This window comes from Nomia melanderi, chromosome 11, assembly GCF_051020985.1.
Source record: "Nomia melanderi isolate GNS246 chromosome 11, iyNomMela1, whole genome shotgun sequence".
In the NCBI taxonomy this organism is placed as follows: Eukaryota; Metazoa; Arthropoda; class Insecta; order Hymenoptera; family Halictidae; genus Nomia; species Nomia melanderi.
Genome location: NC_135009.1, coordinates 2,607,733 through 3,643,616, shown reverse-complemented (window position 1 = coordinate 3,643,616; position 1,035,884 = coordinate 2,607,733). Strand labels below are relative to the sequence as shown.

Sequence of the window (1,035,884 nt, the reverse complement as noted above, 5' to 3'; positions counted from 1 at the left end):
TATATAAACTCATTAATTTTTAGCTATTATATATTTGTATACTTATTATTTATTACATTAAAATATATTCAATAGCGTTACATGGTAATACTAATTTATATTAAAATACATCTAATGTTATAAAAGAAAATCTGTTAGTTTTCATATTTTAATTAAAAAACGTTTAAGAAAAAAATTTTCTTCTAATACAACATATTCGTTTTTTCGTTACATTTTATAATGAAACTAAAGGCAAACTTTATTTCGTTAAATTGAAATAAAGTTCATTAAACACTAACACTTTACTATTAAATATGAAATGGTACAATTTTTTATTGATTTGTGAAAATAACATGATTCCTAGTATAAAACTTTGCGGAAATAATTTGCAAAATTGCGTGTAAAGTATATACACGTATTATTAACCGCAAGATCTAAAGTACTGACGATCGTTATACAAGAAACACGCGAGAAGACTAATAATTAAATAGAACGATTTAACGGCCGTTTCTGAATTGCTCTAATAATCAATACTTTAATTGAATAATGATTCTTTTTTAAGTTTGTGTTAAATATTCTACTAGACCATGATCTTTCAAAACTATTTAAATACTTAAAAAATGATTATGAATATTAATATTTCCATAGAAACAATTCTTAATAACTTGATAACAAAATGACTTTCTTTTAACAATTAATTCAATTAAATTTATTTTTGAAATATCTAAGTAAATGAACTTTGCAAATAAAAAAATCTTCAAAAACGAAACATTAAGAACACCGAATTAAAATTGAAATATAAAATGAAATTATCAGAAACACTACATCATATCGCATCATAGAGTATTTTGCTTAATACAAATGAAAATTATTATAAACATATTTTTTTATATTACGTAGTATAAATTCAAACTTCACATTTACTCAATAAGATATTACATTCGGTCAATATTAATTTAACAAAAGACCCTTCACGGTAAGATTGATTTAATATTCAGTTCTACCAAGTAATTGTGGCATGATAATGAATATTGTAATTTTATGCTTTGTAACTGCATTATAAGAGCTTATTTATACATACACAGTGCATAAATGCGCCCCAAGTTATTTATAAAGTGTGTTTCAACGTTTTCGACGCTAGATTCAGACTTCTCGATTCTTTATATAAAAATCAGTGCAACAATGAAATATCTTGAATACCTTAACTACATAAATACCAAGTTATTGACTTATATATCCTACAAAAATATTTCATTCTAAAATACTCAATATAAACATACAACGCATCCATTCCATTACTTTCATTTCTCAATCTTACTATAACAACAAAAAACAATAACAAATTTTACAAAATTCACAACCTTTTTCTGAGGCATGGAATGCTTCACCCTGTACAGACTTCTACCTTCACTGTCAATTTTTCGTAAAAATAAAATATTTTGTTTCAATCGACTTAATTGTTTTCCTTTCAATATTGAATTTGGTATAAACAATATTACCATCTAACACGTTTTTATTTCTGTGAGCGTCGAATCGTTGCGGGGTGACAACGCGGCCCGCGCCGGCACTGTCGCGTTCTTACCCCTTACCCCGAGATAGCCAGCTCGCGACCAGAGCACCGACCATCGAAAAAGACAAACCGAACGACGGACGAGGACGGACAGAGAGGAAGAGAATGGGATAACCTGTGTGTATATACCGGTATACAGAGTGTACCGAAGGTAACTTCGATTGCAATGGTATCAACGACTCCGCCAACATTAAAACGGAGCTAATTCGACCGATTTAGCCGCGCCTTATTAACGACCTTTCGTTCGCCGAACCTCGTCCCCGCGGAACTTACTACCCGTTGCTCAAAATCCCGATTCCGGCCGTTCAAAAATATATCCCCTCCCCCGGGCAAACTAAAAATCAACGCGAAAATACTTTCCCTAAGTGGCGGGAAAGCTATCGTCAACTATTTTCAATCGTTAAATCGATACACCGTCGATTCGACGCGACGCGCGTTGCGGAATTATTTATGTTAAACTGTACCTGCTAGTATTCGAAGTTCGGGTGTTAGGTATGCTCTTTTTCCTTTTTTCTTTTTGCTTTTTTCTCTGTACAGTGAAACGAGTAAGAGAAAGGGAGAGAGAGGGAAGGAGAGAGAGAGAGAGAGAGAGAGAGAGAGAGAGAGAGAGAGAGAGAGAGAGAGAGAGAGAGAGAGAGAGAGAGAGAGAGAGAAGAGAGAGCGAGAGAGAGGGAAAAAAAGGGATGTCGGTATTTTCTGGACGAGAGATTTACCCGTGTCCCCGACGGGGAACTAGTTTTCGATAAACGAGCACCTCCTCGTTAAGTGGCTCCGCGAAGGGGGCCGAAATCGTAGTCACCCTATATTCCGCAGCGCGAGCGAGAGAGAAGCTGGATTAGGGTGTGACTGGGAAGATCGACCGCCATGAGAGACCGGTGGAACAGAGAGAGAGAAATATTTTTATTAAAAGGAGGGAGACGACTTAATGGTTGGAAAGAGGGAGTGAGGGAGAGGGAGTGAAGAGAGCAAGAAAGAGCAAGGAAGAGAGAGAGACGAATACACGGCGCAGTACACCGTGTCGGATGCTGATGCTGCATTAAGCCCCGTTTGCACTTCCGCCCTTCCATCCGCGGGTTTCGATCCTTCAGTCCCTGCTCCCTTTTACTGCGACGCGAATTGTTTCGAACGATTTCGATTTCGTATTGAGCCAATTCCTGAGTTCTTGTCGAGTGTTTTGTTTTTTTAAAGGTTTCTTCTTGAAGAATGTTAAATGCTTCTGTTCCGCTCGTGCCGACCATGGAAAGTTTCCAAACACTTTTCGTTATTTCAGAAATACGCTATGACACAACGAAATATTCCATAGTGACTGTTCATTGTTTATTTCTTCTTTGTGATGTTTTCCACTGCTTTTAAGACTATTCATTTTATTAACCCTTTGCACTCGAGAATATATTTCTCAACAAATATTCGTTGTTTTCTGATGAAATGTCAATGGTAGTTTTGGCAACTGACGTAAAGGAATATCTTGCGTAAACTGAGGGACTATTTTATATCGATGTTCCATGCAATGATACATTATAAGACATTTAACGTTGAATTTGAAATTTTATCATTTTGTTGGGGCGAAGCAAATGGCGACTGAACGGCGCCTTCCGAATGCAAAGGGTTAACCTTTTGACTGTGGAATTTAATTTAAAAAGTCTCTGATAATGCTGGCAATGAAATCAAATAATGATGTATACACTCATTAAATGCTGGCCAAATACATCTATAATATATTTTAACGGAAAGCTAAAGCAAAACGAAGAGGACGGTACGATAAAATACTGTTTGTGATTGAAAATTGTAAAATCTTGGAGAAGATGCTTTTTGCGTGATAATAAATCAGTTGACTGACGGAATATTTATAATTAATTACGACGTAAATTGATTAACTCAACGATTTAAATGTTTTTAAATTTTAATGTTGGAACACTTAATTTGTCTCTTATGTACGCAATTTTATTAAACTTTTCTATTTTTAATTTTACACAGTCAATCACTTTGCAAGACGACTTATTCAATTTAAGAGACAATTAAACAATAGATATATATATATATATATATATATATATATATATATATATATATATATATATATATATATATATATAGAATCTATGTTTGCTACTTTACGAAAATTTTGAAAAAGTTACGAAAATTTAAAAGAAACTACTGAAGACATAAAATTATCATAATCACAATATATCAAGTTGTTTTAAAATTCTGATAAGCATTTAAATTTGTTACTTCGTTTTCCTTAATTTATAAATCTAAAAAAATATTCAAGCCATTGGAATCCGTGAACAGAATATACAGATTGTCCTACAAAAGTATTTAATTGTTTATAAAATTCCAAGCTTAAAGAAGAAAAAAATGCAAGATATTGCGTTATAATTGTTACCCCGTCATTTTTCTTTCGTTCTATCAATTAGCTATAATCACATGAAATAATCACATGAAAACTAAAACGTTAAATCGTGTCGTTTTCATTAAAAAACGTTAAATGTGTTGTAACTCAAACAAGTGATCAAATATTCTTGAGTCGATAATGTTTTTCTATTCGTCGGTTATAGTTAAACTGCGGATATTTATGGAAATATAATTTTCCGTGAACTAATTGATAGATATAGAAATAAAAATGAGCACGTTTATTGTATTAAAAGTTCTGTCGGTTTCTAGAGAAAACGGAAATCTCATTAAATTTTATTAAACAGTTTTTATTAAACAGTGTACCGGGTTCTAGACAGTCGTAAATGCTATAAATGCATAAAAACCGTAGTATATATAGATATAGTTTTATCCTTCCGTTATGCATCTTTATTGCACACTGAAAGTATATTTAAACAATAAAGTAAATAAAAAGTAAAGTTATATGCGAGAAAGTGTGTAAAAGACGGTGATCAGCGTAAGGGGACATTCTGCTGTCAAATTTAATCTTGATATACACATTCTTTGACTAATTGGATTTCATATTCGCGATAAAGAATTTTCGAATTAATAGTAATATACAGGGTGTTCCGGCTGTCTTGGATACTTTAAATATCTTACTTGTTTTTGCTAACGGGGAAGAACGTTAGAGGAACGCATAATTTAAGTTGAAGGTCATTGGTTTCAAACCATATAATTTTTATGAAAAGTATTAAGCTATTTATGTCCGAAAGCTATTGCTTCAGAAGATATTATAATTACAATATTTAATATAATAACTTATAATTACGAAACGAAACGAATACCCATGAGCTAGCAAGAAGGCTTCAAGAACAAATGAAAATAAATATAAACAAAGTACCCAGAAATATAATTAAAATACCCATCAATTTCAATACATTAAGCACACAAATTTATCTCTGTTATCTTACGTCTGGCGTTTATTTGCCATTACGTTTTCTTAATTTCAGTTTCACGTTACTCTCTATACTTTATTACCTCATATTTCACGTTAGAAAGTTTAAAATTGTGCATAGAATTTAGTGAATAAAATGTCACCGTTTCACATGGTCCTTTTCAGTAAAGTTGTAATAAAATATCCACACCATTGTATCTTTCTCAATGCACACGGATAAACGCAATCGTGAATACAACAAAAACAGTGCTAACCAAGCAACAAATACATAGTAGAGGTTCGGTATTGTTGGTGCCATAACTAGATTGTTAACACTCGCAGAATAGTTACGGTTTTATGGACCATTCACTAAAAACAGGAACTAATTGGTTGAATAAACACTTCTTTCCTCTAATAACTGTCTTATTATTGAACTAGGGAAGTAAGCTTACGCTATACAATTATCGATGCTAGTATTTCACCGGATTTTATTCATATATATCCGTTATAACTGCGTAAAATCCGTTAGTTAATCGCAACTATCGTAAACAATAGATTAAAAATCCACGTGCAATCCATGATTATAAAGATCATTTTTTCTAAATATTTGACCTCTTATATTCTAGGCGGTGATGTAACTCGTTCATTTCGTTCGCCAGACCGGTTCCGAGAGCACGCACATCTCAGTTTTCTGAAAAATAGCTTGCCACCATTATTGGAAGGTATTCCAAAAGTAATAAAAATACTAGTTACACAGTAGAAACGTATATAAGTAGGTAACTACATACATTGTTACAACGATTTTAACTGTTTAGAACCACACGACACACGGTCCGACTGTTAACCAGTTAACTGTGGAATTTAGTTTCGAAAATCTCTTATTATACGCGTAATGAACTGAAATAATAAAGTGTATACTCGTCAAACGCAGGACAAACGCACTTATAATATAGTTTGACGAAAGATTAAAACAAAACGAAGAAGAATTACATATTTATCTGAAAAAATTAAAAATTGATTGTTGAAATAATTAGTGCCATTTTAAGTTTTAAGATTACGTTTACACTCGTCGAACACAGTTAACTGGTTAACACATTTCCATACAATGACGGGTGAGAACAAAACACTATTTTACCATTTTTTTACCAATTTATCATCTTCAAAGTAAGACTTATAGTGGAATAGAAAATTTTGCTCCGTTCTTTCCAAATGATCGATAGTAAAATGTTACATGAGCTTGTATAGTCGCGAAAGGAAATAATACTCCAAGGAGTTAACAAATTGTGTACCGGCTAATTTTAATACTAAAACTACCGAGCAGTTAAATTGACTTTTTGAAATTTCTCTACAGAAACTTCCAGAGTACATCTATTGAGACTTTAATTGATTTATAATTCAGTTCGCGCATTGCTCAATTACTTTCCGTAATAATTTCTCAGAGAAATATCTGTTATATTTTTAATAATTGCAAAAAGAAGAAATCAGGAATGGGTCATTTTGACCTGTCTGGTAGTTTAGTGTCAAGAAAACTGGGATGTGTGATTGGCGATTTTCAATGAGCTCAACTTACATCACTAAACGTAGAAAAATACAATATCTTATTGTTATTTAATATATTTTAAACAAAAAATCGGTTCTGACAAAATGTAATATTTTTATAATCACGCGGTAATTAGCAAAGTTTCATAAGTAGATATTTGTATAAAAACGATATTTCCCGTTCTCGGTATGCAATGTGTTAAGAATTCGTATGTAACCTCACGTTTCAGTGTTTAAACCCGACAATAACTACGTACTTTATTTGTATTTGAATGATATGGACGAAACGTTTCGATTAAATGGCTTGTTTTGTCAGATACAGCTTTTCTTTTGCGCCTAGAATATCCAGGAACCATCAATTCGCGACACATTCAAAAATAGACGCAGCGGCTATAATAACTATTAAATCGTGTAACAGATTCACGGTGTACTTTGAAGTGAAATTCGACGCGAAATATGTTTGATATTACTTATTTCTATCGACCGTTTGTATCAGTAACAAAAATATTGGTAAAACACATTTACATAATGTTGTGAAAGCTATAATGTAATAGTGCATATGTATTACCTTAATTATTTTTAATTTATGCTAATACAATGTAATAAAATACGAACTAATTTTGAGGCATTTATTAGGTTAACAAAATATTATTTTAATCGGGAAAGGAACAATGTTGGACCAATTTTGTCTCAAGTATTTAATACGAGAAGTATCTCATCAGTCAAAATAACTTAGATTTCTTATTTTACAAATTACTAAATTTATAGAGGTGTTTATGTTCAATACTGACTAAAAAATTAATATTTCCATAAATATAATACAACGAATGTCGCACAAATGAAAAATAAAATGTGCAACTATTGCTTTTACGAAATATTACCCAATATTATTTTAAATGCTTCGTAGCTTCGTAGCTTTTAAATCCAAAGTAGCTTCATCCTTCATGCATTGTCTAAATGTTGCACTCTTCGTTTAGAGATGACTGTAACTGTCATTGCATTTGACAATATATACGTGTACGTAATTACGAATGTATCGTTTTTGCAAAAAGGCCGGCTCTTAAAATTGTAAAAATACGCTAAACGCTTTTCTGCATAGTTAAAGGTTTTGAAGTTCGTGCCAGCAAGCGAACATTTGCACTGACCTGAAAAGATAAATATCTGACGAGGGCACGTCAAAAGAGTACGGCAGTAATCTTTTCCATACATGCAGCAAACGTTCTCTATTATATCCGCTGTAACGTTTCCTTTTTTAAAATCAACGAAATGCGTTGAAAATTTTCCTTAAATGTTGTTTTTCGCATTCACATTTGTACAGAGTAGAAAGTAATTATAAAAATTTCAAATCATGTGTTAGAAGCACATTGAAGAAATTTGAATACTAAGAGAAGCTTGAAAGAAATTTATTACTGCTGTCACATTTAGTATCTTCTTACAAATAACTAACGAACGCGTTATTGTTAATATAATGAGTGAAGACAGCGCACGAACTATTATGAATCTTGACAAAATCTTACAAACTTGTCAAATGACTATTAAAAACTAGTCACAACAAATAAATTAATAAAACGATTTCGTATTGTTAAATTTTACATATATCCATGAGTTATATTATTAATTATTGCAAAATTTTATATTACTGTTTACAGTTTTTTAAAGCATAAAGAATGACAGCAACCTTCGTAATATTCTTCTTCGATCTTCATTTTATATCATATTCTATATCTGTGAAACAAATGGGGAAGTCGCGTTGAATTTAAATTATATGTAAATACTGTTATATAAGTGTAGTTTTACGTATTTGTTTCATTGGAAACATATTTTTAACTTTTTTGAAGGAAATGTTTTACTTCGGAAATATTTTGACTAAAATCACCTTTTGAAACAACACCTTCTGCTAAAATAATGTTTCTTCAAAGCATATGCCATGAAATCTCCAACTACAAGCCATTCAACGCATCTGGGTCAGACAGTATGTTCAACACGATTGGACATCCAGAAACAAGTCATGGAGGAGAATTAAAATATTTTAGTATTCGCTGTTGAATCCATTAATCAAAGTGTAAATTTCCATTTCCTTTAAACATTTAATGGATATGTGCAATAATGTATTAATTTAACAGACAAGGTAAATTTTTATTTTCATGTACGAAATATGATATGTGTAAGAAATTATTTAGTTAATGAAAATATAATTGAACTTAATGTAATAGACGATAATCTGAAATAAAAAAAATAATAAAAGATAAAGAAAACTACAGTAATTAACTTTACGATAATAATTAAGCTGAATAAATTTTAACTTGAACTATCGTTTAAATAATTGGATAAAATTATAGTTTATTACTGTTTGTGCTTTATGTTTGTTCTCTCAAAGAATACTTTATAAGAATTTCACAACCATTATTATTCAGCTGAAAAGTTTGAATGTATTATTACATTTGAATTATTCTCAATTAAATCATTATTGAAAGCGAAAGTTATCTCCGGTAGGCACAAAGCAGTATAAATTAATATGTATAACCCTATACAACATCATAAAAAGAAGAAAACGACATAGCCATTTAATAATTATAAAAACCTACATGCAGTTTTCATACTAGGAGAAATTCGAGTACGATTTGTTCGATCCTCAATCATTTTGAAAATGCAGGTTAACACGGTTGCACAGTACTGCATTTAAAAGAAAATCATTCGCACGGCCGTATTTTCACACACACTCGATTCAGGTAATGACTATTTAACCAATGGCAGACTTATACTGATCTAAATATAATTAGAGCGTGTCGAGCTTCATGACTAAATAGGCCAGGAGAAAAAAAAAAATGCCAATAATACCATTAGATTTTTAATGAACTTCGCATTCCAATGCCATATGCGCAGCTTACAATAATATATAAACATGCCCTACACATTCGAAGCACGCGTGCAGGTAAACGATATTAAATTTCTCAATCAAGCCTCTTACGAAACGCCATTTTAAAATACTGGGACGAATAAAGAAGGTGGGCAATTTCAATTTACTATATAATTTGCACCATGCATGGCAGAATGAAGAATATTCCATTGTCGTCAAATATTTGTTTATCACACTTAAACAATTAAAGTATAGAAATAAATACACAGATCATAATATTAAATCATAATAATACAACAAATAACAATATTAAATTGTTAAAAGCTGATTAATATAATAATATGGTAATATTGGTTAACTATCTAATCAGATGTTAATGATCACAAATGAATTAAAACTTGGCAACATATACAATGATAAATTTCAAATATTATACAAAAATAAATATACATCAATAATAAATTCAGGGCTATCAATAATAAAATAGCATTAAACAAATATTATATCTTATAGAATAAGTTAGATTTATTTATTATACTAACAACGAAGTTTCTGAACGCAGAAGGGGACGTTGAAAAAATGAAGATTACATAAAATATCGGAATTATTCTGGCAGAAAATGAAGGCATGTGAAACAGTTTCATCTGAGACACGTGTCCTTCGAAATCAATTCCCTGCTGGCTGATAGTGTCGTCATCGGATTCCCAATTTCATGAAAGTTCGTCGGACCTCGTCGAGGTTCACGAATCTCGGCGACACGGTGCGAACAGTGTTAACTACGAGCCGCTTTTTATCGGGATGAGGCGGTCTTCCTCGTGTACGCTCGCGACTTAAGGCAAACACGAGGTATAGCAGCAAGGTCACGTGGTGGACTTCGTCCAGGACGAGACGAGGGAGCATACATAGAAGGGAGACGTCACTGACCGTGAACGCATGCGAGACTCGCGACAATTTTGTCCACGACACGGCAGTAAGTCCATGCATCGGCAAATACAGGGGAAGAATGCGGCCTCGGTGAACTTTAATTCAAGGAAGACGCATCTTCCGCTGTTTCTTAACCCCTTGCCCTAGAGTATCGTGTCAGATTCGTGGTGAAGATTTCAAGTAGAATGTACCAAAAAGAAAATTATTCAATTTGTTCGAATGCAAATGAAATATTATTCCTTTGTTATCAATGATTATATCTTAGAGCATACGTTGGCATAGAATAAAACTGGAATTTTCTCCTATTTTCTCCTATTTTCAATAAATTATTAACACTAGGTTTACGAGCATTTATTGTATAGTTTATTCTATTGGTCTTAAAAAATTTAATGTTCGTTAATTTAGATTTTGGAAATTGGAGGTTTAAAAATTAGACAATTGGAATACACATTTGAGTTACTGCATCAATCAAAATCGAAATTTATTAAATAATGTTTGTAGAATTTAATATGTGTCAAATTGACGCGTTCCATAAACCGAGTGTTAATAAAAAAGTAGTCAGATGGATCACGGTTCAGAAAGAAATCATAGGACACAGGGTTAACCTTCTAACGACTGGACGTTTTTGACGACTTCATGAGCTGCAATGTCTTGGACCATATAAACTCTTGTTTACTAATTTTTTGTAAATAGTTCATTAACATATTCACGTCGGGACATGTTTTTATTTGTTTAACCCTTCAAGTACTGAATACTCCCAGCCGAAATGTTCCATGTGGACGGAATATTCTTTTGCTTAGCTTGCCGTCTAAAGATCGATAAACTATATTTAACCCTCTTTCGCATTCCCTTCCCGATTGGAAACTTAATTTCCGATTTTCATTAATTTTTTTTTATTTTATACCTGTATGTATGAAGTTCTCATATAAGAATAGTCACAAAATTCACTAAATAACATTGTTTATTAATATTTTCGTATTGATTTCATCACCACACTAGTATTTAAATGGAATAACTATATTATAAAAATTCATGCAATGGAAGGATGATTAACGCTAGACGTAATTATATAAGTTGTAACAGTAACTCCTTGGTTTCACTAAATTGAATAATGCCAAGAAATGTGGATATTCATCTTATGCACATATAAATGTCACCGTGACACGTGTGAGATCAAAGAGATCGAAAAATGCATATATGCGTGCATAGTCTACGACGTTGATTTTCGCCGGACACATTTACATCTTAATCGTAGATCATAATAACAAATATTATTTGCAAAAATGATGTTGCAGTGCATTTTTTGGTTACATGTTTAGTTTCTTGATTTTAATTGCTAATGGTGGGTAAATGCCAATAAATATTTTAATTATTAGAATTAGTTTATTTTAATGTTGCAAATTTGCTGTGTACATGCCCACCGGTGGTATATGTCGATTTGAAACTTGTTAAACGTAGTTATACGAGATGTGACGTATTTACTATTAAGTAGAGCTTTCTCGGAGAAAATACACTCGTCCCTCAATTTACGCAGCACTTTCTTTACGCGAGTCTCCTTTTAACGCGTAAATTATGACATCGCTTAGGGAGTATTGTTTATACGCATATCAATTTACGCGATCTGAGTTCACTAAAATTCTACATAAAATTCAAATTTGCCTTTATTTTCTGATATGCCATTATTATTATTTTTTTGTCACGCTATATGAAATGAATGTGTATCTTTGAAACTTATACCTGCTTTTCTTTCCAATATTTTATCTTTTTTTTGTACCCACAGACTTCATTTACTCTATTTATTCGGACTAGAACTACCAAACGAGGCAAAACGGTCCATTCTTGATTTCTTTGTTTTTTGCAATTATTGAAGAGATGTGACATGTTTCTCTGAAAAATTGCTAAAGAAATTGATGTAGCAACACACAAACTGAATTGTAAATCAATTAAAATCTTAAGGAATGCACTTTTGGAGCTTTTATAGAAAAATTTTGAAAAGTCAGTTTGGCTGTTCGTTAGTTCTAGTGTTAACGCGTTGAGTGCTAGGCGATTTCACGAGGCAAGATACGCAAAATATGAAAAATATGGTATCAAACTATTTAACCCATTCTAGACCAGAATTTTTTTAACCACGGTCCCCAGAAGCCAAGATTCAAAATCAATACTTTTACTATTACTGTTCATTTTTTGTAATCCCAACGATCTTGACTGTGGGTTACTTTTTTTAGGATCTTAGTTTGAAAGCAATACAAGTTTGAATTTTTCATAGCTTTAACTTTTGCTACTAACCAGTAAAGTAAGCTGGTTTTTTATTACTGACCGATAATAGAAATTCATGATCATTATGCACATGGTGTGCGCTGGGTCTTTTTGGCTAGGTACTCCATTAGACATCTGGTGTGTAATTCGTCTCGAATGGATTAACATGATGATCGTCCGATCGGCACTTAGCAAATTACTCGTACAATCAAAGAAATTTTTTCTAACGAAACGGAAATTCAAAAGTCAAGATTTTTCAAACCGATTGTTTTTTCAACCTTCTTGTATCTCAAATATCTAATGAAATTCGATTTTCTTGGTGTGTCACTGAGATAATTAATTTTTAAATCTATACAAAAAGTTATGTTATCCAAATTCAAGTGACATGGCGATCAAAGTGTTAATTCAATTGTGTTATGATTACTGAACATTTATTTTGTTAAATGTTATCGGTCATATCAACAATTTTCAAATAATTATCGTTTAATTGAGTGAATTGCAGTAATAAATCAAATTATATCTGGAAGAAGTTAACAAGCGTTTACCTTTAGTATTGTAAAATGTATAACTCTCTTTACTTTAAAGGGTGAGAGTGTATCAGTGGAATGGAAATATAAGAGTTAATTTTTTGAGCTGAAATAAATGGAAAATGATTTATGTATATATTACCTTATTTATGTGAAAAGCGTGTTCAGTTTTAAAAGTAAAGTTATTGAAAATCAAAGAAGTCCACAAAGTGACTACATCTGGAGTAGAGTTGATTAGAATGTATGTAAATTCTCATTTGCACAAGTAGAAATGTCAAGCAATGGTTAGACTTCTTAGCATAAAGTTCTATTTAAACCTTCTTCATTATTCAAGTAATTCTTACATTAATGTTTTGTTAATTAAATGGAATCAAAGATGACATTTAGTTAAGGGGAAGGATTTATTTGTTAACTAATTTTTATATATATATAAAATGTGTATAAATCAACATACATATTCCAACAATACAAGTAAAATTACAGTAAAAATTCCTTTTTGAATAAAATTGAATCAAATAGTGTACATAATAACATGTAAGTAAATACATGTATATGATTGAAATTTGAATTTGATTTCTTTTTCAAAATAAAGTTGTGAACAAAATAAGTTTATCTCGTAATTTGTATTTATTTAACTTATTTACTTTGTAATTTTTATTAATGTAATAATCATACAATTAATTATAGAATAATCTAAATTATGGATGTATAATAATACAAGATAAAAAATAGTCCCATCTTGCCGCTCCTCACCTATGATTTTTATTATCTCCATAATTATAGTCAAAAAGATATTTTCAATTTAGTTGTTCTACTAGAGTGTCTTAAAATTATCTGTCTCTAACGAAATTATTTAAGGTAGGGCGACTTTTAAAGGTAAAAGGTAATTTTGATTCCTTATTGGGTGAAGGGCGTTGTTTAATTACCGTAGTGTAAGCGATGCTTGGGGTGATCGAGAAGGGCTACCTTATAAGGAAAATAAACGTTGTCAAGTAATGAAGATTCCGTTTTAGATGCACATTCCAATTTTGTACATACTCACTGCATATTTTAGATTATAAAATAATTTATTCTCGTGTCATTGAAAATTCTGTTAAAAATACAATGAAACTTAATATTAATTTTTGTCATTGTTTTCTTCAAATTACTATATAAATTAAACATTTATGACCTAGCTTAAGTCATTTACTTGCAGATAGATGCCTGATTATGTATTTATTTTAATTATGGATGCATCGTTAGTCTTTTGTTGTGAATCTATTGAACGTCTCTTCCTCATTCGTTTTAATTATCATCCTCCTCAAATTTTCTCGTCATTGATATACTATATGTAAACATCAATACTGATTTTAAAAAGAGACTAAAATTCTTGGTACACTTTAAAAACTTCTGTTTTCATCATTCATTTTCATGAACCCGATGTGAAATACTTGGACATGATTCATCGTGCACTGTATATTTTTGTTTTGTTCAGAAAAATCAATGTTTCCACCCTCGGACGTCATCACTGTTGGTAATAGTCGAATCACATGAATGGCTTCCATTTGGTAATCTGTGAAAATATTCGGTTGATGAAACAGGCTGAATCATAATCTCAATATCTAGTTATGATTAAGTAGCAATTTTTATTCAATTCACATGGTTGACGATAAAGGTTGCAAAATAAAACAGTTTTCATAAACACTATATATGGTTATTATTTAAAATATTTGTATAGTTATCATTTATATAACATTTATAATTAATAAATAGTTGTTAAAATGATAAATAAATGTTATTTAAATATATCCAGCAATGTATTTTATATTCTTGTTAATTTGATTATTTTCAGTTTAATAACATTGATACTAGCATTTATAATTGACATTCAAATTAGTGTCGTACATGATAATTCATTAACATAATTTACAGAATTGTATATATATATATAATAATAATAATAATGAAAAGTAATAACTATAAAGGTGTAACAAGAACCAAAAATTGTTTTAGTAGAATAGCTATAGTTATTCACTCACTTTCATCAGGTACTCCGGCATCAAATTTTGATGTATATGTTAGGCTAACTGAGCTTATATATGAGTTCTTGAATTATAGAAATAAATTATGATACAAATTTACCTTAACTTTTAACAATTTGACCACACTGTTTTCGAACTTTCTTGGTGAATTACTGCATATGAATATTGTACAATAAATACTTACATAAGAAAGTTTTAAAAACTTTAGAAGTTTTTTATTTTTTAATCTTGTTGTGTATTTTAGAAAACAATATTTTTTTTAATTAACACTCACAGTCCTTTAATAATGTTTAAAAGGAACGTTCATTGACTCTCTCGTATCGTCACGTTGGAGCCTTAAAAAAATTGTTGCATGATGATTATTGAATCTATAGATATACTATTATGTACATTTTAAAACAAATAGATTTTTACTAATATTATAATATAGATATTTATTGATTTGAAATGCAACTATATATTTAATGAATAAGTTAAAAAATCTATCTCAGTGAGAAATTTATAGAATTTAAAATTATATATGCGATATTTATTAATAATATTCTGTTTTATAATCTCAGAGATGAAATTCTTTAACTGAAATGAGAATTCGAAGTTTGTAACGGAATGTATTATTTACATCAATGTAGAATAAAAATTATTCTATGTTAAAATGTGTATACACTTTCATATAAGCAGAATTTTGAAAATTTTCATTAAAATCTTTTTTTAATTATTGTACTTGTATACAGCAAACTTCATATACAGGAAACTATATTATCGACTGGTATTTGAAGTTCACTGTATTTCCTGCTAGAGAGCATGAGAATTCGCGAACGTGTATGGCTATTTGAAAATAAGTAAAAACTAATCATGATTCAAACTTTGATTAAATAATGATCGACTGTACAGCTTGCTTTTTGTGATCATCATTAATTATTAAATTAATCGTTAGGTTTTTTTAATTACTAAAATTATCAGTCACTTGAGTGTTTATTTGTTAAATAATAAATAGGAATTAACACAAGTTCAGCTTGTACCTTTCAATATTTTCTTGAAAATTCATAATTTAAAAGAAATCTTACATACAATTTTATTAGTACATGTAAACACGTACTATTGTTTATATCAGGATTTGTCTTTAGGCACTGAAACATAATGAACAAAATGTTAAATTCAATATATAGCTTTTAAAGTAATTTGTTTACTTTTTATCTATTATAAAAAATTTTTATTGAAAATGTTACTTCGTCCAGGATACAAAAAGACAGAAAAAGAAATAGAACAAGACATTAGGATATACATACTAGTGATTGAAAATGATAAAGCATTAGTGTTTTTGCATTAGAATTTGTATGGTAAAAGTATTAGCTCAGATTATTATTTTCCTAGACGATATAAAATAAATACTTAAATTACATTATTATTAAAAGAATATTAACCATAACGTTAGAATAATACAAATAACACATAAAAAACATATTTTATCTAAAAATCATTACAAAGTAGATATAGCAATATTTAAATAAAATAAACGGTTAATAAAAGTAAGAGGAAAAACTATTAAATTAATAGAAATAAGAAAAAAATGCACGAAATAAAATGGAGATAGTAAAGCCTTAGAAAATCTTACAATAATTGAACAACTTTTAAATAATTTAATAAATTATGCATAATAATTAGTACTATAAAATCCAATCCAATTTACTAAGCAAAATAGTGTATAAAGAATTACTGAAAAACGTACACGATCTTTGTATTCTATTAATCCTGTCAATAAGAATTTATCTGAGTGACATTTACTTCTAACTGTTCGAACAGAGACAATATAAAAAACGATGAACTCAATTACTTATCGCTCGAAAAACTACATCAAACAATCTAATGAATCTACATCAAACTCCAACATAGAACTGATATCACATTTGTACACTAAACTCTTAATCCAAACACAAAAAAAGGTACTCACTGTTCTGACATTTCACTGATACTTCCTGCTCGCTACAGGTGGTCCGGTAAAATCCTCTGCTGAATCCGGAATGCCCACGCGCTCGAAGACGTCATGGGTTTTCTTTGGCCTGAACCATTCCATTCGATTGACGCCAACGCGATCCCGCTAGCCTCCCGTAGGTACAGACACGTCAATCGCTAAATTTGAAATTTCGTTCCCCGAATATCGGAAAAACCGAAACTCCCGGAATACGTCGATTCCAGATATCAATTGATAGACTACCCACGGAACAAGAGTCAAAATAGAGGTCGTCAGATTTTTGTTTTGAAAATTGAATCCTTCATACGCTGACTGTATGAGTAACAGTTAAAAAACACTAGTTTTTTGTTGAACGTATTCATAAATCAAACTGCTTTCAGTGGAAGATATTTCTAACACTCAGAGAATTGTACTGTGACAACTTTTCTGAAGTTGAAAGCTTCTATCTGTGTCAAGTGTCGATGCCTGTCTGCCTAGAAGTACTTTTCACTTCGGATCCTCACGAGACTCATGCACTTCGCGTTCAAGTGTACGATTCGTAGCAGCAAATAACGAATAAATGTCACATTGGATAGATCCACGATCTATCTCACCGGTAATTCCACCGAAATGCTCGGTTGTTCCAGGTGTCTTTTTTTTTATCGCCGCGAAGAATTATCCTACTTCCTCTTGGATGTAATTACATTGACGTCAGACATTGTTCTCGCGGTGGCCATCGCGTGCATGGAGCGATTCAAGATTTACTTAGGAGTTTCACGGTGGTATACGATGTCCATCGTCGACGACGGTCGAACGATAACTGTCAAAGTCGAGCTGTGTCCGGCTGGTCACGTTCTCAAACCACACACGTGTTTTTGCTTGTATCAGATATTCTTCAAGGATTATTGTTCCATCGGCCACTGTTTCTGTGACATTCTTGTGGCCCTTACCATTCATAATAATCTTCGTTGATGAATTTTTATGCAACAATCTTGTCAGTTTCTTTTTAGCGCCAGAAAGATGTGTGTGTGTGTGGGCCGGTTAGTTTTTTAAAATAATTTTACGCACAAAAAGAGTAAGAAATGTATATTTTGTATTTTGAAATTTATAGAAAATAATTGATTTTTCAGAAATTAGTGTATATATAATAAAGTACTTTGTCATAATGTATTTTGAATGAAAAGTTATATTTGTGAAATTAAATGAAATAGAATAAACAATGATTGAATGGGAAGAGTTCAAAGTATAATAACCATTATGATATTAAAAATGGTAGAATCTATTTAAGTATCCTATTAAAGAATGTTCAAAAGAATAAAAAGATTAATGAAAAAATGTGTAAATATAAAAAGATAGACGAATGTAGTTTAGAATCAGAGAATCTAATATGTATTAAGCAATTTGTATGTAATTTAATTTTATTGTATTTTTATTAGTATAATAATTTTTTGTCTATATAAATTTAGGCCCGTTTGAAATTACTGCTTGATACACATAAAATACTGTACTATATTTTAAAAAATAAACACTAAACCAAAATTTATGTTTCCATATTGCTAGGTATTAAAATTCCAGTGAAACATGTCTAAAACCATTATGATAACGTTTTATTTATGGGCACGATAAAATCAACAAAGTTAAATCGATATGTACAAATAATGAATCAGTTTTAATTTCAGCGAGTGTTTTAAAGAATTGCTTTGTATTAGCAGCCATTAAAATAGACTGGCCTGTTTTTAAGCTGCTAGACAGGTTTAACGATGATCGCGGAGATAATAATTCTGTGCTTGTGGTACCCTCTAAATTTATCTTGGGTAATTAATGCTTTTCGTGTAATGTAAACTTTGAAAATCATGCATTGATCGCCTTACGTGCTTAATCTGAAATTTTTAGCCAAAACATGTAATTAATATTATGAATGATAGAAATGCATAGAATGCAGTTTTAACGAAACTAAACGAACTCTTTAAAGATAAAAGAATATTACTGTCTTTCATAAAGACAATCGTTAATGGAAGCGTACAGAAAAATTAAATCTTATAAGTGCAATAATTGCAGAAGAAACAACTTTATTTATAATATTGTAGGAATCATATTTCAAAAAGTAAAATATCTGTAGTATCTAAGTTTTAAGAAAAATTCTACATGATCGAAATAAGAAGATTAAAATTAAGCTTTCAAATTTCGATGAGTCGAAATAAAGAAAATAAAATGGGTTAAATCAATTTTCATGTTGGACACGAAAATATTGTTCGGAAACAAAGATTCTTTAAAATATTACAAATCTATTCACAAAACATTAGATTATATATTATAATCTTCAGTGTAACCATAATCAAATTATTTGTTTAAAATTTTATGATTTTACCAACATAGAGACATTAGTCTTCAGAAGGTTAACAATGAATTAGAACTACAAATTAAAAGTGAAATGTATCTGCCATGTTTAATAACACGAAAGACAATCTTACCCAAAGTAATGTGCTGTCTCCAAACCACACACATTTCGCGCCAATGTAATTAATTAATCTTTTAACTGTGGAATTTAATTTCAATAATCTCTCGTACACACAATAAAATTAAATAATGAAGTGTATATCCATCAAGCGCAAGGCGAATGCACTTATCATACACTCTAGCAAAAACTAAATCAAAACGAAGAATTACATGTTTATCTAAAAAATAAATAATTGATCGTTAAAACATCATTTTTATTTTACGTTGCAAAATGACGAGTATACTCAACACAGTTAACTGGTTAATCGATTCAGTATCAATCTTAATTGTTAATACTGAACGTACCATGATCGGTCCAATGAACGGTTTTAAAATTTAATTATAAATTCTTGTATTCTCTGATTAATCGGGTTTTCAACTTTTGTCTTTTTCTTTGTCTGCGTTTTCACTCTGAAAAATTGATCGTTTAATTTATCTTTATTTTATAACCAATTATTTGACTAGTTACAGTAGGAATAGGTATATATAAAGTATCGGTACGTTTATTGTTAACCAATTAACTGTGTTTGACGAGCACACATATCATCTTAAAATCAAAATGACACTACTTCTTTCAACGATAAATTATTTATTTTTTTCAGATAAAGATGTAATTCATTTTTTGATTTCATTGCACGCAGAATGAGAGATTTTTGAAACTAAATTCCACAGTAAATACGTTAACATTAAAACTACTGAGCAATTAAATTGGCTTTTTGAAATTCCTCTGTAGAAACTGCAAGTGCAAGTGCATCTATTGAGACTCATTGATTTACAAATCAGTTTAAGTATTGTTACACCAATTTATTTATTTATTATCTTTTTATTAATTGCGAAAAGAAGAAATCAGGAATGGGTAATTTTGATCCGTCCAATAGTTCTAGTGTTAAGAAACTCCACGCGAAGGTGCTCGGACACAAATAAGGATACCGAGCAGCCAACAATTGACTCCAATTCTATTTCTGATTCCGTTCAAATTAGAGGCCGGTCTTTGTTTGGATTTCCAGTTGCAACCCCGAGCTTCTGCGAGTTGCTAATATCTCGTAAATCGTCGAACAAGATACGTACGTACGGGCAGTAGTATCCCTGTCGATCGAGTCAACGACGAGTTCGCAGAATCAACCGGTGAAACTGACAATTCGCGGAAAGGTATTTGTATCAAAGTTCAAGACTCCAGTTCCTTTCGTCACGGGAGTTACTATATTTGCCGTTTAACTCACTCCTACGTCATATCGAAAGCGATAATAGAAAAATTTCTCCAATGTTACGTCACACCAGCGATATCTGTTAAAGGCATTTTTGTTGCAGGTGAGCAGGGAAGTTCGCCGATTCCACGAACTCATCGATTTTCCCAGACATTTCTTGAAAATATTCATTGCGCCTGTGTGTTTGCATTCCGGAAATTTTCAAAGCGCAATGGACAATCGTTTTGTGAACGATTCACAAATTCTCGAATTAGCTACATTCTTGAAACACGTTCGGGAATAGAACTATGTATAACGACTCACTGAATGTTCCGCACCGTTATAAAATCGTACATTTACATGATTAGCCTGTGGGCGTTTATGCGTTTGCGTTGGAGACAATGGAGCAATGGTCAATGAAATTCATTTGTACTAGATTTAATGAGACTTCCTACTTTGAGATCATTATCAAAAAACGACATTATCAGTGGAAATCTTATTATTATAAGTTAATCAATAATTTGTTTAATATGTTATTAAAAGTTAAGGTACAGTTTCGTTTTGTTAGATCAGGGTATAAAGATTCATAAAATTTATGAGAAAGATGTAAAGCCAGCTATAAAATAAGAAGTGTCATCTTGAATATTCTTAAAAAGTTATGCATTGTTATGGCTGTTATAAAAATATAAAATAACATAATGCAAAAAGTAAAATTCCTGATGTCTATACAACAATAATTAAGTTTTAAATTAGAGATCAAATTTTAAAAAGCTGATTTCTTCAACCTTAGAAATGAAAAATGATATTAGATATGTTACACATAAATGATGTTCAATTATATGCAGATATGAATATTATAGAGTGTAACATAATATAATCAAATTTTATATAGACTATTATAAAAAACTAATTTTGCACGAAAGTTCTTACTTCTGTACGACTACTATTTATTTTGTAAATTACTTTTCGTTTATTTATTATAAAAGTAATCCATTTATAGAAGAAACGCTTTATGATATTTATAATGAAGATATATAAAATTCAAGTAAATGGAAATCTAATTAAAAACTTATTAGTCTAAATATTTATTTCACGAAATCCTGTTTACTATATGTACAATAATATATAATAACTTACAGAAGTTACTAATAAATTAACTTACAAAATAACTTATATCATATAAAATAGCTTACAACAAAATTAAAATTTATACAAAAACTCAAATTCTAATCATAATATCTATGATAAGTCTCACTATATCATATTTCACAATTAAAACAATGTTATAAGTATCTAAAACCCGGAATCTTATAATATCTACATTACTTCAATACTATATTCTTACGATCATTACATACATACCTACTTTACACACATATAATTTCCTTCAAAACGTCGTCGAAACCAATTCAATGAAAAAAGACCAGCAATTACGAGTCCTGCCCACTGAATCCCTGACGATGTGTGCATCTTGCGAGAAATCGTGCACCGATAGATAAAGGCACTCGTGCCACGAAGACTCCAGTCAGTATGTCCCGGAACGTCGATCGGTGAACCACGTGAATTTCTTTCAGACTCCTCCTCCTTTACGACGTGCTGGCGCGTCTGATCGGCTTTCAGACAGTGTAGCCAAACTCGTATCCTTGGAGAACCTGTTCGAAAGAATTCCTTCGCGCGCGAAAATCTTCCCACAAAAGTCGTTTTTTATCTTTGAAACCGGTGATCGTGAACGTTCAAAGTTTGCCCCAAATTCTGTGATAATAAGCGCCAACGGAATCTTGATTCACGGGTATAGTGTTAATCTTGACAGTGTCGAAAGTCTACAGAAACTGAATTGATTAAGTTCAATTGGGATATCAACTTGAGACAAGCATAATTAAATTTGCAAGAATAAGTAAGTAACAATGAACGATTTGGTAAATCATTTTTTATTAGAGATACGAGTTGATTATGTTACTGTTTCATGATGATTTCATAATGGTCCCGTGCCTCTGAATATTATAGTGTTCTTTTTTTTATATAGTTGGGTTTATTTTAAAGTGGTTACATTAACAGTAAAGCCATTAGTGACCACCAACATTTGGACACATTACTTATTACTTATCACAGTACTTTTTAATAGTACTTAATACATAATACAAGATCTTCGGGATAGACATAATGTAGTTATAATGAACTCTAGAGATTAAGTCTTATACAAAAATGCGAATGTGGTACAATCGACTATCAAATACAATGGTCCACGAAAGTATTTGAAATATGTTATACGATGGAGATAGGTAGAGAGTGTACAGGATAATAGATAGTTTGAAATTTTTGTGTGTATGATTGAAATCGAATAATATATGTTTGAGGTAGAATGATTTTATTGAGTTAATTTCTTCCACATTTTAAATTGTGTCGTGAGCCATTGTAGATTACTTGCAAGTTTCATCGACGAAATAGCGGGAATTGTAGGTGAACGACCATTCATTCATTCGTCGTGGTCACCGTCACTTCGAGATGACATTAATTATTTTTCATACTTCCATTATCAATCCACCCGCATTCAATACTGATGACTCGATCTACGATGAGCCTTATCGATTTAGTAATAGTTCACTGCGGTGGATTAATCTTGAGTATTGTAAAACTGCTTACTTCACCGGGATTATTTTGTTTTATATTAGGTTAGCTGTAACTTCAAAATTTAAGATAATTTTTATGTAAGGGAACTTGGAATTTTTAATTAGAAACATACGAGCGAATCCAACTTTGATATAATATTTAAAATTAATATGTACGATTGTAGAATTATAAGATTGTAATTAGAAGATTACAATTGTAAGATCATAAAATAAAATCAGAAGATTATAACTAGAAAATTATAAAACAAAGGTAAAAGATTACAATTAGTAATCTATATTTAATTGAAATTATCGTTTTAGACTTATTTTTTTTTAAATAACTTTAAATGAGGAACTCCCGCAACCAAAATTATTCAAAATTCATGAGTTAAAGGAAACGACAATAGGACTTTATTACATGCTCAAATAAAGGCTAATAAAAGCTACTAAAAACAAGAAATATCAAATTTCACTATTTCTTATTAAATACAAGAAACTATCTGAAGTATTTTAGTTTTAGTGTATAATAGTAATAAATACTTTACTCTATCTTTAATAACGAAAGAGCATAGAGCAATTAACAGTGATATAATTCTTCAATCATTCATTTGGAATAATAGTGCAGAAATATAAATATCATTAAATATATTAAAATAAATGAACTACTTCATCTTTTTTGAAACAGAAATAGTGGGTTAGTAAATAAATGGAAAAAAAATGAAAATTCTAGCGAAACAGCAAATACTTTATAAATTTTACTTATTTATTTAACTTATATCAATAATTGACAAAATTAGTCATGATCAGATTGCGAATTTTTAAGTATTTATAGGTCTTTTGAAAAATGCAAAATTGCACAAAGTATACAGGATTTGGAAAAATATACAAAATATTCGAAGTGTAATGTTTTTCATAATAATTATTAGAAAAAACGTTTTTCTATCATAACTCTATCTTTCTAATTATATCCTTGAACATTTTAATTTACATAAAGATCCACAGTATAATCATAATGTTCGATTCATCCATAAAATAATGGAACTGTTATACGTTTCAGGCTTCAGAAAGTGGAAACTTTGTTTTCCTTGTAGAAGAAGGAAACGGAAAGAGCCGCCCTACCAAATAATACTAACTCATTGAAAAGATTACGAAAGAGGAAGAATGTATTTTATTATCAATCTTCACGCTTAGCTGGCAGATTACCATTATCTCACTCATCATTCGGTCTTTAATCGATAGCGTGCAAATAATCAGTGAAGAATTTGTGGATTGATAGGGCTCCTCCGAGGTTTCAAGGAAATATCTCTATTAATACGTCGAATCTCAACTTCTCGATTATAACGGTCCGAGCGATACTGGAAACGTAACCAATTGTGGCAACGTGTGTACACCGATCAAATAAACTCCATTAGACCCGGAAGAGTTTATCATAAATTTAGAACGGTCGATTTTACTTACACATCGGACGAGAAACACAAATTTCAACTACAAAGAATCAAATCAAACGAAAAGAAATATGGAGGAAAGATTATGATAAACGGAAGATGTTGCTAACGCATTGGAAGTTCCAAATGTTCTCTTTATACGTGTTCCTCGATACTTGATGCTTGAACCACCAATCTTTATCGACAAGGAAAGACAGCGCATAAACTGATCGAATTATAATAATTGTGGAATTCGTCGGAAACCTTCGGAAAACATTGTGAAAGTTTTATGGTGGAATTTGCGGATCCTACAAAAAGATTTCAAGGAAAGATGCCTGGAAATTCGAAATGGTTATTAATGTTGCTGCTGATTCTTCTCTGCGCCTTAGACGTTTGCTACGGTCGCATGAACGACGAAACGCCAACGATATATTCGATTTTCTTGGTAAGCATTCGTGTGTTACGTGTGTATTTAAATGATTGCGTGGAATTAACAAACCGCAGTGAAGAGACTCTTTTAACTAGTTAACTGTGAAATTCAATTTGAAAGATCTCTCATTGTGCGCGCGATAAAAGCTAATAATAAAGTGTATAGTCATCAAACCCAAGACAAATGCTGTAATATGTTCTAACAGAAAACTACAGTGAAATGAAGAAGAATTACATGTTTATCTGAAAAAATAAAGAATTGATCGTTGAAAAAGTTAGTACCGTTTTGCATTTTGGGATAACGTGAACACTCATCGAATGCAATTAACTGGTTAATGTTATGCAAATTAATTCTGGAATATGCAAAGTTGACGTTTAGAAGTATTGAAAAATAGATTTTGGAAATTTGTTTTTGTCCGGAATCAGTGAAATTTTTCGGTAACACTTATACTATAATTTGCAGTATCTTGTTTTGTATGATATAGAATACTAACATAGCCGAGAGCTTCGTCTGAAGAAAGTGAAATTACATATTCATGGGATTTGGAAATGATAGTAAAACTCAAATTTGTGATGTATTTGTGTGTAGTACGTCAAATCATGCGTGCCAGTGGTTTTCAACTTTGGATCCATGTATCTTCAGGGTCGCCGCGCTAAGTATTAGTGTAATGAAAAAAGAGATATGTTTGCGAGAAAAATGGAGCAACATATGAACTTTTTGATAAACTACTTTTGTTCCTGTTACTGTTTGCAATGAAGCTGGTGAAAAAGGCTTTTCTTATGTCTTAGTAACAAATAAATATTTGTCCTAGAAAGTTGAATGAATTGGATTAAAAGAAACACCTTCTGAAACAAATTCGAGGATCGTATTAAACATTTGTTATGTGTTTTATAAATATGAAGAAGTATTAAAGATTTTAATTATTAATAAGTTAAACGTAATTTAAATTTTCGGTTTATCTAAGATTTAATTTGAGCTCATAGTACATTTGTAATTTTTGAGTGTTCATATTTTTTATTTTTCATCCCATTATTGATATAATTTTTCAGTTCCAACATATAAATGTCAAAAGATAACAAGTATATTATTTATAAATATTTTGTTAATATTATAATAGAATTTAGGTTGGAAACCACTAATCTACGTATTCATTTGGTATAATATTTATAGGCTTGTATTCTTATAAAATATTTGCAATGTCTCTTATTGAATTTGAATTTTCAATGTACAAATTACCATTAAAAAATAAATGAATGTATCATTGCAAGTAATTATGAAAATGTGGTTCAAAGAGAAATACAAAGAATATCAAGTTACCTGTTTTTGATTGATAGTCATTATTTCGAAGAAACATCTGCATATATGCGTGTCAAACACGTTAATAGTTGCATGCCTATTTATAGTCATTTTGGTATTTACTGTAATCCTACTAACGTAGAAATACAGAAACAATTGTTACTGTAGTCTATGATTCGTTGAGTTTTGCTTTAAGGTACTAACTTTACTCATTCATATTATTTAAAACTTGTGACTAAACTGCAGTTATTTACGCACATATAAATTATTTTATAGAATAAGCATTACCTACAAACTTATTTCGTGCGTCAACAGTTTAGAAATATCAAAAATGAACAAAAATCTCATTAAATTTTCAATAAACCTATTCACTTCGGAAACTCGTAAACACGAAAAGTATATCAAATCTGTAATTTAATTGCGATGACGGAAGATTTATTAAATAAATATAACATTAAGATACAGTGTGAAATGTTCATATTCTGTTTTTAATGTTGTTTCCTAAAGCATTCTGTATATTCGAAAAAGATCGCTTGTTTAAAGTGAAAGTATATTTCATATATTATTCAAGGATTCGTTGTCGCGTATTCACTTAACACCAGTTGAAAGCACAATCTATCATGATAGTTCATATTTTTTATAGGAGTTCTTGTTAAGGAAAAGCTGAAATTATTTACAACATTAAATTTAGATATAAACCCTATTTACTTCAGTACATATTTGCTTTTAAAAATTGATAGTAACTTGTTCTCTGTACGATTTAGTATTTTTACAAATAACTGTTGGATGCATTAATGCAGAATGCATTCATCTTGGCATATACAACGTTTTGAATAGTTGAATAAATTTATAAATTAAGTACTTTTTTACGTTGCTCCGAACGTAAATCATACATCACTCAAAGAATTTATTAAAACTAAGGAGAGATATTTCAAAGAAAGCAAATTGTTTGAAAATGACTTGATCGATTTTATTTAATTTTTACAAATTTATTTTGTTATAAGATTGTTATGTCTTTTACAGTTTTATTACATTTTTACGCATTTCATGAATAAAACTAACAATTGAAAATAAATAAATTATTTTTTGTTATTATTTTACAGCAAAATAAAACCGTAATACCAGAAAAATACAAAAATCTACCATTAGTCGGAAAATGTTGTCCGAATGGTGAAGTTTTCGTGAAAAATGGTACCCGTCCTGCCATCTGTGGCGTCCCCGACTCCATGATGGAGAACAATTTCTCTCCTCTCTTTAGTAAATTCAATAACACTGGCTTTGAACTACCCGGTGACAAATATAGTGCATTCGTTGCGATCATTGGAATTCCTTGTAAATACAGGAGGTGAGTATTGACTTTTAACATTACGTATCTACATAGTATAAAGATTTATTACGAATGTGCTTATGCAAAGTTCGACCTTTCAAATCAAATTTATAAAAACGAAAAATTTTTTTCTTTTAACAGAAATTATGAAATAAATTTAAATAAATGTATAAAATTCACATTTTCATGAAAAATTTTCATTTTTAATGATTTAAATACATAATAATTATAGAGTTAACGCAGTAATAATGGCATTGTATATCTATACGGGGATATATTATTGAAATACGACCTTTTAGTTTGTAAATTCAGATGTAAATTTTTCTGTAGACTACTAAAAAAATTTCATTAAACACATTTTTACAAAAATAATTGGAAAACACATTTTTTAATTTCTTCGATTTTCTTTCGAATATAAAAAAATGAATTGATGAATGTGATATATTCGATGTTATATACAATTCAACGAAAGAAATTTATTCAACATTCTACACTCAGAATGCATGAATAATTCAATTTCCGTTTATCTACCATCTATTCACTATACCGCAGCGTTGCTTCAATGATAATAATCACTGTTTACTAATTCGAATGTAAATTACAAGCATCCACTTCAAATTACATTAACTGTTAAGTTTTTCTTAGTGTTTTTAGTATTATAATACCATTTATTCTAACGACAAACAATGAAATTACCGTGCATACGATCACGAATGTTATTGTCGATATATCAATCGATTCAATGAAATTTAATTGTATTGAAGAAACAATTACACCTTTAATAAGTAATATTTGTCAATACTTAATTTATATCATATTTTTAAATTATTTGCATTTAAAAAAAAGCATACGAATTTTTAATGTGTTTCTTGTGCAATATCATATATATTTTTAAATAAGAAAAAGTTCTGTCTTAAAATATACAAAATAAATTTCATACAAAATATTATTTTAATAGCAGATTCATGCATTTATAATTTTTAAACGAGTACATTAAATGTTTTTATCATAAAGGGGTGAAAAAATATTTTTCGTAATTATAATCAACAGCTTAATTGTTATATAATATTAAAAGTTAAGTACACTACACAAATTAAATAATATAAATATAAAATTACGAAAACTCACATTACCGTTTTAACATGCACATATTTTCCATTATTTATAAAATATACGATAATTGAAAGAAGTAAATGACGTTTTAAAATGTTAGTACTTCAAAAATGATTTCTATATCTTAAAGAATAAAAAAATTACACATTTCTTATAAACAGTAAAAGATACAATAAAATCAACTAATTTTAAATTACTTGACAATACAGAGTTCCGTGATGAAACAAAGAAAATTCCACGCTAAACGAATTTTCCTGTTTACTAAAAATAGTCTAAAGAGGAAGCGTAAACGCGTCACAGAATATTTCCAGAAACTCAACAATTGTAATTTTTATCACTTTATTACAATTAAACGCTTTTTCTAGGTACGTGTTGTATCCGGAAGATAACAAAGATGACGAAAACTCTTTATTACTAAACGGAACTGTGTTTGTGCAACACAATCATCCGAATATGTTACAGCCTGGCGTCGATTATTGCATGGAACTTATTCCAAATCTCGGATTGAAAACAATTGTATGCGCTCCAGAAGGTGAGAACGCAATATTTTCAGCATAAACTATTATTTCATTAATTCCCACGCTAATATTAACAATAATATTTTCAGAAAAGTTAATAATGACTGCAGATTCCCGATTTACCATTTACGCGTGCGGCCTTCTAATATCAGTGCCATTTTTAATTCTTACTATTGTCGCGTACTCTATCACTCCAAAATTAAAGGATATCTATGGAAAAGCACTGTGCCGCTACTGTGGTTGTTTGGCGTTGGCTTTCTTCACGTTGGCGATAACGCAACTAGGAAGTAGACATTTATCGGATCAGGCTTGCACCAGTATAGGTAAGAATGTCATAAAGCACATCTTCGATACAACATTCAGTTTCTTAAATGAAAGGAATTACTCGAACACGGTGACTTCCATTGAATCTTTTTATGAGTCATATTAAATTTACCGTTACATTATCTTTTATTTCACTGCGGTCATTGTTATCGTGAACGTCGTATATTCGTATTTTCTGTCATCATAGTTTAGTATCATTCTATTTATTTATACATTTATAGCATCTCCCGATCTAACACAGTAAAATGAAGATTTCAATATATTGTAGTTTAACAATACATATTTTATCATTAATAGACTGCGAATATTTAAGTATTTATAGGAAATTTGAGAGTGAAAAATTGCTCAAAATGCACAAGATACGAAAAAATATATAAAACATTCAAGGTTTAATGCTTTTTATGGTATTTACTAGGGAAAACTATTTTCTGTCGTAATTCTATTTTTCTAATTATAATCTTGAGAATTTGAATTTGCGTAAAAATCCGCAGTCTAATAATTTAAAAAAAACATAATAACATTTACAGTATACGAAATAAACTTTGTTAATTCATCTTTCCAATTATAATAAAGGACATATACCTGTAAAAAACCTTATAAGAATTGAAAGTTTTGAAAACACACGAAAGACCTAAGGACATTTCTATTACCCGTTTGCTGGAAACATAAATCATTGTTATTACAAAATTGATTCAATAACGTGATTTAAACAAACGATGACTTTTTAAAATATGTTTCACAACGTTGAGAAAAGAATCATTTTTAATAGAAACAGGAAGGAAACAACAAAACTAAAATATGGTGTCCAAGATAATGAATTATATAAATTAATATTCATTTTATGAATCGTCAAACTCCGCTGTTTGATTAATCAACAGAAAGGGTAAACAAATTGAAAGGATTATATGTTACATATGATGATCAATTATCAGTATCTCTATTGATAAAATTAGAGTGTTTTCTTATTTATAGTATTTCTCTCTATCTTCCACAAACTACGTTCCTGGATTGGTTATCACTATTACCTACATTTTTTTCACCGACTATCTTCCGGCTTGTAATCTTTTGATGTTCTAGTACAGTCTATTGTAGGAGACGCAATCTGATACGCTTTCTGTGCTTTTCAAGATTTATGATCAAGTTTCATAAACTATTTTCATGTATAGGTACTTCTTTATGTATGTAAAGAATTTTATAGATTTTTAATAGTCATACTAATGTCATTTAAAATATTCGCGATAATTTTCAAAAGGTCTAACCAGCGTTCTAACGGTTCAAAAGGTCTAACTTTTATTAAACGTCCATGTCATTTTTTATTTTAAGTGTTACGCTATAATCCATTTAGCTTTACAGGCTACGTGAATCATTGAACGCAAATCTCTTACGTAATACTAAATTAATGTGATTTTTATCTATTTGTGATGATACCAATCAATCATTTCATACCCTTTCATCTATGATTATTCTAACGAACATGTAACAGTCGCACGAATGTCAGTAGATTTTCTTAAATCTACAATTTAGTTTCCTCTCATTCAATTTCTTCTTTCGTTTCTCGTATCACTAAGATTTGTAACATTCCTTATAGATTTCATGATCATATTTGATTGATTTGACTGATGATGAAAAACATAAGACTTCCATTCTGTTTTTAACGATCATCAACAATTTTTAACAGATAATTCTAAATACATTATAAGCATACCATATTAATTATATAATCACTGTAGTAATAAAATGTGAACACGAAAGATGTAGCTGCTTGTGTAACAATTTGACGATGGCCGTGCAATCATTATTTATTAATTATACAGAAGGTCACTAAGAAATCTTCTCTTTGCATTAAGTTTCGTCTTTTTACCAGATACACCATGATCAGTGGAATATAATACCTACTATGACGTAATGAATTCCTTTCGAGAAAATGTCAATACTCATTTGGGAGCAATTAAAGAACCAATTGACTTTTTCAGCGTTCGTAATCCAGTTCTCCTTCGTCGCCTGCTTCTTTTGGCTAAATGTGATGTGCATCGAAATGTGGTCGTTGGTACGTAGCCACGTGGACCGCGAAACATACAAGAGGATGAAGCCAAAAACATTATTCTTTTGGTACTCTTTATGGTGTTGGGGTCCCTCGGTGATACTTATTCTCGTCTCGATGATCATGGATCTTAGCCCAACGATACCTGCCAGTTATGTGAAACCACACTTCGGCAAGGAAAGTTGCTGGTTTAGATGTAAGTTAAACTGATTTTTTTAAATATAATTCGTCCTTAATAAATTCAGCTTCAACAAATAAAGAATAGAAAAATAGATTTTATGTACCTACTTCTTTTAAAATACAGTAGACGATGAAATTTCAAAAAGACATGTTTCCATATTGACAATTTTGTAGGAAATTTTCTTGAATTTCTGCAGTTATTTAATTTTCCCTGAAATTTATATGCACAATGCAGGTTTGACAATATATCTGCTAATGTACGATACACTTTTGAAAAAATCATTTCAATGTATTTTCCAACAATTGGCGTACATTCTTCTTTAAATAATTTAATTTGTTGAATTTTATCCGTCCCTTATTGTGGAATAGTGCTGCATCTACGCAACCGCTGGCTAAGCATAGAACTTTTAAGAAGCCACTAGTACTAACACTACAAGAACGTGTTATACCATTATTAATATTTATAAATGCGAATACAAGCAAACGATTAGTTATCTAGAAATTCTTTGCATCGAGATATAGTCAAGTGCAGGCTCCAGGTTCTTCAAACTCGATTCTTCACAACTGTTTCTTTTTTCAATTGTAACAATTCCAGTAATAAATTTATATATTTTTCTCATATGTATAATTTATACAATTCTAAGTGTAAGAACAGATCAGGTAAATGACGTATTGACAAGGGATAAGCTTACATTATTATTAACTCTAACGATTATCCTTGAACTTCAAACTTTTTGTTGTTATATTCTAAGTAGTAGTTACGTCTGCAGCAGACACTATTTCTAATTGAATCTGATAATTATTATATACATATCCCATCAGTTTTAAAAGACAGCTAATACACACGAATCAACTAACTCCCGAGAATTTAAACAATTCAGCGAAATCTATACCAATATCAAACCTTCCAATCGATGCGAGAAAAGAAGTTATTATTCATTCTCGCAAAAGTCACTAATCCTTCCGTTTACCTTCTAGCCAGCAACGAAGCAATGCCATACTTTTACGCGCCGGTCGGCTTGCTGCTTCTCGGAAACGTGACTCTCTTTATTCTGACGTTCATCAAGATATCGAACTATCAGAAGGATCTCGACTTGAGGCGTTTGGCAAGGAATCAGGAATCGGATCGTCAGGATCGTAGACTCCTCCGGCGGCTTATCAGGACAACTATTGTCGGTTTGATCATCTTCTTCCTAATGGGTCTTAACTGGACGATGGAACTGATATCCTGGTTCGTCGGCGGAAACTCGTTCGACTGGACCATGTTCGATCTGGTGAACGCTCTTCAGGGTGTCATCGTATTCGGTTTGTTCGTGTTACGGAGACCGCACAGGGACTTCGTCTGGCACAGGATACAACAGCTTCGCGGAATAGACGTGACACCACCGGAAGCCGGTAGCATGGAATTATATCTGCTTCCGATAATGAACGGTGACACGGTGTCTGGGCAAACTATCATCCCATGAATAGAATTTCGATCGTTACCCAGTGCGTACGACGGTCGTTGTGACTCTACTGCCTGAAATGACTGTGTTACAAGTTCCTTCGAAGAGACATTTTAGTTAGTGTATTTTTGTTTCTTTACCAGCAAAGAAACATCGAAAATAGAGATTGGACGAGAATAAGAGTTTCGTTCAAATTTTGCTGATCATTTACGAAAGTCACGTAAGTTATTTCATAGCACTAGTCAAGTGCAACGAGTTAGGAAAATATTTGCATTTTTGAATCGAATCGAAGAACAATTTGAACATAACGTGTATATAAATGATGTGTTAAGTTATTTGAACTGTATCGTTTGAATGTTTTCTTTAATTATTGCGCGTGAATGTTAGTATAAATATTTATAATTTATTGTACAAAAAGGGAAACATCGTCATCGTTTATTAAAAATATTGTAAAAAATTATCATAAATAGATTATTCCTTTTGTAAGACAGTTGAAAGTTATGTCACTCAAACGGAAACTCGATATTTAATTTATGATTTCACTTTTTAACGGAACATAATTGCACCTGCACAGTGTTGTTTGTAATTATACCCGGTGCTTTATGTGTAGATTTTATATGAATAACAGAAAAACTTGCAAGTGAGGTTTTCAGAGATTGTAAAAATAATCTTCCGCTAAAACTTTGTTGTTTCACATACTTCAATCTACTTTTCCATATCAAAACAAAGATATACTGGACGTGAAATCTAAAACAACGTCTGGAATAAAATAAAGTGAAGTTATTTTATAGCCACGTTCGTATTTTCGGTCGAAAACAACGTGTTTCTGAGGAACGTGGATTATATAAAAACGTCTGCAACTTGTTTTACAATGGTATGTGCAAGTTGTGATATTCCTATGCTCATTGCATAACTATGAGAAACAAGATTGGTTACAGTATGACTTTACATTGAACGTTCACGGTTTCGAAAGCCTACACAACAACGTTAAAGTACCGTTTCAGATTTCAAGATAAATAATAATAGATTTCCGCATGGCTTGACAAAAGATCAAACACTAATGGTAAAAATACATAGTATTACTAGTTTCACTCATCATTCGTAATTTACATACCAACACGAATTTTTTGCAAAATACTGCAGTATTTGAATTAAACGTGGTAAAATTAACTTACTGAACATGACTTTTACTGAACAATAAGTATGTTAAACATGCATACTGCACACTGTACCAGGTGTTCAGAATGAGTTACCTAATACAAGAGTATAAAATGATCTTAAAACCCTGAAAAATACAACCTTAAACAAAAAATTTTCATCATGACGTTAATTCGTTTGTATCTAATATTTTATTCCTTAAAAATACTTTTATATTGTGGAAAATATTAAATACTTTAAGACCTAATCTTAGATGATAAACTTTGTACAGTAATATAATTAGATATTATTTATTTTATATTTTATTTTACGGTTACACAGATTATGCATCTTATATTTTGTAATGATAGTACCAAAAAAATTTATATACAAATTACAGTTTATTGTAAAGTTTTTAAGTTATTCATTTAGACTTAATTTATCAAATAAACGTTTTCTTTTAAATGTTATTCATTTTCGTTTGTAAATAGTTTTACATGGGATAAAATAATCTGTTTAGACAAGTTAACAAGTAAAAAATATTATTTTTTATTTGCATCCCCATCTATGCTATAGTGTACATTTGTTCATTTTCATGCGTTTCTACGCACTATAGAAATAAAATACATAGGTTTGTATAATTAAACCATTGTAGCAATTTCTGCAACCTAGTCAAAAAATGTTTAAACTCGTATTAAATTATTGTTTGCGATTGCACTCGAATATTAACCCTAAATAACTAAACTTAAATCAGAGATACTCTATAACTAAACGTCCGACTCATAGCCTACAAATTAAAGACATGGATATTTTTGTATTTCTTCTATTTCTTTCAAACAAAGTATGACTCCTTAAGACATATATTATTAGCTTTTAACTAAAAAATAGAAAAGCGTTCAAAAGTAATGCTCCCGAATTCAAATTCGCAAAAATGGCGAAGGTCGGTAGACTATTTAGACGAATGCTTAGTTATCTAGGGTTATATATATATATATGTACAGAAACACATTAGCACATTCTTTTAAGCTCTAAAGCGTAAAACACTTATATAAGTACTAATGCTTTAGGGTAATAACCCACCAGCAAAAACCAGGTACCAAAAGTAACTTTCGTACATTAATAAGAATAGCAATTGTGATATGATATTTGTGAACTATTTTGTAAATTCTAAATAAAGTTTTACACTTGTTCTACACCTCAATAAATATTTCTGTATGATTCGATAGATACTCTGCAATTCCAGAATTCTGGAATGTATATATTGAATTTTATAAAACATTAATGTCCGATTAAAATAAATAAAAAGCTGTTTAAAAATATAACTATATACAAATGAAATTTACTAACAGTATTCTGAGAAATGCACAATATTTACTGAAAAATACAGTAACATGTAAAACAGTTTTCTTGACTTTATAGCTGCAATTTCCAAATAAATTGCTTAATAAATATGCACTCTTTGAATTTTGGTAAAGCAATAATATGCAACATCACAGCACATTTAAACTCTTTGTAGTCCTTTTATATGAAAAATTAAACCTTAATAAGTACTAATACTTATATACTAATAAGTTCGATTGAACACATCCACAAGCATATTAAATTATATTAATTAAATTTTGTATGTATATTCTTTTTTTCTTGTCAATGAAGTATGATTATAAAATAGTGTAGCAGACAATGTTTAAAATTAACAGAGAAACTACTTTAATATTTTGTAAAATGGTACAAAATATTGGACTTCAAAGAGTTAAAAGTTCAAACGAAGCAATTCATACTAATTATAAAAACATTTAATGTTTGCACAAACTTGATTATTAAGTACTCTATATGAGTACACAATTATTATATACTTTTGAGATGTACTGTCGTGATTATATATAACAAAACTGTCATAGTTACATTCAACGAAAAATTTCGTCAAGTAGGTCTGTGGTGACCTGGAAATGGTGGACTAACGCCTAAAATTCCTACCAAATTCCCTCTTTGAGCAACATAAACCAATTGATACATTCCCGGTGACCGTAGGGCAGTATCACTAAAGTATATTCGTTCTGTAATTATATGGGGTTCACAAGGAACTGAAGATGATTTACCTAAAATAAAATTTGTTATCCATTTACCAGAACAGTTATAACATGTATCCTATGGAAGTTAATAAAATATAATTTTACCTCTGCCCACATATTCATAAACAATATATTCGTCTAAGCTAGAAAAATGGTTATGAAAGAGACCAACCCAGTCGTTATCAGTGGGTTTAGTATCCCCCAACAGTCTATACGATACAAAATTTTCTTCATCTATGAACCATTGTGTTACAGGTTGGAATTCTACACCATGATCTACCACCATAGGTCTGACCTATAAATTAAATTACGACAATGGATTTGATAAACTATCAGTTGACTCCTCCTTTTTTTATTTTCAAAAATATAACTTACAACGATATCAAATTCTCCTGTGACAGGTTTGTGATCTGATTGTATATAACTGGGATGACTTTTATAGTTATGTTGAATAGCGTTAAGCTTCACATCATCGTACACATCTGCATTTACTTTGTACAGTATTCTATCAGTCCAAGACGGTCTACGTCTATATGAAAAATTATTAGTTAAAAAAACTAATATTGCGAAACTGTTATCAAAATAGAAAATTTATCTTACTTAAGATCAAATTCTTGAGAAGCAAATTCATATTTGTAAGTAGGTGGAAATGTAATAACACTTTCATTCAATTCCGCAAAAGCCTCGCCTTTTTCCATCACCAGTTTTAATTGATCTCTGTCTAGCAAACATTTCAATTGATTTTCTTTAACCAAAACGTTGATATTTGCTGCAGTTAAATCTTCTCCATTTAGCCGAAAATTTAAATCACCAATCCAAAATACATAACTGTGTAGAAAATCATTGTCAAAATGATTTATATATATATATATATATATGTAGATAATATTACTTTGTGAAGAATGTACACATACTCATGATATAATATTTTGGAAGTATCCGGGCAATTAAAAGTATGGTTTGTGAGTATTGTATTGTAATCTGCTATTCTGTATAACAATAAATGATCGTGAGGTGTCAAATGTGTATTCACAATGCATACGCTGACACCGTATATATTTAATCTTATACTAACTGCACCTTTGTTACCCTGAACAACAAATATTTTTTGTTAAAGAAATTACAATATGATTATAACTGTAAACTATCGTAAACAATATAACTAAAAAATTTCTCTTACCCATATGCCCCCCAACCCTGTTCTCGTATATTGCGCTTCAATTAATCTCAAATATGTAATATGTTTTCGTAAGCAGAATGCACTTAAAATTATACCCTGTAGGCGCTGTGTACGTACTTTCACATAATCATATTTTTTCAGGACATCCCTGAAAAATATATTCAATATGTATTATTGTCAGAATTATATTGTTTTTAAGAAGTAAATTCTAAATTAATATAAATAATAAATATTTCAATTTATGCTACAATGTTACAAGTACATTAAAGTGACTACCTAAAAGATTTAGTCCATGGATCATCAAAAATCATATCTAATACCATATTTTGTGGTTGAGCTTTGACCTCCTGCAATCTATTCATTTTATAAGTTTCATTATATTATATATGATCATATACAACATTTTGTATTTACCCAATAAAATATAAATCTGGCATTACTTTTGAAGAATTATTGTGACTAACATTCAAAAGTTGCTGTAAATCTTGTTCAGGATATGTAGTTGCCACATTCCATGTGACAAAGTATATCCTAAAATACATAGTTGATATTTATTATCAAACTGTCTTATACTAAAATATGAAACACAAAATATAAATAAAATGGAAAATAGCATACAATCAAAACAAATATTTGATTTGTCATTTAAATTTTAATTCATTATTCTAGATCGCAAATATCCCAAATTACGCGATGCTCGACAAAAGTTCATTTAAAATTGCAGAAAATATATTGATTAAAGTAGACATATGGTAGATGCAAAAAATACATATATCTTTTTACTTACCTAAGATGTTCCAACTTGTTGGCCATTTCTGAGATACTTCAACGTAGAATTTAAGATAGTTTCACTAAAAATTTACGAAACTCTGAGAGTATTCGAAAGAAGGCTATAGCACAGTGACTTTGCAAAGTGCATACTAACACATTTTTAGGTTAAGAAAGTTAATTCGTAGTGTCAGCATATAGCTGAGTGATTTAACCGTCGTAAATTTTCATTCAATAGATAATTGTAGGCGATTGAATTAGTGGTTCACAAGAACTACGTGTATTTTATGCTTCACTATCCATCAGAAACTACTCACTAAACCATACTGACAGCTGTAGTAAAATTCAATCTCCCCCTTTATTTAAGCCCGCCACGTGACGTCAAAAGAGCAACCTGTCGTCTACAACTGTCAATTAAATACCTACTGCGCAAATATATCACGACTTCTTTTGGCCAGTGACATATCATATCAGTTGTAAACAATACTCCGTTCCAGATATGTTAAACGTAAATACTTTTCATTATGTTGAAACAGGATGTTATGAATGTAGACGATTCTATGAATGACAATACATTGAACTCATTATTTAATCTAGCAAATCTTCCTATTTTCCCTTTTTGTGTTGCATTAAACATTAAAATGGAAATATATTACATTATTTATCTATTTATATATATATTTGTCCGACAATACAAATTTATTTAATTATCGTATTCTGAAAGGAGGTTTGAATATTTTATAGAATCTATAAGTAAAGTAAGACATTAAATTTTTTCCCACGTTTTTAGTAATTCCTTAATAAATTCTGTTTCTTTGTAAATTATTTTAAGGTTTGTTCAGAATTTTCTGTGATACGTTAATTTTTACTAATACCTTATTAGATTAAACAAATAAATTTAGAAGTTGTCGTAAAAGTGTATTCGTTTCGAAATCACTTGGGTATTTTTTAGCAATTGAAATAATTTGTTGTAATACGATAAAATAGTATTATAACAAATACAATAACTTTCAAAAAGAAGAGTGTAATTTAATAATTTAATGAGTTGAAGAGTTATGATGTTACAAACTAAATTTCCAGATGCAGAAACTATTTACAGTGCTATAAGCTCATTGCACTTTAATGAAAATAAATAGAAACTATTATGATCAGTGAACAATGACTCACTGACAAATGAAAGAGCAGATACAGGGAAACTTTCCGGTTCATTGTTTTAACTCTTATCATTTTACTTTGAAATATAGGGGACGTGTCTTGACATGTGTAACTTAAGTACAATTTTTTCAAAGTAAACGAAAAGAACATTGCGTTTCTCTGAATTCATTTTTTCAAAGAAATATCATTAACAAATTATTCATTTCTAAATTTGAATTCACTGTCATTAAAATATAATTAAATGCTTTCTGAAGTATATATACTTGTTCGTTTACTATTTGTAATTCCAATACCTAAACGCTCCAAATTTTGTTTCGAACCGTTAACACAGTAAACGTATGTTACATATTTTTCTAACTAATTTAATTCATTATAACGTGCTTAGCAGTTTACGAATCAATTAAATACACGTGAAATTCTAGGCTGATATTCATAATACTTCTATATATTAAGGAATATTTTGTACAATTGGAAATTTCTAAATAAACGCAATTACTATGAGAGATAAAATTTATCGAAAAATATCAAATGATACCTCGATATCTCAGATTGTATAGTTTCCGTCAATGAATCATGAATCATAATTATGATAACATCCAGTCTTTAATCTTAAATACTACAAAAATATTCTACATCAACGTTCTAAGTACAGTTAAACAATGTTAACAGGTATCTATTAAAATCTTATATAGTACTTGATATGTAAGTGATGGAAAAGAAAAGACATTATCAAAAAGGTATGGTACCTTTATTATATTTTCACGCGAAATTCGTTTCCAGTAGTTACTGTTTGATTTGTTATTGAAATAATCGAGCACCGCCATTACAAAAGGAAACCACTAAAATCTCAAGTGATACTCGTGCGTGATACTATTTACAATAACAAGCCAAACCAAAGAAAACAAAGAAAACCGCAGTTTGTTGTTTTGTGGCTATCTAATCTAAGAATGTAGAAATGGGACATCTTTTTATTAATTCCACAGACTTTCCCGTAAGACGGTTATTGTTGTATGTTATTAGTACATCATCCCTGGATGAGCTGCTCGTTGAAAGAATACATTCGGGTTCGCTGATAAAGTCGTGTATAAGTTTCCAGCCTCTTCTGGCCTTAAGTACATGCCGGGTGGCAAAACAAATGTCTCCATCGGCCCGTGAACATCTGCGGAATACAAACGTTTGTTCCTTAATTATGGTTATCGCTAATATTATTACTAATATTATTCTTAGAATAATTATTATTATTGGGTTCATGCAAAAGTTTTAACATCCTTTTTTAGAAGAAGTAAAAAGAAGAATTCTCAACTGTTCGCTGGCTAAATTAAAACTAAATAAAAGCGAAGAAAAAAGTGTTCTTTATACATGTTATAATAGTTTGAAAACATAGTTCGACAATTTGTTTGTTAATTACGTGCAAAAATTGTTTGCATCAACTCAATATTTCTATTAATACAATAATTAAATACAAATATATAAAACTTCGTTAAACATTAATGAAACTTTCATTTTATTTTAAATCCACTGAAATGTTCATTATTTGTGCCTAAATGCTCATATTTTGACTTATACTTCGTTTAAACATATTGCCCAATATGTACATAATTTGCATCACTAAACTAAATTAAAAATTTCTTATTATCATTACGGCATTGAAATATTGACTTCCAACAATATGTATTATTTATACTCATCATTATAAACTATTTACTAACATACTATTTTAGAACAATATAATAATATGCAATATACATTCCTTCTAATGTATTTAAACGCATTTTTAACTTGAAAACTTTGGAAATTTGTTGATAATATTTTTCTAATTATATTTTCTGAAATAAGATTTTTCTTTTTCATCAAGAGTTTGCACAGTAACACATTCGCAGTATCGCTTTGATGATCCCATCATCATTCACTTTATTTCACTCGCTCTAGGTATGTTTCGATTATTTTCTTACAATTAGTTACGCAACGCTTTTTGTCCAATTCGCGGATATGAGCATTTTAATCAATAAAACAATTACGTTCTGCATTATTTTTGTATTGAAGAGTAATAACTTATAGAAACGGGACTATACTATACCAATCACATCTACATTCTTTGAAGACGTCTACTTTTCAGTTTTGAATATTGCTTGTTACAATGAAAAATTAGAGGGCCCAAAAAATTTTTATTTTCGTATGTTTTCCAACAGATTTCAATGCAGGAAAAATTTGAAAAATAATTTGCCCTTATTATTTTCAATTCTTGAGAAATACAATTTAGAAAAAATTGAATATTCTAATTTAAAAGGTAATTATTTGATACGTTAAATAAGAATATTCTACAAATGTTTTTTGCAGAAAATCTTACACCCAAATCAAATGATATATTTTAGACTCCTGTCATGCTCTAATTTTAGTTAACAATCTTATATCTTGCTTTAAAGTGTTCTTCTATAAATAATTTATAATGAATACCTACAACAGTGAAATAAGCTATATATATAAAAGAATGTCTGCTCTATTGTGTGCTGTAGTTACATTTTGCCTTAAATCTCTAACTGTTAAAATAAATTAATGCATGATCGGTGTCTTGTTCACCTTAAAACCATAAATTAAATATTTATAACATTATAAAATTATACACTATTTTATTTAAAAACACCTATAAAATCATTTTCTACAAGAAACACTTATATAACGTGTATAAGTAATGCATAAATAATTTTTAAATTCGAAAATATGATCTATTTTTTAATATTAAGTTCCTCCTTGAAAATTTATTTACGAAATCGTACTAAGAATTAATTAACGTTATTGTTATTAAAACTATTTTTAAGTAAGTATTCAATTAAAATATTTACATCAAACTACTTTTCAGTGATGCAACTTCGAATTAATATGCACTCTTACACAGGTATTATTTATGCTCATATTGAAAAAGAATCGGTTATTAAAAGCAGAAGATAGTACAAATTCTTTTGGAATGAATTGGTTGAGTTGGTTTTTCATTAGCTAAGCACATTATGATGACATTAAAAGTAGTGTGTTTATTAATTAAATTAAAATCTAGGTTTAGGTTTGCAATATGCACTGAACAACTTATCAAAACTTGATATTATTTTCAAACAGTGGTGAAAGTATATTATGCATAATATTCTTGTATCTATCGTATATTATATCGTTTAAGCTGCGGACCATGAAGTTTTACAACGGTACATATGCACGTACTTACATATTTTTATTGAAGCTATTGAGAGTAGATTTCAGTTCTATTCTACGTGTACAGTTTTTATACATTTAATGTTATTTATTCATTTATGTATTTACGATAAAAATTTATGAACATAACAGTTATACATTTTTTTGTATCGATTTCAAGACCCTGTATTACTTGAAAATATTAAAAATAAAAATCAATCGTCTTTAAAATTCAAAGCCAATGTTTTTCAAGACACTTTTAACTAAAATACCTTTTTTAAATTTATGACCAAAATGATTAATTTAAATTTTAATGTATACTTGATATTAATATAATTTACAATAATTTTCAAAATTTATATCCAATTACAGACATTTGTACACATAATTATATTTATTGATAATTCATGTTTACAATGATCTTTTATTTATTGTTGTTTTAAAGTTCAAAAAGAGCTCAGTTTCGGGAACACTATTCATGAAATTCCCAATAAAATACTAAAAACGAATTTCAGTGGCCCGATTACTTTACAAACGTAACCGCGATTTGAAGTAGGTCACATCTGTCACACTTTTTACAACCATGTAATTATTCGAAAGTTTCTTGCTACGCACGAGTAATTTATTATCACTGGAATTGAATCTCACTGAAAAGATAATAAAAACAAAATGAATTGGATCAATAACTTCTTGAAAGAGGAAACACATTTGTAACATTGATAGTAAAATTAATAGCAATTTTAAGTTGAAATAAACAACGTAATTATATATTTTTATTACTATTATCAATTCATTTATTATCAAGAATATGGAATATGGAATAAAAAATAGTTAAAATGATTATGGTGAGAATTGAATATCAAAAGATTATTTTATAAAGAATTCATTACTACATAAGATGTATTAATTAATTCGATAATTATTTAGAAAAGGGTAAATTTCGTTGATTTCAATGACCCTGAAATACATTGTCAGAGACATTATTCTCAATAACTTTTACCTGTATACGTTGCCGCTACTTGGAATTAGTTTCCGAGAATTTATAAACATATATATGATAATCCTTAAGTCGTACATTTTCACAGATTCCCACGATTTCTGAATTTATATTATATGTAAAAGTGTGCACTTCAGTTGATAACATTTTAGTTTCTCTGACAATCTGTTTCATTAAGAATTATTTATTTATTTATCCTCTGATAAAGGGGAGATCAATGCCACTAATAATTCAATATCATTGAATGGTAAACTTATCAAAAATGTCACTGAAATTTTTAAAAATCTGTTTCATTTACTTAAATAGCAACAAGAGGTATTAGTGGAGTAGGTTTTTTCGAGGTAAAGGTGCAAAGTTCCGCCCCACTTTCAATTTTACATTATAATTCTAAAAAATACTTCGAGTTCAAATTCAATGTCTTTTTACGAATATTTCGAAAACTAAAAGAATCCGACATTTTTGTAACCGGAAAAGGGATTGTTTGAAGTGACGATTTCTACAAGAAATTTAACCAGTTCGCTGGGTTTGAAGAGTATGCATATCACTTTAAAAAACTCAAATTTGATGCGTTCGTTGCATATACTTGTCATGTGAAAAAATTACCATTTGCTCTGAAGATATAAAAGATAAAAAAATCTTATGTGATTAAATTATTGTTATTAAACTTATTATTAAAACTACTATGTAAAATGATTACGTTTAATTTTGATTAAAAGACTTTCGAAGATTTTTCAACCAGAAGTAAAACCTTGTAGCATAATCGTCATTGCCTGATTTTATTTACGCACCCCACAAGAGATTATTCAAATTAAATTTAACAGTTTACAGATTAAAAATCATCAAAATCTATAAAGAGACCTATTTCCTAAATAATTATGATAAATTCACAAATACCGAAAAATGAAAAGTTTTAATGTTTGCGGATGAATACAAAGATTTAACGTTAATCAGAAAATAAAATAAAACAAGTTTAATCGAGTTCTCGATAAAATTCCCGAGCTGAGTATTTCCCGGCTGGGTATTGTGATTATCATGACCAGTGTCATAAACGAGCGGATAGTTTATGCCTTGCAGGTTGGTGACCTTTGCCTTGCAATTTATTGTATATTCCACGCCCTACTCGTAATAATGGACATTGTGGTAAAGAGACGTATTACAAAGATAAAACAGTTATTCGAAATGGTTTTTACTAAACAAGCGATGTTACTTAGCAATTTAATACCATCCCTAAAGTAAATAATATTAAAACCACGAATAATATATAGTATATAAATAAATTAATAATAAATCAATAAATTATTAATTAGTTTCAAACTTAACTACCATCTATCTCTGACAGAAATTATTTCATCACACATGAAAGATAACAACAATGTTATACATATATATTTTATTCCATTTACCAGGTTTCAACTGCAGTGTAAACTCAAGTTTTGTACTAACACATACAAGAGCCACATTAAATTATGTTTGAAATAAAACTTAATGAAGCATTAAATATAATCGTCTATTTAAGAATCATAGTATAATTTTGTGTTCACTAGAGTATGAAAATCTTGGGAAATTATCTATAAATGGAATAAAAATTTTTCACTTTTTCTTTTTCATAATACAATTAACAATACAATAATTCTAAAAATGAAATAATTCTTATCGTTAATGAAAATAATAAACTAAAGGATTAATTCTATATTTAAACACATCTAAACAACTTTTTTATTCTACTCCTTTCACAATTCTAAAAATCATTTTGATGATTTCTTTTACAATTATGCTTAATAAAAGTACTTTAACATTAATAATTTATTAGAAAAAAAAGAATTTGGTGCTTATATTATTCGTCAAATTCAAACATTAACGATGGATAATAGAAAAGAAATATTTAATTTATATTTAAGAAAAGTAAATAACATTTAGGTTTGTCAAGGGGTTAAATACATTTACATTATTGAAGCAAATAAGTTTTACGAAGTATTATTAATAATCTCATTACAAAAATTTCCTCCTGAAAAGAAAAAGACTTGTTTAAACGTATATCATTCTATTAGAAATACTCAAAAGCGCGCGTCGAACTTCAGAATATTCATTGTTCCTTTGATGAATCGGTAACATTTTTACTTTGTTTAATGTAACATTCATGTCTCTCTGAATTCATGAAAATGACATTTATCAATATTAAAATATTTATTTCTCTTAATATAATTTATTGAATAATCCAGTTATAACAATTAAATAAAGTTTATTTAAGAAAATACTTGGTTGCATCTGATTCAAAAATAGATTTTGCTATAAAGCGGACAGCGTACATAGAGAGTGCGTTTTGCAAATGAAAGAAGTTCGTATCTGTCTTCATCAAAGAAGGTTCGATCATTCACCGACAACAAGACACCGATTAACTAGCGTCGTCTGATCTAACGGGATCCGTTTCCCCTTCCAGTTTAATTCCCGGAGAAGCGCTTGACCTCCGCCTCGAAACTTTCTCCCTCTCCACCTTTCCAGCACGAGGTGTTTCCTCCCTTTCGTTCGTTACTCGAGGTGAAGGTCGCCAGAGGCAATGCCGTAACGGAGGAAAAGTTTCGGAGGGGAATACACCGAAGAAACGAGCCCGGAAATTTCCTGAACAATTCTTTCATCTATTGTTCCGTAATCGGACTGAAGAAAGAACCGATTTAATACAGGAAATTCCATAACTAAGAATTCGCAGGCGTTATCAAGATCCAACTGCATTAAACATTTTATGTTTTCTTTCTTATTGCACTTATAAGCAAAAAGAATGCTAAATACAATTAGTTCTCATTTTTGAATACTTTAGTCCTCAATTAAGATATACTTAGTGAGTTTTTTGGTGTAATAAATAAATGGGTTTTATGAAACTCTTAGATAATTAAACAATTTTGTAATCAATTGATTACAGAGTAGAGAATAAAATTTGAAACATAAATGTTCGTTTCATTCCTTTTTTTGTAAAACAATATGGTCAAATGTGAATTTGATTAACTTGCTGCAATATAATGGTGAATGATAAATTAAACAACCGCAAGAAACTCTAAATTTTAGATGGTATACAGTAAACCTTATTTTACTGAATTAACTATCCACGTGAAATTATCATGAGAATCATTCTTTACCTATCAGCTATCAATAAATCCCAATCATCTTTCACGTATTTGAATAGCGCTGAGTTTTTAAAGTTGTCTTATTTTCAGCACGTTATAGTTATAAATATCTCCAGTATTCGTTGAATATTTTATATTGTGCATCGAATATTTTATACATAGAAATAAGAATTGTATTTACACCATGTTTAATTAAAACTATTTCTGTGCAGTCTGTTTTAATTCATCACGTTGTAATATTTACATGTATTTAAATTAATTTTTCAATTATAATGTTGCAAGAAATGTCTTGGGTTCTATGTTTAGGTAATTAAAAACTCATGAAATTTTTCACTGAACTTTTATAAAATATTCAGAGAAAGCTAAACTTTGCGTGATTGCAAATACTTCAACGTACTTTTTAAATTATTTTAGTCGATAACACCAGTGTCTAATAACTAGCTAATTCTTGAAAACCCTTACCTTCAGAGTATATGGGACTTCCACCGTGCCTGCAGGCAGTGCATCCAGGTATAGCGGATGAAACTAACGCCACACGATCTACAATTCAAAGCACATCGATAAAATATATGTAGGTACAGAAACGTGAAGAATAGTGCTAATTAAGCTACTATTAAAGATATTCATGCTTATTTTACATCGACGCTTTATCTGCCTATTAATGGAATTTTCAATGACTATATCGTGATAAAATGGAATTCAATAATAATCTTTTATATAATAATTTCGACAGAAATAATTAAGATAATTCGATCAATAGTTCACTCGATCGCTTGAGATGACTTGTTAGGTCACAATTATAATTATTGTTTATTATTGAAAAATTCGTTAGGAAATCCTTAACAGTTTATTAGTGAGTTTTATAAGAAATTAGATAATTAGATAATAATAAATAAACAATTAGATAATAGTATTAACGAATGCTATTATTAACGTTAATCAACTGGACATTATTTTTTGCCTATATAAGAAAATGTTAGGTGTACATAGTATTTAATGAATTGTAGACTAAAATAAGAAACTACGAACAAATTTTTATTGCATACCAAGTAAATTGATACCGTCTCAATTTTACGTTACCTCAGTGAATACGAAGAATGTATTAATATTTCACGTTAATTTTGTTACAATCAACTAAATTTTCAAAATATCTGTAATAATTTGTTATTATAGTAAAAATTAAATCCATTTATTTATACAACATATTCTTCGTATTTCTGCTAAGAAATATTAACGAATTTTACTAGAAAAATGCAGAAGTGTTATATACAAGAAAAAATAATATAATTGTACTGTCAATTTCGTTATACTGGAAATAAGAAACGTTCTAATTACCGTTCTTACTTTTCACAATTTTAACATTCGCGGTACATAACACCTCGCCGTATTAATTGAAGTATAATGAACTCGTTCGGCGTAACGCACAATAAAAGTAGATGATTTTTATTCAGTTATGGGAAAAATATGATGAGTCCGTTAATATTGTATCGAATGAGCGAAACGGAACAAGAATCAAGGATAACTGGGAGAAACATTATGGTTCGTGCGTGCACGAAAACACGGGTAAAACTCATTTCTTCGACAGAAAAAAAATATGATGAAATCAGCATCGCGTGTAACTTGGTATTAGACATGCAAAAAATATTTTTTAAAGATTATGGTAGATGAAAACAAGTTTTGAAACGTTTCATATAAAGATGCTAGGTTATTTAGTCTGATGCTTTCTGATACTTTTTTTCATAGAGAATACATTATTTAAGTGCAGATTGTTATGTTATAGGGACGCCATTATTTTTGTAAATAGAGATAAATAAAGATATATTGTATATGTTACATTCATAATCACATGATAACTTCTAAACTAAACACAACATTCATTTAATTTTACTTAACATTGTGCCAAATTTTTGTTTAATTTTCATTATTTAAAATATTGCATTGTCTCATTTGTATAGGGTATTTTATAAAACATAAATATTATATTTTAATAGTAAATTTATAATGTAAAAGTAATAAGAGATATTTACGTATGTGTCTTGTCTAAATATCTATGTTTATCTTCGTTGAAAATAGAATTTTTAATAAAACATGAATATAAGTCAATGCTCTCGTGTTATTGGAATTATTTGACAATTTTCAGAAAAATTATGTAACAGGATAATTTTCTTCTAATTAAAAATTGATATTTTCAACAATGAATCTACAACTTTCAACTAGTAAGGTTTTTCAAGGAATCATATTATTTAAAATTATTCAAATACTCTGTAAAATTTTGACTGAAATAACATGTCACATTAAACATTAGTAGCATAATTAATTTTGCTTCTGCAAATTTGTCATTACTAATGTTTACTTACATAGAATATGTTATTACAAATATTTCGTTATTATTAATAACGTATTTATGTATATTATACAATATTGTATTTCTATTCCTATAGTATTACACTACTAATACTTTATTCAGTTTTCAGATTTATAAAACACCCTTTACGCTATGCTTTACGTTATACTAATAGCGAATTTAAATAAATATAAGATAAATTTACCAGCGAAACAATAATACAGCTTCTTTTTCAAAGGATAAATGTAATATAAATAAATATAATGTATATGTACTAGCACTGTGTAATGCAGTTTTCTCTCCAAAGAATGAATATAATACAAACAAAAATATAACATAAACGAACAGGATGTAAATATACTGGTACTGTAATAACACAGTTTTCTCTCCAAGGAATGAATATAATATAAATGAATATAATATAATTATACAAACATTGGGATAAAGTAGTCTTCTCTTCAAAGAATGAATATAATATAAATGAACATGATATAAATATCCTAGCACTGTGATAATACAGTTTTCTATCGAAAGAATGAATATAATATGAATGAATATAACATAAATGAATGTAATATAAATATACCGGCACTGTGATAATGAAGTTTTCTCTTCAAAGAAGCCTCGGCTGGCTTAAAGTGGAAAAAAGAAGGCGAGTAGCCGCTGCCAGGTAGCGAGCTCAGGGCGTCATCGCGATCACGGATCACCGTGTCAGGAGCCTCACGACCCAGCGCAGCCAATTGCCGACCCTTCGGCAGGAACATCGTCAGGAACACCAGTAGAGAAGTAGTTAATAAACCATACGCTAGCCAAGCCTCTCTGTCACTTTCCGAGGAAGCTGCCATCGAACCGATCGCGCTTGATATCCAAATCGGAAGCGATAAACCAACAGCGAGGCCAATAAACGCTGCTTCCCGGTTGTTGTCTCGAACGCCCCGTGCCCTGACTGCTAAACAAGCCACCGCTACCAGGAGTGCTCCAGGGTACCTGAAAGTCGACAATGAAATTCTGAGCACGTTTCATCCGAAACATTTGTACATACAAAATTAAACATGAGTAGATGCCTTGTAGATTTCCTTTTTAATCGTTCTACGTGACGATATTCAGACGAGAAATATTTGCTTGACGTATTTTGAAATGAAATATGCTTTAACCTTTTGCAGTCTTACGTTTACTCTCAGCCACCGAAGTTCTTTTACCGTTATAATCATGTAAAACCTAATGTCTATGTTAAATAAAGCTTTATTATTGTAGGAAATTTGTCTAACATTTAAGAAAATAATAAATTTCAGTTCCTGTTTGTAATCAGGCGCAATGTTGCTATTGTCTACTCTATGAAAATAAGTAGACAATAGAAAACTGAAAATTTCAGTGCCTATAGTTTAACGAATTGTATAATAAAAGTAAAGTATTTGTGGTTTTATTTACTAACATATAACAAATCGTTCCATTTTGAGAATTAGTAACAGTTTTCACGCAGAGGGATGCTAACGATTTATGATAGAAATAAGTTTCTTGCATTTTTATAACAATTTAAGTGATACGAAATGGATGAAATTGATGAATTACGTATATTTAAAAAATTTAAGGGATCTATTTAACAATGAAATATTTAATAATTATTATTTAATATTAATCATACAATCTACATGAATTGTTATGAAGTTCGATAAAAACTAAGTAATCCTAAAAACCATTCGCTCAAGAGTTTCTAAAATATTAATATTGTACCATAGAAGATTTTTAATAATATTTGTTACGTAAGAATTTATATCCAGTTAAAATGTAGTATGTGTCACTATTTAAAAAATCCCTTATTCAAACTTCTATCTATAGTTTTGTTAATCATAATTAAACGAAATTGATAAAGCTATATACAAGAAATACATTCATATATAAATAATGATACGATAACGTAATAACTTTTATAAAATAATTTCGAACGACATCTGCAGTAACAACTCACAAAAACATAATGAATAGTGTCGCTGGAAAGTTTAAATTTGAAAAGTTTACCCGAGGGATGCCACGATCTGTCCGAGAGGAGTTTTGCAACAGGATGCTGTAGAAGCTGGTCCTGTACTGTGTACCTGGACAACGGCTGGCGGTTCGCCGTAAAACCATTGTCCAATGATAGCTACCTGCACCAGCACGGCAAATCCCAATACTAATGCCTGTAACAAGAAAATATATTCAACATATTTCGAGCCACAACTGCTGATGCGGGGTCCGAAAGACTCCATAGGACACTTAACCTGTTAACTAAGCAATTTCTTGACTACGAATACCTGTACGGACACCAGTAAATGAAAATGATAACGATCTAAGGCAATTAATCCCACAATGAACGCAATTATAATTTAATTTACATTCCTACGGACGTTATGGTATAATTTTATGCAGGTATCTGTAGGTAAATATACAGGAAAACTAGAAATCAGCCGAAGATAAAGGTGAATACGAACGACCAGTATACAATTCGTCGTGCACGGTAAACAGGTTAAACTTATGATAATCCGGCTACAATTATTATAACAATTTTAATGACGTTACTTCTTTTAAACTAGTAAATTGATTTGAATGCTTCACTTCGACGATCAACAATGCAATAAAATAATTGATATTATTATTCAGCAAACGTTTATTTGTACACACTTACATTGACAACAGTGTTTCGTATTTAACACATTGAATGCCACACGACTTTACGTAGAAAAATACGCAAAATGAAAAAAATATAATATCAAATTATTTAATTGAATCGTTTTATTATTATTACACGTTTAACTTGCCGAATATCTTAATTGACTGAATTATAATAATTCAATTTTGTCGGGGGTCATCGGTGACTCCCATGGCATTCAACGTGATAATATTGTTTATAGTTACGAACATGGTGTTGTAGTAGAAATTAATATTAAAAAATGATAAATATTTCTTCGACATCTGTCTTGATCTATCAAACAAAACAATGAACGATCATAAACTATCCGAAATCCTTGTTTTCTTCCAAATATTTGAAATTTAGCAGATACATGCGAATTTTTGCGAGTGACTGTATACAGGTTATTGAAGCACCGATGTTAATGAACAGTCGGTTAGAGTAATTAGCACAGTGCTGCTGCTTAGAATGGGATTTGAACTGCACACGTATGAAACACTGACTTTGTGTGATACTGAATACGAATTGTCATTATACAGTATGTAATTCTTTAATTTAATTTAATATCCTACATTAACCACTCTTCATCCACTTTATTCACAAATCTTAATCAGCTGATTTCATTTACAATTACTTTTTCGCCTAAGATTTGATATCTTTCACCTGACTAAATTCTTGTCTTGTGACGGATACATTCCACACTTCATACATTTATAATACATTCATACATAAATTCCTCGTGCTGCATAAACACATGAAATCCTTACAAACATTAATAAGCCCACGGAAACGCTTCAGCAGCAGAGTTAAGAATTCTTACGTGCAAGTTCATTCGATATCACTTGAAAGCTGCCGATGAAAATTTTCGTAAATCAACGGTATATTTAATATTAATCTCTCGATCGTAAAAAAGTAATTCTGTTTAACGCTGTGTTAGTAAGGTTTTTTTACACGGCGATCGGCCTTAAACCATCTGCGCGAGGGTATTTCGTTTTTCCTTGATCGCCAGCCTTAATTAATAATATGTTAATGCTGGTCTTCCGCGGCGCGGTTTCTTTCGAGCCGAGCGATCGCCTAAGAAAGGTATAATGACACGGGACGCACGTCAAACGCAATCAGAAAATATTATTATACACGTAACAAGAAAGAAGCCGGCGTGATTTTTCCAATGAGACATTTCGCAAACTGGTTTCGATCCGCTCTTATCATCGCTTTCTTTAATGCGTATAATCGCACCTACTTGCCGGCGACTAACAAAACGATACACGTGAAATCCGTTACGCCGCCGGCTCGAGAATATCGGAAATATTAACGTTATTCAATGTACAACGAGATGTACTTAACGACCGCGACAGCTGCACTTACTGCTATTACTACCGGGCGTTACTACTGAATTACTTTTCATTCAAGTCCCGTCCAGCGCGTACAAATAGTCGATCGAGATCGACATCCGGATCTCCGACATAACGAAATAAGAATAATCCCTTGCATCCTCCGTGAGAGAGCCGTTCCGTGAGACGTTTTATAAAGCCGCGTTCACACTAGCACGGCCAGGCCTTTCGATCGAATTATCGATTGAAACACGCTAGGGTTACTAAACTCGTCAATTTTACGCATATCGAATCTTTTAAAGATCATTTGGTAAACGTTTATGTGAATTTTGATCAATGCAATTACGCAGATAGGTATTCGAGTTGTATATTTTTAAATCCTTGGTTTGCAAGATTTAAATGAGTGAACATCAACTATTTTAGAAATAATAGAATATACTATACAATAAGTGTTCCAAGCCTAGTGTTAATCGAATTTTTTCTTCTTTCATTTTGCAATAAAATTAACACTAACTGTGTGAACACTTTGTGTGACCAGTTAAATAACTAATAACAAAATAAAGGTAAAGTTCGATGACTTTTTTTTAAAGTTAGAAACAAAAGGAAAGGCAAAAATTGAAAAACTGATGATCCCTCTGTGAGCTGAATTTTTTCGTGACTATAACAAAATTTATACAGTATGAAATTAATAAATATCAACCTATGAATACAAATTAACAATGTATTCAATAGTTTAAATAATTTTATTAAAATTAATATATTTTATAACTTTGAAGTTTCAATGACGTTGAATGTTTACGCTTACGTGTATAAAAGTTCAAATTGATTAAATATTTAACTTCATTTTTGATTTTGGGGTAAAAAATTAAATAAATCAATTTAACCCAGTGTATTCATGTGTGAATTTAAAGCTATACAGGCCTATATAGGGTTAATCGAACAATAGGAATTGATATAAAGTTAAATGTTGAAAGAAAACGCAGAATTTTTATTCAAATTTTAAAATTGGACATTTGACCGATTCGCGGTACAGTTACTGTTAACATAATTGACTAGGTGTAAATTGTGAAGAAACGTTCAAATAATAGTATAATTTGATCTCTAAATCAAATAATGAATTTATTTCATAAAATATACCCAAAATTACCATTACGATGGACAACAGTGTAATTCAAGCGAGTTATCTGCCGTAAGATGTTTTGGTTATATTTTTTTTAGTGTTTTAAAATAAAGATAAACAAAACTGTTTTTAAAGTAATTATAATGTATAGATATACAATTTATAGATAACGAAGGAGAATGTGTTTCAGATTAAAAACAGTTTTGCTTATTTTTACTTTAAAAATAAAGGAAATATAAAAAAACCGAATTAATTATGGAATAACCCAATATTATCCCGTTGGTAGTCTAAGACTTAACACTTTACCTACCGAATAATTGCAGTTTTGACGTCAGTGCTAACCTATCAGGATTTGAAAAATCGGATTTTCAATGTTCACGCTTACAGTTAGAAGATGCCTTGATGTCTAGCGGAACAGCATAGGACAAGACGTGTCTTTCTAATTTACAGTTTTATAGTTTTGATTGGTTACTTGTAACCGTATCGACGAATAGTAAATTAGTAATCGAAAATGTCAAGAATCAGAAATAAAATGAACAGAAAATTGGTGAGGAAAAACGAAAACTGTCATTAAGTGATCCTCTGTCTATCGGAATTTCTTGAAACTACTTATCGAATGAATTAACATTGTATATATTATGTTATTCTTCACATATTGGTGATCGCGTTATAAGCCCTTCACACGCGTGAAATATTTTGTAATTAATGTAAATACACCAGTAATTGACCGGGTATCAATGGTTGACCATTTTTCAGGAAAATGCAAAGTATAAGGTTTTTAAAAGTAATTTTAAATAATCTTTCGATAAAGTGCTATAGATATGTTACAGCATATACCGACCCAACTCCGAAACACTTTTACCTGAATTAAATTGTTTATCGTAAAAACTAACAATTTATTTCATTGACGTTGGTTGTTTGCCTCCAATTTCCAACATGGAATTAAATTCTTTTCATTTATATTTGTCCTTTCACTTGTAATTTGTCATAATCGTTGCAAACAAACGATATTAAAGTACCTAATCACCTTTAGTGTCCTCGGTTTGACTATAAATGGTTAACTACTAACATGGACAAATTTGGATAATATAACTATTTAAAAAAAGTTCACTTTGTTACATAATATAAAAAGTTCAAACAGCATTTTCACTTTGCATTCGTATGTCACATTAAAGATGACAATACAAATTTATTATAGAAGGTTGGAAATTGTTTTAAAAAGTACCACATTTTAGAAGATTACAAAAATTAAATCTTACTATAATAATAATAAATAAAATAAATATAAAACGTTGAATTTTACCGCTGTAAATTACTTTAATTCATTTTCCTAAAAATAAATACAAGTTTACACTCAACAACATTGAAACTAAATCGAGTGCAAACAGTTAATAAAGGAGCAAGCGTTTACTATTATTCACGCAGAAAATTTGTCTTAACTGGTCAACTACTGGTGCTTTTACCTTATTCCCTTCCATAATGAATAGAAGTAATAGCCGCCGGTATTAGCTACGTGTTTTTATTCCGCCAAGCCGGTAGGTACTCTGTTAACAGTTATTGTACCAGGGAAAGTATACGTTATTAGAAAAGAGGATGAATTGTGACTTTCGTTGTATGTGTTCGCTTACGTCTGGACTTACGGCTGTGATTGAATTCATGTAACAGTTTTCCTTTTCATTTTAACGAGAGATCATACGTTTCGATAGTATTATGGAATCGGGTAATGTAATGGAATGCATGTATTTCCATAACTATAAAATAATGTTAATGGAAGATATGAATCTTCTTTAAATTCAGATCGTCAAGTAGATAATTATGGGTGTTAATTTGTAGACTAATTTAGAAACTCGTTTAACTTACACTAATTCGTTCGTTGTGTTACAAATATGAATGTGAAAATGATTTTTTAAGAAATGTTTAATATATTTAATATTGTTTCCATATTGAGAACAAAAATATTTTATATTTGTAAAATTACAATCTTTTTTTATAAAACTAAATTCTTATTACACACATTTGTGTATGGGTTCATATAAATTAAAAACATTTTAGGGTACAATGATTAAGAAACTGAAGGTTTGTACATTAAATAGATATTACAAAGAGTTTATTATAGTTGCTAGTTGTTTCCAACTACATACCGAGTTTTCTAGGTAATATAAATTATTATTAAACTCACCTGATATGGCGCAGGTAGATAAATGCCACTATTCAAAGAAAGTAAGAAGACGCATTTAACCAAGAGAGCCGCAAATACAAGAGTAGCGGGTAAACCGACTAATCGAAATGCGGCGCAGGATATGAGGTTTTGACTGAGGGATGCTGCTGCTGAGAGGCCTGCCAAGAGGAAAAGACCTAGGAGAAGCGCTTGTCCCAAAAATAAATGTCGTCTATTTGGCGCGGTTACTCTTGCCTGAAAAATAACAAATTTTTTATGATTAGCATACGTGTGTGATACTTTATTTAACCAATTAACTGCGTTTGACGAATATACAGGTTATCTAAAAGCTTGAAATGATACTAATTCTTTCAACGATGAATTCTTTATTTTTTCAGATAACCATGTAATTCTTCGTTTTGCTTTGGTTTTTCATTCAAATATACTCTAAGTGCAGTCGTCCTGCGTTTGACGAGTACACATTTCATTTTTTGATTTTATTGCGTGCAGAACGAATGATTTTTCAAATTAAATTTCACAGTTAACAGGTTAAAGAAATACAATTCTGGTGCTATTCATGAATGAACAAAAGATATATATAATAAAAGATGTATTAGTATTCAACATTTGGTTCCTGATTAATATTTTTTATAAATTTTTAAAACTACTATTACAGATTAATATTAACTTTGGCAGAAAAATATTAATTAAACGAACCGACACGGAGACTTCAAAAATTAATTACACATATATCACAACTAGAAAACGTTGTGCATATCTAAAGCAATGGAATAGAAAATTTAACGATGTTAAATGAAACTACCAGTTCGTTAATAGTTTTCAACGTTCTCGTCTATATATGGAAATGGAAAAATGAACAAAAATGTACAAGGGTAGCTAGGTACTTTCTTCAGTGCCTGTAAATGATAGGTTACTTCCTGCGTTGACTATTTCATTTACACGATATTTTTTTTAAATAATAATCATTTTAACGTTCACAAACTTAGAATGAGTGAAAACATTTTATGTATAATAGACAAGAATGGTTTTTAACCGAAGTAATTTACATTTGTAAAATGAACTAAAGATCACACTTTCACTTAATAAGAATGTGATTTTATACGTATTGTATTTGTAATTATAATTTCTTGGAGAAATTATTTCAAAGAATATATTGTGTGTCCTTGATCGTAAAAGAATTTTTGGAACAAATTTTTGTTCATCCTGTTTATTAAACAATAATTGTTTTGATTGCATTTTTCTATTACGTACTTTTTACTTAAGAATTATATATTAGAAAAATACTCAGAAATTTATATTTACTGTGTACCAATATTATGAGAAAATTTATCATTAAATTCCTATAAAATATATAGTTCTTTTCATTAAGGTTGTTCTTGTTTCTGATATTATCGTAAAATATGTATACAAATCTTTAATTGTTTACTTAGCGCTGTAAAGATAAAACTACATTGAAGTAAATTTTTGAGGACATATTAATTCAAGGATACAAACTCTATGAAAGATATATTTATCGAATATGCATGTGTGTGAAGCACAACGAAACAAATCAATTTTTTTACTTAAAAAACACTGTAATTGAATAATTAAATGTTCCTTATTTCTAAATTTTATAAACTATTGCTTAAAATATAAATTTGTAACATTGTCGCATAGAGTGTCAGTTTTTAAGTTTTTCTCATTGAATACAGAGAAATAAATTCAGGAAATGGATAAACATAAATTAATAAAAATTTTATTAAAAAAATGGTATTCTCATTCGATATACTATGAATTTAACTGTAACGTAATATAACTTTATTGATTAAAGAGAAATTTTAAAGTGTGTATAAGTATTGTATTAAAGAAACTCCAGTATTATGTTACACGCGAGTTCATCTGCATGCTCTAATTTTTCTTTCTTCAGTGAAGGAAACCTGAATATGGCAATCAGAAAGTATTTCATTGTAAACTTCAAGGCTGACTCTCAGTCTTATTTGCAGTTTTGTATCTCACTAATTTTTAACACATCAATAATATCTAATGAGAATCATCACGTATTAAATTGTCAAGATGTAATTGATGCGTAATTAAAGAATAAATCGTTCCACGCAGCGCTTAAATAATTTGAAGTAATTGCATATATTAATTTCTCTAATCAGAATGTATAATTGCACCTTTATTCAATTCATCTGACTTATTAATTATTTTCATGGTTAGATTTATCACACAAATTTCTCCTTATGGAAACGACAATGTTCTGTTTATTTTTATTATAGATGGAATTCTTGTCTTTAATATTCAACAATACATAATTCTAAACATAATAGTTCATAACTTTGTAATAAAATTATGTTATGTGTTGAATATATATTAAACATTCTACTTTCATAGTTTATTACTCTCATTTAAAATATTTCTTCATCAAACAATTATATAATTGTTATTAGAATCATTAAGTCAAACCAAAACTATTACCAGTACGTATTTAGATATCACATTACTGTAAAGGTTGAAACTAAGTTATCTTAAATATTTTATTTCATTCTGATTAAATTCATAAAGAAAACTTGCATTGCAGTACATTAAAATATTAAACTAATACAAGAGCTTTATCATATTTGCCAGTCACACTGAAAAGTTACATAATTTTAAAATAAATTTTGGAAAAAAAGTAATTATAAAAACAATCAATAACATCTATTATAAATGGTCCCTTTTCCCAAATAAAATAAAGTAACCAGTAATTTTAAATAAATTAATAAACAGTCTAAACAAAACAATGTTTATCACTAAAATAAACAAATTAAACTACGAATATAAACATGAAATTTATAAAAAAAAGTTAATTCTATAAATTGTGTGTTACTGATAAATTATTGAAATATACAAACAAAATTATGTAAAGTAAACTGTCGAACATATTCGACAAAGTTTTTGCACCGATCTATTAGAATAATGATTGCCTACTGTGTCATAGAATTGCTGAGAACAAAACCTGTTCCTCTTCCTTCGTTAATTACAAAAACATCGACATTTATACTTCCCCAATAAAAGAAATAACCGCGATTGTACTTTGTATATTTTAAATAAAAACTGAAGGAATTTAGTTTTAAAGCGTTGGGTAATGTAACGGTAGACATTATGAGCGACATAAATATCGAGTTCGGTATCGAAGACTTTCCTGGCAGCTCTTGTTCAATGGAGTGTATCGATACGAGCAGACGACACGGGAAAGAGAAATAGGCAATCGACATGCAAACTAGGCCTAGGTCTCGGCGAAATTGCGAGCGTGCTAGTTATTGGAGCTTGTCGAGATACGAACGAAAACAATTACCATGGGCTCCTGTTCACGTTGCCACGTGCTCTCAAGAGAAAAAGAGAGAAAAATTCTTTTCTAAGCTCTATTTAACTCAACGCTTCCTCAAATCTCTATTAACCAATAATTGTACGACCGCGAAAATCGGTTTCGTATCATTGAACACGATAGACTCGGCCGGCAATATGCTATTCCAGCTTTTTCAGGATCTGCTTCCAAGAAATTTCCCCCGCGTTTATCTTCCGGAAATCTACTAATCGACCTGTATATTAAATTTTATAACGGCCATCCTAGCTGAATTCGAAAATAATCTTGTGCATGGGCTCGGTGTCGCACTACCGCGTATATCGGTGAAATTTGCTTTGCACCATTAAAAGGAACTCATTTCGAAGTTTCTTTACCTTTTAAACACGGTTCTTAGATGATGGAAGGATAGAAGCAAATAGAAAACCGGGAAGCCTTTTTGTAACGTTGAAGCGTTCAAACGCAAAAATCTCGTAAATATAAGAAGAAATTAATGAATCTTATGTTCTTTATTTATTATTAGCGTTACTAGGAATTATAAAAAGTTATAGAAAATTATAGAAATAATTTTTTTCTCTTAAAATAACGAAACAAATTCATAAATAATATTTCACTGTTATACGTCAATAAATTTAATAATCAATAATACGAATTAACTATAAACATAACTACTTTCAATGTTTCATCTACTCTTCAACTAACAAATATTTACTAAATTTATTAAGAAACTTCAAAATATTTCAACAACCATCGAAACCCAAAGTTGCCCGCTCGAATCTCGAAAATTACGATTAACCGGTCGAACAAACGAAATAAACGACAAAAGTCCCACAGATTATAACCACTGCATCGCTTCATTACCCTCGGCAATAAATTTATTTATAATCCCGAATCCACCCGTACTTTCGCCCGGCATAAAATCCGCCCGGGAAACACGCGAACGCGATGGTTATTTTAATTTTCATTCAGCCGAAAGGCTCATTAAAACATCTCCGTTCGTGTCAAGCGACTCAGCAAAACATACGCAACGCGAAATTCTCGTAGATCATTATCGATTATTGTATTATTTCATTACCCGGAGAGCAGTAAACATATTTATAACTTCGAATCTTCCTTTAGCCACGAGTCGGACTCGTTATAAGATCAGTTTGGAAAATGGTGTCGTAAAGGTAAACGAACCGACCTTGAGCAGTACGAAAACCTCGAAGCCAGCCATGAGGAGCATCGTGGCTGCGCTAAGGGCCGCCAGAGGAAGAGCCCAGGGTCGTTGTCTGAGCAAGGACCTCGGGTACGGTTGAGTATCGGCCTCGATCTCCGGGCTCTTTTTTCCAGGGGGCAGCCTGGACACCGAAACCGTCCTGTTCGGCGCTGGAACACTGATGACACTCGCCACGCTGGCCAAACCGTTCTTGTCCATCGCCGCGTCGCTAGGTACCAGGAAGAATTCCGTGGACAACTCGAAGTCCTTCGGTGGCTGGGCCCGTATCGCCGTAGTTCCGGTTGGACCGAGCCAGCTCGCCGTGGCCCACGACAGGATAATCGGACTCAGTCTCATCGCGTCATCCGTGCTTCCGTGGTTATATATTGCTCTACGGCGTTTTCCACCTCGTTTTTTCCTTGCTTCTTCCTTTTTTTCCTTCCTCTGTTTAAATCCAAGCTTCTGTAACGTCACCGGGACATGCACCGTTTCCTGCGTAAGCGCATCCTTATGCGCCCGCTTCCCCTTTACTCCGAGGAATCGCACACCTGCAATCACGTTTCGTCTCGGTAATTAATCCTCGCCTGGTCCATTTCGTTCGTTTCACTGCCAGGTAAAAGTGAACATCCCGGGCATGTTGACACGTGTCCGGTGGCATCTAACGTGGCGAAAATTCGAAAAAGAAGGATTCTTTCGGAAAATCCTTTTGCGCGCGGAAACCACTACGCGCGAGAACGTTTCTAGTCAGAGGCTATTGATTTATACTCGTGGTGTTTCTCGAATACAAGTGAAAAGATTTTTAAACGGACTTTCTCTCGATAAAGGATTCGAATGTATTTCTTTTGTTTTTGGCTCGATACGTTCTTTACAGGCTAACACACGTCCCGAAATAATCCTGCTTTGTCTCATGACGATACCACGTTGAAAATTGTATAATATATCGATCGCGCGAGCGGCTCAACATATAATTTTCTTGTCGTTTAACTGATTTCATGGTCGAAGTGAAAACGCGGCATGCTACTTGCTGGCGGAGTGTAACGGCGGAAACGAGGCTGAGACAGGAGGGAAAAGCTTTTGAAAAATTTCAGCGCCGGACTCAGCCAAATAAACCGCATGCTATTCTCTGCGAGAGCCAAGCATGACCAGTCCGCAGGCATTCATGGAGTCTAACACCATTAATTATTATGAACAGGGTCAGCCGTAAGTAGAGTGAAGCGTGAACCGAGTAAAACCGGAGTAAAACTGTAAAGACAGGTATCGCGGCGTGCAGCTTATCGTACGCAAATATAATATTAGAACTAAAGGCGGTGGTTAATGAAATGTTTAATCACAGTTGCAACTGGACCTGTGAAACGTGGATCATCCTCTGCCTTCGATATCCCGACGACACTGCTTCCCCCACATTTCTTATCCGCGCGACGTTGTCCGAAAACCTGTTGATTCCTCCTCCCGAATTCAACGGAGATGCACTGGGTGTCGTGGAATCAATTAAGACACTGCGCCCGAAAACTGTGGAGCAGGTATATACTCGACGCTCCCGAATACTCGAATTCCTAGGGGAACGATTTTCGACGCCGGCAACTCGGACGAACGAAGGTCAACGTACACCACGCGAGATGTATCAAAATCTTGGACGGCCGAGACGGTTTTCTGTCAATTCGCGGTGCGGCTCGCCGACGAGACAAGTTAATGGAGTGGTCACGAAGCGCGTGTTAGGGGAGCCGAACGCCGACTAAACCAACGAGCATTCTCCAGAGAGAAACTGGAAGCAGACTGGAGTTCCGTTCTGGAGGTGAAGCCTATCCGTTACGGAGGAGCCAGGGAGATGGTGATGACGATGCCGAGGTGGTAGTGGCATACATCAGGAGCGGATCCACGCAATTCTTAGAAGAGGATTCTCTTTTTCCGCCGAATTTGGTAAACCGAGATCGACGAACGAAGTAGAACTTTTATCTGTTGCGTCGAGCTGCGGAGATTTTATTGTTATTGCCACTCTTTTTTGTTAATCAATATTTCGAATAATAGAAAAATTGTGTAAAATGAAAGGGTAATTAATTTTGAAATATGTTGAATGGAGTATGATAGGACAAATAAAATAGCAGTAATAAAGAGAATGATTAATTTGGATACTTTTTTTAAATTAGAAATTAGAAAAGGTAAAATAAAAATGTGGAAGAACTATTTATTGCTTTTCGTTTTAGAAGTAATTATTATTACAGTTGTGGCTATCAAGTGTTATATTAACTATTTAAAATGATGTTTTTAGGTTACTTTTATTGTATACTATGTTCCTGTAATAAACGTTTCAATGTACCTTATTTCTATCTTATTGTCTTTTTCCAATATTTTAATTTCTCGTTTGTGCATATTACAGGTTTATCCAAAAATACATCGAATTGTACTGATTTTTTCATTATATAACAATGAAACACTCACTAGATATCAGCGTAATGTATCAAAATCGAAAACAGAATACCATTCAGGGAAAAGAAATAGTCGATTGTCGTCGTTTTTTTATTGCAGCTCGGATCTAACAATTTGCACAATTCCCTGTTAATTGTTCTGTTCCCTAACTTTTGTCGGCGGTTCATTTGTTTCCTACGAATTCCAATTAATTCGTAATTATTCCGGACGAGTCTATTTTATCGAGACGTTTCCAATCTGATCCGCCCCTGCCAAGATGAGAGAAGGAGCAGAGTGGAATAAAAGAGAAATAGAGAGTAGGATTGGAATGAAAGAAAGAAAAAGCGAGAAGCTGGTCCTCCGACATCGAAGACCGGACCCGGCGACGCATTTACATATCGTACGTGTAATAACATCGAAAAAGGTTTAACAATGGTCCGAGAGGTCCGCCTCGGCCGCGAAGAAGTGGTAAAAGGGAGAAAAGAACCCGAAGGATGAGGATCGATTGAAGAAACGTTTAACAAGCTTCTTTGGACTTTGAGCAATGAGACATCGGAAACATCCTCGCGGAATTACTTTCTGTAGGTGGAATCGAATAACAATAACGAAAGAGACGAGATCTTGACGTCTGAGGAGAGATACATTCAATGAATAATTTTTGCCTGAGTACAATTTTCGTTCCTCTAAAGATAGAATCGAGAATCATTCGAGTAAAATATTTTAAGATCGATTGTTCGTGTAAAATATTGTCTGCTTTCCTTGTCAAATGATTTCAAATATTCATCACATCAACTTACCTTGACAAGCATGTAATTTGTTTTTAAATGACTTATTTTGTTGGAAGTTCAGTGATTTATTATTTTATTTTGTATCTAAAGAGACATATTTAAATAAGTACCTTTGAAAATTATGTCGCGATCGTTTTTGAGCTGTTTATGGTCAACGAATAGTAAATTAGAGTTTAACATCTTTTTTTCAAGCTCAATACACAATAATTCGATGTATTTGTTTGTTACATTTTTAATGAGTATAAATGTACATAGATAAAAGTCTATTGTTAAATTTACAATTTATTACTTAGTTGGTGTTTTGTTTTATCTCAAAATGCAGAAAAAGATTTGTTTTTAAATATAATACATTGTCATTAATATTTTCTATAGTTAATTTAATACTATAGTGATGCTTTTCGTTTAACGGAATTAATGTTGATGTACTATAGTCAAAATCATAATAATCGGTAATTATTGAGAATGTGCAACAATTACACTCTATTGTACTACAGTTTATATGTAAAATAAAACCTACAATTAAAATTATCCATTATCACTGTTTCAAATATAGAAGTTCAGTAAATATATGCCAGTTCCTAAATATGTCCAAAAAAACATAATTGACTGGAAAATTATTTTTCCACGTGGCTTTCGGAAAAAAATCATTAAATTTAATGATAAGAGGTCTAACAATTGTATATTACATTAAAAATAGAAATTTAATTTTTATCAAATAAGAACAAAAGTCACTGAAATAATACATAAAATTGCACAATATTTGAGAGAAAATATTTTAATAGAAATAAGCCATTAAAGATTAAAATCTATCTATAAAAATAATTAATAGAAATATTGACAAATTTAAAAAGAAAATTCATTTGAATCTATATAAATTCATATAAATAATCAAAAAATTAAAACAGTAACATATATAAATTAAACGTCAAAAAGACATTTTTCAAATATTGCCAAAAAATCTGCGAACCTAAAAATTAAAACCACTCTCTAGCCATGATGAGCAAAACCTGAGATCAATCACAAATAATCAATAACAGAATAATGAGCACAAAGTATTAAAAAAAAAACGTTAAAAGCCTCCGTGGAAAATTGTTACAAGCAATGAAGTGTAGGGTTTCCCCTATTTCAGATTGACAGGATTTATTTGCATAAGCGTCCGCACTCTAATTATCACGAAACCCAATCTAGGCTAGCGAGAGAAGTAGAAATTATGCACCTTGGCCCAGAAATCTCTTGTAAAATTGTTCGCGGCGGTGAAAGTGATAACAGCGGTGGTTTCGTTTCTACGTCTAATTGTGAGCAATGCGTCTTATTTGACGCTTAGCGTATGGACTAGATAACATGTAGGCGGTCGCGCGTCACAGATCAATGATCGTTTGCGCACGTACGACACGTTCGGTAGCCGTATGGGATCGATCCCTTGCAACCAAGGTTCGATGAACTCTCTGCCTCGAAAACCGGACAAACCGTTTGCACGTTCAGTTCGGGAATTCAGCTTCCTCGATAGTGAGTACAGGTATGCCTCACATTTTTTCCTTTCTTCGGCAACAATGTCTCCGACGGTGGAAACTGTCAATGAATAGAAAGCATCGAATTCTGATACGTCTGTTCGATAATCTGATACGATGATGTTCGTTCATTTAGATTTTTGGAATTAGAGGTTTAAAGGTAGACGATTAAAAAATGAAATGTGCATCCATTAGTGATATTTCAATAACCAAAATTGAAGTAAACCTTTACTAAATAATGTTTGAGAAATTCAGTACACGTCAAATTGACGTGTTACGTAATCCTAGTGTTAATAAAAGGAAATGCAGAAGGACTGTCATTTAAGATCTATACTTTAATACTTGCAAAATTTTTGTTTGAAAATTATCTTTGTTATGTAATTAAAATTTCAACAATGTATACGTAAATATATTAAAGAATTTTTATTGATTATGTAAAAATTGTAAATTAAAAGTTTTATTTGTGAAGATAAAATTACATACACTTACGTATGAATAACTGCAATTGTATGATATTTTATGAAGATTTAATTTTTTATTTTGTAAGGATTTATAAAGGACAAGAGATTGATTTAACAAAATTTTTCTAAATTCTTGATGATATTGTTCCATCTTGTTTTGAAATGTACTTTATAACTCTTTTTTATTCCTAACGTAATTTTCTATTTTTCATTCCAATTTTCATTCTATGTACATTCAAGTACATTACATCTGATGACTGTGCCACTGTGTTTATTATGTTTTAACAGTTAAACAATAATCAACTTTCTGCTACATGGGAAATATATATATGAAAGTATTTACATACTTATTGAAAAGAGTTTTGAAAGTAAAAAATGCTCTTTCCAATTTTCTCAAAACTTTGTCAAAACTCTTTCCAATAAGTATGTAAATACTTTCATATATTTTTTTGGTAGAAGATGCGTGTACTTTCTTACGTAGACTTTAGTTTCTTATTAACTCGTTGTGAGAATTTGTTTTATCGAACAGAAGAAAGTATACATTGTATGCAAACACTACATATTGGCAACGAAAGATTCATGGATAATGAGTGTTCGCATATAGGAGATTTTACTGCATTTTAATATGGTCGAAGCATAGCCCTATTCGAAACAAGAGTTGACGATCCACTCGGCAATATAACATTTATTTTAAGTAAAGAGTAAAATATTATCTTTTTATTCTTCAAGCTATGAAATGTTTAATGATGTTTCCGGTCCATAATAAACCGATGGGAAATTATTAATGATCATGTTCTTATTAATAGACTGCTCATTTTTATGCTTCAGTCTCTTATAGATTATTGTATAAAAACAGGAATTAAATAGAAAGACATTTCATCTGCCACAGACTTTAGAAATTAAAAATAAAATCAAGATGTTATTACATCTTGAATATATAAATTGTTTTCTACTCTTTGCAATTTAGTTGTTAACACATTTAAGCTTGGAAACAAAATAAATGGTATAATAAATGCATATGTACCATTATAAAAGCTGAATGTTATTTAGAAACCCAAGATATTAGTTTTTATATAAAGACAAGGATTTATTAGTTGAAATAGTGTCTAAAAAGTTGCAACGTATAAAGAAAATAAAATTTATCTATGTAGTGAACTTTATGTTGATAAATTTTAGAATTTAGAAAGTATATTCATTATTTTCAAATTTGAATTGTAGTATGTAAAATGAACAAGTCTTATATAACTTTTGTAATTTAAAAAGAATTTGGTATGAGCAAAGACAAATATTTACTTTACATATTAAAACTTAATTGCGGAATAACAGTTTTAATTTATATGCATGAAAGTAAATACCTCAAATGAAACTTTTTATTCACTATGTACAATAACATAAAATTTAAATATTTGATTCATAATTTATTTTATACGCCTCTACTGTTATCATTTTAAAAAAGAAATATTTTTCGTATTTTTATAATATACAATTATGGAGCAACAAACCTATCAACGTATGAATACATGCACATCACAAAATAATCATCTACTTGTAACAGATAATAACAGTAGGTGTAATAAATATGATTGATAATCAATAAACATTAGAATAGTTAATAGATAATAAAATTATCACCCAAAAAAATATACAATAGAACTAAAATGAAATAAACACAAATTTCCTTTATATTGTACGTATATTCACATATTTATGAACGCTATATCATGTCACTCTCGTATCAAAATATTGTCGTTTCAGTATTAAAACATATCACCTGAATATTTCGTATAATTAATACCTGTTATAACAAATCTTTTCTCAAAAACCTTAAGAACCATATTTTGAACCATTTGTTCAAAAGAATATGCTACAAAAAATTCAGCATTATTTTTATACTAACCAACTCTAGTTCGTACAATAAATCAAGAAGCAATTAATGACTCGCGTATAAATGTGTTATACACCAACTCATGTTGAAAATATTGCGTTTGGTCTCCAGCGATCTCTGTTTATATATTACACCCTTGCGTAACTTTACGCCGTGTGTACACACGTAAACACCTACATACATGAATGAATCGTTTTTTTGATTCCTGTTACAGTTTTTCGGCGACTTACACATAGGTACGTGTCACATTTTTTTCGCGTATTCCATAACAACGTCGCCGACAAACAGGCTTGAACAGGAAACATAAATATTAAACCTACCGAATTTGGGACGAATGTTTGCAGCGTTCTTATGAAGACAGTTTTTCTTACCGAGCCTGAATGTACCTCGACATATCCTCCTCGTTATCCGATGCACAGATCGGTAAAGTCAAAACGGTATGATGGTGCAACTACTTTTAAAAAAGAAAATTGAATTTATTTGACAATAAACAACCATCGACCATAAAAGAGTTTATATTTTTTTAATCATATATTGCAATGTTATATATTATGAAAAAAGAAGATAGGTGTTTTCTAGAATAGTAGTGGAAAATATAGAAGATCTTTAATCAATACTGGTTCAGTTTAATTAATCAACTAATGTTACATATAAATGAGTTATTAGCTCCATTTTTTTCTGTTATTGTACTAGATTGGCTTATATTCGTTTTAATTACTAGATTAACCAATTTTTCTTTATTATTTAAATGTACAGCAATTAAAAATCAATATAGGGAAGGGTAAACAAGTATTAGAGGATAAAAAGATACATTAAAAATGTAACAACCAAGAATATTTCCTAAATGCTTGTCCCAAATCTTGAAATAATTATTATGATTGTACGTCCATAACTATTGAATTAATAATAATTTAATTGCATATAATAATTTATATTATAGTTTAATTAAATCTAAGTTTCTTAAACATAATTGTAACATAATTAACATTGTTTTAAACGTTTCTGAAAGATTGAAGTAACTAAAGCTTCTGACTTATACATAAAGCTTCGAAAATTAACAAAAATGACATTTCATAAACTCTACTAATGTATACGTCTATATTTAACCAATTACGTTTCATTGGGACAGAGACCTAGCCATACAATATCATAAAAACAAGTTTTATTTGTGGCAAGGCAAATTCAATAAATGATTAAAATTCACAAACGCGTAAAGTGCAATAAATAGTTACCGATCTACTGGAAAAACAATGCAGTCATTAAATACAGGTTTTTCTCAATCTATTAGAGAAACAATACAAACCAATTTAGATTACAGACTTATATTTACGTGGAATAATCAAGAAATAACAATCTTCATTACATTCTTGTTATGTGGTATTGTTACAGGACAATATGTCTAAATCGTACATTCAAGAATTAATTATCGAATGATTTATAGTTACACGGCTTGGACACCGTGGACAATTTCGCTACCAGACAATGTTCGAACGTTTCAGCTGTTCCGGCAACAGAAAAATGAACGGAACAATAGACGTTGTCAAAGACCGAACATCGAAAATCCTTCCCCGCAGCCAGTGTACGCAAGTGTGTATGTACAATGTACAATGTCTCGCAATGGCCACACCCGGTCACTTTCTCCGCCAAAGCCAAAGTCATTCTTGCACTGTAAGTTACGCTTAATGACGTAAGCAGCCCACGCTCGAATCTAATACGGACCACGGTGAACCGCTTTCCTTCTCGTGCATCGAGCAACGACGGAATGTAAATTACAACCTCGACAGAACACGAAGAGGAGAAAAAAATATTAATTATGACAGGCCTGCTTAACAGCAAAAAGCGGAAGATCGAGTCGTATGACGGCCCTGACCGAATTTCTTTGAACTTGAAGATGAATCCTCGATACCTCGTGCTCTTGGACATTCGCAGACAGTGTAATTATTATCGCTTATTCGCAGCGCATCGTTGACACTCTATCATCTCGCAATTGTTCGTGCCACGAGGTAATCTAACTTGGTTTCCTGTTCTACCTACTAGTTTTCGTTTGTTGCGTATTTCTGGTCAGTGGAAGGCTTAAATACTGGTACAAGGTAATTTGAAAGAGCGCGGTGCGTCCGCTAATTGCCTTTTAATTTTTTACGAATTAGTTCTTTTGTTTTGCGTTATATATCGTTTCGTATTTTTAAACCTTTGTGTTATTCCTCCATAATGATTTCTTCAAACGAAATGAAATAATTGTTATTTTTTAACTAAGGAATAGTCGATTTATAATAGTTTTAAATATTTTAAGGGAAAAATGGCAAGAATATTGGTGAAATTCGATATTAAAAGTATATTTTAAAGTAATAATTATATATTATATATATAATAGATATAATTATTTTTTCAATTATGGATTTTGAATGCAAATGTTTATGTAAGAATTACATAAAATAATTTTTATATGGTTATTCATTATATTGGCAATATTAAGATATTTTTGTTGATTAAGTGAACAAACGACGGATTTTTGTATATCTGCAGTCTGTTAAGTAATAATAAACAGGCACGACTTTATTTTTTTAACAAAAGATAGTATAGATTTTGTTTCTGTTAATTCCAAATAATTTTAATGTGAACTATTTTTTATGACTGAAACAATAATACACATAAAAAATGATTTCTGTAAATTAAACGAAAAATGATACTATGTAAACCCTCATTACGTTGAAAATAAGAAATCACTGCATAATAGGTATTTAAATAGGATAGGTTTTTTGTTCATTAATTTATTAAATTAGGAATTTGTATACGATATTTATTTTAAAAACAATGTACTATTATTTATATTCACTAAATTTTATTTAAAAAAGACATACATTTGTATTTAAAACGAAAAAATGTTTTAATCCATTACAGTTTTTTGTAAATTCAAATTTAACATCGGTGCACCTTAATTCTTTCAAATTGTAATTTTCCTCCCTTTGCTTTATGATCACAAATATATTATGCGCTTTACGTAATTCATTGGATTATAGTCTGTATACAATGATTTAATAATATTATCCAAAAAACGCGCGACAAATCGCCGTATAATATTAAATTGTTACGAAGTCTCCGTACCGAGGATTATTTTAACGCCAAAGAAGCTGCGGAGCATGGTGAACGCGAAATTCCTTCCTCCACCAGAGGAACCCTAAATGATGCGGTGTACTGAACTCTTGGTGTTGCAGTAAGAGAGAAGAGAAGTCGCTTGCAACCGGTTTCGACAAACTAAAGCTAAATAAAGTCATGTACCGGCGTGAACGAAGGAAATCGTTCAGCTGATAATTATGCCTTTGAAAAACTTTTGGACCTTGCCCGCGAAAAGGTCATTACTCACCACGTAATATTTAAAAACAGTAATCATCGTTTTCAACCATGTATTCGGGTAATTGAACTATTCGTCCGTGATGCATCATTTTATGCGCAATGCCAGTAATATTTTTTTATTAACGCACGATCATCACGGCTAAGAAGCGAGGCAATTACTTAAATACAGTTTAGTGCGTTTTCTTTTATTTACAAAACCAAGAAATATACAGTTCATATTTTACAAACACTCATGAAATTCGATATGGTGCTGCATATATTACAAACTCGTAGAGAATTTCTGTGTTTTGTAATTAGAAAAATTTTAATAAGCAGAATTCGTTCCCCCGATTATTCTTACTCCATTATTAACAACGGTATACATAAAAATATAAATTGTCTTTCATACATTATTGAAGCATTAGAATACTTTTTAAGTTTGTTATTTAATTATATCTAATTTAAATTCCAAAAGTATTTATTTTATACAATTGTCTTGTAAATTAATATTAATATGTCTCACACATTTAATAATAATTAATAATTCACCTGATATTTTAATATTGGTAATATTATGTACATAAATATGACTATTAGGATATGGTATAATTTTCATTATTTTCTTATAGTTTTATTATTTATTGGTACAATTTTTTTATATCAAATGTTTCATTTTACGCAGTAATGAATAACAATAATAACAAACAATATTTCACTAATCGATAAATTCTGTCTACAATATTATAGTAAAAATTCTACAACACTATATGACTAAAAGTTCAGAAGATATCTATGTATGCCTTATAAATCTCTATCGAAAAAAAGTTTTTTTCGTCAAATTTCACAGATTCATAGAATTCGATAACAACTTAATGAATACCTGATTTACGATCGAAATGATGAATGATCGACGAATGGATCACATTCTCGCGTTGGATGTGTTATTAACAAAGTGTGCATGTTTGTATCATGCTTTCGAGAATTAATTATTAAGGAACAAGTCGCCGAGAAAATTAATAAGAATTCTCTCGAACGATAGCTGTGATCGATCAAGAAGCTAACATTCTTTCGCGACTCACCCCTCGCCTATTCCTCGCTTCGTCGGGTTTGATACGTTGATAAGTCGACCCTTCCACGACGATTCATTTGAATATAAATCCGGCTGTGTACACACGTTCGAAGTCTCTCACGAATGGACGAAGGTAGAAGAGAATGGAAGATCGGCCGAAGGATCGAGAGAACCGCTGGAAGCGACGAAGGAGAAGGACGAAACGAAGAATTCTTTTTTCGTTGCACATTGTAACCGCAAACCGCGGTGGTCGGCCATGTAGGATATTTTTTACTTCTCTTATTTTGGGTTCCTCTTCGTGCTTCATTTTTTTATTCCGTTTTTTGCAGCTTCTTCGAGACCTACCCTTCCAGAGGAATATTACTATAAATTCAAAGGATGCGGGTTGATAGGTATGTTTTATCAATCTATGTCGCGTTCGTACATAATTTTGCATCAAATTTTCTGTGATTTATAATGTGTCAATAACAATGGTAATATTACCATGTAGAAATACGAAAAAATAATGATTCATGAGCAATTCATTTTTGGAGAAGATGTATTTGCGTTCTGTTAATTTTGATCTTTACTATCATTACCGGTTTCAGTATAAAATATTTCGAGTTAAACATTACGTATGTTAAAATATACTTCGCTGTAAATAAATTTGAATGTATTCATTGATTAAAAATAATATTTTCGATTAAAAAAGAATATATTCTTTACCACCTTGTAATGCAATTTTAACATTAATGTTAATTTTTATATGTATAATATTATTGGTTTTCATTTAAAGACAACTGATTTTATATTCAACGTTTCAGAAAAATATATTTTTCTAATCTTTTAATTGTATAAAATGACATTCGTTGTTATTTTTCGTGAAGAAAGAAACAAAAAAAGTTATTGCTATAGATTAGAAAATAGGCTTGTTAAAAATCTATGAAAATGTAATAAACTATAAATTGACATACGTGCGTCATTCAAGTATCGCTGAAACTAACACAAGAATGCAATACTTAATAGTATGGTAGAGTACAATACTTAATAGTAATTAATACGTAATCGTGGATATAAAAAAATCTCTAAATCCATTTACGACGTTTTCTTTTTACTTATATCAAATTTTATAGTCTCACGTGCACAGTTTACTTAATATTTATACATAAAATAAGTAAACATTGCCAATAGAAATTTATTACTCTCTTTCTCGTAACTGTTTCTATAAAACTTCATGCTACTAAAACATAAAAAATCTGCACGTACCAAACCTTATAAAACACAAGTTTCCTGTCAAACAAAAACTGATACATAGTTAATAAAATAAGAAAAGTTTTGTAAAGTAAGCAAGCATAAGAGTAGCGAGCGGAAATGAACAGAAATACAATTTACATAAATGCAGCAATTCTTTAAATCTTCTTTTGTGTGTATTGATTTTTATTATATTAATATATTATTATTACAAGATGCAATATACAAGATGCATACATTAAGAAAATTAAAATGCGTTTTCTTAATTTAATAATGTTTATTTGTAACAATAAAGAAAACTATCTTATAAATAATTAAGCTCCAGAGAGATAATTTTATTGTATATACTTTAACAAAAAATTTATCAATGGTACAGAACTTTTTACATGACATGCTGTGGCAATTAAAAATGTTTAAAAGTAACGATTAATTTCCCATAAATATATACATAATATAGAATATTTCTCTAAATAATGGAACACGTTAAAACCTCATTAAATGAGCTAAAAAAGTGACTAAATAAAAGTAATTTTAATTACACATATACATCATTAAATTTTTTATATATTACAAATATTGGTATTAATATTTCGTGTAAATTTATTATATATTACATCCTGTATCTAAGTATTTTGCTGTTTAATTGACTAAATTTTGTTCCAAAATTATTCTTTTATTAATAGGAAAGAAAAGAAAATTGAAAGGAATGCTCTTATACAAGATGTTCGAAAAAATCTCGATTCCATTAGGAACTGGTACTAGTATTTTCGACATTTTCAATCCTCCTTTTAACCTTAACTGTAAATTTAACTTTCAAATTGCTAACCAACACTACTTACCCCATTAATTTAAGCAAAACTTAAACAAAACAAACCGGGCTGTCAATAAAACATAAAACGTCTAGTACAGAAGTTACGACTAATTTGTACTAATATTCATCCAAAGAAATGCCAGATTTAAACCTTCTTTTGTCCGTTACTCCATACAAGTTTCAATGGAACATTCGAATGAGCAAAACTTAAGAGTAAAATAAATCCCTGAAATGAATAGAAGAGCAAACGACGACCCCGAACGAAGAGTTTCTCGCGACCTCCGGCTAGAAAAACTGCCTGCATATTTACGGTATACGGCAAGGGGTTGAAGAAGGGTTTAAAAGGGGCAACTATTATTTTATTCTGCACGCGAGCGCATTGTTAAAGGAAACTTTTATTACCTCCGCCAAGGACGAAAGCTCACCACATAATATCAGGGAAAGTCCGTACGGAGTCGTGAAACGTTTAAATCCTTAGGCACATATTACACGAGGAGCCGCGTGTGTGTACGCGTGCGTTAAACCGCCGTGAGCGTGTCTGCGTGTGCTCACGATGGAGTAACGATATTTATTATATGTCGGCTATGAATTATGGGCCGTTAACTTTGCCTTCGTGACGCGGCCCTTCGTTCCGCGACCGGCGAGCCTACGAATCGCCACTCCACCTGCAGAAAAATAGGTGCATACCTAGTCTGTTCCTTTTCGAGATAAAAGTTTCCGTTTAATTAAGTGGCTCGTTTATGGGAATTAATTGAATTTCGTTGAGATGACAACGCCGAGTCGGAAAAGAAAGAATTCCCGTAAGACACGAGCAGAAAAGCCTGCGCACCGCGCCAAGCCGCGCCGCACCGCGACTATTCCTTTATTTTTTTTAACATGCGCGCGAACGTTTGCGACTTCATTAACTCCGCCAAGTCCCACTCGGGAAATTAAAGATTTTAATATGCCGCTCGTGGGAAAGAGACGGCACAAACGTAACACTTAAGCAGATTTAACGGTAAACTTACTGGACTCTTGGTAAAAACCACGACGCTAAATACTCGTTAGCATTATGGCGAGGAAACGGAATGCTCGTGTAACCTCGCCGCCGGGATCAATTTTCAATTTAGTTCTTTTAAAACTACTCTATCTAGCCACGGATCTGCCAAAGTTATTGCAATGTGATCGTATATTAATTTCGTCGTGCTGTAAAGTTTGCCGGGCTTCCTTGAATTATTTTCCATGAGATTTTATGCACCCCGTTGTATGATAAATTATCGTCGAATGTCTTTCCTTTCGATTTGTTGTTTGATACTTGTGATTGGGTTTTTACTAGTGAAGACAGTTAAATAATCGATTGCTTTATTGGAACGAAATGCGAATGGAAAGACAGTAAGGTTCGCGAGATAACGCTGTGTATTTAATGTATATATAAACTACAAATCGACATTTTAAATTGAAACGGTTGAAATAAATTGTTATTTATTTCATAACCATCATGCAAATATGAAAAATTTTATTTGTTGGAAGATATCTTGAAATATGTAAATAACATATTCAATTTTGTTATGTATTAAATTGCATACTTAATTGTGGCAACGGTCTTCCATGTGGAAGATGGCGAACATGTTGATTGATATTTATATAAAGATCTATTAAATAAATAAGAACAATAAATCCAATTAACAGAAATTAAATATGCATGAGAAATTAATATTTTTTCCCGATGAACATATCAAACTTTTAATCTCACATTTACATTTAAGTAGATTTTACTTTATTTAAATTCATTTTGTGATTTAGACTAATCTAATTTTTAACAACTCGTATGCAAAATAAATAATAATGCATGTCTTCAAATATTTTTGTGACCAACCGATGGTGTGTATTTTTATTAAATATGTTCTAGATATTGTATGTCATCGAATTATCTCCCAATTTTAATATAACCTTGAGACGTCCTTTCTATAGACGCCATATTATTTTAAATACTTCAATATCACATTCGAATTTCACGTATTTCTAAATACATTTATTATAGTTTGTTTTTAATAAAATAGGTTGTGTTTGAAGTAATTTCGGATATTTAACACTTTCAAGGTACCAATAATTGCGAAATAGAAAAGTGAATCTCATCATTTTTTGATGGGTGCGATAGTTCAAGTGTTAAAACTTGTAGGTATAAAGATTTGATTAAGTCTGTAATCCATTGTAAGTCAACACGAGGATGGGCGTGTTTGTATTCCTGTTTAAGTAATTAATTTTTGACAAATTCTTGTGTTTAACCGTAAGAGAAGCCTCGTATTTACATCCGCGCAGACTACTTCCTAGTAATAGGGAAACCTATTGCCGGTCCGGCGACATTCCAAAAGAATTTGCCAGTATGTGACGTAATGTAATTAATTCGCGGCAAAACGATAAATTGAAACGAGTTTCCTGGAAAAGATTTAAAGAACAGGATCAACGATCTTCGTAGCTGCGGAAGGCAGGAGCGAATGCCATAAAATAGTTGTTTTTCCATCTCGTTTACTGGTATCTGAACTCACCCATATTAACGGCAAACTCGAATTAAGATCGCTGTATGCAGAAATGAATATCGTGAGATTTGTATGTTTATTACCATTATGAATGTTAAGTGATTATGTTGTAAAATGTCATACTATTATAATAATGCGTTAGTATTAGAATATGTATTGTTACAAAAGTACGTAAACAGATATGCAAAAATTTGTTTGAAAACAAGTAATTACCTTTTTCCATAAAGCATGATACATTAAATATTTTACCACTAATAATGATAAAATTAAAGCTTTTTCTAAATTATAGTTACCGTCTTCTTTGAAGCAGAACTTAAATTAACTCTATAATTGTTAAGTTGTATTTAAAAAAGACGGTAAAGTGAGACAAATTTTAAAGATATCAGAATTTCTTTAAAAATTAAATTAATTCTATAATTGTTAATTTTCGGAGATATTCCGATATTTTTAAAATCTTTCTCATTTACATCCAAAACAATTTTTGATAAGAACAAAAAAGGGAACAGACATCTAGATATTAAATTGAAAATAGTAAAGTGGAAGGTTTCTAAAATTTCCCTTGAAACCTTGTTTTCATTACATCGAACGTATGAAATTAAGTTATTACATTTCACTGGTATCATACGAAAATTCAAATTCTCACACACACAACATGGTCATCGATAGTCTTAATGATTTCACGCAATATATAGATGTTGTTAATATGGCGGTAATCCAAAGAAGAAATTTTGTACACGTGTAAAATGAAGTGTGTAATTCTTATATGATTAGTTTCAAGTTTTATTTGTTGTTCAAAATTTTTGTCAACAATTATTATCTGTAATTTGAATGTATCCCTACTCATTTTGAGTTATGCATTTCTAAACACGTTAAAGTTTTTGTGCATCGCCCTCTATCTCCGAAAGCACCGCAATCTCCATTCTATTATGCCCTCAGCGTACTTTTTGTAAAAAGAGGGTGCAACGGTATATACCTGTCCTGTGCAAGGCGATGGACGCAATTCTGATACTGACGTGGAATTTCCTTCAGGCCCCTGCCTCCTCTGTCGCGACGAGTCTCGAAAATTGCGAAAGTCATTTTTGTTTTATCCTTCGAAAATTGTATTGTTCGATTAGATTATGACACGTTTATTTCCCAATGACGAACAAATTGATCTTTTAATGTACATCTAGCGAACAACGAATTATGCAAGGTACAATATTTTTCGAGAAAGTGAAATCAACGTTCAGTTTACACTCTTTTAGTTTTCTTTAAAATATATTATCCTTTTCAGTTGAAAAATGTAAATGGAAGTAAATATTGCGCAAGGGTGTAAAAATATGAGTACAATTTATGATGAACGAAATATTGAAAAATTATATTCCCTTACATTGCAGAAAACCGTTACAAACTAATACAATTTTTGTATACATACCTATAACAATTCTTTTTATTTCTTATAGTTAAATATAGATAGTAAAAATATAAACTTCTTTGTGTAAGCCGCTACGTATTTTATTTTTCGTGGACGATTTGTTCGAAAAAGGTTGACATAATATAGAAAATTGAGCAATGCTTATATTTAAATATATTTTCTATATTTAATAACATCATAAAATCAGAATAAGAAGATGAAAAAATAAAACAATTATTTTTAGGATGGATTTCTCTCCTACTGTTGAATCATTAACTAAAAAGGTTGCTCCTTGTGTATACTTTATAATGCTTTACATACACGCAAAGTTTTATTAAAATCTGAATTTTCGAATTGTAACTTTCCTTATAAAATCAGATAAAATGAAATGCTTTGAAGAATAAACCATAACCACGTAAAAAAGATAATTTTTTAAATACAACATAGCTAAATTTTTGTATACTAAAACAGTATTAAAAACACTGCTGAATACTAATAAGATTATATTTTACGAGTAAGAGACTCATAATGAAATAAAAATAATTTAAAAATATTTTTATAACGTATATATTGTTAATATAACTAAAAATAAAGTAATTTCATTATTATAATATAAAATAATACAACTAGAAAAATTATAACAATTGATGAACTAAAATAAATACTTTTTGAACTACTATCGAATTAAAATTATTACTTATTTCATACAAAAATTAATTTAGGCGAAATATAACAAAATATTTTAATGAGATTCTACATTATTCTTCAAAACAAACATTTTTTCAAACGAATAAAAAAATGTTTTGAGAAAGGCGATCGTTGTTGAATGAACCATTAAGGAGGACATTGAAATCTTCATTAGTTTTAAATGACAAAGTGCAAACATTGCGGTTAGGCGGTCAAAGCGAAACTAATAAAACTACTATAATGTCTTCTGTGGTTACAGAGGAAAATATAAAAGCTCCAGATTCTATATTGTAAAATGATAATCGACACAAGATATTTTATAACAAAATCATGTTTTATTCCTAAATTTTTGTCTTTCATTTTCAAATGAAAATTGGTTTAGCGATTTTTTTTAATGTAAATTCTACTGTAAAAAGAGATATGAAACCGCACGAATCAAAACTATATAAATATTACAAATAGATTAGGAGCTGAAAAAGAACGCTATTATTTACTGTATGTCGAATTTTTGTAAATGTGAAAGTTGCTTTCATTTTATGATTACACACATCATACTTTTTATGCTAACAAAATTTTCAAGTTTTTGTAAAATGTATACATACTTAGAATATTTAAATAATAAACTAAACTAAGAATATACATTACTGTTTATTTAAGGATCGATGAAATTATAATCTATACTTTTAAAATGATACAAATGATATGCAATACTAATTGTAATAAATAATATAATAATAATTCAAATAACAATAATAATAGCAATCATAAATATTATCATAATCGTTATCATTGAAGTTTTTACATAAAAATATAAGTCATTGTTTATTGTATTAAATTTGTGACATATTAACTGTGTTAATGAGGAACTTGTAGGTATAATGACAGTTGGTAGAAATAATTATTCACAAAGATTCTATTTACCCGATTCTGTACACATACGACGCCTGTGGAAATTATGTGGCTGAAATTTGATATTTCGTTATAGTAAAATATTGTATCATACAATACAAATTGTTAAAAACAGTTCACAATTGATGCAGGAAGGTTTCAGGCACCTATATTAACGTATTCATACGTTTTGATACAATAATTCTTTACAAAAAACATGTAAATATGTACCTAAATGTTGATTAAAAATGAATTAAATAAACATGTATATTTATATTGGAATCTCAAAGATGGTATTCTTATACCACAGTTACAAAAATTTTCCGTCTGTAAAATATATCTAGATACAACTTTCTTGTTCCATTTATAAATGCAAAAAATGCAAATATATCTTGTTTAAGCAAGAAGCAGATTGAAGTTGCTAAATTGATGAACCGCAGTTTTGTTTCTTGCCACTCTTAACATTAAATGTAACAGACAATATATATTTTTAAAAGTTAACATAAATGTTAACTTGTATATTACAATTTCTATACTATTAATAGAAATCGCAAAAATTAACCATTAATTGACACAGCATTTGTAGTAAATAAAAGAAAACTATTTATTACCAAAAGTTTGTTTTAAAGCATCACAAAATCCCGACCTGTATTAGATTTATCACTTTCTGAGCTTTCACTACCTTCTTCACCTTCTGCCATTTCAGGTGTAATAAGCTTTTTTTCTTCACTAAGAGACGTTTCTTCTATTTGGGTATATTCTGTAGATAATTCCTTTGTACTAGATTTCTCATCTCTGTAAATTACAGAAGGTTATTAAACGATTACAATAATATTTTTATGAAATTATTTGCATTGTTGTCTTATAATTTTACATACGAAGACAGTAATGGTGTTTCATCAGAATCAAGATCTTTTTCTTTCTTCTTTTTCTTTTTACTAAGTTTCTTGTCCATTTCTGATGTTGATCCATAGTAATCATACTGTAAATAAATTGATGTGTCATTGTTTTCACATAATAACACAAATTTCACAAATTTGTAATAAGAAATTACAAATTAATACCAACTTGATAAAGTGGCCAAAATGATGCAAAGAATCCAACGTCTGCTGTCAAATTTGGTACAAGCCAAAGATGACATCTGCCAAGCGTTGGAACCCACAGAAGACAAAATACAATAAGTCTAATAGTTGCTAATATCATAACAAATAAAAGGAATCCTGCTCCCGCAACACTTATATAATATACACCAAGGCGGATCGTTGATGGCCATAGTGGGAAGAGACAAAGACCAATTGCACCTAACACTACAAGTGTTCCAAAGAACCAATAATACACTGATATTGGTTCATATATCCACACATAAGCATCATTACAGTCCACAAAATATTGTTCCATATGCATTTCTAAGCGTACCTGAAATAATCATTAATACTTAAATTATTTTCTGTTTAATTATATTTCATATGTAATGACACTTATATTATTTTCTAAATAATAAACGCACTTTTGGTTTCTTTTTTTTCTCTTCAACTTTATCTTCACCATCTTTTCCACCTGTTGCATCTTTGGTGTCTTTGGAGGATTCCTTTTCAGATTTCTTATCCTTCTTAATATCTTTGCTTTTCTTTTTTATTCCACGTATTTTGCATAATTCTTCTTCAGAAATGACTACCTTTTTTGCTCTATGAAAGAACTTGTGTCTTAACATCATATCTAAGAATTCTCTAACCTGTTCACGTGTCTCAAATTTGAATTTGCTCCATGGAGAATGTTCCAATAGTGCATCCACTGCACGACTGCCAGTGAAATATTCAACATTGTGGTTTCTATCGAATTTTGTTTTTTTTGATGGTACATTATTACGGATCCATTTCGCTACTGCATACTCATCTTTAGATGGTTTGTCTTGAATAACTTCATGATCTATATTTGCCACTTCCTATAATAAACAATAAAAACACAGTGTATGACACTTTAATAAAAATTACATATTTAATTTATTAATTTTAACAATTTAACATAAAATACTAATAAAATATAATTTGATGATGCAACAAAGAAATGTTAAGTAAAATATGATTTGTTGCGTTCTGTTAAAAAAAACGGAGTGTAAAAAATTCAGATACAGATGGTGACCCAAAATATACCGGAATATTATTAAAATTATCGCAAATCTTAATTACAAAAAATACATTTCATGTAATTGTTGAGCTTTTATAAATACAAATATAAAGTAATTTATAAAATATTAAATTATTTGTCTAATTAAGATCAATTTCAAAACTTTGAATAAGAGGAATGACTGATGGGTTTGCTACGTCATCGGACTCCGTTGAAACAGTTCTTAACCATGACATACGTTTCCGATAAATAAAATAAAATTAATCTAATATAAAAATGAGAACTGTATTTGCAATTAATAAATAAATAAAACAACACACATATATGGTTAAGTGATATTGCAATAATTATAGTCGTATATGATACTTACATCTTTGCGCTTCCTGCTTTTCCTGCGTTCCGCCATGTTGTAAATTTCCCTCTGCGCATCTACTCATTAGCAGAAGCAACAAACTAGCATGTGCTTCTGCGTAACGTGCCAATAACTGTAAAGCCGGGTATTTAATTATATGCATTTAAATTTTATTTTAAGAAAAAATATATACTAATAGATTTAAAAATACATTGATGAAGTGATTGTTTTATATTTTGTAGGTATACGGTTTTATAACTCATATATTTTACTAATTTAAACATTCCAAATGTTTGTAGACCTACTGACTTGTATGATATTTATATTACCATCATACCACAATTCTTTTATAAAAAGTTAGTAGCCGCGTAATTAAATAATATTTAATTTTAAGATTACACAGTTAATACATATATTTCTTTATATGTGTAATTAATTTTAGGCATGTTACATATTATTTATTATATTACAATTTTCAAAGAATTAAAATATAATGATATCGAAACTTGTAAAATCGTTTATTGTTTTGAAAACTTCGAAAGATGCGCATCAAAATTATTTTATTTACTGTCCTCAAATAAATAAATTATTCTTTTATTTATAAGCGTTATGAAGTCAGTAACTAATTTTCGTGCATTAATATATTATGTTGAATAACATTTGTATGTATTTAAATTTCGGAAACAATAATAAGAAATTACATACATACCTACATACTTATATATGTAGGTTGTACATAGTATATATATGTCCCGAGATTTGAAACGGTAACCTAAAAGTAAATATATATATCTGTCAAATACAGTGTTTCATATTGTACAGAAAAAAGTCAGTATTCGTGAAATAAATTTATAAAATATAAAAATGAATGCTCCAGTAAGTACAGCAATGGACAGCTTATCAGCTGCAATTAAATCAAACATAATTCCGAACCAAGAATATTTACTACAAAGTTCGGTATTAGACAGTGCTGTTGAAGTGCTACTTCACAGGTTACGTGGTTTATGTGACAATGTTGACACTGGACCAGAAACATTCAATGACCATGAAATGTGCTTCAGTATTAGGTAAATAATATAAAAGTAGTATTAAAATTATTTAAAATACTTACAGAAAATACGTAAATACTTAACCTTATTTGTTTCAGAGGATCGGAACAACCATTACTTTTACGTGTTAGACGGGCATTAGATTATCAAGATATGCCATGGCAATTACGTTATATTGGTCAACCAGAATTGGGTGACAAGTCACGACCTACAATTGTTAGGAGTAGCTTAGATATAGCAACAAGTAATACAGTTGTTGACTTTTTGACAGAACTTGGATGTAGATTAGATTTTGAATATATTGCTCGTGGTTATATGTTCCGTAAAGGTAGAATGAAGGTCACAGTTTCCAAAATATTTAAAATGGCTCAACAAGGGAAAATGCCTGAAAGTATGGAAGCTATATCTCAAAGCTATTTAGTAGAACTAAGTGTTTTAGCGCCAAGTGGTCAAGATGCAATAGCAGAAGATATGAGAATTTTTGCAGAACAGTTAAAACCTTTGGTTCAACTTGAGAAAATTGATTATAAGAGACTTGTTCATTAATGAAGTAATTTTCAAGAAATCCATATTGTACTTTAACACAGTCGTTACCAGTGTCTGAAACTTGTGATGACTACTATTATGTATTTTACATAAAGAAAACCAAATTAATTTTACCTGTATTACTATTTAAATTTATAATTCTTTGTGTAACAGTCAAGTGTGAATGAGATTTTTTTATAACATCTGTTTGATCTTCATAGAGGATACATTACATTTGATAAAATATTGTAACTGAAGTCATTTTATTAAAATAAATAGCGGTTATGAATGTGTGAAACTATACTTATGAATTGTAAATTTTTTATAATGTTGTAAATAATAAAATACTTTTGTGATGTATGTAAGAGTAAATTATATTTATTATTTACTTATACATTATTTATTCGCACATAATTAATTGCTTTTGAATTTAATTAGTCGTACATTGATATATAAGAAGATTGCCTATATTGTACTTTATACATCTTTTTATGATTAATATAATACTAAAAATGTGAAATAAAAAATGTTAGATTTCTTTGTATTTTATGTGTGCTATAATATTTAAAAAAATTACTTAGGTACAATTGATGTCACCTGTAATTAATGTATTTTAAATTTCTAAGAGTAGTTTTATTGAAGAATTTATTACATACTTATAAACAAATTGTCTCATAAAGTTTTGAAAACTGTACTGATATGTGTAATTTATATATGCAAATAATTGTACGTAGGTTACATAATTCTAAACATATTTAAATTCTACTTCTACTTTGCTTATAAACATACATGTACGAAATGTAATTCAATAATTATAAATGTGCGTTGAATATTTTTCATTGATAAAATATAATAATAATAAAAACTACCAGTATTATATATTGCATAATTTTCTGTTTGCTTACTGTAAAAATGAATATTAATGAATAATTTTTTTTATCGGCCATATCTATTATTATTTTTCTTAATAAATTATTCGTATATTATTTTTTGGGGGTTGTAGTCTTGGTAAGGTTCTGGTAGGCACAATTTGTACTATAAAACATTAATTCATTTTTAACAAAAGATAAAATATTTATTAAAAAATATTTAAAATATCAAATTAATCCACGATATCCAATATTAATTTGGAAGCAAATTATTGTCAGATAGGAAATATAACGTAAAATATTTTAAGTGGTAAAACATAGACAACTCTCCCCTATTTATATATTGAATAGTATTTACTGTACTGTCTCAACACACGCGGTGAGTCAAATTAGAGTGTTTATCGATTTTTTGTAAAACATTTATTCAAAATTAGTTTTGTATCAATTCAATAATTGAATATTTTATTATTAAAACAAAATCACTGTTTGTTGTAAATTTATCTTATTTAACAATTTATTTACAAATAATTTTTAACCATAGCATGACAATATATATTTTTTTACGTGTTAAGTTAAAAGACTTTTTCAAATACAAAAATATTCAGAATATAAAAATAGATGAAAATTAAAAGTCCAGAGCCTAGACAAAGTGTAGACATCATGCAGAAAGATTAAACATTCATTTGACTAGAAAGTACAAGACAATATACAGCACACACCAATGCCATCTTAGAAAGGAGGCCACGGAAGAAGAATAACGCTACACACGCCACCATTTTGTGAGCATTTCTACTTGTGCAGTTCGGAGGAACGGTTGTGTGTGTTACAAAGTTATAGAAACCTTTTTAGTAAATTTATTTACCAAAAATGTAAGTAAAACATGATATTTTATTTATAATGAACTGTAACTATAAGTTTATAATTATTTATTAAAAGAGTAATAGATTAATGAGAAAAATGCTATGCAATTTTCATGGCGTCGGTTTCTGTTAGCTTCAATGCAAGTTATTTTTCTGTAATATTGTTGTATAGGAATAAAGTGGCTTAAACAATAATTTTCATTTATTGTTATAATATATTGTAACTTCTGTTTTATATAACTTGAAGTATTTAAGACTTGTTCATTTTTGTACTACAGTAAATTGAGAGCACAACATGGCGGTGTTCTGACTTTCCCTTTTCAGTATAATCGTCATATTTTGTGCCTGATTTGTCGATACATAATTAAGTTATTTGCATATAGCGGCTTTTATTTAAACGTTTTCATACGCATTTACATTTGCATTACAAATAAGTATATTAAACAATTAATCTATTATTGGTCGATATTTTTTTAATGTACGTTAACTGACAGAAGACAACAATTTATTCAGTGTTGAATAATAGATTTGTAGAAAATATTTGTAATTTCATTTATTTTTAAATTTATTGTTTGGAATGATGTTTAATGTAAATAAAATAAATGTAGTAAATCCATAACGTTGAATAAAAGAGTCATAATCAATTTTATTGATGTACTTAAATTTTTAGAAAGAAAAGTGCAGATTGCATTTAATATTACATAATGAGACAAGTCTTATATTTATCATGGAGTTTAGTTAAAATATTTATTTTGTATCTTTCATCCACAATAGTTACAGTATCATGATATGTTTGATATTAATGGAATAAATTTGTAATTATTTAATGAAGTAGAATAAAAAATGTTATTTACAGACAAAATGTCACGTTATCGTGAATGGGATCTTTCGTGCAAAGTATATGTTGGTAATTTGGGAAGTAGTGCCAGTAAACACGAAATCGAAAGTGCATTCAGTAAATATGGTCCACTCAGAAATGTATGGGTTGCTAGAAACCCACCTGGATTTGCCTTTGTGGAATTTGAAGACCCACGTGATGCAGAAGATGCAGTTAGAGGATTAGATGGAACGTAAGTGTTAATAGAAAATGTTTGTATACAGTGACGATAAATAATAGAATATTTAATCTGTTCGCAACCACTGTCACATTTAAGATACTCTTACTGTGGACTGTGCCTTTCTTGTAATTATTTCGTATGATATATTATTCATATAATTTTGAAACATTTAAAACATAGTAAATAAACCAAACAAAATATATTACATAATATCGTATATATGTGTGTAATATTTTGATATAATCAAAACTACAATAGGGTATACCATCAGATAATCCATGGCATTAGATATGTGTGATGTTGGGCTCTCTAAGCAAATTACTGTATCACACATATGTGATGCATGATCACAAACATGTTAAGCATAATGAATATGTATTACCAATTTGTATGTATAATATGTATCTGATGCATAAAAAGTCTATGAATATTCACAGACGCTGTTGTGGAACCAGAGTAAGAGTAGAGATGTCCTCTGGAAGAAGTCGACGTGCAGGTGGACGGAGACCAGGTCCAAGATACTCCAGGTAAGAAATCTCAAGACTTTAAGTATGTGCATTTTACAGCAACATTTGAGCTGCTGCAGATGGCTAAGTGTCTTGCCAAGTAGGTATTACAGTGCAGTTAACGAATAAGAATGTCAAGAAATGATGCACGGGTTTCGGTGAATTTTTTTTATGCACAGCGGATATAACTGAATATTTTTTTTAATTATTTTGTATAGGAATGCAGATAGAATATATTATACATCGCATTTATTTGATTTTAATGCTCTTCTGGCTATTGTTTTTATGTGAATAAAAGTTTTAAAAAATGGTATTTGTACCTGTATGTTGTATGCTAAGAAAACATTTTCATAATAAGTTCAACAATTCACAAGCTAGCTGAAGAGCAATCAAATACACTGCATGGGAAATCTAAACGGGTGATGCGCTAGGGCAAAATTTTAGTCATGGCAGAGGTAGAGATATATCACTTTGAGCTCGTTTTCTTTCCCATTGTAATCTCCTTGTGAATATGCTTAGCGAACAACAGGATTCACATACCGTATATCTTTTTGACAACCTTATAGGTCCAGATCTCGCAGTCCTCGAAGGAGATCACTGGGTCGTTACCCCAGGTAAGAATTTTCTGGCTTTGTTCATCGCCAATTTTCCAGGTGCGAGTACACAAAAGAAAAATCAAAGTGAATCACGGCAATCGACAACATTATGAGCAGTCTAAAACATACAACAGTTTTTCTTAATTTCTTTTAGGTCCTGGTCAAGAAGTCCCCGCAGATCGCCAATAAGTCGTTATTCCAGGTAATTTATTTACCTTGAAATTTTGTCAAATTTTCAGAGCCTTACCAAGAACGAACAGCCAATCTACAAATTGCAAGTAGGTGTTTGCAAGTACCGCTTGTATTGTGATCATCGCAATTTTGCACGCAGAATCACAATGTATCATATAAAACATGTAGAATAATTGTCAAAATGTATTGAACATTGAGAATTGCGTAATAGTCATGATTGGTGGTCAAAAAGTGTTAATTAATTGGCGTAAGTTGGAGAGGACAGGACTTATAACAAAGTGCGGTAGACGGAGGACGAAGATATATAGTTAAAAACAATGAAAGTATATTGAATAAGAGTGAGAATTAGTTGGCAACTATGAAGCTCGTTCGATGCACAGAAAGTAGCACCGGTAGCATATAAAAATAAATCATAGCGGTGTCTGGTGTTAATTTTATCATTCCAAAGTAATTTATTTCTAATGCTTATGGTGCTCTTACCATATAGAATCTGATTGATTTTACTTTTTAAGGGTCTGAAGTTTGAAAAGTTACTTTGTTACTGCAGACTAACTTTAATTCTTTTTAGATTAAAGGAAATTTATGGACATTTAAAGAGCTTAACTGAACTCTATTGTTTCAGGTCTCTAAGAATGAAGTACAAATTTTATATCGGATTTTATTAAATATTTTCTTTTTATATCATAATGAAAATTTTAATAACAAGATAATTGAAATGCACTTGATACTTTAGCCACTTTTATTTATCGTACACGCATTGAAGCAGACTTTGATTATCTTAATTATATTTCGTATGTTAGCATTACAAAGCTGAATTTTATTTTGCTTTAATAATACAAAGTATTACTTTTTACATATACTGTACTATGCGTTGCGATAAGTATCTAAAGAATAAGTCGATAATTGTACATTCATCATATAAGTTTAATCGATCAGCTGCAAGTAGAGTCTTTTTTTGTACGCATTAGAGTGGGCAGTCTAGGATAATTGTAACAAAACTATCGTTGATAAGTGAAATATGTGCAAATTTGTGAATTTGGATTAAGAAAAAACTCGTGTATACCGATAGTGGCCAGGAGTATGATAACTTTGATGGTTATATTGCTAAAACTGACGTTTGCAGATTCTACCAGCGTCAGCTCCTAGCTCTGCTCGTCTCCCCGCCACTACTACTACTACTGCTACTACTACTACTACTACAGCCACCGTGAAAAAAAGTCTAGCAATCAAAACTGAACAAAAAAAAAGCCTGCCTGCCCACTAACTTCCCAACCAGTCACCATCAGTCACCACCAGTCACCGGTAGGAGCCAAGTCGTCCGTCAGTTGACAGTCCGATGCTGTCCGTCAGTCCGTCAGTCCGTCTGTTCCCCTACAAAAAGACTTCTTCGGGCTACCTCAACCTCTAGCGGCTAGGAGCATCGTGAATCCATCGAACAGCCAACGCGATATGAACGAATACTTCTGTCAAAATCTCAGCGCGTCAGTCCGTCCGTCCGTCCCAACTTCTACTACTACTACTACTACTGCTACTACTACTACTCGTCAACCATCACGTTAAACTTAGCCGACAATGCGACCGCCACTTCTCTTCAACTGAGCAAAGCAAAATGATCACCACCTACACACCATCCCACCACCACCCAACCAAGTACCACCACCACCAACCACCACTACATGTTCACAGTTGTCTGGTATTTCACCGATTTTCAAAGATTTTTTACCTTTTTTTTTTAATTTTGGCGTCACGTTCTCTGGGGCCCAATAACAACGTTTCATCGAAGTAGCATTATGTTTATTCAACAGATCGTTGAGAGGAATGTAAAACATTTAATATGAAAGATTGATATGTAATGAATGATTTTATGTATTGGACCAGGGAACTGTCGCTTGAGACATAATATGTATTTATTAATATATATTTATATATGGCCTATATAGTGGTATATATACATATATATATATACATATACATATATTGAACGGTTAATTGTAAAGATTTAATTTAACCAAATTAATCCTATTTTCGTTTATTGGTTTCTCATTATTGGTGAGATGTCATTTTGTATTAATTATTGTGTCTAACTAGTTTTATCACCCCTTAGGCAAATAGGAATTAGCCTGTCCTAATTCTATTATGATTGCCTTGCGATCATTTTTGTACCTATGTGTTTAACGTGCGACGTTCTGTTTCGTCTCATGTTTCACTTTATAATGTACTTGACATTGCATCTTTTTCTTTTTTTTTATTCGAGTTTATACAGTATTTCCACTAAATAGGCAAAACAATATTAAAGTTCACTAACATGGAATTTCATTCAGAAATTTTGAGACGAAGTGGGGAGTTGTACATTAATGAACCGTTTCGTAATATCAGTAAAAGTGGTATAAAATTTGCTTTTAATATTTTAGGTCAAGATCCCGTAGCCCTCGCAGGAGATCACTGACTCGCAGCCGTAGCCGAGATCGTCGTTCTCGTTCGGATTCCCGTGACAGACGGTATTGATATACTTAATTAACGAACCGAAGTATTCCGGAAACAAAAACTAGATTTTGCCTGAACAGAATAACAGAAAGAAAGCCGTCGCATTACTTTTGTATAGCTCAACAAGAATGAAATTCTCTTCGTCATGCGGTGTAAGATTGTTGAAAAGAATGAAAAAAGCAGTTATTCTTTTTCTTTTTCTTTTAAACTGTGAACATCGACCTGTGATATTGATAGATTTAAATAGCTATGTCGGGACCTGTTCTTTATGGAATTCATCTACTATTAAAATTTCGGGTCGCAGTGTAAAGCAACGGGGTAGTGACATTAAAAACCGAGAATCAAATGAATGTTTATCTAAGTGTATTCTCTATTTACTTGCAGTTAGGTGCTAAAAGTGTTCGAGAGAATGGACCGACTAAATGTGCTGGATGGAAGACAAAAGAAAACCAATTTTATATGTACATAAAGAAAAACACAAAAAATAATCGTTACCACGCGTGTATACTCGGACGAAGCAATGATAATGAGTAAAACATTTCATAAAATGTGAAAACGAACACGTACGCAACATTTACAATTTAATCTGTTAATTTTGTACACGCATAAAATGTCACCTACGTGCGTAATATTATAAGATTATTATTATTATTAATATTATTATTATTATTATTATTATTATTATTATGAAACCACCGGTACACACATTTGTGCGCGTATAAACACATTTACACAATCACGTTCGACGTACGCGTACCTACACATAGATGCAATATACACGCATATAAGATTCCTTTTCGTGACGCGAGTTAGCGAGTGTTTTGTATCTCTTACGAAATGTGCTCATTGCTTTAAAGTGTACGAGTGCGATAAAAGAGATTCGGTTACAATTGAGAATAATTAACGATGATCAACATAACGGTGAGTGCTTAACTGACGGGAGAAGATTGATGCAGATTCGGGACAAAGACGTTTTTTGGTGTGGAAAAGTTACGGAAGCAGAAGACGGTCGTTTTATGTTGTATTAATTATTTTGTACTCTTACGAATCTAAGACTCTAAAATAAAAGTGTATCGTATTATTTTTTGGCTTTCCTATTGAAAAATAGCAATTTACTATCTTAGTAATAAATTTATTAAAGTAGTGACGCATCAGTCTTTTTCATTTATCATTCCCTTACTGTTGCCTGATTATGCGTACTTATTTAACATTACAAAGGTTTAGGACATACGAGTTCTTAAGGATTATAGGTTCTATTGCGGACCATTCCAAAGTGGAAAACTGACATAAGTGTGTGCATAAATGGAACGCTGAGAAATACATAACATGTATTTGTTGAACAGGAAGTTCTCACTTCAGTATGGTCCTTACTAGTTGATACTTAAATGATGTTTTAAATGTAAGCAGAATTTCCTAAAGAAAGCATACATAACCGAGCACCTTGCTGGCAAATATGATAGTCTTTTATAGGTAAAGCGAGTCTCTCATCGAGAAGTTTTAAAATTTTTAAATAAGTTTCTAATGCATCTGCGTGGTTCCCTTCATTTAATCTTTTCAACGCCATCTTAAAAAGCGCATCAGTGTCCTGTAAGGCTTTCAATCCTTTTAAGATATTTGTGTTTTTGCCACATTTAGAGCACTTGATTATAAACTCGTTTGTATTTGTATTTACTGGTAAAACATTTTTGCATGCAAGTCCACTGTCGCACTTGAACCTGTATGAATAAATTAAATTTTATAAGTGAATAATTAAATAAATTTTAGAGCCAAATATTTTAAATACCACTTTATGCGTTTAGTAAGTAGATAGAGCACTGTGTTGTTATCGCTGAAGGCCACAAAATGTGTGCAGTGATTTATATACTAGTTTATATACTTGTGACTAGTCAAATGGTAGAATTTTTAATCCGCTTGTATACGTACGATGTATTTATATGTACGTATATAAAATATATATATGAAATGATAAACATTACTCAAAAAATTTGTTCATATCACTGCATACTTTTAGAGCCATCGCGTTTTCTAAAAGTTATCACGTTATATTGTTATTTCAACTTGTAACAATATTCGGTGGTAGAAGAAGAATTTTAGTAATAACTTCTATAATTCAGTACGCCCATTGAAATTATATCGTAATTGAACATTCCATGATATTTAAATATTTTATTCTCATTGAAAATGATTTTACTGACTAAATAAAGAAAGAAAATATTATATTAATTGTATGTTTGGTCATATTTATAAACCTTTCCACTGTTTTTTTTGTTCATGTTTATCTTTGTTATAGCTTGTTGAATTAATTTCTGTTATAGACAATGATACCTTAGAATTGTTGGATCGATATCATCCAGAAGTGGCCAGTGTTCCGTGCATGCTTCACACTCGCAATCAAACCAATATTGCCATTTTAGGATCTTTTTTCTTTCAGCTTCAGGAGTTCTTGTAAATATTGGGCCATAATTTTCAGAGATTTCTTCTCCCGGTGATATTGAGCGAATAGCTCGCACGACCATCGTAGTGCCGATAAAATATCTGTATGTGATCGAAGATATAAATAATTATAAGATGCAAAAAACTTTCTTCCAAATTTTAATTTTCATTTTAAACATTAATATCTTTTATTTGTTGATTCCTTAATTATTCTTTAATAAACTTCACTATTGTATATCTATCTACTTTATATTATTTTTTTTTATTTCTTAATGTTTATGGAAATTTTTATCTAACTTTAATCGTGGGATTTAACTTTTTAAATTATTAGAATCATTACCTGATAATACCAGGGTTGCATGAGTGGTTAAACAATGACACTGAGGGATACAAGCCGCCACCAATAAACATGCTTTTAGCTTTCGACAAACTTTTATTATTTTTCGACGTTGTTAATTCTGATATCTGAAAATCCATGAGAAAATGATAAATTTGAAATATTATATTTGAAAATGTTTTACTGTAAAATTGATATTCGTTATACTTATCGTTGTATTTATTATCTACTCTTTCGAGTACTTTAATTTTAATCTTTTAATTTTTTTTCTTTTTTAATATTTTCTCGTTAATATTCACGATAATTATATAATTTACCTCGTGAGTATTGAATTGCAATATCATTAAGCTGTTTAAAAGTAAACCACCTATGTATAATTCACTTTCGGAAAGTTTTGTTCCTGCAGTGTCTGGAGTTTTAACATCCTCTGGGAAGTATGGCCCCTTTTTTAAAAGTCTGAGAAGCCATAAAGCTATGTAGGTTCTATGAAGGAGATCGTCTGTGGTTCTTTCTTCTTCGTGAGATACTATATGAAATACGTTTTTCATATTAATAAAAGGAATTTTCTATAACTAGAAACATAGTTATTATATCATTCTCTTTATAAAAACGACTATTTCTTCAATTCTAATACAAATGTTGTGATTAATTATTAAATTGTAAATATTTATGTAAATTTACATTTATATAGATATAACATATAGATTTAATTGTAAATTTGATTTATATATTAGCAGTTAATTTAAAGTAAAATAGAAGATTGGACAGAACTAAGGTGGTTTAATGTCTTCTGTGAAATTGAGTTTGCTTTGCATTTATAGGTATGTATAAGTATAAAAGTATATTAATTATTATTTATTTACCCAATGAACAGAATGCTTCAATATCTTGTCTTCGATAAGGCTGCTCTGCCGAAACATATAATTTACCTTTGCAAGCTTCCACTTTATCCTTAAGTTTAAGCAGATGTTCATAAGGTTGTTGCGTGATAGTTCTTAAGGCTAGGAAGCATGTTATAGAGGTGTTCGAAACCCACAATGTGGGCAATAATACGCATTCATTCCGATGCACTTTTGCATCCTTGTTTCTACAACGGATACTGCAATATGCTACGCAGCTGCATACATTACATGCAGCTGGTATCGGTGCAAATATTCTTGATAAACAAAAGTGACAGTGAGTAAGCCTGAAATAATATTAAAAATATATAAATTACTTTATTTCCAAAATTCTGTTAACATGGGAATAATTTTACAACATTTTTTTCGATATTTAAAATTTCATAGATATTCGTATGTTCAGTTAGAATATTCGTAAGTAACAATAAATTACGTGAAGAACTTAAGGAACTCGATCGTGAAATGTATGAATATCAACTTGTAGATTTTTGCATAAACCTATAAGTATATTAATATTTAATCTTGTATGGCTTTAAATTGGAATTAAACATTTTTAAAATGTTATACCTGTATTCAGCCAATGGCAACGCGCAATGTGGTTTTTCTACTACTAGTATTTCACCAGGTTCTATATGCTTAGTAGCAACAGCGTGTCTTCCCACGTCACCACCTTCGTCTCTAATTTCAACTGCTTTGCTACACGCGGGAAACAGAGGATTGAAATTCTGTATCTTTGGAATTTGTTTCTTAGTTTCGTTATGCTTTTGTCGTTTCTGTGCCACTTTTGTGTTTGTTTTCGCAGCTTGATTGCCCTTTTCCATCACAACAAGCATAACTCTGATGTCCGCTTGGAGCTTTTGTTTCTTTTCTGAAGGCAATTTTGCATCGTCCAGTGCTCTTAGAGCGCTTTGAAAAGATTGTACAGCTTCACCATGCCTTTTCAAAGCAAGCAAACATCTGGCTCGTCTTTCTTCGACTTTGTAAAACAATTCTTTTGGATAACCAACTCTTATAGCTTCTTCAGTATCAGACAAAGCGTAATTGTATTGTTCTAGATGATAAAGTGTCGCTGAGCGATTTGCTAGCATGACACCTGATTCTGAGAAACAGAGTTTTATTTAACAAATATTTATTTATTTAATAAATTATTTAATAAATATTTGCTTTGGACATATATTTTCGTTTGTTTCAAGTTTATTCAGTCATAGTACAATTCTAATCGCATGTGTTTTACTATCGAATTACATTGACAACTTATTTATCTTTTTTAACACTAGAACTGTTGAACGTTTATTATGGTTAATGTGTAATCCTTATAAAGATTGTAACAATACATTTTGTGCGATTTCTCCAGATATTCGTTATAGCATTTAGGTGAAACTATTTATTTTCAATATTATTTCGGATATTGAATACTTTTAAAATAGCAATAATTGCAAAACAAGAAAACTAAAACCCGTCATTTTGACAGATACGGTAGTTCTAGTGTTAATGGTTAAGAGCTTTTTAAAAAATATTCATTGGTTAAAATTAAATTTAATACTTTTAATTATTGTACAAACTATAAATCGTTTTATTGGAATCTTCTTAGCTGAATAAAACTAATCTGTATCCAATTAATTTTATTTATAAGAATTTGTTTAATACATGTTATTATGTTTTATTAGGAAATTTAAACATTTTTATCAGCAGAAAAACGTTAACAATTTATTAGTGAAAATATGGTAATAAATTTATTGAATAATAGTGAAACATTTATATAGTATAAACAGAAATTTAAACATTTTTCTTTAAATCGGTAATTTAAGATATTTTGAGTTTACTATTTTTGTTATAGATAAATGTATATCTAGAGGTGCGTGGTATGTTTGAATTCTCATCAGAATACATGCGGAAGAATTTATTATTTTGATACACAGAATTTAACTTTTGCAGAATTTTTAAAGACATTCAGACACTATGAAATAATTTTATAACAGAAGGGTTAAATTATTCCTATATTATCACTTTAAAGTTTTGGATAATTTAAAAGAACAAAATTTATGAAAGAAAGTAAGATAAGAAATAATATAATTTATTATTTCTCGTCTTCGGTTAGTACATCAGTAATATTTTTAGTAATACTGTATCGTATGCCCTTCATTTAACAAAGCAATAACGGTTTGTCGATTTCGTTTAATTCCTACATTGCAAACAATTTTACAATAATCTTATAGTAATTATTATATTACGACGACCATTATACTTCATTTTTCATTAAATAATTAGTTTCTCACATCAAATTTTTCATTAACGCAGTAAAATGTTACTTCGATAAAAAGTACATAAAGTAATATGCAATAATTTAATAAACAGAGATTATTCATCCTAATTTTCATTATTTTCTTACAGCTGTATGTATTAATTTACAATTTATAAAAGTAGGTTTAAAGTACATTCATATATGTTGTATTAAAAAATATACGTTTCCTCCCAATTATAATAACGTAATTAACCTGATTATAACAACAGAATCGTAATCTTATTATAAAATTGATTTAATAAAATCCGGGCGGTGTAATTCGTGGAAAGTATGCCGTTTATTGCCAAGCAATAAATTAGCTCGAAACAAATGTATCGTGGGCAGCGGTAACGCTTTAATAATGTTAAATAAATGCAACAGATAGCATCAAGAATCATTAATTACCTTCCTGAGGTGCCAGCAGAACAGCGTTCGAGTATAATTCCAGAGCCTTTCGGAATTCGCCGCGGCCAAAGTATTTGTTACCGAGGTCCTTGAGTTGACGAGCTTTCTCGCTGTTCTTCAGCACCTGATTGTCTACCTCTAAGGATAAGTTATAAATCTCCGGATACTTCAGTATGAAATCAATTCTTTCCGAATTATTCTTCAAGGCTGCAAACTTTTTCATATCCGGCGGACTGATCGCGTTCTTCAGCTCCCAGAAGCTAGAGCTGAAGTATTTGCTTATTATGTTCTCCGATTGGTTCAACATTCTTCCGAGTGTTTTCAGTGAATTTTCTCCTCGATCGTAGCTTTACAATCAATTCAAACAGGTTTCAATGCTCGCGATACTCCAGTTCAACTACTAACTACTAACTCTATAACTTCTACCGAAAATTTCTTTCGATTTCTTCTGTGTTTACTAATTGTCCAGCAACATCAAACATAGGAAAAAGTTCTCGAAAATTCCCTTCTTTTTTAGATTGAATCACTAGAATATCGGTGAGTATGTAGTGTTCCTTTACGTTAACGAAATAGATCAATTGGTTAATTTATTTGTAACCAAACTTGCAGGAAAGCGTGCATGACACTTTGTTGGTCCACGCTGCGAAACTACACGTATCGCAGCGCTCGAAGCTACTGGCATCGTCAACTCTCCTAAAATCTACGTTCGTCTATTTTTGTTCTCTGCTATTTCTGTCGCCATAAGAGCTATAGCTCTGTGGTAAAACAAGAAAATAAGACGGAAGCATGTGTAATGACTGACAAGTAATTGTACCGGGTCCACTGTGTTCTGCAAATTAATTTTCCTTTTTACGCGGAACAAATTCATTGTCGCGTAAGAATCAAGATAGTCAGAATGCTGGATTACTGACTTACACGAGGAAACGGCCAAATAGTTGAACACTCCTCTTGAACGATTGAACAAAGCTCTAAGTGGTTGGAAATAAGATAAGGGGACAGTGAATCATGATCAAATGATTTAGATTAAAATATTTAGATTTTGTAGATAAACTTTGGTAATAAATCCTTTTTAACAGAAATTAAAAAATAAATTAATTTTCAATTTTCCATAGGAATTCCGCTTAGTGAAAAATCTTTGAATAGTAGATTACATTTTTTTATAGTATCTAATGTGTATTGCAAACCACATACGACACGTTTCTGTAATAATGATTTATGTGCATTTATTCAAAGTACTTTTGCTTATATCCAACTAATAGAAGTAACTTGTTTCCACTAATAATGTATTAATTACTGAGTTAGTTAATATTTAATATGATCTAAGACTTTATTATGAAATTCAGTAGTTTATGCAATAGTCTACTGATGACATTATTTCTGGAATATTATGACCGATGTAAATAAAATTCCAACTACAACGCAGAGGAGTGTTCTATAATTAGAGTAATGATTGACAATAAAAGATAAGTAATAAAAGGGAATTATGCTTTATGTACAATTAAGGTGACACCAGTTACAAACAGATTTAGACGTGATATTTTGTTTAGAAATCTTATAAGCTACTTTAAGTACAATATATACAAAGCTTAAACTATATAGAAAATACAGTTATAAAATGCAGTATTTCTTATGAAGAAAATACAAAATTGTAGAATTAAATTTTCTAAAGTCGATCATCGTTCTAGTATGTATGTGTACACGAGGACGTTTCACTCTCAAAAATGTTAATTGTACGTTAAAAAATATATAAAATTATGCGGAGAAACGCAGAAAGATGTAAATATCGAAAATTTCAAGAGTGTTTAAGCTAAAAGTTTTACTTAGATAATTAAATGTTATTAATGAAAATATCGTGACGAATTCAACATGGATTTTGTATCGAGATGTTATTAACAGACATACAATAAACACGGATAGGATTATATTATATATTAATAAAAAAGACCTACTTTGTTCTTCAACGAACTGCTTTTCTAAACTACTTTATAGAAAAATTCTTTTATAAATTCGTACACATTTATTTCTAATTGTTCATAGTAAGTACGCATTAGTGTTCGTCTATAGAATAAATAAAAAAAGAAATTAACAAATAGTAGATCAGATATTGTTCCATTTATGTGTCACATAAAAATTCTTTCCTCCTTTTTCCAATTACGAAGAGAAACGATTTCTCATCACGAAACTTGCAAATCACGATACTGAAATACGGTGTATCGCTTATTAAGATCATTTTTTATGAAAACAAGTAAGTGAAAGGTATAAAAATCCCTGCGAACAATTATTCAAATTGTAAATATAGAACAATAAATCAAATCTCCATATTTTGTCCAATGTCATTTCTACATTCAAAATCACATATCAATTCTAATTTCTGTGTCAAATTGAACGATATACATTTTACTACTGAAAATAAAACTCAGAAATTTTCCTCGTAATATTAGGCACAGGCAAAAGTTCGTGCGGTTTTCTTGTTAGCAATGAATTGAGGTTCGATTTCGTTCAATTTTTCACTAGTTTAATGAATGAAATTGGTATTAGCAGCAAGTTGTATTTAATTATGTATCAAATAAAATAGAATTACTTTACAAGAACAATCTCTGAGTTCAAATTTTGATTGAAGGATCTGCACGAACTTCTTCCGGTATTTAATAATTCTTCGTTTTTGTTTCTCGCGATTAGAAGAAGATAAATGTCTTTATCCTCAGAAATCATAGGATGCTTCGTCGTCTTCCTTTTTACGTTTAAATGCCAGCTTGTACAGTATACCAGCTACGCAGGCTCCCAGAATAGGCCCGATCCAGTAAATCCACAAGTTTTTCCAGTCGCCCAGTATCACCGAAGGACCAAGTGTTCTGGCAGGATTCATACTACTTCCTGTTACGGGTACAGCTGCCATGTGTGCCACGGTGATAGTCAACCCGATTGCCATAGGTGCCCACCCTTTCGTGTCTGTCCTCTTTGGATCGGTCACTGCATGGACAACCAAAACCAAAAGGAACGTGACGATGGCTTCCATGAAAATACCTTGGCTGTCAGTGACTGATGGAGCAAGGTTTGTAGCACCTAAACCTTGGGTAGGTGCTCCTGGAATTAGTACCTGTGGGAATAAATAATGGGATAATTGTTAAAATAATATTAAAGAATTCAATATTATAGATTTCTGTAATAATAATTTATGTGCATTTATTTAAAGTATTTTTACTTATATAAAAAAAATACAAATAACTTGTTTCAACTAATAATGTATTAATTACTAAATTAGTGAATGTTTACGACGATTTAAAACTGTATTATCAAAATCAGTAACTTATGCAATAGTTTACTCATAAAATTAGTTCTGAAATATGATCGACGCAAATAAAATGCCAATTTATAACGTTATTATACTTAACATAAATTATAATACTATCATACGGTAATATTGATTGACAATTTGAGCAATCTAAAAGCATATATTGTATACGTTGATGATGAAAATGGGTGAAGCAGTGAGTTAAACTTTTCTAAATGTAGGCGACTTTGATAATTATCGATATATTTGCAAAGAAATTGATAAACTATGATTTTCTTTACTTCGGCGCTTTTCATCTTTTACATTGATTGTTATCAATGAAATGAATTTCCATGAAATAAATATTTACAATATTGTAGCGTATTTAGCACGTTATTGTTTAATATTTCCATTGAAAATTGTAGATGAATCTTTAGATCTAATTAATTTTAATACTCTATACTATGTTTAATTTCTAAATGTATGTTATACACGTGACTCGAAAATATTATTTCCACTTCTAGTACTCATCTTGATTGTAAAATATGTAGCTCACGTGCTTGTCTATTTTTTGCTTTTCACGCACGTAAAAGCTTCCCATTATCATTTTCTAAATGGACAACACTTTATAACTTTTTAATGATGCAATTCACTTGATCCTGACATGTTTGAAATTAATACACTCATAAAGCACTAATAATACTATACGATAAGTAGATAGTACACCACACATTTCGCCTATTTAATTTGCTTCACTCTTGTTGATTCCCGACGTAACCGGTGTTACTAAATATACGGTAAATCCTTGACCTTGCTGTACATATTAATTAACTGACGATAATGGAAAAATGCACTCTAATAACTGAAGAGGAAAAAATGGAAGAAATATACCGAGAAAACCTTGATTAATATTCGGTTTCAGTTCCTATTATGACTTAAGATAATTATATAGAAACATGTTATTATTTTATAGATTAGAGAAACGATTACTCATATTCATTTATATTATTGTATATTAGCTTGCACAGAAACAATGAAATAGAAACCTTTATGAAGATTTCATCAAATTTTTATTGTATTTCCAATGTGTGATAACTTTTTATAATAAAAATTTCATATTAATATTATTTAAAGATTTTATGGTATTAAATAAAATTAAACAAATATGGTGTCGTACAAAAATGATAGAATCAATGTTTTGCGAAATGCGTTAAAAGAACTATAAAAATGACAATGACATTTTTCTTGCGATTTCTATAATCTACAAGAAAGTTGTTAAGAATCCAAAACTAACAATCAATAAACATATTTTTATTTCTTTTTCTGTAAACTATAATACACTTTATCCACATTTTTAATGAATACTTTTAAGATTATATATTTTAAATAAATTTTCATCTCAATGAATATACAACTTCTGTCACTTGATAAGCAATAAAACAAAAAGTAATTTGAACATGTATGTAAATCGAGTTCAGTTTCATATTTTTTAACACGTTGGATGCCATGGGGATCACCGATGACCCCCGCCCAAATTCGATTACTGCAATTTCCTTAATTAAACGATGATTATTTGAAAACATTTCTATATTGTAAATAACGCTACATAATACGTTGACATTCAGCAAAATGAGCCTGCGATAATAACAACGCAGTTAAATTAAATAGTTTAATATTGTATTTTTTCCTTTTCGCGTATTCTGCACCTTAAAATCGTGTGGTATTCAACGTGTTAAATATGTTCGATAATAACTAAAAAAATGTGGTTTTACCTTTAAAACAGCTGAACCCGCGATTGCCCCACAGCATTGACAAACTACGTAACACAACGTTTTTAAGAAACTGCAATTTCCACTAACAAGAAGGCCAATTGACACAGCTGGATTCACGTGACACCCTGAAATGGGACCCAACACCTGAAGGAAAAGAAAAATTTATTATAGTAGAAATGTTTCTTCCTTAATTAAATGTGTTTATAAGTTTTTAAATCTGCGGCATCGAAATGTATGCTTTAATTGACAAGTAAATAATGTCATATACAATGTTGAACAGGAAATTATGCACTTTCTGATTAGTAATGATTTTTATTTATGTTTGACTTCTGTTTATAAATGCGAGAAAAATGATTGATAAATAATAAATTGATAAATAATAAATTATTGATAAATAATAAATTGAAAGTACAAAATTTATTGAATATATTTCATAAAATATTATGAAACCAAAAATGGAAAACAATAACTGTAATAAAAGTTTAAAATTAAAATTATAATAAATAAAATTTTAAACAATAACTGTAATAAATTTTTATTGAATACCACTTTTGCTTATTATAAATTAATATTGAAAATCGATCTTCTCAGAAACAGTACATAGGCTGAAAAAATTCATTCTATTATATTGAAATTAGTTGCACATTTTTTATATGTTTTATCATTTTGTATATCATATTCTTATTTACTTCATTCATTTCATATAGTATCATTATTTTTCTGATTTTCTTACTGATTAACAGCAATACACTACATAATAATTTTTATTAGTACCTTAATAATTAATTAACTTTATTAGTAATAAAAATGATATATAGATGTTCATATTATAAACATCTACATATCTCATTTACCGTGGACTATTCCTCCAATTCAGATTCTTAACTTTCTTAAATTACATTCATTATACACTTGAAAGCGTTCTAGTTACATCCTATAAAGGTAATCCTATTACTTTGGATTCAGAGGAACGAAGAATTCCTGCTTTTTATCAGATTTCTGAATGTCGTGAAAAACTCGTATGATTTATTCCCATTCTCCGAGAACCAGGTTGTATGTGAGTTGTTGGTCTTGTAAAAATTCACTGCTTCTAATTCTAATTCCGCAATTCTCGGACTATGGTCCATTGATATACACGCCGATAAAAAAAACTTATATTTATTTCGCGGTATGAATGATTTCCTAACAATCACGGTGGCCCACATCCATCCGTGGAGAAATCAAGGCCTTAGATCCGGAGGCTGTGTTCGCGGAAACGTTCGTTTCTATGTTAATCCTTTCAAGGAAATGCTCTTCGGATATATGTATTTGAATGTCAGCGATAGTGTAAGTACAATTAAACGGTATGACGAAAGTTTTAAAATATTTTTCTGATTATAATAAATAAATTGTAAATGCTACAGATATAGAATATATATCTGTAATTATATATATATGTGTTTGTACATTTATTAGTCGTTAAAATTTAAAAGAATCAGCAGTAGTAAGATTCAATTTTATTTCTCTGCACTCGTTAACATTACATTTTCGTTATCAAAGAAAAAAAAATTCTGAGAAGTTACACATATTTACGCAACAGTTTTATACATTAATCTTAACTTGAAATTATTTATTTTATATCTTTATTAGCAAAAGTAGTACTTGTATATGCTACATAGATGAAATAAATTATGATTCAGTTTTATGAACATTCATTGGAAAGTTTACTTGCATAAACATTTTGATGCTTTTTATAAAACGAATACATTGTTGTATAAATATTATTTGAGTTATTCTAATTAAAAGTATTAGTAGTTTTCTGTTCCCTAAAAGAGAAGGATGAGTTTGAATTTTCTTGTTTAACGTATTTATTTAAGGTTCAGACAGCGATATACGTTATTAGCGACCAGAAATAAATTTAAAAGGTATGTTCACGCAGGTTAGGCTGCCACAGGAGAGTAAATACATTCCAGACTCTCTGGTGTCGGTGAACTGCTGGGAAGTATGTGTATTTATAATAGTATCATGGTATGAGAACAATACCGATGTCTAATAAAACAAGAATATCGTCTATAAATAAATGAAAGAGAACTAACCGAAAGAAACAAACACTTTAAAAGATCTGAAGAGAAAAAAGAATAGTATGAAAAAATTAAGGATACAAGGGTACATACTTTTTTGAAAATAATTAATCCAATGACATTTTAATCATTTAATAACGATATAAATATTTAAGACTTATATAAATGACAGCAGTAATTGAACAATGAGAAGACGATAGAACAAAGACAATTTTAATATTATATTTTGAGTAAGAAATCTTTCACTAGCTTGAAAAGTTAAAAAGGGGAAATATTATTAAAAGATTATTGTCTGAGAGAGGTGATGGTTTAATAAAACAAAATTTAAATTAATGAACAACAAGAAAATAACTCATTAAACAGTTTTTATAACTGTAATTTTTAATCGTTCTTTAGACATCGTTGCAACGTCATAATGCTTTGGGTTTCTCTAAGAAAAGTCGTAAATTTAATTAAAAATGTTAAATGAGTAATCGTTGCATCTTCATTACTGTCGAATAATAAACCGAAATATTTGAATAGTCAGCATAATTGTGAATTTTTGACCATTTTAGGAAGTATTAGAACAAAACATTTTGGAAAGTTATGTAATGATAGCGAAATGCATTTCCTATATATATATAATTAAATTGAATTGGCAGCATACCAAACAGAGCATGTTGTACAAGCTATTACTAGAAGAGTGTGAGTTATTACCACACGTGTAGCAAATAGGACAGAGAAACATATAAAATACTAATATTAAGGAAATATTAGTATTCTTTACGTGTTCCCTTAATATTAATAGTCATATTTCTTGTTTTCATTAATACGACTAATATACATATTTATAAAAAAAATTACTGCTGTTATAAATTACTTCCTTAGTATGAAATTAAAGTGTTTCTTTTGTATTACTCATCCTCCATTTTTTTTCTTTTGCCACATTCTTTCTTAAATAGAATTAATGAAGAAAGTTTACAAAACTCCACCATACTTTTCAGAATTTAAAGATGATTCTTGGGTAAACAATTTAAGTAAACTGTTTTACAAGTTCGCAATCTTAATAAGAAGATAGCAAAACATAGAAAGCATTTGAAAGGATAAAATTTATGTATGTTTTAACCATGTTTCATTTTTTAACTCTTAATGAAAGAAACAGAACGACAGTTCGAAAGAAGGAAAGAAACAGAGAAAAGGAGGTATAAAAATTATACAGAGATTATCGACTTGGTAAATGGACAAATGTAGTTAGGCCAAGAAGCAAAAGGGAGAGAAATTTAATAGAGAATGGAAATGGTACTACAAGTTCACAAACTGATGGAAAAGATAGCAAAACACAGAAAGCAGTTTAGCAAACATAAATTTTATGTGTCTTGGTCACATCTCATTTCTCAGTTCATAATAAAATAAGCAGAAAAATAATTTAAAGGAAAAAAGAAATTGGAGAAAAGGCATAAAAGTCACAAAGAAGTCCTCGACTTGGAAAATGGACTAATGTCGTCAGGTCAAGGAGCAAAGGAAAGAGAAACTCGGCGGGTAAAAATTATATCTAAACATCAAAAACATAACAAAAAGGCAGTGGAACATGAAAAACAGTTTAATTAATTAGAATTTGTTGATTTTATATTAGAAAATAATAAATCAGTTTTATTTAAAAAATGTAGTGCACAATAGAAATCACATCTTTACGGTACAAAATCTCCGAACCTAATAAACATTAGCTTCTTTTATTTACATCGTAGTCCATGGAGATCGGTTTTCCTTTTAATCGTTCTATTATAGTTTTATCCAGAATTAGAATTCATAAATGCTATAATAAAAAGAAACAGGAGAAGCAAAAAATAAGAATCACAGACAAATCCTCGACATAGAAAATGGACAAACATAGTTAGTCCAAAGGAAAAAAGAAAGAAAAATTCAGATGGAGAGTGGGAGTTATTTCTAAAATTCAGAAATTTAACATTAAGACAGTGGTGCATGAGAAGCTGTGAAACAAATCAGGAATTATTTTAGTACGACAAAAATAAAACAATAGTTCTCAAAAAAAAAGAAACAGAAGAAGCACAATAGTGCAAGTATAAAAGTCACAAAGAAATCCTCGACTTGGAAAATGGACAAACGTAGTCAGGCCAAGGAGCAAAAGGAAGAGAAACTCGGACGGGGGTTGGAGAGAGAGGGAAGTGTAAATGCTGTCTAGATCGGTGGCTGGGCCGATATGAGTTCGGTAGAATCGGGCTGATGTCAGGAGGGCCCAGTGGGGCCCGTCGCGGCCCAGTTCTCATGCACGTCGGCAAGGTCTCGGTTCGCCCCGGGCGATCGGAGCACATATGCGCCGACGGATTGCCGCGGTTACGCAACCAATCTTCTTGGCTCGTTCGGTTTTCCTCTCCTCTTGCTCTTGTTCTTGTTCTTGTTCTTGTTCTTGTTCTTGTTCTTGCTCTTGCTCTTGCTCTTGCTCTTGCTCTTGCTCTTGCTCTTGCTCTTGCTCTTGCTCTTGCTCTTGCTCTTGCTCTTACTACTCCTCCTCTTCCCCGCAATCTTCGTAATCTTCTCCTTCTTCTTTTTCTTCTGCTCCGTGTCCCAGCGGCGTACACTTGTCGCGGTCCGTCGGCATAAATTCCGTGCGTTGCTCCGAGCAGAAAGATCATGCGCGGAGATATCGATTAATTGATTTTATTAATTATAAGATCGAGCACGAGCGACGCGTGGCGCTGCCTTTAATCCTCGACGCTAGGACCGCGCCGATTAAAACAGCCGAAGGGCTGGCTAGCCCGCTCGTTCGCTGTAAAAGGTATTCGCAAACGTTAACGGTCGTCGCGTAACGGGGATTCATTTTTTCCTGGATCCTCGTCTCGAGACCGATACGCCCGACCTTGTCCCGAATGAAGAGCCTTATCCCGGCGCGATTTTAATTATTACGCGTCCCACGGGCACGCCTAACAGCTCGGCTCTCTCGCGGGTACCTACAATGGGGAAAGTGTTTGCTTGCTCCTCTTTTCATCTCCGCGAACCCCGGCCTTCGTACGGCTCGGTTTGTTCCAAGAAAAGCAATAAACGAAGCACAGGCTTTTATTCGGCGTGTCTCGCGCCTCGATAAAACTTTTCGGCCGTGCACGCGGCGTTCCTTCTCCCGGTTCTCGACGGGCCCCGCTTATCTCCCGTTAATCTTGAATTATTAATTCTGCTAAATGTCTAGATACCGTAAACGCGCGATGGGATTTGCAGGTGGCGAAACACCTTCGAGAAAGGGGCACGCGCTGACAATCGTTCTCTTCGGGGATTCGTGAGATCCTGAAACGAGGTCAATGCACCTCGGCATACTGATCCCGCCGGTCTTATTTTTCTTCTTGATTCATTGATCGGTTTTAATTCTTTCGGCTCGCTTTTCCATGCCTTTTTCTCTTCTCTGCTAGACTGGTGTCTTCTTGGTCTAGCTTGACCGAGCATGTTCAAAGCATCTGACGCGTATCGTTTGGATTAATCGAATGTCTTTAAAGGTAGTAATTAGACTGCGGATTTTTATGTACTTACGGTAAATTTGAAAGTACAGACGTGCATGGGTTGCATGCTGTACGGAGGAATATCTACGATCCATGGTGTACTGATTTGTATAGTGTTTGTTAGGGAAAGCTATTTTCCATCACAAATGATTTTATTTTTCTAATTACGTTCTGTACAATTTGAATTTCCATAGAAATCTGTAGTTTAGTAATCATGAAAAATAGGTTGTTGCATGTGGAAAATAAAAGCCTTTTCCATGGCACGGTTTAACATTAAAACTACGAGATGGGTCAAAATGACCCATACCGGATTTTTTCTGTTTACAATTATTAAAAAGATGACAGATGTTTCTCTGAGAAATTGTTAAAGAAGTTGATTTAGCAATACGCAAACTGAATTGTAAATCAATTAAAGTCTCAATAGATGCGTTTTTGGAATTCCTGTAGAGTGTAGACTATGATAATTTGAAGTTGAACACTTTTTTACTGCATGTATATTTGTGTTATCTTGTTCTCGTGGTAAGAAAATGCAACTTGGTTTAGAGTTACCTTAGTTCTTGATACTTTAATTATTACTTGTTTTGAGTAAACTTTAAATGTATAGAAGCATAGAGATACGGAACTAATAGCTATAAAAATATATTTGTGTTCTTATTTAAACAATAAAATTTTTTTATTTCGATACCTTTTTCTACTTTCTTTTCTCTTTTAAAATATTTCACACCCTTAAATTATTCTATTACTTTCTTTGTTCTTTTATTCGCTACGTTTTTATCGTTAATTTTGTTTTATCCGCGTGTACATAATCTTCTATTAGATGTTCTAGTAATTGCGTTTATTTGTTGCATATTTTTGCACAGTTTACCGTCTTGATTATTTCCCCCTTCAATATTCTCATATCTGTTATATTGTTACCTAATTTGAATTTTTCTTGTTCCTCTTCCTTAGTATCTATATTATGTCACTTTTTATTTTTCTTCTTTCAATAGTTTTTATTCAGATATATTTGTTTATATAATTCTTATACCTGTTTTTGTTTAAATATTTTTCTATTTCAGTTAAACAGTGCTTGTTAATTCAAGATATTTAGCAATCCTTAAACTAATTTTATTGACAGTTTTATAGAATTCAATTACCTGTGTTTCGTATTTTTTAAATGCATCCTTTTTCTTTGTAGGAAGCATTAAGTCAAAGGGCAAAGTAAAATTTACTGTTACTTTACTCTCCGACCCTTCTCGTAAAAGTTCAACCTATAAGGTGAATAATTTTTTATTAATACTTACTTTACCTATAAAACGACCAAATATTGGCTAAACGTAAAAGAAACATTGATAGAACTTTTGATATAACAAAATAGAAAATATATCTTAAATTACAGTAAGTATAGTAAACAAAACTGAAAACAAAATTTTTTATATTTCCGCATAGTAGAGAAGCCTTTCGAGTGTTGAAATGAAAGTATCAAATTTGAATAAAGATTAAAATTAACTCCTTATCCTATAATACCGTATCAGATTTGTGATGATAATTTTAAATTCAATTCGACAAATCTAAATGTTATTTACTTTTCTTGAATATAAGTTAAATACTACATTTCCATTGTCAATCGGCAACCTAAACGTACACACAGGATAAGTATTAAATTCGTTTCTTTTTATAGTAAATCATTAACGATGAACTAGTTTTATCAAGCCTAATTGTGAAAGAAATGATAGAACGAAGGTTAAGATTCGGCAGTTTAGAGTATAGGTAATAAAATGTGTGAAATCGTAATCTTTTCACCATAGAAAATATTCTAAAACGGAGAAAAATATAGAATTTTTGTCATTTGCAGAGTTACGAACAACGCTGTACGAGTGATTAGAAGCGCAAAGGAAAATAACTGCAACTTTCTAGCAGTTTGAACTAATCACATTGAGAATCTTCAATCGAGGTCAATAACTATCCAACACTGTGACACAACATTCTTGATAGTAGTATGATTGATCGCGACATTTAAATGATTTTGATTTTCATCCATATATGTAACTATATGAATCACAGTTAAAGACCTCTTAACATTTTTACTGTGTCACTGCTGTCGTCTTCTAAATTTTAATTTATTTGGAATCTTTATATCAAAATTTGTTTGAGAAAGGGAACTTTAACAAAATACTTATTAGCTTATGGTTATTAGTCACCAAATGTATTATCAGAATTATAATCAGTATGACTAAACAATTATAGTTTTCTTTGCATTTACAGTTAAATTTTAAATTTATGAGTTTTATATTGTTTTTGTTAAGGTCTATATATTTTATAATTTAAATATAAGCGTTTGACAACCCTGCATTGAGGAAGAATATAAAAAATGTTTGGATCAAATTCTCATCTTGATAAATGGAACATTCTATTGTAATTTGGGAAAATTTCGAAAGATTTGAAATAACAAATTAATGTTTGTAAAAAGAATGGTATGCCATAGATTATGATTTGTGATGATTCAAACTAGTTTAATACAAAAGTTACTTTACTCTGTAAGTTAAATATAGCACGAGCAAACTGTACATAATTTCAACGTATTCTAAAATATCGAGTTAGTTCATAGACTTCATTCCTTCAGGCGCTTGTGACCTAAAGCCTCCGGATATATTTGCTGCACGCAAGTGTGCTCCCATTCGCTTAAATGTATTACGGATCTTAGAGATTCATTGTGAAGTAATATATGTCATATCGGTTGAAAGTTAATTAATTATAACTGTCAAAAATTAACGAATGGATACATCTCTCGTAAATATTCTCAGCACAAGGCGAATATTGAAAGAAACAATTTCTTACAAGTGTATCTCTTTCATATCTATAAAACGATTAATCTTCATTAATCTCCAATTATTGCACAAAAACGATATCCCCATAAATTTCTATAAACGTTTGTATCACATTAATTGGAATATTTTTATACAACTAAGTTCTGCAATTAACATTATCAAAATATTAATAAACGTTTCACTATCCAATTTGACATCTATTAGTTACCAATTAAATATTATTAATATACATTGCAAATATTTAAATTATTAACAGCATCGTATCGTTTCATATTTCTTATTTCTCGTATTTTCCTCATCGTTATATCCTTACCATAGAAACATAAAAATATTTGTAAAATTTCATGTGTACAGTGTCTACGTTTCGTGATAACTTACATAATATTCTCACGTGAAATAAGATTGCGGTTTTCAAGTCCTGTACGTAACGTAGATAACATGTCGACCGAAAAAGGGATTGAACGTAAATTTTCGCAACTAACAAGCATTGATTTCCAGATATTATCACAGAAACCAAATTCACGGTTGTAAAATCCAGAGACAATGGCGTTGTCTCGTATTGCGCCCGCATAATTAGGGTGCAAGAGTTGCACACGAGCCGCAAGGTTCACGTACGATCACGCGGGACAATGATCTTTCGCTCATGGATCACGTTGCACAACGTCCCGAGACAAGGGAGCGGTCTCTCATAGGCCTCCCAAAAGGCCTCCAGCAAGATGACTCTAATATTTGCCGAAGTATACACCGGTTGTTACGACAAAATTGATTGTATTACATATTTCAAGAGCATGTGAAACGTTTGACGAAAATGTCCTAGGAATAATGGCGACATATAATATTAGAAAGACCGGAAAGGAATCCATTATTCGAGCTGTTTTTTTGTAAGAAGTATAAGTTCATTTTTTCTTACAGTGAGATATGTAACAGATGACACATGAATGTTATTGGGCCGGTATCCCCCAAACAAATTGAATTACTAAAATTCATTCAAGTTAACAACGGTTATTTGAAAATATTTTTATGTTATAAATAATGCTACCTAATACGATGACATACAACAAGACAAACGTATAATGGTAATAACGTAATTCAATTCAATAATTTGATGTTATATTTTTTTTCATTTTGTATATTTTGTGTAATTGTGCGGTGTTCAAAATATTAACTTAAAAATATTGGTAAACGTTAATCAATTCGGGTAATGTTTATAATACTATAAACTTGTTTTATTTCCTTATGCAATAATAATTAATGGAATTTTTAAAGAAAATGAACGATTTTTTTAGCTACAAATGGACTTATTCCACTTTAAAAAAACGGCTCATTTCTAGTTTCAACAGTAACATTTATTATTTTATATTAATCTTTTAGTATTAATCTAATTGTGAAAACTGTTGATTAAACTCGAGTGTGGTGATTGTAATCATTACAATGATTACTATTAAAATTTTGATGATTACAATCAACGATACTCATTATTCAATTATATATATTTACAATGATATTTTTTGCAATAAATCGTTATTGCCGAGAGCTGTTTTGTAACAAGCTGACATGTAGAAACTGTTCTATGAATATACCGTATAACGTGAAAAAATTAACTTTATCCTCGATTAATGGAATTACCATTTTTTGTGATCTAAATTGTTTACAATCCTAGTTAAACGGGAATTCAATAATTCAAATTCTTAACCCTTTAAGAGGGTCAGTCACACTTGACTAGTCCCTTTATGGGGACATTTTAAACACAATATTAAAATCTTCCAGTGTAAGAAGTTAAATTATATCTTGAAATATACATATGCGATACAATTCGACGAATACGTTTTAACGAATGTCTTCTCCAGTGTTCGTTTATGTGGACTATTAATGGCACAATTAAATCGAATAATCGAGGTTCTACCACATATCTGTACGAAGAATATAAAGCTTCGTATAGAACAGTTCCTGTTAATCGTATTCTCTAGTTGAAAAATTCGTAATTTTGATTATGCAAGTCGAATGTCACTTATCTGATGCACGGTGGTGCGTTACGTGTGACGAGGTTACTTGTGTTATTTGTCCTGTTTGTTACGCATTACGCGTCCATTTTTACATGCAATGCAACAAACATTCTATTTTTACTGTTGTACGTAGTTCCGCTCTTTTCTTTAATGTGATTCAATGATGACAACAAGTAACAGAACCCTTGTTCAATTTAATTTTCACCCATCGGGTTATCTTTTCTGAAAATCCTAATGGAATCGAGTAAAATAAAAATAAAAAATTTCAAATATTAATCTATCGAACAAACGGAACTTGTTATCAGTAAAAAGAATGAATCATTAATATTTTATCTAATCATATTAAGATTTCGAGAAGATGGAAATTTCCAAATTTGATTATCTTGAGAATTAAGCGCCGTATAAGATCATTCACATTAACACGTTGACTGCCATGTTGATCACCGATAATCGGAACGTCCAAATTGCTCGAAAACAATTATAAGAAGAAAACCAATGTTGAATCGGAATATTTAGTTACACAGGTAACTACATAATAGTGTAACTTAAGCGCTATAATACCAAATCATTAGCCCCTTCTCCTATAATATCGAGTCAGGTTCGTGATGAAAATTTTCAACCGAATTCGACAAATCAGTATGTATTCATTTATTAAAATTTGTAAAATTTATTTAAAATTTATCATTCATTCAATGTTGTTTATTTTGTTTTCCGTATGAATGAAATGCTACTTGTCTATTATCAATCTTTAATCATTCGAGAAAACATAGGCATAGAATAAGCATAAATTCTTTTTTTTTTCCACTAAATTATTAACGATAAAGTGTTTTTGTCGAGCACAGTTATGAAAGAAATCATAGGAGAAGGGGTTGATAATTCATTTTAATAACATTTGCGTTTGTTATGGTACGATAAATAATGTTATATGAAATACTCGGAATTCTCGTGGCAAACAACGGTGTTAGCCAGTCAACTACGTTCGACGAGTATACACGTCATCTTAAAACGCAAAATGGTGCTAACTTTCGTTTCGATAAACGTGTAATTCTTCTTCGTTCTGCATGTTTTTCGTTAAAATATATTACAGATACATTCGCTTTAGGTTTGATGAGTTTTACTTTATTATTTGATTTTATTGCGTACACAATAAGAGATTTTTCAAACTAAATCCCACAGTTAACTGGTTAAACGTTTTTCTCCGTGCAGTGTCTTGCAAGCTGTGGCGCAAATTATGAAGCACCCTGTACAGTCCATAGAGCACGAATTCGTGAAACTGCATTACAATTGCGTCTGCCGGATTCATTTTGAATGTTTTCATTTCTCTCGGCCCGCACTTTGTGACACAGTTACGCAATATTACGTCTTCATCATTAACGATTCTGCGTTCGTATGCGACAAATGACGCATAATGCAGGGTGGGGAACGCATCATTTGCATTCGAATAATCGTCGACGGGTTCGCTTCTTCCCTCATTTATTCAGTTGATTCTTCCTCGTCCTTTGTGTTCTTTTTCTTTATCTCAGGTCTTTCTCTTTTTACTCTTTTTGTACTATTTCAATGCATTCACGAATATGTTTCAATATGTTCCAATGTCGTTTGAAAGAAATAAAGGAGCGGAATTGAAAAGAATATCTCAATTAGAAACGCTACGAGAACTATCTCATTAAATTCTTTCAGAACGTACAATAAATTAATGTAGATATTTATTTCTTAATAAATTGTAAATGGACGATTAAAAGTCAATGTTTTGGATTAATAATATTTACTACTACTCTATTTTCATGAAGCTATAAATAGACTAGATCTTTATGCAAATTAAGATTTTTAAGAATATAATTCGAAACATAGAATTATAATAGAAAATGGTTTTATCTAACGAATATTTCAAAAAACATCGCATTTTGAGTATTTTATATCTTTTTTTTTATCATGTGTGCCTTGAGTAATTTTGTTATAATATTATTTATATAATAAATAATACATGAGTATAGGATCTCTAAGGATTAAAACTTCTTACCAAATTTCAACTTTCTTCAAATGACATTAAAAAATGTATTATTAATGATTTAGTGTTAACAAATAATTATGTAATTTAATCTAATAAGATTTTAGTAATTAGTGCTAACTATATAATTCACTCATCTCCCTAGTCTTAACAAATTCGCATTTATTATTGTCGTTATGAATTGTAACATTGGCTGAAATGCGTAAAAGTGTTACCAACGTTTCCAAAACATCAAAATGGACGTTTACTTTAGTCTTTTTCAAATTATTCACATATCTCTTTACAAATACAGATGAACAACCCTTTGGATGCACAACATTACGCACAATTCTGTGCGCATACTGATTACGACGCAGAACAACGAAACAGAGAAATCACATATTCAAAAAATACGTGTTTAGAATTACCATTTTTAGAATGAAAAACAATCCAATATTTGTGTTCAAAACCAAATAATTACAATGCATCTGGCATTAGTTCATCATTTTGCAGACAAGACGGTCTTAAACGTCTAACATCTTTTTTCACAAAAAATTAAATTATCTATCAAAGTCTTAAATTCTAAAAGAAAAGAAACAACATATCAGTCTCCTCTTAACTGAATAATTAAATTATTCGTTTGCAGTTTTCGACAGTAGATATTCAATCTCGAAGTCGCCATTGCGGCGACATTCGACCACAAAAAGTTAACCCTAAAACTACCAGACAGGTCAAATCAACCCACTTGGGAATTTTGTTTTAAAAATATTTCAATTATGAAGGCATTTTTGTGAGAGGTCTCAAGTGAAATTCAGGTACTCTTACAGATACAAGACTAGGAGATCCTTCGAATCTTAACAGATTATTGACCGGTCTCGAGTTAACTCGTGTTTTCATGTCTAAACGTTATTGATCGGGAGTTAACGTATTTGCATTTGCGTTAGCTATATCAATTTTTGAAGCGCAGGGCAATATAGAATATTCTAAAAGTAAAATATTCGAAGTTATATAAAAGATACGTCCAAAGTTTCATTTCAATTCATTATGTATAAATAAAGTATATGAAGTTTATTTAGATTATTTCACTTTCATATTTAATTACGGAATAATAACCGGTAACGTGGGATAGCTTGTGCGTAAAATTGCCAGTCAACAAAGTGCTAAGCTGATGCAAAAGTTTTGACATTTTTAGTTTTTAAATTCAGTTTAGCAACGCAATGAATGATGTTTATTTTTTAAATTAAAAATGACGTAGAAGAGTCAACGTTCCAAATGAATTGCCTCAACGAAGCAAAATTTATCAACGAAACTGAGTAATAAACATTGAAACAAACGCTGGTGGCAATGTATATGAACTGAAGGAAAGTATGGGTTTTATGCAAAAGTTTTGACGTTTTCTTATAAGAAATAAAAAGAAGAGCTCTAAACTGTTCGCTGAACCAAACTAAGTAGAAACAAACAAAAAAGTATCGTTTATACAGGTTTGAGAACAGACGTTATTTTTTGCATCAACTGGTAATGTGGATAGTTTCTGCGTAAAATTGTTGGTCAGCAGTGTGTTAAGAAACATATTGTTCCAATTCTTACAAAAAACTAGAAATAAGTCATTCTAATTGCTCGATAGTTTTAGCGTTGAAAGGAACAGAAATTAAGATCGGCCAGTGTTGGTGTACGTTAAAAATAATCAGGCCGATACAGGGGAAAGGAGTCTCGATGAGAAAAGCAGATTGTACGAAAAGACCTCGGCCGAACCAAAAGAAAATATGGCGACTGCGGCGCTCGCGAAACCGCGCCGATACGCGAGATTATAAATACTCATATCCGCGCCGTGAGCTGTCGGAAAGTAAAGTATCAAAAGAGACAGAACAAGAGTCATACTAGTCGATCTGAGGTTCGAGGCGAGTCAGTGGTCTCGAGTAGGTTATTGGAGCCTTCGGGGCAGAATTGCACCATCCCGAGAGTTAGACCCCCTTGGGCGAATCACCGGCCTTATTTACCCTTCTACCAACATGCCGGCAGCTCTGTGAAATCAACGAACGTCAAGTGTAAAGGAATATACACGCGTGTGCATATGGTAACGGGTACACGGGAAACGCGCTACACACGTGCGAAATGAAACGAACTCGTCAAAATCCATTTCTTCCCTCAACCCTGCTACGTTCTACGGGTCTTTCTCCACTCAATCACGTTCTCGTGTTTTTAGTACTGGTTTGTTTGGTCAACGCTGAAACTACCAGACGGGTTAAAATTACCCATTCCTGATTTTTATTTTTTATAATTATTAAACAGATAACAACAAGGTTAATATGTTGACTGTTATAGTTAAATTCAGATTCTCATTTGTTGAGAGATTCAATGCAGCCAAGCAACCTATTAAAAAATGTCAATATTTTACGTTTAATATTAATATTCATCTTTAGCACAAATCATTTGAAAACGTTTATTGTATCATTGAATTATTCATAGTAAATATAAATTAATATTAAATATAAAATCTTGAAATTTTCGAATACGTCACTCACTTGTATCGAATTTATTAACGAACTCTGCAAACATTTATTCCATTGAATTATATCACAAATTCGTTCAAATGTATCAAACATTTTGTCATTAGACTCACATAACAAGAGAATAACACTCTCGCATTTTTAAACTGACCATAAACAACTTCTTAACGCTAAAACTACCAGACTGACTAAAATGACCTGTTTCTGATTTCTTCTTTTTGCAATTATTAAAAAGATAACAAACGTATCTTTAAGATATTATTAAGGAAGTTGAGGTAGCAATGAGCAAACTAAATTGAAAATTAATTAAAATACCAATAGATGCACTTTTGGAGTTTCTATAGAGGAATTTCAAAAAACCAATTTAACTGCTCAGTAGTTTTAGTGTTAAGGTCAATCAGAGAGAGATGGCCCACTTTTTAAAAAAGAACTATTACATTCTAAATGTCATGGATATCGAGGAAAGAGAAAAATACCTATGAAAGTAAATATGTATAAAAAGAATAATTGTATAGGGTTGTAAGTAAGATTCGATATACTACTGAAAATGATTAAAAACATTAATATTTGATAATCTAAATGGGAACATGCCATTTTACTCGGAATTACCCTAATCTTTTTCGAGATAAGTCATGTTTTGTTTTTGTTAAGAATAGTTTAAGTTTGAAAATAGTATAACAAAATAATTACTAATCTATATATTCCTGTTTCTGAAAATGGTATGACAAAATTTTTGCTAGACTATATGTTCCTATTTTTTAAAATACTATTTCAAATACATAGAAGAATTGAGGGCCCTATCAGGGTTAACTCATTCGCGACTAGCGTTTGTTTCAGCAGCAATTTTCATAGTTACAATATTTCATTCATGGCAACAAATTATTTTCACAAAATGTAAATAAAATGTAAGAAAAAAGTCACCTCGATTTTTCCTACATATTACATCGTGCGTTAAGATTTCAGATGCAAACACCGGTAAAAGTAATTCTATTTTTCTTACGCGAGGTACAAAATATTGTGTATCACAAAATTGTAACGCTGGTCGGGAACATGTTCATTTTCATTTGTTGCTTCTTGCGGTGTTCTCGCTTTTCTTCAAACTGTATGTAACTGTACAATAATTATATGTGCCGTGTATATACATATTTTTTATATGTAAATAATTATTTTACAAGTAAAAAAATTTGGTAGAATTCAAATAGAACTTAGTTACAATTCGACATTATATTTTCACTTTTAAACGTATTTTTAATGAACTTAATAAACGGATCAAACTAATAACAATTTTAACCAAATTTATTTTATTATTTGAATTGATAATACAAAATTTGCTAATAAAAGTTTTTTAAACTGTAGTTAAATTAATTTAAATTTCTAATAACATGAAATATAAGTAAACAGATTGCAAATTAAGCAATAATATATAGTCATCGCTAAAAGTAAGTGAACGGAATATTTATTACTTTACGTAATAGATTAGATGTTACTCTACATGCTGATGACTATTCGCTTAAGTAATTTGATTATTAGATAAATGTATTCATCTGTTTATCTTTGATCTAATAGCAAGTGTCTTGTAGTTTCTTTGAATTACGTGGCAATTTCTATCTTATACTCACATTAAGTGAATTGTATTGTCCTACTTTTTGAATGAATATATTACCGATTACATAAAATTATTTTTTTCGATGCACAAGAACTAGGACATACTATTAATTGGTACTTATTCTGTTGATCAATGCTATAATCAACAATATTAAATCAATTGCTTCTAATTTTGAATTTTAACATGTAGTAAACAAGTTACAAGAACAAACAATCTTTATCATTTACTCATATTAATGCAAAATTTATTGACATGAATAAATCAACCATTACAATTATTGATTACATTACAGTAAATAATATCTCCGCAAACACCCAGGAATATAAATTCTTCCAATACATTATAAAAATTGAAACACAAAGTTCCTAAACATCTAAAAACGAACAATACTACATAATCATCCAATATTCACAAATCAAAATGTAGAACCACAGTCGAATCACAAAATTGATTTTCCATCGGATACAGCAAACAGCATTGCGTCAACTTCGAACTAAATATACTCCCTTCTTCGAACGAATTATTTTAGACTCATTCATTGTGAAACAGACTGCGATCATTACGCGAACCAGTTCCGTCTTAAATTCGCGTAATGACAGGTTTCACGGGGGAACACGATGTCAGTCATTCACAGTCACGTTTACTCGATCTCGATCCCGCGTTTGAATGATTTTTTTCCTAAATGTTAATGAATGCGGAGGCATGCCCGTTCAAGCGCGGCGCGTGCTCCTGAGAGCTGTTCGCTGGTAAATAGTCTATGCCTTCCGGTGATGATGGTCGTCGAGCGACAGGCAGTCTAGTTGCTAAACGCGCCGAAAAGGAGTCAGACTGGGCGAATCGGTGATTTGGCGGACTGTCTATGTACCTACCACGTGTTGAGCCTGCCTACGCCTCGTTAAGCAATTGCGGTCAGATCACCGTTCGGTTTCTTTCATTTCGCCGATGATAAAACGTGGGCCTCTGATTGCGTTTTCCAACGAAGTTACAGTGGCTACAGGTTCGATATACATTTTTGTGTAAGGTAACCGCACCAATGGTTGGCCAGTTAAGACAAATTATCTGCTTGAATAATAATGAATGCTTACTCCTTTATGAACCCCTTGCCCTACAGTATTGTGTCAGATTCGTGGTGAAGATTTTAAATGGAATTTAACAAACATAAATATCACTTAATTGTTCTCAAGTCTGAATTGAATATTATTTTTCTATTATTAATTATAAGATTTCTGAGTAAACGTAGACAGAATAAGTGTAGCATTTTTCTATTTTTCTAATGAATTATGAACAATAAAATAGCTCTTTTGGGAGCAATTGGGAAAGAAATCATAGAGCAAAGAGTTAAATAGAAAGACCTTATGCGTGAAAATACTGTTTGAACTTCTTACAGTATGTAACAAACCGAACGTTTTTCCAATAGTTATATTATCGAAATTTTATAGATATTTTCGAGAATTCAATACTCATGTTAGAAGTGGACCATTCTTTAAAACGAGAAAACTAGTAATTGACCATATGTTAGTTAGTAGCTGACCACTTATAGTAAAACCGAAAACACTAAAGGTGATTAGGTACTTTAATATCGTTTATTTGCAACGAATATCATAAATTACAACTAAAACGATAAATACAAATGAAAAGTAGCTAATTCCATGTTGGAAATTGGAAGCATACAATCAACGTCAATAAATTAAATTGTTAGTTTTTACAATAAACAATTTAATTCAGGTAAAAGTGTTTCGGTGTTGGATCTGTAGATGCTGCAGCATTGCTTTTAGAAACCTTATTTTTTACGTTTTCCTGGAAAATGGTCAACTAGTGAGACCAGGTCAATTACTGGTACCTTTACCTTAGACACTTTTAACCATTAACGGTCGACAATTTTCTATTAACTCTGTGCGAACGAGACTGTCTTAAACTTCTAACGTTTTCTTAAGAATATGAATTATGCATCGAAGTCTTAAGTACTAAAAAAACACCACGTCAGTTTATCGTTAATAGAATAATTAAATTATTTATTTACAGTTTTCGAATTTTAGATATATTTTATACTTGGTAAACAAGCCAAGCGCTAAATGAAGTGGCGTTTTTAGTAACGCATATTATAATATATGCTGTTCTACCGGTTTAATATCCGACAAAATATTTAAACTACGACAGGAAACCATAGATACACCGTTGATTGGAGTATATTTTTATCAGAAAAGTGGTATACTACCACTATATTTTATTCGAAATAATGTCTTTACTGACGGTGCATTGAGTAGTCCATTGTCGTTAGATATGTGAATAAAATTGTGTACAAAAATCAGGTCTGCAATCTCAGATGTGTGTTATTCGATTTCAATGAAATATATTGTTCTCACATGTACCCCTAGCATCATACACACAGAAATTTCAAAATATCTACTATCCAGTGAGTTCAACATTTTTATCATAAATGTATTGATTTTAAAGACTTTTGTGTATATTTATACGTATATTTTAGTTCAGTTTTAAACAAATTTTCTTATATTCTTTTGATTCGCATATTCTTGGAAATGTAGGTATTTTAAAAGGATTTTGTATAGTTTGCAAAATTGTAACAGTTAGACAGATGTAAAGGACTTTAAGGTATTTACATTGCGTTCTAAAATTTATACTTGTATTTTGGACACTTTTCACGTGAGTAACTGAATTTTCTTTTAACGAAAAAATCGAGCAGTTGTACAAACTTGTTGCAAATATTTAAAAAATTGTGAATGCTGGGATCTTATGTTAATGTTACAATGGATTGTTGAATTTATGAATACAGTATTTTTCATCAAAATTATTGTATCTTTTCACATTGTAGAAGAAAAACAGTTGATATATTTCAACATATGCGTAAATATTACTATTTTAGTAGTAAAATCAAACTGTATAAATGTGTTTCGTGATCTGTTTTATGAAATAAAATTCTACCTATGATCCTGATATGGTAGTATAGATGCAGATCTTAAATACGTTTTCTTTTCATGAATAAGTGAATTATTCAAACAAACAAGTGGAATAACTTTATACGAATGGCAAATAATCATAACTCAGATAAAGTGCTCAACCAATACAAATTAAAAACAAAAATCCTAATTAAATAAATCGAAACAGTTTACACACTGTGCAACCATGTTTTCAACAATTGTAGCGGTGAAAATCGATAAGGGATCCGCTGTGATTATCATGTAAAATTCTGCGAGAAGCAGGATGTAAGGCTTATGATATGCAAAATTTATCGTTGGTTTGTTTCCATTAGTCACTGAGACAAATTGCGAAACTTTGCATTGAGTAGGGAGGGAAATGACGTTCCGAAGGAGAAAATAGGTCACATTTCAAGAAATTTACTTCGTTTAACGGTACATGGTATGATATAATTTTGCATGTTGAGTTATTAGCACTCGGTGCTTCAACTTCACTGCACGATGGTTGGTAAGCTTTGATTTATTTCGGTGTTACAACGGATGCAGTACACGCAAAATCGCTTCTGTGGAAAATATGTCTTTTTTTTTAAATATGACATTTACATTGCAGTATATATGTAATGAAAGATGATAGAATGTTATAAAAAGAAATGTTACACGTATGGTTTAACAAACTTGAAGCCAGTAGCAACAACGACAACGATAATAATAATGATAATTTAGGTAAGAGCAGTAGTTTGACCTATAAGAGAAATATTTAACAAAAACGTTGAAGATATAATAGCGTAAATAAAAGGAACAAAATTAAAAAAGAAAACAATAAAATTGCATAAACATGAAAACGTACACAGAAAAATATACGAAACTAATTATAGAAGCCTAACATATAATTTATGTTAATTTATGAAAGTTAATTTAGTTAAGTGGATTTTAAATATTCTTGAAGATACGAGAATGTTGTAACCAATCAAACAGAATTTATTTGCATACAAGGAAAAGAATTGGTAACAAACGTTTAAAATTGTTTTGTTTAGCAACGTTGACGTAATTTACACTGTCGTTACAACTACTAATTTATACAATCAAGGGACGTCGAAGCAAAGTAAGATCAAATTTCTAATGTCAGATTAATTTCGCGCGAGGTCATTAATCAATTGATATCTATGTTTCCAATCATCATTCTCAGAATTACACTGTACTTCAAATGTTAACTAATTTGGTAACATCTGCTGCGTATAAACGGCCGGAGAAAACGTGATTTGATTTTATTACCTCGCGAGTAAAGTAAAAATATGAAAAATCTCAACACTTAACTACCATTTTGTTACTCGAGGCATTATGTAAGTATATTAATAGAATATAAAAGTTATTCCTAGAACTCGTAAATGTATCAACAAAAAACAAATCATAAGCGATCTTAGGAAGTCTAATTTGAAAATCTATTTCCATAAAAACATCAATACTAAGCAACTTAAAAGACCTTACGTTCCAGATTTCAAATAAACTATAATGACACAAGTAGCATTTTAGAATAATAAAAATCGACAGTATTTTACAAAAATGACATAAAACAAATAGAACATAAAAGTATAATCATTTATAAAATAAAAAACATTGTACCTCAGAAGTGTCCACAGGCAATTTTTATCAACTCGCACCTATCATAGTTCAGTTGCATCCGATGGTCACAATAACAAATTTGAAAAATCGTTTAAAAAGCTGTAAGATGATCTACTTATTACGAACACGTTCGACGTAGGAGAAGGAGTAAATTTAGGTAAAAAGCTTTACAATGTTCGGCTGCGTTCAGCCCGGACATTGAATAATGTCTACATGCCGGCTTATCGACGCTACAAATTAATTCCCAATTTGCTAATCGAAAAAAACATAACGTCACGGACGAGTGAACGAACGATAACAAGAGTAATGGAATCAAGTCTGTTCGTGAAACTTCGAGCGACACGGCAGTTTAGCGAAGTGAATGGGATCCCCCTTGCCCCCTTACCATCAACTGACCGACCAGTTCTTATGGGACGAGCCGAGAACACGATTGCTTTTATCCATTCAATGAAATCAGATAAACGCGAGGTGGTAAATAATTTATCACGCTTGTAACGTAAGTACATCTGAACACGAGAGTGTGAAGGTTGCCGAAATTTTAGTAAATCGTTCCGGTTTATTTGATATTCTTTCTTTCCCTTTTTTATTCAACACATTCGCAACCGCTGACGCGAATTCATGTCTTTTCAAATATCTTCCGTAACGAAAGATTCTTCATTTCAAACAGTAGATCGTTACAAGACCAATATTTCAAAACATATTTCCTAATTATTGTCCTTATTTTAGCGTTACAAACTTGCGGCAATTAGCTTAACAATTTCGCGACCAGCGTTATATATTTGTGACGCTCTACATTTTGCATCTTGCGTAAAGACGTGTAATATGGAAGATGTAAAACGTGTAATGTGGAGGAAGTTGAACCGGATTCTTTTCTTAAATTTCATTTGTATTTTATAAAGACAACTTGTTGCATTCAATAAACTATTATAACTACACAGATTGCTGCTGAAATAAACTCTGGTCACGAACGTGTTAAGACTGTCTTGATGTTATTAGAACGATTTGTAATTTTTGTACTGTATTTAACATATTGAGAACTGCACAATTTCACGCAACAAAATATACGAAGTGAAAGAAGATATAATATTGAATTATTGAATTGAAGTACATTATTGTTATTGCACGTTATTGTAATATTATGTATAATATACAAATGTGTTTAAATAATCACCGTTTTATTCAGTGAATTATAATAATTTAATTTGGTAGGGGTCATTAATAACCCCCATGGCATTCAACGTGTTAATTATATATTTTGAGCTCAAATACTTGCATATTAATTTTTTAATATTAATGTGTACTTACTGAAATTTTACTATATAAGTTCGACGTAAATTGCAGTGAAGTGAATGTAGATATAGTGAGAAATTTAGAAATATTAGAGAAATAATAATGTATTTGTAATAAAGGTTTTTGCAAATTTATACAATTCACTAATTTTGTAATACTATGTATATTGGCCTCGAAGAAAATTACTTTGCTGAAAACGAACATTAAATTCGATATGTTCTCTAAACTTCGAACTAGAAGTATTTGTCAAAATGTCATAATCGAAACTTTGATATATAAAACGTTTTATGGAAACGTATTAGGGAATCACGAATTTCTTCTGTTACGCAGCAAAAATTCCTTAGTCAAGTTCACTCCATTTATCAACATTAACAGTATTAACGATTCAGAATTACAGAAAACCATTAATAATCAGTACAGTGAATAACAATTTAAAAATTAAGTATGCAGGATGTTGTAACCACAAGCTAGTAGATAAGAAGACCTAACCAAGACCTAACCAAGACCTAACCAAGACCTAACCAAGACCTAACCACAAGTTAGTAGATAAAAAGATGATAAAAAATTCGTTCAATGTTCTAAAGAAACTTAACTTCGCAGTTACTTATTATTTAAAATACATGTTTATATTTGACAAAACCTGACCAAGCAACTAAATGATGATTCACATCCACGAGAGGCAACCAGACACTTCTACAACACGTGTCACCTTTTCCACTACGCACTATCATTTACTATGCGCCATAGCGTGAAGTCGCATTCCAACAACTTCCTTGTTTACGACAACGAGTTTTTATTTCTGTGATAATTGTTTATTTGTAAATATATTGCTTCACTTCGTTCGGTTGATAGTTCTGCTTTATACTCTATTGGTAATTATTTATATATCAATTATAGTAAACTACAAAATTTGGGTTCGTTTAGTAGGTAAAAATAAAGTTCTGTTTAATGGGAAATATTCCAAACTAATATAAACAGTTACAGAGAACCTATATAATTAAAATTATTATTTAACATGAATTTGAAATTATCTCTAGATATTTTTACGTTCGCTCCATCAAAATAACTTTATCATAATTTTACCATAAACGACAAATTATTTAATAACAATTTTTTCCAGTTCTCATAGTGTAATAAAATAGTTTAAAAGAGAATAATCGCATAATCCGTAATATCGATTTAGGTATAAGAAAGAGATAGAAACGGTAGAGTTTTGTTAGACAAGTCAATTAAGGATAGACATGTCAATCCATTAGAAAAATTAGTATAGTACATTTTGTATGTTATCTTCTTCTGTGAATGTTCGAAGTATAATGTACGAGGAAAGTAGGTAACAGATATGTCGATGCAATATCAGCAATGCTTTTAGTATTTATCTTCCATCAGAAATACAGTGAGGTTTCTGCACAATGCAATTGTTTTAATGGAAATGTAACAGTCACAGTTCTTTTTTACATCAAACTCTCGTGAATCAGTTGAAGCGGAATGACAATAAACAACTTTATTTACCAATTTACGCATTTATTAGTTGATGTACCTACATAGAGTTGCGTTCTCGATGTTTGATTCTATTAGAACATTTTTAATTCCCAAATATTCATGCATTTATAAAATATTTTTTTCAAGACACAATGAAACGTATTTTACAATAAACATTCTTACAATACCTGTTACATTTTATTATATTTTAAAGTTACAATTCTTGACATTTTTGTAGTTACTTCGAATGCATTAAAATTATGTAAGAAAAAAATAGTCTTAATCAAGGAAAGAATTTAAAAAATACAAAACTATCCTCAATATGGTTATCGCTGTTAAAACAAAATTTATGTATGCGTAAAGAATGCCTATTTTTTTATTGCAGGCTCAATTAAAATCATATTAATCAATGTACGTAATAAATACACATTCGGTGTCCTCTTTCTTAACGTCAATATTTCAAAAGGAAAAATCGTTGCATTTTACACAAATCATTCTCTGCATACTAATTATAAGTTTGTAATAAATATTCGGTTCAGAGTCGCATGAGAAATGTCCTGTCAAGTATCAACGAGTTTATTTCATCATTATCAGAATAGAATGCAACATTATCGGCGACACGTTCAACGACGTAACTTCACCGAGATGCACGTGCAACGTCACAAATAACATGACGTATGAAGGCGAGTGTGTAATAATTTCGTGTTGACAAGCCTCGGGAGCTTCCTTCTAGTAAATAATTACGTAAAGAGCGATTGACTTACGTGCGCCAGACTGGCAACAGCAAGGCCAAAGGTGAACGCGATGTGCACCACTGTGGGTGGATTGTTGGACCACGTGATACAGGAGGCGCAACCGATCAACACCAGAAGAAACGTTCCCAGGGCTTCGCCGAACATCATCACCAGAAAATCAACCTTCGTCACCTCCTCCATGCCGACGAAATCTTTCGCGCCTGAATGGAAAATGAGAAAAAATAAAAATTATACGTAATCGTTTAATAAGTTGTATAATTTTGTTACAGCTGATAAAGATATCGTGACGCTTTATCTATCGGAAGCCTATTAATAGGTTCAATGACTGTATTGTATTAACACTAAAACGACCAGATGGGTCGAATTGACGCATTTCAGAATTCTTATTTTGCAAGTATTTAAGTTATGAAGGCCGTTTTACGAAAAGTTTTCAATTTTTGTGTATTTACATAGGTGTAAGTCTAGTAGACCCTTCGAATTCAAGAAACGTATTGTTCCAATTTTGATAAAAAATTGGAAATATGTCATCCTAATTTTTCCTCTAATTGTGGCGTTAAAAGAAGTTTGTTTATTTTTATTTACATAATAATCTTAAGGAAAATCATTGTGCTAAGTGAAAAAGTGTTAAATGAGATGCGTTATTGATTTACAATTATAATTACTATTGCCATTGAGAATTTTCTTCAGTTTTTAGCTGCTAATCATTGGTCTTTAGAAGATCGCTAAATAATCGTTGGCAGACGAAGTGTTAACCCTTATATTAAAAACCAAAATGTTTGCGTCCGTTTGAGTTTCAGTGTTACAATATTTCTACGTACATTTCATACTTTCAAAATACACGTTGATGTATAGGTGTTGAAAAATAGGGATTTGATGCAATTTTGTCAAATTTGCATGGAACTTTTACAAAATGTGCAGTTAAAATTATAAAAATGGGCATCCGGTTGCTAATACAAAGGTTAACCCTTTGCAATTGAATTCCTCTTTCAAGATTTGATGTCTAAAGTAAAAAGCTGCAAATGAATAATTTAACTATTCAGGTACCGAGAGAATGATACGTGGTTTCCTTCTTTTTCAGTATTCAAGACTTTGATGCTTTTAAACTTTAGAATTAATCAATTAAAATAATTAAATCAACATTTTCAGTCTAAAAGATAAAGCAGGAGTATTTGTTATCTTTATGACCTAAGGTTCTACAAGTAATTGAATTGGCCAAAACAGGAAATTACTTTTTATTACTTTGTCAGGCATAAGAAAAAGTAAATACTCGGCTACAAGTAATATGATTTTTGATCAATGTTTTGATTTTTTTTATAAATTGACTTTTGTTATTTTTAATCTTAATGGTTAAATTTGCAGTTTCCAATAAATTTTATTTATCTCGCATCAACTACAAAAATGTGTTGAGATTTAAAAATTCGATCTACAGATACTTTCTTATTGTTTGTTTATTCTTATTTACTATGCTTTAGAGTGATTGTGCAATGGAAGACAATCGAAGAAATGATGTCAGAGGAATGTTTATTGTAAAATATGTAGTGGAGGATGTAGAGAAAATGTACAATGTCAGGCTTTCCATCGCATAACAAATGTATTGGAATTACATTTCAAGGCTTTCGCAATTGTCATAGATGGTGCTCAAGATATTGGACATTTCCAAAGATGTAGGAAATGAATTTTCCTTTATCGCCGTAGATCATAAACGTACGGATTAAATTATTCAAGAATGTAAGTAGAATACACATATAGTAGCTTCACACTGTACGTGTAATGTGTGCTGGAAAAATTATCGAAGAAAATCACTTCAAAAAGTCTCTCATTCAAAGAACCTTCGACTGTATAACTATTTACTATACCTTTTTCCATAGTTTCCAACTAATACAATATAAATTTGTGGCTTTTATTGTACATTTTACTGTAAAAATAATTAAATCAATATTTACTGCATTAAAAATGAAATGTTCAAATTATGTATTTTCGAATTTCTAATCGTATTATGCTTTTTATTATAAAAAACAAACTAAATATTAAAACATTTTAATTAGATGACAAATAGAGATCTTGCAACCGAAAAAGTAATTTAATAAATATTTCAAATGAATTTACATTTCCATAAAACATACGAATAATGTTAACTTTATATAAACCATTATTTTTGACCTTTCAAGTTTTATTAATTTATATCATTTTTGGCTGCACACCAAGTGGTCCATTTATCAGTTCTCTTATGAAACTATCGCGTAATTGTTATTATCACCGCGTAGCACATTTGATTCTCTCTTGAGATTAACGGTGTTACACGGTTTAAGCACGAGCTACTCTAGAATAACGCGTGCGTAAATGCGTAATCGAGATATGGGCTAGTAGCCATAGGGAAATAGGAACACGCGCGCGCGACGGCTTTCATAACACTTGTGCAAATGATTTTCGCTGGTTAACTCCGCCCGCAGTGAATCGTATACCGTGAAGCGACAAAAAAATTTTCCTGTGTAATTTATTATCGAACCAACAGTCTGAAACGGAGACATCGCCGTCGTGCGTGTCTTACCGTTGAATTATTAGTTCAATATTTACATACATTCCGATAGGACAGAAAATAGCACGATATTTGTTTATATACATGTATATACAGATTTTAATAACAATTAGGAACTTTTTTATGGTATTCGATTCAGATATTATAATATTTTCAGTTTTAGTTATTTTTCAACAAATCAATTAACACTGGAACTATCGCACCTATCAAAATGATGGATTTCATTTTTCTTATCTCGCAATTATTGGCATCTTAAAAGAATTAAATATACGAAGTGATCTGAAAAATAAATAGTTTCACTTGAATTCTATATTGAAAATATGACGAAACTGAACAAAATTTCTTGCTAAAATTTTTATAAAGTTTACATATTAAGCATACTAAACGCTCGATGGTTCTAGTGTTCAAAACTTTAATTATTCGTAACAGTATTTAAATACAGCTGGACCGAACTGTGTTTATTTTTTTCAAGCTATTATTTACTATCCAATAGAAATCACGATGAAATAAAAAACTAGATAGCGTTATAATTATATAAAAATAAATCTCACTTAATTGATTTATTTTTCAGAAACTATCTCCTTTAAAACATTAAAAACAAAGCTAAGTAATAATATCATGACTAACTCGTACACGATCATAAAACATCACCAGTACATAAAATTGACCATAAACTAAAAAATCTCTTCACCTATTAAATCTATCACCAAAACAACGATCAACAATAACAACCACCACAAACAATGCATCAACTTCCACAAACACTGCTCCAAAAATTAACACTAAAACTACCGGACAGGTCAAATTAACCTTCAGAATTCTTATTTCGTAAAAGTTTAAATTATAAAGGCATTTTTGCAAAAGATTTTTAATTAAACTCTCGTACTTGCACAACTAGAAGACTTGGACACCCTTCGAATCTCAAGAAACCAATTGTTCAATTGTTTACGAAAACTCAGAAATAAGTCACTCTAATCGTTCGGTAGTTTCAGTATTAAAAAAAGAAACAATCAACATACCTTTCCAACCCTTTCCCATTGTTCCGAAGCACACACCACCTTAAACGAACGTTTCTTCTCAACTACCCTCTTCCGATTTTTCACTAGAGCCGCTGGCCAGCAGACGATGCTCTCATTGAACTGTTCTTACCATTTCCCGAGGGTACCGATCATCGATCACCGCTCGCGAACCACCCGTCCCACTCCCGAAACCGGAGAACAATGCTGGCCGCTTATCACCTCGATTACCGGTCCGAATATTACGACAACTTGATTGGGAACGCGGATCGGTTCTCAGCGAAGAACAGCGTTATCAGAGAATGGAGAACGAGAGAAGACAGGAAAAAAAGGAGGAACACTGTCGTTTCTGTCGCACACCGCGAATTCAGCGTGGGTTCGACAGTACACCACGTGGAGTTTCTGGGCTATTGAGTCTGTAGAGCGGCAGTTTCGCCTTCATATATCGCTGTTCTCCACCGCTGTCCTCCCCCCAATCGACACGCGAATCCCCCCTTTCTCACCTCCGCCACCTTCAACCTCTTCATCATCGTAACCCCACCAAGTGTTCTTCTCTCAAAAAACTCATTCAAAACGGCGCGTGGGTAAGCAAGCAACCGTCTGTTTTTGCCTGGCACGATCCAGGAGGATGGCCCGATCCGCGGACTCATGATCGCGGCTATCCTTGACACGTTGCAGCGCCGGATAATGGATTCGTACGTCTTTAATGGACCGTGCCGATTCTAACGTCGTGATTGTAATTATGTTTCGACGAGATGGGATGTATTGCTAGGTTGTTGCGTGGTTCGATTGTGTCGTTTGATGTTTGGGATCTTTGTTGCGTTGGTATGTGGAGTTTTGATTCTGTTAGGTGGTAATGCAAATAAGTTTGATTGAGTGTGTTGTAATTTTGAGAATTTTATTGCAATTTATTGAAAATGTGGATAATTGTGGCGATTAACGGTAAATCTACCGAGCAGTTAAATTGTGTTTTTGAAATTTCTCTGTAAAAACAACAACAATTTTTTAAAGATACATTTGTTACCTTTTTAATAATTGCAAAAAGAAGAAATTAGAAACGGGTCATTTTAACCCGTCTGGTGGTTTTAGTATTAAAAAGCTGTTTATGGTCAATTTAAAAATGCGGGAGAGTTGTTTTATTATTACATGAAGCTAATGACAAAATGTTTGATACACTTGAACGAATTTATGATATAATTCAGTGGAATAAACGTTTTCAGATTTCATTAATAAATTTAATACGAGCGAGTGACGTATTCGAAAGTTTCAAGATTTTATATTTAATATTAATTTATTTTTACTATGAGTAATTCAATGATAGAATAAACGTCCTCAAATTATTTGTGGTAAAGATGAATATTAATATTAAACGTAATATATTTATATTTTTTAAATAGGTTGCTTTGTTGTATTGGATTTGTTAACAAACGAAAATGTGAATGTAATTATAAAAGTCAATATGTTAACCATGTTGTTTGGCATTGTTGACATTATAATTTATAATGTTTAAAATCATTTCGTCAACTTTAGGAACGTGAAGTTCAATTCTCATTACACGTGAATGAAAATTACTATTTCAAGTATTACTACTTATTTATATGTTTATACATTTTTCAAGAATTGTAATTTGGAAATCTAATATGCTTATAATGTATATACTAAATACATTTATGCATAATTCAACTGAATTTTGTCTGTACTACTAAATGTTCAATACAAAAATAATTATTAAAATCATATAATTAAAAGTAGATACACCGACAAAATTAAAAAGACAATTTATAAAAGACATTGGAATAATGTTCGCAATAATTCTGTTAACATTTTATTTATAAAATGTTTGTATCATATGCCAAGTTCATATATCCTCAATTTGTGTACCAAGAAAACAGTATGCATTCATAAGGAATGAACTAAACGATTTAATTGTAATAATGTTAAAAGTCTGGTTTATAGGGACATTGTTACTTCGTGAATTAAAATAAAGAAAACTTTACAAACAACACAGGATAATAAATAAAACTATGTTTAATTTCATGTCTATAAACGTATAAATATGATTTATCAGAAAAAGATTATTGATTCAAAAATATGTTGGTCGTGGTTTAATCTCAACGATCTAATCGTAATCCTTAGCTTATCGCAAAAACTTTCCGTGGTATTTAACTGCATATTTAAAGTAAATATATCATAATAATGATATTTTAAAGACGTACTAGAGATAATAATTCTCAGACTTTACTTTTAGGGTAATACGATTATAAAACGTTACGTTTGCATTACTCAGATATCTTATCGTCATTGCGTAGAAAAGCATTCTTGTATTACAGGTTTACATGACGCACTGTTATGTTAATGCAAATTACAGTTAGCTAACACACAACACTATCAAAGTAAATACGCAAAAGTTTATTTTGATATTTGAAGGTTTGTTATGTGAAAATCAGATCATCCACGAAACATAATATTGTAAATATGAGGAAAAATTGGTGATATTATTATAATAATGAACTGTGGTTGGTGTTAATAAAAAAATTAAATTTAATTGTGGCTCTATGATTTTTATTTTTGGCAAACTACATATTAATATCTTCTACAGCCATTAGCTTATACAAATCCAAGTGTATTATAAATATGTACTCACCCAAGAGAATATCAGTTTAATAAAATACGATATAAATAATCAAAGCAAACATGTATAAATTCTATATTGCTATAAATGCATAATATTTCAAATTAACCGTAATATTTTTAAGACATAAATTAATAGTTAAAAAAAGTTTGTATTATATCATTATATGTAATAATCTATTAAACTTTAATTATACCATCATACATTGAAGTAAGATAAGTTATGGGCACAGCATAATAAAACTAGAAAGTCATAAGAAGAAAAGTGATAAACGAAATTAATATAGTTACCGTATGTGTACTCGAAGGATTATGAAATGAAATAATATTACCTACACGAAACGCTTCAAAATCTGTATAGTAATTTAAAAGCATTCATTAATTGGAGTTAATTTTTACATTATACTCTTTTTGTAATAATAATTTATTAACCGTAATTATATTACTGTCAATTACCTATCAGAGAATGCTACAGCGAATATTTATCATAAACTGACACTGATTACGACTCACATTGTACGAAGCACTTTAATCGACCAGCGCCACAATTATGAAACGACTTAGCTTCAGATAATATCCTTTTAATTTATCTCGGCACGCAATGCAAAGGAGCGAAAAACCGGAAATATCTCTGTCAAGCGCACATCATAACGTTATAAAATTAAACTCGCACGACTGCGTGCCATGTTGCGAATTGCAAATCGGTTATTTTCGAGGCTTTATTGCCATGTTATGACGCGGTTTTAAAAGTACGCATTACGTGTCAATAGAAGAGTTTTTTTTTCACGTTGCACTACCGAAGATGAGCATGCCTTGTTTCGTTTCTAGTTAATTGGAGAATAGTATCTGATACTAAATTTATGAAACCCATTCGTTTGATGGATCTCAAATTTTATAGTTATCATTTTTCAGCCGTTTTTCCACTGCTTTCGCTTCTTATTACAATACTTACCTATACGCACTTTTATGAAAATAATATAATTAATAATTGTAAGCAAATTTAATTATAAGCTGTAATTAATGTTAGAATTACCGAACCCGTCAAGATGGGTGGTAATGTTCTTATTGTACATTTATTGATATTTTAAAAGTATTGAATATCTGAAACGATTTTGGAAATAAATAATTTCATTTAAATACTATAACAAATGCCTGAAGAAATCGAAAAAAATCTATTGTTTCAATCTTTATAAGAATTATATATCAACTCCAATAAATGCTTGGTAGTTTTAGTGTTAAACAAAAGAACAATTGACATATCCTCGAATGTATTTTTTTATTTCTTAAAACGTTACATAGAAACAGTAATGCCTTTTGTCAAAAATAAAATTATTTAAAAATATATTATGGTTGTTATTAAAAACAGTTTTTCTATGTACGATATTTTCTTTTTCAAAGCCATCTATTTAGATACATCAAACAAAGATTATCATATTGGATATCACAGATGTTATCGAACATGTTTCAATCTAATTACTACAAGTATTCACTCCAAACTTAAATTACACAATGTTCGCTTCTTTCTTTCGTGAAAAATGAAAGTTACCTAGGAAATATAAAATGTTAATTTAAACAATTTTGTATTGATGTCTAACCGAAAAATTATTTTGTTAATTATTACTTTAAATTGATATTATGTTTTTCAACATAATATTACATTGAAAATTGTTTATATAAGGCTGTCTTCATTTGAAAATACATTATGAAACAATAGTTTGATGAATATATTTTACAAGCGTAATTTACTATTTAAAACTATTGTTATCACTTGCAGTTCATTAATAACGTGATGAAATATTTAACTCTTTATTTTATGTTTTATCAATAATATAATATACTTTAACTCCCGTCCAATCGATGCTAAGTTTTTTTTTCCTGCTCTTAACCTTTTGGGTACATTTGACGAATTACATTATTTATGTGCTAATATCTTGCGTCAAAATGCAAAATTTTTATAATTTGAAAGAATATTATATTCTGACTTATTTTCATGGTGACGCATTGCGTGCAGTAAAAAATAAAATTAGATCCATGAGGAAGTTTATTCAGATTGATTATGTATCCATAGGTTAATTATCTTTATATCAATTCTGTATAGTGTTGCATTCTTACAAACTTTTCAAGAGTTCAATTTTTATACATCTTTCAGAATCAAACATATAACGAATGAAGAACAATTATTCATTATTTGTAAGTGTATTATTTTGTTTTTAAAACATTCTATAATAATGCAATTTAAAAATTTGTACGATGAAAGAGTATCAACTATTCAAATGTTACGGAATTAGAATTTTGTTTGTAAAAGAATTATTCGTCTAGGAGACTAATTCTTGGGTAGACAATACCATACTCTAACACCGATGAAAAGAATCACTAAAACTCTATGTATCTAAGTATTAGCACTGTTAGTGCGGCAATTAAAGAGGACTAGAATCTATCAAGTTGGTGCATTAAAACAATTATTTTCTTAAATAAAGTGACAGTAAAAAATGACCTTCATAAGGAAATATTAGTTATTAAATTATGGAAAGGATGCTGCATTTGCAAATGTGGAAACTACAAATGATCAGGGAAAAATTGAATGACTTCGATTGAAAAAGAAACACGGTAAGATATAATTTTAATTAATTAAGAATTAAGATTAATAATTAATAAATTATTAAAAAACTAATCAAGATTAATAGGAAATGATTCTATAAAACTTGGAAAATTATGAGAGCGTAATTATTTAATGTATAACGGAAGTATATGATGTACAAATTTTAATGAATTAATTTAAAAAATAGAAAGGTTATAGAAATATGGGTTTTTAAATATAATAAATGGACTTAATAATTTTAATATTTTATTCAAGTTATTTGTAAAAATCTTTATTTTGTTCGATGGATTATATTTTTATATATTTAGCTTTTCTTTCATTTCCTTTTGTATTTCACACTTTCCTTCTTCATTTTTCCTATATTGTTTTGTTGCCTGTTTCTTCGTAACAATTATGCCATATATTTTAATTATTATAATTACTGCGAAACATTTTATTATTTTGATAAGAATAATTAATCATCTGTTTCACTGATTATAAAATGATTGCGTAAGTTTGATCGTGAACTGTAAACTTCCCGACTAATTTGCACGATGCAGAGGATATGCATTTGAAAATCTGCGATCAGGTTAATATCACTATCTCATAAGCTTCTCTATCGTGCGGTTTTTGCAATTCATACGACCACGTTGTTATATAAGCAACGTTTGGCCATAGTTTTCGAATAAAGGCGTCAGAGTGTGATGTAGTTTCTTGTTTTACGACATGCAGTGTAATGTTGCTACGGTAACGTGTAAAAAAACGTAACAGAAAATGTTCAAAATAAATTTCCAGACAATTTCAAAGTACTATATATATAACATTTTCTGTTACACTTTTGTATTTCATATGTATACCTTTTTTCTCCAATATTACGTATACTATGAGAAATTTTTTGTTTGAAAACTTACAATTAATTTCTTAATCTGTTACTTAGAAAGAATTATATATTTCATTGTGTAAAAAATGATATAGTTTTCAACATTTACATTATTGCAAAATACCATAAGAGATAAAACTGTTAGGTATGCATACTATACTTTTTTATCAATGCCGAAAACTAAAAATATGATTAAATAAATGTAGTGTCTATATGTACCTTACTACTATTTCAAATATTTTATTTGTAAGAGATATAAACCAGTACACAGTTTTAGGCTTCGAATAGGAATGAATAAATTCTTTAAGAATCTAGTGAATATTTATTGTTAAGAAGAATAGAGGTTACATATTTTAATAGTTACTGCTGTATTTTTTCAACAAGCAAAACTTCGGAAAAATATACACGCCGATAAATATTGCAGAATAAAAACTATTAACCAGAGATTGAATAACATAATATAACGATTCTTTTTCTCGTATTTTAAATTACTTAATTAAAATTCACTATTTAAATGAAACCTGATTTTTGCATTCTATGAAAACACAAAAAAATGTGAGAATGGTAGACATTTCTTATTTATAAATGTGTCAGTAATTTGTTATTTTATAAATAATTTATTTTCCATGAAAAGTCATTTGTTGTTATACTCTATTGTATAATATATTTTAATACGTCTACTAATTTAATTTTACTGTTAATTTACCGTTTTCACTTTTGCTATTAAAAAGAAAAACATACTATATGTATGTATATATTATTTATGGATTATTCTCTCATTAAAAGTATACAATCATTACAGGACATTCTTACGTGATTAGAAACACGATAACGAATTATTTATTGGTATACTACATGACTTTACTGTTTGGGTTGTTCTCAGTAGCTAACCTCTTATCCTCGAGTATCCCAATGCGAACATCACTGAATAGATACCAAGCTAGTATCAACATGGTAATTATAACGTAAGAGTCAACAATGGTATGTAAATAACGCGCAATGTGGTGTGCACCAACACACCACTCCGAGTATTTTCGCTGCTAACTTATCAGCAGTTATCTAGAAGCTGCGTTGTTCTACCGGGAGATAACCATGATGGTCCAATTCTTTGGGATTGCAAAACCGAGCCGTGCCGGCACCACGCACGTCCCTCGATAGTAATTAAGCGGCATTAATTGGGTCACCGCGTAGCAAAGTGCCTCCTGTAAATAGATGTTTCGCACACCTGCCGCTTCATTTCCATCGTCTGATGTTACGCGGCCCAATGAGTACTTAGAAGTATTGAAATTGTGATTCACCGATGCCATTTCGGAATGTTGTTCATTACTTTGCGAAAGTAGTATAACTATTGATATTTTGTTTAGAAGTATTAAAATCATGATTCACTGGTATCATTTCGGGGTGTTGCTTATTATTTTGCGAAATTAGTACGACTATTGATATTTTGTGTTTTGAGAATTCTCATTTTTAAAAAATAAGCATTGTCATCGGGGAAGAAGAATTTTTGTTTCTCGATGCGAATGTGTTAAGATAGTAGATTTTATATTATATTATATGTTAATTTTTAAAATTAATTAATATTAATCAATTACTCTTTAAAGTGAAAATAATTATCGTAGTTTTAATACAGATATGTTGAAATACTTTTATATAATTAAAATACTCCGTTTTATAGACAAGTTTTAGTAAAACTTGCCCGATGCGAATGTGTTAACACATTACATGCCATTTTGATTATCACAATTTAAATCAATTACAATCAACTCGTTTATTTGTTACTCAATGTGTTTCCGAGATAGTTTATTACAAATAGCAATACTTTCAAATATACGTAAAAGGAATAAAATTTTTACTTTCAACATAAAATATGTATTAGGGGTATTAGTATGTCTCCCACGTACAATGTGTTAAATTCATTTAATTTACAGAATAAATAATGTACCAATTCATTATTTAACGATCAGATTTTACGTAGGAAATAGTAACTTGCGTATAATCAAGTAATTTATTACAATAATTGTATTAATAAGAAAATATAATTGTTTATGGAAGGACATTTTCTTACTTTTCTAAATGTAAGTAGTTACATAGATAAAAGAACAACCTTTTCTTATTCTGATGCAATGTACATATTAATATTCTTATCACGTTTTCTAATTAATGTGCTTTTTTTATTATTACATATTTCAAATTGACATGCCTATTGTTCTCATTTATTTTAACAGTATAAATGTCAATTCAAATAGAATCATTGGATATAATTATTATCAGAAAAAAAGTGTCCACTTTTACCCTATTTTTATTCCATGACTTTGTATTCCAGTATAAAGTTTCCAACTGATTTTTTATGTTATTGTATTTGTAAATCCGTTGTTTCAATATGATTTAATTTTTAATAATAAACTAACATTAGACTGTTGAGTGAGGGTTAAATGTTAATGATTGAAATAGCGCAGAATAGGAGTGACTTCTGCATACCACCAACAGTTAGCACACGTATTCATTTATGCAGGTGCATATCAACTATTTTAAAATAAATGATAAAAGTCTATACACTGGTTTTAGTGTTATAATGCGAAATTACGTTGTGCTTTCATTTAACCATAACGTACTCATACGTTTAGGTATATAGTAAATTTTTAAATATACCTAAAGTGACATTTATATTATAACGTTCTAATAATGTATTGTAATATTAGATACATAAAAAAGGAACTACATATAACTGATGTTGTGCAATTCATTTAAATTTAGTGTTGCATTCGTTTTTGAGACGATATAACTGATTCAAGAATATACATTCTGTAATAATTAAAAATTCTTATTGTTTTCACATTTGTAGTGATATATTTGATATATTTGATAGGTAAATGTGACATGTTTGATTAACATTTTATGTTAAAACCCAAAGTTTGATTTCTTCCACCTATAGTTGAAAGTATTTCTATTTACAATTAAATATCCCGAAAACACATTGAATAATAAATAAATGAGTTGATGGTAATTGGTATAAGTTGAAATGAGCAAAGTGGCCTACATGTAATATGTTAATGACCTATGAGTTAGATGATAAATTTACTATAAAATCAATTGAACATTATCAAAGCAGTAATATACAAGAGTGATGTAAGGAACAATTCATTCAAAGATGAAATTAACACTAAAACTACCGAGCAGTTAAATTGACTTTTTAACATTTCTTTAATAATTTCTCAGAGAAACATATATTATCTTTTGAATAATTACAAAAAGAAGACATCAGGAGTGAATGATTTTGTCCTGTCTAATAGTTTTAGTGTTACATTTTCTATTGTGCTTTTACAAAGGAAATTGTTTTTTTCTTGGCAATACCGCGAACTTATCTGGATCCTGGTAAAAAAACATCAATTGGAAACTTTCTTTTCTCCGGAATTGCAACTAACGAAAGGGAACAGTTCTACTTGCCAGCCAGTGAATGTGCCACGAAATCGCTACAATTATATTGTGCACAGTGGTCATTCTTTTCTGTGGCGTCGCAAAAACTACGTTACAGCGAAAACTTTCCTTTTTTAACGATCGGAGCCTAGAAATCAGGGGGAAGAAGAAAATGGGGAGCACGTGACGCCGTTTGTTCTCATACCGTGCGGTCGTCCTAATTTATTAACGAATGATAACGACGCTTAATTTCAACGAATATAATGCAACAATAGTTTGAACGGCGTAGGATTTCCGTGAAAGCTTTAATGCCTAACGAACTATTGTAGATTGATTCCTTTCAAGACCTCACGTTTGAGAACTCGCGGAGAAAGTACTTTGTATTCTGTTATGAGCTGTATTATTTGTAACACGAAAAGATGGTCTCACAAAATACTATGGCTCATGAAACTGCTTAAGAGAACGTACCTGTTTAATTAACATTAGAACTACCGTATCAGTGGAACTGACTGGTTTCGGTTTATGTGTTTCGCAGGTATTGATACCTTCAAGCATTGAATACTCGAAATACTCGAATACTCGAAAATAAATACTTTCACTTGATTACTCTGATGAATGTCTGAAGAAATTAAAAATAATCTACTGTTACTATTTTTGTAGGGATTGCATATCAATCGTATTAAATGCTCGGTAGTTCTAGTGTTAAATTACTAAGATAATTGAGACTGCTTTTTAAGGTTTTCTCTTGGTAATGAGTAGACTGTTGATACTTGGACAAATTAACATGTTTACAGAGGAATTGTGGAAGCTGATAGTAAAGAATATTTTGTTTTTTGTATTATTTGTTTTATTAGATTAATAATAAATAAAATTGAAATAAAATTGTGTTAAAATGGATTATAGTTTTAATGATCTATAAATAATAATAAAAATAAAGTTGATCCACCATTTTAATTTAATGTGATTAGAAAGTACGCGATTTCATGTGAAAAAGTATGTCGAGAATACAAATAAAATAAGTAAATGTAGAATTGAACTTTCTTATTTGAAGTCTAGTAAAAATATCCTTTATCTTTACTTTTCTGTTGAACATTTTTCATGTAGAATGGTTTCTTGTTGATTATACTGTATTATGTGTATTCAGACAATTATCCGTGTAGAGTCTACATGAAAAAATTGTATCGAACATTTTCATCCTATATTTTCGTACAAAATTATTCTATTCTCGATAGTACCACTAAATGTTCGACATACTACATAATAAATATAAGTATATAATTTATTATGAGAAATATGAGATTGAATGCATTGTAAAGAATTGTGTATGCTTTAAACGAGAGTTTCTCAATTCTTAACCTATCTAAATTTATCTGAACGAACCGTATTATACATGACTTTATATTCGTCTAAAAATTATAAATCACTTTAGTCTTTTTTGTAGCATTTTCTTTGAGAGTAAATTACATTACACTTAATGTTATTCTTTTCATATTTGATATTCATGATAAGAAATATTTGTAATGCAATTCGACATACATCATTGTCACAAAAATCTCAATAAAAATACTGAGAACATATGTGTATATAAAATATAAATACAGGGTGTCCTATTTTAATCTGTAAATATAATTTTCTTCGAAAGTATTCGTTATTTTAAACACGATTTAAATTCAATTTTTTCTATGTTGATAGATTCTTGACATAGATAGGTTAACACTTTTTTGTAGAAAATGGCTTGCTACGATGATTAATTCCAAAAAATTACATAATGATACTTGAAAAACAGTATGATCTTTATATCTTCTATACACGTTGTAGAAATAAATTAACGTTACCAAATTACTGTTTTCTCAAAGCAGAAGAAAATTGCTTTGGTTACATTTTTTAAAGAACAAACAGTCCCAAAGATAATTATATTTATTTAGTTTAAAATAAGACATCCTGACAGGAAATCCCACGGAACTGGGTGCAGCTATACGTTTGAAAGGATTGGAGGTAGAGAAAAATATTATAGAACAAAATTAAATGGTATTAAACGCTTCACATTTCCATGAAACTTTTTTTTAAGTAAAACTCTAATTTTGAATAAATTAATTAATTCAGATTTTCACTGTCTATGAAACATATTAATAATGTTACGTTTGAAAATTGTTAGATTATGTGCTACTTCAATTTTAAACATGCTGCATTATGTCACTGTATTTCTTGTTCAATGTAGTTCTGCCAGTGTCTTATTTGTAAATATGAATCAGGTTTTATCGCTAGAACTACGGAGCATTTAATATGATTGATATGTAATCCCTGTAAAAATGGTAACAAGATTATTTCTAGTTTTCTCAGATATTCATTTCAGATTTCAAGTAAAATTGTTTATTTTTAAAATCATTTCGAATATTCAATGCTTTTAACACTAAAATTACCGGACGGGTCAAATTGACTCATTTCAAAATTTTTATTTTGCAATTATTTAAATTCTAAAGGCAAAAGATTTTAAATTAAATTTGTGTATTTACATAGATATAGAATAGGAGACCCTTCAAATTTCAAGGGACTTATTGTTCTAATTTTTATAAAAAATTGAAAATAAGTCATTCTAATTGCTCGGTAGTTTTAGTGTTAATATCGATAAAATGTCTTGTAAACCAAATGGTGTATATATCGCAAACGTGGCGTGAATCTCGTTTCCTGTCGAAATTGGTGACCGATAAAAAAGATTCTCTTGGGAGAGAAACAATTGCCTAGCTTCTAGGAAGCGAAACAAAGCGTTACGCGAATAATATCAGGCGTGGTAGATTTTCACGAGGTTGCTACGCGATACGTGCACCGCAGAAGCTACTAGTAGAAGGAAAATTACCTTAACACAACACTGAAACATGCGCGATCAGCTAGCTGAACGAACACGGTTACTTGTTACGTGATAATGGTTTTAACGAGCCACGACATAGGAATCTGTTTGTGGTGGTTAAATACACGGTTTAATTTGATCGTAAGACCATGTGCTTCGAAGTTCACAACAAGGCTGGAATCTTAATGCCATTTACCATTAACAGTATTAAGTATTCAAATATGTGGATACATGCGTACTGAAAGATACCTGACCGCATTTTGAATTTCATACTTTTAAAAATAAGCTAAGGTAACCTTTGTCGATGTATCAAGGACTAATTTTGTTACGTGATAGTAAATGATCTTGGACATTTAGTATAATAATGATAAGATAATAATTAAAATGGAGCATGATGATTCTTTTTAATTTGACGTTGTAACACTAAAACTACCGAGCAGTTAAATTTACTTTTTCAAATTTTCCTATAAAAACTCCAAAAGTGTACCTATTAAGATTTCCATTCCTTTACGATCCAGTTTGCGTATTGCTAAATCAATATCTTCAGTAATTACTCAAAGAACCATTTGTTATCTTTTTATTAATCATAAAAAGAAGTCAAGAATGGGCTATTCTGAACTGTCTAGTAGTTCTAGTGTTAATATTATATTTTAGTGAATTTGCGTACCTATGTCTTTATTTTCAATGAAATTTTAATTATCCTTCAACAATTGAGGATATGATAGTAATATGGTATTCGATATGTTGAATGATGTTCTTTCAATGCAGTCATGGCATAACAGTGATTTTTAACATTTTTTATTAATTTTCTTAGTAATGAAATATATATGGTAAGATTTTATTGGCATTAAAGAAAGTTAAAGCAATAGTTCATCAACGTTGTGGTTAGTTTCATCAGGGACATGTAGACATCAATAACTAATACATTGACACTACTGTGTCGCGAATCCTGTAGTTCACTTTTAACCTGTTAATCAGGTTTTGGGCGTAAACATTCACAAAGACGTAACTTATCACGAATTAAATTAAAATATACACTGTGGAACAAAAGTTTTGGATCGATACATCGCTTAAACGAAAAACTTCCATCTTTTGTAAACAACTTTCATTGGAGAATTTTTGTGTAGAATAAAGGAACATGGACATAAGTGTATTAATCAAATGTAAAGATATATAATTTTTAATTATTTTATCTTATACATTTGTACAATATATCATTTTTAATTTGTAACGTTACACATCAAGTGGTCCCATACTTTTGATCAATAGCGTATTTCTATGTAGCTGTTAATGAAAGATTGCAATTAAAATCATAAAATGAACATACAATTCTATATTGAATTATAATTATAATTATCACTCATTTTGATTATTATTGCATTGTGTTATGTTTCACTGATACATGTATACATGGTAGGAAATTCTGAAACTTACATTAATGTATACATAACAAACATTTCACATTACAAAGGTCTACGTTTCAAATTAAACATATCCTACATTTTTCTGCATAAACACCCGTTTAATTCTCACCCCTGCATGTTAAGAAACTCGTGGAATGCAGAGAGTTAATTAGCACAGAAATAAATACGATAACGAATCGCTCAACGGAACAGTTACGTATATCCGACGATGTTATCTATAATGTTACCAATCCTTCGACCATCACGAGCGACGTATCAATTGTCCTACATGTACGCATATTGCAGCTGAACGGTTTTATCGATGGCAAAAATCGTTAACATTCGCGGTATAACAAGATTCATGGTGAAACCGCAGAAGTAATCGGAGTCCCCACGAAATTTCTGTTAAGTCAGACGTTGCGGTGTACCGAAAAGGGACGTCTTGAAGAAAGTACGGTAAAAGCCCGTTTAACACGGAGAATATGTTCCAAAGAAAATGAAATTCTAACAGAAACAGTGTTAAACAAGGTCGTTTTAATGAGTAAATAATGAGGATAGGTAACTCAGGACAGTAAATAAGAAGTATACCAATCTTTCTGTTTGATTTTGTGCTATGCATTACAGAGTAATAGAGTGAATGAGTAATAACGTGAATCAAACAGAATATAGAACCATTTAATTTTATATTCTATAAAATATGGAATTATAGAATTTTATATTCTATGAAATTTAGAATTATAGAATTTTATATTTTATAAAGTATGGAATTATATAATTCTATATTCTATAAAATATAAGATTATTTAATTTCATATTCTATAAAATAAAGAATTCGAAAGAAACCCCGTTAAACGGGCTTTTACTGTATTATTTTTTTAAGGAATACGTGAATGCCCGTGCACCTTATTCAATGAAATATTCTTTGCGCTCTCGAGCAAGTAAGTAATCCGAACCTGAAATTAAAGATCTCTGATGCCGCAAAAGGCTGCAAAGAGCGTGTACCCCCGGGGCACTTTTCTTGAACAGAAATTATGAATGTCAATGCATAAAAGCGCCTGTGTAATGAGATACTTGTGCTGTGCTTCGACGATGATGTCATAATTACAACAACAATCGCGGGGGGGGAGAGATTTTTTATTTTCTTTGGAATCTGAGATTCTATCAATAGTTAATCTGGTTGAGGATGAGGTTCGGAATATAAAAGGTTAGAATGTCTTCTTGTGAATATAAAATGTCGGAATGTGTAGAAATATGTAGTATAATACTCTTACGATAGCTAATATAAGCCATATAAGTAAGTGTGACTTTGTTTAACACGTTCAGTGCAACGTGTACCATTTTTGGTACATACCAATTTTTGTAAGCAAATATTTTTTATGAGATATGTGGACAAGAATAGCGATACACATTACAAAGCAACAGATACGTGAAAAAATGATATCGAAATATATAAAAATCACCAAAAACGTAAATATAATTAAATGTTTCGTTTTAAAAAATCCATACAGTTTATAAGCAAAATAAAACAGAAACTTTCGGTGGCACGGAATATGTTAATCAATGGTTATCAACTGGTGTTATGCAAACGTGATTTCATTCTTAAGTCAATTGTATTAAATTAATCTTTAGGGAGCAGAGGCTTGTTTGAGGCTCTCTAATATAAATATAGAGTGTTTCTTACGTTAACCCTACGCGCTATAATTTTATTCTGAACCATGATTGATCTAATTACTTTTTTATTAATAATTTATTGAATCTCATTCTATGTCAATGTTTGTTCTGAAATATAACTATTGATAACGGAAGAATAATATTTATGTCCGTTAAATCCTATTCGAAATCTTCACCATGAATCTGATACGATATTATGGGACAGGGGATGGAAACATTACACCCATATATAATGTAGATAGCATAGCAATAATTAATCAATATTACTTTAGAAACAAAGTTTGTTTATTTCAACCGTTTATATTGTAGTTTGTCGTCGCTGACGTTGTCCAATTGTGTCATAAATATTACGTTTATTGTATCAATTAAACGTAATGTACTTAAATATAAATTATAAAATATACGTCTTCATTATTTTCTCACGCTAAGTAATCCAAATTAGATTAATTTGGATGATCAAAATGACCGATTCTTCAAAAAAAGCTATATTTTTCACAATCCAGTATAAATAATGATCAATTTAGTATTGGATTAAGTACTAAATACAGCAACTTTCATAAAATGACAAAATAAATACATTTTTTTTTCATTTCAACTATAAGTTTGATCAGAGAAGTAACAGAGCCAACCTGCACTATTTTACTACGCTATTTTAAACATAGCTGTAACATACACATACATGTACAATACAAAGAAATAACAAAAATGGAAGGAGAAATAAATATTGAAGATATCATATATGCATATTTTAAGAAAAGTCGTATAAAGAAATCGTGATATGGTAACGTCTTGTGTTGGAAATTGTATGCAAAATTTTGGAATGGTCAATTTGTCTCGGTAGGTTTAGTGTTAAGTGACTTTATAGCCATAGCCTATTCTCCAGGAAGTAATAAACAAAATTGTGAGTACAAACAATGAAACAGTTCCTATCGGTACAGGGATGCATATAAAAATATGAAAAGGTTTTAGATAGGCTATGACTCCTCGTATTGTATCGTAGTCATTTTTTGTCAATGGGATTTGTTAACCAGTTATCTGCGTCCGACGAGCATACACGTCATCTTAAAATCAAAATGATACTAATTCTTTCAACGATGAATTATTTATTTTTCAGATAAAGTGTAATTCTTCTTTGCTTTGCTTTAGTTTTTCATTAAAATGTATCCTAGGTGTATTCGTCCTGTGTTTGGCAAGGACACACTTAATTTTTTTATTTTATTGCGCACAAAGCAAGAGATTTTTGAAATAAAATTGAACAGTTAACAAGTTAAAGAATCTTTTGGAAATCGCCGCTGCTTGAATATGGTTTGAATCTTTAATATCGGTTACTTAATTCTACGCCATTTCAGAATCTCTGGTAAAATGACATACCACTACTTAGGTTATTGACATGCTTTTAAAAAAATTAAAAATAATGTAAAACCACGTTACTGATCTCCAATGTATTAACCTTTAAGTATGGACGTGAATTTAACCTTTAAGTATAGAAACCTAAAAATTGTATTTCTTACATAATGTAAGAAAATTTATTTAGAGGTTTGTGAGACCGCGCGACCATACTTAAACGTTAACAATGTTGCACTTACTAAGGAAAACCAGTGATTAAGTTAGTCACCAAAAGATTGATATTTAAATAAAGCTTCAGGATTGCTAGACATCCATAAAATTTCGCTGTATATATTAAAAATAGTTGGAAATGATTCATAAACACTGACTCTAATTGAACTTACAAGTAATCCTCGATTTCCAAGTGGTCGTTCGAAAAAATATTCTCAGTAGAGCTCATTCGACTCTAAGCTTGTACGAGAAGGTGAAACACGGCAGACTATATAGTTTTAATAACAATGAATTCATTTCGATTGTGTTTTGCAGATTGACTGACGAACCTGAGTATTTACCAGGTAACTGATACATAAATGTCCAAGTTCGTTTTGTAGATTCATTATTAATTTTCCCTGCACAGACTTCACAATTTCTGAGTTTGGTGTTTTATGAGGATTGTTGGGTACAAAATCGAGTCGGTGGAGCAAATTTCTGCGTAGAGGTAGAATATTCACAAATTCTTCTTGGAAATGTTTTGCGAGTGAATGTACGACAGATGTGGAAACAGTCTTAAGAATAGGTCTTTATTTTGACGTTGAAAATTTGCGGTTTCCAAACATTTGCAATTTTATTATAGGGGTCATTCGTGGGTCTGTTTATTGCTTGTGCTGACCCGAAGTTAGGTCAGGCAGTGTTGTAATTATTAACTAGTATTTCTTAACCTTTAAGTATGGACGCGAATTTAACCGTTAACCAATTAACTGCGTTTAACGAGTATATACGTCATCTTAAAATCAAAATAATACTATATACTTCTTTCAATGATAAATTATTTGTTTTTTCAGAGAAATAGGTAATTCTTCTTCGTTTTGCTTTAGTTTTTCGTTAGAATATATTACAGGTGCATTTCGTCTGCGTTAGACGAGTATACAGTTCGTTATTTGATTTCATTGCGAGTATTATTAGAGATTTCTGAAATTAAGTTCTACAATTAATAGGTAAAGTATGGAAGTCTGAAAATTACCGATTAATGTTATGTACTCTCGTCTGTAGAAACGAATTAAAAAATGTATTGTATTTATTTGTTTTTACTTGTTTAAATGTCACTACATAGCAATAGTATCAACTTTATAACGAAAATTTCAATAGTTTCGAAATTCACGATATTTTATATAGAGGTTTGTGAGATCGTACGTACATACTTAAAGGTTAAAATGAATTTATATGCTACGAAGGAGTGTTCTGTATCTCACGATGGTTTAACAGGTTCACTACCAACGTCACATATTTGTTACGGCCGTAATACTATATTTTACATAAACAAAATGAAATTAATTCTACAGATATTGTTATTTAAAGTTATAAGGCATGTTTTCGTAAAGAATTTTATCTAAAAAAATCAAATAAAGAGTTTGTAGATAATATCCGATGATAATCACATGTTTCCCTTCATTCGAAAAAAAAATTTTATAAATCATGATTTCTAACAGTAAAAATAAGAATAATACTTGTTGCAGCCAATTTAATACACATTTAATACAACTGTAAGAAAAAACACAATAAAGTGTAACAGGATAAATAAATAACACTACAAAGAAAAATAAAGAACATAATAAGAATAATGGCTAAGACGAAAGATAATACATATTACGAGTTGTAATAATAAAATAATTGTTATAGAATATATAGTACAATTAATGATGTCTATTAAATCATAGAAGTAGTTAATATTAATACATATGTGATTAATAAATTACAATTTGAAAAATAATTCACATTAATACGCGTATGATTTCACAAGTACTGCTCAATGACATCAGACATTAAGCAGTGGCGAATGAAACTCGTTGAGATCAACTATGTAGGCAGTAACAAACTGAATCGGTGGCAATCTATGTAAGTAGTTTAACTTCTTCTTTAAATTGATTATGAAAATACGAGTAATATCCGCGATAGCTAAGTAACATGACAAATAAAGAATACCCCACCGCTATCCTGGAAACATCCACGACTCGGTTTCAATTACATAACAAATAACGAGCAGCATAGTAATTTCTCGTACCTACAGCATTACCACCAATGACTCAACTTACCAAGAAATTATCACGTTTTCGTGTTCTTCCAACACGAAGATCAAGGGGAAAATAAGGCGGCACGCGGTAATTTAATAATAAAACGACCATCGATTATAATTACACCTGACCTTCGATTTACGCGGACTTTTTTTACGCGATAAATTAGAACACTATTTACGCAATAGTTTTTATGCTCGACCTGAATTTAGTAACAGCGAACATTTTGTTCTATCAGTATAACATATACTACCCGTATTATGTTTAAAGTATTTTTTAATTTTTGTAATAAGTTAAAGATGATCGTTTTACTTCTTCGGTCTGGCTTATTCGGTAAGTATTTTATGAAATTCAAACTTCTTTATATTTACTCTTGATTCGTTATATAATCGTTGCTACCGAATTTTACATTATCTTTTAATTTTAATAAAATTTTTAAATGAACTTCTGTTTTCTGAAATGTCATTATTATTATCTCTTTTGTTAGGCTATGTGAAATAAATGTGTGTTTCTAAAACTTATACCAGCTTTTCTTTCCAATATTTTATTTTTTCTTGTACCGATAGACTCTGTTTACACGACTTTCATTCGCATAAAGCGAATCCACGTAGAACGGATTTTCGCATAAATCGAGGGTCAGTGTATCTCCTCGTAATTTTCACCAAGTGTGTACGGACATTAAACAGATGGATATGACGGGTATTGGTAGATGCCAGTTACATGTTTGCAACCTTGTAATGATTATGACTTCGTGATGTTAGCGGATGTTCTCTGAAATGTATATTTCTGGAAATCGAACCAACGAAAATCGCTGAAGAATTATGAGCACTCGATAAATTCAAGTGCACTATCTCTGAATTAGCTACAAATTGCTTCTGCATCAAAACTAACCAGAGAAAATACAGCCGTTCACAAAAATATTCTGAGTCAATATAATTTGGTTTTCATATTCTGTATTATAAATCAATTTTAAATAACTTGAATGGACAAAGAAATATATATCTTTTATTTAATTTAATTTTTAACTTTCGTAATAAGTTCAAAATGATTGCTTCATTTTTTCGGTCTGACTTATTCAGTAACTATTTTATGAAACTCAAACTGCTTTATAACTACACTCGATAATTCTTCGTTATATAATTATTGTTGCCGAATTTTACAATATATTTTAATTTTAACAAAATTTTAAACATAATTCCATTAACACTCAATTCTAGTTAAGCATACATTTTTACAAGTCCTATTTTGAAAAATATTACATTTTTTTATTTTGCCATGTTCCTTCAGGAACATATGTATTAAAAAATTAGTATTTTCTAAAATTAATATATATCACAAAATTATTTCTAAATATTAAAAAATCTTTGCATAGATGAAATAGTATTTTTTATTGTATTTTTGTTAAATCATACACATAAGAATAAACTTTGCTATGTTTATAAATCTCATCCAATATGTTACATAAATACTATATACGAAATAATCGATAAGATACATACTTTATTAGAAACAGATTTTGTTTTGTTCATTCGTAGATCAGTCGTCGTTGTATAAAAATGTAAGATTGCGTTTCTTATACACAATAAATATGTCAATATAAAACACAGAATATATGTTCACATTATTTTCGAACGCTACGAAATTTATATAGAAATAAACAAAATTTTAACACATTGTTAACCAGTCACGAGTTAAGTCGTGTTTGCACTTGCATTAGCCATTTAAATTTTTGAAATGCAAGACAATATAGAATATTCCAAAAGCAATATATTCAAAGTTAAATAAAAGATATGTCCAAAGTTTCATTTTAATTCATCATGTATAAACAGAGTATATTGAAGCTTATTTACATTGTCTCACTTTCATATTTAATGACGGAATAATAACTGGTGACATGGGATAGCTTCTGCGTAAAATTGCCGATCAACAATATGTTAAGCTATCGTAGTCCGGTTTCTGCGCTGGAATTCCGTGTTGGCAAAATTTTAAGACTAAACCAGCAATAGATAGATTTATTTTCCAAGTATATCGCGGACAAGGTTTACCCGATCCTGGTGTCCTCTAAGGTTAAGGTCACACTGATGTACGTACACTAAACTTGTAAGTTACATAATCCTATTATGTACACCTGGCATGTTTCAGTAGTTTCTCTGTGAAATTGCATAAATTTAAAGTCTTGTGTAAACAAAAATTTTGATATCAAAGATATGTCTTTACAAACCAGTACAGCAATTTCAATCATCAAAGCTTTTTAAATAAAATTCATAGTAACAGTGAATGCAATGATATTGTAAATGTGGTAATAAAAAATAGCAAACTGAGTAATAAGGAGTGGACGATCGTTTTGCAATTAATGGTGAAAATAAAACATATTACAACAGTATATCACAATCGTACAGAATCAGGAACCATTTAAAAAAAGCATTTACAAACACATTGTATCATCAATGACAAATTAATTGATACAACGGAGTTTTTACACGATACCACTATGTTTTCATTTTCGTTAAAAATGAATTCTAAATTAAATTAAAACGAACATTTAAAAGTGAATGCACACCCATACGCGCGCGCGTATAGTTCACTTGAATTTTTGTTTTCAATAAAAGGATCGGATCGAATGACTGCGAGGCCTTTCCTCTCACACCTGTTACGCGTGTCGCGTAATAAGACACGTCGAAATCAACAGACATCGACGTGAATCTGTCGTGTAATTACGTATTTCACAGATCAAGCCGGTTCAGAGCTCGTGCTAAGTTAATCAATCCAGTTAGAGCGAAGGCTGGTCATTACAGCCGCATCTTACTGGAAAGTAAACCGCAGAAAAGTTTCGAATTTCGTGAAAATGTTTCTGGTTAATCACCGGAACGTATCAACTCCTTGCCCTACAATATCGTGTCAGACTCGTGCCGAAAATTTCGAATAGAATTTAATGAACATAAATGTTATTCAATTTCTTTGAATGCAAATTACATATTATTCCTTTGTTATCAATAATTATACTTTGAAGCATACGTTGATATAGAATAAGATTGGTATTTTCTTTTGTTTTCAACAAATTATTAATAACAAAGTAATTAGATCGATCGATAATAGGGTTAATAGTGCCTGAATTTTGAAAAAATGTAATTTTATGTAGTTAATTAAGTTAAAAAAATTATTACAATTTAGCAACTGAAGAGATATAATGGAATCCAAATTTGTTTATTCAAATACTTATATTTTCCTATTCGATAAATTATGGATGACTTCGCAATGGAAGATTCGATCAGTGTGCGGACTTTCCAATACGACTGACTAATCTGCTTGATTGTGAATCACTGTTTCAACTTCTAATGAGCGATCAGTTGTAATAAATTATCATGCGCAAGGTATAATACCAAGCTTCGGTTAATGCTTACAAATATAACGCAAGTGGAAATGATCATAGATGAATAGATCCACAAGTTAAGCGGTGTTTAACTACACGTGTTCTTCATGCAATTTCAAATTCAAATTTCACACTTTCATCATTTATTTGTGGAAGATATCGTAAAATTACCAATTTTATTTAAATGCTGCTATATACCATGCATGTCGTATTTTTCATTTAATTTAAACTAATTGAAAGTACCACTCTACACTTTATATTCTAATAATAATAAACAATATTTATATTTAGCATATTTATATATTTAGATATTATTTGAATAATTCCAAAGTGTCTGAAACTAAAATGGCAATTAAAAATACAAATACTATATTTCAGGGTAGCAAGAATTTAAAAAAACTTTCCTTACATATGCAGTCCGACATTATATTTATTAATTAATGTATGAAAACTGTAAGTTGGAAGTACCTACTACTGACTATAATGAACGTTAATTATTTTAAACGTATTATATGTTTTGAAAATTTTTTATCTTTTTCGATCATGGTATTTCGTTTTTGTTTTGTTATTTATTTCCGTTTCTTCCCTTATTATTGCCATTTCCGTGCACGCAACGCGTTGGTATGCATTTCAATTGTCATTTAGCATGCATACCGAATCAAATGTATGCAGATGAAGCTGTAAATAGTGCTCGTTAGCTGCGTAACATTCTACTGCAGGTTGTTACTTTTTAAGTTACAGTAGAATTTTTTTTATTCAAATTTTTATGTATGTGTATACATACCCACACAACGTGTAGAACTATAATAAAACTATTGAAATAATTTTTTGATCTGAAGAAAAAATAAGTTAAGTATAAAATTATTATTATTAGTCTGCGATCTTTGTGCCCTCAAACATTAAGTTTATATAGTTATAAATGAACAGAAGATGGGACTCGTGTCTTGATTAATTCTTTTATAGAAACGAGAATTTACATAACTATTAGTTACCCTAATTGTTATAGAACTCAAAAGTATTAAGTATAGCTTCATTAGAATAAAATACAGCACAAGTTAAATAGAATCTACACATCATAATGTAACTGACATATTCGCACTAACTAAGAATAAATTACTTCAGATAAATCAATAAATTAGTTCAAAAAATGACAACCTTTGGCCTATACTTTTACTCATAGTCAACCTATACTTTTTTAATGGTTCGAATAATATGGTAAAAAGGACAAGAATGTACTTATCGATTGTATAATTTACCAGAAAATTTTTCAGAATAAAAAAAATTCTTTAAAAATTCGAAGTTCGAGTAATTAATCAAATTTAATGTTTTAACTATTGTTCTTCAATTTTTAAAAAATTTTAAAACCGCTGTATGAAATAAAAAAATAAATTAATAATATTTTGTTTAACGTAAATGAAATCGTTGTGAACTTCGGATTGAATCTGAATTCTTCAAACAAATAAATCCCTATGACTAATGTGTTACGTTTCTTTTAGTTTGTAGATCAATAGAACTTGATGTGCGTGTGATAGATGAGTATTCAGGAGAATACTGATAAGCATATCTAAAATCTGCGTACCGTTTGTCATAAATAAAATATTTTCCAGGTGATTATGGAATTGATAAACTATCTTGTATAGATCGGATAGTCCCTTTGATGGTGTATTCGTCAATTTATAATGATGTATTTCATTTTTCCGTCAGTTGTTTCATTTCTTAATGTATCGACAATCATACTTCATGGTTTTATAAAAGATAGTAAGTGACATTTATCGATATAGTCATACAAGTGACTTGCATTTCCATTTTGTTCATTTATAAAGCGAATAATTATTTTGTAATAAAATGTTTACTATAACTTTTATTAAAAATGAATTTATAATTAAAAAGAATTATGATATAGAAGTAAACAATGAGGTAGTATTGGAATGTACATACATAATGGATATTTTTACGAAAAATTTAGTTTGTTATTTATTCCTTTTTATGATTGATTCAATTACGTGCTGTAAAGTACTTTTCTATGTGTGAATAAAAATTAATTCATTCGCCATATGGTGTAAAACAAATATTATTTAATTAATAAATATTAAAATCTAGAAAGCATCGGATAATACAAACTTCACTATTAAAGGTGAAATTACAATCTTAATATAAGTTGTAGAATAATATAACAAACAAATCTGATATCATTTTTTTTCGTCAACGTGATTTCAGTTTAGTCAATTTGGCAATTTAAGTACCTAGTAGAATATGACAAAGTTAATATAATTATGGTGTTTTAGTTATTTATTTTATTTCCTTTTTTTATAGTTATGAAACTCTATCTTCATCACACTAAGATACACTTTTTTATTGTTTTACTAACGCATAAGAAATTAGTTGATAATCTTCTTTAATTGTAAAAATCAAAAGATAATTTGAATATTAAATTTAAAATTATGGGTCTGAATGAAAGATCAGCAACAGTTTTCACACTGGTTCTTTAAATGAGCACGGAGATTTCATTTAGATACACCTTCCTTCTATCGTGATGTGTTTCGTGAGAATTACGTTACGCACCGTAAACATGTAATGTGTTTAACCATGATACAGGATCACGTGACTCATTAAATTAAATACTTTAGGAAGAAACGAGTAAAAACGCCAACTTCCTTAGCGATTATTCTCATTATGCATGCCATAGATATTCATTGTTTCGCGTCTAAAAAGGATGCGAAGTCCGATGGAATATTTTGTTGCTTTAATGCGACTTCACGGTACGTGTATAATAATATTGACGATGCAATCTCGATATTTGCGAATTCTGTTTTCGAGATTGTTGAAAAACTACATAAATCCACCGTTATAGGAGAATGCTCGACGTCGCTAATTTGTCTTGCAAATTCCTATAGCTTAATTAGTGCACACCAGCTAATTTACGGAAACTGCCATTATTTGTGAATTATTCATATTGGCAACGTGCTTCTTGTTAATGATGACATTAGGTTACATTTTATGGTACAATGCAGGGTTAGTTTTTTAAGAAAATCTTGAACGTAAAAATAAGCATTGAGTCAGTCAATAAATTAAATTAATATCTTAATGAACAAAATAATGTAATTTATTCGCTTCATGGGTAATTTTTCATGGAATTATCCTCCAAGGAAAATAATTACTGGTCTTGTATAGTAAAGGTAATGTAGTATTTTACTGTAACTGTTATGATTTACACATATTCATTTTATAGTAAAGAAGGGGAAAATTGGTGTAAAATAAATAGTAATCATTTACATATAAAATAGAGATCTGAATTAATTAAATAAATCAGTTATAAGCAGAAAATTTTAGAGGGTCAATATAAGAAATGACCATGCAAATGGTATTGGGAATAATTCTTAATGTTGTAGTATCATTTACAAAAGCTTCAAAACTAGAAAAAGTAAATATATTTCCATTAAACAAATAAAAATATAAAACTCATACAAAATACAAATAACCTATGTGAATAAAAACAATCTATATAAACAAACAACAAAAGTAACTTATTATGTGTATAACTTAAGTATTTATTTTCCTAGTTTTTTATTTGACAAACTGGTTAATAATATTATACGTTTGTAAATTATTAAATAAATCATTTTCTATGGACAAAATACTTAAATCATTTAATTTGCTCTGTTCCAAAGAAGAGAGTAAATTTTTATTCTTTTAAATACTGAAAAAAATCTTTCACCGTTGCAATTTGTAGGGGCAATATTAAAAAAAATGCACATTACCGCCCCAAAAGGCTGGCGTCCTGGGGCTGTAGCTTATTTTGCCCTGTGTTAAGGGTGGCCCAGGGTACCCAAGTGTAATTTGAGAAATTCGAGGGAGCGAATCGACGAATATATAGATGTGCTTGGGTCCCTCACGGATACGCTCATGTATACAGAATTCAGTGTAGTAATAGCAAAAGTTTTTGCGATTATCTTGGAAATTAAAGCTTGCCTCGTTCTTCGAAGATTATAAAATCACCCTTGCTGTACCAAGTAAAGAACAACTGAACAAAATTTCAAAAAATCCAGCTACTCCATGTGAAGATCAATGTGCATAGAATATTAAATCCTCTAATATACAAAATATGACCTTCTTCGTAATAAACATAAACTAGTATCTACACTCAAGGACAATTTGAAAAATAAAAAGATACAAGCTCTCCTTGAATTTATCAAGGAAACCAAACTGATAAATCAGATAATGCAATCCATTCCTACTTATTCTATGATGTCGTTAATAACCTTGTAATTAATGGCATATAAAATACCAAAAAAAAAAGAATAAAGCCTGCCTCAGTCAACATATAAAGGAAAAATATGTTTAAAATCATGTCTCCAACAACATACTTGAAAATGATTAAGATCAGTGAGGTCGTAGTGCATCGGCAATTTGTTTGAAGTGAAAATATATATAAAATAGCAAAATAGTCAGTTGTAATCAATCATCGGTTTAAACAATGTAACGAATCGTTAATTGCAAAACTCGGCGCGGCGTGGGGGCAACATGAAAAACGTCTTAAAGCGCTTTCCTCGCAACGGTAATCGTTGGTGAATGAAGAATGAGCGGGGCTGCGCGGTAAACAGAATTCCGAGCTCGTCCGATGGAGATTTGCTTAGTACACGTAACACGTAGCAGCTCGTTTTATCCGAGAGATTCGCACGATCGGGCTCGCGTGCGGCGTGCAATCAAAGTCAAGGTGAAATCTGGAAATTTCCAAATGCTGCGGCTGAATCATTCCCCTGTACCAGATTTCTGTTGCTCCCCAGGAACGAGAGAGATCGGATCGAGACATCGGGCACGCAACTTTTTGAAAGCTTTATGACAGATGTATCGAGAGATATTAACTGTATTACGCATCGCTGCGCGGATTCTTTTTCGTTTTTTTCTTCGTTTTATTGGTAGATAAATATGACTTTTATGCAGTTGTCTTACACGTGTAATTATGCGGCCAGTTACTATATTACACTGCTGCGTAAGTACGAGTCGTTTATTATTTAAAACGTGATATCTTTTCAAAATAAAATTCACAAGAGAACTTCGCCGAACCGAATTCTTCGATTTATGAAGAAGAAAGTTGCAATTTTCCAGTGGACTGTAATTTTTTTCTGACATTTTTTGCTGTTCAAATTAAAAAAAGATGCATCGTTAAATTCTCGTCGTGTCAGACTTTTATGCAAACTTTTGTGTGAGGGATTTAGTTTGTTCAAAACAACTATTCTGTAAGATTAAAATTATAAAGAAATTTTGATTTTGACGGTTTTATATCGAGAAGTTGAAACTACAAAGTTTATTCCTTAAAATACTTAGTGAAGAGGACATGTCAGCGGATGAATTAAAATTAAGAAATTATGAACAAAGAGACTAACGGATAATTAATCTTTTAAATTAAGATTATTTAATTGATATAATATTATAAGTTTTAATAATGTTATATACTAGTGGCGTTAATATTTCCTTTGATGTGTTGAATGTCCAATTGGAGAAGTTTAATTTAGAAATTTGTAACATTATACTCATTAACTTTAAATTACCAAACTATATTACTTTCATTAATACTTTTTAATATTACAAAAGAAATATAAATTTTGGCTTATGTGTTTATATATATTTTCCAAACTGATGATTCAAAAAATCATAAATGAACTAGACTACATAACAACATAATAAATTAAACTACATAAGTAGTAGGTACGATCTTTACTTTCATGAGAGATTAGGAATACAGGATTAAGCAGCCTTTTATAGCGTCTGGTATGATATAATAAAAGAGGACTAAAAGTTTTAGAAGACAAACGAAGTTCGAAGAAATTATGTGCATGCAAGGAAATGAAACGAACATTGATCATGAAACAAAGGGTGATGGATGAGTCCATAAGTAGCAATTAATAATCTCGATAAGAGATCTGACTAGATTTTTCGAAGAAGCACTTACGTGTTTTTAATGACGTTAATTTACCAATGATTGAGGAACTGAGATATTATCGATGCTGTATATACAAATGTATCTTTTATATCACATACAACTACAATTTAAATATTATACTTTTAAAAAATTATTGTTATTAATTAAAGAATATTTATCTGTTGTTTTTATTCACATTTTAAATAATATTTAAAATGGTATACTATTAAGCTATGTGTCTGATTACAGTCAGACTAAAGTCAACCTCGGTTTAAATATAATTGTACCTAATGGCTACTTTTATACTATAATATTGGGCAGTATATGATTTTTATAAAATGTTTCATTATTAATGTTAAAATGTTATAATTATCATACTATATGCCAGACGAATGCAAAATGTAATGGAACTTTTTATGGCTTTTTAAATTTGAACTGGACAGACGCAATCTACCGAGAAATATTTCAATTAATATTATATTAACCGCGATTGTGTTGTTACTGCTCTGTCGATAAAATGGTAGATAGTAACGAAATCAATTATGAGATTCATTAAAACGTATTGTAATATTCTTTAAGGACATCCAAAGATTAATTATATGTTAATATATTACAAGTTAACTTAAAATTGTAAAATTATTTAGTTTATTGTATTTTATTATTTGTTCGCAAATAGTATAAATGCACAAAATCCGCTGGTATCTTAAATATTAATTTAACTTTTCAAATAAAATACACCACCTAGAAATATATTTTATATTATAAAATAGATTCAATTTCCAGCATTTTGTAATCTCACAAAAATAAAAAAAATGTTCGCTTTATAGGAATATTTGACTAAAAAACTGTTCGTAGTAAGAATTTGTAATATAAAAATATTTATACTTATATGGATTTATATAATACATCGCTTTTATTTCATGATTCTAATTTATTTCTCGGATATTTTTTTGGTCTTCATTATCTGACGTGAAATGGGATATAACAGGACGTTAGTCATTAAAATTCAGCAAAAAAATGCTTGACTAACTATTTCTCTCCAAGAGAAACAGATTAAACGCAATGGAAACCTTTCTCTGACTGTTCTCTTAAGAATTATAAAATGGCATGAGCTGGAGGAAGTGCAATGTGTCAGCCAATTTCATGGTATAATTACACAATGATCTCGCTCGAAGGAACGACGAGCTCATGTAAACGCAAATAACTCTGATTCTCGCGGAATAGTTTACCATAGAAGAATTTTATATGAGTTTAACAGACAGTGAATCACATTTTCTCACCGGAAATGCATTTACCTGTGTGCTTTACAATTCCATGTATGCATTTAGACTGCGATAGGAAATAGTTTTTCATACGAGATTTTTCCATGCAATATTCAATTTAAATTCGACGTATTGTAAATCAAAAAGTATATTTTTAACATTTAAAATTGTGGAAAACACTACGAGGTGTCTTGTTTATGTGAGAATGTATAATATGTTCATATATTTCAAAGAATATGGGAAACAAGAAAAAATATTTCGGGTAAAATTTATGGGGTATGAAAGAGACTAGATTATAATGGTATTTATTTACTGGGTTTATATATTTAATCTTCAGGATAAAATTAATTAATTATTGGCTATTGTTTTGTATAATCTTCAACCATCTATTAACTAGATCATTTATGTTAGATGTAAAGACAATTTTATCCTTTGACCAAAAAAAACAACAAAAAAATAATAAAACCTATCCTTGGATGGTGTACATTTTAACTTTAGATGATTTAAAAACAGAACATAAATTTTTATGAGCTTCCATGGAATTACACTTAAGTTGAAGCTTAAAAAGCATAGAGTGTTGGGAATGAGTTTTATCTTAATTCATAATAAGTATTCATTTTACAAAATTTTAAAGTTAGGAAATGATTCCAATTTAGAAATTCATATTCAAGTAAGAGAATAAGGAGAAAAATAAGAAGGAAAAAGAAGAAAAAAAAATAGAATAATAAAACAATTGAAACAATCTAATTTTTATAAAAATTGGAGCAGAACAATTGTTTCATAGTGTTATCCTACGCATTCTGAAAAATTTGACATCAATAATTAATGATTCCAGAGTTCCTGAGAAAACTACAGAAATTGCAATTAAATATGAATTTAATCACACTGTTAGAATCTTTTGAACCTTACTCTCAGGTTTGACCATTTTCTGATATCATCCTTTAACACATGATTTATTGATAATTAACTTAGTGAGGTTCATTAAGCCATTTATTTGTAAATTGGGTTTAGTATATTAAAAAAAATTGCTTAGAAATAAAAAACATAACGTAGAATTATAGTTATTAAAACCATTAACTTGATTGTTTTGAAAAATGGACTAAGCTATTTCAAGATAAGTGGTTCACTTATAATTGAAATGATAATTATCCTTAATGTCGTAACTTGTAGAGTTTCTTAATGCAAGCAGGTAGATTAACCCCTTCAGACCTGACGGACATTATAATATACACTGTCTTACTGCTTTCAGTATCTAATAAAATATTAAAACCATGACGGGCAACCGTGTATCTACCCTATGTTTAAACCTATTTCTATCATAGAAGTACTATACTATCATTTTTTATTCAGAATTTATATCATTACTGATTGCGCATTGAATAGCAGTCTTTTGTTGTTAGGTAAGTGCACATAATTTTGTACGAAAACCATGACTAAAGGGGTTAACCAGTTAATTATGTTCGACGAGTATACGCGTCATCTTAAAACGCAAAATGATACTAATTTTTCCAACGATCAATTCGTTATTTTGTCAGATAAACATATAACTCTTTTTCATTTCGCTGCAGTTTTTCGTTAGAGTATATTACAGATGCATTTGCCCTGCGTTTGACAAGTAGAGATTTTTCAAACTAAATTCCATAGTTAACTGGTTAATATGTCACGAATGAATAGAGATTTATCGTTATGACAGAAAGGTTAGGGTTTTAAGTTATGACGGAGAAATTACTGTATGTCAAGTTTTAAGAATTCGAATACTCACGATTATATCTATCCTGCACTTCATCATCATCCTTTACGCTCGCTGATGCTTGACGTGGCGGTCTCTCTGTTTCAGTGTATCCTTCCGGAAACACGGTCGACACATTCATAATACCAGTGGACTTGTAAAACTGGAAACAACACAGATTTATTTATCAACATGTAAAAGTGATTAAGTGAAGTTAAGCTCAAACAAAAATGATGTAATACATTATCAGAATTGAAAATTACTGTATTCATGAACTATATTTCTATGAAATAATTTAAGTACCCGGATTTAATAGTAATTCAATAGTAAAAGCTAATTAAATAACTCCGAACTTTTTGTTATGAAACATTCAATCTAATTAGTGAAAAATAAATACAAATTACTCAAGTGATTTATGTTAAAAGCTCTGTTATTTATAATTTATAAGTCTTCACTCCTGTTCATTAAATTATAAAAGTTAATTGAATCACTCCGAATTTTTTGTCATAAAACTTTCAATCTATTTAATGAAAAATAAATACAAATTATCTGGAATGATCTATGTGACGTAACACCTTAAAAATATAATAATCAAATATGGTTATATAAATCAATTAAATGAAGCAAAAATAATCAAACGAAAAAGAAATTAGAAAGCAAAGTGGTACGCAAGCAATAAAGTAATTCAAAGGTTAGGATAACCGTAACTTACATTCATAGCTGTGGTTGTAATGATCGGTCAGCTCTCACGATTAAGAGATTTTAATACCGTGTACTGCGCACCACTAACGGATTCTGTTTACCGATCCCGTTTCCGGGTTGTATTCGGTATGTCGCTAATTCGACGTTTAAATTCAATCTATTAGTACCCCGAGCTGCAAATGTCAGTGATGATTTCCGATGCTTAGACCGTGTTCATCGAAAAGTAATATTTATAAAAGGCAATGTTGGATGATACGTAACAGAACTATAAAAACAAATCAACTAGCAAATACGTTATGGAAAAAATTGTTTTCTTTTTTGCACAGGAATGTCCACTTAACTTGGAATCAAGGGATTTATAGTGAATTTTATAACATTACTACATAATACGTTTGACTATTATATTTCAATAGAAAAAGAGAAAAAAGAGAATAGAAAATGGCTTATTATTTAATTGCTTACTTATTTAATTGCACTTTTTTAAATTTATGGATACTGAATAAATTTATTATTTAAGGAATTCTATCATTTATTTTACTACACAATAAAGTAAAACTTCAATAAAAAAAACTTTCTGGATTTAGTTTTATGTAGTTAATCCTCGAATAATACTGTTAGTTGATTGAGTACTATTAAAAATCAGATTATTTGAGACTTAAAAATCATATAAATCCATATAATAAATGAACATTCGGTTGCAAATTTTTATTTTTAAAAAATTGCGGATTTTAAAGAGAAAATAATTGTTATTACTTTTCACTGTATTTGCACAAGATTTTACAAATTATTCTTTATCATTGTAATCCAAAAATTCTGTTAAAAAGTAGATTTTAACCCCTTGCCTTCTAATAACGAATCAGATACGTGGTGAAGATTTGAAACAGAATTTAACATGTATAAATGTTATATAATTTTTTTGTATTCAAATGAAATACTATTTTTCTGTTATCAATTATTATATTTCAGAGCAAACATAGACATGAAATATGCCCAGAATATTCCTCTTTTTTCAATGAATTGTTAATGACAAAGTAGGTGTGTCGACCATAGTTAAAAAATAGATTATAGGGTAAGGGGTTAAAGAAACCGTGTAATTGAAGTATCATGTTATACAACTGTTCACTATACATTACTTAATATGTATTTTAATAAACTTTGTACACAAAATTGGTTTACTACAATGAGTATTTATAAGTTAGAATTTAATTTAAAGATATAAATACATTTTTTACAGTAACGTTGATTACTTATTAAAGGACGAAGGAAAGACCACATCGAAATTAATGAAGCAATTAATATAATATTGTAGATTAATTTGAAATATACATATTTCTCAATAACAATAATTGTTTAAAATCCAGAAAAATACTGTTTGAATAATTTTGTAACGATCAAAACTTTTTACGTGAGCTGTTGTTGAATTAACACCATTTACCAGACGATTCAGTATTTTCTCATGTACCGCATGAATTTTCATTGCGACCTAAATGCACCTGAATGACGCTTTCCCATCTCGTATTCCGAAGTTACCGCTTGATAAGATCGCAGCTATTCTTATCATTGTATCATTATCATTTCTTACACGTTACACTTTCAGTAGATCTAAGGCAAATGAAGAAATTCAGTTTCACCTTTCTCGCACAATAAACTTTCTACTGCAAAATTAATATTGTTCCCTTGCTCTCTAACTTAATTGACGTTTCTGTCCTGTAATGTTTGGGGATCACTGGTAGTTTATCGGCACATACATGTATATATAATACCGTGAGTGAAACACAATGATCCATATATATATATATATATGTATTCAACTTGTTAACTGTGGAATTTAGTTTAAAAAATCTTTTGTTTTTCGCGTAATAAAATAAAACAAATGACTTTGTACTCATCGAATGCAGGACGAATGCATCTAGGATATATTTTAATGAAAAGCCAATGCAAAACAAAGAAGAATTTTCAGAATTTATATCAAGAAATAAATAATTCATCGATGAAAGGAGTAGTAACATTTCAAGCTTTAAAATGACGTGTATACTTGTTAAATGGAGTTAACTGGTTAACAATTACTCGTCGCATGTTTATAAGTAACTAAATGCTCTCTGAATTAAAAGATGATTGAGATTAAGGAACACAAACGAAAGAGTGCGAACAATATATCGTCCACAGACGACACCTTTGGTGCCTTTCGACGAAAATCTAGAGAAAATTCTATTTTCGAAGTATGCAACAGCGTTTTTTCGATGTAGTAGATTTATTGTATACACTTCAATGCATCTAATATTGCTTAAAATGATTAAATATGTTGACTCGTTACTGAAATATAGACTGTCAAATTTGACGAAATTTCAAGCTTTTTGATATCTTGAAGGGAAAGTTTCTCTTAATAAATTTTTCATTTAAAACACTTTACTATTAAAATAGATGATATAAGCATGTATTAGCCATAAAAATAAAGTACAATATGCTTGGATTTACCCTTGTAATTCCTTTCCTTTATTCAATTTACCATAAAACTTAGTCATGTTTTAATAAACTGGAAGAGAAACAAAGGTAAGTGTCACCGAGTCGAAATGTAAGCCCTGTTTATGTAATTAATATTGTAGTATCTAGGATTTTTAGCTTAGGATATTTTTAAGAAGCATGAATACGAGAATAAGTGTGAGTGAAGGACAATAAAAGAGGGAAGCCTAACGGTCGAGAGAAAGTGGCCTGCGCAACGTCGCAGGCCCAAGGTTTCCAGTACGGCTTTAAAGGGGTGTGTTTGAGAGGTTATGCAGAGTGTGAGTGAGAAGAATGATTCTGGGGGAAAGAATAATTTTTGAGCGCGAATGTCCAAAAGAGAGTCAGTGCCAAGAGAGTTGTGCGTTAATATATAGTTTCTTATATTTAATCTTGCTTTATTGTTAATAAACATAGTTATTTATTAGTTCTATATTCTTGTATATTATTCCAGATATCTGTAATATGCACTATAATACGTTTAACGTTCAAAAAACATATTAAATTCACAATAAACGTATAAGTTCTTTTTATTCTGGAAAATTATTAACAATAAGATAACTCCTATGAATAGAAGCAGGAAAAGTGCCAACACAGATATCCTTCATTCCTTTTTAGATACAATGTAATCCTTTCTTTCAATGATTAATGCATTTAACATCCAAAGTACAGTGACTCACAAAAATATTCGGACACTGAAGTACGCTTGGATTTAATTACCTATATCTTTCTTAATTATGGAAAAAGTTAACTCAGATTTATTTCTTTGAATAGAGTATTTATTGTACTTTATTATATTGTAAATTAAATGAGATGATAGTAATTTTTCGCGTTACAAAAATATTTACTTTTAATGAACATAGATGCGAAACAAAGTACAAGACAAGGAATTAATTAAATCGTACACAAGTCAAAGAAAACAGTTCCCTTTTTAAACATCTCTAAATCTTTATGCCAAAATTGGTCCTCTATACATATAGTTTTAACCAATTCCTCCATCTTTCGTTTCGTGAAGTTAATCACTCCCTAAATAGCTCAATTGACCCAAGGCGATTGATTACCTCCATGAAACAAAAACTGAGAAAATCGATATCGTCACATTACCACAGAATTAATTAAACACTTCGACACTAAAACTTGAAACAATTAAGAAACAGAGTTGATCACTTCAAACAGTTCAGTTATCGAGTATCATGAAATGATTTGCATGTCGTGATTCACACGTTGTCTTTCATTAAACACGAAATACAGTCGAACCCCTAATAAAACGATTAAAGAATTATTGAAGCATAACTATAAAAGTGAGATTTTTCATTAAAAAAGTATAAGCAGAGACAGAAGTTCGGGCGGTATCAAAAAAAGGAGTTTAACGCAAGAGTCATAACGTGATACCGCTAATAATGCGATTAAAATAATATTAAAAAATAACTATGAAACTGAGATTCTTCATAAGAAAATACAGAAACAGAAGTTGGACCAAAAAACGGGAATCTAACACGAGACTCGTAAACGCGAGACCGCTATAATACGAAATTTTTTAATCCCGTTATTAGGGGTTTTACTCATGTGAAAATTATACTCACAGGATTCCGGGCCCAGTGTTTGACCGTCGGCTGAATGGTCAAAAACTCGTGCCAAAGATTCAGATAGGAGGGCTTCTTGCTCACTGACCGTTGCATCCCCGAATCGACTTATACCACAGGGCGATTCAGTTTAGCGTGGCCGAGGCCTCGTCCACTCGTAAACCTGGCCACTGCGCACCACCCACGGTCCACGTGTCAAAGTTTACGCCGCGCCACGACGAAAACACGGGGAATCCTCTATGGGGCGGCGCTGGACGGACACATGGAGAGGCGTACGCTTTCTTGTCACTACGAGAAAGTTTCTCGCTAACCATGAATATAGCGTGACCGAGCGCAGATCCTGTGTACCTGATGTCCTTGACAGCAACCCTGCTGCAATTGCGTGCGTGACGCGCGGATGATCACGATGAATAAAAACACGGTTTTATGATCAATTTTCTTGCGACGATGATACCAATGCCTTTGATCAACCCGAGCACACCTGTTTAACCTTGCGGCTCGTGTGTACCTTCCTTTGAGTGTCAGCTCAAACGATAAGAACTTTTGTTTGTGACCCTTCCGTTCAACGCGAAACACATTTTTTTCTCTTGTTTTAGTAAGTTCGTTTAGAGATCGCATCAATATCGCGTGGTTGTTACCACGTATTTTTACACTTCCTGTTTATTCATTGATTGCAGTTCACATGTTAGGGGTATAATTCTTTATTTGAGCTTATTTCTTTATTCTTGCTTGCTTGTAAGTTTGATCTAATTTAGTAGTTTTAACACTAAAACTATTGGACTAGTCAAAGTGACCCATTCTTAATTTCTCCTTTTCATGATTGTTAAAACGATAACAGATGTTTCTCTGAGAAATTATTAAAGAAATTGATTTAGCAATGCGCAAACTGAATTGACAATCAATTGAAGTACGAATAGATGCACTCTTTGAGTTTCTATAGAGGAATTTCAAAAAATTAATTTAACTGTTCCATAGATTTAGTATTAATGAACGATATATTGATCAATTTTTGTAACTGTATTTTATTTTTGAATACATATTTTCGGAATTTCTTTCAAATTTTGAATCTTTTCCATCTCTTTTTGCAGTTTTTCTTCAAGCAATTACTGCTTTGTTTATTAAATATACGGTAGAAAATGGAATTGTTTATGAGGTTGGATTATATGTTAGCCCAGAAAATACTGTTCTAAAATTAACATTACGTAAATTGATATATACAGGTAGAAATCCATATTTTCTCTGTTACATTCATTGATTGCAGTACGCTCTTAACAGACATTTCGAGTTTTAACTTATTTAACTGTCACACTTTGGTCTATGCGATCAAACTCGAATAAGAAAATAATTTTGAATAATTTAACGGATTGTAAGAATTTTAAATATCTCAAAATACATTCTCTCACTTAAATTTAATATACATAAGAAATAAATAAAACTTTTCCGTGGAATATTTTTATAATGAATTTCTGTAATTCTTAGTAAATATTTCTATTTATTAATGGGCAGTAATTATACTATTGTATTATCATTTATGAATTACTATAAATTTTCTGTTCAATAAATATTTAGTGACGTATAAATTCAAAAATCAAAATATGACTCAAATTTCTTTCGAATGACTATATACGTCCAATTATTTATTTGTATTCATATATTGTTTTGATGTAATAAAAATAAAACTTCTCAAAAATTGAAAATGGCTTTCTTTATTAATAATATATGAACAAGAGAAAAATTATGTTTTAATAACGAAAAAAACAAAAATTATATAACTACACTTAAAGTATTAACGATAAAAACAAAAAGTAACTACAGAAATTATATTTATACGAGTTGTTAATGGCAGATAGCTTACACTAGCAATGAGTAATGTAAATTCCTAGTAAAAAGAAGAAATTCGTCTTTTGACTCATGTTTGAATTACCATGGCCACGATGTCCTTGCTACTTTTTCAGTTTCTTAACGAATTTCAAGCGTATAACTGTTTGTATAAGTGTATAAGTTGTAACTGTTAAAATTGAAAAATTTTGTTTTTATTTTGTATGTGGTATGCAGTTTAAACACAATTTTCCTTTTAATAAGTAGTCATTAATAAAATTGACAATATTGAATGATGATGTCTATTGTTAGATAACTTTCTTTTTGCTTCTGAAAAATTAAAAATTTGTCTAATAAATCTAATTCAATTTTTCACATACAATACCGAAATACGAAGTCCACCATTACTTAGAAATATCAAATGGAACAATATTTACAAACCTTTTTCAATTTATTTATGATTTAATCCATTCTTGAAATTATGGTCTCATATTTTGAAACATTCTCTGCACTACAACTTTCTCCGATTTCCGTGTTGTCCTTGTCTTGCCCATTCAGCCTCTCTGTATCTCTGAATACTTAAAACCAACGTTAATTATGATAATACTAGATTGATAGGAACATAACATCAATATTTGATCAAAGTAAAATGAGATCATTTTTTCAGTAATAATGAATTAAGAAATGAAGAGCTTGCGAGACGTTGGAATGCAATTATTGAAAAGAGTGAACATTATGTGATCGATTAAATGAAACTATGAGATCGTAATGAATATACGTATGCTTTCGAAAAATTGATATCATTTTGTTATCAGTGTAGTATATGCATATATGTAGACAGCAAAATGTTTCTTCTAACTTATAATTAAGAAAATCAAGCTACTTTATAAACTTTTTACCATTCGAACATAGCTTGATGCATCAAAATGACAAAAATCTAAAATAATTACTCGACAATATTTTTTATTGGTAATAACGTATAAATAAAACATAAACCTTCATATATTCTTTATTTTTCTACTCTTTCAGACACCTTGTATATTATATACACTAGTCCATGTAATCGAATGTAAATAATCTCCATTGTAAGTTAATTATCATAAGGTAAAGTGATCTTAAAAACCTGAGGCAAAATAGATTCCAGTGCCATCGATACAGAGTTAATGCATAAGTATAGCAACATAAGAAAGCATTCCTTAGTGAAGGCTTTAGGTGACTGTAACTACTATACTATACACGTAGGATTGAAATTTAATTAGTTTAATAACTTACAGTCTCTTATATTCTTAAATAAGCTACGCACAATTTTCTTTTTCAGTCTCAAGTATATTGTCAATTAATCTGTTCATCTTTCTTCTGCAGAAAATATCTTCTTAAATATATCTTAAAATACTCCAGAATTAATTACTACATCTGATCAGTATTTTACAAATTCCTTCTTCAGACAATTTTAAAGTAGGTAATTATACAATTTGACAATAAAATAAACAAACTGCCAAGTAAAGGTGTGTATTCTCATTATCTAATATATATATTATCAGTTCCACGCGGATTCATTTTACGCGAATGAAATTCGAATAAATAGAATATGTCAGTACGAAAGAAAACAAAAGATTGGAAAAAGGCTAATATAAATTTTACAAACAAATATTTATTTCATATAGCTTAACAAAAAATAATAATAATGACATTTCAAAAAACAAAATTAAATTTTATTCGATGTAGTACCATACCACGTAAATAGTATTATAATTTACCATATAAATAATGTTATAATTTACCGCTTAAATAATTTTATAATTTACCACGTGAAAAGGGATACGCGTAAAAAACTGCTGCATAAATAGAGGTTCAGCTGTATACAATATTCCATCATATCCAACCACAGCTCTAAAAAAAGTGAATAATGATGAAACGTCCACTCAACAGTACATTTATCATCATTCCAATTATTCGCATTAGAGAATACTAATGTAACGCTTGTCTGCAATATCGATGTTTTCATGCGCAACAGTGAGCGGTCATTCTGCCGCACTTGAACGTTTTATTGCGATCGCTTCGCGTAAAGTAATCCCGTCTTTAACATTAGGGTATCAAGGTCGGTGATAAGAGTTCATTTGAAGGTCGACCAGCCAATCTTCGACCAAGACTTCCGATGATCGCCTGCGAGGTCTGACGTTTACTGCCTCTAGCTGGCTGAGATTTTGCCAGTGATAAGATTTGCAACTGGGTCGTCTATGTGAATCAGATTCTCCCTTACGTTGAATAGTATAGAACGGAATGATCGCTGATTTTTTCCGCGCGAAAGTCGCATAACCTGTGAAACGTCGGGTTGAAAAATATTTTTCCATTCGTTAGAAATCAATACCCAATCCTCTCAGGCTTCCTGCGTCCTATATTGAAGCCGTTAACTGATATTACAGCAATGGTGAGCTCGCGTGCAGATAAAATCGGCACAATTAGCATACGTGAGGTCAGTCGATGGATTCAATGAGAAAGAGCCACGACGGAACGTCACACCTGCAGTGTCTTACACTCGTTCCGACGATTTACACCGAATATACTGACATCTGTTCATTTTATTTCGATTAGAATGATTTATTGTCGTGGATGACTTTTTCCTTCTAATTAATTGTGTATTTTTCGGATAAATGGTACTTGATTTGTAAAGGTACGTGGGTTGCTGCAGAAGTTCGGGAAAAAATAAGGAAAGTCACAAAGAAGTTTGAACGAATGATTTGTTTGTTTTTCAAAATATTCTGCATCGACATTAATATATTTTTCATAGTGTTGCGTCAATTTTTAAACTTAAAACTGTGAAGCTTTATAAAAATAACATAAATCCCGAAACTTTTGCAACAACCTATGTATTCATAACGAGAGAAATATCTGAAGTATTGTGAAATTATCCTTTAACGATAGTCGACATTGTTTGACGTGAATAGTTGATGATTTTATGGTAAATGATTTTTATAGTAGGTGTAATGTGCCTTCATGCACATTAAAGTCTGTAAGTTAATTCGAATTTTTAAGTACATTCGATTTTCTATTTTCCTTTTATTGTTTATTTAATATACTTTAATATATCATATTTTTATTTAATATATTTTAATATATTAGTAGAGTCTGTTTCTGTAATTTGTATATTTAAATGTCTAGTAAATTATGTTTCTTTTAATCAAATGAATATTGAATTTAAATAAAATAATTTTTTAGAAGAGTTTGAATAATATAACATCGGAAAACATTGGTCTTGCTGTTAATATTAAAATTGAATTTACTTTTAATAAATTCAAATTTCTACCGCGAAAAGGATTCATTTTCTCCGAACGAAACATTAAAATGATAAGATTTATTTGGTGTAAATTTATTTTGTTACTAATTAACATAAGCATGCATTTATCCATAGTAAATCATTCAACTTTACGCTTAAACCATAGTTCATGCAACTTATAATCGCATTATTCTCTGTACTGTATTCAGTATAATCTTTTAATCTGCATTATTCTAATATACTAGATAAGATTTTGACATTAAAATATTTATTACAGTTGCATCCCACTAGAAATATTTTAATATTTGAAAATCCACAAATAATGAAAATTGTATGATTTCAAATAAATGTGGAAAAATGTTTATTTACATTGTGTATACCTTCAAATTATTTTATATAATTTTAATTCAATATTATAAATTAATCTTTCTACAGAATAATTATTTAAATTTTTAAATATGCAAAACACTTTGCATACATCAAACTTTATAAGAAATCTTACGAACAACGCTGATTTGTTACAAACCTTGTCATGTAAAACATGTAAGTGGGCATAAACAACAATTATGAAGAGTACAGTTAATGTCGATATGCATTTCTTTCGCTTACTATAAATTTTACCTCGTAAATGTTGATGTATCTACTGGTCACCCCGCATGGTTATGCAATATTAATAACGCTCTACATATATAATTTGCTGTCTGCGTAGTATACTTTATTCATTCACTGAGTCATGATACATACTAATACAGTTTATGGATTTCTTATGTTCTCGCATGTTATATAGTGGGTTATAATTTTTTTCAGATTAACGGAATTGTAACTTCACTGGTTAGAAACTTGAATTAGATTTTTAATTTTTAATTTATTGTTTTATTTCTTCAATTTATTTTAAAAGTTATTTAAACATTTTTTCAATTCAATTCAAAAGATCTTTCGTATTACCTATACATATACACCATCCTTTAGACTTTTAATAATTATTGAAACCATTATATTTTTATACGGACAATTTCTTAATATTTATCACATTTTTAAAAATACGTAAAATAATAAGAGAACAAAAATTAAGATTTATGGGTGATTTCACCCTTAATGATCATAAACTTGTGAGGATTAAAGAAAAATCAGAATTTTTAGTTGTTTATTCACTTTTAGTCATAAATTAGCAATTCTGCTAATTGCTATAGCTAACATTTTCACTTTTCCTAAAAGCATATTACAGGGTTGTTTGTGTAGTAAAAAATTTACGATTTCATATTTTTAAGTAAAGCTTAATCTAGGTCTACAAATATTCATCTAATATATATACACTACAATTTAAAAATATCGGATCAATTACGGTACTTGTCTGGAGAAAAGAAATAAAAGGTACCACACTGGATGACTTTACAATTGCTAATTTACCATTTTTATTCAATCATACATGCCAACTTTAATTGAAGTCAATTTTCACAAAACAAGAGATAAAATATTTTTGAGCTGCAGTATGTGCTCTAAATAGAGAAGCAACGGCGTTTAGGGTGTGTTTTAAAGCGGAGCAGCTGGTTGCCATTAATTCAGCTTCTTAATCTCTGACACAAAGCAGCTTCGATCATCTTCTTCCACGAATCACTGCGATCGTTGCAATTAATCTTCTGAGATTACAGTGCTACCTTCGATTCTGCCAGATGCTTCAATGGGAAATGTGCGCTGTCATAATTTATCAACTTTTCTTTGATAGAAGAAACCAAGCTTGAAGATTGGATACGCGAACTTAATACGTACGTATTTAATCATTAATATTGTGCAGTGAAATCTAATATTTCAAATTGTGATCTGCCGGTAATGTATGTAGTTAATGTACTATAATTCATTGGTATAAATAGTGTTTTAATAATACTAAAAGATTAAATACAGATTTGGTTTTAAATATTGTTAATTTTTAACTACCAATTTAAATATTTCATTTATTTTACTGTTTTATTGTAGTTTAAAGCTAGCAACGAATAAAAACTTAGCTTCCAATTAACAATGTTTAATATAAAACAATCTTTTTTTTGTTTTAGGAAATTTACTTTATTAAGAGCTAATAAATATCTACACGAATGATTTACCTAACTTTCATCTCTCAACACAAGCTGACATAATAGTAATTAATTAAAAGTAGCAGGAAATAATAATAATAGTAAGGAATCAGAATTAATATAATGAACTTCCACTAGATTTCATAAAGTTAAACATACGAAGTGAGAAATGTAAGTTCCCCACTTGAACAAAACATAGATTAGTATCTTGGTAGAACAATTGTAACATTTTGATGGAAGTATTTCATGATGTTCATCACTGTTCAAGAAATCATATATTTTATGACAACAGAATTTGAATTCTTTAATGAAAAAAAGTACAAATGAAGTTTTTAATTTGTATATAATCAAGTATCTATATATTGCTATAGAAAAATAATAAAATTGCAATTATTAATCGATATTTGTTCAACATTATCGTGTCATATTATATTACATATGCATTTATCATGAAAAATTAATTATCAAAGGTAGAACCAAAGTATCATGATCTCTAGGATGTAATAAAGGTCATGTATATTGGGTGTACTACTAATTTTGTTACAAAGCGATATGTAACCTGATTATTTTTTACTTTCATTATTGAAATCTTGCAAAATATAACGTTACAGGAAAAAATCATGTTCACTATAATATGTGTCTCTTCGAGTTAAATACTTCACATCTCTAACATTTTGTGCAGCATAAAAAATGACGGAAATATATTTGTTAACAATGTTAGTGGAACACTCTGTATATAATTCAATATAGTAGTAGCGAAAGTTTCTTGATTTTTTCAGAAGGTAAAAAAGTGTGAAATTCTTATCACAGAAAAAAATTGCTCAAAACATCAATTCCTACAATATGTGTCAAATTCATGAAAATCGGTAACTTCGCTTACACACTGCATAATTACCAAAACTTAAAACAGTTTCGGTTTATCTTCAATTCATTGAAACCAATCATCAAGCAAATAAATGTTTTTAAACCTGTCTGTAGAAATATAAATTTCCACGAAACTCCGAAAGCTAATAATGTCTTTCAATAAATATACAAAAAGAAAGAAATTTTTTATCAACATTGAAGAACAACTAGATTCCCACAGTCCGATTACCTTCAATCATTGAAAATCGGAATGGTTTTTAACATTTCGTTGACCAGCAATTTTATGCAGAAGATATCCCGTGTCACCTGTTATTTTTCCGTCATTAAATATGAAAGTGACGCGATCTAAATAAACTTTAGTATACTTTATTTATACATAATAAATTGAAATGAAATTTCAAACATATGTTTTAGATAACTTTAAATATTTTGCTTTTGCAATATTCTGTATTGCCCTGCGTTTCAAAAATTTAAATGGTTAATGTAAGAGCAGGCACGAGTTAATTCGTGATGAGTCAACAATGTGTTAATCCTTTGCACTCGAATTATTTTCAATGTTGTTTGATTGTAAACTTGTATTTATTTTTAGGGAAACGAATTAACGTAATTTACAGCGGTAGAATTCAACGTTTTATATTTATTTTATTTATTATGATTATAATAACATTTAATTTTTATAATCTTTTAAAACGTGGTACGTTTTCAAACAATTTTCAACGTTCTATAACAAATTTGTACTGTCATCTCTAGCATGACATACGGGTTAACAAATAAATAAAAAGGGAAATATGTTTCATCGACATTGAAGAACAATTAGATTTCCGCGAAGAAGACGCGTTTACTGGGACGGAGATAATTGTTAGTAATGACCTGCGCGTACACGATGAGAACGACCGTCTGGGCAAAATGTGGAACGCAACTGCACATACACGCGGAGAAATACGTTCTTATCAGACGGATATACTCGCCTAAAGGAAAAACCGAGGTTGACAGCCGAGAGCTCGTGAAAGGAGTGGTAATGATGATGATCCTGTTATACTATTTCCAAGAAAGTACATCGCGTTATTGCGCAGCGTTACCGCGTAAACCTGGTATGAAATACCAGTCTTTTATACGCCCCGCGAATTCAATTTATTCCTTTACCAGGTTGATACCTAATATGGGACGAGCAGGTATGAAATGTTTTCTGCAGTTTGTCTTTTACAGCGTGTAAAATTAATTGTGGATCGTAATCTGGAATTGTAACGGTCGGCGAATGAGCGGCATTTATATCTGATAGGCGGTCGTTTATGTAAACGTCGCTAATAATGATGAAAGAGAATGATTACCAGATTATAAATATTGTCCATCCGTCGAGCACGCATGCGGAATATGAAATGAAACAAAATAACGTGAGCGAGACCAACAATGTTTGGATTTTAGTTTTAATTTGTAATGTGGTTTTAAACCTTGTTTCTGAAGAACGAATGTTTGGACTGGTTAAATTAGTTTTTCCGCGGGCCAGTAAGTAACAGCAAATGGTAAGTTTTGTGAATGTTTGCAGTTGAATAGGTGAGAGAAGAGGCATGATAAACAGGTTTGATCTTTTAGATAAATTATTAATCGCAGCCGTAGTTGATAAAGCTTTTTTATTTGATTATTAAAATTGCATTTATTAAATATCAAGTTTATGTATTTACATACTATTCGTTACTTCGAATTAAAATAAATGAAATTTACGTTAGTGTAATATAAAGATTAAAATAAAGATGATATATTGCAATTTGTGGAAAATTGGAATTTTAAAGCAACAAACAGCTGAAATTTAGGAAAGATGTAATTTTATGTTAGAAGTTACAAATGTATTGGAAAGAATTCGTAATATTTATAGCTTCATAAAATTCATTAGATTTTAGAGAATGTCAAATTCATTAAACATTCCAGTGGTTTTCAAATAATGACAATTTGATTTTTAAAGCTTTTTGGTGTGAATTTTAAATGATTATACGTTATGTATTACACAATACTGATAAGGTTAAACTCATAGCATTTTATAAAAGAATTGATAAAAGTTTTAGTCATCAGTTATTACAAATTAAATAATTCGTTACTTTACATATCATGTAAAATGAATTCTGTGCATACGTAAGTAAATTTATTATTTAATTATAAAAAAATCATGTAGTTTTCAATCTTTCAAGTAATTTCCATTATTTTAGGTGACATTGCACCATCTTTGAGGCGGAAATGAAAAGTCCCAAGATGATAGGAAAACATTAAAATTTTCAATGGATTTGTAATTGTTTAAATAAAAATTTGTCAAATTAGTTTCTGCGCCTAATATATTTTATTAATCTCTTTGGTCTTTCATTTTTGTCAATACTATAGAATGGCGCTTAATTAATTTACCATCAAACAACTCCGAAGATAAACTTATCTTTTATAAGCAATTATGTGACACACTTCAACTTCGTGTTTACAGTTATTATTTCAATATCAAGTCGATAAATTTTTGCGTAACATTACATAATAGTACATAATTCTTCATGAATTATGTATTCGCAGTTAAAGGATATTCAACAATATACTGATTATAGTATCAATATGATGAAAGTAATCTTATTAAAAACCATGCAACATTTGATTAACGTACTTGGTATCAAACCATTTAGATTTGATTAATGTGACACAGCAAGTTAATCTTGTTAGGCTGATACACATATGAACGAATTAAATCACTTTCAAGTGGAGAATCAGCGGAGGCGTTGGTTGTTGCAGTTAGAAATGCAAATTAGCGATGCCATAATCCGTAATACTAAACGATTCATCCTGTACAATCATTTCTATATCTGATTAATGATTAACTATGACAGAAGTGCTGCAGTAAATTATGTAAGCGCTTTTGTGGAGGAAAATTATAATTTTTATAAACATTCACTTTTTAGTAATGTTAGCGATTAACTTAATATAATTTATCATATTAATTTGAGAGTAATCGTTATTGTTATTTGTAACTAGCCTATGAATTTGTAGCTTTAATGATCATGAAAAATACAATGGTTATATAATTTCAATTTTTGTAGCATAATTCAATTCTATTTAGGAAAAATGGTTTATGAATTTTAGAATTTACGTAAAAATTCTATACTTCATTCGTGACCATGTATTGTTTTATATATATGATTGCACTTTTATAAATTGAAAAGTAATTCGTGATCACCTGTTGCATTCTATACACCTACCCTCTTCAAACTTTCCATAAACCCATTGGTCAAACTTCTTATGGTTAGTTAAACTTGTAAATTTTTATTGAAATACAGTGATCAATCTAACAAAACTCTACTTCCAAAAAAGACAGTTTGGTAATACAAAAGTTGTTCAATGAAAAGTCCATAATGAATACAAGTACAAAAATATTACATTCAAATGGAAACATTTACTTTCAAAAGACTAAGATTTCTATGAAAATGGTATTAACCAGCTGATCGAGGATTATAGACGATTAATTAATTTAGATAATTTAAAATATAATTGTCGAGGCTAGTATTATACAAACCTTTATCACAATTTTTGTTAACACGTTGACTGCCACTTGTATTTAACACTAGGTTTACGGGCATTTATTGTACACTTCATTCTATTATTCCTAAAAGAATTGATGCTCGTTTATTTAGATTATGGAAACTGGAGATTTGATAGTAGGTAATTGTGGTACATGTCAGTGTGATCGCATCAATCAAAATCGGCGTAAACATTTACAAAATAATATTTCTAAAATCTAATATGCGTCACTTTGACGCGTTACGTAAACCTAGTATTAAGATGATCGACGTTGAATAAGAATGATATCGTAAGTAATTAGATTACTAAGCAACCTAAAAATTCTAACACTAAATACTGTTTATAAAACCATAAACTTGTTAAATTTTATTATGCAATAATAATTAATAAAATTGTTAAAGAAAATAAACAATTTTTCAGCTACAAATGAACTTACTCCATTTTCGAAGAAAACATTTGTGCGAGACAATTTTATTTGAAATTTACCAATTTTCTTTGCGATATTATTATAAAACTGGATATAGTAATACGTAAATTTAATTATAAATCAATTAAAGTCACAATAGATGCACTTTTGGAGTTTCTATAAAGAAATTTCAAAAAGTCAATTTAACTACTCGCTAGTTTTAGTGTAAAAAAAATGAGTTTTCATCAGAGAAATCTAGGTGGCTTGAAATTTCCTGTGGACGTAATGTAATGGCTGACAATTGAACGACGGTGATTGTTAACGGTTTCTTCCCTGCAAATGTTATGCAAGACTGTGTTCATGGTCGGCATTGTTCGCATAGCAGAAGATGCGGCCTATGCACGCTTCCATGTAAACCGTTAAATTTTCAGGCTGTGATCCTGCACGTCCGATTGGATGTCACGAAAGAATGCTGGACAAATAAGGGGGTAAAGAGTGCAGCTTGTCAATCTAAGAAGACTGAAGGCAGGAAAGTATTGTTGCGTACAAATTAGATACGGAGAATGTTTTGTTTAAGTGCTCACCGAGGGAAGTAACCATTTTCCACTTCACCTGAGATTGCCGATTATAGAGCGGACGTCCATGCGAACTGAAATTTCTAATGAACTACAGTTATACGTTAAAAATGATAAGAAAGTTTAAACTTCATTATACAATTGAACCTTGAGAACTCGAAAAACTTCTACCATTCTCTCTGCTATAAAAACCTTTACGATTCAGAACATAAATGCTCTATAACTCAAATTATTTGCATCGTGTTTAACCTTTACTAATTCTTTCAAACATGAATCATTTATTTTTTCAGATAAACGTGTAATTCTTCTTTGTTTTGCTTTAATTTTCCGTTAGAATATATTTTGGATACATTTGAGTTGCGTTTGACCATTATACATTTCATTGTTTGATTTTATTGCATGCACAATGAAAGACTTTTGAAACTAAATCTCGCAGCTAACAGGTTATGCATGGTCATGAATTTAACCGTTAAGTATAGGAATTTGAAAATTACCAATTAATATTAATACTAAAATAATGAAAACTTGTTGATACAAGCGTAATCAGTTTATATATTGCAACAAAAGTTATAAATCATTGAAAATTCAATTAATTTTTCTAAGTAATTTATCAGCAATAAAAGTAAGCGGCAACATAGTATGAAATGCATAAAGTACAATTGTAATTCAAAGTTTGTAATTAAATTCTGAATCAAACATTATGTTAATTAAAAAAAGTAAATAAAAATATAAAATACAATAATTTATCATTGAGTATCAGAAACTTGAATAAAGAGGTGTCTTTTTTTACAATTCAACCTTTTCGTTTAGTTTCTCTAGTATTTTTGTAATTATTTCTTGTAAGTAGTTCCAGCCAATTCAGTTACTTTCAAATTTTGAAATGACTCGAACATCTTAACATTTTTTATATTTCCAAATTTATTATTACTTTTTCATTGAACTTTACGAAATAAAATGATTTATAAATGAATTCACGCTTTAAAGTTGTTTTAGAAGTCAATTTTCATTTCTATGATTTCTAGGAGAGATGGAAGTCGAGGCTAAGTCGAAAGCTTAATGGAACATGTCTTGAACATCAATCAAGAATACTAATTGTATCTTTTACGAGACTCAATAATTACTTAATGAAATAATTTGCCACTATTTCATAATGTCCATGCATCATTTCAATTTAAATGACCTTCATGAAGTCTTCACGTTGTCTCCAGAAAATTCCATTTGCCGATTCAATTGTTCAAATAGAATGCAAATAAAATTCATCAATCATTTGATGATTTTAAACGTACCTCCTTCTACGAAGACGTGAGTAAAGAACTCGTAATGCTCTGAATCACATATTTTGTACGGAAATTGATTAGCAACGCACGTTTCCGTTTTCCTGGCAGGAAAAGTGAATTAACCCACAGATAAGAAAATAAATAGTCCGTTTAAACGAAGTACAACTTAAAATAGAAGTTAATATGAAACACCACAACAACCAGAATTCATAAAAATAATCAAAATAACAAAATGTAAATAGAATAATTTTATAAAATTCATAACAGCATTTTAGACTTTCATCGTTAATGAAGTAATTTACTTATTTTTATAAGAGTATTATTAAAATATCTGTTACTGTAATTCAAAACATATACAACTTCACAATAAATTCGCAAACAATTGTTTTTCATATAACACGTTGCATAAAAATCAATATTTCACGCTGTTAATAAATAGCTTTTATATTCAGCTAATTTGAATGTTGAATAATAAAAAATTGTATTATGTATGTGTTATTACAAAATAACGTTTATACTAATATCTGAGCATTTTGTTTGAAAATATCGCTTTTGCTCTCATGTTTAATAGTTTATGTAGATAATTCCGTTAGTTCACTGCGTATGCACCAACTGTTTCGTAATTCCTCGTACTATAAAAACGTGGACTTACTTCTTGATAGATCCATGAAGGACCATTGTTTTCCTTCTCATTGCGTTTAATTATCGTAGAGTTGTTTATAGTCAGTGTGTGATATTACAAATAACGCAATAAGAAAGGAAAGAAAATCGTGGAAAGGCAGATATATCTCCCCTCTTACAGAATATGTCAAAACATGTTTACCATTGATTCGATTGAGTAGTTGAACTTAAATCACTTTCATCCATATTAGAATTGAGAATTACAGAAATTTCTGAAGTAATTAAATAATTCAATGCAATATTTAGTTAAAATCAGTTACAAATTATTACTTATAAATTGTATTTTCGAATCAACTTAGTCATTAAACGTCAATTTTTATTGTTTAATACAACTGTTAAATTAATATTTTCCATTCCTTTAAGTTGTATTGGTTTTTTATTTTATATCTTGCAACAAGTAGTTGCAACAATTTCAGTTTCCTGCAATTTCAGGAATTTAACATACAAACTCAAAGACAATTGTTAAGATGCAATCTTTATATTAATTGAAGTAATTTAAATCATTGAATAATAAATAATTTCATAATATACTTTATTGATCACAGATTAAGAAACCAATTTGTTCTTCGATTATGACACGAGGTGAAAATACACTAATTGTTTAAAAAAAATTAGATTAAAATTTAGAAGAAGGTTGTAGTTAGACACGACGAAGCAGAAGCTGTACAAACTACGTTTCTAGTTCAAACGTATTTAACTCTTCCAGCAAACAGTAACCTGTTAACAGACTCGTTTTTATTTTTATCGCAATTAGCACTAAATACGGCCGAAAAGTATTATTCAAATTTAAAGATCTCGAAAATTCACGAAATAAGTTCTAATTTTTACTTCGTGACTTAAAAATCTTCACATAACATTATTAACCATTTAAATGAATATTTTAACGTAGTTACAGTACGTACTAATTTGCTAGAATTATAGAAATAAAATGTTTAATAAAGTATAACAAAAATCATGTCTTTAGTCATATCTTTTGTTACACAAATACATAAACTCACGTAAATTACATTCGAAGTACAGATCATTTTTTCGCATAATTGGACACCAATTTTTATGCAATTCAATGTACAAAATTTTAATATAACGATCTTCTGAACACTACTTAATTTATTCAGAAAAATATATTATTTTTTTTTAAATTCACTGAACTACCTCTCTAAATATTTACTTCTTTAAAACATACACATAATATGAATACAATAAAACATTGTTTCTTGAAACATAGATGTTCATTGATATAGATCTTAGAAATTAGAAATTTAGAAACAAAGGACTAGAATATGTATTCGTATAATTGCGAAAATTTGATAGAAATTTTTATCAATAATGTTTATGAAATTTAATATCCAAATTGACGGATTCCGTAAATCTAATTTCCAACGTCCTTATGAATGAACACCCATTTTTCTAGGAACAATACAATAACAAATATACAAGACAAACAGACATCTATAAATCCACTATTAAAATAAAGTTACTTGTCTATGAGCTACTAGTATGTACCAATGAAAGTTCATCCGGTTTTCTCGATAGTAATGCATTGTGGTCCGATTTCAACCAGTATCTTACTAATTTAATGAATGAAATTACTATTAGCTGCAAGTTATATTTATGCCGTTAGTATTAAATAAGATAAAATTATTTTACAAAAACGTTCTGCGTTTAAATTTTGATTTAAAATTATTGTACTGTCTTGTAAACTTATGAAGTTTATTGTACTGCCTTGTCTTCCACTCTACAAGATACAGAAATAAAATCAGTGTGTCTGATGATCGTAGCAGAACACGTACTGTCAAAACAAGAATCACTAGTGCCTTGTACGACTGCGGATTCGAGACAATGCTGTTACCTGGAGATCGTCGTTCGCTTTAACCGTGATATCCCTACTCTGGTGCCCGCTACCAGAGTACCAGAACAGACGCAGTTAGATCCCTATGTGAGACCAGCTGTTTTCTATGCTCGGGAGCCTCGACAGTTGTCGTTCGGTGACTCTTACGTTCGCTTCTCCCGGAATTTGCTACAGCAGAGCTTGTGACAGGGCCGGCGAACACCTGGAGAACTCGACGAACTTCACTGGAAAAACTGCAACACCTTGGGCTGCTCTTAACATATCGTCAAGGTCGGTTATACAATTTTTTCTGAGTTTATCAAATCTTTTTCTTCAACTCCATTATGTTTTTCTTTTCAACGGTGTCACTTTGTTATGCTTTCGCCGAAGATTTATCAATGGCGAATGCAGCTAATACTCATCAGTAATCTGTCATACTTTTTGTACATTCACATGTAATCATGAATCGATTACAAACTTTTATTACGAACTTTCATTTTCAGGAAGAATTATTGAAATAAATAAAAGTGAAACTTTTACATACTGCGGATCACAAGATTATAGCATTTATATTAGGTACTGTAAAAAGTTCGTACAGGTTCTTAAATAAAAATTTAATTTCATTCATTAAACTAGTGAAATACTGATTGAAATCGGACCACAATTCATTGCTAACAAGAAAACCGAATTTTTTCCAGTGCCTAATTGATCCATGAGAAAATAATTTGGATTATAGCAATCTCTTTTATTTATAATTTATAATTATAAATACGTACACAATGTGGCACGTGAATCATATCAGGTAAACAAAAGTGAAATTTTTACACACGATGGATACAAAAATAACGCTGTTCCTTATGGATTTACAGAAAAATTATTTCCGATGTATAGTACCTTCCTTTGTTCGTGATACGTGATTAAAGAAGTACACATAATGGGCCGCGTGAACGAGATCAAGTAAATAAAAGAAATTGCTCAGAACGTAACTGTTTCTTCGCATACACACGAGTGCCAACACTCGCTCCGCACACTGGCGTTTAAAAATAATTTTTGCCTTGTTTGGATTCGCTGGTTTACCAGAGATAATTAGAGAGGCAATGTGATTATACAACATACATGTTACACGCCTTTCGCGTGCGTGTTTGGTACGCGCCGTGGTAATTAGTCGTGGAATATTCTTTCGGATCAGAAGATACCTGAATTTCGTGCACGAAATCAGCTACTCTCATTCACGTGAGCTTAGAACGGAAGAGATCGCGATTCGGAATTGTTGGCTGCCAACAGGAATCGCGTGCTCTCAGAATAGTATAATACATGACAAATGGGTTAACTAAACAGAAACGATCATTTCGCGAGAAGTCTCCCAAAAATTTCGAAACCGTCGGCTGGTCGACGACAAGTTCGCGAAGTAACAGTGGAATGAGCCTCTATTAGCTCTCCTGAAAAGTGGAACGAGTGGATTGCCGGTCGGACCGGGAGTGGCGTCTGGAAATGTCGCTGCGAAACTGTTATGGTGTGTTGCGAATTTGGAAAGAAGTAAAAATCGGTCGCTATTGGAAATAAAAAAATTGAAATTGCTATTTAGCAGTTATTTCTGAATTATATAGAGGAAAGAAGTAACAAAGTATGTAATAGTTAAAAAATTATAATAGTAAAAAAGCAATTGTTCAAAATTGGTTTAAGTTATTAATATTTTCACTGTACCGAGTTGATTGTTTGAGATTGCTTGAGGTATTATTTTAAAAGAGGCATAGCTGAATATACACACAATTAACGAAGTTATTTTACAAAATTATATTTCAAAAAAGGAATTTTTGTTTAATTTCATTGATTAATGTGTATACGCAATTTCGAATTGGAATATTCGAAATTTCGATGAGTTCGAAATAATACGGAGTACGTTCTTCAGGGAAAGATATCAATACGTACATAACGTAAACTCAGAGACTTAGTACAAAGAACTCATACACTTTGAAAATAAGATAAGTAGGTATATAAAACAAGTTATTTTAATCGTACAAAGCTAATAATAAAGTTGACATATGCCCAAGAAGAATATATCTGTTCGGTATATACAATTAAAGTTTTTATGCAGTTTTTATGATAACTGAACTTCAAAGAGCATGACCTTCAAAAAAGTATTTTCTTTTCTACAGATACCTTGTCACTGAAGAAAAAAAAAGATATTTGTCATTTCAATATTAGTTAACACTAGAATTATGAATAATTAAATGAACCTTTTTTCATTTTTTATAGAAATTTAATCATCAAATAATCAATTGACTTATATTTTAGTTATTTTAATCATTTTTGTGTCTTTTCAATAACTATAATTAAAGAAAATCAGAATAGATCATTTTGATCCATCTGTTGATTCTAGTGTTAGGAGTACTGCATATAACATAAAAGAAATGAATTTTCAGTACTTGTCTTCCATCGGAAAGTAAAAATATGTCACAATTATGGTATTAGTTTTGAAATTTGGTGATTTTATAATACACTGTCCTACGTAGAGAACGGGTTATTGGAATTTCTTACGTTCCTCCATCTTTACGAATCAAGTACGACTGAACGTTACATTATATATTATCACCGACACGTTCAAGGATTTACAAATTCCTTCCAAACCTTATAGAAACACATAAAATACAAAAAAACTTAGTTATATATATTTCTCTATTTTCGAAAATTATTGAAAGTCTCAAATAACTAATTTGTAGCTGCTTCAAACAAGTGTCCTTCTTTAACACAGTCTTTAAGTAGATGTGCATACGCCAACATTCAAAGCAAACGATTCTTTAAAGAAAAAGAAATAAAACGTGTGAAGTAAAATTATTTCTAAGAAAATCAACAAGTCGGTTTGCGGTTGCAATGAGTGGAAACAATGAATCATGAATGAAAACGTTTGCTTACTCCTGTTTAATGACACACATGTCCGATGGTTTTGCAAAAATGATTATTTAAAAACGATAATATCGCATGGAGTTGAATTTTACGTATTTCCGTTTATTTTATTTTCACGTAAAAAGCTACGATTTTTCGATTACATTGCGATTTCTGGAACACACTGTATTATATCAAGTACAAGTCGGAAAAGATTTAAATAACACTTTATCCACGACCATAAAAACGACGGTAAAACGGACTGAGATGAGGCAAGATAAGGAGAGATATCGCGCACCTGTACTGCACCATATTGGGATAACGAGCATCGTATACTATGAACGCGTGACGATAAATTGCAGAAGACGTAACGAATGATTTATGTGAAATCGGCTGGCTTTCGCTGACGATTGATCGAAGCTCAATTGAACATACTACGCACGAGAGATGTAACAGATTCTGTGTCTGATTTTCCGCTTTCTTCACTAAAATATAGTCGACCAGTATGAATGATGAATTCGAAATTAACTATTAACCCTGGAACGGTGATACTTTGGTCTATTTTGACTAAAATTTTTAGACTTCATTCAACTTTAAACCTATTTATGCCCAACTTACATTCTCTGTTTTTTATGTCAGACTTAATAAGAAAAATAGCAAATCTTGTACAAGTATGTTTGAAAAAATATCTATAATAACTCCTAACATTACATTTACAAAATGTAATTTGACCCATATTGAATCTTATAAATATTATTTGTTGAATGTTTACGTAGATTTTGATAAATGCAACTGCAAAAATATTTGCTTACTTATGTATTCATCAGATGGCCGGATACCCTTTAGCATAGAAAAGGAAAAGACATAAATGAACTGTAAGGAGTTTACAAAGCAAGAATTTTACAATATAATCGATAAAAAAGTAATAAAAAATGAAGAAGTAAATTTGAAATTTCTCCTAGCAAATAGTTTTTAAGAGACTTTTTCAAGCTATTTAAATTTTCAGAAAATATATCAATTTGAGTTATTGCAATTATCTATTTTTTGATCTTTAATTTCCAAGAATTAAGCGAACGAACGTCAATTTTTCTAGGAACAATAAATTCTGCAATAAATTTCCGTAAACCTAGTGTTAAAAAAACGATTAAAAGATCATTATGTAGATTGGAATAAATCTCAAGGAAAAACACTAGGTAATTTAACGAGGTCACGTTGAATCTGAAGTAAAGGCTTACGCCTGCAAGGTGAAGTACTGGGAATTCATAGGAGGAAAAATCGAACCGAATGGTTATCGATACTTTAGGTAAGATGATGCGAAGGTAAATATTAAACTGGAACTATGAAAACAAAAGGTTGCATGTAGTTTTCTTTCAAATGAAATAGGGAAAAAGAAACTCGAACTACCGTAGAATAGTTAGCGATATCTTCAATAAGACGTAAGATATGACAACAAACGTTAAATGGAAACTATAAAAACTAAAGATTGTATATAATTTTCTTTCACTTGAAATAGGGAAAAGTAAGGTTGGAGAAACTTAAACTATTGTAAAATGATTATCTATAATATTTGTAATAAGATACGAAAACAAACTGTAGGTACAAACCTCAGACTGAAACTACAAATATAAAAGTAAATATAAATATAATTCCATTTGAGTTAGAGATAACAAATAAAAAGTCTTTTGAACTTTTGAACTACATTTATCTACCGGTATTTTTGCGAAATGGTGCAAAGACAAATAAAAGACGTTTATTTAACAGATAACTACACTGAGATTATACAAACAAAATCTAAATCTAACTATAAGTTTTATTCAATTGGATTACGGGATAAAGAGTATTTTATAGAAAATTTCATGATGTATTTCGGGAAGCTTTAGAATTTTGCCTTTTTTTTAGAAAGTTTCCAAGCTTATACAATCGACATTAGTGTTGTGCAACGTTCAGAAAATTCCTCTTTTTTCACAGTGGTGCAAAATAGCTCGTCCCCTCGACCGATGTGTGTTTAAAAACACAGTCTGCCGCCGAAACGGTAAAGTATGTGAATGTAAACCGTGAAATCGGATTACACTTGCAGGCGCAGAAGAAAAATCGTCTCGAAATATGATATCATCGCGAAAATCGAACACCCCCGCGCTACGCCAGAACAGAGTTCTAAACGGCATCATTAATGATACCCATTTGCGTAATCCACCTACCAGATGCCTCGTCAGAAAGAAGTCAATCTTGCCATTTTACGCCACTTTATTTACGGAGATCGCATTTAACCAATTTAAATTTGAGAATGAAATTGTAAAAGATTAGGACGTTACGAATCTGTTAAAGAATGTTGGAGGAAGCAAGAAGTAGTCTTACCATTGTACATAGTGGTCCACTATTTTTTGTTAAATACAACATTTATTTTTAAAAAGACAAAACAAAAATATAGCATCAAATTTAGTTTCTATTTTTATATCGAATTAGCTTTTTAAGCAAATCTGTAACTTGTAAGAGGATCAAAGCAATTTAAATTTTACTCTTATTAATAAAATTATATTTCAATTTTCCTAGTGATTTTTTTGTCTGTAATTAGTTTCTTTTAAAATACCAAACAAAATAAAATATTACCACGCAGAATTATAGGAAGAGATTGTAAACAAAGGTGAAACACGTGTTAGCGATTTATATGGATTGAGAACTTGTCGTCTGATGCTTATAATTTTAGAAGCAAAAGTTTTAAATAGATGATATTTTTTAATAAATCTTAATAAAACTATTTACATAAATTATAACATTGTAAATACTGTAAAATTACATCACTAAATAAAATGCAGTGATTCATTCTTCGTCGGACAATTGAACAATAAACTTACGAATTTATAAATGAAACTGCGACGATTAATGACGTTGCAAATATTTAAACGTAAAAATATTTGTTGATAAATGAAAACAGCGTGTGGCAATGATCGAATCTTATGTCACTGATGATAAACATCAATGACGTTTCAACTACACACATTAACAGAACTTCGTGAACAAAATCTGTGAATTCGTGAATATTTTCCGAGCACGTTTGTAGATAACGTCATTACGTACGTTATGACGTAATGTAATTATTGTACCGTTACATTTATGATAATATTTTGAAAAAACGTATGACCCGACGAACATGTATCATATCTATCGTATATAACTCTAGTCATTGTTTTTACCAACAATGCATGACGCATACAATTTCTAACAGTTAGTAGTTTTATATCGTGTACTATTAGAGAATGTCTACGCCTAACAATATTTATTTTCAAAGCTATATACCTTTTCGTTTCATTTCATTTTTAAAAAGAATACTAGGTAATTAAATAAGTCATTGTGAAAAATGTTTAAACAAAAAATTCTGCAAAATAAATGATCTCTTATAAACAGAAGATATCAGTGTGATTACAAATTATGTGTCTACATTTTTTATATATTTCCTACTATTATTAACTCACCAAAAATCTTACCCCAACAATTGTGTTTTCGAAAACTTGATTTTTGAATAAGAATGGAAATTTGTGTGTATTTAACCTTTCATATGGTATTAAAAAAAAAGTACAGTTTACTAAGATAAATCACGATATTTTTATATGATAAAATACAGTATTTTTAATAATTTGGTGTACACATAGGAATACTTGATTTTATTTAGAAAAATATTCTAATAATAACGGAAATGACAACTTATAACAGAAATTGTATAATTAATCACCAGTATTATGCAGGAGAATTTTAAATTATTTAAGCAATTCTCATTAGGAGAATATGTGTAGATAAATAATAACATTTTAACACTAACATCAGTCTATGGAGGAAAGGGAGATAACGATACAGGAAAAAATGTGTCGTCAATACTATTGCGCACGTGAGGCGTGTCAGAATTAAAAAATTTCGTAATACGATAATGGTACACCATCGTCTTTCTTTGTAGAAGCGGATGATCTCACCCGAATTAAATCCATCATTAACTCTCCTAAAGCGTTCTCTTCTGCGATACAAACGTTGCTCGCATATTTCTTATCCTAAGCCTACTAATCAATTTTCTTTCCTGTATAAGCCAACCAATTATTTCACTTTTATTTCTAGGAGTATTTAATTATAATCTCTCTCACACAAGTCATTAATAGTTGACGACTAAATTACGACATACATATGCACCAAATTTCAGCATAAAATGATCTGATTACACGCTAATGATGGTAATTTGAAATGTAAATGTTACTTTGCTACAATTACTTGAATTACAGTTGTAGGTCAGTAAGAATTAAACGTTAGAGAAAATAACTAATAACCGAATTAATTATTATGTTTTCAAGACCATCAGTAATATCTTATCAGATCATATTTTGACCAATTCTAACGTACACTTTCGTATATTAAATTTTGTCTATTTTGATAGAAAGTTTTCATTATTAGGGCAAGAATTTGAATCGTTAATTCGATGTTGTATACTTATAAATGGAATTAAAAACATTCTATCCCGATAGCAAAAGTGTGTCGATTTCAATGACACATATTTCGGTTAATAAACCTTGATGAAAGAAAAGATTACATTTATTTCAACCGACGAAAATGGATATTTCATACGTCATGCCCTTATAAGTGTACTATACAAAGTGAAAAGAACACGATGTCCCACAAAAAGCAAAATAACGAAGCATTACAAAATCAATTGTAAATTCGCTGGAAAACACAAATTAACACTAGAACTATCAACTATTTAACACGATTGATATGTAATTCTTATAAAAATTATAGTAATAGATGTTTTATATTTTTACTGACATTCGTTATAGTATGTGAGTAAAATAGTTAACTTACAAAATGCTTTCGACTGTTCAACACTTTTACGATATAAATAATTGCAAAATAAGAAAACTGCAACCAAGCAAATCGATTGATAAGGTAGTTCTAGTGTTAACACTGAAACTACCGATCAGTTAAATTAACTTTATGAAATTTCTTTATAGAAAATTCAAGAGTGTACCCATCGAGACTTCAATTGATTTACAATTTAGTTTGCGCTTCAGTAAATCGATTTCATTAATAATTTTTCAAAGAAACATCTGATATCTTTACAATAAATGCAAAAAGGAGGCATCAGGAATGGGTCATTTTGACCAAACTGATAGTTTCTGTGTTAATATCCGAACGTGCAGGAAATTAAACATTCATTAAACGTTAGCTAAGCTGCAAATTTTCATTTGTACTGTCCATATAAGACGTACGATTAGGAAGTCGTACGTCATCAGAGAAAATACGACAAAAATTAAGGAAGAACGGAAGATGGCCGACCTAGATCTGCAAGAAGATGTTCGCGTGCGGTATAAAAGACGTTAAATGTGACGGCGTGGGTGACGATTAGCTTCTCGTACATTCCGGCGGGAGTGATTAAGTAATTCGAGGCGATCGGGACCGGCTGTCGTACTCGTCGAGGATGTGACGATCTACATGCGTAATGCAACCTGGATGTGTCGCTCGTTAACGTAACGTTTCGTTTCTCCGACGTACGTGATTTGTAACGGTGCGTGAACGTACGAACGTACACGCGTCCTCGATCTAAATCCACGGCGCGAACCGGCGGAACAGTTAAACGATAGAGCGGATTAATTATCAAAGTGGTTAACCCTTGAACCGTATTCTATTCGGCTCCCGTCGTAAATTGTACTCGAAGATATTTCGCGAAGATATTATAAACGTGAGATATTTCAAATAAGTCATCATTCATTTCTGAAAATGATGAGGGGATCTATTTAATACAGGAATAGAATGAATTAATCATTTTATTATTAGCCCACGAATATTTATGCAAACTTAATATGGCAGAATATACAAATATATGTAAAACGTTGCATTCAATTGCGTTTGATTTTCGAATCGTCGAAATATTTCAGATGTTTCTGGATACCTTTAGAGAACGAATTTGCATATTGCTCTAATCCTTTGGGTACAATTTGTAAGCGGTTTTAGTTTTTGACAGATATTCATAAATAATTTTACTGTGTATTGTGTTGATGCAAAGTATTTGATAGTTTTTGTACGTGGTTAAAAATATAATTGTTTTCTTCGAAACAAATAACATCTATTCTCAATTATAACATGTATAAAGGATACTTTTTTCGTTCCTACTTAGTTTTGGTTTCGCCAGTGAACAGTTGAGAATTCTTCTTTTTTTTCTGATACAGAAGCTTCAAAACTTTTGCATAAAACCAATACGTTCCTTCAGTTGATATACACTGCCATCAGCGTTTGTTTCACTATTTATTACTCAGTTTCGTTGATAAATTTTGCTTCATTGAGGCAATTCATTTGGAACATTACGTCATTTCTAATTTAGAAAATAAACGCAATTCATTACGTTACTAAACCAAATCTAAAAACTAAAAACGTCAAAACTTTTGCAGCAACTTAACACTTTGTTGACCAACAATATTACGCAGAAATTATTCCATGTCACCGGTTATTATTCCGTAATTGAATGTGAAAGTAAAACAATCTAAACAAACTTCAACATACTTTATTTATACACAATGAATTGAAATGAAACTTTGGATGTATCTTTTATATAACTTTGAATATTTTACTTTCAAAATATTCTATATTACCCTGCGTTTTAAAAATTGAAATAGCTAACGCAAGTGCAAACACGAGTTAAATTGTAACCAGTCAACAATGTGTTAAGAATTTATTTAACGGTAAACTTGTTGTTTCCAATATTTGTAAAAAATCTGTAACAGACAGTGGAAGTTAACGTTAATGAATGCTAAACCATTAGAGAAATCTTGTTTATTTCTATCCTCGTTGGAACAATTCCGACATATTTTTCTTATTAACAGGATTAATCCTTTTTATTAACATTGCACAAAAAGCATGACCTGCCCTTCGGAATCATTTCCTTTGCCAAGCGTGACTCAAGGACTATTAACGAGCAAATGGGAATTATAGACGACGTCAGGCACCATGTGAAAAAGTAGACATTGCTTTTTACGGTTTAAACATGTAGTATTGCAAACGGTAACCGTTCTCTTTATATCTAGTGGTGAAATCAAGTTCAGAGTGTATGCAACGTTATCAATCAATACTGTCTTCCTTAACCTAGTCGTTCTGTTCTCAAATACTCAAGCAGAATATTTGGTCAAACAAAATTAGTTATCCGAACTGTAATATCTATATTAACTAATACAAGTATTTTAATTCAATATTTAATGTATTTTCATACCGATTCTACTTATTTATAGATTTCTTATAGATATTAATAAAAGAATAATTAATTGTTGTGATACACGGGTGACATAATAAGAAAAATATAATAAAACCGTTGTTGAACATAGACAATAAATTAAAGTTAATCTGAATTAAATTCTGCAAAATATTGTGAGATATTTTTTTATCTTAGTTGAATTACTTTAGACTAAAGAAAAGTGTATAATACCGAGTTACTATAAATGTTCTAACCGAGTATAAACACGATGTAATAAATAAATTCTTTACTTATTATCTTATTTGTCAAATTACACTTGTATCTAAAAGATACATCAAAATGGAAAAATAATCGATATAAACAAATAGAATCAATTATTAAGTAGATAAAATATTCTAATTAAAGTAATCTAATAAAAGTAGATAAATCTAGTTATCCTTAAATTAAAAATTAACTTTATAGAATTACCATTGAAATTGCTGCAGTACTTACCAAGTTTTCGAATAAACTCAACAATTATGTTTATTCACTATCAAAATATTATTTCTATATTGTTACAATATAGCAATATTCGTACATACCTATTTGTACATTTCTTCTTTACATATATTCTATTTTTTCTTTGTTTATTTCATCAATTAATCTTCAATGCTTCCATGTACTTGTTGTAAATGCAAAAGTCGCTAGCAAACGAGCAACTATTAAGCAGTTACTATTAAAACCTGTTCACATGTTTACCATCGTTAAATATACGGAATAATGACTAAAGATAAAGAGGATTCGCATATATCTCAAGAGCGTGTTATATATAGTACATAAACTCATGTATCTCTTATAATTGCATGTGTCATAACTGTACGAATGTCCGCAGTCTAAATATAATTACAGAAAGCACATTTGTTTCACGTTCTCATCGCGATTATATAATGTTTGAACACGTACCGTTAGACTTCGATACAGTTCGCAATGTGCTGCATCCCATCATTAATTACACACCATGGTTGCATAACGATCTGACATCTTCACTCGGCTTCCCGACGTTGATGAATTGGACATCTTATTTTGCAGATGGGCAACTTGAAAGCAACTCTGGGCACAAACGAATTCACCGAATCAAAGGGTGACCTTTGTCGGGCTCTGGTCGCGGAGTTTCTCGGTACGATGCTGTTAAATTTCTTTGGCTGCGGTTCTGTCATCACCGGAAACGTCGTCGCCATAAGTCTAGCCTTTGGATTGACCGTGGCTGCCGCGATCCAAGGAATAGGGCACGTTTCGGGCGGCCATGTCAACCCTGCAGTGACGTTTGGTTTAATGGTTATTGGCAAGGTTGGAAATATCATTGGAACATTTGTAACGAGTAACTTGCCTGCGTTGGACATTCTCCAAAAAACATTACCGTAGGATTCCCTATAACGCGATTTAAAAAATCGTCAAACAGTAACTACGAAAGTGAGATTTTCCGTAAAAAATTGATACAAATGGAGGGCCAACTTAACACTAAAACTACGGAGCAATTGGAGCGACTTATGTCTAAGTTTTTATAAAAATTAGAACAATATATTTTTGAAGATTTGATGGGTCCCTTATTGCTGTATCTGTACAAATACAGAGATTTATTTTACAGTTTTTCACAAACGCCTTGATATAATTTAAATACTTGCCAATTAAAAATTCTAAAATGTGTTAATTTAACCCGTCTGATAGTTTTAGTGTTAATACAAGTTGAACCATTATCCAAAAGTGGAATTTCATGGGAAATTAGGAAACGTGAAATCCTGTAGTACGGAATATTTTGATCGTGTTGTAGAGGGTTCTACTGTACAGTTAGTTATTTATGTTAAGAACGTTAAATACAAAATATAACGAAAATTTGTAAAAAAAAAATGTTATGATAAAGTATTTTTGATTTTTAAACGTTTCGGTTAAAAATAACAATTATCAGATTAATAAATAAAGATCACTTATAATTATTATTGTTATTCAAAAACATTTTATAGGAAAAAGTAATTGTTTTCTTATGACCATTTTTCAGTTTGATTAGAACAATTATGGACTCAGATTATAATACTACGTGGATTATTTTAGAAATGAATTCTAGTTTTAGTACGTGATGTTTTAGCCCCTTGAATTATGATTTGTTTCGTAACATACCTACTCGCAAAAGTTACCTCGTTATTAATAATTTAATTCTTTGAATCAGTTTATTGTAAATGCCAAATGCTCATAATCACAAAATTGTATTTTTATGTTTTATTTAATTATTTATAAGGTGCAGTAATAAGAATATGCAATGCTTCTGCGAAGTATTTAAATGAATATTTAAATAAGTGTGCACTAGACAAATTATTATAGTCAATTTTCATATAAAATGAAAATCCATGAAAAACGTAATCATTTTATATTTTTTTATCTACTTCTACATAAAAACACCCATGTTTTAATTATACCACAAATTATGATTTACTCTGTATATTTATTATAAACTAGTATTAAATATTAATTCTAAATAACGATCTTTACCCTTATTACAAATGATATTACAGTTTCTTGATTCTCCAATATATATATATATATTATTAAAGGTCATATAGAAATATGTCAAGGACACTGTGCAATAAAACACTAAAAATACCGTATTTACAAATATAATGAAAATCTTTACGACAGAATGATTCTGCTTGATATTAGAATATACATACATTGCCTTTTCTTACACTGCAATGTAGGCCATAAAACCTACAATTATTACTTATAAGTTACTCGACACTGGTGACACAACTTGTTGATAACTTATTATAATCGTCTAATCTCATTTGCCGGTATACGCTTTCATAAAAACCTATTCTTGAGCATGTACAAACCAATACAAAGTCAAAAAGTACTTATACAAAGGACAATTAAAGTATTAAATAAAATTTAATTTCAGTAAATTTTTCTAGAGTAAATTTTGATGTTTCTTTTTCACTTAGAATAAATTTCAATAATTTTAAAATATTGTAAATTAATTTCTTAGAATGTTCATTATAATGTCAAAAGGAGTAACAGTATGTTACTTGTATTATTCAAATCAACAAACATAAAATTCCATGTTATAAGTTCAATTATGGAATTTTTATAAAATAAATTAACCCTTTGCTCTACGGTATCGTGTCAGACGAAAATTTTCAACTGAATTTGACAAATTTAAATTCTATTTAATCTTTGTGAATACAAATTAAATATTACTTTTCTTTTATCAATGGTTAACTTCTGGAGTAAACATAGACATAAAATAAGCATTAAATTATTTTCTTTTTCTAAGACACTATTGGCGATAAAGTATCTTTATCAAACATAATTGTGAAAAAAATCATAGGGCAAAGGGTTAACTACAAGATTTATATGATAATAGTGTAATTTAATAATTTCTTTTTATTTTATAGGTATCTATAATCAGAGGATTATTGTACGTTTTGGCACAAAGCATAGGCGCAATAGCGGGTTCTGGTGCAATAAGGGCGCTGTCTCCCGAAACAATGGAGAATGCCTTGGGTGTAGTAAGTCTTTCCGAAGGTGTTACACCTGTTCAAGGTTTCGGAATAGAATTCTTCCTGGCGTTTATATTGGTTCTCGTCGTATGCGGTGCATGCGACGCAGCTAAACCACACAGCCAAGGAGTTGCACCTCTCGTAATTGGACTTGCAGTCAGTGTTGGACATCTTGTTGGCGTAAGATATTAAATTTTATTTAATTTTCCATACTATTATTACTTTTTCATTATATTATTATTATTAAAAGATACTAGTATACTTCGTAAAATAAAGAATAAACATTCTTCGTTGAAAACCATCCGTTGATTAATTGAAAAGTGTAATTTTGTAATTATCAATTTTTATAAATATAAATACTTTACTATGATGCTTCTATGGACAGGACACAAAGGATTTTTAAAAGAATATAAAGTCTTCAGTATACTGATTATAATTCTTTGGAATATTCAAAATTGTATAAAAATATGGAAAAAGTCGAATAAATGCGTTTTTTAATGGCCGTCATTTTTGTACAAATGTACAGAGGTATTTGAATATACTATAAGTAGAACATGATCTTCAAGGGAAAATTCGATTTTAATGATAAAACAGTGTATTATATGCATTACTTAATTATACACCACGCATATAGATACATGATCCTTATTAAGAATCAAATATAATCAGTGTTCAACATTTAAAATATTTGTCTTTCCTAAACTTGATTCAATGGCATTTTTTATAAATGCATGAAGATATGTATGCCAGTAATTACTCTTATACAAATATAAATAGAAGAAATCATAGTAAGAGAAAGAATCTGCAAAACGACGTCAACATTTCAATAGACATATTAAACCAAAGTAATCCTATATAAAATACAATCCGACATTTTTAACCCCTCGCCTTATAATAACGTGTCGGGCACGCGGTGAAGATTTTAAACGAAGTTTAATAAGGATAAATATTACTGAGTTCTTTTGCATTCAAATGAAATATTCTTCTGTTGTCAATTATACTTTAGAGCTAACATAAATGTGCAATATGTCTACAACTTTTCTCTTAACAAATGATTAATGGCAAAGTAATTATGTCGATCATAGTTAAGAAATAAATCACGGGGCAAGTGGTTAAACATATTTTTCTTTCTTTGTTTCATTATTGATAAAAGTTCTTACCTTTTATCTTTTATGTCTTGTTTTAATAGGTGCCAAGAACAGGCGCAGGAATGAACCCCGCTCGATCATTAGGTAGTGCTGTTGTAATGAATATGTTCGATAATCACTGGGTTTATTGGATTGGACCGATTTTGGGTGGAATGGCAGGTGGTTTGGTTTATGCGCACGCGATCGGTCCTGCAAAGGAACCGGAAGGATACTCGTCTGTAGCACGAGGCGAGAAAGAGGTACAAAGCACGTAAAGAACAACCCAGTAAAATTTGTTGTTCGCACTACGATTACCGATTAACGTTCTTGATTTCAATTATTTATTTCCTTAGGGAAATTATTGAAATAACTTGTTAAGAAATTGTTTTTTAATTTTATACAAGCATGTATTTGTCGCTGTAATGACAACTCAGTGCTTACGTTCCAAATAATAAAGTGCTCTGGGTTATTATTATAAAAAATGGTTAAGAAAGTTCAGTGTTTTGAAAAGAAAGTAAATATACAAGGAATAATGTTACATACTAATATTCTTTAAAATGAAGAAAATTTGTTAAATATGTTTGACAACATTGAAATGTGAGCATTTTTTATATTTATAAGAGATTGCATAATATGCATATCGATAAACCTAAAAGCAGAAGATTGCTTTTATAATATAATTGAAACAATTTTGCAATAAAATTGTTTATAAGATGAATATATTATGTTATTTTCTTTTTTTAACCACTGTTCAATTATTTGTTTGTGATTGTCGAGAAAAAAATTCTCCTAGTTTATACTTCTATTTGAAATAATTTTAGAAAAGCGATATAGGAATTTATATAAAGTTAAATAAATGAAAGAAAAAGCAGAATTTTAAATCAAATTTTAAAACCGGTCAATTGACCGATACGACGTACGGTTAGTGTTAATACAGTTTTCAGAACTTTTAATATTAAGAATGCATTCAAATGAAACATGTAAGAGTTTGATAATTTTACTATTAATTTTGTTCGATTGATCTATTTAGAACGAAATATATTAAACAAATTTGATAAAATAATTGAAATTCGCTTTTCATTCTTGTATCAAAATGAACTTTCGAAAACTGCATTGCATTTAATATGTATAACGTTGTCACTGCACAATCACAATAATTGGAACCAAAAATGTTTATATTCTCGTTGTAGAATCTTTCTATGTTTTTTATGTATTCAAAAATATGAAATGGTAGAATCTTTTTCTTTAAATTTTCAATCGTCTCTCTCCCACAGCAGTTCGAGTACATAGACAGCGGACGGGGTGGACTTTAAGAAATGAAGATACACAGAAAGATTCGAAGACGGGAATGCAATTTTTTATGTAATTCGTGTAATGAATATTCGAACGATTAAAAATATGCGAAGTATTATTTTTACAGCTGGAGAGCCTTACCAGTAAGAAGGACGTCAACCCAGCTTAAACTTCCCGGCATTTTTCAAGATCACGTTTAAAATACTGTCGAGTCACTACTTACATTCAAATCGAATACGTACAATTTGAAAATTAAAAAATTTTAGATTATTGTTCTTTAAAAAAAGAGAGAAAACAGAACTACTGGAAATTCTACATTTTGATTACATGAGGGATTCCTTTTTTCTTTAGACATTAATAGGAAATAATATTATGTCAATTTCACTTATATTAATTAAAGAACATACATTATTTATGAAAGATATGAGACTATGTTATGTATTACAAATAGTATGATTTATTTGATGATTAAAAGATACAGAAGGCCAAAGATCAATTGCTGAAGTAAAATCGTATAGTGTCGACATCTTACGTCGTATTTATTGATATTGTCGATAACTTCATAAAAAAAAATTATTCATTAAACTTTGATGAAACTAAATTTTACAATACAGTCAATTCAAAATCATTTCGAAACAGTTGTATGTAACGCAATCTGTAGCATTTGTTCTATGCTTAAGCTGTATTTGTATATTTAACGGTTTACATAAACGTATTCTACTATGTAGTTACTATTGCAAGAATTGTTTCATTACACTACTATGCGATTAAAATGTAACATGACCTATTTAATTTTCAAATTCCGCTTGTTTTTAGCCTTTAACATATTTTTGTACATCCTTATTGGTGAATTGCTGACAATCATTCAATACCGTTGTTTTATATCTATTATATTTATAAATTTATAAGATACATATTTTTTATATATTGTACATTCAAGTACGACGGAAATAATATTATTACATATGTAAGCACGTTTATATAATATTATAATAATATTATATAAAGTAAATGAATAAAAAATAATGTATTATGAATAAAATGTGTATCTAAACATGTGTGCTACATCCTGTTTTGTGAAATGAAATGTCAATATGTCACATGAAAGTACAGTGGCAAAGAACAACATTATTTGTACTAGATGTGCGGAAGAGGTTGTCCTGGAAAATAAGCAACACTTGATTTTACATTTACACACCATTGTCTGTATTTGATACATAGCTTCAAATGTTAATAGGATAACGAATAATCTATGTACCGTTGTCATTCTAATCTCGTACAATTATCATAATGTTACAATAAGTTTTGTTCCTTAAAGTACCTTGTGTGTTCCCAATAATGGAGTCAGTTGTGAATAATAACTAGATAAAATGTAATCTAATAATTGCATTGGATAAGAGACTTTATCTGCAATTGAAAAATGTTTAAACATAAGACAACATTCGAAGTAAAATATAACTCCCGTATATGTACAAACATCTTACATTCGGTAATAACATACATGTTTACCGGATAGTAAGATATCTAGAATGAGTGCCTAAATATATAAATATATTTAATCGTATTTTTAATATTTCTATGTCATAATGACATAATAATAGAAGTAACAAATTTCTTGTAGTATGTGAAAATTGTGAATTAATTCCTTATTATTTAAATAATGACGTCTTTCTCGTATAGAAATGTTGATTAATAGGCACTACCTTCTTTTTTTTTCGTATCTCATTGATGTCATTAATTACATGCAGACACAATTCTACAACTGTCACACAGGAAAAATGAATGATAAATACAGAGTTCAGATACAGTGTGATAAAAGGATGTTGATTATCTTAAACTCACATGTTTACTTAAGGGATCTAACGATTAAACGATCAGATTGTTATTTATATTCGTCCAAAATGCATCGAGATCGAGTTCTGAATTTGTAAAATTGATCAAAAGCACAACACTGATAAGTCAGAGCTTGCATATTATAAATCAATATTTTAATTAAAAGCAACATTCATGAGTGTTCAACAGTAACATCAAACAAACTCAACCTTCCATTTGTTGAAGTTTATCCTCCAGACTATCTTGACTGTCATTAGTATCATTTAAATTTATTGCATGATTCTCATGATCAAGTTCTATCACAGAGTCCTCCAATTGACTTTTTTGAACTTCTAAAACATTATCTGATGGTTCAAAAATATCCGTGGACTCTGAAAGATCCTGTTCGTCTAAAGTTAAAGTTGAATTTTGTTCAGGTTGTTCTATTATTGTAACTGCTTCTTCTGTTACAGATTCCATTTTTATCTCAGGTTCTTCCAAATCTTCCACAACATCCATTGTACTAGTATTCTCAAGCTTCAAAGTTATTTCTTCATCTTGAGGATTAGTTTCGTCTACTTCATCTTTTTTAATTGTTTCATTATTTTCGTTGGAGGGTCCAGCTTTTGGTTTATCAGTATAACTTTTCGGGATAGTTTCTGCAATAGTAGGCATTTGACTGAGATTACTCAAAACTGTTTCTTGCATCTTCACTACCGAGTCAGCTGAATCGAGTATACTACATAATTCGCGACTCATCTCTTCTACTTCTGATGCTTCTTCTGTCTTTACAACGATAATCTTTTTATTTCCATAAACTTTAGAACTAGTTATCATTGGCTGTTTACCATCCCTTCTACCTGTAGGTGTTTTTGTTGATTCCTTTTGTACATTCTCAACTTGTTTTAACTCCACTGGAGCTTTTTCTTTTTCTGGTTCAACTTGAATCTCGTCTTTCAATATTACTGCAGGAGTAGTTGTTACAGATACCGTTGTTACAGGAGTTGTAGTTGTTACATCATTGTCATTGTATTCTTGTTCTTCATCATACATACTTTGCTTTTTCTTAACAAATACTCTCTTCAATGGTAATTGTTGTTCATCTTCAGATTCATCATGACGTTCCGGTGATAATTCTTCCATAGGTTCATATTCTTGTTGTTTGCGTGCTTCTAGTTCTTCAATTTTTAAACGTTGTTGCTCTACTCTCTTCTCTAGTTGTTCTAATTTTTCTTTAGTTTCTTGATCACCTCCTGTTAACGCAGGTTTTTGGATAGTCGCTACAGATGTTTTCGGTGCAGATGATGGTGTACTTATTGATTGAGATGTTTTTAATTCGAATTTTGGAGAATCACTTATTACAGTTTCGGTATTTTTTATTGGAGTTGGTTGCTGGCGTTGTTCAGTAGATGATTGTAAAACTGCTTGAACAATACCTGCATGTTTGTCAAGAGGTTTTTTCACAACAACTCTCTTTACAACGTTACCAGTAGGTAATTTTGCTAGCTCTGCTGGATCTATTATTGTACCATCAGGATTCATAATAACTTCTCTTGTAGTATCCCCTTGTCGAATGATTCTGCGAACAATTACTCGTTTTGTAACCTTGTGACCTGAACTAGTTAGCTCAGACACAGTTCCTGGTGTTTCTCCCTCTTTTGTTATAGTTGGTCCTGTAGGAGTTTCCGTAGTTCCACTGGGTTTTCGCACAACGATTCTTTTTATCACCTTAATGGTACTAACAGCTTTTGGTGTACCGCTAACTGCAGTAGAAGTTTCTAACTTATCATCTTTTGCAACAATTTGATTTTGTGAATTACTCTGTCCTTGTGGTGGTCTTGATTGATTTGTAGATGTAGGTGACTCTTTACCTTGATCTTGAGCAACATTTTGATGTTTCAAAGGAATTTTGTGTTCTTTAAATACAGATGCAACTATTTTTTGAACTTGTGCTTCTGTTTCATCTACACGAGAAGTTTTTGCAGATTCCTCATTCGGCTTAGACTGTGAAGTTTTTGTAACCTGCTGTGATTGACTACTGTTTGGACTTTGTTTAACCTTTGTGTCTTGTACTTCTCTACGCTGAATAGGCATTAGTGTTTTAATTGTCTTTTTAATCATATTACCATCTTTACGTCTGACATATACTACCTGTTCCTTTTGATTTTCATCTTTCTCTGACCTTTCCTGTTCTTCTTCGCTTTCTGATCTATCAGGCTTACTTGGTTTTGGAAGTTTCTTTACAATATATGCTGGTGGTTCGTAATCATCGTCGCCATCAGAGTATTGTTCTTCTTCTTCGTCTTCATCACTCTCTAGATCGAGTTTGGTTTTATTGTCTGGCTGTAGTCCATCTGGTCCCATTTTTTCACCTGCTTCAATATGTTGTTTTATGTGAGTAACATAGTCTGCTCTATTTCTGCAGGATTCCTGACAGACATCACAAGTTAATCCCATACCTGTGCGTTTTGTGTGCGTTAGCTGATGTACTTCTAAACTCTCTTTACGCTTGAATGCTTTTCCACAATCTTCACAAACGTGACGCTTTTCGACAGAATGTGTACGCATGTGTCTAGTTAAATGATGAGATAGAAGAAATGAACGAGGGCAAAGCTTGCATAAATATGGTCTGTGCCCTGCATGAGTTGTCAAGTGACGTGCCAATTTTGTACTTGTACGGAATGCTTCCTTACAATACTCACAAACGAACGTCTTATCTTCATTATGAAGCACCTCGTGCCGTTCCAACCCCTGTTTGTAGGTGAAACGTTTATTGCAAATATTGCACTGGAAAGGTTTTTCTTTTTTGTGCACAGCATCTTCATGCTTTTCTAATTCCTCAGTTGTAAAGAATTCACGGTCACAATGCTGACAGCCATATCGCAATTCATCCCTATGAACTTTCTCATGGCGTTGCAGTAAATTTGCTCTTGAGAACTGTTTATTACAGACTGGACAACAGAAAGGTTTTTCCTCAGAATGAGTACTCATGTGTTTTCCTAGATCATATTTAGAGAAAAACATACGGTCACATTCTGTGCATTTGTAGTTACGATCTCTATGGGCTCTTTGTATGTGGAGAGCAAGGGCTTGACGTAGAGGAAAAGTGCGATCACACTGATCACATGCATGAACTCTTATCTCACCTGGTTCTAATTTACGTTCTTCTTTAGCACTACTTGTATCTTGATCTCCTTCGCTACCTGCATCTTGTTCCTCCTCATAAAAATCATGTTGCTCTTCTTTCTCTCTTTGTTTTTCTGCTTGTCTATCTCTATCTCTTTCTCTTTCTCTATCTCTATCCCTCTCTCTTTCTCTTTCCCTTTCTCTTTCTCTATCACGATCCTTGTCTCTCTCTCGTTCCCTTTCTCTTTCTCTTTCTCTATCTCTTTCTCTGTCTCGTGCCTCTCGTCTTTCTCTATCACCATTATCAACTCTAGGCTTTTTTACTGCATCATTTTGGGACCTTTGTTCCAATGGTCTTTTGTTATTGATTTCAGGGGGATCATTAGGGATTGGTGGAAATGGTCTTGGTAAGACACCAGATAATGGATAAGCTCTTAGTGCTTCATCTGCTTTCTTGCACTGAAGCTTAAATTTATAAGAACGATCTAGATTCCAACGACACATATTGCATATCATTTGTGGCATTCCATCTGCTGCATAAACCTTAAACATAATATATCAAAAAATGAGTTAATACGTTACAAAATTTTCATTATATCTTAAATATTTCTATCACTGTTTAAGTTTCAATGAAAAAATATAATTCATTTACAAAATAAAAGATAAACCATTGTGAAAAAACGTTTTTTTTTCTTTGAACGATGATAACTGCCAAAATACATAAAAATAAATAAATTTCATTTATAAAAAGTATACAATAAAATAAAACTGATATACATTACATACATAACAAAATTACATTTAATAGTTTCATAGGACATGTAACTCGACTTACTTTCCCGCCAACGAGAAGGAATTGATAAACAAATAATCATCAATAGGATAAGCATTTGTACCTCGAAATGAAACAAAATATACGAATTTCATGCTTTACCATCACTGCATTGAAAAAAAAATTATCAATCACATATTATTCAACTATGTCAAATAGTTAAAATAAACATATATATCTACAATTTTCTTAATTCACAAATTATGCATACATATTACAACAAGTTATTACACAGATGAATGAAAATTTCTTGGCGAACGAAACTTAACGAGAAGTTGCTGAAACTACAACTCAACCGGCAAATATGATACCTGCGTTACCCAAACTGTTTGCTGTACATTGGCACAGTGTACATTTAATTCGATAAAAACTTCTGATAATAAAAGAAATAAATGATACGAAGTATTGTTAATGTAAGAAACAAATTAGCGTGTGGAGTAGCATTATCTGAGAAAAGAATGTGCAGTATTCCGAAGAATATGGAATGAAAGGTGGACAGAGAATGGGTCGATGCCGTCTTCAAAGGAAATAATTACCTCGATGGCGACGCACGACATGATCTGCAGGGTAAGCGGCACTTGAAACGGCTTACTATGATCTCTCTCGTAAATGTAGCTAAGTGGTTCCGATTCTGTCAGGCAGAACCGACAGACTCGTCTGGAACGGAGTGGCGCCGGTCTGTTCTCCATGTTTTCCTGCCTACCGTCCGTACAGACACCCACAAAGACACGCACTCACGCGTCTCTTACGTCGTTCTTCTCCCGAGCGTTCTCGGACGTAGTATATTCACACTTTTAACACACTGCAACAACAATCACACTGAGAATGTTGCTTCATTAATCGGATTTTGAAGAAATGACGCCGAGCGTCGGTAAGCGTCGCGTCACGGACGACAAACGAGCGGGACGAAGTACACACCGCTTTGGCGCTATTATGGCGGTCCGAGAACCCGTTTCCTCTGCGTGGCGTCGTTCGAGCGTCGAGATTCGTGAAGCTTCAGTCTTTCCACAACAGCGCCACCATCTATTTCTTTCTATTGTAGAGTGCGTTGTGGACACAAAGTTGTCGATAAAACAGTATCATTCATCTATTAATACAGATTTACGATTCTTATAAACCAATCAGGTAACGGGACTTTCTGTGTAGAATTCAATTGCGTACTTTAGGTCCGTAATTTCTGTATACGAGCCTTTATTACCGATGTTGTAGAAAATCGTTTATTACCAAAGCGCACTCTACCTAAATGAAACGGCTAACTAACGAACTACGTAAGACTGCAACAGAAATTGACTCGAAAAAGTGAATGTAGAGGGAGGGCACTTTCTGCAACGTTGTCGGCTCAAATAGTACAATGTTGCCATATATTCAGGGATAGATTCGTATGAAAAAATCGTCGAAGGCTCGCAAGGAAAGTGTTGAGGCAATCGTTTATTGTATGATCCTTGTGCAGCCAGGATTTATTAGAAATCGAATAATAAGGATGATTAAAATCAGTGTGGAAACGATTCAAGACCTTTATTCTATTAACATTTAATGTATAAAAAATTAAATTCTATTGTATAATTTAATATGATAAAATAAAAATTGACGAATAATTAACCAGTTTTTTATTTTTTGCCGTTATATTTAATTTAGAAAAACTAGTCGCACAAGTTAGAAAGAATATTTTTCATTATTTCATGACTTTAGAGAGTTCCGAAGAATGAGTTTAAATACTTATTGGAAAATTCGCTTTAACATTCATCATATTTTTCAAAAATTGTATCAATTTCAGTTACTATTGCAGGTTTCCTCACCAAGATGAAAGTTAAGTAATAACATTGAAATAACTATATTAATGGTAATAAATGTTATTAAATAAATGAGATATGCATATTACACTTGCATTCATTTTTATGAGAAAAGTCCTATAATGTTCAAGTCATAATTACACATAAGCCTATAGGAGTCTTTTAAAAGTGAATTTAGCTAATCATTACTTTAAAAGCAATTCCGGTTTCATATAAAAATAATAGGGAAAAAATATATAATATATGTATTCTAATATGCCTTTCATATTATATAAAATTTACATTTAATATAGTTTACATATATATAAATAACATATTGCACTTATTATTTATGGATTTAATATGTTTGGCTCTTGAAAAGTTTATATTTGATGGAAGCACAATGCTGTTACATTTAATATACTAATTAATAAAAAAAGTTATTTTCAAACACAAACATTGTGTGTATTCACACGTCAAATATGTTACATTTTTTCATTTGAGTGGGTTGAAGCAAAAGCTTTGACGGTTTTTTATAGGAAATAAAAAGAAGAGTTCTCAGCAGTTCGTTAGCTAAATCAAAACTAAGTAAAAACAAAAAATGAATTGTCTTTTATACACGTCATAATAGTTTGAAAACAGACGTTATTTGTTTCGAAGAAAACAATCTTTTTCTTAACCACGTACAAAAAGTGTCAAAACTTTTGCATCAATCCAATACAATAGTATGTATTTCAAGTGAGTACAATTGAAGTGTGATACACGGTGGCTTGAAAATGCGTACGACGATATCTCGATAGAATCTTATGTCTAATCACACGTTACGGTTATTTAAACTTTTTATATGAGGAATATATTTTTTTTAATTTCCATTTAATACAACTTATAATGAATTGTATTTTTGACTGGAAAATATTGCGATATTTTGGCAAGCGAATGCAACGGCGGCGTGTTGCCAGTAATTTAGACTCTCTGCGCCGGGATATCGAAACAGACGTTCACCTCAGTACAGCAGAAGATTTATTGCAAAGTCTACAAAGTGATGCGGTGAACGGTTTATCCACAACTGTTGCACGCGACCTTTTAAAAAATAATGAATACAATGCGCTTACACCTCCAGGAAAGACTTCCAATGTGTTAAAATTTTTGTATCGATGTCTCGAAGGTTTTTCTTCGTTAATATGGATACATAAGACATTAATAATCGAATGTAACATCAAATATTAAATATATTAAATACACTATAGAGTATAAAATAGTTTTGATTAAAAGCGTTTGAATTAAGAGAAGATCAATATAAGTAATTATAAACAAAATGATTAATTTAACCTAATTAATATTGTACAGTTGCTCAATTGATATATATGTAGAAAAAGAGTTATTTATTATTTTGTGAATATTTTATTCTTACCGATGATGTATAGGATGAATTCAAGTTCATCATAATATATGATCGAAATAATTTTATTCTTGAAAACGCATCAAAATATTTAAACTTGCTTTTGCTTAAGGTCCACGTGCTGCTGTATTTATATGACAAAAGTAAATGATATTTTCTATAAATAAAGTAATTTGTTACAAGCACATTATTTCAGATTGTAGTAAAAATTCTTCACCATTTTTGTGTTTTAAAGTTTATGTTAATCTTAACATTTTTTCCTTATAACATGATATAATCCAATTATTTATTGCTAACGATTGCAAACTTTCAGGTCGGCGTCATACTATGTTTCTGCAATTATATTTTAAAGAAGCTTCGAACGATCACTTAGGTCTTGGGATCGTTCTCGTAGCTCTGATTATAATTACCGGGATGTTCAGTTCCTACTAGAAGTCGGAAAGTTCACGAATCATGGAGTCATTCCAACAAATAGTCCCAAAAAGGGCCACGGTATTGAGGGACGGTGAGAAAAAAGAACTGTGTATAGCCGAATTAGTGGTCGGGGACATTGTCCTTTTAGAAACTGGCGACCGCGTACCCGCTGACATTAGGATCCTGGAATGTCAAGGTAAATTCGTATCTGCTGTAGTTGCAGACCTAACTTTCTTATTTCCCAAGAAAAAAGTCCTCGCCTTTCTCTCCGTTAACGCTCGAGGTATCACATTGATTTTGTGTTTTATAAATCCAATTTACAGAGCCGTGAAACACTTGCGTAGCAAGTTATTCTAATCGCGCGATGGACTGCCGATTCCGTTTGTAAAGCGAATTGCGAATAATCCATAAAATGAATTTTCATTCACGTTTCCATGGTATTTCTTCGCATCTGTCTTTTGCAATTAGACACCAAAGTCCTCAAAGGTATTCTTATTGCGATAAAGGTTTCAAAGTCGACAACGCATCGATCATCGGCGGATCTACTCGGTTTCTAAAAACTGCGGTCATAAATTCAGCGACCTGCATTCTCGAAGCGAAGAACATGATTTTCTTCTCGACTAATATAGTGGAAGGTATGATGAAATACGCGGGGTGCCTGCATAATCGTTTCTTATCTGCTTCCTATAATGTCGAAAGTTATTCGTGGAATGCGTTTCTCAAAGTCTGATTAATTAAACAACAGGTACCGGAAAAGGCGTCGTGGTTGCCTGCGGTGATCAGACCGTGATGGACAGAGTCGTCAAATTAACTTCAAAATTGACACCAAGACCGACGCCGCTTTCCTGCGAGATGCACCGGTTCATGAAATTGATCTTAACCTGGGCGATTTTCCTCGGATTACTTTTTTTCATTTTGTCGACAACCACGGATTACAATTGAGTCGATTCGACTGTTTCTTTGATCGATATTATAGTCGCAAATATACCGGAAGGTTTGCAAGCCACCATGACCATCAGCCTTATTCTAACGATCAAACGAATGGCAAACGAATATTGTCTCGTAAAACATCTCAAAGCTATTAAAGAGGTAGGATGCTCCGCGGTTATTTGCAGCGACGAAACAAAAACACTCATGCAAAATAAAATGATTATAAGTTTGCTTTGTTATTGCCAATATAGGCGGACCTTTTTCCCTTAGCTGTTCTGTTTAAACGTGTACACTAGCTAACAAAAGTTAAGGAATGTTTCGGTTAATATGTTTCCTATGTTTAATGCATTTACCTAAAAAAGAAATTTACTTTTCTTAATTTTAAAGAATGTGTAAGGATAATTTGGATACCTTTTTAAATATTTATTTCGTAAATGATAGATGATAATACTGTGGAATTTGGGTTTTAACGGTTTTAATAGTTTTATTATTTATTATTTGTTATTTATTATTATTATATTATTTATTATTATATTATACTTATTATTTTTTATAATTATTATATTATATTTATTATTTATTATTATTATTTATTATTTTCAATACTGATATAAATCAAAATAATTAACGAAAAATACGATTAGAAGTTCAACACGTTAAAAAACAAGTTTTCGAATTTAACTTCTTCCAAATTTTATTATTTTCTTCTATTTCTATTGTATCTGTTTCTCACGTTTTGCTTTTGTAAATAAGTAGATTACTTCTTCAATTATATCATCTGTATGACGCCTTCTACAATACATACAAATAAGTAAATGTTAACTTTGTCAATATGCTCTTTGTTAATAAATATATTCATATATTCCGTTTTCCTAAAATTTTTTCAACTATACATGAACTTACTTGTGTCTTAAGACTAAAAATATCAGACGGGCCAAATTGATCCATTCTTGCAATTTTTTGCAACTTTTTTGCAATTATTAGAAAGATAAAAAATGTTTCTCTGAGAAATTATTAAAGAAATTTATTTAGCACCACGTAAATTGAAGTGTAAATCAATTAAACACTCAAAAGATGCACTCTTGAAGTTTTTATAGAGAAATTTTAATAACTCAATTTAACTCATACTACTTAAAGCTCAGTAATTTTAGTGTTAATGCTTTCCAATATTATTATAAACGTCAATCTTTCATTTTAAGTTCAGCACATATAATATAATGGCGAATTGCGAGAAATCATGGCGCCTGACAGATGGATGAAGTATGTCGAGAAAGCTGGGTTTCGTAACTTAGAAGGGGTGGCTAGTTTCTGCAACCGTGCCGAATGGGCTTCTTTATCAGAAGGCATACCTCCACCTCCTTTACATAAAAGAAAAATCTTAGGGGATGCTTCTGACGTTGGCTTGCTAAAGTGTATAGAAGTCCTGATGAAAGAAGGTGTAGACATTTACAGTAAGACCTGTACAAAGGTGTTAATGTACATTCACGCGTAAATTTGGTGAAATAAAAAGTAAAGACAATGAAAGTATTTCTATTTTAAACCCATACGTTTGAAATACCATTGAATTCCACGAATAAGTTCAAGACTAACGTTCATATGTGCAGCAAGTGGTATTTCATTTCTTTTAAGGGCACGCCGGAAAAAGTTTTCGAACGGTGTTCAACCCTAGTGTTCGGTAACGAGACCAGGGCGCTCGATGACGAAGTCAAGAAAGCTTATACAGAATCTTGTTATATTCTCGCGAACAATGGCGAACGAGTACTCGGATTCGCTGATCGTGATCTTCCCGCCTCTGCTTTCCCGCCGGGTTTCATCTTCAAAGCTGATCCTCCAAACTTTCCTCTTCAGAATCTGAGACTAGTAATTTCGTTTATGCGAAACGAAAGCGCGGTAATATCATTTTCATAATTCACTTCGAATGTTTCTAATCTTTAATCATGTTTTGAAACTAAAATGATTTATGTATAAAATTTGGAAAATGGAAAAATTGCAAAATATTTATACGAAACGAAAGAGTGGTGATACCATTTTCATAATTTATTAAAAATATTTTTACTAATCTTTAGATGTAACTTGAGGTTGGAATAATTTTTTGTTAAAACTTGGAGGATGAACAAAGTACAGAAAATTTACTTGTTTGTAGTAATTCGAAAATTTTTGTATATGAATTACGTTTTAATCGACTGAAGTATTTTATCTTAAATGTAAATATTGAAAATTTGCCATTAAAAACTTATGTTATTTTATAAATTAGGTGTAATTACGTTTTATTAATAAAATATCAAATAAGATTACTATTATTAATTTTTTAGGGTTTAAAATTATTAAGTAATATCCTCCCTTTAAATAGAATTTCACTAATTATACATTAATTCATGATCATATTTAATATTTCTTTAAATACTTTAAATGCTTTAAATTTCTTTAAGTCGTCTTTTACAATATTTTTCGTCTACATAATTTTGTCTACATATTAAAACAAAGCTATACTTTTCAAATAAATTTGTTTATAAATACCTCTATATTCACACACACTATTGATTTTGATAATTAACCAATTTTAATGAATGATACGTCAAAATTTTAATCTCTAAAGTTTTCATGCTGTTTTATGATCCACGTAATTATAACAAATATTGACAATAATTAAATAATTAAATACATGTTACAAACGAATACTAATTTAAAAGAATATATTGTCATCTTATTTGAAATTAACTTAAAAGTAATGTATCATAAATGCACATTTAACTCTTAAGTAGGCGGGTGAAATTTTTTAACGTAAGTGTTGGGGTGGGTGTTTACGACACCTCACGGTAAACAAACATTTGTATGTGTAAGAAACAAGACATTTTTGCCTGAATGATCGGGGTAATCTATTGTTGCTAGCACATTTAACAGTTTGCGGTGTTTACTTAATTTATAGTGATTTGTTGCAAATATTTCCGCTTAACCAGTTTAGTGTTACGGTAATTTGCAAAAAATATAATATGTGAATTTCCCCTTCCAATACCTAGTAATCGATAATACGTGACCGGATGTTAAAGTGTTAAGAAAATGAAAAGGACATAAAGATGCGTCGGAAATGTTGGCGCCTCAGGGACAGAAGCTTGAATATTCCGCAATGATACACACACTCCACTAAAGTCTTTTTACAAGAATGAATTTATGATAAAATTTATGATAAAACGGTTTAACCCCTTGACCTACAATATCCTGTTAGACTCGTAAAGACAATTTTAAGTCGAATTTAACAAATCTAAGTGTTACTTTTTTAAAAACATGAATTAAATATTATTTTTCGATTATCAATCATTAACTTTTGGAGGAAACATATACATAGAATAAGCATGAAAATTTCCTCTTGTCCTAATAAATTATTAACGAAAAAGTAATGGTATCGATGACAGTTAAGAAGTAAATCATAAGGCAAGGGGTTAATGTATTTACGAATGTACTGGGAAGACTAGACAAGTGCAAGTCATTTTAAGCCGCATTATACTTGGAAAAGTAAGCGTGAGATGTTAGAAACACTCCACTCGACTACTTAAAGGTTAAATTTCCATTTCTCCTTAAAATATTTCTTGCACACATTGTTCTTATAATTTACAATATAGTACTTTTAACCCCTTCAGACTCGACACACATAATGTACACTGTTTTAGTAGTTGAATATCTGACAAAACTTCAAAACCATGTCATGCTACCATACATACACCTTTGATTTGAGCTTATTTCTATCAGAAAAGTAGTATACTACCACTATTTTATTCAAAATAATGTCGTTATTAACACGTTTAATGTTGCGTGTATCACATATGGTACATGCCAATTTTACTAAGAAAATATTTTTAAAAGACATGCGATCACGGATAGCAGTACACGTTATAAAGTAGTGGAAACGGAAAGAACTGATATCAAACTATATAAAGGTCACCAAAAATTTAAATATAATTTTATATTTTATTTAAAAAGTCAATACATTTTATAAGCAAAATATAACTGAAATTCATGGTAGCACGGAACGTGTTAATGATGCATTCAGTGACAGTCCGTTGTTGTTAGATAAGTTGTTAGATAAGTGAAAATTTGTGATATGATAATTATTATTAGCACACTATACTAGTTAATTAACGAATTATAACACTTTGCATAAGCAATTTGGCACTTTATATTGTTAGATTGTGCTGATTTCGATGATGGATCCCCCGAGGCCAACAGTTCCAGACACAGTGTACAAGTGTCGCTGCGCCGGAATCAAGGTGATCATGGTAACTGGTGATCACCCTGACACAGCCAGAGCAATCGCGAAATACGTAGGCATTATTACCCATGGTTTCTCGCAAAATGGTAACAATGGATACGAACGTTCCATAGTGGTAACAGGAAACGAATTACAGGATCTTGAACCGGAAGGACTTGACGGGATTATAAAGAAATATCCTGAGATAATTTTCGCGAGAACGTCGCCCGTGCATAAGCTCTAGATTGTCGAGAGTTGCCAAAGATTACATTTAATTACAGCTGTCACCGGCGATGAAGTTAATGACTTGCCGGCATTAAAGAAGGCCGACATTGGAATCGCCATGGGCATTTCAGGTGTTTTTATCATATAAATCTTCACGTTAATTTTAACATTTTTAAGGTTTAAAGTAATGAGAATGTTCAATTGTTGTCTCGTATTTCGAAAATTTAACAATAGAATTTCTTATACAAGTTTTTAAAAAAGATTTTCAATAATAGTTAATTTTATACGATTAGTAAAACGAGAAATATCATAATGAATATTGCGATGATACTTTCTTTCGTTCCAATATAATATTATAGGTAAATATCTTATATACTTCTATTTTAAGTTTGTTAAATATTAAATTTATTATTATATATAATTATATAATTATAGTAGCGAATATTTAGTATGGTTATATGTAATAATTATGCCAGATCTCTGAAATTCGTTAATGTCATCATTAAATTTTAATTATTATTCCTCAATATTTTGGTATTTACAATAGAAGTTACTGGTGGTATAACGTAATCATTTATTTGTACAAATGATAAACTTGGGAACATTAATTTCTGTTTAACTTCACTTTATTCCTTTATTGTTTATTATTTATGAAATATGTTCTATACATCATTTACGTACTTCTATATGAAAAATGGAATGGTATTAAATATCCTTCATATTAAATAGCTCATATCGATTATTTTTCTAGATACTAAATTTTTTATAGATAATAAATTAATTTAACAAAGTGAACAAAATAAGTTTCATCTATGCGACTAATCTGATTTGTTAATACCATTATGATCAGACGTAAATAGGCAAGTCTCAGACAATTCTATTAAACAATGATTTCTTGTCGATAATTACTGGAATTGAAGAAGGGCGAAGACTGTTTGATAACTTGAAATTAAGTATCGCTTATATTGTGGCCAGTAACTTTCCAGAGATAACACCCTTCTTGGCGTTCATCATTCTTGGAATTCCTTTGCCTGTAGGCGTCATATGTGTATTGTGTATAGATCTAGGCACAGATATGTACCCTGCTGCTTCCCTGGCATATGAGAAGTCCGCATCCGACATCAAGATCAGGTGTCAATAATATTATTTAAAAAATGGTTCAAATATCATTAGTAGGCTGTAGATTTTTATGCGTTTATAAGAAAATTCAAACATAAAAAATGACAAAATTACATAAAATATACACATTATGAGGAAGTATATAAAATATCCAAAGTGTAATGCTTTTTGTAATCTTTGTCATAAAAATCCATTTCTTACCACAAATCTATTTTTCAATGATATTCTTAAAAATTTGAATTTACAAACAGGTTTGCAATTCAATTATTAGTTCAGTTGTTATCGAACAAATACATGTCGCGTATTATACAATTAAAATTAATATTATATTATTATTTATTATTATTATTTATTAATATCATATTACTTTTGAAATATTATAATATTTAAACGAAATAAAGAAAATGAACAAAAATCTAACTAAATCAAATTAAAACAAACAACGCATTCACATTGGTGACTTCGTGGTGCAATTGAATTTTCAGAAAACCCTCAGTGCTTCATGTAGATCACCTTGTCAATAGACAACTACTTTTCATGGCTTACGGTCAAATCGGTGTAATCAAAGCCTGCGCTGGTTTCTTCACCCATTTCGTTATAATGGCGGAACACAGTTTTCTACCTGGTAAATTGCTGGATCTCCGTTCGGCGTGGGACAGCGTCGTAGTGAACGACTTGCGAGACAGTTTCGGCCAAGAATGGACGTACGAACAACGCGAGATTCTCGAACACACTTGCCATACCGCTTTCTTCGTCAGCATAGTGATCGTTCAAGTGGCCAACGTCGTGATTTGCAAAACCCGGCGGAACTCTCTTTTTTATCAGGGCATGCATAACTGGGTCCTCAACTTCGGCATACTTTTCGAAATAATAATTGCCTGCGTCGTCTGCTAGGTGCCGTACATGGACAAGATCCTCAGGACTTACCCGTTGAAGTTAGAATGGTGGCTACCGCATGTACCGTACGCTATAATTATCTTGATCTACGACGAGCTACGAAAGCTTTGGATCAGGAAGAATCCTGAAGGATGGTGGGACAGGGAAACGTGTTATTAACTTCGTGCAAGATACGTAGATTAAAAGGAGAATTATTATAGAAAGGATTCTTCCGTTGTATAATTGAATTTTTATTAAGGAATATTCAAATGAAGTCTCGAAAGGTAATTGCTTCACGATTGTTCCCGTGTGAACCGTTGGCGTTCCATTTGTGATGGAAGATATCGAGAATGTACAAGCATGCGAAACAATGATTTTTCGAAGAAAAGTTTTGTAATATTTTTGTGGTTATGGAGACTCAAAGAATAAAACTATCAATTTAAAAAATTTTTTTTCGATGTTTATATTATTAAAAATGTAATGCCAACATTATTTTATATTATTTGTTGAACTGTAAAGTTATAAATAATTATTCACAGTACTTAGTAATTTAGATAATTATTTTTTTATTACTCTTGCACTTTACAATTTATATTTGTACTTTGAACATCTTATACATGAAAAAAAAGTTCTATTTTATTTTATTTTGTTTGTTGAATGAAACAGTCGAGTATTTGTATCGAAACCATCGAAAATATAAACAATTTTGTAAATTACACATTGAATTAAAGTGCATAATCATGCATGAAGAGCTGTAAAATGAACGTACAAGTTAATCTTAGTTTCAGACATAGAAAATCCTATCACTAAATAAAAAAATACTGCATAGTATTATTATACTAATTATCAGTTATTTGTTTAAACGGTGGCTCGGTGAATTTAAATTAAATAACAATGGATCGTCCTGCCCATTAACATAAATGTTTTTACTGAAACATTCATATTGAGAAAGAAACAGGCGATATTGCAACGTATTTCGTTGTATCAATATTCAATGAAGGATTTATTTCAACAATGAAAATAATGCACGTAATGGGAATAAACATTGCAACGAATACAGAAGAAATTGCCAATCGTGAAAACTGCGAGCTCTTTGACCATTCTGAATGTTAACAATTTGACATTGTCAAAAATATACCATTATCACGATTATTAATATTACGAATATTAATATTACGATATAATATATTAATATAAGAACAAGAATAATAAATAGCTAATGCTATATTTTAAAATTGTTTACAAAACTTTTTCTAGAGACACAGCTTTTTAAAATTTCATCACAATTTCTTCAGAAATTACTACCACATTTGTTTATCTTCTTAAAAAATTATTCTTCATATTTGTGGAAATTGTCGACATTAAAATTATCACAATATCACAAAAATTTCTGTTTTGTTTGTTAAATGAAAGGTGAAAAGAGTATTCATTTTTAATGAATAGAAGAATAATAAGGTGTTAAAGAAGTCACCGATTCATTTCTGGCAACGATGATTTGTATGGTTATTACAGTCTACAACTATGAAAAATCCAAAAATAATTTTATTAACGCATTCACGTCGGGATAGATTTCTATACATTTAATCATAGATCATAATATTAATAATGTTTCCAAAAATAATGTTGAAGTAGATTCTCTTGTTACGTTTCCATTTTTCTTACTTTAATTGTTAATTGTGGGTAAATGTAAATGAATAATTTGATAAATAATTTACTTATTAATGTTGATTTATTTTAATGTACTAAATTAGCTATGTACCACCGGTGATACATGCCAGTGTGAAAGTGTTAACACTAAAAATACATCAAAATATACATATACAAAGTTTAAGTACATACGACTATTTAACCAATTAAGTGTAGAATACAGATTGAAAAATTGCTCATTGTGCGCGTAATAAAATCAAATAATAAAGTGTATACTCGTCAAATGAGGGAAAAAGTATTTATAATACATTCTAGCGAAACCCGACAGCGAAACAATGGAGAATTATATGTTCATTTGGAAAAATAGATAATTCATCGTTAAAAATGTTAGTACCATTTTGCGTTTTAAAATGATATATTCGTATACTAGTCAAATGCAGTTAACTGATTAACACCAGAACTATCTCACCCGTTATTTTGACGACTTTTCATTTGTGCATTTCACAATTGTTAATATTTTAAGAGTAATAAATATTCGAAATTATTTTAAGAATAAATAGTTACTCTTGAATGCTTATAATAAATATATTATTATTGAATGCTGTAATTAATATATACCGAAGAAGTACTCGTTCATCTGAAAAAATAAATAATTCATCGTTGAAAATGTTAGTACCGTGTTGTGTTTTAAGACGACGTGTATTCTCGTTGAACGCAATTAACTGGTTAATTAAAACAAGTGTTAAATCCTGCTTTAAAAAGATACGTGTAGGGGACACCACAAAAGTAAATGTAGAACATTGATCTCTTCGATGATGTACTATTAAGTCGATGCATCATTAACGGATCACCTGTTCGATGCGCGTATGCACAAGAGCAACGAATCTACCTATGCTTCTACGCGGTTGTTGGGTGTTGTAACGCCACCGATGGAAAAGTGGGGGATGCATATAAGGCTCTGGGACCCTCTCGATGGGGCCCAGTAGTCTCTAGTCATCAATTCCTTCACGTTCGAAGAACCGTGATTTGATTCCAAGATAAAAATCACACTTAATTCCCTTTCCAGTCGTTTTCACCCTCCGTCAGGATGAGGACGGAGGTATTTTGTCTGCTAATCTGTCTTGGTGAGTAATTTCATAAAATGAATAATTTAACGATTACTCAATACTTATATCCGTAACAATACATTTTACAATCAAATTTCTACACGCTGAAACGATTGTGCTATAACTGTAAGAACTAACGGCAGTAAAATATTAATACATTCGATAGTAGAAGCTTACAAAGGATTTTGAAAAGTAAAAGTGGCACGATGACTGAGAACATGACCTTTAGCCGACTTATTGTTTTACTGCTCATGGCAACGATGTAGGCTTAGCTACCGTTTCAATTGTTCTCTCATAGTTCTAACAGTGATCGTATCATTTCCAGTATTGTTACTCTGAATTTCTCTCGATTTTATCTCATAGATCGGCTAAAGTAAATCGGCCTCACTAAAACAGCTGTACCCAAGAATAAACACACAATATGGAAGTCACTTTGTGTGAATACTCGCGCGAATTGCTCGAATCAATTACAAAAATCAACATGATTCATTCATGATTCGCACAGATGTATTTGATACGGGTACGGATTCTCGACTGCGAAAGAACTTGCGCCATCGTTTGTTATTGAGAAATCAGTTCGCCTTAGACCTCTATAGAAAGTTTCATTTCTCCAGTCCACGTGGTGACGCCTAGCTCGAGGAACGAAGAGAAAAAATTGTTTAATATTTATCAACCGCCCGTTTAATCGGATTCGCTTTCCAATTACGAGAATCTCCGGCGTTGCACGATTTTTCGTTCGTCCCATTGAATCTATATTTGGATTCATCCAAACTTTTATAATAATCTGTGTCCAAAATATTTTCTCATTTTCTTATTTTTCTAATCGTTTACCGTACGAAAAATCGTCGGGGTAAGAAAAATCGCATTTCCGCGAATCGATTTGCATCGCGCGCAAACCAGTCCGGATCCCTCAAAAATTAATCGGAATCAATGTAGTGTTGGAAAGTTAACAGGTCCGAATGATTAAACGACATTTAAGTTCTGGCCGATCGGATACACGGGAGTCGGGGCACTTTCTCGCTTTCTTCCGTCCGCGAGGTCGACCGGCGCGGCGTTTACGTACGACCGGCGTTTTATTCAGGGACGCAGGACGCCGCGCAGCAGCACAGTGCTGTGCCGCCTTGAAAATACTCCGACTAGTTGACCCTCTCTTGCCGTTCACCGTTTTTATTCCTACCTCTTTCTATTTTTCTCTTTCGCCTCCCTTTTTTTCCGTTTTTCGAAATTCATTTGTCATTCCCGACCACCGACGCAATCGCGTGCGCGTTGGATAGCCACACCTTCTTTCTGCGCGGGAAAGGAAGGGGGGGGGGGGGGCAAAGAGGGCAAATAAAATTTATTTTTAAGCTAGAGCCGAAACAAATAACGTTCCCTGAATAATGGAAACGGCGATCGAACTTCTTTATGGAGCTCGAATATAACAGGATGCATTTTATACGTATGAAAATCATATAGTTCCTTTTGGTGATACCACTTTTATTTCATGCGGAATTTTAATGCCCGAAGTTGTTTTTATTGACCGTGTACCGGGTATTTGTATTGTTGGGTTCTGGTTGATGTCCGGTTCTACTACGTATTTTATTGCGTTATATGTATTTTTGAACGATATGTGATATTTACGTATGCGTGTAGTTTTTCGTATGTGTACATTATGTTAGAAAATATTGGATCGTTTACAGTAGAATAATGCAATTAAAAAGTGATTGAAAAATAACTAAAAATGGAATTCTTGATAAGACAGGATTAAAATCAGAGGAAGAAATTGGACTGGTAAAAAAAAGGGAATTTAATGCAAGATTTGTGAACGTGCAATTGCTTTAATACGAAATTTTTTAATCGCGTTGTACGGGGTTTTAGTGTGCTTCATGGGAAGAGAAGTTGAAGTTTCTTAGTGGAAAAATGTAAAAGAATAGGTGGTGTATTATATTATATTTCAAATGTATATGTGTGATTATAGAGAAACAATAAAATTAGAATTGTTAATCTGCATTTTTACCCCCGCCGTTGAAAAAGTTGTTCTCGTTCTTAACACATTACGTGCCGGCTAATTTTCAGAAAGCTGCATTGTGCGGATGACAATTTTCAGTAAGATCAACTTATATCACTATACGTACAAAAACTCATAAAACAAATCAAATCATATTGTCATGTAATATATTTTAAATACATAATCAGTTCAAATCAAATTTAATATTTTTTTAAATGCTGTGGTAATTAGCAAATTTGAGTAGTTAAGTGTCTTTATATAAAAACGAGATTTCTTGTTACCAGTACGGAATGTGTTAATAAGGTTTTTATTAAGGGAAACTGCTTAATTAGTTACTATATAATTACTAGGGAAGATGCGAAGTCCTTGACCATGCAATATGATAATTTCAAATGAAAAATTTATATAGTTTTCTGTAAACTGATCGAGATGAATTAATTAAGAAAGAAAATACTAAAGTACTTCTACTTGTTGAAATGAAGTAATGATAACATAATGTAATAAAGAAAACCTGAAATAAATTTAATGTGGAAAAAAATAGAGAACAGTAGATATTACTTTTTATTTTCTTTTATAAATTGCGTATATCAGAAGCAATGTAAAGAACTCAGACTTGAATTTTATTCTCTTAAAAACTGGTTAAGTGGTTCTAATATTTTAAATAAGTAAACGAAAATGTAGTTTATTCTGTAGTTATTAACTTTTTTATTTTTTAACGCATAAAATTTACTTCCGTTATATCTACACTTATGCAAACTGTATTTATCGATTTCGAATTTACTAGATTTTGCAATTTATTGTTTGTCATTAATCGTTGTTAATAATTCTTTTAGTTTTTATTAAATCATGTTTGTTTCTCATTTCTTATTGATAGAACGATAATGTCAAAAACTATGCCGTTTTTTAATTAAAATTATATTAAAAATAAAAATTTCTACTGTAAAAGTTAATCAAATTTTTTTCGTTTAGTTCTACATGACATAAATTATTTTGTCGGTATTTATTACAATATTTTAATGGTTACATTCTAAGCTAGATATATGATACATATATTTTAATTTATTACTCGCGTGACTGTTAAATTTTCTACACAGTTTTTTCGACATTGCTTAAATCTTTGATTGCTGCAGTAGTAATAATAATTAGAATATAATTGAAACTGAACAAAAATTTGATTCACTTAATACATCACTAGAAAATTCAATTTCTAGACGTGAATCTAATTGTTTCTTATTTATGATTGACGTATGATCAGTGTGTTAAGAATTGTATGAAAATATTATATAATTCATTGTAAAATAAGTTTTTATGATCAATTTTCGACAGCTGTTACTTTCGGAATGTAAGAAGATACGTATAATTATTTCTTGCGCTCTTTAAATTTACTCAGCACACGAAGGTCACAGTTCGAGTAACATCGTACTAACTCCGTGACTTTTTCAGGTGCTGTTACTTCCTTATCGAGAAAAGAAGAGGCAGCGGAGCAAAGCCGTAGGAAAGTAGCGTTACCAGCGTTGCACAAAAAGCCGGCTCCACCGGAGGAGCAAGGCGAATACGACGAAGACGAATTTCAGGATCAATGTCCTGAACCCAACGGTTATTTTCCTGACCTAGAACAATGTGACAAGTACTACGATTGTAGGGACGGCAGAGTCTCCGAGAAACTTTGTCCAGACGGTTTAGTATTCAACGATTTCAGCCCTCAACACGAAAAATGCGATCTGCCCTTCGGAATTGATTGCTCGAAAAGACCGAAATTACGTAAGTATTCTTCGATAAATAAAATTCGTATCCTACTACAGAATATTACATATAATGTAATGTTAACCCCCTGCCCTATGATTTATTTCTTAACTATGATTCGTACAACTTTATCGTTAATAATTGATTAGAAAAAGAAACAAATTTCATGCTTATTCTATGTCTACGTTTACTTCAAAGGTTAATGATTGATAATAGAAAAGTATTATTTAATTTATATTAAAAAAAAATAAATAAAATTTGGGTTTCCCAAATTCAGTTTAAAATTTTCGTCACGAGTCTGACACTATGTTGTAGGTCAATGGGTCAACCTCTTCCAATCCTATGGATCAGAATAAAAACAATCCCTAAATATATATATTTATACTATTAATTAATTAAGGTTATATACCATTAAGAGTAATTTGAAAAAAGAAGTTAAAAAATTAACGTTGTAAATGTTTACGTTGATTTGATTTATTGATGAATTTTATAAAATATTTACTATGATTTAGAATGTAAAAGGTTAACCCCTTGCCCTATGATTTCTTTCTGAACTGTGATCGATCTAACTACGTTGTTATTAATAATTTATTGAAAATAAGAGAAAATTCCAGTCTTACTCTATGTCAGCGTGTGCTTTAAGGTGTAATCATTGATAACAGAGGAATAATATATAATTTCCATTCAAATAAATTGAATAATATTTATATTTATTAAATTCTATTTGAAATCTTCACCACAACTCTGATACAATATATTATAGAGTAAGTGCATAATCGATAAAATAAAAAGAATCGAAATAAATGAAATTATATATACAGAGAAACCACAGCCGTCCCCGCATTGCCCACGGATGCACGGCTACTTCGCTCATGAGGATCCCCGGATATGCAACACGTTCTACTACTGCGTCGAAGGGAAGTTCAATATGATCACCTGTCCGGACGGTCTGGTCTTCTCCGAGAAGACTGGCATTTGCAATTGGCCCGACGAAGCGCAGAAGAAGGGCTGCGGTTCTAGAGAACTTTTCAATTTCACTTGCCCGAAAGTCGACGAGGCGATCGCCGCCACGCATCCCAGATATCCTGACACCGAGGACTGCCAATACTTTTATGTCTGCGTGAACGGCGAAGTGCCCAGAAGGAGCGGTTGCAAATTAGGACAAGCTTTCGACGAAAGGACTGGGAAGTGCGACTGGGCAAGAAAAATACCGGAATGGTAATTTTTAATACCAAATGGACGATATTAAATTAATTTGTCCATTCATACAAGAATTATAAGTGTTGCAAGGAATAGATATGCAGTTTATTTATGTAAATGTGGATTTTTTAATATTACAGCAAAGATTGGTACAAAGGCCAGCTGACTGACGAGGAATTAGATGCACTAGAGAATCCACCGCCGAAACCGAAACCCACTGGTGGGCCTAGCAGAAGAAAAACCACCAAACGGACGTAGATTTAAGGATAAATTCATATGTAGATTTTAATATGCATTGACTTATTAAAACATCACTTGGAGAATAAAACAATTTTAATAGAATTGTCTTTATTTTTTGTCGATACAATGAAGAAACACGATGAAATGGCAAAATTGTATGTGGTTGTTAATTGAGGGACAGGAGATTATATATGTATTAAACGAATTTAAATAAAAGGTTATAAATTTAAATGAAAGGTTTTAAAACTAGAACAAAAAAAGATGGTAATTATTAAAAATATTTTATATTCATAATTAGTGACAAATATTTAGAATTATGTATGTTAGATTTCGTAGAAGTTTTTTATTAAGTAGTTCTGAGTGCAATCTTGTACTTCTGCTATGTTTTGTATTTAAATCTCGCAATCTAACGTTTTCTAAATAAACAGATTTGCTTATTTGTGTTAACATGAACACTACCACAGGAATACTACTTTTTCTTTCGCTTTAATAACAAATTCGAATCGCGTGTTGTCACGGGAATTTTCCCGTGAGGAGTGAAAGTGATAGAAGCCTGAAAGTTCTTCACATTTCACGGGATACGCTTCCGAAATCTAGTTGTCCGGACAGTGGGTTAGCGACGCGAGGCTTTCAAGGTGATAAATTTAATTTAGTATCGCTTTCATAACTATTGACTCGAAGCAATTTTATGTAACACAATGATAACCTAAAAAAGATGCATACTTCACAATTGCTGCAAGAATTTTTTAACACAAATTAATCTTACATTTTAAATTGATCAAAACTACAATAAAAAATCTTACATAAAATGTACCTATAAATTCTAAGAAAAGAAATACACTTAATAAATGTAAGTAATTAAATTCATTGCATAAATTGTAAACGTAATTCTTACGTTTAATAAATGTCAACAACAAAATAATCGATAATTGAATTACCGGATCATAAAAAAAATGTTAAAATAAGTTTGCGGTGGAGTAACTAACAAAAATAACATTTACAAGACATAATATTTTTACCACTAATTTGATAAATTATTGAAATTATAAGTTAATTAGAGCGTAAAATAATAATTGTTCAATCTACCTATCCTCAGCAATTCAAAGAATAAAACTCAAACTAAATAATCCTTGATCATTTGCTTCGCGATCAATGATTTTCGCTTTTCTCTTCAAAAACGTCCGAACGGTGTGGTAAAATTAAACTTAACACACGTACTCCAATAACGCAAATCCGGCAATCACAAAATACCATACCGTGGCATTTATTATTTCCTCGAAATTCCAATTAGCGTGAACGATCCAACATGTTTTGATCAGATAATAATATTGTCCGCGTAAGAACACGAAGGAAAAAGTCTATCCTCATTAGACTTAAAGTGATTTCCATTTCGAAACATTGGAAAACCGCAACGATCATTCGCGGAGATCACGTTAATTTGAATTTATCTGTGAAGAATGGAGAAGGACGTGAGGTGAGAGTGCGCCGCGAAGAAGAGGAGGAAGCTGAATAACCGGACGCCGTGCCGCAGACAAAGAAAGAAGAGTAAAAGCGTGTGGGTCCCCTGATCAATCCTGCTTCCAGACAGTTATCCATCGATGAAAACGCGGCGTGAAAGTGGGGAAGAATCATTCGATGTAGTGGGGACCAATGGGGTATACCCTCGTGGTGAGGTGCCGAAGAGCTGCAGTGTTTCGCGACGGAGACGGCATTTCAAAAGGGAACCAAAAATATCGATTACTCTCCGAATTCTTTTCAGTGTCCAGTGACCGGGGTAATCCTCGTCGGATTGCGTGATATTCATTGTATCTGATAAAAACCGGGGAGATTAAGATGGTGAGAGCAACGTTCGTAATTCTGTTAGCTGTCGTGGCGGCGACGCGTAAGTATTTCTGAAAAATATGCTAATTATACTGGTATTATGTTAGTTCCATCCGAAATTGTGTTTGTGCAAATGGAAGTTGCAATTTAGAATTTTTATTATATTATTCTGTTAACGTATATATTATAATTTACATTAGAAAACTTTTCGTTTGTATTACGTCTGACTACTTGGAAGTTTCGTAATATTTAAATGTTTCTTTTCGAAATGAGAACTGTCCAATAGAGAAGACATTGTATTGAAATCATTTTTAATGCTATATATTACCGCTTCTTATCACTCTAATTAACTCTGAAAAAATTCAGCAATAAATTTTATAAAACCTAAGACATTCTATATAAATATCCTCTTAATTCATGCAATAGTGAAAAATTGCATTTTTCGATATGTTTAATCAATTCACTGATGTACATGACGATGTTGTAAGAGTATAAAGTTTCTATGTACCGAATGAAATGAAAAATAGTGCATTGTAATTGGTAAGGAGAAAAAGAACGGTTTCACTGGAACAGACTCGGTACTTTCTCCCGACTCGCTGGCACGGTCCACGACAGCTTCTAAAATGTAATAGAATTTCCGGTATTGTAATAATCGCGTGGAAACCGGTGAAATTTCATAACGATTTGAATATCTGTACGCCGTTGTCCATCCCGTGGCAAAAGAAAAGGGAAAAAATTAAATTTCCTTGGCGGTGTATCGCTGCCACGAAGGTATTCATTTCACGCGGAGAGTGCGTAAGCGACAGTCACACCGAACTTTCTAAAGCGTAAATGTCAGATCTACGGCTCGGAAGGTTGCATAAGGTATCCGACTCTAGTTATCGTCTCTATACATATGTAAAGCCAATAAATTACATAAAGAAACAAAACAATACCGATCGCGGTCGAACTATTCGAGAGATACGGGACGAGAAGTTGAGCGGGTTCGACCACCTCGCATTCACTATCACACTTTTCACTGAGCTACTTTATATGCTTCTTGAAGCGTGGCATTGATTTCCGGTATATCTTACACGGTAAATGCCGCATGTAACGCGGAGAAATTTCAGAAATTTCTTTCCCGTTTCGTATTCCTATGGGCTCTCGAATTTTGTGAAGTGAATCGAATACGGTGAAAAATATCCCGCAATGAAATTTTCAGTCTATTGTAACGTAATAATTCTTACTGACGCTGGTATTCTTTTTATACCACGGAGAAAATGGTTTCGGGTGAAATCATTGAAATTTCGTGGGAATTAATGTAAATGTAAATCGTGTCGTTAAGGTATTTACGAAATTTAGTTTTTATACTTTTTTGTGAAGAATATAAGACATTAGTTCTTCCATAGATTTCACAAGAGATTTTGTATACTGAATTTTTTAGGCGACGCTTAATAACAAGTAAACGTGACTTGTAGAAAATCGAGAAAGCTGTATGTAATTCGATTTCAGATATTTTCACCTGTATGAACTTGATGTACAGTGATTTTTGAATGTTTTGCAGAAATTGAAGTTTTTAATGCTTTTTTTTATTTTCAGTTTAATAACTATGCGACAAAGCCATTAATTGAACCCGTAAGAAATAAAAATTGCAAACAATAGACATTGACTCTTATATGACCCTTCGAGGTGATATCTATTGTTTGCCATTTTTATTTGAAAATAAAAAACTTTAATTTCCGCAAAAATGATCAATTGCAAGATGAAATGTCAAATTCCTTTTTTTCGAGAATAGAACTTTGTAAGAAATTTTGTACCATATTTTTTGCTTTGTTAACTAACCCCAAGTTTTAAGAATTTATGTACCTAACAATTTATGTAAGAACAATTGGAATAATTATTTTTCCCATTTAATCATTTATTTTAATACAATTAGACAATTATTTATCACAGAATATTATACTTAGCTATTTTCTTTTTATTAGAATAGTTTTCTGTACAATTTTTCGTAACATTCCTTTGAACTATTGCTTCAGAAGGATAGAAAAACATTCATTTTAAGTTTTGAACTTGGTTACTTTCTATTCTGTAGAAATATTCAGTTTGAAAAGGTAAATATCACTGTTTTTAATTAATCGTCATAAATGAAAAATTTCATTATTATGAAATATCACTATTTCAAAAGTAATCGTGATCAACGAAGATTTTTATTGCTGTAAAAGTAAATATCACTATTTTAAAATTTTGTTATCTTGAAAGGATAATGAAAATTTGTTTATACGATACATACTGAATATTGTAGATGGAGCATTTAATTGTCCCAACAAAGATGGTCAATACGAGGATCCGAAACAATGTGACAAATACTACGAATGTGCTGACGGCGTTGGAACAGAGAAACTCTGTCCAGATGGTCTCGTTTTCGACCCACTAAATCGTAAGGTCAACAAATGCGATCACGTGTTTAATGTGGATTGTGGGGACCGTCTCGAACTACGTAAGATTACAATTTTAGCGTTAGTTTGAAAATTTATCTTTAAAACCTGTCTTGTACCATTCACTGAATTTCAGTAAAATTTTGTTACCCTTTCACCAATTTCCAATAAAGTTATATCGCTTGACAGATTTCCTTCTAACTCAAAGATAATACTTTAAAGATAACTATTAAAACTCTTAGTTCTCGCTTTCAATAAATTTATGTTCAATTTAAAATTATATTCACACAATTATATTTATTGTGCCTTAAAACGCACATTTCTATTTTCACTTTTTCATAAACCGATTTCTAACTTTCGACTGGTAGCTCGCGTGAATACTGTCGAAGGATTTTATCGCAACCATCTTTTCGTGAAATGTTCATATCGAGCGTTAAAAATATATTATCTAGAATAAAATGGAGGGTTATGTTACCGTGCCGATGGCTTTTGCGGTTAATGTCCTTGATGTACAAGATACAGTGACGATTGCTAGCGAAAGTGCTTTTCATTCCCGTTATATGTTCGACCTTCACAGAACCACCGCAACCGACAAAGAAGTGTCCGCGAAGAAACGGTTTCTTTGCCCATCCGGATTCATCCGTCTGTAACATCTTTTACAACTGCATCGATGGCGAGGCGATCGAAATCACGTGTACCACTGGTTTGCACTTCGATGAGTACAGCGGAACCTGCGTTTGGCCCGACAGCGCAGGTCGCGAGGTAAATATTCGAAATTTAACCCTTTGCACTCGATTTATTTCTAATGTTGTTAGGTGTAAACTTGTATTTATTTTTAGGAAAATGAATTAAAGTAATTTACAGCCGTAGAATTCAACGTTTTATATTTGTTTTATTTATTTATTATTATTATTATTATTATTATTATTATGAGATTTAATTTTTATAACCTTTTAAATGTGATACTTTTTAAAGTATCACAAATAAATTATAACAAATTTGTATTGTCATTTCCAGCATAACATACGAGTGCAAAGCATTAATACTAAAACTACCAGACAGGTCAAAATGACCTATTCCTGATTTCTTCTTTTTGCGATTATTAAAAAGATGATAGATGTTTCTCTGAGAAATTGTTAAAGAAATCGATTTAGCAGTACACACAGTGAACTATAACTCAATTACAGTCTCGATAGATTTATTCTGGGAATTTCTATAGAGGAATTTCAGACAGTCGATTTAACTACACGGTAGTTTTAGTGTTAACAATAGATTTACGAAACGAGCTAATTTGACTCATACTGAATTTTATAAACATTATTTGGTAAATGTTTGGGTCGATTTTGATTGATACAGTTACGCAAGTATGTATCCCAATTTTCTAATTTTGAAGCTGTGATTTCCAAACTCTAAATGAACGAATATCAATTTTTCTAAGGACCGTAGCACAAACTGTACAATAAATGCTCGTAAATATGGCATTAAAACGTAAAAGACAGTTTATTAGTTTAATAATAATAGTTTAATTAATAAACACAGGGAACAACGTAGCAGTATATAAGTACAATTCTTCAAAATAATCTTTTCTTTCGTAATTTTTAAGCTATTTGCAATAGAACTTCCGTGTTTTGAGAAGTTCAATCTATTAACAATTAATAAGTAATTTCATTCTTTGTCCTTTTCATTTTTCAGCAATACTAAATTGTGCCCTATTATTTTTTGACAAATTTTTATACACATTTATTTTGTTCTTTTTTTAGGTATACATAAATAAAAAGTCGCTTTATAAATATCACGAAATCTGAAAGATACAATGGTAATTAATTAAAGTACGTGCAAGCATACTTAATAAATCACGTGTAAAAAAAGTCTAATTTTTTAGAAGTTGCTAATTTATGGATTTATTTTTATTTCGTTTTAATAAGCTATTAGTAACTGTTTAAATTCGTGTATATGTGTTCTTCGATATGTTGTCCTATTAATTTCATATTATTTACTATTACAATTTAATTTCCACTCCTAACCATTGTTACTTGATTCAGGTGCTTCCCATATTAGTAGTTCGCAATTATAACAATTACGTAGCACCGTATAATTGCTCAATGGTGTGACCCATAATGATTAGTTCGGTAATTGGCTATTTAGCACTATGTGCAAATAGTGATGCGGAATCGGTAATGTGCAAACGTTAACTTGAAAACGCAGAGTATTATATTAATTCTAAGCGAATAATTAAAGCGCTTACAATACCGTTCCTAGGGTTGTGGAGTTGTAGACAAGAAGTTGAAAGATGGCTTCGAGTGTCCAAAGGAAAGTCAGGTAGACACTAGAGGAATGGTCGTTGATCATCCTAAGTTTGCTCATCCAGACGACTGTCAGAAATTCTACGTTTGCTTGAACGGAGTAACGCCACGCGAACAGGGTTGCAGCGACGGCACCGTTTATAATGAAGAACAGCAAAGATGCGACGCGCCTGAGAATGTTCCCGGCTGGTACGTACAGGAAATTAAATTTTTAACAGGAAAATAGAAGTGCCAAATAAAACTTTAGCGATCGTTAGGATGAGAAATTGTAGAAACTGAATTCTTTACTTGTGTTACAGTGAGGATTGGTATAAGGATGACGACAAAAAGCCGTGAAAAGCCTTCAAAATTAATATGTCCCGCATCGGGATCTCGACTTCATCGTGAAATCACATCATCTTCGTTTAGTGTGTAATCCATGTGTGTGTTTAGAGTGTTCGTAAATAATAAATCCTATTTTACCTTATTCAAGTATTATTTTCAATCCTTCCTTAGCTTCGAAGTAGAGATTAAAATGTTGTGGTCGTTGATTGAAGTATTTTCAAATACCTGATTTTCTATTACCTGTTCTTTATTGTAAAGTACTTCGTAAAGTAATTCGAGTCATTATAAGATTGTTAGAATTCTGAACTAAAAAACGATATTACAACAGATCTGATAATTCACTTTCTCGGAGAGACATGCCGACGAAGATACAGGAAATCTTTGACTTCTCCTTCATATTCAACCAAGCAAATCGACAAGAACTTTCTCCTAGACGTTGAATTTTTTTTTGCTCTTCAATCTACTGAACTGACGACTTTCGTGTTAATGTACTTTTTACACGCGTGCACCGACAACGATTTGTTTTCTATTCGTAACAGCTGTTTTCAGCGTATACGGGGTGTCCCGTTTTAATTCATTCGAGAACGTTTCGTAATTATCGGTAATATCAAAGAATGTTGCATAGAAGTGAAACTAAGTAATTTCGAAAGAAAAATTATATAATCGACTGATGTTCGATGCAGTTTCTGCGGTCATAAATAATCTTCGACACTCGAAGGTACTGTACACATTTCTGGAAAATCTTGTATTTTTTTTTTACGCTAGACGTCGTAGAACTTGTAAAACATACATGCAGTGATAATTACGTAATTTGTAATGATAAGACATTATAAGTCCCAAATAATCCAGTACAGATTTCCTCTCTCCTGGAATCATTTCATACTTTTATAACAACTTTCTTAATTACTGTTTTATAAAATTCCTCTTCCTGCTATAAGAAGTATAAGGAAACTTTCGTTCCCTTCGTATTTCTTGATTCAGTTTCACCCTTTTCTCTTCCATACTTTCTTTTAGACAAATACATTTCTTCAGTACTGTTCATTCGTAATAAAATATTCTTCGGTGGTGGCAGAGTGTAAATAATTTAGAAAGAATGAACAAAGTAAGTAGCTACGTTATAATTCAAATTGTTTTACTTAATATAGTAATAGTAGTATTACGTAATATCCAGAATAATGCAATTAGTTATAGTTATTATTGTCACAGTTTTACTCCATGAATTCTGTCGTAACGCATCGACTCTGCTTTCAACAACAAATATAACTACAAATTTCTGAATTAAAAAGAAAATTTTATTAATTAATCGGAACAGATGATGTTAATCAATGAAGAAAAAATTCTATTTTGACGATTTTAAAAAATGCGCGACGTTCTTCGAATAATATAAAAACCTTAGTTCTACTTCTACTTCACATTTCCAAAGAAACTTTAACGAAAATCTATTTGGAGACAGTTCCTTTCAAAGCAAGGAAAAAACCTGAACGTGACTAAACATCAACTCCACCGACGGCATTGCATTTGAAACCCCCAAAGTTATTTGCACAAAAATTAACTGGAAAGGAAGAAAAAATATCGAAAAAATTAAGTGTTTAAAAATATCGTTATCCTATAACCGATAATTTATTATCCTATCATTACTCTTTATTAGCATTATTAATTCATCATCTTCATCTATATTATTAACACACGTCTATGATAATATTAACACTAATACTACCGAGCATTTAATACGATTGATATGTAATCCCTGTAAAAATTGTAACAGCAGATTGTTTTCAGTTTCTTCAGACATTCATTATGATATTCAAGTGAAACTATTTATTTTCAAAATCATTCCGAATATTCAATACCTCAAAGATATAAACACTGAAACTACCAAACGGGTCAAAATAACCTATCTCTGATTTCTTCTTTTTGCGATTATTAAAAAAATAATAGATGTTTCTCGGAGAAACTATTAAAGGATTTGATTTAACATTCCGCAAATTGAATTATAAACCAATTAAAATCTAAATAGATGCATTCTTGGAGTTTCTATAGAGGAATTTCAAGAAGTCAATTTAATTGCTTGATAGTTTTAGTGTTAATAATTGCCAAATAAAGAAACCGATAACAGTCATTTTGTTCTAGCATTAATACATATATATCTGACGTATGATGTACTCTACTGTAGCTTTGGTTATATTAAAATATCAGACACATATGACTCTTATATAAAGTGCTCTGTTCGGTTTATTTATTATGTTCTAAATGTTTACAAATTATATGAATAACATATCGCGTAAAACAATTTCAAGAAAAGCACGGTCCACAGTAAGGGTATTTTAAATGTAATCGTGGTCTCGTACGTGTTAAGCAATCGATTACATATAGGGAATGACATTTTTTTTTCATTAAAAATATGGAATTTTTAGTTTCGAAGCAATATAATGAGAATATCTTTACTAAGTATAGAAAATTTGCTTACTGAATATAAGTCCAAATCTAAGTCTACAGAGGCAATATATCCTCAGAAACATTGTCACAGTGCCATTGTAAATTTTACCTCTTATGTAATATAATTCAAGAAATGGTAAAATAATATTCCAAAATTTGATGTGCCCAACAAATTTTTGGTACCAAATGTTGGTTGTTTGCAGTCAAAGTGGCTGCATACGATCCTTATTATTTCCAGTGCCTTTATTTAAAACAAAAACAAAAGGCTATCATTATTTTCTACATGTTTCACAATTATTTTGAAATAATCTGATTGATACTATTTTTTAATAGTAATTTTATGATTGATACTATTTTTTAATAGTAATTTTATAGCTAATTTAATACAAATTTTTTAATTAGTACACTTGTATTGTAATGATTCTGTTGCACCTTACTATTGTTCTACATTTATTGTAATTAATGTACTTATTATTTACTTACTTATTTATTTATTTATTTATTAGTATTAGTAGACTGTGGATCCCTGTGCAAATTAAAACTTTTCAGAATATAATTAGAAAAATAGAATAGGCTATAGAAAATTGTTTTGCCTAGCAATCATTGTAAAACAGCACCAAGATTTGAATAGTTCATACTCCTATGTTTTTACGTATTGTGTGCATTCCGTGTAAACTTTAACTTTAAAATTTTCTATAAATGCATGAAAATTCGCAGTTTATTGTTTACTGTTTAAACTACTACTTTACATTTATTATTATTTATTATACATATATTGTTATTAACAAACACATAATCTCGTAGAAAGAATTTTGTACTAACCCCTTGCTTTATAGTAATGTGGTAGATTTATGGTGAAGATTTTAAATAGAATTTAACTAGCATAAATATTACTGAATTCTTTTAAATTGAAAATAATTATTATTCTTCTCTTATCAATGATTATATTTTAGCAAGCATAAATGTAAAACATCACCAGAATTTTTCTCCATTTTTTAAATAAATTATTAGTGGTGTACTTGGAAACTAATGTTATCGCTGATGGAGTATTTACTTATGTAGTTCCTATCCAGGATGGTACTGAATCGATCGGCTGCAAAACTGTATGATCCACGTTAAAATACGCCGTGTAATTATTCTTTAGTTTAATTAACTTACTCATTCTGCTTGTTTCTCTCTTTATTCCGGTTCACTTAGTCATGTATTATGCAAATGAATTGGGCCGTGTGTTACATCAGCCAGTTCCGTCGTCCTTCTACATCAATATACCGATTCGAAAGGTTATCGGTGGCGCTCGCGCCATCGTCCAGTGCGGCAGTCAGTGTTGGATTCCTATATATTGTATAGGAATCTTCTTCTCTAATTTCTCTCATTTACGAATCAAGGACTTCTTTCTTGATCAGTCCCTTCACTACTGTGACCAATGTACAATTTAAGTTATCCGCTAAGGGTAAATTAAGTTAGCATTACGGTTGCGAAAGAAGACGTTGATCGTCTGCCGCGGAATACATCATTTCTTTCCCTCTGGTCTCATATTTCCAATAACGCTGTACTTCTTTAATTAGGTTTAGACTCAAGAAAGAAGACAGCTGCCGAGAGAGTAGGATTAATTGCATTAATATTAAGATGCGTTAGGTTAAGGAGGGGAGATTTGATGAAACAGATCTCCATCTGTCTTTCGTAGTTTGCGTTCGGAATGTACAACTCCACGTTTAAAATTATATTTAATGTACGATCTAATGTTTTAGATTTAATTTCCAGGAAGAAATCATCGATCATCCACCGTAGGATTCTTTATTTCTAATTATTTTTTCTTGTAATTCTTTGTTGCAAATGATAAGAAATTCGTCGAATGTATTATGCAATTAAATTATGTACGTTTTCATATTGCATTACAACATACTATTATATGTAACATATTGTTTTCCATATTGTATTGTATTTTGAAATTGTGAATTATGTTTAACATTTTAATTAAAATTTATAAGAAATTACGAGTATATAAATAAATCTTATGTTGAGACAAGAAAATAAAAAGGAACACGTTTTTTATTTATTTAGTTGTATTTATTTGTACTCTGTTGGTAAGGTTTTAAGTGACACGGAAACGGTTAGGCATCACGTAATCCTCCGGTCGTGGGACAAAAATTTACACATTGCATGTCCAGTCCATCCTATATCTCTTCGGTGTTAACATATAATATGTAAACGCTACAATCTATTCTAATATTGCGTCGATAACGTTGCGGGTGACACGTAAATGATAATGGGACATTAAGGGAACCACGAAAATGTAGTGGATATCAAATCTGTTCTCATATTTCATTCGTGGTTTAGCCATTTTCTATGAAGTTCCATTCAACTTTACTGTTAAGTATTATGATGTTAAGGTAAAGCGCCAATGATCGATCATTTCCGACTAAGGAATTATTTTAAGAATAAAATACGAAATTGTAATGAATTTTGTAAAATTAATGTAGAAAAATTAATATAAATATAATTATATTATAAACATAATTATTATTAATATAATTATATTTATTATGTGTTGAAATGAATGTAACAATTCATTGTAACAATTTAACGAGACATTAATAGGAATTATAAGTATCTAAGATTAATTGATACCTGTAGGAGAACAATCTTGAAATTTCTGCTTTGAAATAATTCTTTTCTTCTCTTCAAATTTTTTCCGACAACATTAACGTTGTATTGACGAATTCTAAACACTGATTTAGATCATTTATTTCGTTTGAAAAATAAAAAGTAAAAAATGGAAGGAAATTTTTAACTACAAGCCCTTTTTTCTTAAACAGTTACATAATTTGCTAAAGATCGTCCTTTTTTCATGTTATTATAGATTACAACATATTTATTTCAATTTTAATAAAATTCCTAATATTGAATGTGAAAATAATTTCTTAGGTATTGAAAAATAGTTCAATTTCTTAATTTTTCACAAAAAACTACATTCTTCAAAATTTAATTATGCACTTTCACTTAGATTATACTTACGTAGTAAACATTTTGCTCTACTCTGTTGGTAACGTTGCAGGTGATACAATAATATGGTCTTAATGCCAGAAAATTGCATCACGAAAATGCATCGAATGTTAAGTTTATTCTTATACAATAAATCTGTACTTGCACATAAATTTAGGGGAAATGAAGGGTTTACAGTCTCTCTTTACAGAATACCATGATTCTGTGTTTTTGTTGTATATTTTATATAATGAAGTACAATCGGTTACACAGGTTCCAAACATTGCACCTGTAGGTTAAATGTTTATAATTTTCTCAAATAAATAATTTCTTTTATTACGAATTCCTTAACTTTTATAGAATGGGTAAGGTCGTTATTAATAAATGATTTAATTAACAAATTAAGTTATCTTTTAGAAAAAATTCTTTATAAATATTTCCTTTAAATTGAAGCACCTCATTTCCGAATAAAAAATTATACTTTTCGTGTAACTTATACATATATTCAAAAGTAATTTTCAACTTTAATTATTTTATGCAGTCTTTGTTAGCAATTACTGTATACTAATTTTTACTTGGTCCTGTTTTGCATGTATTATTGGGATCTGATATGATACGGATCTTACTTTGTGAAACGAGGAATATTTGTAACAATTACAAGTAGGATACACAGACGAGTATGATCAATCTAAACTTTGCGAAACAGTCTCCTGATTACATTGTGGTTTTGTAATTGTAGCATTCATTTATACGCAATTCAAACTAAGGCGAAATTTCTTGCTTATAGCGTGGATCGGTTGAATCTGTGCTGATTGTAAGAGTACTTTAAAGTACTGTGCACTAGCCAAAGAGACACAGAAACTCTCTCAGTGCTACTAGGGTTAAAGTCTAATTGCAATCATGTCGCAGACAGGAAATCCGCAAATGTGATACTGATCCTAGACTGCTTAGAGAAATTGCCAAGAAACTTATCCCTCTCAATGATCCACTAAAAATTAATATAGAATGATATGGGCATTTTAAATAGAATATTTGACGTTGCTTAATTACAAAAGCATGTAGCAACAGTCGAAGTACTAACTATTTAAAAAATGCTCACTAGTGAATAAAAAGTAGGATACCAGCTGGAGAAGTACTTTCTATAGAACTTTTTTCGTAGATAATTTAATATTTTTCTAATTTTTTTCTAATTTAGATATTTTGTACAAAAATGTACAAAAATTAAAAAAAAAATAAGATAAATTAATCTCAGATTGTTTTTTAATAATTTCTCTATATTGTTCTAATGAAACTTATATCCAGTGTCAAATGCTTGTTATTAAAAATAATTACAATTGGAAAAAGTGATAAAAGTAATAACTGTTTACGAACCAACCCTTCAGTCTTCGAATCGCTTATGGAAATAATAAATTATCATTCAGATTAACACATTTAATAGCATGTATTTTATTCTAAGTGTAGGATTCTATTTTCTGACAAAATACGAAAGTGTAGGTTAAACAATATTTAAATTACCGGTTGTACGAACAAAGGGCATTTAAATAATTCTAGTTCGTGCGTACAAAGAACGGTACACATATAAGCACTTGTGCATGTAAACAGATGTTAATTATAAAGAAACGGTTTCTTTTTCTAGAACACTAGAGCTAGTATAGCTTCTAGCTAGAATAATACTCAAAAGACAATAGGGAAATTCGGCGAGTAGCTGAAGTTTAATATTGATAACTATTTGAAAGATACTTATAAATACATTAATAATAATAGGACCAGCGACACTTAGAAAGATTAATAGAATAAGTTAATCTGTCTTCGAATGACTTGATAAAGAAATATATATATTGTGGTTTTGATTATAATTTCTACACCAGTCCTGTCTGTGATTTTTTTTCACTTATATCATTGTAATTTGAATTGAAACATTATGGATAGTCATAAATCATTCTTAATTTTTCGAATGGGAGTAGGTATCAGAAAAGATGAATAAAAAGAATGTAATATTTAATAAAAATAACGATTATATACAAATTAAGCATATACTAGTATTAATTTCATTTTAAATTAAACTCAAAATTTTGTTAAGTTAAAAGTAAGAAAAACTATTTTTTATATAGAATTTCTAATTTAATAGAAAACAAATTTTATTTAATTCTTTTAATAAAATTGTTTTAACTTTAAATACAAACGAGAGAATAATTCCAACTTTTAAAGCAAGGACAGTTATTTTTTTTCTATTTGTCAAATTGTTTTCTCCTCTATATTCTGATTTTTTCGTAATTAGTTAAAACATTTATCGCTTGTAAATTAAAATATAAGTGCAAATTACATTTTCATTTACTGTAATAAACCCAATTGTAATATGAAATTTAATTAGTTCTAAATTATTCATTAAATGGAATAGGTAATGAGCAAAGAACCATTTGATAATCTATCTAGCTTCCTGGTAGGGCTCAGCTGAAAATAGACGAAAAGTTTTCGAGCATTCTTTCTGGAAGTTATTTCCCTCTCTCCTTCGCCATCTTTCTGCCTGCCTCTCTCTTTCTATATCCTGTGGTTGGTATCAAGGGTCCTCCCACGCTCCTCTGAAGCTTTGCCAGGGCTTGTGGAAAGTCTTCACTCTATTTTTTCGAATTAGAAGGAAGTGGTAGCTCCGTACCAATCGGTAATCGATAACCGTGGAGTGCAAGAGCTCGTAAACTGGCCAAACAACGATACGTACGAGACGATTGGTTTAGCGGCACCGGGTGCGCTTACAGGTGTGCGATTGCTGGAACAGGTGAGCGACTGCTTCGATCTTTCGAGTTCCACGTATACCCTCCGCTGCTACGTTAGTTTCCTTCCCCTTTTTTTCACCGTAGAATGCACCGGCGATCACTAATCTAAAACGCGATGTAAGCTTTTCACATTAACATTCGAAACCACTTAAGGGGGTAGACCACCTTGACAGTTAAAAAAGAGTTGATATTTTTAACTGAATGGTTTCGAAGCTTTTTTTATATAGAAAGCTATATTGAAGCCATTTTTCTTTAAGTTCAACACTAAAATTACCAAACTGGTCAAAATGATCTATTCCTGGTTTCTTCATTTTGCAATTACTAAAAAGATAACAGACGTTTCTCGGAGAAATTATTAAAGAAATTGATTTAGCAATACGCAAACTAAATTTTAGATCAACTGAAGTCTCGATAGATGCACTCTTGGAGTTCCTATAGAGAAATTTCAATAACTCAATTTAGCTGCTCGACAGTTTTAGTGTTAATGATCGGGAGAAGGTATAGCAGTATGTATATGGGAATGGGTTACGGCATGGAAACATGGGATCTAAATACATATTTCTATTACGCTTTTCTAGAAACTGTATTTTAAATGTATTGATACAACATTTTCTAAACTATACTATAGATTTTATATTTTGGGGGAAATATTCAACATAAAGTATATTAGAGTGTTGCGCATTTGATATTTTAATTATTTAATTATTTTTAAATATTCAAAATTGATTTATTATGGGGAAAATACTTATTTTTTACTTCAAATTATTGTCAGTTCTATAATACTTGTAATGTTTGAAAATTCATAGACTAATTTTTGATAATATACTTATATCTATAGGTCGACAAGAATTTCTCATGTTGGATGCTCCAGGCTTTTTCAATAATGATAGCAAGCAACCATCACCAGCAAAAATGTTTTAGAAAATTGGATTTTAAAGCTGAATAACTCTATAATAGCCGAATAACTATTTTTTACTATATTCACTTAAATAAAAATTCAAATATGAAAGAAAAGAAGATTAGAGTTGCTCAATAATTACAGGAAAAAATTTCGCAAACTCTATTTACTTTAGTACAATTCATAGTAGTCTACCTGTTCAAGAAATATCCATCTATAGTTTGATTAAAAATGTGTAATTAAATACGAATTAAACACATTGAGTTTGCGAAAATTAAGTAATTTAGAAAAAGTAATAGCAATGTTTAATTGAATTATAATAGAAAATTTTTATTTCACAGACAACAAAATATTACATTAATTTCAATACTTACGATCAACCTGTTCCATTTAATCATTTTAAAATAATAATCTATTCACGAGGTGCATATCATGAGATAAATGTATTTAATATTGACTATAAACTGAAAAACTCCATTGTTTCTTGATTCACATAAATCCTTTTGAAGGTATTATACCTTTGTTATTATATTCTTCCCGTATATAGAAATATCGCATATTGGAGATATTATACAATTCTGTTTCTTTCTCATTTTTTTTATCAGTATAATATGTCCGATTTAAATGAACACATGTGATTGTCTATCTACCGTTTGAAATCATGAAAATTCATATGAAACCTGTTGTTTACTGTCAAAGATTTCAAAGGGTTATAATATGAATATTTTTGAAATCCAGAGATTGATATTAATATGTTTGAAAACGAATGAAATCCTAACAGATATGAAATATTTCAATAAATCTCTGATACAAAATGTGATTAACGTTCCATAACAATGGTTTCCTTGTGTTTAAAATAATTGGAAATATATATACTGGAAAATAAGTTTTTGAATATAATGAAGCTGTGTTTCTATCGAACTTTATAAATGTGGGGACATTAGTAATTCTAAAATAATATAGATTCTCAAAATATAATATAAATGTATATAATATGTAATATAAATGTCAATATAAATATTAGTATTACATAAAAAAGTTTAATTCGTATATTATAAAGCCATACACAAATAATAAATTATATACGTATAATTAATTAAAGAATGTCACGTTTATTTATTAAATGTATACAACTTAACAAAAATTTCATTAAATATTTATAACTATGAATATATAGCTGAACGTTTAATTTCTGTATCGAAATAAAGCATCAAAAAGGTATTACAATTCAACTTTTCGTTCATATTTATCTTGGAAATGGCACTCATCGTATTAATTGCTAAAGGATACCAAACTTTCCAATCTCGTGTGAAATATTCAATGCTCCGTACGTGTGAGCGTATTTCAATGAAAGTTGTTTCTGCTTGTTCGATAGTAAAATAGCAAGTGCTCCAGGAATCAATTCTGCCTGATTATTTGAACCACTCAGAATCTGTGAATGATTTGAATTGCAACACCCGTTCATATAAAGTATCTTTTCCAAATCTGTACTAATTAAATCTTAGTCCCTAAACAATGTCTAATGTAAAAAATATGTAATAGTATAATATGGTTAAATTCAGTGGAATGTAGATCCTGCAAATTTTAGATTGCGGTCACATGTAAAATAAGTGTTCTTTGGGCATTCATCGATATAAATCAGAGAACGCATTATCTAATCAGATTATTTAACACTGGAACTACCACGTAAAAATTAACCGGTTTCAGTTTCCTTATTTCACAATTATTGATATCTTAACACTAGATTTATGGGCATTTACTGCACAGTTTCTTTCTATTGTCTTTACTAAAATTGATATCCGTTCATTTAGATTTTGGAAATTAGAGGTTTAAAAGCAGATAATTAGGATACATATTTTTTATCAAACCAATTGATTTTAGAATTCACGTCAATTAGATATTTTTTACACATCTCTCATCCTTATTTTTCAAAAATCTCTCGTTATACGCGTAGTAAAGTGAAACAATGAAGTGTATACTTGTCAAATATATGGCAAATACATCTATAGTATATTTTAACAAGTAATAAAATAAAAAAATGAAGTGTGTACTAAGCAAACGCAGGATGAACGCACCTAGAGTATATTTGAATGAAAAATCAAAGCAAAATGAAGAAGAATTACATGTTTGTCTGAAATAATAAGTAATTCGTCGTTGAAAAAATTAGTACTCTCTTTGTCCTATAATAATAGTAGCAGTTGATGAATTTAATTTGTCCCACAATAATAATAGGAAAAGAAAATAAATATGTAACACTTATTATCAAAAAACTAGGTTAAATTAAAAAATAAATTAAAAATATTACTTCTAATTTTTATTTTGAGTGTCCAGATAGTTTCTAGATTTTTTAATAATTTCGTTATTGCATTTTAAACTTGTAGGTAGGATCCCTTGGTGGCGAAGCTTTTCATATTTAACTGAAATAGAATAATTGATTTCGATCAGCGGATGAAATTAGAAAAATAGTTATAATTTGTAATAATTAGGTTAACCTAAAAATTGAGAGATGTGTCAAAACAAGTGACAGATGTCATGAAACATTGATTTTGTTTCAACACTTCACAATTTTGCGCTACAACATAACTTATAGCTGCATTTGCTAATAATTCCCGTTTAAATATTCATTTGCTACTTTTATTATGTGTCACAGGGAATACCATTTTGTGTTTTAAGATGACGTGTATACTCATCGAACGCAGTTAATTGGTTAAAGTCCCTGTAATGGTTCATTTACGGTAATTCTTTTTTACAGTGAACGACTCGTCGACGCAGTGCCATTTCCCTTGAATTCGTCCCCGTGCCATTCGGCCGCGCCGACGATTTTTGCCGTCGCACAGGTTCGCGTGTTTGTTCGTTGGTACATTGTTCGAACTTGTAGTTTTCGTGGGCGTTAACTCTCGTTGCGCTGTGCAATTTAGCGTTTCAGCGACGTATAATCGTGTTAAAAGTCGAGGACGAACTCGAGACGAAGCGGTAATCGGCCGTTCTATCCGATAACGAGTTTCGTCCAACTTCGCGACTGCGTGGCGGCAAAGAAATAGAGAATGAAGGAGTGCCTAGAAACTGGAGGGAACGATGGGAAAGAGAAATCGAGGGAATTCTTAATGAAAGGAATAATGAGTAATTTCGTTTCGATATCTCGTTCTGTTCCCTTCCTATGTCATGTCGTTTGTATTATCCATTATACCGTTAGATTATCATTCTCCGAACGACTTGAGGAATTTTGAACAATCGATTTAAAAAATAAACTAATGCTTCATTCATTAATTTTGTTCATTCGTGAAAATATTTTAATAATTAGTAATATACGATCATATAATACAATTAATTGCATTTAATATTAAAGTATTGAGACACATGTTTGGTAAATTGTATGAAATGTTAGAAATTATTTCACATTACCTTCGACTTTATTTCATATTACCTCTTAAATATTGTCATGGATGAAAATCGAATGAATGTTACTTGAAGCATCGAAGAATGTAACTATAATTTTCAAACGTTTGTTATTTTACTTTATCAATGGAGAAACAGTTATATTGTATGACTTTTTGATGATTTCTGTAACAAAAGGATTGATTTAATTGCATGTTGTAGTTACTAAATTGTCTGAAACTTTGGTTTTCAAAATAAAGTGGAAAATATTTGATTATTAAGTATTTAATATTTAAATTGAAAATATTTCAAGTGATCAAACATATGATCGATTGATATAATATGTTATATAAAAATATATCACTTTATCTAATAGTGTCTGTAGAACCATCTTATCGATGAAACATTTAGACATTTTTTATAATTTATACCATAATCTTCTATAATTATTAAGTAATTATTAAGTGTTAGACAAATATACAAATTTGCAAGATGGCGATATGAGAGACTGTGCTGCATTATCCAAATGCAATCGAATGTTCACTTGCCGCGATGCCGGCTTGGAATGAAGTTACGATTTACTCGAGACACTGCTTTCGAGGAGATTATCAATTGTATGTATAAATAATTGAAAAGTTCCCTAGACAAGAACAAAGAACAGACTCCGAAGGGTAAGGGTGTGGGGTGGAGGGGGTGCTTCTTGTAAAGTTGGATGATATAGTTCGCTTTCAGCGATTCTTTTTCGGCTACTACATAGTTTCTGGAATCACCAAGGGAGGGTGTACTGGATGAACTTTGGAGACTTCTACGACGGTAGAAGTACGAGTCAATCAGATCAGCGCTAATAAATATTTCACTGCAGATTTTGCCCGGTCTTCGTAGTTTCTGACGATTACATAGTACACCTAGTTTAATTTTCTCCAAAACCTGTTACTTATTGAAACTCTAGGAGTGAAACTGAGCGCAGAATTACCACTATCAGACTTTACAAATATTTAATCCTCCGATAGGTGTCATAGTGTAGGGCTAGTCATCGAATGAAGCATAAGATTTATGACAATTAGTTTAATTTATTTGTAGCTTGCGGTTTTGATGTGGGTTGAAGGACAGATGTATTCGTACAGTGAGAACATGAAAAACGTTGTTGTAACAAGTACATGAATAACCTCAATGAATTTTTAATGAAGTTTGTACAAATTTCTAATTAATATTCGATTATTCATGATGTACAAATATTTTTCTTTACTAAAGAAATGTAATAATGTTTTGAATTTGTATTCAAATTAGTTATGTCATATGTTATGGAATATAAAATTCGTTCTTACATATATTTTGTCTGGTATAGAATATCGACGCAAATATTAAATATACAATATTCATTATATATAGAAATCATGTATTTTTTTACATTACTGTGCTTTTTGTTTTAATATTGTTTATATCATTACAAATTTTAATGTTTTGAAATGTCATTGCTTCTCAAAATATCAAAACATAAATATTTAATATATAATAATATATTATTCCATGATGGTATATTATTCCATGAGAATATATTTTTTAAAATTTCTGCTAATATTCATTATAGTATGTAAGTGAAAATTTGAATTTAAAAAATCAAATATTCAATATTTTTAAAATATCAATAACTGTAAAATGAGAAAACTGGTACCAGTCTTTTTGAGTCATACGTAGTGCTAGTGTTAACACTAAGACAGAGTAATTATAGTGACTTATACTTTTTATGAAAATTAGAACAATATGTTTTTTGAGTTTCGAAGCAGTGTCCTAGTCTTGTATCTGTGCAAATACACGAATTTAATTGAAAATCTTTCGCAAAACTACCTTCAGAATTTAAATACTTGTAAAATAAAAGTTCTGAAGTGTTTCGATTTGATCCGTCCAGTTGTTCTAGTGTTATGGTTTTACCGTAAATAAATTAAAAAAACAAAACACACATATAAAGGATACGTTCGATGCGAGAGAATCTTATGCGGAACGGCTTTTACTGTAAATAAGAAAAGGGATCCCAATGGAAACGCCTTTTCGTTCAGGGAGATCGTCGGAGGATGTTTGTCCATGGACCGAAGTGCGAGTTCAACGAGAATCGAGAAACGATCGCGTGGTTGCATGTAATGTAACACGTGCCGAGTGCATTCTGCTTGAAACGTGTTGCTCTTTGTTTTCCGTGGGGTCTGATGTTCCCTTTTCTTTCGGGTGTCCCGACGGAAGCACACGGATTGCTTGGGAATACACGAATGTGTGCCCGGGATCTAGGTAGGCGACTCTTAATCCCTTGAGAGCGAGGACCGATATCCGGCTTCTATGGATGCAATCATTTCCAACAGGGCCGAATTAGTTTCGTAGAAACAATTTTCTCGCAATTTCTTTCCGTTATGACGAAATCAGTTCCACGCGTTCTCGCGTTGAAATTTTCCAGCGAAGGGCGTGCATGTTTAGTTTCTTGAAAAACTTTCTTTAACCAGTTAACTGCGTTTTTCGAGTATACACTTCATTTTTTAATTTTATTGCACGCAAACTGAGAGATTTTTGAAATTACATTCTACAGTTAACAGGGAGACAAATGCGTTTTGATAATCGACTTTTTAGATAATCGGATAAGGACAACGAAATGTGCAAACTTATAATGAAATACGTACCTCAAAATATAAACATTGTTACCTAGTCTTGATACACAACTCATTGTGTGCTCCGATAATTTGGTTCTTGAGATAATTTGTGTTGATAACTGTAACTAATTGTTTGTATTTAGTGCACGTGTTCTTTAAATACAGTGAAGTATAAAATAAAACAACAGTAAAAAGTTAGGAACAAAAACTTTGGGAAGATATAATCGAAAGTATGAAGGGTTAGGACAAGTCAAGTCATAGAGCTAAATAGTTAACACGTAATCCCTTGAGAGTGAGGACTGATATCCGGCTGCTACTTTTTCAAACAATTTTCAACGTTCTATAACTTGTATTGTCATCTCCAGCATGACATACGAGTACAAAGAGTTAATTTGAATGGCCTGTTCGAATGCGAGTAGTTATGACTTATTCCGGTTTTTCATAACTGTTTCAAAACCTAAAACCGATATCATAAATTTTTCAATTCCTGCCTTTCCTTTATGACGAAATCAAGTTCACGCGTTCTCGCGTTGAAATTCTCCAGCGAGAGGCATGCATCATCGTAAAGCACCGCGCGTTAAAAAAAGACCCGATACTTTATGTGTACTTGAAAACGTTTCGCTTTTAATTATATACTGTTATCGGCAGTCAGGAAAGCAGCGTAAAAAAACTTTTATCGTGCGATAAAGTAAATGTGTACCCGCATGATGACGAATATGTGTGACGTAAAATTTTAGTAAACGTTACATATTTTTATAATCACATTGTGAACGTATGGAAAATAAGGTAATGGTGATTTTTAATCCTTTGCGGAGGAAAATTGCTTAATCTTTTAAAAATTCGTTTCATAAAAAATTGAGTTGCATGTCGATGTTTTCAGTTATAGAAAAGAGGGAAACTACGTATCAGTCTATTGATGTTTGAATAATTGAATTTATTCGTTTGTAGCTTTCGGTTTGGAGGATCAAGGATTGAAGTCACCATTATGACAACATTCGAAAGTAAAGGGTTAATTCTTTGAAGAATAGCAATTGTCGATTTTAGAAATTGAATGCGTTTCTACTTGGGCAAGGAGAAAACGAAAGGTTTAAAATTACGTTGAGACCATCTGACTTGAAATGGAATTATTTTCTTGTATATATAGATGTGTGTGGAATGAGATAATATCTAGATCTCGTTTCTTAAAAGGTATAGCAAATTATTGAAGATTTATGGCTTTATAGCACCAAAATTTGTCGCAGTTAAATAATCTTTTTGAAACAGTGATAAAATTGCTGAGAATTTTTGAGTAACTATAGTATAAAAACTTAACAATAAATACTACATTATACATAATATATTGAGTATATAATTGAATCTTAAAAAATTGAAAATATTCTCTTACTTTCTACTGCGATATAGTTCCACTAATACATAATTAATAAATAATTCTTTATTTTATTATTGTTCACCTGGAAGAATGCTTTGATTTATTACAAATATAATGCTTGCAAAAATCTTTACGATTAACATTCATTTTTTAAAGAACGAAATATCATTACTAAAATACGGACTTTTAGGTATTTATGGAAAACATGGAAGTGCATAATTGCACAATATGCGCACAATTCAAAAAAATATATAAAATATCCAAATTATAGTGGTTGTTACAGTGTTTATTAGGAAAGTCCATTTTTAATCTTAATTTTGTTTTTCTAATTATTTTATTAACCCCTTGTCTTACAATATTGTGTCAGACACGCAGTGAAGATTTTTAACAGAATATAGTAAGCATAAACATCACTTAATTCTTTTGAATCAAAATTAAAATTAAAATCAAAATATTATTCTTCTGTTACCGTTTATTATACTTTGGAACAAATATAGACTTAGAATATGCCTAGAATTTTTCTCTTTCTTCAATAAATTATTAATGATCATGTTATCATATGAATCATAGGGTAAGGGATTAAAAATTTGAATCTGAATAAAGTGTCGCAATCTAGTTACTGCTAACTATGAAATTCCTGAAAAGAGTGAACAACTGCAGTGTAAGAATACATCGTGTGAAACGTTAGAAATGATATTGCCGAACGTGACCGACCGTACTTTTTATATTTAATATTGAATGTTTTACCGTAGGTTAGGTGTTGCCAGCTTAATCGCATATCTGCGGGACGATAGTGGAAAAACGGAAATAGAGATGCTAGACAGAACGAACAGTTAAAATGTTGAAGGGACTGGTCCGTGGAAGGAGGAAATCGAATTTTGAGGGGCTACCTGGAAGAGCAGAACGGCAATCGGAAATAACGAAGTAGCGTAAGCATTAGGGCGAAGTACCGTTCCACTCGTTGAGCCCTTGGGTGGCAATCTAATGCAATTTGTCACGTTACATTTCAGATGTAATAAATAAAAAAAGATGTCATCGATAATGACATTATTTCATAGAACGTAATATGTTGCTTTCTTCTTGGATATATAGTATCATTTTTTCGAGTGGAGAAATGACTAAAAATGAATTTTATTTTTTATTTGTTCTTTATTATCTTGTAATTTTAATTTATGCGATGGAATTTTCTTTGTGTACACGAAGTCGTGTACTGAAATGGATTTATGAATGTAGGGAATATATATAAATATATTATGAACAAATAATTATTTAGGGTAAAGTTAAATTATTTAAAGAGGAAGTGAATGAAATGATAGAAGAAGTAATCTTTTCTTTGCTGCTTTGTTAACAAAATAATATTTTTATATTTGATTTTTACAGAAGAGCTGAGAACAAATTGATTGGCTTAAATTTTTTATTCATCAATTATTCTGATTGTCTAATTAAGAAATATTTTCATCTGAATGTGCTTAATATTGGTTCAAACGACACCTTTTTATTTTATTTCTTTTTGCGTAAATTATGAATGGAAGTACGCTTGTAAATGTAAAATAGGTCGGTAGTATATGTTTAGACATTATTTATTTCATATAGACATCATTTATTATGTAGTGTTAATCATTTGTGACGTTCAGAGTATGTGACAAATTAATGGAAGCATTGTGTAATGGCTTCTACATGTATGCAATATAGTGGAGATTAGATAAGACGTTCTGTTATGGGTTTGACAGAATGATGCTTTAACACTTTGAAACACGCGAATGGCAAATGACGTTCACAAGGTCTCGACCAAGTCTCTGTTGATCAAGGTGCAAGTTTGATGGATGATGCTATCACATATTAATCAATGTTGTTACCTCTGATTATGTGGTCCTCTATAAAATAGAAAAAATGACATATATGGAGTACTATAAGAAAGTTAATGTTATATAAATGAAATTGATTAACATCTTGCTGAAACGTCTTAGTAGACGAAATAGAAAAATAAACGAGCTCAAACAAACACTAATTAATTTAATGTAAGTTAATTGGTAATTGATAGGTGGTCATATATATAGGTAACTGTTTAGCATTAATAAATATTTGTTGTAATTGTAATGAAACCCCTGGCAATGGATTTATTACTTTTCTTATGAAATATACCCGTATGAAAAATTTCGGAGAATGATAAAAAAAAAATGAATATTGCCTATTACATAAATAGAATATGTAATATTATATTTATATTATATAAATATTAATTATAAGTTATACGTAATAAAATGTTATTTAGCTTAAAAATTAAGTTAGTTATGGTCGAAAACTATATATACTTCATTATATTTATTAAAAATTATTATACTTTAATATTTATTTATACGAACACAAACTTAACATGTATATTATATAAGTTAAAAAAAATAATAGCGATATAAAGTCATTTTAAGAGAAAATTTTGAAAATAAGTTCCAAAAAGTGTTCATGATCGAGATGTATTTTCAATATACAGGATCGTAAAGGCTCTTCTAAAATTCTATGAAACTTTAAAACGTTTAAAACTTTTCAAACTTTTGAGTATTTCTGAAGTCTTAGAACTTTCGGCATGCTAGTAGTCTTCAAAACATGTTAACGAAGTTGTAGTGTCTTTCAAGAATTTTCACAAAACAATTAATAAGGTTTTTCGGGAATTAATTTCACGATAGTGCACGTATTATAAAAAAACATTCTTTTATTAATTTACTTTCTTACTATTATCATATTTTAATTGTTGATCTAACTTAAAGATTGAAGATGAATTTGATGTAAAAAAAGTAGAAGAAACTGTAGAAGAAACATAATATGTCGAGTAGGAAATGAACAGCGTAAAAACTATAGTGTGCGAGAATTCATCTTTCGATGTTTCAGCTATGAACGTATTTCTGCACCATTAAACGCGGTATCAGCTACCATCTTTTCATTTCACTGAAAACTCTATTAGTAAAATAATGTAACCTATTTTCACTCGATTTTGTTCAATATTCTGATTTCGATCCTGATGCCATCTTCACTATCTTGACCTTTTAATTATATCTTTATGAATTATTCAATTGTAATTTTCAATATGGTCTTTTCCATGTAGTTTTCTAAATGCACTATAAACTGGTAGAGACAGTGCATGTTGCTGAAAAACAGTGGTTGATAATACTAACACGTGGTCTTCCATATTATGATGTTCCCACTGCAGTTCCTCGTTGTGAGAATAATAGCAACCATACTAAACAAAAAATATATTTGTTTGTAGCAAACTACACTTGCATGGTTACAAGCTGTTGATTACACATGATTATAAATATCTAATTATAAACAATTTTGCAGATTTTATTAAACTCTTTGGTGTATTGATCATAAATACAATTTAGTGAGAGTCAATGTGTTTCATTTGTGTGAATAGTGGTATTCGAGATATAAATATTGTTTGAAATATCAATGAAGTTTTGTTGGTGTAAAATTAATTATTATCTGATCAATTGAGCTGTAAGTTACAGGAATTCTAGTTAAATAGAAACTATTCTTCAGCTATCATAAAAGAAAGACATGTAGCATTATTAACATTATGATTATTACATTATTATCATACTATATTTTGATAATTTAAATAAATATAATAACGTTCACAGTTTTATCAGATTGTATTTAAAACTATATACATAGAAATGATTATAGATCTTATTTCGTGGATTTGTTACATATAGCAGAAATACATATTCGAATCTTTCAATGTGTACGTATAAACATATCTCGAGAGTTGTTAACTTTCTTACTAAAGCGACTCCACTTCTTGATGTGCATGCATGCAGTTTATACTGAATTCGGGTTCTTCCTTCCGCTTGTCCTTCAGTTTTTTACATATATGCAGATCCGAAGTCATGAGATCGCACGTAAGAAGATGGCGTCTGTGAAGAAGTTGAACATTTCTGAGAGGATCCAAGGACCAAGATACTTTTGAAGTAAGGATTGAAACTAGAATAATTCAATATATTTTCTGTATGAAGAACATTATAGTACATCATCTTTATTATATGACATTTTATTTCATAATAAAAGTTTTCGTATGAATGTTTAAGCTGAAGACATTTGTTTATTTTTAAATTTGTTAACACTAACCATACCGCGAATCGGTAAAATGACCGGTATGGTAAAATTTAATTAAAAATTTTTAATTCGATTAAAAATTCTACGTTTTCTTCCGTTTATTTAACTTTATATTACTTTTTTACTTTATTTCTATATTTGTCTTTCCTTTTGTTTTTATTTTTACTAAAAAAAATTTCTCATCGAACTTGTTTACCTTTCTTTTATTGTCAGTTATTTGACTGGTTATAGTGCCAGTACGGTTAATGTTAAAATCATTTCTGTACAATTGTATTTACATATCCCCATACGCATTGTTCAATAACCAGATTTCTTTATCATTAATGCAATTATGTAAATTATCTTATTCATATCCTCATTTAAGATAAACTTACCAATAATAAGATAATTTATCGTTGTCCTTAATAATTTAACGATATAACCTCGTTACTGTGCATGCTTTCATTAGCACGTAAATAAATCGAAAAAGAGGGCACTGAATCAAATATAATATTTATTATAATTATTTAATAAATATTTGTATTAGCTTTGGAGATTGATTTAATTAGAACATGCAGACAAGGTAAAAAGCATAAAAAGGTTAATAATATCAATCATAAGTACGTCCTGCAAACAGATCAAATGCTGGAAAAGACATATTTTTGTTTGAACAATTAAACTCTCGTGTTCATTAATAGGATCATTAATTTTAACTAATAGATGCCTGAAACCGTTGTTTCTCTGTTTAAACGTTTGAAATTTGACAGCTGTACGTAGACTTTTGCAACTGACTTGTGTTTTGGAAAGTCAAGTACTGGAAGCATTTTGACTATATTGCAGTTATTTCACAAAGTTATATTTCCGCAATTTTACTGTAAATCCACGTTGTATTTTGGCAACTTCTGAAATCAATTCCATAGTTCATGACATGCAATTAGCGTTATGACTTTCTTCATCGAGATTTAAATATTAATTAACAATTTGAAGTCATATGAAACATTGTTATTCATCTACACCTGATTATTTTCCTTTTTTTTTATTTAGACATGCTAAAAGTAATAAATATAAAATGTCACTAACAGGTAATTCATAATAATAGCATTCAAATCATACTAGCATATCAAAATCACATTTAAAAATAATGACTAAAACATATTTATAAATTGTTATATATACTTTATTGTAATTATTAGAATGTATATTATGCATTCTGAATTACTTAAATGTTAAGTACCACACTGAAAACATTATCGACAAATAAATACAACGACTTAAATTTACGTTTCAATTTTACATTTAGCTTACTTGATGTAAAACACTGAGCAGACACAAAATCGTTGTACGATCTAAGCTTGTCGGTAATTGAAGTACAAGATATTATAACATGATGTGTCACGTGACTGTAGGGCGATTGGTTCGCCATAACGATCATTAGTATCGGATATCGATTATGTAGGTACGTTTCATGCGAAATTTATCACTCAAAAATATGAATTTCACTCTGCCGGAATTACGATCCTTACAAAATAAGTTCTCAAGAAATATTTTATATATTTAATCAATACTAAACGAAAAAGTCAAGATCTTTGTAGATTAGTACAGTGCAATATAAGTCAGCTAGTTACCAAAGTTGAGGGTTGAAAGTGTATTTTTTACAATATTTCTGAAACTAGGGTGTATAGAAAAGAAATGTTCTTTTTAAATTGTTCGTCTTGAACTAAACAATTTTCACCCCTTCAATTGCGATGTTGACTAATGAGAAGAATATGTGTGAAATATTTTCTTCAGAACTATGTTTCACATAAGTTTCATCAAAATCGGCGAGTGCTGGTTGAAAAGATTCCCTTGTAAGACCAATAGAGCAAATTATACAATAAACGTTCGTAAATTTAGTGTTAATATTGTTTAGCATTCAGTATTCAATTAATTCTCTTATCTTCAATGAGTTATCTCATCTTACTGTCTATAGAAAGGGAAAGGAAAGGAGAAGGTTAGAAGATTTCGAGAAAGAAAGCGGTGGATTTAGTTGAAAATGCGAAACCCACTTAAGGGCGCAAAATTTTCGTTGGAACTCCGGAAATAAATAATTCTTGAACGCGGTATTTCCGCAGAACGAAGACCCACCTTTCTCTAGTACAAACTTCGTTTGGGTTCTCCATCCTCCTTTCTAGTTGAGCGGGATCCAAGATCGACCTTCCTTTTCCCGCGGGACAGCCACCCTTATCAGCCATTGATTTACATCTTGAATTGTTCCTGCGGGAACACGCCTACCTGTCGCACTTCTTCCGTTCCTATTTTTCTTTGCCGACACTCGGACGACTGCATCATCCGACTTCTCGATTTATCCCCACTCACGAATCTAATGGAATATCCTTACTCATAACTGCTATAGATTATTTCCTTTTAAGTACATTCGAGTAACCGATGTTTCAACCGAGAATGCTGTAGTTCTACTTGGAAAATGTTTATTTATTTTTTTTTATTTATTGATACTGACGAACGGATGCTCTTTAACTCATTAGCTTATAACAACGTGTCAGGCTTGTAGGAAAGGTATTAAACAGAATTTAATAAACGTAAATAGTACTCAGTTTTTGTAAATTCTAATTATGTGTTATTTTTCAGTTATCAGCAATTAAACTATAGAGGAGACATGAGTATAGAATGTGTCTAGAATTTTTCTCTTTTTACAATAAATTACTAACGAAAAAGTAGTTTAATCGATCATTATTGAGAAATAAATCGTAGAGCAAGAGGTTAATATAGAAAAAGAAGTATAAACAATCGATAAGGATTAAGGATAAATATTATTGATAATATTAAATAAAAATAGTAAGTCAGCAATAATTCTGACTGGTTTTTCAATCAGAATACGTTTAATTTGAGAAAAATATAATGAAAACATGTCTTCGTTTGAAAATTTATCTTCAAAGTAATTAAGCACATACGCACTTGGTTAAATCATGTTCAAATAAGGTACTACAATCAACAAGGGTTATTATTGCTACATGTATATATGAAAATAAATAAAACATGTAGTGTGATACTTTCTAATTTCAGAGAAACCTCATTTTTTAGTAGACCTGAATTGGAATATTTTTTGGATTATATTGGTAATGTTACAAACAAGAACATTTTATTCCATATTTTCGTTTCATTTTTAATTGTAGAATAACTTTCTGCCAATTAAATTATTAATATTTATTCGAAATATCTCAGCGTACATGCATTTATCGAATATTTAATCACGATTCTCTTCAACATATTGATTTATTTTTTATGTAGAATCGCACATTTTCCAATTTTACCGTTAGTTATAGGTAATCTTATAATTACTAATACTAACATCAGACTATTATCCTCTTGCGCAAGAAAGACGTACTAGGCCCGTCAAGATATTTTCGTTCCAAAATTGTTAATAACGTCTTATAAACATCGATAGTCTTACTGCATTACACATAGGAAATTGTTGTAAAACGTGTCACTCTATGCAAAATTATTAATATACAAAATTAGTGTATACATCTGTGTAACATAGATAAAAACACGATTCTAAAAAAATAAAAAGACATTTCCTTCGAGTAAGAATTTGCTAAATCTTTGAATTATTGTCTACACAAGACGTTAACAAAGTTTCGTAGACTTTTTATTTTATAATAGTTACTGAAGTAGTACCATTACTACTTCTTCGCAATTAAAATAATGATCGCGAGCTTCAATGATTTTTCTCCAGTTTTTTGGTAAGGGTTAAATGGCACAGTTGATAAATGCAGGTAAGGTTGGAAGGTTGGAAGAGAAGTAGTTATCGATCCAATTTCTCACTTCATCGAGATTTTTGAAGTACTATCCTTTCAAAGCATGTTGCATTGTGCGGAATAGATGATGGTTCGAAGGTGCGGCACCTGAAGAGCAGGCTGGGCGAGGAAAAGCTTTCCATCTTCACTTCGATATGGTTTCAGTCATGGTTTCAGCAACCTGTGACCTGGCATTATCATAGTAGCATAAAGCTGCAATGCAACTTTCCACGGTTTTGTTGCCACCAACGAACGTTTTTTGTGTCCATTAATTCTTCATTACTGTTAACGACCTACGTAATAATATTACTAGTAATAAATAGATTCAGAATTATTTAGATGGAAAAATTACGGAATAGCGTTCAAAGTTTCAAAATAACTTTCAGGGCATTTTGCTATATACTTTTTTTAGAAGAAAGTATTTCCCTTAGAAGACTTAAAATAAAATTAAATAAATCAATCAGCAAACAAAAAAAATTATAGTGAGAATTAAGAATTTCAATTCTGTCATACAATGACATATAATAAAATAGATGTCAATGTTTTTCTGTTCTGTGATATTATCGAGCATGTTCATTTCACTGTTTCAACCCTTCAAAGTAAAAACTGAATCACTATATTATATTTTATATAATAACATGAATCTTTTCATACAATTCACTTCTTCAATAACGAAAACAATATTTCTCTCAAATATTCAACCAAACTTAGGTACTTACGTATTATATGAACTACCTTTGTATTTAAGAAATAAAATATTAATAAAGAAATATTAATAATGTGTTATAATATTGAACAAATACTAATCCAGAATTAATCCAAAGGACTGATCAGCGCGGCTTTCAGTTAGGAAACAAAGATTGTCCGTATAACACGTACATAAGTACCCAAATTTAATCCGTGAACTGTGGAATTTAATTTTAAAAATCTCTCATTACGCACGCAATAAAATCAATGAAGTGTATAGTTGCCGAACACAAGGAAAATGCACCTACAATATACTCTAACGAAAAACTAAAGCAAAATAAAGAAAAACTACACATTTATTTGCAAACATAAATAAGTTGTCGTTGAAAGAGTTAGTATCATTTTGAGTTTTAACCCATTGCGCTATTATTTATTTCTTAACTGCTCTAGATAAAACAACTTCATCGTTAATAATTTAGTAGGAAAAGAAAAGAATTTTATATTTATTCTGTATCTACGTTTACTACAAATATTAACGATTGGTAATAGACAAGTAAAATTTAAAATAAAAAATTTTAATTTTAAGAGTCAAATTCAATTTAATATTTTCATTGCGAGTCTAACATGTTAAGCAAGGGTTCAACTCTTTGCACTTGTATGTTATGCTGGAGATGACAATACAAATTTGTTATAGAATGCGGGAAATTGTTTGAAAAAGTACCAGACTGCAGACAATTATAAAAATTAAATCTTATAATAATAAATAAATAAAATAAATATAAAGCGTTGAATTCTACCACTATAAATTACTTTAATTTATTTCCCTAGAAATAAATACAAATTTACACCCAACAACATTGAAAATATATCAAGCGCAGAGGGTTAAGACGACGTATATACTCGTCGAACGCTGTTAACCGGTTAAACGCTCTCTCAGAATTCACGAATTCAAATATTTCTTGCCATAGGTGAATCGCGACTACGCAACACAAGCCAGCAAATAACATCCTCCGCTTCTCTTCAAGTAAAAATCCATTTGTCACTGTCGGGAAAAAAGGCGCGAATAGCTTGTTCCTTAAACGAGTCAACAGTGACGAGAGGAATCGCCGCTGACGGTCCTATGGAGCATTTACGTTTCGATCGGGTAGACATACGGTCCTGGACTGCGGAATTTCACGCGGCAGTTAACACCTGGTAGATAGCAGGAGCGACGTGTCGGTCAGATAAAACGCAAAACATTGGGGCTGACATGCAATTAGTGGCAGCGCCGACTGCAAATCGTCGTGACGCTGCGCCACGAGATTTACTGTTCGCTCACCTCCGGCGATTTTATCCTGGGCCGTCGCGCCGCTTGTCTTCCTTTTTTCCGTCGTCGGCCCACCCCTTCCCTTTCCACTTATTTTTACCTTCCTTTCCATTCTACTCTAATTTCCTTTCGTGCCCTTCAAACGCGAATGCGTGGGCCGGCTTTACTCGCGGAATGCGTTTAATCCCTTTAGCTAAACCTTTTCCCTTTTCTTTTGCTTCCCAGTTGATAACGAAGCGCTGGAAACTTCGTTCTCAAATCCGACCCGAAGTTTTATGAGAACTCATCGGACTACTCTTTGTCCCAGCTGTGTTTCGTCCCTGCTGGATTAATGAAGAAGAGGTTACTAAGCACTCGCCTTGTATGTTGAAACTGCGAAACTGTTTCTTGCCGTGGCGTGCTAATTCGATCCGTTTAATGGATTAGGCGTTTCGATTTTTATTATTGGCCACATAAATCAGCGATGTTCCCGGGGTACTTAGTGCCGTTCGTTTAAGCATTTAGTGCACTCGTAGATGAGTTACCTTATTTATGGATGCTTGCTGAAATACCGGGGTTTTTGCTGATATCTCCGGGTTTTCGGTTCGAATTGATCATGTTGCTGGGAATTGTGTGGAAGTCATTGATGCAATCAGGGTTTTAGTATTATTTGTTTATTTATTTTTATATGTTGAATTGTTTATATATTTTTATACTTTGAATTATTTATATATTTTTGTATCTTATTTATATATTTTTGTATATTCATGTTAAATGATTAAAATTCAAAACGGTTATAAATTTTCAATTTTTAGGCCTTGATTATCACAAAAAAGTGAAACACTCGTTTCACTAGATCACGTATACTTACATAGATATGAAGAAATAAATAATGAACAAAATTCTCTTCTGAATCTATCAGCTTCAATTAAAAATTTTTGGTGAAATTCTCAGTTTCACATTTCATTGAGCTAGATTTATAATTTGTATATTCTTTTATAATGTATATTGTTATAAGCATTATAATTTATCTAAAACGAGAACCATTTGTACAATATTACTTACCAGAGTATTCATAATGTTGAGCCATTCATAGAACCCGCGGCAATAAGCACGCGCTGCACATCCAGTGTCATCTTCGACGCGCCCACTCTCACGTTTTTGTTTCGTTATTCAGTTATGTACGCGTTCCTTCTCGTAGTCGTGTGGTCGCATGATCGGCTCTGTAATATGTAATCTCATTTTGTTAAATATATTTTGTCCACTTATCGAATGATTCGTTTATTATAAATCATTGAAGTGAGTTCATGTCTCCAATTAGGCATCAAGGTTTATCTCCTCATTACATAATTGCATAAACAATAATAATTGCAAATTCCATACGGTGTATTTAAATTTATTTTCTTATACCCCTTTCATCATGTTAACGCAAATATACAAATTAAAAAAAAAGCAATTGTAATTTAATTCTTCTGTATATTAAAATTCGAAATTAATACATATAACCATTTTGTGCCTCAAATGTCAAATTAATATTTGAATAACAAAATATTTTCTACCGTCACAATTATCGTTACTAAAAGTAACTGAATTATTTATAATTATAATTGTAAGAAATCTGTTTTAAATATCTGACCTGTTTAAGTGCAAATATTATTTCTAACTGGCTGATGGATCGTTTCCGAATTTCACACTTTCAGAATTAATCACACATTTAGACGCAGTAGGTTATTTGATTAATTACTGCGTCAATCTTGTTCTGTACATCAGTGGCGAAGGTATTGAAATTATTCACACAGACGTACCTTCCTACGGTTATTAATAGCTGAACTCTTCAACGTTTCTATTAATTTCTGTATGTCGATTTCTTCATTTTAACAGTTGATATATTTCTGAATATAGTTCAACTTCCTTTTTGTGAACTTCCATTACTCGAATATCCCACTCCACGAACATTTTATCTTTTTATTCGTATGTTATAGCATTCACAAATATATGAAATGCAATAAAATGAACAATTGCATTCGTATTTTAAGCATAGTGCTTACATTATATGCTTTTTAAAAATCTATATGTGCTTAAAAGTAATCACAAATGTATAATAACGAATAAACTTTTATTTACATTTATGTCCCTTTTTGTAATATATATATTAAATATTATAAAATGTATTTAGTAGTTATTAAATAATAAAATTATATAAAATTAGGAAAAAGTGATTGCATCAGTTATTTAATGTAATCGTTATTTTAATCATTCGAGAAAAGATTAAATAAAATAATAATGAACGAAATAACACTAATTAGTACATATTAACAGAAAAACATTAATTTATACCATCATTTATAATAATATCAACACATTCGTCACACATGTGTTTTTATTTACGATTTTGGGCAAATCCAAGAATTTGTAAGAGCAAATGTTTATATATCTTCGGAAAAGGCACGAGCAAACGGTTCGTTCCATTATACCCGAGGGAAAATAATATATTCGAGAAGCTGCTGGATCTTGGTGGCGCCAGATGGATTTAATTATTTTTTGTACAGTGTGCCCCTTTTTATTTCTTTTCGTTGGCATTACTCAGATTCCATCGGGGCCGCCTCCTTTTACCCGCGACTTTTCTATTATCTTACAAATTACGTGTCTGTCAGTTTGTGGAACTTTTCGCCGTAATTAAATCGCTTCTGGAATCTCGGCTCGTTCGAATTATCCGAAGTTATAATTTCTGAAGAGGGTTCGATAATCGATGCGCGAACGTGAACTACTTTCTATATTGTTCAAAAAACGAGGAGTTCCTTAATGAAGAATTTGCATTGCTGTCATTATCATGGACATTACAACCAACACCCGTGTGCCCTTTCTTTATCTTCGAACTTCGATCGACTGTTTACTCTCATTTATAATGGAATTCATCGATTGTCTGTGTTCTTAACACGAGGTCTTCGGGACGCGTCAATTTTGTGAATATTTATGTTTATTGGTAAATATTTACGTTGATTTTGATTGATGCAATTACGCGAATGTGCTTCCTAATATACATTTTTAAACATCTAATTACCGAGATCTAAATGAATGAACATCAATCCGTCTAGGAGCAACAAAATAAACTGTACAGTAAATGTCCGTAAACCTAGTGTTAATAGTGTTAAAAATATTTTACATTAATCGAATCAAGTTACATTTCAAATGAAACAGTGGTATTATAAAACTAAAAATAATTTTCAAAGGCTTCAGTTCACTGTTGTAAAACAGAATATGTGCCTGTTCAATCTAATTATTATTTAATATTGTTTTAATTGAACAAAAATTCTATTGAATAGTTTAATGAAATATTTCTGGAGCATATTTTTTAATATGTAACGGGAGTAAAATAAAACTAAATAAAGGTAACAAAATAGGTAATAGGTAAAAAAAGGGAAAAAAATATTAAATGAAATTTGTTGTTTTATATGTTTTATATAAAACTCCATTTTTAAAGATATCGACTTTAAAAAATGATTTCTATTATTTGATTCAATATGAATATTGTTTTTATTTTGTTCATAGTAGTATATAAATATTTATTATGTACACAATATCAATATATATATTTATTTTTGTTCATGCTTTTGTAGAAATTCTTTATATCACTTTGATTCCTGTTTACGTATGGAATAATGGAATTATGTTTTTTATTGTAGTACTAATTGCGAAGTACCCGCTGTATTACCAGGAACAATGAAATAGAATCATTAAAATCGATGTAGACTAAAAGAACAGGATGATAAACATGAAGAGCGAAAAGAAAATCCGAGACTGCGGGAAACGATCCCTGGTATCAGACTCTGGTCACGCGCGATCGAAGAAACATCTATCGTTTATCATGAAAGCTCGTGTTACTACTTCTTTGCAGAAGTTAAATTTACTGAGATATTGTATTAATGCTCGGTTCCTATTGGTAAATTGAAATGTATCAAGTTATTTCTGAAATTTTTCATGTAACACAAACCACTATATTGACCCCCATTGTACGAAATTTTCTAACAAGAATGTATTTAGATTTTTAACTTTTAATTCTTCAACAATTTTTTAGTATTCCTAAATTTAAGATATTTATGATATTTTTTAGAGTATTGAAGATTGAACGTTTTTAAATTGATTAGACATTACATCCATTTAAGAATGTATCGAAAAGAAGCTTAGATATAATGTGAGTTGAATTGATTGAAGTGACTTGTTCTAACAGTACTTACTTACTGACTTAATGTGAAATTTAATAAACTAAAATTTTCAAAAATACTGTATACAAAAATACTGAATACAAATACACTAAAAAATTAAGAAAATTCAGTGTATATGTAATCTGTGAAAGAAATGTACAGCAAGCAAAATATTAGCAAATAAATTACATACATGTATGGTCACGTTTCGAGTGTTTATAATGTACTTCTAGTGTGATACGAATGGCCATAAAAGTTGCTAACAGTAAAAATAGTTCTGCACAGTATAAGCCAATCCTTACAGCAGTGAAGTTGTATTTCATTTGAAATTTAAAAAGTGTCAACATATACAATTGGAATGTACTGTTACAATACATCAGCGGAGAACGATTTTTTGGTAATTATTATGATTCATTATTTCTGAATCATTTAGTAAATTATATAAATAATAATATTCTTTGTGTTTAAGAATTCACGAAATTATATGAGGTATTAAATATTAAATTTTCATTGTATTTCGATAGAATAGACAGTATAGAATATTCAATTATATAGTTATTTGTTCATTTCTGGTATTTGTCAATATATAAAATATTTAGCTCCAATTAATATTTTCTAAATACTATTTTATATTTTAAATTTAATACAAATTTAGTTCCGATATTACTAGTAATAAAACCGTGTGTAATCAATTTTTGGGAAATAATTTTCTTGTTTACAAAGATTTTATTGTCAATTTTACGTGATATCATTTAGCATCACATGAAAGTTCGTTACGTTTTTGTATAACATGTATTAATATTTAACATCCGAGACATTACTATTTTATTTATAATATAATTACTTCTGTAGACTATAAAAACGAATTTTATATAACGGTTAATGACACTTGTTATAAATTCATCATACATGTTTCACATGCTGTCCATTGTTAGAATGACACAGAAATAAAAAAAATATCTTTATATCTATATAGTAATTAGAAATATTAACCATATGAATAAATGTGTGTAAAACTGCGTTCTATTTTAATGGTTATTAATTTACGGGTATTCTACTAAAATTTCTCAACAAATTTGTCACGAATAAACCATAAAACAATAATACGATATTTGATATAATTAGAAGCAAGCAGTTATAAACATTCATTCAAAGTTTTATTGGAAACTTAACAAAAGTTATTAAATGCAGTAATAAATCATTAGTAAATACACATATACGACAGTACAAGAAGAGTATCGTAACACTTTTTTATTCAAACCGATTTTTTTGTTTTTCTATTCTCTGTCTGTAAATTAACATTCAGAGAATTTGATTTAGAAATTGTTACATATTAAGTGTATTTGATTAATCGCACCGGGGTACTTTATGTATAACTATTCATATCATAACAAGTTAAATAATTAGGTATAAAATAAAGGTAAACAAGTTTGATGAGAAATTTCGCTTAGCAAAAATAGAAAAGAAAGGAAGAGAAAAATTGAAGAGCTAATTAATTATCTAAAGTGTATATTCGTCTAAATTCTAGATGTCTATATTCTAGACGAATACGCACTTCATTATTTGATTTCATTGTGAGCATCATTAGAGGTTTCTGAAACTCAATTCCACAGTTATCAGGTTAAAATAGCCTGAACAAATATACATCTACCCTGTGACAATTAAACTAGTCTGCTAGTAAATAAAAAGAATGTGATTTCTTGAATGAACAGCAGTCGAGAAACCCGATAAATCTTAACAATCACATAGCGTCACGAAGCGCCCCGAAATACTTCGCGAAACCGCAGGGGATGCGAATAGAGATCAACTTCCTTTTCTCCGTTCCGCCCGTTCAAGTGACCGCGCAGCACGGAGTGAGAACGAACAAATGATATTTCCGCATTATCGTTTCTATCGGGAAACAATAGACATCGATCAACGGTGACCGAGCTTTCGATGTTTCTCGAGATATTTCGCACGCGATTGTCAAATTCCAGCGTTCCCTGCTAACTCAACGACCGACCGTAAGTTTCCGGGAATAAAATCGTCGGGCGTGTATACAATCGATTCAGCGTCGTTTTTTTCTTCTTTTTTGTTTCGTTTTGTACGGAAACCTTTTTTTATAGACGAATGCGTTTCAGCCGGACAGAAAAAGTGGAACGTTGTTAAATATCTTTTTTTAGAACGTGTCTCGTTTCAACTCCCTCGAGGTTAGCAATATTCGTGGGTGCACACCGCGCCGATACGAACAAGTGCATCGAAGTGCAAGCTTCGAGCGATAGTTGCCGAGGTATACAAGTATCCGCAGTTTTACTGAGTAGGAATAGTACATCTTGTTAACATTCAAGCTTATGTTTCAATTGTCTGTGGGGTTTAATATATAACAGTTTTAACATGAACCATATCGTGATATTAAAATTTGATCTAAAATTCTGCGTTCTTTTCCGTTCATTTCACTTTGTATTAACTTGTTAACTGTGGGATTTAGTTTCAAAAATCTCGCGTTCTGTGCGTAATGAAACTAAAAAATGAAGTGTATGATTAATTAAATACATTTCATTAAAAATTAATTATATTCTATAACCACGTTATATTTTAATATATTATTATATATTAAATTTTTTAATTAAATTATATAAAATTCAAACTTTTATATGTTAATATATTTTAATACATTTTTTTTTATTTAGATATAGTCATATTTATGTTCAGTGTTATAACAAATAACAAATATTGTAATTCTATTATCTGCTACATGTAAAAATAAAACTAAAACTACATTTTTTTATGCATGTATTATTATCTGCAGAAGTCATGTCAAAGCTATCAATTTTATGCTATTCTATCAATATATTCACTATCATACAAACACTCATCAAAACTCCCATATAGTCGAAACGATTTTTTTAATGATCCTGGAATTTAAAAGTTAAGATTCTTCATAAAAATTGCTCTACTGATATTTTTACGTTTCATACACCCAACAAAATTAGGTTCGCTGGATACTCCATCAAGAAAATTAATTTTCAAGTTTATTTAAAAAATAATGTTACTCAAATTCGAGTAACGTGGCAGTTAAGATGCTAGAAAGATATCTAATTAACGCCTTGCCCTATGATTTGTTATAAATAACTACTTTGTTAGTAATAATTTATTGAAATGAAACAATAATACTGGGCATAATCTATGTCTATGTTTGCTTCAAAGTATAATAATTGATAACGGAAAACTAATACGTAATTTACGTTTGTTAAAGTCTGTTTAAAATCTCCATCACGAGTCTGACATGTTATTATAAGACAAGGGATTAACACGTTCAGTGCCGCCTGTACCACATATATTACATGCCAATTTTTGTAAAAAAATATTTTCAAGGAACATGTACATTACATTTTTTAAACGGTTCCCCATTATAACGGCACACTTCTTTCTCTGTCATCGATAGTTATGCACATCATAGTCTAATCTAACGTAATTGCACAGTGGAAAATTCTATCAGTCTCAAATCACAGTGCTACTTTTATACTACGCAGACCTTGTCAAACTTTGACATAGAGAGATCTAGCTTCGCGGATAGTTCCGATGTAGCTAAAAGGTTAAAGGGGTTAAGAAAATCAATACAGTTCTTAAGCAAAATATACGCGAAATTTCCGATAGCCCAGAACGTGTTAAATTTCTTTTAAAGCTTCTAACATTTCCCTGAAAATCGTGATTTCTTAATTTCTTAGAGACGTTTCTCATATTATCAAGCGTCGATTACACTCAGTTCCATTACTCAATGTTCGCGGACAAAATCACTCGCGGCTATTAAATCCGCTCAATGTAATCAATAGGGATAGTAAACCCAACAGCGAGCAACCAAAGCGAGTTGGAGTTGGATGGCTCTCCAGCCATTAAAATCGCTCCTCGTAATATACATAAAGTGAGGAAACTAGCTGTGTGTTGTTGGCCGTGTAAAACTCTGATGCAGGAAACATTCGAAATCGAACAAAACATACGATAAGCGAGCGCGCCAGTTGCCTAGCTCTCAGTATATATAGCTGATATTGACGATGAGCGGTGGGGTTCGCTTATTTGTTGGCGATAGACGCGTACGCGTACTGTGTAATCAACCCTTTAAGCTATCAAAAAGATTGATATGAGTACGTAATTAATAATCATGCTTTCAATTGAAAATTGTTTACCTTTAGATAACCCCTTGTTTTCTAATAAAGTGACAGACTCGTGGCAAAGGTTTCAAACAGAATTTAGCACTAAAGCTATCGAGCAGTTAAATTGACTTTTTAAAATTGCTTTATAGAAACTCCAAGAGTGCATCTATTGAGACTTTAATTGATTTATAATTTAGTTTTCGTATTGTTAAATCAATTGTTTTAATTTATTAGAGAAATATCAGTTACATTTTAATAATTGCAAAACGGAGAATGGGCTATTTTGACCTGCCTGGTAGTTCTAGTGTTAAGAAATATAAATACTACTCAGTTCGTTTAAGTTCAAATTACATATTATCTTTTTTGTTATCAATTATTATACTTTAAAGTGAACGAAGATATGGAATATAGATAGAATTTTCCTTTTTTTCAATAAATTATTAATGACAAAATAGCTGTATTGATTGTACTTGAGAAAGAAATCATAGGGTAAAGTGTTAATAACTTAGTGACTCCGAACGGTAGTTCGGATAGTTCCAATTTCTATACATAAGCTCTTAGGTAAAATAGTTTTTGTCAAATGTTTTTGGATTAATAAAACACTGATATTGCAATGTTATTAATAATATTAATTACTATTAATCATTAATAATAATATTTATAATGTATAATTGTCGTGCTAGGAGGCGATCTCTCCGAGGTTGTAGTAGAAGATTCGGTTGGAGCGTCTGGCGCGATACAGGACTGTTTTTGAAAAGTGCTTAAAGCACGTGGCCCGATGGTGGACCATAAATTAAGTGTCCCATCGCTGGCGAAAGCGGGGCTGCACTCAGTCACAGCCGAACCATCGCGCAGAATAGATCTTGTATTTTAAACCGTATCACAATAAACGTACTCCTTATTTTCTATAGTAATTTTACTGTTTCTGCCCACAGCACCTCTGATATAAACCTCAAAATTACTACAATAATTAGTCATTCTTAATATTATTATTGATTACAAATTATAAATAGCATTATGTTATTAATTATTGATATTGGTAAACGCTTTTCAGATCAATTAAGCATTCATATCACGTTTATTAATATTAATAATTTTATGACAATACAATTTTCTATTTTTATTTTCCTCATAGAAAATTATAATTTTCTGATAATGTTTTGATTCTTAATTAATTGGAAAAAAATTAATTTGACTTATGTTTAATTTCTCTAATTATCTCTCAGTTTGTAAATCCAGCTTTTTCCGTAGCATTTTGAATTATGTAGTTCTACCAAAATTTGAAAGTGGCTTGGGAAAGAGGAAACCTTCAAAAAAGTGTATTTTCCTCCAATAGAACAATTTTTCAGTACGAACATAGATCACAGTGAAAGCCAAATATCGCTTTTGCGCTCTCCGTTATTTCAATTTCATCCCTTTGATAATATTTTGCATTGGGAATTTTTTAGTACAACACGCACAAAGAATAGAATTTCATTTAGGAAATATTGGCAGTCCTTATTTTTGTCGACAGATAGAGCTTTTTGATCCATGGAAATACGTCCGTGCAGAATTGTAATCGGGTTTTGTTTTCGACATTTTATGCACGACGAGATTACGCACACCATTTGGTGGGCAACGAAATCTCTGGGATATGCTGCGTCTCACGCTGCAATTTAAGAAAATCTATGACCATAAGATGCGACCAATAATCGTCTAAAATTAAAAATTAAAATTTATCTTTATTAACCCTTATATCTTTCTGTACATAATTTGTCATATTTTACTGAAGATTTAACGAAATTACTGTTGTTATTTATTTTTCGAACAGTTTTGCACCGATTTGTGCTTCGAAAATGAAAAATTTATATAAAAATATTTCGAGTAAAGGTAAACATTTTGGTAACTAACATAAAGGTTAACACGGGAACAACCGTACCCGTCAAAATGACAGATTTTAGTTTTCTTATTTCGCAATTATTGATATGTTGAAAGCGACATTAAATATCTGAAATGATTTGAAAAATAAGTAGTTTCACTTCAATACTATAATAAATATATAAAAAAACCTACAAAACATTTATTGCTACAAGTTTTATACGGATTACATATTAGTCATGTTACACGCTTGATGGATCATTGTTTTTATCAAACATGTTTATACCCAATTATATATGCTGTTTATTTAAATATTTAAGGAAACACTAATTTTCATTCGTTATAATTGAAAAATGAAAGCTTGGATTAAAGGAAGGTTGTATTAACAGTGTCGCGCAAGCAAAATATACATTTATTTTATAATATGTTTAAAACATCAGTTATTGAAAATATGTAAAATAATTAATTTTTCTAAATTTATAAATGTTTGCATCTCCTTAAGTATTCAGATCACAGGGAATATTAGAATAAATGATAAATGTTAAAGTAACTTTGGTACTTTCAGATTTAGAGTTGCTGAAGAATTAGCATAAATAAACAAATTTATAAATATGCAGATCGTTGCCCTTCGAGTAGTCTCTCATGGAAATTCTGTAGACTAATGACTTCGTTCACTCTGCACATACATCAATCACGTAGGTCGACACAATTATAAAAGGGTATTGAAAATAATAATAAAAGATACCTTTAAACGAATTAGTCGTATATTATACAAATAAATATTTACAGAATTTATAAAATGTTTTAAAAATTTAATTATAATTACATTATAAGTAAATTTCAAAAGTTAAAACACTCCTTCCTTAGATTTACAAAATTGCAAAGAGAATAAACAATAATAAATAAACAAAAATAAACGATAGAATAGAAAAAGTTTTCATCTCAGATCTAGTTTCATATTTTTTGTTTAATAAAATATGTTTCAGATTAATTTCTGGTCTTGAAATATTCGCTAAGAAGAAATTAAATATGGAAGGGCCACATAAACGAAGTAAGTTTCTAGTATCCTTCGTATGATTTCCTTAAGTTGCATTACAACAAATTTTAATAATAGGAAATAAAAGCTTGCAAAATGAAGAAGCCGAAAGCTCAAATGTTATTGAATCAGAAGAAGAAACTACACCAGATGCTCCGAAGAAAAACTTGAAGTACTACTTTAACAGATTTAGGTATTATCATTATTATATTGCTGAAAAAGTGGATACTGCGATTGGAGTCGTGTGTTTTATGATAATAAAAGTATACTTTTTCCTGACGGGTTATGAACAGTTTGGTTTGGAAACTAACGAAGCGACAAACATGATGAACATGGATGTGGATGATTAATACTGATGAATTTATGTATTTTATTGTAAACATTTTATAAAATATTAGACACGGAAACTGAATATACTGTTATATATTTCTGAAGTGTTTATCTTAACCCCTGGACCCATAATTTCCTTCGCAACTGCGCGCGCTACTTTGTCATTGAGAATTTACTAGAAACAAAGAAGAATTGTATGTTCACCTACATCAACGTTTATTTAAACACTAGAATTGTTTTTCAATTATTGATTTAAAAGTATTAAATATCCAAAGTGATTTTGAAAATAAATAGTTTTACGTAAATACTATAACGAATATCTGAAGAAATCGAAAAAGATGTATTCTTACAATCTTTATCAGGATCAGATTTCAACCCTAATAAATGCTTAGTAGTTCTAGTGTTAAAACATAACAGTCGATAACAGAAGAATAATATTAAATCTAAACTCAAAAGAATTAAATTATATTTATCTTTGTTAACTACTGTTTAAGATTTTCCTCGCGAATCTGACAGGATATTATATGTCAAAGGGTTAGTGTTTTAACGTAAAAGATATTCTTAAAATGTTTACATTAATTAATCATTATTTAATAAACTATTCAATAAATTAATTTCGATACATCCAAACTGGAGTATAAAGAAATTGGAAATTCAATAAATGTATTTTCGTAAATTTTATAAGAAAATACACAATAATCAATTTTACTGTACGGTAGTTCTGGTGTTAGAGAATTTCGAAAGTAACAGAAGTATGACTGAAATCAGCTATATTTTCCCTTGAACTACAATATATCTCGGTTCGAACAAAATTCCAGATATCGTTCTCAAGAGTGATCGATTTCGCTTAGAATGGCAGTCAATGGAGTGAGGCTCATATAATACTGTCTCGGTTCGTTTGTATGTAATTTAAAGTACGCCTTCTGGTACTGTGCTGGCAGCTGAAGGACTTAAGATATTCACGAGTCGATCGTAAAAGATGCAGTCCAATCTCCGCGAGGTGTAGCAGTACGTAATGGAAGCCCTTTTGAGAAACTTCCTGCTTCGTAGTTACCCAACGAAAGTTATTTTGCATGACTAGCCGTTGAGGTTGTCTCGAATGTTTACTGCTAGAATCTGCAGCCATTATTCCAATTCTTTTTCTTATTTTTTTCATTCCTGAAAGGAAATGAACACACGCAACGTATAACTCCTTTTCCTTTCTCGACCACTGCGAGAATATATCGGAGTAAATTTATTTAACCAGACGAATACCATTTTTCCTTGCAGCTCGAAATATTACTGTTGCATCTTAATGATAATTCATTTTATCGTATGGAATAATAACGTAACTTTGATTTGAGAGTATTATGAGAGTAATATTATGAATGTTATGAGATGAATATTAAGTTGATTTCTTAAATATTTCGAATTTGTCAAGTGTATGTTAAATTTTGTGATTAATTGTACGTAAAAGGATATAGATTTTTTATTTGAGTTTATTAGTGATTACCAACATTTGGATACATCGCTTATTACTCAACAATGCTTAATATATAACGACTTATTGTACAATAATATACTAGTTGTATAAATTATACTTTAAGATTTTCGGAATAGACATGACTTATATAATTATAATGAATTTAGAAGGTTAATTTGTCTGAAAAACTTAAGCACATTCTGGGTACTGATGGGATCATTTAGGTTCGTCTTCATATCAGATTACAGATTATCATGTTACAATTGTTTTTTTTGGAGGAGAACTAGGGGCAATTTATTAGAGTATGTTTAATGCTTAGAGGTATTTTGCAAAGTATGTAATTAGGAAACGTGTAATGTGTATCGATGATATTTCGAGTTCTTAGATTAGGTGCTTTTATTAGATACAAGTTGAAAGTAAGTAGTTTTCGATATTCAATTTATTGCTTTACTTCAACTTTTATTATCGTAATTCGTGTGTTGTATTGATCTTTTATTTGATTTTTATACACTGTAGAATATTTTAAAACATTACTGAAATATGATATAAGTATCATTGTCATAGAAATAGTTGCGTTCATATGCAACAATAAATGTATAATTACATAACAAATAAATAATTACAAAAATTCAAATTATCGGATAACGTAGTATTTCTAATATAATGCAGGTTCAATATTGAAGTGTGATTTCAATACGTACTTGAATGCACTTTTTGCAACATTTTTATGTCCTAATTTGAAAGGCATGAAAAAATGTTTATCGCAGGTGGCAATATATCGAACGATAAAACGAAACTGTTCCTCTGTAGTGTTACAAAGTCGTGTTATCAACCGTAGGCGTGTGTATTTTATGCTCGGTGTTATGACGGCGTTGTTGATACGCGCATTATTTCACAGATCAGACCATTTTTCTTGTATTTCGAACGTGAAAATGCTGAAGTATTGAACCATTGAAGTTTGCTTTAAGAGAAGTGTCGTGAGTATTACACTTTAATTTTTCAAAACGACTAAAACCAACAAGAATCTTGAAGATTTTATACGCAATGGGCAGTGGTTTACACTTCCAAAATGCAGAACATTTTTTATACATTTCCTACATGTAAAAACTAAACTGTGAAACTTATCGATAATAAATTCGATAAAATAAATTTGTCAATATTTTATATACCCATAATTTATATACAAGGTAAACCAGCTTCTATTTTGCCTGACTGTAAGTTTCAATAATTCAACAATCAATCTGTATAAATCTATAGTTTTATGGACATTTATATAATTTCCAAAGGGTTCAGAGATAATTTATGTTAACAATACTCAGAACACGTGCCATAATGTAGTGATGGACGAATGAAAAAAATCTATTTATTAATACTGATATAATTTCACCAATGTGCAAATTTTATTGAGATTAAATTTCAATTCTTACGAATTTTTCGATATAAATTGCTAATTTATTACTGTATTAATAGAAAGTAATGTGGTAATTAAAATAAAATTTATTTTGTCAATGACATTGCTCTATCAATTTATATTTTATACTACACTCTTTTAAATTCTCATATACAAGTATGTATTAACTAGTTGTATAATTATATAATCACTGTTTTTTATGGATTATTACTTAATTTTGATTAACATTTGCAATCAACTGAATTAACTCTTTCAACTTGAAGATATTTTTCATTATAAATGTTCATTATTTTCTGAAGAAATATTAACAATACTGGTGAGAACTTACATAAAGAAACGTTTTGCATAAATTAAGGGACAGGATTGTTTTACTTCTATGTTTCATGTGTTGATAGCTTAAATATTAGATACTAAATTCAACATTCAACATTCTAATATATAGTTCAATAAAATATTCAACATGTGATAGTAAATTTTGAATGCTATAATTTTGCCGTGTCAAATCGAATGGCGACTAAGAATCGCCTTTCAAGTGCAGAAGGTTATTTGAAGCGTCATAATTAGCATAATCCTTTCCTTGAATCTGTATTTCTGTGAAAACTGTCCACTTGCAGAGCACTACTATTGCTCCCCATATTATTTTCTACATGTCTGCGTACCGTTGGTTGAATTTCCAGTCATTCAATCGTGGAATCGAAATTATTCAAATCATACTAGATTTCCGTTCATTTCTGTCATTTCAAATTCAGAGCGAATAGATAAATACATGCAGATACGTCGATTCTATTTATTGAAGTATGTAATGTTACATATGGAATGAAGCGATAACAATGGTAATCAGTTATTCTAATTGAATGTTAATTCTAAGAACGACAATTATTCGGATGTCCAAACTCGTCTGTCGAATGTTATTTAATTATAAATTTCATATTTTCAATATAAATATTATGTGTACAGTATTCTACAACACTTTTCTTGAGTTACAAAATCACGTTATCAAATTTTTAATGTTACGTGAAAATTTAACGCCATTGAGATCAAAATTGCCCTCTTTGAAGTACGGAAACCACTTCTGAACCGTCGAGTCGTTGATAGAATCTTCTCTATTGACGGCTCGAATATTTGCACCGGTAAGGTAGCGTTTAAACTTAGAATACGGACAGCAACGCGCATTCAGAACATTTGCTTTTTCCACTGGGTATTCCATAATTATTTTTAAAGAGTTGAATTTAAATTTTCATTCCAAATTAAAAGATCCAGTAACGCAATTTTATACAAGATGATAAGATACTGAATAATGCGTAACATTTAATATAAAATTGTAAGGCAAAGAAGGTATAGTAGGATAAGGGGGTCAAAAATGCTCTTAAACCGATTTTTCTCGCGAGAGTTTTCTTCCATAGCTCATCCATAAAAAATATTGTACACCAATTTTCAGCCCTATATCTCAATCAGAAGGGTAGTTATAGGGTAAATTCGAATTATCAGTTTTTGTCCTATTTCCCTTATTTAATGGTAAATAAAAATTGTAAAAAGAATCGAGGACATTTTTGACAAAGTAGTGCATGGTTAAGAATTTTTTTAGATTTTTTCGTTTCAAATTCTTAGCATGAAAAATGAAAAAAAAACCCAAAAATAGAAAAATGCAGATTTCGCAATGAAGCATTCGAGCGACAACTTTTTAATTTTTATAGTAATAGACATATTGGTATGACAGACATTCTGAATTTTTTTCAGTTTTTTGGCTTGCTGCGCCATCGTTAAAAAACGAAAAACTAACTTTTAGACGCATTTCAGATGATGAATGTGAGTTATCTATCAAAACTTCATCACTGATTTTAATGATGTGTTTGTCGAAGCATTTAGGTTGTCTGATTGGGGAACCGCTGGAGATTTTTAATTACTACAATTTTCCAAAATATCGTTGTTCTTCTTATGTTCCCGTTCATGATAGAGTTCGAATTTATGTACAGATTATATACATAGTATACTATATATACATATATTAACATTAGATTTACGAACATTCATTGTATATTTCATTCTATGGTTCTTATAGGAATGTACATTCGTTTATACATTCATATAACAGTATTAATCAAAATCGACGTGAATATTTACCAACAATGTTCATAAAATTCAATATGCGTCAAATTGATGCGTTCCGTACACCCAGCGTTAACCTGTTGACTATGGAATTTAGAATAAAATCAAAAAATAAAGTGTGTGCTTATCAAATGCAACACGAATGCACCTAGACTATATTTTAATGAAAAACCAAAGCAAAACAAAGAAGAATTACACGTTTATCTGGAAAAATAAGTAATTCATTGTTGAAAGACTTAGTATCATTTCAAGCTTTAAGATGACGTGTATATTCGTCCAGTTAACTGATTAAAGCAGCTTCGCGCACGCGTGTTTTAGTTTGTATAACAAAAATCACAAGTTGCCGAACACCGGTCGGCCGAATTGGAACGATGGAAGAACGATAGCCATTCGATACATCCATCAGGAAACGTTTTTAGAATCGGATTTACGGGGGGTCGGTCTGCGGCGGATATGAAAATTTAAGCGCAGCCGACGGCACTGCAGGTGCAACCCTACGCTCGATAATTTATCAGGATCATTCCGGGGCTGGCGCTAGCGGGCTAGAATAGGGCGCCGCCGAATTTATGATAACGATAACATTGAATAATTCGCGGAAACGATTGATCGCGTACATTCAACGGCTAGACCGGTCAGCCGTGACACGCTCTCGCCGAAACTGACAAGCATGCACCCTGTCAAAAACGAGAATCAAGTAAACGCTATTTACTTTGGGAAAATAATGTGTAGGCTCCAAATAACTTGATTATTTATTAAAATTACAGTGGACCGTATGGATAGTTGATTCTTGGAGTTCGCTTGTATAGCGACCTTAATCGCTAGAATTAATAAACAGAAAATGTATAAATGTAAATTAGGAATGCTCCTGAGCCTATGAAGTCGCGTTGCTCGACTGATGTACTAATTCCTAGAAAAACTCTCGTTGTTGATAAAACGAAAGGTGGGGGTGTCTTCGGCGATTTTCAAAAATCTTGAAACTGTGTAATTTTTCTATGGACGGTTGCTCTAAACGGATTTGTCATTGGTGAAATGGAATACCTGTATAAATATTTTATTTTAGCGCGTAAACCTCTTATTTGAGCGCGCGAATGATCATGCCCTCGGCCAAAAAGGGGCCCCGCAGGTAAGAAAGGTCTTGGCTGGTTGTTTACAATTTTCCGGCATGTATTAGATGACTACGAAAAACCATAGTCTATTCTCCTGGAAGTAATAAACATGAAGTGGCGAGTATAAACAATGTAATAATCCCTGCTGGTACAAGGATGCATAGAAATTTAAAAGGCTTTAGATAGGCTGTGACTCCTTGTGTTGCATTGTAGAAATTAAAGAATCTTCTGCAAATTGCTGCTGCCTATGGTTTTGAATCTCTAACATAATATAAGTGTCACTTAGGAAGTTCGCCGAAAATTATTATTTATAAATAGCATTTTATTGGGTTAATGCAATAATTTTGACATTTTTTGTACGTGATTGATAAACAAATTGTTTTCTTCAAAACAAATAACATTTGTTTTCAAATTATTATAATGTGCATAAAAGACACTGCTTTCTTCGGTTTCACTTAATTCTGATTTAACCAGTGAATAGTTGAAAACCCTTTTTTTATTTTTTATAAAAATACGTTAAAACTTTTGCATCAATCTATAATATTTATAATAGTAGGAAGCATTTACAATTTGTGCACTTATACCGTGAGATGTGAGTTGGACTCATGGAAAAATAAAAGAACGTAATCGGCGGCTGTAGAATAAAGCGTTGTAATATTTGTAATGTACTAAACTAAATTCACGTGGTGTAATTTTAATGCTAAAATACGTAAACATTTCATTGTGTATCGGATTTAATCAAATCTTGTTTACTTTTCGTTTTCTAGAGTTAACCACTTTACCTAATGAATGGATAAAATATGTGAGAAGAGCATTGGATTTTTCGATACAAATTTTCGTTTGCCCTACAAAACGAGTTATTATTATGTAAAGTTGTAATTATTGTGAAATGGACTTACTGTTATTCAGACATTTCAAAATGAAATTTTAAATATAATAATAGCTAAACAATGGTATGTCAGAGAATTTTTATGAAGAGCTGGTAATAAAAAACGCCAATAACTAAATGTATTAAACTACTAAATTAAAATGTTTAAACTTAATTGAAACGCAGCACAGAGGGTGAAATATGAATGATAAATTTTGTTTTTATTTTTAGGTAAATTGGATTTTGTTCATTGTGACCATTTGTAAACGTACCTACAATTTATTTTACGATGTTTCGTTAATAGTACCCGTTCCTCGTAAACAACAGATCGAGCTGTCACGAAAACATTTCCTGTTTTGTTTTTAATAAATACAAATGCATGGATTTACCCAGAAATTATAAAATTGAAAGAAAGCTGGAAAATCGAATTTGCGGAATTTTTTCAAGATTCCGTGTTTGTTCAAACGGTTAAAATTAAAGTCATACAAATCAATTGTTTTTATGATTCCAATAAACATTCTTGATGCAGTGTTATAAAATTTTGGAGAATGATTTCTATGCTCGCCATTGTGAGAATTTGTATTTTAATTTTATTACTGCGTATTACATATCACTTAACTATTAATTCCATTATGAAGAAATTTTTGATTATTGATAACGTTGATGCCTTCACTTTTTGACTCCCGAGCTTTCAAGAATTCTCTTCAGATTCCTTTTAATATATAGCTATAAAAACGAAATTTTTCAATGAAATAAACATAATTTGATATTTATCTGAATACCTCAAGCATTCCCTTATAGTTGACTGAAATTTAGAAATGAATGTTTAACCCTTTAGTTTATTTCTCAACTACAATAGATACAACTACCTTATCATTAATATTTATTGAAAAAAGAGAAAAATTTTGGATATATTCTGTCAATGTTTGCTTTGAAGTATAATAATTAATAACACAGGAATAATATTTAATTTAAATTCATAAAAATTGCATAAATATTACTCTTGTTGAATTCTGTTTAAAATCTCCACTACGAGTGTGCACATTATTATAAAATAAGGGATTATCTCATGACTATGAACCCATAACTCATAACTTATGCTTAACTTATAACTGTAACTAAAATGAGCGTTTTAGAAATTTGAAATTCATTCTAAAAGTTGTTAAGTAGGAAAAAAATGCTAGTATTTTATAAACAAAATCTGCTTTATAGTTATGAAACAAGTAAATTATAATAAATGGCATAATTATTAAATATACATTTCCATTGTTAAGTGTTCGAGATCAGATTTACGTAACTGTGCTGCATTTTTATAATTCCGAAAAATTGTGTCTTTTTAAGTGCAATTAAACTCGTGTTACATTTTCCAATTAGAATTTCTAAAACCGACGTAAGAGACGTGTGGTAAATACACACTTTATACAACGCTCGGAATCTATTAGCGGAAGTTGTTATTAAACCCTTGGGGCAAGCAATCTCGTCTAAACGGCAACCACATATGTTCCCTTTTGCGAGTTCACTACAGCGTAGCCTCAAGACTTACAATAAGATCTTATGCGCAGAAACAAAACGATTGACACAACCGCAGCGCACTGTTAAACTGCATCTAAGATTGCGCGCATTCGGAATTTTGCGAGTTATGATATATAAGATAGAAAATAATTGAACATATAGCCATATATGTTCGTCTTAAAATAAATTGTTATCAAAAATTATATATTATTCTTGTCACAAACATAATAACGAAACAGAATATTCATTCACTTTGAATGTTTAAGGATTTTAGTACTTTTTTAGTACTTTATGTACTCTTTTAGTAAACGTTTTATTTAATAATGTTATAAGGTAATCTAATACTGTGAACAATTTTTTTAGCTCCATTTGGAATTTGTTTAAAGCTTTCATGTAAGATATTGTTAAATAAATATTAATTTATTACTCTGGCTTCCCTTCAAATCACGCATAAATCTTTCGCCTTTCACTAAAGATTTCCGTAGAGGGGAGCACTTGATGAGTCTAAAGTGACAATTTTTTGTAGTATCTACTTACTGTATGTTTCATGACTATTACAATAAAAATAAGAAGAGACTGATCAATTTTTGTTATTTTATGTCTGTTTTTAATTCATTATAATATTTATTGAGGACTGTTTACAAATATGTATTCATATTTACTTTAATTTTTTGAATTAAAATAACCATAAATATTTAGTACAATGATTAAAATATTATAAACTGTAAATGATTAGATATATATAAGTACAACTATTAATATTTTTAATTACTGGAATTGTATAGGTAGATCGAGCATACAGAATTCAGACGTAAATAATAAAATGGTAACTTAGGTTAATGTTGCAAATATGGAATTGAAACGATTGCAAAAATGTACTGTACTTCTATTACGGTTATGTTGCTAGTAAAAATATTTCACAATGCATATCAGATATAACCTAATACTGTATCACATAACTGTGGGTTATAGAAAGAGGTATGAAGTGCCGTGGCAGTATTGCATTTACTTCCTCTGACACGTATGGTATGATAACGTATGACTTCGCATGCTATAATAGTAATGCGACTACATCATAGACAATAATCGCTATGGTGAACATTCATGCATTTGCAACAAGTTATAAAGCCTTGTTACATCCGAAAGTGTGAGTCACATTATTTGTGCATATCTATATACTAGAGTATACTACATAACAATATTCAGTGACGTTATGATTTAATGTTTTGTTTAGTATAATATGTAGTACTTCATCAAGTTCGTATACTTCTTGTAAAGTTGTGTTACAAGCTGTGTGTATTAAATAAAGTCATATGATATAGATCTGCGATTGATTTTATGACGACGTGGTTAAAAAAAAAGATAATCTTAAACACATTGTCTTCACAGAGTTTCTCTATTACGAAACGAATATTGCCACTTTTCTATTATTACACAATTTTTATATTATAATACAAGAATATTCTAGTGGCAATTACTTAGTTTGTATTAATATATATAAGTTAATATTTATTAGTATTATTCCACTATCTTCTTTTTAATATCATTATTGTAAATCTTCAATGAATCATTTTTTAAATAACTTCTACATATTGTTTTCTCCTTTACTTTCACTCATTAACCAAATGAACAGATCAATCATTAATCTCCAAGAATTCTGCACTGACTTCCTTAGTTAAACAGGTTTAATTCATCGAAACATTGTACATCTTATAAGAGTAATTGATTCATGCCTCATTCAAATCGAATCTAATTGTTTAGTAACCTGTAATACGAAACGGTATTCCATTGCAAATAAAGCTGTTGGACCAGATATAGTAATTTCATTCAAATTTGTTCAACTGTGCGTTACTGTGGCTTTTCCTTGGTTGCCACAAATCTCAAAGTTGCGTGTACAACGCAGAATAGTTCGTTCCCCCATTTCCGCCCCAAACACTTTTCGCATAGTTCTAGCGAATTACACTGGTGCGCAGTACAACCGAGAGTGCGATTTAAATAGTTTGAAGGGCTTTCTCCCGGTAAAAATTCGATACCGGCCCTTCCACAACATTTTCGTTGACATATTCATGATGAACAATTTTTATTTACATTTTTCACACTTTTAGTTTAATGTTCCATGCTTTCGATTCCCTACAAGATTTATTTTTTATTTTCACTTTTTATTGGAATCTATAACACCATTTATTTTTTAATGTCACGTTCCAATTTCATATTAAATTCCACAATAATAATATTGATGGTAATATTAATGAAGATGATTATAATGATGATAATAATAGTAATGATTTACTCTTTTAATAAATGTAGGTACTACTAATAGTTTTATTATTTCTCATTATCATTTACTATTTTACTATTTATTAATCAATCAATATAATTATTGTTTGTTTATAAAGGTAAATGTTTCTATAATTTCAGCAAATGTTATTTAATGAATACACTAAGGACAAAAAGTATGATTCTAAATTTTTTTATTAACATCGACTGTCACGATGATCACTGATGTTCGGAGTTTCCAAATTGATGAAGAACAATTACAATAAAAAGTTTGATTTCAAATAAAAATATTTAGTAACATAAGTACCTAGATAATGGTGTAACTTAACTAGTGTGATGCAAACTCATTAATAATTATTTTCAATACCATTTGCGTTGTTACTAAAAAATAAGTATTTCTATACAAAACGCTACAAATTTTCGTGACAGTCAACGTGTTAATGAAAATAAAAAATTTTATTCTTCGGAGGTTTAATGAAGTTAATATATCTATGTGTGTTAATATATCTATGACGATATTTTTTATATCGTCATAAAACAATATTTGTTTTCATTAATTAGTTTAACATAATTTACTTTCATTAATTAATGTTTCCTCTATTACGTATCTACTGAAAATACAATCACAATAAAACCTTGTATTATTTTCATACTTATTTTATACTGCAAACGCAAATATTCGAAATACATGTAGTTATTGAATATTAAAGCAAATATCATGTACAAACATTTTGAAGGTTTAATTAAAAATATTGTGATTAATTTAATTACTTTGCCACAGATCTAGTAAAAGCCAATTGAAGTACTTCAAATAGTAAATTTGTTTTAAATTTTTGTACCGAAATTTATTTTATAGATTTTATATAAATTAGTAAAAATTTATTTGTTTGAAAATACGATTATATTTTATATTTTTAGATGTTTTATGTTTTTATGTTATAAACAACTATCCGTATCCCTCAACTGTAGCAATCCTCTAATAGCAGTACGTTCAAAAATAATGTATGATCCGATATCCCATTGAAATTTATGCTTTATAGTCTACAGACATCAATATATTTATATTTATAGTCTATGAGCGTGTATTAATGCTTACTCTACTGATTTATTAAAAGATTAAAAATATAATACTCAGCGTAATGATATTATTATTATAATTTTTATAGTTTCCTAAGAATACATTTTTTTAATGCCTTATAACCGTCATAACACTATGCACTGTTATATCAGATATATAAGTTTGACAAATAGTTGATTTACCTGACTATGAGGTACCTTCCAAAATGATACTATCATGTATCTGCTATAGAAATCAATAAATCGGATTATCTCTATCATGCGAGAATTATTATAACCAACTTTGAACCTAATTACTTGAAAAATAATAACATTTGAAACAATTTTCATTCCTCTTCTCTTAAATAAGTTGCTTTAATCAATATTTTTCTGAAACATTAGGTCAACTACAATTACTATACCACTTAAAATAACTCTTTTAAAGTTTCTTATTTTCCAATTATTAGTATTATAAAGGTATTAAATATCCGAAATTATTTTAAACACCAATAGTTTAATTTATAAAAAGTGATTCATCTAACTGTTGCAATCTATACTTTTGACTGAAGTTGGAAGACAGTGTTAGATTTTTTGATAGGTGTAATTGTGCACGTACATTCGGTAACTAGATTATTTTCTCTAATTGAAGTCTAATTTTTTCGGACAAGTCGAATACTCTTTACGTTTCGTGTAAAGAAGTATTGGTATAATATGGTAGACAAATGATTACTTTAATCTGGTGTTAATATTTAGCTCAAGAACAAATCATACATTATGAAACATACACACGCAAACGTAATACAAGACTTCATATTTTATGTATTCCTGCTATATTCTTGTGTTTCTTAACACATTTACTACCAGCGTCACATATTTGTGACGGCCGTAATCCTATATTTTACATAATGAAAATGAAGTTAATCCTATGGATATTGTTATCTGAAATTATAAACTACGACATTACATATATATTTAGGAACTCAGTGATTCGTTTCAGTTTAATTTTTCTAATATTTTGTTTAGAAGATTTATTGGATTGAAGAAAATATTATAATTGAGGAGACTCTCGCCGAAATAAACGCTGGTAACGAACGTGTTAAACCCAATCACGTTTCCATTTTTCAGTACCATTTCATTAATTAACTTTTTTCTTATCCGGTGTGCGTTCTCAATTCGTCAAGAATATTTTCAAATTTAAGAATAATATAAGAAAATCATTATTGGATGGCATGCTAATATTTTTTCATTACTTTCCAGTACTTCGAATTTATTAATAAACCAAGGATTATAACACGTTTAATTAGTTAAAACTCGGAATGATACTTATTTTTTTCACGACGAATTAGTTATTCTTTCAGACACAAATGTAATTTTTCTTCGTTTTACTTCAGTTCTTCGTTGAAATATATTATAGCTGCATATGTTCTGCGTTTGATGAATATATACTTCTTTTTTATATTTTATTGTGCGCACAATGAAAGATTCTTGAAACTAAATTCCACAGTTAACAGGATAACACTAAATGGAAGTACCGCGACCGGTCAAATGACCGGTTTCAAAATATGATTTAACATTCTGAGTTTTCTTTCAGTGATTTAACTTTATATCAATTCCTATATTATCGGGTTAATCAATTTATCAATTTTCGCCTTTTCCTTTGTTTCTGTTTTCACTAATAAAACTCTACTGCTTCACTTCTTTACTTTTATTTTGTAACAAATTATTTGACTGGTTACGGTAGAATGGTACATAAAAAGTGCCGCTATGTTTAATGTTACACAATGAGAAAGTACCGTTCATTTAAACGTTCATCATTGATCAAACGTTGAGGGATCATCGTTCAAAGTGATAGCCGAGGCAGCTTGTAGGTCATACTAGTTGGTTGATTTTCAGACAGCGATCAGTTTAATGGATAAATTTTTCCCTCGAGTGATTCCCGCGACGCAGCCAATGCGGACAGCCTCGACTTTCGGCGAGTGCATCCTGGGGTAGGTAATCTTTTCCGGCACGTCGAGCGTTTGCAGGCTGACTCGAATTGAACTGGGAGTTACGCGGCCCCCAATTAAATTTCTCCATTGGTCCGCCAGTGTGATTCGAAATCGATACTACGTACCTCGAGTGACATCGTGTAATAATGTCGATGAGCTGACTCGTCGAGTACGGACATGTGAAAAAAAGGGAGCACCCCGACCGGTCTGGAAAATCCTTTCTGTCGGATGTTAAATGGAAACGCTGTATTAAACATGTTATCGGCAGTTCACGAAGCCTTAATATTAATAATATAGGCACAACGGAGAATAATAATAACGGTAAATTATAAAAGAAACATAAATTTTAGCAATTCCTTTCTAAGTTGATGTTACATAAATAATAAATATTATAATTATTTTGACGAAAAATTAGTGATCTAGATTAGTTATTAAACTAGCACGATCTAGATTAAGATTAGTAGTTTGTACAGTTATTAATTTTGTAGAATCTCCTCTGTTATCTCTAATTCGCTAGTCAGAAAGACGACGATTTATCAAAAGATATTTAAATCTTTTGAAGAGGAGAAAAAGACACATCGAAATCTATTTTATGAAGAAGATTTTGTTTATATTACTACTGATACGAAGTAGGATAAATGCCATAAGTAGCTGATTATTTCTCTTACATTCGGTTGTCAAATTTTGAACTTTTCTTCAAACATACTCTACTTTGTTCTACAGTCTTTCTGGCAACTGTTTATATGATTAGATGGATTATTTAACTGTATATTTTATATACCTGTTGCTATTTTACTGAGTTTACTCTTTTTAAATATTCATGGCAATGATAAGAACAGATTTAAATAATAATTTTTAATTTTGCATTGAACTCTAATCCACTTATAATAGCTCATTGTTTTAATTTTTCACACATTAGAATTTTCTTTTCAAGCTATTCAAGATATCGAAGTGTCGTCTATTATTTGAAATACTCAAAATGAGTTTCGTAGATGATGAAATATTCCAAGGTAAATGAATAATGTTTGGGAAATTGTAACATTTATGTTTTCCAAGATAATACCTTTATGCGGCAACCATTCTCTTCCTAGAATGAATGTCTCTCGTTGAAGCATGATGCAACTCTGTTGGTCGGTCCTATTACTAATTTAACTTCCGACGGTACGCCAGCGGCAAAGTTAAATCGAACCTGAATGAAGGTCTTCAGCGTGTGTCTGCCGCAACGACGGATATTCAGTCAGATCGTTAGAATGAAAATCGCAGGCTTCCCTTCGGGCGCAACAAAAAGAATCCGACCAATAAATGCTTATAATATTGATCCCTGGATAATCTGGATACCTTCGTACAAGACGTTCGATGGAATATTATGTTTATGCATATGAAATTCTTTGCAATGTTAAAGGTTCTTTGAAATGTTAAATATTTAAGTGCAACAATCTGTACATAACTCTATACATTTTTTTCAGTGAGTAAATCATTTCATTATTCCCTACTTATAGAAAAGATTTATTGTGACATTAAAAAAAATATTGACTTCTCAGTTTCACCATGAAGCTATTTACCTGTTAAAACATATGGATATTTGATAAAATAAAAATGTATATAAAATCAGGAGAATGAAGAGAATAAAGTTTAACGTAAGTCAATCTGTTTGGACAACAAGGGGACAATTTTACGACACGGGAATTATTCTTAGAGACGTTCGTGACCACCAGCTTTCCGTTCGGTACTTTAGCAGGCCGGCCTGCAGCCAATATGCGGTACATAAGGGTTCAGCTTAGAGATCAACCATTGTCTAGTTTTTTCACTTCAGTCCAGGTATCGTAAGGTCGTATTCCAGAGGGTCTGTCAGAATTTTAGAAAAAGTGTCCACAAGGATTTTGACCTAATGGAATTTTCCCAGCGTTGCCAAACATTCGTGCACCATAGCGACCAACTCCGTCACCCCCGCTCCAGGAAACCCGCGCTACAGGCGGACTGGAAGGGGATGAGGCAGGGGTAGGTCTCCTGCGTAGAAGGGGATAGAAAACCGCCCCTGAGGCCCACCCTCGTATATCGAGAGGGAGGGAGTAGGCCCAGGAGTAGTATAAAACCCTTCAAAACATCAGTTAGAAACTTCAGTCTAAGATCAGTTAGAAGCTTCAGTCAAAGATCAGTTGGAAACATCAGTTGGAAATATCAGTTAGCAATATCAGTTTGACACATCAGTTTTGATACTCAGTTTAAAAGAATCAGTATCAGTTCAGTTCAAATTCAGACTCAGTTGAGAATCAGCTCAACTACCACAATCAGTCATTTAGTCCCATCATTGGGTGGTCCTTCGAGAAACTCAGCATATACGCAAAAGTGCTCGTGAAACGAAGTACTTTACACAATCAATACTTTTATCGTAAATTTTATAGTGAATTTTTCATCGGGATAAAATTTGTATTGCATTTACTATATAATAGTAAGTTGTATAATTGTAAGTAATAATGAAATATGTAATTTCATGAATGATTAGTGTCTGTAAAGAAAACCTTGTAATGTTCGTAGGATTGAAATGAATGAAAATTATTGTTGGCTGTCTAAAATTCAAACTTGGCATAGTTTCCGTGGCTCGTTAACCAGATGAAAAAGTTTTGGCACTATCCCCTCGTAAATCAATGACGCTAATGCCAGGATTATGGTGGTCTCGACTTGTTGGGTGTTAATGCAACGGTTGTTACAATATATATGCAATAGAAGTGCAGCGAACCGCTTACGGAGAACTTAACCTGTACTGTTTTCGATTTGCATGCATACACAAGCATCCCCTTTCCATGTTCATTTTCACCTAGTATTCGTGCGTCATTAGTCATGCGCATGTACTTACTCGAAAGATTCAGCAGATACTTTCGCGCTGGAAAATATGTTTCATTTCTTTCGACTTTCTTTTTTTGCGGGGTTCAGTTTAAATTTGTTGAAATTATGAAACAGAAATGCGCGCTCCGCCTTCCAAAGAGAAATGAAAACGCTGTAATTTATTCCAGTGGCATGCTCAATCGATCTCTGTGGTCTTTCCTTTATGAGTTTGCGTTTCGCTTGTTTTCTTTATTAGTAAACTGTTTAAATTCACGCAAATGTAAACTTTTATGGACTAGTTTGCGGAGACCGGAACGAAAAAGAATTTTCTTCGATACTATTGGGGAGTTTGTTAACATCGAAATAAAATAAAAGCTTCTGCACTCTTTTTTAAATTTGTTACAATACTGAGATTTAAATGACTGTGTGGGCAATAAATACATTAATTTTGTTTATTTGTAATAGCTTTATTTATATGAAATGGTCACGTGGATATACTGAATTTTAAATAAGTTATAAATAAGGGATGTCCATGTGCAGATAAGTGAATATCGAATGACAAAAGACGTATTATCTAATACTTTGGAATTGGAATACAAATATTAATAATCGATTTGGACAGTCACAAAATTAATCGTGATTTAATTAAAGATTCATAATTCCGAATTTTTATTATCGATTGAATATAAAAAACAATAGAAATAAAAAGAGATGCAATAAAATAAAACAATCACTATTACTTAAGCAAAATATTAATATAAAAGTTGATATTATTTATGGTCTATAAAGGAAGAAAAAAAATACAAAATGTAATTGAAGAAGTATTTTAATGTTTGAAGGAGATAAGAAGAGTTCTCGAAAATTTCTATTTTCATGCTTTATGTTGAAAATATATTGAAAAATAAATTGTAATTCTGCTAATCAGTGTACAATAAACAACAATATTTTTTATTTTTATAACAGTATTTATATAAGGTTTGTAACGATCACGTGAATCCTTCTGATTAAATACTATTTGCCAATTGTTTGTTAAATCTTTGAAAATAAATTTCCAAAGCCAAAAATTTTGTCGTAACCCAGTTATTGATGTACAAAGATCAATTCAGTTGGCACGATTCGCCATTCTTCGATTCTCACCTAGCTCCGGTTCATCCGTCAAGAGCCGAGAAAGTCGTTCCTCACGGAGGAAGAACTTAATCCAAATTGAAGAATAATATCATCAGATAATCCTGACCTGAGGAACGAGATTCACCTAAAGAAGGCCGCTGAAACTTCGACAGAAAATCAAAGCAGTTCGGGATTTAAATATTTCGGACGTTGAGCGGGCGTGTCATACTGAAACACAAGTTCAAGTAAAAAGGTACATTGTTCAGATCAGGAAGTCAATGCTTTCACCTAGGCAGTGGAAAGGGAAACTCGATCATTCGAACAAGTCATAAGAAGTTGAAAAATCGAATTCTTCTGATCTCACAAGAATCATATTTTGATGAAAAAATAACTATTTTATAATATTAATATTAATTTATATAGTTAACAAACTATTTTATAATATCAATATTAATTTATATAGTTAACAAATTAATTGTTTTTATACCATCTACGTCGAATTAAATGACCAGTTTATTCAGTAAAATATATTTTAAGAAGTGAATAGTTAAAATTTAAAATATATTGAGAACATGTTATTAATTCTACTTAAACTTTCAGTTCGAGCTATCAAATTCTCGTTAGCCACATTCGACATATTAGTACATTATAATTTACTTGGTGCAAAGTACTTTATAAGTAACAATCTTCCATTGTATAGTGACATGCATAATAAACAATATAATGTATAGAGATAATTGAAGAGAATAGAGTTATACTTATCGATGTTCCATTTAGTGCACATCCCATTACTGATTGCACTATGTATTATTGAAATAACATGTAAATGTAATCACGGAGGAATCTTCATTAATCATGCATAGTGATTACCTCGAAATTCTGAACACAAAACTGTACTTGTGGAAATGATTGAAAGAGAATTTTCACACGAAATTATTAGATACTTTCGTCGAAAGTAAGCAGCAAAATGATTAAGGTAACAAGAAATCTTATCATTTTTGCACTGTCCTCAAAAATTTGTATCTATATAAATCGAAAATGAAACGTTCATTTTATGAGAAATATAATGGAAAATGCTTCAAATTAACTGCAAAAAAGTAATGGATTGATGTCCGTTTGAGATTGTATAATCATTAGTGGTTTTGTTCATCGTGTTCTGGGAATAAAAAATTGTGTTACTTATTTGAACATCGTTAATATTCTGAAGAAAATTATACAAAGAACACGATGGAAATCGTTCAATCCTTTGTAAATAAAAGAGGAGTTACTGTATCGAAGTTGTTGATGCACATGCTGTGGATTGATGTAAATAATAAAATAAACTTAAAGGATTAAAAACTATTACCAGATTGCGTGCATTATTATACAATATGATAGAGCATTTATAACATTCAATTCCTTCAATTCAATTCCTATTACAGAGTTTCTAGGTGTAATTTTTCTAGGTGTAATTTAAAGAAGCTAAAGTTAAAGAAAGTTCATTTTCCTCTTGACGATTTTATTATATTAGAATTGAAATATAAAAAGAACGCAGGTTATGCATTATTAGTGATGGATTTACTAGAAGTACTTAGAAGTGTATCTTTGCGTAGACTATTTAAATATGTAAAATTGTAACTACACGTCTATGAGTAATCATTCGTGAAGATTTATAGTATATTCAAGGTATGTGTATAATTATATTATATATAGCTTTAATATAGTTACCGTAATAGGGAAAATTATTAAAGCTATAATCGTGAAATAAATTATTCGAGATGAGTAGTGCATAGCTGAGCTTAACAAGACAGGGAATTCGGATGATAGAGCATATTACATTCGAAATTGTTTCACGGTTAAGTTACAGCATGTGATACTATTATACGCGACATTATTATTCTTCGCTGAGCTGTTCATCCGGTTCCGTGTCCAACTATAAGTACAGGTAACTACTAAACAAGTTAGGGGGCACAGTTCGAGAGTCGACCGCAAATTACCAACTCGATCCCAAATGTCAGGCTTGCAGAGTTGCCTTCTACCTGTTGTTTTCGTATTAACGACATTTGCCTTCGATGGCAATTTAAATTTCGATGAAATTCGTCGAGTCACGAAATCGATATAGTCAGTTGGAACTCATTGCACATTCTTAGAAAGTACTTAATGAGTGAATATTTATTATTTATTTACCAATTATTATTTAGGAAAATGATTGTTACATGGATGTTTCATTTTATTCTAAGAAAGTAGTTAATTAAGAATTAGTATTGTATATAAAGCTCAAAGGAATAATTTCTATTATATACAATATTATAATCTCTTATTAAAACAAATTTCTATGATATTGAAAAAAAATTAATTCAAATAGCGTTTTCAGAAAATAACAGCAACATATGTGTATTTTGGAAAAAGTTTTGAAAGATTTTATGTATTAAATCAAGTAATTACGAATTCTGCGTAGATAAGAAAGAGGTATTGGAACTAATATTAACCATCGCGCTAATGTTTTTTAGTGGATTGATTCTGCAAACTAAATTTTTAAATTAAGAAATTTATACAGATGTGGTTAATGAAGCATAGTTTGTCAGTTACCGGCCGTTCTTCTATACCGCGCAATAAGTACTTACTAGAAAAGCCAGTTAAAAGAGCAACCACTTAACACTGGGGCACGTTTCTCCGCCTTCTACCTTACTTTGACCTACTGCCCTACTATTATATTACTAAACACATACAGGGAGGTGCACTCAACGGACACAAAAAATTATTTGTAAAATTCATCTTCCCTTCCGCGATGCTTTTATTTATTCGTCTATGAGATGTTGTGCTCTTTCGTAATCAAAGGGTCTTATTATCATGAAAACTCAGCTATATTTATTTGAAAGTAAAGAGTGATGGTTCGAAAGGAGTTTTCCGGTAATAAAAATAAATAAAATGTGATTAATGCGACTATAAGTATTGGTTAATGCTATAATTAAATTCAATGGTTCTACGATGTGTAAGTAAGAAAACAATAATCGGATAAAATATGATGGACAGCTTTAATAACTTAGTTTGTCATTTTTAATTAACTGGTTAGTTAACAAAATGTAATAAACTGTGATGCAAAACTTAACGTAGCAATAGTACTATTACATAATATTATACAGTTCTTTAAACAATTTTGAGAAAATATATAGGTATAATTCGATAAATTATTGTTGAAGATTTGGGCATGTGAAATAATTAGTAATAAAGCAACAGGTGATACTAGCTATATCTCCTTGAATTATATATAAAATAGATTAATCCTATTAAAGATTTTATTTGCTCGAATATAACATTTTACTAGCATTATATTTAGTACTACAGTATCAGAAAGTTATATGTAATATAAACAATGCAAATTATTCTTCATTATCAAACAAGATCACATTAAGAACTGCTGAATTTGTTCCTAATCGAATGTTTTCAATATTAAAATACTTATATGTGAATAAATATCGATAACGCTCGGCGTGAAACACATTCATTTGAAAATTGTGTACATAATTTACTAATTTATTTGAATATGTCTTTAGAATATGGTAGACTATGCAGTGGCATCTACACAGTACATATTACTAATAGACTAACTCATATGCTAAAGATCCGATCATTACTGTGTAAAAATTTATCGACTGTGAAAGTCGAATCAAAAACGAAGATAAATCTTGATATCTGATGACATAAGAGATTATTAATGTACTCACTAGCCCTTAAAGTTATTAAAAATGGCGAAATTTAACATTAGAAGTACCAAGTGTTTAATACGATTAATATCTAGTCCTTATAAAAATTGTAATAATGGATTTTTTTTAAGTTTCTTCATATATTTATTATAGTATTCAAGTGAAACTATTTTTTAAATAATTTTGAATATTTAGCACCTTTAAGATATCATTAATTGCGAAGTAAAAAAACTGAAACCCGTTATTCTGATGGGTGCGGTAGTTCTAGTTGTTCTAATGTTTTAGAGAAATATAGATTAAAAAGATTTATTTAAGAGGAAAGGAATGGAAACTGTTTCAAACGTTATTTTATAAAAATATTAATTATTAAAGAAGGCCGGAATTATACAAATTATAGATTAGATCAAACTTCGCAAATGAATAGTATTCTAGTTTTCTTATATTATTATTTTCCAAACGATTAGGTCCAAATTTGGTTATAATAATTCTTTTCTAATTCAAAGTATCAAGACGCATAGTCTATGAATGAGACGTTCATGCGTAAGGTTCCGCTTCGATTAGCTAATCGATGGAACTCCAAGTCCAGGATGGCGCATCGTTAATAATCGGAATTAAATCGGTAAATACCACGAAAATGGTGTGGATCTATGCTCTTCAAGTTCTCGGTTGGGAACAATGAGGCGGCTGGGTCAAGCGCGCCGTAGCTAGTGAGAGTCATCGATTTCCGAAAAGCTCCCCCGACTCGGTTCAAGGCAATGAAAACCATCCCCGACGAATAAAAAAGCATCCACTGACTCTTAAATCATATCGAATACCTTTTTTTCAATTGCGAGCTTTAAATTAATTTAAATGTCGCCACGCGTCGTGCTTGTTATATTTGCCAGTTCTTTTTTGGGTTTAATTTAGCTTTTCTATGATGAAATTGAATGTGCGTGTTTTTCGACTAGAAATAAAAATTTTTATATGATTTAAATGTAAAACGTATATGTTAGGTAAAATAAATAAGTCTGTCTATAGTTATGTTTGTATTGTTAGTGGGTTTTTTCATGTCATTGAAAATTATAAGTGAGCGTTTGATGTTAAGGTGTTGAGTTTTTTATATTTACTAATATTATTGGATGATTGTTATATTGAGCAACAGATGTACTTAACATAAAAACTTTAAATTAGACTTTTTAACAGTAGATTAGAAAAATAATAATAAAGTGATCGAGTAATAGTTCGACTAAATACCTGAATCATTTTTGGTAACCTTTGTTAATTTTATGTGTTATAAATAGTTGAATTTCATTGTCTTCTTATCATTTAATGAAAGACCGCTTACATAGTTCTATGTACTCCACCTAAAACCAATGTCATACATTTATGAATTGTAACTTGCTATTAGTTAAAAACTAATTCTATCCAAATATACATAACCTGTACTAGTAAATATATAGGAACAAAAGTATGAATAAATGATCGTATTCGAATAAAAAACAAGCTTAATGTCTTTATTGAAGAATTTAATGGTCCAAACAATACATTCAACTGTTTTGATATCGAAACTTTTACGATACGCACACATACGTCTTTCACTGCATATCAATTTACAAATACATACAAAATATATATTCATAGTTTATTTATATCAGTTAACAATTAAATACATTCAGCTAGCAATTTTGATTTAGTGAAAATAAACATTTTGTATTTTTATTTGATCTTACACAAATTTTCCGTTTTATCTTATCATTTTTGCGAAGCCGATATTTTAATGCCTTTAAAAAATCCTATTTTTCTTTGTAACTAAATATTTTGTTTAAAAAAAACCTTTCATTTCCTTATAGACAAAAGTCTACTTAAGATTTCTAAAAAAGACATAATACATTTACTGCTCCATATACTTTGATATTAGGATTAAATAAATGTTCCATTTTACTTTACTCTTCTCAACTCTATCTAAATCATATTGTCTTCTATTGAAGGAACATTTCCGATTTGTAATCGAAATTATTCCTTTAAGTGTTCCGAGAAAAAGAATTTCCTCTCTTCAGCCCCAATATTACATATTGCACGAAACATCTCACGTTGTTCACTCCCGAAGCAGCCGGAAGCAAGAAAAGCTGGCAATAATTTGTCACGGGATCTCCGTAAGATCTCTTTTCGCCATTTTTCTCTTCTCACGATTTTAAATGCTCCGCGGCATTTTTTCCCGCCGCGGTAACTGGTTACTCCAATAAAAGCATAAAGCGTCAACTTAAGCCATTTTCGTCGCGCGCAGCCCGGAAGAGGAAGTTCGAAGGGAAACGGAAAGCAAATATTAAGGGAGCAAAGGCGCCGTGTGCATGTGTTAAGAGGGACACTTTGAGTTTCGTTTTATTTCATTACGCACGCCTTTGGCGAAACTTGACTGCGGTTAAAATGTCGTTTTCGCGGGACGTTCGAGGCTATGGAAATTCGGGACGAGCGACAAAGCGCGATGACGGGACGTGACGTGTTCCCAACGAGTTTACTTTCTAACTAACGTAAATGGATCTGTGCTCAGGTTTTCGCGCGTAACTTCAGGATATTATCAGAATGTGGGGGAATTTCGCTAGATTGATGGTTTTGGAAAAATCTTTCTTCTAAGTTTCTATGAAATGATTCACTTAAAACTTCGCTACCTGAACTTGGTCAAATTGTATATGTTTCATAAAAGTACTCTTGTCGGCATAGTCTGAATTTTTTTTAGAAAACGTCGCAAGCGAAATGTCATTTCTGTGTGATCAATTTTTTGCAACATAGCAATAGAATGTCAGAAACTTTTAGTTATTATTAATTAAATACAGCGATCAATGTTCATAGAAAAATTATTCTATTGACGCAAATATGTTTAAAATTTGTTGTAAGTATGTATGTAGGTTTTGGAAGAATACTTTTGAAAATGCAGAAAAATTAATCTGTGTAATAAGTATATTTGATTGCATAAAATATAGATTAAGGCGTTATTTCATAGTTACAAGGGTGGCTATGCGCTCTACTTCGTGCTCAGTCATGCGCAAAATGGTGGATCCATGCTGAAAATCGCATTCACATCGCAAATATGAAATATGTACATCCATCTAAACTGACATTTTTAATTTTCCGCATAGCAGTACGGATAGATAATCTATTGATAGTTGATTTCGATAAAGCTTTCTGCATAAAATGAAAAGGTAACAAATAATATTAAATTGAAACGTTAAATTTTACTATAAAGAGCAGTTTATAGGATGAAGTACAGATTTACAAATATTGTCAGTCTATTCTACGGACAGGAATAATATTAAAATGCTGTATAATAAACAATTTATAAATGATTTATTAAAATGTTAGAACAAAAATGAAACATGAAGTGAATACTGCATCCATCTGTGTACTTCAAAGTATTATTCCCTTCTATTTTTATCGATACAAGTTTAATATCTGTGTAACATTAATTGTATTCTAAACCAAATTTCCTTGCTTACAGTAGTGATTTTCATTATTAATTCATTTTAAGCATTTACTTCTTTAATAAAAGATATTATTGTGTCCTTTGCATTTCAAATTCGCCTTGTTAAATACGAACATAAATGCTCATATTTATATTTATTATTCATTTTGTATTCACTGTTCGAATGACTATTTACAACCTATTGTTACACTGCAGTTCAGTTTTAGACTTGTACGTAGAATACATTAACGAAATTTGTACAGAAACTTGTAGCACAGGCTGTGAAGTCGGTACATTATGGTCGTTTCGCTAATTGTACACGCATGAATTGAATTTTTTATTCTTTTTTTTCAAATAAAGTACTAAAATTTGGGGAATTGAAAACTCGTATTAGAAGGACTGGCTTTTATTGGACTCTCCTGGAGGTTCAAAATGAAACTCATTCATACGCGAAAATCTAACTTTACTCATAAAATGGAGAGCACGAAGAAAATTTCACGATTTTTGCAGGATTTTGACTTTTTATGATCGGTTATTTGAAATTGTGAAATGTGTTTATGGCTTTAGTTCTGATTAGCTGAAACGTAAGATCAATCAGTTGGGTTCATATACAGTAGATGCTTTAAGATTCTTGCCTTTTAAAATGGTATGATTTATAACAGCGCGCAAAGATGAAAAATGTTCGGTCTTTCTATATCGTTTTTCTTAATCGACCTTTCCAAGTTTGACTATTGTTATGCGAGCACGATATTTGGAAAAAAGATATTTCGACACATTTGGAATTTATAAAGTTTATTGGATCGAGGAAACTGTAATTATTGAATAGGGAACATAATAATTACGTGTATTACGTATGCATGTCATTTAAGCAAATCGATATTCTATACGCATTTCCTATATAATTTGATATATGGAATTGAGCGAAGTAAATTATACTATAGATGTAAATAACTTTATGCCACCTTCTTAATTTTGTATATCAGTTATTGAATTTTACGATTCTTAATGAGCAAATGATATTTCATTCATTAAATACATTTTTCGGTTTAATATTAACTTCACTTAATATTCATGAAGTTTTATTCAGCTTTGGTGAGAGTTACATATCTCCGAATGAAATATTTATTCATTTTTAATCGGGTCAAAATAAACAGTTTTAAATTATATTTTACTATGAAACTTACATAACGGTAGAATAAACTTTCAGGAACAATGGAAATGATTTTTACTCGCGTGAACAATAACAATCGTAATTTTCAAAGTTGTTACTATATTTCAGTGAAAATCGACACTGTAATTTTTCTAATAAAAGTTGTTATTAGCAACAATGGGAGCTTGTAGTCAAAGATGGGACGTCCCCACATTCTCCACCCTCCATTAACAAGTCCACGAACGAGAACGCTAATATCGCTCATTAAGCTCGCGACGAATAACTCGATTAAAATTTTAACAAGCGTGACATGCTCGTGGACGCGGTGCTAAATTAATTGCAAAGTTCATCGAGAGGAAAATTCTATTAATATCCGCTGACCGCTGGGCATGTATCTGTTTGTAAAAAAGAAAGACATTGATATATGAGTAAATAGCACCAATAAATTCGCAAACGTTTCACGGAACAAACGTATTTGTTTCATTTCTGTTGAACTTAAAATCTTTTTATCAAAAGTGAATATTTCTTCTGTCTCTTTATGAAAAAGTACGTAACAATAAATACGTAGGTACATAGATATCAAATAATGAAACAACTTAAGCAAAATAAATATTCAAACAACTTAAACAAATGTTATAAAATTTATTATCTAATTTTTTAACATTATCAAAAAGTTAATTTTATAGAATGACACTATTAAAATAAATCAAAACTCATTCACTATAAACTCAAAAGCGACAAAATTTTTTTCCTCTTGATTTTAACTTCTTAAAGAATGAATATTATAAATTAATATTATGAATATTATATCATTATATGACTTATATGACTATCATAATGGTCTCCAAGAACCAGCTCTTGAAAACAATTACAACAAGCAAGATGACTATTGAATGAAAATCGTTAATACTATAAGTATAATAATTTAACGCAAGGAATTGTGATACTCAATAAATTAATAACTGTTTCTATTCTTCTTTAACGCGAAAGAACAAGTTACACATGAATCGCTCAAGATTCTACAGCAGTAAACCTGTTAAAATGATTTCAATGAGACATTCTTAAATTCTATTCTCCCCGTTGCATCGCGTGACTAGTAGATTAACACACCCGCGTTCGTAGTGTAGTTGTTTTGTGTTCTTCAATTAAGCAAAACGGTTCTGATTATAGTTGTGCAACGGAAGTTTCGAACTCGTTCCGGGAAACGACAGTTAGCTGCACAATTTATTTATGATTGACGTAGAAAATTCGGAACTACCGAATTTATTCGCATACAAAGTAGAAGCTCTAGACGATTGCATACATCTGTCGAATACGTGAATTTGTGTTGATACATTTCATTGAAGTAATTCACAAAAGGAAGTGAAGCAAGCGGGTATTAATAACTTTAGAAATTCTTTTTTGTATGATTGTGTTATATCGTATACTTATTTTATAATAACTTTTTTAGTAATCTTAGCACCTCTACTGTTTGTTAACTAATTTTTTAGCTAACGATTTCTGAAAATTCTTATACATTGTGAAAACAATAATTAAATATTTACTTTGTTTTATTACTAATTGTGAACAACGTTTTTGGTCAGTTACAGAATTTTATAAATGTGTATTTTAATTTGATATGGTAAATTTTCTTTTGCAAAACACCTGTTATTTCCTATGCGGCTTTTAAAGAAAAATATTATTAACTAAACACGCCAACAAATATTTAAAATAGATAATTAAATATCATTATCTAAGATAACATAACTAGATAAAATAATCAACTCTCAGAGTTTAAGACCATTTGAATTCTTATTTGCTAGTTTTTCTAAATGTATCTTTGCACCAACGAATTACCTTGATCTTCTTATATATATAGTATATATATAAAGTAAAAATAATTAAAAGAATTTTTGATGTACTAGATTAGACTGTGCCTATATCTCATACAAACCCTCTACGTTTAACTCATCGTTGATAATCACATGAAATATTGACCCATACAGTTTATACATGTAAATTGAGATACAATAACAGAAACAGTTTGATTCTCTATTACAAAATGTACGGATACAATATACACGCAACACTACAAAAATATGCCATTTCATTCATAAACACGTTGAAAATGTTCAATCTCACGTCTTGTGACGTTACTATCAGCACAGATTCAAAAAGCGCTATAGAAATTATAAATAATAAATTTCAGTCTTATTCTAGTCAGTCGATACAAAAAAGCTACTACGGATATCAAAAATAAAGGAAACAACGTCAAATTAGCATGGATCCTCAGTCATATAGGAATTGCTGGTAATGAAGCTGCAAATATATCGGTTAAAAAGACAACCAAATGAAATTAGTAGAAAGAAATCTCCATAAATTACAAGAAAATCAAAATATGGTAGTGTTAATCAGAAGAGATCAATCCGCACTCATCCGCATCCGAACAGGTCATTCGAGATTAACACACGAATATTTACTAACAAAACAACCTTCACCTAAATGCATACGCGAAATACTTCTAAGTATTAAACATATTCTAATAGATTACCCCCATTTCTCCCACAAAAGAAACAATTGTAACATTAAATCTGATGCGACGACGAATCTAAATGATTCCACCAGTATGCAGAATGTGCTTAAGTTTTTTAGATAAATTAACCTCCTAAATTTAATATAATTAAGTTATGTCTATTCCGAAAATCTTAAAGTATAATTTATACAACTGATATATTATTATACAATAAGTCATTATATGTTAGATACTATTAAGTGATAATTAATGTATCCAATTGTTGGTGGTCACTAATGACTTTACTGTTAATGTGACCACCTTAAAATAAACTCAAATGTAAACAAAAATATTCGATTTCATTTCTAAAATAAAGTACCGCACAACAATGAACCGCTACGGTCAGCCACAATGATAGCAGAATTTTGTTCCCACGATTCCAGCCTCCAAAGGTTCAAACATTTACCAACGTATTTTACTCGACTCCCCCTACAACAAAGAACACAACAAAGTCTCTTCGAATAAAACTCCCTCTTCGCCCAGTACCCAGGCCATCATCGCCAATTCACGCAAAAAAGCTTCACCCGTTGTCGATGCAAGAACCTTCAACAAGTCCAAGCGCCTCCATATACCTCGTCTTAGTCTCACCCCCTAGCTAAACTGCCGTCGCAGACGGCATTTTTGTTTTCCTCGAGAATTCCTCTAGCCACCCGCACCTCCGTGCCCACCCTACCCTGCTACCCGTGGCACGGTTCGGTCGCGTTTATTCTCCGGCGTGCTTCTCGCAGGACGGGAAACTCGTGCGCGCGAATCCACGGGAATTATCGTAGCGACGATAAATGGCGGCGCGTCTTGCTTTTCCTCGGGGCGGCGAGGTGCAAGTGTATCTCGTAAGTGATTTACATCGTTCCCCAATTTCGGGTCTTTGCAGTAAGTACACTTAGGGGCGTTATTCTATCTCTCCCTTCTCCGCTGAGCCGCCTTCATACCTACGGCGTCGGCGGCGGCGACGGCGGCCTTGCATTCTGCAGGCTGGTGTTTCGCAAGGACGCCCAGCGTCGGAAGGTGGGAAGGTGGATGGCGGAAGGCGGGCGTGATAACGCCGTGGAGAACGCGGAATGGGGCCGCGGTGGGGGGCAGGGGAATGCTCGGAAGGTTGTTGGGTGGTAGATTGCTCCCACCGCCGTTGGGTTTCTTGTAAGCCGGTAATCTTCGGTAAGTAACAAAACACGCGGCTGAGCTTAGGACCCCCGCCCCCTTAGCTCGTCTCTTCCACCCGCCCCCTCCCGCCAAACACTCGAGAAATTCTCCTGGCAAACTCTATGCATGTGCATCGGTCTGTTGTAATGCGGTATTCAACATCATCCTTGCATAAGGATTCAAGAATCTTTGCGATTCATTTCGGTCTGTTTATGAACGAGGCCTTTGGTTGCTGGGGTGTGTTTGGGGATGGATTTGCGGGAATTGTCGGTGGCTGGTTGGTTTTGGTCACCTTGACGTCTGGGTTGAGGGGTATTGAAAGTTGTCGAGGTTGTTTGGCAAGTAACGCCGCGGACTATTCATTCCGCTAGGAAATTATTTTGTGGGTGTGAATTAGGCTGTAGGTGGCGTGTGAAGTTGGGTTGCTGCTTGATGAGGAGGGCGTTTGACTACGTATAGTAGATACTTTAACTACTTAGCTGGAATGGCGCTTTGTTCGTCACGCGTGTGTGGAATTTCGGGGCGAAAGTAAATTGCAATTTTCCTGTTCGTCGTTGTTACATCCTACCACACTGAATATTCTGTATGTTTATAATAACTGTTATTATTATTGTCAGATTGGGATAACGTAGTGGCACAACAAACTTTAACAAAAGTTTATTAAACTAAATGGTTGACAGTTAAAAATAGATGAGCATCTGCCGATGCTTGCTGAAGATTCCTTTAATTACTTTCACAGTGCTTATACTCCTTAGACTATCTTCACTTATACTGTCATACTTGCAGCCACTGAACTCACACAAACTTTTGATAATTATCCCCAATCACCCTTTCCTTCTCTTCATAGAAATCCCTTCTCACTTGTACGTAACTTATGGTCCAATCGTTCGGTCCTAAATATTCTTCTTTCACAACTCTTCAGCCAGTCGAGATTATCCTGTCTGCAGTATACTTTTCCTAAACACACCACTGCCACCCCGTCTCAAGACATTAGCTACACGCCCAAACAGTCGTTTATTCATACTCTAAGAAACTAACCATTACAATGCAGATTCTTCGTCGCGAGTATTGGATAGACCCTTTTGACTGCAGGTGGTCATCGTTTTCGTCGCAGCGCGTTTCCCGTCCCTAAATTATTAGTACTACTACTATTATTACTATTATTATTGATATCAAACCCATCACGATATCATACCATGCCTGCGTCTATCTGAAGACGTATTCATCATCACCTCTATCTAAAGACAACGATTATTCACACCGAAATGTTTCGTTGGCATTATAACTGTGTTTACTTGTAAACCTAACTCTGTAAATATCTTGTACATCGGATGAAGCCTAAACATAGGTGACAGTGCAACATTCAGATCCTTAGTCACTCCAACCCCCAACGTGAATCATAAGGCCCAAATGTTTCACCCTCTCTACTACCAAATTCACTCTTTCCTAAGTTTTCCAAAATTCTATCAACCAAGAAGAAGAGGAGAATTATCCTAACCAAGCAACCGTTAAGAATAAGTTAAAACTTTTACTTCGTATTTCCAACTCGGACTCTCCATCGTTCGAGTTTTTCGGGAGTATTCCTCTTGTGTATTGTGACAACATAACAGTCGTTTTTTTACTCTTGCAATAGTGTTCGATGGGGGCAATATGAAAAGAGTGTGCAAGTTTTACTATTAAATTACTTTGATTTTTCAGCGTGGTCTCCATCAATTCCCCTTCGTTCGATATCGTTCCAGGAGTATTATATTATACGATAATAATATTTTATACTTTGCTTTGTTAAACTGTAAAACAACGTGCATCGTTATTATTTTATTGGTGTTCTTTAGCAGTAAATATTATGGCGTCTAATAAAATGGCTCGCAGGATAGTTGATTATTATGTAGTTAAGTGGTTAAGGGATATTCTACGAATAAAATAATACGAGTTTTTAAAGTAACTGTTTCGTCTTAATCTCGCTTTTAAATTGATTGAAACTTTCTCCGAGAGAAAATTGATTGAATCTTTCTCGCCAAGAATGTGGTGCAGGTCAGTGCCTGTGCGATATATCATACAAGAAACAAAGGCTAATTGTAATCGCTAATAAAGTAAAAATAGTACCAAAATTGCAATTCTTTATTTTTGTCTTTTTATTATGTTCCATTGCATCTTACCAATCATCTACTAATTTTTATCTTATTTTATCATTTCTATATTTTTACATTTTTTCCTGCTCCAGTTTATCCATTCTGTTATAATAACTTTATACTTTGAAATAGAATATCTTTACTATTATAAGTACTAAACATTTCATCTACTAATTTAACCATTTGAGTACCAAGCAGTGATATATTGCTCCTTCATGCATTTGCGAAAAGATTTTTTTTCTATTTTATGAGCAATAAAGGAAGTCTAACATGTTTTAGTATTATGTAAAAATGTTATGAACTTTAGATGAAAATTGATCAAAATATAAATTTTTATTTATAATCATCTTTGTTTAAAATTGTCTGGCATTTCTTGGATATGTGTGAAAATTTCCTCTGGTAATCAAAGGGTTAAATAATGTATGTTGTATAGTGCTTGTTACGACGCATCAGTACATTTATCATTTTCGCAACAGCAGACCGTGTAATATTCGGAGGCTGCAATTGTGCAAATATATCTAGGATATTGGTTATCAGCTAATGATGTGTATCATTTGAAAAGGACTCGCCGTATGTATGATTTCGTATCGTGATTAAAGGATCAGTCACGCGTAGTCTAACTCGGGATATTCATACGGAAACAAATGGTATTGCCGAGGAAGTCTTTGTTCGATAAGTTTCCTAGCCTAAATCATGTTCAATAGACGTTTGAGTCAAAAGCACATATAACGATGTGCTAGCAGGCAACGCTCTACGCAATGCAATGAAATGTTGCATTGAATCTTGTGTTTAAATCTAATGCATTTATAACAGCAGCAACATGGCTTTCTGTTTGAAATAGTGTTATACTTAAATATGCGGTAGAAAGGTATTTACAATTTCATGTAATAGACGATATCACGAATTTAGAAATCACTTATATTCATTATTTACTTTTCCTGCAAATCAAAAATATCGATATTTTTAATCTTATTCGAATAATATTTTACACAACTAATAAAAAATAATTAGTCTTAAACCTAAATAAAATTAAACTATTTTATCCAGAAGATTTTGATAGAAAATTAATAAGTCGTATGGAAGAAGAGCTTGTACTAAATTATTACTACATTTTTTACTAAGGAAGATAAAAATGCAGAATGATACTTGAATGAAATTGTGAGCTGAAAATTATGTAACATTGTACAGAATATTTTGTGGACTATTTTACAATACAGTGTTATGATAACATTTTTATTTTTCTTGATTTTCTGAGTAAAATATTGTAGACTGTATAATAACAAATTTCTTTTTCAACATTTTTCTTTGTAAGATAAGCTTCGTAAGGTAGATCTTAAACTGGAATTAACAAACTAAATTAAATCTCAATTTTCCTGAGTTGAAATTAAAAGTTATATTTTTATTATCAATTATTATACTTTAAAGTAAATATGTATATAAATGAATATGGAATTCTTTTTTGTCTTTAGTAAATTATTCATGTCAAAGTAAATATTGCGAGCGTGGTTATAAAACAATTCCTAGATTAACACATTGACTGCCACGAAAAACAGTTTTATATATCATTTATTCTTTCCACGGCAAAAATAAAAGGGAGGAATTATTAATTATTTGGTATCAAAACTGAAGTCGTGAATTTCAAAACAGCATAAGTCCACTTTTGAACGTTACCCATACGAGCTGTTGATGTAACCATTTTCAGTTTACTTATATCTATTTAATAACATTAAAAATGTACTCGTAATGAGAATATATATGTAGCCACTGCTTGCAGCAAGAATTAATAAAATAGTCAATGAATGAACGAAAATGAAAAGAAAGATTCATTTTTTCAAAATATTGATTCTTTTTTTTATATTTGAGATTATTTTAAGGTGGCCACATTAACAGTAAAGTCGTTGGTAAGCACCAACATTTGAATATATTACTTATTACTTAATAATACTTTTTACATAATGACTTCAAATGTTGATTCGTTGACTCGTACCGTTTTGGAATTGTAGCTTCAATCCTTAGGTTACACTATTATCTCATAGTCATATATACTACTGAACATTTTTATTCGATATCAGTTATCTCACAAGTTATAATTATATTCTTGTAATTTAGGAGCTCCGGTTATGAGTAACTGCTGTGGCAGCCGACACATTAAAGAGTTAACTGCGTTTGACTAGTATATACATCATTTTAAAGCTTGAAATAATACTAATTCTTTCAACGATAAATTATTTATTTTTTCAGATAAACATACAATGTTTCTTTCCTATGCTTTGGTTTTTCATTAAAATATACCCTAGATGCATTCGTCTTGCGTTTAACAAGTGCGCACTTCATTTTTTTATTTTATTGCGCGTAAAACAAGAGATTTTTCAAACTAAATTCCACAGTTAACATATTAAAGGGTTAAATAGTTCTATTTTCTTACAAGTTCCGTACCACCAGAGTTGAATGTTTTCTACACAGCCTGCAGCTTACAAATAACTGTATGAATGCTGAATGACCATACCGTTGGTCTTCGTAAACCACTTATAATGTGCAAGAGAATTGATGTTGTTGGTATAAAGGCAAGATAGGTGACGGTGGTTGCTACAATAGTAAACGCGACGGATTATCCAGGCCATTGCTTAGTAAATCTAGTAGATCCTAGCAAATCGTGCTCGTTTCTCGGATTTGGTGTAAACTGGCTGATATTTAAACGGGACGACCGATCCGGCAACGTGAGCAAGATTCCACGTATAAACAGTAACGAGTTGCTTAATGAGGATGGTCATTAATCAAATATCTGTTAACTATCACATTGTATTCGTGTACGGACTTTGAAAAGTCCACGACACTGGTTCCTTTAACGGATTTCTTCTTAAGGGCAGTTATTTCAGGTGACTGAACTTTTTGGTATCTATATCTATTAAATATAATACCTGTTTTCACTGATTAAACAAGTGTACCGCTGTTTCTGTTTAAAAATAAATGAATTCAGTAGCTTATAGTGGTATCAGTAACTTAGAGTGGTTGAGGCATTACCCTACTTATTGTTTTATTTTTAACGAATTAAACGTTATTATAATCCTTTTTAGTTTTCAATCGTATGTGAACGTATTTATTTACAAGGTAATACTTTGAGAAAAATGTTGTATTTTTGTATTGGGTCAGTATAATATTATGAAGTAATGAAATAACAAGAAGCTTTAATTAAATTAAATAACAAAGTAGAGATTAAACAATTCTTTTTTAAAGTTAGAAGTGCACTTCTGAAGTTTTATTAATTTTAAACGAGTCATAAGATCAAATTAATTTTTACTTAAATTGTTTGAACTATCTGTTATATAGTTTCCGACAAATTTTGAAAGATCAAAAAATTTTAATAATTTAAACATTTTTAAACTGTCTTTTAAAAGAAGAGAGATGTTTTTTAAACGAAAAATTGTATGATTACAATTTTTATTGAATTATCCCAAAAATTTTTATTGTAAAAGAAGGTTTATAATACTTTTTGAAGTGAAAGAACTGGGTAATAACGAAAAGTTTAATGTATGTATATTTTTGGACGTCAGTGAACGAACAATATCGAAAGTTGGTTTCATTGGGTACGAATAGAACTCAAAACGACCGTTTTATTTCACGTATTTGTGCAGAACTCGATATCGTTCAGGTGTTCTCGAAACTTCTGATATGTAAGTAGTCCAACGAACACTTACTTGAGAAATAAAAACAATCTACTAACAACACAAAAGAGTTTCGAGTACACTCAGATATAGTGTCCTCGTTTTTTGAAGTATTCGTAGACTATACGAACGTTTGCTGTCATTGCTATTTGATGTTGATTGCAGTGTAGATACTCTACATGTAAATGCATAAGTATATACTCGAATTTATGTATTTAATTTCTATCACTGCATCTTTATGCGTTTTGTCTAAATTAAATTATTTAAAGAGACAATATAGGAGTTGACATAAAGTTAAATGTTAGATAAATGTTAAATAAAAGATGTGGAATAAAAATATTTAACACTAGGTTTACGAAACGTGACAATTTGAGGCATATTGAATTTTATAAACATTATTTAATAAATGTTTACGTCAATCTTGATTGATGCAATAAGATAATATGTATTTTAATTGTCTATCTTCAAACCTCTAATTTCCAAAATCTAAATCAATGAACATCAATTCTTCTCAGATTCATAGAATAAATTGTACAATAAATGGTCATAAACTAGTGTTAAACTAGTGTTATTAACGCAAGTAAGTTGATAATTGTATAATGAAAGAATTGTGATGCCAAATCATTAATGAGTGTTCCTACTTATCTTTAATGCAAAAGAATAAATGCTAATAAAACGCTTAAGATTTTGGTCGCATTTAACGTGTTACTGATAGGTATAAATCTATATCTATTATATTGTTCGTCATCTTATTTTCTGCCTTGAACCAGAAGTATTAGAAGTAATCTGATCGAAGCATTAATCTGTTCACGTCAGTGTTCCAAATCGACGTACGCGCGTGCTTTTGTCACCTTGATTTTCCACTCGTTCGAGCTCTTATCCTTGCGAAGCACTCCCTAAAATCATTCAGAACCTTCGACCTCGTGTTCGGAGGGGGGTGTTTGCATGCCGGAATCAATTGCATTAGAGATTACCGCGTTTGATTCAATTCCGAGTTCTGGCTGAGCTTAATTTATTATCGTTCTGCCTAACGCTCGAACTGTTTGGCCATGGACTTTGGTTTCACCGCCGGTTATACGTGTTTCCGTGTATGGGTACGTGCTCGCGAGGATATACGTGCAATTTATATGCGAGTAAAGCGTGTTAGTAGTTCCAGAGGACATGCGTTAGAATTTCACACGGTGATTGTTTAAATGAGGAAACACACTAATTCGTCAAGTCCGATCACGATTGGCTTTGAAGTGACGAGAAATTCATAAGATTGAGGTGATACAATAGTAAGATTGAAAGCAAATTTGAAATTTGTACGTAGGTTGTTGCAAAAGTTTCGGGAACCCGTAATTTCTAGCGTTGTTGCTAGTTGTTTATATTATTTTCGAAATCTTCGAGTTTTTATATTATTATTACATAGACCTTGATTTCAGAAATAATATTTTATTGTGTTTTACAAACAGTATAACAGTGCATGTAAATCTTTAAGTTTATAATGTTAATGAACTTAATAAATAAATTTTATTATCAAGATTAGTAGTTTCTAGTGATAATATGTAAAACAACAGAAATCTGATATTATAATTTATGTACAAAGCATTAGCATAATATTTCGTTTTAAATAGAATATTTAATTTCATACACTATATTCATTTTCATTTATTTAGTAATTCATTTAAGATACTGGCAAAGTATTCACATTTTTTCTATATTTAAAATTTTTGATTCACGGCTGAATGAGAACATTTCGTTTTGTTCTTCATCGACGCTTAGAGCTATTCCGTAGGCTCTGCAGATATTTCTTTTACACGTTTCTACGAGCTTCCTTTGAGGCAAAGCTTTCATATCCACGTTGTTAAGTACTCGTGGTTACCGGAATGGTGATCGAGTTTTGTTGAATTTTGCACGTGGTGTGCCGACTAATAAACTTGTACGGTTCGAAGGACCACCCGATGTTAATCGGGAACAAAACTTGAAAATGAGTAGGAGGTGAAGTGGACTTTGACTAAAATGCTATGTGCTTGATCGAAATTGCTAATTTGTGCTTTGTAGTCCGTACTTCCTACTCCGTACTCTGTGCTATGTACAATTTGAGCTGATACTTGTCGAAACTTGTTTCTCAACTGACTGGGCCTCCCAGAAACGTCTTCGACGACACCTCCGCAAGTCGTCTTCGCGGGGGTGAAGTCGTTCTGGTTGGCCCTTTAATTCTAGAAGTTTGTGGAAGGGAGAGACAGTCCCCTCCCTTCTTGGGTCTCCAAGTTGCTAATGTTAATAACTAATTCGTCCCGTTTGCAGTCGTCGACCGTGGCAGGTAAAAAAGCGAGAAACGTTTAGGCCCTTAAACACATATGCTAAACGGGCTAGAGAGTCAAAAATGCTGGTAACTGGACGCCAGATGTGAACAATAGACAGCGAAAATGTACAGTAAGAATAGCGGGCCTTATGGGTTCAGGGATTTATGGCTGCCACGGTCCCTTCTCGTAATACCGTAAGGACGACTGCAACTTGCGACGGGACGAAGGCTCTTATTGCTACGAAAAAACTAACAAATGTACAGCTAAGTCTTAGAAAGATAAAAAGCGTACACAAAACTAAAACTACGGTCGTTCAAGGGCCCGGACGAAACGGTAAGGCTATAAGTGGCCTTAACACACGTGTTATTCATTTTTTCCTATGCAATCCTACAAAAATCTGGAAAAAGTGATTCTGATCTTTCGTGTACATATCTATACTGAATAATACATGTTTTAGTTGTGTTTCTTTTGTGTTATTGTCATTAATAAACAACGTGTTACTGTGAATTGAAAAGTATAACAATATTTTAATAATATACCAATTATATGCGGTTTAATATAATTTATTGGTACTGTAACAAAATAATTACATTTTAAAATACGGGAATGAATGAAAGCAAAGCATAAATTTAAGAAAATAATTTGTAATAAATCAGTCAGTATCCATTGTTTGATTTTCGACATTTTTCTACGTTACACGGGCAAAGATAGACCACTGAATGGATTAACTGAAGAATCTCAATCCATTTTTCAAAGGATGCGATAAAATTCTGTTCAACTGACATACCTAAAAGATTTCTATCTAACTCCCCTGTGGTTTTTATATTCCATTCATACTGAAGACTATTATTTTCTGATGAAAGCTTTCCGAGTCACTAGTTGATTCACCTTTCTTATAGCATCATAAGAATACAATGTCCTTTCTGTTTGAGCTTTCAGCTTAAGGTTAGTGTTATTGCAATATCTATAACGTTCTAATATTGCTTATTGTAAATCTTACTTATACTAATATATTATTAAACAGAGATTCTTGTATTTTATTTTTTTAATAACATACAAACAATAAAGATGAAAAATATGCTAAATTTTCAATTAGGGAAACGAAATATGTCATTGAACATCTACATAGAAATAAATTAAATGTTTTTTCGAAGATTTGTAACGGATATTTATAAATTAACCTGTTACTTAAATATATTACGGTTAATTATTCATGCAAAATTATTTCTACAGTAAACAGATAGAAAGTTATAAATTTTATCATAGACTAATATAATACATTTTTGTATTTATGATGTGGTTACGTATATTAAAATGAAGAATGAAACAGAAGGTATGAAATATATTGTACACATTAATTTCTATTTATTGTTATCGATGACTGAATTACGAATTTTATGCCCATGATATGAAAAGGTGTGTAAAATATTCAAATTGCAATGATGTTTATAATATTTATTAAGAAAAATCATCTTTTATTATAATTCCAGTTTTCCAATTACACCCTTAAAAATTTGGATTTTCATAAAAATGCACATACTCTGCTGATGACATAAAACAATTTTTGGCAGCCCGTGAAATATAATAAAAAACTCTTTATTTGAAACACGTTTGTATTTATGTTTCAGAGTTTTTATTACGGAACTCTAGTTTCTATTATAAATGTTTTCGATGTGTAATCTGTAATTTCCGTTTTCATATGCAAACATCAGTTTCAGAATTTAATCACGCGATAGCACGCATCAATTTTAACACTCGCATATAGGAAAACAATATCAACATTTCCAAAAGTGAATATTGTTCAACGAGACGAGGGATGATTTCATGGCCACCGTCCCGTTTCGAACTGATGAAAAGCGGAAGTTCTTCATGTAGTGTTCACTGGAATAGGGCAAGCTGAGAGGTTGACGCGAAGTCCAAGCAATTAACACGAACGTTTAATTAAGCATCCCTCGGCTAGGTGCACGTAGACGCTGTTATTCTCACATACCTAAAGCCGAGATATATCGTTACTACTAACAATTATTCTAGCCCTGAGAGCTGCTAGGTGGAAAGGGAGCAGGTCCGTCTTAGGGGTGTCGGAATTAATAGTTGGACGCACGTTCCATTCCGCTTCCCATGTACTCTAACCTTGGTTCTTATAAGCGAACATTCCATCTACCCATTCGGCTCTAGCGGTCGATACTAACATTGCGACCTTGGCATATCACATAATAATTTACATACACGTAGAACTATTACATTCTTTTTCAGCCTTAAATTACTAATGTATATTATTTTCATTAATATTTTATATTGCTACATAAAAATTACAAAAGTATCATAAACTTTGGCGTATCACATAATAATTTACTTATTACGTTCCTTTCTAAACCCTAGATCAATAATCTATGTTATTTGCATTAATATATTCTGTTATCACACCAAAATTACTAAAGAATCCTGAACTTTGGCACTTATTTTCCAAATCAGTGATACGAACAATCATGAATGAATTAAACTACATTATAATATTATAAATTGAAATGTACGAATAATAGATAATACATATAGATAGAGCACTTAGCTCTATTTACTTATGAATGTATTGTATTATTATTTATATTATTATCTAAGAGTTTGTGGATATTACTATTATAATGATTTTCATGTATACAAGAGCAAAAGTGCTAACATTTCCTTTCAAAAAATTTGTTTATGTTGTAATTGAAAATTGGAACACTTACATATTATAATATGACCACCTTCATGTTTGACATACTTTATAATATACCTACAAGATCTTGTTTTTATTAGATACCTAATAAAGTGAATGCTATTTGTATTTAGTAAATTAAACTTCGATTTGGCCAATGAGAAGAATTTTCGTCACCATTCCGCGAATCAATTACAGTGATATCTGGCGCGTTTGACATTCTTCTTTGAAATACAGGGCAATACTGCAATTCTGTTACAATATTAAGTCCGCTTTCGTTTCGAGGATGGTGTATCATCCTTCCTGAAATATTTCCGACTTTCGTAGCATCTTGAATTTCCGGTGTTGTTAGGAATTTAGCTATTTATGTTCACAAGCTGTTACTTTCTGAAATATTGTAATTTTTATTTCGGGTAAATCCCTACATTCATACTACGAAACATTCCTTTGAATACTAATTTAAAACCCTTGCCGTCCAGAGATTTTTTGATATTTTATTTCAAAGTTTACGTCAACATATATTTTAATACATCGTTTTTACATTTTATGTAGTAATTTATAACGTGGTTTATATAGTAATTTTTATGGTAATTTATATAATAATTTATATAATAATGTGTATAATAATTGTGATTTATATAGTAATTTATATAATAATTTATACGTGTCACTGAATGAATAATGCAGCTTGAAAAACACTGAACCTGCATGAAATATCAGATAAAAATGTCAAATAATATTTCTTTTCGTCTATATCCAAGAAAACTGTGTTTAAATTTTAACCACACACATGTGTGGTAAGGTAAGGCTTGGCTGATACGTCTGTCGCTTATCTACTGTATCTACTTCAAGCTTAAGTAACGCATGTGCAGCATACCAAGTTTTAAGATCAGCTTGTTTGACAGAAAAACTTCATTTTATAAAATGTCCCTCCATATTTTTGACTCCTTTTTTCATGCAAATTCACCTCTTTCAAGCTGTACAAACTGATTTCGAATTCTAGCACGAGTATCTACTGGTTTCGAGATCATATTCATAGGTATTTTGGTGTTTGAAAGAAACCAATTTTGCACAAATAGTACTAGATTTTTCAAAATGAGAGAGAACATATAACAAATATTACATAATTACATTTAATTATTATGTATTAATTTGTGATTTCATCTACTTCATTATTTATTTCTATGTGGAGTAGTCGTAAAAGTATTCGAATCTACTTCATCAAGACTCAATTATACTTGAAAGTCACGTCCTACATATAATCATCACAACAGAAATGACATTTATGAACTAAGCCCAGCCTTTTCATTTGAAAAAAGACTTTAAATAATACTACATGTATAACAGGACTAAAGATTGGAGACACGAACCTCTCTCACTCCTACCTTATTAAACACTAAAACAAACTAATGTGCAACCGATTCAATTCAACACATCATCACATCATGCACTAAATACTAAAAGGAACGGAGAAAATACGAAATAAAAGAAGATCCTAAAGAAGTAACCCGAACAGTTCACTCATGCTCTAATACTTTGAAATTTTTGAAAGAAATCAAAATGGTACACTTAATTTGATCAGCCCTCTATAACTGAGATTATTATAATTTCAATCATCTGCATAATTTAAAGTAGTTGCCAATATCTCAATGGGATTGACGCAACTTAAAATATACAAGAAAAAAAAGACAAATACTTTAATTATTAATGAAGATTTTGAACCTTTCTTATCAAGATTCAAATCTACTTAATCCTTAGTGGTCCTATGTTTAATTCAACTAGATATTTACTTAATTTCATTTCGATATATTAGAGTGTGAACCGATCGGCCTAACGCAGGTTCCAATTTGTGTGGTTCTTGTGAATGTCCGACAGAGTGCGTCACTTTTGTGTGTGGTGTGCGTCGGGTGCGCCATGCGAGGGTGAGTGTGGTTCGAAGGTTCGAATGGCGTGGGTACCAGACCGGTGTGCGAAGTGTGCAAAGTGAATAAATGTTAAATGAGAAAGACTGGTCTCATATTGTTATTCTACCCTCAAAAACCCAACACAATAGTTACATATTTTACTACTTGTCGCTGTAATTATTCGCAACACCGTAACCATGTCATATAATACAAATCAAATTTTAGAATTTTCGAACTTTTTCAACTAAATTAGTAAAGTGATAAAATAATAAGGGATTCAGATAAATTGGCACGTATATAGAAGGAAATAAATTTCCTATGAAACAAAATCGTGTATTAATTAAATTAATTTTACAATCTTTATAGAAAAATCGAAAAGTTAATCGAGAAAAATGATTAATCTCAGAAGATAATTTTAAGTTAAATTTTTAAAAGGTACTTCTTGATACTTTAAGTAAAAATGTTGTTAAATATTCCAAATTATTCCAACAAAATCAAAATTATTTACGACTGAAGGGTGTTCATAGAAGAACTAGTAAGTTTCAATCTTTAAAGTTTTCAAAAGGAATAGAAAAGTTACCTAACATTACATTGAACATGTTATATCACTATCATAATGATATCATCTTCCAATATTAGCATTATTAATGACCATTTACGAAAATAAAATTATCTATCTCCAGTGGGTTTATCTTAGCGCAGTGGCAATGATCTCGGATTCAAGAAGCGTACGAGGGACTTTGTTACGTCACAGATCCGGCTCGAAGGACCAAAAAATGTTCCGTAGCAGATCCGGCTCGAAGGACCAAAAATGTGACGTCGCAGCGTGGCAATCTCGATAGTTGCACGCCCGTACACGATTACTAACACGGATTTAATTCCTCGGCTGGGGTTGTAAATCCCAGCTTTAACTTTAGGTCTCGTTAATACTCGCGACGCTTCGATTTCCAAATTTCTTCAGAAATCGACTGATTCGATTCTGATCTCCGAATGATTGAGATCAGACCACCGGTTTCTCACGATACTGAGAACCCGGTTTGTTGTTACGCGTTTCGAGACGAACGAATTCTCGAATTTCGAATTAGATGCTTCTTCGGAGTGTGAAGCTGGAGTTGTCCCGAACGATGGACTTGCAGAATCTGATAGAATCTCGTTACTCCGAACGGTTGAGTGTCTGAGAATCTGATCGGTATCTGCTTGGTGTCTGAATGACTGTTCTGATGAGTTACTGCGTCAACTGATTTTTTTCTTGATAACTGATTTGAGTGCGATCCTGTAGGTGTTTTTATACAACACCTACAGGTTTTGTGTCGAGTGCGCTGATTGGAAAGTCGAAAATACCCAATCGGCGCATAATTCCAAAAATCGGAGGCGTCTTTGACGACGCCCTTTGGCCAGCCCTCTTGGTGCAAGGGTAAGGGCAATGGCCACGTGCGAGGGATCCTCGAAGATTTGCCGATGCCTTGGAAATTTCCTCCAAGTTGACTCATGTCTGGCGGAACCGTTACGAACGAGGTTCGAGTCGACTCTTCGGAAATTTCCGGTTTATGATATGGTCGGTTGTCTGTATGAACGAAGTAAAAATTCCAAAACTATTGTCTGGACATGCGCGGATTAACTAAATGATTTTATCATGTTTTAGGGTAAAATTTCCCCCTTGTAACTAAAATAATTAAACTGAGTTCGAAAAAAGCTAATCTCGAAAATAAATTTGTTGGCACGTCCATATCATAAACGCACCTTCGAGGATTTTCGCCGTTTTGTTCCGCATCGGACGGAACAGACTTACTAACGAATTTTTCAGATGGCACATTTAGATGTTAGCGTTAGGGAATAACACGTAAAGGGAGAATGCAGCTCCGATTCAGCATTTCGATCCCCTTGATCCTGGTCGATCCTTCATTCCGATACACAGCTCTGATACGGTCGGATATCCTGTGCGCGTTATGGACAGGCTGATCCTGACACACGATGCGCATTACGCAGGGAACAGTTACTGTGCCTTGTACAAGCGACGATGGCCATTCACTGCACGGTCTCAATGAAACCTGGCCATTGTGAAGTTTGGCACGAGATCGTGGGCTTGTTCGAAGATCTCGCCCCGTACCGGATTAAAAAATCATTTCATTCGATCGACAAAGAGAATCGGGCTGACTGCAACGGATTAAGCGATACGTTTATAGAAAGATTAAACATTCGGTCATTCTATTTTGGGATTTCCCGCGATAAACAATACATTCTATACTGCAATTTTATTTGAATAGAATTGAGCATGATACTCTGGAAGTTGTTCCTTTTAAAGTATTTAATCATTTGCAATCGAAAGTCCTTTTTGCTACGTGTATTCATTATTTTTTAATGAAATATTAATTATATTACTAATTCTATTAAATAAGAATAACACGCGAATCAATGACTATAAGGTATTAATTCCTTGCCCCATGATTTGTTTCTTAACAATGATCGATACAACTACTTCATTGTTAATAATTCATTAGGAAAACAAACAGATTTTGGTGCTTCTTCTATGTCTACGTTTAGTTCAAAGATCAGCGATTGATAATAGAAAAGTAATATTTAACTTATATTTAAAAAAATATATAATATTTCAATTTCTCAAAATTAGATAAAAATTTTGGCCACGAGTCTGACACGATATTGTAGGTCAAGGTGTTATATACTGAATTTTATTATTTTTATATATCAAACCAAATGGCGACTGTGAGTCATTTCTCAAATACAAAGAGTTAATTCGTTTAATATAATATATGATCTGTTAAAACAAGTACTCCTTAAAATGCAGAAGAAAAGGATTCTAATTTTAAATTACTTAATTTTTCTTACTTTTATGTTAAGTATTTAACATTTTAAACTAACTGCAATCCTTTTTTTAAAATAAAAAGTAGGAAGAGGAAGTAGATTGTTCCGATATTAAAATTAGAGGATATTCAGAGAGTGGAGTTGGTCATTTTAACCTGTGAATGATTTATATAAAAATTCAGCTGCGCTCGAAACGAATAATTAATTTGGTACTTTAATAACGTGAATATGTTACGTTGTATAAAGGTTTTAATTACTTACTGTTGTAATTAGTTTCCATGATTTATTACATATTGTAAAATTTAATTTCAATTGATTGTATTGAAATGTACATAATAAAAGGAATTTAGTATTTTACCATGGTAATGTTATTACGAGGCATTTGTATCAAATTTAATATTTTCTACTTTGCAAGACCATTTGCAACCGATTACTGTAAGTATCATATTATAATTGATATAACTATTTTAAATTTCAGCCCTCTTTGTATCTGACGATGTAATTATAATGCTGATAATTGACGTAAAGTCAGTAAAATTGAAGGTATAAAATAAAATACATCTACATCTAACTATTTTCAAAAGATATTACGTCATATGCGTATTAATCAATGTTCTTATGAATTCATAATAAATATTATATTAAAATGACGTCTATAAAATTAAATTTTCAATTTAAAAGACAGTGAACCATTCGCTTATCATATACATATTCATTAATTTTTTTCATGGTTATTATATATTGTCCTTATATTCATATAATACGTAAATACCTATTTCTAAATTAGTTTCTTTATCAACATGTACTTTAAACTACGTTATTGATCTTATATGAAAAAAATAAATAAATCAAATATCAAATAAAACTGTTTCTCCTTGAAAAGAGTTGAAATTGAATATTTATTGACCATATCTGCTTGTGACTAATTATATTCTATTTGACTATTATAATATACTATGTCCATTTCTTTAAGAACAGTGCAATTAAAAAACATGTTATTGTTTTCTGTAGGCTTATGTCTTTATGTAGAGCCTCTGATCCAAATATTAGGCCCACGATTAATGCCAACTTTGAGAAGACCAGCACTGAACCAGCAATCTGATTCTTTTCTGGTGGTTTCATCATATTAAGTTTGTACAACTTAGGCTTAATTTCTTTGCTTAAATCTTGGTCTTAACATTTCGATGAATGGGTTATTATTAAATTACCTTTTGGTCTTTCAACGCTACGATTACCGCAAAAAATATTAAAAATTATGGTATCCCTAATGTTTTGAACAAGGATTTTAGAATCATACTCTTCCCTGTTGAATATTTAATTCCAGGATATTTTATTTTTTAACTCTGAAGTATACGCCTATTGAAATAATCAAATTACTAATTTTTCATAATGGATTTGTTCGTTGACGCTGGTGTAGAAAGCATTCGCAATTTCTCTGATTCGATCGAATATTCTAATTTGAAAATGAATTTGGTCTTCGATTCGGATGTTTGATTGCCAAGCTCCCGAAACAGTTAGATACGCGTGTCGATTTGAATCGCTATCTGCCATTTTAATATTATTAATGTGGCAACGTTATATGTAACGTCATCGTATGCAGTGATGCTTGCGTATAACGTATTAATACGGTAATCGTATTATTGCAGTGATGTGATTAATGCGGCGTTGATTAAGATTTATTAGGTGCATAACACCAAATAGGAAAATTATTGCGGAATACTCGATTCATTTGCTGGCTCTAATGTGTTCGTAATATAAGTGTTTTCGATTATATGAAATTACTTTCCTGTATCGAAAAGAGTATTATTCTCTTTGAAGAAAAACATAATTAAATAATATTTGAAGCTATAATATTTAGAGTATCCACATACGATTGGTAACTTTCGAAAGTGAATTTTTCGGATATATTTAATATTACATTTGATTTCAGTATTTCAATACTTCAATATTCAGTTGTGTATTCTACATGTTTTAAATATATTTTAATTTAATTAATCAAAGTTGAATATTCTAATTATTTAATGTTTATATTATAATTATCTAATGGTTACATAAAACTATAATTATAAAATAGTAAGATTTATACACTATATAATTGGTAATATTTTAATGAATTTTATTTAATCTTGTGCTCATTAATATATATTTTTCAATAATCATAAAGATTAATACAATGTTTGTATAGAATTTATAAGAAAAGAATTTATAATATACGTTTAAAAACAAGAGTTTAAAAGTCTTTTCGTTCATAATTTTGTTCACGAGGAATAGCTTAAAGGAAAGTACATAAGTATGTAGATGGTTCTGTAATCATAACAAGATAAGCAGCTTTTACTCGTACTGAAGTGCAAGCTGTGTCTTGATTAATATTAAAGTAATAATAAAGTAAGAAGCTTTATAATTTTACGAGTATTCGTTATTCTTTTTGTAATATGTTAGTTACATGAAATTGTTTGTATAACTTAAAATAAAAAGTACAATTTTTAAGAAAAATGTAAAAATAAATAATTTTACTCTATCACTGAAACATTAGAATAATTTATTAGATCGCGAATTTGAAGGCAGGTAATGTAAATAAATGTGAATAAAATTAAATGATAAAATAAATTACAATGTAAATAAGTATGACTCTAAAAACTATTTATCTCCAAGTTATAGTGGTAAGACATTAATTTTATTAAATTTTATTTATGGAAAAATTTTAACTCTTACAGAACATGAAGATAAATATCATTACAATTTGTTTTATAATTCTCTCTTTCAACTTTATTAACGTTACATATATACAAAGTATACGCATACTCGGTTTACTTAGTTTCATTTAATTGGTGTATAATTGGCTTTCTTTATAGTTTAATTTCACATAAAAATGATGTTAATTAAATAAAGAAATGTGATATAACTAACTTATCTCGAAAATTATTTAATAAATATCACGTACATAATTTATCATACCTGAATTCGAAAATTTAATCTTCTAGATATTTTATGGGTGGACATTGTCTTCTGATTCATGTAAGATAACTACATTCAATGAATAATTCATTAAAAATTAATGAAATTTCGAGATAGTCGAACATAGTTACTGAAAACAGTAATCATTGCATAATAATACTTCTTCCATTCTAAATGATTTCACTTAAAAGTCGCAGCAATTACTCACCAGCGATGGTTCTAATATTAAAAGTAAAATTTATGATTACAGTTCTTTCATCCCACATTTTCATTGTTAAGTTTCTTAACATTAGAACTACTGCACCTGTCAGAATAACAAGTTTCAATTTTATTATTTTGCAATTATTGATATTTTAAAAACGTTAAACATCCGAAGTCATTTGAAAAATAAATATTTTCACTCATATAATATAATCAATATATGAAGAAATATGAAAATACAATTTTTATAAGGATTACTTATTAATCATGTTAAATATACGGTAGTTCTATTACCAATTATACTATCTTACTAATTATACTACCTTACCAATTAATCTATACCAATATTATACCGTAAAAACTAATTGTGTCTTTATAACTGATAATTGTACGATAATTTATACGATTAATGTAACAAGAAACATTTCCACCATTTGATCAGGAAATATCATAGAAGAATAGAAAGAAGCTCTGCAAGCGCAAAGTAAAGATCAAATATTGCTTACAGCGATAGGCGAAAAGTTCACGGTGGAGTCTGGCAGCGACGTATAAAATCGTCCTCTTTATTTCCACCCTATCCAACGTTCTCCAGTCCTATTCCCTCCTATCCTCGCTTTCTGTTCTTTCCCTGAATTTCCGGTGTTCCCGTCGTTACTCTTCGCCAACGAGCCGAGTTAGCCTAGAACTTGAAACGAAAAGGAGTTCCGCTTCGAAAACCCTGTCGGCGGAATCCTCGGAAACCAAGAAAAATATCGTTGGGCATCATTTTTTCCTCTTTCCGGTTATAACCTTTCAATTATCACGTCCCGGCAATATTTTTTCTCCCGTTTTTATCTCGGTTTTCTTGAAATTGTTTTCCTGGGAACACGTATTCCGCTTGATATATAATATTAGGACAGGCATCGACACGTGAGACCCTACGCGTCGCCGAGACATATCGGAGAGGACAAAATTTCGCGATGATCGCTTTCTGCTCGGAAAGATTGCTCTTTCGGCCCTTCCGATATTAAATTCGTAACGAGTCCTAGGAGACCTTCTCCCGGACCTGTCGTAAAACATCCTTTACCGTTTGCTTATTGCTGTTTAGACCGAAAAAGCAACTGTCCGTATGCGTATCACGCCGATCGAGGGCGTAGTATCGTACTCGCTCTCCCTTCGACGCGGCCATTTCTCGCCGTTATGAAACACGTAACTTTGTATAATTTCAGCTGGTTTTCGTTCATCTTACATGAGATTTGCGGATTTATCGTGTCCGACTGAAACGCAAACGGAATCTATAATACGAATCGAAGAACTGACTACAAATAAATGCACGCGGAGGATTTTAGGCGGATTATAGACATGCCATTACCATAGAATTAACAGTAACAATACCACGAACTGATCAAAGGACCGGTTTTAAAATTTTTTTCAAAATTCTGCGTTTTGTTTCATTCATTTAACTTTATATCAGTTCCTATATTGTTTCATTAATCAGTTTTCAGTTTTTGTCTTGCCTTTCGTTTTTGTTCCCACTAAGAAAAATTTATCATCTAACTTGTTTACCTTTATTTTGTAGTTATTTGTTTGATTATGTTAAGAATATGTATATACAAAATCCCGGTACGGTTTGTATTAAAGGTGATCGTGCTTTTAAAAGGCGTTCCGTCTTTTTCAAATTTGTATTATATTTGTTTGGCCTCTTCTGATTTTCCAGAGGTCTCATTTTACGAGGCGAATCCGATTTCGTGGACGCGTGGGTGGCAATGATGATTTGGAAAATCTGAAGGTAATACTATCTTACGGTAAATAATAACAATAGTAATAATAATGACAACGATATTTTAATTTATTTAAAAAGTATAAAATTATTACAATTAGAAAGCAGGTGTTTAAAAGTACGTTTATAAAAAATACAAATCTAAGAAAACCTTAAAATTTTATATACAGATCTTCAGTCCATTTGTAACAATGAATAGCGAAAAAAAAACAAAGGGGAATGTAATGGAAACATTAAAATACAAATAAAAATTAAGCAAAACAGAAATAAAAATAAATAACGGGTAAAGTTTAGCTGCACGCAGGAAACTGCAATTAAGTTTAATCTTTCTATTGCAAAGAATATCTATGGATTTTAGTTTTTTTAAGACCATATTTATTTATTCCTTTCGTCATCTTCTGCGTTAAACAAATAAATTATTACTGTCATTGATCTATTAAATCCGCGCAATATATTTCTAAACTTTATTCTATCGCCTAAAGATTTTAAATTTTCTTGCAAGCAAAGGGATGAACGAACCATTTCAGTTTCACTTCGATCCTCGCCATGTCGATGTGATCTTATTTAAAGTTCTCAAGAAGATACAGAAAGAATTCTTCGAGTTCAAATACCACGATGTGAAAGAGATTGAGCCAGTGGATAAAGAGGAGGTCTATTTCGTTAGTTAGCCAGGTTAAGACATATCAAAGGGGTCGCGGGAAGCCTCGATCGAATGGTAAGGAGGTGCCGATATGAGAAAAAGAATGCAAAGGGTCATCGGTGAGTGGCAAAGAGACTCGGTATAATGGGGATGCAGATAAGCCGGCAGGTATATAGAAGAAAATGAATTTTATACGAAAATGAATCGTGCATTAGTTCCGCAACATTGGGTTAACGATAGCCTCTATCCTTCTATCTCGGATAAACTTGAGATGAACACGTACAATAGTGAACAAAAATGTTTTTATTAATAGAAAATGATAAAATAATTGATAAATGAATTAACTTTATATCAATTCTAAATAAAATTTATTTAGATAAAGGAATAGGTGAATGAATAATCATATTTCATAAATTTTGTACAAGACTAATATTCAATATAAACGAATACAAGGAAATAAAGTACACTCTCTGTCATTAATTAACTCATTTAGATATAAATCTATGATACTGTGAAATATTTGAGGCATTAATATTCAACTCGAATATTCGACATATAAATGGAATTGTCAAGATACCTTCTATTACATGATATAAATGAATATGCAATGTTATATTTAAAAAATTAAAAGTTTGTATACATTTCTACAAAAGTATTGGAAACATCCTAAAATCGCGTACATTATTATAATTATTTTAAATAAGCCTAATACTTTTTCACGGTTCATTTATATTATGTATGTACTTTCTATTAATAAGAAAAACGCTGGATAGTAATTGTGTATACATTCTGTAAATTTATGTATTTCACAAAATCTGTGTGATTTAATTTTATTGCATTTGCCAATTTATTTTCTATAAATACACATATTTGTTGCAAAATAAAAATGGGACATGAAGAAGTAGGTTAGGTATCTTCACAATTAAACAACCAGTTTCATGATTTGTATGGTTCATGGTTAAGTATCTTCATAATTAAACAACCAGTCTATGTATGTACATCAAACGATAAAAAATGACATCTAATTAAAATATTGTCAACTTTAAATTACTTGAATGTCTCCACAACTATGAAATTAATGAATTATTTATTAACGCGAACAGAACAGAAAAAAATATTCTTCATTACGATAGGATTTTAATTAATTACTTTATCTAAACTATAAATATTTACTATTATTCTAAAAAGATATATTGTAATATAAGATCTGCCCATGTATACTGTTTACATGTAATTATAGAAATGTTTATATTTTCAGGAACACATTATTTTTGCACTTTAATTAATTTCGAATAAAATATGTAATTGTAACAACATCACTTTCGAAAATATCAAATTATTTGAAATTAGATACTCTCTCTGAAATAACTTCATTGTTTATTTTAAATTGTTGTTAATGTGAATAGCCATTCTTTAATTGTTAGGATCATAATATATATTATACGTGTATCTTTAACAGTGACATTTGTTACAGTAAATATTCACAGCAAACTAGCACAGGCGAACAGCAAACGTAATTTGTCTTGAGGCTAATAGACTGTGTATATCATATTTATATACAACACCATCCAAACATTAATTACAGTAGAATCAACATACCATGCTTATTTCACAATAATATAAAGTGCATTGTCATTTGCGTACGTGACAGTACAAATACATACGTACTAATTAAGAAATCACTGTCTTTAACAGAGAAATAATTTCGAGTAGGCAAAAATATTTAAATCCTCAACAAAGTTAACAAAGATATTATCACGAAAAACATGTGAAATACGGGATTTATATGTATACTAAAGCTTGTTGAAGAACTTTATAGAAATTTTAGTAAAACTATTATTTTCAGACAACAAATTAATACTTGCCATCATTTTATAATACTAAACATACCAACACTTTGTATATATTTATTCCTATTGTAACCAGTCAACTAAGTAGAAGATTTCTAAAATTTATTCTTGAAATTTCGTGCAAGCAAAGCAATGAACGAAACATTTCATTTTTATTTCAATTAATTTTAGAAATTGGTTATAAAGTAAAAGGAGTCAAGTTAGACGATAAATTCTTATTGGAAACAGAAACAAAACGAAAGACAAAAATTGAAAAACCGATTAAGCGGATAATATAGAAATTTTAAGACCACGTTAACCATGCACCTTAATACCTTTTTGCACTGAATGAAAAAATGATTCAATCCATGGAAAGAAAGAGGTAGTATACCTAGGGTTCAATATAAAAAAATGGTGTAACTGGAATACAACTTGCGATTATTTCTAATTTAGATTACTCAGTGTAAGAAAATAATGTGAATATATATTCCATAATTTAAATTTAAATATGTTTAATTAATACAATAAACATAATATTTATGACATGTTTAAAAAAATAACCGAGCAACGACAAATAACAAACACCATTGAAATAAACAAACCTTGTTTCTAAAATAATATTGATTAAGTGTTGCTATGCTATGTGTATTAGATATCGGGTGTAATGTTTCAACATAACAAACACTCTATATTTATTTCACTTGAATTAGCTATTTCAACTTTTAAAACGTAGGACAACATAAAATATTACAAAAGCAAAATATTCAAAGTTATATAAAAAATTTGTCCAAAGTTTCATTTATATTTATTATATAAAAATAAAGTATCTTGAAGTTTATTTAAATTGCTTCATATTGAATTACGGAAGAATGACCGGTGATATGGGATAGCTTCTGTGTAAAATTACCGGTCAACAATGTGATAACACAACTGTAGATACATTATTGTTTACATAAAAAAACAATGGTTGTGAGTATATGCGACACTTCGTGCCATTCATTTTCATCTTGCAAAATTTTTTTCTAACTTCAGCCAGGAAAGATGTATTACAGTTGCACGAATCACCCTGTATATCATGTTACTATATCCCCTTAAATGAAAATCTACTCTTAGTGCCCACCCCTTTATTTCTTACAGACCTCTACATAAAATACCGCGAATTTTGAAATCAGTGAAACTTTCGTTATATAGTTGATACTATTGCTTTCTAAAGATATTTAAATAAGTAAAAACAAATAAATACAATATATTTGTTTATTAATTGCTACAAACAAGAATATTTAATATTAATCAGTCATTTTAGACTTCCATACTTAAAGGTTAAAATAATTTAATTTAGCTGTGGTAGAAGGGATCATTAAGAGTTTTATCAGTGTCATCAAGGCTATAATATAATTTTATGTTATACAGACAGTTTCTTAAAATCATATAAACACGCAAGCATTAAGTAAAAACATGTTTCTTATCTTGACCCTTTGCCGACAATTTTTGTATGTGCTCGCAACAGCTCGATTATGATGGACACATTTTGTTAAATCAAATTAAGGTTGTTTGTTTATTGTACCTAAGCAATGTTGGATTTTACTTGTTTGAATGATTCTTGGTATGCATATTTATGGTTTCAATATTTCATGGTATGATATTTTTAAAAACAATTGTTTGAAGTACAGCGTGTCAGCGCAACCGGCATTCCAAGTGTAAAGGAATAATAAATTGAACATAACGTAATAACATTCCTTAACTCTTATGAACGTTTCTCTACTTTATATTTTATGCAATCGTATTTATCATAAATATATAAAATCGGCTGTCTATGTAATTACCAGTATATAAGTTTAGTTTTATAATATAAATTAATTTAAAATATCAGGTAATGTTTTACTATTACTGTATATGTGTGTCCTTTGAACAGATAAATTAAAGTACAGTAAAGTATACAAGATTCAACAATCAGTCTATTAACACTAGATTTACTGAATGCGTCAGTTTGACGCAAATTGAATTTCATAAACATTATTTAGTTAATGTTTACGTCAATTCTGATTGGCGCAATAATTCTCAATCTTTAAATCTCTAATTTTCAAAATCTAAATGAAAGAACATCAATTTTTTTAAGACTAATAGAATAGAATGTACAATAAACGTCTGTGAACCTAGTGTTAACAATAGCATTAAGAGTCTACTGTGTTTCACGTTCATACTTGAACGTTAATACAAAAAATGAAAAAAAGCTAATGGATGAAACAACAACTTTTCACACTTTTAAAAACCACTAGTTCTATGAGAACAAATTGATTCTTAGTATCAATGTAAAATGTCACAAGTTTAAAAATTCTTTTCACGTCCAGCGTCGGACACCATCATCTTTATCGGTAACCCGGCCGCAAGTGAAATTCCTGGCAGAATATAGAGGCACCGGAAGTGTACTTAGGCAGACGAATATAAAGCCGAAACAATTGCTTTTTACGAGGGACGCGTTTCTAGAATATCGGAGCGGAACAAGCTTGTTGTCCCCCGTAATACTTGCGTATCTGTTCCAGCTTCATTATCCATTCCTTTTTAAAGCCTCCGAGTGTACTTTTGAATTCATGCTTACTGAACTCCATCCACGTATTTACGATGTCACGCGTCTATGATTAATTTAACGATTCAGCCCCGAGAACGCTTTGTGAATGTTTTAGCTCGCGGCTTGTAAAATTGTACCGTTCTACTTTACTCCTTTCTAGTGTCTAACGTTATCACCACGACGTACCCTCTAACGAATAAGTTAGAAAGAATAGTTTACTCAAATAAATGTTGATCTTTTGCAAATTGTTTTGCTACATCGTTTTCTATTTTCGATAAATTCAATTTTGAGATAGAAATATCAAATTCTGAAGTTCGGATAGTGTTTGTTTGGACTTGTATTTTTATGAAACACCGGTAAAATTGTAAATCTAAATTAGAAATACAGGAATAGATCGACGTAGCTTCAGCTTATTGCGGTGCATCGTAAAACAGCGTCACAATATTCAATAATACAAATCGTTTTAGTGCTTCTAAGAAATTCTGTACGAACACTTCTAAAAAATATTGCATTTTTGTCGCTGAACTAGCATCTCCAACTTTGGTACCCATAACTCTAACATTCTTAAAAAGTAAAGGAAGATCATATGGTGTTCGATGCTATGATCAGGACTTTAAGAATTTTCCGGGCACGTCACTTGCACGATCTGAGGATGACCGTTACATTGGAGGCGTGTGTTTATTTAACGTATGGCAGAAAATACGACCACCTTCTTGCCACCACCACTCTTAAAAAGAGTTATTTTCGGTGGAAATGTGAGATTATTCAAAGTCGCGCGGACGGACGACAGAGATTTCTCCGGGTGACTCCTGTAATTATAATGAGCGTACTCTCGTATATCATATTGTCATCTGTATTATCATTCATATTGTTGTACACTTTGTCTTGCTGTTCAGTTTTCTACATCCATTTATATTTAACTTTTTATACAGTGCACTTCGAATTATTTATTCAATATTTTCCGGTGCACAAACAGTGTTTGTGTTAATTATAAAGGTTATACAAAGTTTTTGTACCATTAATAATATATGTTAAATATTATGGATAAAATTTATAGTCATTTTTTAAATGTATTTTTTAAATTTATATCATACTTTTTTTTAATATTTATATTTAAATATTGCATAGTTTAGGCTAAAATTATTTATGATAAAATTTTTAAAAGGGGTAATGATGTGTGTTAGGACAACAAGGGGACAATTTTACGATATGGAAAAATATTCATAGAGACGTTCATAACCGTTAGCTTTCCGCCCGGTACTTTAACAAGCCGGCCTTCAGCCAATATGCGGCACATAAGGGTTCAGTTTAGAGATCAACCATTGTCTATTTTTTCCACTTTAGCCCAGGTATCGTAAACTCGTGTTCCAGAGGGTCCATTAGAATTCCAGAAAAAAGTGTCCTCAAGGATCTTGGCCTAATGGAATTTCCCCAACGTTGCCAAACATTCGTCCAGCATAGCGACCAACTCCGTCACCCCCGCTCCAGGGAAATACCGCGCTACGGGCGTACTGGAAGGGGATGATACAGGAGTGGTCATCATACTTAGGAAGGGATGAGAAAACCGCCCCTTGAGGCCTACCTTCGTACATCCAGAGGGAGGGAGTGGGCCCAGGAGGATTATAAAAACCCTCCAGAGAGTTGGGAACAGCAGAGTTTAGAATCAGACCAGAAACAGTATCAGTCAGAGTTTAGAATCAAGCCAGAAACAACATCAATACAGTTAGAACACAGTTTAGAAACAAACCAGAATTAGAATCAGTTGAGAATTAGAAACAGGAACACGTTCATTTAGCAATCATGTTCATTCAGGAACAAATTAGGAACACTTCAGAAAACCTCCATTCAGGGAGGTATATCATTCAGTCAATCAGTTATTAGAACCCTTAGCCCCAACATTTGATGGTCCTTCGAGAAAAATTCAGCATATACTCAAAGTGCTCGTGACAGTCAGAGTGCTTTACATTTGGTCCTTCGAGCCGGATCAACGATCACGAGTACTTAACAATGTGTGTTATGTATCGAAGATCTACTTGTATGTTGTGATTTTTCATTTCGTACTCAATGTTCCATAATAAATCAACGTTACTGGATTGGAAACATTCACTTTCCTTTTTTTCGAAATAAGTTTCATATACAAAGGTTTTGTTATGTATTTGGAAGTTTAGTATAAAAGTCCATTTCTATATTTTAATTGACCATGTCATCAGTAACAGAATACATACTACATATATATTTCCATATGAATATACGTATATTCCGTAGCATGTTTTAGAAATGTAATTCAATTTAAAATAGATATAATCCTTTTATTTCTACTGTACATTAAATTTTTCAAAATATCCATAAAATTATGTACTGAAACGCGTACAATACATTTAACCCTAATCGGATCACGATGTGACTTTGAGTCACATTTGAACTTTTTACTTAAATTTTTTTATTATTTCATATTGCATTTCCAAAATATTTTCTAGACTTTTAAAATTTGGGCCCTATAAGCAAAAACAATAACATTTTAATCATTCTTTTTATTGTCATAAGTGACTGAGAGTTACATCGTGGTATGATTCGTTATAAAAACACGTGGTACGATTAGGGTTAAAATGGAGTTAACCTCTTGTTTTATAATGTTGCATCATGCTATTGACAAAGATTATGAACCGAAATTAACAAGTATAAATGGCACTCTATTCCTTTCAGTTAAAATTGAATGTTATTTCTTTATTAGAAGTTCTTCTTTTTTATAGTAAATGTACACATAGGAAGAGTATGGAATTCTTTTTTGTTTCCAGTTAATCATTTTCAATGAAATATATCTAATGTGCGCAGTTGTTAAAAAAATAATAGGGAAAGGGTTTAATTTCGAAAAATGTTGTAATAATAGCACTGTAACTGTTGTTCATGAATAGTCTTGCAAGAGTTAAAGTATTATTTTATACACGTCTATTAAAATACGCTATATTCAACTTTGTATGCAACTGAGTTATAAGAATTTCATTTCCCGTATGTGATATCAAAACGCCATTTGTGCAGTAGACATTACCAGACTCATGTTTCAACCACACGGTTCCATCATACGAGTTGAGAGGTAAAAATATTTTATGTAACACTGCTTTGTTTGGCTAATATTATTTGCAATTTATTTAACTTTTTTCATAAAATATTAATTATTCAGTATTCCCTTCCACTTATTTGAATTGAAAAGCATTCTATATTAGGAAAAACTCTTTTGTAGAAGAAATTATATTTAAGATGTCCTACCTTTCCCTAATTAAGGACACCTTCCTTTATGAATTAAGAATTTATCGAAAACATATATGTAAGTACGTCTTTCAATGTATTTTCGTAGAAAGTGAGTTTTTCTATATCATAGTTTGAATTAAAATTAAAATCGTATTAAAATTTTATTAAAATGTTAATATAAAAGTGTCATTATCTTTTAATATTGTTTCATTGGTTTGACTATAATAATGAGCTACCAACATCGAAACTTATATACCAACCTAAATATTATTAACTCTAAGTCTAACAGAAACACTAACACTAAGTAATCAGAATAACTTATTCCCAATTCTTTATAAAAATTAGGACAATATGTTTCTTGAGATTCGAAAGGTCGCATAGACTTGTATCTCCACAAGTACACAAATTTAATTGAAAATCTTTCGCAAACATACTTTCATAATTTAAATACTTGCAAAATAAAAATTCTGAAGTGGCCCAATTTGACCCGACCAGCAGTTGTAGTGTTAAACCATCAAATTTCTTACCATTAATATACATTAATCCGAATAAATTGACATAAAAAACATAAATACATATTACAATACATTTTACTCTCCGTATTTCTCTGAATGCTGATCTAATCAATATACAATAATCCCGATAACATTCTCTAAACATGCGTTTTAAAATACCCTCGGAAACAATCTCCTTGATTAGCACTTTAAAATCTACATAAAGCAACGGACTCCGTTTTCATTAATTAAAATGCTTAATCGCGTGTGTTCTGCCACGCATAAAAAACAATTCGTTACGCAACTGTTCGAAACTTCGTTCATTATAACTTCCATATCGATCGATGCCTCCGCGCATCATTTATTTCTATTTAAACGAACCAGTTTTATTAGTTTTACACGGGAAGAAAGAACACGCGGTCGGACCTAACCGAAAAAGCCTCGAATAATCGGGAACCCGGTCGAACACGGAGCAGACTGCGCTAGAAAAACATTATCAATGGCGGCGTTGGCGGCCGGCAAACTGAGAAGACGATAAGCAGTTAATCCATTACCAGTTGAACTGAATGTAAAGTATCTTGAATCCGCTTCATCGTGGAATCCGCAAAGGTACAGGGCCCAGGGAGCCGGAGTTAATTTATAAAACAAAGAGTAACTATAATTATTATCGCTGCGCCCAAGCTCGAAGGGGTGGGAAGGGGAGGAAGGGCTGTGGCGAAACTGTGGCTAGAGGAAGGGTGAAGGTAAAATGGTAGTAGGTCGCCGCGCTGTCTGCCAATTAAAACTTACGAACTCGAGGCAGTTTCTAGCTATTTCCCTTCTACCCGCGCCCTGTCTGCCGCTCCGTTAAAACTCTTCCCTCTTTCTCGTTTTCTAATCGTTTTCGAGCCCCGCGCTGCGATCTAGCGCCCGGCCTATCGATGTCTCGTTATAGTAGTTTAACTTTAATTGCACCCCTTCTCCGTGCAGCGGCGGCTTATAGCCGGATGTCTCTCTGAATGTACATTTCCGCCGTTTCAGAAAGGGAACAATTCAACAGGAGCGATGTCGAAGCTGAGCTGATCGGATTATCGACGGAAAAATAGGACAAGGAGTCGGATTTTACGAGGCTACCGCGTTTCGAATTTCTGTTTCTATCGAGTCGTTCGATATACCGTTACGCTTGTTGGTTTTAAGGTGGTCGCGAGTTCATTAGAACTTTTTGACCAGTTAACTGTGGAATTTAGTTTGAAAAATTTCTCATTGTACGCGAGATAAAGTCAAATAATACAATGCATGCTTGTCAAATGCTGGAAAAATGAATCTATGATACATTCTAACGGAAAACTACAGCGAAACGAAGAAGAACAATGCGTGTCTCTGGAAAAATAAATAACTCGTTGAAAAGATTGGTGCCATTTTGCGTTTTAAGATGAATGGTGTATACTCGTCGAACGCAGGTAACTGGTTAATTACAGCTTTTCTTTGAATATAATTTTATGGAACTTCAAGGTTTGTAATTGTAAACTGATGTAGCTTTATGGTTCTTGTATGTAGCTGTTTTATTATTTGGATTTATAATTGTTCAAGATATTTGAAAATAGGTTGACAGCTGTATGTCTGTATAGGAATTTTTACACGTTTTATTATTAACTTCATTAAACATTATTACGATTTGATAATCTATTATTGATTTCAATGTCAACATTTATTATTCGATATGCAAAATTATGTTTTAACTTTATTTTCAATAATGTTACTTTATACAACATATGTTAAATTTTCGGAAATTTATTGAATCATATTGCTCCCATTCTTATACGCGTTTCCCAATTTATAACACTAAAATCTGTACTTTTAATCAACTAGTGGTAAAAGAAAGAATATTCCCAAGAAAAAAGAAACAAATTAGAAGTTGAAAACTTTGATAACGAAGAATACCATTCGCAATTAAAAAGACCCCAGCTGAAATCGTGGAAAGGCAGAAATATGTCACGATGAATAAAATACGGCGCACTTCCTGCAATTAAGAAAACCGTTCGTTTATCTTCGCCTGGAATTGTCGAAAGGCAGGAATATGTCACGATGAATAAAATACGATGCAGTTTCTAAACGTCGCGAACCCTCGCCCCGGTACGCTGCCGATGTAAACGTTTCAATCGTAAAACAGTGCGTTGAGTGTGAGGAGGGGTGCGCAGTTTAAACCGCGGGTTGGCTCGGTTGTATCGTGCTCTTTAAGAGTCCCTTCGCTCGTATCGAGAATCGAGAATTGAATGGCATAGCGGTTCGAGTTATGACCCGCCTCCACGCGGGACCACTCTTTTCCACGAGCTTTTCTTCCTTTGCTAAGAACTTTTATACTTGACCTCATTGCCTGCGTCCTTTTTTTTCCCTCCCCTTCCTCCCGCCGTTCTGTTTCCGGCGGAGACGAAAGCGTGAAATCGCGTGAAAGAAAAAAGCCCGACGGAGGAGCGAAAAGAATGGAGCCAGGAAGTCGAGTGCTCGCAGGAAACGATGGAAAACGGAGCTTCCGATGGAAACTAAAAATGAAGGAAATCGCCGAAGTATTTCTGTGGAAAAATGCTTTGCTCTGTTTAGATACTCGACGGTCGGCCGCGGTCGATAAAAACGAGGCAAAGTAGTTTAAATTAATGCACACCGACATTTCTTTCGAACGTTTCAGTCTTTTTTCTTTCTCTCCGCCGAGCGTGGGTACATTGATTGTGTCGCTGAAGTACTGAACCGCGAGTACTCGACTGCGTTACTTTTAATTGGATTAGGGAATTTCATTATTAGTGGGAAATATAATTCGAGACGTGGTAACGGTTTATTTTTACTTAATTCTGTTTTACTTGCTATTTGTTATCATGCGTTGCAATGTTAACTAAAAATATCAGACGGGTTAAAAATGACCCATTTCTGATTCCTTACTTTTACAATTATTAAAAAGATAACAGCTGTTTCTCTGAGCAATTATTAAAGAAATCGATTTAGCAATACGCGAACTGAATTGTAAATCAACTAAAATCTCAATAAATACAATTTTGAAATTTCCACAGAGGAATTTCAGAAAGTCAGTTTAACTGCTTGGTAGTTTTAGTATTAAACAATTTAGCTATAATGCATATGTAGTATACTACACACAATGTATTTTATTTTATTTTATTTCTTTCACACAGTTGCTCGCTTATATTAATTTAATTAGCCATGTTTATTTATTACTCATTTTCCAATGTGTGCGCTTATATGTCTTTATATCGTAATATATAGTACCTATTAACCCTCCAATCGCTAACAACGAGGAATTTGCATTCTAAATATTTTGTAAAATATTTCAGCTTAATTAAATTTGAATTTCCCCTGAGTACTTTATCTGACAATTTTTAGTTATCATCTGTCCCATGATTTATTAGTTCCTTTAGTTAGTTCCGTTTCATCTAATTTTTAGGACGCATCTGCATAACAAATAAAATCAGCCAAAAAATCAAAAACTCGCTCGCGGTTAGAGAGTTAATCACCCTTACCTCAAAGGCGTAAAGCTATCCAATCCTAAGATAGCTGGGAAGAGTTCACTTGAATGTGTGTCTTTAGTATTATTTTATGATAACATAATTTGACAAGAGAGGTCGACACCATTGTCAAATGGAATTTGTGGTTATGATAATATGAGGACAATGTTTACAAACAATAAAATTTACCCAATTTAAATGCACCAAGCATTTGTTTAGTATGTCCTTATATGAGGTCACCATGACCGAAAGGGTTAATTGGTTCTGGAGTGGGCGATGTAAGTCGAAAAGGACGGAAGCCGGGATTCACAAGATAGACATGTATACATGCATGTGAACATACATATCTGTACATCTATTTATCAAATTAAAAGATACATTTTTTTTTGAAATGTATAAAAATGTTAAAGAGATTATATTTAACGAACGTTTACAAAGAACCGAAAAGATCAGGATGTTCACGAATAATACTGGAACGTATCGGATGATGGCCTTCTTTTATTGCCATTAAAATAGGTACTTTATCATTAATAAACGTTCTCACAGTTGTTTTCAGCAAATTTATTTTTTGGTTAACTTCAAAACTTTGCATTTCACTAGTATTCCGTTTTTTAACAATATAATTTAAGGATGGGGATATCGGACATTGTGGTGCTATTACACATCCGCAACTAATGGTCTTAATTCTCTATTAATTGCACTTGTACTTTATGTTTATTGTAAATATATTTTGATAAGTTCTTAAACCGTGTATAGATTATATAATCTGAAATTATTTATCCATAAAATAAATCCATTGCCCGACGAATTCCTCACTCAAGTAAGTTTCAGGTTAATTGAGTTAGAACTAAACACGTAAAACGAGGAATGTTGGTTGAAAACAATTGACTGCCGTATTACATGGAGACGACGTAACTGCGAAAGGATGTAAATCAGAAGAGTGTAACTCGGGATCCTACTATAGTTTAGATTAGAGTAGAATTTTAACAAAAATAATACGGTTAAAAACAAGTTTACTGTCAGAACATAAAGCTTCAAATTATGGTTCAATAAGATATCATGAAAACCAGCCATAATATCCCAACTTTCTGGTGGGTTCTTTCAGTGAACGAACTTGAACGGTCTCCATGAAAATTTTAATCGTGTTCATCATTGACCATCGAGGTGTAATTTGATGGAACATCGACTTTTATTCGGCCATTCGGTGAGATTGATTTCCAGCACTCACTAATTCCAATGGAGACGAAATATTGACTGGAAATCAAAAACGTATCCGGCTCCGATTTCTCTTCTCGATTCCTTCGCGGTCTCGTTTCTGTCTCCATTCCAGTTTTGTCCCGGGGATACATCGTCGGCAGGAAACAATTCGTAGTTTTCCAATCAGAGAACAAAACAGCCCCGCTCATTTTCCGGAGAGTACGCGGCTTGCATTATATTCCGTAAACGGAAGCGGTCGATCAGCGAAGACCGGCTGCAGCGCCCCGGGACTCGAGAAAAGCCCTGCATGTTCCTCCTTTTCCCTTTTGGATCTCCCATGAGAACACTTCTCTTGATATTGTCTTTACTGTTCCTTTAATCGAGAAAATAACAATTTTTCGAACGGCTTCCAGTAAGTAGAAAGAATTTATAGTTCAGTTTATTAACTAGTCTAATGTCTTACTAATTTACTGATACTTATAAATAGAATCTGTATTTTAAGTACCTATTTAGATGTACGTAAAAAGGATAAATATTAATTGATAAACACATTGTTTGGGTATTTAAGTAGCAACTAGACAGAATTTGTAGTTTAATTTATTAACTAGTCTACTAACTAAACTATAAAGACTTTATATTTGTTAATTAAATGCTATAGAAATGCGTTTTTTTAAAATCATGTTTAAGGGCACATCAACTACTGTGGTTATTAGCGACGATCGTTTCTATTATACTATTTTCATTATTAGATGTGCTTCTTTTAAAAATTTGATGAGATTTCCTATTTCGTTTTTTTCGAGATTTTCTAGGAATACTATTATTAGTTAATAATTATCATTTTTACATATGTCTTAATATGTAAATATGAACCTACTTAGGTAAATGCATATTCTATTTACAAACATTACAAAGAATTGTTGTGATTAATGGACAATATATTTGTATGCAAAATCAATATTTCTCATAGTAATTAAAATAGGCAGAGGTTAAGTAGAAACTGGTTTCTTTTATTAAAAATTTGAATGTGTTGAAAATAAAGTAACGGCATTCTTAAATTCTTTTGAATATTTTTTTCACTTCGTATTATTATACGTTTACGTTTGGCATAAATTCATAAAATATAGTGTGCTGTAGCATACAACGTATAATTTCTGTATTATCATTTATGGAATCTATGATTGTAGATATTAAAGCTCGGAGCCACTGGTCCTGTAACGTTCTTTCGCAAAGGTTTAAATGCAAAAAGGTTACGTAACATTCGTAAAAGTGCAAATTCGCTTTACACAATTATTTGATGTGAATTAACAAATTTTAGAAGAGAATAATTGTGGAAAATTTAAAATACGTAAAAACGATAAAACTAATTCCAATATTAGAAGGTGAAAAGACTTTTCCACCAACTCGATATTTACAGTGTCCATGAAATATTTTTATTATAGTAGTTTAAAAATATTCTGAGTAACGTCGGATCAAATTATGAGGTGATAAACGGTTATTGGCTCTTAAAGCTATCATCAAAGGAATGCACGTTACGTTTACAGCACCATAGACGAGAGAACTGATCTGTTTTATAATAACGCTATCACCACTGATAGTCTGAAGAAGTATCCATGAAATTAGCTATTAGGTTCTTATAATATTGTTAAGAGAAAATTCGAAGTGAAATTTCGCTCGTGATAGTCTAAAGGTTGATTAATTTTTCACACACGCTGTACTCTGAGGAAAAGCGGTCTCCACCGTCATCAACTTGGAAAAAGCGGAAAGTGTGTTCTTACTCTCTCAGGGACTAACCAAATAGATTTTAGAAATTAGTAAAATCGACCACGACGAAAACTCGACAATCAAATGGCGTCTTTATTATTCATTCAATAAAATCTTCGTGAAAGGACCATAATTCCTTTGTAACCTCAAAAAATGGGTATTCTTTTACAGGGTAACGACTCGATAAAAGATTACTATTCTTCATCTATTTTAGAATAGTATTATAAGCTACTCAAATAAAAGGCATCGAGACAAATACATATATTCTTGAGAATATATACTTAAGTATAAAAGAAAAACCAAATTAATGTTGTTTAATCATGTTAATAATTATTTAATGTACAAACATTTCTAAAATTCACAAAAGTTTTTTCTTTCATTATAAAATACATTGACAGGTGAGCAAAGAGAAAAATAATTTTGAACAATACGTATTTGAAATTTTAGACAAATCAGCATGCTGCTTAGATTGCTTTTTTCAAAACTGCACAATACTACGTCGATTGTTCAAATTTGTACATCAAGCTACTAGTTTTCGTCAAGTTTTATCGCTCGAAAAGCCACGTCAAATATCCTCGTTAGAATATCTCGTAATATCATAAGCAGATTGAGAATGGTTTTTTATTTACAGCTAATAAAAATTTCCAAAAATCAATAACTCGCAATATTCTATAGAAATTCATACACTTGCAAATTATTCTGAATTCATTGAAATCATTAACGTACAGAAGTAAGTTTAATTATGTCTTGGATAACAAACATATAAATAAATGAACATAAAGATCTATAATTTGCTTTTAAGAGCATGTTAATGTTCGTTCTACTTGACTCTCAATTAAAGTTGTTTCATTTATAACCTTTAGTTTTTTAATTAAAGATTACTCCTGAAATCTGATTTGATCCTTCATGTTTGAAAACTAGTGATTTTTATAAACCTGGAATAATGAAATTACTTAATCATTGAAGAAAGTTTACAGAATCATGTAGAAATTATATTATATATTTTATAATTATTTTATTTCGCAATTATTGATATCTTCAAAGCGTTAAATATCGAAAATAATTTGAGAAACTAAATTATTTCACTTCAATATTGTAATAAATATATGCAGAAACCAAAATAAAATCTATTGGTACAATTTTTATAAGGATTACATATTAATCATGTTAAACGCTCGGTTGTTCTAGTGTTAAACAGAATATGACGTTTTCAAAAAATCATTAGTGGAAAAACGTCATAAAACATTTTAAGAAAATATTCATTTTCATTATTTATATTTAAGAAAATCATCATAATCATGTGGATTAATTTAATAATAATATACACGAACAATATGCACTGGTATTTATGACTTATTAGGAAGTGAATACTGCTTAACGATCATTTTTCATATTACGGAGAACGCATAGAGCTCACATTAACACGATAATAAGTCCCGCTTGGATAACTCAAAGCAATGCTTATTAATTACTGGGCGTACGTCGAAACACGTTTGAATAGCACCAGCGGAATGTGCTTCAACACTGGACGCATTAAGTCGTAATACCTGCACGAGAATGTGCTGATAATTGGAATTCAATTCTCTTCGTACGGAAGGAAACTCCTGGAAACTACATCTTGAACACTTGAATTACGATGCAGTCGAATTGATTGATTTCTAATTACTTAACATTTAGGTAACCGCTTAAAAAAATCGATAACTATAACCTTTTTCGTTAACTTTAACTAAACACTTTCACCAGATTTTATTGAAAACTGTGTTTTGCGTAAGCAAAAAAGATATTTATTGAATTTCAAATATCCTCAGATCAAATCTTATTAAATGATAAAAGAAAAAGTAAAGAAAATAAGAAGGATAACCAGAGAGGGAAAAAGTGGGAGATCTCTCCAGTTGGTTGGCTAAGAGTTAAATTTTCAAATGCGTTCTTTTAAAGCTATAATATCTAAAAAGTAAATTGTCCAATTTACTCGAAATTTTGCAAAATTTTTCTATAGAATTATTTATATTTTCTATAACGTTTCTATTTACCAATAATTCTGAAAATGGTTTCGTTGTTTAAGTGTCGCAGTGAAGAAGTTCCTTAAAAGAATTTTAAAGTAGCATATCTTAGGACTTTATGAACCTTTTTCCGGTGATATGTAAATATACAAATTAACTTATTTATCAATTCGGATTTCATTAATTAAGAATTTCATTGTTGGTATCAATATAAGTATTCGTTGCGCATAAATATTTCTAGCTTTACCCCTTGCCCTACGATTTATTTTTCAACTATGATCGACAAAACTACTTTACCGTTAATAATTTACTTAAAAAAAGAGACAAATGTTAGGTATATTCTATGCCTATGTTTGCTACATTTCATTTGAATTCACAAACATTCAGTAATATTTATGTTTGTTAAGTTCTATTTAAAATATTCACCACGAGTCTCACACGTTATTGTAAAGCAAGGGGCTAAACGCATTCAACATAATTAAATATGCAGAAAATATTTACATAGAAAAAATATAAACAGAACTATTTCATTACTTCATACGCAAAAAAAAAGGTAAAATGAATCACTTTATTATATTTCCAATAATTTTCGAAAAGCAACATTGATATTAAACATCGTTATTTTATATGAATACATAAAAGTTTACTGTTTTTCCATTTATTGTATTCATAACTGTTTAAACTACATTAAATCTTGCTCGATATCTTCAAGGGGACATATTTATTGTAATCTTCAGATATGTGGAAGGTAGATGTACGTCAGAAGACGTTCAGAAAAATCCTTAGATGTCCGTACAGGCTTTACATCATATCGGAAGGTTTGAGATGGTTTTAAAGCAGTTCTCAGAACTCCAGCTGAGTCTTACAGAGTTACATATCCAGTACTTGGAAAAACCTTCAGATACTTTGCAAAGATACTTCCTCGTCCATCACGGCGAAGAAAATGTACCAGATATCAGTTCTTTAGTGATAAGATTTTAATGTGATTTAATAATCAAATTTGATATCGTTGCATAAAGTTTTAATGAACAATAATTATATAAGGATCTAAAGAAACTGTACTTTATTTTTTACTTTTAACTTGTTAGTTGTTACTTGTGCACGTAAAGATATACAATGTTTTTCCTTATAGAAAATATCTTTTCTTTATGTATTTATACATTAAGGATACTGAAAATTATTTAATTAGACATAAACATAATGGTAATATATAAAAGTTAAAATTTTTCAAATAGTTATATGTTCGTGTGAAATGACTTATTATATGTGAGTCATTCATTTAACAAGACGATTAACTCTATCAAATGAAGAGTAGAAGAAATTGATGAAATTATGTATATAAAGAAATAATAATGTATTTTAGCATTAAACTTTCAAAATATTCGAAACAGGAGAGTTAGCCATATGGGATCTACGAACAAATTACATGTTAGGGTTTTCGATAAGTTTCTTTCGTGTTTTGTCTGAAACATTTGGTCTAGCAGAAATTTTGAAACGGTAGCATTATAATGGTATTGAAAACTGAAAAAAGCCTAATAGATCAGAATAGATCGTGCATAATTCAGTAACATGGCATAAAATATAAAATATTATGAATATATTGTATTATGTAATAATATAACAAATGAAACTGTTATCGGTGACAAAACGAAGTATGTTTTAAATAAAGTTTATTTAAATAACTTATTCTTAAAACTCGATCAGATTAACTGAACACTAAAGTTAGGGAATGCAACAATTTGATACATACTGAATTTTATAAACATTACTTAGTCAACGTTTATGTTGGTTATGACGAATGTAATTACACAAATACGTATTCCAATTGTCTATTTTTAATCCCTAATTTCTAAGAACTAAACGAACAGACATCAACTCTTTTAGGAACAATAGAATAAACTGTACAATAAACGTCCGTAAATCTAGTGTTAATAAATTATGTCCAGCGAAGGAAGTATGTTAATCAGAATAGATTTCATTTTTAATAAGATTCAGAAAGAATTGAAACAGGTTGGTATAAATTAAAAAAGAATAGATGCTTTGAACGTTGGCACGTGTTTTGAATATTTTTAACAGTCGACAAGTTATATTTTAGGTTGAAAAGTATATTTCTGAAACAATGTAATTAATTGTGATGATACATGTTCATTTTGGACACTAAAGGGTGAATAAGCCATGCGATCCGTATATTAAGAAATTCCGCGAACGCTGCGGATTGCCGACAATGGTTATTCGAGGAACTACCGAGAGGGTTAGAACACGATACACGACAATTTCGAGGATAGTCGAAGGCAAACCACACATTATACACGGGAACGAGGTTATGGTCGTTCGGTACATGAACTTAGACGAAACACTCTAGATTCCAATTGCTTCTACCTAACATATTTATCGCCGCAGTTCCATCTTCATATCGAATATGCTATAAAGCCAGAAGACATCGTCAACCTATCTTGCTACTCATACTCACAAAGAAATTGATGTATCTTCTGATGAAGACGAATTTGCATAAATACATTGCTTATCTATAAAATTTAAAGATTTCTAAAATTTGATACTGCTTTATCAAATATTCTTAAGATATTGAAGTATATGATTCCATTTTAATTTTCTTTTATAGAAAGCAAATGATAAACGGAAGAACAACATAGCTTTAAAAGAAAAAAACTAAACTTTATACAATGTTTACATTACTACTTTCCTATTTCGAATATTAGATATGTATTGTTTCCACTTTCTAAAAAATCACATTTCAGTCAACAAAATTTGTCTTTTTTAATTACGGATTGAGAAATATTTCGTACTTTTTATGAAGATCAATGCATATGTTAATTTTCTACAAATGTTGTAATTTGTTGATTTGTTAATCTTGCCATCGAATTGTTGACGATTAAAGTTTTTCTTCAAAGTAATTTTCTTAATTTTTTTCCTTAAATTTTACTTCTTTTAATCAAATTGCAAAACTACTTATATTCTACGTAAATATCTAAGATATTTTTGGGATTGATTCATCATTTGAAAGCAATAAAAGATGTATATATTGAAATGCGTTCTATTTAATTCCGTTTTATTAATGTGGGTATTAAACTGATATACATGTTGTGAATCACATTAGCTGGTACTGTGAATTTCTTGTACAGATAATAAAATTAAAAAAAATACGTACTAAAAAATCTTGTTATATTTTGTAAACAAGGTTGTATAGCATACATGTTTTTTAAAACTTCTTTGATTTTTCTCAGACGAAATACAATACTAAATGATTAAATATTGCCTACGTGTCAGGTCATTCTATATATTCGTCTTAGTAGGCTGTATGAAAACGGTGTAGTACAGTGACAAACACTATTACATAAGAAATGACATATATTTTCTCTTTAAAAAGTTACGATGAATTTGATAATAAATCTCAATTCTTTAATAATTATGTAACTAACGCTGAATATATTTGTATGTCATCTCCAAGATTACTTCAATAAGCATTACATTAAAAATTTCATTACTTTTCCAATATCTCATAGTAAAATTTAAATATTTTTAATAATTTGTCAAACAAGATTAAAAAAGTGCAAATAATAAAAGTTAATAACGGTGAATCTTTGTTCGATGTTAAAATTGTACCACGATTAATTTTTAAAGACAGTTACATATTTATCAATAAAAATGTATGAATATTTACAATTTGATCCTGACTGCTAGTATATACCGATAAATAATTTACAAATAATGTATATATTCAATTCATGTGAGAAACCGTTTATATTAATGAAGTAGAAATTATAACGTTAACAGGGCGATTCAATTAAAAGAGCATAAATTCAATATTACAATTCGAAAAAAGTGAATATGTTATGAAACATCAGTATATTGGTATAAATAGTAGTCAAAAAAACGTAACAACAAAATTTTAACCGAATTGTGAGAATATTTAAGGAGAGGACTAAGTTCAAACTAAAGTTCTCTTACTTTTGAAAGGATCTTTTCTAACTTGTCAGATGCTGACAACGTCTGGAACTAAATACTTTTATTTTCATATAAACTTTTCCTTAGGTCATCTAAAGTTCACGCTACATGAACTTCGCATTCTTGTTCTATGTTAGCAAAACATAATATCTCAAATCTTCATCTACAATGCGTCAAATTGTAGATAATTTTTTATTTTCTATTAGATATTACAATTTTTTATTGGATATTCTATTTTTAAGCAGCTACTGTTTTCCAAACATATATTTATTTAATACTCAATTTATAGAACTTTTTTAAATCTGAAAAAAGTTAATTTCTTTGAGCTTCTAATTTTGCGCCAAAAGAAATTTAAGTTGAGTATTATAATTAGTACACATTGACATGAGTTTACCAAATTATTATTAGATTTTGTTATTGTATTGTATTATTGTATTTTAATATATTATTATTATAGTGTTACTATAGTATAGATAATGAAAAGGTAGATCTTGAGTAATCAAGAGCTAGGAATAAATATATGTATTTAATAAGATATGGAAACAACACGGACAATACGTAAAAAGTACAACTCAATGCCACGGAGGCCAACACACAACTCTGCTCCCGCAACTCTCTTACAGACATTCTCTCCCAAAAATCATTCTCTCCCCCACAAGCATTCTTCTCACTCGCACTCATCATAAACACTCGGATGCACCCCTGGAAAGCTGGCCCTGCAGTCTTGGGTCCACGACATTGTGCAGGCCACTTTCCCTCGACCGTATTGCAGCCTGCCCTTCACTCACACTCATTCTTACATTCACTCTTCTTAGAAATACCTTAACCTACGATAAACATTCTAGATACTACATTATATTTTAATATATCATTAATACAATGTGTGAATTCTTCAATACGGTATTTAATTTCATTAGGATCATTTTATTTTTATAGTGTTTTCATACTATTTATATTATTTTATTATTTTATGTGGAGTTTTTAATACGATATCTAATTTCGTTAGGACCATTTTATATTTATACTGTTTCGCTTCGATTACTCCATTTTCTCTACCCCCCTCTTTTGTTGATTGACTTTTCCAAACATAAACTTTATTCTGGAAAGCTTTATCTCGGATAAAATTGAAATCGATAAATACTTGGCGAAAGTGGGACTCGCCGTCTGAAATGCGAAGTGCTTTGCAGTTCCTAGAAAGAATATTTGATTATGGAACTTGTTTCTCAATCTGGGAATACTGTAAAACATAGTTTATTATCATCGAATAATTGAAACTCAAAGATACAAACAAAAGATGTAAAAATCTCCGCTAAACGAAAATATTGAGTCAATGGAAGTTAATCTAATTTAAAAATCAATTTAATTGGATATATGTATTCAAGTGTAATTTTTCCGACTATATGGGAAAAAGTAGAGAAATATTTCACAAATTGTTATAAAATCTAAAAACAATTCAACGGACATTATTATAATAAAAATTGTATAATTATATAAAATTTTTATAAAGTATTATATACTATTCGGTTGCTGCAAACATTTTGACGTTTTTTGTACGTGGTTAACAAAAAGTTTTTGTTTTCGAAACAAAGTTTTTGCTTAGTTTTGGTTTAGCCAGCGAACAGTCAAGAACACTTTTTTTTATCTGTTATAAAAAACCGTCAAAACTTTTGCATCAACTCAATATATTATACTGTTAGGTAGACAAAGAAAGATATCTCATGAAACATATTTACGAATACTAATTAAGAATTACAAAAAAGTGTAATAGAGATGAGTACATTATTTTCACGAATTCTAATATTCTTGGAATCGTTGGAATTAGCATCTTAGACGCTAAATCAAGGATGGCACTTAACCTCAGGAATAGCGTTAAAGTGGATTTCATGGTGAAATCAATAGGGAATGGACGCTGTTGGGTAGGAACGCTGGTAGCTATAGGGGAGGAAGGCCGAACTCCGTCGAGCATCATTACCTGCCACTAGTTCATTGATTCACGATGAAGTTTTCGCATAGTTGTTGGATTTCAATAATTATCTAATTTTCTAGCTTATATACTGTTCTCTTTTTATTGCAGTGTAAACAATTCTAACAAAGAAATATGCCCTATGATTTAACAATTAGCTGAATATCGTTTATACGTTTTGTATCGTCTAATCAAGACTTATTACATTGTTGCCAATGTTACATATTGGCGATGACAAGCATTTTGTATTTTACATAAAATATTTCATGGTGTATCATGTTGGAAGATGACGAGATTTTTTCCTTCAATTTTATTCATGTTTTGTACAGACACGTTTTATTCAATAAAATACTGTAACCAGGAAAATTGCTACTGGAACAAATGCTGGTAGCAAGCGTGTTAAGCACATTAGAAGCATGTACAGTTGAATAAGGGGTCAAAAGTGCCCTTGAACCAAATTGAACCGACGATCGATTGTTTGATAGCTTACAAAGGAGAAACATTTTCAACCCTCAGAGTTCAACCCTCTATCTCGATTGTGAGGGCAGTTATAGGGAAAATCGTATTACCCGTTTTCGATCTATGTGTTCCATTTAATCGCATATAAAAATTCTACAAAAAATAACATAGCAGCTCTACGTATTTTCTGTAGGAATTTTCCCAGATTTTTTGGTCGAAAATCCTACGTTAAAAAATTGAAAACGTTGAAAACTGAAAAGAACGTGAAAATTTCTTAGTAAAATTTAAAATAGGCATTATTCATATTTTTCCAGTAACAATATATTATAGTAACTGTTGTCTTAAATGTTGTTCACATTCTTTGATAGAATTTGCCTTAGCTAAAAAAGGAAAGATCGAAATGTTTAATGCTATTCCAAGAAAAAGAATTGTTTTTAATTTTTTCATTTTCTGCGCTATATTAAAAAATATCTATTGAGATCTAAAGAAATCTACTAACACATTTTTGTCACAGTAGTGATGTATTTATAAAATTTTTAACTATACGACAACAAATGACAGTTTGATACTATTTTGTATCAACCTGGACAGCAGTTAAAAAATATTGCAAGTTGAAATATACATAACAATAATTTACCACACGAATGTCTCCTCATTTTTCAAGGGTTTATAGACTATTAGAATCTTGAATACAGATCTGCATTATTCTTGCATTATTTTGCATAAAACAGTTACACAAAATCTGAACATATAAATAGCGTAATTATTGGTAGTTCAAATTATGAAAGATTTTTATAGCCATTTCTTCCATTAACTTAAATGTTTGTTCTTTTCGTTACTTGAATTTTTATTAATACGCAACGCGAGTGTTAATTGTACTTTCACGCTTCTATTTTTATATTTTAATTTAAAACATTTAACCATTTCCACATTTTTCCCTGCTTCACAATGAAAATGCAACTTCTGCTTTAAATGAGGAACTGGATATAAGAACGAAGATTTGAAGATTCTACTGACGCAAGCTCACGTCAATATGTCAGAAAACTTGCAGGAAAATTCGATGATGAAATGAAGGTAATTTCTGGAGATTTTAAACAATTTTACAGATTAAAAAGTGGTAAGCATTTTACTATTAATATAAATTTAAATTAATATAAATTACGATGTTCATTATATATATATAATAACTATATATATAGTAAATATATATATATATAGATTATGCAATTAGTTTTTTGTATTAGATAGATATATTGGTAAAAAATATATTTAAATTAATATAGAAAATTTTTTCTCAAGTATGAAGAGTCACAAAGTTTTCTAACCAGATGAGTAATATTACTAAATAGGTCGATGGAATTGTAGCGGTATATGCACTTATTATTATAACTAGTAAGTGATTATTATTCCACGAGGGAGTATTGATGATTTTAGGAAATTATAACCTATCAGATTACATGAAATTACTGCGGTAAGCCAGTAATGTAATAGACTTACCACTGCTTGCAAACATAGATACGTGTGAAAATGACTAGTGGACTAGTGTTAAATACACTTATGGATTTTAAGATCTTCAAATTCAAATTTTCTGGCAAAACATATCAAAGAGAAAAATATTGAAAATGTAAGACTTTAGAACGAAAAGTATCAAACAAAAGTATTTGTACAATATGAAAGATTTAATAAAAACAATTGAACTCATAAATGAACAATTTTTCTCTAACAAATATTATATAGTACTTATATCAATACTAAACATAAGTAAATGTATAAAGAAGAAATTTATATTTCACAGTTCGTTAAGTAATTCATTGCATACTTGTTGCTTCCTTGGTAAATGATACTTTTCCAGTATATAATCATTGTACACAAACCGTTCTTATAATTGCGATATCACATTCAAATTAATTAATATTTCACATGTTATATGTATTTATACTAAATTTTAATTTAAAATCTTCGTAGAATTCGTTGAAACAAAATTTCTCATTTAGCGGTTACAATTAGACTGTGAATCCTTATGCATTTATGGGAAATTTACAAGTGCAAATTGCGTAGAATGCACACAATACGAAAAAGTATATAAAACATCTAAAATGTAGAGCTTTTCATAACATTTATTAGGCAGAACCATTTTCTAGCATAATTCCATTTTTACAATTACATTTTTAAATCTGCATAAAAACTCGCGGATCTAGTTATAACTATCCACTTATAATTTCCTTGTTCCGTCGACATTCCAGTCCACCGTTGTTTATTGGCCGGTTTTGAACAGTCGAGCTTCTAATATCATAAATAAGAAGAGGACTGCGGCCTGACCACCGTTCGTTATTACGAACATTTCGACGCCCTTTGTAAGCATTCGACTTCGGCCTCCGTTCAAAGATTTATATTTCCTCCGTTGGCCGTTTCGCGGACGCAGCTCGATTGTGGTAACATAAGTTACCCGCTGAGAAACTTGGCCAATAAATAATTCTTTGCCAAGGTGTCCGCGACTCGACCGGAGACGAAACGAAATAGAGGGGCCTGGAAAAACGATCGCGAGGGTATACAGAGAGTAAAAAGGGACGGACAAAGAGGAGAAATAAGAAATTCAACGAGAGCGTGGCAACAACGAGCGCAACAGCAATAAATAGGACGATGGATTCCGTACGCGATGCCGCGAGTACCCCGAGCCGATTTTATATAAATAACGCGAGACGAAGGTGCAACGCTACTCGTAAAACTGAATTATGTTCTGCTTCTCTCCCTTCTCTTTCCCCTGATTTCGTTCAATTGTCCACCGTTTTCCTGTGAATTCACCTTCGATCTTCCATTACTGCTAATAGTTTAATTACGTTGGAATCTCCATTATCCGACCTAATCGAAAAACACAACTCACTCGTGGATTCTCTGATAGAATGAAAAGAAAATAGAATCGAATAAATTAGTTTCTTTTATTTTCAATGTACATTGACGATCGCTATTTTCCAGCGCGATTCTCGTGTGTTTATAAATATTCTGGTAAATACTAGATTCGTTTGATTTGTCGATTATTTCGGCTGTTGCTTGCCGTGTTTCAGATTAGATAGAGTAAATATTCGGATACCATGGTAATTGCAAAATTATCGCTTCATATATTTATTTATCATGTATTTACAGAATTTATTTTGTTGTAACAGGTTGAAGTACAATTTGGCAATCTAAAAATATTTTTGTAACATTATAAATACATATCTATGTAAAAAAGTCAAGAATACGCGTTCACTCAATTCATTGGAAATAAAGTACCAAAAATTGCTTTAAATGAGCGCATGTAGAACAGAAATCCCCCTTAGGGGACCAATTCGGAGAAACGGTCGCACTGATCGTCTCGAGAATACCTCGTAGAGGTCTTGGTTAATAACGATATTGTCCTACGATTCCTGAGATGTTCAACGGTTTATAGTATACCGTTACGCTCGAATTCGATACACGTGTTAATTACTCCTCCCTAGAGAGTTCCTCTTTAAGAACAGTATGCCGATTTCCAGAAACTTGAATATTGACTGCTTTGAAGAATGATAGCTGTCCCTTGGGAGAGAACAGCGTATCGTTCAATATCTCGTCACGTAATCGATCTTATAACCAGATAGATTCATTCAAAATCGTAGTATTATGGTACCTCGAAACATTTCTAGTTACTCGCTCATTATTATTCCTTCCTCCTGCTAACTGCATAATATTGCTGAGATGGTAGTCCAATTATAAAGATATTAAAAAAATTATTATGGAATCATTTAAATTTAAACAATTGATAGGGTTTTAGGGTTTAAGGGTTTAATCAGATTGAGTACCACAAATTACTTTTCCAAAAATAAGTTGCTTTAAAAATGAAGGAAGTTTATTTAAATTTATACAAATTTAAGTTCTTTGTAAAATTTAAAATATTTGTGAATTGTTTACCACAGCAGAAAATATTTGGCGCAAAAATTGTCTAACAATTAATCATAAGTGAATAACATATGAGTGAAGTTGAGTAATATATTTCAGAGTCGTAAATAACAAGAAATATACCTATTCACAGAAGTTTAAATGACTTTCGTACTTCTTTGGCAGGAAAATAGAAACATTTTCGTATTTAAAAATTATAATATTACGATTTATATTTTTAGAATAAGTGCACAAATTTTTAAACAAATATTTCATTATTTGATTTTTATCTAAATCCATTACATTGATTATATTGTGGCATCATCAACTAATCTAATCATAAATATTCATCCTTTTCGAATGAAATATCAATAGAAATTTTTACATTTAAGATAAAGAAAAATTCTGTATTTAAGAAACAGAGCTACTTTATTTCAAAATATCATTTATTGTTATATTATACAAAATAATACTGAATAACAAACATCAGAATTTTGCTGGATTGAATCAAATAATGACCAGTGGTCGCCTTTTGAGTAAATTAATGTGATGAACATTTCACAACACGGAATGCCAATAATACATGATTTATAAAATTAAAAACATTTTGATTCAATGAAATTTAAGAATTGTTTGTTGGATGATCCTAAAAATGAAGAATTACTAAAAATTGAAGTGTGCCATAATGTCGTTCTAAAATGAAGGCTGTAGCATGTCACGAATTACTACAATTTAGTCAGAGTGTTAATTTAATGCGTCGCCGACAACAACTCATCCGTTTGGAGGATGAAATAAAGTGGAAAGGGCCATTTATTGGCAACAGAACCAGGCAAGTCATTCTGCGGCGTGACAACGCTCGGCCACACGCAGCGAAAAGAACAAAGAACGTTATTTATTCCTTGGGCTGGGAAGTTCTCCCTCGTGCGGTTCATTCATTAGACCTGGTCTCGTCAGATTACCTTCTATTCCGGATACTCGAACATCATCTGGCTGATACGCTCTTCGAAACAGTGGAAGAGCTCGGGAAACGCATTGATGACCACGTCGACTGAGAGTGCACATCTTTTTTCGAGAGGGGATTTGTCAAGTCTTTACGAAAGATGCTGGAAAGTTATAAAATATATTGTCGAGTAAGTACTTTCAGGATGAAGCTACATTTAATTTATTTGCAAGTAAAAAGGAAATTTTAAACAAGATCTCAAATCGTTTATCCACTTAGAATTAGAAGATATGTGTATAGTAAGAGGAAAATCCCGAATTTTAACGTTGTACTATGACACCTGTCAAAATAATGGATTTAGATTTTCTTATTTCGCAAATATTGGTATCTTTAAAGTGTTAAATACCTGAAATGATTTTTAAAATAAATAGTTTCACTTGAATACTCTAATGAAAATATGAAGAAGGCAAAGCAAATCGAGTGTCACCATTTTTATAAAGATTACTCATTAATCATATTAAACGCTTGTAAATTCTAGTGTTAATGAAAGTACCAGTAATTTATCCGTTTAGTAATAAAAAATATGAAATTACTCAGCCGACAGTAATTTGAATTTTCATGCTGCATAGGAAAAATAGTTTTGAGGAATATGTATATAATATCCTTTAAAATCTAAGATTACATGTTACACGAGTTATTTCGTTCGAAATGTTTGCAGCCATAATGGATGGTACTATGATTATAACGTTGAGAATCTCAGAATCAAATCCTACAAAATTACGTTAATTTTCTAGATGCCGGAAACACATGTTTTTACCCAAAAATATGCGGTAATATATTTACCTAGTTCAAGCTCTTTAATTCCAATGCTAATTTATCGACAATTAGAAGCACCGGTTGTTCGTATAATCGAACAATTAAACAAGATATAACTCACCCCCGCAGAGAGATATCGAATTAAAGCGTAAAATCTTCCTTGTAGTCAGAAACTACCGAAACTATTCTAACTATTATTCACAGAATATCCGACAGATTCACACGTCAGTATCGTCAGCAGGGAATATTTAAAGATTATTGTTGATAGGAACTATATCACTATTATCTATATTTAATTATAAATACTTATCATTAAAAAAAGAATTAATAGAATTTTCTATAATTTATACATAAATTTAGTTTCATTTTATTTTGAATTTAATAAAATCACTAATGGAGATAGTACAATTTTATTGATTGTTATTTGTTTTGATTTTCCTATAAAAATGTAAAATTGCATAAAATTCCATAGTTTATTAATAACATCTTATTTTGTTAGCGATGCTATTCATACTTATTTTATAATTAATCTAAAAAATATGTTGTTTGATAAGAATCTTAATATTAATAAGAGTATTCTAAAACCACCAAAATAAAACATTATAGCAATATACGAATTATGGAAACAAAGGAAAAAATTACACGAAATTAAAGTAGTACTGAACCCATGAATTCAAGCGTTCAAGTTGCCGCACGTCTTTCCGCTGCAGCTGCAACCTCTTTGTCGTGTTGTCTGTCTTGTATTCAACTTGCTATGTAGATGCACGTAAAATTTCGCACCAAAATTTCTCAAACTCCATTTCCACGAATACACTAAAGGTTTGCAACATTTCTACACCGTGTAATTCCACAAACTATTTTCGCACCTTTGTATTCCCTTTGTAGGTCTGAGTCTACGCTTTCTTATCTCTAGACAAAATAATTGTAATCCTAAAAATTAAGCTACTTATTCGAATAAGTTATTTATGTATATTTATGGTACTATACGATATATCTATTAAGTGAGATATGATCTTTTGGTGTCATTCTTAAAAATAGAAGATACAATGTATATTTTCTTTAAAGATCCCAAAAAACAGAAATTCTGTAAAACGTCATTTATCTTAACACTGGTCATTCAAATTTCGATTATGTAAATAGGTTAATTATGCGAATTAAAATACGTGTACACCAATGTTAACATTTTAGAACACGTATCTTTCCTGCAACATGTGTCCCATTTTAGTTTTCTCTATGATAAGTTTAATGTGTACCTTCAGATTTTATTTATATTGTAAATGCTAAAAAAAAATAGTAGTAGTGAAATTAAAAACTAAATTTAATATTATTTAACGCATACAAAATGGATGAAGGTACATCTAAAAACTGTTTAATTTCTTATTGATTTATAATATATTCATTTTGCTCCTTTTAACCCTTGACCCTATGATTTACTTTTCAACTATGGTCGATATAACTACTTCACCGTTAATCATTTACTGAGTATTAATAATTTATTTAGTATTTTGTACAGCAGGAATCAAAAATTGCGTGAATTTAACTTGATAGTCAACATGTTAATGATAAATCGACAAACAGATCTCGAACGAAACACACTCATTCTTATTTCTTTCGCTTTTGCAGATACTTTTAAGTCTTTAAACTGCAAATTTACTATTCTTTCTCACTTTCAATGTAAACAGCAATATTTTGATATAATAATGAATAGTAGTAAATAATAGTAAATAATAGTAATAGACAATGTAAACAAAATTTGGGCAAGCAAACATTAAAAGCAACTTTTTGTGCCCCGGTGAAATGTTTGTTCGAATATCAAAGGAGAAAAATAGTGAACCAGATCAATTTACATGTTTGTGTAAGTAAACGATTCATAGTGTTTACATTTTGGTTTCCCATCAGTGCACTACAGTTTCTTTTATGTGTGTAAACCACTTGTGTCAGTGACTACCCCGGCTTTTCCAATTCTGTTTGAACAGGTTTTATGGTCAAAAATTTTTACCAATCAATATAAGGTGGGTTGCATGTGATTCGGAGTATTTGTATGAAATATAACAAAATGTACAATTTCATAGAAGTATAAAATAACTTTTGTATTATCATTGCGATAATAACATTTGTAATAAAAAAAAATCAGTTTTTCTGTTCGACACCTGGTTTTGGAAATTAATTTATAAGATTTCACGTGTACATAAAACTATATAGTTTATTAACAAAATATATAAGCATATGACGCAATTATATAATGTATGTATCAGTGATTTTTAATAATTTCGAAGTCAAGCATCATTTTTGTATACAAGAACAATTTACGAAATTACTGTTGATCCATACAAATATTTAACAATAAAAATTTTACAATTAAAACTATATACATAGGTGTTAAAGTGAATAACAAAGTAAAAAATAATTCCAAATACATTATCAAACCTACATGTTTTCTACAGAATATCTCAGTAATTCCTCAAAATACCGATTATAAACGATTGAAATATAGTAACACAATAAATAATAACAAAAACTAAAAATAAAACGAATAATAGAAAATCCAACATTCATTTATAACAACAGAATCTGTATCACAGAATTTTTTATTTAACACCAGATTTAATAAAATAAGAAAACTAAAACCCATTACTTTGAAGGGTACGGTATTTCTAGTATTAAACAGGTTAACACTAAATGTACCAGTAATTTTTATGTACCAATTCCTACCGTAATGAGTCAAATAATTGGTTATAAAATAAAAGTAAACAAGTTAGACGGTAAATTTCTGTTAATGAAAACAAAAATAATGAAATGGCAAAAATTGAAAATTGACTGTTACGGTAGGCCTAGTGTTAATATCAGTCCATGTTCTATCGTGTAATAACTGTCACACATTGAAAGATTCTTTGAGCACGCGACGATCAAGCGTAGAATAAGTTTAGACGAAACGTCAACGACGTGTACCTTCTTTGAAGGCTTCGTTCCTTGAAGGTGTCGCCGAAATAGAGGATCCATTATTCATCGACAGCTTCGCACGCGTTCTCTCTTGAAGCTTCTCAAACATCTCGGTAAGGGTATTCGGCTGTGTAGACAATGCAAGTGGAACGGGGAAGGATACTTCGCAGAATCGTAGAGACAGTTGGCATGAAACTGATATCGTCCATTTAATAGATTCTTTTCTCGTCTCACGCTCGTTATGTTGCCACGATATCGCCTCGGTCCCTCGGTTTTTACCGTCGCGAGATGATGCGCTAGCGCACACCTAGAAGGCTAAAATCGCTGCCGTAAAAACTGGTCATTCGTTTGAATGCGCGTTTGTCAGTCGAGGATGCACATAGACGACGTGAAATACGAAATTTCATGGAGAGGCGATGAGTCCCGAATGTTTCATTTATGGCATCCGCAATTCCTCCTAGTGAACAATGCTCAATACACAGATTTAAGGGAAATATATTCCTTGCTTGGCGCTCAGCGCCCTATTATTAGGGAACTGGATATATATTCAGCAGTCACTTTTTGTTATAACGCTTTGTACTTATAACTCTGCCGTAGCTACTTCTATTGTGCAATGTAATATTCTGTTTTGCTGTAGAAATATTTATTCGCTTGTTATTGGTAGAATTCTAAATCTATGTCTACAGAAAGTTTGAAAATTTCAAATTTCAAAAAAATACAAAATTGAGATCACACTTCGAAAGATTAAAAAATTCTTAATTAAGTGACCTGCTTTATAGTTCGAAGGATTAGAAGATGTTTGTGAATATTTTAGCAACTGTAATATAATAGAATAGTATCTGTAGGATTTTAAATTTTAAATTTTAAATCTTACAGATACATAGTTGCTAAAATATTCTCTAACATTTTCTAAACATACGAGAATAAATAATTGTTCGAGTTGGTGACAAATTTACAAAATGCAAAAGATCTTTCATGGTGAAAAATCTATAAAAAGAGCGGAAAGAATAAAAGGAGTAACGACAGAAGGAAAAGAAATGTTATGCTTTGGTCTACTAAAGGACTCGTTAATAAATCTACCTAATAGATCGAAATTTTTGCATTTACAACTATTATTTTATAAAAACGTCTGGCCAATTGAAACAAATAATCAACAATTTGTTATCTTTATTATGTTAACAATTTGTTATTATTATATCAACAATTTGCTACGTTTTCTCACAACTACTTGAAAACATTTGCTAAAGAAATGAGTTTGTCGATAATTCAGGCTTTTAATAAATGATGAAAAAGAATGCGCCGTCTATGAACGATGGAGGAAACAGGTCGGAAACCAGTCGCCAACCAATAAAATCGATCAATAACAAAATTGTTACCATTGCAATTTATAACCCAGCTGTCTCGTCCGAAGCAATGATTCTCTCAGCTATAACTTTTAATTGATCATTTATAGTGTATTCTAATTTCAATGTAAATCATTTCGAAATAGCCTCCTCTTGTCTTGTTAGTTAAACTCTGTTTTACTAAATAACAATCTTTATTTTTATAAAAATAACATTTTTAATACTTTTGCGTATAATAGTCTTAAAAAAATACAAAATTGAGACTGCACTTCGAAAAATTAAAAAGTTTTTTAATTAAGTGGTCTACTTTATGGTTCAACAGTAAAGCTTGTTTGCGCTCGTCATTTACATGAATTTATGGCACACCAGGGAGACCACCTACGTGTTCCATTTGTTTCAAAATTCTAGTAAAGATAAAAATGTATAATATGCACACTAATCTCAAGAATATGAATTGACTTTTTCAAGTGTTCCTTATACATATACGCTGCTTTTCAACATGAACACATGATAAATAACATTATAGAAATAAAAGATTTTCGATGCAGTGTTCTATTTAAATTAAGCATGTCAAACATTTCACTAATTGTTTAAACCAAAAGAATAAAATATAAATAAGTAGATTTTACATATTCCGGAAGAGCAAACATTATTATAAGCAATAAACAGTTCTTAGGCTCCTTTTTTCGAGATTTCAAGACATTAATATTCCTATGATATAATTACAGAAATTTCGTAAAATAGAATACATAGAAACGTAGTTGTATTTTTTTCATTATTAAGTATATTGATTACTTGTTGTTTCAGATAAAGTATTGTTAGAAAATAAAATTTCTTCAATGTTCACAATATATATCGAGTTTCCAACTACGAGTTCTTCTACAGAAATGGACTCTACAAATTACCATCACGCTGGAAAAAGGTCATTAGTAACGAGGAAAATTATATTGCTCAGTAAATATTAAGAAATGTATTGAAGATGTTTTATTTCCTTTTGATTCAAGCACAAAGAGAACTTTCCAGTCCACCTAATATTTATTGATAATTACAACGCCGATTCTTTTGTGTAGATAAGTAATTGTAGATGTGAAATATTTCAGGTTATATATGATCGCAGACATGAAATATTACAGATTATATCCGATAGAATCAGCGATCGTCAATCCCGGACGTTAAGATTCGAAGTTCCCCGAAGAACGGAAATAATCTCCCGTCTGGACTAGGAGGTTATCGAAACGAAGTCCTCGGGTAGGGTAACGATTCCTGTTAAATTGAAATCTCATTGAGCGTCACTGATCGGTTAGGATCGATGAACTATCGCAACTATGTGCGGAAACTTTGCTATGCCGATTTATTATCTGGCACCGGCTTGAATTTGAATTTTCCACACTTGAGGTACTAATCGATCTTTGTCCTCGAAAAATCCTTCCATTCTAATAATTTGATATTAAAGATTGATGGTTAATATAATGGTATCGAAAACCTTAAGCAATACAATTTTTTTATCATAAAATTTGGTAAATGTTAAGATGCACCCGTGAAACCAATGCATTTTAATTAACAAATTTGATTAAATTTTTATAACATTTTGATAACACAGTAACATGCATTTTTAATCGAATAACCGTAACATTGAAATAACTGATCAAAAATTAAAAGTAATTTTGACTATAATTTGTGGTGAGATGTACTGCTTAGAATGGTGTAAAAGGTATAATACCTGATATGTAGAAAAACTAATTAAAATGGATAGTAACATCAAAGCATTTAATTTCTATTTGATGTAAAATTAAATTAATAATTATACAGTTTTGTTAATATAAATACGAAATGAAAACCTATGAAACAATTCAATAGAATTACAATAATAATTCCTCTCCACACATCTGTTTAAGTAGTCTATCACGTCATGAATTAATTCTTAATCTTTTCACCCTTTATACTTATTCGTATCTTTGAACGTCATTTATAATTTTTAGTTAGAAGTGGTTCAAGCTTTTTTAATCTTCTTTTTATTTTGTTTCTTCTGAATGTTATTGAACTATTAATTAGTATTAATTACCGTTATGTTTGCCAATTTAGAGTATAAAATTTCTCGTATGTAATTGGCTTTATCTCGTAAATAAATAATCGTAAATAATTCATTATTGAAAGTTTAACCTGGTTGTTTACACTAGCCTGATGCGCACCGGCACAACTACCCTTGCTCAGTGCTGAAACAAATGAGAATAAAAGCGGGGGAACAGCAACTCGTTGGATTAAGCCTTTGAATTAGAGAGAACGACATGCCAAGTTCGCAAGGAATTATCTAAACCTCTTTCTGCGCTTCGACGAACTTGCCAGCGAAATCGCTTCCAGCGTTCATCAACGTAGGTAGGACAAATATTCCGAGGCAAGGCTGTACAGGAAAGCGAGGAAACTTCGTAACAGAGGATTTCCATTTAGACAGATTTACACAAAAGCTTTGAAGCTTACGTCGAGCTGTAAGGGACTAGCACGAAATCATTTTCTTACCGTATAATTCTTTTCGAAAAATCGAACCACCTTTGTATGTATTTTGTGAATTATTCGATTTGCAAAGAATTCATTAATTACATATTACTGCATACACATAATACCAAACATAGATGCAATGTTTACTTCATATTTCATATTTTTATGATACATGTATAATAAATTCGGCATGGATTCCTCATTAATGTGATATCTTAATGTTTATACGTTTGTATACTTGGTAAAACTTGTTCTCACATTTATAAAATACTCTGTATAACATCTTTTTTTCCTTGCTCTTCATAATTATAATTTTTATGAAAAGTCAATGTGCCAATAGGCAAAATATACTTCTTAAAACATAGTTCTTTCTATTTGTTAATATAAGACCTTTCCTTTAGACTAAATTAAATCCAAGTTGAACGTTAGAACATTATTTATTTTCAGTGAAAATTCATGTTCAGTGATTTACAGATAAGGTGTGGACGTAAAAATTAAAATATAGTTTTCGTATAATTTATGAATTTTATTGTTCAGTTTCTAAAAGTTCTATTTTTTGTCACTGACATGTATCATTAATGTTAATATTAATCATTAACCGTTGACAATTTTTTTAGTAATAAGCACCTCACCTATAAAATAACGGAATATTGACTAAACTTAGAGAAAACATTAATAGAATATAATATAACAGAAAATATATCTCAAACCATTACAAGTATAATAAACAGGAATAAAAATAAAATTGTTTACATTTCCATATAGTGGAACCTTTTGACAGTCAAGGGTTAACCCATTTGAAACCAATTACACATGAGATGCGTAATGGAGTACCTAGTCAAAAAAATCAATTGTACACCGTGTGTGTAATGGTAATAAACTTCTATGAACAGTTAATAGCGAAGAATTAACTCACGCTACTAGTTAGTTATCAAAATTAAAGGTGTGCAACGATTAAAACTTGTATTAGTTTCAACCTAACACCCGAAAAAGGTAAACAAAATTAAGATCATTATGATTACAAAAAATGAACAGTGATGGTGAAAGTGGTGATTCCGAGTCTTGGCTCCTGGAAACCATCTTTAAAAAAACCCGAATCTTCATCAAGTTAATAAAACTATCCCTTATAATCAGAGGCAAGGGATCTCTTTTTAGTTTACAGTTTTATAGTTTTGGTTGGTTCCTTGTGACCGTATTGACGAATTGCAAATTAGTGATCGTAAATATCAGGAATTAGGCAAGAAAACCAATTGAAAACTGGTTGAGAAAAATGAGAATTGATCAATCAGCCGAATTTCTGTAAAAATTAAAATATAATCGTGTAGTAATTTATAAAAGTCTCCAGAAATATTCGATAACATCTGAACCAGGAATTATTAATATTAGAACTACCGGAAGGGTCCAAATGACCCGTTCCTGATTTCTTCTTCTTGCAATTCTTAAAAAGACGACAGATGTTTCTCTGAGAAAATGTTAAAGAATTTGATTTAGCAATACGCAAACTGAATTGTATATCAGTTAACTCTTTACACTCGATTTATTTTCAATGTTGTCAGGTGTAAACTTGTATTTATTTTTAAGGAAACGAATTAAAATAATTTACAGCGGTAGACTTCAACGTTTTATATTTCTTTTATTTATTATTATTATAATAAGATTTACTTTTTATAATCTTTTAAAGTGTGGTACATTTTAAAACAATTTCAAACGTTCTATAACATTATAACAATATTATCCCCAGCATGATATATGAATGCAAAGGGTTAAAGTTTTAATAGATGCATTCTTGAAGTTCCTGTAGACGAATTTCAAAAAGCCAATTTAATTGCTCGGTAGTTCTACTGTTAAGTATAAATACAGTAACAACGTTTTACATTAATATATTAATAAGGACCGTGTCTACTGGATACGGATATTACAGACCTCTCTAGATGTGTGTCCTTCGACGAACACGTCCAACAAGGACCAAGGATGAATTACAAAGGGCGGTTCGAGGCCATTTATTATCCCCATTATCGTGCACCGAACTCTCCCTCTAGCTTCCCGCGGGAATAAGCCACGCGCCTATAGATATATTGTGTTATCCCTTTTCTCTGCGTACAATAGTGCTGTTCGTAGCTTGTTTCGGTGTCGACGTATAGTCGTCAGCGTCGATTGCCGTAGTCGAGGCCTCGATCGAGTTTTGCACGGCGATTCCTGCTATAATGCTTTTGATAGTCCGATGACATGAGAGCTTTGTTGGTACTTAACGCACGGTGAAAGATGGTAATTTGCTTCTGTTCCTTCAGTGGCCGCGTTCACTGAACTTTATGGCGGCACTAAATTAACCGTGATTACAATGTTTATCGCTGCGGCAGATATTGCTGCACGGTGTCTCCCGGGAGTGATCTATTAGTTGCGTCTAAAAATGATAACGGCCGCGACTTGCGATTTAATGTTTTTAAAATATGGCTGTGTATAGAATCAAGGTGTATACTAGTTGCGAAGAAATAAAGAATTCGGCTACGATGTTTTTCTTGTTTGCGAATAACTGTTGATAGATGCATTTTCGAGGAATAAATGTTGAGATCGTGACAGAATCTTAGTAATCGTAATTTATAATTCAAAGTACTTTAAATTAAGGTTTAAATTAACTCTTCCATTGACAATTTAACTGTCTCGTCATTCATGCATGGATAACCCTATTCCTTGTTGAAACTTGACAATTCATTTTCGTATCAATACGTCGAGTGAACCAGATTTTGTTAAGATTTATGAAATGTACAAAGAATAAAAGTGTAAATACTATAATAAATTTTGATTTCTGACTTTAGTTCCAGTAAATAGATTGCTTCCATTTTTAAGGATTTTTGTAAGTGCTTATTAAGTATGTATTAGCTTATTTAAGGGTAAGAAATCAGTGATTATTAGAATATTGTGATTCCTCTGCAAAAACTAGCCATTAATCATTTATTATTAAAAGAAAATTGATTCAATCAACAATATACATATGTATATGAAAATTAAAGTATAATGTTTAAGAAGTGTAAAACTATCGCACATAATTTTCAACAAGTATATTTGTAGCTATGAAATATGTTCAAAATTCGAAACAACATACATAACCTATATCAGCAAAATCTATAATAAGTGTAGGAATTATCCCGTACGAGTCCTCAATGTTGTAGGATATTCCCTTACAAGTCGCAAGGTCTATACAGATTACTAAATACTCGCTCGCCGATTACGCAAAGTCTCGCCCCAAAAGTCTCGCACTAACGTCTCGCTCAAAAGTCTCGCTCGAACATCACGCACCAAAATGTCTCTCTCCACTATCACGCGGCCACGCATTCCCACTCACTTTTAACGCACACCTGTATTCGCTCTGTCTTTCTTACACTTGCACCCTTCTCACTCGCATCTTTCGTCCATAGCCAAAATTCACGCAGTCACGTACACGCTTCTTTCACGGCCCAGTCGCTCGCTTCCAGACACTTTTCCTGGTCTTCTTTCAGCCACTCAAAATTTTCTAAATGTAGTCACAGTATTTTCCAAACATCTCGGCGCCGGTCCATTGCAATATGACCTGGTCGCCCTTATGCACGCACGCACAACAAACCATTCATCCTACATAAGTAAATATATTTTTTAAAGAAATATTCTGCACTGAACAAGTATTAACATTAGAACTACGTACTATAATACTTAAAATAATTGGCTGCGGCTTTTTTGTTTCGCAATTATTGATATCAACACCGCATTGGATATTCAAAATAATTTTGAAAATAAATAGCTTCACTTAAATATTGTAATGAATCTCTCAAAAAACAGAAAATAATCTATTGTTACAATTTCTATAAGGATTACATATCAATCGTATTAAATGCTCAGTAATTCTAGTGTTAAAATTTCCTTTTCACTTCTTGAATGCTCTTACTGACATTGCATTTTATTTTTCATACCAGTTTTTCAACTTTAAAAAAAGTCCCATACAATTTTCATATCGTGAACACGCCGCTTTTTCGTTGAGTCAAACAGATGTATTTATTTCTTCAATATCGTTACACAAAGCACTTCACCGAGAATTACTGTTTACATTTCCTTATCGATATTCGGATGGTAATAAATCCGCCTCTTCTGTACTGTCCGCTTAAAATGAAACGTGGAAGAGAAGGACAATAAAGTATTTTTAGAACTTCCTATCTCATTTTCGTCGAAAGGGATGCACAAGTGGCATTATATTTGAAGACGTCTTCAGGAAGTTCCGAAAATGAAAGAAGCAATTAATCATTTGGTAAGTCAAACAAATGTGACTGACACATTTAAAATCCGTCGAATTTTAGTTATTGCTCTGAATATTTTCATAAGACAAATAAATGTACAGTGTAAGTCGCAATTGAAATAAGAACAATATACGTAATTTCTCTATTTACAAGTTATTTACAATGCACTAGTACTGTAACGGTTTCTATTATATTGAGTTTATTACATTTTAGTGTTATCTACTTAATTTAGTATGTCCTTTCTACTCAATATATTTGTTTTAAACACATGTTTACCAATTCTAAATGCACATTTATTTACATTTATTTGCAATAAATTTACAAAATAATATTTTTCTTCAGAAAGTATATTAATTAATAATAAGGAAACGGCTGAATTAAAATAAGAATAACTAAAGAACAAATGTTGAAGTATTGCGTAACACTGTTACAGTATTGAAATAATGAAGCCCTTCTAATTCAGGAACAATTTTCAATTCTGCTTACATCAACAACACGTATCCATTTACTATCGTGCAATCTAAAGATCTACGAGCAGCTTTTAAATACACTGTCAATGTACATATTTTAATATGCATGACAGATACGTCAAAGAAAATGGGAAAACAAGAAATTAACAATGAAAAATTAACATCAGAGGCAGTTCCGTCGCGTTAAGTGTTTCAACTTCGATGAGCTTATACCATCGTTCGCGTAATTGCTTTTAAATTGAATTTTTCACTGAGTGAATTTTTACGCGGCGCGTGATGATAGAAAATAATTTAAACGCGAGATAAAGTGTTTTGTAATTATAATCGATTTAACATTTAATAATGCGGCAAACGTGATTCGTTTTAACACAATTTGCATTCATCAATAAATTTTTCTTTTCGTCGCGGTTCGTACCTGCTGTTTTAAATTAGTTTCCCAGTCGCACCTAATAAATACTAGTTGAATAACAAAAACTGTTATAACGTTATTTACAATTGATTAGATCCATTGTTATACATTCACATTCGGTGTGTTCAACATTGGAATTTAGAGTGATAGCAGGTTTTGTTGTAACTGTAACTTGGTCATTCTATCATGTGTCAGAGTAGTCCTGCGCTTCTAGTTTAAACTGAATATTTGATGAATTGTTTGTCTCTGTGCGAGGATAATTTATTACCATATATATTACACCTATTAACTTTACCATTTGCGAATTAAATATTTCTTATTACAATTATTACGTTTATATTAATATAAGTAAGAAATTATGATGATAAAAGGGGAATGTATAATTATTGATTGACAGTTTAAATGCAATAGAAAATAAGTAAATATTATCACGTGATAGAAATTGAATGAGTATTTATAGTGTATATTACACAATGTATTACGTACTTCAAAATGATTAATGAAGTATATGCTATGTTATGTAAATAATCATTCCTGTAGGTATTATAAAGTAATAATGTCTGTCAGTAACAAAATTATCATTATTCTTTTCCAATCGTCGTTAACAGAAAATAAATATTTCATTGTAACTGTAAATTGAATAACTCCAGTTTGGAAGTGAAATTTCAACCTGTATAGGAATCTATTTCCAGAATGCATATTACTTATCACTTTCTTTTTGCATCTGTATATATATCGAGTAGTTCAAGATCGATGCTTCCTAGGTGGAAATCAATTTCCTGGTTTATGGAACTCCTGGGAATTGTATAAGCGCTTCTTATATTCGTTAACGAGTTCTCCGAGGGTTTCAGGATGGAATGTATGTTTCTGTATTTAAGTTTAATAGTAGAAAAAGAAATAGAAGGAAGAATTCATAAAAGCAATATGCAGTGATTATCGTTTCAACTGTATCTCTGAGAGAAATATTTATAATTATTCGAGAATGCAATAACATCTCATACAGAGTAGTATTTTTATTTACTATACACGGTGGGGCAATAACTATTAGCACCTCAGATATCTTCGAAATTATACGTTCCACAGAAATATTTGCTGAAATAAAATTGCACAGTACGAAGGGGGCCATCCGGTGGCGATAATAGTTTTCTCGCAGGTGGAGGTACTTCATACATTAGAAAGTCACCTCTATTTTTTTAAATGAATCGATATGTTTTTGCTTCCGTATCATGATAGAGGATCTTAAAATGAGTACAACGACCTATTACATAAGGTCATTGAAGGTCATTGGTCGTGCACGCTGTCCAGGCAGTATTAGTGGACGTGGCGTAACACTTTCACACGCCGAATTAACTTCGTGTGAAATGGATGTGATGCAAAAAGGCTTCTCCTTTTCTCGTTCGATAGTGGACTGTATTTGTTTAATATTGAGTGAAAGGAATGTGTATATGTTTACAAATGTTAAGGTGTGTGTGTATTGTCCAGTGAGTACAGCGTGATTAGTAATGAACTTGTGATGTATGTCTGTCTGTCTATCTGTCTCAATGCCTCTCTATATATATAAAAATACAGAGATAGGGCGGTGTCCTTAGTGACAAATCAGAAGGCTAGAATGCTCGAGGTGTTGCTAATTGCCGTTTTTTAACCTACGCCCACATTACTAGTAGTGGAGGTAGGGGGTACGTCTTCCCTTCTGACCTGCAAAGGTACCGATAGCTGTGCGCTCGGGGTTTAGGTCGTTGAGCTGCCGCTTTTTTATGATATTGTTGCGATACATCGAATTAACGAGGTTGCGATGTATCGAACTTGTCCCTCTAGCACGCACGGCTGAACCACCCTTTAGGATCTGAAGGGGGTTGAAATAAACTGGTCGCTAAGGAGTTGGTCAGAGTAAACGAAGACAAACGAGTAGTCTTCGAGCGAACGTTGACGAGAATAGACGTGTCGAACTATAGACTACATTCTGTAATATTTGTATGAAATTGTAAATATAATTGTATAAAGTACATTGTAAATAAATATGTCGCGGGCGAGCACCCCAGGACCCGCCCAGCGCAACAATATGTTAGCTTCGACAGCTGGTCATTTATGACATCGGATCTAAGGATTGCAGCCAGCAATAAAATGCTTCCAAAATTTACTTATTACTGTGCCTAGACATGAGCGGTCATAATTGGTCATGCTATAAATCTTTACGCACCGATAGCTATGTCTAAACTAAATAAACCGTGCCGGAACAGTCATAGAAAGTAGAGAAAGGCGATAATACTTACGGTTTTGGTAGTAAATGAAACATATGTTTATAGTAGGTGTTTGAAATGATAACCATCACTGTCGTTGGATTGGACGCGGCGATTCAATATCGTGGCCAGCTCGTTCGCCAAACTTAACGCCTCTAGATTTCTTTCTGTGGGGAACACTGGAAGATAAAGTGTACAAAGAAGTACCAACTACTCCTTACGACATGCAACAGTGAATTATTTCAGCCTGTGCGTCAATAAGTTCTGACGCTGTAAGACTTGCAAGTTAATCAATCGTAAAAAAAATCCAATGTTGCATTGGCAGTGATGGTCATCATTTCGAAAACCTACTATCAACGTATGTTTCATTTACTACCAAAACCGTAAGAATTATCGCCTTTCTCTACTTTCTGTGACCTTCAAGGACCTTATGTAATAGGTCGTTGAATTCGTTTTAAGATCCTCTATCATGATACCTCCACCTGTAAAAAAACTATTATCGCCACCGGATGGCCCCCTTCGTGCTGTGCAATTTTATTTCAGCAAATATTTCTGTGAAACTTATAATTTCAAAGATACCTGAGGTGCTAATAGTTATTGCCCCACCCTGCATAGTATTCTATGTTATAACAATACTGTAATATTTCATAGCAAATATTCTATTTCTCAAAATATCAGTTAGTTATTAGTATCATCTTTTTAATCATTCCTTAAAACATTAAAAATAATTGTTTCTCATAAAACTACATATTTGTCTCAATACATTACTTTTTATATGTATCCACGTATATTGTTCAAATAAATTTATTGAAGAAGTTTCTGTTATGCGTACTTCGTACCCTATTTAGTTATTATTAAGACCGTTAAGAGATTAAGCGTAATCGATACGAAATGCATTCCTGTTACCACGCTAAACTATTTAAATGCTTTCGTTTCTTCCTGGCATTTGTGCCCTTTAAGTTTCTAAGATAAGCTCAACAATTGCTCACAGAAAACTACCCGATACGATTAATTCAGACGATTAACTTTAACGTGCTTCTATTGGTTTCGCTAAACGAGACTGTTTTCGTGCATACCGCGTCATTAAAACGATCTAACAGTTTCTTTACTTTTAATTTCCCTTTTATCGTTGTGTAAAGAATTATAAGAAACTTTTAATTATCTTGAGATTACATGTTAAAACTATGCAGATTTAACTTATCGGTAATATATTAGAAATCTATCATATCAAATGACAATAGTAATTATTCAATAAAATATAATTTACTTTTGAAACATCAAAAATTTTCAATAAGTTACTTATTCTTATTTTTTTAAATCGAATACGATTTCTTTTTGATTATAGTACTTTTTTAATGAATTTAATAATAAATATATCATTTATTTCTTTATATTAATTAATACTGTTTCTTTAGAGTTACTTTTAATTATACTAAATAGATTATTCAGTTACCTTTTGAATTGTGCATTACATTGTTTAATGTTTAATACGTATAGTATGATTATTTATTTACCTATTATACGAATCAGATTGCAGTATTTGTTCTTTAATTCCTTATCTCTAGGGTAAGAGGAGTATCATTGCAGAGGGATTATCTGCGCAATTTCGAGGTATCCCCGATTCCTCCTTATACCCAAGATTCGGTCGACCAGTAATCTGTGTACATATATCCTAATGCTCACTTCACGCAATATTCCTAATCAATAATTACGGAAATCATTGTGTATTACATTGATATAATTTCATTAAGTAAACAAAAAATTACTCCCATATTTTATAAATTTACGTTATTATTATTGTTTATGATTATTTTTATATATTTTATATATACTATATTATATTAAATTATATATTATAAATCAAGATTGTAATTTCTTTCTAATTTGTTAAGCACCAAATTGTAATGATATGCTTATCCATAAACAATACGTATTAACGTATATATGGTAATAAAATATTTTTCACTTTTTCTGCATTATTGGGAGTTCACTGTGTTATAACTGCTATCTTCATTAACAGTAAAAGAAAAATCTCGTGGACAATGAAATATAAGTACATGCATGTTGTCACGTAACGGAGACCGTACTTATCTTATATTGATAGAAATAATTTGTACAAGAAAACGTATCGAAGTGATTTTGAGGAAATTCTTATAGAAAATAGATTTTACATAAATATTTTACATAATAATGTTAAAAGATGTCATTACATTGTGTTAAACCAGAAAATGTATTGATTCACAGTTATAATTACTATTGCCATCAAAGACTTTCCTAACAAATTCTCAGCTATTAATCATTAATCTTTAAGAGATTACTGAATAATTGCCGATAGATAAAATAGTAACACTTCCAGACCAGTAATTTTATTGCTAACTTTACCCAGTGGCCAGATATGTTTTATGCTCCCCTCTAAATGACAACAACGGACAGCTAAGAATTCTCTTAATTGGTCACGAACCATCCAACAATAAACATGAGAATTCTCGTGATTTGTCCGCAATGTGTTAACCCCTTCTCCTATATTATCGAGTCAGATTCCTGATAAAAATTTGCAATGAAATTCGGCAAATTTAAATGTTACTTATTTTTTATATAAATGAAGCATTACTTATCTATTATCAATCTTAGAACTTTACAGTTCCTGATCAAAAAATTAGGACCATCAATGATTTCATCTTTAAGAAGATCAGCAATGAATCAGCAATCTGATTCTTGTCGCTTCCTCATATTAATTCTATTAACTTAGATTTAATTTCTTTACTTAACTCTTAGAATTAATCTTCTGCATTTTAAAGGCGTCTTTCAGTTGCCAATTGATTTGACACAGCAAAATTGTAAAGTTTGATATGTAATCTTAAACTTTGTATAGTCCATTAATATGTGACATATGGATATAAAATAGTTCTGTTCCTCAATTTGTGTGTGATTTCTCGTTAAGATAGTTTCGTCGTATCAAAAGTGGGAACATTAAACGCGCGAAGTCTTCAGCATTCGGGGCGCTTTTGTTTAAAAAACGCCGCTGTGACACTGTTTTTATAAGCAAAATGATTTGTCTTCATAACAATGTGTTTATAATTTTTCCATGAACGTATTTTTATTATTGTTTATATTGTCTTAACTTTTGGCTCCATCTTTGTGGCCGCTCGTAGTAGCGAAAGGGTTAAATTACCTTTTGGAAGGTAAAAGGCGAAAAACGGGATGTGGCCCTAATTTTTTGATCAGGGGCTATAGAATAAGCGTAGATACAGAATAAATATCACATTCTTTATTTATTTTTTAAGTTAATAACCATAAAGTAGTTTCATCAAGTACAGATGCGAAAGATGTTATACGACAAGGGGTTAAGATTCAATGTACATATACTGTTGCATCACTACTCTCTAGTTTTAGTCTTGTAGACACAACGATTTGTCCAATGAGTGGCTCATATGTTTAATGCATCACGACTGCTGATTGTATTGTCGTCGTTGGTTGCAATTGCTCATCGTCTTTCCCAACGTCGCGACGTGTCATCTTCCAGTTTTCCTTCTATCTTCGTCGGTCCGCCAGTTTGCTGTGCACGTGGCGCTGGAATTTATTCCCCCGGTAAAATGACTGTACGTGAACATCGAGTCGACAGTAAGTATTATGAACGGAGCGTGATGGATGCGTGCATCAGATACATCCACCATGAAACAATAAATTGTGCAATTTAATCGCGTTGCCGCGCGGGGGAATTCTAATTACGCAGCTTAATTATTCCGTGAATGAAAAGCTGAAGAATATTTGTTCGTGCTGTTACCCCACACTCCGACTGCATTTCATTCAGCCTTCAACTTATTCATCTGTTTATTATTCCGTCACGCTTTACCGGTACTTTCGCTATCGAAACTTATTAACTGGGATTACTGAGATGGTAGCTTTATTAGATGATACACTTTTAGAAGTTTGGTGTGAAACAAGTTGAAATTTGTAATTTAGGTGAACTTGTTACAGTGAACTTTGGTTAATTGCTACACTCAACGGAATCGAAAGGTTGTAGTTATGAAGAGGTAGAATCGAATTCACCCCAAGAAACGAAGATTTTAGCATGGCGGACGTAAGAAAGGACAACGCGAGTGAAGGAAAAAGAAGGACTGAGAGTTGAAACGTTCGGCAACATTAATTGCTCACGATAAGCTTGAAACCTTCGTATTTATCTTGTTTTATTAGTTTTATATAAAATAGAAAAATGTTATGACTATACTGACGACCGGGGTGTCATAAAGCTTTTTAATCCCTTCAGACCTGATTTTTATACAGAATTATGTTCATTCATCTAACAACAATGGACCGCCATTCAATGCATCATCAGTAACGACATTATTTCGATTAAAATAGTGATAGTATACTAATTTTCTGGTAGAAATAGGCAAAAGTGTATACAGTAGATTGTCGTATAACGCGCCAAAGATTTTGCGACCATTAATTTTCATATAACACAATTCAGGAATTTCTATATTGACGAAACAATTTCTGAAATTCCAAAACAGGAATTTTTCGAATTTTAAAATCAGGTAAGATTTAGTTGAGCATCACATTGTTTTTCCGTTGTTACTGATTTCTCCTATCCCCTACTCCGTTTATTTTTCATAAAACAGATCATAAGAATTGATATGGTAATAATCATTCGGAACATGTTACTTTTTATTACTCGTGTTATGCGAGAAAAATCTTGTACGGTACGATTTCCTAGAACGCGAATTCATACAATACAGAACGTATTAACTACGTTATTTCAGGAGTTTACTGTATATGGTTGCCTGTCACAGTTTCAATATTTTGTCAAATATTTAAGTAGTAAAAGAATGTACATTATAATATGGGTCGGATCTGAAGGGATTAATCTAGTATCTTCACGTATTTGTGTGTAATTCGTCCTATTCATAGGTTACATAAAATATATTTGTTAAACGGAATTTCCTCATTAACACAAGTACTACCAAACATTCAATAGGATTGACATGTAATTCCTATATAAATCCTAACAATAGATTATTTTCAGTTTCTTTAGACGTTCATTATAGTATTCAAGTGAAACTATTTATTTTCAAGGTCATGTGGAATGCTTCAATGCTTGGAAGATATTAGTACTTACGGAACGGGAAAACAGAAACTAGTTATTTTGACTTAACAGTAAAATTGAATTTTTGAAATGTCTCTATAGCAACTCCAAAAGTGCATCTGTTGAGACTTTGATTGATTTACAATTGAATTTGCATGATGCTAAATCAATTTCTTGAATAATTTCTCAAAGAAACATTTGTCATCTTTTTAATAATTGCAAAAAGAAGACATCACGAATGGGTCACTTTGACCCACCTGATAGTTCTAGTGTTAAAGACCTGCTACAATGTCAAGCATTACTGCATGGTTTTCTTAATGTTTCCTTCCCCCTCTCGGTATACATGGTGGCCGAATTTATTCTGCTGTAAAATGGCTAGCCGTGAACATCGGTCTGGCAACAGTACCGTGTGCAATTATGTAAAAACTATGCTAATAGAAATTGCATAGAAGAATCCATTTATGGCACAGGGAAGAGCGCATACCATCGCTAGGATGGGTGCGAGGGAGGGAGAGAAGCGGAAGAGAAACGGGGTCGAGATGATCCCCGGCCGGCGGAAGGGGCATTTCGGTGTAATGAAAAAAACTGGCGAAATTATGCAAATGCAATAATGTATGCAAAACGGGCCGAATACCAGTTAAACTTGCTAGAATCGATATGCGCCTTTCGCAGCTTTCGTTTCTTCGCCAGTGGCTATTTCCCACCCCCGCCGTCGATCTTTAATATCCAGCCGTTCCGTAATGCTCGATACTTTCAGTTTGTTTACGAAGTTTCCGAAGATTTCCTCGATTCTCGATTCGGAAATGTACAGGGTGTTTATGGAAGTTCCGGCTTAACTTTCAACGCGTGCTGTGCTCATCGAAACGAGCGAAAAAGTCTTAATGCTAAAGCTAACGGACGAATCGGAATGACTAATTTCGGAATTTTTATTTTACGGTTATTGAAATTAGGGAGATACGTTAGGGAGATATTAGAAAATAAATTTCTATATTTGAGCGATAGATTCTTTTAATATATATTCTTTTGGTGTTTACAAGAAATTATAAATAAGTCATTCTAATTACTTAATTGTTATATTTTATTAAACATGATTTCAAAAACTATCTGTATTAACTAGTTGCTTTCTGTTACAACCCCTTAATAGAATAATAAATTAGTTAATAGAAGAAAAATAAATAGAAAAGTAAACTGCTGAAAGATTTTTACGTATTTTGAATGATAGAGGTTTCCAAGATTAATGCTTTCGAGCTGTTTTCACGAACAGCTGAACACATTTAAAGGTATTTCAAAAATTCCTAATTCTGTGTGGATGTTGCTTACAGTAGAATGTCTTCACTGAACCATATGTAACATTCTATTTCATTATTCGAATTATTCAGGTAATAGTGCGGTATAATACAATTATAGAGAGCGCGGGATACAATTTTGCGATTGTTTTTGGCTAGCAGTGAACTTTTGTTCCACTTCCTCTTGCGTTTGACTCTGACTCTCTCTTTCATCGTCAACAAAACTGTTGCAAGGCCTACTTTCCTTCTATTAACCCCGCACTGTGGCAGGGATGACGACGTGATTATAAGGAGACAGGAAAGCGTGATTATAGGGAAGGAATGCTGTATTGTCAGTCCTTCAACTACATTTGCAGCTTCGTAGAATTGAGCGCTTGTTATTTGAGATACTCTAGTGACGCGACACACTGATAATTCAAAGATAACGGAGGAATCTAAAGTATTTTATAATATTTCTATATACATAATTCTAAAATAATGTATTAAACAAATATTAAACTATTATATATTATTTACGCACCTTTTTCTCTGATACTATCTTATTGTAAATAAGATATAGTTTCCTAAGGAACAAACTTCTAATATTTCGAAATGTTTAAACATTTGTATTTTTTGAGCTCGCTGACAGAAAGAAGGACTTCATTACTCAACTTAAATTTCGAAGTCGTTATTTACAGGTTAACCCCCTAGGAAACTTTATGTTTTTAATAATTTTTCTTCACTTTTTTCAGACTAACGCTTTCAGTGCTAGACTTTCTACGGTTTTAAAACATTCTTTTGTAGTCCATAATTCAATAATTATCTAATATCATTTACAATATAATATTAGGTAAAAAATATAACTGTATTTCTATGTTCAAAAGTGGCTTTTGGATGAGAGCTGTGTCCGGTAGGAAATTGTTCCTAACGTTTCGCCATCATTGCAACTGGCTTCATCAGGGGTGAAAGACAAACTGATACTATGTGTGCCTAGGAAGACTGTCTTTATATAGGTACCTAATTCATGTTGCGGATCAGTAAGTACCAGTAGTTTTTAATTGATCAGCTGACCAATAATAATATTAATTATTATTAATTTAACCTAGAACTCAGAAGGTGTTAAATCATTATTATTCTGAGCCACTTATTTATAACAGGACGTTAAAATTCTTATAGATTTACCTCTCGTTGTTTTCTGCTATTTATATTTTCAATACGACTTATTTTCGTTGGCTCCGGACAGGCATCCTCCATCGAAATATAACGGGAAATAGCTCAGAAGCTCATTGCCAAACACATTTATGTTCAATTTCCAATACTGCCCGGTATCAAAGTTTTTACGCGGTAACGACAGAAACTCCGAGGAGAAAGATGCTATTCCAGAACAGGAAAGAAGAAAGGCGACGAAAATTCACAGAACTCATATACGCACCTTACGTATTTTACTACGTGTTTACGGCTGGAATTTCCGTCTGCCCTGCATTCGTAACGAAGTTTTACAGTAGAACGCCAAAGACGTGTTCCAGATGAGCAATCGTAACGCTACTACAGACAGTTTCGTAATAACGCTCGGAGCAGTACTAAATTTGTCTACGAGCGAAACTTGCATTAAACTTGTCAATTCGGAAGATCTGTGCGATAGAAGCAGGCTTCGGTTTCTTTCTATTGTGGAAGTTAACAGTTCGCGAAGGTTTGTGTAATTATTGTTGGATTTATGATCATATTTTAATTATAATAGAGATTATAATTATATTATAATCATAGTAGAAATTATAATTATATTAAAATTAAAATTATACAATACTATGATCAAATAAAATATATATTATATAATAAATTACAGAATTAATAAAGAGACATTGTTTCAACCCCTTATCTTATACTGACGAATGGAACTATTAGTCGAGACTTCTAACACAACTTAGTCTATTGCGTTATTATCAGTGTTATTTTCAAAGTAAATGTACACTTACGGTAAGCAGAATATTTATTCGCTTTCTCGCTAAAATTGTTAATGGTAAAAGAATTCTAAATAGTTTTTCCTCGTAACAAGTAGAATACATTGCTATAATTAAAAAATTTAACCTTGTATTTCAAGGTCAAGGTCAATTTTGCATGAACTCTTTTTATAAAATCCCCGTCGATCTGGAGGTGTAGAATCACGCTACAATGTTCTTTGTATATAATTTCTATACACCCTGTACGTGACTGCGAGAGTTTTAATTATGGATCTAAGAGACAGGATACTAGTGAAAAAGGATACGTGTGAAAAGACGGAGAGAGCGATTGGAGATGAATGATAAAAGTGCGTGAAAGTTCGATGACAAGGTTGTCTAAAACAGTCTGAAGAATAGTTTCAAGGGTGTAAATCGAATGAGTTTTAACCTGTTAACTGTGGAATTTAGTTTGACATTTCAATAAAATTAAGAAATGAAGTGTGTACTCAACAAACTCAGAATGAATGTACCTAGAGTACATTTTAATGATAAAACAAAGCAAAGTGAAGAAGAATTACTGATTAAGATCACTGATTAAAAAACCTTGTGAGTTCTTTCTTCACCAAGATGTCACGGGATATTTATCGAAAAAAATCCTTCCCTTGTTGAAACTATTTTTTGAGAAAAACATTAACCGCGTGAACTGAGGCGTTTTAATAACGAAGCAATCACGAGGATCGCGGAAACAACGTGCCCCGCCGGCTAATGTAAATTTGCGAGTATCGTTCGCCGTAGCTTTCATTGTAAACAACTCCGGAACAAAAACGGGAAGGAGGAAACCGGATGTTGTGGCCGCGTGCAAGCCGGGGAAGAAGAAGGCCAACCCGCACGCCTCGTAATGGACGATTATAAGCATGAATATGTAGATGGCATTTAGGGCGCAAACGGCCTTCAATGCCACGAACACGCGCTCGTACTTCAACCCTCTCGTGGCGTTGCACCTTAATAACGTCACCTTAGCCACGTGCTTGATGAACGCCGCGCTTGTTCCGCCGGTGAATGAAGAATGGTCGTGGCCTGTTCGAAGGAATTATGAGCTGGTTCGATGAGTAATGTCGTGTTTCTCATATTTACACATATTAGAAATTCTCCTCTTTAGACACCGAAGTGAAATTATTTAGGTATTTTGTGTTCAACCATTTGCGGTTGAAAGCTTTTTCGTTACATACATTTATCATTTTTGAATGAAACTTTGATTGAATTTTTGACTGTGTTAAATAGAAGTAATATACGGATCAAGGGATAGAACTATTTTATTTTAATATTTAATATCTAAGGTACAGGCGCAACTGGCATCATTAGTTGATCATTTGTAAAAAATAAGGTTTTTAAAAATAATTATCTTTCGATAAAGCGCGATAGATACGCTACAGTATCTACCGACCCAACTGCGAAACACTTTTACCTGAATTGAATTGTTTATCCTAAAAACTAACAACTTATATCATTGTTGTTGGTTGTATTCCTGCAATTGCCAACATGGAATTAACTTCTTTTCATTTGCATTTCCCTTTTTATTTGTAATTCGTCATAATCGTTGCAAATAAACGATATTAAAGTAATTAGCTGTAGTGTCTTCGGTTTTACTACAAGTGGTCATCTGCTAACTAACATATGGTCAACTTTTGTAAGTATTGAATTTTCAAAAATGTTTATCAAATCTGGATAATATAACTATTTAAAAAAAGTTCGCTTTGTTACATAATATAAGAAGTACACATAGCATCTTCACGCATAGAGTCTCTCTATCTAATAAAGGAGCAAGCAATTTACTATTATTCATGCAAAAAATTTTCTCAACTGGTCGATTATTAATACTTATACCTTAACTGCATTACATTAAATGTAACATTTGATAGTGAATTTTATAATTTTGCTATGTTAAATCAAATGGTGATTGGGTTGCATCTTGAATGCAGTGAATCAATACAAGTTTCGTTGATAGGGAATATAATAGATGTATCGTTTTCAATAATCTTTACTTACTAAACGTAGTCTAGTTTCAGTTGAAAAATGTACAAAAAAATGTTTTTTTATTGTGTTGTTTGAAGGTTGTGGTAAGTTTTATTATGTTTATGTTATATTCAATTTCATACATATATACAAAATGATTTTAATACTATGTATCGCATTGTTTGAAGATTCAAGTTAGATTTTGTTTATACTCAGTTCAGTTCAAAAGATACACTGCAAGATGTTAATACGTATCTGATTGGTTTAAATGTTAAGTTTTACAAGTAGAATCTTACCATTATCGTAAATGTTAAAATTTAATGACAACTCTTGTACAAACCTGTGGAAAATAAATACTTCTTATTGTCAAAACACGTTTTATTACCAATTATTTATAAACATTTACTCATGATTTACAAGTCTGACTTATATCTGAAAATTTATTTACAAATATTAGCAGGTGTATTTTTTATCATTTGTGCTTTACTTTCTTAATATCCTCGAATAAGCTTTCCCGAATCCAAGATTATGTCAAATTCGACGTGAATAAACAAAATAATTTTTCGATTATAGTACTCGTTGTGTACACAATTTTCTCAGAACATAAATTACTTCATCATCCACTAAGAATGTTCTGTGACTTTGTCAAGTTAAATTCAGATTTTTAATTAGAATTCTTAGTGAAAAGTCATGAGGTGCAAGCTAATTTGATGCGATTGAGCGAGCTAGTTACTGGCAAACTAATTTCGAAGAAACGAAGTTATCATTGTTCAGCCGTCTCGTTGGACCAAGGCCCTTAGCCGAGATGTTCTTATGGTTTCTTCTGGCAGCAGTTGAAACCGAAATAAAACGAAATCGGTGTCCGAGGAAAGCCGGTGATTTCACATGATTACGTCCAGCTTGTGCTCATTCGACTTGCTTAATTAACTCCTTTATCTTTCGTAACTGTCAGAAGACAATATTTGGAGGATTCAGTTGTTACTGTCTTGGCCATTTTACAGAACCATGTGTCCTTTATGACTTTGGATTTCAGAGTACATTAAGGACGGGACCTTATTTTGTTTCCTACAGCCAAATGTCTCTGTACGGCTTTTTCGACAAAATAATTTGGAGGAGAAAAGAAATAAATGTATTTAAATTTATTTAAATTTCTAATTAATACTCAAGACCATTACTGATACTGAATGTATTAAAGATACTAATATCAATAATTTAATAATAATATCGAATATTCCTTAGTCATACAAAATATTGCAAAATTAAGGCAGCAATCAGATATGAGGTTATTCCACGAGAGAATACTGATTTGAAGGAAGGAATTACATTTTTTAATTCAATTTTAATATTAACTTTCAGTTTGCGAGTATTGATTACATATTGTATTACATCGTTAAAAGAATTTTGAAAAATGTATGACACTCGAATTTCAATTTGTTAAAAAATCTATAAAAACAATTAATTTATATTTATGTGAAATATAATAATTTCAAGAAATTGATTGACCATATTTTTTGAGAAAGATAGCTCAAATAATTTAATCGATGATATGTTAATCATGTATGTGGGTGATAAGAGGAATTATCGAATAGTATTCGATTTGGTATGGAAAAGCATGTGGAAAATTCACTTAATAAAATATACATATATTCTAAGCACTAGGCAATCAAAAAAACAACTGATAAATATTGTATAGATATCTCTCAGCATTTGAAATAATACGATTCTCCAACAAGGACATCTCAAAGGTTCGTGAAGGACCTTCAACAGAATAAAAAGTAATGAGGGTAACATTTATCAAAAGGAGCTAGAGACTTCTTGTCATGGTAAGAGTAGAGAAAAGCCATATTTGTCTGGAGAGGAGTATCCATCGAAGAAAAGGAAATGTCAGACTTCATGTATAGTATACTTTCAATCGGAGAACCGTTCTACTCGTTTGGCAGGTAGCTGTTACTTTTATCTTAATTGGAAATCTTACTGAAAGCATTAATTTGCTTGTGGTATTAATTAAATTTCTTGTTTTGGGAAAGAAATTTTAACAAAACTATGTTCGTTCACAGGAAAAATTCGGTTATTTAAAATACCGAATTTAAGTGCATAGTATTACTACATTATGCACAATGTTATCAAAGGCATTATTATATAATAAGAATAAATTTCGGGTGATTAATTAAATCGACATAATTACATAAATATAAATTACAAGTAAAACTGTTTCTATAATCTTCCAAACACTTTCTTTTACTAAATACTAAAGTGGATATAAAAACCTATTGAAATGAAAATTTGATAATTTTTTAGGTTTTATGAAACTGCAAAAATTCTTTTTTTTAGGTTTGCGTAGGATGATCTTTCATTTATATTACACATTCAGCATTAATGAAACATGAAATAATTTAAGTAAAAATATTGCCTGTTCTTTTAATTGAATATTTCTGCATGTCCGGAAAGTTTGAACAACAGTCAAATCTCCAGTAGTATTTAATTACACGTACAAACATATTATTATTAATATACGTAAATTTAATCTAAACATTTTAACTCATTGACAATTTCAATTAAATGTTTGAGACAATATGTTGCATTCAGTAAGTAGAAACTATAACTCTTTAGCATTTACTCTGTTATACTATAATTCCTGAAAAGTTGTATACAGGGTGTTGCGTTTAAAAAACTAGATATCTCGCAAGATATAATAATTATGAAAGAAAGTGTTTATACGAAAATTTTGTGAATTTTATAAAAAATTAACAAATTTATTTGAAGTTAAGACTTCTTAATAGGACTCTACATCTTTTTGTTTACAATATTAACATTTTTTCATAACAGACGTATTTGGCTAATAATTTAATCAATCTGATACGAGGAAATACGTAGTAGAGTTACAATGCACAAAATTTGAAATGTGTCGATAAAAACTAGATACCATTTATTTATGGCATTGCCATACGGAACAACGTATATCTTAGAACTTATTTCAACACTTCTTACTATGTTTAAACAAAGAATATAGTATTCCATTCAAAAAGATTAACTTGACCTTGAAATATTTTATTCATTAATACACCCATATAAGAATAATTTATATCATATATAATATGTCCCTTTACACTAAACAGATTTCGCATAATTATTTTTTTCATAGCTTCAATATCGCGTGGAATATATAACTCTTCATATTTAAACATAACACCCTGAATATATAAACAATGTTAATTAAGTTGAAATCAGATTAACATTTGAATTAAGTTGTAAATGTTATACTGATAAATCGTGCATATCGCAGTGGATATGGAAATTTACATAAATCGTTTATCTGAAAAATAATAGGACTCTCTGAAACTTCGTTTCGATTGGATCGTCATATTTTCTTTTTTTAATATTTTCATTGCAGTGCTGTTTCAATTTGCTCTTGAAATATGCGCAACAAACAAAATAGAATATGCATTACACATTTTCCATGCGTAAACAGAATTTTGTTGCTTCATACTCTACCATTTTTTGTCTCTGCACGTTTACCAACAGCAAAGCGTTTCTAAAATTTTTTCGGAATTTATTATCCTAGAAGTTGATTTTTTTAAATTTATCATTGAAACGATGTCGATTTTGCACAACACGTGTGTTTCAACTTTCTATAAAAACGACTAAAGTTGAATTGTAGTAATTTATATTATAAATCTCGTAGACTTCTAAAATTATTATTTAATGGTAATGTGTTCATTAATCTTAAATGATGACAGAGGAAATACGACTCTGAAATGTTAAAATGATTTGATTGTATCGTTTGATGGTTATTTCTAATTACTTTAAATCAAGAATATGAACGAATTCTGTTGACTATGCTCACCATATTAAATTTTTGGTTAATTGTACTACTGTGATTGAAAACGATTTTCGAACCGCTACTTAATCTATCCAGTTGAATCAAAATGTAATATTTTGGTCAATTTTCCATTTTATTGTAAATATAGAATTCTATATAATTATATAAATATATGTGTGATTTGCATATTTGTAATTCATATTAAGGTAATTTTTCATGGTATATGATGACTGTATTGAATACGTATAAGAAGGCAGAATTAACCATAATTTTCTTTCTTTATCCCTGTAGAGAGCAATTTAGAACATGTTAGCTTTCCTTTGAGCAATGCTTGTTTCTGTCGCTTATTTGTTTTCTCTTGGCATCTATAATTCTCTTAGCGTCACGTTTCATAGTAAAACTTACAGTGGCTTGTCCAATTAATATTACTACTGTTTCAAATATTTTATAAAGGAAAAATACTTTTAATTAAAATTTATCACAGCAAAATAATTAGCATCTTAAGCAATTCTAAAGATTACAGAACAAAAATTATCAGATGTTTCTCTGGGAAATTATTAAATAAATTGGTTTGATAATACGCAAATTAATTGCAATTTGTATAAAAAAATATACATCAAACAATTTGATTGCTCGGTAATTGTACGTGAAATTACTATCAAGTAAAAAACAAATTAACCTCACACTATTCGATACTGTTGGATGAATGTCAATTGATATGATCGATGTAAAGTGTTGCGAGTGAAGTTGGCTTATATGTGATTTATATGTGTTTTGTATTTTGTACGTCGTATATTATTTCTGTCAATCTGATTTGTAGATTTTATATATTTGGTTTATTAAATGTCTTATAATGTACATTATACTGTGTAATTCTATCAAATACAATAAATAAAGTCTTGTATTGTCAATCATAAGAAGCTAATGAAGCGGTATAAAAAATCCATTATTTCCATTTGTAGGAAATTCGAAAGTATAAAACTGCACAGAATGCACGCACTACGAAAAAATACGCAAAATACCTAAAGTGTACTACCTCTTACACTATTTCTTAGGACAATCTATTTTCCATCGTAATTCCAATTTTTCCACTTACGTTCTCAAGAATTTGCATTTGCATAAAGTCCCGCAGTCCATCAACGAATAAATGAACGACTGAAATTCCATCACAGAGTACCGCGATTATTCCACGAATAAGTGATTTCTTTCTTCAAGGAATTTATACACGCCATTCTATTTAATAAGATCCACCTTTACCAGTCTTTCTAATTTCGTTCAAACCTCGTTAGAACTTCAATGCTGGCATATTACACGATGAGAAAATACAGAAACGAAAAAGGATTGAATATTCCAAGCTGCGGTAGACACGCTCCTTTCTATCCACACACGATAGACATCGTTACCTTTGTCTAACAAAGTAAATTAACGCGATTCTCCGCACGCACTAACGAACCCCCGTGAGTTCCTTCTATCGCTCGACCATCAATCCGCGAGCAGGAAGCTTTGTGCCGCGTATTCCTCTGTGCACCGCTGGTTCGTTCCTTATCGATTCTCTGGAAGATCCGAAAAGTGGAATTTCTAGCGCAGACGGGCGACAGCTACTAAGCACTAGAAATTCGACTTTCCCTCGCATCACGGCTCACCACACATTATATTCCCCGTGAAACAAAGAAAAGAAGAGGGTGAAAGAGAGAAAACATGAAAAGAGCAGCCCGCAGCGTACAAGTTTTGTGGCCGGTCTCGACGACGATTAGATAGGCGCCGGGGTAATGGCGGGAGGTCCAATCTGCATTCGTAATGACGAACGTGGAAGGTGACACAGTGTCTGACCTCGGTGCGGGGACATCGGCCATCTATTAACCCCTGGGGCCATACGAACCCACCCTGTCACAGGGAACCACCCCGGCCGAGCTACCGTGGCCCCTTAACGACCCCCCCTCCCCCCGACTACACACCATCGTTCACCGTTCTCTTGGCGCAACCCCCCACCCCCTACTTCTAAAGGCCAGACATATGTATGTGTATCCGTTATGAGCACATCAGCGCGACCTATGAATTTGAACCGTTTCGTGTTAACGCGATTTTTTGCTGTGACCTCCGTGTCTCCCGTAATTGGCAGACATTTTCAACGGGAAGACAGAGACGTGGAATTTAGTGCGATGTGAAGAAGAATAGGATGAGTTTGAGTTCAAATGAGTTGCAAATGCACGTGTGTACATATATTTTAATTCATTGTGTTTTCTATGTTATATAGATACAATGGAACGCCGATTATTCGAACTATACCTCGATTTAAGCGAAAATCCGCTCCACGTGGATTTATTTTACGCGAATGAAAATCGCGTGAATAGAGTCTGTTGGTGCAAGAAAAAACAAAATATTGGAAAGGAAAGCTGTTATAAGTTTTAGAAATACATATTTATTTTGCATAGCCAAACAAAAGAAATAATAATGACATTTCAAAGAACAAAAATATTGAAGAATTTTCCTTTCTTAATTAGTTCATTCTTGGGGAGGTCGATCAAGACTTCATACTTTCAGAATAAAATTACTATATTTTTTTATTTCTAATAAAGCTTGAAATGATACTAATTATTTCAACGATGAATCATTTATTTTTTCAGATAAACATGTAATTTTTCTTCGTTTTCCTTTCATTTTTCGTTAGAGTATATTATGGGTTCACTTGAGCTGCGTTTGACCAGTATACACTTCGCACATTGAAATCATTGCGTGCACAATGAAAGACTTTTGAAACTAAATTTCACAGTTAACAGGTTAACACCTTGCTAGCTGATCACTAGTTAACACGTTCACTACCAGTGTCACATATTTGTGACGGCCGTAATCCTATATTTCACATAATGAAAATGAAATTAATCCTATAGATATTGTTATTAGAAATTATAAACTACGATATTATATTTAGAAACTCAATGACTCGTTTCAATTTCATTTTTCTAATATTTTGTTTAGAAGATTTAATGGACTGAAGAAATTATAATTGAGAAGACCGTCACCGAAATAAGCCCTGGTAGCGAACGTGTTAACTCGTATTTCCACGACCACAAGTATTTACGAGTTAAGTTATATTCCGCGTTATTAATTTTGATCTGAAAGTAATACAGATCTTTACAAATGCGTTTTAAATCGTATCCATTAGATTAAATTGTTTCAATCATTCCAATATACATGTAAATAAAAGATGTACATTAAAATTTAAGAGAATAATTTTCGGCTAAAATCACCAGTTAACAAGGTGTTAATAAAATAAATGACCAACCTAACCCAAATCTAACCCGAGTTCTAAAGCCAAACATATACGTGCCTATTCGTTATGGACGCATCCGTGCGTCCTATGAATCTGAACCGTTTCGTGTTAACGCAGTTTTTTGCTGCGACCTCCATGTCTCCCGTAATTGGCGGACATTTTCAACGGGAAGACAGAGACGTGGAATTTAGCACGATGTGAAGAAAAAGGAGATGATTTTTACTTGTACGAATGGGTTGCAAATGCACGCGTAAACTTGTGTTTTGATTAAGTATATGTTTTTTATTTTATTTGTGTGTTCATATATTTACTTACTTATTAATTTATTTGTGCTATTATATACATAATTAATTGCAGTGTGTGACAAATGTGAATTTTCATATTAAAACACGTGTACAATGCAAATTCTGTTACAAGTCAAAACAGCCATTTGTCATTTGAAGACTAATTTTTGCATATCCATTGATAACAGAAATTTGTATGCTTCGTTTAAGATTTCGTTGGATTAAGCGAAGATAAAAGTTCTATGTTTTATTTTGTTGACGATAAAACCGGAATTTTGTTAATATTTAATGTTTCGTGAAGGGTTTATTTTAATACGGTTTAAATTTAATTTAATGGAGAAAGTTCTATATTTCATTTTGAGAATAATAAAATGGATACTTCATTAATATTATACTTGATGAGTTTATTACGATGTGGTCTCGGATTCAGTTTCATGGAGAAACTTTTACATTTTCTTCAACCCAAAATTACGTAGGTACTTTGTTAGTATTTCACGAAGATTTTATTTTAATGTGATCTCGGATTTATGTTAACGAAGAAAGCTTTTCATTTGATTAAGCCGCAAATAAAATAGATATTTCCGTAATGTTTAATACTGATTTTATTTTAATATGGCCCTGTATTTATTTTAATGGAAATAGTTCTGTATTTTATTAAATTACGAATAAAGTAGATACTTAATTATTATTTGTTCTCCATTATCATTAATATTTGATGCTGTTGTATTTTAACGTAAACGTGGGTAAATTTTAATGGATAAAGTTCGTATATTGTATTAAGCCAAAGATAAATTAATTCTTAATTGTACTTAGATCAAGACCTTTTTTAAAGTAATCAATTTCTATTATGTGTTTTACATGACTATGTGACAATTACATCATAGTCAGCACTTGTATAAAATGAAATAATTTGCAATTCGGTTTTTCGAAAAAGACTTCATTAAACTTGCTGTGCACAAGATTGTCACCTTAACACTTAGGTTCACGGGCATTTATTGTACAGTTTATTCTGATATTCTAGTATTAAGTCACTAACGACAAATTTATTAACATTTATATTACCATAAGGATAATATTAAGAATCTTTTCACTTTCTCAGTGCAAGGTACTCAATCATTGATTATGAAGAAATAATATAATAATAAAATGTTACAAGAACTGCCACGGAAAAAATAAAATAAAATTTACGAAATACAGATAAATTTCTAAACACGATTTTTAATTAAACATAAGAAACAAAGTCTTAAAACAACACTAATTATACAACGAGAAATTTGAAAATTTATCAGGCCCCTAGAATACGTTTCGCACTTTGATTTGTTTGTAACAAAACGATAATGTTTTGGATTCCATATAAATAATTTCACATTGGTAACGAAGCTACAGAGTTGACTGGCATTTATTCACGCGTGTCCAATAATTAAAGATTTCGGTTGCATTAAATTTTCATATCAAGGTGGTAGGGGAGCGATATTGGTTTATCATTCAACTTGGGCGTGATTTCGTCTACGTTCCGAGCAGCTGTAATGAGATTTCACCGATACTGCGCTTTCATGCATCGACGGAAAGGCGATATCAATTAATTATTATCGTTCGAGTCAGATTGGGTTTCCACAAGTTTACTGCCTCCACAAAGTTTACATGCAACCTCCGATCCTTGCACTTTAGTATTCACCGCAAATTCGCAAGTTAATTGAAGCGTTTACGTCCGCTTATGCAACTCACGGTCACAGTCGAATATCACATTCCCTATGAATCACAGACTCGGAAAGATGTCGTCGCAAGTCAACCGTAAGAAATTTGCCATGCGAATGTTGTAATAAATGATCAAATTGTAACGTGTAATTCTATGATATTCAACACTAGATTTACGTATATTTACTGTACAGTTTATTCTGTCCTTCTTAAAAAAATTTATATTCGTTCATTCAGATCTTAGAAACTAGAAGTTTAACCTGTTAACTGTGGAATTTAATTTCAGAAATCTCTGATAACGCTCGCAATAAAATGAAATAATGGTAAGGGAGAAGGAGAGTCACATGTTTATGTGAAAAAATAAGTAATTGATTGTTGAAAGAATTAGTATCATTTTAATTTTAAGATGAGGCGTATACTCGTCAAACGCAGTTGGCTGATTCAGACATTAATCAAAATCGATCCAAACATTAACCAAAGAATGTTTATAAAATTCCATATTAGCCAAAAGCGATTGGCATTTCAGCGAAAAAAAATATTAATTTATTTAACTGCTACAATGATTTAATTAAAAATTTCTGCTCGCAACTGCTCGTTAATCCTTATTATTTCGTTGTGCATCTACGGTATAATTATTGAACCGCGCTCGGTAATTCTTGGGTCCGCGTGCAGCCGCTGTTCTGATTGCACCGGAGCGCGAGCAATCAGATTGGGAAACAATTCGTTACAAAGCGCGAATCGCGTGCGATTTTATTAGCATAACTTATTAAAATTGCGCCCGGTCGGAATAAGAACGCGGAAATATATAATTCATGATGTTTGAATATATATGTAGTTCGTAACTGTATGTTTATCTCATCGTTGTCATCGAAGTGATTGCGCCCCGATATTCCCCTAATTAGAGTTTTATTTCCAGTGAATTTTCATTTTTACGATCATGTTCGACGCAATCATGGAATACGTTAATTAGTGAGATATTAAGAATAACTGTAAATTCTTCACGTTCCTTCTTCATGTTACCAGTTTTAATGATTTTTGAATCTATAAATTGTTTCAGAAGTTAGCGGTTATTACAGAGCGTAAAAGTTTGCGTTATTCGATTAAAAAATTTTCTGAATAAAATAGGGTTGAAGTGAAGAATACTGCAAGCAATTCGATTTTTAGGAGAAAGATCGCTTTTATTTCGAACATTCGTTTATATACTGATTACATGACATACTTATCAGATAATGGAATTTGTTTATACACAATGCAATAATTTTATTATATTTTTATTATATTTATAGCTGTTAGATTCCAAACGTTTATTTATAAAATCCAGCAAACTGATACTTTTAATAAAAGAGAATGTATCTTAAATATTCTGTAGTGTTTACATAATACAAATATTTATTTTTATTTAGTTTTTGTTTTCCTGAATTAGTATAGAAATACCAATTTAAATAGAAATTCAGGTTCCAATAATTATATAATTTTACTTTCACCAAGTGTTTAACCATTTCGTTTCATGTGATACTAATTTTACAATATTATAATTACAATAAGTATAATAATTGCAAAAGTTAAAATAATTATAATTTACTATAGTAGTATATTTTATAAACACTAATTTGATATTATTTAGAGTTATTAGCATTTATATCTATCGTACGAATTTTCAAACAATCGTATAGGATTAAGGAACATAAATTTAAACAACATTCAGATAATCAAACACAATAGAAGCGTCGAACAAATGCTCACGACAGAACAATCGTTAATTAATCATTCGGCCGCATGTCCGCGTCATTTACGTCCAGTTGAAGTACTGTTCGAAGAGTGTGGTGTTCCATAATGCATTAGAAAGTATAATGCTTTCGTTTTATAGATTCTGGCACCGAGAAACCAATACACGTGTGCGCGGTCGGAGAATTTGCGCATGTGATTTTTGGACCCGCATATACAAATAGCGTGACCGGCTGTTCTGACTAAACAACTCCTCTTCTTTCTGTATTTTCCTTTTATAACAAGTTTCAGATCCGACAAAAATCTACATATCCATCATCGCTTACCGATGGTGGCAGAAAGTGTTCGATCAAAATCGTTAACGTGGTCAGCAAAGGAATTATTTGCATATACTTCAAACGAGGAGACTAACATATAAATAACATGCAAATGTATATAAAAAAAATACAACAAAATTGAAGCTATAGTATAATATTTAAGTATCTACATTGTAATTCTTTGTCTGCCTGTTAGAAAAAAAAAATAAATATTAAGAACTGCTTGGAAATCATTAATTATTTATAATTTTAAATATTATGGAATAAAAATGGTTTTTAACATTCAAATTACAGTATAGTATTATATCAACTTATAACAAAGAAGTGAAGGTACACTGTCGGTCGAAAGTTTGCAACCAGTATATTAGTTAAAAGGAAAACTTCCTTTTTTTGTAAAAACAACTTTTATTAGAGAATTTTTATCGACGATAAAGGTACATGCAAATATGCATATTAGTCGAATATAAAGATATATAATTTTTGTATTTTTATTTTATATATTTATAAAATATATAACTTTTAATTTGTGACGGTACATATCAAGTGGTTTCAAAATTTTAACCGGCAGTATATATGGAGGTTAAGAAGGAATCTTATTAGTATACAGGCTCATTTGACACAGCAGTATGAACATTATTAATTACAAAATATTAAACATTTAAATAGTTGAATGTATTAAATTAAATATAAATACGTGGAAATATAGAATTAAGTACTTACGTAAATAATTTCTATTTCTGAATACTATTTATTTTATTTGTTTGCTTATATTAAAAAATATGCATTCCGAAAATATGAGGGGTGCTCAGGAAGTTCTTATAAAATGGTTATTACTCATAAACAGATAATTAATTCATACGTAAGTTTTCAATAGTTATCTTATCAGGTATATTTATTTAACTTAAATTAAATCTGTCTTAAATAATAAACCATCTCATCAAATTTGTTGCTATCTTATTTATATTTTCTGAAAATTTGTTTAACTTTCTACATATATTGAAAAACGATCCAATGAAATCACTTTGTGTCTTGCATTCGGTTTATTAGTACAACCTTGGATCAGTGAAAGTGTTATAATAATTTTGTTTTACAACCTGATGAAAGCCTTCTTTTTCAAGTGCGAACGACTTTGATTTTGCAAAGTGACGCTGATACGTTTTACGATGTTAAGACAAGACAGTGAAGGCTGCATTGAGCAGCCCTCATCAGGACCAGTACTGTCACGATAGCAGAGTTACTCGTCAAATATTTACTCTAGGAGATGCTGGCACAGAGGGACTTCCTGATCCTCTCGATGCATCAGGTTCGGATAAAGATGTGAGGTACACGAAAAATATTTCACCGCTTCTGATTTACAAGCATTTGAACACTGAAATTGCAATCACGTGCATACACAAATCGTGCATCCCAAAAGAATAAAATAATGTAATTTTTAAAACTGTTACCGTCGAAAAGTTATTTATAAATTTCGTCTTTGGGAACAGCAACATTACAGTTTGACAATATAAGTCAAATTATCATTGAAGTATATAATTCGTTTCATTGCCTCTCTCTTATCCTCTATGTTTTTGGAATTATAGTATATATTTTACACATAAATATATACAAGGGAGTATATTAATATTTGAATAGAAAAATTAATAAAATAATGTTGCTTTTGAATGAATTATTAAAAAAGCAATTTTTGCTTGTTAGCTTCAATAGATAAGATATTTCATCGAAAATATTCCTTGCTTCAAACTTTGAAGCTTTCTAGTGCTACAACATAAATGACACCCGATTATCACGAATACATGTGAAATATTCTTGTGACTATAATAAGACCTCGTTTAACGCTAAAACTACCGAGCGTTTAATATGATTAACCTGTAATTCATAAAAAAATTGTAATAATATATTTTTTTTGGTTTCTTAATACATTCATTACACTATTCAAATGAGGCTATTTATTTTTTAAATAATTTCATGACAAATGAAATGAACGAAACCATTTATTTTGCCGGGAGTGGTAGTTGCAGTGTTAACGCAGGAGATACATTCCAAAAAAACCTCGCGCTAAATGAAACAGCGCTAACAGGTAAATAACGGGGATTGGTGAATCAGAATAGTGAATACAAGAGTATACCATTGTTTTTGTTCTCCTTTGCAACATGTATTATGTGGACATAACGGTTTCAGAAACCGCGATAAAGTGTATAAAGAACAAATATAGAATTCGAGAAAAACCGTGCTAAAGTGAATTAAGGAAGAATACAGAAATTGAGAAAAACCACATTACATCGAAACAACGTTAAACAGAGCAGTGTTAAGCGAGGTCTTACTGTACTACTTTCAGCAAATTTTCCTAGCAAAGAAGAAGATCCCTTTGTTTCATGTTTATTACAATAACCACGATGAAAGACGAGAATGGTCAATAATAGTACGAAGCAGGATAGAGATATCGACGAAGGTAGGAGTGAAAAAAACAAGGTGAAAAACGAGCTGGACAGAGGTTTTGACAGAGGCTTCAATTGACAGCAGATGCGTTCTTCAGCGGTTGGATGATTAAATACCGGTCACCGGTGGAGGCTTTGATCCCTCCAATCAGCGCTTTGTTTCACGTTCGAATAAGGTACGCGACCTTTGTACACTTCAAAGTCCTCCTGGTGGTGGGCGTTCATAAAACGAGCCGAAATGGACTCCGAATGTTTAATGTCCAGACATCTGTCCTTTTGAGTCCAACGACCCAGTGTTTTTGCGCTCGTCATTCTACAGTCGCTTTGAAATCTATCATCTACTTGATAACAAACACAACGCACGGCCAACGGCTGATAATGAAATGCACTCTGCGGTATTCGCGGTCTCGATGACGCCAGTTTCCGTGTTCATCAATCTACTTAACCATTATGCAAAGCCGAAAGCGTCGAAAAACGTTCGGTGTTCCCGTTCTGGTTTTAATTTGAATTTAAATGACTTTGATGTATTTTTCAGGTACAGTGCGCACGAAACAATAGCAACTTGATCGTTGTAATACCTTAGAGATCAGTTTCCATAATATTTATTGGAATAGTTAATTAAGAATACTGATTCCTTTAACCCTTTTTTTCTATTATTATATTTTGGACAAATGTTAATTTATATTATCGATATAAAGTGTTACACATTACACTACGTAATTCTGTCATATATAATAACAGCTAAATTTGTATTCTATTATTTATCGAATTTACAATGTGATTTCAATCTGCAAACACGCTTTGGTTATGAGAGGAAGTTCCTACACGCAACCAACCGCTCGCCCGTTAATCGCACGCAAAATTCTCGCGCCCACGCATTCCCACTTGTTTTTAAAGCACACCGCATTCGATCTTTCTTTCTTCCATTTGCACCCTTCTCAGTCGCAACTTTCGTCCATAGCCAAAATTTACGCGGTCACGTACACGCTTTTCTCACGATCCAGTCGCTCCGTTCGAAACAATCTTCCTCGCATTCTTTCAGCGACTCAAGATTTTCTAAACGCAGTCACTCTATTTCCTAAACATACCAGCGCCGGTTCGTCGCAACATGACCCGGTCGCCCGCACGCACGCACGCATAAAGAACCACTCATCCTACATATATGTATATGTATTATCCGAAAAATAATTAATTTCTTTCAGTAAATAAAATTATTAAACATCCTTCTATACTGTACCAACATGAAATTCTCTTTTCCAGTTCTATTCAATGAAGATTATATTTGGTGAAAATGAATGCTGTTCAAAATATAAGTTTAAAATCTAATGACGTGCCACTTCATTTAATCATACCACTGATCACGTACTTACTCAGTCTATCATGCGATATTTCTCGATTTTTCAACATCGGCTTCGTAATTTAACTTTTGAAGCATTCTGGTTTAATTAACGCAATTATCCGCTTACTTATGATCAATAACTCGTTCATATATATTCCCTCGAATCTATTAAAATATGTGTTGGTGATCTGCCTTTCAATTATTCATTTCATAAAATTTTCGTTATTATCAGAATTTTGCTGAATTCGATTTTTGTCATTCATAACATACTATTTACACACGACTTTCATTTTAAAATCTACTTTTTCAGATCTAGAACCCATTTTTATTGTTCTATATGTGCAATGCATTTTCTTAGAAAAATTTTTTCAGAAAACATACCAATCATGTACAAATAAAACTGAGTGTACAATCATTTATAGTATTTCCACGTGTAATAGTATCTCTTACGATATCCATTTACCAAGAATACAGTAAGCTTAAAATTCTTGTCAGTCGCGGCGCGTATCGTCGCCGTTTGGTTGAATTCTTGCACGAAATTTTCCGCTCTTTCCCGCGTCGATGATGCTTAAGCTCAACGGTCATTGGCACAGCAAACGACAATGAATTTTACGCATGGCGAAATCGTTCGTCCGCACTGTCAGATTCGGTACTTGATTCGGGATGAAAATGGATTCGATTGGAGGAAGTCAACTTTTTTTCTGCCTCCGCCTTTCGTCTCTGTCCAGCTCTTCTTTTATTTTTTTCGACGAAGCGTAAAATACCGTCCTCCAGCCATTGACCAGCGTGCCCGTAAATTGGTTACCAGACTTTCCTGCTACGAGAATCCTGGATTTTCGATACTACCCGCAGAGTCTAGTGGACAGGTAAACGGTGACTCATTGTCCTTCTGTTTTATCTATTTGCAGATTTCCATCGCCTTAGAGTTTACCGCGGAGAAGACATTCTAGAGTTATATTACTCACCAGTAAGATAGCTTCAAATTATTGGTTTCTTTCTATATTTGTAACTATGTTTGTCTTCATGTACCAATGTAATTAATATTAGAATTAGAGTAATTAAACTCATTGCTTTTTATTTCCTTATTTAAATCATAGAGGTACTTTTGTTGAAATTTCGATTGGTTTGCATTTTTAATATGCGCGTAATTTAAGAAAGTTTTAAAAGAATTATAATATTTTCATTTCATTTTGTAGTTAATGAAATATCTTAATTTTATAAATGATTGTAAACGACGAAATCTGAAATGAATTATTTTTACCAGTCACGTACCTATATCTAACGTTGTATAAAAGATTTAATAAATCGGTGCATACTGTAAATCCGGAATGAATACAAATTGAAATTTGTCACCAAATATGTTATTTGTTGGGAACACGTACATAATAAAAATATTGATTTAACTGATGTTTAATAGTTTCATTATTTTCATAATTGTCTAATTAAATGTAGCTAAATGTCGATGAATATATTCCTTGCGCAATCTGCCGTTGGCGGAAAGATTAATTATCGGAAATCTGAACTGATCATTTGTAGCGCAAATATAATTAAAACCATTTAGACTTATCCATTACGCCGTGTTCACATTCATAGGGTGTCCTAACGATTTAATTGTTTAATTGCGGAACGGTTTTCTTCGATGTGCGTCAAAAATGCAAAGCGTACAATTTTATTTACTTACATATGCACTTGTTATAAGTGTTATTACATTGTAATGCTATAAAGGTAAATATTCTTTACTGTTCGGTGCAAATGTACTTTGCAAAATTATATTGAAAAACAGAATGTTCTTATCGTTAACACAACATGAGAGAAGCGCGAACGTGCTGTCACACGATTAAAACTCGAAATAGTTTTAGTATTAATGTCTGTTAGTATGGTTTTAAATAAAGTGTAGAGTACAAATACATTTTTTTGTTAAAATTACTGTTTCCAAAGTCAATATCTTCTATATGGATTTATATATTTATTTATATTAGATTTTGTATCATTGCCGTTTTTGTCATCTAAACAGTATCGATTTTCACGTGTGTTGATAAAATGACTTAAAAACAAAAAGCTGATGAAATTGTGAAATACTATTTGATTAGTTTATAAACTTACTTTTCATGTTACTAAATGTTTAAACTGACTCTTTAATTATATATTGTAATGTTGTTCAACCGGTTTTGGGAAATATTATTGAGTCCTCATTTTCCTATCACCCGTTATACGATGCAATAGAAAAAATATATCAGTATAAACAATAAAATCATTGACATAAGAAAACCTTTAAAAGAAAACAACATAAAAAGGAACACTTAAATTATGTATTCTCGTGAAACTTATTTATCATTTTGTTTTAAAAATTTAACTGCCCCATTAAAAATAAAGAGGGTATTTTGATATGTTCCTGTTTTTTGGACACCTTGTATAATGTAAGGTACAACAAAATGAAAGATGAACGTAAATTTTGTAAATATAATTTTAAAACTCCAAGTAGTTACTTGCCTGAGCAATGCTTGATATTACTACTGTCAATATCACATGAAAACATGGGCCGTAACATAATGTACTGTTCCTATTTATTATTCAATATTTCATTCGTACGGTACAGGAATAAATTGCAAACCATGTGATCATTGTCTCAGCCGTACTTTTTTTTAAATACAAAAGTGAATAGTTTTTTAATTACGGTCACTTTACCGGGAGAAAAGTTATAATTGCATATATTGTTTTAATTAATTGCTTTACTATTTTCAATACTCTCAAAAAATTTAATCGTAATAAATAAGCTCAGAATACATATTAATGATATTTTATAACAATATTGAATATTCAAGAATGTATAGGATTTGTACAATATAATGCAATTAATGGTTCATTGTCTTTGATTATAATAGTAATTTTGCAAATGTGGCTGTAGCATAATATTATTCAACAAATTATAACATTCTGAAGATACAATACGTATTGCAATCATTATTAGTATTTTTAATGTAGAAGTATTTTCATGTAATCAATTATTGGAATCAAATAATTTGCATTTTGCTTAGGTTCATGACAAACATTATCCTAAGTTAGAAGTTTTATAATAAGCAAACATTTACAATATACACGTAAAAAATTGTTAGTTTGTTTACTAGGGAATAAAGAAAAGAATAAGGAATGATTACAATACAGAAGTGTTCTATGAATTAAATGTATTAGGTAAATTACATTAGAGTGAATTAGTTTCTATTAAGTTTCTATTTTGTGGCATAAAATTTGTTTGAATATTAGTTCATTACTGATCAGTACTATTGCCATTGATTTATATTTAATGTGGTAATTACTGTTAGTACCATACGATGTTATTAGTTTTCTGTTGTAATTTAATGCGAATTGTTAAATAAATTATATGTATATAAATTATACATACATTCATTTCAAGTGTAATAGAAACATAAAATACTGAGCAGAGGCATTATCCCAATTTTGCACGTTTCAAAATTATTCGTATTATGACTTTTGTGAATCAATAAACCGTATTTCGATATCGAATAAGTTTTTGTTATTCAAAACCTGTGTCCCAATTATTTGTATTAGCTATTCATAACAAATTATTTTGTTTATTTATTTGAATACTATATCCTTATTTATAGAGGTAAATTATGTATTGAAATAATAATGGAAATCCTTTTTAATAAGAAATTAATGTACTATTTCAGTTATTGAAGAGTATTCAATACGATTTTTTTGGTGTTTTTATCTTGTATTTAATACCCAGTAAAAGTTTTATCTGCCACTACGTAAAATCCTTCGCCTTTCAAGGGGTAATTTAATTCCATCGAGTTCGTGGGAAGGTTATGTCGGTTTTGTGGATACATAAGTGAATTTCCTGCGGCCTTATTGTGTTATTTAATCAGTAATATAGAGTGCGTTATATGTTCCCGTTCAAACATTGTCAGCCTGTTCCAAAGCTAAAAATAAAACTGAAATATTCTGTATCAAAAAATTCATAAATGATCTATAAAAAAAATTGTAACAGAAGAAAAAAATATGGAAGATACGATAATTATTTTCCTTTTCATGTAATTTAATAAAGAGCTATTTGACTAAAATCAATTAATTGGAAAAGCCAGCATTGTATGTAACAGAAACATAAAAAACAAACAAAACTCGATGTACAGAATAGTCAATTTTACGCAGATATCATATTTGCATGTATAAATGATACGATGCGTTTATGTAAAACACATTGACAGAATTTGTATAAGAATTTCTGGAACACCCTATTTAATATCTACAATTTGGTATGTATACTAACATTTCACTGTTTTACGACTTAATTGTTAACCCCGTTAAGACTCACTGAATTTTAGAAGAATGTGACAAAATAGCACCTTTTATTATCATATTACTTCACTATATAAATTTGATATATCCATCTCTTTTTTCAAAAAGAAATCTCTACTGTGTAAATATCATATTTATAGGTATAATAATTCTGTCTGTATAATGTTATGAAAGTAGAACCTTAGGGCTTCACATTAAGAACGTAATATTAAGGAAGTTGATTTTAAGAGGATTATGTTTCTTGTAGCGATGCTTCGGTTTATTTTGATCCTGATTTTCAACGATTTCATCTAATTTCTTTTTTGTTACAGTTAATACAAGTTATTAGTTAAGAAGTGCGCTTAAAAAAATTAGTTTAAATAATGTATAGAAACCTTCTTGATCCTAGGCATTACGTTCTATAAAATCGTTGAAAACTTCTATCCTGTGAAGGTTAAGCAAAAATAGTCTTATCTTTGCATGCTCAGAAATCACTATCATTTCTCTCAGATCCCAAAACAATGTGATTTATTTTTAAACGTACACTCCAGGGAACATTTATCAAAACACACCCCCTATCTGTTCCAATAAGCGCTGTGATGTAATAGAACGTTTCCAAACGATTTAAACTTTTTGCGGTCCGAATTGTTATAAGCTTTTCACTTTAAAATTGATTTTGCATTACTTTTGACAACATTTATTTTACAACGTTTGAGAGCTTCTAAACTTATATTAATACAAGACAATATCGTATGCAAACATAATAAATATCATATTGCATTCAAAGAACCGTATTTTAGTTAGAATGCATTTGTACAGAACGAATCTTTATATTTGATTTATTAAAAAACTAACCCTCAAACAGGAAAATTTTATTTTTCATTTTTTTCTTATTCTTTTATAAGGAATCATCTTATGTATACGTTTATATATGTTATTTGGATGTTACATCTGTATAATGTTGCGGATCAATTTAACCCTTGAGTATCGATGCTTGGGTCCATTTTGACTTAAAGTGTAGACTTTCTCCAAGTTCTCACCTATTTATGCCTGATTTACGTTCTGAATAAATTATATCAGACTAATTAAGATCCCCGCATCTCACATAATATTACTAAACACTATATTTATCAACATATTAAATATTTATTGTTCCATATAACAACAAATTATTAGGAAAAAATGTATAAAAGAATTAATAAGTAAGAATTTAAATGATCCAAAACAACAGAGCTACTAAAGTAGCATCGCTCCTTCAATATCTTTGCAATTATTCCGAAAAGTGAAAGACAGCGCTGGTTTTCTCACAGTAAAAAGTTGTTCAAAATGATGACCTCGACAATATATCTCACAATCATCAAAATCGGTGCTGCCTACACCATTATAAATATGTATACCGTTTATACCATTATATGATTAATTAACTTTATACATGTGTAAATAGTAACCTAATGAATTCCCAAACTTGAAACTTAAAATGTAGTCCTTTTGTATCGAGTACTATCAACACATACCAAAAGATTAAAAAAAAACTGTCGCCTTGAAGTAGATCATAGAGCAGGGGGTTAAATATTCATTTCGTACACGTGACCGTGAAAGATCAAGCTGTAAACCAAGATGGAAGCGCTGTATGCCGTCAAGAGACGAGCAAGTGGAAGTGGTACGAAAGTGAATGGGGACATCGCGAGTGGGAAAAAAAAGTTTTATTAACGGCATTGCGGCATATCGGGGGAGAACGAAGGCGATCGGCCGATCGACGTAATACCGCGGCGCCGTTCCGCGATCACGTCCCTGTGGTCCGGTCGCCGGCGTTTCATAAAACAGAAGCGGCGGCGCAAAGCCCCACGATCGAGCATTATATTTCCACCGATTAATTATCTTGTAGCAACACCGTGGAGCCCTGTCCATCGATCTTCGTGCACGTTCGGCAGCGTTCGCCAGCGATCGGTCGGCGTCGCGCGTAACTTCGCGAGGCGACCGAAAGGGCGGTGGGGCTCGCGAAGTTTCGGCCGTGGCGCTTTCGTTCATTCGTCGTTCAGCGCTCGGTGCGCGACCTTCGATGCGGTTCACGCGTTCCACGCGGTGTGCGGTGCTATTACTACGCGTTACGCTGTCGGTTAACCTGTACCGGTCAACGTCGCGCGGATAAAACCGATGATTCCTGTCGAATCGATCAACCGTCGGGATTTCATTGTTTCGTTGTGTGACCGTTAGTGCATCCAGTGTCTTTGAAAATAGGTAGAAAAAATACCGAATGGAAAACCAGTCGAACGTGAAGTGTGAATTTAAAAATTGGTTGCTGTTTGAAATTGTCGCGCTGTGAGCACACTTGATCTCGGTAGGCTATCTGTGAGGATTGAGTATTCTGATGATTGAACGTTTCGGTGGTGCCGGTTGAAATCGAGAGTACAAGTGGAGGGTAAAATAGTTTCGCACGCGGAACACGCATGGAAATATGTTCTCTTCGGGTTGTGCTGGCTCCTTTGTCCGGGTACGGATGATACCATGCCCCGCCGGGAATTGTGAAACGTTGATCTGTCTATGAGCGGTCAACGCACTTTGAAGATCACGTGTCGAGTGCGAAATATATGCATATGGATTGTCCAAGTTAGATTTCAATGTGAGCCTTTGTGCCGTGGAGTGCTTTTCGAGGGCCCACTCGCGGGGAGAAAAGAATCGTGGCAATTAAAGTTGATAACGCTGCGCGTAACGAGACTGGCAAGCGGTTTCCAGTGATACAGCTTGAGGCATCGCGAGACGCGTACCACGGCCACCGGTCCGCCGTGAATACGCTGCGTATGAATTCGTTCCAATTAATTTCTGCTACGGTTCTTTCAAACGAACAACGAGATTATTAGCTCTATCGATTCGTCGACTTCTCGATTTCAATTTGCAATTCTCGACATTTATCCTGATCGTCGTTATTCATTACGCATAGAAAGATTCAATTAATGTTCCTTTTTTTAGGAAATGACAAATTTTAGTGGGGAAGATTAACTTTCCTTTAAACGTTTGAATTTGTTTTCACTAGTTTGGAGTAGATTATTTTAAACCCGGTTTAGAGTATTTTAATTAGAAAATTTCTTTCAATTTCATTCTTTCCTCTAATAGTATTTTATTTTTACAATATCACAGGCATTTCTATTTAATTATGTTGATTTACTGATTACTACACTTTCAACCGATTAATGTTGCGTTTTATTTCAATTGGTAGCACAGTTTTATTCGAATTGATTTCCTCGTAACATTACTGTAACGCACCGTTTCGCTAGGCGATTTTATTTCGCATCGACCGTGTCTTGCTTGGTGACTTTCATTTCGCCCCTGTGGATTCATCGCGGGTGCCAGATGAATTAAAATTTTCGACGATAATGCATCGCAGTTGAATATTCATATAATCGAACGAAATATTTTAAACATTCAGTTTTTCATCGCAGCATTGTGGCGTTGGTCGGGTCTTTAAATCTTTCTCGCGAAAAAGGAACCTCTTAATTTCCAAGGAGTGAAATACACGGCGCGGAACGTGCGAGAAATTATTCCTTCTCGCAGGATGAGGAACGATTCTATTCTATTTACGATGGAGCGTAGCGTGTCGGCGAGCAAATACCGAGCTTAGCGTTGTTGAAGCAACGAGGAGAAGTCATCGGAGCATCGAGCCGCGATAAATATCGGCGGAAAAGGCGTAGAGATGCGGCGATTTTGCGGTCATGGCTCGTGAATGGCCGCCCGCGCGATTGAATCTCGCAACGGGCCAATAATTTGCAATTAAACCGGCTAATCAACATTGTCGCGCGACGTGTCCGTGATCCATGGCGACGTGAAAGAGATAACGTTGACCGATAAAATCCTTCTCGACAGTACTCTCTATGCTCGTTCAATGTCGACTTACGATTAACCCCTTTTTCTGTAATATCGTATCAGAAAGTTTTGAGGATGAACGTTTTCAACCGAATTCGGCGAATTCGAATGTTATTTATTTATCTTTAACGCTAGGTTTGCGGAACGTATCAGTTTGACGCATATTGAATTTTAGAAATATTCTTTGGTAAATGTTTATATTGATTTTGATTGATGCGATTACACGAATATGTTTACTAATAATACATTTTTAAACATCTGTTTTCCAAGATCTGAACGAATAAATATCAATCTTTATAGGAATAATAGAATAAACTGTACAATAAATGTTCTTGAACCTAATGTCAATATAAATTAAGTATTATTTGTCTGTTCTTGATTTTTAATCGTTAAAGTGAAAGTTGTCAGAGAATAAGTATCGAATTCTTTTTTTTTTTTTTTTTACAATAAAGTATTAACGACGAAATAGTTCTATCAAGTACAGTTGGGAAAGAAATCATAGGACAAAGGGGATAAATCGACCGGTCGTTTTTGCACTCCTAATCGAAGTGATTTGCGGAGACTTGACGCTTTGTTCGTGTATTCTGTTAGGTTTTTGTACTGGGTTAATGCAGTTGAGTTCTCTACCGAACAAAAGTTTATTACAGAAAAAAATTCTTATGATTTATAGATCGGTTTTGGAAATCTATTATTGTTCTTGTTCATTTTATCGTGGGCTTGTTTTTGAATTTTAAATAATTTCTTTTGTTTATTTATAAATTCGAAATTATGGAGTGCTAAGTGAAAGAAAAGAATATTTTTGATATTTTGATAATTCGAAGACGTTCTCTAGAAGCAAGTTTAGAGCTTTAAAGTGATGTATAAAATATTGTAAATATTGCCCCTTTTCTAGATAATGCTTCATTAAGAAGAAAATTTTCGAAGTATTCTGTCCTATATGTTTATTTATAAATCACTTTGTTTCGCGCTGAAAGTGTACAAATGTTTCAAATCCGTGTAAAGTGTAACTGAAATTGTGTTACAAGTGAAATTTACTGATTGTGCTAAACTGTGTAAGAACTATAAATACTGTTTCTTTATGTAGAGCGTATTTCCGAAGAAATGGAATTTGAATACTTATCAGGTACATTAGTTTTCGTGAATAAGAAACATGTCCTCTTTGTTATTGACTATGACTACTTAGTACGTGTATAAGCTGATATGCATCCGATGAATTTTCAGTTGATTTTATTCATAATACTGTATTATACCGAAACAAATTTATGGTATAGTTTCGACTTCATTTTGCATATGAAATCACTTTTGATTTCGTTATAATTTGTAATAGCAGAATACAGTTACAAGAACTCGAAGAGTAATCATAAAGTCCGAGATATTTCGAAGTAATGCACAGATTGTTTTATCTGGCAGATTTTACTAACTTATAAAATATAAAACTTATTAAATATTAAATATAAAACAAATAACACGATTTTTTTATGAATATCGTGCATTATGTTTGAATTATTTCAATTAAATATTTAAGTGTTTGTAAAAAGTTCATGCTTTGTATACAGAGTCAAAAATTTCCTTTTAATTTTTAAGTTTTACTTTTAATTTTTAATTTTTAGTTTTTAATTTTAATTGCGCATCCGATAATTTTTGTGAAGTGTTTTTGTTATTATTCCGAAGATATTTTATACCCGCAGAAATGTAATTGGCATGTAGTGTAAAATTTATCCAATTGACGATGAATGTTTCAAATAGGATAGTGGAATCTAATGAAACGGTTGCGTGATGGGGAATTTGGTTCTGATTACGGTTTAACACTTTACAATGACACGTAACGCTTGTGTCATGTCGGTCAACGGGTGCCCACGGTATACATCACAGTTGTGGTGAATCGATCACCTGCCTTCTTCAACTGAAAATTTGTAAGGAAAATACAATTTCGAGAAATTTCACATTTGTAATTAAATAAAACAATTAACTCCAGTTTAATCTTATATTGTATTACTGTAACAAAGTAACTGTTTTCATAAAAGTACCTGCCTTGAGAAAAACAAGTTGAATTTTACATAATTTTATTGTGTTTATACCAGAAAGGGACCATTGAACACCTTACATCTAAACGAATGTTCTTGCCAAAGTGAACGGAATTGGTTTCATTAGTTATTCTTTGTTAAGGGTTACACGAGCCAATTAATTTCGCCAATGAAGCCTTTAGCGAGAGTGCGAAGTGTTCCAATAATTCGTATCGCATAGGCTTATTCAGAGCCATTGACCTTTTTCATTCAAACGAAGCCACGCAATCTCCGCAATCTTTATACGTATAAATTAGTGGGTACTTAATAAATCGTGGAAAATATCGACGATACTTTAGTTCACAAGCAGCTTCGAATCGTCAAGTATATTTCGCTATAACAATTAAAATGTTTTTAAGCCTCCCGAACCTACATTTCTTCTCTCTGACAAATGAAAAATCGCAGTTGCATTGCTTTGAATTTAAATTGTGTCGCGATTTAAGCAGTTTTTACATTATTTCTGGGTCGCTAACGATCTTTTGAAACGTCATCGCGTTACAGTATAGTCCTGCACATGAATAACGGTCGCATTTATTCACGTTTAATGACATTCCAACTTGTCCAACTGCACTTCTGAACAAACGTTTGCCGCAGAGCCAGTGTAACGTCTGCGATGCGCACGGATAATGCAAACTAAATAAACATCCCTTTTAATCAAGCAGTGTGTCAGTGTTATATTGTTTAACGAAGTGTAAAGCGCACGAATTTGCGAAAGGGGGGAAACCGTTGACGAATTTGTTCCCGGACAACTGGATTATGACGAAGTATGCTTGTGTCGTGGAAGATTAATGTTGGAACACTTATCTACGAATTCCACTAATCAACGGACCGTTTCTGGTTAATGTGCGCTCGTGACCTCGACGGATGGGATATCCAGCGTTCCAGTATCAGTAAGTTTCTGTACCTAAAGAATTCCTGGTAATTATTCTGAATTACGGCTTCACCTAACTCATACTAAAGGTGCAGATACACTAGCAAGAAACTTGCGACATTTTTTTACTGATAATAGCTTGCACAGGTGTTTATTTTAGTTCATTTTATTATTACTGTTCTTACTGTATTACTAAAGTGAATTAAACTTGCCGTCAAAGATCTCACAAGGAGGTCAGACATAAAATCTGTTTTTGAATGAAATCCTATGCGTGTTATACAACATATCTAGAAATGAAAAACGTTTTCTAAAAATTTGAGTTTCAAGTTTGCGTGTACTGTAATAGGACGGTTATAAGAAACTTGTTCCCACAAGGGGTCGTAGCAGCAGTGGTTGCACGTCTATGACGCTGTAGGTCGTAAGTTCCGAATTTCCATACTTGGAATTCTTCTTTTCCCGGTTTCTTTGTTTTCCTTTGAATTATAATCTTTAAATAGTTTGTATTATTGTACTATTATTTATTATCGTATTACAGTCACATGCAAATTTAAAATTCCTTTTTTTCGAAAACGGAGGACCATTGTCAGAAAAGCCATGAGGGTTTTTTATTGTATTTCTAGATATGTACTATAACTTGCGTAGAGTTCCATTTAAGGACAGAGTTTTATGTCTGACTCTCTTCTTGTCAGAGGTATTTATATACAAACGTCGTGAATTCCTATAAAAAGAAATTTTGCAGGTTTCTTGCTAGTGTGTCTGAATCTTAACGCGAGCATTGGGTTGCAAGAATAATTTTCACAACGTTCGTAGCTGCTAACAATCGTCTTTGTTTTCTTGTTGTCTCTATGCAAAGTTATGGTGTAAGAATTTAATCCAGACTTAACGAAACATACTCGAATCTCTGTATTTCGTTTTAATTTATTAAAAATTGGTAAATGGATTCTTAAAGTTCTCATGTTTATGACTTTTTCTTAAGCTTCTTAGAGTTAAGTAGTATCTACTTAATTGGAGTGCTGTTAGAAGACCGATAAGAATTGTTCAAACAATTTATAATCTATTTGGTGGTGGAGCCGTGATTCGGCCAATTTTTATTACAATAGGATACCCTATGACGCGATTAAAAAATCCTTGAAAAATAAGTATGAAAGTGAGATTTTCCATAAGAATCTGATGCAAACAGAGGACCAACTTAATAGAAGTTGGACAAGTATGCAAAGGAGGAATTTCTCGTGAAATTTGTAAATGTAAAACCCTGTAACACGGAATATTTTAATTGTGTTATAGGGGGTTCTACTCTATTTAGTACATTTTTTCATATATCCGTTAGTGTAATGGTTCTTATAAGTATTTATAGACAATTACAATTGATTTGGAGTATGTTATATACTTTATAAATACTTACAAGATTTAATGTTTAATTTTAGTTTATTCAAGGAAAGTAAGGAATGTTACTTTAAAATGATTTAGAGAAGATTATAAAGAGGAATTTATTTTATAGAATGTCCCATAATTTTTCATACAAATATTACTTGCGCTATAATATATCATGTAATAAAATATCTATGGGTGTTTGTTTGAAATTACAAAAATTCGTTTTACAGTGTAATCAAGGTTATAGTGATAGAACGTATGCATGGATAAAATTGGGTGGCATTTTTTAATACAGAGTTTGTTTCAGATTTCATGTTTTTGTTAACTTTATAATAAATTATTTCTTGATTGTTTGTTGCGTGACGTTTTAGCTTCACTTTTAGTTGTAGAATGTTTACGGAAACTTGTGTAATACTCTGTATACACAACGTATGATATACATAAATATATACGCACAAATATAGAATACAAAATATAGAAAGTGTCCCACTTAAATCCCACTTAATTCCTTTGAGATATTTCAGATAAAAGTAGAATAAATCTGAAAAATGCAAAATTTGTTGAAACTTTTTATATTGGTCACTTTCATTTCTTTGAATGTACTCACATAAGCAAGTATGCTTTTACAAAGTTTAAAAGAATTTATGTTGATTCATTCATTGGCAATACAATCGATAATACTTTTTCTAGTGTAATTAAACATTAGTAGAGCACTGTTAGAAGTAAAGCCTTAATCGTATTGGACGATTCGATTAACATGTTTAGCGTCACAAAAATCTTGACCGTTTTTTCTGTAGAATTATTCTTTTGCAGTAAACAAAAGCAGAGGAAATTATTGATTATTTGGTGTTACTATCCTTGCATTATACTATTATCAGCTGAGTTACGTTATTAAACATTTTCATTCGACATCAATTATCTTGCGTGTTACAATTGTTTTCAAGTCATTCAGAAGCGTCGGTCACCAGTGGCTGGCATGGTGCTTAACGCGTTAAAAAATTATATTGTGGCTTTTGGTAGATTTTTTAAATTTAAATATTTAACTCAAGAGAGTTATATTTTCGTTTAATTGCTACTCTTCATTACTTTATACTGAAAGAATTTTGTATAAAATATATTTTCATAGAATTTCATAGAAAGCGGTTAATATAAAAAGCAAGACATAGCAATTATATTTGAAATTAAATTTTATTCAATTTCACGATTAACTGTAGGAACTGATAATATCGGGCACACTTCAGTCGTTAAAAGTGATCATTTTCTTTAATGTCTTGCATAATAAATGATAAAATTACAGTGAGATAATTAAACTACTGGGATTTCAAACTTCAATCTTAAATTAGTCTACCTTTAAATCTATTCTCAAATTTTTTTAAATACTTGATGTGTTCCGGAGCCCGAAGATCTCTGATGGGTCGGGCCCGTAATCGATGCTTCTATTCGTAACTTCAACGATTTTATTTGATGATCAGAAAAGTTCGTGCGACTTTTTTATAGAATAATCACCTTGACATTCAGCGTTAAAATGTTTAATTACATTTATTAGTTTGAATTGTTGAAAAACTAGAAAAATTCGAAATATATTTGTTACTGCAAAAAATTTCACGACATTACATTATTTTAGTCCATTTACAACATTCTGATATTTTGTTAAGGTTTCGTAATAGTATGTTATCCTATTTCATCGACTTTCAATTAAACTTCATTTAAAATGTAATTAAGTTTGTTATTATTTATTGAACGTTTATAATTAAAAGTAGTATTTGTGGGGGAAAATTGAAAATTTTCTATTTGTTATGAATAAGAGACACATTGTGTTATTTATACAACAATGAGTTAATATTCAATTCTATTTCATGAAAGTATATATTAATAATTTGCATTGTAATTGAAGTCTTTATGGCGAGAAAATATGAAGAGATATTGATCACAATTTTTATTCATCTCCGACATTTTTTTAGATCTTTTTTTCATTATTGATAAGATTGATAGGGAGATGAACCTCGATGAACGTTAGGTCGACCATGCGACGATACACAGACTTATAGAATAACGTGAGGGAACACCATGGATGCAAGCGAAGTGTAAAGAAAATAATCGAAGAATACGCGGGAGCGAACGCGTCTCAGATGATGTTCGTTTGTTCATCGCGTGCTTATTGCCGCGATTTATATGAACGCCTTAACAATTATTTATTTCTAATCAGGGAAAATCGCTTAACAGAAGAAGCGTTTATAAACATGTATAATTTGAAATCAATATTGCAACAGCTTTCTTCACTAAACGAAATATATTTTGATAAAACCTGAATATAAAAGAAACATCACATTGAGAAAGAGTAGCTTATTTTGAATGTTTCCTTTATCTTTTTAATATTTATACACAAAAGTTTAGTTGAGTACCTAATATTATATTATTGTTCCCTTCCCATCGGCTATAAAAGTCATTTAAAGTGATGGAATTTCATATTTATTAATCCCCTATATAGTAAAAAGTACTATTATGATAAAATTTGTTTTAAAAGTAACTAAAATATTCGTGTTAAAAATTATACGTCGTATGAAATGTTTTTCATTAACGCTAAGAAGAAGAAATAAAATAATTAATACATTTTAAATTAAATAATATTAAAACTAATAATTTTGAATGTAGGATAAATAAAGTTAATATATTTTGTATATTTGTGTTAAATAATAATATTTCAACTTTTAATGTAATACCTCGAATACCTCGTGAAACTAATTTACTTAGTTCTCTATAATTTTCATATTTCAACAAATATCGTACTGTTCTTTATTCCAGTGGAAAAGATCACATTTATCATGTTTCTCATATATTATTTTGATGCAGTGGGCTCTTCCATTCCATTGTCATTAATCATACGGAATGTTAACGAATTCCTAGCATAACCCAAAAAGGGTAAATCTACATTAAAAAAATCCAAAGTGTAAATCAACGTTTCTTCATAGGAAACTTCATTTCTGTGAAAATGATTACTGGAAATTAGTTTGTTGCGCATGCATTTGCGATTACAATACGAAAAAATGGTAAATACTCTACATTGAATGGCACATGAATTCTGATCATCTCTTTTAACCAGTTAACTGCGTTTAACGAATATACACATCATTTTAGAGTTTGCATATAATTCTTTCAACGATGAATTATTTATTTTTTCTCTCATAAACGTACAATTCTTTTTTGTTTTGCTTTAATTTTTTAGTAAAGTGTACCCTAGGTGCATTTATACATTTTTTTATGTAGATTCACTCTTTCCCGATTTGTGTTACTATGTAGTAAGTTCTTTTCGTTGAATACTTTCGTCAGTAATCACTTTTTAACATCTTTAGTACTTTAGCCATCCTTTTTTCCATGTAGATAACGGAAAGGAACGTATCTCTTTTAGTTGGTTTTGAACGTTAGAGAATAAAAAGAAGTCCCACGGGTAGGATTGGGCGTGTAGATATGCCGCTCGATAAGGAGATTGCATTTAATGGCTGAAAACTGTTTTACGGGGAAAGCGCGGCGAGCAGGTGCGTTATTGCGACGAAGAAATTCGTGTAAAGTAATTGCTGGTAGGAGTTCTCGAGCCATTTTAATGATCAGTCGTACGTCTCTTTGACTTTTGTGACATTCTCAACTGTAGTTGCTAAGCTTAGCGCTTGAAAATGCGTTCATCATGTTGTATCGCTTTTTGATCATCAAAAAGACATCGTGCTATCCTTGAACTCTCACAGGAAACATACTCTGAACTTTATAAGCTACCTGTCAGGGTACGAACTAGACCCTAATTATTGCACTTCGTGCCGTCTAAATTTATTGTCGAAGGACCACCCAATTTTACACGGAATGGGGCCGTAATGATGTGCTTGCAGGTTTACACAACTCTGATTTCGTCCAGCGTGGATCCGTCCTTTTATACATTTTTTGGATCCACGCTGGAGACAATTGACGATCGAAAAGACGACGGACTCTCTCCACGGTCCGCGCTGCTGCGCTAGGCTCGTGGCTGTCCGCGTCGAATGCCACAATCTTTTGTTCCTCTATACTTTGTATGAAACTCCAACACTACCTGTGTTGCATTAATTAACCTCTTATCCTATAATATTGAGTCAAACTCGTGATGAAAGTTTTCAACCGAATCCGACAAATTTGAACGTTATTTATTTAGTTTTCCTGCAAATGAAATATTACTTGCCTATTATCAATCTTTAACTTTTAGTTTGAGGTTAGGCACAGAGTAATTGTTTAAGTCGCGTTTCTTTTTCTATTAAATTATTAACAATCATGTAGTTTTATCGTGCACAGTTGTGAAAGAAATCATACGACAAGGGGTTAAGGAATTCAATGAGAGGTGTCTTCAATTTCATAAAAATTCGACGTTGTATGTACACAAATTAACAGTCTCAAAGAAAATATTGTAAATAACGTTGTGTAAATAAAATTAAAAGGTAATATTAATAGTAGTTGTTCAAGTATACATATTTTTGTTATATTGTTCCATTGTCAGTGCGTTTAATACATTTTACAGTATCTCAAGCAAATTATTTTCAAATAATAAGAGAAAATATAAATCATTTTAGATGTATATACTGTCACTAATATATTAGTTCTTGAATATTTACATAAAAATAAACTACATTATCATTTCAAACAGGTTTTTATTGATAGCAGGACATTTTGCATATCATGAATACGAAACCGTTGCTTCAAACATTGGGACGAATATACTTAATCGGAAATATTCATGTATTAAATTCATTTATTTTCTTATATTTCTGATTGGAATTTAAACACCTTTTACACGGTAATAAAAAGTCGTTATAATACAAAAGTACATTAATTATATATTATTTTGTATTTGTAATGCTTTTTTTTATTTGTTAAAAAATTTGAAAATCAGCTTCAATTGTTAATTCTTTTGATTGCGTTTTCTACAAAAATGCCCGGAAACATTATTTTTATCGTTCATGAAAATAGCTCTCATAACTTTTCAATATTTAATCCGAATAAGTATTAATAGAATATTCTCAAAATTTTATTTTATTTTTTCTTTGAATTCCTACAATTTCCATTGATTCCCTTTGAAAACAACTTACTCTATATTTACATTGAAGTAGTGTGTAAGTACAGATCAGCTTCCGGTATAATACCTGAATCAATATTTGTTCTTATGTGGTTTCTGTAACATGTCGTACAGTTTAACAAAACAAGCACCACGACGAGTAATTATGTTTTTAGTTCCTCAAACATTCTGACCATCTGTAAACTGACCAATTCGATCAGAAAATAAATACGTAAACATGGAAACGATTTGGCTTATATCAATTTTGATAAATAATGCCAATACAAGTATGAAACGTTTGTTCTACTGTGAGCGTTATCTATAACTGTATGCATTATTTACAAATTGCTTTATTATGTAATCAAGAATATTTATTAAATTTTTGTTTCAAATGTTTTCAGTTTATGTAGGTTCTGAAATTGTTTGTAGATAATTACTTAAAACACTCAAATAAGAAATAAAATGAAGGTTGTCAACTATTAACCACAAAAATCGAGAAATTCTCTAAATTATTACAGTTTTACAAATCCGTAGAATTTTTGGTGTCTAATATTTTCGGTAAATCATTTAAGATCAGTTTCATTTATTTTTTAGGAATAGAATTGTCCTAATATAATGTATAAAAAATTCTGTAACTTCATTGCAATGAATATATCTATTCCATTTCCATGATTCAATTATAAAATTAAAAAAATTCAAATTACTGAATCAGAATCAAAATGTTACCAATGCATAAATAAATCAAACAAAATTTTATTCAACAATGTTATGATCGCAGTTTATATAATTTTATTTTTTTTAATAATTCACGTGCACGAATGCAAAAATTGCATTCATATAAGTAACAACGGAACCACTGAAAAAATTCGAAAACGAATGATTTTCTCGTGTGTTTCGATTGATACAGGCTGCACATTGACGCGAAAACAAAAAAAAAAACATGCCGGTTCAGTGGTCACAGATTTTGATAAATATGAAAAATTTTCGAATGCAGAATACGCGTTTCGTTTTATCGGGGTTCGCCGAAATATGCTTTCAATTCGACCCCACCTACGCGACTCAAATTTTCGGCGCGGGTTTGACACGTTTTTCATTGAAATTAAATCTGTGAAACATTCATGTCACAGGAGACTTATAAAATCCATTATATTCGAAAGTTCGTGAAATAGGTTTCCGTTTCTGTTTCTTCACCGCGCGAGATTGGAACACGCGGAGCCAACAGCTTATCTGCCGCGTCGTTTCTCGGTTTGCCAGTGCCCCTTTAACAGCGAGAGTTCTTTAAAACCGGGTTAATGTGACCTTAATTAGTTGCATTTCATAAGTGGGAACTTTAAATGTGAAGATTCTGAATAAAAAAAGGAAAGGGAATAGTTAAACACGTAGCCCGGATAATTATGCAGACCTAAATTTTCTGCTTAAAATCCAACGGACTTGCATTTTTTATCTGAGAATAATCACCGTGCAACTGTGGGTAAGTTGAACACGGAATATAAAAAAGTGTGTAAGATTATCTTAACAAAAAATATTTTATGGACGTTCTATGATACTTTCAAATTAAATATTGAACTTCGCAGTTTATTAACACTAAACTATCGTGCATTTAAAATGATGGATATGTAATCTGTATAAAAATTGTACCAATAGATTATTTTCAATTTCTCCAGATATTCATTATACTATTCAGGTGAAACTATGTATTTTCAAGATCATTCGTATATTCAGTGCTTTTAAGAAATCCATAATTGCGGGACAAAAAGCCGAAACGTAGAAAAATGTATATACTATTGTATATTGTTATCCTCAGTAGTGGATGAATACTTGTATATTTTGGTTTTAGTTTACTGGAGTCTAAAACAGGAAGGAAAGTATTTTACCTCATTTCTTCCGCATACAGAAATGGAAATTTACATAATTGTTTCGCATGTTATTCTTTAGCTTACTTAAATGTTGAATATGTATAGTCTGAGATAAGTGAGGTAGTTATTGTTGAAACAATTACTGATGCTAATACAGGATATACTACATATATTTTCTGCGTAGTTGATTTCTCGTATTGCCGCCATTCGAGAAAGAAATAGTAATGAAGTATCACCAGGTATATGCATTCCCATTACTTTCGGTGGTTAATAAATAATTAATGCATAAAAACATCGACTATTATCATTTTGTAGATTATAAAATACTCCAAATTATTAATTTATTTTAATTGCGAATTTACTGTAATTACAAATTTGTCAATTCATAATTTACACTCGAATTACTAATTTATTTTAATTTGTTCCCATAATTCAAACATATTCTTCTAATATTTTAAAGAATATAATTCTTCTATATCATATCTCATAGTAATATTGAGATTTATATTTAAAAAAAACAGTTGTATTTAAACTTGCCTGTTGGATACATTACTTCTCGATAGATGCTGAATGCAAATGCAACTCTGATCGATTAATTTCACTTATAATTTCATATCTTTTTCCTCGTGAACTTGCTTTTATTCCATTTAAATAAACGATTGGACCTTCGCTTCCTCGCAAAATGCATTTACATTCCTATTTAAATAAATTTCATTAATATTAACGCGAAACGCATGCGTGGCCTAACAGACCAACAAGATGGAACAAATGCAAAGACAAACGTTAAAATTGGCGCGAATGCTAGCGTGGATATGCGGAATTTCGAAGCGTGATTCAGGCAAGGTGTACGAAGTCAAGCGTGGTAGCCGAAGTCTAGAATGTGCCAAGCCTATTTCGAAAGAGTTATTGGCGACGCTAATGTCAGTAATACCAACCCTGCAACCATCGCGGTATTTCGACCCCAAAGCTGCTGCACCCACGTACTGGAATCTGTCCAACGGATATACATACATACCTTACGCTAGTCGGGCCCCAGCTTCCGCAAACTGGCTAGATTGTTAAAGAGACTAGGATTTATGCGATATTCGATCGTGAAATAATCAAGTACAGTCTCAGTTTATTCATTAACACATTGTTGACCAGCATTTTTACGCAGAAGGTATCCCATGTTATCGGTTATTATTATGAAAGTGAAACAATCTAAATAAACTTCAATATACTTTATTTACACATAATGAATTGAAATGAAACTTTGCACGTATCTTTTACATAGCTTTGAATATTTTGCTTTTGCAATATTCTATATTGCCCAGCACTTCAAAAATTGAAATGGCTAATGCAAGTGCAAGCACGAGTTAACTAGTGACCGGTCAACAATGTGTTAATTGTGCAATGAACGTTAACAATGTTCGATAAAAGTAAGAATGAACGTAAATTAGTCTCATCTATCACTTTGGTTGCCCATGTCACCTGAATTCGGGTGATATTATTGTTTACGTAAATTTACAAATTACTTTTTTTGGTGATGTATTGAGGGAACTGAATTTTATTGGCGGTATATGGTATGAGAAAGACGGTAGAGCAATAAATATGAAGAATTTTGTTTTTTTATTTTCTATTTGATTAAGAAAGCTGTTTCGATTCTACGTGAGTTTTCTTCAGTGTTTGAGCAGGTGGTCAACGTGATATGAAAGGTGTAAATAATGTTTTGAGCATTTAAAAAGTGTTTCCATTTTAACATTTGCGGGTAGTAATGCAATTACGTTACTACCTTCATAATTAAAACTTAATCACGCAGGTACTCCAGTTGCTTTATCAACTTAAAGTCTTAAACTAATAAAAACTCTGTTAAGATATGTAAACCGAAAATATGATTTACATTGATTATCTTCTGAATTCTCTGTATATATCTTTGTAAATTGATTGATGAAATTAATTCAAGTTTTTCTACGGTTATCGTCGTATTAACATCTTATTAACATCTTCAGCAACATGGTGCGATATACTAGTACAAAATGTATTGTATACTGTGTAGTATACACACTACACAACATATCAAATGATTATGGAAATATAGAACGATAAGGGTTATCAGGTCACGAGCCGTCTGATTCTTTGCAATCAGAAAAAGAGAAAATAGACCCAGACAATAATTCTGCGTAAGATATAAAATCTACTTCTTTATTTACAAAAGAAATCTTACAATATCATTGTAAGCATTTCGATCAAATAACTACAAAAAGGGGGTGCCATAGAAGAAAACGAAGGAGAAGCAAAAGATGAACTTATCGAACGTTCCAAAGAAAGGATCAAGAAAGGTACATTCAAAGAATGTCACACAAACTAATGATCCTGACACCATTTCAGAGGTAATGGAGTCGGATGTCCGATAAGCATGACTAGCAACCGTGGAATAAGAATTCAATACACTGAAAGAAATTGAAACCTCGGATTTTGGTATCGCGAGATAAAATGATATTATCGTTTAGAATATACAGGATGTCCTAGTTTTTTCAAAAGGATAGTAGGTATTGGTGTGATTCTACAAAGCAAAATGAAGAAAAGAAAATAATACTGTTTCCTCATTTAAGACATCCTTTCAAGAAAATTGACTTTGAATATTCAGAGGATACGCATTTTCTATGGTTTGATAAGTCGTGTTATGACAAAACTCTATTTACAATGTCGTTTGTGTAGATTAGATTAACACATTGTTGACCGGTATTTTATGCAGAAGCTATATATTCAATATTCACTGTATTCCTGTAATGGCATTAATCAAAATCAACGTAAATACGTACAACGTTTATAAAATTCGATATGCGTCAAATTGATGCATTCCTTAACCAGTTAACTACGCTTGCGAAGTACACACGGCGTCTTAAAACTCAAAATGGTACTAATTTTTTTAACGATGAATTATTTATTTTTTCAGATAAACATGTAATTTTTCTTCACTTTGTTTTAGTCTTTTTTTATTTATTGTTATTATCATTGTTTGATTTTATTGCGCGTACAATGAGAGATTTTCAAAACTACATTCCACAGATAACGGGTTTAACCTAGTATTAATAATAAAAACGATCAGAGTGAAAAATACAAGGTGTGATTAGTAGAGCGCGCAGACACAAATGCGAGGACATTGATTATGAAGAGGTATTTGCGGTTGTTGCAACACACGAGATAATTGGAATCTCTCGCTGACTGCTGTACTAAATGAAGGTATGCAGGTACGTCAGACGGATGTTGCCTCAACCTACTCGCGAGGAAAGCTATATGATGAAGTATACATGCAGCAACCTGAGATGTTCGTTCAAGAAGGTCATGAAGACAAGGTTTGCGGAAGCGTTCATACAGTCCGAAGCAGTCAGGTTTACGCTTGGCATGATACAGTCAGTAATATCGTAGTTGATAACGATGGTAAACGCGCACAAATCGAGTATTGCGTTTATATACTCGACGAACAGGATGGATAGAAAGAAAAATTGAAGTAAAATATTAGTTTCTCTGTAACAAATATAAGAAAACGAATATGAAACTGTACTAATTTCTAGTGAAGACCCCTCAGCTTTTTAGGTGAATTAAACATCAAAGTCTTTAACAGTAGAAAAGAAGAAAACCACATATCAATCTCTCGTTATTTACATAATTAACATTAGAACTATCGTACCAGTCAAAATGACTGGTTTCAGTATTGGTACTTTGAAATTATTCATGTAGAAGCGTTATATATCCGAATTTATATTAAAAATTAATAGTTTCAATTGCATACTATAATGAATATCAGTATATATTTATAAGAGTCACATATCGATCAGATTAAATAATCGGTAGTTCTAGTATTAAATTATTCATTTGCAACTTTTGAGGTTAGATATAAAAAAAAACTGTACGCCCCCATTACGGTGAAATTCGACTGTAAGGGGTTAATATTTTATAGATTCTTGAACATTTTTGCTCGTATGTTATACATGTACAGTGATTCGAAATCGTCACTGATTTATTCCTGTTGCGTTCCAAAATACCGTAATCCCTTTATTAAACTTCACAAGAAAATACATCTCATTAGGCTTGTCAATGATTTTCGAATGATAGTTTCGCCAACGATATTACATGTCTGATTGGACATTAATGAGATATTTCTCTCCTTTTATCAGGAAGCAAGTCTGCATATACCTACTAATTTTTAAATATTCCAAGAAAATTATATAAGACTTTGATATTTTATGGACATTCGTTTACTTGTTAATTAAAATTTAACAGATTCTGACAAAATGATGCTGATTTGTTTATATTTGTTTTTAAGAAAATAACTAAATGGAAAATACGATTAAATAAAAATCTATCAAAAAATGTTGTGGTCTGTAACACATTCTCAATAATTATCATAGTAGATTTCATGGTTTTATATTTCCGATTTATTTATATATTCGTTGGAAAATAAACATACGAAATATTCTCATTTTTCCAGAATTTCGTCAGTTTTAACTGAGCAATGAAACTACTCTTCATAAAGTATCACAAATTTCTACTTTTTTTTCGAATATTCGAAAGTTAGTAATGTGTGTAGATTTTCATAACGAACGGTATATGTCATAAAATTTAAATGTAAGTTATTTCGTGATATTATATCCTGAGCCTCTTCTTTATTTCTATAGTTTTTATCGATTTTTGTACATTCCGCCAAATTTCGTTTCGTCGCGTCTTTTATTGGTGCCGAGTTCATTTATGACTGGCTATGTTTAACTTTGAACGACTGAATTCAGCTGTTGGAGGACGCATGGTGTGGTTTGTGTCTAATAGAAGTTTGTAACTGTTGGGGTGGGAGTTTGTTGTTAAAAATCGGACCTATTGTTCCGTTTCACGAATGTCGAAGTATCGTGTTGATTTATGGTTGAGGAACTTTTCTTTTTTTTTTTGGTGCATCGAACGCCATGTGGTGTCCGAGTGTACGATTTTGAGTTTGACGAGCGACCGTCATAAAACAATTCGACTGACCGTGAGTACTGCAGTTTTCCGTATTGAAATAAAATTCCTATTTTATATCACAATAACTGCTGACCACTACCATTCAGTTTGTATCTGCTACAGTATTCTCGCGATTAGTACTTGAAAATCGGGACTGCAACCGTGCACTAATCGTGCAGTGGTGTTGATTCAAAGTCGAAATAAAATTTGACCCGCGCATCTCTGTTTGTCCTCTGCAAAAAAGCACAGCACGAATGAAAGAGCGAGACGCCCGACCTTCCGATTGAATGGTTAAAAGAAACAGATGAATGAGGGAACATTAATGTAAGGTTAAACTGTTTTATTTTTCGCTTTTACTAATTGAATTGTAAGATGCTTTTGATTAAAATGAGACCAAACACGATATATTTTGAAACATATTTACTTACTTAATAAATTACAATAATTTATTTTCTTTTAGTAAATAGTGATTTAACACTATTTCTATTGAAGGTGTCAGAAGGTAACTTCAGAAATTATAACTTAAAATTATTTTCTCAATTTAATCATTCTTCTTCAATTCAATGATGGACATTTTCTATAAATAATTTTATAATCGTTATTGGAAAAGTCGAAAAGTCAATTCAGAATATACGATGGATCTTGGAAAATAATTTTAAGTTAAAACTTCAAAGGGGTTCTTTTGACAGCTTGATATAAATAGTGTTAAAGCATGTCATATTTGGTCTTGTTTTAATCAGAAAAGTCTCAAAAATACATTAGAAAAGTTTCATTTACAAGCAAACTCTTATAATAAAGTTTTATAATTGCATTAATATTGTCTCATCGATATCTACTTCCACTGAACAGCGTATTATATAACTGCTCGACTGTTGAACCTCCCGGCTTGCCGAGCGAACTCACCTTTCAGTGGTGACGATGACTACCAGGCACTAATCCTGCAGATCGAATCGGATACTGTATTTCTATTATTATTTTACATAATGTTACAGGAAATTTGCATTAGCTCGCAAGAGTATTTGAAATTGATATATTTATGATGTAAATGCTGTACTCACTGTATAGTGCATATATTGAAATTTTCATATGTGATGTTTGGAATACATTCGAGGATTATGAGCATACATTTAATTGAAATGAAGTAATACGCATCTGAGATATACATTTCTATTACAAATATGTCGATTTTAAATACTTTCATGAACCCATGTATATAATGTTAATATTATTTGTACAATATTTGGTTTTGATTTACATCGACCAAATAACATTTAACATTGAAAACCTAGGAGATGCTATGCATGCTAACAATTTAATTTTCTTATTACATCTAGAAGCATTGAAAAATTAGAGAACGGAAAGATAAGTCGTCGACATTCGAAAGAACGAAATCTTGGTCAAATTAATGATATCTCAGATAATTAACACCCAGAAAAGGAAAATTGATAAGTTAATTGTTCCCTTTTAGGAAATGATTTTCAGTTAAAAAAATATTTGTACGAATTGTTCAGGGATGTCCGTTACTCTGTTGATTATGAATATATAATATAAAACTATTGAAATGAAATATTTTCTTGTATAATCCACTGTATAGATACTATGTTTTATTTCATAGTATAGTAAGGAAGCGTATATTTTTGTTTCATCTGCCTTTAAGTTTCGAGACGATTTCTTCGCAAGGTGAAATATTCGCACGAGATATGGGCAAAGAAGTAGTACCACGGAGACGCAGCCAGTATTCATTTTCACGTTCCATTTCCTGATACTCACTTCACAAGATGCTTTCAAGGGCCATTCGAAGTTTCTGAACATTGCAGTTCTCGTCACACTTTATCACGGAAAATAATCGAATCTAATAGCTCTGTGATGCTAACGCAGTGAAATTTCAATAATACATGAATGTACAGGATGTCTTACGTTAATCTATAAATTAAATTGTTTCCGAAACTAGTCGTTATTATAAAAAATGTTCCAAATGCAATTTTGGTTGTTTTGATGGGTTTTTGACATAAGTAGCTTAATACTTTTTCTTGTAAAGAATGACTTACTGCATTGGTTAATGCAAAAATATTACATGAATATACTTGAAAAAAGTAATCTTCATACGTCCATTTAGAGACGAAATAAGTGTTTTTTTTTAAATAACGAATAGTTCTGGAGGTAATTGCGTTTATAGATTTAAATGGAGCGTGCTGTATAAATATACTAAATGTATATTTGCTGCTGAAAATTAATTTCTTCAACTTGTTTTTTCAATTGTTGCTATATAATACAAAATTAGAATCACAGTACATACATGAATATAATAATATAATACAGAATTGCATTTATTTTATGGCAGAAGTATAAATATTATAAGTAAACACACAAAAATATGATAAAGAAGTTATCGAATGAAGTGGATATAATAGTTTTATAAGATTAAATTTATTAAAGCAAAATTTGAAATTATTACTTTGTATTGAATAAAATATTAATTTAACAAAAATGTAAAAGAAAGAATTCGTGGATAATGTTAGTTAGACAAGATAAACAAAATAGTGATATTCCTATTATACTTTACTCATTTTATTTTATTTTGTTCCAGTAGGGGATTTATATTGTACACGTGTTCTTTATACTAATGTCACCAAATTCTTAATGAAAACTACAGTTTATAAAAGAGTAGTCTATAAAGTTTAAGTAAATCAATGGTGATTAGGATAATAGTAATTACAGAGTAATCAATAGGGTTAAATTACCGCTTTTGATTAATGAACATTTACATAAGCAAGCTGACTCTATTATGAACTTCCTATGCAATTAGATAATTAATGGAAAATTTGGAAGTCTCTTCATAACTAGCGGCAGCTGTGGTCATTAACGCTGTTGCCTTCAGACCGAAATCCTTCTTCTAATTACGGTGACGTGTAAATTTGCATAGTGTTCTGATCTGTTTCTTTTAGGGGAAGTTATTCCATTTTCATTTACTATTCTGTTTTACGTAGTATTCGTCCACTTGGTACGTTGTTAAAAGGTAAAATCAGAATTAAACCCTTCACCTACAATGTTTTATCAGACTCGTGACGAACATTTTAAACTGAATTTAGGAGACCTAAGTGTTGTTTATTTTGTTCTAAATATAAATTATATATTTTCTATTATCAGTCGTTAACCTTCGAGGTAAAGGCAGATATAGAATAAGCATCAACATTTCTTTTTTCCCTAATAAATTAATAACGCTAAAGTAGTTGTATTGATCATAGTTAAGAAATAAATCGTAGGACAATAGGTTAAGTACACATACATATCTACACATACATATTTGCCTAACAATAACTAAGGTTGAGAGTATAAGAATAACATATTATATTATAATATGTAAATATTTATATTAGAATATTATAAATGCAAATATTTATATTAAAATATTATAAATGTAAATATTGATATAGTCTGCAGCGGTTAGTTACTTAGTAAGTGTTACAATTACCTTAAAAATAGAAATGGAATATAAGGAATTCCTTAAAACCATAATTCTTGAACACCATTAAAATTTTAATATTAACTTTTCACTTAATCTTCATGAAACAACTGAAACTTGTCCCTTGCCCTACGATGTTATTCATAACTGCGTTTATTATAATTACTTTGTATGTAATAATTCACTAAAAAGAAAATAGAATTCCATATTCACCTACACTGACGCTTATTTTAAAGCATGGTAATTGATATCAGATACACAATATTCAATTTTGACTCGAGAAAATTGAATCATATTTACCATTGTTAACTTGCATTTAAAATTTTTCTCGTGAGTTCCATATGATATATAAAATATTCTTTCAATTCCACAAAAAATGATTACTCTATTATTAAAATATTTTTGTATCCGAACACTCATTACCCTTTTACTTTGTACATGAAATATTCTATATTACTGTAAGTACCAAATGTAATAAACTCCGCACCGTTATCTCAATTTCATTACTTCGTATAGAGTGGCAAGCGAAACAATGATAAAGATTCATTTCGCGTGTCCGAAACGTCATAAATCCGAACTCGCGAGTTCTTGTTTTCCGAGCGCTGGTATCGTGACCGTGGAAAGTATGCAGCAATGCCGTTTCGTGGGTTTGAAGTCGAACAAAAGAGAGACGAATGCAGCTTGATTTAATTTCACCGATGTCCCTTGTGTATCTCGCTCTGAGCAGGACCGTTACGAGAAGGGGTCCTGAAATTCTCGAGTGTCACCAGGCCAATTTTCAGAAGGGCTCGCCGAGTGGACGACAAACATGCGCTTTTGAATTTCCCTTGTCGTTCCATTCTGCGAAGAATGGTGTCAGTAAGCATCTCGACCAAGTGCTTTGCTGTTCAGATTTGAGCTTTTCGAATATAGCACAGCTCACTGACAACGAGCCTCGAGTTGTTTATCTGTCTGCCCCGATCCCGTGCGCACGATTTGCGATCCCACTCGTGATTTCTGATACCGCAGTGTTTCTGTCGTGGACTTCGACGTGCCGTGTATTCAATAGCCTGTCACTGAAATCGCCGGTTAATACGATGTCATAGTCGCAAACATAATTGCATAAATGCATTAAACCGGTGACCGGAACGGGCAGAATTTATGCAAACTAAAATTCGTTTGATCGGTGAAAATAGGTTACTCTTTTGTACGCTGGTCTTCAGCACTGTCGTTATTTGAACGCACATTCTGTTGTATTTTATTAATTAATGTAAAGTTATTATTTTCCGTTGTATTTTGTATTATTTTATTGAGACGTTGCTATTTTTATTATTATTTTTGTGGAACAAATTCAAGCTTCTGTTTTTATAAAATTGAACTTTGTATTTGCTGGAGCTTGACGGGGTATTCTTATAAAGTAAGTAATTTCTTATTCCCTAATTAATCAGAGGCATATTCAAGTTATCTTAAGACAAATAAGACACTTCTGGTAAATGACAGTTATAATTAAGTTAGCAGTCGAATTATAGAACATACAACACAGTGAAAAATTAAGGTTAATAGAGGAAACAAACAGAGACATATTAACCTTTTTACTATCATGTTATTATGAGTTATATATTTTTTAAATCAGCTTTCAAACTTTATTTGAAATATATAATTAAATTATATATTGAAAAAGATAATACAATGATTTAAATTTTTAACACATAATTAGAAAAATGTGAATAGTAACTATACCATTAACTAGTAATTAAATAAGGTAGTAATGTACAATTTATAATGCAATACTAGATTGTTTCAAAATCACAAAATCTCCAATTAATTTCATTAAAACTATTTAATTGATCCGCTTTAGGTATATTAACCCTTTGCGGACGAAGATTCTTTGAAATGTAGAAAACCTTCAACAGACGAAGCTAAATTATACATTGATTGCTTAAATAATAGCAAAAACAGAAACTGCATACTAATCTTTTGTTATTCGAGTAACTAAATCATTTGCCTGCAACTTAGTTTTCCAAATATGAACGTTTCATCTCGTCGAAATGTCGACATTCGTCCGCAAAGGGTTAAACATTATACTGTTATTTAACCATTTCCTTCCTCCATAAGATCATATCATGAAACGTAATCTCAAAACAGTAAAAAAAAAACATAAAACTGTTCAAAGAAAATAGGGGACAGATGAAAATATATTGTAATCTGGATGAGGATTTTCCAGTGATTGCAACATTACAGTGTAGAGTTTCTAGAAAAATTGTCTGTTACACGCACGTGCGCACACTGACGCGTGGCTGAACGTATAAAGAGAAAACGACAGTCGTGGGGTGATAATGTTCGTGGATGCGTTTGAGAACAACGGCGGCGGCGGACGGGCGCGGGGATATCGGGTTGACATGGGAGAAAGGATTTTAATATAAAATGCCAAGCGTTCCAAGTCCGTCGTTCCCAAAGCTTCGGTGGGGTCTTGACAGGCGAAAGCGCTTTCGCGTTCGCCGGATCAAGTTTCTTTTCCTGGTGTCGTGTGTCTTCCGCTCCCTGCACCCCTTTTATCGCTCCACTCGACTTCGATCTCTGGTGTAATTAACGGATTACTAACAGCGTCCTCGCATTTCAGCAACACGTGAAAATGTTCGCGCCCCCGTTAATGATCGTCGGAAATTATCGCATAATGCATCAGTTCTCATAATGGAGATGTTAAACGCAGTAAGGGCGTGGGCACAAAACGCTGATTTTCAAGGAACAGTGTTCAGAGAACAGAAAATAGAATTATTTGAATGTTAGGGATCGCGATTTATGAAGTTTTTGTTAACCCCTTGACATGCAATATCGATTCAAACTCGCGAGAAAGTTCTAAAACAGAAGTTACATAAATTATGTGATGTCGAAACGGTCACCTCGAAGTAAGTGACTTGGATTCGAACGAGATTACGAAGAGTGTTTGTAAGACACTTCGGAGAACAATTCGTTGTATAAAAAATAGCTTAGGTAGTCTTGGCTATACCTAGCTGGTCGGTGATCGAGAAAGTTTTGCTTTTCCGGGAAGAAACCTTCCCTTAAATTTCCTCGGTGAAGGATTAGCGATACAGGTGAAAAGCGCCGATTGGCTCGTTTGGATTTTTTAGATTTTCAATGGTTTCATAAGGTTATTTCTGCTATGGGTCAGCTTCACTAGAAATGGTTTATCTGAGGGCTAATTTAAATATTGATTTTACGGATCTACTGGATGCAACAAATTAAATGTCACTCAATTATCCTGGGTTCAAATTGAATACTACATTTTTTTTACTATTATTCTTTTCGCTACAATGGACGAGACATCTCGGGTCCAGGATGTCGAAGAAACGATGCTATGACCGAGATATTTCGTGCATCTTTATTATTAATATGAAGTGTTTTAGTTCAAAATCTGTCACAAGTAATCGATTTTTAAGATATGTCATATTAAAAGTGTTTCATAATAAACAATAAATATTATTAGTTCTAACAATATAGTACAAAAATAGATCTATTTAAACTGTATTATCTTTGAGGAAATTGGAAAGAATGTTCATCTCCATAAACTGCTGTTTACGCAATCTCTTATTTTTAAAGAAGGAGATTTATACAAATGGAAATTTCATGATTATTGATCTGGAAATTATATTTTCACTGTTGCAGTATTTCTTTAACATTTTCGTACTTAAACAGTTTGGACCATGATCAACGAGTATTTCAAAGGAATAGGTCAATGAATCTTATAAACGGAAATAAATTTGTAAACATTTATTTCCTCTTTATCAAAATTTGTTCGACGCCGTTCTCTGGATGTATCGACTTTTATTATCAGGAAATAAAGTAAACCGTAAATAAACCGGTTTCAATGATCCCATGAAATCGGGCAAAATATTCGTTTCGCATTTTTGTGTATTTTCTTGCGCGGTAAACATTTCCCTGTAATCCGTGCGTCACGGATTGCGCGCTGACACTCACAGTTTTCAGTTATAGGCACATAAAACGTCAGTTACGAGCGTGAAAATAATCAATGGTTATTTGTTTAGCGTTTACTTCAATACGGGGAAATTCGTGCAAACATTTGTCATCGCAATGTTTTAGCTAGTTCGGTGTGCACTACTGAAACATTATGTACTATAATACAGTGGAATAAATATAACCATGTTATTTTTATAGTTAACCTTTACGACTTCAGGACTGGTGCAAACAAGGTCGGTTATGAGCAAACCTAACTCGTAAAAGTTTGAGGGCTCGAGTTGAAACTTTTTTCTCTACTTTAATCGCCTTGTTCCTAATGTGTTCATGTCAGAAGAACATTATTCTCTTAATCATTTCATATTTCAATATTATTTTCAATTTTCTAATAAGAAACACGCACACAAATATTTCATTTGTTATTAAATCGTTTATTAGAACAAAAAAGAGAGGTTAATATATATATATATTAAATTAAGATAACATGATTATCATACATATGAATTAATTCTTTGTATATACTTTTTTTAAAAAATGTAATTAATTTCTTATAATAACTTCCGATTTTTTTAACAGTCTAAAGTTAACGTTTAGTTTTATTTTTATTAATGTTTAGTTTTATATATAATATATATAAAATATAATTGATACTGTTTTATTATTTCACGAATTTTTTTTTAGAACATTCAGCATTATTTAGCATTATTTCATAAAATGCAACTAAACCACAAAATCAGTGAATATAAGAGAAAAAATGAATTTATAATCATTTATATTTCATTCGATACCTTTTTCCTTTACAACGCTGACAATTTCTTTCAAGCATACTGCAATGTTCTCGCGATTAGCACTCGAAAGTCGGGACTACAATTGAGCATTAATCGTACAGTGGTGTTGCTTCGAAGTCGAGATAAGATCCTAGCCCAGTTTGTCCTCTGTAGAAATGAACAGTGCGAATGAAAGAGCGAGACGCCCGACCTTCGGAACGATTAAAAGAAACAGATGAATGAAGGGATACCGCTAAAACTACTAGACTGGTCAAAATGACCCATTCCTGATTCCTTCTTTTTGAAATTATTAACATATTGACCGCCGGCCCCGTGAAAACGCGGGATTCTGAATCTATCGCTTGAGCGCCGGTCCCGCAATAATGCGGATTTCTGGATTTCCATTTCTGGATTTGACGAATATGCAATTAAAATGTACTATTTTACGAAAATGTATAATGTTTTGAATATTTTTTTTGGCTACTCATTGATAAGATATAAGTGAATGAAGCCGGCGTTTGGGCTAAGTGGCCGATACGTTGCCGGCGTTCAGGCTTTAAATGTCTCTTAAGTCGCCGGCACTCAATGTGTTAAAAAGATAACTGATGTCTCTTTGAAAAATGATTAAAGAAATTGATTTAGCAACATGCAAACTGAATCATAAATCAATTAAAGCTTCAATAGATGCACTTTTGGAATTTCTATGCAGGAATTTCAAAAAGTCAATTTAACCGCTCGGTAGTTACAGTGTTAATGCAATGTTACATTTTTTTATTTTTGAGTTTTGCTAATTGAAACTTTTATTAATTGAATTGTAGGGGTTTTCTGAATAAAACGAAACCAAACACAATATATTTTGGAACATATTTGTATTTAATAAATTACAATAAACTATTTTCTTCTAGTAAATTTTAACTTAAAGTATGTTACGTTTGGTCTTGTTTCAATCAGGGGAATCTCAAAAATGCGTTAGTAAGAGTTTCATTTACAAAAATACTTTTATAAAAAAGTTTTATAATTGTATTAATATCGTCTCACCGATATCCACCTCCAATGAAAAGTGTATCGTATTATAACTGCTTCACCGTCGAACTTCTCGGCTTGCAAAGGGGATTTGCCCTTCGGTGGTGGGGATAACTGCCGACACTAATCTTGCAGATCGGACCGGATACTGTATTTCTATTATCTTCCATGTTACAGGAAATCTACACTAGTTCACAAACATATTTGAAATTGATATATTTATTATGAAAATGTTATATTCACTGTGCAGTAGATACATTGAAATTTTCATGTGTGATGTTTGGAATACATGCGAGAATGATGCGTACACATTTCATTGAAATGAAATAACACACGTTTGTGATTAACATTTCCATTACAAATATGTAGGTTTTAAATACTTTTGTAAACCAGTATGTATAATATTAATAACATTTGTTTACTATTTGGTTATCCTGCAGATCGGACTGGTTATTAATCGCGAGAATACTGTACAATAATTAAAAAATAGTCTTTTATATACTTTTTCCATGTTTTATTCGATGTTGCATATTTGGACTTGAGATATTTTTCTGGCCTCTTGAACGTAAAACTGAATAGCGTCTCCGCATAGAACAGTTTATTTGAAAGCGTGGAGTACCCTTTACTAGGTCAGAGACGGCGCGTCTCTGTTTATGTTACAGTGATAAAAATGTTGCGTCACGCGCGACGGTTCCAAATGACCCACCATTTTCCGAGTGAAGGTTAAGACTTTTGCATAGCACGATAACTTGACCCGTTCCTCTCATTCGCAATTCTTCGCTCGAGTCCTATCCCCTTTATCTTCGTCCGTTGTCGTTAGATTCGATCAGGCTCGTCGTTTTCTAATCTTGGGCACTTTCTCACTGCTCTGTATCCGATCTTTTCTTCCCACCCGATCGACCCATTCTTTCATTTCCCATTCGTTTTCCTGATACATCTTTGATCCTGATTCGTTTTCCACGAAGTCGATCCTCGAGCAGTTGCCGTGCCGCATTTTCGCGATAAACTGTAGTCACAGTTGGGCAAATTGTAGTTTGATTGTACAGATATTAACTCTTTGCATTAGAAAGTTTTTCACTTGAAATATTTATCGTTTTCTAATGAGATATAGATAACATCTTTAGAATTAACTCTTTGCGGTTGAATGGCGGCTTCGAGTTTCCGTATCCTTTTTTTCTTTTAATATTTAAGCCCTTGATGCATATTTCAGTTTTTTATGAAAAGAAGTGTTAGATGTTTAAGACAGTCTTGTCCACAAAGAATTGAGTTATAGAGAAGTCACGCGTAAATAAAGGAACAAAGCTATTTTCTTTCAATGCGTCAGATATTATACAAAGCTTAATATTGAATGTTACAGTTTTTTGTTAATTAAAGAATTTTATGCAAATTAAAGTTTTATAACCATTGATTTGGAAATTAATATCGTAATTGTTACAATATTCGTTGAATATTTTCGTGCTTACATATTTTGTAACAACATGAACAAGTGCTTCAAAACAATATAACATTTTAAAGTATTCCTGTTTAAGAGTATTCACAACAGTCAATATTTCTGTGTAGATTGAATAAATTATTTTGTCGACGCATATTAAATTTCTGCAAACAAAATTTATCGACAGATTTAGCGGAGCAAACAAAATATGTAGGATTCCGATGTTTGGTGAATATTTTTATTCGAACTAAACTTAGTACACGAAATCTTACAAGAGGCACTTAAGAATTATAATTTCTAGAGCTAGCGATTCTTCTTTTCTTTTCTATCGGTCAGCTTTTTGCTCGTCTCTGCCCTGGACAGTTTTGTATGCCCTTTTAAAGGCTCGGAAGTCTGACTTTGAAAGTAGTGGGGATGAGGATAAGGACCAGTAGGAATTTTGGATATTGCTAAGGTTCGGAGGGACAAGCGTATGATTCAGGATCGGTGAGTAAGGAAGTCAAGGGTCGTATGAGTAATTATATACAGAAGAATGAACGGTTAGGAAGGAAATCGAAAGTTAGCTTATCTTATTTACTAGCCTATGACGGTATCCAACAAATACACCAACGAACTTTGTAATTGAAAATAAATTTTGGAACATTTATTTGATGCCTATCAGAATTTTTTCAATACCGCGTTCCAAATTCCTCGACTTCCATAACCAGAAAAATGAAACGAATTGAAAATAAACTGATTGTAATGATTCCATCAGTGGTGACTCTTGGATTTTTACATTTAGAATATTGGATTTGCTCGACAATTGTTTTCCAAATTATAACTATATTACGGACTTGTATGCATTTGTGAACGATTTGAAAACGCAAAACGACACAAAATGTACATATGTGATGCGAAAAAGTATATAAAATATCCAAAGTGTAGTGCTTTTTATGGTATTTGTTAGGGAAAACCATTTTCCACTCTAACGTCACGAGTTGACTCGTTTTCTTATGCTCAAACGTTGTTGACTGGTCACAAGTTAACTTGCGTTTGCACTTGTATTATCCATTTCAATTTTTGAAATTCTGGGCAATATAGAATATTGCAAAAGCAAAATATTCAAAGTTATATAAAAGATATGTACAAAGTTTCATTTCAATTCATTATGTACAAACAAAGTACATATATTGAAGTTTATTTAGATTGTTTCACTTCCATATTTAATTACGGAATAATAACCGATGACGTGGGTTAATTTCTAGGTAAAAATGCCGGTCAACAATGCGTTAACACACCGTGGCACGAATTTATGGAATGATCCAATAAATACAAAAAATTTCGTTGAGTTAAATGGAGTCCAATTCTAATCTTCGACACTTCCGCTCAACGTTGTATCCGATCTTTTCTTCCGGCCTGATCGTCCTATTCTTTTACTTCCCATTCGTTCTTCTGATACACTCTCGATCTTGATTCGTTTTCCACGAAGTCGATCTTCGGACAGTTTCCACGCTGCGTTTTCGTGCGATTTCTTCTATCTTCATTCCGTTCTGACGCGTTTAGGCTACTTCTCAGCCTGCCCCGGTCATTCTGAATTACCAATGAGAATTCCGATCACGTTGTCCTGCGCGTGCTTCACCGCCGAACGGAGTAGTAGCAGGAGAAACAAAGAGGGGAACGGGTGAATGGAAAAAAAGTAGCAAGGCGAAGAGCCGTGGTAGAGTCTCGCATGGTGGCGCGTGTTAATTCGATTTCGCAGCCGCGTATATATGTTTTTTAATCGAACTTTTTGCACATGTAACTTCTGCGCCCGCTTAACTGTGTACGTGATGGCCTGAGCTGTCAGAGAAATTGCGTAGTAACGATTTGCGTAGCCTGGAAATGTTGATATTAGGCTCTTTTTTCGGTTTAGTCTGCTTTATTGAATTTTTGAATAAAAAATAGTTAAATTTTATATTAATCACTTGCACTATGTTTTCTTTCGTAACTGCGCTTGGCTGAAGTGTCTTATTGTTTATAATGCTCGAGAAAAAGAAAAGTATTCCACGTTCATTCCCATACCTAGGTTTAGTCTAAAGCAGCACAATTGATAACAGACAAATAATATTTTAACCCAAATGAAATATTATGATATAATATTTAATATTCATTTTTATTTACAATAGAAATTATGTAATCTGGATTAAATGGATGAAATGACATTTATATTTGTTCGGTTTGATGTTTTCATCATGAGTCTGAAACGATACTATATGGCAAAGGGTTAATTCTTGACGGTCGAGAATTCCTTAGGAACACTGACTTCACTCATAAAACAACAAAATATTGGTTGACTATACAGACAATACTAATACTACTTTAATAAAATAAAACAGAAAATATATCTTAAACTACAGTAAATATAATAAATAGGAACAGAAACAAAGCCTTTTACATTTCCACGAGTATTTCAACTATGAAAGATTGATGATATAGTGTACGTTAATAGGTATAGATTATTAAAAAGTGATACTTATAATTTGTATAATTTCCAACACATAATTTGAAATCCTTCACATGTCTGTTCTGTACTGAGTACGTTTTCTCTATGAGAGTTTTTCTCATTTCAAACCTCATATGCTTGCAGTTTTTCGAATTCTAGATCAACGACAGAAGGTATCAGCTTAAAATATGTAATTACTTGTATTAAAAAATTAGAATATTCGTCGACATTTTTCAATAAAAGTATTAAAAATATCAATATTCAACACAGCGTATGTCTTTATTATTTCAGATAAAAAGGAATGCATTGCATTTTCAAAGTAGTATTTTATAAGTGAATGAACGTTCTGATATGAAACTGCATGCATATGCTTGTTCTAAATTCACTACACAGCATTTGATTAAAATTGATGACCTGACCGCCATATCCTCTCCTTGCGAATAAAGAAATATTGGAATTGACCAAGCAGTCTTGTCATTCTTCTGTTCAATATAGCGTTCATATTATGATACATGCAAATAAGTATTTCAAATAAAGGCATACACTAAAATATCGTAGAAAATTGTCAAATAAAATGAAGAACTTATGGATGACAAAATTATACTGAGTGGTGTCCCAAGCTCCTTGGAAAATAAATTAGAACCTTTCGGCCAACTATGTAAATAGGATAAAAAATAAAATTAAATAATGCATTTTATTAATCGCATGGCTCAAAATAATAGTGGTTTAACTCTTATATCGGAGTCTTCAAAAGAAAAAAAGCTGTTTTGAAATAATATATATCTTGAATCAATTAAATACTAATATTACAATGTTAGTAATAATATTAATAATTTATAGTTACTACTTATTAATAGTTCAGAATAAATAATATAGATAATAATAAATAGTATAAATAATTCTTAATTATTAATATTACTAATTGTAAAAGCTGTTTTTGTTTTTGTTTTTGTTTTTGTTTATTCTGTGACATTCATATATGTCACAATGTAGCAGTTACAAAAATGAAAAATTTCGTAAAAGTCAGGTCACCTTTACACACATGGGTGTAAAATGGTTAAATGCATCGCGATGCACTCAGCTGTTCCAGGAGAAACCGATTACCGGGTAGAAGTGCGGACGGTTTACGACAGGGTCTTATCGAGCGCTGTTCCATCCATAAACTTTCCGAGAATAAATAAATAGCACTCGTTTATCATCCTACAAAATGATTATAGGAGTCACTTATAAACATCAACATGAACATAAACAAATTTTTCTAAGTGCATATGGGCGCTCGTAGACTAGCGTGAATTAATTTTTTTAGCGTGTATATGGGCCCATAGTAGTCAAACTGTTGAAGGATACTTTTGGTTCCATTTATGCTTCTCTACTATTGTTTAAAACGATTCGTTCTGTATTATACTTTGAATAATCTAGATACAAGATAATTTTAATAACTAGTGATGCCATAACTTTATTTCAAGTAAGGGTACAAGATAACTTTATTATTTTAACAAACAAAATTTCACATATCTTGATATAATATAATATAATATTTTACCGTAACCAATTACATACTTTGAAGTAAACAAATTAGGCTCAATTTGTCTTATGATTTATTTCGTAACGGACTAGCAAGAATTATATTATTTTTACTCATTTTCTAGCAAAGAAATTATATATTTATGGTAAGTGTAAATTTTCTATAAAACTCAAGATCGAATTTCTTTCGAATTTATACAATTTATATGATCTTTCATATAAAAAAGTGATGGGAGCATATTTTCTATTGTATTTCTAATATGTGTTGTAGATATAACATCACTTTTTTGTTCCATAAACTATGCAAATAATTTCTTCTGTGATAAAATTAACAATTTAGTATGCACACCTTCTACCAGTAGTATAACCCAGTATTTCAGCTAACTGTAAACGATGCTATTAAAATATTATACATTGCCTGTTGAATCAAATATAAGAGAATATTTTTATTTTCCCAGATAAAAAATGACACTATAAAAAATAGGATAAAATGACCTAGAAAATATTGTTAGTATACTTATAATGCTTATATTAGTATACTAGTATATTAATATTTTAATTCTATTACTATGTTGGTATACCAATATTTTAATTATACTACTATACTGGTATACTAATATTTTAATTATATTATTATTGTAATGTCTGGAATAGCACGTTTTATTTCGAACCATGTCCGCTTAAAGATTGTCAGTCGCAGGACGGCTGCAAAATGTTGTTAAGGCCACTTATAGCCTTACCGTTTCGTTCGAGCCCTTAAACCATCGTAGTTTTAGTTTGTATACACTTTTTATGTTTTCTAAGACTTATTGTACATTTGGTAGTTTTTTCGTAATAAAAGCCTTCGTCCCATTCACAACTTGCAATCGTCCTTACAGTATTACGAGAAGGGACCGTGGCAGCCATAAATCCCTGAACCCATAAGGCCCGCGATTCTTGCTGTAGATTTTCCTTGTCTATTGTTCACATCTGGCGTCCAGTCACCAGTATTTTTAACTCTCTTGCCCGTCTGTTAGCATGTGTTATTAAGGCCAAGCGTTTCTTGCTTTTTACCTGCCACGGTCGACGATTGCAAACGGGACGAATTAGTTATTAACATTAGCAACTAGGAAGACCCAAGAAGGGAGGGGACTGTGTCTCCCTTCCACAACCATCTAGATCTGAAAGGGCCAACCAGAACGTCTTCACCCCCGCGAAGACGACATTGCGGAGGTGTCGTCAAAGACGATTCTGGGAGGTCCAGGCAGTTGAGAAACATAGTTGGAAACAAATAGTTAGACAAGCAAAAAGAGATCTGCCAAGAATTTCGAGCAGACAAGCAAATAAAGAGTATATGACATATTTCGAGTCACTACATTGATTTCCACAAGTGAATACAGTCCACTTAACGAAACTAAAAATTCGCACAAAGTTAATTCGGCGTGCGACGTACTGATTTAACCACCGAACATCGTCGGTGGAAAACAGGGTACACGACAAATGTCTCCCTGGAAATAAATGAAATGTTATACAGTGTACATGTATGCATGTAAATATCTTACAATCCTCCGCACTTAGTTTAGCTTACAACCTAAAAATTTCTCGCGTTTTTCTAATTCGCGTTGAACGGCGTGGAACAATCGCTAGAAGAGTGAACGCTGGCTTTTGCAAAGCGTCCGCCTTAAGATTAGGAGTATTCGCATTAATGTCACGTACATTATTTGACTGTGGTATCGCAACAGGTCCGTTTACAGATTTCGGTTCTTCGACAATCTCCTTTTGAGTTACAACGTCGGTTTTACTTTTTACGTTTTCCGCGGTATCTTCATCGTAACATTCATCGTAATTTTCCGTGTTTTCACATTTTTCTTTTCCGAATAGAACATTGGCTGGACGAAGTTGGTCAATATGTCTTTTCCATATCCTACCGTCCTCCGTGCAAACTTTATATAATATTGCATTCAATTTTTGGACAACTTCCGATTTAGGCCACCTTTCGGAAGCATAATCTTTCGCCATAACCATCTCTTTATTTACAAAGGTGATTTTCCTATTACCGCGAAAATAGCGCTTTTGATCGATTTGACTTTGCGTAATTCTTTCCCCCACCCTCGATTTCAACAAATCCTACCTGGTTCGGAATTTCCTACTACATTGTAGCTCTGCAGGTGACACTCCGGTAGTGCAATGAAGAGAAGAGCGATAATGAAATAAATACTTCATAAGAGAGTCGTGTCTATCATTTTTGCCCAGAAGTAATTTAAATTTTGCTTTAAACGCTTTCACTGAATTTTCTGCCGTTCCATTAGTTGCGGGGTGATACGGAGCAGTTCTGATATGACAAATCCCGTTCTTTCTCACAAATTCCGAAAATAATTCTGGCGTAAATGTAGGACCATTATCGGTCACTAATTTGAAAGGAATTCCCCATGTGCAAAAATATTCTCTGAACATTTTGATTGTCTCCGGTGCCGTAATGTTTGTCATTTCCTTTACATCGACCCATTTTGAAAATACATCAACAATAATAAGATACATCCTGCTCTTAATAGGACCTCAAAAGTCTGCATGTATGCGATGATTTGGCCCGTCGGGCCAGTCCCAAGTATGTAAAACTGATCGTAGCGGATTATCCGCGTTTTCCAAACAAAATTCGCACGTCTTTGACACATTTTCAATATCTTGGTCAGTTTTTGGCCACCAAATATATGACCTAGCTAATGACTTCATTCGGACAATTCTCATGTGTGCGCTATGCAATTCCGCGAGTAACTTTTTTTGCAATGACTCAGGAATTACTATTCTATGTCCGCACATAATATATTCATTTTCTAAATACAACTCTTTACTTTTTCGCCTGAAAGGCATGAGCGAATCTGGCACTTTGTTTGGCCAGCCTCTTTGAATAAATTTCTTGACTCGACTCAAAATTGGATCCGTGTTTGTTTCCTCTTGTATGACTTCTACTGAAATAACTTTAATTTCGTTTGTAACAAAATTTAAATACGTAAAATCATTATCAGCTTCTTTTTTAACCGTATTTTTAGTCCGTTGGACGCAACGTAATAAAAAATCTGCGCTCCCATTATCCTTCCCTTGAATAAATCTGACTTCATAGTCATAGCCCGACAAAAATACGCTCCAGCGTTGTACACGTGACGCTGCCATTTGTGGCAATCCCTTTTTCTTCCCGAAAATGAAAGTTAATCATCTGTGATCTGTTTCCAAAACAAAATGTCTTCCATAAACAAATTGATAGAATGTTTTGACCCCGAAAATCAATCTTAATGCTTCCCGATCTAGCTGCACATAATTTGTTTCAGCTTTGGTTAAAGTACGCGAAGCGAAAACAATGGGGCGTTCAATATTACCCTCAAGAACATGCGACAAAACTGTACCGATTCCGAATGGTGAAGCGTCCGTTGTGATTTTTAGTGGCAATTTCTCGTCGTAAAGCATTAAAACTTCACACGAGGTGAGACGCTTTTTTGCCTCCATGAATGCCCTTTTACATTCAGGAGTCCATTTACATTTTTTATCTTTTTGCAGTAGTTTATAAAACGGACGAACAATTGATGAATAATTTCTGATAAATTTAGAATAATAATTAATCATTCCCAAAAAAGACCGTAATTCAACCACCGAGTTTGGTTCTTTAATTTTCAAAATCGCCTCAATCCTTTCATTCGATACTTGAATACCCTTTTTACTCAATTCGTATCCCAGAAAATTTACTCTATCCACCGCGAATTTACATTCCGTTTTATTCAATTTCAATCCCGCTTCTTTTAAACGACCTAAAATTTCTCTTAACACTTTGACTGCCACGCCAAAATCACATGTTTTGCTCAGAACGCCACGGGAGTATTTTTATTATTCAAAGCATATAATGGCAAAATAATAATGAATTGATGATATAAGACAACATTTTTACCCAATGGAGCGTTTATCTTACTGTTGGTCACGGGTGACTACCGTGGCGCCTTGGTAACGCTTGATAAGGACAAATTAAAACAAGGCTTCGTTTATTTCAACAAACTATTCGCATTCATTATTTCGTTGTAAACGAAACGTCCAGAATTGGTGAAACGTGTAGAAAAAAATACAGAGCAAATATATTGGTGAAACCTGCAGAAGATAAACAGTATTTGCTCATTCTATATATAATAGTAAGGTATGTGCACACTTCTAACTTGATCTGGATGCAAACACTGAATATTTTTCGAGTGTATCCGAGAAGTCTTCTTCGGAAGACTCGTCTCAAAATGAAGTATTGGAAAATGAAATACTCCATACATCGCCCACGATAAGGCGGCGCCGAATCGAATTGGATACTGAAGATGAAATAGATATCGAAAATGAAAATGAACGTAATGTAGATGATAACGAATGGTCAAATAATATAACACAAACAGCGCCAAGTGTAATCCCATTTTTAAAATCCAGAACTTCTGTATAGCTCGAGGGTAATCAGCCACACATTTTTTACTTTGCTTTTCTTATGGAAGAGATTTTGCAAATAATTGTTGATGAGACCAATAGATATGCTGAACAGCACATGCAAAATAGGAGATCTACTCGTTTGGATAAATGGACACCAACCGACAAAAATGAAATAAAACGATTTTGCGGGTTACTAATATGGATGGGCCTGGTGAAGTTACCGAAATATGACGCATATTGGCGTACCAATAATACCTACTGCTAATCTTTTCCAAGAACAGTTATGCCGAGAAATCGGTTGCTGTTACGATTCCTTCATTTTACCAATAATCAAATAGCAAACATGAATGATAGACTGTATAAGATAAGACAACTTGTTGATATACTAAATCAAAATTTTTCTAAGTACTATGATTTAGATGAAGAGATATGCATTGATGAGTCATTGGTACCTTTCCGAGAACGTATAAAGTTTAGGCAATTTTTGAAACAGAAACGACATAATTACGGCATCAAAGTCTTCAAAATGAATTCTGGCCAAGAATATACATACCGATTTGAAATATATTCGGGAAAAAAACTTAAATGAATCACGCCTAACTCGTACAAGTGTTGTAATGAATATATGCAACAATATTCTTTATAGAGGATGTTAGTATACCAACATTCTAATCATAAGCAGTTGTATACTAATCATTAGTATACTAATATTGTAATTACCCGCGCAAATTACTACCAACAACTTTATCGCAAAACAGCTTAGTTTGCTCACATAAATATACTTAACCACGAACACAACAAAGACAGCATTAACATGTCTCCTTATGACGACAGGTCGCAAAGGTTAATTCGATAATCGGGTGAAATAAATTACTCGGTGCTCTTTGGAATTCATAGACGGCGTGTACCTGCTAGAAGAAAGTCATACGTTAAAGTACTAAATAAGTAAACCGCATTTAAAATGTACAAGCGCACGGCACAGTGTCTATCAGGAACCGTCACGGCGTTGAAATAGTAAAGACTGTTACGGAAGCCGGTAGGATATTTCGTTTGCGAACGGCCAGGGTCGCGTTAAAAATTCATTTTTCATCGGAAATCGAAACTGCTAGAAATTCCTCAGGCGTTCTTACGGTTCTTTCGCGCGTAGCCAGAAGTGTCTACGTTTTTGGGTCGGACTGGCCGAACACTTCCTCAATTTTCTCTGCCGTGGCCGCGCTGCACACCTGCTTACTTGTTTCCATATCCTCCTGCCACGCTCCTTGAACTTCTCCGTGGCCGATCATAGAAACCTATTTCTCATCGATAAAAATCAATGGCATATTTTCGCACAGCTAGCACGCGGAGCACGTCGGTGTAAAAGGCACTTTCTTCGCGAAGCACCGTGAATTCGCTGAATCTCATAAGACGCTTAACCTCTCGGCTTTCATCGCTATTCTATGGAGGTGCATCGTCAGACTTCCCTTGCCGAGTAGTTTTTTCACGGTTTTTCGTTTTCCACCGCATTGCCGACCTCTAAAACACATCTTATCACGTACTCGTGTATGTTTCTTTCATCTCACAATTTTTCTTGTTATAGTTAATTTTCCTAATTTTATTCACTGATGGAATTTCTTTTCTTGACTGAGGAAAATTGTGCCATGTTTTGTGAACCGTTTGAGTGGCAAGCAGCGTGATGGCGCTTCTCCGTTATGCACTGCCTAAAAGTTCTTATCGGGTCATAGAACTAAATTGATTTTGTTTATCTGTTTTTTTCTAATTATTTATTCCTATTTTTATTATTGCCTGCTTAGAAATGGGAAAACAGACCGATCGCATTATTTTGGATTTTTATGTAATAATAGAGACACGTAAAACCTGTTATGAATATGTTACATCAGAAATATTAATAATATTACATAGCTCGTGTTACAAATATACAACATAAAGAAAATTTAGATTTCCAAAGATCTTTTTTATTTTTTTTTTTTTTATTATTTTATCACTTCTTAAGGGGGGAAATACCTTTAGAACCTTAAAAAATCGCAATATTTTTTTTTTCTATAGGATGTTAGTATAACATCTTAAGAGTATGGTGCCAAAGTTTTAAGGCGAAATTCGGAGCGCTTCTGATGCTATCGGGACTCAGGCGGTAGCCCACCGCAGGTATATATTCACGCGCTAGAAGCGGAGGACCCGCCTTTCATAATTCCCTCCTTTCAATCATTGTAAACATGTTACTTTACATTGTTTGCGTTATACTTATAGGAAACTCACCGCATACTATGACTCAGCCATACGAAGAAATATTCATAGTGTGGAAAACATGAAGAAAGCTATAATGGCCTCGTATTATCACTTATGCTCCACCAAAGAAAATCCAAGGCACGAATACTGCCCAGTAGGAAATGACAGCTGGTGCAAGTGGCAGAAAACTCTAGCTACAGGAGCAAATTTGGACCTTATAGAACATCCTGTACCACTGCATCCAGACGTGCAGAAGCACATCCTACCAATTTACGAAGATTTATCTGAAGAGAATCTACTTGAGAGGTGCTTGGGCGGACATACTCAGAACAATAACGAGAGTTTCAACTCAACTGTTTGGCGGTTCGCTCCAAAGCACCTGCACTCAGGAATAAAAATTATTGAAATTGCAGCATATTTGGCAGCTGGCTTATTTAACGAAGGATATGCTTCAGTTTTAAGAACTATGAGTGCTTTGAATACTGTAATTGGAAAACAAGCAAAACATACGCCGACAAAATCAACGAACAGAGAGTAATTCGACAGGAGCGACGCACCTCATTAACTACCGAAGAGCCTCATTAACTATCGAATCGCAGACTAGCTGCTAAGTCATTGAAATTATTGAGTTATCACTTATCGAAACTTTGAACATGTTTATCTCAAAACTACATTTTCGAAATCGGTGGAACCAATAACTCGAAAACTACTCAATCAATCTTGCTGAAATTTTGCACACATATCTATAACAATATTGTCTTCTATATGAACCTAAAGATATGAAATAAATTGTAAATAAAAGTACCTTTTTGGTGTAAAATATAGCGAAAATTTCATGTAAAATTCGAAGTTTCTGTTTAAACGCGTGCCATTTTTTCAATTTTCAATATTTTTCACTTTTTTTAGGTTCACCTACAAACTGTAAATGTTAGTTATCGAAATATGTCTTGCTGGTTTGTTTCAAATCAATGTAGCCAATGCTAGAGCTTACACCATTTAATAAGTCGCACCGCAATTTTCCCGAAAAACAGGAACATAACTCCGCCATTTTTAAATATTTTGAAAAACAAAAAATGCGTTGTAATAGAGAAAGAATATAATAAATGATAACCAAAGTTTCAAAAATGTAAAACAATCCTTTCCTTTACAAAAAAATTCATAAAGATAAGCTCGTTTTCATCCGTCTAAAGGTATTTCCTCCCTTAATTGCGAATAACGATTTTCAACGTTTCCTTTTATGCATAATTAAAAAAAATTATATGGCAGTCAAGAGGTTGATCTGCGGATATGAAATTATAATTACGTTGCAATTTTGAGACATGTTCTGTGAGAAAAGTAATTTGAATTCATTAAATAAAAATGGGTTGCAGTGTTTGTATTATACATTTGTAGCATTCAAAGAATTACTTTATTTATCAATTATTTTACCTAGAATTTTTATACATTTGGTATTCTACTTATGGCAAATGCTAAAATAGCTGTGCTTACAAAACCGGCGCACATTTAGCCGCTCTACTGATTGTTGCGCTGCGTTAGAAGTTTATGATACGTGAATCGCTATTAATTCGGAATGTAAGTTGCTGTTACTTCTGTATAATAACTTATGTTAATGGAATTTAAGTTGTTATTTATAATTCCTACATAGTAATGTGTCTGCTTTATTAAATTTTACGTATTTTTATTTACAATAAACTTGTCAACAAATGGAAAAAATAAAATACTTCGTTTACTAATTTATATAAGTTTGGTGGAATTAAAGGTATCCTTTTTTGTCAATAACATGTAAAAAATTGTGCTGTACCAAAGAGTTCAGGAGAAGTGTAATGAGATTTCTAAACACAATTCATATTTGCGCTATAACAAAGGATACGAACCTGAACTTTGCATATACCGTGATTTAAATTATTCTACGGTTCAGTTTGGTTATTTCGGAGAATAGTTCTAGGATACGTATAATGTAAATTTCGACGTGGATTGCATTCGGAGATTAATCGGGTGCTGCAGCTTTAACGAAAGATCCGATTCCATGCAAATGCAATAGTTGCACGCGCGCGTCGCAGCTCCTGTTACGACTAGTACCGGAAATTGGAAACGTGTGTTTCTTTATAGACGTGCGCAAGCGGAGTGAACTATAAAATGGAGATTAAAATTTAGCTGATAGAACCCACATTTCTCTGAAGTAACACCTTGCGAGCTTCTTACAATACAAACGCCAACGCTTAATTTGTTAGCTGTGGAATTTAGTTTCAAAAGTCTTTCGTTGTGCATGCAATAAAATCAAACAATGACATGTGCACTCGTTTTTAATTTTAGTACCAAAGCAATTGATTCATGCTGACTTCTTTTGTGTCTGAAATAAATTCCCTTGATAATGGTTTTAATGTCAGGAAATGACACAAAGTTGTTTTTAGCACGGAATAATACCAAATTTATTTCAGAAGTCAAAGCGATTAAGTTCATAAGTTAACGCGATGAGAACAAGCCGAGCTCGAGCAAATAGTGATTTGTCGTTTTTATCGGTTGTGTTGTGTTGTTGCTTGTTATTATGCTATAATTTATTCAGTGATTCGTGTCAGAGGCTGTAACGAAGACATACGGGTTGCTTCACCGATTTCGCTACTTTCTATTTTGTGAATTTAATTGGTTTAGCGAATGAATGGTTCTGTTGAATACCTCTATCATATAATTTGCAATGATGAAAGAATGTATCTGTTGTTTAGGTTGTTTCGCTTGAATGGAAAAGATAAACGTTGTCTGTTGATATCTCATTCGGTTAAATCCCATATTATATTCTCGGTAACGTAAATGAAATCCGGTAATTCTGTTTCCCATCATCGTACTTTCAAAATTTGTTAATGATTTTCGATATTTCATGCTCCATTCGCTGATATTTACCAGATGTGAAGATCAAATCTGCCATATGAATTATTAGTAATAATTACAACGTATCGGAATGAATAAACATTTTACGTTATTATTTTGGATGTGGTTATCTGTGTTTTATCATACGAAATAAACAGAAAATAATTTCTTTTATAGAGCTTTCAATCGGTTGACTCAATCGAATGTTCATTGATCTTTCAGTAATGTTTTTATTCTACAACATTAAATGTATTTTCATCTGTTACAAAAATATACAGTAAAGTTGTAACTTAATAGTAAAACAAAAATGAAATCAAATGTTATCTTGATTACAAATTCGAATTCAATAAAGTCGAAAGTAACCTATTTTGCTGAAAGTGAGCAATAATTTGGATTACATTAAACCATTAGAAATTATAAAAACCGGTAATTATAAAAAATCAAGAACAGGTCATTTTAACTCATTTGGTAGTTTCACTGTTAATAGAAGAGTAGAGCAAAAAGAGTAAAGCAAAAGAAAGAAGAGTTACAACTTATCTGAAAAAATAAATAATTCATCATTGAAAGAATTAGTATCATTTCAAGCTTTAACAGGTTAAGATGAGGTGTATACTTGCCAAACGCAGTTAACTGGTTAATTAATTGTAGACAGAATTAAAACATTTCAACAAATCAAGTCTCCCAATGTATTTCAAGAGTGCAAACAGCAAAATTAATCTTGAACTATCCGTAATGACGCGTGCACTCCATTTCGTTCTTTTCGTAGCGGCATGTCTTCTCTTGACCCGTGTATCATAGCGCAGTGAGGCAGCTTTTTCGTTAGTAATTCCCACTCTGAATGACAGCCTTCAGCTGCTCGTTCATCTTTTAAATTATACGTCGGAACACTCCGGTTCTTCTCATTAAAAATTTTTCTTGCCGCGCTTGTGCAACATGGCTGCGCGTTGCTAGTCGACGAACGCTCGTTCGGAGACTTTTCGGGCTCGTATCGCTCGGCCGGCTCTCATTCTAGGCAGGCTGCGGAAAAATTTTCACAAATTCGCCAGGAAATACTCTTTCCCCTGTAGCAAAAGAACGGGCCAGGCTGGTTGGTCAGGATGCCTGGGCTTCAATTAAATTCCTGAAAGTTCTCAAGTCCACCACGTGGCCGCGACGCGGTCGCGTAACGACGCTGAACGGGAAATTTAATTAAAAAACTGCGAACGCACAATTTTTTCAAAGTTCCACCAAGTAATTGCTCAACGTCAGTGCGTTTGTTCTCGTGTCAAATCATAGTTGAAGCGAAGATTCCGGGTAATCTGGCTGATTCTTAGGTATCGCGGTTTCAGTTTAAGACATGCATACAGGACGATTCAATTATTCAGTAATGAATTTTGTTTAACACGTTCAACCCGGCGTGGACCATCTGAAGTAAACAAGCGCTGTCAGATGAATAAACAACTTATCATTTTGTGAACGCCGAACATAGAGAATTCGAAAAAATGCGCCGGGTTGAACGTGTTAAAATTATATGATTATGTGATAACATTTAAGGATAATAATACTAAAAAACAAATTTTTTAATTGAATTGAATTTCTTATTAATTGCACGTGTTCTTTTATGAATGTTTGTAATAAAGCATGGTAAGTTTGTTATTGGTGCGTTAATAATATAGTATGCGTCAAGAAACGAAATACGTTTTAAATTGTTGTTGGTCAATGATGCCATGCAAATTTTATTTGAAAGTTACATCGTGCGTAAAGTTAACATACGGTTATAGTAAAATAATATCGTAATTGCTAGTTAATATTTTTCTTCAAGTCATTACTTCAGACTATTTACCTTCTTCGTCAAAATACCTTTTCTTCTTCTTGATGAAAATGTTAAGCTAATTACAAATTAGCTAAAGATAAATTGTTATAACTCTCGCACCGAAATAAGGAGGCCACCTACATGTCTTTTCGAATTGTAATGACACAAAAATATTTTTTATATAATAAGAATGGTATTGGAAGAGCAATAATTGGTAAGAATATTTATTTCCTAAGGACATTTATTTCGGAGTTTTTAAAGTCTTCGATATTTTTTATATTAAAAAAAATAACAAAAATAAAATAACATTACTGTTTGCTGAAATAGCAATTAGGCAAGATAGTAATAATAGAAAGAACCTTCAATACTTTTTACTCCTTGAATAGCGATGCTTGGGTTTATTTTGTCCCAGAGTTTTAAATACTGCATTTTCAGTTGATTATATCAGACTAAATAACATGACTAATACATCTCCTAGAAATACATCCGACAAATTTCTTAAAACAAGTTACGTAACAATCTGAATAATCGAAAACATCGCAACAAAGGTCTCAAAAACATCCATCGTAAGGTTAATCTGTTAACATATTAACGTTCGAAGACATAAAAATATGGTTTTTGTTGAAACTCGTCGAAATCATATTCAAATGATCTCTTGTTACGCATCAATTTTCGGCCAAGCAACTTGGACCGTGATGTGTTAAGTGCGGAATTTAGTTTAAAAGATCTCTTACTATGCGTGCAATGAAATTAAACAATGAAGTATATACTCGTCAAACGCAGGTCATAGACTCTCATAATATATTCCAACCAAAAACTGAAGCGAAATGAAGAAGAATTACATGTTTGTCTGATAAAATAAATAATCCATCGTTGAAAAAGTTAGCACCATTTAGAATTTCAAGATGACGTGTATACCCACGAAATGCAGTTAACTGGTTAAATAAGAAAACGAAAACATTAAATTACAATATTCCGTATCCCATTTATTTCTGTCGCAAATACTGGAACCATCAATCGCGAAATAAACGTTGCAGAAGAGCTCGCGAAAAAGTGAGAAAAATCATCATGATCGATAACGATGTTGCCGGGCGCAGGCAGCCGGGCGCAGGCAGCCGGGTCACTGTGCGCGCCACGGCGGGTTTCGAAACGGATTTCAAGCGGAACCGCTTAGACTGACTCGCCAGGGGTTGCGCGTTCGATTCGTCCACGGGGATATTTTTACTTAACGTTGCCGTAACGTCAGTGAAACGTGGAGTTCGAAAGTCCGATCGACGAGTGGTTCCTTAACGATAGCCCCGCGAAATTCCCTCGGAAATTTCCTTTCCGCGAGATTACGGCCTTCGACCCGAACCGACCTCGTCTGTCTACGCGGCGGTTTCGCGTGCTCGAACTTTCCGGCCTCGCTGAAAAGTTTTATTTATTTATCCGCCGCCGTTGAACGACAGAAGGATGGAGGGGAGAGGAGGCTCATCCTCGAGGAATATTATTAAAGCCGTTGCTCGTATTTGACTTCGAACGACCGCGCGCTCGAGGGCCTAGAAACTTTATTTGCATACTGGCCGTGTTTCAGCCGGGACGCGATACGGTGAATGAGCGCGAAACGAGCTGCGCGAATTGACAACTGGGTTAAATACACCGGCTGGTAATGAACCATCGTAATGGGTGTACAACGTGTCACGGGAGGAATCGGATCCCGACCGGGATTGAGTCGCAGCGCGCGTCCGTCTCACGTCGCGCTTTCCCCCTTGCGCTCGTTTTCACCGTGTTACCGAGCACTGGAATTTCGAGCGTAACGACTTATTGTGCGCTGATTATGGGTCGCACGATGGCTCGCGGATGAATCTAGTTACGCCGTGACACGATGTTGTTTTGTAGACGTGACGACTGAATTTTTCTTACGCAGCGTTCTGTAAAATTTAAATAACTCGATTATTTATTAAAGTCACAGTGGACTGTATAGATAACTGATTCTTGGAGTTTGCTTATGCGGCGACTTTAGTCGCTAGAATTAATGTACGGAAAATGTATGAACGTAAACTGAATGCACCTGAGCTTAAGGAGTTGCGTTCCTCGACTTACTTGCTAATTCCTAGAAAAACTCTCGTCGTTAACGAAAGGAAAGGTGGGGGCTTCTTTGGCGACTTCCGGAAATCTTTGAACTGAGTAATTTGCCCATTTGCGGTTTAACAAAACGGACTTGTTACTGGTCAAACGGCATACGCACGTAAAGACGTTACTTTGACGCATAAGCATCTTATTTGGGCGCGCGAGTGATCATGCCTTGGTGAAAAGGGGCCCCGCAGGTAAAAAAGATCTTAGATGGTTGTTTGTAACTTTCCAGCACGTGTTAAATGATTTTACCAGATGCCATAGCCTATTGTCTTGGAAGTAATAAGCATAAAGTCACGAGTACAAACAATGAGACAGTCCCTGTCGGTACAAGGATACATAGAAATTGAAAAGGCTTTAAATAGGCTGCGGCTCCTCATGTTGCATTGTAGAAATTAAAGAATTTTCTGGAAATCGCCGCTGACCGTGGATTTTAATTTCTCACACGTTCTTATAAGATATTGTAAAATTTTGCTTATTGTACTAGGGATAGTTTGGAAGAGAATATTCATGGATCATTGAGTACATATCCTTTTTGTACTTGGGTATGAAGTTTTTGATTTTTTTTATAATGCAGATATAGAATAGATAATATTGTTTTCTTTTTCTAAGAAATTCGTAATGATGAAGTAGTTTTATCGAGCGTAGTTTTGGAAGAAACTGTAGGAGAACGGCGCCTAATATGGAATACTATAATATTTTGGAAAATAAATAACTGGATGCTTTTGTTGCCATGGAAAACAATCATATTAATAGTTGAACATCAATGAAGAATTTGTTATTGAATGCGAAGCATTACTATGTTTTATAGTACGTTAAATTTTCTGAAAGACGAATTAAATAGTCAAATTTCTTAATATAAATAGGCTAAACAATTTTATTTTTTCATGACATGTCATTAAACATGTTTATTTTTCACTGTTTAAAAACAATTTGCTGCAAATTAATGTGCATCGTGGTACATGCTTTCAAGAATACGCATAAAAAATATATACCATTTTATTTGAAAAATTGGAGATTGCAGTTCTCAAAAATGGCACGAACAGAAATGAACAGGAAAAAACAATACAATTTCCTCCTCTTTCATTTTTTCAAAATATTTATTGTATACGAGAAGAACGGTGGACAATAAAACCGTGGACACACTCTGTATATAAAATAGAAAATTTTTAAATCTACACTGCTTACGCAATATTTACACTTGCTGTTTTAAAATACTTTTTTAAACACTTTGTGTTTTCAATTTGCACGATTCTCCTCTTTGCCGATTGTACTGATATTTGTGGGATATTCTGTGTTGTTTGAACTGGGGAATAGGGTGGTGCGTCATATCGTGCGTATTACTGTGCTGTGACGGTCGCTGCTGTCGATACGACTTATTCTGTTGGAAAAAGTAATTGCTTGCCACGAAAATTGCCAGCGATTCAGCGAAATCAATTGCTCGTATGGATTTCCGTGTGACGTTCAATTAATCGTTTGTAAGAATCTTCTGTTTGCGTTCGTATTAGTTCTATTGAGGCGTAAATGAGAAATGTTTATTCTTCTCCAGAGTGAAATTAAAGTCCTTCAACTTTCCATTGAAACAATTAATCTGTTGCGGAAACCCTTAACTTGTTATTCAGAGAGAGCTTCAAGGGATATTGTATACTTGATTTGTCATTTGTTCCTTTTGTGTGAAATTTTCATCGTGAAAGCAATACCTTTCACGCTTTTAATTGCGTTTCATACTCATTAATATTTTATTAATTATTGAATGCTGTGTATTAATCCAGATTATGTTTCAATTATTTCTTTTTTATATTTTTCTTAAGATAAGAGATTTGTTGTATGCATTGACTCATATTTTTGTTACATCTGGTGACAAACTAGAATTAATACTACATAATTTTTAACAAGTAACCTTTGAAATCATTAATGAAATATACATATTTTCTTAAATATATTTGGTAAGTATATATGTAAGAATTTATTATAAGTTTTTTATAAACCCATTTTTGTAAGCCATGCACACAGGTAATCTCGCATAATACAATGTTTATGATCGTAAAATTACCGTGTTATACAAATTTATGTGATACGAAACAAAATAATGCAGTTATTATTTAACGTGTACGTACGCTCATCTTTGTACTACTTAATATCATTAAACGAAACTATTCCCCTTATTATATCATACTTTACTTCATCTTCTGTACTTCCTTTTACAGTACTTTGATTTCTATGTTCTAAATTTTTTGAGAAATCCGCTACATTTTCTGCTTACTTCTTATTTCTTTTTATTCGTATATTGCACTTCGCAACACCTATTCTTATTCTCCACAATGTTTAAAGGAACCTTTTGGAAAAATAAAGTAATATCAATCCAGAAGAATCATTTTAAAAAACTGTTGTTTTAATGTATTGTTTAAATAAACGGTGCTTTTCGAAATATATTCAATTATTTTTTTACCTATGAGTAAAGGAAGAGTTAACAAGAGAAATTGGTTCTGGATCTAAGAAATTAACAAAATAATTCCTGAAAAATTAAATTTGCAGAAAAATGTCCTAAATTTTGAGTAATCGTGTTAATTCAATATCCTGTAAAACATAATTACGTGTACATAATTTTTACATTTACAGTATACTTTTACTTTTACTAGAGTCTAAAATATTCCAACAAACACGTGTTCCACCCCCTACTACAAGGTCATTCATTATATAATGTATTTAAAATTATAATATGTACCTATTTATTATATATGACATTATATGATATAATACATATCACATTTACTCCTTTATTATAAATGACAATCGATGAAAGAATACATGTAAAGTATCTATTTAAAAATTGTTTTAATAGTCGACGGATATCACTTTGGTATACTTTCTTTTAAGGCATCATCTCTTAATCTATGAGGCGCGACCCCAAATGGGGTCGTAAAACAAGATGTTGCGGTCGCGAAAATTTAATTCAGATACATGAAGTTAAAGAAATATTAGTCGCAATCCCTTCATTATCTTTAATTTAATATATCACATTTTTTGTCCAGCTCAGTTATACAATTTTAATACTGGCCAAGTTGTGCTGTTTAAACCTTAATTAATGTTTATTACATCCGAATATCGTTCAACGCTGACAGATGTTGAATTAATTAAACCGACTTCGCCTGAAAAACGTAACCGCAGATTCAACATGTATTCCACAACATTAAACTTCGATTCTACACTTGAGCTATAGTTGCATCCCGATAAGAAAGAGTTACACCACCCTGTGTAACACACTAGTCGTCCGATGTCACGTTGAACTCGGTGGCTTGTGACCCCTGCAAATCGTCAAGATCACGTGAACCGTATACATCTAGTCTCTAAGCCTGCCATCTGTTAAGACTATAAAGTCTTTAGCACTCTAAGCTCGCGACACGAGCGTGGCTATTAAAACGAGAGAAACTAATTGCTGAAGGAGGGGGAAAAAATGGCCACGACGTTTAAGCCTCGATAAATTTCAACTGAGATCCTAGGGAATAGTTCTTATTATAAATGGTGAATCTTTTAACCGTAGGTGGAAAAAGGCGATGGAAATGGTGCGTTTCCGGGGAAGTAATTAGGCAGTTAGAAGGGTTGAACGAAACAGAGGAGCTAAAAGAAGCCGTGACTTTGGATAACTGGCGATGAGCTTAGCGTACGTTACGACCGACGTAGATTGCGCTCACATTTGCGTAACGGCTGCTATTTACTTCGTCACATTTCAAAGCGACGTGACATGCGACACACGCTCCTTCCAGAGGACGAATTTTTGCACGTCCACGTGAACTCTAAGTGCTCCGTTCCTTATGTGAGCCAAGCAACTACTTCCTTTTACCACTTCCTAAATGCGGTTATTTCAGAATGATCAAAAACTATGCGCGAAAGTGTGTTTCAAGTTGCTTGAGAGGCTTATTAGTAGACTGCGGATTTTAATGCGTCTACTTGAACTACGAATATGGAAAATACAGTGACACATAAAATTCAATGAAATTCGATATTATTATTATTATTATTATTATTATTATTATTATTATTATTATTATTATTATTATTATTATTATTATTTCAATGTTGACGTGTTGATGTTATTGAGGGAGGAAGTAAACTTGTGATGAACTTGAAAATTATAAGAAAGGAAAAGTAGTTTAGTTTTGTATAAACATTAGCTGTCTATTTGTTAGAAATATATGAATCTTTCGTTCAGTATCTTTATGAAGTATATGATGCTATGTAACTTAAATCAGTCTTGTGTGAATTGCATTATTCATGATTTAAATAGCACTTTTCCTTTATTAGTTAATCATCGGACCTGTAAAAATATGGTTCTTTCAAAATAGGTATTTATTTCCTATCTTATCGTCTAAAGTTTTTTTTTATGAGATACTGATTACTAAAATTATTGACTTTTCTTATTTTACAATTAAGACTATCTTCCAGTGAAATGTGTACATTTGTAAGGAAATTAAAGTAAATATTATATGTGATCTGATGTGCTTTTAATTGACCAATTTGTTAACAAATTACACAACTACGGCATGTATATAGTATAAAAATATATATGATATATTTTCATTTTGGTATTTACAATAAAACAACTTCAGTAAAAATTATACATATTAATATACTACAGTAAACCTAAAATGTACGTAAGAAAAGTTCACACCTATTTACTAACAAACTTACAAAATATAAATGTTTCACTCCGTAATCATCATAAATATGTTGCATACTAAAGGCACATGTGGTAGTATATCACATTTTAGTGTTAACAGTGTATAAAGTAATGGGTCAGATGGAGGTTACGACCTCAGTTTCATGTTATTAACGATTAAAAATGCCTGTACACGTCGATGCGCCAATAATGGCGCACGTGAGGCAGATCAGTAAGTTTAGACGTGGACAGTCATATACCGTGTGAGACATAAAAGTAGACACCTAATTAATGCTTCGCTACCAGGGAATTTCAGTTCTTCATAATTAAAAAAACAAAATTCAAACCATAATTTCGTCATATTTAATACATTTTCATCTTATTCTGACTTGTAGAAGCAGGTCTTAAATACCCGCTGATATAAATACTTTAATACCCTGTATATGTTATAATACTTGAATGTTTGGAATCATTTGTAGTATTCAGCTTTCAGAAATGAAGAAGTAAAAAATAATATAGTTCATTTTTTTTGTCTTTGGTAGGCTCCGTAAAGGTTTTTCTATTGTATTACTTTCTCTGTCTTCTTTTTTATGTAACAGGAAAATTTTACTATTCTTTTGTTTCTTTTATACGAGGAATTTTATGAACCATAGGATACTCTTGTGTGAAGTAATTGTATGGCGTTACAAAATACTTTTTAAGAAGAAGGAAAGCTGTTTAAACGAAACAAGCATAATAAATATAACGGTAATTTTAATAAATATAAATCAACATTCGTAATATTTTCATTGTTCCAAGGTTATATGAATTAAATTGCATATCATGTGTGAATATAAATGTTTAATAATGTTTCTTTCAACAAAAGGTTCAAACTTTCTTGTCGTTAAATTGGTGATTTCCAAGTTTTGTAATATAGAAACTATTTGTTACAATATTAATTAAGTAATAAATCAGATATTTAGAATATCAATTTTTCTACAAATTCCCATTTTGAAACTCATAAAAATAAAAAGGGGCCGGGCTGTAATGATACCTATATAGTTATGTACTCCTATTAAAAGTATTATTTGTTAAGAAATATATTACCAATAATTTTAAAATTGATTAAAATATAGATTTTACCTATTTGCACGATAATACATGAGTACGAATTAACATACAAATTTACAATCTATTTATAATTATGTAGAATATATTGGTAGGTGAGCTGCATTTCAAATTATATATTACACTGAAATCTTATTTTTTTATCTCATCGTTTTGGACGAAAAAAATGTTTTTGTAAATATTCCCAATTGCTTTAATATTTATTACTCTTTTGTAAGTTATATCACTAATTTAATCCTTTTTATGTATACCTTTATTTAAAGTTTGAGGAAACTTGAAAATGGATATTTAAATATGTCTTAATTTTATCAAGTCAATGAAAACAATTTTTCGTGCAGAAAAGTGAACAGGATCATTATTTAGATTATTCAAGAAACATTCAAGATAATGGGTCAATTAAAATGATTTGTTATCAACTGTGCAGTTGATAAATCATTATAGGTGATATACGATATTCTTTAGTTTCACCATTTTAACGAGTCTTCAAACTCGCTTCCAGATGTTTTATTTCTACCCATACAATTTCTTCTCCACTTCATAACGGTCGTTAAAACAAAGTCAATTTGAAATTTGCGCGTTCCGTGTTTTATTTTTATCTCAAGTATCATTCGAATAGAACTGTGATTAATAAAGGAGAAAAATGTTAAGGCTGCTTGATTGTTTCACTCGGTTGATTGCTTAATTCTTTATTATATATTCGGCTGTTAGCAAAAAAGAATGTGCGAAATAAATTTAATGTCTCGTTATAACTTCTTTTCCGAGGAAATATGTTTACTGTAAAACATGATATTGCATAACACTTATTCTATAAAAACTAGTATCAGCAGTTGATGTAACATTATATCCTTAAAATAATAAAAAGAAAAAGTAAAAGAAAATAGAAAAGTAGAAAATATTCTTTCAGAACCTCATTATATATAAATATTTCTAGTTTTTAATTTTAGATTTTAAAATCAAACAACAAAGAAAAAGAAACTCGTAGCTCAGAAATTTTACGGAGCCATCGTTTAAAACTGGCTCTTGGATTATTTCGCACAAAACTCTGGCATTTTTAATGTTTAATACAGGTTGGATATCGATATCGGAGGTATTTAGGTAGTACGACTGGTTCCTGCGGTCTGGTCCGTGGATCACGGTACATATATTCGCGTTGTTATTAAATTCTCAGGGGGAACTGCAAGAAAAGTTGTAATAGTTAACTATTCCGAAGTTTGCGGCGAAAGATTTAAAGCAAAGTTGCCCCGCTAATAGCGCGCATCGAACACCATGCTTATAGTTACCGCAAGAATTATACTTGTATGAAGTAATAACAAGCCTTAGCCGGAGCTACATAGCAATATGTTAATGTATCGCTGTCGCAACTTCGTTTTTACAGTCCGCGTAATTTTAAGTTTCACAATATCTCTCGGCAATGTACGTATGCGAACAGTGCCCCGTATTGCAATCCCTGTGATTTGCAATTAAATGCGCACAGTTTGCTTTTCCATAGTTTTTTTCCGTAGTCACAATGCAGAAACAATATTGTGACGCAATTCTGTGGACCGTTCCTTTTGGTGTATAAATAAATTGCTATGATATTTAAATTATTGTTTTCATTGTCTTTCTGTATTGGTATATAAATAATAATATTTATATTATTTTCTTATTGTAAAGTACTCCGATTGTCACGAGCACTTTTGAGTATATGCTGAGTTTTTCGAAGGACCACCCAATGTTGGGACTAAATGACTGATTGACTGATAACTGAGCTGATTCTCAACTGAGTCTGATTGAAGTTGAGCTGATTCTCAACTACTTCTGACTCTGAACTGAACTGGTACTGATTTTGACTGAACTGATTCTGAACTGATACTTATAATGACTGTCAAACTGATCTTTTTTCTGACTGTTTTAAGGGTTTTTATACTGATCCTGGGCCTACTCCCTCCTTCTCGATATACGAAGGTGGGCCTCATGGGCGGTTTTTCTATCCCTTCCTACGCAAGATACCTACCCCTGCTCATCCTCTTCCAGTCTGCCTGTAGCGCGGGTTTCCTGGAGCGGGGGTGACGGAGTTGGTCGCTATGCTGAACGAATGTTTGGCAACGCTGGGGAAATTCCATTAGGTCAAAATCCTTGAGGACACTTTTTCTAAAATTCTAACAGACCCTCTGGAACACGACTTTATGATACCTGGACTGAAGTGAAAAAACTAAACAATGGTTGATTTCTACGCTGAACCCTTATGTGCCGCATATTGGCTGCAGGCCGGCCTGCTAAAGTACCGGACGGAAAGCTGATGGTCACGAACGTCTCTAAGAATAATTCCCGTGTCGTAAAATTGTCCCCTTGTTGTCCTAACACTTATAATATATATGTATATTTATGTAGGATCGGGGTTGCACTGAACTGACACCTTGGGTAACGTATAATCACTAGATGTAATCAATAAATTTTACAAAAACGCTAAAAGGCATGAAGTGTTCTTCTTGCCAATGTTACAACACAACTGACTCTCTCTACCCTCTCGTTGACGTTGTTCGTCTTTTTGTTTCGTCGCGAACGCACCGAAGCCTGCTCGTCGTTTTCCGATCTCGTTACATTGTATCTACAGCTACTCGCGCGCTACATCCTTCATTTATACGTGAAAGGGAAAATCTAATGATATACTACAATACATTAACTATAAGGATAGTTGTATGCTGAATGTAAATAATGTAATGTGTTCAGTAAGTGTCATTGTTGTTAATATTTGTGATTTTCTATTTTAAGTTCATGTTTTAGCTTATGAGAGGAATGCATTTGTCCAATTATATTTGTATTGTATCATTAGAACTAAAACTATCGAACAGTTGAATTGACTTTTTGAATTTTCTCTATCGAAACTCCAGGAGTACATCTATAGAGACTTTAGTCGATGTATAATTCAGTTTGTGTATTGATAAATTAATTTTTTTAATAATTTCTCAAAGAAACATCTATTATCTTTTTAATAATCACAAATCTTGAAGAAATCAAGAATATGTCATTCTGACTCGTCTAGTAGTTTTAGTGTTAATTACTTAACAGTTTTATGTGGGTGTATAAAATCAGTACAATAACAAAAGTTATGTTGGAATGAATTAATTTCTGCAGTTAGAAGTCAATATCAAAGGTATGAAATATTGAAAATATAAAAATTACGAAGTTATACATTGTATAGAGAAAGAGTAACGAATAAATAAGATTAACTATTCTAAAAATACATTTATTTAGTACTAAAAATGCATACTTTTTTGAGCTCAAATAACTATTATATTAGTTTAAATTTATTTCAATAACTATTATTTTTAAATTATTTTACATAGTATCTATTTCACAATACATTACACTTTTAATGCGGACTACAATACAATATTAATTACGTTGTAACATACACTTGTCAATATAAGTCATTCAACATCATATTTGTAAAGTGATGAAGTCAATGTGTGGACACAATGGATGAAGAGACGCAAAATAGCATAGTTGTGCCGCGGTACTAATAGTGGACAAAGTGCACAGATTGACAACTGGTTTAGGTACACTGTTGCTGGAACAAATGCCGTATATCAACGTGTATGCGTACCCATGACGTCAGTTTGCTTTAAATTTGTTGCTCAGGTGCAGAATACTGTCATGTCCCGCATGTCGACGCAATACGGACATGAGTAATGCGATTCAATATTGATGTTTGTATCAATGCCGACAGCTTGAACTTGAATAAAAAGAGTTTACTACGAAACTAATAATTTCATATTAAACCATAATTTCCATACAGAAATAAATAAGTAATTCTACTTCTTCAAATAGTTCATTATGGTGGCATTTGATTTAATGTTTCCGTAATTTATTCATAGAAATTTTGAATTATACATAAGATATTTAATAATTTTTCTTTTTACTAAGAAAAAAATAAAATAGCTAATAATAGAATAAAATTATCAAAATAATTTCTCTTTAAACCAATCATGTTTTTTGCCGAATTTTTATTCTAATTGTACCAAGAAACGGGTTATGAATTGCCATAGTTAGCTGACCTTCATTGTGCATAGAAAAATATTTGTAATACTAGCATGTACATAAATATTTTGTTGCACATAATGTTGGTATGTAGGTAGATCATATTTCGTACAAACACATAATTCTAAAATCATTTATATCTTTAGTTTCACTAAGTGTTATAAAGTAAGATATACATATATAGTAGAAATGAACATAGATTCACAATCTGTGTAGTTACATATTTCTTACTATATAAATGATGACTACACATCCGCTGCCGGTCAAAATGTGGGACCATTATGTCGGTTAGGAAAAAAACCTCCGCTTTTTGCAAACTTTTACGGAATTCTTGTATTCAATAACGGAAGATAGGAAGGTATACAAAGATGACGCTTAATTTATAAATTTTTGTTATACTTAGTTTGGACTGTTATATATTACTTTATTTTCATGAATTAATTCTACGAGCGAAAATAGTATGGTGATAAATTTACTGAGAATTATGTCACTGCTCAGTATACACACAAACATTATACAGGCTACAAAATAATTCTCTCCAGAATGTTAATAAATACATCTGGAATAAGTTTGTAGTTGTAACCATGTGATAATACTAAAATACGCATTACAAGCAAAAATAATGAAGTTTACGAAGATAATATGGAAATAAATTATATTTGATATTTGTCTCTAAATTATTGCTTAGAACATTAAATGATTTACGATTTATGTTTTAATGTAAAATATGTCAAAGAGAAGTTCATCATAAAAAGATTATAATTAATGTAGTATCTAATGAGTTTTAGTCATAGGAAAGGGAAAGAAAAATTCAAAAAGAACTTAATATAGAAAAATCTATGATGTCAAAGAAAATACTGACAAATAGTGATGACTTGCTTATACATTGATACATGTAAACAATTATGTGGTAAATATGACTCAGCGAAATCTTGATAATTACACATAGTGAGGTTTCCATGTAAAATATATGAATAAGAATAATATCTTCAATGAATAAACAATACGCAAGAATTATTTAGATAATTGCTATAAAATAAAAATTTTGAATGAAATTGGAAAAAATAAAAAGTAGTAAATTATATTTACAACATTGAAAATTGTATCTCTAAAGATTATGGATATAATCGAGATGACGAACAAATTTGATGAATGTGTGATAAGTTCATCAGTTAAATAATTTAATATAGTCATGTTTAAAGTTTATAGCTAACTGTAATTTAAATTACATAATTTTAATTAGAATAATAATGACCAAAAGAAAACATTGTCATCGTTTTTCGCTGTTAAAAATATTTAAAAGCGTTATTGCATAACCAACAAATGCATATTTTCATGTAAGGTATTTTCATATTTTACGTAATTTATTTTGTATATTTCAAAATTTAAAATGCATATACCATTAAGTGATCAATTTGCTGCAAATGGCATTCTCGATAAAATATTCATAGTAAAACACAATAATAACACGATTTATCAACATAAAATCATCTTTACATACACAAGTTTATAAGAATTTATTAAGTAAATAAAAAACTAAAGATATGGAATGGAGTTTACATATGAATAGCTTGGTTGAGTACTCATATGTAATTGAATGAATTTTTATAAACTTTTCAATGTAATTGAAAGTGGTTATTATTATAATATGATAATTTCTTACAACCCTGTTTAGAATTGTTAAAACATATCGTAACAGAAGAAAGTACAGTAGAATTTCGATTATTTCATTTAATTGGGCGACTAAGTCATAGTCCAAATAAATGCAGACTCAAACAAAATTTTTCAAAACATATTGGCAAAATTCAATCGTATTTATTCTGAGATATATACAACTCCATAATTTGAATCTTTAAATTTCAAGTATCTAGTTTAATTATATAACAGTCCAGATAAATGTAGACTCGGAAAGAAAGTGTTCAAAAGATATACAAAATTCGATCGTACGTATTCTGATGTATAATTTAAAAATTCAAATTATCGAACTCCAGTTTAATCAAAATTCTTGACAATCAAGATCGCAGATCATAGCGACTCGATTAATCGGAATCCCACTGTACGTTTATCTTTACCCGCATAGTCATTAAATCACATTTTAACGAAACAAGACACATTCAGCTAAACCTCCTACGGGATACTATGAATTTTGCAACGCTCTCAATGTTTATTTGTAATCAGATTACATAAAACCAGTTACGTAAATAATTCTGCAGCGCAGTTAACTTATCCGCGCTTCCGAATCTCTTCTCCTTCCGTCGGCGGAGGTTCGCAATAACATCGTTCCATAGATTCCTGCAACTTTATTACCCTCTGACCGCAATATTAGCGAATCCTTTAAAGCACGATACCGCGCGCGGCTGTACCGCGTTGGTCACGCTGCAGCCGCGTACGATGAAATCGCGACTGTGTGCGTTCCGCATTTCTGGTTACGTAGAAATGCGCTCTTCAAATAAGGTTGGAGATTCATGGCTCTAATGTTGTTTGCGGGAAAAAGTGCGCGCAGAGAACAACGACCCGAAGTAAATAGTTCCTGCCACAACACGTATCACTGCGATTCTTTTCCCACTTTTCGCGATACGCAATATTTAAACGGGATTTTCGGATTGGAAATATTCATCGCGCGAATCTACTCTTCGTTTAACTCAATGATATTATACCTCGTTGTTCCGTAACAACAACTCTCCTTTTTTTTATTGTATATTTTAAGTTGTGTTAACCCCATTGGGTCATGGATTTAAATTATGCAGACGATTATTTGTATATATGATTGTATTGTATATTCCTTAGTTGTGGGTGCCTAATTAAATTAAGTGCATTATTTTGATTTCTTTTAGAAATTCGAAAATATTACAGCATGAGTGAACTGTTCGAGTTGCTTCTTTAAGACCTTCTTTTATTTGATATTTTCCTGTTTCCCTTTGGTATTTAATGTACGATTTTGCTTTCGCGTAAATGAACTAATTTCTTCATAATTTTACTAGTACGCTGTGTACATTTTATTCTGTTTTGAGTAGGCTGTGGAATGATTCTTGAATAGCAGTGTCTGCAAGATAAAATTTCTATTATAAATTGTTCGATTTGAAAAGTATTTGTATTAAAATTTACAGATTATTAACAGATTTTATGATTGTTGATACGATTACTAATATTAATCACTGAAAGAATTATTGAGATAACTAGACAAAAATGATTTTGACCAAAGTCGTTTGTGATTAGCAATTATGGATAATAACAGTTTCCAGAAAATTTTATTTATTGTACTTTTAAAATGCACCATAAATATTATATAAAATAGGTGACTAACAAATTTTCTTTCGTATGATATTTATATCGTACCAAAAACATAGTTATTCTGAAAAATAAGGATACTAAAAGATAATAGATTTTCATTAAGTATTATTAAGTAATAAGTAGTGTATCCAAATGTTGGTGGTCACTAATGACTTTACTATTAATGTGATCACCTTAAAATAAACATAAATATATAAAAAAGGCAGAGAGATAACAGAAATTTGTTTGACAATTTTTATTTAATAAACTAACTATTCTAAGAAACTATATTTTTCGTAATGATTTTCAATCGTATTACACACATGTCTACTATTTTGTGTTATATAAAATGTATTTTATGACTCATTACAGTAAGGCAATTGCATCTTAAGCACCAGATCACGAAGAGGTCTCTCAATTTGCGTACTCGGCATTATTTTCCCGATTCCACGTTTCAGTGACTCTCAACTCCATCTTAGTTTCAGTGGGAGCAAGCTTTTGCAACTCCAACGAACTGGACGGAATTTCCCTGTGTTTTGTGCAATTTAAGAAGCAACAGGGTATTGTTAACCTTACTAGACGTATACGGGTCATTTCTCCTACTATTGTCCTTATCTTCCTCCTACGGTGAAGCAGAGAATAGCACAAATACAGAAGTTGACTTATGGTTTCATTATGAGTAGATCTTACATTTTTATTATACCACGAAAATTAAAATCCATGAAATATTCATTTTGTCAGCAAAAGGAATTTTATATATAAGGAGTAATGCGAAATAAATACAGATTGTACAATTTAATTACTCTGATGCACTACGTATTATAAAACTATTTTTTTTAGTGGAAATAAACGAAAGCAAAGACAAATGTTAAAATGAGATATTCGGTATTAACATTGAGTGTAAAACACGAACTCCTATCAATCTCACTAACATTAATTAAAGTTAAGAGCACGAATGATTGAAACATTAAATGTCCAAGATCTCGACGTGAAGATGAAACAAAGAAAGCACATGCAAACTTTTTTCATTACTAGCGTGCCCCTAATTCATTTCTGATGTTATGCCCAGATGTTATGAGAAGCTCGGCTCTCACATGTGTAACGTGCACCTGTATTTGAAGGCACGCCTGCTATTTCAGACCAAAAACGCATTCCCACATCTGTAATGCGCGGACGAAAGCGCTCACGACACGCTTATAAAAGATCGATTTTTATGGGCAGACGCCGCGTTTCAGACGCATATCGGCGCGCCGGAGTCGCGACGGTGTACCGACCTACCTCTACACCTGAACTCGCGTCTAGCCTAGTTGAAAGCATTGACAATAGACTTTTTACCGGGCAAAAAGTACTATTATTATCGCTACGTCGAGTCACTTTATAGAAAGGAAAAATTCAATTTCAATGTTTTTAGCCTTTGACTTCTTACCTTATGATTTTTTATTTGCTTAACACATTGACCGCCGGCCCCGCGATAACGCGGGATTTTTAGTCTGTCGTTTAATTGCTAATCCTACGTTCATGTAACATTTTAGATATGTATAACACAAATCCAAAATAAAATTTACAAAATCGAATTCCTTATTCTCTTCCCTAAATTAGAAATGTTTGTTTAATCGATGTTTAAAAATGTATCAATATAATAACCGACGCTTGCGTTTTTAGTAGCTAAATGTAGCCGGCGTTCAATGTGTTAAGTACTTTCTTTTTTGGTTCATTGAATTCCGCAGTGGTCACCGATGGCTGGAGCTTACAAATTACGAGAAAATAATTATAGCGTGTAAGATAATTAATGTTGAATAAAAGTTAAGAATGTTTGGAAGTGTATATAACCAGATAATAGTTTAATGTAAAACCCATGATATTAAATAATTGATCATTCTTTTCTTTTATTTTTCCCAGGAAAGAAATAAGTGATCAGTGTCGTATCCACGACTAATAAGGAAAGGTATCGGACCCGCAGACACAAAAAATTATAAAATAAAATTTTATTCAACTTTTTTTTCGCTATCTCTTACTGTTCTCAAGATAATCCACGGGAAAGACAATTTTTTTCATGGGGTGGTTTCACCCCTTCAAAGTGAAATTCGGCACGAAAAAAAATTGAAATGTATTAGGCTTGACTTACTCTACTTACATACAAAGTTTTATAACTTTTTTAATTTCCTAGATCGATACCTTTTCTTGTAAGTCATTAACGATAATGTTGGCCACATTATTAAATCTTTTTAAAACAGAATTAAGGGTTTATCGCTGGAGTGTATCTCATATAAAAGGGAATAATTTGTTCATGAGAGTATAATCATTATACCTCACTTCATATGAATTATATGATATTTGTATTCATTAAATGCCATGTACAGATTTTACCATAAGTCCGTTTCGGTATTTAAAAGCAAGTGGTTAAATGAATATATGAAGCTTATTCGTGTTACAGTTCGTATTTCAGTTCGTATTTCAGTTCATGTTACAGTAGAACAATAATAATGATGATGATGTTGTTAATGATGATGATTATAATTACAAAATCATTAGTACAACTAAGAGAAAGGAATAATATTTATTACAGTATGTTTAAAGGGTATCATATGAAACAATTTGAATAATGGACGAAATTCGAAATCTTTCAAATATTAACATGCATTCAAACGAATTATCGTTATTACGGTAAATTAAATTTTATGCATAACGCAGGCGGATATTTTTAACTTTTCTTATAACTTTATACAAATAAAAAGGTTGAAGTTTGTATATTATTTTGTAAACATTTAATTTACTCATTTATTATTTATTTCTCTTGTAATACTTAGTTTATATATTACTAATTTATTACTCATTTCTCTCGCGGTGCTCATTTTATTTATTTCTGATTTCTCCTGCAGTGCTTCATTTATTTATTACTCATTTCTTCCGCGGTGCTTAATTTATTTATTACTCATTTCTCTTGCAGTGCTTAATTTATTTATTACTCAATTATTACTTAAACAACAGAGCTGTTACAGTAAATATTATGGACTAATATTAATACGCTGGAAATATTGAAACATGTAGGTGTTTTTTAAGGAAATGTGTTAGTACCACTTTTCTACACCCCATTACATTGATGTTCCAGCTTCCATTGATAGTAAAATATTTACTTGTGTCGATGATACGACCATATTGGCCACATATTCAGATCTACAAACAGCAAATGTGATACTGTAAAAGCCCGTTGCAAAAATTGAGAAATGGCTCATGAATAAAAGAATAAAGGTAACTCCCTGTAAATGCAAACACATAATCCTTGTATTACGTAGACATAATGCGCCACGCGTCAACATAAATGGAGTGTGTATTTCATAAACAAATAGAACGAAGTATCTTCGTTAATATTAAATGTGAAATATGCGGATTGGAGAGAGCACAATATAGTTAATTATTATGTAGTTCTCGATCAACGCTCAATGTGGGTGGTGCATTGAGAATTTATAAATTGATAACAGAAATCGTTAAAATGTATGAAACAGGAAAATAAGAAAATTCTATAACAAAAATGGAATTGCTAGAAACTCCGATAGGATCAGATAAATTCTAAATAAATTCAAGAACCTGAAAGATTCAACACTTTCAATTAAAGTAATTTGTGTTTTTAGTTCATTCAAATCATAATACAATCTACAAAGTTACTTTAGTGATTTATAATACGACATATTATAATTTTAGTTTTGCTTGCAATTTTCGTTATAGAAGTGGTTGGTTATTATCGAAGTCAAAGAAAGAGGAAAAAAGAATGAAATTACAAACCTAGAGAGTAAAGAAAATTTAATTGAAAGCAGAGTTAATTAAGATTGGAAGCGAGTAGTGCACTCATTGAAATATACAAGAGAAAAACGAGACGATAATTGGAAAAATTAAACTTTAAAATTGTATAAGGTATATTTTATGTATAAAGAATATATTAAAATGTAATATACATTATATATTATCTTATACATACAATTACAATTAAAATTCTCTACAAAACGATTTCATACCTAAAAGCACTATATAATAAAAAAGATTATTGAATACTTATGCCACACATGTATAATTTGAAAAAAAATAAATACCTCGAAATTAGGAAGAATTCTTAAAGTAACCACATAATATGCATCTATTTTAATATAAAGCAATACTTTTGAAGGCGCGGCAGTGCTGGCTACATTCATAAATTTCCTATTTATTCCAGTTTAATAAATCCTTTTGCATCGTTTGTGGTCACCAGTCTTCCAACGGTCCGAAGGAATGATTATGGATATGCTTGGAAATTTGCCATCGATAGATACAGTTCCGCTTGAATCGTCTACATTTGTCACCATTGACAGTAGTCCCTTGCGCGTAACCATGCGTAGAGTGTGTAGCATCAATCGTCCCATAAACCTAAGCTTTCCACGGTACGGCTGTCTCTGAACCTCTACGGGCAAATTCCAGATTACCCTACTCCTCGGATAACATTTACATACGGCGTACATTTGCCGTTCCAAACCGGCAGCCACCGGATCTCCATCGTTCTAGACCCGCAACGATGCACATTACGGTGAAAACAGAATAGAACTCCTGGAAACAAACACCCGGACAGCTATTGGCTCGCAACTACACGTGACCAGCTCCTTAACAATTGTCAGATACAGTGGGACCCCCGTCACTTTCTTTACCTCGAATTGCGAGGAAGGAACATTTTGTGGGAGGATTTTTGTAAACGCAATATAGTCTTATAATAATAAATTAATCTAATGTGTTATACATTGCTAGTGAAAAGTTTGGAACTACTTGATAACATGACAAATTAAAAATTAAATATCCTTTAAATATGTAAAATAAAATAACAAAAATTATATATCTTTATATTTGACTGATATACATATGTCCATGTTTCTTCATACACAAAAATTCTCCGATAAAGTTTTTCTTTTAACCGATGTATCGGTCCCAAACTTTTGACTGGCAGTGCAAATTAACGTATGTTTATAATAAATTCCTGTAAGAAATGGTGAAGCAAAAAATGTGATATTATATATTCGTTATCCAATATGATTCACTCAATTCTTTGTTCCGAATTAACCACTTAACTGTGTTTGGCCAATATACAGTTATACGACACCTTAAAATTCGAAATGATACTAACCTTTTTAATGATGAATTAGTTATTTTATCAGATGCACGTGTAATTCTTCTTATATATTATATACTTCATTGTTTAACTTTATTGCACGCACAATGTGAGATTTTTCAAACTAAATTCCACAATTAACTGGTTATACCGTCGAATTATATATCGTTGGAATAAAACTTACATAATTGGAGTATAATTCGTAAATTATTCAAACTTTCTACTTGTCTGTCATTTATTACAGAATACCATACTTATTTCCTTGCTTCACATCTAATCATAACCATACAATTCTTAAGCAATTATAAGAACAAACAATATTAAATTACACTAATTGGACGAAAAAGCCATCAACGCAATAACATCGCTCCATTGCGTTCCACATTCTTTCCGCGACAGTCGCATTCACCTAATAGATTAAGGGTAATTGAATGCCGCGCGATCGATATGTCTACGCGATAGATGGCGGGATTTAAAACGGCCCGTTCGTCCGAGGATTAATATCAGAATAAACGTCGAGGAGGCAGTCATCAATTGGCCCTCATAGATTCCGGCTTTCTCTAACAGGCGTGGTTCCCCAGCGCAGCCAGCAAATTTCAGATTACCCTGGCTTGGATAACATTTACATACGGTGCACATTTGCTGCTCTATACCGACCGGCAGGAAGTTGCGGCGGTGGCGGTTTGCAACCGGAAAGGAAGCTAGATCAGTTGACTGTTCCTTCTGCGATCGACTATTGTCCTGCTCCCAATAAAAACGCAGGGATGCTTGCTTGCATGAGAAGGGCAGAGCATGAAGCTATCTTTTTTCTCTTTGCTCTGCATATTGTTCTTAGAATTTACTGCAATTCTGTTCTAAAGGAATTTTAAAGTTGCCAAGGAAATAACATCATGTGCATGCAGTGACAGACGAAACTGTTCGTAGGTAAATACATAGATTCATTATTTCAATGTATATTAGGTATATAAAATAATTTTTAATTTAAAAGATTTAAATAATAAGGTTTCTATCGTAAAATTTAGTGGCTAACATGAGTTCACTGTAAAAATTGCACTGTATGTAAATTATGATAAGCAACTCTTACCGTTACGGCTAGTTAATAAAGTAAATCTACTTATACTTTTAGTAAGAATAAAGTATACACCTTTTATTCTTATTTCTGTCATTATATTATTACTTTCATTGTTTTATTCAAATAGTGCATACTTTCATTATAAATTAACATTAACATAAGGTGCAAATATGTACTTGTTTAAGTTTATTATTCAGGTCACCTTACGATAATTCCTACTCTGTACGAGTACCTCATATTTTATAACAACCGCGATAAATTCTTTCGTTTATTATATTAAAATTTACTGATCTTCGTTTTCAATATAAAGAATTCTAAAATTAAGAACAATTTCTCTTTTCAATGTAACATAAATGAAAAATTTTTCTTTTTATATTACTTTATATTTTAATTTTTTAATCTATACTGTATAAACGATAAATTCTTGTTTGTAAGACAGTTTGTACTATTCAACGCAGTTTGTGTAATACGAACTCAGTAACATGCTACCACAATGACATCAGTTCCGCCTTATCACGTATAGCATTATAATGTTACGACAAAGCCTGAAAGGTGTTTCGCTGAAGCCCTTATTGCTACAGAAAGTTCAACTTGGCTAACTGTCTGCATGTACTTTACAAAGCAATCTGGATTTTATCACTTAGCGCAGCAACCTGCATTCTCGATGCAGCGTAGCAAGAAGGAGATTCATACAGTAGTAAGTAAACACATTGCGTGATTAGAATAAATCATGTCTGCTTTTAACTGTGATTTGAAAGAAAACGAAAATTTAATTTCGCTATGAAGAATGTTCTTTCTTCTGAAGAACGCAAGATTCAGTAGCATACTGTAGATCTACTTTTGCATTTACACTAACAAATTCGTGATAAAAAGACAATTAACCGAAACCAGTTAACCGAAAAATACGAATTAACCCGTCTTTTTTTTACTCTAGTGAGATTTACAGTAGCAGACTGTAACTTGTAGACTATATAAGTCACTCGATTAATAGACTGGGCTTGATTAAATTAAACTAATAGATAAAAATACGCATCATTTTCTGTTTCATTTCCTTTTCCTTGTGTTCGTTATTAAATACGTAATAAATGGGCGACTCATTGGTGATAACTACTGTGTATTCTTTGACGTATCGTATGTCTGATAAAAGCGATCCTAAAAGGCAACTTTTGCCTTCTAAAGAAATGTTTTTTTGTATCTCCATCGTTTATAACTTTTCCACCTCCTTAACATCAAACAAAATATTATTCATTGTTCATTCTTTTTATGAACAATGATTTTTAGAAATATTTTTTGGGTTTGCGTATGTTGAGACTGCGTCCTCAAAGTGATTTTGTGAAAGACATTTCAATATTCATAGTAGAACCAAGGCAGGGGTCATTATATGCAAAGAAATACACGAACAATGAAAAATATTGTATAATAGTAATAGCAAAATTTGGTTTTTAAGAATATTGAATTTCAAAATGTTTGAGTCATAATTCAACATGTTTTTTCATGTGTTGTACCTATTACTAATTATTTCTCTTATTTCTGAAGCTTTAAATTTGCACTTGTATTTTGATGAAGTTTGCTTGAATCAGTTTGCACTCATCTCTTGAGTGAAGTAATCAAATATAAACATGAAACTGATACAAATATGTTAAACTTTTATTAAAAATGTTATGTTCAATCATATCACAGATAGAAGTACACACGCGTGCAAGAATAACAACGAAACGAGCTATTAACAGTAATCGGTATCTGGTGAAAGTCGATACTTGTTTTACGGATGGAAAACCGCCATTCAACGAGAGGGTACTGGAAGTCATTAAAACAATTTATGAAGAACTGACATCTGATAAATTCTGGGAATAATGGCTGGATGCATTTAGATTGAATAATAATGAATCCTCCACCTCGTTAATATCAATCTTTCCTCTGCAACATTTATATTGTAGAAAAATGTAATTAATGTTGCAAAGTAATTTCTATATTCAGTGAAGGATTTATTTCAATCATGAAAATAACCGAAATAAAAATTGAAACATGAAATGAAAATTAGCAGGAAAAAACACGATCTCTTTTATAAAGGAACACGTCCTGCTTATTGTTCTGGGATTGGGGATTAATGTACGTGCCATAAATATCTGAGAATTTGATTGAAAAATATTTGTAAAACATTAAGTGCGTTTATCTTGAAACGTAATTTCTTAAGCTTTCTTTTATTAATTTCTAGTCAACAGAAAAGATTCAAAATATTTTTTCTAACAGCGAGGAAATTGCTGACATTAACAGTGACGAATAATTGTACAGTCTAAAAAAACGTCCAAGGCCTTCTTTAACGTTTTACAAACAAAGATCTTTCTGATTTTTATTATTCTTTTTCTACTGTAAACTTCTTCTATTGTAAGCTATTATATACATCGAAAATTAAAATGGTATAGAAGAAGAAAAATATACAACAATTTCATATTAAAATTTAATTCAATTATTTGTCTGCAGTCCTCGGCTCTATGTAACCGAATCTAATGTCCCCAACAAGACAATATTCATTCTGAAAGGATCAATAATTCTTACTCCCATTTTAAATTAACCTGTTAACTGTCAAATTTAGTTCGAAAAATATCTCGTATTGCACATAATAAAATCAAAAAACGAAGTGTATACTCATCCAACAGAGAATAAATGCACGCAGGGTATATTTCAATGAAAACCAAAGTAGAACAAAAAAGAATTACATGTTTATCTGAAAGAATTTCATTATTAAAAAAATTAGTATCATTTCAAGCTCTAAGATGACGTTTATACTCGTCAAACTGGCTAACACAAATAAATGAATAATAAGAACAATAAATCAACAATAAATTTTAAATTTATACTCCAACTTCTTAGGATTCTTATCTTCGATCCGTACGATCAAGATATAGACGAGTCACGAACTGCTGAACGTTTGATTAACGGTCGCCGCGAACGTGTAACTTCCCATCGAAATGTGCTCAGTTCGTGCCATTATTCTGCGGATACAACGACTCGTTTCACACAAGGAACCCCAAGGAGATTCCAATGCGTCGATTAAGGCTGAATACCATATAGAAAATAAAATAGGAGCGGGACTAGCGGTAGGGCCTCCTGCGCGTCCTAATCGGCCGTTATTAGTACGCGAACACAGAAGATTTCGACTAACGATTCTGGAATGTTATCGCCGAGATTATGAAAGGGGGAAGAGCGAAGTTTGTCGGAGCAGTTAAAAGTTGGGTAGCGTCGAATGGTAGGAGGTTACACCGAGCGCGCCCCTCGACGCCCACCGCCGCCCGGAAACTATAAAATCTCTCGCACGATGCTTACGATCGAAATGATTTATTCTTAACGAATTCGAAGATTCGGCTTTCTTGGCTCTGACGCTTCGACCGTTAAGATAACGGGCTTAATTGCCTCGTTCCCCGCGCGATTTTCGCTGAAAATTGGGAAGACGAAATTGGAGACGACGAGGGTAGAGTCTAACGAGCTTCGCCACTCCGGCCGGGTTGAATGAACCACGCTCTTCTGAATTTTAGGTTGCACTCCGTGATTCTGTGAATCCGTACAGTTTTTGTGGAAAACTTCCGTTTTACACAGGATGAGCCACGAAGCGCGATCAGCTTAGATTATTTTGCTGTTAGCGGACCGATCTAATATTTTTTAGCTAAAATAACATGATTCAAGGAGAGCTTTAAGATGATTATATCGAATTTTTTCAACTTTTTTTTTCTGAGTTATCAAGATGACCTTCAGTATACGTAGATCACGAAATATTACTAACGTTTCACGTTCGATATCATTAAATGTGTTCCATGGTACAGAACGAAATGTTTACAAACAGTATGCGAGGGATCAAGTCAGACTAATACTACTCCATCAACAGATCTACAAAACTGTACAACAGTGTGGCTTGCTACTCCTTTTTAATAATCTTTAAGAATCTTGTAAAACTCTTCTAACTAACAGTTTTCTTCTCCTTTTTAGATTACAAAAAAATATTTGTTATAATGCGTATCGAATTTGTTTCAGTATCTCCTAAAAGATGAATGTAAAAAATTGTAGGTTGTAAAAAACTGAAGATGACTTTAAGAACTCTGGAAGAAAAGGGTTGCCAAAATATTTGGTATAATCATCTTAAACCATTTCTTGGACCATGTTATTTTAGCTAACAACATTTCCGATCAAACCACTATCAGCAGAATAATAAAAGCTGATCATGTTTTGTGGTCCACCCTGTGTATTGGTTCACAAAAGTAATATTCATATATTTTTAATAGAAATGGACATCTTACACGTGTTTTATTCAATTACAATGGACATTGTTCTCACATGCATGTGAGGCATTATATTAGGTTGGCAAGAAAATTTTATTGTTTCTTAAGGAAAATTGAATTTTGTATGATTAATCTTAGAGAAAAGATTAATTAATGATATATTGATCATTGATCTCTATAATCATCATCCATCTATTAAATAGGTCATTTACGCCGGATGTAAAGATAATTCTATCCTATCAAAATTTAAAAATCAAAAAAACGAATCGAATTTGAAAATTCAAATTCAAAAATATTAACTTTCACTTGCTGTTAAAATCATCCGTATCACACAACGTACAGCGAGAGAATAAGCGTGTCAAGTGAAGTAACCTAAAAACGACAGAATTTTCTTGGCAACAAGTAATATATATGAAACAAAATATTCACTATGCGGTGAGTGCAACGTTAACATTACAAATACATTGATTTCAAATATATCTCTGGGCCAGTATATGTCTTTATCGATTGTAAAATTAACTGAAGTATTCTTTTTTAATGACTCTTGTGGAATGAAGAAATTAAATGTTCGGAATAGAGGTAACTGGATATTTATGTAATGTGAAATAGAATTGACATTCTTTCCTATTTCATATTATTAATTAAGAGCTAAGGAAAGTTAATTATCAACTTTATATCATTCAAATATTTTTTCTTTTTCTCTTCTTGGTTTTATAAGTTTAAGGTTATTATAGATAGATTATGATATAATATTACAGAAATTGTAGCGTTACAGAACTATGGAATATTTATTTTGTAGATTACTACTAATTATTTCATCGAGGAATTCAATTTTAAAGGTACACATTAAATATTGAGTAGGTATATTTGAAACTATTGGAAATGGATTAAACTCTTCAATACTTACTTGCTCAGTTCACTTTTAGTTTTATTAGACGTAGGTATAGATTCTTCCTTCGAACGATTCAATATAGTTCATCACTGTTTGAAGCCTTGCGAATGACTTTTGAACGACCGATAAAGGTTTCATTTTAAGAAGAGGTAATTCACCAACTTTCCATGGTAAAAAGTTTCCTTCAAGATAAACTGCACATGGGAAACTTAATTAACGAATAACTATTGAGGCGAAAAAGAACTTATATTACAACCATTGTTGATTCGCGAACTAATATGCACTTCAAGATGCAAGAGGTACATTTTTTTATAAAATGAAAAAGTCTTTATTTAGTGGTTTTCTTAATGTATTTTATCAATTACGGGAGAAAATCAAGCCAAGGATATTTATTTTTATCAAACTTATTCATTAATACGTCCACTACCAGCGTTGCGTATTTGTAACGATCAATATTTCATATTTTCTATAAAGAACAGTAAATTACGTTTAGGTGTATTTGTATCCAATGTTGCAACGCATGGTACAATGTACAGGAAATCGACGAGATTCCTTTTCTGAAATATTATCTGTATTTTGTAAAGATGATATATTTTATTTTATAAAATATTGTAACCGTGGAGGTTGCCATAGAAATAAATGATGGTAGAGAACGTATTATTAATTTCATTGCTAAACATTTTTTTTCGTTTCTGGGACAAACGTCGATGGTTAACCCCATGCCCTATGATTTATGCCTCAACTATGATCAGTACGACTACTTTGTTATTAATGATTTATTAAGAAAAAGATAAAACGTTAAGCATATTTTATATTAATCTTCACTCCAAAGTATAATAATCGATGACATAGAAATAATGTCTAATTTGAATTCAACAGAATCGAGTAACATTCATGCTTGTTCGATTCTGTTTAAAATCTTCACCACAAGTCTAACTCGTTATTGTAAGGCAAGGGGTTAAAGGTTAACAATATTAATTAAAAATATAAAATATTGCTTCACCTCGTTAAATTTATAAGTGGTTCCCAACAGTAAAGATTTATGACGGTATCATTTCGCTATTCAACGGTAAAAAATTGGTACTTACGGACCTCGAGTCTACTGACTGGAAGCCAATATCCCTGAACACCGTTATCTATCGCCGAACATTAACAGATGTCGGAAAATATCGTAGGACGTAGGATTTGAAAGGACACAGATGCGTCAGGCGAAGAAATATTTTTGAATAGAGCGCAGCAATTTTGACGGCAATAAAATGGATGAAGGCTCTGGGTCGGAACGAACGGAGAATAAAATTTTTTCACTCGGTACCTCGATTTCGAGAAATTCAAGCCTGAATATTTGTCGAGCGTACTACGTGCACTTGGCCAATTTCTAACTAAAAGATGAAAAGTAAAATTTCTCTTCTAATCTTTTTATCGATGAAAATGTATTTGAGCACATTTCCTCTGCAATTAGTTCGATAGACGTACTCGATAAATTTTGTAACTTGGTTTTTTTGATAACGAAATTTCAAACTTTACAAGAACGTTTTATTCCACATTTGTAACTTAATTTCTTCACGCACAGTGAATTCCTGTTGTTGTACCACTGTGCAGGCGACTTAATCAAGTGCATGTATAGTTAACTAATTTTCAGGCTTAATTTTTTCTAAAGAAATACTGCGATTATAAAAAAATGTCTGTAGATTTAACGAAATGAATGTCACGGAATTCAATATTTCTAATCAATTAAAATAAAAGTTACATATCTGTTGCCAAGGACATGAAAAAATTGTTTCATTTTATTAACATTGCTTATTCTCTTACAATATATTGCTATAGCACATATATAAATCTAGAATTTAGTAAATAAGGAAATATAAATGCCATTAAAAACGAAGTCTTCGTCGCGAAAAGCAATCACGGGACGCTGATTCGCAAACATAATAATTCCACGCTGTGAACGCGAGAAATTCGATTCTCCGCGGAAGAGGCGACGGAGAAAGGGAGGAAGGTTACGAAGCGCGGGGCGTCAAACGCAGGATATGATGCGAAACGACAGGGCGAGGCGCGTTGAATCGCGTCGACAACAGGAGGAAACATTTTTCCCCTGCATGAAAGGGGAGCTGAAGCGTGGATCGGGCGAGAAGTTACTAAACAGACTGCGGCGAGTTGCCGCGCGCGCGATGCACCTTCCTTCCACCCTTTCTTCCCTATCTCCTCCGTACCGGGCACATTTGCATTTGAAATCGAGATGAGCCTTTGGATAAAAGACCCACCACCACCTCCTCTCTGTTACGAGCTCGAAACACTCGTTCCCCCCGCGTTACAACCGTGAAAGCAGAAATTGGAGACGCGGGCAACGGAGAAGGAACGGAGCTGTCGTGAGAAAGAATCGGCTGTGGGAGGCGCGGGAGAAATAGAGAGAATGGAGGACCAGGAGAAGAGAGAGAGAGAGAGAACATGAGAAGAAGAAAAAAGCTGAGATGAGAAAAGAGAAGCAGTTTAAGGAGAGTCAGAAAGAAAGAGACTTACCGAGAGAAGGAGAGAACGAATGAGAGACGGAAAGAGAACGAAGTAGTGAGTCATGGAGGAAAAGAGAAAAAGGGAAGTATAGAGAGATCGGGAAGGAAACAGAGAGGAACAGAGAATAAGCGAGAGGGAGAAGAAGAGGAAAAGTGGTGAGAAATAGAGAAGGAAAGGGGGAAACTGATAAAGTGGAGAGAGAGTAGAGAATGAAAGCGAGAGAAGCTCAGGAAAAACTAGGGAGAAAGAGGAAAAAGTGAAAGAGAGAGAAAGAGAAAAGTCAAACAGAGAGAGGAAGAGTGAAAGGAAGAAGGGCAGACAGAGACAGAGAAGGTGAGAGACAGCAGGTTAGGTGAAGCGAAGTTTTTGGGTGTTTGCCCTGCGCCGCGGCGAAACTCTCGTTGAGGTTGTCGCAAGCACGGGCCATGGAGACTCCTCGAGAAAGGGAAACAGGGTGCTCTCCATTGTTTAGCACCGGAATGGACGCGAGCTTGATGGAATACAAAATAGAGACGTGACCCATCCTGATTGTGGAAAGCGATGGCCAAACCGGATGATGAAAGGGAGCCAGGAACGATACCGAATAAGGGAGGAAAAAGAAATAAATCGGGAGGATAGGAGCGGTGACAATGCCACCAACAGGATGCACGCTATGAAATCCCGGTGTGAACGCTGTTGTGACTATCTCGTGGAAGGGAAACGAGAGATTACGGATGTCATTGTTGATGGAGGTAAATAGGTTTTGTGGAATGACGAAAAGCAGATTGTATGTGGACTGCGGATTTTCACGCGTTTTTGGGGAATGTGGAAGTGTAAAGTTACACGGTATAGAAAATATTCAAAGTGCAGCTTGCTATAAAATTTGTTGAGAAAAACCATTTTTCATGACAGTTCTACTTTTATAATTATATTTTTCAAAATTATTTAATTTACGTAAAGATCTGCAGTCTATGTAGTCATATGGACTGTATTTTAACACGTTTTTAGGTGTCATTAGAGATTGTTATAAGTGGAGTTTTAGTTTACGTCAATTTTGTTTTAACTTTATTTTTAAATTTAACGATTGCTAATAGTATTTCTCTTTTCAATTTATTTAGATCTTCGTTGGCTTCTTACTCTATAATTTATTTCTTAGCTATGATTGATATAACTACTTTATCGTTAATAATTTATTAGGAAAAGACAATATTTATGCTTATTATATGTCTACGTTTACATCAGTGATTGCTGATTAATAATAGAAAAATGATATTTAATTTTATTTAAAAAGTATAAATAACACTTAGATTTCTCAAATTCAGTTTGAAGATTTTGTCACAAGTCTGACACGAGATTGTAGTTCAAGGGGTTAATCGTCTTTGTCATAAAAGGGATCAGTGTTTTTATGTACTTTGCTATAAATATAAAGATAGCAGCGTTAACCTGTTTTATGTTTGGTGACAGCTTTTAAGGGTTAATAAAGAAATATGAATCTTCTCTATTAATTCATATCTCTAATGTATTATTGCTTGTTTCTCTCAATTGTACAAACTGTTGTATATGTTTCAACAGATTTTTGTGCATATAAATATATATTTAGAGTAATACTTAATACGTAATCAAAAAATATACAAATTGCTGCATTTATTATTTAATTAAGAAAAAAAGGAAAAATTATGTAAAAATTAAATTCTGCCGTTCTAGAGATCAAGTGCAAGATCTTACTAGCTCAGTTAAAGGATTAACATTTTCATTGCTACCATAATAGCTTTAAAGTAATCATCTCGATGCCGTCGGGAAATAATATGCATAAATTATAAACTACCTTTGGAGACCGTGGTTGATGGACGTGCTACTCAAGTAGAAATTTAGCGTGCATCACCGGTGATGACAGAGAAAGTGTTAAAAAGGACCATGGAGATAGCGAGTTCATAGAGGTCGTAAACCGAAGTGCCGGACATCTAGAGATACTACCTCTGTACCCTGAAACTTACAGCGCGATATCACATGCCTGGAATCTGACTGCAGCGCACGAACATAAAGATGCCGACAGTCGAACAATTCTCGAGTCCGGTTACTTTATATTTACATCAATATAAAAAAGTTATGTGTTTACAATGTGTCTTGCCAGTATCAGACAAATTTAAAGAAGAAACGGTATTATGATGTACAACACTGTGATGTTTGACAATGTAAAATTTACTTTTAAATAGTGTTACTTTTATGTAATAAATTGTAATACATTGTAAAATATTTTTATAGTCCTTTGTAGAAAAATAAAGTATTTTACTCTCAAAGTCAATGGCGCAATTTGAAATAAAATACATTATCTATTTATTACTTACTGCTTAAAATAATTTTCTATCGTTAACTAACTTTGTAATAATATGAGCAATGAAGGAAAACTGCAGCCATGTATCTATTTACGTTTATATAGGATAAATTAGAAGAAAAGTCTGCATTAATTCGGGAAGCTTAGGAGTTAAACTAGCTGGCTTGGATCCGAAAAATTCTGGGTTCTTCTTCCTTTTCTCTTAAAATGGTGTAAAATAGAATTAGCACACCTACTTTTAAGCTTCGTAAAGTGCTTCAGTGAAAAAACAACAGTTTTATTTCGAACACCAAACTTGCTAGAAGCAACTAGTTCCCTCAGGTTTATCCGTGACTGTACTAGAAAGCTGATTCCTATAGTTCCATTTGTTTTCTAAAAACTGTACTCCGAGAATAAGTGTTTAACGAACGCTCATTTATTAATATCTTTTTAATGTTCTTGTAGTTTTTTCCCCAAAAATAAATAGTATCCTATTTCCTGCGTCGCGTAACATTTTAATTTCATTAAAATTAATTAAAATTAAAGAAAAAATTAAATAAAATTAAAATTATGAATTGAAAATTTCTAATCTAAAATTTGAGCTTAGTATATTTAAATTGCTTCATATGAATGTATTTACAGAAATTCTGATTAACATTACGCGAGTTCATTTTTTGAAATGTCTGCGTTATTCACTGTTTCATTCATAACAAATGCAAATATTAATTTGTTAAATAATTTCCAATAAAAACACCTTCATAATTTTAGTAATGTAAAGTATAGTAATTTTGATTTGTGGTAGTTTTAAGATGAGAATTATTATATATTCTTCAATTAGAATTATTTGAAAGTTAAATTTTTGATTGGTATATTCAAATTTCGAATTTCATTTATCTCCGTTTCACGTGGGACATAATTTTACTGAATTGATGAGTGTGAATCAATTTTGTTCTGAAGCATTGAGAACTTGATGAGCTATTGGAAAACTATACGAGCTTTTAAACAGTTTCCGCAGCCCATAAAGCCGATTTTAGTTCGCAATTCTTGTGGCTGGAGCGGCTTCGATAATCCGGCTAGAGATTAACTTTAAGTAACTAATTGATATTTTGAGAAATAACGGTTTAAACTAGTCGAGTCGCGGTGAATAGTTACTGATACCGCAAATTTCTCTTGTCTACATGTGTAAGCGAAAAAAATAATAATCGCATTAATAACAAGAGAACATATTGATCAAATCATGTTAATGAGTTTCCTTCGTGAATAATGTAACATTAAATTTTTTGCCGTATATTTTATAGAAGAAACTTTTTATGATCGCAACAGAAAATATACTGTTATTTAAGGGTGAGTACAAGTTGGTTTTCAGATACAATTCTGAAAATTCGTGTACGTGGAGTATATTTCCCGTTAAAATCAAAGTTTGCATAATTATTTTTTACTTACATCTGACCCTCGGATTATGTGTAAAGCCGTGTAATTAATTTTAACGTGAACTGTACTGAAAGTATACGAATTTTCAAAATTTTATTTCAAAAACAACTTGCAATTAATTCTTAGCTCAATGCCTTCCCTCCTTACTTAACTAATAGTAAACTATTATAATATGCGTCTATGAACATCTCTAAAATGTAATCTATTCCGTAAAAATTTGATGGTTTTGTGTATAAATTAGTCAGAACCTTTGAAGTTAGTTGTAAGTGAGGAGTATTAAGATGTGTTAGGTGAATGAATTATTCAGAAACTTTATGGTTACCGCCTTTGAATATCAAACAAAATGGTTACCGCTTCTGAATATCAAACAAAATTCTCACAATTTTGTTTCAATAAAATGTTAAATGTCAACATATATTTATGTACTTATTGCTTGTCATGATTGTCAACCATGTATCTTGAGGCTGTGTTGTCATGTTTCTCAAGAAATGTTCAGATTTATTATTCAAAAAGGAACTTGTTGGAATTTTATTACTTGCTAACAACTATTCTAATTATTCTAAAATGATTAATAGCGATAAAAAATATGAGAACTTCTTATTGCCAATCTCGGAAAATATTTTTAATTAAGAATGCATTCTTATCGTAGCTTTAATATTTGACTTCAATAGTGTATTATTAAATGCCACTGACATCTACCACTAAAACAGAGGTAAAAATAGAATTAAAAAATGTAGATGCTACTAAAGAAAATTGAAAGATATCGACACTTCTCATATACGATAATAGTATTAGAAAAACTTTCAATGTTCTTTGAATGTGATTCTTAAAAATGCAGTCAAATATTTCCACGTGTAAGTAAAATTTAACGACTGTTCTACATGGCACCTAATAATAAATTTAAATAAAATCATAAAACACATGTAACCCTTTGTACTTAAAAAACACGAACACAAAACTATATCACTAGTTCTCATCAACAAACTAAAACAACGTAGATCCGCATCAGTGTCTCGAAAGTTTTAACAGAAACCCAAAAGCAAGAATCGAGAGTACATTCATAAAAGGTCACCGATACAAACTGATAAGCGACGGGAAACGGAAAACGCTCCGAACGAACCGTTCAATTTCAAATCTGAATGGAATGTTGATGAGAATCGTTAGGGTGCGACAACAAACCGATTCCGTGGAGAAATAAAAAATGAAGAAACGAGAAGAAAAGGGAAGAAAGGTACGAGTATGAAGGCGAGGCTGAAGATAGAAAAATTTGGTGGGAGTGGCGGGGCACGGTGACGGATAAATAAAAGCGAGAAAACGAAGCGTCGCCGAGGACTGTATCGGTAGCGAGGCGCTACGTGTCGCGAAAGAAGATGAAGCGAGGGCCGAGAGGCTGCCGGTGTATGCAGACCCTTCGTATCTGTTGTTCAAACTACCGGAGGGATCTAATGGCGCGAAGTTCCGGCTGCATTCGCCCGGAGTCTGAAGTTTTATCGCCCGGCACCGACTACGCCGGCAATTTTTGAGTCACCGCCGCGCCCGCCCTCGACCGCTTTGCGTGTTAACCTCGGCTTTCACCCCTTTTCCCTCTTTTCCGAGCGTCGTCGTTTCACGTTCTTTGTTGCCGCGCGCAACCCCACTGTTATTGGCTCGTTGCGTTTGGTCTTTGGCGGCAGAGGAAAATAAAATCCACCGATCGCAAAGGAATGGCGTGACTGACCAGCTCCCTGTGAACGATAGAATATTATTAGATGTGCGGAGTAGCTGACTTTTAGGGATGAAAGAATCTAGGGTCAAAGAACTGTGACAACTAGTGGTGAATGTTGTCGATGTCTTTTGGTAAACGTGGAGTGAATATTATTAGGTATGTAGGGCAGGTGACTTTTGTGGATGAAAGAGTGTAGGGTCAAAGAACTGTGGCAACTGGGGGTGAATTTTGTCGATGTCTTCTGGAAAACAGGGATTGAAGAGTGGATATTTGAGGGAATAAATTTTTTCCTGGAATATCAGAAAGAATGTATAGAAAGAAAGCTCAGTCGGAATATTCGCTGGAGAGGAGCAAGTTTAATTCAGAATAATAAAGTTTGGTATTTAATGTTAATATTAGAACTACCAGACGGGTCACAATGACCCATTTCTCATTTTTTCTTTCTGCAATTATTAAAAAGATAACAGACGTTTTTCTGGGAAATTATTCAAGAAAGTAATTTAGCAATACGCGAATTGAATTATAAATCAATTAAAGTCTCAATAGATGTATTCTAGAAGTTTCTGTAGAGGAATTTCAAAAAGTTAATTTAACTGCTCGATAGTTTCAGTATTAAGCTTTGTATAATGCATCGATGCGTGAAATATTGAAATAAAATTGTGTGGGATCTCTCGTTAACACCTTGCACTGCTTTGACGAGATTCGTTATTACATTTTCGTGCCAAACAAATGTCACGAGTAAGACTCAAGGTCACAACAAGAGTGAGTTATCGGTCGCTGTAATTATGGCCCAAAATTTTCCTAGTTAAATCGTATGAAAAAGAATTAAGTTACTTTCAGAAAATATTACCTACATCCCATCGCGAAATGTTAAATATATCTATTGAAAAATGTTTAGAGTGCAAGGGTTTAAGCAGGTAGTCTTAGTATTTGTTACGCCAGTGTAACGCAATCATATCTCATGAAAAAACTGAAACCTTAATTCTTGGAATTTTATTGTCTTTGAATATCTATACACAAAGTTTGAGGCAGTTATATCACGTAGTTTTGTCATTCAAGGCGAACAATGTTTGAAGAATATTTACGTTTATTTAAAAATATTCGATAACAAATTTCAATCATGAAGTTAAAAAGATGATTTCAAGGATAGTACAGATTCCAGTGAATTTCTAGTGAATTTCTCCTGTAAGATTCTACAGAATTATGTTTGTTAAATTTTCTGTGTGCGCTGGAGCGTTGTCATAGATACTCGTGTTTCTTCATTTGAGACTCCATAATTTTTAAACGAAAGCTTTATCGTGCTCAAGGGAAGGAAGAACTTGTAGCGAGTGAGAAGATAATTAAAAAATAAAATTCGCAAAATATAGTTGTCGGGCAAAGTAGAGCCGATAAATCTAAATACTTTTCCGTATCGAAAAAACGTTATTATTTGTAATAGTAGTAATAAAATTGTACTTGATAACGAATTGTTATTTGTATTTTCAACAAATAATTTACAGACATGAGAATTGAACGGAAATTTATTTCTTATTAGCAATGAAAACTTTTATGGTCAAACGCAAATAAAAGCTTGATTCATATTGCTACTTTATTTTATCGTGGGTGTTTTTATACATTGAATATAAAAAGATATTCTTTATCGCGGAAATATTATTTATTAGAAAGAAATAAAACTCAATTTATGTAGACAATATATTCTGCATCTCCCATGAGTTTTACTTTTACTTTAGTATGTAAACTCAAAGAATAAGACAGTATAACAAATATTCAAAATGTATTTGTTTTTTATTTAAAGATATTTTCGTTAGAGAGTATATCGACTTTTATTCTCATTCATGAAATAATACTACTGAATTACTAAAAATACGAATATTAAAATGTTACCAACTTACTACCTAAAAATAGTACTAAACTACTAACCTACTTTTAATTATTGTTTTTGACCTACTAAATGTAATATAAAATGTAGAAAATTAAGTTTTATAATAAATGTATTGATTTAGTGAAAGAATATTAAATTTTGTACAAATCTCTACTGCAGCAATTACTGAGTATTATATAAGGAAATGAATATGCAAAAAATATTAATTAACCGATTACTTATTCTGTTTACTAAAATAAACTATACTTTCTACTATATGAATAATTCTGCCAGTAAATGTATCTCTTAGTAAATTTGTTTTAAATGTAAAATAAAATATAGATGACGTATGAAATATGTACCTATTATATTTGATCAACTAAACGAAAATATTATGTGACTTATGTTTGTATCGTGCATTATTCTACATCAAAAATATTGTACAATTCACATTTCGTTTCTCAAAGTTTATTCTTGATCAAATATAACAAACAATTAACTATTATTTAATAAATGTTCATAATCATTGTGAATACCATTCTCTAATTACGTTTGTTAACTTTTCATCGTGTGCGGAAAAGGTTATTTCGTACGTGCATGAATATAATATTACATTTTTCTGTATACCTTAAATATTACGTTACTCGGTTGGAAATTAGAGTGCAATTAGAACCGCATGGCAAAATTGAAAAATGAGATCGTTCGTGCCAGGCTTGGTACTTCAGAATTGCAATCGACTGCAGCGCCGTGTGGTATAATAATGCTTCGCATGCAAGAAATTGGATAGTTATAATGAGTAATCTGATTTGTTCCTGAGAGAAAGTCGTTAAAATCCTTTCTTCCCCGATGTCGCGTTACTGATTTCTCTATATCTTTACATACATCTGCATGCAACTTACAAGGTTTCCTACACTCACTGCCTATGAAACGTTCGTTGCGATGGCTATTCTGCATTAGAAAAGCTCCCCTTTGAATGCAACATGAAAGTGTAATTACAAGTGCACCTACTTACTTCAAATTAGTTTAGAATACAGTTTTAAAGTTTGTTATACATGAACATTCAAAGAAGTTCCTTTGCTTGGAAAATTAAACTATTTTTTTGTTTAATTCTACATTTTGTACATTTCTATCAAATGTAGCTGACGGAGATATGGTTAATGTAACTAAAGTTTTATTTACCAAAGTACACTTAAAACAAATACTTAAATATAATATAGTTAATGTAACAATAGTATTTTTATCTTGTGAAGAAATTAAATAATATTATATTTATTTATTAAATTACGGTTTATTACTGTTAATGAAAACAATATATAATAATGATACAACATAGAATGAGTTGAATTTACGTGAAACAAATACTCTTATTACTGTTCTTTTGTAATTTATATAGTACCTATATAACAATTCTTTACGTATTATTGGTAACAGTTTAATTAGATTCATTTACGTAATTGCGACGTTTGCACAATTATTGTTCTTGATAAATACCTTTAATCAGTCGTAATGAATGACTGTTGCATTTTCCTCTCGGTTAATCAATCTATCATTTCCAGTTAATAGGAAACTGCTTTAATTAAAGAGACTGCATTTCAATTAATCTGTCGTGTTTTCTATCCAGCGCCACTTGCTCTCTTTTCCACCTCTCCCAACGCTAACGAAGATCAGTGTATTTGTTCCTGGTAATCGTAATTAAGGTCGATTAATTTTTCCACCCTAGACTTCTGTCTAATTAACGAAAACAGGTTTCCAAGGTAAATTCGTGAATAGAAGTTTGGTAGCCAATTATTAATATACGGAATTTACATTTGCGAGGATTCACTGCATTTTTATTTCCTTTAAAGTTATTACTACCTCCTATATAACGGGTAATTAATATTTCTAAGTATGAAGTAAATGTCGTTGCGTTACTAAGTTTTTTCAAACTGATGCAATATATCTTAAACTCATTGTAATTAAAATCTTTGTTGCAGAACTTACATTAAACGCTCCATATATCGCCTTTTGAAATCGGGAAAGTAGTATGCGAGGGGTAAACTTCTGAGTGATTAATTTGGGTATGACACGATAGATTCGAAGATCGTGCGCCTCAAATTACCGCGTGAGTGGCAGTTTTTAAGTTATTAGAAAAACTGTTCCTCGTGTATGTTAATATTTTTTAATGATATATTGTTGTGCAATATCTGTGCATTATGATCTATGATCAAGTATATGTAATTTTTGTAACTAATACAATTTCAGGAAATTGCTAAATGTTATAACGAAAATGGTAATTATTTAAACACGGAAGTACGATTTAAAATTTTGTTATATATGCTATTTATAGAACAAAATTTTACACATATATGATTAATAATAGTATTACATTATTAAATTTCTTTCAATTCTATGAGATACTCAAGTTTGAAGAAAGTAATTCCTTCATTCTCGTTTTAAAAAGATTTAATGGAAAGTATACAAACCTTTTAATTCGTTTCTGTCGAACTCGATCACTTACCTTATTTTATTTAGTATTTTATTCTTTTAGACAGCAATGTACTGAGTACGCGCTCAACAAAATAATTCAGATCAGTATGATAACCATGCTTTTATAAAATACAACCAAAAAAGAGTAGTCCTTGTCATAGTTATTTGCCACCTTTCAAATATGGTACTGTCACGTGTTCAAACTACACAACTGAGAAAAAGCCGCCTTTTACAATATTCGTGTTCATTGTATTTATTAGTACAAACATATTGCTTATGGCGTTTCAATAAAAGTAAAACAATGAATACGAATAACATTCACAAGTATGAACAGTCTGTATGATAACATTAGAATAAATATAATTTTTTTTATATACAGAAGTCAATTTTTTTCTTTCGTGCATTCAAAACAAAAATCCTTAATATAATCTAAAACCAACTTCCATACACAGGTTATGTCTGTAAGGGTTTCTAGCTCGAATGATCGTCACTTTGGTGGTGAGCTCGAGCAAGAGTCAATGTATTAGTGGAATATCAGTTTTGGTCAGAAATGATTTGGGCATGGTCTGCCTTAGTTTGGTACTCGGGGAATTAAAAAAAATGTTGAGGAAATCAGTATACGCACAGATTATTATAAAAATACAGAAGTTCCATTCCACCAGTCAACCATGAGACCATTTTTAACAACGCGCGGCGGCCATTATTCATTAAATCCTGTCAACAACATTTTCGAGTCCGCGTACCCTTACTGTCACGGCCGTTAAGCCGGAGCGCCGTTTTAACATCGCATTAGTCCCGGAAAGGTGCATAATTATAAACGACGAAACTATTACCACGATTCGAGGTCCATCTGAACTTTCGCATTCGCGGGGAATGGAGGAAAACTGAACTATTTCGGCTAGGGTACCCCTGCACATGGCGTGCGCGGTGTGTGTGCAGATCCACGGGGTGGACTTCCTGGACCTCCCGCTGACAAATTGTTATCGCGACGATAACGAAATACATAATTCAACCGGCGTCCTAGGCGCGAAACGCTCGACGGTCCGAGACCATTGTCGAAGCCTGCCAGACGCAGAAGACGAAGGATTTTATGTCTTGGATTTTGTCGGTGTTACTGGGCGACAACAGAGTCTGAACCCGGATTGACGGCTGCTCGAGATACGTATATAAAATAGACGAGATAACACTGAGCCTTGCTACTCATGAATCTTAGAGCACCAACGCCTAGTTTAGGATAGAATTAACGAATTTGCAGCATAAGGAAGTATGAAAAAGAAGGTCATTATCACCAATTTCTTTTTTAATTTTACTTAACACGTTGAATTCTATGGGGGACACCGTCCAAATCCAATTACTATAGTTCACCCAGTAAAACGATGATTACTTGAAAACATTTCTATGTTCTAAGTAATGCCTTGATGCGGTGACATTCAGCTAGATCAACGTGCAATAATATTAATGCAATTCAATTAAATGATTTAGTATTGTATTTGTTTCATTCTGTCTATTTTGCTCTATGAAATCGTGTGGCATTGAACGTGTTAGAAAAATTGCAAGTAAAAGGAACTACTGCTAATCAGAAATACTGCTTTCATTTCCGATAACACCCTCCATTTTTATTTTCTAGTTAACGGGAAATCTAACGTCACATTCAATTCTCTTGTGACATTGGCCAACAAAATTCAGCGCGTATCTACGCTAATGATACAAAAGAGTTAATCCCTTGCTTTAATATTTATTTCACAACTATTCCTGGTAAAATTACTGTTCTCAAACGGTGTTTAGTAATTTGTCCCTCGAACTGAAGGGACAAGTGCGGCAAGGGGTCATGTCCACTCACGATGAACACTGACACCTGGGTTTCGGTCGTCTTTGTTAGTGATTGATTCCCGTGAACGAAGATTGTAAATGAAACAGGATACAACAAAGTGAGATACAAATAAGGATCGAAACATTGAGCGTCGAGATGTGGGACTACAAAATGATGCCGCACGCGTCAAATATAAACATGCAATAAAATAAATTCAAATACGATGTAAATTGGACTAGTTTTACCGACTTAATACAATCAACAAAATTAAAGGGTCACTTCCTTAAAATCGATAAAACTACTCCTTACAAATGCAACAGAATATCGCCATCTCTCAAAAGATATCTGTATAATATATTTATAGCACTAACTCGAATATCACATGTTTCGAGTTTTGACTCTGTTCCAGCAAGGTAGCGAGATGAAAATGCATTTTTATTGACTACTTCTGAGCAGTAGTAGACTAAAAAAGGTTTAAAATGGACATTTTGTGGGCAAAAGCTTTGTTACATTGTATTTCATACATTTAGTATGAGTTTCGTTTAATATTCTAAAGCAAATAGTTAAACATGTCTCTAAACAGTAATGCTATTATTTCTATTAATATTTCGTTTATAAACGGAAGAATTTCAGAAAATTTGTTACTAGTTTGTGAAATTACAGTAAATTAAATGGTGTAACAGAAATAAGGTTTGTTCTTGCTCGCATAAGGATAATGGTTCTTTCACAATTAGAGAAGTGGGATAGGAAGCATTCTGGTCAAGCAGGTGCAATGGAGACCGTATGTGAACGTAGATAAGTGGAATAGGGACCGTCCGTGGCCGACTAAGTAGAATAGGGTCTGCTCATCGTCAGATTAGTAGAATGGAGACCGCCTAGGTTAGATAAAAAGAGCAAAGGTAATCTCAGATAAAATTTAAAACTGTTCCTGAACGGACAAGTAACAGGAAGATAATCTTAATAGGTATGTAATTTTAATAACTTTGATTGCAAGTATAATGTAATTTTATAAGATTTAAGTTGTGACACATTCGAAATGTGTATTGACTGCGATTATGTAACAAGAAGTCATTTGTAGTCAGTTTAATTCCGCTGTTATTCTACTGCTTCCCATAACTGTAATAAATATTTAATATAATCAAACTTATTTACAACACAACTCAACAAATACATAGGGTCTCTCTAAATCAATGACATAATTAGAAAATTAATGAATTTTAAAAGTTTCCGAGACCAACAATGGATACACGATTTCAGAATTGAGGAATTGAAATATTAAATTTTCCAACAATTTGAACATACAAATAATCAGTAACTAATAACGTGAACCAATTGAACTATATATTTTCTGAAAATTATGTTTAAATAACATTAAATTAACAAAACATTTCGTTTTTCAAGATCTTAAGATAAGCGATACTTTAGATATAACGACGCAACGTAACTAATTCTTCTACTACACGACATATTTGAAAAGTCGAATGAAAATATAACACATCTCACTGGAAGCAATATTCATTAATCTCAGAAAATCAAAGCACGCAGTGCCAAATAGATTCATTGACAGAATTTTTAACGAGGAAGCTTTCGGTCACGTATACCCGGACGCCCAAATTATTTCCCGACGTCGAACATTTCAATGTATCTGGCGTGACGAAAACGTGGTGGAAAGCTTCCACGGAAAGACATGGAACGAGGTGAAACCTTAAGGGGATACCTCATCCTCGAAATTTTCGGAGGCTTTCCGGGAACACAGAGTCGGGCTTACCCGTTTCATCCCTTCGTTCTGACCCGCTAAATTATTCAATTCATTTTCGTGCAGTGCCGAACTAACTCGAATTCAGCAGACTATCTCTGTTCGTGCTCCATCGCGCTGGCGATGACCATCTTAAATGTGAGTCCTCACTTGTTTCTGCAGATTTGACGTTGCCGTAGTTGAACACGGATGGAAAAATCATTATTTCACACGTAAAATATATAGAGCACTAGTAAATAATCAGGATCGAGATAATTCGATTTTATTTTCATAAAGTTTTAAGTACAGTGAACATTGGATATTTACAACATCGTCATCCCCACCATATTCCCATCAGGTTCCTTTTAACATACAATAGCACTTGACTGGTCGGGGTTGAACGGTGTAACATGATTCGCCTATTGTCGAACTCTACGATTTCAACGTCTCCGTTAACATATTGTTATCTGGTAATTTTACGCCGAAGTCATCTATTACCGCATACTTTTTGTTTTAAAATCATGCCTAGAAATGCAGTTTTTTTTTAATTGTTTGTTTTGATTTGTTCAAAACATGAAAAATCATACACAAAATCAACTTATATGTTGCCTGGATTGTTACGTCATTTTTGTTCAATGTATTATTGTAGAATAGACAAATAAATGCATTAGTACAGTCCGTAAAATGGACGGCTATAGCTGTCGTTTGCAGCAATAGATTAAATATGAAATTGAAACAATCTAAATAAATTTCAATATACTTTATTTATACATAATGAATTGAAATGAAACCTTGAACATATCTTTTAGATAACTGTTAATATTTTGCTTTTGCAATATTCTATGTCATGTCACAGGTCAACAATGTATTAAGTTATGGTTAGCAATTGGCGAGAGGTTCTTTTCAGTAAGATGTGAAAGAAAGACCGAAATAGTTACATTTGCGTACACCTGCGTTGTCGGGCATCTGAAATTATTTTTTACGAGCGTCCAAATGTTTGATTGCAAACAGGGACCAGGCTCTCGGACGTTGGTTGCCTGATTGTGTACCGAAGAATAGAAAAAGCGAGGCAAGATGTTACACGGAAAAGCGCAGATTAGTTGCACTGAGGAGCTGTAGCGTGCGGACGTCTCCGACTTACGAGAGTGTATATTGAGAAAAAATAAACTGTTGTCGCTTTCTTTTACCAGTTAAGTAGCTTCGAGTTCTTTTTCTGTTTTCCTTCTAATTTTCTCTAGTTCCCTGCGCGCGGCTTCGACGTTATTCCCTTTTTAATTCAACACACTCTTTGTTTTTTATTCGCAATCCTCTTCTATATCCGAAACTTCAATTGCTTATTATACAAGCAATTATGATCGTAATTATATCATGTTTGGTGTCGTTTTAATCACAAAAACGTAATATACATGATGGTGAATGTTTCATTCATCAAAAATAAAAAACAAAGAAGTCTGGTTGTTGAGTTAAAGATCTCAAGCTCTTCGCGAGCCTTTAATGTTGCTGAACGCTTCGACTCTCAATCTTTCCTCTTCCTTCACTCCCATTATCCTTCTCTACGTCCGCCATGCTAAAATTTTCGTTCCTTGGGGTAGACTCGATTGTATCTCTTCATAGTTACAACCGTCCGGTAACAGGGAGTGCTGAAATTATTCAATGTTGACTGCATATAGATAAATCTCTGTTATTGTGATTAATAAGTCTGAAAGTTGATCATATTATTCAAATTCGCACTATTTAAGTACTTAAGATATAGGAATTGGTTCTAAATTTTAAAACAGTCTAAAAAAACAATTATTAATTATACGATTATTATACTATATTGCCTTGTTTCTATAGAGTAAGTGTTCAGTCATATTCACATATCGTGATACAAGCGGAAGCAAAATTTTTCTGTATAAAAATACATAAGTGGAAAATATAGAACATTTTATCATATAATGCTTCGTTTTCGAACATTCGTCGAATGCGTGTGCTATTAAATAAGAATTAGCTTAATGTGTCTGCTTATAACTTCCAATTTCCACTGCTTGTAAACGTCAAAACGTACGCGTTAAGCACACCACCGAAGTCGACTATTTCGGATATGGAAAGTTTTATCAGAAAATTGTATTCCATGTTTTCCACTTATTTTTTCATGTAGATTCACATTCCTTCTTCAATGTAATATAATTTATGAAACGTATTATATAGTAAATTGTTTCATTTGTTTTATTTTTAATTCAATTTAATTGTAAATATTAATATTAGTCGATCTTTTCCTAGGGTTATATTTGTACTTATTATATATGTCAGATACTGAATACTATCTTTATTTTCTAATTTTACTACAATGCTTTTTTTCTCATTATTGTAAAGTACATTTTTCAATGTATAATTAATTGCTCCGTTTTATTTGCAGAAATTGGTGCTGACTCTCAGCTACTTCGACTGATTAAAGGTATGAAGTGAAAGCTATTTTAATGTTGACACTATTTATCATTGAAGAGTTAGTATTAATAATCACAATCTCAATAATTATGTATTAGGTGCCTAAAAAAGTTCGCGTGAATTCTTAAATCAAAATTTAAACACAGAGAACGTTCTGGTAAAATGATTTTACTTTATTTGATACCAAAAACATAAACATGACTTGCTAATACCAATTTCATTCATAAAGTATATAGTGAAATACTGATTACTTTTTTTAGTACCTAATATAATATTAATAGTAATTATTATTGTGAGAAACTAACTTTTACTACATGGCCAAAAACTTATCAACCTGATATTTCTATCATGTTGTACAAGCTACTATTATAATTAAATATACCGAAAAACCGCAGAAAATTATTGAAAATGAGCAACACATAATTTAATAAAGTTTTGTTGAGTAACATGAGAATAGTCTTCAAATTCTTATAAAAAATATGATCAACTTGTCGTACTTACTGGTGATAAATACCTTAGAAGCAATTACATGCACAACACACGAAGTACGAAATAATGCATGAATAATGAAACTACATGGTATTCAATTGGAAGAGGCGAATTCTAACTACAGATGTAATCATTTGATTTCCGAAGTATGTTAGTAACAAATGCAAATTAGTTCAAATACAAAAGAACTGTTGCATTACCCTTTATATTGAAATTAAAAGTGTGATTAACCGTGACAACACCCCTATTCGTTAATTGTATAAAGTCTTTTTTATTAACAGCATTCGTATAACGTTATCGGAGCTCAGGGAGTCTTTACATGTTTTAATTAAAACTGTGATGTTTTAATAACACTGTTGAACAAATTTAAACTTTTTTTTGTGTCTTGCAATAACCACTAGGTGATTCTTATAGAGTTCCTTATCCTAAATACGAATCCGAAAACCAAATTGCTGAGTCACGTCCAGTTTTCGAAAAACATGGGTTTTTGTAAAAACGATCGAATTTTTCAGAGAAACAAATATTACGTAAAAACTAAAAACGATGGACAGTTAAAATTTGCCGTAAAAAATAGAGGAGAGTTGCCCAAATATGTAATTATAAAAATTGTGAATATTGCATATCATTAACTGCTTCTAAATGATGATCAAAGTTTAAAAAAGGGTAGGTGGACGTACTTTGTACCCACTTCTGTTACATTTCTACGAAAAGTGGGTTGGCTAGCACGAATTTGCTATGCACTATTGGATTCTGCAGACATTTCTCAAGAGGAAACCCCCTGCAGAAAGCGTGAGAACGGTTTTCCTTTCGGACAGGTTAAGCAAATCTCCGTCAAGGGCGCGTGCACAGAACTTTGGCACCACACGGCCATCATTCGCCGGCCATGGCTAGTCAGAGTCGCAACTACGCGCTGTATAGATCTGGACGCTTGTCACTTCTTATATGTATATATAATATTTAATTTTTTTATAAATTTTCATAATAATTATGAGAAAGCTTTTCACGATCGTACTGTTTTAAATAATTTGCTGTTTAATATGCGAATACACATATACGAGTAATATTATTATAATGATTAACACTAAAACTAACAAATCAATCAAGATGATTGGTATAAATTTTATTATCTTTCGATTATTAATATCTTGAAAGTACTAGATATTTATTAGTGAATTTAGAGAATTTTATTTTATATTATCAGGTTTACCTTCTTGTAATTTCCGTGGAAGTTTCTTTTCGTTTGAATTATCTTCATTTGAGTGAAGAACATTTGGTTACTCTTTAAATGCAGAAACCGCAGTATTTTCCTACAGATTCTTTCACATACTTCTGAATTTGTATACACATGAAAAAAATGTCATCTTTCCCTTAAATAATGCGAAATATAGCAAGAAAATAGAAATTATGGAGTTTCTTCATTTGTCAATGTCGAATATTAATATTAAATCCTTTCTATATACTGCTATTTTATTAAATATTCCAATATTTGTAAATTTACAATTTTTGAATGTCCTGATTAAACGAAATCAGAACTTCAGTTTAAAATTTGATCTTATATTTCTTTGTTTACTTGAGACCTTTTTTATTATAAATTATGACTTTTCCATAATTCAAACATTTTCACCAAAAAAGCAAAACAAGAAAAGAAATGTATTAGGTAAACGTAAATGAAAATTGCACGAATTGTCTCCTCCATACATTTGCAAATACCAAGTTCGATCGTCGTGGTACACGTACCGATTCTAACTGTTGCCCGCCAAATTAATTTTGGGTAACTGTTTCAAATGCGGTGGAGCTGGCGGTTGCGTTTTGCGTTAAACGATCGATGTTTGTAGGTACGTGAACTTTCATTTAAATGAAATGTCTTTGCACGATTAAAACGAAATAAACATTTATACCTGTATAAATAAATAACGATCGCAACGAGAATATTTTTCTGTCGAAATACGTCTATTAACGCGATGTTTAGGTTTGTACATTCGTTTATATTCTTGCTTCACAGAGTAAATCCAAGTTTTTCTTTCATAATATAAGCAGTCCCAATTTTTTTAACGCCAGTTTTATTAGTTTTATTGAGCTATACTTTATATTTCCATATTAATAGATACATACATATTTAAATCAGAAGAATAATCCATAACACTTTTCTGTGTCTATCAAATTTTAACCCTTTGTAGTCGAATGTCGTTATAATTGTTAACTCTGTGCTTTGACATATAAATTCGAAATCTCCAAATAAACAATTCAATTATTCAAATGACATGAGATGAACTTTCATCAATGTTTTATGAATGGAGTTTCTAAAAGTTCAAAATAGTCTGTTCCGCGGAAGATAAATTAGACACTAAAACCAAGTTCATTCGATTTAGAAATTCCAATAACTACAATCACTATGTATACAAATTAAAGAAGTTTGTGATCAAACGCCAACCAGGTGAAAATATGAAAACTGTATTTTAACCGAGGTAAACGATAATGCTATATTTATGAAGCATAGGTACGATAATTTAGCGAAGACGAAGCTCAAGTTCAACGTAAAATGTATACCAATCCGGCGCGCGCTTTGAAGCACGTTCATTCATTAACGCGACTTAAGAAGCGGGACCGATGTAACGGCGAAATTGAGCGAAACGAGATTAAAACTCGGAACGAAATGCTGTGTAAATTCGTTGCTCCGGGTGCCTGGTCCGATGAAAGGAGTCACCGTTGCGCGCTGCACCAGGAATTTCTGATAGTGTTAAAATGCACCTAACGAGCGCTCTTCTAGTTTCCGCGTACTTTTCAGAATTTCTGAAGTTATTTTCTTTTAAGCTGCCTTGTTACACGCAGTCCCTTCGATTGCTCGTTTCCTTCGCTAGGCGGACGGGCAGTGGCAGGAAATAGAGAAATGACTGGGCTATTTCTCATATTACTCTCATTTCTTTTTATTTCCTCCGATTGGAAGGAAAGTCTTAAAGACGACGAAGGTCTTAAAGACTCAGGGACTGATTTTCATCAGCTAGGATTTAATATCGTGCGAATTATTGTTGTGAAATGTGATCAGTTTTTTGGTATCTTAGTCTTACTGATAATTAAATCATTAATTTGTTTTACGTTAATCTATTAGGTGTATTGTAAATGATGTTACAACCGAGAGGAGAATGATTCTATAAAATAAAATAAGTTGTGAATACAGAATAAATTCAGTCTTTTATTATGATTCATTTTCAAGAAAATTAAGATTGAAAATTCATGGAGTAAACAATTACATATTGACAAATTATAACAAACTTTCTATTATTTTTATTCATTCTGAACTTCTGCTTTGTTAAACTTCGTACATATTTAATGCACGCCTTTTAACTTTTATCTATATTTTTTTTCAATTGAATATGATATATATATACAATCTGTTTATTTATAATGAAGTTTTCAATCAAATTTTTTTTATTTCAAACATTATGTTTGTTCATTTTGTTATTGTCTGAAAATGATCAGTGTTTCTTATATATTTCTTATATGTTTTAAATAAAACATTATTTTATAAATGAGAATAATTTTAGATCCACTGCTTTTAAGAAATTATATAAGAGAATATCGTTTCTTATAGAGTGCAATGAGTAAATTGCAAATTGTATGGATTTATGACAAACATGATTGAAATTTAAAAGAACAACAATTTCATAATACTTCAACAATGTTGTTATCTCACTAAAATCTTTAAGAAAAAACAAACTCTTTTTAAATTCCCCTTTTTCTAAATTACTTTCGAAAATTCTACATTAAAATTCGCAGTCCAATAAAAAGTATGTTGTCGATATTCACATATGTGCTATTATCGTTTTTGTTACAGGTGATTATAGTTGTTATAGTTTCACGTATTTGCTCATAGTTCACAGAAACTCCGAAAATAGAACAAACCACAAACTCCAATGCAATTTAATTTAACTCACTCTGCTTACAATGCAAGCGCTACCAGTAAAAATGCACTTGTATTTAATTCTAGTCTTTCTAATTAACCCAGGCAGCCGCAGTCCACTGATAAGTTCTCCTAAATCTTTGTCGCATTTCATCTAGAATTTAATATCCAGACCAATAAAAGAAACCATGCCTGTGCTTTCTTCCGTTTCACTATAAATTTCTGAGTTAGCAATACAAGCCATCGTGCTGGCAACAGTCACAAATTTCTCTGCATAGTATCTCAAATTTTGAACGTAGTAAAAAGTCAAGTGTTCTCCACATTAATCCGTAATACAATTTGGCATTTTTTTATTTAAACGAAATAAACCTGGGCATTTTCCAAATTAACCTGTGTCTCACAAAAATTCCATTTCACGTCCAAGTACGGTTCAGTTTAAATTTATAGAAGAGTTATTTTATAAAAGTAATTTAAGAAGAACTTAATTTTATACCCATACTTAATTCAGCTTTAATTATTTAATATATTGTCATTAAATTTTCAGGTTCAGTTTGAATTTATAGGAAAGGTATTTTATAAAGGTAATTTAAAAAGAATTTAATTTACTTCAAAGGGCGTGCATACTTAGAATCGTTGTTGTTCCGTTTTGGCGAATGAAGCCAAGACTTTTACGCGTGTTTATGAAAGCACGATTAGAAGTTACGCGTGACGAATTTACAGTGGGAATCATTCGACCAGAGCGGTCGGTGATGCGTGTTGCGCTGCGCGAAATTTTTATTCCCGGCGCAAACACCGTTGGACAAGCCCCTCTGCGTGTTTGTGCGTACGTAAATTAAAAACAGTGCCGTCGGGGTTTGCGGAATTAACGTTGTAATTGGATCGAGCAGAACACGGCGCGAAAGCATTTATTCCCTTTCTTGTGTAAGCGGACAGATATATACGAAGCGATTCAAAACTCCATCTATTTCGGTGAACAGTTATAAATTTCAAGCGAATATTTTTACCACGAGGGGATACATTTACTCTACATCGATTACAATTCTTCGATGTGTATAAATCGGTTTCCGAATTTTTTTCTTCTTTTTATTGCTGATATCAATCTATTGTTTTCAATTTTGGAAAAATTTAATATTTCACGGAAAAACGTAGGTACGCATAAACTAGAGATACTAGTTTGGCAATCTGTTGTTTAAATAATTTCTTATGTCATGGCTGCAAGGAGTTTTGATGGAAATAGATTTCTATTTTTAAAGGTTTCAAATTGTATGTATTCCAGTTTAATGGATGCAGTAAAAAATTATTGATGATAATAATAAGTATTAATCCATTTTTGTTTGAAATTATTGCTTCAGTTTATTTTACGTTTGCTACGTCCAAAAAGCTTCTTTTTTTTAACCCTTTGTACTCAAGTAGCCACTTTCAGTTGCCACTTGATTCAATGTAGCAAAATTTTGAAATTTAGAATGTAATCCTAAATTTTGTACAATTTATCAACGTTAAAGAAAAGAAAAATATACTCGAATGCAAAGGATTAGAAATGATTTTGCTGTACAAATATAATCATTTAATGATAACGTAAAGTATAATAATCTTGATGCAATAGCAGGATTATTTCACACGTATTTTATAATTCATAAAACGGTACAAGCTTCATTAATGAAGCATTGTTATAAAGATGAAGATTCGATAAGACAAGGTAATTAAAAAAAAATCTAAGATGAACTTAAAGTCAAGAAATATTGAATTATATTTTCTGCTTATTTTATTACTTTTTACTAATCATGGTTGTTACAAGTGTTCCTGAACATTTAAGTTGTAATGTATGCATAATATATTATTGGTTTATTGCATATCGGATATTGTGGAGAAGCAACGTCGGTTTTGTGGATACATACGTGAATTCATTTATTACGAAATTATTGTTATATTTAATCAAGTATATCAATACAATTACATGTTACCACAACAGCATAATACATACTTAATTATATAAACAGTAACATCATTGTAAGTGGATTTACTTATATATCCACAAAATCGATATTACTTCCCCAACAACCCAATGTATGTTCATTAAATATTTAATAAGCTATACATATAAATTTTAACTAAAATAGGTAAGAAAATGTAGTAAAAATTTCCTTTCTTATCGCTTGTTCGTTATTTTATTTTATTAAAATGATGTTGACTTAGGCAGATAGTTGAACATTTTGTAAGGCGTAATGAATACCTTTAAATAGTTGTAGCTAAGTATGCACGAGGAAAATAGTGTTCTGTGTTGCTATTAACTTCTAAAGAAAAAGTAACTTTCAAACAATCAATAACTGCAAATTCTTTTCACAATAATATAATTATTAACTATACGAAATGTGTTACTATGAATTAATAATTCTTACCAAATATAATTTCACAAATAATTATGAAAAAGCCAACCAATAGAAACATGTTGGCCTTGATGATTCACGTTGGCGGTTGGAGTGACCAAGGATTTCGACATCAGACTATCAGCTATGTTTAGGCTTCATTATACATACAAGATATGTACAGAGTTGCGTTTGCAAGTAACAGTTATAATGCTAACGGAGCATTTCAGTATGAACAGTTGTTGTCTTTAGATAGCGGTAATAATAAACACGTTTTTATATAGACACAGGCATGGTATGATGTCATGATTGGAACGTTGAAGCTAGTTATTACGAATATACAGAGTGTACGCTGAAGTAAGATGTAACACCGACACTTTCGAAATTCCCAATGTTTCTGAGAATTCCAACACTTTAACGAATTCGGACAGATTTTAATCTTACCAGCAATAAATGGTTATTTTTCAGATTCACTAAAACTAGTTTTTAATAAATTCACTGTACATAGTTCTATAGGAAATAATTTACACAAATATCTGAACTAAAATGTTTAACAACCCTTCCTTTAACGATAGTAATAATTTATGATTTGAAAATTCGAGATTTGAGCAGCCATTTTTCAAACTTACATTAATCAAGCAGGTGATTGCATTATGAAGAATTAAATTTTTCTACATATTATCACAAGGGAATAATTTTATGAAATTGGATTATTCAAAATTCCGAAATGATCGGGAACCCGACCCGATCTCGATAAAAATTCTCGATCCGTTCCGATCCGATATCTTCTAGGTCTCGCAGACATCTGCCCACTACGGCCCGAAAACTTTCGAACTATTGACGGTGGCTTCGTACGAACTAGCCGTCATGTTTTGCGAATTCGTAGCAGTGAAGGGCCGCCAGAATTGCGCTCGTAATATGTCCAGACACCTTAGATTGATTAAGCGGCAGACGGGCCGTTGCTCGGCATCAGGGTCGCTGCTAAATGTCTCGCATCTGTCACCGAGCTTTTCCACTTCCTGCGCGCACTTACACGGTCGCGCGTCGGCCCACGGAGTCCCCGAAGGATGGGGAAAACATGCCGCACGCCACCACCGAGAACTCACTCCTCTCCACTACATTCATAATCATTCTTCAGGCTGCGTGCCCGCCCCGACGTTCAGTCAGCCAGGCATCCAAGAAAATTATCTCCCTCCTTTGCCCGGCCTCAGTAGTCGCTGCTACTTTATAGGGTGAAATTGCACGGCGATGCGAGCATGTTTTAGTTGCGAAGTGTTTGTTTTCGATTACACGTGCAGCGAATATGCTTCTAGATTATACGAGAATAATAAACGTGAAATGAAGTCTGGTGAGTTCTGTTTTAACACGTTGAGTGTTAAGACATCGCACGATTTTGCCGAGAAAAATATACCAAATGAAAATAATGGAATATCAAATTATGTAATTGAATTGCGTTACTATTATTGCAGGTTTATATTGTTGAGTGTCACTGTACTAGGCAGTGTTACTTGTAATATAGGAAAGTTTTTATATACTTTTGTCGGTCACGAGAAAAGCAGTTGCTTTAGTACAAGGTTATCTTTATTAATAGCAAATTATGGTTATAGAAGTACTTAAATACTCAACATAAATTTTCGCTAATCTTCGCATCATTTTTGATGATCAGATTGTAGATCTTCATGTATTTTAAAGTGGAAATTACGCAGAATGCACACAATACGAACAAATGTATAGAATATTTAGAGCGTACTGTTTTTTATAACATATATTAGGAAAACTAATTTTCTATTGTATTGATATTTTTCTAAGTACATTATTAAGGCCAATGATATTAATATTTTGAGTATTTCTAGAATATAACTAGTGTATACTGTCAGTAAAGTTAATATCGTTTTAAAACAAATCAGTGTTCTCGTGTCTATTCCTATGTACGTAATAATAGTAGAATTAACAGTTTATTATATCAATAGCTTCTGAATATTTGGTGAATACAATTTTCTATATCTATAAACATTTTTCTTACAAGATATCTACATAATTTAAATTGAATTGCGGAAGGCTAGAGAATTAAATATACTTTGAAATGGAAATCTATTATAATCTTGCTGCAGGGAATACGAAGAAACGTTAATTTTAATTGCTGACCAGAGCACTAAACCGAGCCGATTGTTTAATGAGTTTTCTGTTATGGAAATGATAACACGAGTAATAATTAATATTAGGTTATAGATGGTTGCGAAACAAATTGTCTCGGAAGGTAGTTAGTTTCAAACAGATTTAACTTCATAAACAATTTCATTATTTGTAGACGATAATGAAGTTCCCGCGAAGTTGGAAATTGTTTTCTGATATTTAATATTCTGAAGAAAGTACACAAACTTCTTCCATTTCCATTGGATACAGATTTACATGATACATTTATTTCATTGTGCATTCAACTGTTATTAATACAAATAGAAATGTAGGCTCACATTTTGTCCATATATTCGTTTATACAAAGAAGAATTCCATGGTTTGCTAATGAGACATTAAAAATCAGAGCAATTTCAATTACAAAAATATACCTGTTGAATCTTTAACCTCATCAGCAATAAATAACTATTTTTCAGACTCAGTAAAAACTGGTTTTAAATAAATTCATTGCCTATAGTCTGTAGAAAATAATTTAAGTAAGTATTTGAGCTAAAACGTTTAACAACCCCTTTTCTTTTAACGATAATTATAATTTATGATTTGAAAAAATCAAGCAGTTGATTTCATTATGAAGAACTGAATTCTTCAACATATTATCATAAGAAAATAATTTTGTGAAATTATGTTATTCTGGTTTTCAACATTAAAGAGCATCAAAAAGTAAATCAAATTTTGAAAAGGAAAGAAACTTTTGCACAGTTTCCTAAAATTCACTAGATATAATAATGAAATCCGAAAACTTCAAAGCTTTGAAGCACACTTTTAACAAAGAAAATTAAACAACACCAAACCTGAAGGTTCCAATAAAGAAAACGTATTCGAGAGAATAATTCAAATTCCAATGATTTTCCAACTCCTCGTAAAACAAAGTACTCCCGGTTGAATCAATATTTTCCCAATTTTTCCCCCTAATATTAGTCCAACGAGCCACCGCTGCTGAAACTACACAAAATGCATTATCTTCGCGCGCAATCATAATCTGCATTTTCAGAGAAATCAACGAAAAGGGATTGCCGGGAGTTTGGGCAGTTCGGGTTTTCAAATCCATCCTCACTTTCGACCATAGTGTTCATAAATTTTCATTGGAAAGTAAGTTCCAAGGCCGAACGGTCCACGTAAGCTTTACATTGGGATTACCCTGGCCTGTTTCCCTCATTGTTTTCGTTCATGACGTTACCGCGGATGGAAAGCCGAGGTAGAATTCACCGTTCCGTCGAAGGATCGTCCGCTCGAAGTTTTCGGTGCCCCTTGAGAAACGATTGTTCCCGAGCACCGCGGCGAAAACCGCCGAAATCCCGCGTCTCCGTCTTTTTCTATTTAAGTAATGGTCCGCCATCGTTGCAGTTCTCGGCTAATGGAATGATATCGTCTTTTTCCTATCCCCGTTACACTGGGCTCGCGATTCGACGTGCTCGACCGACCTGTGGGGGTTGTATTAGCATCGGCCTCCGCGCAGACCGCGGTATCCATTTTCGAGTAATTGTTTCGTTGCGCTATATGCAAATGCCCGACGGGTAGAGCGCGCATTCAGCAAATTGCGGGCCGGTTTGCGCGAATTTTTTGCTCGTGTCCGTCGCTGGACCGCCGCGCGCCGCACCGGCTGCGCGTTTGTAATCAAACGGACTTGTAATGCATCGCTCGCGAATCGCATCCGCTAATTTTCTGCGTTTACTCTCGTTTCTTCTTAAGGGGTAGGCCAACATGAAGCGTTTAAAAATAGACATGGTTGATTCAGGTTTTATCGTAAATAATTATCAAGTAAAAAATTATAATTTTTAGGGGATGTATTATAAACGTTTATATTTTAATTTTTATTTAAGTGAACATGTTACAAAATGTCAGAGTACTTGCCATCGACGTTGTAAACATCTGAACGGTCTAAAATACAATATTCTTGTTAATGTATAGGTAGAAATATATTATATAATATATTATAGACATTTTACCAAGCAGAGACGTTTTTATATAATATATAGAATTTCCATAAATTGTATCAAAAAACGTTTATCGAATATACGTTCACATTTTAATTAGGTATTACGTAAAATTCCGCCAGGTTTCTATTAAAATTACAACTTTAATGACTGATATACATGGAACACTGTTTACACCATTGTGTTTTTTACAATAGGCACAACGTGGAATCCCGTTAAATGAGAAAAAATACCCACCAAAAAGAGACATTATCAAGCATCCCACTAATTAATTCCTAGTTAAAATGTTAACACACGTTACACGTCCCTTAAATCTAAATGAAGCTTATCCCCATAAATCGTTCCCCACCCTCAAAAACCGTCGAATTACCTGGGTTGTCCGATCTATTCCAGACATTCGTCCCGCGGCCATCGAACCCGAGCCGATCGGCGAGTAGCAATTTGCGCGAAACTGAGGCGCTCAATGGATCGGTTTAAAGATCAATTGAATCGTGAACGTCGTTCTACACGCGCACGCCTATTAACCGTGCCCGCATCGGGGCTCCGGTGTCGCAAATGCGTAAACAGAGGCCGCGCGTGAATTCGACGGTTCATGGTCGCCTGGCGCATCTTGCGCAGGATATCAAAGTCAGACTCGTATTAGAATACGCGGCGGGCGTCGCGTCGGTGCGGCCGTTTAGATGCAGGCGTGTGTATCGTCCAGGATATTGGCGTTCGTCATCGACCGTGGAACTATGGAGACGCCGCTATACAGACGGATCGCTTAAGGAACGTTAATCACGGCCGATTCACCGTGCTATTTGAATTTCGAGTACATTCAATTCTCGACGGGACGAATTGTTCGTATCCCGGAACCTTCGAACGGAAACAAACAGGGACCGGTTTGTTCACGCCTACTGAAAATTAGAACGTACCTTTAGTCGGTCGCTACGTGGCCCGGGCCACATTCACGGGACACGTAATGTTCCGCTGGAGGCGCATTATAACCGGTGACGTACCAATCCCGCAGAGCCAGCTGGTCATCCCTCCTAAGCTTCTAACCGGGGATCTTATACCGTATTCCGACAGTGACCCCGGTCCCGTGCATGTTCGTGACAAACCGTGCACTGATATCCGGACAATAAATTGTTCCTATCTTCATCCTATTATTCCTTAAATTATTATATTGTATTTTGTTCATTCACTCATTTTGAATTGGAAATATCTTATTGACCCGGAATTTGGGGACAAATCGGATATTTCTCATTTCTCAGTCTTTTGTTTATAAAATGAAGATTTTTAAGTTCTAACAAAATTCTGTTCACTGATATTCAGGCTGAAAGTGTATTAATAACGAATTTATGAAAAAAAATTCATTCCCAGTTGTAACCATTAGTTTTTAGCTGTGAAATCTGAACTAACCCGGTCTACCCTATTACATTTAGTAACAGGTTCATTTAGTATTAATAGTTTTAGATTATATTATATATACTTCTAGAGAACGACCAGACAAATACATATTAAAGTTAAATCGATGGAAAGCAATGTTATTAATTGATAAAAATAAATTATTTTTAGTCTTTTTCGTGAACTTGTTATAAAATAAAAAGCTTCTTTATTTGTAAGTATTTTTACAGATATTCTAATAATACAGATTAAACAATATTATTTCTCTTACTTTTATTTACCACATATGTATACAATAGTAATGAATAATTTCCTGTATTTTTTCCTACATATATAAATTAGTCTTAATTATTGAACATATTAGTACTGATCACTTTTTAAAACCTCTTTGCAGAACTCGTACGATCACCGAAGGTATGATTAAGGTCGAATGTTTTGAAGTTAATTATATCCGGCATGAATGTCATCCATTCCACACGCATGATTGAGCAATTGCTTATTTCAGCAATCCAACGAGAACTGGATCCATTACACGCTGGTATGTTTCCATGAAGCGTATCGCGTTATATGGAAAATTGTTCGGCGATGTCCTTATTCAACTAATTGAAATATACTGCACATATCTTTCTTCTTTAATAATTATAATTGAATGTAAGCAATTTTCATTTTGGTTGCCATTGAGCTTTGTGTTACTTGCTTTTTCAAGTATCTGAATATTAATACCAAAATTAATATTACTCACAAATTGAAATCGTATTTTTTATATATCTTTGACAAGAATGAAGTTTAAAATTAGAAATGAACTTTTTACAGTTGCCATTCATAACTTGAGGATGGTTTATTTTTATATGATTCCAATATTTACGTAGTTTCGTTGGTTTATTAATAGTACTTTTATATTTTCATTATCTTTCAACCAAAGCAAATACATTTGTAAGCAGGATATAAAATAGACTACTTAATATTTATTATGTGATATATTTGAAAATCTATTTTTGTAAATTAAACATTCTATTTCTAAAATTGTGTAAATAGTATAAAGCAAAATAGACTATTCGCCACTTATAATTTAGCATATATTTTATTCGATACTACTCACAAACCTTCAGACGTTTATCTCTTCATTTATTCTTCTGCTATTTTCCCGAGTTTTCCTGCTTTCTGGCTATCTCTCCATTTGCTACGTATCCTTCTCATTTTCTGTTTCTATCCTTTCTTCTTCACATATATTTCAGTTCACACGAATCCTGTGGCAATCTCCGGTCCACGGAATTGTGATGTTGGCAATACTGTTAAGAATACATACAGTTAAGAAATAACCCTCATCGTCCCGTTTGCATAGTCAAGGAACATTTAGTTTTTACGATAGAGAAAAAAGGCCCGGACACATTAAATAAAACCCTAACCATTCGAGACACCATAAAACAAACAAATTCAGACATTTTCAATACACAAAGGACGGCTTAGCTTCACGACACCCTAACGGTACTCCACACTCCTACTGACGCTACCTGACTTGACCTGTCCGACTTACCCTACAAGGCGTGACCACAAGACAGCAGATTCAACCCCCAACAACTTCATTGGACGAAAATATTTCCCACCTTTTAACATACACACGAAACAGTACACACCCTCATCTCCACAATTAGTATAAGACACACTCGATTGTACAAATCAGACAGAGTTCATCAAGACAGCGACATCATAGTATTAAGACAAGTATTTTCAACAACAAAATTTAGGGACACACAGTCCGATAAATCAAGCCAATCCTTGTTAATTATTCAAAACTTATTCAGTACGCCAGTGCAACCAAGTTAACAATAAATATCTGGCCTTACAAACCAGATACATAAAATTAACAATTTCTTTGGTCCATTGACCTACATTACACATTAACATTTTGGTCCTTCGAGCCGGATACATCCGGAACTAGTGCAACTAACAAACAAACTGTACTTGTGCGAACGAGTGAACCATACATATTACGTGTGAGTTCAACAAAGGCGGCTACTCCAATTGGTACAGCGGACTTCCATTCTGCCGACGCTGTTCAAGGGATAGGATCTTACATCTCATCATCGAGAGGCCTAAATATTCCAGCAGCCCAGGGGAACGTCATTGCCGAGCCAAAAAAAGGGAACGCAGCTACAACGTACAAAATCAAGCAGGAAAACAGAAGCGGAAACATCAGTGGTGATCGCCTTCCTACACAAATTTCCTATCTTCAACCGTAAGTCATTTCTCCATTCTTCGATTTGAGTCAGTTTATAAATATGGAAGCTACATTGAAACAATCTACTGTAATCCGAGGTCAAATCAAAGCGTCATTGACTCGCTTTAAAGCATACTTAGATTCATTTAATCATTCATCGTCTGTCACTGAACTTCAAAAACGGTTAGAGAAGATAACACCTTTGTACGAAAAATTTGACACAGTACAATGTCAAATCGAGTCGTCCGTAGAAGGTACGCCGTCGGCTGAGGAACATACAGATGTTCGCGATTCGTTTGAAAATTCATTCTTTCAATTAACCGCCTTAGCAGAAGACATAATATCACGATCTCAAGCACATCATACACAATCCACTCAAGCACCAACACCTATTTCAGTTATCTCTAGTACAGAAAATCGTATCAAATTACCGACCATAGAATTGCCCACGTTTGACGGTTCCTATAACAATTGGGTGAAATTTAGGGATACTTTCGAGTCACTCATACATAATAATCCAAGTCTGTCAAACATAGAAAAATTCCACTATTTAAACGCATCAGTAAAGGGCAACGCAGCACGTACAATTCAGGCTTTAGGCATATCGGAATTAAATTACACGCTTGCTTGGAATAGAATAAGGGATCGTTATGAAGACTTGAAAACGTTAAAGTACCATCATGTAAGATCAATGTATGAAACACCATCTTTTCCCAAAGAATCATTGACGGATTTAAGACATTTAATTGATAATGTTAACAATAATTTATTAGCACTAAAAGCACTTGGCGAACCAACAGACTCTTGGGATACACTCATAATATACTTACTCACATCAAAATTGGATATTAACACACAACGCGAATGGGAAAGGAGAATGAATAATATTCAGGGAGATGTATCGCTACATGATATGATGAATTTTCTTGAAAATCACTGTAAATACTTAGAAAGAATCACAGCAGACAAAATAATACCCAATAAATTCACAAACGAAATTAGGCACAACAAATTCAAAGTCGTTACCACACACGTAGCGAACTCGCATACTGGGTGTCCTCTCTGCACAGGGGATCACCAGTTATATAACTGCTCTAGTTTTTTGAGATTGTCTCCCATTGAACGGCGAGCAAAAATTCAGGATTTACAAATATGTTTCAATTGTTTCACAGTAGGTCATAGAAGCATAGACTGCACACGAAGCTTGTGTAAAAAATGCTCAAAGAAACACAACACATTGTTACACATAGATTATAATACAAACGCATCACCTCAGGTTAAACCAGCTCCCACAACATCAAGACAAAACACATCAAACGTAAACGCACACACTACCACAAATATGCACGAATCAATTACCGCTCAGACAGTTATCACGCAAGAAAATAAAGTGACAATGTTAGCCACTGCCTTAGTTTATATTAAAGATCACCGCGGAATAAAAAGGGAATGTCGTGCTCTTTTAGATTCAGGGTCACAGTCACACTTCATGTCGGAAAAATTAGCAAACACACTACAATTAAATCGTGAGAAAATAAATGTTCGAGTCTCAGGAATTAGCAAGTTAGCAAAAAACATCCAGCATCAGGCACATACAAACATAATCTCGCGTTTCAACGGTTTCAGCAAATCAATTTCTTGTTTAATTTTACCAACCATCACTGATAATATTCCAAATCGACCAGTTGACTCTTCGCTATTAGGGATTCCATCCAACATGTTTTTAGCAGATCCATACTTCAATGTTCCCCGAGAAGTTGATATGATTATCGGCGGGGATTTATTCTGGGATTTAATGTGCGTAGGACGTCACTCATTAGGACCCCGCCATCCTTCCTTACAAAAAACACAGTTAGGTTGGATTATCGTAGGAAAGTTAGAACTTTCTCCCTCTCTCGCGGAAACACACACCATCTGTCACTTAGTTACAAATGAAGAGATTCACGAACAATTAGCGAAATTTTGTGGAATCGAAAATGACACGAACGAACACACAAAGACACCGCATTTTTGCGAAGAACATTTTAACTCCACTGCCACACGAGACACGGAGGGGAGGTACACGGTAGCAATTCCATTCAAGGAAAAGTTAGAACAATTAGGCAATTCGATGCACCATGCAGAGAAACGATTACACAACTTAGAACGTAAACTAGATACACAACCCGACATTAGGGAAGAATACACTAAAGTTTTAGAAGAATACGAATCATTAGGACACATGAGCGAGGTCACAAATAAGGAAGAACCATACACATACTCAGGGTATTACTTGCCACATCACGCAGTTTATAAAGCAAATAGTACTACTACGAAATTGCGTGTCGTTTTTGATGGGTCTGCCAAGACCACGTCGGGGCTCTCATTGAATGACGTTCAATGGGTCGGACCCGTAGTTCAAGACGATTTAATATCGATTCTTTTACGATTTCGAAAACACCGGTACGATCTCTCGGCAGACATTGCCAAGATGTATCGGCAAGTTTGGGTGCGAGAACAAAATCGCAAATTCCACCGCATACTTTGGCGCAAAGATAAAAACAGCACGATCAAAACATTCAAGGCATACATGTGTGTATTTGTATGTTTCCCCACTAAGGCTGTACATTTAGAATTAGCAACAGACATGACAACTTTATCATTCTTAAATTGCCTAAAAAGATTCATAGCACGCCGCGGATTGTGTCACACCATTTTTTCAGACAATGGTACTAATTTCATCGGAGCACGCAACGAACTTCTCGATCTTAGTAAATTATTAGTTGATAAAGAACATCCTGAACGCGTTGAAAAATTTCTAAGCGAAAATAAAATTCAGTGGCATTTGACTCCCCCTCGAGCTCCACACTTTGGAGGATTGTGGGAGGGAGCAGTTAAATCCACTAAGAATCATTCAAAGAGAATCATTGGCAAAACTCGCTTAACATATGAAGAAATGTACACCGTATTAACTCAAGTCGAAGCATGTTTAAATTCACGACCCTTATCCCCCCTTTCCGATGATCCAGCAGATCTATCCCCTCTCACACCTGGACACTTCCTTACCGGCGACTCACTAACCGCATTTCCAGAACCTGACCTGAAGCATATCCAGGAAAATCGACTCAGTCGTTATCAACACCTCCAGAGTATGTTACAGCATTTCTGGCAACGATGGCAAGCTGAATATCTCCATCAGCTGCAACAACGCAACAAATGGCGAACAAAATCCCCTACTACATTTGGACCCGGGACACTAGTTCTAATTAAGGACGACAACCTTCCACCACTCAGATGGAGGCTGGGAAGGATCGTCGAACTTCACACTGGAGCTGACAGGATCACTCGAGTGGTATCCATTAAAACAGCGGAAGGCCTGACCAAACGGCCACTCACCAAAATATGTATCCTGCCAATGGATCAAGACATAGAAGTTCCACCAAATGGATAATCACAGGAATTGCGCCTTGTATTTATATATTCATAATTCAATTGTATATAGATTCAAACCCACACCGTACATTGTAAGCTGTATATATTGACACACACATTCATTATGTAATTTAAGTTCATCTCGCATCAACACACACATTTGTATGGGCAGTTATCATATTTTTCACCACACACATAGACTCTTTGAACGAAGTCGTTCAAGGCGGGCGGAATGTTAAGAATACATACAGTTAAGAAATAACCCTCATCGTCCCGTTTGCATAGTCAAGGAACATTTAGTTTTTACGATAGAGAAAAAAGGCCCGGACACATTAAATAAAACCCTAACCATTCGAGACACCATAAAACAAACAAATTCAGACATTTTCAATACACAAAGGACGGCTTAGCTTCACGACACCCTAACGGTACTCCACACTCCTACTGACGCTACCTGACTTGACCTGTCCGACTTACCCTACAAGGCGTGACCACAAGACAGCAGATTCAACCCCCAACAACTTCATTGGACGAAAATATTTCCCACCTTTTAACATACACACGAAACAGTACACACCCTCATCTCCACAATTAGTATAAGACACACTCGATTGTACAAATCAGACAGAGTTCATCAAGACAGCGACATCATAGTATTAAGACAAGTATTTTCAACAACAAAATTTAGGGACACACAGTCCGATAAATCAAGCCAATCCTTGTTAATTATTCAAAACTTATTCAGTACGCCAGTGCAACCAAGTTAACAATAAATATCTGGCCTTACAAACCAGATACATAAAATTAACAATTTCTTTGGTCCATTGACCTACATTACACATTAACAAATACTTTTGCTCTATTTTTCTTAATATCATGCTTCTGTTTTACTAACATTCATTTTGTACGTGTCAAATATAGCACAGCGAAGTCAAATAAATAGTTACACTTTTGAAACTAAAAATTGAAATGTCCATAGAAAACTTCACTGTCTACAATCGAATTGCGTGTCAATCGTCACTGAAAATTATTTTAACATCTCTCACAGAAAGTGTTTGGGATAAATCGTGAATGTTATCATTAGGGGAATTAATTGCATATGTATTATTAAATATAAAAGTTTACTTCTTGCCATTTAAAAATAAATTTACCTTCCATTTACGAAAACGATTGGCTTTTGAAAAACTCAAAATATCTGTCATTAATTTTAATGACTTTGTTCCATGTTTGAAGTAAAAAGGAATTAAATTAATTTCTAAATCGAATGCCTGTATGCGGATAAAGGAAACAGAAAGGAACAGTTGATAAAATTTGAAAGTAGCCTCCGCTGGTATGTAAGAATTATAAAACATTATTAAGTAGTATGATAAACTATAAAAACTATAAAAAGTATATGAAGCTGTCAATATTCGCATTTCTTATTTGGTAAAAAAACAAATATGCTGTAACTTATATTAATATTATATTTTTCTAATGCTTGATAACGGCCAGCATTGAATTTTCCTTTAATATTTGCAACGGACGCTTGTTCGTGAGTAGCACAGTTTTTAAATTAATAAATTGCTGTAAATTTAGAACTATTGTATATGTTAAGTCACATAAGTGCTTAATTGCAATCTTCCTTGTTTGATGATGGCTTCGTGCCTGCGATTAGATTCAGTTACAATGGCTTGACACACGAACTTCATATGTTTGCAATAACATATCTAAAATTATAGAGAGAAAACTGTGTAAAGTGTTGAATAACAGGCGATTGTTTGAAGAAGGTACACCATTTTTTTCTTTCGGTAATATTTACGGTAATCTGAAGAATAATTTTACTATTATTTATTTCTATGACAAAATTTCTCAAATTAAATCTTGTAAACTTTCTGTGAAATACCCGTCTTTTTTGCATCCATTGTATCCTTACGATCGACTGTGTCAATATTTCATAGATCAAATGAATTTTGAGTTTTTAATAGCGCACACAGCGACACGCACTTTCGCATAACAAAAGTATTATTAATAAAATTCATATGTAGAAATAACATACGCATTTCTGCCCATTAATCACAATTTCCGGTCACTTGCACTTTTATTTTATTTGTACTATCTTATACGACGCAAGAAATTGATTTAGCCATACTCAAGCTGAATTGTTCTTGGAGTTTTTATAGAGGAATTTCAGAAAGTCAGTTTAACTGCTCGGTAGTTTTATTGTTAGGGAAATAAAAATTGTATTTAAATCAATGTATATGAACAAATAAAGTACTCTTTCCACTTTTAACTGCTATATTTATGACTGCAATATTCCCATAGCAGCGTGATTACACGTGTATAGTATCGTGTTCAGAGGAATCGCATCGGAAGAACATCTAGTTCCGATTACAATTCGAAACATCGTCGCGATATTGTAACGGCACGGGGCGCAATCAAGGCGTAGGAGAAGCTCAATTGAGATTGGCTGGATTTAAGGATCATTAGTAGACGCGCAGCTACACGTAGGTAGATGAGTAAGCTGATTGAGTTTATCGGATCGGCGAATTGCCAACCGTCTCCTCTGCGAAGAACCCACTTTCATTTCCTATTCTTGCCCGTTTCTCAATTCCTTCGTCTCGGCCGATCCGTTTCTCTTTTCCCTAGCATCCCCCCGCTCCCTATCCACATCTACTCGCGATAAAAGTTCAATAATCCCTTGAAGCGAGTGTAATCCTGAACTACCGATAATCTAGGCTTTCGTTAATTTATTATTCACCGGACAGTGTGCGGACCGATAGGACGCTTTTGCCTGCCACTTGAGTCGAGTGGAAGGAATAGCCCCGCTAAATTGCATAAAGACATCCCACTTCACTATGCCTTTTCTCCGCTTTCATTACGCCGACCTCCGCGTGGGACGAGCCCTTCGTTTTCATTTCGCGATTTCGAGACGCTCGTTTCTTGATAACGTTTATCGCTGCGGAAATTGAGAAATTGGCGCGAAGCGCTTCGACAGATCACGGTTATCCGGGTGTGAACGGTCTTATTGATATTGAATTTATCGCACTTATTGATAATCGGACTGCCAGTTTTTATTCAATTTGTCGTTTGCATTGGTGAATTTGTAATGGTCCACTTCTGATAGAAGTTCATGCTTTTGATAAAGAAAGACAATGGATTCGAATTTGGCGAATTTTATGATGTTTCGTTTATAATATTATATACAGTATTTAATATTATACATAATATTATTAACTATATTATTACTATTACTAATAATAATAATATAAAGTAAATAATATTACTAATAATAATGATATTATTATAATAATACGAATATAATTATAATAATATAATATTGTTATTGTTATTGTTATTATTAATTATATTATAATGTTAGCAACAAAACATTATGAACTTCTATTCTATTTTTTTATTTATTGCATGCCAAGTATTGGAAATTCTACTGTAAAAACTGCAAATTTCAATTAAATATAATATACTACAAGTGCACATTTGTAGAATATTGTTAATGAATACTTTTTATTAATATTTTCTTCTCACTTTCACTGATTACTCATCTGGATGTATGCTACTGTTTTAATGAAAGTGAAATACCAATTCCTTTGCATAATGTATAGGACTGAAGAGTAGAACGTTGAGCACACAAAACGAAAACGTTAATTCCTTAACACTAAACGTATTGCAACCAGTCAAATGACCGGTTTTGAAATTTGATTTAAAATACTGCATTTCCTTTTGCCCGTTTAACTTCATGTTAATTCTTATATTGCTTGGTTAATCAGTTTTTCAAATGTAGTGTTTCCTTTTCTTGCTGTTTCCACTAAGAAAAATTATTGTTTGTCTCGTCTACCTTTATTTTAAAGTTAGTTATTTGACTGGTTACAGTGGTGATAGGTATTTATAAAGTACCGGTGCATTTAGTGGTAAAACGGAATGAATATTTGTTTATGGAACACTGGATTGAGGTTATTACGTTTGACTCAACATTTACTAATGCATTTACGAATCTGCACGCTGCCATTGCTTGGAAGGAAGAGCACCCTCTTTACACGCATAAGTTTTAAAGCTACCTACGAAGCTTTTACGGCCTCGTGAACAAACACTGTTATCCCACGGTTGACTTTCATTTTGTCCCGTGACGCGTGTACACAGACACAAGTTAATGCATCGTATAGAGCTGTGCAGGTGGAGAAGCAACTTCATGGTTTATCGTGACCTTTGTGCGCGGATCCTCTAGGTTTACGGTGACCATTCTCTCTTATTGCGCCCCTAAAATTAAGTATGAATCGAGATCCATTCTGTTAATTGGAATTCAAACAATTGTTGCTGTTGTAACGATGGTAAAAGAAGTAGAGACTAATATTTAGTTAGGGAAGTATAATTTCCATTTTGAATAAACAGTAACTCTTTAATATTTCAGTGTTTTACATTCATGTTTATGTAAATAAAGAATGTTTATTCTTTATAAATGCATACTTAATTATTATGGTATTTTGCGGGAAGAGAAATAGTTTATGCTCTACTTAAATACTACTCAAACGTTCATGTCAATAAATATTACTGTAATTTCGTTTAAGTTATTTCATGGTTGCTTAATATTAAACTCGCCATATTTCCTTATGGCAACAATGTCCTTTTACACTTGAATTTCATGTTTTATTCGTATTAATTTTCTTTACTTTCTAATATAATTTTTACTGAAACAAAAGTTTGTAAAGTATTGCTAAATATAAGGTGAACACTGAAAATAGCAAACTGATAACAGTCACATTTCATCGACGTTTAACTATATCACTTTTAGCGTTAAAATAATCCAAATATTCAAATTACTTGAAACGTTCTTCTACCTAAAATGTTACGTTTGTTTGTATTTTAAAGACGATTTGCATTCTAATACGTTTCGCGCACAACCAACTGCTCGTTATTATTTCAGCAATTACCAAAGGATTTACGAAGGGTTTTATCGAAGTATCTTTTACCGGTGAACCACGCACAGGAAAACTAACTCGCATGTGACCGCGACATTGGCGACAATTATATTTTCGAATTTTGTGCGTTGTTATTATGGATACGCGCCACTCGTCGAGTATGAAACAATAGTAAAGTGCTGCCGGGGCTGGCGTAAATTTGTAATTCAAATTGTCTCTTTCCTGGTCTGGCTGGAACAATCGTGTGACGTAGAAAAGGTAAACAGCGCGCCGTCTCGTGAAAATGTACCTAAAGTGAGTTCTAATATAGTGGAACCCTTGATACTTTGTTTGCGACATAATGGAACAACCGTGTAATCGAGGGCACTCGAAGCTCTTTGAAATTTTGGACCGTCCGAGCGGGGAAACCGTTTTCTGTATAAATGGAAAATTTTCGAATCTTTGAACAAAGCCGAGAGCCGTTGCACGTTATGAGCGCACCAATCCGAATCGAGTACTGGATACGTCTAAGGATATTTCGAATGCATGAATGGATTTAAGAAAGAAAAGGAGTTTTCTGGAGCTTCGCTGACTTTTAAGACCGAATATCCGAATGACCGTTAAACTGCGACTGAGTCTTTCTAGTTTTGGAAGCAAGCGGTTAAAAGGATTTGAAAACCATAAACACCATTTTATTACACCTTTATTATTTCATTATTCGGAAGTAATTACGTGTCTATAAAGATTTACTGTGCTGTTTTATTTATCTAGAAGAGCTTAAATATATATCGTTGAAATATAAAGTAAAATTTCATTTCCTTTAACCAATTAACTGCGTTTGACACGTATTCACGTTATTTTAAAACTCAAAATGATGATAAATTTGTTTACGATGAATTAGTTATTCTTGCAGATACACGTGTAATTCGTCTTTGTTTTGGTTTAGTCTTTGTTTGAATATATTATAGGTGCATTTGGCCTGCGTTTGATGAGTGTATACTTCTTTGTTAGATTTCATTGTATACACAGTGAGAGATTTTTGAAACGATATTCCGCAGTTAACAGGTTAGGAGTAGTGGAAATTTATTCAAATTAAGAGAAGTAGATGAATATTTTAGATTACTTGCATATTTTATATTTTGTTAAAAGGAATGTATGTATCAGGAAAATCGTCCAAGTAAAAAGTACTTTTAAAAAAATAACAGGAAAAAAGTGATATATAGATCATTTTAAATTGAAATGATCATACATAAGTATAAAATATTTGAATCGTAATATAAAAATATATAAATTTAAACATATATATGGTATACTTAATGTTCTTTAAGTAGCTGTTAGTTAATGTTGAAATAATTGGTTTTCCTGCTTTCTTTAGAAGTTTTCTTAATTTTTTCAGTAATATTTATTTTTTCCTCATTTATGTAGTTAAAGTATTTTTCATTTGTGTACATACCTTCGATGAACTGTGTATATACAATCTATGTTATCTAAGGTTAAATTTTTATTTTCTTGGGTGTAATTCATATCTGTCAAAAAGTATGCATCATTCTGTCAGCTTAACGCTAAAACTGTCGAATGTTTAAAACGATTTATTTCTTACTTATAAAAATTAGGAGTATAATATTACACTTGCTTATGTTTCTGTGTCACATTTACTCCATTGCATAAATGAAAATATTAGTTTCTATCGTAAAATAATATTGAATATAAATGTCTCTATAATTTCAATAATTGTTAAACAGGAAATTCAAAATCTGTTACTTTGAGGAATGTAGTAGTTTTACTGTTAGAATTACAGTTTTCATATTCGATGAACTTATCGAAAAGTGCCGTTCTCAACGATTCGAATGACTTTTTAATAGGTTATAGAAAACAACATTTTGAACAACTTTATCCTGTACATGTAAATGATGGTCTCGTTTAGCTTTCGAGATAAATGACAATGAAATAAACAAAATATAATAAACGAACAAAATATAATCAATCTCACGCTCGATTCTTACATTATGTCATTATTTATTTTCTTCTATAGGTGTTCAGGAAAGTCAGTTCGATTGCTGACGATTAACACTAAAACTACCGATCAGGTCAAATTGACCCACTTCAGAATTTTTATTTTGCAATTATTTAAATTCTGAAGGTGTGTTTGCAAAAGATTTTTAATTAATTTTGTGTATTTGTACAGGTACAAGACTAGGAGACCCTTAAAATTTCAAGGAACGTATTGTTCTAGTTTGTGTAAAAAACTGAAAAATAAGTCACTTTAATTGCTCGGTAGTTTTAGTGTTAAATAATAAGGATTGGTATACGTGGGGTTGTATTTTACGTGCAAGGTAAAGATTGGGAAGGTCCCAAAAATAACTGTTTGAAACTGTTATATATTGGTACCGACTGAAATAGTTATGAAGAATCGAAATAAAGTCATAACTGTTATTTGGTATCGGTATACTAAATCAGAATCGATATTCTGAACTATATAGGTTTCGATTTCGGTTCTCTAACTGTTATAAAACCTAATAACCTAATAATAGATATACCTAATAACACTTATTGACTTTATTTCGGTTCTTCATAACTGTTTCAAGAACTGAGACCGATATCATAACTGTTTTCAACCTCTGTTGCAAGGTGAGAGGCGAAGCTCCTGAATGAGCCCCCAAATAATTTTTACAACATATCCAAACACAGCAGTGAACACTTAGCTTTTCGATAACTTCAGCCCGTATTCTAAGAAATACTTGCCATTATTGTCCGAACTTCTTGCAATAAAAAGAATCTACACGTCTATGGATTGCAGAGCAATTGCGTACTTCTAGCCTCTATTTATGATAAGTCCGTTCACATCTTCTTCGGCCTCTTATCATGGCTACCTGACTTGCCTGCACACTACTGCATTTTCCTTTCTTGCCCGCCATTGGAGGTCGGTTCAATTTCGAACAATCAACCAATCTCGAAACTTTCTTCGCTTGCACAGAAATGAGCATAAACCAATCTCTAACAAGCTTTTGCTTCTCGGAGAATATAAAATTTAGATTCAAATTTGCGTGCGAGGAATTGAAAAGAAATTTATTCTACGGACAATTGTTCAAGGTTCAATAGATTTTATCGGAACGAAATTATTTCGCGTTTGAAGTCATTGAATTAATAGGTAATAAGTATTGACAAGAACGTTGGACGGAAAATCATTATAATATTGTAAGTTTATTGAAGAATCAAACAATTGAAATCAAAATAAGAATTTCCAACAAATAAATCGTCTTATTGATTTTTTTGAATTTTTCCATTTATGAAGATTGACCAACACGTTTTACTAATAATCATTATGTAGGTACACTTAGTAATAATTTTTAAAATTCATTCTTATACTCAGCTGCCATTGTTTATTAAAATATAAAAACGTAAATCTTAAATATTGTTAATATCAAAAGCAAGAGTTATGATTAATATAACCAACAATTAACAGGGTAAAAAAACATCGTTGAGTTGGATTTTTAAAATCATTGTTAATAGAAAAATGCTATTAAATATCTCGTTGTATGTAATATAATTTTAGTATTAAAATTTTCTTCCAAAACGCTTCGAATGAAAAATAAGAAATTATCTTAGAAGAAATGATTAAATTCAATATCAAATCCCATTCAGGAACAGAACTTTGATAAAAGACTAATGCAACATTTATAAATAAATTAAAAACGGAATAATGAATTTAAAAACAAAAATACGTGTATTTAAATATTTGATATTGTGCGAAAAAAGACAGAAATTAGAAGATTATGTAAAATTTGATTTAGAATATCGAACAGAAGGAAATCATCGTGCTATGTTTTGTTTCATTATGACTTCAGCCGAGTGTTAATCTGTCCAGGATTTTCCGAATCACGCGACGCTAACACTTTACGAGCACTCTCTCGAAAGGCCAATTATACTTTCGGCTCTGAATGAAACGACCGCGTCAAACTGTCGGCGGACGCCGAATTGGCTGCGTATGGTGAACAATTTACTTTGCCGTTTTACGCGACTCCGCGCATTCCGACTTAATTGGACAATTTAATAGAATGTCCTACGCTGTCGATCCGAACGGCGGCTGAATTATAGCTTCTGTCGTGTTCTGCCGTTAAAAATTTTCTTGCACATCGAATTCGTTTTCAGTTAACGATGCTGAATGCCATTCAATTCAAACTTCACACGGAGAATAGGAAATGTATTGATTAGCAAAAAATATCGATCCATGTGATTTAATTAACTCGGCTAAGAACGTTCATACCATGAGTTAATTTCTGGGTTTAATGCCATACGAGAACGATCTTGTTGCTAGTATTCGCTTATCAGCAGTGTATGATAATTTATATATTAATTATATAAGTATTTCTATTTTTATTATTACTAGAGCTCGGTTACGTGAAGTTCAAGTTTTTTATTACATTACATAGTAAATATTATACTTGTTTGGGCATTATATAACATTACAGAAATTTTATTAAATATATTTCTTATAATTTATTGAAACCACATTAATGTTACACAATTTCTTCTCTAACATACTTCTTGCAGTTGTAAAAGAAGAGTATTGTAGTTTTGATGATTTTTGAAACTTAACCTCCTTTTTAATCAATTTGCATATAGCATGAATTCGTATAGTATGGTAATTTTTGGGAAAGCAGTTACCATTTTCTGCGGAAATTGCCCACATCTATCAAAAACTAGTACGTGCTCGTCGTAGAACTTTGAGCGATCGTATGGAACTCTCAAACATTCGTACGGAAGTGATCGACCGATTGTTCCACTACGTATGCGTCATGGGATTGGTGATCGGAAATGTAAAATTACATATGCTGATTGGTCGCCATTTTTCATGGAAGTGGAAAACGATTACTCTAGACCACAGGGTGTGCGACCTAATTAAGGGACCCATTCAGAGAGTCGGTCGCGACGATTGTTGAAGGTGCCTCCCGTGGATCGAGATTTATGATACTATTGTACAACGATTTATGAGTTGTTCCAAAGTGTACGTAATCGATGTACATACAATATTAATTAATCTTGCTGTGACGCTTTGCTTTCGAAACAATAATCAGATTTTTCTAAAATGATGGCAATAGATTAAGTTGGAACAATTGATTCAACTGAGCTATAATGTTCGTAAACTTTTCAGTGTTAGTAATAACATACAAACATAGGGAGGTGAAATACAACGGTATAAGTAATTGAATAATAATGTAAATAAATTAAATAATTTTATTTTTGTATCGTTATAAATATTATTCTTTGAAATAATTGATTATAACAAGGGTTGCTTTAAAATTTCGAAATTGTTATTGTCCAGTGTCTTTCTTCAAATAATTTATCATAAGCAAAACTAATTTAAGATAATCTACTTGTTTTAATTTGAAATGAAGCTATTTTTTAGATAGAAATGAATAAATATTTGAAATATTATTTTAAACTGTTTCACTCAGTAGAGTGAGTTAAATAGTAATTTAATATAATAGGTCCATGAAATAGCTTCTATTCAGTGTTGATATTAAAGGATTGTATAACTGTGAAGATAATTCTATAGTTTTTGTAGTTTTCTTTCTACATGAAAATATAAGAAATATTAATTATTCGCATTTGCATTCAATTACGTCATCGTTTATTTATTTACAGATAATCATTTTTTTAAACCAGACAAGAAGACTAAAACTCATTTAATTAAATCTCTATCGTCTCAAATCAAAACATCAAAGCAGACCTTCACCAGTTAACTGCGGAATTTAATTTTAAGAATTTCTCATGGGGTGTGTAATAAAACCGACCAATGACGAGCATACAAATGTTCGAACGCAGCACAAATGCACCTAATATATAGGGTAAATCGGGGAAAGATGACCCACTTTCTCTAAAAAGAACTGTTATATCATAAATGTCATTGATATAGAACAAGAAGAAATATTTATGAAAATAGATACATATAAGTAGAATATTTAAATAGGTCTCTACACAAGATTCAGCATAACTCTAAAACCAATTAAAAGCATAGATATTTGATAATCTAAATGGGATCGGACCATCTCATCCGGAATTGGCCTATTGAAACAAAAGACTAAAGCAAAATGAAAAATAATTGCATGTTTATCTGACAAAATAAATAATGTTAAAAACAATTCACAAACATTTCCTCCAAATATTACTTTTCCTCTTTCACCCCTTATTCGACTTTCAAAGAAGTAACTTACCTTTCGAATATTTCTTCCGTGTATTAGTTACCGTTCGGAAACATAAATACTGGAAAAAAACTTCGTAGAAGTTCATTTCACACCGGAAATCTACCTTCACAACGTGAAGTTTTTGCTGAACCGATTCAAACTGAATAGGATCCGTAAACGCCAGCGAGGATAAAAACTTATCAACCCTTCTTCGGTCCATAGCGTGATCGATTTTCGAGTGTCCTCATTGAGGATTTTCGATAACGTGAGCGAGACGCCACTATAAAATATGACGATCCGGTTTGAACCGTCATTAGTAAAAGCGAACTCGGGACACAGTTGCGTAAAAGGAACCGAGAGGGGCGCGGGTGTTCACTGAGCCGGATGATCCCGGAGAATCTAGCGAGCTATTGACCCCGGGGGACGTTTCTTGAGCACGCTTGAAGACACCGGAAATGGACACGGGAAGGAGCCCTCCTCCATCAGGGCAAACGAGAACCGCCGCCAATGACGGTTATGGGAACAGCGCTACGGGCTGAAGAGACAGTCCACATCGGACATTGTCAGGTTTGTGAGGTAGAAGACTTAAAAATTCTAGTAAAATACGTCAGGTGGGTGGAACAGGAAGAAGTGGTCTTCCAGGAGCTAAAATTCTTCGTACCTTGAAGGACATTCTTCGATGATCGCTATGCGCTGCTACTATGATCTTTAGAGGATCGAAGAGATCCTTTTGGGAGCTTTTGTCCCATCAGCGAAAAATAGTTTCTCGTTTGTCTGTATAAAAACAGTTAACACATTGTTGACCGGTCACGAGTTAACTTGTGTTCACACTTGTATTAGCTATTTTAAATTTTGAAACGCAGGACAATGTAGAGTATCGCAAAAGAAAAATATTAAAAATTATCTAAAAGACATATTCAAGGTTTCATTTCAATTCATTATGTATAAATAAAGTCTTTTGAAGTTTATTTAGATTGTTTCACTTTTACATTTAATTACGGAATAATAACTAGCTATGCGGGATAGCTTCTACGTAAAATTGCCGGTCAACAATCTGTTAAAAAGGTTCGTGTGAACATGTATTCTATTTGATTCTGTTTCAATACTCTAGGCTTTGGATATAGTATAACTTCCGGTTAGCAAAATTTTTGGCTCAGATTTGTCATTTCAGAGTTATCTTGGGTTATTGAAATAAAAAGTTGCGTTTGTTTTTTAAAGAAATGAACTTAATCAACATTTAACGCGAATATAATTCTTCAGTTTGTTCTCGCAAAGACTAATTGGAACTTAATATTGGGACTAAGTATTGTAGATTAGGTTCGAAATTAAGTTCGTGCTAGATTCATCTTAGGTTTATTTTCATAAAGAAAGGAAAGAAATTATTTTCATAATCTTCAGGTTTATCAAACAAAAATATCTTCGAAATGACAAATTTCAATAAAACATTTTTCTGCTCGTATACTATACTAAAGCCCAGCTATGTTTGTGTTTCAATTGTTGAAACTGTACACATTTATATTGTCGAAGTAGAGTAAATTCTGAATAGTTCGACTACATTTTCATAGAGTTCTAAGTGTGTTTATCTTTTAACTTAATCTAGAATAAATTGATTCATTCCTTTAATTTAAGTGAGATACAGAGTCCTTTCACATTTTTGTTTATTTTAAAACGTTAACAGTGACCAATTTTTTGTTACTGTTGAATATGTTAAATATAATCAAACGTTAGTATTTTTCCTTTTTGACTACAAATTTCTTTGTAACGGTATACCTTGTATATCGAGAAACGCTGATCGTTCATTATTGACAATGAGAATCGGTCAGAATGTCCTCGCGTGCACTTGTGTGAACATTCGACAAGGTACTTTTGTAGATCCAATGGTTTGAGGATTCAGCTATATAGTTAACGGGGAACAAAGGATCCTGCTGTTGGAGCTTGCGTTGATCGTGTACCTTGAAGACACGGTCTGTCTAACAGCAACCAGTGGATGCGATTAAATGTCTTGTTAGACGCTTTTGTGCGGTTTATCTTCGAGATGTTCAATGGCGACGATTCTGTTTGGTTCTGCAAGAAAATGGTAAATTAACGTAAGATGACAATCGTCGAGAAAAAAGAATGTGATTGTGTTCTATTATCGCAATGCCGATAATGATGAAAATGAAATACTGATATTTTCAAAGTGATAATGAACGCTTAATGTTTAATGAACAATGAAATGAAAATGCATTCACAGAAAATTAGATACAATGACAGGAAAATTTCTTTGTCGATTTTCTTGTCGACGTTAAACATAAAATGAAAATTATATTAATATTTAATAGTTCACGTATTTCATTGTACTTTACATATTTATATGTACTAAATTTCTTCTACACTTTTATGTATGTATTAATAATTTTTTCCGTATCTTCAAAAATTTTTTAAATATTCCTGCATGCCAGTTAATCGAAACACCCGACATATCCCAGTAATTTCGGTATTTAGTCGCAGCATTAAAATGCATCGACTAGTTGCCATAGATGGGATGTGCCTTGAGGCTTTGAATTTTGAATATACGAACATTTTCTTTGCTGCATGTCGATAACATGTATAGTATCGTTCTAAATAAGATTGTCAAATATTTTTATTTTTATTGAAACGAAGGAAAGTAGTTATATTGTTATATACTGTTGTTCTTTACATTACTAAGTGCATGTAACTGTAAGATTTGCGATCCTTTTTTCACGAGGAAATTTTCTCATTTCTACTAATAGTAAAAAAATACTTTCTGTTTTTGGTTGTATTTTTCTATATAAGGTACATAATTGCACGTCATTATACTACAACATGTTTAGACGTTTTACATTACTCATGATGTGCAACGTATTGCATATTAATTACCTGTTGATATTACATTCGTAAATGGTTTAATGCAAAGACAATGTAAGTATGTTTCTGGCCTAATTACACGCGTGTAGACTGGAAAACGTGTGCAGATGCAGTGTGTAGAATGCCGTTGCGCATGAAATTCTAATTATTTAGCACGTAGACTACTGCTAATTTATGTTTCGATTGCCTAAGCTAGGTACGTCCTGTTCCAAATCATACAGTAATTAATGCATTTGAATAATCTAATAATATTGTTTCAGCTTTGTTACATCATTGTGTGGTTATGATTTTGAAAATATCCAAATGTATTTCCCAATAATATTGTCAAATTAATTTTCATATTTTATAAACACCAAATATAATTTAATCTAAATGAAAACCTAAATAATAAAAATTGGTTTACTGTAAAATATTGTATTTTTAATTATAGAAAGGTATATTCCAAATAGAAATTTCAGTTAACGTATAAATTTTAATTGGATTTATTCAGCTCCTTTAATTTTTTAAAACCAAACCGTAGGAAAAGTATTAATGTCACTCTTGTTCTACTTTCATTTAATTGTTGAACAATTAAAAGTAAAACATTTGCAAATCCTGCGTTAATAAATTAGTACATATTGTGTAGGTAATATTGTTGTGAGATTTTTATTCTCATCCTCTATACAAAATTTAAATATTTCAGTAATTGTGAAGCAGAGTTGATCAAAATTTCATCTAATTACAACATAGGTATCAACATTAATAATTAAAATGCAGTTTATGATTAGATTGCAATTGTTAATTAAAATTTAATATAATCTCAGCCATTTCAATTGTAGATTAAAAATGAGATAATTTAGAAAATAATTTCTACAGTAAACCTGAAGTAGTCTGAGGGAAAGATCGATCGGTGCTGATATTCTAAAATAAATTAAAGCGTGAGAAATTTCTACAATATTTATTTCATATTTTCTTATTTATTTATATAATAAATTGAATGTTATAAAATGTAATAAAACGTACTAAAATGAAATACAATGAGTAATTATTTATTTGTGTCTCTATTGATACGTTGCAGCAAAAGTTCCGGGAATCCACCATTTCTTACACTGCAATTCAGTTGTTCAAATTTTCGTAAAATTTCACATTTTTAAATTTAGAATATGCTGATACAGCATAGTGTAAAATGTATTAATGCCGAAGGAGAATATATTGAAAACACAATCAAATCATTAGTTCAGACTTATTTATGACTTTTGTCTACGTTTTTCTGAAGTTTTAAATATATTAGAATTAACACTATTTCTACCGAAGGTGTCGAAAAGCACCTTTTGAAGTTGTAACTTAAAATTATTTTCTCAGTTTAATCATTCTTCCTCAATTGAATGTTGGACATTTATAATAAAATTTATAATCATTATTTGATAAGTCGAAAAGTTAATTTAAAATATGCGACTGAACTTGGAAAATAATTTAAAGTAAAAATTTCAAAAGGTGTCTTTTAACAACTTTGGTAGAAATAGTGTCAATTCTACTATATGTAAAACTTCAGAAAAATCTAGTCAAACTATCCTGAACTTATCCTAGGCAATCGGATTAATTATTGCATTTGAATCATTGTCTAAAACGTGTAAGGAGATTACATTCCGCTCGACTCTGCTGTGAAACACTGTTCACCTGAATATTCCACGATCTTACACCGAAAATCGCGTTTCTCATTGATGAAGAACTACCGCTCCCTTAAACCGATTAAAATCCGAAACGTTTTACACGGGAGCTTGCACATCCGCAACCACGTTACCGTTCCGCTTCCCGTTCGCAAAATACGTTGCACTGAAAGCAGTCGAGTATTAAGCTGTATCTAATTCACGAATCAACAGATTCAACCGCGGACCGGTCCCGTCGGTCAAAGGTGTTCGTAAACTTTCGAGAGGGGTCTGGCTACCACGGCAAACGAGTTAATCTGTAAATTCTACCGTTGGCTAGAGTTTCTTTGGAGGGGACGGTCAACGGACGTTTCCTACTTCTGTTACCTTTGTATAAATATTTCATTCGCCAGGCGGTTAGGAGATGTTGGCCCTTAGTTAATAATTGAAATATTTTTAATTACTTCGGCGAAAACAGGAATACACTAACCTGAAACGTCCCGGCGAAAAAGAACGTCACGAATGTGAAGACGGTTTATAAATTCAAATTAAACGTTTCGACATGGATGCACTCGATGTAACTCGTTTGCATCATGAGCGCATATATGCAAGGATTTTTCCTGGTCTCTATCACTAAAACGTATATAGGCGCGCCATTCTTTTAAACATTATAACTACTGCCTTCTAATGACGCACAATGATCGATTTGATCGTTTTAGACGGCTAAAAGTCCAAATTTCCAAAATTTCAATTTTGAAAAATTCAATTCTAAAAAAGTAAATACCAATTGTTTTTTATTACGCAAGTTTTCGTTGCGTACGACTTGCTCTTCTAATTCTTTGAAACGTCGACGCCTCGGTTTCGTTCGCTTTTGTTATTGATTGATTCGATTAAACGAAAGTCGCAAATGAAATAGAATACGACAGAGTGAGATAAAATCATTTCATTTTCAAATAAGGGTCGAGCATCGAGAGTTGAGACGCGGCACTTCAAAGCGATGCCACACGCGTTAAATAAAAACATGCAATAAAGGAAATATCAATTTCATTAATGTCAATCTTACTTTCTCAAACGTAGTGCTAGTGAATTGTTGAAACTGTTATGATTAAAATAAGTTCAAACATGTTGTAAATCGGACTGGTTTTATCGATTTGAAGGAAATGAAGCTTTAATTTTGTTAATTACATTAAGTGTTTGGACTTATTTTAATTACAAGAATCTCAACAGTGTACTGAGAAAAGATACATTTTATCATTGCAATAATTGCCGTGTGGTTATATGCATTATTAGTATTCAGTATTAACTTTATTGCACTAAATAAAATTATGAATTCTTTGCTTGCGCCACTCTGTTTTGAATTTTCTATACGTTTTGAACCATTTTTATTTTGATGCAATAAAAAACAAATGCAATAATAAAAAAAAAGTTTTTGGTGATAAGGCGCCAAAGGCTTTACACACTAACGACGTTCTTTAAGTGTGGACGTGCGGTCTCATAGACCTCCATATAAAATATCGTGAATCTTGAAACCAGTGAAATTTTCGTCGTATAATTGATACTACTGCTATATAGAGAAATTTAAATAAGTAAGAACAAATAAATACAATAAATTTGTTTGTTAGTTACTAGAAACGAGAATATTTAACATTAATCGGTTATTTTCAGATGTCTATATTTAAGAGTTAAAACTATCTAATTTGGCTGCGTTAGAAGGGATCATTAAGAGTTTTATCAATGCTATCAAGGATGTAATGTAACTTTATGCTATGCAAATAATTTCTTAAAGTGATATAAACAAGCAAGCATTAAGTGGAAACTAGCTTCTTGTCACAACCCTTTACATTCGACGACAATTTCTACATTTGCTTGTAACAGCTGGATTATTATGGACACACTTTATTAAATTAAATTAAGGTTATTTGTTTATTGTACCTACGCAACTTGTTTAAATGAATTTTTGTATGCATATTTGTGGTTTTAATATTTCGTGGTATGATAATTTTATAAGCAATTGCTAGAAATGCAGCCTGTCACTATAGTAAAAATATATACTTTACATTCTACGCAGTTCTATTTGTCATAAATACATAAAAACCACTGTCTATGTAATTATCAGTATATAAGTATAGTTCTATAATATAAATGAATTAAAACTGTCAGGTAATATTTTACTGTTACTGTGTATGGGTGTCCTTCGAAAAGAGAAATTAAAATACAGTAAAATACACCAGATTCAATAATCAGCCTATTAATGATAGTATTAAGAGTCTACTGTATATTTTGTTGTGGGTGCTACTATTAGTGGTTACGAAGTTTTTTTTTTTGTAACTTTCATATTTTATAAAAAAATATCCAATCCCTATACAATAAACATAGATATAAGAATATTTAAAGTAGAATTATTTGGTTAAATATAGGTATTATTTTTCAATACTGTATACTAGCATAAAAACTAATTCAAGTTAGTTTTATACTTGTAAATCGTTAATTACGTTTCTCATTTTGCATTTACTTAAACCTTTTTTATCATTATGCATAATGTATTTATTACAATCTACATTAATAACATTTATACATATTAATAACATTTTATATTATCATATTAAAACATATTCGTATGCAGGGCTGTATAAAAACTATCGTTCACAGCATTCCGCTATACTTAATGGCAGTTAATACTGTGCGGTTGCATTCCTGTCGTGTTTTCATTTGATTCTACGAGCGGAATCTGGCACCGGTGTTCCCCGGATGTAGTTATAAAACGCAATTTAAAAATCAGCAGGAGTTTCAGGCCATTTACTAAAATTCCGTATAAACCACGGCTGTGGCCATAATTGATAAACATCACCGACGAATTACAGCACGGCTCACGGAGAAAAATTATACGGCACATATAGTAATAAATCCGCGCGTAATAATTTCAGGTTCGGTCGTATTCCGTTCGCGTTTATGGCTAACGCACGTTGCATTTTCATTTTATTTCCAGTAACGATTCAAATACTGGCCGTATCGGAAAAACATCAAATTCGGCTGTTGTTTCTGCACGCGTCCGGTGTATTTGCAGTTACTTCAGATGATCGTTATCTTTAGTCGTGCATAAAAGCAATAAAACGGCCATTAAAGTAAGTAATAAGCTGATTATTGGGATTTGATTCCGATATAGGTTTCGTTTTAGCTAGAATGCGTTTAATAACAGATATTACAAATCTTATGAACTGGTCGCACCGTTTAGAATTTTAGAATATTTTTCAGTCTCTGCAAATTCTTTGGTCGATAGTTTAGATGGCTCGAAACACCCAAAAAAAAAATGTATTTTTGCGAATCAATACCTGGATCGATTATCAAAACCAGGATTTCTCAATAGTTTTATTATTGATGATACAGAAAAATGTACAGTATATTAGAGACCATATAGAAATTTGTTTTATAAAAGTAATTGAGGAAAGTGTGGTAGAAAATAATTCTTATATAATCATTTGGCACATTTTTTTATTGACTGTCATTTATATCAATGTAATAAAGACAATCCTCAAAGTATGAGGTAAGAAATATATTTCGAAAAATTCTATGAATAATTTTCAAGGTATACTATCACATACTAATTTAAAATATCATGGAAGTTTACTATTTGTTTCATTATATACCCTGAAGAACTTGTCTTAGACTAAAAGCAAGGAAAGTTTATAACTGTAGCAATTTTCTTTATAATTCAAAACTCACATGTTTAGATAATGTGTTATTTTAACAAATTGAGTTTTGTGGAATTTCATTGCACTTTTAGAGTTTTTTATTAGAAAAGGTATTATTTTACGGTTTATATTGTTAGCATCAATTAAATTAATAAAAACGTGAATTAAGTATAACCCAATGTGACATTGCAATCATTTAAACTACATAGTCATTAATTATCGAATTAACATTATAATTTTACATTTGAAATACAACAGATTTTTTAAAATAACTAGTTTTGTAGTTGAATAAAGATTTCGGTCTAAAATAATACTTAACCTCCAATATGATAATTTTCATTTAGTACAATCATATTAGATACGATAAGTATTTTTCTGGATTTTGCTTTTACTATTATGATAAATCACCGTTGGGTATGGTCGTCGATCAAGCTGGTGTTATCGCCGTGACAAAAACCTCATAACAACTTCCGTTAGTAATTAAGTGTAAAATTTAATGTCATAATTTTCGTATTATCGACATCATTATCGCGTAAGTGTTAATATTTACTTCCACCTAACGTGATCTTTTTATCAACCAATCTAATTATACCAATATCATTAACTAAATATACTTTGATAGAAAGATTATTTATAAATTATTACTTTAAGGTACTTATAAAAAGTGAGATATATGAATTTTATTTGCAATGTTATAAAAATGAAATATTTACTTCAACTTTTACTCTCAATTGTCTATAACATGTTTTAAGTCCTTATCCTGCAGCATAAATATGAAACAATTCTATTGTTTTTAATCTAGAAAAAGAATAGCATACCTATAGTTATATTTATATATAAATCTCATTAATGTTTATACAGTGAATACAAAATCATTTTAATTTAAATTTAACATCTATTAATTTAATACCTGAGTAGTGGAGTATGATGGGTATTAGAGAATAATTTCTTGTTTTCTACAAATTAGAACTCCTTCACCTGTACCAATTATTAGCTATTCTCTAAATTATGTGAAAGTTCATAGCCTATTCTTTCTCTGAAATTTTTATAATCTATAAATACATAAAAATCTGCAGTTTAATAATCTCGATAAACCGAAGTTTCACTGCTTATAAAGTTCACAAAACGTCTTACAAAAGTTTCGCAATCATGTTCGCAAATGCTTCTCATCGTAATTTGTGCTGAATGCGGCCTTGCTTTACTAGCAATAACAATCCTCTATCAAGTTTTTCCATCAAAAAATTTTTCCAAAAAAGAGAAATATTACTTTTATGATATCCCGATAATGATCTTTTTATATCAATAAACGCATTCAAAGTTTTATGTGTGAAACTAATAAAAACTGATAAAACGTTGTTGTCCCGAGTGCTAATATGATCGGTCAAAAAGGATTCCATAAACTTTTTTAATTACTCGATAGCTTGCGCAGCTTAGTTAAGTGTCAGACACGACGAACGATGAATTAACCTTCGCACTACCGAGCTGTTTTTTGAAACGTCAACTATCCGAGTTGACTGTGATACGAAGCATTCAAAATAATGTCACAATATTTTATACATGCATACATTTTTTCAGAATTTTACTGTAATCAATTAATCAATAAATTTTGCTGACATAATACAATTATATTATATATGACGCGTAACACTGCGTTCATTATAAGTAGACTGTGGATATTTCTGCATTTATAGGAAATTTGAAGTTGCAAAATTACATTTGTTGGAAAAAATAATTTTTATCAGTAATACGCCGCAGTTTTACCATCCTTGACATTCTGCGTAACATGTAAAAATGGAACATTCTGTATATTATATAGTTAAACCTCGATAAGTTGCATTTCAAAAGAAGGCAAACGGAGAAGGCAAACAAACTTCGAATTATAGAACATCGGCGAAAGAAAATTCGACTTTGATTTAGAAAAGTTTTGTATAATGATCGTAGAGTCAATCCTCCTGCATAATCGATATGATGGCCGCATACGTTGATAAATTGAAATTGTGGTAGAGTATAGATCAGTGGAATCGACAGCGATACAAAGATGTTTACACATTGGTGACCGGCAATTCTACGCAGATCCTATCTCGTATCACCGGTTATTATTCCGTAATTAAATATGAAAGTAAAACAATCTAAATAAACTTCAATATACTTTATTTACACATAATGAATTGAAATGAAGTTTTGGACGTATCTTTTATATAACTTTGAATATGTCGCTTTTGCAATATTCTATATTGTCCTACGTTTTAAAGATTGAAATAGCCAATGCGGGTGCAAACACGAAGTAACTCGTGATCGGTCTGTTAAGGCGGGAGCAAAGGGTTTGTTTAAAAAATATGAAAGAAACTTTCTTTGTATGCCCCGCTCCACTCGCTAAATTAAGGGCCAGTGAATATTGAAATGTTTAAGGTGGATGTCTTAAGAATTGCTACTTTATAACCAATACTTTAATTTATTATAAAAATGTGAACAGTGTGTTCAGTGTGTGATGTGTGTGTAAGGACCGACGGCCCTTTGAATATGACTTGACTGCCCCACTGTATAGTGAGAAGTGACGAAGTGTCTTCTCCTTATCGACGTTGACACCTTATTTTGGATTGAGTATGAGTTGTCTTATTGCTTTTACACCAATCGGCGCATCTTTGCTATGTTTTGGCTAACGCCCTTTAGTCAGCCTCTTTCCGAGTGGGGGTGAGGGCAATGTGTATGTGTGGAGGTGGTTTCTCGAAGGTTCGCTAGTTCGCGGAGATTTCCTGCATTAAAATTCCTGCCGTAAAATTTACTGCCCTAAAAATAAATGTTTGCTATCGCGACGGTAAACATATCGATTATAGTAACTAAAACTCAAAGGTATTAAACAAGAATGAACACTAAACTTAACTGTCTGTCCCGTCCATGTCATAAACGAAACTTCGAGAATCTTTTATTATTGTCTTCCGTATCGGACGGAATACGGTCAACAATGGGTTAAAAGAGAACTTCGACTTTCAGAGGTCTTACCTTTCCTAAATTCGAGTTCTATAGATGAAATACATACATATAGGTGAGTTATAGAGGTTACATATTTCGAATTATAGAGATTTTTATACCTGAACGGAAGGGAATGAAGAAATTTTTTTTTTAATTACATTGACTGTACTAGACCTTATTGTAAATTTTCTTCTTCTAATTCCATAATTTTTCTAATTACTCACTAATTATAGACCTAAGACTTTGCATGACCTACGTGGTAAATCATCAATCTTGAATGCGTTAAATCATGCGTTGATTATAAGTATCACCCGTGTTGTGCTCTCGACTCACTCGTGCATCTATAATTATCTCCGGTAATCAACTGTCCGTCGAGGGAAGGGTATTGTTTCACCGGGTCCAATCTTGCGCCTATCAAACCGTTCCTCTCACGTGCCATCCTCTTGTCCAAATTCCGTTGTAGTCGCAGGGACAATTGATTTTCAGAATGCTGTGCATACCCCTCAATGGTCACCTGCAAATAAATCTAATCACGAGTAAGGTGGTCTGAATTGCCAAGTCACTTTTGGTTCCAACCTTGTTGAGTCCCTGATATTGAATTAGCGTTCCAATCAGCGGGACAGTATTCGTACCTGATGACACGGCGTAACTCGTCATTCCACGTTTCCTTTGAACTTGATTTGCCTCTACTTGCGGAATTATTCGAATCAGTCATAAATAAATTCTGTTTCTGTTTTCAAAGAAAGCTTTTTAGTTAATCTCTCGTCGTACAATTTTACTTCGCGATTATACCTGTCAGATTTATTTTACTGCAAATAATTTAAGAAAAAGTAAAAGAATTTTTCGATCATTGCAAGTGAAAATTTACTTCAAAAGTAGAAGCGTGAACGACAGCAAAATAGCCTTTCACTTCTTCCATTGTACTATAAATACTATCAATTTCTAAAAGACGTTGATATCTTTTCTTCAATAAAATGCTTAATTACATTCTACATTCTGTTTTACACATTACCTTGAAAACTCATCTTTGTATCTTCGTAGTTGTCGAAGTTACATTAAATTATATAATTCTTCCCAAACACTTCAAAGTTAAATATTTTTCATATTTCGTGTTGCAAGAATATCTGAAATATTGAAAAGCTTGATATTTTTTCTTCAAATTGTAATAACACAGTATTAGTTCTGTTAATGAATTATTGAATTATATTCGCATATTTACTCGCATAATATTTGAAAAATTCGTAATAATAAAGCGACATAAAAATAACAAGATAATAAGAAGAATTCAAACTCTAAAAAGTAAAAATTATTTACAGATTATGAGAACATTTGCAATGTTGAAAGAAGATTTTGAAAGAATTAAAAGACATCTGTTGACTCCTTCCTGGAAGGTTAACTATTAACCAAACTCTCCATGAGCTTTCAGAGAACATGTTACGTATGTACTTGAACCCTCGTGAACCGAGCCCACATCACGGATTACCTGTTACGTTTATATTAACGTTGTTTACATGCTTTCGCAACTGTGGATTGTAAATTCAATTAATACGATTATGCTGGATTATGCCTCTCAGCATGAAAACCTGAAAACTGTTAACGAAAAGTAAATCCAGTTAAAAAGTTAATCCTCTACTTTTTATTCTTGTTACTTGGCCCGGTCTGAGACAGGGGTCTCTGTTTGCTAGCTGTAATCCTCTTGGCCTGAATAAAAGATATCTGCGTTAAATTCAATTATGAGAGAAATATTTCAATTTTGTAATTCATTTCGATACGAATTATTATTTTATAATAGTTTTATTCTAGCTTATCATATGTTATTTTACAAACTTTTGAATTTGATAATTTTTCGTTTATTAACAACTTTACGATCATAGGTAAAAAGGAATTATAACGTTGCAAAGTTATCTAATTTGTGATAAATATGATTTATAATAAAATTTATATTATTATGGATAGTACGATATAATTCTAGGCAGAAATATTTGAGCAAATAAAGTAAGAAAGTATCAAGTTTTCTGAAAATAAATTATAAGTATCAGTAATCCAATATTTAAAGAATTATTTACTTTACATTTTTTTTATAATCTATAATGATTCATACATAGTGTATTATCATTTAGCACTCAACGCTTTTGTTTTGTACATTTATTACCTTTTTTGCATTACATTTTTTATTTCGAAAGTACAAATTGACGAAATAAATATAAATTTTGAGTAATTTACTCAGACTTCTACGAGAATGTAACAAATTGCGCAAAAGTTTAAAAATGAGTTTCCGGGTATTCAGTTGTTCACGCAAGGATTAAAAAAGTAGTAAAGACTCATAAATTCCAATCTTACAATTCTGATGCTTCAGTACAGTTAAAACAATTTGTAAACATATATTTATGTTTTGTTATTTTTTTTCGTTAACAGTTTATTTAACATATTAGTTCGTTTTGACTCTAAAATTGTGACAAAGGTAAATAGCAGCATGCGGCAAGCTAGATATGCATTCTCCACGGAATCCCAAATGTCCTTTGTCCTGTAAATGATATTAATCAAGTCAATTTGCTCCAGTTTTCGCCGTGTAAGCAAAGAAACGTCGTGGATTCAGAAATGGTACAAAATACGTTGGGTTTTATGCTTCAAAAGGGAAGAGGAGAGAAAAATGTAATAGCATGATAGATTTAACGACTGAAGCGTGAAAAGATAATTGGATTAGATTACACTACGAGATGGTCAAAGGCTTTCAGTTTCCACGTTATTTGAAGGGAGGGAACTCGACACTTCCAAATGAAATTATTGTGAAACAAACGTTTTTGGCCCCGAGGGGTCGTTTCAAAAAGCCAACAGATTACAGTTTCAGAATGTAATTCTGCTACTTGACTAATATAATTAGTAGTGCGAAGAACATTTGGATTTTCCGAGTCTACTAGAGGAGAATTTTCCAGGGCACCAGGGAATGGGGTGGACTGAATCGCCACATAACGCTGCCTTTGTCGTCCACCATACTCACGATTTTAAAGTATTCGCAAATGTAGAAAATTTTAGCACAGGATAAATGTAGAATTTGACTCTTTGCACTCCGAATTTCTTTTGCATTTTTTCTTCGATAACTCTGTATTATTAAGATATTTTATTTGAAATGCATTTTAAAAAATAGCTAGTTTGTAGAAAGCAGTGTAAACGATTCTTCTTACTAATAATATTGAAAATAACATAATAATATAACCTATTTTAAAAATATCTTGACAATGAAGCACAACTGTGAATAAAATTGATGTCGAGTCGCGCTCGACATAGGAGCGCAAAGGGTTAAAGGGGATATGTTATAAAATATAAACACATTTTTTTTTTAATTTGTAAGACGTAATATAGGGGTAAGAATTTGTGAAATGAATATATTCGGTAACACTTTCGTGTAGCAAAAGTAAAGATTGAAAACAGTTACGATATCGGTTTCGGTTCTTGAGACAGTTATGAGGAACTGAAATAAATCATAACCGTTATTCGGTACATCGGTTCTGAAATGGTTCTATAATTATTATTTTTCGGTTCTTTATTTCGATTCTTCATTACTGTTTCAACTTGTTACCGAAAAATAACAATTATAGAACTATTTCAGAACCGATGTACCGAATAACGGTTATGACTTCTTCATAACTGTTTTAGTCGGAAGCGATATATAAGTATATACCGCATATGGCACACGTCAATTTTTGTAAGAAAATATTTTTAAGGGACACGTGGTCACGGATAGCGGTACACGTTACAAAGTAGAAAAAAGGTAAAGAGAAACGATGTAAAAATATATAAAAATTACTAAAGTCTTGAATATAACTTAATATTTTACTTAAAAAATCAATACAGTTCATAAGCAAAATATGACTGAAATTTCCGATGGCAAAGAACGTGTTGAAACAAAATGAACGATAAATAATTTGTTGTTATTTTATGAGTTATTAGTGAATTTTGTATCTCTCATTAACCCTTAGCCGGCAATAGGGTTCATTAAGGAACTATCGAAAATCTCATCTTTTCACCACTTAACAACGATACAATTTTTCCATTTTTCCATGCAATTCAATTCCAATTTTTATTGCAAAATGATATGAAAATTTGGCTAACATTTTATTTTCCTATATAACTGGGCATTATAAGTATTTTGAAATTTTTTTCAAGTTTTTACAAAAATCACAACAATGAAAAATTGATATCGAACATAAAAGATTCGTATTGCCAACCACATTGTAGAAAAATCATATTGCCAGCGGAAGCTTAATATTTTTCATAGACGATTGTGTCCTGTCAGTGAATTTGACTGTTGAACTTTGTACTCTATCCATTAGAACAAATTCTGTTAAATGATCTAGGACAGCTCGAACGCTGATTTCATTCTCAAGATATGGCAATATTTCACTGTGAATGCCAAGTGTGGTTTTAAATCAGTTGGCACCAGAGAGCTACTGATTCATCTGTTGATCGATCTGTTCGATTATCTGTTATATTGTTTTCGATTTGCGAGGGATATTTCCGGAAGTGTTATGAATATTAATGTGCTTCGTACCGGTTGTACAAATTCCAAGAAATATATTCAGTTGCCAGGAAATATTTTGAATAAATGTAACAGTGTTGCAGAGTTGAAATGAAACATACTGTGTAGCCTGTAATATTAAAGTTATAAACATTGTATAACATATAACAATAGCATATCTCATGGATACATGAGAAATACAATGAAGTAATATATAAACATCATTAATACCATAATAGAGATACTAAAAATGTATTTATTCACATTGTCACAAATGCATGTCCAAAAATTAGTATAATACCTAAATTTGGACTAATGTTCCTCTTAAATTTAGCCATCGCTATGGACTTAATGGTACTTACAAAAAAACGCACACGAAAAATGCATACAGAAAAATGTGCACATGTACGAAATCGCACAGGGAAAAAGCGCACAATATAAAATACGGGCAGTTCATAATCCCTACATCTACAAGGTGGAAATTATAAAGCGTTACAGTCGAATATCTCCGAAAGTATTGATTATACGCAAAAATGTTTCACACGAAAGTTGTTCAACACCGAGGGGGACTCTATGTGTTGGAACTTTTACTTTTCCTGGTGGACATTCCAAGGTGAAGTGAAGGTCAACTTTCTTTTTTTAAATGGAATGATACGTTTTTTTATCCACCATCAAATAATGCGTTTTAAGACGAATTCAACGATCTATGGCTCAAGGTCATTCAAGGTCAAACTTGCAGGAAAATGGAGAAAAGGTGTAATCGTTTTATTTGTACTTTAGTTTGTGCTTTAGTTTGCGCTTTAGTTTGCGCTTTCGAACGTTCACACCAAAACATATACTGTGCATCAAGAAGGGATGTATTTATGTAATAAAGATTGGTATAGATAGGGTTAGTTTGCTCACGGGGAAGGGATGCAACCCACGCTTTTACTTTACAATTGTATAATTTTTATATGTGTATGTACGAGTTATGCACTGTGCGTATTTTACATTGTGCGATTTAGTCCGCTTTTGTCATGTAACCGGACTTACTATGGGAGAACTGTATCTCTTTGTGAACTATTTTATTGTGATCTTTTACTATTAACGATTATAAGGCCCTAAAGAAGTAACCCGAACGGTTCACTCGTGTTCTAATACTTTGAAATTTCTAAGAGAAATCAAAATAGTACACTTCATTTAATCAGCCATCCATAACTAAAGAATACTCAATACAGTCATATACATAGATAGTCATCTGCATAATTTAAAGTAGTTGCTAATGTCCCTGTAGGCTTGACATAACTTAAAACGTACAATTAAAAGATATGATCTTATTTCCATGTATTCTCTCACCAAACAAAAACATTCCTCCCAGTTCAACTTGCGGAAACATATAATTCCAAAATCACCGAACTTCGTTAATTAAAAACTCGCTCAGCCAAAAGCGGAACAGTCAACAACCATTTCCCAGCACAAACCGACACGCCGGCAACATTAAGTATCCAAAGATAATAGCTCCCATTCATCCGAGCAAGCTAATTTCGTCGCGCGTCCCAAGCAATCCGAGCCATTCATCAAGTGCGTCGTCCATGAGTGCGGGCACATTCTCATCAGCGATACACGTTGCTTATGTTCGTAATAAGTTCCGAACTTATCGGCCGTATCTCGTTGCCTGAACTATTCTACCGGTACGGGTGGGAACGGTAATTTCGATTAGCGATTGCCGAGGCATCGGGTATACTAGACGCGTAAGCGAAACGACGCGCGGCGAGGCTCGTATTGTGGTCGATTTCGCACGAAAAGTTTCGTCTTCGACGGCAACACGGTTGATGCTCGTCGACGCGTGTAACGAGAGACGCGCGAGCATGTGAACGGGAACCAAACGGAACTTCTGAAACGGGGAAACGTGAATTTCCTCGTTGCTCGTTCCGTGCAACAATGTCTTCTCATCTCGACGGGATCTTTACGCTTTCCCGCGGTAATGAGGGCGGACGGAGACATCCGAGCGGCTAGATTTAATTTCCCCTGGTCCTCGCGGCTGCCTTTCCTCTTTCTTTTACGAACGCTCGTCGTGGCGCGGGCTTTCCTCGTCTAATTGTTCCGCTGATCAGAGGCCCGTTGTCTTTTCAAAGGAAGCCAGCTTTGTTGTGGAACCTTTCCGATTTATTCCGTCGGCCCCGCCGTCATTGTCGCGCCACCGGCGTCGGCCGGCTTGTTAAAATTTCTCGATAACCGTGCCCTCCCCGACGTCGATGGGACATTTTTTTTGAAAAGTCGATTGAGCCTCCCTCGCCCCGGGAAATTTCTTTCTCGACGCGGCTACTTACCACGACCGTCCTGAGTGCTCTTCTGCAATCGTAAAGTGGCTCTTTGACGTCCTTTTAATTACTTTTCGCGACTGACATTGTTTTCAGCTTCTTTGAAATTCTGTACTGTTAGTACAGCGAAAGTGGAATATACAGTGAGTCACAAGAGTGTTTGTACCTTCTGAACTATTGACTTTAAACTATTGGTATTTGCTTACAATGCAAGTATCATAGTTGTTATCAGCAGGAACGTATGTTGGAATTACGAAGTTTTCAAGGTTATATAAACTTTGTTGCGAAACAACGTGTCGATATAAGAAAAATGTTAATTTACGTAAACTGGAACAAAATTGATCAGTCCATTACACACGATTGTCGTTTGATTGCCAGTCAGAATTGGTAGAAGTAGCAACAATATCTGCTTCGTGTCCAATGATTTCGGAAAATTTGTTTTCTTCGATCAAACGAAAACCTGTTTCATTGTTCTTCTGTCGATCGCAGTCCCGACGAGTCGAGTTGCTTGGCACGCGACTGCTTGAAAAATATGCGACTGTACGTGACCGCGCGTGACGTGATCCGTGAGCGTGTTCCGTTTACTTTACACTCTGTTTCCTGGTTTGACGCCACCGACAGTCTTCCACGGAAAACATAACTCAAATCGGGTTCAAATTGAACCTTCATACGACGAAATTCACGCCGGAATAGAAGCTGTAATGTACCTAACTCGGATCGATCAGTGCGGCGAGGGATTTTCGTCATTTACCAGGCGCTCTGTGGAAAAAGTTGGAGCAGCTGGACACGTGTTACGGAGTACTGGGGACTTTTTGAAACTTTCAGTTTCTCGAATCGGACACACGCAATGGCCGCCGTTCAACAAATGAAGAAACTTTTTGCTACCGCGGACAGATAGGTTTTTTCTGGCTAGGATTGTCGACTCGATCTTTTGCATCTGCTCTTGCGGATACTGTCACCTTTTGATCCGTTTTCAGACCTGATTTTCGTACAGATTTATGTGCACTTGCTTCACTACAAAAGATTGCTATTTAATACCACCAATAGTGACATCTATGTCAAATAAAGTATGGTAGTATATTACTTTGTTTTACAAAAATTGGCTTAAAGCAAGGGTGTATATATAGTTATTATATATTGATATAATTCGATTTCTAATCTTATATGTCTGTTCTCTGGGTCAGTAAACAAATGAAATTTTCATTTTTTTCCACTCAGTTTTCTATGGATTTTATTTTTTAATTTCTGATATTTTCGATCACTAACTTACTGATCGTCAATACGGTTACAAGTAACCAATCAAAACTATAAAATTGTAAACTGGAAAGTCACCTCTTACACCTTACCTTTCAACTGTACAATTGAAACAAAATCGCGGGCAGACACGAAATTAAGTTTATTTTTTAACTAATTATCTTGGATAACGTATTAATTAGTCATTCAACTTTAACTTCAATTTTAAGTAATTCTTCACTTTCACGCTTATTTAACAAGCGGTTAAATGATTTGATTTATGGAACGATAAAAAGATACAACCATTTCAGAATTTCTTCTGCATTTAACAATTTACTTCTGAAATAGTTATGTGCATGAACTGAAGTAAGTGGAAACCCAACTCTACAATGTCAGGGGCAAACCAGATGAGGTAGCACTTTCCGTCCATGTTTCTATAGCGTCTGTCAAATACTATATAATTAACAGTATCTGGCTTGACATTGTCATGCAACGGAATGACTGGCTACTGGTTGCTGCGTCTCATTGTTATAACTGCCTCGCTAGAAAAGAGAAGTTAAAAAATTCTTTTTTGATCATGTCACAGGAAAGAATATTTCATAAAATCTAAAATTTCAGCCATTATAACATTTTATATTCAAGAAAAAAATCTCTTGCGTTTGTGCGTCGGCAAACGTTATTAACTACCTGCATTAAATTTCTTTTACAACTGTTCTTATCAGAGGCGCAATATTCCACGCCACATTAATTTATTAAAAGCAAAAGGAATTCTATGCGTATTATGAGTCCGTGGAAGCAGAATTTTCATTATGACTTAAAGGGAAAGACCAATATTCACGTTTATTAAATTCCGCAATATTCATTCCGCATTGCTTGGTTACCATACCACGTCTTTTTACGTGAACATTTGTTACGTAATGAGTACGTCCGATTTTGATCCTCTTAAAATGTACGATTTTCGCGAATAATGAATTTGTATGAACTCCTACGTCAAATTAAGATAATCCTTTACTGAGGCATCTGAATTATTGAAAACAGCATTTGGGAGAAATGCTTTAAGCTGGATTCAAACGTAAGAAAGAGAGAAACGTTATAGAGATTTCACACAAATCTAGAGCAACAGTAAATGTAGAAAACTAATGAATGTTTGCAAACATGTTCTGGTAGAGTAACTAAAACATTATCTGTCACAAGATTCATATGTAAAAGTTAAGCTTAAGTTCTTTATTCCTATATTTTTTGATGGCAATGCATACATATTAATATTAGTCAGTTTGTTTCCGATTTCTGACAAGCTGCAATAAATAATGTTTATTTTCTAAATTAAAAATGTCATAGAAGAGCTAACGTTCCTAGTGAATTATCTCAATGAACCAAAATTTTTCGACGAAATGAAGTAATAAACACTGAAATAAACTCTAGTAGCAGTGTGTATCAACTAAAGAAAGTTATTGATTGTTTTTTCGTAAGAAATAAAAATAAGAGCTCTCAGCTATTTCTTGACTGAACCAAAGCTAAATAGAAACCAAGAAAAAAGTATCCTTTCTAAACATTCTAATAGTTCGAAAACAAATGTTATTTATTTCGAAAAAAAAATTGTTGTTAACCACGTGTGAAATCATCAAAATTTTTGCATTAATCCAATACTTTGAATCTGATAATTAGAATAGCTCTAAAGTAAAACTAAAAAATTTCAATTTAAAAAACAGATATTTTTTTGCAATAAATCTAATATCGATCCTTAACTCACTTCTGCTCAAACGGAAAATATACTTCGTACAATGGAATCGTTTCAACTAGCACACGCCGATTTCAATGAAACTTATATGAAACATAATTCTCAAAAAAATATTTTACACGTGTTTCTTCTTATCGGGCAACATGCACTTTGAAAGAAGCGAAACCACACCTCAATGTTCGGGGTTGAAAGTATATTTTTTATAATATCTCTGAAACTACAAGGTGTAGAAAAACATGTATTTTTAAAATTGTTCGGTCTAAAATAAACAATTTAGATTTATTTTATACACTTTGTAGTTTCAGAAATATTATAAAAAGAATACTTTCAACCCTTAACTTTGAGGGGTGTTTTGACCCCTTCAAAGTGGATATTAATTGCTCTGGTATCAGCAGTTAACCATTTATTAGGAAAACTAAAGAAAACAAGATAAAATAAAGTTTTTAAAAATAATAATCTTTCGATAAATGCACGATAGATATGCTGCAATATCTGCCGACCTAACTTCGAAACACTATTATCCGAATTAAATTATTTATCGTAAAAACTAACAATTAATTTCATTGCCGTCGGTTGTATACCTCCAATTTCCAACGCGGAATTAACTTCTTTTCATTTGTGTGTATCCTTTTACTTGTAATTCGTCACAATCGTTGCAAATAAACAATATTAAAGTAATCACCTTTAGTGTTTTTGGTTTTACTATAAATGGCCAACTACTAACTAACGTATAGTCAATTAATAGTTTTTTCGTTTCGAAGGATGGTCAACTTCTAACGCAAGTATTGAGTTGTCAAAAATCTCTATAAAATTTGGATGATATAACTATTTCAAACAAGTTCCCTTTCTTATATAACGTAAGAAGTTCAAACAGCATTTCCACGCATAGAGTCTCTCTATTTAATAACGGAGCAAGCGTTTACTATTATTCACGCAGAATATTGTTCTTAACTGGTCAACTACTGATGCTTTTATCTTATGTCTCACATAAATTTTATCAAAATCGGCCTGTGCTGATTGAAAAGGTTTCCTCGTTACCCTAAAATCTCCACAGGAGAACATTTAGCTGCTAACAGATAATCAAAAAACCATCAGAAGACATCAGTCCATTACACGCGATTGTCGTTTGATTGCCAGTCCAGATCGATAGAAGTAGCAACAATATCTCCGCCGGCTGACCGGATTTCCTCTAAACGGACCGTAACGGATAATCGCTCCGATAGACGGGGGTCGGGAGCAGGAATTCGAATCGCGATGGTACATATTCTCGAGTCGATCGTCGGGGGATTCCAGCCGGTACTTCCAGTCGTCCCAGTCAGTCGATGGCAGAGTAGAACATTGCCGCGCGGCGGCCATTCATCTGGTATTTGGTCAGGGCTCCTCGTCCTGGGCGCTGCTTGCACTTGCAAATGTATTCGCAGCACCGGCACGGCACGGCATTAGCGGTGCTGCGTCGAAATTGTTCATCGAACTGTCACCGTCTGTCGTCGCGGATCCCTGGAAAGAGGAAAGCGCCTCGAGTATCAAATGCCGCTGTTTATATTCCCCGTAAACGTCAGAAAGGACCGGATCCCCGGTTTATCCACCGGCACGCAAATTGGAATTAATCAACTGGCTGCTCGCGAAACAGCAGTTTTATACAGTGCTACAGTGTTTAACGGCATGCAGTTTACTACTGCAGATTACTGGACACGACTGATGTGGGAGGACTTCTATTGACCATAGTAGTTGTTAATTGAATTTTAAACGGGTGGATTAAAGTCAGTGAGGATATCATGTGCCAACGTGGATGGAATTAAATTAGGGGACCAAGTGTTTCTTTTATTGATGATATACTTGATGGAGTTTATAAGTTGCAGAAGAAGTTTTGGGTTGCGAGTCATTGGCTGCTGAGGTACTTAGCAGTGAGTGTGTAGTAGAATCGAATTGGTCTCGTGGAATTTTATACAGTGTGGGATAAAGCGGCTGGCCACTTTACTTATTTGAATAATTCCCATGAAACTGAAAGAGTGGGTGGAAAAAGTGGGAATGAGGAAGCGGATGGTGTGTTTTGGAGTGCAATGTTAGGTAGAGGTATGAAAGAGTTGGGGAATTGAGTTGAATCGAGTGGATTAGAGTCGTGGAGTTATTGACCGCCTAAATAGGTTTCTGGATATTTTCTTAGCTTCGCTGGGAAATGGTAAAATTAAAATTGTTAAATGGCAATTAAATTGCTGTCTATGCAGGAATAAATTAAACGGAAACTGACGGATACAATGATCAATATTCTTATTATAACGTTCGAAATTTTGTATTTTAATAACTACTCTAGGTAATAGTAAGGTAAAAATATAAATGTATAAATGTATATGTATATATATATATTTGTGTTCGGTCTACAGTGTTAATTAGTCGTGTTTAGTAAACGTGAGATTAATTGTACCTTTATTTTAATTGAAATTTATTTCCAACCACTCTTATGAATAAATTCTATTTTTCTTGAGTAGATATTCTTTTGAAGAATAATTCATACATTTATTTTGTCAGTTCAAATTAATACACTCATAGTCAGGTATTACAAAGTTGTAAATTTCTTAATTCAGAGGAGTCCAAAATGATTTCATTTATACCAATTTTAATTTTGTAAAAACTGAATTTTTGACATTTTGATCACAGGATGTATCATATTCAGCTATTCTTATGGATCATATCTAGTATTGCTGCGATTCCCAAGTGATATGTACGTTTGAAAAATTATTGTACTTTCCTAACAAATCTATCTACTCTGATCCATGATTTCAGTTATATTACATTGGTGACGATTGACTATAAATGCAGTAAATATTATTTACTTGTGTATATCTACTTATATATTATAGTTTCTAATAAATAATAATGAACATACGATAATAACCCTCGGCCAGCCATTAAAGGTCTGCCGAAAATTTCGTTTTTTCACGACTTCACCACGACTTATAATTTTTATTGCAATAGAATATGAAGATTTATTTAAAGTGTCAATTGCATATTAAGTTAAGGACTACAATTTACAACGGCAATAAGAATCTCACGTAAAAGAAGTGCCGCATAAATGTGTGGCTGCCTGTCATGCAGACTGTCAATTTTATAAATTGAACGTTTCGTTGTCAACAATAGTGTATCACTTTAATAAAGTTCACTTGGTGTAAAACAGTTGTTAATTATAAATTATATAGCTAAAATAATGTAACTCAAAAGCTCTAAATGAAGGGGCTAGTGTATATTTTTTCACGCAGATATTTGTACACAAAATGTGTCTATCATGTAAAAAGTTGAATGTACTATAATAGCAGATGAACTATGCTTAACCAATTAACTACGTTCCTGAGGGTAAAACAAAGAGTTAAACCATAACTTATGCACATGGCTAACATTCTCATCGAATCTGATTACGTCAGTTGCGACTATTCTGGCATACGTTCAAGTCAAATGAATGGTGAGAGGTGAACAATGTGGTTGCTGGTTGCTTAAGGTTTGGTTAGATCCGATGGTACAGATACGAAATTGTAGCGCAACCGAGAAAAATTTCATGGCTTCTGCCTGGCGTTCAGCCCACCGAATGCGAGAATGCACAGACATGGACGCAACCGCTTCTTGCTATTTATTTTTACTAGTTAAAACGCGGTACGTGGATCTTGAAATCGAATCTTACCTTTCCATTGTACCGCATCAGTTTTGTGTGTGCATGAATTTTCTGAAAGTACCGTTTTTCTTTCCTTTCATAAGTATCTACTGAATTCGTTTAAAAGTTGATCTTAACCAGTTAACTGCGTTTGCCGAGTGTACGCGTTATCTTAAAGCTTGAAATGATACTAATTCTTTCAACGATGAGTTATTTAGTTTTTTAGATAAATATATAATTCTTCTTTGTTTTGCTTTAGTTTTTCATTAAAATTTACTTTAGATACATTCATCGTGCGTTTGTCGAATATACACCTTTATTTTTTGATTTTATTACGCGCGAAACAAGAGATTTTTTAAACTAAATTCCACAGCTAACAGGTTAAAGTAGTTAAAGCAGAATTCTTATCTAAAAGCGCCTTTACAGTGTCATAGAAGCCTTTTTGCAGGATTGAATAAGCATATGATTTAAAATATTAATCACTATACTCAACATATCATTAACGATACGAATATGTTTTTAGAATACCGAATTATTCGTAATTGTCAGTGCAGTTTGGTTTCTGTGACTTTCCTGATCGTTACAAAATTAACAATTCAGTGATCGTTGTATTTGTTGTAAGTCTAGCTATAATTGGAACCCGCACTATCTTTTGAAAAAAGATTTATTAAAACTGCAAGCGTATAAATACCAATAACGCAAATTTCTCCAATTCTTTTGCATTTAATCGTTTCCTTACTATGTACTTCTTCCGGAATAAGCTTTTTATGTAACTTTTAAAAATATTTGTTGACATTATACTTCCGAATTCTCCTAACAATTCCAACTGATATATTTTATGCCTTTATATAATAACAAATGCAAACTTTTCTGTATTTTAAAATACAATAACACAAAAAGACAAATACTTTTCTGAGCATGTCAACAATAATCAATGTTAATATATATCTACAGTTCGTTATAAGGACGTCAGCTATAATCAGCACTGTCATCGAAATATATAAGGAACGTAAATTGATTGTTGATCAATATCCAACAACGTTCGCTAACTTAACATCATTTTTTTTCACAAACCGAGAAAATATTGACACTTACACGGAATCAATACATCTATTTAAACAATAACCACAGAATCGATAGACCTCCCCATAGAAAACACAATGCTAGGAAACATATTAAATTCCCTTTATTTTTAACACTACAACTACCAAGCAGTTAAATTGTCTTTTCGAATACAAATTCTGTATAGAAACTCTAAGAGTGCATCTATTGAGACTATAATTGATTTACAATTTAATTTGTACTGCTAAATCAATTTCTTCAATCATTTCTCAGACGAACATCTTACTTTTAATAATTATAAAAATAAGAGATCAGGAATAAGTCACTCTGACCCGTCTGCCAATTTTACTGTTAATGTCCATCAATGTCCCTTCTTCGGTGTTCAGAAAAATGAAACCGACGCTGAGACGTACCTGTTCAATCAAAAAGTTTCCCGTTCAATCCAGACACTCAACGTTACGCGCTGATGGAACGATCCATGGAATTTTACAGCCGAAACATTTCGCTGGAGCGTTTCCTTGGGCACGATGATCAAGTGCGATCAGATTGGATGATCTCGCACTTCGGTTGGCAGATTCTATGCGAACGCGGGAGGATCCATTCGCTTAATACTCCCCCGTCCTCATCGCACGGTTTCCTTGCTATCTTCGGAGGAAGTTATGCGTTACTCTTGCTTGTTCGTTTTCGCTTTCCCGGGTTATCAGCAACTTTGCACTTTAACTAACAACAATCCGGTAAGCAAACAATTAAGTCCGCTCTCCTGTTCCGCGTACGGCGGAAAGTTCGCGTGCCAACGCGGCGCGGAGCGGCGGAGCTCCATTTGTCAGGTCCGTGGCCCTGTCACGGAATACCGTGCAACGCGCGAAATTAAAGTATTAACAAGACAAGACGCCGTTCCCCCATGGGTCCCCTTCTTAGATAACACATCAAACAACGGATAACTAGTTTCATAGCGTCGCAACCTTGCCCGGGAACTTCCCTCCGGCTGAATTTGAATTCTTCATGAGTGTCGATGGCGTCCCAAGTTCTTGGGATCCCGGGCGAAACTGTTTAGACGGCAGTTAGGCTTATCTGCATCTAAAATTACCGATAGGGAATCAGACTAGAGGCGCCCGGCAAAGAGAATATACGTCCTCGATGGATCGAGATTATGATCTATTTTATCCGAATATTATGTTATGCGCAATTTATAGCAAGCGCTAGGATTATGTAGGTGAATTCAGAGGCATCGACAGTCAGTTCAATGGAAAATTAATTTATTCTGAGGTGAATTTTCCGGTAATGGAATAGTTACTGTTTATTATTTATATACAGCGTGTGCCGTTTAACACTAGGTTTATGGAACGTGTCAGTTTGACGCATATTAAATTTTATAAACATTATTTCATACATGTTTAAGTCGACTTTGATTGATGGAGTTACATCAATATGTACCTCAATTATCTATTCTTAAACCTCAAACTTCCAAAATTCGAATCAACGAACATAAATCTTTTTAGGAGCAATAGAGTAAATCGTACAATAAATGCCCGTAAATTTAGTGTTAAGCCTGTACGGTGGAATATCTCGTAATGTATTGAAGTTAGAAAAAAGATGTTCTGATAAAAGTTATTTCGTATAAAGGGGCACATTATGTGTTATTTATGTTATTTTCATAACATACGCGAGGAAGATATCAAGGTCAAGCTAGTTTCCTTTTTAAATGAAATCATATATTGTTTTCCTGTAATGTAATAGTGAGTTTTGAGACGAATTCAACGATGTATAATAGGTGTATGAAAACTTGTATTATGTTAATATAACATGTATATTCAGAAATGTTTGTTTCGTTTTGTTCAGAAGAGGAAATACGAAATATGACATTTTTCTTGATCTGTGTTGCAGATGAGGTTTCCAGTTTGAGGCTGAAGTTAATTTAATAATTAAATTTCTAAGTATAGAGAAAGAGCATAGAGAAAATGAGACATTGTGGTTCTTTTCATGCAAAAGAAGAATTTTTACGAACTTTGATTTAGGTTTATTCTTAAAGGAATATTTTTTTTAATGTATTGCTTGCTACTTTCTTATGGCGATGTAAATCTCTGTATTCTCGCGGTTAGGACAAAAACAAGAATAGGTAAAGTTTCGAGAAAAACGCGTTTAAAGTTTTCAAAGTTTACGAAGTACAATTACTAACATGCATCTCACTTAAAAACTCCTGGAACTGTAAGTAACTGTAAGTAATAACTTACCCACTTCCTAATTTTTCTACTGTGTCACACTTCCAATATAATTATAATTATATGCAATTGCCAAACAAATAACTTTTATCTTGAAATAAAGCGTATAGCCTTTATAAAAAATTATATATAAAAAAGTTACATATTAGTAATCATAACAAAATATAAATACTGTAAAAATACAAGCATGATCACACCCCAATTAGAGTAACAATATAAACAAATTTCAAATATAAAAGTGTTACTTTTATAATTTCAATACAAAATCAACATTTATAAAAATCTTCAATTTTTTAAAAATTGATTTTGCAATTAAAAATTTGAAAGAAATTCACAGTTATGTAACTTAGTAAGTAAAATAACTTTGTTTTTTGTCATCATTTTTTAACAAGAAGATTAAAAGACATAGGGACTAATCCATAAATTGCTTTGCACCCTATAATTACCCTAAACAAGTGGTGGCGGTTTAGAACTTAGCAGAAAGAGTTTTCTTAACAAAGTCTATCGAATGATGTACGTTCCAATCCATTTGGTTTGGGGCCACTCCCCCCCCCCCCCCCATTCAGCTATGCCGAATATATCTTTATTTGTATACCGGGTGGATCACGAAGCATGATCAGTTCAAATTATTTCGCTGCCAGCGGTTATTAGATAAAACATGGTTCAAGGGGAGCTTTAACATGATTGTACCAAATTTTTGGTGAACTGTTTTTTCCCCAGAGTTATCAAGGTCACCTTCAGTTTTTTACAGGTAAACCTACTATTTTTTACATCCATCTTTTGGAGGATACTGAGACGTATTCGACAAGTATCATGACAAATATTTTTTCCTGAATCTAAAAGTACCGAAGAAAATTCTTTGTCGGAAGGGTTTTGCGAGATTCTTAATGATTATATTATTAAAGAGGAATAGCAAGCCGCTTCGCAGTACACTTTATAAAACTGTTGATAGATTTGTATTAGTCATTATTGACTTGATCTCTTACGTACTGTTTGTAAACATTTTGTTCTATACCTTGGGTCACATTTAATGACATCGGACGTAAACTGTTAGTAGCGTTTCGTGATCTGCATGTATTGAAGGTGACCTTGATAACTCTGAAAAAATGGGTTGCCAAAAAATTTGGTACAATCGCCTTAAATCTCTCCTTCAACCTTGTTATTTTAGCTAAAAATGGAACCACTAGCAGCAGAATCATCTAAGCTAATCACGCTTCGTGGCCCAACCTGTATATCTTTAGCTAAAGTTTCCCTTACATTTAGTCATTTCTTTCACTCGACCCATTATTCCAAATAAAACTCATTCCGGTTTAGTAATTTCTCATTCCCGTATCAAACTTCCGTTGTTTACACCGCATCCGCACGTGTCCGAGAAAAATTGATCCCCATCGGGAAATATAGTTCCATTACGCGCAATTACATCGCTTTCGCCGTATTACATACCGAGCTCTCCTTCACCCGCCACTGTATTTCACGAAACCGGTTATTAAAGAGATATCGGAAAAACTTTCCGCGCATAAATCGTACACCACCGGTGACAACGATAACACGGAGGAACAGAGCGCGATCCGGCGCCAGAAGTTTCATTCCGGAAATTCGAATGGCTCGGAATTATTCTATTCAATAATTCATAGTGGACCATTCAAAAAAAAGAAACTGGAAAAAAAGGGAAAATAAGCCAGAGGAGAAAAAAGAGAAGCTCCTGGCCGAATGTCCGTTTACCCATACACGGGTCTCGGTAAATACGAACGGTTCGAACTTTCCGCTATCCAATATCGGCGCCGAATGACGGCCGCGATCCTGCATCGACTGCGCATTAAAACGGCACCATTTCGTGCCGGCTTCGGTATATATCTCGACGCAATTCTATGCCGGTCGATCTTTAATAGCACGGGCATCCATACGTGACTATCGGTCGTGAGCGTACTCGACTGCGCGGACTTGAAAGTGATCGATCCCCAGAAACAGAAACAGAACGAAAGCGAGCGGGACTTGCGAGCCGGTTGGCTAGCGTAGTACGCGGGACGGTGGAAGGAAGCGCATCCTGGGAATTACCAACATTCCGTTGGATCGTACCAGGATTGCGCAGTTTCCATGCGGAGTCGCAATCACCGATCGGACTTACGCGAATGCAATTGATCCGCGGGTAATGGTTGTACTCACGATAATACCATAACAATCGTATATCACTGACGTCTCTGATTCGGGTATAGATTATACCGGCTGCACCGGTTATGGCCAAACGAGCTGTATTCGATTCGAATTAACCGACGCTGGTATCTTTAACCCCTCGTCCGTTATACTGATTTTACCGGGCGACCTGGGGTTTCCGTGGCGCGTTGTTCGCGGCGTGATCTTGTTTTGAAGGATGTAACTGTTTTGGAAGATAAGATTTTTTATTAAGACTAAAGCTACCGAGAAGTTCAACTGACGTTTTCAAACTTCTCTATAGAAAATCCAGGGGTGCCTCTATTGGGACTTAAATTGATTTATGATTCAGTTTGCGTATTGTTAAATCAATTTCATTAACCATTTCTCAGAGGAACATTTTTTATCTTTTTAGTAATTGCAAGAAGAAGGAATTAGGAGAATGTAACTATTTTATGAAACAAGGCTTTTTTAGTACGCTTGTATAATGTGGATTGTATAAAAAGTGTAAGAGGGATTCATATATTGCGAAAACTAGAAATTCTTGGGGTTTCTATTAATAAATAACTAGAGGAATGTAACTATTTTATGAAATAAGATTTTTCATTAAGCTTTTAGAATGTGGATTGTATAGAGAGTGTAAGAAGGAGTTATATATTATGGAAGATAGAAATTGTTTCCTGCTGTTTCAACAATTAATTAATGAATGGATTAGGAATTGATTAATTGTATCCATGTTAAATAAACTCAAATTTTAAATATGTATGTTGATTTGTTTTATTGGAAAATTGAATAAATCAGTCACAATAATATAGTTAAATACTGATCTGGATGAAACATGATTTTTATTTATTAATTAATTAATACTTGATTCATTAATTAATTATCAATTTTTAAATTATGTAAAATTGTATCATAAAAGAATTTTTGGTTCACAATCTCCAGTGCAAATTCATTCACTTAAACTGAAGAAATGATAAAGATAATAATGTACGAATTAATTTCTTCAAATCGTTCATAACTATGAATAAACTGATGTACAATACATACCTACATAGTGCATTTTTATTATTTTCTTGCATTTTTCACTGGCGCGTGAAATGTTTAAAACATCCTACTCCTCATTCCACTAAAGAAGACACCTCTATGTTTTATTATTTGTTAAACGACATACTACCGTAGAAAGTGCTTTTAGAGTAAAGGCTCTAGTGGATTTCGGTGAAACACAACGAGTTGAAGCATTAACAAGGAAATAAAAATAAGAATAAAAATTCACTTCCCATGTCAACCTAATGAAAGTTGTTTCATAAGATTCAATTGTTTTTAAAATGTCCTCTTCGTTTCCTAAACGCTTCGTATCGACTAACTGTATACACTATACGCAATAAAATCTCATCGCATATTGCGTTAATGGAAATCTTTTAAACGTTTTTAGTTATAAAATCGCGGGAAAAATCAATTTCACTATAAGAAATATGTATTTACTTCAAACCAAAATTATTGCATTTTTGCATACTTGATTTTAATTGAGGAACAATTTCTGACACTATATGTAGTATTCGAAATTCTTCTAATAAATTCTTTATAATCAAATTTCTCTTTATAAAATTGAGAAAATTTCTTAAAATTAATTTTAGTAGAATTGATTTTTAAGTGAGGTTTTTTAATATTTTAAATTAGTTAATTATAAATAAAAAAGTATATTATCAGCAGAGAATAGTTGAGGCATTAAAAGAAAGATATAAAAATGTTTGTGTTATGTTATATAATTACCAATATTGACACGTCCTGCAACAGTATTTTAAAATCTGGTTACGATCTTTTAATCTCGCAGGCTTCAATTAAACAAAAAGGTTTTTTTCATTCATGTTTTTATTTTTTATATATTTTTATAAATTGTTAACGTTCGCTACGTGATTTTCAGGATCATTAGTTACATGCCAATCACGTAAAATTGCATATTCTACATACACGCTTTATTAAATTCTGTCACATGTTATACTTTTATGGATACATTTAATTTCTTTGCGCGTAACAAAATGATTACGGTTTGAATTTTTTATAAAAATATTGAATACATTTTCGACTGCAGCAATTGTTTCAATATAATATGGAACCAACTCTGTAATTACATGGATTAACCATATTATAATATATAAAAAAATACTTATACACTTGTACAAACAAAATGTGTATTAACAAAACCTGGTTTTATTACTACTTTACCACGTACAGAAGGAAAATATGCAGTAAAATATTTTTATAATAGATAATAAAATAATAATTACTTAATATAACAATTTGAATATGATAGTTTTGGTTAATAAAAGTTCCATTATGCTCCAAGCGGAAAAGACATAGTAATCCAATGGTTCTTACCGCTTGTAGCTGACCCACGTTCAACCTGCACAACAAAAATCATTGGAACACTTGTGTACCTTGCTCTCTCCAATCTCTCCTCATGCAGGATTCATGTATTCTATTAGGAAGGTCGAGCCGGTCCTGGGAAAAATAAAGGATCCCTCAGGCGCCGGTGCGCAATAATTGAATCTCCCGGTATAAAGTTGTACGGCTAGTCGACGTTCCCGCAGTATACAGTACAATTGTAGTGTTGACCTGCTGAAACTTTCGTTACGTTCAACTTATTTACCTAGTATATATAATAGAATTTGTATCTATCTTAAGTAGCTGTTGGGGCCACGTGCTCGGGTCCGCAGCGCGATCGAAGGGTTACGATACCTGGCGAATAATACCGAATCGATAATATCGATTCTGGTCCGCTGGAAATTGCACTATGAAACAGGAAATATAGACAAATATTCGGTGTTTTATAAACATTATAATAACAAATAGATAACGTTTATAAAGCACCAAATGTTTATATAACTTATGGTAACTAAATTATAATTAAATAACTAAATTACAATAACAAATGAATAATGTTTATAAAGCACCAAATGTTTATATAACTTATAATAATTAAACTGTAATTAAATAACTAAATTATAGTAACAAATGAATAACGTTTATAAAGCACAAATGTATATCTGTATTTCCTACTTCGTATTTGTTAGAACGTTATGACGTTGAATTACGATCTTCAATGTATTAAAAATATAATATAGAATGGAAATGATCACAAAATCTTCGGATTGATAAATATTTTGAAATTTTGCTATGTATAATTCATATAATTTATATATGGATTATGTGTAAAAATTTCATTGAAATCGGACAATATACATCTGAAGTAGAATGATTCTACTAAAATAAATAATTTCCTCCATATTTTAAATACTATTGTGAGCCACGGTATTTGGCAGAGTAATGCATATTCGTTGGATTTGCATCACTGATATATTGATGTCTTTATAGAAAGAATGACATTCTGTTGATGAAATAAAAAACATGAACATGAACAAGCCAAAATTATATTACTTTCATATTTAACTCTTAATAATCTAATAGTATTTGATAGACATATTTTCAAAATGATTTACAGAAGGAATTGAATGCGTTTATTTTATTGTGAAATTAAATAAACGATCAATATCACAATTGAATTGTTGTTTTTCTCAATGAATTATTAATAACAAAGTAGGTGTATCGGTCATAGCTGAGATAAAAATCGTAGGGCAAGGGATTCAAGAGTATTGTCATGCCTAGTAACTTCTTTTTTCTAAAAACTGCAACTTTCTGTTATTGGTACATTTATTACATCACGTTCCTCTAACTTTCGTAGCTTACGCCTAGTGTAATCGTCATAAATTGACGTTAGTCAACTGGCATGAAAACGTCGCATAAAATGATTGCTCCTTTCTAGATAATAGGATTCAGAAAAACGAACAGAATAAAGTCGAACGCAGGAAATAATCCACAACGTTACGAGAGAACTTCCATATTTTTCAGTTTATTTGTTGCCTTTGTGGGATCGTCGTACATTCACCGCTATATCTTCTTGCTTATAATAAAGCACGCTTGTCACAGCCAAGAAATAAGCATTATTTTGCCTTGTTACAGTCAAGAAATAAACTGCCGCTTTAGTTGTCACACGCCAAAGTCCACAAAGTTTGTAGAATTTACGGTAGCTTTGCGCTGAATACATTCTGGGGAGCGGAAAGGGGGAAGGAAGAGATCGTAATTGAATTCGAATATAATTGAAAGTCCCTCCCGCGGTGCCCGTTATTTCTCAAAGAGCCGCGATCACCGCTTGGATAAGGTCGTGGAGAGGTACTCAAGAGCACTGCGCTTTGGCAAACGGCGAAGATCACGAGATCGTTTCTTTCTTCTCTCCCCTTTTTTCCCCTTTTCTTCCTGTTCTTGTCCGGCGTCCCTCGGACCCGTTGATCCTTTCCCGATTTCGAATTCGCCGAGCCAAACCCTTCGATCTTCATTCTGTTGCCAAGCATAGGAACGAATCGTCTATTGGAACGAAAGATTAATTGACCTTTCCCTATCTTGACTGCCCTCTCGCCGACTGTGGCCGCATCCTCACGCTATACTGATCGAGAAAGACAAAGCGGAATAGATGTTTCGTATCTCTGGTTCGACGTGGCCGGTTGATTTATAGGATCGAGTCGTGGATGTTAGGATTTTCAACTGGTAGAGTGTTACGGATTGAACCGAGCAATAGATAATGAAAGAAAGGAAATGTTGGATGTTGCAGTGGTGGATTGAAAAATTGCGATAGGAATAATAACTTCGTTGATGTGATGCAATGTGTTGTGTGTGATTTGATTACTTAACACTTCCACTACCACAGTGGTCCCATGGGACTGGAGCTTCGAAATGACTTGAAAACAATTATAATTCATAAGACAATTGACATCGAATAGAATTTTCAATAGCGTGAATAACTAGATAACAGTGTAACGTAAGAATTGTGGTAGCAAATAATTAATAATTGTTCCTCTTTATCTTTGCTACAAAAGAATAAGTGATACGTAAAACGCTGATGTTTTTCGTAGCAGTCAACGTGTTAACCCTTTGCCTTATAATAACGTCTCAGAGTCCTGATGAAAATTTTAAATTAAATTCGACAAATGTAACTGTTATTCATTTATTTCTAAGAAATTAAATATTAGTTTTTATTATCAATCTTTGATATTTGTAGTAAACGTAGATACAGAATAAATATAAAATTCTTTCCTTTTTCTACTAAATTATTTACAATAAAGTTGTCTTATCAAATACAGTTGAGAAATAAATCATAGGGCAACGGGTTAATTGAAAATGTAATATTTTGTTGTTCTTCAAATTTAGTTTGGTTATGTAAATAATGTAAATAAATTTGAAATGTATCAGTATTTCTTATTTAATTCCCATATATACTTTGCATACAATATCGGTTGAATAAAGATACGGTAGAGAATGTATTTTATGTATGTGGCATAATTTATATCAAATATTTTGCAGTATATTAATTTTTGTTGTAATATGAATACAAACAAGATATAAATATAATCAAACGTTACCTATTAAGAAGAACGGAGGTTAAGAAAGTTATATTTGTACTGACAGTCAGGAGTATGATATAATCTACTTAGAATTTAATAAATTAATATGATCCAGTTTTAAGAACGAGTTATTTAAAAAGGTTTATTTAGAACATATTTCGTTTTATCATAGTATGAGTTATTTAGAACTATTGAAGTCTCTTTATTTCCATCACAAAATAGCTTCAAAAGTTTAAACCTTTGTAACATACCGGAAAGTATGTATGTACAGGTATTTTGGTGTAACAGTGAATATGCAAAAAATAGAATCTCTTTCTTTAAAACAATCTGGCAGTACTTTTAAGTATGCAGTAACGCGGACATACAATAAACATGATCGTAAAAAGTTAAACTAGACGACACTGTTCAACGGTTTCCCCTATCGCCCTTTTTATTCGTATCCGAGTGAGAGATACTGCACATTCCAGTTGCACGACGCTTACACAAGTATATGAATTAACAGTTTTAACAGCCGTGCGGTTATGAAACATTGAGTTTCAACAACACGATGAAAGTTCGCGTATAATATATAAAATTCGTTTATACCGAAGTGAAATTGATAAAATGAAGTTTGTTTTAAGTAAACTGTATTTAATTAATGCAGTTTTTTAACTGGTTGATAATAAATCAATAAATCGTCCCAGAAGAAGAAATATTTAAAATCGAAATAAATTCCATTTTAAACAAAATTCATGAGATGGTGACAGTCGATATAAACAAAAAAATGTTATCGGTACAAATAAATTCTTTGCATTGCAACGCGCATTTCGAATATTTCAAACAGAAATACTGTTAACGACATATTGCTCTCTAAGTTCAAATAGATACTAAATCTGGTGCGATGTAAGGTGTTATTGAGGAGACAGTAAAACACAAGTCAAAATCTGATATTTATTCGTATCTTTATACAGCGCGCTTGGACGATGTCTTTTTGGAGGAACGCGTCGGCCGTACGACGCTCCAGTTAATAATGGAAACTCTAGATGCCGTTTTTCTACTGTTCCAATTGAAAATCGGATGTCGCTCGTCTACTGTTGTATGCCGCGCGCCGAAAATGCTTAAATGCCGTCCGCCGCGTTCCTCTGTTTTACCGGGGTTATATACCCGGTTCAAGACAGAGAACCGCGGACGGACAAATCAATTAAAAACGTGGTGACGAAGTCGCTACACTAAAAACAAATTGATTAAAATAAGTTATAACGTTTTTAGAGAACCATAATAAAAACATTGAAGGTATAAAAACAAGAATCGTTATGAAGAATACTTCATTTCATTCATAATAAAATAAAAAAGTTGACCAAGTTTCCGTCATTCTTTATATAATGTTGAAAATGATAACATTTTTATTTACAATTGCATATGCGATGAATACATAAAATACACGTCCTACTTTCCGTTGCAAACTGTCAAACACAAAACCTATAACGAATCTTTCTTTATTCGTTATATAAAATGTACTTCGAATATACTCTTCATTCATATTCATAACTCAAATATACTCGAGGGAATAAAATTAAAATAAGTTTTGTAATTTTTGCAGCTAGAATGAAGAAAATTTAATGTAATTCATGGTATTATATTATGAAGTAATCTTACAGGTAATTTGCATATCTTGTTATTCAAATCGGTGCAGTTTCGATTGTACTAAAAAAGTGTGCACGTACCAGCTAATAACGTGATAACGCTGAGCCGTGTAATTTTCTTGGTATTTATAACAGAACTGTTAAGGCGCCGTAGGTGAACTTATTCGTGAGAGGAAAACTGATACAGCGTTAAGGGTAACACTTCTCTTTCATCAATCATGTAATATCATGCCTCTTAAAACAACATGCAATGCTCTTTATCGTAACATTTACTCGGCTACATTTTAATAACCCCTTATCATTTCCTTTCACGCCACAACTGCAGCAATTTAGGAGCTTATGTCATTTACTCGTTATTGCCCAGACCGCGCATAATTTTTCAAGAAATTTCTAAAACTCCACCAGAGGCTACGTGCCTTATCATCCACTTCAGTCCCGTTTTTACGTTTGTTCTCTGTTTCGTAACCTTATCCGCATATCTTTCTCAAACAAACCGTACGAAAAATTCTCCAGCGAGAGTGTCAAAAATAACTTTATTGTGGAAAAAGTGAAATATGTTCTGAATGATACATATAGAAGATAACATTTATGAAATACATCACTTTTCTAGTAGCCTGTCCAATGTAAACTATACCTGAACATTAAATCTGTCACTTCTTCGAGTTGCATGAAGCCAAGTGTATACAATTATACAGATTTCAGATTTTATTTATTTACGTATACCTCATTTCTTTGATGTTTTGAAGTTTAATATATCTAGTGAATTTTCTGAAGATTAATGAGATTTTTACGAGTTCCTGTCGATAATTGTGATATTCTTAAAACTATGATGAAATTATCTGCCGTTCTACAAAAATTTCGACATATTAATATACAAAAGCTGATAATGCATGAACGTTTGATAATGAATAGTATAATTACTCCGTCAACTGCTAGTCTCTAATTGTTATGTGGGATCGTAGGTAGCAAATCCGGCTCGAAGGACCAAAAATGTGTAGTGTGTCGTAGTTAGCAGATCCGGTTCGTATAACCAGAAATTGTTACGCTACGATCGACGTGTGATGCCCGCCAAATTAATCTTGGGCACCTGGATCCGTCGGTAGAGCAGTGGTCGCGTGTTCGCGTTACGTTTTGTTCGAATCGAGAATTTTGTACGAGTCTGTCGTGTGATAGACTCGAAGATGATGCGTGATTGAGTTTTCCGAATGTTGTACGAGAACTCTATTTGTCGAACGCGTGTCGTGAACTATGGAAAGAACAGTTTTGTCGAATGCGTGTGTATGACTGTCTTGACGAATGCGGATGTCTAACTGACTTGTCGAATGCGGATGTATGACTGTCTTATCGAATGCGGATGTATAACTGACTTGTCGAATGCGGATGGATGACTAACCTTCGTCGGAACTCTTGCACCCACAAGTCAACTTTCTTACCCCTCCTTCGGATGTACGGAGGGGGATGCTGACGGAGTGGGAACAAGAGATCGACGAAGTTTCGAGTAAAAAATACGTTTGGCAACAGCGAGAAAATACCGCTACCTTGACGAACGTGCAAGGGTGTACCCCGATGTGAGTACGCACCCTTGTCCGCAGGTAGTCCTCGCTGTTGCGCGCACGTTCGGTTAGTCAGCGACGAAAACCCCGTTACGTGGGCCCATGTGCACGTGCCCACCTAAGTACGGGCACGTACCCATGGCCGCGGGTAATCCTCGCCGCTGCGCGAGAATTTGTCTGGTTTATGACAGGGGCGAATTTTGTACGGGACAGAAAATGCGAGGCTGACTTGCACAATGGCCGAAGCCGGGCCCCGGATCAACTGTCCCGAACGCTCGATCGTGTTTGCGCCCGTGTCATAAACCAGAACCGTGTATCGACGTGCCGCGGTCCTCGGTATCCCGAAAGGCCCCTTGTTCCACGACGGAACATGCTCCCCCCGTTGAGAGACCCTGTCGATCAATTTGCGTACGAGTGTTGACAATGTGCGAATGTAATATACAATGTTGCGATACGGGGTCGTGTAGACGACGAAGACTTAATCCTAAATTTGCGTGATGATCCGAGAGGATGATCTTCTTCTCGTGGAGGCCGTGGACTGCGTGGATGCTCCAGTCCACCCTGGGATGTCAAGCGTTGTCTTCCGTCGGAAGAAGCGCGAGTTGCTTGACATTCCGCTTGAACGTGCCGTTTGCCGTACGAACTGTCACCGCCCTGATGACGCCATCTGAGCCGGGGTGTACGGCTTCGATGCGTCCGAGGTCCCACTGCAGCGGCGGAAGATGGTCGTTCTTGAGGACCACGAGAGATCCCGTTTTGATTTCGTGCGATCCTCGGGTCCATTTTTGTCGCACGTTGAGGTGGTGGATATATTCCTTGTGCCACCTAGTCCAAAAGTCCTGTTTCACCTTCTGGGCATGTTGCCAGGATGACAGGCGATTGCTCGGCACATCGTGAAAACTCGTCTCGGGCATGCCCGTCAACGAATTGCCGATTAAAAAATGGGCGGGAGTGAGAGCAGAAGGATCATTAGGATCTGACGAAAGTGGTGTCAGCGGACGGGAATTTAGGATCGCTTCTATTTCGATTACTATGGTATTGAAATGTTCGAACGTGTATAAATTGTCACCCATTACCCGTCGGAGATGGTGTTTAAAAGATTTTACCGCAGCTTCCCAGAGACCACCGAAATTGGGGGAAATTGAGGGAATGAAGTGCCATGACATCTCCTTATCGGTAAGGAAATGCCGTAACACATCATCCCCTTGCAAATCTAGGTAGAGCCGGGTGAGTTCGTTATTGGCACCCACAAAATTGGTGCCATTATCCGAGTAGATGTTACGACATATGCCCCTTCGCGAAATGAAGCGTTTCAACGCGGCGATAAACGCTTCCGTCGTCATGTCGCTGACAACCTCGAGATGGACGGCCTTCGTAGCGAAGCAGACAAAGACGGCAACGTAAACCTTAACGCGAGCCCGGTTTCGATATTTCTTCTCCTTAACGGAAAATGGTCCACAATAGTCGATGCCGCAATTCTGGAAGGGTCGAGACTGGGTGACGCGGGTAATGGGTAGACGACCCATTACATATTCGGTGCTCGGTGGGCTGACGCGGAAGCAACGGATACATTGTCGTATGATTTTACGCACCGAGTTTTTGCCGTCGATGGGCCAGTACCGTTGTCGTATGTTGTGTAACGTCGTGTTCAGTCCTGCGTGGTGGTTGTCGATATGTGTTTGTCGAATGATCAGTTCGGTTATGAAATGTCCCTTGGGCAGTAAGATCGGATGTTTTTGGTCGAACGGTAGGTCGGAGTTTTGTAGTCGGCCTCCGACGCGAAGTATTCCCTTTTTGTCGCGGAACGGGTGCAACGGGAGCAACTTACTTTTGGGACTGAGTTCGCGCTCAGTGTCGAGGCGGTGCAAGTCAGTCGCGAACGCGGAAGCCTGCACGAGTAAAACAACGCGTTCGTTAGCGCGGCGAATCTCCTCAACCGACAGTGGTCCGTTCGCGCGATAGTCCCTTTTGAACCGTAAACAGTAGGCCACGATACGCTGAAGTCTCTTTATGCATGAAAACCGTCGCAGAATTCCGTCGTCTCGAACGACGGACGTGGCGAGACACATCACCGGCCGCGATTCCGGTACCTCCGTGGAGGGCGCGAACCTTGATTCAGGCCACCTCGAACGGTCGTGGCTGAGCCATTGTGGGCCATGGTACCAGATCGAGGCACGAGCGAACTCCGAGGGGGTCTGTCCTCGTGAAACTAAGTCCGCCGGATTGTCGTTCGAGCGTACGTGATTCCACGCGGCAATGTCGGTCCTTTTCTGTATTTCTGCCACGCGGTTGGCCACAAATGTTTTTAGCGTGTTTGGTTCCTTTTGTAACCAATTTAGTACGATTGTCGAGTCCGTCCAGAAGTATGTCTTGTCGAGTCGGTAAGTCAGTGCGTCGCGTACGGTCGTGTAGAGGGATGCGAGGAGGACGGCACCGCATAATTCTAGACGAGCGAGAGTGGCGGTCTTCAATGGTGCGACTCGAGACTTTGCGCACAACAATTGAGATTTGATGTTCTCCGCGGAATCTATCGTGCGGATGTAAATGCAAGCTCCATAGGCTCGCTCGCTTGCGTCGCAAAACCCATGGAGCTCGATACGTCTAGCCGCGCGTTGAGACACGTGTCGTTCAAACCGAACGTGCTCCAACCGCGGCAATTCCTTGACGTACGTAGTCCACTCCGTATGAAAAAGAGCTGGGAGTGACTCGTCCCAGTCTAACTGCAGTTGCCACAATCGCTGCATCAGGATTTTTGCGGTGACGATGACCGGCGCGAGTAAGCCCAAGGGGTCGAAAATTTTCGCGATCGCGGAAAGAATGTTGCGTTTCGTGACCCGCTGGTTATGGTTCGAGTCGACTACGTAAATGATGTTGTCGCGGCGCGAGTCCCAAGACACGCCGAGGGTTTTTACCATTGTGTCGCCAAAAACCTTCGGGTGAATTTGCGACGTGGAGAGTCCGCCGAGAAGTCGCGGATGGTTGGAGACCCACTGTCTGATATTGAGTCCGCCGCGTTTTAATAACCCGAGCATTTGATCGCGAATGTTCAATGCTTCCGTGTATGTATTTGCTCCCGTTATGAGATCGTCCACGTACAAGTCGCGTCGAAGAACATCTGCCGCCACGGGATAGTTGTTCTGTTCATCTTGCGCGAGTTGATGCAAACACCGGATCGCGAGGTACGGAGCAGAGGTCAAACCGAATGTGACCGTGTTCAACGTGTATGTCTTTATGTTGTTGTGTTCGTCTCGCCACAAGATGCGTTGATACGGCCGATCCTCAGGACGTATGATAAACTGGCGGTACATTTTCTCGATATCGCCTGTGATGACGTATGCATGCATACGAAATCGCAAAAGCAACGCCAGCAGATCGTCCTGAATCGTCGGTCCGGTGATCAAGGCATCGTTGAGGGAGACTCCACTGTTCGATTTCGCGGAACCGTCAAACACTACGCGGACCTTCGTGGTTTCGCTCGACTCTTTTAGGACCGCGTGATGAGGCAGGTAGAAACCGTGCGTGCCGGGGGTTTCCTCCTGGCTCATGTGCCCTAAGTCGAGGTATTCCTTCATAACGTTGGAATACTCGCGTTTGAGCGACGAGTCCCTTTTCAGTTTCCGCTCGAGTGCTGCTAGACGGTTTAGTGCGCGCGATCGCGATTCCGCGATGTCCCGTTTCTTTTCGTTGAAGGGTAACGCTACGACGTAACGGCCGGTGCTGTCGCGTGTAACGTTATCCTTGAAGTGTTCTTCACATTCCCGTTCCTCCGAAGTCAGATGTTGTATATGAGGACCGTCCTCCAATTCCCAGAATTTCCTTAAGTCGAACTGTAGACTTGTAAGGAAAGTCTGGGCCTTGATACGTGATTTCGCGGTCGGAACGCTCCCCCCGATGATCCATCCAAACTGTGTTTTTTGGAGAATCATGTCCGGTCCGTTTCGGGGGGAGAGACTCCGTTGCCCGATGCTCAGGCACGACAACGCAGGTCCGGTGCCGATGAGCATGTCCACGGTTCCCGGACGATGGAACTGCGGATCCGCGAGTCTGATGTTCGGAGGAATGGGAATGTTTGCGCGGTCGATCTGTTGATCCGGTGTTGGACCCGAGATTTTTGGAATGGTGTAGAATGTTAACACACGCTGATAGTTCGCCATTCTAGATTTTATCGTTGCCGTGATTAATTTCGTAGCTACCGTGCTCATTTGATTGAGCGCTTCAATCGTTGTCGCGCTCTTTTGAGCCGGTAGTTTTAATTTCGCGGCGAGATTTTCGGTCATGAAGTTGGCGGTGGAGCACGTGTCTATCAGCGTGCGACACTCTACTGCCCTTCCGTCGCGGTCGAGAACGTTGACGACTGCCGTGGCGAGCAGATTATTCGCAGGGACGTCGATCGCGGAGGCCGTACAAACGTGTTGTACCTTTCGTGTCTTGGTTCGTGTCGGAGTCGGTCGTGTCGCGGTTCGTGTCGGAGTCGGTCGTGTCGCGGTTCGTGTCGGAGTCGGTCGTGTCGCGGTTCGTGTCGCGGTTCGTGTCGCGGTTCGTGTCGCGGTTCGTGTCGGAGACGATCGTGTCGCGGTTCGTGTCGCGGTTCGTGTCGCGGTTCGTGTCGCGGTTCGTGTTGCCGTTGGTTGTGACGTGGTTTGTATAGCCGTTGGACGTGACGTGGTTTGTGTAGCCGTTGGACGTGACGTGGTTTGTGTAGCCGTCGGACGTGACGTGGTTTGTGTAGGTACCCTTAGTCATGCCTTAGCTGTCTCGTTATGACGGTGAAGCTTCGTGTTGTGTCGTCCGTGGCACACACGACAGGTCCCGGATCGACAGTTCTCAGTTTTGTGACCGTCTCGGAGACAGTTAAGGCACAACCCTGCCTTTCGAGCCGCTTCGGTTCGCTCGGCTATCGTCATCGCGGCAAATTTCGCGCAATGATACATCGCGTGGACTCCCTTGCAAAGGTGGCAACGCGGCGTGTTTTCCTCCTGTCGCGGTGAAGAGGGGCGCGAGATTCGTCGTCGTTGCGTTGAAGGCGACGAGGGTGGTGTCGACCGCGGTGTAGACGCCCGCGATGAGGTCGAACGCGCGATTGATGTCGAACGCGGTGACGACGGTGGCGTCCGTTCCTTCGTGACGTACGTCCGATGTCGCGTGACTTGAGAGTACGTCGGGCTTGGTTTCGAATGCTTCTGATGCCTGCCCGACCCTTTCGGCTCCTTGTTTGGAACCTCGTGATGGTTCCGTAACGTGGTTCGCGTCGAGGTCGTGGAAACGTAGCTTTCCGTTTGATGCGCCGCAATGTGGAGGTGTTTGAACACCTCCTCGATTTTTGGCGCCTCTGTATCGGTCAGGGTACGTTCCCACGATTTCAGGGTGCCCTTTCCCATTTTCGAAATCGCGAGGCTACACAATAGGTCATTGCCGATATCTTCTGGCGTCCGACCGAGAGCCTGCAATGACCTAATGTGCAGCTGTAAATGGTTTCGTAGGGCTCGAATGGATTCCGGAGAGTCGTTCTGCATCGTCGGCGTATCAATAAGCAACGCGGCATGACGGAGAATTAACACGCGTTTGTTGTCATAGATTTCACAGAGGTGAGTCCACGCGGTTTTATAGTTATCCTCTGTGATCGCGAATGCACCGATCGCGTCCGCGGCTTGGCCCAATAATGATAGACGCAGATAATTTAATTTTTGGTTGTTTGCAAGACCTGGATGGGCGTCTATCATCGTAAGAAACGCGTCTTTGTACGTCGTCCAGTTTTCGAGCTTCCCGTCGAATTTTGGCAAATCTATTTTTGGCAAATTGATGGTGATCGGGTGCGACGGAGACCCGATCAAGGAGGAGTCGGAAGCGTTGACCGGTGTGCTGTTTCGGGCCGGTTTCTCAAGGCTATCTAACAAACGGCGGGCGTCCGCGAGGGCATCGTCGTAATTGTCCGTAATTGTTATGCGTTCGGGGTCTAAACTCTCCAGATTTTCAAGGTACCCCAATTCATCTTGGTCCCTGTTGAAGGAGTCGAAGAGACTGCGTATACGCTCAATGCGCTCGCGAAGTTTGAACGGCGCGTTTTCGGAAGGTTGTAGCTTGTGAATAAAATCTTTAAATACCGTCACCTGGCCTTTGAATGCCCGTTGTTTATACTTGAGCATCCGGATGCGTTCGTTGCTATTGGCTTCTACGTTCGTTGCCATTTTAATAGAAGCGAGGATTGTGAAAGGATATTTGAGAGATCGACAATTCGAAACGAGCTTACCTCGACGATTTTCTCCCGAATTGCCTTGTAGGTGTAGCCTGGATTCCTCCTGGTTCCCTTGCTGTCGTCTCGATGCTTGTTTCCGGCTCGTTCGTGTTCCACGCACTGCTTCCGTAGGCCGAGGATCCGGCTCGAAGGACCAAAATGTTATGTGGGATCGTAGGTAGCAAATCCGGCTCGAAGGACCAAAAATGTGTAGTGTGTCGTAGTTAGCAGATCCGGTTCGTATAACCAGAAATTGTTACGCTACGATCGACGTGTGATGCCCGCCAAATTAATCTTGGGCACCTGGATCCGTCGGTAGAGCAGTGGTCGCGTGTTCGCGTTACGTTTTGTTCGAATCGAGAATTTTGTACGAGTCTGTCGTGTGATAGACTCGAAGATGATGCGTGATTGAGTTTTCCGAATGTTGTACGAGAACTCTATTTGTCGAACGCGTGTCGTGAACTATGGAAAGAACAGTTTTGTCGAATGCGTGTGTATGACTGTCTTGACGAATGCGGATGTCTAACTGACTTGTCGAATGCGGATGTATGACTGTCTTATCGAATGCGGATGTATAACTGACTTGTCGAATGCGGATGGATGACTAACCTTCGTCGGAACTCTTGCACCCACAAGTCAACTTTCTTACCCCTCCTTCGGATGTACGGAGGGGGATGCTGACGGAGTGGGAACAAGAGATCGACGAAGTTTCGAGTAAAAAATACGTTTGGCAACAGCGAGAAAATACCGCTACCTTGACGAACGTGCAAGGGTGTACCCCGATGTGAGTACGCACCCTTGTCCGCAGGTAGTCCTCGCTGTTGCGCGCACGTTCGGTTAGTCAGCGACGAAAACCCCGTTACGTGGGCCCATGTGCACGTGCCCACCTAAGTACGGGCACGTACCCATGGCCGCGGGTAATCCTCGCCGCTGCGCGAGAATTTGTCTGGTTTATGACAGGGGCGAATTTTGTACGGGACAGAAAATGCGAGGCTGACTTGCACAATGGCCGAAGCCGGGCCCCGGATCAACTGTCCCGAACGCTCGATCGTGTTTGCGCCCGTGTCATAAACCAGAACCGTGTATCGACGTGCCGCGGTCCTCGGTATCCCGAAAGGCCCCTTGTTCCACGACGGAACACTAATTATCATTTATCATTATGTTCACCTTTAGCATAGTAATGTAATACATTTATAATGCCATTAACATCAAATTTGTTATCATTTTGCATTAGAGCGTTGCTATTTAGAAGCATTAAAGATTTTGCAGTAAATAAATACCTCATTGAATTCACTTTAGCACTTACCAACATAATATAGAGGGTGTCTCGTAACACGACGGTAAATTTAGAAATGTTTTCAGGGTATCATTAAATCTGTTCTGTATCTCTTCCATCGAAATAAATTTCATTACTTTTGATATATAAAAATTATTGACGAGGAAACGCAGCATCATCGTTGTTAGAATACAGAATAATAATTTCAAAATCCATAATTCGGCTCAAAGTATACGAATTTAATAAAGAAACAACAAAACTTCAGTGCTTGATAAGTAAAAAACTTGGATATAATAATAAGTAGTGACATCTATTAAAGTGACATCTATTAAATGCTACGAATATTACAATGACGGTTAAAGAAGCATTATTAATCAAATTTTCTAATATTTCGATAAAAATTATTTTAACAGATTTTGTAACTGTAGAATATGTACCTTCTATTCCAATTCCATTCTTTAGAAACATATCCTGAGAAATACAATCAAGGTATCTATAATAATGTATTTCTGTAAAAATTGTTACCTAGTTGACTTAAATTATTATATTCAATAATAAACTATCTTCTTCGTGGATATAGAGAAATTAAATCAAGTATTAAATATTAATTAAGCATCATTAATACAAAAGCCCAATACGAATTACTGCGGTTAATAATAATTAAGAATGCGTAATAAATCAGTATTTCCTATGAAGTGTTTCAAATCTTTAAAAGTCATAAGACAATAAAATTGGATTGATAATACATAAGAAAATTCTACTATAAGTGAATGTTGAGCCATTGTTTGTGCTGTATAGTGTACATATTACTGCTAAAAAGTACTATACTATATAGCAACTCAATATTATGATAAGTCGAACGTTTTTTTCATTTGCCATAGCACTTTCACGTTAACTTTTAAAGCAGATAAGATTCTTCTATTGCAAATACTCTGTAGAATGCCGTTTTGAAAGTTTTGGAATGCTCTTTATCAATATATAACATTAATTAATTGCTTGGAAGTTCGAAAAATTATATGTTATAAATAGTGTTGAGAACTTTGAAATGTCTATACTTTTGACATTACTGGAACTATAATTTCAAAACAACAGTTGCAAATAGAAAATATTTACGAAGTGGAAGAAAAATGTGTTGTTCCCATTCGTATCGCACAAAAATGATTTAAAAAATCAGTATATAACCATCAATACTTGTAATTAAAAATACCTTCATGTTAAATATTTAAAAAAGAAAAATTATAAATTAATTATTTAATTTGCTTTTAGAAAATAGAGCAATATTCTGCTCTGTAAAAGTTACCAATACAATTATCGAAGCTACTTCACTGTTTCTCCATTATTACACTTTCTTTATTAACATTCCATTCATTATTATTCCAAAATAGCTCAAAATCACAAATACCTTTCTTGTTTCACACAAATTTTACTTCAAATACCAAAAACAAATTTCATTACTCCAGAAATACACTTGTCATTAACACTAAAACTACCAGACGGGTCAAAGTGACTGGTTCTTGATTTTTTCTTCTTCAAATATTGAAATGATAACAAATTATTCTCCGAGCAATTATTGAAGGAATTGTTTTCGTAATACACAGACAGAATGATAGTTGGTCGAAATCTCAGTAGATGCACTTTTAGCGTTTCTATACCAAAATAAGAAAAAGGGAATTCGCTTGCTCGGTAGTTATAGCGTTCATCAAATAATTGTCACCTTTCTAATATACTCGACATAAACATTGAAAGGGTTAATGGACGATTCCTCGATAAATCACACATATTCCTTTCTCTCTTGTTATTAAATTGTATCCTCATTACGTTTGTTCTGGAAACCCGGCGAAACCCGAGGTATCGCGTAACTGAGATTTCCGCGACAGTTTGCATTTCTAACTGCGCTCTATGCAAATTGTGGCTAGTCGCGTGTCGTTTCAGATATCAGGCTTAAACTGTACCGTGTTAATTCCGCGGTGAACTGCACGATGTCCGCGCTTATTAGCGGTGGAACTTATCAGGCTTGTCGCGGCGGGCGGCGATTGCGCTTGGAGTCTGTTTTATACACCCCTCCGCGTTCGCGTTTTTCTCTTTCGCCCCGCTCGTCTCGATAACAGACTAACGCTCCATCACTGTAACAATGGTCGCTCGGATATCGCGCGTTTTTTCCTGCATCAGATCAATTCGCAGTCCTCTCCTCGTGTTCTTACGACGAAGGAGAGAGCTGCCAGAATAGCCGGTTACAATTGCTGCACGATCGATATATTCCGCTGCTCAAAAATATGTAGAAATTGTGATATAGACTGCGTTGAAATACACAAAGTGTTTTACTAAGAATTGAGGCTTGATTATCTCCACTGTTTCTGGAGACACAAAAGGAATTTATTAACTCGTTGAATGCCGCGAGGGTCACCGGTGACACCCAACCAAATGGAATTACTGTTGTTCACAATGTTATATTTTATGGTTGTATTTTCCTCATTTTGTGTATTGTGCTGTATGAAATCATCCGGCGTTAAACGTGTTAATAAAAGTTGTCCGATAAGTTGAAGAGTTTCGAAGATTTTAAGATTACCTTCATGTTATTAACACTATAATTACCGAACATTTAACAGATTGTTGACTGGCAATTTTATGCAGAAGCTATTCCGTGTCACCGGTTGTTATTCCGTAATTAAATATGAAATTGAAACAATCTAAATAAACTTCAAGATACTTTATTTCTACATAATGCATTAAATGAAACTTTGGACATATTTTTTATATAACTTTTAGTATTTTGCCTTTACAATATTCTCTTCTGTCCTGCGTTTCAAAATTTCAAATATCTAATGCAAGTGCAAACACGGACTGATGCGGTACTTCTAGTGTTAAAGAGAATTATATAAGCTTTTATATAGCAATCGATGCAACTGTGTATTACGCGTAGAAAAGTATTAACTTATGTGCGTCGAAGAAGTATCATAGTTTAGGAGATATTTTAATTTTAACTTTGCTGGATTCTTCTCACTCTATTTTCTATATTTTTACTTTTGTAGTACACATATACTACAAAAGTGTATTTTGTGTAAAAAAGTGTAAATTGAACGATTTCATTAGTTAGACACATAAATAAATGAAAGTTTATCAACAATATAATCTCGAAACACAAAACAGTTTCCTGTTTTGTTTACAGTAATATAATTAACAAAAAAATCAGTGGTCGCAATGGTACACAATGCAACGAGCTGTAAACGTAGTAATAACTAGAGAAATAACTAAAAATAGTTATATCTTCCTGTCATCTGTACCTCCGTCGTGCGTATGTACTATAACTGCGTTTACAGCTATTTTTTATTGTCATTGCTTCGATATTTCATGAGTTATTAAAATATCTTCTTTAATACCGTACGAATTAGAATGCAAAAAATTTAATCTAATTTATTACAGCTTTCATATCTTCTTTCTGACACTTATAAGAATAAAGAAAATGTGTATATACTTTAGAGCAGCGAAATTATCTCCCTAAGTATAACCATGTGTGATTTCTAATCCTCTTTCCCCGTCGAAAAGTCATCATTTTTTAAATTATTCTAATAAGATTATCGTGGGGGAAGTACGTTTATAGAAAAGATTGATTGTCCTATATCAGCAGTTTCTAAATTGGTAAGCGGTAATAGCGAAGTAAAACTGCCGACCTTTGACATTTTATAACCAGGGAGCTTTATATTTGTTTCAACAGTGGATATTTTACGTTTTCCTAATTTATATTTCAATTCCGGATTAAAACGGGGAGTTATCTTTTTAATTGGAGCTTTAAGAGGGTATAATGAGATTAACAACTTCCTTACTTTTGCAGTGAGGTATGTTTCCTATTATATTCTGAACACCTGTGCACCTTATAATTACATTACTTTCTTTCAGCTCTATATACTTAACACTAGAACTACAAGATGGATAGAAATGACTCACCTGGAAATCTTTATTTTATAATTATTAATACCCCAAAGGTGCTTTTGCGAGGAATTATAAAACAAATTTGTGTAATTCTATGAATATAATAGTAAGAAGCATTTCGATTTTCAAGTAATGTATTTAACAACAATTTTTTAAATTAAAATTAAAGAATTGCTCTATAGTTCTAAGGTTAATCCAACGTTTTTAAAAATTTTATTCCGTTAATATACTGCAACTTACATTTTTATCCAAGGTGTCCATTAACTGCAGCTGTAACTTTAGAATTCTATGCATATTTCTTCACAGTAAATGTCTTCTCATATTTTGAAAGAGGAAAAATTGTTTGAGGTTAATTCTGGAAAATACAGAGAGAGAGAGTGGAATTACTTTGTTAGGTAATTCAAACAATTTTGACGTTGAGATTGCTGAAGCGTGGGGAATTGTGATGTTAACGAACGTTGTGCTCATCCTGCGAAAAAGCTTTTCATACCTAACTGTTTCTATTTCACTGTCAAAATACTGTTGTATAAACAACTTCGCTTCACTGTCTTTTAACACGATGCCATGTATTTATTGAAGATTTTCTTTTGTAGCTACTTTAGTTTTTTGACGAGAATGATGTTCATCAAGTGTGCTTGAACGACTACGTTTGAATCTATTAATTCAATTATAAACTGTTTTGTCTGATAAAATAAACTTACTCAGCATTATTAAACAAATCTCTATTTGTCTTGATACTTAAATAATACCTAACATTATTCCATTTCAATAATTGTCAAGATAAAATTCATTGATATATGTGCCCTTATTTTTGAAAATGGTCATTTCCAGCAATAAACATCATATTTCCTTATAAATTGCATACAATATTACAGTCGTAATAAATTCTCATTTTTCAAGAGTAAATAGTTTCTGATATATTTTACTACATAGTATAAAAGTATTTTTTAATCTATTCAAACACAGATCTTTAAATATCTCGAAACTAAAAATATGTATCTACTTCCAAAATTAACAGCACATATGTTTCTAAAATTTTGTTTGCTTTTATTTAAAGGTTGGTACTTATTTGTCAGCCATTATATTCGTTTGTTTTAGGGGGTGACATGTTTTATATTTTATTCACCTATTCTCTGATTTACACGAATGATTGGAATCTCGGAATGCTCAGTGAATCGAAATTATGGCGTTTTGCACGAAAATCCGTGTATATAAAAAGAAGTACAAAAATATGCATATTTTACTTAGTTATTTAATTAAATTCGTTTATTTTAATGCAAAATAAAAATAAAATTCAAATAAAAGGCAAAAAATATCAGCCCATTCATGAAATAACAAATTTATAAAATCATATGTAACAAAAAACTCCTGAGAAAGACATCAGATTTCAAAGTCCCAATACCTTGACTTCACTAGAAAGCCGACACTAACAAATATGAATGCTTTTTGTGCACACTAAAAGGGAATTCCCTTTTCTAGGTTTAATTTCAATATTAACAAACGGAAAACAGTAAAAAATGACTGTACAAATATGAGCGCAGCATAAATTTTTGTTTTAAATAATATTTATTATTTAAAAACCGCGTAACAGTTAAATTCTGCGAAAAAATACTGTGTAGTGTAAATCAGGAGATCTTTCTATTAATATTTAATATTTCGTTATATTAACCCCTTCACCTACAATATCGTGTTAGACTCGGGACGAAAATTTTAAACTAAATTTGACAAATTTATGTGTTATCATTTGTTTGAAATAAAAACTAAATATTATTTTTCTATCAGCAATCATTTCTATTAGCAAACAGTAAAATAGTTTTATTGATTGTAGTTGAGAAATAAATCATGGGGCAAGGGGTTAACAATTGAACAAGCTTTTTATTTTATATTTCAGTTTTCATAATATTAGTCCGTTTAGACTATATATTTAATAATACGTTCCACATGAATTTCCACATTGTTCATTTTTACTATTCTTCTATAAGGAAAAGACATGTATCTCTTGAATAGAATGAACATATTATTCTAGCTAGCGCGATAATGAGTTCTTTGTTTTCATGAATGACTTCTCATGCTGTCCAGAAAACTAAGTAGTAAACTCCGTTCGAGGAATATACACGTTATCTTAAACTTTGAAATCATACTAATTCTTTCAACGCTGAATTATTTAATTTTTCAGATAAACACCTAATTTTTCTTTATTTTGCTTTGACTTGCGTTTGAGGTGTTCACATTTCATTTTTTAACAGGCTAATACAGAGCTACGCATTAATTCGTACCAAGACAAATTAAAAGAACACACGCGATATTTGAATCTTGCATTCGTTATTCACATGATAGCGGCTTTGCACTCGATCATCGTAACGACGTTCTCGCGTATCAACGGTAGGCTAGCTATCTCTGACGGGAACTAATTTGCACATAACTGCATGCCACTCTTATCGAAGCATGGGGAGCAGTAAAAGGGCAATTACGCTTCCTTGAAACTGATAGCAATGAAACGGAATGCATCTGCGTGACGCGATGTATTATTCAGGACTTTACCTTTCTTTTCGTTCCCGCAAAGAATACGATATGTCTATCGCAAAGTTGACTGATAGAGTCTGCTACGGGACGAAGGAGAGATGAGAGAGGGTGCGCGATCATCTGCAGCAGTGGTTCTTAACCTGGAGTCGAATGAAACTTCATTGTTATGAATAAAAGTTATTTGAATCTTGAACTTCTAAATCATTTCTTGATTGTACTGTGGCGTCCTGATAACAATATTATTGTTTTTTTTATGACTTTAAGATTATTTTAGGTTGCTGAAGCTGAAAATTGTAGTATTTTTCGTCGAAATTAATGATTTTATAAATAGATTGTAAAAGTCGTTGGAAAAGTTTTCTAAATATGTCATTTCTAGTTTCAGTAGTCCAACATACTTTCAAAATGAAAAATTCGAATTAAAAATCTTCGTGTCCGGATGTCGTAGTATATTTCATTTCTTCTTTATTTTAAATTAACTTTGTACATTAATACTTTGTTGATCGGCTATTTTATGCAAAACTTATTCCTTTAAATTTCCATGTAGATATTTTGTTTACATAATATGTTAAAATAATTAAAATAATTTACTTTAACGAATATGATATAAAATGCTTTTTTGTAGAGCTTTCACCTTCGGATAAAATTTAATAAAATGCGAATATAATTTAATTTGTGTAAGGCTCAGGTACTAGAAATACTAATTAACTTGAAACTAGCCAGCAAAGTATTAACACTTCAACGCTGCTGTAAAGGTTTAGTTTTAACAGCTATTTTATATTCAATTAATAAATAGTCTGCAAGATCATATACCTTTGATAAGATATTTAAAGCTAAAATAGGAAAGAAATATTTGTTAAGTTAATATTATTAAAAGAATTAAAAGTAGAATAAATATAAAAATGAAGAGGTATTGTGATTTTTATACAATAGAACTTCACCGAACTTACTTGTTTAACTACAACTTCTTTCTACTTTCAAGAAAATAAACGTTTCTTATTTGCACAGAAATGTATGAAATAGAACTTTTATTCATTATTGCATTTCTATCTTTTATTTAAAACTACGTATATAGATGTTAAAATTGCGGAAAAATTTATGAATTACTGTGATCAATAATGAATTACAGGTGTACATACATGTATGCACATAATATGTTTACAGGACACTGATTAAGGACCACTTATTGTACTGTTCATGATGATGTGGCAATTGTATATGAAGAAATAAATTATAAGTACGTAATAATTATAGATTGAAAATTTGTGGAGAACACGTGCATTTAGATAACTCGATTGAATATAGATGAAGGATGTAGCGCGCGAATAGCGGTAGATACAATGTATCGAGATCGGAGGGCGACGAGCAGGCCTCGATGCGTTCGCGACGAAACAAAAAGACGAACGACGTCAACGTGAGGGTAGAGAGAGTCAGTTGTGTGTAACATTGGCAAGAAGAACACCTCGTGCCTTTTAGCATTTTTTTAAATTTATTGATTAAATCTAGCGATTATATGCTATCCAGGATGTCAGTTCAGTGCAACCCCGATCCTACATAGATATTAGAGTAATAGACAGAAAGTTATTAGTTGTAGAAAACACACATTTATTATTGTGATTACATACGTACAGTGAGTCACAGCCAAAATCGTACATCACATATACGAATACGTTTCATCTCGTGAAAAAGTTCAGGAAAGATATGGGGGAAAAAATATCATGAATCTATATTGTAAATGTATCTATATTTATTATATAGTAGTATCAAAAGGAACAAAGTTGTCTAAATATAAAAAAAAACAAAGTTACTATGATTCAGTCTGGAAAACGTCTCACAGCTAAAATCGTACAGTATATATATTTTGTAATATTCCCCAAGGGGAATCCCTGAAAACAAATGAAAATTATGGAACAAATGAAAGATTACATTGTTTGGCGTATTCGCAGTTGTCGTTTAGCGTCGTAAGGTTCGTAGTTGAAAAAAAAGAGAAAGATAGTAATCATGAAGCAGACAACGATAGAAGAGCGACAAATAGTTATAAGAAATTTTCAAAGTGGAAAAAGCTATCGTGAAATTGCGAAGATTATTGGTAGAAGTGCCAGTACTGTTCAGTATATTGTAAAACGATACCAAAACGAAAATAGAATAAGTAATGCGTCAAGAAAAGCTCCAAAGAAAAAGTTCAACGCGTACGACGAAAGATGGATAGTACGAAAAATTAAAGAGAATCCGAAGATCAGTGCACCTAAACTTACTAATGAAGTAGAAACATATTTAGGAAAAAGTGTAAATCCAGAAACAATAAGAAGAATACTCAGAAAACATAATTTTCACGGTCGTACAGCTCGGAATAAGCCTCTTATAAACGAGAAGAATAGAAGAAAGAGACTAGATTTCGCAAGAGAATATATATACAAAGATTTTGATTTTTGGAAAGAAACTATATTTACGGACGAAAGTAAATTTAACATATTTCATTCAGATGGAAAAATTACGGTGTGGCGTCGACCAAATGAGGAGTTTAAAATACAAAATTTAAACAGTACCGTGAAACATGGAGGGCAATCAGTAATGGTCTGGGGCTGCATGTCCGCTGCCGGAGTAGGTAACTTAGCATTTATCGAAGGTAACATGAATAAATATGATTACATAAATATTTTGTAAAACAATTTGAGGGACAGTGCCGAAAAATTAGGGGTTTTGAATTCGTTTAAGTTTTATAGCGACAATGATCCCAAACACACATCGCATGTAGCCAAAATGTGGGTACTGTATAATTGCCCTAAAGTACTAAACGCACCTCCACAATCACCTGATTTGAACGTGATAGAGCACGTTTGGAATGAATTAGAGATTAGAATCCGGAAACATACTATTAAAAATAAAAATGATTTAAAAAGGGTATTAATGGAGGAATGGAGAAAAATTGAACCCAGTTTTACTGAAAAATTGGTAAAATCTATGCCAAATAGATTGCGTGCGGTAGAATGTAGTCGTGGGCACCCAACAAAATATTAATTTTTAATTTAAACAAATTGTTGGTCACTTTTCTACAAATGTACGATTTTAGCTATGAGACGTTTTCCAGGCTGAATTATAGTAACTTTGTTTTTTTTATATTTAGACAACTTTGTTCCTTTTGATACTACTACATAATAAATATAGATACATTTACAATATAGATTCATGATATTTTTTCCCCCATATCCTTCCTGAACTTTTTCACGAGACGAAACGTATTCGTATATGTGATGTACGATTTTGGCTGTGACTCACTGTATGTATTTAATAGTGATTTAATTATTAAGATTTCTTCTGTTAATTCGACATTGCATATACTATTTGATGATTTTAAATTTATTGATTAAAGATTAAAGATACGACAAAATACATAATAACTTTTGTTTGTAATCTGATAAAGATATTAATAGTAAATGCAAATACTGTACAAATGGTCCTTTATATCTTATTTTAACAATATGAATTATTATGAATTACCTATAATACAATATAAAAGGTTTCGTATCCAGGGAAAAACTTTCGTTTTGAAGTTATGGTAGTAATAGTTATGATAGTAATTTTGCAAGGTGTTACCGTATTTCAAAAAGTTAAACTCAATACCTACATAAGTAACAAATTCATTTCAATAATCTGACACATATAAGTTTATTTAATTTCATGAATATTCATTCAATTGAATATATCACAGATCCTTGAAATGAAATATTGAACATATTGTATGAAATTCAGGAGCATTAATACCTTTGAATATGTGATATTTATGAAACATAAATTATAATACGGAACGTAAGTATTATTAATTAATGTACGTGATAAATACGACTCGAATGTTGTCGTAATATGTATCTGTTGAATATGCAAAATTGATGCATATCTACGTATACACGATATTCCCGAAAATCGGACAGGATCGAAGACAAAAACTTATTTTGAAAATATTTTAATTACACGTAAAATAATACCCGTACTAGATTTAAGTGTGTTTTATACATACTCCAATAATTTTATTAAACAGACAAATTATTACTCTAACCTTCAAAATTATTTAAAAACGAAAACACGAAGACTTTCGTGTTTATGTTTATAACAAAATATTTGGAAGAATTGATCCAGTATTTTAAATAAATAGACAGAAAATTAATAGTATCAATCTTAATGGTTTGTAGGAAAATTAAATTTTGTAAGGATTATAATACAATTTATAATTTAATCCTTAAAGGGTTAAGTACATAATCAAATATATAAAAATACATACTTATGTAGATTGAAAGCTTTTTTTCAAATGATCTTGCTTTTTTTCATTATAATTTAATTATAAAAATATAAATGATTATACAATAATCACAATGTAGAAACAATTATTATAATTGAATAAATACTCGAAAAATGGTTGTGTGTTTCAGTACTTTCACAAATGTGGTAGATGGAGGTGCTATTTCGAAATCCAATTAATCGTCCACGTATTGTCTACAAGTGATTCATTGGCGGTCACGTACCTGCAACTTTTGTTACTATCACTAATTGCCGCTAATGGTCGGTCACTGTTAATTACGATTAAGGCTAACCTCATATTACCACTAAAATGTTAGTTTAATTGAGTTAATAAACATGGTACTGAACTTTCCCTACGACCTAATTAAAGACAACGTTTCCTTAAGTCTGCATGAAGACTTTCAGTTCGAGAGAAAGTTTTTAATTTCTACTTAATACTGCAAATCACACATTTTGTCTATTTACAATTCTTATTTTTATCTTAAAAAAGTTATGATATAGGATAGAACTTGTTACATTTTTGGTGCTTATAATTGTAAGTTGAGTTGAAAACACAATTCTTCGCTGATGATGAAAATTTGATAAATAATAATTATAGCAATAATAATGGATATTATAAATTGCTTGTGATGGAAACAATCTTAAAATGAATGCATGCAGATAAAGCACGTTTTGCCCAACATTGTAAGTTTTATTATTGTTAAAGGTGTATTATAAAATATAATATTGTTTTCTGAAATATTAATTATTAATCCTATCGGTGTTTTTATTTTCTCGGTCTAGTGAAACATCCAATATAAAATCAGTTTTTGTAACGACACACATAGAAAATTACATTCTGCTCATTATGTCCTAATGTTCCTATGACAACTGCAACATTTTTGCACTTGATTAACATGCATGTCCATCTAACTGTTAATCAAGTTTTTTTCTTTATTAATACTTTATTTTATAGATTCGTACACTTTTATCATAAACTAATCAACTTCAAAAAAAATTATCTTTCTATCTGACTTTCTTAATGTTTCTTTTATTTTCTATCAAAAAGGGTAATTTAAAATTTAGATTAAATTCAAATATTATTATATAAACATAATTATTAATCAAAAATAGATCAATTGAAATTTCGAATGATCCTAGCTTAAATAGAATTTAATAACACGTAATACTTTATAATAACCTTTATTAGTATGAAAGAAGCAACAGATTATATTTTATAAATAGTTTTATAACATTCCGTCGATTAACAATGTTTTTCGATAACTGCGGTACAAGGCAACTTCAATACGTCGGTGAAAACACATGAACGCGTAAACAATCTTTCCGACAACTGCTAATGGTTAAATTTTCTGTTTCCCGTGCTGTTCGGTATTCGCTGGCAACGATATTGTAAAATTCCAAGTTCGAGTTCCACTTACCGGGAGGGTGGTTTCTTGTTAAAAATTTTATCGATAAAATGGTCCGAAAAAGGAAGATAGCTCCGAGGAAAATATCAAGGAGAATGGTTCGGCTCGTAAAGCCGATGAAAATTGCTGCGCTGATCGTATCCGCTATACAGGATCTCCGTGAAACCAAAGGATCAACGCCCAAGAAGATCATAGGTTACATAAGTTATGCATCCGATATGGGCGAGGGTCGCGTTAAACGACAAGTAAGTGTCTGAAACATAATTATTACGGCGCCAGGAGAGCTTTAAAAGCAATCTGGACGTGCACCTCTGGTTATATTTAAAAGCTGAAGCTTCGTTTGTTTCCTTTGAACGGGGATTATTTGAAAAATATGTTACGAGTTAGATAAACGTTACTGCGCGGAGAATTATGGCTCTAGACTTCCTACATTTGTGATTAATATACCTCCATACTCGCACTCGATGCTCGATGTACATATCGTGTTATTTTTACATACCGTTCAATGAGTTTTTAATAGCTATTATTTCAAAATGAATAGTTAATGTTAAAAGTTAATAATATCTTTGAAGTATTCTGAATTTAGTAATGTAATTAATTATGAATATTCATTGATAAAATAGTTATTTGTGTAACATAAATGAAAGGAGATTCTTATAAACTCTGTTATGAATATTATATAATTAATTTAAACCCAATTTTTATCGATTAAGATGATAATTTTAATTCAACAGGTTTGAATTTTAGTACTTGTAAAAAATTGTATTGTTAGAAATTCAAAGCGACTTAGACATACTTACTACCGTTATGTTAATAGTTCTACGTAATACATACTTAATACCTTAGGTGATTCACGCAACTGTAACAAATTACATCTTTTTCCCAGCTGAAGATATAAAAAAATGTTGCAGGACAAAAATGACTGGTATAAGTGCCTGCATATGTTAAAAGTCATTTTTTCTAAATAACTAACAACATAATCATCACTCGATTATGAAATCAAATATTCTTTTACCTAAAACGTAGAGAGGATTCAATTCGTGTAACAAAAGAGGTAGGTTCCACTTTCATGTAACTGCAAAATGCACATGCATTATTACATGTACCAAAAACCCATGATCATGAGAATATACAGAAACTTGTAGCATTCATTTTTGTTCTACAATTTTTTTTATTACAACCAGAAAAGAGATACAATGAAAACTGAATAATCTCATCAGGAACCTCTTCATAATTACAACATCGTTATCCCCACCAGGTTCCTTTTAACACATTATAGCGCCGGATGACCAACCACGATTGAAGAGTGTATATAATCCGACTATTCTCGAACTCGACGATTTCAACGTCTCTTCCTTTTTTATTCGCAGTTCTTTTCTGTATCTAAAACTTCAATAGCCTATTATACACGTAATTTCGATTGTTATTCTATCGTGTTTGGAAGATTCATTCTACAAAATTCAAAAATAAAAAAGTTTAATTTTTGAGTTAAAGGTCTCAAGCTCATCGTAAAATTTTAATACTGTCGAACGTTTCAACTCTCAGTCTTTCTTTTTCTTTCACTCGCGTTGTCCTTTTTACGGCCGCCATGCTAAAATCTTCGTTTCTTAAGGTGGATTCGATTCTGCCTTTTCATAATTGCAACCTTTCAGTTCCATTAAGTGTTGCAAATATTTATTTAACGTAGATCCAAATAATTATTCAATACATTGCTTAATTTTAATTTAATCTATTTTATTTTTTAATTGGACATATTTAATTGGATTATTTCCAGCTGGATTTAATATAATATGAATAATATTATTTAATTTTATTTAAACTGTATGTCTTATTACAATCGCGTGAATCACCCACTACATAATGATTTACACAGTGATATTTGTAGTGACGGTATTAATTTTCAACATTGACAATTACAGGTAAAGTCAGCGTTGCGAAGAGGTGTAGAGTATGGTATCTTGAGGAAATATAGAGGCAATTATTTTCTTCCGACCGGTGACGAAATAGACCGTGCGAATCGCATTGCTTTAAGATTTTCCAAATTACCATTACCACCCACGCAGTCCACGAAATCGGATTCGCCTCGTAAAATGATACCTCTGGGAAGTCAGAAGAGGTCAAACAAATATAATACAAATTTGAAGAAGACGAAACGTCTTATAAAAGTACGATCACCTTTGATTTCTCCCAGTGTTAGCTTAGTAGACGCGATATGCGAAATTAATGAAAATACTTCTTAATAATGTACAAAAAATGTCATATTACTGAATGCATTCTTGCAAGTGACTTGACGCTAAATTGAAAAAATCATGAGTTCAGAAAAAATTGTTTTCTTTTAGTTACTAAAATTTGTATTGAAAATTATAAGTTTGTAAATAATATCCCTAAATTTATTGGAAAATTGTATACATCTTAAAAATTCTTATAGTGAAGTTCTCTATAAATTTATTAAGTAAACTAACATGATTTTTGCAATATGTCGAAATTATTTTTCTAGATTCAGTTTGTGAGTTTTTTTTATTAATATAAATATCTGTCAAGTTTTTTTGTTACTCATAAATATTATTTTCTGTTCAAATGTATAACATAATCATATACATATGTACTTACTTGTAATTCAAATTATAGTATATAGTTCGTATTGTAAAATGTATAAGCAAACCACGAGAGGCATATTAATATAATAGAAATAAAGTATCCACTTATTATGCAAGCTGTTATGTTGAAAATTCGTTATTTCGAATTTAATCTTGTAATCCATGGCAACGTCTAAATATACTTTTTTAAATATTTTATACGAATTTACTTATTCATTAAGAGCACAATTAAACAATACATTATTGCGGTCAAATTAAGTCACTGAATAAATTGATCCGTTTACAGACAAATTTATAAAAATTCATTTCTTATACACTTTATTCAGTCAACTTTATTGAATCATTCTATAAATAATTCGGTATTTATATATTTCTTTAATTTTAAAAAATTATGATGGACGAAACTTTCTTCAATTTAAAATATATTTTCCTTCATTATCCATAGATTATCGTATCTATACATTACAATTAGATTTGATAAAGTTTTATGTATCTAATTTCTTTAAAAGAAAAGGAATATGAAAAAAAACTACATTACTTATGGAATGATCCAGTATATGAGAGGTTCAAACAATAATGCTCTAATTCCTATCTCTGAGTTCTTGAGAAAAACAACTTTAGTGAAATGCTCTTGAATTAGTTACATACTAATATTACAACCTTATTAATTATTACTAATCATGAATATTAATAATTGATATATTAGTATTTAATTAATCCAAGAGTATTTTGACAAAGCTTTTTTTCCTTAACAACTCATAAGAAGCAGTCAGACCACAATTATATTTAACTACTCATATATCACTTTACAAACAATAAACTGCACCCTTGAATTATTATCTGAATTATTGAATAGTCAAAAACACGCCAAAAGTTTCATTATGACGTATAAACCGTAAAAAACATCCAAATTAAACGACCAATCATCTAAAGCTACGTTCACAATCGCGGAACAAGAATACTAGTCATTTAGATGGTTCCATTGTCAGAACGATTTCAATACACAACGGAACCACATACAGTGGACAGCGATCGTAGATAGTCCGGGATGACGATAAGTCGGATGAATCGTTTTCTATTACGATATACCGATCGATCGCGTCCAAGCAAAGGCAGCGGCCCACTTGCTCACCCGTTCGCTACGTACCGGCAAAATTAAGTGAATTGAAGGACGAGCGCTTTTCGTAGATTGCACCGAGGTCTGCGGCGGTCGCGCGCCATTTATAAAACTTAGAAGCTTCATACCCGTCCCGATAAACTTAATAGCTTCTGAAATTTACGGGATTTGCCGGAGCAGCGAAGAAAATTTCGAACATCTTCCCTTCCGCGAACGCATCGTTACTCGTCGCCTTTGCCTTTACATATTTTTTTCGAGATGCAGGATAAGGGTTGACTATGAACAGCGAAGTTGGTTATTCTGTCAGGTCGATTTCTGTGATTTTAACCCTTCCGCTCACTTCGCCGCAAATAAGTTTCTTGTGTAAATCTTTAAACAGTTAACTGCGTTCATCGAATATGCACGGCATGTTAAAATCAAAATGATATTAATTCTTTCAACGATGAATTATTTATTTTTTCAGATAAACATGTAATTCTCCTTCGTTTTGCTTTAGTTTATCGTTAGAATATATTATAGGTGCATTTGCCCTGTGTTAGATGAGTATACGTTTCATTGTTTCATTTCATTGTGAACATTACAAGATATTTTTTAAATTAAATTCCACCGTTAACAAGTTAACAAGATGAGAAGATTGAAAAAATTACCTTATATTGTACACTTAAAACTTTTCTAATTCTACTGCTAGTTTTCTAGTCTTTTTATAGTGATAAATGATTTTTTTTCTATTTTACGATACAGTGATAAAAGAAGTGCTGGTATCCAAACCTCGTTATGCGATGTCGACTATAATCAGCGCTGTTACTGAAAGCGTTATATCTGTCAGCGATACCAACAAAAATATTGTTATTAACACATTGATTGTTATAGATATTCTCTATATACGACGCAAATTTATATAAATATTTGGAAAGTATAGCTAATCGACATCAATGTAATATATTGAATTTAAACACGCTTAAAATTTGAATTTTTTTTATATTAGTATAAAAATAATTTTACTTAATCTTAAAATCCGCTATTTTTTGTTATACAATTATGAGAATAAAAATAATGCTTGAACAGCAACTTTATCTCCGGGTTGCAAATATTTTTGCAAACCTATAGTTTTTTACCAGGTTATCCTTTAAGCTTTCTGTTTTTCATTTAATACTAAGTCAAACACGTAGCGAATATTTCTATCTCAATTCTTTCACTTCGAGTTAAAGGGAAGACGACATATACGACTTTAAAAATAATGAAATTTTTGTTCCACGTATATACCTTTTGTATTCTAAGTAGTAAATAGATTGTAGTCATTAACACTTCTCTGCATTATTCTGGCAGATTATTTTCTCCTTTGAAGTAATACTATCAACAAGTGCAAAAATTATTTACTTCTAAATATTATTATTGCAGCCCCTTTTAAAACAGATTTTTCTTGATATTTAAGAAAGTATAAATTCTTTGTTTACCGTATTAAATGCAGTTCGATTTCTAAATAGTTCCAGTGTAATAATGTATAAGTTTGGCCAAACTGTTTTATTTATTTACTTTTTAATACTATATTTACGGTCATTCACTGTACAGTTTGTTCTATTGTTTTTAAAACAATTGATATTCGTTCATGTAGGTCTTCGAAATTAGAAGCTTAAGATACTCACCAAATAATGTTTGTAAAATACAATATGAGTCAAAGTGACTCGTCCCGTCAGTCTAGTGTTAATATGGCGTTTATGTTATAACATAAGAATAAATATTACAGTTAAACTTAATTTAGAAATATGTCGTGACTTTTTGACCAATATAACACAATTATTTGTATTATTATATTCATTATTGCCTGCTATTAAGGAATAATATCGTTACTATCAAGTAACTATACTATTTACATATTAATGTAAAACCATTTTGATGTCTGCAGTGTTAGGTTATAAAAATGTTTTAAAAGATATTCGTTATTGAAACTCGCCAACTAATCCATCACTGAACACAATATCTGTTAATATGATATTCATATATTACCATCAGAAAGTGAATTTTCTGCTGGTCTCTCATACCAATGGCCACACTGGTAATTAAACGCAATTACAAAGTTTTAACAATATTGCCGCTACCGGAACTTTCTAATTGTCCCCTGGCCGTCCATTTTGATAGTCCAACGAACGCAACGGTTTATCATCTGCACTGCTATATCAGCGTCATATCTCCAAATGTTACAAAATTGAATTGTTAAAATTTAAAATCTAAATTAATCCCTTGCCGTGAGAATTCCTCTTTCTGAGCAGTCGGGCACGGCGTGTTTTATTCAAAATAATATCTTAACTGAAAGAGATAAAGAATAAATAATTCTTTTCTGATATTTTGAATTTTTTAGATGAAATAGAAGAATATAATAAAGTAACAAAATTGTAAAAACACTTGGAATTTCTTTTCTTCCAAAAATATATTATAAAATGTTACATTGTCAATAATACATAGAAAAAATTTTTTTGCAAAACAAGAAAGTAATTATAAAATTTGAGAAAATATAGAACTGTTTCATTTTTAGGAAACGAAAATATTTAACAATCAATCAGTTATGCATTATTTAAAAATATTTTCAGAAGAAGAAATAAGTAAATTGCATTCATAGAAATTAAATTCCTTTCCCTTTTGAAAAATAAAATATTGACAGATGTCTTGCACTCTGAAAGATTCTGATATTCAAGTATTGCTATTGTTGCCATGTAATAATTTAAATTCTAATCTCCATAAAAATCATAGTTAGATAGAATTATTCCCTTCGAGGTTAGCGGCGTAGATTTCCATTAAATTCGAGAGGAACAACATAGACCTTGTCAGCCTATAATCCGTGAAAGCATAGTCCAACTATGAACAACGGAAACTGTGGAACAATTTGAATCCGTTTAAATGGTAATTCGGGAAGCTAGTTGGCACCTAAAGTCCCTTCGATATCGATACTGCGCCCGATACATGGTATTCAAACCAGGAAAAGAATCAGCGAACGTGAATAGCCACTTTTCGCATACATTTTTTCTCCACACTTTTTTTTAATCTTGGCAAAATGTCAAAGAAGAAGAATCCATAAAACATGAAAACACGTATTGTCGCGTTAAATTTCTTTCTCTGATTTATTTTAAGTTATAAAATACAGAGGTAATCTATGTTTTATTGCATTTTTCTGATTCAACTTTTAATGTTATGATACATAACACGATAAAAATTACTGTTTTGGCGTAACTGCATTGATTGTAACTTTTTAAATATCCTATTTTATGTTTAACAAAGTAATAGCGTCAGATATGTGTATAGATCTCTGAAAATAAAATTTAGAGTTATATAATAATAATTATATAATGGACTGTTAATATATACAATAATAAGATAAGTATTTCACATTGGTATTATTATAAAAGATTATTTCATAACTTAGAATTAATGCTTTTCGACTTTTGTCGGCTAATCTAGAGAGAAATATGGAGGAATTAACATTAAGGATTATATCCTGTATATTATGAACACTAGTAAAAGTTACAACAGTTAGTTAAGTGAACATTCATAAAAAAACACTTACAAATTGTATTTATCAAAATTTTGGCATTGAATATATTTCTATCTTATCCACAGCCAGCTCGTTAGTTCTCTAAGATATAATTTCATAAAGGAACAAGTTCCAAACTATGTGTTACAAGAATTTTAGCTCCGACATCGCTATTAGACGTTTGGTTGTTTCAAAGTTAATGAAAATAGCTTTGAAACTATGTAATTACATTGCTAGTTGTACAACATTTCTTCCTAACACACATTGAATATTTCACAAAAAGTAAACAAATTCTTATTATTAATGATATTTAATTTATTACATAATGTATATCTTTAAAATATAATATGTTTATTTGAGCGACCGCTTAAGAAAATATATAATTTCGTAAAAGCACATATTTGTAAGATTAAATATAATATTTTGTAAATAAAAACACTGTATAATTTCCTAATCGCATTACATGTTATTACGTATAAATGTATACATAATTTGAATTGAAATCTTTAATTTTCCTTTGCTACGTACGATTTGGAAATTACACGTATTACATTTCAGAAAAATCCGCAAGGTGGTTACCAATGATCCATCTACCTAATTTTATCCAAGTTTCAAAATCGAATCCCAAAGGTGAGATCTTAGATAACAACTCAAATGTATATCCCAGCTACCAGGATTTCTATTCGCAGTGAAGATAGAACGATGAATGCTCCTGTAAATGTTTCTGTTTTTCTTGCTGCGCTAAAAGGACCTGGGAGAATATCTTGCATCGGCTATTTCATGTGAGTGATGGTAGCATTTATCACCAGTTCTTCGGGGACGTAGAATTCTCAGAGGTTGGGTTTTCGTCCCTTTTTTCAATGAATAAAAATGACTATTCCCGTGAGGGTAACGAAGGCTCGGTAAACAAATCCGCAAAGTATGATGCTTTCATAATTCTACTGTATAATGTATCGAATATATCATGTATATATTTATACCATTCATTCTGTGCATCTATAGGAAAAGTTATTCTATGTGTTATCAAATAAAATGTTTTTAAGTACAGTCATTTTGAATATCGAAGATTACGAGATAGATAAATGAGCTTAATTTTTTGATCATTTGTAAATTGTCATTTACAAAACATTTGTAACTAATGTTTTTGTTCATTGAATTTCATGTGTTATTTATGAGCATTTTTCTATATTTGATATTTATACGTATATAACATCCAAGTGCCTGTTTTGTTTTATAGATTTCACGTGTAAGCAAATCATCATTGATTGGCATTGGAGAAAATTATGTTTATATTCTATTGGTTTCCTATTAATTAGGATGCATACGTTATTAATTTTATATGAAAATACAACATTCCGGAAAAGATGATCCAGATAAGATGTAGGTAGACCCTACAAGAACTTAAAATGATGCAACTTATTTCAAAATGATTTCAAATTAATGCAGGATGCCTATTCCTATAATATATCTCATTTAGGCAGTTTTTGGAAAAAATAATATGTTTCGTTTTACTAAGGTACATTTGTCCTAAAATTTGCCGTTGCTAAGATATTTGACTTTTTTCATGAAGCATGTTCGAAATGTCGTGGTATCAGCGATGGATATCCAACACACTGAACGGTGAGAAGTACATTTGTACAAACATTCATTATAAAAAAATTTAACACTCCTATATCTTTCCTTGTGGGGATAATTGAAAAATATTGTGCATCCAAATGCATCGACGACTCCGCTAGATATGAAGCAACGAATTATTGTAGCGTGTGCTACAATAGACGCTCCAACAATAAAACGTGTAAGAGACGTAGCAGTTGAAAGACTACAATGTTGCATCGCTGCAATGGCCAACATTTCAAACACGCTTTATGGAAAAAGTCAAATATCTCAGCAACGATAAATTTTAGGACAAATGCACATTAGTACTTTCATACTCAGAATACGCCAATCTATCGAAATAGAGCATAAAAAATTGGACATTCCATTTAAAAAAACGAAGGTGACCACTATATCTTCTGTACGCCTCCGCTTGCAAGAATAACATTTATACCATATTCTGTAGTTTCTTAAACCCTTCTTTAAATAACAACTTCTGTAACATTTTCTTGTATCGGTTGAAACAACCAAGATATTGAAATGGACCAAGTTATTTCACGCGATTCTATACACCGTAAATGTCTGTATTACGAAGAAAAGCTACTATAAAAGCGAAAACAATGGAAGGCATAATATTTACGTCGAGCTAACACGCGGCGCTCGTTTTTCTATTTGATTTATAGGAACTTGAATTGTCTGGCCGATGATATCCGCACATGTCGAAAGCAGGAAATATTTTAAGGGATTTTCGGGCGCACTCTGAAAAGCATATTGCATGCAGAAAATGACCGATGGTGGAACGGACACAGCACTGTGACTGTTAGTTGCGCGGGACAGCACGGTATCAGGCAAGGAAACTGAATGGCATTAGTGCGAATTCCACGGCACTCCGCGGTTCCGCAACGGCTATTGCGCCGCTCGTATCGGCCAGTACATTTCCGACCCGCCTCGCTTTTGTTGCGCCAAGGAGACGATTGTCCCGGTTTCTCCTTTTACCCTTGAGTTTCGGGAGTCGCTGGAATACACAGAAAATAGTTGCATATGTCCAACAGCGGCGAAGGAACCCTTGAAATACTTGTCAACAGTACGATATCGTGGATTATTACACTGTTCACCCCTTTCTTGCTCCTGGTATCTGGTTACAAACAGGACAAATATAATTTTTTGCGACCTTTCTGTCGTTTTATTATGGATTCAATGTTTTTAAACTTTCAACTGCTGCAGATCGCCGATTATCCGAATTAATTTCGAGATAAGCCAGGTCGGATTAATGGCTTTTCAGAAAATCGATTTGAAAAGACTAAAGTGAGCGTGTTACGAATCAATCAGAGATTAAACGGTTTTCGGATGTACTTTTACCCTTTTTGTATGTGTTCAATCATGTTTGTGAGTATAAACGAGATCCAATCGTTCACATTAAACTCGGATAGTAAAGTGGAACACTTGAAGGAGGAAGGATATGTGTTTTAACAGATTGTTGACCAGTCACAAGTTAACTCGTGCTTGCATTTGCATTAACCATTTCAATATTTGAAACGCAGGGCAATATAGAATATTTCAAAAGCAAAATATTTAAAGTTATATGGAAGATATGTCCAAAGTTTCATTTCAATTCGTTATATACAAATAAAGTATACTGAAGTTTATTTAGACTATTTCACTTTCATATTTATTTACGGAATAATAACTGGTGACATGAGATGGTTTCTGCGTAAAATTTCCGATCAACAGTGTGCTAAAAGATAAACATTTGTGGATACATTATTTTATTTGTATAATTTACGTTCAAATAAATAACATTTCACTTGCTTAATGAGAAGCATTCTTCTTACATTTTGTTCTTATATCAAATTTTCTTCCATGAAAATAATTGCCAAAAGACAAATTTTACATTTTATTTTCATCTGTTAAAGGAACATTAAAAAATTGTAGTAAGTTAATCTTTTCGTTTAAATTAAATATTTTTGTTGGTTTAACATGTAGTAATTCTTTCATTTTCCGGAATTTTGGAAAAAGATGTCAATAACAACACGTAGCCATCAAGATTGTTAATAAAAGTAAAGTTTATTTTCTGACATTGGAAGTAATACATGGCTTCCTTCTATCATATTACATTTTGATCTAGTCAATAATTTGTAAAAATTATGCACTCACCAAGATAACAGTTATAGAACTTGAAGTATATTATTCGTATAGAATATAATCGTTTCTTGAACACTTTATTTTAATACATTTATACACAAAATATTCAAAAAGATTGATATATTTAAAAAAAGAAAATACACATTTCTGAAAACAATTAACCATTGTTGGAAAATAAACCTGTCTTTATTATAAAATTCATTTTCTACGACTTTTCTCATCCTCTCAGTATTAAACTATAAGTAATATAAACAAAGCTAATTGAATGACTTATACTGGGTAACAGTTTGTTAACTAGTCTTAGCACTAAAACTACCAAACGGGTCAATATGATAAGTTATAAATCAATTAAAGTCTCGATGAATGCACTCTTGCTATGAATATTGAAGTTTATATACAGTTTCTATATTGAAGTTTCTATAGAGAAATTTCAAAAAGTCAATTTAATTGCTGAGTAGGTTTAATGTTAAATATATAGAAAAATTGCGGTTAAAAAGTCCTTTAATGGCGAATACACAAGATGCAGCCACGAGAAACAGAACGAAACAAACAAGAGAAGTTTTGCGACTTGGTACCATTACAAAGCTAGACCACCCACAGGAGGAAGGACAATAAAACACTCCCATTGACACGCGAACCGGAAGAAGAGACACCGCATCCATTAGTCGTATACGTTCTCTTTGACAAGAGATTTTCTTCTCAGGATTATACCTCACGACGACTATTAAACGAACCAAACATGCTTTCAGTAAGAAAAATATAAAATTATTACATGAAATAATAATTCTTGACTCTAAAAGAAAGACTGAAAAATATAGAAATCATTAATTTTATAGTTTTATCTGCATTAACACTAAAGCTACCGAGTAGTTAAATTGATTTTTTGAAATTACTTTATAGAAACTTCAAAAGTGCATCTATCGAGACTTTAATTGATTTTTATTCAGTTTTCGTATTGCTAAATCAAGTGCTTTAATAATTTCTCAGAGAAAAATCTGTTATCTTTTTAATAATTGCCAAATGTAGATATCAGGGATGGGTTATATTGACCTGTCTGGTAGTTTTAGTGTTAACAATAAATTTTGGGATTACCATATCAACAATATTAATTTCAATATTATCGGTTTCCACTCAAAAGCTTGTTTACTATTGTAAACATTCGTCGTGTTACAAAGCAATATTGATCACATTAACTACAACTAAAATACAGGGAAATTATGTAAATTGAGGAACATAACTATCGTACTTCATATTTCATTTATAACACGTTATATTGAATTTAATATTGAATGTCAAAGTCTTTTATGTTGATGTATCGAACTGCATGTTGACTGATAGTTGCCTCTCAAGTGGAAAGAATTAACTTATAATTGCATGTAATAAACATATATAATTTTCTACATGTATGATATGGTAGAAAACCGATTATGTAATTAAGTAATATGGCTAAATCATTTTTTTTATTATTTAATTTTTGTCTTCATTATTTTGTGAAATAAAGAGATATCGATCCTGTACCCTTCACTCTGTACATTAGTATTGATAAATGAAAACTACTACTGAAAATTTGCTTCCATTCTGTGAGCCATTAGTATGAAGTAATATCTCTGATATGAAATTCATGAAGCGTTAGGATTGCGTTGCGCAGCTAATCATGGAGCTTTTGCAAATGCAGCGATATGGCCCGCGCTAAGTAATGGAATTGTGTCTAGCCGCAACTATAGTACACGTAGAAGACGATTGTCTCGCATTTCATGGCAGCTTGGTCTGCTCTATGTAATATGTAGATGTATGTAACTATCTATATAGCTCTGCTTATGCCTAAATCTTCAAAAGAAAATTATATTCTAAGCAGCAGTACTTGATTCCTCGAACAGATTCTAAAAAACTATGCACATTCAATACATACTTATTTGTTATTTAACACTAAAACTACCAAATGGGTTAAAATGACCTATTCCTAATGTCTTCTTTTTGCAATTATTAACAGGATAACAAATGTTTCTTTAAGAAATTATGAAAGAAATTAATTGAATAGGACGCAAACTGAAATATAAATCAATTAAAGCTTTGATAGATGCACTTTTGGAGTTTCTATAGAGAAATTTCAAAAAGTTAATTTAACTTCTCGGTAAGTTTAGTGTTAATTTTTCAGTATTAATATTTTGTTTGCTGAAAGTCTATTAGTAGGCTTCTCAATCACTATTCTGTATCAAAACGGAGTTTCATTATTTTCTTTTACATCATAATCTCAAGGAAAATCATAATCTCAGATCGTGTCAAACGAGATGATTTACTGATTCACAATAACAATTGCTGTTGCCATAGCGGACTTTTTAAAAAAATCTTCAGCTGTTAATCATGGATCTTCGAAAGGTCACTAGATAATCACTGGTATATAAATAAAGTGTTAAATTTAGATAAAAATAATACATATAAGAAATTGTGGAATTTGAATAGCAGGAACTTTTGTTTGTTTTAAAACCGAGTTTTATGAAAATACGTTAGCTCGCGTTCGTGATCTTTTCCATAATAAAAACACTTTAATAAAAATTATAATAACTAACATGTTATTTGAATTGCAGAGATTTAATAATATTATTTAAAAAAGAATAAATGATACGTTGAATTTAATTTCTCTGTGCGTTGTCTTTTGTAACTATTTTTTTGTATTGTTATATAATATTCAGAATAAGAAAATAATAGGTTACGACTCTATCCTTCATGTACATAGTTAATCTGATCTGTTATACTCTACATACAAAGTACATTATCATGTTATATGAGTATAATTTAAAAAAATGTCTTCACTTAAATTAAAAATATTGGTTATCAGAGCACAGTATTTTAAATCATGCAGTAACTGGTATGTTTAATTGATGTATAAATAAGTAATTTATTCTTCTAATGATAATATTCATATTCATAAACAATAATGAAAGTATCCTTATTAACATGTAATTTATTATAAATCGATTCCCTACAAACTGAAAGAGTTGCACGTGTATTATTAAAATAATGTTTAACAATTATTATTATCATTAAATAAATAGTAATTAAATTGTAATAATTCTCCAAATACTGTTTGAAACAGTGAATATCTGAAATTGGTTTCTGCCTTCTAAGTAAGCACAATTAATCAAGTGACATTAATTCTGGTTCTACAGCATATTAGACAGTGCTCTATGAGCAACGCGATTAAACTTTAAGCTCCCTTTTGTTATACACCAGAAATGGTCGTATCCTGCTTCAAGCAGCTTATAGAATACTGGCATGTTAGAATAGAATGGAATGGTAACCGTGTTTCGCTATAATTATGCTAATTTGATTAGAAGATATTTCCTGATATAAGACGCTTTATCATGAAATTCACTTCCTTGATAGTAGAACGTTTTAAATGAAATACGTTTCTTAAAATTTTACAATTTGTAAATTACAATTTTGTTCCATGAATAATTATTATGTTTATTTTTCTTTCTTTACATTCATTCATACTATGTATCCATCTCAGAAGACTTCCTTTAGGAGTTCAAGATTTATTCTAAAAGAACAATGTAAATCAAGTTGCTAAGAAACAAATGAAACAAAAGCAAAAGTCAAAGATTCTTCTTCACGTCTTCACGTGTGTTACATTTTGAAAAAAGAGTTATGAATTCGTCAGTTTAACGAATTTCAAATTTTATAGTTAACCTGAGAGTAATGCCGTCTAGGTTCATTTGTAATCCTGATTTAAAAATATTTCGCATACATTTTCATCTTTTTATAGCTACTTTAAGTTTATTTTTTAAGGATTATTTAATCAGGGAATATACGTGAACAGAAATTGTTTAAAAAGTACAAATAACAACGTACAACATAATATCACGTTGTATCGACATATAATAAAACATAACACATTAGCAAACCAAATTTATGGTGAACATCGAACTCTCATTCAACAAATTCATAAATCGAATTTCTAACAATCTAAAAACGTTGATAAGTAAGAATTTGATCTGTTTTAAGCATCAGTACCCACCTGATCGTCGAAAACGTCTACTCTTTGAGGATTAAAGTTGGAAACATAAAAGAATATTTCTCTACAAAATTATGATAACATTAATTGGCATGTATGTATCATCTAATTAATTTCCTCTTTGATTCTATAATGTCTAATCTTTTCTGCACGTTAGTATATTTTATTATATCACGTAACATGTTATCTTTCTCGATCAGTTGCAAGAAGGTTAAAAACGAAGGTTAAAAACGAAGAATTAAAACTTATAAATTATTGTACTGTTAATTATAGACTGTTTATTCATTGAAAAAAGAAGTAAAATGAAACATTAAACTAGTATAAGACATGGTATAATATAACGTTTTACATGGAAGATGAATTATGTATTAATATATACAAGCTTTACATTCAGGTTTATTGTATACAAGCAACGGTGTTCCTGATTGAGACACAATAGATCAATGCACGGTCGATCATATGACAGGTCAAACAGCCATTGTTCTTTGATGGGGCTTATGCTTATCGTCAACGAACAGTAATTACATTGCAACGAAATATAAAAATACATTCTAAATTAGTGATTTTCACCTTTGCGAATTAATATATTGTTAAAAATTTAATATTTGAGAATAAAAATTCAGGAAATATCGTATTTTGAACCTTTTCTTTCGAAATACTTCAATTCTATTTTGCAAATACTTTCTACCTTATACTCGCATTAAATACTTTTGTTTGTAAAACAATAATCAGTTATACTGATATATTTCTGTAAGCAACAATTTAAATTATAATTAAAGTAACTTATAATTAATTCAGTATTCACGTTTAGTTTAGTGTAATTGATACAAATGGTACTAATACCTTTGCTATATGTTACAGTTGTAAGTGTTAATATGTCTGTTCATGGAAAATAAATATTGTATTTTCCCATAAATATATGATATATTATTATTCTTCTTCTTCTTCTTCTTCTTCTTCTTCTTCTTATTATTATTATTATTATTATTATTATTTTGCAGAAATATTTTGTGGACACTGCTAATTTCATTTGTCTTAACTAAATTATACATGGAAATATATATTGTATTAATTTACACTCTTTGTGAAACTGAATATTTTTATCTATGAAAAATTTTCATCGAACTTGTACAAATATATTCCATATTGTTACGGTTTGCAAGTACTTATTTTAACCCCCTAACTGAAAATGAAAAGTCTCACTCGCGCGTGCCCTCCACGTGAAACATTATTTTATAATTCATTTTATAAATCTGTTGTATCGTACCAAAATAATTTTTTTTTATTTTTGTAAGGAAATTTAATTGAATGTTTAATATTTCACTTTTCTTTATAATAGTACTTATATAGTATCCGCAATGTTGAGATAGAATTAAGTAACATAAGTATAAACATTCGAGACTAAATAAATCGTAATGTAAAAGATTAATTAATAAATTGCCATAAATGGGATAAAAAGTATGAAGACTTCATACAAAATTCGTAAAAAATCACGCAAAAAAAGGAACGTACCGCGTTCGACGTTGAATCAGGGATAAAACATATATAATTAGTTGCTTGACTACTGTATTGTTTAAATTTCGTGTTCCCAAATTCCGTGTTTCGTGAAATAAACATTTTTTATTTTTCCTGTAATTCATATTCCTGTTTTCCTGTACATATAAACACGACAAATAAATATACGACGCGAAGGCAGGTCAGTCGAATAAATTTACCTACAACTTCAATTTTGTCCAAACAAACTTCATTATTGCGAATTTATCATCCCACTTTTCGTGCAGTTTAATATTACATTCAATAATGCAAATATAAAACAAATATAATTGTATACCTTTCATTTCGAAACAATTTCGTGTCCCTCGAAACACACGCGGTATATTTTTCAACTTTTCCCCCCCAAGCTTAATTTACAATGAAAAGTTTAATTATATTAAGGATACGCGTTGTTGCACGCGGTTCGGCTTTCGCCAATCAGAACGCAGAGATTTACTGCGATGGAACTGTTTTTTTTTCTCTCGACGTGCTCTTCTGCTCGACAGTTTCCTCAATTTACGTTTGCATTAAATTCTTTTTTTTTCTCCCGCCGTATACGCGTATCTCTCGACGAATTAACAGCGCCGTTTGCAACGCTTTGTGGAAACAATTGTTTTAAAATGATTGCGGAAAGTAAAACTGGCGTTCTCCCGTCCTACGGTTTCCTTGGCGCAACGTCTAGGAAGAGTTTATCGTGATTCATTAAACGCGGAGAAACGCGTCGCTGCTCCGCGGGCTAAAAATTGTGTTGCAGAAGAATTGCATAGAGAAAACCAAGTCACGTTCCCGCGGAAGATATAGGCTTTTACTCTGTGGAAACTTATTGGCAGTTTAATAGAACCGAAGGAAATTGTTAGCGCACGCAATTTAATTTCGTCGAACGTTTTGACCGTTCAGTGGAATTCTACGGTGCACGCAACGATTAAGTGAAGCGAGCAGGAAGTAATAGGAAAAATAATTATTTTGCTGTGGTATGCGGGTTTCTTTTTGAAAGAAACGGTAAAAGCTGAAACTTATTTCATTCGAACTGCTTCGTTGAGTTATACGGATTGAGATTGGTTTCGTACGAGACAGAAAAAAAATGAAAGTTAATTTAAAATTAGTGTGTGACAACGTGTTGGTAAATAATGTGTTGGAAATAATTAAAATAAGTAATTTTTTTGTTCTTTTCAAAGTTATAAATTGAGAGAACGGTTAAGTACATAAGCGTCTGTATATTAAAGATTTTGGTGTAAAAACAGGTACAGTTTATTTAGATTTTTTAATTAAATTTCCTTTAATTTTTTTATTTAGATTTTCTGGATATTTTTTATGTACCATATACTCTATTATATAGGTATTGTATACAATATTTTCATTCTTGTTATTAGCTTTATTATACCCAATGATTCATATTTGATTGAAATTAGTCTTCTTGCTGTCAAAGTAACACAATTTCTGAATTTAGAAAATTTACTTAATTTCTTACAAATAGTTCCATGTTAATATTTTCCGTTTAAACTGTGACAAAACTGCGAATGTCATACATCTGCATTATAATGTATAAAATAGAAGAATTGAATAAATGAAATTAGAACTTTTATACAGCTTAATGAATTCTTTAGTTTTAGCTTTAATTAATATACGACGTTTTTACTGTGTTACTTTTTGTGAAATTGATTATAAAAATAGAAATTTGTATAGTTTTCAGAATCTAAGGGTTAATGGAAAAAATTCTGTTTCCACTGTACGTATGTTTATGTCCTAAAATACTTTCTCAAACAGTAATATTTATGGAAAAAGTAATAACATTTGAGAAGAAGTATATTGAAACGTTAATATTTGCATCCTTTTAGAAATTATTCACTTGATATGAACGATATTTACTACAATGTTAAAAGAATGATTATAATATCAACAAATAATTGTAATACTTACTTGCTTTGAACTTTCCAAATCTGTGTACTATCTGATTCATTACGTTGAAAGAAAAATCACTTAAAACCTGTTCATTCATTAAAGCGTTTTATTCGTGGGAACGTAAGAAATCCACGATTACGCCTTCCCTGGTAATTAAAAGCTGGTCTTATTTAATTCGCAAGCTACTCTGCTGTATTTTTTCAAGGAAGCTATTTCGCATGATTTACCTACATAATTATAATTCACTGCACGCTCTGAAGTACGAACTCATTTGTAGGACAAAAAATATATACTCGAGTTGAACATGCTTCTTGCTCACACGTAATACTTCGTCCCTGTAAAATTAGCCCATAGTTATTTATATAAGTTTACCTGTCATAAGTAATCCCATACAAAATGTTGTTTTCGTATAAAGAAATGAATATCTATATCTGTATCTTTGAGATCATTTAATGATATTTGATATTATTAAAATCATTAATCGTTTTAGTGTATGAAAGGATTCCCATGTTAACTTATGTGTTTATTTTTAAGAATTATAAAACTGAAAAATAATTTTTCGGGCGTTGAAAATAGCGTAAAGTTTGTAGCCATTGTAATTTATTTGAAAATTTATTAATAAATCCAATATTTGTAGAGTAAACTCCATGCAGAGGTATCATTCGAAAAGTTAATCAATTGATATGTTACAATGTCGTTTTCAAAATAATGAATATTGCTGAACAGTTATTTTCAATTAAACAGAGTAGATTGATGGGACTATAAGGAGATAGAAATGTGACAACAAAACTCTCACATTTTTCTGCTAAAATTGTATCATTTTTTATAACACGAGTCAAAACCACATGCCATTAATAATCAATAATTAATTATTATATATCGTTATATAAAATTATTATTTCAATACTTATGGTTATATATTATTTACTATTCATTATCTATAATTCTCAATTATTTATTATATAATGTCACAAATTTGATTTTGCAAATATTATAAACACAAAAATTAGAATTGAAACTCACTTAGCAATAAACGAATTCCTAACTCCTTTTTCTGCACGAACTCATTATTCAGAAAGTATGCGTCGCGAGCAATAGTCCAGTCTTCGTGAATAACAGAAAATCTCAATCTTCGGGTACCGTGCATTCCCTAGGTACATGCAGATCGTATTACATAGACCGTACACGGTAGCCGGTTGCGTGCAGGCATGAATGTGCTTTACATACCTTTTTTCTATAGTAACTGTAGCAGGATACGCGCCGCGACAGGAGAATCAAAATAGCCGTACATTGTGGGAGAACTCTCATAATAGTTTCCTGCCAAAAGCGTCCGCTTTTAATTCTCCGGATTTCACTAGAGAATGAATGATTTCACGAGTGCATTTTTAATTAAATTGTTAATTAAGGCGGGCCAAGTGCACCGCGCGCCTACGCGGGAATTAATTTTCAAACTCACATCTCGTTACATTAAAAATATTTCTCTTTCAAAGGGGTTGCTTTTTATTTGCCTGTTCCCCCTGTGTCAGTCGTTCCGGGCTATACAAGCCGTCCGTGAAGAAATGACTGACGAAAAATATTTTTCTGTACAGCGTTTCGAGGCCTGAAACACCGGCAATCTGAACCCGAACCCGCGGAAAGCAAAAACGCCGCATGCCTTGAGGACCGACGTTCGTGAATTACATTCTGGAATGTCATTATCTTTGAGCAGACAATAAAAAGAGAAATGTTCGTTGTTAACCAACGGATCGCGTTTGTGCGGGCACGTCATTAGCATGTTATTACAAAATAATGGGAGGGAAATATTACCTGTAACAGGGTGTAGCAATACTCAATACTTTGACACATTACGAGGGCAAACGCTACAAAGGTGTTGAACGCATATTTTGCATCAAGAGTTTTTTCCAGAGAACAGCTATAAAAATGCAGCTGAATATTACGCAATATTTCTGCTGCAGGAATAGTACTATTTCTGATGGGGAGATAATCGACACCTAGTGGAAAATTAAAAAATCTTATTTCAATGAAATAATGAAGAGAGTTACCTTTTGGAGTTTTCAAATATATTGAGAAATAAGAAGAGTGGAAGATATTCCATCATTTACAGTTTATTCATTTGTTATAACCGGAATTCCTTCCATTTGTTTATAAACACATAATGTACTGTTGTTAACCTCTTGTCCTGTGATTTATTTCTCAGCTACTGTCGATACGCTTACTTTACCATTAATAATTTATTGAAGAAAGAGAAAAATAGGCATATTCTATGTTTATGTTTGCTCTAACATATAATTATTGATAATGGAATAATGATGTTTAATTTGAATTCGATGTATAATATATAATCTTTTACATATCCCTTTCTCCTCTCTGTTATCAAAGAAATTCCTGATATTAATAAAAAATGATTGATTTTACGTTTTTCGATTTGTCGTAATTATAAGTATGTAGTAGGATTCTGTATGATTGAAATAAGGTTGAATGACTCTAACGAATTAATTTTCTAAATTTAAATTTAGTTACAATTGTTTTATTCCGGTTTGAATTTAATGAAATGTATTCTAATAGATTGAAGTATTCATTTAATTCTTTGTTTTTCAACTGATGATACAAGAAATTTTAATATGCATGTAATTTACGATCATTAAATATTTATTTTATAAGGGAGAAGGAAATATGTAAATACGTCATTTAGAACAGTAAAGTAAATATATTGTATAAATATATAAATATAAGTTGGCAGATGAACCGACCAAAAAATCGGATCAGCGAGAACGAATTTATTGCACCCTTTATGCTCACGAGAAGTAAGTAGAACAGATTAGTAATGGTTAGACACATAGCCAGATTATACTTAATACCTCAGAAGCTTGACTCAGGGGCTTCAAAAACAATAAGCCTCAAAGGAAACAGATGTCCACATATTTCATTTATATTCATATACAGTGTGACATCATTTTAGTTGTCTTATTAGATTTATTCTTATTATAGTAACTTAACCTGCTTAAAATACAAATAAACCAAGTTCACATTTCTCTCACGTCCTCAGCATAAAGACAATATACAAAGCTACTCGAAATCGCAATTAGATTTTATTAACAGATTCAAAATAACACAGTATTTTTTGAATTTTTTTTTTTCATTGAAACTGTTTTCTCTAGATATAGTTTCTGATAAAATGCTTGTAATCGAATATTTTTTTGTGTTCACTCTTCGTACAAATTTTCAATATCAGGTTTGCTGACTTCAGTCAATCCGGTTTTATCCCGTGTTTTAGCATTATTTCTTTCCCCGTCGGAACAGCTGTAATACAATTTTTTTCTTCGAAGTTTCATTTTTTGTTCATAGAGATTAACGTCACAGGAAAGTCAAAACATCCCCCATAGTAATCTCCGCGTTCAAATTTATTCCAAGATATCTTACTTCTTAAAATGATGAATCTACTTCGTACGTTTCTGCTAGGTAGCGGTGAGCGAAGAAAAGCGTAAAATTCTAGATTACAGAAGAAAATTTTAGTTGTTCAACACTTTACGCTTTGTCCCCATTCATCTTCTCCCGGTGATGTACTTTTTTTAATATTGCCCTCATAAAACTTTATTTCGGTGTTTAAAACTTTAAACTTAATTTTGACTCCTCGCATAAAAGAAATAATATTACGAGCTTTATGAAAAAGGGCGATAAATAAAATTAATTCCTCTTCCTTTATAATACTTAAAGCTATTGATTGTTAGTAATTATAAATCAGATTTTACTGCGATACACTCAACTTCTTAATACACACTTTTTTCCAAACTAAACTAAAAAATATTTAAAATTTTTACGAGATTTTTTTATATTTGAGTTTATTTTATGGTGATCACATTGAGAGTAAAGTGATTAGGGATTATCAACATGTGGATACATTACTTATTAGTTAATAATACTTATTACATAATGACATATTCTATGATAATATACTAGTTCTTTGCCAAGGTTGATTGATGAATTATTCAAATGCATTTAGAAGATTAATTTATTTGAAAAACTTAAGCACATTCTGGATGCTGGTGGGACCATGTAGGTTCGTCTTCATATCAGATTTAATGTTTCAGTTGTTTTTGTAAAACATTTTCCACCTAAAAAAATCTAGTATTTCGTTATTAAACTATTTTCGTAAAAAGTCTATAATGAAATTAAATGTCGTTTTTACATTTTAATAATAATGATATGACCACATGTTCAATGATTTCGTGAATACTTGAAAAGTCACATGTACAATCCTCTTTTTCAATTTAAATTTAATAATAATATGAATGATTATATGTATGCGAACAAAGTATTCCACTAACAATAATTTTTTCAGTTAAATTATCTTACAAGGAAAGGTATCGAATCCGGAAATTCTAAAGAATGATGAAATTTTCTGTGTAAATAAAATAAGTCGAGCCTAATACATTGCAATTTTTTGTGTCGAATTGCACTTCGAAGGGTTGAGACCACCCCATGAAAAAAATGCAAATTATTAAACAAAAAATACATAGTTCATTCATAGTTCATTCACGTCTATAAAATTGCATAATAGAATTTTCAAATCAATCGTTTTCAAAGTCAAAATTTTGAATAATTTGAACTTTTTGACAAATTTTATTTTGTAATTTTGCAGATATAAAAGAACAATGCATTATTTGTTTAAACTTTGTTCGCTATTTCTTATCCCTTTCAAGATAATCTACGGGAGAGAAAAATTTGCATCATTTTTCAAGGGTGATTTCACCCCTTCAAAGTGAAGTTTAGCACACAAAACATTGCAATGTATTAGGCTTGACTTACTCTACTTACACACAAAGTTTCATAATTTTTTGAATTTTCGGGTTCAATACCTTTCCTTGTTAGATAAATATTTGTTCGAAGGAATTTGAATAACGCCTAACCCTGCTTTACACTGGTAGCCCTATTGTTACTGAAATTCAAGGTCCAACATTTAGTTGTAAGGTGTATACCTTATTTGAGTGTACGGCTGGCAGAGTTAAAAAAGTTCACGTTTCCGCAGCGAAAAGAGCGGTCCGGAGTCAGCCGGCAATTCGAATTTCTCTCCCTTTTCTGTTCAGACAGCGGACCAGTTTGTTCGTAACAACACTTGTTACCGCGGCGCTCGTATTTCGTCCCTCTTTCTCGACCGTTATCAGCGTTCCTTCTTTTGCACCAACGCTGACCGCTAAAATTAAAGGGCACCGCTGTAATGAAGTTAAGGTTTCGGCACATTCCCGCATTTTTCGGTTAGATTTATCGCGACACGGACGAGGAAGGGAACTTAGCGAAGGAATATTACCAAGAAAAAAGAACATTATGCATTCTAGGTTTAACTTTATCTGCTACAAGCTAATCGTCTAATAGATGAATCGATGGTTTGAAAGTAGGTATGGTTATACATTTTTCAAAAGCTGCTTTATGTGGAAAAAACACAAAATGTAAACAAAGAAGTAAAAAACATTTACAATAGTTTTGTTTCTTAATTATTAGTCTAGATGTCAAGAATTAGGTATAACAGAGAAGTGAATATTGATGATTATATGAAAAAAATGACCTGTGTTACAAATTTCAGAGGCCATATCAGAGCCTTATAATGTACCAATTTTATCATTTAACCTTAAATATGTATTGCCAATTAGTACAGATAAAAAAGGACTTGCTTCACTGTTATATTTTTAAAAAGTAATAAATTATTTTTTAATTGTTGAATTATCAATTTTGATTTTCAATTTGAGGAACCATTTCAGAAAATAAGATACAGATAGAAAATTTATAGGAAGAAATATTAATACCAGTTACGGAAAACTTTAAATTTCGATTGACTTTCGACCACTTCAGATTATTTTATTTCTATTAAGTTATTGATTTTATATAAATAAGTCTTCTTTTAAAAATATATAATTGATTATATGATAGAATGTTTGTTATCTGATGCGATGATAAAATGTAGTAACTCAAGTCAAGAATATTTACAGTGGATACAATGTTATTGCATCGTATATTATTCAATCGTTAAATAAAGCATAAGGAATTACGTATTCGAATAATGCAAACGGGTAATACGAAACTATTAGAAATTTTTTTTAACTGATTGAGAATATTTGTAAATGTTCGATAACTATCTTTACATTCATTAATGTAAAAGGAACAATGTTGAAATGAAATTTTATTTCTTATATAAATTTTATTTAATCTTAATTAAAGATTGTTTTCCTGTTCCTAAACATAAGCAACAATAGAGCTTGACGAAGCTTTCAATATGGCGCACTTACAAAACTGTAATACGAATGGATACAGTATATTACTTAAAAAAGTGAGTTGAAAATATACTATACAATTTTTTCATATAATATTTAGTGTCCAGAATAATCACTTCTGAAATTTTATCGAATGTATGTGTCGTTCAATGAACAACAGCTAACATTTCTAGCCATGTTTGACCGATCCTGCTTGAAATTTATGGTCTGTTTTTCAAAAGGAGAGCTCTGAGATACGCCGACAGTCACAATAGCTGTCGCCGCACCAAACTCAGTCCAGATTGATGACTTTTGGCTGTTCGTATTGGGGTGGACAACTATTGTGATTCTCTGTGCACCACACGACTGTTCTTTCGAAAAACAGACCATAATGCAGGCATAACATACGAACTTTTGGGCTCGATTTTTTCGAAATCAAAGTCGTGCACGGAAAACTTTTGTTCGATGTTCTTGATTTATATTTTAATATAGAATAATTCCTTTTACTGATGTAGATACCACAATGTCGAACATATTCTGTATATGATATAACACAATTAATAGTTTAACACGATATTCTGACTATTAAAATTATATGTAAGAATTACTTGTAATTTATTTCTACAATAAAAATATGTAATAGTATTCGAAGCAAAGATTATACTATTTTAGATACGTCAATGTTCCTTATTACAAGAACTACCGAATCAGTCAAAACGACTGGTTTCGGTTTTCTTGTTTTGCAATGGTTTATATTATAAAAGCATTGTATATTCAAAATGAAAATAAACGGTTTCACTTGAATTCTATAACTAGTGCCTCAAGAAACTGAAAATAATCTATTGTTACAATTTTCATACATATTTTATTATATGAATGTTCGGTAGTTGTAGTGTTAACATTTGTCGAACACAGGTATCTTAAAATTGTACCAATGTGAAGACACATAGGTTTGGGAATGTACGCATATAATTTTTCTTTCTAAATAAACTTTCATCATCAGAAAACATATAAACAGAATAAATGGTATAACCAAGTGGATGGCAATTGTACTCGAGAAAGTAAACGTCTCGAGGGAAGGATACTATTGTTATTTATACTACGGGATTTCAAGAAAATGTTATATAACATCGTCCACCAAAAATATAGGACGTGATTTTTTTTATAAAAGAATCGGGGGGTATATTTATTAAACGAATAAGCAGGAAAATACTGTGTAAAAGTTTATTGAAGCTGGTATACTTAAAGGAGACATAAACAACTAACATAATTATTAGTCTCATAAGTTTTATTATTTCAAAATATAATTTCAATAAAATAGTGTTATCATGTTTTTATGTGGGAGTTTAATTTACTTGATCACTAATTACTGTTTTTATTCACAATAAACGAATTTTAAGATTAAATAATTTAATAATTTTGTGACGTGAAAAAGTGTAGACATTTGTTACAATTCGTTTTCTTTGCAATTATAAATCAAAACTTTATACTTTTTTATACCATTTTGTTACACTGAACTGTAAATAATGTATATCCATTAAAAGAAATCTGAAAAAGTTCTTCGTTGTATGGTTACTTCATTTATCTTTACCACACTATCGACTGAGCGAATAATTTTGTGACCCACTGTATATACAAAGTACAGTTAGTGTTAAGTCAATGAAATTTTCTTCGGTTCTCCATGTTCGTAGTATTAATTCGGTGTTCTTTAAAACAGGATTCAGTGATTCGAAGTGGTGGACAAACGAAAGCTATCCAAGGAACGCGTCTGCCCACACAGAAACGGAGCGGAGGTCCCAGAGGAAGGAAGCACCGCGCCCTGGGAGGTTAGTAACGTATAGTTAAGCGTCGGTACGAACACAGAATGACATCGGTCGGTTCCTAAATTCTCTTAAGCCCTGTGAGTGAAAAAGGGAAGGCCGAGGAAGTACTTTCCTGATTTGTTAATACCCACTGGATTTTATGGTGGATTTAGCAGGTGATGTTGCTCAGTGATTTATTTTCGATCGCCCCCTAGCGGGCTAATGGATTTTTCGTACCGTCCTATTAGCTCTAACGAAATAAAATGCTTTTAATGTACGTTCCGAATACGAACGGAGAAGTATGCGTTTTACATTTCAAAATTTGCATTTCAAAATTTATTGGCACTTCAACTTTTCTCTCTTGTATTAACTTTATACAATACTGGCATATAACTTTTGCCTGATATTTATTTAAATTTTCCTATGCGATTCTCATTTACTTTATACCAATTAAATTGGTAATATTTCATATTACATGGAAAGTTGTTAATGAATGTTATATTTGGAAGTGTCGTTCAATAAAATTTTTCAGTGTTCATATATTCCCATGATATTTGTTTCAAAATGTTTTGATTTGATATTTGATTGTGCTATATTCATTATATTAAAAGAGGAATTTTATTGTTAAGGTAATTTAAAGGATCCATTGCGTTTCGCGTAGAAAAATGAAAAATTATTAATGTCGTATGAATGTGAAAATGCATATTCTACATAATGATTAGATGAAATTCTTTTATGTAAAACAATATTCAGCATATTTTATAATATTAAAGTTATATTAAAAGTGAGCACTACTTACAATCTTCCACAAGTTAATATATTTTAATGAATTGTGAATAATAATACAGTTTTATTAACCGAATATAACAAAATAAAGGTTTCACAATGCATTCTCTATTCACTGTAAAAATTTAATGAAGAGATAACCGAATATGTACACCTTAAATAACTTATATTCGAATTTAATGGAGTAAATCCGTTGATATTTCCATGTGATCCAATTTCATTTAAATTAATATAAACGATTTATAATTCCATTCGAACTTCATGTGCAACATTAACCCATTTCAATGAATTGATATCAATTTTAATTCCTCTTAATTACGTTATTCCCACAAAAGCAGTTAACAATATGTATTAATCCGAAGAATACATTTTCCAGTTTTAATTAATTGGTTTTGAGGGCGGTATAGAATAATACAGCAAAAAAGGATATTATATTAACTGAATATAATATTTTAATATAATTTATTATATGTGTGGAGTTATGTGCAGGCCATATAAATTTATTATATTAGATTAGTATTTAAGATGATTGTAAGGCCTTTTCAGAATAGTGTAGTTTCGCGAGTTGAGAGGAGGAGGACAGAGTAGACTAGCGTGGGACAGTGTAGTTTGAGAGTCTGGAGTAGTAGGCCAGAGTGGACCAGCGTGGAACAGTGTAGTATTGTGTATAATAGATTAAGATACATAGTTTAGTTTAATTCTAATCAGTTCTAATCCATTTAAATAAAAATACAAATACACATGTGTTTGTTCTCGCCAAAACCTTTCAATCCCACATATCTTTAATATTTTCTTAGAATAAACAGTTTTACTATTGAATTTTGTTCACACAGAGCAATGTTCATAATTATCCAACAGATAGAGATACTATATTTTATAAATAGATAGCATAAAGTGAGCAATGGGTAATTGCAATATCGGGGACCTCTTCATAAATGCATCATCTTCATCCCCACCAGATTCCTTTTAACATGATAGTGCTCAACGATCAACCTACGGTTAAAGGGTATATAACATAACCCGATTATTATTGAACTTAACGGTTTCAATATCTCTTTCTTTTTTATTCACAGTTCTTTTCTACATTCGAAACTTCATTCGGTTATTATACAAGCACATGCCGTTACTCACGTGAGCCAAGTCGACCTGGGGCTCAAAAGTGAAGAGCGGCCAGAGGACTCGGCCACACGCTCCACCTCAGCTCGCGACTCGGCCAGTAACAAAGACGTGTCGAAACTAATTCCGCCATTATTATCAGACAGAGCGCAGCGAGTGGACGTCTCCCCTTGCCTCTCTTAGTTCTTAAGCCACTGACCAGCTTGGCTGACGGGAGTAACGCACTGTAATTACGGTTGTAATTTTATCGTGTTTGGTACCATTTTAATCAGAAAAACATAACAAACATAGTGGCGAAGGTTGCATTCATAAAAATTCAAAAATAAAGAAGTTTGATTGTTGAGTTAAAGGTCTCAAACTCACCGAGAATCTTGCATTGTCCTGTTCTCTGTCCGCCATGCTAAAATCTTTGTTTCTTGAGATGGAGTCGATTCAACCTCTTCATAATTGCAACCTTCCGGTTTCCGTGAGTGTTTCAATTTAATTTTTATAATTTCTCAATAACGTATGCAAAATTTTACATCTCTGGCGACTAATTTCAAAATATTATGACCTCAAGATATGCGGTTTATTGAAAATAAGTCACAATATCGTTTATCGATAATAATTTCTATGTCTACGTTTATTCTAGAGGTTAGCCACTGATAATAGAAAAGTAATGTTTAATTCGTAAAGTGTAAATAACATTTAGATTTATCAAATTCAGTTGAAAATTTTCGTCACGAATCTGACATGATGTTGTAAGGTAAAAGGTTAATAGGTACGTAATTATCATGCGGCTCTCGACGATGCAAATCGGTAAAAGAGATATTGCTGGATGCCTGGGTTGGACGTCGATCGACTTTCGATGGATGAAAAGGTGGGGGCGAAAGCTGAAACCAAAAATATAAACCAGCTTCATAAGTCAATGAGCCTGTACGGTCGACAGAGCCAGCCGATGCATTACTAGCTGACGTCCCCCGAGGGAGGATCGATGCTGCGGCGGCCGTCTCTCAAGGGGTTGTAGTTAGTGCCATAATTTCGCTGGGAGCCAGAACGTCGTTTCTCGCAGCGAATCGCATTCGTCAACCGACTGTTTTCGCTGGTGAGCGTGTTTCGCGTCCGGCACGGCTCACCTGGCCCGGACGCCTTGAAAGACAGTGCAGAAACCCTTTTTTCCGTCGGGATGTAATAACCCTGCATTTTTCCGGCGCAACGATGACGCGTCACCGTAAAGAATAATACGGTCGTTTAACAGCGCAACGTTTTCCCGGCATGAAACCGTGACCAACATATTCACAGATATTACTTATTTAACACTAAAACTGCTAGACGGATCAAAATGACCCAGTCCTGATCCTTTTTTTGTTGCAGTGATTAAAAAGAAGACAGATGTTTCTCTGAGAAATTATTAAAGTAATTAATTTAGCAATACAAAAACTGAATTTTAAATCAATTAAAGTCTCGATAGATGTACTCTTGAAGTGCCTGTAAAGAAATTTCAGAAAGTCAGTTTAATTACCCGGTAGGTTTAGTGTTAACCCGTTAGCTGTGGAATTTAGTTTTATAAATATATACGCAATAAAATGAAATAATGAAGTGTATACTCGTCAAACGCAATTAATCGGTTAACCCTTTCCGATCGAAGTCCGGGTACGATCCGGCAATTTTTTAACGTATCTCAATGAAAGTGTGGGAATAAATATTAATAATGTTAATATTATTATATAGTTATATTATCTAATCTAAGGACGTATACATCCATACGCCAATGATGGTGAAACATACATCCACAATAATACAAATGAGTTAACCGCTTGAGTCCTGGCAAGCACAATCACGCTTCTCTTCTGTTCTCAGAAGTACAAGATACGGGATAACATCATTGTTTGTCAGTATAATTTTTGCGGAACGTACTAATACAAAGGAATAACAATTATACGCGACAAAAGTGGACAAAAAAAACGCAACACGGAAAATACTTACAGAAAAATGCGCACATGTACGAAAACGCAGAAGAAAAATGTATACATGGAAAGAATCGCACAATGTAAAATACGCCCAGTGCATAACATGTACATATATGAATTATACAATCATAAAGCAAAAGTGTGGCCTGCACCCTCTCTCCGTGAAAAAAACTAACCCTACTTATACCAATCTTTATTATATAAATAAATCTCTTTTGAATGCACAGCAGCAGCCGTCATTAATACGTATAATAAATTACCAAGGAACTGCTGTATTTAAGAAGAATTGCAATACAATAAATAATTTGTTTCACAATAAGTAAGTATCTTTTTGCAATAATTTAGTAAATATGCAGAGCCCCTCTCCCTCTTTGGCTTTACAATTGTACAATTCGTATGTGTACGGGTTATGAACTGAGCGTATTTTACGTTGTGCGATTCTTTCCATGTGCGCTTTGTTCTGTGCGCGTTTTTGTAGGTGTGCGCATTTTTCTATACACATTTGTCGTGTGCGCTTTTTTGACACACATCGAAGAAAGCTATTCAGCGCTCAAACAATTGAGGACAGCAACCGATAATCGACTGAATCAGCCAACATCACAATTCCAAACATTTTATCCTGTAACGAGATTCATTGACCACGCTTTTAACACTGGGAACCGGCTATTGTCCCGTTGTCATTAAATAAACACCAGTTTGCTTTATGCGATCTCGATCACTTTTACCGGCACCGACCCCCTCCGAGAACGTAGATTTACGATCGGCCACGAAACGGTACGCGGTGCCCGATTATTTTCGATTGATTTATTCGATTTTCCGAATTCCAATCGTCGATCATAGGTAAGCGTTTGTATGTACGTCGCGAATAGCCGCGCGGATATTTTCAATTAAATCCTCTTGGGATTGTAGGGCACAAGATTGACTTGTCAGACGCGTTTATTTGAACTATTATCCAGGTCGGATTAGTAATGGCTGACTGATTCGGGTGGAGAGTTAATGGAGTTTCATGATTTATTTTGGATGATTTGTGCACCGAACGTTTGACGCAATTAATTTGACTGTACGCGGATGGTTGTAGAGAGGTTCATGGTAGTTTCTCTTCTTAAATGTCAGAACAGAGATAGGTATGTTTCCTTTGTTAACACATTCCATGCCATCGGAAATTTCGCTTATATCTTGCTTATAAAATGAACTGATTTTTTCAATGAAATATTAAGTTACATTCGAGTTTTTGGAGATTTTTGTACATATTTTGATATCATTTTTGTACGTTTTCGCTGCTTTGCAACATGTACCGCTATTCTTTGACACATGCCTTATAAAAAATGTTTCCTTTAGTTAAGTTATTTATTTAACAACCTTAATCGATAACAACAAGCTCTGCCGTTAAATAAGTCTTCTTACCATCGTTCATCAATCATATAATACAATTATATTATTAGTGTATTAATCACCGATACTGACTTCGACAACCTATTAAAACATCATCAAAATCAAAAGTGAATTTCTGTTTTGAATTAACTAATAATTTTAAATAATTTCATATTTTACTTGCAAAGAGTCGTGCACTTTCTATTTTATCGAAGATTGTTCTTAATTAACTATTTCAAAATTAAATAGACGTACGCATATACACACCTAACTTATGCAATCATCGATTAACACGTTTACTGAGGAACAAGATTTAAAAACAATTTATGTTACACATTAAAACACTCAGTGCATACATGGGTCTTATTTTAATCTATAAATTAAATTATTTTCAAAATTATTCATTATTTAAAAAATATCTGAAATGAAATTTTTTCTATTTTAAGAAGACAGTACTTTGTTTACAGTAGTTTGTTTCTAGGTGGACGTGTGTAAGAGACATGACAAAGTCATTACTATTCTTTAAGCTATAATTACATCATTCTTTTTGCATCAATTGATACAGCAGATCGTTTTTTACAAAAAAATGTTCTAAGTTTTCAGAAACAGGAGATGAACTATGAATTCTTTTAACATGTGATCTTTGCCAGAAAAAATATATAAATTTATAAAGAAATAGATAATTGTTGTGATGAATAATTTAAAAATGACTTCAATCTACAACAAAATCGAAACGGGTATTTTTACCTGACCGGCTGGTTAAGTTTTTAACAACGAATACTTTAAGAAATTATTGCATCTACGGATTAAAATAGCATTTCCTGTATTAAACATGAGTGATATCGATTTGAGCCAATGGTAGCAGACATGTCAAATTCCAACCCAAGTGGTTAAAGGTACGATTCGGAGAACCAGTCGTACCGACCTTCAAAGATACCTCACAGGAATTGCGGTTATGGCAGTATTGTCCAGTGACCGTGAGATTCCTAACCGCACTGGAGCCGATGTACTCATTAATTAAATTGCGCTCAAGTCACTTGATTGCAATATTATTATTAACACTTAGGTAACCACCTGAAAAAAGAACTATAACTATATCCTTTTTCATTCATTTCAATTGAACTCATTTAACAGACTTGATTAAAAATTGTGTTTTACAAAAGCGAGAAAGGTATTTAATGAATTGCAAATATCCGCGATTCAAAACTTATTAAATAACCAACCAGAAAAAGTAAACAAAATAAGGTGTTTAGAAGACAAAATTTTCCAATATCATCACTTAATAAAGAGAAAGGATCAATGATCCTTCTTTCTTTTTTTTCTTTTTTTGGTTTAATTATTTTACTGTTAGATAATTCGACTTATTCGATTATACAAATAAACTTAATATTAATTAGTTTGGGTAATCGAGATGGTGCTATATTCTGTTCGATTATGCAAAGTAATTAATTATCTAAGTTATCTGTTTATTCGAACCATTTTAGTCTCAATTAATTCGGATAATCGAGCTTTTATTATATTTTTAACCCTTTGATTGCTTACTATAAGCCGAAACAATCGTCATTTTTGTGTCGAATATTCTCTGATGCACTGAATGCAGTTTAGATTTTATTGGAAGAGGGCGACTGAGTTTTTGGGCAGAGGTGCATTGTAGATTGGATTTAGATAAAAATGGCTTTCATACAGAGAATTGAAGGCGTGATTCTAGAATGTTATCGATGTTTCCAAACCATGGATGAAAAATGGTGTATATTTTTATTATGGGCTTAGCAATTCAACATTTTTACGATTTATAAAGCAAAATTTACTAATATTTTACCTCACTTGGAAAGGTTACCTATATACGAAACTATTTATTATTAACTATGTAAAATATAGTTACAATTAATTATAAAATACAAAATCACTCAATTAAGAAATTAATTAGTCTCTTTGCTAAAGTGTACAACGAAACTATAAAAATTTCATTTTGTAATAAAAGTTGCTTAAAGTATGTATAGAATGAATTAGAAAATTGGAACTGGAAATTGGAGGTTTTAAAGTCAATTTAATTTCTTCAGGCTGAATGATATTCCTTTATATTTGATAACGTAATGGAGTTTGCTCAGACAAATGAAATAGAATGTAAGGTAAGATCATTCAGTGACACGAAAAATCATAAAATTGGAAAATGGATATGATTCATGCATCTTCAGCTAATGAATCCTACTTAAGTGGTCTATAAATATGAATTAAGTAATAGAAACGTGTGAAAAGTAGATTTTTTCCAGACAACCATTGAAGGCATGAACGAATCAATGTAAAAATGTTGAAATGGAGTTTTAAATGTTAAAATGTATTTTGAACAATTAAAGCATATCGATGAACAAAATACTTTTAATACATCATTGTGTTTTACGTAATATATTTCAAGAACTTGAATAATATACTAAGAGTCTTAATAAGTATTGATTACAGATTTTTTTGATTTTGTACAATTTTACTGAGCATTTATTTAAAGGGCAAAACAACGTTCACAATACACAGTAAAAAATCATTTTGTTCAAAAATTTGAAAAATGCTTGAAACTACAACATATATATATACCTGTTCATTACAAAATTATACGTTTGTGAATGTCAAATTTATTTATAAATAATTTAGAAAAATTCGTATACATACATAATAAATATTTTAAAGTGTAATATTAAATAGATCCATTTGTCTGAAATAATTTTCGCACAAAACGTTGATTCAAAAGTGCAAGTAAATGGCAACCTTTTGATTAAAAGCCGCATTGTTAAAAAAAAAGTTGCGCTTATACGTATGCAGGCATTCAGTGGATGATTTGTAGTGAGCGTATTCTCTGAAGACTTAAAGTTTTACCTTTCATTAAATTCCTACTAAAAATGAAGCAATAGTTGTATACTACGCAACAGAAGTATTGATTGGAATCCATTAAAAGAGTTGTCTTCCGTGTCACCTAAATATCAAGTAGCTTTGATACAGTAGCGTCAGATGATCGGTATCTCGAAAAACCTTCCGTTTCAACGAACAAAAATAATTGGCCGCTAATGAACGGAATCCCTTGTTCGATTCGGTCTGATTCTCATCCTCAAGGGAATTTCGGATCTTCCGTGCTGTCAGACCGCTCGGGATCAAAAGCTTCCCTGCACACTTTTACAACCGTTTTCACTGACCTCTCTGCCGGTTAATTTTTACAATATGCCACTAATTGCATGCTGGCGTGATTCTGATCGATTTGAACTTTTCCGATATTTCTGTTATTCACACCTTCCTGCATTCAAATGTTAAATATGTACAATATACAACTTCGAAGAGTAATAATATTAGCTTATCAATTCGTAAGTAAATTCTCAATATTTATTGTTATGTATTTGTCACTACTGTCTATTATATATGTATTGTCTTGTGTGTGTTATTTAAGATTGGTAAAACGGTATTTATTATTAGGTTGCTGATTATGAATTTATATTATTCACGTGTTGTATATTTAGTGTATACTTTCTGGATATAATATAGTAAATAAACTATGAAGAGATACAACAGAATTAATTAAAAGTATTTTACATTGTCGTTGCGCAGTAATAAGAATATAAAATTGCAAAATCATAGAATAATTAGTATGTCATAAAAACGATTAGCAGAAAATAATAAGATGAAAATAAAGTATCAATGTGCCTTTAGCCTCCTGATGAAGCCAGCTGCAATGCCGGCGAAACGTTGGGAAAATATTCCTATTGGACACGGCTCTCACTCGAAAGCCAAAAATGAATGTAATGAAAATAAACTATTACATATTTTTTACATTAAAATAGATTGTGTAAAAATAAATCTTCGAATAAAATATTTATCGTCGTCATGTACAAACTTTTTAAAAATGTTTCGCAATTGCAATTATCTCCTACATGGATTGTAGAGAAAATCTATTATACTCTGTAAACGTTATTTCTGTCAGTTTCTTATTTCGTTGAAATTACTGGTATCCATACGCTGTGCATGAATTTTCGCTTGTTCTTGAAAAAGCGTTCTCGTTGTAATTATGCGCTTTGTATTATCTCCCTTACTGTATCTTCGTAACTGATTTATGTCTTATAAAGAGGTGAAGAATTTTTCGTTTCCATGTTACAAAAATTGTTGAGATTACTTTTTTAATCTCACGCAGATTAATTAGGGAACTGTTGAAGAAAGAATTTCGATATATCACGGTGTATAATTAATCGTTCTCGCTTTGAATAGATGAGCTGAGATTCATAAAAATAATGATTCCTCTGGCCTCCATTAATTGCATGGCATACATTAGATGAATGAGAAACTTACTTCATTGTTTCCTTATCACTTTGAATGTTACAGTTCGACTGAAAACTTGAATGATTTTCATTCCTTTTCAATAGAATCGAATTATTTTTGGGAACAAGTTATCTTGACGTTTTAATCACCGTGTATTTTATTATTACAAGAACGTTTAATATTATTGAATTTTTACATTTCTCATCTTGCTAAAGAAAGTAAACACTCTTACTAATTCCATAAACTTATAGACCTTGCATTATTCTATGTTCAGTAGAAATCGATTGGAACTGTTTGTTCAGTCTCTTATGTTTCAAAAATATTTTTCAAGGATAGCGAGTATGTCATGTAATGCGATGAAAATATACCACCTAGAAAATATTATCTTGAAGTATTGATTAGTTACATTAGTTTTACGTAAGGTTTTATATAATTGGAAATTATACTAAAATTATATTACTTTATGAATTTACATTGTATATGCTACTTACGGTGTTTATCCTATTCATTGATATGAAAAATGTCAAAATTCACTTTATATATTTTAAATCAGAAAGTATTCTCAGTAAAATAAAGTGTCAGAATTGTAACTGTTTAACTTAAAAATGTTACAACTATTTACTGTAAGGGTTGAAGTTACTGTAATCAATGTTACAAATGAATTTATAGTATCCATTTCTAGTATATTTAGATTTAAATATCGGTATATTATTGTATGTTATATATTTAAAAATAAAATTTCCAATGTATTTATATGTATACATATGTAAATATATGAATTAGTAAGTAAATATCACGTAGGCCTACCGTGTAATCGTTTAGATTCATGTACGTTCATTTATGCTAATTCTTGTTCGTTTATGTTCATTCATGTTCGTTCGTGCTCATACTGTTTGTCCGTGCTCATTTAGCAGGCATTAGCACTGCATTGCATTTGTAGCAATATTGTGTACACAGTAGTATCATATATTTTATATTTTTTAAAAATTTATCTTACAGACCTTTAGAAATAAAGGTTGCAAAATAAATTTAATCCTGAATATTTAATAAACTCGTTAAATTGATACAGAATGTACTTATAATATGCAATAGCGTGAAAACAACAATGAAACGAAAGAATTAATTAACTCGAACACCGTCTTCCATCTATTTTGTATGTAATTAAAATATTAATTAAAGAGAACAAATTCTTCTCGTTTCCTACTCCAGAAATGAAACTGTAATGATATAAATGTGTATAAATACCTGCAACCTAATTAATACGTTAGTTATAAGAAAGTATAAACTAATAAAATAATTGTTATTTAATCGTAGAATATAATATGTTAAGCATATTATCTTAACCCTTTTCACTCGAAACATTTATATAAAACAGCTTTGTTTCTTAGTTTACGTATGTTTTCTCATTACTTCGTTTCAAATAGTGTAGTCTGTGTCTTATCGGAAAGTGTCGAATATTTCCAGTGAAAAGCTTCCGAGTGCAAAGGGGTTAAAACCAAATATTTTAAACATTTCAAACTATCAACAATTTATGACGCAAATTGTGAATATGTGACTCGTGACAGGGGTTGATAATAATAGTCGGTTAATAAAATTCATGTTCACAGAGTCGGTTTTCAAAGTGATAATTATCGATAAAAAATTTAGTTCCTTTATAATAACTAATAATTCAACTGCGCATATTAACATAAAATCAAAATTTTTAGAAATATAATTGGAAAATAGAATTACGATGAAATATAGCTTTTTCTAACAAATATTCTAGAAAGCACTACGCTTTGTATACATTATAAATATTTTCGTATTATGTGCAATTTATGTACTTCTGCACTTTCAAATTTCTCATAACTGCATACGAATTCGTAGTCTACTAATAACTAATAACTTCATATTTCTTAATAAATATTCATACTAATAATAATGATTTCTTAATAAATGCCTAAAATCCTGTTAAATAACATAACACATCAATGTTAATAGTCTCATTACGAAGTCTTTCAACATATATCCAGCATACAAACTGCCAAGATTCCCACCTCGTAAATTTTCAATCACATTTCACAAAATTAAATAAGAATTATCATACAATAGAATAATTATTAAACTTCCTTTTAAGACAATACCATTGAGAAATCTTTCAATAGATTCCCAATACCTATATAATCCGCCAAGATTCTCTCCTTGTGGATTTTCCCACAAAAGTTACACCTAAGCAACCGTATATTGTTCTTCGCACTCAAAGGAGTCGACTTCCAACGCCGCGCGTTTAACTGACGCGTAAAATCAATCTTTGAAGAAGACTGGAACTTTTATTCGTTTATTCGTCTTAGCCGGGGCGCTGTATTGTAGGAGAAGCGCACTTCAGTCGGCCGAGTGAAAAGGAAAAATCCTCAGTCGGACGGCACGCGGGGATCTTCAAGAATTCCGCGACGTCAGGAGGATTCCTGCGGGACCCTCCGAGTCGCCCAATCCGCGGGAATATTCCCCGATAAAATATTCTTAACTGGGCGCGCAGCCGTGTTTGTGCAAAGGGCGGCGCCCCGGACCTAAAAACGTCGGGACGTATCTCGTCTCTTCTTTCTACGGGCTGCCAAACCCTTATTTCTTCGTTTCTGGATTACGCGACATCAGCCGGGAACCCTTGATCAAACGGCACGCACGAATCGCGACAATCGAATTTCAAATCCCATTCACCTCCTACCGTTCCTTCGACTTCAGCTCGCATACCGTCATTTTTATTTGCTTACCTGGAAACAAATTTCGCTCGTTTCTCATTGCGTTAAGTAAATCAGTGTGAAATCTTGTTTTGCAGAACTGAGACGGTTTTTCTTGATCTGTTGTTTATTCAGGACGTTTCACGGGAAAATGAGGTTGGAAAGTAATGTTCTGTACAGTGTGCATAGTTTTTGGTTCTTTTCTGTTGAAGGTTGGGGTTGTCTTGATTTATTATTTATTTTAAATATTTCATAGGGAAATAAAATTGAAAAAGGAATATTTCTCGTGGTTTATGCGTAGTTTGTTATAGTTCGGTTGTACATTTGAATTAGAATTCTTTTTTAGGAATGAGATAGTTCTTTTAAATTTGTTTATTTAAAATTATTTGCAAGGAGTTGAATAAGAAAAAATATTCTTCACGATACATTCACACTTCTTTTAGTATTATTTGCATTGTATGTTTAACTTAGAAGTGTTTCACAATTATTACAAATGAAAATGAAATTCTTAAAAGTGATTTGTTTGAAATGAAATACGCTCTGTATTACTCGCGAAAATACATATCATCGTTTTAAATTTATTATAATTATATATAAATTCAACGATTTAAAAAATCTTCAAGTACATTTTGCATATCAATGTCCAGAGTAATTTTACGTACTTACACAAATAATCATTGGAAATAGTTGGTTTGAAAATAATTTTAATAGCATGGATGATATTCTTTGTATATTAGGATGTAGTTTTTTATAACAAATATTTCGGTCATATTATATTTTCAACTGAATAATATTTCCTATGAAATTATTACATAGGATATTGTAAAACTTTATTTAAAATAAAATTTATTACGAAGAATTTATACTCTAAAACAATCGATTCAATTTTATGCTGATAATAATTAATTTGTTTTTATCAACGAGACATTACTGTTTACAAAAATAAACTAATTCTGTGGATTCAAAATAATTCTATATTGGAATATTCTCATTAGGCCGTTAATGAATTTCTAAGATAAAGATTAAAATAATAATTAGTACTAACGAACATATAAAATAAAAATGTTGAGCAAACGTATATCGCACTGAACTTTACAGTTGTTAAAATATACTTTTATTTTATACTTTTACTTTATTTCATTTCATTGTAGTAATTGCATATATGTTAATGTGTAATGTAGGTCAATGGACCAAAGAAATTGTTAATTTTATGTATCTGGTTTGTAAGGCCAGATATTTATTGTTAACTTGGTTGCACTGGCGTACTGAATAAGTTTTGAATAATTAACAAGGATTGGCTTGATTTATCGGACTGTGTGTCCCTTTATTTTGTTGTTGAAAATACTTGTCTTAATACTATGATGTCGCTGTCTTGATGAACTCTGTCTGATTTGTACAATCGAGTGTGTCTTATACTAATTGTGGAGATGAGGGTGTGTACTGTTTCGTGTGTATGTTAAAAGGTGGGAAATATTTTCGTCCAATGAAGTTGTTGGGGGTTGAATCTGCTGTCTTGTGGTCACGCCTTGTAGGGTAAGTTGGACAGGTCAAGTCAGGTATCGTCAGTAGGAGTGTGGAGTACCGTTAGGGTGTCGTGAAGCTAAGCCGTCCTTTGTGTATTGAAAATGTCTGAATTTGTTTGTTTTATGGTGTCTCGAATGGTTAGGGTTTTATTTAATGTGTCCGGGCCTTTTTCTCTATCGTAAAAACTAAATGTTCCTTGACTATGCAAACGGGACGATGAGGGTTATTTCTTAACTGTATGTATTCTTAACATTCCGCCCGCCTTGAACGACTTCGTTCAAAGAGTCTATGTGTGTGGTGAAAAATATGATAACTGCCCATACAAATGTGTGTGTTGATGCGAGATGAACTTAAATTACATAATGAATGTGTGTGTCAATATATACAGCTTACAATGTACGGTGTGGGTTTGAATCTATATACAATTGAATTATGAATATATAAATACAAGGAGCAATTCCTGTGATTATCCATTTGGTGGAACTTCTATGTCTTGATCCATTGGCAGGATACATATTTTGGTGAGTGGCCGTTTGGTCAGGCCTTCCGCTGTTTTAATGGATACCACTCGAGTGATCCTGTCAGCTCCAGTGTGAAGTTCGACGATCCTTCCCAGCCTCCATCTGAGTGGTGGAAGGTTGTCGTCCTTAATTAGAACTAGTGTCCCGGGTCCAAATGTAGTAGGGGATTTTGTTCGCCATTTGTTGCGTTGTTGCAGCTGATGGAGATATTCAGCTTGCCATCGTTGCCAGAAATGCTGTAACATACTCTGGAGGTGTTGATAACGACTGAGTCGATTTTCCTGGATATGCTTCAGGTCAGGTTCTGGAAATGCGGTTAGTGAGTCGCCGGTAAGGAAGTGTCCAGGTGTGAGAGGGGATAGATCTGCTGGATCATCGGAAAGGGGGGATAAGGGTCGTGAATTTAAACATGCTTCGACTTGAGTTAATACGGTGTACATTTCTTCATATGTTAAGCGAGTTTTGCCAATGATTCTCTTTGAATGATTCTTAGTGGATTTAACTGCTCCCTCCCACAATCCTCCAAAGTGTGGAGCTCGAGGGGGAGTCAAATGCCACTGAATTTTATTTTCGCTTAGAAATTTTTCAACGCGTTCAGGATGTTCTTTATCAACTAATAATTTACTAAGATCGAGAAGTTCGTTGCGTGCTCCGATGAAATTAGTACCATTGTCTGAAAAAATGGTGTGACACAATCCGCGGCGTGCTATGAATCTTTTTAGGCAATTTAAGAATGATAAAGTTGTCATGTCTGTTGCTAATTCTAAATGTACAGCCTTAGTGGAGAAACATACAAATACACACATGTATGCCTTGAATGTTTTGATCGTGCTGTTTTTATCTTTGCGCCAAAGTATGCGGTGGAATTTGCGATTTTGTTCTCGCACCCAAACTTGCCGATACATCTTGGCAATGTCTGCCGAGAGATCGTACCGGTGTTTTCGAAATCGTAAAAGAATCGATATTAAATCGTCTTGAACTACGGGTCCGACCCATTGAACGTCATTCAGTGAAAGCCCCGACGTGGTCTTGGCAGACCCATCAAAAACGACACGCAATTTCGTAGTAGTACTATTTGCTTTGTAAACTGCGTGATGTGGCAAGTAATACCCTGAGTGTGTGTATAGTTCTTCCTTATTTGTGACCTCGCTCATGTGTCCTAATGATTCGTATTCTTCTAGAAATTTAGTGTATTCTTCCCTAATGTCGGGTTGTGTATCTGGTTTACGTTCTAAGTTGTGTAATCGTTTCTCTGCATGGTGCATCGAATTGCCTAATTGTTCTAAATTTTCCTTGAATGGAATTGCTATCGTGTACCTCCCCTCCATGTCTCGTGTGGCAGTGGAGTTAAAATGTTCTTCGCAAAAATGCGGTGTCTTTGTGTGTTCGTTCGTGTCATTTTCGATTTCACAAAATTTCGCTAATTGTTTGTGAATCTCTTCATTTGTGACTAAGTGACAGATGGTGTGTGTTTCCGCGAGAGAGGGAGAAAGTTCTAACTTTCCTACGATAATCCAACCTAACTGTGTTTTTTGTAAGGAAGGATGGCGGGGTCCTAATGAGTGACGTCCTACGCACATTAAATCCCAGAATAAATCCCCGCCGATAATCATATCAACTTCTCGGGGAACATTAAAGTATGGATCTGCTAAAAACATGTTGGATGGAATCCCTAATAGCGAAGAGTCAACTGGTCGATTTGGAATATTATCAGTGATGGTTGGTAAAATTAAACAAGAAATTGATTTGCTGAAACCGTTGAAACGCGAGATTATGTTTGTATGTGCCTGATGCTGGATGTTTTTTGCTAACTTGCTAATTCCTGAGACTCGAACATTTATTTTCTCACGATTTAATTGTAGTGTGTTTGCTAATTTTTCCGACATGAAGTGTGACTGTGACCCTGAATCTAAAAGAGCACGACATTCCCTTTTTATTCCGCGGTGATCTTTAATATAAACTAAGGCAGTGGCTAACATTGTCACTTTATTTTCTTGTGTGATAACTGTCTGAACGGTAATTGATTCGTGCATATTTGTGGTAGTGTGTGCGTTTACGTTTGATGTGTTTTGTCTTGATGTTGTGGGAGCTGGTTTAACCTGAGGTGATGCGTTTGTATTATAATCTATGTGTAACAATGTGTTGTGTTTCTTTGAGCATTTTTTACACAAGCTTCGTGTGCAGTCTATGCTTCTATGACCTACTGTGAAACAATTGAAACATATGTGTAAATCCTGAATTTTTGCTCGACGTTCAATGGGAGACAATCTCAAAAAACTAGAGCAGTTATATAACTGGTGATCCCCTGTGCAGAGAGGACACCCAGTATGCGAGTTCGCTACGTGTGTGGTAACGACTTTGAATTTGTTGTGCCTAATTTCGTTTGTGAATTTATTGGGTATTATTTTGTCTGCTGTGATTCTTTCTAAGTATTTACAGTGATTTTCAAGAAAATTCATCATATCATGTAGCGATACATCTCCCTGAATATTATTCATTCTCCTTTCCCATTCGCGTTGTGTGTTAATATCCAATTTTGATGTGAGTAAGTATATTATGAGTGTATCCCAAGAGTCTGTTGGTTCGCCAAGTGCTTTTAGTGCTAATAAATTATTGTTAACGTTATCAATTAAATGTCTTAAACCCGTCAATGATTCTTTGGGAAAAGATGGTGTTTCATACATTGATCTTACATGATGGTACTTTAACGTTTTCAAGTCTTCATAACGATCCCTTATTCTATTCCAAGCAAGCGTGTAATTTAATTCTGATATACCTAAAGCCTGAATTGTACGTGCTGCGTTGCCCTTTACTGATGCGTTTAAATAATGGAATTTTTCTATGTTTGACAGACTTGGATTATTATGTATGAGTGACTCGAAAGTATCCCTAAATTTCACCCAATTGTTATAGGAACCGTCAAACGTGGGCAATTCTATGGTCGGTAATTTGATACGATTTTCTGTACTAGAGATAACTGAAATAGGTGTTGGTGCTTGAGTGGATTGTGTATGATGTGCTTGAGATCGTGATATTATGTCTTCTGCTAAGGCGGTTAATTGAAAGAATGAATTTTCAAACGAATCGCGAACATCTGTATGTTCCTCAGCCGACGGCGTACCTTCTACGGACGACTCGATTTGACATTGTACTGTGTCAAATTTTTCGTACAAAGGTGTTATCTTCTCTAACCGTTTTTGAAGTTCAGTGACAGACGATGAATGATTAAATGAATCTAAGTATGCTTTAAAGCGAGTCAATGACGCTTTGATTTGACCTCGGATTACAGTAGATTGTTTCAATGTAGCTTCCATATTTATAAACTGACTCAAATCGAAGAATGGAGAAATGACTTACGGTTGAAGATAGGAAATTTGTGTAGGAAGGCGATCACCACTGATGTTTCCGCTTCTGTTTTCCTGCTTGATCTTGTACGTTGTAGCTGCGTTCCCTTTTTTTGGCTCGGCAATGACGTTCCCCTGGGCTGCTGGAATATTTAGGCCTCTCGATGATGAGATGTAAGATCCTATCCCTTGAACAGCGTCGGCAGAATGGAAGTCCGCTGTACCAATTGGAGTAGCCGCCTTTGTTGAACTCACACGTAATATGTATGGTTCACTCGTTCGCACAAGTACAGTTTGTTTGTTAGTTGCACTAGTTCCGGATGTATCCGGCTCGAAGGACCAAAATGTTAATGTGTAATGTAGGTCAATGGACCAAAGAAATTGTTAATTTTATGTATCTGGTTTGTAAGGCCAGATATTTATTGTTAACTTGGTTGCACTGGCGTACTGAATAAGTTTTGAATAATTAACAAGGATTGGCTTGATTTATCGGACTGTGTGTCCCTTTATTTTGTTGTTGAAAATACTTGTCTTAATACTATGATGTCGCTGTCTTGATGAACTCTGTCTGATTTGTACAATCGAGTGTGTCTTATACTAATTGTGGAGATGAGGGTGTGTACTGTTTCGTGTGTATGTTAAAAGGTGGGAAATATTTTCGTCCAATGAAGTTGTTGGGGGTTGAATCTGCTGTCTTGTGGTCACGCCTTGTAGGGTAAGTTGGACAGGTCAAGTCAGGTATCGTCAGTAGGAGTGTGGAGTACCGTTAGGGTGTCGTGAAGCTAAGCCGTCCTTTGTGTATTGAAAATGTCTGAATTTGTTTGTTTTATGGTGTCTCGAATGGTTAGGGTTTTATTTAATGTGTCCGGGCCTTTTTCTCTATCGTAAAAACTAAATGTTCCTTGACTATGCAAACGGGACGATGAGGGTTATTTCTTAACTGTATGTATTCTTAACAATATAAGGATTTGTTTTCAGATCATGAAATAGTATAGAAAATGAATTTGCATTGATTTTAAAACTGTGCAAAGTAATGTACAATATTAATGACTTTTAACAAAAATTGGCTTTCATAAGGTATGTCAAGATTATTAAAGTTAGTGTAACGTACTCTGTCCTATATGATAATCGATTTTTCAATTTCTTATCTATCACGAAAAATCGTTACGTGATCCATTCTCTTAGTACTTACGTGTCCCTCGTTAACTGTCTTATTTATTACGGAAAGTCGAAGGACGTTTTGTTGGAGATAGTTTAAGGAACGATAAAGAAATGACACTCGTGTCAGTTGACTCAATGAAGAATGATGGGGAATTCGTGCAAGCGAATAATGGCACGTAAGATGCGAGCGTGACTACCCTGAGGCTGAAACCTATATTCTCTTGCCTCGAGCCAGTGGGGATATTCGTGGAAGAATGTTGATCGAGTAAAAGCTATAAATAGTAAGTTTGAAGAAGTTGGATTTTATGAAGTATTTCTAATATATGCATATACTTTAGTAATAAATATTTAAAACTTCGAAGTTTAAAAATTTTTAATGAATTATGTCTTGAAGAAACATATTCGGTTAAAATTAACTTTGATTAAGAATTCAAAGATGTAAATTTTGACGGGCTTTGTAGCTTGGATTATGAACTGTAATAAGAACAACGTACAATTTATTAACACATTATTGGAACACAATTAATATGTACAGAGATGTCACAAAAAAAATATTTAAAATAACTCCTTATATTTTGTATTTTTCTGGAATATTAAATTACTCACTGGTTTATGTTGATAAATGTTGAGTAAATAATAGAGGTTTTTCAATATTCTTTCATTTTAAGGCTCAAAAGATTTAGTTTACTTTTACAGTTTGTCTCTCGAAACTATTCAAGTACCATCCAATTAACCCAATCACCTTCTCACTTCTTTAACGCCATTTTTCTTTTGTTTACTGTTTCTCGAGTTAATCACGTTCTCATTTCGTTCAGGATAATTTGAATTTGAAAATATTATAAAAGATTTGTTATTAATTTACGTGTTTCTTTTTTCTAATAATCTAAACACAGCAGTTACAATTTAGGGTTAAGTATTTCAATTCAGTTCGAAACCCTGTTTACCTTCATTCGTAATATTTAATGTGATAAAACAAATAATTAACCTTTATTAATTTGTATAAATGCAGTTCACAAAATTACCACAAAATAAGAAGTTCAATTTTGAGAATGATATTTTATCTAAACTCGCAATCTTCTGTTTCAGCACTCAAGTATTATAAATCAAACATTATGACGAAATTAATTTGTACAAATGGAATTCGTATAAATGGACTTCATCAAGATTTTACAAAATAAAAATTTAAACTCTAAAAACATTATTTTGTTTAAATATGCAATCGTTTGTTCCAAAACTGTAATTTCATAAACCAGAGGTTATGAAGAAATTAATCTGTACAAATGGAATTCGTATAAATGTAGTCCACGAAGGTTCCACAAAATACCAGTGTTATATCGGTGTAGCAGCACGTACGGAGTGAGACACGTAGTTTGAAGCGACCTCAGCGAATCGGAACAGTTTTGACCACATCCTTGCGGCGATTGCGACTGATGGTATGTCCATAACGTGGGACGACGGAACGGAACTCACGCGCGCGGCATCCGTCAGTGACTCCAGTTGCTCCCGGAGACCTCAACCAAACGTTTCGCGGCTTATTAGTTTCTCTTACCGTGTTATACGTTTGTGTCGCGCGACCGGTTGATTAATTATCGGCAATTTTGGCGACCGCGTCCATCGATACCGAGCATTTCGCCGACACCTTCCTAATATGAACTGTTAAATTGATAAAGGTGTTTCAAGCGATCGTACCGCGGGCAACACGAAAATTCGCTTCATTATCGTGATTTATTCAGTGGTCGGAATATCGGGGGCCGTCCAAGGGAAAAACGGCGCGGTTTGCACGGTAAACATTCGCTGATAAATCCGACCGAAAGTCTATTACATCCGGGACGATTCATTATTGAAACTTAAACGTTGCGATCCAATCATCGACTTTATGCATGATTTCGTTCGTTTTCCATGGGGCGAGCTGCCCGGACGGAGCGCATTTAGCGCGCGCTGCTAATTTTCCGATGACCTGCTTTTTCTACGGTAATTACTTAAACATTGTGTGCTCGTTGGGCAAACGTTGCTGGGGCTACTTGCCCCGGTGATAAATGGAATTTTGTTGATGAATTAAAGATGATAATCGCGGTGAAAATTGCTTTTGAATTCGTACCGGTGTTTGGGAGAGTGTTTGTCACTGTTAATGGAGGTTAACGCTGGAAGTAGAAGTACAAGGACGAGAAGATATTGTAATGCACGCTTTTCAGTTGAGTTTTGTAGTTTTCAGCTTGAGGATATAGAGAGCTGAACGTTGCCTTAGTAGTCTTTCCATGTTTCTGTGCATAGTGCAAATATTTGGGTGTTTATGCATTTTTGGCATAGGCTTGGGAAAAATAAACAGTTTATTTGTTAAAGTAATAAATTTATAAAAGTAAGTAAAATAAAATGAAATAAGAATGATGTCTAAGTGAAATTAAATAAAATTATTTTAATTCGTAACTGTCATTGTATAGATTTATGTTTATTTGTATTTGATTATATTCTTTCTTTTGTTTGTGTTGCTGAACAAATTTATTGCTTAAGTGAAAAAGTAATGGCGTAGGTAATGTTATACATAAGTGTATTTTATCGGTGTAATGATTAACGCTTGAAACTGTAATATTGACTCAGGAAGACAGTCTAAGACAATAACGTAAGAGAGTGATTCAGAACCTGACATTCTGACAACGTGTATCAGCTGTAATAGTAATATTATATAACTTCGACAGGAATAGTATTTGAAGTAGAACCATAATACTCAAATAATTGCTCCCAAACCGTTTATCATATTCCACATCATGTTTAGTTTGTTGTCGATCATATTTGAGTATAGATACGTAACAGCAATGGAGGCCAACGTTATTTTTACCGAAGATGCGAAAAAGACCTTTCAAACTTTTAATTTAAAATTATTTTTTATATATAATTATTTTCGATTTACTTTTCGACTTTTCACGATTATAAGATTAATTTAGTGATATATGTTTCATTAGCTTATACTAAATTATCAGAACAGTGGTAAAAATAATGTTAATACATTTTAATAAAATGTAATAGAAACACGCAAAGGCGTGTTAGGAAGCAAACTATATTAAACATAAAATAGATTTTTATCAACCATCATTTATATTGGTAGAATGAAGTCATGACAGTCTTCAAAATAAGGAATGAGGATATTCTGAGAAACTGAAAAAAATAGATTAATGATAAAATATTGCATTTTTTATATAACGGATCCAATTCCAATATTATTAGCATGTTATTGACTTTCCTACTCCAATGTTGATCCATTTTCCGTCATATTTGTACATGAAAAACAGATATCCTATTCGTTCCAGTTAACGTATCCCCGTATTTTCTGCAAGATAGACCCTGTAAGAGTATCCTTAGTATAGTCTGCACAATCGTATTTCAAATTTTAAGTCGGCTTATCACTTGAATAAGTTCACTCTGACGATAAGTAACTTCTGACTTTCATAAAATCAGAAAATGCACGGCATTCATAGTATTTGACAAAATCATGGTGGTGCGAAGAGTATTGGATCCGACTGGGATGTGGCAGCTGGTGGTAATGTAACGATGTTATGATAACGGAAAGTTGGTAGAAGCCGGAGGAGATGACGAATCGCGGTATGGGAACGGATAGGAATACGTTTCGGATGTTCGTTTATGCAAATTGCCACTTACCGGGGAAATCGTTTGCGGGCTCCACTACCGTGGAATAAAATACATAACGAGGCGGCAAGGAAGAGTGAGGATGCTGGTGAAGAACCTGAATGCGCCTAGCGGAAATCCACGATAAAATACGCCGGGGAATACAAGGGCGCGTGTACAGGGAGGGTGTTTCATGAGGTGCATAATGAGCAGACATCAAGGGATCCTCGGGATCCAATAACTCTGTTTTAGGGACCAATTTTTTCTTAAAGACAAAGTCCTTCAATTTTTAGGAACGGGTACCTCGCTTTCGACATGCGCTGTTAGAACTCACCAATTATATAGGTATTACTGAGATTGTGGAAAATTCCGATTTTAATGAAATTTTGTGCATTTACGTGTAAAGTGTAAATGTTTTATTGTACTTTATCCCATTTTGTGTTATCTTATCTTATTTTTTTCTGTTTTATTGTATTTTAAATTATTGATATATACTATATAATTAATTTATATACTATTATATATTTCATTTTGATTTTATATTATACATTTCTTTTATTTCTTGTTAGCTAAATGTGTATTTATATGTACATTTATATTGAGCTGTTTATCTTGTATTTGTTATTGTCGTTATATTTCATGTTTATTTTATTATCTTTTATCTCTTCTCATCGTCAGGATATACAGTTTTTACCTACGATTGGATTTTGTTAAACGGAGCGAATATGAGTTGAAAATAAATGCCTTTTAATATTAAAACTATGTTGAGAATATTTTATTTGTAGGTTGTGAGCTACTTTGAAAATGTGAAATCAATTGTTATGATTGTTAGTGTTCTTCATCTGTTGATTATAATTTTGTTATAATTACTCGAAATAAAAGAATATTTTAAATCCAAAGATCTTCTATCTTTATGGTGCACTGTCCACTTGTAAAGGAACGTTTTCCATCAGTTTATATGGAAATGCACTTCATGTCCTTTGCATATGGAAATAATTATTCTTTAGTATTAGCTATGATTTATTATTTTAATTATTATATTGCAGTAGTCAGATACAATTACAACTGTTATGTACAAAGTTTATTAACAGTCTTCGTAAAGAAACATACATTATTCTAAAATATAACATGTGCAATGAATTACTTTCCAGGCTATTTGTACTTGTCAATCCGAACATATTTGATTTCAGTTGCATACATCTTTCTACGTATGACAACTATTTTCCATTCTGCAAGCGTCATATAAAATGATTTCCCTTCCGCAAAAATTTACAATAAGTAGACTGACAAAATGAATATACAGTAAGTTTCAACTATATATGTTGCATACAATTCATCATATTAATTAATAGTAACGTCCATAATTTTGTCATTAATAGAACCGAATGTTCTAATAATTGAAACCTAGGAATCTGGTCAACATTTTCGCAGACAATGTGTGCTCAAATTGCTACTAATCTCATACAAAAAAAATGTCATTCAGTTTTTTCGATTTATTTTAACGACCTCAAACTGCACAATTTTAATTGTACGCGTGGCTCTTTTCATTAGTTCATGTTTGTGCTGTCATAGAAATTCGAGACAGCGGATATAAAATTTATATCAACGGAAGTTTTATCTCGTGCATTTATGTTCATTCGAGTCAGTCATGTATACCGGCTGCCTCTGTAGACCTGTATAATACAGAATGGTATATACACAGAGTACTCCAATTTCCCAGAATTCAATATTTTGAAATGGAAAACTAAAAAAGTAGAAGTTCATAAAAAATACGCACATTTCTACGCTAGATTCGATGGCACGACAAATCTGGATATATCATAATATACGATGTTTCTTTCGAATTACGTTCACCTTTCACATTCCTTTAACACTAAAAGTACCAGGCTGGTCAAAATGACCCATTTCTAATTTCTTCTGTTTGCAATTATTAAAGAGACAACAGCAGTTTCTCTGAGTAGTTATTAACCTCTTGTCCTATGATTTATTTCTTAACTATGACCGATACAACTACTTTATCGTTAACACTATTCCTACAGCGACCAGTCAGATGACTGTTTTTAAAATTTCGATTAGAATTTCCTATAGACAACGTAATTGAATCGCCTTTATACTTCACGATTTTTCCTAAAATATATGTATAAAACATTTTTCAATATTCACTCCTTTTTTTATTGTTTATTTTCTGAGAAAAATTTGTAGTCTCTCTTACCTACCACGACCGGTCATTTGACCGGTAGAACGATTTATGTCTTTTTGTTATAGTATTCTCTCAAAGACTCAATTCCGAAACTATAAAGTCGTTACAAACCAAGTCAAAAAGTGCCTTTCAGGGACTGCTTTACGGTACTTCCAACTGTTTACAGTTCTCGCTCGCCTATCGGCCTCGGTAAAATAGGTAAAATCTAAATGTCGGAGATGGCCTTTACAGGTATCTTTCAATGTCCTAGATTTAGCTGGGATAAATGCATGGATTTTATATAAAGAATCCACGGGAGAAGAAATTTCGAGGTAGGAATTTTTATTTCAATTGGCAGAAGAACTTGTCATTAAATATCAAAAAGAACTAGAGTTGGGCAAAGAAAATCAAGTAACACCCGTCATAAATACAAGTACAGGTTCTCGCGAACGGAAACCATGCCAAATAAGATATCGCACAAACAATAAGACTAACAAAATCTGTCTAAAATGTAAAAAGTACGTGTGTGGAAAATGTACAATCGACAAACCTATTTGTAAAAAATGCGGTGAAAACGAATAAAATGTAAATTATATACTTCTAAATAAAAAAAACTATAATTGTATAATGTTAAATTGGCTATTATCATCATTCTATATTAAAAAATATAAGTTGTGCTAAAGACTGGTCGCGGTAGGAATAGGTATACGTGGAGTGTCGGTAGGAATATTGTTAATAATTTATTAAGACACAACAAATTTTAATGCTTATTCTATATCAACATTTGCTTCAAAGGTCAACGATTGATAATAGAAAAGTAATATTTACTTTATGTATAAAAAGAATTAGCAGCACTTATATTTCTCAAATTCAATCGAAAATTTTCGTCACGAGACTGACGTGATATTGTAGGTCAAGGGGTTAAAGAAATTGATTTAACGATATGCAAACTGAATTGTAAATCAATTAAAGTCTCAATAGAAGCAATCTTAGAGTTTCTACAGAGGTACTTCAGAAAGTCAGTTTAACCGCTTGGTAGTTTTAATGTTAAAACCTTTATATGCAATCACGTACAATGTGTATTCAGGTGCTTCTATTTCTAATTATCTTCATGCAACCATGCAGAACAATTGAACATTTTATTTTCAGAAATGCAAATAAGCTTTTTGCACTCACGTAGAAAAGCTTCTTTTTTTTCACGGAACAATAGACATAATCGTGAAGTCCTTTCACACTCATTTGACTCTCTACATGCATTTGACACTTACTTCACCTTTTAAAAGAATTAATTATCTCAGTTATATTTCCAAGAAATACACATAGATGTATTTTGCAATAATGTTATTACTAGTAGTGATATTTTACCCATGATCGTTTCCAAGAAATAATACAATTCGCTTTAAAATGGTTTACAAAGCTTCCAGTGCATCTTTCTTCGAAGTTGGTTTCTTTTTTATTATGTCTCGTACTCTTTCCTCAAACTACTATTTTAATCAGTTTGAATTCCTATATCTTATTCAATTAGCCGAAAAAAAGATGAAAATTATACTTTTCCCTGTAATTGTTTGTAATTTCAAGAAATTCTTCTTCTTAATAATAAATAATTCCTAACTATATCTAAGCCTCTAATAAATCGAACCATAATTAATTTACTTTTTTCTTACCAAGAAAAAAATCTTAGAATGTAAGAGTAGTCTTGATTACGTTTCTAATGATCAAGCTTTCATGATTGTTGCGACGGAAACTAACGAATAATTTGGCATTTAAAAAGTAATTATATAACATCAAAGACATATAAAAACATAGAATTGTTTCAAGCATGCACGTTCATTCTATTCTGTAGAAAAAAGTTCACTTTAGATTAGAAAACATCGGTTTTAATGACCCGCCTGCATCGATGATTCTGTTGTATGCGTGTCATAATGAATGTTTTTGGTATCCTGGCGTGGATCGCGGAAAGCGTTATTCCGGCAGTGTTCTTGCATTTGTAGCGATCCTCGGCGACCGCGTGGTCATAAATCATAGTTGCATTCAAGCTCGCGCGCCGGGATGGACCGCCCTTCCGTGAAAGGGCAAGTTGAATCCCTTCTGGAGCAATTACGTTTCTAGAAATCCAGGTTCTCCGAGGTGATGAAGTTACACGGTCGAACCGATGCAATTCGTCATTATTATCCAATGCATTGAATTACTGAATAATCGAGGAATTCTTGTAGAATATATGTAAATGTCAAAACTGACAAATTTTCTTTCCTTATTCTCGTCCTGTAGTATATAATGTAATAATAACTGCAATTTTCCTTCTGTAGACGTAATTAACCTCTTGGCATTCCTCTGTAAATAGAAGTTTTCTTTGAAAATGATAAATTAATCGTAGCAAAATAATTGTTTGTTTTGATTCGCGCACAATGAACAACATCCATTTTTTTTTACATTCGTACTACCGTGCCAGTCAAAAGGACTGGTTTCAGTTTTTTGTTTTGCAATTATTGATATTTTAAAAACATTGAATATACGAAATGACCTTGAAAATAAATAATTTTACTTAAATGTTATAATAATGGATGTATGAAGAAACTGAAAATAATCTATTGTTACAATTTTTGTACGGGTTGCATGTTAATCGTATTAAATGTTCGATAGTTGTAGTGCTAAATTAATTTAGAAATCTTCATCACGAATCTGTCTTGTTATTGTATGACAAAGGGTTAATTGCAACCATTCACAATACTTACAATACTGAAAGATGATACTATTATAACATAACGTTCAACGTAATGTTAGCGTACTATCTTCTAATAAAAATTTTGATGTTGGCATTTACAACCTTTTCTATAAATATTCTTCAATTATTATGATTAGAAAAATAAATATATCTGTTGATTTTTGACAGAAGCTGAATTAGTAAATCGTAACATAAGTTTGCATAAAACTATGTGGTTCTTTGATAGGTGTGGCTCAAATATGCTCCGATGAATAAAAGTGATCATCATTTTCTGAAGTTAGGAAGCGAGCTTTAAATAGGGACGATTAAATCTAATATACAATATATCCAAGTGAATTTTAGTGAGTTTTGGTGCGTTAAGCGATTGTTGTAATACGCCAACCGCCCACTCACTTATCAAATCACTCATATAGTCAAAGCAATTTTCATAAGGAAATGGAACCTAAATAGGCAAGATTTTTTACAGAGATTGCTTTTTCAAGATTTTTACATCTTATAGATACAACAAAATTTAGTGCAGTTCATATATTACCGAGACAATTTACTCTTTTTATACAAGAAGTTACATCGCTCAAATATGAGTGACATGGCAGTCAACGTGTTGAAGCGAACTTAGATTTGTGTTTATAATTGTCTCAAGATAAATTCGATAGTCTGTTCTACAGGATAGATGTTGCAAGTATCGCAATATTTATGTATATATGGAAAAATAATTTACTTTGTTCTAAACAGTTTAGTATCAATATTATAGGAGAAAGAGAATTTTATTTGAAACAGTACAATTATTTCATGACGACTCACAATGAAACACTAACTAAATGAAACAACGCACACACTATTTATATACTCAGATGCTCTTATCTCACTCACACACTTTCTAGAACATTCTTTCATTGCCATACATTAACTTCACATATATTTGGAATATTCTAGATTCATAAAAAAAATGAACATTATTAACATATGGAGAAAATCAATATAATCTAGAATATTCCAACGCTTTGAACATTCATTCAAAACACGCTCGCACACACAGTCGCGTCATTCATCTATTGCACACACATTCATCACTCAAATACATCCATTCCCACAATATTATTGTTTTTATTTTATTTTACTTATTATTAATATATTTTCACACCACGTCTATTTAACTTTCTACCTTCTGGAGTAATCTAAAGCACCACTTTTATTAAAATATATTATTAAGTACACATAAATATATATTTATGTACATAAGTAGTATACTCCAAAATATTTAATATAATTCAAATTATTTCTACCAGTATTTATATTCTAATGATTGTAAGCAGTATTTGTATGTGCGTCACAGCATTGACAATTACTTTAGTGACGATTAAACGACGCGGATGAACTTCGATGGATGAAGTCCTGTGGTGTATGTATTGAGTAGACTGCATCTTCGGTGACTATCACACTAAGTGGTGAAAGCTGACTGGCCCACTGGATTGTGGGAAGTTAACTGTACCAGTGTTTAGTAAGAAGTGTCGAAATCTTCTCGTCTCCGACGTCGACACCTCGTGTTGGATTGTATGAGAGGTTCCCTTTGTTTTTTACGTCAATCGGCGCATCCTTGCTATTTTCTAACTAACGCTCTTTGGCCACCCAGCAATGTGCGTGTGAGGGGATTCTCGAAGGTTTGAATCTAGAAATATTTAGCGTAGGTTAAAGTATTGTAGGATGAATGGTTTGTTGTGCGTGCGTAAGGGCGACCAGGTCGTATTCCGACGGACCGGCGCCGGGATGTTTGGAAAATAGTGTGACTGCGTTTAGAAAATCTCGAGTGGTTGAAAGAATACGAGGAAGAGTGTCTGGAACTGAGCGACTGGACCGTGAGAAAAGCGTGTACGTGACTGCGTGAATTTTGACTATGGACGAATGATGCGAGTGAGAAGGGTACAAGGGTGAGAAAGACAGAGCGAATGGGGGTGTGTGTTAAAAGCGAGTGGGAATGCGCGCGTAAGGGACATTTTGGTGAGAGACAGCGGAGAACATTTTTGTGTGTGATAGAGTGTCGTGTGTTGGCCTTCGTGGTATTAAGTTGTATTTTTACGTGTTGTCCATATTGTTTCTTTATCTCATTAAATACATATATATTTATTCCTAATTCTCTTTTTACTGAAGATCCACCTTTTCAATATCTATAATAATAGTAGCCCCACTATAAACTTGGGGGCTCGTCCGGGATCACTATACTATTGTATGCCATCCAAGTTGACTAAAATAAATGTTCGCTGTCGCGACGGTAAAACATGTCGATTGTAGTAAATAAAACGTAAAAGTATTAAATAAGAATAAATACGAAATTTAACTGTCTATCCCGTCTATGTCATGAACGAAACTCCGAGAATCTCTACTTACGGTGCTCCGTATACGACGGAACAGTATTTATTGTAAGCTCAATTCCAATACTCTTGAAGTATTTGAAATTGAAGTAGGAATGTAAATTAGAAATTGTATAATTCAAGACAAAAATGATTAATTTTTCAATGGCTTCAAAGAACATCTAAAATCTGCATGTTTTCATTACAATAAAAACTAAGTAAAAAATGTGAGGGATTAGGAAGAACATTTGTAAGCAGTATATGACTTATATAATTATTTTTAACATCACTGTACAGTTTAGATTTTCCATAACAAATTGTAGTGACGATAAAATATGTACGACAAAACCCCAACAAGAGTTGAAACATTCCCGGACGTAAGTGCGCACATGAAACTCAATATAATTTGAGGTATAGTGCAGAGACACAGAATTGTCAGAACTTCAGGAACACTCGTGATACGAATGCCTGAAACAGAGGTATTTGCAACGCGTAACTTGGTGGAAAAGTTTATGCATCAGTCGACTTATTAGACAAGGAATCAAGATCCTAGAATTTGCTTCACTGTTACAAAACTTCCTCGTTCGTGCTGACCTCGTGTAACTCGTTGCTCTTTCATCTTCAAACGCGACTACGCTGTCGCAAATTCGTGTTCCGGCATAAAGAGTTAGCGTTTTAGCAAATTTGCAATTCCTTCTTAAAGGATGTTGCATCGCAATTTAGTCCTGGAGAATACTGTAGAGTCTAAATTGTTACATAAAAGTTCAGAACGCATTTGAATACGAAGACATGCAAATATATCTAAAATTTTAAGTAGATGTAAAAATAAACGACGCAAGAGAAACAGTTTGAGTTATAAGATTCTTGTCTCTCACATGTGCAATATAGTTGTAATAAATTTATTATTCATCTTTTCAATGAAACTTATTTAGAATATTATTGTACTCGAGTAAAGTGTTACATAATATTTAAAACGTTTAATTATAGGTATAATATTTGCTATTCACATTATACTATAATGTGATTCAGAATTTGTAAACCAAGAAGAATAAAGAAAATAGAATGTGAACAAATAAAATTTAACAAATACTTAAAACTATGATTTTTGGGCCAACCTTTTTCCGTTTCTTTGTCGTCTTCGTTTCACAACACACTACTCGATAGCCTCGTATAGTAAAATATTTTGTTTATTCAAATCTCCCAAATTCCAAAACTCTCCAAAATATTCTTTCTTTCTTCTTCTTCGTAATTTTTTGTGCAAGCTTTTCGATAACAGCAATCTTTGTTTTGAAATACCTCTGGAGATGTAATGTTTCCAGTTTGAGGATAATATCTTTTCCCAGAATTCCGTTTAATTTTTCGTACTTTCTGGATATATGTATCTTCATCCTCCGATGACAAATGTTGATCTATAATTCCAATTCGTGTTCGATTTTTGTTGAAATCATTGGCTTCTTTTCAACTCTCTAAATTAAACGGTCTTGTTGTTTTGTTCTTTCCCATGAGTTTAATAATTTTCATAGTTTAATGTTTTTTATGACAGCTAAAGCTCCACAAATGAATCATTATCCTACTTTTTATTTTCTTCCTAAAAGTAAGACCCGTTGAAATTCAATAAAATTTTCAATATTAATATTTACGTCCAGATTCAAAAGACATTTATAAGTAATCGCTAGTCAGGATTGAGATTTATTTATATTAACAAAATTTAACATTTATCGGAGGTTATTCAATAGTGTCTTAAAAAGTATTCATTAACATATTAAAGATTTCAATTAAAAAACGACATATTAATCTAGACAATCTAATTATTTTGTGAAAATGAAAATTTTTTCGATATATTATCGTAATATCCGTACGAATAAATTAAATTATTCAACCCACTTTCACAAAAGCATCTTTACGATCTATAATATTGTGAAATAACAAATTTTCTATCAATAAGCATCATATGACTAATGTGATAATAATCATGTAGTAATAAAGTTCATTGCAAGTACAATATACCTGAATTTTAATAAATGCCACTAAATTTGATAAAAAATACATTTTCTTCAATACTGATCTCTTCAGAATATCGCAAATGATCACTAGACTAAAATTTGGACGTGCATAGTTACAGAGAATGCACATGACACGAAAAAATGCATGAATTATTTCAACTGTAGTGCTTTTTGTCATAATTGATAGGAAAGATAATTTTCTATCGTAATTCTGTTTTCTTAATTATATTCTCAAACATTTTTTATTTGCATAAAGATATACAGTCTACTTACCGTGTCCAGTTTAAAGAATTTTTCACTTGGTTCTATATCCATTCGTTCAAGTTGTATTGTTTTCCAAGTGACAGTGTGTACAGTAGTTTCGGTGGATGACCGTCTGTCATGGTTTGGTAAAAAAAACAACCCTGAAAAAGGAAGAGTGGCAAAAATGTAACCATAGGCGACTGCTGCAGAATTGCCATTCTACCGAGTACGTGGAGCTGTGTTATTTTATCTGACGTTCGGACATATCCACAAATTTGAGGAGGAAGCGGTCAAGTGGCATTCGAATATCTGTCACATCACAATGCAGCACATAGTGCGAAAAAATTGCCAATAACGACGCTACCGTAATGATTAGACACTATTTTTTGAGGCTGTAAGTGTGATTATGGATTCTCAAATAACTGAATTTTCTGGTACTGATAACACTTAATTTTCAACACTCGTATATCAGTATGGAATTATTTAGATGAAATCATGAAATTTAACTGATCCCAATTATTTTCTGATAAGAATTCATATTTCGAGAACAAAGTTTTATAGACGGGTTGATTGAAAACTGTAAATAAAATAAAAGGAAGTTTCAATGTTTACGGTATAAGTATTATACTATTAATAATACAAATTATTATAATGCTTATTAGTTTGTTACTAAAAGTGATTATCACAAATACACTTCTCATTATGGTAATAATTGAGAACGTATTTGTAAATTTTTTTTGTAAATATATACAATTTCATAATTGACTATTTTAGACACTAGTTTTTGTAATATATATAATAACATTATTGTTATGAATATAGCAACAACTCTCATATTTTATATCTCAATATTGAGGTTGTTTGTTTGAAGAATCCTATTTGCATGTGTTGAAAGGATTAAAGTAACTTTATCCGAATGTTTTCTTCCGACGTTAGTTTTCATAACCACGAAAAATGATTTGCATAGTTCGATGCAGAACGCTTGATATTGGAGATTTGATGTGGTGAGTTTAGATTAAGAACCATTTAATCTTGGTAAGAATTTACTAATAAATCGCTGCAGTAAAAGTGCTTAAAACTCACATAAGTTTTAATGAAGCGCTGTTAAGGGAATCATCGTTAGTTCAAGTTTAAAAAGTAGAGGCAAATTGTAGGTTATGTTTATGGCGGTGGATAATGAAGGTAAGGTATATCTAGAAAATGAAAGACTATAACAATTCCTTAAAAGCTAAGATGGATTTGAAAAATTTTAAATGGAATTCATTTCCTTATTTAAATGTATAGTTTTTCAGTTTGTTATAAATGGTGAACAAATGTATTTCTTTTATATATTCAAATCGTTGTATGAATATTATTTGATTAAAACAATGTTAAACAGGAATGATGTATGTGAGAAGATTAATTTAAGTTAGAGTAAATAAAATGTAGTATAAAGTATAATAAACCAGAAAGTAAATAACTTAACTAATATTAATGTTTAGTACTAATAAAAGTAGTGAATATTCATTCAAATTCTTTATAATGAACAATAAGAATTCCAACAATGCAATTTTAAAAAAAAAACTGTTGAGAATTTTCATGCAAGTAACATAAAGATTGCTTTAAACTAATATATGCATGTTTTTTGTTCAAGTTTGCATTCTACTAGAACACAAATACAAAACCATTCTTTCTTTTTTAAAATATCACTTGTATCATTTAGAAAAATAAATACCTTACCTATATATAATTATTAAAGTATTTATTCAATATATCTCATATTTAATAAATTCGGAGATATGAATAAATATTTTAATCTTTAAATTCTTAAAATGTTTTCTTGTATAAAAAAAAAATACTTTTTTCTCCATTGCATTTTACAACAAATGTTTACAAAATTGCTGAGTTACGAACTCCACAATTTATTTTAAAACAGAAAAAATGACAAAGTTCCACTTAGGCAATTAAATGTAACATTTCCTATGAGAAAAATATTTTCGCAAGGTTTATTGTCAATTTATGATGCCCGCTTAAAGCAGATATAATTTTGTGTGCTACTTTTTCGTTGCATTATCGCTAATTGCTAAAAAATGGCGCGACCCGTCAAAGTGAACAGCTTGCACGTATACATCGACGGTCAGAATACTTGTCTCACTCCAACCGGCTACCGAGAGTCACCAGCGAATATGAAAGCTCTTGCTTATGTTGTGATATTCAATGGCCAGTCTGCAGTGGCCGGCTCGTGTGCAGCAGAGCCGGTAATTAATTCGTTCTTTCGGCTCGTGTTCATTTCATTCATTGTATGGAAAACCTAAACATGAACGAAGAGTAAGCAAATTATATGGGAAATGTTCATGAAAGAATTATTAAACCTCTGAACAATGCGATGCTGTTATTATAGAAATATACAATTGAAAAATTAATGAAAAGGCGAATTCTTTTCCTTTTGTTCGTTGATGCTGTTTTGAACCTGCGCGATGTTTAACTTATATGAACAATAGGATAGCAGAAAGAAACGCAAGGTCGAGATATGTAAATTTAAACCAGTAGAACGTTATTAAACATACTTTGATAATTGTAATGTACTCGAATAATTTTAGCATACAAAATGAATGGCGGTGAATTCATATGAAACAAGATACATAATGTTATCTGAAATACTGTTGAACTGACATGTTCAATATTTTGCTTTGCAAAAGAAGTGTAAAAAATCTATGAATATATAAAAAAAAACCCATGCCAGATCGTTCGAGCACGATCTTGTTTACTATTTAATTTTTTGTAGTTTTTATTAAAATTTTTGAATTTGTAGATTTAATTTAAATTGATTTAACATACCCATATTTTACTTAGAATATTATTTTATATTTTATATTATTATTTATAATATTAATATAATAATAGTGTTATATTTCACAAATGTGTGAGCTAGTCATTATATAAATTATCCTTACCACATCTTCAGCTACAAAAAAAAATAAAAGAAATTCTTCTTCTCTACACATATTCAATTTTACAACTTTAATATTGTATATATTACTGGTTATGAAAATATGAGTGCAAGATCAACTATATGGTACCTGTGATTTGAAGCAGCTTATTATTTCATGCGTAATAACTATTTATGGTTACAGTGACTAATTTATTATCCTTTGAAATATTCTGTTTCATACATTCTCAAGATATTTTAAGTCCCTGTTAAGATAGAAATAAATTCAAAGTTCGCTGCTATTAACTGGGTATTATCCTCAATTTATAATACTTTATTAAGGATAATACTGATTGCCCAAGTTTTACCGCGAAGAGCTTGCTACTAGTGAAAATCCATGAGAGATAAATGGAACACGAAAGCTGCATCGATAAAATCAACTTTCAATCCACGTCCCTTTTCATATTAATTTTATAATGATCTTAAAACTATTCCGGGTCTTATTTAAATCTAATTATTATTACACTATGATAAAATCTCCGATGAAGTTTGTTCCGTCCGATGCGGAACAAAACGGCGAAAATCCTCGAAGGTTCGTTTATGATATGGACGTGCCAACAAATTTATTTTCGGGATTAGCTTTTTTCGAACTCAGTTTATTTATTTTAGTTACAAGGGGGAAATTTCACCCTAAACCATGATAAAATCATTTAATTAATCCGCGCATGTCCAGACAATAGTTTTTGAATTTTTACTTCGTTCATACCGACAACCGACCATATCATAAACCGAGAATTTCCGAAGGGTCGACGTAAACCTCGTTCGTAACGGTTCCGCCAGACATGAGTCAACTTGGAGGAAATTTCCAAGGCATCGGCAAATCTTCGAGGATCCCTCGCACGTGGCCATTGCCCTCACCCTTGCACCAAGAGGGCTGGCCAAGGGGCGTCGTCCAAGACGCCCCCGATTTTTGGAATTATGCGCCGATTGGGTATTTTCCACTTTCCAATCAGCGCACTCGACACAAAACCTGTAGGTGTTGTATAAAAACACCTACAGGATTGCACTGGCATGAGTTTTTTACGCAGTAACAAGTTAGAACCGAATCAGAATCACTCAACCGTTCGGAGTGACGATATATCATTCATTCATTCACACATTCAGTCCATCGTTCGGGACAAACAGTTAACTCATCAGAACAGTCATTGAGACACCAAACAGATACCGATCAAATTCTCAGACACTTAACCGTTCGGAGTAACGAGATTCTATCAGATTCTGCAAGTCCATCGTTCGGGACAACTACACTCCAGCTTCACACTCCGAAGAAGCATCTACTTCAAAATTCGAGAATTCGTTCGTCTCGAAACGCGCAACATCAAACGGGTTCTCAGTATCGTGAGAAACCGGTGGTCTGATCTCAATCATTCGGAGATCAGAATCGAATCAGTCGATTTCTGAAGAAATTTGGAAATCGAAGCGTCGCGAGTATTAACGAGACCTAAAGTTAAAGCTGGGATTTACAACCCCAGCCGAGGAATTAAATCCGCGTGAATAATCGTGTACAGGCGTGCAACTATCGAGGTTGCCACGCTCCGACGTAACATTTTATGGTCCTTCGAGTTACATCTGTGATGTAACAATTGTATTAAAATTTACTATGATGAATGAATTCGTTGTTAGTATAAATAATCGAAGTATTATTCATATACAGATTAACTAATCCGTCAAAATACTTATTATTTTTCAGTTTGGCTGCTAATAACAGACACTAACAAAATATATCTCTTCCTTGAGACTAATATTAGATCATAAATATACATAAAAGGTAACACAGACATTAATCGTTTGCACTCGAGAGGCGACTCTCATTCATCACTTAATTTACCACAGTAAAATTATAAAGTTGGACGTTTAACATTAAGATTCGTGTATAGCATGAATATGAGAAATATTGAAACAAAATAGCACTGTTCCTTAATTTATGTGTAATTTCCTGTTAAATTAAATTAAAATTAAAATGTTAAATATTTCTAGTGAAACAACTTTTGGGCGCAAAGAATTAACAAAGCTTACTAAAGAGTTTACCTATTTTTACTAAAAAGAATCGTTTAGATACTAAAAGTAAATTTTGTCCTTATCCTAATTTTTACAAAGTACTTAATCTATTAAAATGGAAATTTCCATAAAGAACCACGGTCTAGTGATATTCAATAGTCGATTCGCAGTGTTAGAGACTCGAGTAAGGCAGAGTTGGTAATTAATTCGTTTTCTCGTCGCGCGTTCGTTTCAGACGTTTCATCACAGGCGAGTTACAAGTCAGATCGGACATCTTATGAGGTTTCGTGTCGTTAATCAGTTAGTTAAAACCCATTCTAAAATTCTGGCAATTCCGTTGTCAATTTAGTGTTCCTTGACATAAATACAGTATAAATGAATTTGATTCTCAAATGCATACAATGGCTTGTATTTGTATTTGGACTGATTTATGTTAGAGAGATTATTAATATTAGACTGTGCACATAATTAAGAAAAAAAAATTACGACAAAAGATTACCTTTTTCAAGAAACATTGAAATGCTATATTTTGGAAATTTATACATTTGTTCTGAACATGCATATTTTCTACACCATTTTAAACTTTCAAATAGTTCATTAATGCATAAAAATCCGTAGTTTAATTATTGTGTGCAATTTAATAATTTGTTGCATACTGCAATTGAAGGAAAATTTACTTGACTGCAACAAAAATACAGCAATTTTGTTAAGATGTATTTAATTTATTAGTAATTCAGTCAATTTCCTGCCTTAATTTTCATTATTGCAGAAGAAACCAATAAATAACAATTTGCATTAAATAATTAAAAAATATGTTTCTATCAGCAATGATAAAGTTTTGTAATATATTCAATAAATTCTTCAAAATTTTTCCAAATAATTATATAGAACAAAAATGTAACGAAAATTACGATATAAATAACAAAAAAATATTTTTCTATCAAGTATAATAAGTTTTTTAACACTAAAACTACCAGCCAGGTCAAATTGACCCATTTCAGAATTTTTATTTTGCAAGTATTTAAATTGTGAAGGTGTTTTTGGAAGGGATTCTAAATTCCATTTGTGTAGTTGTACAGATACTAAACTACATAGGAGATTCTTCCAATTTTTAAAGAACGTATTGTTTTGATTTTTATAACAAAATTGGAAATAAATGATTCCAATTGTTTAGTAGTTTTAGTGTTACTACACTGTAAACCAATAAATCTTTCAACATTTTTCCAAACAATTACGTACAACAAAAATACAACGAAAATTATGATATTCGAATATTAATTCGCATTATTGTATGTATCCCCATACAATGGCCAATTCCTTTTGGGTAGCCAATTAAGGGGTGGTTCGGAGTGCTAATAACGTGGTGCTCGCGCGGTGCTTTGCCGTTAAACCCAGTGATAGCCTTTCGGCTGTAGAACATGTTGTACAAGTCTGCGAACAATCCGTCTACATTACAGGTGGAGGCACGATAGTGGCGTGAGTGGTGAAAATGGGTACACTCACGGGGCTTCGGTAGCCTGGACCTTGGTTTCGCCACCAAGGATGCTACCCCTAAGCCGAAAACATGAGCGTAAAGCTGTTTTCCAATTTTATTGAGTCATTGCATTTAAGAACTGCGCTTTATGGAAGGTCGTTTATATCACTTTTTTGTTCAGTTTAAATTTATTGCTACTGACGTCTGATGTATATATTTATTAAAGAAAAGATTTAATGTGAAAATCGGTTACTACACGCGGGATGAACAATTTAAAAGCAAATGAAATTAGAGTATTCGTTTCATTTCTATTCAACTTTATAATTCTCAAATGTAATAAAGGTAATCCTGTAAAGATTTAAACACTTTTTCTAACTTTAGGATTTCAGATTTTTATGAAAGTAGATTAAAGCATTTTCTATAACGTTAGAAAATGTGTACAAATTCTATGAAATTTCGTTTCAGCTACATAAATTTCTTTCAAACGAAATTACTCTTTCAAACAGAGCTTTAAATATTATGTGTAATACGAAACTAATCATAAGTCTTAAACTTCATACATTTAAGATGTAAACTATCTCCAAACAATCTTATAATTTTTGGTGATGTTGAGCCGTCACGGCTTAATAGAGTCGACACATGCAAAGACTTAAGCTCTTTACAGCACGGGGAAAAAAACGGCTCTTATTGTTTAGTATTTTAACGGCACATTGTGGCAATACTCATTGGCCTTTCGAAATCACATCCCAAAACTTTCCTTTTACCCGCATGTGGCAGCCAGCGACGGGTTGTAAATGCATATTTCTGAAGGGCGACCAAATGGTATCCTAAGGACACTCGGTACCTGGGGTTTGCCTGGAAGAAATTTCTATCCAAGCTAAAAACAGTCTCTGCATGTCTTAGGTAGTACCCCATCCTCGTTAGACTAGGCGCGCCAAGGGCGCAGCGACGGTGGAGACAATTCGTTTCGAAAGCCCCTGATTGGGACTTGTCAATTTTGGCGATAACCAATCAGGGTGTTTTCTTAAATTTCAGAGCTGACGATCTGACTCGCAAATCGCCAGCGAAACAGACAACTCAAAACTTTCGAACGATACACATCATACAAGCGCGTCTTAGTGTTCAGACATAATTGTACACACGAAAAATACAGTCCACTAACGAAGAAGCAAGCGGTCTTATTCAATCAGCTCCAAGTAAGGACGCTGCTGTGAACGCCCAACAGGTGATAAGAAGAATTTTAAAGTAAAGAACAAGGATTGAACATCCATCAAGGTATTTTCACTTATGTATTTCGATTTAAACTACGAGAAAGAAGAACTTTGTTACGTCACAGATCCGGCTCGAAAGACCAAAAACTGTTCCGTACACGCGCGTTTAGATTATTCACGCGGATTTAATTCCTCGGCTGGGGTTGTAAATCCCAGCTTTAACTTTAGGTCTCGTTAATACTCGCGACACTTCGATTTCCAAATTTCTTCAGAAATCGACTGATTCGGTTCTGATCTCCGAATGATTGAGATCAGACCACCGGTTTCTCACGATGCTGAGAACCCGTTTGATGTTGCGCGTTTCGAGACGAACGAATTCTCGAATTTCAAATTAGATGCTTCTTCGGAGTGTGAAGCTGGAGTGTAGTTGTCCCGAATGATGGACTTGCAGAATCTGATAGAATCTCGTTACTCCGAACGGTTGAGTGTCTGAGAATTTGATCGGTATCTGTTTGGTGTCTGAATGACTGTTCTGATGAGTTAACTGTTTGTCCCGAACGATGGACTGAATGTGTGAATGAATGAATGATATATCGTCACTCCGAACGGTTGAGTGATTCTGATTCGGTTCTAACTTGTTACTGCGTAAAAAACTCATGCGAGTGCAATCCTGTAGGTGTTTTTATACAACACCTACAGGTTTTGTGTCGAGTGCGCTGATTGGAAAGTGGAAAATACCCAATCGGCGCATAATTCCAAAAATCGGGGGCGTCTTGGACGACGCCCCTTGGCCAGCCCTCTTGGTGCAAGGGTGAGGGCAATGGCCACGTGCGAGGGATCCTCGAAGATTTGCCGATGCTTTGGAAATTTCCTCCAAGTTGACTCATGTCTGGCGGAACCGTTACGAACGAGGTTTACGTCGACCCTTCGGAAATTCTCGGTTTATGATATGGTCGGTTGTCTGTACGAACGAAGTAAAAATTCAAAAACTATTGTCTGGACATGCGCGGATTAATTAAATGATTTTATCATGGTTTAGGGTGAAATTTCCCCCTTGTAACTAAAATAAATAAACTGAGTTCGAAAAAAGCTAATCCCGAAAATAAATTTGTTGGCACGTCCATATCATAAACGAACCTTCGAGGATTTTCGCCGTTTTGTTCCGTATCGGACGGAACACAATACAATTATGTATGTTCTAAAGGATTCATTCTCAAATAGAGATTTAATCGTTTATAAGTAAACAAATTCTAATAAAAATTTATCTATAAACAAATTGCAATATTTTCTCGAAAAATCAACGGAAAAAAATTTTTTAAATCGATGATTAAAATCATTGAATGAATTCTAATGCAAAATAATTGTCTAAGATCAAAATTGTGTAGGATTAGGATTTAAATAAACGATTACCTGTTTAAATAAAACAATTTATATTCGAACCATATCATTTGCTTACTACCAGCTTTCGATACATCATTCAATTAACTGTATTTTTCAAGGTATCAGAAATACTTATCGGGGTAGATAATATTTAAAAGCAAAAATCCGAGAGGTATGGATGTGAATTTACTGCGTATGTATTGTTGTGTACGCGTTTTCTATTCGAAAATCTTATAGTGAAACCCGTACGTCGCACGCCGACTTAACTTTGTGCGAACTGTTTGGAAAGTGGACTGTATCTAATTACTTCAGTGAAAAATACTTTAGTGTTTATTTTTGGTTAGTTCAATAATAATCGTCAGCGGCGAGAGTATACAACGACGTCTATGTTCCGTCTCGTGTCTAGTTCAAAATTTTTCTTGTGTCTCCGTCTCTGTACCTTGCGTGGGTTTTTATAAACCTTTTTTGGTAGGGGTGTACAAAATTTGTCTGAGTGGGAGTCAACCGGTGATCCTGGAGGGGGTTGCCGATTGCAGCCCCCGGGTGACCCACGCAAGGGTCTTGAACGTTCTTGACACTGACCATAGCGAGTAATAAAACCAAGGATCGTCTCGACTTCTGGCAAACAGATGTAAGTTAAAGTTACGGTAAATCTACAAACTGGCAAAACGTGCCGAAGCAAATACGACTAAATTATTGAAGTAATGGTTCCTTGGGCTTTTATTTCTGCTATGGTAAAAAATACTCAGGGCTCCACTGTGCCTCGCAGAAGGTGTCGTCAATAACCCTCCTAAAGAGATTTAGCGACGCAACATGTATAAAAGTCTGAAAATTACCGATTAATGTCAAATATTCTCGTTTATAGCAACCACTAAAAACATTTATTGTATTTATTTGTTTTTACTTATTTAACACGTTAAGCGCCACGAGAATGTTGATCGTTTTATACATGATTTGTTCCTTCGTAGCGAAACTAAACAGGAATGATTATTAAATATTTGGCGTCGGAATTCCTACAATACACTATTGTTAACTTATGTATGTTATTAAATATTTTTAGTCAACAGTCTTGCGTATTGTAACTTCTTCAAGCAATTCAGAAGCGTTGATCATCGGTGACCGACATGACATTTAAAGTGTTAACTCTACGTAGAAATAGTACGAACTATATAACGAAAATTTCACTGTTACAAAATTCACGATATTTTATATAGAGGTCCGTGAGATCGCACGTCCATATTTAAAGGTTAAGAACCTGATTTATCGTATCCCTTAAAGTGAAAGAGTTTTATTGATAAACGACACATTTCTGAAGAGTTTCCGCAAATATGTTTCGCTTGGTGAGTTACGGTGTAAAAGGATAGTAATGGAACCGCGATAAAATTCGAGCGAACAATCGGGTCAACGTACGCAGAACACGTTTGACCCGCTATTTTCCTTGAAAATCGAGTTCACGTTTAATTCTTCTCTTTTTTTGTCGCGCAACAAAGTATCGAATAACTTCGAAAGGCTGTGTAGAATTTCCAACGGATTTTAGAGGATTCATCCAATTACGTACCTTTATTACTGTTAAACGCACCACGTAATACCAATTACCGATTGTTCCCATTTAAATCGCAATCGGAATCTCTGGAATGGAAGTTTATACACTTTCAACGCGGAACGAGTGAAAAATTCATGCCGAGGAAAATAGAAAATCACGCGTCGAGTAAATAGAGGGGTGCATCAGACCGTTTCCATTTTTGTTTGTCACTCGGATTTTATTTAACAAATACAGGTGTCAATTCACTGTAGTGCGAAACGAAAATATTGTAAATTCCTTAATAGCAGGTGGCGTAACACCTTTTATATGTTGCGAACAATTCATAAAAATCTCTCGTCAAGTACGTACAAGTAATTTCAAGGATTTAACATAATTTTTTCGTGGATGGAAAAACGTAATATTTCCTTCTGCGTCAGATTTTTCTTAGAAATTTTATATACGCTTAAAAGGGAAAAATGATTTGATTTTCTCTATTACTTACATGTGGCAATTTTTTTTTATTGTATATTTTAATATTAGAATAAACATTAGATTATAATTACACATTTTTTATTATACAGTTTAGTTCATCTTAAATGTTCCATATTTATAGCATATAACAAAATTCAAAGGGAAATACACCTTACTTAATGTGCGACGATGATTGCGTATAGATAATCCAAGTTTTCAAAGATTTAAATTCCCTTCTTCTTTCAGTTATTCCAATTTATCAACTGATAACATCAAATTTAATTAGATGGTCGATGTTTTACCTTGCCATACGATTTATTTCGACTTAAATCTTTTCTAGTCGTAGATTCTACTATTGTGAAGAAAATAGATACCGTTAAATTACTGGTTCAATTAAATTTATTATTGAAAGTAAGACAACTATTTAACTTAGGATATGGCAGATTTATAAAATATTTTTAAAAAATTAAGTTTTTGATTAATTTGGGAAACTTGATTTATAAGAATCTGAATAACCCTGGCCAATGATAATCCTCCAGCGACTTAATTTTTCTCAATCGATTAAAAAATTTACTTTTCAGAATATTTTATAAATCTGCCCTGTCGTAAGTTAAATAATTTTCTTATTTTCATTAATACATTTAATTAATTTAGTTTAATAATCATAATAAGAAGATAAATGTTTATTTCTATGAAAAATTCTATAAATACACACGTTACAGCTAGGTCAACATTCGTCGAGAGAGATAGTATACACAAGTGGATTTTTGTATAATTTTGTGTAACAATCGAAAGACACCTGAATGTACCAATGCTAATAGCTAAATCTAACATCAAGGCGTGTCTCTACATTCTCGTCTTCTTAAAAAGTTTCAATTTGAACATATGAAATAAAGAAAAACCACTTTGTATTATTACGAAATGAAATGATTGAAATAATGTATCAAACCTATTCATTCTTCTTATACATAATCCTTTGTTAAATTTGACGTATATGTACAAGTACTTATATATTGTTGAAATCTAAACAAAGGAAAAGTGAAAAGTACAACCCTTGACGCGCAGAGAACAACGCGAGGTGGGTTGGACCGCGAAGGAGCGAAAAGGCTAAGAAGAGGGGAGAGAGTGCTAAGACTTAACCCTTATGTTATGTTTATGAGGGGGCAGGCTGCGAGCTTGGAAATAGTTGCGAGGTCGACGGAAAAACACATAGACGCGAGACCGGCACGGCAGAGAGTTAAGCTCGTGTAAGCTGCCTACGAAATTATGAGAGGGATAATGCCGGAGATCCCTTCTGGAGAGATAACCGCGACTGGTACGTGGCACGTGCCACATACTTTTCCCGCTTTGGATAATAACCGCCAGGCAGAATTTATTTTCTAACATTACTTTACCGACTCTTTCCCTGTTGGCGGGTCTGAATTACAAGAATGAGCATTTCGGCTTGCACCCGATCCGATCGAATACAGTAGGTGCTCGCACGCTTCAACATTTCATACTAGAACTACTCAGCATTTAATATGATTAACATGTAAACTCATTTATTAACACTAAAACTCCCAGAGTGTCACAATAACCCATTCCTGATTTCTTCTTTTTGCAATTATTAACCATTCAATAACTAAAAGTTTTTCACTAGAGACAGTCAACATTATCTGATCAGATATAGACGACACTCTTTGAATCTCACTAATGAGAAATATTTAATATTATATGTTCCGGCACGGTTTATTTGGCTGCGACACAGCTATCGGTGCGAGTAGATTTATACTGCATTTTACCATCTGGTGTCATAACTGACCAGCAGTTGATATATCATAAAAAATGGCAGCTCAACTATTTGAACCCCGAGCGCGCAGCCACCGGTACTCTTGCAGGTCAGAAGGGATGACGTACACCCTACCATCACCACGAGTAATGTAGGTGTAGGCTAAAAAACTGTCATCGGCAACACCCCGATCGTTCAGCTTTCCGATTTGACACTAAGGACACCGCCCTAAACCACTATTTTTATATATATAGAGTTACAGCCTCACAATAAATGCAAACAGACATGCAGTCAACATAAGTTAATTACAAATCACACAGTACTCACTCGACAAACACACACATCAACTTTGTACACAGATACACATACTTTTCACTCATTATCAGTCAACAAATACAGTCCACTTTCAACCGAGAAAAGGAGGAGGCCTTTGTTCATCCCAACTATTTCACACAAAGTTAATTCGGCGTGTGAAAGCATTACGCAACGTCCACTAATATTGCCTGGAAAGCGTGCACGAACATTATACATAAGGCTTTATAATTCTGCTATATCAAATTTAGTGATAACTGATAGTCACTTCTAAAGTGCGAAGGGTTGAAAAGGTAACTGATATTTCTCTGAGGAACTATTAAAAAAACTGATTTATAAATACGAAAATTGAATTGTAAATCGATTAAAGTCGTAATGTGCACTCTTGAAGTTTCTATACAGTAATTTCAAAAAGTCAATTCAACTATATGGTAGTTTAGTGTTAAATAGAGGGACTCTATGCGTGAAAATGCTGTTTGAACTTCTTACGTTGACATCTTTAAAAATTCAATACTTTCTTCAGAAATTGACGGTCCTTGAAAACGAGAAAATTAGTGATTAATTATGTATTATTTGATAGTTTACCAGTTCCCAGTACGGTTACTGTTCAAGTGGCACGATATGGGCAATGGACTGTACACTATTTAATTTTTAAACTATGATGTTGGAAATGATTGTTGAGTGATGCGTTACAGAATGTAATGTGTGAATTGCAATGAAGAACAATGAATCGGTATCTATTGATGCAGTAAGGATAGAAATTTAGAAAGTTAGCAATAGTATTTTGAGAATTGTTTCGACGTTGTTCCGCGAGGGAACAGTAGGACCTCATACAACACGGGAGTTCTATAACACGAACTATATAAAAGTTGCGCTATTGTCCCATATAACACGAATAACCCTTTGTGGACGAGCATTTTTGAAACTTTTAGAAACTCTTCCTATAAAAAGTTATAAATGCACCGAAGTTATAAATACTAGAAAAGAAGAAACTACATATTAACCTCTCGTAATTCGGATAATAGAATGATTTATTTACAGCTTTTGATTCTAGATATGAAAGCTGGAAGTCACAAAAACATTTCACATTAGCATTTAATAGTTTAGGATCACTAATTTAATGACATGAAAACTTGGATTTTATAGCAAAAGAAATATTAATGAATGTATAAATGTAAAACTACTTCAGAGAAATGATACAACTATAATAATTAATCTATATTCAGTTACAATTATCTGTTTAGATTTATTTTTCTCGTTCTTATCGAAACAACTTCTCTTCTTAACGAGAATTTTACTCTGGGAAACGAATTACTCACATAGGAGATGAAGTATTATAGCCTTTGCGATAATAAAATAATTTCAAACAGAGGGATCGTTAAATGAATAAAATAGTTGTAGGTGTATGAATTATAGAAAAAATCAATAACAAATTCCTAATTGTTAAAATAAAAAGCAGATAAGAGGGCGTAACAAAAACAATCCTTAAATAAACGTACGAAAGATCAAAATCAATGAGATACATTTTTTTGCTGTATTTTCTTCTTTCATTTTCTTTTAAGGTTCGTGCACATAAATATAAATATTAATAATTTATAATAACCAACTGAAACGTCTATGTACATACATTATGTACAACACAACAACAAAATTCTGATAGAATTTAGAAGTCAATTTTAATTTCCATCAACGAATAAACGAGCAACTTATTATTTCCCTTTTTATTCGAATGAAATTTATATCACAAATGAATATTTTACCAATTCAGATGCTGATAAAAAATTTCACAGAATTTATCTTCCAGTCGTCAATATTTCCATTGTTATTATCGATAATGTAAAATTATTTCGAGAATTTTGTAGATAGAGATATAAATTAAGCATGGGGAACAATTGCCAATCAATTACAGGCAGCAATCATCTCACGATTACCCGCGCTGCCAAACGCGAAATCGTTCTCATATAAATCACACGGCAGACTCAGACGAAATGGGCGCTAGGAAATCGGCGGTTGTACTCCCTTGTACGTATGCACCGCCCCTGTTGTCGCCTGGTTCCTCCTCACTTTCCCCAGTGCAACTGAGGAACCGAGGAATCGTGGAACCTGCGGTTCCCATCGCTCATTGATGAAACGTCAGGTACAGATGCTATCCATCCTTGTACCATTTTCACCTCTAATTTCACTCGTTGAAGTTTAAAAGTCGAATCCTGTCAAATTAGCTCCGTTACGTTTGAGCTGTTATATTAGGTTTCCAAGAAAGTTCCGTCATTTTTCGGTTATTTCACTTGACACGCTTATTCTTTCGTTGTTCGTTGCATGATGCGGATGATTTTGGTAGCGATCGACAGCTAATTTTATAGAATTTGAATTTTTAAATTGGAACCGATTTTTCGTTTTTAAATTTTGAAAAATACGTATTTATAATGAATAAAGGTAAAATTCATTTCTGGCACATTATGCTCTATGAGTTCCAACTTGTGCATAACACCATGGGAGTTTATACAAATATGTACTCCGTTTTTAGAGCATGCAAAGTTGATGTACAAAGATGGTTTTTATTTCTTTTTATGGTCGAAGAATAGGGTTGGTTTTACATCCGACATAAATATCCTAGTTAATAGATGGCTGCAGATTATAGAAAACAGTGGTCAATTAATTAATTTCTTTCCAAGATTAAATATATACAAATGAATTTTTCCTAAACAAAAAAAAATCGACAAAACTTTCTTGCTATCCTAATAATTATTCTTTCTTTCTACATTCAATAGCTTTCTAAGTTTTCTGTTCTTGATATTTTCAAGAAAATGAGAAGTGCAGGTTTGAATTGTAACAAGAGAGTACTACATTAAGAAGACTAAAAATATTTAATGTGAAACTAGTAAACATTATTTTTCAGTTAATTTTATTAACTGTTTGCTTCAGAAGAATAAACCTGAAAGGTGATGTCCAGAGTTGCCTACAATAGGATAGTTCCCCTTTAAACTGAAACAGAATCATATAAGATATTAGTTATTAGGTATTTAAAATTAAAGTGGGGTAGGATGTAACACCTGCATTCATCATCATTCATTTATCTCACGAAAACAGCAATCTCGCATGTCACGACCCAATACGTAAACACAATTACAAACAGTCTCATCTAACTTCACACGATCCTAATTTCTTTCACATGCTACATTCCGAGCCGTCTATAACAATGCTGCTACCGGGTCTCACCCGCTATAGAACGGCATCCGAGGGTTGAATTTTTTCGTGGTGCCGCAATTAAGGTTCGCAATCAATGGCACAAGTGTACCGTGTGAACCTTGCGGAACGATCTAATTATCATTACACCGAAAATCTGCTATCGCTGTTTCCATAGTTCCATTCACCAGCACTAATTACTGGTGATTCAGGCACGTTTATGACATCACTGGGAACGTAACGCGCTGCGCCGTGGAAATCTTCTCTCCGTTGTAATTCGGCAAGCGATGACTTTTTCGAGCGAAAACCAGGCGCGGCGCAGCGCGTAACCGGCAATGAGGAAAACGCGAGTAATGGTCCTGCGATGGCTTTTCTTTTTTATCCGTGCAATCACGACGATCGATTAACACGGATGCCGGTGTCTCCCTGTGTCCTCGACAGGCCGAAAACGCGCGCCATAAATTTCGTCTGTTCCGTGCTTCGACGGGTAATTCAATTTTCTTCGTGACGAACAACTACATTTCCCGTGCCGGACCTCGTTTTCTTGTTTCACCGTCTTCCCGTGTTTCCTTGCCGCTGCGATCCAACGCCCCGTGTATATCTTCAGGAAACAAGACTGTGATAAGGGGCTTTAGGAAAAATAACGATGAGATAGAGGAAGAACGAAATTTAGCGTATACAGTATTCATGAGTTTCAAGTGTGCTGTCTGCTTTATTATTAACAGTTTCTGCAGTGGTGATGAATGGAGTGTTTGTGAGATAATTGGTTGTTCTGGTATGTATGCGTTATTCTGAATTGTGTAAATATGTTAATTTTCTTTAATTGAGATGCTGACAGTGAAAGCATATTTGATTGCTGGGTGTACAACTTCCAGTACGCTGGTTACGAACAATGTAAAACATAAATTCGTAAAATTAGTATCATTTGTTTAAGAGCTATAGAACTGGTAAAGCCTTTTTTCGAATTTTAAGTAAGTATACTAGTCAATAATCGTTTAAAGTGTATATACATACAGGCTGTAACAAAATTGTTGCGCACAAATGATGAGGCGTTTACAACTCACTAAACTCAGTAAAAAACTCCAGTGAACATGAGTCCAAAACTCAACAGTTTCCGAGATAACAATAAGTTTAGTTTAAGAAACTAAACAAACAAATGTATCAAACAAAAGTTATAGGGTATGAAATACTACATGTTACGGTGGGAGATATTTGACCGTGATGTGATCTTGAAACGTCCTGCAAAGGTTCTTTGAGTTCTGAAATTCGTTTCTGAAATTCACAGTTCTTAAATGGAACTCCATATTTTCTATTCTATATTTTTGAAACTGACATTCAGACGTTTCCAAACTACAGACGTGAAATTTTTCGTGTAAGCTGTTATCAAGATATCAGTATCCAAAGTTGCCGATTCGTCAGTAGTAATGGTGGCCGATGGATATATTAGTGCATAAATTTAAATTATTCTGAGAGTGTTGACTATGTACAATTTGTGTAGTGTATTGGAATCTCATGCTGAATGATAGTCCTTGTAGTAAATAATAAGGAATAAAAATATGAAAAAAAATCATTAAAAAATATACAGAAACAAAAAAAGACCTATCAGAACGTTCTATTTATTTAGTTTGGACAGTTAGTAATCCTTTTAAAAAATGTTTTAAATTCGTATACGTATTCATTTATTTACGTTATTACATTGGTGTGTGGTTTAAACAATTTTGCAATAACTATATACTCGCAACCAGTGATATAAAGAACGTATAGAAGTGCTTTATTCGTGAAGTTTAAATGTATTCAAAATTTTATTACTCGTCTGGGAAAAACTCTTTTTCAGGTTGTTAACACTAAAACTACCGAGCAGTTAAATTGACCTTTTGAAATTTCTCTATAGAAACTTTAAAAGTGCATCTATTGAAATTTCAATTGGTTTATAGTTCAGTTTGCGTACTGCTAAATCAATTTCTTTAATCATTTCTCATAGAAACATTTATTATCTTTTTAATAATTGCAAAAAAGAAGACATCAAGAATGGGTTATATAAACATTAAGATTCTATAAAATACGTATGTTTGTATAGAAATACATAAATTACTGTCCTTTAAACGTTAATGATACTGTATTCTGGAAATTAAACAAATATGTCATAACAGTTGCTTATTCTGTTTACTTTTCGGCATCAAAAAGATTTTAACTGGCGGAAGTGAAACAGGTTTGTAAAATTTCATTTTCGAGACTGGACAAAGAGTCGTGGTAAATACCTATATATGACTGGCGTTGCGGTCAAAGTGTTCAGCATGTTTGAAGTACGTGATAACGCAACGAAGCGAGAAAAAGTAATTACCGTAGAATGGATTTCATTTCGCGTGGGAATTTCAGGAAATGAATCCCTAGATAAGGCAGCAAAAGAAGCTACTATCTCAGGACTGCTCTATTAATTTACAAGAACTCCTTCACACAACTTTCAAAGACAGTGTGAGAATATTATTATAGTAATGAGGATAGAAAACAGGAAAACATCTGTTCCTTCAGACAATGAGTAATATTTTTAAAGCATTTATTTTTGGGGGAAGAATTCTTTTAAAATATTATAGATATCCACTTCTCTCAAAAATGACACTAAACATTGAATATATATTGAATAGAAACAAAGTGGACCATTCAATAATTGTATAGGTACTTTACGTAATTACTTAAATTTTTCTTGCGTTATATAAATGTCACAGTATACTCATTAATGTAATGCATTGCACATTTTATACTACTATATTGTATAGTATACTTCTATATTTTAAAGTTATCGAGCAAAGCATAGTTTATGCTACTTTTTGCAAGTAGTTTCAACAATCGTCAAAAAATTACATCGAAACACATAATTTTTACAAAATATGAAATTGAACCACAGTAATAAATAATTTCAATTAATTCATTTGACAATCATGTGTAAAAGTTGACTGTTTAAAGTTATATGTAAATTAAAAAAGTTGAGTTATTAACGAAAAATGATATTATAATAAAATAATATTTACTTAGCAGTTAATTTACCATTTTCGAATTAATCAAAATCTCGCTCACTCTTTCCATCCAAATTTATTACTTTTACTTTCTGCTTTGTTCTTCAATTTCATGTCTTTCAATATCATTTAAATAACACATGTTGTTAGGACAACAAGGGGACAACTTTACGATACGGGAAAATATTCATAGAGACGTTCGTAACCGTTAGCTTCCCGCCCGGTACTTCAGCAGGCCGGCCTGCAGCCAATATGCGGCACATAAAGGTTCAGCTTAGAGATTAACCATTGTCTATTTTTTTCACTTTAGCCCAGGTATCGTAAAGTCAAGTTCCAGAAGGTTCGTTAGAATTTCAGAAAAAAGTGTCCTCAAGGATCTTGACCTAATGGAATTTCCCCAACGTTGCCAAACATTCGTCCAGCGTTGCGACCAACTTCGTCACCCCCGCTCCAGGGAAATACCGCGCTACGGGCGTACTGGAAGGGGATGATACAGGAGTGGTCATCATACTTAGGAAGGGATAGAAAAACCGCCCCTGAGGCCCACCTTCGTACATCGAGAGGGAGGGAGTGGGCCCAGCAGGATTATAAAAACTCTTCAGACGGTAAGAGTTTAGAATCAGAGCCAGAAACAACATCAGTACAGTTAGAACACAGTTTAGAAACAAACCAGAATCAGAATCGGTTTAGAATTAGAAACAGGAACACGTTCATTTAGCAACCACGTTCATTCAGGAAGAAATTCAGTCATTAGAATTCTTAGTCCTAACATTGGGTAGTCCTTCGAGAAAAATTCAGCATATACTCAAAGGTGCTCATGACAGTCAGTGCTTTACATTTGGTCCTTCGAGCCGGATCAACGTTCACGAGTGCTTTACACACGTGCTAAATATATTGTAATGTATTTCAAAATTATGTAAACGATAAAAACACGTTCTATAACGAATACCATGTCACTATTCATCAAATGTGGCTTTCAATACAATGGAGGGTGTTCTCTAGCTTTTTTTTCGAACCAATCCAAATGACGCCATCACTACCACTAGATAGCAGGCGAACTAGTTTCAAAATTGATGAAACCGTTGACGAGAACACGTTGAAACGAGTTTGGTAGGAATTAGATTATCCTATTGACATTTGCAGAGCAACGAAAGGCGTTGACATCGAGCATTTGTGAGTTCACTTCGCTTTGACCACTGGTAAATAAACTTTGACAGTTACATTCCATATATGTAAAATTGTTTCGTCTTTTGACAGTATATACATAAGTACAGTGTATACAACTTAAAACATTCTAAATTTTCTCTTTAAAACTATTGAGGTATAAACACGTGTACCCACAGATTAGAATTTTTATTTTTAATTTCACTTAAAATACATATGATTTTTAGTTAGATTTAATGAAAGTGTTATTTTAAGGTATTTGTTAATACCTAAATATACCTAAGATATACCTAAGAATATGAAGAATTAATTTTGAATATGTTGTTTTAGTAAATATGTAATATTTCCATGTACAACATTTAGAAGTATGGTTTCTAGTTCCTCGTTACGACCTCATTGAGTTACTTCATTTCCGAGCAGTGCTTCAAAAATATTGCTTTGTTTACTCGAACCTCTGCAGCCGGCAGCGAATATCTTCGGGGTTGCTTTCGTGCAGCAAGATATTGGTTTCTCAGATTTAATCGTATTAGTATTGACTTGCAAGAAACTTTTGAATCCCGTTTCAATCAATAACGAAACAGAAGGGTCTAGGAACACACGAGAGCAAAAATATAGTGGAACTGTAGAAACGAATGTAGTTCATTCTTTGAAAAGTACAGCAACGTATTAAAGTTCAAGAAACTAAGAAATATTTGCAGAAAATAATTGTCTACACATTCATTTTATTTAGGAAGGATAGGATGTCTGAAACAATTTGATGCCTTGTTTTCCGTTTACAACTGTATTTTAGAAATTTGAAATAAGTATTTAATTAAACAATATAAGTATCTTCATTGTGATTTTGGTTTTGTTTGTTATAACAAGTTGTTGATTCTCTGCTTTTTATATTTTGTTCGGGCGAAGCAATTTGCCATCTTATTGCTTGTAATCTATACCATTTAAAATACATAATTTGTTCTACTTTATATATTCCTTAACACTAGAATTACCGTACCAGTCAAAATGACTGGTTTCGATTTTTTTGTTTAGCAATTATTGATATCTTCAAAGCATTGAATATTCGAAATGATTTTGTAAATAAATAGTTTTATTTGAATACTATAATGAATGTCTGAAGAAACTGAAAATAATCTTTTGTTACAGTTTTTATAGGAATTGCTTATTAATCGTATTAAATGCTCGGTAGTTCTAGTGTTAATTATATCCGACATTATATCTGAAACATAATTTACGATCATTCGTTTAATAGAATTTCGGATTCGTGATTACATAGTTACAGTTCATTGACCTAATATATAATTTCATTAACGTTTGTTTTAAAAGTCAAAAACATGTAGAACGAGTCGCATAACGCACGAAATAACAGACTGATTTAAATATTTAATAATGTATTTTATTCTGGGATTTAGTTATGGGAATTTCTTTCAATTAATAAACAACTACAACTAATCTTCTTCCGAGATTAACCAACTGTAATGTTACATGTGTAACATGTGTCATAGAAAATTATTATGTACTATTTATAATACCTAAGCTCTTAACATTTCTTTGTTTTCAATCTGCAGAAGTAGTTCATATTTTGTAACAGTTCCAATTCTTTCAAATTGTAATGTTACAGAATATATTTTTTTGCATATTTGTCGCCCTTCGTTATCATTACTTTTATTCCATTATGCTGAGCATCGGTATACAATCGTTTCGAGATAAATTTTTTTAGTTATCATGCTACACCAACAACTGGTACAGACATTTATTTAAAAATCTTTTTAGATATTGCTTTGTGGGTTGCTTTGTTTTATTAGTGATTTGCCGATGTATGTGCTTTTCTATAAGTGCGTGCTGACTCATTTTTAAATATTCATTAACTTCCAAATTCAGTACAGCCAAGTCAAACTATGGCCGAACTGTTAACTCCTTGCTCTAAGAATTATTTTTTAATTATGATCGACACAATTACTGTGTCATTAATAATTTATTGAAAAAAGAGAAAAAACTTTAAGTATATCCTATGCCTATATTTTCTCTAAAATATAATAATCGATATCAGATGAATAATATTTCAATTGTATTTACAAACATTGAGTGATATTTATGTTTGTTAAATCCTGTTTAAAATCTTCACCGCGAGTCTCGCACGTTATTGTAAGGCAAGGGGTTAAGTAAGTTTTCTACGTAAGCCTCTATCTGCTGATAAGATCTCCACCATCATTGACAATAAGAAAATTTCAACATCCCTTAGTGTTATGATTACAATATCTAAATTCAATTAGACATTGTAATCATCAAACCAGTAAAAAATTATGTGCCAATAAAAATGTTCTTTGATCTTCTTTGTCTTATCAAAAATCAGTCATAAAAGAACAAGTTATTTTTGTATCATTAAAAACAATCACCCAAATATTCAAACACTTTCAAACGGTCGTTTGAATATTAACATTCACTATTCTCATTCAATAATTAACACGTTCGCGACCACGCGTCACATATGTGCGACATAGCGATTCGTTTAGAGAGCAATATCTGTGACGCTGTTGATTATCGTGGCTATAATGATATTAACATACATTTAGCGCACAAAATATCACATATACATGACATTAATGTAAAATGCTTTGTTTGATTTATTTACAACATTTAGCTCTAGATTTATGAACATTCATTGCACAGTTTACTTTGTTGTCCCTAGCAAAATGGACATTCGTTCGCTTAAATCTTAAAAATTAAAGGTTTAAAAATATACGATTAGTATACATATTTGTGGAATTATCATTCAAAATAAATCGTTGTGAACATTTAGCAATTAATGTTTGTAAAATTGAATATGTGTCAAATTGATGCGTTCCGTAAACGTAGTGTTAAATGTCCAAAAATTACATGAATAACATATCAAGCGAAACAATTGCAATACAAACACCCATACCCATTGTATGGTGCATTATTATATAATAAAATATCTATTCTTAATTACAAATTTTTTACTACAATTAGTTACGATTTCACTTTGAGAGAGAATGCAGGGTCTTTTGCCTTTTGTTCAGAGAAAAGACAACAAGTAATAAATTCCACTTCACCGGTATCTGGTTGCCTGCCCCGTAAAGGTTTACGTAAAACACTGGGACACCGTGATACAGTTTAACGCATTCCTGAATGTATTTTACGAATTACTGGAGACAATTATTATCGTTCCATGGCAAAGGGCTAGATCTGGCTGTGTACCTTTGTCCTCCGTTTCGCGCAGAAATCCTTTCAAAAGGTCACAAGCAATTTCCTCTTCATCCTTCGCCGAGGCTGAACAAAAAAGCGATTTACATCGCATAAAGGAGAGGTTGATGGAAGGCGCGAATAGGATAAGATAAGGGGAGCCATTAGCGACGGTGGAAACAAGTTTGTCCGTCCAAACTCTGGGTGGAAAGAGAGCCGAAAGAATAGAATTTTCTGGGACAATTACAACATTCTGTCTAAACGGCCCTGCCCGTCCTTATTAAATGATTGCCATTCTTTTCTCGGTGGCTTCTCAAAATTCCAGACGAACTTCAATTTCAGATATTTCAATTGTCTACTTTATTTCTTTCACAGTGTAATCAGATGTCTGTTATTTCTTGGAAAATAAAATTTATATGATATCAAGTTGGTGTTCTTTTGTCACGTGGTTTATACATAGTTAATGCATTTAACCCCTATGATTTCTTTTTGAACTGTGATTGATCTAACTACAGTTTTTATTAATAATTTATTGAAAATAAGAGAAAATTCCAGTCTTATTCTATGTCAACGTGTGCTCTAAGGTATAATCGTTGATAACAGAGGAATAATGTATAATTTGCATTTGAACAAATTGAATAATATTTATGTTGGTTAAATTTTATTTATAATATTCGCCACGAGTTTGACACGATACTGTAAGGCAAGGAGTTAATGTATGGAATGAAGGGGTTACCATTAGTATTGTTAATTTGAAATCTTATAAGTTTCATTTCACATGATAAATTTATTAACTATATAGCGATGGCAAGTGGTGAAATAATGAAACATTAGAATAACGTAAGTAGGATTATAAACTATAGACAATGTGTAGATTTATACGAATTCCTGTAATTAATGTAAATCAATACAAAAATAAAATAGTATAGGAATAGAGATAAAATATAATGAAATGAACTAAAACGAATGATGTGTAAGAAAAGGCTGCGATTAATAATAAATTAACTATTGTCAAACTGAGGCCTCAAACTTCAGCACATCTCGGTTTGTTATATATTCTTTGAATGACTTTCACTGATTTGTGTGTACTAATAAAAATTATATTTTTTAAGCTATACATTTATTCAATCTTTAAGAATATCTCGTAGTAAACTAATAACCATCATTTATTTTTCGTTACGTGTTATGCTAATAAAATTTGATTAATGAAGGAATTCTACGACAGTATTAGTTACAATTTAAAACATAAACATTTTTAAAAAGCAATGAATTATTTCAAATATACATAACTCGTTAAAAATATTGAGGCAGTAAAAACTTTTAAGTAGTCTAAAAAATGTGTTGTTCTGCTTAATTTATACCTTGCTTAAATAAAAATGTTTAGAGACTGCAAACAAATATAAAAAATTGTCGTCCTCAGGTATTTACATCAACCTTCTGGTTTCTTTGTATGGTCTCCTAAAACTTTGGTAATTAACATCTCAATGGGCAGACTGAAAATAGATGTCCGTAATTGCAGCAGACAGTTGTTCGTTAAGAAATTGAACGAATCAACTTGGAAGAAAAACTCGGGGGAAGAAGAGCAGCGACTCAGAATAAATTTTATGTTGTGCGTCTCTTCGAATGAAGTTTCGGAAACTTGTCACAGAATCCTTACCTTCGTACCTCAACTACGGAATTAAAAATTTTTTTTTTAGTTGATTGTGCGCAACCTGCAGTACTTTTTACAATGCTTTGTATTCTAACCGAAAACAACAGAAGTTTACTGACTACAAAAAGAAATTTAAAGATAAATATTTAGTTAACACATTAACTACTGAGAACGGCAAATCTCGTTTTTATACAAATACCTATTTATGAAACTTTTGTACATTTAGTGATGTAAGTTAATCTCATTGAAAATCGTCAGTCACACAGTCCAGTTTTCTTAAAGTTAGCCAATATGTAGTGTGTTAACATTGTTTTGGCATTTAAGTAATTTGAAGTAATTTGAAGTATGGTTATTAAGTAATTATGTTATAAAGAATGTTTCATTTCATTGTGCATTTGTGTTTCACTAATGAAGATATTGTAAAATATATTTCTGCCAGATCGGTACATTCTTTGTAAATTTATAAAGGACATCGTGTAGTAAAATAAATTTGAATTACCTCTAATAATGTCCAAAGAGAACAGAGAAACAATTTTCTCGAATGTCAACTCGAAATCTTCAGTTTACAATATTTAATTAATTTAGTAAAACAATGTCAAAGTAACAACGTACCTTGGAGTCAGTACACTAAAATTCTCATTCCTTGGAAGGACGGAAGGTTTCCCATGTTTCTATCAAAATCACAAAATCTTCATATTCACGTACCGAAAGTATAATAACGGTGAACGAATTCTGAATAACCTCACCGCAATGAACTTTCTATTAACGTTTCAAAGAAAGAAAGAAACAAAAAAATTCTTGTCGAACTCCAATTTTTACAACCTGAACAAACAGTTTTCTTCTAGTGAACATTCACTGACCATATTACCGACGAGTGTAACTCTATATACTCTTATCAAATTACGGTGAAAATTCGCAACCGGAGGTCGAAACACGAAACCTGTTCTAATTTCCTCCTTGTGTACACCAAATATCATTTCACGGAATTGAACGTTAAATTAATATCCAAATGTACTGAAACGTAGATTCCAGTGTTCCGAACGAATCAAGAATATCCTGTGAAATCACGATACCACGGTGCTGATGCTTCGGGAATTCTTCGCACAAAGGGTGTCGAGTTTCCGAAATTGTTTGCGTATCGGTCGATCGAAAACTCTCCCTTTCATCGGAACGAGCTGGGACAGAAAGTTTATCGAATGGTCAGCAATGGCCAGTGGCCTGTAAAAATACTCGAAGCCATAAAGATGGCTGGCATGCGACCAGACTGCGGGAGTTTCGCGTGCGATTCATCCTATATACTTCTTCACTGCTTGAAAGTCCAACCAACACAGTCGGGACTCTTTAACTATGAAAAACGGTTCGAACTTACATACCGTGTTTAAAGTTCCGCGAAAGCAATTGAGAATTCTCGGCGGAACTCTAGAGACGTGTACAAGCACGCATCACGTCCGATTCCAACGAGCGGAGTAGATTTCTTCTTCCAGTTATTGTGTGATATTAACACATCTGTTTTATTTATTGTATATTTTAAGTTGAGTCAACCCAATTGGGTCATTGGTAACTTTTAACACATTCGAGACTGACGTCTTAAAACAAAATTTTCCCCAGTAGCTGGAAATATTTGTGCAGTTATAATAAAGGACAAATCAACTTGAAAAATATAAGAATAAGAAACGCACATTTTAGGTAATTTTTATCATTATTATTATCATAACACCACGTGGGTCGTCGGCTATTTGGTCATTACTGTCTGATAACGGACTGATCATACCGATTTCTCTATATGGGCCAGAAGGTGAATTTCTGGCCATACAGGAGAGATTTTGAATGACCCACGCGGTGAGTCACCGGTCTCGAATGTGTTAAGTTACATAGATGAGTTATCTATGTATATGATTATATTGTGTATTCCTTAGTTGTGGATGGCTGATTAAATTAAATGTGCTATTTTGATTTCTTTTAGAAATTTCAAAATATTAGAGCATGAGTGAACTGTTCGGGTTACTTCTTTAGGGTCTTCTTTTATTTGATATCTTCTTCTTTCCCTTTGGTATTTGATGCATGATGTGATGATGTGTTCGATTGAGCTCATCGTGTAGCATCGGTTGCACATTGGTTTGTTTTCGTTTTTAATAAGGTAGGCGTGAGAAAGGTTCGTGTGTTCAATCCTTAGTTTTGTTAGTATTATTTGAGATCTTCTATCGAAGGAAGAAGCTGGGCCTAATTCATAAATATTATTTCTGGTGCAATGATTGTATGTAAGACGTGAATTCTTCCAAATTATGTTCCAATGTTCATTTATGCTTTTGTTGATTGTTTTCAACATTTCTTTGTGGTTGGCTAGTACACCGGAAATTTTACGCAGAAGTTATCCCATATCACCGGTTATTATTTCGTAATTAAATATTAAAGTGAAACAATCTAAATATAGTTCATACTTTATTTATACATAATGAATTATACATGAAACTTTGAGCGTATTTTTTATATAACTTTGAATATTTTGTTTTTGCAATATTCTAAATATAACGTTCTGCGTTTCAAAAATTGAAATCGTTATAGGGCATAAAACGTTTGGATATGGAAACGCGAGATAACTCGTGGCCGATCAACAATATGTTAATGAATATAGAAATTAATCAATTTTTGACCGGCAAATTTTTTGTTCTTATAATACCCATTGTCAGTGAAAATGAAGAAAATCTTAAACTAATTGCCGCGAATTTCTGACGTTAACACGGAGACAAAAATTAGAAAATTTGTTTTGAGATTTTAGTCTTGTAACGATCTGTTGTTTAGAATGAGGAAGTTTTTGTTAACGAAGTCGCAAATGGAAAAGAGCAGAAGAATCAAATATTTTGAAAGTTATTATGTTTGGAAAGACGTGAATTCATGTCAGCGCTCGCGAATGTGTTAATACTGTTTTTTTTAAATTTAATGTTTATAGAATAATGCCATTGTCTTATCAGAAATATTTAATTCTTCTTAATATTTCTCAATTATTTGTAGCGACTTTATTACGTTATGATTACTATTATTATTACTCTCGTTTTTGTTTACTTATTTATATTTTTTAATCTTTGGATTATTTTTCACACAACGTCTTAATTTTCTTAACACTACTTTGTTTGTTCTGTTTTTTTGATTTAGTCGAATTTTCGTTTTGTCAAGGATACATTTCAATTTGAAAATAGTATAAAAAACCATTATTAGATTGTGGTCCTACCTTCTCAGTAATATTTCAAAATAAATAAATTGAGAACTGTAGTAAGATTAATTAATGTAATTATGTTTTTTACGTTTAATCAATACCTTTCTTATTATATTGTTGTCTCTTTTGTATTTGTTTTATTTATATTACAGATCATAAATAATAAATTGAATTTTTATAGTAATATATTCTTGCTACAGTATTGCTAGAGTACTGCGTCAGTCATACGTGTACAGGTGACATAATTTTGTGAAAACTTAAAAATTCATTTTTATGGTGATGTATTCAGTGAACTAAATTCCGTTAGGATCCGTGAGATGCAAGAAAGTTAACCTTTCGACTACTGCAGGTCGGAGTCCTGCGCCAAGCGTCATTTCCGATTCACACCGGCATTTCACTAATACATATTCACAGTAGTTTGATCTTCTCACTGACATTGTATATACCAACACTGTGAATGAAGGTCGCTCGAGTTCGAAATCCTCATTGACATACCAATAACTGTAATCGGTTTTGGATTATATTAGTGTATTCGTTGTACGAATACATAAGAAGAATAACCGCATTAATTATAATGTAGAGGAAAGAGAATATTTCATTTGTATAAAAAATATTTTTACTACACGACTTGCAATAAAGCAATAAATCTTAATTAAATTGCGCAAACAATATGTACATTCGGAATACTGTAGATTCATTTAACATGAATATCATTAACATATAAAAATCAATGTTACAGAAAATCAGTTTAGTCTAGAATATACCAATACCTTGAACATTTATTCCAAACATACATCCATTCCCACAATAATACTATGTATATTTATTTAACATTCATATTATAGCAAATATAACGTATAATTGTATAACTTCTGATACAATTGCAAGAATCCTTTTTTATTACGAAATAAAATTACTATTAGCATTAATTATTATAAAAAAGTGTTAAATTTTCAATTTTTGTCACATTAAATAAATATTCTTTTAACATTATCTCAAAACTTCAGGACTTTAATACATACATAATCTTTAATTTGCTGAAATTTATCTTCCAATTTAGCTTTGCAATGCCACTACAATTATTAATCTTATTATAATCTTGTTGCAAAAAGTCATTACTTACTTTAGACACTTCTTCCTTAATATGCACCAATTTATCCATTACAATACTGCAAGCTCGATAATAAAAGCAGCTCCTCGACTTTTTTCAGCCCGCCTGAGTAATTTACCGTGCTTCGTTTTCCTTGCGTTGAATACATAAGCTGAAGACGAAGTTAAATAATGCTTTCAAGAACAGAGCTAACTCTCTCAATCACATCTTGAAATAATGTAACGAGTTCGTCGTCATTCGATGATCCAATATTTTTTTTTAATTGATGTTCCATCTAAGAAGAGTTCTGCCTGAAGAGGATAAACCCCTGTGAATTGTGACGGTCACTCCTTTGAAAAACTGCGTCAGCAAATTCTACCGATGGTTTTCATTGTTCGTGCTCAGTTATCTACATTGATTCTGAGACATTTGTCTACCTTTGTTTCATCATGAGATGAAAAAATCTCATCAGTGGAAAGAATGTCTTTCATAGGAAGTAAAGTTACTAATTTTCTTCTTATAGAAAAATTGCTATTTGGACGTTTTCGAACTCTAAATAGACGGATAAATGTTTTCCTAATATAAACAAGAATTCTTTATGAAAATGTATTACAGTTAACAATATTGATATATAAATAAAGAAGATTGTAAAAATTCAAATAGACTAAATGTTTCATATTTTAAATAAAATTCCAAATACCTCTAAAATAATTAATAACAGTAATTATGATTATTGTAAAGAAATTAATGGTGTTAAATAATTTGTTATTATTTCAATTAGTAATAATAAATAAATAATAACAAATTATTATTATTATTTTCATGCAAAATAATAATGAAAAGTATTGTGTATTAACTAGTAAAAGAATATAAATGATTACTCTTATGATTTCGATGTATTAAATATTCATCTTCTGAGAAGAAAAATTGTGCTTACTTATTCTCGAAAAATACTTGATTCAATTAAGTTATAAATAAAAATGTGTAGATTGTGTTGCAGAAATAAAGAAACTTATGTCTAGATATTTTTAGTTACATTTCATGACTTGTTAACAAAGAGTGTACAAATTATTGGAATATTCTTCAATAAATAAAATCTGGTTAATGTTTACAATGCAACTTAATTTACATTCAGATATTATTAAAAAATCCGGTAATGTTTGTATGTGGAAAATGCAATAAACTACAAAAAATGATAACGTATTACAATCTCCTCTATAAAAGGAAATTCAATTTTAATTCACCTTCTTTATTTTCACAACTTACATCACGGAGATTTTATTTTACATAATAATAATATAAATACCACAATCTTTTTCATCCGGTGTACATTATCTATGATAAAGTCCATAAAATAATAGATATTTATATAACTACTATATTATTGTATAATAAGTAATTATATATCCAACTGTTAGTAGTTAGTGATGACTTAACTGTTAGTGTTACCACCTAAAAATAAACTCAAACTACATAAATAAAATGATCAAAGAAAGACAGATGAAAATCGAGATTATTCACATTCGCGACATTCGAGACGGTAGAAACAAGTCCGTCCAAACTCTAGTTGAATAGAGAATGAAATTAATATAATTTTCTGTGACAATTACAACATTTTAAAAATATATTAACGCCAGAACTACCAGACAGTTTGAAATGACTCATCCCTGATTTTTTCTGTTTACAATTATTAAAAAGATAACAAATGTTTCTCCGAGAAACTATTAAAGAAATTAATTTACCAATACGCAAACCGAATTATAAATCACTTAAAGTCTCGATAAATGCACTCTTGAAGTTTCTATACAGGAATTTCAAAAAGTCAATTTAATTGCTCGTTAAAACCAACTCAAAACAAAATAAATTAATAAACCGGTCAAAAGAAATACCAGTGGAAACTTATTATGATTTCCGTGTCGCCGTTCGCAGAAGTATTTCCCTTGGACTAGTACTGTCTATTCCGTTCCGCTTTCTCCGCTCTTCCTTATCACGAAGATAAATTCGCCCGTGATCAATGCGGGGGTCGGCAGCGCGGTCGACAAAGTGCGAAAATCGATTTTCTGTGCTCTCCCGCGGATGAAAACTTCCGCCCTTTAAAGAGTATCATTATTTTCCTGCCAAGAACGATCGTTCTTAGTCGAATTCGTCCTTGTTACTCTCTTTTCCAACCGTCCCTCCTCTGAAGAGCGTGCAGAGGGGTAGAGAGGAATCGAGAGAAAGAGAGGAAGATAGGGTTGCGGGTAGACGCATCGGGAGACGAGAACGGAGGGAGGGGGTTGGACGAGATTGATAAATTATCGGCTTGAAAAATGCAAAACCGATACCCGTACAACCACCAGTCCACGAGAGCTTACACACGCACACCGTTCCATCCCCATAATTGTACGATCGTGTGGGAGCGTCGTGCGCGCGCATGTGCAACGTGGCAAAACGAGTAAAGCTGCCTATGCGATGAATTCAGGCGGACGCTTGTTCTTCACATAAATTCCGACACGCTGCTGCGTCGGCTGTCATACGGAGCCACGGTGAAAAACTACAGGCTGTATCACGGCCGCATTCTTCATTTTTGCACGGTGACCCGCCATGTTGGCGCAGTTAAATGTCGGTGACCAGGGGTGCGCACTGACAACCGGACCTCCGCGGCTGTCAATTAAAATATTAGTGTCAAATTTTCGCACGTGAACGTAGCCACTCTGTTGAGCAAAAAAATTGCGAGGCGTTGCGAATAATAAAATCATTACGATGCTTCCCTCGGTACGTGTAACCACCGAATATAATAGTTTCGGCAACAAAAAAAAATTTCACCGTCAAACTTTTTCACTGCATCCGCCAGCGAATTCGACGCTCGCGTTGATTATTGTTATAAACAGGATACCCAGCGTTAGTGTCCGTGCCAACGCTGAAATTCAACGGGAACAGTGAAACTTTGGTAACATGCATGAAAAGCAAAACAAAAAAGTGAATTAAACGGTGAAACGTACATTGTCCAGGATGCAGGCGTATACATCGTGCACAGAAAAGGTCAAAGATACGTTGATTTATAATACGCCATGTCGGAAGGTACATCACACTCTATATTGTTAATCGTTCTTCGTAATTTATATAAATTGTTTGCAGATTCATACGTCCACCGCTTCCTGACTGGTGAAAGCTTGATTTAACCGAACAAAAACTAATTTTCCCTGTGTCCCAATCTATTACTCATACTACGCCTGCATTGCGCGGCATATTTTTCCATATCGCAGCTAAGCGAAATGTTAAATTCTCATACTCCCAGAAATATTGATTTATGTTTAACACTAAAACTACCAATCAGTTAAACTGACTCTTTGAAAATCCTCTATAGAAACTCCTAGAGTGCATCAATCGGGAGACTTTAATTCATCTGTTATCTTTTTAATAATTGTAGAAAGAAAAAATCAGGGATGGATTATTTTGTTCCGTCTGATAGTTTTTGTGTTAATAATTTAGTTAACCCTCCGTTTGCAATATGATTTTTCACCAATGTGGCAATATGGACCCTTTATTGTCTGCTCTAATTGTTCATTGTTGTGAGTTCTGTAAAAATCTAAAAAAATTCTAAGGTATTTATTATAGTTCTTAATTTAATGTGCAAATAACACCTCATTCGATTCTTGGTATATTATTGTAATAAAAATTCTAAATCGTTGTAGTTATGAAGAAATAAGATCAACAGGCATTGAATTGTCCATATTGCCGACAGAGGATTAATATATTAATAAAAAAAATTAAAGTTTTGTTTAACACATTTTCGTTTAACCCGCATTAATGTATAAATTAAGGTGCAGAAATTACACATTATACGTTAAATAAGGTTAAACAATAATAACTATGATAAATTATAATTTTATATTTTCTGTTTCATTCAATTAATTCTTTTATCTATGAAATATTTATAAATGCTAACTTTGCAGTCAACATGTTAAATAAAATTAAATAGTAACATTGCACACATTTAACAAGTGTATAACGTGCTTCTGCTAAAATATCTGTATACTTACATAAACGTTTACATAAAATAACGTTTACATCAAAGTTATTTTCATATGTATGTAATTTAATTTTAACACCACCAGATGAGTCAAAATGATTCCAGATTTCTTCTTCCACAACTATCAAAATGGTACAGATATTTTGTTACGTCACAGATCCGGCTCAAAGGACCAAAAAATGTTCCGTAGCGGATCCGGCTTGAAGGACCAAAAATGTGACGTCGCAACGTGGCAACCTCGATAGTTGCACGCCCGTACACGATTATTAACGCGGATTTAATTCCTCGGCTGGGGTTGTAAATCCCAGCTTTAACTTTAGGTCTCGTTAATACTCGCGACGCTTCGATTTCCAAATTTCTTCAGAAATCGACTGATTCGGTTCTGATCTCCGAATGATTGAGATCAGACCACCGGTTTCTCACGATGCTGAGAACCTGTTTTGATGTTGTGCGTTTCGAGACGAACGAATTCTCGAATTTCAAATTAGATGCTTCTTCGGAGTGTGAAGCTGGAGTGTAGTTGTCCCGAATGATGAACTTGCAGAATCTGATAGAATCTCGTTACTCTGAACGGTTGAGTGTCTGAGAATTTGATCGGTATCTGTTTGGTGTCTGAATGACTGTTCTGATGAGTTAACTGTTTGTCCCGAACGATGGATTGAATGTGTGAATGAATGAATGATATCTCGTCACTCCGAACGGTTGAGTATCTGAGAATATCGTCACTCCGAACGGTTGAGTGATTCTTCGTAACTGTGTTAACTGAACTGCGTAACTGATGCGAGTGCGATCCTGTAGGTGTTTTTATACAACACCTACAGGTTTTGTGTCGAGTGCCCTCTTGGTGCAAGGGTGAGGGCAATGGTCACGTGCGAGGGATCCTCAAAGATTTGCCGATACCTTGGAAATTTCCTCCAAGTTGACTCATGTCTGGCGGAACCAGACGAAAAATTCCAAAATTATTGTCTGGACATGCGCGGATTAACTAAATGATTTTATCATGGTTTAGGGTGAAATTGCCCCTTGTAACTAAAATAAATAAACTGAGTTCGAAAAAAGCTAATCCCGAAAATAAATTTGTTGGCACGTCCATATCATAAACGAAACTTCGAGGATTTTCGCCGTTTTGTTCTGCATTGGACGGAACATATTTCTTCGAGAAATGGTTAAAAAAGCTGCTTCGATAATACCTAAACAGAAATATAAGTTAATAGAAATTTTAATAAACGCACGATTGCAGCTTCTATAAAGAAATTTTGAAAACTTAATTTAAGTGCTGGATAGTTCTAGTGTTAAAGTTGTTAAATCAAAAGTAATTGAATGAAATAACTTGTAATAGGACAGTATCTGAAGGAATTTTCCGATAATTCATTATTTTGCTACGCGATTCACAAAATGTTTCCTTATACACTTCTTCGATACATTTGCCATATAGTGAAACGAGTCACATAAATAGGACAAACGTGGACGAGTAGACTGCGACAGACAAACTTGGAAGGGTTCGTCGATATCAGTCTTCCGTATCGTTGCCTCATTAGGAACGCATCTCTGATACGTCAGATGTCGTAGCTTCGTGCCTTTGTTCTGTGCAGAATTGCACAGTCAAAGATCCTTAGCTTCTCTCAAGTTTTACGTGCCATTGCGCTGTAAAATGTTAAAGGCCTGTCATTGTTGTATTGTCAGTCGTATGCACTTGACGGTTTCGATTGCGAATCGAAAGTTAATGTAGGTGTGACCTACAAGTTATTCATTCATACTCTATTCTGGTTTTATGTTGTCAGGAAGTAATCAATGACTTGTTTATATGTTTAAACCCTTGTCCTATGATTTTTTGGCAAATGTACTTGATATAACTATTTTGTCGTTAATAATTGATCGGAAAAAGATAAAAAATCGATGAATATTGTATGTCTACATTTGCATAAAGATTAACGATTGATAATAGAAAAGCAATGTTTAATTGATATTAAAAAAGACAGTAAATAACGTTTATATTCGTCGAATTCAGGTTAAAGTGTTCATCGGGAGTCTGACACGATATTATAGAGCAAGGGATTAAGGAGACCTTACACTTTGTCGGGTCGAAAAAACCGACTTTGTAGAATGTGTCTTATTGGAAAGTATCATATTTGAATAATATTCTTTGAAAATTTCAGAGGAATATTCGAAATACTTTCGAAGTTACAGGCGATTATAGCACCAAGTGTAAGGCAGGCCAAATCGACCACGCGGCATTTCGGCCGTGTTAAATTAATTTATTAATTACTAATTAACACTATTCCTACCGACACTTCACATATACCTATTCCTACCGCGAGCAGTCAAATGACTGGTCTGTAGCACAACTTATATTTTTTGATATAGAATGAAGATAATAGCCAATTTGAGAGTATACAAATATAGTTTCTTTCATTTAGAAGTATATAATTTACATTTTATTCTTTTTAGCGCATTTTTTACACATAGGTTTGTCGATTGTACATTTCCCACACACGTACTTTTTACATTTCAGACTGATTTTGTTAGTCTTATTGTTTGTGCAATATCTTATTTGGCATGGTTTCCGTTCGCGAGAACCTGTACTTGTATTTATGACGGGTGTTACTTGATTTTCTTTGCCGAACTCTAGTTCTTTTTGATATTTAATGACAAGGTCTTCTGCCAATTGAAATAAAAATTCCTACCTCGAAATTTCTTCTCCCGTGGATTCTTTATATAAAATCCATGCATTTATCCCAGCTAAATCTAGGACATTGAAAAATACCTGTAAAGGCCATCTCCGACATTTAGATTTTACCTATTTTACCGAAGCCGATAGGCGAGCGAGAACTGTAAACAGTTGGAAGTACCGTAAAGCAGTCCCTGAAAGGCACTTTTTGACTTGGTTTGTAACGACTTTATAGTTTCGGAATTGAGTCTTTGAGAGAATACTATTACAAAAAGACATAAATCGTTCTACCGGTCAAATGACCGGTCGTGGTAGGTAAGAGAGACTACAAATTTTTCTCAGAAAATAAATAGTAAAAAAAGGAGTGAATATTGAAAAATGTTTTGTACATATATTTTAGGAAAGTCATGAAGTATAAAGGCGATTCAATTACGTTGTCTATAGGAAATTCTAATCGAAATTTTAAAAACAGTCATTTGAATGCTCGCGGTAGGAATAGTATTAAGTGAATTTAACGAGAGAAAAAAGAATTCTTGAGAACGAGGCGTATGAGGAGTCGGAAGGAATTTTGCATGCAGCAGGCATAGCTGATTGAACACAAATAGATTTTATATGTGACAATTCGTTTGTCAAAACTTTAAACGTGTTTTTTTCAAAACAACATTTTTGTAATTGGCATGCATAACTTAAAAACCATTTAACCGATCGGTCTGAAATTTTAATATATTCTTCTTTACAACAGTAGCTCCAGTATAAACTAGAATAAATAGGATTGGTTAATTTTTTCCCCAATTTTTAACGTTTCTTTTACGAAGAAAATGCAATTTTTGAGACCACCAACTTTTAAGGTCCGCCATTTTGTGAATTTTTGCCTAAACAAAATAATCGTAGTGTATACTGGGGTCATAGTCGTACTTTTTCTACGGATAATTCTTTTTTTTTTTTTTAGACGTTCCAAAGAGCCACAATCGTACACGCCAGCTGATCAAATTTTTTTAAATGACCTCCGTGAGGCTGTAAAAAACCCCTATAAAATATTATTTATAAAATTATATAAACATTTTTTCTTGTATTCGAATAGTTAAGATGTCTGTAATCAAAATTACGGACTCAAAAAATGTTTTTTCATTACTTTATCAGTCCCACAAAAATTGTCAAAATTTTTGACCGCGAAAGTGTAAGGTCGCATTAATGATAAATTTCGTTTCGATAGGACTTATACATATGCAGGATAATTTTGATATTTTAAGAGAATGGAACTGATTATACACGACGAAATATATAACAGTAGAAAAATATGTAGAAAAAAATAATAATAAAAAAAATATATAGAAAATGAATATATAATAATAGATAAAATATATAGAAAATAAATCTGTATGTGAAATAAATATACATATAATAATGAATATTATAGGTGTCGAATGTACTACGATGTTGATGTTTGATACATTCATATCCACGTATCCAACTTCGAAACCGTTTTAAGTTTCCATGAATAATTTCCTTTAAAACATCCTCATCGATCGACAATGATACCGATCATTGAGATGTAAATTACTACCATGAATTTTTATACATAAATCAACATACAAGATTTGTGATCTTCACATCCTAGACTGATACAGCTCTTTTTCTGTAAAAGTTTTCGGCTACAAGCGCGTACTGCCTATATAAGCTGTTTTATGTGTAATAAATATTTTAAGGTGTGATTGTGCGAATCCAAATAAAACGAAAATTAAGTGGTAGCAAAATTGCTGTTTCGCCTTGATTTTCAAGTTATTAACCATCAAAAATCTCTGAGTTATGACGATCTACCAACAATGGCGCTCATAACGCTCGTCAGTACGCGGGTAATGTCGTACTATGTAAAAGACAAAGACAGAGATTTGCCTCCTGCACCTCTATTGGGGGATTTTAGACGTTAATAACCTGAAAATAGAACTGAACTCGCAATTTTGTCACTCTTAATTTTCGTCTTATTTTGGCATGAATAATCACCCCCTAAAATAAAAAATTACACAGTTCTAAACGTATATTAATACATTGCAGACTAGACATGTTATTGTCAATTTTTTTTTATTGTTAGTAACGATCTGTGTTTTTGCATTAAGTATTGTTAAGTTACTTATAACTTGTTTAAAGCTAAAAATCACTGACAGGTTAAATACTTCACTTCAAGGAATATTTTTAGATTATATGCATTTTTGAAATACTTATTGCTTAGAAATGTTTACTTGTTAAAGCTATGCACATCTGAGATATCTCGTCACCAGACTCATAACGAAAATTTCGATCAAATGTTAACAAATGTAACCGTTGTTAAGGCCACTCATAGCCTTCTCATTTCGTTCAGGCCTTTAAATCACCGTAGCTTTAAATTTGTATACACTTTTTATCTTTCTTTAAGACTTATTTGTATATTCGGTAGATTTTCTTAACAATAAGGGCCTTCGTCCCGTCGCGACTTGCAACCGTCCAATAAATCCATGAACCCATAAGGTCCGCGATTCTTACTGCAGATTTTCCTTGTCTACTGTTCACATCTGGCGCCCAGTCACCAGCATTTTTAACTCTTTAGTCCGTCTGTTTTAGCATGTGTTATTAAGGCCAAAGTGTTTCTTGCATTTTACCTGCCACGGTCGACGATTGCAAGCGGGACGAATTAGTTACTAACATTAGCATCTAGGAAGACCCAAGAAGGGAGGGGACTGTGTCTCCCTTCCACAACCCTCTACATGTAAAAAAGCCAACCAGAACGTCTTCACCCCCGCGAAGACGACTCTGCAGAGGTATCGTCAAAGACGGTTCTGGGAGGCTCAGCCAGCTCGGAGTATGGAGTAGGAAGTAGGCAGTACGGAGTAAGAAGCAGGAAGTCAATCACAAATAGTACAACATTACAGCGTAACAAGTTACCACAAGAACAAGATCTACTTCAATTCCTACTCATTTTCTAAGTTTTGTCCCCGATCATTCGGGTGGTCCTTCGAGACGTATAAGTTTTATAAGTCGGCACACATTACGGTAACTACGAGTACCTAACAATCGTCATAATATTCAATTGAATCGAAATTAGACATTATTTTTTCATTAGCAATTATTAATCATTAGAATAAATATAGAATTCTTCTTGCTCTGGTAAATCATCCACGATAAAGTAAGTTCAGCGCAGCAATTGTAAAAGAAACCATAGAACCAGACTCTAACAAAAACTATACACGTAGAACTCACCATGATCAAATAACGTTCTCCTAGGTCAGCGAATAAAACCTCCCAAACCGAGGGATATTTTTTTGCAAACCCCCGGAATGATTTTATTTAAGAGTAACTGCGGGTTCTCGACCCTATCAATTGAGTAACCGATCGAATGCCGAGAGGCGAGCAACGGGGTTTGTTAAGAGGCAGCCAGCATGCAACTGCACAGAGGAAAAAAGAGGCAGCCTTTAATTCCCGTGTAGAAAATTCGTTATCTCGTTTTCTCTCCGCTGATCAATCGGTCTCTCCACGAGATTTATATCGCGCGCTCGGAACACACGGAACCGGACAAGAGACACGCGTCGATTGGCACTAGCGCTCGCGCTCCGGTTGTACAGTTAGAAGCCGTATTCGACGACGATAAACGAATCGAACCGAACGGCAGCGTAATTCGATTTTCCTCGCGTTCGATGAAGCGGTTTTCTCGTCTTTCTATTGGACCGTGTTTCCTGCGGGTTCATCTGTGTATATACACACTGATACCGCCGCCTCTCGTAATTCATAGTTACGACCTATGCGAGGAGATAATAACTCTAAAACTCTCGTTTATGCCTCCCCGCGATCGATTTACCTAGTGAAACATGGGTAATTTTGACAAACACCGGGGGAGTGTGTTCTCGCGATAACAGGCTCGATCGGTGATCTTTTATTACCCTGATTGATTACGTTTATTGCGTTAGCGGTTTGCTAAACGGTTTGCCGCGTCCGAACAGCAGTATACACTTCTTTCGATGGGATGGACAATTTGGATTTGAGAATGTGTTTTGGGTAAACGTTTCAATTAATTATGGTATAAAGTTCTGTAGCGAATAGCTCTGAACACTAAAACTACCGAGCAGTTAAGTTAATTTTTCGAAATCCCCATGTACAAAGAAAACGTAACTGAAAGTAATTCGATCAAGAACGGGTGGCAAAGTTGAAAAATGAATTCTGAGGGTTTCGTTTCACTTTGTCAAATAATAATCCGTTCCCGGATAGCAACTTTAATTACATACCTTCCTATCCTTCGGTAGAATAGAATTGCATTAAACATTGTGCACAATTTGCTAGTTTAATTTCACGCATCATATATAGTTACGTAGGTCTGCGTGGTGAAATTGAGTATCCCCATAGTAGCAGAAGGACAAGGGAACAGATACCTAAAACGTGAGTATTCCCTGTCTGAAACCTTCCCCGGCACGGTTGCTCATTAAAATAGTTAAGCTATATTACGAGACGACCAGGTTTGCGAGCCTCTAAAGTAACACACTCTATTGTACATCAAGTCTACCTTCAAGGTGGTTGATAATAACGCTGGGTATCACCCTAAAAGTTAAGCGTACCTACAGCTGTGAGAAATAACGCGGCCTGAGTTCGTTGATAGATCCTTACTCGAAATTACACGGCTCGCTCATTAACGTCGAAAAACTCCTACTACTTCAATTTCTACGGCGGAATGTTGGCGGCGCATGTACGCTGAGGATTATACACCCTATTTCATCTGAATTTTCATTATCCCTTTCTCTCCCCTCGCTTCGAAACACGTTTTCTTCGCTTAACGAGCGAAAAAGGTCGAAGTTTTTTTACGATACATCTTCTTTCGTGTGTAATAAAAAGAATTTCATCCCTAATTGCGATCCTGAAATAAAAGTCAAGGGAATATCGAACCTTGAACTTCGTACAACGATTACATTGCCATTTGATGTTTCATGTAATTGAATGTCGGTTCATTTAAAGGGATTATAGTATTATAAAGATATCTTTGTATTGTTCGTTAGATTGTTTACTATTTCATGATCCACTATTATTTTAAAAATTATTCATTTATAGTTATGATTTAAATATTAGGTGACCTTGAATTACCCTCCATCTACAGGAGATACCTACTCTAGTATTATAACTCCTCTTACCATATAACTTTCGAGATATTCCAAATGATCAAAGGGAGTACTTTCGAAAAAAAATATTTTTAATAATTCAACTTTGACATTGACACTTCTTCTAAAGAATACACTACCAATACTGCATTTATAAATAATTTCGTGCCCTTCTTTTTAAAACATCTCGCAAATACAATAAACACTTTTAACCACAAAATTTTCGTTTCCTTTTTACGACCGATTCTTAAAGCATTGCTCGCCACATATGCATGATGCAACTTTGTATACAGATTAAAAAATTAATTTCCTTTGTGACATATGAAACGAACCAAACTTTGTTAGACTTATAAAATTTAAGAAGGTTGAAAGCCATCTCTATAAAAAATCTTTCAGTGTCCGTTCCCTTAGTAAAATCGCTTTGATTGTTGGACCCTCTATAAAACTATTAAAAAGTCGTCGAAAGATAACTATGAGAGAGAGATTTTTTTTAAGAAAATGATACAAACGGAGGACCAACTTAATGCGAGCTGGACCAGTATCCAAAAAGAGAATTTCACGCGAAATTCGTAAACGTGAAACCTTGTAACACGGAATGTTTTAATCGCGTTATAGGGAGTTATACTGTATAATTAATTCGATCAGAGGGTGGCGGGATGGTTAGGAGAAATTGAGAGAAAGAGTAAAGAGAATGAAAAGAATGAGAGACCAAAACAACGAAAGTTAGAATAAAGTTACATGAGGATAAAATTAAGAATAAGAATTAAAGAAAACAAAGCACGTGTAATATTCAGTAGCATGAATGTATGAATGTAGGAATGAGTGAAAATGTGAGTAGTTATCTTGAGAACGGTAAGAGATAGCGAAAAAATTTAACAGAAGTTTTAACAAAAAGTTCATTATTCTTTTGCGTCCATAAAATTGTAAAATAAAATCAAAATACCCCCAACAGCAACATTTTTCAGAAAACTATTTCAACCCATTTTTTCCAAGGAGTAGTTGATAATTGGGCTTATTATTATTAATAAAAGTGATCATAATTTTTTAAATTTCTGGCTTCGATAACAACCATTGTAAGTTCTTTTTCTTAGTTGTGAAACCGAAAAAATAAAGAGTATATATATATATTTTTTTCTCTTAATATATATACATATATAATTCGATGGGTCCTAAGTAGCCAGATGGTTATCATGTTAAACGAGTAAACAGTATTCGTGTTATTACGAAAAACTGGGTGCACCAATACTCTTTCAGCTCACCCTAAAGAGGAGAGGTGGCGGCTCGTAAATAAACGGCACCGGTCGATCGCACATAACGCTATAATAAAATAACGGAACTTGCGAACAGTGTCCGATCACGATAGAATCCTCCGCAACAGTTGACACAGTTTTTGCGGGCGGCATTGGGGCAACAGTTCACCGAGTAGAAACCAGTTCTCGACAAAAAGGTGCAACCGTGGCTGTCGGTTCTCGTTTCCAGGCGCCGACAAAACCGACGTCTCGAAAACACTCTCGCGCCAAAGTGAACGACGAAAACGACACGTTTTCGCTAATAACGTTTCTAAAACGAAACGTTGCTATCAGTGGAAAATACCGCGGACCACTTTCAGATGTCTGCGGTACTCGAAGCTCGAAAGGACTACTCCGGTGGCCCCTTTCTCACCTCTAACTTCTCTCAATGCAGCTCGCCATCGCGGTGAATTTGAATCCGCGCTACCCTCCCGTTCGGAAAGCGACGTCGCCGCTCCTACTTTAAGTAGCGAAAAATCATGAACGGGGCTGTTTTGCGGTAAAGGGCTATCGAGTTTTGCTTGAGTCAAAGGTAAAGTGGGAAAATGGCAAGTGGAACGGTTATATTATAGCTTAGTCATGGCGGTTCTCTTCAAATGTGCGAGGCAGCTGCGTTCGCGGCTGAATGTTACACTTTCTCAGATTGATAACAGGGATTAAATGGGATCAAAGGAGCTCGCGGGGATACGTAATGTTAAGACTTTAAGCATCTATATTAAGATGAAATCATTGTTTAGTAGATGTTCTAGCTGTTCATTTTGTTTACTTTTTATTATTGTTGAATAATATTCACAAATGTTGGTATAATGATGCTACATTTGATGTCATAACTTATGTTCTTTTATTATTTTAAATAAATATGTCGAATGTTCGATTTGAAAAATCGCGTTGCAATTTTTAAATGCAACCAGTTGAGAAACGTGAAATAAACATTTTATGAAATGTGTTTGGTTAGAGATACTCTAATTACGTTATTAGTATATAATGTATCTTGCAATACAGTAGTAAATGCAAAAATTGAAAATTTTAGTGTTGTTAAAAGTGAAAGCAGTCATAAGTTTAATTTCATTTTTAAGTGCTGATATTATTTAATTTAATTATATAGATATAAAGAATAATTTTAACGTATTACCTAGGTATAATAATTTAATATATAGTTATTATATGACGCATGTAATATATGTATATTATTTGGACCACAGAATGTTTGTGTATAAAAGTTTATGTACCTAATTGTACTTTCAAATGATATGTTTCGTCTTTGTAATATTAAAATATAAATTAAATCATTTCTTACCGTCAGTAATAGTAGTGATTAAGAATTAACAAAATCAATCAAATATGCTGCCCACTTGGTAATAAAAAATATCAAGATATGTTCATGTAAACTGTAATTTACACGTTCAATTTATTTTTCCAATTATGCTCACAGTTTGTGACACAAATTACACGTTTAAACTTCTCTTAATTATATTAACTTTTTAATTAGTATTATGGAGAATACTTCCTTGCAAACTATACTGAAATTAAAGTCGTGAAATATGAATTTTCCAGTACAATCTTATTCCATCTAAATTATGCAAATCTCCCAACCATTATATATCGTTTTAAAACCCTGGATCCACCGAACATTTAATATGGTACTTGACTCTCTTAGAATATTATACATATATAAAAATCCTACTTCTATTCTTTTTTCTGTTCACTTTCAACGACGTTCGTTTATTCTGGATCTTCAGGTTTTGGGGCTGTTCAAGCTTGTAAAGGATGTCTTTGCGATTGTTATTTCACGACCGTCCAAATCAATCGCATTCCTGTTATTTCAGGACATTAAAGTTCCAGTTTAGTCGTTCTGTGGAACCTTATTCTATTTTAGCCATTGAATTTTTCATTCGAACTAAGAACATTCGTATTTGAAAAATAGTTCGGAATATTATCAAATGATTTTACAACCAGTTTTGTTTATTTCATCTTTACTAAGACTTTATCATTTAGATCTGTAATTATAGCAGATGTATATTATATAAAAAAAATAGAAACATCCAAAGCTAAAAACTATTATATAATATAAATTTGTGTGAATTTGTACGGAATAGAATATAGTTCAAACATAAAGGATTAATTTCTCAGAAAGATATACAGTTCTTTTACTCTTTCTTTCCCAAACGAATTGTTAATTCGATTTTTAGGTTCAGTGCTACGCATTTGATTAATTATTGAAATCCGATTGCTATGCGAGAACTGCAAGCACAGCTGGACGTGACGTGCCTTAATCCTTAGCAGCAAAGCTTTAACCACATCAGATCATTTAGTAGTGAATTCACACGTGATCTCATGAATTCGACACGATCATATTAACGGGTAAGAATTTAATTAAACTTTTAAATTCCTTTCTTATCGAGAGAAAGTTCAGTCACGATCAAGTTTGAAGAAATTTGTGAAACACTAAGAAAGAGTTTATAATTGAGTTTATAATTGCAATCGAAACAAACTAGATTTTTTAAACTACATTTTGTTTTTCTCATTGCTAGTATTTTAATAAATTATATGTTATATAATTAGCGCACTTGTTACATTTACATACAGCCGTAAATATTAAATTTTAAATAACACCCGATGAATTTGGTTTTTGTATTTTGTATAACTGTCCTTACCATTAAACTGTGAATAGTTTTAATATTTATTGCGGAAATATTTATTGCATAAATGTTCTTCTATTCTATGTGAAATAAAAAAAATGTTATCAAATATAACTTAACAAATATAATTTTTAAACGATACGTTACTTAATAAAGTATAAATCGTGATGTTTATATATTTTAATATTATAATATATTTTTTTAATATATTTATAATATATTTATTTTTCTTAAAATTTGTGAAACTAATCCTGAATAAGCTGTTATACGTAATAAGTGAAATTATTAAAAATATTAACCTTTATAAAATATTCGAAGATCAATGAGATCAATGGGTCGGATTCACTCAATTTATTTATTTATATTACCATTTTCTCCGTTTATCATCGCATTGAACGAGATTATCAAACCGATTATAGAAGATCAGATTGAATCTGTTTGCACTATTTGTAAGAATAACAATGCAATTACTGAAATGAAACACTATATACGCTTGCCAAATATTTAACTACTATGTCTGATGCATCTGAATGTTACAAATTAAAGTTTTTTAAGGAATTCTTGAGTACTGCTAAATGTAATGAAAAGAAACTTTGTATGATTTAACACAATTGATTTTGCAAGCGCATCAGTGCACTTTTTGAGAGTGTTTCTTCTCTGTATAATAATTTATCGTTAGACGATATTTAATAAAAGAAATATTCATTAAGAATTATTAATGTTTTTGTAGTTTTCCTAATTTAATCGTACCCTTACTAATTTATCAAAATTTCTGATTATTTTCTATTCTATGATATTAGTTCATAAAATTTAATATAAACATTTGTATAGAAGGTCTGACTATGTGATAAAGGTGTTAAAAAAAGTTGTTTATAATTAATGTGGATGTAATTTATTGATATAAGTTATTTAGATATCGTAGCAGGATAATGATACAATACATGTTAACATTAATATTATTATTTACTAACGAAGAAATTAATTCGTTTAATATGGATTATTCAGACTTCACAGCAAGATTAATACACGCTGATATTAACGGTCGTACCGGTGAAAAATTGACCAGCAAAATAAGAAACTGTATTCAATCGAGTTACAATTAAATTATCGATTGTTATGAATAATTATGATAATTAATAATACGATTGTTCTGTAGTGCATAGGGTGTTATAAACAAAATATAATAATTTAACTGTGATTTTAATAGAAATATTTGTCAACAAGGTCAAATTATCACTGTAAAATGAAATTTATTCGAATAATTTTATGCCCTTCGCATTAAAATGTTTATTTTCTCTTATACATAGAAATCACAACATTAACATTATAGTACGTATATATATACAAAATTAAGATCCCAAAAAATCACAATTTAGAAAATATTTTTTTAATTTAACAGAAAATAATATACATTTTATTTAAAAGGACAGGGACGTAAAATTTCTTCATTTTAGTTTCCTTCTTTTACATTGTGGAAATTGTTAATTTATATATGTTAATTGTTTTGGAAATAAATGTTAAGCTACATATAATATTGACATATTTTAGTCATTGTCTCAACAAAAATATTTTCTTTGAGTAATAAATTTCTGAGTAATAAAGTAAATATTTCTCTATGTTTTGTATGAGTAAATGCTATTAATTGTTGTAGCAGATAGTCGATTACTACTAATTTGCGTTACAGAGAAATTGTATAAAAAACTGCGTAAAATATCTTTTTTGCATTTTGAAAGTAATAGAAATAAATCCATGTTTTATTAGTAATAATCAGTTTCAGATCCTCATCAATCTTTTTGTAATATTTTAAACATGTACATTTACAAAATATATTGGAAATGAAGTATCTATTGAAAAGTGAATACAAATTTTGTTTGTATCGAATATCTAACACTTCAAACTTAAGAATTCTATATTTGACAAGAAATATTTCTGTTCTCAATAATATATAGTCTATTTAATCATATTTCTGTCAAATAAAAATGTACTTTCCTTCACATTCCCCGCACAGGCTTGTTTGCACTTTCACATACATCAAAATACACTTTGTATAAGTACCTCTTAATATAAGCACCCCTTTCACCAAGTGTTTCATTTAGAATGTGTTACCCGTTTACTTTTCCCGTGACTGTGTTCCATATTAGAAAAACAGTTACACGACAATCGAGCTTTACTTCTCAGCAGTACTTACTGACTTACATGCTTCAACAGTGTAAAAAGAAACATATCAAAACACCCTCGCGTCCCAACGAAGTTGTAAAGCTCTTTGTTGCACAGTAGTTGACCCCTGGAAAGTATTGGTAAATTTTGTTTCGTTCTCATCTCATTTCCAGTACTAATTTGCTAATCGTCAACACGCTTACACGTAACCAATTAAAATTATAAACAAAACGCATAGTGACAGATCCCTCTTGCACTTGTGTTGTCCCGGGAGCCATATCGTATGCAAAAAAATACCGTGATTTCGGGTTATGTTGAAATCATAGCACATAATGCGTATATATTGTTTTATTCTATTTGTATCATATAAAAAAATATTTTATTACCTATTTTTCCTATTTTCCTTTCAGGGCTCTTCTCCTGGACAATGCTGAGTACACGTACCTATCCCCAGCCTATGATTATCAATTTTTAAAAGAAAAACAAAAATGTCGAAACAGTAAAATGTCACATGAAAAGGGTTACTGTTGTTATTAGTAAATTCTCGTCAATCAAAACAGTGTCGGTGAAATCTATTGTTGACTTCTACAGCTGTAACCAGTGTTGAGCAAGAATTATTCAAAATAACGAATAAAGTCAATCCGATTGTTATTTGTGAATACTGAACAATTAATACATTCTTACCACCAAAGTTTTTACAATTATTATGCTTTAAAAAAATAATTCGTCAAAGCTAACTCTACTAAATGGGAAAACATTGGAAATAATAATATTCAGATGCAGCACATTCGTTTTTTATATATTTTGTAAGATAATCGAAAAACAGTTTGCGATGGATACAGAACTATAGCATCACCTTTAATTTTTAACGAGTTAACTGCGTTTGACGAGTATATACGTCGCCTTAAAACTCGAAATGGTGCTAACTTTTTCAATTACTATTTATTTGTTTAGACAAACATGTAATTCTCCTGTGTTTCGCATTATTTTTTCATTAGAATATATTATAAGTGCATTTGGCCTGCGTTTAACGAGAATACACTTCATTACTTGCTTTTATTGCGTGCACAATAGAAGATTTTTCAAACTAAATTCCACGCTTAACGAGTTAATGCCTGTATAACCAATACCGTTCCGCGCTTTCTCCGGTCTTCCGGAATGCTAAGTACATTCCCGTATAAATCAGCAGGCAGAAATGGTCGGTAACTCATCGGTCACGACGTCGCGCGACGTAAATCGAGAAGGTTGCGACAATGATTCAGCGCAGGTTTACGGCTGGCCGTGTAATTAAGTCGTATCCGACGAGCATTACGCATGCAAACGCTACCCGAGATCCGCGTTTCGTATGGCGTTCGTCGCTCGTAATCGGATCGTCTCGCCCTCGTTTCCTGGCAAATTCTTTTTGACCCTTGTAAATTCCCACTTTCGACCGTGGCTCATTTTTTATCGGACCAACTCTCCTCGCGTCGCCGCCTCCGCGTGTCTCCCGTGCTTTCTACGTAATCTTCCCTGCCCCGGGAAAACGTAATTGTTCCGCGGGGGTGGAACGGATAAACATCGCGACGGGTATGAAGTTGTTAACTCGAACGCGAACGTGATGGAAAGCAAATTGCATTTATGCCCGTGAAAAATTGCAGCTCCGCTGTCATCGTGCGGCGAAAAAATCGGGACGCGATGATTCTCTTGGACGGGGCTCGCGTGTGAAGCGATCCCGCTCTTCGGCCGATCGTTCGTTGTTGTTGGATTCTTTGCAACGAATTTGTTTTTAATCGTGGGGAACGCTTGCTTTGATTGAACGTCGCTTTTGAAACAATTGGTGTTTACAGTCGGTTGAAGATTGATTGTACGTTCTGTTCTCCTTCGAACAGGTTTTGTTAGAGTAGCTGGTTGTTTGTGTTTGAAGTTTTTAGTATGCTTTTGTGCAGAAACACGATTTATTTATTTAGTAATGTATTCTTTCGAAAGATTATTGTTTTTTGTGAATTTACATCTATAGTGCATAGCTTTTGTAGATTATTATCATTGACGAATCGTTCTGTAGTCGAATCACATATAATAATATCATTTCAACACACCCCATTTTCAGTTACTATATTAATGAGTATATTGTTCATATATTCACGATATATTTTAATGTTACGATATTCTATATAATTATTACTTATAATGTCTAACGAATTTTAAAATGGCTGTTCCGAAAGTAATGAAGTAACATATTAATTGCGTTGCAATTTTATGGTTGTTTTATCGTGTTTACTTAAATTTCATCAACTTATTTTATTATTTGTAATAGTAGATAACTTTTGAAAGAGTGCGATGCAAATTATACGATTACTATCTAGAAACACTGAAATAAACCATTAAATCTCTGCTATAAGAAAAGTATCTAAAAAAGAAATTAAAGAGTTGCAAGCAACCTTCCATGTTCGTCAAATAATTTTTCGATTGTTTAATTCGAAACATCAAGATAGTGTCACAATTGACTTCAAATATGAGATAAAACCTATATTATGTATAGTTTAATTTTTGATATCTAATTGTTACATATCATTTTAACACTTGTCAGGACTTACAGTGAGTCACAGCCAAAATCGTACATCACATATACAAATACGTTTCATCTCGTGAAAAAGTTCAGGAAAGATATGGGGGAAAAAATATCATGAATCTATATTGTAAATGTATCTATATTTATTATATAATAGTATCAAAAGGAACAAAGTTGTCTAAATATAAAAAAAAACAAAGTTACTATGATTCAGTCTGGAAAAGTCTCACAGCTAAAATCGTACAGTATATATATTTTGTAATATTCCCCAAGGGGAATCCCTGAAAACAAATGAAAATTATGGAACAAATAAAAGATTACATTGTTTGGCGTATTCGCAGTTGTCGTTTAGCGTCGTAAGGTTCGTAGTTGAAAAAAAAAGAGAAAGATAGTAATAATGAAGCAGACAACGATAGAAGAGCGACAAATAGTTATCAGAAATTTTCAAAGTGGAAAAAGCTATCGTGAAATTGCGAAGATTATTGGTAGAAGTGCCAGTACTGTTCAATATATTGTAAAACGATACCAAAACGAAAATAGAATAAGTAATGCGTCAAGAAAAGCTCCAAAGAAAAAGTTCAACGCGTACGACGAAAGATGGATAGTACGAAAAATTAAAGAGAATCCGAAGATCAGTGCACCTAAACTTACTAATGAAGTAGAAACATATTTAGGGAAAAGTGTATATCCAGAAACAATAAGAAGAATACTCAGAAAACATAATTTTCACGGTCGTACAGCTCGGAATAAGCCTCTTATAAACGAGAAGAATAGAAGAAAGAGACTAGATTTCGCAAGAGAATATATATACAAAGATTTTGATTTTTGGAAAGAAACTATATTTACGGACGAAAGTAAATTTAACATATTTCATTCAGATGGAAAAATTACGGTGTGGCGTCGACCAAATGAGGAGTTTAAAATACAAAATTTAAACAGTACCGTGAAACATGGAGGGCAATCAGTAATGGTCTGGGGCTGCATGTCCGCTGCCGGAGTAGGTAACTTAGCATTTATCGAAGGTAACATGAATAAATATGATTACATAAATATTTTGAAAAACAATTTGAGGGACAGTGCCGAAAAATTAGGGGTTTTGAATTCGTTTAAGTTTTATAGCGACAATGATCCCAAACACACATCGCATGTAGCCAAAATGTGGGTACTGTATAATTGCCCTAAAGTACTAAACGCACCTCCACAATCACCTGATTTGAACGTGATAGAGCACGTCTGGAATGAATTAGAGATTAGAATCCGGAAACATACTATTAAAAATAAAAATGATTTAAAAAGGGTATTAATGGAGGAATGGAGAAAAATTGAACCCAGTTTTACTGAAAAATTGGTAAAATCTATGCCAAATAGATTGCGTGCGGTAGAATGTAGTCGTGGGCACCCAACAAAATATTAATTTTTAATTTAAACAAATTGTTGGTCACTTTTCTACAAATGTACGATTTTAGCTGTGAGACGTTTTCCAGGCTGAATTATAGTAACTTTGTTTTTTTTATATTTAGACAACTTTGTTCCTTTTGATACTACTACATAATAAATATAGATACATTTACAATATAGATTCACGATATTTTTTCCCCCATATCCTTCCTGAACTTTTTCACGAGACGAAACGTATTCGTATATGTGATGTACGATTTTGGCTGTGACTCACTGTATTTTCTTTTCTTTCAAATATTTCTTGAAGGCTTAATACTTTGTTAACTCCTCGCCTTATAATACCGTATCAGACTTAGGGTAAAAATTTCAAACAGAATTTAAGAAACATAAATACAACTCAATTCTTTTGAATTCAAATTAAATATTATTCTTCAATTATAAATTATTATACTTTAGAATTTGTAATAATAATTAATATTTAAATTAATAATATATTGAAAAAAGAAACAATTGTAGGCATATCTAAACTCTGTATTTGCTGTAAAATATATTATTAATTGCAAAGCAGTTAAATCGATCACAGTTGAGAAGGAAATCATGAAATGAAGGGTTAAGTTCCAAAATTAGTATCAAATATTACATGCATCTTTATTATCCTTCTCAAAATCATGAAGGTTAATCCAATCAATTTTTCTATGAAGTTCTATTAAATCTGAATTTTATTAATGGGCCCCGTTTTTGTATTTTTCAGGGGATTGGCAACGACCAATTAATGCATTGAAGAAGAATCCATCCTATGAACCCCTCGATGCGGTAAGTTCCAACGGTTTTTAATTTCGTGAAGTAACGAGGATTTAATTCATAAAGTGTTGCCTCCAAATGGCTGGGACTTTAACGAGCACATTAAAGTGGTTTCGAGCCACGCCGGAACTGGTACGTATTACGTGCTCCAGAGGCTGTCGTCCGTTAAACTTTGCAGGAAGGAATTTTTTAACGTGAGGAATGAACTTCTTTAATTTTACGTTATGAAATATACGGAATATCACTCGGAATTAGAACCCGTGTTCTATCTGAATAAGAAAATCTGAGCGTCCCACATTCTTAATTTGCGGAATTTTTTCACGGGCGCTGTAATCTTTTGAACGTTCTGCCATGTATTCGAATATTGCTTAACGTTACGGTTTTTAAAAGTCCTTCTCTGAATTCTGTGAGGATTCAGAAATTGCAACATCGTTGACATATATTCTGGAAGGTTTTTTAAAGATTCGTTTATTCGTAAGCTTTCACCGTTAATGAAATTCTGAAAGTTATTTATGCTTCAACGAAGCACTTGTCGGTTTCTTATCAGTGGCTCATGCTCTTTCACTGAGTTTTGCATCATCTTGGGTAACCTATCATCGATAAAATGAAATTCCTTTAAGTAATTTTTACTTGATTATATTCGCAAAATTAGTATGAGTTTGTGACAAGAAGTTTGATGAAAGTAATCCGTAACTTGGGGCAAGTTCCGGGGCGGGCTGGGCACCGAAACCATCTTGAAATTAACCTACTTAAAACTGCTAACGGTAGATCGTAATTCTTGCTTTTCCGAAGTAATGTCGCTTTTAGTGAATATAAATTTCTTCGTTAGTACCTGACATTCTTCTACACGTGTTCATTAATGAAAATGCAGCGATAAATAATTTGAACAATTTAGTCGATGCACGTGACGAAGAATGTTATATCTTTTATCACATAATTAAAATTAATGACTGCGATGGTCTTAAATTTGATATATTTATTTACCTGTGTATAGATACGCTTTTGTTATTACTAAGCACATTTTATATATTTAATTATAAATTTCTAACGAGACAGATGCACTGAAAATATTAATTTTAATTTCAAAAAGTAAAACTAATACTGAGATCCATAACGATAGTGAAATTATTTAACGTTATAAACTTTGGTCATATTTTTTATATAACTTTGAATGTTTTATTTTTGCAATATTCTATATTGGCCTGCGTTTCGAAAATATGAAATGGCTAATGCAAGTACAAACACGGGTAGTAATTCGGTACACTTAGTTTATATCTAATGTGTAGAAGATACAAAAAACAATAATATTCCTCCAAATATAATCATGAATTACATTGCATGAATTTATCACATCAATCAATTCAGCAGGACATTCTCTACAAAAAGCTGTTGATCTATCTGCGCCGCAAACCCATAAAAGCCAAAAAAATGCATTTGATATATTTTTTAAATGACGAATAGTTTTGAAAATTATTGCATTTATAGATAAAAATGGATCATGTATATATATATGAGTGGCCACTCATAGAACACTAACAGCGCTGCTAAATCAACAAATGTCAATTGGATAATGACCCTTATAAATCCAGTCCACTCGTATCTGAATTTACGCTGTACTTTTTATATACGATTTTTTCAACATGATAAATGCCATTTACGTTTACTCTACAGGAAAATATATTTTTCTACGATATTTATTGAAAACATTGTGTATCAAGGTATTCTGAATTCTGACTTGACTGAATTGTGACTGTTTAAATTAGATCAAATAACAGAATGATAAAAAATAATTTAGCTCCTGGTCTGCTAGTTGGATTCATCAGTGAGCTTTTTTAACAGATTTAACCTCAGGACACATAGGAATGAAAAACACATAGGACGAATACTTCGTGTAAATCGAGAGACCCAAATTCTATAATTCGTGTTGTGACCGTAACGTAACGAATATTTTCCTTCAGATCGTGCAACGTAAGCAGATTCTCTATCAAAAAGTTTTTCTACAAATATCTTTATTACTAACAGCCTGGTGTCGTTAAATCTTACATTATTTATAATCGTATAATTTTAGCGTTATGTATCAGTAATTACTATACAAATTCTAGAATTGATCTACCGCTATCATAAAACAACTTTTGATGAATGTAGTCAGAACTAACAATCAATTTTAATCAATATTAACTGCCAATTGAAATCGCGTAGTTACTTCTATCGTACTTATTCGAATTACTTTGATCCCTTGCCCTCTGATTTATTTTTCAACTATGATCGATACAACAACTTTGTCAGTAATAATTTGCTGAAGAAAGATAAAAATTCTGTGTATATTCTACGTCTATGTTTTCCCTAGAATATAATAATTGATAACAAAAGATTAATATTTAATTTGGATTCAGAGGATTTGAGTAGTATTTACGTTTGTTAAATTCTATTTAAAATGTTCACCACGAGTCCCACACGTTGTTGTAAGACAAGGGGTTAAATGTCAAAAGATATAATGTTACACGTGTAGGGTAAAACTATTCTACGTTGCAAGAATAGTTAATTAAAAATGATTTATTAATTTCCAATAGATTTTCCTTTGTTTTGATGATTGTTTTAGAGTAATTTTGTTGCTAACCAAACTAATTTTATTAAGGATAATATTTCATTGTCTGCGTTTTGCATTATTTTACATTGTACCCTTAATTTTTATAGAAAACACACTGTTTGTCCTGCTATCTAATCCGTTCCATAACAGTTGATAAGACTAAAAATTCATTTAAATATGTACAATTATGAACCATCTACCGTAAACAGAATTTCCATATTGTAATAATGATTTGGTTAGAATGGTAATAACGCAGGACATTTATATTTGTTTAGCTTGTACAAATGATGTGACAAATACAGAAAGAACTCTAGAATTATAAAGGCTTCCAATTTCTGAATTAAAAATTCGAAGTTTTCCTTGCAATAAATACACAACAAACGAAAACCTGCAAGATATGCACTAGAAAATCGTAAAAATAGTGAAGTCACGTTCTCATTGGAAATCTAGTCTGAATTTATATGTTTGTCACACTCAAAAACGATCTAGGTATTTTATGGCGCATCTATTCCTTCAAGTAAACATAGTTTTTATCCTTTTTCAAAATATCGGATATTAGGTGCAAATTTTATAGAAAGTCAAAAAGTTATGCTCCCATTTACTGCCAAAGTGAAACAAGAGCTGTTCTTCCCATATGTTACATAACGATGGTAAATTTTCCGCTTTGAATGTTCTCATGCTCTTAACTGGAGTGGAACACCTTGCGTCGCGAACGGTATTTCTTTGCCAATACCTTGTAAGCGTAATAAGGCTCGCTGCTCTTACGTACAGAGTTATATTTACGTGCATTATCGATTCCGCGAATATATAGTTGCTCATCTGTTCAGAAGTTGTCGGAGAATTTTTCCGTGGCATTAAAGTTTCATCAAAACGAACAATATTTTATACTGGTTTTCTGTAATAATCTTATTGTGAGTGTAACATGCATATAATGCGTGGTATTAGAATGTTTTCGAATTTTTGCTTGAAATATTTTGTAGTTAAAACGCTATATTGTTACGTAATATAAATGAAACTTCATTTCTGAACAAATATATAGGTGCACCACTGCCCAAAAATAGGACATCATGTCTAGTATTTACGGTTTATAACAAAAAATAAAAAAAAATATTTTTGTGCCATTAATAGATTAGTTAGAAGATTTTGTATTATATTCTCTATTGTTTATTTCATTTTTCATTAAATAATTTGCCTTTCATACCAAAAATCCCATGAAAATGAAGAACATCTATTTTGATGAAAAATATTGGCTTAGACTAAATAAGTATTCTTAAACCATAAGTTTAAATAAATGAAATTCTTTAAATAACAATTATAATATTTTAAAGTTGAAATCTTTTCGCAGTTGTTAATTAGAAACTAAGAAAAAATAATTGTCTACTTTCCGTCTTTAAAAGCTTCTTCATTTCCCGGTTGCGTGTCACATCAGCGATTAAATATATTGACAACAATGATTTTTCTGTTTCTACTGAGAAATTAGATTTTCAATTCAGAAATTCAACGTTCAGGATGCTTGCAACTGACGGACTGTAAACGAACGATAAAAAGTTAATGTGATTTGGGATGCTTTTTGCCAGTCCTTCACAGTTCACATTAACCTGTTAAGCGTGAATAACGAATTAGCTCGAAATGTAAAATCTCGCGCAAATTGCACATGACGAATTAACTATGTAAGTATACTCGTCATCGCATATTCTCATTGTGCATTCTAGATATGCTTTAGGAATAGCTAGAACAAGGTTAAAAGGTTAATCTCGCCGTTTTAATATTAAAGCTTGATTATGTATTTCATAATATCAACCTTCACCTTAATGGTCAAATTGAAATTTTTACTTAATAATGGCCAGGGTAGTTTCATTCACCTTATTATTTAAAATATGCTGAATTGTGGAAACATTTTGGGATATCTTTCGTTTTCTATTCGAGAAAGTGAGAGGAGTATTTGTACGTAATATTAATTAATAATTTGAAATTATGGATATTTTTAATGGATAATGGTACTTATAATCGTGATTCCGTAATACTCTTATATAAAACTAACGACAACACAAATACTATATTTGAATGTAAATATCTACAATTTTCTAAAAACGTATTGAAATTTCTTTCATATAAAATATTTTATTAACAAAGTTTTTTTTAATTGTTGGACAATTTCGAATTCTCCTTTTTAGTATTGAAATAGATTCAATTTTACTAGACTACATACATAAAAGTAATACCCGTGCAATCTTAGGAGGCTACTTTTACTAAACTCAAATCAGGGTGTCATATAATTTACTTGATATTCTATTAAATTCTAAATCATTTGTTAATTAATATATGTAATATTATAAATAATTTTACACGTAGTAGTAAACTGCATAGAGTAAGTTATTATAAATCTGAAGTATTCAGTTAAAGTTCCATAACTAAATAGTCCTTAACTCGTATAATTTTAATTTTTCTTACAAACTGAGTTTTTCCATTCACCAAAACCAACAATCTATTTTGTAGCTTTTTTCAACTAATCCACCAACCTACAGCATACAAACATCAAATACTGAATTCATAATGAAACAACGGCGATTGCAGCTAAACTAAAGTAACCTGCATTATTGTTTTCTAAAATTAATTAGAATCGAACAAATTTAAGAAAAAACATTAAAGGTCACATATTTCTTTAAACAAAGCAATAACACACAATTCCAGCTCGTCTTAATTAACACCTCCAACACAAACTCATTTATTATGAAACGTCGACCTCAAACAAACACTCTGCCTGACCTTTGCCAGTCGAAATTACTCGAAGCCTCGCAATTACTTGGGTTAAGACGTTTTCGTTAACAGTATTTCTCCCGTCGATCGATCGATAGGAAAGCAACACTTAAAGGTGATGAACAGCGTCTGGTCGGTGTTGACTTAATGTTATCTACCGCTTCGGACTTCATCCATCCACCCCTGAATGTCTCCGTTTCTTTCCAACCCGTTCTTACTTTCTTCTTCCCCCAACGGTCCCCATTTCCCTCCGTTGCTCTTTCTTCTCGTGGCTCTACCCTTTACTCCCGCATGCCTCCGCCGGAAGTACGTCGAGGCTGACCCACATTCGCCAACAATGGCCACACTCAACTGGCTGCGCTCAGGTCGACGCCGTAACTGCAGCAAGAGTTGCCTCGTTTCAGTCTCGATTCTCCGAACGACTTTTCTTTTTCTCACTCCTTTTGTTTCTCAGCCCCACCCCACCCCCTTATTCCCGTACCCGCTGAGTTGTGTTTCTTTTTTAAATAATTTGAAGCGTACCCCACCTAATTCCCATCTCCCAACGCGGAAGAAACTTCCGTGGTTTTTTAGAAAATAGATCGTCAATGAGAGAATCGATTAACGATAAGTATACTGTGTTAACCCATCGCACTTCGAATCTTGTTTACAATAATATTGCGCTGGTTTAACCTCTTTTTGAATAATATTCAGTGAAACTCAGTATGAAAATTTTCAACCGAATTCGATAAATTTAAATGTTGTTTATTTATTTTGAATATGAATGAAATATTGTTTGTCTATTATTAAACTTTAACTTTTAGAGTAAACGTGGACATAGAATAAACATGAATTTCTTTGCTTTTTCTAATAAATTATTACTGATAAAGTACTTCTATTGGTCAAGGAGTGCACTCATAACGATTGATAATTTTTTAGAAATACTCGCTTCACTTGTATGACAATATAATCTTGGCTAAATGTAGAGAAAACGTAGACAGGATTTTTAATATTATAAAATAGAATAATCTACTATTATAAGAGTTAAATGTCTTTTTTAAAATATACCTATTTTAAAGTTATTACAAATGTAAATATTTTCTATATGAATTATATTATATTATATTATATTGAATATTATTATATATTATATAATAATTTTGTAATAATATTATATCAAATATAAAATCAAAAATTTGTCGCTCGAATGCTTTATTACGAAACCTACATTTTTCTATTTTTTGGAGGTTTTTTATTTTTTATGCTAAGAATTTGACACAGAAAAATCTAAGAAAATTCTCAGCTATGCACTGCTATGTCAAAAAAATCTTCGATTTTCTCACAATTTTTGTTTACCATTAAATAGTAAAAATGGGACAAAAACTGATTATTCGAATTTACCCTATAATTACCCTTCTGGTTGAGATAGTGGGCTGAAAATTGATGTACAATGTTTTTTATGGATAAGCTATCGAAGGAAACTTTCGCCAGAAAAATCGGTCTAAGGGCACTTTTGACCCCCTTATCCTGTTACAATCTTTTAATTTGTATTCCCATGTCGAATAAAAATTAAAAATCACATTTATATAAATAATTACATATAAGTAATATAATGATCAGAAGGTTTATAATATAACATTTAACATAATATTATATAAATACATTCAACATAGTTACTTCATGTCTCAAATTAGTTTGAAACGTATGATTGTACTGCATATCACATTGTATATAAGACATATGTATAGTCACAAATGTTTCAATTGAAATACAGTTAACCCTCTAACATTCGCGTCACATAGGTGTATTTCTAATTTCTTAATATTTTCTTCGCAGACCAAAATAATTTGTATTAATTACTGTATATTCTATTGACATAATTGAATTACATATTTGTTAATTATATTAAAGTACACAATTTTTCTGAAGGTACATACTTTTATATTTCAAATAGTGTCTGCATACTTTTAATTTTATGAACAATTGTGACATTGATGCATACAATATAAGTGCTATATGTTACATTTGTGTATGGTAATAATATTTCTGAGTTTCCCTAGTTTTATGTCATCATTTAATTAACAGAAATATAATAATCTTAGTATATTATGTATTTAAACTTTTAATTTTATTTACAACTTATTATTATCTTTTCTAATTTGCATTATAATTTTCTGATCGATACAACTACGTCATCATTAATAATTTATTGAGAAAAGAGGAAAATTCTAGGTATATTCTATAACCACTTAATTGATAACAAAAGAATAATGTTTAATTTGAATTCAAAAGAATCTATATGTGTTATAATTTGTTTAAAGTCTTCACCATGAGCCTAACACGCTATTATAAGGTAAGGGGCTAATTCACTATTGTGTTTAAGTATCTCTATATAAAAATTAAATAGTAATTTTCATTATTCTTTAATTCGAATGATATGGAATTAACATTTGCGGTCGGTAAGAACATATTATGTAATAAACATTAATATTTGCCAATGGGACAATCGTAGTGTATAATAAATATTGACGATTACTATGTATAATGTACATAGCCGTAATGTACATACGACAGTCGTGACGCATGTGTGTGCACGTACCATTCATTTTTCTGCACAGATTCGTGTATGGAAAAAGTTACTGACAGATTTTCACGGGTAAACTCGTTCAATACCGTATACCGATTTGTGACCCAATTTTTTAGAAGATGTTACATAAACCAACAGATCAGAGTTTCACGGTTAGATATTTCGCATTGTACATCACTGTCTCTGCCCCAGTTGACAATTCAGGTGCGCCGCTGTTGGCGAATTGCCATTCATCGGGGAGACTTTAATAGTTTATATATAAAATTGAAATTGCAGTTTTGTTACTTTTGATATTTTTATCTCACGTTTTGTATTGCTTTTTTGCTAAATACCTTATACCTAATATTTATTGGTGTATACATTATAATATAAACACCATATTGGAAACTAAAATACTATTGTTGTTTATAGACATTCGAAAATTCAATTAAAAACAGGGTTAAAATTCTGATAGACGTAAACAAAGTGGAACGAAAATATTACAGAATAATGTCATCATAAAATACATTTCCTGAAGATTAAGTAATGATTTCAAGTGCTGAAAAAACGTACTCCTACATTCAAGAAACTTTTTAACTATCTCTGTCGTCATTTTCTCTTTTGATCTCATTTAATAATATTCTTATAATATTTTTTTATAAGTGGAAACTATGATATCCATTATTTAATAAAAATGATCACAAATTTTTTTGTTTCCTTTTTTTTCATATATGTATACTGTTATTCACCGGATACAAGTTGTATCTTTATGTAGCACCTTCAGGATTTTAATAACACATTTTCTGTCAGAGATAGTTCACATTACTGATCACGAACAAATGTAATAGTTAATTAGATAACAAGTTACTTCCTATAAGCATTAATCACTACTCATCTACAATTCTGATTGCCGCAATTACACAGAGTAGTTATTGATAATAATAGAAAGCAACTTGTAATCGCATTAACAGTTGCATTTCAATCATCAGTATTATTGTGTAATTTGATTACCATTTACCAAACCTCTAATACCTGAAAGTGCTGATTACACTAAACGTTACTTAAGTTTACACCTAATCAAAGCATGTCTATCTTGTATGTTTTTCCTGTTTTTGCATGGTACAAAGTAATACGTTTCTTGCAGTTTATTAAATCGATTAAATAGTCAAGCGATAAAATAAAATTATTGCAAGGTGCAAGCAAATCATTTTACTTAGCAAATGCTTTTTTTCAATTATTCATTAATTTTCTAGAAATTAATTATTAATACCTAAAGATTTATTAAATAGAAGTAAGAACCGCAATGTCAAACAAATATATTATCTTAAGTAACATAATTGAACAATTTTATTTTACATTGTAATTTAAAACCACGTCAGGCAACATTAATCGTATTACCTATTTTTACTAAACTTCATTATGTTATTATAAATACAATAATTAAATTATTAATTTTCTTCATTAACTGTCTCTTAATTAAATACCTCATTTCCTGAAATCGGCGCCAGTAAATCCCAACAATCTCAAAAAGGAGCAGTAGGCAGACTAAAAATCAAATTCCTTCCGTCGGAAGCTACCACCACGCGAACAGGATTCATATTTTTTTCTCTTATCATCGCAGCTTTATACTTCTTTCCCGTTTTCTCCATTCATTCCGTTCCTCAAACTCCGCTGCAACCGGGAATGCATAATCCGGAGCCCGATGCGGCACCAAGGTGAAGGATAACATTTAAAGCGAGACGGGCAGGACGTGCTTGAATACAGGTGCTGATAAAGTACGGGGCTGCCGTTGATTAAAGAACTCCTTCGGTGTTTCGTAAACGCGGTCGGTACATCAGGGGAAGCAAGTATGTATTCTGAAATGCAGCACGCAGCCGAATGATACGTCAAGCAGGCATAAGGTGATTCTTTATGAAAAAATTAAATCATATATGGAATAAAATTTGTTCGTCTGATGCTCAACTTTTTATACGGTCGAAGTTAGAAATTAGCTACTTTACGATTTTTCGTGCGACATATAACGCCTGTCTCGTTTATAAATATTATCTACGTGATAAGTTTTTATTAAAAATTATCAAATTCGATAAAATCAAAGAAAATAAAAGCAATTAAAAGAAAATCAGAAAAAATTAAAGAAACGTAACGATAATGTGTTAACAGTTACAAAAATACATGCTAAAAGATTTCTTATATCCATTCGTTCTACGCTTATTAAGAAAATGCTGATTAAGACAGGGTTTTCTACAACACCAAATAGTTTATCAAAATATTGTTAGTAATATACCTCTTTGTTTTTTCTTGAATCTAGTAACCCTTAAACATAATATAGATGTTCTTTACAAATAGAATGTATGTTATATGTAGTGTTTAGAAGCTAAACAGTGTAATTTACGTTTCTATTTTAGCGTTGTTCCCCTTGCCCCTGTGTACTTCTAAACTCTAGACCGACGGAGCTAACGTGAGTGGCGGACTGTACATAGAGCGCTATTCCTGCAAAGTATAGCGCAGCTTTGACGAGATCGAAAGTCTACCCGGGAACGAAAAAGTCCGAGCGGTAAGACGACTCTTTCACTCACAATGTGCAGGACGCCTCGGTTTTCGACGCATAGTCATCATTGGTGCACAACTATAACACAGGACGGAAACAAGACCGAATGCGACGGAGTGAGATGTGACGATAGAAAACGAAGCTGGTGACACTACGATTTTGATTTCTATCGGTACGTCTCACTCCTTTGCAAGCCGTCTCACTTCCGTCTTGTGTTATTGCTGCGCACCAATGGTAACTATGAGTTGAAAACCGGGGCAGCCGAAACATTGTGAGTGGAAGAGTCCCCTTGCTTTCCTGACTTCTCGTCACGATGAATAACCTCCAACACTTCTCAATGGGAGAGTATAGTGCAGATCTAACGAGATGGTAGGCTACTCACGAGCTGGAAAATCAGAGCGACAGCAAGATTCTTCTACGCACAATGTTCGGGCCGCTTCGGTCTTCAACACATGATCGTTAGTGGCCGCGCGACAGTAACAAAGGACGGAAGTGAGACTGACAATATGACGGAGTAAGAAGTAACGATAGAGATCAAAGTTTATAGTGCCCCCAACTTCGTTTTCGATCGTCACATCTCACTCCGTCGCACTCAGTCTCGCCTTCGTCCTTTGTTACTGCAGCGCGCCAATAATGACTATGCGTCGAAGACTGAGGCGGCCTGAACATCGTGAGTGGAAGACTCCCCCTATCTCTCTAACTTTTCAGCTTGTGGGTAGACTGCCAACTCGTCGGGAGCAGCACTATACTACAGTTTTGCTCTCACGTTAGCCAAGCCGACTTTAGGTTTAAAAGTGCACAAAGGCAAGGGGACTCTTCCACTCGCGACGCTCGAGCCGCCTCGGCTTTCGACGCATGGTCGTTATTGGTCCGCGCCGAAGCCCGACCGTCGTGAGTAGAAGAATCCCCTTACCCCTATGCACTTTTAAACCCATGACCGATGGAGCTAACGTAAAAGGTGGACTATACAGAGAGTCCTATTCCTGCAAAGTAGATGCAGACGATTTCGTTATCGTCTCGAACCATCAGCGATGCGATCCCGCTTTTGCATAGAGTCCTTATCAGTCGCTCGCTTTTCCCGCGTTCTGAATGTCATCGAATTAAGATCCAGATAATGCACCATAAATTGGCCTAGCCCAGCCGCATCGGCGGAACCGTTCAGTCGGAATTTATCGCGGAATTATTTTGACATTTAATTTTCCGCGATATGTCGACCGCGTGATTCGACCTCATCCTCACCGCGCGCGTCCGCATCTAAATTATTCCTACCGAATTTGTCGCCGACAATTCGTTCGCCGCGCAATTTCGTTCTCGCCGCGTTATCGATGTAACCGGCGGCTTTCTCGGATACGGCTGACTCGGAATTTACCTTGGTAACGACGCTTGACGACGCTCCTCTTCCCTACCCCGTTTGCGAATCTTCACTTTTATGATTACGATCGTTCGCGCGGACTTTCACTGTTGCGTCAATTATTTGGGTTCTCGTGCAGATTTAACGCGAGTGTATGGTATATTAATGCTAGAACTACCGAGCGTTTAATATAATTAATATGTAATTCTTATGAACATTGTGACAATATATGCGTTTTTGGTTTCTTTGTATATTCACTATGGTATTCAACTAAAGCTATTTATTTTCAAAATTATTTCGAATATTTAATACTTTTAAGGTATCAATAGTTTTGAAATAATGAAATTGAAATCTGTCACTTTGATGGGTACGGTAGTTCTAATGTTAATCTATAAATTCAATTGAAGAAATTTTATGAAAAATTTTGTAAATGTTGAAACTGAAAAATGTTCTGTTTTTCTTCAGATTGAGATATTTTTTAAATAACAAATAGTTTCGGTGATAATTACATTTGTATTATACTAAATATAAATTGTTGGACGTAGTTAGTAGTCTTTTAATATAATGGAATATATGCATCTGCCTTTGTTATATTGTTCCTTAATATTCTGAATAATACTTATTTACTGATTACTTCTAATAATTTTTAAGCTTTTATTTTATATGGAACAGTTACTTATTTTAAGACAATGGATTTTAGACAAATATCTAAATATCTAGTAAAGAAATTAAGATAAGTATTATAAATAGTTACTGTAACAGATATATTTTTAATTTTTGATACCTCAACTAGAATAAATTCTCTATTATATTAAATAATTATATATTTCTTTGTTTATTTATTTATCAGTTGTATTGAATTTTTCTTCTGTAAACTGATATATTATAAATAATACACAAGTGATAAAAAAAAGTTTTCAAACCTTTTGAAAAAATTAATATCTCCATAGTTATAACTGATCTTTTATTCTGGTTAAAACAACTGATCTCTCGTCGGGAGGTATCGCATTGTATGGAAACAATGGATTATCTTATCATTTCTTCTTTCCCTGGTCATAATAATATTATAAATATGGTGCTCCTGTGTTATGATACGGATGTAGAGAGAAAATACAGATAATCCATTATTTCCATACGATGCGATACCTTTTGAAGCGAGAAAATCAGTCGCTCCGATTGAAACAAAAAATTATTTATAATTTTAAAACAGGTTAATTTCTTAACTTGTATTTATTCAAACTTTTCTGCAGTATCTGAAGAGTAGGTACTATCTATCCTGGAAATTATGGGTACTGCTTTTTATCACCTACTATATAATGATTTTTTTCTTTTGCAATTTTGAATTTAATCTTTGTTGTACAAATTGGAACTTTACAATTTTGAATTTAGTCTTTGTTGTACAAATTGGAATAAGAAAACCTCTGTGAAGTATACAACATTAGTATGCTTGTTGAAAGTACAAAGCATACAAGGCGAAGAAAAAGTATTAAAAACTTCTGAAAACTTCGTAATACTTTGCCAGCTGTACCACTGATTGCAAAATCGATCATCAAACATGCTATTTTCTAAAAACACTTCGACCCATTTTTCACTTGTTGATTGAATGCAAATAAAATGATCGTTAATTCAGTTTCAAAGTACTATAACATTTATATACTTTTAATGATAAAAAATTATTTTATCTACATACAATAATGTACGTAACACCGGTCGTCAAAATATGTATTAAATAATATATATTAAACAACAAACAACTAGTACAAGGTTAATTATTAACTTTTGGAAAAAGGTTATAATTATTAAATCAATAATTGAAATAATACATAAAACGTACAACGCGTTACAAGTGGAAACCATCATTTACAGCTGTCAAACGATTAAATAAATTATTTACAAACACGAATACGACAAAAATAACTTAAAGCATGTTATAAAACGATTTTCTGAAACAGCAAAGCAAATGTCCAGTAAATTATTCAAAATCCAATGTTCGAATAACAATACAACAAAGAAGCACCGACTCTCATCAAACAGATTCAATGTTTTATTCAGCGGCTAGTTAAAAACACCAAGGCCATAAGAAATTCATAATTACCCGAATGAATATCCTCCATACCGGAATCTGGCCAATTCGCTTCCCTTTAAATAATAAATTTTTATCTCGGTCATTCGGTAGAAATTGTCGACGGGCAAATGAATAAACGCGAGGAATTTACGACCCGGTGTTCCCCTCGGAATACGGTTCACGTCTGCGTTGTACATCGTACCAAGCCAGCCATCGCTTCATTGTCAATTTAATTAAGTTTTTAAACGTAAACGAGCCGGGGCCATTTGTAGAATCGGGGCCGAGCTGAGACAGCACCGTAGGAAAGTCGCGCTCTGGGAAGTTGGGGAAAAGGGCAACCCCAGGCTTGTTGCGAGAGTTCGACACGGCGCAGGACTCCAGTCGAAGAGACAAGGACGTTCCGTGTGCGGAATTGTTCGTGCTGCTACCACGGAATTCCAGCGGCCGGAAGCACGTCTCCGTGAAATGATCACCGCGATTCGGCACGTGATCCGAAAACCGAGGAGGCTGCGGCCTCCTTGCCTCCTTCGACGTTCCTTAAATTTTCGAAACTGTTTTTTTTTTCTTCTTCTATCGATGCTCGGCTCGGACCTGCTGACCCTAACGCAGCCCATTTCCCGCCGACCAAATCTTAAGGGTGGAATCTCATTTTTCTCTATGAAAAATATGAACCTTTTAGCATTGTTTGTGGAACAATAGCATGAATGTTTTTTGGTTACAACTTTACGTATATTTTTACTGGATTTTTATTACTTTTCATGAATTTTTTTAGTTGCATTTATTTGGACATGCAGTTTCTACAGCCTATATTAAAATGTTACTCATTTGATGGTTGATGTGATTGTAAAGAAAGTATTATATTTGTCAATGTAAGATCTTCACTGTTCATTAACGGTTAAATGGATATTCATGAAAATACTGTGATGTTTGTGTTAAATATTAAAACTAACAAGGAAAGACATCGAACGGTAACAGTTAGCGAAAAAAAGTTTAAACAAAAAATAAATTGTTCTTCCACGTCTATAAAATTGTGAAATAAAATTTTCAAATCAATCGTATTTAAAATAAAAATTTTGAAACACTTTTTTTCCCGTTTTATAAACGCGAAAGAATAATGTATTTCTGTTAAAATTTTTTTTAGTTATCTCTTACCGTCCTCCAGATAATTCAGGAGATATGTACACATATGTACATACATATATACGTAGTTTACATACTCCAAATGTATGAAATAAATAAAAATATTTACTAATACATTAAAAAGAAGCATTCAAAATTAAACGTTAGTCTTAAAAAATGAGACAGTTGCATGTTCTATTCAAACACTTGACAGTTATTCCATATTTATTATATACAATATAAATATATTTTCTCATAAAAATTTGATCTTTAATTTACACATGTTTGCCTATTATTTGTATTAATTTCCAGGAGAACTCCGAGCTCCAGTTCTGCGCTGAAGAATTCAGAATTCTTTGAACGCTTCGATAGTAATTGGTGTATTGTAAATTTACACTTATTGAAGACAATATTCTCAGCGATTAATCTCATCTTCAGTTTTTTCTTTAAGGCGTTACATACCTTAAAATGGTCACAAAGAGAAACATAACCGTTTTTTTATACTTAAAATAAGGTTTTATTAAAAAATCAGTATGTTGGTTTTCTTACATATACATTACTTGAATAATATTTGGTGATAAAAATTCAGTTAAATCCACTTTACAGTTGCCAAAAAGGATAATATTTAATCTAATTATAAAATTATCAATTTTTCATAAATAGCAGATACTTGAACTTAAATTTGTAGCTCTCCTATTAAATTATCTACTTATCTTGTTAATAAAATAAAAAAAAATACAAATAAAAAATTCGCTTCAACTAAATAATAGTTTTAACAATATTACTGCAAAATTTTGTCCAACTTGATGCAATAGTCTCTCAGATATTTCTGGAATCAAATTTGAACATTTCACATTTCAAGAAAGACACGTTTAAAATTTCATTTATATGTTATCACTGCTATGACTACTCGAACTAACCGGAACTTGAAATTCGGTGGTTTTACAAGTTTCCAAATAAAACTGAGAAATTATTTTAGAAAATCTAATCGGATTTAATAGCATTCGATATACAATCTTTTAAAAATTGATTTTTTTACCTTATCAGAAGTATGTAAACCTTTAATTTTTTAAATTTATAAGTATAGTTAACACTCAGAACTATTCGCCGACCTATTTATATGATATATTTTACACATTCAACAAATGCTATAGTTTGTGTTACCAGATACAATTCATATTATCATAACTCTCAATTCGTATATTTGAAGTTTGACTCTACATGCAATTATGAAATTAATGATTTCGAATTATATACAATGTGTTAAAGGAAAAGAATATTGTTTAATTTAATAAAATGCATTGGTCCACAAAGGTATTTAAAATCAATATACTTGTAATGGAAATGGCTATCTCTGACGTGTGTTATTTGATTTAAATGAAATCTACATTTATTATTCTGACATGTGCCGAAGCATTGTACATATGGAAATTTCAAAATATTTACTATTATTCAGTGCCTACGACATTTTCAGTTTAAATATACCTACCTAATATAATTTTGTAGAACAGTAAATGTCATACATATCAACGGGCAGATATTTATTTGTTTTAGTAATTGAAAGTCTAACGTAAATGAATCGTAGAGAAGATTCAAGAATTTGGCAGCAATATACGATGCTTCCATGTTGTATGCCTATTGATTGAAACTGTAACAGAAGTTCTATGTATGAAATTCAAATTTCGATTAAGCGCTTACTTATGCCTCTGGCGAGGAAATGAAATCAGGTTATATAAATCATTGGGACCGACGCGTTTTAATTAATATTTATTACGCTGTCCAAACGCGTATAATTAATAATTTCGAAGTTGGAATGGCGTCGACGCATGGTTCATCCGTTGTTTACCAATCGTGATCAATGAATCGTCTCAATCCTTGGGTATAAACAAATTAGTATAATCACATTAATATGCGATCAATAATGGTGTTTCCTTTATTATTTTTTTATATTATAATGCAATTGCTTTTGTTATATTTCTATTACATTGTTCGAGATTTCATTTACAATGAATTCCAAAATCGATTAATAATAATATTTAAATTGACAACGAAACGAGTTATCTGTAAGTATGACGAATAATTAATTATTATTCAATTTATTTCCATAAAAATTTTGTAAATATATATAGATTTTTAAATATTGATAAATTAAGCTTGAAAATAAATGAAGTTTAACAATTATTTCGGTAAATTGGAATTAGGATTCTTCGCTGTACGTTGCTATGTGTTCCATTTGTTGTTGGAATACAATATATATTTGTAGATGCAAATATTTATATATACAGATAATTTGTTTATTAATTGTCACTACTATCTGAGAAAACTTGGTGAACAATTTAAGAAAAAGGAACAAATTAATAACATATTAGTAACTACATTAGTTTCAATAAGTTACTATTATTCATTAAAGAGTGTCTAATTTTAAACGATTGTAGTGTAGTTCCAAATAGACTATTTAAAGCATTAGATGCTGCACAATCCAAATGGAATAATATTTTCAGTAGGGAACGAAATTTGAATAAAAACATTGTCTCCATGTTAACAATTTAAAATGTACAACGAAATATTTTTATTTTATGTTTAAAATGTATTTTTTTAAATATTTCTTGTCAGTTGAAATATACCGTGAAAATAATGGTACCACAAAATACAAAATTTTAATCATTTAGGCTACTCTTTCGCGATCATTGTATTAATTCAGCGAAACTTACCAAGAATATTTCTAGATAAAACCGAAAATATTTTTAAATGAAATACTATTATAATGTGTTATTCCAAATACATTTCATTTTCAATGTTATACAAACGGACTAAAATAAAATAATATACTTATTACTAACTGTTTCAAATAATACTTAATTCAGTATTGCGTTTGAACACATTTCAATATTAAACTGCTTGAATCTGTCACTAAATTCGCATCTAAAATGCTCAAAGATAGATGATTAATCATGCAGATGAATTTAACATATATATATATATATTAACAAGATTATACAATAATGTATTAATATACTTATGAAAATCTTGCAAATAAAATATACGATTGTAAAGAAGTACCCACCTACGTATGGGACATTTGAGTTTCGAAGAAAGTGGAAACGTTACATATTGCACTCGAGAAACTAACCACGCCTGAGGAACAGGGAAGATACGAAGTGTGAGGCAAAGTTATCTTCAAAGCGTTCCTCACAACTGGGTCACGCTTGTTACACGTTCGATTGATATACAGTCTCGTGGTTATTCGGTACTACCGTTTTCCTTTTATTCTACCACTTTATTCTTTTCTCCCTGCATGTTGCCTTGTCCTGATTTCGTTCCGTTGGTAAGCAACCTTTGAAGACGGTTCTATAAAATCCTGTCGAGTATCGTTGCAAATGAAGTGGATTCTGTAACACTTGTCCTGACTTTATTGCTCCGCTTCTGACGTTATTTTAAAAATATTTCAACGTTGTCAACTAAATTAACTTAGCATAAAATTGTGTTTTGTAAATAGTAATTCGAAAAGTATCTCTTCCGTTTATGATCGCAAGAGAAAACGTTATTATAGAAAACAGTTGCATCTCAGAGATTCCAGGATATACTATATTTTTTAAAAAGGATGCATATATTTTACCATCATTCATCTTTTACAAGAAAAGAAACGTTCCACGATTGATTGTTATATTTACCCTTTTATTTTTAACAAGTACTAAGAGAATAGAAATAGAATGTGTACATATAGTAATTTGATAAAACATAAAGTATATTATAAGCTAAACATATACAACGTCTTAAAATTGCGATTGTAATTAAAGAACAACTATACGACTGCTACTATTATTACTAAACAACAATAACAAATAACAACGTTTGGATTAACTGACAACGATTTTGGCTTTTTAACAACCACTGTATGACAGCTACCTTTTTCATTACCCATTTTCTTCTTTTTTTTTTATTAGACCGTTGCTTGGAAAGATTAAACGTAAAAGGTGAAGTTGCCTATGATAGGATAGTTAGGATATGATAGTTCCCTTTTATACTTTAAAATAGAATCATACAAAATATTAGTTATCAGATATTTAAAATTAGAGAAGGTTCATATATGAAGTACAGTAGCACGAAAATTTTCAAAAAACTTGCATACTGAAAAGAAACGATAATTGCCCTTTCACCTATGCCAGTCATCCCTATAATATCAAAAGATAGTCCCTTCCTTGTGTGCGCTTTTCTTTAAGTGGCATTGGGTTCTCCTATCTGCCAAAGCCTTTTCCCACTGCGACGAGCTGCTTAAAACTACATTATATTCTACAGTATACTACAGTAATAACAAAGTTAACATAAGAAAATATTTATATTCCCTATGTCGATGCAATTTTATAGATTATACAACTTGTTCCAAATTATAATATAGAATTTAAAACACTCGAGTGGGTTTCTACACGAACATCAGGATTACAGAATAAATTCGTTTAAAAGTAATTAACTTTTCGTTAATTAGAAAATGAAAGATACTAATGTTTCCATGATTTTAACGAATTATATTCGTAAACATTTCATACATCATGCACATTGCATAAAAATTTCAAACAAATTTAATTCTTCAGGATTTATACTTAAAAGCTGACTCTCAGTCATCCCTTGATTTGATACAATATAATTATAAAGTTAAATAGTCAATATTAACCTTCGTATAATGCATCAATATATGAAGTATCGAAATTAAATATTTAAAGTCCTTAATTTATGTGTGAATTACAATTAAGTCAATTTCAAAACACATCGTCGATATCTCATTAGAAAATGTCGAATATTTTTACCGAAAACCTTTCGAGTGCAAAGCATTGACAAATTATGTTCATAAACATTCCATGCATCATGCACATTGCATAAAAGTTTCAAACAAAAATCCTTTATAGTATACGTGTTTGTATATTGTAATTACACCATGCAACAAAAAAACCAAGAAAGTCGTGTTATTCAAAATAGTTATATAATAATGACCTTCCTGCTTCGCCTGCTGCGCGAAATCATTTTTATCGTTGTTTCTTTCGATATGCGGCCTTCGTTTTTCTTCGTACACACGATATAACCTCGCTCCCCTTCTTTTTCGATGCCGAAAAGAATTGGCCGGAGATTCAATGTTCGTTTCTATCGCTATCCGGTTACCGGGGATGCTGATACGAAAAAAGTCTGACGCTGTCAGAATGCCACGTTTTTCCATAGAATGACACATTGGCAGCGAATACGTAGATTTCGCGCCGAATCGATTAATCTGTGCATCCGCGTTGTTCCATGCCGCTGAATCGTCCACACTAAATTTAGACTTGGCAATAAAATTTCATTAAAACTGTGAATGCTATCTCGTTGTTACAATTTCAATGGCAATTGATTGATTATTTGCTTTGCAGTTTATTCATATTTGTAAATTGCCTTTACTTAAGTCCCGTTGTTTCAGTCACTCTATCTCGTGACTGCCTCCTATATATTTAGTCATGAGTGTTAATCACTTTGAATCGGATGCAAACATTTTGTAACATGTAAATACATAATGATACAAATTATTTTCTTATACAATTTTCCATGTATCTCTTTTTCTGTCAGATTTTTAACCGAATCCATGAGGAAACTGGGTCTAATTTTACGTACATTTGATCAAAGTTCAAATATAATTTTTTTGAATAAAGGTTACAGAAAACTAGTCTACATTCTGTACTTCGAATAGAATTTCAAATGAAACCTACTAACATACTTGAAATTTTCGTTCATTTTCTAGAACGATGGACTTTATTAATAGGGAATTACCCATATGTGCTAGTATATCATAATACCTTGTAAATTAAATATTAACAAAAATGTTTCAAGCAAACCTGTTCATTAGAAACGATTTAACAATAATATATTCTCGAGTTAATAAACTGAAAAGCAAGTAACTTAACTTTAAAAAACATTAATCAATTTTTCAACATCCACTATTGAATTTTGTTTAAAAACTTAAACAGTTGTATAAGTTCTAAAGACATAATTATTTATGTCTATTTTCAGACTCTATATAATAAACGTTGATATCATTTTTCTGAACAAAATAGAACTTTTTAAACTGACACCACTTGTGACTTCTATTCATTATTGTTTGAAAACTAACTCAACGTATATAATTACATAATTAAACTTGATTACAAAATAATCCAAATTTTGAAAAGACTTTTAATCGCATATATTGAGTAGCACAATACCTACCGTCGAATAAGCATTGAACAATTCCATTTTTTACATCGCGGCCATCGTCCTTTTTATTCCAATTTGTTTGAACTACTTTGCGGATGGTTCGACTTCCAGCGGAGTTTCGACAAAGCTCGCACGGCCATAAACCGAATTCCCTTGTAACAAATCCATCGACATCGACGGCACCACCGGCACGTATACCGTCGCTGGTAGGTTACGAAGTTAGTTTCGAGCACGTACCGAGTATAACTTTAAAGTAGCCGCTATTAATACAAGGTTCTGTCGTTTTTCAAACGGTTGCTCAGCTCTCGAAAGGCGTAAGGGCCCATGTGACGTGTGGAAACCGTGCTTTTCCTATACGTGGCGTAGTATGCCAAAAATTGTTTTTAACGTAACATGGGATTCCTGTGATAAGTATTACCCTTTACTTTACGTCCACGCGTAAAGTACTTGGATTTATAAATATAGAAATTTGTACGTATATTTTAAATAATTGAAAACTAATTTTATCCTATTGTAGATAAAAATTAAAATTCTTTTGTCTAAATTATTGTTGAAGTTTAACCTCTTAGTGACTTTCGCAGATATCTTTTTGAACGGTACGTCACTATAACGGCCTAATTCTTTCTCCGTCATCGATAATTGTGCGCATTATAATCTAATTTAACGTAATTGCGTAGTGGAAAATTCTATCAGTCTCAAATCGCAGTAATATTATATTTATTATATGTAGACTGTGTCAAACCTTGTCGTACAGAGGTATAGCTTCGCGACTATCCCACCATAGCTACAAGGTTAATGAAAAACATTGAAAAGTGCTGAAAAATTTGAATTAATAAAAAAATATTCAAAGTATCTATGAATATAATAATTTATCTTTGTATTATAGAAACATCATTGATAAAGGTTTATCATATCAGAATTTTCGAATTAATGTCCTTTACCTGAAGTAATAATCACAGAATAGCGGCTAACTAGCAGGTGCACATTTTATTCTATCGAACAGTATGTTTAAAATGTTTCAAATTTCTTTACCTTCTTTTATTAGTGAATTCAACATTGGTATTTACGTAGTTGCAATACATAATGATTATAACAATTTTAGTCTATATAACATACGGCAAGTGACGATTATTAACTCGAATAATTATGTTGACCACTCTAATTAATATTCATATATCTACGTAAATACATAAATCGTGTTCTGTGAATCACCCTACTACAGTCCACAGGTACATTTGATATTCATGACCGTGAGTCGTAATCAATGTGGTTCAACTGTCGTACCCTATCGAATTTTGCAATAGAAATTCTAATTATTAAGTAATGGTAATTCGATGTACACTTTTGCTGGATAATGAACAATATATCTTATAATACTTAATATAATATCTAAGAACAGTATATATGTAGTTGTTTTAGCTGTTTAAAAAATCGTTGCTAGGTATCAAAAGTGAAATACAGTCGAACCTCAATAACTTGAATAAATTCTTCAGAATCCGAGAATTGAAATTCTCTTCTATAATTCTCTCTGCGATTATTTTACAAAAGTTTTCTGAATCGTTTTTTCTTTTGTTAAACCCCTATAATTCGAAGCGTTTTTATCATCCCTTAAAATTGGACTTTTGAAAGTTTGACTGTATTAATGCGTTGGCTGCTACGAAAATGTTGAGCGCTTTACGTAACACTTATTCTTTCGTAGCAAAGATAAATAGAAACAGTTATGAATTATTTATCATTGCAATCATTACGTTACACTGTTATCAACATACTTACGTTATTAAATATTTTTATCCTACATCGATAATATCAGATATTATAATTGTTTTTAAGCAATTTTCGATCGTCGGTTATCAGTGACTGCCATTATAACCGATACGTTAGAAATAGAACTACCTTAATGTTTAATATTATTAAAATGTAATCCTTATAAAAATCGTAGCAATAGATTCTTTTCGATTTGTTCATGTATTCATTATAGTAACCAAATGAAGCTATTTATTTTTCAAATCATTTCGGAGTTTGAACACTTTAAGATATCAAAAGTTGCAAAATAAGGAAACTGAAACTTCTCATTTTGACAGGACGTTACGTAGTTTCTGCTTCTAAAATGTGAAAGTAAGAGGAACGAGGGATAAGGTAATAGCTGCATTAAAGAGATATTCTAAATCCACGCAATAACGCGGCTACGTCGAAACAGAGATGGTGGAACACTGAATCTTGATAACAGTTTGCTCTCCAACGTTTTCACCTGATTTGCTTTTATGGTTAATGCAGCGGCATTATCGCAATGGCATTCTTCACAATTTCCTCCAGTTTATGGTCGAACATTATGTACTTCCCGGGAGGACGATTTCAATATTATCACGCTAAGTAATGACCGATCTTTAAACATAAGAAACAGAAAGAAGAAAAGTGAGATGCTGGATAAAAATACTCTCTTTCTGAAATATTATTATTGAAATGCGCAACTTCGCGAAAACTTGAACTTAGCGAGTCTATTTTTCATTATTTGAAAGCTCATATTTTCTATTTGGTGTTCCTTCCCTGTTTAGGAACAAAATATTTGACTATTCATTTCGCTCAATTCAATGTATCAATTAATTGAGTACCATTGATTGTCTGAGTTCTGAACTTTATTTTTTTTATTTTTAAATGAAGTTCGTATAATGCTTGAAAACTTCGCTTCATTAATAGAAGCTGATAAAAATTGAATTGACGAATAAATATAGAAATTAAAGAATATAGCATTGTATTTAAAAATACTTACAATTATTCAAAAGTTTCATGTTCTTTAAATATCTGTACAGAATTCTTTGTTAACTATCTAATAATATACAAGTATTCTAAATTGAGTAATGTTGCATTGTTTATACATTTTATTTCTTTTTTTTTTGTGATCGTTGTAATGGTGAATTTTCACTTGTTTGTTATCACCGAAAGTAATGGCGGATATCATTGAAATACTGTGATTATTTTAGGAATATTGTGACTAATAACCAGATTATTGATTACTCAAATACAATTCTTCTAAAGAATTTATTGTCAAAACATATAATAAATCACGTATAAAAACTATGTGACAAAATTTATATTTTTGACATATATGTTTACACATTTTTAGTTCTTTTAGTTCGACCATCTAAAAAATCAAATCGAAACTTTGCCTTTCTATTATTTTGAAGAATCGACTGTATCTAAATTTCCACTATACCTTAATTTTTCGTCTGGTAACTTTCACACACACACATATACATTCATATTTAAATATGAATACATTATTTATATTCATATTTAGAAAAAGGAATTTGGATAACGTAGTTTCTACTTACCACACCTAATTCCTATCTTTGACAGAATAAACTGTGTAAAAAAATATATTCAAAGCATAAAAAAATCTGATACACGATGGGTTGAATTACTGGCACAGATAAGGTAAAGGCACTAGTAATTGATCTAATATCAGTAGTTAACCATTTTTCAGGAAAATGTGAAAAATAATGTTTCCAAAAGTAATAATCTTTCAATAAAGCGCGATAGACATGCTGCAGCATCTACCGACCCAACATTTACTTTGTTCCTGAATTCGACTTTATGTGCACTTAACTTCGTTTCATTCGTATTTGTTGTTTTACTTGTAATTTGTCGTGATCGTTGCAAATAAATGATATTAAAGTAATCACCTTTAGTGTTTTTGGTTTTACTATAAATGGTCAACTACAAACTCACATGCGTATAACTCACAATTACTAGTTTTCTCGTTTTCAAAAATGGTCAACTTCTCACGCAAGTATTGAATTTTAAAAATGTTTATAAAATTTGGCTGCTATGGCTATTCCAAAAAAGCTCTCATTGTCATTGCTCTGATTCTCTCCATTTAAAAGGGAGCAAGTGTTTACTGTTATTCACGCAGAAAATTTTTCTTAACTGGTCAACTACTAGTGCTTTTACTTTTTACAACTACGTGTATTTAGCATCAATATCCGTAGCCGTGAACAAATGTTTTGTAACAACTAGAAACATCATTTTAGGGAAATTTGAAACTGCAGAACACCGATGTACGAATTCGCCACAAACGTTTAGTTTAATCGGAGGGAAATATAATCAAAATAGCAGTGGAGCCATCCGGAATGGCTCACGGTGAAATTTTAAAGTACAACGTTCCCGATTTACGAAACGGCCGTAGTTCCACAGCGGAACGATCGCGAAAAGCGTGGATAACATTCTATCACGGTCGTCTATCCATGATAGTTCGGAAAGTGAACGAGACTTTACAGGTACTTCACTGGATAAGTGGCATTCCGCGCATTTCTTCAGCAACCGCTTCGAGGAATGCTCGAATGTTGTAAAACGCTGAGAAAAGTTTCGACACCGCCGCGATTTATTTATTCAAACCGGCCGAAATCTGCCGGGGATTGAAAACGGATGATGCCTGTGCATCTTTTTGTTTTATATTAGAAACTTTTTTTCGCCGAACACTCGCCGCTGCCAGCTAGTAAGCCGGAAGATTCATCTCGCAACACCTTGTTCTTATTCGTTGGCAGAACTTCAGCCTGACGATGTTTTTTCTGTAGTTCCAACGTCGATATGTTGCCTGACACACGCGACAATTTGCGTTAGAAAAGTTCCACTGCGCGAGGGAGAGAATAGTTTGAACAGCGATTTGAGGAAATACTTTAGTTGAAAGCGTTCTTTGTTCGGTGACCATTGTACCAGAAGTTATAAACGATAATGATTGTTATAACTACACTTCGGAAGCGTCAGGTTTCGCTGAATTTACATGACACGAAAAAATATAGAAAATATTCAAAGTACCTATAGTGCTGTTTATAATGTTTTCTAGGGAAAATCATGTTCTATCGTAATTTTATTTTTCTAATTGTTTCTTCATAAATTTGGATTTGAATAAAGATCTGCAGTCTAATAATAATTACTATTATTATTGTTTATGCTATACAAATATTCAAAATGAATCCTTTGTAAATTGTTTTTTTGCCACAATCAATAAATGACATAAAACAATTTGTAAGGATGCAATATTCTTTTAAGAAAATCTACATTGTAATAAAAAGAATGTTTCGAAGATATATTTTTCTATGGTCATGTATGTTTTTTTTAAATAGAATGATGTATATTCACTATTATAATATTAAGGCCAATTAAGTAACAGCTTCTATTATAAATCACTGTGGCGTAACAAGTAAGTTTTAATGAAATTTTTATGTAACCTAGTTCTCAGAAATATATTTAACACGTTATTTTGTATCAATAATTATTCGTAGCCAGAAATTGGAAACAGCCTTCAAACAAGAGGGTAAAAGATATTTTTCTTAATGTCGCAGAGACTGCTTGGTTTAAAATATTATTATTTAAGTAAAAAATATGTATTTCTTAATGACACATTAGGTTACATTAAAGACAGTGTGCATGCTTCTTAAAATACTTCTTTAAAATTCGTATTCTTAGCTTTCGAATGAATGCTAACAATAAATGCATTATAATTATTCTTTTAGAGGAATCAAAAATTCTCTGTTGTCAACATCAAAAGATTTATTTTTAGTAAGCAAACCTTTCGTATGTCGTTATTGTTATATATCTGATAATGTTTTAGTATGCTTCAATCAACAAAATTTACACGATTGCGAATAAATAGTTAAAAACAATTAGCAAATCTTCCTGGAATTGTCAAAAACTCGCGTTGCTCTTTGGTGTAAAACAACATCAAAGAAGACAGTTTCAAGGTTTCCGTGACCATTTCAAGGACCCGTAATGGATTTCCGCGAAGAGTGAAACCTCTGTTCGAAACTGATTCGACTTGACAGAGATTTCGGCGGTTCAAAAGGATCAGGGTGCGCAAATAAACTCGAAACCGACCGGGAAGAGGATCCTTCAGTCACGAAGTCACTTCGAGTGTTCAGGATTTCTCCTCCTGCCTGTGAAATACCGGTCTCGCTTCGGGTAATAACATTTTAGAGGCAAGTTCTGCTCTTCGAAATAAATTTGCAAAAAATGGAATGTAACGTCTTGCTATCTATAATTTACTACACTTGCTTCAGTTATTTCATGATGCTCATGGAATTTATATTAACCATTTAGGTCCCAAAGAAAAACCTTGTAAAAAAATTCATATATTTTCACAATATACGTCAACTAAATTGTTTTTGATACAAATTAATATTTTTATAAAACATGCCACTACTACTAGTAATAATGATAATGATGAGGATAATAATAATAATAATAATAACAATAATGCGAGGGTAATTACTTTATTGATTTTATATTGGTGGCTTCGCGACTAATCCACTGGTTCGCATTTTACTGATATTCGAATATGTGGTTTCAGGGCGATTCCATCAGGAACTAAACTAAAATATATTTCTTTTATTAATTAAAAATGCAGGAAAAAATAGTAGTTTGCTTATTATAATGCTTCTACTACGGTTCATAAACTGAAAATTTTGTTCATAGTGAAATTCTTTTTCTATATTCCATTGTTATCATTGCTGTAATAATATACATACATAAATAATAAAACATAGAAAACGATTTTATAAACCAATTCATTTGCTTGTCCATAAAAAACGAAGGCACTAATCTCGTACACATAAATTTTCAGTCGCAGGACACCTTCGAATTTGAATTTCTACTGTCCTGGAACTTGAACGAAAATTATTCCTGCCTTGGGAAGTAAACTCGCTAACTTCTCGTTTGCGTTCGAACAAGTTTCTTATCCACGGTACTTCGTCGTTGAGGATTCTGCGAAAGCACGAAAGAATACAATTGTTCTACAATTCATACTGATTATATAATTTCATACCTTGTCGTTCTGAAATTCATTTCTCAATTTTTTATTTCTTTAAGGTTGTCCTGTGAAAACTTGATTACTTGTGGTAGTTCCGAACAAGGTTGATTAATATTATTTATTAACTGTCTGCTATCAGTGCCGCCACAGTAGTGATATTTCAAATTTATCTTCGAAGTCACTACAGAAGTATAATCCTTTTCTATATGTACATACATATGTTATTTCATGATCGGTGCCATGCTTCTAAAAATCAAATTAAAATTTGTTACCTTTATGTATCGTAAATAATATTCAATAAAACATATTTGTTTCAAACTAATGTTTGTTCTTCAAATATTTATATACTTACTCATAGGTATATCACCTTTACAAAAATAATTGTTATTGTCACTAAAGAAATGTACTAATCAAAAATGTTTAACGCATATTGTATGTGTAGAGTTGAGAATAATAAAATTAGTTTCCATTTCTAAATTTAACTATAAGAGCATCTTGTATTACTAGAGTATAAGTGTCACCGATGTAATGGTCATTACGGTTATATGTATAGGTATATGTAGATAATGACCATTATTCATTCATATTCAATGAAATCATTATGTATAATATTTCTATAATAAATGTCTTTAATGAAAAATAAAAGTTTCTTCCTTCCAAACTTAATATTATATTCTACTTTTACTAAACGAATTTGATGTTTAACAGTTAGGTTCCTCAAGTAGGTTTTAAAGATTTTAAAACACTGTTTGGTATTGTAAGTACATACAGCACATTTCTGTCCAAATGGGACACAGATATTTCCTTAGAGATTAATTATATACTGAACACATAACAGTTAGCAGATTTTTATTTTGCAATATTTTTTATTTTCCCATAAACGAGAATTGTATGTTTGCAAATATAAAAATAATCTGGAATACCTTTTTTAATCATGTACTCTTACATTATAAAAATTATTTTTCATTATATTCCTGCTACGAAAGTATTCACTTTCCATTTAAAGCGTTTCCCACATCATTAACAACCTGGAGACCGTGTTTTAAAGATCCGATCGTAAAGATCTACATTTTACACGTCGCGATTTAATATTCATATCTACAGCTTCTACTTTCCATCCCGAAGAAATTTGCAACGCTCAGAATTCTTGCTGAATCTCTGCGAAAATCTTACGGTCACGTTGGGTTTTTTAAAACCAAACTGGCAACATAAATCTGTAGAGAAGCATGCAGGTGATAATTTAGTGTACATATAGTGTATATAATAAATGTAGTCTATATGAGTCTTGAAATTGACGAGTGGCATAAGTTGAAAATTATGATAAATGAATTTATTACAGAATTACTAAATATTCAGTTATAAATTAATTAGTAAACATTAAAAGTATTTGTTTCGTGTATTAATTCAACTTTCGTGTATTTTGTTTTGTATCGATAAAAGGTAAGACGGACTTTTATGTGTCTTATAAACTAAGTGTACATTTTTCGTGCGTGTTATTTGATTGAAATCTGCAAATATATCAAGTTGAGGCATGTTATTTAATCATGATAGTTTTCACTGTTTCTTATGTTTCTTTCTTGACAAGTGATTTTTATTTTATTCTTTCATAACAGAAATTAATGTTCTAAAAGACCAAATTATGGAATAACCTTAAAAATTTGTTTTCTGTACTCTATGTTTCTTAATGTGTTATTTGGAGAACATGAATTACGTATTGCTTGCATCCATCTGAATTCCTTAAATATTCTTTATTTTCTTATTGATGTGTCAAATTATTGATTAACAAAGAATCCTATTATTCTAGTACTGTCATAATATTTTAAATAGCATAAAGATTATATGTGTGTGTATTATAGGATATATGGTTTGAAATCACTTTAATTCGAATTTAAAACTGCCTGTACGTATTTTTTTAACAATATAAAATATTTATATGGTTATCTGACTAAAATAAAATCCGTCTTTTTAATTTCATCAATTACTAAATATTATGAATTTTCACTGTACCTCCATTTTAAACAAAAAAACATTTGTGATATCTACAGTTAATTTCATATCTATCTATACAATGATATCCATTGATCAAAATTTTAGTGATGAAATTGGATCGGTCTATTCTGATTGGTTGTTGTATATGTAGCTTTCAAGACCTGATATACACTATTGGTTCGAATTTCGATTCACTTTCGGTTTGATCAAATGTTATTCAGTTGTTTATAATGCATGTATTCATACTATAAATCTTGGTGTAATCTCGGTTCAGTTTCGTTCTCTATTCATCGAAAACAATATAGAAAGAACGAATTTTTAGCACACCGATAGTATGTATTGGCCTTAACCGAAATTAAACTTGATAGAACAAATGAATCACCAATAAAATGCATAGGAACTAAAATTCTATTGAAAATAGATTCTCGATAGTTGCAACATCGATACTTGCAAGCGAAATTAATTATAAATACACAAAATTACACAATTTTTAACTCATCAATACGTGGAGTGTGTGTGTACTATTTTTTATACATGCCAATTTTTGTAAGCAAATATTTTTTGTGAGAAATGTGCGCATGAATAGCGTTACATGTTACGAAGTAGCGGAAACGTAAAAAAATGATATCAAAATATCTAAAAATCATCAAAAATTTAAATATAATTTAATATTTCATTTAAAAGATCAGTGTAGTTTATAAGCAAAATATAACCGAAATTTTTGGTGGCACGAAAGGTGTTAACTATTAAATTATCTCAGTAAACAATGTCATTCATCAATTTCAATTTAAGTATTAATCTTGTTTTAATTTGTCTATAAACATAAAATTGTTTTCATTCAATTTCTAATAGCAAAAACTACTTGTTTTACAGAAAAACTAAACCGTACCCCTAAATTAAAAAAAAATTAATAAGGTTTAATATTGTTTTTTTTATTGTTTTAAAATCGTCATATGAAATAGATAGTCATGTGCGACTGCTGGTTATATTAATAGTACAAACCTTTTGGGCGTTTTCAATTTCCATTTCGCACGGCTGTTCAGCTTACACTACAATTATTCGCTTGTATTTCCCTTAATTGTCGAATGTTTGTGACATGTGCAACGAATGGTAGGTAATACTACCACCGATCGTCATTCCTCGCATTCAGTAATTAGCTATTGTAAACACGTTGGTATATGCTACCAATACCATAAAATAATTAATTTTCAAAATTCTTCGAAAGTTTCTTAAAATTAATATTAAATTTTTTTTTTAATATTTCTAATGCACTTTACAATTGATCTAGAATGGACATTTGGTAAATTATTTTATCAGTATTTAATGTTGTAATACATAGATACTTTCTGAACAGAATGCATCTGTATTGTAGTCGCCTTTTATATTGTGGAGAGAAGATTGTTGGGATATTTTTTGTGTAATTTTCTAGGAAGATCTTCTGAATATAGTTTGTCTGCTAGGTCACTTGGATAATTTTGTAGCCTTGTCGTATGTCTGTCACACAGACGATTGATTTCCTCTTCTACAGATCTGAGCATAATGTCGTTACGTATTTGTTCTTGCAATCTTTCTATTTTTGCTGTACGGCTTATGTTAAAATGTAATACAAAAATTTAGTTAAATCGACAGTAGCTAATCGAGTTTAACATTTCTATTAGGTTTTAATGTTGCTTTAACTCTTCAATAAAGTGATACAACTATATTTTTAAACTTCGATTATGTACTAAATCCACAATATAATAATATTATATATTATTTATTATACAGGGTTAAATATTTATACTATCACAATTAATATACCATAAAATCGATACTGTTCAGAATTATTTCATGTACATTCTGATAATGAATCTATATACATTCTTTACAATAATCGGTCGTCTTAAATTATTCAGGGAACCATTTAAATAATCATCTTCACTAAACATCATGTTTCACACTCCACATAATCTCTGTTTATCCACATTAGAGAATTAAACTTAAATATCACAATTCTTTATGGATTTCTGGCAAATCGGTCAACAACTGGACCAAACCAAATGATTAGCAATACGATTCGCACAGCGCACTTTCCATTGTTCAGCAGTTTCCCGAATTGCAGGAATTAATCGCTGCTATCGACGCAATTAGTCGATCCGTTTTGAGCTGCGTAAATGTTTTTTGATAGTAGTTTAATCCGATCGAGCCGTTAATAAACCGATTCGGACGTGAACGCATGAATTTCGGATGCTGTTGGCCGTAATGATACCGTGCCGAGTAGATAATATTTCTGACCGAGGCAGTCGGTATTAATATTTAATACACTTTTCGAGATTTTCGTTAGCCGCGTCGCCCCGCCAAATTGCCGCATTGCAATTAACAAACACACCGACGAAATATAAATGAGTAATTACATCGGATAAGCGGTCGCCGAGACAGAGTTCGGCATGAAATTAAATTGGTACGTCCATGTATTAGGTCTATTTATCAAGTATTGTTGACAAGTGAAAACAGTGTCAATTAATAAGCGTTTTCATCACGGAATTAACGTTTCACTTGTGAACTGTGGCTGTGACGGCAAAGTAAACAACTCGGACTGACTCGTTTGCAGCGCTTTGTGTTATACAGTGTTAAATATACAACATTGTGATTTATGTGCAATGGACGTTCGTATTGCGGCTTTTAATCTCATTGAGCATTGTTTCAACTGTTTCGAACGAATGTTTATCTAAAATTATTAATAGAAGAAATCCTTGTTTTACTCACTTTATTATTACCAAATTATTTTGCCTGTTTATTCATCTTTAACTATTGGTATTGTTTATTCAAATTATGTACGATACAAGTTAATCATTACGCATTGGAATAATTGATTGAATAATCATATAGTCAGTAGTCATCACAGTAGTCAGTTTACAATTTCAACGACTGAAACAAATTAATTGGAAAAGTTAATACGAAAGGAATTATGCAATAACATATAACAAAATAATAATACTTAAAATAACCAATTCATTACTCGATTAAATTTTCATTTAAGTGTATTCTTATTTAACTTATTAATTATGATTTTCTTATTTACTGATAACGAATATAATTTCATTTGATAACACTCTTGTTATTATTCTTTCGTTTAGTTCGTTACGCGAATAAAATTTCTTTCGTGTCTTTTGAAGATTATTGTTGTTAGCACGCGCAATAATTGTCTGACAGTCACGAAGTCGTTTCTTACTTACGGAATGAGATACTTTACCTTGTTTCGCTGCTTTCAAAGCTTCCTTTAAATTGGATTATCCAGATTCGCGAAACAGTTGCAATGCTATTATCTCCGAAACTTAAAATGTTGTTATATGCATATATCTTTGACGAGCCATTAATTAAGATGGAAAATTATGTTCGTTGATGCAATCAGAATAGTGGACACTTATTAGACTAATAAAGTACTATAATAAGACCATATTTTTCGGGTGAAGCTCTTTATACGTTTTACACTTTTTCCATTCATCATTTCTAACAAATCACATTTACAGTAATAAAAGGAAATACATTCGGACGCTCGTGCTCAACGCTAATGACAGTAGATCCTTGAATTAGCTACGGGTGGAGCTTAGACCCCGCGATAATAAGATACTGGAAACAGCTACGACTCTGTATTACTAATTAGACATTGCTGATGCAAAGCACATCTGCAAATTACCAGTAGATTTAATAAACCGTTCTTTGAATTCTGATATTTCTTTAGTGATACCATTTTTATTCACGAGGTTTTTAAAGGAATTGTTCAATGAACAAATGAAATTGGAGATATTTTGTTCTTATTAAAGTCGAAACGAAACATTCTTTTTAAAATGAAAAGGAAAATATGTTGTTATTAAGATTTCATTGTGATTTACTCAAATTTATTTATCTATTTAATTTAATAATAAATTAATAGTGAATTTATGAGAATTTATTATGTTAGTTTTGTACCTTATAGAATTATACCTAATATATATAGGATGTAAAATTGGTTTTTATTATAATGCTAAGAAACTAGAGGTTTAATCTGTTTACTTTTGAAATGTATGACTGTTATTTTCATTCAAGTTTTAAATTTCAAAGGCTACTAACCAAGTAATATTATTATAAGTATAAACGTTATTATTTTAAAAGTTATTATTTAAGTAAAGGACAATTATTAAAATACCTGATTTATGGTTAGTAAGTGATATTCAACAACCTTTCTTATGTGCATCAAACAGATAAATTCAATTTGAGAATTTTCTTCCTGTCAAGCATATTATTCTGAAAATGTTTGAAAATAATTTTGTCTTTTATGAATGTTTAAAAACGTCTTTACTGTGTAGATTACCGAATAACATTAGAATAAGATTATAATGGTTTTAGCGTAGAGATCAGTAGCATCCCTTTATGCACGCCTCATAAACCTCTCTCATTACTTGTTACTTAGGGCACTGTGGGGTTTGTAGTTTCGACCTGGTTGTCTTCATTAGTTGCTTATAGTCATTCAGAAATTCGGGGCTGACGTTATTTTCAAGAATGCCTCCCTTTTCGTGCACCTTCTATGTCCCACGGTTAATTTAATATTTCATTAGATGTATAGATGTATTGTAAAATAAATATTAAATATATTCATTACATATACAGCAGATACTACATATATTCAATTTGACTTTATTAAGGGACGTAATTGTTTGTCAAATTTAAAATCATACTTATCCATATTTATGAACCCCGTATTTAAATTTCCAAATCTTACATCAGTTGTAAAACTCACAATTCTGTTGTTATTTTATGTAATCAACTTAATCTTATTTATAGCATTAATTGTACTACATACTTTTGCCTATTGATCTCATGCATAATTAAGGTAAACGTTTTGATGTCTTCAAATGCTTTGAGAATATGTTAAATGTCAAACTATAGAAATATAACGAAATTAAAGAAATAAAAAATGATTACTCATTTAATTGTTTTAAGAATATTATTGTCTGTTTCAAAAATATCGTATAAGGAATGTTCCTAATTTCAGATAAGTGGAAGTCCAGTTAAGTACTACAAACTTCTAATATTGAATGTTAAATTATAATTCGTTAATGTCATCATGAAGTGGTATTTTACTGTGCAAGAAGTGTCAGATATTGGATAGAGTAGTTAAAACAATAAATACGCTTTAAAAGCATTTTCGAAGCACTTTCTATAGGCACTTCACGCCCATAAATACTTAATGCGTTGTGCAACCCCATAAAATTCCATTTAATCAAAACGCTTTCTCGAAACTTTACAGGACCATAAAGCAGCTAAACATAAATGACATGCTTTACTTTAGCCATGTTAGCACAAGTTTTAAGGAGTAACTTTTGGAATTGCTACTGCTCTGTGATATACTATCTCGAAAGTTATTTAGAGAATCGGAAAAGAAAATTGTGGGGTGGCGGTCACGAAACGATGAACACGTTTCATTGAGAAAATTTCAGAAGTTGGATAGAATATATAATATGCTTAAAGTATAAACACTTCTGCTCAGAAAACCGACCTTCTTCGCCGTTCATACGTTTCTTTGCTATGCCCCAACACTAAACGACAAAAGCTAAAAGATAATCAAAAAAGTTTTTATGAAATAATCTAAGTTTCATCTTCTTTAAGAACATATTTTAATACGGTTCACTTATAACTAGAATAAACTAGTGCAAAAAATGGGAGCAAAATAACAATTTCTTCCTTTCTTTAACAGCTGTAGTAAATTAAAAATAAGTCAACACCGTTCTTATACTCTTTTAAAGTTTGCTCTGTTTTATATTAAATGTAATCAAATTTGTCAAAAATGTATAAAATTCGGCACACACTGCGACCGCCTGTGGACAAAACTCCCCAATTCAACTATTCACATAACGAAAATTGAAGGTTACTAATATGTAGCTAAGTAGCTTCTGCAACACAAAATGATTTTCATTTCAAAATTAAAATTTTACGCAAATAAATTTCGGTTTTCTATTTATATAAAGTTTAAATCGAAACGCAAAATATACATTATCATTTTAAAAACTTCATAATATCCCCTTAGTGTAAAAAAAATATAACCACCATACGTTTAGCTTTATTCCTTACAACTTTTGTCTGAAGCAGTTTTCTGTATCACTCATACTTATTAAATTATTGAGTTTTGTCCAGAAAACGGGCATTTGGCCGCACTGTGCGACGTCTTGTTATGAAAACGCAATAGATACGATGATATCACATTATTCCCTTCAAATCTAATTTTTGTTCAAAATTGTGTTCACGTATCTAACAACAATGGACCGTCATTCAATGCAACATCAGGAATGATATAATTTTGAATAAAATAGTGGCAGTATACTACTTTTTTGATAGAAATAGGCTCAAAGTAAAGTATAATATGGTTGCCTGTCACAGTTTTAATATTTTATCAGATATTTAAGTAGAAAAACACTGTACATTATAATGTGCGCCGAGTCTGAAGGTGTTAATGTCAACAACAGTCCTCTTTACGCCAGTAGAAAACATGTAAATACTTACCTCAGCTTTCAAATATCAGTTTATATCATATTTGGATGTCGGTGATATTTAAATGATGCAGATTTTACATAACTTAATTTTTATAAAATAATATAAAGTAACAGCGCGTAATATGGAACAGCTGATTTTAAAAGCTTCTCAACACAATGCATTTGCCTCCATGAAATCTGAATCAAACCATAAAGAAATTAATAAACATTCATACACTAATTCATAACAATGCAAAAATTTAAATGACATCAAACTACGGTAAAAGAATTAACCAAAAAATTTAGCACTAAGAAATTTAACTATTTAATTCGTCTTTCAGAAATTTTACACGCTATTAAACGCAATAATTCTTCGTATTCAATGACACATTTCCAATTGATATCCATTTATTGATTATTTTTCTAAATATTATGGTGTTCCATAGTAGGTACCGCTATGCTAACACAAAAAATATAATTAAAAAATGAAGAACCTGAAAATTTGAGTGATCGCAGGTATGACCATCTATAAAGCCATCAGAAACATCCACCCTTTGTTGTCCAAAGACGACAATAGTTCCAGAGACATGTTTCTTCCAATTCATCTTACTCCATCCATTTGTACTTACTTCTACTCTCTGAGACCGTTACTTTCCCCGTCAGCCATAACAGACAGTCCACCTCAGCAGAACATACTGCACGTTATTCAGGAGATGAGCCGAGAGATTGAAAACAGTTATGATATCGGTTTCGGTTCTTGAAACGGTTATGAAGAACCGAAATAAAGTCATAACTGTTACTCGGTATATCGGCTCTGAGTTATATATAATATTAACAGTTGTGACTTTACTTCGGTTCTTCGTAACAATTTCAGTCGGAACCAATAAATAACAGTTTCAAACAGTTAGTTTTGGAACTTTTTCATTCCCTGAATGAGCCTCGAGACGACACCAGGGCAATAGAAATCTTTCGCTATGTGTTTTGTTTATGGTTTTGATTGGTTACGTGTAAACGTATCAGCGTACAGCAAATGAGTATAAAAAATGAAATGAGAAAAAATGGCAGCTGATCAATTAGACCCGCATACCTTTTAGGGCTCATCCCCTAAAGAATGTACAGTACAGTAGACATTGTCAATTTTATCTCAGTGCAACAACGCAAGAAACACTCCCCCAAAGAAGCTGAAACAACCGGCAGAAAGTAATCTAAAGAATTCCAAGAAAGTGGAAATAAGACTTTCATAACAGCCGTAGTGGAGCAAGTAAAAAGCAAGCGTTCGCGGCGCAGACGTTCCAGACAGGATCGTAGCTGGGTGACCTACCACCTGTGCCATTTCCATTCGCAGCGCTTTGCTCCTATGATAGAAGTGGGACGCGATTTCATGAGACAGGGTCTTTCGCAACTCGCAAAACCTGCGCTTATACCCTTACCTCAAGCAGGTTCATGCACGCTTAGTCCTGAAGACCGATGGGTCCTTGAAACCAGCGATACAACGTACGCGCGGCATTCGTTCTGGGGAATTTTGTTCGCGTATCCCGGTATATATTATTGTCGCGATTATTCTGGCAGTTGTTTATCGCTCGTAAAATTCCGAGCAACCGTTCCACGCTGGTACTCTGCGGTGGAAAATTGCGATGTCATTTTTGTCTAGGAACGCTGGCAGTCCTTACTTCATGTTTTAAGTTCTTCGAGACTTATTTATTGAATTACAGTCGGCAGCGAAAGTATTCGAACGTTACATATACTTCTTGATAAAAGCAGTAAATGTTCCATAATTTATTTGTATATTGTAAATTATTTTTTTCATTTTATTGCATGTATATACCATGAATGCAATTTGTTTTGATAAATAGCAATATACGATGTGTAATATGTTTAATAATAATTTACTTTCACCATGTGTTGAGCTTCGCAGTTAGTTACGGCGATTTTCGATGAGTTGTAATTGGATCGATGTCGATACGTTAAGTTGTGGAATTCTTCGTTAGATATTCCGTTGATTCGTGTTATTTATGAAACACTTCGGTAGATGTTCCGTTGATGCCTGTTGTTGGTGGAACTCTTCGGTTAGAGATTCCGTCGATGTGTGTTGTTGTGGAACTCTTGATGAGAAATTCCGTCGATATGTGTTGTGGTGGAACTCTTCGTTAGAGACTCCGTGGAACTCTTGGTTAGAAATTCGGCGTTTTGTGCTAAGATCTACTCTTAAGTAGGTGACTGTAAGGGTAGCGTCGGGGGATGAGACACGTGGATTGGTGGTCTCCTAGAGTTCTACGTTTTGGACAGGGAGGAGGCCGTTTTTCCTGATTGGTGACAGTCACCGGAAAGTTGACCGCCTCCAAGTCCATCGGTCACCTGCAGGTATCGAGAGTACCTTCGCGTGACGTCATGGAAATTCCGCGTGCCTCGACCGTAGCAGGTACTGTGGTGCTGTCAAACACAGTGCTTTTAATACTGAATTTATGGACCTCTATTTTGGACTTCATTATATTGTTCTTAGAACAATCAGTGTTCATCTAAATATATAAATCTCGGAAATTAAAGCTTCCTAAACTGAGAACTAGAATACGTGTTCGCATAGTTGCATCAGTCAGAATCGACTTAGACTTTTATTAAATATTGTAAAATTTAATAACTGTAAAATTGACGACTTCCGTAAACCTAGTGTTAATAGAAGGCACTTATTTACATCATGCATTCTTTGACCAGAAATGATTATTTGTCCTTTTTATCTTTAACTTGATTATTTTAACCGTCTGCGTGCCACGTGTCTTTCCAAAAACCCAGTCGAAAAATGTTAAGCGGCGCGATCGCGTTTCTTTCATTTCAGCTCAACAACTGAATGACGCTTTTCTATTTTCAGATAAAAAAATTCTACATAGCGCGATCGTTCTATTTTTCCATTTCTAAGCAGACAATAACAAAAATAGAAATAAATGATTAGAAGGAAGACGAATAAATAAATTTCATTTGATTCTACGAACCGATAGGCTGGCACTTTTAGGCAGTGTATCGTAGAAGCGCGACCGCGTTGTTTGGCACTCAAACAGTTAAACAATCATTCCTGCAACAGCTATTAATTCGAAGATCCGACGTGGTTACCAGTGCTTGGCGACAGATATATTTACTCCCATTTATTCTTGTTTAACTGTTCCATGACAGGTTGTATAAGTCGATAGCATCTTGTCTTATCTCTTTCAAAACTCTGCTTGATAAAACTACTTTATAGTTAATAATTTCAGTGAAAAAGAAACTTTGATACCTATTCTGTGTCCACATTTATCCCAAGGTATAATACAGAAAAGTAATGATTGATAACAGAAAAGCAATATTTACTTTATATTTTAAAAAGGTATATAAACGTTTAGATTTACCGAATTCAGTTTAAAATCTTAATTACCTGTCTGGTACAATATTGTAGGACAAAGGGTTAATAGAATACTGTAGTGACGTCTCGGAAAATAATCTTATGAAGCACTGCAAGGTAATCTTGTATCATAAAGTGAATTACATTTTACGATTTGAAATTACTTTTAACCAGTTAAGAAATCTTTATAATGATCGACACAGGAACCGTTTTTTTAGACAGTTATCTAGATCAGATATAAGGAAAGTACAAGTATATGTATATATTAAGATTATAAATCATATCTACGATGATAAAGTATACTGTCGTAAGACATAGTTTCTCCATTTATATATAACGCAGTGAAGTTTATTAATCGATAATTAACAGTGAAATTTTAATATCCTTACCTTTCGTTTTCGGAAAAGGGAAATTATTTCAATATACTTTTCGAATGCAACTCTGTTTCTCGAATGTATTATAATAAATTATGTAATCAATGTTCGTAAATCTAACGTTAAAATTAGCTTGCATAAATGGACTAGATGGACGGAGAAGATAAGGTAGTTAAAATATTCTTTACCACCTCTTTTCAAAAAAATTACGTTGAACACCTATCAATTATTCGTTTGAAGAAAAAGTTATTCAATACATTTCTGCATGTTTCCTTTGGTAATGAATTTTCTTTAATAAAAATTGATAGTTTGTAATTACATACTGTTCAATACTTTTTACTTTTTTACCAGATTTAATCTGAAAGTTCTTCTTTACCACCAGTAATAATAAATATTTCAGTAAATACTGAAAAGTTTCAGTTAAACGAAAAGAAATATTTCCATATCTTTCCATGCAGCAAACTCAATAAAAATGATTCCCACAGATGCTAAATAAGAAGTTCTCCAGTACCGTTCTTTTTCCTCTGGCCTTGACTCGGATAAATTATTATCTTCCTTCTATTCTTAAAGTCAATTTAATTGTAATTTTCTTTCAAACTATATATTAGCTGCCAAAAAAATTAAATCCAAAATTGATTTGAGTTAAAAATGTAAGGTTGTTTTTATCATAGCCCATGGGACAACAAAACTATATTTGTTATATTTAATGAAAACAAATTGCATTATCGACTCTGTCATATATTGAAAAACAAATGTTTAATATTATATTTTTTGTTTTATCATTCGGTTATATGAATTTGATATAAAAGGATATTAATTTAATATGTAATATCAATTAACTGTTATAAGAATATCCTCTGTTTATAAAAATTATTTCACAAAAAACTAAAACATAATTTAAACATATACTTCAAAAATCATTAGTGTGTTATGAAGAGATCACAAATAATATATTAATTTACAATTTAATTTGCAACAACAATTGATTTGTAACAAAAATTTTGCATTCACGTGAATCCGTACGAATTTATTGCATAACGATGTTATCCGCACGGGTTTAGGCGGTCTGCTACGACTTTCTCTTCGGCAGTTGCACAGCGTTACCTTCCTCGTTAATCTTCCGGAGAATTTCTAGAGGATTCATTAACTATAGCCGGCATCCGCCAGTTACTGGAGGCAGTCCAGAAATCCGCCTATATGCGCGTTTTTCCACATTTCCTGGTTCGGGAAACGGAACTCCCAACATTTCTTGTTTCCCTCAGTCGACACTGTGCATTCAGCTTTTTCTCGCTTTCTTACGAAACCAGCCGTCGTCGGAGAAGCGCTAAAACCGTGGAATAATCGAGTTCTCCTCGCCATTTCTCTTTCTTCGCCGCTGCGTATCTCCCTCACAACGCAACCCTCGGGACATCGTCTCACCTTTGGAAATTCTTTATTTAAAAATTCTCCTGAGATTTATATGCTTCTCGTTTCACTTTATATCACGTCACAGCAATATTAATACAATAATTGCTTTATACAACTCGTATTTTCATTAAATAAATGATTCTGTTAAAAAACTCCGTATGTGTATATGCTATTTATGGAATTTATGTAGATACTTGATAAGATTTGTTTTATTCGATACTTTATTTAATTTCAATATATGTATCTATATATATACTTCGAAATTTTTTTTCATTGATTTTTCGTGCACTGAAATTATTTTACTGAATAGAATAATAAACGTTTAATAGGAATAATAAACGAATAATAAACATCATGTAATAAACGTTTTTCTGAAACAGTGGAGTTGGAAGTCCTTTAGAATCATCTAATTTTAGATTACATTTTGTCTAGGATAAGTATTATCAAAGAACATAAATTCTAATTAATTCTATATTACCTTAACATTAGTTTGGGAAAATGAAAATTTGCATAAACACTAGTAACTATAACCGGTAACATAATATCTATTTTTCCATTTGTGTTAATATACATTTTGGAATTACATTCACTAACATTTTCCAATACTTCATTATGTATGTAAATAAATACATGATTCTTTGATATATTTTTAATTTATATATATATATATTTGAGTATGAGTAAACTTTCGTTGAGATGCGAGCAGAAGGATGAAAATGTTTATTTTCTAGAAACTATGTTCATTAAAGGAAGATATATTGGAACTTTGACAGCTTTGGGAGGAAAATGAAGATAAATTGACTAACTTCCTTTACTATCTCGGAATTCATTGTTTTATGAAATTCCGAGGTATTGATTTTATTATTTTGAGACGTGCTGGGTTTTAGAAATTTAAAAATTAATTGTATATAGCTTTCCTTTAGTAACATGACATATCTTGTTAAATGACACAAAGATATTTTCGTTATAATTGTTCCGACGCTATCTCTGAATGTCATTACCTCAAAATTTTAATAACCTTAAAAAAAATAATCATAACCCTTTGTTACAGTTAAATATTCATTATAATTAATTAGTCATTTAGTTGGTTTCAGCTTGAATCAAAAACTTAAATATATTCCAAACTTTAAATGCATTTATCCTTATGCTAATATTTATTATTATTTATTAAAAAAGGAATGTTTCGTGGTCTTAAATTAAAGGCGTTATTATTACAAACTAGAAATAAACAGAATACGACATTAGTTATTCATTTGCTAAAATAATGAATTCTACAAAATAAATAGTAGACAAATTTAATGAGAAACATATATAAAGAAATAATTAAAGTTGAAGTCAACCCTTAACAACCTAGTAGTGTCCAACAGACACATTTTTCAATTTATTTATTCATGTGAATTATTTCCCTAAATAAGTAATAATGTTTATGATTTGTATAGTATAGCAACAAGAAATTACCTTATTTATTTCATTTTCATATTGTAATATAACATTGACGATTTTCAGTGATCTACCTGTTAAACAGAACCGATCAATTACAGTTTGCATCATAGCGTGAAAAACGTACCACCTTGATAAGGGTTAATCATTTTAACCTGTAAACGACTCATATCTAAAGTTAAAAATATTTTTATTATATATCATTATCCGTGCACAAAACTTAAAAGAAATCAGATATACATAATTCATGTGCGTGAAATAAAATATAATTCTTTAATGAAACTTTTCATGCAGCGAATGTAAATAGAAAAAAACTTTCTTCGTAGACTGTAGTGATTCTCTTAATGAGCGAGATACTTGACTCTTCGAGATGACGGCTGCTACACGGTACTTTACAGTAACTGAGCAAATATGATCGTTATCGAAGGAAATGTTTTTCATTGGTCCTCGACGTTGCCCAATACTTCGGTGACATAACAAGCAACCGGATCGATTCTTCTATTATCCGTTTTCCTGCCTGCGATTTGCTCTTTTCTGAGATTCTTTTGAATATTTGCGTGCAATCCGAGCTATTGGAAAATAGACGATGTTTCGGTGAAATTTAAATACTTTGCAGCCATTGATTCTTGTTTGCCCGGCGATTATATAATTTCGTTTTGAAATACTTATCAACGAGGGAATGAAGATATTAATGTTTCGTTTAATTATATATAGTATATGGTGGTGGTTTACTATTAGATGATATTTGAAAATGTGGATCTTTAGTGAAAAGAGAATTAGGAAAACAATAATATATTTAATAAGATAAAGGAAACAATACGGACAACACGTAAAATACAACACACGACTCTCGCACCAAAAATGTTCTACTCCGCTGTCGCTCACCAAAATGTCCTCATGCACGCATTTCCACTCGCTTTTATCACACACCCCCATTCGCTCTGTCTTTCTCACCCTTGCACCCTTCTCACTCGCATATTTCGTCCATGGTCAAAATTCACGCAGTCACGTACACGCTTTTCTCACGGTTCAGTCGCTCAGTTCCAGACACTCTTCCTCGCATTCTTTCAGCCACTCGAAATTGTCTAAACGCAGTCACACTATTTCCCAAACATCCCGGCGCCGGTCCGTCGCAATACGACCTGGTCGCCCTTACGCACGCACAACAAACCATTCATCCTACAATAAATATTCTAGATACTACATATATAAACAGAGTATTTACCTCAAAAATTTGTTGACTATAAAATTATAATGAAATCGTTTCTTATATTATTGCTTTGAAATTTCATTGAACATACATTTCATAATAATTTGAAAGACTATTTCGTCCACATATGATATATTATTTTCCAGATATTCTCATATTTTTTATTTTATTTTTTTTTTACTGATACAAATAATCATTCTACAGCAAATTTTATATTAAGCATACTAGAGATAGTGCTAGATGAATGTAATAAATAAATAGTATTAAATAATATTAATCTAGACATAAACAATTAAAAAATATCTACAGGACGAAATAAAAGTGTAACCGTATAAAAAAACGAATAAAATAAAAAAGGGAATATAATGGTTAAAAACTAAATAACAGTATAATTGATAAACGATAATTATGATTTCTATTATAATTACATGGAATAATCATTAATTACCAAATGAGATATTCTCGAAAAAATGATTCAAATACTATTTCAGATAAATTAATTCAGTATTGCGAAATAATTGTTTTTATAATATATTTTCATGAACTAAATCATCTTATTAGTCAACTTCCTTCTGAATTTCAAAAACGTAGTAAAATTAGTTACTAATTTCATTCATTTAAATTGATGAGAGAAAGTAATTTATTTTCTACAATAGATTCGCTTGTTCTTTGTTCTCGCGTTGGTTTCTATATTCCAGAACAATTAGCCAAAAGCAGTACACAAAGATAAAGCCAGCTGCGCATCCAGTGATTATTTTTCATCGCAGAATCAAAAACAGTGGCATTCAGGGAGGCATTAGCTTATTCTATGAATATGAAAACATGAGAAAAGGAAAATGGAAAATGAGAATCGTACCGGCATTGTAGCTTGTAACCTGTATACCTTAATGCTCTTGAGGTGTGTGGCTGAGATTTCACTGGTACGACGACGTCAATGAAATTATAATTTTCTATTTGCTTGGAAGTGATTGCTTTTTTTCAGTAATTTCATTTTGAGGAATGTAAATTTCATTAATAGAATTGTGAGTATTACAGAAATGCATAGCCTTACATTATGTTAGGTTACGAAATTAATGTTATTATCATTAAGGATTTCTTTATTTTCAAAAGAATGTTAATTTTATAGAAAACTGTCTTGTAATTTTTTCTAACAGTCTCATAAATTTTCTAAATTAATTGTTGGATAATTATGATAATATTCTTAATAAAATTACTTTACTTGTATTAAAATACTCTGGATTTCAATTAATACTGTCTTTCACTAATTAATGCTTGCATTCTTATTAATTTCAGTGTTGTTTTCATAAACCAGGCTTTCTATTTTCCTCAGATTAAATGAAAATTAAAATCAAATTGAATTAAATTTCCTTAAATTATATAATTACATGAAAAAATGTGTGTATTACCAGTTTCACTAACATAACTTTTTTAAATCCTCGCAGAATGCAATAGAAATCTACGTCAACATTAAGTAGTTATTCATATAATTGAAATTTAACAACGATTTATTTATGCAAAAGTTTACACAACATGTTTATGTTAAACAATATTTTTCTAAACGTGTCAACTTGAGATTAACATTGTTAACACCAAGACACAAGGTACCAATTAAAAATGAAATCACTTTTCTCAAAAATGATTACCATTACTCAGGAAGTTCGTATTATTCTTATTATCAGTTTTAACCGTATATCTTGACAGAGAATTTGAAAGTTCTCGTACATTCCTATTACTCAGAACAATCCTACTAATCATAATCTTCAACTATTGCCGAGTCCCTCGTAAACTCAAATTGTGACTGCAAAATCCGGCCCATTTTGGTTTCTTTCACCAGCCACGTAAAGTCACTTGAAACTTTTTCACGGGGCTTTACGTTGGTTATAATTAGAACTACTCTTGTCAGAGTTTAACTTCGCAGACAATTCTTAATTCAGACGGAAAACTGAGTTCGTAAGGGGCCGCGGAATGTGTCCGGAAAGAAGGGACGAAAAGAAACGAAGTAGCTCAAACAGTGGAAAGGTGGACGACCGAGGTCGGTCCGAGAGACTAATCAGGTCAGACGAAGATCGTTCCTTCTTCGTTTCGCGTCCCAGCGAGTCCCGCGTTCCACGTTCGAAGCATTAATTACGTTGTTACGGTACTTTCCCCTCATCTTCCTTCTTTGTCTTTTGGACGCTATTCAAATAAGCCGGGCTAGTTAATGCAACCATTCAACGAGGGATTTTTTTACGCACAAGCCAGCCAATAATACGACACAGAATATTTTCGTGTGAATAATTCTTAAACCGAGGTTATTTTTGATAATCTACACTTTTTTACTTTTAATTTATTGAAAGACTGACATATATAATATTATAGTAGATATCTGAGCTGCTAAGTTTTTTACTTAAATTTTTTAGTTCGAGAGTACTTTGGGATGTGGAAACTGAAAGTCAGTTTTTTTCACGGAAATGAAGAATTTTTTAAAATTATAAAAATGGCTAAAATAGAATTTTGTAATATGGTATATTATGTAGTGAGATAGAGTTTTATTTCATGTTTTGTTCTGCGATTTTTTCCACAACTATGATAAAAGTACATTGTTTAGAGGAGAAAGAATTTCCGAATAAAAATGTTTTGAAAGAAAGAATGTCTGTATGATGAGATTTTATGTTTGTGCCGTGTCTATGGTTATTATACAGGTTAACAATTCGTACCCGGCGAATAATATTGCAGAAAATTCGATTCAACAATTACTGTAGTTGTGCTTAGTTTCTAATCTGTATATTTCTAATATACATATATATGTGTATATATATTATATTCGCTGTATATATTTTACCTTCTGCACTTTTAAAACCTCTCAAATTTTATATAATTACACAATTTTATAAGACACATCAACTTTACGTGTAATTTTAAAATAATTAACGTAAGGTGGAGTGAGATGAACGCAATTAAAACAGGAAATGATTGAACATACGGAAATCCACAGACAACAAAGTTCTGCCATAGAAATTTCGCTCTCAAGAAAATCAAGTTTAAATGTTCGTCATGCAGGTGTGCTTTCGATCAGAACAGGGCGTGTTCAAGTTAAAAATTGCGCTCACGCTGTGATTGACGTGAACAGTGCCGATTTCGAGCGTGGTTTTCTATTTCACTCCATTGTGTTTTTTCAAAGATTTCGAAAAGAGCGTCGGAACCATTACGGTTTCAACAAAAAACTGTTCTGTTCACTCATTCCTAAACACGATTAATGTGACATGAGATTTTGTATAATATGAAAATTTATATTGTATAAAAAATGTATTTTTTAAAATGTACCAAAAATTATAAAATTTCATTATGTACACCATTATTTTTTATTTTTGTTTCAGTAATTAATTGTTGTCTTTATTTCTCATATTAAAGTCAAATAAAATATCTGACACTTCTATTATACAACATGTAAACATTACGTCTGACTGTTTCGGAATATTTCTACTTACAACGAGTACACAAATGCTTATAAGTATTAAGTATAAGTGAAAGCAAATGATAGATTTGTTATGGATAATTTTTTACTGGTATTAACACTAGAACTACCAAGCATTTAATATGATTATTTTTAGTTTCTTCAGCCATGCATTATAGTATTCAAGTGAAACTATTTATTTTCGAAATCATTTCAAATATTCAATGCTTCTAAGGTATCAATAATTACGAAACAAGGAAACCGAAATTAGTATTTGTACTAGTACGATAGTTCTACTGTCAAATAGTAAATTTTGAAAAATTTAATGTAAATAGCATCAAAAATTAGCAGAAGTTAAAACAAGCGAGTGGCATATTTTAAATTACAATAGTATTTATTTGATGTTTTCAGTAAATACTAAATGTTATGCATGCAAATTTTAAACATTTCTCGAAAAATTCAGTAAATACTGTTTTTATTAATATTTCATAATAAAATATTAATTGAATATAATGTTTCGTATACTTTATTTAAATATTCTAAAAATATTTCATTCCTTATGCATTTAATACCGAGTGTTTACTTAGAAAATCTCTACTACAACATTGATTTTTTCGTTTAACACGTTCCGTGCTACATGTATCGCCTGCTGTACACTGCAGTATTCGCCAGAAAATATTTTTACGAATCATTTTGCGAAGCAGCGGAAACTTTAGAAATGATATCAAAATATATAAAATTTACTAAAACCTTAAATACAACTTAACACATTGCAGACAGATTACGAGAATTCTCGTGTTTTCTGTTCTGCAGCTTCTGACCAATCCCAAGAATTCTCGGCTTTTTATTGTATCCCTTTTTGTACCCGTTCAACAGAAATACACATGGTCACTGGGTAAAGTTAACAATAAAACTACTGGTCTGCAGTGTGTTAATATTTTATTATAAACATCAGTACATTTTATAAGCAAAATGTAACCGATATTTTTGGTGGCACGGAACATGTTAACCCTTTAATTCCCGGTGGCATTTTGACATATTTCAAAATCAGTAAAATACAAACCAGTGGACTAGTCACGAACCGACCAATATAAAATCGATATAGTAATAACCACTTATTTTGTTGACAGTTAGAATATGCATTTTTTTATAAAATGATTTACTTTTGTTACAAATGATAAGGTAGTTAACGTATATTGTACAAATAAATGTCTAAAGGGTTAAAACTATCTTCAATATAAAATTATTGCAATATAACCATAACATCTGAAACCCAACGAAAAAATCAAACCGCACGAAATCATGCATTTTGACATTCATCGCGTCAAAGGTTGGATTAATGAAAAGACCGATGAATGTTGAATCGAAAGAACGTTTGAATAAATATATCGTGACATACATGGCGCAAGTATTATTCCACTAATATCACGTTCCGCCAATTATTCGGAACGTTTTCGATCACAAAAGTGGTTCCGGGCCCGAGCTCCGAAGATAATACAATAAATCACGCCGCGCCCGCTTGTATTTTCTAGCCAGATGTTTTGCCCGTGCGTTTGAATATAACCCAGCAATGTTATAATATTTCTGAAAATCCATCCACCCGCCGTGCTTAAAAACACACGCACACACATATACAAAAAGGCAAGGGGAAAAAGGAATACAGGAGCAATGTCATTGGAATTAATGCGGGCGAGACAGGCGCCGCTCCGCGGTTGGAGTTCATTTATTGTCTGTAAAAGCTCTCAATTCGTCATTGTCGTGTATAGAGTCAAAACAATGTACGCATTCAGCGGGACCACCGGGGACGTGACAAGTACAGGAATGGCCTGGGTCGATGAAACTGGGATTGCAGGGTGATAAATAAATCAACGAATCGCCGGACGGACCCTTGGCGATCCCTCTTGACGGTGGAGCACGCGCGTTTATTAATAGACCGACATTTTTTGAGCCACTGCAATCTGCCGGTCCCTGGAAACCGATGAAGTACGACCAAGGAAAAATGAGCAACGGGAACGCTCGCGTCGCGTCCTGATCGCACGGTGAGCCGTGTTTTCTCCAATTCCATTTGAAAATTAATTGAAACGTAACACGGGATTCCATGGTTATTGCGCTTTCGTGAACTTTGAAATGCTAATCGATGAATTCAATTGCCGGACGTCGGTTTTGGGAAAAGCTGGTCGTTAGTGACACATTATGACTTTTAATGAAGCGATTTGGGTTTTTGCTCGTTGAACGCCAAAGGGGAATGTATGAGCTATTCATTGGTTAAATTGGTTAACTCCACTTTTAGAAGTTTTTAAATTTTTATCGTTAAAGGGTTTGACTGGATCTTACCTTTTTATATTGGGTTATATTCTTTGTTATTGGGTACCATGAAATGATAAAAATTCTTTTGGCTATGTGAAAATTGTAATAATGATAAAGATTATTTCAAGGGTATACTGTTTTATGCATTTTATATATTTGTTAGATTAAAGATACACTTTTAATAATAAATAGTATGTGTCTACGCTTGCGTGACTAAATTACAGAAATAATTGAGCTATTCATTGACCAAATCGGTTATCTCCACAAAACAAGAAATAAATAAACGTGATGCAGTAGTATAGATTTGTTAAAAAAATATCCTTTTGAATGTAAAATCAAATAAATATTATGGAATGTATTTTACTTTATTATTACGGGTGTAGCTTTAATCTAATGAGTATGTAAAATGCACCGGGCAATATGTACCTGCTTGAACTAATCGTTATTATTATTGTAACTTTTGCATGACCAAAAGAATTTTTGTTATTTCATGGTACTATATTCAATGATGAGGAAATTCATTTTAAATATAAAAAGTTAAGAGCCATTTAAACACTTTGACGATGAAATGATAAAAAATTCAAAAAAGTGGAATTAATCGGTTCGAGCAATGAACGACTAAATCAATAGCAGTGGGAATGCTTCTCATATTTATAAACATATTTTTATATGAAGAATTATTCTTTAAATTCTGTGAAATTTCGTAGAAATTTCGTTGCTATATTTAATTGTTGTGTAAAGCTGTAACTTTTGTTATTAAATTATATGAACCATTATGTTATTATTTTTTATTGGAGCTATCATGCCTGTTTACATTTAACTAATTTATTTGAAATTAATAATATCTGCATAACAACCGTGTATTTACCTTCCAATACTAAATTAAGTGACAACATTATCATGGGTAATAAAACTTTGTAATAGTTGAAGTTGAGGCACAATTTTTCATTGAACTAATTATATTTAAACGAAAGAATAAGTTAGTCGATGCTGTTGATTAATGAACGAAGTTCAATTAAGTAATGAACGCTTACTTACAATCCTCTTGAAAATGTATACTACAATAATTATGCTAAATGTTGTTAACTTACCATGACTTACAATACGAAGTTGATTATTGCTTTTAAAACAAATTTCTTTTTTCGCATTATTCAATGATCGTATGTCCTCCTTCGAATTGCGTAAAAGTATGTATAACATATGAAAAAGTAAAGATGATGATAATATTACTAATGTAAAAAATTAGAAAATGATTATAAGAATACTAAAGTGTAGTAGTCTTGTAAAAAAATAGTTATGGCATAAAAGACATTAATAAATTCAACAAATATAATTTTCATCATTTTAATTATGTTAGTTTCATAATAATAATATTATATATTAAATAATCTGTATTAACTAAATTTGATTTACATTATAAATACGAGTGATATAATTACTTTGTTTATATAGATAATAATTGATAATATCAAAAAGTATTTTGAAGTTAAACAATAGAACACCTATCTCATATTAAATTCCATTAGTTTAAGTATTGATGAAGAAAATTGACAGTTCTTTTTAATATTTATGTTTCCATATTTTTATAGTTCTAAATCTATTTAAAATCGTGTAAAAACAATTCACATTTGCAAGAAGTTTTCACATTAAGACAATCTGTACAATATTGGATAAAAGTGTAACGAGTAATCATTTTGAAACTTGATAGCAAAAACTAAAGAAAATGAACTGAGGAAAATGCTTTTTTCTCGTTACCCAACTATACATTATTGAAGTGGATCTTTTGAAGTCACATAAAAAGCTCCTTTTCGGATGGTAACGAGGATATATTCAACGTAATTAAATTACAAACCACTTAACTAGCACCTGAGCTGGAGATTAATCCGAGATTACTTTGCAGCCGAGAAACAGTATTATTCTATTACCATGCTATTGTTTCCTTTATCTCGGGCACGGTCACCTAGGTTTCACGACATGCAGTAATTGAACAACACCGGCCACTTTACGTTACCCTTTTAACGTGTATATTCCTTACTACAGTCTGAACATTCTCAGTAACTTGCATTTAACGTAAAAGTGATTCGAAGGAAAATTGGATAACATCTTTTAATTTCCAAGAACATATATTTATTTCAATTATTTGTAATGTACGTATTTTTATGTGGAGGTATTCCCACAAACTGCTGTATATATTTTCTAACAATTGGAAGTGATAAATCAATATTTGATAAAAATAATACTTTAATAATGCTTTAGTTGCATACTTACAATTCATGAAGGTTTTCAAACCTGAATAAGAAAGAAACATTTGTAAAATGTTAATTCTTTAATATATTGTTTTTAGTCTACTTAGACAACTAATGTAACAAATTTTATTTTATATTAATTTTATCATTTTTGGATATAAAAATGTAAATTAACAACAAAATTAATAGTCTCCTAATCATTAGTATATTACATAATAGCTGTTCACAGTAAAACTACGTTATATATTTGAAGTAACTTTTACGAGCCTTCTACAAAAATTATTTGATTAAATATTTAATTCACATAATACCTACTAACAAAGGGATGTGCCAGTAACTGCTACCAATTTAAATGAAAGTTTTAAATTTTTTATTTAAATTTAAAACAAGTTTGAAATTTTGGTGGAGTAAATAATTAGAAGAATAATTTGGAAATAACTGGAGCTAAAATTTTATAGTTGAATATGGCGACATTGAGCCGTCTAATGAAAGTTCCAGCTGTACTAACAGATTTGAGAAAAGTTAATTTTTATCAAGAATACATTAAGGTACATGATGTTAATTCTCTTTTATAAAATATTAGTCCGTTTTTATATATAACTATGTTTGGTAAGTACAAATCTAAATATAAAATACAGTTAAACTTAAATTTTGACTTCTGCATTAAACAAAAAGTTATTATAATTGAACTTTTCTCATGTCTTTATCAAGACTGAGCTCTTAAGTTCATATACTCAGATAAGTATACTACAGTTCCATTATATTTTATAATAATTAGGTTACGAGTTTTCTCATCCCCAATCATAAGGGATGTTGCTTCTTTTTATTTTTGTATCATTCCGTCTTTGCAATTTTATAAAATTGTTAAAAAAGATCTATCAACGAGTCAAATTTACTGTTGTGTAATTATTTATTAAATCACAAGTGTTTATTTACTCATTTTCCTAATTTTATAACTGTCGTTGTAGCATGCCAATCGAATAATTTATTTATTAATTTCTCACAATAACATCCTTTTAATTTAACTAACCAATCTGTATGATAGTTTCATTTTTAAAACCCAAATAAGAAATATTACTCACATAACGTCACGATCCACCGTATCAAATCAAGGAAGTCACGTTCACTGCCTGTCGAACAGTCGAGAGTTAGTCTCGTTCGACGACAAATTTCACCCCGTGTTTTATCAAATTTACCTGATTCCTTCGCCCTCTTCAAACGTACCGATATCTCCTTACCTCGCAGCGTTTGCTTAATTCTGCGAAGAACGTTGCAGCAGCGGAAGCCAAGGATCATGACGTTCACAACTAAAATGAAAAAGAGGCACAGAGCAGTAACTGTTTATTCAACTAAAATGTTTTTCAGTACAGATAATAATTATAAGTGAGTGAAAATCGTTTTTATCGCCGGTAACTATTATCGATGAGACAATTTTATTTTGGTTGTTCATAACGATTATTGGCAAGAGAATTTGATTTAGATTAACACTAACCGTACCAAGAATCGGTTAAATGACCGGATTTAAAATTCTAAGTCTTTCTGCGTATATCTAATTTTAATATCAATTTCTATATTGTCCTATTACTCAGTTTTTCAATTCTTGCCTTTCCTTTTGTTTTCGTTTTCACTACAAAACATTTATTATCTAACTTGTTTATCTTTATTTTACAGCCAGTTATTTGACTGGTTACGGCAGTATTTTAATGAAGGATGCAAGGTACAGATACAAAGCACCCTCGTGTCTATCTGTATTTATTCCTTGCCTTGGAATAATTAAAAAACTGTTTTGACTAAATGTTATGGCTGAATGCGAAACTCCTCTTTACACTATTATGAATAACAGAAATGTATTTTCCTTCATCGATAACTGTTATGAGCGACCGAAATAAATTTCTCTTATCAACAATGAATGAAATGAACGAAGAAAGTTTTCGATAGCTTATAATTATTATTATCAACAAATGCATCTAACTCTTTAATCCTTTATAGAATGTTGGAAATTGTTTTAAAAAGTACCACCCTTTAAAATATTATAAAAATTAAATATTATAATAATAATAATAATAAATAAAATCAACGTTTTATGATTTCTACCGCTGTAGATTACTTTAATTCATTCTCCTAAAATTAAATACAAGTTTACACCTAACAACATTGAAAATAAATCGAGTGCAAAGGGTTAATAATGTAATTTTTAAAAAAAGGTTCTCTAAATTTCGTCACTAATATTCTCAACTACAATGATAAACGAGATTCAGTTACCGATTGTTTTCATAAAAATTTTCACGATAACTGTTATCTTCGCCCCTTACCGGAAAGTTTCGTTGGCATAGCAAGACCAGTTTCTGAAGCGTTTATTTTTGGATCATCCACCTCTTTCGCCGTCTTCGATGCTTCTTTCTCTTTACTGTTTACGAAATCCGTAATAACGATCCACTTCGCTTCAAGTACTTACCTTAACCTATTCCGAACCGAAAGTCCCGTTCTCCGGCGGAATATGTGGAACGCTAGAAGAGAGAAAGATAAGTAGGCGAAGAACTTTTCCAGGAAGTTTCCGAAAAATACATTTATAAACTCTTAGCCGGCTCGAGACGGTCGCCATTATGCCGCATGATGAGCGCGGAATCGTTTGCGGTCTGAACTATTCTTCTTCTTCTTCTTCTTTTTCTTCTTCTTCTTCTTCTTCTTCTTCCTCTTCTACGTATCTTTTACTAGCTACTTGCTGCTCCTCCGACGATACGTTCTTCCCATTGCGGTTCGTTATTAGCACGGTTCGAGGGTAAATGTCCTTCGAGATTCAGCCCGTAGATTCATTTCTCGCCAAGTTTTCCGCTCGCATAGACCTTCCCTTCGCTTACATGTGCTTCGGTTACGGGGATCAAGGCGGAAGAATTTATAAAGGAATATTTCTTTTATGATTTCGGAATACCTTTTGTTCGCCGTGAATACGTTGGACTGTATGTTTCCCGAGATTTAAGTATTTTAAGACGAAATTCTTTCTTATCCCCGCTGGTTTTATCAGAAGTAAGAAAATTCGTGCATACTTTTTCGCGTGAGTTTGGGTTGAATACAGTGAGAAGTGTGACTAATGCGTGCTATTAAAGTGGAATGTCTTGCGTACTTCTGTTAGATGCAAAGACTGGATTTAGAAGGAAGTATTTATCACGAATACTTTTAATGGTACATTTTCTGAGGTTTAAGTAAGATTTTAAAATTGAATTCTTATTTATTTGCTGGGTTTTTCTTCTTTTTATTTAGTACATATAAACAGATACATGCGTGTATAATGAAGTGCAACACAAATATTTACTCGAGAATTAAATTAAAAGAAATTACTTCAACTGTTTCCACTTAACAAATTTTCTCACTGTAAGTATACATCACTTTTTAATAAAATATCAATGAGTTTTTAAAAACTAGCATATAGGAAAATCATATATAAATTAACCCCTTCAGTTTTGTTTTACTGCCTTCAATATCGGATAAAATAATAAAACTATGATAAGTAACTATCTATATATTCTATATTCGCGCCTATTTCTATCACAAAAATAGTACATTACCATATTAAGGAACAAAATTATACTATTCTAACGTTTCATGTATTAAATCATTACACAATATTTCTTATTGAATATCTAATTTTGCAATCTTACAAAGCTTCAAGTGCGAAGTATTAATCTCGAAGAAAAGAAACTATGAAACGATTAACCGTCAGGAAATAGCTCACGGTTGCTCCACAAAGATCTCTTCCGTCGGTCACGGTAGCCGCGAACGCGCGAAACGACCGGGCGATTCCATTTTTATATCCGCACGCCTCGAACATTTCCGCGACAGTTCGTAAAAGCTCGGCACTTTCACGGGAACAACTTGGAGACGCGTTCGTGTCAATACGTGTCAGTCGTAAAGTTGCGGCGTGTCGTACAGATGGTGTCTCTGATAAACTTTTGCCGATGCGTCGCGGAAGGATTCACGGACCTATAAGGATCCACGGATCTATAAGGATCCAAAGGATGAATCTTCCTGTTTGCCGATCCTCGCTGGAATTATGGTCCATTCGCCAGCAGTTGCTCAAACAGGGAAGCTTATTCAACAACTGGCACCTGTCACTTCGGGAATAGTTCAGGCGCCTTAGTGGCAGACGATGAATAGCGGGGCGGCACGAGTTCCAGTTACAGCTCGGTTAAACGGACTCTACAGGTACTGTCGGAACGGCCACCTAATTCCCATAATCAGCCATGGAATTTGCCTCTGTCCGACGTCGCCGACGCTCAACGCCGCTAAGTCTCTTAACGGTGAGTTCCCGCCACTTGTCGAAGCGTTAACATTCGGACTGATCCCGGGAACTGCGTTATACATGATTGCGAAGGCCCGAGTCTCTTTGGAGCAGACGGATCATCGGAATTGGATTTCGGGCCGGTGTGCTTGAAGAATGACGGGTTATTTGGAATATTAGGTCTTTGAAGGTATTGAGGGTATTGGCATATCAGATTTGGGACAGGTGATTGACGTAATCGAAATAATTGATTATTTTATGTATTCACAATCGTATATTTATTATTGAGATTGAAATTATTTTATTAGATATTACGTAATTAAGAGTATTATTGAAAATTATCGTATAGTGTTATTATTTTATTTTACTTTACACAGTAAGGTTTTTATCATTTGTAAGGAAATGTTTCTAATATGGTTTAAGAGTTTCTATGATTTTAATATTTTTGTGTTGGTAAATATATCTAATTCCTTCTCTTTGCATTTGTAATTTATATTTAATAAACATAATGTTGACTTGCCAGTAATTTGCCTTCGATTTATGCAAATTGCTATACCATGTAGAAACTGCAGTAATAAGAACTTTTTAATAAGAATTTAGTTATTATTTTAACGTTAGAACTACTATACCAACCATAATGGTTTCAGTTTTCTTATTTCGCAATGATTGCCTCAACAGTGCTGTGAGATTGGCCAACAATGCGAAAGAAAATCTTTCTGCAGTTAAAAACAACGGTGAGAGAATTATTTGAAGGAATTACAATAATCGCAGGTAATAATACATATATAACACTAGCCGAGGCTATCGCAGGATGACAAGAGAATTTTGTGGGTATGTTAGAAACATTGAATGTTTGAAACGATATCGAAAAAAAATACTTGAATTTTATAACAAATGTCTGAAGAAACTGAAAATAATGTGTTGTTACAATTTTTCAGGGATTACACATCAATCACATTAAATTCTTAGTAACTCTAGTGTTAAATAAGTAAAATAAGTAACTTTAAGATAGGAAGCTATCACAAGCATTTATGAAGATACAATCCATCGATTTACAATTAATCCTCTATTCCTTTACTAAAAAAAAAAACAAAACCTCGAATATAACTCAATTTATTGATCACAATGCGGTAAACAATTCCCAGATTTACCAAATTCAATTTAATACCTTCATCACAAGTCAGTTTACAAAATAAAGAAATCCCGCGTGTAAGAAATCTCTTTCTCAGCAAATTTTCTTCATCGCTGAACAACGGATCTTGTCTTGTATCCAGTTTCTCAGAAAACTACGCTCTGTACACAATCGCGAGGACTTCAGAGCAGAACTAAATTAACTTCACGAACCTGGTGTACATCCGCGCAACATGATTCAAACAGTCATGTGTCTCCTTCATAGACGAACACAAATCTCGTCCTTGTCAGATGACAAGGAACTCCTGTGAAGACCCTTGAGGCTCGTTTCCGTTAACCATCATCGCCCTCCACAGATTACCCTGCTGTTCGAAATGGATCCATGTTGCACGCGTAGCGTCAGGTCGCGACCCAAGGATCTCGATTTGCCCACGGTAACTGGCCTTACAATTAGTTGCAACAAAAGCGGCCGACGAAGTGGCGTCAGTCTGCTGCGCGAGCCTGGAAAGCGGCGGAGGCTCTCAGGATTCCCGTGTAATTGCGTTTGCGTCGTTTCAACGGAGCCCCGCAACGGGAAGGTCATTTTCCGCGGGGAAGTTGAGCGAACTCGCGTCCGAATGAACCCAAGGAAACCGGAAAGCCGGAGTTAACGTACAGCGGGCGGTAGAAACGGTACAATGCACTTGTTGTGTTATGGCACATTTCGTTCTTGACCAATGTCTATCAATTTATTCAATATACTGGTTGTCTTAACAATAGTTTTATGGAACGCGTCAATTTGACGTATATTGAATTTTACAAACATCATTTAATCCATGTTTCTGTCAATTTTTACTGATGCAATAACACAAATAACTATTCTAATTGTTTAATCTTTAACCTCTTCAGGGTCGAATTCTTTTTGAGAACAAAGGTAATCTTAGTTTCCATTTGACTGCAATTTACTTTGTTAAAATTGACACGATACGAAGACGGACGGAGGTAGTTATGAGAGACATTCGAACAAAAAAAGGGTCCGTTCGATGGACGTTAATGTTAAACTAAAATCAAATATGCACACATGTGCCAGCATCCTTAAATAAGTTAAATCTTTAATTTCCAAAATATAAATGAATGAACATACAATTTTTTAAGACCAATAGAATAAACTGTACATTATATGTCTGTAAACCTAGTGTTAACATCTTGCTCTACAATATCGTGCCAGACTCGTGGTGAAGATTTCGAATAGAATTTAACAAATATAAATGTCACTTAATTCTCCCAAGTCTGAATTGAATAATTCTTCCAAGTCTAATGAATTATGAATAATAAAATATCTCTGTTGAGTGCGATTCGGAAAGAAATCATAGGACAAGTGGTTAAGGCAGGTACAATAAAGCAGGAAGTGATTTTATGCACATACAGAAATGAATTGAAAGTGTGAAATAAATTTTGTTCGAATGTTGCCTTGTTTTCAAGGAAATCGATGTTGAAAATCTGTTTGGCATTCATGAACTTGAATATGTTTGTGTAATTATGTATAACATGATTCTAGAGGAGATGGTCACTTCAATGATTTTTCATAAACAATTAACGCAATTACAATTACAATTTATATTCGTTATTTTTAATCTCAATTATTTGAGAGCCACGGGTCCTTGCAAAAATCCGTTCGAAAAATCCTCAGCTGCGCGATCGCGATTCTTTTTTTGTTTCAGCTCAGACACTGAATTGCGGTTTTCTATTTTCACGTAAATAAATTGTAAATGGTACAATCGGTCCATTTCTCTGTTTATAAGCCGACAATAAAAGAAATGAAAATAAGTAATTAAAAGAAAAACAAATAAATAAACACAATTTAATCCTACGGAACGATAAGGTGGCACTTTTGGTATAACGAAACGCGATCGCACCGCTTGTCACTCAAATAGTTAGAAATGAAGTCTACTGTGCTAATCCTTTTAGTTTTCATTTATATACGTTTGTAAGAAAATATATACCTCCCCCAAAATAAAAAATAAATCAAAATTTTATGATTATAGAAGTCTATTACGAGAATGATTCATATAAATAAATAAAACAGAATGAAGTTGCACGAGTCATGCGTCTAATTGTAGAAGAGAAATCTTGAACACCTAATGCGTACTGTAACCTCGCATAAGTTATAACTGTACAAGTTTATGCTATTGCGTGCATTCAAAACGAAAACTTAGTTTCGGAATGTCCTTAACAATCGATTTCAGTTTTCTACCGTGGGAGAATGTTGCACGCGTATTCTCTGACTGAGGTAAATATATTCCAGTTATCTTTCAATATAATTTATTATCTTATTACTGTAATAAAGGAAATTTCATTTCCTTATGAAGGAGGAAAAGTTGATAAATATCTTTGTATATGTAAATCTTTCTGGCTATGTGTGTACAAAATATCAAAACACACTTTATATAAATTTTAACGTGAATTTTTTAATTAGTGTATCATTGTTGAAACGTAAAATATAACAACGAAATTCATTTTCCATTTGCTTATTGAAATAATTATTCTACCGTGTTCCTAATTCTTATACATCGATATTAGTAAAAATAATTTCAATTTAGCATATAGTTATTGTAACTTATATTGTAAGACTGGTTACATTAATACAATGTATTATTGTAGCTTACAATATATTTTTCTATGCAAAATCATACTCTTTCATCACTGATATATTATTGATAAAACGCTTCCAACTGAAAGAAGAAACCATAAAAATTCCATCAATTCCTTACAGAAATAATTAAATGATACATTAAACGTGAAGGTACTCGTATCATTAATTCAAGAGAAGCTGGTACTATACCAGCACTCGCCTTCCTCAGTCCCAAGACGACGATATTCAGGAACTAATTTATGAATGAAACCGAATCGCGACCCCTATTCAAACATTTCCAATCAGCTGCTTAACCGCCTCGAATTACCATAGCGAAATAAATTTACCAGCTTCCTTGAACATTCCTTATCGGAAAAGTTTCTTGAACCCGATTGAACTTCCCTAGCTCTGAAATCATATTCTTTTTGCGTCAAGGGTATCCCGCGAGTAGGGTCAAAAGTCAGGAAATAAAGTAATAATGAAATGGAAAGAAATATGAACGTTTTCCGGGAGTGCAATCTTCTTCTTAACCAGTTAATTGCGTTCGGCGAGTATACAGGTCATCTTAAAATCAAAATGATACTAATTCTTTCAACGATAAATTCTTTACTTTTTCAGATAAATGTATAATTGTTCTTCGTTCTGCTTCAGCTTTTTGTTAGAATGTATTATAGGTGCATTTGGCCTGCGTTAGACGAATATACACTTTATCATTTCCTTTCATTGCGAGCATTATCAGAGATTTCTGAAATTAAATTCCACAGTTAACAGGTTAAAGATTTAGGAATATTTATTTTTAATTGTCGAGTAACTATTTTGCCTGCATGTTATACTTGTTTTCTTGTTTAATTTTATTGTATACACATAATTATTCTAATATAATTATATTAAATAAGAATAAGAAATTTTAAATTCCAAGCCACATATACTTACATGTATCTATTAACATTATAATTACCGAGTATTTATTGAATTTACTTAAATTACTTAAAACTATTAATTTTTCAAATAATTTTATATTTAACACTTTTATATGGTCGTCAATAGCAAAATAAGAGAATTAAAATCAGTCATTTTGATTGTTACAGTAGATCTATTTTTATCTCTTTTGGCAAAATACTAAAAGAAAGAACCACATATCAGACTCTCATTAATTGAATAATTAAATTATTTATTTGCAGTTTTTGATTGTAGGAATCGAAGCTCGAAGTTGCCGTTACGGCGACATTCGAATACAAAGGGTTAATATTAGCAACACGTGATTGAACATATTTAAACGAGAACAGAATTGAATGAAAAAAAGTACGGTTACTGATTACTTACAATTATGTCATTATAGGACAGATGACAATATGAATCAAGTTTCTTTGGTTCGTTTTGTACTTCGTAACATTTCTTAAGACGGTCGTCTCCATTTTTCATCTCTATCCACCATCCTTCTCGTTTACAGTGATTAGCGATCGAAAGTTGAGAAAAAGGGGGTGGTAATTACACTCCGGTTGATTGCAACAACGTCGAAACGCCGTTGCGCCATTATGTACCCGCGCAATTGCCGTGTTCTCCTTCCTTCCGTTCTTCTAAACGTCCTCGACACCGAGCCCTCCCTCCCTCTCTCTCCCTCCGTCTTCTATGGCGTCTCAAAGAAACGAAGTAAACACTCGGAATGACGCCTTTTGTCGTCGGGCTGAACGACACTGCCGAGGAAATGATAAAGCTCTCACCCACCACTGCGAGAAAAAGTTCTTGGGACAATTACGCAGTCCCACTAACGCTATAATCAAACAATTTCGCGGTACGACTGCCCGCTCTCTATAATAATAATGCCTTGTTCCTTTGATAGATTTCCGGGTCACGTGAACGTTTCGAGGTATTCTGTACGTGGAAGTGAATGTAGATAATTGGATTATAAAAATAATAATTTCCGGTTGTCGTTAGTGAAGTATTTACGACTTATTAAGACTAAGTTTATGAAACACGTCACTGTGACGTATATTGAATTTTATAAATATTGTTTGGTAAATGTTTATTGTTGGTATTGATTGATGTAATTACGGGAATATGTATACTAGTAGGTTATTTTTAACATTAAGTTTACGGGCATTTATTGTACAGTTTATTCTGTTGTTCCTAGAAAAATTGATTTCCGTTTATTTACATTTTAGAGATTAGGGCTTTGATATTAGATAATTGGGATACATATCCGTGTAATTGCATCGATTAAAACCGGAGTATACATTTACAGGATAATATTTATAAAACTCAATATGCGTAAAATTGACATGTTCCGTAAACCTAGTGTTAAATTCTAAAAATGAAATTATATTACTTAGTGTTAAATTCTAAAAATGAAATTATATTACTTAGTGTTAAATACTAAAAATGAAATTATTTAGGAAGAAGAATTATTTTCTATTTTGTTCACAAAATAGGCATGCATACAGTACTATTATAATTATAATTATAGCTATAATTGTAATATATAATTACACAATGCATAGTATATTATATAATTTTAATATACTACAGATATGAAAGCATCTGTTTAAATAACGTATTAAAGCTTTTACATCTTACAATGCGGTTTCAAGTTTCATTTTTATAGTATATAGTGTTTATAGTCAATAATATTGTGCATGCATTAACATATTGTTTTATTAGAAATGATAAGCTCCGTCGATTTATGTAATAAAAAATACATGTTTTGATTCAAGGAAACATAGTCGACCATATTTATATTACTTTTCTAGAAATTTGTGTGAAAGATGCATTGTTAATAACATTACGCGTATATTTTGTTTGCCCAAGAAAGGGCGTAATTTTTATATTATTATACGTATAAATATTCTGTAAATAATATATGTATATATTATTGTTATATCTCTATAAATAATGTACGTATATATTATTTGTATAGTACAGAGTACTTATACATATAATAATATAAAAATTGCTTCTTTTCTTGGAAAAACTATACATGTGTGTTATAAGCAACAAAAATGTATATGTAATGTTATTAACCATGCATTTTTTACACGATTTCTAAAAAATTCTATTTAGCTTATCTTTACAATACCTACATATAATGTTAAATATAGAGACGATTCAGAGCACAGATAGTGGGCATTGCAATACTTCCCGTTCTTACAAAACCATCATGCGTGTACACAGATAAGTTGAACACTGTGATCTTGTTACATTCTACAACGGAAATTTCGTAGTTACGTGTTCTACGTGGGATTCAAAATATATTTACTATTTTAAAGAAAAGCATTTCTATTCTACTTTCATGTAATAGTATCTTTTTTACTTCTTTGTACGGAGTATATCATCTCAGTCCGTACAGGAAACATTTCGGACTATTTGGCGAACGGAAAGTCAAATTTTTCGTGACCTTCAAATGTTTGGAAATAACTAACATTCGAATATTTTTAATATTTATCTGTTTTCAGTGTGCTATAAATTGTGATATAAAAAGTTCCAAAACAAACTTTCTTGAGATAAAAAGTAAAAGTTACCTGCATTTTTTAAAATGGCACTATGTATTTTTAACACGTTGAACGCCGCACGATTTCACAGAAGAGAATACGCCGAATGGAAAAAATATAATATTAAATCATTCGATTGAGTTGCATTATTACTGTTCCACGTTCATCTAGTTGAATGTCACTGTATTATGTAGCATTATTTATAATATAGAAATATTTTCATATAATCGTCGTTTCATTGAGTGAACTATAGTAATTCGATTTGGTCGGGGGTCACCGGTGACCCCCATGGCATTCAACGTGTTAAACTCATGTGGCAGCCGATGCCAAAACTAATTCAATATCCTTCTAAACTATGACCTTGGAATGAACTTGAGTTTAGAAACTTGGAGCCAACGAGAGAAAAAGTTATTGTGACGAATTATTTTATGTAAATTCGGTATAAACTTTACTAACAATCTCTATTTTTTACACTTTACATAGTTACAGCAGTCGTAAATGTATGTAAATAAGTTGAACGCTTTAATATCGGTACTGGTGTACAGAATTTATAGATGACGCTGAGGTTCTAGATACGAGAATATCATGTTTGATGGTAGATCACGGTTATTAGCTTGTAATGCGCTGGTCACCGGTCATGTTCGAACCGTATCGAAGATCTTTACACGTTTATACAAGGTTACTTAGTATCATCACTGTCTCCGTAACTAACAAGGGAGCCTTTCTTCCCAGCACAAGCCGATCTTAATGAAACTTATGTGACACATAGTTCTCAAGAAAATATTTCACACTTTGTTCTTTTTACCAGTCGACGTCCACTTTGAAGAACTGAATCCACTCCTCAAAGTTGAGAGTTGAAAATATATTTTTTTATAATATCTCTGAAATTAAGAGGTACTGAAAGGAAATCTAAATTGTTCATTTTGTGGAGAACAATTTGAAAAGAAAATTTCTTTTCTACACCCCCCAATTTCAGAGACATTGTAAAAAATATACTTTCAATCCTCAACTTTGAAGGGTGTTTTCAAGCCTTCAAAGTGGATGTTGGTCGATAAGAAAAAATATGTCTCAAATACTTTCTTGAAGACTATGTTTCACATAAGTTTCATCAAAACTCGTGTGCGCTGGTTAAAAAGATTCCCTTGTAAATATTGGTACGGATCAGATATCCACAAAAATAGTTTCATGTCGTAATACCGAGACAGATTTTCTAGCCGTGTGAGTGCCAAATTGCGCTTCTTCGGTACACTGATTAAGAATAAGGCAGTCTATCATTCGTAGAGTCTGTTAGCAAATTGAACTTATTTATTTTACTTTTAATTACTTATTTCTATTCTTTTGTATTAACTGCTTGGAAATAAAAAATGGCGAGATCGCACCATGTAGCAATTTTTAATATGAAATTAGAAAGGTGTATTTCAGTTTCTGAGCTGAAACGAAAGTCAGGTATGTACCAGATTTTTGTAAAGGTAAGTTCAAATCGTTAGACAGTGTTTACATATTACATATTACGTTGGTTTACTGAATATCGATTGCCACAAAGTACATCCATATTAAGTAACAAAAGTTAAAATTGAAATGATCTAAATATAATAATGGATTTTCTATTATTCTTCCTTTTATGTGGAGGATGCAATGTTCCAACATGAAAGACTTGGGAAATTTTAACTTTATATTTAAAATATAATTATATAATTTTACATACAGATATTGATTCTATAAATCTTCTATAAAATATATTTTAACACGGGATTCGTTACTTAAATAATTTACAAGAAAAATTTTTTCCGGACGACATAAAACTGTTGGTTCTAAAGTTGTATTACTATGTTCTTCATTAAATAATGAAATAATGCATTATACACTATAAATTTGTTTACCTATATACAATTTTAATAGGTGGAACTGAATACACCGTTAAAATTCTTATATTTCTTCATTATAATGGAAAATCTCAGGGAGGTCAATATTACATGCTACATTTTTCTCTACTTATTTTGTCTTAAAACTATACGTAATTATAACTAAAAACGATACATAATACACTGTTTCTATTTCTATTTCTATTGTAATAACGAATTATTACTATGTAATATTACGGAATGTAAGATATCCTATATGCACCATGTAAATTTTTGTGGTCTCACCATTTATATTATTGAAATTATCTAAGTTTAAAATGTATTTTAAGATAACGTAGGTATATCAATTGTTTCAGCATCGAAATTGATAAGTTTGCAATATGTTAGTCATTATCCCTGTAGTCAGACTCGTCTCGTAAAATGTATTTTACGAGCATTAAAATTTATAAACTTCCACGAATGTACTATAAACTAGATTAGACAAAATATACAAAAAGCAATCGCACAAACATTGGTCAAGCAGTTGCGAAACTTAAACAGCAAATAGAACCTCAGAAGAAGAAATATGTTGAACAGTATCCATTACACTCTCTTGTTCACTTCTGTTGTTTTAGTGTCGACATTCTACGTAGCAGCACATCCACGAATAAATATCCACTGTCAAATATTATAATTGTTTAGATATAAGAATTGACGCTTGGCTGGGTTTACAATGCGGGCGTAATTTCTGCTATTTTTGAGAAATTTAAGCATGCAGCAGACTCCTAGACTTTCGTAGCGATCATCAGTATTTATATCCGAAAGACTGTAGGGCTGCAAATGGGCAACAGACAGAAGATCTTCTGGTGCTTCAGTAGCAATGACGTGTCATAAATCCACGCGCAGACTACGCGTCAAGGGAGAAAGTTTGGGTCGGGTCCTAAAAAACTCAGTTAATTTGGTAACTTAACCAGCAGCGAAATCGTCGCCATCTTAGGAAAGGCCAGTTTTTTAGGAGGCGCCCAAACTGACTCCAATTGGCTAATAAAAACATCCCTTTCCAAGGGACACGTAGACTCTGGAGGGAGAGTTCATCTTCTTCCAGGAATTCGGAGAATTTTGAGATCAGTCTGGCATAAGCAGCCGAATACCAGCAACCTAGAGGTCACCATCAAGTGACAGTTTTATAGATTATGTGTATAACAAGCTCATTAAAGCAACACAATCGCAGAATAAAGACTTATAAACATCAGTAGATGATCAATAGAACTGTTTTTCTGTCCCACAGCAGTGGGTAGTCCTTCGGACTTAATAGACGGCATATCGTGCACTATTCAGAGATTACGCGAAGAAAATAAGTTGATTCGAGTGATCTCAGCAATAATAGATAACGAATGTCACTGAAATGAAATATGTCTATTCTCAGATCCGTGCTTGCAGATGTGATCGACCAATGAACTGGCAATGTCAGGTAAAGTCATATCTATTAAATTGATATTACAATATATTTATACGCTAACAATACTTGTGTACGTGCTTTTATTTATTCTGCAGAAGAGATGCAAAGGAGGTAAATAAGGATTTTGCTCGAGAAAGTGATGACTTAAAATTAGGAACAGCGTGTAGGTTGCTGTCTGTATGGAATTTAATTTCGATGTCATGTGAAAATAAATTTAAGAAATTGTAGAACATATAATTTAATCGACCACAATTAAGACCATTTTCCTAACTAACATGTTTAGCAGGTTCACGATTTATATTTCTCTGTAAAATTTTATTGTAAACTAAATAGCTTAATATTTTTGCACAAAATATAGACAAAACAATAAGGTTACTGGTGACAAACAGTAAAAGTAACATGAAAACAATTTAATTGAATTTAATACGTGTTGCGAAGGTGTGTACATAATTTTACTGAGAATAAGTATTCATTAATTTATAAATTTAACTGTATAGGCGCACAGGAAAACACGTCCGACGCATATCATGAAACAAAAGTAATAAATTTTTGTCCATGAAACTTTAAGGTTTTGCTAGTAATATGTATAGGACACGCACAATATATATTGGTCCATAAAAGTATTTGAAATTGATATGTTTATAATGGAAATGTTGTACTCATCAGATAGTAAACAATTTGAAATTTTAATATGCATGATGGTAAGAGTATAACATGTGAAAATCATCTAACAAACGCCTGAGATATCCATTTTCTATTACAAATATATCAATTTTAAGTATTTTTGTATGTATATATGTACACGCAGTGATTTACAAATTCTTAATAAGATCGTTACACGTTGTATTCTTCGGCAAATTCTTTTTATCACATATCATGAACGTATATATTATATTGGGTGACGAGCCATTTATAATGTTAAAATGTCATCGATTGTTATTTTCACGAAATTAATGAAAATGCTATCTTACATTTAAAGAACTATCAGATGAAAAATGAAAACTCCTATTCTCATTAATATATAATATATCTGAGATAAAATGATTTCATTAGCTTAATGATTTCTTTCACATTTTAAATATTTTTGTAAATCAATGTATAAGTTGTTGAAAACGCATGTCACTGAAGTAAAGTTAATATAAACATCATCTAGAAAGTCTGTATCAATTTTATAGTACAAACCCGTAGAAATAGGGACAACTCATTAAAATGGGGATAGTCCCGTAACAACCACCATCGATCTTCCCTCTGCAGCGTGCTTTTGATGGCCGCGCTCGTCGAATCACTTGTCGACAGGCGATTCTATCCAATTTTTGCGTATTGACGGTCTTCGCGTGAGCGATGATGTTGAAACTTGCCGTGACAAATTATTGGTAGATTGATTTTCAACAAAAAGACCGATGGAAGGGTCGTTGCGGTGGCAGGTACAGCTATTTCACAGACAATTTAGTAATGTTCGTGATATTTTTTTATCGTTACAATCTACATTGGGCGTTCCGCGAAATATTGGAGTAAACTGAAAATTTTGAATGTATATTGTAAAGGTAGAAATTAAAGTGAGTACAACTATATAACTTTTCATTATAATAAACAATATACTGGTAATTGTTTTTCTATAGAACGAGTTTTATATGTTACCATGAGATAAGAATGGAAAATGCAATAGGAAACTGTATTACAGGCTTTGTTTTTAACTTTTTAATAAAAATTGTACAACAAATTTTCAAAGAAATTGGGGGAGAAAAATAAGAAGGAACCGTAATTTCGTTAAAGCAATAAATAACGGACTATGAAATAATTATTCTATCAAATTTCAACGAACGATAAGCTGGAACATCAAAATTGTACGGCGGAAACGGATTTGTCGTGAAACGGAAAAGCAAGAAAGAATTAAATGCATATGAACACAAACTTGCCTTAAGCGAATATTCCAAGTTAATATGGTCCAGCTATGAATAATTAAGTAGCAAGGATTTACTGGAACGATGCCTGAGTAGCTTAATTGAAAATAGCAACGAAAGTTTGAATATCCTACTTTGGAAAGTCATTGTCAACCTTTTATACATAGGTACTATAGAATCATATTGAGCATTATTTTATATCCAGTATTTTTAAATTGTACTTTTCCGATTTTCAATATAATTAATAAAGACAATTGTTTAGAATAGATCGAGTTGAATTAAAATAAGAATTCAGTCAACATTATATGGCAAATTATATTTTCCACTTTTCGTTTCTTATTTGTAAAAGAAATATTTAAAAATTATCTTCCATTTTTTACTCTTAATTTTTTATTCTTAATATTCATAAACTTTTATTTCTCCACCGTTAAACAGAAAATTATTCGATTCGTCTTAATTGATCATATATTATTTCCCATCAACCAACTGTTCCTTAAAGTATATTTTGAACGAAACGTATAAAATGTAGAAAAATTATTGTAAATAAGATATAAACAAAATTTGCAGTGCAAAGGGTTAAGGCAAGCTACAGTAAGGCAAAAATAGTTGAAAGAATGGCTTTTATCGGTATTTCAATGTTCAGTGATGGGTACAAAGGCTTCATAGATATATTTCAAACACTATGAATATAAAAATCTGCCCAAAGGCTATGAAACGTGTGCGGAGGAAAATACTGACCACGTTGCACGAGCTGTTTGAACACAGTAAATCGTTAAAAAGCCAAAATTGGTAAATCATTGTTAAAATTAGCTGCAGAACGAGCTACTTCCTTTGCAGAAGGTTTTCTTTATACGTCGCGAGTCGCTGATGAAGAATAAGTCTTAAAAAATCATGCTATTTATCAAAAGATCCGTATTAAGGTTTTAAAAGAACGTCTCTTTGAACTGCTTTCCTTTCATGGGTTTAAAAACTGGAACTACGCTTTATTAATTGACTTTAAATTTTTCATGTGAGTTCCCAATGAGATTCCGTGTTCATTAATTTAATCTGGTTTAAGTTTAACTTTTTTAAATCGTTTATAGTCATAACGAAGAAAAACATACTTTTCTCTGAGAAAAAAGTAATTTTCCTCTTAATATGTCTGAATTTCTTTATTTTAAAAAATTTTGAAACAAATTCAAGTAATGAATATTTGTTAACGTCGATTAACGAGAAAATTTCTTATTTTTCAATTTCAGATGAAAAAAGTAACTAAAATAAAATGATTCTGAAATAATACACTCCTAATTTCTAGAAAAAAATCTTTAAGCTCAATCTTTTCATTTCACAACGTTCATCTGTTTCTAGAAATCTTAGACGATTATAATAGAAATGCGAGTTATATTATACATGTCATGTGAGTGTCGAAAAAAATGAAATTAGAACAATCTAAAAGTGAAAACTGCTACAAACACGTGGATATTACTTTCGTTAGATAATATACAGTATACACAAACTATAACCATCAGTTTAATAAAAATGAATGTTATTTATTGCACATAGGTATTTTACTATTTTATTATTATCAATTCATAGTCACCCAACTTTACCTTCAAAATTGACAACAACGAACAAACCAACATTTACAATAAACGAGAAATTTCTTTGCATTCTCACGAATTCTTAATACTCAAACAACTTAAATTAGAACTACCACACAGATCAAAGTGACACATTCCCGATTTCTGTCCGTAATTATTGAAAACAGACGATTCTCTGATAAATAACTAAAGAAATTGATTCAGCAATACCCAAACTGAATTCCAACTCAACAGAACTCTTAATAAATGCACTCCAGGAGTTTCTACAGAATAATTTCAAAACGTCAATTCGACTGTACGGAAGTTTTACTGTTAATGAGCATACTTGGGAAGAAAATAAAACGTTTCAGTTCCTGCAGAACGACATCTGCCCGTCGAATAACTGTAAAAGCCCAATGGATTACTTAATCATTATCATATGCACCGTAAAAAAGGCTGTAAAAAAACTAACCTAACCCGCGCGCGTAACAATTCATATCCCGCGGAACTTCGAAGGTGGAGGCGCGGGACTTCGGCTCCGTGAATCATTTAACCGAAGAATTTAATCGAGCTTTGACTACCTCGGATTCCCGGTAATGGGACGGTGAAGCAGATGGGAGAAGATAAGTTGAAAACTCAAAGAAGATGAGAGGCCCGTTAGCCGAGGGTGAACCGTCGGAGGTGGTACGGAGAACCGGAGGAATGCCGAAGCTTGAAAGAAAACGCAAGAAGAACGGGCGAAAGATGAACGGGATATCGCGTCGACGATCTTATTATAGATCCCTCGGTGCGGTCTGCCAAACGAGTTATTTAAGTTGGATGAGAAAGAGAATTGAGCGAGGGGAAACGAAAACGATGATGAAGATAAAGGGGGAATGGAAAGACGGAGAAGCGGAATTAAAACCCGCCGCCGTCGACGACGTCGACGACGACGACAGTGGTGGCCGCGTGAGCACGGGCCGGCCCGGCGTCATAAAGAGGCCAGGGCTCTTTTCCATCTGCGCCTCTTTATCAGTGCCGCCGTTTTAAGAGATATATTAATTAAGAGGCTGTATGATTTAATAACGTCGCAATTACCAAAGTGGCTTGCTCGAAAGGCACAACGCGGGTGTACCGGTTCAGACTTGATCCCGAGATTTCTCGGGTCAATCTTCATCTAAATTGCCACCGCCTTGTGGATCCACCGGCTGTTGGACACAACCGTTGCGAGTTTTCCCTGCGAATTTCGGGGAAGATTTTGATCTACGAAGTTTCTGTGCTGGCTGTTGCGCATAGGATCAGTATCTTTGTTAGTTTCGAAGATTGAATTAAGTGAGATTAGATTAAGTAGCAATTGCCTGCCAACATAGCGAAGAAAAGAACAGATTATTCTTAATATCGCATTAGTTAACCCCTTGGCTAACTCGTGGAATCTTGCGTCAGCGTGCATTTCTAACGAAGTGTATTAAAACAATCGAAACAGTGAATTGAAATAAATTACGTAAGCCAGTGTAAAATAATCACATTTATATAATGTATGACATACTCGAAATCAAAAATTGTTCCAAATAGGGTAAATTGGGGATAAATGGTTCACTTTTTTAAAAAGTACTATTACATTATAAATATTATTGATATCCACTAAAAAATACCTATACAAGAAGAATAGTTAACTCCCTGCCTTGCAACAACGTGTCAGACTCGTGGTAAAGATTTTAAATAGAATCTGACAAGGATAAATATTACTCAATTTTTTGGAATTCAAATTAAATATTCTTCTTCTGTTATCAATAATTATATTTTGAAACAAGCATAAACGTACACCACGCCTAAAACTTTTCTGTTTTCTGAATAAATTATTAATAGCAAAGTAGTTGTATCGATCATAGCTTAGAAGTAAATCGTAGGGTAAGGGGTTAAATAGGTTTCTGTACAAGATTCAGTACAATCACTTAAGACAATGAAAAATATTTGATAAATATAACACTGAACGTACCGGCACTTTATGTACACTTGTTCCTATCGCAACCAGTTAAATAACTGGATATAAAACGAAGGTAAACAAATTATACGATCAATTTTTCTTATTAAAAACAGGAACAAAAGAAAAGAAAAATATCGAAAAACTGATTAATCGAACAATATAAGAATTCATATCAAGTTAAATCGTTAAAGGAAAACGCAGAATTCTTAACGAAATTTTAAAACCGGACATTTGACCGATCGTGGTACGTTTAGTGTTAATGAGATCAGACCATCTCAAACGCAAAGCTACCTCACCCAAAATTACCCTAATCCATCAATCCAAGCACACCAAAGTAATGCAAGGATTCACCAAAACGACGAACCTAAGCTGCACAGATCAAACAAAACCGTTAAAGTATCACGTGGAGCACCGGGAACGTCTCATGCAGGCATGAGTTCTATCCCGCATTAGAGGCCGAAGTAAATCATTCCGGTCTTAAACGAATCGCGGTCGAGGAGGTCCTGGATGAGGTTAACCAAGAAAAGACAAACCACCGGCGTCCGGGGCTGAAGCCTTGAGAATCCACAGATTAACCTGGTCCAAGTTTTCCCCACCTTCTAACACTTTTCCTCGTCCACAGGCGATCGTGCTTCCTTATCCGTCGCACTAATATTGGCCCAGCAAACTGTTTGGCCCCGTAAGAGGCGAGCCTGAACAGCCTCCGCTACATCCTGTTCTTCCCGGAGGACTCACACCCCCTTTGCGGGACTCCCGCAACCGCTTCCTCGGTATCGCCGACCTCTGGGCTAGATGTCTTCTATCCGGAGAAGTTAGCCCGGCTGACTCCTGCCGCCAACGTCACGTTCTACCTTTTCTCCCTGGATGCTCTTAAGTTTCGCAAAGTGAAATTTACAACTCGCTCGATGACTCTCCTCGCGCGAGGAACGGGATTTTCGGATCTTACTTAGCATTCTACCAATTCCCGCGGGCTGTCCCGATTTTTCGAAAAAACTAGACGTGCTTTTCTTTTCGGAAGTCTTTTGACGAGAAGGGCAAGTTAAGCTTATTAAGGTTTTTCACGATCTTTTCCTTGTTAATTTTTTTGTTACACACGGGTGTACGGGATTTGTGGATAGTAAAGGTACTGAGTACTGACAGTAATTTATTGGAAATGTTTTGTGAAAGTTGTAAGTAGGTATTTATTGAAAGTTTGCGAGGTTTTTATTTAGTGTACTAACGTGTCGTATATATGCTTTTATAGTTTCATTGTAAGATAAGAAATTATAATAGCATGTATCGAATACTAAGAGTAACTTAGGTTTAATGTTTTATAAGAAATAAAAGAATACATTTATTGAGAGTTTATGAGATTTTATTGTTATAATATATGCATAAGTAAATAAATTTATTTAAAAACTTTCTATTAAAGTTTTTTCATATTTTCAGTGATTATAAGCCAGAAAATTATACGTATTATGGAGCTCAAAATATTAATTACAGAACGTAGAACAAAATTTTTTTCATTTCAAATGTTTTTCTTGTGAAAATTGAAATTAAAAATATACGGAGTACATGCAGGTTGGGTTAACACGCGGAAATTAACAGAAAATGTAAAATTGAAGTTTTCGTTTAGAATCACGTTTCCGTAAAAATTGAGTTTGAACGTGTTCTGTCAGCAGTTAGTCAAATGCAGGTGCGCTCCACAAATCTTCAAATTCAATTTCATAGAAAACGACATCCCAAATGTAAAAATTTACCTTCACATTTTTTACTTACTTTCTCATGTAGGATCACTCTCGACCGTGTATTACCCTATATCATGATATTTAATCAAGTAAATCATGATGTAATACTTAATAGAAAGTCTACACAGTACATTTAAATTTAAAGTATGCAATTATATAATAACTTCCTCGGAATAAAACAATGTATCAAACTTCTTGTTACAGTAGACCTGACTTCATCAATATACAAATTACTGTATATAATCATTTGTAAGTAGATAAGAATGTTATCAAAATTATTTAACTATACATAACTGTGCACTTAATGTATAAAGACAGTAATTATAAATATTTTTAAAAATTTAGTCAATAAATGCCTGTATAAAATGGATTGATCATTAACGTTCACTAAATTTGCACAAAATTTATATAACACATAAAGTGTTTAGGCAATTGAATGACCGACAGAAATTTTCAAATCTTTGTCATTTTTGAAAATCGTTCCAACATATGCATTAAAATAAAGCTTTGCAGTTAGTATAATCCTTAATGATCTGGCACTGTATGTTATTGCAGAGGTAGAATTCAGTCACTGTATAGAACCTATGATGGCAATCAAGCTTCTCACAGTTGTAGTCAAGTAGAATCAAAATTCAAGTACCAATCAAGGTGTTCCAGAGTGCTTAGGCTGGCCAGTTAGTGTTCATTGACAGTCATATCTGATAGTTGTAGATGTACTCAGAGGTTTCGTATACTCGAGAACAATCAACCTCCACTGGATAGTCAGATATTAGTTCATTAATTAAGCTATCCAGTGCAACAGATAATCTAAAGATATTCTATGATTTTTGACAAAACGTTTTCCATCAGTTGTATTATAAATATTTCAATAAATCATTTTAATGAAAATAAACGTTTTATATATACAAGGCTGTATAAATTCTTTATAAAAAGGTTACAACAAAAATGTAAAGTAATGACTAATTTATTACGTAATATTACGTGAAAACACATAATAAAATATTTACACATATTATATACATACATTTATCGTCTGCATCTCATTATCTTCATAATATTCAACGTAGTTTACATTAGCAATAAGAATTAATTAACAAATCAAAACTTTATTTATTATCCGGAAAGCTGATCTGTCTAATAAACGTAAACTATGTTTTCCAATAGTCGATCTAGCCTGATGAAATGGGGTGTAAAGAAAACAGCGACAATTGATTGGATGTCGCAGCAGAGTCGATAGAAATATTTTTTCCCCGTCACCTCACTTCGTTTTGTATCGAACTATTATAAGAGACTTACCAGTTTTCTCGAAGTTGTGAATTCATGAGACGGTTATAAATAAAACTGTTCAAACGGTATAATTTCCTCTGGGATTCGGAGAAAGTACTCACGCGGTATCGAGATAATAGAGGACGATATAACGAAAGCAATTTTATTAAGACGTCGAACCGTACGATTCAATTTATGACGCAATTCGAGCTCCTTTCGCGGCCGGTTTATACGATGACCTCGGAGCTTGATTTAAGGAGATTTTTAATAGCTAGCGTAACGGACAATCGGATTGAATTTATGTGCGGTTCCAGTTTGAAATTGCGTTCGGACGTTAAGAATTTGTACGATTGAAAACGCGACATGTCACTGGATGAGTTTCCAACGTAACTAATGTTGTCAATACATCTCATGCATCATTGTAAAATATAGCTTGTAGTATACGAATATTTACTTCCATAACTTTCTACATGTTTTTTAAATTTGCAGTTGCTTTGTTTGATAACAGTAGTTTGGATAATAGTCCTTTGATTCAAATTAGTTAATTGTTACTATACTTCCAATTGGAACGATAGATAAAACATAATCAGGTGCTCGTTGTTTTGCTATTACCTTTCAATTTTTAATTTGTAATTTTACTGTCAATGATTTATAAGAAATGTGATGAAATGTTCCATTCATTGCAATTGCACATTAGCTTTCAAGGTGAAATATTGAAAATAACAAAACGTAATTCACTTCGATCCATCTGCAATGAGAGACATTGAGTTTTGTTACATTTCACCCTCTACCCGCTTTAGATGTTTCGGTATAAAATTGCAGGCTAGTTTTATTTGTTCTGCAGATGCGCCCTAATAATGAAATAAAAACTAACTAACAAACGGGACTAATAAATAACGGGACAGATGATAATTAACAATAGCCTGATAAAATACTCAAGAGAGGTCAAAATTCAACGAACCAGAAATATTTTAGAAAACATTTAAAACAGTATAGTATTCAACAGATAAATAATTTGAAATATATAGTATAAAATTCAATATACAAAGTATTGGAAAAGTAGGTATTAACTGTAATACATAAAAATGTTTGGATAATGATTGTTATTTCCGCACGAAACGTGAATTCTAGTGTGTTGAAGAAGATTTAGTTTATATGTCATTTTCTTATGTTTATTCTGAATACATCTATTTACCTGCTTCAGTTGTACTCTGTTTTGGGGGTAAATAAAATTTTAATGTTACGTATTTTATGTATTTTTTAACATAGTACCATTAACTGTGAAATATATGTCTATTATGTATAATTCGTATACGTTGTGTCTATACACCATTCGATGTTTCTAATGAATGTAATGTACAATACAGTAGTGTAGATTCTAATGTATTGAAATTGTATTAGGTTGGTGTATATGAAATGTTTTCGTTATGCTTTTGTTTTTGGCATAACCACGTTTATAGTCGTACTGTGCATTGCCAGAGTTACATTTCAACAAAGAAAATTTTCTCAAAAATGTTCCCTTTTGTTTCTTGTTTTGAATTTTATACCAGTGTGAATTCAACCGATATTCGTGTAATTTTTTTATATGAGTGTAAACTTGGTAATAATGCTGCAAAAGCTGCACGCAATATAAACCTGGCGTTGTTAATCGGCATGGCTCAATACTTCTCCACGACAATGCTGGGTCGCATACGTCGTACAAAATAATTGCGAAATTAAATGAATTAAAATATGAAATTTTGCAGCACCCAGTTTATTCACCGGATCTTTCGCCAACCGACTTTCATTTTTTTAAATATTTAGAACAGTTTTTACGGCTAAACAGTATGAAAATGAAGACAGCCTGAAAAATTCCATATCAGAGTTTACTGATTCTAAAGATCAGAATTTCTTTAGGACAGGCATGTATGCATTAAAATCTCGCTGGGAAAAATGTATTGAAGCAAATGGAGCATATTTTAATTAAATAAACAGCTTTTGAAAAAAGATATGCAGTTTTACATATTCACTTAAAAATCCGACATTTCATACGCACCAACCTAATAAATAAAATATATCAAATTTCATATTCATAAAAATTCATAATATTTAATTAACTGTAGTTAATTACTAAAATTACAAATATTTTACTCGTTATTTTATGTTATTTTGTTTGCAAAATATTTCTTACCAAATCCAATTACTATAAAAATTTGAAGGTGTTCGATAAAGTAAAAACAGTGCTAAAACTAAAGTACAGTAATCAGAGTATAAAATGGTCCATTCAAAGATAAAAATATAGAATACACAGAAGAAAGGATTTCAACAAATATAATTTTTACTGTAATCTTTTACAAACATTCACATCGCATCTGAAAATCTACTAACATCTTGCAATTCAATTTTCTTCGCAACTATGCTCGTCATATATCTGGTACCATAAATAATTCATAAAAAGAAAGTTTCTGTCCGTTGCAAACAAAAGTTTACTTCAAAAACAAGAACAAAGACAATAACGGAATAATCTTTTACCTCTCACTACTTACAGTGAATAACATTATTTCCATTAAACTGATCTAAAGATCTTCACGAGTCTCACTGGTCATTATATTTCAAACGGTTAATTACAATTTATAAAACTAAAAAGATGTCTAACCTCAATAATTAATACCACGTGCAAATACTTTCACACGATCACAAAGGAATATCTATTTCCCAACGTAAACGTTAATTTTCCCTAACATGCACAAAGACAGCTACCGAACTAAATACCTGGTATTTAATTATAAAGTAAAGTTCCCAAAATAATCGCTTTCTGACTGCGAACATTATCGCTAAAGAGTCCGCGTCCCAGTAGGGTTCCACTGATCTCCCAGGAAGGCCGCGAAATTCCTCGTCAGCGTAGGATCCTCAACAGGAATAATCCCGAAATAATTAACGGCGCGGAATTTCAAGTGAAGGGGCTTTGATCGAACGAGCTTACGTGCGTAGAGTATGGCGCTCAGGTACAAGGTCGATAAAAAGGGTTCCGATAAAGGCGAGCATAAAGGGCGGAGTGGCAGCTTTGCCCCGTTCAATCTCCTCGTATGGAAACTGATATTCTATAAAGCATTCGGCTGCGAGTACACTCTTTCAGCCCTTTGGAGAACGCATCTGTAACACGTGATGACAAAGAAAGAGGATTACGTTGAACGAGAAAAAGGATAAACTGAAACGAATAACTATAACAGCTGGAAAGATAGTACCAGACTCCCCCTTTTTTCCCCTTTTTGCCCGTTAGCTCGCCTTCGTTCGTCGTTTTCTGCCTTTTTTACGGGAACACCTTCTCCCTCTGCTTATTTACATGTCTACCGTGACATTTTTATTCCCGCTTAATGCGCCCATAAATTGACGCAATACCGGTAACTATTCCCCGCGCCCCTTTTTTGCCCCCGTTCACCTTCGCGTCTACATTTCCGACTCGTTGTATCGGCTTTCATTCACGTGATTCGCGGCGTTTGTTGTTCGCTTATCTTTCTGTAACGACTCGTTTCCTCGCTCTCGCTCTGGCCGAACTTTTACGGTTGCTGTTTCTCTGCGGAGGGAAAAGGAAATGGAACGTGCTGGACAGGTGTCACCAATTTTTGCGAGTGAAATAACAGGTGGCACGTCGGAATTTTTCGCGATAACCAACCACCGTACGAATGTTTTTTGTATCGGGCGTGACGTCATGGGGTGTTCGTGAATTTGGATGATCGATCTTTTCATGGTAGGGTGAGTCACAACGAATGAGTCACTTCGTGCCTTTTTTAAGTAAAAATTTCGAATGTAAGGGAAAGTGATTAAGGCTGTTCTTTGAAATAAAGGTGTTTATTTCATGGTCAGTGTACGTCTTTTGGATAGTTGTTCGAGTTCATGACGGTACTATGTGTTATCAATGGAAGCCGAGAATTTATTCCATTATTATAGAGCACTTGCTACTAATTGTTACAATAGCATTGAAGTTTTGTAACAATTTCTGAGAATACCTTTACCTTCAAACTTTCTAAACCTTTTTTATTGCATGTGTCGTTTCGAAGTTTTGTTTTCAGTAATGTTGAAAAATACACAAATTTCGAAGTTCTTTATTTTTTTTCATATAAAATACGAATTGTATAAGCTATAAGCGACTAATCAATAATTAAACAATACCTACAGAATTGCATGTCACAATACAGTGGAAGAATATGTTAGTATCGCTTAATGAAATAATTAAAGTTAGGTAAAAATGTGTATTTCAGGCACGAATAGAATTATTAGAATAGAATATACATTTTCCAAAATGTGGAAAATATTAATAAAAATAAAATAAACCTTAACGAAATAATATTGATAATGATACGGTTATTAAGAAGCAAGATTAGTTATTTGCATTAGTTTCAGTAGGAAATAAAATGTAATTTACGGAGAAACAAAAATTGAAACCTGCGTGACATTTGAAAAATTAATTTCTAAAGCTTAACATAATACACAATTTTTTGCAATACATTTATGTTTTAATGGTAATAAAAATCTTTCCACTTCACCCCAATAGATGTCCCAATTCTTCTAAACTACAAACAATCATATTATATTGTCTGCGTCAATCTACAAAATGAACCACATAAATGAGATTTTATTTTCTCTATATGCGTATGCGTATAAAGGAAATGACAAGAAAAAGAATAGAATCGATAGTAAAACTATTTATTATGTTAATATTTATTATTATTATCCGACATAATAGAACATTCGGAAACAATTTATCTACAGAAATTAAGTTTACTTGTATTCATTCTTATTTACAAAAGAAGTTACTCTTTATTTTCTTTGATACAATTATCTTTTTCATAATTTGTCTCCTATATTTATTATTTTCATTTCAAAATGCAAGTAACGTTTACTCAATTTACTCCTATACTCCTACAGCTTGGGCTAAAAATTGAACTATTTCCCTAGCATAACACGGTTAAAAAGTTGCTAAATAATAATGGTGAAAGTAACATTCTTTATAAGAAAATAATACAAGTAAACATTTTACTAACTGAACAACATGCAAATTCTGAAACTAGAAAGAATTCAGCGGACGAAGAATTTAGATCAGCGCCTAAAAGGCGACGTCGATGGAAATTAATTTTAACGCTAAAACTACGGTACTCGTCAAATGACAGATTTTAGTATTCTTATATTGCAATTATTGGTATCTTCAAAGTATTGAATATCCGAAATGATCTTCAAAATAAGTAGTTTCACTTAAATACTATAACAAATATCTAAAGAAATAAAAAAACATTGTCACAATCTTTATAAGGATTACATATCAACCCCAATAAATGCTCGGTAGTTCCCGTGTTAAGAGATTCTAACACTGATAAAATTTTACTTTTCCTATATAAGATGATAAACATTACATATTCCTGTTGTTTTAAAATACGTTACGTATTACTTCCTATTACGTTAACTCTTTGCCGTATAATATTGTGTCAGACTCGTGGGAAAAATTTCAAATAGACTTTAACAAACATAAATATTATTCAATACGTTGATATAGAATAAAACTGGAATTTGCTCTTCTTTTCAATAAATTATTAATAATAAAACAGAGAGATCGTTCACAGTTTAGACAGAAATAAGGCAAGGGGTTAAAAAAGAAATATTTATTTAATTCTAACTTTTCCAGTTCTTCGTTCCGTACAACGCGAAATTGATATAACGAGGAAGGTATCTGTCACGTTATAGGGGGTCCTACTGTATTGTGTACACCCGTTCGAATTTACTGCAGAGGTGAAGCTACACGATGTGATTTTGTCTAACCTCTCCATGACCCCACGTCGAGACCTGTCTCGGGGGTTGTGCCGACAGATGCACGTGGTACATTACGAGGATCCCGAAATTTCACATGTGGTACACGCGTACGGCGCTCCTAGTTGCGTTGGTATGCGTTTATACGAGTCACATAATAACTCGTAACGATAAATCCACGAGCAATATATTGAACAAGGCGTGCCGGAGATGTGTGTGCGTTTACTTAATACTAGATACAATGTTACTGACTGTGCAGAAGTGTGCTCGCGCATGTCTAATGGTGAAAGCAATGTGTACCGGAAGTCCATTTACAACGCCTGATCAGGGCGACATATGTAGTACGTAGCTGTATCTGCTTTGTGCTGAAGATTAGCATTTCCTTGAAACGTCCAAATTTCCGGTGGGAATTCTGGTTAAAATAAATGATTTTTGCACGTTATTGCTGTATTAGAAGGATGCATCATTTTCTACGTTTTCTAAACATATTTTGCGATAAGAATTATGAGATGAAATTAATTAGGTTTACATTTGTGCATTAACTAATTGTTTGAGTGAAATACACTTTAGTGTACGTTGTTGATGAACATTGATTAATGTAATTAATTATGAATGCTAATAGTAAATTAGGTCTTAGGAAAATTAGATTGTTGATTTAAACTTCCTGTTTTATTAGAGTTTTGTTATATTTACATGTTGTGCACAGTATAAGTTATTATAAATATAATTAAAAATTAAATTTCTTTCTAGGAGTCGTATTTAAAGCTTATTTAGTCGTATTTAGCTCTTATTTATTAAATCAGATAAATTTATTATCAACAACTAAATACAAATTTTTTATAAATTGATCCGATTTGATTACACTTCAATTTCATAAAATATTTACATATTTTATTAACCATTTGCACTCGAACGATTTTTCACTATAAATACTAACCATTTTCTGAAATATTGATAACATTTTTTACAACTACTATGAGGAGAAGACATCCAAATATTAAAAAACCAAACTATTTTATTTCAATATTTCATGTAGCTATTAATATAGTACAAAGAATTTTTAATATTAAATATTAAACTCTATAATTTTGCTACATCAAACTAAATGACGACTGAGAATCGTCTCTCAAGTATAGAGGGTTCAAACAAATGTGAAATTATTATATATTTTCCTTCACGTGGCCATTCAATTTCAATAAAGTTTTAAATGATTTTCACACAGTCGCTGATTATGTTTTCACTAGTTGCATAGCATCAGTGAAAGAGGGAATCTTCATGCCTTTCAATGTTTTCAAAGAGTTAATCCAAGTCCTTTCACGATCGATGCCAATGTCCGATGTAATTATCTGAAACCTTACAGAACGTGCAAGGTGTACGAAAAGTACTCGGTTAGCTCTTACTCGCAGCCATTTATCGCCACTTACTTACTTTACTTCGTTCTTCAATGTATTTTTCATACGGCACGGCGTTCGGCTCGATTGGTCTTCATTCACAATTCCAAAATGATTTAAAAATATTCTATGTTCAGAAAAAATTTTGTAATAGTTATTCTTTTCTTTCTTTATTTTTTTACTACACAAAACGAAAAATCAATATACGTAGCACAAATGATTTAAATTTGATATGTGAGTAAGGTTTCATGTTGCTCGGATTATACTGTCAATTTCATAAAATAAAGCCTTATGGATTACATAAAATTTGAAAGAATTTTTATCTCTATGGGTTTCCAAAAGCTAGAATTGTATTTGAATCTTTATATTTACCTGATTCCGTGGATTATAAAAACAATATGAATTGAAATATCCAATATAAATTGACTCATAAACTATAACTAAGCTCAAACGTACTGTTGGGTTACTTTTATGACAATTGTTTAAAACGATAATAAAATGTATGCATTAAAGACATCGAAACAAAACATACTTTATAATTGTATACAATATAAACACTATTAATGAACATTTATATAAATATTAAACATAAATTTCACAATAATGCAATATCCGTTTAATAAAAAAGAATGTTAGAAATAATATTCACATGTACATGTACTGCAATCATTAATAGTATTATCTGTTTCTTTAACAGTATTCTTGATGATGGTATGACACAAATTGCTTAATTCGAGGATATATTTTATATACACAATTTCTCCGATAAAAGTTTAGCTTTGAAAGAACAAAGATTAATCAGCTAATCTGCTGTCCGATACCCAAGAACACTTTTACAAAACATTCATACTATTTTTTTCGAGAAACAGTCATATTAAAAACTTCCAGAATATTTCTGCATTTATTTTCTACCTTCTTTTCTTCCATTTACTATTGTGTGCTTAGAATAGCTTAGTGAATTCGCATTCATGATCCAGCGTATATAAAATTAGTGTCGTACGCTTTTACTTGGTACATACTTATATTCCTCTGTTGTATTTACAAAACAATATAAAGTTTTTATGCCTAATTAAATTAGCAATCTGATTTCATTTCATCCATGCTTTCCTTTCCTTCATCCATGTTTTGTAAGCTCATTTATAAAGAAATTTCTGAAAAAAATATAAAATAAGGTAGAAAACGGGAAGAGAAATGAAATTATATCGCCGATATAAAAACGAGGTGCGGCTATAAGCTGTTTTTAACCTACTTATTATGCTTGCTATGTATACTCGAATATTCTCCTGGATACTGTGCATGAAAAAAGTACTTTGGCCGACACATGCTCTCTAATAAAAAACGTGGTACAAAGGGTTTTGATATATATACATATATACATATGTACGTGGACTTCAGACAGTATCTAGATCATGTATTTCTTTAGAAAGTGTCAGTATCCCGCAACAGCATCGAATATCCTTCAATCTTCTATGGTTTTTATAAGAAAAATTTCTAATCTTCGTTGATCTTTTATTGTGATCGTAAGTTGATTGGCGAATTGCTTGCTAAGAAATTATGTGACTGATTTTTAAATGTATAAGGCTTAGAACGAAGGCATCTTTTATATTTTCTTACATTTGTGCTCACACAAACACTGTTTCATTTTATACAGTAACATGTTTAGAGTTTCATAGATTATGTATAGTATAGATAATACTATCATTATTAATTATTTTTAGTTATTGGATGAAACAACTACTTATTAATAATTTTTAACATAACAATTTAAGGAATATTTACAGTTGGACTAAAAGCAACTTTTGAGGTTAATTTTAAAAGAATTATTCCTTTGTTATTTCTGTCATTTCATAAAGTCATCTGCAAGTGAAAATAACTAATTCCAAGTTCTAAATTTTTTCCAAGTATAATGCGGGAGTGTGCCGGCAAATTCTTCGTATATATGGCATACTAAAACACGGGAAAGTAACTTCATTGATAAATTGAATAGCAAATTAACACAAAACGGTAAGATCAGACGAACGTTCGTCTGGTTTGACCTTGTTCTAAACTTATATTTGTCTGATTTTACTTATTGTATTCATGACGACGATATATCAAATATATAATAATATATAAAAATATATATCAAATTTACGTGTATTTATTTATTAATTAAGAAAAATAGAGTTATAGTGCAAAAATGTTACTTCACATTTTCGATTTATTGTGTAATTATCCATTTTCCAGTTATAGCACCAGTTGGGAATGGCCATGTACATAAATTACTTAAGCCGTAATTAACTGAGAATTTTATGTTTATTCAGAAATGCGTAATCAATAGTAGTTTTGAAATGGAAAGAGTTAAAGAACCGTGAATTTCAAATTACGCTTAGTACACTTGAATTTATTAGGATGCAGTTGACTTAATTAAATGGAATTTTGGAGAAGAATTTTGGGCTAAGAGCCGGCACTATTTTAACACCGATTTACGATTGCTTCGAACACTATGAATCTCGATAGTTGCGCATAAATCTGCGTTTAATGCACTTTGCATCGCGCGTTGGTATCTCCCTTGTCGCCGTTAATCAAATTGTTATTATTCAGATAATCGTTAATCGAACCGTAAAGAAACTTAATGATTTGCTGCTTCGAGAATTCATTTGAAACGAACGCCGTTCCTTTTTAATTAGGGCAGATTTTTAAGCTTTCTCCTGGTTTTGCCATGTTTACTATAAATAGGTTTCTCGATAATATGTGAAATTTTATTGCGAAATAAATGTCAGGATGCTATATATTGGATCATTAAAACGGGTTTCATAGGGGATTATACATCTAACAAGTTTATACCTTCCTCATAACATTCAGAATATGCAAAAACAGGATGAATTTATACGCAATATCGTTACCGTCAAATTATTGATGAAACGATTAAAGCACCACCGTTTAGATTCCCAGCTTTGAGCTTAATCTGCGCTTTTAAAACTTGTGGGTGTAGTGGTTATAATTCGCTCGGTTCCTTACCGAATTTCTTAACAAATTATCGAATACATCTAAATAACATAGATTTTATTAGGAAAACTATACTGCATTTTATTGAACTTTGGATTTTATTGGTTTCCGAACAATTTTATGAGCAACAAATTATTGCATATCAATTTTGGATATTTATTTGTTATATTTATTCTAACAAATTACTTCTTTCTTTTACTTCTTTCAAGAAGTCTGACGTTTTTGAGATCCCCCTTTATTGTTATCAGTCTTAGCACTTAAAATTTCGTTTCATTTCGTTTAAAAATTACATTTTAATTCATTAATCAATTGTTTTACTATTATCTTTGATAACCATAACCGCCAAATTTATTTTGATGTAGTGACCTACTAAACGAAAAGTGGACTCTTATATTCATATGAAATTATATTTTATATCTATTTTAAGACTGAAAAATAATTAATATTTACATTTTTGAAGTTCAATTCAAGATTTTCGCTATCCTTTTAACACGACATTATAAAGCAAGAAGTAGACGCTAACTTTACGACCGAAATTCACCAACTACAACATTTTTATATATTTTTCACATAACGGAATTCGTTTGAAAAACATAAAATCTCATAAACAGGATCGTGATAAATATATAATAAACTAATAATGAGAGAGTGTGCTTGCATGTGTAATATGAATAAAATGTTCAAGACGTTAGATTATTCTACACTACTGATTTTCCGAAATATTGATTTTTATATTCATTGTAATTGAATCTAGAATATTTTAAATGTACTTGAAGTAAATGCATGGCGAACGAATGTTCCAAAAAGTGTGCGAGTGAGATGCATATACCCGAACGTATACATTGCGCATGTGAATCGATTTCGGATTTATTATTTTACCAGTTAACTGCGGAATTTAGTTTCAAAAATCTCTCATTGTGAGTACAATAAAGTTAATCTGTAAGTACAATAAAGTAAAATGTAACTATAATATATTCTGATGAAAATCTAAAGTAAAACGAAGTAGAATTACATGTGTATCTAAAAAAATAAGTAATTCATCGTTGAAAAGATTAGTATCGTTTCGAGGTTAAAACGATGTGTATACTCTTCAAACGCAATTAATATTCTTTTGCACCAATAAAATTCTTTCTCCTACACACGCCAGAAACGTGAAAATACTAAGGGAAATTTGAACTCGAAAAGAAACTAAAAATGAGCAAATAGCGCCCGTTCCGCTACAAATTGATCGAACAAATAGAATTTAATACCGTGGCCACTAAATCCTCGCACGGAATTCCCCAGTAAAATCATATCATCCGTAAAATTATTCAGCGGTCACGATCATACCCGTGGCGAGGACCTCACCCGCCTTGCCGTGCTGCGCCGTGGGAATATCTTCCGAAAATCTCAAACTTAATATTCATACCAGAGGCCGCGTCTTGCCGCGACCCCTGAATCCATTACCTTCTTTCACGGCGCCGATTAGTAACGAGCCCGGGATTTCATTCGGGGCTCCCTGGATTCCCGGCGAGCAAAAAGAGCCAGGTGTTCCAGGCTTTTGCGCTTCGCGGGAATATTAATCGACCGGGGACAACGCGGAAGCGGTCGCTGCAATTCGTCTAGGGGTCTTCGAGTGGCGCGAACCGCCGGAACTGAAGAAGAATCGTCGAATAGGGGGGTGAAAGAGGGCGAAAGACCAAGAGAGAGAGAAAGAGAGATGCAGGGCTGAAAAACGGCGAAAGGAGGAAAGGGCAAATGGCTGCTAGCTCGTCCGCTCGAGGATTTAAAACGGTCGAGTAAGCGGTAAATTCTACGGTGTCTTCGTGCTTCGTGACCGGTTCCGGGTCGAATAACTACTCGGCACGATACCCATTCGCCGAGGGCCTATCCAACCCTTTCACTCTTCACTTCCGCGTTCTCCGCCACGACGAGTATATCTTATTCGGCGGATTCTCGCCACGCCAGCACGTCTCCCCGCGCTATCTTAAGAAAATTGAATCGCTACAACGAATCGTTGGGGCCTCCACGAGTGGGAGGTTCAACCCCTATGTGCAACGACGCTGTGCTCGATGAGGACGTAGTCACGGAGAAGGGTCGTGATTTTTCTCGAGAGGTTAATCTACTCTCCTGACGAATACGTGCTGAAGGATGAATACCGATGACCGGCTCAAACCCTCCGAGAGCGTTGCTCTACGTTCAAGGATGATTTCAATTCGCGGATTTTACGGGGTTGTTCGTTAGGAGATCGTGAGCTGCTGAGTGTCGGGGTGCTGGCTTTATAAGGCTACTCGCTTGAAAGTAATCCCTAATGATGCGCACACTTCCCGCGATTTAACGTTGTCTTTATTGTTCTTGGATGATGTATTGAAGATAGATGAACACTGGGAGAGAATTCGTCATCGGTTTAGGCTTGTTTACGTCACCGTCAACCCATTTGCATCATTAGCGTACATATACGCGCAATTTTTCTGGTCGCTATAACCTTTTATTTATTTCCTTATGATACAAATGGATCAAAGTGTATAATTCAGTTGTTTCATGAAATAACTAGTATTTTTATGTAGTATGTGGTAAGTATATCGGGACACCAATTTTTTTTAGGAACGATAAAACAAGCTGCACAATAACTATCCGTAAACCTAATACTAATAATGTGCTGCAGTTTCTACTTATAATAAAACAATAATGAAAACTGAGCAACATCCAATTATGTTGTTATAATCAACAAAAATCACATTATTAATTTTATATGTTTCCTAGTTTTTAATGTTGCAATTGTAAACGGGATTCGTAACTTCACCAAATTCTGGAGAATTGCTGTGAACGGTACCGAGCGAACCTTTAGAAAGTAATAGTCTGGCTTCGACAACTGAATTTTTCGTGTAGACAAGTTAAGTCTTGTTCTGAAAGTTGAACTGTTATATAGCGCTGCTATCGATTGGACAACTAAATACGGGTAGTACTGTACAAAAAGTTAGCAAAAGCACGTAATAATGCTTGTTTTGGATGAAAATTCGTTTTCAGTGTACAAGTGTATTTGTTAAATAATACAATAATAGTATTTGTATTAATTGTCATGTTAAATGAAATTAGCGACTGTCTATTGAAAAACAATATTAGATTCCAGAAAGTAACAAAATTACATATTATTTTACTTTCGAAATCATGAAACATATTATTAAAAGTATTATATCCTTAACTGTTCAAATGTATTACATGTTAGTATTAAGTAATACACGTTAACTTTGTTCTTCTTTGTCAGTACTAAGCACTATAAAACGCGAATTTTCAAGTATATTATGTTCATTTACCTGTCTCTTCTTGATAACTGTACAATTTTCTTAACGTAAAGCATTTACAAGAAACCTCCTTGAATCTTTACTTTTATTAGCAAAAATATTGTGTTACATTGATCGAATTATAAAAACAGGTTTTATACGATGAAAATTAAACTTCCAACTACTTATTTTTCTGATTCTGTGTATATCTAATATGACTTAAAAACTGTATAAAAATGTCATAACAGGTGATCGAGACAAAGATAAAATATCCTTACTTACTGACTTCGCGAAATAAATTATAAATTTAGTTTAAAAGTTCCTTTATTTTAGATGACATTCGTAAAGTTACTTAATAACAATGATACGGAATTACTCTATTCGATAAAGTTTTGATTAGTTCTAGCTAATTTCTGCGTTACATGATAAGGATAAATATAATTTAATTCGATCGCATAATCCATTAAGTGTAGAATTTAGTTTCTAAAATCTCTTATTGTGCGCACAATAAAATCAAATAATGAAGTGTATACTCGTTAAATGCAGGCCAAATGCAGTTATAACATATTCTAACGAAAAACTAAAGTGACACAAAGGAGAATTACATGTTTTTCTAACAAAATAAATAGTCCATCGTTCAAAAAGCAGCGTTCAGAGATGACGTACATAATCGTCAAACGCAGTTCATTAGTTAAGAAGATTTTTTGCTTAACGAAAGACAAAATGGTGTTGAGTAAACATGTCAGAGGTGGTTGCATTTGAGAAAGACCTCGGCATATTTGGATTGAGAGTATGGATACCGACTGCCAGGTTAGGTTTGTACGGGTAACTACATTTCAAGAGCCTTCAAGTCTAATATAGTTTTCGATGTTCCAATTGCCTAGTCGGCCGAACGACCACGTACGTAGTTACGGCTTGTTTGTGACTGATGTTATCATTACGAAACGAGAACCACTTCCACGGCTGAGAGGAATTGAGACGAATAAGTGTCTTTCCAATGATCTGAATATTTCGCTTCAACACCTAATTGATAAACTATTGATGTTTTATTTCAAAATGTTTCGTGCTGTTTTTATCAAATAAATTTAAGAATTGGGAATTTGTCTCATTTAAATTGAACATTTAGAATGTTGGTTTTGACAAAATTTGTTCGGGATACTAAAACATTTTAAATAAAGGTTGAATAGTTATGAGGGTTATGTAAATATTATTTAGTAAATTAGTTTTTTGTAACTTAACGTGTAGGTGACATATATTCATCTACGTTTCATATATTTTGTTTATATTAATCGAATATTTTATGCTATTGAATGATTGTGATCGAACAACTACTTAGTACATTTGATGTATACATAATATTTATATTGGTAATAATTAACATTAATAATAAATTACGTAACGTGTATGATTTTGATAACATTCATTATTCTTTATGCCATGATTCTGATTAACACATTTCGAACGGATATCGAGGTATTTAGAAATACATAAAAATTTATATCTAACATGTAGTTTTAAAATAAATGTAATTTTTAAATATTCATTAATTAATTCTGAACGAACAATTAAAGCTACTTGTCCCCAACAATAGATAGGTACTAAGAATGCTTAACAATAAAATGCCTGATCCGCAATACATTAATGTAATATAAAATACAAATGTCTAACTCAATTAATTTGAATCTTACCACGCAACAATAATGACATTGTATAAATATTATATATCACTTTTCTATAATTAAATATCTTTTTTAGTTAAAGAATTAATTTCTTTATGTTTCGATACTACATATTTGTGTATTTACAAATATACATACCATTGTTTATTTATTTAATTTCTTATGTATGTATATACCTATTCAAGTACAGTAAAATACAATATTAACAAATGAAAATATATTTGCAAACGCAACTAACTTTTAAAATTTGCGCACAATGAAATTTTAATTATATATCAAAGTAACTTTGCGTCTGCTTGCCATATTAGTCTCAGAGCATCTGACTTCCATTAGTTAAATAACTTAATAGTTACTAAGTAATTTCTTACGAGTTGTAATTTAGTTTCCTCCGAGATCTTGTAATGTCAACTGAAAGATTAAGCAAAGTGAAGAGCAATTTGCGTCATGAAAATAGTTTCCCGTTTTGCTGTGACTAACTTCACTTTCAGCGTAGAACGTCTGTAGCTCAATTAAAATTCAAAGTTTACGGAATTCGAGTGTTAAAATAAACGTTTACACTTGTGCGTCAAGAAAAATAAGAATCATACGATATAGCATGGAAAAGAAAATAGTACAGTTACTAGTTTAAGGTTTTCTTAAAATATTAGTCCTTTCTACTTTTAATACTAGATTTACGAAACGTGTCAATTTTACGCACGTTGGATTTTGTAAACGTTATTTGGCAAATGTTTCAGTCGATTTTGATTCAAGCAACTACACGAATATGAATCCTAATTCTCTATTTATAAATCTATAATCTTTAAAATCTAAATAAACGCACATCAATTTTTCTGAAAACAATAGAATAAAGTTCACAATAAGTGTTCACAAACTAAATTAATAAGTTAACTAACTAAATTAAATTTTCTAATCTTAACTTAAAAGACATTTAAAATTCATTAAAGTAACGTTTCAAATTACAAAATTGACCATATTGAAAACTGTAGCGATCAAACAAACTTCAATGAAAATCCAAATAAAGAAAGTATAGAAATAAAAAATATATCTTAAATACATTATTTATACGTTACATTACATTAACAAAATTTCATTAGCCATGTTTCTTCATTTATGTACTGCAATTTCATACATCTATTAGACATTCGGGTATACATAATATTAAAAAGTGACAAATAATACAAAAATAACAAACATAGCGGTGTGAAAACTGTAGACTTGTATACAGATCTGCAGTGCATCTATCAAAAGCTGTTAAAGTGAAATTATGCAGTATCGAAGAAACTGTATTTACACGTGTGCGATGACTTTCTTTCTACTTACTGTGCGCGAATAACTGTTCCACGGAAAGTGAGAAATAATCACGATCGCGCAAAAAGTCTGCAAGAATGTAGGTGTAAAGGAAGATGCATGAACGAACGGTGAAAGAAACGTGCCATTTTTAACATCCGGACACGGTCGTTTATCATAGAAACTGTTAGTTACTTCTATCCGTCCGGATGAAGAAATCGGGATTGTGAATCGAGTAAATCCGCATTACCACATCGTGTAGCAACGGAATTCAGCGAGCGGTAGTTAAGGTTGATCTTTGCGGAACGAAGATCGAGTGAAATAGGGGAAAACAGATGAGGGTTGGTAATTCCATAAAGACTTGGGTGTAAGTCGTAATGATATTAGGTCTCGATTACGATGTTCCGAAGCTTAATGATCATGATATTCTTTATCCTCTGAAAGTAAGCTGAATTAGGTTATTATTATATTGAATTACAACGTTACGGTTGTTATTATGAATGTGTTTTGTTTATTGTATTTATTAGATTAATTGTAAACCACAATTTTTATGTATTTTTTCTTATACCTTGAAACAGATTGAAGATATTGTATGGAAAACTATTTTAAACATTAATACATTATAACATTTATATAATGAAATTGTGTTTCATTATGTTTCTATGGCTCTTTTTGACATTATATTTTTATTATTGTGATATGTTTTAAATATTCATTAAGATTATTAGAATCAACGTTTTCTTTTATAGTAATAAATATGAGTATGTAGTTACTGTGGACACGATATTTTATTTATTAAGGATTTAATATAACAATTTTCGTTAAGGGCATTAAATTTTATTACATTTTTTAGCGGTAAATATTTTTATATACTTTTTTTATTTCTAGACCTTATTTGTTAAAATGTTCATTAATATGATTTTCACATAACAGTTAATCTGTAAGCAGAACAATTTATGTAAATAGTATTATTTAACTTTTTCATTTTTCTTTGGAATATTTTCTCTAATCTAATCGTGTAAATAAATGAAAAATTATATTCATGTATTGTAAACTTTAGAGGAATCTAGAAAGGGAAGAAATATGATCTTTCTAAAAAATGATACAGTGACTACTATTTAACACAACTGCAACCCAGTTTTACTATCTGATAATTTCTAAAAAATCCTTCTGTTTCAGATGAAGTATGTTTGTAACATTTTTTACAGTAAACAGAATATATATATATATATTAGATTCATATCATGTTGGTTTTGAAACAGTAAAGTCAGCCACCGAAGATATTTATAGAGCACGGGGGGGGGGGGGACGTATAAAAAATTACAATATAAAGTAGGAAAGAAGAGTCGTGGAAACAGAATGGAGTTGATATTTCTCTTTTTTATGCATGCAACAAAGAACGTCTTTAAAATATTAGGTTAGTATAATAGTTTACAAAAAATGTATTATTTGCTTGTATCTTTTTATTATACATATGTGCAAATAGATTGCATGATAAGTATTACGTTACCAAATACAAGAACATTCTGTTGCTGTGGTATTTACATTAACACGATTTGTATTTAATTGAAGAATTTGAAAGACTATCACAAAAAGCACAATTGAGCTATGTAATTATTTAACAATGAAGTTCAATTAAATGTGCCACTCGAAAAGTCACTCTAAACTTAGAAGTTTCAATTTTGGACATACAAACTTCTAGTTAATTGAAATTCTTCTAAGCTCTGAGTTCCATTTTAGCGAACTTCTGTTTTTCACAATTCAGCGTTATTTTTATTTCTGTCTAGTGCAAGGTTCTATGCAGTTCTATCCGCTATTCTCAAACTTTCCATCAACGATTACAAAAAACATTTTTGATCTGGTTTAGTAAAAGGATGAATAAAAAGTTTGGGACGTCTTCCAAAATTGTGCAACGCTTACTGACCTCGTGATTTCGTTTTCTTACGGAGGTAAGGCGTTACACTAAAGTTCCTTGTTCAAGGATATCGGCCAATAAATTACTGTCGCTTTTTCGCCGCGTGTGGTTCTACGATGCATCAATTGCTATTGAAAAGGATACGGATATCTGCTTCCTTTCCCAAAACAGAACCGTTATTTCCCAGTCGTATTTAAGTTTCTATGAAAAAGGTGAAAACCAAACGTGCCAATAAATACCTCAAAAATGGCAGAGTACTTTCCGATTGTAGTATAAGCTTACACAATTCTAAACAGGCTACCATCTACTTTAACGTACTGCATTCTTAAGTATACATTAAAGATGTACCATTATTACTACTACGTGGGTTGCTGCAAAAGTTTTGGGAAAGTATGAAAAAGTCACAAATAAGTTTGAATAGTTTTATTGTCTTTCCAAATATTCTCCTTCAACATTAATGCATTTTCAATTATGTTGTGTCAGCACTTTCAACTTTAAAAATGTAAAGCTTTACGAAAATAACATAAATTCCCGTGCTGTTCGATTCCTGAAATTCTTGCAGTAAATTTACGTATCATACTATTGTTCTTGGTTTTATAATAATATTGTATGTCATTTATGCTGCCGAATGACTATAATATACAATATATAATTTTTTTAATGTACCTTTTAATACGCATACGTAATAGTAATAAAATAAGCAATAAAGTACCATTTGTCAGTATTAAAATTTTATTTACCCATACCGGATCAATATAAAAAATAATATTCACAACGAAACCATTAGAGATTTATTAAAACTATATATGTCGTAAAACAAAATATTAGTTTAACACGTTCGTTAATCAGCGTTTGTTTCGGTGACTATTTTCTCAATTCTAATATTTTATTTAAACCAACAAATTTTCTAAACAAAATATTAAAAAAGTGAAACTAAAACGAGTTATCGAGGCCCTAAACATAATATCTTATGTGATAATTTTAACCAGTTACTGTGGAATTTAATTTGAAAAATCTCTTATTGTGCGCATAATAAAACCAGGTAATAATGCGTATACTCGTCAAACGCAGAGCAAATGTGTCTATAATATTTTTCAACGAAAAACTAAAGCAAAACGAAAGAGGATTACACATTTACCTGAAAAAATAAATAGTCTGTCGTTGAAAAAATTAGTACTATTTTGCGTTTTAAGATGACGTGCATACTCGTCGTATGCAGTTAACTGGTTAAATAATAATATTCATAGGATTAATTTCATTTCACATAAAATATAGATTCGCGGCACAAATATGTGACACTGATAATGAATGTGTTCAGCAACTTCGGTTTGTCCATCACTACCGAACATCCATCCTTCCATTCATCTCCCAATTAAACCAACACTTCACACCTCACAATTACCTCACAGTTTTAAATCTTACCCTTTTCTTCGACTGATCCGTATATTTACAATACTTTTCCCTCGCGCACCTTCCATCTGAACCTAGCCCAGTACATCCTCATCATAGAAAGTCCATTAAGCGGATTCAAAAACCTTCCGAACGAGTGGCTCGAAATTAAGTTCTGCGTGTTTTGCCGTGAATATCGGTGTCAGAGATTCAAAACCACGGGAAGCTGCGATTTCCAGACGATTCTGTAATTTCTAAACAAAATACGAGGAGTCACAGCCAATCTAAAGTCTTTTAAATTTCTACGCATCCTTGTATCGACAGGGACTATTACATTGTTTATCGATTTTTGTTATTTATTTTACTATAATTTGGTTACTAATACTCGTGACCCTATGTTTATTACTTCCAGGACATTAGGCTATGGCTTCTCGTAAAATCATCTAACACGTGTTGAGAAGTTCAGAACGACCAGATAAGACCTTTTTCACTTGCGCGCTCCTTGTCGCCAGGGGAATGGTCACTCCCACGCCCAAATAAGAGGCTTACACGCCAAATTAATGAATTTACGTGCGTATCCCACTTTACCAATGACATATTCGTTTAGTTAAACCGCCAATGGGAAAATTACTCAGTTCCAATACTTCCAAAGTCGCCGAAAACGTCCCGACCTTGTCTTTTGTCAATGACGGCAGGTATTAATCAGTCAATCAGCAACGAGACTCTGTAAGCTCAGGAGCATTCCTAATTTACGTTCATCGATTTTCTATGCATTATTTCTAGCGACTAAGGTCGCCACATAAGCAAACTCCAAGAATCAGCTGTCTATACAGTCTGATATCTGCTGTCATTTTAATAAATAACTCAAGTTATTTGGAGTTTACAATCGGCGCACGCGATATCGCGGCCGTTAAGAGAATATGTCGCTGTGTCATTCGGTGAGAGTACGTCGCGCAATAACGTCACCGTGGGACACAGTTTAAGGCCGGCCATCCCGGGACTCTTGCCAAACGAACTTCCCCGTTCAGTTTTGCTGGTCGATTTGCTCGTTTAGCGGCGGCCCCTCTTGGCGTCGCGTCGGAGGACCTTCCGTTTCCTCCTCTAGCTTCCGTCCTCGTATCGTTAGCATCGTCACATCGCCGGCACGTTCGTCTCACACTCTTAGGCTCGCGGCCGTCACCCCGGGACAACGTAAACCTCGCGCAACAACCGTTGCCAAGACACAACCGAGCCGTTCCTCCACTTCCGGTTGCCTTTCTTCGCGCGTCAACTCGCGACCGAGTCCACGGCTACCAGCTCTGCGGCCGAACTCGCCAAACTGCCGAGTCGCAAATGTGTTCCGTCAACCGACGACGCGACCCGTCGCCGCATTTCCATCGAAACTACTCTTCCGACGACTACGTTTCGCCTAGTGCGCTTCGCCGACAACCTTCGAACCGCGCGTTTAACACGGAAGTTTGTTTTCATTTTGTTCACCGCCCGACCCTGTTTCGGGCTCGTCGTCTTTTTTGAGGGAGGAAACCCGAGTGGATCTAATTTTCGTCGCTCCTCCGAGCGAAATTCCGGTGCTGAGGAATTATTGTTTTCAGTTGTTCTCGCGCGCCTGAGAATGCACGCTTTTGACGCCGCGAGCTCGATAGTGCTTCTTTCAGGGACATTTGTGGTGGCAAATGAAATTTCGGAGATGAATAATTACTTTTTGGTTATTAACACTTTGAATGCCACGTCATCCGAGTTTAAGTGACTCCGTTACTTACATAAATTTAAACGTTAATGTTCTTGGTGATGTAAGCAACGAATCGAATTTTGTTGGATCTGTGAGGTATAAGAAAAATTGTAGAGCAATCGTTATGAAGAATCTTGATTTTTTAGTTTCAACTTTATTAACAAAATTGGTTTGTTTGCATAGGAGTTTTGATGAGTGTTTACTTAGCAGACAAATTTTTAAATGTATTTAATAAGTCACTAGTTTATAGTAAATTTTTCCCGGAAAAATACATGTAGAACTTTCTCGATCACCGACCAGCTAGGTATAGCCGAGACTACCTGAGCCACTTTTTATACAACGAGTTGTTCTCCGAAGTGTGTCTTACAAACACTCTTCGTAATCTCGTTCGAATTCAAGTCACCTAATTCGAGGTGACCGATTCGACGCCACAAATTCCATTTCTTTCGGATTTACTATTCATTAATTAAAGAATATAAAAAATGTAGAAATTATTAAAAATGGTCATTCTTTGTCTCTGCTCACGGTTTAATCCGTCCGAACATTTATTAGCCGATGCTACAGTTCTAACGATATTACAGTTACTGCATTCACCAAATTGATTTTAAAATTCTTGATATTTCGATGAGAGATAGAACGGGAATTTTGCTCTGAAACATTTCACAGTCGGTAATCCAAAGGATTGAGATCTGAGCTTCCTGAAAGCCAATCTTCGACGGTGAATTATTGCATTTGCACAACGCGATTACCGCGGTACGTTCCTCTTTGATGTTCCCCTCTATGATTAATGCACACCGTGCTGAACAAAACTGTACTGTTTCCAATAGTATAAAGCTCATCTTAGTTATATTAACAAAGGAAAGTTGAAAATTCAACTGATAAACATTATAAAAGGATTCGTTATCATCATAATTTATGACACGACTATGTACATACATTAATACAATACTTACCGGAAACCAATTAATAGACTTTATACCGCCAGCATTTATCAACTGGTAGTCTATAAATCGACTTGCTAAATCTTAAATGTTCAATGTTTTATTTTTATAACATTTTATAATTTTTAATAGTAATTTCTGTAACAAGTGTTATTAGTAATCACTGATAGTTTGCAAAACAAATGTCTTAAATTGTTATTTTATTACTCTCAGTTCTAAACATAGTCGAAACTTCGGTATTATCGAAGAATTCAAGGTTGAACTGATAAATAATTTGTTAACTCTTATCCTCGATTTTGTCATAGAAAATTAGGTGTTCTCTCCAGCATGATTCACTTTGTAAAAACTTAAAATTTTAAATAAACGTGTATCTATTAACGAAAATAACGATGCATTTGAAATCATTATCAAAAGTGTTAACACCAATTTTTATCTCGAAATTGTGTGAGGTAGGCTTCTAGATGTCGCTAAAAATAATATCGAACCCTTCATATATCTCAGATGTTAAAAAGTTGTTTTCTCATTTTTCACATTCCAAGTTCTAGATTTCGTTACCCATGAAGATTATAATATAAAAATTTGTAATTTAGATAGACTTTAATATAAAATATCTTTTGCAACATGATATGAATAAATAAGATTATTACTGACCACAAGACCAATTCACATATTCCAATCTTATATAAGATTCTTCACCCCTTTCTACAATCAAAAAATAAATCCAGAAACAAGCAGTATTTAATTCAAACCTTATTGCCTCCAAAATTATCATATCACAAAGCCCAGTAAATTCACACTGTAATGATAAGCATCCTTTCTCGCAAAATCTCTTCAACCGAAACATTTCTCGAAAAGCACCACTAAATCGTAAATCGTAAAAAGTATCCCGATCAAAACGTTCTAGACCGTAATTGATTTCTTCCAAGGTTTTCATTGCCAAAGAAATTCGACAAATCGTTGGAACGAATCAGAGTGACGAGCAACAGAACTTCCAGAAGGCGACTGGAACGGTTTCGAACTCGAATCCGTTTCCGTCTCCTTCAAGGTTCGCCCCCTCTCTGTTCATTCGTTCCTCCCGCGACAACTTGTTTGTAGCAAGATGTCAACCGGGCTTGTAAACCGTCGCGTTTGAAGCGGCCAAATTATTCGACGAACTGTAGGATAATTAAGGAAGTTCTCGGCGAGGACAGCCAGCTGTAGACTGTTCGGTTCGGCGAACGACACGGAGGAAAAGGAAACGAGAGGATCCAGGATGAGCGAATATCACGTTCGATACGTCTTTCGATCGACGAAGGGCGCGGTGGGGAATGGTGTCGGGAACTTCTTGAATTCTGGTTCGAACAATAACTCCGGCCCCTTAGCCTGTGCACCTTGCAATTTCGCCGGGCAACTCCCTTCGTCCGTTGGAGGCAAAGGTAACGACCAACTGCCGCGAACCATGGAATTGGAGCATTGTAGCGGCTGGTTTCACACCAGCTTCTCGTTACGGTCCCTCGAAATATTCTGTGAACCGTGGAAGACAATGATGAACGAATTTCGTTGGGAACTTCGATTCATTTACGGATGTTGGCAGGAAACCGTGACAACTGTACTTTGCGAAGGAACGGTGAGACGTGTTTCGATTTTTAGCGACGAAGATAATGGTAGGGTGGATGTATTTGTTTCTTTTTTTTATTGTGTTAATTTAATATGGTTTTTCATTGGTTATTGCAACGGTTTTTATTTATTTATTTCAATGATTATGTTGAATGTTTAATTTCTTTTTGGATAATGGTCCTTTGCGAAGAAATGGTGGAACATGTTTTGATTTTTAATGACGAAGACGGTAGTAGAGTGAATGTATCTACTTTTTTAATTGTGTTCATTTAATAGGGTTTGTTATTGAATATTGCAACGGTTTTTATTTATTTAAGTAATTTTATTGACTGTTTGATTCCTTTTTGAATGATTTTGTTGATTTGATGGTCTGGCAAGTTGTATTAGATTGTATATAGTAGAAGTATATTCTTTGAAAGCAGCGTACAGAAAATTTTGTTGATGCAAATGCTGAAAATCCACAGTGATTATAAGTGTATTTGCTAAAGAATTTTGTTATTATATTAACATCGTTTTAATTGAGATGTGATGACCAAAAATAAAAGTTTTTTTTTTAAATTTCCTATTTATAATCACCGGGAAAAAATGTTATAATAAATTTGTTTAAAATATATGTTAAAAAATAATGATTAAGATATTACATTATTAAATTTGTATACCAGCATATAATGTCGAAAGTAATAAAATTGTTGCATCTTTTCTATTATTTTATAAATAATTGAAGATCCTACGATATGCAAACGCAAAATGTCAATAATTATGTAATAAACAGTGCACTAACAATGTTATATTATGCACGAAATCAGATTCACGTTAAATGTATCGTTAGAATATACGCTTGCAGAAGAAATTAATGATCTTATTATACATTTGAAAGGATTGCTAAAGCGATGCGATTTTAGGCAATACGTTATCATAGTTGAATAATGCAACACTCTCGCTCGCTGTTACACGCATTTAATATAACCATTCAGAAAATATTGTTCCATTATCAGCAACAGAGCTCCGGAATTTACCGACCAATATATTTCAGTGGAGAACGTACGATTCACAAATCTTTCTTCCACGCTAGCTTGTTGACTTAATTCACAGAATTAAATCAACAACAGACTATACATTATCTACGAACAACATTCTGCACTTACTTTAATATGTCATTTATCTCAAAACGGAATATAGATCCATAATTTCTTAAAACTACTCCACTCCAATTGTTCGCTATTATTTTAAATACGCAATTAAAGTATCCATGTTCTGATTACGTTTCAAAAGTTTATTTAATGATTATTTACTAATAATTTAAATAAGTAGTTTGATACAATCTAGTAAAATATGTGTTACATGTTATGAATTATGTATGTATGTTTTCTCAGTGTGTAATCCTTGTTGCATATTCAGAAAGAACTTCGAAAGTATTACACGTAATTGCGTACGATAATATGAACACATTTATTATATGTGATAATATAAGTTTATGACATACTCTGCCAGTAATTTAGATTACATTGTACATTTTTTACCTGCGGCTATAAGTATCAAACAAATGTTGTTTAATTATTTGAAATGCACTTTCTTAATAATGTTAAGTACTTTTGAATAATGGCGAATATAATGCAATTAATTTCCCTGTTCATGTCTTTCAATTAATACAATAATGTAAATTACCAGAGGATACAATTGCATATACAAATATTAATTCTTGTCAATTGCTGTTCAAACCAAAAATTAAAAAGGAAGGTATATTGAAAAAAAGGGATTTTTATTGCAATAAAACCAAAATTGAATTTAAGTAACTTAACACAAAAAGAGGAATCACGAATAACCATTGCCACACTTTTAAACATGTAATTCTTTGTTTTGCTTTGGTTTTTCATTAAGATATCCTCTAAGTGCATGCATCCTGCATTTGATGAATACACACCTCATTTTTTGTTTTTATTATGCACAGAACGATAGATTTTTTAAACTAAATTCTCCAGTTAACAGGTTAATAAAATACAATAAATCCAGTGTATCCAAGAAAGATTAAAATAAGACTTTAAAAAATTCACACGTATATGCATATAATCCCAAAATTCCGCCATTGGTATGAGTTGTATGTATTTTCAATATTCGCTTGGAATTTATTATAAAACTCTTTGAATAATCTTGATAAAAACATTGGTATTTTAACGGAACCCTGAAGCTAAATTCCCGAGTATTTAGTATTTTACGAACGAAGAGGACAATATTAAATGAAGCACAATTATGTCCATTGTCCCCAGGAAAAGAGCAAACGAAGAATCATAACTTCAGTGTGTGAACGCGCATAAAACACGGGTGCACGGAGCTCGGTGGCATCAAAGTATGACCGAAGTGGCTTCATCCACGCCCTCGTTTACAGTCGTGCATCTCGGGACGACGGAGTGCGCCGCGTAAGCGGCGACAGAAAAAGGAAATTTCGTTTCATATTCCGCCATTCCTTTCTACGTTCCGGCGTCCCTTTTTGCACCGAAATTATCTGCGAACCATGTTATATGTGCCGTCCCTTGCTCGTTAAGATAGACCATCAACCTACCTACAACCAATCCCTCGCTTCTACTTACACAAAGTATTTTATAATTGACATGTCAAAGGTGTGTCGATGTTTTTCATGTTACGGGGAAAGGCGAGTGAGGAGTATACAAGATGAAAAGTCGGCTTAACACTAAAATTACTGGGCAGTTAAATTGACTTTTTGAAATTTCTCTATAGAAACTTTAAGAATGCATCTATTAAGACTTCAGTTGATTTACAATTCAGTTTGCGTATTGCGAAATCAATTTCTTCGACAACTTCTAGTTTCTAGTAATTGCAAAAAGAAGACATCAGGAATCATTTGTTCATTTGTGCCGTCTGGTAGTTCTAGTGTTAATTACAATGCTAACATAGTTTGTCGGGACATAAATGTAGAGAATGTATAAAACAGACAAGTGATAATATAAATATTAAAGGTGAAGATTAGTACAAATTTGTGGAACATTTTAATAATATATACGGAAATGTGTTATATGAAATTTAATACTCCTAAGGGAAGGAAACAAAATAAATTTTTATTTTTTCTTTAATATTACAGCAAGATTGTCTGAAAAAATAAAGAATTCATCGTTGAAAGAATTAGTGTTATTTCAAGCTTTAACACTAAAACTACTAAACAATCATAGCGACTTATTTTCAGTTTTTTATAAAAATTGGAACAATACATTTCTTGAGATTCGAATGGTCTCCTATGTAGTTTTGTATCTGTGCAGATACACAAGTTTAATTAAAAATCTTTCGCAAAAATGCCTTCATAATATAAATACTTTGCGAATGCGAAATAAAAATTCTGATGTCGGTCAATTTGACCTATCCTTTATTTTAGTGTTAATATTTCTAGATTAGTCAAATTTGTGGTTAGATTATAATACGTCTTAAATAAATTCTGAATAATGCGACATACTTACAATTCGTCCTTATGTTAGCGACCGAAATGTTTGCCGTTATCCTAATTTTAGTGTTACAGTATTTTTGCATGAATATTTTATCTATAAAGCACATCGAAGCGAGATTGTTTAAAACATTGAGAACTAAAGCTAGTTTGTTTAATTTTCGCCATAAGAAATTTTATTGGAGAAGGTTTAAAAGTGGATACAACTTATATACATGAAAATGAATGGGAGTATTATTAAAACACAAAGGATGGACCGTTTAATTTTTAATCAATAAATTCACTTTCCTTCCTTTGTATTACTAACTCGGTAGTTAGCATACTGAAATCATCTTCAAATTATTGAATTTTTTAAAAATTCTTATTATAATATTTTCCCATAAAACAGTGTAACATCTTATTATTGTATTGCTCGATGATAATTAAGAAGTTTATTTATAGTGATTTTATAATTTCTCTTCCGTGCACTAAAGTAAATGTTATTTAAATTTATTGTGATATTACAATTCTTTTAAATCAATTATGATAGCCAGTATATATTGATATATGGTATTTCAAGCGAAAACCGCAAGAGTTTAAAAAATCTGGGAAAAAAATATAAATAAATATTTTAATTCAGTAATCGTAGTAATTCTTTCATCATTAAAAAAAGAATAATTTATTACCTCCAAAATCTTTCAATGCATATTATTTATAGAAATATTATAAATTGTTTTAATATACATTTCGTATATTGTATTACTAAAATTGATTACATTTACAATTAAAAAACACAGGTTTATTTGAAATCCTGAATTGATATTACTGCAGATTGAAAGAATAAATCTTCTACATGTTATTGGTTTCATCTAAATATTGTAAAGACGTGAATTATTTGGTGTTACGTTATTATCTCATATTTATGAGAAAGGATATCAAAATTTATATTGTCAAGAAAATTCTGTTGGCGAGTGTACAGTGTAGATAAGGTAATAATTCTTATGTAGCGTACATTCAACTATGGCCTCTACTTGATTTAGTATACGTCAAGTCAGTACACAACGTTGGCGATCGGTTGATTTCATCGGAAGTCCTTGCAGTTTCCATTTTCCACGGTAGTTTCACGTCCCTCCCAATTTCTCCTCAAACGACTCCCTACCCAGAAAATGCGCTCTATAAAGCCAAGCCGCAGTCAAAAAAGTATAACCGTAATGTGCCGGAGTAAAACTCAGTTGCACGCTTCTTCGTAAACTACTAAAATTCAATGATCGGATCGTGTTCTCTTTGAGCAAACATACGCGATTCTAAAACTTCACAGTACAGTATCTCAAAACTGAGTGTGCAGTAACTAACTTTGAGGAGGAAAACAACTCAACAGTTCCCTGAGTAACATTCAAACAAATGATCAGATTAAATATGAATACAGAAGTTTTTATTAAAAAAGATGTAGAACACCTTAATTATTATATGTTGGAAAATAATTATTTTAAGTTCAGCAGGGTATTATACACATTTAAAGTTAATTTATTTATCAGAAGCCATAATATTCTTCCGAAAGAGTTTTACAATTATCAAAAATAGATTTATTTGAACAGCATATGGCAAAATAGTATAAATACGCAGAATTCACATTTTTATACTCATATCTCTCATACGTATAAATATGTTTGGTAATGGAAATTATTTTCGTTATAAAATTTTGGAAAATTTCGTTTTCAAAAACTAATTGCACACTTTATGAAGTTTTTGTACTTATATTTCTGAATTTAAAGTCTATATGATTTGTCACAAAATATAATTCGTAATACATGCTAAAAGATTCACAATAATTATTTAAGCGTAAGGAAAAGCTTACAAAAACAATCAGTCGCTATATGTTAAAAATATATTTTACATTTAAATTTTGAGAAATTAATTGCTGTTGATACTCAGTATATATTCTATATGTATTTTGCATTTTATAATTTCTTTTTATTAAATATCACATACAACATATTTTCTTTTTTATATTATTTTACACGTGTGATATATATAATAAAGAAGAAAGAATATTTGTTATTGCGGATGTTTATTAAGTGCCTGCGTTTAAGGTTCGATCCGTGTCAGTTGTGTCTGACTATTGCTCTTTATTTCTACTTATGATAGAGTTTGAACTATGTATAACGATGAATGAATAAGCACTGAACAAATAATCATGGACCTATGCAAGAAAAAAATGGTATAAAATGTAATTAATTGAGAACTCTGATGTAAATTTGCATAACGTGTATTCAGCTTAATTTCGAAATATTTGAAACTCCGAACTATCTTACAAAAATTGCCCGTAACTACAGAACTTAACATACCCAACTAGTTGCAACTTTGTTTTGAAATTGTCCATGTACCTACATTAAGTTAGTGTAAAGTGTACTAATAATAATTAGTCTTAAAAAAAATTTTAATTATCCATGACCATAAGCATTTCTGTAACGAACAATGTTACATGAAGTTAATAATGAAATGTAGCACTCAATTAATATATTGCTACCTGTGTTTTGCAACTTTAGCCCGTATTTATTTAAAAGAAGCACAAATTCAACAAATTGTAGTTAATTATATCCTAATTTTTGTATTTCTGCTGAATTGTTCCCGCTGTACATTTAAACCTATTCCCTTTAAAATTATGTCTGGTTGACACCAATTAATCAGTGAGGGAAATAGTAATTTCAGCGTAATAGCAATGAGAAGACAAAGATTGCATTTCGTAGTGTATCACCGTCGCCTTCACCGCGTTAAGCTTCCTCCACGTTTTATATTCCTTCCTTTACCCGTACCCGTCCCCCATTCTCGACCTTTATTTCTTTTTTCAAATATCATGAAGCTTCACGCTTCGCGACTCCTGTTGCGCGTTTTACGCCCTTTCACCTTCCGCTGTCCCATTTTTCTCTCTTTTTTCCACTGTCTCCACGTTAGACGCTTTCACAGTCATGCTGTAACGTTCACAAGCCGTTCGTCGTTGCCTCGCACTTCTGCCACTAACAATAATTCTCATAATGCTGTGTGCACTGAAAATTGTATCATAATTGTTGGCTATTTATTTAGAAACAACATAAATTACAACAATATAAATTATATACATATATAAAGTATAGCACTATAGAATACAGTATATACAGATATGTACATACGGAGTGTTACATTTTAATTTATAAATTCAATTATCTCCAAAACTATGCGTTGTTTAAACAATGTTTCAAATGCAATTTTTCTGTTTTGAGAAGAGAATAATTCAGTACACTTACATGGATGTGTCTTTAGGCACACGGTAGACACGTAGAATATATAATTAATTTAATTTATGATCATTTTTTTCTATCATTGATGTGTCGAAAGCGTTATATAACAAGAAAATGTTAACCTATCTACATCAGGAAAACCCATCAAAACAAGGAAAACTGCATTTGAGACATTTTCCAAATAACCAATAGTTCCGGAAATAAGTACATTTATAAATAATGCAGTGTAACTCATGAATTACGGGACATTTAATTATCTTCGCTACTATTGAAGTTGGAACAGAATGTCTTTGACAAAAGTTCTATTATATATTCGAGAGACTAAATACTATTTTGGTTATTTGAAAGTCTTTCATGATTTTTTAAATGGGTATTTTTGCCAGTAATTTAAATATAAATTTTTAATACAAGGATATTCATTAAAATATATTTAAATTGAATAGAGAATATTCTATTTTCAAGTCATTTAAATTTGAATTTAATTTAAGGTCATAGTGATTTAAAGTCATACATTTTCAGCTATTTTACACTTTCTGCTTCCTCAGCATAGTCATGGATTTTTTATGGATAATGAATTATAAGGAAGTATTATTGTTGCCAAGTAAAAATTTTAACGACAGATTCATGTTTAATATTTTCGTCTGTATTTCCGAAGATAATTAAGCGATAATAGTCACGGATTAAACGCACGACTTAATTTTCAGTCATTTAATGCAAATATTTCATAGTATTAAAATAAACGAGAAGTAAAGAGACTGATCGAGAATTATTTTACAGCCACTGCTTTCACTCCCGTATTTTATAATATACTGTTCAAACACCTCTGGTCTATTGAAAGAGGTTAAACTATTTCTATCTTTTCATCATACTTTATACTGTGAGCACGTCGATGGACGAGTACAAAACATTAAGTGTATACAAGGTGTTCAAATATCATGCCGTAGAATTGACGTGGCGAGTATAACTCTCTATTATATAAAATGGTTTTTATACAATTAAAGATAGTTTATGAAAAATCATTTTCGAAGACTACCAATGAAGCAACCTATTTTTTATAATAATTTTGTAATATGAGTCCCAATATATTATATGATTGTAACCGGATGAAGAAAAGTTTAATGACCTTGTAAATGATAAAGGATAAATCACTTTTAGACTGTTCTCTATTTCTTTAGAATATAAAAATTAAATATCATTTTAAATGAAACTTTGTTTAATGAAAAATGTATTTAAACAGTTTCAAATGTGTTCGTAAAAGTGTGCGTAAATTCCACGTTTAGTAAGAGCAGATATAATTACCGAAATGTTGATTTTATGTTACGATTGTTAATTCAATCATAACATATTACTCTAGTAAATACTATTGAATCATGTGTATTTTCATCGCAATGACAATATTTCAACCTCTAACATTTTATCATGCTACATTTCTCCTTTAATGCCAATCAGTTTAAATAATAATCTAACGGAGAATAATCTGTCAGCCAAAAGTGATTTTTTCAATTCTGCGTGTTCAATTTACGTACAAGATATGCTGCCACTTTTAAAAAATTTTGTAATATTAATATAATCAAATAAAAAAGAATTTTATTTTTTTAATTTCGAATATAATAATTGTTTTCTGGTTCACCGTGTGTCCGACTAAAATTAAAAAAGTTTTACAAGTACACTCATAACTTCTGAAAACAAATTTTTTCAGCTCGAACCTTTTATTTCAGAATATCGCTTTAAAGTAATAAAAAAATATTGTTTGAATTAAACAATCGATATTTGATTATTTGTCCAATATTATTCTTTCTTTTTAATTTTTTATGTACAGTATACAGAAGTATTTACTTACACGTGTCGAGAAAATCTTTGAATTGTAATTAAAATAATGTTTTCTGATTCATGTGTTTTTCTCATAGAATATTCAATTATTATCTTAAAGTGATGTGAAACAAAAAATTACATTCTTCTATTGAAATATAAATTTGAATTATTAAATGATATTTTTATTCGTGAATGAGAAATTATATTACAAACTGACACGCAATATTTACTATCAGTAAAAAAATGTGACCAAAATTTTCGTTAAGACATTAAAATACTATCATTTGAGACACTATAATACAAATATTATAACTTCATCAATTCTTTAAATCTCCGTGTTAAACTCATTCTACGATACTTTGAAAGCATCAATCCCTAAAGTATGTAAAACATAAACTAACTTTTCAAAATTTCAAAATATACTCCTTCAACAAATAATATAAGCCGTTTATTTCGAAAATTATTTAACCCCATTTTCCAAAAGAAGTTAGTTAATACTTATATTTGTTGCAATTGTACATTATCTTCTTTTTCCACTGTTCCTCTGCAAACCTAAATCACTTTCAAAATAAACGGCTCATAGAATGCACAAGCTATTAAATATTCTTACATCAAGCACATAATGCAATTCGGATAATCACAATGCGGATCAAAGTCAGCCCATAGGCTTAAAACTGCCACCCGTCTTCCACGCTCGTGACCCTTTCCCTTTGTACCGGCGGGGTAGCCAAGTTGTTATCCGTGTTTTTATTGTACGAGTTATTGCATGTACGAAGACCGATGTAGGAAGACAACAAATTTTCTTTCGTATCTTTCCAGATGGACTGGCAGGAAGGGAAGCAGCGCTTTTGAAAAATAACTGGAGGCATCTCGGCGCATCGAGAATCCCGTGACGCAACTATTCCATTATCTCGAGAAGCCAACAACAGCCGAAGGAGACGAAGGTATTTTTGAAGATTTTCCTCTCGACTTTTACCTAACCCTCTCCTTTCCCCGCGTCATTTTTCAACGTCATTCCTCTCGTGACGGGAACCGTTGCGCGTTTTTAATAACACCGTGAAGGATCAACCGTCACGCGAGGGAGACCACATATTCTGCGAGTAAGAATCCGCGAACAGATACGAATTTTCTTGGCTGTTGGTACAGTCGAAATCCACGTTTACGACAAATGTATAATAACGGTTTGCGGGTAAATGTCGCTGGAGAGATTGTTTTGGAGTAACAGAGAATTAAAGTTCTTTTTTCCAATTCTACACAGTATGTATATTATGAATATACATATATATTTGGAAAAAGCGATTCAGTATTTTTTTAAATATTTGTCGGTCCTCTAAAGGCTAGTAACATTTAACCGAGTGGCTACGAATTTGTCCATTTTAATGCATTTGCATTGATAACGAGTATACGTATGAGCGTTCTTAAACTAGGTTGTCAGTAAGTAGTAATTATTTGAACTATATTCTTATAAATAACTTGTTACATATCTTTTATAATAATATTTATAATAATTTATAATAATTTTAATCCATTTGCATCAATAACGAGCATATGTATGAACATTCTTAAGCTACGTTGTCAATAAGTAATCGATCAATATTATCGTAGCATTATATTACTATATTACTGTTATTATTGTTTTCTACATTATTATAATTTCATGTTATGGACTATGTATTCACTTATTTCTACACTTTGATTATTTGAACTATATTATTATAAACAAATTATTATACATTTTGTATAATAGTATAATATACTTATAATATGTATGTATGTATATATATATATATATAAATTAATAATATTAAATTAAACATATGTATATGCTTTACAAACTTTGGATACTGATATTTTAATAACGGCTTGCAAGATAAATTTCATGTCTATGGTTTGGAAACGTCTGAATGTCGGCTTCAAAAATATGGAATGGAAAATATGGGGTTCTATTTAAGAATTGTGACGTGATCTCTGCAGGACGTATCAGGTCATGTTACGGTCAAATACCTCCCACCGTGACATGCAGTATTTTATACCTTGTAACTTTTGTTTGACACGTTTGTTCGTATCACTGATACTTTTCGAGATAATTCGTTGTTCTTGATTCTGTCCCCATACATTTTTCTTAAACTAAACCTATTTTCATCTCGGGAACTATTTTGAGTTTTGGACCCATGTTCACTGGGGTTTTTTTACTCAGTTTAATGAGTTGTACATGCTCTATCATTTGTGCGCAACAATTTAGTTACACCCTGTAACTGTATTGCGATAAAATCATTACAATTAAAATAATTGGCGGTAGTGGAACATTTTTCATTTTATCATGTGTTTTGACTGTGTTTACAAACGCCGATGCCAGTGCCATTGAAGAAAACGCAAGTGTGAAGAAACCTAAGACGCACGGGCGTAAGTTCGACTGTATCTGGGGCGTCAAAAACGGCGGCTGGTGCAACCGGTGATATTTTATTAGACTGCCCCTCGGTAGATTGATCACAGGTCATATGACCACGTTTATTGTCCGCCGAAACAAAGTGATTCGGTTGCGAGGAAAGTAGAACGAAGCGTGGATGACACGCTCCGTGGAGTGGAATAAATTCGAACCTTTTGATCGTTGGCGCTTCTTTTGTTCTCGAGTTCGATCGTTAAGGTGATCGATTTTGAAACGGAACGCTGGACAGATGCCCGCTTTTTATCCTCTCATTTTCTCTGTCACGCTGAATTTCCCGACTATTTCGAAAATTGCGCCGCGATCACGGTGCTTGGCGATGTGTCTGCTTCGAGGAGTTTGTATACTGTAGTTTGATGTTTGTTTGTAAACAGTGTTTGAATTGTTCTAACGGTTACAGGATTGGATGGAGGAAGGGAATGGTGAGCTCAGTAGAATCTGCGTTGAATTACGTAATAATTATTTTTACTGAAAATATATGGTATACTGTTAGAAGTATTCAAATCGCGTGCCGAACTTCAGAACATTTATCATTTGTTTTATAATCGATAACATTTTTTTATTTAATATCGGTCTTGTGTCTTGTTTTATGAATTGGTTAAAATAAAATTTATCTGTTTCAAAATATTTATTTCTCTTGATATAGTTTATTAAATAACCATCCAGTTATAATAATTAAATAAAGTTTGTTAAAGAAAATACTTCGTTTCATCATAAATTTAGAAATTCGTAGAAGTGGGCGCTGGTTTCTTGTTCTATCTGTTTTTCTAGCTTATATTTCCGAAGTTCTTTAGAACATATTTTAAAATACGATCTGTACTCTGTAGATTTTATGAATCACAAATGAAATGTGAATGCGTGAAATAAAAATTCGGAAACGTTATTTCATGTTCAATTTATCGAAATTCTTGACATAACGTGCATTTAAATTTGGAAAATTTTTATTTTGCACAAAGATCTATAATTTAATAATCAAACAAATTAATTGTGGATAAAGCAAATGATATTTTCATTCTTGAATGTAGTGTCTAGAAAAAGTTTCGTACAAAAGACTTTTCACAAATACGATTTAAAAATATTTCTTAACTCATAATTTAAGGGCTCGTATCAAAATTTTATTTGACACGTTTTATCATATGCTATACGCAAGTTTGTGCGCAGTTGCATACTTATTGTTCAAGCTGCTCGTACTCAGATATTGAACCTTCACTCAAGGAACACGAGCTCACACTTCAGTTGTCTTTATATTTCAAATGGAGTGACGATAAATACGTCCATTTCTTATAATACACAGAGAAAACATTTTGCGTCATCCTTCTTTTATAAAATAAGAAATTGTGTAAATTCAGTCTGCCAATATAAAAAAAATAAATACAACAAGTTAACAGAGATATGCAAAAATGTATACCTCTAAAAAGGCAAAATGTATCAGGTTTAGCAATAATTCATTTGGCTTTTGTATTATGCGTTTCTGAAATGGTTCCATGATAATTTAAAAAACATAACCTACAAACTTTTTACATATATAGAACGTATGAAGTTAATAATGGCAATTATGTTACAGATTCATTTTTTATTCATCCTTTAATTAAATAGTTTTATAAGTATATTAAAAAAACGACATTAATTATTACTGGACCTAATACGTGTAAGGTGTCCTATAATTGATGGTTTATTTGTGAATTATAAACTTCTTTGTAGAAAAATAAATTAGAAATAAATATTGAAATTTATTCATTTAAGGCTTCGTTCGAGAAAATCGAAAAATTTCAAAACTTTTATGACTTTTTTATATTTATATTTCTTTTCTACTTTTAGGAAGTTTTAAGATATTTCTTGAACTGAATCCTTCATCCTCGTCTCTGGAAGTTATTTTCATAAACATGAATGCACATAGCTATAAAAATATACGTGTCAAATATTTTTTGATGCTATATGCTGGTGCCAAGTTTTTAGTATTCATTTCGTCGCATCTTTCAACTTTCATAGAGAAATAAAACTAACCCGATATATTCAACAGAAATGGAGTTAGTGATGGTATAAATTATTCATTACTTAGTATTTCTTATCTTGTTATTTATTATTCTTCTAAAAATATTGTGTATAACAAAAATATTATTTAATGTAAAAAATTAATTTTATACTCTATAAATATGGTTAATTTATCAAAGATACAGAATAAATCTATTTAAATGAAAAAATTAATTTTTACTTTTTACTTTATTTCATTATGAAAACATCAAATCAACTTCTTTCTCGAAATTTTCGATAAAATTATTCCTTCTTATCGTGTATATTTATATAAGAATATCCCAAGAGAAAATAAATTCAACATATTGAACAGTTCCTTTCTGAGAAACCTCTAATGTTTTTTATTTTCACATGTGTTGTTACGGAAAGAATTCTAAGTTATTTTTCATAATAATTTAACTGACAATCTTTTACGATTTTTTTTAAAATATTAACGCAAAGCCTTTGATATTTTCATCATTCATACTTTACCAATTGCAATGACCTTGAAATACGTTGTCGAGAGCATCATTCTATACAATTTCCCTGTATACACTCTGACAACGAATTAAGGTAGTAAACCGCTACTGATAAATTTAATGATTATTAAATAAACATTTTACAATTTTTAAAATAATAAACTGCACTTGTTCTTGTTTATTATCAAATGTGCATAAATACAAATAAAACCTGACCTCAATTTAATTTAACTTCATCTCATACCAAAAAGAAAACTCAGCATTATCTACATAGCGTTACAGATATTTTTGTAAACAATCGCAAAAATTTCCAAAACTATAAGAAACTAGTAATTAAGTTACTAAGAAAAGCAACACAAAATTAAGTCCTTAACAGCACACATAAAGGTCAACGTCATCAAAGCTGTCTTTCTTAATCCTTTCGTCTCGAATGGTACATATAAATAATTACCACGAACATTTTAAGTTACCGGAAAGCTAGAAAACGCCTAGATGGAGGAAAATTATATCACATTGGGATTTTTGCTTATGACTAACAGTTTAATCCCTTGAATTATGATTTCTTTCTCAACTCCGATCAATACGACTACTTTGTCATTAATAATTTATTGAAAAAAGAGAAAAATTATAGACGTATTCTATGTCCATGTTTGCTTTTATATATAATAATTGATTGCAGAAGTATAATATTTACTTTAAACTCGAAGGAATCGAGTAATGTTTATGTTATGTTGAAAATCTACACCACGAATCTGACACGTTGTTATAAGGCAACGAATTGAGTGTTAATCTACTGTCAGTACATGTGTTTTGGCTGATTAGTATGCAGTCGCATGTTTTTTCTCACAAAATTCATATTAAAGAAAAAAAACATATTCAAGGATGAAAATGTTAAAGCAAATATTTACCCAGATATTTTCCTTTTTCAAGAAACACGGTCAGAAACATAAAATTCCACTGATAAAGCAAAATATATAAGCAGCGACACCTGCAGCACGTATCGACACATATCTTGGCCAGTTCTATTTGTATTCATTGACATCATGTTTCTTTTTCTTCCATTCACCTTCAATAAACTCCGAGCCAGGAAAATAGGACCGCGCGAAATTCGACCAACGCGACGTTTCGAGGCATTGTAGCCGAACGAGCGGGACGCAAACTGAATACTACTCTAATGCCTACTCGAAACCTTGATACTGGTATTTACATGGATCCAGCTGGCGACTGGAGTCGATTCGATAGACATTCATGCCCGTGGCAATCGGACGTGTAACTATTCAGGGGGACTTCCGAACGATTCGGTATTATCTTAACTGTTCGCTCTTCCCCAAGCATGCGAACGATCTGAATATTCGTTCGAAAGAAGATCGGTTTCCTTTTATCGTTCAAAGACGTTCTGTTTCTAAATTTTATCTGTGGATCGCATTGTCTGCGATGCGATGCATGTTAGTTTTCTTTAGAGAAGATTCAGTGTCTTAAATACAATCTTCTCACGGTTGACGTTTACCTATTGCGATCACAACGAATGCTGGGATTCGGTAGAGTCTCCGAAGAATTTTGTCATTACCTATTTATATGGATTATACACTAATTTTTATGATTATATAATAATTTTGAACACGGTGAGACATGAAAAAATGATCGGGTCAATACATATCCTACTCAGATCCAACTTGGTATATGTGATACAGTAAGATTATTGATGTGTATAACACGTCGTTGGCAACTTTAGAACAAAGACATCTCGATGTGTAGCATGAAATGTGAGCATAGATCAATTATAAAATAAATTTTTTTCAATTTTTGAGTGTACAGTAGGATGTAAGTTTGATGACTATAATTGGATTTGGTAAATATTTATTAATAGCAACTTATCCATAATTTTAAGAATTTTGTAATATATTATATTAATCTTGATTTCGTTAATTTTTTAATATGTTGTCAATGTTTTCAGTGTGAATAGTGTTGCAGTGGTGTTGATCGGGGATTTTAATTTATGAGAATAGAAAGTTATTTATTTACTAGAAAGTTATTATCAAAAGAAGCTCATTCGAAAATATTTCATCAAAGCTTAATAAAAAATGGGAAGAAATAATGTAAACGTATTTCTAAAAAAATTATAACCAGATTAAAATAAGATTTAGATTAGTTCCATTGTGAATCAACGTTAATTTCGATAACTTTAATAACTTCCATAGCTAATGATAACTTTGACAAAATATATTAAAGAAATACTAATATAGAGATGGCCCGCTTTTTAAATTTTTCCTTCCTTTCATTCTAACATAAAATAATAAAAGACTTAAGGAAGCTATTTCAAATTCTTTCTAATTTTATGTTACTTTTCTCGCTTGTTTTGTTCTCATATCATTGTTTCCATCTCACCGAGAAACGCTTGGTATTTCTTCTTCTACCATCTTAAATTTGTGTGGTAACTGATCGAGTGTCAGAGACCAGTAAAGACTATAAGCGAGAAATACGTGCCGAGTTCTTCTTGTGTTCTGTAGCCGCTCGCCTTGAGTTGTCTACTGTATGGCGTTATGATATCACAAAGTGAACTCCAGATCTATCTTGTCAGAACGAAGTAAAGGATAAGAGAAACTTCGAAACCGGCATCAAGGGCTCGCAGCTGTATATTGAGTACGGACAGGTTTATAACGTGCCATGTCAATGTCAATGATATATCAATTGCTATTGAAATGTGAGAAGAACCCCGAAATCTACAAGTTTATATAAAGTTTTGAACTCTCCTAGCAGTAAATGAAAATAACGAACGAAGATGAATATCAGAAATAGCTGCAAATATGGAAGATAAATGTACCAATAACTATGTAACCCGTTAAGGTTATAAGGAAAGTATATTTATATCATAAATTTATATTTTTATTAATATAATCTTAACTTGATGATTATTGGTACTTGCATTTAACTTGCCAAAATTTTAGGCTTGAAAAACGAAGTCTTAAATCTTAAAAATCTTTAAAAAAATCTACACCTCGTATATTTATATATTTTTGAAGTTTGATTCTTTTGAATAAAATAAAAAATTTCGTTCTAATGTTTTTATATAATGATAAATGAGTAAGTAAGTTAACGTTTAATGGTATCTACCAAAAATTATAGTTTTCACTACTTAAAGTTCAAAAATATTTGTTACATTTTTTATTATACAACTTTTCGTTAAAAACATCGCACACTCAATGTAGTGTAATAATTGCTATTTTATAATATATTTAGATAAGTATTACAAAAGAGAGAATCCATTCAATGGAAAACTAAAGTATCGTGTATTTCAAACATGGGGTTCCTTCAAAAAGAAAATGTATTGAACGCATAACGTGAAGTGCATGAATCACCGATATCGAGATTTCCCAGAGAACTTTTATCAAAGAAAATATTTGTACGCTTTGCTTTACACGGATAACCTTTTCATGCTTTATTGTATTAAATATTTTATTTTCTTTCATTTTCTGTTAGAAATTAATTCTTCAGCTTTTCATAACCCTTTATGTAGAAGAGATAATAATCGAGAAATATCAAAGTAAGCAATGAAATAAATTCATTTTTAATTCAATTTAATGCATTCCATAACTAAACGTTCCTGCTTTTCCATATATCTGTATTATACATATGAATGTTGTAATGAATAATGCAAATATAATTGACTTTATTAATATGGTTATAAGTTCATTATAACGTACTCACAGTTAATCGTGGAAAAAAAATTATAACACAAAGAATTATTTTTATATTTGGAATTAACAAAATTTTAAATATTCATATATTGTTATTGCTTTATTAATTTAACGAAGTCAATTATCAATTTGCAAGAACACAAAAAAAAGTATATTCCTTGTAAGCATATATTTACTTTGAAAACTTAGCTTTTTATGAAATTATATTGGAGATATTCTCTACATGTCTGACTTATTGTAAATCCGAAGTATCAAAATATTAATTGTAACTGAAACGCAGAAAGCACTGCGAACTCTCTGTTAATGAATTAGAGATTGGAGTCCTCCTGATAATGAATACAAATAATAAACGAAATGAAGAATGAGAAATCGTAGGACGCATATTGAAAACATAATCTCTAGGGTAGCAAAGATGTCACGCGCGTGTCATAAACCCAGACAAGTTAGGAATTAATTATCTGCTAACAAATAAAAATCAATTACATTACTGAACCTACGCGGCAATTTTTAATAAAACTGAAGTTTATTTAGCTTCTACATCGTTTATTAATTATTTATTTGAATTGTAATAAACAAAAAGCCAGTGCAGAGTTACAAATTAATAGACAAACACATTATTGATTTATTTTAATATTTATACTCAATCAATACAATAATAATATAAATATTATTAAATGTTATATTAAATGTATCGTAATTGTTATAAAACCAAGATAAAATTCATGCAGAATCGAAACAATGACTTTCAATAACTACAGTGAATTCCGTAAACCCATAATTGAAATTAATATTTGATAACACTTTTTTTATACATTACTGTTATAGCATTATTTCAATTTTTAATATTATTCAATAAATAAAAAATAATGTAACATTTTGCAACTTCTTTATGTGACTTATCAGCAAAATATTTTTGAGGAAATAAATGTTTATTGAAGTACCAGTTTCGTTTTAAATGATCTAATATTTTGAAATAATAAATATACTTTTTTTTCGTGAAACATTCATATTGCACAAATAAATACAAAATCTGAAAATTAATAAAAAAACACACACCGCATCCCGGTATCACAACAAAACTGGATTAAATCTCTAACAAGTTCGACGTTGTTCGTGCACGCTGTCCAGGCAGTATTAGTGGACGTAGCGTAACACTTTCACACGCCGAATTAACTTTGTGTGAAATGGATGTGATGAAAAAAGGCTTCTCCTTTTCTCGTTCGAAAGTGGACTGTATTTGTTTAATATTGAGTGAAAGGAATGTGTATATGTTTACAAAGTTAAAGTGTGTGTGTTGTCCAGTGAATACAGCGTGATTGTTATGAACTTGTGATGTATGTCTGTCTGTCTCTCAATGTCTCTCTATATATATAAAAATACTGAGATAGGGCGGTGTCCTTAGTGACAAATCAGAAGGCTAAAACGCTCGGGGTGTTGCTAGTTATAGTTTTTTAACCTACGCCCACATTACGAGTAGTGAATGTAGGGGGTACGTTGTCCCTTCTGACCTGCAAAGGTACTGGTGGCTGTGAGCTCGGGGTTTAGGTCGTTGAGCTGCCGTTTTTTAATGATATGTATCTTAACCAAATAAACCGTGCCGGAACAGACGTTATAAGCAAAGTATAGAAATGTCGAAAATGTATACCTCACTGTAACATGGCACTTGAGAAACGGTAGGATATATAAATATTATGATAAAATATACGTAATGATAAGACTGATGAGGTGAACGTTAGGTCGACCATGCGACGATACACAGACTTCTGGTCGAATGCGAGGGAACGCCATGGGTGTGAGCAAAGTAAAGGAAAAACAATAGAAGAATACGCGGGCGAACTGTCCCGAACGCTCGATCGTGTTTGCGCCCGTGTCATAAACCAGAGCCATGTATCGACGTGCCGCGGTCCTCGGTATCCGTAAGGGTCCCTTGTTCCGCGACGGAACAGCCTCAACACATAATAATTAGAGACCAACGAAATCTAAACAGGAAAGATACAAATTAGTACATAGAAAATTAAACAATAGACAGAAGAATGTCATTGCTTTTACTTCCTAAAACTTTCAATTAGTATTTACTCATTTAATTTCCTTCATATAAATATAATCACAAATAAATATGCACGGTTAAATATTATTGATTCTTTGTTCCCCGCAATGTCAACACGAGATTATAAGACGATTGTACGTAGATTGCTGCAAAAGTTTCGAAAATATCTCAGTACAAGAATTTCTTATTTTCGTACAGCTTTACATTTTTAAGATAAGAAAATACTGACACAATACAGTTGAAAATATATTAATATTGAAGGAGAATATTTTGGAAAGTAATAAAAACATTAGTTCAAATTTGTTTATGACTTTTCTCATACTTTCCTAAAACTTTTGCAGTAACCTATGTAATACGATTTTACAAAGTTTCTGATTGTGTGTTGTATAACGATTCCACGAGCTAAAATAAAGCAAAAAGTAAAATTGACCATACTGCAGTTTCGAGTAAAATTAACCAATAATTGGTCAAGAGTCAAGCTCCTATTTTTGTCTCTCATATATCTCACACTGACCTACCCCACACATGCCTTTATTGCAGCTTCATTAGGCTGTAGAGAAAGTTCTAATCGTCAAGAACTAGAAACCAAAGCCGAAATCGCAATTTCGTTACTTCTAATTTCCGTCTTATTTTGCCGCATAAAATCGCATTTTAAGACATCTATCACTCGTTATGATGAAATATTCAATATATACGTTACCAATATGAAATTAAGATACCCTCTAAAACATAAACATGCCGTTTCTCTATTGTGCATATGTATTTGAACTTTCTTATAATGAATTCGAGGTTAATGGCAAAACAATTTTAAAAACACAACATACTATGTCGTAACAGAAATTCGTATAAATGCAAGCACGATTATAAGGCTCTAATTATAACTTATTGCAACTACTCATATTTGTGATGACCAAGTACCATCTGGTCAACTTAAATTCACCATTATTATTTCACCGCGTAATGAAACTAATAATACAACAAAAGTATTGAATATTTCCGAACGTATTCATGTTACAATACAAACACAAAAAGAATACAATACAAAATAGGAAATAATAATTGTCTGTATCCTATATTTCCAACGTTTCAAAATATTCAACAAATTCAATTGTAACCGAATAGTTGCATACTCCAGCATACTTTCCAATTCCACCATGAAAACTCAATTAAAAATCATCGATAACGCCGAAGCCAAGCAACATCCCTATGAAATTGAAATTGAATAGCGGGCAGCATCAGTTTGCCCCTCGCTGATCGTCGGGTTGATTAGCACAACAAAGTTACTAATTAGTTGTTCAACGTTTTTCTAGCCCAAGCCCGTAGCTCGCCCGTAATTATTCGCATCTCGAACTCTCCGCGAACTGCTTCGCTCCACGCGTTGTTCATATTCCCCGAGGCTCGAGCGTTGTCAGAACTCGGCTAATTTAGCGGAATTAATTGTCCGATGTTACGAAACGGAACGGGACAGAACGGAAACACATCTAGCATCGAACGGATCAACAGGCCCACCCATATTTTATCATAATTTCCTTCGAGGTTCGTCAACGCGCCACGGGAATATTGCGGGTCGAGGAACAGCTCGTAAAAAAATGTTTTATGCGGCGCACACGCGAGCGGAAACGAGATCCTTGCTGTTTCTTTCCATTTTTCTTTTCCTTTTTCTTCTTCTTCTTCTTTTGCTCGTGCATCCACGCTGACTTTTTACGAGACCCGCGAAGAATGGTTTCTGCCGCGATAAAATTCATGCGTTTATGTGTCCGTCTTTGTTTTCCAAGGTAGCCGTGTGTCTGAGTTTCGCGCGTGCTGCGCGATTCCTCGCACGTGGCGCGCTCTAACTTTTAAATCTTCTTTCGTTTTGTTACACGAGAACTCGTATTGATCCGAAGTTACTAGTTGGTAAGTATTTTTGGAACAGTCTAGGATTCACTCGAAAGATGTTAATGCTTTGCATTGAAACAGGTTTTCGTTAGAAATATGTAACATTTTCTGATGTGATATAGGCAATATTTTTTGAAACTAATGTAACGATAATTCACACATAAGTTTATCCCTTGCCGGATGATTTGTATCGTAATCATGATTGATAAAACTACTTTGACATTAATAATTTATTGAAAAAAGAAAAATTCTAGGTACATTCTATGTTTCATTTCTCTTAGCAATATTTATAGCAATGCATAAAAAATAAAGAACGGAAACATCATTTAATTTTGATATCTTTATCTATGATTTGCCACAGAATCTCAAAGATAACTAGACATCGTGGTCAGTGAACCAGTTAACTGCGTTTAACGAATATACTCGTCGTCCTAAAGCCCAAATAATATTAACTTTTCCAATACTTAATTATTCATCATTAATACTTAATTACTCAAATTTTTGCAAATAAACCCATAATTCTTGCTCATTTTGCTTTAGATCTTTATTTTAATACCCTTCGTTCAACGTATATACTCGCAATTGTTTGATTTTACTGTATCCCACAGAGATTCTTAAAATCTAATACCACAGTTAACTGTTTAAGAAAACATGTATCATTAAGTAAGTTGAGGAAATACATTTACCTTTGAGGGACAAATAAAGTGCTTTTCATGATTTATGTGACATGTTTGAAAAGCGCATGATCCAATTGACTGTGAAACTAAGTTTATAAATTGTCTGTGCAAAAGCATCATATTCAGAGAGCACAGCAACGACAAAGAGGGCAATTTTCGTCATGTAGGAAAATGTTTGAACTATATTTCTTAATCCTTATCTGGGATTTCACTTTGACCAATCTAGGTACATATACAATTTATAGACAAGATAAAACGTTAGAAAGGTAAAACATTATCTTGTCTCTGCACACGATGTTTTCAAAGTGTAGTGAAAAATTGAATTGTATATTAATATTTTATAATACAAATACTGAGTACTTTAAAACATGAATTACTCGATAGGAAACAAGACCAACAGACCAACAGATCAACAGACCTTAATTACTACGGAGCAAAATTTTATTTGGGTAACAAATAAATGATAATAATAACGAATAATAAATAATCAATAGAATTAGTTTCTTTAATATTAATTTTTTTGTATAAAATAGTATAATTTTTTTATATTGTTTTTCACATTTAATTTGTTTTTCAAATATAAATTCCATATTCTCTTAGTAAATTTATCGCCAATGCATAAATAAATCATCTTCTCACATTAGAAGAATCACACTCATCAAAAGTTAATTGCATTGTTATTCAAACTAATTAATTAAATAAATTAAGTTAAAGTATTCCAATATAAGATGGAACAATTTTCAGCAAGCAATGAATAGTTACTACCTGCGTGAAACGTTCGGTTAATAAGAATTTATTCGCTTAAATATCTAACAGAAACATTTATTCAAAACAATTCGCATCGCGCCTGACTCTATAGCAGTCAAAGAGTTTCAATAATTCAATTTAGTTTCGTATTTATATTCTACAAACAACACGAATGTCATCCAGATTGAATTTCGATCAGTATTTGTTTCAAGTAGCAATCTTCATTTAATTCAATATTTTATTAAATGCAACAAATTGTCTTTATAAAATGCAAATCAAATTCCAGAAAAGAATAGCGTCAACTTCTTATACATTGTACTATGCAAATTATGATTTTAGATACAAGCTCGCCTGGAATTAATTTAATCTTTTTTGAGAAAGATATATAGTGCTAAGTGTCACAAATATATCACGCTGGTTACAAACGTGTTAAACAAACTAGCTCGATAAACCAGCTTCTTATACAAATTTCTTTGAAATTGTTCGTGAAACCGAGGAAATTCTACTGCTTCGACAGTATTCAGGATTTTAGGAACCATCATCGCGTGAATTCAGATAGATTAAATTGCGCTCGAGCTACGAAAGTGGCTCAAAAGATTATTCTCCGGCATTAATGCAAGGATTTGCCAGCTACCGCCGCTTCAACGGTGGAAGGTATGTAACAACCATAATAAAACGGTCAACTGGCCACCGTAAGAGGGACGTCCGGCAGAATTCCCGGAAGTTCCTATGGTTAATCTAGGAAATGGGTCTGCGGCACTTGGGCAACACTGCGAACACTTCGGTTTTCATCGTATTTAAAGCAGACTTGCTTGCTGCAAAGCTATCCCAAAGCTGTATGTCTCTTTCCGTTATGCATAGGTACTTAAACCGTAGATATAGAGAGTTGAGACTGAAATTCTAGACAATAATACCTGAGCCGGCTTTTCTTAACCTCTTGCCTTATAACAACGTGTCAGACTCGTAATGAAAATTTTAAAGAGAATCGTTATTTTTCTGTTATCAATGATTATACCTTAGAGCAAACAGATACATAGGACACGTCTAGAATTTTCCTCTTTTTCAATAAATTATTAATGGCAAGGTAATTGTATCATTCATAGTTAAGAAGTAAATCATAGGGCAAAGGGTTTAAAGTGGTATAAATCCATTTTTTCATACATTGAAACATTCAACTTGTTGAATGCCATTGGGTTCACCAGTGACCTCCAAACAAAGTGAATTACTAAAATTCATTCAAGTGAATAATGGTTATTCGAAAATATTTCTATGTTATAAATAATTCTATCTAATACGGCGACATTCAGCACGACAAACGTACAATGATAATAAAGCAATTCAAATGAATAATCTGATATTATATTTTTTCATTTTGTGTATTTTGTGAAATCGTGCGGTATTCAACATGTTAAAGGTTTCTGTTTGAATTGTCTTAAAAATGTTGGCAAACGTTAATTAATTCGGGTAATGTTTACAGAACCATAAACTTGTTATGCAATATGCACTTGTTGCATATTTTATTATGCAATAATAATTGATAAAATTGTTAATGAAAATAAGCGATTTTTTAGCGATAAATGGACTTATTCCACTTTCAAAGAAAACGATTATTTATTTTTTCAGATAAACATGTAATTCTTCTTTATTTTTCATCTGTTTATAATTTAAATGTACCCTAGATGGATTTATTCTGTATGTCATGACTACACGCTTCATATTTTGATTTTATTACGCGAAACGAGAGATTTTTGAAACTGAATTTCACAGTTAACAGGTTAGTACCTTAATTGTTCACTGACTAAATCAAAAGTAAGTAAAAACAAAGAAAGAAAGAAGCGTTCATTATTACAAGTTACTTGTAATCACGATGTGTTCCTTTGTGGCTGCACGTGATTATGCGTTTCTTCGGCTAAAGAGCTATATTAGCGCGTCCGGGCAAAACTTTCGAAATGAATTATGTTAATTACACGACTTGTCTAAGCTAAATTACGCATCCCAAGTTCCCGTAAATTCGTTAATTAAAGGAGAACCGTAAGCGCAAACACGTAGTGTGCAATGTGTACTTTGTGGTAGAACTGCAACAGTAAATCTTAAGTTACATAAGTGAAACTTCCGCGAGCTTTTAAAGCTAATAAGACAACTGTTTAGTTGAACAATCACCACTGAGTCGGACGATTTCTGAACAATACAGAGTTCGCCACAATTAGCAGTACTTTCAAACTTATGTATTACTGATTCCGTACACGAAGAACAAATTGAACGTGTAAAATAAAATTTGTCGGAGTTTTAAAATCTACTTGGTACTTGTACCGTTATAGAACTTTCGTTCGTTTCATTACCACTGAAAATTTCAACGTAGTATTTGCAAATAATTCTACAGTTTACGATAATAGTAAACATTAAATAATTGCAACATTCAACGGGACCGAAAGGTTACAATTCTGAAGAGGTAGAATCGAATCCACGCCAAGAAACGAAGATTTTAGCATGGCGGACGTAGAAAAGGACAACGTGAGTGGAGAAAAAAGAAAGGTTGAGAATAAGAGCGTTCGGCAACATTAAAGACTCGCGATGAGCTTGAATTGGCCTTTAATTCAAAAATAAGATTTTTTTATTTTTTACTTTTGATGAATGCAACTTTCACCATTATGTTTGTTATATTCTCCTGATTAAAATTACACTAGACACAATGAAATTACGATCATAATTACTTGTATAATAACCTATTGAAGTTTCAGGTATAGGAAAGGACTGCAAATAGAAAAGAAAAAGACGTTGAAATCGTCAAGTTCGTCAATAGTCGAATGATGTTACATCTTTTAACCGCGGCCAGTCGTCAAGCGCTATGGTGTGTTAAAAGAAAACTGGTGGGTTTTAGTGGGGATATAACGATGATGTAATTATGAAGAGGTTTTCGATGTTGCAATTATCCAATGTTCACTGTAGCATACTTATGTTCTTTTAAATTAATTTTCTTTGCTTAAATATTCTTAAACATCTGTTCAATCCGTGAAACGTATTCTTAACATTAGGTTTACTGACATTTCTTATTACTTATCTCTACCGACACATTTCCTTTAAAAAAACAACTTAAAAAGCGACATAATTATACAGAATGATCTTATAAATTAAACTATGAGATTTATGGATAAAAGTCAGTACAAGTGGCAAAAAAGGATGTAAACGGTTTTTATAACTTCCCTTACAAAGTTCGAAATGGGTCAAAATGATCCGATTGAATTCCATCGAAAATGTCTAGAACCAAAGAAAGATGGAGATTAGTTAACCTGTTCCTTAAAAAACAATAAAATACTTTTAAATTTTCGTAAACTTGTTCAAATATTTGCGAAGGTATTCATAGTGTTAGATATACATATTGAATTGAAAAAAAAGGAATGAAGAGAGATTATGTAGTGTAGTGTGTAGAGGGCAACATGCGATATAATGGAGAATGTATTTTGGGTAAACCATGTAAGTTGGTTTAGCCGTAATAAAGAAAATTTCTAAAACATAATTTCCAATACTTCCTCTATTATTTTGGCACTGACCGAGTTAAATTTTTAATCAGTTATTCAAAATTAATTTAATGGGCAATAATAAAATCAAAATCATAGTGGTCTTATTCTACAATAAGTAAGTCTGACAATGAGCTTGACAAACTTAAAATTATTTGTGAAAAAGTGTACATGTATACTTATAATCCACGCATGGATGTACACCTATAATATGTCTGCACTTTAATATATAAAACAGCTGAATTCTCAGACATATTAGAAATTTATCGATTTGAATAAAAGTTCCTTGACAATTCTTGTTCAATCTTCGAATTCTCTTACTAAGAGGCACTCTCGTCTTCATCACTTCATAAATGGATCCTTTTAAAACAATATTTCTATTCTTTAAGCAAACGGTACGACGCCAGTTCACTTGCCATACATAAAGACCCTTGACTTTCTAAGCATTATTTCAATGGCCATCCAACAGTCTGTATATCTTTGAGTTGGCAACTATCATCTAGAGTTAATCCGCTGGAAAGCATACCATTTGCAAAGACTCTATTCAACCCTTGCTTCTTTCATAAATTAACCGAAAGCGAAATAGAGTCGAGCTATTTGCTTTTAATTCCTCTTAAGAGCTTTCTTTATTGTGACTAGAAAAGGGTAGGGTGATATTCGGGAATTTCTTCAGTGAAAACTGTTGAACATATTCATTTCTACAATAGTAATAAATAATTATTTAATATCATATGCGTATATTAATTTCTTTTCCATACACTACACATTTTATGGTAACTTGATTTTACAGTAGATTTTATAAGAACAAAAGATACAATATAATAAATTATTTCACAGAAAACTGTTAAATATATCAATTTATAGAAGAGATTCTTAACATTTTCTTACCATTCTTCGAAATAATTTACACATTTTACTATCTTTTCTATATCTGGCATATTTTACAATAATTCGATTTTATAATAGATTTTAAAACATATCCGATCACATTGTTCGTATATTTTCGATCACCGTCGTGTCGTTACAAGTTTAATAGCAAGAAGGTATCCCAGTCCTCTTCAAAATCTATCTCAAGTGAAATTTATTTTTGATCTCCATTTTTAAAAAACTTTCTTCTTTTCCTTCGTCGACAGCGAAATAATTTATAAGTAGTTTCTGTGCAAACATTATAGTCGAATAATTGAAGGACTTCTCCACGTGCCAAAAAATCTTATTTTTATTTTTATGCTGTTCTACTTAAAAATTCATACCCTCGTCAATGTCTGGAATTTTTCCAAGTCCCTTCAGAATTCTAATTTTAAAATGTTGTAGTCTAAAAAAGTACCACTAAAAGGGTAGAATCTGTTAAGACATCATAGTAGAGAGTAAACTTAAAAATAAGCCATCGTTAACGGGTACTTTCCTAAATTTTCTTTTGTGCCAACATTGTCCACTGATGAATCGTCGCTTAACGGTCGTTGCTGATAATCTATGTCCTGTTTATGATATATAGGTTTATGGGTAGATTCAGAAGACACACTGGTTCACAAAAGCATTTAAAATCGATATATTTGCAATAGAAATGAACATCTTATACGTAAGTCATTCGATTTCAATGAAATATATACACATTATTCTTACATGTTGTCAAGCATCGTAAATATAGACATTTCAAAAAATCTACAATTCGATAAAGATAACATTTCCATTATAAATGCCAATTCTGTTTTTACACGAAATTTTTTACATGGTTTTGCTTTAACACAAATTATTTTTCTCTTTTTACATCATTTGCTTAATCTGAAATGAATTAGGAAAAAATTGATATTCTTTTTCCACGATTTGGTTTGATTTAATCCATGGATCTATGATGTATTTCTTGATTGTAATCAATACAATTACTTTATCATTAATAATTTATTAAAAACAAAAACAAAAAATCTAGGCATATTCTACGTCTATGTTTGCTCTTAAGTATAATTATTAATAATGTGTTTAAATTATTTAAGTTTAATTTACAAGAATTAGATGATATTTGTGTTTGTTAAATTCTATTTAAAATCTTCACAAGTCTGATACGTTGTTATAATGCAAGAGGTTAACACAAGCATCTAAATTGTAACATGAATTTTCATATCGTTCACTGTATTATTTCACTAATTTCTTAACTCTGAAATCAATCTCTATTTTTCCGTAGATACAGTATATTTTTTATACAAATTTCTTTACACTGAACGGACATATTATTATATAAAAGCAGAATTAAGTGTAAATTAATTTCCTATACTTTCATGTACCACTGTACACATCCTTACAATAAATATTTACAATGTTTAAGAAATTCATCTTACAGAGTAGTAAAAAAGTATTACTTCCATATTCTCAATCTCGCATGAAAATGAATTCATATTCTAAACAATGTGTATCAGGGAACGTTGTTAATCTTTCACGAATTCATCGCGATACTAGCTTGATTTCGTCCCGCATTTGCCGTAAACTTTTCCGTGCACCGTTCGTTCCCACGGCCCTGCTATAAATAACCGGGCACTTTTGCGCGGTCATAAATTTCGAAAGAGATTTCGGAATCTTTTAACAAAGTTTCCAGCACTGGTTTCTCAGACTTTTAAAAAGCGCGATGGCAACGCGCATGATTTTCTGCTGTTCCGTAGAGGACTCTGCAGTCTCTCGTTATTCTTCGTTTGACCCGTGGAAAAATATTTGGATACGGTTCGTTTGCAATCGAATTTCGTCCCGTTAATATCGCCACTGGGAAGAGGAAGAAATTGCGTAAGAAGACGGACGAGACAGGCCGACAGATTTACGACAGTCGATTCGTCGGAGGAAAAGTTGCTCTTCCCTTGGCACCGAACCGCGCTGTCATGGCGGCGCATCAGCAACATTAATGGCCGCTTTTTAAAATAACGAGCAAACAAAAGCGGAATCGCAGTTATTTTTACGATCCTCATATGTCAGCTGAACCGTCGACAGTTATCATTGGAAACTTTACATGTCACAGGTATGTCACAAAATACTGAAGGTGCAAAATCGCGTTGGTCACCATTTTTTCGATGTAATTAGTTTCTTAGCGCCGAATTGGTGCAAAAGCTAACACATTCGTGACCATTGTCACATATTTGCAGCGCTCAACATTGTTTTTAGTAACTTATACTTTTATTGTAAAATCTGAGTGCAACATAATAATAAAATCGTTTCTCCAAGTAACGAACAAAATGCAAGATATTAGATACGTTGGTGTATGCCGATTAGTACGCACTTTTCTAACATTTTATATTTTGCATACAGAAAATTAACACATTCGCGACTAGTGTTTGTTCAGTAGTAATCTCTATATTGTAATATTTTATTAAAATGAAATACTGGGTTTTATAAAATGCGAACAAAATTAAAAAAGGAAATTGTGTTAACTTCCTATATCTTAAGCATGCATTACAATTTTAGCAGCAGACATACGTGAAAGTTATTTAATTTTCTTTACGCATTATAAAAAATGTTCAAAACATCACAAATATGTAACGAGTTAAATTTATTATTTCTTTCATTGATATTACGAAACCGAAATGCCCCTGACTCTTTTCTACAAGATTTAAAGTATGATACTATTTCTAAATATAGATTAAATTCTAGACGTTTATAAATTTATAATTTGTCTCAATCATAAAATTAAACACAACACAAGCTGCATTGGAATTTTGTGTAGGTTTACTTAACTTGCATTATGAATACATCTGAGATGAAATAAAATTCTCTTTAATTTTGAATTTTCTACGTTTCCCTAGAAAATATGCTGATACGTTAATTTGTCAAAATGTTAACATAATGTCTCATTATAGCTACTGAAAGTCTTCGACATTATATATAAATTTCTATTATCATCACGTTTTAAATTATTTATTATCACGTAAACCAAGTTGGTGAATGTACTTGTAATTTATATTCATCTTTATCATTACCTTATTTTTCATTTTTTTATTTATTTACCCAGTAATCTTTGCCTTAATTATTCCATTACATTTATAGTAATGTAAATTAGTTTCTAATTGTAATTATTATAGACAGAAGATCGTTATCTTTAAATAATTATCATCAACTTAAATTCGTGTCTGTAATTGAGAAATATCGGGTTAATAGTTACAACGAAATTGATGAAATATATTTAACCGGATCGTTCTAATTTTATCATAATAAAAGTTTTATGTTTGTTGATATTTTATACATAAAATAGTCAGCGGTACGTTCATTATTTTTAGCACTAATTCACTGATAAAATTTTAAATTCCTTATCGTCTTGAACGTGACGTCTAACGGACTGGCCAACGTAATGTGCGGGTAAACAGGGGTTAGGTTAACCAGGAAATTGCCTCTCCAACTGCAGACAGGTGTTTCCTGCCAGTCAGTAATGTACCTGATGATTTCTAATCGTGTCGGCGACATTTCCGATTAAGTTTACGGAGAGTCGGATACCGATATTGATTTTCTACTCACTGTTGTATCTCGTGTCTGATTGCAAATACAATGCAATCAATTTTTGTTACACTCAGTACATGGTCTGTTTGATATCTACATATATTTGTATATACAAGATGAATCATCTAAGATTGAAATTCAAAGTATTTCCATCACTATTAATAGCATTACAATATTTATATAAAAAAAATTCAATTTATAAAATGTTAGCATTATGACATGGAAGATTTATTTTCACAGTCAAGCTTTCTGATAATTCAAAACCTGTAGTTTTTAAAATGAAAATAGATGTAATATGATTCATTCCTTATGTTCTATTTTATTCTCTGAAATTTGGGGTATATATCTTCCTTGTAGTTACCTTTAGAACGACATATTACTTTTAGAGGAGGGTCTTCTAAAGTCTACCACATATAGAATATTAAAATTATGTCCGTCGTATAAAATGTTTAAAAATAATCATTCAGTGCCACTTTTACTTCACAGTTGTGTATTAAATATTTTTTTTATATTATTAACACTATTTCTACCGAAAGTGTCAAAAGACACCTTTCGAAATTTTAAATTAAAATTATTTTCTCAGTTCAGTCATTTTTCCTCAATTGAATTTTGGACATTCCATGTAGTTAATTTTATAATCATTACTGAAAAAGTCAAAAAGTCAATTTAGAATATACTACTAAGTTTGGAAAATAATTTTTAATTAAAATTTCAGAAGATGTCTTTTGAGACCTTCGGTGGACACAGTATTAATGATATTTTTCCTGTAAACTAATATAAAAAATAATTACGTTCTTCCAAGATTAATGAAACGTTCGCGAAATTACATTGGAAACGGAACGGAACTTTGAAACTACAACAATATTGCATTAGGTTCATAGTTCTAACAAACAAATCACTTCAGCCGGAGCAAAACGCATTACATGCAGATAACTTCAGCGAAACTACTGTGTAATATTCAAATAGTTCATTACTGCTTCCGATAAACGTTTCCTCATTAGAATACTGACCAATCTAAGGACGATGAATCTTCCTTTACATAGTTTCCGAACTTACAATAGAATACACTGCTTGGCTCTGAAACTAGTTCGTGACCGATTCTGTTTGTATTTTGCTTCTGAACAGTTGCTTATCTTTGATTTGCCGATCACTTCTCTCACATTACCTGCTTATGCTTTAATAATTATATTTAATGTTTATGTCATTGATTCATGGAGTAAAAATAGACAAAATGAACGAAAGTTTAACTTAAAAACATATCTATATTCAAGATCCGATATTTATGAATTAAGATTGAATTAAAAGTAAAGTAAAATGTTTGTAATAAAACAACTCCAAGTAAATAAATGAAATGAGAGTCTTATATATAATAGTTACATAATCCTTATTAAATTGAGTAACTCTCGCTGAAAACATATTTAAAAACTTATCGAAACTATAAGTTACAGAATCCGAATATGGGAAGTGTATACAGCCTAAGTGTATTACCCTTTTTGCATCAATCATCATAAAACAGCATTACAACATAGTACTTAAGTTTTTTAAACCCCGTCGTTCCCTAAGGAAATTCAATAAAGAATTAAACCATGCATGTTTTCGTAACTTTCTAATTCAAATACTAAACAGTGTAAATTATTGAAAGTACACATATTAAAGTTTTATTTTATTTTATAATAAAATCATTCCCAATATTGTGTGTAATCTGAACACAATAAAAACGTATGTACGCATCAGCAATACAGTTAATCCAATTAATACGTAACGTAAATACTCCCTAAAATAACATGAATATCTACATAATTATTCTTACAAAAGTGTCCTTAAACCTTCAGAAATGGAATTAATTATACAATCGAAAACGCACCGTGTTTGGTGTAAACCCCCAATAACAGCGTAACAAACAGTAAAGGAACGGTTTTAAACGGCAGGCAAAGCAATTAATTAAACTTCCATTAGTTACGAGGTAAACGAGTTCAATGAATTATGTCCGGCAGTACACTGTTAAGAGTCAGAGAGGAATTGACTTTCTGCTGCGACGACGCGACACGAGGCGACGATCAGAATATACGCCGGACGTAATTACGATTTAGTATTACTGCTAACAAACCCTGTAAATAAATTCAGAGATGGAAATTCCGTGAATTTGCGAGAGCTCTATTTATTAAGGAAGATTAATTTAGCCGGCAGGTGGTTAGACATTCTCGCCAGCGTCGCAGTTACTTGTTAAGAGAGGGTGGCCTCGAATTACATGCTCTTGTACAGTGACGTAATAAGGAAAGCATCGTAAATCCCGCATATGGCAAATATACGAAGAGCACAGCGATGCTTCTTCCTGCTCATAGGACAACATTCATTTTCTCCCGAACATTTTTTTTTACTTAAGTAAATTGTAAGATAACCTTACTGAAAGGAGAGTCGAACGTTAGTTGTCTGCGTTTCGTCAATCGGTGTCTTCTTAAGGGAAAGCGCCCCCGAGTCTCGGGGTGCAATAAACAGAGTGAGAGCCACACTGACAAGAGGGGGTTCTCCAGCTAAACAGTGCCCATCTCAGAGCATTCTTTCTGTAGCTTCCGAACGAAGAACATCGGATTAAAAAGAGTGATATTCAAACAAGTTTTTACTATTTCATTTTACGCCTACAGAATCCTATCTTACAAAATTTTAAACATGTATGGATGATAGGATAATGGCACCTAAAATTGCGTACCTGATTTGAAAAGTTTGCCAAAACGATATATGCATTTTTTCAGTGAAATTTACATCAAAACACGAAGAAATTCATAAACATATATACACTGATCAAAAACAATTCAATAATTGAAATTCATTCAAATCAGGGTAAAAAATGTAAATAAAGTCAGAAACAGCGATCTGAAAAAATCGCTCCTAATATGGAACACCTAGGTAATTTGTAAACAAACTTATTTTTATCACGAGAAATGAATATTTATGGAACTAAAAAGACAAATAAACGATTTTTCCCCTTTTTTAAACTTATGTTAATTTTTTTCTTTTTTTGTTTCATATATTGAATATATGAATAACATATTGGGATCACTACATTCTTCACGAACATAATGCGTTGAACATGTTTTTTTAACATTATTATCGTTTTTGTGATTGATACTATAAAATGAAAACATAACATAATAATATCGAACATCAACAAAGATTGCGCGCCCAACATGGAACGTGTTCCATGTTAGGAACCTATGTATTCTATTAGAAAAATAATAATGGTTAAAAAATCAAACATACAAAGAAATCAAAAATTTTGAGATGGGTCATTTTGAGCCATTGGATAATTTTAATGTTAAGTGAAAGAATTTTTATTGACGCCCGATAATATTTTGTAAGTTTGCAGAAAGAAGAAGTGAAGTATGAATTCTGTTAACATGTGACCCCTCGCAAAAAATACATAAATTTATTAAAAACTTGTTAACTGTTATAATTTATAACTTAGAAATTACTTGAATCTACAACAAAACGCCTAAACGAGTATTTTTACCCAACCAACCGTCAAGTATTAAAATACTAGTTATCATTGGTGTTTATAGACAATATCAATTAAAATTTAGTATAGTAATCCCAATAGCAATGTACATAATAATAACATTATTTCCAAACATAATAAATTGAAATTTCAAAGCATCTACTATATTCGATAACTATTGTACAATATTTCCATTATAAATGCATCGATTTCAAATACCTTCGCGGACCAGTATAGAATCAGCAACAAAAGCATTCAAACGTAACTCCTACGTAAGCACAATAAACGTTCCCTAATTTGTTTGCATATTGCCAAATATATTTTGTAAAATTTGATTGCTTGTGTATATCACGAATGCAGCTTGCTTCAATAAATAGTAAAATACAATATACAATTTATTCAATGATAACTTACAATGCTGTTCGAATACTTTCATTGCTGACTGTACATAAGAAATCCTGAAGCGTGAACCAATTCGATACACCAGCTTCAATTCCATAATTAAGCATGCGAGCCCGTCGATGTCCTGTAATTAACAGCGCCGTCGGAAATAATAGAGGGCTCTTACGAACTGTGCGCCATTGACATGACAAATGCCTATTACTGTTCTATTCGTACGCGTCGGGGCGTCGTTAATCGGCTCTAATCAAGTGTGATCGAGCAGGCGTCGCGAAGCACCGATACATGTCGAATTAAGCGTTTCGCGAGGGCGCGATGTTTTGAGAATAAGATCAACCGGGGTTCGATAGGGATGCAATTAAAACGACTCCGAGGTTAAAGGTGATCGGAAGTCGCACGACTTTCTGTAGTTACTACATTAATTAAACGCTTCGGTGCGGCAGCTCTCGCGAATCAGTGAAATTCCGTTTCACGGTGAAAACACTTCGGCGCGAAACAATCTGTATTGTTTCGTGATTACGCTCGCTGTTCATATGACTCGTCTAACGTATTCTTTGAAAATACACATCGGGTCGTTGAATTAATTTAATCTCCATTATGAAACGTGCAGCTTCGAAATCGATTCTCGACTCGAGAGCCTGCTGCTGAGCACACGAGCTAACCGAACTACAACGTCCAAACGGCGACGGTTATTTTAACCTTTTCGCTGCGGAACGCTTTCCGCGCTATGCTTATAAAAGCGAGTAGTTCGGGGCTTGTATGCTTCTGTGGTTTAAGAACGGTGAATTATCTGTTAGTCCTTTGCTTCGTAATATCGTGTCAAGCTCGTGGCGAAGATTTTGAATAGAATTTAACAAATATAAATTTTCATTTAACAATTTTTTAGACACTTTTCTGGAGATTTGTTCTAAAAACATTCTTAAATTATGTCTACAGGAGACGTTCTTGTTCTTAATAAACTTAATACACGTAACTGTAAGAAAATGAGAATATATAATGTTTAAAAATCTTTAATGTAAACGTGTGCATTTCTCCGCTTTTAACAGCAATTTATAATTATTAAACTATACACGTTTCTAAGTAAGTAAAGTGCATTTTATTTTCCTTTTTCTTGTCAGTTAAGAATTTATCAAAATTTCTAATTGCCCAAACCAAAGAAATAGAGACAACAATATCGTAATAAACAACAGAAGTGGAAAAACTTCTGAGGGCAAAGCAAACAGTACTGAAAACAATGATGGTAATCCCCTTCCACAAAATTGTAGTGCTGGACTAGGTTTTTTGGCGGTGCTAGTTTCATTCCTCGCGATTTAACAAGAAGTACAAGACTGCGAGTATTGTTAGAAAGCGCCATTACAGTATTTCTTTGTGCTCCGAAACAGCTTCAGTATACAATTACCGCTATCTCTAATCTCAATAACCCTTACTTGCGCATGAAATGCCTTAAATGTGACCAGGTTTCCTTAGAAATGCAATTGAGTGAAAAAGTGTATGGATTTGCTCGTGAAATCGTTTTAAAGTGCAAGGACTGAAAAAAAGCTCTTCACGATAAATGAAGCTTGAATAAAATATAAAGATTATACAAATTGTGTGATTACAATTAGAGGAGATTTCTTAGAAAGTACAAAGCTCGATATATAAAAGAATATATACCAATTTATAGAATTATAAATTATAGAACAAATAAATTACTAAAATATAGAACTTTGTAACTCTCACAAAAATAAAGTGTTTGAATTGAAAATTTTTCTGGGATTTGTATACTTACACATCATACCAAAAGGAAAAAATATTAATTATTTATATATATATATATATATATATATATATATATATATATATATATATATATATAATCTTTTTCTAAAATTTCTTTTCAAAGTATAATTTCTTAGATTGTTCGTTTTAGTACACGAAAACGATATAATAATATTCCCCTTCTCGTTTAAATTATTTCGCATAAGAAAAGGTAAGTAGTAATTGATCACTGAAAAGTTTGAACACTTTACACTCCCTCCCAAAGAATAGCTGTCATTCTTCACACAGTTATTGTTCGCGTTTCGGAGGTGCGGACGTATTGTTCTGGAAACGAATGTTTGAACAAGGTTTAATTAACGTCAGTTTCGGTACGGCTAGTGACCTCACGAGTTGTTCGACTTTTACGAGTAGACGTTGAAGTAGATTTTGAATTTTTAGTGAAAGCTCAAAGAAACAGAAATTAAATATAATTTTATTTCCTTCATCGATCATTTCGGTGAACCGAAAATGAAATGGAAATACAGTAGAAATATATTACTATTACATTTATTATTTTATTATTCTTCGTTCTTGATTTCTATTCGCAGTTTCGCCATTAAATATATTATTTACAGAAATAAACGATCCTTGGAGTACAAAACTAACCCAAAATCAATATTAAATAAAGCAGCAGAAATTTTTAATTAATAAAATGGTGCAATTGATTCAACTCTTTTTATTCATAATATATTATAGCACTGAGTAATTTTCAATTAAGTATGTATGAGATTTTTATGTACTTTTTGAAGTTTTTATATAGGGTGTCCCAGTTTAATCTATAAATACAATTATCTTTTTGAACTATTCATTAAAAAAATATCCCAAATGCAACTTTTTCTGTTTAGAAAGAGTAGTAATTTGGCACATTAGATCGTCTCTAGATGTATAGAAGATATAAAGGTTGCGAATATTTTTTCAAGTATAATCATGTAATTTTGTTTGCATGAATCGATACAGCAGATTATTGTCTACAAAGAAGTATTAATCTATCTACGTCGAAACTCCACTAAAACAGAAGAATTTACACTTAAAATACTTTTTAAATAACAATATTTCGTGAAATAATTGCACTTCTAGAGTAAAGAGGAACACTCTGTTTGCGAATGATAAAGCAGTATTATATCATTATTATCTTGGACACTGTGTCTCATCGAAAATCATCGGCATTAATATCTGCTATATCGAGTTTGGTCCCAGAGATAAGCTAAGGATGAAAGAGCAGGTTCGATAGCAACTCGATGCCAGGTCAGGTCGCCGTGTCTCAAGTAATTCGAGTAAGTCACTTAAATCCACTAGCCTTTGTGAGCCTAAGTGACCATAACTCAGACTACAGACTATATCACTCGGTAATATCCAGGTAATAAATTAAATCAGTGAAGATAAACCAGATAGATTTAGTTCGGTGCCCGTAGGGTTAGCTGGGAGCCGACATCGCAGACGAGGGTGCAGCTTCCAGCAAAGGTGGACAATCTCCTTTGACATTCTGATCTTCTTCTACGAAACAATAATATTGAGCGGAATTCATGAAATATGTCCAATATGGTAGGGAATAGAACGATGAGAACAATCTGGTACCTAACAAGATGTTATTAATTTTCGTAAGGGGATGAAGGTCTAAGGATATTCCAAACCAAATTTATTATCTATTTCCTGACATCGATCCTATAGATTTCGATCTGAACGAAATATAGCATACTGCAGATAAAATTATGGGGGTTTAAGTTTCGTTTCGAATTTGTTTATAAAATATGGACCTCCGAGTTTTGCAATTTGTGTGTAGTCTTTTGAAATTGTATGATAGATTAACTTTTAATTGCTGAGATTAATTTCAAAGCAGCTCAAATTTTTTTCTTACGCAACTTTTGTTATGTTTTTCATAGTTAAACATTCAAGTTAATTTAATCTGTGTGTTAACCTTTGTCACTGCAACTGACAGTCTGACTGTCAAACATGATTATAGTGAATACAGTTACAACAATAAGATGTGAATTAAATTCTTGTAAGTTGGTATTGCTTGATACTAATAAATATTACTTCTTCTTCTAATAAATAAATATTTTATCAAAATTATGGTGTCTTCGTTTTCCTTTTTGAAATTAACAAAATTTATTTGGAGTTAACTTGCAAACATACTGTGCACATCATTCTTGGAGTGACAAGGGTTAAAATAAGCAAGAAAATTAAAACATTGGTTCTATGAAATATAATGTTATCATTTAACAAAGAAGATCCATGGAGTCTTTGATAGCCTAAGTCGATAGTTAAATGTTAAGATGATTTTTACTTATTTTATTCTAGTAACTAGTAACTATTAAAATTATAGTTTCTTATGGAAAATAATTATTCTCTAGTATTGGAAAGTTTCATATATTTACATTTCAAAATATATAGTCATACGTTTTAAAATTCTACCTAGAAAGTAAACTCAGTTTCAAAATGAAAAATTTTAAATTAACTCCGTAATAAGCTGTCAAATATTGAGTGTACTCTGTTTGAGGTAATCGAGCTATGCACTTTGCTATTCGCTCGCTGTCGGTACCACTCGTACCATATTAATTCCAATAAAATGATGAATGAAACCTCTTTCAATTGTACGTGCACATCAGGGAACATAGCAATAATCCTCAAGCAATTAGTAACGTAAAAGCACCAATAGTGGACCAGTTAAGAAAAATATTCTACGTTAATAATAGTAAACGTTTGCTCCTTTATTAAATAGAGAGACTTTATGCTTGAAAATGCCGTTTGAATTTTTTACATTATGTAAAAGCGGGAACTTTTTTGAAATAGTTATGTTATATAAATTTTATAGACATTTTTAAAAATTCAGTACTTGCTTTAGATGCTGGAACATATGCATCACATCTTTGTCAAAAAAGATTATTGCTTTTAAAAACTTATTTTTTACGTTTTCCTGAAAAACAGTCATCTACTGATACTAGGTCAATTACTGGTATCTTTATCTTTGTGATTCAATAGTTTTTGTCCGATAAATTTTTACGCTGCATGTTCGAAAAGCGATATTCAGTCGAATTTTAAAGAGTTCTAACTAATAGCAAAATTCTTTTACGTATCGGATTGAGCAAAAAATGTATTTGGTTTGAACTTTTTGTACATCACTGTGTATCGTTGCTAATGGTCAAAGTAATCGATACGAGCTTGCCGTATCTATCATTTAAAAGAAAAAAGAAAAAAAAAGAATATTTTTTACAATTTATTCTGTTTCTTTGAACATGTTAAAACTCTATATTAAAGGAGAATTTCGTTTCTTTTGATGAAAAATATCAATCTTTCAGAATTTTTTTGTAAAAAAAGGTACGAATGTTTTTTTTTTTAATTGAAACTTTTACATGCCTAAGATATTATTTAAATAACGAATAGTTCCAAAGACAATTGCACTTATAGTAAAATGATACAGTCCGTATATGTTCGCACACCAAATATTGTTCATTTGACTTGTTTAGAGTTATCTGTAGATGTATCTGAGCTTTTACTGTCGTGAATAATACCTTGGCGTTTGGGATATTTATTAGCGTGATTACCATTTAAAACTTTTTTTTGGGGGAGTTAAATACGGTTGGAAAATAAGTTATGTTTTGGGGAAGGAAACAGACCAATCGTACCTTTCTTTAATGATAATTGACCCGCACACAGCGGAACAGTGACACTGATTTATTGGCCGATTTCCTCGAACAAGGAACTTCTGTACAACATCTTCCGTGGCCTGAATAGCGAACAGAATCAGCGATTCGGTAAATGTTCCATAATTTAGAAACGATATCCATCCGTAATTCATCTGCTTTCCCATACATCATCTGACTCATTTTTCTGGAATGTTCTCATTAATTGTACAGTTCTTGATATAGATTTTATTTCCGTTTTTTTACATAAATGAATCTTAATTAAATGTAATTGTAACGAAGATTTAATCTTATTATACTAGAATTATTAAATAAATATACGTACTTGTGCTTTATATGAAGGATGTGATATATGATTTCAAGAAAAATATACTTTAAGGAAAAACAAATGGAAGACATATATTTTGAAAGTTAATTAATTTATTTTGACTAGGGGACTGAACAAACTTCAAGCGAAGAATCACATTACTTGCAAATATAAAGTAATTATGTTTTCGTTTGTGCCAGAAGGCAATCTATAACTACTAATAGATTTTTACTAAATCTTGAGAAATTCACTGTCTTTGGTATTTTCAACAAACTTGTCAAAAACTAGACTTTTTCAGATTATACTAGACTTATTTACATTTTAGCGATTTGGAAAAACGCAATTGTTATTTATATGCGCGAAGTAGTAGCTCAGAATGCCTGACGTTCTGTTCGCCTGACTATATCTGAACTCATTCTACTTATCCAACTCACAAGAGTCGTCTACTGCTTAGGGTTTTTCTGTTACCATAGCGTTTATGATTAATAATATTACTCTTCTACTGTTTACAGTACATTAATTTATTAAATTAATTTAAATATAAACACATGCCATAATAAGAAACTTAATATTTGAAATCCATTTAAAAGTAAAAGGTAAAAAAGACAAAAAAGAAAGAGAATTTTAATTATTTCTCATAAAACAATCAAAATCTATTTAACTGATAGTGAGTACAATAAATTATTACGATTCTAGACAATTTCTGTTAATATATACGTAATACGTGTTTCACAAAATCGAGTCAACGCAACAGTCAGCATTAGTTTATCCACGCATGAGTGCATTTGAATCTGTAAGTTGATACAGCTGCTCAGGTCGTTGGTACATAAGCTGTTATATACGCCTACAAAGGTGAAGATCTATGTACTGTACATACACTTCTCAACAATGAGTACATAATAGGGAAACGCGTGCCTATGGACGCATAAATCTAGCACACACATTTACCGAGACAATGGCACGCACGCAGTTTGATCCAAGATTATGTGACCCTTTAAGTTCCTCTGCATATATTTATAATAATCTTGTTATACTACACCCTCATTATTTACCTATTATAACATATTATTATATGATACTCGTATATTAGGTTGTTAATTGAATTTGTACTGACGCAAATATTAAACAGTACGATGAATTATCAAATACATTCATTTACCACTAATCGTTTTCATTGGACAGTCAATTAAAATCTGGAAGAAATATTTTATCCTAGAACTTCAAATATCGAGACATATTTAATAGATATGTTTATATACCATATCTGTTCTATATAATACTTATTATATATATTTTACAATATTTATTTTACATTTTTTAAATATTTTGACATTATTATACAACTTCTTTATATTTGATATTTGTAAATCGAAAAATTTTTTAAATGTAAAATAAATATTGTAAAATAAATATATAATAAATTATATCATTAATATATAATATAATATCATTAATATCACAGCAAAAATTTATTATAGAAATTTTTCATTTTCTTCTTTGCATGAAATTGAAGATCCAGTTTCTCCATGATATTTTTAAAATTCTGCAATCCTATTAAATTACTTTCCTGCTATGGAAAATATCCGTTCTTATAGAATGAAACAAGCCAGATGCACTTAACAGTTGACTATATTCCGACGACCAATCGTCGTTGGTATTTCGTAAAAATCGCGGTTTATGGCGATATCGTTCTTTTGGTAGAGTGGCACATAACAGTCTTCCGAAATTGGTGCACGTGTTCCATTCTACCTCGCTCACCACTTTACTTGTGGAACAACTTGTATGTTCTCAAATATAAAAACCAGCCAACCAGAAAACGATAGTTGAGCCAAAAAGGAACAGAACAAAATCGTAGTGTAAATTCTAATGGTAGGCCACAGATGTTACGCAAACTCGCATCTTTTTTTAAAAAATTTACAGAAGCGAGTACTAGATACGAATTTACTTCCCCTAAGCACTTTAGACATTTGAAAATTAATTCACAAGATTTTCAAAAACTACACAAAATAATAAACACATAAAATCTATAATTTAGCGATCAAATATATAACACTACTAAATTGTATCAATATATTTATATTACAGACTAAATTTGATTAGTACACATGAAAGCATACACTTTTTGTAAATAATAGTCTTTCTTCATTTTTAACTCTTATCTATCAGAGGGTAATTTAATTTTAATTTAACTCTATTACTCGATTAATTCTTTGTTCAGAAATGAGTAATTGGTCACTGAAAAATACTAAACTTTACACTAGTGATATTTAGTATTAAATTTATTAACGTAAATATTAATTTTGAATATTAATTTAATATTTTTTATTAGCTATTTTGCGAACAATTGCAATTTGTTTCATGCCACAAAATTAGAATTGATACACACACTTATTATAAAACGCATCAGATTAAATAGTACTAAATATTATATATAAAAAAATATATACAGGAAATCTATTTTCTTAATTTTTTCTGTTCTAATTGTATGTATTAAAAAATAATCATGCCAAGGCTAATATTATTAACGAGAAATATAATTTTACTTCGATTATTAGCGACGTAAACATTGAATTAACATTAATAATAGTGACTGTGTTAAATAACAATGCAAATCAAATGCGTGTAACCTTATTAAACATGCCAACGGCATGAGTAACGTATTCACATGCTTCGTTAGGCAGTTATAGTCCTCAAATTTTCAACGAAATGAATACCACAAAGATGTTAACTTAACATTGATATTTTGCCTTATAATGAACGAACATTTCACTGATCTGTCTGACCCCCGGTTATTCAGGGTCATAAGGGTGATGTTCTATGCGCGATATGCACACGAGTGCTTTTTTTCAAGGACATAGTACCTCGTATATCTTTGGTCAAGGTGATGAGTAATCTAGGGTGACGATCGGTTTACATTACGTTCTCTTCTTCGTTGAGTTTTAAAGTAAAGTTAAACAAGATTCATTTAAATATTCAGACAAGGCAGAATTATTTTAACTTTTAGAAGGTGAATGCTATGCAACATCATTCACTTTTATTTTGTGTTTAATAGCTTCTTTACCTTATCGATATATTGTTACCATATCAAAAGACATGACTGCAGCATGGTAAAAGTGAATTATAACACATACTACAATAGAATTAAAATGTTCTATACTATTACCATTAAAACGACCGTACCCGTAAAAATGACGGGTTTCAGTTTTCTTATTTTGTAATTATTGATACTTTAAAAATGTTAAACATTTGAAATGATTTAAAAAATAAGTAGCTTCACTTGAACACTATAATGAATATATGAAAAAACCAAAGAAAATATATCATTACAATTTTTGTAAGGATTATATATTAATCGTATTAAACGCTCGGTAGTTTTAGTGTTAATTTATATATACTAAATGATGTCGCTAAATTTATTTGCTCATAAGTATGTGTCCATTTTATTTCATAAGAGTATATTATATTTTGAATCGTTGCACTCCACAATATTGTTGGGTTTTTTAATATATTTTAGAATTTTATACTACAACGTTTTTTCATTCAATTACAGTTTAATATGGCATTGTAATAACTTATTTGAGAACATTTTACAACATTTTATTACATTTAACAATGTTACGAACAGGTATCACAAATATTAGTAAAATATGTACAAATGGGCATTAAATTAAATGTTGAGATATTCTAATATCCTTGAGGAAATTTTCGATGTGCAAAAATAAACTGCTTCTTATTCCGATTCCGGAACCTTCAGCTTAAAAGGGAACATTTCAAAATCATATCAACAAATTTTTATGAAACTTTGGCAGAAAGTAGCTCTTACGAAAGTATTTGATCCATATTTTTTTATTGACCACCATTCATTCAAAAAGCATGGAAAGACCACTGAAGTTGGAGAGAAAGGAAAATTTTTTATCAAATATTTTTGAAACCACTGGAACGAAAGGAATTCGTTCGCGAATTTTGCAAATGTATTGTAAATTATAACATTATCAATTGAAGTATTATATAATGGAACTTATTATTTGCTTGCTTATTGGATAAAAATTCAACTATTTAACTTTTTCACAATTCAAAAAGCAAGATTCCAGTGAATACAATGGCAATAGACGCGTATTTTAAATTTAGCTATACATTTTCACACATTAATTTATAGGTAAATGAATAAACATTTAATCAGAAACATTAAAAAGGGGTACTGTTTTTAATGCATTATTTATGTAAATCGTGATAAATAAACTCATTTATTTACACAACTGAATTTCTTATTAAGGAATACTATCCGACGAGGAAGAGACGTCAGATACATATTTATTATTCACAAGGGTCTTCTAATTCCATAAACATTTTAGCGACTATACGCCACTATAGCAACGCACTTCTTTCTTTGTCATCGGTGGCTCTGTGCATTATAATCTAATCTAAAGTAATTGCACAGTGGAAAATTCTATTAGTCTCAAATCACAGTTCTACATTTGTGGAATACTAACATCGTCAAAGCTTGTTGTGCAGAGATATAGTTTCGAGGCAAGTCTCGCCGCACACTGTGGCCAAACGCCAGTTTTCTGGATAAAACTCAATAACTTAAAAAGTATAGGTGGTAGAAAAAATACTTTAGACAAAAGTTATAAAGTATACAATTAAACATATGGCAGTTATATTTTTTTTACATTATAGGAATATTATCAAGTTTGTTAAATCACAAAATTAAAATTTTAAATACGAACTTATATTTTTGATTTTGTATTTTTGCAGATGACCCTAAGATGTTTTCAGATTACTGAATTATGTTATTTTTCCGTATGTAGTTACCAAGATATAAGTGTTCAAAGTTATTGACTACTTGATCATTGCAGTATATCTACGAACATGCAGTAAGTTTGGTTTTGGAAAAACAAATATATACTGTATATTCGTTCTGGACTTTTCTTTACTGTTAAACACATTAAATATTTAATATTAGATAGGTTGCGTCGAAATTTCTCAATTACTGACACCTAAATAATATTTAACGGCTCGCCGTAGCCAAAAGGTTAATTTTCAAGATATTAAACTAAACATATACCAACCGTAACAATCGTTTTCTTTTTCTCAATATAAAGGATGACCAAGAAAATTACTGCACTATTCTGCATCATCAAACTGATCATTTGCTATCATCGCCCTGTATTTCTTCTTCTTTCCATAAAACTGTTCAAATATGCTTAAAAGTAAAGAAAGAGTTAAATGAACTGCTCGTCCCTTCTCGGTCTCGTTTGCACGTCACGCATCGAACGGAGTAGAACGATGCGCATTGAAAGTGTTGTAGATCGATGAATACGGCGATATGGTGTCCTTTATCGGCGAGCACGGAGGCACAAGGTGTTGTCGATGAGGAAAGATGAGAAATCGGGATATTCGCTGCGTTCCGCGGAAATTATTCAGAAAGGCAGGAGGAGGAAACAAGGACAGTAGGAATATGCGACGCCGCGAAACGGGAGCCGTGGAAATGGAAAGAGTCTTTGATGTAAATGGCAAAGAATATGTCAAAAATAAAAAGTGCGCCGGTTACTGTGGCGACTGTTTATGTCAAAACCATAGGATTCCGATACTTTTAAAATAGCAAGACGCAGTAAGATTTTCAACCGACCGCGAGATTTTAACCATGATATTGTAGCTTTGCTCCTCTTGTTGGTTTAGTGGTAGCTGAGCTATCGCTCTGTGGTCTAGTTATTTATTCTTGCTATAGGCTTTGAAAACCTCGAATAGCGAGGAACTATATTTCCAAGGAAAAACATATGAAATACGTTACCGACATTAATCGAGAGATTAGTATTCGGATGAAATGTTATTTTACATGAAATGTTTATAGGAGTGTATAATTTCTCTTTTAACATTTTGTTGACTGGAAATTTTACACAGAAGCTATCCCATGTCACTGGTTGTTATTCCATAATTGAATATGACAGTTAGACAATCTAAATAAACTTCAGTATACTTTATTTGTACATAATGAATTGAAATGAAATTTTTGACATATCTCTTAGGTATCTTTGAATATTTGCTGTTGGAATATTCTATATTGCCCTGCGTTTCAAAAATTGAAATAACCAATGCAAGTGCAAACACGAGTTAATTCGGAACCAGTCAACAATATATTAAGAAAGGTTTTAATGTTAATTATTTTGTTGATATTACTCTATTTGCTGTTTATTTTGTATGAATTCTAAATATTGCTATTACACGACCCGAAAGGTTCCACTGATATGAGGACGAAAAGATTATAACTGAACTCGCACTCTCCAGAACCTCGAGAAGTCTATATATTTCTGTTACGCTTTGTTTCTTTCCTGAGAATTTGTGCAACAGAGCCTCCGATTTTTTTCTAAATTCTAGAGGAATCAGAATTTCCCCCCGAGAGTTTGTTTTTTGCTTGTGGAGGAAAATTCTTTTTAAGAATTTAGAATACAGCTTGTTTTGGGAAGTTATCTGAGAAATTATCCGCGTTGAAAAATGTACAAAAACCACGTTGGTTAACTAAAAATATTAATTGTGTTGCACTTTTAAGAGCCACCTTAAATTAGCTTCCTTGACATCTAACCTGCATGTGCGTTTATCACACGTTACTATTATTGATAGGCCTCTGAACTTTTTGCCTCTGGCTTACATTTAAAATGACTTCCAGAAATAAGTGATAAAAATAACTACGATTCGTAGTTGAATTAAATTCTTAAAATGATAACATGTACGTATTTAATTGGATGTGTTTATATAAATTTAGATAAAATATCTGATTCAGTAGGGCAGTATCATAAAACTTTCTAATAACAAAAGTTCTAATGTATTCAGTACAGAAATTTTAAAACACAAAAATAATTAACAAAGTTAGCGTTTCCACAACGCGTAATTATAATATTCACAAAAATCTATTCAATCGTCAAAAAACAGTAAACAATGAATAAAAAGTAAAACACAAAGAAACTTGGAACATCATTATCCCCTAGCTTTCCGTCGAATGAAAACACAACGAACATTCCAAATTAAAATTAATAATCATAAATGTTCTTCATTCTCCGCCGATCAAAGACAAACACATTATCGTTGGAATGAATATTTAAAATATAAAATAAACATAAATGAACGAGATACACAGAATTCATTTTCCTCGTACAAAAATGATTAAAAAACAAAATGCATGCCTAATCCTCACTAATTAAAATACTCAATAATTCCCAATTTAATAAATAATTCCGATATTTACGTACGCGACCTCACGTTCGCCAGCGCGGCGCGGATGCGAGCACAAAACATTCATAAAATATTCAATATTACGGATAGTTGCACGCTTCGTGGGGACGCACAAAGAATTTTATCGGAAATATGTCCAATTCGAGTGAAATCAACGGGCTGTGAAAGGCCATTAAAAGCTTGTAATTTCCTGTGAATTTTTGCGCGGCTTCGTTTGAAGGGATTTTTCTGGGTGGCTTCCGAGCTCCGTCGAGATAGGGGCCCCCGACGTCGACCGGAAGCCGATCCCCCGTGTTACGAACTTACGGTAACCCGGCCACGGCGCCGTGTACCGGAGATAACTACCGTAGTACCTTGCGCGTACGTCCAATAAAAACTTTCCCCTCGAAGCCTCTCTTCATCCGGCATATATAGATCTCGTTTCATTTCGCGTAAAAAGGATCCCACCTTCCTCCATTTCCGTCCCCGGCCGCGCCATCCTGCACGAACTTTTTAATTCGTCCTCGTACGAGAAACTCGCCCCCGTCCCTTACAGTCCGCACCTCGTATTTCCTCTTTGACGGTGTTTCCGGTTACTGAAAGCCGAACGCCACGCTATATCTCGACTCCCTCCGCCACCGACGACCCTTTGACTCTCTTTCGATGAAATTGTTACCGGACAGGTAATTGCTGTTTCCCTTCGCGATATCTTTCATTCTCGAACGCGCCGCCAATGAGATCTTCAATCGTTTAAGCCAGGGTTTCTCAACCTTTTCGGAACAACGCTCGCTTAATCTACGAGTCACCTTGTTTGCAAATTTTTAGGCGATCTCTTTGCTTAGTCAGCATCGTAAAAATGTGTCTGCGTCAGTTCTATACGCGTTGTATGAGCCATTGCCGCAGACAGGTATTCAAAATACAATCGCCCACGCCAAATAAACATCGCTTTCGAAAAGCGGATAGTCAAATAATCGCTCACTTTAATACGTTCGACGTCACGTGTATCACATATGGCACACGCCAATTTTTGTAAGAAAACATTTTTAAGAGATACATAGTCACGGATAGCGGTATATCTTACAAAGTAGCGAAGACATAAAGAAACAATCAAAATATATAAAACTTACCAAAAACTTGAATATAACTTAGTATTGTATTTCAACATTCAATACAGTTCATAAGAAAAATATAACCGAAATTTCCAATGACACAGAACGTATTAAGATGTTGATCGTTCACGTTGAGAAATACTGGCTTAAGCACTTTGACATCAAAGGATGTACCTCGCACGTCTTCACGCGTGGCTGACATGAAATAAAAACTTTTTTTACGGTTTGAGATGTTGAAATGTTATTATGGTGTAATTTGCATTCAATATGTATACTACAGGTTGATAAATAGATCTGTATTTTCAGCCTTGCAGCCAAGAAAAGTGGACTTGGTTTACATTTGTACCCTGGACCAATTCTTTCTATTAAGCAGTTAACTGCCTGCGTTCGACGACGATTATACACATCATCAAATGATACTGATTTTTTCAACTATGAATTCTTTGTGTTTTCAGATAAACATGTAATTCGTCTTTGTTTTAATTTGATTTTTCATTAAAATATACTCTAGGTACATTCGTCCTGCGTTTGACGAATACACGCTACATTTTTTCATTTTATTGCGCGAAACAAGAGATTTTTTAAACTAAATTCCACAGTTAACAGGTTTATACATTCCATTCATTCTTTTTTTCATTTCTTCAGTTTATTTTAAATTCTACGCTCTAATCCTACATTTGGTTATATTCTAGAAAGGAAAGAAGTTTAGCTATAGGTTGGTATAAATATGAAACTTGAAGTTGATATAGATGACTAATAAAGGGTATAATCTTTCAGAAACGACACCCAATTATCTGTTTCTTTCAATTCTTTAAAATTTGACTATACATATAGTTTTTTAGACTTCATTTTATAAGTACATAAAATAATTATTTATATTCAGAGAATTTTATTAATAACTTACTGGCAGAACATAGATATTTACATAATTATCTGGCTAATTACACTAGTAATTGTGTTCAAAAATATGTGTCTGTTTTAAACTTCAGAAAAATTAGAAGAAAATTTTTCATTACTCTCCATTACTTTTTATGACGTTTTCGCTTCTTCGACGATTCATTCCATGTACTTTTACAGAAGTTTTCATAATGTATATATTAAAAACATTTTTCTTATTAAACTATTTAAACATTTGTGACAGAAGTAGATACAGTATTTTCCTAGTTATGTAATTACTTCCTCAAGACAAACACAAATTTAGGCATTTAATGTTTGCACCGTCATTAATATTTACGTTCAGAAGTGGTTTCAAATGGAAGCAATTTCGAAGGTATTTTTCACAGGTTCAAATAAGGTTTTCTAAGGGAAAATTGATATCTGTCTCCCGAGCAGATAGGAGTGTCACATCGACGAAAAAAGACGCTTTCTTTGCTCTGTATACATTGTTACAGCGAAAGAACTTTTGACATGGAAATATTACAAGGGTTGCCGAGAAAAATGAGGAAGGTATATAGGACACGCCATTAAAATTACATTTATTTATTGAAGCCACCAGTGCCCGACCTCTTTCTTTTTCTACTCAGAGGGTGGATGTCGCGATACCACGTGTCACCTCTACTTCTATAGGAACAAATGTGCTTTCTGATATATTGTTACCATTCATATTATTCATTTTTCAAACAACATATGATTCATTCATAATGGACAAGTAACACAGAGAATAATGAATAATGATTGAATGAATAATAATTCATATTAATTATTAAAGAATTCATAAATAATTTAATACTGTGTATGTTTGGAATTAATATAAGTATAAATACTCTTAAAGACAGTATACTATTTATTTATGAAACAGTGAAATACCTAAATATGCATTTGTACAACTAATTAACATATAATTCAATTAATAATTAAATGAGTAAATGTAATACTTCTTAAACATTTTACTAAATAGTATTAAAATATAGTAATTACTGGAATGTAATAATTGTTCACACGTTTTAAAATCAGGCATTAAAGATTTCCTAAAGTAAATGTTTCTTAAATGAATTGAATGAGTCAATTAAATGAATTAATTTGTATATACTTCACCTTCGTATATATTCTAATATGTATCGTACAGCCACCTTGTTTAATTTAAATCCAATTTCCTGCGCTTTAAAACGAGTTGCGAGATTCTATCAATTCAGTAATAAATAGCATGAGTTTCAGAAAACAAACTTTAGTTATCTGATCAAAGTAACATTTAAAGTATTCAGTTCTCCAACAGAATTAAAATACAAGATTCAAATCTATTTTCAGACTTTGTGCAAAAGTCAAATCAGGATTTGTAGAATAAAGTGAACAATATTTCCTATGTCAAAAAAAGTTTCCTACGATTTTGATTTATAGAATCTTTTGCATTTGAATATGAAAATACATTGCAATACAGTATATAATTGCTTTATCTAGGTACCTGTAACAGGTATGTATAAAAAAAAGTTTGGAATTACGTGATATGTAAATGAAAATTAAAATTTTTGAAAGTAAAAGATGCGATTGAACGTTTGAATTATTTATATAATATAGAAGGTTACATTTATATTTATATGAACTTGCGGCTTCAAACTGCTTTGTATCTCTTTAATCTTTCTTCACAAGGATTTTAGTATATAAAGTTAGTCATAGAGTAGACAAGAGAATTATGTCCCTCATAAAACAACAAAATACTTCCAGACAGAAAAATATAGTAATTTGTAAACGTACTACAATAAATGCAATAAAAACTTATTATTTACTGAAACACTGAGCACGTACAAAAATACTGTTAAACGCAACTTAAAAAACTTTATAAATACAAAAAATTATGTACTATATTGCTTTCAACTTTATTATACAGAATTCTATTTTTACAAGTATTTTTTTACACGATTTTGATGAAACATGACTTATTTTCTTTTTTTTACACATATTGTTTGAATTAACACAAAATGGAACAAATTTTATTTCCTTCACACATAGTATGGTTTCGTTTAAGGCAATCATCCAAATTCTAACAAGAATTTTCATATAATTATAGAGATTGATACCATACGAAAAGAAATCAGCAAAATAATACATTATTTATAAAGTAAATTATAAAATTATGAAACTATGAAATTATAAAATTATGAAATTATGAAATTATGAAATTATAAATAACTTTGATGATTTCTTATGTATGGAACCAATGTTTATTTTTCTATATTCATATACAGTATATTTTTTTACATGGAACATATCTATCATAAAAATAGAATTGAGTTGAGACCCTACCAAGCACAAATTTTATTAATGATTCCAAACTCTTGAACGGCAATGAACGTTATATCTTATATCCAAATCGCAGTATGGTTTTCCTCGTTATGCAATACAACTTGAGTACTTACATGATCAAGAAAAATTTATCCATTTTCTTTTCACCAAAGAAAGCTCCATGAGGTCAATACGTCTAGAAAAAGAGAATGTTCATCACAATTCCTTCGTATCTCTATTTACTTACGTGTCCGCTGATGGTTTTCCCATCCATCTACTTGTGATACTACGTCAAGTGCGTACAAAGGATCCCAAGCGCATCGTTTGAACAATTATAGCGAAACGGAAACACAACTTCCCGTTGGTAATGCAATTCTCCGCCGTTTGGCGTTCCAGTTCCCATGTAAGCCACCGAGTAATTATCGCTGCGGTAACGTGTTACGTTTTCGTTGTTGGTACCACATCGTAACTCACGGCTCGACTATCGACATCGGTTTGATTAATAATCGATTAATGGGAAACTGATCTCGCGCCGTGATACTATACCGTGTAATTTAACAACTAAGCTAATACTATTTTCATTGGTATTAATTTTCCTCCGCAAACATTAATTTTAATGGGATGAACGCTGCATTCATGGAAACTGACGGTTTTAGTAGCACACAATTTAGTAATCAGCCCTTGCAAGGCGATATTATTTTATCCGATATTCGAGGCTGATATTTTGCTTTTCAAACACGTTTTTTTTATGTAAGAAATATGTTTGTATTAGAATCGTGTGACATTATATTGTACTTTCTTGAGAATATATATTATCGTAAATTCATTATTGTTAAAAGATACAAAAAAATATGAATAAAGTATAAGTGAATAATATGTGTACAATTTCAGGCGTAATAAAAAAAATAAATATGCATATATAATTGATAAATCGTAATGTAATATAAATATAGTATTTGTTTAATTTTGTACAATAATCACCACGTACACTTCTTTTTAATAAACATTACAATACATTATGAATACAGTATAGGTAATATTGAATCTTTGCTATGAAGCGAGATGTTAAATGAAATTAAATAGTATGTATATTACATTAATAAGTTGATAATAATAATAATTATGAATAAAATCGCAATGTGTTTAATTCATTTATATGTAGTTATCAAATGTTTTTCAAATAGTGTAATTATTAATCCAAGCGATTATTACAATAATTAGTTACAAGAAGATACATTTTGATTAACTAAAAGTACTTTCTAATAAATATAAAGTTTAATATTTGATTTACATTATTATAATATAAAAACGAAAGAGCAGATATATTACATATAAAATCGAAAAAGTATTTACGTTTCATAATAACGAATAAATACATAAAAGAAAGTTTTATTCAGACTTCAATTATAAAACAGCAAAGAAGTACGTAATATTCAAACGCATCAACTAATTAAGAATACAGACTACTATACTTGGCACAGAATTACGTTTCACCATGTCACTGTCTGCCAGGAAGATTTTTCTGCTGAGCATAACGTAACATAGTAATATTCTAGCGTGCCAGAAACAATATAATTTCTAAATACATTTCATCATTTCAATTATGCATCACTAAGAAACTATTTCTCAGATTATAATTGTTGTTTTTCTCTACAGAGATTTTATAAGAATAATTCACACAGCTAGAAAATAATAATAGATAATTGTAACCAATAAATAAATAACTTCATGTCAGTAAATTTTATATAACATTTAGCTTACTATCCGCCATAAATACGCATAAAACCAAAATAAAACGTATATCTCGTAAATTACTAATTTTAATTAAAACCTATAACGATATGATCAAATATTTTCAAGCATTTAAAATGATACTATCACGAAATTGCATTCGAATCCTATAATATACCACGGAACATAAACTTCCTCTTTGTAAATTTATTTACGCATATTATTAATACAGAATATTAATATAGACGTTACATATTATCCATTAAAATAAAAGCTATATTAAAACTGTCATTAAAATTGAAATTATAATTATACTTCCACAATACAATTATGTAGATACATTCGTTCACTACTGTTTATACTGTTAATAAATTTCCAATTGTTCATTTTTCGTTCACTGAAGCCTGTTTTATATTACACAGTTTTGTTCCATATTTCATTATTCATAGGCTAACAGTCACTTCGAATATAACTTTTCGTTTATTCGCTCGTTTTCTCTCGGGAGACAGTAACGAGGCAAGTATTGTATATCGAGAATAATAGATCAAACACGATATAATAAAGAAAAGCATAGGCTAAGGGGCAAACAGCAGAATTAAATAAATCAGCCGCGAATATTTTATATATTTCTCTTCTTTATTCGCGCAAATAGCCTTATTTTGGGGATAACGAGGTCGCAAGCCAGTGCCAGTAACAAGATCCATCGAAGCAGCGCGTTGTATCAAGAAGGATGTCTTCGTTATTCCGCCGTTATGGTTTTTCTGCCTCTAACGAAGAGAATATAGTCTGCTCGCAGCTCCTATTCCTCCTCGTACAATTCTCAAATTTATTCTCGTATCGAGCTCCTGTTTTTTAATACGCGAAACGCAATTTTGTAAGCTCTGTGCAGAAGCACACACAGTTTAATATCGTAAAAATGATTCATCCTTTGTCGAAGAAGTTTATGCCGGTTCGATTTACAGGGTTGTTACGTAACTTGAAATCGGTACTTCATTTCACGAGCGATTGCAGCGTTCCTTTATTTTTATTATTTCGTTTCGCTCTCGGGTAATTTCATTATTGTGTGTATATTTTTCTTCATTTTCAAAGAGCTCTTCTGTCTTTTTCGTTCTGTTTTTGGTGACACGAATATATCTTGATTTATGGAACTTTTTAATTTGATGTGATTTAATTTATTAATGTTAACGTCGATAATACGTTTCGGCAATTTATATTGACTTTGATTGCAGTAATGCGAATACGTGCTCCTTTTTATTTATTCTAATTTATTTTTCTTTCTTCCTTGTAATCTGGAACATATCTAAGTAGACATATCTATTTTTCTAAGAACCCTTGAAATTTATGAGTTAAATCATTTTATAGTTAATCGTAATAAATATGTTTCATAAAATTATGAGTGACAGTATTCACAATTGTGTTAATTCAAATGTTTAAAACAGTATACGAATAATCTGAAGCAACTAGGTTGTTATTTTCTCACATCACTTATGACTAATAATTTATATCCAACAAATATACTAAATAAATATATATTAATAGAAATCTATCGATTTTAATTTATTTGAACTAGCATCATAACGAAAAGACGGTGTTTTTATACACCTTATAATACAAACAAGTATACAACTGATGTTCATAAATTTATTGTTAAAGGTAAAATTTCTTGTAGCAGAAGTCTGTGTATTATAATTATTTTTCACACGTTCAACGTAATATAATCAAGGTACATTTTATACTTTGTCACTCCCTTTCATTTGTATTTTCTGTAAAAAATAAAGACATCCTATTTAATTCACATATGAAGCGCCATTTTTACAAAAATTCCAGGCACACTGGATCAGAAGAGGTTTTATTTTATGACCGAAGGGAATATGAAAATACTGTATAGGAAATACTATAAACTTTCTGCATGATTTGAATTATTATAAATTTGTATGTATAAAAGCTATAAGTGAACCCTAGTTGTTAACAGACAAATACCTGTAACAATTTTTTGGGTTGAAAGCTGCTACTAACGGACGAATATTTTTAGAGGGAATCGGGTGGATTTACAACGTTGGTATTATTCGGTTTTCAAGAGGAATTTTTCCGTCCATTTGATGGATATTTTCCATACATACAAGAGGCGTGAGTTGTTTCTAGAATTCCATTTATGGTATCAGGTTTAGTGGCAAAGAAGATTAAACGATCTCAAAATATTTATTTCACTATTACGTTTAGAGATATTTTTTTCTAAACTTACTTTATTTTCGTTTTGTGATAAAAAAAGGCTTTCGGGTGAAGTTAATTGTAAACTGTCGTGTAGTATACTTATATTAAGTGTTTGAAATAATTTTTCATTAAATAAATCTTTGATATATGTTTTAAGTATATAAATATCAACCTTCAGTTAGAATAATTTTGATTTGAAATCATGTAAAACTATATAGGTACGGTTCTATAGTTCGGGAACAAGGAAATTGAGAAAGAAAGAGGAACCAATAAACCACATATACTAAATTATTTGTTAATGCAATAAAAAAACTATTTAAACATTGCATTATAAGTACATAAATAAAATTAAGAAATGGAAGTACTAATGGACAACAATAACATTTTTAATCGTCAAAATAGTATATGAAATATTATTATTATGATCTCAGAAGATTTCTTACTTCCTAAGGAACTACGTCTTCATTTTCATCTTAAGATTTCGTTTATGCCTAATGACTCCTATCTTGATTTTCTCGTTACCATTAATGAAAATATTTCATACCTTGAATAAATGAATTATTATTATTATTAATTATTATAATTATGAAGTAGCACAAGTAAAAGAAATAGAACTATTTTGATTCTTTAAAAATTCCAGCAAAAGTTCATTCTTTTCAAATACGTAATTCCTCAGAAAATTCTTTTCACGTTCATTCGCCTTTCGCAGCTACTACCCCGCTTACAATAAAACGCAAGGTTAATAAGGTTAAAAGGTGTAATCCCTGGAAGGAACATCGAAGGAGAGTCGAAATTAAATTTGAAATCTAATAAATTATTCAAGTAAATCGATGGAACGGAGGGAAAAGTATCAACGCCAGCGTGACAGAATAGCGAGATTCGCATAATTTACCGTGGAATCCCGAAGCTTCCGGGTAATTACTCGACTTTAAAGAAGGCTATTGAATCGAATCGTGTCATCTAGACATTGTTCGTTCCCGGCAGCCACTTTCGACAAACGTTCCTGTTTGAAATATGAAGAGGTTGTTCCGAAGTTATAAGGACGCGCCAGGTGCGGCACCTTGCACCCTCCACTCCGCTACATTCCGCAGCTCGGGGGGGGGGGGGGGGTTATATTCACTGTTAGGAATGGTCTTATCTTCGCCCATTCTGTAGACGCGGTATTCGAGTACACAAGGTGTGTCGTGAAGAATGGACGTAATTTGAGAATACGAGCCCGAACATCGTTGCCAGTTGAAGCCGTCCCGACAAGTCAGCTTGCAAACAGTTCTGCGACTGTTTACGAGGAATTCCGATAATCCATGAGGTTACGACTCGTAAACATCGATTAAGACCACCGACAGATAGTCCTGGTTTTAACTAACCTCGGTGCACTACTCAGACAATTGTTGCGCTAATGTCTTGTGTAAATTACACTCGATCAAAGACGATATTCAATTATTCTGGCACTACATATGCCAAGATGACTTGGTACAGTGATCGATACCATTGATCAACATCGTTTCGAGTATACGCAATTTTACACTAGAACTACTGTTTCAGTAAAAATGACTGGTTTCGGTTTTTTGTTTCGCAATTATTGATGTCTTTAAAGCATTGAATATTCAAAATGATCTTGAAAATAAGTACCTTCACTTGAATATTATAATGAATGTTCAATGAAACTGAAAATAATCTATTGTTACAATTTTTATAGGGTTACATATCAGTCGTATTACATGCTTGGTAATTTTAATGTTAAATGGGTTTAAAATATAGAATATTTAAGAATTTAGTGAATGCACATTTACTTTGGAGTGATTTGCTGATTTATTAGAATAAATTTTAACTGAAACTGTTAATAGTTGATAACACAGACAGTCATTATTCGTATTAGGATTAAATCAAAATTCTTAATGTATTTGAAGTAATGAAGACAATACTTTTGTTAACATATTCTATTATGCTTGAACAGAAAATAAAATTATATGCTTCTCCTTAATTCAATATAATATAGTACAATATACTGAAAATGTCAACATCGATCAAAATTGTTAGATACGAAATTCTGCATACGACGGATTCATTAAATATAATGAATTTCAATCAAAGCTGGGAATATTTCAAAATGGAAACGAGAGCACGATGTTTACTACGCATTTTATATTTTTTTATAACATTTTAATAAAACATTTAAGGACTTTTTGTTACATGATATTTCAGGTTTGTTTTTATTTGTCGAGAACACTGGTGAAAATTTAATCAAAACCTCTGGAACAATCCGTATATCTCGTTGATATTGAATACATTTTCACATTTATTTATATAAAAAAAGTATTAATGAAATCCGAAGTTTACCTGTTTATCAAATTTTTCCAAATACTGCGTGAGTACTAAAGTGTTTTATACATTCTTTTGTATTGTTTGTTTGTGTAATCTGCTACTAACATATAGTTTTATAGAGAAACTCTTTTCATATGGAGTATCAATTGCAAAAAATTCAATTTTGAATATTTTTTAAATAATTATTGTTACAATAATTATTGTTCAGTACAATTAACAGTAGATCCAGAGAGTAATTTTTATACAAAATGGATGCAGGAAGAGAAATTTATTAGTAAAGCATTGTCTAATATAAAATTTCCAATTATTTCATTAAATGCGTAAAAGGTTTATTAAAATTTTGTGACATTATAAAAAATTAGTCAAATAATTCAGGAGAAAGCTTGGTCTCTGTGTTGCAAAGGTGCTGATCAAACACCCTATTATTTTCTTCCTTTTACAAAAATCTAAGAATGAAAAGAACATTCTATACAGACTTCTCCTAACTTCATCGACGAGCTAATTTTTACTTCCTTTCATGCTCAGAAGTCGTAATGTACTCCTAGCCAAATTTCAGCAAACGGTTTCTGCAGAATAGAAATCGGAGAACGAAATTAGTTCGTCCGTACTACTTTACCCTCTCTATTCGAGCGACTTTTTAATATCATAGGGTTCAATTACTTAAACTTTTCAATTTATCCAAAGGAAATTTCATTAGTGTCTGATTTTTACTAATTACATATTATTAAGTTGCTATATATGTATATGTTAGTAGGAAGTCACTATTTGCACTGGTATTTCTAGAATTTAATAACTTCTAACAAACAATTAATAACACAAACGTGAAAAATGAAAATAGGAAATGTACTTTTACTTCCATTTTTCCTATATAATGACCACTTTGACATTTCCTAATTCAAATACACTTTGTTTGTAACACATTAACATACAATACATTCTGGACACTTTAATTTACCTAAAATATACTTCGGAAAAAATATTTATTATAATTGTTTTAAGCATTTAAGATGAATTTTTTTAAAGAAAGCATGCAGTTTTTATTTTAGAAAATTATAAAGCTTTTTAGCATTGGATAGAGGCTGTTAATGCAAATTCATATGGATTAATCTAAAAATAAAGAAATGAATACCAAATTTAATTTTTTGCAAACAGTTATAGTAGACGAACATTTCAAATGTGATCATATTTGATTAAATTATTGTATTTTACCATGTTTCCTTAATTTATCCTTATTACCTTATAAAGTTTACTGTTATATGTTTTCATGAGTAGTGAAATTACATTCGACTTCAGTTGTACTACAGGTATATTGTAGTTACTTTTAAATTTACCATGATTACTGTGACTTCTAATTTATGAAAGTTTGAAGCTCTGTGAAGTTTTATGAATTAAGTCAAACCACCGAGCCCTAAAAGAGTTGCCTGTCCACGGAATTTGAACAAGTTCTATAAGTTGTAATCTTGGTGTTAATCTTATCCCAGAACACGAAATACAGTCTCTACCATTAAGGCGTTCGTAGAGAACTTTGGTACAAAATTAACCATGTATCCTTAACAGATAAGATATCAATAGGAAACCACTAATAATTATTTCAAAGGGGCAATACACGTAAAATAATAGGTATCTCGTGCTTTTAGCAGAGTCCACAAAACTTTGGAAAGGTCCTAATTGCTGCACAGAAAAATTATTTGATTGTTTATTAAAATACTGAAGTATATATGACTTAGTAACAAAGTAGATATTCTTATATTATTATGTATACACTTTAAAAAACTGAATTATTCATAATATTTCTAAAAACCAAATTGAATAGAAAAAGAATATTTTAAACGTTGATTCAAAACAAAATTCTTAAGAAAGCGGCATTTCTTTCAATTTTCACTTGAATGTAAATATTTATTATAATAATGTGAATGCTGAAGAAAATGTTCTAACAACCTGATTTAATACATTTTAGAAATATTCAAACTGCGCATCAAACTTTTGAACACTCATTATTTATATAAGAACATTGTAAAATTATAAAATCGATAACATTTTTGTTTTGTTTCATATTATTTTTGCGTGTTGTCCTCCGAATTTTGTTAAAATACAATTTCCCTATATTAAGATTTTTTTGATATAATTTATTACATAATCATCCAGTTGTAACAATAAAATAAAGTTTATACAAGAATATACTTCGTTTCATCACTACATAACATATTCTTTTTCAAAGTTTTTAATTATTGTACATTCTTACTTTAGTATTTATGTTACATTCATTATAAATATATTATGTACAATTACAATTATTACATATCATATCAAATAAATATGTGATGCTTATTAACATACTTATGTTATATTATACATGATAAATATATTGAGAAATTTCATTTTATTATAGTTATGATATCTTTTCTCGGCATGTACAGCTTATTGTTAGTTCAGTCTCAGGTTTCACGTTCATCTTACTTCTATGTGTTAGAACTTATGCCTTCGGGAAATCGCGACGTTTCACAAAGTAAACGACATTGCGTCCTCGAGTGAGGATCGAAAAAGTTTCCCTTCGGTGGTTCGTGGAGTGAAAATTCAGTTTGATGTAACACATTTAAGGAATCTTTCAGGCGGTTCATCAGCCTTTTATAATGTTGAGAAGTTATTCTACTTGATTGAAATTACATGGCGGTTCTTCCATCTTCTTCATAAATATTTCGCTACGTAATAAGTAACTGTAACATGTAGCTTGGTATATTTTTTAACTAAAGTTTATAAATGTGCGTCAGAAAATTCTTTCACTACATTGTGAAAGTTGTTTGTTTCAAAATTAAACAAATGTGCATTGATAACATAACAATTCACTTACAAACAGAGGAACCTGAACTGATGTGTTCGATATTGAAAGTTAACAAAGCCTTACTACAGTATTTGTATAATCGTGTAAAAGAAACGATACTTTTATTAAATGCAATGATTGTGCACTGATTTTTAATTCAAATCACTTATTTGAATTATTAGATTTTTTATGAAAGTTAATGTATTGCAAATTTACGAATTTATAAATATAAACTGAAAAACAGTTTGACAATCTAAATAAACTATGGTGTATGTATGGATAACATAAATTAATGTAAAATATTAGAATTTTTTAGTAAAAAAATGCAATAATAACTGAAAGTCAATGCAATTAATTTCTTGATATTCAGATATGAAGGGCAAAATATATTCCTTATAAAATACGTTTCTTCAATACTTTTACATTACCAATTCCCTAAACTGAATTGCTTAATGAATCATTACTTACAGTAGAAAGATAAATGTGAAACGATTACAATTTCAATATCCCCTGATCAAGTAATTCAACACGGCTCGTAAATTGTATTTGTAAAATGTTAAGTAGGGAACTGAAGATAATGAAGGGTTTGGCTTTAATTTTGGGTGATTCGAAGTTCCTACGGTATGCAAAATCTTGAATCGAGCTTAACCAGAACGTCGTTTCTGTGGCTGAATGAAATTTCGCGGGCGAGTCGATTCTCTTTGAAAAATTCAAACGATAACGAGCCAGGCGTCGTTCACATTTTAACTGAATTTAAATTTTAAATTTCACTCCCCTCGAAGATCCCTTTTCGTCGCTTTGAATCAATTTACCTAACATCCGCTTTAGACCTTTTCTATGCGTGGACCTTTTCGTGTATCTGGCTGGATCCATCAAACCGCTCTCCGTCCTCGCTTCTAATTTCAATAAAATTTCTTCGTTTCCAGTATCCAATAACCGATAACGAAATCCCCTTCGCAGTATATTTCCTTCTAATCCTTAAGTTTGAACATGGGAAGACTCTACAAAATTTTTAGATCAATACATTTCTTATGGTATTATAATCTAATTAAATCAATCCCTAATTAATTAAATAAAAATCTCTAAAATTAAATTTTATGAAAGATAGTCTTATTAACTTTAAAATAAAACTATAATATGTAAAAGAAAGTGATATTCGTTCGCCAAATGAATAAAATACGATTCTTTCACAGCTCAGATATTTAATTATTAGTTCACAATTAATAAGAAAATATATCAGTTTTTTTAAACAAATTAACCTTCTAAATTCACTATAAATAAGTTATATTTATTCGGAAATCTTGTATTATTATCCATACAACTAATATATTATTATACGGTAAATAATTATGTATTAAGTATTATTAAGTAATAAGTAATGTATCCAAATGTTGGTGATCACTAATAACTTTACTGTTAATGTAATCACTTTAAAGTGTACTCAAATATGACAGAAAAGAAAATATATGCAGTGTTGGTTTAATATTTTTCGTTTCAGTTATAAATTAACTTATTCTATGTGTCTTCGGTTTAAGACGGTTCATGTATTTGTATTGTTAGGTTCCTTATTTTTCTTTTTCTCAATGAATACCGCGTGTGCTGTATCCTTTGTTACTCTCATGCAAATAAAGTGAATATCTCTACGTATGCAGCCGTTAATATTTTTATTTTCTGCTTAAGATTCGCCCGCATGCTTCGCAAAGTTTTGTACGTACCTTTTCTTTCGTGTTCGACCGTGGAACATTTATTTTGCATGTAAATTCTCTGCCCTTGGTTATTAGGGTTACACTCGTTTTTCAGATGGTGACTGTAATTAGTAGTGCAATTTCGTCTAATATCACTTCGTAATTGTTCCTCTGTAAAAAATTATTTACTTATAACTCTTTAAAGATGTACAAATCATATTACTGTATATACCACGAAGTGTTCCAAAAATGAACAGTACAAACTTAAATTTGTAAATGTGTTTTCACTTTACATATTAGAATTTTAGAATAGTAAAATTTTAATTTGACTAAATATTACACGTACCTGTAGTGCAGTGACTACTCATTCAAATGTTTCATAATGTTAACTGTATATACGTACATCTACAACTGCTTCGATACATACAGTACTATCTAAGAGTGGTCATAGATCCCGTATGTGACTTTATGTATTTAAGTATAATTAAGTATATAAAATTATAATTTAATATTTTTAAATTATACTTCAAGTGTAATATCAAATACGTTTTATCGTTGATAATTTGTAGATTATATAGACCAAAAAATCATATTTAATATACTTTGGATAGTAAAGAGGGCTGGGAATCTTCTCATTACAGGCATAAAATTTTGTTGTATGAAATATAATCAATTTTCCCAAATAAGATAAATTAAAATAATTTAACTAACAGTGTACAAACTATTAAATTGTAAATAACTATCACCTTAGTACCTTACATTTATTATTTTATTTCATTTATATATAATAGCGTGTAAGGCATATAATATATACTCTTAAAATTTTCTTGCTCATCTCAATACTTATAAAACATCATAAACTAAGGAAGGATATAAGTAAAAAATGACGAATTTAAATACTTTTAACGCTATGTTATGACAATGATTACGAAAAAACAAAAACAAATATTGTTAAATCGTAGCTCCAAGTTTTCTTTTTAACCAGTTAACTACGTTTGATGAACATACACGTCATCTTAAAGCTTGGAATGATACTATATAATTCTTTCAACGATGAATTATTTATTTTTTTAGATAAACATGTAATTTTTCTTTGTTTTGCTTTCGTTTTTCATTAAAATATACCATAGGTGCATTCGTCCTGTGTTTGACAGATACACACTTTATTTATTGATTTTATTGCGCCCAGAATAATACATTTTTTATACTAAATTCCACAGGTTAAGGGTATATACCTACAGCCTGCAGTCTAGTTATTCTACGACAAAACGCGATCAGCTGAGACTTTATTAAAGGATTAAGAAGAACTTACAAGAGCAAAGAATGATGATCCCTTTTACTTTACTTCCCAATTTCAGTTTTATCTTTCTAAAAGCGTACAATACTTTCGCAATGTTTCTGACGCAGTCACACAAAACAAAGCACATTATTTTCCGTAATTGATAATCTGTTCCATTGGTATCAGTTTTCGAGAATCTCCAGCCCAGTGCAAGTATAGAAAAGTTTGGTCATCCTTGCGGGGGACTTTTCGCTAGTTTACGCGGAAAAAAAGAACAAAGGTCGGGTGCAAATCGTACTCTTTTGTTCGGCTACCAACGCAGATAGGAAGCGCCCGTTTGAAACTGAGCAGAGGCCGGAGAAATAATTTTGCGGTTGACTGTGGCAGCGAGAATCCCCAGATAGGCGCGTATAGTTGCGGCATTTAACTTTCCGACCCTCGAAACTTTTATTACAAAGTGCGGAAAGTAAATAAGTTCGCGAGTGTTATTCATGACGAGTACATTTCTGTAATGTATGCGGCACCGGGGACGTTCAACAATCACGATAATTTATGAGATCGTAAATGAAAGCGGCGGAGAGAAGTTGAACGTCACGCTGAAACGAGTGCCCCTTGTTTGGTCGGCATTATTTATTGAAAGATAAAACGAACTCCAGCTCGCCAGCATCGCCGAAATTTCTTTTTCTGTAACTTCGAATGTCAAGGGTATTATAATAGGCTATTACAGTTACAAAAAATTAGATAAATTACCTGTATCATATTAGTATAAAATGTGTAATTTATCATTCTTAAGTAGTTAACTGCGTTTGACGAGTATACACGTCATCTTAAAACTTGAAATGATGCTAGTTCTTTCAACGACGAATTCTTAATTTTTTCAGATAACCATGTAATTCTTTCTTGATTTACTTTGGTTTTTCATTAAAGTATACTTCGCGAAAATACTAAAATTAATAATTAATAATTTTATCAAAAATGAAATTGTATTTGTAGTTATAAATTGATAAAAATCACCAAGTAGTATTAATAAAACTATTTCCCACGATTATTAGGGAAGGGGAAAGCAAAATGAAGATTTCAATGCTGAGTAAGTACCCTACAGATGATTCTATGTAAGTGGGTTCTTTTTTCAATACGAATACACTTAGCTCTATGTCCCATAAGAAATATACTTTATCGCACTTAGTCATCCAGTGGAAGTTTGACCTAATTAACTCCGTAATACTTTAACCGTCTTGACCTGAATTCCTGTAACATAAGATTTCATATAGTTCTGAAAATGAATTTTAAAAATTATTTTCGGCGACATATTGAACAGACCTAATTTTATTAGATCTGTAAAACCGTTATAAAAATTTGTAACTCTTTAATTTCTGTATCATTAGGGAAATTGTTTTAATTGTATGAGTAATTTAATAGGTGAAAATTTCGCTATCAACGTTATTGCTATATACTCCTCAACACGTTGAATGTTGCACGATTTTAAAGTACAGAATATGTAAAATGAAAAAAATACAATATTAAATTATTTAATTAAATTGCGTTACTATTATCAGAGGTTTGTCTTGCTGAATCTCACTGCATTAGGTAGCGTTATTTACAAATACAAATGTTTTCAAATAATGATCGTTTAATTGAGGGAATTACAGTAACTGTGTGAGTCTACCGGTGACCCCTATAGCAATCAACGTGTTAAAATAAAGAAGTAAAATAAACGAAGAATACTAATTTCACAAATTGTTGCCGATGTAGAATCAAACTACCAATCAAAATAACAATATACACTTCTTTCGGTACCTTGAACAAAGAAAAGAGGTACCACACATAATAGTGCATTAGCATTTCCGCTTCTCCACGTTAGAATCGACTAGCGTTAGATTTGTACTTAGCAGCAAGCATTTAGCGAGTCACGTGCGTGTCACTTCCAGCTGAAAGTGCCGAGAGTGAAACACAAAGGATGTGACGTAACAAGAACTTGAGGTTAAAAAAAGGCTTATGAAGATTAGAATGAAAGGAAAAGTAGGGTAAAGTACACCCCGTAATATTCACTCTTCGCTCGTCAAAGGCGAAGCCAGTCGCTCTTCTTCAGACGATGCACCTCATAAAATTATGCAAATAATTCTTGTACCGCGTTCCTTTTTATTTTTCAATGAAAATTTTGTCATACTTCTAGCTATGTAGTTATTAAGAAGGTATCTACCCTGGAAACGCTCTTTTAGAAGTAGCTTTTGGAATCTTCTTTTAAAGAACTCAATGAACACACTTCAATTTTATATTTGTGTAAAATAAATTGTTACTGTTGGTTTTAATTGTGTTATGAAAATAAATGTACCTACCTGATTCCATTTAAAAAATGAACTTGATATTGAAATTTTTCCTAGCAATCGACGAGAAGAATAATTTACCCCGCGTGATGTTTTCCTGTATACCAAATAATATTTGTAAAAACATTTTTTTTGTAAGTATAATCTTGGACAAAACATTTCAATTTTTTAAAACGAGGACAACTCACTTATGTGTGTATCTAGAGGACGAATAGATCCGCTTATTACTAAAGTACTAACACTACGTTAGTAATACTGTAGTAACACTAAATATTTAATAATAATAACAATTCAGTAATATTTACTAATATTGTAATAATACTGTAGTAAAAATTTAATTATTAATATGTCACGAAAAAAAGTATTTCTTTTAAATATTTGTTCAAAATACATATTTCTTTCAAGTAGTTTGTTAAGTAGCTTTTAATGAAAAATAACGTATTTTCAATATAATCTACGTATTGCTGAAATTTAATAATTGTACTGAATTCATTTTTCAAATAATACTTTCTTTTATCCTGGAAAATGAAAGAAATGTTTCACTGTTTGTAGGTATAAAAGTTGGTATCATTCCTTGTCCTGCCTTTTTCACAACCACAGACGATGCTGGAGCGTTCAAAAGTAAAACTTTTAGACAAAGTGATTATGACTTTTGATAGTCAACAAAGTTGGGGCATCAACAATAATTGTAACTTTCCCGCAAAGTGGCGGAACTTAGCGTGTTTTCTGAAACATGAGATCACGCTGACTTCGTCGGTTGGAAGTGTTTCATCTCCTCTATTTCCATAAAAAAATTCTACCACTCTCGTTTACTTGCAAACTGAAATAAAACGAGACAGAACAAACAAGGTATACGATACTTTATATTCATTAATTCAAATGAATCTGAAAATTGTGCAATACAAATGAGAAAAGTACAACGCATTTTCACATAACGAGATGGTCGGGTCACCGAATATGAGAAAACCGTATTAAATAAATAATTAACTTCGATTACAATAATGCATATATTTTAAAATTAAAACACTAAATCACAGGGTATTTTGTGCATCAATAATATTAATAAAATATGAGTCATTATTATACCTCAAACAACATGAATCTTTTAGCAAAAATCAAATCAGAAATTTCTACTATTATTCAAACATATTAAAATTTAATTCACCATGAAAAACACGTCTTTTTTAAACATAATTTTCGTAATGAAAATAATTAATATAATATACATCTCGATAATACGTTTTTACATAAAACATAGAAAATAAATTATTTAATTAAATTTCATCATAAACTTCAGAATTCATTTAAACGAAATATAAATTTATTTAATCAATGCGTGTTTGAGGTTCAGTGTGAAGATTTTATTTGTGACGATAAATTATTGATTTCCTGTTGTGTTATGTTTTATTATGATGAAACGATCATATGTGTAAACGATAAAATACATATTTCATTCAAATTTTTTTTATTCTACAATGAAATAAACCGACAATAAAATTATTCAACAGATTATTTAACTAAGTATCGTAGTACGATTTTTATATTATATTTTAAGATTCTTACTTAGAGATAATATTCTTTATAAATTACCGTGACAAGCAATAGATCTTGACGTCCACGTTTATTGCTTTTCATGAGAAAATTTCTATCGCATCACACCAACGCATAGCCAACCATCAAAAACTGCTTTCCTAGCGTGGATTTGAGGTGGTTGGAAACTTTAGCGTTCAGTTTTGATTTATTTGTTGGTGCGGTTGAACTGTCTTACTTTGCGGATAAGTTCTCTCAAAAATAAAGAAATACGATATCTTCGTTTCAGTGTAGTGTGCAATAATCTATACATGATTAAACCGATAGCTTATACAACAGTTCAGTGTACAAAGTATTTCGTAACAAGTTTATAATAAACGAATTGCGAATAATATTAATTATTGAGCTTCGCAGTTAGTTACGGCGGTGCTCTGGCTCAGTTTCAGATTAGTGATGCTGAGCCTGAATGAAATAATGAGATTTTCGATGAGTTGTAATTGGATCGATGTCGATACGTTAAGTTGTGGAATTCTTCGTTAGATATTCCGTTGATTCGTGTTGTTTGTGGAACTCTTCGGTAGATGTTCCGTTGATGCGTGTTGTTGGTGGAACTCTTCGGTTAGAGATTCCGTCGATGTGTGTTGTTGTGGAACTCTTGATGAGAAATTCCGTCGATATGTGTTGTGGTGGAACTCTTCGTTAGAGACTCCGTGGAACTCTTGGTTAGAAATTCGATCGATATGTGTTGTGGTGGAACTCTTCGTTAGAGACTCCGTGAAACTCTTGGTTAGAAATTCGATCGATATGTGTTGTGGTGGAACTCTTCGTTAGAGACTCCGTGGAACTCTTGGTTAGAAATTCGATCGATATGTGTTGTGGTGGAACTCTTCGTTAGAGACTCCGTGGAACTCTTGGTTAAAAATTCACGGATATGTGTTAAGATCTACCCTTAAATAGGTGGCTGTAAGGGTAGCGTCGGGGGATGAGACACGCGGATTGGTTGTTTCCTAGAGTTACAAGTTTTGGACAGGGAGGAGGCCGTTTTTCCTGATTGGTGACGGTCACCGGAAAGTTGACCGCCTCCAAGTCCATCGGTCACTTGCAAGTATCGAGAGTACCTTCGCGTGACGTCATGGAAATTGCGCGTGCCTCGATCATAGCAGGTAAAAAATTGTATGAAGCGCCTTAACCTTAATAAAACATGCAAAGAGTAAATATCTAAAATGTAAAAATGCTAATCCTCGAACAGTTGAGGGTGGTTGTTGAAGGTAATAGTCGATGGCTTCATGAAGTTATTTGAGCTACGATCCCTTGAAAGATATAGAGGAACGTGATTATGATGTATTAGTAAAATATAATACAATATAAAATATATTTTATGCTTAATTTCAATATAAAAAAATTATATTTATAATATAAAAAAATTGAACGACAAACAAAGTTTGTCACGTATGTGGTAATTAGTGACAATGTCAAAGAATACCGGAGGAAAAGTTTCCGAGTTTTTAAGCATAAAATCTATTGATATAAAGAAGATAATTCTGCTCTCATATTTTCAGAGTAATTGAAAAGTCAAATAAAAGATTTAAATGTGAATCTATACTTTCATGGCAGTATAAACATATTGTAATAATAAGAAAAGGAGAAATATTAGTGTAAAAAATATGAAACATATTACGAATGCATATTTAAAAGAAATAACATTTTTATGTTATTACTTTATTCACTTTACTTAATTAGTCTATTAATTAATTCAATTTCATATTTTAAATCAAAAGGATACAGTGTAGTTATTGAAAAAAATTATGTAAGTTTCGAAGAATTTTCAGTTTGAAGGTATTTTGTATAATTTTCTATATGAATTATAAAACATTTATAATCACTCAGATGTCTAAGGTATAACGAATCGTTTATCAATAAATATAATAAATCATTTTTAATTTAAACAAAGAAAATTCACCAAAATTTATTCACACAATACCGCATTTAATTCGCTGTTTATACTTCTCCCGAAGCTGAGAAGAAGAAGAAACTAACTTTCAATGTCAGAATTATTCACACATGAACGGTCAGGGAAATAATAAAAGTTCACGAAACCGAACCGATATACAATCCCTTTTATATAGAGGCAGAAACATATCCAACCGAGGAATCTGAGATGTCTGATGTCCACTCGACCACCAACAAACTTTCCGCTGCTTCTATTTTTCATGAAACTTTCCGCCCCTCCTTTCGCCTTACTTCAAACTTTCCTCAGGAGAAGAAGAGAGCATCGGGGTTGGTATCCACCAGTGGGCAAACCTAAGCAGAAAATGCGGAAGGGAAGTTGGTCTTGCTGCACCGAATCGTGGGAAGTTCATTCTGGGTCAATAAGAAAGGATTCTCAAGGTTCGGCAGGGATGGGGTGTATCGTTGGGGTTGCATAACTAATGAGGTGTCCAATTGTCAGAGCGAGTTAGGCGAACTCCAGACCGGAACTATGATAAACTAATGAATAAACATTGTAATGAAATTGGTTTCAGTTTAGTAATTGTATTTTAAAGTATATATTTATAATGATATTAAGTGTTTAATAAGTAAAGTGTTAGTAGAATAAGTTTTAATGAAATGGAAAAAAATATCTATCTTTTGAGAAGAAGATATTAAAACTGGAATTATGGTATCATTTTGTCCTGAAACTTTAATATTGATCTCTTGCATTACAATAATTTGTTAATTCTGACCTTGCAGCAGTAACTGATTTTTAACTATAACAACTTATTGACTCATTATTCACCTATTACTTGTTTGCTCATAAACATAGTTTATTTTCCCTTTATCGAAAATTTGATCATATTTTGGAAAGAAGAAATATAATAAAAAAATATAACTCAAAAGAAACACTGATTACAAGAATATCAACGTTAATATTGCTCTTCGAAGACGTCTACATAAAAATTATTTACTGTTTCCACTGTTCATAAATATTATTGAAATTAGAATATTATTCATTCTAAGCTAGGTATATACTTTAAAGAATAACATGATCCAATAAATATTAACATAAATAAAATATGATGTAATATACCTGATATATCACTTTTAATTACAGACGTACATGTTTTTTCGAATTTTCAAATAATAAAGTTTACACGTAAAGAAATTGCTTTGACTCAAAGTAAATTGTAAGTGAAGCAAGAAATGTCTTCCATTTCTTACTTTCGCGCAATTACTCTCAGAGTCCTCTTTCAATACAATCCTCTCTTCACTTAAACATGATTCATATCTAGCAACTCTCCTGACAATAAATTTTCATACGGGAAGTCTCGTGCGAAACAATCAGCAGAAAAAGTGAATCGAGTATTCCCTGTTTCTGAATGCATTTCTATTCGACAAAGCTGCCGCGCCGGGTCGGTTCGCAAAAACAGTTGCGCACCGAAAAGAAAACAAAGAGAGACCGCCGGCATTTCGATAACTCCGCCTCACTTAGCCAAATGGGAAGGAAGTCGTCAAAGGGGAGGGCAAGGGAAAAAAAGATTAAAGGTATGAGAATGCAAAGTGGGTGACAGCGGAAAGCAGAGGGTAAAGTTAAGTAAGGAGCTTGCTGAAAGAAGAAGGAATTTTATTAAAATATTTAAGTAGCGAATCGCATTAGGGAAATGGCGACACTATTGTTCGCCTGAAATCTCATTATGGCCGAACGCTCGGCGCAGGTGAAACCTCGGCATACGAACTTTTCCATAGAAGTGGAAAAGAACTAGTGAACCCGGCTCGGCAAGTGCACGAATGAAGAAAAAAAAGAAGAACGGACTAGAGAGAGGGAGAGACAGAGAGAGAAAGGGCGACGAAGAAAAAGAGAAAGGAGAGGTCACTCCGTCAAAATTTCAGAGGAATTACGCGTCTCTTATGGGTTCCCTGTTCGGGACTTTAAGGTGCTTTCCGTGTACTCGCGAGAAACTTGCTAATCTCCAACTTCCAGGGCGTCATCAGGTCCGGGATTAATTTATCGTTTCATTGAAACACGAAGAAGTATGATAACACTCGGAGTGGCTTAAGAAAGTTCTTAATAGAAGAGACTTTGAGTTCTAATAATTAAACGTTATTTTCAAGTGTTTACGAAGCGGTGATGCTTCCCGGGAATGGTGATCGCTATTTACTGAACGGTGCGAGAATAACATATGGAAAACTTCAATTGACCGCATCATCGCATAGTGCATTAAATAGCAAAGGAAAGAAGAAAATATCAAATAAATGCAGACCGTAAAGAAGTAACTGAAGTAGTTTACTCATGCTCTAATGTTTTGAAATTTCTAAAAAAAATCAAAATACCACATCTAATTTAATCAGCCATCCGTAACTGAGGAATATATAATATAATCATGCACATAGACAACTTATCTGCATAATTTAACGTAGTTTCTAATAACACAATTGGGTTCATGCAACATAAAATATATGTACAATAAAAAAAATATGGGAAGCGGTCAGCTTGTGCGATTTTCGTTACGCTTTTCCAATATAATCAATCTCAATCATGCTTATGACGTCTTATATTTTTTATACTTTCGTGTATTTTCGTATATTTCGTATATTACATTTTCTTATATTTTCTTATATTTTTATTACGAATTTGCATATTGTTTTATTATTCGATTATATGGAATGGTTGCAACAGTATATTGTATTAAAGGTGATTTTGTGAAACAAATACAAAACGAAGAGTAAGATTTTTACATGTAAAACTTCTTTTTAAGATATTCATTTTATGGGATTGTTAAAAAGAAAAGATATAGAAGAACTTAACTTTAAAAGTTTGAAGAAATATGAAGCAGGTACAGAAAATAGAGGAAATGATGGAACTGATAAAAAATGGAAAAGAATGGATATCAGAATATAATTAAATACTGACTGAATAAAAGAATGTATAAAAAAAGTCAAAAGTGTGGGACGTATTGTATAAAGTTTTTAAGACTTTGGAGGAGATTCATTTTATTCGGATTCGAACTTTATATTCTGGTGATGTAACCTTGTGTATATAAAATGGTAATTTTTTCAGGCAAAAGATTGAAAGAGAATACAACTGTCGAATCTTTTTTCAACGATGCATAAGTTTTTCTGCGCGCACCACTTTTTCTTCAGTCGAAGAAAATTTTGAAATATAACATTGTATTTTTCTTATGTCTGTTTAAAACAATGAAAACTATGATTTCAAATTGCTTAATAATAGATTTACTAAATTTATCAATTTGATGAACTTCAGACGTCATGTTGAAAACTACATAAATATTCTCTTTAATAATTTACATCGATTTCGATTGATACAACAACAAATGCTTACTTAAATTAGATCATTATGTATTTACTTGACCCTCTAATTTCGAACATTTCTACCTGCATAATTCATTAATTTTTCAGCGAATATTACAATAATAAAATATTGTGATATAACAGTATATACACTGATATATTTAGCACTTTGTTTCAATTATTGTATTTATTGCGTTTAAATCAATTTTTCAACACACTTACCATTTTCCTTAACCCTAGACACAAAAAATTCGTTTACACTCATACATGTTTTTTACCTGCCGATGCTATAAAAAAGTGGATTTAGTCCAAGCAAACGTAGATAGTAAGACGATTATAACAGATGGGAAAAGATAGATGATAAATATATTGTTAGTCGCAAGCAGATAAAAAGGACTGAAATAAAGTAAATGAAAAGAGAAAGAAATAACTAAACTTAAGAAAAAAGAGCGGTTATATGAATTAAAACTAGAAAGGAAAAGTAATTAGGAAGAGTAAACCGTTTAAATATGTAAAGTGTGTGGTGCTCTAGTATATTCAATTCACAATACTTTATTTAAGGTTCAAATAAAATAAAACAAATAAATAATCATCAATAGTAAGTAAAAGTAAAACTTACAGTCATGTATAAACATAATAAAACGCACAGTTCTATAAATTACAAGCAGTCTAAGTAATTGTGAATAAAAATACCAATAAAATATACCAACAAATTTCCTCAACATCGGGAAACGTGATACGATCACTAACAAATTGCAAGCTGATCTGCTTTAACCCCTAACGCCAGACTGACACATCATAAATATATTACATAAGAAACTTAATAATATTACATAAATATTACATAATTCTTGCTATAAATAAGTAACATAAAGAAAATTTAAATTTTATAAGAAAATGCTTTTTTTATTGTTTTTCTGACCACTTTCGAATTACGTATAACGATTTCCAAATTTTGTTGTACAAAATTAAACAAAAATCTGGCAATCAGGATGTTAATGATATTCATAGAAAACTTATTCACATAGTCGAACCATGTGATCATAATCAAGAAGTCGGATAATACCCTGAAAATTCTGTCGAGAGTACAAACCGAATTTCCCCGAACAAAGCATAAATCACAAAGCGCCGAACATTCGTTATGCGGTATGTGAACCATGAAATACGTAGACTTGCAGTCTCTCTACGCGTTTATATAGTACACACGCACGTGGTTATGCCCAGTATCCACGCACGCAAAGTACGTTACAGTCGAGGAAGCAAATTCATCCAATTGAATTCGGTTATTTATCACTATACTCACTAGGAAAGGAACGGGAGATTAGAGTAGGGTAGTTTATGTTCACGCATATGAAATTCTGTTATTAATTTTTTTTTAAATTTCATGAATAGGCTAGAATTTCTGAAAATCAGCATTTAACTTTTATAGTATAATCATTGTTCAAAATATAAATAAGAAAAAACAGAAACAAAAAAAAAATTTGAATTTTCAAACGAATATACAGAATATGTATATGTATTCCAATAGAATTAGAATTATAAATTATAAATAGAATTAATTAAAATTCTATTAATTCTATTAGAATATATATACTGTATTCACTTGAAGATTCAAATTTTTTGTTTCTCTTTTGAACTATATTTATATATAGTATGAATATAGCATATAATATATACTTTATATAGTTTTTATTCATATAAAGAATTACTTACTATAATAGAATATTTCTAATTTAATACAGAAGTATAATTTATATACATACTTCTAAGGTTGGTGTTAAATTTTAATAAAAATATGAAATTTATTTATGGAGTTTAAATCTATTGCACTTTCTACTATGTTACAAATATTTTAATAGGTAATTTAGAATTCATTGTATTATGAAAGTCTGTGTACCCGATGTCATTTTGAAAAGAATAAATTATTTTTAAGTCAAATGTTAATATAATATTAAGTTCTTCAAGAAAAAGATCTATTATTTTCTTATAGTGGACTAACAACAAAGGTTAAAACGGAAATAATGTTTAATTTTCTGTTCACTTAATGTAGCGTAAAATTGCATCAGCATCACATATTTATGACGTCCACCATTTTATATATTGCGAAAAGAAAATCAAATTACTTTTATGTGCATTTCCACTTAAAGTCATAACGCTTGACGTAACATTCGAGAAATTAATGAAATTCTTTTATTATATATTTTAAATACTGCACAAAGACATTATGTTGTATTCTATAAAATATTCTAGATATGAAAGCAATGTTGAGAAGTGTTAAAAATGCATAGACATAATTTCGAGACATATTTAGAATTTTACTAGAAATGCATTTTATTGATATATTTATTAATATGTCCAAAATTGTTTTTCAATATTACAAATATTAATTGTTTTCTTTTGACAATAGAAAATTATCAATCATTTATTCCATTTTTTCAATGTATAATAAGTATATGCTGAAATATTAAATTCTTGAAATCAATGATACCAAAATATACTTACGCGCATATGTAATGAATCGTTATATCCTATATACGCTATAGTTGTTGTAATAGTTTTAGAAAATATAAATGATTCAAAAACTAAGTTATTACAGTACTGTAGTAATCTAAATAATTTCTAAATATTTCTTAAAACGTAAATATAAATATTCAGTAAGGACATATTGAAATTTTCAATAAATTTCTATGAAAAATTTCTGCTACATTATTGCCAATCATAATTGTATGCATCTCCGTTGCCTCTTATAATTATTTTCTTCCTCATCATTCTGAATAAATTTAAATTAGTTTAAGTACTCTCAAAAAATGTTCATAAAGTAGTTAAAATGCTTCGCGTCGTTATTATTTTGTAGGATACTTATAAATACTTCAAATGTTTGTTCCGGAATTGAAGTTTCTCAAAAGTTTATGAGAATTGTTTGCGTGAAACGCATAGAGATAACTGAGAAAGTTTCTAATTGCTATTCAGATGTCGATTATTCTATTTTCAGTGGTAATTCCACACTGTGTGCTTTTCCTAAAGTAACGAACTAAAACTGATACACGAACTGATACAAGAACTGTGACTTTTATTAAATGTTAGAAATATTCTTTGTTTATAACCGATAACATTTTTTTTTTGTTTATATCGAGCTGTTATCATTCCCTTTGAATCTAATTAAAAATTAACTTTATTCTGTTAAAAATATTTCCTTCTTCGAGAATGATTTGTTAAATAAATATCATCCAGTTATAAAAATGATTTATTTAAATAAAGTTTATTTGAAACATACTTCGTTTTATCATTAAATAATTTTCAAACTCTGACTTTTTGTACCTGCAATTGTTATAATTGTTATTTAATTTTGGTAATAATAATGAAATGTATTTAACATTATTTAAATAAGTATTTAGTAAGTAATGTAATGTTTAAATAAGTGTTTCCCAATTTACTAATAGTTAATGATAAAGTTCAAACAATTTTGCATTACAAAATCTGAATGAAGTTAACAGCTAAAATACTACAGCAATTAACGAGATGCATGTCATTTTATTTTCAATAAAACAAACTTATCGGAACAAAGAAATACCTGAAACTTGTAAAGCACGCAAGGATATCTTTGAGAAAATAAAGGATGAAGGCAATTTCTAATATTTAATGTTTCTTTTCTAACTTCTCTGTCAAGGTTTTACATGCTTCTTTATGCACACATTATATTGCTTCTTATTACACAGAATCCAATAAAAGATACGTATGTTAGAAAAGAATACATATATAATTCATGAAGTTATATTACATTTTTGTTCACCAATGAGTAGAATAAAATTAATATGTACTATAAAAATACCCTATAAAATAGTAAGCATAAAAAGACATTATCTGAATTATATCAATGTTATTTCAGAACTATATTATTCGTTATTTTATTTTATTCCCTTACTGGAACAAAGTTACAACTCAAAATTTTGTATTTTTCAGGAGAAACGAAAAACTAGTTTGCAACATAAATAGATATTATTATGTAAATATAATTTATGATCGTGAAAAATAGTATTGATTTTTACTAATCACTTTTCATGTTACCAATCGTAAGAACTGTCAAGTCGCAACTAGGAATAAGATGTTTTTATAAATTTAACATGGCATCACATAAATCAAAGACAATGTAATTGTTCCCTACTAAATTAGTATTACTAATGTTCAAATTATGCTGATAAATAAGTAAGATTTTCATTATCACTTACGAGATGTCTCTATAATATGATTATAACAATAACTCCAAAATCATGTTCTTTGAATTGTAACCCTATTTCAAAATATTACTACATTTATTTGTAAAATGTACATAAATAGTTTCAGTATGAGATAAATAATCCTTTAGGTCAGTGTAAACAATAATAAAACATTTCGTAAAAAATGATTAAAGTGTAATTAATTAAGAAAATAAATTCCTAAATTTCATTTAAAATATATTTTCTATGTTTAATACTTTTTTGTTTCCATTTTGCGATGTTATATACCTAATAACGTAAAGAGATATGTTTTACCTTTTTATAAATTTCGTAGTACAACCAGAAATTTTATTTATCCGGGTTTCGAGTTTTAATTATTTCGTGTTTCGTAGTACTACACACGTTTTCTTGCTAAACCATGCCATTAAAATATGCACGTTACTAAAATTTTTAAAATACGCCGGGAACAAATATTTTTTCAAAGAACATGCCATACTTTATTAATATGTACATCAAAGCAAGTTATACCAGAAAAATTCGTGCCTCAATCTCAAAGGGAATTTTTAGAAAGTTAATATTTCATACTGCAGAAGTGAAATGAACACGTTCATATGCTTTGCAAGATTAATTAAACGAAGATATATATTCGCAGCAATAAATAACCGTGCACGTTAGACAGTTCACTGATCAAAATTCATATTCTTCATTAAAACAGACTTTCATTAACAAAATTAATACATTCCATAAGGCACGAATAAATCTAATAAGCAATGACTCGCAATAAACAGAAATTAATGCATACGAGTGGAAATCTGACGCCCACTTTGTCGGTCGCCTTGGACCAATTATACATTTCTAAGAGGACCGCGAAAGTGCATGGCTTCTACAAACCGATCCTTTGTGCCCGGAACAATACAAACTCACCGCAGTTATCCAATTCTCTGTCGGATGGGTGAATAATCAAATTACGATGTTATTTGGATTGTCTCGTTACGCGCCGCAAGACGAACCTCATGGTAATTCGGTTAACCATTAATTAATATCTAATCCGACGATTCCCTTCTGAATTGTAATCTTCACGGGAAATGAAAAAAATTGTGAAATCTATTTGTGTATATAACGTAACGTAATCAACATTTTTATTACTTTGCTTTCTAGATATAACGATAACATACTTATTTATTTGGAACTACATTTTAATTTTATATTGGATATATTTTTATCTAATGCTAGTATTCATAATTAAGTTACAAAAATTATACGAGAAGAAAATGGGAACAGAATAAATTATAATTACACTACAGCCGTCTAGTTTACTGAAATAGCAATAGTTCGTGATTTTATTCTTTTTGCTACATTCTACTTTTCATGTCTGTATTTATTGTAAACATACAAATTACGTAGGTTAATTATCCATACAACATTATAACAATGCTATTATAATTTATTAAACTTCTTAACTTTATATTTAAAATTCTGGCATTTTAAAAATAGTTTGAGTGTTATTTATACAATTTAAATAAAATGCCTTTTTTTCATTTAAGTATCTTTATATTTACAATATTTTAATGCTAATGTAGTCCACAAATTGTTCCAGCACCCACGTCAAGATTTATTAAATCGTTTATACACTTTTTTTATTTTAGGACAAAAATATACGCATATAGGATAAAAAATACAATTTAAAGCAAACAAGATTTGAAACGAAAAACCGTTTAAAATATTAACAATCGATAAATTCCATCACCGTGAAATAAACTTGCACTTTTTTATCAATTGAATGTACTTCAAGCATGAAATTGGCTATTGCTGAATTGATACCAGTGTTCGTTCTCCATAAGTGATTTAGTGCTACAGTTTGCACACATGTAGTTAATCTTTGTGGGAAATATTATCGAATTACTAAAAATACTTGTAAAAATCATTCTGGGCGTAGTTACCGTTATTATGTTTTTATTATACGTATTTTTACTGATACTATTTATATCTATATGGAACATTTTCAAAAAATTCTATATTTCTTTTTATTTTTTATATAATTGGCATAATTGATATTATAAATGGTATTATAAGTAATATAGTAAATGGTGTAGTTAACTGCCGAGATAAATTAATATATTATACAAGCAGCATCTAGAGCATAAAACATAGAATCCAGAAAATGAAAACGTGCCTTAAAGTGATATAGTTTGTGTTGAGATTATACTAACTTGTAACAATAATCACAAAAAAGTACACATGATTTACACTTTTAATATTTATGAAAATCAGCTTTTTTCAATTGATAAGATTGGTTTACATGAATTGAAAGAATAAGTATATATGTAAAAGATAAAAAAAATCGAATGTACAATCTATAAAGTAATATATTAAGAATAAAGGAAGCTTTATTTGAAATTGGCAAGTCGTTGATTACCGAATTATCATACACATCAGTTTAGAAAATATCCAAGCTTCGAGAAAAACGCGTATAAATTTCAAGGCGTTTAAAGTTTAAATTCTTAACCTTGAAATATAGACGTGCGATCTCACATACCTCTTTAGAAAATATCGTGAATTTTAAAACCAGTGAAATTTGTATTATATAATTGATACTATTGTTATGTAGAAATATTCAAATATGTAAAAACAAATAAATACAATACATTTTTTTATTAGTTGTTACAAACAAAAATATTTAACATTAATCGGTCACTTTCAGACTTCCACACTTAAAGATTAAATTCACGTCCATAGACAAAGTGTAATTTCAATAATTACATTTGATATAAGTTTCTTAAAGTTTTTCTAATATTTCTAAGTTGAATGCCCATTTCACATATCTAACACGTTTACCTTTCTCAATTTTAACGAATATGACTATTACGATTTCATTGGATATGACTAAAAGATTTTAAGAACATGTTTCTAAAGTGTACTGTAGATGTATACAAAAAAATTGTTTTTTGAATCTGTTACACAAAAATGACTCCTTAATACTTCTATCAATCCTACCTTTTAATAAATTTACAATGAGATTACTCTTCTATATTCTTTTAGAGGAAGAAAAGGAGTCAACAGAATTTAGTTTCCATTTCCAGTCACTATGGAAAATGAAGAAGCAAATGAATATACAAAAGAAATGATTACACGGACAGAATCATCTTGTTCATTTACATTTAATTTTATAGCACCAAATAAAATGCAAGAAAATATATTTAATGCCTGAGAGTCTTTCCAGACTTAATTCTAGAAAGCAATTTTTCACCGTCGAAAGTTTGCAACGTTTCAATACAGTGTCAGTGACGACGTTTAAATCCCATTTATTTGATTGCCCCTCGTTTAATCGACGTATCCCTCGCAAAATAGGATTTCACCGAATCGATTCTCACATTCAAACCTTGAAAAGCGCGTTTATATGCGAGGGGCTTGGTTAAAGTACTACTATACTTCTGACCGTCGAAGAAAAGATATACCCTCCCTTCTGTTCTTAAGCGCGTTACAGAAAGATCCTCCGATAACCTGATACCACTTCAATGGAAGCCGATGTCAAAGATTATTGTACAACTGTATCAGGAAATACAAACCCATTTACTGTAATATAGCATTTGTGAATTGAAGTTCGACGAAAAATTCTTATTGTCAAATTATTGCTTTTTAATTCAGCTTTTTATAGAATATTTTGTATTTTATGGGTTCTTAGTAATTAAAGTTCTACTTAGTTTCAGTACAATTTATATTCACTAGAAGATATTTGAATCTTGTATTATGTAAAAAATTCTATTTGTTTCGTATAATTTTATTTGTATACTGAATTGAATATTAAGTTGTTAAAATTGCATGTTTCCGATAGTTGATACTTTAAAAATAGAAAAGGTACAAATTTAAGATTTACGGAAATGTACAGAAATGAGATATTTTCAATACTTTAATCTAATCCTTAATTTGTATAAATAAGTAAACTTTTATAAAACAATGTTGAAAATTTTAGTGTTAAACGTTAATTGCACAGAAAATAATGATAAATTCTATCTACTACTTATTAGAATCGTTTAAATAAAAATAGAACTGGCATGAGAAAAAGTAATTCTTTACGTAACAAACTTTTTTCTCCTATTATTAATAAATTCTAATAATTTAGTAATAATTTTAAGAAATTTCAATAATTGTTAAAATTATAACAGAATATACATTTGAATAAATATCTCTTAATATTTTTAACTTTTAACATGATTAGAAGTCAAAGAATTAAATGGTCCTATAAACTAAGTTGTAAATTAACTATTCCAAAAAGTACACTAGATTTTTAGAAACACGTACATAAATGTTGAAACAGTAAGTAAAATCAAACTTCAACTACCGAGGAGAAGTCATTTTTAAATTCTTGCTGAAACAACATTCTGCATTTTCTCATTTCAGGTATTCAATTATTTAACATTCCACAACACAAAGATAATTTTAAATGTACGAAACATTAAAAACAACGTTATTAGACCTCCGAGACCACGTTAATTATGAATTTTTTTTAATTCATGCTCGCGTTCCAACGAATTTCAAGAAGGAAAAGGTAACACGTGGTATAGTTACGTTACAGTAAATAATTTACCCAGGGAAGATGCATTCATCATTAAAGCTACAATTTGACGTTCTTTTGAAATTACGTATCTCGTTTGAAGCATTTTTCATGCTTTGTCCACGAATCGAGATAATGGACTTCCTGCTCACGCGAAACGGGGAAAAGTAGCATCTCCTTCTTTTTCCGCGCTTTCTCTCTCATTAGCATTCATAACGCAATATTTCTAGGTGGTCTTACCCATTTCTCTAGCTCCTTGCAGCTCTTCTCTTTCCTTGTTTGGCCGAGCACCCTCTCCGTGCCTTTCTTCGTCGCTTCAGCGAGGCTCCGCGTCAATTAAGTTTAAATTTCAAGAATATACCTACTATTTTCATTCGTCGCTTTTCATCCGCCGACTTCAAACGAAACCAGAAATTATTTAAAACAGCTCGCGTTCAATCAAATACCTGAACGGGAAGCACCTTCATTCCTATTTTCAATTAGCGAAACGAATCAACGTAAATAGTTACACTAACAGTGTTACGTAATTTTAAATGCGTAAATATTATATTGAGTTATTTTATTCGTTTCTTTTTAAATATTAATGGAAATCAACATATTCGACTGACATCAATTTAAAGCGCTTTTTAAGTCACTGCGTCACGAAACAAAGACGATTTCTGATTTAATCCTCTTAGTATTGAAAAGCCGAAATATCAGTTTCACGATCTTTGCTAGAAATATCTTAAGCCGACTTTCAGCTTTTCATATATGATTGATGATTATGAGTATTATGTTGATTTGTGTAAAAGATAAGTATCGTATTTTTATGTTAAATAAAATAAAATTTTGAATGAAGTATGAAAAGAGTGTAGAGCTACCTTTATTTTATAGAAAAATGTTGTTAATATAAAACATGTCTAAATTATATTAATATAATATAAGCGTTTCTAATCAGCAACTATTAGGTTAATTAGAGATCTTTGTTCTCTTAGCATTTTTACGCTGTTAAATAAAATGGACAGTGTATAATTTCGCACAATTAATTGAAGAAAATGAAACTTGTCTGAATTTTTTTAAGAAATTTTAAAAAATCTGCGAAAATTTTTTAAAGAATCCAGTATTATTGTGTTACTAAGTAATATTCTATTAAGGTAACATTATGCAATGATTAAATAATTGAAGAAACTTTCATTGCTAAACATACTTTAATTGTTAATTAAAAAACGTCAATTTAAGAAAATTTTTATTTATTAAAGAACGTTTTTGTCAATACAATCACCACTAACTGTATTCAGTTACTGCATTTTAACTCTCCATGTTCTAAGAATATGTACCGTGAGCTACCGTTTATATTAAAATGTTTCTATAACTCAAGAATGGATATATTTTTATTTAATTTAAAATTGTGAGGGTAGAAAGAATTCAATTTATTATAAACTAAAGAAATAGGCATATATTTATTGAATTAACTTTGTTCGTGCACACTGTCCAGGCAGTAATAGTGGACGTGGCGTAACACTTTCACACGCCGAATTAACCTTGTGTGAAATAGATGTGATGAAAAAAGGCTTCTCCTTTTCTCGTTCGAAAATGGACTTGTATTTTGTTTAATATTGAGTGAAAGGAATGTGTGTGTGTTTACAAAGTTAAAGTGTATGTGTTGTCCAGTGAGTACAGCGTGATTAGTAATGAACTTGTGATGTATATCTGTCTTTCTGTCTCAATGTCTCTCTATATATATAAAAATACAGAGATAGGGCGGTGTCCTTAGCGACAAATCAGCAGGCTAGAACGCTCGGGGTGTTGCTAATTACCGTTTTTAAACCTACGCCCACATTACTTGTAGTGGAGGTAGGGGGTACGTCGCCCTTCTGACCTGCGAAGGTACCGGTGGCTGTGCACTCGGGGTTTAGGTGGTTGAACTGCCGTTTTTTTATGATATGTGTCTTAATAAAATTAACCAAATAAAATAAAATTAACCAAATAATCCGTGCCGGAACAAACTTACTTTTAACTGAATATACATAATTATATATGACTAAATGCACTTAAAAATATACAAATGTTCCATATGCTACAAAAATACTGCCATGATCTAGTTGAATGTGCAACCAATTTCAAACCTATTAAATCAATAAATACGATCGACTGTCACAAACTCTACACCGATCTTCCACTAACAAAAGTACCATTACGTTAAGTATACCATTAAAAATACGTTTGTTTCAAATTTGAGTACATTATAAAATCAAATGGGTATAGTGATAATTGTGGCTTGGTTAATAAAGTTGCTGATTTTCATCTAATTGTTGTAGATTATAATTTATTATAAATGTGTAACGAATTTTCATGGAAATTCCTGTTTATAAGTTATTTTATAGAAATCTGAATCGAAGCAACGATACCTACATCACGATTTAAAAGAAAACTGAACTTACATCGTGCGAAAATGTTCTATTTTTCCATACGCGTACTTATTCAATTATTCAAACGAAAAATCTCTTTAAACGTTCAAAACAAAAGTATCAGCAAAAAATAAACCTGTTATAATTCAGTGCATAGAGGACTAAAGCCAATCCTCGTAAGCCATTGCATAATAAACGGGATTATCAGTCGCGAAGTATTTTATGTATAATAAATATGTTTTCGGTGCGCACTGCTGCTTTATTAGCATCCCACAGGGATGCGGTATCTACGGCATCCAAACGTCCGTTGCAACGGACGCGATCGCATCTCGCCGCAAAAATACTAAAAGCTTTATCTGGCCGGGATTAAGATTTCCTAAAAATACGTTCAGGCCCTTTGAGTGCACGTTAACACGGGAAATCTTTGTTACGTTGCTGGGATTAAAGCCTCGTCGAAAGGCGGATTATACCAGCGCAGAGACAACAATTCGCGAGTACCATCGCGACTCCGGTTATCAGCCACGACCGCTTCGTGATATTTTATTACCGGTCCGCCGGGCGAGGCTCTCGTTCCGTTCGAGCCAGCTTGCGCGAGCACGACGAAACTAGTCGGGAAGCTTCACATACCACGATGAAAGTTTCGCCGATGTCAGGAAACTTTCGGCGCAGTTATCGCACGACACCGTGACTACCTGTGCTCCCATGGATCGTCGGTCTGTCTAATAGACTTACGTTTACACTAATGTCTATAGACAGCCACTGAGACTGGTGGAACGACGGAATACATATGTATGGACTTAAATAATGGGCTGATGCCCATCTAACGCATCTACTACAGCTACCATGATACAGAAAATCGCTCGCTGAGTGAGGGAAACTCGTTATCTCATACGGAAGTTGAATGTTGATGTACTGATGATAGTACTTATATCTGTCTCTTTACTTAGGCAGTACTTTTTTACGTATTTTCCTATGAAATAAGTCATAACACTATTTAGTCGAGATTGTTCATAGGTTTGGTTAGCGAGAGATGGCCTACTTCTTTTGACCAGTTAACTGCGTTTGACAAGTATATACACACACTATCTTAAAGCTTGAAATAATACTAATTCTTTAACCCCTTGCCTTACGATTTATTTCTCAACTATGATCAATACAATAACTTTGTCATTAATAATGTATTGGAAAAAGAGAAAAATTGTATGCACATTCTATGTCCTTCTTTGCTCTAAAATATAATAATTGATAACGGAAACATATTTCATTTGCATTCATAAAACTTGAGTAATGTTTATTTTTGCTAAATTCTATTTAAAATCTTCATCACGTGTCTCACACGATATTGTAAGACAATATCGTGGGGTTAAACGATGAATTCTTCATTTTTTCAGATAAACATGTAATTCTTCGAGCGTGTTGCCTCGGTTTTTTATTATAATATACCCTAGGTACAGTCATTCTGTATTTGACGAGTACATACTTCATTTTTGATTTTATTGCACGCGAAACGAGAGATTTTTCGAACTAAGTTCCACAGTTAACCTTTGGATGAAATCACCAATTTGTTATGGAACATTGGAAATTGTTTTAAAAAGTACCACACTTTAAAAGATTATAAAAATTAAATCTTATTATAATAATAATAAATAAAATTAATATAAAATGTTGAATTCTATTGCTGTAAATTACTGTAACTCATTTCCCTAAAAATAAATACAAGTTTGAACCCAACAACATTGAAAATTAATCGACTGCAAAGGCTCAACGGGTTAAAAGAACTATTACATCATAAATATTAATTCCTAAAAAAGGAAATATGTGCACTTAATAATATATTTGGTCCCACTTGCACTAAAACTTTAATTTTATATTTGGAACATATCATTCGAAGAAATTATTACAATGAACTACTTGAAATGAATGAACCTTCAGTTATAGTTTTTGTGTCATTGACAACGCGAACACATTTTTCTAAGAATTAAATTACATCCTATGTGCATTCTTATATTTCCGAATTTTGACACGTTTATTGAAACTGAGTTAATACGCAGAGAGTCATATATGAGATGTATTATACAATAACTGTCACTTTTGCTCCTCAACAGATAATTCAGGTGGCCAACCAAATACAGTTTAATCAAAAATCATAGTTGCAACGTATTACCCTAAACAAAGGTTCTCCCAAATTTTCTCCGTGTATCACATCTACCAATCACCCATCAATCTTACAAACAAATCACATAAAAAAATTACACAACTATTTCCCTAAAAGCACCAAACTTTTTACACCAACCTCCACATCGATTTTTACATTTCTCAAAGAATAAAAAAATTCTCCAATTCCACGTTCCTCGATACAGCTCTAACATCTGTACCAGTCCCCCTCCATCCAACAAATTCATCCGCAAACTTTCATGCTCATGGATTATTCGGTCTATCCCGGAAAAGCTTCGAACATTCTAAACTCCAAATAACTTAAATTATTTATTAAAATTGCAGTGGACTGTATAGATAGCTGATTCTTTGAGTTTGCTTATGCGGCGTCCTTAGTCGCTAGAATTAACGTACAGAAAATGTATAAACGTAAATCAGGAATGCTTCTGAGCTTACTAGATCTCGTTGCTGATTGACTGGCTAATTCCTGCAACTCTCGCCGTTGACTAAAGGAAAGCTGGGGGCGTCCTCGACGACTTTAGAAGTCAAAGTCTTGGAACTGAGTAATTTTCCTACGGGCAGTTTAACTAAACGGATTTGTCAATGGTCAAATGGGATACGCGCGAAATTACATTATTTTGGCGCGTAAGTCTTTTATTTCGACCAAAAAAAGATGTTAGCTGGTCGTTCGGAACTTCTCAACACGTGTTAGATGACTTAACGAGAAGCCATAGCCTATTCTTCTGGAAATAATGAATATAAAGTCGCGAGTACAAATAATGAAGCAGTATCTGTCGGTACAAGGATACATAGAAATTTGAAAGCCGTTAGGAAGGTTGTGACTCCTCGTATTGCATTGTAGAAATTCAAGAATTTCTGGAAAGCACCGCTGCCTGTTATGGTTTTGAATTTCTGAAGGCTCCCATACACGTTGAAATTTGCAGCGATGCAGGCATTGCAACAAACAATGGGTTGAAGACTTTTTCATTTTTTGTTCGAGTGCAACATATACAATAAAACCTTAGAAAACTTAAACCCATCACTTGTAGGGACGCCTGCATCGTCGCTAGTTTCAACGTGTATGCCTCAACGCACATGGTAAACGAACGTCGCGATGCGCGCGCGCGTCTCGTCGAAAAGCTTCAGCACGTTCGCCGCAGTAATCAAAACTGTAGACGCGCGATCAGTTTCTCCCCAGTGAAAACACGGTATTCGAAACTGAAATTTTCAATGGGCAGACGGGACGCAAGTATACGCGTCTGGGGTCCGCGCGAATTCCGTTACGTTCTCGTGCGGTCGGCGTTAATGCAGTCCGCAACAAATGACAAACAACAAGCTGCGTCAACGCGGCGTAGCGGCCGCAGGACCAAAATTCGCCGGGACGGACACGGATCGCCGGTGGATGGGTAGTTTGCCGGTGCGAGCGAGAAAGAGGAGGGGGTGGGGATAGGACGAGGGTTAGCCGTGCAACGTGTAAACGCGCGGACCCTGGAAATTTGCAAGTAAATGGCAATTAATCAGTGTCCGTATGAATGGGCCGGCGCCGTTAATTTGTCATTTCGCGCCGCGACAATTTGCATGCGACTGTCACCGTCGTCGAATCGGTACCCTGCCCCGCGTGCTATAATATATACATATATCTATATGCAAAACGCGAACGATACGCACAATTTTCCGCGCCCGTGTCGCCTCGCCCGCGACTTCACTCGATGATCGATGGAATGTCCGAATTATTGGCGCGAAACAGATCCCGTGATCTGCGTGACACGATCACCGTTGCAAGACGTCTCGTTGGAAGGATTTATTAAGTGTGCGTTGAAAAACGATTGATCGGATCGAGTCTGTCATAGTTCAATGTTTTGGTGAAATTGTCTGTTACTGGAGGATCGTTCGTGTTACGGTTAGTGTCGTCCGCTGTTTGAAAGACCCGTGGGACGGCACAGGGGCAAGACGGGTCTTCTGCTGTGCGCGTTGCGTGACGCATGGCATTAGTGTGTGTGATTGTTTCGACCAATCGAACACTAGAAGCGAAAACACACTAAACTCCGACCACTCAGCCTTTATTCCTTTCACGGCTTTTCTTTCAAACAATGGACGACAGATGGATATTTTTTCGTAGTATCGTGTCTAACTCGTAGTGAAGATTTCAAATAGAATTTAATAAACATTTCAAACAACAATTCAAACAAATTAAACAATATTTAATTGAAACTATGTATTATTCCTCTGTTATCAATGATTATACTTTAGAGCAAAGGTTGACATAGAATATGCTTAGAATACTTTTCTTATTTTCGATAAAATTGTGAAATAAATTTGTGTACTTGTATGGACTCTTAAAGTGAAGAAGAAAATATTTTATTATTATTCTATCATTATTATGATATTATTATTAGATTGTTAATATATTTTTAAGCAATAACATTATTATTTAAAGACATTTAAAATTATTTTCAACACAAAGTACAGCTTTTAAATCACGATTTAAACTATTAATTATTTTCTTATCATTATGCTGTTATTGCTCGTATCCAATTATATCGCAAGATGTGTAGACCGAGGCACATTAATATCTTTTCAAAGTATGCGTCGCAGTTTCGTACTGTACATGGAACCGGCATGATCTCGGCCACACGGATACCGACACGCTTCCCACGGCAATGTAATAAATATTTTCACAACTTTAAACACGCCACGCCATTTCCAGGCGCAATAAGTGCCAGGGTAAGTCGCGATACGTGCGGAAAGTTGAAAACGAAGTTTCACAGCCACCGGAAACGCTCATTTCTATACATTTTTCGCCGGAATATCTCTAAATATACATTTCCCTCGGTTACTTGGCGGAAACTTCATCGTCGGTTCTGAATTCCTGATCGAATGGTGTTTCAACGGTCGCTGGGAAACCCCATGGAATCGATCCCCCAAGTGGGACCGCAGCCGAACGCTGAAACTACACGAAGAAATTCACGTCAGCGATTCGGTAAACTGGCTCTCATCGAGAAGAACTGTCTGTATTTGCATACGTTCCCCACTTTGTCCTTATTTCGTAAATTACGGGAGCTATTTTCCTGAGAACAGCGTACGAGGATACCGTTACCATTGAAAGCGGAAAACGCAAACATTTAATTATATTTAAATCAATTATAAAGTGAGTCGTTCGGGATCTTGTGTCGAATGACTATCGATGTTGATGATCGTTGCCATGTTAACCCTTTATCGTGCCATTTTTTTCGTGATAAGAACGAAGTTACATTTACAGAGAAATAGTTGTTTAATGTTAACTACTTCAATCCATATATTATATGTTTCAAGTCTCTCTTCGACATTATTTACGATGTTTGCACATAGTTTCACTACAGTTTCCTCCACGCGTGCCTTACTTAGCAGATCGTTTTCTTTTTCATAGTGGATTATGTGAAAGGGTTAATCGAATTGAAATTCGGTTAATTTGACTTCAAGTATCTTTTATTAAGTATACACCCCTACAAGTGTACCTTGCAGAAAACTTTAAAACGAGTCGAAGAATGATTTGTTACAAATAAAAAACGTTAAATGTAATAGAATAGTACAAATAATACGAATAAAATACGAATATTAAAGTATCTGAATAAATTAAACAATACGCATGTTCCGGCACGGTTTATTTAGCTTAGACTAAGAAGTAAATTTTGGAAACATTTTATTGCTAGCTGCAATCCTAAATCCGGTATCATAAATGACCAGCTGTCGAAACTAGCATGTCATTAAAAAGCGGCAGCTCAACCACCTAAATCCCCAAGCGCACAGCCACCGGTACCTTTGCAGGTGAGAAGGGACAACGTACCCCCTACCTCCACTACTACTAATGTGGGCGTAGGTCAAAACCATGACTAGCAACACCCCAAGTGTTTTAGCTTCTGATTTGTCACTAAGGACACCGCCCTATCGCAGTATTTTTATATATATAGAGAGACATACATCATAAGTTAATAACAATCACACTGTACTCACTGGACAACACACACACTTTAACTTTGTAAACACATACACTTCCTTTCACTCAATATTCAACAAATACAGTCCACTTTCGAACGAGAAAAGGAGAACCCTTTTTTCCTCACATCCATTTCACACAAGGTTAATTCGGCGTGTGAAAGTGTTACGCCAAGTCCACTATTACTGTCTGGACAGCGTGCACGACCAACGCATATTATTCGTTGCTCCGTTCGAAACACTCTTCCTCGCATTCTTTCAGCCACTCAAGATTTTCTAAACGCAGTCACTCTATGTTCCTAATATACCGGCGCCGGTTCATCGCAACATGACCCCGGTCGCCTGCACGCACGCACCCATAACGAACCACTCATCCTACATTACAAACAAGTCATGTATGTTTATTGATTTTTAAAAGAAAATGTCGTTCCGATTGTTTTTGCAGATCGTTTTTCATTATATGTTTGAAAACAAAGGCTTTTTGATGCTTTTTGTACACTAAATTTAATTTATACTCATAAATTGCTGGCGCATAAATAAGTTTCTTCTTCATTTCAAAAATATTAATACTTTTGCATATTTGTATATCATTGTTTATTTACAATTTCCATTTATTATAATTCCTTTTTCATTAATATCCACAAAGATAAAGCAGTAAATTGATATTCCTATTAAGTGAAACTTGCTGCCTCCGAAACAAGTATAAAATTACAGTTTTAATTAAAATATTTGTAAATTGCCTTCCTCTCAGATAACAATTCCATTCATTAAATCGAGTGGTGAAGTTACAGCCCCTTAACTACTTCTCTCCGACAAGTAATCGTTTTATTAAAGGGAATACACTTCAGTTAAATGGCTTTAATAATTTCCAACTCATCAACGATTCCCCGCAAAAACAGCGAAACGCTAATAACTTAATAATCAATTCTCTTTGATCAAACTTTATTTCATCGAAAACCATAGAAAGAGGTACCGTTTGACATTTATTCGTTTGCCAATTAATAATTTTCTGAAACATTAAACCATTAAATTTCGTGGCGTCTCATTAAAGACAGCAATGAATTTCATGCAAAATTAATTTCTGTATAGAAATCGAAACGATTGGAAATCGAATACAAAACAGAAAACGAACAAAGAGAAAAGGACGAAAAAATACGATAATTCAGTAGACATAAAAGATGTTATGCAGATTTTCATTTCTGTGTAAAAATAGATCAGTAGTTGTTTTTGTAGGGTCCATTTTAATACTATAACTACCGAGCATTCAATATGATTTATATGAAATCCCTATAAAAATTCTAACAATTGTATGTATTTTCAAAATCATTCCCAATATTCGAAGCTTTGAAGATATCAATAACTGCAAAACAAAACAACCGAAATCAGTGATTTTGACTGGTACGTTAGTTCTAGTGTCAATAGCGACAACTGACAATTCACGAATAATTTCTTCTCTCTTCTTTCAATCCCCTAAAACTTCTTCCTTGCGTTTTCCGTTTCTCACTCCCTCCTTTTCCGTCAATTTTTTTTTATTTTTACAGAACACGCTCTCTTTTTCTTTCTCCCTCTCTTTCTCTCTTTCTCTGTGTCGACGGAACGACAAAATGAAAGTTTCGCAACGAGTGAAATCGTTCAAGTGTCTCGTACAGCGCTTTTCGCGCTTCGAATGAACAGAAAAGCTGCGATAAAGTTTCCAGATATTTCGAAATCGTTCCCACCTATCGTACAGACGTTAAAAGTGAAGTATCGGGAAAATCGAGAACCGCGGCTTTGCTTAGGAGGATAAAAACACAGCGTTACCCGTAATCCGAAATATTGCATTTTTAATGAGAGAAACAAAACGCGTTTCGTTTATCTATAAGCATTATTGACTGTGGCTGGGTTTTATTGAACACTAGCTTACTAATACACCACTTAATTCACAATTACTGTAGTTACAATCTTACAACTTACAAAATTCGTTATGAAACTTATTAAAATTGAGTATAATTTATAAAATTGGCAATCTGATACACTTATTTATTATTCACACCCCATATACAATGACGGGAGAGAATATTCATAAAAAAGTAAGACAAATCTAAGGACAGAAGTTTGGACTTTTCTCTATTTAGTTCAAGTTACTTAATTAATTATGTTGTATATTACATTAACTATATTCAGTGTAGCTTCTTCAATGTGTTAACTAATAAAAATACATCTGACAACAGAACTGGAAATAAAACTACCCATATGTAAATAGGTCATCATATAACCTACAATTATTCAACGTTCCTTTGTCGAGTTTTAAAAATATGTTGGAATACGATTTACGTCACAACTGAACTAAATTTCCACATTGATCCATTTTTTTCTTATATAAAAATATACATGAGATATTTCCCTATGAGACAATTTACTGAATGTGACTTTGAAGGGCTATTCAATTAAAATAGTGAGAACCTCTTAATTTTACTAATACATTTATTGACAAATCACAACACTACGAACGATAATGGTGAATATCGGATATTAACTTGAGAAACCTAGTTGTTTCAGTTTGTTTCTGTCTGTATTAAAATATTCAGAGAAGCCTAGGTATTGAATATTCTAAAGCTAACTAAAAAGACTGAACTAATTGTTTTTAATAGAATAAACCTAATGGCTTCTAATAGATCTTCAAATTGTCTGAGTTAATTAAACCGTTCCTAAAGTAATATTTGGTGTAAGGGCGGTATTCTAAAGATTTACAGAATTGATCTAAGCTCCGCCCTCAAGTTCCTTTTGGAGGGCTACGATTTTGAAACAGGTGTCTTAACTTGTCAATTTCAATGTACGGCTGCGTTGACCCTTAGCTTGCAATTACCAAACCCTTCCAACATTAGATGACCTGACTTGTGATGAGTACATGGAGTTTATGAAAAGGGTAAGCCTATTCTGCTGTCAAAACTTAAGGAAATTTGGAAACTAACTTAGAGATCTCCTCGTCCAAAAATATTGAATAAATTATTAACAGTATCCTGGTAAAACAAAAAACCCATGTGAAATACATCTGTGCTATAAGTCTGTTCTAATTATAATCATGACGCATATTTATTATTGCGCATTGAAGTAACAATAATTCTTTTTATTATAAACTTATATTTACCGAATTAACTGCTCACAGTGTTTTATAAAAAGTAATCGTGTAGCGAGCAATGAATGAATGGCATTCAAATGTTAATCAACAAACTGCTAATCGTTTTTATCTTAAAAACGATATCCTAATAAAAAACTAAATTATTTATGGCTTTATAACACAAATTGATATATCCAGATAAAATGAATTTTCAAAATATATTTTCTTGTTCTTTTATATTTTTAAACTGCTAGTCCCCAAAAAATGTATCCATTCATGTATTCCCAAAACAACAGAAATCCGTTACAGGCAAGTTTTTTGAACGTGACGAATGAAACAATTTCATACTTTAATTCGTATGGGTTTTACATAGTTATTTCTGCAGTACGAAGTCTGTTATTGTTGCGTAATAAAATTAGACCCTTATAGTCCACTAAAATCGCTTGCACTGTTTTCTCATCTCATTCATTCATCACACATATTTCAGTACAGTTCTATAACAGTTTGTCCATTTAAATCATATTCCGGCTTACGAATAGAAAGGTTTCCTTTCACAAAAGATGCTACAAGGGACTAGTTTATCTATTAATTCAATTGCATTCTAGTGACGAATATAAGAAATGTATATATGTATTACAAAATTACGCTTTTTGTTACAGAAAGTTTAATGAGTGATCTTAATAATATTTCTCATGCTGAATTCGAATATAAAATTTGTTTTTCTCCGTCATCTACAGTCTTTGGGAAAATTAATTTTGAAGGAAAATTCAATTTTTCAACTTTGAACAATTGCTGTGTGTTAATTCTGAAAACTCTTCAAACTTCTTTTGCACAGTATTATTCTATGGGCCTCTCTGAACACAATGATGTAAATTTTAATAACATTATAAACATATAAACATATTTAAACAATGCTAGAAGACAAATTGGCAGCTAAAATTGACTGATTTTTACGGATATTTTTCAATTTTTCTTAAAAACTAAGCGTTTCGAAGAAAATTTAATTTCTGCGTGCGATAGAGCAAATATCTACCTTGCGAAATCCGTTGGAAAAAGTTCCGTAACACATTTCATTTTCAATTGAGAATGGAAAAAAGTTACGCGAAATATAAGGTACTGACAGTAATGCTCAATGTCAACACGTGTTTCTCCTAACGCGCAGTGCTACCGCAGCTAGTCAATTCATACGCAAAATATATGAATAGCTCACTTGTTAAATCGATTATTTCCATAAAACAAAAACTGGAGAAAAGTGATGCAACAGCTATACAATGATTTTCAAAATGTCCCTTTAAGTAGTAAATTAAATAATCATTATAAAACGTATTTTACTTCATTATTACAGCTGTAACTTTAATCTAACGAATATGTAAAATGTATAAAATAGTATAACGCCAAAGTAATCTTTATTATTACTGCAAGTTTTACATGGGCAATAGAATTTTTGTTATTTCGTGGTATTACAGCCAATAATAAGGAAATTTATTTTCAATATGAAAAGTCAAGACCCAATGAAGCGTTTTAACGACAAAATCTTAAAAACTTCAAAAAATTGAGTTACTCGATTTAGCAAGCGAGCCGTTCATATCGAAACGAAGAAATCCTTACGTCGTCGGCTATCAGGAACCATTCATGAACCAAGCCAATACGATCCATCCCGCTTATTTGTATTGCTAATGCAGCCTAAACGTGTCTCATCCGCACAACACAGCCATCTGCAGCGCACTGTTCCCAGAATATAATTAAATCAAATTAATCCGCATTTTATAGAAGGAAATTAACCAATTATCGGGGTCCGTCTCAGGCATTGTAACGGGCACGATACTGGTCACGTAATTCGGCTTACTTCCGCTAATGAAGAAGGCCCGCGTCGCGGCGGGTGGCACGCGCGTAGACACACGCATGCAGATTAATTTCGGCGTTGCATCTAGAATAATGTGAGCAACGCGGACTCGGCCGGGCTCAAATCGATCGACGTGCCGTGCAATTCGAATTCGTTCGGTTAATTCCACCGACTGATTCGACAGGTTTGCACGCGCATCGAGCGGCGGCTGGAGGGGGTGGGCGGGTGGTAGGTGGCGCTCTGCAAACGAGAGCAAATTATTGTCATACCGGCGATAATTGAGCATAGCCAGACTAATAAACTGAACCGAATTGCCGACTCTTCGCGCGGCAACGGGATTCTACCAATTGCTGCCCGTTCGTTCCCCTGGTTCCGCGGCCAATAACATTGTCGGACCGTTTATAGTAACACGGTATTACGTTTACATCAGAAATTACCCTCCCTAATTGGCCGCTCGATAAACCAGAGTATACCACTTAAATAAAAAAATCGGAAATCGCTGCGCTATTATATTTGACTATTATCGGTTCAACGTACGAACGAAATTGATTAATCGACTGGTCTCTGCTTCAGTTTAACCATGTTCTGGTGTATGAAATTAATGAAAGAACTTTCTTCGCGGTTCGCTGGAATCGCGATCAAATTGGATGCCGAGTGCTGCTGTGAATGCGAAGGTTTGGACAAGGAGTTTATAGTAATATTATGAAAGGAGTTTCATCTTCTGGGAGTCAACCTTTGGCTACTTGAAGATGGAATAGTAATTTTGATAATGAATTCTGCTGAATTTTGGATTAATTTATTGTTTTGGAATATATTGGCATCAAAGTAATAGAGAAGATCTTCGTTGATATGTAAAATAATTTAAAATTTTAACTCTTTTGAACTTATTTCAATTATTTAATCATTTATTTATTAAATAGTACGTTATTTTTTGAAAAGTAGGATTTATATTTTATTTATAAATAATCCTTTTTTCATGCCATTTTATAAATTTTTACAATTTTTACACATAAATGAACACTGTTATTTTATAGAAATAAACAAAATAGTAATATATGCTAAATAGTAAAAAGATCAGGGTACTTAATATTCCGTTAATATTTTCTTTTACATATCCTCAATTTTGACTCCAACTCTTTAAAAAACACAATATTTTCGTTTGTAATACCTGTATAAATAATTCCTTCCGTGGTTTTGATCAAAAGCTGTGTTTATATTAACATAAGTAACACAAGCTAACATACACATATTCAAATATTTTCGGACATGTATAAGAACTGCCAATTGCATTGATTGCTTTCATAAAGGAGAAAAAATAAGTCATTTCATTAACCAATAGTGTTCGTTTAGTTGATAAAACAAAAAATACCATATTAATATCCATACGTTTCTGCATTGTATTAATTATCACACATATAATTTAAGCGCATAAATCTGCCATGCTAATTTCCTCCGGTATTACAAGAACAAATCACAATAGCATTCATAGCGATTAAAGTATAGAATTTTAACGAATAATATAGATCAACGAGTTCTAAATGCGTGCCCTAAATTCCGTTCCAGTTGCCTTTTCAGAGATATTGTATCACGGGAGCAGTGATGTGTTAAGTGGTTTTGTCTGCAGGGTGTCCGATATTCCGATATGTCAGATACTCCGAATAATCCAGTCAAACGTTTATCAACAAAATTCCATTACTAGTCATATCAGCGAGAATGGAGCTAATGCACACGATAAACCGTAGCGGGTTGGCAACTCTTTGTAATAGAACTAATAGGGGGACGAACCGGGGCATCGTTTGACAAAATCCTGTGCGCGTTAACGTCACATCGACAAGCGGCCTGCCAATAATCTAACATTTACACACCCCCCAACCAACGTCCGTGTGTAATGTACCACGTCAATGGTAAATAGTATAACATTTATACCGGCAATTAACTTCTAATTACTCTGATGTTACGTGTGCACCAGCCCGTAGTAACAGTTGCATCGTTGATACCGGAAATCGACATCTTGCTTATTAGTATATAGCACTATGTCAGTCTGGTTTATCCACATTATAAATTAGTGTTACAAATTAATATCTCTGATGTTTTGTTTTGTCGAACTACTCGATTAGTTGTGTATTGTCGGTGGAACAATATTTCTTTTAAATTCTTCTTAATGGACGCGAAGAAAATGAATATTTTCGAATTACAAGAAGTAATTATTTCATTATATTTGAATGTATTTTTGAGTACCCTACAAATAGAGACTTGTCTATTATTATAAGGTTTATAGATTTGTAGTCAATACGTTTGTTCAAATTTCAATAGAAATCTCATAATCAGTGTTACTTTATAAAATGTTTATTTCTTTGGAACATAATCATATTTTTAGTAAAGGAAATAAACGTCAATCTATTTTATATATCTTCAAATTAATCTGTAGAAATATGAATCTTCAATAGCAATTACTGTCATAAATAAAAGATAACGATAGCAATCTTATTTGTTACAATACAATGTAGTGGATTATATATTTATCGTTGAAAATTGAAATGACTGATTCTACTTTATTGATTTACTGATTCACTGAAATTTATCCCTTTTAATTATTATTGCTGCAGTCTCTATTCATTCATTGCTATTCTTTATTGTAATATGTATATAATTGTATAAAAAATAACATATCATTTTTAGATTATTCTTTTGATGAAATATATAAAATTACTACCTAGGATTTATAATATATTTCATTCTGGTTTTGGTAGAAAACATATCAAACTATATTTCAGGACGTTCCAACCGTAAATTATTTAGATTAAAAGAAATTCGTGCATGTGGTCCCCAAATTACCTCGTACGAATAAAAAGTTTGCTATTACCTCCTTTACACTTTATGCTTTTGCTTTAACATTTTAATGAAGCATTCCTCTGCATACATTGATATAACTGTTTCTTTCATATTTTTTACTATAAAGAATTTTTATGGACATCTGTTAGTAAATCTTAAAGCATTCTATATATGTCCTAATCTCTAAAAAAATATTAAGTTTATATATCCCATTTTGTTTCAAGTATCTGAACTATTACTAATTGTATACAATAACAATAATGATATGATAACACAAATTAAAAACATGGTATTGGATATTGTAATTGATAACAATGTAAAACCATTCTATTAGAAAAATATAACATAATAATATCAATGTTTTCGTCTTTATAAACAATCTTTAATATTTTTAAACATATCTATATATACGTTTGTCATTGAAGTAACATTTATCACTAATAAAAACTATATCAACAAATGGAAACAATGAGTGAGAAGTTAACTGTTCGGAAACTTTACAGACCTTACTAACATTTAGTGTCTGATATTTACTTACAATACTGTGATTTCAATAATATTAAATACCTATATAGATTAATGTGTTAAATTCAGTCTGTTAAACATTGATTGCGAGAACTGACCACGCATATCTAACATAATTCGAATGTCCGTAAATTTTATTACCCCATTGTAAAAATTCTGTAATTAATGACATCTGAAAATTAATAAATTAAGGGAAAAGGCATTAGAATATTACTATCAGTTAAAAGAAACGACAGAAAAAGCAGTACGTTCGAAATAATCTCTAGCATAGCTGTTAGGTACAAGAAATATTGAACTTTATTTTTGGTTATTTAATTTTCTTGTAATATATACATAATTTCTTGTAAATATCAAAAGCGTCTCCATACTTTCGAACAACAGTGCAGCTTTGTATTTTGAATATTTACTAACATACAAAATGATAAATACCTTAACTGCAAAAAGTACAAAGAAGAGCTCGAGTTCTGGAATTGCTAATTCTGGAACGTACAGGCACATGTTGGAGAATGGAGGTATCGCGTAACCGCACCTCCTAACGAGCTAAATCGTGAATGGACTCCCTCGAATGGATACGTACGCCCTCGCAAGTATCGTCGACGTACCTATATACATAGAGGAGAATTTCATCTTGTAGCACAAATTCCAACCCAGTTCCATTTTGCAAAGCTACACGTTGGCCTGTTGTACACGTTATCCGACGTGTGTACCGTGCAATGCAGGCGCCGTGTTCTAAAAAGATGTCATAAGTCGCAGACTACTTTTACTGCCTTTACAGTCGCCCCCTCGTATCCCTTCACGTTATCCTTTGTCTTTCCACTTTTCTCGTTTCTATTTTCTTTCTCCCGGTGTCGTACACTCCAATACTTTTTTCTTCCATTTAACTATGATATATTGCATCTTTTATTCTTGTACACTGGGGAAATTTAATTTCACAGAGCTCTGGTTGAACCAGAGTTACCAAAGGTATATTATAAATCTAGCAGATTGATTTAGAATATTATTCATTCAAAAAGGAAAAAATAGCAATTGGAATTGTAAACGAACGAATTATATAAGTAGCATGGCATAGCAAATCTTGTTCCTGTTTTTAGTTTTCCATATCCTTAAATTTTAAAAACGTTTATTTTTGTTATTACTGATATAAAACGATATAAGAAGTTACGAAGTTTCATTTTTTATACTTAAGTACGAATCGTAACACTGCGTAGGGTATTTATAAGTTTCCGACACATCAGTCATGGCATATAAAACTGACTAAAAATCTGCAATAATAAATTCATTTTCAAATCTTTGTTCTGAGATTAAATTACTGACAGCTAAAAAATGTTTAGTTTTCAAATATTTTTGAAGACTGTCCACACTATTATCGTTTTTACCCGAAGAGAGAAATTTTAAAATTTCCCTCTAATGAATTCCTCAATTAAGAAATTAAACATATCAATAAAAATCTTCCTCCGTTTGGTTTAAAAAAATAGAAATCTTCCTTTTCTCATTTTGAAAAACTCGTCAATCCTATCCGGTCGCCTTCATGTGAACCAACTCTTATCGCTAGATATCCCAGCCTTCGATTCGCCTTTTCTCTTTTCTTCTCGCACCGCAATAAGAGAGATGGCTACATGCAACGCGGTAGAAAATTGTCTGCGACTTACATCCTTCCAGGACACTGCACCGGCTTAACTCGATGCTATAGCTGCGTGCAGGCTGTTGTACACGTGTAACTTGCCACCGGCACAAGTGTAGTACGCGCGGAACCATCCACGCGCGTGTGTAGGGAGAAATGATGGTGATAAAGTTTGGTGAACAGCTGCGGGGAATGTATCGTCGTTATTTGTCCGTGCGCGGTTCCTTTTTGCAACGGCTTCCCAACCGCCGCCCAACAGCGTTTCATCACGTTTGGTTCTTGCGGGAATGGTTGTAAGGGTAACCGAATAGACTTTTGTAAAAAGTTACAAATGCAAGCGCCCGAAGTAACGAGGTGTTTCCACTTGGGCTACTTACAAGACAAAGTAGACGCCGCAGACCCTCCAAGTGCCACAAGAATCCTTGATCGACTTTGAACTCGCTTCTTGCGTCGAACATTTTTGTGTCCCCGTGTTTTCTTGTCCTTGTAAGTTTTATTCGGAGAGCAATGTTACTGTTTGCGGAACGTAAATTAAGTAATTGATGGGAGTAGAAGAAATTTGAATTTAAGGTTTTTATTGTTTGTGTTAATGGAAAGTGGAATTACGATAAAATATGTTTGACACGGTTTGCGAGTTCATGTGCGTGAATAATTGTAAAAACCTTGTAATTTAGTTTTTCACTTCTAGTGGGGATGTTACATTTCTTTTTAATAGTTACGAATGTAATTATTTTGTTAGGTATATTATTGTATTTAAATAAATTGTGTAATTATTATAAAAGAATAAATATCTAGCAGAATTATTATAAATATATTTAACTTACTGAAGTATTCACTTGAAACAGTTAAATAGGAATTTATGAATTCTGTGAAACATATTTCATCATGATTGATTTTTGTACATTGTATATTTCATATCTGGGAATACAATTGAAATTGATTTTAGTACTCAAGCTGTTTGAAGTGTAAAATATTCATTAATTAAATTAAAGGAAAAATGTATTGTGAGACTTTTTAATCAATATTCTAGTAAAATCGCAAATCTGATTACAAATCTTGAAGTATATAAATAGATTTTCGTAGTAATTGGATAGTGTAGTAAGAATATTTACTTAATTAGTACTTCAGGGGTAAGTCATAAAATACACCAATTGATTTAACATTAGAACTATCGAGCATTTAATACGATTGATATGTAATCCCTATAAAATTTGTAGCAATAGATTATTTCTAGTTTCGTCGGACGTTCATTATAGTATTCAAGTGAACTATTTATTTTTAAGATCATTTCGAATATTCAATGCTTTGAAGATATCAATACTTGCGAAACCAAAAGTCGAAACCAATCATTTTGACTGGTACGTAGTTTTAGCCCTAAATTCAGAACGTCAATTCAGATGTCACATTCTGTTTTCTTGAGATGCAGAAGAATTCAGGTTACTATACATAGTCAGTTTAATGAATGTCCCCGAATATTCGCACACCGACTTCCTCTTCTTTATAATCGTCTAATTCATGGGTGGGAAAACGAAATTCAAAGAAAATCAATACGAGTGTCGACCAATTTTATTTTCGGTTTGTTTCACCTAATATTGTACAACATATAACTTATTTATTATCGCCCGGAAGTTCTAGTTATGCAATAAGATCGAAACTTGAATTTTCGAATTAATAAAAAGACCAGTCAATTTTCAGAGATTTTATACGGCTACTGAAGAGTATTAAATATCAATATTTAAATTAATCCTTCAGATTATTTTACATTCTTATTATAAAAACTGTTCTTCTTTTCAAAGAACATTTTGCTACGAGAATCAAATTACTTGATCATAAAATAAAGTACAATGTCCCTTAAAAATATCTGATGACACAAGAATTAAATAAAAGATTAATGAAGCATCACTGCTTATTGAAATAAAAGAAAAACAAGACATAACTATACTTATTTCTATTTCTTCTTCTATATAAGCTATGGAAGTAATTATGATTTCAAATATAATGTATTCAAATTCTTTCTCAACTATTCCATGTAACACGATTTAATTTCTATTTTACACAATTTATTGACAATATACAATCTATGTAAAAATTCAAGTAATTCAATCCCAACACGGATAACATAGTCACCGAATATTCACTAAAACGTCCGTTGAAGCGTTCGTACACGAAACTAATTAACCGAAATCGCTACAACGCGCATCCACGTATCACCAAAATGAACACGAATCCTTCAGTCGGAATACTCACGGGAAGAGACATCCCTGCCAATATCGAATCAGCGCAGTCAGCAGGGACACGAGTTTAAAAAGTCATATCTTCCCCTAATAAACCAAAGCCGTTTTAACACTTACCTAGCGGTGCTCTATTTACCGGAAAATTCGTTCCACTTTGCTTAGCGAGAAATTATCGCGGTCTCCGTTCCTCTGGCTCTCTCCCCTCCAATTTCTCTCTCTTCCGCTAGCTTCCCAGACCACCGGCATCCGCCTCGCATCTCGACCTCATCCAATTCCCATTGCCCTGTAGTGGTGCGACGGGGCTGTTCGAGCAAAAGCGACCGGGTAAATATCTTGCAGTGACGGTAAACGGAATTGAATAAACATTTTTCAGCAAATAGAATCGACAATGGTACGAATTTAAAAGTCGCTGAGACGAGCACAGGTGGTTCTACCGCCGGCGGGGAAAGCACCGAATGGAAAAATTGCATTTCGCACTACCCCATCGCATCGCCTGCGACCCGCTCCTTCCTCCCCCTGCACGCGACCCTCTTCCGCTAATCCAGGTCCACGTGACTTTGTTAGTATCTCGGCCTCCGATAGATACTAAAACTCTTCTCATGAATTAACTTCTAATTATAAACATATTCTCACGTGCATCTGCGAGAAAACTTTTGAGGAACTATAAGATCAAGATTTACCACGCATTCTTCCCCGTAATGCTCGCTTAAATTCCACAATTTCGGGCCCCAGCAGTCAAATTTAACCGAGCAGAAAACAATTGGAGGAAGCTATTTGCTTTGAGGAATTGACTTGAGTACAGCCTGACAAAGACAGAGAATTGATATAGTTAGCAGAAATAGGACACAGTCCGCTAAAAGTCGAGGGTCGAAGCGTAGGACTTCATAACGATGCTGGACGCGTCAAATATAAGCATGCAAGGAAAAAAATTTCAATTGAAATAATTTTAACCTTACCTTTTGAATCGTATTACCGATGGAATATCTAGATTCTTCTGATTAAAATGAGTCCAAACACGACGTAAATCGATTTTGTTTCATCGATTTGGGAAAATGAACCTTTAATTTCGTTAATTACTTTAAGTTGGTAAAACTAGTCCAATTTCCATAGTGTTTGGACTCATTTTAATCACAGCAATCTCAAAATTTTATTGGCAATTGAAGTTTTCTTCATTGCATGTTTACATTTGACGCGTGCGGTATCGCTTTGAAGTCACACGCCTCGACTCTCGTAGATTTTGTGGTATTTAAGCGAGCATCACTGCGTATACCCAAGTGATAACAATGTTTCCACGTTGCGACGAATGTTGCCATGTCAACCTCCACGACGACTTCACTATTATGAAAACAACGTTGAAACAATAAAGTCATTGTGTCGCTACTTTTGGAAGTGCATTCATTTAATTTATAGTGAGTTTTGTGTGTTTCTTACAGTGTGACACTAGTAACGTTATGCCTCATAAGCCTGTGTGTCTATGACTATCGGCAACCGAGGCTAACCGTGGTGAACTCGACTTTCTGAGCAAGTTATCTCTAGATTATGACCGAAAATTGGTTATAAATGCTAATGTACGAGCCAGCTGCCACGTAATCTCTGGGTAGAATGGTTTCCGAATGAAACGTGGCCGACATGCAATTTTAAGGTCCACCGTGTCACGATATATTCTCCGAGTGGATGATGGATGCTGGTTCGGCGATGAGACGGCCGTGCTCAGAGGTATACTGGAATTTGAAAAATTTTACTGGTTGTACGATCATATTCGCGATTATTTTGGTGGGATATAGTTTTCTGTTAATAATTTAAGAAAACATAAAGTTTTCGTCTGTTGTAAATGTGTTTACTTTGAAGGGAAAATGTTGGTAGCAGCATGATACGCACTTAGACTATTGCAAAAGTTTTGGGAATCCGCCATTTATAGCTCTTCAGTTGCTTACGTTATTTTTGTAAAGCTTCATATTTTTAAGGTTAAAATGAAAAATGTATTAATATTGAAAATATTTATTTTGAAGAACAATGAAACCGTTACTTCAAATTTATTCATCACTTTTCTCATACTTTACCGAACCTTTTGCAGCAACCCACGTACTTTGTTACTTGACCTATATGCAATAATTATCGCTGATTACATCATAAGTGTTGCACGACTGTTTTACACGTGGCGTGTTACACGTTACATTTTTCCGCTGAAATACGAATTGTGTACTTTAATGTAACTTACAAATATGGAACACACTTAACATGCTCTAGAACGCTTCTATACACCCGTCCCTTCATTTATGCGGAATTTTTATGCGGGTCTCTGTTTTACGTAGTAAATTATGTAAGGATTTTAATTTAACGAACGCGGCTGCATTGATATTTAATTGATATCAATTTACTCAACCTGAATTTAGTAATACCAAAAGAAATTTACTTCTGTTTTTTGAAATGGCATCATTATTATTTTTTATTAAGCTATGTGAAATAAATACTTATATATTTCTATAATAGAATTTATACCAACCTTTTTTTCTAATATTTTTTTCACTTTTCTCTTGGTAGACTCTATTTACGTGATTTTCATTCGCGTAAAACACTTTCACGTGGAACGTGTGCCGCGCAAATGGAGAGGCGAGTGCAGTTAGATGCATTAAAATGTACAGTTTATGCTTCAAAGGAGGAAACGTAGTGTGTTATTATACACAGCGTGTAAAACGCTTTTGTAGTCCTGGCCTAAGGAGTCGTAGGAATGTGGTCTGTTGAACACTTTCGACGGAACAGCAGCGTTATGATGCAGTGAGTTTAAATATTGAGCTGGAAGAATTTGAAATGGATCGAAGGAAATAATAGGAACTCTAATGTTTGTACGAACGATCAAACATTGTTAGTGCCTATGTTACAGGCAAATATTATTTAACGCTGATACTCAGATTGGTGTAAATGAATTATTTACTTTACATATAGAAGGATATTGTAAATATTCGAGATAAACTGTCTTCTCTATTTTTTCCTAGCTATTTCCTACTTATCAAATATGTTAATTGATGATACAATTGTCTGCCAAATATTTTTGCTATGAAAAAGCTATTAATTCTATAACTAACATTATAAATTGAACATTACTTCAGGTAATATTAAAAGGGTCTTTTTTTATTTCTACAAACAAAAATTGTAATTTCCCATTAAAAGTGTAGATGATAGACATGTTAATGCACAAAGTAAGCAAAAAAATTGTTTTTAATAGCGAACAATTAAAATATGTTTTTTCATAAAATCATGCCACTTTGAACATAGGCAATTTTTCAACGAAAATGTTTTTATTATTTAATTTTGGACGTTGATGTATATTAGTGTACATTGTTGTATTATGTTGAAATTATATTATCCTTCTTATATTCAATAAAAAATGTTTACTCTCCAAAAGAATTGTTTACATCTGACTGAAAAACATGCAGCTGATGTTTGCTGCAGTTTCAAAAAAATCAGTTCGTTTTATTTGAGCCACCGTATGTATTATCCTTTGTGAATTTGTATTTCATTGGCACAGTTGTTGATCTCCACATTTGAGAATGACAGTGTTGATCATTCACGAGAACAAGTGTTGATTGTCTGTTCTGTCTACTCGAGGGATTGGATGATGTGATTTGCGCATTCTGTATATTACACAAGATTCTGTCTGCTTCGTGAAGGTCTATCCATTCAATTATAGAGTTCGAGAAATTTTAGTTTGCAATGATAGTTTATTTACACTTAACACTTTAATCTAACGCCAACTACAACCACGAATAAGACGATAGTCAGTCCCACCAGATGTAGAGTCACTTAATCAAACAGAAACCGACTTATTTCTAACCCTCGAGTACAATATTGACTGTAGAAGTCTGAATACGTAAACCATTAACTCCGCGTACTGTTATTAATCTCTAACTCACTTTAATGTATTTAGTAAGGTTTGTGTAATAAATTTAGTTAGTATTAATAATTACTGGCTAATATTAATAATAACCGCCTCTTTTGATCAATCTGATTAATAATATGTAATAATTAGTATATATTAATAATTATTAATGAAGCTTGGTAAATTTAATAAAAATACGTTTCATAATATTTATAACTTTATCATTGCTCATTAAAATACACATGTCAACTTCAAAATTGCTCAGAGAGACGTAATTCTTATAAATATTAAAATTTTTGACACTTGTTTATTTATCTCTTTTTAGATAATGGGTGCTTCAAATAATTGGTTGGTACTTTATTGTCTTTTAATAGATATTTGCGGTTAAAGATATGGTATTTCTCTGCTCTTAATGAACTATGAACTGAACGCATTAAAAATTATTATATTTACCGCTAAAAGCTGATAGTGAATTATTATATAGTAATAAGTCATTTATGTGTCAAATTCTTATAAGTTATTTACTTTAACATTTTTATCTGGTAACTGTTAATATAATATCACATATTATTCTTAATACAAATGCTTCTTTCTTAAAGTGATTGATGCCTCTTTTCATTGTAAAATAACTGTAATTGCAAATGTTTTAAATATTAATTGCTAGGTTTCATTTTCATGGAACTTTTCCGGGATACCTATTCGATAGTGTAGTTAAAATCCTAAACAGGGAAGTAGCATGTATGGAAAAATTTTCCAAACGTAGCGATCACAAGTTCTAGATAGCAACCTAAAATGCAGATTTCACACGTTATTTAAATCTTCTACTTCCATTCAATTACTGTTTCATGGATATTTTTTACGTTATTCAAATACTATATTCCATCCAGATTGTATTTTCAGAATATTTTATACGTTCTGTACATAGCGTACATTCATCCCAACATTTCATTTTTGTTTTCAAAATAATATGAATATACATGTGACTTTCTGAATTCAAAGTCCTGAACATCAATTGTCAACAAAAACTACATAGCTGTCGAGTCGTTGCAGTCATTGAGTTTAAAAAAAAAACTGGTGAAAGTATAAATTGCAAAATTTCAATGATACCTGTAATATGAATAATGGAAAATATTTAGAATAAAATTTCTCTAAAAGAGTGCTAAAAATTTTATATAATCTATATTAAAGAAAATACTTTATGCTAAAATCTGTTCACTTGTTGAGAATTCATAACTTTTGTAAATAATAATATTATACAGATTTTCTCTCTTTTTAACTATTCTATTTGAAATGGGCGACCAGTCTTCCATTAGATATGAAAGCAAATTATTGATTGGTCGGTAGAAAAAAGATATTCATACAAACGTAATTTTTATACAAAATAAATAATTTTTAATCATTCTTCTTATTCCCCTTCAATCTTAATGTTCTGTCATTTTCGTAGGCAATAAATCAGAGGCTGGGCATATTCATAATGAAAATTTCTAAATAATTTTCAATATTCTCAACTCCATTACATTATAATCTAGACTCTACTCTACTTTCTACACGTTCATAGCCCCTCCAACATTCGAGAACACTGCCGTAAATCCATATCAAATCATTAGGCCTTTTAATCAGTCATCTTCTCATGTCTATCTCGCCGAATCAGCGATATATCCCCATAAAATTTTTATCGGGAAATATTTCTCCAACGCGGTCAGTAATAACGGACGAAAATAATATCCAGGCATTAAGTCCCTCCTGCGAAACTACCGCGATCCAAGCACCACCGGAACGATCCATAAACTTCGTACCATCCGTTCTTTGATTGTTTACAATAAAAGACAGAGGGAAGAACAATCGGTCCTTTACATAAGAACGAGAGGGGGCAGCTCGTAAACGGGCTGTAAATGGAAAAAGAAAAAGGCTAGAAATCGGTACGGAAGTGAAGGAGGTCAGTTCCATGCCGGCGCCGTTGCTGGAACCGATTTATGGTCACGAGGGTGCCTCGGCAGTTTGTTCCGAAAGGCGTTCGTTTCTTCGCTAGCGAAAAGGAGGATTGGATAACAATGTTCGATCACATAGAACGATAAATTAGCATTGAATTAGTATCCGATCGACTCAAATTCATTGGTCTACTTCCGCTCTATAGAGCCCCTCTTTATGTCTGTTTGTCTGTGTCAAATGTAACGAAAAGTTGTACAAAAGCGAGTACCATTGGTTTTTATAACATAAGAGCTGCAAAATGTAGTCAAAACGTTCCACCACATTAGGGTGGACGAAGTTAAAAAGTTTAAGTTGATAAGTTTTGGCACTTTGAAAGTGAAAAAGTTGCTTTGTGACTGTTTGTTTATATCTTGACATTGAAAAATCGATGCGGAAGAATAATATTTGTATTGTGGGGGTTATTGGAAAAGTCTAAAAGCTAATCAAACAGCGATATACTTACAATACGATTTATTTTTAAATTTCTCTCGATTTCCACAATTCTCTCTGTAACTTCGCATCGGTCACTCGCTCGCGTGGTCAATCACATATCGTTCCTGTTTACAATCTGACGCGATGCTCGGCGGTCATCTAGCATCGCGCGACCTACGAGAACAAATGTTTACTGCTAAACACGTAACAACGGTTTAACAACCGTCGCTTGTCTTCAATGGTGTGACCTTCTACAGTATTTCATTTTGGTTGCTTATTCACCTTTCTGTTATATCATACATTAAAGTAGAAATATTTAATGCTTACTAAATTAACTTATTTTAACTTAGTAGGCTACGTGATAGTTCTAGCGATGAATACTAAAAGAGAAGAAAACTGTGAACTGATATTTTGCTAGTGAAATAACTAAATTTATTTGTTTGCAACTTTCTGTTTTGGATAAGGATGTCTGAGGTAGATATAATGGCATTCGTTCTCAAAGAGTTGAACAATGATAAAACATTTTTCAGAATTTTAAACGGACTGATTACATGAAAGATATAGGAAATATGACGTGATTAGTGCAAAGTTCCCATCTTGGTAGAGAAAGGATTAAACCATTCGGATGCTACCCAACAGAATTGAAGTTGGAGAACCGTAAATCCTTCAAAGCATTATTCTTTGACAGCCCAACTAGTAAAGCCGATGTCAGAAAGCGGCAGAAGAGCTTTCATTGTTAGTAACGAATTCTTAAGTTACGATTGCTTTTACGAAACTGCATTACGAACAAACCATTGGAATGTAATTATTCTACGATTGACTAAGTAGAATCTTTGCTACTCGTGAGGAAGATATGCGAACTATTTTGGGAACTGATCCGTTTGACTTTACGCTTTACGTGATTGGTACTTTGCCCTGCTTCAATTGAGTTACGCGCACGGTTACAATGCCGTAACGTTAATCCTTTATAGTTTTATGTCATTTCATTTTATTCCAATTGTAATGTATTTTACTAATTTCTTTTGCATTTATTCGTGATAACATAATGTTTCTAAATAGATTAAGAAATATTATATTACACTACAATTCAATAAAAAATATTGATACAAAGTGGGAATTGAAAAACCAATAACACTTTGAATCGCAAAGAGTTAAGCATTTATATTTGGTGTCAACTGGTTTGACTTTACCAATAGGTTACTTTATTAATCATTTAAGTTAGCAATGTTTAAGGAACATTTATAAAAAATCTTGGATTTTTATAAAATATATCGCAATTTTTCAAATCCCATGAAAGAGAATGGTTCTTGCGATAATGTTCATTTAAATATTTCACAGTTAATCGTTTCAGGTATTTAAAAGTCTCATTTACCTGTTATATATTACTTTGAGTTGCGAACAGTAACAATTTAACGATGTGAAACTTCAGAAGACGATAGCGATAAACCGTTAAACCTTGTACAAGTAATACTTTCTGTTGTACATGCCAATATTTACGAATATTTTATATTTATTAAACTATACAATAATACTAATAATGAAAATAAACTAAAATAGACACTAAAGTAATAATCAGATTAAAATGTGATGCGTGATAATAAAAAATTGAAACATTTATTTAGAAGATATTAATATCAATATGAAGTATAAAGAAAACGTTACATTTATATTTGAATTCCAATTTATCGCCTACTTTAATTAATACATATAAACTTCCTATCTACGTAATATCGAATTTATTATAAATTAAATTTCGCCGTAATTTTGTTTAATTTGGTCATATGTAATTTCAATTCTCTCAATTAGTTCATTCATCAGTTCCGATTAATTGCTTTTCTTACTACTTCACAAGTTAAAACGAAACTGAAATTAACCCCTTGTCCTACCCGCTAACTCTCGATTGTTCGGACCACAATAAACAAGAAGGTCGATCACCGGTCGAACCAGTTAGTTGTTTAGCCGTATGCTCGAACTTGCACAAAATTAAAAATTCTTAAAAAATTTAAAATTCTTTTAGGGAATTATATCCTAAACGTGCGAACATAACGAAGAACTCCACGTAACTAAAGTAAGAAAATCTCGAGAAAAACTGAACCACGAGTCTGACTTGTGGTGTTTACGTTTGTCCCAAATGAAGTACTATGAGCCAGGGTCGTGTTATTTACATTTGGTCCGAATGAAGTACCAGGAATCAGGCTCATGCTTATTGTTTTTTCCCCAAACTTCTTACCACGAATCACACTCGTTGTTGTAGGACAAGGGGTTAAACGCATTGTACGATTTCCAGTTTTGTTAAGCTGCGAACATATTTAATAGGAATAATTTACCTATATACTTCGATTAAACATTAATTAAACTACTCATTGTATAAATCGGTTTACTTCACAAAATAGAAAGTACAGAAAAGTGATGCAGTAGTATGTATTGTTTTGTAGAAACTCCCTGTTCGTGCACGCTGTCCAATTAACTTATGTTGACTACATGTCTGTCTGCATTTATCGTGAGTAAGTAACTCTATTTATATATATATGAATAGTGTAGGGCGGTGACCTTAGTATCAAATCGGAAAGCCGAACGATCGGGGTGTTGCCGATGAGTGTTTTTGCCTACGCCCACATTACTTGTAGTGGAGGTAGAGGGTACGTCGTCCCTTCTGACCTGCAAAGGTACCGATGGCTGCGCGCTCGGGGTTCAAGTGGTTGAGCTGCCGTTTTTTAATGGTATGTCAACTGTTGGTCAGTTATGACACCAAATGGTAAAATGCAGCTGTCAATAAAACGCTTCCAAACGTTAATTATATTGTGTTGAGCAATGAGCGAGCATAATTGTCCATACCATAAATCTACTCGCACCGACGGTTGTGTCGCATCCAAATAAACCGTGCCGGGACACTCTCTTTAAATAAGAAATCAAATAAACGGTATTGAATATATTTTACTTTATTTGTATAGATGAAGCTTTAACTTAACAAATATGTAAAATACGTAAACTAGTATATCTTCAACAAAATTTTTGTTATTATTGTAATATTTTCATGACCAAAAGGAATTTTCTTATTTTGTGATATTAAACTCAATAATAAAGTTTACTTTAAATATAAAAAGTTTCGATTCATTCAAACGCTTTGACAATAAAAACTAAAAAAATTTGAAAACCGCAATTAACTAATTTGTCCAGTGAGTGACTTAATTATCATAAACGTTACTTAATTTTCCTCTATATTTGATCAGTTACAGAAGACACATGTTTATCAGATTCTCCGCTTCAATAAAATATTTTAGAACCTACTTTTACACCTCAATTAGAACTCTTTAATTCCTTGCCCTATGATTTATTTCTCAACTATGACGGATACAACTATCTTGTTATTAGTAATGTAATAAAAAGGAAAGAAACATTCTAGACGTATTCTACCTGTAGTTGATCTGTAATATAATAATTGATAACAGAAGAACAATATTTAACTTAAATTCAAAAGAATTAAGTAATGTTTATGTTTGCTAAGCCCTGTTTGAAATTTTCACCACGAGTCTGACACGTTATTGTAAGACAAGAGGTTAACAAAACTTTTATGGATTGTCTGTAATACAGCAATTGTTACTTTCACACATAATGAAACAACATAATCAAATTCCTACAAAATTCCTTGCAACACAAATACCACCATCCCATACAGCCCACCCATAGATTACCATACAGACACAAAATTAAAATTGAACAATCCAAACGTTCCCATCACAAGGCACCCACGCAACGCCTACTAAACCATCTAAAAACCACAAACATCAAAATTCTCCTTCGACCTCGCGATTTTAGTTTCACGTGCATCTGAAACGTCGCTACACCGATCCCAGCCACAAACGGGCAAGAATTCCAAGTGTCCCATGTCACGACGATATTAAAAATACCATAGAAACGTTTTCAGTTTTCAACCGCGACGTTGAGCTTCCCACGTATATATCTCCGTACGATGTACCGAGACTCCCGTGGAATCTCCGAATTTAAATATCAGTGAACATCTAGCCAGCCACGGCTCCTGAATCACACTAGGATATGAAGAACTCTGCGGGCTTTAAACCAGTTGATCTTGCTATGCATTTATGGATGTCGAAGGCTCGAAGGACGCGGTATATCGTGCGGCTTCCGCGCACGACGAATCGACTTTCCAACCTTACCGTGGCAACCCGCCTGCCATTTTTATCCAGCAAGACCTTCCCGCGTTTCCTTTTGTCCGATTTCGCGGGACCTGTATTAGTGGATTTGAGGATGATCGTCGATTATGGTCTCCTTGCTGGAAGACTCTCAAGGACCGTGCCACCGCAGGGAAACAGGAACATCACGGGGAACTTCTCCACGATTTCCCAAAGGGCCACCCACGATAATTCAACGTTCCACGTCCGCCTAGAATTCAGCCGTCTTCTTCGGAGCCGGACATCGAAGCCGTTCCCCCGTTGGCGTCAGATCTCTGATTCTTCTTGAAATTTGATACGGCCAGTAAGAGGATAAGAGGTGTTCGAGCACACCTACGGACCGCTGGTCTGCGGTCTTTCTTTACCCACGATCCTTACCTTCATAGGTTGCTTGGATTCACATTTTATATCGGAAAAGACGAGGGCCTAATATACGAACGAATGTACTTCCTTTTTTAACATTCTATTGGATGTACTGTAGAACCCTCTATAATGCGATTAACTTTAACACTAAGCCTACCGAGGAGTTAAATCGACTTTTTGAAATTCCTCCATAGAAACTACAAGAGTGCATCTATTGAGACTTTAAGTCTCTGTATTGCTAAATCAATCTTTTCAAGAAGAAGGAATTAGGAATGGCTCATTTTGATCCGTCTGGTAGTTTTAGTGTTAAACATATTGGTAGGTATGTTATGTATACCTATTCCTACCGTAACCAATCGAATAATTGGTTGTAAATTACAAGTAAATATTTTAATCAATTTTTCTGAGTACAAACAGAAACAATTGAGGAACTGATTAATTGGATAATGTAAAAACTGATATAAAGTTAAGTAGGCGAAAGAAAATACAACATTTTTATTCAGATTTTAAAACCGGATTTATATTATTATTATTATTATATATATATCCGTGCGGACTCTAGAAATTGAAAATATAAATAACAAAGACATTAATTTCGGAAAAGAAATAAATAATGTACATATTTATGATAACCGCTACTAAAATGTTGAAATTCTTGCTAAGTATTTGACTCGATATCATAAAGCCAAGAATTAATATTTTCCGATTCGTCTAAAATGTATGGTTTATTTTTATTACAATTGTACCGACACAAACAATAAAGTAATTATATTTAGTAGCTATCACCACTACATATTTGGCCATATGTAGCACTAATTTACTGATATGAATAAAATTAAATGCTTTCTTCCGCGTATAATATAATTATATTATAATTGTTCTGCATCTGGATATGACTACAAGTTAACACATATAATATAATAAGGATTATGTGCCATCTTTGGATTGTGTTACCTAACATAGTCCAAAAATGTAGTTACAGAGAAAATATGTGTAACAAAGTTTCTTCCCATTTTCCCTATGCAATCGCATACAAAAATTCTGATAAAATATATCGCACAGTGTAACTGCTACAGTATACATTACAAAATTTTGTCAAATTTTTTTATAGAGAAATTTCTACTTGCAAAATGCAAAAAACGTTAATAAGTTTCAAAAAATTCAAAAACCTTCGCATTGTATAAAAATGCCATTACTTATATTTTTACAGTAACGACGCTTTGTAAATATAGTGTCCAAATCCTCTCAGGCTTTCCAGTAGAGTACATCCTAGATAAATGAATAAAAACTAAATTTTTCAATCTTCTTCCCATAAAAAATTAAAGATATATTTCATACTTTTTTGATACATTTACACATAAATACATGTAAACAGAAAAATTAGCCCTAATATATAAAATATACGAGGCACGGTATGAAATCCGAGGATTAACAATAAATCATAAAAATCAAGGTGTGACATAGTTTTCGATAGCACGAAAATTATTCCAGCAGCGACACAATCTCCTCGCACCACGAAAAACCGTATTTCCTTCATAATTCTCAAGCCTTTTCTTACGGCGTCGAGCTGCCCCATAAATACATCTGGAACGCAGCCGCGTCGATAGCGTCCCGCTTTGCAAATTTCACGGGCCGCTGTCTCGAATATCGAAAGCACCTTAGCATCACGTGGGTAGGTCGTGGGACGGGGAAACGGTCAGTTCCATTTCCATTGCAGCAGGTTTTCACGCCCCCTCTCCGCGTTGAAATATTACCGCAATACCGGTTGGTCGGTCGGTCGGTCGGTCGGTCGGTCTAGGAAGCGTAGAAAAGTAAACGCGAAATCCAATCGACCAATCCTATTTTCTCGCTTCTGTTTGCAGATTACCCCGATCGAGCGGAAGGAAAACGACGGGTGCCGGTCGACGTGCGCGCGCGCGCGTTCAACTCGCGTCGCGTCGCGTCGCGGCTTTGCTGATTTATTCGCCGGGCGTACGGAATGAAAACAGCGCAACGCGGCATGAAAGGCACAGGCAAATTACCGGACCGAGCTTGACCGTGTTAATCGGCTTTTCGCAGCGAGTTCTCACCTGGAGGTAGAACCAGTTCGCATTAAATTGGGATTGCTACTTCGACAGCAGACGAAAAATCCGAAGAAAAAGGAGTGGAGGGAGCATAAAAGAAAAGAGGAAGAAAAAGAACGGAAGCGATGGGTGAAACGGAGAGGGTTCGAACTAGTCACGGAACCACGCAGCCACCATCGGGAATACTTATTCCGGAAATCCGGTTTGTCGGAATGAAGCCTTGAAATTGCCATCCACTTCTTTGCCGGTTGCGTTTCCGACCGCATCCCGCGAACTCCGGGCCACGTTACTTTCCGACAGAAAAGATGGGGTAGCGGGGACCTCACGGTGGCTTTACATTCATCTGCTACGAAAGAAAGTTTAAGCGACTTATGGAGACACTCTTGAAATTCACTCCGCGCGGAGCTGTTCCTTAAGTTTCTATTTTCCCGCCAACACAGGGGGGAAGAGCGCTCGGTGGAAGTGCTCCCGACGGTTGTCGCGGTGATGTGGCTCTCAGCCGTGTCGCCGTATCGAATTTGATTGATCGATAACATTCAGACTTCTAACGAGAGATTCCACGTAGGACAAAAATCATTCCTGAGGCGCGTTAAACGGCGCGCGCGCCACGAGCTGAACCGGTTGTTCGTGTTGCCGTAAATAACTGACCGCGCACGGACAAATTCGAAGTATCAGCGGCGCGGCTCGTTCGAACTTCCAAAGGAGAATTATGACCCGCATAATGCCGGGTCGTTTAATAAAACTCGACATCGCGCATAAATATTTCTTAAGTGCATGCGTCCCTTAAGGGGGTAATATCGCCAAAGACAACTTCGATGCCCGCCACGGCCTGAAGAGAAACTAATATCCCGGCGAATATCTCGAGCATCGATTTTATCCAGAGAATTCTGGGACGCGTTCCAGCGAGGACGCCGGTTCTCCGGAAAAATGATGGGAGTGTCTGGCCCTATCGAACGCCTGATTCCAGGAGATCCTCGGACGGCCGTTCTCCATGGGTATAATAAAAAGGGACAGTGACCGGCGGTCGAGGTGTCGATCCCGCGACAACGGCCCTTTGTCCTCAAACTTTTCCGCGACGTCTCGCCGTGCAAATCGTCGATAATTCGTCACGGTGATTCGATGGAGTGTTTCGAGCCGGGGCTCGCTAGAAAATCCGATACCTCGGGGGCTGACGTGGACGCGGCGCGAATGGACTCGCACACATCACGGAGATGGCCGCGAAAGAGACCGTTGAAGAAAGAACTATCCACGGTTGACGTTGACAAACTGACACGGTTAATATTCGCTCCGAGGATGAGCGTGAAGAATGGACAGTAGTTTGGACAAAGAGTCAGAAACGTTTCGAGTTCGGCGAGATTGACTTGTTAACGCGGACGACGGGAGATTCAGCGGAGGCGGATATAGATCAAAGATCTGTCAGAGTTATCTTCGTATCCTTCTTGTTCGGCGCTCGTATCGGTGGATCGTATCAACGGAGGGACGCGAGAAATGCGAACGACGGACCTTGTCGAGATAGCGTTCGACAAATGTGAGTTAGACGACAGAACTGGGTGAAAGCCGGCCGGACGGGATAAAAAGAGGATGGAGAAAGACAACGCGAGACATTACAGAGCTTACGAGGGCTTCAAGCCCGCGAATAATGGCAATACGTCGTCCTTGAAGAGATCCACGTCGGACCGCTCGAAAACGCATCCATCGAGACAAGTGAGATGCCTCTGCTTCGGCGGAGTGCCGGACAAGGCCAGCCAGCACTCCTTCCTCAAGGGTTTTATTATAAACCTCGGGATATGCGCCCTCCTCGTGGGTTATACTTTGCTAGGTAGCTTTATCTTCCTTGCCATTGAGACCGGCACCGAGGTTGGGATACAACAAAGAACACTTGCGACGACAATAGCGGGGGGACAACCTACCAGACGGAACACGACCGCTTGGCTGAAACAGGTGAGCTTGAAGCTACCGGTTTTTCCTTCGAAATTTTCTCTCCTTGATTTTGTTTCAACCTTAACAACCCGGTATTCCTTTGTCCTGTAACTGACAGGTAATGGTTTCTGTATTATGTTAAAATAAAATAAGTAATCTATTGTTACCTTATGTCATGAGTAATTTGTATACGTATTTATTACTGTGATTTATATAGAAAAATAATTTAGATAGATAAATCAGTTAGAAGACGGACATTACTGGGTTGTTAATGGTTTGATTATTTCATGTATACTTTCTAGATTTGTTGCTGGAACGTTTGTGTACCATGTAATAATTCAATGAATGAACCATGGAATAGTGACATATATTTGCTGTGCATGAATAGTAATTTAATGTTGTATATTACATGAATTACTTGATTATTTATGAATCAAGTTTATAATAAATGCACACGTGCAGGTGTAAGTTATGCAGGGTATAATTATTGAATGTAATATGAATAGCAGATCATACGAGTAGTATTTTCATTCAGCGCTACATATTATTAACCATAATGCATAAAGCAAAACGAGATTAAAGTAAAACAATTCAATCATTAACGTCGACATCAATAATTAATTAGCTGTGTAAAATATACGGTTCCATGTTAATGTAAATAACGATCTTTATACATCCATTTTTGAAACATATCATAATCTATTGAATACAAATCAATGTACGTTATTTAGCTTTTATCAAATAACTAATGTACCGAAAGTCATGCAACCACAGAAATTGATACAACATACTACCGCAATTTGTAATAATGTCTATTAACATTTTCCAGAAATGTATGAACGCCAGAACTGTACATATCCTGCGCTATTAATTCATTTTAAATTCCCTATATTTGCAATCATAAACGCGTCATTTTCATAATCTTATTTTCATTTCAATGCCAATCAAAATGAAAATGAAGCAAATATGTCAACATCAGAATAACCTGATTTCAATTGCTAGTACAAACAATTAATACAGTTTTCATTGTTTCACGTGTGTATACAGGCCCTGCATTCTTTGAACTGTAACAGTCCTTTTGAAATATAAATTCATATACTAAATTTATTAAAGAAAATATTTGCACTTTTCATAGAGTTTTGAAACTTTACAAGAAAATACCTAACATGGAAATACAACCCACAGTTATTATATTATTATTTCCATTTAGACTGCATAATTTTTTTGTTAATTATCTCGGAGATTTAAATTGTTCTCGTGAGAGTAAAATTTAATTAATTTTTCGAAACGTGTAAGTAAGCTCGAGTAAATCTGTGATAATTCCAAAATCCGTGTATTAAATGCTAATATTTATTTGTTTTAAGAATACCATAAAAATGCAGTAACATGTTTAATATGTATACAAACAAATAGTAGGTTATCATAATTTAATTAAAATTTATTTTAAAAACGTGCAATTGAATTTTGACGAAATGTTCCACATCCTTCGTAATAATTGTTCTCAATTTGTAATATCTTCAGTAGTTACTTATTTAGCATTTTAAATTACTATTTTCAGTTTATTGTCAAAAATTTATTAATTTGGACTTTGTCAGAATCACATGCATATGGATTGTATTCGAAAGTATCTTCATTTTTAATATTTTGGCAGGAATAATGGTAGAAAACGCCAAGAAAGTTACATTGGTCCCATTCTGTACTATTCTGTTATCCTGTCTCCTTATTGTAGCTTTTGTCGCAAGATTCATAAGACCAATCTGCCCTAAGTTTCTCTCTTTTTAGCTTTCTTAAGTGCTTAAATAAAAAACAAAAGCTCGGATACAAAAATAAATAACAATCTACTTACTTTTTTAAACAAAAATAACATTGACACCATTTTATATAATTGTACCGTTCGTCTTAACTACATAAAATACTCTATTATTTTTTATGAAACAGAAAAGGTTTTAGAGGGGAAAAACATGAGAGTTATCAAAAGTTTCGAATCAATCATTTTTATTTATATTATGTATCAGTTTGAGCTACGTTGTTAAATTTATATCCATATTAACTACAACGTGCTGTAAATAAAAACACATGATTCTGTATGATTACATATGACTTAACACTAGAATAATCAAATCAGTAAAAATTACGAATTGCAAATTTCTTGTTGTAAATTATAAAAACTATTAACGCGCTTGTGTCAGAGTTTATATTAACTTTTGTCAAAATAAAGAAATGAGGATACATGCCAATTTATTTTCCAGCAACCAATATCATTTCAAAGTACTGTATATGTGATACCAAGATAAATACATCAAGATCCGTCAATATGACGGGTTTATTAATTCGATAGTTTATTACATTTATTTGAAAAAAATTGCCCAGGTGGGTGACAGACAGGTCGTAAATTGCATACATCTGTGAGCCTGTGACAAACGGATAAACCTACGAACGATCATGTCCCTGTTTGTTTTCTAAATGTGGTAAACCGACGGTATAGTACTTCAATAGCAATTTGCATTTGTAATCTAAAGCTGATGAAACGAAACTTACATATCTGCAAAAAATGTTCTGAATCGTTACAACTTAAAATAGAAGAAATAAATTTGAAACATAAACAATTTTTGTAACTGTAAATTGTTTTTACAATTATGTGCAGTTTAAAGAAATTAAATATGCTATCAAATAAAGCTTTTCTTTAAATACTAGTCAAATTGACAGATATGATAGAAACAGGTATACCTTCAGTGCCGGCTGTTCTAGTGGTAAAAAAACACATGATTTTGAGATCCCCAAAAAATTACCTTTTTTTGTTTAGACTTTGCAAATTTCATTTCGATCTTTTTATAGGTATATCATAGAATCAAACGAAAATATTTGAAATAGCAAAATCAAAATAGATAGAATACTCTGCATACATACACAATCGTTCAAAGTAAATAGACAAATTTCTCGGAAAATAGTTTTTCGGATGAAAACACCTGTTCACATTACCACATTAATTCCGATGTAATTCTAAATAATTTTGATTTTTGTTTGTTCGTTACTTCTCTCAGTTCCAATTGAATAATAAGAAACGAAACTACGGAATAATTTGAATTCATTCTACTTGGAGAAATACATTGCAAGATCCAATAAAGTCAAAGTTATAACTTGCAAAATTTATATCTTTTTCCCGATTTATATATCATCCTCGTCGACATGTGAGTGTAAGTAAATTTCAATTTATCGTAACATCTCCGGTCTGATTCTGCTTTCCTATCTGGGATGCCTTCGCTGAACCAGAAGAGAATCGAATTATCTCTTGCGTTCTGCCGTTAACACTCGATTCAACGAAGTTTTATCGATCAAGCGTCCCATTCACTTTCTTCCATCCTTAAAGTAAAACTCGTTCCGCAAGGGTTCACGTGAAGTCATAATATTACAGCTGTTAAGATGTCATTCACAGTTACTACTCTTAACACTGCTTTTACCGAAGCTATTAAAAGACACCTTTTAAAATTATAACTTAAACTTATTGTCTCAGTTTCATCACTTTTCCTCAATTGAATTTTAGACATTTCCTATAGTTAATTTTATAATCATTATTGGAAAAATCTAAAAGTCAATTCAGAATATACGACCAAACTTGGAAGATCATTTTAAGTTAAAATTTCAAAAGGTGTCTTTTAACACCTTCGGTAAATAGTCTTAAATTACATAATCAGCCAATGACAGTACTTTATACTGAAAATCGTTGTTTATGAAACCATTAACGTGATTATATTGGGAAAAAATCAAAATTAAAATTGTTCTTCTGTTCACTTGATCTACTTGTTTTGTCAAAATATTCATATTTTAATTAAAAAATTGGAAACATTTAGAAAATTGCATAGTATATTATAATGTTGCTCTTGAATACGAAGAGACAATAGACCTTGAACAAACTAGACTCTGTTGTCACATAGTAATGATATAAATGTTAATTTCCACGATCGTCATTTAGAAATGTTAATGGGTTGTTTTTCTTAATTAACTATAAAGTCTGTTATAAGAATATTTGTGCAATTATAACATGAACAGAATGTAAAAGAACTCTTCCTATTATTACTCTCAGTATTTTTTCTCTTTTATACATACTTTTAAACCTTTCATAATTTACGAAAATGTAATTGAATTTCTGAGTATATCTCTACGCTATCTCTTCATGTGACCGAAGTAAAAATTTAGACTCGAGAAGACGTGATTTATTCATATTTTAGTTCAAACTTTAATTCCTTGAGATATACTTCGTTAAAAATGGCCATCCATATACCAGAATAGTTCATATTCTCAAAGTAGTACGACAATCCCTTTAAACCTACTTTTAACTTTGACTTATGGGGCCCTTTCTCAAACAGTATTGTACTTCGCATTTTCGTCGAGAAGTTTGAAAGCAGTTAAATAACATTTTTAGTTGCATAGTTCGTATTACAATCAGCTTTATTTTATATATTAAATCAAAATTTTCATCCTCTTATTTAACTCTTCGCACTCGAAAGTTTTTCCGCTACATATATTCATAACTTTGATCTAATGAAACGTTGATTAAATTTTTATCTGTATTAAACAGAAACTATACGTGAATCAAGGAACAGAAATATCTTGTTCCAATATTTTGTCAATTACATTATATCAAATTTCATATAGAATATCGAATTTTTGCGATGTCTAATCAAATGGCGAGCGAAGTCGTTCCTCTTTATTCATTTAAGATATTCTTTGTTATAGAAAGTATAATTAATAATACACACACATACCTAAAATATAACGAGATAAAGAATCTTTAAAAATTGAGATTAAAGGGACGATCTTCTTAATGAAGTAGCCAAAAAATGAAATGATTTCTTTTAAACCTAAAATTCAATATTTGTGTAAACATTATCATTTTAATATGTTCTTTCTTTTTAATTCCAATTAACTTTCAAATGCAATCGATTTATTCTAGGTAAACTCCAACAAATCAAAATCAAAAATCATCTTCATCTGCTCTTAAACAATTCGTCCCTGAATTAAAAGTAATGAAAGTAATAAAATACTATGATTTCCCCTTTAAATTTCAAACTTTGGTTGTGAACTTTCACTTGCAAGGCTTTCAAACCTTTCCACAGCTGTATATACGATTTCAAATCACTATATAACTATCAGCTAGATCCTATCATGAAAAGCAAGTAATAATTATATAATTGTTTAGCAAACGATTAGTAAACGCTTAACTTATTTTATACTTCACCTTTCTTACAACTTTATTAAAACTGAGACAAAGTTCTTAGGTATATAATGAATTGATAAAAGTCAAAAATTAATTTAGACCGCAAAGGGTTAAAATATGAAAACTACTTCTTCTTTCTTAAGTTACAAAACGGGTTTCAATATCCTTTAGAATATCGCAATGGAACATGAAAGATGTAACATCCTGACAAAATACTTTTCCGTGTTAAGGTTAATTACGAAGCGAGAGCGAAGACCGTCGAAAATATATGGATAATCACGGAGAGCCTAAACGTTCTTTACCGTGAGAATTGGACTAGACTGGCCGCCCAGGAAATCGCACGTTTTCAGGATCAACTAGTGAAGAGGATCACGGAGGACATGATGGCGTCCCAAAACGTCGGGACCTACGTAGGAAGTTCGGCCAGCGATCCTGTGACCGAGCGACGTGCCCCAGAGTACGAATGGAACTTCGCCAAAGCGTTCCTGTATTCCCTGACGGTGGTGACTACGATCGGTAAGTACTTAACTGCATTGACGTAATATTAGGTGTCATGACGCGTGTTGGCCTCATTGAATCCGTGACTCGATTACGATAACTTTAGAACTGCTCCAAATATGATGGTGCTTATGCTGTTGATCGAGCATATGCATACGTGGGTTGCTGCAAAAGTTTCTGAGCAGTATCAGAAAAACTACAAATCTGTTTGAAGTAATGGTTTTATTGTTTTCCAAAATATTCTCCTTTAACATTGAATCCCTTGGCTTACGATTGACTTCTCTACTGTGCTTGAAAAAGCAACTTTGTCATTAATAATCTAATAGAAAGGGAAACGAATTTTGTACTTAGTTTGTAACTACATTTACTGTACAGATAAGAGATTAATAATAGACAAGCAATACTTAATTTCTGTTAGAAATTAATAAGTAACATTTAGATTTGTTGAATTCGGTTTGAAATTTTCATTACGAGTCTGACACGTTAATATAAAGTAAGTGGTTAATATGTTTTCCATTGTGTTGTATCAGCACTTTTTAACTTTATAAATGTGAAACTTGACGAAAGCAACTAAAACTAGAAATGGCGAATTCCTGAAGTTTTCGCAGCAACCCGCGTATTAATTTCTTAGTTAAAAGTTTTGACGCAGTTAATCGTATTTGATATTACTACTCTGTAAAATGGGGTAAGTTGGAGAGAGATGGACCACTTTTTATAACAAAAGTGTTACATCGTATATATCGTAAATACATACAAAATGAATAGCTAAATAGGCCTTTGTGTCAGATACACTAGACCACTAAAAACAATTAAAAATATAGATATTTGACAATGTAAATGAAGTTGGGCCATCTCACCTGGAATTACCCTATGTACAGTCAGCAACGAAAGTATTTGAACAATGTGTTAAAATATAAATTATCATTAAAAATTGTATACTATGCATTGCTGTTTATCGAAACAAGTTGCATTCGTGTTATATACATGCAACACAATTTTAATAGTATTTAACAATATGCAAAAGAATTATGGAAGACTAGTTACGTCTAAGCATGCATAATATTTAAATACTTTTCTTGCTAACTGTATGTGTACAGAAATCTATAAACCATTTATACCTCAAGAAACTGGTACAATGCTATTCTAATTATTGTCAATAGTTTTCGTAAGTTTCGAACATGTAATAGGTATTATAATACTCGGTGAGAACTTCCCTTTGGTGATTAGAAATTTAATTAACTAAGGAAGGTATATATGCATTATGGAGTGACTAATGAAAGCATATTGCAAATCCTCTCGATTGAAGTCTATAGCAGTATAATTAATCTGTTTCTAATTTCATTAAACACAATTAAAGCGAAACGAGAAAGATAAGACATTTATTTCTAAAGTAAAAGATATCTCAATTTAGAGAAGTAAGTGAAATATGGAAAACGTTAAAAGAAACAAGTTTCTTTACAGTAGCATCAGATTTTTCAAATTTGAAGTTATTCGTATTTACCCTTTTCCGAAATTCTGGAATTTTCATTCTATAGCAGAAACTTTACAAATATGGTGGTTCACCAAATCATTAAATCCTTTCCCCACGGATGCAACAAATTTCAATGTAACAACGAATACATACAATCATAGCAACTCAATGCGCAAAGTAATTGAACCAGTAGCAGAATGAATTCAAATTGCTTCCGAAAAATATTACCATTACGCAAGCCAAATAACAATGGGTTAATGCAATTTGTGCTGGCATGCAATCAGCAAAATACTATTGAATGTAAGAATGGAGAATTTATCATCAATATTTTCCGTGAATTGTCCCGATTCGCGCGGCCTGGAAACCTGGCCAAGAAAATTGCGAACGTTGCAGCGCGATGTAATTAGTAGGTCGGTGGACCAACGCGGTCTGTAAACTTTGAAGGGTCGTCCACAAACGAATAATTACTGCAAGCAAATACTATACGTTTCTGAATAACAGCACCAAGCAGTCAGTAACATAAGATACCAATTTAGCTATATAGCAAAAAAATAATTTTTTAATTGTCCAAGACTTTAATGAAGTTTCACATAATTGGATTGTGTAAATCGATTAGTAGGCCAAATTTGTAAACATTGACGACTGTTTCATGAAAAGTACAAAAGCTTATTTTCTTTTGTAATATAAATATTCAGGTTAGTATAAATATAGATTTAGACGCACAAAAATATTAGTTACAACGTTAATAAAATAATTTTCTTGCATGTACATTTTAGTACATTTTAGTACATTTTACTACATTTTAAACGTTTAAAGTCATTTAAATATTGATTAATGTGTACGTATGTACTTACACGTGCCACGTTCCTAGTGAGGATTTTAGTGTCTTAATTACCATTACGTACAGTTAATAAATCGTTAAACATTTAGATTAATCATATAAGCTCACAGATGATTAGAAATATGAGTAAATTAATGTACGATACTAAACAAGTTATACATAGTAAAGTTAAAATGATTTTAAACTCTTTGTTAAAGTTAAAAATGAAAGTGTTTAATAAAGGGTTACAACATAAAATAACATCCCTTTTGAAACAAAAATGTTTATCAATAAAAATTGAGTTACTTACAAGGACAGGTATCAAACCTGGAAATTCAAAAAATTATGAAACTTTATGTCTAAGTAAAGTAATTCAATCCTAATACATTACAGTTTTCTTTTGGTGCCGAAATTTGCTTTGAAGGGTTGAAATCACCTCTTGAAAGTTTAAAAGAGGTTTCACCCGTTCAAAGTGAAATTCAGCACAAGAAAATTAGGATACATTAGGCTTGACTTACTCTACTTAGACATAAAGTCTTATAATTTTTTGAATTTCCGGATTTGATACCTTTCTTTATTAGTATCTTTACTTCCTGAAAATCTCATCATTACTAATACTACGGTACCTTATTGTTTCCTTAATGATACGCTTCCTCGTCCCCACAGCGTCTTATTGCTACTCCCACCATTTAGTCGGTTAAGCCAGCAATGTGCCCTTTACTTCCTTCAGCAAAACAGAAGCAAGATACGAGACAATGAAAACGATCATGGAATACCATTTACTCATCTACAGTTCACTGTTCTGATGCACGGACCCCAGACTGTGAGAGACATTGCACATCTATCTTTTGTTGATCATTCTATTTTCCATCGAGTTCAGTTTTGATGAATGTCCATCGAAGACAATTAACAATATACTTGCATCCATCATACATTCTTCCTTACTTCTTAGTGTAATAGTTGTTGGTAAATTTACGAATAATAATATTTTTACTAGTTCATTATACGTTTTCCATCGTGAGTAGGAATAATCAATGCATTAATTAAATTAATTATATACAATAATACTACCATCTTAACAAAGAATAAATTTTATTAGACACATCAATTATATCATTTCTTAAATTCATTGAGAAATAATTTAATTTTAGAATCATAGACAAATTCATGGTTAAAAAGCATCTGTACTCGCTATTCTTCTAAAAATTCAGTTATCCTATGAACAATTATAAACTAATTGGTTTAAAAAAATGAAAAATCATTCACTCTCAGTCGATAATTTTATATTTACTTTTAGGCACCACTTGGAACAATGGATCAATATTAATTTTAGACAGAATAAAGGGTAGTATTCATATCTTAAAACCTACCAGAAACAGTTTCAAACAGTCTCAAACATTCTCAAATAGTCTCAAATAGTCTTAACTAAAGTTTGAATCTTCTAAAAAAGAAAAACTAAACCAGATTTCTTTCAAAAGATAACTCGCTTAAAACATATCTACAACATTCATATACCTTATCGTAAACAGAGTCACTCAATCGCTTACATAAACAACTAATTTCTCTACAGTATCTAATTATTTACTTAATATTAACTCGTTATACGTATATAACACACTAGCTTCCACAACTCAGCGTCACATATACACACGTGGCATGTACTTTACTTTAATTTTCTTTATAATTAATACATGAAATCTTGTTTATTTTCAGCGGCAGCGAAAAATTTAACTTACCAAATAATAATCATTTAACAATCAAGCCTATACCTCGCACTCTCAAAACTGTTTTTTTTTTAACCCATACGATTACCCATTAACATTCTCCCAGTCCTCCAAACTGGGAAACACGATACCCATTCGATCTATCATGCCGGATCACCAAACATCGTTAGTAAACATAACCTATACACACATTCAAAAAGAAAAAGCTTCCAAAACATTTCACGATCAAATATAAATACTCAAACATTCGCCAAATGTTTGCCATGTAATTCAAGACCCAAAGTTACCGGCACTCGCCAAACGACCAACTCTGACGATGAGTATATTCCATCGCAGATGCCGCGTCCGTGAATAAACACCCCACCGAAATGAACGACTAAACCGAGCCGAGACGTTTAAACAGACAATTAATCGGATCGCTAAACATTGAAATCCTAAGCGACGTTTCAAAGGCGAGCGGGCCGCCGTCCTTTCGTAAATACAAAATGGAACGACGAAGAATTTCACGCCCGGCCGAACGGTTCCCGATAGAACGCGCCGCGCCGCGCTGGCCCCACGACTGATATTCATTTGATGGGAAAGGGATACAGACTGAAAAATAACGTAGAAGCAACAAGAGTCAGAAGAGCCGGAAAGGGTGAAACGAGGAGCAGGTATGGGCAACATCAATTTTTAAGGCAAACAAAGTCCAACATTAACGTGTAATGGCCGCGACGTCGGCCGAGTTTCTCTTGTCCACTTTGAATGTCGGGTCGAGGCTGGCGGAGCGCTCCGTGCCCGACAATTTCAATGCGTCCGGCTTACCGGCGTTCGAACCGAGTGACGTCACGTCCGATCGTTTACTCTGGTTATTACGGAAACAGATTGGAAGTCTATGCGTTTTGTGGATATTACAAATAAAAAAAAGCGGGGGTAGAAGAGGAAGGAGCAGAAAAAAATAAAGCGAAATGGAGGAAACGTTCGCGGGGGAACAAATGGGAATGCGAAGCAGCTTATCGAATTATCGATGCAATACATATTTCGCTTTCTCGTTCTCTGACTTTCTAATGCATCGACAATTTTCGCTGCGGATATTCCGTGTTGGCTTATGCCCCGGAAGCTCTTAACGTGCGCTCCGTGCGCGTGGATTTACGTGACGCGCGGCTTAACGCGGTGTACGATCGACTTGGTTGAAATAACAACAATGAGAGGAGTACGTCTTCACGGTGCAGCTGATCTTTAATATACAGGGTGTACTCGGGGAAATAGGGAATATTTCAGGGGTGGTTTCGGGATATTTGAACGGTAAAAATGGTTCGTACTAACATACAGGGTGTTCCATTTTAACCTGTTAACTATATAGTGAAATATAGTTTGAGAAATCTCGCGTTTTACGCACAGTAAAATTAAAAAATGAAGTGTGTATACGCAGAACGAATGTACCACTGATATATTTTAATGAAAAACGAAAGCAAAACGAAGAAGAATTGCATGTTTATCTGAAAAAATAAATAATTCAATGCTGAAAGAATTAGTATCATTTTAAACTTTAAGATGACGTGTATACTCGTCAAACGCAATTAACTGGATAAATTATAAATGCAATTTTTTTCGCAAGTATTCGTTATTTAAAAAGTGTTTCAAATGCAGTTTTTTTCTGTTTTAATGGGATTTTCACGTAGAAAGGTTGACATTTTTTGTAGAGAATTACGTGCTACATCAATTGACGCAAAAAATTTGGCAATTGTACTTGAAAAAACAGTGTTCATCTTCATATCACGTATGTACATTTTCATCTAGAGATAAACTAAGTACAATAAATTACTCTCTCCTTTGAGGGATAATTGCATTTGTAGATTAGAATAACACACCCTGTATATTTTATTTGATTTTGTTTTCAAATCACAATAAATTTTGTTTCATAACACGTATTTTCCGGTAGATTTATGTTGTGTTTTTCTATTCTTTCCAAATTTTATATCTCATAGGATTTTACATAGGAGTTATAAAAACTGCATAAGTATATGTTATTGAAAAACAACACGTAAAGTTAGTGAAAAATTAAATCTGTTAAAACTCATAAATTAAATCAGACAACACATATGTTTATATGAACTTCTTTATACAGTAGCCACATCTAAAATATTTCTACTTATTCTGGGCCACCCTGTATAAGGATTAAGAAGAAATGAAAAGGAGTGAAAATTTAAATGTTTACAGGGTAAATGATACAAAAAATTAGTAACTGAAAATAAAGCATATTTTTAAAAAATATTTGTTGCAATATGATTAATATGTTAGAAAAGTATAGCATATATATATATATATATATATATATATATATATATATATATATATACTATACTTTTCTAACATATTAATCATATTGCATATATATAATATACATACATATCGACGTATGTTTTGTTGTTTTGGGTAAAGATTTTGTTATTAGTTGTTTGGTTTGTTTGTTTTATCCTTCGTGTTAATAGTCCTGTTATAATAAGATTTGTATTCTATTTAATAAATAAAGAAGTGTCATTATTTATTAAACCCAACAGGTTATGGGCCCAAATAATTCAACTAATAAAGTTTTTATTGTGTAGTAAAAGTGTAGTACGTTTAAACAAAATAAAAATTATGTGGAAATATAGCGTCGTTAAATCCAAATCAAATACAGAAGCGTGGAGAGAAGAAATACGAATCTTGGAAAATTCAAGTTAAAAGTCTCTTAGTATATAACGAATTATGGGCCTACACAAATGGAACGGAAATAAGGACTGATGATAATGCACGTGAGTGGACAAAAAGAGATGAGAAAGCATTGGCATTGATTCTATTGAGTGTTGATGAAATTCAATTAAATTATGTAAAAAGAGCGGAAACTTTACGCGAGGCTTGGGAGAATTTAAAAAAGGTACATGAATCGAGAGGTCCCGTTCGAAGAGCCGCATTATATAAACAACTTCATAGAATGAAAAAAGAATCAAATCAATCAATGACACAATACATTAGTGAATTTCAACGTAAAGTTGAACAACTGGAAGAGGTAGGGATAAAAATTCCAGATGAACTTGTGACTGTAATGGTATTAAGGGGGGAAATACCTTTAGAACCTTAAAAAATCGCAATATTTTTTTTTTCTATAGGATGTTAGTATAACATCTTAAGAGTATGGTGCCAAAGTTTTAAAGCGAAATTCGGAGCCCTTGTGATGCTATCGGGACTCATAGGCGGTAGCCCACCGCAGGTATATATTCACGCGCTAGAAGCGGAGGACCCGCCCTTCATAATTCCCTCTTTTCAATCATTGTAAACATGTTACTTTACATTATTTGCGTTATATAAGAAAAATTAACATACAGCCGGCTTCGAAATATTAAAAAAACAAAAAACCTCGGTGGAAAAGGCAAGCTGACTGATGCGCTTATCAGGAAACTCGCCGCATACTATGGCTTAGCCACACGAAGAAATATTCATAGTGTGGAAAATATGAAGAAAGCTATAATGGCCTCGTATTATCACTTATGCTCCACCAAAGAAAATCCAAGGCACGAATACTGCCCGGTAGAAAATGACAGCTGGTGCAAGTGGCAGAAAGCTCTAGCTACAGGAGCAAATTTGGACCTTATAGAACATCCTGCATCACTGCATCCAGACGTGCAGAAGCACATCCTACCAATTTACGAAGATTTATCTGAAGAGAATCTACTTGAGAGGTGCTTGGGCGGACATACTCAGAACAATAACGAGAGTTTCAACTCAACTGTTTGGCGATTCGCTCCAAAGCACCTGCACTCAGGAATAAAAATTATTGAAATTGCAGCATATTTGGCAGCTGGCTTATTTAACGAAGGATATGCTTCAGTTTTAAGAACTATGAGTGCTTTGAATACTGTAATTGGAAAACAAGCAAAACATACGCCGACAAAATCGACGAACAGAAAGTAATTCGACAGGAGCGACGCACCTCGTTAACTACCAAAGAGGCTCGAAAAGCAAGAAGAGAGCAACGTATGGAGAAAAATCAGCTCTACGAGGAAACAGAAAGAATATTGTATGGCGCAGGAATTGCAGACTAGCTGCTAAGTCATTGAAATTATTGAGTTATCACTTATCGAAACTTTGAACATGTTTATCTTAAAGCTACATTTTCGAAATCGGTGGAACCAATAACTCAAAAACTACTCAATCAATCTTGCTGAAATTTTGCACACATATCTATAACATTATTGTCTTCTATATGAACCTAAAGATATGAAATAAATTGTAAATAAAAGTACCTTTTTGGTGCAAAATATAGCGAAAATTTCATGTAAAATTCGAAGTTTCTGTTCAAACGCGTGCCATTTTTTCAATTTTCAATATTTTTCACTTTTTTTAGGTTCACCTACAAACTGTAAATGTTAGTTATCGAAATATGTCTTGCTGGTTTGTTTCAAATCAATGTAGCCAATGCTAGAGCGTACACCATTTAATAAGTCGCACCACAACCTTCCCGAAAAACAGGAACATAACTCCGCCATTTTTAAATATTTTGAAAAACAAAAAATGCGTTGTAATAGAGAAAGAATATAATAAATGATAACCAAAGTTTCAAAAATGTAAAACAATCCTTTCCTTTACAAAAAAATTCATAAAGATAAGCTCGTTTTCATCCGTCTAAAGGTATTTCCCCCCTTAAATTCACTACCAGCTGAATATGAACATTTTGTGATTACCATTGAATCGTGCTACGAATTACCAAATCTAGAAACACTTAAAATAAAATTAATAGAAGAAGAAGCGGGAAGAAGAGAAAATAATGATATAGACGAAGAAATAAACAACGATAATGCATTCGTGTCTAAGAAAAAGCATTATAAAAATGTTAATTTCAAAGGAAAGTTCCCGAAGTTTAATGGAAATTGCAATACGTGTAAGAAATATGTAAAAATTATTGTAAAAATTCAAATATTTGGTATTTGGATAGCGGAGCTAATATGCACATGACCAATGAAAAGGGGAAATTTAATGTGATTAATAATAATAATGTAAAAGTGTATACAGCTACTGATCAATGTATGCAATCAACAGAAAAAGGTCAAATTGATATACAAGCAAAGGTCATGGACAAAGAACAAAATGGCATTAAATTAAAAGAAGCAATGTTGGTACCTAATTTCAAAAATAGTTTACTATCAGTATCACAAATTACTAAACATGGTTATAAAGTGACATTTTATAAAGACTCTGCTAAAGTAAGAAGACCAGATGGTTCGGTAGCTGTGTGTGCTAAAGAAATAAATGGTTTATATGTTGTGGAAGAAACCAAAAGTCATAACAGTGCAATGATGCAAACAAAATGTAATGCGTTGATCAAATGGCATCAAAGACTTGGGCATTTAAATTTTAATGACGTACGTGAGCTGAAGAACAAGCAAATGGTAATCGGTATGAAAAAAGATATGGAAAATTTCAACCCTGTATGTAAAACTTGTGTAGAAAGTAAGATCCATCGTTTACCATTTAAATCTTCTACTAGAAGAGAAAAAGAATTATTAGATTTGATTCATAGTGATATTTGTGGTCCATTTAACAACATTTCTTTAGGAGGACCTAAATATTTTGTTAGTTTTATAGATGACAAAAGTCGTTATATCCATGTTAAACCGCTGAAGAAACGATCTGAAGTACTGGATTCTTTTAAAGAATATAAAACTTTTGTGGAAAAACAAACTAGTCAACAAATTCAAAGGTTAAGAACAGATAATGGCGCAGAATACTGTTCAAAGGAATTTAGTGATTTTCTAAAGAAAGAAGGCATTAGAAGAGAATTAACTGTCGAGTACACGCCACAGCAAAATGGAGCGACTAAACGCGCAAATCGGACAATTATTGAAATGGCAAGAACCATGTTAATATAAGAAAAATTACCAACGACATTATGGGCAGAGGCAGTAAATACTGCGGTATTTATTAGAAACAGATGTCCCACAAAATCTTACGAAGAAGATGTTACAGCATACGAAATTTGGACAGGTGAAAAACCATATATAGGATATATGAGAAAATTTAGCAGTACAGTTATTGCTTTGACGAAAGGTCGAAATTTAAATAAATTTGCACCAAGAGGAAGAGAATATATCTTGGTGGGATATTCGTCTGAAGCAAAAGCATATCGTTTATGGGAAAAAGGAACCAGTACGGTTATTAAAAGAAGAGACGTCAGGTTAATTGAAAATTATAATGAAAATCGAAGCAATGATTTATCGAAATTGCTTAAGGCACCGACGGAACCAATTTTGTTACAAGGTGTAGAAGAAGTTTCAGTGTCGTCTTCATCTAATAATGAAATTGTTAATACGGAAACAAATGTAGAGGAGCCAATTGCAGATGAAACTCCATGTACAAGTAGAGGGCCAGGACGTCCTAAATTTGAAAGAACTGGAAATCGAGGAAGACCAGGCAAGATTTATCAGGAGAAGAAGTTGGTTCAGGGGGAGTCAAACGAAGAAATTTGTGTGAACTCGACTCAGGAGGAACTGAATTAAGTTGAACCAACTACTATATGCGAAGCAATGAACAGTTCGAACAGGAAGAAGTGACTAGAGGCGATGAAAACTGAATATAATGCTTTGATAGAAAACGACACGTGGACTTTAATGGAGAGGCCTAAAGGTGAAAAACTTTTAAAATGTAAATGGGTTTATTAAATGGGTAAATTATGGGTAAATTAAAATGTACCAAGACGGTTCTATTGATAAATTTAAAGCTAGGTTGGTCGCAAGAGGCGGTCAGCAACATGAAGGTATAGATTTCAACGAAATATTTGCACCAGTGGCCAGATTAGAATCCGTAAGAATCCTCTTGGCAGTTAGTGTAATTAAAAATATGTATGTTCATCAGTTAGATGTAGTGACTGCCTATGTCCAAGGAAATCTGTCGGATGTGCTTTATATGGAGCAACCAGAGATGTTTATAAAAATAGGAATGGAAAATAAGGTGTGCAAGTTGAACAAACCTTTGTATGGTTTAAAACAAGCCGGACGAGAATGGTGTTTTAGATTAGATAGTTACTTAACCAGAATCAATTTCAGAAAGAAAAACCGCAATTCATCCTTGTGTATATATAGATTTAAGAGACGGTTATGATACAATAATTATAATTTATGTTGATGATTTACTAATGGCGTCCGCAGATTTAACAAATGTAAATAGTATAAAAGATGTATTGAAGAAAGAATTTAAAATGAAAGATTTAGGAAATGTAAAAGATATTTTAGGAATGCATATAGAAAGAGAAGGAAATACGGGAAATATTAGAATATCTCAAAGGAAATATATTTTAAATATTTTGAAACGTTTTAATATGGAAGACTGTAACTCTTTAAATACGCCTTTGGAACCAAATTTAAATATTGCTGAAATATTATTGCAACATAAAAATAGTAAAACAGAAAAGATACATGAACCTTGTAGGATGTTTGATGTATTTAGCCAATGCAACAAGATCTGATATTGCATTTGCAGCAAATATTTTAAGTCGATTCTGTGAAAGCCCAACAGAAATTCATTGGAAAATGGGAAAACGTGTTTTAAGATATCTAAAAGGAACTATAGATTATAGTTTAAAATATAAAAACGCGAAAAATAGGTTAGTAGGATTTGTAGATTCAGATTAGGCGGGAGATAATTCTGACAGGAGATCATGTACAGCTTTCTGTGTGAATTTAGCGGGAGGTCCCATCAGCTAAATAAGTAAAAAAACAGTTTTTATCAGAAATTTATTGAAACATACGAAAATGGAAAGTTTGTTACAAGTTACTGAAGTTTATTGTGATAATCAGAGTGCGATTGAGTTATGTAAGAATAGTGTTTATCATCGTCGTAGTAAACATATTGATATTAAATATCATTTTACTCGAGAAGTGCAGGAAAGCGGTGAGATAATTATAAAACATATTAGTACAAATGATATGCCTGCAGATATTTTGACGAAATCGTTAGCACGGATAAAGCATGAATCGTGTATAAAGTTATTGTATTTAAATTAATTATGAGGATAAAAAAAATAAATAAAACTCACGTCGATAAGGGGTAGCATTAGAAAAGTATAGCATATACACATATATAATATATACATACATATCGACGTATGTTTTGTTGTTCTGGGTAACGATTTTGTTATTAGTTGCTTGGTTTGTTTGTTTTGTCCTTCGTGTTAATAGTCCTGTTGTAATAAAATTTGTATTCTATTTAATAAATAAAGAAGTGTCATTATTTATTAAACCTAACGTAATAAAATAAAATTATTCTAGAAAATTGTTTTACCTAACAAATACTATAGAAAATATTATACTAAATAGATATTTTATATATTTTATCGTATTACTTAAGTATACTTCGTATTTTTTTAATTTTTTGAACGTGCATAAAAATCTAGAATCTAACAAACATTAATTTAATTGATATTTTATATATCTAAAGAAATTTTCTTTTATATGATTAAATAAATATTGACATTCACATGCGAGAATAAAAGAAAAGATTTTCTCTGATTGCAGTTCAGGAAAAAAAATATATTTTTCACTTACCGAATAATTCACAGCAAATAGTACCAATTGCAAATTCAGCTATCAGTTCATGGAGTTTGCTTTAAATACTTCACGTATATAAATTTTACTCTTATTGTTGTGTAAGTTCATTAAGAGTTTCACGGAACAAATTATATTGTAACGAATACCGTATTTATATTTGAAATTAGTAAACGTGTGATTTCCATGATAATTAAGAAATTCCGCCGTTGCAAAATTTCAACTCATTTAATGAACATTGCCTATACCAGTAATACCTGATTAATTCATACAGCATAACCGTTGAGCTTGGATTTTATTGAACGTTTCTTTAATTTGTATTTATTAATCTATTCACTTGTATAAATAATTTAAATCATGCTGAAAAAGTAGAAAAAGAAGTTTAATCAGTAATTTATTTAAAAAGTTAATTGCTACTCGAAATAAACCTCGTGGTACTTTATTCTTAATCCCCAGCAATACAAATAAGAACACAGACACTGTATGCTAACGCAAAATTATTGATTTTTGAGTAGCAATAATTAATAACTTCATTGTTTATAAATAAACTGCTAATACTTGAATACATATAAATTTCTTTTAACAACATTATAGAATCATAAATCCAATCAATTGTATTGAATTTGTACAAATATCTCTGATATCAAATAAGATATAAATCTACCTTATAACTGCATTAAACATGATAACATAAAATTTCATAAAAGCATATTGTATTTTATATAAATAATCTAAATCTGTAATCTACTATAAAATATATATTATACTTGTATATTTAGAAATGTAATGTAAAGTTAATAAAATTTCTATTATTTAGAGCCTAAGTATATATACACAAATATCAGTTTTCATTTCATCTTTAGACGTTTATACGAAAAATCTTGTTTCAAGATTGCAATAATGTATGCATACAAAGAAAAAGTAATTTTATGCTGAAATTAATATTTAAAGAATTTTAGGTTTCTGATGATAATTATAAATTCAGTGTGTAATTTCGATTATAGGAAAAAAATGCAAGCAGAAAATGAAAATTAAGCAATTCAGTTACAGCGAAAACTTCTTTTATCTTCTTTACTTTCGTACTCTATAAAAAAGACGTGTTCCATCGTATACTAGAAGCTTTACTTGCGGTAAGTACCATTTTATCCTCCTCTACAATTATTGCCTGTCGTTAACTCTTTTTCCTTTCTTCATTTCTTCGATTTTCTTTCGCGCCGGACTTTTGTCTTTCCTTCCTATCAATTTTCATTTTCTCTGTTTTTCTCTATCCTCTGAGCCCTCCCTCAACTTTCTGTCGAACCTTTCTTTTGTCTTAATCCCTTCTCTAACTGTTTCCTCCGTTTCTTTTACTTCCTTTTCAAGATTTAAAACGACCGGTTACAAGATGGGACAAATTTAAACTCCGATTTAAACCTTAAGAGAAACGACGCTGTCTTTAGGCAGTAAAAGACAGGCAGCTTAATTCATTAGTAATGCGACAGTAAACAAGTTTTAAAAGTGTGAAATGAAATATACAGGAGCACAATAATATTAAAGACCAACGAAGTGTACCATAAAATACAAATGATGAGTATTTAATAAAAAACTTTAATCAAAGTTGTTAAATAGCACGTTATTTAGTAAAAAGAACGATTTTGTAATTATTTATTATTTCGATATTAAGAAACATGTATTTTACATTAATGGAGGATATACTTGTTTAAAATTTAATACACTAAAGAAAGTTTACTAATAAACCTTATTTACTAACAAGTATTATTTAATTTCATTTTTACAAAATAGTCTATAAAAAAGTACGGAGTAATCTATACAAAAATTTTCCTGGTTATTTGTAGATACAACATTGTGCACGGGCGATGGAAACAATAAATAATGAATGGTTTTGACGCAGTTGTATTGAGTGACGGATACGCGTGACAAATATTTAAATTTATGTTTCCCGTAAACGGAACAGAAGACTCTATAAAACAAATTCGTTCTATGATCCGAATTTATTTCCTCATGAATAATATTTCACGTCCAATTGTGCCACTGTCATGACTACGCTCTGAACAATGAAAACTATCCAATACTGACTTTTAATATACACAGAACATCAAGATAGATGGTATATCACGTTCAATTATACATACAAAAATAAGTAGGAAAAACAGTTCAAAGCCTCGTTCGCCAGGAAACCGAGTTTCAAAGTTCGTCAAACACTCGTACCGGCATTTATATGCAAAAGGAATGATAAATAATGAATAGAAAGCATAAAACATCTATTTCTGTCTAAACGAACGTATACTCACTAACTTATCAAGCTCGAATTTTTGGAAATTTGAGCATCGAACAAAAAAAATTTTTAGAAAAAAATTAAAAAGTTTTAATTAATATTTGCGTGTAGAATATCTCGTTTGGCTCTATCATTCGTCATGTTAATCACTATGTTAAAAGGTTTGATAAAAATTTTAAAATATGTTTCGGGAATTATCTTGAAGCAGTATTATATAAGAATATTAAATTACACATAATAGAAATAGAAGAACATACATGAATAGTATGCAGAAGTATTTATTCTGTGTGTGCTTTGAGAGAAACCAATAAGATTTTTAAAAAAGGTAGAATTGTAAAGAGTTGATACGTAATAAATGAGAAAGCAGAATTAGCAGAAAGAAGATACTTCATTCTAAAGAAACATTTTTCAGTGATTCTTCCATATCATATACTGCATCCACTGCATATACTTACAATGCTTTTAAAAAGGAAAAACTGAAATAAACATATCCAAACACATTAATACACATTTTTTACTCTAAATTTTAGTTCTCTTTGATCAATTGCAAGTGTGATAATTATGTACAATTATAATCGTTAATGATTCTGTAAAAAGAGAAGTTACTTAGTGAGGAAATACCTATAATCTTTTTTCACGTGTCACTGCATCCAATTAAATCCAGATTTATTGAATCCATTGGCCCAATAATCTCACATTTTATGAATACTAAAAGCTTATATAATTATTATGTATGCAAATATAGACATTAGTAGTCTTATAATATTATAAATTTTAAATGTCAGAACAATTTAGACTACGTTTCAACGTTGCAGTTAACGTAATGATTGCAATAGAATATTACTAATTAAAAATGAACAATACTTCATTTTTCTTAAATATTTCATAACACGATTGCGTTGTGCTTTTCATGTGGAGCTAATAAGTTAAAAAATAGAAAAAAAGTATTGAAAACAAAATAATTATTTGGACTTGCCGTTCACTGATAACTATTTACAGTTCTACAATACAATTATTGAATTTATTTCGATATGAGCACTCAAACGTGCTAACACCATAATATTTACAATTTTTCTAATAGTAAGTTTATAAATTATTATTGGAGTTAATTTCTAATAAATAAGAAATGGTTATTGAAAGCTACACATATACATCGAGTATGAAATTTTAAAATAATGTCGAAGAATAGAACAATTCACAACTTGTATGAAATCTCAATCAACTTTACCTTTTAATTAAATTTCTCAATAGCTACAAAACCGTTTAATCCAGTATACACTAAACAGTTTCACTGATATCGTTATTTAAAATGTCATTACGTAATATCAAGAAATTGCTTTCAACGTGAATTAAAAATCTGCAGTTTCAGAAACAATTACATCGAAATGTAACTTAGATGAGTGAGTAAATGAATAACGTGAAGTTACTGGTACGAAGCAATTTGCATTAACGTGTCGCACTTAATTATATTCTCAAGGGTGGTTGAGTGTGAGCGTTGTCGTGTTTTGTCTCGTCGGTGGTAGCCTCTTCTAAATTAACTCTTAGTTTTCCAACTAAAACTTCCCGTCGACGAGCAAGCCTCAGTGTCATCTTCTTTATTCCGAGTAACGAACTTTTTAATTGGTTGCGCCTGCATTTGAAAAATTTGATCTGGTCGTGTGTCTCGGTAACGAGTGGCTCTTTAAAACGACACAAAGAGCGCCGAGCAATTCGTAATGGTGCTTCAAAACCGATGGTTTAATATAATTTGTGTTGGTTATAATTAATGTATCAGTCACCACGATATTTTTAGAATGAAATGGCTTGTTGACTGGTTTGTGAAATTTTGATATTCTATTTAACTTGTTTAAAACATTACTGATCAACGAAAACCAATTTGTTTATAATCATAATGCATTCAGTAAGTCAGTGTATTATTATGACGATTTTTTTTCATATTATTCTGTATTTTGTAACAATTTCCTTGTAAGCTAAAGATATCCACATTGAAAGTAAGAAATAAATAATTTCATATTCTAAAGGAAAAATTTAGCAACATAAATTTCATTTTATTTTTATTACATTAAAAAGGTTTGAAAATAACAAACTACAATAAGCTATATACATTGCAAAGAGACTTTTATATGTCAATGACCAAATGTATAATTATCGTCATAAGCTCCTGCATTTGAATATTGAATTGAAAATATTGTGCCTGATTAAATTGCATATATCTGTACTTATTGCTAAAAAAGAAAATGATTTCCTGGAAGCAATCGAAAATCAGCTACTTCCCTTATCGCTATGTAAACTACAATACTTCGACATAATATAACACAACACATTTTTGTATTTACTAGATATATGTTTTCTTAAAGTGTATTGTGTAAGTCGTAAAATGTAAAGTGTTATCGTTTAAATCGTCATGTAGATAAAAATGGTAAAAACAAGAATTATTTAACACGTATAACACCTATGAAAATATTTAATTAGCACTTAAATCAACACTTCAATTCTAATATAAAATAATGTGTACGGTGTAAAATTAAGTAATAGTTGTCGAAAGCTTTTAGGAAAAGCTATATGCATTTTATAATTCGATGACGGTATCAACAACTTTTCATCTGTTTGTTTCTTATGAGAATTTTCATTCAGACTCTTTATCGATCCACAGTACGCAAAACGAGCCGCACCCATGATGCGTCCAGGCAGAACAGTTCGTTTCTTATTTTACGTGAAATTTTCCACAGTTTTCGAGACATTACAGGAAGTTCATTGTATTTGATGAAAAAATGTTTAAAACTAACATTTCCATGACACCAATAATCACACAATTCTTCACACTATTGTGTGTACATTGTAGCAGTTTTACAATAAAACTTAAATATTCATATGCACAAAACCGCATTATCCTTTAACTGATGTAAACTGAATAATATTCATATTTATTAAATTCAGTTTGAAGATTTTATCGCGAATTTGGTCTGATAATATAATACGTAAGGTCAACCTATTGACTTCAGTAGGTTAAAGATAACACAAAAGTCAATAAGATTCTATTGAAACTTCTATTTTATTCTATTTTGAAAATTTGTATAGGATGTAAATGCATAAATTTCTACAATTTTGAAAATTTGTATAGGATGTAAATGCATAAATTTCTACAATTTAATCACAATACTCTACTAATTGCAGTGAGTGTGCAAGTAATTTATCCATTAATGCATAATGCAATATTTCATTCATAAAAATATTTTCACTAATTAATTATACAAAGAAAAATGATCCGAACAGAAAATTTCACGTTATACTATGTACACATGTATCTGCTGATACATTCTTTCGTAGCACAAATTCCGCAGAAGAAATTAAGTTATCCTGTCTCTTAAAAACTAGTCTATAAAGTTATTCCTTCAATCGAGTAATCAATTACAGCATAGATATCCAAACTTCTAAATCTAATAAATACTTAAAAGGCTAAAATACAAAAGTTTCGAAACAAACAGGAAACGAAAAGATATAGATATACAACGTAACTTCTATTCCAATATAAAAATCTTGAACCGCACTACACAAAAATAGAACCAACATTTGACTGAATAACTCCTTACACGGGAACTACATTTCTCGTGTAAATTAAAGACTTATTTAATATTATCGAAATATGTGACAAGAATTTCCTCGGAAGGAGAAATTAATTTACGGTAGGAGAGGTTGGAATACCAAACGGAAATTCAAGAAATTTCACTGCAACAAGTTCTTAAACGCTCAAGGGACTAAGATATCCTAACAAAAATCTTCCTAGATCTCGTAGCTGTTTGTACGCCGGAGCGATTCGCAAATATCACGCGACACTTACGATAAATCTGGTCTGGTCCCTCCGGCACATAATCCAGTTTACGTATCGCGAGAGACGAATCGTCCGTTTGTATTTCTCGATATGAGGTCGCATGAATATTTGGCCGATTGCCTCTCCACAGGGCCGGCATTACGCATTCAGAAAACAGTCCGAACAGCCCCTGGACAAGGACCAATGTTCAGGGAATACAGGATCGCAAGGACCAAACACAATTTTTATCCTCTCCGAGGATATTCCTTTTATACCACCTGCTCTGTGTGTTCTTAGTCCAGTTTATCGCCGGGCAGTCTTGAATACGGAACGTTAGCTTTAAATACAATTTGTATGAAGCTTGAAAAAAAGTTTAGCACCTACTGCGTTTGCTCGACTCAACCTTTTGTGATATAACTTTAAATTCACGTACTTAGGGATTCACATTTTTCTAAATCTTATTCTTTGTCTTCGTGAAATAAAAGTACAGTAGGACCCCGTATAACGCGAGAAATATGTTACGCGTTATACGAAATCAGGAGCGCTGAAAGTTAGAATTAAATATTTGTTTTATGTAACAGAGTAATATGCATTTTATTATGAATAATAGGTATACGTAAAATTTTATCACTTTTGCCTTTTGGATACTAGTCTAACGTATTTATTGGCTGAATTTTCTTTAGGTCTGAGATTTGCGTGTTCTTCATTTGGTCACGTATCTATTTCTGTTATTTCCTTAGGAAAAATCTCACTCTTATAGTTGTTTTTCAGCGATTCCTTAATTATATTACACGGGGACAGTAATACAATTTCTAGTTCGCGTTATATGGGGTTCTGCATTGTATTGAATATAATATTTAATAATTAATATTCATTATTATACATATTTAATTTAATTTACATATAATAATATTTAGTTCAAATATTATACAGTATTTAAATCTAGCCTATTGTTATCATACTTCTCTTTTGACATTAATGCTAAAACTACCAGACGGGTCAGATTAGCTCATTTTAGAATTTCTAGTTTGCAAGTATTTCAATTATAACAAGGTTTCTGTGAAAAATTGTAAAATAAATGTGTGTATTTTTACAGATACAACAATAAGGGACTCATCAAATCTCGACAAATATAATGTTCTACTTTTTATAAAAACTTAGAAATAAGTCACTCCAATTGCTCAGTAGTTTAGTGTTAAAAAAATTTCAAGCCAAAATATTGGAGCATCTATCAAATATTGCATCTATTGCTTAAAAAAGGATTGAAAAGTCTTCATGAAGCACGATCCATTCGTAAAAATCCAACCCTAATTATTGAAGAACTCTATAATATTTACTCTTTCTATGTTACTGTTCTATCCAGGAACTGAGTAAAAATTCTCCGAAGATGTACAATCCCTTAAATCCCGTTACCTATTCTTCCTTAATACAGCTGTCTTAAAGGACCATTAACCTCTTGCACTCGAGAAGTGACTCACAGTCACCATTTAATTTGATATATCAAAATTATAAAATTAAACATGCAATATCGTATTTTGTACAAATCTACTTAAACATGAAATATTGAAATAAAATAGTTCTATTCATTGATTCCTATATTATTTGTGTTTAATGGAATCAATAACTTCGTCAATATTTTATTAAAAAGACCTAAACAAATATAGCGAAAAAACTTTCGAGTGTAAAAAGTTAAATCTACTCGCGAGTTTTTAAATGTTTACTCGTCGCACAGTCGGTAGTTAATTATCGAAGAAAGTACTTTCAGATGACTGCATTGCAGTTATAAATCTTCAAACATGTAATAAATCCTATGTTAACATTGAATGCTAACAGTAACATGTCGAGTGTTTGATAGATCGGTTGCATTTTCCTTTTTTATTTGTTTTACAGTACTGTGAGTCTGAAGGTTTCAAGCGGAAGCGGTGATAAAAATTTGGAGAATTCGAAAATAAGAACGATTACTATTTTACAATCGGATGATTTCTTGCTGGAATCTAATTGTTACTTATGATTTCCTTATTATTTATTTATTCATTATTTATAGTATTATTTGTAACTACAATAAATAGTTACTAAAGATATATTAACTTATTAGTTTGAATAGATATATTTCAATAAGTTTAAGCAAAAATTAATTTAAAATAGTTTGGATACAAAGAATAGTTTCTTTAACACTTTTCTTATGCGCACATAACATAACCCGTCTATGGAATGATCTATTAAAATTTTCTACTCTTTAGAATTTCCGGAATTAAAATATAAAAATATTCTAAAGGGACGCTAACGAGTCTAACAAATTGCACGTTCCCTCCATAGCGGTATTTACCACTTTACAAGTTAGTCTCTACCTTTTACTGTACTTTTTGTGCAAATGAAAGTCCTCTTTGAACTGGCTCGTAAGAGTATTATAACAGTTTTGAGGTTTATAAAAATTAGCATCTTCATAGATTAACTTACAAACACGAAGGAAAAATAAAAATTTGTACCGCTGATTAAAGTCTTTGTAAGGAGTCTTTTGTGTTACGTTTCGGATGTTGCTTTTAATATAGCGAACTTTATTTCATAAAATTTTGAATGAACGGAGAAAGGAATATATTTATACATATTCGTACTCCGTTTTATTCATACGTATTAACACTAGAACTACTGAGCATTTAATATCATTGATATCTAATCCCTGTAAAAATTCTAACAATAGATTATTTCCAGTTTCTGCAGACATTCATTATAGATTCATTTAAATTTATTTTTAAAATCATTTTGAATATTCATTGCTTTTGAGGTATTTCATTGCGAAGCAAGAAAACCTAATCTACGTAGTCATTTTGACTGATACGGTAGTTGTAATGTTATACAAAGTATGTGACTCTAAATGGTGAAGAGGATATAGCCGGATAAAGAGGTTAACAGTGAGGTTAAACCGAATTAAACCGACAATGTATTATTCTCTAAAAGTCCAATATTTATTTCGGATGCTAACACAGATTTGTGTCAGATTTTTTCAATGATTATCGTATAATATATTTAGAAACAAAATATAAAAACTTTAAGTATAATTATTTTCAATTGAAAAAATAGGACTTCTTATGCTACTTTATTAACTACTGCATTCCAAAATTGTTGTGTGTGATTAAACCGAAAATGTAACGGAAACCGATAATTCAACTTTGTCCTGTAACTATCCATTTCATCAAGGTAAATGGTTGAAACTTTGCATAATATGCTCCCTTATTGTTAGTAAACTCTCGTACGTTCCATCGTTGATATAATTTGGTTCAAAGTCATTTCTAATCTCGTTATTTAGCTGTAAGTTATATTATTTAGCTATAATAACACTGGTTTATAAAATTTAACTTTTTCGTTACTGAAGGATTAATAAATGATCTTAATAGTATTTCTCGTACTAAATTCAAACGTGCAACCCGTTTTTCTCCATCACCCACAGTTTTTGAGAAAATCAATTTTGCAGGAAAATTCAATTTTTCAACTTTGAACATCTGCTGTATCTTAATTATGACAACTTTTCTTGCGCAGTATTATTATATGAACCTTCCTGAATACAATGATGTACATTTTAATGATATTATAAACATTGAAACATGTTTATACGGTGCTGAATAGCAAAACGAAGCCCGAAACGCATCGATTTTTGCGGAAATTTTTCAATTTATCTTGAAAACTAAGCATCTAGAAGAAAATATAATTTCAGCATATGATAGAACAGATATCTATCCTACGAAATCCGTTAAAAAGTTCCATAACGCTTTCCGTTTTCAATTAATAATAAGAAATAGGTGCGCGAAACATACGATACCGACAGTGATGCTCAATGTCAACGTGTATAAACTAGTTAAATAACAGCAGTAGCACTGCGCGTCAGGAGAGACACGCATTGACATTGAGCATCACTATCGGTACCTTATGTTTCGTGCAACTATTTCTCACTCTCAATTAAAAACGAAATCTGTTACGGAACTTCTTTCAACGGATTTTCATTCAACTGTTGCATGCTGAAATTAAATTTTCTTCTAGACGCTTCGTTTTTAAGATAAATTGAAAAATATCCGCAAAAATCGCTGCGTGTCGGATGTTGTTTTGCTGTACAGCATTGTTTAACACTAGAACTATCGATCATTTAATACGATTAATATGTAATCCCTATAAAAATTGTAACAATAAATTATTTTCAGTTTCTTCAGACATTAATTATAGTATTCATATAAAACTATTTATTTTCAAAATCGTTTCAAATATTCAATGCTTTTAAGATATCAATAATTGCAAAATAAAAAGATCGAAACCAGTCATTTTGACTGATACGGTAGTTCTATTGTTAAACATGTTTAAATGTTTATTCTGTTATTAAAATTTACATCACCGTGTTTAGGTAAGTCCATAGAATAATACTGTGCAAGAAAAGTTTTCATAATTAAGACACAGCAAATGTTCAAAATTTAAAAATTGAGTTTCTTCCGAACTGATTTTCTCAAAAACTGTGAGTGATGGAGAAAAACGGATTACATATTCGAATTTAACATGAGAAATACTATTAAGATCACCTATTAAAGCTTCTGTAACAAAAATTGTGTTGTCCAGTGTAATGGCTTTACTATTTTATGTTGGAACCGAGAAAAATAAAAGAACTGCTGAACCCTCAATTAGTGTTTGTAAACACTTAAAAAATAGAGCCGTGATTCACAATCAGTGAAAAATAGAAATTTGCTAAGCATCGTCGTTGGAAGTACAAATGAACACAAAAACTGGTGAAAACCAGAAACTTACCTCATAGAAACTAAACAGTGTGATATTTAGTGTTGTCGCAGGATTCTACGGCACTGTGTAAAGAAACGTATGTACATAGATCAGTGTGAGCATGACCATCCTTCTGGCTGAAATTTACAGAAGCATATCGAAACCATTTGCATTGTATTTTCAAGTATCCAATTCGGCAAATACTGAATATTTGATGTTCCGCGAACTATGCGGCAAAATGTTCACCTATATTACACACTATACGTTTATTAGACAAACGATAAATGACCTGATAATCGAGATATATGAACATTCGCATAAAATTCGTATCGTAGAATATACAGGACAATTCATAGATACATGTCAATATTTCAGGGGATAAATCGACGATAAAATTCTAAGAATTTAAAATACTTTCGTCGTGGACTGTGCATTTCTTGCAATTATTTCACGTGATATGTTATTCACATAATTTTTCACACTTAAAACATAGTAAGTAAACGTTGGTTTTTAAAATTATTGACTTATTAATTTGATTGGAGAAGTATATAAAGTCTTTTTTCGAAGAGTAGACTCTGCAACAATAGAATATTATTTATTCTATTAAAATTTATAACAATCAAGAAATATCAATACATGATCACATAGTATATGATGCGTGGTCGCGTGTTAAGGGAAATGCTCGAAGTGCCCGTCTCCTACCATAATACACGCTCCTGAACGCCTTAATACATTTGAATCGTACCTAATGTTTACAAACAATATCTATCGACATGATGGTAAAATCTCGCTGTGTTCCAAACATCTCATCATTAACCGGTTAACCGTGAAATTCAGTTTTAAAAATCTCTCGTATGGTGTGTAATAAAATCAATCAATAATGTGTCTACATGTCGAACGCAGAACAGTTGCACCTAGCGTATATTAAAATAAAAAACTAAAGCAAAATGAAAAAGAATTACATGTTTATGTAATTTTTATTGATTATTTTTATGAGATTATGCTCTCTAAATATTCTCTCAAGTGTCATATGCAGTTTACATTCGTTAGCATCTCCTACCAAAGACTAACCAGTTAACTGCATTTAATGAGTATACACATAATTCTGCAACCCAAAATAATACTAATTGTTTCAGCGATTAATTATTTATTTTTTCAAATTGTAAGTTTTATTGTATGAATGAAGGATAATTACAAGAACTTTATAACTCAGACAAGAAACAAGAGTTCTTTACAGCACAACTTTCACAGGCCCTAAATACCACCTTTATTTTAGTTTTATTTGAACGTTATTTTCATTAGTCCACGTAATTGCAAATTCTTAATACAAATAAACGTGTTATTTTTCTTTATGTTGCTTTAGTTTTTGATTAAAATATTTCATATGTTCATTTACCTGTGTTTGACATGTTGATATACTCGTCATTACTTGAGTTTAATTATTATTTAATTAAAATGTTAAATAACCGACTCGTACGAGAAACGAATTGTCACGGTCGTATAATTTTTTCTCAATGATCGGTTGAACGCACAGCATTCGACTCGGGATGTTTACAGTTCTATGATCAAACGAATACTATCTTCGAGTAATAACAAAACTGACTGTTGCAGATAAATGTTTATCATCGAACCAAGAGTCTTTGTTACCACAAATGAAATCCAGTTTTAGATTGAAGCTACAAACGCGATGAACTTTCTTTCACGGCAAATTTCCGGTGAGAATTACCTCTACTAAAAAATACTTTGAAAGCCCAGTCATCTTCAATGAATTTTCGTGTGGTTGATGCAATCATTCTTCATAATCTGTGAATCTTCATACAATACTAACTCTTTATACTCGAAAATTTTTCACTAGAAATAGTCAATGTTTTCTGATGAGATGTAAACGATATTCTTTGAAATTATATAACTAATGAGAGAACATACGTAGATGAAGAGGCAAAACTATTCTATTTCAATGTTTCGCGTGTTGATGCCTTATATCAAGTTTAATATTATATACAAGACTTTATAATATTGCTAGGTTAAATCAGGGGGTAACTGAGAGTCATCTCTTGATTGCAAAGGGTTAAGTTTTTGACAATAAATTTTAAAAGCTTCATTTAGATATAAGTTATTTTCCTTATGGAGAAATTCAATGATTTATTTTTACATTGTCTTTGTTATATTTATCATATTTTGTACATATTTAAGTGTACCATATTCTGTACAGTAAAATATGCTTCAATTGCATGAACTTTTATTATTTATTTTCTGTTTATTCAACCTTTGTCAACCTTAATTAAATTAATTTGACCTCGTATTTTGTCAAGTTAATTTTTCATTCCTATTATAGATGTGCGTATCTCCATTTCAGCGAAAAATGAATCGATTTGATTTCTTTCTATTTTAAAAATCAAATTTAGTGGGTGATTGCAAAAAAAAATTAAAGATTTATGGTATTAAATATAACGAACTTTATGTGTACTAAGTCATACGAAAGAATATTAAAACTTATCAGAACTTTTATTTCGACAATCGCGAAGAATTGTGTTCTGAAAGAAAACGTTTAAAGTTTTTCAATTTATCGAAAACAAATCCTTTGTCCTGTAACTTATTCGGAGACTATAGCCCGTACTATTGCAAGCCTTTAGCTTGCAGATGACGCTTTTTTCAATTTGAGTTTCTTTTACTGGTTACAGTATTTTTGCCTTTAACCCTTCAGTCGATCGTTATCGACTGTTATAACTGAAAATAGTAATATATTATTCCCTTAATAATTACAATGTACAATTTTTGCGCAATAAATGTCCACGAATCCTCCTTCTTTTTTTCCCATAAAAACACGTTACAAATGCAAGTCTTTTAACATATATCGTACTTATGTATGTATATCTAGTTTTAAAAATTAATTTCAGTAATAATATATTCAACGATTATATATTAATAAGATAATAATTATAATAAATTTTCAATTTTCAGTTTCCGTTCCATTAAATAAGTTACTTCAATTTTGTAGACTTTTATGAGCTTATTCGATAATCATCGTGTTAATAATAATTTATGAACATTGTTTATAGATATTTTATAGCTCATAAACTTTTGATTAATAATTATTATTAGTTTGTTATTGTTATTAATTATTTATTTATTACTAATTAATACTCATTATTAACCATTATTATTAATTTATTATTATTTTGTTATTGTTATTCATTATTTATTACTAATTATTATTCATTATTATTAATTTAAATTAAATGGAGTTTTTAAACAACACGTAGTGGTTAAAATATGTCACCGGTTGGTCAATATTTTCACAGCAACAGAACATTGGCAGCGCTGAAAGCATTTACTAATATGCTCGTTCAATTCATTGTTCCCTATCGGCAAGAAATGTGGAAATGTGTCAACGTGCCAGTGGCTGTTACAGGCAATAATTCAAAATACGATTGCGTAGAACAGAAATTTAACTCACTTTTCTTTTATTATTTTTGTATACCGAATCCACGAATGAATCTAAAAACTGGCATGTTATGATACGTGCTATGCGCAACAACATGTGTTCCATTGTAATTCAAATCCAACAGAAATGGATGCAAAAATCATCACGAAAGCTTTTTGTGTGATGTAAAATGTATGTTTACTACTGAAGGAAAACACACCGTGTATCGTATTCCAAATGACTTTTTACTACAGCGTGTATTTCGTAATTGAGAAACTGATCCGCGAGACAATGTCGTTCTACTACATTCCTGTTAAACAACATGAATGTTTTATTCATACGATTATTCGTCTCAAATGATTCGTGCGTACTTTTCGAGACAGAAGGGAAAACAATTGGATATTGATAAATAACCAATTTTAGATGTTGCTCCAATTAAATCAATTGACTTGTTAGTACGGCTTAGAAAGTATAAGAATCAAATTCAAAGTGTTTAATAAAATTAATTATATTTAATTTAAGTAATTCCACAGATTAAATGACGAACTTAAAATATATTGTTTTATAATTATGTACTTAAGTTCAATCCCAAATAATTATGTAGGTTATACATGTAATTGCCATTTGGGTTTTGTTAACAGTACACTCAAAGAAATTACACAAGTGAACACAAGTTATACACACAGAATGTTTTCATTTGAGTCCCCATTTTCAAAATAACCAAGAATGACGTAACAATAAAGAGGAAATTACTCTGCACGGAAACCAAAGAAAAAATGTACAACACAATTTTTTAATCTTAAACCTCATTTCCGAGAAAATCCAGCACTAAAAATTATCTGTCAGATTTATATTTCTCCATATTTCTATTCATATTTTCAAATTCGAATTTTTCAAACAAGGAAATTATGTTCTACATTTCTAAAATAATATTTGTTAATTAACAAGACGTATGCAGATATACTCGACAAATATTCACATTCAAGCAACTTTTATTTTATTTTCCTGGTTTAATTTTTCACGTAGAACCTTTTCGTTCCGGGTTGTACCACCAGTTGTGCATTTTTAACAGCATCCCCCGTATAATTTCAAAACATTTTACAGCTAACAACTGTAATTATAATTTATGAGTAATATACCACGACATTTCACATTTCCCGCAAATTATTCATTTATTGATTTTCCACGCTTCATGATAAGCATTTATCTATACGAGCAAATTTTACTAAATTTTTTACGAAACATTTCTGCAAGGCAAGAATTCAGATTGTTACATAGATATACAATTATTTGTCCATGTACAGTTAATAAATTATTTATCCAATACATGTTAGGTAGGAGAACGGAAGCTTTATCATTTAATTAAATGAATATGTTTATTTATTGAATATAATGATCTTTTATCATTTAATATAACTCACTTCATTGGATAAGAAAGACGAAAACGAAACACAAATATCACGAGCAGCATGTTTATCTTATAATTTGCAATATAGATATATACACTAAATGCACGGTTACTTTTCAATTCAACGATACATGATAATATAATTATTTATATATAGACAAATTATCTATATGCAAATATTCACCTCAAAAGCAACACTCCGCATAACGATCACGCACAACACTAACACTTGTTACAAACATCCAGCACAACAACCACCAACACAGCAATATTAAAATGCCCCCAAAGCAGTTCACAATTGATTTCAGTCCCCCTGAAAATTGAATACAACCCCCAAAAGATAATTCATTTCTAGTCGAACAGACTGTCTCGCCAGCACTGACTGTCAGTCTTCCCGGGAACGCATAAATCACCATTAAATTAGCTCGCGTTCGGTCCCGATGCATCACGCCAGCAGAATCCACACCCATTCGCGATATAATAGATGCTTGGTGTGCGCGTTTTCAGGTTTTGTCAGATCTTGTTCCCCACCAACCAAGGGCGGCGCAGGCCGAGCTTCGAACGGCGATAGTCGGTCGGGTCGGGGAATCCATTAATCATCTCGGGTGGTTACTTTCGCGTCGTCGTAATCTCTACACTTGCGTCCCGCTATTCGTCGTCAAGGTTGTCCACGTTGTTTTTTCTTCTGGCAAGACCTGATCCGTGGTTCTTGAATCCACGGTGTCGTATTTTTCTCTCCTCTCATCTCTCCGCGCGCGCCACCCCTTTTTCCCGTTCCCTTTCGAGGACACTACGGGCATTTTGTGCGGACACTATAATTTCGTCCGGCGTTTTCCACTGGCGAAACGCTCGTGGAACGAGAACGGGAACAGAGAAACACGGTGGACAGGGAAGCAAGGGTGACATCGGCAACCGACCGGCTCGGCGAAGGCCAAAGGCGGCCTTTCATTCTCGGCTGCAGGCAGTTTCGCGAATTTTAATCAGAGGATCCGAGGCGTCCTAAGACGACCGGAGCCATTCGACCTTCCCGTGACTCGCTAATGGATTGCTGGGCGAGAAGAGGTCGCGGACTAATCGCAATTTTGTTCTCCATTTCAGAGCCGCGTTATCTCGACCCTTCGCCTCGCTTCTTCCTCATCGTTGCCCCTCGTAACACCTTTCTTTTCCCTCGAACACGGCTGATTGCACTTCAATATTGCAAATCGGTGCTCGGACGTGCCTCGTGCCGTTCATCGCACGGAAAATCAAATGCCGCGGAAAAACTGGAGTGTAGCCGGTTTTAGCGGAAGACTGCGAATTAAGGGGATAGCGGGATCGAAGGATATTGAATATTCGGACAAATTGCGCGGGTCCCCGGGGCATAGCGAAGAATCGCGTCGAAATTTCGGCCGATTCAGAATCGTGATCGAAATGAAAGCCGCTGCAATTTTTGCCTGGCCATTCGGGGATCAAAGAGTACCCGGAAACATCGGCTTATGAATGGTATAGGGATATAGTAACTTTTTGTTTCTGTGAAAAAGGTTTGTTCAAATTCGGACTACGAGTGAGGTAAATTCTGTAAAGAATCGAGGGAAAAATTGTTGACTGTCAAACCTGGAATGGTAAAATACATTCGTAGTGAACTATTCGAGTCAAAATGCTGGTTGGATTTGTTGGATTTATAATTGTCAATTTTGTGATATTGTTCGCGTACATAACGTAACAGGGTGGAAATTATAAATTACATTTTGTGTTTATTTTTGTGAATAAAAAATGTTATAATTGTTAATTATTCATTAATTTTCGATTTGTTTTAACTCCTTCCTCTGTGATTCATTTCATAACTGCATTCATTAGGTTTACTTCATGAGTAGTAATTTATTAGAAAAATATAGGAGTTTTATTCTTATTTTATGTCTACGTTTACTTTAAAGTATAACAATTAATGACAGATAAATAATATTTAATTTGGATTCAAAAAAACTGAATACCATTTTTATTTATTAAATTTTGTTTGAAATTTTCACCACGAGTCTCACACGATATTATAAGGCAAGGGGTTAATCATAAAGTAAAAAAAATGTTGGCCCAGAGAATCAGTTTAATGAGGTTTAATAACCATAATACTTATAATGATGACAAAGAATGTTTAGTTAGCATACATGTACCAATTATTTTTGAAAGGGATGTAGATCCTTTATTTTCATACAATTTGTAGTATCATATATTTTAATGGTCGGTCTTTTATGTCGACATCAAATTACAATATGTCAAACGTAATTAAGGAGTTATTTTTAAGAACGAATCTATAGAAATTCCGAGAAATGTACAGCCTATTTGAAGCCTATATAATCAGTGTTGCACAAATTTTACTTTTAACCCTTTGCAATCGAAAGTTTTTCACTAAAAATGTTCAGTGTTTTCTAATCACATATAGATGATATGTTTTAGAATTAACTTAAACAGAAATCATACATAGATCAAAGAACAAAGCTATTTTATTTCAGTATTTGATATGTTGATATATTATATAAAATTTAATTTTAAATATCAAATTTTATAATTTTCTTGCATCAAATCAAGTAACGATTAAGAGTCGCCTCTCGAGTACAAAGAGTTAACATCGATAAAAATGACACCAAATAAAACGATTATTCCACTTCTGGTAAGTAATGACAGAGATCTATAAAAACAATTTTCATTTCCTTTTCCCGAATAATGGGTTTCTGCAGTATACTATACATCGAAAATAATTAAGTAGATATTTATAATATATCTCATTACATACACAATTAGATAGATGTAAAGTATCAGACAATAAATATCTGCTGAACAAAAAGTGATCAAGGAAAAATTATACTTATAATTTACATTGATATAAAATTGTAATATCACTGACAACTGAAATATTTATAAAATCATTTTTAGTGATCACAATTTAATTTATGATGTGTAAACAGAACCAACGTCATCATTAATTTTGAAGTTTACAACTACACAATAAATAGATTAAAAATATTATATGTTTATTTAAAGGTACCAAAATAAAGAATAACACGAATTCTATATAAAAAATATCTTCTTCTCAATTTAAAAACTAGTACATCGGAAAACAACAAATCTCTAGAACTGCTTTCGTCCAGAATACTGTTCTATATCTACATAAATAATTGCAGTACAATGTTGGCAATTTAGAGGAATATACAGAGAGAGATCTGCACATTGCAAACATGCAATTTTGGGAAAGAAGATATATCTTGAGAAACTCTCTCCTTTAAAATAGCGCCTCAATTATATTTTATTACATGAAATTTTATTTGAACAAAATGAAATCAGAATAAAGTGCTACTTAATTTACATGTCTTTTAATCATGAGATAATTCTATCTCCAACATTTCCACAACATAAAAGTGGTATTACATAGAAATCGTTCAAATTTTGCGATGCTACAGATTATTATTAATTAAATTGGTTAAACTGCTTATCATTTTATTTAAATACATTTTTAAATATATATTTGCGAGATGCGTTAATCCTCTTACTAGACCTAAGAAGTGACAACTCATGTTAGCCGCCAGAAGCTGAAAAGTTACTTGAAGTCTTTCAAAGCTGGATCAAAATGGACCCAGGTGTCACCGTCTGAGAGTTGAGGATAATTAAACTTCCTCTAACAAGCTTGATCAGATTAATATTAAAATTCAAAAAGGAAGAGTAAAACTTCGGAATATTTAAAATATTGAGTTACTCGCAATAAGAACCATAAAAATTCATATAATAAAGGATGCTAACTCAAATGAGATATTATTTAAAAACACGTCGATTAATTCTTATATGTAATTTAATAACATTTGATTAATAAAACAATTCTAACTACATTTTACAAATAAGTTAGAAAGTATTAGATATTGAAAAAAATATTTTAACAACAGTTTATTCTTTAATTAACTAGGTAAAATAAGTTTTTGTTACTTTTCTTATTATGTGTTGTCATTAAACATTCTTTTATAATAATTAACATCAATGTTTAAATACTTATTGAGCATATTATTCTTGTGTTTAATGAAATATTAAACAATGCATCAATATGTAAAAATATATAATCAATACATTATTTGTTTCGTATAAAAATGACTATAAAAAACTAAACGTAGGAATATCTTGTTTGACCCAGTACAAATACGAATGTTGAAGTTACTCCACCATCAAATACATCAAAGGATTTTCTTTTTCATTAACAATAAAGCTACGTTTCAGAGTGTTGTCGTTTAAAGCAATAGTCGACTGTTGCTACTTCGCTTTTCCGTAACTTGAACACCAATCGAATTTGATAAACACGGTAACCAAGAACGAGCAAACAAAAAAGAGCAAAATAAAAGCGTTTGAGGGGATCGCGAAAAAGTTTCGTGGTGGCAAAGAGGTTGGCTTTCTCTTTTCGTGTTCCGTTGGATCCGAATGACGGTAACCTGCTTCCCGCTTTTCCTCGTGCCTTTTTCTTTTCCTTTCTTTCACGTTACGCAACCCGCTTCTCATCTTTCACGCATTGCAGCACGTCAGCCATCTCAGACGTTCCTTGCTGCCTTCGCTCTCGCTTTTCCACCACCACCGCAAAATTGCCATTTTCGTTTTCTATTTTCTTTAGCCTTCACAGCGAGTACTATTCACGAATTCTGCCTTATCGAAAGCAATTTAACGTAATTTCAATTGGGAACAAATCGCATTGTAGCAAGGAGGAAAATTTTAGTTTAGAAATACTTTTTACTTTTTAAATTAATACTTTGCTTCTAGACAATTATTTAATAGTTTATTAAAGTAATTAACAGCGACGGAATTTTTAATCGGTCTTTCAATAACAATGGCAATTATAGTCATGAACAAGCAAATTCTTTGTAAATAATAATTTCTTTTACAGATATTCTTTAAGGAAAAATGATTTGGGTCTGATTAATGTAAAACAATTTATAATTAATATTCAGACATATTATTAACCAAGAAAATACGTATTTGGAATTTAAGTTTGAAGGATGTATAAATAAAATTGCAAATCTAATAACATTTACACAATTTAACACTAGATATATAAACATTATTTCGTAAATGTTTGTGTTGATTTTGATCGATGCAATTACACGAATGTGTATCCTAATTGTTTATATTTAAACCTCTACTTTTCAAGATCTAAATAAACGAATGTCAATTTTTCTGGGCACAATAAAATAAATTTACAATAAATTATATGAAATCATAATATATAATAGTTCTATTTCTTTACTATTTTATTAAAGTATTTTATATATATATACCCGAGTTTAATAATTTCAAAAGTTCAACAAAATTTAATGACGAAATTGAACAGTTTATAACATTATAAATAACTCACTTTAAAAGTAAGAAGTTAAAAGGAGAAGTTAAAATTACATGATACCACTTAAAAAAATACTGACAAGCTTGAAATAACTTCAAAGACAATGTAAAACAAAGGATCTGTACAAATTAGCATATTTACTCTCTCGTCTCAACTTTCCTCATTGGTAATTTCCTAATCAATGTTTTTAATCCTACCAGAAACATTAGATTTGTCAAAAACTTTTATCATTTTATTTTCCAGTGAGTCGTTTGTTCTGTAATGTACAAATAAATATTACAAATAGAGTAAAAGACAATAAAAAGCTATCAAATTAAATAAATAACGCGTACTTCGATGAAACTTAACCCGATAAATTAACACGTTGAATTCTGCGTGTACCATTTTCAGTACATGCTAATTTTTGTAACCAATTATTTTTTGTCAGACATGTGAACACGGATAGCAGTATACAGTAGAAAGCAGTGGAAACGTACAGAAATTATATCAAAATATATAAAAATCTTCAGGAACTTAATATTTAATTAAAATATTAAATATTATTATATATAATAATAATTTAATAATATTTAATATCAAATATATAATAATGATTTAATATTTTATTAAAAAAGCCAATACAGTTTATAAACAAAGAATAACGGTTACCGGTGGCACGGAACGTGTTAAATGTGCGACGAGGCTTTTTGCGTAAAGTAATATTTAGATGTTCCATTTCTCGTGGCTCACCCTGTATATGAATGATCGATCGTTGCTCGAGTGGAATTGTAACCCTCGCAGGATATATTTTTTAATCTCGTTTCCTCCCTTCCAATCCCAATTTCACTGATTCCGTTGCTCCTTTACGAGCTGTGGGTAACTTTCCGATTACGTTTCTTCTTCAGACGGCCGTGCTTCATAAATTGTAGATTGAATAGGTGAAACGAACATTCGAAGATATATCTCTTCTAATTTTTCTTGTCTCGCGGAACGTACATACGTGCCTCACGGCGACTCAGACGACTTGCGTGGTTTTTCTATTTCCTGCGGCAATGGTCCGCATTACGAGAGGAAGAATATTTCTTTATATTGTGCTTCACTTTAGCTCTCTCCCGTCTCCTGCCTCAGATTCGTTTTTATTTGCCTCAAAAGAAATATTGATAAATTGGTAGTGAACGAGTAATACCACCGCAACTATATATTATAAGAAAATGTCAGTAGCGAGATGAAATAATTGTTGCAACATAAGAAATCTTCAATTTTCGTTATATCAAAAATTATGAAATTAAAGATCGTATAATGATCTTGTTAATCTAATTGCTAAATTTATTAGGAAATTTCAGGAAAATAGTGTAAATTTGGGCTGTATAAAATATAAAAATTGTGTATTGTGTCGTTACTCATATTATTATTATTGTAAATTAATTTTTTGTAAATGTAAATTATGAATATTTTTGCGATGATTATTTCGAGAAGTAGTAAAAATAACTTATTTTAAAAACATTGAGCATACTCGAAATAATTTGATATTCATGTTTTCATATGTATATTTAATAAGACATTGTCATTATAAAACCTCATTATGTAAATATTATGATTTAAAACATATTGATTGCTGAGTTCAAATCTTAGTACATATTCGTATCATATATCGAAAGAGGTTAATTAAAAAAAATAATCTAACACAATACACAACAATTTTTATTAATAATTCTTATTTTATTACAAAGTCCTATTTCAAAATAAGACTATGAATTTAAAAATAAAACAAAAGCTTCAGTCAAGAATCGGAACAAATACTTTTCTCGTCGTCATTTTCTGTTTTCATGAACTAAATGCAATGAAAAAGTCTGAGCGCTGCGCGCATCTATAATGTTCGTCTTAATGGAAGAAATAATAGTAACATTTTACGTCATTTTGTGCTTTCACAAGGTGATAACTCTGGCACTCTAAAATTATGTCCGCGGCAGTAATGTATTCGTACCTTGCGTACAAAATTAAGTAAACGCTGCAGTGAAAAAATAATTTTCCAGGAACATAATATATTAGAGAAATTTTATAATATTCCAAAATTATTTCAGATGCGATATCGATCCACACAAATCCACTGTCTAAATTTTCATTTTTAGAATAAATGAAAATCTAATTTGTCTTCGTAGTAATAATATTGTAATGTTTGCAAATCATATTAATATATATATCGTATTATTTACTGCTTATTAATTATCTATCATTAATTTAATATATTGTATTATTGATATTAAAATAAATATTATCTTAAAGTTAATTGCTGATATCAACAGATGTGTTAGTGGCTTTATTACTATTAATGGGAGAAACATAATTTATTATTTTATGTCTGATGAAATGTAATAACGTAAATGTTTCAGTTTTATATTAAGTAAATATAATCTTAAGAAAACAATTTGCGGAAATAATAATTCTGAACAAACAAGTACTTTAAAAGCTTGCGATAGAAGGGGCGAGAATTGCTAGGTAGAAAGATTGCAAGGGGGTTGAACGATGTCGACACGAGACAAGAAAGCGAGAATAGTGCCTTTGATTAATGCGATACGGTCCTCGTAAGGAAAGTTAGTTCACGTTTCACTGAAAACACTTCGAGTCTTGAATACAACAGACTTTAAAATACAAAGTATTGAAAAATTTCTTTTCCTTATTTTTTTCATGAAAATAATACCCTAACATATCCCATAGTTGATTGGATTACGAATGTGTCTGAAATTATCGTTCGAAAAACGATGGTAAATTTTTGAAAAATTCAATGCAAGTTCTTGATAAATCTTTGACATTTATTCGTAAGTTATTTATAGTATTATGATGAATTGTTTTATTTGAAATATCGATTTGTAATTCTTTTTATAGTCAATGGTATTTTGTTCATTTAACAAAATTTTGGCAATAGTTTAATGTAAGAGAAATCAATAAAATAATATAATAGCTACACACTTATGTTAAAAATAGTTACATCTTTTATTTCTCTTTTTACAGAATTGAATATCATATTTAAGTTTCGAAAACAGTTCTATAATAAAGAAAAATAATTATACAATTGAAAAAAAAACAATAAAATTTAAGAAAAAATGAAGAGACTGAACATAATAAATGAACTGCAAATCTTTTAGCATTTATAGCCTATAAAATTCTATAAAACTCAACGGAATACAACGTTTTGTAAACATTAATACAATTTTACATCACTCTCAGTTTATTGAAAGTATTTATATAGAAATAATAGCTATACTTAATATCAAATTCTTTACATATATCTAAAAAAGAATACAAATTTTTATAAATATCCATAATTTGATAACAATCAATAGTTTAAAAAACCAATTAGAGAGCACTGCATTAAATCGTGAGATTTTTAAAACTGGCATAAATGATACATTTTAACGTACAAAGCTATATTATTCTATAATATTAGATACCAAAAAGAGTTCGTGATGTTTTTTTGTTAACAAGGAATTGAGATCCGAATTCAATTAGTCTTTCGTTAGTTTAACAAATGCAATTAGTATTAGCAGCAAGTTATGTTTATGCCGTCGGTATAAAGCAAAGTAATATTATTTTATAAAAACGTCATCTGTATTTAAATTTTGATTTAAGTACCCGCATGAACTTTTCCCAGTATCTAATAATTAATGCGCCTTAATTCCATGTAATGATGTGACAGTATGCTTTACAAGAATAGCTGGACTTGCAGGTTATTACAGCAGCATTCCAAAAAATACATTGGCCATCCATCTGGCCGCAGGATTTCTTCCTGTAGTTTCCTCCACAAAAACCTAGTCGTGTAATCCAGCGTGTTTCCCAGAAACGTTTCCCGCAGACGGCGCGCTGCCTCAGTCCGTCTTTTTTAAACGTATTTATCCAAGAACAACAGCATAAATCCATAAACAATAAGACAACCTACTGGGACCACTGTGGGACGGGAAAACGCAATCGACGAGAAAATAAATCTGTCCGTTTTGTTTCCATTTACTCGTAGACTATACCGATTAAAAAGAGATCAATGTTTTGAAATATTCACTTTGCGAGTTCTGAACATCATGTTCCTACTATTTTCTTGTCATTTAAAGGTGTAAAGTGTCATTCTATGATAAAGTGCATAATAACTGAACATCATTTTGCAGAGTAATAGAGTTTGTGAAATTGTATTAGGAATTTTGAAGGCTGTTGAGTTGCAGAGAAAAAATCAACAATTAGTTTGTGTATTTATAATGGAAAATTTTACCGTGTAAGTAGATTTTTGAGAAAGTTATTTATCTGAAGAACATACTATAAATTCATTTATTTTCGTAAACTTTATTGTAAGTTGATTACTGTTGAATAAGAGTGTTTAACAACGTAAGTAACTTGATAACAGTGTAATATAAAAATTCTGATACCAAATAATGAATAATTTTTCCTATTTATCTTCGTTACGAAAAAATAAGCGTTACATAAATCCTTCAAGATTTTCGTGGCAGGTAACATTTTAAATCGGATAATCGAGAATCTTGTATAGTGAATGTATATGAATATCGGGAACAATATTCGGGAATACGGAAAAACTAACAAACAATTATGTTTATTAACAATAAAGTAAGTTTCGTTTAAATATAAGAAACTCCACTAACGACTCACAACTAACACAACACACAACGTCATCCCAACGTCCATTACCAACGTCATCATTAATTTTGAAGTTTAAAACTACGACATAAATAGATTTAAAGTACTATGTATTTGATAACCTTCCTTCTAATTTAAAAACTATTATATTGGGAAATAACAAATCTCTAGAACCGCCTTTTTCCAGAAAACTGTACTGTATCTACGTAAATAATTGTAGTACAATGTTGGCAATTTAGAGGTACGTATAGAGAGAGAGAGAGAGAGAGAGAGAGAGAGAGAGAGAGAGAGAGAGAGAGAGAGAGAGAGAGAGAGAGAGAGAGAGAGAGAGAGAGAGAGAGAGAGAGAGAGAGAGAGAGAGAGAGAGAGAGAGAGAGAGAGAGAGAGAGAGTCTGCACATTACAGAAATGCACTTTTCGGAATAAAGATATAGTGTGAAATTTGAGAATATGAAATAATATACACAGGAATATAAAAAACTAATAAATAACTATGTTTATTAACAATAAAGAAAACTATATACTAACGACCCGCAACTAAAACGACATACAATTTGCTACCATGAAGGCCAACTCATGATTCTCTTTGCACAGATTCTCTTTCGGACATTCGCATTTGAAAATCATTCTTTCCCCCACAATCATTCTTCTCACTCGCACTCTCAATAAACTCTCAAACATACCCCTTTAAAGCCGAACTGGGAACCTTGGGTCTGTGACATAGTACAGGCCACTTTCCTTCAACCGTTAAGGCCCCAATCCACGTTGAAACAATGCATCGCTGCACGTACTCTCCTTTATTGCATTCACGCTTCTTAAAAATATCCTAAGCTAAAAGTCCTAAGTACTACATTTGTAATATTAGAACCACATATGCGCAGTAATCAACGGACAGTTGAACACGGTAACAGACGTAGGCATGCACAGTTCGAAGCACAACGAACAGAGTGGTGATTAAAAATGATAATACAAACGCGCGTGAAACTGAAGGAAGACGGATGCAGGCAGAGACGAGACTCGACGAGCAACAGTGCTACCGGAAGTTCCGTAGATAGGGCTCCGCCGGAAATATCGTCGGAATATGTTAAGAGTCGACCAGGCCAGGCCTCCCTCGCGGTCTTAGCATAACAACGGCCTGCCATTCGGCGCAAAACTTCTGAATATGCAAAGGATGCCCAGAGCCCGGAATTAAAACAAGAGCTACCTCGGTTCCCGTTTGTTCAGTTGCCTTCGTTTACCGAAACGAAGCGGTCTCTGTCAAAACATATCGATGAAACACCTCTCGCCCCTGCTCGTCAGCTCGTCCGATAGTTTTCGGGGCGCGATCAAGCACCTCTTACTGTTCAAGTTGTTTCGAATCTGTTCACCTCGATTGAATAAACAACCGGCTGCTAGTGTGAACTCGCGTGTCGGATATTAGTCCGAAACAGCAGCCTTGGTTCCTGACTAGTAAACAGTACTGATGGGATTCAGCGCCGATAGCGTTGGACAACTGAAAGTGACCCATCTGCAACTTGTTGCAACACGGTGTCTCAACGGGATTGCATATCTAACAGACGAAGTTTGCGTTGTGGTCTTGAAGTGAATTAATATTTGCGGCCGATGGATCAATGAATTTAGTGAAAGAAAGTATGCAAAGTTTTTTGTGCTGTATTATTCAGTAGGTTCTCGATTAATCGAGTCTCCAATTTTAGTTATCTAGATCATTCAGAGCAGTGGTTATCCGCGAACTTAATAATTCGGATTCTTAGATTGTACCTTGGGATATATGTGATCGAATTTTACACGTTTCGAAAAATTTCTTGTTAGGTCTCTATTTATCTAAACTGTTAGTCGCTAAATTGCATCGAATAATCGAGGCTGTAGTGTAAATACGGCATCGTAATGCTTCAATTACTCAAAAGTTTGCATAAACCGTTTCAGTTGCAAAACATTTGCAATATTTTCTATTTACACTATCTCATTTAATAATCTATTGTCTAATGTAAATAACAAATAATAAAATTATTAATAACTATACTGTCAGTATTTATCATATAGTTAGTTCCACTGACCTACTTACAATTGGACCAGTAAACTGCTTATTTTTATATAATGTAAAATTTTACAAGCCTTTTTTTTAATCTAAACAATCCTAGTAGGACCTTTTTTATTACCATATACATATCTTGACACCACACAGAATTCCACTCACTCAATCACATTTTTCTACATTCAATCGCTTCTTGCTATCGAAATACTTCACATACTCATATTAAACAAAACACTTTATATACAAAGAACTTACAAAGGAAAAATTATTTTTCTACTCACAAGATACCTCTATAAACGTTCAATTAGTTTCAAACTTTTTTCAATGATTATCATCGCTATAAGCTTTTAGCGACCGCCTAGGTCAACCTATTAACTGTAGAATTTAGTTTAAAAAATCTCTCACTTTTGCACTGAATAAAAACGAAAAATGAAACGTGTACTCGTCAAATGCAGGACGAATACACCTAGGGTATTTTTGAATGAGAAACCAAGGCAAAACAAAACTTACAACTTTATTTGAAAAAATAAATCATTCATCGTTGAAAGAATTAGTATCATTTCTAGCTTTAAGATGGCGTGTATACTCGTCAAACGCAGTTAACTGATTAAAATAATCCCTGCATCTATGGCACAAAAATTCCAGGTCAGTTTCTGAAGTGCCATCATTATTCAGCGAAATTTGCATTCACACTAGTCTAACTCCACCTGTAGTTGCCGCGAGCATTCAGAAAAAGTGCGGATAAGGTGGTGAAGTTCTACGTAGCTGGCGATGAAGAAGTCGAACTAGGCAATGTGGAGCCGGCATGGTAAGCTTGCCGTCATTAACATGGCAATAGCGATTGTTACGGTGCAGCGGTCCGCTACCATGGTCGGACGGGAACTTTGTCCTCGACGACGGCTGCGGCTGCGAGGACGAAGAACTTGTACACCCCGGGGAATACATTAAACGCAATCTCAACCTTCGTCCTAGAAAATAACGCCGCAAACCCGTCTCTGTCCATTCTACGCCATAGTTGAACGTTACGAACGCTACTGGGTTTTCGAAGCCATACGTTCATTCCTCTGCAATGGTACCATAATTACTGCTTGAAACGGAGACACTTCGAATTGATTTGGACATTTGATTTTATCTCGCTTATACCTTTAAGTGAAAAGTATAGGTTTATGGAAATCCACCATTTCCGAATATAGTGTTTATGTAATTATATGAAAGAGGATATTTTGTAAGAATATATGTTATTAAAGAGATTGTATTTATACAGATATTCAGTAGGAAGAATATAGTAAAATTTTTTATTTAGCGTTAGCAGATTTATTATTTTGTTAATGAGTATATTGGAGAGCTTTAGATGTTTATAAAACTCACTAAAATGAAAAAATTTATTTACAATAGCAAATATTTGACGGAAATTTAGATTGTTAGGTTGTTTAGAATATTTATTTGTAACGACAGAATTTGCATATCTGCATATTCTCTCATTCAGTTTATAACAGTTTGCCACATAATTCTTTTAAATATACTCGGTCTTCACATGTTAAAAATAGTTATGATAATTGTCACAAAAAAATTACATTATAAAATATCATAAACACACATAATGACTTTAGATAGAAGTAATTCACGTTCAAGATTTATGCAGAATTAGGTATTAATTAAATATATTTTTCAGTTATATCACATTAATTATATTATAAAATAATTAAGATTCTTCAGTAGCCTTGTGTTAATTCAATGGTAAAGAATTCTCACTTCCAGAAATTCACGCGTATACGCTGCGCGCGCACAGAGAGTGAGGGAGCGGGAGTGGGAGAGGGAGAGAGAGAGATGCACATGTCGCAATAGATTCTCAAAACTAATTTCCTTGAAATCCAATCCTCTGGTGAAAACGTTATTCCATTTTCTTGATTTACTTTCGAATAAACTGTCAACTCTTGTTCACTTCTATGATTTCATCCTGCATCTCATTAATCAGTGTTTATAGTAATTATTTAACTAAACAATAACATATAATTTTACAGTCTTAGAAGGTATTGAATATAAAATAAGATGTTACTAATTTTTTAGTACCATGTAAAAGTTAATTTTATTTCCTTTGTAAACGTACATTTTACTTTTCGTGTATGACACCTTGATAACAGTAAAACTTACGATAACCATAACGGCAGAATCGCAATCTGCTTTCTCTACTAACCACATTTTAGGCTCGGTCGCAAAAATATTATTATTATTACGATCGATTTATAGACGCTTAATAAAACCGTATTTTAAATTTCGCGTAATTGGAAGACCGAGCAATAAAAAGAATATATGCACGGTCCGTCGAAACGACATATCGAATAGAAATCAGTTCGGGACATAGACCCCGCGATCCAAATGAGCCAATCTGGCAATGACGCGGTCCTGTGACGACGTTGACATACAACTACCGTTAAAAACGCATTCTTCCGGCGAGCTCGTTTCGACGATTAAAAATTTTTTATTACCGTCCGACAGGTTTATGCGCACGCTCATAGAACACACCTGACGAGAAGTGCATTACGCTGAAAACCGAACGTCAAGTTTCAAAATAATTCCTCCGCCTGTATTCTTGATTAGAATTTAAAAAAAAAACAGTCCCAACGGTGAAAGTCTTTATTAGTGCCTTGATAAACAAAGGGGTTCTATCTACAAAATTTTTTAGTTAATCAATGACGCGTTCATTAAATGATATAACTGTACAAACATAAAATGAATTCTTTTGAAGAAATTAAATCATTTGTGTATGAAGTTATTGAAGTTATTCATATTACTTGAAAGGCAGAATGCTAAATGCAACTAAAGCCTGAGGTTATTTCGCTTGCAGATGCTCGATCGATATAGTACTTTGGAATTCAAAAATGTATGTTCCGTCCGATGCAGAACAAAACGGCGAAAATCCTCAAAGGTTCGTTTATGACATGGATGTGCCAACAAATTTATTTTCGGGATTAGCTTTTTTCGAACTCAGTTTATTTATTTTAGTTACAAAGGGGCAGTTTCACCCTAAACCATGATAAAATCACTTAGTTAAACCGCGCATGTCCAGCAACAGTTTGGACTTTTTACTTCGTTCGTACAGACAACCGACCATATCATAAACCGGGAATTTCCGAAGGATCGACTTGAACCTCGTTCATAACGGTTCCGCCAGACATGAGTCAACTTGGAGGAAATTTCCAAGGCATCGGCAAATTTTCGAGGATCCCTCGCACATGGCCATTGTCCTCGCCCTTGCACCAAGAGGGCTGGCCAAGGGGCGTCGTCCAAGATGGCCCCGATTTTTGGAATTATGCGATTGGGTATTTTCGACTTTCCAATCAGCACATTCGACACAAAACCTGTAGGTGTTGTATAAAAACACCTACAGGATCGCACTCGCATCAGTTAACACAGTTACGAAGAATCACTCAACCGTTCGGAGTGACGAGATATCATTCATTCATTCACACATTCAGTCCATCGTTCAGGACAAACAGTTAACTCATCAGAACAGTCATTCAGACACCAAACAGATACCGATCAGATTCTCAGACACTCAACCGTTCGGAGTAACGAGATTCTATCAGATTCTTCAGTCCATCGTTCGGGACAACTACACTCCAGCTTCACACTCCGAAGAAGCATCTAATTCGAAATTCGATAATTCGTTCGTCTCGAAACGCGCAACATGAAAACGGGTTCTCAGTATCATGAGAAACCGGTGGTCTGATCTCAATCATTCGGAGATCAGAATCGAATCAGTCGATTTCTGAAGAAATTTGGAAATCGAAGCGTCGCGAGTATTAACGAGACCTAAAGTTAAAGCTGGGATTTACAACCCCAGCCGAGGAATTAAATCCACGTTAGTATTCGTGTACGGGCGTGCAACTATCGAGGTTGCCACGCTGCGATGTCACATTTTTGGTCCTTCGAGCCGGAGCTGTGACGTAACATGTACATTCCCTCAAAGTCTGAATTTCATATATTTAAAATTGACAAAATATAGCATGCTGAAGTATTGAGTTTTGTTATTACATGTTACAATTATGTTATGAAGGAAACACTTTTTATATTTTTATTTTAACAGGTACTAAACCTAGTACTATTATAGTAAATGTATTATTATTTGAATACTGATATTTAAAATATTGGTCTTATTTTTTAATGTTAAAACGAGTTAGAATAAATTCTTTTGGGAGTAATACGCAAAATGTCAATATTATAACATTGTTTAAACTGTTTAAACAAAAATTCGATCAATAATAGTTCTGAAATATTTAAATAATTCTATCTTCTGTTCTTTAAACATTGTTTCTTCATAATGCATTTTTTTAAATATAATATTGGCGCAAGTACTGAATACCAAAATATTGAAAAATCGGAAAATATAGTATTATCACTTTCAAAACCTTGTTTCGGAAAAGGTTATGCATTATTCAACTCTCTGCATAGAAACGTAACGAATGCACGTGGCATCGTAAAGAAGCGTCTTTCCGCTCATCTAATAATCTGTTAGCTATAAAAGAGGTCGACGAGAAAGAAGTTCACATACTTTACTAAATACACACACAATAGAATTTGTAAATTTTCCAATACGTTACGCTAAGGGGGATGCCACAAATATTGTGTGTCATATATATTACAATTCAATGGGCACAAACACAAACTAATATCTTCACAAAAATTGTTTCATTAATTCATTATTGTTTAAAGTTATAATAAAAATATTTTTTCCATTTACTATTTTACATGCATATATCTATTTACTATTTATATAAATTTAGAAAGAAAGAATAATTGTGCTTCCTTTATGTATTATATTAATCCATTACAAACTAAATTACGAAATTTAAAAAAAATTATTAACCTGTTAATTGTGGAAGTTAGTTTCAAAAACCTCTCGTTTTGCAGGCAATAAAATAAAATAATGAAGTGTGTATTCCTCAAACGCAGGACGAATGTACCTAAGGTGTATTTAAATGAAAAACTAAAGCAAAACGAAGGAGAATTACATGTTTATCTGAAAAAATACAGAATTCATCATTTACAGAATTAGTATTATTTCAAGCTTTAAGATGACGTGTACATAAACATAGTTTACTGGTTAAAATAAGATACATATTTAATATTTGAAGAAGAAAAATTTTTCAGTGTCAAAATATATCACATAGAATACGAATGTTTATAGTTTCTGACTAAAACAAATGAAATTGTATATATAACTTACATAAATTACGTAAAAACATTCTGTATACCAGTGGCCTTGACAGATGGTCCTGTCACTATGCTTTCACCCAATCTAACAAAAGTACTACTGGCGAGGGGAAAAATCTAGAATTTTAACAAATATGCCTTTTGAATAACATTAGGATTAGTAAATAAAATTTTATCTACATTGATTTTTATTTCTGTCTGATGCCAGTCCGCGAAATATTTCTCCTATGTTCGCTGGTCGTAAATGTAAAAAGGTTGAGAAACACTGTGGACTCTATAGTGTAGAGGAAGGAAAAAAAAGAATTCGCACAATTCATTTACTACACCACATCTTCAGAAGAAGTCTTAATGGCTACTGTCTATTGTAACAGAATAACTTAGCAACAAAGATTATACAAACAATTAAGAAAAATACAAATAAATCTATGCAATTCAAACTGTAACAGAACGGAATATTCCCCGTTGATTCCGAAGACAGCAAGCAGGCAAGAAAATACGAAACACCGTCTTCTCATTTATAAATATCGCTTCATTTATCCAACTGCGATTATTATTTCACGCACACTCTCGGTCCTTTCGAAATCTCTGAACGGAGACTTGAAAAGAAGGAAGGTAAAAGAAAGATGTTTCCCTTCAGTCTGGTTCGGAACATTCGCATTTACGATTTTCCCTTTCTATAAATGTTCATCGAGCAGACAAAAGCGTCCTTCCAGACGGAAACGTTAACCTCAATTTCGACGGTGTCCGGCGACGAACTTTTGTCGTGGCAGACGTGAATCGAGAGTAAGTTTCAATGGGGGGAAAAAGAGGCCCGAACAGAAGAAATATCGTGTCTGCTTCTTATTCCGTTCACGAGCCGGTCGCAATCTAGAACAGCGTCGAACCGACATGCTTGAAGAGACCGAAAAATCGAACCCACGACCCGATAAACTTCTACGGCGAATGCTTCCTTAATGCTCGAGATACACCGCTAGTCTAGAAGTTATATTGCGGCTTCGCGAAAATAAACTCACCCCTGTCTCACGACTCGCTGCAGCAATAGCGGCGCAGCGCCTAACCCTCGTCCCACCGTCAACGGATCAGTTACTTATCCTACTCGCCAATTGGAGGGGAAGTACCCATTTATTCGCCATTAGATTGTATCGAGTTGTGTAATGAGTTCTTTATTGGAATTCCAAAGTCAGATTGTAACACTTTGTAGGAGAAAATTCTGGAGATATAAGAGAAAGTTTCGTCTTTTATGGAGATTGTTAATTGATAGTAATAATTGCAGCAAAGCTTGCTTAGACAGACGTAGGTGAATTACGCAACGATTACATCTTACGTTAGTTATATGTACTTTATATTGGTTTAATTTTGTTGAATATTTTGATGATTTCAATACCGTTTCTTAAAAATGCCTGCTGAAGTAAAATTCTGCTGTAGCTAAGGAGTTGACACTTAACGGACGGGACACGTAAATTTATGTATTTTCATGCCAACTTAATATTTTGTAAAACACCATAATAGTAAGAAATACTAGATATGGAAATGAGTAATTTCTCAAAATTGTATCGGTAATGATACTAATTTAATAAAATAGAAATGATTTAAAGTCATGCCTAAAGGTTTATATCATTTCATAAATAGTTCCCGGAACTAGAGAAAGATAGACAAAAATCCACCGGTCCGTTAAGTGCTAAGAAAGGTTTAACATTTGCTGTATAATTTTATTCGAGACTATGCTCCTTGCATTTATTGTGCTATTAACCCTTTACACTTGAAGATTTTTTTAGGTTGTTTACCAGTAGTTTAAACATATTTATTCACAAAACAGTGGATAACTTTTTAAGTAATACTTAAAATAAAACTTTAATATTATGTTCATTATAATAAACTAATTCTTTTCTTTAGTTTTGTTACTTATATAATATTTCTATAGGGGAGACGGACGAGATCAAAGGGTTAATAATTTAGAAAAATCTAAAGAAATTTTCTGTTCATTGAAAGTGCATACATAGAAGATAAAACATTGAGAATAACAAAATATTCTTTTACATTAATCTGTATGTAATAAATGACCTTCATTTTTCTGATCTATATTGAACTGGAAATCTTCACTTAATTGACTATATAATATCATTAAAAAATTTTAGGTTGAGGCTGGGTTAAGTTTTCGTAAAAAATAACATAATGTCAGTGCATATACTCAATGTAAGTAGAGAATCTCAATTTTAAGCTTAGTTTATTGTGTTAAAAATAACAGATATTCGACCCTTGTAAATGAATGAAATAGAAAATAACGTTTTAAGCTTCGGGGTCCCTGTAGATTTGTCATGTAGTAAATCAATGCGGATAATTAAACGCAGTAAAATATACTAGTAATTATAATTCTCTCACTAAATACATTTGAAAATGTAAATAATATTATTATTTTTCTAAAGAAAAATGAAGGTAAAAGAAAGTTCTGGGAAAAAGGTAAAAATACCCAAATATCCATATACTCTTTTATCGACCAAAATAGACTTATGAGCTGAATGTTTTTTACTTGGATGTTATTATTATTAATTAAGACTTCTCAATCTGTTTATTATAAGAATCCTAGAATTTACATTCGATTTGAAATTTTGAAATGACCGGTGAATTGCAACGCATAGAATGAAAAATATGTAATAGTAAAGTTCGACGATGTTTCGTGAAGAATGTTCAGAGGCAACTATGTTAACAACCTTCTTCAAGTTTTGCTATAGAAAATAACGGGTGACTCTACTTAATGGATTTCGCATACTCTTCTGACATCTATTGAGAGTACTCGAAACTGTTGGCTCCGTTATTGTGTAACCTTTCTATACAATTGGTACATCATACGTAGTAAACGTATATAAAATATTTTATTTATTTACTGTTTTATTTTAGCAAATATATTCATGTGTGCATTGTAAATGACCTTATGATATAAATTAAATAGCATAAATTTAATTAAAGACATTAATTCATGAAACTAGAAATTAGATGGAATTTATATTCTTCATTAAAATTTTTTTCAATGTAAGAATAAAACAGAAGTATTGTAAAGTTTTGTACAACGTTTGTCGTCACTATTAAATACAAAATTACTTCCTTATATTTATATTTATCCAGAACAGAAATTGTTCAATTTTACTATAATTGTTTTAAAATTAATTAGAAACTTTTAAGTCTCCAAATATTTTTAAAATTTCGCACGTTTTCAGAAATATTTCAAGAAACTTTCAAAGAAATATAAAAGTCTAGGTACACGGTAACGCAGAAACAGGATCAAATGAAAAAAAGAAGACACCTAAAATGAAGTTCATGGTTATAATTCGGGGCACGTCTCGTTAGTAGATTCGCATAGATAACTGGGAGCCCGTAATTACCTGTCCGATACAAAATCGATGTCAAAGCGAAAGGACTGAATACAGTGCAACGAATGTGATCGAAAACAAGCATCGGACGATGCGACGCGACGGTCCAAGAGTACCGGTTGAGCAATTTGTTATTCCTACAGTTGGGTCTTGGGATGCTTTCACTGGTCCTCAGATTTTTTGTTAGAGGATTACCGAGGCGCTTTCCACGGTAAAGTGCGAAGCCAAGTTTATCGATGTAACGCGTCGCCCTTTTAAGAAAAAGTGTCACGCAACAACATAAAATTGCGAAAGGGGTGATGGAAAACGAACAGCGTATACTAATGTATAAAATTGATGAGGTTATACATTTTCTATAGAAAAATTGATTGAAAAGCAAAGATACTGTTAAAATAGAAATTCTGCATTCCGAATAATAATTTAGTAACTTAAGAGAATGAAAAATCTGAAATATTGCAAGCATTGAATTTGGTTAAATTTAAACGTATTCGGATTTATAACGAAAAGATTCCAAAATCACCTCTACCTTTTAAATGACATAAGCAGTTTTTCATATACCAGCTGATACGTCTTTTAGTCTAGATAAAAAATGCAAGTTGATGGTATCATGATAAATTGATTAATTTATAAGATTCTTTAACTCTCAAAAGTTAAATATATTCTAATCTCGTCAATCTTTGACACAAGCTTAAAAAAATAAGAATGATCTTGGAGCCGTCAAGAGGCCCTGATTTCTAGAGCACAGAAATTCTATTGTATTTATTATCATTCTATTTACAAAACTCACAATTAACGTACAGAATAGCCTGTGCACAATATATTTTCAGTAAAACGAGCTCTCGTTTCACTTACTCATCTTTAAACCAATAAATCTCATACCTGTCAAATGTTATTCAATTTAACGATGTTTAGTACAATGTTATTATTTGCTGATATTGATTGATGCCGTTACTTGTCAGTGCAAACAACGTCGAAAACGGACCGCTATAACAAAGCTAGTGAATTTCGTTATATCAATCACTGTAATCCGTGTCGGACGTTAAAGAATGAAGACACTCTTCGGTTTCTTTTTCCGCGCCCTGGGGATCCCGCTATCTGCCCTATGGATCTCTCGTTCCCTTCCCCTTCACCCCTTTGTTTCTCCGTCTACAAAAGAAACTTCAATTGGTACTATCGATTACTCTACCATCATCAACGACACCAAACCGATCTATTCTTACCGAAACGTTTCTTCCACGAAGTTCCCGGTATTCTTCATTTATGAAATAGATTCAATTATTTTTGCCAATTGACCTGAACTTGACATACATATATACATACTTATTTCACTCGTGTCAGTGGAAAAAATAAATATGTAATCAATACCAGAGAAATGCAGAATTAATATCAATCAACCTCAATTAATCTTAATTCCTTATTTACTCACCTAAAAAATTGTTTTCTTTCCATTAACTTTTTTTCGATTTTTCAAACTCTTCAAGTTTCACACTCTTTGAGAAAGAGTTTCAATAAGTCTTAATAGATATTTAACATCAATGTATTGAATGAACAGTACGATATATGATAATTATTCAATTTGTTATCATTTCAACTGTCTCATTAAAATACAGGAACAATAAAATTAATTTTTCTTCGCGGAAAAAATGTGTTTAAATTAGTATAAAATAATATATTTAGAAATATTTAATCATTGAGAAGATTTTTTATGTAAAAAATGTTTTAATCCTTTTTTATCATGTTCCGAATACCTTTTTTGTTTGTGTGTCACATTTCACGCGAAGCAGGAAATTCAATTTGTTTCGCATAAGTTTAATCTATTCGATGTTCTACGATGTTCCCTTGACGAGTAGAATTTACGGGCGAATTTGGAGCGCAATCTTCCGGGATTACGGATACATTGTTTTGTACGAAATTGTGGGTAGCTGCACAATATCAGACTGATAATAATTACTGAACGGGTCACGCTTTGAACTCTGTTAATTACGTTATAATTGCATTAATTGTCCCGTAGAAATTCATAACATGATTTGCCTGTTGCATTGCGGATAGTGTACATACCCTAATTGATTTGTGCCAATCCGATCGGAATCATCAAAATATTTTAATCTATTTTACAAATGTATCACTTATATTGTGAATCAATTTGCAAACCGCATAAAAGACTTAATTATCACCGGAAAGGGACAAGTAATCATTAAATTGTACACTAATATTGATTGACACGTCGCTCTTTTGATTTTAAAGTAATAATATAAACCAATAAAACTATAAGAATTAAAAATAAATATAAAATTCCTTTCCGTTAAGATTTCAGACGATAATGCAGTGTCACAATTCTTGTTAAAAAATTAACACAACTCAATAACATTTATGTTTGTTAAACCATATTAGAAATCTCCGTCTCGTGTTTAACACGATATTGTAAAGCAAGGAGTTAAACAGAGCTGTCACAGAATGCTTCGAACGACCATGACTTCATAAATTTGACAGGTTTAAGCGTAAGAATAAAATGAATTACTGTTTACTGATACCATATTATTTATTCGTTTTCTTTATTATTTAATTTATCGATCGAATGAAAAAATTTACTCGACTCGCGATGTACGGCTACACGACACCTACAAGGGATTCACGATCAATAGAAGATAAACATATTTCACGCGGTCAGCAAGGAATTAATATCTTAGCCAGCTTCATATTAGAAGCTTGTTTGTACATAAAGTATAGCGTCTGTAACTGATTAATGCACAATTCGTCTTTCCTTGCCACGAACGTATCCGATTAGTTGAACAAAGTCACTAAAGGGCATTGTCGGGTACAGAACTGCTCCCCGCGGTAATATACATGAAAATTCTACGACTACCTTAAATGTAACTACAACACAGTAATTAGTAAATTCATGAAGTAGGTATATTAATGTAACAGAAACCTTAACAAAGCCAACATACCATTGTGTATTCAAACAATATACATCTACAATGCATACTTCGAAACAAAAATTTGAGCTTTATAAAATCTGCTCAATAATGCACGTAACTTTCGTGATTCTGTCCTTCCGGAGTGATAATTAGTCAACGGACCTTCATGCAAATTTAAATTTTTAAGAATATTATTTGGGAAATATAATTAGGAAGGAAAATAGGTTTTATTAACAAATACTATATAAAATATTAAATGTATATAAATATTTTATATATTTATTTTATATGTCTATTTAGTACGTAGTATTCGTTATCATAGTAGAAAAAATATATACATCAGTAAACAAATATTTTATACATACAGTAGGTATACAGTTATTTTCTCATAAGTATATATTATTACAAATATTACCATAATTTGTCGTTAATTTAGACGTTTTGGTATTTCTTATAGAGTAATTTCGGTTAAGGCAACTCTATCTCATTTAAATGTCAAATGGCTATATTTTCAATTGTTTTTAATGATATACCGAACCCTAAACATGGAAACCTATTTAACTATTCTCCTTATACGTATTTGCTGTCATAAACATATTTCTTTCTTTTAGGTATCAATGATACTTATGATGCAACAGTTCTTTTTAAAAAAGTGGGTCATCTCTCTGCAACTTTCCCCAACTGACTTTAATTCTAGAAAGTAAAAAAAATAATAATTACCTAAACTTAGATTGTACCCTATACTAACGTTGTTCCTAAGGGGTTAATTACCTGTCACGTCGTAGAACACAAAGTTCTCGATAGAGACTTTCGAGAAGGGAACGAATGGTCCAACCACAAAAGTTTCGAATTTCGAATTCGGTGCATTCTGGGTGGGCAAAGAATACATATTAGCGGCTCAAGGATAAGGGTCGTTCTCTTATCGTTTCGACAGGGTGTTCTCTTTGGTCCTGCTAAACGCGATGACACGTCAAGAACTCGCTAGATATTTGCTCGAGGCAAACACGCTCCGGTGACTACAACCACAACGATTCTCAAGTTCCTGTCTGGCGAGGGAAGCTTTACGTCGGGAAGTCATTACTAAACCTCGAAGGACGAGTGAAGCAATTGTCGCGATGACCTGGGAGCTTCTTTGCTGAGAATTCTGCTCCCCTTTGTGCGGAAGGAAACTGTTACTTGCGAGACTTAGAGTGCCGTTTTAGTGACATACGTCAAGGAAACCTTTGTACCCATGGCAACTGAAGCAAAATCGTTGTTTATAGTTATCGAGTATACCTAAATGAAGAAACTATAGGCGCAAACGTTAGTAGTGGTAATTGAAATTGAAATGTTTTCACCTGGAATACAACTGTGATTTTGTACCTGTAGCTTTGGTGGACTTTGGGTAATCCAGATTTAACCGTCATTTAACTAACAAGGAGACGCATCAAAGTGACAACTACCAATTTTGATGAAAAGTTAGTAGTTTTTTTTAGAAATATTTAACCCCTTACCTTACGGTTTATTTCGTCTCACATGTTTACATTTACGCTATTTAATTTTGTCGCGATTTTACAAGCGTAACTATTACAAAGAAAACTAAAGTATTACAGAGTCAATTAAATTTCTTTACGAAAATAAAAAAAATATTTTTTATACATGTAGCAATTTATGAAATAAATTACAAAATCATGTTTCGCATGGAGGGCCCGGGCGAGTGAGACTTGTCATTTTCACTCAAGATATTAATATGTCTTTATTCATATTGATAAAGTGAAAACAGTTAAAGTAACACTTTTCCATTAATTTTATTACTGAGATTTGAATGTGTTTTGCTGAACTTACTTAGGTAGGTAGAGTATCCTACATATCTAGAATGCAAATAAATGGAAGTTAACAGAGGTATTATTTAAACGAATAGAACTTTTGCTTTCATAATTTGATTTCTTACTAAATGATACAGAATTTTAGTATTTACAATATGTTTCTGCTTTAAATAATTTCCATGTGTGTGAAGAAATAGGTTTTGTACCTCTCCATTTGAGAATTTAATTTACTCTTGCAAAGTAAGAATGATCAGTAACAAAAAATGTTTGGCAAATATTTGAATAACAAGTATTTTTATCGAAGTTTGATAAAAATCAGCAGATGTAGTGAAAAGTGAAATTCAGCCTCTTCTAATTTATTATAATTACATGAATATCTTTACGTTTTATTGAACTGCTCATACAAAATTTATTACAATTTAGTTCACATATCAATTGAGATACGTATTATTTTTCATCTCTGAATACTTACATTTTCAATACATTTACATTTACAGCAAATGTACATGCTATATAATTTCTCTCCCTGTTTAGATATTATTAATAATTAATTATATTATATAATCATATATGCCAATAAAACTAAAGCAAATGTCTTTTGTAACAACATTTACAATATAACCTTTGAAAATATTCAGTTACTAATAAAGATAATATACCAACATAATATCTTATACAGAGTGTTAAAAGATATGATAATTACATGTTCTTAATGCACAATATATTTTATATGAACATAAAAACTATTTATTGCTCGAACATCGTTGAAATTTCAACCTATATTCACTAACTTTTTTTTTACTTAGTTTAGTGGGTTCTATTCATCATTTACTTTGTGCCGTATATCTTTTAACACCTTATGTAATACAAAATTATTTATTTAGAATTGTACCTTTATTAGAGCTTATCGAAAAGCTTTTAATCCACACAACATTACCATCGTTCAAGTGGGATTAAATAAATTCCATATTGTAATTCCTAAAATTTTAATATTCGACGCGCATCGAGAAGCAGACAAATCACGAAGAAATCAAATAATCGTTTCGAGTGAAATCATGTGCATTATGTTTACTTGTGTTTGTAGCGTTAGAAACTTTTGTTTGTATGTTATTAGCGAAACGAAAACTAATTACAAAGTAACAAATGTATCAATGCCATTTTCCTTTCTCCAGAGACTGTTTCTGGCCAGCATTTCCGTGCTCAAAATACAGAGCTCCACATGAGTTTCTGCAACGTTAATATAAATTTGGTAATCTAACAAGTACCTAACTTTTATTACTTGTTCATAATCACTGAACTTTATTTATTATATGCTATATACAACTTCTCGTTGTATATTGTATGTAATCGCTAGCAACACGACTAAATACGTTTATGATTTTGACAAGCGGAAAAGCGAAAAAGTTTTTTTTCCTTGTCGTGTGTTACGGACATTTTTTGCCATAACACAGTGACTGAAAAGAAACAAACTAATTTCTGTTTCTAAAGCTTTGTTCCATATCACACAGTTGTAAAGTTACACACGCAAAACAAAAAAATGCAAAAGTTTTAATGGTTCGCACACCATTATTACGAATTTTTCTAAAAAATGGTTGGTCTCGTTACTATAGTATAGTCTGCACTCTCACAAAATTTCATTAGATTCAACGTTTTCTAGTTGCCAGGTTTTCTTTTAAACTTTACACAAAAGAATTTCACCGCACATTTTTTCATTTATTCTTGCTCGTAGAATTCTAGTAATAGTAGTAATTCTTACCAGCTATTTGACTAAATCTCCTGACATGTGTTTCCATTTAACTATTAAAGCCTCTTCCCTTAGTTCCATTAAAAATTGATATTTTTACCTTTCGGCTCACAGTATTTTTACAATCCAATACTATAGCATACTCCTATATCACAAAATAATATAAATAAATAATAGTGTAGATTAAGAAGTTTTCTGCGTCTCTGAGTTAAATGTATACAATATGAATAAATATTTTTTTCGTGTTCTAATTTCCTTTCTCCTAAAACTAATTATTGCCTTTAAATTTACTTCTTTCCTTTATAAATGATCGAGGGTATACTCTCCTAAAGAAAAAGATAGCACACGCGTGCTATCTTTAATTTCTCGCCTATAATTATGGCATATGGAAGGTGCAAATGATATATAAAGACTACCATCTACTAATATGTAAACATAACTTTTATTGACTTTTCTTGAACAAATTCTCTTAGTAAAAATACAAATATCCAAATGAATACAGATAAAATGATAGCACGTCCGAAAAATATTCCGTATTATATAAATTTAAAACCGACAAATACGAAAATGATATAACTGTACCTGTGTTTAATAATGTGAGGGACCTTCATGGTTCTCAATTACTTCTATCATCTTTCTTAGTAAGGATTTATACAATACTTTAATTGAAGATTGTGATCAATTTTTTCATTACTCTTTAATACAGATTTTTAAATCATTAAAATTTTCAAATTGTCTACCTTCTGCATAGACAGCTTTTGATAATAATCCCCAACAGTTCTCAATTATATTGAGGTCCGATGAGCACGCCGGCCATTCCAAAACAGAAATTTTCTCCTTTGAAAAATATTCATGAATCATTTTTGCCATTTGTATGGCAGCATTACCTTTCTGGAACACAAATTTTATACTTGTAATGCATTATGCATACTTATCAATTTGGTTTTTAATTAATCTCAAATAACTTGCACTATTCATTTTTCTTTGTATAAAATGAATATCCGTTTTCCCTTTGCAACCCATACCAGCCCAAATCATTATTCCATCACCTTTCATTTGTCATCTAATTTTTGTTAATTATTCTTTTCGAATGTCATGATAATAGTATGTACTACTATCTGGACCATCCAGACAAAACCATTTTTCATGTGTAAAGATTCCTCCAGGTTTTCCTTCAGTATTCCTATGTATTTTTTCGCAAATTCAAGGCGTGCTTCCTTATGCTTTTATTTTTGATCGATTTATAATATTATTTATTTGCCGCATACGTCGAACATTTTGAATATTCGTATGTACACCAGCTTTGCAAGCAATTTACAGTAGCACAAGTCTTGATGCAGCACGAAGTATTGCTATTGTGTCACGGTGTGATAAGGCTGCCGACCTTCTAATACTTTTCCTTTTACCGTAATTATCTACATCTTTTAATACGTTATATACAGCTTTTCTGCTTCGATTAATTTCTTTCGCAATTTCAGTAATCATTAATTTCCGTTTTCTTAAAATAAGAATTGCGTTTATTTCACTGCCAGACAATCTTTTACCAGTACTCATCACAAAATGCGACAGATTCCAATATCAAGAAGCACTGAACACTGACTGACCACTTTAACTTCCTCAAATCTCGCGACATATTGAAGAAAGTCAAAATAAACCTTGAGTGTGCTATAATGTTGTTTCTGTCTATTTGTGTTTACTTTCCTCCTAAGAGAATATCTTGTAGAAATTCCAATATAAGTAGTGTTTACATATTAGTAGGAGGTAGTCTTTATGTATCATTTGTACCTTTCCTGCGCCATAATTATAACGCGAAAAATTAAAGATAGCACGCGTGTGCTATCGTTTTCTCTGGGAGTGTATGTATAATACATATTTCGAATTTAATTTCCTGGATGTTTAATACTTACTTTTAATTTCAATTATATTTTATGCATATTTAATACCTACTGTTTTCTGTTCATGAATAAAATACTTATTTGCAGTTTTTTTTCCGCAATATTTAATACCTTCGATTTTACAATTAATTTATTATAGGATTTGAAAACTTTGTTTTAACCTTTACATAGTAAATTTTGAAAATCAACTGACCGCTGCTTATTTCGTATTTCAAAGTAACAGTTTTTATTAAGTTTCGGCGTTATTATATTTGTTAACGTTATCATACATTTTTTTATTTTTCTATATATGTTACTATATTTACTTATTTGTTAATTTATTATGTTTTCTATCACATACACAACATATTTAACATATATAATACATATAAATAAACAGTTCATAAAGTTAAAGGTTAATTCACATAAATTAAAATAGACTCAGAGAAATAATATTATAAACTATACATAGAAAAATCTACCAGTATGAAGTATTCACTCTATATCTTCGTCGCATCATTTAAAATATAGGCATTTAAATATGCACTAGTAAATATGGTTTAATTATCTATACCTTCCTTAATCTTTCTATGCGAAAAGACGCAATGAAAATATTCTTTCTCATTTTTCGGAGCATATTTAAATTAGTACCTGTTTATTTTCACACGTATCTGGTTTCTGCGCTTTATTACACGTTTAAAAGCAATGAAAGAACGGTTAAACATTATATGAAATATATAACTTGTCACAGTATTATTTACACACAAGCTGAATTATGGACGTGGAGATTAAATGTTGATAGTAAGAACCTGTAAGCTTTCCATGCGCTGTCGCGTCGTTTCCTGATTATTTATGGAGCAAATATTCCGTTGAATACGCGACGCCTGGGAAATTGAATATCCGAGAAAATTCCTTTGACATCGCGAGAAAAATTATTTTACCTTTAAACATGTGACCGTGCTATTATATCATACGATTGTGTATGCATAATTAACTTTCCACCGACAAAATGGACCATTAAAGTCCTGACGAAAACCTCATTTCTTTATCACTTGAATGGAATTTCTAATTGTTATTGAAAAATGATATAATGATTTAGCTGGCGTGTTATTTTTATTAAATTAGAAAATTACCAAAGGAAAGAAATTGGATTTCTTCAAATTTTTGCAAAAATCACAATAGTGAAAGATTAAGCCCGATCATAAAAGATTCATAATCTCGGCGGAACATCAATTATAACTGTGTAATTATTTTCTATATACTATTTTTTAACTATTCTAAGTATTTTTGTTTAGCATACCGATATCGTTAACGTCTTAACGTAATTGACAAATAATTATTGCACTATTAAATTAAATAATATTAAATAAAAGATATGAACATGGAAGTATGTAAATATTTAGTATTTAAGTAAAGCTTTACGTAGAAGAATATTGTATCTAACAAATCAATCCGTTGCGTATCAATAATCACAAGTCATATTTTCGACTAATGAGATTGCTATCAACATTTATATATATTAAATATTTTTATAACAATAATTATAACATTATCAATGTTTAATCATAACAGTTCCAAGTAGTTAAAATGAGTAATTTAGAATCTTTTAAAGAAATTATAAATGTATTAGTGAAATTTAGTTTATCTTTCATCGTAGCAAATATATGTCTAAACCAATTAGCTTAATTATTTCCTTCAAGAACACTTTATAAGTTCATTATCTTTTAACGAAGAAATCAAAAATAGATTGTTTTAACCCATTTGGTACTATCAGTATTAACAATTTAATCGTAACATCAAAAATTAATGAAACATCTGACCGAATACTTTTTTACATTTATACTGAACACGTAAAATTCTTTCTGATGCATAAAATTTCATACATCATACTGTTGTCGTATCCATTTGACATATATACAATTGTAACGTCGTTTAGAAGAACTATATTTGAACGCTAGAACGGAAAAAATGGCTATAAAATTCAATTTCTTGTTACATTCAACTTGTAACTGATGAAAATGAAATGTGGGAGAAAAAGTCTGGAAGAAAATACAATTTAGAACTATAATTATGATCTGATTTCCCCCTTTGTTATAACTGGCAATAGGTATTCACAGGAGAAACATTTTTTATTTCACGTTGCACTTCTCTTTCTTTAATTTGAAAAAAGTATTTCATACTATGTTAAAGATTCAAAAACCTTCAAAAAATGATTTAAAAAATGTTATCGTAATCTTTCGTTAAATTGAAGTAAGAATTCAGTATTAAGGGGATGAAACATTGTATAGTAATTTTAATACTATGTTTACACATATTTGTTGTACAGTTTACTCTGTTGTTCCTAGAAAAATTTATGTTCGTTCATTTAGATCTTGCAAAAACGGACAATTAGAATACATATTCACACGAATTACACAATTGTATCAATAAAAATCGACATTTACCAAATAATGTATAGTAAACCAAATAGTAAATTTAGTTTTAACTCCTTGCCATACAATGTCGAGTCAGACTCCTGAGAAAATTCTCAAATCCAAATTAAAAAAACTAAACCCTACTCGATTATTTTGGATTCAAATTAAATACTATTTATCTGTTATCAATTGTTATGAAACAGACGTGGATGTAGAAAAATTAAGAATTCTTCTTTGCTTTCGCGAAAATAATCATAAGATAACGAGTTAATAGCTTCTCTCATCAACATAAAAATGTTTGAAGTTAGTATATCCTTTCTTTTTCTTTTCTCAAGTAAATTAATAATGACCATGTATTTCCAGGTTTAAATGATTCATTACTTGAATATATTCACGCTATTCGGTAAATACGTATACGTGTAGACAGGCAGTGCTTGCCTAACATTGTTCTGTCGCAGAGTCTATGCTGCGACAGTAACAAGCATAATCAACCGCTCAGTAGGTTCAACAAGCGATACTCAGCATATATTAATTATAGGTAGGTACATCCCCCCTACCGTGTCGTCTCGATTCGATTGCCTGCATAAATTCTGTCTCGTGATAATGATAGCGTAGGCCTCTAAACTCGACTATTCAGATAATTTGTCTCGACCAGAACATTATTCACTGGTTTTGATTCCAACAACGAATGATACGATTATCGTACTCTAATTACTATTTTCAAAAGGTGTTCGCACTACTAGTTCGTAATACTACATAGTATAAACAAAGATGTTTAATGTTTCGAAAAAGTAGTATATGCAATAATTATTATAAATATTTGGATACTTGCATTTAAAAATTATGTAATAATATAAATTAATGTACGTTAGTAGTTAGAAATGTTGTAATAAGTATTTAAAATATTGATTTATTTTAAAACTGTGTATTTTTTAGTACTAGCTTAGTACTTTACTAGTTTATATTCGAAAAACTTTTAAAACGTCCATTTATAATATTCATATAATTAATATAAGTTAATTTATTAATTTCAATATTCCCTACTTATTTGTAATGTAATTATTCATAAACATATTTGTCATGTATTTATACAATTGATACTTATGGTTAGAATTTTAAATTACATTATTAAATTTCGTTCTTTCTAATTTCTTTTCTTAATCCTTTTTTGATTTGATTCTTTTAATTTTACATACTAACAATACATCTTTCGTTGAACCCTTGTTATTATCACTGTTTTTGCAATAATTAACGTTGAAAATTAACAGTATTGTCAATCGCCAACTTTATACGATCACATGAGTTATACATGGTAAAAAAGAGTAGAATGTTTTATTTCAAAAATATATTTTTAAAACGCTCAAAAGTATCTTCAACAAAATGTAAACGATTGAATATTTATAGGCGCTATAATACGAAATGAGGAATTTACTCAGACTTAATAACTGCCAATATAACTTATTATAGAAGCACCCCCTCAAAGCATTTTTCTTTGCCCATTTGTGTAACCACTGTGTAGGTAGACATAACAATAGCAGTGGATATTTTTGACAGTCTTTCAAATTCCCACCGTCATTTTCTCTGAGAACGAAGGAGAATGATAAAAGATATACGGTTCATGTAGAGAAAGAAAAAGGGGAAGGCAGCACATCTCTACCAATGGCCGTTACCAAGAGAAATATTTTTCACCTTACCAGCTATCAAAGCCAGGCACCACCTTCCCGATTCTAAGGCTTCGGCCGTGCCCCTGTGCATCCTTAGAATCGACAGAAGCTCGCTAGATTCAATGGGAGGGCACAAAGTAACGGAAATCGTTAACTTTGATGCCAATTTTCAAAGAGTTCTCGCGAGGGTAAGAAGGGCAAACGATATAACGCCTCTCGGAGGCTTTTCTCGCGGGCGCTGCCAAAAACTTTCAAAACCTCTCTAAGCTCGTCTGTTTATACAAAAGATCGCTTATTTCCTTTGCCGCATGTCACGTACTCTTTGGCGATACACATCGGACCCCGACTGATTTCACGGTACTTTCCCTTTTCGAAAATAGCTTATTCGATTCTGCAATTGGACACGAATCCACATTCAAGGGCTGTTTCGCGAGTGAAAACGTTACATATGCATTTCGTCGAAGTCGAGCGACTTGTGCCGCTTGTGAAAAGTAAATTGCCCTCGTTCCCGCGAATGTAAAACCCGAACGGATGGAATAGCGAATAAATTACTGTTGATTTAGCGCGCAAAGTATTATGACGCTGATAAATAGAACGCTTCTGCTAATATCACAAGTGGAATAGTGGAATTTTGGTATGTTGATAATGAAATTTAGAAAATAATTATTAAGTTGGTTAAGGTAACAGAACCAATAGTTGACCAGTTAAGAAAAATGTTCTACGTAAATAATGGTAAACGCTTGCACCTTTATTAAATTGAGAGACTATACACATGAAAATACTGTTTGAACTTCTTACATTATGTAACAAAGCAGACTTTTTTGAAATAGTTATACTATCCAAATTCTTCTAGATATTTGTGAAAATTCAATACCTGTACCATAAATTGACCATCCTTTAAAACGAGAGACCTAGTAATTGTCCATATGTTAATTAGCAGTTGACCACTTATAGTAAAACCAAAAACAAGTATTAAAAATGTTTTAAAATAAATTATGTTACAATATTTCATGATTATCTTAGACGAAAATATATTTCATTTATACAAATAGAATCCACATTTTCAATAAAATTATTACAACATGCATGATTCTTTCCATTATATGTAGATGCCTGCAACAATATGCTACTTTGTACAAGGTGAACGTTGAATCAGTTATGACCCATAGTAAAAGTTCTTGCGTACGTGTTGCTTCTAACGCACGTAAATATTTTAGTTTCTTTACTTATTTCTCCTTTGACTTTTTTAAAAACTGGAAATCATTGGGCTAAAAACTTTTCCGATTCGTCAAATACCAGGGGTAAAATTTATTCTGAAATATTTTATTGTTTACCTGACGCATGTTATTTATCTATTTATGATTTGTTTGAATTCATTCACAACAGAAAAACTTCTACATTCCATCAACGATGTTTCTACTATAATATTATGAATAATGGAAAAAATTTCAGTTTAGTTTACTTCGATTATTCGCAGAAAGCAAAGCGTTTACAATGTTGCCTTTGATACTGACTGATGACCGTAATCTGAGAACGGTCGTGCTGTCATCAATAATACACGCGATGCACACACGGAGGCAATAGTGGAAGTAGACACACTAATGAAAATCAGGATTTCGTAATGAATCGTATTTAGACTATAAAAACATGTCTAACTGACTGGAAATGTTTTCTTGATGAAAATGGGTCTAACACTTGAATAATGACTTGAATAATAATGTGTAGTAGGCCGGTATTGACAAACTTTATTAAAACCTCTTATATTTATGAAACTTAAAATATTCTTTGAATTTAGTTGCTTTTAACCCTTTCACTGCGGCAGACTTTTGTATATACCGCACATGGAATACGGTAGGAGTTCAAACGTGACCAACACAGAACGATGAAATTTTTCATCAATGTACATGTATCTCAGAGAGTATTGAAATAATCAAAATACCAAATTTTAACACTGTATATCTATTTTATCTATTTTTATATATTTATTTATATTTTTGTTTATATAATTATTTATATTTATTTATGCGTATTCTGTACTGAATTGTGAACACACATTTTAAAAATATATCAGTAATCTTTATTTCAAACAACAAATCTAATTGTAAGTTAAGCGCCTATAGGCAACAATACTTCGAAAGCAAATGTTTAAAGTGCCTTTAGACATCATCAGTAGGCAAAGAGATAAAGACAAATTATTCTCCATTAAAATATATTTAAAAAATTGTAACTTTCCTTAGGAATTGTTTGTTTAACAGTTTTTATCGCTTTTTATTCAAAATATTGCTTCGATCAATTTCGCTTCGTGTTTTGTACAGAGAATCATACGATATGATGAACTCATATCGACATAAGATAACGCAGTTCTGCCAACGAACTGAATTGAACGAACCAATATACATAATTTAGGATCAATGGTGATCTGTAAGAGTTCAATTTTAAAGTAAAATTCAAAACAAAGTTGAACAAGTGAATAGCGAAAATGTTAATATTTCCTTTTGAACATGTTTTTTTCTAGTGGTTAAATTATACATAGTTTGATAAGATATTGCTATTCTGAGAAACTTGTTGATGAATCAAAGTTTTAGTCTTTGTCATTTATTTATTGTTATATGAATGAAATTTTGAATAAATACAACACATTTATTTTATGAATTATGGTAATATTTGAATTAAATATTATGAATAAACAATATAATTTATATGTAATTAGGTATCCCGTTTAGGTTCCGACTAAAACAGTTATGAAGAACCGAAGTAAGTCATAATTGTTATTCGGTATATCGGTTTCAGTTTCCATGCTTAAACAGTTCTATAAATGTTATTTGTCGGTTCTTGAATCAATTATAAAGAACCGAAATGAACAACCGAAAAATAACAGTTATATTACCGTTTTTGAAGAACCGGAATCGATATACCGAATAACAGTTATGACTTATATCGATTCTTCATAACTGTTTCAAGAACCAAAACCGGCATCGTAACTGTTTTCAATCCCTGATTATAATCGATAAAACAGTGATTATTATAAAAAATTATTCAAAAATTAGAAATTAATTCCTATCTTTTTCTCGAAAACTCAAAAATTAGAGTTATACTTCTAATATTCTACGCCACACATATAATATGCGACTTCAAAGTCATCTACAGATGATTAAAAATCGCAGACTTGTTCATTTATATAGACAGTTTAATATTCAACAACTTCGCGTTACATAATTTTTCATTCGCATGAGACAAAAATTGAATTATACTACTTTCCAGGATTATTGTACCCGTTTGATTGGATACATTTCCACGACACGATCTCACTAAAATCAACATTCGCATGGATTAATGTAAAAAAAGAGGAAACCATCTTAGCCGTCTGTGTAACTGAAATTGTCGTTGCCTTCAATGCAACGTGACCCAGATCCGTCAGGAATAAAACTGTCCAAAACACGGTTGACTGACCGTCAACGCGAAAACATTTAAGCGGGAATACCCGAACTACACTCATATAATATTTGCGTGCCGTTCGACGCAACGAGTTGCATGTAGCCAGAGACATGTGCGCACGTATGCGTGCGGTAGGTACGTGTATCGAGGAAAATCGATGGTTGACACCGTGACCGGATTACAAACGAATGTCGACCGTCATCCCTCACAGAATCCTCGAGTAGAGTTATTGGTCCGAAGAAAATAGATCGCGAATAGCTATGTATGGGGCGCTGATCGTAATATTATTTATTTATTATTTGTTGGAACGATCGCGCCGTCACCGTTTCATCCGCCGGCTTGATGGTTTCGGGCCGCGAACGTTGCATTTGCAGTCCCAGACGCAGCTGCACACTGCGAATATTCTACTGACACGGACGGCCGTCTGCTCCATGCGTTGCAACCGTGTAAATTTAAATTTGCTGTTGAACAATGCACACGGTTCGCCAATAAATGGCAAAAATAACGTACACGCGAAAGTATGGGGCAAATTTGAGCAATGCTCGGGGTACACGAAAATACTATTCGCACTGGGTATACTGAAGCCAATATGTATATGTTGTAGTAAAAAAAAGTTGACGGTCAACATTTTTTGTTGCAAGTAGAGTTTATTATGGAATTTCTTAAAGTTTAACCCTTTGACCTACAATATCGTGTCAGACTCGTGATGAAAATTTTAAACCGAATTTAAAAAATCTAAATGTTATTTATATATTAAAAATATGAATTAAATATTAGCTTTCTATTAGAAATCGTTAACCTTTAAAATAAACGTAGACGTAAAATAAGAATCAACATTCTTTCTTTTCGTAATAAATTATTAACGATGAAGAAGTTGTATCAATCATGCTTACGAAATAAATCATAAGGTAAGGGGTCAACATTTAACACTTTGGAGTTAGGTGGGTTTAAAATTATTCCACTTTTGTTGACAGTTAATGCATGGTGCAATATTTTTTAACCCACCAAACTTAATTGAAATTATTTATACTTTTATACTATTATCGTGCAGGCCGAGTTTTTTATTTCTTTAAAATTGCGTGCCCCTAAGGGTTAAGTATGGAAGTCTGGAAATGATCGATTAATGTCAAATATTCTCGTTTGTAGCAAATAATTAAAAAATCTATTGCATCTATTTGTTCTTGCTTATTAAATATCTCTACATGGTAATAATGTCAACTATATAACGTTTCATTGGTTTCAAAATTCATAATATTTTGTATAGAGGTCTGTGAGATCGCACGTCCATACTTGAAGGTTAAGAAATATTTGTAGTAATTTAAAGTTCAATATTAAATAAATATTTGCTTAAAAATGAACAGCTTCTTTAACGGAATTTTAACTGTTTATGCGAAGGGTACAAACGTTAAGTATCGCTTGCATTAATTAAAAATATAGAATACTAATATAGATCGATGAGTTATGATCGTTTTAACTTTTTTAATTTATGACGAAATGTCTGAAATACAAAACAAGTATATTATGTAAATTACGTTACTATTAAGAGAATAAAGAGAGTAACAATGTCAATAAGAATTCTATAGAACTTCACCAGGATTTTTAATTTTTATTTCAAAATAATAAAAATATTTAGCTAAAGTATCATATCTACTTTAAATTAGAGATTATAATAAGTACTTAGAATTTTGTTAAACTTTTAAAGAACTCACAGCAATAAAAAATCAAGCCATAAAAGATCCATATTGCCAGCCATATTAATAAAAAACCACCCTACCGACGACGGATTAAATTTACATAAAAGATATAGCTACATAACTGTTCCCTAAGTCGAACACATATATAGCAGGAAAGTTACTTTTCAAAGTAACCAGCTGCATCTGAACTTACGCAGTTAAAGAAAACGTCAATATTTAGCAACGATAATTGTGCCGATTCGTAGCAACCATTCACTCTGGCAGGAAACGATACGAGCGTTGCATGGACACCCGGAATTCCTTGAAAGATCCCCAAAGCAATTCCAGATCTGACAGCACCGATTCTCCTTCCATCGACCGGCTACAGGGGGTACAAGGCGAAGGCAAACTGCGAGCACACCGTATCACTTTTCCTCGTATAGATTGTAGGTGAAGCTTAGAATCTCGACACCTGAACCGAACGTTGGAAGAGAAAGGACGGTGTGTAACAAGACAATCCAATATCCTTGCACCGGGAACGCCTCCGGAACTGACAGCTCTGCCTGCTGGATAGAGGTTTTACCCTACCGCTCTGTAAACACCGGCAGTGCCCTTTGTCCCCTGTCTGCCTTTCGGAATTCTGATTGACAACCTCATCGAGGGATCATGTTCAAATTAGTAGTGGGAAGTCTTTTAACCCTTGGCACTCGATTTATTTTCAAAGTTGTTATTTTCAACGTTTTATATTTATCTTATTCATTATTATTATTAAGATTTAATTTTTTAAATCTTTTAAAGTGTGGTGATTTTAAAATACCATAAATAAAGCATGACATTCGAGTGCAAAGGGTTAATAAATAGATCAACGAATATCCTGTATATAAGCAACTAAATGACTGTGTAATGTTCATTAGCTAAATATAACTTCAAAGCTTTTAATAATGGGGAGAGTGAAATAATTTATTGATAGGGTAGGTTTAATAAGAAATTCGTCAAGTGGAGAAAATAAAAATTTGAAAATTTTAGTATTAACGATAAACTATTACCATACAACAATTAATATGTGATATTAATTTCGTTAGTATGGAATTTTATTTTTGTAGTTAAAAAAATAAATGTCCATATGCGTTATAAACATTTTAAATATCAAAATATTTATGTAGTATTTTAACCCTTGGTATTCTATAGGTACTACTACTTATAGAAATTCTGTTATAAATCGAATGTACCAAGATTCTTATTTTTAATGTATTTATTTCCGTTATTTATTGCGAAGTACTAAATTATTTAAGGTATTTATGTTGTAATAGTTGTAGAATATATTTCTACATAACGTATTCTTTAATATTTCATATGTAGAAACTTTCTGTTCTCTAGTTTACTTTCTAGTGAAAATAATTTAGTGTATAGAGGATTAAATCCTACGTTTATTCCCTAGTCGTTCCACCGGGTGTCCACTAGTGTAGTTGACTTATCATAAACACACGTTGAAGCAAGCTTACAAAGCAAGCTTTGTTAGTTAGTGACCTTACCAGATGTGGAGTTGGTAGGTCCAATTCCGGGCACCCTGTACACCGTGCCATTGAAATTCTCAACAGGATTGTGGCCGACACTAGTGCTAGCGGACCTTCTTACTTTAATAGAACAAAGGTAAATAGTTTTAATAAGCTACAGTAATTATAAATTAGAAAGGTTTAAAAAGAAATAAATCTTTTTTAAGACAGATTTTCTCAACAAATTTTCTAAGAAAGAGTTTCTAAGGAAGATTAGAAAGAAAGAAATATTTTTCATAAGCTGTAGTAAATGTAGATTATTGAAATTTTTATTATTATTGTTGAGGTTTCTGCCTAAACGTGACTTCAATGAATCAGTCGTTGATAAATCTCTGGAGACTAGCTTAATAACTCTTTATACGTAATTTATTTGACATCTTTTTTGTAGATTCTTTATAACCACCTCGCCCCTTTCCAAAACCATCTGCCATATTGCTTCTCTATTTCCATATTCGAAACATTTTACAATAATTTAAATTTATAATCGATTCACTTTATACTAAAGTTCTATCTTTAGACATAATTAAATTTCTTTTTAATCCTTTATTATCAAACGTTTCTTTCTTTTTCCTTCACAGAACATATTATATGTAAATAATTTATGAACAAATTTTGGTACAAAATATTAATCATCTTCATACAATTAATTTGCAGATTTCTAAATAATAGTAAAAAAATCTGTCATAAACAGTTTTTGATTTCCTACTAAATTATTTCCAGTAACAGTAAGAAAACATTCTGGTCACAATTTGCGTAATCTAATTATCTAGAAATCTCAGTCTGCAAAGCCAGCAGCTGTAAAATGGTCCAATCTTGCGTGACCCATAAAATTTTATTTCGTGTCGTAACGTATATACGTACATGTGCAACTGTAAATATATAAAATATTATAACGTTGCTTGAAAGCTTGAAAGATTTATCGGTGGCAGGCGATCACAGAAAAATAAGCGAACAAGAAAATGACATGTATTCGACGTTCCCAGTTTCCCTACCACATCACGCTGAGGCAACTAGCTAACTGGGGGTCGCGCTCCAGAATTTCCATAAAAATTAATGTCAATCCACGGAGCTCGTTTTAGGAAACACCCAACGGTCTACTACATGACCCATTTCCATTCACGACATCAGCCTACACTGTAATCGTATAGAATGAAGCTAACGTTGAACAATTTCTGATAACATCACTGTGTGTCTACTTCTACTGTAGGTTCAAAAATCAGAAAATATACATTCTACCCAATTTTTATTTGTATAAAGGGATTTGTACAACACGTTCATATAATTAAAAATAAACGGGAAACTGTTGATAAACAATGTAATTGACTTAGAAGTTGAAAAATGTAAGAATGCAAATGACTACTATATTATTTCAGTAAAATTTGTCGCATGATCAATTTAATAAAAATGAAAAAGTGAGAAAAGTTTGATAATATTCAAACGTTATATCTATAGTTTCCGTATTTAATAAAAAATAATTAAACAATGAAATGTAATCTACTTAACTGTCTCTGTGTTTTTGGGTTTAAGATAAGGAAATTTTATATTATAATAAATATTTTAAAATTAATCATAAATTTTCTTGAAATATTACATTGTTCATGTGCTTGGAATACTAATAATATTATGAAATTTTTTAAGAAATTGATATAAAAGAAAATGTATACATATATACACGTTTAAAAATTGTCGTTTAAGTATTTTTCTATAAATCAATTTACTTTTTTGGTAATTTTTTTTAAGTATAAGACGTTAGTAGTCAAATTTGAGAAATTATATTCCACAATCCTATTACAAATCTAGAATAAATGTGCATACACTTATGATATACTTAAATATCCAATATATAATAAAATATCAAAAACCGACTTTCGTCAGGTCTCTGTTTAATTCTCGATGCTATGAGTATTTTAAGTAAAGTACTGCATTTAAAGTAATGAATTAGGAAATCATTAGCCTATTCAATTTTTACTTCTGCTAAGTAGGTTACCAAGATTTAAATGTAGATAAAGTTCACAATCTAAGTGTGATGCTTGAAAGCACTATCATTAGTAGGTACACTGCGAATGCAGAAAAAAACAGCAAAGCTGCTTGTTATAATACTACGTAGTTTTAACACTATTCCTACCGCGAGCAGTCAAATGACTGTTTTTAAAATTCCGATTAGAATTTCCTACAGACAACGTAATTGAATCGCCTTTATACTTCACGAATTTTCCTAAAATATATATATAAAACATTTTTCAATATTCACTGCTTTTTTTATTGTTTATTTTCTGAGAAAAATTTGTAGTCTCTCTTACCTACCACGACCGGTCATTTGACCGGTAGAACGATTTATATCTTTTTGTAATAGTATTCTCTCAAAGACTCAATTCCGAAACTATAAAGTCGTTACAAACGAAAGGTAATGCAGTTGTGGCATGATTTTAGCCAAAAAGTGCCTTTCAGGAACTGCTGTACAGTACTTCAAACTGTTTACAGTTCTCGCTCGCCTATCGGCCTCGGTAAAATAGGTAAAATCTAAATGTCGGAGATGGCCTTTACAGGTATTTTTCAATGTCCTAGATTTAGCTGGAATAAATGCATGGATTTTATATAAAGAATCCACGGGAGAAGAAATTTCGAGGTAGGAATTTTTATTTCAATTGGCAGAAAAACTTGCCAATAAATATCAAAAAGAACTAGAGTTCGGCAAAGAAAATCAAGCAACACCCGTCACAAATACAAGTACAGGTTCACGCGAACGGAAACCATGCCAAATAAGATATTGCACAAACAATAAGACTAACAAAATCTGTCTAAAATGTAAAAAGTACGTGTGTGGGAAATGTACAATCGACAAACCTATTTGTAAAAAATGCGGTGAAAACGAATAAAATGTAAATTATATACTTCTAAATAAAAGAAACTATAATTGTATACTGTCAAATTGGCTATTATTATCATTCTATATTAAAAAATATAAGTTGTGCTAAAGACCAGTCATTTGTCTGATCGCGGTAGGAATAGGTACACGTGAAGTGTCGGTAGGAATAGTGTTAATATTAGATTTATTCAGACATTTAATATCATATAGTTAAATTAGATTTTATATTACAGACTAAGATTTTCCTTTTTTAAAGACTCTTATATTTATTAATAATTATATTTTACTCATTATTATTAACAGTTACTAAATTATAGTAAATAGCTTAAATAAATATAATTCATTCTATTTTATATCCTTAGTAAATTATTTATATTTATAGAAATTCTCAGTTAACCATCTAATTTCTAAACTCAATTACATTTGAAGTGAAATCAGCATTCATACTGTTTGCAGTTACTAATGAAGAGATAAGAGTAACTAAAGAAATAAATACGCAGTAGATTAAACTCTCAAATATCTAATCATAAATTAGAATATGATAATAAAAATTAAGATAAAGCAAATGCGAATGAAAGATTACATACAATAAATTTCTGTTATTTTCTATTGAATACTTTTTTCAAGTCCCAATTACAGTAAAATGCAAATAGATAAATTCATCTGATTCGAATTTCCTTGCAAGCCATTACACTGAAAGGAAGAAATTAAAAAATGGAATTAAAACAAAAATTTCTCTATGAGGACGTTTATAAATTATAAAAGCGTAGTATTAAAAACAAAATAATAATACTAAAAAAACGCTGTTATTATGTTTCAACGAACGCAAAGAAATAAAAGACGTACTGATTCAGAAAATTAAAAGAAACAAAATTCACGATGCTAATAGAAATGAGAAAAAATGAATTGATCACGCTTAAACAAATTCCACGATTAAATATCGAGAAATAAGAATTATATAAGTATAAGAGAACGGCGGGTATAGAAGAAATTAATCCGGTAAATCAAAGTAAGAGTCAAAGGGCTACAAGCGTGACAGAAATGGTAGAATGTGGGAACCGTGAGACGTGTGGGTGGCAAGGGTGGTAAGGCAAAGAGTAGTGTAGGTTGAGTAGAAGGGGTTATTGATATTATAGGTCCCTTTGGTTCTCCATTACTCTGGTGAAAGGTTATATAACTTATTGGATGATAAAACGCGAGCATACATATTGCTCGTTGAAAGTATATCTAAGTGAATTTACTTTTTGATCTTCGTAGTGCATACGTGTATTAATAGTATTAAGTTTGTGGTAAAATTAATATTATGTAACTTCTGAACTAAAGCGATGATAAGACAAACTATTCCGATCTAACATATTCACTCTAGTGCAAGGATTAAGTGGAAAGATATTAAACTGACAGTTTTAATATATACAACGTATTGTAAATTGTTACTATTACAAAAAGGAACTTTGTGTTATTACGATAATAAATAAATAATATCTTTGCTTACGAATGTACTAACTGACTAATTTGAATTTTCAAGTGTTGTAAACGTAATTTTGAAATTTTGAAATATTGTTAAATTATTAAATGAGGGTCGTCCATTTTCTCTAAAGAGTATATGTTTAATATCAGATTTTACACTTTATATATACCTTTAGATTGTTTAGGTTTCAGCTTATTATAAAAGATTTATAATAAACCTATACTAATTGATGATACTGCAAATTATTTAAATATATTAATCATTATAATTGAATATTCTTATTCAGATTCATTACTTACGTAAATTAATTGTTAACATAATGTAAATTTATAAAAAGACAAACAAATTTATTACAAGCTTCTTCTACATATTATTAACTCTTCAGTATTACAAAAAGTATAATTATTCTATACAAAAAAAATATACAAATATAATTATTCTGTAATATTAATTTGTTCTGTAATATTAAATTTGTAAAGAAATGGACCACATAAAATATTTGTATGTTAAACTATAAACAAATTTGAATACTGATTTATTTAATTACGTATCTATAAACATTGTACAAACGTATGAAGATTTAAATACAAAACATTTTAATGTAAAGTATTTTAAAAATTAAAAAATTTAGATACAAAATATTTTAATTTATTGTGGAATCAATTAGCTATGAAAAATAGTAACTTTTGATATATTGAGTTCGTGGTAGTCATGTCTAGACATGAGTTTCAATGAAAAATCCAAATTTATACATATAACTTTAATAAATAGATTATTTCATATCTAGAAACTTATAAATTCAAGTTTCTTTATTGAAAAATTAAACGAAAATGTAAATACAAAACAAAATTGTGATATCGATTATATCACACCACCAGCTGCCAGTTATTAAAGAAGTAATATATAAAATCCTCGTCACATCGGTATTATGACAGATTATTCTACTTGCAGGTATATAATACAGAAATTCCACGAAGTTTAATACTCTGGCTACACATTCTTTCCCTATTTGATTACATTATCTGTAAAAAACAAACCATAGTATAAGTTTATACAGTTTAATTGGATATAATTTATTTTACATATAATCAATACATTAAGAAATATTAAACGTGAAACTTTCAATGGTGGAACTAGTACAGTGGTGGTAGTAAAATGACTATTACATCAACACATGTACGTAAATATCATTAAACAAATCATTTTCTAAATATAATTATCAATCATTTTGATTGTAATAAATCAAAATATTCAAATAATAAATAAAAATAGAATTGGTTATCATCTTCAAGTTACTATTACAGTTAAAATTCAATTTCAATATTTATATATTATAATGGATCTGTTCACGAAAGATTTTAGTTTGACAGTTAAAGAAAAATTATTTTAACATAACTGTCAGACATACCATGGAATACTGTACGAATATAATTATTAAATTAGAGTAAATAGGACCTGAAAAAGGGAACGTGTAACGTGAGAGGATTATTTACATTACATATATTAAAATAATATAAGTATTCATGATGTAAAAATATGTACATTTTTTTACTTCAATATAAATTATAATTCATCAAGCAACCTACTTAACATTCATGAACAGTTCTATTACTTTTTTACGAATGCTCATCCGTTGAAGCACGCTGAATGCATAGCAGCCTCTCAAAAGGTTTCCAGTTACATATTTTTAAAAGGGGCAAGGTGACAGGTACATGGAACATAAACACGTAGACATAAAATGGAGGTGCTGGAGAGGTTACTGGTAAAAAGTCAGTGCTATGAGTTTTACATTATTTGGACAGCACGACACGGACTAGCTGCCGAGTTTTCTACAAAGAAAAAAACCTTTCCATGCAGTCTATGTAGAATACAGTGGTCTTTAAATTTTCTATTTTGTTTCTCTTTTTATTTGGCAGACAGCTGAAAAGCATATTCGTGTATGTAATACTTTCCAGAATTAAATGGACCGTTGCAACCTTTCAAGGATATTTAGTAATATTCTTCGTGTGTTTTCATATAAATCCGAATTTTCTGGTTGTACATGTAATTGAAAAGGAACATACATTTTCCTCAAATCATTGTACAAATATCATGATTTTCTAATTTTTAATGGAACAACTGCTAATAATTATTTTAGTATAAACTTCTAATTGTTTTTCTATTGATAGATATATTTTTAAAGTTTGCAGGTCATCTTCGTTCGAATAAGATATTTATTCTTTAATTTATTCTTTGAATTATAATCAAATTCAATACAGTAACAATTTCTCATATCCACATTATATATCTTAAAACTGATATACTTGTATTATAAAACGTGTTTCAAATTATAGATAATATTTTTAAAATCAACTACACATTTTGTATATTTTTGAGTTCATTACTTGTACCAGCAGAAAGAGGATAATCTTTCTGTTAAATTATTTATAACTACAAACAACAATTGGTTAACGCAATTATTGCTACTTGTATCTGATGAAACTATGTTTTAAACAAAATTTATTTAAATAACTTATTCTTATAACTGTATGATATTAATTTAATAAATTATGTTTGAAGAAGGAAATATTTTAAACAGAATAGACTTCATGTATAACAAGATTCTAAGGGAAAAGAAAAAAAGCTGATATGAACAAAAAAAATGTTATCAATTACAAACAAAAAATAAATGCTTTGAACATTGGCGTGCATTTTTATTATTTTTAACAGTATCTATGTTAGATATAGAACTAATACCAGAAATCAATGTTGTATCTTCTTTAAAAGTAAAACTTCTTTACCATGTCATGACATTCATGTTAAATATTATGTGTATCTAATTTAATAGTTCTTTCCTTCCTCTGTGGAACCGATTTCACAGACATCAATTTTTAAACAAAAATTAAACCAAATTCCTGGAAGAAGACTGAATTCCAAAAGGGAAACATAAATGAACAATTCTGAAAATTGCTTTTCAGGATATATTGAAGTTTAACTGTTAGTTATTTAGTTGGTGCATGGCAAAGAAGAGTATCGAACGTTATCAACTTACTTCAACCGAAAAAGCATATTATTTTTTCTATACATACAGGAAAAGCTTTTTCCAAATAAAATAGAGCATATCAATTTTTCCTCGATGAGCAAATAAGAACAAGCTTTGAAATTAATTTTTAATTCGTGGATACTTCACATAGAAGAAAAAAATTGTACGCTGAGGAATTAAACGCTTCCGGAGTCGATAAAAATATTCCAGTAGTCTGTGAAAAATTTACGCCAATACCTAACTCAAAAGTGGTTTGTGCCGTTCAAAGGACGTAATTTATATCTTAATAACGCTGTACTTTTACGTAAAATTAAAAATCTAGTAATGTAATTTCGTTGAGGAGAAAAGAAATACCAAGTCGAAAATCTTTCTCGTAATATTTGAATAGTTTCCCAAATAATATCTGAAAATTTGTTTACTTAAATATGTACCTAAGACAGTGACACCCTCTATAACTGTCCGTAATCCAATTTCTTCTATTTATATCATTTTCTTAGTACTCATAATTCTTAGTACTCACGTGTTTCTAATCTATATCACTGCAATAAACAGCATCTCCGAAAATATACAATAATATTCTGCATTCAAAAGAAACAAATTTCCTCTTAAAATAGAGACACGCACGGTTTCATGCAGTGTCTTACAGTATCGTCTCGAGAACACAACACTTCGATATAGAAAGAATATATTGAAATTCGGAATCCCTAAAACAGCGTAGGTATCACGTCCGTGTCATGAACTCCGATTCCCATCGAAATCCGAAACACAAACTGTTCCTCTTTCAGTGATATCGGTCCGCGAAACGCAGGCCGCCTGATATCCAATGCATCCAATATCACACGCAATTGTCTTTCCACGATGTAAAGTCCAACGAATGATCCTTGATCCCTGCACATTTCAAAAATACTCCGCTTTCACGGATAGCCAATTCGGAGATCGGGCCGGAAGGACGATAAATCAGGAACGAAAGAGAACGGAAACGATACGATCGAGGCGCGTCGACAGACGTCTTCCTCCATTATTCGGACATGGCGATGCGAGGATACGAAGAAAAATAGAGAGAGAGAGAGAGAGAGAGAGAGAGGCGCAATGAGAAAGTAAATGAATGAAAGAACGACTAAGACAGAACTAGAAAGGGAGAAAGAAACAGATGGTGGTGGAAACATAAAGTGAGAGATAGAGAAAAAAAATGAAAAAGTGGGGTAAAGAGAGAAACAGTACATCATAGAATGATAAAGTGGAAGGTAGAGAGGGAGTGAAAAAGAGAGAGAAACGGATAATAGTAGACTGATAAGGTAAAAGAATGTGAGTGAGTGTCTGAATGAAATAAAAAAGATGAAAAACAAAGAAAGGACAAGCGAGAGTGAGAGAGAGGGGGTTGAGGGAGAGAGAGGCAGAGAATGGTGGAGAAAAGAAAAGGAGCAGTCAGAACAACGAGAGGAAGTGAAAGAATAGTTGGATAAGAGATGATGAGAAAAAGAGAAAGAAAGAGAGATAGAGACAAGGAGGGGGAGAATGACAATATAAGAGGGAGAGAGAAAAGACTTCAGCAGACAGCTCGCGGGGTTAAAGCCTTTTCCCTTCGAATACACGGGGTTTATTGACTGTCACAAATCGCGTGGCTGCTCGGCTCGCCGTGGTTATTGAGTTCGACCCCTTGCCGCTCGCGCAAATATACGCACCAAGCGGACGTGCATCCGTAAGTATACGCACGTGCAAATCTAGACCATGAAGGCGCAAACATTACAGGCCGCAGCTCGCAGCTAGGTGACATGCATTACGGTCACGTAGCAATATTCAAATAAACCGCGGCAGAAAGCAGCGCGGCATAATAAGTTTCTGGCTCCCCTTCATCTACCGACCACTCCCCCGTCCCTCGTGCACCTCCGCCCCGAGCATCGATACGGAGAAAAATAATCGAGGACGGGGGTAGGTGGCTCTCGGTACGGTGAAGCTTCCGACGGAAAGCGGAGAAATATTGCGATCTTCGACGTTTACAGGCCGCGCCCTGTGGAAACCCCGAGGAATTTGAAAGGAAATTACTCGCGGACGGTGATTTATAATACGGCGGACACTCGCGCATGGAACGACCGCATTGTTGTACTATGAAAATAATTTCGCTCGTGCATTATTCAGCGGATGTAAGAGGAATTGCGAATCGTTCGAGAGTAATTTGATTTTTGTTTTAAAGTGTCCTCCGTTTAGGGAAGATCTCGTTTCTTTCGGTGGGAAATATAGGTCGTATAATGTTCTTTGTTCGAAAGGTTATCATTTTCTTTGAGTTGAAACTTTGCATGTGTCTTTTACTGTAGTTTCATTGACTTTCGGGAATTTTTTCAATTGGATTTATTTATAAATACAGTATTTACCATTTGTATATCAAAATGTTACTCGTTTGACGATTGGCTTGACATCAGACTTTGATGACAATTAAAATCCTCGAGAAGTCTAGTGTTGTGTACGTATAACTATTGTCTGATTTATTGTCGAGGAAAAAAATTTATTTTCTAACAAGTGGTAAGGACAGTAACATTAATGAAAATAATAAAATGATATTCTGCCGTAAAATACGCGGCATTCGTCTTAATAAGTAAAAATGTAAAATCTGTACCACAGAAATTCGGGACTTCCAATAAAAAATATATAACGAATTTTATTAAATTCTGCTAAAGGCTTTATTTATTTGTCCGTGTATGACGTAATATATATAAAAACAAGAAAGATTTAGAAATATGTATACACATATGAGTGATGTATAAATTGATAAAGCCAATAAAATATGTTCAAAGGGATATAAAAAATGTGTATACAAATATTTATAGTATACACAATGTTAGAGGATACCTATCTTATTTGTTGACACAATACGTTTCTAATAATTTAACAAATAAAATACTTGTAAAAATATAAGTGATGTAAAATATAAATAAAGTATTCGTCTAAATATTCACCGTGGAATGTTATAAAATCGGAAAAAAATTCTTCAGAACAAATATATGATAATACACTTACATAAGGATAAATGAAATCCTTGTAACATTAAAAAAACATCAATCTGTAGACATTCTCTTCTTAGATGTAATTATACCATAATATCGAATTAAACTTGAATTAAAACAACTGAAATGAAAGTACTATAACTAAAGATTAAGCCAACCATCTCTATATTTTATAGCGCGAAGAAATGAGCGGAGAATACTTAATTATTTTCCATTATCCAGAACATCCTGGAATAACGTAATATTCATTAATTTTCTTTGCGCCGTAATCTTTTGACAACATGTTTTATAATCCTTTATTGTTTAATAGTATTCTTGAATTTTTCCAGACTTTTTTAATTACTTCTGTGAATGTCTTAACAGTTAGACGTGATTAGTCGATAAAGTACATTATTCTTAAAACTTTTTATAGTGTAGAGTATGGCTTCTTTATCGACATACTAAAAATGTCTAGAACTGCTATTCGAAGTTTTCTTATCTATACGTTACACTTAAAAACATTACGTTTCCTTAATTGGTCAACTGATTATGTAGTTGATCATTGGAAAGGCGTCAAGTTTTTTTCATTAACTTAAAATCTGTGAAACTTCTTAACTGTATTTCTAGCTGTTAAAACGAAATAGTATTTTTTTTATATCACTCCGAACGCGTATAACCGGGAAACAGGATATTCTATTTTCAAAGAGGGAATTTGTGAAATAGGCTTTAGACAGAATTAATTCCTTATTAATCATGATCGTCTCTGTATAAGGTAAGTCAGAGAGAGATATCTCACGTTTTTAAAAAAAAAACTATTACACCATAAATATCATTGATACCTAACAAAAAATAAAACATATTTATTAAAATAAATGTACCTGTATAAGAAGAAAGTTAAATAGGTTTTTGTACAAGATTCAGTGTACCACTTAAAAAAATTGAAAATATTTCAAATTTTAATAAGATTGGATTATATCAACCGGAGAGCCAACTCACCTGAAATAACCCTATTGTTGGAAACTGATCCTTTTTTATTTTCATCTCTCGCAAAAGAACTTGTGGCGTGTCACAATATTATCAATAATCATCTCAAAAACATGTTTGATGAGAGAATTGAATGAGATGTTTGTTTGAATTTAAAAAACAAATTTTTTGCAAAATCTAATTTAGTGATTAAATAATAATGATTAAAAACATGTTTCACATACTACGAATCAAGAACCACAAGTTGACTTCAAATTCAGTATCTATATTAAGAATATTGTAAAAACTTATTGCTTCCATTACAGCTAGAAATTCATAGAAATGAAGATTTTAATTGCTTAACTAAACAACCGCAAACATAAACATAAGAAAACTCATAGCTATGGCTAAAACCATTAATTTATTAATTAACATTATGGTCATAACGTAAGCTTGAGTGATACTTATTAGTACTGCTAGTACTTTGTACATCAAACATAATAAAATTATTTCATTAAAATTAAATTTAGTTTAAGTCATTAAATCTTCAAATCTCAAGACATCTTATTTCTATAAGGGAGTAAAGAAGGAATTTATAAATAATGATAATAGTGATATGAAATAAAAAGCGTTATTCAAGAACTTCAATTAGTACAAACAAAGAAACCATTAGCATTTTATGCCTGCTATAAATCCACCAATTTCAGTTATTTCTCCACAAACGTTTGTTGTCTGTTAGTGATCAGGAATAAAATTACATTTTTACACACGATACATGGGGCTGTTGGTTTTACACTTCTTTGCAGTTTTTTCCGAGTGTATCATAAAACAACATTCATAACAAAAAATGTTCATATGGCCCATATAACTCTTCTGTCTCATTATTTAATTTCGTGTTTACCATAATTGATAAAGTAGAAAATAAGTTATTCTCTACCAAAAAATTATGTTACCATCTGAATATCATACTCCAATTTTAAACAATTATTTTCGGTTGCATTTGATCTTCCCTTTTTTTTAAAAAAAACCTTTTTATCAAAATCTGTTGTGTCAAAAGTATAATATGTATCATATATACTTGTCATATGTGTCATAAATATCATATATCAAAAATTTAAATTTCAGACTTGGACTGTGGATAGGAATCTTTTCGTCAATGGCAGGAACAAAATGATTAAAAACTATTCCCGTTTGAAAGATCAACAGCAAATTTAATAATCTAAAATTTGTATTCAAATTAATTTTACTCCTAAGGTTTCCAATATGATTATGTATTTAAGAGCAACTGTTTCGTGAAACCCTCTTCTATGAACTCGAACTGCTATTAACGTTAGCTAAAAACCATGGGTAGTGGAGAGAAGTAGTTGGATTCCTATTCTATGAACGAGTAGATTAAACGAATCGACTTACCGCTCAGGAGATTCATATAAATGGAGTCTTACTGCAATTGCTTTTGCTTTTTGCAATCACATTGACAAATGAGTACGATATTACGTACATCGCCGCTGAAAAGTACCTGAACATCTACCATTTTTATGGAATGTGGGAAATATATATAATATACAGGGTGGCCTAACTTTAGTATCTCAAATTCCTCGCTTGTTTTTTATGATAAGAAAGAACATCGGAGAAAAAAATATTTGGTTTGAAAGACCAAACGTAACAGTAGGTAAACAAATTTTCCTCAAGCTTATATTTTTTAAAATTTCGAAGCCGTCGAAGAATTTTTTAATACCCAATGTAAAGTAAAAATAATCATAATAAAAATGTTTATATATTACATATAACTATCTTTTATTACGATATACCGCTGACATATTTCTTGAATGATTAATAAAACACCTTTTTCAAATGCAGTATAAATTGGAATACACCAAATTTTACCAAATTCATTAGAGATTTCCTATATTCTCCCAGTTTGCGTTCCGTCCTACCCCACTAAACACCTTATATATTTTTAATAACTATCTTCAACGTTCCCATCATAACATCATACCATGCCTGCGTCCATCTGAATACGTATCCATCATCATCTGTATCTAAAGACAACAACTGTTCATACGAAAATGCTCTGTTAACATTATAACTGCGTTTACTTGTAGACCTAATTCTGTAAATATCTTGTATACCTGATGAAGTCTAAACATAGCTGACAGTCCAACGTCCAGATCTTTAGTCACTTGAACCCCCAACGTGAATCATTAAACCCCAAATGTTTCCCCCTCTCTACTACCAAATTCTCCCTTTCCCGAAATTTCCTAAATTCCATCAACTGAGAAGAAGAGCAGAATTATCCTAACCACACAACCGTCAGCAACAAGTGAAAACCTCTACCACATTTTTTCAGCTCAGACTCGCCATCGTGTGATTTAATAAAACACAAAACCTAAGCAACTTTGGTTTTTCTCTGGATCCGGACAAGATCACACCCTCTTTTTCGGGAGTATTCCTTCTCTGTGTTGTGGCAACATAACAGCAGGAATTTTCATTTATTGAAAATACTTTACGTTGTTTGAGTTGTTTATCATTCCTTTTTTCAATGATTTAGTCTACGACTGCTTTTGCGAGTATTTATTGATAAAAATACCTTTTTTAATACAATATGTAAAATAATTTTAGTGAAGAGAAAGTCGAACGCCTGGTTGTCTGCGTTTCGTCAATCGGTGCCTTCTGAAGGGAAAGCGTCTCCGAATCTTGGGATGTAATAAAGAAAGCGAGAGCCACGCTGACAAGAGGGGATCCTCCGGCTAAACAGTGCCCTTCTCAAGACACTCTGTCTGTAGCATTCAAGCTAGTAAGATTAAGTAAAAGGAATCTTAGTTAACCACGTTTTACCACTTTATTTACGCCTACAAAATCCCATCTTACAAGTTCAAATTGAAATGTACAGAATTGCACCAAATTCATTAGAGATTTCCTATCTTCCCAGGTTGTCACAAAAATAAAGAATATGTCCATATACTTCGTGAACAGCAGCGTATTCACAGAAAACGTAGTTATTAACACCCTTGAGCCTTTCCCATCTGTTTCCTTTGATCAGAGACATAATCCGTCAAACTGTGTTTCAAGTAGGTAGACTTCTCGTAGCAGCGTCCTGAAACATCCGTCCAAGTGGAACCACTGAAGCGAGCTTCCGCCGTCCAATCTGGAAACGGATCAGTCGCAATCTGCGTCAGTAGATCGTTCGTCGTTACACAAACGTGTGTGGTTACCGGTAATTCGGCGCGACACACAGGAAAAACGCGACGGCGCGGCACGGGTGGAGCTCCGGCCCGATGCGACGAATTAAATGGCGGCCCCCCGCCCGGTTGTCCCGACGCGGATTGGAAAATTCGAAACGCGTTGCGCACATTTCTCAGTCAATGTCAAATACACTGTCGGCATCCGCGAAAGTAAACGAAAAAAAAATCGCGCCCTGGATCAAATCGAATTTCCGATTCAGTCGAAATGATTTGAACGAACAGTGTCGTTCTCGCCGTAACTCTGCCGTGTACTTCCGACATGCTCGCTGGCGTCTCTTCTTTTTTTTCGGCCTTTCACTTCGAACGCACCAACCTGAGATTATTTATTCACTGAATGCAACCGAATTTGTTGATATATCGGTGGATGCGCCATTTAACTGATCGGTGTCGATTCTGAAACACGGCTTTCCGTCTGCCTTGAATCTCGTGTGGTTTATGTTGTGTTAGGCATACAAAAGGACTTACAGATAGATCGGCCGTACGTCTGACGTGATGGGATATATACGAGACGAGACTAATGTCGAACAAAAATGTCACGAATTTAGGATTGATGTGGTTGTGGTAAGCTGGATATTAGAATGGACGAACTGGCAATATAGAACAGTATAAAGCATTTATATTATTAGAACGGTTGTATTGAGTATAAGAAGTACTCGTGACGTTTCTAAGTGGTAGGAAGTCAGGTCGTATCGAAAATACGTGATGTAAAATTATGATATTGTATTTCTATTAAGAAGTCTGAAATTCGTAATGATTACATTTGCAATATTAATGCTGAAAGTAACGTTGTTAATTAAAATTATATTGCATCTTTGAGAGACGTAATTGACAATGACAGGAAATACATTGCATTTGTAGAACACTCTATAATAAAATTCATCACTTGTATTATCTTATACGTGGCTATCCCTTTGTTATATTCACGTGCTGTGATATAAAAGCAATATTAGTTGGTAAATATCGTGATGGTATTTATGTTCTCTTCAAATCAAATTTAATATTTTCTAAATGGTAGTTAGACGAACTAAACCTAGGAGTGCACTTGTCTGCCAAAGAAACTTTATTATAACTCATTGATTTATAGATACAATTAGTAATTTCTTAAGTTACACATTTTTTCATGAAATATTTATTTATCTCTTCATGGTTAATATTAGTATAAATAACTTTCACCTAAAGTTGAAAAGAAATTTAAGGTACATTTAGGGAACGTTCCAATTTTTTATTATTATTTCTTAGATAGAGTAATTCCGGATAAGATAGTTCGACGATTGAGATTGCCCATAAAATTGTCAAATGTCTTCAATTATTTTGAGTGGTATACTGAATCTTGTACAAAGACCTATTTACCTACTCTTCTTATGTAGGTGTATTAATTTTCATAAATATATTTTATTTTCTGTTAGATATCAATAATATATACGATATATCAGCTATTTTTAAAAAGTGGGCCATTTCTCCCCGACTTACCCTACGTTATTAACATATTAAAACACATATTTATAAAATATACATAGTAAATTATCGTTCAATAAATACATAAAAATTATTATCCAATGTAATGTTTCGTGTAACACGAATATACTTTTTTAGTATCAAAGTTGCGTTATTTCGAGTAATACAATTGAACGTCCGCTGACTACAAACGAAACAGGACAAACGACAATAAAACAAAAGCTGTGTCAATAGAACAAAAAATTTATAACCGTTTCATCCACTTTTTTCAGTCAAAAAGTTAAAGATTTCGGTTATTCACAAATATCACCAGAACACATATGCAATCTTGATTCCAATTTTTCATCGGAATGGCCAAACAGTTTGTAAAAGTCAAACTCTGCACCCATTGAACAATCTATATATAACAGCACGGTAATCATAACAACACGCCAAAACGTTTTTTTTTTAGTTTTCGTTTCATCAATCTGAATTCTATCCGTCTCGAATTGCTAATTGGATGGCGTTCTTAATTAAATTCCATCGGTTTGCGAATGGCACGTCGATGCGATCCAATTTGAATTCGAATTTCTACATGTATGAACAAGGTACTCCGGAAGAGCTTTACAATTTTACAAAAATTATGACGATTCTTTAATTATGATGAAATTCATATTAATTTGACGAAACACAGTGTCATTAGTTGCTTCTCGCAGTCATTTAACCATTTTTAATATTTGTTCTTTAGTTATTTATTATTTCTGAAAAATATAATTTCATTTAATCATTATTAACGTTTTTACCAAACCAAGATTTTTTAGTCATAATGATAGACAATTACTACAATTAATTTAACACTATTACATTTCATCGTCCTCGCTATTTTTATCCTTTAAACGTGAATAGTAACTACCGAAATATATATATATCGAATATCAACGTTAATTAGTTAATATAAATTGTATATAAATTTTAGTAATTATACTACAATATTATTGACTTAGATAAATCAATAATAAAGCAATGAAATTGTTTTTAGTTATAAAAGTTATAATATAACAATTGAAAATCTATCTGATTTATAACTATCCGCTAATAACAGCTATGTATGTAAGTATATACAGCTTAAAATCAAAATTTGATCAGTCTTAACCTTTTACACTGGGAAGTTTCTTACTTGAAATATTTAACATTTTTTGACGAGACAAAGACAGTATTCTTTGAAACTAATTCGAACAAAAATTACAAGTACATTGAGAAACAAAACTATTTTATTCCAATATTTCACCTATCGAGACATTGTACAAAGTTCAACATTAAATATCAGATTTTATAGTTTTACTGCGTCAAATCAAGTGGCAACTGAGTATCTCCCGAGTGCAAAGGGTTAATTTTGATCTGATTTTATTTCATAAAATCTCCCCTAACCCCTTCGCTTACAATATCGTGTCAGACTTGTGGTGAACTTTTCAAACATAATTTAATAAACATAAATATTACTTCACTCTTTTAAATTTCAATTGAATATTATTCTTCTGTTATTAATTACTATGCTTTCGAGTAAGCATAAAGATCGAATATGCCTATAATTTATCTCCTCTTTTAATAAATTATTAATAGCAAAGTAATTGTATCGATCACAGCTGAGAAAGAAATTATAAGACGGTGAGGTGAAAAATTTACTACACATTAGAACAACCAGAATATCGATACTTGCAGTACATCGAACATAACAGTACTATCTGTGTCTTAAGGAAAAGGAGTTTCTGCTGGAAAACTCGAACTATATTTTGTCAGCTTTCCTGTACTTTCTTTTTCGATTGTACTTCGATCTGTCCCTGGAGAACGGAGGATAAGCAAACTTTCGGTAACGGTGGATCGGTAGTTGCAGCCACGTGGTTGGACAACCGGCTTGAATAGAGAAAAGTTGGTTGTAGGAAAAGCGAGAAGGTTCTGTCTGTATATTCCTATTATCTCAAGCTCGGTGACACTTTAAGAAAGTTTCAGGTATCGATCAGCACCATGTCGTTTACTAAGAAAATCATCTTACACGAGCTTTCCCACCTTTTCATTCACACCTTCCGCAATCCTACTATATAAAGAAGACAACACACGTACAATTAATATTGTTATTAAATACTTATTTAACTGTTTGCCTTTTTATGCCAAGTACACTCGGAATTTCTTTTTATACTAAAAATTGTCAACTCAAATTATCTCAGAATAATAATTTGAATGTTTCTGATAGTCTTATTTTCTACATGTTGCAGTCGATTTGACCTTTATATGAATATATTTTTGAAATACATTGAAATACTAAAAAACATGAATTATTATCCATTATTTTTAATTAAATTATTAATTTAATTATACACTGTTTTTAATAGGACAAGCGGTTAAAATGTGTCAATACAAGCAATTCCAGGAGGAAACATAAAGATGAATTATTCGATTGTTATTTGCCAGGCTGAACGCGTTGACAAATCACATGACGTGTGACAATACATTATATGTGGGATGAGTCAGTTAATTCTGTCATTTTAAATTACCTGTGAACAGTTATATGAATAAATGATTCAGATAAAAGTTGTACAGTAAGTATCAAGTAAGAGATAGTGACACGTACCTCCTAAATCACAAATAATGTTAAAACCACGATATTCATTAAAGTAATCGTACATACTGAACAAAATGACAATTTGTAGTCAGTTTGTGTCGTAAGATAATAATAGGAACTTTCTCACATAACCAAACCGTATCTGTAGATTTAAATCACATTGCAAATTCGAGAAATAATAAAAAAATAGTTGTTTGCTGCAAATACTTTTTCACAAAGGGTTAAATAGCTTTTAATGTAAGTTATAGTTTAAATATTGGGAAATGTGACAAGCTTTTATTTTAAATATTTAAAAACGGATTCTAGAAAAGAGATTTTAAGTAAACAAGCCAATAATGATGGTGTAAAGCAAAAATTAACTAGGTTAGAAATTCATTTCTAATTCCTGTTTTATTTCTCTAAAAAATTAGTCGATGCTTTCTCCTAGGATTTTTAAAATAGTGCCCTGTTACTGAATTCACGAACCAGGAATTTCTGAAATTGTGTACGAAATTATATAAAAGAGCAAAAACAAAAAACATTGTATTTTACAAAAATGTTATGTCTTTTATTTTCCGTAAAAGTATCTACATTATTGTTGCACATAAATGTTTTCTATATGTTAACTTTATACGGTTGGATCACTTTGACATGAAAAAGCTGATCAAATTTTTAAAATAAGAAACGGTTGAAGATTATTCTGTACACTTCAGTGACGCTCGAACAGCTGTGGTTAAGGTATCAGTTCAGATATCTTGAAGTGACGTGTATAGAAGATACTGTCACAAATTGATAAGAATATCAACAAGCATTTTGCTGCTTACCAACAAGTTCAATATTTTTCTTATCCTTTCATTTCTATTTTTCTTTACTTTCTTAGTATTTTAACGATCCTTTATTATTTCTGGTAACATTTTTGAAAGTGTACATGATTCTTTCATGTGAAAATAAAAATTGAATAGTAGAAATTCGAAATACTTTATTTCATTAATACGTGTTACATGTTCAGTGCGAATTTGGTTTTTCACGTGATAATGTGTTATTCATTTTCCGTTATACATTATTTTATTATGGCGAAGCAATCTGATATCTTACAATACGTGTTTGTAATTTCTATTATTTGAAATACAAATTTTGCTCAAGCTTGTATATTCTCTAATTAAATAAACCGACATTGAATAACAGCAATAAAAAATTCATACATTTTAAAGATAAATCTACTACTTTTTCTATGATATTTTTCATAATTTTCATAATTTTCCAGTGGAAGTCCTGAAATATGATATTTAAAGCTATACAAAAAATATCCCATTGTTAGTGCAAAAATAAATGGAACGATAATATTTTATTCAAAAATAACAATTCACTTTTTTTGTATACAAAATGCGTTCCAAATAGAGAAATTTTTCAAGGAAAATTTCGTGGTTTAAATTAAATTTTAATAGTAATCTTATGTTACACGAAATCGTAATATAAGTAAAGTAAGGGAGAATTCGGACTCCAATGTAAGTTGAAATTGTTATTTTATATTGAACGCAGCTTCATTTCCCAGTCTCATAAATTTGAAAATCAATCGAGTCTACGTGGATATCCGGATATTCGTCGATACTGTATCGTTTCACGTCAGTTGTTCGGGAAAAACTGATAATTAATATCGGAAATACGGATTACAGTCCTGACAGCAGTGTTAGGTAAAATTTTATTGAGATGAGAGATAGAAGATAGAAATAACCAATGAAATTGTATTGGGTGCTAATGAATAAATACTGTTAAGTTATCATTATGATTAATTTTACAACATTATATAATTCAGTTCATACGAACACATCAAAGAAAAACATTTAGTCGAATTAATAAATAATCGTTCAAAATTACTTGCATTCTTATTGGAATAAATGAATCGAATAAACAAAGATAGATTATACAAATAAATTAATTAAATGAACAAAATTAAATCAATAGGAAAAATAAAAATGATAAAAATCATTTGAATTAAGAGCTAAAGTAATTTTTTATGTATAATGATTAAGTATTATCAACATAAATTATTCTATTAAAAAGAATGCATCTGGCTAATTATCTCGTTCACATACATCCTAAAATATATTCTACACACTAAATTTTAGTAAACATAATTCAAAACCGTAACATTGACAAAAAGAGGTTGAGTTAGTTGCTAAAATATTTTCTAATGTTTTTGTCTCACGATGCAATAATCTCTGTAAATAAAGTTAAACGTTATTATTGTGAACCCAAATTTTATACAAATATTCTATTTTTATTGGGACGTTTAATATGAAATGTCGGATTTTTCTTACTCATAAACGTTTATACTCTTGTTGTTATTATTCCTTTGTTTTTCATATAACCTTTTAAACAGTTCCATTGTCTATCATCAGAACTTTGCAAAAAAGTTTTTCCCAATTACGCATAATAACTATTTCGTAAATAGTTTTCTGAAAGCATGGATACCGTCAGCATTTGTGCAATTTTAAAATATAAGCAAAGCATTTTGGAACAATACTGTGAATGAAAGAACAGTGTAGCGTTGATTTGCAAACTTTCGTTTCGATGATGTTTCTTTGCAAAACGAGCCGCGTGATAAACCCGAAACAGTAGCTTATAACGACGTCTCTAGGCTTTAATAATTCTAAATATTCCGAATTTTTCAAAAAAGGAATATATTCATTAACCAGTTAACTGTATTTCCCGAGTATACACGTCATCTTAAAGTTTGAAATGATGCTAATTCTTTCAACGATGAGTTCTTTATTTTTCAGATAAACATATATTCTTGGTTTTGCTTTAGTTTTTAATTCAAATATACCCTAGGTGCATTCGTCCAAAAAACGAGAAATTTTTCAAACTGAATTCCACAGTTAACAGGTTAGAAACACGTTGGCAGAAGTGTATCGAATCGAATAGAACATATTTTGATTGAACAAACGTCTTTTAGAACACCAAACAAGATTTCCTTTTCTTCGCAGAATCCGACATTTCATATTACATGACCTAATATCTTCATGATACACAAATGTATTTTATATTTCGTAATTCTTAATCTCCTTAATGTTTCAAATGAATATTAATATGTATATTGGTTTATCGCTTCGTCAGCCATTAAAGAGGATCTGTAGACTCTAGTTCGTCAACGCGCGCATTAAAGGGTGTTGCGTTCGAAAAATATTACAGCTTGCAATCTATTCCGTGAAGACGTCAGCTTCTCGAAAGGGATAGCCCAATCACGAAATAATTAGGCAGTAAAGCGGCTTGCCTATTATGCGGGGGCAATATAATTAATGCCGATATTACACCTCGCACCCGTTTACTCCCGCCGACAAGTCTCTCCCCATATTCCCGGGAAATTCTGAAAATAAAATCCCGGGGATCATGCAGCCAGCCTCGTATATATACAGGGACGATTCCTGGGCCAGTGGCAGGCTTCCTCTGGATTTGCGAGTGGATATTATGCAGATGGTACTTGCATTAAAAGTACTGACAGTGCAATATACTGCACGGTTGAAAAAATAAGACGAACACGATAACCAATTCGTAAGCGGCTTATCATGTATGACTGTCTTCACATGGACGGTGTACCTCCTTGGAATCATATGAATTATTAGGTTTCTCAACATGGAATTCTGTCGTTTTTTTTTGTCGGTCCTCGTATATAGATTTTTTACGGTTTTATATATAAGACGGGTTGAAAGATGTGTAAGTGGACTGAGAATATCTTATGGATTACAAGAAATTGGAATGATGGAGTACTTTTATGTAAATTGTATATTTGTTTTTTGGGATAACAAATGTGGAAATCGGACGAATTTTCATGAGTTTACTTTTAAAGAAAGTTAGGAACTATTCAACTTATTTCGAATTAGTATTTGTATAAGATCATTGTCTATCGAAATTGTTGTTATTCGAAAACCTCATTAAGATAATAATTACATTTTGTTCACACAAAATTTGTCTACCTCATCAATTAAATGATAATGTGAATAATTTTGAACATGTATTCGCTCTATTATTTTACAATGAAACTAACAACAGGTATATACATAACGGTCATATAGTTCAAAGAATGTATAAAGTACTATTCAATAAAGTCTTATTCCACTAATTACTGCTTACTACGGCTCATTGTTATGGAATATAATTTTATTCGTCATTATTATTTTTATTCAATATTGCAATAAACTTTACCGAACATAAATGCAATTATATGTGAACAACTATATCTATATAATTGATTTTTTTAATCTAACCTATTTACGCGTAATGTAACATTTTTGATTCGGTTTTAAATAAATTCTATTTCGCATTCGTTAAACTAATTTCGATTGCTTCTTATTATACCTGCATAATTCATTCGTGTATCTTCTTTATATATGAATGGTAAAAAATTAAAGACTGATTAAACAAAATAATATATATCTAATATACTATCCATAACTGATTAAGTATTAATCTCAATAAAAATATTGACATATAAATCTATGCATATGTGTATAGAAATTTGTATAAATATATCCACTGAATATATTCATAATTTATGAATTAAATAACAACTTAATTCATAAAAAACCTTAAAAGCGATTTAATTCATATTTAATTTTAAATGAACCAAGAAAATACATGAAACGCAACTGTTTCTCGTGAAAAAACTAAATAATCATTGAGCCGGAATTAGTAAACCGTTGCTTACTAAAATATCTTCTTGAAATGTAAACTTAATACTACTTTCATGCTTAAAGAATTTCTGAATAAGCTCAGTCGTGTATGAGGTTTGCATACACATATCCGTAGTGAACGTGTAAAATTTAATTGCGAGCGTAACGCAGATACACCGAAAAAATTGAATTGCTGTTCGGATTAAAAAATCGGTCAGTGAATTTCATTTTGTTTAGGTTGGCCGCATTTCATTATGGCGAGCATCGTTGTGCTATCATAAATTTCATTTGCCTGGGTAATTCTGCTTCAGAGTATAATGTTTGGGCGCACACGCGTGAGCTCTTGCAATTACGCAGCGTGCAAAGGGAAAAAAGAATGCATCATCTATTCGCCAAATTAATTTCTTTCCGCAAAACACGGACGCACCGCGACGTCCAACACGCGATGATAAATTTTGAATTACCTAACAGTTAGAGTGAATTAGCAACGTGAACACAAACGAGTTCGATTAAAAACCTTTTGTTTAAATCGTTCTGCCAGTAACCGAAATTAACTGGTGCCGGTTTTATTCAATGTTTTCTCGTGGAATTACAACCCTCAAATTTCCGTGGTCTTTTACACTCCGACGTATTTCAAGTACCAATGAAATACCGATCGATTCCTGTCTGCTTCGAATAATTTATAGTCCAGCGATTTTCCATCTGTGTTCCGGATATTCGTCGAGCATTAACATGCCGTTTTAAATAACGAAATTCCGAATTCGGAATTCTTATATTGGAAGAACGATGCGTTTTGCTGTCAATGTGAATGTGAATCGTGTTTTCTTCGTTGACACATAGCAATGAAAAATGGATTGTTGAAAAAGCTTGGTCTGACGAAACTAAAAAGAGTATTGTTTTAATATTTTAATACTTTTTAAATATTTTTAAGAGTATCCTTTTAATACTTTAATATGTTTTAAATATTTTTAAGATTATTCTTTTAATACTTTCATATTTTTTAAATATTTGTAAGAATACTTCATTTTAACATTGCAGGTGTAAAATCGCGTGATCTTTATTTTACTATATTAATCTTTACTTATTGAAAGGCTTTTTAATTTGTAGTGTGAGTTGCGACAATATGAAAAATCTGACAAATATGGAATACCACGATATTAAAAAATCATATTGTCATTCAATGACAACGAATGCACATGGTTACGTTTGGCATTTGTATTATCCAGCGAATATATGCAAAATTTATAAAAAAGCACGTGCCTGGAATCGGTTATTGAAAAAAACAACATAATACCTTAGTTTCATAGAGAAATATTTGAGCAAATATTATACATAACAAGGTAAATATATCAATTCATTTTTATGCGATTATATTTTTAAATATGATCAAAATTATGTAACTTGAAGTGAATAGAAATTACTATCGATTTTTACAACATAAAATACCTAACTATGTTACTTTTTTATTTCATTAAATGTAAAAATATTAACTTTACTTAATTTTACTTGAAAAATAAGAAATTTCGTTTTGTTTTTAGTTAAGATAATTATGAAATGTATTAATTTCATATAGACGTTCATATAATCCTTATGTATTCAGAGCAAATAATAAAAGATGCCCTGACCCTGATACAACATTTATCGAACGAACTGAAAAAAAGAACAGAAAAACGATTTAAAAAATGTAAGGTAATCTACATTATTCAAAATAAGTAAAATATATAGTCGAAAACTGGAAGCTAAAATGTTTTCATTGTTTCTGTTGACATGAAAAATATTTGTTTTGAAAAGCCAACTCTTACCTACATCAAAACTAATTTTTCTTAATTTTATCATATCTTCTATTGAAAATATTAACGTATATAACACCTTTCTTTAAAAAAATAACATTTACTATAGAATGTAATGTTCTGTTAAGTCTCAAACTATCTGACAATAATCAAATTCATGTCAATTACACTGCGTTATGTGAATAATAATATTTCGATCAGTTTTCAAAAAAAATTTTATCAAACAATGTCAAAAAAATGAAACTAAAAGTAAGAAGATACGTATAAGTAAGTGGGTGAAAATGTATGTGTAAGACAAAGTTATAAAACAAGTAGTTGATAACGGCAAGAACATATGTAAAGAAAAAAAGAGAAGGTAATAAAATTCTGAAGAAGTTGAAGATAGAAGAAGTATGCAAGAAGGAAGAAAGTGATAGTCGGCAGACAGTTAAGGAGTTATTGGGAAGAGTTGGTAAGGCGGAAAAGGGAGTTTAAGAGGTAAAGAACAAAGAGGAAACAGCGCGAAAAATAGAAAGTACGGATGTGAAATTATGCAGTGGCGATAAAAATGAAGCATGTTGAAAAAAATGAAAGAATATACTAGTAAACAGATACGAAGTTATGATAAGTAGAAGAAATAAAAAGGGAAAGAAAACTCAGTGAAGGAAAATAAAAATCAAAACAGAACAATGGATGGAAAAGAGAAAGAAAGAAAGCGTTGATAGTTTAGAAGAGATGTAGAAAAGAAATAAATAGGTTGCGGGGTCGCAATTAAGAGAGTATTAAGAGGATAGAAAAGAGCGGAAGGATCACTAGATACTAAACAGAAGATAAAAGGATATAAATGAGAGATGGTGCAACGTAAACAGGAAAAAGGAAAGACTGGAGGAAGGTATTGTTAATGCGAATCAGGAAAAGAATAAAAACTTTTACTAGCAGCATGCAGCTTTGTATTACGTTTATTTATCTAAACCTCTACATTTGTAAATTGAAAAAGTACAATCGATGTAGAAACATTGTTCTCACGAGTGAGATATAGAATTTGTTCATAATGAACATTGAGTTTAAAGTATGGACGTATATTTTGCTTTTTAGCTGAATTATACGAATGTTAATTAAATAATTAATTAAATACAACAAATTTGATTTCAAATAAAATACTTTTAATTAAATTTCTTTTGTGTTTCTTTCCTTCGAGTTCATTGAATTATTGAGGTAAAAATGCTAACGATATTTACTAATCAATATGAATTTATCCGTTTAACGTTAAGGGAAAAAGTATTTTTTAATTATTTTAATTCAAATCGATCAAAAAACTATAAAATGTAATGAAACAAATATCTCAAAAACTAAATGTCTACAATAAAAATCGATTGTCCAATAACAGTAATAACGCCAACTGTAATATTCGTACGTTAATTAGGTCTTGTGGCTTAATTGCGCAAATAATCATACAAAAATATATAGTTCGTTAATATTTTTAAACCTTAGTTTATTGTATACTATAATTTCCTGGGTGACGTTCAGTTTAATTTGATTCCACCTTTAAATCAAGTTTCTAAAATAATCTGTGTGAAAGCAGGGCGATAATGGTGTTTAAGAATGATTTAATTTTAGTATACAAATCGGCGTTACTCGCTGATACAGCGCGCGTTAATTACACGTAGTATCGGATTAATTCAACGACAAATTTGATTTCGCGTTGAATTCGCCGCTTTTTAATATTTCATACGTCCGCGAGCGTTTGGAGTCTGATAACAATGGCGAGATTTCCGCGTCATAAATATTGCTTCGAACACCATTAGCCGTCTGCAAAGTATGCAAAAGCGGAATATCCTTTCATTAAACGATGACATTTTGAAATTAGTTCCTATGCACGATTTTCATCAATTTGAAATTACAGCTGACAACTTGTCACGAATGAATAAACATATTTCATACACATCTAACACCGTTTATTTTGCATTGGTAATAACAGCTACGATATGAATGAAATGCTTCAGTGTAACACGACGTGCAGTACGATTTCCACATTCTGTTGAGACATGCTACGTCTCTTTTTTGTTATAATACGAATATGAAATGTGTTCTCTATAATTCTTTAAATGTAATGTTAATTTTTATCAAATTTAACATAAAAATATTAATCAAACAACGAGACGAGTCAAATTAACCCATTTTTAAATGTTTAGTTTGCAGGTATTTAAATTATGACAAGGCTTTCGCGAAAAACTGTAAAATAAATTTGTGTATTTGTACAAATACAACAATAATGGACCTATCAAATCTCGAGAAATGTATTGTTCTAATTTGTTATGAAAACTTAGAAATAAGTCACTCCAATTGCTAGGTAGTTTTAGTATTATACAATACCAAATTGTATCTAATTGCGTATCAATACTTTAATGTTTTATCAATAATAGACAAATTATTTTATAAATCCTAATTATTAAGAAGTAGATAAATTATTTAAATTTAAAAACAAATTAAGTATCTAGATTTAATTATTGCAAGACAAAAAAGTAAATGACAGCAGCCGTTTAAAAATATTTACTCCGAAATATCTTTCTTTAAATCGTAACTAAGGTTATTACTATAAATTGTATTATACTCAATTGATTTGAAAGTAAATATTCCTTTGCTATTTGTAGCAAGCATCTACAATTCGCATACTTATACTAAGCAATATAGTTTGGCCTCATGAAAAAACAAAAGAATATAATCGGCGGTTTCAGAATAGGAGAAAGTAGAGTAAAATGAAACCCCTTTTTAATAGTAATAACAAAGTATCTCGAGCAGTAAACGCATGAATCCTTTTCTGGAAGTCTTAAGTGGATCTTTGATTATAAGGAAATAAAAGATTTTTTTAATAAAAATATTCAGTTACGAAGGAAAATACGAGTTTCTAAAGGTATTAAAATATCCACTTCTCAAAAATGATAGGGTAAAACGGAACACTCATGCAAAATCGTATAAAAATACAAAATCTTTATTTTTACTAAATCAAAATTGCTAGTAGAATATGTTTAATTTTTAGCTGATACAAACAAACTATAAATATATATCAATTCTAATTTGTTACACATCAGTACGATTACACGTAACCAATTAAAACTATAAACAAAGTGTTGGGTTTAATAAATAATGTCACTTATTTATTATTTTTTTAATAGAATACAAATCTTATTACAACAGGACTATTATCACGAAAGACAAAACAAACAAACAAACAAATAACAAAATCGTTACCTAGAACAACAAAACATACGTCGATATATATATTAATATGGTATTAATGGTATTTTAAATATGTTTTATTTTTAAAAGTAGATAATTGAATAAAATACAAATAAATAGAAACGATATAGTTCGCAGTGTACAGGTCTTTTCTCTTCTCTAGTCACCGCAACTCTCTTCAAAATCTCTCACCATCCGCACTTAAAAACCATTCTCTCCCCCACAAACATTCTTCTTACTCACACTTCCAACAAATTCTCAAACGCACCCCACTCTCATCGCCACGCACTCATCATCTTCGCTTACGCATCCGTCAGAAAAAACCCACCAACCCTTGGGCCTGGTCTCCATCAGTCCCTTTCTCTTTTATGACTCTTACAACACTCGCTGTCCCGCTGTCTTAAAACTACGATACTACAATATACTATACCTTTCTAACACAAAGCATCTATGTAATATCAAAACTTTTTCATTGACTTTTAATCGAAAAATAACTGATGCACGGCTCTGCAGTCGATCTCAAACTGCACCGAGGGCTTATTAGAATCATTACATGCGATATCAATTTGATACGAACTCTTTATTTATGAAAAACATTCCTGTCTCGTTTTGCTCTATTTTCCTCTAAAATGTCGTAATAGTCGTAATATACAAAACTAAGCTCACGTGGTGTAATCATTGGGATATGTCCCAAAAATCCTAACACTATTATCAATTGTTAATTAAGGTCAATGTAGGCATAGGATAAACATAGAATTCTTTGTTTTCTAATAAACTATTAATGACAAAGTAGTTAGTAGGGTTATATGTCTTAAACGAACACTTGTAAAAGGAAAAGTTAGTCAGAAGCTAATTTTTCCGGGCATATTGTTAGCCGACACAAGCAGTGCGTGCCAAGTGTAGGCGAGACGCTTTTACGAAACACGTTTACGACCGTTGTCAAGCAATCCAGACCAGTATCACAAATGCGACAGTTTCCGGTACGAGGCGATTTCCGCGTTTTCCGCATGGATGCTTTCTGCTGCTGCGATTTTGCAACGCCATATTCTGCGACGTGGATTATAAACGTGTTTTCAGAAATAGGTCGATGGTTCGTTTTTTCGTGTATACCCGTTGCATTGTTTTTACCCAACATTTCTAACCCCAACGGTACCAGCATCGGACATCTTCTACCTTTACACTTGCTTACGATGTGTTTCGTATGGAATCTAAAACATTTATTTCGCACGTTTTGTGTGAACACGCGTCGTGGAAGTGAATTTGAAATGTAATTTTGTGTAAAAAGTCTAAATTTTTTGTTTAATAAAGTACAGAGTAATTTAACTTAATTAGAATATGAATGTGGTAATTTGTGTGTGGGAATGATGGTATGAGATATTGGAGAACAGAGAGAACCTTTCATAACTAGAAACAAGTGAATGCTTCTGATAGTAATTTTTGGGGCATGATGGTTTTAGAACCATGTGATGGTTTTTAGTGATGATACTGTATATAAATTATGTTTCATATTTATAAGGATTATTATAGATTATAGCGTCCATATAAAATTACCTTATATATATAATTTTGTTCACTTTATATATATGTATATATATATTGTGGGAATGGATGTTTTTGACTGATGAATGTGTGTGCAATAGATGAATGACGCGACTGTGTGTGTGAGCGCGTTTTGAATGAATGTTCAAAGCGTTGGAATATTCTAGATTATATTGATTTTCTCCATATGTTAATAATGTTCTTTTTTTTAAGAATCTAGAATATTCCAAATATATGTGAAGTTAATGCATGGTGATGAAAGAATGTTCTAGAAAGTGTGTGAGTGAGACAAGAGCATCTGAGTATATAAATAGTGTGTGCGTTGTTTAATTTAGTTAGTGTTTTATTGTGAGCTATGATGAAATAATTATACTGTTTCAAATAAAATTCTTTTTCTCCTACAATATGTTCAACTGTTTTACAAAACAAAAATTCATTTTAAACTATATATAATATACGTTTATTTGTATATTCGTTCTGTAAACGGTATAATTAAAACGAATATTAAATTGTTTCTACAATCATGAAATTAATAATTTGTAAAATTTGCAAAAGTATTCCTATAATATTAACTATTCTTGTAATATATCTATATCATAATGATAATTTGTTTTTAAAAAGTTTTTAATATCACAATTAGATACGATTTGTTTTCATAAAAAAACAAGAAACTTTAAAAATGTTTTAGAATTTCATTAATTTAAAAAAATATCTTTGTTTCCCGCATACAATTTGCTATAGTATTGGTACTATTTACGTGATACGCCTGTAGCATGTTGCAAGACAACGTTATTGTTTTTTCGTTTATCACAGAATAAATATTGCTTCGAACTAAATCGAGTTTCTATGTTTTCTGAACCAGTGCTTCGATACTTCAATTGAGATTGCTGTGAAAATACACAGTACACAGTAAACGGAAGGAATCAAATTTTTGGAAATGGGTAGTAAACTAATACCACTCCAATATCAAATTGAGTTGCGTTATCGAAGAATTATTCCTGATCGAAACTGAAAAATATTTTTTTCATTCTATTTCCAGTGGCAAACTTTGTTTACCTGAATAATACATTCAAAAAATGGGTTGGTACTACTAACTTCAATTTGAAAGTAATCGAAGTTTTATTATTGATATTACAAGAAAAATTTCTTCTTTCTGTGATATGTTGACGTCAAATTTTTCATTTTCATCTTCGCGCGGTTAAATAAACAAATTCAAATTTATTTTAGGAGGTAAATCGAATATTTCAAATATTTCAAAACATGGTAGTGTACTATTTAAACATTTAGTGTGTAAATTAACGTATCAGTAAGTTATTATAAAACATAGTTTAAAAGAAAATTTACTTTTCAAATATTTTGCATAAACTGTTTTCGTAATCAGTAACCCAATTTTTAAAATAAAACAACATCATTTATTTGGTAATATATACATTTGTGTTAATTTAATTAAAACAACATTAAATAAAATTAACACAATATATTTATTACATATTATTATTTTATTATATATATTTTAAACGATAAGGATTTAGCAAATAATCACACGTTCAGTTCTTGCACTTTACCAATAATAAATATATGTGCCTTGAAGGATTCGAGAGGTTCATTGATTCTATCGATTTCTATGCTCATAAATACTGGCGTCAAGCACTTCTACGTTAGTAATTATCGATACCAACTACTGTGTACTTTTGGGTTTTGTACTTTCACGATCGTTGTTTAAAACTTATCACCACAATTAATTTGCCATCAACATTCTATCCAAATTATGTATTTTAATCTGTAAGTGAAAGACGTTGTTGACAATTATTAAATTAGAAAAAAAGAAGATTAAATAAATGGAATTAAATGCACTTGGACAGATAACATAATTACCATTCCAATATATTTTAGATTGAATACACCATATAAATAAGCGATTACATATGTATATATTAATCGTTTGTAAATTACGGTTTCATTAGTGATATACATTAACATGAAATATAAATTTTATATATTATAACACAAACTAAGCAAAATAACAGTATCCTAAATTGATAAATATTTAAAACATAAAATTAATAATTAAAATGAAAGTGAGTGAAAATATGTAATTTCATGACAAGATACATTTATTATACATTTATTTTACTCAGATTTAACATTAACACCACCGTTATTCCAATGTTAATTAATATTTTTAATGTTACTTCGTTTCCTCCGTTTTTTTCTTATTTCTCCTTCTTACATTACCCTATTTTCTCCAGTTTCTCATTTTCTCTTCACCCTTCTTATGTTTATGTATCACTCTCTCACTTGATTCGATTTTCCCGTTTTATCACTCGCGGTACTAGACAAGCTACTAACCGGCTATGCACATATTCCCGATGGGAACGTCCATATACACACGGCGAAACAAAAAGCAAATATCAAACCCCCTTAAACCATAAGCTTACGATAACTCGACCGTTGAAGGAAATCAAACATGGCAGGTAATGGTAAAAGAAAATAAGATAAGCTGTATGTTACAAATAAAAATAACTAAAAATAAAAAATAAGTAAAGAAAAATACAAAAATTACTACAATGAATGCAAACAATATATTATGGAGTGGAATATATTGAAGAATGTGTAAAAAGATAAGAACAAGTGGAAAAGAAAGAGATCTAATAAAATGATCTAGAAAAAGAATTTAATACCCTTCAAATGCAGTAACATTATCGATTTGTAATAGACCCCAGCTTGAATGCATAATAAGAAATAATAAGATTATAACATTCACGGTAGTTCTTTTATATTACAAACAATAATGAAACATTAAAATGAAAGTAACATAATCGAAACAGAAAGAAATAAAAGATATACGAGAATGTGTGTTACACAAACTCGAAATAATATCAGAGAATTTATGAAAAAAATTACCAAGGATCGAAACTTCTAAATTGAGTATAATGTTTGTATAAAGTATTGTAAAGTTTTATATGCAATAGTAGATATATAAGTACCTATTACCACCAAAAAATAAAACTACGATTTTTTATGTTTCCCATCCTATTAAATTTAATTTTGTGAAATTGAAAAGTAAAATTATGATTCTATATTCTCAAACCCATAATTAATGTTTTACAATAAATATGAATGTCAATTTACATATGATTAAAAGTTACAGAGTTATAAATGTTTGATTGACGAAATATGGTTAAAATGATGTCATACGGAAAATGAGAATTCTGAATGCTATTTTCATTAAATATTAATAACTACGAAATGAAAGAAAAAACATTACTATTACTTTATATTTTTCAATCCCGCCGAATTCTAGAGTTTTCATCAAAATTTGAAATCAAATTAACTGAAAATCATGGAAAAGTCCGGTTTGTAAATAAGGGACAGAATATTCTTTCAACGATTATAACGAATAACATTTTGATATGCAAATAATGAAAAAAATTTATTCCACATTATGTTAATTTAAACTGTTTTAAACAAAACGTGAGCCTACAATGTTGGTAATATACTTGTTAAAAAACTTTTAAAATAGTTGTGTATAACTGCAGTTTATTAAAAATAAATGCACTTGTAACATTTATAATAAGTATGTTATATAAAAGTATTGATTCTTAATATTAACACTAATTATTGTTAATTCGATTATTCATATTATTACTAATTATTATTAATATAATTATTAATATTATTACTAATAATAACATTTATTATTGAAGCTACATACAGCTTTATCTACCAATTAAAGAAAATCAACTTATACGACTGTCCACAACTCCCCAATAGAAACATTGGAAACCTTGATTCAACAGTTTAATTTTATTATGTATTTTCTTAACTTGTCAAACATTTGTCGAGTTATTCGATTTGAGAACGGAATACCGTTTAATTTACACTGTCACATAGAGAATTTAATGTGGTTGAGTATTCAACTGGAGATTGTAGTGTGTAATTCAGTATACATATGTATATCAAAGATATATATTTAATTTTATTTTCAATTTAATACTTTAATTCCGTTTTTCGTATATAATGGTATGAATTATAAGATTTTCTATTATTGACAGATCTAAATGCTTAAACTATTATTGCTTTAATTTTCTTCAATTATTATGCGCTATGAAGAATATTAATTTAACGTAAGCTAAATCGAAGAAAATATAGTTAGAATAATCGAAAGAAACAACTCACTTTAAAATTATACATTAATAGTGAATTAATACTATAAAACTAAATCTGTAATATGTTATTATTGACAAAATACATACAACCCCTATCACATGGTTAGTACATATTTCCATATTTCTTTGCTGCAGTGAAATACTGTATTGGCGTTACTATTAATAATATCGACACACGACCGCCACAGCTGCATTTACAACTTCTGACATAGACTAATGAATTTCAAGGGAAGAAGATGAACTGAGAGAGTTCCGAGGGTTTCGATTTACTCTTATTACACTGGAAACTTGTCTTCCTAGTACGACATTCAGATGTCGATCAAAACGAGTTGAAAAAAATTGGGGCTTCTAACAACTCCGTGAAGCTTGCCAACAATTATAAAAGCTGTAGAATTTTATTAATGGATTCTATTCTATTTGAAAATAATACAAAAATTTAGTAAAAAATTCTGATTTACTGCACTATACATATTTATATTTTTTTATAATATCAATGAAAGCGGAAAATATAAACGATTTAGAATACTGAACACTTCAATGTCTACATACAAATGTTCGTGTTTAAAAATTGTTAACTAAAAATAATAATTTCATAACATATACGAAGACGCTTCCAAAAAATGTTCTATAAATCTGTGAACCCTGTTTCGATAAATCATGTTCTGCTAACTGTTATCTGTCTAAAAATGTTCCTCTAAAACTTCATTCTGAAAAGCTACATAATTAACACATCCAACACAACAATATATTGAAAAAACTAAAACTAAAATTGCTAATGTGATTTATTCAATTCATCGTTTTTATTTATAACTGAAAATCACATTCACAGTTTAAGTATTAACCACATTAATACTGAAAAGTATTAAGTATTTAATATGATTAATATATAATTCTTACAAAAATTATAACAACAAATTCTTCTAAATTTCTCCTGATATTCATTATACTATGCAAACAAGGTTATTCATTTTAAAAGTAAAACTTTTAACTTCTTAAAAAGTTTTTGATATATAACTCTTTTATGACATCAACAATTACAAAATAAGAAAACTTTAACTGGTTAATAGATTAAGCTGGAAATATTGACTTGTTAATAGTGTTAAAAAAGGATTCTTACCTTCAGCTCAACTCGCAATCAAATCCCCAATCCTGAAACTACATATTCAGGTAAAAGCACCAATAATTGAGCAGGTATCAATAGTTGACTATTCTTCAGGAAACCCTAAAAAGTAAGGTTTTCAAAAGTAATAATCTTTCGATAAAGACGCAATAGGTATGCTGCAGCATCTACCAACCCAACTTCGAAACACTTTTACCTGAATTAAATTGTTTATCGTGAAAACTAACAATTTATTTCACTGATATTGGTTGTATGCCTACAATTTTCAACATGGAATTAACTTCTTTTCATTTGTATTTGTTCTTTCACTTGTAATTTATCATAATCGTTGCAAATAAACAATATTAAAGTAATCACCTTTAGTGTTTTTGATTTTCCTGTAAGTGATCAACTGCTGACTAACATATGGTCAATTACTAGTTCTCTCGTTTTAAAGGATGATTAACTTCTAACGCAAGTATTGAATTTTCAAAAATGCTTATAAAATTTGGATAATGTAACTATTTCAAAAAAGTTCGCTTCGTTACATAATGTAAGAAGTTCAAACAACATTTTCACGCGTCGAGTCTTTCTATTTAAGAAAGAAGCAAACGTTTACCATTATTCACGCAGAAGATTTTTCTTATCTGGTTAACTATTGATGCTTTTCCCTTAAATCATAAGTCGGTTCGCGGAAGATGGATCAACATCTAAGGGAACTACATATTTAGTCACAATGAAACGAAACTGGGCCTGTTCCACTGCTCGAATATACGAGGAAGGATACGCGTGGACGGAAGGGCGGAATATTGAGCTGCAAGCGATAATTCCCGCTCACTGTTTCATCCGGCTCGAGCCGAAATGAAGGTCGTACGGATGAGAAAGATTCGGCGTGGAAGGTCTAGAGAACCTGCCGGAGAGTAGTTCACGCTCTTGAAAGACGGCGGTGGTGAGAGAATATCGTCTCGGATAGGTGAAAGATGAAAGGGTGCGAGAGGGAGGTATTAAGCAGAGACTTATTCCTCCAGTAATTACGACTAATAGCCACCCCGGAGTGCTGGAGGAGCAAAACGAAATAGAGCCACCGCTATCTTGCCGCTGGCTGAGAGAGCCTGGGAGAATTCAGCGTCAGTAAACATCCGGACCATAAATTTTTCCAGGATTCCGTGGAATTTTCGTGCACTCCTCGAGCTCCTTGCGGACGTTCGGTGACGCTCCTTTATTACACAGAGGGGAGGCGCTTCGAGTCATCGTCATGTCGGAGCTCGCCGTCAAAGATGAAAAAATAAAATGTCATGAATGTCAGTTACGCCAGTTCGTAACTGACGGACTGAAATTCTTGTCGAGGCGAATACTTTCCGGAAAGAATGTCGGTCGGGGTTGTCGTTGAAACAATGTGCTTGGGTAATCTGGCGAAATTGTCTTTGAGAGTGGTAACACCGAAACTTGTTGTTTAAAGGTGTGCATAGTGCGTACTGGCTTGAATCATTTTATTCGGAAAAATGTATGATGGTTTACTGGAAGGATGTGTGTAGGATTGTAAATTTAAACTTTAAGTATGAACGGTCTCATAGATCTCTATTTGAAATATTGTGAATCTTGAAACTTGTGAAATTTTCGTTATGTAGTTGATGGTGTTAGTATGTAGGCATGTTTAAATAAGTAAAAAGAAATAAATTTAATATATTTTATTAGTTGCTACAGACGAGAATATTTAACATTAATCGGTAATCATACTTGAAAATTAACACGTTGACTGTCACAGTAGTCATCAATGACTGGAACTACCAAATTGTTTAAAATAGTTACAACAAGAAAATTGTTATCGAGCAAAAATATTTAATAACATAAGTAACTGGGCAATAGCGTAACCAATGAACTGCAATACGAAATCATTAATAATTATCTAATTATAATTAGATGTAATATCATTTCTCTGTAGTACAAAAGAATAAGTAGTACTGTACAAAACATTGCAAATTCTTGACAGTCAACGTGTTAAGGATTACTTAAAGGTGTATAGTTAGTTTATTAAGGCAAAGGAGAAAATACAGACCATCTCGTTATTATTTAATTAATTTCTAACAACCAATATGAAGATATCAATTCGCACTTAATGAAACTTAACAGCCTATTACAGAGCTATAAATGACAAAATATTATTAAAAATATGAATAACTTAATGAAATACATTGAAGTTTAATTAACGAAATATGGTTAAAATGATGTCATACAGAAAATGAGAATTCTAAACGTCATTTCCATTAAACATTAATAACTACGAAATGAAAGAAAAAACATTAATATTACTTTATATTTTTCAATCCCCCCGAATTCCAGAGTTTTCATCAAAATCTGACATCAAATTAACTGAAAGTCATGAAGTCGCTTCGAATTAATGATCGACTCACTCCGATTATTAACCTTGCTGTCACTCCCTAAAAATTCGCTTCACTTTTTTTATCTCCTGAACATACATATGCACACAATTACAAAGAGACACAAAAACAATCATCTTACACGTGTTTACTTGGCTGTTAAGTGACCTTAATAATTCGCTTATCATATTTATTCTGTCTGTCAATATTTAGGTTTTCGGAGTCCAGATACACTCCTATCAAATGAACTTTAACCCCTTATCTTATAATATCGAATCAGACTCGTGATGAAAATTTTCAACCGAATTCAACCAATCTAAATGTTATTTATTTATTTTTCATATAAATGAAATATTACTTGTCTATTATCAATCTTTAACCCTTAGAATAAAAGTAGACAGAATAAGCATCAAATTATTTTCTGTCTCTACTGAATTATTAATGGTAAAGTAGTTTTATCGAGCACAGTCGAGAAAGAAATCATAGAACAAGGGGTTAAACTAATTCGCGCCAAAATGTTGATGAGAGTAAATATGTTTCTAAAAAGTATATTCTTAAAATAGTTTTCTGCTCTCGAACCCTGATTTCGTCTGCTTTAAGTCTAAGGATTCAAACATTCATATTATTAAAAGTTATTAAGTAACCAACTAATAAGTTAGAAGTTTATTAGTGCCAGAAAAGAGGTTTCTATTAATACATTTTGTATTTTTCCGTGTTTCACAATGAAATTCTATTTATTTCCTCTACAGAGTTCTCTCTACGTCAATGTTCAATACATAGATCAAAAAAACTCATAAAATTTACGAAAAATCTTTATAACAGAGTTAACAGCATAAAGTAAACATCTACAAATTGTCTTTAACATAATGAACACTTTATCTACCGCAAGCCTATTAATCAGCTTTTCGATTTTGAATGCTTAAAACGCTAATTTAGAACAAAAACAATCAAAACAACATTACGAGATTCCCTTATAATTTGATCTTAAAATTACAAAGCTTTGTGGTTGAAGACATAGACTCTACGCGATGACGAAAACAGTATTGATAGTTACTGAGTGGTTGCCTTGATCAAAAGCGTTACATATAGTAAAGCGTTAACCCCTTGCAGTAAAATGACGAGTACAGCTCGTCATTAATTTTTCTTGCTAAGATTACAGGTAACATGTTTTTGCGTGCACAAAATTTGTACAGATCCTAATTGAGAATAAATTGGCATACTATTTAGTAGTACCTGGACAGATTACTTATAATTAATATTTGTTTAATTAACAAAATGTACGAATCATAAAAAGAATCATGCACAATTTTTCATAATTAAATCATACCGGAAGGGTTGAGAATTACTTCATACAAAAACTCAGTGACCAAACTCCATTTCAATCGTAATGATGTTCATCACGAAATAAAGAAACAACTGTACAATCTTAATCAAGCGAATCACCCAATAAATAATCCTAATAGCCACCATCAAACAAAGTCACCGTTCAAACCACAAAAAGCATATTACCGTTAATATTTCGCTCAACTTCCGTACTTTCAGTTATCGTCTAACTGATCTAATCTAAATTACCTATTTTATCGGTGCGTATCTAGCAAAACCGTTCGTCGCAGCTAATAAGATCGCGCTCGATACACGACCCTATTAAATTGTATGTTAACTAATCTTGGTCGGTGTCCAAGTTTAAATCTGATAAACGATTTGTCCTCTCGCAAGTTTCAATATAGGATAGAATGTAATGGGATATCTTTCGGCGAAGTTTCTTGGTCATCATCCAAATTTGTACGACATACTTACGGTATCCCCAAAATTATTAACCTATTCGTATTTCAGGGATGTAGATATCCCCACCAGCGGTACAACGCGGATTGCATTAATCCTCCCCCCACCCCCGTCTTCTTTTCTACCGTTTACGTTCTTCCGCACTTAACCAACTTGCAAAATGTTGCGGACCTGTTCCTCGCCGGTCTATCTTCAATCTCGGCCATATTTTGTAAAAAGTCGGCAATTTGCTTCGGCCTGTTCACTCGTAAAACGCTTGGTCCCGGTGCGAAAATCGCCACAATAACGGCGGCCCTATAGACAGCCTGCAATATATGTTGCTCCGAATAGCTTTCCCCGTGATTTATGCGCCGACCTTATCGCGTCTTTATTCCCTCAACTGGTTGTTCCGGCCCGACCGCCGGCTTGCATTCCGATGAGACGCGAACACCTTGCGTTCTAGATCAGAAACAATTACCGATTGGACGTTATCAATGGCACCGAATTGATACGTCACTTCCGACGTCAACATTATTGATGTTATTGTTGTTATTAACGTGGTAGTTTTGAACGATGGAGGGAAAGATGGACTGCGTGAACTTTTGAATTCTGTTTTGTAGCGAGAGAGGATTAATTGGCTGTTACATCTGCTCTTGAAACAGTGGAAGGCATATATTTGGTGATATTATTGATATGTTTTTATTGTGTTGCATAGATATATATTCATCGGAATAAATTGTAAATTGATTTACAATTAATAGTTGCTTGTTATGTTTGTTCAAGTTGTCGCTTGAAATTATAAGGAAATTATCTGTTTGAATAAGATAATTCTTTTCAAATACTTGATGGAAATGATACTATTGTGATGTATTGGATTTACGTACTTAATTTAATTAAACAATATTTTATTTGTTAAGCACTAAACATAATAACCTTAAAATGGGAAATTAAAATACAATAATTTATGAAAAATATATAAACCAAAGATGAATGAATTTACAAGATTTCTGTATTAACAAGCTCATGCAAGTTACAATGTTCACTTATATGTTGGACGTTAAACATGTACGAAATATTTTATTCATATTACTTCACAATTTTATGATTATAAATACAGAATTACAAATTATGTGCCGTGTAATTATACGATTTACAAGAATGATTATTTATATTTATAGGTGTTACATATTTATTTAACGTATCTGCATACATGAATATAATCAACGTCCAGTTGTACATCGTTAACATTCATCACCAATCTTGACGTCTAATTTTTAAAGTAAACGCTTCGGATACGCATGCGTGCAAATTATAAATCAAAATTCATTACTTTATTATTTAATTATAAAAGGTTGCATACGCATAAAGTAAATAATAATTAAAAGAGTTCAACAACGATGACTATGAAAAAGGATTTACATGTATTATATTTTTTAATTAACTGTAACGGTGTAATAACACATTCTGATGAAACAAATTTTAAATTAAGACCAAGACATCAAATCAAACCGCATAAAATTCATTATTATTATTATTATTATTATTAGTCGCTATTAATATCTTTTCTATAGTATTATTTTATTCGCGTAAAGTACATCACTTGGAAAGTTTCTTTCGTATTTCAAAATCATTACGATCTGAGTTTTGAACAAATTGATCATTATGAAATATTTCTTATAATTAAACTGAGAATTTGTGTACATTTATGGGAAATGTGACAGTGCAAAATTCGATAAAATACCTAGGATACGAAAATATATATAAAATATGCAAAGTGTACTGTTTTTTATAGTATTTATTTATTAAGAAATACTCTTAAGAATCTTTTAAGAATCTTTTTCTATCATAATTCTATTTTACTAATTATGTTCTTAAAAATTTGAATTTGAATAAAGATTTGCAGTCTGTATAGTTATAATGATGGACAAAAAAGCAGCCTTCTTCAAACAACTTTTGGAAACAAACATGCAAAATTATATTACAATTAGTTAATTGTGTATTTAACTGAGTACTTATTAGTTAATTGTTATTGAAAATATTTATAAATAATTACACTACTCTAGTTCGCAAATCTATCGCATGATGCTACAATTACTATCATTGTAGTATTTGAGGTATATTTCAACCTTCAAAAATCATTTTTTACGCAGAATTCTTAATGATAGAATTACGTAAAGACTAATATTCATTAAAAGAGCAAAACGATTGCCAATTTTCGAGCAGCATTATACATAAATATTAAAACAAATCATTTAATTCGTTTTAAAATAACCTTATATCTGTGTTTGAATTTTATTATTCTTATAAATTTAAACAAACCATTTTTTTCATTTTCCACTTGATATCGTACAGGAAATGGTTTAATGTATTCGACTATAAATTTAATAAACAGGATTTAATGGCTGTGTATCCACGTTTCTATATAAAAACTAAAGATCAATATTATCCTTAATCGTATTCATTTTTATTTAATACATCATATATATGTTATTCTAAAAGAACGTTCTCTCCGTTTTAATATGAAAATAAATTGCAATATATCCTAATGTAGATAACACACTTTTAATTGAGTCTTTACTTTTACACGGATACTATTTTACGAACATTTGAATGTGACATACACTATCTCTTCGCAACTAGATCGATAAACCAACAATAGGCAGTAACTTACTTCTATCACCAAGTTAACGTTTTTCAATTGACAATGTTTAGTCGACGAAGTGTTTTTAGTATCAACCGATAAATAAAAATATTGTATCGAATACTGAAATAGCTACTGACAATCAACACAATGAAAAAGAATGGCTTTCGAGTAATAACAAATTAATTTAAACCTAGAACGATTGGACCATATAAATAACATCATACACACTTTGCACAAAATTCCATACAAAACAGAAGTTCTTATTTATTTCCAGAACCCATTATAAATACGATTCTTAAAAATGACACTAAGATGTACAATAAACTTCCACATATTCCATATAATCTTCGTCGGAATACGAGTTTTAACGCTGCGCTACGCAAACGATCCCCAATAGGGAGATAAAATTACGCGCGTTGGCGACAAAATTTCGTCAATGATCTCCGGTGACGAGTAGCACAGAAGCTGCGAAACACAGTGATACATCGGACAGCCCCCGAGTGGTTTATCCTTCAACCCTATCATCAACCTTATCTCTGGACGTGTCACCCTCAACACGCTCAACCGGAGAATGTGCGTTTCCATGAAGTACCGAGCCGGCCTGTGCGCAGCATAAGCCAACGCGCGAGATATATTTTATGGGACGACATTTCCTTGACGGTGTCGGCATGTACAAGCAGCCTCGGAGAAGTATCTCGAACATCAGAGGTATACATCGTCTCTGTGTAGCCCCAAACAATCTCTGTATTCCATCCACATCCTCTCTATTTCATTTTATTTCTCGATCTCTGCACCCTTCCGCCTTACTCTTAGCGCTCCTTGTTTCCTTCCTACTCGTTTTCCTCTCATTTCGATACTGTTTCGGCTCTTCCTTGTCCGTCCTCTACTTCTGTACCAGTTTCAAGCAATTTGACATTCATCAACATTAAGTTTACAGACGTTTATTGTACAGTTTATTCTATTGTTCCTGAAAAAATTCATGTTCGTTTATTCAGATTTTGGAAGTTAGAGGTTTAAAAATGGATAATTGAAGTATATACTGATATAATTGCGGCAGTGAAAGTAGACGTGAACATATACTAAATAGTGTTTATAAAATTCAATACGCGTCAAATTGACGTGCTCTGTAAACATGGTGTTAAGTGAATTTTTAGGTATAGAGAAACAGACATGGGTTCTTTTACGTTTCTCAATTCCCTTACTGTTAAGAATTTATTCTTTGGTTCCTTGTCCGGTCGGGGATACAAGAATTTTTTAGTTTTTTATTAATACCTTTAGTTTAGAATTTAATAGATGTGAATAGATCCGGATTAGAAGTTGTTTCTTTCTAACTCTCGTTTTTTTGAGATAAGGAAAGTCCTTAAAACTTCCAAAGCATATTATAAGAGAGTTTCAAAATTATGGTTCGATCATTCTACACTCTTACTACACATAATAAGTAATTATTACAGACAATGATAAAACTGATGTACCACTAATGATGAGATCAGGAAATACATTGATTACTAAGTTTTTCTAAGACAGTTATGAAAAGTTACTTAGGTATCACGTAGGTATGTTGGTTTTTTATGTACCTAAAATCGAAGTGATCCATTAAGTATCTTGGTTACGAAAGAAGTATAACATTCTTGCTGTTTTAATTTCATGGTAAATTATTCTTATAGAAATAAATAGAATTTGAGGGGGTTTAATTTAAATTTACAAATAAATATTTAATTGAATAGGTTTTTAGAATATTAATTTAGATTTTAAGAGAAGAAAGAGAGTATTGCTATGATAACACATAGATATTTTCATAAATCATTTAAACAATTTGCATAAAACTTCTCCAAGGGTCTGCTTTCCGAAGTGTTGCATATAGATGCCCGCATTTATTAGCGAAATAAATAAATAAGTGAATCAATAGCTGTACAGCTAGATACTGTTGACCAGAAAATAGGTAAAGTAAGACAGTGATATACAAGAAATAAGAATATTTCTGATATTTTGTTTCTGACGATTTTCATGTGATCGTAAATTTGAACGTCGACGAAGAAGGATTGAATGTCAGCATTGACCAAGATAAATACTATCCGGTTCAGTTATATGTTCCTCTGTCATTATATAAGTTAAGCTAAATTTACGATATAACAATCTGTTTGACTTGAAATTGGTTTGAGAACTGATATGAGGAATTTGACGAAGCTATACGTTAGGGATCAGCTAATATAGTACTGACTGTATACTATAGATCTTAATAATATGTTAGATTTATCCATTTTAGTCTGTAAAGTCAAGACAGTTTGAATTCTATAAGATGCACGGTCAATTCTCTTATAACGTGATACTCTTACAACACATTTTCGATCCAACACGAAACGAATTGAGCATGTTATAAGAGGATTGAATTATACTGTCCTTTTTTATGATGACAAGCAGTACTATTTAATTGCATTATTTAATTATATTATTTAATTATACCATTTAATTATACTATTTAATTATATTATTTAATTAAACATTATTTACTTATTGTTAGAACAAGGCGTGGAGACGAATTAGAATTCCGTATGTTTTAATAACAAAAAATATATATTTACAGAAAACTAAAACAGAATTGCAGTATTGTTATTGTCGTTGTCGCTATCGCATAGATACAAATAATTCGCTCTCTTTACCTTTTGCTCTTCGTATCCACACATTCCCATTCCCTCTCTCACTTTCTCCCGTTTACTCTTTCTCTCCCCTTCTCTTTCTCACACGCGCTGTCTTTGTTTTTCGCATCCATACCTCACATTCGCGCAGTCACGTTCACATTTGCTTTTGACAACTCGGAAGGTCTTCCGAGTTCGTTGCTCCTGTTTCGTATATTTATTACTGTTTTTATCGAACGCGACCGAGCTCGATCGTATGATCGGTCTGTACCGGTCGTTGATCTCTACATTATATTCACTGTGTAAGAAGCATTGAATTGAATTCCACGTAAAAGACTAATCAAAATACTGCAAACATTCTGAATGAACCGACAGTTACAACAATTTTAAAACTATATAAACACATATAATAAGTAGAAGACAGTAACTTTTTCCAAAGCGAATCCTCTAATGTTAAATCATTTTGCATATATCTAAATACACTTTTAATTGTACTCAACTAAGTAAATTATAAATCTACAATAAAAACAGTATATGTATATAAAAAATTATAAAGTCCAGTGTCTAATGCAAACTGGTGATATAAAATTGTACTATTCTGTTTCATACTTCTGTTTTAGTACAATTCAACCTGTAACCATTATACGTTTCTTTTGTATATCCCATTTGGTTATGTTGTACCATTCCATTTTCTTCATTAGCGCATTTACAAATACCCAAATGTACTTGTATGTGTATATTATTGTTGTTGGGATTATTATTACTCCCCTATAATTTCATATATACCTTGCATCCCTCTTTTAGATTATTATTCATAAAACATTTTCTTTATTTCTTTGTTCTCGTCTTCTCAATCTTCCATATTCTTTTTCATTGTTAATTACTTTTTCGTTATTTATTTTTGTTTTTCTTTTTCCTATACAATGAACTTTATTTCTCCTTTACATCTTTATATTTATCCCTTTCTTCTTCTACTTCTTTTTTTCCTCTTCGTTCTTACAAAATGTCTTTAATTTTTCTTTCAGCAATTGCTTTTTCTACTTATAATCTCAATCAACTATTTTTTCATCTTCTTTTACCTTTAATTTCTTTTTTTCCATTTGCTCCTCTCTTTAATGTGCAATACAATTTTTTCATTTTTTCGCTGTTATTTCCTCTTCAATTCTCTATTGTAGTCTTCTCTTTCTTCTTCAGGCGGATCTATAATTTCTTTCACTCTTTCCTCTTTACTCTTCGCATTTGTTCTCTCATCATTACACATTAGGGCCACCACCACTGGTCGATAGTCGGGTCCAACTCCATTCCCTATTATCATTTTTCTTACTTCCTTTCATACATTTCGCCAACCACACAACCTATTGATATGAATTCACTTTGAGGCCTTCCCGCATTTGTTAGCCCTTTGCACTTGAAAGTTTTTCGCTAGAAATATTTAACCCTTCACCAGGAATATATTTTTTCACCAACGCAAACCTGTTATTGGCAAGCTTGATTTTTTATTACTGCAAGTTCTGTAAAAATCTGAAAATATTCTGAAATATTAATTATAATCCCTAATTTAATATACAAACACGTTAGCCAAATTTTTATTACATTTAACAAAAAATAAGAACTGAAATTTTCGTCATATCTTTGATGGTCCATATTTCCGACGGAGGGATAACGTTTTCTGATGAGATATAGGTAACATTTTCTTAACTAACTTAACTATAAATCACAAATGAACTGTAAAGCAACGTGATTTTATTTCAATATTTCACATATTGATGTATTGTACGAAACTTAATATTAACTATCAAACACTATACTTTTACTGTATGAAATCAAGTGCCGGCTGAGAGTTGCCTGTCGAGTACAAAGGGTTAAAGATGTTGCAGTTAAAGATTTTAAAAAACAACTACATCTTAATAAATTTATTTAATTGCATAGCTCTTATTTTGTTGGACAACTTTATACTAACTTTCAATATATTTATTTGCCTATAATATTCATTTAGATAATGTATGCATAGAATGTAGATGTCGTATTAAAAAAAACTAAATTGTGTCATATATTCATAACAAGAGTTATGTGATAGAATTATGTTAAACAAAACTTTATTTGGTAAAGGCACATCTTGAATTTGCAGATCTAAATCTTATTTCATGAGAAATTTTGAAAATGAGTAATAATAGAAGAAAATGTTCAATAAACAGTAGCTTCATTTTTTTATGAAAAACGAAATAATGTAAAGAACATCTTTTTTTTAATTTATACATGAAACATGCGTAACTCGAATGATCCGTTTTCCATTTGTACTTACAAAACCAATATTACTTTCTTATTGAAGTTGGAGACGAAAAGCATATTTAACCATATAAAGTATTTATAAATGTATGTATCAGAGAGAGTCCAAAAAGCTTCATTTATTTGAACTTTTAATTGTAAAATTCGTTGATGGGAGCTATATATGCATATATGCATAACAAAAATAATGTTAGTTAAACTTTATTATTATTTATTATTATTGTATTATAAGTACTGAATTTTATAAAAAATTACTAGCATAATATTTCAAGTAACTGCAGTTTGATCTTGCTTCCTCGATTGCTTAACTTATCCTGTTTATCGACCTGTTGCTCTCTGTCAGTCAAGAAACGTTTTACATTTCCTCTTCAGCGAGATTTGAATTTTTGGATATGTATTGTCAGAGTGTCAGTGGGCGAAAACTATCACAGAAGAATATTCGTAGGATGGTTTGTTATATTTTGTCACCGCCCACCTTGAGCTCGTTGCCTTTGAAATGGAAGTATGCTGTCGTGGTATGTATTCAGGTATGTCCCGCTGGAGCGACGTACAGGTTGCAAAGGATTAAGGAAAAATCCAAAACCGCACTGGTGGTTCGTAGCTGTGTCTCGGGTTAACGCGCGTTTATAGTACAATTGTAAGCGGAGGAACTCTGATTTCCCGTCTTTAAATAAAGCTTAGAACCCTCCTCTTCTGGGCAAGGAAATAAAAGGGTGTCTAGAGTAAGGGTCTTAGTTATAAATCTTTCAAAAGTAGTTTTTCGCGAGAAAAAAATAGAATGTGATGTAAAGAGCGTTTCTAAAAAATATTGTTCCTTAGTTACTATACATCTCAGAAATTAAGCATAAAAGATAAATGAATATTAATGACTGCAGGGAAAAATGGACTATGTTCAAATTTCAGTCGACATACTGGAACCTAATAATTAACGGATTCTGTATAAATATATATTACTTATTAGAAAAAAGAAAAAAGAGGGCTTGTTTCAACTTTATGTTTTTCAAAAATAGTGTATTATTTTTTAATGATTGAATCACTATTTTCATTTTTCAGTACGGAAGAAGTTGTCTGAATTTTTTTGAAATATACTTTCCTTTTCTCTACTCACCCATTGAAATATAAAAATAATGAATAACAATAAACGTGTACAGAACTCTATTTCATAAATCGCTAAGAAGTGAAGTCTTGCCAAAGGCTAATTCATTTTCTTTGTATTCTCCGATGTTGAAAATATAGGTATTTAGGTGCAGCTAATTATAAAATATGGATAAACTGAAGAAATTGTTAGATTATAGTCAAAGTTATTATTACTGAACCTTTCTTGCACTTCGTGCAAGATATAACTCTCAAATGAGTTTTATTAAACAGACACTAAACTTCCATTATATTACAAGCAGTTATATTACCAAACAACAAAAATTCATTCTCGAATTAAAAGAAGATATAAAATAAATTTTGTTCCATTTCCAAAAGACTTCATATTTCAACTAATTCTTTTAATATCCTCCACCATTAAATTACCCACGAAGCTTCAATAATTCCAAAACTGCGCATACCACCTCCTTAAAAGAAAAATTTCGAAGAGCCACTATCGAATTAATTCGGCCCAGGAATCCCAATAAAGCCGCGCGAAATCACGACAAACAAAACCTCGCAAAACTTTACAAAAATCCACCACAGGAGAAACTTGCAATAATACATTCACGTCAACGATAAATTTCAAGCAAAGAATTATCGGTACAAATGAAATCAGCCCTGAACCCATTACATTAATCCCCGACAAAAAGAATCCAGGAGTAGTCGGGGGCTGTTTGTTATCCCGTCGCAGCCTTCTCGTCCTCCTGCTACTCTTCCTGCACCATTCCTCTTTGTTCATCAAAACGATGAATCAGTATAAATCACCTGGTCGCAAACAGCTCGATCCGAGCTAGAAATCGAAGCGCATTCGGCGGCGCTCCGCCGCACTGGGCAAGAGCTAAATAACATCCGTGCGGAGCCAGCCGGCGGTGGTGGCTAGACGATACAGCCGTTGTCCCAGATCGTAATATCGCTTTAATTATGTGCACCGTATTTGCGCCGGGTCGCGTTATTAATTTCAGGTCCTCGCGCGGAGAGACTTACCATTACGAGCCCGGGGGTTACGTCGCGTCGAGAATCCCCGGCAGGCTTGCACCACGAAACGATGCTGACGAGCAGCCGGGCAACGGAGGGCGAGAGAGAAAGGGTTGCTCGCTTCTCTACCGGGCCACTAGTCGCCAGTGCACGGCGTGGCGTACTGCGCGACATACGGCTCATCTTCGAGATGTTATTGCGCGGCGAAAGCGCCTCGTCTCGCCGTATGCAAATTATTTCGAGCGGCAAACTAAACAGCTCGAACCACCGCGTAAATGCCGCTCGCGAGATAAGTCGCCCCGTCGCGTCGTCGGCGACCCCTGTTTTCGGCTAGGTCCGTGAATCATCGCATGCGAGCGCACTCTGATTAGACGCCGCGGTGATTGCGAATACGTTGTCCCTCGCACTCGATGATCGCGATTACGTTTGTTTATCGAATTTGTAGGAGAAAGTGGAAAGCTTTGTTTCGAATCGTAATATGAAAATATCTGGAGCATTGGATGCATGGAATCTTTTTTGGAAGTCTTCAGTAGACCTTTCGCTATACAGAAATAAAAGATTTTTTTAATAAAAATATTTAGTTAGAAGGGAAGTACGATTTTCTGAAGGTATTGAAACATCTGCTTCGCAAAAATGGTAGGGTGAAACAGAACACTCGTGTAAAATCATATAAAAATATACAATCTTTATTTCTATTACATCAACATTGCTAGCTGAATGTATTTAATTGTTAGCTGATACAAATAAACTATAAATATATATGGTCTTACAAAGAAAAATCACAAATAAATGTGTCATGTTCTTTTTCTGCACTAATGCAATCTAATTACGGGTCGCATATAAATCAACCCTTAACGGTCGGCAATTTTCTATTCTCTCCTTGTAGACGAGACTGTCTTAAATTTCTAACGTTTCTGTTTAGATAAAATTGAATTATACATCGAAGTTTTAAATAGTAAAAAAAGTAGCCACATGTCATTCCTTCGTTAATTGAATAATTAAATTATTCATTTGCAGTTTTCGATTTTAGATATCGAAACTCGAAGTTGTCATTACGGTGATATTCAACTGCAAAGGGTTAATAGAATGTTTAACTTGTATTTGTAGTGTTGTTAAGGGATCTTTTAATCGCAATCTGATATAGTTTGTAAGCTCATGATCGTTTGTTGGGTCGCTTCACAACCTTCACAAGGTGGACAAGCCTAGTTTAACCCCTTGTCCTATTATTTATTTCTCAGCTATGATCGACACAATTATTTTATTGTTAATAATTCATTAGGAACGAAAAAACTTTTGATGCTTATTCTATGTATACGTTTCCTCCAAAGTTTAACGATTGATAATAGAAAAATAATATTTAATTTATGTATAAGAAAAGTAAATAACTAATAAAACTGGCATATTATATGTGCCACTAGTTTTGAAAAGATTAAATTTTATATATTGTAACCAATGTTTTGAATTAATAAAGTAATGATCCTCGAGAATGAAATATAACATCGCAATATTACTTACTACTAATGATCAATTACGATGCGCTTGTAAATTATCCTCAAAATGATTGCTGCGACCCAACACAAGTAATCTGGGATCGCCACAGCCATGGCACAGCCTTGGGTCCGTTAATACAGTCTCAAGAGATCATATTCTGAGGTTCTTGAACAGCTGTACATCATACGTTGTCGTATTTCATGTACAACGTATAATTTATTACTAAAAACTGAATATATCGGAGTTTCAAAATAATGTCCATAAATTATAAACGTAGAAAACGCTTATAGCACAGAAACACCTCAATCATTGCAATTATTAGCATTAAACTGGATTTCCATTTAATACCCTGATATTAATTTACCACCAAGCATTAGCGTGCAACAACTATATGATCGATCAAGCATCCTGAGCACGAGCTGTGGTACAATAATGACTAAAACTAAAGATTGTCAATTATACATTATTATTATTTATTGATTGAACTAGAAGAAATAAAAAATTTAATTACTACAACATTTCTGCGATCATTTTAATCAATTTATTTAATTTATACATTCTTCTAAAGCAGTTTGTAAACGTATAGGACTATAAACAATGATGTTAAAAGTAACGATTAAATTTAAGCTGATTTTATAATATTTACAAAATTTTTAAATACGTAATAAATTAACACTATTTTTTGCTGCTCCCTTGTGTATACCTATTTCTACTAAGAGGTAATTTAATAAAATCTATTAAATTACTTCATATAATCTAACAAACAATTTAATATAATTTAACGAAAACATACCGATAAATTAATTTTAAACTCATTACAGAAAAGATCGAGAAGTCAATTGAGGAAAATTGATTAATCTTAGAAAATAATTCCAAATTAAAGTATTAAAAGGTGGCTTGACACCTTCGATAAAAATAGAGTGAAAAGTATGAATCTGGAATATAAAACGTAAAATTAACAAAAGGAAATATATGCTACAAATATTTGAAGAAACTAATACATTGAAACTGAACACACAACTGTTGACTTCGTAAGTTACTCAAATAAGTCTTTCCTTCCTAAGAAATACATAATTTAGTACTTGTAAAGTAAATAGTTATGAAATTACTAGTTTAAGAAAATTTTTCTCATATTTTTAACTGGTACACTATCTTATATGTACATGAAAGCACTGATATCAACGTCATCATTGACAGACCCGTTGCCTTCTTCGTTGTAACATGAAACATTGATGTTCTTTATCATTTCGTTGCTCATCGTACGGGCGCAAATTGGTTACGGGAGCAACTGATAGTGGTCAAGGTCTATTATTTTTACCAATGTAATTTCTCCTCGTTTTCCAGGCAGTTTGGTCGGTCGTCTCGCGGAAAATGCACCCGCGGATTGCAGTTACCGTGGAAATAAATAATCCCCGAAGTCTCTTCCGTTTCTCGTTTCGTTCCGCCTCGCGTGTCTCCTGTCTGTTACCTTTTTTATCGCGGTACCGTCATCTCGTTACACTGTTCCGGCTTTCCCGTCCTTTTCCGCGACTCTGCTTCTCTCCGCTATCCATGCATCACTTTACAACTGTGTAATATGGTGTTCCTGAAAACCTTTGGATGACAGATTACTCAGTTGTCCATTGAATTGTGACTGGCGATAGACTCAAATACAGAGTGTACCACAAAGCGTGATCAGTTTGGATTATTCAGTTGCTTATGGTTCGATCAGACATTTTGTTAGCTAAAATAACATGATTCAAAGAGAGCTTTAAGGTGCCAAATTTTTTGTCAACTCCTTTTTCCAGAGTTATCAAGGCCACTTTGATTTGAAAATAATTACATGAAGAAACTGATATCGAATCGAAATATTTAGTAACATGCTAAGTAAGTAACTGAAACTCTTACTAAAAACACGATTATGTAGTTTTTAATATATTCGGGTTGAAATTGATTGAAAATTAATGAGCATTACGTTTATAGGATGAATACGAAATATGACAAAAGCCATACAAATTGTACCTATAAGATAATATACATGTACGTTCATACCACATGTACACTACATGCAATCCTTCTCAATGAATATTAGTACAGTTAATTACGAATATTAACAGATTTTCAGAATTAAATAGCTTAATTGGTCAAAATGAATTGAATAGCTGTGTCGGATGCCTTTGTCCGCACAAACCTGTTATTGATTAATCATTTATCATCAATTTAATTTCAATTTTCAATTTGACATTTTCTTTTAACATTTTCTCGATACGTCAAAAATAATTGATTTGTTTGTTAATTGATACGCGACGATGCGGAATTCAATGAAAAGTATTACAACGTACAAAATAATTACCTGAACATACTATTTTACCTAGTAATAAAATAGTTCATGAATTATCGTTCACGACTAAAACACATTAAAATCAACGGAAATACATTTAGCTTCAAAAATAATTTCACTCTATTAATTTATTAGGTTACGTTAAAAAATGTTTCATCTAATATTTTGATTTATTTTTTCATAAAGAATAAAGTAAACGAAATTCTGATACAACTCAATAATTATAGCATTTTTTAACTACCTACCTAATTCCATATACATATGTATCTAATTATATGAAAACTTCGCCTTCTTTTAAGTTTCAATTAAAGTGAAATATTTCCATTGCCGTCGTTGCCATCATATCAAAATGTAAAACTGGATTATGAATTTTTAAAGACAATAATAAATCTGAATAAACTATGAAGTTTCGGTCGTTGCGACGGTTTTGAGAAGTGCTAAAACTTTCAGAACTATTTACCGTATATTATAGAGATGCACCAACGTCACAGGTAGTTGTTACAAACTTTACTCCGTAACATTGCGTCGTCCTGAGCTTTCGAGGATGTTCCAGAAGTTTTGGTATCAATACGCTACGTGCAGCATGGTATAAAGACCGTTAATTGATTTCTCATCGTATGTCGTTACTACCGACTAGATTTCGTTGCCGAAGTTGAAGTTGCGGGACCAAAACATTAAACTGAATTAGAACTTGTACCTTCACGAACAAACTGCACGTGTAACCCTGTAGAGTGGAAAATGATAGGAAATGGTTAAATATTCCTAACACTAAAAGATTCCAATACGAAATAATCATTCTATACCATGAGAGATTACAAAAATTAATTATCCATAAAAAGTACAGAACGTTGTGAAAAAAGGTGATAAAGGTAAAAATCCATTTTTTTATTATTATTTCTTATTATTTTTATTTATTAGAGCACATTGTCGCTTGAAATAAAAATGTTTAAAATATACGTGTTTTTTATTTTTCATCTTGGATGTTTATTGAATGATAACATATTTCTGAATGTAAATCATTTCTATGCATAAAGATATGGAATTTTTAGTATTTAATATATATGTAAAAGTAAACTTTTAATTACAGCTTTATGGTTACGAATGTGTAGTTACTTTCCTTACACATAAAATGAAGATTGCATTTAAATAAATCAGAGTATGTCGATTCTCAAATTATTGTCAAAATAAATGAAATACATATAATAAACAGTTTGTTATTTGGAACTTAATACATTTAGAAATCATCTTCTTGAATTTCTCTTGATTGTAAAAGGACTTAATCTCGAATATTTATATACATATATCAATATTTTATTTTAATATAGTAATTAAAACCTTCTGCAATATCAAACACAAAGAATTTCGTTATCGAAAGGAATATACGAGCTTGTCGATATGTTGTACTGTAACTAACAGAACTTTCGTACTTACCCAGCAGTTACAATATATTAAGATCGATGGAAAACAGATAGTGGTCGAACCACAGGTGATGTCAATAGCCAGTAGAAATAATGAGTAATGAGCGGACAAGTTAGTTAACCGTACTTCGCCCTGTACGTGGTCAGTGAATTTTCAAAATCAATACTTTTAAAACCAGAGTCTCATATGAAATAATTTAATTCCATGCTTTTCATTTATTTTCTCGTTACTTTTAACAAACAATTATTTAAAGGATTCGTTTTGACAGCGGTGAACTGAAAACCAACCCACTTCAACCATTATTTGAACTGTACTATGGTAAACCAGTGTCAGAAATTTGCACTTGTCGGACGGAAATCTTCATTATCTCAGATCGAGTGAAAGTTCAAGAGGCAACCGTAACGAGGTCATTGTGGACAAGTTCCCTGCTCTAACAATAAGACAGCTTGTCAAAGTTGGACATGTTCCCAATGAGTTTTCTAAGTTTCACTACACCACGTTCAAGCGTATTCGAACTCGCAAAATGTGAGCAAACATCTGAATCCTTTGATGATGACCAATATAAGCTAAACAACGGTTGCTGTATTCACTAAATTGTTATAAAGACATACTTTTATAAATGATAGAAAAAATCTCATTAACTCATAATATTTTTATTTTTTTCGAATGAGAACATACTTTAACTGTTATCTAATGCATTAAATCTTTCCTTTTATTTTTATTTTCTTCTTATGGTTCATTTCTTTTACCGCGGAACATTTGCAAAAAATGTAATTAATTTATTGATGAATAATTTTAATAATTTAATTATTATAATACATGAATTTTACAATAATAATTTCTATCACTGCGCAAACAGCTAGTATTATTTTTACCCAATCAAACTATTATAAATTTTCAAATTTTTATTATTACCAGTTTCACGCTACTAAATATAAACTCAATATCTCTTAATCAAAATCAAACCATATTACAGTTTCTCACAAGTGTTTTATTAAAATATGATTACCACTTTCATAATTCAAGTAATGGATTTGTAGTATCTACAACATTACTCTCGATCCTCTTAGGGTTCACATGTTTTATGTATTTTCTTTTGAATTTTCTGTTCAATTTTTCCCAGTATAATCAATTTTACATAAGACGGTACAATTTCATTCACATTTGACGGAAACAACAGTCAGTTAAATACTTCTCCACACTTCCTCCACATCTTTTCTTCGCTTTTCCACGTCCGTAACTTCCTTTAATGTTCTCTAATTTTTTCTCCGAGGTTCCGTATGAGCTTGGCTACCCTTACTGTGTAGTTACCGTCTAAATCCTCACGAACCCCTACACTTTCTCTTTTTATTGCTTCACCACTTTCCCTCTGCGCGTTCTTGCTTTTGTCTTCTTCGTTAGCCATCTCGCCTCATTTTATTTTCTTTCGTCCCCTTTTTTGAGGACGGGCATTTTTGTCCGAAGGACAATTCCTGATTCAATTACGCTCGAGTAAGTTTTCGTTCCGTACGCGCATCTCTTAATTTGTTGAACATTTTTATTATTCTTATTACCGTTGTGAGTAATTTAAGTGACTATGCAGCGTTTTGGTGAAATGATTCTAATGAAAATAGAATAATTTACTACTGGATAATGAAGCTACATTATTTTAACCCCTTGACCTACAATGTCGTGTCAGACTCGTGAAGAAAATTTTAAACTGAATTTGAGAAACCTAAGTGTTACTTGTTGTTTTTAATCGTTCACCTTTGGAGTAAACATAGACATAGAATAAGCATCAACATTTTTTCTTTTTCTAATAAATTATTAATGATAAAGTAATTGTATCGATCACAGTTAAAAAATAAATTATAGAGCAAGGGGTTAATCATGTAAGAAACAATATTAACCCCTTGAACTGAAATGGCAAGCCTCACTCACGTGCTACCAGTGCGAAACTGAATTTTTCAAATTATTTTACAAATATGCTGTATCGTAACTAAAATAGTTTTCTTATTTTCAATTAAACGGAGTAAGCAGGAACGTTTGATTCAGAATAAATCATGAGGCAAAGAGTTAACAACTGACAACCAGAATCACATATTATTCGTCACGTTCAAAATGTTGTATCTTGCAAAGAGAAAATTAGATTATTTTCACGTGTACCTGTATTTAAAATCCTAACGCAAGACGTAAAGTATGACAAGATGACACGATTTTTTTCTTGAATTTTATTTGCATTCTATGAAGAGAACTTCTTACATTTTATGTTGACAGAAACGGTGGTCGCGAACGGGTCAACTTATTGTTACTGAAATCGGTGGTAGTGAATGTGTGTACACAAAATGTCTCATTTTAATCTATAAGTGCAACTATTTTTGGAACTATTAGGTATTTAAGAAATATCTAAAATGCAATATTTTCTATTTCGATGGGTTGTAGTGTAAATAAGTTAACGGATTTTTGTAGAAAATAATCTATTAAATCGATGGATGTAAAAAAAATTGGTACTTATGTATTATACGAACTATCTTTGTTTTTAAGAAATAAAATATTAATAATAGTAATAATAATGATAATAATAATAGAATATTGATAATGTGTTATAATATTAAATAAATACTAACCCAGATCTAACCGAAATGACTGACCAGCGTGACTCTGAGTTATTTACTAGAAAATACTTGAAAAAATGGTAACGACCTTCGAATTTTCTATGCACGTCCACCTAGAAACAAACTAAATATAACAAATTACTGTCCTTTTAAAATAGAAAAAATTGCATTTGAGACATTTTTTTAAACTTCGAATCGCTGCGGAAATAAGTTCATTTACAGATTAAAATGGGGCACCTTATATGTCTCTGTAAGGATAAACGAAAAGCTTCAAACAAAGAATTCATTGTAAAACCCAAAAGGGCACTAGAACATATCTGGATGTCTAAGGGAACGTAAATACTTAATATTTAATATTACTAATATGTATTATTAATACTTAATATATAATACTAATATGTAATATTATTTACTTCCATTTTTATTATGTTTTTAGTTCTCCATAGAATTTCCATATTTGCTTACACTTCTGTTACTAAAGAGCAATTTCAGTAAGAGCAGTTTCGTGTAGCGTGTAGATACCATCTGCTTTTACCAATATCCAACCGACTTCTCGAGCTATCAATAAAATTTAAATCATATCCAAATTCGAATACTATTCATAATATAATAAAATAAATAATATAAAAGACAATAAAGTACTCGATTAAAACTTAAAACAGATTTTATATTATTTTAAGTACAGCATTTCCTTATTTAAGACACCCGCGACCACGTGTAATTTCCAGAAGTCTATAACTGAATATCGTAAATGTCTGCATTTGAATAAACGTACATAAACATACAAAATATATGAAAGAACTATCTTGTCAGCACTTAGCCACAGATTTTAAAATAACGTAGGATTCATTGATCGCCATTCTTCTCAAAAATGCAAAATTTTGTAGAACTACATTGCCGCCATTCTCCTAAAAAGATGATAAATGCCGTAAGACTACGTTACTAATCGCGAATATATCAATATTATAATATAAGTAGCTAAAATTAATACCTACTTAACCCTTTATCCTATGATTAACTTCATAATTGCTCTCGCTAGGATAACTTTGTCATTAATAATTTACCAATGAAAAAAAATTCCCAATTCATCTATATCCACCTTGACTTCAGAATATAACAAACGGTATTTAATTAAAACCTAAGATAATTAAGTGATATTTAATTCTTGTAACTTCCGTTTGAAAACTTTTTCACGACAGTAACTGAATATTGTGTGATAAGGGGTTAACATTAGAATCAAGAAAAAAAACAGAAATATCTGTTAGTATGTTCTCATATCTAAATCTAAGACTTACGGCTAAGAAACAACGTGCTCGGACTTGAGAATCGTAAACGATGCAAACGATGAACGGATTTATCGCAGTCTGCATTTTCGCTCCATGCATTGTTGTTCTTGGACCAATAAAACGCCGGCTGACAATCTGCCGTAGCTCCTAACAAATGGTAACAGATAACGGATACGAAAAGGGTCACACCGTTGTGAACGATAAGGTGGAACGACAGTGACGAATAGGCTTCCGTGCAGTTCCGCGAGGTTTCCGCGAGTGCAATTCCATCGGCAATGGACTCGAAGCCGCTATCATGCACGGTCCAGAGCAATTCCAATAGGCGATCCATTATCTTAAGCGGCGTCAGTCCAATCGATTCGCCTCTCTTGCTTTTTCTGATCCCGTCCCACTATCTCGGAAATGCCTCCTTCTTTCGCATCTTCCACTCTCCGATATTCGTTTACGCGAAATGCTACTCGAGTTTTCTTTTCAAACTGGTGTACCGAAGACACCGATTAATATTTAGAAGGATTCTTATTATACGGGGCACAGTTACATCAGTTATGTTTAACCCTTTGCACTCGTATGTCATGCTGGAGATGACTATACAAATTTGTTATACTTTATTTGTGGTAGTTTAAAAAGTACCACACTTGGAAAGATTATAAACATTAAATCTTATTACAATAATAATAAGTAAAATGAATATAAAACGTTGAATTCTACCACTGTAAATTACTTTAATTCATTTCCCTAAAAATAAATACAAGTTTACACCCAACAACATTGGAAGTAAATCGAGTGCAAAGGGTTAACCCTTTATTGCATTCCGTTCCCGATCGGAAACTTAACACTAAACACTAACTAAAATTTGATTTGATAAAATTTTTGCATTTTCTTTCGCTCATTTAACTTTATATCAATCCTTATATTATCTTATATTGTATTAATCAGTTTCCCAATATTTGCTTTTTCTTTTGTTTCTGTTTTCACTAAGAAAAATTTATTGTTTAATTTGTTTACCTTTATTTTATAACCAGTTATTTGATCGGTTACTGAATCTACTAGAGTGTCAGAAGAAAATCGACCACCACAGATCAGATGCTTTGTTGATTTAATATGACATCAATTGTCGTCAATTTTGAACTGACCAATTCAATTGTTACTGAAGAATTAAAAATCGTAATTATCTGTAGATCAAAAACATATTACAGTGCAGCTCTCACGTCTTGAGCTAGGTCGGCCAAGCAAAAAGTGTCAGTGTTGCTATAACTACGGATATAAGTTCGTTTACCAAAGCCTTTTGTATGATCGTTTCGTTGTCATGTTATACAAGATATTCGATTACTTGAAGTAAATATTTTAAGAAATTATCGTATATGTCAAAATGAGACCACAATCAGAACTAAGAAAATTGTGATTTCTGTTTTGTTTACAATTTTTTAATGGCGAAAAATCTCTCCGAAGTACGATAAATTGATAATAGCAATGTGCGTGATATAAGTAGGTCAGTAAAATCACAGACAATGATATATTGTACACAAGACAGAGACCAAAATTTGATCCATTAAATGATCGCTACTAAAACGCATATTAATTAATAACAATATATTATTATTAAAAAAAAGAAGTCGAAACCTGCAATTTTATTAGGCTTAACTTTTATTTTATTTTGTCTTATTTTACCCTTTAAAGTATCTATCACACGTACATAAATATCTCGTATAAATTTTACTGCGTGTATATATGAGAAGCATAAAGAAAGAAGAATTTATGAAAGAAGCATAACTGTCGCCCATATTTCGGAAGAAATACAAAAGCAAATACGATAATAAATTGTCAAGAGCAAAGAGAGCTACAGAAGTATGCAAAGTAACTCAATAATGTTCTGCTGAATCCTGAAAAAGGATTCTTACGATAAAAGAGATCACAATTTGTATCGAAAGAAATCCATATCATTCGTAGATACTTAATATTAGAACCACCGTACTACTCAAAATGACTGGTTTCGATCTTTTTGTTTCGCAATTATTATTGTAAAAGCATTGCATATTCGAAATAATCTTGAAAATAAATAGTTTCACATGAATACTATAATGAATATTTGAAGAAACTGAAAATAATCTATTGTTACAATTTTGATAGGGTTTACACGTTAATCGTTTTAAATGCTCGATAGTTTTAGTGTAAATAATAATATCTATACTTGCTTAAACAGCAGTGGTCGAAGTTAAAGCACTGTACAATAACTAATACATATATTAATAAAGCAATTCTTAAAATGGTATTTGCACGGTACGCAGTGCTCCAGATCACAATGCAGAAAAATTATAATATAGAATTCTTTCCAGCAGCGCGTAATACATGGATGGAAAAGCGGGAACAATTAATTATACGTGACTGACGTGGTACGTAGCAGCCAGCATGGAATCTAGAATACTATGTGAAATAACGTACGACTGGTATAGTTGCTAGATGTCTTCGGCAAGACATGATAATTATGCGACTGACTTCAGAAAAAATATAAAATCCACTTGAAAGCCACCAGCTTTTAAAATAAACTTTTTGGGAAGCAATCTTAACATTAAAACTACCGGAAGGGTTAAATTGATGCACTTCAAAATTTTTATTTTGCAAGAATTTAAATTATAAAGGCGTTTCTCCGAAACATTCTCAATGCAATTAGTGTATTTTTTATTTTCATTTTCAATTTTTCATAAAAATCAGAACAATATGTTTCTTTAGATTTAAAAAGCCTCTTAGCCTTATATCTGTACAAATACACGGATTTAATTGAAAGTCTTTCGCAAACATGCCCTCATAATTTAAATACTTGTAAAATAAAAATTCGAAAGTGGGTCAATTCAACCTGTCCGGTAGTTTTAGAGTTACAAATGGTTTACATTATAATGAAAATTTATTATATATTTAAACAACATGTATTTACTCTATCTACATATCTAATGGTCTTTTTTCAGGTTGCGGTAGTATTGCACCGAAATCTACGTGGGGTAAAATAGCGACCATGGGTTACGCTAGCCTCGGAATCCCACTGACTGTGGTTTACCTATCGAGTGCCGGAGGTCTATTATCCAGGTGTGCCAGAGGTGTCTTCACACGCGCTCTTTGCTGCTGCCTTTGTTCGAATTGCGGCTATTGTTGCTACGATGAAAGAAGAATGGAGGTCAGTACAGAAATGTTTACTACATAGTAAAATATTCGTCACAAAGTAACATAACACTTGTAGTAGGTGACCTTCTTAACTGACAATTAATTTACTTAATTTACAAATCTAAGTCAAACCTGATATTCGAATTTTTAAAAATTTGTATTTAGAATACAAATTACTCAAAGGAAAATTATTACAAAAATCAGCTAAAAGATGTGCTATATTAATTATAACGCGCTAAATGTACAGTTGTTTGCAAATATTTTATGATTAAAGTAATTTCGCATTAAAGATTACGTATCGTAAACACTAATTTCTGAAGGTTTCAAATTATTGGATTAAAGTAAATTTGAACTTAAGAATTTTTAATCGAGGTAAAAATATTTTAAATGTATGAATTTTATATAAATATTTGAAATTAATTTTTTTGCACTTCTATAATATACTTAAAAAATCTTATACGAATATTTCACAAATAATTTTAAACGCTGTATATTTGTCTATATAAGTAGTACCTACATTTATATAAAAATGAATGTAAGAATATTTATATAATTTATAGATAAATATATTGCTTCAAGTTATTCTTATTATTTAAAAGTTCATCAAACTTATGTAGCTTGATAGTAAAAAGGTGCTAATATTTCACTTGTATAGAATTCAGAGATCAATAAAAATGCTTTTATAACTTTAATCAAAATATCCTATATTTCGTACGTAACGTTGCATTCTTCCAAGGAGTTTAAAATGAAGGTGAACGCAGAAGAAAGAAATTCTGGTCTGTATATTACATACACGAATTCATCGCCCATGCACAAGCGTTAAATACAAGAAAAAGTATAATACTGCTTGAATAACATACTGTCTGATTTTCACGAGCTCGGAAGAAAATATATTTTTATTGTGTATTAAAATATAAATATGTTGAATATTGTATCAAGTGAATATGAAATGTGTTATAACAAAATGCTATTCTATTTCTTAGAAGAACAATAAATAAATAGCCAAAAAAGAATAACAAAAGTAAAAAAAATAAAATAGTAGGCACAGTATAATAAATGACAGAATAATTAAAAATTGAATCAAATTCTCCTTACAAACGAATACAAAAAGGACATACATATTAATTTGGTATATTGTCACGAATAAAAGTAATTAATACCAATAATGCTTACATATTTACATGTGAAACAAACATTTTTCGGAATATATCATTTTTAATATAACTACATTCTTCCCACGCTCAACAGTTTTTACAATGTCCTGCATAATAACCTCCTATAACTTGTTTCTTAACACATTGAATGACACGGGGGTCACTGATGACCCTCAACCAAATTGAATTACTATAGTTCTCTCAATTATGCAATGATTATTTGAAAATATTTCTATATTATAAATAATGCTACCAAATGTGGTGATATTCAGCTAGATAAACGGGTAATTATAATAATGCAACTCAATCAAATGATTTAATATTATATTTTCTTCATTTTGTGCATTTTGCTCTATAAAATCGCGTGGCATATAACGTGTTAGTCTACACGTTTTATACTCAATAGCGAAACCGAATATGGAATTAAGCATACTGTCCCGATTTTGTCAAAATTAATTTTTAGAAACAATTTGAAACAGCACTAGAAAATGATGGCACTTTCCCGTAGATCGATCTTAAAATTACTTTTAAATTGACATGGACATAGGAGAAGGAGAGACGTATGAGGAAGAAACGGCAACAGGAAGAACTGGCTCAGCAGCAACAGCAATTGCAGTTGCAGGAACCCTTTTACGTCCGCGCAAATGCGTCAACGTTCACGAGCACAGTGGAAATTAAGGCCAGCCCAAAGGACGAAGTGTCGAGTCTTGGCTCCGGTGACAGGCCAAACGTTACTATATTCGCACCAATCAGCATTTGTCTCGGCGCAATGCTCTGCTACATTGTGGCAGGCGCTTTCACTCTGCACAAGTTGGATGACTGGTCCTTTGTGGGTACGTTGCAAAAGAGATTCCAGATTTTTCCCGGATGAGAAACATTCTTTCAAAAGTATGAAACCTATCACATGTGATCGTAATCTATCCAATGCAATGGTGTGCTAGAAAGAATCTCAGAGATTACTTGATGTGTTATAATACTGAATTCTTATTAGAGTTTTTATAAATAGATATATGCCAGTTTATAAGGAGAGTAATAAACATATATTTGTTTTATATTTAATGTTTCAGATTGTATTAACCATTTTTTTACAGATTAAATTCTATAGTAGGAATTAATGTTAGAACTGTGTCACAAGATAAAAAATGTCTTTGAGCTTAATTAGAAAGATTCTTACTATTACAAAAAAATGAAGAAATTTTCGAACATCATTTTGAAGATATTATTCAGCATGTCAACTTTAAACATTATAGATAGATTAACCCCTTTGGATCCCAGCGCACATTATAATGTACACTGTTTTACTTCTTCAATATTTGAAAAAATATTAAAACAACGACAGTCAGTCATATATATCCTTTCCTTTGAGCCTATTTACATTATAGAAGTATTATACTACCATTATTTTATTCGAAATAATATCGTTATTGATGTTGTATTGAATGACAGTCCATTTTTGTTAGATATGCAAACATAATTTTCTACAAAAATGAAGTCTGAAGGAGTTAATACATAAAGAGGTATTTCAAAAATATACTGTGTCTCTTTCAGATAAAATGGATAAGTTACATTAGTTCCATAAAGAAAATCTGTACTTTTATATAATGTTCGAATTCATTTAAAATCCCTTTGAGATTCCAATTTAGAATATTATAGTATGACACTCTTAACAAATTGAATTTTTGAAGCCATTCGAAGTAAAGAAATTCCTTAAGAATTATTTCATATTATATGTGATCTAGATTAACGATACAAAATACTTTTTTCCCAAAATATTTATATTACAAAATGAAGACAGCCAGTTTATACGTACATCATTAATTTTTTTACCAAAAACAATTCTAAAATACTTTTACAGCGCGATACCCCTAAGAATTTCCCTGAAACTCCCACAGTTAATCAATCTAAGTTTCAAATTGTAAAGCTAGATCCCCTTTAAGATTCACAGCAGCGATAAAAATCTTCGCATTGCGCGCCTAAACATCCCGTTTCATGTTTGTCCGTAGATGCGAGCTACTTCTGCTTCATGAGCCTGAGCACTATCGGGTTCGGCGATATGGTACCCGGTTCCTACCCCCGTCAAAACCTTTACGAGTCAAGGAACATAACCATTTGGTTCTGCTCCTGCTACATAATGTCCGGAATGGCGCTCACCGCGATGTGTTTCAACATCCTCCACGACGAGATCGTCCATAGGCTCAGCCATCAGGTGGAGAAGCCGGAGCCGATCAAGTCCAGCCCAAGCGTGGACGAGCTGTCGACGGACCATTTCGCGCTGACCTCGTGACAATTTCCGTCTGGCAACCTGTGCCACAGGAACGGCACCGACGAGAACGACATATGCGGAACAGAACCGCCCACCAGTCTGTTCGCACACGAGAACGAAATCAATATCTTGAAGGACTCTTTCAATCAGGTAGACGTCACTAGAGACTGCAAGCCGATCTTGAAACTCGAGGATCACGTGCCGTCGATTCCTAGTGTTTACATGTTGCCGAAGGTTGACGAAGAGGCTGAAGAGAACACCGAAATGTAAAACTTTACACACTTCTCCGTAGCTCGAACAAGTATGCTTGATTTAGGTGACAACGTGAAAAGTAACTCCCGGTGGATAGGATACACCGTGGGTCTGATAGATATATACACGTAACGCAAGATATACATGTATGTTTCAAAATAGAGGATTACTCGTTCTATCGTAATGGTATAATACGCGCTTCAACGTGTAGTCAAAGGTCGTTCGATTCAGTTCACTCTTAACGTTCATTGCGAGAATGGTTTCGATCGGAGATAGCGGCTGCGACGGTTGTACGTCTTTTATGAATTACTTTTTTACCGACTTTTCGTGGGAACGAAGCGTTTGTTCTAGATGATTGAGAAATGGATTATTTTGGAATATTTGTCGGAAAGTAGATATTTACATAGCCGGTTAAGGGAAGGTTTTCGTGCCGAATTTTTTCGACTGAACACTAGTTTAATAAACAACTTCGTGAGAGACACAAGATACGAGCAAAGTATTCTCATTGGATATAAAAGGGACAGAGAGATTTCGAAGAAAGTACGCGTAGGTAGAATGTCGTTTCCGAGATTCATGTGAACAAATTTATTCAATTTTTTCATTTTAATACATGCAGTTTGTATGAACGAAATGTAAACAAGGCAGCTTGAAATTGTTATTACAATTAGTTTGTAGTTTCACCTGACAAATGTAATTAAATGTAGCAATTATGTATATCGTGCTTCTTTCTCAATATAACGCTTATATACATCGTTGCTAAACAATTTGAGAGCACATGCATCGATAGAAATTACATTATTTTATAAAAAATATTTGAACAAATATTAGCATTTTTGTATATTTTAAATTAATATACACAGCTACAGAAAAATTATAAAATTATAATTATTATTTTATATTTGGTTAAAATCATTGATTCAGGTTGTATTATGTTCCTTCCAATATAATGATTTCTCTTGTAAAATAGTGAAATGTAACTATTTAATGAAAAGCTGCACTGATGCTAGCAACGCAAAAATATAGTTTTGAACATTCAAACTCCGTAATCCATGAAATCTATTATTTTATTTATTTGTTTTATTCTCTTTTGCAAATTGCGATTATCCAAAGTAATTGCAACGTTTCGAGATGCAGTGTACATTAAAACGAATGGCCAGAAACAAAGTCTATTTATTTTACTATTGAATCAACATGACGAAATTCGTGTAAAGCAAACCTACTCGAATTTGGGGATACTGTATTCATTAATGCCATGTCTGATAAGTCCAGTAATGGTGTTACAGAAGTTCTAGCAACAACTAAGACGTCTTCAACGTACACGAAATGTTTCCTAAATATTCTACGAATTCCCAGACCGTTCTATAAACATTCCTACGTTAATCCAAGATTACTCTTAATGAACTTCGTACCATATTACTGGCATATGTAATTAATCATCTCTGCAGCCAGTGAAAAC

General features: G+C 32.0%; 16 protein-coding genes, 4 long non-coding RNA genes and 1 other non-coding gene across 39 annotated transcripts; 13 read left to right on the top strand and 8 right to left on the bottom strand.

Moving 5' to 3' along the window:
• Positions 1–13,575: 13,575 nt before the first annotated feature.
• Positions 13,576–17,733, bottom strand: LOC143175039 (uncharacterized). Its single transcript, XR_012999633.1, has 3 exons — positions 16,926–17,733; positions 16,074–16,104; positions 13,576–14,508 (listed from the first exon to the last, which is right to left on the bottom strand). It is a non-coding gene; the product is annotated as an uncharacterized LOC143175039 (long non-coding RNA).
• A 4,410-nt stretch (positions 17,734–22,143) lies between these two features.
• Positions 22,144–49,959, top strand: LOC116435190 (G-protein coupled receptor Mth2). 4 transcript variants are annotated; one of them, XR_012999669.1, is made up of 9 exons: positions 22,144–22,499; positions 24,269–25,080; positions 27,465–27,706; positions 29,167–29,333; positions 29,409–29,642; positions 31,617–31,880; positions 32,843–33,529; positions 47,406–47,479; positions 49,872–49,959. XR_012999669.1 is itself a non-coding variant. In XM_031994506.2 (7 exons), exons 2-7 carry the CDS (start codon positions 24,925–24,927, stop codon positions 33,328–33,330), a joined length of 1,551 nt encoding a protein of 516 aa, XP_031850366.2. In that variant the 5' UTR covers positions 22,144–22,499; positions 24,269–24,924; the 3' UTR covers positions 33,331–34,916. The 4 variants fall into 4 exon arrangements, 1 of the variants encoding a protein (XP_031850366.2); XR_012999668.1 differs by having other exon boundaries at positions 47,377–47,479; XR_004236710.2 differs by having other exon boundaries at positions 47,377–47,483; positions 49,872–49,919.
• Positions 34,972–38,976, bottom strand: LOC116435192 (inositol polyphosphate 5-phosphatase K). The gene is made up of 9 exons (XM_031994510.2): positions 38,483–38,976; positions 38,110–38,226; positions 37,972–38,049; positions 37,696–37,843; positions 37,430–37,605; positions 37,116–37,343; positions 36,891–37,044; positions 36,621–36,810; positions 34,972–36,542 (listed from the first exon to the last, which is right to left on the bottom strand). Exons 1-9 carry the CDS (start codon positions 38,506–38,508, stop codon positions 36,367–36,369), a joined length of 1,293 nt encoding a protein of 430 aa, XP_031850370.1. The 5' UTR covers positions 38,509–38,976; the 3' UTR covers positions 34,972–36,366.
• LOC116435191 (uncharacterized) lies at positions 40,371–62,845 on the bottom strand. Of its 2 annotated transcripts, none has more exons than XM_076371918.1 (7): positions 62,396–62,845; positions 61,050–61,612; positions 56,545–56,778; positions 51,269–51,426; positions 49,839–50,239; positions 47,371–47,448; positions 40,371–40,777 (listed from the first exon to the last, which is right to left on the bottom strand). In XM_076371918.1, the coding sequence occupies exons 2-7, from the start codon at positions 61,419–61,421 to the stop codon at positions 40,635–40,637; spliced, it is 1,386 nt and encodes a 461-aa protein (XP_076228033.1). In that variant the 5' UTR covers positions 61,422–61,612; positions 62,396–62,845; the 3' UTR covers positions 40,371–40,634. The 2 variants fall into 2 exon arrangements, with proteins under 2 accessions (XP_076228033.1, XP_031850369.1); XM_031994509.2 differs by having other exon boundaries at positions 62,410–62,845.
• Positions 62,846–80,612: 17,767 nt separating this feature from the next.
• On the bottom strand, positions 80,613–83,729 carry Trp1 (translocation protein 1). 2 transcript variants are annotated; one of them, XM_031994569.2, is made up of 7 exons: positions 83,643–83,729; positions 83,219–83,281; positions 82,528–82,642; positions 81,541–81,975; positions 81,102–81,449; positions 80,912–81,015; positions 80,613–80,828 (listed from the first exon to the last, which is right to left on the bottom strand). In XM_031994569.2, the coding sequence occupies exons 3-7, from the start codon at positions 82,561–82,563 to the stop codon at positions 80,657–80,659; spliced, it is 1,095 nt and encodes a 364-aa protein (XP_031850429.1). In that variant the 5' UTR covers positions 82,564–82,642; positions 83,219–83,281; positions 83,643–83,729; the 3' UTR covers positions 80,613–80,656. The 2 variants fall into 2 exon arrangements, with proteins under 2 accessions (XP_031850429.1, XP_031850431.1); XM_031994571.2 differs by lacking the exon at positions 83,219–83,281 and having other exon boundaries at positions 83,643–83,718.
• Positions 83,049–84,443, top strand: MED18 (mediator complex subunit 18). 2 transcript variants are annotated; one of them, XM_031994581.2, is made up of 3 exons: positions 83,049–83,385; positions 83,502–83,576; positions 83,657–84,443. In XM_031994581.2, the coding sequence occupies exons 1-3, from the start codon at positions 83,378–83,380 to the stop codon at positions 84,102–84,104; spliced, it is 531 nt and encodes a 176-aa protein (XP_031850441.1). In that variant the 5' UTR covers positions 83,049–83,377; the 3' UTR covers positions 84,105–84,443. The 2 variants fall into 2 exon arrangements, with proteins under 2 accessions (XP_031850441.1, XP_031850439.1); XM_031994579.2 differs by having other exon boundaries at positions 83,164–83,576.
• A 1,209-nt stretch (positions 84,444–85,652) lies between these two features.
• On the top strand, positions 85,653–91,795 carry LOC116435220 (RNA-binding protein 1-like). Of its 4 annotated transcripts, XM_031994583.2 has the most exons (7): positions 85,653–85,821; positions 86,669–86,882; positions 87,308–87,397; positions 87,943–87,990; positions 88,127–88,174; positions 90,576–90,662; positions 91,033–91,795. In XM_031994583.2, exons 2-7 carry the CDS (start codon positions 86,674–86,676, stop codon positions 91,034–91,036), a joined length of 486 nt encoding a protein of 161 aa, XP_031850443.1. In that variant the 5' UTR covers positions 85,653–85,821; positions 86,669–86,673; the 3' UTR covers positions 91,037–91,795. The 4 variants fall into 4 exon arrangements, with proteins under 4 accessions (XP_031850443.1, XP_031850442.1, XP_076228347.1 ...); XM_031994582.1 differs by lacking the exon at positions 91,033–91,795 and having other exon boundaries at positions 90,576–90,669; XM_076372232.1 differs by lacking the exons at positions 90,576–90,662; positions 91,033–91,795 and adding an exon at positions 89,288–89,843.
• Positions 91,796–91,943: 148 nt separating this feature from the next.
• Positions 91,944–98,327, bottom strand: LOC116435215 (protein-lysine N-methyltransferase SMYD4). Its single transcript, XM_031994568.2, has 7 exons — positions 97,004–98,327; positions 94,885–95,416; positions 94,282–94,604; positions 93,736–93,944; positions 93,422–93,546; positions 92,974–93,183; positions 91,944–92,363 (listed from the first exon to the last, which is right to left on the bottom strand). The coding sequence occupies exons 1-7, from the start codon at positions 97,308–97,310 to the stop codon at positions 92,042–92,044; spliced, it is 2,028 nt and encodes a 675-aa protein (XP_031850428.2). The 5' UTR covers positions 97,311–98,327; the 3' UTR covers positions 91,944–92,041.
• A 147-nt stretch (positions 98,328–98,474) lies between these two features.
• On the bottom strand, positions 98,475–166,359 carry LOC116435217 (aquaporin homolog protein drip). 3 transcript variants are annotated; one of them, XM_031994572.2, is made up of 5 exons: positions 166,226–166,359; positions 161,475–161,604; positions 126,582–126,772; positions 102,047–102,190; positions 98,475–100,100 (listed from the first exon to the last, which is right to left on the bottom strand). In XM_031994572.2, exons 1-5 carry the CDS (start codon positions 166,319–166,321, stop codon positions 99,705–99,707), a joined length of 957 nt encoding a protein of 318 aa, XP_031850432.1. In that variant the 5' UTR covers positions 166,322–166,359; the 3' UTR covers positions 98,475–99,704. The 3 variants fall into 3 exon arrangements, with proteins under 3 accessions (XP_031850432.1, XP_031850433.1, XP_031850435.1); XM_031994573.2 differs by lacking the exon at positions 166,226–166,359 and adding an exon at positions 162,154–162,174; XM_031994575.2 differs by lacking the exons at positions 161,475–161,604; positions 166,226–166,359 and adding an exon at positions 130,128–130,556.
• Positions 166,360–182,647: 16,288 nt separating this feature from the next.
• LOC116435218 (aquaporin AQPAn.G) lies at positions 182,648–199,642 on the top strand. 3 transcript variants are annotated; one of them, XM_031994578.2, is made up of 5 exons: positions 182,648–182,845; positions 193,722–193,979; positions 196,076–196,360; positions 197,370–197,567; positions 198,585–199,642. In XM_031994578.2, the coding sequence occupies exons 2-5, from the start codon at positions 193,722–193,724 to the stop codon at positions 198,618–198,620; spliced, it is 777 nt and encodes a 258-aa protein (XP_031850438.1). In that variant the 5' UTR covers positions 182,648–182,845; the 3' UTR covers positions 198,621–199,642. The 3 variants fall into 3 exon arrangements, with proteins under 3 accessions (XP_031850438.1, XP_031850437.1, XP_031850436.1); XM_031994577.2 differs by having other exon boundaries at positions 182,649–182,845; positions 198,582–199,642; XM_031994576.2 differs by having other exon boundaries at positions 182,650–182,845; positions 198,728–199,642.
• A 140-nt stretch (positions 199,643–199,782) lies between these two features.
• LOC116435214 (uncharacterized) lies at positions 199,783–205,386 on the bottom strand. 5 transcript variants are annotated; one of them, XM_031994564.2, is made up of 3 exons: positions 205,289–205,386; positions 204,907–205,172; positions 199,783–204,081 (listed from the first exon to the last, which is right to left on the bottom strand). In XM_031994564.2, the coding sequence occupies exons 2-3, from the start codon at positions 205,057–205,059 to the stop codon at positions 200,638–200,640; spliced, it is 3,597 nt and encodes a 1,198-aa protein (XP_031850424.2). In that variant the 5' UTR covers positions 205,060–205,172; positions 205,289–205,386; the 3' UTR covers positions 199,783–200,637. The 5 variants fall into 5 exon arrangements, with proteins under 5 accessions (XP_031850424.2, XP_031850425.2, XP_076228346.1 ...); XM_031994565.2 differs by having other exon boundaries at positions 199,783–202,787; positions 202,872–204,081; positions 204,907–205,364; XM_076372231.1 differs by having other exon boundaries at positions 199,783–202,784; positions 202,872–204,081; positions 204,907–205,364.
• Positions 205,387–210,119: 4,733 nt separating this feature from the next.
• LOC116435166 (sodium/potassium-transporting ATPase subunit alpha) lies at positions 210,120–215,525 on the top strand. Its single transcript, XM_076372219.1, is given in 5 exon segments — positions 210,120–210,370; positions 210,487–210,742; positions 213,064–213,483; positions 214,201–214,481; positions 214,955–215,525. Coding segments are annotated over 5 exon segments (1,779 nt in total).
• Positions 215,526–217,977: 2,452 nt separating this feature from the next.
• On the top strand, positions 217,978–223,496 carry Cpap3-b (cuticular protein analogous to peritrophins 3-B). Its single transcript, XM_031994495.2, has 4 exons — positions 217,978–218,116; positions 221,529–221,846; positions 222,650–223,046; positions 223,169–223,496. Exons 1-4 carry the CDS (start codon positions 218,080–218,082, stop codon positions 223,284–223,286), a joined length of 870 nt encoding a protein of 289 aa, XP_031850355.1. The 5' UTR covers positions 217,978–218,079; the 3' UTR covers positions 223,287–223,496.
• Positions 223,497–224,946: 1,450 nt separating this feature from the next.
• Positions 224,947–230,200, top strand: LOC116435182 (protein obstructor-E). The gene is made up of 5 exons (XM_031994490.2): positions 224,947–225,150; positions 227,371–227,565; positions 228,081–228,265; positions 229,763–229,995; positions 230,106–230,200. The coding sequence occupies exons 1-5, from the start codon at positions 225,102–225,104 to the stop codon at positions 230,140–230,142; spliced, it is 699 nt and encodes a 232-aa protein (XP_031850350.1). The 5' UTR covers positions 224,947–225,101; the 3' UTR covers positions 230,143–230,200.
• Positions 230,201–260,903: 30,703 nt separating this feature from the next.
• LOC116435213 (uncharacterized) lies at positions 260,904–268,095 on the top strand. 2 transcript variants are annotated; one of them, XM_076372015.1, is made up of 4 exons: positions 260,904–261,045; positions 267,622–267,686; positions 267,750–267,864; positions 267,965–268,075. In XM_076372015.1, the coding sequence occupies exons 2-4, from the start codon at positions 267,665–267,667 to the stop codon at positions 267,996–267,998; spliced, it is 171 nt and encodes a 56-aa protein (XP_076228130.1). In that variant the 5' UTR covers positions 260,904–261,045; positions 267,622–267,664; the 3' UTR covers positions 267,999–268,075. The 2 variants fall into 2 exon arrangements, with proteins under 2 accessions (XP_076228130.1, XP_076228129.1); XM_076372014.1 differs by having other exon boundaries at positions 267,750–268,095.
• Positions 268,096–270,395: 2,300 nt separating this feature from the next.
• LOC116435245 (uncharacterized) lies at positions 270,396–275,288 on the top strand. Its single transcript, XR_004236726.2, has 3 exons — positions 270,396–270,440; positions 274,854–275,039; positions 275,186–275,288. It is a non-coding gene; the product is annotated as an uncharacterized LOC116435245 (long non-coding RNA).
• Positions 275,289–276,889: 1,601 nt separating this feature from the next.
• Positions 276,890–277,012, top strand: LOC116435268 (U5 spliceosomal RNA). Its single transcript, XR_004236731.1, has one exon. It is a non-coding gene; the product is annotated as a U5 spliceosomal RNA (small nuclear RNA).
• A 118,913-nt stretch (positions 277,013–395,925) lies between these two features.
• Positions 395,926–894,483, top strand: LOC143175072 (uncharacterized). Its single transcript, XR_012999692.1, has 7 exons — positions 395,926–395,961; positions 397,403–397,791; positions 481,683–481,721; positions 595,349–595,457; positions 679,508–679,569; positions 788,302–788,426; positions 893,915–894,483. It is a non-coding gene; the product is annotated as an uncharacterized LOC143175072 (long non-coding RNA).
• LOC116435167 (uncharacterized) lies at positions 569,066–571,210 on the top strand. Its single transcript, XM_031994441.1, has 2 exons — positions 569,066–569,215; positions 570,890–571,210. The coding sequence occupies exons 1-2, from the start codon at positions 569,066–569,068 to the stop codon at positions 571,208–571,210; spliced, it is 471 nt and encodes a 156-aa protein (XP_031850301.1).
• On the top strand, positions 894,476–1,034,398 carry LOC116435226 (potassium channel subfamily K member 6). Its single transcript, XM_031994600.2, has 5 exons — positions 894,476–896,056; positions 901,481–901,766; positions 1,030,567–1,030,772; positions 1,032,461–1,032,746; positions 1,033,917–1,034,398. Exons 1-5 carry the CDS (start codon positions 895,697–895,699, stop codon positions 1,034,195–1,034,197), a joined length of 1,419 nt encoding a protein of 472 aa, XP_031850460.2. The 5' UTR covers positions 894,476–895,696; the 3' UTR covers positions 1,034,198–1,034,398.
• On the bottom strand, positions 955,383–958,682 carry LOC116435200 (uncharacterized). The gene is made up of 4 exons (XR_004236711.2): positions 958,067–958,682; positions 957,600–957,908; positions 957,030–957,162; positions 955,383–956,500 (listed from the first exon to the last, which is right to left on the bottom strand). It is a non-coding gene; the product is annotated as an uncharacterized LOC116435200 (long non-coding RNA).
• Positions 1,034,399–1,035,884: the final 1,486 nt, after the last annotated feature.

Excerpts from the sequence above, each read along its gene's own strand:
- LOC116435190 (XM_031994506.2), top strand. The coding sequence starts at position 24,925 with ATGGTGGAATTTGCGGATCCTACAAAAAGATTTCAAGGAAAGATGCCT. Across the intron at positions 25,081-27,464 it reads CGATATATTCGATTTTCTTG|CAAAATAAAACCGTAATACC; the intron begins GTAAGCATTCGT and ends ATTATTTTACAG. Across the intron at positions 29,643-31,616 it reads TCAGGCTTGCACCAGTATAG|CGTTCGTAATCCAGTTCTCC; the intron begins GTAAGAATGTCA and ends TGACTTTTTCAG.
- LOC116435192 (XM_031994510.2), bottom strand. The coding sequence starts at position 38,508 with ATGGCCAACAAGTTGGAACATCTTAG. Across the intron at positions 38,227-38,482 it reads AACAAGTTGGAACATCTTAG|GATATACTTTGTCACATGGA; the intron begins GTAAGTAAAAAG and ends TATGTATTTTAG. Across the intron at positions 36,811-36,890 it reads CAGGAGAATTTGATATCGTT|GTCAGACCTATGGTGGTAGA; the intron begins GTAAGTTATATT and ends TTTAATTTATAG.
- LOC116435191 (XM_076371918.1), bottom strand. The coding sequence starts at position 61,421 with ATGAGACTGAGTCCGATTATCCTGTCGTGGGCCACGGCGAGCTGGCTC. Across the intron at positions 56,779-61,049 it reads AGGTTTTCGTACTGCTCAAG|GCAAGAGTAACCGCGCCAAA; the intron begins GTCGGTTCGTTT and ends GTTATTTTTCAG. Across the intron at positions 47,449-49,838 it reads ACTTCATTATCACAGTGCCG|ATCGTGTGGCGTTAGTTTCA; the intron begins GTATATTTATAT and ends TTTGAATTGTAG.
- Trp1 (XM_031994569.2), bottom strand. The coding sequence starts at position 82,563 with ATGGCGGAACGCAGGAAAAGCAGGAAGCGCAAAGAT. Across the intron at positions 81,976-82,527 it reads AAAGCAGGAAGCGCAAAGAT|GAAGTGGCAAATATAGATCA; the intron begins GTAAGTATCATA and ends TGTTTATTATAG. Across the intron at positions 81,016-81,101 it reads CATTTTGGCCACTTTATCAA|TATGATTACTATGGATCAAC; the intron begins GTTGGTATTAAT and ends ATTTATTTACAG.
- MED18 (XM_031994579.2), top strand. The coding sequence starts at position 83,374 with ATGAATGCTCCAGTAAGTACAGCAATGGACAGCTTATCAGCTGCAATT. Across the intron at positions 83,577-83,656 it reads GAAATGTGCTTCAGTATTAG|AGGATCGGAACAACCATTAC; the intron begins GTAAATAATATA and ends TATTTGTTTCAG.
- LOC116435220 (XM_031994582.1), top strand. The coding sequence starts at position 86,674 with ATGTCACGTTATCGTGAATGGGATCTTTCGTGCAAAGTATATGTTGGT. Across the intron at positions 87,991-88,126 it reads TCACTGGGTCGTTACCCCAG|GTCCTGGTCAAGAAGTCCCC; the intron begins GTAAGAATTTTC and ends AATTTCTTTTAG. Across the intron at positions 88,175-90,575 it reads CCAATAAGTCGTTATTCCAG|GTCAAGATCCCGTAGCCCTC; the intron begins GTAATTTATTTA and ends TTAATATTTTAG.
- LOC116435215 (XM_031994568.2), bottom strand. The coding sequence starts at position 97,310 with ATGTTGAACCAATCGGAGAACATAATAAGCAAATACTTCAGCTCTAGC. Across the intron at positions 95,417-97,003 it reads TCTGCTGGCACCTCAGGAAG|AATCAGGTGTCATGCTAGCA; the intron begins GTAATTAATGAT and ends TCTGTTTCTCAG. Across the intron at positions 92,364-92,973 it reads ATCGATCCAACAATTCTAAG|GTTCAAGTGCGACAGTGGAC; the intron begins GTATCATTGTCT and ends TTATTCATACAG.
- LOC116435217 (XM_031994572.2), bottom strand. The coding sequence starts at position 166,321 with ATGCAACGGTCAGTGAGCAAGAAGCCCTCCTATCTGAATCTTTGGCAC. Across the intron at positions 126,773-161,474 it reads AGTGCAGGATAGATATAATC|GCGCGAAAGATTTCGTCGGC; the intron begins GTGAGTATTCGA and ends TTTTCCATTCAG. Across the intron at positions 100,101-102,046 it reads CGGGTTCAGCTGTTTTAAAG|GTACTAATTCCAGGAGCACC; the intron begins GTAAAACCACAT and ends TTATTCCCACAG.
- LOC116435218 (XM_031994576.2), top strand. The coding sequence starts at position 193,722 with ATGGGCAACTTGAAAGCAACTCTGGGCACAAACGAATTCACCGAATCA. Across the intron at positions 193,980-196,075 it reads GTTTAATGGTTATTGGCAAG|GTATCTATAATCAGAGGATT; the intron begins GTTGGAAATATC and ends TTTATTTTATAG. Across the intron at positions 197,568-198,727 it reads TAGCACGAGGCGAGAAAGAG|CTGGAGAGCCTTACCAGTAA; the intron begins GTACAAAGCACG and ends TTATTTTTACAG.
- LOC116435214 (XM_031994564.2), bottom strand. The coding sequence starts at position 205,059 with ATGGAGAACAGACCGGCGCCACTCCGTTCCAGACGAGTCTGTCGGTTC. Across the intron at positions 204,082-204,906 it reads TGTCGTGCGTCGCCATCGAG|GTTTATGCAGCAGATGGAAT; the intron begins GTAATTATTTCC and ends ATTATGTTTAAG.
- Cpap3-b (XM_031994495.2), top strand. The coding sequence starts at position 218,080 with ATGAGGACGGAGGTATTTTGTCTGCTAATCTGTCTTG. Across the intron at positions 218,117-221,528 it reads TTGTCTGCTAATCTGTCTTG|GTGCTGTTACTTCCTTATCG; the intron begins GTGAGTAATTTC and ends TGACTTTTTCAG. Across the intron at positions 221,847-222,649 it reads CTCGAAAAGACCGAAATTAC|AGAAACCACAGCCGTCCCCG; the intron begins GTAAGTATTCTT and ends TTATATATACAG.
- LOC116435182 (XM_031994490.2), top strand. The coding sequence starts at position 225,102 with ATGGTGAGAGCAACGTTCGTAATTCTGTTAGCTGTCGTGGCGGCGACG. Across the intron at positions 227,566-228,080 it reads TGGGGACCGTCTCGAACTAC|AACCACCGCAACCGACAAAG; the intron begins GTAAGATTACAA and ends CGACCTTCACAG. Across the intron at positions 229,996-230,105 it reads CCTGAGAATGTTCCCGGCTG|TGAGGATTGGTATAAGGATG; the intron begins GTACGTACAGGA and ends CTTGTGTTACAG.
- LOC116435213 (XM_076372014.1), top strand. The coding sequence starts at position 267,665 with ATGGAAGGGCCACATAAACGAA. Across the intron at positions 267,687-267,749 it reads GGAAGGGCCACATAAACGAA|GAAATAAAAGCTTGCAAAAT; the intron begins GTAAGTTTCTAG and ends TTTTAATAATAG.
- LOC116435167 (XM_031994441.1), top strand. The coding sequence starts at position 569,066 with ATGGTTCGGCTCGTAAAGCCGATGAAAATTGCTGCGCTGATCGTATCC. Across the intron at positions 569,216-570,889 it reads AGGGTCGCGTTAAACGACAA|GTAAAGTCAGCGTTGCGAAG; the intron begins GTAAGTGTCTGA and ends TGACAATTACAG.
- LOC116435226 (XM_031994600.2), top strand. The coding sequence starts at position 895,697 with ATGGAGAAAGACAACGCGAGACATTACAGAGCTTACGAGGGCTTCAAG. Across the intron at positions 896,057-901,480 it reads CGACCGCTTGGCTGAAACAG|GTTAATTACGAAGCGAGAGC; the intron begins GTGAGCTTGAAG and ends TTCCGTGTTAAG. Across the intron at positions 901,767-1,030,566 it reads GACGGTGGTGACTACGATCG|GTTGCGGTAGTATTGCACCG; the intron begins GTAAGTACTTAA and ends GTCTTTTTTCAG.